Genomic DNA, 985,685 nt, shown 5'->3' with positions numbered 1-985,685 from the left:
AAATATGATCCGACTCAAGCAAAAGCCTATAAATAGTCCCACGCATGACTCTACTCTTGTTTGTGCAGCATTCATTCAGAGAAGACTTTGAGCTTTGTGCAAAGCACAGTTTTAGGCACATTAAGAATTCTAAAAAATGAATAAATAAACTAGAGATGTTTACCTTGTGCTTCACCCTTCTGCTTCCTGACTTTGGGACCCTTTGATGACCAGGATCTTTCCTATTAGGGGAATAATGGCAATAAAGACAACAACAATAATAATAATTCATCCTTCTCTACGTATGTCACCTTGTGAGTGCATATTAGAGGAAGCCACGTGATAGAAAGTGGGTTTTACCCCTTCCCAGCCACGCTTACCTCAACATCTCTTCCTTGGAGACTGCTAGGGCCAGTGCTTCTAAGATACAATGGAGCTGCTTTCACAGCGCATTTTGAATCAATTGCCTCCAGCCAAAAAAAAGTTATTGTGATTTTAGCAAAATATCCAGCTGAGCTGAAGCCAGAAGAGTTGTGTTGTAGATGAACTATTGTTCCATGTAAGTGTTTTCCAGAGAAAAAGGCAATGACCCAGGGATGGGGCCCTGGGAGTGGGTGTTGAAGCTGATGAGGATTCTGAACCACTTTCCTCTAGGTGGGATGCAGAAGGGGCTAAAAGGGGAGGGGTGACACTGTGATGGATTCAGGGCAGCAGAGTAGGGGAACCCGAGAGGAGCTGATCACAGGGGAGGCTCAGGGTAGGACAACAGGTAAGAGGAAGTATATTCCAAGCTTCGAGCAAGGCTCTTTCACCCTCTCCATGGACAAAAATCAGGAGATGTGGGATGAGTTCACAGCAGAGGTGGATATGAGGATAAAAACTTTGCCCTGAAGCTGAGAGATTAATGGGTCACATGGGCAGGAGAGCTAAGAGAGCTCAGCCTGGGGTTGTGGGTCCCCCAGTTTTCTCTCTAAGTGTATCTGCTATCTATTGCCATAATAATGCTGCATGACAAACAACCACAAAACCTCAGTGGCATACCGCAATAAGTAGTTATTGCCTCCACGCCTCAAGTGGTCAGCTTGGCAGAGCTGCCGATCTTGGCTGGGCTTGACGAGGCAATTCTTCTGGTCTCAGCTGGATTTGTTCACATGTAGAGGGGTTGGCTAATTTAGGATGGCCTTGGCTTGGATGGTGAGGTGACTGGAGTCTGCTCCATGTGGCTCTCATCCTCCTCCTGGGACCAGTGCGCTAGCCTGATAGGCCCTTCACAAGATGATGGAGGAGGGCAAGAGCACTAGGCATAAGGCCTTGTACAGCCTAGGTTTGGAACTGCCAAGAGATGAAGAAATGCGTTCAAGGAATGAAGAAATAGACTGCACCTCCATAGTGAGAGGAACTTCTAGGTCACATGGCAAAGGGCATGGATATAGAGAGGGTGAAAAATCAGGGCAATTCATGCAATCAACTCACCACCGTGAGTCAGATGCTGTTGAGAGAAGTGGCGCCACAGAGATGAGGTGGGCCCTGACAGTAGTTCTTCTGCAGGGACCCTTGAGGGTAGGGACAAGGTCTGTGAAGTTCTCAGGGACCAGCAGAGCCAGTCCAGGCCTGATGGGGCAGCATTTGCCCCTCCTCCAGCCTCATCTGCTGTGCCCCTGTTCCCCCTCATTCTTCCACCTGTTGCCTGACACTTGGCAGCCATGTTGTTATTCTGAGGAGGAGCGACTGGCCGGGGAATGGGATCTGTGCCATGGCTTTTCAGTAGTAGCTCTGTCGAGAGGCATGTTGGAGAAGCTGGCTGGGCTCTTGGCTCCAGAGAGAGGTTTGAGGAGTGGCCAGGGAGCTCAGAGCTTAACACAATCCCTGTCCTGCCCAGGAAGGATATCATGAAGCTTGGGTTCCTGAAAAGTTTTTGTCCCACAATCAGGATCTGAGAAAATTCCCCAGAATTCCCCATATGTTCTAAGAAAGGATGGCTGGGGGTGGGGTGAACAAAGGGCATGTTCTTGCTTTTACTATTAAAACTAACTTTCACAACCCTGTATGTTTCCTCTAAGCTCAACTGCAGGATTTCTTTCTTCAAGACCTTCCTGGTCTGTGGGGTGTTCTTTGTCCCCACACTGGCCCAGAAGTCTGTGAAACAGCAGCTTGATGACCCTGGCCTGTCAGGCCCCAGTCTGAATGGCTGCCCTGCTCTCCTACCCTCTTATTTGCTTCACATTTCTGGACCCAGTCCTGTCCTCGTCTCCAGGTCCACTCCAACACCAACAGGCCCTGCATGTCCATACACCAACTGCCCTGGTTTCGGAGTAATTGGTGCTTCCCTTCTGACTTCCCTTGTCATCTTCCCTCCACCGCCCACCTCTTCTCCCTCTTGCAAGGAGCTGCCTCCTCCCTGAGTGGGAGGAAAGATCTCGGAAATGTGCCTGGAGCTGGCAGGCTGAGTGCTTTCCCCTTGGAGGAAATGCTGCATTTTTCCCCTTTAACCCAGAAAAATACGGTTCTCAGAAAGCTTGTTTTGAGCACTGAGAGTTCCCAAAGGAAGAAGAATAGGGAGTGGGAGGGGCTCCCAGCCCCTCTCAGAGCTCTGACAGCCAAACCCCTGCCCCAGAAGACTACTTTTCCCTGGGAGGGAAGCTCCAAGGGGCAGCCTGCAGAGGCCCAGCTGCTGGGGAAAATACAGGCAGAGAATTCCAGCTCCAAGTGGAAAGACAATCCCTTAGGAGAGGGGCCTTGACACAGCATTAGCTGTGTCCCATTCCCTTCCTTGCGTCTTCCAGCTCCGGCCCCGTTCAGGAACATACAGTAGCTGCCCTTGAAGATGGAGGTGGGGGTAAGGGTGTACCCGGCAACAGCCAGACCCTCAGCTGAGAAAGGTACATGATGATGTTATCAAAGGCAGGACTGTCAATCTGAAGGAGCCCAGAGAGGAGAGAGGTGCCAGCTTGGAATCAAAATCAGAATCCAAAGTAAGGGCTGCTTCAGCCCACTCCCACATAGTCGTTTCCCAAGATGGAGAATGTGGGTCCTTCAACTGCATCCTAACTGGGTATTTCTACACTGCACACTAAACAAAGAAGGGAACTATGAGGGGCCTGCCTCAGCCATTGTGAGGTGGTGAAGTATGAGGTCTGAGGGCCTTCGAGCTGGTGGGTCTGGGTGGAAGTGACGGGCTGTCATCAGGAAGTTCCAGCTTACAGGTGGCTATATTCAGGCACTAAAATGACTAATCCAATTCAACACCATGGTCTGGCTTCCAGATTAGCCCCTGTGAGTAACTGCACTTCAAACTCACGTTCAAAGAATGTTCACATATTTGATCTTAATAAAAGCCCTCCTTTGTTGTCGGCCAGAGCAGATGGGCATGGCCTGTTTGACTGGGGATGACAGAAACTGGCCAGAAGGACCAGGTGACTTGTCCATGCCCCTACCACGAGGACGCAACCATTATGCTTCACTGTGGAACTGTTCTTCCCAAGGCCCCCAGGATGGTTCAGTGGCCTTCTGGGGCTCCCTTGGGCTAGCTGTCATTGACAGCATAGTCTTGTGGGGGAGGGGGATTTGGGCAGAGGCCAGTCCCCTGGTGTCTGCTCGCCAGTTTCTCATCACAGCTCCAAGGCTGCCCTCTTCCACAGTTCTCCCATTGCGAGGACTCTAGGTTGAGCAAATCTGAAAGCAGAGTTGGGAGGCACTCCACTGGAGTGGGATTCAGGGCCCCGTAACAGGCAATGAGGTCTGGTTTGAAGTCTTTTCCCTTCTCTCCTTTGCCTTCTCCTTCATAAATAACCTCCCGAACTCAGGAGAGTTGTTGCCAGCTATTTCTAAGCAGCAGTGTGCTCCCCTGGGCCCCTGCCTGGCCCTGGCCAAGCCCAAAGCTGACAAGCAGGGCAGGCAGTAGGGAAAACTCCCTGCTCTCCTTCTCTTCCTGCCTATCCTGCTAAGACATCTTTGTCCTAGAAAGTGTGTGGCATCCAGGAGCACTTGTCTTTTCCTGGAAACACCTGAGAGGAACACTATGTCTCGGTCTTTGGGATGAGGTCGTTGGTTTTCTACTCATTTATCTTTGTCGCTCTGATGTGCTCAAGATCCAAGTGATTCACAAAGGGACAGAAGTCTCTGAACATGTGGTATGGTCTTGCCTAATGTCCCAGCTGCCTACCTCCGAGGAAAGGCCCGTCCTGGGCCTCCGGCCTCTGTGGACAGCCCTGTACTGAAGGTCTGTAGCTCCAGCGTGGCTAAAAGAGGACTTGGATTGGAGTGTCTCTGAGAAGGCAGGCCAGGGAAGTTCAGGGAATTTGCTCATCTGCACTCATTTAGAAACAAAAGTAACAGGCACCAGGCCAGGGGATTCGCTGCAGAAAGCATTGTTAGGAAATTGGCCGAAGCAAAGCAGAGGCAGAGGGAGGGGACTGTCAGAGCAAGAGGGCTGTGGAGGAGAGGGGTGTGCAGTTACGCGGTCTGCGGCATGATGACCTCCCAGCCCTGGCTGCAGACACTCCACGTTCTCACTCAACTTAGGATTCAAAGAGCAACTGTAGGGAGCGGGGTATGAAATGGGGGGGCACAGTCAAATAGAGCAGAAAATGTGCGCATTAGTTGTCCAGGGCACATTTCTCCAACCTCAGAAATGAAAGAAGCTGGGCGATTTTCTGGTCCACCCCCTCAGACAGGGCTGGGGAGGTGAAATGGGTTGCCCAGGGTTGGGGCCTCATTCACTGTGACATGACTGTCTCTGGCCTGGAAGCCAGAAGCCCTCGGAGAGTGTTTGGAGGCACTGGGGTTGGATGGAGGGTGGGAATGCAAAATGATTTTCTGGGTCCTCACAAGTATTGCTGTAGCGCTCCACTGACAGGTACTCACAAACATTCACTGAGAACTTGCTTTTGCAAAGCAACCCCAGGATGAGATGCTAGTGTGAATATAAAGGACAGAGAAGACTCTTCCTCAAATTAGTGTTGCCCAGGGCTGTGGTGTCACAGGGGGCTCGAGCCCTCTTCCAGGCTCACTGGGCACCTGCTTGCTTCTTCAAAGCCAGCAGGAGACCCCTCTTTTGGAAAGGCCCAGACGCTCGTGTAAGAGCTCTAAGAGATGAGGTTAGGTCCACCCTGCATAGTCTCCATTTTTATTAACACAAAGTCAACTGATGAGTAACCATTGGGGTGACATCTCGTCGTATTCACAGGTCGGGCCCACACTCCAGGGGATGGGGTTCTATTGGGTGTGTGCACCAGGGGCCAAGAATCTTGGGGACCATCTTAGAAGTCTGCCTACGTCAACTCTCATCAACTCTAACTCCCAGGCTCTCCCGCCTCCAGACAATATTTCACCAGAAACCAGATGCATTTTGTTAAAATGCACTTTATGTCATGGGCTTTCCCATCTAAAGAATGCGCCACAGTCTGCTACTTCCCCAAACAATGAGTCAAACAAAGACTCCTAAGAGAAGGGGACTTCTAGTCTCACAGAGCATAAAAATATTTCAAAAATCTGTAATTACAGTTTCTGAAAATCCTGTTCCCTTGGGTCCAGGGACCCTTTACCAATGACTAGGGGCCCAGGATGGAGTTCAGTTGATGGTGTGGGTGCCCTGGGGACTGAGGAAATTGAGCCAGGCAGCTGCCTTTTCCAGTGGCCACCCAGCATGAGCCCTGAGCAGCCACCACTCTGAGCTCCTGCTGGCCACCCCACCATCTTAGAGGAAATGGCATGTAAGCAGCAGAACTCCACCTTAGGTCAAAATCTCCATTAGTCAGTTGGTAGTAAAAGACCACATTTGATGGATAGAAAAATTGGTTTGGGAGTGCTCAAGCATAACGTGCCGAGGGTGCCTAGTGTGAAATACAAGTATTGTTCCTTAGTCCCAACCAAATCAATGCCAAACATCTTTGCCTGACTTCAAAGTCATCCATCAGTTAATGAAAAGTATGAACAATATAAATGTCCAGATTACAGAATTTAAATAATTCATCTATACACTGGAATTTTATATATCTATGAAAGAAAAATGCCATATAAATATTCTATTGATATGAAAAGATTTTCTAAATATGTTAAAGAATTAAGTTCCAAAATAGAAAATACAATGTAACCTTTATATATATATATATGTACACATATCCATTTATAAATATATATGAAAATGTGTAAATATATGTACACACATATTCACATAGGAAAAATGTCTGAAAGGATAAAAAGTAAAATGTCAAAAATAGCTAATGCTGCATAAAAAGATTGTGTATTTTCTTTTTCCTCTTATCTATTTTCTAGGTTTTCTTCAGTGAGCCTGTAGTGAATATTTAGTGTTTTGTCCACTCAGAATATCACCTCCCTTCTTTTGGGGGACTGGTCCTCCTCCAACTTTACATCTGTGATTCTCATGAAAGTGCCCTTTGAATAGAATCTCTGTTCAGCCACACAACTGGACCAGGGAGGGGCATGTGACATGGGCCAAGCCAATCAGGGTCCTCACCAGGAGCTGGGAGGAAGTGTGCTCTCTCTCCTCTGTGATTATAAGGCTGTAAGCTTGGAAGAGCCTAGACCCATGGGCCCAGCTCTGCAGGGACATCTGGCCTGAGAGAAGAGAGTTTTGGATATAGAGAAGAGATATGTGTTACTTTTGGGTAAAGGAGAGACTAGAGCCCAGTGCAGCCTGCAGAACGCACCAGGGCTTACCCACCCACAGAGTAAATGCCCAAGAGGTCAGCGAGGATTGTCTCCTAGAGAAGCAGATACGCAACTGGGGGGAGAGAGGTGGAGACAGGCATGGATCACTTGGTCATGCAAATTGTCATCTGGAAGAATACAGAGAGCCTAACTCAGAATGAAATAAATTTCGAAGTAGAAGGGAGATGGGGGGGTGGCGGTGGATGGTGGGTAGGAGAGGGCTCTAACCTGTTGTCACTTCAGATAAAGCCATTTATCTTCTGTCTGCTGTTGTCAAAGACATAAGAGGATGAAGGCTAATTTCCTTCCAGGGAGAACAGACTACCTGCATTCAACAAATACTTGGGCACCTACCATGAAGAAAGCCGATGACCTGGCCCAGGGGAAAGAGCTGCCCCAGGCTCCCACGGGGAGCCTCCGTTCCTCTCCAAGGCATGCAAGTCTGACACGACTCCCCTCTTTTCATAGTTGGAGACTATTTACAGGTAGATCTCCTCTCTGTGAAATAACATATTTCTAATGTCCCGGGAAACACATTAAACCACTTTTTTTTTCAAAGCACAATTATTTAAAGAATATTCATCAAGCACTTGCGATGCGGCAGATACTATGCTAAGCTCTGTGGATGCAGCAGTGACTGAGACGCTGTTCAATTCCTGTTACGAAAGAAGCGTTAGGATTGTGCTCGGTGCTGGGGGTGCTGGGAAGGCAAATGACCAGGGTCCTAGGACACTGGAAAAGACTTCTTGGAGCCAGCAACGCTTACACTGAGGCCCAAGGATGGAAGAAGTTACCCAAGTGAAGAAAGGGAAAGACTACGGCTTTGGACCACATGTTATGAGATCCCGTGGTTCATCTAGCAGGACTTTTGCTGCGTAATTTCTCTCTGGGTAACCAAGAGAAATATCTCAGGTGCACCTAACCTGTTTCTGAGGCATTTACACCTTGAAGGTACTGCTCAGAAAGTCTGAGGTGTTCCTGAGGTTTTTCAAGGTATGGAGGCACGTGTAACAATCCAACAACTTACTCTGTTGGGAGCATTCTGCACACGACCTGGAACCCTCACAACAGTTTTGCAAAGGTAGGTTATCAAGACCCACAACGTAGAGCTGAGGAGAATGGGAGGTCGAGAAACTTCTCCAAGGTCGCCAGACAGTAAGTGGTAAACCCGGCCCAGAGCCAGGTCTGCACAGCTCTTGCAAAGCAGCATCTGCCCTGGGCGTGAAACCTCCATCAGCCACCACAGGAAAGGAGCGGAGCCACAAATGGTAACTGAGGAAATTAGACTCCAGCAACGTTTCTGAAGGGTGTGTGTTATCTGCACTGGTAACTGGGCAACTTGGGACTAGGAGGGTCCGTGGGTTCTCAACGCTCTGCTTCTTGAAGGCTTCCTTTCGCATCAACTCCAAGAACAATGTGAGTGATGGGTGTGTGCAAGCACCCCTAGAGATGGGAAGATAAGCAGATGGGTTCCTGCCTTGGAAGGCTCCGTCTAGAGCGGAAACACAGTGCTGCAGCCGTGATAACACTGGCTGGCGGCACGAGTGGAAAAGAGTCACATTTGAGCTGAGACTTACCATTCCTTCTCACTTTTTAAACATTTAGAGACAGATAATTATGAGCAGCTCAACACACTGCAGCTGCGCTCATTTTAACATGATCTCCACTTAGCAGACTTTATCAAAATCATCCCCCAAAGCTTTTTTTGTCTCTTTAACCAGTGACTAATCACTCTGGGATAAAATCTCCAATTTAATTCCAAATCAGTTCAAGACATCTCTTGTTACTTCAACTTTGCGGGTTCTCGCAGACTGAATTAATACTTTTAATTCAGTTTTACTGTCAGTCACTCCAGGGGAAGGGTAATGGATCAAATTTATAGGTCATTCAAAACTGAGTCTTATACAGCTCTTTGTAAAGAATTTGAGTTTGGAAGCTAACATTTTAGTGTGATGTTGAATACTATACATTAAAAAAATGATTATTCATATATCTTTCTTTCCCTATAATAATTACACCATTCTTCTCTTTTTAACCTTTTCAAAGTTCCTGGGGTTGACGGTGCTATACATTTTGGCTCAAGAATTCACCATCTGGGAAACAAGTTATGCGCTGAGATCTCCCTAAAGGACAGACCATACATACGTCTGAGCTCGCTTCCAGTACTTAAATACTAACATGTGTTCCCCAGTTAATTTAAAACGGGTCTGGAGTTTCTTCATTAAATCTAGGCCCATTCATACGTCAGTCGTTATTCTGGGGAAGCGAAGGGTACAATTGACTAAAGACTTAATTTCTCCCCTTATGAAATTCTGTTTACGATCACTTCAAAATTACTGAGGTTTTGCTGAATCAATGACTGTATTTCCAAATTCAATAATTTGAAAGAAAATTTTGATATATTCTTAGAATCTCCAGAAATGTTTAGATTATCTTCAGAGGAAATAAATTAAAAATCATACTTTAAGGACCAGTATTTATTTTATAATGTTGGATTCCCACTATTTGGTTATTTTTATGCTAACTTCTCTGGTAAATACAGATTTAATGGAACATACGGAAGGTTCTATCAATGGCATAGCAAAGTGTTAAAATATTTAAAATTTAGTTACAGCGCTATGTGACTGCTTTATAACCGCTCTAATTCTTATGGGATAGAACCAGAAGTACGAACAACGAAGCAGAAGCCACTTTTCCTAAGTGCTTAAAACAAGAAGAAAAAACAAACAATGCCCAAATGTGTCAGTGTAAGTTGTAAGAAAATATATTTATTTTTTTCCATGACAATACTATGATAAAATTGTTAAATACATGCATGTTTTAAAAACAAACGTAAGTAACATCTTTAAAGTTAACAGCCAAGCATACTAGTTTTACATTTTAGGTGTCTTAGTAACAGGTTACCTCTATTCTATGTTCTTGCTATAACCATGTTTTCCAAAAGATATGGAAACTAAATTCTGAAATTATACGACGATATAAAATGTCCAAATTTTCCACTCTAACAGCAACATAATCTCCAAATTTTCCTAAGGCAGAAAAAACTTCAGTTGTCATCTCTGTAAGTGGAGCTGTTTTATTCCATATTAAACTCAGAATTCTGTGAACGAGACTGAATCACACAAATATACTGCAATCTACAGTTCACTTCCTGTACATGTACATTTAAAGGTTTCCTTATATGACTAAGCATGATTTTAGGTAGAGAACATCACAACTGATCATTCAGGTTAAAAAAAAAAGTCTGTAGTGGTAACATTTCAAGAAATGAAAAAGGGAACAGTTTCGGATCTGCAGTTTCTCCCTATCTTTCGGCTATATTTGCACACACCTGACCAAACAAAAATTAGTAAACAGTTACTAGTATTTATAAAAAACTGAAAATATTTAACATATAACATTCCCTTTTAAAAAAACACTCATTCTACAAACAACCTTATAAAAGACAAAAACTTAAATCTGTTCACAGTATGTGTATTTTGTAAACAGTAATTCACTATAATGCAATTTTGAAAGTAAAAAATGGTAACTTCCTAACATTCTAAGGACCTCTAACTTATGGCCAGAAAATGAAAGAGAAGAAAAGGTAACACATTCCAACTAGGAAAGTTGAGTATTTTAAAATGATTTTAGCTTTAGTCATACCTTTAAGGTGGTACCATCCCAAATACAGGATGTCTTTCTATCCAGGCCAATCTTTTTCAAGCAATTCTGAATTGAAATGTATTTAAGAAAAAGCCATGCTCCTCTTTGAAAAAATAATAGGATAAAACAAACTCCAGGGTATCATATAATAGCTATCCTTCTACAACAATGAACTGAATAGGGTTTCTTTTTGTGTGTTGCCTTCAATTATAATGCATTCATATTTTTCCTAAACATTATGCTAGAAGGAAAAAATTAAACAGAAGGATATATCACAAATAATGGAGGAAAGTGTTTGCAATCAAACTGAGGATAAAATATTTGAAAAAGTTTTTAATGAAAACCATTATTGTTTTCTGTGATTTATTGTAAAAATACTAACATTAATGTTAAACCTAACAGTTAAAGTGTCCATGTTTTAAAGAAAATTGTATTACTACCTGGAAATCTTTTGATCTTTTATAATGCAACCCTGGAACGCTTGGGAAAAATACTAAGTTCAGAATCTGAAAGTTACCCATTTAAAATGGGGTAATTCTAAAAGGAAGTACATTTTAAGAGTAAAAGGAAATTCAATACATTTAAGTGAGCCATTCAATCAATTGTACAAAGTATTTGGGGCTTAAGTGCCATGAGGTCTATGTTAGTTTTTTTTTTAATTCTAATTGGCAATCTTAGAAAATAGATGCAAATGTAATAAAAATCAATTTCCATGTCAATTAAACATTCGTTTTTTTCCCCTATTCACAACTCTTAGTTTTTAGGGTATTAGTTATAGCAACCAAAAAGTAATGTAAGTTATTCCTGCTTTATATTTGGTTAATATTCAATCAGTTATAGTTTACTTATTTAAGAGCTTTTAAGTTTATTGTTTCTATGGTTCTTCAGCTAGGCACTTGCATATAGAAACATTCAGAGGGTCTCCCTCTTAAAACAATACTTTTAATTTTCATAAAAATGTTGCACAGTTAGAATTTATCTTGCATAGGTAAATCCTGCTTATAACCTGGACACTTAAAATCCAAAATATTAACATTCTTAACATAGGGAGAAACAAACACTACTCGTGGTTAAAAATAATAGAATCCTGTCACAACTAAACCTCATAAGGATTTGGATAGATTCTAGATCAAATCACATCCCCTGAAATTTTACCACGCACGATAAAGCCTGACATATCAATTAATTGAATGTTGTTCTTAATCCTTCATACTGGCATTAAAAACAGTTCATCTGTATTATAATTAGCATGAATATGATCATATAATAGTTAAGACAAAAACACTAATTGAAAAGGAATAAAAAGTCTCACCACTCTAGTGAAATAAGAGGTTTAAACATTATTAATAGCCCTGCTACATAATCCATGAAGATATAAATAGACCAAATTCAAACCAAATAATTTCCAACGATATTCTAAGGTCATGTCTAAAAGATGCATTTCCAGTTGTGTTTGGCCTCAAATCATTTTCTTCTGTGAAAAATTTTCTTCTGGATATAAGGGCATGGCACCATGAAACGTTGTTTCAGCAGGAAATACGAGTTTCAAATAAATGCTCTGAAGAAATAGTTTATCAAGAGAATGAGGGCTTAATCAGTTCAGCTCACACATCAATGTATTGTTGGTTTGCTAGAATGCCTGCTGGTTGGTACAAACACGTCCCAAGTTGTATACCCATCAACTATAAGGAAACTATGAACACATAAAATTAGGAAGAAAGATGGTATCTAGTAATGCTTTTGCATGTCTCTCCCCCAAGTTTTCACTCAAACTGTGGAGCCACTGCTAGAGCAGATTTGAATCTTCGAGGCAATAGTCTCAGATCTACACAAGCTAGATCTTGATATAGTCCACCTCCTAGGAGAACTCTATTGAATCTGCACACTCTAGGATGGAACTCAGTCAAGAAAAAATTACTCACTGAACTTCCCCTAGGCGCCTGCTCTCTGTAATCAGCCAATGATTCCACATTTTACTTTTGAGATGTCCAAGTTTATGCTTTCCAAATAAAAAAATTTTTATAAAAGACATACAAATTGTAATGAGGTTCAAAACAGAAAACAGCAAAAATTACATTAAAGTAAACAAACAAAAAGTTTTATCAGATTATGCACCTGAGTAGTAGAAAAATTTGAGATAACATTTTCTGAATATTGACATGTTAGGGAGTATTTCAATTTCAAAATACCATAAAATTGATTTCAAATTCCTTAGTCTTCTTCACTGAACTACATCTAATTATTTAAATACAGAGAGGACGGTAATGTTCTTTAAATATGGACGGTACGAAGACAATTAAGAAATGACAGGACTAATTTCCAACAAGAACACAAGCTGCACGAAGTTTTAAGAATGTGACTTTTACCACAGTTTCTGAGAATGCAATAGGACCAGATGTTCTAAATGCAATCCTTCAGATCCATGAGCTGTGAAAGTAATGCTGGTATGGAAAATGAGGCTGACACTTCCGCCCTTATACCTTTCATGAACGGCCGCTCCTGGGTCTAAGCTACAGGAAAGCAGCACTTCTATTCCCTAAGCACACAAACACACGACAACTACCAGATACTCAGGGCCACCATCTCAAATCCAGGCCTCTACAGGTTGAACACACTGAGGATTTCAATTGTATATGGGTCCTAATCCATGCAATACATAATATACAAGGTCTATCTAATGTCAAAAGCCTAGTGAGGTCTTCTAAGAATATTTTTATATTAAATATTATTTAAGAGGGACATTCACAAGAGAAATGTAGTCATAATGACCACCAGAATCTCCATTCCTCACAAAGGAACCTTGATTTAAAATTGGCTTATAAGTGAACTAGGTTATAAGAGAGGTGAAAATGTGTCCTCTACGCAGTACTATTCAACATAATGGAACCTAATTCTAGTTCAGACATTCAGAGTTTTCTAACCAATGATAGGGCTTTAGTGAGGAAGGAGGGATTTCCCAATTATTTTCCCAGTCAGGAAGGGCTGGAGGGGACACATCTAGCCTCTAGTTACCCCTCCCCCAGGGAGAGGAGCTACCATGACTGGACAGAGCATGACCACTATCAGAGGGCCTTTCACACTTACGCATGGTCCCGGCATTGACAAACAGCACACATTATAGTGTTTCCAGTGCCACAAACCACCAGATATATGAGAAAGGGTGTATTCTATCTCCACTCCTCTCTCCTCTCTCCCTGTGTTAAGGCTGTGCCCACCTGCCCAGGTAATAACTTCCAATCTATACAGTGGGTCTGGCTGTCTTCAATTCAATGGGGAAAGACAGGAACTCGCTTTGGCCTCAGACCTAAACCACATTCTTCTAGGCATATAGCAAGTTATAAGGACCCTGCCCAGACTAACAGAGCTTTACTCTGCTTCTCATTAACCTAATGATCACTGTGTATGGAACTCCAGAGCAGGGGAGAGGTGAGCGGCACTCTGAACCCTTTGACACAGGAAAAGCACTGAAGTCTTGGACAGGGCGAAATGACTCAAGAGCCCCAGCAATATTCACCAATAGCTAAACAAATGAGTCATTATAGGAGTTAGAAAGGGCACTGGATCCAGATGGTCACAGTTGCAATGCTGATACTGATGACAGAATTCAAACAATGTCTTCTGGCCTTTTCCCATTATCTTGGGCTAGTGTAGTTCAGACCAATCAACTTTCACTTCAGCCAACACCTAGCCTAAAGAGATGAAGTACGGGATTCACAGGTTTCAATAGGGAATGAGGCACGAGTTGGGGGCAAGAGGCGCATGGTAATGACAAGCTTCGGCAGGGAGAGTAGGCATCCCCAGATCTGAGTGTCTGTGGTGGAAGCTAAGGGAAGGAGCCGAAAAGGAGAAATAAGAAGACAGAGCAAGCTCCGTTAGGGATGGCTCTGGTCTGATTCACTTTCCATTGCTGAAAATCTCTATGAGCTATTAGATAGCTTTATATACCATGTGTGTACATAATTAATTCCATTTCATTCCACATGTCCATAGATCACGAAGCTCAGGAATTTAGCTGAATTCTAGCAATTAAAATCAGGATTCATAAACGGAGTACCTAAACAGATTTTGTCCCTTGTCACCCTGTGGCTTTTTCCCACAACAGGGTTTTTGTAAAGATACATCATGAGCTAGAAAAAAAACAACTGATCCATTATGTGCAAATACATTACAGAACCTCATATGATAAAAAACAGGCATATCTTGACTTATTCACATATGTCAAGTTTAAGTAGTTTTGCCTTAACTATCAAAAGACAAGATACATAGACAACCTGAGGGCAGGGAAAATATAAGATACACTTTCTAGTTTATCATTTTGCTTTTCTGAGAACATTCATTCTAGACATCACTTATGAAAACCAAGGGTGGGAAGAGGATGCCTGAGGACACATGACTCTAGACAGCTCACAAAGAGACTGCTGGACCTCCAACACAGGTATCCCCATGGAGTCGGCTCGACTTCATGACATTTGATATAAAATAGCCCTTGAGTAACTGTTCCTGTAAGAAGTATTATCTTTTTAGTTTTATATTTAAAGATTTGAGGACTGGATCAAACAGTCTGGACAAATGATCATTTAAGAGGGAGGAAGTGCTAAGAGCATCATCAAGAGGAACATCTGCTACAAAGCGTCAAAGATCAACACTGGCTGGGCGACCAGGCTCAATGGCACAGTTTTCTCAGGAGAAACTGGAGCCAAGCAGAACTATATGGATAGCTAATGCCACTAGATATTGCTTAGTAGTCATCTCAAATAGTAAATCACTGGAATTATATGTTTATGAATAATATTGAATTTGCTCATATATTTATAAAACTGACACTGTGTCACCAAAAAAATCCCTGGATTTCCAAAAAATCTTAGATCTGTAGTCTTAGAAATTTAAGTTTTAAATATTAGGGCAACCAACTGCGATAAGGGAAACTAGCATAAGAGCTAAAAAATAATGGAACGGTTTGAAACACCTACCAAAGCAAGAAAGCACGGTTCTGATGTGGGTGGTCAGTGTCACGCTTGTTTTCCGAGTTTGTACCCCTGAGAAAACTGTTTGATAACCGTTATACAGTAGGCACAGGAACAGCACACTTTACAAAACACTAAATAGAAGTCGCTACATTAAAAATTATATTAATTTTTGTAAATGCTGTAGATAGAGAATAATGTGAAGTTTTGAAATCTGTGCTTGGTTTTCATCTAGGATGGAGCGAATGTCAGGCAAATACACATCAGCTGTTACTTTGACATTTGTCTCCCTTGCCTGCAAATCTGCTTGCAATTCCAGAAAGTATACATATGAGAAAACCATAAACCACAGGCTAACAGAATACGGTTGCTGCGGGATTTGTTTTGCATGTATGGACTAGACAGTATTAGCCTTGAAACGCTTCTTGAAGGTAGAGCACATGAGAAATTTTTTGGCTCGAATCACAAATAGCTCTGAGTCTTGAGTTGTGTGGCTGGAATTTCTGAGTGACTACACTTTGGCTCTTAGACTACATTAAAAGCACATTAACACTTTCAGCGTAACTTGCACGTAGTGAAGTCCAACCCCCAACAATACTTCACAGGATCCCTCCAGACACCCAGTGCTGACGCGGCAACACTAGCAACTAGAGCTTATTGAGATGGCAGACTGAAGTGACAGGGTGACATGGCTAATCATTTGGTTTGTTCTGAAAAAAGTTTGTAAAGGACCACCCTCCTCCATTAGATTTGGGAGAGTCTTCATCTTTAGGAGGAATCAAAAACTGTCGGGAGTTAATGGAGCATGGACTTCCAAAGGAGACAATTTCACTGTTGCTGTCTGTGGATCTGGGAGAGTCTGGAGATACTAAGTTCCAGGTATTTACATTTGCCTGAGGTCTGTAACCTGCAGTTTTCTCCAGGTCGTCATCTGCAGCCAGATCTTCTACAGTAGAAGTAACAGGGAGGTGCATTTGTGGCTTATAGCCGGCCCCCCCTACAGCGTCATTTTCTTGTTCTTCCTCTGGTTTTGCTTGAGGCTGATACATGGACTGGATGTCAATGTAAATGACTTGTGAGGTGCCCCCACCTTCATCCAATCCTGGGTTTGCTATTTCCTCCTCAATGACTGGTGGGCAATAGGACACGACCACGTGGTTTTCAGGTTCTGCATCAGAGCTGTCTTCCAGATGCTCAGCTACTGGAGAAATTATCTCTGTATCTTCTATTTTAGGGACTATTGACCGAGTTTCCAGAACCTCGACACTATTTGGGGTACAAGGATTCATTTCCAACGTTTTAAGAGTACTGTTTCCCTAGAAATAAATTTTAAAATAATGATTAAGTATAGCACTAAAAGCTGCTGCAATGCCCTTCCTACAAAAAGGGGCATTACTTTATACATTACTTTATATATTTATATATACTTTATATATATATACTGGTAAAAATTTGTACCATTCTGTAGTGCACATTAGAGCAAAGTTATGTTTTCCCCCCTATATATTGGGTATTTTCCTTGCTATTAATAGTACTGGAAAAAAGAGCATGGTACAATTTAAAATTAATAATTTTAGAAATTCAGCAGATGTTAAAGCATTGCTATTTTCCCAATACATTTTACTTAGGATGACATTTGCATGCTAAACACTTTTCACAAAAAAAAAGGAAGGCAGTACTTCAAAGATAAATATAAAAAAATAAAGGATTACCTGACAAACACTCTTTTGAAACTGTAACGCTTTACAATTTTCTGGATTTGGAATATCGGGGTAGAAGGTTTCTTTAATCCTTTAAATAAAGAATGATTAAGTAAACTTAGTAATTATAAGATTATCAATTAGATAAATAAGTTAAATCATCAGGCTTATTTGGACATGTATGAATATTTTAATGAACATCTGAGAAAAATGGAAGATCATTTTTAGTGTGAACATTCACTAGAACTTTCTATACAATGCATCGAGAGGGTCCAATTTGAAAACTATAAACAGTACCTCTATTTCTAGAATTACAAGATCTCGTCTATCTTATGAAAATGGAAAGCAAAGAATTAAAATGGTGATTGTGCTCTCAAATCAGAAGTAAAATACAGGCATTGCTTGTATAACCAAAATATTCATACTGCAAAGGGGACTAAGCATGATCGATTACCTAGGGAACATGAGCACTACGCAGTTCTCTACTGCTCCCACAGGCTCTGGACTATTAGGAAAAAAGGCTATTTATCTTGATTTGCTCAGTGTCATATCATATTTACAGCTGTTAAAAAGAACTTCATTATTTGAAATTCTTGCAGGAAAAATAAATTTTTTAATGTAAGTCTGAAATGCTCTAATTTCTGAACTCTCTCATTTTACCTTTTTTTTGGTACTCAAATCATTTGTAAAACATGATTTTTGATAATGAGAATACGGTTACCAAAACAGGCTATTCTAAAGTTCGACTACTATTTATAGTTATAAGCCAAGCTTGCTAGAGCACATTCTGGTCTTTTTCATAAACGATGGCATTTTTAAGGCCAGTGAGGACTGTCTATGCATGAACACAGGCCTTTGCCCCACGGCCAGGACAGATCCTGCCCGTTGATCGCGAGGTGCTCTCTCCCGCTGAGCCCCTGGCTCACCTCACCTCACCTGCCACCCACTCTCTCACTTCACCCAGACACCCAGTTCTTCTCACTTTCTCCAGAAGATCGAGCTCTTTCCAATTTCTGGGCCCTCACAGAAGCTATTCTCTCTGCCTGAACATCCTCCCCCGTCTCCTTACCCTTTGGGACTCTGTTCAAATGGAACTGTCCCAGGGATGCCTTGGCTGACCACCTCCGGTGACATGGTTCCCTGCTCTTCTCCTCATGGTGCCCTCCTGGGACCCACCCTCACTTGGCAGGCATGCATTACTGGATGATTCTGGTTTTAACGTCCATCTTCCCCACTACGCTATAAGTCTATAAGGACCATGCTTATTTCGTTCGTTCCTGTGTCCCCCTTCACTTGGAAAGGGTCATTCATATTTGTTGAATAAATGAGTAAATGACGAGATTTTCTAAATATGTCACCAGGACAAGTGAAACCATAATCATGAAATTACATTTAATCTTGCATTTGGCTATTGCCATATTCATGCCTGCAAATATTTTTTTGAGTAAAACTGCTATTACTTTAAAGTATTAATAAATACAGTAGAGAAAAATTTACACTTTTACTCTATTAATTTTAAAATCTTTAAGTAATATGCCATGTTTTTGCCTAATATTAATCTAACAGTAATTCTGATGAAAGCAAATATTTTTTTACCAACTAGTTTCGACCAAAAAGAAGCACTGGTATTGTTAACACATAAACTAAATAATCATGCGCTTAAGAACAAAACAGTACGAGTAAATGCAGATACCATTACCATTCTCGTTTCCGGTAGCAAAGGATACTTGTTACCACCCCAACAATGATGGCCACTGCCACTGGGATGAGAATGGCAATAATTAATCCCACAGCTGAAAAGAGAATATTGCAAATAGGAAAATCACCATTTTTAGTATGAAATATAGAATAAATTCATATCAGAAGATATTTAGGTTGGTAGATTATTTGATGAAAAAAACTCTAACTGTTCCAGGGACACTGAAAAACTATTAAAATATAACCCTCGAATATTTAAACAATTGTTCTACCAATACTTAAACGCTTTAGGGCAAGGTTTCTCAATCTTGGCACTACTGACATTTTAGGCCAGATACTTCTTCATTGTCTGTCTCGGTGGGGAGAAGGCTGCGTGTGCACTGTAGGAAGTTTAGCAACACCCCTGGGCTTCTAACCACTAGATCCCAGTGGCACCCCCAGTTATACCAACCAAAAATGTCACCAGGTATTGCCAAGTGTCTCCTAGAGGCAAAAATCACCCCCAGCTGAGAACTATGCCCTCATGGTCTTACAGCCTGTGTGTAAACTCCAACTCAGGGGTAGAGAACAAGCCTGTGATCAAATCAAAGTTCTTGGCTGCTGACAGTCAAGGCCACCACTCTTCTCTACTTTCCATCTCAGATTTACAAGCGTTGTGCTTAACATAGTTCTTTTTTTTAAGATATTTCTTTCATTCTTTCCTGGATATGTTAAAAATCACATTTAGAATAATTATAGCAAAAAATTTTAAACTGATTGACCATTATATAAATTCAATATGAATTTAGAACTGTAGGCCTCAGATGTATCCTTAATTCATTAATTTCTTAGGTACTCATTACAAAATAGCTTCAAATAACTGACAAGAATTAATATGAAGTCATCCCACGGTCTTTTAACATTGTCCTCTAGCCACTATAAAAATGCAACAAAATGTGAAATTTTGGAAAAGGGGGGTTCCCTACATAAACAAAAATTGCTAGAAACACTATGAATTTAAGCATGGAAATATTGGCATATTTTCAAAGGCAATATTTAACTTACAATTCTCCTTTGTCACCACAAACATACTCTTCTCTGGGCCCATCCCACCGTCCGTATAGGCTCGCAAGACCAGATGGTAACTTGTTTTACCTTGAAGATCGGCAATTCTCAGTGTTTTCTGGGATATGTCAGTAATATTCTTAACCTTTACGTCGGAACGACCTGTTTTTAAAGTGCAGGATGTTATTACTGCTCTCTACACCATTTTAAACACATGGTTACTCACACTTGTCACAACCACATCCCTTTTAAGTGAGTCCAGCTGCTGGCCATCTCCAGGGCCAAGGCCCGGGGAGCCTGCCAGGGCCATGTTCAAGTTCTGCCTCTGCTAGTTAGTAGCTGTGTGATCTAGACCTATTATTCTGACCACTCTGAACCTGAGTGTGTCTAACTCTGAAACAGAATATCACAACCTGACCTCACAGGGCTCTACGAAGTTTTCACACACGTTCGCTAGAATAATGCCTGCCATACAGCAGGCAATCAATTAAACTCACTTCTCTTCCTGTTACTAAGAGCATGAAAAACCACCACAACCCACCCTCACCGGGGTGGGGGACACTGTCACGTGGGCTGCTCCTGCCTAGGAGTCGAGTGAGAGACTTGAGGCAGCAAGAGTACAAATCCACAGAGATTACGTCAAACCACTCAGGAAAAGGGGCAGTGTTATCTGAGCTCTCAAACGAGCCACTAGTGAGGAAGCCTTTGAACCATTTCAAAAGAAAGAGTGAAGAATTGTTTAAACTATTATTTTTAAAAATTTAACTAAAACAATGCATGAGGAGAGCTTAAAAAATTAACTAAATGGCTAATAACAAAAAGTAGCAGTTCCCTGCCAGCACCTTCTCCCACCACCCACAACCACTTTAAAATCATGTTATCAGTCCCTTCGGGTATTTACTTCCGTATTTTGAAATACACTTGGATTGATAACGCTTGATTTTTAAATTTTAGATCCTATCTACTCACTTCCTATGAGGTAGATGATTTAGCTCTCTCACCCTGCCCCCTTCTCCCCCACAATCCATAGCATTCATACAGAAACATCAAACATTTGGTAAATTCAGTGTTGACATTATTGTGATCATATAAACATGGATTACTGCTGAGACGGATTACTTGGTACGATGAATTATGTTTCCTTTCTTGTTTGTCTGTTGTTATAACTGCTTTTTTTCCTCATTTGCTTCATGGATCAACTCCTAATTCTTCCCACATCCTCCAAAGAATATCCAATACAATTTTCCACGTGGTCCAATACAACACAATCCCAGGCGCACTGCCTGCCCCCAAGCCCTGGCCCGCTTCCCTCCAGGGGCCCCCTTCCCTGGAGCACCTGCTCTAGACTGGAAGCCTTCCAGGCTGCTGCCACGCTGGAACTCCCTGCCCCATGTCCTCACGGTGAAGAAGGGCACGTGGCGGCCTTGCATATCTACAAACGCCTTCATTCCACTCTCATGTTGGTTGATGGATTGACCGAATAAAGAACTTTAGGCTGAAAATAATTTTCACTCAGTGTTTTGAAGACATAGCTGTGACATCTTCTAGTATCTGGCATGTTGTTGAGAAGTCTGATGCCATTCTTATTCCTGATCATTGACACATAAGCTGCTTTTCTCTAAATGTCCCTGGGACTTTTTATTTATACATTAAGTCCTCTGAAAATTGATGATGACATATCTTGGCAGAGGTCTTTTTTCTATTTATTTTACTATGTACTGAATGGGTCCTTTTACTCTATATGCTCAGGTCTTTCAGTTCTGGGAAATTATTTTATGCTATTTCTTTGATAATTTCCTTCTCTCCATCTTACTCTTCTCTCTTTACAGAACTCCTATAAAGCATGACAGCACAGGTCTTGAGGAGTTCTTACGTGTCTGTCATTGTTCCTTTTTACAGCATCACGTCTTTTTAATAAATATCTCAACTATCTGAGGACAGTTTTGTTTTATTTTAAGTTTCTGTTTCCCCACATTGAATCTGTTTCCTCTGATTTCTTCTGGTTTCTGTTTTTCATGTTAGAAGCTTTCTTAACCATCTGGTTACCTTTGGCTGCTAGTCATATTTAAAAGTGAGCCACTAACAGGCTCAGTGGCAGCTCGGTGTACATAGGTGGTGTTCATTGGTCGGTGGGTTTCATTTATCACTGGTGGGGAATGACCAGGTCAGTTCCTGTCTTTTCACTGGGACAATCCCTGAAACATCAGCATCTTTTATGTCTTTCCTCAGGAACCATTTACTTTTTTTCAAAGAAAGATCCTCTAATCTCTTGTCCAGTGAAATAGGCCTAGCTGAATATGTTCTATTAGCCGGGTGGGAGGCAGAAGAGGGAAGGTCACACCATTGACTATGGTGTTCCTCTGTCTGAAGGCTCCTTGGTTCAGTTTCTCCAAAAAATAAACCTCTTGTCTTCAGGCACAGGAGAAGGCACTCACATTAGCTGCATGAAGCTGGTATAGGACTTGGGGGTCCTAACTGCTCCTTACACAGACTTTCAATCAACCCCCACTGTTCAGCTCAGATCCACCTGAACCATTTGCCTCCAACATCTGGCCCTGCAGGATGAATCAAATTACTTCTCACTGATGCCCAACGGCCCATCTAGGTTTCACCACCCTCCCCTTCTCTAGGCCATTCGCCCCAGCAGCCCCAAATGTCCAAATCCTCTGTTTTGGTGTACTCTTGCCTCTCCAGTTCCTTTGGTTTCTGTGGCTTTATGGACTTTTTTTTTTTCTCTTTTACTCTAATTGTAGTGACCAATCCACCATGTCTAACTGGAAGTTTTAGATGCTAGAATTTTAACTGGTTCAAGTGTAAAATTTCTTAGAATTTGAGGAAAATTACACTAGACTGTAGGTATTTGTAGAGTTTCATATTTAGGGTTTCCCTCAACCAGAGGGAAACTTCAGGAAATGCAGAACTTAGAGATCTGGAGGAGGCACACTTTTCATGCAGCTGCTCTGGGGAAGTGACTTAGCCAACGTCCAGTCAGCATCTCCGCACGGCACTGTTGCTCTCTACTTGTCAGACAGGCATTAAATAATTAAAATGGTTTCTTTCCAAGGAGAGGTCATTAAGGGAAATGAAAGCTCTCAAGCTGAAAAGATGATATGCTTGTGTTATACAACTATGAACAAGAAACATCTGACTCCCAACAGAAATATAATTTAGGGAAAAGCCAGAAGTCTGCATAAATATTTTTGTATTTGTAAATCTGAGAATTCTCTAAGGTCTTTGGACACACACTTACTCATTGTCAAGGACTGACTGTACCTTTTAGGATCTAATGGATACACACGTCCCCAGTCAAATCAATTAAGCTTCCCAGCTCATTAAGGCCGTAGCTAACTGTGCGGATGGCTCTTCGTCAGATGGTAACAGAGGCTCCAAAGTCATTCTTTAAGTTCCTGAGTTTTTCTCCTCCATTATTATAAGTACAGGAAGCCTTTTTTAAAGTAACTTTCATAAGATGCTATTATGGATCATGCAAGACTAGTTAAGAGATGGTTTCTATCCTATGAGGCTTATAATCAAAGGCTTCAGAATAAATGATTTCTGAAAGACCAGACATGTCATTTATCACACACTAAAATCTTAAAATTCTCATACTCATGCATTTTCATCTCCCAGTTTTCCAGACAGTTTTGGAGACCAATATTAAACCACTCAGCCATTTTTTGTTTTTGTGGTTAATGAGGAACTTCTAAGAAACACTATTCTCACTCTAGTAATTTACTAACCTGATTCCAAACTCCTCATCTTAGATGTGTCTCTCTCTCCTTTTTCAAAGTAAAACAAATATCCTCTTAAAAAGCCTCTGAGCTCCTCCACGGGGATATCTTCCCATTTTACCAAGATTGAATCTGCAGATGTGTCCTCAACAGTAAAATTTGGCGCAACAATGGGAGCTGTAAAAGGGAGAAAGTCAACAGCTGAAGGAGAGTTCACTAACACAGAGGAAGATGTTAATGTTTAATGAGATTTCTAGCCTCAAAAATAGCTAAACTTGGAATTAGAACTTTCTTTATTAAATCAAACTTTCAGTGATTTATCACAAACATTTTTGCTGTGAAACCTGTATGCTAATAGCTAGAGACGCAAAGGTAGAACTTTCAACTTTTAGATAAAATATGTATCTAGGGAAGGAGCCTATGCCAAATCTTCAAGTGGCTACTCAAATAGGCTTCATTTCTGTTTCCCCTCTTTATTGATAGTCCTCAATAAGTTAATAGTTTTTCAAACTTGTACAAGCGCAAATTAAGTATTTTTGACATTCCAATTAAGACTTAATTTTCTCAATGACAACAGTAAAATTGTGAAACATAAACATTAAACAAATGGAGTAAGAATAAGTAATCATAAATAAATTTATCATGCAAATTATTTTTCCTTCCGTGAACTAAACATCTCAATTCAATCTATTTTTAAATTTAATCTTAACAATTGTTGTTGATTTATAAATTCCTTACCTCACACTCTAAGAAAGCTTACCCATTTAACTTACCCAATTCTTCTATATATCCAATTATAGAACGTAACAACTGATATCCTTGATTTCTGCACCCATACAGGAAAAAATGGTATCTTACACCCGGTCGAAACTGATCTACAGAAGAAACACAGTCAGTCAACTTTCCCACATACACAGTACTATGATACCTATTTTAGAAATACCAAATTTATCATAACTTACTTTGAAATTTCCAAAGATATTTAATAAATTTAATAATTTTAAACAGATGTTTTATTATAAAAAATACAAATTTTCAAAATTAGCAAATATTCAGAGTGAAAACTGAGTAAACAAAAATCAAACAAACAACTTCACTTCTACTGTATTGAAAAGTTTATTATTACAACACGACATTACCTTGAAGGGAAAAAGGGTGATCAAGGTTTTCATTTTGTTCCTCAAAATCAAGCAATGACAACTTCTTCCCAGATTTGATCCACAGTTTACTAGCCTATCCCAGGTCCACATGAAGCTTCTGAAAACCCTTCCCTACTTAGTGTTACTTCTGGGTTGGAAGGAAACCACTGCTCTCCCCTTGCTCCAAGAAGCAGCAGACACGAAGATTTCCACCCCACCTTGGTGCTTCAGTGCTAAAGGAAGGAGAACGCAGAGTCTGTTCCTCTTTACAGCATTGCCATTTAGTGCCCGTGAATTAACTCCACAAGACGTACAAGAGAAGCACCTTAACTCCAACTCAAAAGCCCCTTTTAAATGCCTCCTCAATACAAGGTGACAGGTGAAATGCTGGGAACACAGAGGTGGACAAAGCAAGGCTCAGGCCTGAAGAAGCTGGCAGAGTGGTGGGGAGACAGATGAACGGGGGAAAGCACAACACAGTGTGTTAGACTAGAGGGGCCTATCACAGGCTGTGGCACCTTCCATGAGGAACCAAATGAGTCTAAGAAGATCAGAAAAGCCACCAAGAAATGCCATTTGAACAGGGCCTTGAAGGGCAATTAGGAGCTCATCAGTCATGGTCTAGGAAGAAGATACTGCTTGGGGGGAAGAAACGGCAGCACACAGGATTGCATTTAATTTATGGAACGCAACTATTCTAGTGTGGTTAAAACACGGCCTCTCCAATTACGTGCTCACAGAACACCAGTGGGCTACACATCAAAAACGAGATGGCCAACCTCTAAAATCATTTTGTAACTTTTTCTTAGGGGACAGGTATGCCCGAGGTTGTGGTTTTATACTGCACAGACATTAGGAAATCTGTATCTAGTTTTATGTTATAATTATATATATCAAGATTCTATAGGGTTCTGCTGCTTTAAAAAGAAAAAGAGCCTGAGAGGGTTAGAGAATTCGGAAGGTGTTTTGAGGTCATAAAAGAGGGAAGATAGTTGAATAGTGACTAGTTGAATAGTGACTAGTGAATAGTTGAATAGTGATAGTTAGTTAGTGACTGGACAAGAAGGGCATATGAGCAGTACCTGCTATGGCCACACACTGTTCTAGCAGCAGCAAACAACAGACAACATCTCCAGCCTCCTAAAGCTCTGAATTGCTGTGAATTTGAATCCTGGTGCTATCACATACTAGTTTTGTGACCTTGGGCAAGTTACCTAACTTCTCGGAGCCTTTGTTTTCTCGACCATTGTAGGGCCGTTCTCATCTGCCTCAGCATGGGAAGTTCTCCTTCTCATCCTACAGGTCTCAGCTTAAACTTATGTGCCCGATACTCTGAGGAGACAGACACCTCTCCACGTCCCTGCCCCCCGCCACAGCCCATCCTGAGATCCTCAAAGCCCAGGCGGGAGAGCAGGGCAGAGGGGTGGGAATGTATCCGGAGTACACCAGAACTGTGCAAGGCTCAGGCAGCTACGTGTGGGCGAAATGTGAAGGGAGGTGCAGGAAAGAGTAGTGAGGATTGCTGTAAGAAAGGATAACGGGAACCACCGCTGCCTCGGTCAATCACACACGCGGAGGAGTTTGACTATACTTACAGTAGAACCAAAAAATAATCTAAAGCCACATGTAGTAATCTAGTGAATGGGACTCATCTTTACCATGTGATAGTGAAAAAAGTAAATGAGTAGAGGTTGTTCCCTGAGAGAGAACTAATCCACAGCAGCTTGTTGTCTGAACTTCACGAACCTGTGAGAGAGCGCCATGAGATGGGAATGACCTCAGGAAGCATCACTACCAGCAGGCTGAAGGCTCCAGACTCCCCAGGGTAGAACAGGCTCATCAGCTACTCGGAAGGAGCAATGACAGTGGAAAGAGGGCTGGAACGCCCAACGACAGGACCAGTTGAGCCTGTGGGTCACCAAGTACTCCCTGTGGCTGAACTTCAGGGTGTTTCGTATCAACAGCAGCTCACGTCACGAGCCTCAGGGCTTGTCAGCGGTCAGGCACCGGACTCTGGCCCCCGCCCACACCAGGCCCACTGCCACACTGACGCCCTCTCATCCTGCATCAGGGACAGTGGTCATGAGTGCAGGTCGTTTGTGCTTGGTCTCTCCCTAAGCTCCGTAACCTGGGCCCTGAGTAAACAAAGCCAGGAGGACGATGAGGAGGCCACACTGCTCACAGCACTGGAGGCTGCTTTCCCCATGCTGTCAAATCTCTGACACAATCGTTAACGCTACTTAACCTCCCACTGTATAGATCCACCACGGTCTACTCATTCTCCTATTTGCTATTTGGGTTGTTCTCAATTTTTATGATGATAAATAATGCTGTGGTGAACATTCTTCGATGTAAACCTGTATTACTCTCTGATTATTTTTTAGAATTTCCTAGACAAGTAATTACTAGATCAAAGGCTATGAATCCTTCACATACACACTACCACAAACCACCTTCCAGAAGGTTAAACTGATTCCCATTCCCTCCAGCGGTGAGGGAGAAGATCACTTCACTGCACCCGGTCGCACCACGTGTCGCCCTGTTTAAAAATACTTTTAAGAACTTTAATTGAGAGGCACTGATTCCTCTTACCAGATTCTATGACAGTTGCAGTGCTGTTTGAAGGGACTTTTTTCCAGTCCATAAGGCAGGGCTCCGACCGAGATGAGTTGCACCATTTAATGACATAGTCGCAAGTCATGTTGGGGTCGTAATTCCAAGTGAGGGGAATCCCATTTCCCATTCCAACAGCCTGCTCTATTTTGAGATCATCTTCAACAAGAAAGAAGGATATCTTACTCACATAAAAAAACAGTATCAGGTAACTCTCATGAAAATGGGCAGGAGTTATAAAAATGACTTCACTGTGCAGAAATTTTAAAACAGTGCTCAAACTAGATAAACCTTTAGCAAAGTTTAGAAGTGCTGCTCTGTTACTGTATAGCAATTACCTGTCTATAAAAACTCAGCAGCTGAAAAGAAGGAATAAAAAAGCACCCAGACTGGGGCTGGCCCCTGGCCGAGTGGTTAAGTTCACGCGCTCCGCTGCAGGCGGCCCAGTGTTTCGTTGGTTCGAATCCTGGGCGTGGACATGGTACTGCTCATCAAACCATGCTGAGGCAGCGTCCCACATGCCACAACTAGAAGGACCCACAACAAAGAATATACAACTCTGTACCGGGGGGCTTTGGGGAGAAAAAGGAAAAAATAAAATCTTAAAAAAAAAAAAAAAACAGCACCCAGACTCAGGCCGTGACGTAGTGGGGCCGAGCCCGAGGCTCAAGGGCCATGAAGGACAGGGCTGACGGGTGTGGCAGCACAGGGAGGAGGGCAGGTGGTGGCTGGAGCAGAGCACCAGCGGACAGTCGGAATCCCTCCTCTCATTACCCACTACGAGCACAGCCCCTGGTGCAGAGCAGGCACACAAGAACACAAGAACACGCACGGAGCGAGTGGATGAAACAGGCCCTCTCTTCATTTCAAGGAAGACTGCTACTCCATGGATGGGCTCAGGGTGAGGTCTTACTTCCCCATCCTGCCAGATCTGGCCGCCGAGGTGACAAGGGGGCCCAAGGTTGGGGGTGAGGACTGGGTGGCTTAGGAGAGTGTGGCCAAAAGGGAGAGGAAAATTTCCCCCAGTAACAGGAGAAGAGAAGTAATCTCTGTAACTGATTTATATTTTATGTAAATATTATGTATATTTATATTTATTATGTATAAATTTATATTTATATTTTCAGAAAAAAGCCACAGGAAGGTTCTTTGAACAAAATTTCCATTCATAAAGCAACCACTTACTGAACGTAAGACAACAATTTGGCTTAGAATACAGAAGACTTTCGACAAAACAGCTTTTTGGCTCAATGTGATTAAAAATCCACAATATAAACCTGCTCTGAGGTCGCAGGGCCTCAACCTCAGGAAATCCTCAAGGAACAATGACTTGTTCTGGGCCTTCAAAGTGTCTGAAAGCTGACGACTAGACCATTGTTAGTTCTGTAAATTACTGTCTTCTGAAGGACACACGGAAAAGGTAGGAATATAGTTCTTGAATTAAAAGACAACACAGCTATTCCTATCATGGTGAGAGCTATGAAATATATCATCTAAAAGAGTAGGTTATCTTCTTATGGGGGTTCACATCTCTCTCTCTTCTTTTCTGCCCCCACACCACTGCCTGAGGACTTCTCCTCCCCGGCGTGTGCTGCCATCTGGGCTGTGTGTCCTGTGCCTCTGAAGTGCTCTGTGCTTTCCCCATTCCCTCCTCCTAATCCTACTGTGGCGACTGACACAAAGCAAAGCACCAGCTGAGTAACAAACAGGAGGACGCTGCCTCAAGCAAGAGTTGAAAAGATACTTGGAGGATCCTCACGGGACTAACTTTTCCTCCTCCAGGAGTGGGTGCTCCTAGAAAGGTGCCCCAAACTGGGACAGGACAGCAAAGGGGGGAATCAGGGAATGACGTGGAAGAGGGACCAGGAAGTAGGAGAGGAGGCAGGAGTGGCTATTTAAAACTCATAACTCAAACAGCTGTCAAGGCAGCCACGGAGCAATCAACTCATTACTGGTAATCCACAGGATTTAAAGGAAGGCACTAAATAATTTTAAAATAACACTACACGTATTTTGTGTGTGTATGTGGAATATTGGCCCTGAGCTAACATCTGTGCCAATCTTCCTCTATCTCTTTTCTTTTTGTCCGTGGGACACAGCCTCTGCATGGCTTGATGAGCAGTGTGTAGGTCCATGCCCGGGATCCAAACCCAGGAACCCCAGGCCGCCCAAGTGGAGTACGCAAACCTAATCACTATGCCACGGGGCCAGCCCCAACACAGTTATTTTTTTTAAAAAACTTAGATTTAAGATCTAATTTAGACTTTAAGAAGAATTTATTATCAATAAAGGATTCCCATTAATAAACAATGTCATCAACAAAGCTGTAATTTAAAATGAGTACTTTTCCTGCTTGATTTATAAAATAGCCTAGCTGACATAAGTATCAACTCCCTTGGTCTTGGAGACAGATATGAAAACAGTATCTGAATAAACTGTTAAAATATTTCTTCCTAAGAGTAATATCCACCACCAAAACTCTCCAACATTATATGTTAAAATAAGTGGATATAGTAATTATTTTATCCCTCAACAGATGCTTCGAGCTAATACTAATGACTGCTGTCTCTCAACGAAATATTTGACATTAATCTGCTTGTTCCTCCTTATATAGCAGCAGCAGCGGGGGATGTGAGAAGAAAGCTGATGTGCATAGGAGCAAGCAACACCTTCAAAACATTTCACTTGAATTTCCTGTTCCTATAGACTACGTTGCCTTAAGTACTCACCATTTGGAATTTCCATACTAGCTATTTTTGAAGGTGGTGATGAGCCAACAGAGTTTTTTGCCACCACACTGATGATGTAGTCATTTTTATCAAGTTGTAGTTCTGCCTTGTGCTGAGGATCAGGAATCTCAGAGAGGGACTGTGTTTCCTCATCTGACGAACAAGATACATTATAGGAAAGTATTTTTCCATTAGCTTCATTAACAGGTAAAGGCTATGAGAAACAGAAAAATTAACTGTGTTATAAAAACCTGCAGGAAGGGACCATGCGACGAGGCAAGACCATCAAGTCTAAACTGTACACCACACTCATCACAAGGAAAGACGAAGTTGTTAGTGTAAAACACAGAATTAAAATCCACCGAGACCTGGATAAATCAGGAAAGTGATACCGAAGAAAAACTATACTTGCTCTAAGTAGTCAGGGCACACAGAAATTTAAAAGTTAAGTAAATACAAGACAATATTTATCCTGACATTTTTCAGAAGGAAACAAAAAAAGAGTGATGAAAATCATTGCTCTACTTAAAAACAAACAAAACATAAAAAATTAAGGCACCATAGTTTCTTTTAAACATTTACTGTTTTCTCACTTTAAAGCAAGCCCTTTACAGAAAACTCGGAAAATACACAAAAGTTGAAAGACAACAAGTAAAAAGCTCCCATATTTCCATCTCTGAAATACTCTTACATTTTGATATTTCCTTCAAGGTATTTTTCTAGGTGTAGATTTTTTTATTAACATTGTTTTAATCATACTATACAATTTTATATCTTCTTTTCACTTTCCTATAATACATACTTGCCCATGATAATACAGTTACGTACATTTTAATGGCTTTATATTTCATACAGTATTTTTACCAGTTTACTCGAATATGCCTTAAATAAATGAAATTTAAGTTTTCCCAACTTTTCACAACATTAACATAATATTTTGGTGCCACATTTTTTTTTCCTTTTTCATGGTTAGGATTAATTCTTTAATACGGATCCCCAAAGTGGACTTACTGGATAAAAGGAAATAAACATTCAAACTTCTTTATTTATGTAGCTAAACTGTTTTTCAAAACAACTGCTCCAATTTATATGGTAATGCATGGGACCCTCGGATCCAGACTGACATTAACATTAATACTCTGCTGAAAACACTGCTCCAGCAGGGGCCCCCGAATCTCTCTGATGGCCTGCTCCAGTGGACACGCTACTGCTACTGTCCTAAGACTTGTGGCCTTCATCTGATACTGCTGACCACTCCTTCACACAACTCCCTCTCTTGGCTCCTGCAATACATTTTCCTCGGGTCTTCCTGCCCCTCTAACCTTCCCAGTCTCCTCTGCTGGATCCTCCTCCTTTGCTGGTCCTTTCATATGCTGCTGTCACCTAGGGTTCAACCCTTGGCCTCATTCCACCCGGCAAGTCTCCCGGGTGGGCTCACTTGTATGCTGCTCGAAGCTGTGTCTTGAGCTCCGACCTCTCCCCTGAACTCCAGAGCCTTACACCAAGCCACCACCTACTGCACTCGACATGTTTAAGAAACTCAATATGTCCAAAACAACTTGATTTTCCACCCAAATACTCTCCTCCTTGGCAAATGGCAGAACCATCAAGCTAGTCACTAAAGTTAGGCTCTGAATCACTTCAGTATTTTTAATCCTCGTTAAACATTCATCTAGTTTGAACAATATTCCAAACTTTCCCTACATTGAGGTAACTGAGTAACTGTTACTATATAATCCTGAAGTCTGACAGACAGCTGAGAGCAGACAGGGATTTTCGAACCCAGAGGAAGAGGCGATGCACAGTCACGCACGGGCCAGTGCAAAGCAGTGGAGCTTCCACTGAACTTGCACACACCTCACTTTACTCAAAGCCGTATTTAGTCACATTTGTGCAAAAATAAAACGCTGTTTTACTTCCAACAACGAAACTCACTATTTAAAGGAATCCAATTATGACTGCTCTTACAAAATCTGATGTAGAAAACTGCACGTGTCTTTGATGTTCACAAATCCAATAAAGAATATAGCAACAAAAATGTTTGCTCTGGTAGAAAAAAACTAGTAAAAATATAATGCAATTCCTACGTTATTTAAAAATTTTACAAAACCATGGGAAACTTTATAATTTGGCATATTACAATGCACTTTATTTAAGGGAAACAAATTACTTATGAAATATTTAAAAAGTGAGTTTCCCATTCATCCAAGAAAAAAACGTAACATCGACACTCGGGGATTCTAACTTGCAGCTTCTGGCTGCGTTTCTGACCAAAGTGAGAGAGGTGGAATTCGTGCGGTCCTTGGGTCCTGCATGGGCCTCATAAAATCCAACTAAAGGATGCTCAGATCTGAGTCCGAAGATCCTCACTAACCTGACGGTGGTGCATCAGCAGTGATGAGGGATCCAGGGGTTTAGGAGCCAGGTTAGATTCTCGGCAGTGCTGCAAACTAAGCCAGTCTGGGAACCCCAGGCTCCTCCACAACTCAAGTGACATGTATAAGTTAAGGAGTTCAGCACAGCACAGTTATTTAAATATTCAAGGAAAAATTAGATATTTACCTTCCAATAGATTATTAAATTTTTTCCATCAGAACTCCACTCTCTCCAAGTATCTGGTCCCTTTGAAGGAACTAGGAAAGAGATTTAAAAGTTAGCATTTAAAGATGTGTACTATATGTCAATGAATAATATCAATAATTGAGATGGTGGGTGCTTGAAATTTCTTTCTAGGGTTTTGGAAATCTCAATAAAAAATGTGAATGGGGCCAGCCTGGTGGCATAGTGGTTAAGTCAGCATGGTCCACTTCGGTGGCCCTGGGTTCACTGGTTCACCTTCTGGGTGCGGACCTACACACCACTCATCAAGCTATGCCGTGGTGGCATCCCACATAGGAGAACTAGAAGGACTTACAACTAGGATATACAACTATGCACTGGGGTTTTGAGGAGAAAAAAGGAAAAAAAAGAGGAAGATTGGCAACAGATGTTAGCTCACAGCCAATCTTCTTCACCAAAAAGAAACATACACCCCCCCCACCCCCAAAAAGTGAAGTAGTTCAGTGGCCTCCACTTCGAAAATGAAGCAACAGAAAAGCTGAGCTCTCAATGTCTACGAAACACGAGGCCCCTAAAAATGGGTCAGAACCACCCTCAAGGCCCTCAGTGATGCGCCCCTGGGTGCCACACCCTCTCACATCCTCCTCTCTCCCCTTACTCAAGCTGGTGTTGGCCACACACTTGGCTCCTCAAACATGCTGAGCACACCTGCCTCAGGCTCTGTATGTTCTGTGCCCTCTCTCCCTCTGCCTAGAACTCTCCTCTCCTGACTTAAACATGTGGCTTGCTTCCTCACCTCCTTTAACCTCAGCTCCAAAGTTACCTTATTAGGGAGTTCTTTTCCAGTGACCCTATTTAAAATTGCAACTCCTGCCCCCACCACTTGGTCTTCATTCCCTAGCCCCCTTTCTAGGTTTTATTTTCCTCTGTGGCACTCACTACCAACCGATATACTATTATATATTTCTAAAAACTCATTTCTAATCCTCTATCCTATAAACTCCACGGGCAGAGCTTGCTGTTTTATTCACTACTATTTCCCTCATTCTAGAACAATTCCTGACACATGGTGGGTGCTCAATCAGTATTTGTTAAGTGAATTAATGCCTTCATCTGAATGGGGTGTAAATAAAATCTTTCCTCTTGGCAACAACAGCTCATCCAGTGAAGGCAAATGCTCCTGGGGCAGCCAGTGTCCAAATGACCAATGATATCGCTCATGCCACTTGATATTCATACCCTTGTGCAGTCCCTGCCCACACTGTATCAGGGTTGGCCTGTGTACCAATAGGGTAAGGCAGATGTGATGGAATGTCCCTTCTGAGGCTAGATAATCAAAGACATTGTGGAGCCTGCCTTGTTCTCTCTTCGATCACTAAGTCTGGGAGGCGCTGGCTGCCATGTCATCAACTCTCCAGCAGCTCTATGGAGAAGCCCGCGTGGTGAGGAACTGAGGCCTCCTGCCCACAGCTATGTGAGCAAACCATCTCGAAGCAGATCCTGCAGCCCCAGTCAAGCCTGCAGTCCCACCCACGTTGTAACTGTAGCCACATGAGAGACTCTAAGCCAGAGCCACTCAGCTAAGCTGCTCCTGAATTTCTGACCCAGAGATATTGTGAGATAATAAATGTTTGCTATTTTAAGCCACTGATAATTTTTCATGTAGCAATAGACAACTAACACATTCTCTGTTTGGACTCATGGACAAGATTCATTTTTGATGATCCAAAATAATTGTCACACATATTGTAAAGCTCCTCGCACCTCTCCATTCTTCATGTGGAGAGAGAAAATCTAGATTAACATCTGTTACTTTTTGTTTTACTGTTTGTCAATTTTTTGGAAGAAATTTTATATTCCCTATATTATATAGTGCAAATGAGGCTTTTGCTATCTTTTGTTGAACGACCCCTGAAAATTATACCTATTTCTAAGTTTTAAAGCTGGCATCTGATTAATCAAGGATAGAATCTCATTTTGTCTTTGGAAATTATTATACTCAGAAAATCAGCTGGCGAATTTTATACCTATTTTGACCTAGGTGTACTCTAGAAACTAAAGTTACAGATCTTTTAGCCCCATTCATTTCTCAGGCCTAGGTCACAAATGAAAATTCCAACAAATTCTCTTCAATAATTGTTTTCAATAAAAAGTCAATCTAAATAGATTAAAATCCCAAGAAAAGATGGAAAGAGTGTAAGTAAAATCGCCCCATGATCTCACCATGGTTTCAAGTTTGGTTTCCTATGCATCATTTTAATATGGTAGCAATCATACTGTAGACAGGGCAGCCTAGTCCTTTCACACAACACATGCCAAGCATTTTCCAATATCATCACAAAACTTTAAAAGCCATCATTTAAAATGTCTGTATGATATTTTATGAGCAGATATTATACAATTACACAATTTATCTAGGCATCCTCCTACTTTTAGTCACTTTGGTAACATTTCCTTTAAAGAAAAAAAAGCTGTACAATTTCAGGATGCACAGTAACAATTAGCCGTAAACCTTTTAGTTAACATACTAGCTTCTGTGGTTAAATATTGTTTTTCATTGCTCCATTTGCTCCATTTCCAGAAAGTTTCAGTAGAACAACGAATCCGAAAAGTATATATAGTATATGGATTTAACTTGTCCACAGCAACGAGATAACTTGAATTTTCTACTCCTTTGATTGTGACGTTCCGCTATTAGAAAACAAACAAATATGTGTCTATATATGTATATGGAACATCATGTGTGTATGAATACATATATACACATACAAACACACTTCTTTTGATAAGAAAGCCACCCAAATTTGTAACATAAATTGACTGAACATCATATGAGATCACCTCTATAAGACCAAAGACAGTTCACCCACTACAATATTTTAATTTTTTATAAATGCCAAATTTGGAAGCTTCTTGGAGGCAGGCATCGTCTTAGGCATCTTTTTTATATGGCACTCAGGACTGCTAGGATGGTGCAAAACATTAGACTAGTCAACAAACACTTAAACTAAATAAAATTAAAATGAAACAATTCTAAGCAAATTTGAGGATTTGCACGCCTCAGGGAAGCCTCTGAGCTCCCAATCACTAATTACGAAGGAGCTTTTCAAGTTATTTTTGTAGTTTGACTGATTTTCTAGGAATCATCAGTAAGTTTCCAAATGAATATTTAAGTACAATATCATTTATTTTGAACTTACCACAAATTACAAGATGGTGCAGTACAAAAGTTAACCTAAGTATTTAAAATGTATTAAAAAGTCATGTTTTGACTTCCAAAACCAATTATAACTTGCTCCTATTGCTGCACTTCGCAGTTTTAAAAATCCTATCTTCTCTCTGGTGCTGACTGGTCCATTAACTGATGGTAAAGTTACAGCAAAAACTCCTCATTCATTCACAAATTTATGGCGCACCAGCTACTACGTGCCAGGTACTATACTAGACCCAGAAACATTCTGAGTAGTAAAAGTCAAAGTCATGTTCTATAATATCCAGTGTTATAACTGTTTTCATCTAATGCCGTTATTGCATTGATATATAATGTCTTGGTTCTTAGTAAATCTTTAAAATAAATAATCTGAGAGCTTACGCATATCAACTTACTTAATTCTTTTTGAAAACGAAGTATTTTATCCAAAATAACCTCAAAGGAAGTTTATAGAAGAATCTTACTCACCAATTCTTGTATTGAATTCGTTTTATTAATTTCAATTTGACATAAAAATTTAATCTTTGCAAAGTTGCCTGGTAAACGCCAGGAAAGTGTAACAGCTGTTGAATTAACATCCTTCACTTTGACTGATGTAGGACTATGGGGATAAACTGTAAATACAATTTTTAAGGATTAATTACTTTAAAAGCTATTTTATAATATGACCAATGAGAACCAAAGAAAATAAAAAACCAGAGAGGAACCATTAGTGCTGATCAATAATATTCTACCCAGTATCTGTGGAATACACAAACCTCACTTTTACTGCTGACATCACGCCAATATTTTTTAAGAACCACCAACGCTCAAGGTTCCTCAACTGGTATCAGGAATACTTAAAAGGTAGTCAGAGCCTAGTCTCTAACTTTAAGGAACTCCTAATCTACTTGGGGAATGACAAACAGAAAGAAATAAAATTAATAAGAGTATATATGCTAGGTTCTAAACGTGAGGTCAGATATTAACTGCTATAGGAATTTAGATGCAAGCTTGGTGGGGAGAGTCATAGTGAAGATGGGACTTAAGGTGAGCTTTGAAGGAAGAATCAGACTAAAGTTGGCAAAATGGATGCAGAAAAACATTTCAGGTTAGGGTCTTGGCAAGAACAAAGGTACACTGAAGCAAAGAGCACATGATGCTGGTGATAGTGTAGACACCAATTGGAGTGGTGGGCAAGAATCATGTGGAAAATAAGGCTGAAACGGCAGAGGGCAGAAAATACATATAAACACTACACTCAAGGAGAAAATGTAGCTATTCTGACCCTAGGAAAAATAAAGATTATGGGAAGGAATAAATGATATTTGTGACTTACATTTACAAATAAGGCAACAGGATCCCCTACTAATCACTTGCCAGGCTGTATTATAGCCATTTGGTGTAAGCCCTTCTCCCCCACCATGAGTCTCTAAGACAAGGCCCCTGTGCCACGGCTGTGTGTGTGCACAGCCTGGCATAGAGTTGATACACATTGAATGACTGCCAAAAAGACGGACCATATTTTATTTCTATTTTGAGCTATACATTAATACGGTTGGTAAAAATTCAGACATCATCAGAAATAAAAAGGAACAAACTATTTATTGATACATACAACACCTTGGATCTCAAGGACATTATTCTTAGTAAAAAATGCCAATCTCCAAAGGTTATATACTGCATGATTCCATTTATATAGCATTCTCAAAATGACAAAAGAGATGAAGAACAGATTAGCTGTTTGCCCGGGGACAGGGGTCTGAGCGCGTATGTGGGGGTGGGGGTTGCTACAGGGGCAGCATGAGGAAGTTCCTTTGTGGAGATAGAATAGTTCTGTATCTTGATGGTTGGTGGTTCCATGTCTATACACGGATCCAACTGCACAGAACTACACACGCAACTGAACGCATGTAAAAATTGGTGACACTGAGCAAGGCTGGGTCTAGTTCAGTAGCCTGGTTCACGGTATTGCACCGGCGTCAAGTGCCTCATCTGGATATTGCACCACAGTTACACAGATGCTACCATGGGGCAAAGTTGGGTGAAGGGGTCACCGGGCTCTAATTTACTATTTTTGGAACCATCTGTGAGTCTACAATTATTTCAAAATAAAAGTCTTTAAAAGTTGGGCAAAGAGTTTTTCAGAAATCAAAAGCTATTAGATAAAGCCTCTTACACTTTCTATGTAAATGATTAATTCAAAATTTCATTTGAATTCAATAAGATGGTGACATTGGAAATTACATAATTTAAAGCTTTTAAAATGAAACTTACAAAATAAGTATTAAGTAACTATAAATAATAATCAGTAAAAAGTTATCCATAGAAATACTTTTCATTCATATCAAGACATTCCACCACTTCTGAAGTTATTTTTAAGACTGTGGTTTATGTAGCAGCTTACCTTTTTCAGTAATGTTAACCAAAATCATTGATTCGGATTGACCCAGAGGATTGTGAGCATTCAAAGTAAAATTATATATTTCTTGATTTGGAAGCATTTGAAAGAATAACTGATGGCTTTCATTTGTGGACGCTTCAGTTCTTTTAAATCTAACATTTTTTCCTGAAAAACTGAAGTAATAGAGCAGTAAGGAATGTTAAAATATTTTCAAAATGGCAACAGAGAAATAGTGCATGAAAAAGTGAATGGGTTTTCTAATAAGTAATACTTTTTAAAAGTTTACATGCCTAATGATGGAAGAAAATGTATATGATACAGAAAACACAAGAAAATAATCAGCCATAAGCCCACCTCCCAGAAACAGTCTCTGTTCATATTTGAGGGTTCTTCCTTCTAGGCTTTTTAAATAAGGAGACAAATTGAGTCTGCATGCATTTAAATTGCAGTATTTATAGTATATCCAGTTTTATACAGCATATGTGGGTTTATATCTTGCTTATAATATAAATAAGATAGAGCGTTTCCCTATGTCACTTAACATCCTTCTAGTGTGCTCCTGGCTGTTCAAGTTGGACATCTTTTCCCAGTGACCTTTACCTTTCAAATAAAGTATAACTAGTAACTCGTGGGCCCACCAATGCTGTCGGTCTTCCTGGATTCCAAGAACATACGATCTCTTTCAAATCATATGTCTCACAATTCAGTTTTTGAGGAATATCAGGTGGATCTAACAGGAAAAAGAAAAAAAATGTAGCTATCATTACCTATATTTTCCTGGAAAATCATTATGTTTCATAAATGTTAATTAATTATATTTTGTACAATTTCCTTAAAAAATTAAATTATTTAACATTTGCATTTTACTTTTTGGACAGTGCAGGAATTGCCATTCTTTCTACAGTATGTTTTTTCAGAGTTCATATGACATTAGAAACGATGGATTAAAATATACTAAAGAGTGACTATTACTGCATGTGGAAACTCCCCAATAGAAACCTGAAGACACCAACTATCATTTTTAACCCCTTAAATCCTATTTGAGTTTACTAAATCTCTCAAAGGAAGCTGCGTCCAACGAGTCAGAGAAACCTACAGGTTACAAGTATTACTCTCTATCATCTATATATTGTGATTTGAAAAGAAGTGCCAAATCATATAAATAGCCAACATAAGTCATGTTACAAGCTTCAGAGTTCTTAAATAAGTTACAAGGACTATTATTTACAAAGTAACTCTTGGTAAAATTCTGCATCTCCCTATATTCAAACTGACTGCTGTTCTTTTGTTGTTTTGTTCTTTACTGAAATTCTTTCTGGCTTTGTAGCAGCAGGACTAGAAAAAAGTATGTTTTTTGTGTAAGTCTGTAAGACCTTTAAAGTGATGAGGGAAAATCTGGCAATCTGACACTGACTACCGAAATTTCAATTTCACGTTTAACCAATCATACATAGAAACTGCTATTTCTCACTATCATATTTATCCAAACTATCTTTCACTAAAGGTAAGTTTTTTTAAAACAATTATCTACTTGTTAAAAATTTGTGTAAAATAATTTTATTTTTAAAAAGCCGAATTTTAAAAACAGTTCTTAGTTTATTAACAAAGACTTAGAAAATTTCATATATCTTCCCCAGAGATAAGAATAAGGTCCTTCAATGATATTTTTGGTAATATTAAGAGGCGTCATAAGCACTTATAGGAAAGTCTAACAATTAGATAATGAAACTACCATTGACGTATTTGTTTTGAAAATTATGTTACATCTAAGGTCAAATTTTCAACCATTTTATTACAATGGCATACCAAAATTTTTTAGTATATTTAAAATGCTGATTATTTTAGTATTTGGCAGATATATTAAGTTTAAATACTCAAAATCCAAATAACAGGAGAAAACTAGAAAGCAGTGGAAGTGAAGGCGGAAGGAGAACAGCTCTGAAGGGGCAGTATTTGAAAGGTAACGTACTGATTCTCCTTTCAAAGACAGTAAGTTACGAGAGAATCAACTTAAGCTACACAAAAGGTAGGTATAAATCAATCCTATTTCTATGTACCAGCAAATAGTAAATGCAACTTAAAAAACAAAACCATTTTTTTATGAAAATATTTTCAACTTAGAAAGTATAGAATTTGACATGTGATATAAATAATTACATGCTCTAATCCTATGACATAGTGTATTTAAAATATTTTAAGTACGACATAAGATTAACATTTAGGTCAATATTTAATGCTGAAGTGGCACTATCCATGAAAATAACTCATTTGAGTGATTATTGAACAAATAATATTTATAAAGATCTATTTGGCTTATGAGTAAATCAGCCATGCATGAACACTGACAAATATTCATAAATATCTATTCTTCTGTCAGCTAGACAATAAATTTATTGGTAACTACCATAATCAGCTGGAGAGGGGAAAAAAAGCCATTTTTATTAGTGCCATACACCAAATATACAAGAGTAAATTTACTAGAAGATATACAAGACCTCATATCACTAAGATAAATCAACCTAAGTAGAGGGAAATACCATGTTCATGGTTTGGATGATTCAGTATTGTACAGAATGAAAATTCTCCTAAATTGATAGATTTAATGTAATCAAAATCTGAGTGGGTTTTGACTGTGTATGTGTGTGTATAGGAGGAAACTACAGGCTGATTCTAAAAATCTTTTCAATAAACGGTGGGCTAACAGGCTATCTATAAGGGAAGGAAAATAAATGAATCTTGATCCCTAACTCACACCATAAACTGCCCTTGTAAGTTTCTAAAGAGCTCCCTCTGAAGCGAGCTTCCACTGCTGCTCCTGAGTTGACAAATACTGAACAATATTTCAACCTCCAAATGTCGCAAGTGAAGTTTAAATTATGAATTAAATAGGTTTGTTCTGGTACTATGAGAAAAGATTAGTACATTATTGGAAATAATAAAAATCGGGAATATTCTCATCTTTTAAGCTTTAGTTTTTTTCTTTCATACTTTTAAAGCAGGTATCTCACTTTTTGGTATCCCGTATCAGGCAGCCTCACTACATATATCACTGGTTCTCAACTTAGACTTCATGATCATTTGTGAGGAATGCTGCAAGTCATCTCCTACAATTCCATTAGGAAAGAAAATTTAATTTTCTAAAATTTAAATTTCAACATAACCTCACTCTCACTCGAAATCCAAAATGCATTACTGGGAAGGCAAAAAGTGAGTAAAGTTACAGCCATTGAGCTAAGAAGTGCCCCTAATCCTGGTTATTATCTTGAGACTATATCAGCAAATGAACGTAATTCATTGTAAGTTTCTATGCATGTAAAAAAGGGGCTGAGAGCTGCTGATCTACAGCACAGTTGAGAATCCTAAAAAAGCATAGGAAAAATCACTAAGCAATCAAAAGAAAACGACAAAACCCACTCACTACATCTCACACACTTTATTCATGAGACCCTCAGACCAAACACAGAGCCTTTTGATTCAGAACGTGGGGACGAAAGGAAGCACCACTGGAGGCAAAGCCACCAGCACCACATGACAGCTACTCGAGAGAGGGGACAGAAAAACAGGAAACCCAAGATTCTCTGTGGACACTCAACACAAGCCATATACGTACAGGGCAGTCCCCCACGACAACTTCTGGAAATGTCACGCAATTTCAGACTGTAGGAGAGACCATGTTAATAAAGATGCCCCTGCGTCACAAAGCGCTCACGACACAGAGAACACAGGCAGAAGGACGACTTCTCGCCCATGTCCTCCATCTCCCCTCTTCTCCTCAAATATATTCTTCGAAATGTCAGAGAAGCATATATTACACCGTTGAAAGATTTTGTGTAAAATCATTACAATTTCTTTAATTCAGGAACTCATTTTAAAAAGGTATGTTTTAATTAGGTGGGAAATTAATTTATCTGAAATAATTTCTAAACAATGTAGGATTAAGAAATATTATATAGTAACTACCTTTGACTCAATAAAGCTTTTAACTAAGAATTTAAACTAAAAACTAGCAATGGATGTTTCAAATGTTATTACAAAACCTACAAGCTATATAGATACAGGCAAACAGAAAACAAGCTTGGAATTCATCTTAAAACAAGCAAAAGTTCTTGTGTCTTCATATATCATTTAAAGAATAAAAAAATAAGAAATAAATAGAATCACCTCCTAGAAAAAGCATAAAGGCTTTCAAAGAGGATGAAAACAGATTAATAAGAACACTTTTCTTAATATTATATACTTACATCCTGCAAAAAGAACTGTTCCATATATGTTATCTTCTGTTGTGAAAACCACATTTGTTCCACTACTTGCAGAAACAGAAATATTATGGATCTTGATTGCAACATTTTTCCCATCAAGATGGATAAGGGGACACTTCGTTAGGCCAATCTGTGCTGATGATACATTATCTCGAGTCACACAACAGACTATTACATCTGAGCCTACAAGTATTACTTTGTCTTGAGGAAAAACCTTAGTCTGAGAATCAGGAGACCCTAGAAAGAGCAAAAGGAATGATACGTGATTTAGGAGTCTTTTACCACAAAATAGCCCAGTGTATACCAAACATACTGTTAGATGCTTTGTGATAATGGTGGCCCAAAGATAAGGTATACCCCCCAGGTTTCAAAGGAGCAGGACAAACACAAGAAATAAAATAAAAGTGGATGTGGTTTTATTTACTTATGATAGAGTGATGGTGGGGGAGTGGAGGGGATGGTAGGTCAACGTCTAAGGTCACAGGTTAATGCCTAAGAAGTCTGAAGATTCCAATTAAATGGGTTTATATCCACATGTGAAAAACCCACACCAAGAAAAAGTCACTTATTAAATAACTCCATTCCTTTGAAATGTATTTAGGGCAGTCTTCTTCCTTTCACTCAGCCTAAATATATGTTTAAGTACTCCACATCTTTAAAAGCACGTTTTCCTTAATTCCAACTCTCTGCAGATTAAAGCCGTACCTTTGTTATGCTGTTGTCCTAAATAGTCAATCTTGTTAATTACCTCTAGTCTCCTTTTACCTATTTACTCTACTGCAATCTGGCTTCTACCCCGACCGTTCTACTATAGCGGCTTGCTGGCCTAGCTGCTCAATCCAATGGCCCTTCTCAGTAATCTTTGCCTTTGACTTCCACAGCATCTCGTATGTTGCCTCAAGTCTTCTTTCTCAAAACTCCCTTCTCTTGGGTTCCATACCACTGTACACTCCTGGGCTACTCTTAACCTTCTGGCTGCTGTTTGCTTTGCTGGACTCTTTTTCTTCCATCTTATCCTTAGACATAGAAGCTTCTAAGGTATATGTCCCTGGACCCCATTCACCTTTCCCTGAGTTATGTTAACCTCCACATCATATCACATATATGCTGATGATTCTCAAATACGTATCTCCAGCTCCAACTAATCACCTGGATGCCAAACTGGTATTTCTGACTGCCTATGACACAGTGCTACTCAGACGCTTCACGAGTACCTCAAGGTCAACACATTAAGGATGAAATTTATCTTTCCCACCTAATCCATTCTTATATTTTCTGTCACAGTGAATGGCACTATCAGCTACCCAGCTGCCCAAACTAACAGTTATCCTTGGTTCTATTTCTCTCTTAGCAAATGCACAGTCACTAATCTGACTCTGTCTCTCCAGTGTTTTCACACCTTTCCCCCCTTTTCCTTTCTAAACCCATGTGTCCCAGTTTATGCCTTCACTGTCTTTTGTTGAGCTACAAGATTCTCCTTATCGACCTAACTTCTTCCAGTCCCTCCTTCCTCTGATCTGTTTCTCCATATTATCACTAGAGTGGATTATCTACAATGATTACCAGCCTTTTTAAGGACATCATTTTATTGTCAACAATTTTCCAGGCCCTCTCTCACACTGCTAATGTTCTACCTGCTATGAGTTTTAGTCAACGTACAGATGACTTTTGGTATACTTGCAGATTCCCGTGTTCTCTGCAATAACTGCAGCTCACAGGAGTCTGCTCTGTGGGCAGCCTTTTTTTTTTTTTTAAATATAGACTTGATCTCATTACCACCTACATATAGTTTTCGAATGTTCTTCAATGCTTACCACAGTGATTTTCAAACCCAGATGTCTATCCAATCACTCAGAAAGTTTTTTAAAAGTACAGATTCCTGAAGCCTATCTTAGACTTTTTGAATCAGAATGTCTGGGATCGGGGACTTGGAAGATCCCCAGGTGACCATCAAGCAGCCAAATGGGGTTCAGAGAACTGAAAGCTTAAACTAAACCTTACCCTTAAGCAAGATTAATTCATTTGCAAGAAAAATTCTTTAAAGATAAGCTTACAAGAAATGTTCTTCAGCTGGCTCCAGTCACTCCACTCCTTGTGACCAGAGAAATGAGTATCATCAACGTAGCATCTAATTCCCACATAATGAGTGGCACACTCCAAGGGCATGTCTGAGGTCCAACTCCAGTGATGGACTGTATCTTTACCATTCAGAGTGGTGTTATGGGTGACCTAAAAAATGAACACAAACACAAAATTATATTTCAAAGTAGTGATATGTTCTGCTTTTCTTATGATTAAAAAACACAACAGACTGTATACAATCACCAGCTAAGTAAGTTAAAGGTTTGTCCCTTTGTAAAACTGTCTCTGTTTTCTATAAGGCATAATAGGAGAGGTATACTAACAATAATGATGATTCATTTATGTTTACTTCTTGTACTTCAGGCCCTACTGCATTATCATACAAGATGTTGATATCCCAAAATATTCAATAGAGTTCACAAGAAAATATATCATTGTCTAAAATGACCTCCATTTTTCATGGATAAAAAATATTTAGTAGGTTTGTATCTTCAAGAGTTAGTCAAAGAGAGAAGCAGCATTTCAACAAAATAAATTATTATTTTAGACTGGATTTTTTTATATAAGCGTATATATTTTAAATTTTATTTTTAAATATGCAACTTACAAGAATACAAAATATTAATCTCAATTGCGAAAAACTGGTAAGATTTCAATCAAATATTGAGCATCTACTAAAAGAGACCCTGGGACTTCAGGTTAAAGACAATAGATTAAATGTATTTCCTTCTCTCTCACCTCCTGAAATCCCACTAAAACAAAAGGCCACAGATTTTTTTTTTAAAGGGCAGAGATGTACTAGGGCAAAAATAGGAGAAGCAACAACACAAGTACAATTTTGGACACTGGAAAGCAGATGGACAATAGTAACTGACTCAGAAGACCTGAGAAAGCTGAATCTTAAGCCTCCAATGGGAAAGTGAGAAAAAAATCTGATTTCTATCACTGGAGCCAGAGAGCTCCGGAAATGGCTGTGCCAGGTTCCCCTGGAAAAGCATAGTGAAGGTGAGGCACAAACAGGAAGACTGACTGAAAGCTGTCTGGGTGTAGGTTAGACACCCAGATCCTCTCCCACCGTCTATGCTGCCAGAGGACTCCCCTTCTCCACCTTGGCAGAAGAGTGGAGATTTATACTCTGGAAAAGTAAGACAGAATACCTCTGGATTGAAGAACCTAAGGAAGAGCTGAGAATGGGGACTATTGTACCAAAAACAAGGGGATTGCTAACCTACACAATCTGAAGGCTAGAGCACTCCTGCCTTCTTCCTCTACTCAGCTTCCCAGGATACAGACGACCCAGTTCATACTCACCAGGTAGGAGTCTAAACAAACTTTTCTGGTGCATATGCACAGGTCAACATAAAAACCTAAAATAATATTAAGATTTTGCCAACTAGAAAGTCCATCCTAATCACCTACAATGAAGGTCCAGTCAATAAGTCCCATCCAGGCAAACAGAAGTTCCAATTTGAGTTTTAAAAAAATTTTTTAAGAGTCACTCACTTAAATATGAATAGCAAACAGAATGACCAGAAAGTGGAAAGAAATTCTACTATGAAAGTTAAAGATGAAAATAAAGAAAAAAGCAGCCTGAAGAAACAGACTGCCGAGAAAGAAAAAAATGTTTTAAATCACCGATATTCTGAGAGATAAGATGAGATACTGTATCCATGAAATAAGAACAAGGATATATTTTTAAAAGAACAGAGAACAAAAAAAGGATCTCCTGTAAATTAAAAAACATACTAACAGAAATTCAATAGCAAGACTGCAGGACAAAATTTAGGAAAAACTGCTCAGAAAATAGAGCAAAATACAGATGGAAAGTAGGAATGATAAGACAATTAGAGGACCACTCTGGAGGGTCCAATTTCTAAAACACAGAAGCTCTAAGAAAAAAAGAGAAAACAGAGATGAGGAAATCAAAGACGTACAACAGGAAAATTTCCCAAGCTGACAAGCATGTATTTTCAGACTGAAAGGGGCCCAATGAGTGTCCAGCACAATGGATGAAGACAGATGCACAATAAGAACAAATGGGACAATGATCTCAAAATCTTGAGAAAATTTCCTAATCTAGGATCATATACCCAGAGAAACTAACAATCATGAGTGAGTGCAGAATAAACGCGTTTTCAGAAATGTCATGTCTCAATGTGTTCATCAAGTAGCATTACATTCCCACCAGGGTTTATGAAAGTTCCAATTGCTCTGCATCTTCTCAACATTTGGAATTGACAGTCTTTTGCATTTTGTTGGCAACTAATTTAAATTTTAAAAAATAAAATCTGCAAGCTACCATTGTAAATAACAGAGCATCTACAATAAATAGCAAATAACTACTAGAATTGATGCTTCCACCAAAATGAGGAAATAAGAGGAAGACAGGGAATTCAGAAAAAAGAGGATCCATGGCAAGAAAAAGGTAAAAGGAATCCCCTGGATGATGATGAAGACCCTTTGGACCATAGCTTCCTAAAGAATCTGCCAAAAGACACTGAGGTTTGTCTTAAGTGGGTTATGGGTATACCTAGGTATTAATCTCTTCAAACCTAGCACTGGCTGCTGGGAGTTGAGGCTGCTGGCACTCCTGAGACACTGCGGGTTACAAGAACCCTCAGCTATTTACCACACTCTGCTCTAGAAATATTGTCAGGATCTAGGGGAGCCCGTTTGTGAAAAGGGTCGGGAAGCAAGTCAGAAGGCTCTCAGAGAGATTTATTCACAAATTTAAAATTGATAAAATACTACTATGTTTGAACACTTGGACAGGAGATTCAAACAATCTGTAGAAAATTTAGGTTTGAATTAATGAAGAAGACAAATAAAACTAAAAATACAAGATATATATAACCATAATAGAAACAATGAACAGCGGTCTACTGAAAATTAGAACAATATGTAAAAGAGAGAGAGAGACAAGACAGAGAATGCACATATACAAGCACGCGAATGCCTGGGTGGGGTGGTGAGAAGGAACTAAATTCTCATCTTCCATTGTGGGAAGTTAATAAAACATTGCTCAAAACTGGAAATAAAAAATTTAAAAAGAGGAAAATAAGCATGCTATTTGGAAAAATGGAGATAAATAATACAAGAATCAGCTAAAAGAACTGAAATTGGTTGTTTACAGAAAAGAAAAACGGGAGGGGGGAGGGTGCTGCATAACCCCTAGGCGTGATTCACAGCCCGGTCTGTGCAGCACACAGCGTCCATGGCTGAATGCGAGGCTACAGGCGCAGAAAGTGTCAAGTTATAAATGAAACACTGTAAATGAAACTTACAAATGAAACGCTTATGTATAGTATTCCTTTTTTTTTTTTTTGAGTAAGATTAGCCCTGAGCGCACATCTGCTGCCAATCCTCCTTTTGCTGAGGAAGACTGGCCCTGAGCTAATATCCATGCCCATCTTCCTCTACTTTATGTGTGAGACGCCTACCACAGCACGGCTTGCCAAGCAGTACCATGTCTGCACCCGGGATCTGAACCGGTGAACCTGGGCTGCCGAAGCAGAACGTGTGAACTTAACCACTGCGCCACCAGGTTGGCCCCTAATGTATAGTATTCTTGATCTTTAAAATATTACAAAATAATAGCATTATAACCTGTGACAAAATGACTTGATTATAAACAAGTCTGCCTTAAATACTGATATTAATAACATATACTTACAAATAAAAATGTCGCATTTTACTATGGACGTGGATCATTTACCCTTTTACATTTCACTTTTTAAAATTCATTTGTTCTATCTCTATTTTTCTTGCCTCCTGCTATATTTCCCCATACAAAGATTTTTCATCAAAGATTATACTCCCCAAAGTAGGGAATTACTGCCTTGCCATTGCTGTCTTGCAACGCATCTTGCGGCAAGGAGTTATATGACCTTAGAAGAACATTTCCATTCATTTATGTTTGATTTCACTCACACTTCAAAGAATATCCCTCTTATTCTAGCATCCCTGAGTTAATTAAAAAAAAAAAAAACTAGCTCCCAAAGGAAGTAATGACAACAAATAGCTGGTTTAGCAGCTTTGTAAACACATGTCATTTACAAGAGCAAATATTAGCACCACTTTAAAAATGAGAAAAAGGAGGTTTTGAGAAGTCATTGTAAGCCAGTGAGTAGTAACCCAGAACACAAAATGCTAAGCCATAATAAAAAGCTATGTGATATAATTTTAAATAAGTGGTAATTTTAAGACAACAATGGTAGAGCTATAACAAAGCTAGCTGCAAATGAGATTGACATCAAGAATTGCCACTAAAATTTAAGAAAAGAGAGCATTCTAGGATGAAGTAATTAGGATGGGCTTTAAAATAATGGGTAGGATTTGACCTGGGTCTAGAAAAGTGTGTTCAATTTGAATAGATGAAAAGGAAAAAGAGGATACCTTAGATGAAAACGAATATACTTATTATGTAACATACACTGTAGTGGTTAAGAGCAAGCACAGACTCTGGAACCAAATTGCCTGGGTTCCAGTCCTGGCTCTACCATTTAATGCCTTCCTGTGACTCTGTATCTTCATCTGTAAAATGGGGACGATGCTAACAGTGCCTCCGTCATGGGCCTGTTGTGAGGATGTGAGGAATTAACACATAGAGCTTTCACAACAGTGTCAGGAACGCCGGAAGCACTAGGTACATGCTGACTACAACTGTGGCTGCTATTATTTCAGGAATGTAATACATAGGCTGTCAAAAAGGAAAAATAAGACACTAACTATGAAATACAGAATAATCCTATTTATCATTATCTTATCTACATACTTAGGCAAATAAACTGTAAAATCATGAGATGGTCTCCTAATTCTTAAATCTATAACTACGCATATTTTAAATCCAGTAAGGAGGAAAAGAGTAAAAGGATAAGAGAAAGAATGACCACATAGGCTTTCAAAACTTTTCACTATTTCTCACTATCCCTTACACTAAGGGCAAACTAAAGACAGATCATAAGGAAACCATTCACAAACACGATTAAAAAAAGAAGAGAGAAAAATTAATTTTAAATTTAAATTTAAATTCAAAATTTAAATTAATTAAAATTAATAATTTAAAAGTTAAATTTTAACTTGAAATTTAAATTAATGTAAAATTTAAAATTTTAATTAATTTAGTACTACTAAATATAAGAACATTATTTCAGATTCAGATAGATTCAAACTTACAGATCTATACAAAATTTCTCAACAATTACTATGGCTAAATATGTTTCAAAACATTTATTTTTATTTTATAATATTAGACAAAGAAAAAAATAACAGACTAAATTACATGTATACTTTTATTTCATTTATGTAAAAACATGCATATAAAAAAGGTTAGATTGGAATACCCAAAGATAACATTTACTGTGTTCAAGTGATAGAATCATGGATTATTTCTCCCTTAATTTCATAAATTTCCTATAATGGTTACACAATATTTTAATAATTAAGTGATTTTTGAGTCATAGCGTATGTTTTTAATGAACGATGAAAGGACATCTGATCTATTTCTTTAATAATCTAATGGTTCACTGATGCCACCTTAAAAATCTTTTAAAAATTATTCAGTTTCTTTAATGTCACAAGAAAAAAATCTATTTTTGTTCAAACTTACTGATTTTACTATTTCCATATTCTTTTTACGTAGAATTTTAATTTCCCAGATGACATTTGAATGACGTGGAAGAACAGAACCCCTGTCACTCCACTTCAGGTGTAACGTAGAAGTTGGGAAATCAGCAGACAAATTCAAGATCTCTGGAGTGTCTGGAATTAAGGCTTAAAAACAGGAAACAAAAGATAAAGATTAGTAAAATAAATAATAATGTTTCATATTGTAATTCTATTAACTAATCTTAAATTCTATTCCTTCTTGAGCAAAAAATAATCAAGAATTAAAGGCAAACTCTGGAACCTATTCTGAAAAGAGAACCAATATATGTATGTATTTATTTAAGCAGCTCCCAATGATTCATCAGCCACAGTTAAGAAAATTATTTATCAGCTGGCTGTTTCAAATCCATAATGGCTTCTAATACAAACAGCAACTAGGTTCCCACAACATTCTAGTGTCATCCGGTCTGGAAGCTACAAGTAGGCAACATCAGAGAGAAGGAAAAGAGCTTCCTTTGCATGGCTGTAGGTTGGGCCTAAGAAAACAAGAGAACATGGAAAGTTCGCCTTGGTAAAGCTTTCCATCTGTTTTCTTTGCATCCTTCCCACTCATCTCCCAGTGTCAGAGCCCCCCATGCCAGAGGAAGTCACCCACTTGACAATGCAATGAGCTATTACTGGCATAGGTATCGTAAATAGTAGCAAGACTGTAGTAATGACCAAGGCACTGAGGGAGGAAGCCATGAGGGTACTGTGAAAATCTAAGACGGCCTTAGCAGGATTAAGAAGTCCTTCAGAAAGCCTAGTTTAGCAGCGGTGTAGAACACGGTCTGCAGAAGATGGACAAAGAGAGAAGGTGATCAAGTAGCAGACAGTTGGAGAAAGCCTCGCTAGAGTGACAAGTATATGGATCATGATGCCATATATGGAAAAGAAAGGACAAAATCTGATGGGCATTTCAAAGAAGTGACCGGATCAAAGAAACGAAGGATTAGTATAACAAGGCACAGAAACATCTTCCTCAAGTTTCTAGACCAGAGAGCAGCAAGAATGGCAAAAGGAATCAGGGACCATTGTGAAGAGATGCAGGAGAATGGCTGTGGATGACTGAGTGTCAGGAGAGGAAGAGACAGTCAATGGGGGTGGTCTGCAGACGTTGAGTGAGAATGGTGACAAGTCAGAACCACGGATACAGACTCAAGAGGAACTCACTGACTGCAGCTGAAGAAATGAACATGGATGCACAGACACAAAACAGCAGAAGCTTGTCTGAGAGCTACTGACAGGCAGTCACACCTTCAAGGAAACAGACCTCAGCAAGAACCTGAGAGGGAAGAAGAAGGAAACCAGAGAAAAGCCAAGATCACTGAGATCAAAAGAAATGGGTTGTCCTCTAGGCCAAGTAAGACAGAACTCAGACGAAGACTGAGAAAACATCACTGACATTGGGGAGGTTATTGTCAATACCTGAGAAAGAAGTTTGAAAGGGCAGTGGGCTCTGAAGCAGTATTAGAAAAGCAAAGAGAAAAACCATGCTCAAGGACATGGCATCTCATAGGGAGAAACTGGTAAACTGAAAAAAAGTAGCACGGAGAATAAGTTAAGCTTCAAAATCTTCAAGTCTTCCTACCCACAAGGGATGAGTAAATTACTGAAACTTGTTGGATCAGTGGAAAACACAAGGTATGAGACTGTTCCATCTATGAAACACAGGCTCTCTAGCATGCGGGGGTCGGAGAAACTGGGGCCTCTTTCTCACATGCTCTCTCCTCGAATGACAGTGAGGTGAAGCTAAGTTGAAAGAAATCCAGAGACACATGCTCTCAGGCCTCATCTCTGTCCTGGTCCTTCCCCATGAAGCTCAAGGACCAAGTGAATAAAGCCATGGCAAGCACAAACTACAGGAGTTTACAGAGGTAGGGCAGCTGAATGTGCAAAATACCAAAAACAGCAGAGCAAACCAATACAAATGAGTCTTGGAACTTATAAGTTCTTAAAAAATTTAACTAAAATTTGCTGACCACAGTGCTCTACAGTGGACCTTTATCAAATGTTTAGGGCTGTACTGCAAATAGTACACGTGGATTTAAAGCCTAAACTATAGAGCAAAGTTACCAGTTACACAGCTATATAAGGACAGTGGAAGATACTTTATAGGAGAAGTTTTAAGTGGGAAGGTGCTTTTAAAAAGAAGAAGTGGGGCCGGCCCGGTGGCGCAGCAGTTAAGTTCGCACATTCCGCTTCGGCAGCCCGGGGTTCACAGGTTCGGATCCTAGGTGTGGACCTATGCACTGCTTGTCAAGCCATGCTGTGGCAGGGGTCCCATATAACAGAGGAAGATGGGCACAGCCGTTAGCTCAGGGCCAGTCTTCCTCAGCAAAAAGAGGAATATTGGCAGCAGATGTTAGCTCAGGGCTAATCTTCCTCAAAAAAAAGAGGCAGCGGAAACGAGGAGGAGGAAGTTGATTTAGCGCCAGGAGAGGGAAAGTTCAAGGTGCCAGTGTGACCACAGAGAGCAGAGGCTTCCAAGAAAGTGGTTCTTTCAAATGTTTCAGGATGTCACGATGTAGTAACTTTAAAATTATGAAACATGGGAGTCTTTTACTAAGGCAACGCTTATCTATTAAAACGCCTCCCTCCCTGAAAAGGCCGCATAATTTACATTTTATCTAAATAGCAGTGGGCTACTCTTAGAAACACAAGTCATACCCAATATCTCAAGCTAAAGACAGGAACAGCCATAATTACAAACAAAAGGATTAAACAGACACACTTTTTTCACTACTTCATAGTCCAGACGGGAAGTTCCCCTAAGCTCCCATGACTGTCACTTGCACTACTTTCCAGCTAAAATAGACATTGGAGGACAATGTGACCTTGCTTTCTAGAAACTAGGAACTTTTCAGCTGGACAGTTCAAAAGAAATTTAATCAGTCTTGTTTGTTTATTTTTTTAAAGCTAGTACATCTTTACCCATAACCTCCATGCTCCTTTTGGTTTAGAACATCAGAAGAGGAAGCTTTCCCAGCTCTTGATGGAATCCACTTTATTTATTCTGCCTCAGATGGATCCAAATTTTCAGGTTATTTTAAGAAACTTAGACATTAAAAGTCTTACAAAAACTTACTTTCGTGCTTCTCCTTGTCAATTAGCAGCTTATTAGATATATACATATATATGTATGGTAAATATCTTGTTTGTTTTTTATGTCTACTTTTCTTTTTTCTTTCTGTTTTTGTTATTGGCACCTGAGCTAACATCTGTTGCCAATCCTTTTTTTTTCCTCCTTTTCCTTCTTCTCCCCAAAGCCCCCCAGTACATAGTTGTATATTCTAGTTGTGAATGCCTCTGGTTGTGCTATGTGGGACGCCGCCCCAGCATGGCCTGACTAGCGGTGCCACGTCTGCGCCCAGGATCCGAACCAGCGAAACCCCAGGCCGCCAAAGCGGAGCACGTGAACTTAACTGCTCGGTCATGGGGCCGGCCGCTATATGTCTACTTTTGAAAGCATCTTAAGATCTGCAGAAAACTTAATTTCTCATACTTTTATTTAGTAGCAAATTGCCAAAGAACCCAGATCCTTTAATGCACAGCTGTACTATCATTTCATAGCTTCTCTTGCACATAGTAGGTGCTCAAAGCTTTGACCTCCCTCTCTTATATTCATCTAATCTGCTTTTCAATTTGCTTCTCAGCACCTTTCTTAGTAGTAGTAGTAGAAACATCTTAGTATTGGGATACTGTTAATCTAATATTCTAATCATGATCAGGCCCATTATTATTAAAAATGCTATCAAGAATTATATGCTTTGTAAAAACAAGGAACTATTAATCAAATAAGTCACCTGGAGTCTGTCTTGACCTGCCTTTCTCATTCTTTCTACCACTATCATCTTCAAGTAGCTTCCCAGACAGGACCTTCTCAATACCCACTGAAAAATCAGACAACTCAAGCCAGCTCTCTGAGAGTCTCTAGGAATTTTTTAAGAATCTGGAATAAAATTAAGTTAGAGTCCTCATACCTTACTATAAAATCATTCCAGATGGATGAAAGATTTAAATCAAGCATGATAATAAAATCAAAAACTCATAAAGAAAAATAGCAAGAGATTCTATCATATAAAAACGAAAACCTGTGGTGTGAAAAATACCATAAAGTTTACATTTTAAACTTGGAAAAATATATGTAGCAAATATGACAGAATTAATAACCATAACATAGAGATAAGGTGAACTGACGAGGAAAAAGACTAATTTCAACATCAGAGAAGATTTACAAAGGATACAAATAGTTCAGAAAAGAGTAAAAATGAATGATAATTAGTTTAAAAAAGTAATGACAGAAATGCAAAAACATGGGGCCGGCCAGGTGGGTAAGTTCGCACACTCCGTTTTGGTGGCCCAGGGTTTTGCCAGTTCGGATCCTGGGCGCAGACCTAGCTCCACTCATCAAGTCACGCTGAGGTGGGGTACCACTAGACAGAAACAGAAGGACTGACAACTAGAATATACAACTATGTGCTGGGGAGTTTTGGGGAAACAAGAAAAACAAAGATTGGCAAGAGATGTTAGCTCAGGTGCCAATCTTGGGGGAAAAAAAAAAGAAATACAAAAACAATGTTATAATTTGGGGGCCATGAGATTGAAATGGCAAAACTAAGAGAGATGGACAATACCCAGTCCTGGCAAGGATGTGGAAGAACGCGCATCCTCTAATACAAGGTTTGCGGGAAGGCAAAGAGATTCAAAATTTTTGGAGAACAACTGGCAATGGATATCAAAAGCCATAAAGAAGGGCAATGTCTTTAATGCAGCATTCTCACGCCTAGGAATTTAGCCTAAGGAAATCAGCACACAAATTCAGAAACATCTATGTGCAAAAGATGTTCATTAAAGCATTTGGCTATAATATTGAAAAACTGGAAATAAAAATCTCAATGTTAATCATCAATCACAAAGTAATTATGATACCTCCATTCAACTGCATACTACGCAGCCTGTAAAAATAATACAAATTTATTTAGATAACAACTTGAAAATCAATCTACGTCTTCTGCTAAGCAGGCTACAAAGTAATATGAACCTATTGTTTATATGTACATGCACAGAAAATATATTTAAGTGTTAACAGTATATCCCTGTGGGTAGTAGGATCCTGGCTCAACTGCACAAACTATACATCACACACAACTATAGAAAGAAAATAACAAACACGGCTCTTTCCTCTTCATCTGGAAAGACTGCCCTAAGTAGCACTTTACCCAGACAACACTTCAGTCCGAAAACAGGACAGATTCTAAGTTCCTGGACAGCATGCTTTGTTACTATCCTTTCAAAACCTATGCTACCTTAGACACAGACGTCTCCAAACATGCACCCTGTGCATAAACCTGGAGAGATCACCGAGTTAATTATAGTTTCTTTCCCTTGCTTCAAAGTCAGTCATCCCTATAAGATCACATCACTATAATATCACTACGGTGCCATCCCATAATAGTTGTCAGCAGCCAACGAACCTGCTTACCCCACCATTAAAACAGTCAAGACTAACTGGGGTTTTTAAGGTCTCACCACATAGCAGAATTCCCTCTGTCAGCCTGGGTCTATTTCAGGTTTCCATTCAGCTTGTAGCAAGCGTCCCAGGCATTCATGGACACGTGTGTAGAAGATGCCTGCTATGGGTCAGGCACTGGGCTAGGGGCCAGGTGTGGAAGACAAACACCCAGCCTTCACGGAAACTATTTTCTCACGGAGGAGACACAGTGAGCACCTAATTACATAAGAAATTACTAACGCAACGGTGAGAAATGCCCCTAGAGAGAAATACAGATTGCCTAACGGAATACTAAGACAGGAACAGGGTCTTCTCTAGGAAGGGGTGGTCAAAGACTATTTCCTAGAGAAGGGATACCTGAGAAGTTCTGAAAGGTGTGCAGAAATGAACAAAGCACAGGGGCCGGGAAAAAAGTATCTTGAACTCTGCGACATCGATTTTGACTGCCCAGAGGACAAGCATGCTTCCTTCCTGACCTTGGCCGTGCTCTACTATTCATGGTACAGCCACTGGGTAAATGAAAGCATTAGTGTACCAACGGAAATGCAACAGAATGGTAAATTTCCACCAGTTATAAAGCACCACAATACTAACAAAGGCATTGTTCCAAGTTACTTTCAAACCAACTTTCTTTTCAAATACTTACAAACATTTTTTTCACTGAGTATGAATTTACTTATAGAACTTCCAAAATCACGTAGAGGGCTTATCACTACTTCATGATCACCAGGTGAAAGAGCTGGGATTTTGATATTTGTTTTCTCTGATGGATAACAAGAATAGGATCTACGATATAAGAAATTAAATTTTAATTAGCAGATAAAATTAATAATGCAATTTTCATAAAAACTTCATTAATACAAAATGCACTGGAAAATACTTAATGCTTTTTTTTGTATACAAAAATATGATAGGTTATACTGCATTTTAAGACTGAAAAAAAAGAGGTTAATGGTAAGTGTACCAATGTGGTGGCAGGAAAAAATAACCAGATGGTACCAGAAAGTCAAGTGAGTAGCGTAAAGGCTTCTTTCAGGACACTTAGGATTTTAGCATGCCCTTCAAACTCCCACCCAACCTGCGCTTTACCTCCTTTCTCTTCCCTCCCATTGCACGTGCCCCGCCCCCTACATAGCCGGCACTTCTAGACCACACCATCACAGGGCCCCACACTAAGATGGTGCTTGACAGACAGCGAGGACAGAAGGGAACCTGGCTACTTGTCGCCCCTCAGACGCCCTCAATCCATCCGCTCCTTCACCTCGGCTCATGGTTCACTCTGAACAAAACTTCCTCATCAGCTCTGCTTTCAAAACACTCTTAGACAAAAGTGATTTTTAACTCTGTGGTTCCACGGCCCTTTGCATCCTCATGGAGCACGTTTACATTCCTTTTATTGTTATTCATGTACACTTCTAACTTCCTATGAAAACTGTAATTCAAGCAAAGGGACTTTCAGTGCGTCCCGCATCCCTGCCCCACCCCCGCCCCAGCACAGGCCTCCTCACATCACTCACTCAGGACTCTGCCTTAACCCCGGGCTCACCTCCTCTCAGCCTCACATGGTGAGGCTTCAGCAGGGGCCAGCAACACAAAACCACCTGAATTCTCTCAACAGTGCTACTTCATACATCCACGCCATCGTACCTTTCAGGCTGGACTGTCCTCCTATCCTCCTTCTGCTGAGAAAACTGAGTATTCCCACTGGCCAACCACACCTCTGACAGCCTCTCTGGACCCCACACCCCTTAGTCAAGGCGCCCTCAGCCCCTCACAGGCAATTTCTGTCAGCACTTAACCCACAGCACTCTCGTGACTTGTTTCTTGTGAACTCCTGGGGAGCCAGAACAACTTCCTCTCTGTGTGGCCTGCGTAGTTATTAGTGCTTTTTTACCAAAATTTTCAGCTTCTCCCCTTCTGGATTCACAGTAGGACTGCACTTCCCTGATCCTCTGAAGCAAGGTACAGTCATGTGACTTTATTTGCAGAGAAACGTAAGTGAAAGTCACGTCTATTACTTCAGAAGGAAGCTCTGAAACAGTGCAGGCTGTGCCCTCCTTGTTCCCCTGTCCTAATGCACAGAGGGTGAGGGACCCCGGGCCTGGGGCTCTAAGGGAGAGATGCGGGACAGAACATAGAACACCGCAGGAAAGAATCCTTTATTTTCACAGCAGAAAATAAAATAAGATTTGAGGGTTGTTTCTGCAACACAATCAAGCTCATCCTGGTTGATGAACTACCAAAATGCTCAGACTAATGCTCAATAAATGTAAACCGAATGGGAAACAGTCACATTTATGTCAATTTACACGAGGACCACTCATCCGCACACTGGGGCTTGGAGCTGCTGGGCTGGAACTCCTTTGGCATTGCTAAACAACTCAGAGCCCAGCTGGAATCAAGGAAAAGCAAGCAGAATGTTCTGGCTTGTATGCAGCTCAAAGGCCTCAATTCCAGGCCTCTAGCCCACTCTAAGATTACTTTAGAGGGTAAGGTGGTATGACAGAACCTGCCACTTGCCTCCTAATGTCCATTTCCTCCTTTTCCTTAATAACATTAACCCAAGGTTTATCTGGGCACATTGCCATCCAGCTAGCAGAACACACTGCCCAGCTTCTTATGCAAATACGTTTAGCCATTTGACTGAGATCCGCCATTGATGTGTAAGCAGAGGTGTTGTGTGGAACTTCTTAGAGGTCTCCTTAAAGAAAATCACCCTTCTTTTCCTTCCTGCTTGCTGGAAAGTAGACAGGATAGCCACTCCTCAAGCATCATCTTGAACCATGAGATCCCGCGCTAAGATGGCAGCGTGGCATGATAAAGAGGAACCTGGGTCTCTTGTGGCCATAAACAACCACGTCAGCCTGGAACTCCTGACAAGAGAGTTAATGCCTGTCTGTTAAGCCACTATTAATGACATATTCTGTTAGGCAGGGTCAAAACTTGAACTTTGATACAGTAGACATTGGTTTGGGACAGACCAGCAAAACTTCCCCATAGCAGATCAGAAGCCACGGCACATTAGAAGTCTGTCCCATACTTAATATCCATATCATAAAAGAATCAATGTTTTGGCCAGGAGAAGGTTTTGTTTCCATCTTGAGTGATGTAAGATTGAGCCTTTTCAGATAGAGAGCTAAGACTCAAAATTTCATTAAAAAATTTTCCAAATAAAATCTTTATATCCTAAAATTAAAGACAAATTAGGTTATAGCTATAAATGAAAGTATTTCCATTACCCATTTTCAATGCAAACTTCATAGAAAGTACCATGGCCTGCTCCAGAAGGTGCTTTCCAAGAACAGTCCCACACTTGTAAATTGTTAGTTATACACTTCAGATCGTGAGGAGCCCCTGGAGAAGGAGAAAGAAAACACACACACACACACACACACACACACACACACACACACACACACACACACACAGAGAACATGCTTCATTATTTAATCGCCTTGTAAAAGGTCAACAAGTCAACTGTTTTCAGTCATAAGTACAAGCACGTGTGTCTGGAGACAGCCATGTTCTTTGCGCAGAGATGAACCTACAGTCACAGGAGGTCACTAGTTTTATATTTCTTCTTGTAGTTTTGGTTTTAAAAATCTAGAGAGTAAACTGATGAGAGTAGGCCAACCACTAGACCACCACTGAGGGGTTAGGCCTCTATCAAAAACTCCCCTTCCAGGCAACTAGGATAAATAGAGGGAGTGACTATGTGGATTCAATGATGAGGCCGAGAGAGGGCCTGGGAATATTTTAATCTCCAATCGCCCCATTTGCCAAAAAGAAAAAGGTGACTCTAAGTAAAACCATGTGTCTCACACAGCCACAAACACTTCTAAGCTCTCCCAGCCACTGCTGCTTCCCTGCTTGTTCCCAGACTGCCACCTACACAGAAAGCCCACAGACAATCTTTGGATTTTTATGGAGCATGTTACACTTCAATAGTAATGAGTTCACATGAGTCTCTGAAATATATGTATTTTGTGTAGGCTTAAACAACTGAAAAGTAACAAATAGTTCAGAAGATTACAATCCTAATCGTACTTATTCACATCTATAAAATAACATTAGATTATGGAATACATAAGCACTATACGATGAAAAACTGTCATTCTAAGAGGAAAATAAAGAGAAAGGAGGCGGGTACGAGAGGGAGGGAAAGAGGGAGGAGAAAAGGACAAAGGAGGAAAGAAGAGAGGGAGGGAGAGGATAAAGCAGTTACAGCGTAAAAAAAGGTATTCCATCTCAGACTTTCTCTATAAATGTCTATGAAAAAGTTTTTCTAATTTTTACATATGGTTGGCATGATATTCACCATAGCAATAAGTTATAAAGCTATTTATATAAGATAGAAAACAAAATCATTAGAAGCACTCACATTAGAAATCATCAGTAATCATAATAAAGTATTTAATTGTGATCTTGAGGAAAAGAGAAGATCTGTTTAATTATGGAAATAATGTAAAACGAAACTCCTGGGCAGAAGGATGATAATGTTTGTTATCAAAATAAGCTAGGTAATATCTACACAAACATTCTTAATATAGTTAAATAAGATGAAAACAATATATTATTAAAGAAAGATTTAGATTTCATTTATGTGACCTTCTGAAAGGCAAAATTACAGAGAAAAGAGATCAGTGTTGGCTGCAGGTAGGGACAGGAGGGGCTGACTACAGAGGAGCACAGGGAATTTTCTGGGATGACGGGACTGTTCTGTCACTCGATTGCACTGGTGGTTACATGACTACATGCATGTGTCAAAACTCCCAGAACTTTCTCCTAAAAGGATGAACTTTATTGTTTGTAAATTGTAGCTTAATTTTTTTAAATGGGGAAAGAATATTTAGATCTATCTTTCTGGACCTTTTTAAAAGAACCAAAAGTACACAGACAAAGGATGACAAAGAAATAGATTTTAACCACAAAAAAACCTAAAGAGTTTAATAAAGACACAAGATCACTTCATAATCAAAATAGTAATGACATGGCAATCAATTCATTCTTTTCGACTCTGAAGGACTCACCCTTTTTCTGGCTATTTACTTGACTCATTAAATAGAGAAGAATAAATGTTAACAAGGGCCACTGGAAATTTGAAGTCATCCTCATTCTTTTGCTGTCCACCATCCGGGATCGTTGTGTCAAACACAAGGTAAAGTCCATCACCCGCGCAATGCAGTCAGCCTGGATGAGGAGAAGAAGTTCAAATGGTGTTCAAATCGCTCTGAAGACACGTCTTATCCTGTGCACACCAGCACTGAAAAGGGTACTGACCAATACGGAGACACACTGTACATCCGCAACTTTGGAGACACGAGACTCAAGCTGCCCCGGCTCTGGGAGACATAGACAATCACACACAGCTGTTCTTCAGGAATCTTCAAACTAAAGGCTTCAAGTTCAAGATTATAACTGAGCACGTTTATCGACTCTCCACTCCAGTACTGTTAGAGTACAGAAGCGCAGTGCGTAAAACTGAAGTTTGGACGATTTTAAGCGACAAATGGAATGAGACTTTCAATTCTAATTAGTATTAGTATATATTAACTTTCATAGTCATTTACGACAAGCAATATTGCTTTTCTTTTCCATCTACACTGTGCTATAAAGTTTCCATTTCATATAAATTTAAATAGTTTAACAAAATTAAGGTAAATAATAAGATAGAGAGTTTGCAGATGTGAAAAAAATACCAACGACAGAAATGACTAAAGTGTACAAACACTATAACAACCATAATGGGAGAGGGACCACTGGTGGACAGGAGACTGTGACATATTTCTGTTGAAAACTGAACGCATGCAGACGAGCAGTGACTGAGTCTGGTGGGCGGTGGTGGGGGCTGCCACAGAGGGAGGCGCTGTTCAGCCCGAGCACTCCTGAGACACTTGTCAGCACAAGCTTAGAGACGGCCTCCCAAGGGCCAGGTCCTCAGCCAGGCACTGGAGGCGCAACGCTGAGCCAGACGAGGGCCCAGCCCTCAGGAAGCTGAGACTCCATTCAGAAAGATACAGACATGAGAAAATAAGAAATTTAAGATCCTAATACGAGTTTTAAAAACTGGAATAAGCTGATGTGCACGGGAGTGTGTGAGTGAATGAAGTCTGTTCTTGAGCTGAGGCCTGAATGATGAGAAGACTGCTGTGATCAGCTCAGGGGAAGAGGAAATATAAAGACCCTAAGACAGGACAAGAGGACCAGGAATAGGAGGGGACAAGTCAGAGAGGTGGGCTGGGCAGGCCACAGAGGGCCTCAGGGCCCTTGAAAGGATATGGAGTTTAATGGATTGAGAAGAGAAGCCACTGGCATGTTTTAATTAGGGAGATCATGATCCGATTTGCACTTTGGGAAGATTTCTCTACTGCTACATGGAGGACAGACACCAGGGGAGGAGAGAAGGGCAGGGAAAGCACAGTCCAAATGAGATCACCAGAGGCCAGGACTAGGGTTCCAAAAGCAGAGGTGGAGAGAGGTGGTCACATTCAGGAGCGGTTCTAGAATGGAGGGCCTCACCAACACATCACAGGCAGGACAGTGTGTGGTTAAACACACAGACAGGGTCTGAATCCCAACTCTGCCACTTATTGTATGACCTTAACCTCTCTGTGCCTCAGTTTCTTCATCATAAAGTGGGGATGATAACCGTATTTTCTTCATAAGTTTATTGTGAAGATTAAACGAGTAAATACATGTAAAGTGCTTAGAATAATGGTAAGCACATAGTAGGAGCTGTACATGTATTCTGTGTATTGTGTGAGACACAGGGAGAAGAGAGGAAGCAAAGGTGGCTACTAGATTTGGTGGAAAAACAACAATGGATGGGTGGTGGCGCCATTTAAATCCTCTCTGGGTGCGTGAAGAGGAGACAGTGATTTACGGAGCTCAAACTAAAGGATTCGAAGGTCTGTTTATGGAAGTCAACTGTGATGTGCTAGACCCCCCACTCCAAACAGAGGCATTCTCCCCGCAGATCGTAAAGAATCGTCAGGGAGACCAGGGAAGCTAATCAAGAGATGGGTACCAAAGAGGAAAGCCCTCCACACCTGACCCTGGGGGACTCCTCATAGTAATGAGGTTCCAGGCATTCTTGCTGAATGAAGCCGGCCAGCCAACAAGTCTTCCCAACGTATTGAAAACTCTTTGTCAGACCTAATACTGCCTCTTTTTTTATATTGGAACAGATAACCAAGGATCACAAAACATGTAAGCCAAGCCTAAAACATTAAAGAGAATTTCAGGACAAACAGGATCACCAAAAAGAAAATAAAAATAACTCTCAGAGTAGGAATGATGTTGGAAAGAGGAAAACTAAAAAATAAACAGAAAACCATCTCTAAATAGTATTCGCAGAGCAAACATGGCACAGCCATAAAAACAAGAAGAGGGTGCAACAACAACAACAACAAAGACATAGAAATAGCTCTTATAAGTTACATATATTGGCTGATATTAAAATTTTTTTAAATGATAAAACGGTGCACAAGCTTTCAGAAAAATACAACAGACAAAAATAGAAAATGTGAGCAGAGACACGAGAAACAGGGACTTGATAAAGGAAAGGAGATCCAACATCTAAATAACTGGAACCCAAAAAGATAATTCAAAAACTATTCTTCTACGGGCCTCCCCATGGCCGAGTGGATAAGTTCGCGCGCTCCGCTTCGGTGGCCCAGGGTTTCACTGGTTCGGATCCTGGGCGAGGACAAGGCACCGCTCATCAGGCCATGCTGAGGTGGTGTCCCACGTGCCACAACTAGAAGGACCCACAACTAGAATATACAACTATGAACTGGGGAGGATGTGGGGAGAAAAAGCAGGGGGAAAAAAAAAGATTGGCACAGTTGTTAGCTCAGATGCCAATTTAAAAAAAAAAAAACTATTCTTCTTTGCGAAAGCAAACGGCAATATCTCTTGGCTATTGCTGAGTACTGCCAAAAAAAAATCAGAAAATGAATCCCAAATAGCTTAAATAGTTTTAGCCAAGACATACACGAGGCACGAGCACACATTTCAAAAGTGTTCAATTATTTTCTGGATGAATAACTTCCTAGTCAATGCCAGTGTCACCAAGCTACTTATTACAATGAAAATGTATTCATGGAATGTCTAAAATGCCAGTTGCTAAAAGTTACAGAATTACATAGTGTGTACAGGAATAACTGAATAAAGGAGGTGAAACTGACCAAACCACAACTAAAATAATCAGAAACCTTATTTACTAACTGGCTAAACATTACCTTGAAAGGAGACAGTCCCTCACTACAAGCTGACATTTGTTCTAGAAAAGAGAAGTGCGCCCCATGAAGTGGCAAGACAGGAACAAACAGAGGCAGCTGGGGATGAGCTCTGGACCAGATGCTGAGGACCCAGACTCTCATCCTGGCTCCGTTACTAATTAATGGTGTGAGCAAGCGCAATCACTTAATCTCTCTCAGCTTCAGCCTTAAGTACTGCAGCCGAAGCCAGCTTTCCTCGGGGTCTCCTGAGAAACTTCCCAAAGCTAAGCTGTAGTACTGCGTTCCTGTTGGCAGGCAACAAGCAAGCAGACACACCAGCACAAGGTCAGCGCCAGCAAGAGCCACCCATCAAGGACGCCCTTGAGAGGTCAGCGTGTGTCAGGGTGGCGGTGCTCAGGAACAGGAGCACCAACAGCAGTGTCACCAACACCTGCGTAACTGAAAACAGGCAGGATGATAAAGACAGCTTTCTTCCGTCGTAACATTTACCTATAAAATTTTGAGAAAGTCATGCAGGCCGTATAATATCATGCTTGTAATAGATCTGACTTCTCTATCAAGCAAAACTTTCAAATAGACTCACTGGAGGCCAGAGCAATACATGAACGGAGCCTTCCAACGTGCTTTCAAGGAAAAAAGCACGCATAAAACTTGTCTCTGCTCCCTTCTGATAGAAACATTGACCGAATTTACTTTTTTCCAACCAATGCCTTATTCCTTAGAGGTGAACATATTTTAGAGAATTTCAGGAGCTGATTTTCACAATTAGGATTGCTGTCTCTTGACACAGCAGCAGAATGCAAATACGAACGCCTAGCGGGGCAGAACAGTTAGCTGGAACTCTGCACGGGCAGGTGCCAAGCAGAGCTGACCACCTTGTCTAAAGGTGGCAGCCACAGGCCTCATTTTGTGAGATTTTCTGATTTTTCATGCCAAGGTAGAAATCTGTTTTTTTAATATGAAATACTCAAATTTGCAAATGTAAGCAACTAATTCATATTTTTCTAAAGGCCTTCAGACCATGTCCTGCCTGAGGGCCACCAGTTTGTATCCTTTGCCATATAATTATGTTAAAGGATTAAAAAATGTCAATAAATCCCTCGGTTTAAGAAAACTGGTCAAGCAGGATCAATTTATGGGATTGCTGAAAGAAAGAAAAAAAATCTGGTTTTTGCTTCTTTATGTGTACCCTGACCTCAGTCCTAGGACGTTAACAAAGCACAGGCCCGCGTGGAGAGCTCCTGCCTGTCAACCACGTGTCCCCTCTCGTGAAAATGGGGCATCCACACACGCGCCCTGGTTTGCTTTCTCCCCTGCTCAGAGAATTCCGGTTCCAGTCCACACACAGTTTTGGACCCTTCTGCTGAGGATAATTAGAAAAAAAGAGTTGGGAAGAGAAAAGGAAACGTAAAGGCAGAGGAGGACCAGACGCTGTGGTCCTGATATATTTTGTTCAGTCTGCTGATGGTTGTTTTTTCTTTTTTGGGGGTGAAAGGGGTGACAGGTGGGTAGAGAGGAGAGGGAAGGTGACAGAGAGCGAATTCTGCCAGCAGGACTCTACCCCGGTGGCTTTAGAGCCACCCAGCCGTGTGCCGAAGAAAGGGCTTGAGAAACCCCTGCTGAGTCAGGGAGAGGTGAATGAAGACGACCCAAAGCATCTTTTCTTTCAAGAATCTATCTTTGTGTCGTCACGATGAGCTAACTCCCTTGTCATTAATTCACAAAAGGAACTGAACACTGGAGGGAGAAAAGGTGCTTAACTACAAGGCAAAATAAATGACAAGTGGGTCACCGAATCTACGGGAGACGGGATGCTGGGACATCGACCCCACGCAAAGGAAATGGCATGGAAAGGAAACAGTACCCAGACCACTGATTCATATTCTCCTTAGCGTCCCTCTTTTTACTGTTTTTCTACTAGTGAACACACAAAAGATGGCTTAAAAACTCTGACCAACTACTATCTTCCTAATTCCCTTCTCCACATCCATCGCCCCTCACACACAAGATCTTAAGGTCCTCCAGCACTCCCTTTGAAGGACACTTTTCAGGAACATAAACGTCACAGTTAGGTTTATTAAAGTGTATTATTAAAGTGAAGTGTGAGGGATTTAAGTAAAAGGAGAGCCATGAGTATGAAAAACGCAAAGCTAGGTGGTTTGGGAAGGCAGGCTGAGACTCAACCATGTGGGAGACAGTAAAGGTTTCAAGGAAGAGGGAAGCTTGAAGGAAGCGGTGTTTCAGGAAGATGATGAAGAGACAACTGCAACAACAAAGATCCGCACAGAATTTTTGATATATATACTCAACTGCAAAAATCTAGCTCTCAGCAGCCAAGTACCGAACGCCATGAGTGCCATGAATGTAAAAAGAGTTATACCAAGGTGCATCGAGAACACCGTATAAAAGAAGATCTTAAAAACTTCTGGGGGCGTGTGGGGGTGGGTCACACAAGGGCTCAGGAATGAGAGCAGCACGGGAGAGTCACTGAGCCAGGACTCTGTGACCTGACTTGCATGTGAGCCTGACAAACCCTCCACTGTCACACAGGGATGGGGACCGCGCTACCTCCAGAGCGGGCTATGGGTATACAGGAGACACGGGGTGTGCGGTCAGTAAACATTCAGTGGGTGCAGGGAGAGGAGGACATCAGACTTCTTAGCACTGAGAGCTAAAGAGAACCCCTTCCAAAATCTGAGTGAAAAGTATTTTCACACTTGAATTCTATATCCAGCCAAACCACTAATTGAGTGAGAGGATAAAATACATTTCACAAAGATATGCCAGAACTCGGAAGACACACCTTCCATGCACACATTCTCTGGAGGCTCCTAGAGGATGTGATTCATCTGAAAAATGAGAAAAATGCTCCATGACACGGGAGTTTTAACCCAGGAAAGAAGACCTGGGCCCTCCCCTCCAACTGAGACTGTTTTGCAAGCTGCCAGGCCCCTTCTTGACTCCTTATATTTGCACATGTTTCTCCTTCTGCCCAGAACTCCCCCTGTACTCCTTTCTGTCACCCTCCTCAATTCACCGGGACACTCCTGGTAGGAGGCAGGAAGAGCTCATTGCCACCTCTGTGATCCTTCCGGGATGCCCCAGGTTAGTGGCTCCTTCTTCTGCTTCCACGACATTTTAATTACGTCTCTATTACAGGGGTTGCACAAACTACGACCTATGGGCCAAATTCAATCCACTTCTGCCTTCGTAAATAACGTTTGACTAGAACACAGCCATGCCCAATCTTTCTGTATTGCCCATGGCTGCCTTCACATTACAGGATCAGGACTGAGTAGCTTCCACAGAGACTGCATGGCCAGCAGGGCCTAAAATATTTACTACACGGCCCCTTGTAGAAACTTTGCTGACTCCTGCTCACTTGCACCGCTTCCCAATCTTGTAATTCCTCCAACAGACTGCTAGCTCCCTGAGAAGAAATGCTGTCTCTCAGTTCCCGGTAGGCCCCCAGAGTCCAAGCCCAGGCCAGAACTCTGAGCTGGTGGCTGGACGAATGAATACCAAGACACAAACAATATAGATCCACGCAGTATGCTGTGATGGTTAGGCTTCACGCTAACCAAGTGCTGCCAACACTGGGAACAGAAGTCACAGCTGCGGTTCCCAAATCATGGACTGAGGTGCCCCAAGGCACAAAAGCAAATAAACTGGGGTGTCACAATATGTTTTAAGTTTTCAAAGGAAACAAGCGACATCTGTCGAAGACTGTTAGAATCTTTAGCTCAAGGTAGTCCAGTTTCAACACTAGCTCACACCACATGCCTTTCAATGACGTCATGGCTTTGTGAAGTGGGGGGGAGGGGTTGCTGGATGCTGTGATCAAACGCAAGTACCACCCAAAAATCAATGCAGAAACGGACATGAGGGTGGCAATGTTCAACCAGTTTCCAAGGTTTAAGAAGCTATGCAGTACCCAACAGGCACACACAAGGCTTGGTAAAAATCAAAATATAATTTTTCCTTTAAGTTGATATGCATTAGTTTTTCAAACTGCTACTAAAGTGTCAGGTCATAAATACTTATTAAGTTGTCTAGACATAACTACTTCATAAAAAGAACTGTTAGGTACTTCTTTTGACCTGGGAGCACTGTAAAAACATTAATGAAACACTAAGGACACTATGAACGAAGAACATTTGGGAATTAAATTAGAGGACAGCTCAACTGCTTAGGAATTCCACGAGCATACTTTAATCTGCATTCTGCATGAAAGAGAATAAGACTGAAATTTAACTTTTGCTACGTTTTAAGACTATATCTTTGTGGATACTGCAGGATATTGTTTCCCCAAAAGAAATGCAATTATTTCTTGGTCTGTGATTCAGATAGAACATTCTGGTCAATTTTTAATTTTTCTGCAGTTCCTGGGAATTTTTTATACAGCATCACCCAGACTTTCCGTTTTTCAGGATTCTTACATTCCTCTCTATCGGTTCTGGTAATCTTCATTCCACTGAGGACTTCCCCGTTCATTCAAGAGTCTGTTTGTTATCAACTTCAGCACGTCAAAACAAATTTGAGTACATCAGTCTGGTGTTTAGATCCTTCGAAGGCTCCCACTGCTCCAACATCAAGCTCCTGTCCAGCCTGGTAGAAAAAGTCCTTCAAGTGGCCACCCACCGTGCCAGTCCACTCCACAACAGGACTGACAGGTACCTGCAGCTCCCCACCGCTCCACACACCCCCACTGGGTCCAGGCCGCCCCTCAAACCACTGCCTCTCTGGAAGCCCCTTGCGATGTTCTCCACACTCCAATGCTTCCTGTCCTTCAGAATCCACTGGAAGCTCTACCACAGTGAAGAGTGATATCCGTACACCAATCTCTCACCTCAGCTGGGCTGTAAGAGTGACCGGCATGCAACAGCCTTCAATAAATGTTAATAAACGTCCATCGAACAAATGAACTCATTCTTCCTTCTATTACAAGGGGAAACATTCTATTATTATAGTCAAGAAACAACCTGAAGAACATTCTTCGTGTTCAAAAATATCCAAATCTCTTTAATATGAAAGAAAGCAAGATAAAAGCTGACCTGCAAAAAGAATCGGGAACAGCTCCATTTCCCAGAACCTGCTTCCCCTCACTGTCACCAAGATCAAGGATTATCTGTTCTTTTCTTAATTTTAATCTCTTCCAAGTGTTAGGCCATAAACAGCATTTCCTTGACTATATAGCCAAAACACTTTTTCATATGTTTATTGGTAGTTTGCAGGGCCTCATTTATAAAGTCCTTATTCTACCTTTTGCCTGTTTTCCTAATCAGGCATTGAGCTTTTCCTCACTGCTTGATAAGAAAGGAATAATCATGAGACGCATCTTAGCTCTGTTACATAAAGTGCAAACGTATTTCCCAGTTTGCTTTCCTGCTTTCCAGTGAGGTTTTTGTTTAACGTTCGTTAAGTCAGATTTCTCAATTTGGTCCATATGACCATGGATTTCTAGATTATATAAACTGTCATCTTTACTGTCTTCAAGTATGCTTAAGGCTTTTAACATTTTAAGTTTTGATCCATACGAAATCAGTTTTGGTGTACAATATGAGTCAGGGACCCAGCTTCTCCCTCCCCTCTCAAAGGTTACCACTTATCCCAACACCATTAATTAAATAATCCATTCCTTCCCCCATTGATTTGAGATGCCATTAAGATTCCACTTCTTCTCAATTTCCTTGGTGGGACTCCCTCAGCCCACTGCAGTTTCGTCCCACATTCCCTCATTGAACAGCATTATCTATTCTCCAGGCTTTAACCACGGCTCATAACAATGACTTCCAAATCTGTATTTCCAGGATTGGCCTACTGCCAGTTACAGATTAACCATCTACCAGACAATTTCTTGCTTATCTACACAAATTCACTCAAACGAGGTCCTTCAAGAATGACAAAATATTTTGATGCTACGTATCCCCTTAGATATTTCACAGGTTCCTCAAAAACGCCACATGTATGTAACTAAACTCCCTTTCCCTTCCAAACCTGCTCCTTGTACCCCCGTCTCTCCTGGGTCACCCAAGCAGGAGTCACCCTTGACTCCTTCCTCACCTCTTCCACCTACTTTCCAGTTTTACCTCCAAAACATGCCTGGACTCCTTCCCCTATCCTCTACCCCATTTCCGTTTCCAGTGCTCTGCATCACTCTCTGTCAAGGTAATCTAAATCACGACTTAATTCATCTCATGGCCCCCGGCAAGGGCCTCACACAATCCATCTTCCACAGTGACTCCCTGGCTTTGAAGAGCATCCCCATCTCTGACCCTCCTCATTCCTTCAAGCTCCAGGCCAAACGTCAGGAGGCTGTCCCACCAACTGCGCGGGCTGTAGGTCCACACTCAGGTGGACTCAGGTCTTCCACTCCACGACCTGTGCCTCACCCTCTTCTCCCTGTCACTGGGGCATCTCTGCTTTATGGCTCTCGCAGACCATCGCGTCCAGATACTGCTGCTCTCTTAATGTTCCCACTGCACTCGGTTTAATTTCCACTTTGGGTATTTATCACATCATACCAGGTATTATGGAGATTACTCTTTCCCTTCCTCCCCTCTTTTTCCATTAATTATAGGCTCCCTAAGAGGAGAGATTTATCTTCGTAACACTCTTGTATCTAAGAGGGCTTTATGTGCACCATATATTCAAGATTTATTCAGTAAATTGAACACATCCTCCCAAAAGCCATCGTTGGCAGGACTTAGAATAATTTTATGGCACCGATTGTTTCTTTACATTCGGAAGAGGAAGTTGAACGGTATGCCTTTGAAAGCACCTGTTAGCTACAGAAAAATTTATGAATAAAAAGATAATATTGGCTAATATTGCTGGAGGCGTTTTTTTTTTTTTTAAATACACGGAGTAAAACAATCCTTAAAGCCCTTTCTAAATTCTAAGAGGGGAAAAAAATATTAATAATGTAATAGTTTTGTATAGTTGAAACTCGAGTTTTAGCTAAGTCTACTGTGATAATATGGAATTCATAAACATTATTTTTCAGATATCATGCAGTGTTTATGCACTGTTTATTACAGGCAGGCACTGTTTTTTAAGTTCTTTATAGGCAATATTGTAACAACCCTTTGAGGTCAGTATCATTACTCTCCCCTTTTTATAACAAGGAAAATGAGGCACAGAGAGGTTTTCAACACTTGCCTGAGGTCACACAGCCAGCTGGGGGCAGAACTTGGATTTGAATCCACTCTGACCACAAATCTCATCTCTAGACCATTACACTAAACTGAAGAACGTGGAGCGGAAACTCACTGAACCTGAGGCAGGAGTCCTGGGCTCCAGTCCCTATGCCACCACTGACCAGGTGGAGGTATGTGACCTCGGACAAATCCCCTAACATCTCTAAAATCACACAACAAAGACCTGGGTCTCCGTCCCCTACTGTAAAGTAAATGCCATACGAAATTTACAGTTCTTTTATTCTTAGGACACCCTTCTTGCCCCCTCCATGAACTAGGAGATCTAGCGTGTGAGCAGAAATGCTGCTCCCCCGACCCTGCCCCGTTCAATGCCGTTCCTGGGGACGTCACATCACGACAAAGGCCAGACAGTCTACGTTCAGGAAACTAAACAGCGAACAGCTACCACCTTACTGTTTTCCTTCCTTCCAGCTCTAAGTACACTTTTAATCGGTTAGCTCTTAACTCAGCAGGTGCAAGCTAAAAAGGACCCTGAGGGCCAGCCAGATGAAGTGAGCAAAGCTGGCCACAGGAAATGCAACAAGGAGCGGGGGCCGCGGTGGGCAGCCTCCAGCTGGCTCCTTACTCCTATATCACCACCACGCAGGAACATGGGTCCAGCGTAGTCACAGACCTTCCAGGTTTTCAAAAAGGGCCAGAAATGCAGGGGTTTGGTTTTTTTAAAATGCGGAATCTTCTTATTTTTAAATGCTGGCAACTAATTCCAATTTTTAAAAAAAACACTATGTGGGCCAAACAAAACACATCTGCAGGCCAAATACAATTCTTAGGGCGCCAGTTAACAACCTGTTTCAGAATGTATTGGCATTAAAAAATTCTCATCTTGCTGTTGAAACAATCTTAAAATGTAAACTGTTTGAAGACTTATATTTCACTGCACAGATATTGACCAAAATGTGCCTGAATGTTTTCTTCACGTTCTTCGGGGTCACAATCTGAAAGCTCTCCTCTCCAAAAGAATTCAAATGGTCTCTTTTTTTTTTCCTTTATGGTATCATTTAATCCCAGATCTCAAAATCCTAAGCATCATTTTAGAATACAAACGGTTCTCAAAAAACAAAGAACTAAAATACAATCTTCAGCTTCCAGCCACGGTCTACAATGTCTTCTAAGTATGCGGAAGCACAATACTTTACCTAACGTTTACTTGAGTCTTCTACGTACGAGCAGAAAGAAGAACGAAAAGTACGACAGAACCTAAAATAACTGGCATTGGGAAAACTATTTCAGAAAGGGACGCTCTGTCAATAACGCAGATTCTACAGACTATAGAGACGTGTAAGCATGAGATTGATCCTGAATAGGATGATGGAACATATTAGGAAGGGACCCTAGTCCAATGTACCTTACCCCCTAACTTGACAAAGTTAAGGAAAGGGGAAAACAAGTATCGGAAACAGACACAAGGTATCTGGGTTTGAACAAGACCTTTTCTAACGCCTGAAAGACGTTTATGAGCAAGATGAAAGACACAGCTTGTATAAAAAAGAACGAAGGGGGTTCTTTCGCCAAGTGATCAATCCTACTCAAAGGAGCTAATTAACGGATAATGCCAATCGCGATAGAGATTATGGACAGATGTGACAGAGGTCTGTCTTTCTTGACATTTTCAGTAATGAATTCACTGAAGACACAGGAATCACATTCATCAAATCTGTGGGTGAAAAAAATGGGCCAAATAGCAAATATATTGGATGTAATAATGAGGATTCTAATAAATTAATCCAATAAACTAATCCAATAAAATAAATTTAGCATTGATAATTTCAGAGTCGAAAATGAAACAACAATGATAACAATAATATGCAGAAAGTGATCAAATACAGGTTGGAGGAGATACGATTTAGCAACATGTGGGGAAGAAAACCAGAAGCCTGATTAGTGAAACGGGCCAATAATATAATGCAACTGCCAAAATAAAAAGCAGAGGGACAACACTCTGTCTCCTCATTTCAACACAAACAACATCTAAAATCCTGTCCTCCAGTGGCATTAAAATTGGAGGATTCATTTTTAGTCTGAAACATTACTAAGTAGATAATACAACATTAAGGTATTATTAATATGAAACATAAGCTGTTATTGTCTTTATTTCTGCCCAAATTATTATGAATTCTTCCTTCATTATAAATCTTACTCTAAGTATTCTCATCTCATCTGTCCATAGGTGCAACCAACTCTGTATTTTTTCCCCCAGCTTTACTGAGGTATAACTGACAAATAAAAGTGCATATATTCAAAGTGAACAGCAGCCAGCGCCAAGGCTGAGTGGTTAAAGTTCTGTGTGCTCCACTTCAGCGGCCCGGGGTTCGCGGGTTCAGATCCAGGGTGCAGACCTACTCCATTCATAAGCCATGCTGTGGAGGTGTCCCATATACAAAATAGAGGAAGACTATTACAGATGTTAGCTCAGTGCGAATCTTCATCACCAAAAAAAAAAAGTGAACATGATGACTTGATATACATATACACTGTGAAATGATTTTCACAATCAAGCTAACTAATATATCTACCACCTCACCTTCTTTTTCGTCTGTGGTGAAAACGCTTAAGATCTACTCTCGGAGCCACTTTCAAGTACACAGTACGGTGTTATGAACTAGTCACCATGTGTACACTAGTCCCCAGAACTTACTCATCTTGTAGCTGAATGTTTGCACCCTGCGACCACTGTCTTTAGCTCGAGTGGCTACTTTGTCGTGCAGGACTTCACCCACTCCCTATTTTATCATGCCACCCCAACTCAGGGACCCCTGAACTTTTATCAACTGAAGGGTAAAAGTGTAAGAGCTGTGTCTGAGAGCTTTAAACACACTGAATGCTTTTTTACTACTTATGTTTAACCAGAAGCTTTAAGAAAAGGGGATGGTGGCCTGAGCCTGAGAGGAGCTTGCAGTCATTACCACTGCATGTGTCACTGCCTCAACGTGAGCAGGAAAACGCAGACGAACTGCTGGGCCGGGTCTGGCTGGGGCCTCTCCCCCTCGCCAGAAGCCCGGCCGTGCTCCTCACTGCCCTGGATTCCCAAGCCCTCCCCGGCACAACCTGGAGTCACCCTCTGAAATGTCGGGCTCACATGCCTGAAATTTTCCATGGTTCTCCCTGGCCTTCTGGAAAAGATGCCAACATTAGCACGGCCCGAGGCACTCTACTGTTTCATGACACCTAACTGCCCAGTCCCACTTCTGCCCACTGCCCCACACTGCCCCTGGGCTGGGGTCCCACCAAATGTGCCAGGCTCTGTCATCCTCCGAGTCACTGCATACACTGTATCTTGACTCGGAAGGTCCTTCCCCCTCCACTCTTCCTTGTCCATTTAACAAACACCAACTTGTCCTTCAAAACTCAGCTCACATCGCTCCAGATCCAACCTTCCCCAACGTCTTTCCTTATTGGCCCCCAAAACTGAGACAAATTTCAGCTGCCACTTGCCATCAAGATTATCGTTACTGTCTATGTTGTAGTAGAATAAGAAGGAAGTGAAATACTTCTTTATTGTTTCTGTCGAAAGCATAAAGACAAAAGGCAGATCAGACGCACTGGGCAATGCACATGACCTCCACTTGTCCCTGTACACATCCGAGGTTTTGATTGCAGCAACAGAGCCCATGGAATACATGAGGATGGCAATCACAGTTCTGACTATTTGTAAGTGAGCCGAGAAGTTCCACAACAGAGTCATCTGTAATTTTACTGAAGCTGGCATTGGAGAAAGGGCGAGTTGGCTAAATTCGCCATCTAGCCAACAGCCTCAGGTCTGCATGTCAACACAGCCTGGGGCCTCTCTATTTGCCAACACATACTCAGTACTGCTCACTAAGAGAGAGTGTTTCTTTGTGAAGCGACCAGCCCCCAATCGAAAAAGAAAGCTAACTGCTGATTCCAGCAGAGGGGGAACTCAAGTAGGCCAGGAAAGCAGGGGTGTAGACAAAACAAAGGTGAGATGAATAAAGAATAAAATGTTGACTTTGCTGGTGGCTCCGACCTGCGACAAGACTTAACCTTCCATGTGTCCGATACAAGAACAAGAAGAAACGATTTGTGAAACCACCTTCTTTTATTAGGCTTTATGAGGGAAATAAAACGCAAGGTCAATATTATGAAAGTTTCAAAACACTGTTCATGACTGCTGAGGGTCTAATTTATATCCAAATATTTACAACTGTTGCTAACTTCAAAAAAAAAAACTGTCCCTACCTAAGGAACAAATTACAAACTTAATGTAATTTTATATACTGTGAAATAGAAACATTACTTTAAACTGCATGTGATATTGCCCTTGTCCTCAGTAAGACCACATGCTGAAGTTTCTCAACTGAGATCCCCAGGAATTCCACTCATCCTAAATTTATTTGTAGGAATCCATCTCAATAATTTTATAAAAGATCATCTCAAGAAGGCATATCCTTCACAGAAGATATATAGTCACAACTTTAAGGCTATTAGCCTAGGATATTCTCATACATGGACAATATGAGTCATCAGTAAATCATCAGGGAATGTCAAGGTGAAATAACCTAGTCTGCTCCCTGTGTAGTTTGTAGAATAAACAGGAGGCAATGTTTGTGTTCACTGAAAAGTAACATCACAACAAAGTTTCTTTTAGAATTGCAGGAGAGGAAATGAGGCCTACTTGACTGTCAACGTGGTAACACCGCATATTGAGTGTGTGCGCCACCACCGCCTGGCCTTGAACTGTACTGGTCACTTACCATGTCATCCAAGTGATGGGGGCATGTCTGGCCCTGGGTACTGCCTTGCCTCCCCACTGCCTGGCAAAAAAAGGCCTTTACTCGTTACTGAATGAATGAATCACATTTCATTCTAACTCTATAAAAAGAAAGAAGAATGGAGCCTGACCTTCAAGAACTTATCATACACGGCTGCTGGAGACAACAATAGAAGGAAAAAATGCCTTCAATAGAAAATAAAATTTCTTGGCAACAGAGAGCATTTTAGTTTTAAAGTAAATAAAAACTGAACAAAATATTTCCCAGGGACCAGGAGCAATGAAATACTTTGTCAGAATGTCCTGAAATGCTTTTCACAACAGTTTGATTAGTTTATTAAACAAAATTATTCTGCTTAGAAATCCTATATTAATAGGAATATAATATCAGCCTTAACCATCACATCAGATTGGTGAGGTCAAGGTAACACTCATCAAATACCACCTGCAGGCACTGAGAGCTGGACAGTGTTATTCCTGTTTCACACATAAGGGAACAGACACCGAACTTGCCCAAGTTGACACAACCAGTAAATGAGAAACGGGATCTCTCCCCATTCCCTTACATGTTGGAAATCAGGAAAATAAACAGAAGCATGGTCACCTGTAATTTCAACACACAAAGATAAAGCTCACCTAACATTTGCTGTATAATCTTCCTGCATTTTCCCACATAACAGGTAGAAAACTGAAGGTACACACATGCATTCTCACATTCACCCTCCAAAAACAAACATACAAAAAAACTTCTATCAACTTACACATATTCTTGTGCAATCTGCTTTTTCACTCTACAAATTCTGAGTATCCTTCCACATCAACAAATACTCTCCCCCCTCGCTGTTAATGAAGAAACAGTTTTCCATTACATGTATATACCACGATTTATGTAATCAATCTCCCTATTATTGAGCATTTAAGTTGTTTCTAGTTGATACCCATCATAAACAAAGCGACAAAAATTGTTTTTGCAAATTAGAGGTTGTTTTGTTTTACACGTGCTTTTTTGTGGAGGTCACCAGAATCTGGAGCTGAGTTTTTCCCCAAACTTCAGACAGCATCCCCCTCTCGATTTCAAGACACCCCATTAAGTGGACCTCCCAGATTTCAAGACACCCCATTAAGTGGACCTCCCACCAAGTTTCAGAGCAGTGTGGGGGCAGAAAGCTCCTGACAGGAATACGGTGTCCACAGGCACTGTGGAGGAGAGAACCATGGCTATAGGCTGGTCTCTGTACACACGCTTTCCTTCTTTCCCTTAGTTTAAATTCCTGGTGGTGGAAACGCCTGACTAAGGGACATGGCACATTTTTGAGGTTTTCGATGAGTAACACAAAATTGCCCTCCTGGAAAGTTATGACAATTGAAATACCCACCAGCAGCATTGGAAAGTGACAATTCCCAAAACCCCCTGGTTGGCTGGATTTGTTTTTAATCAAATCCCTATATGGCTCTAAGGTTTAAAAACAGTGAAACGATTGACAAAATGTATCTAGAAAAATAGCAAACAATTCAGACAACAAAAGCGAGATTTTAAAGTATACAAGTTTTCAAAGACAAAATATAAAACTTGAATGACATCAGATCCCAGCAGACTGAACTTAACAGCCTGACTACTAGAAAATCTAGGGAAGCTGGGCTCAGAAAGGTGTCAAGCTGGGAAGTAGAACACCGCATCATCACTTGCCCATCGGGCAAATATGAGGCTTAACAGTTTGGACTTTAATAGCAACATGCTCTATTTTTAACAAGAAACCGAGGAAACTGTATATTCTTTCAAATTTTATAAATAGTATCTTATAGCTAATGTGGCAATCCAAAGTTCTCAAAGTCCTTGTAGATGTTCATTTATTCAAGATATCTGAAGGCCTACTGTGGGCTGGGCACTGTTCTGTGTTGAGAACACAGTGGTGAGCCGCACAGAGTTCCTGCCTTCGAGGAGCTGCTGTTCCAGAGGGAGCTCAGAACCCTGCAGGGAAGAACCAGAAAATCCCGGCTACGATGCCAGTCTGGAACAATTGGATTCCTCGGCAAATTATAACACCTCTGGGGCTTGGTTTCTTTATCAGTAAACTTAAGAAGTTGACTAGATGATCTGAGGTCTCTTCTCCTCTCAAATTCTACACTTTCTTTGGCTTTATTTGAATGTTTAAGTTCCTATTACTCATAAGAGCTTTGCACGTTAAGCTCTATATAGTTCTTCCATGAAATCAGAACCAGACACTGCAAAAAAAATAATTTTACATCTACTGTAAAATTTTGGTGATCCCATTATCTTCAAGGAATGAACATAGGATCAGGCTCCAGGGAGATGAAGATTCATGTTCCCAACTTTGTTTCTTTGAAGAGGTTTCTGAAATGTTCTTGCCTCCTTTTCTTTCAGACTGCACTATAAATACTAAGGCATGAAACATGAAACAGCACCTCACTGGTATAGGAGGTGGGTCTCCAGGCCTGTGGATAGGAATGGCTGTCCCCTAGCTTTAAGGTGCCAGGCTGGCACCCTCAGGGGCTGCAGCCCTGAAGTCCTGCTGGTGTATTCTCACTTCTCTCCAGCTTACCCCCACCCCTAACTCAACAGACACACACAATTCTGTCTACAGAATGTCTACAACTCCCTGCCCCACTAGCATCTCTTATATTAGAAATGGGAAGCACTATTTTCCACCAGATGTTCCTGCTGTCACCATTTCAACTGTTCTCAGATCCAGGGTCTCCTTGGAGAAGCCTGCTCCTTATAGCAGTTAGAGGAAGGAACAGCAGGGGGCTTCAATATCTCAAGCCCCCCTCTGGGTAAGAGCCATGCCAACACTTTCAGGAAGTAATACCGCCTCTTTGTGGTCGTTTAAGATACTGCCACTTAATAATACAACATTTCCAACTCTAGGCACGTATGACGATTCCAAGTCTTTCTGCCCTACAAACCAGAAGAATGAGCAAGAGTCAAGATTTTCTCACCTCTCTGCAGAAGTACATGAAAAATGCACCCACCAGAAGTTTTTTCTCAACTTCCAACATAAAATCATAAAACAGCATCTATGAGCCTTTGCTCACAGTGGCAACATCAGCAGCCACAACTGGTAAAAAGGTCTGTGCTGTAATTTCAGGCAGTGTAAGACAAATACGGCTTCCCGCATCTCTACAGTTCACAAAGGAAATGTAAAGGAAGTAGTAAAAGTACTTTAACTGAAGCATCTAAGTCTCTAAATTTACCACAACCAGTTACATGTAAACAGACGCTTATGTGCTTCTGCTATTTGCCTGAAGAGCTTTCACTGCAATGACAGGGACAAAGGACAAAGGCGACTTTACTCAGGATTTAGGAGTCACAGAATCCATCCATTACATAGTGTTTGCACGGAGCTTATGAGAGAAAGTTAGAAGATAAAATTATCTTACATGGAAACAACTTACGGGGTTCTGGTATCAACCAGTTAGAATAGGACATTAAAAAATTAAAAACCCTCATTATGCAAGATCACGAAACTCCTGATGTTGAACAGGAGCCCAAAAGTCACAGTCAAGAGAAAGACAACAGCTTATTAGACATCTGTAACAATTGCTTGGCACAAAACTCATTTCGCAAGTTTTCAATTAATATAAAGGAACATATATTTAGAACGACAAACAGATTAGAAGCTGGGAAGAGGAAATACCAGTTCGTGATATTCCCTAAAATAGAACATGCACACATTCTTCCTGTGAGGCCAGAAGTACCTGCAGAAAGTACATATATTTTATTTGCTCATTTCCCTGTCATCTGCCAAAAGGAACTAAAACATTCAGTGTACAAAAAAGGGCATCTTCAAAAATTTTACTCTTAAGTAAATGGCTAATCCACTGAAATCAAAGATGAAACTTCTGACTAAATTACTCAGAAATCAACATAATGTCCCAGAAAATTAGGCATGTTTTTAAGCCTTCCTACATTAATTTCATGGGATAGCAATCAAATGCAACTGATTGAAGGCAATAATTTGAGAGGATGTGCATAACTGACTTGGGAATGTCAAGGGCCAGAGCCGAGATGGGAAGCTCAGACAAAAGACTCCCGAATCCAGGTATTTTGACCAAAACCAGGCAAGCTTATTTGTTAAACTCTCTGATTATTCATTAATTCAACAAACAGTCCCAGCCATTCTGACCCGAGGCTGTTCCCAGTGCTGGGGAAGCAATGAGGAACAGCTGATCCACGCCTGGCCGCCTGGAGCTTCCAGCAGGCAGGGAACTCCACCATCAAAGAACTCTTTTCACTTCTGTCAACATTCCTTGACATATGCAAACACACGGGGTACCAACTCGGCACCTGCTCTCTCCTGCAGCCCAGCTTCCCCTTTCCCCTTATCATACACTCCAGCCGCACAGGCAGCCGTCTGTTCCTCTGGCCTGGGAGGCTCAGTCCAACTTCAGGGCCTTTGCACTTGCTGTTCCTTCTGCTTGAGACATTCTTCCTCCAGATCTCCCAAAACACAGGCTTCTTCCCACCATTCAACTCTCTGCTCAGACTCTCCACCAAACTCTCCACCTCAGAAAGGCTTCTAGGGCCCCTCAAACAGCAGCCCCTATGCTGGCCCTCTTTACTGTAGCAACCCTACCTTAGACTTTCCCAGTACTTATCGCTATCTGATATTATCTCCTTTATTGCTTCACTGCTTTTTGTCCATCTTCCCCACTAAGATGTGAACTCATAATGGGGTCTGTCTGTCCCGGGCACTGCTATATTCTCAGTCTGTAGAAAGCCACCTGGAATATAAGATGCTTAACAAATACTTATTTAAGAAGAGCAAATATAAGCAATATTAGCAGTTTTGTATCACAATGACAAGTACCAAACAATAAGGAGAACACTTTAAATGCTGAAAGATTTGTTTGATCAGTTAAAAAGAAAAAAGATCATTATAGCTTACACTAGTCTTAAAAACACTCTCAAAAATAAGCATAACGGAAATCTAAAGCTCAACATTAGCTAAAACTCAAATTTTATAATGTATTAGGCTCAATTTCTAGCATCAGCATTACGTCTACAGTTTATTCTGTGCAAAAGCTAAGAGAACTCAATTTTTAATTTAAAAGGGCCAAATATTCTCTAAAAGCATATTCCCCCTTAAGAGTTATTAACAACCTTCTCCCAAACTGTACAATTTGTAACCATATTATAGCAACATTAAAATATGAGATGCTGGTGATAATCTACAGAACGCAAGGATTTTAGTGCTTAATGGCATACAAGTTTTATGAAACAAAACTTTCATCTTCAATTTAATCAAAGATAAGAGCTTTTTCTCCATGTTCAAAAATAGTTACACTCTTAAGAATTTTTCTTACAGATTACTCTGAAAAATTTATATCTGTTCCTTTATTTCTTTTGTTGAAACAAAGAGCAAAGGTGTTGATCAAGGAATATGACTTTTAGTTCCTGGCCATCATGGCTCATGCTTCACCACAAAGACATCAAATATCCTTATGGATCGCTTTGAAATTATATAAAAGCAAAGGATGTACATCAGAGAGAAGAGGCATTTATTTCCTGGAACATGATGCAAAGAAGTAAGTTACTACTGTCTTTGGGCCTTCGGGAATAATTGAAATCCACTTAAAAACCTCAAAAATTAATGTTTTCCAATAATTTGACAGAAAAATATTGGAAGCAACCTACACATATCTCAATAAAGAAGAGGTTAAATAAATTACGGTTCACCCTTAATGGAGTACTCAGCAGCTGTTGGAGAGTAAGACAGCTCTCTCAGGGACTGATACAGACACTGTCAAGATTTAGTCCTCTGTGGCCAAGGCAGGGAGCTGGTGCAGAGCAGAGTATACAATGTGTCCTCGTTTGTGGAAAGACAAACAAAAAGAACACATAGAAAATGTTTAGATTAGCACAGGCTATATCTGGAAAGAGATACACAGGGAGCTAGTCACCCTGGTTCCTGGGGAGAACAGGGTGCTGTGGGGCAGGGGGGAGAGAGGTCTCTCTCCACTCTATAGCTTTTTATATCTATGAAATCTTCTCCAGTGTGCACAGACTGCCTGTCCCACAAATTAATACAATAAACTTTACCATTAGAATCACTTATTATCACCAACGTATTATTCAAGGATGACCATCAAGAAGCAAAAGCCTGCAAAAATCACAAGTTGGTTCCCTTCGACAGCACCATTCCTGATCCTTATTTCCCAGAAGAGAATGGAAGTCTCCACTAATTAGAGAGGCGCGCTGTGATCTCACCTATTACAAAGCAAATAAGCCTCAATGCAATTCTTGGAAGGGAAATAGCTGCTGGGTTCACCTTGAAAACATACCTCATCGAGCTAATGAAGCCTCCAGATCAACACAGTTGACACCTGGCTATAAAACAGCAAGTCAACCTAAGAAACAAGTAGGAAGACAGTCTCGTGTTTTTAAAAACACACATTATACTTAGCTCTCCTTTCCTCTGCCAGACTTAGACAAGGAACCCTCTAATATTAGTGAAATATGATTTCAGATCTGGGGAAAATCATCGTTTAAGGTGAGGGACAAGCCTTACTCGCACTAAACAAATGAGTTTTCATTTGTGGGGGAGGGGAATTTGCTTTAAATTTAATTTAGGAATCGTTTTTGGAACCCAGACCAAACGATACTACCAAGACACATCAATTTTACTCCAAGCAAAAAGTTTTTTTAACTAAAAACAAACCTGAAACTGAAAACACACAAATCAGAAGGCAAACTTTAAACTGAAACCTTTCTGCTGAAAACTGGATCTCAAAGGAACACATAAAAAGAAATGTAAAAAATTCATTTCCATACAAACCCCATTCAATAACAGCACACACGTTATGTCAATATTTGACTGCATTAAACACACCCATACAAAAAGGAACGCAAAGATACCCAACGGCAAATAAAAGATTTCATATATTTTTGGTAGCTGAAGATGGGGACCAGAATCGCACTGTTCAAGCCTTGAAGGAAATTCACAACCCTGGATGTGCAGTGTTTTCTGTGGGTCACAACGCACCATTCCAGCTCTATCCTTTAAGACAATACATCAGAAGTGGCATCGTTCACGAAGCCTAACTTTGACAGCCAACACTGTAACTTTGGATTTAATCAGTTTAGCACCTTCGGATATAAACACATAAAAACACAGGTAAATAAAATACCCTTTAAATCGAGAAGGCACGAAGAATTACGTTAATGAAGAGTTGAGGCACCGGGCACGAAATCACTTGTTAATTACCATCTCCAAAGGAAAATAAAAATTAAAGCTTCTTCCCATCCCCCCCCCAGGTGGCCTCTGGCTCAGAACTTACCGCCCTTCGTGGGGCAGAAGTTCGCGGCCGGGGAGTCGGTGCCCTCCGGGACCCGAGGGTGACCCAAGGATGGCTCAAGGGCGCGCGGAGAACAGCGCGACCTGGAGCGCTTCCCCCTGCCCCCTCCCCCAGGTCACTCATCTCGGAGGCTGCCCGACCCTGGGACCACAGCCGGCCCGAGTTGCCCCCCACCCCGCCCGGGCGGCCAGCGCTCGCGGCGACGCGCCCACGGGACCCGGCTCCAGGCTCCGCGGCTCCCACTTCCCGCGCCCCGCGCCGCGCCCACCGCCCCCGTCACTCACGGGCCGCTCCCGCGCCGCTATCTCGCCATCCCCCGCCGTCCGCTCGGCCGCCGCCCGGGGGCTGCCCGGAGTCCGCAGTCGCCCCGGGGCTGGAGGCGAGGAGGAGGGGGACCGGGCACAAGCCGCCGCCTCCGCCGCGCCGTCTCGCCTCCTTGTCCCCGTGCGGGGCTGCTCTACGCGGCCACAGGCGAGGGGCGGCCCGCTGACCTCCGCGAGCCCGGGCAGCCGCCGCCGCCGCCAGAGCCGCCCGCAGGCAACGGTAAGGGCCACGGCCACGGCCGAGACGCTCTGGCCGGGACTGCGGCGCGCGGGGGCGGCCCCTGCACGCCGCTCGGCTGGGGGCGCTGCTGCCCCGGCCCGGCCCCGCCCCCCGCAGGCCCCGCCCCACCGCCCGCGCCCCGCGCGCCCCCGCCGCCACCCCAGGGCCGGGCCGCGCGCTCCCGCCGCTCGCCCGCGGGGCCGCTCCTGGGAGTCGGAGGTGCGCGGCCGCGCGCGGGGCCCAAGCCCGAGGGTGGTGCTTCCGCAGAGAGTCCCGGCCCGAGGCCAATCTCGGAAGGTCATGGAAGAGCCGGGGAGAGTGAAGCGGCCCAGCCGGTGCAGATCCTCACCGAAGGCCTGCCCAGCGCGGGGCGCCCTTGCGGGAAGCAGAGCGGCTCTCAAAATGCTGTCGGCGCGCATCGCAAACATTGCACGGAGGAAAGGAAAAAGTGGAGCGCTGTTTTATTCTCCTCTGTAATATACACGGAAATATACACGAAAACCAGCTTGTGCGAGTTGTGTGTGTTGGGGGGGTAAAGGGGGAGGCGCGACTGCTTAGATTTTATGAGTTACCTAAAATGCCCCCAAGGTTGGGGCCCTGCCGCTCAGACCACCTTTCTCCTCCCTGGTGCAGACCTCTCTCAGCCTGAGAGGGCCCGCGAGGGCATTCTGAGAATATCCTGGAGCCATCCAGTCTTGCCTCCAAGGCGTGGTGGGCTTATTTGTGCGGAGTAGAAACGGATCCCTTAATGGTGTGAGATTTTTCCTCCGTGCATTGTTCCCATTTCCGCAGTTTCACTTGGCCTCGATTTTCTCCCAGAGTAATGCACCAAATGAAATTAGCTGGAGAGCTTTTGATGGCGCAGAATCATGGTTTGAAGATGTTTACGCTCTATGCCGGACGCGTTTGATGATGTTCTCTTCAGCACAATTAATTTTGCAAAGTTCAGAAATGTGCCAGATAAAGTCCCTGGCACGCAGAGTCACAGGGCACTGCAGACACACCTTCAATAGGAAGCCAGCTTGTTTGTTTCATTTGTGATTTATTTGATGCACCAGCACCAAGGCCAACGTGTTTTTAGAGGCCTTTGGATGAAATTCCAAAGCAATTTCTAAATTGGCAAAATGAAGCTTATTTTCTGAAATAACATTTCCCCGTTGATAATCTAACTAAAATGGGCACCAAACACCAGCAAGTATATTGATTGCAAAGTGGGCTCCTTAGACTGAAAATATGTTTCACAGTAAGGCATGGTCCCTACTAGTGTCCTAATGAGCAACTCCAGCCTCGTATGTAATTTGAACAACAAAAGTAAATGCTTCCTATTATCTCTAAGACCTTGTTTGGAAAACATGTGCTTCGCACTGTTCGTTACCTCATTTAATCTTCACAACACACCTGTAAAATAGATACTGTTATGCCTGGGGGTTGATGCAGGTTTTGCAAGTCCTGATACTTAACGCAGTTTGGGTGGTCCTCTTAAAGAAAAACAAAACAAAACTACCCAACAGGAGGGAAAGTGACAGAGGGAAAATCCAAGTGGAAAGAGACCTCAATCTCAGGTGATTGTGGTTAAAAATATTTTATTTTTGCGAATTGTACAAAAACATGACCCTGTGAATGTATTGCTAGGGCTCCTGGCGGGGCCTTGGGTGGGGGCCTGGAGAAGATGCTTTCTCTGAAGCTTACATTTTAATTAGCTTCACAGAAAACCTGCCTCTGATGTATACCCATTTCACAGGTCAGGAAACAGAAACTTGCCACAGCTTCTAAGGAGCATCATTGTGCCCACACAATACCAAGGTCAAGTTTGAAGAGTGGTGGTATACACACTTTTCATGAGAAATAATGGATTGTTTATTTTTGTAACAAAATGAGGGCTTTAAACAAACATTAGCAATATTCTGATTATGACCAGGCCATTGCTCAGTTTGCAACACTTGATATGGTTCTGCTATCTGTGCTGATAGGAATAAATTTTTCTTATCTATTGCATAAAATGTGAATGAACCACTATGGATTCTTAAAGGAATTTCAGCTCAATTTCTACTGTCATGGATTGAGACCATTTTTACTTCCATTGTCATAGACCAGTCTATGTTGTAAATACTATTTTATGTAATATTTACTTTTTTGGCCATTTCATGAGACGTTGCAAAGTAAGTATCAGAACAAGAATTTGTTTTGTTTGATACATAAGTATCAAATTATATTGTATAACATGAAGAACTGGACACATGGCAGTTCTCACTGAATGTTTGTCAAACATAAATGAAATAGAAAAGATCACGTAATTAGAAGTAAAAGAGTAGGTTCTATAATTAGCTGAAATTGAATGGGAATGAAGCAGCAAAATTTTGAACTTTACTTGCTGGATAAGCAGAATTAGCTTCGTTAATTATTTTGTGCAAGATTTGTGCCCTTCTTTTCCAGCTATTGGCTCTTCTCCCTGCTTTTCTGTTTTGTTCATTTCTTTCTTGTCAGCAAGATTTCATTTGAAATGCTTAAATATAAAATAATCTTTAAGTGAAACAAAAATCATAATCACACCTGTAATGAAAATTCTGGAAATGCAAGGCTTTGTTCTTTGAAAGGATCAATCACTCCCAAAAGCAGCAAAGGTGAGATGATGCGATTTGGTTTTTAAATTACTCACCTTTTGGCCCTGAAGCAGGTTTCTCAGGATGTGTGATCTAACATGCACAGTGTTTATCAATCAGGAGGACAAGATATGGCTTTTTTCCTGGAAGAACTTTTGGAGCCAAATAAAAATCTGCAAATTAAGCATAGTGATTAACCAGTGAATAGTTGAAATGAGTGAAGTTGTTCTTCATTTTAAGCCTGACTGATAAATGTAGATTTAAATTGGTTTATTTTAGAGCGCAGTTTTGGGCAAGATTCAAAACTTTAATTAGATGCCTGTTACAAGAAGACGTATGAGTGTAATCAGCTAATTTTCTCTAGATGTTATGTTCTTTACCCAAAGTGGTTTGGAATGCTATTTGAGAGGCATGAAAAATGCAATAAACACCATGAAAGACAGCATCTGCCCAGGATTCTGTTTACAATATTCCCTTCCAGAGAAAAAGATTTCTGGGGGGTTATATAACTATTTTGGTGAATTATTATATCCTAGCATGGCCCCAACAGGATTGCCATTTGTTTGTATTTTATTGATTTATACTGTGCCTTCTTCCAAAGAGACTTAAGGTGTTTTACAATGAAAAACAGATATTAAAAAAAAGGAAAAAGACGAAAAAAACTGGCTGAGACAAACAATAGCATCTTAGCACAAAACTTAGCTCCAAGCTTCCTCAGGGCCAAGTGAAATAGGGGAAATGAAGATTTTCATAACTCTCATTGTCAAGTGGAAGGAATCATACAGTTTATTTAGGAGAAAGTCTTTCCTGGCCCAAGCTCTGAGAGGAATTTGTCAGAAGGGTCCTTTAGGAGGGATGTTCAACAATGGTTTTGGCCATTTTTTGGTGGCAGGCAGAGCTAAAATATTTTTCCTGGTGAATAGCTTTGAAATTCCTATTGTTGAAAGAAAGTAGCAAGACTCCTTCAGAGTTGTTATTTTTCTTATACTGGCCTTTGAAGGCAAGCCAAGGACATAATATCAAATCTTAGTTTTCCCAGCTTCCTATTCTATAAAAAGTACCTACCTCATAGGATGGTAGAGAGGACAAATGAGTTAATTTCTATAAAACCACTTACTGCTGTAAGTATTAAACATGCAACAGTTTTCCTCAGCCAAGGTGTGTACGTAGAGTTCTTCCTTGCCTCTTATAATTTGTCTTTTATTGTAAATCACCTCAAATCCCTTTCAGAAGAATGCATGGGATATGTGCCTGACACAAAGTAAGGAATAAATATTAGCTGCAAATATTATTATTATTGCAATTTCTACTACCACTCCTGAACCTATAAAAGCAGGGATATGAGCCTGCGGTGGGGCTAGGTGTGGTACTGAGATGGTTAGAAATCCTGTTCTCCTTAGTGGGTGAAGCTTAGAGGACTTCGAGGAATAAATGGGTTTTGCTAAGACACTCATGAAACTGCCTTTGTTCTCATTCATTCCTTTTCATTGTTTGCCCATCATTTCCTGTCCTACATGACTTAATTTGTTTGCTTTGAGGAGCATTGAGTAAGGGCCCTTTCCCCCAACAGACTGACATTTAGTTAACTCCCTGGGTCTTGAGACCTGTCACTTCAAGAGTCTTGTTAAATTTCTTATCCTTCTGAGAGGTTAAATGCCTCACACTGTTTAAAGCTAATTCCCAGACCTAGAACCCTAAGACTGGGGAGGGAGAGGACCAGGAACGTGCAGAGAGCCACTGAAAGGAGGAGCACACCACAAGCAAAACTTCTCTTTCTGGAATGAACCCTACCTGCCCCCTCTGCTCTACCTTCTCCTCCTACCTCCACTCTTGTCCCAAAGAACTGCTCTCTGATTAGAATCTTCCTTTCGAATCCTTGTTCTTCCTCTCACTCAGTAATCTTGTTTCTCTTCTTCCTCTCCGTCTTCTCTTTTCTGCATATCATAACTCATGCCTCACTTCTTGTCTTCTGGTCCTCTGTCCCTCCACCTTTTATCTCTTCCTTTTGACTTGCCAAGCCCTCTCCTCTGTCTCTGCTTTTCTCTTTCTTCCCTTCTTTTCTTTACCTGCTGTCGAGAGTCATTTAGGGGCAAAGCAAGACATTAAAATTGACGCTACCTTATTCCTTGTAGTCCATCATAGACCCAGAATCCTGGGCTAATATTCTCAGCTGAGCTAATGGATCCCACAAAAGAGCAATTTGCTCCATTCTCACTGGTGATATTAAGCCCGTTATTTAATTTATTCCTACAGCTACTGCACTCAGCGTGTTGCCAGAGGCATGTTGCGCAGATGGAGAAAGAAGCCAAAGATTAAGAAATTGAGCTGAGGTCAAGCCAGAGGTAGTAGAGTGGTTCGAAATTGTACCCAAATTCCTTAAATCCTTGAATATATTATTCTAACTAATGCACTTAATCCACAGCCTTCCATGTTCTGTACAAGACCAAAAAATCTAAAGCCAAAAGAGACTGAGTTTTCGTTTCCAGTTTCTAACAGTGAAGAATTTTTGATGGTTACACATTTGCCAACAGGCTTAATTCAAGCTCTCTAACACATTGGGTTGCTGAAAAATAACGAGTCAGTTGAATAATTAATTTAAATAACAGCACGATCCCTAGGGTTTCCTTCAGGTACCTAAACTGGTACACCGCCTGGGTCTCCTATCGGAAAACAGAAGTGGCCATCACTATGGCAGCTCTGGTCAACAGGGATGTTTCTGTTGATGATTTCCCCACTGGAATTTCAGGTAACTGAGCACACCACTCTCAAAGGGAAAGTCAGCTCTAAAGTCCTTTTCTGAGATATGGCCAAGAAATCTTGGGTTTCTGGCTACTTTTTGTTTTTTTGCAGAGAAAGAGTCGCCCTCAGCTAACATCTGTTGCCAGTCTTCCTCTTGCTTTTTTCTTCCTCCCCAAAGCCCCAGTACAGAGTTGTATATCCTACTTGTAAGTCATTCTAGTTCTTCTCTGTGAGCTGCCACCACAGCATGGCAACTGACAGACAGGTGGTGTGGTTCCATAAGAGGAAAGCAAACCTAGGCCACTGAAGCTGTGAGTGCCAAATTTTAACCACTAGGCCATCAGGACTGGCTCATGGCTATTTTTTTTAATCACAGAATCTTATGCTCAAAGAGCTGACAGAAATCTTGACACTACCTACATTAAGATACCATCCAATTCAAATTCAAGTGCTTATAGGATCTCATTCTACCCACTTAGGTAGGCCCAACCTAGACTATACCAATTAATCTAAGCTCTCTAGAGTTTTTCTTAACTGTGAGAAAGAGAAACATAGTTGTACCTGGTGACCCTCAGCTTGGGAGATTAATATTAATTGGTCATTAACACTAATAGTCTCAGTGCTGGGCACTTTGTGATAAAGATATTAGTCCTACTTTACAGATGAAGAGACCAAAGCTCAAAGAAGTAAAATAACAAAGTTTGACCATACTACTCTAATTTCAAAGTCAATATGATGATTTAGAAAATGTTGGCTAAAAGGAGGGTTCTGAATATTTAGTTGGTAGATAATAGCAATGAACATTTATTGAGCACTTACAGCATGCCAGGTACTGTGTACCAACTCCTTCCGTCCTCTCTGCCACCTTGTGAGTTGCAGGGACAGTTGTCCTCCCCATTTACAACAAAGGCCACATAGATATCACAGATATTGACAATGCTGCCATTCAAACCACCGCAGTCTGGCTCCAAAGCCCACCCTCGTAATTACTGGACTCTGCATTCACTGTCTGTGCTGGCCACTAAACCTTTCACCACTTCTAGTTTCAGGAGCTTCACTAGGTTCTTGCCTACAACTTGCTGCCGCCGTAGGTGAGGCTTTACCTAAGTTGGGTTTTGACCCAGCACTGTGCAAAGCCCTTCCCAACCCGAAGCCACGCTCTGAATGTTCCTCAATCTGAGTCCAGTTTCCTCCCCTCCTTTGTCTCTGTTGGTTTGACTCTAACTCTTTCCCTCATACATCCTTGTTTCACATTTTATTTTTCATTGAGATAGATGATGTGTAGTTTCTTCTGGATATCATCTGAGGTCTGCCATATCATTCAGTACTGTGTCTCTGTAGGGTCTGGCCCACCCCATTATCTCCAAACTTTTCTCCTCTGCACTGAGACCCCATGATCAGATTTTTACACTGCCATTTACCTCTCTGGGGTGACTGCTTCCTTCAACATGTAAGTGTCTTCATATTCACAACCCCCAACAGCCAAGAGCATCCCCAGATACTTCCGCTGGATTTAAAGAGAGCATTCTTTTTGCTTCTGCCTTACAAAAACATCTTTATTTTACACATAGCAGTTTAGTTAGGAGTTTCTTAGGCTTATATTCAGTTATTGAGCCCTGGATTTTCAATATATTTGTCCATCTTTAGAAAAAAAAAATTTCAGGTAAAGAACAAAGGATATCAGTTCCATGACTGTTCCATAATATATTCCATAAATATAGTTTTCAGTATAATAGATATCGATGAAGATTTCTTTCCCGCAAATGGTAGAAATGCAACCCTAAATAAGCTTGCAATGCAGGGTGAAAAGGGAGGGAGGAGAGATCATGAAAAAGCATAAAACTTTCAGATAGCTGTGTAGATTTGTCATCAGGGCTGTGGAGGGAAGGCCAGGTCCCACGTAAAGGGAGGTACACTGGGTGCGTTTATGAGGAAGCATGAGGTGGCATAAAAACGTACCTCTGTCATCATTTTCATATTTTTTAAGTCAATATTCTACAAATATTCATTGAGCACTTACTACATACAAATGCTAAGGATACAACAGTTAGCAAACCCGTATCCTTATGAAGTTTACATTGTATACCTCTCTCAATACATAGTCAAAATATACTTTATTGGCTTGATTTACAAAAAATAAAAAAGCTGATTTAAAATTACTATTAATTAACTACAAATAGTTTTCTATTGCTCTCTGTTTTTCATTTTTTGTTCTTATCACAGCACTAGGTTAAGTTTTAGATCTAAATGCTTAAAACCTTAACATATGATTTCTCAAGGGCCCAAGGCTAATTATAGCTCATAAAAGTATTAGAAATTAACATATACTATTCAACCTAAAACATATAAGAAATTTGTTGTTCCCTTGATTCGAAAACCGTTTTAGCGGCTAAAACTCAAAATAAAATATGCAGGCATATCAATTGGCTTAAAATCAACAATTTCTTCATTTTAGGTATTTTCTAATTGCTATTCAAGGGAGGGGAAAACATAAAAGAATCATTTTTTCCCAGCCACTAACCCAGCAATGGAGCCACATATTAATAATCTTTTTGTTCTTAGTTCCCTTATCTTGTATCTCTATGCTCTGGTTCACCAGTTTGCAAAGATGTTGGGAAGTTAATCAGAGTTTTATGAACAAAGGGGCTCCCTAATCAAAGAAGTTTGGATGACAATGGGTTAAATAAACCCAAAGAGCTTTTCAGATTACAAGCCGTTTTAGAGCTATTAGTTTGTTGTGGATCTTCAATTATAATGTAATATAATGTGATGTGATGGGGTAATATGATATAACATAACATACATAATAAAATATAATATAGCATAATATAACATAATGTATAATATATATACATAATATGACATAATATAGTTAATTAATATAGAGGACACTGCCCAATATTCATTCTCCTGTCCTTTAGTAACAATATCTTGATTATCCTCTGGGGAGCCACCCCTCCCTTGTTCTTAGTCCTGCAGTTCTGGTGGGTCCATCCCCCATTCTCTGGCTTTAGAAATGGTCATATGACCAATGAGATGTTGGTAGGTGTTAACAATCAATTCTCCAAAGAAAAATAGCGTTGATTTTTCATTTGCCAATTTCCATAGTGTAAATACTCCCCCCATGGCCAATTCCAAGCTACCAAGATGAAATCACTGAATGCGGAGTTGGGAAGAGACGCACACAGTGAGTCGCAGAAGCCTCCAGCACTCCATATCCGATAAGCCCCAGACTAAGTGAATCAGACTATTTATCCCTCTGCGCTCATGACACAAGCCAGGCCTACTCCTTAGGCCTGATTTCTTGAAATTTTGGGGGAACTGTTGTGGAAGTGGCACCATCTTTAGCTGAATTTGCTGATAGGAAGGAATTGGAACTAATTCTGGTGACCTGCTTGCCACGTGGTGCATTTCAAAGAAGTCTGGCTGAGAAGGCAGTCACCTCAGAGAAGACAAGAGCAGAGCTGAGCTGAAGAGAGACCAAGTTCTGGTATCACTCTTCGAGTCCCCGGATTTGGTCCAGCCTGAACCTCTGGACTTCGCAGTTACATGAGCCAATAAATCTCCTTCCCCTTCCTTTCATTCTCTCTCTCATTCTTTCTTTCTTTGCTTATTTATGTATTTGTCTTTCATTAAACCTTTTTGAGTTGGGTTCTGCTTCACGGAAAGAATACGAATGACAATGCTATTCTTTTTTTTAAAGAGCCTCTCATGAGACTATTTCCCAGAGCAATTTGGAAACTGCTGTTCTAACTCATTCTCCCTCATGCACTTCACAGGGTACTGGACACTCTGAAGAACTTCCTCCTCTCTGTCTTTACCTAGAAACCTGAATTGGTAACTGTCTTCTAAACTTCTGATATGACTGTTGTAAAGGCTATTCAGACTCAACATATTCAAAATGAAACGTATTTTCTGCTGACAGTACACTCCTCCTAGGTCCCCAATTTTCATTAACTTCTGCATGGATTATGTTCCTGACCAGGGACATGACAGTGAAGAACACAAAGGTCTTATCCTTATAGAGTTCTCATTCTAGAGAGAGAAACAGTGAACACATCAACAAATAGATAAATAATATAATGTCAATGTCAACTTGAAATAAGTGCTTTGGAAAAAAATAAAGTGGGTTTAAGGGATAGAAAATGACAGGGGTTTCTATTGTAAATGGGGTAATTGGGAAGGCCGCCTTGAGAAGGAGTTGTTGAGCAGAGAAATGTAAATGGAATGAGAGATGGAGCCTTGGGAATATCTGGGGAACCCACTAGTGCATGGCTTACATGTTCCAGAACTGCAAGCAGGCTGGGGTGGCTGGAACATGGGGAGCATGGAGAGGTTGGGAGGTATCGGGGGCCAGATTACATAAAGTATTTTAGGTATGCTAAGGACTTTTCTTCTGTACGTGATCCCTCTGGCCTATGTGTGAAGAGCAGATTGTAGGGGACAAAAAGAGAAACAGGGAGGTCATTGAGGGGACTTTTATAGTTGTCCAGGGGAGAGGCCAGGCTAGCTTAGACCATCATCCTTCTAACTACCTTGGTTGGGCATCTTCTTTGACTTGTCCTTCTCTTTCACTTGCTACATCCCTGCCTAAATGCCCAACTGTGGGTTTTGTTTCTACAACACACCATATAGCCATTGGGAGCAGATTAAGTTTCCCAGGATTCAGACTTTAAAACAGAGATTAGCATGGAGGAGATTTATTATAGAGCGAGTGCTCTTAGAATACAATCTGTTGAAGAGAAGGGAAGGAAGCAGGATTGGGCCGAGAAAGAAGTCCAACTGCAAGGCAGGGAGTTCTGAAGCTGGGATGATCCTTCAGAGCTGTCCTGAGCTGTGGTGATAGATAGGGACCTTTATACCCCCACAGTAGTCAATCATTGGATACCAACCTCCCCAGGAAGACGGCGTGACCTTGGGTAAAGGGGCTTGACAGCTGAGGGCTCTCTGCCGGCAGCACTCCCAGTGACTTGGAGCATAAGACCTTTATTCTTTCAGAGGGTCTGGGAACCATATCACAACATCCACCATGCCATCCTTTTTCACACTTGTCACTGAAACTGCCCTGATTTAATTTCTCATTCCTCCTGCTTAGATTACAGCCCACCATGCCCTCTCCAGAATTATATTCCAAGTAAAAGCCAAATTTCTCCTTATTGCCTGTAGCATTACATTGAGACTCCATAGCACAGCATTCAAACCTTCTAAGAGCCACACCTCATCCCTCCACCGCATGTCTCACAATCTGTGCAGACAGGCCTATTAGGCGCAGCCTGAAACCCATGCTGTTGCTTGAACCTGAAATGCTCTCTGTTTTATCTATTAAAATCCTATTCTTCAAATTCTACCTTCCCCTCTCCCCAGAACCTCGATTCCAGCCCTCATTTTCATTCCAACTGGAGCAAGTTGCTTATTGGTTAGCTGGGTAAGAGCAGCAGTGAAGTCCTCATTATTTCACTCCTCTCAGTCCCTAGCAGCATTTAGCATGGTGGGCTCCCAGTAAATGTTCATGACTTGGTCTATTTCAGCTTTCGTCAATAGCTAGACAATATCCTGAGACGGCAGCACAGCAGAGTGGTTAAGAGCAAGGCTTCTGGATCCATACTATCTCGCTCAGGTTTGGCTCAAACGCTGACTAGGTCCATAATCTTGGGCAAATTTAACATTTTATGCTTCAGTTTGCCGATCTGTAAAATGAGGATAATAATAACACCAACTTCATCAGATCGTTGTCAGGATTACATGAATTAGTATCAGTAGAGCGTTTAGAACAGTGGCTGCCACTTAATAAGCACATGTGTTGGCTCGTAATAGTACCTAGAGATTATTAAGGGACCTGCCTGTGTCACCAGTCCCTGTGTTGACCTGTGCTCACCTGTGCTCAACAAGACTTCCGCAGAGGAGAATGCTTTTCTTGCTAAGATTCATGTGCTCCATGAAGGGGCCTTCATACAGCTCTTCTGTAGAGAAATCTGTTAATAGAGCTCTTATTTTCCTCTTACGAGCATTCCTTTAATGAGAGGATATTCTTGCAAAACCTCCTGGAATTCTGCGCTTTCCTGGGGCCCTTTCAATCTGGACTCAGACCTGGTTTTATAATGAAGATTGTGTACTTTTCCAATGTTGCAAGAAAAAAAAAAATGAGCACAAAGCATCACATTTATAAATGAATAGATTCATAGATACTTTTGACCTGAAAGGGACTTCAGAGATCACCTAGTCCAGGGGACAAGAAAACAAGGAGATTATGTGACTCGTCCAATTTCCACAAACTTATCCAAATTATTAAAGGACAAAGTTACTCAACTTTATCCAGTTTTTGCCCAAAGATGGCGTTTTCTTCAGCAAACAAAAGTAGATCTAACTTGCAAAATCTCTCATAGGATGAAAAAAAAATCTTGTTTATTTCTTAGGCTTATTGTTTTATTTAAAATTTCTCCTAGATTTGGTGCAACACTTACTCGTCTCATAATTACCTTTCCTTCTGAGGACAAATAGCAACCATAATTATTCATTCATTTCTGTATTCATTCACTTATCCAAAAGATATTTGTGGAGTGTCTTTTATGTACCGAGCACTGAATTGAAAATTGGAAACTTTTAAAATGAATAAGCCCTAGTGTTCTGTGACTGGCCCACATCTGTGGAATCTGTGTGTCTGCTGGGTAATCCAAATGCAAGCAACTTCAGAACATGGGTTCAGGCTAGGAATTGATCTCCATCAGCCGAAGGTTCAATATTGTCAGTCACAAAGTCAGTCATCAGATTCAGAGAAAAGTTGCCATATATACAATCAATTATCTTTAAGTGAGAATGGTTCTCTAAAAACAAACACACTGTGTACTGGTCTCCTCTTCCCTCTCTCTCTTTCTCCCACTGATTGAGCTCCACAAAAGCCAGCACCAACAAAATATAGCATTACAAATTTTGTAGCACAGCATAATATTATTATGACACAGTATCAAGGTAGAATAGAATAGATACAGCAATGTAATGTAGAAACAGGATGATGTTTCTTCGAGATATTAATAAGTATTAGGTGAAAAAAAATTCCACAGTCAAATCAATTTAATTCTGGGTGCAACAAGATTAAAGAGGTTTCTTTTAACGTGCTTCCTTTTCTGAACCTTTAGCATGTTAACATGCATCATGGATCTCTACTAAGGGGATGAAGTATTCAACCTAAGTTAAACTAACTTACCTGTGGAACCCTTTGTTGGCAATGTACTGTCTATGAATATTTCCAAACCCAAGGTCAATTCAGTAAGTTTCTATAATCCACCATCCCTCAGTATTGCTTTTTTCTAATAAAAAAATCTTTTTATAGTTTAAGCCTACTTATCTTTTTATATTACATATTTTGTGTTACATTTTTGTTATTTTTATATTGAGAAAAACAACTCAAAATCATCTCTGTGAGAATCTTGTCTGTACTTGAAAATCATTGTTAAATCTCTCCTCAGCATGTGTGCCACCAGCTGCCTCTCCAGAGCTCATAGCAGACATCTCCAATCCATCACAGCACTCTTTCCGAGCGGGTGTGAAAGAGGTTCTGAATCTTTCTCAACACCTTGCTTTAGACAGCAGTTTCCAATCCATGAAATGTGACCTGCTAAATTGAAAGGAACTTGCCTTTGTTATGAGCAATAGCCGCCCCTTACAATGTACCTACTATGTGCCAAGCATTTTCGAAGGCCTTTTACTTAAGATCTCATTTCATCTCCATTTTAACTGCACTCACACCGGTCTAAGTGGCCTATAGTCTCCCCCAGACTATTGCGACCATCTCCTAACCACTGGTATCCCTTCCCTCTGCATCAAGAGAACAATCCAAAACATTTCCATTGTCTACAAGGCCTGCAGGGTTTGGACCCTGCTTACCTCCTCAAGAGGTATCACTCCCCTGAGATCCAGTCATTGATCCACTGCTGGATCTGCAGGTTTGGAAGCTCGGCCTTCTTAGTCCACTATTAGCGCATGAAGCCCTAGAGAATCAAGTCATGCCAACCAACACACAAAATTAATGTGGAATGCACAACACCAATTTATTAATTTAAAATGAGAAGTGGAGCAATCAAACCAACCAGATGTTTGTGTTGACTTGTTTGTGACCTCTTTCTGGAGGCCGTAAAGAGTAGTCAGGCAGGGGCCTGCCCCGTGGCCAGGTGGTTAAGTTCGTGCACTCCGCTTCGGCGGCCCAGGGTTTTGCTGGTTTGGATCCAGGGCATGGACCTAGCACTGCTCATCAGGCCATGCTGAGGTGGTGTCCACATGCCACAACTAGAGGGACCCACAACTGAAATATACAACTGTGTACTGGGGGGCTTTGGGGAGAAGAAGAAGAAGAAGAAAAAGAAGACTGGCAACAGATGTTAGCTCAGGTGCCAATTTAAAAAAAAAAAAAAGAGAGAGAGAGTAGGCAGGGAGGGCTAGTGGGCTGGAATCAGACTGCCTGAGTGTGAATCCTGACTCTGTGCTTACTAACCAGGTGATCTCGGACAAGTGGCTCAGGGTGCCTTTCAGTGTCTACTTCCCCATCAGTAAAACAAGCATAATAATAAAACGTACCTCCCTGGGTTGTTGTGATGAGGATTAAATGAGAGAATACACTTGTTATCTACTGCTTAGAATGGAAGTTGGTGCACAGTAACACAACAAATGTTGGCTACTGTTCCCAGAATGGAAATCTGCTTGAAGAACTAAGCTAATATCAGAGCAAAGGGAATTAAATAATTTTAAACAGGGTTTTTTTTCAAGTTGTGTTAACCTTGTAAATTACTATTTATGTATTCATTCATACAACAGTTATTGATACCCAAATAATTTTGGACATTACCAGATTCCTTGGTAGTCCTACAGCCCATAAATGTAAATGAATTCATGGATGAACACTGAAATGCAAATTCACAAATCAATCTATATTTTTGCACTTACTGGATTCTGTCACCACTTCTACTCCATTTTCCAGCCCTTTCCATGCCTTCAGTTTAAAATCCTTAAAAATCAATTAATGTGAATCTCATCACTTAGAGGCCCTGCCTGCCCCTCCATCTCGTCTCTCTGCCCTCTTCCCTTTCCATTCTTTTTGCACCTCACTGTCTCTTTTCCTCATACCTGCCAAGCTCCTTCCCTCTTTAGATTTCCCTCGTGCTATTTCATCTGCCTGTAATTTCTCACCCCCAACTCTTGGCCTGGCTCGTGTCTAGTTGGCCTCAGAGAAGGATCCCTGACCCCCAGACTAGGTTAGATCATTCCCCTTACAATAATTGTAATTAATTGATCCTTGTTCACTGAATTCCTTCCCGGTAAAATCAGTGAGGGCAAAGACTCTTCTTTTTTGTTCCCCACTGAATCCCCAGTACCCTGCACAGAGGTAGGTATTCAATCAATAGGTGTTGAATGAATGAATTTAATCTTCACAACCTATATTCCCTGCAATGGAAAGCCAAAGCTTTGAGCTGTCATGTGATGCACCCAAGACACACAGTCATATCTGGTAGAGCAAGGTTCAAACTCAGGTCTTCTTGGCTCCTACCCAAGCCCTTTACTACCCCACACAGCTGGTACCTGATTTCTGTTAAGTTACATGCCTATCTACACACGACATCATTCTCTTTAGCTTAGACTACATTCTACTTTGCATCCTTGCTGTTGTAGCCTTTTCTATTCTGAGCTCTGGACTTTTATTTTTTTCTTCTCCCCAAAGCTCCCTGGTACGTAGTTGTATATTATAGTCGTGAGTGCCTCTGATTGTACTATATGGAATGCTGCCTCAACATGACCTGATGAGCGGTGCCATGTCTGCGCCCAGGATCCGAACCAGCGAGACCCGGGCCACCAAAGCGGAGCGCATGAACTTAACCACTCGGCCACAGGGCCAGCCTCTGGCCTTCTTTTATTATTGAATCTATCCAAACTTTTTCTATCATATTTATATGAATTGTTTATTGGTCTACCTCTATTATGCTACATTTCATCTTATTAAGACTTCTTTTCTCTCTTACAAGCCTGCAATTCCACTCCTAGATGTATACCTTACAGAAATGTGTGCATGCGTTCACCAAAAGGCATACACTGAAAATTTCAAAGCAGCGCTATTCATAATAGCCTAAAACTGGAAACTATCCAAATGCTCATCCAAGTAGAATAGACCAACTGTTTTATATTCACACAATGGCATATTCTATAACAATAAGAATGAATGATCTACAACTTTACACAACAATATGGTTGAATCTCACAAACATCGTGTTGAGGGAAAGAAGTCCGTGGGATGTGATTCCATTTATAAAAAGTTCCCAAACTGGCAAAACTAATTTATGATATTAAAAGTCAGGATAGTGGCTACTCTCGGAAGGGTAGTGATTGGAAGAGGTGGCGGGGGGCTTTCAGGATGCTAAAAATGTTCCGTTTCTTGATCTGGGTGCTACTTACCTATTGGTGTTTTGCTTATGAATATTCATCAATATGTACGTTTATGATATGTACGTTGTTCTTTATGTATGTTATACTTCAGTAATAGGTTTTACAAAACAACTTCATATCTGTTTTTTTCTGACTACTTCCATTTACAGAGACCAGTTTGAAATCCAATGCCACGGTCCCATGTGCCAGCCACCCACTATTTGCCCAGATGGGAGCTTCCTGTGCATGTAAAGAGCCCATTTTGAATTGTTTAAAGTCTCAGTTAGGACAAACAGCCCCTAATTGTGACAACCAAAAATATCTCCAGACATTGTCAAATGTCCCCTAGGACCACATTGACCCCCACTGAGAACCGCTGGCCTAGAGGATTCTCTCACCTCCAGCCCCAGCCTCCTTCCTCTCACATCTTCTATTCCGCCCCCACTTGTATGAATCCAGCTGCTCTGGTCTCCTTGCTGTCCTTTGACTGCACCAGGCACGCTGGCACCCACGACGTCTGCACCTGCTGTTTCCTCTGCCTGTAAAGCTCTTCCCCTAGGTATCTGAAAGTTCACCTCCTTCAAGGATTTGCCCAAATGTCACCTTCTCAAAGAGGCTTTCCCTGGCCTCCTTACTTAAAATTCTGCTCCTGCACATTCCCTATCTCTCTACCTTGCTTTATTTTTCTCCAGAGCACTTATCACCCTCTCATCTAGTATAAAGTTTATTTATTTTGTGCTTGTCTGTCTCCTAGCAGAGAATGTAAGGTCCAAGCGGGCACGGATTTTGTTTTTTTCACTGCTCTGTCCCTTGTGCCTAGAACAGTGCCTGACACATAGAAGGTGCTCATTTAAAACTTGTTGAGGGGCTGGCCCGGTGACATAGCAGTTAAGTTTGTGTGTTCTGCTTTGGCGGCCTGGGTTTCGCCGGTTCAGATCCTGGGCACACACCTACGCACTGCTTATCAAGCCCTGCTGTGGCAGACGTCCCACATATAAAACGGAGGAAGATGGGCACAGGTGTTAGCCCAGGGCCACACTTCCTCAGCAAGAAAAAGAGGAGCATGGGTGCCGGATGTTAGCTCAGGGCTGATATTCCTCAAAACAAAAAAAAGAAGAACTTGTTGAATAAATGAATGAAGAAAATCTATACCCCAGCTCAGTGTCTGATGTGCATGTGGGAGGCAGTCCATGAATATTAGTTCCCTCTTCCCCACTCTTCTGTGACCAACCCACTGTTGTAATTCGATTGCTTGTGAATTTAATCACTGTCCTTCTTCCATCTTACCGCTCTCCTTGTAATCTCTTACTCCCAAGGTTAGGGTCTACCCCTTAATCCCAGATGGTGCCATGACTTTGGTTGACCAGCGCTCTTGATCCTGACTACCTCATCCATTCTTTCCCATTGCTTCTGGTCAAGCTTAGCCCATCTGCCAGGACGTTCGCTTGCTCATACCTTATCTCACCTTTCTACTGAGGATTACTTGTCTTGAATGCCACCTTCCTGTCCCTAGATTCTTCAGGTGCTGTGACCATCTGCTACCTCTCCTTCCCCACACTGGGCCCGCACACTGTCCTCATCCCTCCTCTCCTACCAGCAGGACCCCCACCATCACCTTCCCAGACGCGGAGGCAGGTCTGATCTCCAGTTCTAACATGACCGCCCCCCCATCCCCAACTCCACAACTTTTTTCTGTCAAAATCTTGGAAAAGGAGAGAGATTACATCATCCTCCTTTTCTCTGTCCATTTACCAAGAAACCTGAAAATGTGGCAGGTCTATCTTTCCATGAAGGCTTGCCTGAATTTTCTTGCTTCCACTTGACTGTAATGTGAGCCAGCACTCGGAGCCATAGAAACCTGACACCGTTCAATAAGCAAACAAGTGTAAATGCCAAGAGTCAACATGCCACTGGAGCCTTGAGTGAAGGAGGCCTTGGAGCAGGGATTGTTCATCATTTTTGCTGCGTTAATGTGACATTAGACAGTTTCTCTGGCAGGCATCACAGTAGTGTCAGCAGGAACTTATCTGGATACAGTAGTTAGTTGCCTGTGACAAGAAAGAACCAAGTAACCAAACACACAATATTTCTGCCTCAGGTTTATTTGTCTGCCTGTTGGGGGGAGGCATTTGGGGCAAAATACAGATACAACCAAAGCACAAACTTGTGAAAATTGGTACACCAACGCTCTGAATATTTAACTAGAAATAGATTTATGGACACAATTCCAAAATGTTCACATAAGCAAAACAACTGATTGAACCATACTGCATTTGTCTGTGATAAAATTGAAGATCATTTATCAAGCTGTCCGTGGAATCCATGATTTGAACTGACACTGATGACATAAACAGATATTCAAGGTTATAAGAATTTCATGAATAGCTCAAGGAATTCAAGGACACCAGTTGAAAAGGCTATTATGATTTGGTTTCTGGACATCTGGCCGTGGTATCCAGCCAACTCTCTCTCCTCCCTCCTCTCTCTTCCCATTCTAACAGTTTTCCTACAAGCTACCAAAGGAAGGGGCTGACACAAATAAGGCCTCCATGCCCTTGAACTTTTCAGTTCCTGAATGCTATGCGGATGGCAGCCATTTATCACCTTCACAGAGGCCAGTAGGGTGCGGGGGCAGGACAAGAGTCTGGCTTCCTGGCCGGTTCTGTGTTTTCTATGATATTCTGAAAATGATAAATACACTTGTTACTGTATCAGCCCTGCAGAGGAGAAATGTAAAATGAGAAAGGGCAGAATTTGTTCCACCTACATGATCACACAAGTTATATATGGATTATATGCATCAGAGATATTTCTCTGCAGTCAGATGTTGAAATCTAGAGTGCCAAAGCTATCAACAACTAGATAGTTTAACAGTCTTTCTAAATAAACTTCATTTTATTAATTGTGCTCCACTTTATATTTTGAGCATTAACAAACAAAAGTAGCTGTTATGTTTTGATTTAAAAAAAAAAAGGAAGCCGTATTTTTAAAAAATCTCACTTTTGGAATTTCCCAAGTCTCTGGTAAAATGCCCAAATATCTAGATCTTGGCAGAGCTCCAAGTTGTTTCAGAAATGATTCCACAGTGCTTCAGTGAATGGTGGCATAATGCAAAACATGTTGATCCTGTGCTGAGTCATTAATTAGTGACATTTATTGAACGCTCATTGTATACAATGCCTCATACTGACACAGCATACTAACAAAAATATGAGAAAGGAGCCTAATTACACTGAGGGAGAAGCAGAGGAAGCTTTCTTTAAGTCAAAGGAACAGGTCAATGGAGAAACAGCTGCACTTATAAACTTTCTTACTCTAAAATTGTTCCGTGGTAATAAATAAGTGAAAATATGAGCTATAAATAGAAAGGCACAGCAGATTCCAAAACCCTTTTCTGTAAAGAGACTTGATGTGGAACATCTTGGTTAAAAGTCAAGCGAGTTAATAGAAGTCGTAATAAAGACTGAACTGCTTTGCTCTGTGATATTTGGACAATTCTGTAGCAAACGACTCCGATTCCAGCCTTTAGTAATCGACCAAGGGACAAAAGGTTGCCAGCATTTCTCTCTTTAAACTTTATGCATCTGTAGAAAATTTGGCTCCTTGTAGACTAAATAATTGTGACTTTAAATCAAGGTTAACGGTATGCAGGTTCAATAGAGCTAATGGAAAATTTTTATTAACAGGCAATCTTGAAGTAAAAAACACGATTCCTATGACTGCAATTAGACCTAACTACCATCTATAACACTGAGTTTCTCTCTGATATTTTCCCAAAAAGGAATAGACATGGTTTGCTTACTCAAATATTTTGGAATAAAATTGTTTGCTTTATTCATTTTAGAAAAAAATCCCCTTCGGGGGAAAAAAATCCAGTGTGTGAGTTCCCTTCCTGTCAGCAATCTGACAGGATAAGTATTGTCAGATATACAGAAGACAGGTTGAATTTCCCCTGCCTAGTCCTTTTTGCTCCCTTGCTGCTGGGAACAGTGCCTCAGTTTCACTTTGGGGAACCATTGTGCTTCAGGTAGCTGAAACCTCATCCCTGTCTCCAGAGATGGACATATAGCCTAGTCCTGGCCAAACAGGGAATCTCTGGCCACAATGATTAGGTAAAAGATTGGCCTTGACCCAAGCCAGACCAATGAGACTCAGTTTGGGGGTTACTACATTGGTGGCTGCCATCTTGTTCCTCATGAGTCTGCCTAGTAGTGAAGCTAACATGGAGGAAAGCAGAGCTGAGAGATGGAAAAAACCCTCGATACTTGAATCCATATTTTGAGGATCTAGATCCAACTATAAGTGAAGCCCCGATTCAAGCTAACATTCTCTACTTTATCTACCTCCCTACTCCTTACCCCCTGGTCATTCCCCACTCAGCTGCCAGGACTTCCACCTGATCACATCTTGCCGAACTTCCCTGGTACAAATCACCTGCCTCGACTATCTCTTTGCTTGTCCCACACTCTCCAGGTAGTTGCCTTGCCTGCCAGCTCTTCCTTCCAGGAGAGTCTGCACACCATCCTCATTTTACCCTCTTACCCATGTTCCCCACTCCCAACACCTTCCCAAAGTCAGGTGGGTCTCTAGTTCTAACATGTCCTGCCTGCTCAACCAGCACCTTTGCTTAAGGTGATGTGAATTAGGTTTCTGTCACTGGCAACTAAAATAGCCCTTGATCTTCATAGGTAACAGAACTTAATCTTTTCAGAGCAGACTGATTTTTTTGAAAGAGCCAAGGGTCACCTAGAATCAGGCCTTTCGAATAAGGTAGGCATTCAAGCATGAGAGTACCATCTTGTGCAGAAAATATTTTGCACTAAAATATAGTGAAATATAATGAATATAAACTAAAATGTGATGAAACTAATTTCATACGTGCCTCTAGTAATTCAAAAGAGGAATTTCTATGATGCCTCCTTAAACTGAAATGGCATCAAGTTAAATGCATGTCATTATATAACTGCTAATCAAGTGAGTGGCTTTAGACCAACACACTCTGTGAAGTGTGGCTGACACATCACTACATTGGTAATATCTTGGGAGGCTGGTTTAAAACTCAGATTTCTCGGACCCACTCCAGGCCCATTGAATCAGAATCTCTAGGAATTCGCCTGGGAATGTCCATTTTGGACAAAATTCCAGGTAACTTTCTAGGCATACAAAAGTTTGAGCACCATTGCCTTGAGTTCTGTTTCATATGTGTTTTTCTAGTTCATCTTCAAGTGTTACTGTCTGAACCTAAAGGATGATTCAAAGAACATCTCATCATTTGTAAGATTGAGACTAAATGAGTGCACCTGTAAAAAGTAGAAAGGTTCAAGCAATTTAGAAATGCTTAGGGGTAGACATAGTCAGCTTAAGTTAAGTTAGCTGTGGTAACAATGAACCTAAAATATTAACGGCTTATGACTTCAAAGATTTCTTTCTTATGCTTTTCCATTTCCATCACAGGACACTCTATAACTCTGGGCTATTGGCACAATCTTTCTCTGGGACAAAACTGGTCTTGTAGCAGAGGGTTAAAAGAATAGGTAGACTATAGGCTGGTTCCTAAAGGGTCTGCTCAGAAGTGACACATGCCACTTGCAGTCATGTTACATTGGCCAAAGCAGGTCACATAACCACCCCTGTGCCCAGAGGAGTAGGGAAGGATAATGCTGTAGAAAAAGGATACTACAGAAAGGAGCAGCAAGTATTTTTGAAGCTACCACATAGGACATTTGATAAAGTAGGTCATGTGTTCTTGAAAAAAAAATGGGAGGGGGAGATGTGTCGTCAGATGAGTTTGGGGACTGTTGCATAATCTATCCATCTCTGAAGCTACAGAATGCAAACCAGCTCTCAGAAATCCTGCAATGGAAAAAAAAAATTAAGAACATTTAACCCATGTTTCTAAGCTTTGTTTCCACGGAACCCTTTTCAAACACCGTCTCAACACACTTCAACAATTTGAGGTGCGCTGGATAAGGACGCCACTAGTATTGTAGACAAAACAATATTTTCTTCTTCCTCTACTGCAAAGCATGCATGTGGGATATTCCTAGTAGAATATTGCGTAATAGATTCAGTGTAGCTTCAAGCTATTCATATATTAAAAAAAAATCCTGATATTCTACTAAGTCAGCAAAAAAACCTAGGGAATTCTATGCAAATATCTTTAATATTATACTAACAAGTAATAGGCTGTCAAGATCTAATAGCGGTACTAGAGAGGACATAAGAAGTGAATCTAGTAAGCAAGTTCTCCTAGGTATGCGAGTGTTCCAGAAAAGGTTTTACTTTTAAATCTTTCTCACTACCATGTTTGGAATTGGCAATTCCTGTAAATTGGAGCAATGTACTTTCTTTTTCCATTTATGGGAACTTGTCATTTTAAAAGTTCATAAGCAGTTCTGTAGCTATAAATAAGCATCAAAGTGCTCACCTCTAAGGGAGTCAGGACTGGGGAAACATTTTCTACTTTTTCTCGACCTCCATCCAATTCATCCTTGCACCTCCACTAAGATGCCAGTGATATTCAATGTTTCTACTGCTGTGTAAGCAGAGGTTCCTGTTTCTCAAAGTCATTATGGGGCTGGAGCTATGCCACAAACAGAGATGGCCATGGTCACCTCTCAGTTTTTCCAGTTTTAAGTCACTGGTGGTGAACACCTTTTTGAAATCCATCCTTTGTTCTCTGACTCTTTTCCCTCCTTTATCATTGCCTCTCAGTCTCTCCCTGGCTCCTCCTCAGAAAGCTACTCCTTAAATAATGGGGTTCTTCCAATCCTGCCCTTGGCCCTCTTCTTAACTCACTTTCTACATCTGCTGGGGTGAATTAGTCTACTCTCTGGCCTTCTGTGCCACCCAGATCTGTCTCCACCCCACGTTGCTTCTGAGCTTCAGTACTACATTCTAACTGTCAACAGGTTGTCTCCACCTGGTGCTGCATATTTGCCTCAAAATTGATGTATCCCAAACAAAACTCTGCATTTTCCTTCCCAAACTTGTTGTGATTTTCCCTGTTTACTTCACTGTTTCACAAATTGTTTAGTCTCCCGAGTAAAAAATGGGGCATTGTCTCTCCATCTCTCTCACCCTTAAGGTCCAAGTCACACCCACCTTCTGTGCAATCTCAGAGACATGAGTCTTGAGATCCTTCTCTATCTCGGTGCCCTGCCTTAGTTCAGCTGTTGATTACTCCATGCCTGGATTCTGAGAGTGTGCTGTGGTGGTGAAGAATATGGATTCTGGTGTCCAGATGGCTTGGGATGGAATTCCAACTCTACCTCTTCTTGTAGAGTCACCAAGCCAAGATATTTAACCTCTCTATGCCTCAGTTTCCTCATCTATTAAAAAATCATTATAATACCCACCAAATGGGGTTGTTGTGAGGATTACTTTGGTAAATAGATACAAAATGCCTGGTACACAGTAAATGCACAATAATAGAGTTACTAGCAGCATAACAACTTTTTAGCTGATTTCCCTGGTACTAATCTCTTTCCACTCCCATTATAATCATCTTCCTAAGAAACTAACCTTATCATGTCACTCCTCAGCTTCTACGGGCTTTCTACTGTTTAAAGAATAATGTTTAACTTTCTTAGCAGGACATTTAAGATCCTTCGAAAATCTGTTCCCAACTAACTTTCTGGGTTCATTTCTGGCCTCATAGTCTCTAAACGCTGAGTCTACACTCTGGGCCAGCTAAACTTCTTACCACTCTTCAGACACTCCACACCCATTCATAGTTCTGCACCTTTGCATGTGCTACTTCTGCATTAGTCAGCTTTCCTAAGTTATGCTGCTGTAACAACCATCCCCAGGCTTCAGTGGTTTTCAACAGCACAGGTTTTTTCTTGCTCACATCACATGTTGCCTGAAGGTTAGCTTCAGTTCTACTCCAAGAGTCTTCTTTGCTCTGAGACCACACTGAATGAGCCACCCCTTTCTGAAAATGATTTTCTCATGTGGCAGAGGGAAAAGAGACACTTTGAAACATCATGATGGATCTTAAAGGTTTTGTTCAGGAGTCACATAAAACACTTCTACTCACATTTTGTTAGCCAAAGCAAGTCACATGGCCAAGTGACCTTAATTGGGGCAGGGAAATATAAACCTCTCACAGGGAGATGGAGCAAATAATTGGAAACAATAATATGATCTCCCATAATTCCTATATTTGAAACGCCATCACATGTCCTTTTTTTCCCTATTCTTTGAAACCTTCAAAGCTTTATTATCACCTCCTTTGTGAAGTGTTTCTGTTGGCAGCAGGCAGTTAGCTCACTTCTCTGCATTCTCTCAGGATTCTGGCCCCACTTCTAATAAAGTGCCTGTCACACTGTACTAAGAGTAACTGTTTACACCCCCCTTTCTCTCATGAGCAAGGATCACAACTTCTTGATTTCTCTATCCTTGGTTCCAAGCATATTAGTACTCCAAACATGTCAACAGAATGAATGAATGAGTCATTGTATTGCTTGGCCATTCGTAGGCAAAGTCGGGAAAGCCTTTCTGCTAATAAACCATGGTAGGTGGCCAAGTGACCCTTTCATGCAGGCAGAAAGGAAACTTAAAGATGAGGGAGAAAGCCAGTTTGGTTTTTTCTCCATGCCTACCAAATATTATGTCATTTTCTAATTTTGCCCTTCGTCCATTGCTACGTACCAAGAACAAGTGCTTTGAAAAGATACTATTTATGCATATAGCTTTTGGCATTCACATACATGTAATATTCAAATGAAAACAGATTATGCTCATATTTGTCAAAACTTTACTTCAAATTAGGTGATCTGTTGAAAAGAATACCAGCAAAATCATCTTGATGAACCAACAATAAGTCTCATCTTTGGTAGCCTTTTATGAAGATACTACATCAAATTGCCCAGGTGTTCGGTTTTACCTCTTGAGTGTTGCAAGTTCATCCCCCATCCTCTCCCCACTGGCGCTGTCTTGGTTCAGGTTCTCATCACTCCTTACCTGCCTTTTTTACCACACATCCCTGCTTGGTTTCCTTCTGCCCAGAATGCCCTCCTCCACTCCCTCAGCAACCTTCCAACCAAGAAAAGCTTTCCATCAGGCATCACTTCCTTCTGAACTCTCTCCAATGCCCTCTCTTCACCATCATCCAACAGAGTTAAATCCTGTCCCTCTGTATCTTTTCATCATTGTATTTTATCACATCTCATTGTAATTACTTGTTTATGTGTCGATTTTCTCTTAATGAAACAAGACTCCTTTGAGAGCAGGTATGGTGGTGTCCAATTCCTCTGTTACTCAGAGCAGAGTGCCTGTGCACATGCATAACTTTTGCTCTGTTGAGCTGCTGTTGAACTGAAGGCAAAGATTATGACTTACACATTTTGTGGCAAGTAATAAGGCACAATTGAAAACACTTTTTTTGATCTGGTATTCTAATGAATGCTAATATTTTCATGACTCATGGAGAATGTAGTGTCTCTAGTATCGACCAATATGTTTTGAGTTAATTAATGTGAATTTTAAGCTCCACGCAAAACTTTTTTGGAAATGAAGCAATTCTCATGAGAACTTATTAGTATACCAAGAAAATTCTTTAAAAAGCATTCTTCTTAGGATATTGTATGTCTAAAGGAAATTTAGAAGATACCATCAGTCTCTTTATCATCTTTGCCACAGAAAAGAAAGATGAAAGTTTCACTGAAACATAAGAACTAAAGAAAGAGAATTTATGTGTACCTTAGAAAAAGAGTACAACATGCTAATTTGACCAGATCTTCTAAAAGAAAAGAAAGCAAGTACAAATTACATCCATCTAATTAGCTCAAGAATAAAATTTTCAGTTTTGGTAACTCTAATACATGTTATGTAAGAGATCATGAGTGTAAGAGAGAGAAAGAGGGCGAGAGAGGTTGTAATTAAAGTAAATCTTCCCAGAACCCTGGGTTGCACCAGGAACGTGGCCAGAATAAACAAGGCTACTGACTTTTGCCAGGGTCATGTTTGGAGGTTACTTTATCATAGCCCTTGCTTGAAAAACATAATTTGAGCATAGAAGGGCTCCCAACGTTCAATGATCTCCATGTGCTTCCCATTAGGGTCGGAAGAAGAAATGCTGTGGTGGCTTCTGCAAATGGAATGGAATGGGAGTTTTCAGGCCTCTTTTCGATTTGACAAAAAGACTGTCTGCTGGCCTGGACATCACAAAGGCCCAGCTATTTCTAGAGTACAGGGATATACGATCATACAGAGTCACCAATGAACCATGGGGAATGGTCACTTAGTCGCCCATATTCTGTATAGGAAAGCATCTAGCTGGGCTCAGAATGGCTATCTCCCTTATTCTAAATAACATCATGATTTCTGAAGTCAATAGCAAAATATTACTAGTGAGTTCCCTTGCTAGCTGAGCTATTATGAATTTGGAAGCCACCAAAAATGACCTGTCAATCTTTACTTATTCACCCATTCCCTGCCAAGAGAGCATGACTGATCACCTAGGTCAGTCAATCCCCTTCGCTACTTCCCATGGGCAACCAGGATAGTGTGAAGACTAAGTCAAGTGTAGCATCACTGTTAGTTGCTTATCCAATATCCTCTTCCCTCTTTTTCCTCACTAAACACTTGTCCATTTAAATATTCACTTTCCTAGCCAATGAGACTTAAGTAGATGATATTTACTTGGGAGTTCTAGTAAAGCCTTTGATTGCCTGTTAAAAGGAGACAGAGACACCACTCTCATCCTGCTTTCAAAGCAGATAGGATATCTGAACTACAAAAAACATCTGGGAACATCTTGGACCATGAGGCACTAAGGATAGCAGAGCAGAAAGAGAGAATGCCATGTAGCTCATGGCACTGTGAGCTATAAACAATAGGTGCCAACAACCAGCTAACTCTGGATTTCTGTAATGTGTGAAAAATAATCCCCTATTTGTTGAAGCTACTGTTTTGGGTTTTCACTTACTTGCAGCCAAACACATCCCTAACTGATACACCAAGTCTATTAACAGAAGCTCAATCAGGGATGCTCAGAGAAAAGCCAGTCTCAGGCTACCAGTAGTAGAGGGATAATAGTTTAGAAGAGGTACAAGCTGGTCAGGTTTCCTTCCTCTTCCCAAATGTCCCTTCATTCCTCCCAACCGTCTCATGAAATTTTGAACTAGTCTTAGAAGATGGAATTAAAAGTTCCCATTTAAAAACATCAGTCCCGACACATGACATACCAGCATTATGACTTCATTCCTTTGACTCATGAAGTTGTTTCCGACACTAAGACTCATTAGCATCTATCCAGTCCATGTTAGATGTTCAGCAAAGTTTGTAACTTAAGAGACCTGGTCAGTTGAAAATAAAAGAAATGTCACAGTTATTTATACTCTTTTAATAAAAGAAGATGCAACTCTAACACACCAAATTTTACGTAATCTGATCTCCATTATGGAAATCCCATCTTAAAATTCCAGCTGTAGGTACTGTATTCACCTTTTATTACTCAGGTATACGACTCAGGTCTAAGATTTTCATGTAGATCCCATAATTATCTTTTGCAAATTTTATGTTTATATGATATTTTTCAAGTGCTAACATGTAGGTTTCTATAGGCATGGATCATATTTCTGTTGAAAAAAAAAAACTCTCCAAACTGGTAACATCTGTTTGACGCACTGGGATGTTTTTGCACCTGGAGCATAGCCATACCCGAGGCCCACTCAAACATACAATTACACTAGAACCATTACATCAAAGCAGTTTTCTATGCTGGCTCCAATTTTAGGTTTGGCACAGTGTTTCATCTCGTTCTGCTCTAAAACTCTCCAATAGTATTCGGAAGAATGGGCACAAAATGGCAGATTGCTTATCTTCCTTTCTCTCTCCCATTGGAGAAATGCCCACCAAAGAACTTAGAAATGAAAGACAATCTTCACTTAAACATTCTTGTTAATAATAATAGCCACCACTGACTGAGACATTTACCATGTGCCAAAAGCTGTGCTAAGCACTATGTATACATCATCTCATTTACCCTCACAAGCTTATGAGTAGATATTAGTCTCTTGAGAGTAAGTCCTTCACACATCTGGTGAGTGAGTATTATGAGCAGCCACTGGGCTAGACTCTGGGAGTGCAGTAGTGAAAAAAGTGGCCCTGATACTCCCCCCAACCCCACCTTGGCCTCGCCCTCTACACACACACAGACATCTCATGGAGTCTAAAGGGGAAAAGAGACATCACAGCACAGTGAGTATAAAGAAAGAGGGAAACTAAGGAGCATACAACAGGGGCTGTAACTCAGCTGGGGATGGGAGGAAAAATCTTATGGAGAAAGTGATGTTTAAGCCTAGACATTCGGGTAACGGGGAAGGCCGTACTGATACGGGGCGTGAAAATCATTCCAGGCAGGAGACATGGATATTGTTGAATATCATGGGAGCAAGAAAGTGCCGGATAGCATTTCTGAGGGACTGGAAAAAAGGCCACTGTGGCTGGAGCTGAGGGAACCAGGGATAGAATGGCGAGGGGGACCAGATCTCGGGGGCCATGCTCAGGGCTTTATCCTAAAGGCAATGCAAAGCCATTCAGAGTGGTAGTTGTTGTCATTGTTTTGTGTGAGTACATGTCTGTGTGTATATGTGTGTTGGGTGGGGTGGACAGGGAGAAGAATGATCAGATTTAAACCCAGATTCAGAGACATTAGGCCCTTTTGTCCAGTCAATCCAAAGCTGGAATTTGAACCCAGTCTGCTTGACTCCCATCCTTTACTCTTAACCCATCGTTCTCTGACATCTTCTAGTTGTACCAGCTTCATTCTAACCAGGGTGCCTTATCTCTATCAAATCCACCAAAGCACACACACATCTAGGGCTTACTACATACTTGGGCCCACGTTAGGGGCAGGGATTCAAAGGCCCTGGCCTGGAGATGGACCCTGCCTTCTGTTCCTTCTCAGGGGCTACAGTAGAATTTGGAATCTGTATTCTGACTCCACTCATTTATACCTGCCCCAAGGCCCATTTTACTTTTTGATCTATAGCAACATTATATCAAAGTGAAAGTTAACTGGAACTGGGGGCTGTGAGGGAAAGCATTCTCTTGCTTACAAAATCTCCACTATCCAATTTAGTTCTGACAACAACCTTGTGAAGTGAGTATCCTGTTGCAGATGAGTAGACTGAGGTTCAGAAGCCCAAGGTCACACAGGTCGAAAGTTCCAGAACTCGGAGACCAGCATCTGTCTTCTGGGAACCAAACTCTCAGGGCTACACAGCCAAGCAGTTTCTCTCTGATCAGGAGGTGAGTCCTGATGAGGGGAAGGGCTCGAGGGAAATGATGTTAACGTGAAGAACACGTACGCAGCATAATATGAGACTCTCCAATGACTCTTCGTCGTTTTAAATATTTTTAACCAAACTCATTGTTGAAAAGCCCCACAAAAGTCAATACTACACAGAAAGGAAACGAATTTTCAATTCGAATTAAATTCTAAAGCACATTTTTTCTTTCCTACGTGTTTTTTTTAGGTTAAAAGTTGTATCTAGTTTGTGCTGTTAGTAGGACATCTGATTTTGCTCAAACAAATAAGTTAGGAATAGAATATTTACAAAATTCAGAGGCTATATTTGCTGAGGTCCTTGAGCGCCTTTTTAAAAAGGCCTTAGATGTCTATGGATTAATCACACACCTCTCAGAGCTTGTCCCTTCAGTGTTCAGGAAAGGGACAGCTTCTAATAAAACAAAAAGTATATTAAGAGCTGAACTTGGGAATTTGCCTGAAAATTTTTCTTTAGAACTAGGTTCTGTCTAATCAATCACCTATCTATAGGTTAGCAATGTTTTACATAGTCTGCCCATCAGATTAGAAAAGATCAGATGATGCATATGTTTCTTAGTATTTATTATGCTTTTACATTGAGATCTATGATCCTCGTTTCATGTTTTACAAGTATGTTCTTTGGGATACTGTCTTCTTTCAGGTTAGTGCTAACCCTTCCTCCCATTTTTTCCTACAAGTTAACTATGGATTTCGCTAGATCATGTTTAAACAAGAAATAGTAATGCATAGTGTTATACTTCAAAGAACTATGAATATTAAAGTGAGTGTTCCTTAATTGTAAAAAAAAAAAAAGAGTAAAATGGATCAAAGTGATTTTGCCTACTAAAAATAACTAAACTTCAACAGTTAGTTCTCAAATAGATGAAATTGAATCTCCAATTATATGCCTTTTTCCTGAAAATGCCACAAAATTCAAATCCGGTGTCATTAAATGCAGAAAGTTAAGGGAGGTGGTAAGGATAAGATTTGCTAACCTTATTTCATTAAGAACAGTATATGGAAAATACTGCAATGGAATTATAGCATTATTCAAATTTCATTTACAAATTAGAGTCAGAAGACAAAGAAGAAACAAAAACGTGCGCGCGCGTGCGTGTGTGTGTGTGTGTGTGTGTGTGTATTCTTCCCCCAATCCTTTGTTCTCAGACAGGAAGTAGCCCCACCACTTAAAAAGAAAGTCCCTACAGAAAGGAAAGAGCCCTTATTCACATCTCCCAGATCAATTTGAAAACTCCGAATGACTAGAGTTGGAAGGGGCAGGGGGGTGGCAAAATTTCTACTTTGCACAATTTAGAAACTCCCTCATCTTAATTGGGACTAGGTCCTTTACATATTTATCTCAGATAATTTTCATAAGCCCAGGAGGTAGAATAAATATTAATTATTCTCACCTAACTGGTAATTATTCTGAGATATAATCAAGTAAATTACCAGAGGTGACTCAGTTAGTAAATGCAGGATCTAGAATTAGCTTCAAGTCTTTTCTATTTTCCCTTCCTGTCCTGAATATAGGAAGATAGGTTTCTATCATTTACCTTCTGGAGATAAACTATTTCCACAAGACAGCAGGTTGCAAAAAAGCATTCTTTACCTGTGATGTGTAGAGACAGATCTTGTAGCGGGGGCTGATTTGCAAGCTTGGGACTTTCAGGAGGATTAGCCAAATACCAGGAGTCAAGAGAGGGATGAATCTAGGAAGGCAGGAAAACGTTTTGTAACTTGGATCCTAGAGACCCATGTACCATCGTGAATATGTTGGTGTCTCCTTTGACACGCTGTCTCTGCCCCTGTGCCTGGCATAGCATGTAAAGGTAAAGCACTGGTCTTGTTATGATATAGGCAATTGAGCATCTCTATATAACTGATACTTCAAAAGGCAAATACTCTTTCAATAACAATAGTAAATAAGAAGAACTGCATTTACGAAGTGCTTATTACACATCAACCATCATCATCATCATCAAAAATCATTAACATGTATTGAGTCCTCACTATGTATGAGACACTGTCCTAAGCTCTTTGCATGTATTGTCTCACTTCATTCTCATGATTATTCAATCAAGTAGATGCCATTATTACCTTCCTTTGCAGAAGAGGAAATTAAGACATAGGCTGGGAAGCCACTTGTCCAAGAACACAGGCTCCCAGCCCAGGGATTTGACTCCAGGGACTGCGAACGGCTTACGTGTTGCATTCAAAAGATTTTTGTTGATTTCTACTACATGCCAAACTCTGAGCACAAGTTGACAGAATCTCTGCCTCCCTGGAATTTGCAGTCCAGCAAAGAGAGACAGTAGTCAAGTGATGACATAAACAAATGTATAATTGCAATGGTGCCCAGGACTCTGAAGGGAAGGTTTGCAGGCCTATGCCCTCGTTTCATTTAGTCATCACAACCCAGTTCCTAGTCTACACCCGGGGCAGCAGAAGCAAGGTTTAGGGAGAGAAAGGAAAAATATTTAGGCACTTGGCTGAGGACAATCTACTCAGACTCTTCCAAGTTAGGAATCAATTCTTTTACTCTGGGGCATGTCACATTTTAGTTGCCGTTAGCAAATCATTTAGCTCAGAGGCTTGAGAGGTAATGACGTGCATGTTAAGAGTTCCAGAACATGGATTTTACTTTAGCACAACTCACCCTATTTTTATACGCAAAGATTTCCTCCTGAGTGTATGACAGAGACCAGGCACTGAACCGACCCCTCACATGGGCAAGCAGGCAAGAGATTCTGAGCCAGGAAGTCCATGCTTATACTCTAACTTCTCATCTGTGTTGTGGAATGTAGAATTTGGATTAAAAGCTTTGTTTATTTCTGTTCAAAGCACTGGAAATAAAAGGTTTGTGCAGATGTTTTAAGGATCCTATATAGACTATTCACAAACTTTTGTGGTCAGTTAGCCACTGTAGTCAGGACCAATGACTCACTCTGAACTGGGTTTTGCTGGTTCTTAAAATATTGAGTCTTGTCCTTAGCAAAGTTGATGAGTTCATCACAAACATGGCTAGCTGGGGAAGCGGGTGGCGGGGGTGGAACTGTGTGAAATATTCTGTGTGACAAAAGTTTGTTTCCTCTTCCTAGCCGTTCCCAGACTACTTTTGACCCAAGGAGCATTTCAGTCTAGGAGACATCTTGAATTGGAGCATCTGGTCAAAACCCTGCATTCTAGAAGGAGAAAGCTGAGTCCTTGAGAGGTTAAGTGATATGACCAATGTCATGGGCCTGCTGGTGGCACAGATGTGCTTAGAACTCCAGTCTCCAGAGCCACAGTCCATGGCTCCTTACTTATTGCACGCTGACTCCTGGACTGAAACTCTTACTTTCTTTTGATATTACTGTTTCTTCTCTTCTCTGTCTCTTGTACCTTAAATGTGGCACCACAGTCCTGTAAATGGCATGTACTAACCCACCAACAATGGCTTGTAGTTATTGCCAACTAAAGCGTTAGTTCTGTAATTCTATTCTGTTTTCTAGGAGTATAGACTTTGGAACAGAAGACATTTAACAGAGGGAGACATAAAAACATAGAGACAAGAAACATGGAAGAAATTTTACATAAATTAAATTTTACAAGATATCTTAACGTTACATGTAAAGGGAAGAATATATGCATATTTGATGGTGATAAATGTGACAGACTCGGGAGCTGTGTATTTCAACAATGGTGTCAGGCAGAATTGTTTCTTTTCTAATTAGTCAAGGAAGGTTCAAGGGGAAGGGGAGGATTTCAAGTATGAGCTATGGGGAAAGTTTATAAATGCTATCAGAAAGGGTCATCCGGCATAGGGAAAAACTTAACCTTGTGTTGTCCCATACAATAGCGACTAGGTATTGTGGGAAGCTGATTAAAATGCAGCTTCCCAGACCCCATCCCTAAAGATACAGAGTCACTTGGTCTAGGATGGGCCCTGGGAAGTCTGCCTTAGGAATAAACATCCCAGGGTGATTTGGACGCAGGAGTCCAAGGCCCAAGCTTAGGGAAGCGCTGACCTACACATCCAGGGACAGTAGAAATTTTCCACTAAATGTGGGGTATTTAAGTTGAAATTATTTAAATTAAACAGAGTTTTATTCAGTTCCTCCATCACCCCAGCCACATTTCAAGTGCTCAATAGCCACATGCAGCTGGTGGCTATAGTATTGGCCTGTACAGATGTAGAACATTTTCATCATTGGAGAGAGTTCTTTGTGAGAGCACTGACCTAGAAGTTGCATTGGAGAAGGGGCGGAAGGGATGAATGGGAGAAAGAAGAGCATATGGAAATGTTTACCAACAAAAGGATGTATAAGATACGGAGACACGAGGGGGTTGAGATACACTGAAGTGGCCGAGGGAAAGATCCTGAATTGGGTTTCATCTCAAACTCAAGGCATTGGCTAAATTTTAAAAATGGTGTGCCTCTGGGCAGAAGCATCCTTGTGGTTTTAGCTGGTGGATATTCCCTTGTACAAAGGAAAACGTGTACCTTCCGCAAAACTATGAAACAGTAAAAAGATCCGTGGTTTCCAGGACCTAGAGATGGGGAACACAGGGGATTTCTTAGAGCAGTGATACTATTCTGTATGATACAAAAATGGTGAATACATGTCGTGTATTTGTCAAAGCCTGTGGAATGTACAACACCAAAGTGAACCCTAATGTAAACTATGGACTTTAGTTCATAATAATGTATCAATATCGGTTCACCAGTTGTAACAAATGTTCCACACCACTGCACGAGTTAATGACTAGAAACTGGAGGTAGGGTGGGAAGGAGCGGGTAGGAGTAGATGGGAACTCTCTGTGCTTTCTGCTCAGTTTTTCTGTAAACCTAAAACTTCTCTAAGAGATAAAATCGATGAATTAATTATTTCCCAAAAAAAATTTCCACTCACTCTAAAAGTCTTCATTTTCACATAGACAATGAGAGGACAATAAAACACGTTAATCTAGTCTCAGTTGATAATCTAAGGTAACTATGTATTTATGTAAATATTTGTCATAAAAAAACCCCAGTGCATCTTCCTCCAGGTGTCCACCGCACTGTGTCAGGCCCTCATCTTGGTGAGCAGAGTGCAAGCTGGATTTTAGTTCACACTTGCTCCCTTCCTCATGTGTCTTTGTGCAGTGCACAAACTGCACAACTGTACACAGTCGTTCTACTAGGACCTCACCCATTACAGTGACTGGAGACAAAGGAGAACCATCTCTGTAGGGTGCCAAAGACTGACTGGAGGAACAGTCTGTTGAGAATAGATCACAGTAACCCACATGAAAAATACTGTTTTCCATTAGTGGAGAGTCAAGAAAGAGCCCTGAGAGACACTTAGAACAGCAGAAAAGTTGGGTGGTAAGAAGTCTAAAGGGACACAGGAGACAAAGCCAGGAAAGCAGGAGGCCAACTAGAGTCGACATCTGAGATGTGGCAGCTCCTTCTCTGAGCTGGGAGACTGAGCTGATAGCGATTTTGGTAGCACAGCTCTGCAGAGCAAAGGGCCTGGTAGAAGAGACAGCTGCTGGGAGAGAGGGTCAGGATTGAGGATGATCACCCCGGGAGGCTGTACACGCACGTACAGCATAGTGCCAGGGCTGGAGGGAAAGAAGAGAAGGAAAACACATCCCAACAATGACCGGAATGCATCAACTGTGCAAAATAAAACTCCTGGGAAAACCTAGCTGTGTCCTGCACTGTGGTTCAAGGAAAGTAAACGGATAAAAAGCTTTCCCTTCCAGGCCAGCAGGGTGAGCCCAACCCAGGTTAGGAGTTAGCAAAGTGCTTCAGATGTCAGCGTGAGAGGAACGGATGGAGCCAGTCTAACCTTCTAGTATTAGGGTAATCTTGAAAAGAACTACCTGCCGCAACAGGTAATCCTAGCAGCCAGCTTCACGGAATGACTGGGGAAGGAAGCTGACTTGTGGTACCTGCTCATTCTGAGCCACAAAGAGAGTCTCCGAATAGGTCTGGAGTATAGTTGGAAATTTCTACAGCCCCTGCCTATATAGGTCAGTGCTTCCCTAAGCTTGGGTCCTGGACCCCTGCCTCCAAATCACCCTGGGATGCTGGTTAACCAGGCAGACCTCCCAGGGCCCATCCTAGACCAAGTGAATCTGTATCTTTAAGAATGAGGTCTGGGAATCTGCATTTTAATCAGCTCTGTAAGTGATTCTTAGGTCACTGAAGTTTGGGGAGTTATTGCTGTAGATTGGTGGTTCTCAAACTGTAGTGTACATCAACATCTCCGGGAGAGCTTGTTAGCACACAGATTGCTGGCCCCACCTCTACAGTTACCACTTCAGTATCTGGGGCAGACCCAGAGAATTTACATTGCTAACAACTTCCCAGGTGATGCCGCTGGATTTACGGAACACACTTTGAGAACCACTGCTACAGAGAGAGAATCGAGAATCTCTCTTTACCCAGCAATGTTTTGTTTTGTTTGTTTTTTTGGTAGGGAAGATTGGCCCTGAGCTAACATCTGTGCCAATCTTCCTCTATTTTGTATGTGGGACACTGCCACAGGATGGCTTGATGAGCTGTGCATAGGTCCACGCCTGGGATCTGAACCCACAAACCCTGGGCCACCAAAGCAGAGCATGTGAACTTAACCACTACGCCAACAGGCTGGCCCCCAACAACTTTTTAAAAGCTAAGAAAGTGTAAATCCCACTTATTCATTCGAAAAATTGGACTAGCTTCAACCACCCTGTTATTCAGATGACTAACACCATGACCTCTTTCTCACCTTGTTGGATAACTTGGAGTTCTAAGCTGATAATACCAAAATGGATCTCACCTGGCCAGCCCTAATCTCGTATGTTGTTCTGGTTCCAAATGTTTGTATTATCATCAGCCCTGTCCTTTTCTCCTGTTTGGCAGTGACCTGCAGAAGACTATTCAGCCCTGTGTTACCCTGGGCTCCCAAAACTAAAATCAGCCCCTTTCTTCCCTTGCCATAAGGAGATATTCTGCAAAACATGCTTACAGAAAAAGAGAAACCTGAAAATATTTTGAAATGCAGAAAGTGTTATTTTGGGGAGTCTTCTGGGACAGGATGTCCCCATCATCAGCTGGAGGAAGCCCAGCTTCTGATAAACACTATTTTGCCTTGCAGAGATCAAAGGGAGCCATTTATTGAAGGAAGGGATGGAAGCATTTGATGGGGCCCTTCTGCAGACTCCCCGTAAACAGGATAAGCCCTATCAATGAAAGCTTAGACGCAGCCAGGCCACAGTCCCCAGGAACAATGGAGCAGCAAGAACAGTGGGTGGCAAGGAAAGAGCCTCGGTCCTGACAAGATTGTTCTGCCAAGAGAGTGGCCGTAAACAGGATTAGTTGTAATGAGATTATCAACTCAGGACCTGGAGGTCTGAACTGGAGAGTTCAGTGTAGCATAAAAAAAAGACACAGAAGTAGCTTGTAGGTCGAGAGGATTACAATGCAAGGAGCAAGGGCTTTCCCTTCCTGCTTCCCTCTGACATGCTATCTCTCCCGGGCTGAAAAGTTAGTCACTGTAATTGCAAATATTGCTTTGCAGACGCAGAAGAACCAGCAGCTAAAGCACTAACGTAGTGGTTTTCAATCAGGAGACACCAGCAAGTGGAGACAGTTTTGGTTGTCACGACTGGGGAGGAGGGTGCCACTGGCATCTAGGAGCAGAGGCCAGGGATGCTGTTCAACACCCTACTATGCACAGGACAACCCCACAACAAAAGATTATCCAGCGCCAAATACAGAGGTTGAGAAGTCCTCCTGTACTGGAGTGATTACGAGGGATTCCAGATAGCATTTGATAAATGACAGGCTGGGAACTGAGCATGGGAGGAGGGGGGTGGGAGGTGAGGGAGAATGGGCAAGCATTTATTGAGCCTGAGTCTAGAGAGATGCTATCATTCCCCAGGAGATGAGAATTGCTTCCTAGGGGGCAAAAAAATATTCATTTGTGTATAAAGCACAGATAGGTCTACAGTACATAAACAGATTGACAGCACTTCTCTGGTATTAAAACTTCATGGGGGGGCAGCAGAGTGATTAGAAAAAAATATGTCTAAAAAATCTCCTTAGGGAGGCGATAATGAAAAAAAAGTGGAGAAACACTGCTCTAGATTAGAATCTAGATCCACATGCTGTCTTCAGCTGCATCCAGAATTCCCATGGTGGGATCTTTCTCAGAGACAAATCTGTGACAGTGGCTCCAGGACTTAGCACTGATTTCTTATTGCCTTCAGGATGAAACAGAAATAGGCTTGTGTTTGAAAGCACGCTGTCAATCTGGCCCCTACCTCACCCGCCTCAGTGGTCTTAGTGTCATCCATGATGAATCCCTCGCATGCTGCTCCCGCCCTGGTGCTCTTTCCTCTTCTTCCCCAGCACACCTCAGGTGGCTATCTGTCACGCTCCTTTGCAGCTCCTCCAAAAGGACATGGGTTCTAACTCCCTCAACACTGGGCTGCTTGCCCCTTCTCTGAGCATCCCTAAAAGAGAACCATGGTTTACTCCTTTTGCAGCATCATTTCCACTTTACGGTAATAATTCACTTACTGGTCCATAAGGAACTTGCAGGCTGGCACCTACGCCCAGCACAATTCCTGGCACATAGTGGATATTTGTTAAAACATGAGAGAATCGCTGTCTCAGTTCATCCTCTCAACCCCCATGAGATAGTTAAGATCATCCCTGTCCCGTGGAGAAGTGCGTGGATTTCCCGGATGAGGAGTGGGTGTGACCTTCTTCCATGCCCGCCCCTTTCTGGGTCCTAAATCTCTCCCAGACGTGCGGCCAGAAGAGAGAAGGAGCGGGCTGCCCCCAGGAGCTGTACTTCCCGCGAAACAGCGTAATTTAGAAATGGAGCACAGAATAAACAGAGTAAGGACAGCAAGTGAGTCAGGGATACGGGTTTATAAATACCAGGTTTTTCCATTCTCCTTTCTGGAGGATACACCAGGGCCATGCCTAGGTCTCCAGGAAACACAGTGGAAACCATTGCCTTAAAGTCCTAGAGCGTAGATAAGCATTTTTGGTGAAGTGACCCCAAATTTGACTTTAAGTGTTCTGGCACCGATATTTAAAGGGTGGCCAGCCCAGTTACAGAATCCATGGGGTGTGATAGTCACAGTGGAGATGGAAGACCTCTGTAAAAGCAGCACCGCGGATCGGGAGCCTGGAGGGCAGGTTGAGACAGACGGCACAGCTCAGAGTCATCATTAGCATAGACGGCTTATGTCACAGGTGATCTTTGAAACTGCAAGAGTGGATGAAATTACAGAGGGGTGAAAGCGTAGGGTGAGAACAGGGCTGAAATGGAAAATGGCAAACCATTCCACAACATCTTGTATTTTCAGTTAACTTTTTATGTGTATCTTATCTTCTCAATTAGACTATTGGTATGAGGAGCAGCTTTAGACACTTAAATTGTTTTTGATCATCTTAGTGCCTTCAACAGAGTAGATGCTTAAGGATTAAATGTATTGATTAAATTAATTAATTAAACCTGTTTCCTCCATCACTATGCTTCTGGAAAGAGCTTTCTTTTTGCTTCCACTTCCTTTACTTTCAACTCTTTGGGTTCTGCCACAGTCACATGCCTGAAATATCTCTTTAGCAAGTTGTTTGCGACTTCTGCATAGCCACATCCTTTGGCCTGTTCTCAAGCCACTTTCTGCAAACTGCAGCTTTTGGCCCTGCAAACACCCCTCCTTACTTTACCAGTCTCCTGCTTGCCCTGGTTTCCATCTCACCAAGTTCTGTTGGTTCTTTTTGATCTTCTTGAATATTACTTTCTCGCCTCCCTTGCTGGCCCTGTTCCTCTCTCAGTCCCCAGATTATTACTCAAATTTCTTTTTGTCCCTCTCTTCTTTTTCAAAGTCTACCTTGACAATCTTATTGATGGTCTCAGCTAAGGCTTCTATGACAAGGACTTCCAAACATAAGACTCAACCCGGCTGCCTTTCCTGATCATTTTGGGCCTGGTTCCCTGGAACTGAGGGCAGGAGCTGAGAATAGACACCCTTTAACACAGCGGGAAGGTTGACATTTGAGGGGCCAGTCACCAGGACACAAACTTGAAGGATGGGAGTAAAGATGGGTAGAGGGAGAGATGCAAGGTACAGGCAGGTCTGGTGTTAGTCCAAGATTCCTCTCATGGACTCCGAGTTCTGACCATGGCATGGCTCTCCCATGGGTTAGTACACTCCTGATAGGATCAGGAACAACACACAGGTACTGATTTCCAGGCCATATTTCCATGAGGCTTTGCCACATCACTCCACTGGGACTTCCTTCTTCCTTCCTCCATGCACCCTGGGCATTTGTTCTCCAGGTTTCTGTCCTGGGCTGGCTTCTTTTCATTTCCTTTTTCACTTTGCTGGGTGATCTCATCCACTCCCATGGCTTGAGATACTATTTTTAGGTTGACAACTTCCAAATATATATCCCCAGCCTAACTCCAGACCTATAATTCTACCTATAGATTTCATAAAAACCTAAAAATCAACATGCCCCAAACTGAAGCTGTACTCTTCTCCTCTAAGCTGACTGTGTTCCCCTTCGTGTGTTCTTTCTGCTAATAATGATACAACCAACCACCCAATCATCCAAGCCAGAAACTGGGGAGTCATCTTTGACTCATCTCCCTTCCTCCATCCATAAGTCAATTTTGCCTCTTAATCATGTGTTTATTTGTTCACACTTTTCCTTCTCCATTGCCAATTTCTTACTTATCCCTCATCATCTCTCAACTGGACATTCCAGCAGTTTCCTAACCAGTCACTTGTATCCAGTTTTACAACCTCCCAATCTGTCCACCATGCCACTCTATAATTTTCTTTTCAAAGTGGGAAGTTGATGGTCTCACTCCATGGTTGCACAGCTTCTCATTGCCTACCACCAGATAAAGTTTAAGCATGATGCCTGGCACCCAATCTCCTTCCTGACTTGCCCTCTTTCTTCTAGGATTATTGACAGCCATTTTCCAATTAGTACCTCATGCTTCGTCTACAACCAGTGGCCGTCTCCTGAATAGCCATGCCATTTCTTAAAGCCAGGCTTTTTTTTAGCTGGAATGCCCTTTCCCTTTATCCTGGCAGACAACTCATCCTTGAAAACTCGGTTCTTGTATCAGCCTCTCTTTGAAGATTTCTCTGCCTTTTTTTTTTGTTTCTCTGTATCCTTCTGCTACCACATCCCTTGTCCATACCTGTAATCTCACACTTAGAGGTCTGAATTGGAATTCCTTACTTAGACTTTTGTCTTCCCCACTAAAACTCTGAGCTCCTGGTGGGGCAGGACCTTGTCTCACGATTTGTCTCTCCTCCACAGCTAGCACAGTGCTTCTAAAACTATGTTCTTCAGAGTTCTAGTCCCATGAGTCATTGAAAAGTATTCTTCACGTGAGAACCTGTCAAATGTGTTTGGGGAAAGCTGCATATTGACATCACGTATGAGCTCAGGGAAGTCTTCCAGCAGAAACCTGTTTGATCTGGTGTAACTCAGTCCCTCCAAACCGCAGGGCAGGGGGAGACCCTTAAGCAGATCCTTGCGACATACATGCAAGGGGCAGCAGTGGAGATGTGCCCAGGGTGACCTGGGAGATCAGAGAAGGAGCCAGCCCAGGCTTGAGGGGCCCTGGAAGCATTTCCAGAGGAAGTGATCTCTGTCACTCGAAATAGGATAAGGTCCACTGTAGCCCCCAGGAGGGAAACTGTCTAGTATCCTAAAACTTCCAGAGACTAAACTTCAGGATTGGGTGTGAATATCAACGAGTTTTATTATACAAAGAAAATCAAGTCTTCTGGGATGCTCTCTTCTCATACTCATTCCTGTGGTCAGACTCAACTTTGAACTGGCCTGCCCTAGGCTGAATCATTTCCCTAAAGTCAACTCACTTAGCACCTCCATCTATTATCTTATTGTTGTTAATATTTTCCTGTCTAAGACCTAGTGGTCTCCAGTTGCAATACCTTAGGCTTTCTGAGGGCAGGCACTGGTCATTTGTATGGTTTCCCCATAGACTCAGAAAGTCCCAAGTACATAGTAGACACCCAATGAATGTTTATAGAATCTAGTAAACACAAGCATAATTTAATATTTCCTATCTGCATTGAGGCAGCAGAGATGCAAATGTGAGAGCCTGAGTCCAGGTACGTGGAGGCCCTGGGGGGCACTTTCTGTGACTGCTGGGGCTGAGGGGAGCAGCCCTTTCTCTACTGCTTCTCCCCAGAAGGAAGTGAATCCCCTCGTTCCTATTTAACTCCCAGACCAGTGGGTGGGAGAAAGGGGCAGAGTAGCATCTCTGACTTGGTTATCCAGCACATTCCCCCAAAGAAGGCCAATTGTTTTAAAGACATGAGGTTGTATTTCCGGTTTTGCACAGAGGCAACACTGTATAGGGGTTTAGGGCAAGCACCATGCTCAGTGCACGTAGTGGAATCCTGGCATGACCGCTTGCTGCCTCTGTGACTCTGGGCAAATTACTTGGCCTCTCTATGCTTCAGTTTTCTCATCTGTAAAATGGGGATGATAATCATAGTACCTACCTCGTAGGATTCTTATGAGGACTAAATGAGTTACAAATTATGTGGAATTTAGAAGAGTGCCTGGCATGTAGCAAATACTATGCAAGTGTCTGTGAAATCAGTCAATCAATATTAGTTTCTATTTTGGGACAGATCCAGGATGAGATAATGGATAATGGCCAGACAGTGCAAATTATCTGTAGTGCCAGAACCTACTATTTAAAAATAGTAATAAAACCTAGTACTCCTGTTGTCTATTTCCATCCCCCAAATGACCTACAAAGTGGGTATTGTCTTCATGTTTTATAGAGAAAACAGACAACAGGCTCAGAGGTTAACACGCTCAATGTTGTACAGCTCCGCATCAGGTGATAGAGCCAAATTCATGCCTGTCCCATGCTCAAGCCCAACCCTTCTTCATCAAGTGATGCTTTCTCTCATGGATTAGAGGCAACCCAGTACTTCCCATGACGTACTGGTGGGGAAGTGGTTTACAAACCTCTTAAATCACTCAATTCATGTCATATCCCACCTATATGTTTAGATTAATTAGTGCTTTTATTAGAAAAGTTAAACTTGCACAAGACATTTTTTCTTTTCACAACTACGATAAAAAGCCAGGCTCAGGGCCAGCCCGGTGGCATAGTGGTTAAGTTTGCACGCTCCACTTCAGCAGCTTGGGGTTCACTGGCTGGGATCGTGGGCTTGGACATGGCACCGCTCATCAAGCCATGCTGTGGTAGCATCCCACATACAGAATAGAGGAAGAGTGGCACAGATGTTAGCTCAGTGACAATCTTCCTCAAGCAAAAAGAGGAAGATTGGCAACAGATGTTAGCTCAGTGACAATCTTCCTCACACACACACACAAAAAGCCAGCCTCTTGCCTCTTTCACCTTCTCCATCCCCACCAGTTCCATTCCCTAAAGTCTTAGGTAACATTTCAAAAACCATTTATGCATTTGTAAACATCTTCTTTATAATATATAGAAATGAGATCATACTTCATACACTGGTGTCTTCCTTTTGTTATTTAACATTTTAAATACAGACACTCTTATTCATAGAGCCTTCTTGCACTTATACGGATGATTTTGTTGAAAATCTTTGCTTAGCACTTACAGCTCAGGGTCCCAGCCAGAATAACCAGATCCCACAGTCTCACTGGGCCTCGCATCCATGTCTAAGAAGAGGCCTTCTAATGTTCCTGGTGCATCCAGCACCCCCGAAGATCGGAGTAGGGGCCTGTGCTGGAATTCTCTTCTGTCGTTTTCACCTATCAGGGCTTTCTCTTGGAAACAGGAGTGTCAGTATTCAACAGAGCTTTGCCAAGGCCCCTCAACCCTAGCCCCTGTCTCTCTTTCTCTGTCACACACACACACACACACACACGCACACACTAGATCAGGGCTTCTCCTTTCTCCCAGCCATACGGAAAATTCCTGTATGTTCTTCTAGGAGGACAGATACCCTTATACCAGCGTGAGTGGAGCAGGGGATCAGCACACTACAGCCGACTCATCTTAACCATAGAATAGGAGAGCTGGAGGCCCCAGAGATAACTTACCTCTCCCTCTCCATTTGACAGACAAGGAAAGCAATGCCCAGAGAGGGTAAGTAATTTTCCCTAATCCCACAGCAAGTGGGTAAACCCCCAGTAGTAGAACCAGCATTGTCTGAAGACAGGTAAAGTCAGGTGCAGGAGGTCACATGGGGTAGCATGGATGACAATCGTCACAAACATAGAATTAATTTAGAGGTGATCATGATGATACCAACAATATTTTTCAAGCTGCCATTCAGAATATAGAATTGTGAGTAAGTCTACCTCCATCTCTGGAGAGGATGTTTCTTTCAGAAAAGATCTATGAATTTATAAACATTTAAAACATATATACACATGAGATCATACTTTCACAGCAATATGAGCTTCACTGCTGACATCCCCAATGTACAGATGAGGAAAAGGAGGCACAGGGAGTGACTCAGCGCTCACCACAAGAATCTCCTGGATGTCTGCCTTCGCTTCTGTCAGATCCACTTGGTTGAATTTCTATTCAGTATTATTACTGAGGTCTTATTGTCAAGAACAAGTTCTCTGAGTTTCCTGCTTATTTCTAAGCTGGATAAAATGTGGGGGTTTTTTTTTTCTGTTTGCTTTTTCAACCTTCAGCTTCCATGACCTTAAAAAAAAAAAAAAAAAAAAAGTGAGCACAAGCTGAGCTGGTCTAAAAGCAGCCGTTTGCAATGTGATATGGGACCTGGACTGCCACCAGCGAAACGGTGGTGTAGGGTTCTCTAAACACATTTCAACAGTTTTTCCAAGTGGCAATTGGTTTATTTCCAGTGAAACACTTGAAGACGTTGAATTAACAGTACGTTTCCTAAACTATTGAATGAGTGATGGTAAAATGGCAGTTATATGTGTCAGAAGGGGAAACGGAGAGCTAGTGGAATTTTTTTTTACTTTGAAGTTTAAGCACCATTTTAACATTTCTTGTATTTAGCCAAATGCATTTTTAAGGTTAGAACTGGTTAGTACAACATTCCTATACTCCACAGTTTTTATTAAGATCGATATTTGATAGACCAGATAAATTCCAACATCACTTTCTGCTTTAAAATTTATGATTCTCTATAAAAGGAAAGTCATTTGCTCTCTAAACCTGGAAAACCTGGTGAACTATGTGAACCATCTTGGGCAAGTGTTTTTGAACTGTTTTTTTGTTTGTTTCAAAACATTTACTGTACATATGCAAAAAAATGTATTGTATTATCCTTTGTTTTACCAAAAGCATAACACCATTTGTCAGTGTAGACATAAGGAGAAATCTTTCTGTGTGAGAATATCATAGAAAAGCACAGAGGAAATGATGGTCCTTTCCAAGCCTAAATGGTAGAATTATGTGATTTAAATCAGTCAGGACTAATCTCACAGATTTTGGGTGTTGCTCCCTTTCATACTCTCTAACCTCCCTTGCCTCTTCTATCAAAGAAGGGAGAGTAAGTTAGGTAAATATGACTAAATTTATAAGAGTGTAAGGAAATGCAGTATAACTTTTAAGGTCCTGCTTTAATACCTGTGACTAAGGAAACATTAATTGTAGTGTTAAATAAATCTTGAGAAGATTTCAAAGCAAAGTAGGCTCTTGGTTTCATTCCATTAACTTAATATCTAGGAGTCCCACGCTATCAAGGATAGCTCCTTCTCACTGGCTGTCCTCAACAGTCCCATCCAAATGTGACATTTTAGTCCTTCAAAAGTGGCATTCAGGTCCCTTCCCAACCCTTCCACATGCCTCCCATGTTTCCTTCCGCCAGCCCAGTCAAAGTTCAACCAACATCTTCCCTCTTCTTCAAGAAGAAGAAGATCTCCTGGCTGCCTGGCATTGCTCCCTTGATCCAGAGCCTTAGTATGACGAGCTGAGGTCTCTCCACCACTCCCTGCTGGCCCGCAGTCATGGTCACTGTGACCCCCTATAGCATTTTTTCTTACTACCTTGGCCAAAATCCCCATGTCCACCAGTGTCTTCACCAACACAGCCATGCTTGCTTTCCTTTGCTGATGCTTACAAAAGTCATGCCCTCCCAGTTCCCGCCAAATTCCCCGTCAGAGCTTCTTCTGCTGTCTCTAGGATATGTTAACCACGGGTGATTTTGCCACTCCCTCCCCACCCAGCATCATTTGGCAATACCTGGAGACATTTTTTGGTTGTCACAACTCAGAGAGAGGAGAGACTTTGGCATCTAAAGGGTAGAGACCAGGGATGCTGGTAAAATCCTACAATGCACAACCCTCACAACAAAGTATCTGGCCCCAACGTCAATAGAGCTGAGGTTGAAAAACCCTGCTCCAGGAGATAGCGGAGGCCTTTATTCTCTTTTTGCACCTTTGGCAGAAAGATAAAAACAAAACAAAATCTGTCCTCCAGGCACGCACCTGGAACCCACTGTTATCTCCCTGACTTCACAGCTCAGGAGTGGAGAAAACAAGTGGGATCTTGCACAACCAGCCTTTCCATTCCTCATGTGGGTCCTTCTCCCACCTGGGCAGGGGCTGGGACAGAGGGCTCCATCTGGGCCGAAGGACTCATTAGGATGAGTGGTTTTCAATCCTGACTGCACATCAGGTTCATGCCACTTCAAATATTTCAAATATTTAGAATGCAGATAGTCAGAATTCAAATTGAATTGGTCTGGGATGGGGTCTGGGTGATACTTTTCAAAAACTCCACAGATAATTCCAAAGTGCAAACTGAGCTAGTAATGCCCTCGACTGGCAGCCTGCTCAATGTGGGGAGAACAGAGCTCCCCAAAAAGTTGTAGGACATTACTCATCTGGGACCCTTTGGCACCATAGGACATCCAACCCTCCAGTAGAAGGAAAGTCTTTTAACTGTGTGGTCAGCCCGGGTCATTTGGGCAAAGTCAGATTATTTGAGGGTCTTCGTTTAGAGTCTTTCCATATCTCAAACTGGGGCTTACACTAATTTTTAACATTTAGTAAAAACAGGAAAAGAGGGTAAATCAAAGTTTAGAGCTATCTTCATAATTAAGCACTCTCTGCTAGCTATTTATTTGTCTTGAGGAAAAATGCCTTTTTCCTCTCGTAGAAAGATAAAATAACCCTAAGTTAAAGCTCTGAGATGAATTTTGGTTTATGAAAAGTAATGAGAAAGGATCGTAAATCACAAACATTGTCTCTGTGAAATATGACCAGTCCAATTCTGTACATTTCCTCCCTGTTTCAATACAATGCAGTCTTTACAAGGCAAATTACTCTAGCATTAACCTGGGAATCAGTACTGTGCTTTCACTGATGAAACTAATAAAATAAAAATACTTCTCAATGCTCAAGAATCTCATTAAATAATCTGTAACTTAAGTAAATCCTATCTAATTTCTGTTTCTTTTTTTTCCTTACTCTTCTGCAGCCACATTCTCAGCATTCCATAGTAGAGTAACCATTGAAGCCCAAGTTGGGAAGCCTGAAGTCTAATTCACGTCATGGTGCCACTTTCATAAGTCACATAACTTCTCTAGACTGTTTCCTTGTCAGTAAAGTAAAGGTGTCACCAGGTAATATGTAAGATCCCTTCCAGGTTTAGGCATTAGCAAGAAGGCAGATGACGAGTTTCACAGCCCTAAATAAGAATGAATCGCTTGGTTTTCTGCCTTGGCATATAGTATGGAAACATGGTATAGATCAATCTCAAATGTTTACTGATGTGACTCTATCTGCAAAAAATGTAGGTCATTGCTATTGAGAATTCAAAGAAATAGCAATTATATCTCAAAGATTTTACTATCAATGAGATTATAATTTAGTTGAGGAGATAAACAGTTACACCACATAAAAACATTCAGAAGTGCCAATTGCTATTTCATTAAACCAGTGAATATTTCTGGAGCATCTATTGGATGAATTAGATCTTAACCTAACGAGTATTACAGATAACAGTGCTGCTGTGTTTAGGGAAAAGTCATGACTTTTCTTCCCTTATATAAGCTACTACAGTAACTCTTAGTGCTGTGGTATAATCTACCGTCTCAAGTATCTCGCAAGGATCTAACTTACTATTGTGGAATTAACATTTGTTTATCCTACTCCCAGATAATTCTAAAACTTCTCTCCCTATCATCTGCTCCTCCAACTGAGGTGATCATCTCTCTTGCATTCCACTGAATCTCTCTAAGTTGAGAGCCGGTGGTTGTCAGTAATTTGGCAGCTAATTTAATTAAATATGCATTAATTGAGTACATAGTAGGATGTTTGCATCTTGAGCACTGTGTTAAATGCTGACAATACAAAGAGTAAATATTATTTATAACTTGCCCAGAGAGTTCATAGTCAAGCAGGGAAAGATACACAGAAATAATTAGATTGTGGTACACTACAATAAACACAATAAGATCTGTTCAATGCTCAAAGGTAGCTCATTCATTCATTCATTCATTCATTTAACAAATATATATTTAGTGCCTATTTCCTCTGGTCACCATCCGAGGCATGTCAGACACAGTCCTTAACCTTCTTATGGAGCTTGCAGCTTGATGGAGGAATAGACAATTAACAAGTGAACAAACAACAAAGACAGTATGTAATTTCCAAAAATACTAAGTTCTACAAAGGAAACAAGCAGGGTGCAGTGATAATGGAAGGGTGGACCTACACTCTGGAAGTTTTCTCAAATGTCTCAGCTGAGACCTGAAAAAGAGAAGAGCCCATGATGCAAAGAGCAGAGTCAAGAACCCCTACCCTCAACCGCCCAGGTCAGAGGGCGCAGCATGGGCTAAGGCGCAGAGACAGGAATGAGCATGGTGTGTTGGAGGCCCTGCAATGGGCGTTGTCGTTAAAAAGGAGAGTGGTGGAGATGAGGCTGCAGGTAGATCGTGCAGGCCCAGGGACCTGATATAGACCAAGATAAAGAATTTTATTTAAAGCTTGATGAGAAGTCATTGAAGAATATGAAATTGAGGATGGTGATGATCCATCGAAGTTTTAGAAAATTACTCTGGGTGCTAAACAGAGACTGTATTGGAGTGGGATATTTGTGGTTAAGGGGAGACCATATAGGGGAGACCGTATAGGATGTCGAGGTGACCTGGACTGGGTTGGTGGCAGTGAGCATGCAAAGAAAAAAAAAAGGCTGGATCTGAGGTTTGTTTTGGAGAAAGAAGCAATAGGACTGTGATGGATGTGGGGAGAGCGAGGGAAAGAGAAGACCCACTTGAAGGTGTCAAGGAGGCCACTGCACACACGAGCCTGAAGCTTGGGGAAAAGCTCAGGGTTGGGGACAAAAATAAACAAGCCTGTGACATTTGCATGGTGTCAAAGGATAGGAACAGATTAAGTCACTCACAGAATGAGACAGAGAGGGAATCCTGTCCTGAGTAATTCCAACACGCACAGTAGAGAAACAATGTGCTGTGCTCAAGGTCCCTTAAATGCTTTTGTATCACCAGGGTATAAAAAGCAGCGTGATGTGAATGATGGATCAGGGTACAGCATGACCATTTTCTGTTTGCACAGCAGAAAGATTAGAAAGTAAAAATCTCCTTGATCATAGGGGAGGAAGCGGCGAGATTTCCTGGGCAGCTAAGGAGGCACAAGCCTCAGGTTCCTTCCCTAGCACGGGCACCTCACAAGGCCCTGGATATAATTCTGTATTTGCAATTTTATGCTTTTTTTTCTAAAGAGGGTTCCGAGATTACACAAGCTCGGGGCTCATAAACTCTAGCTCTGCCCCTGGTGGGGAAAACTAAGGAACAGACTAGAAAACAAAAATCACCAATGACCTGATGATTTGGCTGCTGACGGGGCCTCTTTAGGCTATCTTTGTGCTGGGTCAAGTAGAAGTTATATTCTTTTAAGAATAGCTTTATTGTACAAAGCTACTTCCTGATCTAGTCACAGGCACCTTCACCAGAAGCATCGTGATGACTGTGTGCAGGAGAAGGTAAGGCCAAGGTCAAGGCTGAGAAAATGGAGTTCAGCCATGGACATCACTCTGGCAGCCAGAACATGTTGTAGGCAACTGACGGAATGGACTGAGTGGGCAACCAAGGGAACATCTAGTTCTTCAAACCCAAAAAGTTTGAAAAGGGGGAGAAAGACTGAACATGGATAGGCAGAATGGCTGTATAATTGGCTGTATAATTTGTAGGGCCCAGTGCAAAATGGAAATGTGGATGGGCCCCTTTTTCAAAAAGTATTATGAATTTTAAGACAATGACAGCAGAGCATAAAACCACAAGGGGGGACCTTCTAAGCTTGGGGCCCTGCCCGGCTCCACAGGTCGCGTGCCCACGAAGTCAGTCCTGGGGACAGGAGAAAGCCTAGGGGGAGGAGATTCACATTTATCGGCCTTGTACTATATTCCAGACATAGTGCAAGACACATGCACAATCCGTTGTATCTTCCTAGCAACTCTGTGAAAGAATAGCATTATCAACATTTCACAGGTGAGAAAAAGTCTCAAAAAGGTTAGGTTATTTGCACAAAGACGCACAGGTAGGATGTTTGAGTGTGCTGAAGGGGAGAGATAGAAGAAACCAGAAGTCATTGCCCAAGTATTGGTCAGAAGCTGGAGCATTTGGGCTTCCACCATGAAGCTCATTTAACAAAGCCAAGATGTCAAAATGGCTTGATAACCGTGGTTGTGAGCCACAACTGAGGCAGTGACTAGAAATTGGAAAACACCATTTCCTTGAACAATTTAGCTTTGTGCTACTGCAAGACGGTTGTCATTCCAACAAAAGCAGACATATTTGGAAGCTTCTAGACTTTTGGTTTTTGTATTTAGCTACTCTGGTAGGCATAGGGTTAAGTGACTACTGCTTTATTTTCAATTTATTTATATTAAAAGTGAAATGTCAAGTTCACACAGGGCGAAATAAAGGACTCTTTATAAACATGCAAACAAACGCAACTGTTCACTGCCAGAAATGTCCAAACAAAGCAAACCAGAGACAAGAAATATCTCTTCAGCTCAAACAGTACGGTCCTTCCACACGGCCTCTTCGACAGATGAAAGGAAATCCTGAAATTCAAGACCAAGCTCAATCAAATACTAATTTACTGTTGTTCCTTAGAAGCCACCGAGTTAAGGGAGATTTGCCACTTATCTGGCTAATTTGAGCACTGGACGCTCACATTACAAACTCAGGAAAAAAAAATCCAGTAAGGAATTGGAATTTTCTGGTGTTTTGCCAACAGTCTGCAGAGTCACTTGAACACTGTCTTATTGTCATTCATGCTTGTCTATTTACACACACCTATAAGGCATACTGAAGAATCCTTCTATAGAAAAGAAAAGTACTTTATTTACTTGAATACAAACATACACACACGTGCTTATACATGAGCTTCAGACATAGAGGCGTTCTTAGCCTTTATGATGTCTAAGTAAGAAGATTAACTGTAGGTCTTGCACACTCCTGAATCCCAGAGATGACAGCTGTGTGACTTTTAAAGTGCATGCGGATCTGACATGATTATCTCCAAGGAGACATGGCCTCATATCAATACAAGGAACTGGAGTTGAGCCCGTAATGCGCCTGTGCCAACTCCATGGCCCTTGAAAGTAGTGAAACGGGTTTGGTACTTGCTTTGATCTATGCACATGAAACTCAGAGCTTTCACTGAGAGGAGAGTTCATTGGTTCTGGTACCTTTTCTGAGAAGGGAGGAGATGGAAATTGGCATCTTTTCTTTCACCTATCATGTTATATAAAAGTAGCAGGCAAGCCTACAAATTTGAACGCTCAGTGTAAGGAAACAGGCTGCTGTCAGTATGGAAATAGGTGTGATGTGTTTGGTGAACACAAAAGGCCTGGTCCTAAACAAGGAGTCTGGGTTGTTCTCACAGCCTGGTGATATGTTTCAGCCTACTCCATGAATAAGTCACAACTGAGATCTTGTTCCTAATTCCAGAGTGGGGGAAATCCCTGTATTTCTTAAGCAAATAACACAACACATAAACAAAGCCCAATACTTATTCCAGTAAGTTGTGAATCAATTTATTAGAGTATATAGAGTGTGAAGGTCACTTTGCTGACTTGCCTATAGGAAGGAAATCATTGGAAGAACTGTCTTTACTGATCCTGCAAAAGAGCAGGCCAGAGTATCCTTCTGACATCTACACTGTTGGTGGGAATGTAAATTGATACAGCCACGATGGAAAACAGTATGGGGTTCCTCAAAAAATTAAAAAGAGGGCCTGGCCTGGTGGTGCAGTGGTTGAGTTCAGCATGCTCCACTTCAGCAGTCCAGGTTCATGGGTTTGGATCCCAGCCGTGGATCTATACCACTCATCAAGGCATGCTGTGGCGGCGTCTCATACACAAAATAGAAGAAGATGGGCATAGATGTTAGCTCAGGGCCACTCTTCCTCAAGCAAAAAGAGGAAGATTGGCAGCAGGTGTTAGCTCAGGGCCAATCTTCCTCACCAAAAAATAAATAAATAAAATAAAAATAGAACTACCATATCATCCAGCACTTCCTCTTCTGGGTATATATCTCCAAAGGAAATGAAAACAGGATCTTGAGGAGATATCTGCACCTCCATGTTCATTGCAGCATTATTCACAATAGCCAGGACATAGAAACAACCTAAGTTTTCATCAATGGATGAATGGATAAAGAAGATGTGACATATATACACCCATAGACATACAATGGAATGTTATTAAACCACAAGAAAGAAGGAAATCTTGCCATTTGTGGTAATATAGATGGACCTTGAGGGCATTATGCTAAGTGAAATAAGTCAGACAGAGAAAGATAAATATTGTATGATATCACTTATACGTGGGATCTAAAAAAGTTGAAGTCATGGATGCAGAGAGTAGAATGGTGGTTACCAGGGGCTGGGAGATGGGCAAAATGGGGAGATGTTGGTTAAAAGTACAAAAATGAGTAGATTCTGGGAATCTACTGTACAGCATGGTGATTGCAGTTAAGAGAATGTATTGTATACTCGAAAGTTGGGAAGAGAGTAGATCTTAAATGTTTTCCCCACAAAAAAGAACTGGTAATTATGTGTTAGCTAACTCTATGGTAGCAATCATTTCGCAACATGTAAGCATATTAAATCAACTCAAGTGTGTCAAATCAACACCTTAAACTTGTACAATGTTGTGTGTCAATTATATCTCAATAAGTTGAGAAAAAAAATACGCATTAAAAAAGCAAGAAACTGCCAGACTGTTTCCCAAACTGGTTGTACCATTTTGCATTCCTGGGAGCAATGTGTGAGCGTTCCACTGTCTCCACATTCTGGTGAATACTTGATTGAGTCCATCTTTTTCATTTTAGACATTTGAATAGGTGTTATGTGGTATATCAGCATGGTTTTAATTTGCATTTCCCTAATGACTAATGAAATTGAGCATCTTTTCGTGTGCGTATGCACCAGGCATATATTTTCTTTGGTTAAGTGCCTTTTCAAATCTTGTGCTCACTTTTTTTTAAATTGGGTCAATTGTTCTTATTGAGTGTTAAGAGTTCTTTATGTATTCTGGATAGAAGTCAGATATATGCTTAGTAAATATTTTCTCACAATCTATGGCTTCTCTTTTCTTTTTCTTAACAGTATCTTTTGAAAAGAAGTTCTTAATTTTGATGAAGTCAAATTTATCAATTTTTTCCTTTATAGAGTGTGGTTTTGGTATTGTATCTAGGAAATCTTTGCCTAACCCAAGGCTGTAAAGACTTTCTCCTATATTTTCATCTAGAAGTGTCATCATTTTGGGTTTTCATTTAGGTTTCTAATCCATTTTGAGATAATTTTGGTGTGTGGTATGAAGTATGGATTATAATAGTTCAGTTTTTTGTGCATATGAATGTCCAATTGTTCCAGTACCATTCAATGAAAAAACTATCTTTTCTCTAACAAATTGCCTTTGTACCTTTGTCAAAAATCAGTTGTCCATATATATGAGGATCTATTTTGAACCATCCAGTGTGTTTTATTGATTTATTTGTCTACCTTTACACTAACACCGCACTATCTTGATTACTTTTGTAACTTTTGTAACTTTTTATCTTGTAACTTTTCAATAAGTCTTGAAAGTGGTTGGTAGGTCTCCAACTTTGTTCTTTTTTGAAGCTATTTTGGGTTGGGGTTTAGTTTTAATTTGCTCTTCTCTCTCCAGTTTCTCAAGGTGGAAGCAGAGGTCATTGATTTGATACCTTTCTTCTTTTCCAATACAGGTATATTTGTACTATTAAAATTCCCCTAAGTACTGCTTCTCACACATTCTGATATGCTATTTTTATATTTTTATTCACTTCAAAATACTTTCTAATGCTTTTGATTTCTTCTTTGTCCCATGTGTTATTTATATGTATGTTATATAGTTTTCAAATATTTGAGAGGATTTCCAAAGGAATTTTGTTACTGATATTTAATTTAAAGTTAAACTAATTTAATTTAATTCTCTTATGGTTATAGAATACACAATTTGCTGATATTTGTTTTACGGCCCAGAATATAGTCAACCTCAGTAAATGATCTACGTGCACTTGAAAAAAATGTGTCTTCTTTAGTCATATGGTGAAGTGTTCTATAAATGTCAATTAGGTCAATGTGATTGATAGTGTTGTTCTTGTCTTCTTGAAGTCTCCTGTCTACTTGTTCTGTCAATTATTGGGAGAGAGAAACTGAAATCTCTGGTTAATTGTTTATTTATCTATTTCTCCTTGCACTTCTATCAGTTTTTCATGTATTTTGATGCTCTCTCATTAGGTGCATAAAAGTTTAGGATTGTTATGCCTTCTTGGTGAATCGACCTCTTTATGTTTATGAAATGACCCTCCTTGTCCCAGGAGATATTCTTTGCTCTAAATACACTTTGTCAGATATTAATTAGTTGCTCCAGTTTCCTTTTGATTCCTTGATTACTGTTAGCATGGTGTATCTTTTTCCATTCTTTTACTTTTAACCAATTCATGTTTTTCTTTAAGAGGAATTTCTAGTAGGCAACATATAGTTGAATTTTTTATGCACAATCTCTGCCTTTTTATTGGGACATTTAGACCATTTATATTTTATATGATTCTCTGTGGATCTCTCTCTCTTTTTCCTTGTGTTCTGTCCTGAGCACTCCAGCTGCCTTGATCTTCTCCATCTCTCAGGTCTATCTCCTCACCTCAGGTCTTTCTCTGTGTTTCCCTTCCCTGAACTGTGGCCTGTAAATTATCTCAAAGCAGTGAGTTGGGACAATTACAGGACTCACTTTCCTGTCTCACATAGGTCATTACGTTTTGTTACCTGATATTCAGTGTCTTGAACATCATTGTTTCATACACTTTCTAGGTCTTTGGTTGTTTCAAGAGGGAGGGTAATTCTGGTCCTTGGTACTCCATCTTGGCTGGAAGCAGAAATCTGGTCTCCAGGCCAAACATTTTGAGTGGACATCAGACCTTGCTGAAGTGGCATGCCAATGTTTATTCTTTCCTTACTTTATGATGGATAAGGATAAAGGAGAAACCCTGGAGTGTATGAAGGCAGGTTAGGGGAGAAGAAAAGGAAGGATTCATTTTTTCTCCAAGTTTAGAAGCTGTTTTTCACAACCCCACCCACATGTTACTCTCTAAAACTCATCTCTCATGCTGTCATTGGATTTCTGTCATCGACTATCCACCCATGGTTTTGACGCCCAAAGATGTTCAAATGTTTTGCTTAGAACCTGGTGCTAAGTTGAGGCTACACTCTGGCTACACGTGTCTTAGAAGATAATCTTTCTTGGTTCACATCTATGAGGTTAGATTAAAAAGCCGGTTCATTGCTAATAGTTACCCCAAACCATTTAGTGCTGTTCACCAACGGCCATTAATATGCCAGTGGCATCTCTGTATAAATCCTATCTTCTGCCTGGGAAAAGAATACTGATTAGTTTGGCTACATCAGAATCCAATTAGCTTTCCCTCTCCTCATGTGTAAATGTAATTTTGTTAATGTGAATTTTAACAGTGATTTATGGTAACAGCATCCCTTCACCTTCTCATGTGACTAGGTAGCTTCTTTTTGAGGTCAAAGTGTAGCAAGAGCCGCCTTGTTCATAATTCTCATTCTTTTCCATTTCCTGTTGTAACATTTTTAATCTTCTACTTTTAATCATACTTAACTGCACCCCATTCTCAGGCTGACTCTTAATATCAGACTCTACAAAGCACACGTTTCCTGGAAAGGCTGTTCCTCATTAGCTGGGAAGGACAGGAAATGTTCATGTCAGTGATCTGAGAACCATCATCTTCTACGGCCAGAGGAAGAGAGTTCACACCACATTATATAATCCAGAGGGTTCATCAAACCTTCAGTCAGGGCAAGGGGACAGTATCAGCTAAAAAGCAGCATAGACATTTCTGAAGGAGGGAAAAGAGGCTTGATAAGCACGTCTGATTAAATATTTTCTCTGCCCTGGAATTCATTATGAACCCTGACATTTGTCTTAGTAATACATCGACTTCCACAATCCACACAGATAAGTACCAAATAATTACCAGAAAAATAACGCTGCAGTGTGGGAAATGGTACCCTCCCAGGCTGAAGGCGCCAATGTGCATTCCCAAACCTCTACTGGAGAACCACTAAAGCATGACGGAGAAACAGATGTGACAGCCTTGAGGCGAAAGGAAGTTTCTAGGAGCTCCAAGAATTTGAGGCAGTCAAGATTGTTGTGGTTAAGAGGACGAGTTCAAGGATGTGACTCTCTGGGTTCAAACCTCAATTCTACTACTTTCTAGTTGTGTAAACTTGGGCAAATTACTCAACCTCTCTGTGCCTCGATTTTTCCTCTGTAAGACGGAGACATCATAGTATCCGCTTCATAGGATTGTCCTTGATAATTCAATTAAAATAAGTTAATATATAGAAACACTTAGACCAGTGCCTGACATATACCAGTGTTAGCTCCTATTATTTTTTCTTAGTAATTAAAATATGCTTGACATATAGCATTGTGTAAATTTAAGGTGTACAATGTGTTGATTTGATTCATTTATATATTGTAATATGATTGTTATTGAGCAATCATATTACAATTAACTATTGTTAGCACCCCTATCATGTTGCATAATTACCATTTCGTTTTTTGTGGTAGGAATAATTAAGATCTAGTCTCTTAGTAAGTTTGCTGATTATAATACAACGTTATTATAACCATTATACTGTGCCTTAGATCTCCAAGACTTGTTACTAGTTAGATGTTTGTGCCCTTAAAAACATCTCTCTGATTCCCCCTCCCCCAGTCCCTGGTAACTACCATTTTACTCTGTTTTTGCAAGTTTGACTTTTTTAGATTCCACGTATAAGTGATATCATGCAGTATTTGTTGTTCTCTGTCTGGCTTATCTCTCTTAGCATAGTGTCCTCAAAGTTACTGAAAGATTTAACCAAGGAGTACTTCCGTGCTGTTCAATATGGTAGCCACTAGACACATGTAGCTTTTAAGCACTTCAAGGGGGCCTAATGTAACACAGTAATTGAATTTTAAATTTTGTTTAATTTTAATTCTAACTAATACTTGATTCAGCCATTGGAATAATTTTAAGTATGTTTGGAACGTCTTGGATATGTGAATTTATTCTTTCAAGTGTAAATTTTATGAAGTCTAAATATACATCAAGTATTTTTAATAAAAATTTGGTGTCCAGATTTTCAAGATAAAGTATAAGAAAAAAAGACTGCAGAATACCTGATATTTTTAAAATATTGATTGCGTGTTGAAATGATAATATTTTGGATATACTGGGTTCAATAAAATATATTAAAACTATTTTCCCTGTTCCTTTTCACTTTTTGAGTATGGCTATGAGAACGTTTTAAATTGTGTATGTGGCTCACATCACATTGAATGGCGCTGGGCTAGATTATGAGGGAGCTTATTTGCTCTCCTAAAATGTTTGGACTTTATCCTAAGAGCAATGGGAAAAAACAGGGTTGAACTTACATGTTACATATTTATATATCAGAAAATTTACCCTGGCAGTTGTGTGGGAAATAGACTTGAGGGAACTAAGACAAGAGCTATGAGATCAATTAGTTGAAGAAATGTAGGGGAGAGAAAACTCTGCTCTTCATTGTGAATGGTAGTGTGGATGAAGGAAGTGGACATATTGAAGAGGCAGACTCTCTCAGAAAGACCGGGTGAGGGAGTCCTGGAGGGAACTCCAGGGTAGGTGGCTTGTGGAACTGGATTCAACTAGGGCAGAGCCTAGAGGACAAGGAGTAGAATGTAATTTAAGTGTCAGACTTAAGTTACTTTCACAAAACCAACCCCTGATTCCTTCAGCTCAGTTAATCAGATTTGCACAGCCAAAATATTGCTTTTAAGAACTACCGGCTCTCCTATTCTTTCCCAAATCTGCTCCTAAGTTAAGAAGCAGAAAATTAAGTCCTGAAACTCTCTCCTAACTCTTCTTTTGAAAAATGACAACAACCAACAAACCAGATATCTTCCAGTATCATCACTACCATTTGGTGAACATGGTTAATAGTCCTCGCTTTGTACTCAAAGAACTTCCAGAATGCAAAGGGAAAATTTTGAAAATGAAAATGAAAGAGAAGGCTGTTTGGAGACGTTCCTCCCTCAGGGAAGTAACACAGCTCTGTGGAAAGAACGCAGGCTTGGAAACCAGACACAACTGGATCCTAGTTCTGCCATTTGCCGGTTCTTAGTCCTGGCACATGAAAGACTAACAATCAATATTTGTTGAACAGATGAAGTTTACTGAACTCCTTTGAGCCTCAGTTTCTTTTTTGTTTTTTGAGGAAGATTAGCCCTGAGCTAACTACTGCCAGTCCTCCTCTTTTTGCTGAGGAAGCCTGGCCCTGAGCTACCATCCGTGCCCATCTTCCTCTACTTTATATGTGGGATGCCTACCACAGCATGGCGTGCCAAGCGGTGCCATGTCCGCACCCGGGATCCGAACTGGTGAACCCCGGGCCGCCGAAGCAGAACGTGCAAACTTAACCGCTGCGCCACCGGGCCAGCCCCGAGCCTCAGTTTCTTGATCTGTATAAATGAGGCAATTATTTTCGCTGTGAAGAGTTGTTTTGCAGATGATCTCGTACATAAAGTGTCTGACATTTAATTAATACTCATTAAATGATAGCATCTTGGGATAAAATTAAACACAGGGCAAAACTATTTGTGGCGCATTTCAAATGCTACACATGGCCCTCTTTGCCTTCAGACTACCATTTTGTATATTTCCAGTGCAATATACATCTCCTAAATCTTGAGGTGATTCTAAACCCCAAACTTTTGTTGTGAGCATCAACCTGCAGCCTTCTCTCCAGTAAGTCTCTAAGTAGGGCTGTCTGACCACTAACAACACTGCCTTTGTAAATTGTCTTCTTTTCTTTGTCCTTCTTCCGTGTCCTTTGTGCCCTCTGGGGAAGAAATCTTAGAAACTCAAATTGTGAAAAAGGGGACAGGTGGGATCTGAGCCAGAGCAAAGGTCTTGGATTACCCGAGTGCTGATTATCTAAGGTTGGCTGTTCTTGAAATGGCAGCCGACACTAGTGAATATTAGCTGAAAAGATCACTGTCTGACCTGCCCTCCTTTCCATGCTGAGTGCGGAGCTGCAGTCTCTAAGTTTAGTTTCTCATCAGAGCTTAAACAAATATTTATGTATAAAGTACGAAAAGCAGGCCAATTACTCTTCTCTGTCTTCTAAGAACAATGCAACTCTTCTTCTCAAACATTTTGCAAGGAACGAACACACTCTCACCGACTGGGCTGAAAAGAGCCATAAGAAGTATGAGGCAGGCTATGTGGTGGTACTGATGAAATGGCCAAGAAAAGGAAACCTTGTCCAGATGAGGACACTGGCATGATAACGCTCCCAGAGAAACAAGGTCCTGAACCTTTCATCCATCAAACCAGTGTTTGCAAAGTGGCTCCACTGTATCCTCCTATGTCTGATCCCACTGGAAGATATGATCCTGGTCTCAAGGACCTCATTTATAAAGACCAACAAAACACATACTTAAAATAAATACAAATCGCCTAAGCACTTAATGGGTGATATTGACTACAAGTGAAAGAAGAATTTCCAGAAAGGGGAATCAGTGTGGGCTGATAGCATGGAAAAGGTCTACATGAAGATAGAGGTCAAGCTAGGCTGTAAAGGATGGGTAAGAGTTCAGTAAAAGAAGGAATGAAGGAAGGATATTGGAAAATGCTGGTGTGTGTGTCGGGGGGAGAGGTAGATTCATAGATAAGGAAGTGCCGATAAGTCAGTTACGTGCTATCCATTCAAAATCTTCAACCTCACGCAATATTTCACTCAATCCTCTGCTCAATTTCCCTTCTCTCTCAAGCCGCCTCTCACAACTCTCTCCTGTTAACTTTATATTCCCACTTTTCTTGTATCTTGTATCCACCATCCTTACGAATAGATGGACTTAAAATCATTTCTAATGTTTCACATATGGAAGTCTTAGCTTCCAAACAAAAGCAAGAGACCCTGGTGAGTTCCCAGCACAAGCCTGGATGCATGCTTAGGAAATCCTACCCAGTGGCTGAAATGGAACTGATTTCCCTCCATTGTAAGCCTCTGAGAGGACCACAGAGTTTCATGACTGCCATTCTGGCATATTTTTTTTTAATTGGCATCATATTGGCTTATAACATTGTACAAATTTCAGGTGTACATTATTATATTTCAGTTTCTGTGTAGACTGCATCATGTTTACCTCCAATAGTCTAGTTTTTATCTGTCATCATATATATGTGCCCCTTTACCCCTTGCCCTCCCCCCACCCACTTCTTCTCTGGGAACCACTAATCTGTTCTCTTTATCCATGTCTTTGTTTGTTTATCTTCCACATATGAATGAAATCATTCAGTATTTGTCTCTCTCTGTTTGACTTATTTTGCTAGCGTAATACCTTCAAGGTCCATCCATCCATGTTTAATATCTATCCTTCTCCAACTCTTCCGAAAAATCGAAGAGGACAGGATGCTTCCTAACTCATTCCGGAGTTTTGAAGAGAAGATGTAAGGGACCAAAATGCTGGTAACAATTGCAGAAGAATCCTTGGGGGAGACTAAAGGCTCTGAAATTGTAGAGTACATTCAATAATTAACATTGAATTAAAATTTTATTTTATCTTTCTCTTTCTTTCTCTCCCTTTTTTTTTTTTTTTGCAGGATTTTCCACAAATGAGTTCATTCACAAAGAGAAAAGCATGCTTTGGCTCCCACACCTTCAGAAAACAGAGGCCTTTGAAAACATTGGTCTGGATTGAGGCTCATGCCCCCTCCTCCTCACGCCATCCCTAAATTACTCCCTATAATTTGTTCAGCTTGATTCTACCCTGAGTGTCCAGACGGTTGGGACCCACAGCCCCTTTGGGCCATGAAGGGAAGGCCTCTTTCCTCTCCCTTCCTCTCGGAGGCTCTGAGGCGGCTGGCCCTCTGCCTGGTTATGCCAGAAAGTGGCATGACCACCAGGGCGACCGTGGTCAGCAAAGGAAAAAAATCTAGGGTATTCACAGCTATGGTTTGAGAAATGCTGGCGACTGAGGGTTGGCTGGGTAATGGAGCAAGAATAGCAGCAGAAATGCACTCTTTGACTCTGCTTCTCTCCTGAACAGGCCCTAAAAGAACCGTAGAAAGGATCCCAATGTTCATGGCTGGGCTTGGCACAATCTTAATGGTGCAGTGTGGGCTACTGCGGGCCCAGTCAGAGGATTCCTTTGGGATCTTTCTCAGGGTAACACAGGGATTCTCAAGGCTCCTCCCACTTCTAAGTAGCACTGTTTTTTTTTAGAGGAAGATTAACCCTGAGCTAACATCCACCATCAATCCTCCTCTTTTTGCTGAGGAAGATTGGCCCTGAGCTAACATCTGTGCCCATATTATATGTGTGACAGCTGCCACAGCATGGCTTGCTAAGTGGTGTGTAGGTCCACGCCTGGGATCTGAACCGACAAACCCCGGGCTGCTCAGGGGAGCGTGCAGAACTTAACTGCTACACCACTGGGCCTGACCAAGTAGCAATTTTTTGACCATAAGAAAGACCCCCTGGAGCCCAGGATCTTCCAGTCCAGTTCAAAATTCCAGACGTCTCTTCCATTGGAGACAATGTGGCAGCGCTGTTCCCATTATTTCAGTGCTCCTGTCACACCACTTGTGCTGGTGAGACCCTATGATCTGCATCACCAAGTTGAGCAAGGAATCTACTCACACTAGTTGGATTTTCTCTTTCAAGTGCTCCCCTCACAGTGGAACAGAAGTAGGGTGTGCTTCTGTCATGGTATGTGTGTCCGGCCTCTGGATAACTAAACTTCTACCATCCTAACTCATCGTCTGATGTAGGCCCCAAAGATGTAGGAAACAGAGATAGGAGGTTCCCCTTTCTGTTCCATCTTTTCTTTAGAACAAATGGGCCTAACATGGGCAAAACTATCTGTAGCAAAAGATTGCACACTGAAATTAGGGTCATGTGCTCTATGCTCCCTAGTTATTTTGATTCATTTAAGAGAATCCAAAAGAGCACAAGAGGCCCTCAGGACAGCAAATTAAATGCGGCAGCTGAAATTGGCATCTTTGGGAGCAGTTCAAGCAGGCTGGCACCCACTAGACAAAGCATTTAAAAAGGGTTGAGGCTGCTCTAACCAATCTGAAGAACACTTGGGGAGGGCAGCATAAAGGAAGCCAAGCCCTCACTTCTCAGGCCCAAGCTTGCATGCTATCTTCCAGCTAAAGAGAACAGGAGAGGGGCTTTCTCTTTAAAAGGGCATTCAATGTGGATGACCATTTTTTCTTCTTTAAAGACTGACATGTTTAAAGAAAATCCTTTGGCAGGCTGATTACAATCTTGCTTGTACCAGAGCAATAGAACTCTTGGCTATAAATATGCAAAGCATAATGAAAAGATTACGGCTCAGTGGCTTGGGTGCAAATTGGTCGGGTTGTTTACTGCATGAGGAATGCCTTCCCTCTGCCCTTCTCTCCCAGTGCAATCCCACACACAGAGGAGAATCTGTGAAGACAAGTGCCTTTCCGTGTCCCATTTCTCTGCTTCCCAGAGCTTGCTTTGCTGTGGACCTGGCCCTGTGGAACTGAGGGTCCACATCTGGGCAGGACGGGCAAGGTGGAAGGGGGAAACTGAAGGAAATGGGCTCCCTGATCCAGGACTGGCCAACCTGTTGGGAGCCTCTTCTTGTCCTGCATAATTTTTGGCTCACACAGAGAGGATGGGTATTGGACTAACCGTGAATTTGAGTCTGCTTCAACAATCTCTGAGAGACAAGAAGAGGTAGTGTTGAACGTTCCCAGTATCCACTCCGGCCTGAATGTGCATCCTTAGGGTCAGGCTAAATCTACTCTAGAAGAAGGTAATTGAATGGGTGGTTAAATCCCAGTGTTGGAATTCTGACTCTGTTGTTTACAAGCCCTGGGTCCTTGGGCGAGTCACTCAGGATATTTCCCCACCCTGGCTTTCTCTGTCCTGTGAGGTCGAAATGAGCCAATGAAGATAAAGAATCATATCCGGGCCATGGGAGGTGCTTAGTCAATGGAGGCTCTCACTAGAGCGTTAGACACAAGAGTGACCAAGGATGGTAGAATGGCCATTCCCTGTGCTATCTGTCTGTCTGTGGCTTCCCAGGAACCTGAATTTACTTAAAATCTCTTTCCTGGCTTTTCTCTGCTAAAGCCTCTGGATTTAATCTCGAGCCATCAGCCTGGGCGTGCTACTACCTGCCTCCGTTCTTATGCCAAATCTTAGTGTTCACCACTCTGTCTTCATGCGAAGCTTAGTATTTTTAATCCTTCTCTTCTCCAGTCTCCTGCCTTGTCACTTTCCTCAAGAAAACAACACTGTGTACTGAAGGAGTGAAATGAGGCGAGAGGGTTTCCTCTTCCAATTCAGAGTTATGTTTTAAATCTTTGAATGCCAGATCCTGGGGATTTCCTAGTCTAGATTAATGAGACAATTTGCACACGGATGCCAGCTCATTTTTGTAAGAGCCAGGTCTAGAATTTAGTCTCCTAACCATGAAAGAAATAGAAAGAAATGATTTTATCAGGGCCCTGGCAGTAAACAGTGGCACATTCGAATTGGATAATATGAGGGCTTGATGAAAGGACTACTGACAAAGATGTGGGCAGAGTGTAAGGAAACCATAAGGGATAATGCAGTGGCCCAGAGCAAGTAACAACTGAAGATAGTCAGCACCCCTGAGCCAAAAGGGACCAGGCGAGTGGGCTGTTACCAGAACATGGATTCATAGAGCTGTGCAGAAGGGGCTGTTTGACAGGAGTTGTGATCTTCAGCGGGGGGATGCATCCAGCCTGTGGCAACCTCACAAGAAGACAGCAAGAGGAATAATTATCCCAGCCTCATTCTCCTACCTCCTTCATGTTTCCTGCCTGTGCTGAGCTCCCCACTGGCTGAATCCAACCAGAAGCTGGAGAACATGAGACCCATGTGGTAATCCCTACTGGTCAGCCTTCCCTACTGGGGCAGAGAGCCAGGTGGAGAAGGGGGAAGAGTGCATCAGGCAAAAAGAAGATCAGAAGTTTGGGGGAAAAAAATCAGTAATACACAGAAGGGTCACATTGATCTCAGTAAGTGTAAACTCTGCATACCTGTGAGCAAAGCTTCAACCTCTCAACCTACAGCTTGCTAATTCCTATTAATGTGTCTCTCTTTCTAGCAAGATAGAGGATTCCCATGGAACTGTTTCTTCTTTTAAAGAGGCCGAAAGTTGTTTAGAAATATAATATGAAACTTACAAATAATAAATAAACTAGAGTAATCACAATGAACAAAACACGGTATGGCAACAATATCAATAAGAATTGCAGTAAACAAAAAGTCTTACTATAATATTTTTCCATATGGCTCATCTCCCTCAGGAAAGCTGGGATGTATTAAGTACACCTACTCCTAACACCTTATTCTTTTAAATGCCCCATCCATGAAGGAGATAGACATGATGCTCCCAGCCACTTAATGCTTACAAGGCATGCTCACAAGCAAGTCAATCAGACTCACTGACGCCAACATTTTTCTCCTTCTCCTTGCCTCCATCATTGTTTGTCCTGTGTCCCAAGCTTTAGAGACCATGTTATTCTAAGAAACTAGAATTACTAAATAATACACTAATTGATAAGATTTTAGGTCCAATAGTGCTTTCTATAATATCTTCTTTACTCACACATTTTTCCTTTCTTCCTACCTTGGAGCTTGAAATTTTTAGTTTTCCTGTCTATTGGGTTAACAATGAAAAACATGGACTTTTCTCTGGCCTATTTTTTTGCTGAGTTGATTGAAGATTAAAATTCCTGTATGGAAGCTTTCCTTGGGTTGGGGTCCCTGGAAACAGACTCTGAGACAGAGTTGCGTGCAGAAGGTTTACTGGGGGAGTATCTCAGGAGATTCTCCTGAAAGGACTGGAGAAGGGCAGGATTGAGGGAAGGCAGAAGCTGATCCACAATGCAGCTGCAACAGAAGTCTCAGCCAATCCAATGGGAGGCTCTGGAGCTGAGATGGCCCTTCAGAGATGTCCTAATAGGAGCAAATATGCCAACATTTTCATCATCACATCAGCCAGTCATTGGCCATTAACTGTCCCTGGGAGAGAGCACAACCTTAGATGAAGTGCTTCTCTATGGCAAAGGACAATTCCCAGTGAGCCATGTATCTACGACCTGTTAGCAGCTAATATCCCAGCAGCTGGGGCATGAATACATTGTTCCTGAAGGGGGGACTTTGACAAAACATCACAGCATCCACTACAAGCTCCTAAGATCCACTTGCATTTAATGGTAATTTTGCCCCATCTGGAAACTCCATGGTTCTGGTTAGTCTTGTTTCTTATGAAAACTTAGAAGAGCTAGTGAGATGAACTATAGCCCTACTGCTGCAGTTGACCTCACATTCATAATTGATGCTTGTTGTCCTTATCCTCCACCACTCATGGCTCAGCTAGCGTATCTACTAGTCTAGGTGGCTAGCCTGATAGGGCGATCTAGACCCTCTTTCCTGAGTTATCAAGTCCGTCTCAGGCTGTCGCTGCTGTTCCTGTCCATAAAACCACTAAATCCAGGAATGGGAGCACCAAAGGACCTCCAGTCAAGGCCCTGCAGGCAGGAAAGGCAAATCCATACCTGGAATGGGTGTCAATCCTAGTCAAGATAATCCTCTAGGATTGAAAAGATTCAAAGGAATTGATTTGCTACCAAATGACTGATTGGTCTCCTTGAGTGAAGGTGCCATATTGGAGACCCAGCATTACTTTTTGCTGCTGGCAAGTTGGATGGACACTCAGCAGTATCATTAGTTAAATCAGCTTTTTTGAGTATACTGTTGGGCCCATGCATAAACTTTCACCTCTACCATTGTGGCTGCTCTGTTCATGAATCCATTGTAGAAGCACTAGGTTGAAGAGGACAGAGGCTAGCTGACATCTACTAGCTGAATCATTTGGTTATTTAATGCCTCTTCTACTATCTGGTGGTACCCATACCCATAGGCCCTTCCATGTGCCTCTTCCCCAGACATCCTTTTACCCAATCTTTTGGTTGTTATCTTCCTAGGCCCTGGCAAACAGGCCAGGTCATCTGCCACATGCTTTGCTTCCAAGGACCATTCCAGGTACCAACTCTTTTAGGTTGAGTGCCCTGGAAACCAGACTCTGAGATATAGAGTTGTGTGTAGAAGGTTTATTTTGGGGTGCACTCAGAAGATTCATCTTTAAGAAACTAAGAGAAGCAGGATTGAGGAGAGGGGCAATTAAAGCAAGTGGGCTAGATCTTTTTATCCCTCTATCAGTTAGTCATTGGTCACAAGCTATCCTAGGTATGGGGCCATCATCTTGGATGAGACATATCTTCAGCTGACAGCAATTTCTAATGAGGGACATAACTATGTGTTTGCAAGAGACAATATGTTCTACTAGCTGGGAGATGGTCACGTCAGTCCTGAAGAAGTAATCTAGGCAGTGCACCATAGCATCCATTACAGTGTTAGACCATCAGTTTGTTCTAATTCAGGTTCGAGTTTTAGCTATTGCTGAGTAAGAAATTACCCAAAATTTAGTAGCTTAAAATAATAGTAAACATTTATTATCTTGAAGTTTCCATGGATCAGGATTTGGGGAGCCACTTATCTGATTGGCCCTGGCTCAGGATCTCTCAAAAGGTTGTAGTGGAGATGTTGGCTGAGCCTGCGGTCATCTGAAGGCTTGACTGAGGCTGGAGGACCCGCTTTCAAGATGGCTCACATTTATTGCTAGCAAGTGGGTGGTGGCTGTTGGCACGAAGCCTCAATTCCTGGCCACATGAACCTTTCCACGCAGCTGCTATGAGAGTCCTCACGACAGAGCAGCTGTTTGATCCCTGAGCAACGGATCCAGGAAAGAACAAGGCAGAAACTTCAACGTCTTTTATGATCCAACGTCAAAAGTGACACACCATCATTTCTACAATATCCTGTTAGTCATGCATGTTGGTCCTATTCATTGTAGGAGACTACACAAGGACATGAATACCAGAAGGCAAAGACCACTGGGGTCATCTCGGTGAGTAGCTACCACAAAAAGGTTTTAAGGACCTGGAAGTCTTAAACCTAAGGTCCTTCTATTAAATGCTCATGTCGTTTTAATATTTAACTCTGTGTCTAAGGGGTGTTAACGGGCTATAAATACCCAGAACTTAAGGGTGGTTGGAATCCATCCTGTTTCAGAGCCATCACTTCTTTCTCTCTACACAATTTAATAACATATATAACTATGTTTCCAGAAAGCAACTCATCACTGCAATAATCTTCTGTTGTAGCAGATTATGCCACAATTTAAAAATGTATTCTTTATTGACCTAGGAATATGTTGGAAAATCATGTCATTGTGCTCAAAGAACTTGTGCCATGAAATTGCATCCCTTCTGATTGAGATCTCATGTTTTCCAGGATTGTGTAGAGAAGCTTACTTGTCATCATATTGGAGATCTAAACACTAAATGGTAGTTTTATGAATATTTTACACTTTCATTCAAGACAAGGTATCTAAATTTATGATTCATAATTATTCTCATAAACAATTATTAAGATCTGTAAGCCAGTACTCTGAAGGTAGACAACTAAACTTAGCTTAAGGGACACTACAAAGAAAGAAAAATATATAGTTCCTGCTCTTAAAGATGTTGGTATCTTGTGGGGGAAACAGCACAAACCCATAATGAGCTCATAAGAACTACACAGATGTAGCAACCAAACCAGAAACTTCCTTGGGAATAAAATCTTAGCACAGCTCTCTCTGGTCTTTATCTCTCAGCAAATGCTCTGCTAACCTAGAAACAAATCTGATTTGAAAATAGAAGAACAAATAATTTCCGCCTAGCTTCATATGAGGGGTGAACTGGAAGAGAAGAGAGGAGGGGTCAGTCCTTACTGCTTGTCACCTTAGTGGCCCAGAGTCAACATCAGCTCTAAATAGAATCTTGCCTCCAAGACGCCCTCTCTACCCACCAGATCACACCACATCCCCTTGACTGAGGGATACCCTTTTGCCCAAGGCTGTAATTCATTTCCATGACTACCAGGAAGGCCAAGGCAAACACATTTCTCCCATCAGGAACTACATTTATTATGAAGATAGAAAATCAATATCCTTTATTTTGTGGAGATATGTATAATTGGTTGAGAAGCATTGTACTCAGGTCTGATAAGAAAAGTCTATGTGACCTGAACTTAGTTTATATGTTGGACTTGGACTGAAGAGGAATGAGGTCTTTCATTTATTCACTCATTCATTTAACAAATTTATTGCTCATGCAGGTCCTGTGTTAGGCAAGGAGAATACAGAGTTTAAAAGACTAAATAAATAAAATACAGTCCTTGTCTTAAGGAATTCAATCTCTAATGGAAAGAACAGACAAATATAATACCAACTAATAAACCCTATGACAAAAATGTGCACTAAGCTTTGGCAGAAAAATCTTGGAATTTGTTAGGTGAAGATGGAGGAAGAAAGTTGGCTCTAAACAAAGGAAACAACATTTCCTAAGACATGGAAACCAGAAAGAACATGACTTGTTCAGTTAATTGCTAACTATAGTTGGAGTTTAGAGAGTTTGTGGGGAAGGGGTAAGAGATGAAGGTGATATGAGTCTGATTAGGGGACGTTTGGTAAGCCCCGCCTAACCTCGGGATTTTTTCTGAACATAATTGAGAGCTTCTGAAAGACCTTAAAAAGAATTAAATAATTAGACTTGCCTAAAAAATCACTCTGGGAACAGTAAAGAAGAAGGACAAGAATGGATCTGAATGGATCCCCAGGGAACTCCCACATTTACTAGGGGAGCAGAGCCAAGAGGAAGACTGAGAAGGAGTAGTCAAACACTTCAGAGGAAATCCAAGGGAGAGTGCTTTTGTGGACTAGGAGAGTGTTTCCAGGAGGGAGAGGAAGTGCGCCCAACGCCATAGGGAGGTCAAGAGAGTCAAGGATAGAAACAAATGTGTCCATTAGATTAGCAACCAAGAAGGACTTAGAGCGCTCAGCGCAAGGAATTTCTGTGAAGTGGGAGAGACAGACTGCAGGTAAGGAGGAGGAGGAGATGGTGAGGGCCACCTCTTCTAAAATCTTGGCTCTGAAGGCATGAAGATCCTTTGTTAGAGGAAACATGCAATTGAGAGATTTTATTTTATGTTTTTAAAGATGGGGAAGATCTGAGCCCATTCCTCTGTGAGTGTGAGTGGAAGATACAGGAAAGAGTGTGGGTGATCAAGGGAGCAGATTTCTGAGGATGTGGGAAGGAACAGGACTGGAGCACAGTGGGTGGGCTTTGCCTGGCCCTGGAGGGAAGACCCCCCCCCCCCCCCTGCCTTCCATTGTCTAATGAGAGCGGGTTGGAAGACCATGATGCTGAAGTGGAAAAGTCTCCCTCTGATGCTTCTCCTATTGTCTTTGAAGTAGAGGGTCAAGTCTCCGCTGGAGGTGTAGGGGACGGTGTTTGGTCTTACAGACATGGAGACAGGCAGGAGAGTCTGAAAGAGACACTGTGGAGAACAGGAGAGAGAGGCTGTCCCTGTACACTTGGAGGAATTCCTGTGTTAAGATGAGGGCTCCTCTCCTCTGATCTGCCAAGGAAAGAGAAAGTCCAATGCTGCTAGATTCTGCGATGGTGGGCAATGCAGGTCACTTCCCAGGCTTTCTTCTTCCTCGTATGAATTCTCCCTAGGTTTCTGCAGTTTGAGCTCTCAATTCTGTTTCTTTTCTTAACTCCTTTAAAAAAAGAAGCAACTATACATCAACTAACTGGCAGTGTGTCATAACTGAGGGGAGATGGCACTTCCTCTCTCTGTGCCTGAAAAAACAAAGTGATTCAGCTTCTGGTGTATTAATTAAAGTCCAGTTTACCTCCATGAAAATAGAGTCTATTGTGCCATCTTTATATATTTAAACCTTTAGTGACACAATTCTTGGAACACATCCAGAGCAAAGCACTGGTGAGGCCTTCAACCAACTGCAATGCTTGTTTTCTGAACGTGTTAGACAGTTCCAGTGAATTCAATGAGTATTTATGCAGCACCATCTGTACACCTGCAGCTATCTTCTAAAATCAAGATAAAATGCTCCAGTTTTGTTTGGGGCACAGATAACAATTCTGTCATTTGGCAGCTCATTTGTGGAAAATTCTATGACCGCAGTCATGGTATAATTCTTCAAAGTTTATTTTTGACCATTCTTCCTTTCAAAATTCTTCCATGGTTTAAAACAAAACAAACAAACAAAAAACAACACAAGAAAACAAAACCCAAGCCCTCTTCAAGCTAACACTGCTCACGCTGACACCCCGAGGAATGAAATAGGGAGGAGGGGTTTGAAGATGAAATCAGTGCATGAGAATGGAGAAGACAATAACAAACTCAAATCCCCAAAGCAATGATTTCTCAAAAACAAAACTTGTGTCTTTTTGGCCTTGCTTTTATTTCAGGAAACACTGAATCCCTGAGCAGGAATGGCTTTCCCTTTGACTTGACGCATGAGCCACTTCCACTGAGAGCTCAGGGAACTCTCACAGCTATTACTCTTACATTTGGGAAGGTGGCCTCCCTAAGAAACTGTAAGGACCAAGAAGATGGGATTAGGTCTCTTTTCTTCCTTCTTCTTTCCCCAGTATCTAGAACAGTGCCTGGTACAAGTAGGTGCTCAATAAGTATCTGCCAAATTTATTAAATGAGAATTCAGTTCAGAGATCTCATGTTGATTCTCTTTCCACAATCATACACTCTCAGAGCTGGGAAGAATGTGAGGATGGGTGAGGGCCTTGGTTCCTGAGCATCAGAAAACTATGAGGTTTCCAGCTTATAAGACAGAATGAGATTTTTTCTCCCTTGAGACTCAAGGCTAAGAGTATGTGCTTTGTTGTAATTCCTGTCTGTTCCAAATGAGGCTGAAGAGACCTATGGATGGTCGTCCATGCCACTGTCCCGGGATGAATAATTGGCATTTTGGATAATGTCAGTAGTGTCACAAAATCATACATTGGCGGGTTAAAAGATCTTCTATCTAGGCCAATTTTCCCAATAATAGAGTCTTTTGAGATACTTTAAAAAATAATTTTGGGACCAGCCCCAGTGGCCTAGTGGTTAAGTTCAGCACACTCTGCTTCTCCGGCCAGGGTTCAATTCCAGGGTGTGGACCTACACCGCTCTATTAGCAGCCATGCTATGCTGGCGGCCCACATACTAAAAAGTACAGGAAGATTGGCACGGATGTTAGCTCAGGGCAAATCAAAGAGTTAACCTATGGAATCCATAGATATTTCCAAAACTAAACCATGCCTGCTCTTGCTAGGATAACTATATACCTTATTTTTCAAATGAGATACTTACAGATTGAAAGGGGAAGTTTTTAATAATTACACTGGACAAAAAGCATAACTTGGGACTAGAAAAACCAGGGTGGATGTATGATTACTCAATAAGTGGAATTGATTTACAGGATTTTTAGAAACATGGGGTCCATTGAGAGAAAAACAACTTAAAATGGTGAGAAGAAAGCTTTAAGGAGTCTTTCTTCTGCTGCTATCAGACACGGTTATTCATAAATTATCCCAAATTGGAAAGACTAATTCTCACTCACCTTTGGGAATCTCTCCCATCTCAACAAGTTCCTTAACGTTCACATTTTCCTTCATGTGAATAACATGTGCTTCCTGTGAAGACAGGAATGCCAGCTACCATCAATTCAGAACCACCTCTGTTTTTCCCTGAGCTAAATGATTCTGGGGTCTTTAGATGAGTTTTCTTCTTATTTTCCAACTTTTTAATCAGATTTCTTTTTTCTTTTTTCCATTTTCTTTACTCTTTTTTAGTTTTAATTTTTGTTTTTACAGTAGTAAAATTGGATTATAACATTATATAACTTTCAGATGTATATCATAATATATTTCAAATTCTGTGTAGATTACATCATGTTCACCACCCAAAGACTAATTATAATCCGTCACCACACACATGTGCCTTATCACCGTCTTTGCCCTCCTTCCTCCCCCCTTCCCCTCTGATAACTACCAATCTAGTCTCTGTTGCTATGTGTTCGTTTGTCGTTGTTTTTATTTTCTACTTATGAGTGAGATCATATGGTATCTGACTTTCTCCCTCTGACTATTCTTAATTTTCTGAGGAAACTCCATACTGTTTTCCATACTGGTTGCACCAGTTTGCACTCCCACTGGCAGTGTACGAGGGTTCCTTTCTCCCTCACATCATCTCCAACACTTATTGTTTCCTGGCTTGTTAATTATAGCCATTCTGATGGGAGTGAGGTGATATCTCATTGTAGTTTTGATTTGCATTTCCCTGATAGTTAATGATGTTGAACACGTTTTCATGTACCTGTTGGCCATCCGTATATCTTCTTTGGAGAAATCTCTGTTCAGATCTTTTGCACATTTTTTAATTGGGTCGTTGGTTTTTTTGTTGTTGAGACATATGAGTTCTTTGTATATTACGGATATTAATCCCTTATCCGATATATGGTTTGCAAATATCTTCTTCCAATTGTTAGGTTGTCTTTTTGTTTTGTTGATGATTTCCTTTGCTGTGCAGAAGATTTTTAGTTTGACATAGTCCCATTTGTTTATTTTTTCTTTTGTTTCCCTTGCCCAGTCAGACGGTACTTGAAAATATGCTGCTAAGATTGATGTCAAAGAGCGTACTGCCTATGTTTTCTTCTAGAAGTTTCATGGCTTCAGGTCTTACATTCAAGTCTTTAATCCATTTTGAGTTGATTTTTGTGCACAGTGTAAAATGATGGTCTACTTTCATTCTTTTGCCTGTGGCTGTCAAGTTTTCCCAACGCATTTATTGAAGAGACTCTCCTTTCTCCATTGTATGTTCTTGGCTCTCTTGTCAAAAATCAGCTGTCCATAGATGTGTGGGTTTATTTCTGGGCTCTCAATTCTGTTCCATTGATCTATGTGTCTACTTTTGTGCCAGTACCATGCTGTTTTGGTTACTATAGCTTTGTAGTATATTTTGAATTCAGGGAGTGTGATACCTCCAGCTTTGTTCTTTTTCCTCAGGATTCCTTTGGCTATTCAGGGTCTTTTGTTGTTCCATATAAATTTTAGGATCCTTTGTTCTATTTCTGTACAAAATGTTGTTGGAACTTTAATAGGGGTTGCACTGAATCTGTAGATTGCTTTAGGAAGTATGGACATTTTAACTGTGTTAATTCTTCCAGTCCAAGAGCACAGAATATCTTTCCATTTCTTTGTGTCTTCTTCAATTTCTTTCAACAATGTTTGATAGTTTTTAGTGTACAGATCTTTTACCTCTTTGGTTAAGTTTATTCCCAGGTATTTTATTCTTTTCATTGCAATTGTAAATGGGATGGTATTCTTAATTTCTCTTTCTGCTACTTCGTTGTCAGTGTATAGATACGCAACTGATTTTTGTATGTTGATTTTGTATCCTGTGACTTGACTGTATTCATTTATTATTTCTAAAAGTTTTTTAGTGGATTCTTTAGGGTTTTCTGTATTTAAATCATGTCGTCCACAAATGGTGACAGTTTCACTTCTTTTTTTCCAATTTGGATGCCTTTTATTTCTTTTTCTTGCCTGATTGCTCTGGCTAGGACTTCCAATACTGTGTTAAATAAGAGTGGTGAAAGTGGGCATCCTTGCCTGGTTCCTGTCCTTAGAGGGATAGCTTTCAGTTCTTCTCCATTGAAAGTGATATTAGCTGCAGGTTTGTGATATATGGCCTTTATTATGTTGAAGTATTTTCCTTCTATACCCATTTTATTTAGAGTTTTTATCATAAATGCATGCTGTATGTTGTCAAATGCTTTCTCTACGTCTATTGAGATGATCATGTGACTTTTATTCTTCATTTTGTTAATGTGGTGTATCACGGTGATTGATTTGCGGATGTTGAACCAGCCCTGCATCCCTGGAATAAAACCCACTTGATCATGATGTATGATCTTTTTAATGTATTGTTGTATTGTATTTGCTAGTATTTTGTTGAGGATTTTTGCATTGAAGTTCATCAGTCATATTGGCCTGTAATTTTCTTTTTTTATGTTGTCCTTGTCTGGTTTTGGTATCTCCCCTGTGCTTTTTCTGAGGTTCTCTGTGGGTCCCACTAACATTTGATACTCAGAATCAAGCCTGGTATTATAGGAAGGATCCCGTTGACATTATTTCCACTGTACCATTGCTGAGCAAACCATCTTGCCTCTGATATTCAGCATCTATTACAGGTCAATACCCAGCCACAAACATTCCTTTAAGAATTTAAAACACATCAGGGCCAACTGTAAAAGCCTCCTCTGTGTTGTAACCTCCCAGACAGTAACTGCTTGTTGTTAATCTTTTAGGAACGATCTGCCTCAAAGACCTCCAGCTTATAGTGTCTAAACATTTGGTATAAATGACTTTTCTAACTTAGTGCTGCTTTCACAGGTGTTTTGGTGTGGAGAAGTAGTTAGCAAGTGCTCGAATGCCACAAACAATGTGGAGAATGTGGGAATTGCCTTGTGCTGGGATAGTCAGTGCCCAGGAGGCACAATTGGCAAGAAGAACACACTGGTTGAATGTGTGCATTGTGTGGTCCTTCATTTTTGCCTGGCCGACCCAGACACACAGATTCCAAGTCTGATGGCGCTGAATGGCCCCTCGAGATTGGCAAATACAACTCCTTCACCTTGTGGATGACAGGACTAGACAGCAGCTTCTTCCTGTCAAGACAGGCCTTCAAGAAGATGGAACAATGTGTCTCTAAACATCGTTTTCGGTTTTAGTAGAGTCTGTTCCTCTTTCATCTGATATGATTCCTTCCAAAAAGCAAGAACTGTTTCTATCTTCCAGATCTCTTTCAACACAGTAATTTGAATAAGACACTAAAGAAAAATGTGTTTAAGATCTCTTTAAATTGAAGTTTTCTACTAGGCAGATGAAGCAAGCACTCCACATTTTTATTCAAGCTTCAACAAGTAGCTAAACATTGAATCTCACGTCCACCTCCTTTTACCAAGTAGACGGGTTCCAGAAAAGTTTGGGGAGAGTTGAACTATCTCGCAAGGTCAAGGGGAGTTTGTTATTTAAAGGATCCCTGCAGAAATCTTTTTGTAAAAGAAAGAATTCCTTCCTCCATCCCCTTTACTTTCTTTCTTTGATGTTTTGTAAATTGTATTTTCAGATGTTGGGATTGTGCAAAAAGAAGATATTTGTCTGGAGTTTATACTTAAAAATAACTGTTGTTAAGCCAAAGAATGTGGGGGTACTTCTTCTACACAGATCCTCCTTCTGAAGATGTTGGTCTTCTTCCTTGCCTGCCACCCCCTCCCACACTTGATTCAAATGGAAGGTTGACTTTCTTGGATGGCAAGGTAATTATTCCAAAGTCAATGCAGTAACGATCATTTTCACTGTGTGGCCTCCCTCTCATTCTTAGCTTCTGTGGGCAGCTGCCTGAAAGCCGGGCTGTGCTTGGTCAATCACATAAACTGAAAGTACATTTTAGTCTTGTCATCGACAATAACTTATTCCTGACAGCAGGAATGATCCCAGGTCTGATCAGAAATAGAAACATAGAAATTGAAATCATGTGACCACCCTCTGTAGAGCTTCTAAATGGGGCCAAGAAGGAACAGGATTCATCCTTGAGGCAGTGTCACCTTCAGGAACCCAATCGCTCACTCAGAAATATCTGGTACTCATCTGGCAATCGACCAGCAATTGCATGTAAGTCCAGCAAGTGGTGGTGGCTCTTCATTTTACATTCTTAGTACTATATTCCAATAGACCTGGTGCAGTAAGTCCCCCTAGCTTGAGCGAACCAGAGCCACTGGACTTCTGCGTTTGCCTATAAGCTAAAGTGCATTTCTTTCCTCCCTCCCTTTCCTCCTTTCTTTCTCTTTCTCTCCTTTCCTTCTTTCTTCCTTTCCCTCTTTGAACTTCTTTTTGCAGAGAAAATTGTGGTGATTGGCAGTGAATAGAAGAGAACTACAGTCCCTGGAAAACCTGATAGTGATGCGGCAATGCGAGAATTTGCCAATTCTGTGGCGGCCAGCCAATGCCAAAGTTCTTGACTGGTTCCTTTTATTTTATCTAGAATCAAAATACCTGCAAGGCAGAGAACAGATCCTTCCACATTAGATGCAATATTAGCAGACTGTGGAGGGTTGATAAAGTCTGTTGAAGTTTTATAGCTTTTGTTGGTGGCCTCCCAAGCCCCCATGTACTAATTTGACTTCCCAGTTTCAGTTTGGGGCTCCATACCATTCCAAGGAAGCTAGGCTAAGCTAATCTGTGTATCCATACTCCTTTCTAGAGGGATCATTAGGGATGAACATGCAACTTAAGCTAGTCCAGGCATAGTGATTCTTGGGACTTTTGTTGGGAATGCTTTTGTTGGGACAAAATGCTCTCTGTCCACTGAATGTGAACAAGGATGCACATATTGTCCCCAGAGCTCCTAGCAGCTGTCCTGCGACCAAAAGAATCATAGCCAGTTTCATGGAAGGTAAAGCAGAGAGACAGAGAGAAAGCGGTCTCTTTTGACATCTTTGAGCCATTGGATTGAACCTTCCTTGAAACCAGACCCGCAACTAGATTTTTGGTTATGCTGAGCCAATAAATTCCTTTTAGTATTTAAGGTGAGTTGACCTGAGGTTTCTGTATACTTAACCCAAATATTATTAATTTATCTACATCTTTGACTAAAGGAACCAATGGGAGGTGGGGTGGGATATACACACACACACACACAGAAAAAACGCTTGGTTTCTGTGCAAAGTATTATATAACTCTCTTTGGAATATACACAATGTGTAAGACATACCCTTCAGTTGGTAGTCTAGTTGCAAAATAAAATCAACGCATATATACTATTAGGAAATAATATGCAGATTGCAGTCAGTGGTACAAAATATAGTGCTTTCAGAGAGAGGGGGATCAATGAGAGAAGAGGAGAGGCTTCAAGGAGGAGGGGACATGTAGGCAAGAATATGCAGGAGGCACTTGGATGAAGGAGAGATAAGCAAGGGAGCAACGTGGGTTAAGAGGCCCTGGACACTAAGGCATCTTTAAAATATTGTGACCCTCAAAGCCACAACCCTTGTCAGTTTTGCTTTATATAGTATTCAGCATAGTTTCTGGTGATGTGATAATAATGAGCTGAAACTGACCCTCTTTACTAAAGAAACCAATACAAGTTCTCTCTGGGTGCACTCCATCACTTTCCCATATGCAAAAGTCTGGGTGAAATTCAGCTGTCTAGTATCTTCCCTTTCAGTTCTCTGCATCATTTCTGCCTCTGAGTTACAGGAAATTTCATTCTGAAAAGCCATTTGGAGACAGATTGTAATATAATGCTCTTGAACATTCCACTCTAACAATCGATAAAGGCAGCACTCACTGCAGAAATCATCAAACACAGGATGGAATCTAATATGCACACAGCTGATATTTTAACCAGACCCAAGAAGCTCACCGATTCTTTGCTCAAAGTTGTGGCCTGGTTCGTTTTCCTGCCTTTGTCTTATATTTTTATATACTTTTTAGGTCAAGCTTTTTGAAGCAGCTTATAGTTATTTTATTCTATTTTAGTTGTTCGAGGTTGCAACCAAGGTCAAATCTACATAAAAATAAGCGTGCTGGCAACCGGTAAAGAATGCATTATTCTAGGAAGAAATAAAATGGCAGCTGTGACCCTGGCTCCCCTGCCACACCCTCTTCACACTCTTTTTTGACTTTTTAAGGAGGAAGACCGGTTTGTGCCAAGCAAACTAGAACTGCTTTCTTGCGGAAGAGCCACTTTTCTAGTAAAAGGACATCCTGTCCCTACTGAATAGGGTGGGGATGGGAGACAGTGTGGGGACATCATTTTCATTCTACAGTCTGGATTAGGAGCAGGGTGCAAAACTGTGTTTCTCGTTCTTTCTCTTCTCACCAGGATTATGTTCACTCTCCCCTTCTGGAACTGTTCTCTGTGGATATGTCCCGTGATCGTCAGATCAACATTCTGAGCTTGTGCTTAGAAACCATCTTTGGAGGGTGTCAATGCATCTTACATAATCACGAGTTGTAAGCAACAACAACATTCTCTGCATAACATTTAGAGAAAATCACTCTCAATATAATCATTGTTTTAATCTTTAGAAAAGGTGAAGGAATTTTTATTATAGTAGCTAAAGAAATAGGATCCATCAACTATTCCATAGCTCAAGGCAGCATTCACAGGATTGTTGGGTAAAGGGACTATTGTGTTGCCTTTAAGTGAAAATTGGTGTCACTATGATTTATGATGTTGCTCTTCTCCTAATTCCATCCATGCCCACCCATGCCCATCACCACTGCCACCTACATATTCATGTCATTATAGAATTAGAAGAGGACAGTGACTTCAGATCCCCATAAATCTGAACTGGGGTCAGGGAAGTCCAAGAATGTAATGATAAGTGCAAGGATTTATTCTCTTGGGAGTAGGCTTATGGAGAAAGTGTCATTTGTCCCAGGCTATTAAAAGAACAGTGTCTCATCAGAAGCACTGAAGCCATTAAAGACCCAAAAGTGGTCCAGATAAGATTCCTAAGTCCTTACCATGGTTAATCAGGAATAGAATACAATAGATTACTACTCAGCACTAAAATGGAATGAACTATTGATACTCGCTTCAGCATTGATGGATCTCAAAATGATTATGCTCAATGAAAGAAGCCAGATGAGAGTACAAACTGTATGATTCCATTTATACAAATTTCCAGAAAATGCAAAGTAATCAATTGTGACAGAAAGCAGATCAGTGGTTGTCTGGGGTAGGGAGGGAATTCAAGTGGGGGCAGGAAGGAGGAATTACAATGGAGCACAAAGAAACTTTCGGGCTGAATCATGCGAACATGATGTTAATTGTGGTGATGGTTTCACAGGTATTCTCATACCTCGAAATGTATCAAATTGAACACTTTAAATATGTGCACTGTACTGTATGGTACCTCAGTAAAACTGTTTTTAAAACTCAGAAATAGAAAAAATAGACAACAGGGGATAAGGGAATTGACCTGGAGAGAAAAATAAGTAAGTGATGGACTGTTTCTCCTAGTGCAGCCCAGACACTTATTTGTATGCACTCCCTTCCAGTTTCAGCCTACGGCTTCAAAAATAAGTTCTTGTCCTGCTGCTTGACTCTGTATCTCTAGAAAAGAACTATACCTAAACTACAACAAGTTGTTTCTATTATAATCCTTCTTGCTAACCTATTCCAACATCTAAGGAAATTGTCTCGCAAGTTTTTGGATACATCACCATCACCTACACATCATCCACACATTAATAATATCTTCTTTCTGGAGACTTAATGCTCTTCATTGGTGGGAGAGATTTTCTAATTCTCAGTCCTCAAATAATACACATAATTATGGGAAAACAATGAACACCTGGACAATTGACTTGGTTTCTCCAAAGTATTTGTGACAGAAAAGAAAAAGCTAAAGACAGATGGCAGATATGTAATGCAATGAGAAGACTTTGATGAGACTCTTGGTCAATCAAATCAACTGTAAATGGACTTCTTTGGAACAACTGGGGACATTTAGATACAGGTATGTGGGAAATGATATTAAGGAACTTCATGGGTGGAAAAATGGCACGGCTACAAATGAAAATATCTACAATGCTGAGAGATGTGTACGAAAGTATGAGAGGAGATATGACTGAGGTCTGGGACTTGCTTTAAAACACTTTAGTCGAGAAAAGTGAGGAAGAAATGGAGTAGCTACGGCAAAATCCTTGAGAATTGTTGAATTTGGGTGATGGCATATAGGGTTCAGAATGTTATTCTTTCCACCTCTATATATTTGAATTTTTCATAATAAAAAATGTTTAAAGACTTTGTTGAAGTACTTGCCCCATTTTAAAAAGAGGAGAAGGGCAAAAATCATCATGATGACCAAAGAGGAAAGGAAAGAACTGAATTGCAAAGGGGTTGGGAGGTGGGAAAGTGGATGGTGGGCATGAAGCTGCCTCAGATCTATTTCTAGACTTGACTTAGCCTGGCCCAGTGACCTTGGAGAAAGTCCCTTACTCAAGTGAAACTGGGGAGAATGCCTGGCCTCCCAGGTATATATGAGGATTAACAGCCTTTTCTGTGGCTCCAGTGGGTGGGGAGAGCCATTCAAGGGTCTCCTATTCTTCTAAATGTCTTTGTGAGCTCTGACGGATCCACCCTGATCAAACTGTGCCTGGATCAGGTGACAGGCAGGCGGCCCCCACCTTCTGCTCTTGTCCTCAGGAAGGTTGACTTCTAGGAGCTACTTAATCACAGAAACACCGACATTTTCCCTGAGACTTTTGAAGTTGGAAATCCATCTTTGTATTGGGGCTCTTTCCTTGTGGTACCACTCCCTGCAGCACCACAGACAGGAATGAGGCGACAAGAAAAAGTGAGATGACCCCAAACAAGCTCTCCCTCTCCATTTACAGAGCAAACCATGACTTTTCTCGAGGCCCACAAATTATAGGGAGGCAAAGGGTGGAAAAATCCAGAAAAAAAAAACCCAACCATACCACCCATAAAAACATGTCAGATGGGAGGGGAAGATGCCTATAATTCTACTGGTTTTCAAATGTATTTATTTAGTTCAGTCATTTATGAAACAAAACCCAGAAATTCCAGGCATCTCTCCTAAACAAAAGAACCACTAATGTTTGCTTCTGGTGAAACTTGGTTAAAACCCAAATGTTAGACATGGGTTCCTAAGGAAGGTCTCGTACAGGCCAGAGCTCAGATATGGAGTGCCTGCCATGTGCTTTCTTACCGAGCTGTCAAACTGGGACTCCAACCCAGAGTTATCAAGGACTGGGAAAATATTCAGGAGATGCTCTTCCTACTGCTGTCAAGGGGAAACTTCCTCCAGAACAGTCCCCAAGAAAGAAGTAAGATAATTATTCAATATGACACTGTTAAGACTTTCTAATAGACCCGAGCTCCTCCCACCCCCCCACCACAAAATCTAGATTGAGACTATCTAGACTTCACAATGTTATCAGTCGTCAACAGATTTCAACCTTCCTTGAAAGTGCTTCCAATTGTTTCAGTGGCTGAAACGACCTAAATCAACACTGGATATAGCAAAGAAAACAAACCACTTATAAACTCTCCCATACCTGCCAAAACTGGAAAGCTATAAATAGGGGGTGGCAAACACTGTTCAAAAATATTTCTCGGGGAGAAAACAGGCAGAAAAGAATGAATAATTTTCAAAGAAGGAAAAAAATTTTTTTAAGTTAGTTCATTTTTCAACTTGGAATTTCTGAGGCCATCAGGAAGTGAGGAAAACATAACTCAGCCATGATAATATGTTTCCTACACCCATAAGAATGCTGAAATGTTGTCAGCTTGATTGAAGCAATTACATTGTATACAATAGTGATAGAGGGTTTCATTTTCTTTTTATATGCCTCCTATTGCTTCTGAGAGAAGGCAGTGCTTTTTCAGTATCATGAGCTCTTTTGTACTTTTAAGAAAAGAGGCTCTTTTCTCCTCAGAAAAAGCTCAGTTTGTCAAGGTCATTTAACAATGGAACCAGAGCTCAGGTTCGAATGTATAGTCATTTTGGTGTTGAATTGCCCAGCTCTCTCTTCAATCATGACCTTGTCGTTGTTGTTGTTATTGTTTTTTCGAGCATTTAACTCTCCTGTTAAGTGCTCACTATTATTGTTCTAAGAAACAGAAATCTTTGGAGTTTAACAATTTTGACTTTGAATCTTGCTTCTGCTGTTACTAGCTGTGAAACTTAGGACAAGCTCTTAAACTCTACCTGCCTTCTTAATTCCAGAAGTGTCCCCTGTGGTATGCATTTTAGAACCTCACCATTAGTTGATTTGGCTACTCATTCAATGATTGAAAATAAATCTATTTAGAAAAAGAAGTCTGAGAGGATAAAAGTATGTCTTTCGGGTGCCTATCACACCATGTAATTTCCTCTTCTGTAAATTGAATGAAATAGTACATGTGAATTGTTTAGCATGTGTGGGAATACAGGTATTCAATAAATACTGCAGTTATTTTTAATAATAAATGCTTTCTGGTTAGAATTACAGATCAATCATTTCCTGGATTAAAAGGACTTCATTTTATATGAAGATATATGAATATAAAATGACAATAAATGCCATGTACATGTAAACCATACCATTCTTCCAATGGATGATTTGGTCCCAGAATGTTGGCAAAGCTTTGAATTTCATCTTCCTCTCCTGAAGCAGAACCTTGGCAACCCCACTTCAGAATAGATGCTTTGTTCATCCTCTCACTAGTTTCCTCCCTTCTGTTTGGAATATGAAACATTCTTTTTTGGTTTCTGACACTACAAAGGAGGATAAGATCCACAAGACAAGAATATATAGATCCCGTGATTAAATGCTGGAGTAGGCCTGTCCTTTATGTACAAAACTTTGACCAGGCTGCAGTCACTGAAGGATGCATCACTGTATAAAATGCTTCTCAAAGTCCAGAAGAATTTCAGCAGGACCAAGGATGGCCTATGATCCCCAGCAGGTGTTTCATTCTTTCGAAGGGCGTTTTTGAAACATGCCATTGCCTAGTTTATGTAAGAAATATATAGTGTGTGTAGTCCATCTACATGTCTATGTACTATATATGTGTAATTTTTTGTGTTGTTTTTCACCCTTTCTTATCTCAAGGTCTATATATCCTTGAAAAGCACGGTCAGGGGGCTGGCCCCGTGGCTGAGTGGTTAAGTTCACATGCTCTGCTTCGGCGGCCCAGGGTTCGGACCCTGGGCCCAGACATGGCACCGCTCATTAGCTCATGTTGAGGCAGCATCCCACATGCCACAACTAGAAGGACCCACAACTAAAATATACAACTATGTACCAGGGGGACTTGGGGAGAAAAAAGCAAAAAAAACAAAGAAAGAAGAAGATTGGCAACAGTTGTTAGCTCAGGTACCAATCTTAAAGAAAAAAAATGCACAGTCAGAAGGCTTTGCTGTTACTGAACGGCTGCTCTTTCAGAGGAGATGGATAAGGAGATGCATTATTCTGGGTCCTCCGAAAAGCAGACGCTAAGATGGGATTGAAGATGCAAGGACTCAATAGGTGAAATGCCTGTGAGAGACCATGCATAGGGAGCTGGTGTGGCTGCGAGTGGCAATGCAAGCCCAGGAAAGAGGGAAAGCAGGTTGGGTGGAAGTATCATAGGTGGCCCTGCGGTCTACAGAGCTTCTTCCAGATGGTCAGGGAGGCCTTCATGAAAGTCAGCTGTCAGAGGAGCCCTATGTCACCCATGAACAGGCCTGCCATAGTATCCCCTGAAGACAGTGTGACCTTAGTGCAAACAGGAGAAGGATCTCAGATCTCATCAGCTTGCGTCAGTTTTGCTCCCTGTAAGTTGAAGTTCTGCAAGGTGCATTCTCATGGCCACCCCAGGAGAGATAGACTCTAACTGCTCCAGGGTCTTTTACAGAGACCTCAGGCAGCTGGAGAAGTGATAGGGACTGCCGGTGGCAAATAGGGGCTGACCTTTCCCCAGGTCTCCTATACACATGCACGCATGCACATGCACTATGGACACACACACACACTATGGGAGATCTACATGTTCTAAAAGGCACAGACAGATACCTTTCTACAAAACAGCATCAGAGAAAGTCCCCCCAGTTCTATGGGCTTAGTGTGCTGGTGTGAGGACCACTCTGTCCTGTTGACCTGGTTATTCCCAGCCAGCTCCTTAGCAGAGGGTTTGGTGTATATTTCCCCTGGACAGGAAAAATGTCTTAGCAGTGGGGTTGGTTGAGAAGTTAAAGAGGAGAAAGAATAAAAGGAAAAGGAAAGAAGAGCAGAGACAGAGACTGAGAAAAAGCCAAGAGTTTTTGACTCATGTTACAGGCCTCAGTTCTGTGTTCTACCTGAAGCAGAAGAAATGCTAAGAGATCCCTGGTTAGCTCAGTCAAATTCCCCAGAAAGGAGACGGCATTGGCAGCTTGGAGGTAGGAAACTTCCTAATGCTATTAAAGTAGTTAAGTCAATGAAATGGCTCTGGGGAGGTTGGCGGGGTCCTAGTGGAGCAGCTTCAGCCATTGGTCCCTTTGGCACTGGAGCCCACCCTGGTGGTGTCACCCCTCATGCGAAGCTCAGAGAAAAGAGGGAGGACAAGCTTTCCACAGGGGTAGAATCTGGATAAACCAAGGCACCAGGCTGAGCTGGAGGGGAACAGCCCAGAGTGGAAGTAACAACATAGGAGTGATGCCCTGCTCCAACAGATGTTTGAGAAGGACCTTGCAATTCATTCAACAAACAGTTATGGACAACCTGCTAATCCTGTGAATGCAATCCATTGTGAACCAAAATAGAGGTAGTCCTTGCCCACATGGGGATACTGTTTTGTTGGGGAGAGAAGTATCAATAAAATAACCCACAAATGAGTATCAGATTGAGACTATGGCAAGTGCTCTGAAGGGGGATGCACACTGGTGTTATGAAAAGATACAACAGGAAGAGTTGGTTTATTCCAGAGAGTCAGAGTCTCCTGAGGGACGACTGCTAGCTGAGATCTGAAGTGTCAGACAGGCTTGAACCTGCACAGAGGAGAGGGGAGAGTTTTGCAAGCAGAGAAAACACGTATGCACTGGCCTTCTGGTTGGAGGAGAAATGGTGTCTGGGAGACTAGAATACAGACGGAGGCAAAGGGGAGCACAGACAGACAAGAGGCTGGAGTTGGAGGAAGGACACGATTAGGATCTATTGGGCTATTTCAGGATCTTCATTTTTGTCCCAGGAGCAAGAAGAGGCTACTGAAGGGCTTTAAAGTGGAGAAGTGAAACGAGGAGATTTGCATTCTGGAAGAAATTATTCCAGCCGCAGTGTGGAGCTGAATTGAAGAGAGGGTGAGACAGGGCAGGTGGAGCAAGAGATGATGGTGGACTGACCAGGGTGATAGTGAAGGGGATTTGAGACATAATGAGGAGACAAAATCAAAATGCCTTGGCAAGAACTTAGATGTGGGCTGAAATGGCAGGAGTGACTCCTAGGTTTCTGGCTTCACATCTGGCTGGATGGGGATGTCTTTACTGAGAAGGGGAATACTGCAGAAGGGCCAGGCTTGGAACGGAGGTGGAAAATGTTCCTTTGAGACCTCTAGGAAGACATATCAAGTAGGCAACTGCACACATAGCTGTAGTTTCTGGCAATCAGTTGAGAAGGTAGCCTATGTTGCATTTTGCCGCACTATCTTAGCCTGGGTTTATTGGGGAGGCGGGTACACTGGAGAAGAGACTAGGCATGAGGGTGTTTGAAACTCCTTGTCCCTTTCTCCAGAGGGACTAGAGTAGCTTTCTATCTAGGGTACTTGACTTAGGCTGCTTGACAATTTCTGACACTGAGTAAACAGGGCTTGAAAGAACCCAGTTAGCAAAAGATCAGAGAGGACATAGGAGGGGGTTCTTGAGTCCTTGATGGAAGGAAGTTCTGGGGCCTCATATTTGTCCTTCGTATGCCAAATGTGAGCTATCCACAGTTTACAACACTGTTGACTTCGTTGTGATTTGGTTTCCTGGGAACATAGAAAAGAACAGTGTGTGCATGGACACAGTGTTATCTTTGGCTTGGCCTGAGGCTGCCCCAGAAGCAAAACAGTCCAGATGGTGCTCCTGCCACCTGGAGGACAGAAGGGGGACAGAGCCCGGTTCTCCTGCTTTTCTCCCCCATAGTGTGGGGGTATGGAGGCTCCATATAGGGAAAACGAAGAGCTGGTTTCCCTAAGAAGTTGTACATATCAGTGTTAACAGATCCAACAAGTGTTTCCAGAAGTCGGGTATGGGCTCCTTGAGATCCTGGGGGACAACTGGATCCCCTTCTCCCGAGGATCACTCCTGGTACTGCCATCAGAAGGGGAAAATGGGTGGGTGAACCATGGGTCTGTCTGATTTGTCTCTTTTTATACTTCTTTAAATGTTGTTGGAACTCTTCCCACCAGGGGACGAGGACAGACTTATCCTCTGAATTTTGAAGAAGGCAGCGAGCACGTTCCCTCGGCTCCTGCCTCTCCTCTTCTGGAGTCTGTCTGTTTGCATGAAGCATGTGTGTTCATCTGCTCAAGAGTTCAGCAGTAAAGGCCCCTGCCCCTGTGGGCAAGACCTGCAGGTTTCCTGCCTTGCCTGTGACTGGGTAAGTTGTATTCTGCTGCGGGCCATTTGGCTTCCTACTAAACTTTGCTTTCTAATACCAGCTTTATCAATACTAAGGACGACTTTTAAAAAATCTTCATCGGCCTAATTCCTATGTCTACGTTGAGCAAGGAACAAGAGTGTCACTTATCGGGCCCCTTAAATCTCCGATATATACAGAAAACTATTGAGAACATCTATCCTTGGGGATCTTTCTATGGCTTCAAAGCGGAACATCCTTCCAGTTGACAGAATTCAGCTCCTTGAGAGAACTGGGCTTAATCTTCCAATTGCCATATCTAATACGATTACCCCACCTTCCCTCTTAGGGAAAGGGGAGGGACTGAGGGAAAATGAAAAATACAACAGTATGTTGAACATTTCTTTAGGAAGAATAAAAAAATATTAATGTTTTTGCTCTTCTAAACTTTGCACTCTATGTGATATGGAGCAAAACTTATGACCCCTTATTTGATTAGAAGCTCTTTCACTCTTTGCTTTGTGCAAACGTAAGTGAATTGTTGGGATCACATACAGCATTCCTTAGTCTTAGTTCATGGGACACTCGATTTTCTTTCATAGTGTTCGTTGAGTATCCTAGAGTGAGGCAGGGGTGAGAGCTGAGGAATGATTGTCTTTATTGGACTTTTTCCTGTTGGTCCCCAAATTGGAGAAGCTTGGCCTTGCTGACTCTGGATAACAGAGAATAATGCACGTAATTACTGTTTATTGAGCACATGAGACAGATGCTGTCCTAGGCATTTTACATGTAAAATCTCCCAAAGGGTTATTATCATTCCCATTTTACAAACAAAGAAACTGAAGCTCAGAGAAGTGAAATGATTTTCCTAAGGAGACAGGGCTAGTGAGTGTTGGTCAGGATGGGACCCGGGTTGAAAACCTCTAAAACTCTGGAACATTTCTTTCAGTCTGCCATTTTGATCCCTTGTTTCTGGGCAAAGGAATGGTTTAAACTTTGTCACTAAGTAGCTGTGTGATTTTGGACAATTCTCCTTACCTCTTTGGGCTTCAGTTTCCTCCTTTGTCAAGTGAAGAGGGCTAAAAGAAGTTTAAGCTCTAAAATAGTTTGGTAATGATATTTATATAAAAAATATTCCTGATAGTGGGTTGTACCATCAGGATTCAGAAGTCACTTTAGTTATGTAAGTCAAAAGAAATTTAATACAGTGATTTAGGTGCTTACAAAGGTAATTGGAAGAGTTGGAGGAACAGGTACCGGGGTGATTTGCCAGGAATAATGCCCAGAACAACCCTGCTGATTAGACAGCTGGGATGTGGGGCCCCCGAGACAAGAGGCGGGTGTTAAAGCAAAGTGATTATGGGCTCCAAGTCAAACCGCCCTTGGTAACAACTCCAGTTTCTTCATTTATGAGTGGGGCAACGTATATAACCTCTCTGAGCCTTAATTTCTTCAGCTACAAAATCAGATAACAAATGTGAAAATACCTTGGATGGGGATCAGCACATAGCAGGTAGTCGATTAAGTTTGGCCCTTTCCCCATCCTCTGGGAGTTGAAATATGCTTATTTGAGAATAGAGGAAAAAAATATGGAAAATGGAAAAATGGAAATAATGATAGAGATAAGACAGGGCCAGAGAATAGAGGTTTCCCTTAAAAAATCAAAATAAAAAAGGGTAGGTAAACAAGCTTGAATTCTACAGGCAACAGAGTTGGTGGCAGTTTTTGGATAGGGAAGGGATATGAGAGATTTGGTGTTTTGGCAAAAACAGGTTGGCAAAAGCAAATTGTTCTCACAATGGTTGATAAGAGATGAATGCCTTTGCCAACCTCTTTAAAAGAATGTTCCTTCCATTTCATGGAAGATGCCCTTGGGAAGCCACAGAAGTAGACTGAAGTCCTTATTTAGTGGGAGATGCTTAATTTAAACAATGCCTCCCACTGTTAAGCTTACAAGTAGATTGCATCTCCCCAGTAGGTGCAGTACAGTGGGCCTGGGACTTATTCCCCCTGAGTCATAGGTGGAATGGCTGAGAAGTAGACTGATCATGGTAGGACAGAGCTGATCTAACACCAATAAGACTGTGTCCCCCAAAAGGTACAGCTATGTAGTAATTGCATAGGTGAGAAAACAGCAGAGGATACCTCCGTACCTCCGATCTGCCCTGGCATGAGCTTGGGGTTGAGAAATCATGTGACCTTTGATACCAAGGCACCTGTAAAATCATTCAGGATCTCAAATGATTACAACTCAAGTGACCTCAGACATAGAAAAAAGTTTGTAATTCCTTCCAATGTCAAGACATTTTAGAACTAAAATGCACCTTGAAGTGTATCTGGTAGTTGCTTAGAAGTAGATTGTAACCTCCCAACAGGTGTTTAAGGTAGATTTTCAATAAAATTTGAGTGCACAGATTGTGTACCTAAAAGCCCTCATGTTTTAAATGAGGTAACTAAGCTCAGAGGGTTCAGTAATTGGTTTAAGGCCACCAGCTAGGTAGTGGCAGAGTCAGGACTGGAACTCAAGTCTCCTGACTCTCAGTGGAATGTTTTATCCCTCACTCCCTATCGCCTTTGGCTCTTGTTTCTGAGGGAATTATGTGTACATGCACATGGTGCTGCATACAAGAAAGATTTGGCAAATCTCTGTGTCTGGGATCAAAAGCAGGCCATCGTAGCCATCTTCCTGAGCCTCTGTGAGGTTATTGTGACCAAGAGGTCTCCATGATGATATCCTGGAGGGGACACATCACTTCTACAATGCACTCAAAAGAGTCATACCAAGGCCAGGGCTCATACAGTCAACCAAAGGACAAATTCTAGGGTAGGCGCCGGCCTAGTATGCATGGATTTCTTCTGAACCATTTACTGTTACTGAAAGTATTGAACATTTCCTCTGACTTCTATTGGTGTCAAAGCATGACCTCACAGAGGTAAAGTAGGGCTTCAAATACTACTGACAAATCTAAGACATATACAAGGAAAAGGAAAGTGAAAAAGAAAGAAAGGAGGAGAGAGAGAGGACTAGAGAGAGGACAAAAAATTAAAGACTAAAGGAGACAGAAAGTAAATAGATGCATGTGCCAATGGAGCTATTTTTTTCCTGGGCCACACCCGCCATCAGAAATTTGAAAGCTAGGCTCTAATTCAGGAGCTCTCCAGCTGTTTTGAGTTTCTTTCCATAGTTGCTGGGTGCCTGATTCTTACCAAGGACTCCCATGGGGAAATTGTTATTATCCAAACTTAGTAAGGATTATTGACAAGGCTCAGTTCTCTCTATCTTCCCTGTAGGTAAAGAGTGACTCATGTGAGGCTGAGGGGGGAATTCTAACACGTCTGGGAATTAAGACCCCCCCAGCCTAACAATTTGCCATAGCAGCCACTCCTGCCAGTCGGAGCATCTTGCCACAGTTCTCTCGGTGGCAACAGATGCTTCACAGAAGGTGGCCCTAAGGCATAGTATCCCAGGAGCAATGACCCTTCTCAGAGGTCTCATATAGAAGCTCCTCTGGTGAACCATGGAAACAACTGGCAGCACTTATTTATGTCAGTGCCTTTTTTGGGTCTCAGGGTCTCTCAGCTCTTCTAGTAGTTTCTGTGCTATTCAGCAGGTGGAAGACCACACATGACTCTCTCAGCCTCACCTCTGGAGGCCAACTCCCAGCAAGTCCCTGGTACCCTTTGACCAACAATTCCACATTTTCAAATGTACCCTAGAGGAAAATCTCATACTTCTTCACAAGAAGACTTGATGACACTATTCACTGAAGCATTGTCTGCAAGGGCAAAAACTTGGAAACAACTTAAGCATCTATCCATAGGAGATGAGATAAATAAATGTTGCTGCATTGATAGAATGGAATAAATACAGTAGATAAAATGAATGATACAGGGACAAATGTAGCAATGCAGGTAAATTTCAAAAATATAACAATGAAGAAGGAAAGCAATATAGAGCAGGATACCAGTTATATAAAGTTTGAAAGCATGCAAAATAATGCTTTTTATTATAGATAAGGAAGTGAGCAGAGACTTGAAGAAAGTGAGAAAAGAAGTCATGAAGATATTTGGGGGAAAAGGGTTCAAGTCGAGGAAAAAGTAAGGGCCTAGGGCCTGAGTTGAAGACATGTTCAGTAGGTTTGAGTAAGAACACGTAGGTCCGTGTGGCTGGAGTACAGTAAGTGGGAGAAGAGAGAGTATAGGAAAGAAGGGCAGAGGGCAGTTGTCAGACCATGACTGCGAAGGGCCTTGTAGTTGTCGTTGGAAAGTTTTTACCCAGAAGCCTGTGGTGTAAGGTTTAAAATTAAGACCCAATATGATGTCCTGCATTGACATCTGGGGGAAAGTAGGAAGGCCTCAAACAGCCTACCCACAAATTTCCCTCCCCATTCTGCTTCTGTAGAAAAGATCCCCTGGCCGAACAAGCCTCTGATCAAATGGACAGGGTGCAATTCCTGCTTGTCCCTGAATTAGTCAACAAATTACACCCTCCTATGGGAACCAGGGGGCACCACATCCTCTTGACACTACAAAATTTGCCTCTTGCCAGCCCTGTTTGCTCACTCTGTTCCTGAATGCAGCCCCCACATGGCCATGCATGGCATGCAGTGTACCCCTCCCCTAGATTGTGAGTACATGTGACTAATAAACTGTTGTCAATCTCATCTGTCCAGTGTTGGGTGTCATGTGTTTGACCATTTGCCGTGTCCATAAACTAAGAGTGGGAATCCCTCTCTCACCAATGAGGTAAATAGGAGATGATTATGATAGAGTCAAGTGATGTGATTTATACTTTAAATGGATGCTGGCTACTATTGAGAATGAACTGCAAGGAGGTGGAAACACAAACAAGAAGACCAGGTACAGGGTTGTGCCATCATCCAGACCTCATCATCATCTTTTAGATGAGAGTAGAGGTGGTGGGGAGATGGGGCTGGATCTGAGATGTACTGTGAAGGCAGAACCAGTACTATCTGATTGAAAATCCAATGTGGGTGTGCAAGAAAGAGAGGAATCAATGCTTTTGTTCTGATAACTGGTTGCCATTTATTCACGTGGGGAAAACTGGGAGAAGAACTATTTTACAGTGAATCTTTCTGTCTTAACGCAAGGTGTCACACCAATAAGACAAAAGGGAAAGCGTATGACTCATTTTGTGAGGCTTGTATGGTCTTAATACCAAATCTAGTTCAAGAAGACCTGATTGTCTATGGACCAGTTTCACTTAAAAACATGAATGTGAAAATACTAACTAAAGTACCAGCTATTGGAATTCAATAATGAATTTAAAATATAAATATATAGAAAGGAGTATAATTCAAGAAAAATGGCTTAAAGAAAGAATATATAAAACTATTAAAATAATTTATCATTTTAACAGACTAAAGGAGCAAAATCACATCGTTATGGCCACAAATGCGGAAAAACCATTGGATAAAATTCAATGTCAGTGTTTTTTTTTTTTTTTTTTTTTTTTTTTTTTTTTTTTTAAGATTTTATTTTTTCCTTTTTCTCCCCAAAGCCCCCCAGTACATAGTTGTATATTCTTCGTTGTGGGTCCTTCTAGTTGTGGCATGTGGGACGCTGCCTCAGCGTGGTCTGACGAGCAGTGCCATGTCCATGCCCAGGATTCGAACCAACGAAACACTGGGCCGCCTGCAGCGGAGTGCGCGAACTTAACCACTCGGCCACGGGGCCAGCCCCATCAATGTCAGTGTTTTTTAAATAAACTCTTAAAAAACTAGGAATAGAGAGGAATTTCTTTAACCCGATAAAGGCTTTCGACCAATGAGCTACTGCAATCATCCAATTTAATTAAAAACTTTTAGAGGCAATTTCCTTTAAAGTTAGGAACCAGACACAAATACCTCAGTATTATTGTCACTCTTTAACAGGTACAGGAAGTCCTGGTCAATGCATTAAGACCAGGAAGGAAAGAGACTAAATTCTTATTATTTTCACTTAGAATATCATGATCAAATGCATGGGAAATCTAAGAAAATTAGTAAAGTATCACAATTAAAAGGAAGTTCAGCAAGTTTGTTAGATGTGAAAACAATGTACAGAACTCAATAGGGTTCCTATAAAGAAGCAATAACCCAATAGAACATAGAATAGAATATGAGACATCATTCAGAGTAGCAACAAAAACTATAAAGTATGTAGACATTAACCAAAGAAAACACAAGATCTTTATAGAGAATACATTTTAAACTATTAAACCACATATCATAAAACCTAAATAAATGGAAAATTAAATACCATACAGATTAACAGCTTTAAAATCATATAAAGTTAATTTTTCCTTGATTAATCTTTAAATTGAATGCAATTACAATCAAAATCCCAGAAAGCAGTTTTTTTGGGGGGGGGGGCGGAGATGAAGAAGATTGGCCCTGAGCTAACATCTGTTATCGATCCCCCTCTTTTTCCTTGAGGAAGATTGACACTGAGCTAACATCTGTGCCAGTCTTCCTCTATTTCGTATGTGGGATGCCGCTACAGGGTGGCTTGATGAATGGTGTGCATGTCTGCACCTGGGATCTGAACCTGCGAACCCTGGGCCGCCAAAGCCGAGCACGCAAACTTACAGCATGCCACCGGGCCAGTCCGCAGAAAGATTTTTTAAAGCATGAAAATGGTTCTAGAATTTATGTGGAAAAATAAGAATTCTCAAAGAGTCAATGCAAAACCAAAAAAAAGAAGATATATCAGATATTAAGATATATTACAAATTAAGGGAGCATTTATTGATACAGCTAATAGAAGTGGCAGAGCAGGAGAAAATAATGACAACTAAAATCCACAAATAAATAATTTTAAAATGTATAGAGAAACTCTTGTGATTCGGTTAAGTCAATACGGAAAATGAAGTTCAAAGCAGAGAATGTGGGGTGAACAGCCCATCCTATCAGATACTAAGACAAATTAGGACTATATTTATAACTATAATTATATTTATAGCTATAAAACTATATAGCTACAAAGCCCAGTAAAGTTAAGAAATACAATAAGGGAAAAAATGGTCAAAGGTATAAATAGGCAAATCACAGGAGGAAAACCCAAAGGGCTAATGATTACAAGAAGAATGCTCTTACTCACCAGTAATCAGACGAATGTAAATTAAAACAGAAATGATAGACTATTTATTACATGGAGATTGGTAAAAATTAGAAAGCCAGAGGGGCTGGCCCCGTGGCCGAGTGATTAAGTTTGCGCGCTCCCGCTGCCGGTGGCCCAGTGTTTCGTTGGTTCGAATCCTGGGCACGGACATGCCACTGCTCATCAAACCACGCTGAGGGAGCATCCCACATACCACAACTAGAAGGACCCACAACGAAGAATATACACCTATGTTCCGGGGGCTTTGGTGAGAAAAAGGAAAAAAATAAAATCTTAAAAAAAAAAAAAAAAAAAAATTAGAAAGCCAGAAAATAACAAGTGCTGGTCAGGATATGAGAAATCAAGCAACCTCATACACCACTGGAAAAAAATACAAAGCAATGCAGCCTTTCTAGAAAGCAACCTCGTAATACTTAGTGAAATTAAGAGTGCATACACACCACGACCCCCCAATTCTACTCCTGAGCATATGATTCAAAGAAACTCTCATCCAAGTGCATACAAAGACATATTAGAGGATGCTCATGTCAGATTGTTTGTGGTATCAAGGATTTGGAGGTAATCTAAATGTCCATTGATAAGGGAAATTGATAAAGAAAATGTGTGATACGATATGATGAAATCCTGTAGGACCATCAGACTTAATGGACAAGATTTACACCTAGCAACGTGGATGGATCTCAAAACAAAGCCTTGAGTAAAAAAGAATGAAAAAGAATGAGATTCAAAGCTTGATAGCATTTACGTAAGTCAAAATATAAAATAACATTTTTCAAGGATGTACATGTCTAAATAAACATAGGGAAGATGGATTGTAAAGACATAGATTAAGTACACTACAAGGAATGCGCATGGGAAGAGGGGCGTGATACGGAGGATGAAGGAGGGAAATATAAAAATAATGAAGGGCTTTATATGGACTGATGTTGATGATGGGTCATGAAGAGAAGAGTTTTAGGAACTCAATTCTGCCCATAGGAGGCCTAAGAAAGACAAAGCAAAGAAAGGAAAAGAAACAAAATATGTGTTGAAAACCCTTCTGGCCAATCTCTGTCTCTTGGTGTTCTGAAGTGTCTGGCTCACTTCTTCAGAAAAGAATTAACCCATTAGCTAGGACCCAGTCAAAGAAAAGGTATTTTCCTCAGGACAGTCACTTAACTCTTTAAGCTTCAGTTTCTTCACCTGTAAATAATAGTCCCCATCTGCCAGATTTGATGGGTCAATTAAAAGAGTTGACCCACGCAAGTCCCCACAGAGTGTCTGGTTCAGAGTAAGTGTTCAATCCCCAGCAGCCACTATTATTTGGAAATACAGATTATTAGAACTTGACAAAATCTGAGAGGTGAACCGGTCAACACTTGTTTCATGACTGTGGGACTAGATGAGCAGAAGGATTATGTGACATGCCCACAGTCCAGAGATGAGGGAGAGACCAGAAATGAGATGCCAGCTCAATTCATTCTTCACTCAGTTTTGTCCACTACCACTCATTGCCTCTTTGGTCTTCCTCAAGAAGATATATACAAACTCATTTTTCTGGGACTAAGAGGAAGTTTTGTTCATGACATGTTTAAATCTATGTGGCTGTCAATATTTCTGGCCAATGGAGCTCTGTGAAAGAAATAAAAAATGCAGAAAGTAGAAAAGGCTATTTATCCACATCAACTCTTTTCAAAAGATATATGCAACTTCCACATCATGCCAATGACTGTCCAAAATTAGGAGGAAAAGTGCCTATAGAGTTAGAAAGAGGAAATTATGAAGCTGATTATTATGTATCAAGGTGTCCTAAGCCAGGTGAGCAGGTCTGGAAAGTACCCTAAAGTATCCTTTTGAGACCCTGCAAAGTGAAAAAGGAAGAGAAATTTAAAACGAAAGCTCTCCACTCATCCTCCAGAAGAATTGCTTTTATGTACTTCTTTGTCTCCAAAATCGCATGCAGAGGCTAGCAAGCTGCTGCCAACAGTGGGAAGCCTGCCATTTTGAGAGACTGTTGCTGTCCCTCTGAGGGCATCAATGCCATGAACCATTGTGAACATGTGAGAAGAACCACCAGGGCCATACGAAATATGGGGGCTCAGCCAGGATTCCAACATCAGCTTCAGCCACGATGTTAAATACAGGAGAGTTTGTATAGGGGCTAGCATCAAGACACGGTGGTTTACAAGATCTCAACATTTGAAAGCCCAAAGCCAGAATCTTGATGATGCCCTGGTCTAAGTGGCATTATAATTTAACTAAACAGACTCCTGCCCCTCTTACTTACTTTTCTCCTCTCTCTCTCCTCTTCAGCTATTTTCTATTATTTTTTTTACACACATAAACGTAGAGCTTTTGGGTACTTGCTTTGTAATCCAGTGCATATGTTCCAATCTCTATGGGCAAAAGATTGCGCTGTATTTTGCTTTTCCCTTATTGTATGCCAAAAGAAAATCAAACGTGCTCTGTTCTCTGTTACACTGTCTTTTATCAGATTTCTTCCTATGAGCTGTGACTTCTGCTGGTAATGTATTTTTACTCTTTCATCTGAAATGAAAATTCAGAGAGCTATTCACTCTTCGCAGGGTAACAGAGAGCAAATCCTTAACTCTGTGTACACTCAAGAAAAGTTTTCCCCAAAATCACTCCTTGGAAAAAGAGGAAATCATTGGATATTCAGAGTCTCCTTCTATAGGGTGTACTCATCATTATTTTATTTCTAATAACACAGTTCTTTTCAGAGAAGACACATCATCCTGAAATGCCCGTAATCAATGCAAGATTCTGAGGTTTACAAGTGGAATCGGTGGACTTTAATACATATTTAATTATTCTTTCACTAGGGTGAATGGCCTCCCATTTGCAAGAGTGGGCGTTGATGTGAACAAGCCTTTTAAACATCACTTTTTAAAGTATTACAGTAAGTGGTTGCATAGTGGATGTTGAGAATATGCAACTGCAGGAAGCATGAAAGAAAACAACTGTCATAATGCTATGCTGTGGCTTGGGATAAAATTGAAACGTGATAGTAGAAGAAATATGACTATAGTAATATTTCTTTATATGGAATATAAAATAGTATATAAAGTGATATTAATAAACCAATTTTGTAAGTATTTAAAATTATTTAAACACATGTAACTAAATTAATAAATTAAGTATGAATAGATGACTGGTGATTTTTAGCTACGTCTCTAAAACTTTTGGCAAGGTGAAGGGGAGGACTTATTTGGAAAATGGAAAAGGGTCTCGTATTTTCTCTTGCTTTATACTAGGGCATTTACGGTAGATACATAGGCAACGGCTAAATCCTGAGGTTCATGGGGGAAAAACAACCAACACTTTCACAGCAAGTTCTTTTCTTTCCTCTGTGTTATTGAGAAAGTATGTTTACCTAATGGTCTTTATCTTGATTCTGGATCTTAGTAAATGACAGCTCTTCTCTACACATGACCATGATAGTTTGTGAAAACAGCACTCTACATCTTGTATAAGAAAATGAGCGTTTGAAGCACTACTTCAAAAGCAGTCACTTTGGGAGAGTCTACACATTTATTCGAAGAGTGCCAGTCATGGGCCAAATCTTCTTGGAAACGCCTCTTTTTTTTTTTTTAAGATTTTTAAATTTTTTTTTCCTTTTTCTCCCCAAAGCCCCCCCAGTACATAGTTGTATATTCTTCATTGTGGGTCCTTCTAGTTGTGGCATGTGGGATGCTGCCTCAGCATGGTTTGATGAGCAGTGCCATGTCCGCGCCCAGGATTGGAACCAATGAAACACTGGGCCGCCAGCAGCGGAGCGTGCAAACTTAACCACTCGGCCACCGGGCCAGCCCCAGAAACGCCTCTTTTAGAATAGCCTTCGCTAAGAGGTCACAGGTCAAATGACAGAGCCAGGTTGCACACTTTATAGACAGTCTTTTTTTTTTTTTAACCCCAGATGGTTCTACTCACGCCATTCACCAGATTGGCCTCTGGATGACTTTTGGCTCTTTCCAGAAATCATTAAATCCACTCCCTTCCACTGGCTCCCATCCCCCACCCCACCCCAAAGGATGAAGACTGGGCACAAAGCAGAACTCTCAGAAAAATGCTTTGCAGGCTCCGAAGACAATTCCACAAGAGGAGTTCCAAATGTTTAGAGGAAAAACAACACAATTATAATAAGTATATGACCTCCCAATGAGAATGTGCTGAACAGAGACAGCATTCCTTTGGGTTCTAAGTTCTGGGAGATTTAGTTTTAAAAATCAATTTATCTTCCTAGCTCATGTTTGAAATTTACAAACCTTGCATTTCATACCAGGTAGCCAGGATAGCAAATCATTTCATCTGTTTACTATTTAATCAAAATAGAAAGCATTAAGGTTTTTCTTTTCTTTTTTTTTTTTTTTGGAGACTAAGCCTATAAGTAGAAACAGAGTTTACAAACCTGCTATACACATTAGCAAGAAACAATAAAGTAAAATGAATATTCAAACTTGGATTCTTTAGTAAAACAGTGAAACCATCATCCCAAGTAAAAATGCTAAACATCGAACTACAGGAAAGCACGTGATGCAATCAATATGGAAGTAATGAATCATCATTTTCAGTTACTCCCTTGCAGAGGGTCTGAAAGCTAAAGTTAGATGGACTTGTCTCATTTGCAGGCCTGGTTAACACATCTTGCATCCTACATTCTTGCTCCAGCATGTTACATTCTATCTATCATATTCTGGTTTTAGTCTTTGCTGGGCTGTTATTTTGTTATGAACTCATTACTATTCATTTTTGACAGAGTCTCCCAGCACATCAGCTATTCCCTGTTTGGAAATTATGCTGATGTAGAAACTTAGTTTAACCCTTTCAAGCCAGCAGGGTATTGTTTAATAAGTTCGCTGAGGCAGTGATTTCTCATGTAGGGGTAGCTGACCCTTTAAACGTTGTCGAGCATCCAACTGGAGAATTGATAGAAAGATACAATAAGTGAAGACACAAAGCAAGCAAACCCGTTAAGAAATAAGTTACTTTGGGGATTTAAGAAGAAAAAATGAGTCCAAGGAAATTTGCTAATTCTTTTGGACAGAACTTTAAAACTAGGGAATGAAGAAAAACAAATTAGACTTTACATATTTGGATTTCACAAGAGCCTTTGATTCAGAAAAGTGATTTTACGGTTAGATTAATTCAAGCTGGGTTGACTGTTTGAAAACTAAAATACATAATTCTAATATGATACTCATTACATTCACATTTCCCACTACCTCTGGAGAGCACATAGTGCCAAAAGCAGACATTGAAGATAAGTCCTTTCACGGTGCAAAGGTTTTAGGAAAATTCTTCCAGGAATTTAACCCAGAAGAAAACCCAACAGAAACAAAAACAGTTTACACTTGTCCACACTAGAGTATTTCTCTGGGTTCTGCCAGACATTTTTTAGATATTCTCAAATCAACTCGTTCTTGCCTCTGGCATCTCACTACAATACCAGATATGGAGAGGGCGTTTGCAATTGTCAGATGCTTTCTTTGCATCTCATCCGGTCAGGTCCACAAAACCATTTCGTGGGTTTAGATCTGCTTCTCCACCTGAGTGGAAGCTCCAGAAGGGAGGAATTTTGTCTATCTGGTCTACTGCTGTATCCGCAGAACCCAGAAAAGCACCTGATACGAGGAAGGCATCAGCAACCATTTGTTGCCTTCTGCAGAAGAAGAAACTCAGGCACCTCCAGAGGAGTAAGAAGGACCTGTTTGTTAGGCTCCCTAAGTCTTCAGACAGCTGTCCTACTTATTCAGTTTTTGCAGACTCCCACATTTTAGAAGGACACTACCTTCCCTTTTTGTCATAGTTACACATTATATGCACACACATATTCATACACTTGTTACTGTTTCTTGTTTTTCACTTAAGCCTCTTCCTGAGCAAGTATGTCTATGAAATCGTAAGTATGGTGTGCTAGTTATACAATACTTTTTTTCTAATATGCATAAAAACAAATACTAGGCTTTAAATTCAAATAATCATAAAAACTTTGGCCATGTACCGTCAGAAATCATCTTACATAGTACAAGTTGCTATACCTACCACATTTGGGGCAACACTGTTATATTGGGTGCTTATAATAACCCTGTGGGAGAGGCCGCATGAGCCAAGCAAAGGAGGCATTGTTAGCTCCAATTTACCAGTGAATAAACTGAGGCAAATGGACACAGGGACACACAGCTAATAAGTGGTAGATTTAGAACTACGATTCCCGTGCCACTCCCTCCCCACCCCCCGCAGAGTCTTCTCATTGCTTGTTTAAGCTCTTCCACTATTTTACCCCTCCCTCAGCATTTCTGAGGAAATTTGCAGATAATCTCTTTCTTAGCTAACTGTTCCCATGAGAAGTCCTAGTGGTTCCAACTCGGAGGCTATTGTCCAAAGCACTACTATTCATCTGATTGCAGCCTATCCTCTCTGCAAAGTATCTCGAAGGAACTACGAACCTTGATCTTCCCATTTTTAGAAAATGGGATCCAACATCATAATCCTATATCAGAGAATTAGTCACTGAAATGTACCCCAGACTCCCTGACCACCCAACCTACAAGAGGATGTTCAAGGAAAATGGGTGCCAATCAATTTCAGTCTCTCTTGTTTGCTCTCCCAGAGGGATTCTAAGAACCAGGCTCCCCTACGTCTTTCCCTTCCTTTGGGATACCAGAGTTGTTCTGGAATTCTCTTTGGTGGAGTTTAAGTTCCCCCACTGTAGACACCTTTGCTTCTCCCCGTTCCACCTCCTGGTGGCTTCACTTAGTTGCTGCAGCTGCTGTCACTCCTCTGCGATGCAGGAGTTAGACTCTGTAGCCATTTCTGTGTCAATACTGCTCTTCCCAGTTCACTGGGGTCCTTTCCACCCTTTCTCTCATGGAGGCTCCTTCTTTGCCATTACTGTTGCTGTTTCACTGACATGAAGAAAGGAGGAGGGAAAGGAAAGGAGGGAAGACTGGGGAGGCATCAGGTTTTTACCCATCAGCGTTACAGCTCTTGCTGGGCTCCTCAAACTGTAGCTTTACTCTCCTGATTTCTCACTGTGTCTGTGATGGACCACTAGGCTGTCCATTCTTTTATAAACCACTATCCTCTTGGGGGACTCAGAAAAAGTTTCTTTGGACATTTGGTACTTTCTACATAACGTCAAATTCCTAGGCCTTCCTCCCCACAATCAGATTGTTGCCTTGGCAACTTTCCTCTCTTTTGCTACAGGATGAATTGTCACTCCTGTTTGGGAGCTGTCCAAGAGGCCAATACGTTCATTCCCTACATGCCCCATTATGTCCACTGTCAGTACAACCATCCAGCCCTTCCTACTTATCTTCAAGTCTCCATTACTCCATTACTGTTTCTCCCAGGATCAATAAGATTCTCAGGCAAGTGGGACACTCAGAAGCATACTGTGGGCCATGGCGGTTTCTAAAATGGGTGTATGGATTAATTCCTCACTTTACCCCAGGACTCTTAAACTATAATAGAAATAATATCATAACCCAAAGTAAAAACCACTGATTGGCATATTTTATATATCTGATGAAAGACATACAAGCATTCCCAGCCTCCTGCCATGACTATGGGCTTCCTTTACAAGGCAAACCTGGCCTCCTTCTGGCCACCAGCCATACCTGGGGACCTTATATAGCAGGAGGTAGGATTGAGGGCAACTGGCAAGTCTCTGTTATTGAACCAGTGGTGACAAACATTGTATCACTTGTGGGGACCTGGTCTATCATCTTGGGGCCATTCTTCTGTGTTGTAATGTGGGTCTATCCTCTTGACCCTCCTTTCTGAAATTGTATTCCTTTCAGCATTTTCTGAGCATCTAGCTGGCGACTCCAATCTGTTTGCATAGAAACTTCAAGAAACGCTCTGATTCTGAATTCATCTCTGCCTTCTGGAGTCAACAGCAGACCCCTCCTTACAGTGGCTATCTTCTCGATTGAGACCTTGTTAAAATGCAGACAGCCAAAATCTACCTTTCCTGAGTGGATCCATGTCACCTCCAGCCCTGTCTTCTCCTGCACTGCTTCCTTCTGCTGCCACCCAGAAGCCTGGGTACTGACAAGCTGGAAAAAAAGCAATGTCCAAAACAACCACATCCAAGTTAAACAACCACACACACACACGCACTCACCCCTCCTGCATGTTTCATTTTGTGACAGTGGCCAGCAGCAATCTAACTTTAAGAATTGGTGGAAGCTCTTTAATTAGGAACATTTGAAACCAGAAGAGATTCAACATCAAAAGGAAATAATGACATTTGTGAAATAATAACACTTCAAGCTTATTTTGAATCCTTTCATAGATCTGAAAGGACATCATGGGTATGTTCACATTTATTCTTTGATTTTTTTTAACCTTTCATTATGGTAATTTGCAAACATCCACAAAACAGAGAGAGTAGTATCCTGAATCCTTATGAACCCAACATACAGTTTCAACAATTACCAGTTCAGGATCAGTTCTGTTTCATCTAGAACACACACACGTTTCCGTCTTACTCTCACTGGATTATTTTGAAGCAAATCCAAGATATTATATCATTTCATTTATAAACATTTCAGTATGTAAATGTAAACAATAAGGACTCTTTAAAAAATTATATGTAAAAACATCTTAAATAATTCCTTAATGTCATAAAATATCCAAGTAGTGTTCAAATTTCTCTCAACTGTTTCATAAAATTGTTTTTATAATTGCTTTATTGAAATCAGGATCTGAAAATTTCCTCCCATTGCATTTGGTTGATGGGTCTCAGGTCTCATAATCTGTAGTCCCTTCTCGCTTTTCCTTTGTTTCTGTAATTTGTTTGTTGAAGACACTAGGTTACTGCAGAGTTTCCTGTTGTCTGGATTTTGCTTATTTTATTTCCATGTTGTTGTACAAGATGTTCCTCTGTCCCCTTATTTCCTGTAAACCGAAGGCTGGATCTAGAGGTGTCATCTGATTCAGGTTCCATTGTGTATGTGTGTGTGTGTGTGTGTGTGTGTGAATTCTTTACAAAGGGTGCCGTGTGCTTCCTTCAGGACGTACATCATTATTGTGTTTCTTTGGTGATGTTAGCAGCCATCATTTATTCTTAAAACTCTTTACATTCAATTTTTTCTGAGGTGATACTATACATATTTTGAAGTATTCATTAAAAGCACTTCCAAGTTTTATTGTGGCCTTAGCCCATTTTCATTTCCATTAGTTATACAACATTCTTTCTTTTAAGCATCAGCTTCTAAAATTTCCATCAGTCATGCTAGTATGTCATTTCTTCAGCAATGAGATGGTTACATTTGCCCCAACGCTTTCTTCCTCTACCTCCTGCCCACCCTCCCCTTCCCCTGGGAAGGAAATATGAGTATCTTGACAGTGCATTTGGATTTTATAGCAATTCTTTTAAAGTGTTGTCTCGTTTTTACAGAATTTTCCTCTATCTGTCTTATAGTGCCTTATTTCCTAGGCCCTTAAACTTGCTGTCTAAGATTCTGATCACCAATTCCAACGTGTGGGTTTTTCCCCCACACCACCAAGCAATTTTCTAACACGAGCTGCGTGTCCTACAAGTCAACTCAATTCTAAATCTGCCTGGAGATAACATCAGATTCCACAGGTTAAGGGCTCAGTCCCATAAGATTGCCCCCTGCCTCCTTCAGATGCCAGTTGCAAGTTCAGGTTGTTACCTGTGCTTCTGATGGGCTGGTAATAAATCAGAGTTTCGCAGACTCTCCTTGGGTTGATTAATTTGCTAGAGTGGTCCACAGGACCCAGGAAATTCATTTACTCACTAGATTACTGATGTATTACAAAGGATATTAAAGAATACCAATCCACAGCCGGATGAAGAAATACTTAGGGCAAAGTCTCAAACAAAAGAGCGTCTATCCTCCTGGAGTTTGGGGCTCAGCATGGTAGCACCTGGAAGCATTCTGGTTCACAATCTTGAAATATCCCCAAACCCCGTCCTTTTGGGTTTTTGTGGAGGCTTCACTACATGGGCAGGATTGATTAATCTTTGGCCATTGGTGATTGATTCAACCTCCAGCCCCTCTCCCCTCCCTGGAGGTCTGGGGGTGGTGCTGAAAGTTCCAACTCTCGATCACACGGCTCGTTTCCCTGGCAATCAGCCTCCATCCTTGGATGCTTTCCAAAAGTCACCTCATTACTTAAACTCAGGTGTGGTTGAAAGGGGTTTGTTATGAATATCAAGACACCTTTATCACTTTTATCATTGAGGAAATTCCAAAGGTTTTAAGAGCTCTGTGCCAGAAACAGAGAAGACCAAATATATATTTATTATAAATCACAATATGCCACCTTCCTTTTCTTTCTCATTTTTTAGTTTTGACTGCACACCGTATTCACAATACATGCGTATGTTTCAGTTCTTTGTCGCTGATGTCTAAAGTCCCACAAATTGGAGTCCTTGGCTGAGCCTTGTCTCTTGTCTGTCTCCAGCTTCTTGCCTAATCCAGGAGATTTTGGCCACTCCTCCTTATTGAAATGCCCTTCCTTTTCTAGGCACGGCTCTGTCCTGGTTTACTCAGTACCCCTCATATTACTCCTTGGTCGCGTTCAAAGTCACCTCCTCCTCTGCCCATTCCTGAAATGCGATTGTTGCCCAACTTTTTGTCTTTGGCCCTTTTCTCCCTTCACACGACACAGTGTGATCTGATCCACCGCCTTGGCTTCAACCACCAGTGTAGAAGGATGACTCCAAACTCCAGACCTTCAGCCAAGGCTTCTCTTCCTAGCTCTAGGATTCTGTGTCCAACTGTTCACTAGAAATCACTCCCAGACAATTCCACCTCAATAGGTATGAAACTGAACCCATTTCCTCTCATTTCTAGTCTGCCATATCCCTCATCCCAAACCTGTCTTAACTCATTCTCTGGCTCCATGAATTATGCCACTATGAGCTACAGTCATCAGATCAGAAAGCTGGGCTCTTCCTAGGCTCCTTCCTCTTCTGTCCGGTCTGACTGATCACCATTCATGCTCACTGCTCCTCGTCATGCTTTCTCATCCTTGCCCCCTTCACCACTCCCATTACCTTGCTATTGTCTAACTTGTTTGCCTGCTTCCTAAATCGTGCCCCTTCCCATCCATCCTTCACTCTGCCGTCAGAATAATCTTTCTGAACCACAAATCTGAGTAACATCACTTTTCCATTTAACGTCCAACCTCTTTGATGTGGCAGTCTGCATCAGCCTTTGGCCACCATGTCTCCAGCCCACACTCTGTACACCCCAAGGATCATAGGCAGGAGCACATGTTAATTTACTCATATTATGCCTGGCTCAATATTTTGCAATTATTTTCCATTTTTGGCCTAGATGTTTGCTCTCCTCTTATGTTATATGCCATTTTATGCCAGTGTGTCTTTGTATGTGCTCTCTCATTCTCCCCACCCCCTCTTGGCCCCATTTCCCCTTTTTTCTATCTGGGCAGTTGTTACTTATCTTCTAAGCCTCAGTGCAAGCCTGTTTACTTCAGGAAGACTTTTTTGAAACCGTATGTAACTGAACACCTCTTCTCAGTCCTCCTAACGTCCCTCCATTGCCTCTGCCATGGCCCCTACATAGTTTAGTGTTGGTTTACTTGCCTCATAGATTGTAGGCATGTGTGGTAGATTGTGGGGTTTAATGTTTGTATCCCCAAAGAACACACAGTGTCTGGCCCTTTGTGGGTGCTCATTAAACAAAAATGAATGAAGCCCAGTCATTTCTACCTCTATAAACTCACGGTGAGCTCAGGCCCTCATCATCTCTACCTGGACAGCCGTAATTACTTCCAAGCTGATTTTCCTGATTTCAGTCTCCATCCTGGTTAATTTGTCTCTCAGCTCTGATCCTGCCATTTTCCTCCATAAAGGTCCACGACTCCCCAATTCTGATATGACCCCTCGGGAGAGCAGGAGCCTATTGAAAGCTGGGATTATTGTATTGTGCCTATAAATAGTGTGGAGGCAGAAAATTGGTTGAGAGACACTAGCCTGTAAAATAAAATCCAGACTCTTCAGCATGGTTCCAAAATGCCATGTGACCTGGTTTCTCTTCTAACCTCTAAACAGCCTCACCAGCCATTCTAGACTTTCACACTTTCACCTCAACCAAAATGCTCTGGATTCTCCTGCATTTGTGTCTTTGCTAAGATGGCATCTTAAGAAGTCTTGAATAGCTTTCTTTCACTCAATCTTTATCCTTCAAGATCCATCCAAAAGGCCACTTCCTCTGAGAAACCTTTCTTGACTCTCCCCATGTCCCCAGCACATTATGAGTCCTGTCACTTCTCCATTTAAGTTCCAAACCCCTATTTTAGTGACTGCATTTTATATTTGTGCCACTCTGCATCATGTAATAGAGCGAGGTGTTGATATCACGCTCCTTCACTTGGGTATAAAATCCTTAATGAAGATGGGCGGCAGTTATCTTGTTCATTTGTTGCATTATGCCTGCCCACTCCCTCTCTAGCCCCAAGCACCTAGTACTGCTCTTGACTGTCAGTATTTGTGGATCTGATTTACATTTTTCTCAGTAAAAGTCACCCTTCTCCTACAGCCACAGTTACTGGCACTCCCCATCCTCCCCATCTGTGAACGCTAATTCTCAGTCTGTTCCTTCTTTTCTTCCCACAGTTGACCCTCAGCCTTATCTCACCTCAAATCCCCAAATTCTTCACATTTCCTTCCACCAGAACTTTCCTTTGCTGGGAAAGAAACATTCTGCCCTAATCTCTTTTGGAAACATTATCATCTGAGCATACTCAAGACTTCTCTCATCTCATTCCGCTCTGTGTTTCAGACCCCACATCTCTTTCCTTTAGAGGCCAGCCATACCCTGCAGACCCTGCCTTCACATTTTAAGTCATTAATGCCTCTTGATTTCTGCCTCCCACCCCCATGGAACACCTTCATCATCTCTTTTTTTTTTTTTTTTACCTCTTGCCTCTTTAAAAATTTTGATCCTCCATCCATTCTTGTGTTGTCTTCCCAAGGCAAGAACAGGAAACAGATTCCTCTTCTCTGACTAAAAGACCTTGCTCTGCTTTTTAAAGCCCTGGTTCCAGCATTCCAGTCTCCTTCACCAGAACTCAAGTGTGATTTCTGCCTTTAATCACATTTATTTTATTGCATCCATAAAACAATAAAATATTTCAATGCACACACTATGCAAACAGTTGGCAGCAGCCAGCTATCACTTGTAAAGATAAAAACTGGGTCCAGAGCTATTTGATGAGGTGGGTTTGGGTTGCAGAGGACATTTCTCCTGTGCTTTTTTCTCACACTCACCATCTTCCTGAGGGTCCCTCTGTTGCTTCAGCTTTTTCCAATTTGCTTTTACATTGTGCTTCTCTCCATTTGGATTTTAATTGGGCCTTCCTTTCTCTTTCAGTCTCTCTAAATTGCTTCTGCCTTGCACATCTCAGTCTGCACTGGCAAGAATTGTCTCAGGTCTCTTCTCTGCAGTCCATTCATGTGGTCCATTTACTGCCATTTGTCTGCAGAGGGAATACAGCATGGAGATCAAGGTCCTGGCTGGGGCATCAGCTTGCATTTGGATGCTCTGCTCTGCCACTTTCTAGTTGCACAATTACAGGCAAGTCATTTAACATCTTTGAGCCCCAATTTCCTCATCCGTAAAGCAGGGATAACAGGAGTACTTGGCTCATAATGAACATATTATGTTAGCTGTCATTATCATTGACTCTTTGGCTCCAACTAGGTTATGAAACATGGGTCTTTCTCCTAGCATTTGCATAACTATGGAGCTTCTTATTCATCCCCTGCCCCACCATTTTTTACACAGGTGAGTGTGTATTTGGCAAAGGGTATCTCTGGGAAAGAAAAAGACAATAGGTTGTACAACCATCCCCAACCTGAACCTTTTGACCCAAGGACTCAGGGGTCGGGGAGGTTTCTGGGCCTCTCCATAAGCTTTGAAGCCACCCAGGATGCCTTTGGAATTTGTGCCTGATTTGCTAATATCCCCTGAGAGTATAGTGGGGCATCTTAGTACCCACAAGCAGCAGGATTGGGGGTGGGTTGGAAAGATCCAGAACTCTTCCCATTGTGTGAGGTGTCACCAGTCCTCCAGGAATAAACAGAGCTCTAATTTCCAGGGGAACCCCATAATCTATTAAAGCCTTCAGAACTGTGTCCAGAATAAGCACAAATCTGGGACAACAAGCACCCCTCAGCCAATTTCCCAAGGACCAGGATGCTAGGAAAAAGAACACTTCAGAAGGTTGGGTGACCTGGGCATGTTAACTGTGTCACTCTAGGAAAGTCCCTCTCTGGACCTTGTTTCTTGATCCGTGGAGGAGAGAGCTGGCTCTAAGAGGTCACTGAATTAGCTGATATTAAGTTCGCGTCCATCATGAGTATTTTATGATTCTACAAAGCAATTCTTCCTCAGCCAGCCCAGTCATGTGCCCACAGGCATAGGCATCCACACTTACCCTGGATTTTCCAGTACAGCAATGACTTCAAGTATTTCCTTTAATTCTCAAAGCATGAACACAATTTTTACTTCAGAAAATACTGCCAATTCGAGAGTGGCTCCTACTCATTGACAATAACCTTGGGGGCTCTGCTTGCATGTATTCTGTCGCAGCCCTCTAGGCCAGTGCTTGGCAGAATGCTGTCACCCCACCCACACTCTCATCCCCAGCAGTTGGTCAAGCCTAGCTTGGGAGCAAAGCTTTTTATTCATTTAGCCAGTACTTGTATGGCACTTACAGTATACCTGGCACTGTTCTAAGACTGTGAAAATATCAATTCATTTAATGTTCATAACCATATGGGGTAAGAATTTTTGTTAGTATTCCTATTTTATAAATAGGAAACTGAGGCACAGAGAGGTTAAGGAAGTGGCCCAGGTCACACAGCCAGTGAGTACCCAAGCCAGGAATCCTGCTCTTAACCCTACATTAAGCTGCTGCGGTCAGCTCCAGGCACACGGCGGGAGCAGTGGGTATTACTGGACACCCAGCTCTGGCTCATGGTCTATGTTTCTTCCCATCTTTGCCTTCTCCAATTCCTAAGAGCCTGTCATTGAGACAGTGAATCTCTTAGCTGATCTTCAGGCTTCAACCTCTAAGTGGCTGTGGTGTAATGGAAGTTGCTCTGTTCTTACAGTCAAGAGAAGACCCAGTCTTACGTGGGCCACATCCTCACTCTCCTTTTTACTGGTCCTGTGACTTCCAATACCCATCATCTGCCTTCACTAGCCCATTTTAAAATTAGGCTATTAGTACCTGCTCAGCAACAGAGGGAAAATCAGCTGAGACCACAGATGGCAAAGTGCCTTGAAAATTACAAAGTGAAATGCAAATTAAGGGATAATCATCAGCATCCGGCACCTTGTGTGTTCTGGTCGTTTATTACACAGTTGCTGAATTGATCACAGACAAGAAGCAAAACGACAATGAGGACAGCGTGATGGTGCAGGAACATGTCCAGTGGGCAGCGGCAGCCCAGCCAGGTTCTCAATCGAGGAAACTCAACTTCTATTTTCCTAAGCCCATGCACCTTTCAAATGACCTGCTCTAAACAGGCATGTTTTCCTCAAAGAAGCTCAGAAGCCTGATGCTCTGGAACTCACGTGTGTATCCTGTAGAGCCAGGTGACGAATCGGGCCCAACCATAGGCCTGGGCTCTGGGGACAGGTGGCAGAGGGGCTGCTGCGTGGAGTTAGGAGGGAGGTCTGTGTCTACTGGAGGCAGCAATTCCCTCCAGTTGTCCTGTGAGCTTGGTGACAAGGATCAAAATTGGTGCCAGCCAGAGCCAAGTTCTAGCTAAATCTAAATAAGAGACTTAAAATACCTACCTGTTTTTATCCCTGAAAACAGAAACTTGCAATCAGTAACCCCTGATCCCATCTCATCCTGGTGGTCCTGACTGATTACGATAAGCAGCTCCCCAGCCACAGCCGGGGAGAGCTGATGCCACCAGCTTTGTTGTGGCTCTCAGTTCCAGTGCTGCTTAACTCCATTGACTTGAGGAATTAGGGAGCCTCCAAATATGAGCAATGTCCCCTTTTCAATGAAAGAAAATTTTTTTAAATAAACAGATCCTGCTGGCTTAGAGGAATCCCTGTGAGCTTCCAGGAACCACCATTCCCCAAATCGCATTCATTTTCAGCAGGGGAGCCTAGCCTGCATGCAATACTGGCGACTTGTTTAGCCACCATCTGGTCTGTTTAAAGTTAGCAGCAGCGGGCCCATGGGGGTAGCGAGGGCTACTGAGAAACGGTCTGTGGCCGAGAGGGAGAAAACATCACCATACGTATATTCAAAGAAGAGAAAGTGTGGGCTTGAGGTGAGAAATGCAGAGTCAGCATCATTGAATCCCCAAATATTTTCATAGGGGGTTGAAAGCAAAAAAATTCACCAAAAACTCCCCACAGGCCCAAACAAAGCCACAGTGTGTTCCAATGCCCCGCCACTCTGGTGAGCACACCCAGCACGTCTGTTACAGTCAGGCTGGAACGCAGCGTGGAAGGCACTTCCCATAAACAAAGGCACGCAGAGTGCATTGGCTTCCTCCTGCTCCCAGCCTCCTCCTCTTCCCCTCTCTGCAGAACTGGGAGGTCAAACAACTGCTTAACCTTTTGTGTTAATTAACATTTTGGCTCCCTTTTGCAAACTAGGAGCCAGAGATAAACGAGACATAAATCGGTCATTGGAACTCATGAAGCAAAGCTTTCAAGCAGGCCGTGGGCTGCTCTGTGCCCCACCCACCCCCCCACCCACCCCCAAAGCTGGATCTGTGCAAACTGAGGCTGGGGCTTATCCCGCCTCCAGGGCTGCATGGCTTGGCTGTAGGGAGAACACAGCACGGCTCTGCCTATCCGAGCCCAAAGCGAGGGGCTGTAGTTCTTGGCAGACGGTGTTCAGTGTGTAGGATGGTGGAAGCTCAGAATTCTAACCCACAGCCAAACCGTGGGAAGAGAATTGCATGCCCGTTCAGACCCTTGCTTCCTCTCCTAGACTTTGCTTACTAAGAGAGAGCCCTCTCATTCCATTCTAGCTTCCTGTTTATTTTCTGTAGCTTCCTCCAAACCCTCGAAGTTCAGTTCGGTTTCCTCTTGCCTTCCCTCACTTTCTCACCATCCCTGGGAGCCCCTCATGTTCTCTCACCTCTGGACTTGGAACTCTGAATGACATGGCTCTCGTCTGAGCCTTACAGATCGCCTCTTGGTGTCTCTGGTTGTCTCCTTTGCTACTTACATCTTACTGCAGGTGGAGGAAAACAATTTGCTTCATGATGCTTTGCCCTCCTTTCCCCACAACAGCTGCTACTGTGTAAGGTCCATGATGGCAGCGACTTAACAGAATGTCTTATTAACATACCTGCCACAGCCTATCAGATATCAAATTTTTTTTAAAAGTCAAATACCTCGTTCAATCAAGTGTTATCTATCCACATTCTCTCCCTCTCTTAAGGCCAAGCCTGGATTCGCATCCATGCGTTCCCAGCCGTGATCCAACCAGCAGCCATCTCTCACTTTCCTGTCTGCGTTATTCTTTGCCTCTTTGTTGCATCTTTGTCTCAAAGGCTCTTGTAGGTGTAGGGGTCCTAAGAGATCTTCTTTCCACCTCTCCAGCAACCCACAGACTCCAGGGGAGCTGGTCCTCCAGCTGCCGCTTTGTTATTTGTGACTCCATAAAGTAAGGAATTTTGTTGTGATAACTGTTTTCTGTGTGTGTAGAAATGTTGTTTTCTTCAGAAGACTGTGTGGCAGTGATTGTCAATCCATAGCATGCGCAAGTATCACCTGGATGCTCATTAAAACAGATTCCAGCTGCCACCCACAGAGATTTTAAGAGATCCTTGGTCTGGAGTGAAGCCTAGGAACTCAGGTTGGAGGAGCACATTTTGAGAAAGTCACCCTCAAGCCACTCTGTATAGACCAGGTCTTAAACTGCTTCTATGTCATCCCTGGTGCCAGAGCTGAGCTTGGGGAAGGTGGCTGCTCCTCAGAGCCACCAGCTGATTGATTAAAATGGAGTGGGAGTCCCATCCAAGCTGGTCTTCTGAACCAGCCTATCTTCCACTGCAGGGTTAAGAACTTTCACCTGGGCACCCCCCAAATTAAGGGACCTCCATAAAACACATCAGGAAAATCCCTCAGATTCCAAGCTAATTGACAGAGATTCCAGGGATAGTTAGTAAATACTCCTCCCTTCTCTACTGAGAATCAGCAAGAACAATAGTTGGCTCTCAGCCTACCCAGCAAATATCATTCCATCAGAGTTCTCTGTAACTTTTCAGTCTCTTGCTACAACATCTATGAGAATAGAATTTCTCTAAAATAGAATTCCAAGACTAAAAGAGAAAATCTTAATACCTGGAAGCACACCATTCAGATGTTTTGAGTTAATTTGGCATGGTTGAAAGAACTTTCACATTTGCAAAAATATCAGTTCCTTGTTAGCCTCTGAAGAGCTGAAATATAACTCTGTTTTCAAACTCTAATGAATTTGGCATGAACACCATTTCTCAAAATCATTGTGATTTTTGGAAGACTTAAAAAAAAAAAAAAAGGAGTGCGAACTAATGTAATAACAGATTTCAGAACCCAGGCTGCTGGAACTAAAATGATGTTAGACATCAACTAGTCCAGACCCAACTTTTAAAACTGAGGAAACTAAGGCTCTATCTTATACTCCTATGTAACAAAAGAACAATGAAAACCACAGTTCCCAAAGGCTGCTTTATCCCAGGTAGGGAGTTTAAGCAAAATACAAATGAAGTGCCATAGGACAATATAACTTAAAGTACTTTTAGTGGGGCAAGATGGTCTATGAACGCAAGGTGTTTATTGAGAGTGAGAGAGCAGAGACAATAATAGATGAGGAGACAGCACACGGGTTCAGTGTCCTATCTTGGTCACACAGAAACCTCAAGACCCAGGGCAAATCATGACTCAGCTTCAGGGTCTTCATCTGTAAAATCAAGGTAAATCTGCAAAAACAGCATGGGCTGTTTTAAGGATCAAGTGAAGCAACGTGTGTGAAAGCACATTAATTGCAAACTCTCAAATTCTATTATCTCAGCGATATAACAACACACAAGGAGCTGCGTCCAGATGGTCCACTTAGAGTGAAGTCTTTGGGTCCCTGTACTTTGCTTCCTTCTGCCCAATTGTCAAAGTCTAAATCCATTTTTCGATCCTTGTTTTTATCGCCTTTTTGTCTTCTCTGATCTCACCCTGCCCCTAAAAAAGCACCCCTTGGCCCAGTGATGTCCATTTCCAGTCTGGATCCAGAAGAGCAGAAGTACAAGCCCATTTCTTCCATGTTTGTCTCCCAACACCTACACAGTTCCCTGACCTACAACAATTCCTCAGCGTTTATCAAATTGTACTGAAGGGAATAGAACAGAATGGAAAGAAATGGAATTGAGTTCCATAAAAGTGAATTCAACCCATTCCCTCCCTAAACTCTGGTCTACCTTAAAGAAAAAATCTAACTAGGAGGGTCTTATCCGATGAGATACAGATTTAAAAAAGGTGAGTTCTACCTATTGTCAGAGAGTGGGAAAGACTTTTTCTTTTTTTATAAAACTGTGCTCTTCCCAGCCTTACTGTCTACTTTGCCCAGTAGAAAATGGTCCTGTTTCTGACAGGAGGAATCGTATAGGTCTTCAACGTGGGAGGATGGTGCTGATTTGCCACAAGATTTTATCTGCAAACTCTCATTATGGGCAAAATTATTATTATGTCTCTTTGGTGGTTCTGAGGTTTTTCTAAGAACCATGATGAGGAGACTCCTAGAAAAGGAAGACAGTAACTCAAAGTAATCATTTTTCTGGTTTGCTTTTATTGTCTAGTCTAGAAATGGTAGCTCTTGCCACATTCCCATCTGTGGGTCCAGTTAACTTTCCCCAAAAGGAGGTCCTCAATACAAAGCACAGCAAAATTTCCAACAGCAGGTACAAGACACTGAATACGTCTGAGTCAAAGATGTTACAAAATGTATGAATGCCACAAAGATTTGTCAGCTTTGCGGGTTAGACTGTGTTTACCACAGCAAAGGCCAGGTATGAGGGAGTTGTCTCTCCTTGGAGATCTCAAGTCTTGGCTTATGGGGTAAGCTCCCCCATCTTTAGGAATTCATGGAATGTTCCAGAATGTTGTGGGATGCCCTGCATGCAGGCACTCCTCTTGGCCTCCTTGGGGTGAAATCTTCCTTCTGTCCCAAAGGAGCATCCTCAACATTCACACAATCTCTCACCTTCTCCATCCAAGAGAGAATGAGGCCCCATTAGGAAAGAAAGACTAAGCTACTATCTGAAAACACATTAGCAAACATTTTTATTTTACCCAAGAGACAATCAGAAGCCACTAGAAGACAGAAGAGTGACACCTAAAGAAGGTAGTTTTGGCTAGTCTGTGATGACTGGAGCCATCTACGTCTTCTTAATAGCATTGGATATGCATCCAGAGCATTAGAGTTGACAAAATTATTTTCACAGGCATTATCTCATTTGATCCTGGCACCCTGTGAGATACGGGGATTGCTGCCCTCATTTTAGAGATGAGGGAACTGATGCTCAGAGATGGTCTTCAGATCAGTGCTCTTCACCACAACCTGACCCTCCCAATCCTCCAGCAATTACGGTAGAGCAAGTAGCCTATAAATACTGATAAATCAGGTCAGCTGATTGGCTGTCCCCCAGCAACACCAGGAAGGAAGGAAAGAAACCCTGAGCACCTTTGTGTCAGGTGGGAGCTTGGTATTTCCTCTACATTTTCTCACTAATTCCCTCTACTCAGACTTCCTGGGTTCAAATCCAGGCTCCAACACTTGTTAGCAGTGTGGCCTTTTAGGCAAGTCGTATGCTCAGTCTGTGCCTCAGTCTCCTCACAGGTAAAGTGAAGATAATGATATGCCTTCCTTATAGTGTTATTGTGAGGTTTAAATGAAGTAATCCACCAAAACAGAGCACTGCGCTAAGAAAGAACTCATTGCATATTACCTATTATTCTCATTGTTATTTCCCTCATTTTACACATCAAGGAAGAAGGCTCATAAAGATTAAGTGGGAATGTTGCAGAGATTGGAACCTAAGTTTGACTCCAAAGACCTTACTTTTTTGCTGCCTGTGGGAACAATTCTACTTCCCTGCTCTCTGCTCTTTTTCTGCCTCCTGGACCTTTCCTCCTTGGTAGGCAGCCCATTGCCCATTGGAATGTTTCTGATCTGCATCAGAATTATCTGAGACACTCCCCATAGGGCCAGAATCAAAATTTCTGGAGCTGAGGCCCAGGACTCTGCATTTTCACAAGCAGCCTATTTGATTCTTTTGCACCTGATGAGGTCAAGAGTCACTGACCCAGACTGACCACTGCAGTGGCTGTCACTGCCCAGCCCACCTCAGCTCCCTCTTCACCCAAGAAGTGCCCCAAATCTATCTTGCTATATACCCTCCCTCCCCTGCACATCCCCATCTGCTCTTTCATGATTAGCAATGCAAGGTGACTTGCCATTCCAATCCACTTTGAATAATGGCTTACGGAAGTAATGGGTCCTTTTGCCTGAGAGTCAGGCAGGCTCATCAGAGCAGGTGGGAGGTAGAAAGGCCAGGAGGAGAGGCAGAGAGTTGGACCACATTCCTTCCATGCACAAGACCCACCATGCACAAAGATATAACAACTATCCACTAGAAAACCTCAAACTGTACAGGGTCAAGCCTACAAAAATGAGATAACACAGCAGAGCAGGCCAGTGTAAAGAGGAGAAGCTAAATCAGTGTTTGTATTTGAGTTTTATCTTATCTCACGAGCACAGCAGATCCCTTCCAGAGAGGAGGCTGTGTCATTCACCGTTTGCTTTCACTTAATCCGGGTTTGGAAATAATGTCAATTGCTCCACCCTCAACCCATGAGTCCCCAAGCAGCTTTACCAGATGCCCCTCTGAGGTTGCTAAGACTGAACCAGAGACTGTAACCCCAAGGCAAACAACATTTCTGGTTTTCTTATCTTAACGATTTTTTTTTGCCCAAATTTCTTCTTAAAGTGGGCTTAATCTCTGGTTATGTAAACAGCTGAAGATATCCTAATTCCTCAGAGAGTATTCAAGATCTGTACTTGAGTGGGGGAGGGGGTGGAGAAGAATGGCAGGAAAACAAGTATTAATTATTAAACACTTAGAAGATTTTCAAAATCACATACCATTTGGCACTTTTCCTCTCCAAGTTCTCTATCCCCATTAAAAGCAGGGAAAGCCAGCCTTCTTACTATGACAAATTTGCTTAATCAATGTTTTCTCTCTCCTGAAGAGGGAAGGGTTTCCATGGACTGGTTTTAAAACACATGTCCTATGGGTGGCCACTCTTGCTCTGAAGGGGAATGCAGTTGCCCTACCCGCATTGATTTGCTGCAATTTCTTATTTTATGCACCAAACTCAGAACCACTTAACAAAAGGCAATATGCAAATACATGTAAATAAAATGTAAACCAACCATACAGTCCAGAATCCCGGGAACATTTTTATGACAGGACAAAAACACTGCTCTCAGCTTTATTTTGCTTGCTGGAGTTTGGGGTAGAGGAGCAGTCAGGTTCTGGGTGCCGAAGGAGATGCGAGGTAATAGAAACAAGGAAGTTCCTGCTGTGCTTTACCATTCACAAAGGGGTAGATCTGGATTTAATCACCATATTTTCCACATTATTGAATTTCTGGAACAGAGTCAATGTTACTATTACAACTTTTTGTCACCCAATGATTCAAATACTGGGTGTTCTGATTTAGGGCTTGGAAATCCAGTCATTGCGATTATATGTGGCTCAGATCCCAGGTGGGGACGGCCCAGGTGAGTCATGCCCGCTCTTTGACCGTTGGGGAGTCACCTAACGTCAGAGGCAGAATCACCCTCAGATACCATTCTAGTCCGACTCTCTCATTTTACAGATGGGCAAACTGAGGCCCAATGGTCCAGTGTCACTGCGATCCAATGAGTTGGTGGCTACACAGAAGTAAGAATGTGGGTCCCGTGAGTCTTGGTCCAGGAAGTGCTGTGTTGCTTTTTAAGAGTTTACAAAGAATAGACAAGACATGAACATGTTTTTTAAAGTTTTCATCACCTTAAAAGGGAGAGAGACAAAAGAGATAAAGGGAAAGAAGAAAGCTATGTCTAATAGCGGGGCGAGGGGCAAAGTGGTCTGAGCTCAAACTCTGAGATGAGACACAGCAGGGATCAGCCAGTTGGTTGCTGTGTGGCCTTGGCACTTCACCTAACCTTGCTGGGCCTTCACCTTCATCTTTAAAACAGAGATAATAGTGCCGACTTCGTGGGGTTGTGTAAGGATTAAAGGAGGTAATGCACAGGTCCTGGCACACACAAAACGCTTAACAAATGTTGGCTCTTATCATAACCCCAGTGCAGATATCCAAGGACTTGAATAGATGGCCAAGGCGTCAGTCCTGGGGGTCTGTCCTTAAGCCAAATTTCCTTCCTTCCAGTTCCCCTTTTCCGGCCCAGGACCCTGGCTGCCCAAACCCTTCCTTCCATCCCTCCAAAGAAAAGACAATCATGACAAGTTTAGTACTCAGCTCCACGTATCTTTCCAGAGGGGTGGCTAGGTACTGAGGAGAAATGAAATTGTGAAAGAACGTGGGATAAAGGGTACAGGTAAGAAAATGAGAACGGGAAAGGAAGGCAAGCTATTAACAGGATTCCTTGAATCTGTCATCACAACCCTGGATAATCTAACAGAGCCTTTGAAAGTATAGACAATGTGAGAGACAATCGCCAGCATGCCGGTCCTCCATGTAAGTTACACTGGTGACAAAATGAATGTCCATCACTTTTCTCTCACTTTGCATAAGTCATTAAACACCCTGGGTTAGTGCAAAAGTTTGTTTTTTTCCCCCTGAGACCATTAAAACCACGTCCCTTAAAAGCTGGTTTAAGTGGCATTCTAATCACTGGCTGCTCGGTTACTGTACAAGGATCATTAATATTTATAAAGATGACCCTGATTCAACAAAGAAAGATCAAATAATACTCAACACAGTTTTCACAAGAAATACATTCGATCACGTTCTGCGTCTCTGAAAATCAGGCATACATCTTTCATGCGTGTGAACCAGAACTCTCTATTTTTTGGCTATATCTGAAAACACAATTCACTCTCTGAACTCCAGAACTGCAGCTTTCCTTCCGAGTCCCCATTTATCTTCTTACGAAATATGTGCCCCAAAGCACAACAGGATAACGTTTTCTCAAGACAATATTTGTTTTGCAGCGTCTCCCTGATACTGGACACCACCCAGCTGTTGGAGACCCTGGAGGCCGAGTCTGAGGCTCCGACATTGCAATTCAAACCCCAAAGCACAGCGGATCGTCGTCCTGCTTTCAGAGAAGTCATTAGCTTCATTGTTTCTTTGCTGGACACTGTAGCCGACCCCACTGGAGATAAGAAGAAACAGAATGTCTTCTGTCTTCCCTAGGACAGCTGCATCAGCATATATTTTCCAATTAAAGCTTTTAAGTATTTGACTTATACATTTATGAACACCCCCAGTGGACTGTTCGGATTTGGTTTAATCTCCAAGAAAACTGGCATTAAAATAGACCTTTTCCCAGCAATAATAATCTCATTTACGATAAATTATTCTATTCTCAGTACCTTTGAGACACATGAGAGCTTTTATGTAATAAAGAAGCCATTTATTTCCGAATATTTTAATGCATGTTTCCATATTTTTCTCATTTTTAATGCAAGGGCCATACATGGTATTGTAAGAGAATGTCTTTAAAAGCAAATTTATGGCAAATGTTCCAGTGAAATGGACGGCAGCCTGCGCCGTTGCAGAACTATCCTGCCAAAAGGAGCAGGGCAGAGATGTTCTAATTCTCATTTATGTGCATAAAAGAGTAACCTTTACAGAGAAAGACGATGTTACTGGGTAAATTGATAAGCTATGGGAGACCTTGATTCAATTTGGGCTCCATCCTTTGCTTTGCTGTATGCACTTAGTTAGTGCTATGTCTCCTATGCCACGGCTGAGATAGAACAGAAAGGCACAGACGCTGGGGAAGGCCATGAGGACTGCGGAGGAAGAGAGAGTTAAGTCAGAGCCTTAATGTGTTAACTGGAAAGGGAGGCTGTTTTGAAAGGGCAGAGAATCAAGCAGCAGATAGAAGATCTTTGCTAGAAGTTTAACTATTTTGATTTTCTAAACTGTCACTTCAAAGCTGCTCATCTGGATGCCGTCTATCTGAAAAGCCGCCATGATGGTGGTTCTTGATTGGGAAGGTAACAGTCTGGCAACGGGGACAGTGTCAGAATCAAAATGTACATATCCCTGCTTCTGTGATTTTAATTTAGGCTAGACTCTTGAGGCAGAAAAACATTTTGAGCAATCTCCTCAGATAGGTAATTCTGATATGCTTCCTAATTAAAAGCCACTGCGCTGGTATGAGATCTAACCTCAATCATATGGACTGACAAGAAAATGCATCCTTGACATGAGCAATACAGCACTTTTGGGATAAGAAATCAACTCTCATGGATGGCTTACTGATGTTCTTTTGATAAAATTTTCTGGACATTAATACTGTCCATCAGTAAGAGTAAGCTATTGTCTGTGGGTCAAGCTGGTCCAAAGTCATGCTCTGGATGAACCACAATAGGGCTGGGTGAAGAGTCTATTGAGCAGGGGTTTAATTTTAATTCTGGACAGATGAGCTATGGCTTGGGGATGTCACTTACACTATTCTAAATATTGCATCGAGGTGTCTCAACTTCCTTCCAGGCACCTAGAAAAGGGAGAACAAATACAATAAGAGGGAAAGGATAAGTCAGTATAAAGATGATTTAGTAAAAGCGAAAACTAGAAGAATAGAGTAACGCACCCACTGTACTCCTACTATGTGCCAGGCACTGGGTTATAAGCTCCCACTGTTGGAAGGGAGAACTGTCATAGAAAATGTCTGAGAATACTGGGGTCATGGGGACTGATGGCTCACATCTGCTCTGTCTATTATGGTAGCCAGTAGCCATGTGTGGCTCCTGAGCACTTGAAATGTGGCCAGTGCAAATTAAGATGTGCTGTAAGTGTAAACGACATACCTGATTTTAAAGATTTAGTACAAATAAAAAGAACATAAATGATCTTATTAATAATTTTTATATTGCATATATGTTGATCTGATAATATTTTGAATATTGGGTTAAATCAGAATTAATTCACCTCTTTCTTTTTACCTTATTTAAGTGTGTGACCATTAGTAAACCTAAAATGACATAAGTGAGGTTGCCTTTGTGGCTCTCGTTATACTTCTGTTGGGAAGCACTGGCTCAGACTGTTAACAAAACTCATCTCTGTCCTCTCAAAGGGGAAGCAAAGACCTCTGATTTAAGATGATAATCCATGGTTTCCCAGGGCCTCACAAAGGTTCCCAGCTCTTCACACAGAATGAGCCCCTGAGTTGCTGAATTGAAGTACAAGCCCTTTGAATCCACTGGTGTTACACCAATGACACAGGCTTTGACCCGGGGCTGCAGAGAAGATCTCAGTCTTATCTCCAAATGGGCAGAAGAGCTGAGTCCCTGGGGAACAAAGAGAGTGGTGACATAAAAGTGTGAGCACTCAAAAACCATGTGCAATGGCTGGGGGTGAGGGGTGGCGCTGAAATGGAGATGAAAGAGAGAGGACTGGTGATGTCAGGAAGCAAAAGGGAATCTGTCTGCACTTTCCAACCTTGAGATTTCAAAAACTGAACAGGAATTTTGTGAACAGTAAAATCTGATATTCACCACAACTTACAGAGTGCCCATTACTGTATTAAGTGTTTACGTGCATCAGCTCCTCGAATCCTATGAAAAAACCTATTAGACATGACTAGTATCCCACGGTACAGATATGGAAACCAAACCTTGAAGAGCTTAATAACTTCCTAAGTTTTCACATGTAAGGGCTGGAGCTGGGGCTTAAAGCTGAAGGGTCTAGGTCTGCCTGTGTAGACTATGCTCTACACCATCACACAGCTCAAAACACAACGACTCTGGTCTCAGGAGGCTGTGGGCGCCAGGGGGTGACAATAAGGGATGGGGATGGGTCCCAACCAAATTCCCTAGAGTCATTTTCAGAACAGTCCTGGGAGAGGGGAGCACAAAGAGAGCGGATTAAGGCAGCTGGCTGGGCATTGAGAATCCACATTGGGCTGACTGGGCAAGAAATTTGGGTATAACATAGCTACTGAGGGTGTGGACTCTGGAGGCCAACTGCCTGGGTTTGAATCCCAGTTCGACCACTTCCTAACTCTGCATCTGAAGGCACACTTTCCCCAGCTATCAAACTGGTTGATTCTAGTAGCCGCCTCAAAGAGTTGTGAGAATTAAATGAGATGCAAGCAAAGTGCTTAGTAGGCATACATAGTGAGCCCGCAAATACATATTGGCTGTTATTACAGTAAAGAGTCATAAGATAAAGCTCTAAAGTCTGGCCCCCCATCACCCTCATCGCTGTCTGCCCCCCACAGGGATGGTGAATCAGCATGTTTAGACTCTGTGAAATGTAGAAGTCCTCCTGAGCAAGGCAGCTTTGCCCTGAGGCAGAAGGGAAGAGGTACAAGGGAAAAATGCTATAACCTTGGGTCTTCTTCCTCAGGACATGAGAGAATGTTGAGATACTTGAGGCCATCTCCTGGATGCTTATCAGTGCAAGTCAGGATCAGTTTGACCTCTCTTTACCCAGAGAAAAGAAAGAGTCCTTTGCCCTGAGTGGGGAAGCATCTTTCTAGGGAAAAGGGCTCCCCAGGTCCTCCAGGATGCCACACAGTGGGCACAGCACCAGTGGACTGGCGTTACAGAGTGGATCAGCAGTTTACCCAAGAACTGCCTACATTGGATGCCAGCCAGGTGTGCTGGTCCAGCACAAAGGGTAGAGGCAGAATTGAAGAGCTTCTGTTCATAGTGGTCAAGAAACGGCATGGCCACCGCCGGCCACAGAGGAGGAAGAACACTAGGAGCTTCTGGAGGCTTCTTGAGTAAAAACTCCTTTTATTTACAATTCATCCATCCCCCTTTCCCAGTCTCTGGAAGGGATATTTAGAAACTAGAGATACTAAAGTGTGGTTTTCTAGATTTGGGGCATCTCCTAGGCTGTGTTCCTCTGAAGCTCAGGCCAAGAAAACCACAGGAAGGGAAATTTTATTGTGGCCAATGGAAGCCAAGGGAGCATTGCAGAATGAGGGAGTTGCCTGTTTCATAGCATTACAGAGGAATCAGGTGGGGGTTCACTTTGGGTTGGAACTAAGGAGAAAGGGAGTTTAGGGCCAGATCTTGAAAGGCCAGCTCACCTTCCTTCCTGTTTCTCTATCAAAGATTACATGTTGCAGGCAGCCTAGACTCTGAGCAGAGAAAGCAGGCCCCTGAATATTACTGGCAAGAATTGTAACCTCCTATCAAGGAAGAGATTCTCTATCACAACAGGGATTCTCAAATCAGTCAAAGACTTGGAATGGTTTCCTGATAAATTAGATGTAATCAATTATGGTGACTTCTTTTGGGGATGTTACATGTCTTGTCTTTCTCTTTGCTTACTTTGGATTGCCACTGAGGTCAAGTGCAAAGTTGTTGATCTCATCCCAACAGCCCAGAATACACGAGCAGATCTGTAGCCCAGGACACAGCACACAAATGACCAGATGCAAACTGTGGTGCAAAGTGAACCAAACAGTTGAGGAGACACAATCTGGCCACAATCTTTAGGCATTAGAAAGCGATATATATTTTTTTAAGTGACATTTTAAAAAGAGATATGACAACACAAAATGTTGAAGCAACTTTAACTCTCATACATTGCTGGTGGGAATGTAAATAAATACGACCACTTTAGAAAACTGTTTGGCAATATCTCCTAAGGTTGAACGTATAAATACCTATGCTCCAACAATTCCACTCCTATGAATATACCAACAGAAATATATACACATGTGCCTCAAGACACATGTATAAGAGTGCTCACAGCCACACTCTCCATAAAAAGCAATGTATGGACACCTCTTCTGCACAACTTCAGAATCCGCATGGTCCCACCTTTGCCATCACAATTAATTTCATACAGTCTTTGGCTTCTTGCATGTGCAATCAGTAATGCCTTGCCTGGGGCCTGCACTAAGTACATCAGACTTCCCGTAATGCAGCTTCTCTGATTTGGGACTCCCCTGGAAAACTCATGCATGCATGACCTGGAAGAGCAGGAGAATTTATGCTGGTGGGCCCGTCCTTGGCCAATGGGAGGCGGGAGCCAATGGTCAATGGGTAAATGTTTCCACTTCTGTTCTTCCTGGTGAACAGCTCTAACATGCGTTTCACATGGCACCTTATAAGATGCTGGCAGGACTGAACACCAGTAAACTTTAGTAGTAGTTAACAACACAGCGTATATTGGCCTCCCTTATTCTCCCATTTCCCCTTCCCTGCACACCTGCTCCCGGGGAAAACATTCCCAAATGAAGTGTCAGCAGACAGACCTCTGCCTCAGGCTCTCCTTTTGGGAGAAACCAAGCCAAGATAGCTCAGTTTAGAAACCACCCAGTAGTAGAATGAATAAATAAATTGTGGAATATTCATAGAAAGAACTATTGAATTCATCCATTCCAAAAAATGGATGGATCTCACAAATATGATGTTGAATCAAAGAAGCTAGATATAAAAGAGCATATACTCTACATTCCATTTATAGAAAGTTCAAAAGCAAGCAAAACAAAATCATAGTGTTAGAGGTCGGGAGAGTGGTCACCTTTGGGAAGGAGGAAGGGGCAGTAACTGGGAGAAGCTATGAGGGGACTTGCGAATATACTGTCAATATTCTCTTTCTTGAGCTAGAGATTGCTAAGTGGTGCTTACTTTATCATAATTCCTTGATCTGGGCTTTTGGGTTTTGCACGTTTTTGTTATACGTTAATAAAAAATGTTTTAAAAGAGCTTAAAATCAAGAGACTGTGATGACCTATCCTCTTCCCTTACTTGATAATAATGTACAAGGTAGCTTGAGGAAGACCACCATTTACGTCCATTGCCTATTATAGAAGATATTATAGAAGATTCAGTTCCTTCCCCAGCCGAGCAGTAACATAAACAAGTGAAAACACAGCAGGACTGTGTTTTTCTGAATGGGGTGGGTTCTCTTTAGTTCCAGCCAGGGTTGTGGTGGTAAACTGGCACTCCAAAAAAAAAAAAACAAAGCAAATAAGCAAGTAAGAGAAGGAGGGAGGGAAAGATGAAGGGAAGGAGGCGGGGAGAGGAAAGGAAGGAAGGGAGGAAGGGAGGAGAAAGGGAAGGAGAAATAAAATCCCTAATTTGTAGTTGGGCCAACATCTGTGGCGTAAATAATCCCACTGCGGCTGATTTCAGGCTATCAACTGTTTAACAATTGGCCCACACACTTCTGAACACTTTATAATTGGCTCTTATGAGCCAGTCTGAGCTGGCTGCAGCACACCACTGGCTCTAGCCAATAGTTGCCATGTGTGAAAATGATTCCACTGTGTCCCCATCTTGGAATTTTTTTAAAAAAGCCAGAAATCTGGATTTGTAAGTGAAAACTCATGATTTTTAAATGATATCAACTAGCTCGAATTTTTCAAAAACACTTTACAAACCAAGAAAAAGAAAACACATCTGCAAATTAGATTTGGCTCATAAAATGCCAGTCTTTGATTTCTGGTCTACAGACCAAATCTTTTTTGTTCTTCTGTTTTTGATGAGGAAGATTAGCCCTGAGCTAATATCTATTGCCAATCTTCCTCTTTTTTTCCTTGAGGAAGATTAGCCCTTAGCTAACATCTGTGCCAAACTTCCTCCACTTTATTTGTGGGTTGCTGCCACAGCATGGCTGATGAGTGGTGTAGGTCCATGCCTGGGATCTGAACCCAGGAACCCAGGCTGCCAAAGCAGAATGCACTGAACTTAACCACTATGCCACGGGGCTGGCCCCCATGACCAAATCTTTCAAGGACAGCTTCTCAGCCTCCCAGTTGAAGCATAGTCTTTTGGATCCATAGAGTGGAGGACTCACTCTGAGTGGCTGTATGGTGCAGTGAATGGAGACTTATCTGGAGATTGGGAAAACTGGGTTCTAGTCCCAATTTTACTATTGAAGTTGCTTTACTTATCTGGGCCTTTGTTTCCTCATCTGTATTAGGATGACTTTTGAAGACATTCTTCTCACATAAGCACTCCTAGGTTTATATAATAAGCATGAAAGTACATGAAGCTATCGTTTGGGGATGGACAAAGTTCACAACATGGCAGGGATAATTCAGAAGTGCCACGTCATTGGACAGACATCTCAGGCTTGAAGGTCACTGCTTTCTCTCCTTCCACTCCTGTCACTTAATAAGGAGAAGGAGAGGCTTTCTCTAGGCCATCAGTCTAATGACGGCCATTGGCCTGCTGGGGCAGTCCAGTCCTGATCTCCGTAGTCCTCAGACCTCTTGATTTCTGGCAGAGAACAGATCCACTCCCTTTTGAAAGGAAACAGTGTAGCAGACAGATTTCAGGTTTGGAGTTTGTCAGACCTGGGCTTGTATTGTACCTCTGCCACTTGTTAACTAGGGACTTCAACCTCACTTTTTCCTCATATGAGTTCCTACCTCACAGGGATTGTGACGTGAACCATCAGCTATTTAAAGTTTCTAACACAGTCTCTGGAACATAGTGTCAAATAAATGTTAACTGCCATTATCATCATTATGATTTATCAAAGTGTCTATTTAGAGGTGTTGTACAGCCAGCAGCCCAGAGATTCATTAAAATTTAATCTTAGGTCTCCTTGTGTTTCATTTGGTCTCCTTTACTCTGTTATTTTAGAGATTCAGCCAAAGCTAATATTTCTGCAAGATCCAGACAGGTCTGGGCACAGATATTCTGATCTAATCCAAATTCACGGGCTCAAGAATGCTCACAGAGAGATGCTGCTATGTATTCTGCGGAGAAAATTCACATAGCAGGAGGAAAAAGATTCAGACTCTGGATATCTGAGGAAGCAATTAGGTAGCTTAATCTGTGCTATTAATTTATTTTAAAATAAGATGTATAAATTCCCTAAAGACAGGACCAGTAATTATATCAGATCTTGAGACAAAGGGAAAAATTGGTCATAGTGTTCCTGTTTTTACTTAAAATTTTGATATTCTGTTCATTAATGAGTTTTTCATTAATCTTAATTTTTAAAATATTGCATTAAGATGTCATCTTAATCACTGAATTTTTCATCACCCCTTCAAATTTTGTACTTCTTCACCTCGTCCCAGCCCTGCTCACAGAGGCCCCTAAGCCAACAGACACTTAGTAGAAGACTTTTTTATGTTTTTGAGAATCTCTAGTTGAATTCCATCAAGAAAATGACTCAAGCCTCCTCATATAATGAGGCAGTTTTTTTGTGGAGAAAGCACTGAACTAAAAGTCAGAAAGCCTGGTTTTAGTTTTAATTTTAATCTGGGTATACTAAATTGCTTGAGTATATTACTAGATTTCTCTAAGATCCTGTTTCTTTGACTTTAAAATAAAGGTAAGCACAAATATACTTTTTTGGCATGGTTGGAACACCTAAATGCTTCCTTAAATATTACATTAAAATATTCATTTTGACTACTGAGTTTTTTGGCATCCTTTATATATTCAAGGAGTGTTAGTAAGAGTTCTTGGTTGCAAACAACAGAATTCACTGTGGCTACCTCTACCGCATTCACTGGACTACAGTGTTCTTACACAGAACATCAGGGAGGGCTAGATAATTAGGCTCAGAGGCTCTTAGCTAGGACCAATGTTCTAATTATTGCTCCAGGGGAGACTGCTGTTACAGCTCTGCGGGGGAACTGCCCCTGGGACCACCGCAACCTCTGCCTCTGCAGACCAGGTGTCTCTCTGTCACCCTCATCAGAAATCTCCTACCCAGCTCTCCTGGCTCTGCCAGCTCTCCTCCTGATCAAAGGCTTACTTGGGTGTGTCGGAGGAGGCTGGGCCCAGGCCTCGAACCAGCTGCAAAGGAATTTGGGAAAATTAGTTTTTGGCCCCTTCCTGGGGAAATGGGATCATAAACCTGGAAATTTTCAAACCGAGGAAGGGTACTGGGAAAGTGCTGAGCAGCCAGATGGCATGACAGACGTCTACTGCAAAGACGTGGTTTTTGCAGGCCAAGGCAGCCTTCACGGCATACGTGCAAACACGAGGGAAGAGACTAAATATACACTGGGAAAATCACCTCTCTGTTCCCTGAAGTCACACTCATACTTGAAGCCACCCCTTTTCCTGCCTCGCCTGGAAGCAAAAGTGTTTATGAGAATGCAGACTGAGATGCTCACTCCTGGTTCATTCACTTCAACCCTGATTCCCCCACATCCTTACCGTAATCTGGTAAGAACGTGACTGCCCTGCCCTGCGGGATGTGCTCTGGACTCATTAAGTCTGAAAATGCTTGGGGAATGCATCTGCAAAGGCCTACAGTCAGCTGTCATCATGGTCAGCTTTCAGACACTCTCAGGCTGCAAAATATTTTCGAGTTCTAAAATCCTGGCCCTAGCCCATCCCTTTATGTTCATCTTACCTCGAGTGGCTAGATTCTCTATAGAAGACGCAAATACTCAAAATGAATGTCCTGTCTGCCTCCTTTTTAGAGATTACCTGGGCCCAGGCACCAGCACAAGGAGGTGTGCTATGAAATGAAACAGTGAATTCCCCAGGAGCGTTTCCTCCTTTGAACTGATCTGACTTAAGCTCTTTGAAGATTTTCTCTTCCTCCAGCTTCTGAAGATGGTCTGCTGGACTCAGAGGCAAGGACTTTTCATTGGCATAATTATTATCTTAACTAATATGGACTTCTTGGGCCCTGCTCTCATTTGAAATTTGTGGCTGCCTGATGTGTGTGTGTGTGTGTGTGTGTCCGCGTGCACAGTTGATTTGCTCCTTCTTTTATATTGCGAATTGTTTGACATTGAGGACCAGGACTCATCCCGGCCTCCCCCACAACAATGTACCAAAAAAAAAGAAAAAACAAAGGATAGTTAATGAATGTTGCTTTTGAAATAACTTCTATTTTAATGCAAAGATCTTCTTGTGCTCCTTTCTTGCATCATAAATTAGTTGGCTTTTCCACAGAAACAATGTCATAATTGGTGATTATATCCCAAGGGTAACATCATAAATGCCTGCTTAATCAATAATATTGTTGAAAATTGTTTATTGCAAAGGAAAGAAATAACAAAACTCCTTTTTCTATACTACTACGTAAACAAAACACAAAAACAATAAGGACCCTGTAGACATGAAGTTCTGGCAAACCAGAAGATGCCAACATTGGTTCTTTGTTTAATCTAATTTCATTCCAAACACCAAGTAATTAAATCTCTAGAACTATTCTTAGGTTTATTAGACTTAATACAACTTGTCTTTTGGCTCAAAAATGGAACCAGGAAAGAAGAAGGAAGAATACTTTTCAAAAAAGGTAAATGGGCAAGAGTTGGAAGAAAGAGGGAAGAAGATTAAAGTGCATGTCTTACCATGAGAAAGAAATTTGCCAGCATGGGATTAATAGAAGTAGAAGAGTTGAGTGTTATGTGCTCCCCATAAAGCTAGCAGGCGGCCACTCATGGAAGGCCTTATAGAACATGGTAAAATGGGAAGAACATAGGTGTGGAATGCTGCGATTTATATTCTTCAAAGGATCACTCTGGATGCTGTGTTTGTTGGGTGTCAAGAGTGGAAGGTGAGCAGTGGACTGGGGCGGTAGCAGAGGAGGTGGTGAGAAGTGGTTCATATTCTGGATATATTTTGAAGGCAGAACCATCAAGATTAGCTGATGGTTGGTGGAACCTTCAGACCAGTGGGTTGGTTAACTACAGAAGAGTAGAAGGTAAAGTAAGGAGGAAGCTCTTTGGCTGGGGTATATGAAAAATGTGGATGTTGGGAGTTCTTAATTCAGGGACCTATTGTCCTGTGTCGACTCCCAGTGGCCTAACTGCAGCAGGTGGATGGAGGGAGCACCTGGACTCTGGATTAGACTCATCCACTGGCACAAAGAGAGAGAATGTTCATTGCTGTAGATTTTCTTTCTTTTTTTCTTTCTTTTTTTTTTGAGGAAGATTACCTCTGAGCTAACATCTACTGCCAATCCTCCTCTTTTTGCTGAGGAAGGCTGGCCCTGAGCTAACATCCAGCTCATCTTCCTCTACTTTACATGTGGATGCCTACCACAGCATGGCTTGTCATGTGGTGCCAAGTCTGCACCCGGGATCCAAACCAGCTAACCCTGGGCCGCCGAAGCGGAACGTGCGCACTTAACCTCTGTGCCACCAGGTTGGCCCCAATATACTAGAGTATGCTTTTTGTACACCTCACTTGCCTTTCTCACTGAAAATTCTGTAAATTCTTTGAGCATGAGTCTTGTCACTCATCTTTACATTGGCCATAGCACTTGGCACAGACTTGATAATCAAGAAGTGACAAAAGAAAGAATGAATACGTTTCCCCAAGGGAGAGAGCACAAAGATAGAAGTGCAAAGGGCCAAGGACTTAGGTAGTTTGGTAGGGGTAGAAGAAAAGAGAATTCAGAGGAAAAGACGGAGAAGGAGCAGTTGTGGAAAGAGCAGATACAGAAGGAGACAGTGTGAAGGAAGGGAAGAGAGGCCACGAATCAACAAGCGGTCACTAAGGTGAGTCTCTGCCCTGATGGGGTCGCTGGATATCAATGATAGGACACTGGGTAGTGAAACTAAGGCCAATTAGTAGGAGCCTAACAATGTGATGCAGGGAATGTGATCTTGCCCAAGTTAGCTGTAACTTTGTCTATATTACTGTTTATCTGCAGTTGTTAACTGGCCATTCAAGGCATCTCCATTTCTCAGGGTTCAGTGCAGGACACAATTCACTCTTAACTATTTCAGGCTGGAAATGCTGCAGGAGCAGAAGTTAGGGGGCTGCTACTGGACTTGAGGTGTTTTTGTTTGTTGGTTGGTTTGGTTTGGTGAGGAAGATTCACTCTGAGCTAACATCCATGCCAATCTTCCTCTATTTTGTCTGTGGGATGCCTCCACAGCATGGCTGATGACTAGAGTAGGTCCGCACCTGGGATCTGAACCTGCGAACCTGGGCCACCAAAGTGGAGCATGTGGAACTTTAACCACTAGGCCATGGGGCCAGCCCCTAGACTTGAGGTTTTAAGATCAAACCGTCAGTAGCATCCAGAGAGCAAGCTGCTGCTGCTGCTTTGTGGTTGCCACTACTGCTGCCTCAACTACCTCACCGCATGAAGGTGGAACCTGGAGGCCAGCTGTTGCAACACTCCCATCTGTTGGATTGACTTGTTGGCCACGACAGCCAACGAGTCCGCCTTCCAAACCCAGTGCAAGGGCAGCTCCCTGGTGGAGTCTAATTCTCAAGCAGAGCTCTAGCTGCAAGGAGGCCTCAGAAAGGTCGTTTTCAGCTCCCCAACATCTCCAAATAAAATGAAGATAGAATAGAGGCTGAGAGTGCTCATCCAAATATGTGCCACAGCATCCTAAGTGATCAGCTGAGGAATGACAGCCACTGCCATGCCACCGTCCCTTTGAGTGGAAGCTGGGTGTGCTTGGGGGCTGCTAACACAAATGCTCTTCTCCAGCAAGCTTTGCCTATCTCCCTCCTCCAACTTCAGAATTGGTGTCTCCCGCCTTTGCAATTCCACAGCTCTTTAATTTTTTTTTTCTTAAAATATTAATAATATTCTCCTGTGTTTTACTGTTAATTGGGTATACATTGTTCTACACCAGATTACACATTTCCCAAACATATAAAGACTTGTGTCTCAGTCCATTCAGGCTACTATAACAAAACTACCATAAAGTGGGTGGCTTAAAAACAACAGAAATTTATTTCTCATAGTTCTGGGAAACTGAAGATCATGGGGCTGGCCGATTCCATGTCTGGTGGGAGTCGGGTTCCCCATTGACAGCTGTCTTCTCACTGTGTCCTCACACGGCGAAAGGGACAAGGGAGCTCTCTGGGGTCTCTTTTATAAGGGCACTAATCCCATTCATGAGGCTCTGTTCACATGACTTACTCATCCCCCAATAGCCCCACCTCCTGATACCATCACCTTGGGGGTTAGGTTTCAACATATGAATTTTGGGGGAACACAAACACTCAGATGATTTCAGTTTGGAATGGAGTTTAGTTATAGACAGTGTTGTATTATCACTATTACTATTATCTCAGTTTATCTCATTTCTAGATCCCAGCCCTTCTGTGGGTGCTCAGTCTTGGCTTGCTAAATGGATGAGTGGATTCGCAATGCTCTGTCTTTATAGATAGTAACTCCTCCTCCCAGCATCCCCTCCTCTTCTCCCCAGTCCACACACGCACACAGAGCCCTCACACACACTCAAAGACCTTTTTCACCCCATTTCTCTTACCCTCAGGTACATGTTTTTGGGAAAATAAAAAGGAGCGATACTTTCCAAAAAAACAAGGACATCTATGTTAATGAAATAAGATGCTTAATTTTGTCTGGGTGACCAAAAGCTATCAGACCACACTGACCTCTGGGAGTGACAGACTAAGTCGCTGGGGCGTTGACTAGTTGAGTGGGATTTGTAGCCACGCAGCCTGTTGCCTAACTCTGTATTCTGGGGAATATTGCTGAAGATGAATGAGGGGTTTATTAAGATCAACATCCACTCCCTTGTCCCACTCAAGACCTTGATTTGGCTGCCAGTATTTCTCAAATTAGTTTACGACTGAGTTACTATTAACATACCCTATAAAGCTGGGTACCGTATGCTGAAAACTCTACAAAAACTTGATAGCCTGAAGTTCAATTATATTGGACAGACATTCTTTCCTTTAGCTTCACCTAAGACAGTCTTCCACGTGGTGAGGGGGGGCAGGGGGACCCTTGCGGAGCAGCAACCAGCTCTTCTGTTGGGTAACTGGGTGTTGGTGCCAGGATCTTCGCACAGCTGCTCTTGAAAGAGAAGCAGTGTGGTGTTTTGTGCACTTACAGTGCCTCAAAGGTATTTTCTTAGTGTTACAGGATACAAAAATAACACCCTGACAGCTGCTTTTGGAGGCAAAGTCCAGACAATTTGACTATATTATCTCTCTGACCGAGGAACCTGACTTGCCTTGCGCATAAAGTTAGCTCCAGCTGGAGGTGGGCATCTGCTGCACTTGAGGGCTCTTGACATCTACTCCTCCAAATGAGAATCAACAAATGTAGATCAAAGGTGAGCTCACGGAGAAGGGCTGCTTATAAAGCAGATTTCGTCCTTAGGAAAGAGACTGTCTCCAGCGAGGGGGGAGGGGAGCCCCACGGCCATGGCACAGGCAGGCAGGAGTGAGGACCAGCAGGTTCATGGGATTCCCAAGCCAGCCACCCCACTTTCCCAAGCTCTCCCCTTCCCTTTGGCAGTGCCCCCTCCTTTGTCCTCTCAGTACAATGCTAATACCTAAGAAGGAGTTCTTCCTGACTCCTTGTCTCCGCCTGAGTTTTGAAGTCCCTCCAGGGCCTTTCTATGGCAGACATTTATCCCTTTGGCTGAAAAGGAGGGCGGCTCCATGAGAGCCATGTGGGATCAGTGCCAGAGACACTAAGGAGTATGATGCAGGGAGAACTCAGTCCCATGGCAACCCACCAGGATGTCCCTGCTCCAAGCTGGCCTGTCTTACAGAGCACACTTCCTTACCACTGCCTTGAAATATTCATGAGCTCTTGCAGAAGAACAGAAGACAGAGTCATTTCACTTCCTCCAAAGCTAACTGTCCTACTCTTTGACCTCAGGGAATCTTAAAATTCACCATGAGCTTCTGAACTCTCCCATGTGCTTTGGGAAGGGACGGGAAAGCGCCCCATCGACTTCCCCTTCCAGACCGGCTGGGTTCTACTGAGCGCAGGTCTCTGGCTACTTGGTCCCTCAGGCTGTGCTTTCTTCCTCTTCTCACTGATCATTAGAAGGAGAGGCAGGTCTCCCAGGCTCCTGTTGCATGACCTTGACATCTTGGTAGTCATCAGGGGTTGGGACAAATGCCCTGCTTTGACCCTATAGTCACACTCAGCCTCCTAGACCTCCCTTCAGAGAAGCTCCATTCTCCTGGTCTGGGACAGTCCCACTTCAAATAAGGGTATTAGTGGGAGAAACAAAAGGAACTTGGTCCCCATCACCCCTGAACTAAAGCCCTCTGCCAACCCCATCTCTTTTACTTGCAACCCAAGTCCTTGATTCCTGTATCACCAAAGACACACAATCCACCAGGCCAAATGTGCTCTGCTTCTGACTCTAAACTTACCCAAAATGGCACCCACCATGTTCATGCCATCACCTCCTCCTTTTCTGACTCCAAGGAAGCCTTCCTCCTTTTTTTTTTTTTTTTGAGGAAGATTAGCCCTGAGCTAACTACTGCCAATCTTCTTCTTTTTGCTGAGGAAGACTGGCCCTGAGCTGACATCCATGCCCATCTTCCTCTATTTTATACGTGGGACACCTACCACAGCACGGCTTTTTGCCAAGCTGTGCCATGTCTGCACCTGGAATCCAAACACGTGAACCCTGGGCCGCTGAGAGGCGGAACGTGCGCACTTAACCCCTGCACCACCCAGCAGGCCCCGGAAGCTTTCCTCTTAAAACACTACTGTCCCCAGCTATGACTTTTGCCTAAAAACCCTGCCTTGCATTAACACCCTGCTTGCTTATGTGCCATCTCCTCTTACTGAGAGGCGGTGCACCATGCTAATTAGGGAGCCAGAGGCCTAGGATAAGCTACGTATCAGTCATGCGACATGGGCAGTTTCGGGCTACCGTCAGCAATGGGGTAGTTAGGCAACTGTCAGGGTTTCTGGCAGACAAGAGCATCCTCTGGCAATCAGAGGTGGAGCAGTCCCTGACAACCTCACTAACAGGTGCACGTTACCACGGCAGCAAGTCTTAGATCAAATTCTGCTGAAAGTGCAAATGTTTATTGGCAAGCAGGCACAAAAGAAAAAAGCTCCCCCTTTTCTGACTAAAGGCACAAAATAAATTCTCCCTTTGTTGAAGACAAACTCTTAGCAGCCCAAGAAGTCACCAGAGGAATCTTCTTCAAACCAACCTTGTCAAACTAACCCCTATCTTCCTAGTTACTTCTTCACCATTTACTACCCTTAGCCCAAACCCCTTTGTCTTGTCAATTCTTCACAAATTTATTGTTTTTTTTCCCCTGTTAGGTATGGACACACCATAGAAAGTAACTTCTGGAGCCTCTGGGAAACTGACTTCTAAAAGGGCTGGCATTTTCCTAGACCCAGAGAACCCAGTGTACCTTCTGCCCAAGCAGCCTTTGCTGGCAGACCTCCTGAGCACATGGTGAGACTGGGGAGCTAAGGATGGGAGGATGAAATGGACAGAGCAGGCAGCACTAGCAGATAGTAGATGAGGTCGAGTAGAGGGGTGAGCCATCACCACCACAGGGGGACTGAGAGCCCCATGGACGCTGGGGGCCTGAGCATGGAGAAGCTTAGAACCTGTACTCAGTCTCATCAAATTAATAAGCAAAAACCTCACTAAATTGCAGTCAGGAGGCCAAAATTTGGGGTTCTCATGGCCTATGTTGATAGCAGAGCCCAACAGGAAGAAGAAAGACTTCCTCTTCCTGACCAGCAAGAAGGTCAGGCAATGAGAGATGGTCACAACTCAGCCAATGGAAAGCCACTACACTTCAAACTCTCAATTCCTCCAACGGACTCTGTTTACAATAGCCCTCCCAACTTCCTCTTCCCCTCTCTAAAAGAGTTTCTCCTCTCTTGCTGCCAGGGACTTGCACTTGGCTCCCCACGGTTGCAGACCTCCAACTGCAATTCTTTGCTGATTGCGAATAAACCAATTTTTGTTGGAGAAATAACTGGCTGTTTATCTGTTTAAGGTCAACAGTCTCCTAGGGCTCTAGGCTATGAAAGCTAATAGGATAACCTGTCTCTCCTACACATTCCATCATGAATTTTTTTTTATTTGGTGAGGAAGATTGGCCCTGAGTTAACATCTGTTGCCAATCTTCCTCTTTTTGCTTGAGGAAGATTGTCACTGAGCTAACATCTGTGCCCATCTTGCTCTAGTTTGTATGTGGGATGCTGCCACAGCATGGCTTGGAGAGTGGCGTGTAGGTCTGCACCTGGAATCTGAACCCATAAAACCCAGGCCACCAAGGCCGAGTGCGTGTATGCCACCAGACCGGCCCTGGTCATGAATATTTAATACCACATCTTTTTACTTAAATGGCAGCTTTACCAAGATGTTAACATTCCAGGGAGTCTGATTAGTTACCCCACTGCCATATCCCACTCCACAAGCTGTTTCTCTTGTAGGGCTGTGACCACTCCAGGATGAACAGCAGGGCCCACTACAGTCAGGATACACAGGTATAGTCCATCGTGACACCAGGTCATAGCTGAGCAAGCACTCTGGAGAATGAAGTGTTCCACCTCAGTATCCAGCTGCTTCATATTCTCTTAGAAAGCCAGACAAGATACACTGACAACAAGGCAGAGACAGACCAGAAAGGACTATGAGGCACAACCCCACTCCAGGCAACGTTGCAGAGTTGGCTGGCATCTTCTCCCCCCGCCCCTTCCCTTTCTGCAGTCACCACCCACCTCCTAGAGCAGAGATCTATGCAATACTTTATTCTGGACCTCTTAACATTTTTGGAAAAATTATGTATCCCTCTCACACATTCCTAAGTTAACATATAAAATTTTTATTACAAGTTTAAATAATTGAGGAATATATAACTTCTGGCACATTGACTTTCAGAATTGTTAAATCACTCAATTAAATGTATTGAATACTCACCTTCATTATTCAAAAAACACATGAACAAGCTCTTTTTTAATAGCCAGAAATTTTCCATCATTTATTATTCCTCCTTGTGCTCATATTTCCATCTACGTTACCCACAAAATTTTATTTTAGTATGATATACATTTAAGCTTGGGAATCTTTTATTGTTCACTATAACTCTCAGCAACAAAAAATGCACATAAGCTAAAATTTTATATATTAACTTTTTTTAGATTGAGTGTTTATTATGATTATTGTTAATTCACAAGTGAAAAAGTTAAAATTTCCTGTTGCCATAAAACTCTTCGTGTTAATATCTAGATTGACTTATCATTACATTTACATTATATCATTACAACTTATGTTCACATAATTGGGTGAAATAATATAATTATAAAATGCAAAAATAATCATTAAACATAAAAAAGGAAACTAGCCCATTTTTTAGAGATTAATTTATGTATCATGGTTGAATATTGCTTATTGCTAGAGCAAGACAAACTTTTGTAGAAATTATCAGCAAAAAGAAGAGAAGCTATTGGGTCACTAAATGTGCAGAAAAGTTGAAGCAAGCAGGAGAGTTGTACCCAAATTAGAAAATGAATATGGATTTATAAAACACAATAATCTTTAGGCGAAAGCTAAAGGAAATTGTTCTCCTATGAGCTTGAGCAAATGTTTAAGAGAATACCCCATAACTTACTTTCATTTGAAACTATAATCTTAATCTTTTGTCTCCTCCTACTTGAAATCAACACAAAATATGCAGTTGAGACACAGACATCAATATTTCAAGTTGACCGCTTATTTGGTGCCCTAGAAGATTTTCCTCTGGGAGGCAGTGAACCGTAGTGAGAGGCATCATGCATAAGAGGTAGGCCTCCCTTTCGATATGTGCTGTGGGGGCCTTTGCAAAAGGGGAGATAGGGAAGGAGAGCTAGCATGACGCTCACAATGTGTCTTCGGGGGATCAGTTTTAGGAAGGAGCATGTATGGAAACTAGGATCTGGAATTGATTCTCATAAAATTACCCCTGGCCGTGTACCCCTTGATGGGACTTTGGGTGCCCCTAACGTGGGCTGTTCTGGGGCACCCTCTGTCCATCATCAGCCCCTTGACTGACTGTGCCTATCCTGATATCCACTGCCTTCAAACCCAAGATCTAAAGCCCTCCATTTCAATGGGCCAGTGAGTGCTATCTTCCTCCACGTTCAGTGGCTCATTTCTTCTTCTCTTCTCCTTCAGTCTTCCAGGCACAGCTCTCATTCCCAAGGACCTCAGGGCTTGATTTCTGATTGTCACACAGTAAGATGTGCATGCTGATGAGCTGAGACCATCCAGATTTGCAATCTGAAGGTAGACAGTTGCTACCGGCCTTGCTCTGGGTGATGAAGTAGGTGAGGACACTTCAATCCTCTTAGTTCCTGCTTTCTTTCCCACCTCCTGGAACCCCTTTAGTATCTCAGGGTTTCTAGACACAAGGAGCTGTAAATGCCTAAGGTGCCAACCAGAAATGCCTCCCGAATGTAACCTCAGTTTGCTGGGCGGCATTAACCTTGGGCCCCCAGCTCAGAAGACTCTCCAAAGCCCAGTTTCTGGAGGGAGAGACAGAGGAAGGTGGATGGGCTTTCCCAAATGTGGTCATGATATAGTGTGGAACTGGAGGGTGCTAGGTGCCTCAGTGGGTGAGCAGCTCCGATATTTGGACCGTGGAACCCTGCTGGTGTTCAGCCCCACCACCCACGTCTCCTCTCCCGCTTGCTCCTGCCACTTTGGGATTGCCAGAGGGCAGCAGAATGGGATTTGGGAGGGGGAGGAAGGAGGTGGTAACTGCTCAATCTTAAACTGTACTTCTCACAAGAAGGCAAGAAGGAAAGGGACTGGACTTAAGCCACATCTCTAAGCAAAGCAAGATTCCCTTGGCATCCTCTCACTTCTTTCCCAAATTCCTCCCATCACACGTCTCTTGCTGCTCCTCCCCTTGCCCCACCCCAGCTCCCATGCAGGTATTTTTAGGCTGAGGGGCCTCCCTTGCTGGCAACCCCAGAAGAGGAACACCCAAGCATCTGGATCCCTTGACTCAGAAATCCCTGGGGTTCTTCCTTCTTCAAGCCTCAGCCTGACAACTCAAGAAGTGTCAAGAACTTTCTGGAAGTGGAGCCAGCTGACCCATTGGATCTGGATGAGTGATCTGTTGAATAATTTTGTAGCTATGAAAGTATTAATTCATTTATAACTTTATCAAGTTGTAGTTTATAGCCTGCTTAATAAGACCATTAGCCATATTACAGCGTGTTGTGCTTAACAAAATGTTTAATGACTTTGGTGGAGTAACAAGGCATTCCTATGTATTGAATATGATGTCAGTATTATTATCCTCATTTCACACGAGAGGTAAGTCATTTGCCCAAATTCATACAGTCAATATCTGATAGAGAAGTGTGAATTTGAGTGTTTCTTTTATGTGATTCCAAGACCACACTTGTCCGTGGCTCCACACTGCCTCTCAGCCTCCTGGTCTGGCATTAAGGTCCTCAACAATTTGACCCTCTCCCACCTTTCACACCTGCTTTTCCTTACACCCCTTCCTGTGTCTATACCCAGGGTAAGAGCCACAATACATAAGAGTCAACCCGGCAGGCCCCACCTAAAAATGGGCATTGTTGCAAAGGCCCAAATTTCAGCCCTGCATGTGCCCCGTGCAAATTCCACCTCCCACCCAGGATGCCGGCCATCAGACCTGGGTTCATACTGTCCTCTCGACCTTGACATTCATGCCTACCCAACTCCTTGGGCACTTTATCAGCCCCTCCTTTAAACTCTTATTGCTTCCCCCTATGGCAGGACCAGGTTCTCCTTCATGAAACTCTCTCTCTTAGAGCTCTGTTTCATATAAAAGTAGGATAGAAAAGCAGATAATTTAGCTGATACTTAGTAAAGGTTAAAAAAGGCAAAATCTTGGGGCCAGCCCCAGTGGCCTAGTGGTTAAGTTCTCATGCTCCATTTGGCGGCCTGGGTTTGGTTCCTAGGCATGCATCTACACCACTGTTGGCGGCCATGATGTGCTGGCAGCTCACATACTAAAAAAATAAAGGAAGATTGGCATGGATGTTAGCTCAGGGCAAATCTTCCTCAGAAAAAAAAAGGCAGAATCTTTATTAGCATAATAACACACTGGGGTAATGCTATTAGTCCACAGTAGCAAGAGGAAATTGGAGATTTTATTTTGTTTTATATTTGGCCAAATGATTGTTGAATGAATAAATGATTCACTCTGAAGCTAGACCAGGAAAGATAGTTTTGCATCCCTATGTCTTTGTACAAGCAGGAACTGAAGCAGAAGGGCCCAGAGGGAGGGCAGAGAGGTCGAAAGACAGAGAAGACACTGGAGGAGAAGAGCAGAGAGAGGCAGGGCTGCTCCTGAGCCCCATGTGAAGTGGCTTGTCATGGACTGACAGGGTCTCCAGTGCAAGGTCAAGGGCTGCTTTGAGCCAAAGTTGTTTGTGCTTGATCAACCCATAGCAAGATTTTCTCTCTGCTAATGGGGTTTCATCCACCTTCCAATAGCTAAACGGACAGTTAAAACATTGCATACGAACATTTATGTGTGTGTGTGTGTGTGTCACCGACAAGGTTAAAAGCTTCCTGAGAGCAGAATCCTGGTCTCATGCATCTCCAATCTCTCGAAGTATCTGCCCCACGTTATCTGACATTGTCCTTGTAGGTAACAGGCACTTGGTACAGATTACATATTGTGAACAAACGGGTGAGTATCCCCTTATTATGAAACAGATGATTACATCTTGATTATCAGACACCATCCTCCAAGTTGTCATGCACTTACTTGATCCCTGACGTATAGTTTCAAGCCAGATGTAACAATTTTCAGGAATATACTCTTTGATAACTGTGGGTTATCTATAAAGAGGATTTGTGGAAATCAGAACAAAACCACAAGACAAAAACATCATATTACTAAGTCCCAAATGTTCTAATCCCAGTGCCATGTCGTTTGTTTACATGAAGAACATGAAAGCTGATGGGTTAAGTAAACACTCGCTACCCTCTTGAGCAAATTACATTCACTGAATTTTTAAACCCTCGCTTCCCAAAAACGGGATGTTTGGGAGTAGGCAGGGATTCCTAAATTGAGATAAGAGTGCAGGGAAGGCTAGATAAGTAGGGAGTGCTGGCCGCTGAAAAATGTCAGGTCCTGGGCCTGCTTTCCACAAATTTGTAATCTCTTTGGGTCAACTACACATATAGAAATGATAACTTAACAAGACCCATCTCTGTGTTTAGTTTTAAATGAGTAATAAGTGCCTGGCTGCTAAGGCAAGGCTGCAGAAGTTGCTGAGATCTGAGCTGGGCCTTGAAAAATGTTGAGAATTTGAGGAGGAGATGGAAGGTCTATTAAGAAGGGCTAAGGGTTCCTTACCGGAAAAGACCCAGCATCAGAGAGAACCTGACTTCCCACAGGCAACATTTTCCCATCACCACACATCCATCTCTTTGTGCCGGCCCGAGTCTTGCTCATTTCTCATATGCACTCCATCTTCTGAACTGCCCTAGCTTTTCCTTCCATTGCTGGTACTTACTCAGCCCTAATGGAAGATGGAGATTGGCTGTGAGCGGCAAAGACTGCAGATTAACATGATATCTGTTCTCCCTTTTTTCCTCGTGAATAAAACTAAGTGCTGGGTAATGGGATATAAACAGAAGTGGTGTGAACCTTCTGGAAAGTGTCCTTAAAGGGAAGTGGCTTATCCCACCCATACCCCCCATCTCCTTCCTGCCAACTGGAATGCAGATCATGAAGTAGAAGTTGTTGCTGAAGATGATAAAGCAATAAAATTTACAGAGCCTGGGTCCCTGACAACTTGCAGTGTTTGGGCAGCCCTGGGCTGTCCCCAGACTTCTTTTATGTGAGAAAGAAAAAAGTGACTGTTAAATTTTTTCTTGTTTGGATTTTTTGTTTTTGTCATTTGGAGCTGAACTTAATATTAATTTTATACTCTACGAGTGGAGCAGACAACACAAGAAAAATTAGTTTGGGTAAATTAACAAAAGGAAAAATGATTGTTCTACTTAGAAGTTAAATGGAAATTAAAACCATGAGATGCCATTTCACCTGCTAAATTCTAAAAAAGAAAGAAAAACAACAGAACTCAATGATGATAATTCTTCAGGGAAACAGGTAGGCTGATGACAGTGTTATAAATTGGTACAATTTTTCTAGAAAACACCGGCCACATAGCTCATTTACCTCAAATATGTTTCTATACTATTACCCAATGATCCAATTCTTAAAAGATTATATCATAATCAATGAACTCAAAAGTGAAAATTTATAAAGATGGTGACAGCAGAGTTATTTTCACAGCAGAAAACCAAATCTGCCTAAATAAGGCACTACCGGGGAATGGTAAATGATGACATATTAAGTTGATGGAGAACCATCCAACCATTTAAAATAATATATGACAAATACCATAAAGTAACTTGCAAACATACTTGCAAAATAATACTAAGTAAAAAAAATACTTCAGGAATATACATCCAGACAACAAGTGCCAATTTCTGGCTATTTGCCCAATTCTGTGCCTTTAATAGGGTACAACTGGTTCACACAGCATCCAGCAAGAACTGAGTGTCCCAGATCTGTCCATTGCAAAATCCTGGTCTCTCCCTATGTCGTTATGGTTGCAGGAACAATCTCTTCCTGTTCTTTTGTTTGAAACTTAGTTGTTCTTGAATTTTGGGTTTCGGATTTTACAAGGTGGTTCCCAGTGGAACATCTCAGGGAGACAAAAGCGCTCCTAAGACTCTTAAGGGTATTGATCCACAGCAGCAAGACAAGCCCAAAGTAGAGAGAGCCCAGTCACTAAAAGAATGAGGGATGTGGTTTTGGAGCATGTAGTGGACTTAAGTGAAACTAATGGAATATCTGCAACGTTTTAAAGAGAGTTGTACTGGAAAAAACATAGCAACATTCTGGAAAAAGCAAAACTATGGAGACAGTGAAAAGATCAGTGGTTGCCAGGGATTGGGGTGGGAGGTGTGGGGTGCAGGAAGAGATGGATAGGCAGAGCACAGAGGATTTAGGGGCAGTGAAAACACTGTGTGATACCATAATGATAGACATGAATCATTATACATTTGTCCAAAATCATAGAATGTATAAAAACAAGAGTGAACCCTAATGTAAACTACAGACTTTGGGTGGTTAACAACAATGTAGGTTTATCCATTGTAACAAATGTACCACTCTGGTGGGGCATGTTGATAATGGGGGAGGCTGTGCATGTGTGGGGGCAGGCGATATTGGGTAAACCTCTGAACCTTTCCCTCAATTTTGCTGTGAACCTAAAACTGCTCTAAAAAATAAAGTGTTAATTAAAAACAAACAAAAAACATAGCCAGCGTGGAGTAAAAGGGTCTGAGATTTCCCAAATTGCAAAATGGACTTTGGGCCTCCAACTTTTTTTTTTAAGTAAGAAGCAGACTCAGAAAGCTACTCAGGGGCCAACACTGGCTATTTCTCACGAAAAAGGAAGGCAGTCTCAGAAGGCAGAGCCAAGAGCCAGGCACCTAGAGCAATGGAGAACAATGCATTGGTGAGCTACTCCCAAGGAGCAGAAGTGGGTCGTGCCCTTAGAACAGGGGGACTCGGCAACATGTGCCTGGCAGGATCCCAGAATTCGTATGAATCAGTGCCTGCTATGTGTCTCCCTTTAATTCCCTTTTTGAATGGAAGTATTTACTGCTATTGTCCTGTCCTTGTCTCTCATTGTTTGTTGAGTGTGTGCAAAGCATATAACTCATCTCTTTCATTTACAGATCTCTGGATCCAGAGGAGCCGCAACCAAGGAACTGCACCCAAGGAGCCCCATCCCCATCTGGAATTGAAAGAAGTCACAGGACCCTGGGTTCTGAGTCTGATGCTGTTGTTGAATGAGACTTGTGGGGGTCCTCTGAAGGAGAGAGTGTATTTTGCTCATGAAAAAGGCACGAAGAATTGGAATTATGGGGAAGGCTGTGGTCTACTTTTGAAGTAATGACCACCAATGATTCATGCCTTCAGGTAGCTGCTTCCCACATTGACTTTGGGCTTGGCCATCTGACTTACTTTGACCAGTGGGATATCAGCAAATGTAATGTAAGCAGAGGCTTGAAGGAACACTTGCGCATTGGGGCTGGCCCTCTCTTGCTGCTTCCATGGAGCTCTTCCACCACCATTTGAAGAAGCCCAGGCTGACCTATTGGAGGATGGGAGATCACATGGAGAGAGGCCCCAAGCTGTCCCAGTCATCCCAGTTGACATCTCAAAGATGTGAGTGAGTCCCACTCCAGCCCAGTGGGTACAGATGAGAAGAAACATCCAGTTATCCCACAGAATCATGTTTGCTGTGTTAAGCCATTAAGTTTTAAGTTGCTTTTTAACCAGCTGATATAGGAAGCCAAATGGGTAAATCCATCATATGGAGGATGGGAGAGATGACAGTGAGGTAGAGAAGTCTCTGGGAAGTGTGGACTCAGGTATGTGGGCAGTTTCCCAAGACAAACCAAAGCAGATTCACAGAAGGAGACCATACTATGATCAATGAGGAGCCAAGAGAAAGGAAATGCCAGAAGTCAAATTCAATGGGAAAGTTGAAGATGAAAACTGAAGTATGAGCAATAAGTTTGGAATTTGGTGGGATTAAAAAGAGGCAAAGTGGTGGGAGGAATGAATGTGTCAGGACAAGTGATTCAGAAATAAAACTTTGAACAAGAAAAAGCCATAGGTCATCCTTCCATGAAGTGGCTAACAGGTAATTAGCATGGTGTGCAGTAAAAATACCGAATCAGCAATGATGAGGGTGTGACCCTGGAATGTGCATGCTTAAAAAGCTCCCCAGGAATTTGTAATGTACAATTTCTTCTCAGTGACCAGAGCTACATGTCAAGAGGTATTGAACTGGGTAAACTTTGTCAAGTCACCGAAGTTCCAGTTACATGCCTTCCCCTGTGAAAAGGGGTGTTCAATCACCTCAAACATAACCAGAAGACATCAGTGATTCTCAGACCTATGTGCACATCAGAATCATTTGGGAATCTTAAAATAAAATATGAGTGCCTAGGTCATGGTGTACAGGAATTCAATCTGAATCTCTGAGAGTAGCATCTAAGCATCAGTATTTTAAAAGCTTCCCAGGTGATTGGATTATGAGCTGGAGGAAGACTCTGGAAAAGGTGATGTAATTCCTAAATCAAGAACCCATCAGGTTTCTGAGAAATGAGTAATAAATGCAGAATCTCTCTCAATCTCCTCATTTTCACGTATTTTGCCATTGATCTAAACTGCCATTAAACTCAAAGAGCAGTGTTAGGAATTTGGTGACTAATGGCTATTTCTGAGTCAAAAATGAAATAGCACTTATTTTCATGATGTAATAAAAGTCAAGTGAACATTAACTCAGACCCTGTGAATCAGCAAATGCAATTATTCGAACAGAGTCTGAAGTCAAGTTATCTATGAAAATAGATTTTGCTTAATTCATTACACAAGATTTCAAGATTTGGGTAGAAATGTTTAAATTACTAAAAGAAAAATCTGGTAATATAAATGGGTAAAGCCAGCCCGATGTCTGCAACATTAGGGGTAGCGGGGAGCTGTAACAAATCAACTTTGCGGGAGGTTGGGACGGGGGACTTTTGTGCCAGCCAAACATAAAACGGATTGAAGGCCAATTTAGCCCACAGGCTGCCAGTCTATGGACCACTGAGTCTTAATAGGAAGCACTATAGCATAGAAGTAAACAGAAATACTGAATAACAAGAGTTAAGGGGGTCAAGAAAGGTTTTAAAGAAAGGGTGAGCATGGAAACATTTTAAAGGATGATTTTTTTTCACATTTTTAAATTTAAAATGTTTTAAACTTCCATATTGAAATGATTTCACTTGAAAATATGTTACAAATATAGTACAAAGACTTCTTGTGTACTCTTCACTGAAATTCTCCAAACGTTAACATCTAACATAACCTCTGTACAATGATTAAAATCAGGAAATTCTTTCTGATACAATGTACTCTCTGATCTGTAGTCCTTATTCAGATGTCACCAGTTGTCCACCAATATCCTTTCTCTGGTTCAAGAACAAATACAAGACCCAACTTTGCATTTAGTTGTGATGTCTCCTTAGTTTCCTTTTATCTAGAATAGTTTGTCTTTCATCACCTTGACATTTTTGAAGAACGTTGGTCAGTTATTTGGTAGAATGGCCCTCAGTTTGGGTTTGCCTGATGTTTGCTCATGATTTAAAGTCCGGTAATACATTTTGGGAAAGAATACCACAGAGGGAAGCTTTATCCATTTTAGTGTATCATAACCAGAGACATATGATGATGTGGACCATTTCAGTGATGAAAACGTTGATCACTAAAGTAAGGTGGTGCCTGCCAAGTTTCTCTATTATAACGTTACTATTTTCCACTTTTTAATTAATAAAAACTTTGGGGGAGATACTTTGAGCTTATTTAAGTATCATGTTTCTCATACTTTTGTCCACTAATTTGAGCATTTATTGATGAATTTGCCCAGAACAATTACTGTGGTATTTGCCTAATGGTGATTTTCTAACTTCATTATTCCTTCTACATTTATTAGTTAGAATTTTACTGTATTTTTGCTTCTCTCTCATTTATCTGTTTGATGTATAGTTTATGGATTCTTATTTTATTCTATGATTATAATTTATTACTAGCATTATTTATTTTGTTGCTCAAACTGTCCCAGATTGACTATTGGGAGCTTCGTCTAGTGGTCTCCTGTGTCCTTTAGACATATCCCCATCGTTTCATTTCTTCGTACTTCTTTATTTCTGGCATCACAAGACATTTCATGCTCGTTTCACACTTTTTCTGCCTCAGACTTAGAATCAGTCATTTCTCCAAGGAACCCTAGTAACTTTTACTGGAGAATGGTGTTCAGAAATCAAGACCTGAGCAACTAGGGTGTTCATTGATACTGCATGTCATTGCTGCTAGGCTCTCTCTGCAGGTAGAGCTAGGAAATATATGTGTGAACACACAGGCATATAGACATATATCTATGTCTAGTTCTATATGTATCTACATATTAAAAACCATAAGTTTGGGGCTGGCTTGGTGGCATATTGGTTAAGATTGCATGCTCCACTTCAAGCCATGCTGAGATGGCATCCCACATACAAAATAGAGGAAAATTGGTACAGATGTTAGCTCAGGGCCAATATTCCTCAACGACAACAACAAAACAAAAAAAACCCCGTAAGTTCATGTTGATAACCTCCTATTCTAATCCAACATCACAGACTTCATTCTAGCCTTCCCCCTTTCCTTATTTATAACTCCTTTCTTTGACTATGAGAAACTTGGCTCCCATTTTCTATAATATATTAACTCATTTGCTCAATCCTAGGATGCACATTAAGTGGTTTTGGACAGTCCACTCCTTTGACCATGCAACACCTACAAACACCCATCTTCCTGTTCATGCATTTTTTAAAATGTCCATCCATACCTACGTAAAATACTCTGTCCCCCAAAACAGACAACCAAGGTATCACCCAATTGCTGCACCTAATTCCATGTTCATGACTTCTGGGTGATATGCAACCTTCTTTCAGTCTGCATGTAGCTCTTCATGGTTGGGTAAACTATGGCTACAACAAATTTACCAGTCACCAACACATACAATATGCGGTAGTAGAGAAAGAACAGGGTAACTGCAATGAGAGAAATCTCAATTATAAAAGAGGAGATTTGCGGAAACACACACATGAACACAGACACACACTAGATAACAATACATAAAAGACATAATCCCCCTCAGGTGGGTACGTGACTTGGGGATGAGAACATGACTTAAACAATCTAATCAGTGTGAATCCCAGGACTCTGTCTTGGAAATGCTGGTACTAAAGCCTTTTTTTTCTTCTCCTTAGCAGCATTGTCTGACGATGGTCTGACAGCAGAGGAGTGGCTTGGTCAGTCAATCTGGCAGCCTCTGGTTTTCTTCTCTCAGGGCCTTTTCTTTGTTCGTTGACATATCTGGAGAAGTTTCTCCTTCCAGAGGCTGCATAATTTTAGCATCCCCTTTTCTGTGTGTGTGACTTCAAAGAGTCTGAGCCTGCCATAGGAGCTGAGCAATCATCGACTGGTTGTCCAGGACTGGGATTTCTTTGGCAATATTGCTCCTTTATAAACTTAGTTGTCAGTTATCATCAAGGTATTTGACCAGTCACATCCACAGGCTAGGAACCATAGACAGAGAGCCTGTCTGTGGTCACTGGATTCGAGTCTAGGAATTTCCATTATCTAACAACAGGCCTCTGTTGTATTATCATCCCCTAAGGCCTTAGTGTAGTGGCTGCTACTTTTATATTGGCTTCTGCTTCTGCACAGTTTCTGACAATAACTTCCAGTGGAATGATTTGTTCCCTGCCCTCAGGTTCCATCACAGCTGTACTTGTTTGCTTTGTCAATTCGGGACTGTTTAGTAGGAAGTATTTGGGAATGGCCTAAGGGGTTAGGCTTATCTTTTGCCCCAGTCTTACTTCCTGTCTTTACTTGTGTGAACCTTAACTTGGAGTAAAGGTTTTCGCAATACTGTTAGATTTCAGTCGTTTTGATTGCAGTCCATACCTGGAAAGGGACACTTTAAGCAAGACCATATTTTCTTCCTTCTCTGACTTCAGATGGGTCACTTCATCTTAAGATCGTCTCTTTCTTGTAGGATCTTACTGTAATCCAAAATTCTGGATTTTTCCTGCCATTTCCCTGTTGTGCTTTGTAGGCACAGGCCTGAGTCCCAACAGCCAGTGCTCTTCACATCATCATCCCTGCTCAGACAGGTCTACATTTTAGAGTTTGTGTTTTACTGCACCCCACTCCTGGAACCAAATTCTGTATCGGTTATGAATTGTTTGGTGCAAGAAACAGAAGAGCTGATTCAAATCAGCTTAGCCAATAAAGGGACTTATTAGCTTTTAGAACTTGAAGTTCAGAGATAAGGCAAGCCTCAGAGTCAGCTTACTTCTAAGTGGAATCCACTCATCTGCACCCTTCTCTTCATGTCGGCTTCATTTGTAAGCTCTTTTCATCCTAGTAGCAAGATGGCTCCAACAGTTCCTGTCTTTACATCTTCATTCTCTGATTCTGAGAGGAAGGGCAGAAAAAATAACTTTGATACCAGGATTGCATGCCCAAGTCCCAAAGTTAACCCTGATTGGACTGTTTAGGTTACATGGCTACCTGAAACCAATCGGGAGTTGATTATAGAGGTGATGTGTGGCAACAGTAGACATACAGTTGAAAACACACCATTAGAAAGGGGAAAGTGGATTCTGGGTAGGCAACTGACGATTAATTCATTACTAGGCCTTTTATTTTTTTATGCGTGTTTGAGGAATTTTGTTGCTGAGCTAACATCTGTGCTAACCTTCCTCTATTTTATGTGGGTTGCCACCACAACATCGCCTGACAAGCAGTGTTAGGTCCATGCCAGGGATCCGAACCTGTACACCCTGGGCCGCTGAAGTAGAGTGCAGAAACTTAACCACTATGCCCTTGGGCCAGCCCCAACCCGGCCTTCTAAAAGAAACATGTTACCTGGGCTTTAAAAAATAACTTCACATTATCTTTTTTAAAAAATAGCATTAATCCCATCTGAGCTTATTTATATGTCTCTCTTTGAAACATCTAAGGCTCCATGAGAACAGGGACCTTATTTATTTTGTTCATTTCATTTGTAATACAACACCAGGCATTCAATAAATATTTGCTGAATGAATGAATGAATGCATTGTGTTTATCCTGCATCTCTGAGATCTTTCAACACAATGTCCCAAACCTCCAGGGCATGAATTACTTCATTAGAGATGCTTGGGCTTAAGGCTTCACAGCTGGTAAGTAGATGGCCAAAACCCGAACTCAGTCTTGCTGACTCCACTTATCGTGTATTTTCAACTCTTCTGAGCAGCTCTACCTCAGAGTTTTAGCACAGCTGTGTTCAGAATACATGCAGGAAATACATAAAATACGCTGACAGCTAGTGTCCAAATAATAATTTGGCCATGAATTCATATTTGCTTTTCTGATCTGGGGCTATCAACATACTCAAGTATGGCTAATAATACATGAAAGAATGGGTTCGATCTGTTGCTAGCCTCGTTTCTCACTTTTCTATGGCAATAATATAGGGCACATTATAATTTTGCTTATTGCATGTTGCCTCTGTTGAAGAGAAATCCTTTTTTTCTGATAGCTTTAGTAGAGAGGTCTGATCAACAGAAAACAGAACTAACATTAACTGATTATCTACCATGAGCTGGATACTTCATTCATTCCTTCACTTACATCTTTTCATTTGTATCCATTCATTGAATATTTACTGAGTACTCTCCATGTGGCAGGCATCATGCTAGGGGTTAGGGACACAGCATTTAGCACAGGCTGAGAGACATTGTAGTGCATTGATTAAGATGATGAACACTGGAGACAGAAATCTGAGTTCAAACTCTGGCTTTGCTGTACCTTGTGAGATCCAGGCATACTTGGTTAACTGATCTGCGTCTTATTTGCTTCATTGCATGAAATTGTTCTTTATCTCACATATAGTTGTTTTGTGAGGCTTAAGTGAGATAGTATAAATATTGCACTTACTGTGTCTAGTAAAGTACAGTGCTTGACACATAGTAGTTGCTCAATTAAATGTTATTTTTATTACCAGATGGTCCCTATCCTCAAGTTGCTTACAATGAGTAAACAGACATAAATGTTTACACTTAATTTTCCCCCAAATGCTCTGATATAAGTGGTATTTCTCCCATTTTACATCAAGGAAATTGAGAATTTCAATAGTTTGTTCAAGTCCTTAATTAGTGAGTAAATGAGGCAGAACTCAAAATTCAAAGATATCTGAGTCTGAAGCCCATGTTCTCTCCAACTATGTGGATAATAAACTGAGATAGTGGTTCTAGTCCAGATTTTAGACCAGTGGTTCTCAGCCCTCAGGAGCTTTTACAAAGCACCAAATGCCAGGACCTGTTCCAATTCAATTAAATCAGCACATCAGGATCAAGGCTGTCTAGGCATTGAGTATTTTCTAAATCTCCCCAGGAGATTCTCCCGGCAGCCAGAGTTGAGAACCACTCAACTCTCTGAAGACTCTTCCAGCCTTAACAGTCTGATCCTTCTGTACATGGCAGCGCTTGTCAGAATGAGATCAGCGCCGGACATTCCAGGACTTTCCTCCACTGGGGCTCCTGGTGAGCACTGTGTACGTTAGAGGAAAGACCAAGGCAGGTGGTGCTCCCTTTGCCCAAGCCCATGGCCATGGGTTGCAGGACACAGTAGAGCATCCATCTGGCATACCCTGCAGCTGCATGAGTGCTGGTGGAGGAGTGTGGTGAGAATCTAATCTCCCTCTTCAATGTTGGGTGGACCGATCGACAGCATCCTTCACACATGTAGGAAGGAGCAGCCTGTGAATTGTCCCAAACAAATGCAGCTGTTTTTGTTTCTGGAGAGGATGCCAATAACATTTTGCTCTTTGCTGTTCTCAAGAACAAAAATGTGTGCACAGCCTTAAGAACAAACACATAGGGATAGTCATAGTAACCAATATATTATATAGACACTTATTTAAGTTAACTAAGAAATAACGCGTATTTGGGTCTATATTCTACCACAGACTATATGCTGAGATATTCAACAAATGGAAGAAGACTAGTCATCAGCCACTGGATGCCTTCTGGAATATTTCAGTTACTCAGAGTCGAAGCTTCTGCAGCTCGTTAAACTGGCATCGTTTCAGGAACTCATCCCAGAGTCTAGTCCACGTAACCCTAGCCTGCACACTCTCTGTCTTGCTCCTCATAGCAATTCTGAGAGATACATGGTCAGGTATCACTATCCTTATTTTACAGAGCTGGAAACCGAGGCTTAGAAAGGTTAAGTAACTTGTTCAAGGGCTGGAAAAACGCACAGCCTACATTCAAGCACACACCTCTGGAGTCAAAATTCCCAAGTTATTCACTTGAGCTAGTTATTCAATTGTGCTACTCAGGCACACCATAGACTAGAAACCAACCAACCACATGAAAGCAGAGACACCCCAGTAAAGATGCGGGTATTGGATTCTGATTATTTGTTACTGTGTTATGGTTTTTACTGCAACACTCCCTCTCTAGGATCCAAGAAGAATACATATAAGGCCAGCAGGTAGGACCCAGACTCTGGTTGGGTCAGATCTTACCCCTTCCATGTTTCCCTCACCCCAGCCTCAAGTAGCAGGCAATACTGAGCCCTCATGTATCCAGACTCCAACTCAGGCCCACTACCCCAAAAACATGCAGTTAGAAGTTGAATAAGAAAACTACCACCCATGAAAGACAGCTGAGAAAGACCAATCATAGCTAGGGATGTGTGTGAGAACTCTCTAGACCAGCACTGTCGAATAGAAATGTAATATGAGCCACATAATTTTAAATGTTCTAGTAGCCACCTTAAAAAGAGGAAAAATAAACAGGTGAAACTAATTTTAATATATTTTATTTAACCTAATATATTCAAAATATTTCAACATGGAGTCTATATAAAAAATTAGTAATTCTTTGGTACTAAGTCTTCAAAATGTGGTGTGCACTTTACACTTACAGCGTATTCAGTTCAAACTAGCCACATTTCACTTGCCCAGTAGCCACACGTGGCTAGTGGCTACTGTACTGGACAGCAAAGGTCTACAGCATCTCAACATAATTATTAGACTGATGTACTTACTATATAAATGAGTTTGCTGATGCTTTCTCATTATTGGGGGTTTAATTTGCAGCAAACTAGATTCCGATTTAACATGAAGGATAGGGTTTCAGTTGGTAAGGCAGTAGAGTTTTCACGGAGTGCTATTATTGCCAGATACTGTGTTTGGCTCTGGGAGTACAGGAGTGAGCAAAAACGGAGCCTTGGGACCTTCTGAGTGAAGATATGTAAGAAAAGGATAACTATCTACCCATCTGAAACTCTGGGAGTACAGTTCTAATCAGAAGCTCATAGGGATGCAGGGAGAAAGAATGAATTATGGAGAAGATCTGGAGTTAAAAATGAACAAGTATTTGAGCTCCTATTGTGAGGCCCACAACTCCTGTGGGCTGTGGATGATATGAAAAATGTATAAGATAGAATTTTAAGCATCTAGAAGACTAACATATAAAAGAGCTGTCTTAGTTCTGATTCCCCCAATGCTTCCCACCAAGACAAGGATTTGAATTTAAGTCGTTTATTCTGGAGGCGATCTCAGGAAACACGATAAGGGATTGGGGAAGCGAGACAGGGAAGGAGGCAAGCCAATATAGGATGCATAAATGAATGGGTTACTGCTATGGACAACTGGGACTCCATCCCACTGGAGATCTGAGAGACTGTTTGAGACACACCTCAGAATCCACTCACCGAGGGGCGTGGGAGCTGGGGTATTTATCCTCCAACCCCAGCCCTCATTGATTAAGGGTCTCTTCTAGGGCATTAGCTCCTGGCATTTCCAGCCTGTTGTGCACTTGAGCTGGGCTCACTCCTGCTGCCAGAGAACACCCTCAGGAAAAGAAGGAACAGGAAGCTCTGGGTGCGTGTGGGAACCATCTCTGGCAATCTGGAGAAGGCCAAGAAGATAGGACTTGGGCTCCAACAGTGTCTGCAACAATGACTGACATTCTGAAGTGTGTACTGTGGTACCAGACACTCTTCTAATCACTTTCCACGTGTTAACACACTTAATCCTCACAACTCTCTAAGGTAGGTACCTATTACTCTCCCCATTTTAAAAGAGAGGGAAAATGTGCATAGAGAGGTTATGTAATTTTCTCAAGGTCATACAATTAGGAAGAGACAGAGCCAGGCTCTGAGTTTGGTGTCTTAATCACTATGCTCTTAGTTACCAAATACTAAGGATTCTGTTAAAAACCAAACCTACCTTTCAGAGAAAGTTTTCCCAGTCATGCTTTACAAGCACCGTATCTTACATTTCAACAGGAAACTTGCATTTTGAGGTCTCAATCTTACACTCCAGAGAATCTAGACTGCTCTTAACACCAAAATCTCAGCAGAGTAAGTGGAAGACAGAAGTTCTTCAAGTCCAGACCTAGACTAGATCAGGTAATCAAAGACAGAGTTACACCGTGTTATAGAAATGAAAGGAGTATTTTTATGTCAAGTACCAAGGCCACATGTCTCCAAAAGTGTTCAAAAAACCGTGGCGTGCGGACAGCTCTCTCTGGAATCCCTGCTCAGATAACTGAAAGACTGAGGGCCTGCACCCTCATGAAACAGACTTGTTCTTAGCCCGCCCACTGACCCCTTGCCTTCTCTGTTGGATCTCTCTTCCTCACACCTTGATAGTATCTCAGGGAGGCCTCTTATCTTTTCCAGTCAGTCAGGGATCTCGTTTTCAGGCATTAAAAAGTCCAGCTCAGCTAATCCAAAACTTCAATCTCTGGTGTATTTCAAAGCTCCCCTTCCGCCTCGCCCCATTGCAGGCCTGACCCAGGCTCAAACACTCGCATTAGGGAAGGGTGGAGGGTACTGACTGGTTCCTTATTTGCCCTGTAATACCCTCTCCCCGATTTACTCTGCTGCTTCTGCCTCCTCCAGAACTAAGGCAAGGAGAGAGAGGAGAGTGAAGGGGCACAAAGCCTTACTTCAGCAGCACCATAGCAATATAGCCATGGCCCTCTACACGGCAAATCTTGGCTTTTTCCTTCATCCGTCACTTTTGTTGGTTCTTTGGAGACCTCCTTGCTGGGGACAGCTCCCTGAAGAGAGTAATATCCCTTGGCTGACCACTCAAGATCCCCTTAGCTCTAACATGACAGTTGCCCTATCAGCCTCTGCTGGGTTGTCTAGTCCCTGTTGGCACACCCCTTGGGCAGGGGGCCCTCTTAAGGCAACCAGAGCCTGGCTTTCATCCGAGGTGTCCTCCCTGACCACGGATGACAGGATGTCGCTCACTCTTGCCCATCACAGATGGAGGTATGATTTGCTATCCCCTTAACCCTCTCTCTTTGTCCGACCACTGGGGGCAATTGCATTGATCATTCCCCTTTGGACCTTTGCAGGCTCTGGAGAACACGTGGCAAACTTTTCCAAGAATTCTCTCTCAATCCCTGGCAGCTTTGTGTCTCTGCAGTTATGCAAGCAATTGATTTAGGGATGAGTGAGAAAGACTTATTCTTCTCTCCTGGCCACCACCCCCGTATTCCCTTCCCTCTTCCTGCTCCTGTCACACACTTGACTTGAGGAGGGAAGGAAACATTCTGTGCACAGAGAATCCTCTCGCTAACCTTGAACATTGCCCTTTTTATGTATAGGTGAAGGTGGGTGATGCGCTGTGGGTTACAAAACTGGTTCCAACCTCTTAGTAAGTCCCGCTGACAGTCTAGCTTTGGGGTCTCATGACCCTCAGCTTTGGAGTCTGAGCCAATAGGACTATGCTATGTCGTATCCTGCTACAGAAGTAAGAGAGCCAGCCACATCTCTGGGCTGGCTTAAATGCAGTTCTGCTTAGTCACACTGAGAGCAATCCAATTATCTCAAAACGTCTTCCAACACTCAGTTTTAATATTCATAAACTTAAGCTTTGTTGTTTTATTCAAACCTTAGGACAACTTTAAAATTGCTTGAAAAGCGGGGAAAATACCTTTCTTTCTTTCAGGCATATGGAAAAATAAGCCAGGTATAACACAACAAAGAGATTCAAGGACCCTTAGTTCCACTAACATCCCTATCATTTAACAATAAAGAAGCCTTAACAAGAGTGTGGTGGGGATATAAGCTTTCGAAAGCAGTCTTCCCACCTTCCACTAGTGCGTAGCTACAGAAGAAACTTGAATCAAGTTGAATTCCCAGACTAAATAATTTCCATTTCCACTCTTGGGGAGGGAGAGGGAGAGAAGGCTCATGAGAATATATGAATATATTATTAAATGCCTAGTGAAATTTCAAATTCGAATTATATGTATAATCAGAGAGCAGGCGATAGATTTATATTTCTTTGAATTTGAAGTTAAAATATATATATATATATGCATATATATATATACACAGACACACACACGACTATAAAATCTCCTCTATTTGAGTAGGTTGATCTATAAGCTGTTCTTTCCTTGTCATTTTTTTTTTCCCTTCTAACAGAGAATCTGTGTGAATCATCATTGCCATAAAACTATGTGACTGAACACCACTAATTATATGACTTTTAACTGGAAGAGAACAATGGCTTTAGGTCTCCATGGCCTGATGGAGCTGTCTTACTCAGCCATAGACTGTCTGTCCATGTCCAGCCAAGAGTCGTGCTTTGCTGGTCAGAGGGTCTGACTGTCTGTCTTCGTGGAAGATTCAGGCTCTGTAACCAATAACACCCAGAGTGGCAGCCTGCTGCAGCTTTCTCAGAATCCCCGTCAATCCAGGTTCCTGCCTGGCCAAGGGGAGCCGCCCTTTCTCAGAGCTGGCAGTGCCCCGGCCTCCTGCACCTCCAAAGGCCCTTGGCCCTCCCAGATCCAGATTCCTTTGCCTGAGCCTGGATGGTGGCAGGATGCTCAGGCATGTAGGGACAAACTTTCTCCCCTTCCAGTCTCACATGACATCAGCCCGCACAAAAGTGCCAAAGTACAGGAGATTGGCTTAACAACTGTGATTTAGTCTTTTCCCTCAAAATAAATGTGTCTTCAAATTACGACATGTCCCCTTACTAACATGGAACAGAGTATTTATGGAACAGCAGTTCAGCACCTTCCTTCCAACTGCTCTCACACGAGTTAGCTCCTCGGGGCCTGACACGCTCTGGGGAAGACTGCACTACATGAGGACCCCTCTTCAAAGCCATGGAAACGGATCCTCCCACTGGATGCGACCTGGTTCGAGTCACACTGCTAGTTACTTTCAGGAACAGGACCAAAAGCCAAGTTTCTTCCTCCTAAACGTCTGACTCTCTTAACTGAGGAGAGAAATGCTACATGGTGTTCTTTTAAGGAACAGTTTATTTTTTTCTGATTACAGAAATAATTTGTTTTCATCAAAAAAGTTGGGAAAACACAAAGTGCTAGGAAGAAAGGAAAAATCACCCATATTCCCAGGCAGACATGATGACTGCTGTTAACATTTGGATGTGTAACCTCATATGTACATTTTTCTTTAAAAATGGTTTCATAGTATATTTAGTGTTTCTTGATGAAGTTTCTTTCATTTTCTCCCCAATTATAAAGGTATACATGCTTATCACAGGAAAATCAGAAAGCAAGGACAATCATAGAGAACACCAAAACCATCCCATAATCCCACCCACCAAGAGGCAACCATGACAGAGGAGTTTCACTGACTTTGACATTTAGAAAGCTCGAAAAGTTGCAACATGCCTCTAAGGCAAGGGTAAGATGTTTTAGGGAGAATTAAGGAACCGATACTCTGCAGCCTTATTTAGAATGTAGGCGGGTTTTTCTGGAATGAATGTCTCTTTATTTCAGCTTCCCTATTCATAAATATAGGCAAGAGTTTCCAATTAACTTCACAAGAATACTTTCAGGATCAATAATATAACATTGGTTGGGCATTTTGAATGTTCTGAAAGGAACCTATAATCTCTAGGCCATGAACCACATTCATTCAGTTTGAGATTCCACTGCCAAGCCAGACCACACGGAATTGGGGCCACATGAAAATAGTAGAAGGTGGTTTGGCTGGAGATACACACTCCCGCTTTATCTGGGCCGGAGAATGGAAGGAGCTGACAAAGCAGAGGAGAATGTGGAAGCTCATCGTTCCTCTGTACAGGCAAAACCACCCCAGCCACGTTCAGGCCCAGGTGCTAAAGGCTTTGGGAAACAGACAGCTCTCTTTTCTAGGGCACGTGTACTGCCTTTTCTTTGAAATTTTGTTTGTTTGTTTTTTGCTACGCCTCTAGTCAACATGGGGAACGGCCCACCATCTGACTTAATAACTACAGGCATACCTCGGAGATATTATGGGTTCAGTTCCAGACCATTCCAACAAAGTGAATATGGCAATAAAGTGAGTCACAGGAAGTTTTTGGTTTCCCAGTGCATATAAAAGTTATGTTTACACTATACGGTAGTCTATTAAGTGTGCGATAGCATTACGTCTAAAAAAAACAAACATACTTTAATTAAAAAGTGCTTTACTGCTAAAAAATGTTAACCATCATCTGAGCCTTCAGTGAGTCGTAATCCTTTTGCTGGTAGAGGGTCTTGCCTTGATGTTCATGGCTGCCGACTGATCAGGGTGGTGGCTGCTGAAGGTTGAGGTGGCTGCGGCAATTTTTCAAAATAAACCAACAACGAAGTTTGTGTATCGATTGACTCTTCCTTTCATGAATGGTTTCTCTGTAGCACGTGATGCTGTTTGACAGCATTTTACCCACAGTAGAATTTCTTTCAAAACTGGGGTCAAACCTCTCAAACCCTGCTGCTGCTTTATCAACTAAGTTTAAGTAATATTCTAAATGCTTTGTTGTCATTTCAACAGTCTTCACAGCATCTTCACCAGGAGGAGATTCCATCTCAAGAAACCACTTTCTTTGCCCATCCATAAGAAGCAACTCTTCATCCGTTAAAGTTTTACCGTGAGACTGCAGCAATTCAGTCATATCTTCAGGTTCCACTTCTAATTCTAGCTCTCTTGCTATTTCCATTGCATCTGCAGGTACTTCCTCCACTGAAGTCTTGAATCCCTCAAACTCATCCATGAGGGTTGGAATCAACTTTTTCCAAACTGCTGTTAAGGTTGATATTTTGACTTTTTCCCATGAATCACGAATGTTCTTAATGGCATCTAGAATGGTGAATCCTTTCCAGAAAGGTTTTCAATTTACTTTGCACAGATCCATCAGAGGAATCACTATCTATGGCAGCTATAGCCTTAGAAAATGTATTTCTTAAATAATAAGACTTGGAAGTTGAATTTATCCCTTGATCTGTGGACTGCAGAATGGATATGTTAGCAGGCGTGAGAACAACATTAACCTTGCCGTACATCTCCATCAGAGCTATTGGGTGATCAGGGGCATTGTCAATGAGCAGTAAAATTTTGAAAGGAATCTTTTTTTGAGCAGTAGGTCTCAACAGTGGGCTTAAAATATTCAGTAAACCATGTTGTAAACAGATGTGCTGTCATCCAGGCTTTATTGTTCCATTTATACAGCACAGGCAGAATAGATTTAGCATAATTCATAAGGGTCCTAGAATTTTCAAAATCGCAAATGAGCAATGGCTTCAACTTAAAATCACCAGCTGGATTAGCCCCTAACAAGAGAGTCGGCCTGTCCTTCGAAGCTTTGAAGTCAGGCATTAACTTCTCCCCTCTGGCTATGAAAGTCCCAGATGGCATCTTCTTCCACTATAGGACTGTTTCATCTACATTGAAAATCTATTGTTTAGTGTAGCCGTCATCATGAATGATCTTAGCTGGGTCTTCTGGAGAACTTGCTGTGGCCTCTACATCAGCCCTTGCTGCTTCATCTTGCACTTTTATGTTATGGAGACGGCTTCTTTCCTTAAACCTCATGAACGAAGCTCTGCTGGCTTCAAACTTTTCTTCTGCAGCCTCGTGACCTCTCTCAGCCTTCACAGAATGAAAAGAGTTAGCGCCTTGCTCTGGATTAGGCTTTGGCTTAAGTGACTGTTGAGGCTGGTTTGATCCCCTATCCAAACATTAAAACTTTCTCCATATCAGCAATGAGGCTGTTTCAATTTCTTATCATTCGTGTGCTCACTGGATTAGCACATTTCATTTCCTTCAAGAACTTTTCCTTTGCACTCACAGCTTGGCTAACCATTTGGTGCAAGAGCTTTTGGCCTGTCTCAGCTTTCAGCATGCCTGCCTCACTAAGCTTAGTCATTTCTAGCTTTTAATTTAAAGTGAGAAATGTGCAACTCTTCCTTTCACTTGAACACTTAGAGGCCATTGTAGGGTTATTAATTAGCTTAATTTCAATATTTTTGTGTCTCAGGGAATAGAGAGGCCCAAGGAGAATGAGGGAGATGGGGTAACAGTCAGTCAATGTTGTGGTCAGAACACAGACAACTTTATCTATTAAGTTCACTGTTTTATATGGGTGTGGTTCATGGCACCAAAACAATTGCAACAGTAATATCAAAGATCACTGATCATGGATCACCATAACAAATATAATAATAATGACAAAGTTTGAAATTTTGGAAGGATTACCAAAATATGACACAGAGACACGAAGTGAGCAAATGCTGTTGGAAAAATGGCGCCAATAGACTTGCTCAATGCAACGTTGCCACAAACCTTCAGTTTGTAAAAAATGCAGTCTGTGAAGCACAATAAAATGAGATATGCTTGTATCTTAATGATATGGCTATACCTACATAGATTGAGTAGACATGATGGCTTCACCAGCCAAACAGCAGCACCAAGTTTGGAGGATGAAAGTATTCTGATGGTACAGAACATGAAGTCCCAATGGTAACTCACAAAACAAGTAGGTTTTTGGTCATAGTTGCAAAGAAGACCCTAGAAGTAAGCACTCAGGTATGTGCTACCTAGCTAAAATAAAACAAACTAATCAAATAGATAAAAACGTTAAGCGTACTCCCACTGTGTACCAACCCACTGTTATCTCGTGTTATCCTCACGCCCTGTGCTTCGCAAGGCCTGCTCCTCCTCCTACATGTCTAAAGTGTATATGGGAAATGGCACCACAGTCCACCCAGTTGTCCCTAAGCCAGATTCCTCAGCATCATTCTTGACTCCTCCCTCTTTCTTATCCCCTATATCTAATGCATTACCAAGCCCTGCTGATTCTACCTTTGAAATATGTCTCAAAGCCTCTACTTTGTTTCATCCCTACTTTTGCCAGCACAGTCCTGGCCGTAGTCATCTCTCCCACGGTCCACTGCTACCCACTTCTCATTGGGTTTCCATTTCCATTCTTGCTGTCCCTCTACCAGAGTGATCCTTGGGAAACACAGATCTGACAGTGTTACTCCTCCACCAAAAACCCTCCAATGGTTTCCCATATTCCAAAAATTGATGCATATTTTGACAAACACACACAGTCATGTAACCACCGTAGCATTCAAAATACAGAACAGTTCTTTTTTTGTGATTAAGAATAAAGCTGTTATAAAAACTGACATAGAGTTTTTTGTGTGAAAGTAAGCTTTCATTTCACTTAGGTAAATACCCAGGAGTGGTATTTCTGGGTTGTATGGTAAGTTTATATTTAACTTTATAAGTAACTGTCAAGCTGTTTTCCAAAGTGGCTGTACCATTTTGCATCCCTATGCTGGTAGGCTAAAGTCCAGACTCCATATTAGGTCTTCAGGGCCCTCCACATTGGCCTCCTGCCTGTCTCTCCATCCACAGCTCTCTCCATGACCCCATCCTTTCCACACTTCATCACCCAACCACGCTCAACTTCTTTCACTGTTGTGAAAAGCTCTTACTAATCTCCAGGACTTCCCACACGCTGTGTCTTCTGCCCAAAATACTTATGCACTCCCCCTCTTTACCTGAACAACTTCTTTATCTGACCAACCCACTGGCTAAAACATCATCTCTGCCAGGAAGCTTTCCCCAAACTGAAATTATTTCCCCCCTGTATTTCTCTCATTCACTCATTCAACAAATATTTGATGAATAACCACCAAGTTTGTTCTGGACACTGGGAAGATGGCAGTGAGTGAAAGGAACCAAGGTCCAGACACTCATGGAGCTTACAGACAATGACCAATAACAACAACAACAACAAAACAAATATATACCAGAACTTCAGGCGGTAGCAACTACCATAAAAAATAATAAAGCAGAGCCATGGGCAAAACCAGAGAAGAACGTGGAGCTGCTATTTTAGATAGGACAGTGGAGGACACTCTCCGAGGTGTGAATGAAATAAGGGAGCAGCTCTGCAAATCCCCAAGGAAAGAGAAGTCCAGGCAGAGTGAACAAGGACAAAGATGTTAAGACACCAAAGAGGCTGGCATGAGGAGGCAGGTGAGTTCAGGAAGGAGCTTGAAGACCTGCAGTGGGAACACAGAAGGCTGGGGAAGAGTCGAGGAAGATGAGACCAGGTCACATGGTACTTTCATAGCACTCCCCACTCCGTCATGTTTATCACACTGCGTTGCTACTGCTTCCTAAGGTGTCTGTCTTTCCCTCCCAACTGTGTGCTCTTTGAGGCCCAGGATTGTTTTATTCTGCTCATTACTGATTGTAAGCACTTAGCGTAGTGTCTATGGCATGGTAGGTTCTTAATAAATCTTGGAATGAATGAATGAGTGGATGGAGTACCCCAACAACACAAAGTGTCTTGATTGAATAACAAATCCTTGAGAAGATGGCATGAGCTCATATTACCAGTAGAGAAAAGAAGGCTCAGATTGCTTCAGTGACTTTCCTAGAGGAAGAGGTGAGTAGCGTGGCTGAAATTCAGCTTCCTCCTCATCGCAGCTCCTCTCTCAATATCTGCACTGTCTTTCCTGAACCAAGAAGCAACAGACTCTAATATCCAAACATCTTTCTGCCCATCCTCATTCTCTTTTGAGAATTCAAATTGAATTTGAAAGAACCTCTCTGTACCATCCCTTAGGCAGCAGTTGAAAAAAAGAAAAAAGCAGCCCAGGAGTCCACAAATGCTTTTTATTTGACCCATAGAATGATTCCAAACACTGGAAAACATCATCATAAAAAATAAAAATTTCTGGCTCATTTTGAAAAATCAGAAGACGTGGTAATCCTGTCTGTAATCTCCATGGAAAAACCCACCGAACTGCATAATGACTGTCCCTTTATGTAAAGTGTGCCCTCTCCAATTTGCCACAGCCCTCAAGTCTCTTTGGTGCCTTGTACCTGGTCCCCTTCACTAGTTTAGGTTACTTGCCTGGAGGGCGATAAAATGTGGTTTACTGCCCCATAGCAAATGCTGTCAGGACCCATGGTTGAGGCGGTTGAAGACTGGGGTCAGTGCCCTTGGGTATTCCATTTCTCTTTCTAGCACATTTAGGTGGTTGAATTTGGAATGGAAGGACCATCCTGAGTAGCATAAATCAGGAAGTCAGGAAACAAGGGTGATGGCTCAAAGAGCTGCATGCGACAGAGGAGATTATAAGACGGATGCAAGGAAGGTGGCAGTGAAGGCTGCATCCCTCTGCCCAGCTCAGAGGGTCTGACCCATGTATAAGCCACATGGTTTGCAGTATCAGCTGGCAGATGCCCCCTTCTCCCTTGATTATTTAACTCAGCACTCCGGTCCGGCCACCGTACACAGCCTAGATTACTGTTCTATTGGAGACACCAATGCATATCAGGCAGTACTGATTCGAGGTATAGTCTGGCTTGAGAGAGCTCTTAAAGACAGCAGGAAGAAATTTTCCAAGCCAGGTTATGCAATAAAGAGCCTACCACAAATCCCGGCACACGGTTGCTGAGCAAATACTTGTTGAAGATAACGAAACTTGTGCAAGTTACTTCTCCTCTTACTTCACCTATAAAGGGATGAGTTTCCACTTTACTAATCTTTAAGACCTCATAGAACTCTGAAACTCTGTAGTTCTATGGATTTCTAAGTAGTTACATGCAAAGTAGAAGTCAGCAATACATATAAGGGATCTCATCCACATCCTGGACATAGTAAAGCAGATTTTTTAATGATGGCAGACAAAGAATCAGGAAGGCTCTGATTTTCCACTGCTGAGCTGAGATAATGCCATTAGTCATAGCTGTTTTTCTCGGCATTGGTATCAGAGCACATAGACCAAGAGTTACACTTTGCATATGAGGGGATCCTACTTGCCAAAAATGAATTCATCAAAAATTTCCTTCCAGGACTCAGAAAACGTGACAGTACTGAATGTCATATAGACGTGAGGCCAGGCTGCACAGCCGGCCAGATGACTGGGGCTGCCTGGCTGGTGTCATGTAAAGAGCACCCACAGGCCCCTTGCCTAGTAATTTTCTTCCGTTAGCCTGCTTCAGTGCCGAAAATCCCCACCATTAGTCACAACTTTGAGTTAAGGCCTTGGAAGATGGTCTCTAGATGCTCCATTAGGCAGAGAGGGATTTTACATCAAAACATTTGCCTTCATTACCATGTTGGGAGAATAATTTTCTCAAACAATAATGATGATACTCGCAATCTATTATTGAGCACTTTACACACTGCTGAGTGCTTCTTCATTTCATCCACACCATCCCCCATGTTTACAGGGATAAATGTAGTTTAATAAGAGTGAGAGGTCACACAACCCTAAGTAGATTCAAATCCAGATCTGCTGATTCTAGATTCTCCCTCTTTTTTTTTTTTTTTTTTTTAGGTACAATTTACACCCAGGGAAATGTAAGATCTTAAATGCACAGCTCAATGAATGTTTACATCTGCATACCCTCATACAATCACCACTCAGACCAAGATAGAGGCCATTTCCAGGACCCAGGAGGCTCCCTCGTGTCCTCCCCCTGCACCCCACCCCCCCCCACACACAAAGGGAACAGAAACTTAATGCTTAACTGGTGCCTATGTGAAGGGAAATGGTAGCCCAGGCAAGCCCGGGGAGAAACGGTCCAAGACAAAATTATTGGGAGGGGAAGGGAGAGGGAGTCAACCTGAGAGAACAGCCTCTGGGAAAAACAAGAGCTTGTCCTCAGGTGCCACCAGGCCCGGCAACACACCCAGCTACCTCCCAGGTGGCTGTGACAACCAGCAGCATCTCCAAAGCATGAAGATGTCAGTGTGCAGAGACCACTGCAGGAGCATAAGTCCTGCATATCAAGCAGTGCTGGTCTCTTCCACTGCCAGGAATCCCAGTTTCTAACAAGAAACAGAATGCTGACAAATGAAAAGGAGATGTGTTTGCTGGCACAGAGTCCACGGAGTGGGAAGACAGGCCAACCCAGGGCTCCCACAGGAAGTTTCAAACCCACTTTCTAATTCTTAGTTTAGCTCTCATCAACTCTTCCCAGATCCAATGTTGTGTTTTTACTTTGCTACATTTAAGTCGAACTTCTATTGTCTTTCTGTCTGCCCTCCAGTTCAGGATGCTAGTCTGGAATTGTGTAACCTCCTCTGGCTTCGGTACAGCATTAATTGCACTCTCTTTAAGAGAGCTCTTCTGCAAGCTGGGAAGTGTTGACTGGCAGCTTGTATTTGATAATTTTTATCAGTTCTTCCTTAACTATGCATCACTCTGTCTCCAGATTTGAAGTCCTAAATAGTTGGCAGGCTTAAGAGACACACCTCAGGAAAGCCCTGTGACTCAAACTAAAGGGCAACTACAGACAACAATTAAAAGCTATGTATGTAGGTTACTGCTGATGGGAAAGGAGGAGTAAGATTGCAAAAGGAGAGAAGGCTGAAGAGAGAGAGCGGAAAAAGGAGAATGAAGAGAGGGGAAAAGGAGAATGAAGAGTGGAAGGAGAGAGGAAGAAGGGAAAAGGAGAAGGAGAAAAGAAGAGCACAAGAGTGAGAAAGAGAGGAGATAGCGAAAAGATAAGGAAGGAGGAGAGGAGAGAGGAAGGGAAATAGAATAGCCGAGACAGGAGTGAGTAGAGGTCATTCAGACATTCAGGACGAGAGGAGTCTATAATACAAGCAAAATGGACTTTTGAAGGCTTAATTATCTATGTCAATTGTTGACAATAACCAAATAGCTAAATACCGCCAAACGTCTACTTCAGTGGGTGCCAATAGAAAACTAGACACTAAACATTGCAAATATTAAATATTCTGCTCTGTGATGTTTATAAATGCATTTATACTTAGCTGCTAATGGGGTGACTATATAGAGAGATCTGGAAATAGGCTCAACCCTTGTCAGTCATGTCCCATTTTACACATCTGAGAAATTATTACAGATGGGAGAAAGCGGAGCAAACAGAGCCAGTTTGGGGCTGCCCACTCTCTTTACAACTTCAATGGGAGAGACTTCCTTAGCTGTAATCAACTATGTTAGGACTGGTCACTGAATTTTCAGAACATTCTAGCTAAGAAATCAGGGAAGCGTGTAATGCTTCTTGAAAAAGTTCTACCTAAACTGTTTAAAATTTTTGTTAAATGTTTATAGGGGGTAAAACCTCGATTAAAACAGAGCTCCCAGAATGGTACATCCCTGCCCCCACCCCTCCAGGAGTTCTAGAGAAACCAAGTTTTTCTGAACACATTTGTCATCAAAGCTGGAGAAGCCTTCAGAGATGTGCTAAGCTGTGGGTCTGTTTGGTTCGGTTTTGGGGGCCATAGAACATTTCATTTCTTAGCACTTACTTACCATTCGATAACATCCCTTACTAGTCAAAGATTCCTGAAGTTCAAAAAATTATACCTCTGCAAATAAAGAAATTTATTTTAAAGCACATGAAAATAGTGGTTTAAATATATAATATAATAGATAGTGATATTCTATTCACATTTTTCCTAAATTTATAAACATAGATGTGCTGATAGTCATCATACGAAAGTTGGCATTCTGAATTTAGTAATCTAGGTTCAAATCTTAGAAAACCTGTTTAAAGAAACCATCTTAGTAAACTAGAAATACTAGAAATTAGATGACTTTAGTTTTAGTCTTTTTTCTTGCACTAAATGGGGATTATTCTTAGAGTAAGTCATGTATTTATTTACTTGTTAATTCCAGAAATATTTTGTTGAGCACTTAGCATCTACTAATCTCTGAGAATAGAGAGAGGAGAGGCTCATTGGCACCATCCTGTACTTTCTCATAGAATGTAACTAAATTGTACATAACTATTTCAAAACTTACTTATGTAATATCTATCGCCTCGCATTAGACTATAAATTCCACGAGATGTGACTGTGCTATTGTTCACCTTCCTTTCTCCGTCAGCTAGTCCAAGACATGACTCATGGTATTTACTCAGAAAATATTCATCAATGAATGAGTTTATCACGTTAACATTTATATATCAATTACGTCCACTATCTTATTTAATCCTCACAGCAACCCTATGAGGTCGGTCCTATTCTCCCCACTTTACAGCTGGGGAAACTGAGAAAAAGAGAAAGAAGAAACTTGCCAAAGGTCGCATCGCATAACTGGAATTCAAATGCAGGCAGTCTGACGCCTGAATCCATGTTCTTCTCCCCTTACTACACTGCTGAAGAACGTATCAATGAATAAGTGAATTAATGAATGAGTAAATTTAAGTAGTTCACAGGCTCTGAGCTTTAGGATCATTAATTGCAATATGAGGATGTTTTACAATGCTCCAAAACTTTTTCACCAAAGTGTAGAACAAGTTCTTTTAACTAGTCACTTTACCAGAGCATCATCAGGCATGCTCTGTTTGTTATTTATAATGTACTATCTCGTGGACAGGAATGGTTGAGGCTGGTGGCCCCTATACTCTCTAGCATGCCCTTTCGTTTCTGTTCTTGCCACTTGGGTTGTATCATTCCCAAATTTGTTTGTGCCTTTTGCACTTATTACCATCACAGAATTTAATTAAATATTATTTAAATGCATAGAATATTATTACAAAAAGAAGTAGAGCTGTTGTTTCTATGAAAACTATAGTGATTAGGTGGTAGATATGCAAGGATGGATTCTTGTTTTCTTGTTTGAAATCTTTTAAAATAAATAGGGAATGCTGAAAAGGTAAGTTAAAAGCTTTGGGAATATTTGATTAAGGCAAGTCACTTGCATTTGAGAATTGCTTCCAAATAATGTGCGGAAGAGACAACGGTGAAAGAACTGTAAACCCCTTGAATGACTTTTCACTCAGATGACTTTGCCAATGGCTTTAGATTCTGACATAGAGAAAACGCTTAGGAATATTAGACGATAAGAAACGCCAATCAATGGACCCATTCTCACAGAAGTCCACTTAGACAGACATCAAAACATAAGGGAATGAATACACACTTGTATTTTAAGATAAAATAAAACACTTCAGGCAAGTGTATATCATTTTCTGGGATTCCTCCATTTAGTCACCATTTTGGTGGGTACACAAGGGTTGCAAGAAATTTCTTCGAAGTTTTGTGTCTCATCTTAAAGTTTACATGAACTTTGCACCTCATTTTGTGGTGAATGTTAATACTAGTCACAAAATATTTCTAATTCTTCTGGGCACATAGTAGGATTGTACTTCTCTGCCCCTCTTTGATGATAGGTGGGCCTATATAACATGCTTTGGCCAGTGAAGTGTGTGTGGAAAACACATGTGCCACTTCCAGGTGGGTGCATTAAGATCTAGTCCCTGAATTACTCTCTCTGTCTTTGCCTCCCCTAAGACAACAGACAAACTTCTACGGAGATTCTACTTCATCAGTCTGGATCCTGGAATGGGGACAACACGGAACACAGGCCCCAGCGACCCTCATGGACATGCCACATGAATGAAAAATAAGCATTGCTGTTTTAAATCACTGAGATTGGAAATATCTTTTATCAAACCATAATCTAATCTATCCTAACACATATTCCGTGATACATCTGTACTTGTCTAAATATGTAAATGAGTCCTCTTCCCAACTGGAAGATACACTCGGCACTCTAGAGAGACACACCACATCTATCCAGTGACTTTGTGTACCGCCTACACTTTTCTCCCACGGGAGAAGCACAGAACCAGCTGTCTCTGGGGTCCCTCCAAATGCTAATACTGTGTCATGCTATGTATGAGGAAAGAACAGGAACCCATGAAGCTTGTGCCATGTCACTTAACTAAACCAAATAAAATTAAATTAATTTGATTGGAGAGCTGTTATATCTGATTGTGGAACAATTGATTAGATTTCCATAGAGTCAATTTGATTTAGTTGTTATTGTTTCAGTTGTCTTAATGAGAGAATTGGATTGCACCGTGATCCAATTGATTGTTTTGGCAATTGGCCTGCCAACTTTTGGCCATTGAGCCAGCACCACAGTTTGACCTTAGGACAGGATGTGAAATTAATTCACCTGAATGCTGAATTCATGCATTTTTCTCCTGCAAGCTGCTATGTGTCAAGTATTGTCATATAACGAAAAATATTTATCAGCTATAAATATTTAAAATGCACAGTCTCCCCTGTATACACGTCACACAAAAAGGTCTAAATATTTTATGGTGCTATAAACTTTGATTGGTTCAAGCTTCAATTTTGAACTCTGTGCAGACCTCTACTTCCTTGCAGAGCTTCATTCCAACATTCCTTAGGGTCAAAAATTCATCATTCCTGGGGCTGGTCCAGTGACATAGAAGTTAAGTTTGCATGCTCTGCTTTGGTGCGTTTTTGTGGTTTGCAGGTTCAGATCCTGGGTGCAGACCTACACACTGCACATCAAGCCATGCTGTGATGGCATCCTACATACAAAGGAAAGGAAGATTGGCACGGAAGTCAGCTCAGGGACAATCTTCCTCACTAAAAAGAAAAAGAAAAAAAAAAAGATCATTCCCTGCCCTTAAAAACAACTGATTCTGATTCCATCAATTCAAAATGAAACTACTTATGCAGTGATGGAAGAACAGACTCTAGGCTCCGGGAGACCAGTGACTTGTGTATTCTATTCATTATTGTGTGCACTGAAACAATGCCTGGGCTTGTTGTAGGTACTTAAAGATATTGGATAAATAAATGAATGAACAATTAAGTAATGATTGAGAAGCACTGATAGTCTTTTATTTCAGCTACTTTCCAGAAGTGAAGGAAGTGCTCTTTAACATATGAAGCAATATAGCTTCATGGTTAAGTGCTGTGGCTAGCAGTTAGTTGAGCCTGAATTTGATTTCTGATTTTGCCATTGTGGCAGATTGCATTTTCCAAAGATGGTCACAGTGATATCTCCCGTTCCACACACTCTTTCACGATATGAACTTCCCACTCCCCCTCAATGGGGCAGTCAATTTCTCTACTCTATTGGGTCTGAGTGAACCCTGTGATTGTTTTGAGCAATATAATTTAGCAGAACTGATGATGCACCGATTACAGACATAGCCCTTAACTGATCTGGCAGTTTCTGCTTACTGCCTCTTGGAAGCCAGCCACCAGGTGAAGAGTGCAATCCTCTGAGACATCAGAGTTCTGGTTGGCTTACTGCATGGGTGATGAAAACACACAGAAAGGATACATTTTGAGAGAAAATAAGATGGATTCATTATTGGACATGTTGAATTTTCTCTGCCACTAGGACACACAATTTTGGTAGGCAGTTGGCTACAGAGGTTTGAAACTCAAAAGAGAGGTTGAAGATATCTATATTGAAGATATAGACTTAGGAGTCAACAGCAAACAGATAATAACTGGAAACATGGACACAAGTAAGATTATCTTAAAGAAAAAAAAAAGCACAGGGGCTGGCCCAGTGGCGCAGTGGTTAAGTTCACACACTCCGCTTCAGCAGCCCAGGGTTCACCAGTTCAGATCCCAGGCACGGAACTACCCACTGCTTGTCAAGCCATGCTGAGGCAGGTGTCCCACATCTAAAATAGAGGAAGATGGGCACAGATGTTAGCTGAGGGCCAATCTTCCTCAGCAAAAAGAGGAGGATTGGTGGTGGATGTTAGCTCAGGACTAATCTTCCTAAAAAAAAAAAAAGCATATAGGGTGAGAAAAGAAAGTGGGCTTGGGACATAAATATGAGAAACACCATCATTTAAGGAAAGCACAGAGAAAACCCAACCACAAAAGAGATTGAGAACAGAGAGTCCAGAAAGGTAGATGGAAATCCAGGAGAGTTCAGGATCACAGACACTAAGGGAAAGGGCTTCGGGAAAGAAGGTGTGGTCAATTGGGGCAAATGCTGCTGAGATGTCAAAAGAGTTGAGGACAGGTCTATTTGGGAAGATTGAAAAGCTAAAGTCTCTATCTTCCAGACTCCCTTGCAGCTAGGGCTTTAGATCTGAGTGAGGTTTCAGCAGTTAGATGAACTTGCTTTAGATTTGGAAAGTGAAACTGAACAATCTTTCTGGAGCTCTTGGCTGTTTCCACGCCCTTTGGTGATACATTTATGAAAGCTATAACTGAGTTCTGCTTCTAGAGAACACACTAGCCAACAAGGACCTGGTTATTAAGCCCATCAAAAGCCAAACCAAATGGTCTAAAATGCTTTTTAGAAGATAGTGTGGATTTAAGGTAACAACAAATGCTACCAAATGCAGGTCCACAGAGTGACTTGTAAACAGGGTTTCAGATCTGGCCATGCCACATAAAGAGGTTCCAGAGTGTCATCATTAAATTCAAATAACAAGACCCAGTTAAGTCGTGAAACATGCCAGTTTGCATTAACCCCCTCTTGCTGTAACCAGAGCTGAATATGGAGAAGCAAGATGGGGAGAAGGAATGTTTGAAGAGTAGGCATGCAGACACCCAGCCCAAGTGATGCAAGAGTGCTTTGGGCTATGGAGATGCTAAAGCAACAGATAGACCTGTAAGAGAACAGTAAACAGATTCAGGCTGGCTTCTGCTGTTCATTGAAGAATTCCCACAGACAGCTGAGAAGGTATCAAGTTCAGCAGATAGTGGTTTCTGCCTGGAGCTAAAGGCTTATGCTCACTGGTATAGTGTATAAATTACTTCTGACTAATATCAGACTTGTCAGTTGGTATAAATGGTGACAGTTTTAGAAAGAAACCTAGAATTTATCAAGTCTTTCCCATTTAGCATCTCTCTTCCACAACTTTCTCCTGAGGGAGATAGGAAAAGGAATAATCTCATTTCTCCTTGGGCTAAATTGTGGCAAGGCAAGGCTGAAGAATTTCCTAAGGTCATTAGAAGAAGTAATCTTAAGACCTATGTAAGATGCTAAATAATTCTGAAGAGACATCCCAAATACACAGTTGTTACAGTTTTTAAAGGACTCTATCTCATTTCATTCTTGTCGCACCCCTATAAGGAAAACAAGGCAAGTGTTCCCATTTATTTACAGATGAGGAATCTGAGATCCTAGGGAGTTTCCCAGTTCATATCACTAAAAGCAGCAGAGCAAAAGCAGAACCTTGGTTTTCTGTCTCCTGGTCTTTTGGTGAATACCGTAGGTTAAGATTAGCTACAAGGCAGCTTGATCTTCAAAATTTCGGGCTTGCACAATTATGGAGCCTATAAAATCCATGGAAAGTAACAAAAAAAAAACACATCCTGGGATAGCCTGGGACTTCAAGGTCAAGAGAAAAATTCAGCAAGAACAAATTAAGCTTGTTCTAACCAAGCTGTGTAACAGCTAATTTGATATGCTGAGAAAATGATAATATGCAAAGATAGGACTGTAGTTAATGGTTCAGCATTGATTATTGCCAAATGTCAGTTAAAATGACCTCAGTGTCTTTGTAACCCAAGTTTTCCCGGTCTGGTGTGAGGATGGCCCAGAGGCTCAAGAGGGTCACAGTGTTCATAAGAAAGTGGCCAATGCTATTCCATCCTTCCACTCTGTGAGGCCAATCTCACCTTGTCCCTTGAAACTGAAATATGGTGCAGCCCAGCTATGAAGGACGTGCGATCATTTCCCACTACTTTTCCTTTGTTTCCATCAGAGACCAGAGTTTTGGCATCTTTATCGTTGTCATTAATTTTAGTTATGTTCTGAACATGGAGCAAGGAGGTCTTCAAGGCTACGGGTGACTGACAGTGTTTAGACAAGTCCAATTAAATTTCTTATGTTTGGAGAATCTTGGGAAGATAAATAAATCACTGAAACTTTCATTATGAAAACGGCCATTTGGCAATGGCCATGTTTCTCCTGGGAAAGGAAGAAGATTTACGTCAGGAGGAGGGGTACAGCCAGTTAAGCATACCCTGCCAGGGGGAGCATTCCTATCATGGAATGAACTGAACGAAGCATCCAGTTCATCTCTGTTGCTGTGTGTCACTGTCCTCAGACCCCTTTCTGGCTTTTTTCTTGGTAAAGCTGTGAACTGAGTGTACTTCCTTCACTCACGTTCTTTAGACAGGCTTGTGGGGAGTAGGCAGTGCCCAAATGATCAATAATACTTTGGCAAACATATCTGAATCCTGCAGTCTGATTCCCAGGCCTCCCACTAACCCCTGTTCTGCCCTGAAAGTGCCTGGCATCTCCCAGGACTGCTTCCATCCCAGGTCAAGCCCTGATACAAGTGAACCTGAAAGCGGTTTTTGAGTTCTTTTGGAATTCTCACCTGGAGCAGTAACCATCTTGCCCTGTCCCTTGCTCCTGTTCTCTCCCTACACCCCAACAGCATCTGCGAATGATGCTTATGAAGATCTCAGAGGTTGTTAGGAAGATCAAGGAAATTCACATACAGACTAATTATTAAATGGTATTGAGGAATTACCGTTAAGTTTATTAATTCCATGGTGGTTACATAAATTTTTTAAAAATGCGTATAAGTTGAAGATACATCCTGAAGCACTTACAGATGAAATGGCATAATGCCTGAATTTTCTTTTAAATATATTGGGGAAAAAAGGGGGAAGGGACATATCAGTTAGGATCCTGTCTGGAGACAGAAACCGCACCATTTATTGTAACAGAGAATTTAACGTAAAGAATTATTAACCAGGTCACTGAAAGGTGAAAAGAGAACCTAATGTTCTCTTTTTATGGAAGTTGCCACTGCAGGAAGTAGTTACCACCAGAGGGATGGGGAACAAAGGGAGGGGTCACCATTATCAAAACCTAGAGGCTTGGAGGAGGGGCCCAATCAGCTGGAACACAGACATTTGAGAAGAGTCTCCAAGCTTGAGGGGGCTCTAAAGGCCCAGGACCCCACCTCCAGAGAGTGCTCTGGCCACTGGGGCTGGTGTCTTTGAGAAAGGCTGTGAGGCTGGTTATGTGAGTGTTAGAAAAACTGCAACTAGCTGCTACTGTTACTCTGGAAAGGGATTGCCAGGGTAAAGCAGCAATGGGGGGCTTAGGGATGTTAACAGGAAGCCAACAGGAAGAGGCAAGTCTCTTCTCCCTCTTCCAGCCTCAGTCTCCCCATAGCACCCACCCTTGGCAGAGCCCAACAGGGAGCCAGTCGGTGAAACAGAAATGAGGTTGGAAGGCCCTAGCTCCCAGCATCCCAAAGAGAACAGAGGTGGGTGGGTTTGGAGCTGAGATCGTAGCTGAACAACTGGCGTGAGGGGGATACACAAAACAAGATGGCACCCAGAGGTCAACTGTTGAAACTGGGTGATGCATGCATGAGGGTTGATATACTATTCCCTCTACTTTTGTATATGCTCAAAAAGTTCTATAATATGAAGTTAAGATAAAAAGGGAGTTGACAGTCTCACTTAAAAAAAATCTTTTAAACTGTTGGTGTTGGTATTATTAATAGTCATGTATTGCTTGACGATGGGGATACATTCTGAGAAATAAGTTAACAACTTTGGATGGAAAGTTCGGATGGAACTACTAAGTTCCATCATTGTAAGAGCATCACAGAATGTACTTGCACAAACCTAGATGGTACAGCCTACTACGCACCTAGACTATATGGTACTAATCTAAAGGCACCACCCTTGTATATGAAATGTGTCGTTCATGGAAACACCATTATGCAGTACATAACTGTATATCAAAAATATCAAAATGATTTTAAGGAAAATCAAAACTTTGAAAAAAATTTTACAATTCTGCTATTCACAAAACACCAAATTTGGGGGGTTTTTTTCCTTCTTTTTTAACAGCATTTTTAAGATTTGCTTTATTAAGAATCTCAAACCCCAGGGGTAACTGGCCCGCTCAGTACACTGAGAGTTCAGTTTAACTTCTCCACTCTTTCTCTATAGTCACTTTTCTACTTTAAGACAGAGTGAGTTCTTGGCTTCCAACTCCACTTAAGGATATGACCTAGCTCATTGTCAGGGTGCCAAAACTATATATATATATATATATATATATATATATATATATATATATATATATATATATGTATGTGTGTGTGTATATATCCCTTTAAGTTTTCTCCATATATCTTTTCTTCCATTCCTCTCATCATTCCTACTATCTTATTGAATGCCCTCCAGTTAGTCCCTGGACACAGCATAATCCACAGGGTTTAGTGGAATCATGAAGAAAGGCTATTCCTAGAAATGACCTGTTAGCCCAAATAGTGCTCTCTGTGTCTCGCAGGCCAAGGTGGAGCATTTCATTCTTCTTCCCAGGCTACAGGCTGCCTCTAGACCCAACATGGAAATGGTCCTACAATGGGTTGGGTGGCAACTGGAAGAAGATGAATGATTCCAGACAAACTCCTACCCCACCAAATTTAAACAGTTTAATGTTTTAGAAAGAATGCCCTTGCCAAAATGTAGAGAATGGATTAAAGAGAAGCAAGACTGAGGCCAAGGAGAAAAGTCAGGATTTTGAAGCAATAATCCAGGCAAAAGTGGACGATAACCTGAAAAAAGAGAATGGCAACGACGGAAAGAACTGAAAGTGTCTGAGAAATATTAAGGAGATGGAATGGACAGTACTTGAACACGGCTTGGATGTGGAGCTGCGAGGTAGAAAGAAAAGTCAAAAATGACTTCTACATTCCTTGTTTGTACCATTGGGCAAGTGGGTGATGCTCTCATTCACCGAGAAAGAAAATGCAGGGAAAGAACTGGAGGGAGGAGATGTCAAGTTTGTTTTGGAGACACTTGAACAAGAAGATTCTGAGGGATAGCCAACTGAGGTATACAATAAACAGTTTGGTATCTAATCCTGGAGCTCAGGTTTTGAAGGATCTGGGATGAAGATATAGATGGAGAGTTATCTTTTGGTTTTCATAATTGTATCTGTTTTTAATTCCACAAAAATACATAAATATATTTGGGTTGTAACAAACTCAAACAGCACACATTAATTAAAGTATCTTTTGAATACCTTCCTCCCACCTAGACCCTCCCTAAAAGCAACTTTTATTGTCATTTCACCTATACTCTTCCAGAACTTTTTCTCTGTCTTTACAAACACATATGAATTTATAGAACTATGTGTTGTTGTTTATTTACCTGAAAGGTATTGGACTGCCTTAAGTCAGATTCTCCAGGAAACAGATTCTGAGATGAAGATTTGCATGCAGGACATTTAGTAGGGCAATGAATTGCTAGAACACTGGAAAGGGAGTGAGGGAGCACGGTTGGGCAGAAGAACAAGTTGAACTGTAATGCAAATACAGTTGATGTCTCAGCCAGTCTCGTGGGAACTCAAGAACTCCGATAGGCCTTCAGAGTTGACCAAGTTGAGGCAGGGGGACTGGGTCATTGTACCCTCACATTAACCAGTCAATGAATGAGAGCTGCCTCTGAGGAGAGAATGTATTTTAGAAAACATGGCTCCCTTTATCTGAGGGCAATTCCTAGAGAGACTCTGCAGTGATCCTTCAGTAGCCAGTGCTCCTGGCAGCTGGAGAAATGAGTACATTGATCCTGAAGGAGGACCTGGGAGGCACACCACACCATCCATTATACAGGCTATATATACAGTTCTGAAACTTGCTTTTAAAGCTAAGAGTATGTCCTGAAAATCTATCCTTTTTAGAAGTTAGATTGATCTTGTTCTTTTTAATGGCTACATAGTATTCTGGAGGATGATGTATGACAGTCTCTTTAATCAACCTCTTGTTGATTGACATTGAAGTCATTTACAACTCTTTACTGTTAGAAACAACACCACGGGTCAAATAGATTTCTAGCTTCTGGTAATGATGGAGTAAGTCCCTACCAGAGGATGTACTTTCCCCTTCAGAAACAATGATATAACCTGGATATAATACAAAAGCAACTACCTGAAGTCACTGGAGAGTGAACAGAAAGAGAAAGACTCTTGTGGGGAGTAAATGCTTGGAGGAGAGGAGTGCTATGATGTAAGTTCCCCATTTCTGTGGCTTTTATTCTGGGATTAATGCAGTCCATTTGGCATTTGGCAGCCTAGTGGTAAGGGCACTGATGGAAAAACCCAGACTCTTTCTGTTTAGCAGAATCAGGAAAGCAAAGCTGGGAAACTGTTACTAAAGTGAGTGGAGGAATCCTAGAAGGGAAGAGAAAGGAGACACAGAAAGAATCCTTAAATGTTGTCTATGCACATCTCAGGCTGACCTCTGAACCATGTATGCATGGAACAGAGTAAAGCAACTCAGCTAAAGCAAATGATCTGAATCAGGAACAGAGCTGCTGCTCAAAGAAAAAGACTTTTCAGTCCAAGTCTAGCCAAGAAAATTGTCTGTTATAGCAAAGGAACACACATTAGAGAAAAGTAACAGAAACCAGAATTTTCATAACTTTATGTTCATAATATACATGATACATTCAAAAATAACTTGACATATGAAGAATCAAGAAAATGGAGTACATTCTCAAGAGAACAGAAACTGAACTACATCTGACCCTGAGATGAACCAGATGTCAAAACTAACAGATAAGAATGTTAAAGCAGCTATTCTAACTATCCTTGACACAGTAAAGCAAAAATGCTCTTGATGAATGAAAACACAGGAAAACATGTCAGAGATATTTAAACAACAAAAAAAAATCCAAGTGGAAATTCTAAAACCTAAAAATACAATAGCTGAAAATTCTAAATTATTGGGTGAACTTAGTAACCAAATGAAAATGTAAAAAAAAAAAAAAAAGACAGACAGAAAGTGAACTTGAAAATAAATCAATGAAATGATCTAAGTAGAAGAACAGAGAGAAAAAAGATTGACAAAATGAACAAGGGATCTCTCAGATAATATCATATGGCTCAAAATACAGTCAATTTCAGAAGAAGAAAGAAAGAATAGGGTAGAAAGAAATATTTGAAGTAATAATGGCCAGAAGTTTCCCAAATTTGTTGAAAAACAAAAATCTACAGATTCAAGATGTTTTGTCAACACCGACTAGAATAGACATGAAGACTCTCACATTGAAATACATCATAGTCAGACTGTTGAGCCAAAGAGAAAGAAAAAACATTGAAAACGGTAAATTAAAAATGAGATATTTCATACAGGAAATAGGGAACAGAATCCAATTAAGAAATGAATTCTCATCAGAAAACATGGAGGCCAGAAGACAGTGGAACAACATCTTTAAAGTGATGAAAGAAAAAAAACCTATCAACCCAGAATATCGTATCCAGTAAAAATATCCTTCGAAGATCAAGGCAAAATGAAAACAATTTCAGACAAAAGAGAACTAAGAATTCATTTCCAGCAGATCTGCACTGTAAGAAATGCTAAGGGGGATGGTGGCAGGGGCCAACCTGGTGGCGCAGCAGTTAAGTTCACATGCTCTGCTTTGGCAGCCCAGGGTTTACTGGTTTGGATCCCGTGTGTGGACATGGCACTGCTTGTCAAGTCATGTTGTGGCAGGCATCCCACATATAAAGCAGAGGAAGTTGGCTCAGGGCCAGTCTTCCTCAGCAAAAAGAGGAGGATTGGCAGCAAATGTTAGCTAAAGGCTAACCTTCCTCAAAAAAAAAACCTAATTAATTAAATTAGATTTAAAAAAGAAATACTAAGGGAAGTTACTTAGGCTGAAGAGAAAAGATTCTAGATAGAAATTTGGATCTTCAGAAATGAATGAAGAACATCAGAAATGGTAAAAAACAAAAATGCTGAAGCAATGCAGAAGATTATTTTTTCTTTTTTTCCTCTTAATTTTTAAAATAAACATGTTTAAATCAAAAAGTATGGCATTGCCTTTGGGATTTGTAAAATAGGTATATGTAATACATACAACAACTATAGCACAAAGGACAGAGCAGGGCTGGATGTGGCTCTATATATTTCCAAGGTTTCCACATTTTACACAAAGTGTTACCACGTTATCATGTTAACTGTAAAAAATTAAGGATATATATTGCAGTCACTAGTCAACCACTAAGAAAAAAACCACAGAGAAACATAGCTAAAAAGTCAGTAAGAAAATTTAAATGGAATTAAAAACATTTGAATAATTTTTAAAGGCAATAAATGAAAAACATAGGCTAAAAATACAGAAGAAACAGGTAAAAAAAAAAAAAATTATAGACCTATCCAAACCTATCAATAATTGCATTAAATATTAATAGATTAAATAATTCAATCAATAGGCAGAGATTATCAGAATGAATTTATAAAACTACTGTCTACAAGAGACACACTTTAAATCTGAAGACACAAATAGCCTCAATGTACATGAATGAAAAATTATATACTATGCAAATAGAAAGCATAAGAAGGCTGCAGTGGCTGTATGAATATCAGACAAAATAGATTTCAAGATGTTGAGGGTTGAATTGTGTTTCCCAGAAAGGTGTGTTGATGTCCTCACCCCTGGTACTGGGGAATGTGATCTTATTCGGGAATAGGGTCTTTGCTCATGTAATCAAGTTGAGATGAGGGTGGACCCTAATCCAATGATCAATGTCCTTTATGAGAAGAGGGAAGTTTGGACACAGAGACACACGGAGAAGTAGACTAAGTGAGGCAGAGATCGGATTGCTATATCTACAAGCCAAGGAGCACCAAGTATTGCAGGCAACTAACAGAAGCTGGAAGAGGCAAGACAGGATTCTTGCAGAGCCTTCAGAGGGAGAATGGCCCTGCAGATACCTTGATTATGGACTTCTAGCCTCCAGCACTGAGAGAATAAATTTCTGTTGTTTTGAAACCACCAAGTTCATGGTACTTTTTTTATGGCAACCCTAGAAAACTAATGCCCAAGAGAAAAAGTGTTATCAGAGATAAAGAGGGATATTTCATTATAATAAAAAGGTCAATTCATGAGGAAGGCATAATAATCATAAACGTGTATGCGACTAATAAAAGAGTTTCAAAATACACAAGGTAAAAAGACATAATTGATGAGAGAAATGGACAATTCCACAAACTTAGAGATTTTATCAATCTTCTCTACGCAATTAATAGAATAACTAGACAAAAAAAAATCAGCAAAGACACAGAAGATCTGAAAAAGAACACTGCCAACCACATAAATATATAAAGGAAAAAAGAGCTGTTAGCCTTGGAACATTCTTTTCTGCTTTCTGTAATTTTCCTGATGTCCTCAATTATAGTCTTGGTCTTTCTTCTGATATGCAAGATAGTTACCCTGTTTCCCCCTCAAATTTGTGGTTGCAAATGTTTTTAATTCGCTTTAAAAACAGTATCTTTCATCTTACATCATTTATACAGTTTTGTTTTATTTTTTTTACTCTTTCTTCTTAGTCAATGATTTTCAAGTTCTCTTTTCTTATCAATGTGTATCTTCCACACATTACTCTTTTATGTTTGTTCTAACTTCATACTGCTTCTTGTAGATTTCTGGCTTCCTTAAAACAATAATAGCAAACACTTCCAATATAGTCCCTAAATGTATTCAGTCTTTTATATGCTCTAAATACATTCAGTCTTTTAATTATTTACCACAACTCTATGAAGTGAGTACTATTGTATTCCCATTTTATAGATGAGGACACGACGGCACAGAGAAGTTAAGTAACTTACCCCAGGTCTCACAGCCAGTAAATGATGGAGCCAGACTCTAACCAGGCAGCTGAGTCCCAGCATCTATACTCTTAACTACTTCTTAACTACTGGGCTATGGAGTCTGTCTCCCTAGACTGCCAAATTAAATATTTTGGTTCCTTTTTATAATAACTTCTCTTTTATTCCCTCTTTATCCACTTCCTCATTTTCAAAGGGTTTGCTCTTTCTATCAGTTATATTATTCTTCATCAAATTACTTCTTCTTGCTACCTCCTTTATCACCATGAAAAAAAAAATTGCCTTCTAAGCCTCCCGTGGTGGACTGAAAAACACCCCTCTAAAAAATATCCATGTCCTAATCCGTGGGACCTGTGAATGTTATTTTCTCTGGCAAAGTCTTTGCAGATATGATTAAGTTAAGGATCTTTCGATGGGAAGATTATCCTGGATTGTCTGGGTGGGCGCTCAGGGTAATCACATGTGTCCTTAAGAGAGAGGCAGAGGCAGAGTTGACACACACAGGGAAGAGAAAGCAATGGAAAGACAGAGCAGAGAGGAACTTGGAGAGGCTGGCCTTGAAGACTTGAGCGATGTGGCCACAAACCAAGGAATGTCAGCAGTCCCTGGAAGCTGGGAAAAGCAAGGAACAGATTCTCGCCTAGAGCTTCTGAAGGAAACACAGCCCTGCTAGCACCTTGATTGCTACCTAGTGACACTGATTTCGGACTTCTAGCCTCCAGAACTGTGAGAGAATAAATTTCTGTCAAGCCACCTAATTTGTGGTAATTTGCTACTAGCCGCCATAGGAAACTAATACACCTCTTCTCCCAGCTACACCACTAAACCCTTTTCCTTGTTGCCTCCTTCCGTGGAGAGACAGAATTTTATTAGTTCATTTAAAAAAAATATTGGATATAGGCCTACTGTGTGCTAGGCTCCAGGAATAAACATGTTAAATAGACAATGTATTCTGAAACAGCTTGGGTCAATGTTGGGCAGTGCTGGACAGGGTAATTTCAAACAAAATACAATGAAGTATATATTATGAGACTGAGAAAGGCTATGAGATCAACAGGAGGGGGATGAATGTGAGAGGAACAAGGCTAGTTTCTTCAAGGAGGTGGCTTCTAAGCTGAGGCTTCCACAGGAAGTAAGGGGGAAACAGGCAAAGAGTGGCGCTCCAGGAGAAGGAAGAGCATGTGCAAAGACAGCGATTGGTTCATGTCTTGGGTCCTTTCCATCTTAAGACACTTATTTTCCTTCAATTAACTGATAAGATCCACAAAATGTCTATTCTCCTGTACCATGTGCTTCGTAGTGCTCTGTGCATGTTTACTAATAGTTCAAAGGATAAAGCATAATTTTAACATAACTAGTCTCCTTACTTTCTCTTCTGACATTTTTCAGTAGGAGGGCCAACCTCGTGGTGTGGTGGTGAAGTTCAGCACGCTCCCTTTCAGCAGCCCGGGTTTGTGGGTTTGGATCCCAGGTGCAGACCTGGATCACTCATCAGGCATGCTGTGGCCATGACCTACATACAAAATACAGGAAGATGGGCACAGATGTTAGCTCAGGGCTAATCTTCCTCAAGCAAAGGAAGAGGAGGGTTGGCAACAGATGTTAGCTCAGAGCGAGTCTTCCTCAGCAGGAAAAAAAAAAAAAGGAAGAATCAGAAGCTGAGGATTGGAGATGGGAGTCCTCATTCCCATTTCCATTCCTCACATGCCCATTTTTATAAAGCACTTTCTCCACAGTTTGTGAGTTTCTTGACAGAACACACAGGACATAACCGACGTGAACATGTTTCCAGAAGTACAAGGTGTGGCCAAAAGGGATCCCATTCTTACTTTCACTCAACCCCTAAATGTGACCTTCGTAAATTGACTCTGAATTTTCAATATTCCCAGAGACTCAGGAAAGCCACTGGATGATTCTTCTGCCTCCATGTAAAAGGTCTTAGCTAGCTGTAACCCTGGCATGACCTCACCATCCTGCTAGATCATTAACTCACGTGAGCAGGAATTGACCTCCCCAACTCGCTTGTATCTGCCCTCACTCTCCAGCTAGAAACTGCACATAGACGATGAGGAAAAGATGTGTATAAACAGCTGTGTTTTCTTTTTTTCTTGCCTTTATTAAGGGAGAAACTCATGTTTAGGTCCATGTTCTGCACAGCTCTTAGCTCATGAGGGTCCTTTATCAAGGTCCACTAAAACATTAGAAGGTGTTTGTCCACTATTCTCATCAACATCATTATAACGTTGTGATATGTTTAAAGAGCAGGGAAAAACATTTGCATACTGTGCCTTGGGCGAGCTTTGAACTCGCCAAAGACCTTTGAAGGTCATAGGAAGTAGTTTGATAATAACAAGACCAAGAATTAGAACATATTTTTAAACTTTCTTTCAGAATGGAAGGCAGTAGGAGAGGGATACAAAAGTTCAAAAAGTTCAAAAGAGGGATGACTCTAGCGAAAATGGTGTCGTTTCAGAGTCCAGCTGAATATATGGAGCCGACCCCCTTTTCCTCCTCAATTTAACAAACATTTGGTTGGCTGAGTTCTCCAGCTTCCAGCCCTGCTTCAGAAGGTCTCTGTTTATCTTTGCAAGGACAATTAAGTGGCAGGAATGTGTAATAGAGTGAAGTGTGGCCAAAACAAACAGCTCTCTTAAAACGTTGTGTAGAAGTGGCTATTGTTGCTGGTGTTTCTGCAAGAGTCAGAAACCACTTGCTAAATAGCTTAATTCCATTTCTTTGCAGACAGACCGATCCTATTGCAGAAGAGGGACCATGTGGTCTGCTGGTTAGAGAGGAGTCCTGGAAGCCTGAACAGGCCCGCATTTTACAACATAGCTGAGCAGCTGACTCACTCAGTAACCTAGGGCTATGTCGCCTAACCTCATGGGGCTTGTTGTCTATCCAGCTGGAAAATTTGGTAAGATGTGAGGCTGGACTGAAAATCATTTGTGGTACGCCTGATTTGCTTGACCACAGGGTACAGTGTGAGACTGCTGGGCCCCACTGAGTAACAGCCCTGTGGGCTGTAATTGGTAAAGTTAAGCCTCACAGACACAAGACTCCAGGTTGGTGAGAGTACCCTGTACAGGAGAGGGAAGCCTCTGCAGAATCAATAGATGAGTATTTCTAGTCTCTGTCCCCACTCGGCCTCAGTCAATCACTATATTTCCCTGTAAAATGGATCTTAGCAGTATCTCGATCCCCAGCTCACCGGCACAGTGACAGTGCTGAGCAGGGCAGGTACTCTGCAGCGCCCTGTGTGTTCCTTCCACCAGGGATCTGCAGAATCTGCAGGCACTTAGGGTCAGATCAGCTATGCTGAGACCGAGATGAACTTGAGGGAGATGAAATGCAAGCCCATCCCAGGGCTCCGAAGGAAAGACAATTTACATAAAACACATGCATTTGAATGGAAAGATAATTGATTGAAAATTGGTGAGTTAAGTTAAAAGAGAAAACAATTCAAGGAAGGGAATGTTTTCTGTAGGAAATTGACATGTGGTATTGCCTTCGGGTTTCAGGTATCCCGGGATGGTGGCTTCAGATCCAGGGCCTGGAATTGACATTTTGGTAGTGCAGGGCTGGCCTTTGAGGGTGAGACTTCTGATAAAACCTACACAGGTCTAGAATGGTAATACGTAGTTTACTCTAAGCCACCAGGGAGTCTGCAGACTGCCCAGGAAATTGATAAATTGTGCTTGAATTGACTCTTTTATTCCCAAGGCTAATAATAGTTGGTTTGTGTTTAAAACACTTTTTAGCTAAGCTAGCCCTAACTAGGTCAATGGAGAATTGTTTTAGGTAAAGAAACCATGAGGAGGGGAGTAGACCCGGTTCTTAGGGTCAGGATAGAGTATTACTTATCATCTTTGTATACCTCTAAGTATACTGCCCTCCTATGTATAACTCAATAATTACTTTTATTATACTGTATTTCAAATACTCCTTTGCATGACTTTCTCCCTTATTTTAGTTAGAAAACTCAACTAATAATGGCTTAAACAAGAAAGGCACTTGATCACCTTATAGAAAATTAAGTCCGGATGTATACAGTTTCAAAGTTGGATGAGCAGTTCAATGATGTCAAGGCCCTGTGTGAGCATCTCTGAGTCAACTGGCCTTTCCCTTAATTTCAAGATGGCTGCCACTGCTCCACACATCATGGTCTCACATCCCAGGACGCCAAGAGGTAAGGAAGTAGGTGGCTGGCTCATGCCTTTTATCCAGAGGAATATCCTTCCCTAAATCCCCAGTAGACTTCCCCTTAAGTTTCATTCACATGCTCACTCTAAAGTACAAATCATTCCTATTGGCAAGACACATTCTTGTCTGAACAAAATCAGGGTTCTGTTAAGAAGAAAGAAAGGGGGCATCTACTGAGTGAGCAGCATTAGTACCTGTCATACTCCTCTACTAGATTGTAAGTTCCATGACGGCAGAAACCGACTCTTACTCTTTTTTTTTTTTGTACCTCCAGGGTATAGCATAGCACCTGACAATAGATGCTCAATAAATGTTTGTTGAATGAATGAAAATGACCAAGCATGGAATAATATTTTAAAATAACAAGCATGGGGAAGGAAGAAAGTTACAGAATTGTACATATTTTCATAATCTTGGACCCTGGCCTCTAATTCTCAATTCCCTTCACAGAGGGTAACTTGAGAAGAAGAATGAAGTCATAAAAGGCGTTTTATGTTTTCGGGTGGTTAATTTGGCGTGAGTAAGATGGAAAATGGTAAGTTTATGGGCAGAGAGGCTGGTGAATCTGTTGAGATGCTTTGTATTTTAAAATATGGACACTGAAATTGCGCATAACAAGAAATGTGCAGGAAGGTCAGGCTCCGTGGGCCACACGTGAGGAATGGTAGACACTGCACATCAGAGGACGCAAAGGTTGGCAAAGAAGTCAACCCTTCTGTTCTTTTAGGAGCAAGGAAATCTTTCCCAGAAGGTCTATGGTAGACATCCCCTCACACTTTTTTGCACGGAATCAGGCCACATGCCCGTTCCTAGCTGTTCCCAAGTCTCTGGGTAGGGGAATGGAATGAGTGTGACAGGTTTAGGTTAACCACTCAGAGTGGGGTGGACACTGTGAGAAAATCACATGGCGCCTGGTCCCGTTTAGGAGTTCTTGCCACACTGTAGGTTAAGACGTTTCCAAAGCCTGACCTTGTTTTATTTATTGTGGTAAAAATAGTTATGGAAGTGGGATGTGAGAGATATTTTGAAGAGAGAACAGTCATTAATTGAATATGGGGGAGGGGAAGAGCAACTGAGAGGGAGGAACTGAAGAGGTTTTGAGGTTGAACTTCTCCTCAAAATGGATCTATAGCAACAACAGAAAGACAGGGAGCCACTTACTGACTATTTCCAGAAACTTGGAAACTATTCCCAGACTTGAAGTTCAGTTGTGGTTAACAATAAACAAACAAAACCCCAAGTAACTAGCTGAATGCAGGACCCAGAGCATTTTATTATGTGGCAAGACAGGGGTAAGGTCAGTGAAGAAAAACAGATGCAATAAACTCTTCCTGTGGCTGACGACCGCTTCATCTCTCAGAAGGCTGAAAAAGCGATAAGGAGAATCATTACTCTGCCCCAGATTTTGATCAGTTGGGACAAACTAGTTAAGGAAAGAAAAGCAACTAGACAGAAAGTAGCAGCTTCAACTTTTGGGAAAGCAGGAAGGAACAGGATCAGTTCAGACAGGGGCTTTCAACTTTAGGGGGCGGACTCTCCGAGTGCAGGGAAAACAGAGGCTTTGCGATGCCTACGAAGACCTTCTGACAACAATTCCATCCGACACTGGCCATCGGGACTGGAAAGAGTGGTCCCAAGAAATCATGCGGCTGCCCAAGGTGCTCTCTGAACCCCAAATTTTAAAAAAAGTGTCCAATAAATGATGGAAGGAGTCATCATCACATGATGGATCAAACCTTGGCTATGGAGTCAGATAGAATGGGGGGTCAACCCTGGCACTGACTTTTAGTAGCTGTGTGACCCTAGACAAGTGGTATAACTGCTCTGTGCCTTCATTTCCTCATCTTTAAACTGTGTGTAAGAAGTCCCCCGCCACCAGGTTGTTGGAGAACAAAGAAGACAACATATGTAGAGCATATTAGCATGGTGCCTGGTGCAAAGTAAGTGCTCCATATACGTATAATATCTGTTGCTGTTGTAAAAACAACAACAAAGTGGTTATTTTTATCTTTTAAATATTTTTAATAAAACGAAAGGAATTAGGAAGAAAACCAGTAACATTTTCCATAATTCCATTTTCTAGATGAGTCTCCTTGGCACGTTCGGAGAATTCAATCAGTAGAGAAAAACACCCAAGGAAAACTGAAACCTCCTGTCCCCACCAAGCCTGCCCCAGCTCCTGTCCCTAAATGTGGCACTGCTAACAGTTTCTCATGATTACTTCCAGAAAATGTTCCCCCCAAAAGTTTTATTTTTAGATAAATGCTAAATAAGATGCACAAAAAAATAGCAGTCGGTCAAATAGGGCATGTGGTGTGATATAAATTGGGGCAGAACCAAAAAAGCACACTCTGAATTCTCCTCTTCCTCCCTCCCCCTTCTCTTCTTTCCTCCCTTCTCCCCATCTCTTCCTGTCTTCCCTTTCCTTTTTCTCACGTCAGGCGGGAAAACGGAAGCTTACTGGCCTGAGAGAATGGAAGACCCAGCCAAGAGAGGAGCTGGCCTATGTACCTGGCAGACCTGAATGAGCTCAGGCAGGTGGACCATGGTGAATTTATCTCAGAGAACTGGGAGGACCCAGGGATGAAATGATGGAAACGCTGCTCATTGTGTTTAAGAAACTTTGGTGTTGGGAGGGTAACTGGATCCTAAATTTCAAGTATGGATGCCTCAGATTATTGTAGGACTCCCTGAGCACTCACAGGAAGCCTATCTTTTGGGTGGGGTCCAAGATTTTGCAGTCCATTTTCTCAGAGGCCTAGCTTCCATTCACAGCTGAGTTATTGATTCTGTCATTTTCAGGAATCAGAGACAAGCAACCCTAGACACAATCTAATGACTGCACAGAAGCATTTATTGGTCATTCCAAGGACAAGACTTCAAAGTGACATGATCACTTTCTTTAAAGTTTTTTTTTTTTTTGCTAAGGAAGGTTCGCCCTGCACTAACATCTATTGCCAATTTTCCTCATTTTTTGCTTAAGGAAGATTTGCCCCAAGCTAACATCTGTGCCAATCTTCCTCTATTTTGTATGTGGGTCACCACCACAGCCTGGCTGGCACCGACTGGTATAGGTCCATGCCCATGATCCGAACCCACAAACCAAGCCCACCAAAGTGGAACATGCCAGACTCAAACACCATGCCATGGGGCTGGCCCCCAAATAATTTTTTAAGCGTTGTCCTATGGAAAAGAAATTTGCTGTCTATAGTTCCAAAAGGCAGAGCTGGACCAATAGAGGCTGAGGTCAGACAGATAACATAACTTAGATCTGTTAAAAAATGGAGTGAACAACTCTTAAGAAATAGTGCTTTCTTTGCCCCTAGACATGTCCAAAGAGAGACTGGCTGACAACATATCAGCAAAGTTGCAAGAAAGTTTCATGTTATGAGAGCAGATGGAGTCCCCTCTGGTTGGCCACTCACCAAAAGATGGTTCTTTCTGGGAATTACCATGTACCACTTCCCAAACGCTGTCTGCCCCAACGACCACCACCTGCCCAATTGTTGTAAACATGTGTGATGGTGTCTGCCTCACGCCAAAGAGACTCTCTTTTCATGCAGACAGCAGCTCTACCTCAATCATATTTGCTAGGCAACCCCATCCCCTGGCTGGACACTTGACACCCACCTAAATTTCGGAGATGGAAATGTGGGTATTGTGGGTTGGCTGCCTTCGGACACGCCCACACAGGAACACAAGAAGCTGCTCGACAGAGAAACAGAGTAATAAATGCTGACTGAGCACATACTACCTGCCAGGCACTGTTCTAGGCATGGGCGAGCCTGCGGGAAACAAACCAGATAAAACCCCCGCTTTCACAGAACTCATATTTAGTAGGGTCCAGGAAACAAAGATGAGAGTCAGAGAGAGAGCAAAGAGCATGGGCCAAATTTCCTGGCAGGCCTCTGAGAACTGCCTGGGGGTCCTGTGAGAAACCCCAGTGGTTCTCCAGTAAACATCCTGCTTGCTTACACCAACTGGAGCTGGTTTCTGTTATTTGCAACCCAAAGGGTCTTAACTAAGACTCCATATGAAATGCGTTTGTCTCCATATCTATTCTCTTCACGACCACTTTGGGGCAGGCAGAGGAAGGGGACGTTTTAAGATCAATAGTTCAGAAGCTGGTGGGAGAGAATGAGAAAAGTTTTCTTGCCATCCTTCCATATATCCGTTCTTAGATTTAGCGTCTCTGGGTTTCCAGCTGCCATAATAAGGGAGACAGAGAAGCTGCTTTCCTCGATTTTCAGGATGGCAGAGCAAAGGTTATAGGGTAGGCAGAATTTTATGTTCTCTACCGCATCCAAGTATTATTATTATTCTTTAATATTTCTACATAGCTGTAAGATAAGCAAGGAAGTACATTCTCCACCCAGGCTTACAATAATAAATAAAAATCATTCCAAAACAAGAAAAACAAAAGCTCTTTCCCCCAAGAGCTTAGCGGGGAGAGGCAAGTCAAACAATGCGGGACAGAGATGCGGCCCGAGATGAGCTCAGGAAGTTCTAAACAGATGGCGTCTCAGCGGGGCTGGGCTTCCAGGGGCTTTTTGAGAGAGTAAAGGGGGAGCTCTTTGGATGGCGACCAAGCTGGCGTGCTCAGCAGAAGGGTGCAGGTCCCAGGGCAGTGTGTACCCCTCCTCCAAGGAGCTTCTGTTCCTCAGGCTATTAGTTTCGGAATCTTCAACTTATTAAGTAAGAGAGTAGGAGAGAGAGAGAAAAAAATCACCTTGCCATTTCGCCAAATCTGCTTTCATTTTAATGCCTCTACAGTGAGATGCAGATCTTCTTTCAATTTTCTACTTGCTGATTAATTTCCTGTTGACTCTGAAGGTAACTGAAAACCTTTTGGATGAAGCAGGAATAGCCTTAACGCAAGTGATTCTTGCTAATAGGATTGAGTCACTGGCGGCCAGCCTTAGGGGCTTCCTCTGAGCTCCATGTGGGTGGGTGGCTTTTTGGCACTTGTTAATTTAAAATGCGTCCACTCATAAGCATGTTTAACATAATGTCATTCTTCTCTCTTTTCCACTGTCCTGGGAGGGTCCACCTCATGTTCCGCTCTGGAGATCCAGAGTTAGCCTAAGCTGTAAAATGGGCTCTGTCTGCCCTCATGCTCCTGCCTAGCCCCCTTTCTTTGACCTTTCCCATCAGTCTTGACACTTTCCTCTCTCTCTCCATGTTCAGGTTTCTAAGTTTGATGCATTTTACTCAGTTATCATAACCTGCTGTGGGGTGGGGGGACCCTTTTATATTAGTCATGTACAATTGAGTATAAATTTAAGTCAGATTACTTCTCCTAAGGGCACCCACATATTAACACTTGTGTTTGAAGGGTAGACAAGTTTAGGAGAAAAAGCAATAGGCCGGTTGTTCAAAGACTCCATTCTAGTCTTGGCTTTGTGCTAAATGGCCAGGTTTCCTGAGCCAGGCACTTCACTTCTTAGTCTTGATTTTTTTTTAATTCTGGTTTTTTTTTTTTTAATTCTTTTTGAAATTTTCTAAAGCCTCTTCTTGTTCTTAAAGCTGTGAATTCCCGATCTTACAGAGGGACATTTGAGAAGAGCTGGGACCTCCACAGGTCTCTGAGCCAATCCCACTGTGTTTGGCCTCCTTCATCTGGATGCCAAGGGATCTGAGGGCACCTTCCAGCAACTAAGATCCAATGTCAGCACATTTTCTGTCTGGAAAAGTTCTTGCCAAGATTTTATGCAAGGAAAGCCACATTTGTTATTCTGGGTATTTATTCACACCTAAATTCCTAATATTGTCTTCCGAATGCTCACCTCATACAGTGTCACCACCAACAAATAAGTTTAAAACTAAGAAATGTAGAAACACACGAGCTCTAAGCTTCAACCAAATCCCTTTCCGTGCCTCTGCCAGCATCCTCCCGTCCCCGGGTGTGCGCTTCCGGCATAGCTCTCTGGACAGGACAGTGGTTCCCAACTCTGGCTACACATTTAGTCTCCTGAGGAGCTTTTAAAAGTCGTGTGCTCATTCACCTCCTGGACCGCTTATGTTGGCCTTTCTCCCCGCAGTAGAGCAGACAGTAGTGTTCTGAAACTCTTGTAATCCCAGTTTTCCTCAGAATTGAGGACCCCTTTTAGGACATGTGCAGGACCCAAGAAAAAGCTGGGGTGGAGCTGCCTCTTCTAACCCCTGCCCAGGTGAAGGAGTTACTCCACCTCACCTTTCTTCTTTTTTTCAAAATCTAGGTAGATTAAGGAGTCTCTATTTTCTTACTCTCTGTTTCACTGGGGAAATTACGTTTTGCACCTCCTTCTATCTCAGCGTCTTCTTTTACCTTGAATAGCCTACATGTCAGCCTCCTGGGTGTCCAGTCCCTCAGACCCCAGGATCTTCCTGTCCTTTAATACGTTAAATTAAATTTCTTTAAGCGTAGTGTTCACCTGATATATCTGAGAATTCCTAGGGGACCTACGTTTCCGTTGACACCTCTGCTTGCTTCCCCTAAACTTTTTCTCTCTAGTATGTATTATTTCCTGCAGCCATCATCCATCTTCCTCATTGTTTTTCTCCATGATGGACACCATCCCTATTCCTTCATTCCTTCAAAGCTCACCAACAAAAGACTGTGTGTCTAACAGACTTTTATGGATAGTTTAGTGCTAATGAAGGGTATTACCCCATGGAACAGCAGGCATCAGCTTAAAATTGAACATCAGACTTAACCATCCTAAAATCCAGCAGCCATGGAAAATTCCAGCCATGCAGAATTATTTTTTACTTCTTGGGCCACATCCGCTCAAGAGACTTTTTCATCTTTTCTCCAACTGTTAGGTACTATTCCCCAAAGTTCCTGATAATTTTTTTTTATGCAAGGAAATTCATCTTTTAGCATCCTAGGCTAAACTAGTATCTGCTGACTTTAACACATCCCTATACTCGTTAGCTTGGCTAACGTGCAGAGGGATGCACGGTGGTTAGTGTAACATTATCCCTTTAGCTTGGTCACTTTTTTGAGCAAAGCCATCCTCCCAGCTTCCAGGTGCCCTCCCTCCTTGTCCTGCTGCACCCATTCTGGTCTGAGCGGGATTCTTTGATTTAACAATCATTCTGTGGCCAAGCAGCGCCAGACCATCCACTCCGGGATATCGCTGTTAGGTGCTGTGGGGGCAGCAGAACATCAGAGCTGGGAGGGACCCAATGATGGTCCAGCTCCTCCACTTAGGGATGCATAAAATCAGGAGCAGCCTAGTATCAGCCTGGGAGGATGGAGGGGTTCATGGTGGACGCTCAGGCCTCCTGGGTTCACACCCAGATGCACAGGGCTGCTGCCTTGGCAAGTTACTAAGTTCTCTGTGTTATTATCAGCTCGGAGGTAAATAATGGATCCTATCTCATCAGGCTGATAGGATAAATGAACTAACGCATGTGCAGTACTTGGAATAGTGTCTGGACATAGTACATGCTCTATCTTATCATAACCCAGGGTCCCACAGCCAATTAGGAAAACCCAGATCAAGAATCCAAGTCTTTGAACTTCCAGTTCCCTGCCAGACAAGGAAGGATAACACATAGGTGAGTCCACAAAACCTTGCTATCTAACTGGGTAAACAAAACCGATACACCTGAAGCAATTGGGGGCAAGCATTAAGGGATGGATAAAGGGATAAAGCAGCGATTCTCCAGCTTGGCTACGTATTGGCATCATCTGGAGGATTTTTCAAAGTTGTGATGCTCAGGCCATCCCCCAAGGCAATTAAATCTGAATCTCTAGCAGTGGAGCCCAAGCATCAATATGTTTTAAATCTCCCAGGCAATTTCAACATGCAGCCAAGGAAGAAAATCACTGGCTGCAGCAATCATGACACCTTAATGGGCCATTTCACTTCAAAGGGCTGAGGCAATTGGCTTTTGATCACTACAAGTACTTTGGAAAGCCTGAACTTGACCAATCTTATGTCTCCTCATCCAGTAGTCTTTTTTAAAGTTGTCATTGATTAGGCCTTTATTATGTGCCAGGCGGGACACTACTCATGCGTGACCTCATGGGCCCAATACAGTAATCCTATGAGGCCAGTCCTAGAATTAGCCCCACTTTACAGATGTGGAAATTAAGGCCTGGAGAGACAAAGGCCCTTGGTCAAGGTGACACGGATAATGTGTGGTGCATCTGGGACTCAAACACATGCCTTCCAACCCAGAGCCCACAGAGCTAGATTGCGTCCGCCTCACTGCTCTGCCCCTTGGAGCATCCTTTCTCAGAAATGCTTCTCTGACCTGCCACCCACAATCTGAGAGCAGAACTCTCTCCAACCTCTTACCACCACCTCCATCTTCTCCAGCACCCCAACCCAAATCCCGATCCTGGTCATTTTTGTAAAATATAGCTTTTTTTTGCCTTTTGCTTCAATCCCACCCCCCCACCCCCATAAAGAGATCAACTGTCTCTTCTCTGTCACAGAACTTTATACAGCCTTCTTCTTGTTAATTCCCGTGGTTGGTTCTAGCTACTTTCATACCTGAACTGCTGAATTTCCAGCTTCCTTTTTGGCCATCCAGCCTCCTCCTATTTAAAAATATTCAGCAAACTATATAGCAAACCATAGTCCTCACCCGCTGTGTATCCATCCCCAGTCTGCCAGAGCACAATTATCCTGCTCTGAAAAGTCTTCATCAAAGGAATGTGCATTTTCTTTTCCTTTCTAAGGCCAAATTCCTTATCACAGATATATTAATTATCTATTGCTGTGTAACAATATCATCACACATTTACAAGCTTAAAACAACACTCGTTCATTATCTCACAGTTTCTATGTGCCAGAAGTCCAGGAACAACTTAGTTGGGTCCTCTTCCTAGTGTCAAGGCTTTAATCAAAGTGGTGGTTGGGGTTGCAGTCTCATCTGGGGCTCGACTGTGGGAGGATCCACTTCTGATCTCATAAAGTTTGCTGGCAGCATTCAGTTCCTTGCAGTTGTTGGACTGAGCACTTCACTTTCTTGTTGGCTGTTGGTCAGAGGCTGCCCTCAGCTCCTTGCCACACCACATCCTCCATAGGCAGCTCACAACAATGGCAGCTTTCTTCTCCAAAGGCAGCAAAGGAGGGGACCTCCTTGCAAGGTGGGAATCACAATTGTGCTTAATGTGATCACCTACACATAATCAGAATCTAACTACCTTTGCTGTGTCCTATTGGGTAGAAGCAAGCCACAGGACCTGCCCACACTCCAGGGAAGGGATCAGAGCATGAACAAGAGGAGGCGAAGATCATGGAGCCACCTTAGAGCTTGTGTTCCACAATGAGTTGTGGGCACCCCCTGCTGCCCGTTCTGATTGCTCCATCTTCTTTCCTGACCTCTGCTTCCCACTTCTCCATCTTTGCCCAGGGTGCTCCAAATTTGGGGTGCAAGAAGAAGTAAAATGTCTTCTACCCCCAACCCTTACTCTAAGGACAGAGAAAGGGATTTGGGCAGAAGCTCCTCGTTGTCAGCTAAAGTAATACAATTTGACAATACAACCCAGGGCAAAGGGGGGCCAAATCCCTCCCTTAATACAAAAGGGCCTCAGTACTAATTGGCATGAAACAGAGTCAAATGTATGTGGATAGGATTAATACAAGTTTTTCATGCTAACCAAATGGTTACATTATGAAGGAAATTAATCCTTGTTATGACAAGGTGGGTTGAATTTTGGACTTTCAGAAAGGGAATGAGCCATAGGACGAGTGGAAGTCCTTTCACTCCTTCCCCGGGCCAAAGCTCACCCTATATATGCATGGCCCTCCTCTAAGCCAGTATTCTCGAGACCACAGCTCACCCTTTCTAGCTGCTCAACCTGCAGAAGTTAGGCCAAGGAGAAAGACCATTATAGAGAATGCAAAACACAAGAAAGGACAAAATGGTATAGGACTTGATTACCTTTCTAGGGAGTCATGGGTTTTATCTTGGCAAAAGGTGTAGAAGCAGGAAGATGAGAGTGTAAATCAGAATTAGTTTCACCTGTAAAAAAACAGAAAATTACCACATGAGAATGACTTAAACAAGAAAGATGATCTTTCTCTCATGTTCAAGAAGTCTGGAGGTAGCCAGAACAAGGTTGGTAAATAATCCATGGGGGCAGGGAACTGGGCTCCTTCTCTGTGCTGCTCTGCCATGCGCAATCCCCATTACTAAGATAACTTCATAGCCGAAGTAGTTGCTGGAACCCCAGTCATTGCATCTGTCTTCCCATGAGTAGAAAGGAAAAAGAAGAGAAGAAAAGCACGTACTTCTCCATTTAAGGACACACTGTGGAAGCTGCACACACACTTCTGCTAACATCCCATTGGCCAAAAGTGAATCATATAGCCACACCTGGCAGCAAGAGAGGCTGGCAAGTGGAGTCTGTATCCTGGGCAGCTACGTGGCCACATAAAAATCAGGCACTTAAAAAGGGGGAAATGTCTACTGGTGGACAACGGCAGCCTGTGGCATGGTGTGGCGACATGAAGATGCACCCCCTGCCTGCCCCTTCAAGGGGGTACTTGCTGCCCCAGATGTTCAGAATGCTGTCAGTGGGCAGCCTTCTGCTCCAGGCCCCACAGGTCTGCCTCAGCTGTAGGGACCCACCTGGCCCAAGGACTTGCCCATATTCAGTGACCAACTGAGGTGGGGACAGAGAGGCTGGCGTTTCAGCCCTGTGTGGGACAACTCTGACAGGCCATTTTAGCTCCAGAGCCCCACCTCGCCTCATGGGGTTGACTGAGGTTTGGGGAACTTTGAAATTCTACTCCTCCTTCATCCCACTCCTGGTTCCACTCCATCCTTTTCACAGGTGTTAACCTCAAGGGCACTATCTGATAAACATCCTGTGGCCTAAATTCTGTTTCCCAGGGAACCCAACCTGCAATAGGAGGAAAAGGACTTACAGCAAAAAGACTACAGGAAGTGAACAGAGAAGAGAAAGAGCTAGGAAAAAGGGAAGTACAAGAGGGACAGTGTGTTAGTCAGGACTCTCCAGAGGAAAAAACCCTATAGGATGTGTGTGTGTGCATGGACGTGTGTGTGTGTGTGTATAAATATAAGGAACTGGCTCACACAATTTTGGAGGCTGGTGAGCCCCAAGTCTGCAATGTGGGCTGACAGGCTCGAGACCTAGGAGAGTCAATGGTGCAGATGGAGTCTGAAGGCAGTCTGCTGGAGAATCCCTCCTGCTCGGAGAGGCTGGTCTTTTTTTTCTATTCAGGCCTTCAACTGATTGGATGGGGCCCACCCACATAGGGAGAGCAATCTGTTCACTCAGAGTTCACAGATTTAAATGCTAATCTCATCCAAAAATACCCTCCAAGTTGACACATAAAATTAACCATCATAGACACCCTCTCAAGGCCCAGGAAGCTCCCTTCTGGAACCTCCATGGGTCTCCCTTCATCCACCAATGCAGACACATGCACACATACATACGCATGCATATGCACCCACACACATGCATGTACACAGGCCTGCGTTGTGGAGACTTCCACCTAGGGTGGTACAGGAGAGCAAATGGCCTGATTTCAGCATCTCCTCCCAAGCCCCATAAACCGATGAGACTTTATAGACTCCTTGGGTAAAGAACCATTCTAGACATTGCATGCTAATTTCAGGACAGGTGAGAGAGGTTGGGATCCAAAAATACAAAAAGAAGAGGGTTTCCCTCCACCCAAGACAGAAATGGCAGCAGCTGTTCAGTGAGTTACTGGGCCATACGTGCAAATAATAACCAAGCCAGGAAAGGTCATTCTTGCCTACTTTCCATGCAAGTGGGAGCAGAAATGGACATCACTGAGATTTCAGCAGGAAAGGGGCTGAGCTGCCACCCAGCACATCCTCCCAGCTCAGGGCTGGCCCAACTCCATCCAGTCCTCAACTATCCTTACCCTTATTTGGCCTCTTACAACTCCTTTTTGTTCTGTGTAGATCTAAGTTAAGTGTATATTACAGTCATTTTTGTCTTTTCTGTTGAATTTCGGGCAACCCAACTGCAGTGATGATGTCCACTCTTCAATATGCACCTACAACGGCCAAGGATGCTTTGACTTCTCATGTGCCTTCCTGAAGGTCAGGGCCAAGATCCTCTCACTACAGATGCAGACTATACCAGAAAGGATGTTGATAACATGTCACCATAATGTCCCTGTCCCAAAACTCTACATATTCTATAAAAGATAGTGGGAGATATAGAAAAAGTCAAGTAGTGGTCCTCCATTTCCTTGTTAAGATATATCCACAATACAACAAAAGAAACTTAGAAGACTTGAAAGATAGTTTAGAGCTAGGCAGGCTTGTATTGATTAAAAACGCTAGTCATCCAGGAAACTGAGACTCAGAGAACTTATACGATTTGTCCATGGTCGAACAGCTAGTTAGTTGTGGAACTGGGTTTCGAACACACGTCTTGACTCCTATGACACGTTGTAAACACTACTCAGATTTTCTTGGCTTCTTTTTTCCATTCAGTAAAGCATCATTTTCACAAAAACAATATCACTTGCCAATGGGACTTTCCAGTGTTTGCTGATGGATTGGTAGATGGTACTTAGATTCTCACCAAAACCTGACTTTTCTTCTCATCCCATCCACGATGAGGCCCTCGGTGCCCTTGCCAGGCACAGAGCAGGGAAAGGAGTCTGCTAATGTCTCCCGATTCCTTGGGGTCAGCCCAAACTGCCCCGATCTTTAGGGATACCTGACATTTGATTGGATTATACAATGATCATCCCCTCCCCACCCCAATCCCCCACCAAAAGTACAGTCATATCAAAATGACTTTTTCAAAAAGAAGCTTAGCATTCCTCCTGGAGACAAACACAGCTATGCTTCTGGTGCTGCAAACCCACAAAGGCCCTCACAGCCCCTCCTTCGAGAAAAATTAATAATACATGAGGATTTTCAGGAATTGCTAGAAGTACGACACCCGCCCTTTCCAGACTTCCTGGAAGAATCCTGATTTCTTTCTGACAAATAAGTTCATTAAGCCTGTAATGAAATTTGATTTGATTTTTAGACCTTTGTAAATGTTTCATGTCCATCAAACCATTTATCAGAAAAAAACAACCCTGCGTTGGGCTTTGCATCCTGTTGGTTTGTTTGGAAATGTGGGGGCTGTAACCCAGTGTAAAGAATGGACTGCAAGATGGATGAGTAGGCAATCTGAGCATCTCCAGGAAGGCCTGGTCTCCGGATCCTCCCATCCGTCTACCCTAGCCGCCAGGTCACTGACGCAGGAGGGTAGAAGGCTCCACTCCACTCCCGCACACAACCAGGGGGAGCAGCCTGCTTTCTTCCCACAAAGTAAACTTCATTTTGCCCTTTGCAGAAGATGAATCTGACTCATTTTCCCTTCTGAGGGCTACAAGCTGGCCTGCTATCGGCCGCACGTTTCACTGAGTCATGAGTGCTGAAGTGCCAGTTGTGCTCGATCGTTCATATTTAACACTCAGAAGTTCTATGAAAGCCAAACCCACAAAAGCAACTTGACAGCAGGGTTCAGATCAGATCAGCCACAGAGGGGGTTTCACTGATGTTCCCTCAGCCATCTTCCCTGGACCCCGCCTAGCCCCTCTAGCAGGCATCTCCTTTCATTCTTCCCTCCTGCCCCACCTTCCCTCTCTCTTTCCTCCCTTGCATTTCTAGTCATTTCCAGTCTGGTCAAATCTGAGTGTAAATGTGGGAGCATGACTTAGTGTCCTCCTGGAGGCTGCTGTCAGTTTCTGGCCTCAGGAAAAAAGATCTCACCAATGATCCTCAGCCAGAGCATGCTATGTCTCCACTCTTTCATCCTGTCGCCTTCCAATTCATTTCCTGTAAGCCATGACCCTTTCCTGGGAACATTAATTAACCACGATGCTTTTTTTATCAGAATTCTAGGAACGTGACATCTGTATGACTCACACTTCTGCAGCTTAAAACAGTATTTACTATATTGGAATTAGGCAGCTGAGTTTTTTGTAGATGCTTACTGTATGGATTTATGACCATCTGTAACCATTCTCGGAAAGAGAAAAAAATCAGCACCACTAATTCTTAATGAGGCTTTGCCATATCACTAAAACTCTGAGTGAAAACATATGGGATGAAATATCTTTCAACGAGCTCATAAATGTCTTTATTTAGGAATACAACAGATTTCCTTTAGAATGCTAGTTTTAAGGATAAAGTTAACACCCTCCTTAGAAATTACATTCTCCCATTCTTTGCTTGATAAGAGAGTGATTTTACAATCTACATTTTTATCTATCGAAGGGATTTTGCAATCTATGCTATCATGATTTGTTAATAAACTATGTAAATTTGTGTGAACCAGGGTCTAAATTAATTCAGGCCTAAATAAATCAAACTCCAGCTAGACTATGATTTAATTAAAAATTGAAAATATGACTCATGGCACTTAAGTTTACTGATGTTTATTGCCAAAAGAAGCATCATTGCTATGTCAGAGATAAATGTAAGGAGGCTGATGGATTCTCCAAGGATAAAATAGAGAGATGCATCACGATGGACAGGGCATTGTAAGAATTCCTGTATTTGATCAAATAAATGTCTCTAGGGCAGTTTCAGCACAAATAAATTCACAATGTAGTCATGAAAATCCATAGACGTACAATTTTATTCTCAGCTTTTCTCACTCAAATTTGGGGTTTTTATGTTTCTCCTTACCTTCCTGTGGATATACATATATAATTTTTTCAAACTTTATTTTTGTTCCTCCTTTCTCTTTTCATAAATTCCTTTTATAAAGTGTTTTCTCCCTTCTATCTATTTTCGGAAATATGTTCTGTTGGGGCATCCGTATTTCTGTCTGGGGGCTTGTGCAAGTATGACTGTTTACGAGGCTGCCTTCCTGGAACATATATGGATGATCTTTCACTTAGTTGATGCCCCTCTTTAGCCCTGTGTCCCCAACAAGGACCCATGACGGCTGTCAGGTGCCCTAAGCATGAAGCAGATTTCAGGGGAGAGCAACTGGGGCAGGAAGGTGTTTAAACCAAAACCAAAACTCATGAGCAGATGGGTGTGTGTGCTTATGGAGACATCGGGACAGTAGTCGAAAGCCAGGTTCCTCTGGAAACCTCATGGCACATGGCCTTGGCAAGCACAGATCTGCACCTGACTCCCAGCTTCCAAACAGTGCAGGTGGACAGGAAGCTGTGTCCCCGAAAAGACACCAGTGAGTGAAGGTTGTCTCCATTCTGGTTCTCTCCTTTTGCCTCTGCACAGCCCACCCAACCACTCCACCCACGCCTGGCTCCTCCCTGGGGTTCTCTCTGAGCAGTGCCATTTTGCAAGGGACTGTTCCTCCAACTTTTCCAATTAAAAGACTTTTCTATTGCGTTTGTGTCCTAAGGAGTCTTTAAGGCCTTCAGGCAAAGAATTCAGTAATTTGGGAGTTTTGGGCCTCTGGCAGGGTAGGAAAGGAGATGCTCTTTCAAGTCAAAGGTTCTTTGGCGTCCTTCAGACAATTTAGGGCTTCTCAGAACTGTAACCCCCGCACCCCCGGGTCCCTACAACATGACCTTCTATTCCTCCACAACAAGCTGGCTCTGAGAGCTGCAGGGATGGAGAAAAGTCATCCCAGTCCCCGTGGAGGCTGGAAAACTGGGGCTCTCAGGGGAGGACAGGGGTCAGGATTTCCCCACACACTGACCTTGCTCAGGAGACGAGAGGGAGCTGGTGCAAACCTTTGAATGACTGTCCCTTCCTTTCATTCTTCAACATGAGCTTAGTCTGTCCTTCCCAAATTCTTGGACAACTTTGGGGAGACTCAGATAGAGAGAAACATAATATTTAGGATCAAATGTAAGATCCTCCACAATTTTCCTCAATAGCCAAAAGCTGGGCCTAGAAGCCCTCTCACTGCTGGCTGTGATCACCCAGAAAAGCAAAGGGGGAATAAAAGGAAACGGTCCCTAAAAGGACAGAGGCCAGAGCCTTGGCAAGTGGCTCTTACCTCCTGTCAGCCGATCTGAGGATCCTGACTAACTCCTGGGGAGAACCGCAGAAGCTGAAGTCTTCTTCCTTCTCTTCACTCTTACCCCCCACAGAAAGCGGCCGCCCGGCGCCAAGGAAGCCCATGCATTAGGCTAGGGCGCCACCTAGCCAAACCAGAGGGGACTCAAGAAACTCTGAGCTAGGAACCTTTTGTCTTTTTTTTTTTTTTCCACAACCAGAAAAGGGGGTTTCCATTTCATTCACAGAGTTCTGGGAAATGGAATTTTTGTAAAACCTTCCTTGCACATGATGGAAAACATTTATTAGCATCTAATGAGAAAATTTGGCCCAAAGGCAATTCTAATCAAAATTCATGAGGGTAAGAGTTTATTCTCTAAACTTGCCTTTTTCCCCTAGTAACAGCTGTGACTATGACTGACGTAGAGCTACCATTTCTCCTGTTTTCTTTTCTTTCCTTTTTTTGGTTCTTCTCTTCCAAGTCAGATTTACCTCTGGATGATGCCTAGGAATCCTGTAGGGAGCAGAAGCTCACCAAGGACAGACTCTACAGGCAAACAGGTACAGTTCAGTTGAGGGAGACTCTCACCACTTTAGGATGTCTCTGTGCCCCTTCGGGTTCAGGAAAGTGAGATGAGCCTTTCCCTGCCCCTGCACACCCAGCACTAGGAGGAAGCACTTGCCATGCATGCTGAAGCTGCAGCTTAGCAGGAAATGCAAGTACACCCTAACCATAAATAGGCATGGCCTTGTCCAGAAAGCTGCAGCAGCCCTCCCCTCTGAGATAGATAAAGCTCTGAGGAAAACAGAGACTCAAGGAGGCATCTAAGCTCCCAGGCAAAAGCTGTTTTGATGACCACCTTGGGAAGAGACAGGAGAGACAAGCTAAGGGTCAGAAGAGCGTGGAGGTTGTGAACATGGACTCTGGAGCCAAATGCCTGGCTTCCATGACTGCTTCTCTGCTGCTTAAGCCCTACCTCAGTTCTTTATACAATGAGGATAATTCTAGTACCTACGTCATAGGGTTTTCATGAAGATTCAATGAGATAAACCATATAAAGTGCTTAGAATAAGGCCTGGCACATGGCAGGCCCTTAAGAAATATTAACTAATGTTTAATTATCCTAGAATTTAAGGGGAAACACCTGAGTTTCCTTGTACTCTAACCAATCTTGGTTTTCCGTCCCACCTGAAACAGTCTTAGTTAATTAGCATAGCAAGTTGTGCCTGTGCAGCAATCCTCCGTGGCAATTTCCTTGGCTAGCCCCACATTGGCAGCAGAAATAGGAGCAGGCATGCAGCTTTTCTTTTAGGAGGAAGCACACAAAAAAGTTTGATGACCACTGATATATCTCAAATGGATGCTCAATTAATGCCATTAGCCGATTGACAATCAGGGCTGTTTCTTTCCACTTACCATTATAATCATTCTCCAAACCCCAGCGCCATCTTGGGTCGATTCAGTGAACTTTCCTGAATGCTCCTATGGTGATAAGGCTCTCTTTTAAGTTTCATTTATAAGATCTTGCTTGGCCTCTCCATGCAACCAGAAACTGTTATGTAATTTTGGATTAAACATCTAGACCATTTGAAAAGTGGTGCCTTTTCTGAATCATATTAATACGATTAAGAGTCAGATAATATTAGTCAACTGAATTGACCCTACAGTCAAACAAAAACAAACCTCAACTTTGGAGCATCTCTTAAGGGTCAGACTCTGTATATTTTCTTTGACTCTGTGCCATTATTGTCTTTAATCAATGCCTCACAAGACTCAAATTATGACATAACATTATAAACAGCCCATTTCTTAGGAAGTGGCAAACTGATGTCTTTTCCCGCAAGGTGAGTGCCTGAAGACTTTACCAGAAAGCCTTTGACATGATGAGTAATGTCAGTGAAACAGCACTTTATCTTTAGAAGACATGGGATACACATCAACATACAAGACTTTTAAAGTGAAGCCAAAGTACAATGCTTCCTTGAGCTTCACTGACCAAGATAAATGATGTCGTGCTCAGGCATTGGTACTGGGAAAAATGGCTTGACAAGTAACATATGTCTAGTATCTTTAGGCTTCACGTGGCTTTCCTATTCAGTCTCAATTAAACTTCAAAGAAGATTATGAATATTAATTTGATCTAAAAGCAGAGTATCACACTCTTCCTATTTTTTTATGCTCACTCTGCAGCCATATTGCATAATCACACATTCTGATTTGAATTGGACAATAGTCCTTGATGAAAAATTCTTACAAATTATTTATAGATGGGAAGACACGGATAGATGTAAAAGGCTTTTTTTGACTGCTATGTTATATAGCATTGGTTTCCAGGGCTAGCTGTAGTATTTTGTTTTAGGCATACCCACAAACGCAGTCTTCATTGGATTATATTGATGTGTTCAGGTAACAGCAATTGCCATCCCTGAGATCTTCTGACTTAGGGAACAGCTTTTTGTAAGTGAAAACTCTGTTCATGGCAATTTGAGTGCAGGATCTCCTTCCATATCGTTATTAGGCAGGATATTTTGGAGCTGGGAAAGAACCACTGGCTTCGTGTTACCTCCAAACGGAACCCACTCTGCCTGCGATATGCCCCACTGATCTGAGGAAGTGTAATGCTGTACAAATGACCTATTTGGCTGCAAGATGTGGTCAGGTTTATATGCACATTTACTTGAAGATACATGACTTTATGAATTCAACATAATTCCAAACAAATTCCCCTGGGTTTGGGGAAACTTGGCAAGCTGATTCTAAAGCGTATATGAAAAAGCAAAGGACCATGAATAGATAAAACACTCAAAAGGAAGAACCATATGGGACAACTTGTCTTCCAGATATTAAAATTATTCCAGGGCTAAAGCAATTAAGATAGTCTGGTATTGGTGGGAAAACATACAGATGGACCAGTGCAGCAGAATATAGAGCCCAGAAACAGATCTACAAGCGCATGGAAATCTGGCTGGTTTTTCTAGAGCTGACATTGCAGATACCCAGGGGAAAATGTGAGTTTTTTCAAAACATGGGTATGGAGAAAATGAATTACCCAGATGTTTAAAAAATAAAATTGAAATTGTCACACCACACATAAAACCTAATTTCTGGTATATTAAAAACCTAAATGTAAAAGTAGAATTATAAAGTTTATTAAAGATTGATATACGGGAATAATTTTATGGTTTTCTGGTTTGTAAAGATTTCTTTGAAAAATATATGCTATGAATGAAATGATTCTTAAAATGAGATCAACTATATTAAAATTAAGAGGTTTTGTTCCTTAAAAGACACCATAATGAAAGTTAAAATGTAGGTCAGAAACTGGGAGAAGGTATTTGCAACCCAAAAGATTAATCTCCAGAATATCTAAAGAATCCCCATAAATCAATAAGAAAAAGACAAACAATCCAACTGATAAATGGGCAAAAGTGTTAAACATGTATTTCATAGAAGAAGAGAAAGAAATGGACCAACATACATGGAAAATGCTCAATCTTATTAGAAATTTAAAAAACATACAAATTAAAACCACAATGATCAGATACCATTTTCTACATATCATACACACAAGAAGTAAGAATCCTGACAATACTCAATGTTACTGAGAAAGCACAGCAATAGTTACACCACTTTGGAAAATAATTTGACATCATCTAGTAAACGAGAAAAGTAGCTGAACGCTTTGACCCAGTAATTGTACTTCAAGGTATAGTCCCCAGAGAAACTCTTGCCCTGAGTACTAGGAGACAAGTAGAAGGATGTTTATAGCAGCGCAATCTGTTTGTAATTGGAAAAATAAAACTGAAACCAGACCAAATGTTAATAAACAACAGGATGCATAAACAAGTTGGTTTCACAACGAGTACATCAATGAACAAATCAAATAGCTATACACAACACAGACAGAATTCAGAAAGAAAAAGTTGAGTAAAAAGGCAAGTAATAAAATATCACATGCAGAATGATTTCATTTACATAACATCCTAGGACAAGGAAAACTAAACAACATATTCTTTGGGGGTATAAATGTATGAGATAAAACTAAAAAGAAAAGCAAAGGAATGATGAAAACCACAATCCAGGTAGTAGTTATCTCTGATGGGGGAGGAGTCGGGAGGGAGTGCTTTGAAGGCTTCCAAAATAATGGACATGTTCTCTTTCCTGAAGTGCGTAGTTGGTAATGGAGTAGCGGATCTCTGCTGTGTTCTTATTATTTAAACTCCCCCAGTTTTTTTAAGCTTTTTATCTTGAAACAATTTTATGCTCATGTAGAAATTTCATAAAAGCACAGTGAGTTCCTGCGCATCCTTCATCCAGCTTCTCCCAATGACATCATCTCACATAAGCATAGTTCAATGATCAAATCCAGGAAATTGAGCTTGGCGCAATAGTATAAACTAAACTGCAGAACTTATTTGAATTTCACTAGCTTTTCCATGTAGTCTTTGTGTGTGTGTGTGTGTAGCTCTATGAAGTTTTATCCCATGTATAGATTAGTGTAATCACCACCACAGTCAAGATACAGAACTCTTCCAACATCGCAAAGAAACTTGATAGTCACACCCTCCCGTCAACCCTAACCCCTGGCAACCACTGGTCTGTTTTTATCACTATGGTTTTGTTATCCTATGTACATTTTTAAATGTTCTTTTGTGTCTATTGAATATTTTTTAAGAACAGTTTCAGAAGGGAAACATGCCTACTACACGTAAAGGAGATCCCCACCATCTCTCCTTAGCCCACGTGGTGAAATCCTGGGCTTGCTGAATTGCAGGGCACTTCATGTTCACCCCAACTCACCTCTTCGCCCCCTCCTAAGGGATCAAGGGGAAAGACATGTCCACTTTTTTCTCCTCTTTGGAGGGTCATCTTAGAATCAGAAGACTACTCTGTCTTCCCCACCCTGCCTCTCCCCCTTGACTTCAGGCCACTGCAAAGGGGTAGCAACTTATGACAGTCTCTGTTTCAGAGGGGGAAGTTAGCCCAGCATGGGGAAGCTTACCAAACAAATGAGACCCAGATGGAGAAATTACAGATGCTCTGAGAGTCATCTGGTCTTGACTGACACCTAACTCCTCAGTCACGCTTCACAGTTCTCGTCCCTTTCCCCCAGGCTGGCTGGCTCCCACTGAGGCAGAGTGCTCGGCTGGATCTCAGACTCCTGTTGTCTGGCTGCTCCGGACACAGCCAGTTTAGACTGAAACCAAATGCTCTAATCCCCCTGAACCCCAGTTGCCTGCCTCTCCTGGAACCTACCCCACCTGTTCTTTAGTGCGCCTCCTTTTCCTCTGTCCAGCCTCCTGGGGATAAAGCCCTCCCCTACTCTGCACCATTTTATGTAAAAACAAAACTGTTTCCCATTTGGGTTCTTGTAATTCCCCTCATTGCTTATAGTATCTTTCAAACCTTGTTCCTAACAGCCTCCAAGCCCTCCCTTCCCCACCCCCCAGGTTCTCCTCTCTTGAGTTAGGTGTGTTGTGTTTCATTTGGGTTCCATTTTACAATGTTCAACCAGGCACGTATAGGCAGATCCTGTGTTTGCCACAATCAGCAAGTTCTTGGACTCTTCCACATAAAGGGAGTCATACCGCCTTCTAAGAACAAGGCCATAATTGGAGGTTGCACTCCTGAAGAAAGCCCAATCACAATTAAATAAGTTTATTAAAGTATATTCCTTAGGATATCATGTGATTTGAAAAGGGGGTTGTGGACAAACACATCTGGGAAACACTGGATTTAACTAAGTGAATCCCCAACCCCTGCAACCGCAAGAATGCTCAGATCTTTTTTATGTGACCCATAGACATTTTGGGGGGGGGCGGGGAACGGGAAGGTTTCCAAGGGCAGGCTACTTGAAAGTAGAACAACCACTGAATTAAAGCATGTATATGACAAGAACGTATCAATTTTTTAAAGAGTTAAGTTAAAAGAGCTGAAGACGCTGTTCTCCAACTCCCGTAAAACGAGCGTGAACACGCTCTCTGTGCTGATTACGCTCCTGTTTGCTCTCTGGAGCTACCCTCCACCTTGTCATCTTCCCGTGGGAGCCGACCTGTAAGAAAGGGCTCCCTTGTTCTTCCTTCTGGTCTCTCCCACAAGCGTTCATCCCAAGAGCACGTCCCAGTAAATGAGTTCCAGAGAACTCAAGCTTAACAGGAGTCAAATAACTCTAATGATCTTAGGAGAAGGAACAGCCTCCTGCCTTCCCTCTCATTTCCAGTTTCCCAGAGGCAATTTGTCTCAACTCCTTTGATATATTCTTCACATATCTCTGAAAAAAAATATGCTTGTTACTACTTTTTGATAATTCTGTTTTAGACAATATCCATCAACCTTCCCCTATGGAGACTGAGGAGATTGCTCTCTTTCACACACACATGTACATGTACACACACACAAACACACAGAGTACACTTCCCACCCACCCATGGTCCTAGTAAAGTTAGAATCAATACTCAGTAGTTATATTATTATGACAATACATAAATGGTAAATAAAACTCAGCAATGTCATTACGTGATCGGTTAATATAAAGTTAACATATGTCATTTTTCCATTTGCTTCGGTTTCCATGTATTTATTACTAATTTATTTCCAAACACTCCCCCTATAAATCTCCTCTTGATATATTCAAATAAATTAAGTCCTCCATCAATTTCATTTTCTTGAAGATATCTCTTCCAGAGCCTTCTGGTCCACAATTAGCTGGATGTATTGACTTCTAGGACTGTCTCCTGAATGCTGTCTTGGAATGCTGTCTTGGAATCTCCTTTTCCCTTCATTTTGGAAATTTGCTTTACGTCATTCTTGCATTGGATCTTTTGTCTTACTCTTCATTGGTTTACTTCCGTGTGTTGGTAGAGCACACCCTTCAGTAGTTTCCTTAGAAATAGTGCATGGGAGATAAATTTTTTGAGACCTTACTTGTCTGAAAAATAGCTTATTTTTCTTTTGTACTTAGTTGATTTGGGAAGGCCATAGATCTACCGCCTCCTATTTCTTTAAGCAGATATCTTCGGTAAAATCTCTTCTCCTTTGTATCATTTCTCTATCTGCTTGGGTATCCATGTAGAAAGAGTCTCAAATAGAGACTTCAATTCACAAGTTAAAAATGTTCTCAGGATTAGAAATTTATTCACATGCCATAGCTAGGTATCAATTTAGGTGATGTGATAAACTAATTATTCCTTAAAGTCAACTTAATGGTTTACGTTTAAATGTCTAGTTTCAAATATTTTCATTCCTCAAAAAAGCCTATACCTCATTATTATAGATATAAATGAAGAATCTTAAATTCCCTCGAGAAATACAGAGGTCTTGGTAATCCTATAAAAACCACGAAAGGCTAAAGAAAGGCCAAAGTAAAAGTTTTATATTAGAGAAAATACACAGAAAAATAGTTGTGTCAGATATTGCTGCATTTAATTAATTAATTAATTTTTATTTCACTATTTTATTGAAGTCATATTGGCTTATAACATTGTATAAATTTCAGGTGTACATTATTATATATCAGTTTCTGTATAGACGCTGGATTTCATTTGTGTTTGTACATATAAGCATGGTTTGCTGAATCCAATTTGAAGCCAGAGGATGAGGAAACCCCTTAACACATTAGTTAGGGTTCTCCAGAGAAATAGGACCCCAATAGGAGATCTCTCTCTCTTTCTCTCCCTATAAATATATATATGTACACACACACATATATGTAACACCTTATTTTAAATTTGCACTTGGTTTTATATACATATAGAGAGAGAGACAGAGACAGAGAGATTTTAAGGGACTGACTCACACGACTGTGGGGCTGGCAAGTTCAGAATCTGTTGGGCAAGCCAGCAGCTGGCGATGCAGGTGAAAGTTGCTGTTCAGTCTTGAGCCTGAGGCTGGGAACTCAGGCAGAATTTCTGTGTTGCAGTCTGGAGGAAAGTTCCTTCTTCTTGGGGGACCTCAGGCTTTGCTTTTAATGCCTTTAACTGATTGGATAAGGCCGAACTCGCTCACATTATGGAAAGTCTCCTTCTTTACTCAAAGTCTACTGATGTAAATGTTTCATCACATTGGAAAAATACCTGCACAGCCGCATCTAGACTGGTGTTCCACCTAGCCAAGAGGACACCTAAAATTAACCAGCACAAGTCATACCCAGGACTCATTGGCTTACAGATAGTTGGTAGAGAATGGTGAGGAAAGGATCCACAGGAGCAAATAGAGAATAACCAGCTCAGTTTATATATTACTTTTTCTCCTTTTATACACAAACAGTAACCTGTTACACACAGCATTTTATGCCTTGCTTTATTCTCTTCAGATCTTGGAGATATTTTCATAGTAGGCCATGGTTTCCTCTTTTTTTTTCCTGATGGATAGTATTCCATTTTTGTGGCTGTACAATAATTTATTTAACCAGTCCACTACTTATAAACGTGTTTTTTCCTGGTCTTTTGCAATTACAAATAATGCCACAGTGAATACTACTGAACATCCACATGATTGGCATCTGTGCAAGGATGATAAACTCCCTAAAGTATAATCAACGGGGAAATGAGCATGAACATATTGTCCAGTTGCCTTCTCTGGGGTCTCACCAATTTACGCTCTTAACCAAAATATATTAAACTGCCCGCATCCCAATATAAAATGTTATTAAACTTTTGGATCTTTGTCATCATCTAACTGAAACATGGTATTTTGTGGTATTGCTGCATTTCAAGTAGCATGAATAAGAATTGATTGAATCAAGAAACTTAATATCAAGGGATGTTGCAATATGCAGCCACAGAATGGGATGGCAGTGGGTCCAAATCTTACGAGATTTTCTGAGTGTTATTGCATGTAAAGTGCTTAACATAATGTCTGACACATGGTAAGCACTCAGTAATTGTTAGCTATTGGGATATTTGAGGCCCAAAAGAATGAAAAAATAGTGAATTTGCCCTCCAAAATGAAGAAATAAACATAGCTGTAATAGGAAAATCATGTAAAAAATATGGACGCTTACGAAGAGTATTAAAGAGAATATATTTCTAGATTTTTCACATAAAACATACAAATGACTTTGTTTTGCATATTGTTTTCGTATAAAGCAGTATACAATAAAAATGTCTCCAGTGTCCTATCCAAGTGTCAACCCTTGATTGGGCCCTAGTTCTCCCTTTTGGGGTTCAAAATGTCTCTGGGGCAGTAAAAAGATCTGTGGTTTCCAGGGTTGGGGGTTGGAGGAGATGAACAGGTGGAGCACGAAGGACTTTTAGGAGAGTGAAAATACTTTGTGTGATACCAAAGTGATGGATACATGTTATCCCACATTTGTCCAAACCAATAGAATGCACCCCACCAAGAGAGAACCCTAAGGTAAACTATGTCTTTGGGTGATGATGATGTGCCAACGTAGGTGCATCAGTTGTAACAAATGCAGCACTTTGGTGGGGGATGTTGATAATCGGGGAGGCTCCGCACGTGTGAGGGCAGGGGATATATGGGATATCTCTGTGCCCACCTCTCAGACTGCCAGAGAAATGCACAAAGAGGACAGGTGCCAAGCATGAGAGTCTAATGGGGTTCTCTGGCCAGCTCACTCTCTGAGAGCCACTTCTGAAGTGGCTGCTGCCTGGCTTTGTACAGCAGCTGAGACTGCCAGTATGGACTCTCATCACCTTCTAGGAAAACGTGGGAATCCATTCCTTTGGGAAAGCACTTCAATGATACCAAAATGCCAGTCAAACTACACCCACATAGGCTCAGACTGTAAGTGAGCATAAGTGAGGCCATCTTACTATGCTAAATGACCTCAGACCCTCCACTGTGTGACCACATGTACTCTAAAAAATCCATATGCTCTCCTGATTTATGGTCTCTGCTGCTGTGTGTACTCATCTATCGCTTGATAAATTAAAACTTTGTTCTACGAGTTTCTCCCCAGGAACACGTTGACCACAGGCAGGAAACACACCTACAAGGTATCTATGACAGCTGATAGAAGAAAAGAACAGTGAAAGACCCTGGAGTCCATCATGCCTGAAGGAAACCCCCTCCTCACTGCCCATTTTCCCTATATAAATGCCTCAAGATTCTGTAATTTTTGAAGATGGTTTTTTTGAGACATTAGTCTGCCATCTTTCCGATTATGCCAGCTAATTGAATTAAAACTTCTTTTCTCCACCTCTAACTCGTTGTGATTAATTGGCTCAGATGGTGGGGAGCAGAGCTAGCCCATTGCTCAGTAGCAATTTCTGGCAACCTAGATGGGACCCTGGCCTCTGCCCATGGGTAGTTGACTTGGAGGAAGCTATTTTGGGACTTTTCTCTGCAGCTGCTAGGTGGCTTTTTTTCTTTTCTTCTACCCAGGGAATTCCCCTTGTGGCTTCCTCGCTCTCCAACTGCCTCTAACGCTTCAGTGATGCGGAAATGAAGGACCGAATTGGATCGTAAGCTGATGAGCTTGCTTCTGCAGCTAGGTGAATCATCTGGAGTGCACTCCTGGGTGCTAGATTCCTTTTTCCATGTCTGGGAGGCTTGGTCAGGCGGGTTTAGGTGCCGTTCTTTAGGAATAAAGGAAAGTACAGACTGTCCAGTATATTATCTGGAAGACTAGTCTCTGGTTTTTCTGTTGTATGCATGCCTGTACGTTCTGTTCTCCTGAGTGTGGGTGTCACACCACTAGTCTGAGTGCCAGTTTTTCTCTGTGTCAGAATCCCACAGCATCCTTCCAGTGCTTGTTACATACTCTGTGGGGACGTGAAGTTTGCGACCTTTTCTGTCAAGCCAGGCTTGTACGCCTCAATGCGGGCATTGCTATTTGTGTTAACCCTTGGGAAGAAGCCATGAGAGCACGGCCTGACTGTCTTTTCCCCTCTTTGTCTGTCTTGTCCGGCATCTTCTTTGCTGTCATTGTGTGGAAGTTAGGTTTGGGCTTAATGTAAGCCCGACTTGGATTTCCTGCAAAATAGTAGCTCTAAAAAAACTTTCTGCCAGGCACCTGACCTCCTACACGGGCGTTGGGAAATTAGGTCTTTACCCCGCCTTAAGCCATTCCCTCTTGCCTCTATGGCTTGTTTAGCACTGGTGTGAGAACTGTGTGCTTGGGCGGAGTGGCATTTGGCTGAGTACTGGCTTTTCTCAATGAGGGCCTCTTTGTCCGTGTCCCCCGCCCCCAAAAAAGCCCGCTAGGGTGCATGCTGGCCAATTGGCTGATTTCAGTTATGAGCCCATGACAAAGAAAAGGGTCTTTTACTGTAAGGTAGCCTGGCCCCAGTATACACTGGGCTCAGGAGAAAAGTGGCCCCTAAACGGGTTGCTCAATCATGGTACCATCTTGCAGCTAAAATGGTTCTGCAAGAAGGAAGGAAAGGAGGATAAAATCTCCTATGTTCAAGCCTTTATGCTGCTATATCTAGATCAAGGAAGAGGGGACAACACACCAAGGAGTCCTCCACTACTCCTCCCCCTTTTTCAGGCCCACTGCTTGCCCAAGGGAAAATGCTGGAGAGATTGCAAGGTGTAAGAGAACTCTCTCCTTCTCAAATCCAGTAAGGAACACAATTTGGTCACGGGGCCCTTCCCGGAGTGGGGCCATTTCCACTGTGATGATATCCCATAGGCATAAATGGACAAGGGCAACTGGCCAACTTCATTTGCATGCTCTCTCCTTTCTCTACCATGGATCATTTAAATTGAAAAAAAATTATATGCCTGAATGCCCTGTTCTCCTCCTGGGAAGAAACCTTCTGTGTAAACTGAATGCTCAAGTGACTTTTGCTCCAGGCCAGCCAGAGGTGCAAGTACCACCAGAACAATCATCTTTATGGTTCCAGATGGCCCTTGCTAGGTGCTCAAACACCATTGCCAGACCCGGACCCACTGCCACCGGAGATACTCAAGGAGGTAAGACCGGATGTGTGGGCAGATGGGAAGCCCTGGAAAACAAAGAATGTCCAGGCAGTACATGTAACCTGAAACAATATCTGCTCAAACAGGAGGTTCAGAAGGGCATTCAGCCAGTTCTTCAGAAATTCCTGGCGGAAGGATTAATCAGACATTGCCAGTCGTCATATAATACTCTTATTCTCCTGCTCAAAAAAATAAAAATAAAACCAAAATAAAACCAATTCAGGGAAATGTCGGTTTGTCCAGGACCTTCGTGCCATAAATGAGGTGGTTCAGGACCTACACCCTGTGGTACTCAGCGTTTACACCTTGCTAACCAATATTTCAGGCGAATATGACTGGTTTTCTGTTTTGGACTTAAACGATGTATCCTTCTGCATACTGCTCATGGAAGAATCACAACAACTCTTTACCTTTGAATGGCGTGACCCAGAAACCCAGGCCACTCAACAATGTTGTCAGCCAGTGCTCCCCCAGGGCCTTAAAAACTCCCCTGCTCTATTTGGGGAGGCCCTAGCTAAAGACATTAGCCACTTACAATTACAAGAAGATTGTTGTCACAGTATGTGGATGACTTGCTGATAGCGAGCCCTACTTATGAGCAGTGCCTGGCCAAGACAATAAAGACCTTAAATCATTGGCTGAATGTGGGTGCAAGTTCTCACAAAAGAAATCATAGATCTGCAAACAAAAAGCTACAGACTTAGGGCTTACATTATCAAAAGGCCAGAGGGAACTGCTGTCAGACCCAAAAAGGGCTGGAGCATGTCTGAGTCGTCCCACCACCCAGCAAAAGCTAGAAGGATTCTTGGGCATGGCTGGTTTCTGTCAAAGATGGATCCCTAACTATGGGGTCTCAGTAAAATCCCCCTAAGAGGCTCTAAAAGGGCTAGACCAGGAGCCACTAGAATGGACAAAGGAATGCCAGGTGGCCTTTGATACCATTAAGACAAAGTTAATTTCAGGCCCAGCCTTGGGGCTTCCTAACTTGGACAAGGCCCTCAGCCTAAATGTACATGAAAGTCAGGGAATAAGCTTGGTGGATTTAACTCAAAACTGGGCATGACGCCCTGGCCAATGGCTTATTTTTCCAAGAAACTGGATCAGACTTTCAAGGGCTGGCCCCCCTGCCTCAGGGCAACAGCTGCTACCTACAACATCCTGCAGAAAGCTGAAAAATTCACCATGGGCCAACCCACCACAGTCTATGTGCCACATCAAGTACTCACATTATTAGAAGAAAAAGGAGGATAATGGTTCACTTCAGGAAGGATGGGCAAATACCAGGCTGTCCTTTTGGAAAATCCAAATGTATGGCTATGAGTATCATCCTCCCTAAACCCAGCCACCTTACTCCCTAATAAGACATCAGAGGCCTTAGAACATGACTAACAAGTTATGGTGACAATGTATTTTAGCCAACTTGACTTGTCGGACTGTCCCCTGGAAGAACTGAACTTGGAACTCTTCACAGATGGCAACAGCTTCATGGATCAAGCTAAGAGATGCATGGGGTTCGCGGTCATAACTTCACAAGAGACCGTTAGAGGCTAAAGCCCTACCTGCAGGGACATCAGCTCAAAAGGTGGAACGCATCGCCCTCACTTGGGCTCTACATCTAGCTCGAGAGAAAAGAGTAAATAGATACACAGATTCCATTATGCCTTTGCCATAGTTCAGGCTCATGAGGCCATCTGAAAGAAAGGGGACGCTTAATAGCAGGAAAAAAGGAAATCACGCATGGCCCTAAAATCTTAAAACTGGTGCTCTGAATCAGCCTGCTCAGGTAGCTATAATGCATTGCCCTGGCCACCAGAGGGAGACTCTAACGGGTCCAGAAGTACATCATAGGGCCCCACCTACAAAAGACCATACAACAGGTGACTAAAAATTACATAATCTGTGCAAAGAACAACCCCAAGACCGCTTCTGGTCCCCTGCATATGGGCACCCAGCAGCATAAAGAAAATTGGCCTACAGAAGACTGGCAAATAGACTTACCCAGACACCCCAGGGAGCTGGGAATTTTGGGGTTTTGTTAGTGTTTGTGGACACCTTCACCAAGAAATCATCCCTAGGTTTGGTCTGCCTAATACGTTGCAGGGTGATAACAGACTGGCTTTTGTCTCCCAAATAACCCAACAAGGGTCCAAAAGCTTAGATATCTGATGGACACTACACTCAGCTTGGAGACCTCAATCAACTGGAAAGATGGGGAAAATGAATCACACCTTGAAGAAGACCATTGCCAAAATCTGTCAGGAAACACAGCTAACTTGGGATAAGGCACTGTCCCGTGCTCCACTATGGGTTGGAGTAGCTCCCCGAAGAGGATTTAAATTGAGTCCTTTCAAAATTCTATGTGAGAGACCCTTTCAGGCATCTTCCCCCTGGACTGACTCTCTGGACGTTTCAAGGAATGCCATGATTGCTAATTATGTTAAACCATTAAGCTCTGTGTTAACTTCTGTCCATGAGGTTGCTTCTCATAGGTCTGCATATCCACCTGACGTCCTTCTACATGCCTTCCGACCTGATGATCACATTTTGCTGAAAACCTGGAAAGACCAGGGACCTGAAAACCAACTGTCACCCAAATGGACGGGCCAACTTTCAGATTCTTCTCACCACTCACTCATCCGTAAAACTTACAGGCGTGAAACCCTGGATACATCACTCCCGGATCAAGGCAGCCCCCAAATCATAGGAGATTACCCTACTTGCGCCAAGGGGGAAGTGGGTGGTGGAACCCCTTGGAGAGCTAAAATATGTCTTTAAAAGAAACCTTTGCTCTCTTCTATCTAAACCTCCTTCTAATTCAAAAGGAAAGTGACTCTTTTCCATGCTAGGGTCCCCCTATGATGTCCTGATTTAGCAGGAAGTAGCTAGAGAAAGTATGATGCCCTGTCTCCTCCCTGACCATAAATAAGATTATGAGTTACTACTGACAGAGCGGGGTATATAAACAATCTCCTATTTCCACCACCACCCCTTCCCTGGTGTGCACGTTCTACTGACTCTGCTGGGGCTCTGATACCCATGCTTTTCTCCTCTCCACCCCATCCCCTCATGCAAATGCCCTCCTCACACTGCTTAGGCTCTGACTCCTCACATAGGACAAAGCTGCCTCCCCCAACACACACACAGACACCTCACACACACACACACACACACACAGGAATACCTCCCTTACTCTGATCAGATGCCGACTCTCCATGCCAGACCAAGGTTATCCCTTAGAACAGACTCTCAACTCACTCTGCTTGGGTTCTGACTCTCCGTTCCAAGCCAACTACAGCAAGAACACTTTCCTCACCCTACTGGAGCTCTCACACCCCAGATCACACCATCTTCCCTGACAAGCCCTCCTTACCCCACTCTGGCTCTGGCTTTCCCGCTCTAGTCCCCACATGCGGACACCTTCCTCACCCTGCTTGGACTCTGACATCCCACCCTGGGCCCCCAGGTTTCCCCTGCAACCCCCAATTATGGATGGACTCTATCTTGCTATGACCCATCTAATGGTTTTAGAACTGAATTGTCCAGAAAGGAAAGAGGAAGAGAAAGAAAAAATGTACTTTTTTCTATTTTAATGGTTATGTGTTTACACAATGTGTATAAAAATATGATTAGTACACCAAACCAGTGGTTTCATAGATATTACTGCTTAGGACAAGGCTAAAGTATCTAAGCTTTTTGACTATTTAAAAAATACTCCGAGCCAAATTAAAGTGGTTAAAGTTTGGCACACTCTGCTTTGGCAGCCTGGGTTCGGTTCCTGGGTTTGCAACCACACCACTCATCTGTCAGTAGCCATGCTGTGGTGGTAGCTCACATAGAAGAACTGGAAGGACTTACAGCTAGAATATGCAACTGTGTACTGGGACTTTGGGGAGGGAAAAAAAAGGAAAAACGGGGCAAAAAAAACAGAGAGAGACGAAGATTGGCAACAGATGTTAGCTCAGCGCAAATCTTTCCCAGCAAGAACAAATAAATAAATAAAACAAAATAAAGTACATAAATAAATAATAAAAATAAAACATTCAGAAATAATAACACACATATGGGGAAAAATTGTGAATATGGCACAATGACAGCTGACCTTGGCACACTCTAGTATTTCTAGCACCCTTTAAATTCCTAGGACCTTTGTACATGCACATATATTTACATTTTTTCATTATAGCATAAATATTTGCTCATAGCACAAACATTTATCAGAGATCCTAGTTTGTACATTGACTATGGTCAAAAGAATGCCTTAGATTTATCCCTTGGGAAGCAGAAACCAAATCTGAAACACATCTGTCAGTAGAAACACAATGCATAGTATATATTTTGCTGAACAGAGAAAATAAGCAAACCAGGGCTGCCCTTTTAGAAGGTTTTAATCTAAAGCAATTTGAGGGACTGTGTGAAACCCTACTTCACTAACACTCAACACCTCCATTCCCATAAAAGGCAAGAGCTCAGCATCCTCCATCTGTTCTCAGTCTTAAAAACACGGCATTCTTATCATTCTTAGTATTCACATCAGGGCGTAGTGTCCCCAAGGGTGATCTATGGGGATGAAAGTGTTTCCAAGACAACCTCTTAAGCCATCATCACCCATTAACATTACAGCACAAGTGCATATCAAGTATTAAATTTTAAATTTTTTAAAGCAATTTGGAGGTGCACTATTGTAACTTATAAGAAATATATATATATATATATATATATATATATATATTTAGTCATTCAGATAACCAAAATATGTTTCTCATATATATTTGGTCTTCATCCACAATTCCCAGTTCACAGCTCCCAAATGCCTCGGAATTTCCTGAGCAATAAGAGTAACGGAAGCATCTTTTCTTATATTTGGTCTCTTCTCCTCAATTCCTAAAAATGCTTTAAAGCCATAAAGGTGAAATGAGTGTCTTAATATTCATAACAAGCCCCTTTCCACCACAACTTGGCTTATGTTAATGAAGGTGACTTTTGGAAAACACCTAAGGCTGGGGGGCGGTTGACAGAGGTACCAACCACGAATAGAGGGTTGGAAGTTTCTGGGGAGGCGGGAAGGGCTGGAGGTTGAATGAATCACTGGCCAACGATTTAATCAATCATTTCTATGTAATGAAGCCTCCATAAAAACCCAAAAGGATGGGGTTCCAAGAGCTTCCAGGTTGGGGAACAAGAAAGCTTCCACATGCCACCAAGCTCTGGGTCCCAAGCTCCATGAGGACAGAAACTCCTTTGTTCGGGACCTCACACTGTGCATCTCTTCATCTGGCTGTTGATTCCTATCCTTTAAGATCCTTTGTAATAAACCAGTAATCTAGAGAGAAATCAGGTTTCCTGAATTCTCTGAGCTGCTCTAGCAAATTCGTAGAACCCAAGGAGGGGGTCACGGGAACCTCCGATTTATAGCCAGTCAGTCAGAAGTACAGGTAACAACCTGGGTTTGTGAGTAGCATCTGAAGTGGAGCGCTGTCTCGTGGGACTGAGCCCTTTACCTGTGGAATCTGATGCTATCTCCAGGTAGATAGTGTGAGAACTGAGTTGAATTGCGTTAAATTCTAGGACACCCTGCCAGTGTCCAAGAATTGCTTGTTGGTATGAAGAAACCTCTACACACAAACATGTTGGAACTGGGTCCAGGAACCTATGTTAGTGGGCTTTGAGGGAATAGCAATGCTATAGACTGAATGTTTGCATCTCCCCCAAAATTCATATGTTGAAACCTAATACCAAGGTCATGATACTTGGAGGTGGGGCCTTTGGGAGGTGATTAATTAGGTGAAGAGAGCGGAGCCCTCATGAATGAGATTAGTGTCCTTATAAAAGAAGCCCCAGAGAGCTAACTTTGTCCGTTTTGTCATGTGAAGTTACAGTAAGGTGGCCATGTATGAATCAAGCAGCAGGCCCTTACCGAGACACTGAATCTGCCAGCACCTTGATTTTGGACTTCCAGACTCCAGAACTGCAAGACATAAGTTTCTATTGTTTATAAGCCACCTAACCTATGATATTCTGTTATAGCAGCTCAAATAGACCAAGACAAGGAATTAAATACAGCAAAAGGCATCGTGTTAGAGTGGACAGACAAAGCAAAGAGAGATTCAGAGAGCAGTGCTAAGAAGACGTATTTCTTCATTATAAAGGCATGTGTCAACTTCTTCCTAATTTCTGAGAGGCTATTGCAATAAAGGTCAAATAATATTTTTTAAAAAGACTAGAAAGAAATATCATATGGTAGAGGAAATTTGCAGTGATTATGATTTTTTTAAACTAGTGGGCAATCCACCAATGCTTAGAGCTCAAATGGAAGTGCTATTTATACCCTGATGCTCTCCAATGACAAGCTCACATACACACCACCAACACCTTATTTTCAGTTAGCCTCTCAGGAAATGCTGATGATAACAGTATTAAATGTCTTGGAATTTAAACATTTGAAACTTGTTGGAGAGGCAATGATGGCATGCTACAGCGACAAAGTTTGATGGCTGCTTTCACAGTGAAACCACCGTGAAAATGTCTCTTAATGTACAAGTAGAAAAGAAAGGTGATTTGCAGGAAAACGTAAAGCTCAAAAGACATTCTAAGTAAGATATTGGTGAAGATATAATTTTGGAAAGAAGGCTCATTCACCAGAAAATCATTCAAGAGCAGTCACAGAAAAAATTTAACAAACTGGCAGCTGAGCAGAATGTGGAAACCTCTTGTTGTGAATTTATTTGAAATAAATAGAATCAAACTGTTCCAATTAAAGTGAGAGCTGAAGTGATATGTTTGATGCCAAGTTTCATAGGTTAACGCCTTTGTGGTTTACATGTTTTGATACCCATAGGAGACGATGTCTTGTGCTTATTTGAAACAGTCGTAAACTGTGTCTTACCAAGACAACTAAATTTTCTTTTTAATAGCAATTTATACATTATGCTTAGTTAATCTATAATATTGATCCTGACAATGACATTGGATTCTTTTAAGGAATCCTCATCTTTTAGCAGTGCACACTGAAATATTTACAGTTGAAATAACTGGATGTTTCAGATTGGCTCCAAAATCGTCCAATGGAATGGAGGAAAGTGGATAGACACAGAAACGGTGTAAGATTAGAAGGGAGCAGATCATTGTTTAAGCTGGGTGATGACTACGTGGGGTTCCTTATACCATTTTCTTTGCTTTTGTATGTATTTGGAATTTTCCGTAACACAGTTTTTAAAAGAATAAGGTTAGATCTCTTAGATAAGAAGCTAAGGAGTTGTGGTGGTTTTGATGGTCATAGTCTCTAGAGGATTGAAATAAATTTATCCCTCTGATGGGTGGCACAATAAGTCCCTTGAAAAGATAAAGAAACCATACTTGGGCACACCAAGGGGTCTTCAACCTCCATACCTTTACTCTCAGCCCACAGTAAATCCTGGACGTGGCTCCTCCACCAGGCTGTTTTCACAGGCATGGGTTGCTCTCACCTCTGAGTCAGATGTTTTCCTGCCTCAGCTTAAGTGGTAAGACTGATTTGGGAGAAGCCAATTGCGTAAGAAAGAATACGTCTATTTTTTAAAATAGATTATCCAAAAAGAGCCTATTCCAAAAGTTTCATGTTTTTGTCTAAAGCAATTATATATGTTAGCGGAAGGCTTGGTTAAAGACTGGTGGGAGGCCTCTGACTTTCCTTATTTATGTCCTCTTTGGAAAAAAATTGCTTGAAATCAGATGCATTTCCAGATGAAAAATTCATCAAAATACTGATACTTTAACATTTAACTTGGGTGATTAACTTGAATACTTAGTAATATAATAAAAGTTATTTCAGGCTGTTTGTTGACTTTATATCTTCTTAAATGGCAAAAGAGACTGAATGTGTCTCCCCAACAATGTATCACTATTCACGCAAGACCTTTCTTTCCTTTTTTCTAATGGGGTTTGTTTTTGTTTGTTGCAGTTTGAGTACAGTAGAAGTTCTAGAGGGGAAACTGTGAGAGAGAAAACTGAAAAATTAGATAGAGGCTAGATCACCAAAGGCTTTAAATGTTGAATTTCCATTGATATTTAAAGGAATCTTTAGTCATACACACACACAGGTGCCCAGAATGTTCTTTCTCTGCAGAAGCAAGCCCAATCTCTTTAATCTTTCCTACTTTATTTCACGAACTGGCAGTTATTAAACAATAGGCAGGCCATGCTCATCTCTGCATGCAACCTTGGAAGCAGCATCAGCACAAAGAAGATGCTCCAGAAGCAGCATCTGGAGCCCAAAAGAAATATTCTAAGCTCAAGTTGGAATAGATTTGATTAATTTATAGAAAATATTAATCCTCCCCCACCTTCCCCCGGAAGACAAGTACACTTTCCTACCCCACTGAATTTGGGCCAGACCAGGTGTCTAATTTTGGCCAAAGAAAAGTGAGCGGATGTGGCAAGAGCAGCTCTAAATGTGCTTGTGTGATCGGCTTCTCTCTTAGGCTTCTGTGATCTGCCATGGGAAGAACATGCCCTGAGTAACTTGATCAAGGAGAAGGTGAAGACACATTGCAGACCTGAACCCAACTGAAGCCTGAAGCCAAGTCCAGGCTGAAGCGGGGCTACCTCAAATGACACAGAGACCTGTGAACAAAAAAAATACAAATGCTGCTTGGCCAGCCTGGTGGCACAGTGGTTAAGGTCGCACACTCAGCTTCAGCGACCTGGCATTTGTGGGTTCAGATCCCAGGCATGGACCTGCCTATCACTCATCAAGCCATGCTGTGGCAGTGTCCCACATACAAAATAGAAGAAGATTGGCACAGATGTTAGCTCAGGGCCAATCTTCCTCACCATAACAAAAACAAGACCAAAAACAAATGTTGTTGTTACAAGCCACTGAACTTTGTGGTGGATTGTTATGCAGCACTATTACAACAGTAGCTGACTGACATAGAAATCATCTACATACACGAGGAAACTGAAACATCAGAACAGCTGCATTTTCTAGGGAGGCTATGTAAAGCAGTGACTCAACCTGCTTTAGGGTTATGAAATTTCTTAAGAATCCAATTAATAACTTGATCAGATCCTTCTCCAAGTTTCCTTGCATCCCATCTGTCTCTCCACAGGCCTCCATGGGAGTCTCCATCTGATTGGCAGAATCTAAAACATGTCTGGAACCCTAACTGCAAGAGAGTTTAGGATACGTAGCTTCTTAGCTTTCCAGTCTTTGAAACCTAGGAAGAAGTTGCAATGGTACTTGGTACTTCTAACACATCAGTGCAAGGAGAAGCAGTTTAGGGAAGAGAAGAAGAAAATGAAACTGGAGAGAATCAGGAGAACCTGGTGTCATAAATCACTTAAGTTAAATGATACAGAGGAATACTATGTAAAAATGTAAAGAATCTACTGAATTGGGCAATAACAATGTTTCTGGAGACCAGAACAGGGACTGCTTCATTGGAAGGGTGATAAGGTAAGAAGATAGAGACGAGTCCTAAAATAGTCCTCTTTCCAGAACTTTAGTTGAGAAGGGGAGGGGAAGGATGTGGTTATCATCCACGTGTTCTTGTGTAAGAGTGAATCATACCTCACTCAGGGGTCGGTAAACTTAGTCTGCTGTGGATTGACTAAAAATAATGACTAAAAATGATCTCAATCTCTCTTTTCTTTGTCATTTTTTTAATTGTCCTTTCCTTGTTCCCTGAAGCAAGGGGTCTTCTCTTGGGTCTCCCAAGTCTTCCTGTGAGTCAAGAGAAGTGACTCTCAGATTCCTTTTGCATTTTCCTGTTGTCAGGTTATCATCGCCCACAGTTGTGGAAAGTTCCCTGAAGTGCTGCCGTTGCTATGTTTGTGCTCCACTTTTCTCCTTGCCCCACTGTTAAAGAGAAAACCACAAGCCCAAGATGGCGTCACTTGTGCTAAAGCCCACAACACCAAACCTAGATTTAATACATAACCTAATTGCAGTTTCAACTTCTCCTTGAAATGTAATCTTAATCAACCAGTCTGGAATTTTCTAGCCAGTACCAATGAGGTAATCTGCCACGGGGGCCCTCTCCATCCCTAGGGGAAGAAGCAGCAATGTATATGATAAAACCCTTGCCATTTCCTTCTCCCCAAAAAGAAGACGGCCTGGCCTAAAAATAATCCTTTCTTTTCTTTTGCTAATAGCCTCCTTGCCCCATCTCATCTTCCTATAAAAAGTTTTTATCCTGTATAACTCCTTGGAGTATCTCTTAGCTTGCTAGATGAGATGCTACCCGATTCATGAATCGCCTAACAAAGCCAATTAGATCTTCCAGTTTACTTGGTCAAATTGTTTTTTAACACCATGAAGACTATATCTCGTTACCTCCTGGCAAGGTCTGTCTCACCTTCTTTATCCTACGATTTATATTAGTTCTTGCATTCCTCACAGATCTCAGGCCTTACAGCTTTCTAAGTCAAACTAGTCTTGGCTTCATGGTGTTGGTAGGTACTGTCATTAATCTTCCAAAATCCCTCTTTGCTTCTTTTTAGTAAAAGAACCTCCAAGTTTTACCTGAGCCTAAATAGAGACTAATTTCTCAGCTTCTCAAGCAGCTAGACATGACCATGTGGCTACATCTGAACCAAGGGACTCTCACCACCCCTTCTGTCTAGGTGGAGAAAGATGATGGCTGGAGCTCTCTTAGAAGCCATGGATTTAGCATGTCAGAGCTGCCCTATCGATACCCGCCCATTAAACCCAGCATATATAGGGTCAAAACCAAAAGCACCCATCCCCTTGCCCTGCTTCTTTAGTTACATTCATATGTAGATGTAGGTTTCTTTAACCTTTGTATCCCTGAGCTTCATATATGCATGAAATCAGTGTTAGATTAGAGCACTGACCTCCAGTGGCATAACAAATAGAAGTTACAATTGTTAAAAGCCCAGGTGGCCTCACGCTGAAGTGTTGGTGAGTTGCGAGTTCTTGAAGTTTATTGCAGGAAAACTGATGTCCAGAGAATATCAAGAAACTGAAGTTTCCCAGACCCCAATTCCTTGGTTTCCAAGTGCCAGAATTCACCATTCATCATGGAAGCAGACAAGCAAGGACGCTCATCTGTAGATTCTCTTATCTGGCCACCTCTCTTCCTGCACATAGTCACATTCTTCACAAACTTTAAAGCCCCTTGTCTCCCGTCCTTCCTTTGGGGAGATAAATCTGAGTGCTTACTCTCACCTCCCAGCTGATGTCACCCCAAATACAACCCCTTTCCTTGCCACAAGCCTCGCGTGCCAGTTTTCTTCCGGCCCCTCTTACGCGGTGGATAAACGAACCCGTGTTGGTGTTCAGTAACACTCTCTACCCAAACCACGCAACTCCAGACTGTCACATGAGAAGGAGATAAATGTAGCTTTCAGGTAAACCATAGCGTTTTGTTTTAGACAGTACCTTAAATAATACAACGGCCACAAGACATACCACTCTCCTTGATCACAATGGCTGTATGGTCCAGCCGCCATACAACATCTACTGGCTGCAAAATGACCACTGCATCTCTCTGGTCTGACCTCCACAATTCGTTCTTTCCTCTTATCAGTCTCCTCTGGCTGGGATAACATCTAAAGATGTTTCTCACCTATTATGACACTTGGAGAATTTAGGGCAAGAATGAACAGCACCTGTTAGGATTCTCCTGGAAGCTTTGTCCCCTCAGAAACAACACACATATTCTTCATGATCTTCTGGCACTGCAGTCAGTTAGCTTGCAACAAATCCAGCCTCTACCACTTAAGAGAATGCTACTTAACCTCTCTGCGTCTCAGTTATAAATGTGCATAATAATTGTACCTGCCTGCAAAGGTTGCTATAGTTTTCAAAAATCAAAGACTATTATATATATTATATATAAAATATATATAATGTTATATTATACATAATATATATAATATATAATATTATATATATTACAATCAAAAGTGACAATAGTTTTCAATGACTACAGTTAAATTATCCTACTTTCGCAAATTTTAGGACAAAATAGGACCATGTGAACCAGTGCTTGGGTCCCTCCCCAGATCTTGGAAAAGTCTGTGTCATTAGCTTCACAGTAAATCCACCTCTGCCTACCTTACAGAGTCATTAGGGGATGACACAACATGGACCCAGAGATACTAGCACATAAGGCACTTTTGTGCTTGCTACACAAAGGTGACCCTTCCAGACTTACATGGGGTTCAGGACCTGGCCAGCCAAGCAAGGACTAGATTTCAGCTCTCACTCTTCCCCTTGGCCGGGTGCCTTCCACATTGCAAAAGCTCAAGACAGCTGATATATCTGTGCCACCAAGGTGCCCAGCCAACAGGGCAGGGTAACAGAGAACTAAACTCAAGTCCACTTCTCTGGCCAAGTTCTGTGTCTCAGCATGCAGGGACATACGCCTGAGAGGATGGCCTTTGTGGCTGCACTCAAAGGCTCTGTCTCTCTGCCAAGCCCGGCACCTACTTTTTGCTAATGTGCACAGAGGTGCCTTAGAGTTGTGGGTGGCCTGGCACAACACTCCAGCGCATGTGGCAGCCCTGATACCTGGCCACAATAAGCACTCTGCAAGTATAAACGTTCCTCTTTTGGGCCCCCTATTCTTTTCTACCTGTGTAACCTTACCCCTACTTGCTCAATCTTATATAATTCAGGTCATTTTAAAAGTTAATTTGCATGTTTCCAAGGAAGCAATTGGAAACCTAAGTTGCTCCAGGGAATTGCTTTACCGCTGTGTCCTCGTGAGCTATGGGAGGCCACACCAGACAACATCTTTGGGCATTTTGCCGGGTTCCTTGGCTGTCTGCATTGGCACACTGGTGGGAAGGGATTAGGGTTGCGCCACCTGGGGAACACCCAGACCTCATTTTAGGCAAAGCTGAGTCAGAGGGCTATTCCCGGCCAGTATCAGAGCCTGGGGTGGGGGTGGCTGGCCAGGTGTCCACGCCCTGGGATGTCAGAGTTGTCTGTTGGTGCCTTGGTGATAAGACTTGAAGCAGATTTGTTCAGGAGCCTGTTCTTTAAAAAGCGGCCACTGGAGGGCTCTTTCGGGTCCCTCTCTGCGGCTTGTCATGCTGTGAGCTGACAGGTTTGGTGAGCCACTTTGGACCTTCCCAGGCCGCTGAGGGATTGAGAAGGCACAGTTTAGGTTAGGAAAGTGGACAGAAGGACAGCGGAGCCCTTGCTCATCCACCCACGTTATCTCTGCTGAGTGAGGCGGAAGGGGCATCTTAGACACCCAATTTCTCTATCCAAGTAAACATACATTGAAAATGTTGGTAGTATAAAGTCTAATTTATACTCCAACCAGCAGCATTTGAGAATTAACTGTTGATCCACGCCCTCATTAACCTTGGGCAGGATCATGTAAATTTTTCTAACGCAATGCATTAAAAATACGTATTGAGCAAATTTTCTTGTTTTCAATGAGCATCTGTATTTTGTCTGTTCCTATCACGTCAATATTCTTTGCCTATATGGATATTTTAAAATGTATCTATTTTTTAACCCACAAAGTCTCCCTGTAAAAGGAAACAGGGTTTCCATTAGCTCTTTCCTATCAAAACATCCAACCACCTTAGCCCAGCCCTCACTCTCTTCCAAACACACCGTGGCTGTCTGTGAGCACTGTGTGATTACTCCCTTCACATGGTTTTGTGACCAAGCCTATTGACATGTTAGCCCTGTCTGCTTAGATTGAAATCTCTTAAAGTGGTAGGCCTGGTTTGATTATTTGCTCTGTTGAGCAAAACATACACTTGCAATTGACAAAGATATGTTTCAGACCTGCTTCCCCTTCCCAAAGGAATAAATCTAATACATGATTCGGACCACAATTAATGTGTACAACAGGGAATTTGGCTGGCATCTATATTATGAGGGAAAATAAGCACGAAAGCAGAGAGCTGCGTTCTGCTGACTTGATTTAAAAAAAAAAAAAAACTTTAATAGCCTAACTTCAAATTCACAGCCTCTAGCAATGTATAAAGGACTTTTAAATGTCAGCTCTGGTTTCAGATGATCTGAGGATGTCTTTTTCACTTAAAATAAACCCTGGTTTTAGATTATACACATTTCTTCTCAAAGAAATATGTGATCACTGAAGAAAATTAGCAATTTCTTCAAAAGGATAAAAATTGACTTATAATCCTACCATTTAGAGAGAACCACAAATAACAAATTATATATTTCCTTCTGATCTATATTTATAAGCACACATATGTGTACAATTATAACATGTGTTTAATATGTGTATATGTGAATAAATATCATGTTTTTCCAAAATTAGAATTGCAAGATTCTGAATCCTGCTTTTTCACTTCATAACCAGCATTTCCTGTCATTAAATATTCTTTTTTTTTCTTTGAGGAAGATTAGCCCTGAGCTAACTGCTGCCAATTCTCCTCTTTTTGCTGAGGAAGACTGGCCCTGAGCTAATATCCGTGCCCATCTTCCTCTACTTCATGTGTGGGACAGTTGCCACAGCATGGCTTGACAAGCAGTACGTAGGTCTGCACCCAGGATCCAAACTGGTGAACCCCGGGCCACCAAAGCACAATGTGGGAACTTAATCGCTGCACCACTGGGCCAACCCTATCATTAAACACTCTTTGAACTCTGATTTTCAATGGCTGAATGATATTCCATTGTAAAGATATATCATACTTTACTAACAAATTTCCTTCTGTTCCCAGACAATGTCTTCATGCCTTCATGCTACTGTTTCCTCTTCCTGGACACACGGGATGCTCCCATTTCCCAGACTCCCTTGCAGTTTGGTTGGGATCATGTGACTGAGTTCTAGCCAATGGAATATGGGTGAAAGTGACTGGCCCTGGCCTTAAAACCAATCCATGTTATCCTCCCGCCCTCTCTTCTGCTGCAAGCAACTCTGGAAGCCACATGTTCCCAATGGCATGGTTATAATATGGAAGCAGCCTCCATCCTCGAGTCACCCACTGGAAGAGGAAAGAGAATCCAAGCAGCATCAGACTATAACCTGTGTGAAAAAAGCCTGTGTGTGTTACTGCACATAGCCCAGTGATGCCTCATGTAAATAGTAAACGTAAGATCTGCAAGTTGTTCCCAACTTTCTTTTACTCTAAGGACATAGCAACATTTTGGCTATTGCCAATTATGTCATTATCATAAGTAAGAAAGAAGCGTTAGGATTTTTTTCTATTTTTAAATAAGCAGACAGTTATTATTTTCTTCTTTATATTTTTGCATAATTTTATAGTTTTCTACAGAGAGCTACTTTTAAAACATAAGAAAGTGTGGAAAGAGACAGGCAGAATTGTCTGGAGGATGAGCCCTGAAGCTGAGGTTGTCTGGTGATGGACTGTCTGGAGCAAGGGCTCCGTCTTCCCCATGGGAGGGTCTGCACCCCAACCCAGTCCTGTGTTCCCCCAGCTTTATGAAGCCAGCTTTAAAAACTGTACTTAGGGGGCCGGCCTGGTGGTGCAGTGGTTGAGTTCTCATGTTCTGCTTTTCGGGGGCCCAGGGTTTGCTGGTTCAGATCCCAGGTGCGGACATGGCACTGCTTGGCAAGCCATGCTGTGGTAGGCGTCCCACGTATAAAATAGAGGAAGACGGGCACAGATGTTAGCTCAGGGCCAGTCTTCCTCAGCAAAAAGAGGAGGATTGGCAGTAGTTAGCTCAGGGCTAATCTTCCTCAAAAAAACAAACAAACAGACAAAAAACTGTACTTAGGAGCCGGCCCCGTGGCCGAGTGGTTAGGGTCATGTGCTCCGCTTGGGCGGCCCAGGGTTTCATAGGTTCAGATCTTGGGCTTGGACATGGCACCACTCATCAAGCCATGCTGAGGCGGCATCCCACATGCCACAACTAGAAGGACCCACAACTAAAAAAAAATATATGCAACTATGCACTGGGAGGATTTGGGGAGAAAAAGCAGGAAAGAAAAAAAAAAAAGATTGGCAACAGTTGTTAGTTCAAGCGCAAATCTAGGAAAAAAAAAACAAAACTGTTCCTAGATGCCAGGAGCCACATTTCTCAGATAACTGCTGTGCAGCCCGCACGTAATCGCAGACTCCTTGGAACCAAAGGTCTGTTCACGCCGATGAAGCCCACTAGTTGACAAGCTTGACCCACACACACAACACTTCAGATCAGTGTCTCATTTTTTTGGTTAATCATCAGGGGTTTTTTACTTTAATTTTTTTTTTTTTTTTTACCAAATAATATATTTGTGTGGATGAAAACGAAAGATTAAAAAAGGGAAGAGTTAAAACTCTCCTTCTGTCCCTCGGTCACCCAGTTCTCTTCCTCAGAGGCAATTAGTTTTGTTCCTTTTATATCCTTAGAGAGATTACAACTGATTATAAATTGAGCAGAACAACCAAAATAAATAACAAATGAGGTTCCTTCTCAATTAACTAAGGCATTCTTTGGTTTTTGAGATTAATACTTTTTAAAAGTAAAAACACATGACGAAAAACTAATCTGCACAAACATGTCTAAAATGAAAAATACAAGTGCCCCTTACACACCACTTGCATTCTTAGACTTTCTCCCCGAGGACAAGCGGTTAGCAATTTCTTGTAATCGTACTCAAAACATGCTTATGTATATACCCCATAAAAATTAACAAATTAAATAGATGTATGGACATACCAAATACACATTTCTGACTCTTGCTTTTTTCACTCAATTGTATATCGTGCACATATTTCATAGCTGCATATACAGATAATTTTCCTTCTTTTGAAAGGATGAATCATAAAGAGTTTTCAGTCTTTTATTCGAAAATCTTCAGGTTGTTACTAGTTTGTTGCTATTACAATGTTCTTTTTCTTCCTACCATCTCTCCATTTCCCCCACAATGTTTTTCTAATGAGTGTCTGTGTGTGTGTGTGTGTGTGTGTGATGTGTATGTGTGTCTATTATAATTCTGCCACTATGAATGTTTGTAAGCCTAAATTTCCAATCAAGTGAATATTTTTTTCTTCTTGCTAAGAACAGGGGGATTTTCAAAAGAAATTGTCTATTGCCATCCTTTTTCAAAACATTTACACCTTCATCTTTAGGCATCATTTCCAAAAATTTCTAGGAAGACAAGTTCTTATGATTATTTTTGCTACAAGATCTAATAACACTGATGTAATAACATTTCTCTCCTTCTTGGATGTTTCATTTTATTCTAGTTTAGCTTGGTGATTTTGTGTTGAATTTGAATGAACATTTCTCCTCGGCATCTTCCCCCCAAAATGCCTTGATAGTGTGGAAACTACCTGAGCGTTATTTCAAAGTGACTAAGTATCATCTGATAATATTTGATAATGGATGAAATAATTGCTGTTGTGTAAGAACTGGATGAAAGAGGCTACATTTAAGAAGCTGACAAGATTGAATATAGAAGTGAATGCCTTCAGGAAGTTTTCATTTCAATCTAGATAAAATTAATTTAAGCACAAATAGAATCACAAGGATAAAAACTTAGCTTACTGTAGCTCCCACAAATAAATTTTGTACTTGACATCTGGATAAAGTTCAGAGGAAATTCAAGGACAAGTTTGACGACTACTCTTTTTTGCTTAAAAGTCTTTCATTTGTATTATAGTGGCATTAATCTTATAAATCTTCATTCTAAAGTGATATTTAAGATAATAGAAACTTTACATGATTTCAGCAGATTTTCATCAATTTCTAGATTGAAGTCTAAAGTAAATATATTTCAATCTTTTGAAAAACTGGATTGTTTCAGAAGAATATTTTATTGGAGAGAAATCTAATCGAGCAAAGGAAGGAGTTCATACTATTTTCCTCCAATAACTTAGTCACTTAGCATTTCAAAATATAACGGTAGGGAGTGCCAGTTCCAGTCACAGCTGAATAGCTCTTATTGAACTGCTCCTCCTGCATATAATAATATAAAACACCAGAAAAAATATTTTTTTAAAAAACACTTAAAAGTCTTTAAAAGCAGTGGAGAATGACAAATAGCAGGAAGATTCTGGAGGGTAGTCAACACCTGGAAGAAGGGAAAGATCACAGAGTGAGTTTCTCACATTTTATGGCCCTTAGCCTGAGACCGGCCGAGTCCGTACAGTGTGGGGTAGCGAAAACTCTGTTAGAAAGTACACAATATTTCTATCTTGAAGAGCTGGAGGTCAGAATTTGGGACGACCACATCCTTTGGAAAGTGAGGTGTGAAATCACAGAAAAGAGAGAGCTAGAGAGGAAGAAGCTCATATTCTGTGTTTAAACTGTGTGTCACAAATAATTTCTGAATCATGCTTATTACGCAAGGCAAACTCACAGCAGTCCAAGACCAAAAAACCTGAACTCAGATTTGAGCTGCTATTACTGCCAGCAATATCACGTTGCAGTTTGAGTCTAACCATGTTCATTGCCCATTTGAAAAGAAAATCAATGTCACTGGAGGAACACAACAGAATCCAGAGTTTTCATAACATAATATTTATCACGTCCAGGTGGCACGCCAAAATTACCTGACAACCCGGAAATAAATAAACCAACCAACCAGGAAAACGATCCATTCTCTTAAGAGAAACAATCAATGGAGATTGACTCTGAGATTATCTAAATGTTGGAATAACCAAGCAATGCTTTAAAAGTAGCAATCATAACCATGCTTAATGAGTTAAAGGAAAATAGACCCATCATGATCTAAAGGTTAGGAAATATCAGTAAAGAAACAGAAAATACAAAAAAATTCTAGAACTGAAATGTACACTATCTATAATACAAAATTTACTAGACAGATTTAATAGCAGCATGAAGATGGGAGAGGAATTAGTAAACTTAAAGATAGTTCACTAGAAGTTATCCAATCTAAAATGCACAAAGAAAAAAGATTTGAAAACAATTAATAGAGCCACATGGGTATTTAGGACTATATGAAGGGGCCTAACATATTTGTAACTAGAGTCTCAGAAAGAGATGAGAAAGAAGATAATGGGGGAGACAAAAAATTTGAGGAAATTCCAGCTGAAAATTTCTCAAATTTGGTAAAAGACATAAATTTGCAAATTCAAGAAACAACAAATGTGAGGCAGGATGAATGATTACAATAATTTTTAAGTCTCTAGGTATATCATTACCAAACTATTGACAATCAAACAGAAAGGGAAAATATCGAAAGCAATTAGAGAAAAATGACACATTATATATCCAAGGCAATTAAATAATTGATGATTTCTCAACAGAAATAATGGAGGCCAGAAAACCATGTGTGGAACAACATCTCCATATTGTTTAAAGAAAAAAACTTTCAACTCAGAATCCTACGTCCAGCAAAAATATCTCTCAAGAATAAAATGAAGTAAAGATATTTTAAAATGAAACTAAGAGATTGTATCGCCAATAGACCTGTACTAAAAAAAAAAAAATATTAAAGGAAAATCTTCAGGCTTAGGGAAAGGAGATCAGATGAAAACAGATCTTTGGAAATGAGTGAAGAACATTTTAATTTTTAAAAAATACACATCACATTGCTGGTTTCATTTTGTCATAAATGTAACACATCTTACAACTATAATGTGAAGGACAGGAGGTGTGTACCTCTTATGTGAAATGGTACAGTATTATCAGGCAAACAGTAAAAATTAAGGATATATATTGCAATCCATACAGCAACCACCAAAAAGATCACACAGAATAACAACAAACCAAAAGGCAAATTAAAATGAAATTCTAAAAAATATTTACATAATGTAAAAAAGGCAAAAGGAGAAATAGAAGAGGGAACAAAACAGATAAAGTATGGCAAAATGGAAAGTTAAACCGAACCAAATCAATAACTGCCTTCAATGTAAGTGTGCTAAGCACTACCTAGCAAATTAAAGTGTGGAGACTGTCAGAACAGACTTTCCAAAAAGTCCCAACTACATGCTGTCTGTAAGAGATGCTTTAATTAACTATAACTATGACTATAGGTTTATTTTAGATAAAGCTTAGCAAATAGTTTTCTAAAGTCCCTAAATTTCCCATCTAATTCTTCCCTAAAGTACTTCCCCCTTACTGTATTAATGTGCTATTCTTCAGCAGTAACTACTGCTCTCATATTTATGAATTCCCATAACCACACATCAAGAGAATAAAAGCGGCTATCTAAACAAACACATATTCAACATTCTTCCTAGAGCCCATAGGCGGAAAACAGTAGAAGATTGAAAATGTTCTCCCCGTTGTCTGGTTTCTAATGATTTCTGCAACAAGATGTGAACACAATTACAATATCCAGGAGAGGGTAGAATGTGCAAAATCAATCAACTGGTCTTCAAATAATATCTAGTTCAAGGAAGAAACTCCATTACAACTATTAAGGATGACGTGATCCTTCACTTAAATTCATCTAACAGATATTGAAAGGAAAGCAATTCATAATTAAGTAATTATATGGAATCCCTTGAAATGATAAAATGTGAATGTTCCACGCGGCCCTCGAACACTCAACATCTTGCTTTGTCATTGTTGGCTCTCCCTTTTTTTTTCATTTGGAAGAGATATATGTCTCTTAACTAACCAAGCTTTATGGCACATTTTAGATTAAAATTTTTTCGGAAGGCCTATTTAGTTTTTCACAGTACCAGAATACATTTACAAGATAACATTTTAATTTCCATCAAGTTTTCTTAAAATAATGTCAGTAGCACCAACGATTATAATCACAGCAGCATGCTTTAAGACCTAAAAGCGAATTTTTAAAATGTCAAATGTGATAATATGCAGAAAAAAAAAGAAAAAAAGAAAAATTCTTAACCATGAGGGTGATTGTAAATCATCATCCACTTACTTGACGAAGCCACTTTCTTCAGAAGACTCTCACTTCCTTCAGACGCCATCAGTTTGGTTACCACACACTGCCAAACAGGTAATTATAGATATTTATAGTAGTTGAACAAATAGAATCATAATTATATTTCATAATTTACATAGCTTATTTTATATAGCTATATCTATACCTATATCCATATCTATATCTATAAAATGTTCCTGACAGTTACAGAACTATTTTTCCTCTGAGAAACTGGAGGGTAGGGGTACATTCCACTCATGCTTCCCCTGTAATAGTTACACATACGAGACTTTCTGGTGGAAGATGGAAGGTGAGGGAGGATGGATCAAGAATCATTCCCAGGTTTTTTGATTTGGTATCTAAATTAAAGGTTGGGTCATTCCCAAGAATCAAACGGGGGAAAAGGGAAGAGTATGAACTCGGACATATTGATTTTTGATGTACAAATAGGCCGGTCTGGAGTTCAGATAAAATAATTGCAATGGGAAGGGCATTTGACCTACATAAGAGGTCACTGAAATCAGGAGCAGGGGTGTGATTATTTGGGAGAATGTGTGGACTCAGAGAAGAATGTCAAGGATAGAGCCCTGGGACACACCAACATCTAAGGGACAAGGGGAGAACAAGAAGTCGAAGAAGGTGACAGGGAAGAAAGTCAGGAAAATGGGGGGAAAGCGGAGAAAGTTGTGTTACTGAAACCAAAAGAAGAGAGACCATTAGGGAGGAGCGTCAAACGGAGCAGAATCAATATGTACTTTTCCAACATCATCTCATCAATGCTAAGCAAGGAAGGGTATTTCCACTCCTAGTTCAATAAATTGCTGGTATTTTTCATCTTTTTCATTTCAGGTCTTTTCAGGCTAATTTAAAAACTAACCTTTGGAATATGTATCACATACATACCTATGTATCAGTTTGCTGGGGCTGCTGTAAGAAATTCCCACAAACCTAGCGGCTTATAACAACAGAAATCTATTCTCTCACAGTTCTGGAGCCCAGAAATCTGAAGTCAAGGTGCTGGCAGGATGAGTTTCTTCTTAGGGGTTCGGAGAGAGAATCTGTTCTGTACCATTCTCTTAGCTTCCTCAGGTTGCCAGCAATCCTTGCTATCCCTCGGTTTGAGGGAGAGTAACTCCAATCTCTGCCTCAGTAGTCACGTGGCGTTCCTCTTGGGTGTCTGTGCCCAAGCCCAAATTTTCCTCTTCCGATAAGGATAATAGTCATTGGATTAATCCAGTATGACCTCATCTTAACATGATTAAATCTGCAAAAACAATATTTCCATATAGGGTTATATTCTGACATTCTGGATGGACATGAATTTTTGGAGTTTGCTATTCAACCTAGTACAACATCCTAAGAATATGATCACAAATGTACAGGTGCTATAGCAACTAGACTCTAGAAGGAGGGATAAATTTAAGAGATTAGAACGGTGCACAAAATAAATGAATTTTACATGGGCTTCTCTTGGAGGAGGTCATTGAGAGGACGTGACCTCTGGTTGACCCTCAAATTGGACCTGGGGAATCAGGGGCTCCTTACTCCCTCCCCTGTCCTTGGAAGGTATCTTCTGCCCACTGTTGCCATACTAGGAGCCACTTTAAGGATGCTGCCTCGAGAGAGCAATGTGTTGTTGAGACCATCTGGACTGTACAAGTGATTGAACAGTGTTCTATATAAACTTTAAAGATTCTGGAAGAAGGTATAGAGATCTAGTCTTGTGGCTGCCCAAGACAAGCCTCCTATGTAAATTTCCTTGCTTATTAAAACTGCCACCTACCAATTTGGAGCCGTCTGGGTCTTTCTCTGGTTTCTCCTTGACCTCTGTATAAGGTGGCCAGTTTCAAATTTCACCCCGGGAACTGCCAAGGTTGTGAACCAACAGCATCGAATTTTTTTGCACCTTAGTTTCCTTCTATTGTAATAAGAGCCCAAAGTAAGCTAAGACTCACTTTGCAGAAATCCTTCATACTCAATATTTTCATTTGGCATCACATCTGTCTATGAAACACCTCTCTGAATTGTTTCTATTAAGAAGAAATTAACATTTTTTCATACAGTGAAATACAGAATCAGAAAGCCTTCCCAACCCTTTGGGACCTGGTTTGACAAGGTTTCCACAGACAGGCAGATGGCTAAACTAATGGATGCTAAAATTCTGGAAGTAAGGAGAGGTGCAGCAAATGACCATGCATTTATTTAGGCAAAAGAACTTTTCTTCGTTATCATCAAATATTTACTGTGCACCATGGTCTGCGAGGCACCATTAGATATTAAGTGTATTTAAGCCTTAAGAACTTAAAAAAAAAGTTCTTTCCCTGGGGTGACATTGGGAGAAACAAAGAAATGTAGACAAACATAAAAGTAACATTTGGGCTCATCCTGACATTATTTTGAGCCGTCCAGTCAATTCAAGAAGTGATTCTAAGACATGATTCATGGGCGACCCTTCTTCATCACCCTTGCTTCCTCGACCCACAAGTCCCTGCCATTTGTGATACTTTTCCGGGTCCCCAAACCCGAACCAGACCTGGCTTAGCTGACCCCATGAACAAGCCCGCAGCGCCATCGGGCATCCTTGCGAGTCCTACACACGCTGCGGCCCCACTGCTCTCCTCTCTGGGTCCGACGCTGCCACAGAAGCGGCAGTACCAGGATGCTTTCCACATGGGCTCCAAAGTCGATATGGTTTTCCATAATCCACCATATCACTGTAAAGAGAGGACAAATATGTATTTCAAAGGCCGTATCTTTGAAATCTGCCTTTCAAACACTGGATGGCATTTTTAAGAGGAAAAGTAAGCCATGTTGTAGCATCCACAGCTCTTTGTGAAACGAAAGTTTCAGGACTGTTGCTACAGATGAAACTTTGTTTGACAGGTTGTTTCCGGATGGGAACCAGAACCAGGATCTTAGAATTCTGACGTTCTTATTACTCTGAACGCCAAACAGAAACAAGTGTCCGAAGTTTGGCTGGAGCGCTTATCTTTTGCTGGAAGATTTTCTGCCTCCAGGTTGGGATAACGAGTGGGCCCGCGCGATAACGCCGGCCTCAGCGGTACCCGGCTTCCCTCCGCGTCCCGCCGCGGGGTCGCGGGCCGGGGCAGGAGGAGCGCGGCGCGCGGAGTTTTCGGTTTCCACTTTTCCTCCGCAGGCCTCTCCCACTTCCTTTCCCACCGGTCCCCGCCCGCCCGCCAACTCCGGGGGCCGCACCTCCGCAGGGGCTCGGCCGTCCCCCGCAGGGTCCCATCTGCTTCCTCCGGGGACCAAAAGGAGGCGAATTCCTGCGAGTCCCAGGAGTGCCAAGAGTGCGCAGCTAGACGGGAAATTGCAAAAGTCCTCCCCTCTGCCCTCCCCCGCGGCTTTCCCGTAACTCCCGCCCCTCGGCGCTCGCCCCGCAGCTGATTCATAGCCGGGCGCGGGGCCGCCTCTGCACGTCCACACCCGCGTCCGCATCCGCGGGCGCCGCGTCGCCAAGGACTCGGCCCGGCTCGCGGAGCCCGCCGCCGCAGGGTGAGTACCCCTGCCGCCCGCCCGGCCCACGCCCCCGCGCCCCGCGTCCCCCGCAGCCTCCCCGCCCGCGCGCCCTCGCGCCGCCCGCCCTCGGTGGCTCTTCCGACGCGCGGAGCCGGCGCGGCGCGGGGAGAAGGGCACAGCGATGCAGCCCGCCGCCCGCCTCCCCTGCGCCGCGCCGCCTGTGCCCCGCGTTCGTGCTGGCTCGGGCTTCCATCGCTCGGAGATGGTGCTTTGAGGGGTCCCCGCCTCTGGCCCGCCTACCTGGTGCGTGACGCTCAAGGTGTCATTCTTTCCAGAGCGCACACTGCTCGGTCCACCGCGACGTTTCCTACTCTGCTTTTGCGTTCAGTATCCATCGTCTGGTTCGCAAGTAGTGGGGGAATGTTCGCTGAGTTGAAACTTCCATTTGGTCCTCTTTTGCCTCTCTCCCAACACACTGCCGTGGGCGTTCATTGCTGCCCTCAACCTCCCCCTGCGCACCCTGAACTGCCACCTGGCAGAGTGAGTCCTCTCGGAGCTGGTGATATCCCTCCATCCTGTCTGTTTTTGCACCTAGAAGTGGGAGGCGCTCACACGCAGGTGGAGCGAGGACATCGCGGTGATGCGGTAGTCTTGGGAGGACGCCCACCTTCTTCAGCCGCATGGACCGAAGTAGCACGGATTGGCAGGTTGGGCAGCTACAGCCAAGCATTTGTAACTGCTGCCGCCACCACCCTTTGTAGACAAACCTGGGCACAGAGGGGTCAGGAACTTGTCCAAGACCATGGGAGCTCGTAGTAGTGGCGCTGAGAGCATGGAGCCCAGGGCTTTGCTCCTGACACAGTGAGTCCTTTCTTGACAGTTCTTGGCCTGTCCTTCATCGGCCTACCCATCCATCCATCCTGTCCCCTGCCATGTGGTAGGAGCCACAATGCTAGGTGCCACTGAGAAAGGCCACTTGGTAACCTTCAAGCTTGAAGACGCTTTGTGAACAAGCTAATTCTCCAGCTCAAGAGGAGTGAATGTGGGGTCGATGTAGGCAGAGGTTTCGGTAGAATGGAATGCAGTATATTTAATTTGAGGTGGAGGGAAAGAAGCCTTGGGTCTTATTGCCACATCTAATACTGACTTTGGAACTCGGGTCAAGTTCCTTATCATGTCAGCCTCAGTTTCCAAACAATGGTTCATACTATGGACCAGGCACCATTCTAAGTATCTTACCTGTGCTAGTTCATTTAAGTTTCACCCATGAAGTAGGTAGTCATCTTGTCATTCTCATTTTATCAGTGATGAAACTGAGGCCCAGAGAAGTTAAGTGACTTGTCTGTGGTCACACAGCTAGCAGGTGACAGAGTCAGGATTTGGCCTTGGAATTTGGCTTATAGGCACTATGTATGTCAAACTCTAGGACCGTTTTTGCAGTGGCCCTGGGGGTGGTGCTTCATTATTGTTCTGCTTTCACTCTCTCCTGCACTGCTTTAAAATGCACTGAGATCCTTGAGGCTGAAGAGCCCCAGTCATAGTAGGCAGGGGTTCCCAAACTTAGCTGGGCTTCAGAATCATTCTTGCAGCTTTTCAAAGCACTGGACTCCAATTTAAGCTACCTATTCAGAATCTTCAGGGCATGCTTAGTTTTGCATCTCCCCTGGTAGCATTTCGGTACTGTTAGAATGCCTCCAGTGACAGGGCACTCACCACCTAACATTTCATTGCTGGACAGAGCTAATTCTCAGAGGTAGCTTGCTTCCTTTTGGCTTACATCTTGGTCCTAGTTCTGTCTCTTGTTGTCCCAGCAAAGGAATCTAAGCCTTTTGTGTCAAAGGCCACCTTGAGAGAAAAGGACTGGTCCTAGGTGTACAACGGGAACTCGAACCACTTTGGGGATAACACTTACTTACACACTCGGTCTCTTTCCTTCTATCCCTTTCTTTAACCTGAAAGACCAGGAACACCTTCACGGGTGCACGGAGGTGATCCAGAGTCCCTGATGTTTCTTATAACCCTTTTGTCCTGAAAAAGGAACTAAATCAGGAAAACTATTGTGGTTTTGAAAGAGGAATCAGTGGTAATGTGAGTTGACAAGAAGGAGTGTGTGTTTCCCTTGTGGGACTGGGCTGGGGCGTTGCTGGCGTGGATAGAAGGAAATCAAAGGTAATGTCATCTTGCTCACTTACAGGAACAGTGAGCCCCGGCTGTCCTCTCCCTGGAGGAGGAAGTCCTCCTTGCTTTAAAAAAATATATGTGAAATGGGCAAAAATAAAGCAAATAGAATATTGTGAGAAGCACCCCTCCTAGCTGCAGGAGGAGACAGTTACTTTTCCAGCAGCTGTGTTCTTGGTTTCACAGTCTTCTTTTTCTTCTCATTTTAGTTCTACTCGTTTTTCAGCATTTATTTACTCCAGGTAGTCTGTATTTTATTTTTATGTTTTAAAAATAATACAAATAATAAGTGAAGACATTCTCATTCAAACAACAGAGAAGTCTATGGAATGAGAAGTAGCATTGTCGCACCTACTCCCACTCAGAAAAGGGGAGTGGAGTTTGGTAAATAGCATTCCAGGATTTTTTTCTTTTCTATACATGTGCATAATATGTATCTATATGTATGTTTTAATATATGTATAAGATCTTACTATATATCATGTAGCTTACTTTTTCCCTCCCATATCTTAGAGGTCTTTCCATGTCTATTTTGTTAATGGCTACATGTTATTCTAAAGAAGCAATATGATTTATCCATTCTTTCTCTTGTCATGGACATTTGGTTTGTTTAAAATTATTCAGCATTAGCTCAGTGCTTCAGGGAAATTGTGCATTCATCTCTGTGCTTCCGCCTGAGTATTTCCATGGAATAGAATCTTGGAGGGTTGTTCTTGGGTCAAAGGATTCGTCCGTTTTTCAACTGGATAGATACAACCCTTCAAATTGGATCACTGTCCACACCCCAGGTACTCATTTAAACTCAGTGGATAAGAATCTGTTTCCCTCATCCTTCTAACATCAGCCGTTATCTCCTTTTGTTTTTTAACTTGAATTTTCAAATCTGGTAGATGAGTAAAACCCAATAAGGCATTTTAATTTGCATTTTGCTGATTACTGCTGCAATTTAAAATCTCTAATTATTTATGGGTCGTATGTGTCTTCTGTGAATTCACTGTTCCTTTCTTTTGCTCAGTTTTCTATTGCGTTGCCTTTTGTTTTTCTTGTTTATTGAAGAAGCTCTCTGCCTATTCAGGACCTTAATCCTTTGTCTGTTATAGAAGATGAAAATATTTCTTCTAGTGCAATGCTTTGTTTTGGTGGTGGTGGTAAAATGCATAATGGTGCTCTAGTGGTGAAGATTGGGCCCTCTCACCCCCACAGCTCAGGTTCATTTCTGGTCAGGAAACCACACCGCCCGTCTGGCGGTCGTCATACTCTAGTGGCTGCGTGTTGCTGTGATGCTGAAAGCTGCGGCACCAGTATTTCAATACCAGCAGAGTCACCCATGGTGACAGGTTTCAGGGGAGCTTCCAGACTAAACAGACTAGGAGGAAGGACCTGGCCACCCACTTCGGAAAAAACTGGCCATGAAAACCATATGAATAGCAGTGAAGCGTTGTCTGATACAGAGCTGGAAGGTGAGAGGATGGCACACAAAGACTGGGCAGGGTTCCCGCTCTGCTGTCCACAGGGTTGCTAGGAGTCTCCACAGCACTAACCACAACAAAAATACATAATATAAAATTTACCATTTTAGCCATTTTTAAGTATACAGCTCAGTGTTATTAAGTACATTCATATTATTGTGCAGCCATCACCACCATCTGTCTCCAAAACTCCTTTCATCTTGCAAAATTGAAACTCTGTACCCGTTAAATGGTAACCACCTCCTTTCCACCTCTCCCCCGCCCCCGGCCCCCACCCTTCTACTCTCTGGCTTTATGAATTAACTCTTCCAGGTACCTTACAAATGGAGGAATCATACACTGTTTGTCCTTTTGCAGATGGCTTATTTCACTTAGCAAAACGTCCTCCAGCCTCATCCATGTTGTAGCAGGTGTCAGAATTTTCTTCCTTTTTAAGACTGCATAATATTCCGCTGTAGGAATATACCACCTTTTGCTTATCCATTCATAATACTTTTGTTTCAAACTATCTTTTGCTGCACAGAAGTTTTAAGTGTTTATGTAATCAGATCCGCAGTCTCATGATTTCTGTGCTTCGTCTAGTTTAAGAAGGTCTTTTTTCACCTAAAAGTTATTTTGAAAATTATCTTATTTTCTTCTAATACTTTCATTATTTTGGTTTTTATATTTAACTCTTTAAAATACCAGATTTTTATATAAGGTGAAACGTAAGGATGTAACTTAATTTTTTTCTGTAGTTTTAGGCAATTAACCCAACACCATTTATTTAATCATCCATCTTTTTTTCCAACTCATTTGAAACTCTGTTTTTATAGTCAAATAAATTCCTATTTATATCATAGTCTGTTTCAGGATTCTATTGTTTCATTTATCTTTTTTGTCTTTTTTTATGCTAGTACCACCTTGTGTTAAATGCTACAGCTTTATACTATGTTTTTACATCTAGTAGTATATATTCATACTTTTTTTCAAAAAAAAATTTTAGAGATGATTCTTGTACATTTTCTCTTTTATATAAACTTTACAAATAGCTTGTCAAGTTTAATAAAACCCTGTAGAAGTTTTTCTTAAGATTTTTTGGAGTTTATCATTGTTAATAATTTTTTATGCCTTCCTGTGTGTTCTAGCATGAGCCCCCAGCGTGGAGGGGGCAGTGTAATGTGGTAAAATGCTGCCCTTTGGGGAGCGATTCACCTGGTTTCAAGTTCTAGATTAACTATGTCCACCTATGTCAAAGTTACTTTTAACCTTTCTTACCCTGAATTTCCTCATCTGTGTATGAGAACGATAATAGCGTCTCTTTCATAGGGCTGTTGTGAGGATTCAATTAATAAATGCACGTAAGTCACTTAGCAAGGCGCCTGCAGAGAGTTAGCATCCAGCACATGCAAGCTGGGATCGTTCTCATCCTCACCTTCATATCCTCCTATGGGCTTTGCAGAATGCCTCATCATAGAAGGAACCAGTAAATTTTTTCCATTATGTATCGATAGTATCCCAGGAGACAAAAATATATAGTCTTTCACGGGTATTTAAAATTATGCTGGTAGTGATAGTATTGCATAAGAGGATAAATGTGATTGACAGGACTTGTAAATTGCTTTCTTTTAATATTATCTGCTAAAGAACTAAATTACAGTCGCGTTGTTTCCTTCCTTCCTCCCTTCCTTCTTTTCCTCTTTTTCTTTTTAAAGGAAAGAAGGTTAGTGAGAGCATTAAATATAATACCAAATTACATTCTTAGATCTGAAATCATTGAGGCAGTTAACTATCTGGATTGCTTAAAACTGTGGAATGAAGATGAAGATGGCCACATAAAATATATCCAGTCTGAGTATGAAATGTAGAGTCAACTGAAAGAAAAGCCACACTTACAAATGTCTTAGCAAACAGAAAAATGTAAGACATATGCAACACTTGGAAAATGTAAAATAAAGAGAACTCTTGGAAAACATGGAATGAAGTGCCACAGTATGTGCCAAGTCTTGAGAAGATGAAATCAATAGAACTCTGCTCTTATGTGAGTCAATTTTCACTCATCATGTTGTGTCTTGGTCACCTCTCTCTATTCCCTGTCTTCCTAACGGGGGACTTTGAGCAAGTTAACTTCACATTCTTTAATGTACCTGGGTGTTAAAAGGGGATGGCACTATGTTTTTCTACCTGAAACTTTGGTTGCTGTCTATATTTGGAAATGCATCATTAAAGTGTCTACAGTGTCTCAGGACCTCAGAGATCACATTTTTTCTACAGAAACACGTGACACCCTCATAGACTGATCCAGTATCTAAAAACTGCCAACCCCTTTTCAGGTCTGTTTGACAGCTGTAGGCTTTCAACTAGTTTAACCCTGTTGGGGTATATGGTTCAAGTGTGGAGATGATGGAATTACCAGTATTTATGCAAGACCAAACCCAGTATCTGTAAAACACACACGCACGCGTAAAGAATGCTTTCTGTTGCAGAATTACGTAACTTGAGAGTTAAACATAATTTCTCTCATCCTGCCCACCTCCCTTACCCCATCCCTGCTGTAAATGTATAACTGTTAGTAGTTGGCTCTGTCTTTTTGGACCAGTTTGGATCCTTTAAATAGAAGATAGGCAGGCAGAAACACATGTGCAAGAGATTTTCGGGAGAAAGCACTTGTGAAGGATAAAGGCAAAAGGGAGCAAAAGTAGGCAGAGACAGCCTCCAAACCCACTGCATGTCTGACACCTGTGAAAGGGAACAAGGAAGTAGGAAGGTTGGGAAGGAAGAGCTCCCAGCCGCAGTGCAGTTCTGAGAATTTGTCAGCCAAGGATGGGGAGACTGATCAAAGGTTGCCCATTAGAGGAGTCCCATGCTGGCTGGAGAAGTCTTGCCCTGGTCATTGGCTGTGAGCAGCCTGGAGGGACTGTGGGCTTGGATGGGAATGTGCAGCCAATCTGAAGGTGCAGCAGTGGAAGCTGTCAGTGACCCATGCTCCCTCAGGAGGTTCTTTTGAAGGGAGCTCTGAGAGGCACAGCTGCAAGGTTGCCACACTTCTCTTCCAGACGTGGTTTTCTGCAATACTATTCTGAAACTTGCTTTTCCATTCAACGTTGTTTGGACATTCTTCCATGTTGGCACTTGACTCTATTTCATTCTTTTTAACAGTTTCATAGTATTTCTTTGTAGAAATGCACCATAATTAAATTTTCTACTTTCTTGTGTGTGTGTAAGGAAGATTGTTGCTGAGCAAACATCTGTAACAGTCTTCCTGTATTTTATGTGGGATGCCACCACAGTGTGGCTTGATGAGCGGTGCTAGGTCAATGCCCAGGATCCAAACCTGTGAACCCTGGGCCACCAAGGCAGAGTGCATGAACTTAACCACTCTGCCACTGGGCTCGCCCCTCTGCTTTCTTTCGATATATATTTAGATCGCTTTTGGGGTTTTTTTCTCAGTATAAACAATGCTGAATGAATATTCTTTAAAAAATATATTTTTGTACATGTACACAAACATTCTCTCACACACACATACTATTTCTAGAACAAAATTCTAGACCTAGTTTTTCTGAATCAAAGGTAATGTGTACTAAAATTTTAATAGAATTGTCAAATTGACCTCGATAAAGTTGTACTTTTTGACCATCAGTGAGTAATAATGCCTGTTTCTTCAAACTCTTACCAATGCTATGTTTCAAGACCTTTGCCAATCGAACACCACAGACCCACATGGAGACATACACAATTACTGTTTTAATTTGCACTTATTTAATTATTAGTGGTAGTGTCCAGCTTTTCTTTTTTCTCTTTTGGCTATTGATATTTCCTTCTTTTTTGTGCATTACATATTCATGTTTTTGCCAGTTTTTCTACAGGGTTACTTATCTTTTTGTTATTGATTTCTAAGAGCTCTTTATATATTAGGGGTAGTGACTCTTTGCCATAAGTATTGAAACTATTGTTCTCAGTTTGTTGGTCCAATTATAGCACCAAAATTTTTTAAATGTTCATTTAATTTTAATGGTCCTATTTCTTGCATATATATCTTTGATCTTCTGGAATTTATTTTGTTGAAGAGAATGAAGCAATAGCAATAATGAGAAAATTAACATTAATTGGATTTACTATGTGTATGTTCTCATAGTCTCATTTAATCCTCAGGCCAGTCCTACAAGGTAGGTTATTTATTCTTATTTTACAGAAGAGGAAAATGAAGCCTAGCTGGGTTAAGTAATTTGTCTGTGGTCATAACGTTATTAAGTGACAGAGTAGTGATTTGACCCTAAGCAACCTTATGTCAGAGCCCATGTACTTAATTCTTACAGCTTCCTTTTCCCACAGATATCTGGGCTGTTGTTCCAGCATCATTTTGGGGAATAATCTACCTTTTCTTAAATGATTTGAAATATCACCTTTAGCATATTAAATCCTACATATTCCTTGGGTCCAGAATATTCCTTGGATCCAGGTTTTCCATTCCTTTCTTTGGCTTCACTTGCCACTTAGAGACTCAGGTTTAATCCTAGCTGGTGTCACAAGTTCCAAGAACTTTTAACTGAACATTGCTGAAAAAAGAAAATCAGGTGTCCATGAGCCACTTCAGTCCCATGAATCAGGATTGACCTTACAAAACGTAACTGGTGGGCTTAAAGGGAGGGGAAGAAGTGCTCGAACCTTTCAAAGGGGCTCCCAAAGACAAATGGCACTGCTCTCAAAAAGGAAATAGAGATAGCCAAATGCGAGGGATGTGGGGAACCTCCAAGAAGTGGCATGCAACGCTTTGTGCTGTAACACAGAGCTCTCTCACAAGGTGCGGAGCCCAGCACACGTCCTGGATGAAGAGCTTCTTTCTTTAAAATAGGATTTGCATATGACATCATATGGCACCCAGCCAGTCGGGAAGAGTTTGGCAACACACCCACGTTCTTGGGAAGCAAATGATGATCATGCTGCTTCTCCTGGGGATTATTTGTGGTGGGGAAACTTCCCAGGAATAAATATTTCGGTAATGACAGAACACGAATTGCTGGTGAAGAAGGGCAGACTTATACCCGCCTCAAAAGCTGTGTTTTATTACACATGTAGTATTTTATCCTGAGGGACATTCAAAGGCATCCTCATTTCACTAACAGACAAGATTTGAATGAGAAGTTCTCTGAAATGAATGGGTAGTTTTTCTTTTCTTTCCTTCCTTTATTCCCCCCAGAGAAGGAATGCCAACGAAAGACTATGAATTAGGCAATAGTTGGCAGCAGAAAAAGTAGAAAGGCCTGAAAAGGAATCTATTTTAATTAAAATAAAATTGAAAGCAAAGAAGAGAGAATGTGAGAAAATTGGTAGAAGTTTTTATTCCTTTACGAGCTATCTACTGGGTCGCATCTATGTTCTTGGACTGAGACAGTGGGGAATAAGATCCAGACCCATCCTTAAGCAGCTCCTGGTCTAGGTGGGAATGCTGGAGATCTGAAAAATAGAAATATAAAGAACAGATCTGGGAAAGGACCAAGTACTCCTTGGATGAGGCAGGAAGGTACTTTTTCCTGTCTGAATTCCTGACTTCCTTTTCTTACTGGAAATTGGAAGTGGCAATGCGCCTCACTGATAGCTGATGAGAGAGAAAGGCTATTGAATGAATGAGAGGGCTGAGTGGCCTTTTCCACATCAGAAGCAGAGCTGCCAGGGAAGAACCAATCCCCGGCTTGGAGCGCCCTGAGCTCCGGTGGGGCGGAAGTACGGAGCAGCTGGTCGATGCTGAAGGAGCTCACCAGCCCGTCCAAACACACAGCCCTTCCCTTTGACATGATGCAGGAAAGCCTGGCCTAATCCTGAATTTTCATTTTGATCTGCATAAGGGGGCATAGTATAGAGTGTGGAGCACCCCAGAGCTCCAAGCTCGGATCTCTCTCCTGTCCCTACTTCCTCTTGGCGATCATGCAGTGATTTAAATACTGTGTGTATGCACCGAGGATGCCTGAAATTTATACCGGCAGCCAGGACCCCTCCCACGAACTCCAAACTGTGTGTCCAGCCAGCTACTTAATCTCCCCATTTGGATATCAAATAAGTATCTCATATTTAACGTGTCGCAGATCAAGCCCTTGACATAGCCCACCAAAGCTGTTCTGCTTCTCCATTAATGCTAATTCCATTCTTCCAGGGGCTCAGCCCCAAATTCTTGGAGCCATCCATGATGTCTCACTTTGTCACTATCTCCATGTCCTGCCAGCTCTATCTTTAAAATCTCTCTCCAATTCCACCCCTGTTCACCACTCCCACTGCCATCACCCTGGTCTAAGCCAGTGTCACTCCCCCCTGGACCATTGCTGTAACTCCTGACTGCTCTCCCTCCTGCCCTTCTTGCCTCCTTCAGGCTCTTCTCCTTCCAGGGCCCTTCCTGTTCAGTGTAAGTTAGACCATGAACTCCTCCGCTTAAAATTCTCCAGTGGCTTCCATCTTGCTCAGAGCAGAAGCCAAAGTTTGGGAAATATTTCCCCATCTGTTCTCCCTCTCTGCGCGCCCTCTGATTTCATGTCCTGTCACTCAGCTCCTTGCTCGCTCCAACACCTGGGTCCTCATTGTTCCTTGAATGTGCCAAGCACTCTCCCCTCTCAAGATGTTTGCACAGTTCGCTCCCTCACCTCCAGGTTTTTCACTGTTAGTCAGGGTCCCACCAGGAAACAGCCTGCTCTCAGAATAGGATTTGTGTCTGAGGTGTGGAGGGGGGACCACCTGCGTTGTGCAGTCAGTTCCTGGCTTGGAAGCAGCTGGCTCAGAGCTCTTGGTGTCTGTGTTTTGTCAGTGTCAGGCTCTGTGCTGTCAGGAGAACTGTTCCTGCGGCATATCCCGAAAGGGGCTCCACCGGGGTCTCTGGCATGTTCTTGTGGCTGCTGACTCTCGTTCTCCATGTTGATGAACTTTATTGACTTACCAGAAGGTTTTCAGACAACAGCTAGGACTCGTAGTCCTTCTGCAAGTGGTCCTGAGGTGGTCAGGCCTGAAACGTCAGGATCGCTGGCAGTTGTCCGGTCACAGCGCTGGAAATAATAACCGCTTTGCTCGTATGCAGGAGCCATGTCACGGTTGCTTACTTGCCCAGCGTGCATAAAACCATGCATGTCAAACCTGATGAAAATAAAAGCAGTGAATCTGACTGGCTGCCCCAGGTAACCTCCTCAGACTCATACCTGGATGTGTGTGAGATGGTGGGGGAAGGGCAGGGCTTCCAGACAAGACCATTCTGGTGATTCGCAAGGACTTACCCGTGATACCCAAACCATAGAAATGCATCCTTTGTAAATACTCATATTTTTAAATTTTATATAAAAACTTTTATTCTTTAATTTCTGGTTACCCTTAATTGGTAGGTGGCTTTGAACTTTTAGTTTTAAGTTCCTCTGTCCCCATGACTTGTTTAATTTTTGTGACATGTGAAATATTTGATTTACTTGAACTCTAAATTTTTGGAAATGTTTTAAATGGCCCTTTCATCAGGAGAATATGAAGCAGCATGCATATCATCCCCTGCATCATCTGCTTTTGAATTTATGGAGGGCCAGCTCCCGTGGCCCAGAGGTTAAGTTTGGCATGCTCTGCTTCAGGGGTCCAAATTTGCTTCCCGGGAGTGGACCTCTACCACTTATCAGTTGCCATGCTGTGGTGGAGACTCACGTACAAAAAAGAGGAAGATTGGCAACAGATGTTAGCTCAGGGCAAATCTTCCTCAGCAAAAAATTAATAAATTGATGGGATGAGATTTCCTTACAGTGGTGGCACCTTGCATTCCTTGAGTGATGTCAATCTAAGGAAGGTGGGATCGTGCACGCAGACTGGGATTGGAAGGATATTTAAGCTGCATAGTGAGTGTCAGACACTTCACTATGGCATTTTCTTTCCTTCCCTTTGGTTCTGAGCAGAAACTCTTTTCTCTTGAATCAGTTTCCCCCTGGCTTAGATATCTAGTTGTATTAGGAACCAATGTGAAGTTCTAAGTAGGGATTTTAGAGAAGTATGAATGACCGGTTTGCCAAAAATAGAAGTTGCAGAAAGCAGTGCTTAAAGGAATATGAACAAAAGCTGTCATTTGCAGACTTTTGCTTCTGCTTCCAATTGGTCTCCCCTGTGGGCAGGTTTGACCACCCTCGAGTAATTTAATGGGATGGTTTACTGTCTTCGTGGTAGTTTCCATTTACTCTTAAAGTACCATTTTAAAAAGATAAATAGAGGGTGTGGATAGTGAAAATGGGTGACCTGGTTCACTGAATTTCCAGCTTTTGATGCTGTCCCGGTAGCTAGACAGAGGCAAAAATTGACTTTGAAGTGTTTCATTGCTTCTCTTTGTGATGAGTCAGAATTTGAAGTAGAAAAGTGAAATTTAATGCTTCCCCTGACTAACATGTTTATTGTTAAATTAAGAACTTATTAGCCTTCTTGAGGTCATCCAGGCTCATTCTTTGTGCCCTCACATGGTCCCGTGGTCATAGGACCTGATGAATCAGTGAAGTTGGCCTGTAATTTATAGCTCTCGTCTATGTCAAGGAGAACCAGAAATGATTTTGAACAATGAAGCATTGCCCGTCTCCTTCGGTAGAGTGTGCTCATTTTTCCTAGGTGAAATTTTAATGAGGGAGACAGGGAAGAGTGGAGATGACTCCCCTAGAAGCAATTAATTGAAATTTAGCTCTTTTGAGACTGGCATTTGTTCTCCTTTTAATCAGAGTCTGTTTTTTCATATTTACCTTTTGTTTCTCTGCTTTACATTTCTTTACCAACCTTTGCTTGGTTTGAGGAAACGATGGATCAGTTATCTATTGCCACAAAGCTTCAGTGGCCCACAGCAGTAAGTGTTTATTGCTCCTACATCTGGGATCAGCTGTTCATGGCTGGGGCGTGGCCAGCCGCTGGCTGATCTAGGCTGGCCCCAGCTGGAGCAGCTGAGGTGACTCAGCTCTGCCTCCTGTGTTGCTCATTTTCCTCCTGTGTGACTGTGTGTGCAGTGGGCAACCCAGAAGTGCTCTTTTCATGCCAAAGGTGGAAACACAAAAGAACAAACAGAAATAAACGGGTTTTCTTGAGGTCTAGGCTCCGAACTGGCACACTATCACTTCTGTGTCATTTATGGGCCAAAGCAAGTCACTTGGAGTGATGAAATATACTCTTCTTATTTCTGGGGAGGGGACTGCAAAGTCACGTGACAAGAGGTGTGGCTATGGAAAGGAGATAAGAATAGGAGCCTTTAATGCTGTTATATACCACAGTTGGTTCAAAGCACCTGCTCAGAGCTAAAATTAAATAAAATTTCCTCTCTTTGTGATTTATCTTTTTCAGAAAACCAGAACCTATGGCTCTCTTTGCCTTCTTTCAGACAATATTACTCTTGGTGTCGCTGTCCTTGAGAACTTGCCAGAGTGAAGGTAAGAAGTGGGAAGAACATAAAGAAAAAAATCACAAAGAAAAAAATGAGGTAAATGGTGCTTTGGAGAAAAGTTGCACAATTCTTTTCTTCTTTGGAAATGAGTTGGAGCTGATGTGTAGCTCATTCCATCACCTGGAATTGGTGAGTAGCAATGGTTACCTTGGTTTTAACCTTCCTGATCTTGATGGCTCATTTTAATAAGCTGCAACCTAGCCCTGATTTCCTGGTCAATACCCTGGTCATAAGAGTACTTGCAAGGGGAACTAATCCCAAAGTACTTCATGATCTGTTTATTGAACTTGGCCATCCCAGAGGAGTTCCTTCTGCACCTTGCTGGGTAGAGATGGATTACACCAGACCACTGTTGGCCGCCATGTTAGAACAAGTTGGGATGTCCCTCAGTTATGCTCATTGAGAAGCTATTAACTGCAAGGAATATGCTAAGTGCCAAAATGCTGTTTATGGATAAAGAAATAGTATTTGACACTTAGCTACTGCCCCAGTGTGAGGATTTTGAGATAAATCAACTTTGTAAATAAAGTCAATAAGAATCCAACACCTCTAAAATGTTTATGGATACTTTATGACTTGGGAACCAGTTTGAAGGTTGGTTCTTAGACTTGAGAGAGTTTCTGTTGGTTTATAAAGTTTCTGTGGCTTTCACCTGTATGTTACAAAGCTTTACATTTTCCCTTCTCTGCTTATTCTTCTTAGAGAGTGTAGGCATGTGCTCTTAATAATTACTCACACACTTCCTGTCCATGGATTCATGAAAATGTCGTTTGCAAGAAATGTCCATAGAATTTTTGTTTTCCCTTAAAATTCCATGAAAAGATGTTTGGAATAAAAAGGAGATTTTGTTTCCATAACAGCTCAGTTCTCTGTTTGATGTTCTTTAGGTCTGGGTTCGTTCCTTTTTGGCCCAGGGTACATGTGAAAATGCCACTTTTATGGCTTCTTAAAAATCAGAGTTTTATTCTTGGTTTCTTCCATAATCTGGAACTGAAACGTCTCTCTCTTATTTGCTAAAATCTAGGCATGACACCCCTGGGCTGTCTGGGCAGTCTTTCCCATAAGCATGTTTAGGCCCAGCCAAAGCTCCTGATTGCCAGACAGACACAGGCCCCGACCCCAGGCTCTCCAGAAAATCCCAAACATTTGACTCCAAGCTTTTGGAACAGCTCATTTCCCTGGTAAAGGCTCGTTACTGATCCAGCAACTATTTGCTGTGTGTCTTCTACTTGTAAGACACTCTGCTGTCTGAGCAAGCTCTGCTGCTCCCCATTTCAGCTTCTTTTATTTAGATCAGACATGCATTTACCTGTTTGTCTCTCCACCAATCCTTGTTTCAGCTTCCAGCTTTCTCAGTCAAGCATGCCTGCTTTGCTGAGTAATCCTGTCCTTGTTGTCACCTGCACTGTTTGGATTTCTTGTCTCAGTTTCTTGTCTCAATTTCTGCTGCATTTGACCAAGTACCTACTAAACCTCCACTCGTAATAGTGGGCCTCCCGCTGGATCTCCCAACCCAGCTCAGATCTGAGACTCCATTTCAGATGATGTTGCTTCTACCAACCAATGAGACAGCCAGGGCTCACTTCCGGTTAGCCCTGGGCTCACGTCTCCATCAGCCCAAGATCATGACTATAGCATTTGGATGTATTTTCTTCCAGGCTCTTGTGTGTATGTATGTACAGACACAGATAGAGATGTAGATTTTTTTTTTTTTACAGAAGTGAAATTATACTGTATATACTAGAAGTATTTATACTATATATACTTATTAAAGTATGTAAATTATATATGCTTGAAGTATAAATTATATATCTTTATTAAAGTATATTTTATATAAGGTGTATATATTATATATAGTGTAAGTATATATACTGGGAAATTATACTATATATATATTTTAAAGTATACTATATTTTATATTATATATTAATGTATAGTATATTATACTATAAATGTGTATTAAAGCATACACATATAGGTAAATTAAAGTACATACAGGTAAGGTATGTATACTTTACTATATATTTATTAAAACAATACAGCATCTGATGAGAGGTTTTTGTATTATTATTGAGCTTATAACAGTTTACAACATTGTGAAATTTCAGTTGTACATTATTTGTTAGCCATTCACCCCTTCACCCTTTGTGCCCACTCCCCCCCCCCCATTCCCCCTGGAAACCACTAAATACTTGTCTTTGTCCGTGTGTTTATCTTCCACATATGAGTGGAATCATGCAGTGTTTGTCTTTCGCTATCTGGCTTATTTCGCTTGACATAATACCCTTGATAAGAGTTTTTACCTTTGCTGTTAACTGTTCTTCTAGAAATAACATTATATTTAATGGCTACCTGGTGTCCCATCTTATGAATGGACCCTGGTTTATTTCCATAAGTAGTGTTGGGCAGACAGAGAAACTGGGTGGGGAAAGCGGGAGGTGAGTGTGCATAAATCCAGGTCTGTCTGATTCCCAGGCCCTTGTGGCCACACTCCAGTGAAGCCTTGTAAATAGAGAGCTGGGCCGGGGTCCAAGAGCCCTGGATCCTGGTCCGGTTGTGTGTTCTTCGGAAAGCTGCTTCCCTTTTTTTAACCTCAGTTTCCTCATCTGAAAAATAATGGGATTTATCTCTCTGACTTTACCTTGGCATTTCCCACTATTTCCCAAGAAAGTCCTAGATGGCTTTTGACCAAATTATTTCTGACTGATGTCTCACTAATGCCTGAGACACTTGATACCTGGTGGGACCCTGACTAACAGTGAAAAACCTGGAGGTGAGGGAGCGAACTGATCCACGCTACAAATTGGGGGAACTTTGAAAACATTTTGCTAGGTGAAAGAAGCCAGATACAAAGGTCACATACTTGCTGATAGCGTATGTCATATAAAGAGTTCCCCTTTTGTCTAAAGGATCGTGCGGAAGCTTTCTAGAATTTCCAGAGATAAAGTTGACACTGGTAGTTGACTCATTCATTCAGCAGTCAGTCACTGAGTGATTAAGTGTCTATACTGTGACAGGTGAGTTATTGGTCTTGGTATTACTGAGCTGAGTAAGGCTTAGTCCCACCCTTGTTTACCTCACAGTCACAGAACAGACAATTTCAGCACACTGTGATCAGTGCTCGAAGGCTTGGAAAGCAGCCACGGGGAGAAGAGAATGCCAGGAAGGACAGCCGAGGGGCTAGTGAGGAGTTGCCTGTCAGGCCCTTGAGACCTCGTAGAGATCCTGGATCTCTGTAAGTTCAGAGAACGTCTGCTGTGGGTGAGATGTTTTGCCAAGTGCTGGGGACAAGAGTCCATTCAAAGATGCCTAAGCCTCTACCTCTGTCATCCAGGAGACCTGCATCTGGAGTGAGACTGACGGCAACAGTCTACCGTAGAGGCAGAAGGCACTGAGGGCTGGGCAGGACCGCCTGATTTGGCATGCACCCCGCTTTCTCTGGTACTCTTGGCTCCACAATTAATCAAAATATTTCTCCCCTATTCTGCAAGGGATCTACTTTTCCATCTTTCTACGCCATCTTCTAGTTCACTTACATCTTAGGCTTGGAAAACTCATCAAGCTGACATGGGTTTAGGGGGAGGGTGAATAGCATTTGTTGTCTTTAACTAAAGAATTGAGAAATTTTATTCGCAAAGGAGATAAAATCTCAACCAAATAACGATATAAACTGATCACCATGTTTTGGGCTTTGGTGGTTCAAGAGTTCCAGCTTACTTCATTTACCTTTGAGTGAATGGGGTCTCATAAATGATTCACTCTGCCCAAACTCGCTAAGAATCAGAATGCCAAGTTATTAATTTTCAGTGGGAAATATAACTGGGGCCAAGGCTTTTGGTGCAAATCCACTGAGAAGACTAAATTATGCATCCTGAAGTATAATTATAGTGGGGTAAACCAGATATCTTAAAGGATATTTATTTTAAATGATATTATGTGATTCTGAAAGTAATATGTGTTTCTGAAGAACATTTACGAAATATAGAAATGTATAAAAAAGAAAATTAAAATCACTCAACCCCATCATCTAGAAAAAATGACTAACATTTTAGTTTTATTTCCCTTTATAGCTTTTTAAATAACATCTGTACTTAAAAAAACATAAAATAGAGTGCAAAGTCTGATATTTGTCTAAGTGTTTAGAGAAAGTCAGGAAAAACTCTTATGATTTAAACTTGGCAATGGAGTAAGAGTGGCATTAGTAAGATGGTGGGGACTCAATTTCTTTATTGTTTGAACATTTTTGTCATGATCATATATATTTAAAACATTTTTTGTTGAGGTGAAATTCACATAATATAAAATTGACTACTTTATGGTTAAAGTAAACAAATCAGTGACATTTAGCACATTCACAATATTGTGCAACCACCACCCCTATCTAGTTCCAAAACATTTTTATTACCCTCAAAAGGAAACTGCAACCATTAAGCAGTTACTCCCTTTTCCTCCCTCCCTCAGCCCCTGGCAACCACCAGTCTGCCTTCTCTCTCTTTGGATCTACCTATTCTGGATATTCCGTATCAGTGCAATCATTCAGTGTGATTTGTATCTGGCTTCTTTCACTTAGCAAAATGTTTTCAAAGTTCCCCCAATTTGTAGCGTGGATTAGTGCTTCATTCCTTTTAATGGCCGAATGATGTTCTGTCATGTGTTTATACCACAGTTTGTTCATCTGTTCATCCCTTGATGGACTTTTGGGCTATTTCCACCTTTTGGCTATTGTGATTAGTGCTGCTACGAAGATTTGTGTATAAGTATTTGTTTGAGTCCCTACTTTCAATTCTTTGGAATATATTCCTAGGAATAGAATTGCTGGGTCATATGGTAGTTATTATTTTAACTTTTTGAGGATCTCTCAAAATGGTTTCCATAGCACTGAAACCATTTCATAGTCCCACCAGCAGTGTACAAGGGTTTCAGTTTCTCCACATCCTCACCAACACTTACTTCCTTTTTTTTTTTTTTTTTTAGAGATTGGCACCTGAGCAAACATCTGTTGCCAATCTTCTTTTTTTTTCCCTTCTTCTTCTCCCCAAAGCCCTCCAGTACATAGCTATATATTCTAGTTGTGGGTCCTTCTGGCTCTGCTATATGGAACACCGTCTCAGCATGGCCTGATGAGTGGTACTAGGTCCAAGCCCAGGATCCAAACTGGCGAAACCATGGGCCGCCGAAGCAGAGCACACAAACTCAACCACTTGGCCACAGGGCTGGCCCCTCCATCCATGTTTTTATTGTAGTTATTTTCATGGTTTTGTTTGTATTTCCTTCATGACTAATGATGTTAAGCGTATTTTCATGTGCTTCTTGGCCATTTTTATATCTTCTTTGGAGAAATGTCCACTCAAGTCACTTGCATATTTTTTAAATTACGTTGTTTGTCTTTTTGTTGTTGAGTTGTAAGAGTTCTTTATTTATAGTGATTTGCACATGTTTTCTCCCACTCCATGGGTTGTCTTTTCAGTTTCGTGATAATGTTCTTTGATGTACAAAAGGTTTTAACTTTAATGAAGTTCAGTTTGTCTATTTTTTTGTTCGTTGCTCATGCTTTTGGTGTCATAGCTAAGGACCCGTTACCGAATCTGAGGTCATGGAGTCCACACTGAGATTTTAGTTAGCACCCTGACCATCCCCAGCATCACGTTTACAAGCTGTCACAAGGATGGGAGACTTTCGGGGAAGATAGCTATTGATGGCTATTATCTTGTATTTTATGGATGTTCTTGTTAATCTCACTTCCACAGAATGAATTTTCTGGGATTTTCTTCTAAATTCTGAGGGTAATATCTTATTTGGAATCCTGAAGCCGTCTGCCATGTGGGCCAATCACATGAAGAACTTCAGGCTTGTATCCACCAGGGATGCTTTTCGGATTGTCTGGCTCCATCCAGAGCCCCATCCTTGTCATCTATACCCTGAGCTTGGCAGGACATTATGGGAGCCATGCAGCGTTCTTCCCAAACGTCCTGTTCCCTATGACCTTTGATTGGGCAAGATGCTGATGCTCCTGTCTTAACACTGGGGGACAGTGCAGAAAAGGGGAGGTCTTAGTATTAAAGAGATCTATATTTAAATCCCATATAGTTTTCTGTAAGTTGTTTAAGCTCACAGAGCTTGTTTCCTTATCTACAAAAAGTCACCATCTCACAGGTTTATAGTGGGTATTACATGAGATAAGATATATATATAAAGCAGCTGGCACAGAGCCTGGTAGCTAGTATATGCTCAATATTGGTGGTGTTGGGATTTTTACCTCCCTGTGAGAAAAATAGCATGCATAGAATGGAAATTTTGAAACATTTTTTCAGAATTGGAGATTGCTTCTGTTTTTATTGTCAAAAGCAGGTACTCTCTTGCCTTTTTAACTAAGCGCTGGAGGGTTTCAGCTCACTAGGGGAAATCTCCATAGAGCCAGAGAAATGAGTGCTTCGGAGACAATGTCTGCTATACCACGGCGGATCAGACACCAGCTGATTTTATCAACACAGTTTTAATCTTTTCAACACCTTGGCACCCTTCCCACTTTACTTTAGACCCCCTCAAACCAACAAGTGAAACCAGTTGAGTCAGCAGTACACATTCCTTTTGAGTCTGGACGTTTCCTCCGCTGAAGTGGAAAGTGATGCTTTGTTCTTCTCTAAGAGCTAACAATGACTTAACTCACTCCGGGCCCATCCTCCCTCTGGGTCATTTCCTAAGCTCACTGACCTTGGTGAACCTGTTTCGTGTTTGAATCACTATTCATTTACAGACTCTCACACGCCACTAAACGCACTAAACTCGTAATCGCTCATTACTTCATATGAGTTTGTTGTGTGTCTCCAACCAGTTTCCTTCCTTAAGCTAGGAACCTGTCACAACTATTTTATTTCACACTAAGTGCCTAGTATGTTGCTGGTTTCCTCCAAGGAGTTCAGTGAATTCTTGCCAGAGGTGTTTTAAGTTTTAATGCTTGGAAATATAAGCAATCATGTCTCGAGACTGGATATGCTCCCACTTTATAGCTATTTAATAAACTATGAAATAGTGACTCTCAAAAAGAAAACTTTCATTTTTGATTTGCAGAAATAGGAAATTTACAGCAAAAACTCCTCTTTCTTTTCTCAGCCTTGCTGTAAATTTCTAAACCAGTTAGATTGTCCAATAAAGTATCCTTTTGTTTCATTTAACTGCTTATCAATTTATTAACTTTCTGTGTATTGTTAAGCAAGTCATTTCATTCATCTAGGTCTTAATTTCTTTATCTGCCAAGTGATTTCTAAATTTCCTTCCAGCTTTCTAAGGTGTCTGATTCTAAGATGCACACATGAGCAATATTTTCCAAAGCTAAACAATGATGATATTGAACAGTTTAATTATCTGTGACTATTCAGTCATATGCCTCTTAAATGGTATTTCATATCTTGTTTTGGTCTTTCAGTCTTGTCTGAACCTTTACCGTTGACTCCTGAATCACTGGACGTTTCCATCAATTCTGCACAACGGTGTTTGCACTTACAGTGGCGTGTCCACAGTCTTGCTTATCATCAGGAATTGAAAATGGTTTTTCAGATAGAGATCAGTAGAATTAATACATCCAATGTCATCTGGGTGGTAAGTATTTCTTTTTTTGACTCAATATTTTAAAAATCCTTTTCCAATGCCATGATTTGTCTTTTATAATATCAAAAAAATCCCAATATGGGGGGCTGGCCCCGTGGCTGAGTGGTTAAGTTAACGTGCTCTGCTGCAGGCTGCCCAGTATTTCATCGGTTCGAATCCTGGGCTCAGACATGGCACCGCTCATCGAGCCACGCTGAGGCGGCATCCCATATGCCACAACTAGAAGGACCCACAACGAAGAATATACAACTATGTACTGGGGGGGCTTTGGGGAGAAAAAGGAAAAAAATTAAATCTTAAAAAAAAAATCCCAATATGGAAACATTTTGGCAACTTAAAACAGTTTGCCTAAATAATTGCATTTCCGTGTTTTTAGTTAAGAGGATCTGGGACAAAGTAACATGACAACTTTGGTAGGTTGGCTGTGATGTGTTAATAAAATAGATCATTTCCTCAGTTCTGCTCTGTCTCCTAAGGCATTGGATCTGTCCTTATGCGTACTGGATTCTAAAAATCCATGAAGATCAACCGTGTTATTCTTCGTCCTTCTTTCTTCCATGTCCACCAGAGATTTTCCTAAATAAGGTGTAATTGACAACATTTTTCTTGCCAGTGTGGCTTCCTGTCAGTTTCTTTGCTTATACCTACTCAAATGCAAGGAAGAATGAGTCCTAGCACTTATGTTCTAGTCAGCAAACAGGTTCTTCGTGGACTGACCATGTTGGATAGTAACTTATGGTATCCTTTGTTGCTTCACTTGTGGCTTTTTCTACAACAAATTAAATTATGAAAATCCTTTATTTCACATTCTTTTTGCTTTTGAATTATTTGGGATAGATTTTTCATTCGTCTTGGTTCAAATCACAGTTGCGTCTGTTTCACTGATGCTTCCCCATCTAGTGTATTGGGACCCTTCAGTGGTTTCTTTCCATTACCCTTTGTGGTCTGGAGAACCTTAATAATCTGTACACACATCGTGTTCCTTCATTGTCATGGGATGTTGAAGGACAGTGGAATGTTTTCTTATTGAAGGGAACAGAGAATTTGCCTGGAGGAAGGGAAACATAGGGACATGTCATTGCTGAGAAGCTCCATTTGCGCAGTGGAGGCCCACTCTGCTCTCAGGCCATGGTGGATGGGTACAGGGGTCCAGATGGTTACCTCTTTTAGTGACGCATAAAAGCCACTAATTTTAAGGCCTCCAGTTACTTTCCATATCCATTATTGCATTTGAGATCTGAGTGAGTGCCCTAAGTTAAATATAGTTCTCTCTCTGTCGATTTAGGATTGATACCACGTCTATAATTCCACCCCTCAAAGGGCAGTTTCCCACACTGAGAGTTGTTTAGTGTTCTAATTTTAAACAATAGCAGTGCTTATGTACAGCTGTGTACGTCCCACCATCGGCACGTTCTTCCCACTAATCCCACCTTTAGCACACTTTCCCACTATCCCGCCATCTGCACGTCTTCCCACCATCCCGCCATTGGCACATCTTCCCACTATCTTACCTCATACTGATAATTTATGTATTTTCATATTTTTTGTATTTTTGATGGATTCACTGGTTGTTGATTGGGTTGTTGATTAGTAAAACATTAAGCAAAGGTCATATTGAGGCTATGAGTTGTATAAGAAAAAGAAATTTGAGAAAAGTGCTGGAGGAATTCATATAAAACTAGATTTAACGCCATTAGCAAAAGTAATATTAACCAGAGACCAAGTGGATCCCATTCTTTTTTTTTTTTTTTTTAAGGATTGGCACCTGGGCTAACAACTGATGCCAATCTTTTTTTTTTTTTCTGCTTTATCTCCCCAACCCCCCCCCCCCCCCACCCCAGACACAATTGTATATCTTAGTTGCAGGTCCTTCTAGTTGTGGGATGTGGGATGCCGCCTCAACGTAGCCTGATGAGCGGTGCCATGTCCACGCCCAAGATCCGAACCCTGGGCTGCTGCAGTGGAGCGTGCGAACTTAACCACTCGGCCACGGAGCCGGGCCCCCCCCATTCTTTATTTTTCTAACAGGCAGTTGTTCATATCTGTTTTCACCTTTGATTCATAGAATAATTCTCTTTTCAAGGTAAAGCAGCTTGTGGAACCTACTCTGTAACCTACTAAGGCCCAGGAACTTGGAGGTAGAATTTTACCTTGTCCATTGTGTTGTCCCCATAACACCAGCCCAGCCTGACCGCAAAAGAAGAGAAAACCAAGGCACAGAGAGGTTTGATGTGCTCAAGGTGACAGAGCCAGGGTATTATCATTCTTCACTCCCGTCCCCAGACAGGGATGATGGCCACATGCAGCCTCCCCGGGTCTTCAGTGGCCATGTGTCCCAGAACAGACTATACCATGGGAAGCCGTTGTCTGAATCTCTCAGGCCTGAAGACTAGGAGACACGTAAGATCCCCTGCCTGTTAAGGGGGAGAAAGCCAGCCAAGAGAGGCCGCATTTGTCTCGCCCATAATCTCGCTTTCATAGGGCAGCTCCCTGTAATGCAGTCCTGACAGGGCACCCTCCCTCATGCCGAGAAGGGGCAACATCTAGACTCATGTCTCAGATTATTGTGTTCCCAAATCAGCCAAAGGAAAAACATCGTGATCCAGGTGCTTACAGCTGGACCAGGGACGCTGAGCCATCTCCCAGATGGCGCCAGCCACTCAGAGCCCTGCTGGCAGCTGCGTCACATGGTCTCACCTTGGGCTGGCTTCTGCCCTCAACCTTTCCAGCCACGTGCTGTATGATTCTGTCAATGGCAGGGGAAGGCAGAGTAGAGTAACAACAGCTCAATCTTGGATGGGGGCCTGGGGCGTGAGTCAGTGAGGGATAAGCTCACGCCTCAGGAACGAGTCAGTGACCTCAGTTGGACTTCTGTGTAAATGTATGTGCCAGTTTCTTGTGACTTACTTGTGTCTGCCAGGGCCAAATTAAACTTGCCACTTCAAGTCATGAACACAGTCCAAACACAATTCATCACATTTATAAAATCGCTGAATTGATGCATTCAAGGGAACTTTTATCTCCTCCATTACAAGGCTACAAACACCACAAAGCACAAGTTGTGGTTAGACAGAATCCACACAAATGGTATCTGAGAAAAATGGAGCCCACTGCATACCAATGACCGGATGAAATCATTCAGCACATAGTTGTAGACTGTGGGCCCAGGTCCGGGCATGATTCAAGGCATTGGGTCTCTCGGTGCTGAGCAAAAATGAGGAGGCAAACACACGAATAAGACTATCCTAGACGTGAGAAGTGCGATTCAGGTCACTGACGAGGGGCTGTGGGGTTGGGGTTAGGCCTGACCTTCTCCAGCAACTTGGGGGAAGGGCTTTTTGAGCCAAAATTTGAAAGATTAGAAGCTAATTTAGCATGAAGGGTGGAGAAGAATGTTCTGGGAAGATCCAGTAGGTGTGAGCAGAGGCCCTGAGGGAAAACGACTGTGACCTTTCAGGCCTGAAAGCACAGAGCAGGTGGGGTAGGCGAGATGGTGGAGCGGACCGCACAGGACGGACCACACAGGACACTGAGGGTCATGCTCAGGTTTTGTTTTTATCCTGAGAGCATTAAGAAGAAGGGGACTGACTGACAAGAGCTGATTGGAAGTTTTAAGGAAGCCCACTCTGGCTGCACATTGGAGAGAAGTTGGGAGCACTGGAGAAGGCAATATGTGGCTAGTATGAAGTAACCTGTGGGGTCCAGAGGAGAGGTGCCTGGACTGGGTGGTGACAGTGAGGACAAGAGAAGTGGCTGAATTCGAGAGAGATATGAGAGGTGAAATCCAGTCTGTGTCTTCTGACGTGATAGTGAGGTCACCATTATTGACGTAGTTCCTTTTTTTTTTTGGTATTGACTCTTAAATTAAACAATATTTAAGCAAAATGTAGTTAAGATTGCTCATGTTCAATAGTGAAAATTGCACAGATCAGGACCCCGAAACTTGTAGTTAAAAAAATACATTTGTAATCTAGAAATAAAGGAATGCAATAAATTGAAATAAAATATAAGCGTTTTAAAAACCGGAGCTCAGCCTAGAGTGAAATGGACCTGCGTGATTGGATGCTGCCCAGGGGGACTGAGGCGTTGCCACTCCAGGCTGTGTTTGCTTCTGCCATGGGCGCTGTTTAAGGTTAGAAACCTGGGAAGGGGAAGGCACAGAAGGAAGGCCTCCAAGTTTGCCGGCTCCTGGTTGTGTGTGACTTGTGTGTTGCCCCATCCTCTCCACTGTAGGACTTGGCAAGGACCCTTAGAAACATGGATGCAGACTCAGTTTTCCCCAGGAAGTGCCAGGTCTTTGTTGTCTCCATCTCCCAGCTGTGGGGGCAGAAAGCGGGCATCCTGGAGGGCCCACTGAGGAGCATGAGGGCCTGGAGCTGTGGGGCCCACGAAGAAGAGTAAAGCACAGGCCCTGCAGTCTTGGGGCAGGTTGGAGTCAGATTGTAGATGGCCTTCAATGACATGGTAAGGTGTAAAGGAGCCATTGAAACAGGGTGAATTAGAGAATGAAAATGCCAGTATCTTATAAAAATTAAGACTAAAGTCTGTGCTGGAAGACCAAATTGTAGTTCAACTTGGACAAACTCCCCGGGAGCTCAGTGTAAGACGATCCTATGTGGTTGACATCTTTGGAGACTAAAGATTCTGACAGATGGCGCTCAAGGGAGGAAGATGGTCCATGTGGCCCTACATCTGAAAAGACAACAACAAGAACAGAAACCAAGGGAGTCATAGAGAGCCATCTGTTGACTCCTGGGAGACAGTGGAACTCCTGGGTACCATGAAGAGCTGCCTCATCTACTGAGATTTGGCCAGCTTGATCTGACTCTGGCTGAAACTGAATATAAAAAAATACTCACCAATGCTGCTTATTTTTAAAAGCTGACACAATTAATTCTCTAGTTTACAAGAATTTTCCAGCAGTCTCTATGTGACCAGCACTGTGCGTACCTTCTGTCTCTGACTTGAGTAGCTTCTATTTTCTCTCTCACTTGCTCCACTACCCCTCTGGAATTGGACAGCCAGAGAGAATGAGAGACGAGTTTTCCAAAATCAGGAGGCTTTGTCTGGTTCCTTGCTGAGACATCAGAGCACAGGAAGCTGGCTGGTTAAGAACGGGCTGTCCTTGCACATGTTGTAGAGTTACAGTGGGCTCTTAGATGAGTGCTTTAGGATCAGTCCAGTCAAGCCATTGTCCAGGGCAGCATGACTGCGTTTACAAATTTTTCTCTTTATTTCTAGGACTACTATAGCACCACTGTGAAGTGGAACCAAGTTCTGCACTGGAGCTGGGAATCCGAGCTCCCTTTGGAATGTGCAACACACTTTGTAAGGATAAGGAGTAGGGTGGACGATGCTAGGGTTCCCGAGCCGAGGTTCTGGAGCAACTGGAGTTCATGGAAGGAAGTAAATGGTAAGCAGCGAGGTGATAAAAGAGGGTAAGGGCTTACTACGTAATATTATTTGGGGATCAATAGTCAAATAATGGAAGTCCTTTTTGAGGAACTCTGGGTAGACACCGACATTGTTTTCCTTTGGCTCCTGTAGGAACTAAAATGCATGGGAGCGAAACTTGCCAGTGGGAGGTAGATGTCTGAGGATTTGCTTCTGAATTTATTCATTGAGATAATTATGAAAATTCAGGCATTTTGTATTTACTCTTCAAACATGTGAAGCATGTTCATTATAGAATACTCAGTGAAGACAGCAGGACATAAATTGCACATATGTTTATATTAGAACAACACAAAATGTGTATGCGTCTAGAGCAGAAGTTGGGAAGCTCTTTCTGTAAAGGGTAAGATAGGAAATATTTCAGGCTTTGCAGACCCTATGATGTCTGTCGTAGCTATGTAACTCTACCACTGTAGCATTAAAGCAGTCATAGGCAACATGTCAACGAATGATGTGTTCCAATAAAACTTTATTTACAACAAGAGACAGTGGGGTGGAATTGGCCCATAGTTTGCCAATCCCTAATGTAGAGAGAAGGGAGGGAAATGTGGAAAGATGAAAGCAGCTTTTCATTTGAGTAATGGGATTATGGATAAATATGTTTTAAATCACTCATTTTTCATTATTTAACTTTGTTGTAAATAGAATTTAAAGTGGGTTTGCCAGCCATCTCTTATGTCTCAGTTAAGCTCTGGGCCAGTTCTAAAGCAACGGCATTTGGCTTTCTCAAATATGAACCCTGCCAGACTATCTGAAATTCTTGCCAATAGAACCATTCCTTTATGAAGCATTTGTGCAAATGTATTAACTCAAACTGATAACACGTTAACCCATGAGTAGCCTAGTGATTAGTTTAAGACTAATAATAGAATTAGGTCTACATTCTAGTCACTATTTTAAGCACTATCCATATTAATTTATTCTCACATCAGCCCTATGAAACATGCATTATTCTTATCCCCATTTCACAGATAGGGAAACTGAGGCACAGATCGCTTAAAGAATCTATATAAGGTCAGCAAGCAGTAGAGCTGGAATTCCAGTCCAGCCATCCTGGCTCCAGAGGCCATGCTCTTAGCATTACATCCTACTGCTGAAAGAGGGACACACATAAAAATAGAGGTTAAAAAGATAGTAAGAGAGAAATAAGGTCCATAATAAACAGCTTTGATAAAACGGACTAGATTTCTCAAAACTATAACCTCCAAACGTACTCAAGAATAAATGGAAAACCTGATTATTCCTAACCCCTAAAGCACTGGTTCTCAACCATGGTTGCACCTTAAGATCACCTGGGCACCTTACTCTGCCTGGGTGACATTAGTGATGGAAATTTCAGTGGCCTTGTGGCTCGGCAGCCAGACTGCTGCAGGCTGAGTGAGCAGGGGGGAGATGAAACCTGAGCACTAAGTGTAGGCAGCTCCTTCAGGGAGGCCCCCTGTGGAGGAGCGGGTGGCAGGAGGCAGGCATGGGGAGGACTGTGGATTTGCTTAAAATGGGAGAGACTTAAGGATCATATATGCTAAAGGGCCGTGTAAAAGGAGAGACTGAAACAAAAGGAGATATTCGAGTGACTGGCGTTTCTGAGAAGGTGGGAAGAAATGTGACCTATGATACAATTTAGAGATTATGAGGGCATGTGGCTTTGGAGCTGGGCAGACCTGACGAGTATGAATGTGGCTTTACCCCTTGCTGGCTGAATGAACATGGGCTCAGTCCTACCTGTTGCATTGTTGTAAAGTGGGAAGGATGACGTGAGATAATGGACATGCCACTTATCACAGGGCGTCACTCATGCCTCAGCTCAACAGAGAGCAGCTACGGCTGTCATGATAACCAAACACCAGCAATAATACAATAATCTGTAGTGGTGACAGTCACGGCGCTGTCTTTGGTAGTAAGAACAGCAGCGGTATTAGCGTTAAAATGGGAGCTACGGTACAAAGGATTGTTTTGCAGGCAGCAAAGTTTATAGGTTTGCTGTAGAAATTTAGCCTCCTGTTTTCTCCAGGAGGTGGAAAAAGCTAAAGTTACAGTCTGAGAGTGAGACAGGTAGGGGCTGGTTTGAATTTTGAGTGAGATTCTGAGCTGTCTGTTTTTATCTTGCAGAACAGAATTCTCTTGGACACAAAGCATCGTCTGTTTTCCCTGTTGATAAGCTGGTGGAAGAAGGCTCCAATGTCACCATTTGTTACATTTCTAGGAGCCATCAAAATAACGTATCGTGTTATTTGGACGGTGTACGGATGCATGTCGAACAACTTGATCCAAATGTGTCTGCATTCCACGTGAATAATGTTGCTTTCGTTAGGGAAACAGGAACAAATATCTTTTGTGAGATGGACCCTAAAGATGACGCAGGCACTGTTCTCTTTGTCTCAAGTAAGTATGTGCACGCTCTGTGCCCTCTCTTCCCATTTCCTATGGAATAGGTGGAATCTTCTTGACCAGAAGACAAGTAAATATTTCCCTCATGATCTCAATCTTCTTTTGTTTCCCAAGTCTTTTAGGAGAGTATCTGGAAAAGATACCCTGAAGCAATACTTCCAGGATTTCCTGTTGTTCTCTTGTCCCTACTGACAATTTTATTCCTAGAAACCGACAGCATTAAGAAGGAGAAAGTTCAGGTCATGACCTGGACCACTGAGAAAATATCCTGCATTCCTTTAGCCATACTGGAATTACCACAAGATGGCAGAGAGAGGAGAGGGGCTGCAGGTGGACGACCCCAGAGAGGTCCCCAAGGTCGTGCCCAGAAGACCAGGGTTGGAATCTTCTTCCTGTGGCTGGGCGTGCCATCTTGGCCAAGTTTCCTAGCCTCTCTGAGGCAGTTTCTGCCTCCGTGAAATGGAGACAAGGGTGGTGGTTGTGAGGATTACTGAACATGGCCCCAGTACACTAGCTGCACAGAGCAGGAATTCAGCAGGTGGAGGCCATCACTGTTCTTAACTGGGTGTGGAAAATGTCAGGTGCCTCCATTTTTATGTAGGTATGTGTGCTCATGCCCACTGGCCTCCTGTGCTTTGTCTTGAGACCTCCCTTCCCCTTCACAGTGGGGTGATAACTGTGACTCCTCCCTCCCTGCTTCTCCTGCCAAAGGCCTTCTCCAGTCTCCTGAACACTCAGTTCACATGTGGCTCTTGGGGTGTGGCCTCTAAGAATAGCAGTGACTTTGGGGACTTGGAGGTGTGGAACCATTCCTTGGAACTCTCAGCTCCCAGCTGCTGAGTTTAGCAGCTTCCCAAAATCTGACTGATTTCCTGGCGTCCCAGGCACAGCCCCCAGGCTCTCTGTAAGCCACAGCATCTGGGATGAAACACCCTGCACTTCTGCTTCCTGTTATCCGTTCTTTCTTTCATTCTCTTGGTCTGTCTCTCATTAGCCACACTTATTGGGTGCCTACCAGCGGGCCCTGGGGATACAGCTTTCATCAGATAGGCACAGTGCAGACCACTTGCAGAACACCGACCACCCGTCTCCCATGATACCCCAGAAAGGCAGAAGGGAAGGGAGGAGAAGGGGCCAAGATGGCGGGACGCCTGAAATGTGACTTTTGGAGCTGCCAATGTCAAGGCTTCCATTTATGTGATGAGAGTGACTCCACTGCCTCAGACCCCAAAGGGAACTTTCCATTCTGGTTGCCTTTCAATAAAGGGATTTAACGAGGTCTTTCGTCTGATTTTCCTTTGTATGGACAGAAGTACTTGAGGAGCCCAAGGACTTTTCTTGTGAAACCCAGGACTTCAAGACTTTGCATTGCACTTGGGATCCCGGGAGCGACACTAGCTTGGTTAGGAAACAGCCTTACCAAAGCTACACTTTATTTGAATCGTAAGTCAGCTCTGGTCACGTTACTGACAGATCCTTCCTTGTTTAAAGTGCTTGTGACAACATAACCAAAGCCCCGTTTAGATGTGGCAAAAAGTTGGAGCAACTATTTTAAAATCACCCTGCCAGGGTCAGAAAGAACTCTTTAAGTGGTCACAAGTGTATAATACTTTCTTCCTGAGTTTTGTTAAAGGAAAATGTAGCCCCCAAATAATAAGAAACATAGTTAACGGTGAATCTTGATGTGAAAATAGTTCCATATGGTGATCTGGGTCTACTTAATTTCTGACTTTTTAAGAATATCCAAAGTAAATTAAGAAGAATTCTCACCACTCATGAGGGAGAGTCAGCGACTCATCATTGCACATTTAACCACATAAATCAAATTCGTTGAAACAGTATTTTCATTATTGGTGTTTGTTGGTGATGGATCCATGCTGTTGTGTGAACATGGTTCTAAAGCCCCTGAGTGTGCCCCAAGGCATACAGGGATGCTTTGACAAAAGTGTAAACCCTGAAATTATTGTTTTGGTTTTTTTAAAGATTTTCTGGGGAAAAGAGACTTTGTGAACACAAAAACTGGTGTGATTGGCAAATAGCTCAAGACTCACAAGAAATGTATAACTTCACACTCGTGGCTGAAAACTACTTAAGGAAGAGAAGTGTCAATATTCTTTTTAACCTGACTCATCGAGGTGAGACTAGAGTGTCATCGTCCACTGTGGTTACTAATCTATCTTTGTAGTCCATTCATTGTCAGTGCTGCGGAGTATTTCATTGTGTAAATATACAATGTTTTATTCATGTTTCTCCTTTGATGAACTTTCAGATTGTGTCAAGGTTTTTGCTTTTGGGTACAGTGTTAACGTGAGCATTTTTATATATGTATCCAGTACACATCTACAGTTTTTTTGAGTATATACCTAAGAGTGGAATTGGTGAGGACATAGGAACTAATGAGAAAAATGTCAAATTATTTTCCAAAGTGGTTGTACCAATATATTGTCGACTTAGAAAAACGAGACTACTGCAAAACAAAAGGAGAGCATTTGTCTGGGGTCTTAGAGTTGGAATTTGGGGAACACAGGTTCTGGTAGCTGCCAGAAAAGTGTCCCCCTGAGGAGTAAAAGTCAGGAGTTTTTGTTAACAACAAGGAGAGCCCAGAACAATTACCTTAGTCATTTGTTAGGGAGGATAAATTTATGTTACAATTCAGTAGCACACTCAAGGACATCTTCTTGTCACCAGAAAAGGTATAGTTTTGTACAATCCTTCAGAAATTCCTTTTCCTCAGCACATAACTCCCTTTTGGCAAGTCAGCAAGGTCAGCACAGGTTCTTTTTTTTTTCGTGAGGAAGATTCGCCCTAAGTTAACATCTGTCACCAATCCTCTTCTTTTTGCTGAGGAAGACTGGCCCTGAGCTAACATCTGTGCCCATCTTCCTGTATTTTATACATGGGATGCCTGCCACAGCATGGGTTGATAAGTTGTGCATAGGTCTGTGCCCAGGATCTGAACCCGTGAACCCTGGGCTGTGGAAGCAGAATGTGCAAATTTAACTGCTGTGCCTCCAGGCAGGCCCCCCAGTTTCATGTTTTTAACAAGATGGAATCCAGAGTACAAAATGGAGTCACTGTTGTCAACTCATTCCACATTTCCCCTTTGGCTCATGATTTTTCCAGAAGAAAACATCAACAGAGCAACATTAGTCCCTGGAGGCCAGAGTGGTTTGGTTACCTGCTCTGGTTCCATCCAGTCCCTCGGTGGGGGAGTCTTGTGAAAGAGTCAACAGCAATTTCCTCTAAATCTTTGGATCCACAAAATCCATCTTGATGAAAAGCATCTAACATGGTCATCCGAGCAAACGTCAGCTGAGCCATTGAGTGAGTTACAGCAGAGGGTGCAATTTTTAGTAAGGACTTGATTAACATGATGCATGTTATTAAGAGTAACAACAATCATCTATTTTGTAATACTGTGTTAACCATGACCCTGTTCCTCCTGGTAACCAGCAAAAGAGATTGAAATAATCCCTAAGTCCTGGCGTGTGTCCTATTTCAACCAATAAGTTGATAATTATCCTTTATTTTTTTCAATTCTTGTGTCACCTTGTCACATTGGTTAACGTAAAACAATATTCTTCTCCTAATAGGGTACAGATTCCTCCTTGTTGGGCTGTTAAGATATCTAGTGCCCTTCTAATTTGTAGGACAAATTGTGGCAGGCTATCAATTTGGCTTTCTTGATTTTCAGATGCTTGAACAGAAGCTTTGAAAGTAGTGGCCGTGACAATAGAAAGGTTGTAGATCGCTTTCAGTATGTAGGAGAGTAGATAAAAAGAGTTCTCCCAATAGGATCATTAAGAGAAAAGTAGGAAGGGAATAAGAAACTGTTCAGTGAGAGAGGACATACAAAATATAGAGGCCTGGTCCAGAATCTAGGGAAAGCCGTCCGCTGCAATTCCCGGAAGTCTCCAGTGGCTGTGCAGGTCCAGTCAGGGTTTGGTGCTTTTTTTCAGGGGGGACGTGTGAATCCGAGAGTCTGCTCCTTGGAGTTTGGTGGTGCAAGGGTTGGTTAACAGTACTCCATAAGGTCCCTTCCAGTGAGGTTGGAGCGAGTCTTTCTAAAGGTGTCTTTCCTAGTAGCTGAGAGCTCTGGGCTGCAGATTATGAGTCTGCTGTTTTTGTCTTCCAGGAGCGCACTGTGGAAAGGTTATTCTACCACAATATGAGGATTCTCTGTGGATTTGATTAAGGCTTTGCAAAACTGGAGTAGGTCCCCTTTCCTCAGCCTTGGATCAAAGGAAGCAGGGGCTGGGGGCAGTGGGCATCTTGTCATAAGGAGAACAGATTCTTACTGAACTTATGCAAATACATATATTGTCATGAAAAATAAGAATATTTAATAAGAGTTTCAGAATTCTGGAGGGATCAGGAGGGGGAAAAAAGATAAATGCTTCAGCTTTTGTTGCAAAGATACACTTTTCTAAATTGTTGTAAATCATAGATAGCTTAAAGGAGAGGCAAGAAAGGGGTCTTTTACATCTGGAAAACAAAACATCAAAGCCGTCAGTTTCCCAATAGGATTTTAGAAATTCCCGCCCAGTTCAGTGTTATGATCCTAAAGTTATCAAAAACCTGAATTCAAGAGTACTTGTCAAAGTCTTTTCTATAAATCTCCTTGAAGATGAAGTACTTTTGCAGGCACAATTTTTGCCAAAGCATCAGAGTAAAACAATAAATATCTATAAGTAATTAAGAAGCTTAAAAATGCCCATTATTAAAGATCTGTTGAGAGTTCCTTATAATGCAATTGACAAGGGAATTTGGTTATTTTTATGACATACAACATTTGAAGATGATAATTGGAGTTATGATTGATAACATGATATTAGGACATATCAGAGTTCCGTGAATTTTACATAATTTCTGGAGCACTTATAACATATACCTTTAGAGACACAATGTAAAGAAGGCTTTGTATTACTTCTTATTTGACAATGGTTCCCATATAATTTAGCATATCAAATAAGGCTAATTAGAGGCCGGCCCACTGGCGTAGCAGTTAGTTCACATGCTCCACTTTGGTGGCCCAGGGTTTGCGGGTTCAGATCCCAGGAGTGGACCTACACAGTGTTCATCAAGCCAGGCTATGGAGGCGTCCCACATACAAAATACAGGAACGTTGGCACAGATGTTAGCTCAGGGACAATCTTCCTCACCAAAAAAAAAAAAAAAAAAAGCCTAATTAGTTTAATCTCTCTCAGATCAAATAAACTTTATTTAGAGTTTGATTTTTTTGGGAAATCTGTCAAAAAGTATCAAAAAGGTTTTAAAATATTTGATAAAATAGGACCACAGATTTTTTTATGAAACAATACTTAAGTATTCATTTAACCAAAATAATGAAGAGATTTTAAAGGCAAATACAGAAAATTACGTAGTTCTAAGCAAAACCCAGCTCTTTTAATATTGAGAAAACTCAGTTTTTCTATGTAATCGAACACCTGGTAAAGACAAAACACAATATCTTGGTTTCCTATGCAGATGACATTAAAGGTAAAGAAACTTTGTTTACAATTTCGTATTAAGAGCAGATCAATTATCTGAAAAGACTGTCATTTATTGTAGAGAAAAACCAAATTCTGATTTTGCACTGTGCACTTTTGATATTAAAATTTACTTTTAAATAAATTCATTTTAGTGTTAGCCAGCTTGACCACACATTAAAGTGTCTTCTTAAAGATTCTTTTTTCACAGACCTTGTACAAGTTTCTATGTCTATTTAGGTTTTATCCTATCTTTTTCTTTCTTATTTTGGAACAATCATTTTATTTTAGGACAAAATTACTCACTTGTTTTCCTTTAACAAAAATGCATCTTTATTCTTCATACCTTCTCTTACTGAAAACACATATCCTACTTTCCTTGTCTACTTTTTGTATATAGTTATTTTCTTAATTTCAAAGACTCACAAAGTTTATCTAGAAAAGAAATGACACAAGGCAGTTGTTACAGAATAATTACAGATTTTACTCTTAGCAAATTGCTTAATTGCCTATATGTTGCATTAAATGAATATAAACTCCTACATAACATAGGTAAAATAAGCCATACGCTTTTTGGAAATTACAGGACGAGATTCACTTGTTCGACAGGTTCCTCCTGACATACTCTGCTAAACTGGGAGTGATAGACAGGTGGAGGCAATAAGGTATCCACATTATTGCTGAAGAGGGTGACTCTAAGTGGAGTGGGCAGAATAAAGATTTGAAAGATGGAACAACAACTTCTAAACTGATGGCCGAGCTATAAATATCTGGGAAGCTATCACTGGAATTCTCAGCCTTGCAAGTAGTCATAAGAAATGGGGGAAGTTCTTTTAAACAAAGATCGCTGCCTGGCTATAGATCTGAAAAGACAAGGCAACAAAGGATGAGCCTGTCAGAGAGTGATCCCAGCGTGGCCTTGAGGAGTTATCATTGGGTGTGTACAGGCCAGAAAGGGTGGTGGTTCTTGTATTGGCCTCTCCATCTGGCCACATAGACCCTTCTGTGGCTTTATTTACTGTGGTACAAGAGCAGTGGCTTTCAAACATGTTAGATCATTGCACAGCAAGAACTATGGTTTATATTATGTTCCAGCATATACCTACGTATATAAAAACCACATAAGTAACTGAGAGAAAATTGAACAAACTGACATGTATTTCCTATGTTTAGTATATGCCATACATGCATTCTATTTTTCATTTTATGAAATTATTTTCTTTTATTTCTATATATAATAAACTTATAATAAATTTATCTATGAATTATGGATAAAATTGAAGATGTATCTTATCCATATGTCTGTAGTAAATTTAGATACCATGTACATTTTCTGCTTAAATAAATGTTAATCATAATTTGTCAATGGTCTGTGACCATAGTTTGAAAAATAAGAAGTTACAGTAAATCTTTCCATAGTAGGAGCGAGCTCTCCTGAGAATGCCATTGCTTCTCATCTTTCAAAGGGGCACCTACTACTTTGCCTGCACTCTCTCAGCATCAATGCACACAGTTTGCGTAGAGTTAATTTTTATTTATTACTCTAAGTGTTCTGACATTTCTCTTTGGTTCATTTTGGATTCTCAGCTCTTTTTCCAACTTTTTAAAAACTATTTGTAATCTTTGCTTTCCAGTGAAAACTAGGAAACAAGCAACTGTGAACTATCATGTATTAGCATCCTGTAGTAGATTGGCAAACCCGTGAACACATTTCATAATTTCTACAAGCATATTTCTCTGTACTGCAAACTTTGCAATGTGGCATAAAACATGTCTATTGATAGACCCAAATATTATCTGTGAGAGGTTTGGAATCCTCTTGTTTAAGGGTGCCCCGTAAGATGGACTTAACTGAAATAAAAGTTCCCCAGAATAGCCATTACAGTTCCAAATCATCCAAAATCCACCCATTCCACTTGCTTAGTTTTAGATCTCTTATTTTCTAACCATGCATACAAATAAACTACTTTAGATATTTCAGATGAGCCCCCCTGGGGCCAAGCAAGTTTTAAATCATCCTTGGTATACCAGTGCCATTTCCCTAAAAATCTACACACAAGTGGTTCATAATTTTTAAACATAAATCCAGCAGGAGCCCCAAATGGGGTTTGATTCCTCACAGGAGTCCTAGACTGCGTACTTCCCACTACAAGTATGTACTCACCAATAAACAGCTAATTCTCTTAAACTGCCTCCAAAAGACACCCAGAATGAAAGCCGGAGGTGAGAGGTTCAGGACTGAGAGACACTCACCACCTGGGCCCGAGATGACAGCATAAGAGGCTCAGACAGGTATCTTGCTTGAAACCAATGGCAACACTGGAAACAGGTGGAAAGTTGCCTCGGATCCCACATTTTTGACACCAAATATGTCAACTTAGAGAAAAGAGACACCTGCAAAACAAAAGGAGCAAGTTTATTTGAGGTCTTAGAATTCTAATTCAGGAACACACGTTCCGGCAGCAGCCAAAAAAGTATTCCCCTGAGGAGTAGAAGTCAGGAGTTTTGTTAGCAACAAAGAGAGCCCAGAACAACCACCTCATTTGTTTGTTAGGAAGGATAAATTTGTTTCAGTTCATTAGCTTACTCGAGGATATCTTGTTAGCAGAAAAAGTATATTTTTACGCAGTCATTCAGAAAGTCCTTTCTCAGCAAATAACTCCATTATGGCAAGTCAGCAAGTCAACACAGTTTTCATATTTTTAACAAGATGGAGTGCAGGGTACAAAATGGAGTCATTGTTGTCAACTCATTCCACAATATTCTCTCTAAGTTGATATTGTCACCCTTTTCACTTTTGTCAATTGAATGGGTACAAAATGGTATTTCATGATGGTTTTGATCTTGATCTACACATCCTTGAAGTTGAATATGTCTTCCTCTGTGTTGACCACATCTGTTTCCTCTTTTATGAAATGCAGAGTCTTTATGTATGTTGTTCACTTTTTCTGAAATACTCTTTCTTCTACTTTTACCTTCTTAATTCCTATACATCTTTTTTAGATTTCAGCTTAATCATCACTTCAGTCAGTCAACTAGTTAGAGTGCCACCAGGGTAGCAGGCTCAGGGGAGCCAGGAGCGAACAAAAGTGAGGAACTGCCCCAATGAGCTTACATGCTAGCGTGTGTTGAGGACAGAGTTGAGAGTGGAGACAGACAGTAAACATGTAAACAAGTCAATAAAATCACTCCAAGCGTTGATAAGTCCCGTGAAGAAGATAAAATTCGGGTAATGGTGTAGAGAGTGCGTGGGATGCTACTTCAGTTGGGATGAGGAAGTAGAAAACATCTAGAGGAAGAGCATTTGAAGCAAAAGCAACAGGATTTGCAAAGGTCATGGGAGGGGAACATGCTCTGGGTGTTTCGAAGGACAGAAAGAATGTCCTTGTGTCTTCACTGTGAGAGAAAGGTGCTGCCCACGAAATGAATACGCCAACACCGGTTGCTGTGTAGTCTCCTCTCGAGTTTCTCGAGCTCTTTATTCTTATAGCCTCTAAACAAAGCTGGCCTTTTGCCAAAGCAGTGAGTCAGCGACCTAAGCCTGCGCGAGCGTCCCACAATAATGAGCTTTCCCCTACACATCTGTTTATAACAGGTTCCTTCATAATGTTTCAAACTCCCAAGGCCCCAGGCTTGTTCCTTTTGAGGAACTGATAAAACACCCTTGTTTGCAAGCAATGTTTTCCCTGGGGCCTTGTGAGTTCACCAGGCAGAACATTCTGTTTGCAGAAAAGTCCAGCCAGCTTTGTGGATGCCTCGCGTGCAAGCACAACCACATTTCATGCCAGGTCTCCTTCAGAAAGGAGATTGGATTGAGAAGCAGTCAGGCAGCAACTGTGGAATGGGGTAAGACACTTGGGTTGGAAGGTGTTAATCAGGACAGATAAATGACGTGGCTTATGCTGTAGAAAAGGATCACTCAGGTGGGACTGGGGGTGGTGGTGAAGGTGGAGACAGGGAGATGGTTCGGAGGCTGTTGCAGTAGTCAGTCAGAGACCCTGGACCAAAGTTGGAGTGATGAGCTTGGTGGAAAGTGGCCACATTCTGAATGTGCTTTGGGATAGAGTTGGTAGGATTTACTTAGGGAAGGAATATGGATTATAAGGGGAAGAGGAATTTGGGATGACTCATAGGTTCTTGGCCTAAACAATTGGGCCAATGTTGAAACTATTTCCTAAAATGGGGAGGATAGGGGGTGAAAGCAGATTTGAGTAGGAGAATAAAATTCGGTGTTAGCCGTGTTAAGTTTAAGATGTCTTTTAGATATCCCAGTGGAGATGTTGACAAGAGAGTTGGATTTATGGTTTGGAGAGCATGATAGAAGTCTTGGATGAGAATTAGAATTGAGAGTCATCAACCTGTAGCTGGTGATCCAGAAAGGAGATAAAAGAGATGAAGGCTCAGAACAGGGCCTTGTAGAACTTCACCTTTTAGGTCAAATACCCCTTTTACACTTTCATAGTTGTCGCCCCAGTTTCAATGTTGCATTCATTTATGTGATTACTGATGCGTTTACTCCCTCATTGCACTTGGAAGGCAAGGGACATGATTGATTTGGGGTTTTTATCCCTTTTAACAATTTCCCTTTTCGTTGATGTATTTAGGACATTTATATCTAACATAATTATTGATAGGAGTGGACCCAAGTCTACCATTTTATTATTTATTTTCCGTTTGTTCCCTCTGCTGTTTTTTCCCTCTGTTCTTCCTATCCTGCCCCCTTTTGGATTATTTGAATATTTTTTAGCATTCAGTTTCAATTTATCAACTGGCTTTTGCCTACATCTCTTTGTATTCCTTCTTTTCTTCTAGAGATTACAATGTATATTACTAATCTTTCATGGTTTTCTTAGAGTTAATCTTTTACCACTTTAAACAGAATGTAGACGCTTTACAACCATCTGTCCCTTTACCCCCCGTCACTGAGGAGGTTTTTAAGTGTCATATGTATTACACCTACACGCATTAGAAACCCCACTAGGCAATGTTATAATTTTTGCTGTCAACTTTCATACATATCTTAAGAGCTGAAGTGGAGGAAATAGTCTTTTAGATTTACCCAAATATTTATCATTTCTGTTGCTCTTCCTTCATATCTGAAGATACAAATTTCCCTTTTATATCATTTCCCTTCAGCCTGAAGAACTCCCTTTAGCATTTCTTTTAGAGTAGTTCTGCGGATGAGAAATTCTTAGTTATGCTTCATCTGAGATTGTCCTTATTTTTGCCTTCATTCCTGAAGCTAACTGGGTTGAGACCTCTTTCCTCTGAGTACTTCAAGCTATTCTGCAGTCTTCTGGCCTCCATGGTTTCTGATGTAAAATGTGTAGTCATTTGAAATGTTTCTCTACATGTAATGTGTCGTGTTCGTGTAGCTGCTTAAATTTTTTTTCTTTATGTTTGGTTTTCAGCAGTTTGATTATGATGTGTGGATGTAGTTTTCTTTGAATTTATCATTCTCTGAGCTTTTTGAATATGTAAGTTTATGTAGATAACCAAATTTGGGGATTTTCCACCATTATTTATTCAAGTAGTTCTTTGCACCTATCTCTTGGGATTGTCAAAACTTTTTATTGTTCAAGGTCCCTAAGGTTCTCTTCCTTTTTTTTTTTTTTTTTACAGTCCTTTTTTCTGTCTGGTCTTCAGATTGGATAATTGCCATTGATCTATCTTCAAGACTTCTTTTTTTTTTTTTTTTCCTTTTCTTCTTCTTTTCCCCAAAGCCGCCCAGTACATAGTTGTATATTCTAGTTGTAGGTCCTTCTGGTTGTGCTATGTGGGACGCCGCCTCAGCATGGCCTGGGAACGGTGCTATATCCACGCCCAGGATCTGAACCGGCGAAACCCTGGACCACTGATGTGGAGCGTGTGAACTTAACCACTCGGCCACACAGCCGGCCCCAAGACTTCTTGATTATTTTGTGTCTGGGACACATTTATTTGGTTTTATCCTGTTTGAGGTTTTGTCTTAAGCTTCTTGGTTCTGTAGATTTACATTTTGGGAAGTTTTTAGCCATTATCTCTTTAGCAAAGCCCTCTTCCTCCTTTCTTTCTGAGACTTTCACAGACTTTAGAGTTTTGTTTTTGTCAGTCTCTCTGAGGCTTTGTTCATTTTTTTAAATCTCTTTTTCTTTTCCATTGTTCAGATTGAAAAGTTTCTATTGATCTACCTTCAAGTTCACTCTTTCCCTGTCATCTATTCTGCTATTGATCCTGTCAAGTAAGTTTTCTATTTCTTTTATTGTATTTTTCAGGTTTAAAATTTCCATTTTGGTCTTCTTTTTAATCTTCTATTTCTTTGCTGAGACTTTGTATGTTTCATTTGTTTTGAAAATGTTTGTGATTATTTGCTGGAACATTTTCATAATAGTTGTTTAAAAGTCTTGGACAGATAATTCCAACATCTGTGGCACCTTGTTGTTGGCCTTTGTTGGTTGTCTTTTCTCCCATGAGTTGAGATTTTCTTCTTTGTATGATGAGTAATTTTGATTTTATCCTTGCGATTTTGAATATTATGTTGTGAGATTTTGGGTGTTTAGATCCTATGAGGAATATTGATAGTTCTGTTTTAGTAGTCAGTTGACCTGGTTAGGTTCAAACTGCAAGTTTCAACTCACCTTTTGTGGCTTGTGGTTCCAATGTCAGTTCAGTTTGTAAAGACGTTGCAGTGCTTTTCAGCTCTATTTCACATGTGCGCCTCCCAGTGGCCAGTCTGGAACCTGGGTGATGATCTGTTAGTCTGGTTCTCGAAGGCTTTGGCATGCTGATTAAGATCAGATCCGTGCGTGCGCAGCTGGGAGGTGAGCAGAGTTCATAAACAACCTTATGGAGTCATTTTCCCAAGCCTCTACTTCTCCATGATCTCCCTGGTACTTTTTGGTTTTCTCTCCTTTCTGATTCTCCAGCCAGAAATCTGGGACTTTGGTTACCCTACTCTGGCACTCATTTTTGCTACTGTGCCAAGTGTTAGGAGGACTAATGAAAAAAAGGGTTAACTCACAGCCACTTCAGTAACACTTTTAATTCTGGTCTTCTCCAATCTGCCTGCTGGTATTTACCTTTGAGAGTCCTCAGCAGCTGCTCCATGCATTACATCCACTGCCTTCAGTGGGACAGACAGAATGACAGGTGCTTACTTCATCTTTTCAAGAACTAAACCCCATCCAGTCAGTGTTATATTTCAGATATTCTATTTTTTGGTTCTAAAATTTCCATTCGATTCCTTTTTTTTTAAAGATTAGCACCTGAGCTAACAACTGTTGCCAATCTTTTTTTTTTTTTTTTCTGCTTTTTCTCTTCAAATCCCCCCACTACTTAGTTGTATGTTTTAGTTGTGGGTCCCTCTAGTTGTGGCACATGGCACGCTGCCTCATCGTGGCCTGATGAGCGGTGCCATGTCCGTGCCCAGCATCCGAACCAGCGAAACCCTGGGCCGCCGAAGCGGAGTGTACAAACTTAACCACCCGGCCACGGGGACGGACCCCGATTCCTGTTCTTTTTTTCAATAGCTTCCATTTCTCTGCTGAGAAATGTTTTCCTTCTGTTTATCTCAAATGTGTTTCCTTTCACCTCGTGGATCTGTTTTGAAGTCTTTAATAATTGCAGCACTATGGGTCATGTTGAGGTTGGCACCTGTTGATTGTCTTTTTCCTTGGAAATTAGTGACGTTTTCTGGGCGGTTTTTTTTGTATGTCAGACAATTTTGGATTGTGTCTTTGACATTTTAATGTTATTTTGGTTAGACTCTGGATTCTGCTGTAATCTCCCCAGGGGCCACTTTTCCAAGTTGTGAGCCCTCCAAGGTCCGCCTGCTTTTGTTTAGTTTTAAGAGTCCTCAAGTAGTTTCCTTTGGTATTTTATTCAGAGTTTCTAATATAATCTAAGAAAGAAAGGGTGTTGTTGGCTTTCTCCTTCCTGGCTGTAAGTTTGGCTTTCTTCGTCATTTTCTCAAAAATAAACCGAAAAATACTTACTGAATAAATAAATGAAGAAATGAACTGCCTATTTACCAAAGTCTTTTTGGATCTGTGCTTGAATTTTGTTACTTTGTTTCCTTTTGGCAGTTCGTCCAATGACTCCTAAAGTATTCTTTAAAAATATAAGTGCCACAAATGCCACCATGACCTGGCGGGTACACTCCACTGGGAATCATCGCACACTTTTGTGTCAGATTGAACTCCATGGTGAAGGAAAAGTGATACAAGTAAGAACACTACTTAATATACTATTTTCAAAAATCCCTTATGTCCTCCTGAACAGAGGGACTGATCAATAAAACGCTTTTTTTCTTAAACATTTATTTCTGTGTGGGTTCAAATGGTGTGGGTCATCTGTTTAAAAAGGTTCATGAAATTAATCCTAGACTTTTAGAGTTGGGAAAAGGGCTTTGGAGATTTGTTTTTTCCCCAAAGAAGAGCTAATCTTACTTCAAATCAGGACGTGCCATGTCATGATTTGGCTTTGCAATGAAATATACTCATCAACACTTCCATCTTCTTCTTCTTTTTTATTTTTGATCAAGCAGCACAATGCCTCCATCAAGGTGAATGGTGAGTACCTCTTAAGTGAGCTGGAGCCTGACACACAGTATATGGCCCGAGTACACTGTGGTGATGCCAACCACTTCTGGAAATGGAGTGAATGGAGTGGTGAGAACTTCACCACGCTCGAAGCTGGTATGTTCACCTCCCTGACATTTAACCCAAGGATCAAAACTGACTCATGGGAGATGGGTTGGCTTCCCTGAGAGCTTTTGGTTGTACTAAAAACTAAGGGGGAAGTATTGCAACAGAAGCTGGGTACCATCTTTCTGAAAAAACTGAATTAAATGCCTAATCAGATGTGAGTGGGAAGACACCCACCTCAGCCATTTGCCATCTGTGTTATTTCTACTGTACATTTTCTCTCTGATCTTTAATTTTATCAAAATAGTTTCTAAGCTACTGACATTACTAGATTCCTGTTAGATCTGTGGCTATATAAATTAGTATAGACTTTTTCTTTTTACTCATCTTTATATATATATTTTGTTTGTTTGTTTGTTTGTTTTTGGAGGAAGATTAGCCCTCAGCTAACTACTGCCAGTCCTCCTCTTTTTGCTGAGGAAGCCTGGCTCTGAGCTAACATCCGTGCCCATCTTCCTCTAGTTTATACATGGGACGCCTACCACAGCATGGCTGCCAAGCAGTGCCATGTCCGCATCCGGGATCCGAACCAGCGAACCCCGGGCCGCCGAGAAGCGGAATGTGCGAACTTAACCGCTGCGCCACCGGGCCGGCCCCCTCATCTTTATATTTTTTTTAAAAAAAACATTTTTACTGAAGTAACATTGGTCTATAACATTATATAAATTTCAAATGTCCATCATTGTATTTAGACTTCTGTATAGACTACATGGTGTTCACCGCCAAAAGTCTAGTTTCCATCTGTCACCACACACATGTGCCTCTTTACCCGCTTTGCTCTCCCCCTACCCCTTACCCTCTGATAACCACCAATCTGTTCTCAGTATCTATGTGTTTATTGGTTGTTGAGTACAGACTTTTAATTCAGGACTCAGGCCAAACAGTAGTGGTCATGCCAAGGAAAACATTGATCTCATACCAAACAACTTCAGTCTATGTTTGGAAATCTAATGATATTTGGAACCTGAATTATGATAGATAAGTCCTTTGTTCAGCAGTAGCCAGTGGTGAGCCTCTCTATCACGCCTTCAGGGGCAGTTTCCTTAATATTGACTGAATGGAGAGTTTTTCTCCCAAATAACTATGTCTTAGAGCTTGACTAGGCATCAGGAGATTAGATGCCCTGCTTTCATCTCCTTGCAATTCAAGCTGATAAAGAATTACTGTTACTCAGTTTACAGATGCAGCAACTTGGGCCTCTAGATTGGAGAGACTGGCCTAATTTGCAAAGTTAATGAATGGTAGAGATATAGCGATAATAGTAATAGCAGTTAACACTTATTAAATGTTTAGTGTGTACCAGACATAGCTCAAAGCACTTGCTCCTTTTTTCTCTTTTAATCCTCACAGCATGCAGTGAGTATATTATTACCCTCCCTTTACACGTGAGGACATTGAGGCACAGAGAGGATAAGTAATGTAACTGGCCTGGCCATTAGGTAACTGGGCTGCAACTGGGGCTCACACCCAGGCAACTGGACTCCAGGGCTCCACCCCTAACCAGAGTGAGGTGCTGCGCGTTCTGTGTCTCTGTGTTCTTGTTACAACCTTGAGATCTTGTTGATTCAAGTCCTGGCTATTTTCCTGCCAAAGGCAGCATTATATATCTTTATTTTATCCCATCTGATTACTTGTGTCTGTAGGCTGGCAGAGCTCTTTCTGTTTCACCCGGGGAGGCCGGTTTTAAAGCAGTGCCTAACTGCGGGGTGGGGAGGGCAGCGCATCAGAATCTACATGTGGGCTGGTCACTGGTCATGCTCAGCAGCCTCCTCCCCTTCTCTGGGGTTCCTGCCACCCTCACACCCCAGGGACTCCAGTATTTGCTCCTAGGGGTGTCGACTCCTCAAGAGCACCAGCGGCAGAAAGTTCTGTTCCTGATAGGAATGTGGTCTATTCTTCTGTTGTGTTTTATTAAAAAACTTTTCTTTTAATAATATGGATTTGCTTTGGATGTTTTGCTTACTTTTTGCAAATTTATTCCAACATTATAACTAAAATGAAGTGCAATAGAAAAATGGCCAAGGTTAGGGGTTTTAGTCAATTTTATTTATTTTAGATTATAGTATAATAAACCTAAAGATACTTAACTTTGTCTTTGATGATGACAAGAAAATGAGATGAATCTACTGATGGAGAATCTATAATTTTGCGGGGGGTGGTTTTGGTGAGGAAGTTTGGCCCTGAGCTAACATCTGTGCCAGTCTTCCTCTATTTTGTATGTGGGATGCTGCCACAGTGTGGCTTGATAAGCAATGTGTTTGTCCACGCCCAAGATCCGGACCCGCAAACCCTGGGCTGCCAAAGCGTAGCACGTGAACTTAACCACTACACCACGAGGCTGGCCCCAGATATTTTTTTTAACTTTCTGATGATACTTTGCTAAATGCTGGAAAAGTCAGTGTTTATGTGTATTATAACCATACTTAAGTATAATCATAGTCTTCAGACAGAGTTAAATGATGCCATGGTAGAAATGATATCAAGATAAACATGTAGCACTATCGACTGTATTGTGGGGCTCTCCTCTTACAAGTAGTCATTTATAAACCAGCTGAAGATTTTGCCTTGAGCTTGGAGTCTCATATTGTGTCTGAGATTTCAGTAAGTTTTTGATTTAATATTGGCTTCCCCAATGGCTTATTTAGCAAATTGAAATGTGTTTCAGTGGACTGACAAAAGATATGGTCACCTTCAAGTTGAGGAGAAAGTGTCAGCAACTAAAAGAAAAAAGGACTTATTTAAATTTGAGTTATTGGTGACAGTAAACCATATTTTTATAAAATGGAGAGCTAAATCTTTATGTGTTATGCTCCAAAACAATTCTTCTTACATAGAGATGTTTTGAATCAAATCACAAATTACTTGTTCCAAGATTTGAAAGACAAGGCAGCGAATTCTTCTAGAACAATGTGGCGAGAGCTGAGATAAGGGGAACCAGGCAGGGGGTGCCCTGAGTGTCCACAGACAGGCAGCTGACCCAGGCTCAGGCCGGGACCTGGGCTGTGGGTGTGGGTCTTCCCAGAAGAGAAGGACAAGGTGTTCCCAGGCGATGATCTAGTGAAAGGCCAGCCGATGAGAAATCATGAACGTGGAAGAGTGCCGCCTGCCCCTAGGGCTCTCCGTTAGTGCGCCTCTGTTGCAACCTTCGCAAATGAGACAACGAAGTTGCCATGGTCTGCTGCTCCTAGAAATTCAAAAAACTGGGAAATTTGTCTAACTAACCTCCTAGAATTGGACTGATGAATGGTTCCAGAATTCTCTGGTGGCTTCTAGAAGCTCCAAGGCTTGATGTTCATGAGGGCCTAGGTTGATGTCCCATTCACATGCAACAGACCTTGTGTAAAGCACCTACTGTGTGCACCTAGTAGGCGTGAACACTGTGGCCATGGCCAAGTGGGTTGAATCTCAGAGAGTGAAAAAGTGAGAAGCAAGTGATGGAACAGGTCATTGCCACTTCATTGACCAAACTAGAAAAAGGTTGAACATGTTGTTCTGCATACATAGTGTGACCCAACAGCTTTTCTCCCGTTAATTTCAGCTCCCTCAGAGGCTCCTGATGTCTGGAGAGATGTGAAGTCAGAGCTGGGAAATCGAACGGTGACTTTATTCTGGAAGGTAAGATGCACAGATTCAAAACGACGGATTTGCTTGGCACTGTGTCTTCCCTGGGAAGCTGTGGCTGTTGGTGCAGTCTTCCGATTGGGAGGGATCTTGACGTGAATCCAGTAAAATGTCTTATCCAGCGGGTGAGCCCGGCTCCACACCCGGGGCCCTGACACTTGGACAACTCCTTCCCTGACAACCCGTTTCACGGATGGCCGGTTCTGACTGTTAGAACCTGCATGTCTGTAACTTCTACTCAGGCCCACGGCCCAGGACACCAGTGTAAGTGGAAAAGCGCATACCATATTTAAAAGTTACAAATATTTAAATACTCGAGTATTTATAAGTTATGAATCAAGCTCAGAAACTGTAATATAAAATGGATTTTGTCCTTCTACCTTGACTAATATGCCTTCATGACAACCTGGATGGCCAGGTTTGCATTCAAGACTCTCAGATCCCTCAGCGTTGCATACCAAAACGTGGCCGTGCTGGGAAAGTCTGCCCCGGCCACAGCCACCCCCCTTTTCTTCCCACCTTCACTCTGGCGCTCTCCACAAGGCCCCCTGTGCACTCATCCGTGGATGCACCAGTTGGTATGTCCAGGTTCTGTCCATGCCCCAAGCAAACAGCCACTCCCAGCGCATTCCCAGGTCTAGAGGTGACACACCAGGAACACAGTCTGTCCTCGAGAGGGTAGGCTAGAGGGAAGGCCCTGGAAGTGGGCTGGGGGCTGTGTAGACAGGGAATTCTCTGCAACCTGGAGGATGGTCTGTAAGGGGGAGTGTGGGCTCCAGGCACAGCTGTGTGGGGAGAACACAGCTGAAGGAGGAAGTGAGGCCGGGAGCCCAGCGCCTCCTTCTAGGGTCCACGCCCATCTGCTCCCCTCTGTGCCCACTGAGTCTTTTTTTAATCCTGGCCAGAGTCCCCTTCCTCTCGATTCCAGACTTGGTGACTCTTCTGGGACACATTATGCTCTTGAGAAACGCATCCCCAAACCATCCTATTCTTTCTTCAACCTTAGAGTAGAGTGCCTGATTTCAAGCTCGATTTAGAGAGTTATTTTCTCTATTAAACTGTTTTAATTTGCTCTGTGTGTGTGTAAGGCAATTGAGGGACAAAATCGATGAAAAAGTAATTATGCAAACTCCTTTCAGAAGAAAGCCCATTTTGAAATGATTATCAATATTTTTTTCAGCCGCTATCAAAATCGCATGCCAATGGGAAGATTCGATTCTATAATGTCATTGTCGAAAATCTAGACAAACCATCCGAATTAGAGCCCGTCCCCATTCCTGCTCCAGCCAATCACACAAAACTCGCCCTTGACCAGTGTTCCTACCGAATCCACGTCAGGGCCAATAACAGTGTGGGCACTTCTCCGGCTTCGGTAATTGTCATCTCTGGAGACCCTGGGAACCGTGAGTTTTGGTTTGTTTTTATTCTCTAGGAAAATGTTGATATGTTATTGGGTAGAGACGGATAAATTGGAAAGACAATAACTTGGGGAGATAAAAGGTCCAGCTGCCAAACACTGTTAGTCATTGTCTTTTAGTCCAAGCGTGTCAGTGGGTTTCCGGGGACAGTGCTCAGTGTGGGAAGAAGATTTCAGCCACAGCTCAGGATATCCTGCCCCAGGGATTCTTGGTCAAACTCTGACAATTATCTCAAAGGTTTTCAAGTAAATGAACATCAACAATCTCAACTGAGAGTTAGAGTTGGTATTAATGTGCTTTGTGGCTTATCAAATAAGGAGTTACATTTATTACATTGTAAAATATTTTGTCAGTTTTTGCCACCTATAAAAAGCCCACTAGGGCTGGCCCTGTGGCTGAGTGGTTAAAGTTCTGCATGCTCAGCTTTGGCAGCCCAGGTTCACAGGTTCAGATCCTGAGTGTGGACCTACTCCACTCATCAGCCATGCTGTGGAGGTGTCCCACATACAAAGTAGAGGAAGATTGGTACAGATGTTAGCTCAGGGCTAATCTCCCTCACACACACACACACAAAAGCCCATTAACATTTCCAGAGATCAGAAAGAGAACTGACATCATCTTCCAAGAAGGACTTTGCTGAAGCTGTGGAATAAAAGGTGATAACTGGCTAATCCCTTTGCCTGTGAAAATGCAAACAAGATGGAAATGACCTTCCATGTGAGATCAAGGGTGATATTAATTTCCTTCTTGGGAGAGCTGTGCCAAGAGGCTGGATACACTAACCTCCCACAGTAACACGCTGTGAGACAGTGCACACTTGGACATTGTGCAACTGACATCCCAAGGTCATTCATGAGCCTTGCAATAATGTCACCCTTTAGTTACTGCTAGAAACTTTTTCAAACCCTGCTTATGGGGTTATGTCAGTTTGTATTATGCCATTCATTCAGTTAGGCATAAATTTAGGTGAAATGGGCTGGATTAGAGGGTTTTTTTCCTAAAGAAATATCCAGTATGTCAAGTAAGAAAAAGAAATTAGGACTGTGGCACAGAAGAATAACTAAGGAGTTATTTAGAGTAACCTTTGCTTGTCAAGAACTTTGTCAGAGAAGGAAGTGAACAGTTGTATTCTGTCTTCATTAGGACCAGAACAGGAAAAGTGGGCATTTCATTCACCCAGGGGATCTGGGAGATAAAAGAAAGACGGCCTCAGAGGAGGCTCAGCCCAAACCACACGGCTGAGCACTACTATCTGTTTTGAAGTCTTCTCTATCTGTGGCTTCCTCCTATACCTTCCTTCTCCATACCCTGCCTTCCGACTCCCATACCTTTCCCTGGAAGTCTCCATGCAGCCTTCCACATTCTTAAGTGGTCCACATTCTTAAATCACTAGAGTGCATAAAGTCACTGATGTGCTGATGTGCTATAAGATAGACCAGATAAGGGTAAGCCAATTCACACTAGAGTGTGAATGACTGAACAAAGATTCCCTTTCTGTTTCCCTCTACCTCCACTCCTCAAACCACCTTTGCAATTTTAAAGAAGCAGCTTGATAAGAGTCATGCTTCTAAGTTTGGGGTGAAATTTTAGTCATTGTGAACAAATGAAGTGAAAAATGTCAACTTCCATGTGAAAAAGATTTGTTTCTTTGATGAAGAAAGAGAGAGAACCATGTAGGTGGGATAAACAAAGGGTTTCCTGGGGAACCCTTTTCCTTATACCTAGGGCTAGCCATTCCTTTGGGTGCTGCTACCTGGATAATAACTTGGTGTCCTAGAAAATTTAATAGCACCGTGCTTTCGCATCAACGTCCAGCTGTAATTTGGACTGCCAGATACAATACGAGTTGCCCAGTTCAATTTGAAGTGCAGCAAAACCGTGAGTGAATTTTAGTATAGGTCAGTCCCAAGTATTATGGGCTCCACACTGATTGCTTTTCTGAGCAGCTCCTTGATGGGGGTCTGCTTTCATGGAGCGACCAGCTGGGACCAGTGCGCAGTTCCCAGTGGCAGGCTGTGCGGTCAGCCTCAGGAAGCAGGAGACATTGTCATCCCTCAAGGTCTAGGGTGACGGCTTAAAATCAGTAGAACTGGTACTCCATTGAAATCGGATTGCTTTTTCTCAATTGTCAGAAAACTCCTCTGGCTTTTAAAGTACGTCAAGGTGGCAGCGTTGATCACAAGCAGTGTGTGCAGCCTTGCGTAACCCAACTTAGCACATAGCTGAGTTGTTTTTTCCTTTTGTCTGTCCCCACCTCAATTTCAACCCCTAACGTCTCAGAAGCAGTGGTTAGTCCAGGGGCATCCAGCATTATGTGGGGGAATTAAGCTGAACTATTCATTCAATCAACAGATACGTTTGGAAAGCAGGTCAAGTCCTAGACATGGTTCTAGGTCAAGGGTCAGCAACTTTTTACTCTTTTTCTTTTTTTTGAGGAAGATTATCCCTGAGCTAACATCTGCTGCCAATCCTCCTCTTTTTGCTGAGGAAGACTGGCCCTGAGCTAACATCCATGCCCATATTCCTCTACTTTATATGTGGGACGCCTGCCACAGCATGGCTTGCCAAGTGGTGCCATGTCCTCACCAGGGGTCCAAATCGGCGAACCCCGGGCCACTGAAGGGGAGCGTGCGAACTTAACCATTGCGCCACCGGAAATCTTTTAGGTTTCGCAGGCCACACGGTCTCTGTTTTATAGTCTATATTGTTTGTGAATTTGTTGTTTACAACTCTTTAAAAATCTTAAAAGCATCCTTAGCTCCAGGGTCAGAGCCTCAGAGGCTGGATCTGTCCTGCTGGCAGAAATCTGCTGACTCCTGTGTTAGAGGCTGAAGTCTTGTTGGGTCTCAGGAGGTCAGGACAAGGGGCATCTGAGGGGGAGCTGTGACTATTTGCTGGGAAGTGAGAGGCAGGAAATCCCGGATGGACACCGCCCCCCGCCCCCCCGTCCCCGCAGTGATTGAAGCGGAACCACTCTACCTGTTAGATACACTGCATGTCCAAGTTTTTCTTCTTCAGACACTTTAAAAAATTTAGTTAATTAAATCTAAAGCATTACTCTATTTGTAACATAGAAGTTGAAGAAGAAAGAGTTAACGTCACAGCGGATGGATTCTCTCTGTCGTGGAAACCCCAGTCTGGAGATGTCACAGGCTACGTTGTGGAGTGGTGTGACCGTCCCCAGGACGGGTCCTGTGATCTGCAGTGGGAAAACCTAGGCCCCAATACCACAAGCACAGTCATCAGCTCAGGTGGGAACCGTCCATGTCACTGTCTTGCTTGGTTCACCTTGTAGCAAGTTCAGCTAGGATTTCTGGACCGGCTCGCAGATACTTTGTGCTAAACTAACAATTTTTGAAACTATAAATTCGGCCTGGGTGGTAGGGGTTCAAATTTTGCCATCATGTGGCCTAAGATAAGACCTTTAAATCCACTTTTACAGAGACTATCTGGACCTAAGGCTGGGATGGGTATTCATGAATCTCTTCCTCTAAATTAGTGGTCTCAAATGAATGGCAGAGCTGATAACATAAAATGACATTATAGCAGTTGTCCAGGGAGCTTTTACAAAAGCAAAGTGTACGGATTTGGGAGAAGTTTCGGACATGGAGTTGATGGGAGTCGGTCATCAACTCCTTCAGTTTCAATGAAACACATGGAACTTGAACTCTTACTCCTACGTGGGGTTTGTAATTTCAAGATTTCTGCTTTTGCAAAGTAAAAGGAGCCGGAGTGTGTGGCTGGAGCAGGAGGATTGGTGGCGCCATCTGCTGGCCTCAAGATAAATATGTGGGAGTTGTCTGGGTCCAGAGGGTGACAGAGGTCCCTGGAGGGCAGTCCCGTGCCCTTGGGGAGGGAGGAAGCCGGGCTGCCCTGGGCTGGAGCACGGTCAGGGGCGTGGCGGGTGCTGATGGTGGGTTGCAGAAGCCAGGTGTGAGGGGAAGCGTGGAAGAGGCAGTGCAGCCTTCCAGATGCTGGGCTTTCGTGGACAGAGAGACGGCCCGGCGCTGGAGGGGGACTTGGAGTCAAAGAAGAGTTTAAAACGCTTTTCTGTGTCTGGTCAAATTCTGCACCCAGTTAAATACACATGGGTCAGGGGACGTTTGAGAGCTCTTGTTCAAGAGGATGATGGAGAGGCCATTGTCGCTGGAGACATGGAGGACGCCAAGGCTCAGGGAAGGAGGGAAGATGGTGGAGATCAAGTGCAGAAACCCCGAGAAGGAAGTTATTAAGGGGACACAAATTCGTTTCTCATTCATTTCCTTTTCAGAAATAAAGAGAATGTCATTCTGTGTTATTGAAAATCTATTGACTTTTCTTCTCTAGATGCTTTTAGACCGGGGGTCAGATACAACTTCAGAATTTACGGAATTTCTACAAAAAGGATCGCTTATTTATTAGAGCAAAAAACAGGATACTCCCAGGAGCTGGGTAAGTTTGAAGCCTTTTATGTGTCCACGGCAGACTTGTTCAGCACAATCCGGAGACCCCCAGCTTTTGATTTAGGGAGATTTCAACACCTTTCTTAATTTTCAGCATCCCATTTTTCTGGTAATTGAGTTTTTTTAAAAATCATTTTTTTAATCATACAAAAATAAGGCATTTTCATTAAAGACAATTTATAAAATATTTTGCAAATGAAGACAAAAACATTGTTCATTTTACCACCCAAAGGCAAATATCCAGAAGTAATATTTTATGTATATCCAGGTATTCCTTTCTCTGTACAGATAGACAAAATAAAAAAATTTTATTCCCAAATAAAAATGGGAACTTACTCTACACCATTTGTAAAGTGCTTTTTGACTCCTGTCACTACATATTATTTAACTGTATCATTTTTGTATTGCAAAGTGCCTCATTGTATGCATATGTCGAGTCCCCTGTCTTTGGACATTTAGGATGATTACAATGTTTGTCAACTGAAAACTATAAAATTCGCCTTCAGGCATCCTGCAGTCCCACTCGCTCGGTCTCTTTTCTGTCCTCTTTGCCGGCTCTCTTATCCCCTGTCTGAATCACCGTCATTTTAGCTAAAGTTCGCTCATATCCACAATAATGATTTTTAAATAAATCTTAGAAGTACAATACTTGAGTCAAAAGGTTGGACTTCTTGAAGAGTCTTTCATTTGTTTTATAATTTTTAAGACTTCTGATACATACTGTGAAATCGCCACCCAGACGTTTTCCCACGACCCCACCCGCAGTGGAGAGGAGTCTGTCCCATGTGGTTGCTCATTTCCCTTTGGCATCTGGGCTCTCACACCTGCTGAGAGCTGGGTGGCTGGGCCCTTGATTGCTCAGCACTGATCAGATCAGCCCTGGGGCTTCTGCCTGTGGTGGGAGCTGTGTGAAACAGGCAGGAGGTGTGTGCTGGTGTGTGTGTCAGTGTGCATAGACTGGGTGTGCACAAGGGTATGTGATGAAACAGGCTCAGGAAAGCTTTCAGAATAAATGCTCCTGGGTGTTTCCAGTGACACTTGGATAACTTTGCATAGCCACCATCTGAGAATTAGAGTCCTTCAAATCCGCCCTTACCTCTTTGATCACAACCCTCTCCCTTCTCCCCTTCATCCCCACTTCAGTTCATTCTCTGGTTGAGTCTTCCATCAAACACTGTTTAGAATTCAGGAGCAGAATGAAGTCTAAGGAAGTCTTTATTCTCTTTTTTGCTGTGTGACTTTGTGCAAGTTACTGAATCTCTCTGGGCATCCATTGCTACATCTGTGACAGGCAAGGCTTGAACAAGAAGATTGCTCAACTCCTTCCCAGCTCTCACTATGTCAAAGCATAAATGTCCCTAGAGAAAAAGATGAAATTCCTTATCTTGGCATAAGCTCCTACAGCCTTGGGAGTTGGCTGTGGCTCTGCTTTTAGTTTCCATGAGTCTTTGAGACTATTTCCAAATCATGACTCTCTTCGTATCCCAACTTCCTTCCCTAGCTCCTTTAGTCAACCCTCAAGTGGTCATGAGTAACTTGACATCGCACTCCTTCGCTCTGAGTTGGAAGGATTACCCCACCGAAACCCAGCGCAGTTTTATACGAGGGTACCATGTCTACCTGAAACCCAAGGAGGGGCAGTGCCACCCAGGATTCGAAAAGGCAGCTCTTTCAGGTGACATTTTTGTTTATTGATTTACTCTTTCCAGATCTCGTTATTTGAAAACATTGAAAAAGCTGCCATCTTTGACTGTGGCCGCACTGAGTTCTATTCTTGGATGCTTTTACTATCAGCGTTCTCAGGGTGGACAAGAGGGTGGGGGCCAGTATTTTAACTTACTAAAAAACAATGTGGCCGGTATTTTTAGAAGCACTTACAGTATCATCAACTCCTTAGAAAAACTTGCCACTTATGAAACTTTCTGACTAACCCCTTTTTCCTTTTTTCTTTGACTTTGTTAAGGTTATTGTGATGTATTTTTAAGTTTCTTGCAAGCTCTTGCTCTCTCTTGTAGATTTGCGTGCTCTCCCGGGATCACCAACATCTCTTGTTAATTAGTGGACTTTTTGCTTTTCTTGCCATCTCCTGAAGATTTGACCCATCTCCTCAGTGTGATGAAACCATGATTTAATTTTTGGTTGGTTTAAAAATTTTGGCAGTGCCGAGTCAACAAGAGTGTTATACCCAACTCTCTCTCAAGATCTCTATCACACTCTTAATAATTTTTTCTTCCTGAAAAAAACGATTTTTTTTACAACCACAGATAATTCAGTGTGTTGCAAATACAAAATCGACAAGCCGGAACAAAAGACATTTGTTGTGGAAAACCTACAGCCGGAATCCATCTATGAGTTTTTCGTCACTCCGTTCACAAGCGTTGGCGAGGGCCCCCTGGATGCTTTCACAAAGGTCACGACCCCAGATGAACACTGTGAGTTTTTCCGAATCAAAACTCTTTCTTTGGGAATTCCTAGGAAACTAACAAATTGCACACATTGCCGTGGGCTTTGTCTAGATCAGGAATTTTTAAACCTTTCTTCTTTCTGTCTCTGTCTAACTGTCTGTCTGTCTCTCTAGATGAAACTCTGTTATGCAAAAAATGTTCCATGGAATCCCACTACGTAATACATTAAGAGTGGGGCTAATCTGACTGACCTCTGACCTGGGACCTTTCTCTGGTCTGCTCGGTGGCCCCTGAGGCACTTCTCTGGAACTCAGTTCCAGTATAGTCTGAAAATCACAGATAGCATATTTTAGTGCCGACTTTGGAAGAGCCACAAGGCTTCTGTCTAGAGAAGGGTGGTGGTGTTTTTCTCAGCAAGATTGCTCTCTGCAGCCCGCCTTCTGGCTGGTTTCCCTCAGTGATGAACCGATGGCCTCCTGACTTTGCCTTTCCGGGGCAATTATAGACGGGTGGAGGGGGACAAGAAGTGTTTGTTCACAAACCCAGTGTTTGCAAATGTGGGGAGGAAAGGGTGAGCTAAAGAGATCCATATTTCCAAAGTGCATTTGGCTTCAAAGATGGAGAAAGAAGAGAAAGGGAGAAGAATGGCAGGAACCGGTTGATGGTAAATATGATTCTCATGGTAAACCCTGAACAAACAGGAAGGTGGTGGGAGAAAATAGATACTGCTGGAGAGGGAAGGAGAAAAGTAGGTGCCAGACAGGGTGTCAAGAAGGTCCACATCGGAAGATTGGAGATACTCCTCCATGAAAAGCAGATAAGCTGAAAAGTGTCTGAAGTTACCGACTGCCCTCAGGGTGGGGTCCCTTCGCTGAAGGCGGAGCTGTGGGGATGGGATGGCCACATCAGGTAGAACTGCTGACCCTAGAGTGCCCTGACCAGTGATGAGGGCACAGAGTACTGTAGCGGCAGGCTGGGGCACTCACTGCTGTTCGCTACCAGACCAAAACATGGCCCCAGGTCTCCAAGCCAAAGGCCAGAACTCTCCGAGCCACATGAAGATTTCAGTCAACGGTTTCCATTATTTGAGCACTCTTGTCATTTTGGAGTTAATTTAAAATTTATTTCCAGGCTATTTTTATCCCTCTTTGGTATTTACTTGGCTGGTAGATGTGTGTCAACACACACACATACACACACATATAATACCTATGATTATCTCAAGTATATTTTCTAGGTTTCACTTATTTCTCCTTAGCCTTGGCTGTGACTCTATTGATTATATTATTAAAAAGGAGAATAAATTGCTGTGTAATTGCAGCAATGAGGATGACATTCTACGGTTCCATAAATAGTATGGATCAGTCTCACTAAGGCAGTGCTGAGTGACGGAAGCCAGACCCGACTCCTGGCGTGCGATTCCATCTACAGAGTAGAGAAAGAGCCGCTGCCATTTATCTTGTTAAAAGACAAGATAGTGGTTACCTTGGGAAGGAGTAATGACTGGATGGGGACCTTTCCTGGGGCCTTTCTGGGGAGCTGGTAACGTTCTTTTTCTTGATCTGGGTACCGATGATGTGGGTATGTTCAATTTGTGAAAATTCTTCGAGCTGTACACTTAGGAGCACTTTTCTCTATGCATATATTACAGTCCAATAAAAAGGTTAGCAAAACCAGTTTGAAACCTACTATAGTTAGGTCCCCACACTTGTTCTCAAGTGCATTATAAATGCATAATTGAACGAATTTTAAAACCAATTGTAGTAGTCAAAAGGACTGATCTTGAGAGCAAGGTGTCATTCGGTGGTGTCAGGAGCAGAGTTTCTTTCCCACTGCCTGGCTTCCCAGTTAATTTTGGGCCACTTGTTGAGATCCTTGCTTGGGTACTCTCTTACCTTTCTGGCCTTTTCTCCAGAGCCCTGTACTGCCTCACAGCACTGGGTTGGGCATCTGCCCAGGCCTGCCCTCCCTTCAACAAAACTCCTCCATTACGCCCCACCCTTATCCCCAAATCAAACCCCATTCCTTCCAGCACAGCTGGTATTGGGTCTAGGGGGTGGGGAGAGCAGGGAGGCGAATGGATTGAACAGAAATATATATACATGTGAATGACTCCAAGCCCTTCCTGTGGAATTCACATTTGTAAAAGAGGGTCTGTACCAACCCAGCTGAATTATTAACTGGTGGACTTTCAAGCAGTGGGAACAAGAAGATGGGCATTTAAGAAAATGAAGCACTGGTTGACATATCTGAGAAATAAAAATGGAATAATTATCCCAGTTAAGACATATTCAGCTGATTTTATGAGACTAACTAGAGGGGTTCCTTAGTCAATTTTTGATGTGTAACCAAAAAAACTCAAAATCTCAGTACCATACAAAAGCAAATATTTCTTTTTATGCTCATGGGCTTGGCTCATCCAGGCTGGGCCGGGAGGGACTCTAGGCTTCGGTCAGGGTTAGGTTTGTTCCATGTGGCTTCACTCTGGAGCTCAGGCTGAAGGGCAGTGGCTACGTGGGATGGAGGCTTCTCATGTGGGTTACAGGAGCACACGAGGGCAAGCCAAACTATGCAGGTTCACTTAAAGCAGCTGCTGACACTGCAACTACTAATATCCCATTGGTCAAACCAAGTCGTGTGGCTGGGCCCCAAGTCACGGAGCAGAGATGTGCACTCCACCTGCCAGGGAGATGTGGCAAGGGTGCGGAGTATAATTCTCACACAGGGAGGGAGTGAACAATTGGGAGTAATGATCCGATCTGCCAGAAGAAGTCATGAGTTTGAGTCACAAGTGTTGGGGACGAATGGTTCCCTGTGTTGGCTGGTTGGTTGTGTTTTCCCTCCCAGTCAGGCAGAACTCACATTGAATGTTCATAAATAGACTTTTGAGGAATAACGAACGTGTCAAATTACTCTCAACCTTAAATTTATTTTTATTCCTTTGAGGAGAGAAAAATACTCCTTAAAAATATCCTTCTTTTTCCTTCTCCAGCCCATTTACTGATACGTATCATACTGCCCACGGTGTTCTGCGTTGTGCTCATCATGATCGTGTGCTACTTGAACAGTCAGTGGTAAGTGTGCAGGGAAGACTTTATCCAAGAAAGGAGTCAGAGAGGGATCTAGAAAGAAGTTTAATAAGATAGAAATCACACTGAATATGAGAAAAAGTGCTGAAAAGGAAAAGGACAAAGGAGGCTCGGATGAGAATACGAAAAATTTTTAACAACTTTGCTTTTCTGGTCAATACATAAGGAAGACAAGAACCATTTTAAAAGATTGCAATACTTGTTCAATAACAATAGCTGATATTTATATTTCACTTACTCTGTGCTTGGCAGTGTTCTAATTACTTTACATATACCCACTCGTTGATCCTCACACACCACCATAACTACCGTCATCTCCATGGAACCAACGAGGAAATTAAAGCATAGAAGGGCAAGTAGCTTGCCCAGGTCACAGTTAATAAGGGATAGAGCAAGGATTAGAACCCAGGGATCTGGCTCCAGTCTTCTCCCTCTTAGCTATTCCACTGTAGTGAAAAATTCATCAGATTTTCACTGTTTTTCTAGGATGAAGGAGAAATGTTATCCTGACATTCCAGATCCTTACAAGAGCAGCGTCCTGTCATTAATAAAATCCAAGGTAAAAGTTGGGAAATTGTGTGTATACCATATCCCCGTTAAAGACTGATCGAGGGTTGGGGCTGTAATAACCATGCTTTCCTAGATTCTCCACAGGAAGGTACCACACAGCAAAAGCCACCTCTGCTCCCACTGCCATGAAATGGGTGGATGGAGCTTTGATTTCTTCTGTCAGGGGAAATCCTTTGGTTTTCAGAACCACCTTCAGGTGACTTTGTGACCAGGATGACATGAAAAAAAGTGAAGCTCTAAGTTCATACTTTATATACTCTGATAGACACACACACACACACACACACACACACACGTGTTATATTTGCCTATTTTTTGTTTCTGTTCCAGGAGAATCCTCACCTAACAATAATGAGTGTCAAGGACTGCATTCCAGATGCTATTGAAGTTATAAACAAGCCGGAAGGGAGTAAGATACAGTTCTCAGGCACTAGGAACTCACTCACAGAAACTGAAATTACTAAGCCTGCCTACCTTTACCTCCTCCCAGCAGAGAAGAACTACTCCGGCCCTGGACCCTGCATCTGTTTTGAGAACTTCACCTATAATCAGGCAGCTTCTAACTCTGGTTCTTGTGGCCATGTCCCAGTACCCCCTACAGCCCCAAGTCAGCGGGGACTATTGACTTCACTTGAAAATTTACTGAAGGCACTAGAAAAAAACTACATGAACTCCCAGGGAGAAATCCCAGCTGGAGAAACTACTTTGAATTATGTGTCCCAGTTGGCTTCACCCATGTCTGGAGACAAGGACAGTCTCCCAACAGATCCACCAGTGCCAGCACTCTGTTCAGAGTATAAAACGCAAATGGCCATACCCCTGGGTCTTGCCTCACCTCCCCTGAGTGAGAACAGCAGCGTCTCCTCGGTTACCCTCTTAGATCAAGGTGACCACCACCACTAATCAGTATACTCCTTTCATACCTTTATGCTACACAAACACTAGGAGAAGCATGGCCGACACCATTCTATTACCAGATACCTCGGTGTTTAATCCCAGTGAGCTATCACCATTGGTAGGTCTGATGTATATAAGACCACTACAACCTTCCTAGGTTTCCAAGGTCAGAAGCTATGAAACTTAACTTAACATTCCTCCTTGGAGCAAGCTTGCTGTAGAAATGGCAGGACTGTGGGAACAGGCTTACCTTGCTGCTGTATGTTCCAGGCTCACCCTTGTGACGGCAGATCTGGCACATGACATAGGGATGGACCCCACCCACTCAGTCCTGGACAGGGCGACTATGGTCCTAGAAGTTCAGTTTTTAGTGAGAAAGTATTTCCATAAAGTTTCACCCGCACATTTAATATCTTAAGAGTAAAAAAACTAGATTTAAGCCTTTAATAAAGGCCACAGATTTGTTACTACAGCATAAATGGTCAATGTTAATTTATTCTGGGTGTGTTTAATGAAAAAGTCACAGAAGTTTGAGACTAAAACAGATTTTAGACTTGGCTTGAAGGGATAAGAATTTGTGGTTGATTGATGCAGTAAAATTAACTCTTCTGGGGGCAGAATCTTTATCTAATAGGTAAGACGTGTATGCATCAATAATAGCCCATAATTGTCCTTCTCTCTAGCTTACCACAGTTAAAGAGTGGGATTGGCAAGGAACCTGACTTAGTGTCCAGATAATAGCACTCCTACTTAGTGAACGCCAATCCTTAGGCCACAATTTTTGATGACTACCTCAGAATAGAAAAAGGAAAATATGTCATTGAGTAATTCATGTTTTATGGTTCCTCTTTTTTTCAAGAACTCTAATATATAAATGACCTGTTTTCATTTAGCATCCTTTGAACTCTGTAATAGGTTGTCTGCGTCAAGATGACACCCTGTCTCATTTATGTTCCTATGATGCTAACTTAATAAATAAAATGAAACCTCATTGCTGGACATCGTTTAGCCATAACTGTAAAAAGCTATATGGAGTGGGAAATCCTGTATTGGCTTAGCAGCAGCTTTGTCTCCTTGAGCCAATAGATGCAAAGCACCTGGTGGCATCACAAGTTTTCACTACACAGTAGTTCCTTTCTCTTCCGTCTGCCCGTCAACCGTTAATGTTTATCACATTTCTAAACAAGCATCAATGGGGGTTCCTTGCTGTTTGCTGTACTGGAAATGACGCTGCCTGTGCCTCTCTCATACCTAATGTGCCATTCAACACCATAGAGAGAGTGAAGGACCCACATCTCAAAGTAAGGTAGCTGTCAACTGGCTTAAATATACCTACACAAGCCATGACTTTGGTTCAGGCTTTTCAACTTTTTCCTTACATGTAATTAAGCTTTTTGTTGGAAAAATTGGTTATATACTCCTAAGGTAGTACAAACAAGTATCTTGATGAGTCTAATAGCTTCAAGAAGACTTCGCGGTCAGTATTGTCATCATTTAGCCTCGTGTTCCTTTGTCACTTGCAATTATAAAAGTACACAGTAACGTCAATGACAGTGATGACTGATTTGTAAATAGTATCTTTTATATAGATTTTAAAAAATAATCCACAAAACCTTGAAGTCATTCTTGTTGCAACAAGCCTTCATTAAAATATTTCACCATTGCATTATTTTGTGTTTTTCTCTACCTCGATGAAATGAAAATCTAACAATTAGAATAGCTAATAAATCACCTCATGAGCTTACTAAAGACATCAATTCCTGGGTTGCATTCCAAACCTCCTCATCAGAATCCCTGTGGCATGAGACGTGGAATCTATATTTCATCAGCCCCCAGGCATTCAGATGCACACTCAGCTTTGAGAATCATTGGCCTAAGTCACATGAAGATGTCTTTCTGAAACATAACACACCAGTAGGAAATGCTGGGCTATAGAACTTTGTGTGTACAACACTATGAACTATAGTTTTGGCTATAAACATTCCTTTCTCGTGTTCATAACAAGCAAATAAATTAGGACTTAAAACCCTAATTTCCAATGCTCTATGTCATCGCAACAGCATTGCTTTAATAAGTATTATTCAGAAACTTTGAAATTTGTATTCAGGTGTCATTTCAACTATTAGGATTAAAACATACATGGAGAATTTCAAATATACACAAAAGTAGAATAGTTTAACAATCCTCTATGTACTGTCATCAGCCCCAAGAGCCATTAACCCATGGCCATTTAAGCACATCCATACCCTTATCCTCTCTCCCTTTGATACTGAGGCAAATAATACTATTTCATTCGTAAATATTTGTTCTCTAAATGGGCACTACTTTTTCTAACATAGCCATAATACGTTTAAAAAATTGCACCTAAAACCAAATTAGTAATAATTCCTTAGAAATATCAGGATATTCTGATGGTGAGCAGGACTGGCATTAATGACCTACAAATACCACATCAGCCTGGAGACTGGTCCTCAGCTGCACGAAGGGGACTGCAGGGGCTCTGACTGGGAGCAGGGACCTCATCACACAACAGAGACTGCCCCTGCTGAGAGCACTTGCTGACATCCTCTATCTATATCTATATATTTCTTTTTTGGAGGAAGAGTAGCCCTGAGCTAACATCTGCTGCCAATCCTCCTCTTTCTGCTGAGTAAGGCTGGCCCTGAGCTAACATCCGTGCTCACCTTCCCCTTTATATCGTCCACACCCGGGATCCGAACCAGTGAACCCTGGGCCGCTGAAGCAGAACGTGTGCACTTAACCGCTGCACCACCGAGCCGGCCCCTGCTGACATCCTAACACCCGACTTGGACCAAGTCTAGTGAAACTGAGACTCCACTAGAAAGTGTATTTACGAAGAAAATCAAGTTCAATTAGACAACATCTAGTGTTTCTTCTAAGAGCTTTGAGGAAAGAAACTGGCTTTCATCTCAAAGGTTTTACAAAACATATAAGACATTTTGCATAAAGTAGAACGGTTAAAACCCTTGAAGAGAGACAAAAGAAAAAGCCTTCAGAATTAGCAGTTAAAACGATATTTACAACACAATATATTCAATTTAAAGGACTAAACAAATGTAGCTGTCTTAGTCCTCTAAGATAAGCATTAAAGAAAAAGTGCATTTTAGTACATTTTGGTTTCTTTTGTGGAGATAATACAAAAGTAGTTGCCATGGTCTGAATGATTGTCTCCCCCAAAATTCATGTTGAAATCCTACCCCGACGATGAGGGGATTAGCAAGGGGCCCTTGGGGAGGTGATTAGGTCATGAGGCAGGAGCGCTCATGAATGGAATTAGTGCTCTTATGAGAGACTCCACAGAGCTCCCTACTTGCCTCCGCCATGTGAGGACACAACCAGAAGTCTGGGACCCGCCAGAGTCCTCACTTGACCATGCTGGCACTCTGTTTTCAGACTTCCACCCCACAGAACTGTGAGAACTAAATTTCTGTTGTTTATAAGCTACCCAATCTGTGGTATTTTGTTATACCAGCCTGACTAAGGCAGTACTTTGAGTATTTTTATATACCAGAGAGTTTTTAAAAATGAAACAAACTTTTTGAAGTTCAGCTGTATTATCACATTTTTTCAAAGATCAGCTGTATAATGATTATTAAAGGTGCTTTTTTGGGGGCCAAATACGTTTTTGTTGAATGACATAAATATGTAGTGGAACGCAATGGGAAAATGATATAAAGAAATGTGCTTAAAGACCAAGCTATCCAACACAAATCTATTTCTGAAAGTGAGACATACATTTTACCACATTTAATCAACTACGTAACAGTGCCTAGCTTTGCCATTGAATTTTCTTCTCCAGGCTCGGTAATTTCCCTTGCGGTATTTTCTTTTGCCACTAGGTGGCTGCAGGTTAGCCTATCTGATCATGCTAGTTTCCGTGTGAGAAATCAAATACCTTGCACAGAAGTCACCATCATACCCTCATCACTTATAGTGTGTATTAATTTCTCAAAAAATTCAGACCTGTTCTGTCTAAAGACAGATCCAGTTTTCCAAACCCTTTATAATGATTTGAAACTAAAAATTAAAACTGTAAAGATATATGTTTGATTAGATTATGAAGAACGTTTACAAAAGCATAAATAGCTATTTTAAGACATTTGGAACAACCCACTAACGCGTTACTCAACTAGACTCTTACCTGTGGTACCTAAACGTCACTTTAACTGGGAGTGACATCTATCAGCCTCACTGGTACCTAACTCAAATCAACACTGATTGTTTTAAAATTTCAGACAGAACAACACAAGTTTAAGAATTTTAAGTACATTTTATTAACAATGTATCCCTTTGATAAGATTATACTTCAGGAGGCTTTTTAATGCCCTTGACATAAACTGTACACATTATACAAAAACAAGAAAACCACACACACACAAAAATCAGGGTGAGCAAAACCATTTGGGGACAAATCTTATTTAAATTATACACAACTCAATGAAATATTCTTACGGAAAATATATAAATACTTTTTCTTTCTATGTTACAGTTATACAATATAAATCAGATTTCAATGTCTGTTCAGTGACCTACAAACACCAGAACCTCCAAATCTGTAGCAGCGTATTACTAAATAAAAAAAGAAGAAAATAATGTGGTTAGGGAGCATTAAGTCTGAGATTTTTTTTCACAATCCCTTACCACTTTTCAAAACTAATTTACACCATTTTTTTACAATGCAGCTTTAGGGTTTCTGACAGACCAGTAATGGAACATTTTTCAACTATTCTCTATGAAAACTTTTTATCTCCCCCCCTCTGCCCTAAGACTTTGCATTTTGTGCTAAATCAACCTATTTAGTGGCAAAATTACAAGGTATACCTTTTTTGGCATAAATTATATTTTTCAAATTAAATATTTTATAAAGAAAGTCAAACAAAATGTGCAATTTATGCATGCTGTGGCATAGCTATCCACCTACATTATAAAAATACTCCAAAGGGGGAAAAATCCACATTCTGTGTCAGTCATATAAACTTACTATGAATGAAAAATACCCTGGGAACCTGGAACTAAAAGAAAAAAGAATGCTCCTAGAAAGATTCTCACAGATTTCAATATTGTTTGATAAGCATTGCTATTCATTTCACTGGTATGCTTTTATAATGAAACTCTCACTGTAGTGATGCTTGTGAAATTAAGCTGGTAATAATGTATTTCCTAAATGAGGAGACAAGGGAGACCTTTCCCAACAAATATTCTAGATTTATTCCAACACCTCTTCTCATAAAACTCTCTCAATTAATTTAATCTATTCTTTTTTCCCATGTTTTAATGGATTGTGAATTTGAGACAAAACTGGAAGCATAGGACTAAAGGGGAAAAACCTTACTTCCAAAGGACCTTTCCCAAGGTAGTTTACAAAGCTCATCTCACACAAAATTAGCACCTCACTCTTACCATGCAAAAATAATCGCAGTTATAATTTGGATGATAATTTGATTGGTTTTTATTGCTTAATGATCTGTGCTTTAACGTGGGGGTAAAAGGCATCCTCTGAATGAAATGAAAACAATTTTTATATAAATAGCAGTAGACAAATCTGAGTAAGCATTGACACCTCACTGTTGAACACTTTGCCATTGTAATATGCCCTGAAAAACTCAACTTTATCTCAAGCTCTGGATAAAAGAGCTGAAAACTATTAAAGCCACCATTTCAAAAGGACTTGTACACAAGGTGTTAGAGTAACTAGTATAATAATGTATACCTCGACAAGAGCCTTTTTTAATGTCACTGTCTTACAGAATGTCCTTATGCTACCAATGTTTATTAGAAAAATTTTTATTAGGGAGAACAGACTCCCTCCCCCAGCAATCTACCTAAGCATAAACAGGAAATAAAAATATAAGAAATTTTAGATCATATTTAATTACAAATACTAATTTCTAAGTTCCTTATTTATCAGTATTTACTTAGTATATGAAGCTGAAATCTGTTCTTGAAAAAAAATTTCAATTAGAAATGACAATTCACTTTACAATTAGAAATTCACAGTTTACAACCAGTACAACTGCCCAAATTCCTCCAAATTATTCAATAATTACCAACAGTACAAATTTATATGGACTGAGATTAATTCTAAAATCTTGAAAAAACTACAGTATTGACATTATTCTGGTATTTTATAGTCTGGTAATATCTGTTATTTATAGATAATTTTCTCAATTATTTCTATTACCACTGACACCATTCCTAACCTTTTCAGCTATAATTTAAGATTTTTAAACACCTAAGTTAATCACTTGGCACTGCATGTGAGCATTTTTCATCATAAAAGTCTACTTTTATACTAATGAGTACTTAAAGAAAACGTATTAGACCTGTCAGTAAAATATGGATAAACCAAACAGCACTATACATTTAAGTTACAGACTTTCTTTTCTTAGATTACTGATAACCACAAAGCTCTGAGTGTCTCCCCAAACTAAGTGCTATAGGCAAATATTATGATGTATACATACATGTCTTTCAAAGAAATAGTCAACAACCTGTTTAGGCTAATAGTAACGAAGACTTCATTTCAGGAGGGGTGAGTGACGTGGGGTCTAGGCATGGGGATGGTTGTGTGTATGTGACAAAAAAGAACTACTGTTAACTTTTGAGGGATTAAACCACAGATTTTATAGTCTTTATTAACTGAGGTAGTGTTTACAATGAATGTCTAAAATATGTTAATCCCACTATGAATAAGATTACTACATTACCTCCTTTGGAGTTTTTAACCACTATTTGGTCTAGTATCTCTGACATTTGGTTCTCTGGAAGGCAGTTTAATTATCCAAGACCAAAGACCAAGGTGACAGGCAACGTTCTTAGAAGTACTGTTGACATTTAAATAAACACTGGGGTTCAGAGATAAATTAAAGGTAAAAAAAAAGTATTTGTTTTATCTTCAATTGGATTTTACGAGAGAAAAGCTGAAGAACCACTTTTTAACATAAGGAGCAGCTTACAGCCCTTATCTGTTTTGTTATAATGTAAGTTGCTACACAGTGCACATAAGAACAATTCACTGAAGTGCAGTCAAAGAGGTGTTATGAAGTGAGATGAAATGCTTCATCCCAATTGGAACTTTCAGTGCCAGTAAATTAAAAGAAACAAAACAAAACTATCTCTGTGAGTTATGTTTTCTAGTTCACAGGGTTCTTTACAGAGATCTCAAAGAACAAGCCCATTATAAAAAGGATATGGGAAAATATTAATGTACTACGACTGTGTCAAAGCTGCTGTGTAACGGTAAGAATGGTATACACAAATGAATTAAAAAAGGGTCCTAATCAGTCCAGCTGGATTTTTTTTCTGTTTATATATAGACCTCAAAAAAGATAATCCTTTCATTTACAAGCATTCTAAATGATAATGGCTATGCTACTTTTATACACAAATTTGCATATGTTTAATTCCTGTAAAGATTTCCAAATATCTTTAGACATATACAAATTAAACACACAAATAAACAAAATCTTGCCCTCATCAACTTAACTTCACAAATGTGATAAAGGCAATTACTGTACTCATAAACTCACCTATCACTGCATTTAGTTTGTGCAAAACAAGAACACTGATATAAAAATTAAATTACTGCTGCTTTAAAATTTGGTACTTAAGGCTTTTCACTACAATTTTTAATTGTAATAAGGTTTATTAATGATTTCTTAAAAGGAAATATGGCTCTTCTTTTCCCATGGAATGTGTAAATTGTAGGCAAACTTATCATTTCCTCAAGAGATCCAAAGTGTTATTTAATGCTTTCTTTTGCTTTAGGTCTAAATTAATAGTGCTTGTTAAAGTTCCTGTTTAAATGGTGATATGGGAAGTTGATAAAAACGGAAGTCCACTGAAAATATATGCATTCTATAAATGAGAAATACTTTGAATTACAAAATGATCTTCTGATTTTAATCAGGAACTGTAGTGAAAAACCTTAATCAGTTCAAATAGCCTATAATAATACATTGCAACAAAACTTAATAGACAGAAAACAAATAAGAAACTTTATGCAAGTCTAGCAACATAAAAATAACTTATAAGTCCCGGGTTGTTGAGGCTCTTCTTTCGCTTTGAGGTTACAAACCTCTGAAGTAGTGTTAGAAACATTAAGAAAAATGTGGAAGGGCCGAAGTTCCCCCTCTGATACCAGCAGTTAAAGCACACCCTGTCGTGGTAACAGGATGTAGCCTCAGAGACACCGATTTCTGGTTTCCACGAATTAGTTAACAAACAAGGCATCTTTGTATTAACTCTAAAAAAAGAATTCAGAAATAACTGTGTGAAGAGTGCTTCAGCATATCCTATTATTGTTCCACTGTTATTATGCTCTTAAAATGAAAAAACAGAAAACTTATGTAGGTATTCAGTGCTTGGCTCTTGCATACAATGGTTAACTAAAACTCTTAAAACTGTGGTAATTAACAATGAACCCCCAAAAGGGCTCAACGGGGGATAGAGGAAGTTGTTTTGGTTAGGGTAAGTCTGCAGTTCCAACTGTTCATGTACCAGTAATTGCTGGAACAGTGTACAGAAGATGCTCCTGTCTTCGCTGCCCAGTCAGTCAGCATTTTCTGAGGCTTGTAGGAAATCCACAAATATGAATATATATAGTATACATCTATATACATCATAAATATGAGGTCAGGATTCAGCAGATGTATCAACTATAGGTTGCTTTGGTGGTATTGCCAACACAGCCTCTGCTTCTTCATGCATCTAGAAAAGAAGTGGTAAACTGTTAATGACCGTCTAGTGTATCAACAGATATAATCTCCCTTTTAACTTAATTCAAACAGAATTATTCTTAAAAGATAAATTTCCTAAGTAAAAATTCTACTTACTTGTAAAAACTGTACATCTTGAAATAATTCTTGTATGAACCTCCGACATGGAAGTCTAAATGTGCAGTGTGACAGCAAATGGGAAACCTCAGAGTAAAGGCATATGTCATCAAATGTTTGAGGATACTTCTCCTTAATTCTAAAACAAAAGACAAGACTATGGTGTGATAAAAAACTATAATAAGGCCTTACCTATTTTTCCTACAAAACATCATTTTTTAAATATTTTTTCTCCAGATACTGATTAGATGGCATTTTTGGGTGACGGCATAGAATATAAAATATTAAATATTCCCACTTCACACTTAAATTAGACATTTTAAGTCTGGGGTTATGTCTTAAAATGATCAAAATCCAAATGCTTCTTGGAAAGTTAGAAATATTTTTTCCACTGGCATGAGAAATTGCAAAATTTATTTATCAGCCTAGAATGACTCACATATTTTAAAAATTACGTTTTAAAATAGAAAGAAGTTTTTAAAGTTAGACTGAAGTTATCAATATCCTTGACTGGGCTATCTCTTTATATCTTTCAAACAGTGGTTTTTAGCTGGGATAGCATCTCAGAATTGGCTGTGGGGTGAGGTGGGGTGATACACAGGTTAAAGACCTACTACCCCTAGAGCTACTGGCCAGGAGGTTTGTACAGGGACCCTGGCATCTGTGTTATTATTTTTTTAGAGTCCCACAGGAGACCCTGAAGTGTATTTCCTTTGAGGACCACTGCTTTAAATAGTGCAAATCAAAGATGTTGACGACTGTCCGAATTTTCCTTTATCATGTTGCTGTGATTTAGAAAAACAATAAAAATTCTGCAACTTTTATTAAGAGAAAGAAAGAAAAATAAGGAAAAATTAAACCAAGAAAATATTATTTGTTTTACATAGGCCAGCTTTTCTCAAACTTTTTGGTCTCATAATTCCCTTAATTTCTTAAAAATTACTGAGGACTCCAGAAAGTTTATTTTTTGTGGGCTATAGCCATTGATAATTACCACAAGTTAAAATTGAGAAAATTTCAAGATATTTATTAATTCATTTAAAAAAATAAATCCATTACATGTTAACATAAATATATATTTTAATGAAAGATAACTATTATTTTCCAAAACTAAAAAAATGAGAAGAATGGTACTGTTTTACATTTCTACAGATCTCTTTAAAGTCTGGCTTAATAGAAGATAGCTAGATCCACATACCTGCTTCTGCATTTAATCTGTTTGCCTATGTTATTTTGCTTGATGTATATGAAGAAAATCTAGCCTCCCACAGATATCCCATACAGTTGAGAACTACCAATGGAAGGTAATTAGTCCAATTGTTGAAGTATTTCAAGTATCTTTTTCACCATAAAAAAGCAGAACAAAGAATACTCATAGTTTACTTACGTTAAAAGCCCAGTTTCATGACATTTTGTTGAAACTGAACTACTCAAATTAATGACTAATCTTAGAACTTCTTTGCGAAGGAGTATACGGCACATTGGTGTATCGTCTGGAATTGTTTTAACACCTGAAAAGAAGATAAAATATTTCATCTATATCACATTAGGAAATGGTTATAACTCATGGAATTTGTTTTTAAACTTTATCTAAAGATCTAAAACTGAGATAAACTGCGCTAATCTCTTGGTCATTTTGGGAGCAAAATTCTTTCTACTAAAAGCAGACAGCTAAGAGGGTACATATCAGTTTGCATACAGGTGCAAAAACTGGCTAAATATGCCTCAATAAAACTGACTAGTCATAGTTTTGAGATAACTTTCGTTAACATTATTTATGAACAACAACAACAAAACTAAATATAGTTTTATTAACAATGCTTAGATTTGAATCTGACAACTTACCTAGTAGCAATTCTGTGCTTTTGGTGCTGCTGGCTGAGCCTTCTTGAGACACTCCATCACTGCATCCAGAAATTCCCGAAAACTTAGAGGGAACCACTTCTAACGGATTATGGATAGTCTGCTCACACCAATCAGAATATGGAATGTCTTGAAGGTCTGAAGAAAAAAATTATTTCAATTAAAGTATCACAATGGCTTAGTTCCTATGCTTGCATTATATCCTACAGAGGAGATGATTCCTTGTAACTTCTATCCAGTTTTCAACAATTATTTTCCATGATGAAGATTTTCAAAGTAAATTCAGACTGCTCAGATAGTGAAATTTGTTAAATTCTAAAGACATTTTTACATAAGATTTTATTTTCCTAAATTACAAAAATATTAATATGTGATTATTTTAAAAATTCAAATAAAGATGCGTACAGAATAAAAAGTGAAGACACCTTATCTATCCCCTTTCCCATCCCCAAACTAACTACCCCTCTCCATAGGTAAATATGGTTAAAGGTTTGAGATATATATATATAATTTCAGATCTTTTGCTATTTTAATTTCTCTTTCTTGCTCTTTGGGTATATAAGTGGGATTGTACTATATATATTATTCTATGACTTGTTTTCCCCCCATTTAATAATTACCAATATAAGAATCATACTTCCCTGAATTATCATTTCATTCCTTAGAATAAATCTACTACCCATGAATCTTTGCTAAGGTACTCCAAGATGGGATTCTGAAGTCCACTAAACATCCTGATGTTGCTAAAATGACATGAATTTTTTTATTTAAAATTATCCTGAGCTCTTAAATCAAGTGATTGAGCAAATGGAAATCAGCAAGTCTTTGGTCATCTGTTCAGGGAGTTAACAGTGGGCAACCTATAAAATCATATAACTTTACTACTATAAGAAATACCTGAAATTAGTTAAAGCTTTCATTTCATGAAAGAAAAGAGATTCAGAGAGAGGAGACACACACTCAGCCAGAAGTAAGACATCATGATAGCTAGCCCAGTACTCTTTCCACTACAGCACATTGTCAGAGTAGAGAAAAAAAGCTATATTTTTAGAAATCCAGGAAACTAGATCAACATCAACACACACTACCTCTCCCTATGTTGTTTTCCACAGAATAGAAATATCATCACCTCAACTCATCTCTAAGTACTTCCTAAGATTACTATTTATATAATACTAAGCAGAAAATGCTTTGGTTCCCTGGAAAAGAAGATCTATAAATTTAGCATAGTTTTAAATTTTGGTTATCAAGGACATCATGTTTCTTGTGAGGCACTTAAAAGTAAAACATGCTACTTAAATTATACATTAATTTAAAAAATAAAACTATTGCCAAAAGATCTGAGAACTAAAGATGTACTTAAAAACCAGTTATATTGAATAAACAGATAAGAGATGGAAATATTATTTTAGACTCAGTTGATGAACTACCCAAGGAGTACAATGACAAAATACTCCAGCACAGGTAACAGTAAGAAAGCTATATTTTCTTCAATTGATATGTTTCTGAAAAGTTATAAAATAATTTATTTCTGCTTCACCTTCAACCAGTGATGACTCCTAACATTTCTAACCTGTTAGAATGCATCCTATTTCTAAAGATGTCATTCATTCTCATTAAAAAAAAAAAAAAATCATTCTTCTAGTTAAGTCAGGTTCCAAAATAACCAGTTTATCCCATTTGGAGATGTGAAACAGCATCTTAAGCATAATGATAACAGAAGCTGTTTACTACATAGGGCCTGTTTTTTTGTGAAACATGCTAAACCATATGAACAAATTCTTTAATGAAATAACTACATGTGTTAAATGGGAACTACAGAGAACATGTGGGCACAACATGGGCACTATTTATAAATTGGCAGAATAAAGAGAACCAAAACCCTTGGAAATGGGGCAAGGAACAGCTAGTTGGCCTACTTTTTCTTAGACATGGAAGATAACATCTACGATTCTGTCAAAAGCAAAACTGTGCATACTAAGTTGATGATATTTACCTTTAGGGACCTTTTTTCTACCTTCTCTTAAGAAGTATTTGATGCAATGCACCTGGACACAGTTTTATTCAAGACACTTCAAGATTATTTTTAATTTGGATGAAGCATTTTGTCCATAAACAAAATCATTTTATCTATATGATTGATGTTTAGCTTCTTAACTGTAGTTGTTTGCTTTTATTGTTTCCTTTCTTTTTAACTAATAATAGTCTATCTTAGCTTTATTTTATCTTTCAGTTGAAAATGGAGATATGAAGCATAGGATAGACCGAACCCTAAGAGACTAGACATCTTCTTTACTCCATGTATCTGAGCATAAGGCCGACTCCAGCTAAATTATGCCACTACATGTGAGAAAGAATAAAAAGCTCTGAGCAAAAAATAATAAATATAAATCCATACAGGTTCATTCGGAAAAACTGTAGTTAATTTTTTCCTACCAGAAAGCAGTAAGCCCCAAAATAGCTTATGGAAAATGCTGAAATAATTATTTACGAAAAAAATTAAGAATTTCTGTGAGGAGCTTTAGCTCTGATATATATATAATCACTTGATAACCAATACTCTCAGGCAGCAGGAGATGTAAAACGAAGTGAGCAAGGAGTTTTTCCTTAGGAGCACAGTAAGATCACCATAACTGAATTATCAGAATTTAGGAGAGACTATCAGTTCTAGCATAAATAACTTACTGTGAGTTACCATTTACAGAGAGCTTAGTAAATGCTAATCTTACATATTATTAAATATCAAACAACACCATTAGGTAGGTGTCATTATTCTCATTTAGAGATTTAAGCAAAAATAAAAACTAAAGCTCAGCAAAATTAGGTAGATTGTCCAAGATCAAATAACTAATTAGGTGAAAAACTGTGGCTTTGAGCCTAAGTCTTGGCACCAGAGCTCACTGCTCTGCTGTGTTTACACCAGTGGTCTTCCATGGTTCTTGGAGAAGCAGCATTTCCGGCCCCCCGCCCCCACTTTATCACTTGGGCAAGGCCAGGTAGATGGGATCCACCTCCTTATTCCCCTTATACCATCATCTGCATATCACTGGTCTTTTGCATAGATTTTGACTGAAACATGGATTCTGCAACTAAAATAACTTTGAAGACCACCACTGTCTCTTTAGGGCCCTCCTCTGCCCTGTGTAGTTTCTACCCACTCCTCACAAATTGTCAATTTAATAACCTAGACATTCAAACTGATCTTGCCATTATCTTTTATAGTGCATTGATTTTTTTCTAATGCTCTCTCTTTCACAGATGGACTAGTCTAAAACATTTATAAGGTTTCCCGTTTGAAGTTGGTAAGCTAGACTAGGGCAAATGTGGTGTACTATAAATTAGATTCAACAGAAATGTACAGTACTAAATTTTGAAAGGCCAACATTTTGCCTTGCACACTAGAACCATACAATGCATAAACACCTGTGAAGGTGGAAGACACAGAATAAAATGTTACTAAATATCCTTTTCTAATGGCCTTTCCTCTGAGCTTTAACATTTTTGAACCACCACCTTATCAGACAGGAAATTTTAGAGAATGAAATGTCTTGTGTTCAAGTCTTGACGTCCCTTTAAAATGATCATTAAATAGTAGAGGGACTAATTTTTAGTTATCTTCCATAGATGATGATGTCTTCTTTTTGATAGACAAAATCCTTAACATGGCCTATAGCAGTGCTTCTCAAACTGTATGGTATACATGAATAACCTAGGACTCTTGTTAAAATGCAGGTTCTGATTGTGTGTGGAGTGGAGTTTGAGATTCTACGTTTCCAACAAGCTCTCAGGTGATGCTCATGCTGCTGGTCGACTCACCACACTTTGGGTAACAAGGGCTCTGCAGGGCTCAGTTTCTATCTATCTTTCTAGGCAGATCTTGTATCTCCTTTCCCCTTGCTTTCTGAGCTCCATTCACAAAGGTCTTTTTAGTCCCTTCTACTTCCTATGCTCGCTCCCATCAGAACACCTTTGTTGATGCTGTTCCCTCTGTCTTAAAATTCTCCATACTCCAGTCTTCACTTAGTTGGCTTCTATTTTCTTCAGATTCATTTTTGATCTGCCTACTCGATTATATTTCTTTGCTAATACCATGTATCTATTCTTGATGGCACTTGTTACAAATGCAGTATTATATTTGTATAATCAATTGATTGACTGATCAATCAATCCATTTCTTTCCCCACAGGACTAAAGCTCACAGAAAGCAAAATTAGTGTCTTTTTTTTTCTCTCCCAATTGTTCTCCTAGCGTCTAGTTCAACACCTGACCCATGGTAGAGGTGTAATAAATATTTGAGTGTATGAATGAGTAAGGGTTCAGTGACTTTTTAACAATTAGTCTCTCTCCCTTCACAGCTCCAAGATGGGTATCAGCAGTAAACTGTAATCATTTTCCAATTAAGAATCATCCTTCCCCTGCTGCTCCTCAATCCAACACTTCATGTCACTAGAATAACAAGCCGAGGGGCTCTAATGGCTGTGCTGAGGTAAGAGCTTCTTCAACTGCAGGAAGTCTTTCCCAAGTCCCAAACTTCACGACACTCTGCTTGACCACTCTCCCAGCTACAGAGCACAAATGGATTAGAACTAGCTGTGATTATCTTGTGACTGGGTAATTACAGGGCTGGTTTCCGTATTTCTTATTTGATACATAAGTAAAGAACAGTATAGCAAAAACTCCATAGTAAGCGCTCCATAAGTATTTGTTGAATAAGTAAATGAAGAAGTGGAATTTTCAGGAACTAAAGCATCATAAACGATGTACAGCCAAATGACAGCATCTTTACTGTGTGCAATACTTCAGAACAACACTGCCCAAACCTTTTCACTCACAGCAAATGAAAATAATTACAGCATGCTGGGGCCCTGGACAGGGCTGTTCACAGTGGGACGTATCACAGTGCAGGGCTTGTCAAACCTGGGCCCTATTGGGGCATGGAATCATTGAGGGGATTAATATCTTGGCATACCCATATCCTATCTGTGGCACATCAGTGTGCTGCAACCCATCAGGTGGGAAGCTCTGAATCAGAACTCCAAGGAGAAATTTGGAAGAGTGACCCAGAGAACTCTCATCATCACTGGGTTTCCTGAGGGTAGCTAAGCGATGTTCACCAAGAAAAGGTTTCTATGGTAACACTTCAAACACATATATACTAATTTTACATTGCTAATATATGTCACTTGTTGAATCATATGGAAAAGCTGAATCTGGGTTCAATTTATTTATTCCCTCACCAAAAACACATTGAGTGCCTATTATGCAAAGCAGTACAAAACTAGGTATTAGAAATATAAAAATGAAAAGACATGACAGACCATACCCTAAAGGAACTTATTGAGTAGAAGGGAAAAAAATAACTAAGCAATAATCATCATAAGAGATCTATGTACAAAGGTCAACAAGAGTAAAGAGGATGGGATGTCAACGTCTCACTTAGTGTGTCAGAGAAAACTTTGCAGATACAAAATCCCTGACGCTTAGGATGAGGTGGACGAGGTGTGTGCCTGTGTGTGAGCTTATATGTGTGTAAGGAAAGGGAAAGGCAAGAGAGAACAGCAGGGAAAAATACATTTTTCATGCCTAGAGTCATAAAAAAAAAAGCACAGTTTGTTCAAAAACTTCAAGTCAGTCAGTAATAGTGTATGGATTATAAGACAGGAGAATGGTTGAAAAAAGACACCAGGCAGGTCACACACAGAGTCTTGTTTGCTGAGCATGAATAGTCAGTATGGAATCATCAAGAGATTAATCCCAGGCAACAATATGAAAGATGAATTGGAAGGGGCCAAAACCGGAGACTGAAACACTAAGACTCTAATATGGAGATGATGAGTGACTGAACGAAGGCTGAGGCAGTGAAAATGGAGTAAGAGGGATGATTAATAGGGCTGGGAGATGACTTGTAACTGGAGGAGATCCACATTCAGGTCGATTAACCTAGACGGACATAATCACTCACCTGAATGACTACATATTGCACTTAGTTGGTTACTGGGCTGGAAACCCAGAATTTCGATACAGACACAATAAAGGCAGTTATCATCTGTATGCTCCTGAAGTCCAGTGTCTTCTGTACTTTCTAAAAACAGAGAAGCATCTGAATGGATTGAATTCATTATTTCCGTAAGACTCATCTGCTGTCGTAGCAAGTGAAAAGAGTTTTTTACAAGACCTCCAGTTCCAGATGGAAGACCTGTGCATAAGTAAATATAAAACATAATCTGATAAAGATAGTAATAATATCAATGACACCTCTTTCAAGATGCCTTAAACTATGTGAAATTTTAAAGAAAGGAAATTAGGGAAGAAAATCAAAACTCGTTTTATGGCTCAAAATCTAACCTAAACTGGGGAGAAAAAAAGATCATTTGCTTTGAATTAGGAAAATAATTAAAGCCAGAATATATGTTGATACTACTTTAACGTGAGGTTTTAGATACAAAATGGAAAATTAAGATTATACAATTAAGGCATCATTTCAATTATCCTCAACATTTGCATAAAGAAAAGCAATAATTCTGAGTCTAAAGAGGTACATGTTAGAAACAATCTTCAAGATTATGAAGCTTTAAACCTGTGGCTGTTATGCATATACTAAAATATTATAGTTCATAAAAAAGAGAGATCACGTAATGTATAAGTACATGTTTATCTCTCTCCTTTCCCCCAAACAGCTGTTTCTTAGACCTAAAAGGATTAGCGTTAAAAATTTTTACGTATTTTTTTTTTTTTTAAACAGAAGCAACTGATCCAGTTTTTGTCTTCTTGAAAGGCTGGGTACTTAGTTGGAAAAACACTTTCTTATGTCCCTCACAAAAAAATATTATGGTTTAATTTTAAATTGACTCAAACAATTATTTTGGTATAATTTTTAAGTTGACCCAAAAGTAAGTATACATGAATTTTTGGTGTCATCCTACTTGAAAAGAACTTTCTTTTTAATTAGCTTTCTGTTAAAAAGAATTTTCTTTTTAATATAAAGAGGAGTCTCATGAGAATAAAACCACACATTACCTCCTGCATCATGAGCAAACACTCTTGTACCTCGATCATCATGTGGAGGTATGTTTTTTGTCTGAAAATAGGGAATATCCTTTACCTAAAATAGATATAAATCACAGTTAAGTCCTGCTATAAAAAGAAATCCACTTTATGAATATTAGCAAAATTAAATAAAATGTAATTTAAATAGAATTACTACAGCACAAGAGCTCACAATGGAAAGTTTACTGAAGAAGGTTAAATTACCAAAACTTGACAAAATAACAAATATCCTTTAAAGTCTTTATTTATTCTTGGTGACTTAAATAGATATTAAAATACTTATTTTAGAACTTATCTAAAATGTCTTTAGACTTCTGAGCAAATGTGTACTCTTTTGCACTACCTATCATCTAGAGATTTGTGATTAGGATTACATGCAATGAGGGTCACTTTATATGACTGGGCACAACATGCGGCTGCCCTGTATGGGATAAACAGGATCAAGGATAAAAAAGCAAGGAATATGTTGTACACCTCAAACTTACACCAAGTTATATGTCAATGATATCTCAATTAGAAAAAAAAAACAAGAAAGAATAAGTCAAATGTGACTAAAAAGCAAGGTTAGGAATTCGCTAAATTTCTAAAGAGAATATACTAATAAAGAAGTCAAACAAGATGCCAATTTAGTATGGGAAGAGAAGGAAGGATAATGGTCTGGGGACTCAGAGATACTAAATAAAAGAACATGGGACAGCTGAGAAAGGCAAAAAACTTTTCATCATAAAATTTCTTTCAACAAAACTGCCTTAAAACGTCACCTCCCCCAAAATTAGTATTCATTCTAAATCATAATTTCTAGTAAGCAATTACAGAATGTGAAAAAACAGAAAATCAACTCATAAGAAAACAGTGGAACTTTTAATACCTGGAATATATCATTGATGTCTACTGGAAGAGCAAGACCAATATAGTCATCTGAACTACCATATGTTGCACTGGACACCATGGACCTCACTGAAGAGGATCGCTGCAGGGTATTTTGATTAATAGGACTTAATAAATCTTCTTTATCTAACGAAGCATAACTTAAAGCTTTCATGAACCTACAATACCATAAAAGAAACCACTCGCATTAGTGTCTTGATTTGTAATATTAATCATACAAAGACATTATAATTTATTTTGATACCTTCATAAAAAATAAATAGTTGAGTACACAACAATGCCATATTGTTTAGTGAGAACATATAAATACTTGGAAATATTTAGCTGCTATAAATTGATATAGAAAAGGTAATCAGTAATGTAGACTGTTACTAAAAACAACTGTTACGGTCTCCCAGGCAAAAGTGAAAAGGTGGGCTATTAAGATAACTTTCAATATCTAGAAGTAAAAAAAACTGACCTCAGAGGTCAGAGGTATAATCCAAGGACTATCTGCACAATCATTTGAGATTGCTAGATTTGCTATCATCTAACTTGTCAGGGCAGATCAGTCAATTCCGACTCCTAGCAACCCTGTGCACAGCACAGTGGAACCCTGCCCAGTCTTTTTGTGCCACCCTCTCACCTTCTGGTGCTATATTAGACAATGCTCTGCCACTATTCATAGGGTTTTCATGGCCAATTTTTTCAGAAGTGGGTGGCTAGGTCTTTCTTTCTTCTTCCTAGTTTGTCTTGGTCTGGAAGGTCTGCTGAAATCTGTCTACCATGGGTGACCCGCTGATATTTCCTTTCAGCATTATAGTAACATGTAGCTGCCACAGTATGACAACTGACAGATGGGTGGTGTAGTTTCCCTGATCTGGAAAGGAACCCCAGCCATGGCAGTTAGAGTGCCGAATTTTAACAACTAGACCACCACAGCTGGCCATCATATAACTAAGGGTACTTATTATTAACCATTTTCATGAAAAATAATTACTTATTCTTTGTGTGACAATCAATGCTTTATCAACGTAAGATTTATGTTAACACAGAAGACAGATACAAAATAGCAAAAATAGTATCATTTGTAAATATTACAAGAGATAGCCTTATATGAAGCACTGACATTTCCATAAGATACACCTCTCTCATATAGATCCTTGTCCACGCAATACGCGTGCTAAAATATTTACTAGACATCTGCTTTGTACATCCAAGGCACCATGCGAGGTTCCACAGCATATATATATATATATATATTGCTATTTGGAAACCCAACTCATTTAAAGTGTAATAATGTAGCCTGATATTAAAACAAAGAATTATTTTGTAAAACAAACAAAATACATGCTTAATAAATAGTAGCTATTAATATTAGCATAGCAAAACCACCCCTAATTTCTAGTAATTTCCACCTAAAACCACTCATAATTGAAATTTACAAATTTCATAAAATAGGCTGGTGGTTTTTAAATTGTACTCATTATATCTCTCTAATTCCATAAAACCCTTCAAGGACTGCTGGAGTAGAGGAGAAGGAATTACTGGATTATTGGCCTTCCCAGCCCTATTTCAAACAGAACAGTTCCATTTTTATCTATTCTACATACTGGGTTTCCATAGAAATGTTTTTGTGAAGAAAGGGTTTCTCTATTTAAAAAGCACCATTTAAAAAGCTTAAAACCACTGATCTAGTCCAAACTCCACTAGATGAGGCAACTGAGGCCTAGATATTTCAAAATTCATGAACTTTACAACATAGATTTCTAATGGTAAGCAACTGAGAGGTTCGCCTGGCTTTGTTCTGGATTGATGAGGTTTGTAAAGCCGTCAAATTCCAGGCAGAAAAGACAGCATAATTTACGGAACATGGTCCAAGTTCATTCACTCAGGGCCAGTATTAAAACTCAAGATCAAGGATTCCTACTTCAGTGTTTTTTCTTCCATGCTCCAAGGAAATATCTCAGTAAGAGATGATTTTTCAGACTGCTGGATTCACATCAGCCATTATACCACAGGTAACAATATGCCTACTCTTAATTTTATAAGAAAGTAACAACAAAAAAAATCTTCTCAGCCTGGATTCCAAACTATTATTTTAAAGTAAATTTGTAGTTATCTTCCATCATTCTCATTTTCTCTGAATCAACCAAAGGATAGAAATAGGAATAATAAGATTAATGCCAACAATTTTTTCCTACAAGGAATCTAAATGCTAAATACAATTTGAAGAATAAATGAAAGATGTGAGGAACATGAAGTTTTGTTATTTCTTCATGCCTTTGTACAAACTGCTCCTATTTTCCTTGAGTGCTTTTTCGATTTTTTCCCCTCCTAAGATATTAAAAACACCTATTCATCCTTTATAATGACAATAATTTGGCAGTTTAGGAGCACAATTTCCAAATATTCTTCTCCTGTTCTAAAAGGGAATACCGGAATAAGATCCTAAGAACCCAGACTGGTGAGGAAATAAGTGATTTGGCATAGCTGTCTTTTTTGGTTTATTCTTATGAATATTTAAGCACTACCACTTTTTATCTATGCTTAATCAATTTGGATAGAAATACCTGCTTCAATGAGATATAATAAATTGAACTGGATGGTTCTGAGTTAACAAGACTTCAGCTACTGTACTGAGCTGTAAGATGGTGGTACTTCTACTGCTCATTTCAGTGTGCTCTGTTACTTACTACCCCTGGCTGAACGCTAACAGACTGTTTCGGTCTTTGAGTTTTCAAATACTTTGTTGTAGTATAAAAGTTTCCTCCTTTGCTACCAATTTTATGAGCTGTCATTTCCTGTTACAGTGTACCTACCAGTAGAAGCTTCTAATTGTTGCTTCTATAGGCCTGAAAGCCTGACACTCAAGCTTGTTAGAAAATATCAACAAACTTTGAGGGTCAGAGGTACCTTTTTTGAATAAAATTCATGAACTTTACTGCATAGATTTATAGTGGTGAGCTATTGAGAGGTTTGCCTGGCTTTCTTCTGAATTGATGTGGGTACCAAAGCCGGTGAGTTCCAGGTAGATGAGATTACTACATAATTTATGAAATTCTACAAAAGGAGATATAATTGATTATCTGCTACCAGGTACCCCTTCTACTAAACGTGTTAAAATTATTGAAACAAAACTGCTTAATAACTTAACATTATTAAGAATTTGGTTATATAAAAGCCAAGAGATTACACTAAAGAAATAACCACCAATAATGATAATGATGATGATGATAACAATAACTAACTTTTATTGAGCGCTTAAGATGTGCCAGGCATTATTCTCAGTATCTGACAAATACTAACCATTTAAATAAATGTAAATGAATAATCTCAAACTAAGAAAGTTTTTAGAAGTATTTGGCCCAACAACAACAAAAAATAGAGAAATTTTTGCAACAATCATATTTAAAATTGCATGTCTTTTAAAGGTAAAATCTAAATTGTTTACTTTGACCAGCTTGATATAATCTTTAGATATGGCATAGAAATCCTCCCCTAAATGTTCTTGAGCATAAGCAAACTGCTATTGCTGATCCTGAGGGCCAAGTAATTCATTTAATGTTCATTAGGTTGCTACTTAATAATCACACCTACTCAAAACAAACCGAAAAGAATTTCACTGAAATTTTGTTATCTTAAAAAAAAAAAAAAGAAAAAAGAGGTCAACTTTTGGAGCCTTAAATTGACCTACCTGAAAAGGTTGTTTGTTATTGTAGGTCTTAAGCTCCTGATTCCCCCAACATGCTTCTTTTTAAAATCGATCCTTGCAGAAGCGAGAAATAAATAAAAAAAAAAAGCTTGTGACTTGTGTGTCCTTGCAAAGCATATATGTTTACTTTCAGGGCCTAAAGGAGTTTCTTTTCCCCCCTCGCAGCTGCAAGAATCCATTTCAAATCATATCGGGTAACTAGGAGCTTATAGCCTACCATAGTAAACAATTATAATAGGTCACTTCTGAGGCTTATGCAGATGTAAAACCTGGCAACCACTGTTGTTAGTTTTAAACATGTCTTTGCTCACCTGCTTGGTGTTAATCTGGACTCAAAGCTGTTGGCCTTCATGGTGATGGTATCTGTAAACAGCACATCTTTCGCTGGAGATGCCAAAGCTTCAGAATGAGATAAGGATGGATGCATTCTTTGTTGCTGTAATCTTTTCAGTGTAGCGTAGCCAAAGGCATCTCTAGAACTGGTGTAACTAAAGTTACAATCTGCCAGACTTTTAATTGTAGCAATAGAGGGTGCTTTAAGGGACTGTGCTCTTCTAGGAAGGGTATGAGAAGAACCTGGAGGCACCAGGGACACTGAGTTTGATTTGGAGAGAGATAGATGGTTAGACTGTGGCGTCAAATAGTGGCTTGTCTTAACAGTTTTAGTACTTACCACAGTACTCATACTCCCACAGTCTGTGTCCACAGTTGTAGCATCTACACCTACTGTCTCTCGTGAAGGACTTGAGCTCATTGAACTTATGCCACTTGTTGTAGTGTCTGTATTAAAACTTTGGCTACGTATCTTCATATGTGAGCTTGTTGAACTTTCTACAACTAATCTCTCTCGGCTTGTGTTTTCTCTGTGATTTTCTGTACCAAGACTCTTGGTGAATTTTAAGTCATTCTCTCCAATACTTGGAGTACTACCAGTGTCTTCAATGTGCTTATTCCCAACAAATGAAGTTTCTAATTGTAATGTTTTCTGTACTGTGGATATGGGTGTGAAATCATCACTATGAATAAAGTCAACACTGGGCTCCGTAAGCGTTCTGATCCGCCTGTTGCTTGTCTTATTTTCAGATGACAGTTTCCCTCCTTTTGGATCGCTGCTACTACGATGTTTTTTATTAGGCAAAGTAAGCGAATTTAAAATACGATTTTTCACAAGTTTACTAGAAGCAAAGAATGGGAATGAATTTTTATCCTTTATAGGTCCAGGTCGATCAAAAAACGCTGGCTCTGCATCTTCATTGATGTCAAGGAAAAATGTACTAGTAGAGCTGCTGCCAAACCGGTCATCCTCCATTATGAACATACCTATGATCAAAGGATTGATTAGTAAAGGCATGTAAAAAATGACAAACAAAATCATGGTAACTATTAATGACATATTTCAGAAATTTCTGTTTAACAGTCATCTAGGGAAAAAATTTTCAAAAATAAAGGGTTCAGCTGCTGAGTCACATAAAAAGTGCTTTCTTGAGACCCACAGTTTGGACTTGAATAAAATGTAAAACTATGTCATTATGAGGATCTTCTGTTATTTCCAAAGAAAACTATAGGGCTCAATATGGCAGAGCTTACATAAAGTTTCTTTTTATTATTCCAGTGAGTTTCCCAAAACCTCCAAATATTCAGGATAAAATTAAAGGGGAAAAAGGAGACTTGACCATGGATGTTCACTCAGTTGGTACAGATTCCTCGTAGTTTATTCTCCAAATCACAACAAGCAGGAGAAATTAATCTCATAAGAAATGAATCCCCAATCTTGAAATATACTTACAAAGTATATTTCAAGTCACAATAAAGTATCAAGTCATAACATTTTAAATTCATGTTTAAACCAATTATATTTATTTCTCATTTTGCCTTGGGTAGTAAGAAACTTATCTAAATTCAGTGCCTAACTCTAACAAAAGACTCAATATTTTGAGATGCCTAATGACATCTACAGGATTTTATTCTAGTTTTATTTTTTACTTTTCTCTTGAATAATTATAAACTTCTTCAAATATACTTTGAAAGAAGGCAAAATAAAGTAATAAACTTGCATATTGCAGTGTATTTCCATATTTTGTCAATTCTAAGATGGACACTTTTCACACTTAGTATCTCTAAAATCAGGATGCATCTTGAAATCAGTGGTATGTCCTAGTTTAATAGGGAGCATTGCTGTCTTCATTTTTAGTGGCACATAAAATACTGGTGCATCTTATAATTCATGGTATCTTAGATCTGATGAAATATGGTTTGATAAATGTTGTACTATCTTCTTAAAAAGAATGACGTCTTAAATTTTGTACACCTAATAGCATTTAGCACAGGGCTTAAAACCACAAACTGTTTTTTATTTAATTGATTTTTGATACTCATATCTTTTAACAGTTTCACTATTCAGTTTTAAAATTTAGCTCTTCTCTCAAAAATGAACATGTGAATATAATATTTCTTAACAAATATATTCTGGTTCAACAATCTCTTTATCTGAAAAATGAGTTAAAAAACCTGTGTAAATGAAGAAGGTAGACAGATAAACATTTACTTATTAGATTTTATGACAAGCAAAAATGGGGAATGATTCTTTTGGTGCATGGTTTATTATTTAACTCTGTAAGTAAGATTTTCCAAAGGCTATTTTGAAAGCAAGGGTAGAAAACAATGTACGATGGTGGCTTTAATCTGTGGTGAAAAGATACGCATTCTCCAAAACGCTGCCAAATTATCTTAGAAAAAAGTAAATTAGGAATATAACAAATACATTTAAATTTTGATATTACAAATACAAACGTTAATTTTGGGTAACTGTGTATGACCTTGTCACAATACTCACTTGATGGTGCAGATTCACTTTCACTATTATGTCTAGAGCTTGTTGACTCGGAGTTTAAACTTAGGGTGCTTGGGATAGAAGAGAGTTCATTACACAGTTGTTCCACATCATCTGGAACCACTGGCCAGAGATGTTTGCGACTGTGCCTTACAGCATCCCAGTTGTGACATTTTAGAATATCGCAGCCTTGTTTTGTTTTGGCTATGAGCCCAAGTACATATACACAGGTCCTGTATGTAAAAGATACAGTAATGACAGTTTAGAATTCCAAACTAAGATTTCTTAAAGCTACCACAAAACATTAGTTTGCTATATGTACATTTAAAGTTTTTTTAAAAGCCACTAAAAATTGTTTAGCTCGTGGAAAAATGTATTAAAACGCATTAGGAGTAAATTAGAAGCAATAAAAAACATGAAAACCTTCCTAATAAAAATATTAATTACAATGAAATAATTTAAAAGAACATAATGCAATCTCAGAAAAAGAGACATATATTAGCTTTTCTGGGATAAATCTGGAATATTTGGGCTATCGGACTACTGGAATATTTGGACACATGTTACATTTTCACTGTTTACTTGCAAAGTAAACTTCAACATTCTAATGATAAAAATGGAAAGATAATATTAAACAAGGAGGTCCTTGAGATATTTAACTTAATGCATTTAAAAATCTTGTATCATTAGCACTTGCAGTGAATTAACAGTTCTAAAGGACTACATTGTATAATAAAATACTCTTTCCTCACACTCATTTGTGAATAATAATATATACATTAGAAAAATTTCTGAGTTAAATGACATACCCTCTGATGGAAAGAACCTCACACTGTTTCGCAAGTTTTAGTATATCTGGAATTACATTTTCTTCCTGTAGCAAATTAAGACCCCAATTTGATGAGCCAATATTTCCCTGAAAGAAAATAAATCACTTACATCAAATATATTTACCAAACTAACTATTTCAAAAGATTTGGAAAGTTACCCAAAAAACCAGAAAACACATCCCCATCTATGAGAGAGGAAAAACAAAAATGTGAAAAAAAAACTTCAAATAAGAAATTTTAGGAATTAATGTCCCATTTGTCTTACCAAGAAAACCGATAATTTAACCATCTATTTTCCAGTATAAAAATGATATTTAAGTGGGCAGGAACAATCTTGGTCTTAGAATATTAATCTAAGAACAAGTTCCAAATAAAATGATTTTTATTCATTTAATATTAATGGTAAAATTAGAAAAATCTAAAAATTATGAAGATCTTATAGAAATGTTTATTACAAACCAAGGCCCAAAGAGATGCTTTCAGTTTTTTAATTTCTTCCCATTTATCCAAATCTGGTGTACGAACGTTGTGACAGAGTTCTGTAACAATATTCTACGGAAAGGGAAAAAAAACCTTATGAGTGACAATATGTTTTTAACGTATTTTCTAATTGCATCTTAAGACCTATGTAAGATCTGCATTTAGTAATTTCTGCATATTTAAAATTCTAAAATAATTTTATGTAAAACTTCTTAAGGAGCAGCATTAGTACATGGGCTCTGAGTTTATATTCTAGAGTCAGCACTTAGTATCTATGTGGCCTTGAGCAAGTTACTTAATCTCTCCAGGCCTGGATTTCCTAATCTCTAAAATAGGGATGATAATAACAGCATCTGTCTCATAAGGTTTGATGATTTAATAAATTATTACATATAAAGTGCTTAACAAAGTACTTAGTACCTAGTATTACAAAAATGTTAGCCATAATTATGATTATTTCCTTTAAATAGAAAATAATTAACTCAAAAGATTTTACCATACTATATAGGTAACGACACTGAGCAAATCATTCAAATTTTTAGTGAATTAAAAAAAAATTAATATAAAGATGTGTGCCCCAATAGTCTTCATAGACATAATATAAAATTATATGAAACTGTAGAATATATTTATGCAAAACTTTTGCTCCTGAGATGAACACTGATACAAAAGGAACTAAATTGCTAGATTACTATTGTTCAGACACAGACACAAACTTCTATAACTATTCATCTCTAAAATAAGAAAAAGGTTATATTTACTGAAAACATCTAGTTGCAAGACATACTCACAGCCATAAATTCGGCGTGCATACTACATTCAAGAACAACTGCTGCCTAAGCCTGTTACAGTCCATGAAGCACATGAGAACAGTGAAGCACTAACAAAGAGCAACTTACACTTTCAGTTTGTTGCTCACCAAAGATAACAGAATCTGTATTGTGTTCAGTTTAATTTCCCAACAAGAGGAATGAAGAAACTCAGTTTTTCAGTATGTTTTTACTACGGAATAAACTTTTCCAGCAGTCTATGAAGCAAAGACCTCAGACCTTCTGTGGGTTACTTATACTACCTAACAAGTTAGTTATGTAAAGGCTAACACACAAATCAGGGAAATGCACACAAGCCAGTAATATGTCTAAGCATTATAAGTGCAGAATGCCTAAGTCAATTTACAAGATGGATACCTTTAAAAGCAATTATGACGTTGAGTTGAAAGTTTTTGAGAAGTTTTGCAAAAATAATACTTTAGCAATATTAACATTTTTTGCTACTATTGTAGCTATTTAAAATTAATTATGTTTTTACCTGTACTTCCAACAAATGACAGCCTGTTTTGTGATGTACCAGTTGTCCATAAAGGTGTACAGGCAGGTAGACATGAGGACGCTGTAATCTAGTATAACAAAGATGATCGATATACCTATTAGCTTATTTTAAATACGCTCATTAAAACAATAACTAGTAATAAAGTAGTAGATAAACAGAATTAGATATAATCTCTCAGCATACATAAAAATACACAGGTTGAAAGGCATGAGGATTTCTCTAGAAAAATAACAGTTTAGCTGGTCTCACAGCAATGGTAAGAGAGAAGAAACTAGAAAGACAGACTAGGGTAAGAGCATGGACGGTATCTGAATGCTGTATCAGTGAGTGTATTCACCATGCTATGAACCATTTTAAAAGTACATGATTTAAAACTAATGATTTATTTTTTTAAATAATGATTTATTACAAACTGGTTTTAATTTTATATTTGAAGATCAGCAATAAATTACTCCACTAACTGGACTCTACCTTTGGTTACTCCGACGAACATAGTTATCACCATCAATTGGCTTCCGATAAGTAGTAAGTGCTTCATTAAGTTGTTCCTCAATCAAGTCAACGTATTTTGAATTATATTCCTACAAGACAATATTGTTTTAATTGCATATAGTATCATAACAACATTAACTAAATTTGTAATATGTTAGCTACCTAGCAAATCTTGGAAGCATAAATATGAGAACAGTGAACATCTGTTTAGGAAATTTAAGAAATTTTTGAAAAGGATAGAACAAGGTATTATAAATGTAAACGTTCTATCATACCCAAAGGCTTTCTGCTAATACTTTGCCCTCCATTTTCAATTAATATTTCAGGGTCCATATAAGTAAGTTAATTTTGTTTTTCATCTTATTTGAATCCCTTTCTCCATTAAAAAAAAAAAAAACTAGCTTCTTAATATTAAACACACAACATATTCACTAGAAATTTTAAAAAGAAAATTAACTACAGCAAAATTGCAGGGTACAAAATCAACTTACAAAAATCAGTTGCATTTCTATACACAAATAGCTAACTAGCATAAAGAGAACTCAAGAATACAATCCCATTTACAATCACAACAAAAAGAGTAAAATAACTAGCAATAAATTAAACCAAGGAGATGAAAGACCTATACACTGAAAACTATAAGACATTATCAAAAGAAATCGAAGAAGACACAAAGAAATGGATATTCCAGAATATACATTCCAGAATAAACATAGTTAAAATGTCCATATTACCTAAAGCAATCTATAGATTCAATGCAATCACAATCAGAATCCTAATGACATTCTTCATGGAAACAGAACAAAGAATTCTAAAATTTATATGGAACAACAAAAGACCTCGAATAGCCAAAACAATCCTAAGGAAAAGGAACAAAGCTGGAGGCATCACAATCCTTGACTTCAAAACATACTACAAAGCTATAGTAATTAAGACAGCATGGTACTGGCACAAAAACAGACACACAGATCAATGGAACAGAATTGAAAGTCCAGAAATAAAAACACACATCTGTGGAGAGCTAATCGTCGACAAAGGAGCCAAAAACTACAACAGAGAAAGGAAAGTCTCTTCAATAAATGGTGATGGAAAAACTGGACAGCCACATGCAAAAGAATGAAAGTAGACCATTATCTTACACCATAAACAAAAATTAACTAGAAGTGGATTAGAGACTTGAATTAAGACCTGAAACTATTAAAACTCCTAAAAGAAAATATAGGCAGTACACTCTTTGATACTGGTTTTAGCAGCAGCTTTTCGAATACCATGTCTACTCAGGCAAGGGAAAAGAAAATAAACAAATAGGACTAAAAGCTTCTGCAAGGCAAAGGAAACCATGAACAAAATGAAAGGACAAGCCACCAGAAGGGAGAAAATATTTGTAAATCGTATATCCAACAAGGGGTTAATTTCCAAAATACATAAAGAACTTATACCACTCAACAACAAAGAAACAAACAACCTGATCAAAACATGGGCAGAGAATATAAACAGCTATTTTTCCAAAGAAGATATACAGACGGCCAATAGGCACATGAAAAGATGCTCACGATCATTAATTATTAGGTAAATGAAAATCAAAACTACAATGAGATATCACCTTACACCTGTCAGAATGGCTATAATTTCAAGACAAAAAGTAACAAATTTTGGAGAGGATGTGGAGAAAAAGAAACCCTCGTACAATGTTTGTGGGAATGCAAACTGATGCAGCCACTATGGAAAACAGTATGGAGATTTCTCAAAAAATTAAAAAGAGAAATACCGTATGATCCAGTTATCCCACTACTGGGTATTTATCCTAAGAACTTGAAATCAACAGTTTAAAGAGATCTATGTATCCCTATGTTCACTGCAGCATTATTCACATTAGCCAAGAAGTAGAAGCAACCCAAGTGCCCAACAATGGACGAATGGATAAAGAAGATGTGGTATATATATACATAATGGAATACTACTCAGCCATAAAAAAAGACAAACTTGTCCCATTCGCAACAACATGGATGGACTTTCAGGGTATGATGTTAAGTGAAATAAACCAGGCAAAGAAAGACAACCACTACATGATTTCACTCATATGTGGAAGATAAACAAACACATGGATGAAGAGAACAGATCAGTGGTTAACAGAAGGGAAGGAGGTGGAGGGGGTGAGCAAAAGACATAAAGATAAAAATTAGACGATTGGTAGCAAGCACAATGAAGCATACATAGAAACTGATAAATAATAATCTACATCTGAAATTACACGTTATAAACCATTATGACCTCAATAAAATATTTGAAAAAATAAAAAAATAAGGAAATTAACTGAGTTCTACCATATTGGCACCTTTTGATAAGCAATAGTATATTTTTCCCCACTAATTTAAATCAGGTCAAATGTAAAAAGTATTTCCAACTAAAACTTGGAAAACTTCTAGTCAAATTCTTTAAACTGGGGCTGGCCCGCTGGCACAGCGGTTAAGTTTGTATGTTCTGCTTTGGCGGCCTGGGGTTTGCCGGTTCGGATCCCGGGTGCGGACATGGCACTGCTTGGCAAGCCATGTTGTGGTAGGCATCCCACATATAAAGTCGAGGAAGATGGGCACGGATATTAGTTAGCTCAGGGCCAGTCTTCCTCAGCAAAAAGAGGAGGACTGGCAGCAGTTAGCTCAGGGCTAATCTTCCTCAAAAAGAAAAAGAAAAAAAAATTCTTTAAACTGAGAGTCAAGCACACGGCCATCTTTATTGTAAAAGATCTTCACTTCAAACTGGTTAGAAGGAATTGGTAGAACCTCTTTGGAAAGCAATTTGGCAGTATTTATCAAAAATTTAAATTCATTTTAGTTGTTGTTTTGGTGAGGAAGATTGGCCCTGAGCTAACATCTGTGGCAATCTTCCTTTATTTTGTATGTGGGATGCCGCAACAGCATGGCTTGATGAACAGTATGTAGGTCCGCGCTGGAACCTGAACCTGAGAACCCCAGGCCACCAAAGCAGAACATGCAAACGGAACCACTACACCAGCAGGCCGGCCCTCAACAATGAAACTTTAGAAACTTAACCAACAGATATACTTGCAAAAGTATGCAAAGATATATATGCAAGAATACAAATACTATTTACAAAATTAAAAAGTTGGAAACAATTTAAATGCCCATCAAGACAGAAGTGGTGATAAAAATTAAGGTACATTTCATTTAATAAACTACGCAGCCTTTCAAGAGAATGAGATACACCTAAATGCATAGCTCTGAAAAGATCTCTCAGATACATTGCTAAATGAAAAAGTTAAATACAGTTTTATCTACAGTTGTAAATAGAATTTGTCTGTATTTTTAAATAAAGAATATGTACTTATAGATGTACAGAACATCTTTGAATGCATACAAAAGAAATTGTCAACAGATATTACTGTCAGAAAAGACAGAAGGGGGCAGGGAGAATTACTTTTCATTTTAAACCATTTTAGACTACTTGAATTCAGTGGGTTACTTTAACTACTTAGAGCCTCTAAAAAACTTACTTTTCCTTTAGGTTCCATATTTATTTTGCAATAGTAATATGAGGTTTTAATTTTATCAGCATACCATAATTATTACTACTGCTACTACTACCACTGTACTACCATATTCCCCTCTATACATGAAAACTGAGTACAAAAATCTAATTAAGGCAGGTATTTTGACTATTATGCAGGAGTAGTTACATTCATGTGGTATTACCTGGTTAATCTTTTGACCAGTGGCATTCACTAAGAAAACACTAGCAAAGCTCAGAGTATGGTTTATAGCTATGAAATGCACTGAGTTTCTGATGTGGATCATCTTGAGGATTCCGCCCAAAAGGACCTACCTGAAGGGGCAAGAAGACTCCAACTGAGGGGAGGACTTCTAGCTACTGGGGGCAGTATAAGTAGGTAGGAGCCATTGCCCTAGTGCAGGGAACTGCAGATAGGAGATCCTCAGTGGTGAGGTCTTTGAAGAATTCATAAAGTAACCCTCAAGCAAAAGAATTAACATTTGAAATCTGACACTCAAAGCTAACAACCCCAGATGACAACTGTACCAACTGAGTAAGACTGTTCATGACCCCTTACCCCTTGTTCCTCCTCCTGCTCCAAATCTGGAGTAGCCCAAAACTTGCAGCTAGTAAATGGGGAAGAAAATGAGAAACAAAGAGTGACGGAATTAACCATATCCTCCCCCCACTGTAGGTTTCTAAGTCTCTATCAGGCCTGGTCTTGGGGAGAGAAGTTTTAAATTGAATGAGTAGATTTTTAATATCCTGGCCTGGATGTTTTATTATCTTGAAAAAGAGGCAGTCTCACTTCATCTTGGCATGCCACAAGCTACTGGGAGGAAATCCAATACAGTGGAAAGAGCATGGGCTTTGGCATCAAAAAGTGCCCCTGTTCTGCTATATTGAAGCTTTGTGACTCAGGATAAATTAGTTTACTTCTCTTAGCTTCCACGTTTTCATTCACAAAATAGAAATAACAGAATATATTTCATAGGGTTGCTGTGAGAATTAACTGAGGTAATACTTGAAAAGCACTAAGTTCAGTGATAGGCAATTAATAAGCTAGTTTCCTTCCCTTTCTCTAATTAATCTGAGAGAGCAGACTAGATTGCCTGTATTTTTAAACCTCCCATTTACTGCCTAACTAACTGTAACTGCAATTCAGCATCTGTTTGTAACTTTCTACTGAAATTGCTCCAGCAAAATTCTCCAATGACCTGTCAAATTTAACAGCCTGTTTTCCAGTATTCATCTTCTGTGACCTCTCTAAGAATTTGTACCCCTGGCCTCTCCTTCCTGAAGCATCCTTTAGTGACACCATTCTCGTTGATAATGTTTTTCTCAGTATCCTTGTCCTTTTATTCCCCTTACTAAACCAGAGTATTCCCTGAGGAGCAATTTTCAGCGTGATTTCTTTTTTGTTCTTTACATTTTCCCTTGTGATCTCACTCATTTCTGTTTTTAACTACTACTACTACTGCTGCTGCTACCATACACTGATGACTCCCAAACTGCCATCTTCAGCACAGATCTGAGCTCCAGCTCCATATTTCCAAATGTTTTCTGGATACCAGCACCTAGTTATCCCACAGGTAATACCACTTAAACATATTCAAAATTCATTATCCTCATCCCGCAAAACACATTTTGCAATCACAATCTCTTAATGGTGATCCATTATATACTCAGTCCCTTAAATTAGAAACCTTAAGAGTCAAGTTAAACCCCTCACTCATTATATCCAAGCAGTCCACAAATTCTGTCCATCTTACTTCAGAAATGCCCAGAAAACATGTCCCTGCCTATCCAACCTCATCACCACTGAAGCTCATGCTCTTATCATTTCTTGCTTCTAAATTGTTCTCAATATTCCTACCTTTTACCTTTGAGGAACAAACTTACGCTTCTACATTGTGATCCGTCATGTTTGTAAAGCACAGCTCTATGCTTACTCTTTAAACACTTGTAACAATTCCCCCACTTCCTATAAAATTGAAATTCCCTAGTATGACATAACGTGCCTTATAAGGCCTTCTACAATCTGGTTCTAATTTACCATTCCAGACTCATCTTGCTATTTCCCACTTATCCTAGCCCCAACTGCATGGAATATGGCTTTCTTCACGAGTCTGTGAAGTTTCAATAATCTATACAGATTTATTATTCTGCTCCCTCACCTTTGAATATCTTTCTTCCAATTTATTTGCCTACTTACTCCTTAAGACCATTTGAAATATCCTATCTTTTCCTGAGCCCATCTAACATTTCTTTTGCTAATCCCTAAGGCAGAATCATTAAATCTTCCTCTGTGTTTCCTTATACACGGCACATGCCTTTGTTATAGCAGTCCTATTTTGTACCTACTATCTGAAAATACTGTACCAGATTTGCTAAGCAATTTCCTAATATTATCATTTGTAATAATAAGCTGACTAATTTTATTATGGTAATTGGTTTAAATATCTTCTACTTAGGAACTAAACTATCACATCTTATCTTAGTTCTCTAATTCACCAATTATTGAAAGGCTTCATGCCTGAAGTTGTATGCTTTCCAGTTAAGTATTTTTTAAAAGTGAGGATCTCTTACGAAATATGGCTCAATATAGGCAATATAAATAATTACCTGAAATGATGGAAAATCTAAAAATCATTTACATTAGGATCGATTATTCCATGAGTTTCTAAGATGCTTTGACATTTTATAATGCTTCAAACAAAATGAAGCCAAAATGATGACCAGCTAAAGAAAAGCTAGGAAGTTATCTAACACCTTCAAATTACTCCCTTCTTCCTAGGTTTCCCTTATTATCTACAACAGCAAGAAGCTGGTCCTCAGATTGATGTAAAGTAGCATCCTAAAATAAAGTTTAATTATTATTATATTTGTTTGTTAGAACTGTCCTACAATCTTCCTTCATTCAGGAAATTGTTTTAGTTTTAGCTTAAAACAGCTATACACTCAAGATTAAAAGAAACGATGGTAAGTAGGGTTGATAAATTATATTAGTAGATGATATCAATTAAGCTGAAAGCAAAATTTCAACAGAATGTACACAAATTCAATAGCTCACTATAAAATAACTGCAGTTTAAAAATATAAATAATTATAAAGAATTTAAGACAACTTCAAAATAAATATTTAACTTCTTTAGTTTCAAAACACTGACATTAAAAAATCCTCTAAATTCACAAACCTATTTCCCAAGACAGAAACATACAAACTGAATCTTATTCAATAGAAAGTTACCTTGTGCCACTTTTCCAATTGTTTTGCTACATATCCCCTTTCATTCAAATAGGAAAACCCTTTTGGAATAGAGAGAAATCTGTAAATTAAAACAAGCAATAGTTTAGCTTTGAGCCTGACAAAAAAAGTTTAAGGAGCTAAAATATCTCAAACAAAAAATATGTTTAAGGAGCTAAAAAACTTTAGGAATAACTCCTTCATAAAACTAAAAGGTCAACTATTACTTATTGCTAACTTCAATTACAAATTTCACAATCCTTGTGCAAACACATGGATCCAATCACAGTAAAGAAAATCATGAAAAGCATGAGGAGACATAGAAATGCAAAAGAAGCATTAAGGAAAACGATGAAAAGACAAAGTTTCAGTAGTACAGAATGTCCAAGATTCTAAAATAGGCCTCTTTCAGAGTTAACAGCTAACCTCTTTAGAGTGCTTCCTTTTCAGACTTGAATCCAGCTTTAATATACACTGCCAGAAAGAACACAACAGAAAACATAACTACAAGAAAAAATTTACTGAAAATTTACCTCAGGAGGAGAAGCAAACCCTTGTCCCCAAGATGGGATAAAGCTGGCTTCATCTGAATAAGAGCATGAAGATTGGCCTAAAAGAAATAATTATTAGACAAATTAACAATTATATAAAGATAGTAAACTCTCTATTTCCAAAATTTCACATAATTTTCTCTCAAAATTGAATATTTTAATAAAAATTCATGTCTAAATATTTTATTATATTAAAAAAAATGAACCTTCACCTTGTCTTCACATGCTTCATCAAGGATATCAAGAGCTTCAGAAGAAATTGTTTTGTTTTTATCATGTAGCTGGGTCACTAGTAATTCAATTCCCCAATTATTGAAGAATTCAACATTAGCTCTCAATAATACTCTTAAATGTTTTGTTGCATACAGCCTGCAGGCCTGTAAAAGTAAATGAGAACATTAAAAAAAACAAGCCAAACTTCGCTATGGACAGCCAATTTGACTCTTCTGGGGGACAGTTCTGCTACTTGAAATGGGCACAAAGATTGGAATTGATGAGTTAGCCCTCCATATGAATACTTTTTCAGTCCTGGTAAAACAAAATACTTTTGTTTCTATCTAGCTGCTTCTTCCCCTTTATGTAAAATTGTGAATACTCTATGGAGTTCTTTGGACGAACTAAAATTTTAAAGTAAACAAATTTCATCTCATGTTCTTAGAATTTATAATTAATTTTACTTGGCGAAAACTTATAAAGTATTGAATTAACTGGTTATTAAAAAATACTTTTATTGCCTACGTTATACTCACATCAGTGGCTGCAGTTAGGATTTTAGAAAGGATGACTCTAGCCAATCCATCTCTGCTATAGTCCAAGCTAGAAACAGTCAGTTTCAGCAAGTGATCTTGATTTTTCAAGGAGCAAAGGTTAAGGAGACTAAAAAAAAGGATGAAACTAATTCATTATTTCAAGAATTACTAGAAATTCCTGTATCAATTTATTAACTTAACAAATACTTTTAAATTCCTAATACAAACAAGCATTTATAAAAGAAAGCATTTAATGACAAATATCACATAAAAAAAGAATATCAAAGCATCAAGACAACTCTAAATTTTTCTTTTTTGCATTTAAATAAAACTTAAACACACGTACATAGACTAAAAAGCATACCATTTCTGACTACATTAAAAATAAAGTTTAGGTATATACTGAAACAGAACCTAGGTATGCTCACCATTGAAATACACTGCATTTTTCCAGCATTTTGACTCCATGTGGGTGGCAAGAAAGTGTTCCAATAAATAAAAAGTAGTGTTGACTAAGAGTAGTCAATAAACCATTATTTTGAAGACTTCTTTCAGGTTTCATTCCAGATGAAGCATTGAGCCACTGAACAATATCCTTTACTAGATCTTCTAAGTATCCTTGCCCATCCTAAAAGCAAATACATTGTGATATTGTTGGAAAAGTCATTAGTGCCTATAATTAGAAAAATCAACTTTAATCAAGTCCAAAAAATTTAATGATAATGATGAAGTTACTAATAACAGATGTCAATCTTTTGTTTTTAATCCCATTCAACACAATGTGGCATGGATATGGTATTACTTCCCATTTTACAAAGAGAAAACCACATCTTCTAGAAGGCAAATAACTTGCCCAATGTCACATACGTAGCTAGTGACTAAGAACTCAAATCGAAGCGTGGGCTCATTTTTTGTGTTTTCAAATACAGCTAATGCATATTCAGAAATAAAAGGAAGGGGGAAAATTCAATGAAAAACATTTGCTTTGGAAAATATTCGAAGTGCTTATTACCTCTTCAGACTCAAGAAGAAATTCTGTAAACTGGCAACCCACAACTGTGAGCTGCTTAGACTTGGCAAAATCCAGATCCAGGTTGGCATATAATTTACTGCTGGGCTTGTAAAAATAAAGTAGTCTTCGTACAAACCTAAGATCAGAATAAAATTAGCAACAAAGTAAGAAAGCAAACCATTATTTTAGAATCTTAACCATAGCTTATGACATCATAAAGTTTTGAGTAAGTTTTAGGTCTAAACCAACGGCAAGAAATTTAATAAACACATTTGGTACATTTCTCTCTCTCTCACAAACAAAACAAAAAAAGAAAACAACAAAATCAACTAAAAAAAACCTCTTCATTGTAAACAATATCTTTGTGAAATAAGAATTTTATGGTGAGATGCCTGAAAGAAATACTGGAGAAGAAAGATGCTAGTAGGAAAAATGCAGATATAACATAAGAAGATAAGGTTGGATAAATATAAGGAAGCCACCTCGACATAAATTTTCTTCTACAGTATTTTATCAAGAACTTTGTCCCACGGCTTTATAAAATAATCTTATACTAAATAATTGTAAGCAAATGTTACCACACTATGATTTTGTCAGTTTTTTCACAATTAGGCAAAAAGCCAAGCATAAAAGCTGCAGGTAAAATTTAGATAACTGAATTTATGAAGCAATGGACATAATTTATGATATTTCAATGTCATAATTCTCAACAGTATGCTCTAAGCTTCCACCTAATTTAGTTCAATTTAACTTCATGTACTACAATCCAATCCAATAAAGGTTTTCAGGTCCAGGAGCTGGAGAAACAAAGCTGAATGAGGCATCATCTCTGTTCTCAAGGAGTATGAAAAGTTAGTGCTATAGTTCTTTATTCCAATGTAATTTGTACGTTCTATATATTTCTCAAAACTTAATATAGATATTAAGTTAAATATCATGAGTAGATGAATACAATCAAATAATAATGCTAATGACGAATTTCTAAAGATGCAATAAAGGCCCTCTTAAGTGACCTCTAATAAGATCGGTAATGGTGGTTGGTTAATCTAAACTGGGAAGGATTAAAAATGCATGGGGGTACTAGAGAACAGCATAGTAGCTTGATGTGCTTTACATGCTATGAACATTACTATATTTTATGGAAGGTATGGAGAGCATCAACTTGGTTAAGAGGAGTATAAAGAGGAGGAAGAATGAATCCTCCAAAGTCAGATGCAAATGGAAGTAGAAATGAAATATTAAAAATGGCCATTATTTTGGGGAGGGGAAACAATATGTCCTTATTATGTCATCCTCATATGTGAGAGCTAAGATTACCACATGGTTGATATTACCTCAAATTGAGAAAGCTTTATTTCAAGTACTTCATTTGTTCCAAAACTAAAACTAGAATGTAAATAACTAGAAAAAGAATCAGCTGATGCTTTTTGGTTATAAAATAAGACTATATATAAAAATGTACATTATGTACCTATTGAACACCAACTACTAAAATTTATGTATCATTAAAACACCAACTATTACTTTCAGTAGATATTAGTTATAATTCAAAACTAAGTTTTTAAAATTTAAATGCAAAACACTTCTTACATACCTGTGCAACTGTTCATCTTTATAGTTTCTTAGATTTACATTTGGCCACTAGAAAAACATAATATGTTATATTATATACATATTTATCAATTCCCAAACATACAATTATGCTGAATTACAATGAATAATAAAATGAAGACAATCAACCCATCACCAAGAAGCATCCTGTCATACCTTAAGAATGGTCCCTATAAGATTCCAATTCCATTCAAGATTCTCTTTATGTTGAAGGACTTGGCTATCTCTAAGGTTCGTTAAAAGAGCCTCCTCTGTATCCTAAAATCACCAGAAAATAATAAGAAAAATTAAGGCAAACTGTCCTCACATCAGAAAACTACGTTGAAATTTTAAAAAGAAAAGCAAAGATATTTCATTTAAGGATGAATTATCGAGGTTTTTTAACTTTAAAAAGTTGTAAAACATAGCTCAAAACTGCCTAGTCTTTACAAAACCTGGGAGCCATTTGAACATCCATCACATGAATAAAACTGCAAAAAGGTGATTTCATATCAGTACCTTAAGAACAAATATATCTTTCTGAACTCGGAGATACTGATCCCGTTTCTGGTGTGTGGCAATTGCTTTCTGAATAATGTGATCTAAATGAAGGCTGTAAGGCTTAGGTCCTCGTTTCTTCATTTCGTGGAAGCGTTTTAAACAGTTCAAGGCTGCACTGGCTCGCCTAATGAGAAAAAAATTCAATCAATACTATAGCAAGGCTAGCGTAACTTTAAAGAGATCACTTTGGTGACCTACTCTATTAAAATTTACATAAATTCAAGGTAGAGATTGTTACTAAAAAGTAAATTATCCGGCCCTGTAGTGTAGTGGTTAACTTCACGTCCTTTGCTTCGGTGGCCCAGGTTCATGGATTCAGAACCCAGGCGCAGACATACACCACTCGTCAAACATGCTGAGGCAGCAACTCCCATACAAAATAGAGGAGGACTGGCACAGATGCTAGCTGAGGGCTAATCTTCTTTAAGCGGAAAAAAAAAAAAAATGAGGAAGACTGGCAATAGATGTTAGTTCAGGGTGAATCTTCCCCATCAAAAAGTAAAATAACATAAAAGAGATGCTAAAAAATAAAATTTGGAATAAGGAAAAAAAAATCAAGAACACTGCTGATTTATATGAAGAAATACTAATTATTTAGACTCAACTAAACATGTACTTACTAATCTTTTCTTCTATGGTGATGGGCACTTTTTATATATTGGTTTTAAGAACTCCTTCTACAAGGTCAGAAATCTAATTTTCTATATATTTTTATAATTGTTTCAAAACTTTGCTTTTCATGTCTAAGTCCTTAATCCACCTGAAACTGATTTTTATTTAAGATATGAGGTTGACAGATAATTTCATTTTCCCATGTGAATAATCAATAATTCCACCATCAACTGAACAGTCTTTATTTTCCCACTGATCTGCAACTATAAATGGTATCCTTCTAAAAATTATTTTTACTTCTTTGTGGTGCATAAAAGTGCAGTTTGCAAGAATTTGGTAGCAATCAAGTCTCTACTTCAGAACTTCTGGTAAATACAAATCAGATTTAAAATTTAAAAACCTTGAGATGTGCTCAGATTGGCAAGTATTTACTCTATCCAGTAAAGGAGCTTACCGAGCTAAAAGAAAACAAAAAAACCCAAACAAACAAAAAGCATTCTAAGAAGGCTATTATTACTAGAATTTTGAAGGTAAGTTTAAATTCCTCATGAATCCCGAAATTCATGGCCATAATCTGACCCAGAGAGTTTAGGTCTACCAGGCTTTGGGAAAGTACATTTTTCCATCTTGAAACTACTGAAATAAAAACTGAAAGTTACCATTACTAATGTAAGCTAGAGTCAGAACTGAGATGGGCCCTCATGCCCTCAGTTTATAACACAACTTCAGTCTGTTAAACAATAGTATTTTCATTGACAGAATCAAAATTAATAAACAGAATATTATTTATTTATAGTGCAGCCCATATGTGTACTTAATTATTAAATCTAACTAAACTTTTGAGAAACGTACTATAACTGTTCACAAAAATTCATTTCTGAATAGCTAATGAACCACATTTCACTAACACTACAAAAAGAAATAATGAGGTCCAAATATATAAATTTTTCTGATCATAATAGGGGAAAAAAAAAACACCCCTGGCCTAGACATAATCTTTACCAAGTGAAAAAAGATTCCTACTAGTACTTCCCAATCAAGCTCCTCCATCTTTACCCTTTAAATTGTATTTTATTATTAGTACTGGAACTCCAGCAGAGCTATAACTGTATTACCACACTTTTGTTTATAAATTCTGTTTGCAATTATCTCCTTCAGCATTGAAGAATTTTAGTTATTATAGTATAGGGTACTCACTTCCATAATTTTTAACCACACATATAAAAGAATACACTGTTAGTCTTTGTGCTTCATGAATTTGAAACAATTTAGACATTAAAAAAGAGCCTAAATTGTTGCTCAAAACGTAAAATAGTCGAAAAAACCTCTCAAACAACATTTTTAGTGATCTAGTAGAAAATCTATGTCCTTAATCAGAAACATGCTAGAAAAAGTTGATTTTACTAAGTTCTAATACCTTACAGTCTAAAATACAAATTATTAAATAAAACTATTAATTTTCCTCTTATCTGTAAGGCTTCCCTAAAAGAACATCCTAGCATAACCTATATATACTACTTTTTTAAAAAGAAGAGAAGGTCGGGGCTGGCCCCGTGGCCGAGTGGTTAAGTTCACGCGCTCCGCTGCAGGCGGCCCAGTGTTTCGTTGGTTCGAATCCTGGGCGCGGACATGGCACTGCTCATCAAACCACGCTGAGGCAGCGTCCCACATGCCACAACTAGAAGGACCCACAACGAAGAATATACAACTATGTACCGGGGGGCTTTGGGGAGAAAAAGGAAAAAAATAAAAAAAAAATCTTTAAAAAAAAAAAAAGAAGAGAAGGTCATCTAACTGGGTATCAAATACAAACACCAGGGACAAGCTTTGCTAGGGCTCTGACACTTACAGTCTCTTTTCCTTGGGGATATCAAAGGATGCAGCCATGTTCATTAGGGTTGGCAGGCAGTGCAAATGATGGCTATGTGAATGAGGAAGAATTGTGTTCGCCTAAAAGGAAACATAACATTCTATGAGTTGAGAAGTAGAAATATTTTATGTTACAGATTATCCACAGATATAAAACTAAAGACTCTGAGGTCTTATGAAATTAATCATTTACTTTCCAATACATATTTATAATTTTTATCTTATGTACTTTCAACAAGGATGAAATGTGACCAATGTAAAGGTACAAACTCACATAACATTAATAAAACCACTGAATTTCATAGATCCTTTACTATGACATTAAATTATAAATTTTAAGTGATACTGGATTAAACTCGACTCTTAAATGACCTTAAAGCTTTATATATCAAAACTTAGATACCGTACTACAATGTTACATTAAAAATAACATTTAAGATGCTAGCTGTAATACCATAACTTATGAGTTGACTTCCTAAATTTTAAAAACCATCATCTCAAAATAAGTTTGCCTCATAGTCCAATAATCTTTCAAACAAGAAACTTATTATTAACTCCTGCTTTCCAAACAAAATTCCACTACTCATTCTGCTTTCTATCAAAGAAAATAAGTAAATTACCTAAATGTGGAAGCCAGAAGATGTATAACAAGCAATGAACTAACACCACTATACTCAAAATGACCAGCTTTTATATTTCAAGGGAATCAGAGAATTCTGGTCTATGGGGGAAGGGAACAGATGAAACTTAGAAAGAAATCCCATCAAGGAAAAGCAAAGAAATCTGGATATTGATAACCTTAGGAGGAATGATATCTTAAGAAGTAAAAATAATCAGACCTGAGAACCTGCAATATTACTGAATTCTTCCATAGTCAGCTGAAGAAGAAGAGAGCAAGTGGCTAAATAACTCACTGATAAACAAAACAGTTATCACTAAACTCTGTTCAATTCTCTGTACCTCACTTAAACAGAGGTGGGATAGAACTGGAGGTGGAGACTGAAATAACAATAAAAACAAAAAATACTTTGCCAACAATAGCAAGTCATAACATAACTTGAAAAGATTTGCCATAAGGGTTCTTCTTCCTTGATGAGTTTAAAGTGGTTCTTTTTATTTAGTATATTATTAATAGGTAACCTAGAAATAAGAATTTCTACCTTGCAAACGATCAGAGTTCCCCCATTGCTTAATTTACTGGGAGTAGAAAATGGTCAGATCACTTTCCTAGCTCCCTGTTTCCAGAAGTTACTGATGTCGTAAAATCAAGGCCAAAAAAATAAAGAAAAAGATTCCTACCCTCTGAACCTCAACTTACAAGTTTAGTGAGAAGACTGTGTTCAAACAAGACAGTTATATTTAGAATTTCGCACAAAATTTTCTTTAATTCAGGCACTGATTGCCATACATCAACTGCATTTCTAGCTGACTGAAGTAGTATCTATGAGTTTTGTAATTTCTTGCTGTTTAGGTAGGAAGTCTTTCTGAGAGACACTAAGATTTACAGGACTGAAAGTGTCAGCATCGAAAGTGAGTGTAAAAATTAATATTCAGAATTTTGTATTTTTTATATTTGTTCCATTTATAAAACTAGCCTCTCTATAAATCAAGATACGAGGAATCAAGGGCTCTTTGTAATGCAAAGATAAACATTCAAACAGACGCAAATTTATTTTTTTGAGATAATACAAAGTAACATTGCTAAAATAACCTGTTTATAAATTAAAACATTAATGACATGAAACATAATCAGAAGTTGCTAAACTTACCATATGTAAAAGCTCTCCTAAAAGGATGGTAGCTCTAACCGAGATATGGTCATCGCTGTTTGTTATCACTTCAACCAAACCCTTTGAAAGTAAAAGAAAATATCATAGTTGCAAAATAGTATATATGAATACATTTATGTATCATCTATGTCTGTTGTTCTGAAAGAATTCGTTGGAGAAAACAAAATAAATAAAACAGAATAAAATCAGGTTTATAAGTCTTACCTCTAAAAGTCCATTACGAATAAATGCAGAGAGTATCAGTGCCAAATAATTATCCATGAGGTCTGGCCTGGAAATGAACACAGCACAGAAACAATTTAAATAATGTTCCAAATATTACATAATTTAATGTAAAAACAGTAATAATAAATTTGAACCATTTCTTTATTTAAATTCTACCTGGATCTGGCACGATGAGGAAGAATAGTTTTTGCCTCAGCAGCTACAAAGCCATCTGAAAGCCTCCAACTGTCTTGGAACCTACCTGGATCTAAAACAGTTAAAATTAGGTGGTTAGAAGAAAATTAGATGTCAAAAAAACACTTCAGATAAGTGTAGAACCATTAGCCAGCCAAGCCATGAACAATTTTTCTAAATGTTGGTTAAAAAATAGACTGAAAAAGGCATACAGAAAAAAATGATGTATGTAAATGCACACAGATCTAACTTTCTTCATTTGGGGACTCAGGAGTCATTTGGCTAAAATAAGACAAGAATCAGACCATCTAATTTGATAATTACAGAGGTTTCTTATTGTCTCCTTTCTTCCTTTCTTGGTCCATCTTTCTATTACTCTCACTGCTCATCTGCAAGAGCTAGGGTGATAGAGAAGAAATTAAGATTTCTTATTTTTAGAATTTTATTTGAGGTTTTATTTTTACATTAATTTCATGCCCCAATAATGCCGTAAGAAAAGAAAATGATATTCAATATTTAGTACAGTATTTTTCCTTTAAGAGAGAGTCCATTAGATAAGCCATTTAAAAAGTTATATTATATGAGTAGCTACAAATGCACTTCAATACTTACCTACACTGAGCAGTGCTTCTATGAACTCTTCAGTCACAACAGGTAGAGGAAGACGAAATATATCATACAGCACTTCAAGCAGACCTCGCTGCAAGTGCAAACATATACAGTTCATTTTTCTTATGGACTAAATCATTGCTTAAAGATTTTTTAAATGTCCTATATTGAGAATAAAAAATTGATAAAAACAGAACTACTGTATTTTAGAAAACTACTGTCATCAGGCCTATATTAGAAAAGGGGTAATTACTGAATGCTTACTACATACATGGTTTTTAATCTTTTCAATAAATCTTTTATTGTCCCCATTGTACATATGAGGAAATAGATTTAAAGATTAAAAGTAATTTGCCCAAGGTCATGGAGCTATAAATACAGTCATATGCCATATAACGACTTTTCGGTCAATGACCACATAAACGGTGGTCCCATTAGATTATAATGGAGCTGAAAAATTTCTGATGCTTAGTGACATCATAGCAAGAAAAAGGAAACTGCAGGAGAAGAAAAAGAACTCCCAAGAAAATTCACAGTGAAGGGTTTAGCAGAAACTTTTGCAGACTTCAACAAGCTTCTTAAAAAGTTTGAAAACATGGACCTCAACATCAAAAGGCTTCCATTAATAGAGAGGAATGTTCACAATGCATTACCTGTTTATAAGCAAATCTATGATGAAAAAAACAAACAAATCACCATGGACATATTTCTGAAAAGAGTGATACCTCCTCAAGAAGAGCCTCAAGTAGGTCCTTCAGGAGGTATTCCAGAATAAGGCACTGTATCACAGGAGATAACAGCTCCATGGGTGTTATTGTCCCTGAAGATGTTCCAGTGGGACAAGATGTGGAGGTGGAAGACAGTGATATTAATGATCCTGACCCTGTGTAGGCCTAGGCTAATGTGTGTGTTTGTGTCTTAATTTTCAACAAAAGAGTAAAAAAAAAAAAATTTTAATAGAAAAATGTTGGGGCCAGCCCCATGGCCAAGTGGTTAAGTTTGCATGTTCTGCTTCAGCAGGCCAGGGTTTCACCAGTTCGGATCCTGGGCACAGACATGGCACTGCTCCTCCAGCCATGCTGAGGTGGCATCCCACATGCCACAGCTAGGACTCACAACTAAAACATACAGCTATGTACTGGGAGGGCTTTGGGGAGAAGAAGGAAAAATTAAAAAAATGAAAATCTTTAAAAAGAAATAGAAAAATGCTTATAGAGTAAGGATATAAAGAAATATAACATTGTACAGCTGTACAATGTGTTTGTGTTTTAAGGTGTGTTATTACAAAAGAGTCAACAAGTTAAAAAAATTAAAAAGTTTACAAAGTAAAAAAGTTACAGTAAGCTAAGGTTACTTTATCATTGAAGAAAGAAAAATATATATATTTTTTATAAATTTAGTGTAGCCAAAGTGTACAGTGCTTATAAAGTCTACAATAAGATACAGTAATGTCCAAGGCCTTCATATTCACTCACCACTCACTCACTGACCTACCCAGAGCAATTTTCAGTCCTGAAAGCTCTATTCATGGTAAGTGCTCCTCCATACAGGTATACCATTTATCTTCTATATCATATTTTTACTTCTATACCATACTTTTCTATGTTTAGATACATACAGATACAAAAATACTTACCATTGTGTTACAATTGCTTACATTATTCAGTACAGTAACATAATGTACAGGTTTGTAGCCTAGGAGCAACAAGCAATACACATAGCCTAGGTGTGTAGCAGGCTATACCATCCAGGTTTGTGTAAGTATACTCTATGACGATCACACGACAATGAAATCACCTAATGACACATTTCTTAGAACACATCCCTGTCGCTGAGTGACACACAACTGTAAGAAAACCAGGAGTCAAACCTCAGTCAGCCAGACTCCAAAGACTATGTTCTTTCACCATTGCCCTAACATTTAGTTCCCTGCTCATAGGCCGTAGATCTTTCCAACTATAATCACACCCTTTCATTTCCAAGGTCTAAATGCTTAGTTCACATTTTAAGTGAGGCACTCCTGGCTAATATTTTCTAATACTATTTTTCAACTCTAGGCTTGGTTCATATAAAGAAGAAATAAGAAAGCAGCAAATTTTATTCCTTTGAACAAAATTAAAACAAACAAAAACATTTAAAGGGAAAAGGAAGAATCACTTGAAGAGTTAATTTTTTCCCCCTACAATTTCAATTTATTTTAGCTGTTCAATACAAATTCCTAGGCACTAAGAAGTTAGGACTACATCTAATAAATAAGTGAATAAATATTAACAACCCAATTTTAATCAAAACCACTACTCAGAACATATTATAAAAGCTCAAGTTAGAATGCATAATACTACACGTACTCCTTCGTAAATATGTTGCTATATTGCTTCAGTCTTTTACAACGAGAATGCCCTTCTGTATTGTTTGCATGTTTTAATGCATAAAGTATAATTAATTTCATATTTTTAATAAAGTCATAGTTCCTAACAATAGCAGGATTTCAAAGGATTCATGTTATCCTTAGTATTCAATTAGGTAGTAAATGTTTATGTATTTTTAAAATGCTCTATGCAACAGATTAACAATTTATGAGGAAAAGGCATCATCTGAAATAACTTTTTTTACAATTCATTTTCTCTGTTAAAAGTCAAAGAATAAAACAATTACAATAACTTTTACTTACCCTTATTTCCATATTTGGTATGCAAAGTACTCCAATTAGAGACTGGATCCCAGAGTTTCCAGGTTTACATAAATTAATAATACCTAAAGAGGATAAAAAGAAAAAGAAATCTCTGACTTAGATTTCAAAAGAATTTCTATTTATTTATATATTTATTTTTGTGAGGAAGATTGGCCCTGAGCTAACATCTACTGCCAACTTTCCTTTTTGCTTGAGGAAGATTGTTGCTGAGCTAACGTCTGTGGCAATCTTCCCCTATTTTGTATGTGGGATGCCACCATAGCATGGCTTGATGGACAGTGGTGTGCAGGTCTGTGCCTGGGATCCAAAACTGTGAACCCCAGGCCGCTGAAGCAGAGCACGCAAACTTAACCACTACGCCACTGGGCAAGTCCCTCAAAAAAATTTCTGTATGTAATATATCCATAATACAAAATCTGCGATATTTTTCCAAGCAAAATTATAATATTATATTGTTTGGTTATCATAAGAGATAATATATTTCAAACATTCTCTGAATTTCTCTACTGATTAGAGACTATCAATAATTTTATCATTTAAATTCCTTCTATTTGTTTCATACCCAAAAAGGTTCATGAATCTGACTGCCTACTACTCCCATCTGCTGATGACTGATTCTCAGGGACTAACAATACTGGAGAGGGTAAGACAACAAGTCTGTCTCCCTTATTTAATGCCTCCTCAACTGAAAGCCAAAAACTGCTTGATATTCGTCTTTTAAAAGTTTAATTCTAAAATATGGGGAGTGCACAGAAGAGTATAACAGAGAATTCAAATAAATTGTGTGGATCAAAATTTTAAGTGAGATAATTGAGTCAAACAATTTTAAACATACTAATATCATGTCACAAAATAAAATATGTGAATAGCTAATAAACTCATACAAAGTGTTCAATATCATTAGTAATCAGGGAGATGCAAATTACATTCACAATGAGATACCACTACAGACCCACCAGAATGGCTAAAATTAAAGACTGACAACACCAAATGCTGACAAGGATGCAGAGCAACTGAAACTCACATACACTGATGATGGGAGAATAAAACAGTCTAAGTATTTGGAGAAAAAGTCTGGCTGTTTCTTATAAAACTAAACATACATCCATCCTGTTACCCAGGAATTCCATTTGGGTATTTACTCAAGAGAAATGAAAGCTCATATCTGCAAAAAAAAGACTTGTAGAAGACTGCTCATAGTAGCTTTACTTACAGTAGTCAAAACTGCAAACAGGTCAGAGGTTCACTAACAAGAGGAGGGCTAAAAACACTGTGGTATATTCACCCAAAGGAATACGACTCAGCAATAAGAAGGAACATATTATAGATATATACAACATGAACGAATCTCAAAATCATTATGTTGGGTGAAAAAAAGCCTTACATAGGCTAGGATCTCACTTAGATGAAAAAGCAAAACTGATCTATGATGACAATAAACAGAACACTGGTTGCTTCTTAGGGTAGTAGGGGTCAGGGGTTAAATAGGAAGGAGCATGAGAGAACTTTCTGGAATGATAGTACTGTTCTATATCATAAAAAGGGTTTGGATACACAGGTGTAAGCATTTGTCAAAACTCATTAAATGGTAGACTCAAGATTTGTGCATTTCATTGAAAGGGGTTAATTTTACCTAAAAAAAACCCCCAAAAAACAAAAATAACCAAATCAGAGCCATAAACAAATACTAAATTCTCAGTAATAGCGTGCATGCTGAAGTGTTCAGAAATCAAGAGTACTGAATTCTGCAACTTCCTTTGAAATGCAAGAGAATAACATAAGAGGACTGATGAATTCACAGAGGGATGGGCTGATGGAAAGACATTTAATAAAGCAAATAGAGCAAAGTCTAGTTGATGGAAGTACATGGGTGTTCACTGTATAATTTTTCTGTATGTTTGAAATTTTTGATAATAAAATGTTGAGAAAAACATTTTTAAAAAGTCATACAGGACTCTAAAGTTCCCTGTTACTTCTAGCTAACTAAGCACATATATTTATGAATAATCTATATTTTCTCTTTGAACTGAAGTTCAAAATTCAAATTAAAACACAAAAGGCAGACTTACTTGCTTAAATCATCAAAATGGTATTTCTCAAACTTTGATGTTTGATAGTAATATGAGAGATTAAATAGACTAAGATAGTCTTTACAGATCATATCTGCACTAAAAGGGAAAACAGGCTACTGTAACTCATGAGGAAACCATGTTTTAAAAGTTCATTTGTCAATCAGTTATTTGGGTTTTGAAATATATAGTATCATAGAAATAATATTACAAATATACAAAAGCTTATTTAACTCATAAATAGTACCAAAGAATATAAAAACTATTTAGGAAATTATTTTTGTGAAAAAAACGTGTTCAAAGTTCTAACTTGTAATGCCATATTTCTCTTCTTACTTAAATGGGAGAGTGAAAGATTTCCAACCTTCTAAGTTTCTAATGATGGATCAGTGTATAAGGACCCCAAGACAAACTGAAGCACAGTAGAAAGAAGTTTAAGAGAAGCAAGGAGAGAGACAGAGATGAGAGAGACACTGATAGGGAGAGTAGAGTCTGGAAGTAGGGAGAATGAGCAGATAGTAGCTAAGCTGTACTGGTGCTTAGAGCAGAATAAAATTCATTTTTTCGTAAGATAGGAACTGCTCTAATGGCAAGGAAGCTGAAGGATGAGAAAGGATGATGATTATAACTACAGAACACAAAGTTACAGTGAGTTTTGAGGTAAGTGCAGTGATGGTTAAGCTTTGCAGGAGAACTGTGTTAGTTTCTCTACTGACAGAATGTGGTGAAAGCTGGTTGAGCATGAAAAAGGATGTGTGATGGCTGGGCTCTCATAGAATCCTAGGCTGTCCACGAGGGTAAGGGGAAATAGGCAGTCATGAGACAGAGCAAGGCTGGAGTTTTTTCACCAAAGTGTTGAGAGTCTAGAGGAAGTTCCTGAAAATCTACTGGCTAGCGGCCAACTGTATGGCTGGGATAGTCATTTGTATGGAAACGCTGTTAGGTTACCTATGTACCCAGAAATGTTCAGGTGATTTTTCTTGTTCTGTTTACTGCTATACTCCTTCATAAGCTATCCTTTAAATTGCTTTACAAACTCAAGAAGGAAGAAGGTAATCATTAATATAAAATAACACATTTAGTGGTGGTATTATTTTGAGGAAAATCTTTGCTTTTCATTCCATGGAAAGATACGAACATGCAGAGTCTCTCTTCTCAAGAAATTTGGGACTACTAATGGCCTATCTTGCTTATTTGGTATTTATGACATTCTACATTGTACATTTAGGTAACAAACTTCAGTTACATATACAGCTAACACTCCTAAAATTTTTTTGGTATAGATCACGTTTAATTTTTTTTAATTGCCCGGGGAATCATTAGCACATTGATTTACAAATAGTCAATTTAAATAATTTTGTACAAATCCCTTTGGCTCGGAATAACATATAAAATAAGACTAGGTTAACGTCTAAATTAGATGTCGCAATAATAATTTAACATTTGAAAAAATGGTCAAGTTTTTCTTATTGGATCTTATAAAGCATCACACAGTAACTTACCTGCCCAGGACCGGAATGTTGCTATGATTCCCATTTTACTGGCTAGAAATCTCGCTTCTCTGTCTTCTCTGTTGGGGGAGGGAGGGGCCAAAGAGGGGGCATCAAAGAAATAAAATGTTAAAATAAAAAGTGGGTTTTTCGTGCTACTGTATTCTGATGACAGCTATCATTAGTTAATGTTTAAACATTTACAGGAAATAAGATGACATGTTAAAAAAAACAAAGATCAAATCTACCTCAAAGCAAATTACTCAATTATATACTGACTCCACCCTCAATTTAAAATTCACAATATGGCTTAAAATAAGTTATAAATTCTACTTTTCTGTTCAGTTCTACATTTCCTGCTCTTTCTGAAAACTATTCTTAGACAGCTCATTAACACCTTTAATTGAGCATTAGAGACCAACACCAGCCTGCTTAATTAGCATCTTTGTTGCAAGGCTGCCCCTTAGCAAAAAAAATTACCACATAAACCTCTTTCTTTTACCACATGTCTCCTCTTTACTTTGAAATTCTTGCCCCAAACTTATTTGAGCATTTCTAACAAGCAAGCTCAACAGCCCATATATTCAGAGAAGTTATTAAATAACTAGATATTATTAGAATATCAGCAGCTACTTTCTTCTTTCATAACTGTGTATCTAATAGTCTCACTTGTCCCTTTCTATGCAATAGTTTATGAAAATAAACTAATAAAACTATTTATATTTGTTAAACATTTTCCATGTATGGCTTATGGCCAATTTCAATACTTAACAGCAATCTTGTATTCTTTATTTATGCCACCTCAACCATCTCTACCCTGTTGACTATCCATTTTTTTCTTCCCTAATAAAGTTCTTAACAGTTGTGAGAATACAGAAATCCAGAGAACTGGGAAAGAAAAAACAGAAGGCATAAAGAACAATGACAGAAAATCAAATTAAAGAACAGTGAACAATAAGATGGTCTACAAAGAAGAAATGAAACACTTAAAAACATACACACACAAAACAAACCACATTAAGCTCTGTAGCACCAATCAGAATGAGAATACAACAGAAACTAAAATGGGGATGTGGAATGGTGGAAGAAATGAGAATCGGACATCTGTGTGGTTAAACTTTTGGTGCTCCTTCTCTTAAAAATGTTAGTGACATTTATATTGATTGTCTGGTTATCTACTCTCTAAAATATTTGGTAAATTTTTAATATTTTAAAAAATCACTCATTTCCTTATTCCCTGGCCATAATGTACCCATACTCTCGAAACTGCCCATACTCCAGAAACTTAATGAAAGTAAAGTACAGAACCAAGTAAGAAAGAAAGGATTTTGGTGGAATGTTCATTTTTCCCCTCAACTCTAAAAAATATCCATGCTCATTTCTTGCTTATCCTATTAGGTGGAATTCTAAAAATGCCCCCTATCCCCTCAAGATTCCATGCCATAATCCCTGGGTCCTGTGTGATATCACTGCCATGATTGTGATTATGTTTATGTTACATAGCAGCAGACATTAAGACAGGAAGCTCATCCGGTAGGCTTGACCTAACTGGAAGCTTTCTCTAACTGGTGGCAGAAGAGGAAGTGAGGGAGATTCAAAGCACAAGGATTTGAGGCATTCTTGCTGTTTGAAGATGAAGGGAGCCATGTGCCAAGGAAAGAGGGTAGCCTCTAGAAACTGAGAGTAGGCACCAGCTGACAGTCAGTAAGGAAACAGGGAGCTCAGTTGTACAACAGCAAAGACATGAATTCTGCCAAAAAGCTGAATGAGCTTGGAAATGGATTTTTCATCAGAACCTTCAGGTAAGAGCAGTGCCAGACTTCCGAGCTACTGAACTGTGAGCTAACAAATTGATGTCATTTTAAGCTGCTACATTTGTAGTAATTTGTCATGCAGCTACAGAAAACGTATACACGCTCCATCAATAAAGAGGATGTCCAAATATTCTAAGAAGAAGCCAAGAATGCGGTTAAGAATCCCAATTCATAACTTAGCAGAAATAAGGTTTGAGAAGTCTTAAACAGAGGATATCTATTTTGATTTCTTAGCTCACGTCATGATATCTTAGGGTGTGATAAGGCCAGTGATGGAGGTAATTAAAGATATGAAACCACCACTTTTAATTCAGGAGAAAAATGAAAACTAACAAAAATATCCCCATTTCACAATGTTCCAAAACTTAGTGAGGAATTTTATATACATACTATATATGAAAATAAGTATGTCTGAAATTCAACAATTCTACTAGAAAAACACCTCACAGCATATTTATTGGAATTGCATCACTTGCAAAGTTTTCAGATAGTACATTATTTGATCCCTGAATCAATTTAATTATAAAGTTATCCCAGAATACCTAGTGAACAAGTGCTTTTCTCTCCGAAAAGACTTTGAAAATTATTCAGCCTCATTTCTAGAAAATAATGTTTATCTCCTTTTATTTCCCTGTTAACTTTACTCTCAAAATTCTATATACTATGTCTTTTTGCTTAATTTGTTAAGGCAGCTCTTCCTTCTATTTTCTGTGTTACTTCATTCTTTTAGTCTCTCAATGTAACTATGCTAACAATACTTACAACAGAAAAACAATTAAAGATCTAGGTTTCTACTGCAGCCTACCTTACATTTTTTAAAATAAGAAATTAATTCCAAGTCTTTAAATTTTCCAAAGCTTACTTTTAATTTTTTAAACCACAGTTAATTATATTACAAGAGAACTACAACCTAACTACATGAAAAAAGAAATTTACTTAAACTCACATTTTTCTGGCTCTACATGCAATCAGACAAATCTCAAAGTTTTAATAGCAACACACACACCACCTTATAAATTACTAGGAACAAACAGTACTTACTTGAGCTGTCCTTCAGCTGTATCTGGACTATGTCTGTAGTGAAAATCAGTATAGGGTGCTAAAATTCGCTAATTAAAGAAAAAAGCAGAAAAAGAAGATTAAAAAAAAAGCTCCTTATTATGAAATACATTCTTCCTGTAACAAGCTAAAGTTAATTCCACTTCTCTTTCTCTTTATCTTTAATTCGGTATACTGTTTGAAACACTTATTTCTTCAAACTCATCATCATGGAATATATTTGAGTGATTTTTTTAATGTACAAAGTGAATTTTTGAACTTTTAAATTGAGGTATAACAAGACACAAATCATGAATGTATGGTTTGATCAATTTTCTCAAACTAAGCACACTCCTGAAATCAGTACCAGATGAAGAAAACACCACATCCTCAAAGCCTCCTTATTCCCCCTTTGTACTCAGGCACTAACAAGAGTACTATTCTAACTTCTAACACTATGACTTAGTTTTGTCTATTTTTGAACATTATTTAAACAGTTTATTTTATAAATTACATTCTCCTTTTGTTGCTAGTATAAAGAAATCCAAGTTATCTTTGTGTATTGTCTTTATATTCACAACCTTGCTCACTTTAAATCACTGTAAATTCACTACTACTTAGAGGCCTTTCAACTTTTGCCCGGGCCCCTCCTCTTAGGAGGCCTTTGCGTCCCGTGCAGTGGAGGCTGCAGTATATTCCACTGTGCTTTCCTCAGACTCTGACATTGTAGCTTCTGCATAGATTCTTATTTCAGCAAATGTCGGGAGGGGTAAACCACACTTGGTCTGGGGCCTTTTCACATCTCTAGGCTTGTCTCTCCATACCCGTATGACTGCCAAATACTCTTGTCTTCAACCTAGGCCTAGGTTATATTTGTAGCCTCCAGCCTGTACCCCAAATCTGCAAGTGCCACCAAGGACATCTGGAAATCTTCAGGGCAACTCTCAAAGAATCTTCCTTCTCTAGAATTTCACTCCCTCCGGTCCTTATTGCTTTCACAGCTCTATATTGCTTTAAGTATGTGATTTCCACAATTATTCAGCTTTTCTAGTTTTCCACAGCAGATGCTATGAATTACCCTATTCTCCTCTGAAGCATAAGTTTAAAAAATGTTGTTTTTAAAATTTACTATAAAAAATTACAATTAACTTACAATCCTTACAGACTGTCTATTCTAATGACATTATATTAATCCATACTTTTTTCTGTCTTAGGTCAAAACATATCACATACAGTAGAAATAGAAGCCAAGGTAAATTGAAAAAGGGATTTTTAACAGGAGAAAGATTTAGGCCTTACAACAGAGGCAGTAGCACTGAAAACAGTTTCTTCATATGTAGAAAAGAAAATCAAGAAGTATCAATTTAGAATGAAAATTGATAAAATATAATAAAAATGAGGACAGTATTTTCTTAGCAGACTCTATGATGAGGAGGATGATGATAAGTATAAGATGATGATAATGACTAACATCCAAGACAACTAGTATTTGTGGAATATTTATTATGTGCCAGGTACTAATTTTACATAGATTAGGAATAATATATGTAAAGCACCTGGAAATACTGCCCAACTCATTAGAAGCTTTCCCTGAATGTTAGCTGCTGGTACTACTACTATTACTTTAGTTTGTATTCTTCACAGTAATTTAAGGTAAAAATCATGACCTTCATTTTATTGTACTTAGGAAAACATGGATCCAAGAGAGGCTAATAATTTGCCCAAAGTCATAAAGCTAGTAGGTTATAGAGCAAAACAATCAAAACCAGACCTGTATAGCCCAAAGTCTATGCTCTCAATCACTATGCTATTCCAGGTGGATCATTTTAAGGAAAAAAAGAACTAACATTTGTGATTTAAAAAAAAAAAGATATAAGCAAAGATAGTAGTGTACGTAAATGTCTTTCATGTTCTTTGAGGTTTTTCATTCATATAAAGGCTTTGCTAATGTGCTGTACATTAACAAGAAAGATATATATAAAAAAAGAAAAATATATATTCTAATTCTTTCAAGTATATTTGGTCATTAGTTGCTAACAAATGTTTCCAAGTTCAGAGAATTTTAGCACGGTTGAATAAATAAATAGTATATGATTACCAGGAGCTATTCACACACAACTAATGTACTAAAGTCCTTAAAAAGAAATAGTCTTCTTAAATAAAATAAGTAAGTGTCCACGTAACCTTACTTGTGCTCTAATTTGCCTAGTAAAGTTTTCATAGATAACAAAAAAAAAAAATAACCTTCACTCTACACACTGATGAGAAATTCTTGAGAAAAAATATTTTCAAGTCAGTCCAAATTGAATGAGCTATAAAATATTGCTAGGAATAAGCCAGTCTTAGTTAATTTAGGTTTGATAATTAACGCTACTTCTATTAACTTTAAAATTCAAAGTAAGAGTACATTCTTAAAGTCATATTTTAAAATTAGAAAATAATATTAAATTTTCTACCTCTAATTCTACATCAGCTCGCACATATTGTCGGGTCTTTGGATGATTGAGGAGGTGCAAAATTGTAGTAATGAGGGCCTCATTTATTCGACTTAGTTGGCAATCGATCACATTTTTCAAGATGGTGTTTAGTCCACCTCGAAGGGCCACCACCTCTGGATTCTGAAGTGCTAAAATAAAAAAGAAAAGCTTAATATATTATATAGGGTATAATTAATAAAAAGTAATCAGAAATTTGGGATTTTATTTTAAAACTTAACTTCCTTTCTGACTTGAAAAACTTTCTAGTCAACGACATTTAAAAGAGCACATGAATAAAATATATCTAATAAGAGTCGCTGAATATACTTTCCAAACCCTGACTTTTTTTATGTCTCTGAATTGTTTATTCATATCCTTTGTCCATATTTTACTGAAATGGTTCTTCTTTCAATTGCAAAGAGTTCTTTATATAGTGGAATTATTAGCCCTTTATCTGTTTCAAATCTTTTATCTAATTTGTGACTTAACTTTAGATTTTATTTTAAGCTCAGAAACTCCTTACTTCAAAGACGAGGCATTTTCTTTGTATGTGCACACACATATATATGTATATTTTAAATGAGTTCATGATTAACATTTCAGTTTTTAATCTGTCAGGAAACTGAGTTTGGCTTAATATGATAAATTCAATTTTTTTCAAATGTGTAATCAATCATCCCAACATGTTTCCCAAAGTAATTTTTCTACTTTTGATATACTAAAAGTTTTTATCCATCAGGGTCTGTAACTCTTAATTCTTTTTCATTTTTCTACCTCTTAATAACCTAGATTAATAATTTTTTTTCAATATATGAGAAAAAAATCCTTCCTTTCCCTTCCATTTATTCTTTTTCAAAAGTGTTTTCATGGTTGGATCTCTCCTGTTTATTCTAGCTGAATTCTAGAATTAGGTTTCTTCTTCTATTTTTTCTAAATTGAGGTATAATTATATACAGTAAAACGCACATCTTAATAGTATAGCTCAATAAATTTTGAACACTGTCTATACTCTTATAACCAATACCCCAATCAAGGTATAGCACTTTCACTGCCGTAGAAAGTTCCCTCACATCATTTTTCAATCAGTGCCCCTCTACTACACAGGCAACCAATGTTCTCATTTCTACCCGTACAGATTACTTGTGCCTTCTTGAGAATCAACTGGATAAATTCAAAAGTCAAAACTATCACTGAAACACACACACAAGTCACACAGGTTTCTTATTAAGTTTATTTGCTGTATATAGTTTTCTTTTCTACTTTAGAAATAGTATCATTTTTTTCTATTATATCTACTGATTACTGCTGAAACACAAAATAAATCTAACAAATCTGTATTTTTATTTGTTTCCACTGTACTGAATTAAACTTAAGTTCTGTTTTTCAGATGATTCAGAGTTTTCTAGATATACCATCTAAAAGTAATGGTGTCTTCTTTCCTATATGTAAACTTCATTTATTATTCCGTCTTACTAACCTCGCTAAAAGTTTTAAAACAATGCTAATCAAGAGTTAAAAGGATGTAGTTTTTGTAGAGATCTACCATTAGGAATAATACAGAGTGTTGATTTGAGATAAATATTCTAGAGTAACAAAGTAGCCTTCTAATTATTTTATTATATATATGTGTATAGATATGTGTGTGTATATATATATAAAATGGTAGTTCCATAAAAAAAGATAGGTTTCCACATTTTTAACATTCTCAATCAAATTACATTACATAAGAATTCTCTCTTCTTTGAAACAATTTTTTTTTAAGACAAAAACTACCTGGATGAGTCTTTCTGGAGGCAATTATTTCATCACGTACTCCAACGGTTTTTGATCTATCATCATGTTTTCTACTTTTTGAGTCAAATGGGAATTAAAATTTTCTCTGAAAACTCATTTATTTCAGTAAGATTTTCAAATATATATAAAACATCTCAATTTTAAAAACTATTATGTTCTCTTCCTCATTTTTATATTAATCTTGGTTCTCTGACTTTTGTGTTTTCAAACATGAGTGTATGTTTGCAAAACTGTGTATCATGTTTTTCTTCTTCCAATTAACATAGGTTAGATTAAATAATCTATCTTGTTCTCTAAGACTCTTAATTTCATTGTTGCTTTCCTCCTGCCTACCTTAAAATTAATTTTTTTTCTTCTTTTTCTATTTCTTAGGTTCACTCACTTATTTTCATTACTTTTTGCATAATTATAAAAGAATTTTATGATAAGTAAACTCTGATTATAGCTTTCCAGGCATCCCATACATTGACATGTAGTCAAATTTGTATTATTTTCAAAATACCCTTAATCAAGTTTCTGACTTTGTCTCTAAATCAACAGGTATTGTGGACCGTATTTTTAAATCCGCAGTGGTAGGGTTTGCCTCTTTTGTTTCTTTAGCTTAAAATTTGGTATTAATTTACTTATTATATCAAGAGTAAATATAAGCTACACCATTTCTACCTTTGATGGGAAAAAATATCATCTTCTCTTGTCATTTGAAATTATACTTCTTTGGTTATAAGTGAAGTCGGTGAGGTTGAACTTTTTAAATATGTTGATTAACCGTGTGATTTCCTTGAGAATTATTTATTTTTTTCTATTGAACTTATAAATAAGTTATTTACCTATCATATTTGCTACATTTATTTTTCCTTTGTTTTTTCTGGTACTATATGTTTTCTCGTCTCTTTATAATAAAATCTATAGCTGCTAAAATCTCTGATTTCTTTTGATAATTCAAAACTCCTCTTCCTTACAATGATCAGATAAATTTTTTTCCCCATTTTTTCTCCATTTAACTCTTTAATCCTTTTGCATTTAGAATTCTTTTTTTACATATGGTGGGTTATTTGTTAACCCACTTCAAGATAGCATAGCATGGTTAACTAACATCTGAGAGAAGCAGACTTTAAGACATTTTATTCTAATTACTGGAATTTGGACAATTCCTATACACTAAATTTCATGATAAGTAAAACTTTAAAATTTATAGAATTTTAATGTCACTTTGAAATTATTTGTTAAGTACCAAGTCCTCTACTTCCCTATCAAAAATGTCCTACTTTTTCATATCTTTGTACCAATAAGTAAAGAATTCATTTATTAAAGGCATTAAGAAATGTTATATACTTTCTTTAAAATACATTTTTATTACATGAATAAAATTCTTACCTAGTTCACAGATAATGGCAATGCATGCTCGAACCATTCTGTCTCTTTCTTGAAGTCCATCATTTCCAACTGCTATTAATGAGTTGGCCACAGAGCTAGGAAACAAGGAAGCATTCACAGTAATCATCTGTAACAGAGAGGAATCAGAAAAAGAAGTTACTTACTTCATAATATATTTTTAAAATTTATTTTGTTCAGACAGATGTTTTAAGACCACAGAATACTTCTAAGATCAAAGTATCAATTTTAATCTCCTGCTTCATATAAACAGTTCAAAGGATTAATACTGCAATTGATGCAATAAATGTTAATTATCACTGCTATGGAAAAATGTGTTGGCTTTTTTCCCCTAATAGTCCAGACCATAAATTAGTTGACCAAAAAGATGAAATGTTTCTGAGACTAACCTCTTCCAGAACAGGAACTATATTTTAAACAACTTTTCAGTACCTAGACAAAGTAAATCAGTGATGACAACAGCTGTCAAGATACTCATACGACTATACTATTACATTCCTGACTCCTTCCCCATATACAGTCAGCACCAACTCCTACCAAATTACCTCAACATCCCTACTCTCTCTCCCATCAAACTCACTGATTTGGGCCCTCATTCTTTCTCACTTGGACTGCTGCAATAGATGCCTAATAATCTCCCTATCTCTAACTATCACTTGTTGCTATACCGAAAGGCAAAGTTAATAATCCATAATCTATTTTAAATTTCAACAATCGTGGTGGAAATAGTATGTATCTGGTGATAAAACTTTGGATAAATCTCACTTTAAATGAAAAGCTTAATTGGCAATAAGACATTCAGAATAATGAAAATAAACATCTTCAGTTTGAAAATCAAATAGAAATAAATTATGTAGTTAATTACTGTTTAATAAATAAAGACTATTTGGTAGACGAAGTATTTCAAAATAACAGGTCCCTGAGTGGGAACAGAAGAAAACATTTTCTTCTGTTTGGGTGGTGATAAAATACTGGAGATAATTAATCAGTACTGGATGTTACTGGATTTATAATCCTGTTGAAAAATAAGACTTGTGCTATGAAACAATTAGAGGATGTATTGTAGCTAAATTAAGATATCCAGTCAAGTCCTACAAAGTTCAAAGGAAAGCTCTGTACTTGCCAGAGTAGTTGTAAATGGTTTATGTTGTTTAAGTAGCATGCAATATTACAAAGTTCAACTGAAAGGACAGAATGCTGTTCCACAACCATAAAATAAAGAGATTTCCAATCACTACAGAATCTACAAAAGCTTTCCCATTTGTTTAGTAAACCAAAAATGCTGGAGAAGGAAGGAAGAGAGGAAAGGGGAAAGAAGTACAGGAAACTGATCTTCTTGGGTAAGAAAATTCTAACTTACGATTTTAATACTTACTGGTTTATTATTATGCTTATAAAGAGTTTATTAAAAAATTTCCCAAACAGTAAAATGTACGCAATATATGTCAAAAATATTTTTTTCTTTTCTAGGAAGCCAGGCCAATTGGCTTTCAGAGCTAAATCTGCCTTTAATAAACTACTAGTTTGGCCAAATCAATTCTGTCCATGCCTTAGTTTCCTCATTTGTAAAAGGAGAATGTGTATGACCAGACGATTTCTAGAATTTAAAGTATAAAATTCTACTCTATGAATTGCAAGTACAGTGCTACGGAAAGAACACCTTGTAATTTAAATTTTTACAAAGGAAATTAATCTTTTTATTTTCCAGGGAAATATATGCAAAGAAATTCTTAAATTCTGTGTAAATCAGAGAATGCTTCTTTCATAAATCAATGAGTACTCAATAAGAGAAAAGTCATAGAATTTAGTCTCAATGGATATAAAAGTTTAATCATCTTTTTTTGGGCATGAGAGGAAAAGCATATATAGAACAAATCAAAGATTACAAGTAGATAATAAATTTGCAGAACTGCTATAAAGAAATTAGAGGAACACTGAGTTCTCTAAAGAGACTATCTGCAATTTGAGCTGAGAATGCAAGGTCAATGCAATATAGAAAGGGGTGGAAATGAAAGGAGTGGGAAAGAAGTAGTGATCGTAGTAGTAGTGGAGGGCAGCTTGTCTACATGCATATGAGACAGGTCTTAACTGGCTGGACCAAAAGTGGGCTCTCAATGCCAAAGTAAGCAGGTCGTGCTTAATACCAAAAGGACTCGTGGGCCCATGTAGGTTTGGAAATTTGGAGAACTAGATTCTTGCTCTCGCTTTGCCAACGTCTTGTTGTGTATCAAGGGCAAGTAATTCCCCTAAGTGAATCCCTTTCAACTATAAAAACTCTGTGACATATTAGTCTCTTATTACATGCATAAAGAAATGACATACACAGAAAATGATAGCTTAAATTAGGCAGGTAGTAAAAAGAATTTAAATGGGATAAAGAGTAGCAACACTGAGCAGTGGGAAAATTACATAGAAAATGAGACAGACAAAAAACCAGGAAAGATTGCCTGGATTGGAGAGAGAGGAAAAAAAAAAAAAAAACAGAGAGACACTGAAAAAGAAACAAGCAAACAAACAAACAAAATCTTCCAAATGAATGAGTTACATGAAAGAGAAAAAAAAGTAACATGAGTATTCCTTAATTACAGAGTGGGTTATCCTAAAGCAACAAACATTTTTGTTTTTCTTTTAAAACATAAAAGATTAATACTATTATAGAAAATTTTAAAACATTTTTGAATGCATACAAAACTCCCACAGTGACACAGCAATTATAATATTTATACTAATTTCTACTAGGTCAATTGCCAAGACGTTGTTGGAAAAAAGAAACATGCACTTCGGTTGTTAAAAGTACTAATAAAATTTTAGTTCCTCTGGTCGATAGAGGCCACTGTTTATTCAGCAAGTGTGCTTTCCCTTTAACTCTAACTGCTTATAGCTAAATGAAGGAGGAACCCTGCACCACAACTCCTCCTCTGAGCCCATATCCTAGCACCAGGTACAAGCAATTTTCCTGCTCTTGGATTCACAAATGACTGCCTCAAATTATTCCCTATTTCAGAAGACGACAAAATAAAATAATATTTTTGTTACGGTGTTACTAAATTGTTTTAAGGGTCTGTTTACTAGGTTATTTTGTAAGTTAAATTGTTACTTGTATAAAACATTTTATAAAATTGAAATCAAATATTTAGTAAATAATTCAAAGAAGCTGAATTTAATAGTTTGAATCCATTTGGAGTTACGTTTTCTTCTGAATGCAATTTCTAGCACAGCAATTCTCAAAGTATGGTACAAGAAACTGAGGGTCTTTAGGATATTTTCAGGGATTCTACAAAGTTAAAATGATCTTCATAATAATACAAAGGCATTATTTGTCTTTTTTACCTTTGCTTTTTTGGTGAGGAAGATTGGCCCTGAGCGAACATCTGTTGCCAATCTTCCTCTTTTTTTCCCTCCCCTAAGTCCCAATATAATAGCTGTACATCCCAGTTGTAAGTCCTTCTAGTTCCTCCATGTGGGATACTACCACAGCATGGCTTTATGAATGGTATGTAGATCTGCGCTCAGGATCTGAACCAGCAAACCCCAGGCCGCCAAAGAGGAGTGCACAAACTTAACCACTACACCACTGGGCCAGCCCCTATTTGTCTTCTTTACTCTTGTTCTCTTGCAAGTATATACTGAAGTTTTCCAGAGGCTCCACTGCATACGAATCACAACAAACTGAATGCAGAAGCAAACATGACAATCCAACTATCTTCTATCAAGACAAACATTAAAGAGATTTGCAAAAATCTAAAATAATCCTCACGACTTACTAATTTCCTTTTTGGAAAATATAGTTATTACTATAAAATGCATATTTTTTCCATGTAATGGGTTTGTTATATTTAATATGTTAATATGTATTTTCTCACTTTAAATTCCTAGTATTATAAATATTGACATATATAATTCAAATAACCAAAAAGTTATTCTAGGTTCTTGAGAAACAAATTTTGTTTTCTTATCTTGAATTCTCAAAATCATGGCAGTAGGAAGAACTCTATGAATAAGTAAAAATTACAAATATATTTTTTAAATTTAAATTTGAAGAGTCAAATCACTGCCCCAACATAACAGTTTACCTGTAACAAAAATTTCATAATTTATCTCCCATATTGCTTTTACTAGAATAGCAAACTTCTTTTAAGACAACTCATTCATTTACTTCTTCCTTACTATGCTCACCTGTGGGTACTATTACTAACCACAAGCTAGGCAGTTTGAAGGAAAAGGAAAAAGAGGATACTAACTAATGTATAAACTCAACATTCCACCATTCCAGAGCATGCACTCAATTCAAAGGTGGGGAAAGAGGAGAAGGGCTAAAAAATTTAATTGTTAAATAATTTTAGATGTTTTTACACCATACCAAACATATACTGCATGAGTTTCACAAATACTCTAGAATCAAACATAAAATTCTTAAAGGGCTGTGGCCTAAGCTAGTTAACTCTCAGTTCACTCCTCTGGAATACCTCTACCATTAGGGCACCACATTACATTAAACAATAAAAAATTCCTTGAGGGCCTCTCATTAGAAGCATTATGGATTATCCTTAACACCCTCTCTTGCAGAGTTTAGTTCTTGACCTTTTATCCCAGACAGTGGCATAAAGTGTTTATTGCAACTGCCTATGGACTATATCCAAATTCATTTTCAAAACAACCAGCTTGTAACTATTTGTGACATCCATTTAATTGTACGAACTTCTCTTAATTATATTAACAATTCAGTGAGGAGCAAGTAATCCTTTCTCCAATAACATACCAGAGCAGTAATTTCATTTACATGTCTATTTAAAGGAAGAAATACATCTTTACAATGATCATTTTATAAAAATCACACAGAATAATTACACAAAACATTTAAGTTTATCTCAAAGTTTAATAGATCTACTTAATTCACTGTAATTTTAACAAAGTAAAAATGTTTAATGAGAATTTAGCCACTAAATTTTAATAGAAAGATTTCACAAAACAGTCTAAATCTAAAAATGTACAATACTTAACATGAAAACCATAAATCTGCCTTGACTCTCAGACGTAGCGCGTACCTTTCTGACTAATCGAAGTGCTTGTGTCCTCTCTACCTCGTTGCTCTGCTGTATGTCAATGCACCTAAATAATACACAAAATATTTAATTATTGATAAAAATCTCAGTAAACATTTTTTGCAAAATAATACCACTAGATCAGACCCATCTTTGTAATGTCAATATGGTATTTTAAAATTTTAATAGATGTGATTTTTTAGTACCAGCAGATATTTATTTAGTTAACTTACATATCTCTAGTAATAAATATTTGTTATACTAAAACATTTCAAAACAATTTCATTTAAAACTCAGGAAAGAAAAATATGGTAAATAATTTACAGAATTATATTTGTCTATACAGAAATAATAAACATACTTATAGAGCAAAGTATCAGAAATCTATTGAAAAAATATTCACCTATTTTGATAAAATTCACAGATATTTATAAAAATTGTGAAGGGAAAATATTTTGAGTCTATGTTTTAGTTTGCGATTTTAACCAGGGCCTAAATGTTATTTTGACTAAGTTAAAAGTCTTATGTACTAGCCACAATAATTCTACTTTACCAAAACATAATTTGAAATCAATGCACTTCAAAAGTTAATGTTCAAATATCACTTAACTGATATTTCTCAGCAAAATTTATTAAATTACTCAGTTTCTAAAGAGTCTTTGATTTATATGGCAAAATCATTCACTTTTACTTGTTTAGGCAGTTCACTATTCTAGTCAATATTTTAGACATAGTTCGCTATCCAAAAAGGATTTCTTCTATCTGGATACAATCAATCTAAAGCAATTTTATTAAAATGTAAACAGACACAGAATTCCATTTCTGGCCACAATAGAGGCAACCCTCCTACCAAAAACAACCACAAAGATTGAATAAAATACTTTATAAAGCAAATGTTAAAAGGACAATGAATAATAATCCCTGGAAAGAGAAGCACAAGCTCCACACCCAATCAGGGTTTGTCCCTGGGGGCACATGTCAATCCCTAATTTTAGGGGAAAAGAGTCCTAGCAGAAAACAAAAGTCTTGCTGGACTGGAGAGACAGATTGAACTTTAGGGCAGCCAATACGGCTGGGACTTGAGGGGGAAAATCCCAGAAAGAAGAAAACATAGGGAAGTGAACACAAATCTGCATGCAATCTCCTCTCCAAGGCACTTGCCAATTTCTATGTTGTGCAAAAGCAGAGTTAAAATCCAAGAAACCAGTGTAAAAGCTATGGCCAAGAAGCTAAAGAATTGAGCAGAAATTTCCGCAGGTAAGTAATACTCAAAGAAAGACATCAAGGCTCAAGGTGGGTCAAGGTGAAGAGGTTCTGCTAAACATCTACACTTTTACTTGAGATCCCAAATAGCCACTTCCTAGAGCAAAGGCAAAGCTAAAACCAGACTTTAAGAGAATCAGTTTGATAAGCTAATGTTTCAGAATAAAGCTTAACTCTCTTCAGAGGAAAATAACATGATCCAGAGCCAAAAATTTTTAATATACAATGTTCACAACCAATGAGATAATAATATGATATATATTTTAAAACAAACAAAGAGCCAAGTAACCAAAAACTAAGAAAAGAAAATGAGAATAGAAACAGAACACAGGTGATTCACATATTGGAGTTGTCATAAGAGGGTTATAAATAACTATGATTAATATGCTCAAGAAAATAGAAGGAAAGATGAAGAAATAAAGCAGAGATCTAGAATCTTTAAATAAGAGTAAAATAAATCATAGAAATACGATAACTGAAATTAAAATTTCAAGAGACTGATTTCCTAACAGGATGGAGGAATAAAAGAAAAAGGTCAGGAGAAAGTAACCACATTGAAGCACAAAGATTCACAACAATAAAGGTTGAAAATACAGTGAGCACATCACAGACATGGAGGACAGTGAACAGATCCAACATTGTATAGTTGCAGTAACAGACAAAAGGTGAGAATATAAATAAGAAATCTTTAAAGTAGCCAGAGGAGAAAAAGCCACATCACTTACAAAGAAGCAACAAGAAGAGAGACTACTTATTACTCAACAAGTAAAATTAAAAAAAAAAAAAATCCAGAAAACAATAACTTATTTAAAGCATTGAAAAATGGTAACTGGTCATAAAAATAGCCTTCAAATATGAAGGGAAAATTTAGGCATTTATAGACAAATAAAATGATGAGAGAATTCATCTCCAGTAGACCTGAACTAGAAAAAACAATAAGGGAAATTCATCAAACAGATAGAAAGTGATCCAAGATGAGGAAGGATACTGGAACAGGTAAATAAAGTAGGTAAGTACCAACAGTTACAGTTTAAAACAATAACTGTTCTCTGGACTATCCTCTGGACTATCCTCCGGAGTTACAAATATATGTAGAAATAAAAAATAAAACAATAACACAAAAGGTAGCGGGGAGAAGATATAGTTAAACTCTAAGAGGTTTTCTGCATTGTTCTGGTTCCAATAAAAGTGGTAGACCTTAACATATCAAGGACACATATTGTCACCTCTAGGGCAAGTGCTAAAAGAAGAAAAGACTTTATAACCAAGATGTTAATAGAAGTTGAAAAAAAATTCTTGATTATTTCAAAAAAAAACAAAAAACACAAGAACAAAGAACAGATGTTAAGAGAATCCAAATAGCAAGATAGCAAACAAACTCAAATTTGAGGAAACTAATAGCAAAATGACACTCATAAATACATATAAATAATTACATTAGATAAAGCCCACAGACCATGCATTTAAAAAAACCACTAGACATAGTCTAAATATTCCAATTAGAAGACAAGGATGCTTAAACAAGATTTAAAAAGAAAAACAACATATATGATGTTTACAGGAACGAAACTTACAGGTAAGAACAAAAAAGATAGCGTAAAGGATAGGAAAAGATATACCATGCAAACTCTAAGTAAAAGAAAGTTAGTATAGATATATTAATATCAGATAACACGAACACTCATAAAAGAAGTATTACTAGGAATAAAGAGGGACATTTCATAACTGTAAAAAGATTAACTCAATGTGAAGGTTTAACAATTCTAAATATGAATATAATAACAAAGCTTCAAAATATATAAAAGCAAGAAATGACACAAGAAGGAGGAGAGAATCTGGAGTACTATATGTTAAAGAAATTGAGTCCATTATTTTAAAACTTCCTAAAGAAGAAAACCCCAGGCCCAGACAGATTCACTGGTGAATTTTACTAATCATGCAGGGAAAAAACAATATGCATCTTACAAAAATTCTTCCAGAGCATATAAAAAGAGGGCAACACTTTCCTGGTTGTTTTATAAAGCAAACACACTCTTGATAGCAAAATCAAACAAAGACACCAGAAGAATGGAAAAATATAGGCCAATACCCCTTATGAACATAGCTGTAAAACTCCTACACAAAATATCAGCAAAACAAATTCAGTTATATACAAAAAGGACAAGACATCACAAACAAGTGGTGTTTATTTCAGGCATGCAAACAAGGAATAAAAAGACATCCACTAAAAGCCTACAGCAAATATCATAAATAATGATGAAATACTGAAGACTTTCAACCTGAGTTCAGGAACAAAACAGTGTTGTCCAGCATCACCATTTCTAGGCAGTGCAATATTCTACCCAGTGCAATGAGGCAAGGAAAAACAAGCTATAAGAATTGGAAAGGGAGAAATAAAACAGCCATCATTTGCAATCAATGCTTATGTAATAGAAACTCTAAAATAATCTTAAAAACAATTAGAATTGAAAAGAGAATATATTAGCAAGATCACTAGATAAGGTTAATTTACAAAAAGTTATTTTTCTATATATTAATAGCAAAAAATATGGAAAAGAAAATATTTTAATTACATTAACACTATCATTAAAAATACCTTAGAATAAACATAATATGCGCAAGACCTCTGCACAGAAAATTAAAAAATATTGTTGAGAAAAATTAAAATTCCAAATAAATAAAGGCTTGAAAGATTCAATATTAAGCTGGCAACAAATCCCAAATTAATTTAGACTTTCAACGTAACTACTACTAAATCCCAGAACGTTTTATGAAAATGGACAAACTGATTCTAAAATTCATATGGAAATCCAGAACCCAAAATAGCTAAGAGTCTTGAAGAAGAAAAGTTGGAGGACTTACATGAACAGGTATCAACACTTATTATCAAGCTGCAGTCATTAAAACAGTGAGAAACTGGGGCAAAAACAGACAAACAAACCAACTAAAGAAAACAGAGAATGCAACAATAGATCCCTACTTATCAGTTACCTGATTTACAACAAGTGACACTAATCTAGATGTGAAAGGCAAACCTTTTCAATAAATGCTGTTAATACTTATTGGATATCCATAAAAACAAAAAAGAATCATGACCTGACATGTACTTAAACATATAAAGGAAAAAAACCTTCGGAAGAAAACACAGGATAATATCTTTGAAAGAGAACAAAAGCATTAACTATAAAATAAAAGACTTATAAATTGGATTTTATTAATGAAGAAGAATGAAAAGGCAAGGCAGACTGACTTGGAGAAGATATCTTCAACATGTATACCTGAAAGGAATAATAACCAGAAAACACTGAGAACTCTTACACAACAAGACAGACAGACAATCCCATTTACAAATGAGCCACTAACAAGGAGAATATCCAAACAGTTAACAAGCAAATGAAAGGTGCTTAACATCACTACTCATCAGCGAAATGTCAGTTAAAAGCACAATGAGAACTCACAATGAAAACCACAGGAAAAAGGCAATAATTAAAGACTGAAAATAGCAAGTGCTGATGAGGATGTGGAGACACTGGAACTCTCAAACATTGCTGGTACGAGTATAAATCAGTACAATCACTTTGGAAAACTGTTTGGCAGTATCTATTAAAGCTAAATATACATAAACCTTTTAACTCAGCAATTCCACTACTACATATGTACTTAAGAGAAATGAGTACATATGTCCACCAACAGACCTGTACAAGAATATTCAGGAAAGCTTTATTCAAAATAGTACACTGAAAACAATCCAGAATATCATCACCCAGAATGGAATAAACAAATTGTGGTCTATTCATAACATGAAATACTACCCAGAAATTTTAAAAAACCAACATGGATAAATCTCACAGATAATATTGAGGAAATAAAGACTAACTATGTATACCCCCAATATATGAGGTTCAAGAACAGAAAAAACTAGTCTGCGATGAGAAAAGTCAATAATGTTTACTACTGGTTGAAGACAAAAGGGAACTTGACTGGGATGTTGAAAATGTTCTACACCTTAATTGACATGATAGGGTACTTGGTTGTATATATTTGTAAAAATTATCAGGCTTTTCACTAAAAGTTTTTACACTTTATGGTAGGTATGCTAAAACTTAATACCTAATTTGAAAAACATACACAGCTCTAGGAAAATTACCTAGCTATTAAATAGTCCACTTTCAATTTTAGCACCTTCTGCAGAATACTGGAGTCTTGAATGAGATATCGAAGAGCTCGTAGCCCCGCTGCCCGCACTTCTTTTGCTTCATTCAATAAAGCTAACCGCAAACTGTATGAAAACAAACAAAAAGGAAGTTTTGCTGCATGGGTTTCAAATACACATAAAATTATGGTACCAAATTCTTCCTCAGTTGAAATAAGCAAAACTACTGTCATTTTACACATATAAAAACCATTCACCGTAAGCCACAGAACTTCACTCATGTTGTTATTATTTTTTTGTCAAAGATTGGCACCTGAGTTAACATCTGTTGCCAATCTTGTTGGGTTTTCTTTTTCTTTTCTTCTTCTCCCCAAAGCCCCCCAGAACATACTTGTATATTCTAGCTGTGGGGTCTTCTGGCTGTGTTAAGTGGGACGCCACCTCAGCATGGCCTGATGAGTGGTGCCATGTCCACACTCAGGATCCTAACGGGCGACACCCTGGGTCACAGAAGTGGAGCGTGCGACCTTAACCACTTGGCCATGGGGCCAGCCCCACGTTGGTATTTTTTAACCTGCGCCTCCTTGGTACATTCTTACGAATCAAGAAAATAAGTTTTGTTCTACCTTCTGTAGTCTACTTTATATAAAAAAATGGAAGATTAAATGTCTTTTTCAAGCTGTATCACATATGCCCTACAATCTATTCCCGTCTTTCTGCACGCCTGCTTCCACTCCTCTCAAAGAATCATTGGTTTAAACCAATTAATAAAAATATTTATTAATGACAGTAGGCACAGACCATTTATATCAATTTTAATTCCTAAGCATACCAAAAAGATGGCTATGAAACTATAACATTATGCCTCTATTGGTGGGCTTGAGCACATCAAGTTTGCCATAAGCACATTTTGTCTTAAGTTAGATCTAGAGATAATTGTACAGGTTCTTCTTGTTCTTGAGAATAATATGAGAACTTCTGTGAATTTCAGATTTAATTTAGAAGTTTAAATTGTAGAAGTCCATGTATTTGTCAACATTAGCTTTGGTTCTTTATATTTGATAATTACAAAATATCATTAAGAACAACAGGAAAACAATTTAAAGTATTGGAGATGCTGAATTTTTCTAATGTTTACACTATTTCTATAAAAATCAAATGAGGTGTTATACTATCCTATTTTTATTTTAAAATTACTATAATTGATATTACTAAAATTCAGAAGGGATGAGGGAGGGAACTGAACTATACTTACCAAATTATGATATCCTCATAGTTAAAACCCAATTTTTCTTCACTGTGGCCAATATCACAAAGAAGCTGTCAGAAAAACAAAACAAGTATATGTGTATGTGTTACATATTTTTGCCTATTTACATGCATTACTTTTTTTTGTTGTTTTTGAGGAAGATTAGCCCTGAGTGAACATCTGTGCCCATCTTCCTCTATTTTTATTTGTGGGACACTTGCCACAGCATGGCTGGATAAGCAGTGTGTAGGTCCGCACCCAGGATCTAAACCGGTGAACCCTAGGCCGCCAAAGCACAGCACGTGAACTTAACTGATATGCCACTGGGCCGGACCCTGCATTACTTTTTTAGACTGGAAAAATAAGGTATGTTTTTTCAAATAAAATTTTGAAAAATATATGATTCTACTGTTCAAATATTCAGATTTATTTCTATCATCTTTTTTTATTTCACTTGCCAGTTTTAGATTTCCTTAACCCTCCTTTCTTGCATTTGTTTAAATTAACCAATTATTTTTGATTATTCCACTTTTCCCCTCAACAATTTTACTGTTTTAAAAACTCTTTTAGTAGTTACCATAGATATTTCAACATGCATTGTCGACTTATTGCAGTTTAACAGAAATTACCATGTCCTCAAATTGCTAGACTCTTACAATACTAACTTCCTTTATTCCTCTCATCTTTTAGTTTATTGGTTTTACTACCTCTCTTTTAAGCCTGGAAGACATTACTGTTATTTTTGGTGTTAGTTAATATTTAGTCAGCATCAATTTATATTAACTCCCAAATCCACCTTTTCCATTATTCTTCACTTCAGCAGTAACTTAATGGGATAGTCTTCCTTCTGTCTGAAGAATCCTCACTTTGTTGTTGTTGATTTGTTTTATTGGTGTTTTCATTTGTTTGACTTTTAGGTAAGGTTGCTCGTAACGGGACTTTTGGATTTTGTCTGGAAATGATTTTTCCTTCACTTTTGTTTTTGGAAGATACTTTGCTGGATTTATAGATCTTTAGGTTACCTGTTATATTCTTAAAACAATTTCCAGAAGGCTTCCATTGTTTCTGTTGAGAAGTCCAGTTTCAGACCTACTGTTTGCTGCTTTGAAGGTCATATCCTTTTTCTCAGACTCCTTTCAAAACGTTTTTCTTTGTCTTTGGTTTTTGCCAATCTTACTGTTCAGGTGTGGTTTTCTCTGTATCTCTCCTGGTTAGGGAAAACAGTAATTCCCAAATCTCTGGATTGATACGTTTTATCAGTTTTAGAAAATTCTGTACATTATCTCCATTATTTCTTTGAAATTACTTCTGCCCAATTCTCTCTCTTTCTGGTAATTCAAATGCTAGATCTTTCCATGTATACCACAAGTGTCTAAATGCTCTTCTCTGTTTTCTTCATTCTCTTTGATCTCAGTACTTCAGTTGGACATTTTCTATTTGTCCGTCTTCTGTTATGTCTAGTCTTCTATTATATGTTTCAAGTGAGTTTTTAATTTTAGAAAGTTTTTCCCTTCTTGAATTTCCATTTAATTTTGTACATATCCAATATCATAATGAAAAATCTTCAATTTCACCTATTTTCTTTATAGTTTCATCTATTTTCTTGCGATATTTAAATTTTAAATATTTTTAAATACATATTTTAAATACTTAAAGGGCTTGTTATCTAAATGGAAGTGAATGATGTGGCTCATCTCTGGGTCTGTTACTATTATCTGTTTTTCCTTTTGTTCTAGTCAGGTAGTCCTGTCTTTTGGTGGATCCTGTAATCTTTGTATATAAAAACTTACAGAGATTCCTGATGATGTTATCTTTCTCCAAAGAGGGTTCATCCTTCTCTTTGTTAGGCTACTAGACAATGCTGAGTCCAGATTAAGTTGCTACCTTAAGATTTACTTTACCTCTGGTTTTTCCTTTCCCTCCCTACCCACCACCTTTCAACTGAAAACTTGTTGTTCAGGGGACTAGTCCCAAAAGGATGACATATCTAATTTTTGTCTTGTAAAAACACTACAAGCTCCACTCTGATTTTCAAAGATTTTCTGCTTAGGTTTTTAAGTTTCCCATCCTAGGTAGTCCCAGGATTCAACAAATGTACTGAGGGGAGAATCCCCTTACAGTACTTGGTTTCCCCTAGGTCTCCACCAAAAGCTCTGTGCTTTTTTTTCTGTCTTTCAGCAACAGTACTCTTGGGCCTAAAGTTTGAATCCTTAGTTTCTTGTACACACCCCACATTAGCAAGTATCCCCCAGGGAAAACTTGTTGGAGAAGTAAGCTCACCTACACAAGATTCTCCCTTCTCTGAAGCTCTGGCTCCTACACTTATTGGCTGAGCAGTTTCCTGCTGCCTTCAAAGCACCTTTCCTAGTTGTTTTCATTAAGAACAATGATCTAATACTAGCTGCTTGCATCCTACCTGGATGACTATGTACCATTTTAATCTAGTCTGAGTTTTGAAAACTGACTTTTATCTAAAAGTTACATAAAAGTTTCTTAAGTTATGTATTGAATCTAACTACAATGGATTAAAGAGAAAGTTGATAACTTAATTAGTATTGAAGAATCAGAAGGATTTCCAAGTGCTATTATTCTTCTTCCTCAGCATGAAGTTATGAACATCTCAACCATACAGAATAAACCAACCAAAATGACCAGCACATCTGCCTCCGTGAAAGGAATGGACCCAAGAATGTGCCTTTTGAAATAAAGGCACAACACTATAGCAAAAATCTAACGATGTAGGTTCACTATCCTATTAGTAGGATCCTTGTAAAATTTCCCATCCAATTTCTTCTTTAGAGGCAAAAAAAAAAAAAAAGAGTTATTCCAAATAGAACAGAGTAGGGAATAGGAATAGAGCAGCTCTCAGCTACTGCAATATTTTCATAGCAGGGAAGGAGACTATACAAATGATCACTTTATGTGGTTGGAAAATGCTGTGTAAATAGGTAAATAGGCAAAACAAGCTACAGAGCTTTTGTTCATAGGTCTTTATCCAAAATGGTTGTACTGGTATCCTGATAAAATCCTTAAAATTCTGAAAAATGATAGATAAAGAAGCTTTAGATTTTCAAAGAGTAAGAAAATTTTTTGTTATTTTTACTGTTTTGTTGTACAATGCTGTAAGTACTTAAAAACTGAGAAAGATAAGAATTTTTTATACATAAATATAGATTTAAAATAATAATCTAAGATTTCCTAGGCTTTAAGACAACAGAAGAAAAATTCTACACCTCTAAAAAACTAATTGCATACCTAAAATTAAAAGTTAAATAACATATTAGTCAAAAATATTTGCAAAAATATGACAGGCAAAAGGTTAAGGCCCTATATCACTTTGATAAAGCTGCTGTAACAAATACCACAGATCGGATGGCTTAAAGACAGAAATTTATGTTTTCATGATTCTGGAGGCTACAAATCCAAGATCAAGGTATTTGACAGAGTTTCTTTTTCGTCAAGGCCTCTCTTCTTGGTGTATAGATGGCTATCTTCTATGTCTTCATATGGTCTTTCTTCTGTGTATGTCTGTGTCCTAATCTCCTTTTCTTTATCAGGACACCAGCATTGGATTAAGGACCACCCACATGACCTAATTTCACCTTAATTACCTCTTTAATTACTGGCTCTATCTCCATATACAAACATATTCTGAGGTACTGAGGGTTAAGACTTCAATAAATGAATTTTAGGGAGGCACAATTCAGCCCATAACACTCCACTCTCACCTAGTAAAGTAATACAGGCAGGCCCTTATAACATGAAAGGTCTAAGCAAATTGGGGAAAGACTTTACAGAAGAGGCAAAGAAAATGTATGAAGAATTTACTAAAGAAATAAAATTGATAAATAAACACAATATATTTCCTGTTTCCTTACATCTGAATCAAATACATCGAAAAATGCCACTTCAAATAAAGCTTACCAAATTGGCAAGAAATTGTTTTTTAACATAATTATACCAGATAAGAAAATACACTGCTGATGAGATTATATACTGAAAACATTTTGTAAAATAAATTAGAAAAATGCACCAGGATCAGGACTTACTTTTTGGTGATTTATATTAATAAAATAATCCAAAATGTAAAGTGGGTTCAAGCACAAGATGCTCATGACATTATTTACAATAGTAACGAACTGGAAACAAAATGCTTATAACGGAGGAAACTTATGCAGCTGTTAATGTTATATAATACTTAAACATGAGGAAAAACATGCATAACGTACTGGTAAGTGAAAGAAAAGATTCCAAAAAATACATATTTTTTAAAAAGATATACACTTTTTAAAGACACACTTTTTAAAAAGTCTATACATCAAAATTTCAACATTAAAAATGAAAGTGCAATCATAAGTCATTTATTTTCCTCTCTGTGCTTTTCTGTATTTTATAAATGTTGACAATGAATGTGTATTACTTACATAATCTGAGGGCATTTTTATATAGCTAGTATTTATGAATAGTAACAGAAGTAACATTATTTGACCACTAATCTTGTCAACCCTAATACTGGAATATTTTTGTAAATGCAGCCAACTGAGGCTTAGAGACAGTAATAAGACTTCCCGAGAGCACAAAGCTACTAAGTGGTATAGCCAGAAATCAGTCCAAACCAGTCTGAGTCCGGAGCCCACCATGAAATATCTTACTACAGTTTGCATTAAAATTATTTACTTGGGACAGGGGGCGTGAATTGGATATAAAAAAAAGCATAACTGAACATTACCATCTTACTTCATTTCTCCAGCTTCAAAAGTGATATGAATCAAGAGTCTGGAGAACTGCACTCTGGCTATATACACGTAAAAGGAGTAAGTGAACTTAACTATTATTTTTTCCAGAACAGCTAACTAAAAATACACATACAAAAATTGCCCATTTCAAAGAATTAAAACACAACAAAAACACTACACTTATCACTGCTAAAAATAATTTAGTATTTATTGGAGATTCCCCAGACATTTCAGATTACTAGCATTGTCATTGTATGGTACCATATACTAATAAAAAACAAAAATATGGACTGCTTATTTGCTTGTTACGATTACTTAGAGCTTGGACATATTTTAATTCATAAACTTAATAGAAAAATGAAGCTTGGAATTTGTTTATATCAACATATAAAATATTGTGCTTTTAAAATGAGAAAAATGTTACTTTCTTAAAACAATGATTTATATATACCAACTCAATTTCTAAAATGGCAGTATTTCCATCCTTCTGCTACAGCAGTAATGGAGGTTAACAAAATGAAATGGTGTGAAATCCTAGAAATAAAGTATACAAAGTCTTGTCCTGTCAAGGGCTGGTTTCTCCCCTCAGTGTATACTTGGTTCTCATTTCCTGCATTATCTTTGCCAGATATCCTTGTAGAAAACTACAGATTCAGAGAAACATCATTTCCAAATTACTCACCTTCTCAGACCACAAACTATTTAACTGTTCACCATTTGCTAGAGTTAGCAGTTTTGATGAAAAAGTAAAAAAAAATTCAAAGTTATTATTAATGATCTCCAAAAAACAGACAGAATTTGCAAAGTATTTAGAAAGGAGTATCATTTTCTGCTAATATCAATGCATTTCAACTGCAAGAAACGTTTCTGAGAAAAATGTCCACTCAGTTGGAAACTGGAAAATCACAAGTAACAACTAAAAAGAACAACTTACAATGAAACAGCATATTTCTCATAATCAGTGCCTATTTTCCAGAGAGTTATATATGTGAGGGCTGTGCTTTCTTTCAATGGTGGTTAAATAATGCTTCCAAGTTGTTTCCAGAATTATAGAAGAGGGCCTTATTTATCAGTCTTAAATGAAAATATCCCTTTTGAATTAGAATTATCCCAAGCAGAGATTAAACTTTCTATATGTAAACAATCCATATATATCAGGAATAAGAAATTAGATAAGACATTAATAAGATTCTGAATTTTTGGTTATCAGAGAAATATTATACTTTCATTTTTCATCACTAGGAGTTCACCTATTATAACTTTCAAAATATCAGGAGTAAGAATAGGTTATTTTAATGCAAAATTCTTGTAGTGACTGACTCACTACCTTACTAATTATCTCCTAATTTAAATAACCAAATCCTAAAGTACAAATCAAACCCTTTCACTCTTACTCTAGGAAAGAGGCAGGCAGAAATAACAAGCATGCTGAATTGGTAAGTTTAAACAATGAGGATCTCATCCTGCCTCAAGTACTGATTGAACTACTAATTAATCTTCACTCACTAGGTAGCAGTTTCTTCACTACTATCTTAGCCATTTCTGGTAACTTTCTGTCTCCCATCTAAGTTATTAAAATGTAATATGCCTGTCCCATCACACAGGTTTGTTATTAATATAACAATCCTTAATAGAATAAATCACTGATTATTTGAGAAATTGTTAAAGACCTTTCAAAATATAAGAATTAGCCTCCTAACAGTCACTTAAAATGCTAAATTACTTAGACATCGAACTTTCCACTGCTCCACATCCCATGTGTTTTTACGACTATCAGTCACAATGCCTAGCTGAATTCGGCCAAATAGGATCAGAGTTCCTGTAGAAGATGGTAGAGGGCTACCTTCTCCTTTTATGACTGAAAGCTGCAAAGAGGATGTATCTTAGTCATATGGAAAATGTGTGAGAATGAAACTACCCTAAAAAAAAAGAGTGCTGAGAAATGGAGAGACAGAATGTAATTAACATTTTTTCAATCCCTGGGTATTATGCCCAAAATTAGGACCCAACGTTGTTCTTCCTTATCATGAGAGCAAGTAACTTCTTTTTTACTTTTGCTCAGTTGAATTAAGTTTGCTGAATTTGTTACTTATAAACCAACTTAAGCATTCAATATCATCAGAAGCCCACAATTATTTTATGAGCATAACTGTTAAATTCAATTTTTTATATAAGCAAAACAAACACTACTACATAATATCTTATTTTAAAATGGAGTAAAGGTTTTGATAACATGTCACTGGTTTATTTTGCCATGTCCAATGTCAATCAATCTGTTATAATTAATCCATATGACTTTCTTATAAATACTAAAATATTCAAAAGGGGCTATCAACAATATTATATTCTGACCAAGTTAAAATAGAAGTCTAAACCGTCTCTAGGTAATAAAAATGTCTGAGATGCTTATTAAAATTATTAGGTTTTTAGAAATAAAATAATCAGTTAACACTGGGCAGTTAAATGCTATTCCAATTTTACTCATACTGCTCTGAAGGTTAAATGAATAGTTGTCCTAAATAAGTAACAAACAGAAAAACCTACACTTTAAAAAAAACCATCACAGATTAGAATTCCACAGCATGGTCTTTTGAGAGGGCAATTTAGAAGTACTTTATTTAGTTGTTGTTTTCAATATTCATATATTTATAATATTTTAAAAGTATTTTAAAACAAAAAGTACAAATGCTCTTGGCTAAGTAATCACACTTCTAAAATTCTATCCTGCACAAAAAAGTACACAAGAGTGTTACTAATGCATTATTTAAAATAGCAAAAAGAAGTAGAAAAAAGTTCTATTTTTTAATGGTAGCATGATTAAATAAATTATAGTATATGTATATATGCATATATATGTATATGTATGTACATTTGTATACATATACATATGTGTATGTATGGATATACACACACACATACATCTGTCCACATAAATGTATGCAGCTCTAAAAAAACAGGTGATCTACATTTGTAGAAAAGGAAAGGATTCTATGATACACTGGAAGTGGAAAAACACAAACTATAAACCAATATATCTCATTAAAAAAAACCTTTGTGTGTACATATATAACAATGGTAAATATTAAACACTTCCTTTTGTTTAGCTCATTTAATTCTCACAACTCAGTGAAATATACAAATGTATGCGCACACACACACACACACACACACACACACACACACATATTTATAATTATACCAGAGAAGGATGAATACTAGCGGTTACCTCTGGAGAATGGCATTTTTGTCACAGTGGGTAGGTGTACAGGAAGAGTATGTGAGTGAGGACTTTCACTTCTTATCAAATATTGTTCCATATCATTTTAATTTTTTATATTTAAGCTTATACTATTTTTGAAGTTTTTAAAACAACAAAATAAAGATTCCTTTGGAGCTTTTAACTTAAATATATGAAACTAAATACAGGAAAAGAGAATTTTTATAATGTAAAAGTTTAAATATTTTCATCTTTTAAAAACCGGTATTTAGATTATGAGCATGTTGTCAGTTTTAAAAATAGTAGACTAAGATTATATTCATCAGCAGTCTGTTATACACATTACTTTATCTAGTGAAATGATGTCAGAAAGCAAGTATGGGTGTGTGACATTCACATGGTTATAAGATCACATCACTAGCACCCTCTCTTCACATCTTAAAAGGAGGTTTAATTCTGGAGATGAAGTCCACCCTATACAATATTTCAGCCCCACTGATCTACTAAATTTACTTAATCCTAACAGCTGGACTTATATATAATAACAAAACAAATGCTAGTACAACCAAAACTCATATTTAAAATGCAAAATCTTCCAAACGTAATATAATACCTTTAATTAAACAACTTACATGCCAGGCTTTGAGGTAGAGAGGAATATAAAGGCAGGAAAATAAACACTACATATTTCTTGTGTTTAAGAAACTCAGTTTAATAAGATAATAACCCACAAAAAATAATAATAACAAAAGAATAGAAAAATTTAGTATACACGTAGAAAACCTGTTATGGGAACACAGAGAAGAGTGACTACCTCCCTCCTAACTAGTCTAACTAACTAACTACTCTCCTGACATCATAATTATTTTTCTTGATTTCTTATTCTATAGAGCTATTCTTAGAGATTTCTGAGAATTTCTAAGTTTTATTTTATAAGGAAATGAACTTCAGATTTTATAGGAATACTGGCTAGGTTTATTAACCTAGCTCTCCAACAAAATGGAATTCAAAGACACATTATATTATTATTAAATTCAGTAAGCAATTATTTTGTGCTAGGCATTTGGAGAAATTTTATAATAAAATCCACAGACATTTATTCACAGCAGCAGTTCTTAATCAGGGACGACTCTGTCCCCCAGTAAATATCTGGCAATGTCTAGAGACATTTTTGCTTGTCACAAGCAGTGCTACTGGCATCTAGTGGGTATAGGCCAGGGACACTGCTAAACGCCCCACAATGAACAAGACAGCCTCCCAAAACAAATAATTATCCGGCCCAATATGTCAATATTGCAGAGGCTGAAAAACCCTGTTACAGTAACAGCTTACCAATCTGCAACTCAAGCTACAGAGTCAGCCCGAACCTAGAAAACTAGCAAAAAATACAAAAGAAAACAAAAAACAAATCCCGGGTAGAAAGGCACTACCCCATCTATTTGATCTAAAGCTCATGCTTTTCCTATTACATTACCAGGCAGCCAAAATAGATTCTATTACGTCCAACATTCATGGATGTCACCAATGGGATAGCCCCTCAGACCCTGACTCAAGGTTTAGTCCCTCATATTGTAGACAAATTCTAGTAAGCTTGGTTATCTAGTTTTTAAATTCATAAATAATTTAAAGCAGCAAATAAAAGGGCTGCTATAAGTTGTCACCATGGCCAGAGGGAAGTGTGATAATTATAAAGAAAAGATATGGCAAAACAAAAATACAAACATGAGTACAAAAAGCCCAAAAGCCTAGGGCCTTCACTACAGAGATAATCATTCTATACTCTACAGCAGTACTATGGGGGAAAGGAGGGAATGGGTAAGGAGGAAGGAATGAGGGAAGGAGAGACCAGGAAGAGAGTAGGGAAGGGTGAAGGAGAGGAGATGAAGGGGAGAAGGTGGAAGAAGTAGAGAGGGGAGAAGAAGAAGAGAGTGGAGGGAAGGAGAAAGGGGAGAAGAGAGTGAGAGAGCACAAATCAAGGACAGACCAACTGGAGGAACAACTTAGTCAAATACTGTGGGAAAAAATCAAAACAAAGACAGAAAAACAAGAAAATGGAGGAGGGAAAAAGAGGGGGGGGGAACGGACCCTAACCCAAGAGAGCCTAGGATCTAGATAGAAATAAATGGGGAATAGAGAAGGGAGAAAGAAAGGCATCCAACAGAGTCCTAGAAATAGATGTTCAAAACATTCCTATTCGAAAAAGTTCTGTATGCACACTGTCCACTATGGTTGGTAGCTACTAGCCATAAGTGGCTATGAGCACTGGAAACGCGGCTAGTCTGAATTGAGATGTGCTATAAGTGTAATATACATACTTGATTTCAAGATTTAGTAAGAAAAAATGTTAAATATCCCATTAATATTTTATATTAATTACACCAAATGATAATAATTTGGATAAACTAGATTAAAGAAAATATATTACTAAAAATAACTTCACGTTTCCTTTTACTTTTCAGTGTAGCTACTGGAAAATTTCAAATTACATACGTGGCTCACATTATGTTTCTACTAGACAGTGCTGCTCTCGATTTTTAAGATTGCTTTAGGAGCCATACTGGTGCCAGAGCAAAATAACAGAAATCACTGCCATTCTTACATCCATCCCCAACTTTCAGAAGATGTAGAACTACATATTTAGCTATCAACCTGATTATGATGGGAACCAGGAGTTCAAACAGGACATAAACCTCTACTGAATTGTTTTTAACAGTTAAATCTAGGCCAGTGAGTGGTAAGACTTACTAGAGTCAAGAATGATGAGATAAAACTGAGAAGTTAAACAGAAGGCAGGAAACCAGGAGATGTAATTTGCAACCTTGGAAAAACTTTGGGTCTCAAAGACTTGACATTATCTGACTAGCACATTGAAAAAAAGCATCTGAAGATTTTTGTTATATTCATAAAAATGAAAACATACATAGGGATATTTTTGAAAACCCCTTCTCAAGGACCTATTCAATGTTTTTGAAAGTTGTTTTAAAAAACTCACTTTCTCATCCTCATATAAAATAATTTCCTCATCTGTCATATAAAAATAAATGCCAGAATATTTCAAAAGTTCACTAAGGAAAAATAAATGCATATGTGCTTGCTTTCCTAACCATGAAACAAACATCTAACCTATTTTATATTTATTGCACAACACATACAGAAAAGACAACTTTGTTACATGGTGACTACATTCTCTTCCCCTTTTATTTCTGTGAAATATAATTGAATCCAAGCCACAGTCCAATTACTAGACAGCACAGAATTCAACATTCTGGAAGGATTAAAACAGTACCATTCAAATTTTAATGTACACACAAATTCACCTGAGAATCTTTATTAAAATGTAGATTCTGATTCAGAGATCTGCGGTGGGGCCAAAAATAGGACATTTCAAACAATCTTAAGGTGATGCCCAAGCTACTCATCTGTGGATCACACTTTGAGAAGTAAGAGGTGAAAACATACAATTATTCCTACATTTAAAATGTAGCAGAACAATTTTTATTTAGTAAATTTAAAAGGGAAAAAAAATTTTTCCCAAAGGAGCCATTCTGTTTTCTATTTATGGCATCACCTCAAATAACAGCCATTTTAGTGTTTCCAAGAGTTGGCTGTCCAACATTACCAGGCTCAAAAACATACCAACCCATCTATCAAACTCGGGAATTCTTGGCTGCTAATAGAGATCAAGTCAATATTTATTTGGGACGAGGGCTCCTATGTTTATCTTGGGCTCTAATTGAGATCCAGATAATGGCAATAGAGCACCAGGGAAAGAGAGAGAAAAGCCTAATACTTCTCTGGGAATTATGGTTATGCCTATGAAATGCAACACACGTGTAACATGCATAAACATGTATTATACATTATCACATTAAAATGAGCATAAAAAGGCAAAAGAAATACATCATTATGTGAATAACAGTGAGGACTAGATTATGGACTTCTCAGTGATTTTTTTTCTTTATTCTTTTCTGAACCTACCAAATTTTCTACAACAAACATATTATACTTCCATTATTCAAATATACTTTTTAATTTAAAAATACATGACAAAATCCCTAAGAAGCAGCAGAGAAAAGCACTGGTACTGAATGAATACTCAAGAATTTCTTGTTAATGATGGTTAAGAAGCATCTAATAAGTATGATAAGGAGCAAAGAATTTTCAATGATAATATTCATAAACATTCAAGTTACTTACCTTAGTAAAGTTATTCAGATGGCCTAGCTTTCTCATATTTGATACTCCTTGCAATTTGGCCACATTTTGGAGAATCTCCCTTAAGTTATCAGAAGGTTCTAGAAGAAAAGATAAGACAATTTAACATAATTTTAAAAGAGCATTTTCCTAACCAACACATAAAGCATGCAGTATTAAAACTTTATAACTTTGGCTCTTGGTTTAAAGTCTTACTTTCTATTTAAAGTCTTACTCTCTATCTCAAATCCATCTACCCAGGTGACTTCAAAGGCCATGTGGATCATTCATTCAATGACCTACACATGTCTACTCCACTCATATCTATGGTCCAACTGTATCACCACCTGGAATTATTTGACCACTGCATCTTAAATTCCAATCCCAACTTTCACGTCTGGCTACAAGGTAGTAACAGGCACCAAAAATATTTTCCTATTTGGATCAACCAAAAAACTGGACAAAATATATGAAACTATAGTTTTCAAGACACTGGACATCAGGAAATAAAGAACAATGATCCTGAGAGATGAGAAATAAACAAGCATGTCCTACAACTGCCCCAGCTTACTGACTTAAAAGAGTTTCCAGGCCTTGGTGCTGAGACGAGAAAACCAGGCAAACTGTCTTGAGTTGAAGAGATGGAGGTCAGAGTCCAAGGAGACCAGAAGTGTTATTAGAGAAGAGAGCATTGCAGAGAGAGAACTCTCAAGATCCGCAAAGGGATCCCTCAGGTAATCAGTATAGCAATGATTGGTGCATGTGTGTGAGAACATTGTCACTCAAAAGAATTAAAGGCAAGAGTACCCTGTTTTCACACAGGACAGGGAGCAGTGCTTGTTCCTAAAACCCAGATTGAAAAACTTCGTAGTTCATGGGGCAGTGGTTAGAGTATTCAGAGAAGTCTTGGCTCAGTAGTGGGAAACAATCAGATATAGACTAAATATTTCTTTGATATCACCTAACAAATCTTCAAAACAAGTCTTGAAAGAATTAAACTAAGTAACTAAAGTGTGTCTCAGACCAAAGCTCAAGAAGATTTCTAAGAACAGAAAAAATATGAAGCACATAATGAGGCAAAATTCACAAAGTTTAGTATCCAGTCAAAATTTATCAGGCATGTAAAGAAGCAGGAAAACATGACCTATGATGAGCAGAAAAATTGATTAATTGAAAATGACCCAGAATTGACACAGATATTAGAACTAGCAGAAAAGCACATTAAAACAGTTTTATAACCATAGTCTGTAAGTTAAAAACCTTAGAGAGAGGCATGAAAGGTGTAAAAAGCACTCAAATTGAATTTCTGGAGATGTAAACTACAATGTCTCAGATTAAAATACATTTGATGGGAATAACAGCATAATACTTTTTATAGAAGGTATTTATTTATAGATTTATCTATATTTATTTACAGATAAGAATTGTCAACCTGAAGACAAAGCAATAGAAACTATCCAAAATATAATAAAAAGAGACAAAATATAAATAAATGAAAAGAGCATCAGTGAACTGTGGGACTTCAAGCAGCCTAACACAATTACAACATGTGTAATTGCAGTCGTCAAAGGAAAGAAATGAGGGATAGAAAAAATATGTGAAGAAATAACGGATGAAAACTTTCCAAATTTGATGAAAATAAACCAATAAATCCAAGAAGCTCAACAATCCCAACCACAAGAAACATGAAGAAAATTAGACCAAGTCACATCACAATCAAATTGCTCAAAACCACCCATAGAGAAAATCTTAAAAGCAACCAGATAAAAAGGACAAGTTACATACAGAGGAACAAGAAAAAAATGGATGACAGCAGATTTCTCGTGGGAAACTAGGCAAATGAGAAGAGTATGGTGTGACATCTTTAAAGTACAGAAAGATGGGGCTGGCCCGGTGCCATAGGGGTTAAGTTCACATGCTCCACTTCAGTGGCCCAGGGTTCGCGGGTTTGGATCCCAGGCATGAATATACACACTGCTCATCTCAAGCCATGCTGTGGCGGCATCTCACATACAAAATAAAGGAAGATTGGAACTGATGTTTGCTCAGAGACAATCTTCCTCAAGCAAAAAGAGGAGGACTGGGAACAGATTTAGCTCAGGACCAATCTTCCTCACCACCCCCCCCCCCCCCAAAAACACTGAAACAAAAAAATGCTTTAAAAATATAAAAATCATTCTTAACTCACTTACTTTAGAAAAATGGGCCACAGCCAGATACAGCCCTGTGGTTAGAAGTTTGCCAACCCATGGAATAGAGTGTCAATTTCCTTAAGTTGCTACCAGCTATTTTTCTATTAATATATTCAGCATCTTATTTGTTTTAAACAAACAAAAGCACAATCTAAAGAAAAAAAAACAATATCACATTGTTGATAGTTTAGTTTAAGAGTCATTATGACTGCCTTTGAGATTTTTATCTGTTAACACAAAACTAAGGAACTATTTGTTTTGAATCAGTGTTTTCCTCAGCAAATGAAACTTTGTAATTGTCCTATTTTACATTTAGCTTGCATTTGCCTACTTTGCTCCATTCTGTTATTCTGGGTATTGGCCATCACAAGCAAAAACTGGTTAGTGTCAAACCACTAAGCATACTATATATCCCAGCAATTTCCAATGACTCTGAAATTGCTACATACTGAGATCCTTCATTTGACTTTAGAGCATCTCCTATAAATTCTGGATTTTTTTTTTAACTTCAATGAGATTCAATCTAATTTTAAGAGGTTTAGGATATGTCTTCATAATTAGTGACTCTTTGAAGTTATCTTAGAAGTGAAATGAAAACAGCTCATCATTGCGTGGGATCAGATCTCATTAAAAAGAATTGCAAGAAACTACGAATAGGTCACCATTAGTATTTAGTAATACTTTTTGTTACAATAAATGGTATCTGTTTGGAAAGATTAAGGAAGAAAATTACAAATAAGCCAAGGGTATTAAAATGATTTAACTATATCTGAGAACTTTATAAAAATTTTATAACAACCCTTAAGGTAATATAGAACCTACAGTATTTGCAAAGTCAGTTAAGGATCATTAAAGCCAGTGTGAAATTCATCTAATGGAAATATATAATCTAACTATTCTACATCAAGTTATAATTAGGTTGTCAGGCATCAAACAAAAAGTTTCACTTAAGTGAAGACAGTTAATACTATGTAACAATCTGATAGGACTAACGATTAAGACAATTAGCATGAAAAGATACATTCTTCACAAAAGTTTGCAGATTTCTAATTATTGCCTATTTTCTAGGTACAAATTGACAGCAGACATTTTTGAAAAACTGCAATATTGTTACAAAAATAAAATCTCATGTCTGAGTTCATTCTTTCAACAAGTATTAATTAAACACTTATTATTGTCAAGTACTATTTTAGGTACTGGTAATACACCAATGAGCAAGACAGATCCTTCTTTAATGAAACTTACATACAAGTGGAAGAAAAGTGATAATCAGCAAAAACAACAAAAAACTCATGCGCACAATTAGAAAATTGCCAGATGGTGAGAAGCCAACATTATTTCAACATTATTTCAACATTATTGCCTAATGAGTAATGATATAAAGCGAACTTAACACACTATAATGATGTTCTCATTGTCAATCCAAATCAAAATGAACCAGTCTTTCTCCTTCCTTCCCCTCCTCACCTCTTTCCCTTTCACTAATTATCAGGAATCCTCAACTATAAGAGTTTCAAAGTTTCTTCATAATATATTTGCTGAAAGACAGAATATGCTTCCTCCCAGAAACTATGTTACTTCCCAGACCAATTCAAAATAGTATTAGGGCCATTTTAGACACGAAGTACTATGTAAGGCTTATTTGCTACAGTGTTCCTATGGAAAACTCTAACTTGAAATATGAGGTTAAAGTTCCCCCGGTAAAGGAAATGAGAAATCTCTGGTTTCTTCTTTACCTGATGGATCAGGAGCCTGAAAACTTTTTCTGTAAAGTTCCAGACAGTATTTTAGATTTTGCAGGCCATAAGGTCTCTGTTGCAACTACTTAACTCTGCTGTTGTCCCAGGAAAGCAATCATAGAAAATACATAAATGAATGAATGTGGCTATGTTTCAATAAACAGACCTGGCTCACAAGCTTGTAGTCTGCCAACTCCTATGCTAGATAGTTAGAACTTATACAAGGAAGAGTAGTGAGCAAGGTGAGAGCAATGCGGATTTTACTGGGGCAGTGGAGATGGAGGAGAAGTCAAAAGAAATTTAAGGAGAGATTTGTCTCTCTTTATTTCTTCCTACTCTTGCTAAATGTTTCCAACTTAGCTCTCCAAAACTGTCTAATGTTAGTACTGCTATGTAAGAAGAATAAAGCACAAATGAGATACTACTAGAACATTCTCTCAGAAGCCTTAAATTTTAGGAAACCTACAGCTGCATAAGGGAAAAAGAAAAAAAAACCGCGGCTAGCTGACTATGATGGCCAACCATTCAAATGCAAGGAAGCAAAACACAAAAGAACTACTAGTATTACAGTAGCTCTTTTCCTCTTATTGTGTAACTTTTTAGTCCTAAGCGTGTTCCTGATGAATCCCTCTGGAAGTAATGAAATAACTGCAGTCAACTCTAAATATCCAGCAATTTAATATTACATAAACACATACACATATACATAGACATACATACATACATACAGAAAACCACCAAGAGAAAGCTACAGTAAATAAACCTTTTCTCTGTCTATATCTATATGTATGTCTACAGACATACATTATATTTATATTCATTCCCTCTCTGGCTTAATTCTCTGTGTATGTGCACAGTACCTAGCCCATAACAGATATTCAATAAATAGTAGCAACAGTAATTAAAAGTTATTATTTGACTAGCAAAAATAATTTTTATGGATCAATAATAATGTGAAAGTTATGTAGTTAGACCAAGCAAATGTTTAACTCACACATTAGTGTGTCTAAATGAATGCATTTTTGTTATGTGTTTTAGTGCGTTACTTTTATGAGCCAAGTTTGCTCATTTTTAAAGTAGAAACTGTCTGGCCAGGTGGTATGTGGTTAAGTTTGCGTGCTCTACTTTGATGGTAGCCTGGAGTTCGGCGGTTCAGATCCTGGATGTGGACCTGTAATACTGCTTGTCAAGCCATGCTGTGGCGGCATCCCACATACAAAAAATAGAGGAAGACTGGCACAGATGTTTGCTCAGGAACAATCGTCCTCACCGAAAATAAATAAATAAATAGAAATAAAGTAGAAACTTTTATCACCTTATTTGTCTTCTAAAAATTTCAAAGAGGAATTAGGAGAGCAGAGCTGAACAATATTTTCTGTGATTTATTTGTGAATACACATGAACAAATGCTAACAACCAACAAACTAGAAAAACTGGGTGCATAAGAATTAATATAATAAAATTAAATATGACTACACAAATCTGATATGTACATAATTATATCTTTAATATTTTCTATGATTACTGTAAGCAGATGTAAATGATTAGAAATACATGGAAATTACTATAGTTGATATAACCTTTGCAGAAGCCAGCAGCAAATCTCTCTTCCACCAGCAAAGACACTGGGAATACATCTTCTCACCCTTACCCACAGGGTAAGAAGTTGAGGAAGCACTGCTTCAAACTCTCTAACATTTCCTCAAAATCTAAGAATTATTAATATCAGAGTTATATAATTTAGTAGGGAAGGATCTATCCCAATGATGGCATCCTGGGAAAACGGCCTTCCTTTTACCTCTAATGCAGAGGAATTCAGAACTTCCCAGGAGAGCCTATTCCATCTTTGGATAGAGTACTAGAATATTTTTTCTTATACGGATATCAAAATCCACCCCATTGTAATTTTCATCCATTTTTTCTGGGGTGACCATCTGGAATGCAGAACAAGTATTATCTTCCTTCACACAATGAAAATAATCCTGTTTCCTCTCAGGCGATGATAGCAGATAATAATCTTCTTTTAATTATTGGTATATTTTAAATATAAATACTGTAGTAGAGATGGGCAAGGAAAACCTATCAATCAAATACTACTGCAAGTAAATCAGTTTAATTATAATCTTCTTAAATGTTAGCTTTATCATACTAAAAACTGAACATTTTCAAAGAGATGCTTTAGAAGAAGGATGGACATGAAGCATTTCTTGAGAGAGAATGATCTGGATAGGGGCAGGGCTACATGGACAGCACAATGGCACCAGACTTCTTCAGCCTGGTATGCCCTTTGTCTCTCTACCCAACTTGGGGGAAATCTTCATTCTTTAGAAGTTTGGCTCAGCCATGTAAAGGTTTTCTCTAACCTATAATCTCCCTTCTTGAGGTTCCCATGACACATTCTTCAAATTATTATTGCAGCAGTTATGACAATAGATGTCTGATCTGCCTGGGTTCCAATTTACACCCATTGTGCCAGTGTAATTATTAATACCCCCCAAAGTATCTCAGGTTGTATTATAAATGATGTGATCACCATAAGCATAGATAGTTAAACTTCAACTAATGTATGTAAGATTTCCTTACAACTAGACCTGCTATCTCTTTTTCTCAGAGACTGGAAGAGAATAGCTTTGTTGGGTTCTTGTTCCAGTGTCCTACTCTTATAATAACGACAGCAGGAAGAGGTGAGGCAACTTCTGCTGATCAGTAACATTTTAAGATTGTCTTCCCAAAAACCCAGGGTTCAGATTTCTTTTCCTCCACTTTAATTTTGGATTGTCAAGTTACCTTATTTTACACTTTCTTCTTTCTATTTTTACAAAAATATATCTTCCTTTCTATAATTCCAAAGGATTGCTCATTTTGAATGATTTCAAGGGAAAAAGGCTTATATACTAATGGGAGGGAAAAAAGGTCTTTGTTGAGGTTTCTCATTTCATACCTTTGATTGGATAAATTCAGTGTGACATCTACCAGTTCACTAATGTAATTGATTTAAAATTCTATGAGCAAAAACCATGTCTTTAATTGGTTTATTATAAGCATGTTATTATATAACTATAAGATACAGACCAGGATTGACCTAGGTATAGAACATTAAACATAAAGAAAATTAGCTGAAAACAGTTAATCATTCATTTGAATAGAACTTCTACTTAAAATTATATGAATATATAATCTTAATAATAAAATTATATATTCTATAATCTTTATTTCAAATGATTATTTTAAATAAGTTATAAATTAAATTGGTATAAATGGCTTAAATATTTTAAAATTAAACTGTAAATGATAGGATATTCCTCCAAAGTTCCTTTTTTTTAATGACTGGCACCTCAGCTAACAACTGTGCCAATCATCTTTTTTTTTTCCCTTCTTCTTCCTCCCCCTAAAGCCCTTAGTATATAGTTGTATTATTCTAACTGTGAGTGCCTCCGGTTGTGCCATATGGGACGCCGTCTCAGCATGGCCTGATGAGTGGTGACATATCCGTGCCCAGGATCCGAATCAGCAAAACCCTGGGCTGCCGAAGCAAAGCATGAGAACTTCACCACTCAGCCATAGGGCTGGCACCTCCTCCAAAGTTCTTCAAGAAAAAAATTATACCACTGACATTATATAGCAGGAACATAGGTTTCCCCTCTAGATTGTATTTAGCCATTTTATTATTTATATAATTAAAAATATAAATATCTTCTATAAAGGATAGTTTTGATCTATCCTGGGGAGCAGCTTTATATTTAGATTTCTAAGTTTTATTTAGTTGTACACTTCAGTGCTCACTATACGCCACACATTGTGCCAAATACTAGGTGAGAAATACGAATAAATATATGATCTCAGCCCTGGAGATAAAATTAAATGAGAAAAGAGAGGCACATAAACACTTAATAATAATACAACAGAGAGGTAGGTAATAAATACCATGGGAACAAAATAAAAGGAGGGTGCTTGATAGAGACTTCAGTAGACTGTAAGACAAGTGAGGGCAGGAAGCCTGTCTGTCTTGTTCACACATGCATCCCCGGTCTCTTACACAATGCCAGGCACATGGTGCGTTCTCAATAAACAGTGGTTGAAAGAAAGACTGAGGAAGAGAGTGAGACAGTTGCTGTCTGGGGAAGGAATGACATGAGTAATGATTCTTGATCATAAGCAATTAGTCTTGGTAGGTACGTAAAATGGCAAAGAGCAGTATGTAAAAAATATGGAAGCATAAAAAAATATGGTAATTTTCAAGGAACTCAAGGAACATGAAGAAATTTCATATTCCCAGAAAACAAGATGATAAGGAATAAAGGAAGGTGGAGCTATATTCCAATGGCCTTATAAGATATACTAAGAAACTTAAATATCTTTGGGAAATGGGTAATTATTAAGGAAGACATTTACGCAAGTGGAAGGCATGATCAGCTCTGTGTTTTAGAAAGACAACTTTGGAAAACAGGCTGCACGGCAGGAGAAAGGGAAGTCTAAATAGAGGTTACAAAAATCTTCCATGCAAGCAACTTCATCAATAATGGATTAGAGATGGGAGGAAAAGTAAAGGGAGGAATCAAAGATGAATCTAGGTTTCTCGGTTGGGTAAACTGCTAGATGATACTATTTACTAATAGGGAATCCTAGAGCAAGTATAGATTTAGGAGATATTTCTTACCATTTGCAGTAAGCGTGTGCACCCAAAACACACAACAACAACAAAAAACATCTTACAATATTAAATGTTAAAATGATGAGACAAAATAATTGGCTATTTGGTCTGCATCAAAAACTGACTTATAGATCAGAGGTTTCCAAACTTGTGTTCTTAAGAAATATGTTATTATAAGAAATACTGATTCCAGAGTCAGGTAAGTGTAACAAGTGACCCACAGGAATTTGCATTTATAGGAGTGATTGTTATACACACTGAAATTTGAAACATACTATAAAGACTGCCAGAATGTCATCTAACTAGATTCTGATAACCCTTTAGATGATCTGAACTCTAGAAGAGATTAGAATCTACTCTATGAAATATGCTTCATATCATTTTCAAATAAGAATACGTTTCAATATGAAACAAACAACACCTACTGAGACAAAAATAGTAATTACTAATACATATAGAGAGTCTACAATATTGTGCATATCTAATATTTTTACATGAATAATGTCTTTTAATCTCAACACCAACCATATAACGTAAGTACTACTATTTTCACCTCCATGTTAAGAAATGAGTCTTAGATTAGTTCACTTGCCTAAAGTCATACAAATACCAGACATGGTAATAGGATTTGAACCTAAGCAATCTTGACAGCACAGTCTACCTTTATTCCCCAATATTCAATTACCCTACTGTCTACCTCATTATACTGCCTTTCATAGGAGAATGTACCTTCAGAGTACATACCAGTTTGTAACTATACATTTATTTGCATGATTATTTGATGTTTATCTCCCTACACTCTAAGTCAGCTTTAGTTCACCACTGTGATATCATCCTAATACTCAGAACATTGGTTGATACACAGTAACCACTCAAAAAACATTTACTGAATAAATGAATATACTATTTAGAAATAATACATAAAAATTTTAAAATATACCAAACTCTGTTTCTTGATCTAGGTGCTGTGTCAATCTGTGAAAATTCACTGAGCAATACACTTATGATATATTCACTTCTCTCTAGGTGTAATTCAATGAATAGTTAAAAAACAAGAAAAAATATTTTCTGTTATATTATCAGATATTACAGACTACATTTATTCTACTTTTATAGTAAATAGAAATTTGCTACTTTGACTTTTCACAAGCCGGCATTTATTACAAATGAAATCCCCAGGATAGAACTGTGAATATTAAAATATAAGAATTTACAATGGAAATATTATCTTATGATTAGTTATAATAATGACAGCCATAGTAAGACAGACAAAAAAGATCACGCTGCTTTAAAATGTATATATTTTTCAAACTCTGAAGACCAAAAAAATTATTCCCCCAAAACCTATCCAAAACATCCTTCTATTACTTTGAAGAGGAATCTCACTTTCTAAGGTTAGAATGAACTGGTTTAATACAATTAACAATGTAATTGCCTTGTCCCATTCAGAACTGTCAAATATAAGAATTTTTAAATGACAACGCCGATGGGGCTGGCCCTGTGGCGCAGTGGTTAAGTTCGCACATTCCGCTTTGGCGGCCCCAGATTCAAGGGTTTAGATCCTGGGTGTGGACATGGCACTGCTTGGCAAGCCATGCTGTGGCAGGTGTCCCACATATAAAGTAGAGGAAGATGGGCACCAACGTTAGCTCAGGGCCAGTCTTCCTCAGCAAAAAGAGGAGGATTGGCAGCAGACGCTAACTCAGGGTTAATCTTCCTCAAAAAAAAAAAAAAAAAGACACCACCACCTAGGAATACAAAAAGGAAGAAAAAGGGAGAAGGTTAAGCTTGCTCTCCACCTTCAGAAAATCACTTTCCTGTTCCTTCTCTGTCCCATCCTCCTTCCAAGCATTATAGTTACTTTCATGGCAATGTTAAAAATCATGTTCCCAGGTTGCACTAGTTGGATAAAGAACTACGGCCTAACTTTTTACCTTGACTAATAATCCTCTAACCATTCTATCATTACCAATTTTTATGTGGTAAGTAATTTGTGTATTTATAAAGATCTTCTGGTAAAGATGGCTCAGATGTTTGAAGTAGACAAGAAGAGCCGCTTGATAGAAAAAAAAGTATGAAGTGCTTTCTTAGAATTCATCTCTTTCTGTTTTTCACAATAAAATCAGAGATCAGTGGAATGCTTTGGCTTATAACACTCACTATGACATAACTGTAGTACAGAATTGTAACCAAATTCACAAAGCACTTTTACTTTGTATACAAGAACAAAGTATACACAAGTACATACAAAAAATATACAAAAGCCATTCAAAGAAATCTTTGTCATGACATTTATTTTAATGTTATTTTTTCTGCAGAAAAACAATATGAAAAATACACTCTGCAACCAGAACATCTTCTAAGATAAAAATAACTAAAAGCAATTACTATATAAAGATTACAATCACTGGATGTTCTGCTAAAATTTCTGTCTTAATCATTATATTTACAGAGATTTGTAAAATCATTAGGTTTCCACAGTCCCCTAATTAGGAATCTTTTATTATAAGAGAAAAATTCTGCTTGTCTCTGAAACAATTCACTATGTAAATGAACTCTATAAAAGAACAGAACAGCTGTGCCTAAAGGCTGAGACAATTAATTGTGATATACACCCAGCCTATCAGAATTATTTAGAAGTTGGTTGTACATCTTGTTTGTACAGCTACTTTCATGTTTCTGTTTTTCTCTATGAAATTGACTATAGTTCAGATCATTTGTCTGACAGGTGGCTTCCATGAATGTAATTAAGGGCTTCCCTCTTCAAAACTAATAAAGAAGCAAAGGGTACGAATAATACACTTTGGCTGGAGGACACTCAATTTGAATGTGGGTTAAAAATTTGAAAAAAAAGTTTATTACAATGTTATTTTCTAATCTTTCCTTTTGTATTATTGACTCCACATCTTATTACCTCATTCCAATACTTCTATCATTAATTATTCACTATTCCTCATTGATCTCAGTCTTTCACTAGCTTTTTCACCTGTCTTTTAAAAAATAGGCTTCTGCCCACTGTTTCCTATTTTTGAAGTGACAGTACTTCTTTTTTTGCCAAATCTCTCTGACATTCAACTTAATTCTTATATTGTCATCTCCTAAACTCCATCAGACATCTAGGCCAACATGCCATTAAAGCTATTCTCCTCAAGTTTACTATTTGCTCAATGCAAAGGCTTTTCTCAGCTTCTCAAACTCTCCGAATTTTCCACTATAGTAAGGGGCAATGCCAACCAAATCCATCTTCTCTCCCTTGTTTCTGTAATTACATTGGCTTAGTCCTCTTCATAACCATTTCTCACTGTTCCTTGTGTGTCTCCCTTAAAAGTTTGTATTTGAAGACTGGCCCTGAGCTAACATCTGTTGCCAATCTTCCTCTTTTTTTTTCCTTCTCCCCAAAGCCCCCCAGTACATAATTGTATGTTCTAGTTGTAAGGCTTTCTAGGTGAGCTATGTGGGACACGGCCTCAGCATGGCTTGGTGAGCAGTGCTAGGTCTGCATCTGGGATCCGAATCAGTGAAACCCTGGGCCGCCAAAGCGGAGCACACAAACTTAACCACTCAGCCACGAGGCCAGCCCCCATAATAAAATATTTTTAATAAAAGTCTGATAATCTCAAGTGCTGACAAAAGTATGGATCAAGAGCAACTTTTACCTCAGCGGCATAGTGGTTAAGTTCATGCGCTCCACTTCGGTAGTCCAGGGCTCACGGGTTCAGATCCCGGGCGTAGATCTACACACCACTCATCAAACCACGCTACGGTAGTGTCCCATGTACAACAGAGTCAGACTGGCACAGACGTTAGCTCAGGGACAATCTTGCTCAAGCAAAGAGGAAGATTGGCAATGGATGTTAGCTCAGGGCCAATCTTTCTCACAAAAAAAAGAGAGCAACTTTTACACATTGCAACTATGAGGAGATATATATATATATATATATATGTATAAATAATATATATATAGTCATAAGCAGTAACCCTACACCAAGTTGTACAATCTAGAGAAACTTATGTATGAGTACCAGGACTCATGTACAAGACAACGTATAAAATCATTGTTTATAATAGCAAGAAACTACAAACAACCAAAATGTCCATGATCAAAAGAATGAATAAATAACAATTATTTATTTAACAACACTTGCCCTCTGGACTTTCATCTAAGCACTTGCCAGACAGTACGCTAGGGTCTTTGAACAAATTTTCTCATTTAATACTTATAATAACCTTGCAACAGGCACAATATTATATCCCCTCCCACAAATGAGAAAACTTAAGCTCAGAAAATTAAATAGTATGTCAGATATTTCCCAGCAAATTATGGAGCAAGAATGTGAATCTAGATCTTCCCTACTACAAACTCAGTTTTCATTTCACAGTAATAATTAGGAATGTAAATTTTCAAAAAAAGGAATGATATGCTACTTTTCTAAGCAAAATAACAAATTGATATTACAAAAAAAATTTCACAGTATTACAAAAGTAAACTGTAGTTAATCCAGACCTGCAAAAATTACCAGTAAGGCCTGAAATAATGTTGTTTCACATAATTTGTAATTCCTATTTTATGTGTCCACATGTGTGTAAACGTACAATAAAACGGGGAGGAGGGGAGTTTCTGACTGGTTTATCTCAAACAACCTGCTTAATATTGTCATAAGTCTCCTCAAAGTACGAAAACAGCCAATCAGCCTTTAGTATATAGACAGTCCTCTTCTTTTTTTTTTTTACAAGTCTCTCTACACATTAAGTGATCTCTAAAGTTTCTGCCAACTCTAAACTCTAAGGGCTTATTCAGCTTCAACGTTAAGGCTCCACACCAGTAAACTTCAACTACACTATTTCATAATCCATGAAGCCTTTCTTTAGTGCAAAGCCTGGCTTACTAAAAATGCTCACTTCAGATCAAGGGATAAATATCAAATAAAGAAATAACAGTAAAAGTTAAGAATCACATGCATGCTGCTTCTGGTGATTAAACTTACACAACATATTAAAGTGTTCAATTGAGTGTTAGATTACATCCAAATACCTTCATCTACCAATTATTTTTTCAAAGGCAGATCATTAGTCAACATTTTTCATAATCTTTCTCTTACTTATTTTAGACTATTACAACGCCCTGATGCACCTAACCAATACTTTCTCTGGGAAATGCTAACATTAAAAAAGTATGATACAATTTAATAAACAGTTAAGTCCTCCTTCTATTTGCTAAAAGAGCAAAACATCCCTCAATCAACAAACCAAAACCCAGACATTATACAATTCTATTTGTTATGGCAAAACAGGTTTTAACTCTAGGATCAACCCTAGTGCTGCCACGGATACTACAGGAGGATTATGAAGCCCCAGTGTCACTCAGAGGAAAGTGTCACGATCCCGGAGCAACCTCTGCCACAGCAGACACATTCATCTGCCAATGTTAAAGCATGATTTTACTTTTCCAAAGGCACAAATGTGCTTATACTATAATTTCTTTAAAAAAATATTCAGGATCCAGAATATAACCTGGCACATAAAAAAAAAAAACCCAAAATAACATTTATTAAATAAATAAATGTTCATCCACAGAATTAAAAGGCAAAACTAGGTAAAAAGTAAAGGCTTTTAGCTTGAATAACCAGCCAAAAATCTAGATACTAAAAGAAAACAGATCGCAGGGATCTCATTCACTAAAAAAAATTAGAGAAACACAAATAACTATCTTAAAAATATGTACATAAAAGTTGTGATATAAGACAAGATTATTCCCAAAAATTTGCCTATGAGCCATTCTGCTTATTTATCAGAGCTCATATTCAGAATAAAAATCAAAGAACATCAAAGAGAATAAAGGTAACATTAACTTTACCCACTCTTCTATTTTCCCTTTTTCTCTATACTTCCAATGATAGATTCAACATCTAAACGAAAGCATCTAGCAGCAGTAGCAGGAAAGTAAAATGAACAGAACCATATATATGGAGGTCACCTCTCGGCCTCCTGATTTGTTGGTCAGGCATAACTATCCATCCAGTCTACAGCTTTTGAATGACATGCAACTAACTGGAGCGTCTTTAAGAGCAAGGTCTGACTTATCTTGTAATCTCAGCCTTGAAACTTCCGAGAACTTAGCAGAATACTCTGCCTATGGTAGACACTCAATAATTAACTGAATAAATAAATGAATGAACACAGCATTTCCACTCACAGTGACAAAGAATTGTCATTAATGACAACTCAGGCATTATTTGGTAATTCAAACATTAAAGTAATTAGGGTTAGACATACATAGCTTACAAGGAAGTGACTTATTTTAATACAACCATCATTTCTACAATGTTGGTTTTGCACTTTTCTCTTCTTGAAGACAATATTTAAGTCTCATGAGATTTAAACTGGTTATAAAGAGAAAGGATTAATTCATTCCCTTATTCATTCCATTAACACTGATTTAATGACATGTGCCATGCAGAGCCTCCTCCAGGGGCTACAGTCAATTTTCCACAGAGGAGCCAGAATACTCTTTCTAAATAATCACATAATGTTACTCCCATGCTTAAAACTTTCTAACAACTTCCCTTTGCAAAAGTACCACGATCTCCAAATTATTACTTGCCTATCTCTGTAGCCCCATATTCTCCACTCTTCTCTCACTCGTCAAGCACTAACTGTATTGGTTCTTTCCTAACTCTGGGCCTTTGTACTATATATTCCTTCTACTTGGAACACCTTCCCCCTCCATTTTCACCCGGTGCCTCATTAGTCCTGAATCAAGCAAATATCACTGCCTCAGAGAAGCTTCCTCTGACAATTCCCGCAAACATCAGTGAACTCTCTTTCACATAGCCAATTTTACATTACTCAGAGCATTTATTAGTATTTAAAATTCGTGTTCACATGTTTATTGTCTGCATTTTCCCCACTAGAATATAAACTCCTCAAGGGCAGAGACTCAATCTTTTCCACCACTGAATCACCAGCAAAAAGAACAGTACCTAGCACGTAGCAAAGATCAATAAATATTTGTCAACTGTGACTGAGGGAGGGGAGACATGAACAAATTATAGCAATATTATAAAAAAGGTAACATACACTATATAAGCCCAAAGAAGGAAGATGCTTAAACCCTGCTGGGGAGATTAAGCCTGGCTTGGTGGAAAACTTGCTGCTGGCTACAATAAAGAGAGTAGACTGGAAAAGGATAAAACTAGAACAGAGGAGAGTAGTTATGAAGCCAATGCAATCATCCAGGAAAGAAAATGAGGGCCTGAATAAAGGCATGGCAACAGAAATGGAAAGAACAGATTTTACAGGTATTTCAGAGATAAAATCATTATCATCTGGTGGCAGATTTGATCTGTAGAATAAGGACAAGTAATGAGGCTAGGAGTCTCCTGGGTGTCTGATTTGGCCCCATTAAAGCACTGCTATTAATCCAGATGGGAAATACAGAAAGATTTTTAGAATTAAGATAATTAGTAAGTTTGAAACATAGAAAGCTTGATATACATGACTGCATGGTTAAGATGTTGAGTAAGCAGTGAAAAAACTGGTCTGGAGCCCTCATGCTAAATCACAAATTTGACAGTCATTTATTCAGCCAATAAATATTTACCAAGCACATACAATCAAATCATACTTATCAAGTTTTAGGCACTGAGCATACAATCGTGAACAATACAAAGTGCCTGTCCTCAAAAAACTTACATTCTAGGGAGACTAACAATAAATAATACTGTAATGGCAGTAGTGACAAGGGCTATGGAAGAAAACACAATAAAAAGAATGGAAAGTGATAGAGATGGGGGCTACTTTAGATAGACAGATCAGAGAAGACCTCACTGATAAATTGATATTTGAACAGAGAGTTAAATGAAGTGAGGAAGCAAGTGTACAAATATTGAATGAAGAATAATCTATACAGAATATAACAGATGCACAAAGGCCCTGAAAAGAGAATATGAACAGGAAGGAACAGTAAGGAGGCTGTTTTGCCAAATACAGTGAAAAAGAGGAAAAGAGTTAGGAAATGAGAATGGTTGGAGAGGCAGCCAGGGACTAGATGATAATGGTAGCCATCACATATAATGGTAGTATATTTTTTAGAACAATTATCTTGTCACACACATTCCAGTATTTAATACAGTACTGAGAATATACAGCAGGTGCTCAAAAAAATTTTTTCAAATTAATGAGTGAAATCAATGAATTAAATTCCCAGTATATTTGAACCCAATCTGTATTTGACCATTTTCTCAGCTTCAATTCACCCCCAAAGAATGAACCAAACAGCAATTTAAAGGACTATATTGGGGCTGCCCAGTGGCCGAATGGTTAAGTTTGTGCGCTCTGCTTTGGCAGCCCAGGATTTCACCAGTTCAGATCCTGGGCGTGGACATGGCACCGCTCATCAGGCCACGTTCAGGTGGCGTCCCACATGCCACAACTAGAAGGACCCATAACTAAAATACACAACTATGTACTAGGGGGATCTGGGGAGAAAAAGCAAAAAAAATAAAATGTTTCTTTTAAAAAAACAAATAAATAAATACAGGACTATATTATAAGCTTCAGCATTCTTCAGAAGCAGAATTTTTAAAATCCTTTGAAAGGTGACATCACCACTGGAACAAGTACATGCCCTTCCAAGGGGACTGCTTGGAAGAAAACAACATCTACTTCAAAGTACATAATTTCTAGATTGTCTGCTAAACAACACATCATTTGAAAAACACTTCACATTTTGTAATGTTTTAATAATCAATATATCAATTTAGACCAAGTTCTGATCATGTTAGACAGTCAACAGTTTACCATACTACCTCAGCTCTATTCTAGAAAAATCATTTAAAACAGTTGGGGGCAAAAAAAAAGCTGTACCAGTAAGTACAAGAGCAATAAGTAATACAATCCTAAAAAACATGATTAAGTTATAGATACACTGCATTTTGTCGTTCCTAACTAATAGAATCCAAGCAATCACTCAAAATTCACCATTAAAAACAAGTATTCTTTTGGTAGCTAATAATTCATACTCAGTTTAAATCTAAGTGCTCAGTGAACTAAACAGTGTAGACTCAATCAGCAAGGATTTTCCAAGGTTATTAAATGTTCTCACTTTCAGGAAATTCCAAACTCATTGTTTTCTCTATTTCCAAACCGTAAATGCATAAAAATACAAAACATTTTGAATATTTATAACTAAGTAAATACTAATATCTTTTAAATTATCAACATTTAGAAAATGCACTTCATCAGAAACTTCTTCACCTTCAGTATAGTTAGATATTTTTGTTTCACTTTCAAATTTACTCTTGTTTTTGCATACTGAAATATGCAAAATGTTCTTTATTCTACTAATCTATGCTAAGCATAGGTTGCCAAGTTGCTTTCAAGTATTTACTCAATTTCCTATGCAGTACTCACTTCTAATTTCTTGGAGACAAGCACCAAGAAATGGGCAGTGCAATCTTTTTCTATCAAAGCACCACCAACTCTCGGGGGGGAAAAACCCTAAAATTCAATGAAGGATTAAGTTTAAAAAAAAAAGCTTTAACAATTAAAATTTATCTTAAACGAAGGAACATAAAATACTATCAAAATAGTACAAAACAGCGAAAGAAAAGTATAGTCCATTTCTACAGCATGCCCTATTATAGTAAAGAGTCACCAGAAGAAAGACCAGGAATAGAAAAAGAGAAACAGAAACCAATGAGAGAAAATGAGAACAGCAAGGGAAAGAGGGAGAAACAATCACATAAAGATGGTTTATAACTATCAATGAGATCTTAGACACTCTCATTTAATCTCATAAAGTTCTAATGTGTCTACTAGAAAATGAATCACATTACTTTATGACTTCCCCATGGGTGAAACCTGGAGCCGGATAACACAGGTATAATGGTCCCTTTTGAGCTCTTAAAAAAGAGTATCAGACAAGACACTTAAACACACATGCTCTTTCAAGCAGGATCTCTACGGGTCGGCCCGGAGGTGCAGCAGTTAAATGCGCACCTTCCACTTTCAGGGCCCGGGGTTTACCGGTTCAGATCCGGGTGCAGACATGCCACTGCATGGCAAGCCATGCTGTGGTAGGCATGCCACATATAAAAAAAAAAAAAAAAAGTAGAGGAAGATGGGCACGGATGCTAGCTCAGAGCCAGTCTTCCTCAGAAAAAACAGGAGGATTGGCAGATGTTACCTCAGGCCTAATCTTCCTCAGGGGGTAAAAAAAAAAAAAAAAGATCTCTATTTTGTACTTTTTTTTTTTAAGATAGGCACTTGACCTAACATCTGTTGCCAATCTTCTTTTTTTCTTTTTTTTGTCTTCTTCTCCCAAAAACCCCCTAGTACATAATGTACATTCTAGTCATAGGTCCTTCTGGTTCTGCTAGGTGGGACACTGCCTCAGCATGGCTTGATGGGTGGTGCTAGGTCTGCATCCAGGATGCAAAACAGTGAAGCCCTGGGCCACCAAAGTGGAGCATGAGAACTTAACCACTCAACCATGGGGCTGGCCCCTACTTTGTACTCTTAACAACTTTACAACTTTGATGTACATTTAAAACTACATGCTGTGAATCTAACATATTAACACACATTGATATTTCCACATTAGCATATTATGGAAGTGAGAACCAAGAAATGTTTATCCTCCTCCCTTTTTCTCTATAGAAATACTAAACCAATTTTGGTAATCATTCCACCAATTTAATTAGGTCAACACAAAACTTTCATTGGATTGGAATTCTAATTTTTCCAAATTTTAAACTTTTTTTGGAGATCTGATTATCTATACTTCTTTTTCTTTAAACAGTCATTAAGAAAAAAATTAAAGAAAAAAATTCACCTATTTAGATGTGTTAACTGACTAAAACCTATTAAATCAAAAGGTTGGGCTTGGGGCCAGCCCCGTAACCCAGTGCTTAAGTTCAGTGAACTATGCTTTGGCAGCCCAGGTTTGCAGGTTAGGATCCCAGGTGCAGACCTACACCACTCGTCAGCTGTGCTGTGGCAGTGACCTAGGTACAAAATAGAGGAAGACTGGCACAGATGTTATTAGCTCAGGGCTAATCTTCCTCAAGCAAAAAAAAAGAGGAACATTGGCAACAGATGTTAAAGCAAGGCTAATCTTCCTCAGCTGAAAAGACAAGAGTTCAGGCTTAGGAGGTAAAAGATAAATTCAGAAAATGTTTTAAAATTTTTAAAGAAAGTTGGAATTAGTGTAATGATTCCAAACTCTACTCACGCATATAAATCTACTGCCCAGGCAAAAAGAAAAAATCCATCCACGTCATGACACATCTGACACATATAAGCAGACTTGGATTAAAATAACTTTGACTATATACAACACGGTGATACAACATAATATTTGGCATATGAAGTCAGATACAAAAAGTATATATTATATGAGTACATTATATAAAGTTTAATGAGAGCTTCCAGGGTATTGTGATATTCTGAATCTTGATCTGGGTTCTGATTATCTATGTGTTCAATTTGTCAAAATTCACAGAACTGTACATTTATAACAAACATTTTTTGGATCTATGTTTTCTTTCAATAAAAAAAAATTTGAAGGGGCTGGTCCCACGGTGTAGTGGTTAAGTTTGCATGCTCCACTTCGGCAGCCCAGGGTTCACAGGTTTGGATCCTGGGTGCAGACCTACATACCGCTCATCAAGCCATGCTGTGGCGGCATCCCACATACAAAATAGAAGACTGGCACAGATGTTAGCTCAAGGCCAATTTTCCTCACCAAAAAAAAAATCTTTTTTAGTAACATTTAAAGCTCTCTCACTGTATTAGGCATTTTAACATGTTAAAAGAAAAGAGGGTCTAACATCTCCACATATTTTGCAAGGCTCTTAATAACTTACCCCTATCCTACAAATCCAATATGAATACTAAAATTCTATACCCTTATTACTCCTTTCTCAGTAAAATGTTTCATGCCTTTTAACTCATGGTCTATTCCTCTTCATTTAACCATATCCTATTCGTTCGAAGTTGAAACAATGCCCCACTTTCTTTTATTTTTCTCCAGCCCATGCTTATCTCTCCCTTCTCTCATCTCCTTTGCTTTAACTCACCACATAAAGAACACCTACTATCTATATATTTATATCTATGTGCCAAAACTGTAATAAATATTTTACAAGCATTTTATTCATTTCTCAAATAAGTGTTATCTTTTACATAGATGAGAAACCATGCTCAGAAAAGGCAACTTGTCCAAAGTCAAAAGCTTCTAAGAGGCAGGGTCAAGATTCAAATCCAGATCTGCTTAGCTCCAAAGCCCATGTTCTTAGCTACAGTGCTAGACTGTCTCTCTATCGTGCAATTAGCATGTTATTAAATGTTATTTTGTTCATATTAGTTATATTTTGTATCTATTATTTACCTTTAAATAATCCTACTATCCATATTGCATATATATGTATCAACTCTATCAAGTCATATTTCACATGCCTTGACCTAGGCTGAGGCAATAACCTATCTGGAAAACAACCAGGGTGCAAATGTAAGCACTCCAAAAGATGGCAATAAAAATTCAAAGTATGTATCATCACCAAGCTTATTCACTACACGTCATATATATTATTGTAGGGCCCCTTAATTCCTCATAGTAACAGCCTATTTAACCTTATTTTCCATATAATATTAACAAGTTCAGTTACATAGTTTCCATTTTACAGTACAGCAAAAGTAAAAAAATAAAGAATTAAAGGACTGCTAAACATAAGAACAATAATTGCAATGTAAAGTGACAGCTGAGAGCAATGAAACAGCACAGAAGAGTAAAAAGAGCAGTCCAATGCTGCATAGGGTAGTAATAAATTGTCTTCCTCCCAACTCCAACACAGTAATTCATATTCATAATGATGATTCTAGCCAAAGAGAAAAAGTTAAAATATAGTCGATAGATTTATCTTAAGAAAGAAGAGAAATACGTAATAGTTCTAGAAATAATTTTATCCAAAACAGTTAAAATGTATGCTGCAGAGCTCAACCAATAACTTGCTTCCTGAGAGCTCCAAATCAACACTCTTACAATATATACTCAGTTAGTTGTTAATTATTCCAGCAATATAATTTATCTTCTATTGTACTTGTTGTTTTTAGAAAGACTGTAAAGGGTAAAGTGCATGGATTTTAGATCAAACAACAACGAATGCGATCTGAATCCTACCTCTCTCTCTCTTACTGCTAATATGAACTTGGGCTAGTTAGGCAACCTCTGGGCCCCACTTTCTTCACAAGTTATATAAGAATATTGATACATATCTCCTAGATATGTAGGAAGACTAAACTGGGTAATTCAAGTAATGTTTTTAACATATAATAAGGCTCCCAACATACAATAAGGTTCAAAACACTGTAGCTCCTGCTGCTATTTTTTATAATCAAAGACCACGTCTTAAACATCCAGCACCCAGAACAATGCTGGACACATAAGCAGTACTCAATAAATACTTGGTGACTGGCCTATAGGAAGAGAAGAAAAGAGTAAGAGTCTCTCTCTAACAGCATATGGCCAAACCCAATTACAATTACTACTTTTTATTTGTAATACTTATAAAATAAAAGAGTGAAGAATTGTTTCAAAGGAAAGAACTAGGACTACTTAGTGAAAAATTATTTTTTTATTAAATTTTTGGCTAATTTCATATAAGAATTTCATTAAGAAACATAGTTGCTCAATAAAGGAACAAACCACTTTGAGTAAGCTATCTCTTAGTAAAAGGTCTGAGTGATGATGGATGACATCTGTCAGATATTGGAGAGAAGATTCCTATTTTGAATGAGAGAGCTAATAAAATAATTTCTAAAGTAGCTTCCAAATACGCTTAAAAGTAGACATATTTATATACACACATACCTCCCCCAAATGCACTCATATTCAAGTACCCTATGTGAACACTTAGTGGCAATATAATTATTTACCTTTAAAGTACACTTTTTCTCTGTAGTACTTTTACAATATAGAAACAATTACTGATGTAAAGGAAAATTTTTTCCTAGGACTCAAAAATAAAGTCTAAACTTTTTTAATAAAATAAAATAAGTATTAGAAGAAACAATAACATAGCAAAAGGCAACTGCCACAGTTTTTCCAAATCTCTTAATCTTCTTTTTATTTCCTTTTGAAAAACAACCAGGATCTTTTAAAATTTCTTCCATTTTACTAGGTAAAATAATAACATATATTTACATATTCAAAACAATGTTGAAACATGAAAACACAACACTGAATTCTCCCATGACAAAGGAGAAAAAGGCTATTTTAAGGCTCTTATTAAAATATTTTAAATGACAAACATTTTTAACACTACGCCAATCTAAAATTTAACTCACTAAAAAGTTGTAAAATCTATGTTAAGAATTATTCTTATACGACACATGAAATCTTATATGACATAAGAATTAATCTGAACTGCTCTGTACCGAGTTATGCCATTCAAAATAACAACCAGAAATTACAACCTACAGCAATAAAATGAAACCACAAGTGATTCTAAATAAATAAGGTAGGAAATAGCTATGTATATTCAAATATCCCATTATCATGATTTTATACTAACATCATATGTGACAGATATGACTAAAAACTTATCTACAACACGTGCTAAATAAAACATTCCACAACATTTGACTTGCCACCTGGTCACACACAGACACTGTCTTATAGCTAAATGTTAGAGTTCACAGCTCACCTACCTCCAACCACTGGAGTCTTCTCACTCTTTCTGCAACTCTATTCCCCTCAGTTTTTCTTTTTCTTTTTCCTTTTTTTTTTCTTGGGGGAGGGGGCTGGTGGTGATGGTGGTATGGTGAAGGTTAGGGAGTGTATTATATAGAATTATGAGTGGAAAAAAAACAGGGCAATTAAAAGTTTTAGTATATAAGGGATGAACATTAAGCATGGAAATAATTAGCAATACTATTTTAAGATGTGATTTCTCAAAGTATGAAACTACTGATAAAAATATATATGTGCACGCATACATCTAAAAACAGTTAAATACACTTTTATCTGGAAGGCTGTTCCTTCTTAGTAAAAGTAAATCACTTGGCAGTCTTCTTTGTTTACAGCTTCTGTGTCTCTTCATTCTTTATTCATTATAAGAAATACATGAAATTACACTGGACTCCGAACAAGATTACTAAAATCCATGCAATTGGCAATTCAGCTTTCATTTTGCTGCTTCAATAGAGCAATAATTTCCCCAAACACTGTTTATCCTTTACCCAAATAAATAACTAGAGGGCTGGGTAGGGTGTCTGGATTTGGCAATGAAACATTCCATGTTCTTCAGGATCTTAATTTCAAATATTCTCTCTCACTGTCAGGCCACATGTTTAAATTTTGAGATCAGAAAATATGGTCATTTTAGTGTGGAAGATAACAAAAACACTACCCATCCCATTTATAGTCTCTATTTCCAAATTGTATACATCTAGAAATGAGTTTGACAACAAATTTGCAGAGCCCTTTGAACATGCAGTATTAATGAAGGGAAGAGGAAACACATATACTACAAAACAATGGAAGAAAAAAAATCATTTATGCTTGGGTTTGGAATGCAACCAAGTATTTATATACTCATAGACACAAGCACACAATTACTTCACAATATGCCTAAAACCTCTCAGTCCAGTCCAGCACTACTGTCAAAGGTCAGAAGAGCCCTCATTTGAAACAATATAAAATATAATCAGTCTTCAATAGTCAAGAGATTTATGTACAGAACTCATCACCAACTTTTTCTCAACGTTATCTTCAAATACTGAATAATATGCCAGGAAAATATTAGTTCACAAAATTACATTTTGATTTTTAAAACACTGATCCAGAGCTCTGACTACTCAAATGGTACCCTTTTAGGCAAAGGTCTTACAGGTGTCAACATTTCTATGAGGTCTTCCCTCTAGGTCATTCCTTACCTATGTCCCATTTTTTTCTGAATTCCTCTGGCTTTTGATTCCTGTATAAAAATAACTGGCAGGTACTTCAAATACTACTATCTTATACCATACCCTGATACAGATATATCCCAACTATAACATAAACTCCGTGAAGCCAAGAATTATGCCTTCCTGATTCACAGTAACACTTACTAACCTGATTATACAATATACTCATCAAAAATACGCTAACTCACTTTAACAAACCACTACAAATCCAAATTCTTCTTGGGGTAAAAAATAGCAAAGTAACTAAAGGAGCCAGATTCTTCAAAATCTAGGTGATTGACATTAAAAAACTCTTTTCTATATTTCTTACTAAACTCAATGGACTCCTTAAACAAGATACATTTGAAGCCGTGGTATATCTTCAATTTTATATTTTATATAAATTTTATCATTACCAGGTACATTGCTCAGTTTACACAATCTGGCTAGACAACTTTATAAGAGGAATTTTAAGAATGTACTTATGTTTAGATTCTCTTTCAACTCCATGACTTTGGACATATGAATGTTATATTTAGTTAGTTTTACATAATTATTTTCAATTTAGTTTGGCATCTATATAATTTTATAAGTGTATTCATTATAGAGATAATACTTTAAAAGTAGCTATTCAGCTTTAACCTGGCCACACTAACAAAAAAGCACAGATAATACAAAACAATGGATGATCCAAAAAGCATTAACAGTCAACTCTCAATTATTCAAACGTGGATTACCTAATAAATATTTTAGCCTTTTTATGTCCACTATTCTAATAGTATTTGCTTAGGAAATAAAAACTGATGCTAATAATTCAAATAAAAGACAAGACATCAATCTACAGTAGGGAAGGAAAGAATATAAAATCTTCCCAAGTCACAGAAAATAATGCTATTTAGATTATACATTTAGGACTCTTCTGCCATTATTCACCTTTTTATTAAGTGCAGGTAACTGAGAGTGGACTGTATTTAGCTTGGTGATAGTCAGAGGTACAGATACACAGGCATGCAAACCATTCACTCACCCCACTGTGCTTTTCACAGCCCTATTTTCAGTAGCCTGAGACCTGGGAGGGGGAGGAGGCAGCAAGTCACTGCAGATGATCTCTTAAAAGGAAATTGAGAGTTGACTATAATTTACATTTAAAGTACTATGAAATACCATCACTCCTACACGTATTCATTACTGTTTATGGGAATACTTCTCACAGTGATTTAACAAGGTTATAAATGCTTTCTCTTTAACCTTTCAATATCCCAGAAACATAGTGATAACTGAGAATCACATAGATGAAGGTGAAAGTGCTACACATGTAACGCAGTATGCATTTTAGAGATCAGGAAACTGAAGCCTAGAGAGGTTAAATAGCATGCCAAGATTGTCCTCAGATTAAGGAATAGCAGAACTGAGTCCTCCAGACCCATCTTCACTGCCACAGTCTTGCAGTCCCTTCAGCCCAAAACTCTCCTCTTGGCTTCAGAGATCATCATCTTGCTAATTCTCTTCTGTTTGCCCCTTTCTTCTTATTGATTCCTACGCTATGACATAGGCTCTCTTGAGCTTATCTTCTAACACTCAGATCTTCAGCTCTTTTCTCCACTTACATTCTTCCCTCTCTCAATGTCCTATACAGAGAACAATCAGATGACAAGTTCTGAACTACTAAAACTTCCATTCCAGTACATACTGCTACCTCTTACACATCTCTGACAGAGTCAGTCACCTGAAATACAAAGTACAAAGCTGAACTCATTATCACCCTCCCAAAATGATTTCTCCATTTCATGGCACCATCAATTTCATTGCCCCTCAGGACTTCAAACTTAAACTGCTTTTATTTTTACTTTCCTTAATACTGCACTACTCCTTTTCCTGTCTCTCTCTCCATTCTTCCATTCAATAAATGCCTCAGTTATTATTATATGCTAGATGCTGGGGAAGAAGCTTAAGATTTAGCAAGGGAAAAAGAACTGGACAAAGAATTGAAATAAGGCAATGGTAAGCGATATTTAGAAAGGAATAAGCAAAGATGTGTAAAAGTAGACAAGGAAGCAATGAATTCACGCTGGGATGGTAAGGAAGGATTTCCAGAAGTGGCATGTGACCTAGACCTTAAAGAATTAGGATTTCAATAAAGAGAGCTGGAAATGGAATTCTAGGCAGAGGAAACAACCTATGCAAGGTCAAGTAAATAGAAACTGCATGCCATGTGCAAGGAATAACAAACAGCTGTCTTTGACTAAAGCAATGATTCTCAACCAGGGGCGTAACACAATCTCCAAGGGGAAAGAACAGGAATGGGAAGGTTGGTGCTTTAGACTAGCAAACTCTCCCCAATCCCTTTTGAGAAGCATTGTGTGTAAAGAAGTGGGGAGTGTGTTACACAACTGAACTATGCAGAGAGGCAGATAGGTTGAGAATAATATGGTTAAGATAGTACAGAAGAAAATAATTCTGAAATAAATCATAAAAGGGCTTCAATGCCAACCTAAGAAATTAGAACTTTATTCTGTGAACAAAAATGAGTGTCTGAATGTTGAGTGTGTGTGCTTTGTTTTTTCATTTAAGGGAACGACAAGATCGATCTAGGTTTCAGTGAAATAATCCTGGCAATCATGTAGCAGAGGGAGTGAAAAAAGGTGAGAGAAAAGAAGATTTTACTATCATCTACATTTGATAACGAGGACGTGAACTAGACCAATGACAATGGAAATAGAAAGAGACTGGATTCAGTAGATATTTCAGAGGCAAACTGAAGGAACATGGCAATTGAACAAAGAGAAGTAGCTCTCTAGATTGAATAATAGAGGATGGCAGCAGTACCTAGAAAGAGAAAAGTGGGTACGCTTTGGGGTACAAAGTTTTATACATCATGACTTTGAGAAATTACCAGACTCATATGCTAATACGTTTTGCAAGTTTAGAAGAAAAAGTCTGAATAAAAATGTGATTATTGTAAGCATCTCAATTCATGGATTTTTAAGGCCATGAGTGAAAAGGCTGCTCAGGGAGGTAGCACCAGTAGAAGAGGGAAAGAAGATCAAGGACAGAACCTTGGGGCTCACTTGTTAAGGACCTGGAAGACCAGCCAGTAAACAGAGAAGGAGCAGCATAAGAGGTAGGAAAAGAACCAGGAAAATATTTCACAAAAGTCAAATGAGGAAAGAGTTGCAAGAATAGCAATACTGTAGTGGCTACAAGTGCGTGATCTGCAGTTAGTCACCCACTAGCCCTGTGACCCTGGCTGAATTACTTACCTTTCTGAGTTTCAGTCCTTTAGAATCTCAAAGCATATATCCTCAACTGTAAAACACGGATAACAAGAGCACCTCAGAGTTGTTGAAGATTAAGTGAGAATATATTTCAGTGCCCGGAACAAAACTTTTAATACCACAGTACTACTACTAATAGAATGAGGAACTTAAAAATGCCAGTGAATTTTGCATGAGGTTACTAGCATCCTTTAAGAAACTATTTTCAGGGAAGAGCTGTGCTTACAAGACTATAGCAGTTAAGGAAGAAAGTTGTGGAGTGAAGATAAACCATCCTGTCTGTGCAGCCTACGAAAAAATAACTATTTTGTAATCTTTGTCTTTATCTTTCCACATCTCCCACCATCATCCCATGTCTAGTATAGTATCTGATCCATATGAAGGATACAACAAATGTTTGCTGAACATAAGAAACTGAGCGAGTAGGAAGGAAGAAATGAAGAAGCAAGAGATCTTAGTTCTATAAAGAACCTTAGAGGAAGTAGTACTAAGAGCATAAAATTCCTTTCCATATTAGCCTGGGAAAGGAACAGAGATAGTTCTCTGACTCAGGGAAACACAAGGTAAACATGGATGAACTATACGGGGGAGAGGACAAGAAAATTCAGGTAAGACAGCTTCTACCTTCTTAATAAAGAAATAAAAGTTCTCTGCACAGAGTAGGAGGATTCCAAAGTTAGTCAGGAATCTCAAGAAGACAAATTAGTTAATTCCTCTATTCCAATATATATTCAACTTCATTTCTGTCTCCAACACCCTTGTCTAGTCCCCCATCATCTCTTACATTCTATCACTGGCCTCCTGAGTTGATCCTCTTCCGATTGACTTTACCTTTCCCGAGGTGTGGGAAACATCTCTTGAGAGCTGATGTTTCCTTCCACTATGTCCGCCACTATTCTTATGAGAAGTCAACCCCTCTGTGAAGCTTTCTCTCATCCTCTATCCACCAGATAGTTAATCATTCTCTCCTCTAGGCTATTTCTGTCCCTTGTACAGTTTGATTACTTAATTCATTGTTCCATACTGCAATCACTTCTTTATGTCTGTTCCAATAAAATCCTAAAAGGGGAGTAACATCTTCCTCATCTTTATTCCTCCAGCACATAATTCAGCATTTATTATATAACAGGCATTCAGTCAATGTTTGTTTTGTCTAACTGAAGTGAGCGATTAAACATGAGTAATCTCCTAACTAGAAGAAATCAGAAAACATAAAGTTAGTGTTAAAATTTGCATGATTCAGCAACTGAAACAGTCAATTTTTTAATTCTTACTAATAGAAAAGTAAAAGGGTTGGATAATCAAAATATACATAAAACTCAATACTTTTAAATAAATTATATTCTAAAAAGTTTATTTGAATACAGGTGCATCCATGTCCTTGGAATTCACTTTGAACAAAATAATTAAATTATACTAGGAAGGGCTCACACAGGAAGAATATGGTATCTTTTCAGGTTATTCAGTACCAGGAAGAGATGTACTATTGGACTGATAAAAAATAGACTATCCTTGCAGTGGAACTGGCTAAGGGAAGCCTTTGGGCAAAACAGAGAGACCATTTAATGATATCAATAGCAAATATCAGGGACTTTCACAAATTAAGTAGAGTAGTTGTCTGAACAAAACTGAAAGCAACAATTACCAATGAGTTAAGTGTAAAATCTACTACAATGAAGTTCCTAAAGCAGATCAAAATTAGTCCATCAATAGTTTTTAATTAAAGCACACTATGTATGAACCACAGTACTAACACCAATACCAAAACCAAAGAATCTTAAAACTCTCCTGGGCCTCAAGAAGCTTGCAAGGCTAGCCAAGTCATTATTACTAAGAAATTTTCTAGAGTCTGGGAGAAAAATTCTAAGGTTCTACAAAGTAAAATGTCACATTTTATCTAAAGTACATATAATAGACTGCTCTTTGCTCAGATCTAATTTACTGGTAATCTCAGAGATTACTTTTTACAGTTGTCATATTTAAGAACTCTACTTCAGACAGACTACCATCTAATTAACAGCATGTCTCAAAAAATGAAATCTTCAATACCATAATTCCTTATTAACAGGCTTATAATATTCAAAACAATCATCTGAAATATTTTATTCAAATACTTATTTTATCACGTTTGAAATGTGATATAAATAATTTTGATTTCATAGCACAGGAAGGCAACTAACATCTAGTTAACATCACTCACAAAGTATCAAGTCCTGTGCTGAGTACTTTAATTAAGCACCAGGCCATTTACTTCTTATATTCTTAACAACCCTCTGAAGTTATCTCTTCTTTTTTGAGATGAAGAAACCAAGAGCAGAGCAAGGTCAAATAACTTGCCCCAAATTACCTAACTATTAAGTATCACAGCTGAGATTACAAACCAGAACTATTTGACTTTACAGTCTGCCCTCTTTTCACTATACACCGATGGCTCCTTTAGGAATTACAATGACTATGACCTCTATTTTATAATGAACTTTGTTCCATGGCTACACAACGATTTCTCAACGGTTACATAAAAACAATTAGAATGAGAGCAAACACTGGATTACCATTAAAAAATACATATTTTTGGTTACTCAAACTTTAGCTAAAACATACTGTAATCCAATCCACAAACAGCTGCCTTCAGCTGCAACGCAGACTGCCCCACAGTTCTCAAATTATTACTAAAGTTTAATTCCTCAGGAACTTTCTTCATGTTAGAGCCACAAGCCTTGTTTTAACAATGAAATGTTTGTCAGATAGCAATTTCTTAAACAATACCGTCACTATATAATGAATCTAACTCAAGGTCCTTTTTTCATTCTAAACTTCCTTAGGATTTAGGAATACAGGTCTCATATAACCTCTCATTATTAGTTGTGTATTGCTTTTGCAATCAGTTTCAACTGGCTATGTATATTTTATTCCAAACTGAAGTACATTTTGTCAGGTCCAGCAGAAACAGCATTTTCTGCACTTTTTGTTTTATCCTAGAAATACCTATGGACATGGGTGTTTACTAAATGCTCAGGAAATAAATCATTTTAAATAGTATGTTTACTATCTGTATACTTGAGTAAAATTGGAGTAAACCAAAAGTATCAAATCAAATTTGTACATATGCTTTTTTACGACCCAAAATTTTCATGCCAACCAGAGAAACCACCATATATAGGAGCTCAGCAAATTCGATTTAAAGCACAACTATAACTTACTTCTAGCACCACATCCGAAAAGGTTTTTAACGCATAAATCAGACTCAAGATCTAATAAATGCTCTTTTCACTTCTAAAACATACATGCTCACATATAAATTAAATCACTAACAAACTACATCATTACAGAACTCAAATGCTAATTTTGAGCCCTGTGGGAATTTTGCTTACTTTGTTAGAAAATTTACTAGAAAATCTTTTCCCACATATATTTTATATAGATTTTTCATATCTGTCTTATATATAGTCAAGTTTCCAAACTTACACAAGTCTTTCTTTCTACACTAATATTCTTATCTGCTGAAAAAAATGTTCCAATTGAGTGTATTACTGATCTAACCAGTTGCCAGTCCTATGACTTAAGCCCTATTATGTTTCAGAAACTCTTCTGCCTGTAAAAGGATCTAAATCACCCAAAACTAAGTCCCTGAACTTTCAGAAAATATTGCTACAAAAATGTACTCTTGTAGCTAAATGAAAACTAGCCTTTTAGTTTATAAAACAGTAATCTTGCATGATGACATACAAAATAAAACAGAGAATGCACTATGCTCTAAATACAGAGATGAGCCTCAACAATGCGTCTGCGTCTAACAAATGCTGCAGATAATGGCAAGTACAACATAAGTTAACATGTTTTTTCATTTTACATAGAATGTTTACGACGACTTTCTTTTAACTTCCTAAAGTGTTTTTCACATCTCAAAAAGGAAACTGATTCTGTACGGCTGAAGTGGGTTACACTCTTAAGCTACAGCCGGTGTGAAAAGCGACTTCTTCGGAATCAGTAGACCAAATCCTGTTTACCGTGGAAGAGAAAAACAAAACCTTGTACATAACTACTAAATCTTCAGCGAGATCTTGTCGCGCGAACTCCAGTGACTGATGGAAGATATACTGGCCGGTAGCCGGATTAGGTCCTTAAAAATATAACCGGGATTTACCCAGTTCCGAAGGTGTAAACAAACCCATCGCCACTGCAGAAGGTAAACAATGAACCTGCAGAGCGGGTGAGGGGGCGGTCTTTGCCAACTACAGTCCCAGCGGCCAGGGAAAGGGAAACAGGAGGGAAACACGGCGGACACCAGACACTCAGCAGTAAGGTTTCACTACCGAGTGATCAAGGCTGCGGGTCCCCCAGGGCGGTGGGCAAAGAGAGGAGAAGGCAGCAGGAGCCCAGCAGGTCCAGCTTCTGCTCGGGGGGACGGGGAGGGCAGGATGTGGTCGCTCTGCCCTCACACAGCCTCCGGCGACCCAAGTAGCAGCCTCGACTCCCTCCGGTCGCCCCCAGGCTTCGGCGGCACGGGCTCCGGGATAGGAGAAAAACGCACCCTCGGGGATCCGGGGGAGCCAGAGGGTCGCCGGGGCCGCCGAGTCCCGCTCGCTGCTTCCCGGCACCCGCAGCCCCCAGAGGCCCGGAGAAGGGCTCGCGGCGAGGGAAACGGGCACCGGGAAGGGGGATGGGTCCGAGGAGGCGGCCCCGGGCTTGGCTCCCGCGGGCCGGCAGGCGGGGCTCGGGCTCTGCCTCCCGCACCCCCGCCGGTCCCGAGCGGGCCCGCCCCTGCCCACGGCCCCCAGCCCCGGCTCCTCCCCGGCTGCGCCCTCGCCGGCGCCCGCGGCGCCCCGCGTTACCTCGGGTCAGGTCCAGCGGGACGTTCTCCTCGCCGCTGTCATTCCGCCCTGCGCGAAACAGACACACAGCCCCAATTAGGATTCGCTCGCAGGCCAGCGGCGGCAGCCCTAGCTCCAGCCAGCGCCCCGGCTCGCTCCCCCCGCCCAGGGCCAGGGGGAGGCAAGTGCCAGGGGTGGCTGGCGCCGGGCGGTGGGGGGTGAGGGCTGCAGCGGGCTTACCTCGTATTCGGAGGTTCTTCAGCGAGCGGCCGCGGCCGATCGCCGCCATATTGACGGGTTTCAGTCACAACACCGGAAACCTCGCCCAATCGCGCGAGAACCCCTTCCCCTCCCCGCGCGCCGCGCCCGCCCCCCGCGGCATCGCCCCCGCCCCTCCGCGGCGGCGGCGGCGGCGGCAGCGGGCGGCGGGCGGCGGGCGGTGCAGTCTCAGCTCGCGGCTGGAGGGACCGCTGTGCAGCCCCGGGGTCTCGGTGGAGCTCGCGGCGTGGGCGCTCGCTAGTCCGGGCCCCGCAGGGCGCGGCGATGCACCCGGCCCTCTGCGAGCACGTCCGCCGGGAGGGGGGCATTTCCCACGAGGGGAATCCCATTGATGCGAGTTTGCAGCGTGGAGGATGCTTCCCCTCCAGCCGCCGCGGAAACCGTAGTCAAAACCGAGACAAACAAGGAGGAGACCGGGATGCGGCCGGCGGGCCACCTGCTGAAACCATCCTGCATGATTCTTCTGCTTGCTTTCAGTCCCTGAGATAGACAGTCCCCCTTCCTTATTCATCAATTAAAACGATTTTTATTAAAAAAGAAACATAAAAACTCCCCGCACAGTTTTAATGTAACTCAAATCCCTTCTAAAGTCGCTTTGCTCCAACCAAGTTAACACGGAACAAAGTTTTCCACCCTCGCTCTGACCGCCGTGCTAAGCAGCTTTGCACTTGATCTTCAAAGCCACACTCAGCCAGGAGGGCTTCTCTGAGTGGCAGTGCTTGGGTAGAAGTTTTGTTTTTGACCGCCTGGCGCAGGAGGGGAGAAGGGATGGAGAATAGGCAGTGCAGGGTGGTCGTCCCGGGCAGTGGGTGGGATTGTTCCCGCGCACGCGCGGGCGCCGGGAGGCCCAGGGAGAGGGTTTCCTCTCTGCCTGGAACCGAGGAGAGGTTTGCTGAAGGCTGTGTCCGGGTTTTCTATCTGTGTAGCTCCTAGAACAGTAGCTAATGTAGAAGTTGTGGATTAGTATTTTTCCTACATAAGCCTAACAATTATTAACTGTAGAGATTTTAATTCTAAAAACTGCTTTAGCTATTTAATATATATGTACCTGGCTCCTGAGCCAGCAACTTTGTCTTACTAGATGAACTGTAAAGAGAGGGTGAGCGGTTTGTCGCTTTTTATTCCTCAACTCTGTCTTTCTATTCTATGAGACTGGAAGTTCATTGACAGTGGAGATCTTGCCTTAACCACCTCTGTTTTCCCAGCTCCCAGTTAACGCAGTGTCCAGCACAAACAAGTGTTCAATAAATAATCGGATGAGTAAATGTCTTGGATTCCTTCTTTGTTCCAATGTTCTTTTTGATGTAAAAAAAATTTTAAAACAATGTGGGAGATACTAATTGCAGTCGTTAATAATAGTGAACTACTGGAAACACTTAAATGACCAAAAGTAGGGATTATACAAATTATTGCAGCCATTAAAAATGACGTTGCAGGTCTAGTATATTTACAGGAAATAATGCTCATGACATTAAATCAACTCTTTTTTATAAACGTTCAAAATATGTATCAAATTAGAAGTATACTTTGTAAAATATTTTACATATCTGTGTACGTAGAAAAAAGTCTGAGAAAACATACATCAAAATGTTAACTAATTTTCTTCCGTTCAGTGGTGGAATTACGCATACGGTTTTTGTTCTTGTTTGTTTGTCTGTACTTTAAATGTCCTGGAATTAATATATATATATCGGTTGTAAAATAAGTAAAAGTTTAAAAAGAAAAATAAAAGCAGCATGGAGTAGCATCATTATGAAAATAAAAGAGGAACACTGCTTCCTTAGAGTTCTACCCTGTCTGTATATTCCGGATCCTTTTCTATTAGGTCTGCAATCAGCTGTCTGCTGGTGATACTGCACTTAGATTCCGGATGCAACATAATTAACACTTTTTAAAAAATGTCTCCTGACATTACTAGTAGTAATTTTAATAACAACAAACTTGCTCCCTTTTTTGTGGCTTTTAAGTCTTGGTGCAAATTATTTATTCTAGTTACAGCCTAAGACAAAAATCACAAAACGAAGTCTGGCTAGGATGGTAAAAATTTTGGATTCCATCCCTCTATGTATCACATTCCCCCACTTTAGAAAAGTAAAAATCTATCAGTGGAAATTCTACCAGATTCTTTGTTCAAATTTTCAACCAACCCTTTCTATGCTATTTTTTTATCCTTATCTGTTCTAAATGAACTCCTTCCTAGTAAAATTTAACTTCATTTTCTCTTTCAGTCTTTCATGGAAGTGAGTACAACTGATCCACTTTTAATTTACTTGGGGGTACATGAGAGCCTGAAGCTAACAGCCTTTCATCTTTATAACTGTAAGTTCCTATTTAGAGATCATTATTCACTTAACTCTGTCTCTTCCGGGAGAAAAAAGACATCTTTCTCCAATTCTACAATGAAACTAGTTTTTCCTCTGTTACTATGTCAGTCATTTGAGTGGCTGTGTTCTCCACATTTGTTCTTAAGGTGAAAAACATTCTTGGGAAAAAGAACAAGTTCTTAGTGTTTGCAAATGACACTTAACTAGGAAGCAGGAGTTTAGGTAAATTTTAGTAAGGAATACATTTCATAACACTGTGTTTGCTTTGTAAACACTACATGAGTGACCCTAGTCAGCTTATTTGTTAAACTTCTAAGTTATCTTCTATATATGCCAATAGCTAGCCATTCCTCTTTTCGAAACTTGTTTTTCTTCCTTATTTATTTTAGCACGCCTCTATGTCTTACTCATTTTGTTTACTTCTTACTACTTCTTCAATTTTCCCAGGTCATTTTGATTCTAATCTGGTCATTGAGAATGTGACTTCCTCTTTTTAGTTTTCATTTCCCAAATAGGTTTCATTTGCTGTGTGAATGAATGTTTTTTCTCATAGTTTTAGTCATTGATAAAAAATGTTATATGAGATTGGGTCCAGGACCACACGTCTAAGAGATGACTGCTCCATTCCAAAGATACAATGACTCCATGAATAGTCACTGAGTTCTATTTTCTATCCTGTTGCACACAGTTAGTAATTCTAGTTTATAAACAAAATATTATCAGTTTCAGATACAGTAGTAATGTTGAACAGAAACAAAGTCTTGCCAAAAATCTTAGTTCCCTTTATCTATCTGCCTGGTTACATAGGCTGTGTGAAGACAAAGCAAGTCGAAAACCGCAAGATTTGGTCAGTCTATTTTTTGGCAATTTCTCTTCATAGTTAAACCACACGTTTAACATCCAGATAAAGGCCATTAAGATGACAGGCAATGAATGAAATGAAACAAATACTGTACAGAGCTGATTATGAGGATTCAGCCTTGGTCACAGCAGGAAGGAGTCTCTTAGTATTGTTCCTTTAAATTTTAATCTCTATCCCAAATCTCATGTAAATTTTATTTTTAAAAATTCTACAAGGTATAAAGGCCCTCTATCAAAACAGTTTTAAAATGAAGTATAAGCCTATGTTTGTACAAAAAGAAGATCCATATACTCATAAAAGAAAATCTAGAAGGGGATGCACTGAAATTCCGGCAGTGATTTATCTCTGGTTGGTGGAATTTTGAGTGATTTTTATCTTTCTTTTTCTCATTCTAACTGTTCTAAAACAAATTTTTACTTGTGAAAATTTTTAAAAAAAAAAACATTTTAGAGAAATTTTGTTGGCTATCCTAAAGCACAATGATAAACATCGGATTATGATAATTTGTTATGCAGTAGAGCTATCAAAATTATTTTTGTGTATCTCATCATCAAAAAAAGAACATTCATGTGTATACTCCAATACAAGTGCATTTTCTTTTTTATTAAATAAAACATAAAGATGAAATAAAAATGGTTAAAAGTAATTGAAAGTAACTTTTAATGTGCTTTACTAATGCTACAAATAAAAGCAATGTGGCTGAATACACTTCATTATTTTTAAAATTTCTTATTAAATATTTTGTGATACAGCAATTCAAAAGTTCACTTCTAAGACAAATTTATTTGAATGTTGCGTTTTGGTAACTGAAACCTCCCAAAATACAAAGTTAAAAATAACTACTCTATTGAGTAAGAACTACTCTATTGGCTGCAGTTTCTAAATCAATCAACAACACTCGTTTTTAAATTCCATCCATCAGTTATACAAAGGTTTTTTTATGTAATTTGGCTAATAAATATCCATCTTCCCTAATGTCAATCCATTTTCATAGCAAACTGGAAGGCATAACATTTATAAATTTTTAACAGATGGTTTCAAACCTCTTCATCTGCAAGATTTTAAGCAGGTTAGAAAACTCTGTTTCATGATTTTTAAGCATGTAGATATAAAAATGTATGTAAGTGACACATTTATATTTTTAATTGTTTTCAGGAAAAAAACCACAAAACTGTGGAAATATTTCCAAGTATCTGTTTTCTAAATGCCCTCCTCCTAAGCACAAATTTCTTTTGAAAAGTAGTAACTTTCTTAGCTATCATTATTACATTCACCTTGAAGGGAAAGATTAGATTTAATATTTTTTTAAATATCTGATAGATAACATGCTACTAGAAGCCACTAGTCATTATGAAAAACAGTTTGCCACTAAATAAATATCAAACATCAGCATGGTACAAAAGATTTTCATAGTCACTCCCCTTCTCATTTCAAAATGTGTGAAAATTAAACTGTATTTTAAAGGTCTTTATTATATGAAATTATCACATGTAGTACTATCTCTATTCTTATGTGAATCTCTTTTAAAATTTTATTTACAGCAACTGCTTCATCGATTTTTCATAAAACATTGCTTTTATTAAGGAATTTGTATATCGATGAGGATTCATTTCTTTGGTACATCTTAATTTGGTGACACAGAAAAAGAATAATTATTTGTGTATTTTATTGTGAGCATAATTTAGCAAACACCACAAGCTGAGACAAGTGTAGATGCATTTATGCTTCTATCCAACTGCACAGCAAAGCTTTCCTAATGCCTATTTGTTCAAATACCTATGTCTTCAAATCTTCAGGGCTTTTTTCCTTTTTGTGTCTTGGTTGACCAATGGGACTGCATTTTAATTTTGTCTACAAATTGTTTGTGAATTTTTTTCAGCCATTTTTTTCTGTGGCAGGAAATGCCGGTACATTCTTCACTGATATGTACCTTTTTGTCTGTTGTTACAAAGAAGTCTCTCTTTTTGCAAGGTAATGGATCCAATACTGCGCAACTTCTAACATCACTAAAACATATAGAAAATTATCTTCATATTCTGAATGCTTATTTTTAAATATCTTGCTAATCAGATAGTTTTATACTGTCATTAGCTAATATCTCAAGGAACAATATACACTTAAAAGTTAAGGAATAGTAAAGGATAATGTACATAAATTAATATTTCACATAATCTTAATTTCAATTTTTAAAAATTTTGGCTGACATTGTGACATCTGATTACTTTATCATTGCTTTTTCCTTGTAATGATGTTGATGAAAGTGCTAATATCAGGAGTAGAAGTATCTGATCCTCTATATTTTAAAACCATGTGCTTGTGCTTTCATTATTTATGTTACATACATGCAATTTCTTTGCAAGATTCTTTTGAAGCCATGTGTCCATTTTGTGAAGGATAGTTTAAAATATATTCCTTAAAACCACTTACCTGCACGTAATATATGGCCATATGCCCAAGTGGAAAGGATTCCTGGGGGAATGTTGTGAACTCCTCTGAGATCCAGAACTCCCAGTCTTCCCTTATGATACCTTATACGATTGATGCCAATTTAACCTACTGACCAAATGAGAGCTCCATTTTCGATCTATATAATAAATATCAATACCTTAATTTTTCTTTCTTTTCTTTTATATGGCTAAAAAACTCCAAACTCCTTCACGAAAAAACATAAACACAAAACAGCATACTAAAATTAGAGGAACAAGGAGCAAGTGGAAAACTGGAAAAGCAGAGCTGTCTAGAGGGCAAGTGCCAATTGCACACCTGAGATTGGAAGACTGAGCCACCACCAGAAGGTAGAAAAGCAGAACACTAGACTTCTGCATTAAGCTCAGAATCCTAGAAGTGGACCAAAGTGGACCCAAGTTGGTAGCACCCCCTGGCTTCCAGCAGTAGTAATTACAAATCCTTTCTGGAGAAAAGTCTGTGGTACAGCATCTCCTAGGCTCTTCACGAAGTAAGATAAAACAAATAAAAGCTCATGTTCAAAGATCGTCAAACTCATAGGAAAAAGTCATCATAAGTAAGAACAAGTAGAAATAAAAATCAACCATATATCCTATGGACTTCAGATATTGGTGATCAGAAACAGAATATAAAGGAGCTATATTTGAAATGATTTTTTGAAATGATGAATTCTTCATTCCATCCATAATGAAGAATGGGTATTGGATTACTTTCCAACAATAAACAACTATTAATATAGACAAAATACATGAACAACTGTTTTTAGGCATTGGACAATAGATAGTGTGGCACTATGACCTTGAGATAAAAGAAACAAACAAGGTGAGCTCCACATTCTCTTTGGCTTTTTGCCTGGGGACACTTTAAAATACAACACAAAGCAGAGAACAGCCGTCTCACCAAATAGAGGAAAGAAAGACTGAAGTTCAAAGATACTGAGGCAATTGAGATTAGAAGGGCAGAATACCAGAGAGGAGGAAACTGAACAGAGTAGGAGCTCCAGAAATCTGTACATGAATCCTCTTGATTGCTTAGCTGAATTTTAAGCTGCACAAGTACAGAGTGAGACTCTGTGAGGCCTGGCAGAGAATAGCCCCTGAGAACTCTGAAATGAGTGGAGATTTGAGAGGTTGGAAATTGCTGAAAGACATTAAAGTTCCAACCAGCAAGTAAAGAGACTTTGGTGAACACTCTGAGAATTCAGTTAAGACCCACAAAAGGCTATAATTTAGGGAAAAGGTTGCATGGAGACCCAAAAAGGGAAAAACCTACACTAGCCCTAAAATAAAGGCTACTATAGACACATCCAAACAAAACCTAAAATCAAGTCTCAATATGATCATATGATCTGCCAATAAATTAACTAATGAATAGGAAAAAAAAAACCCACAAAACTCATTTTAAAAAACCCAATATCCCAACTTTCAAACACGTAGCATTTACAAGGTTCAGCACATAATACAAATTTTATTAGATGTGAGAAATCAGGAAAATGTCATTCACCATCATGAGAAAAAATAATCAATGAAAACAGACGTATTTTAGAATTAGTCAAAATTTATAAATATGGTTGAAGATTTAAAAGAAAAGTTGAACATAATGAGTGAACAGATGGAGGCTCTGACTAGAGAAATGTATACTGTAAAAAAGAACCAAGTGAAAATTCAAAAGTAAAAAATACAATATCAAAAATATAAAAATCTACTAGATGATGATCCACTGGACACTAAAAAAAGAAAAGAATCAGTGAATTTAAAGACAGATCAATAACAAGATTAGGTTTTAAAAAGACTAAAAAAAAAGGAAAAAAACAAAAGAGCCTCAGTGATTCATTAAAAAAATCAAAAAAAGTCTGAAATATATGTAATTGGAGTCCCAAGAAAAGTGGAGAGAGAGATTAGGGCAGAAAAAGTAGTTGAAGAAATAATGGCTGAGATGTTCCAAATTTGATGAAAACTATCAAAACAAAGATCCAAAAAGCTGAAAAAATCACAAGCAAGACAAACACAAAGAAAACCATTCCCGGGCATATAACAGGCAAATTGCTAAATATCAAAGATAAAGAGAAACATGTTAAAAGTGATCAGAGAAAAGAATAAAAGGCAAATTAGCTACAGGTAACAACAGTAATTACTGAGGACTTCTAGTCAGAAACAATGCAAGCCCGAATTCAATTAAGTGACATCTTTAAAGTGAAAAAAGGAAAGAAATATCTATAATCCAGAATTATATGTCTAGTGAAGTCAATTATCAAAAATAAAAATGAAATAAACACATTTTCAGATTAAAATTTCTTTTAAAGAATTTGTCATGAACAGGTGTGTTTTCACATAGATATTAAAGGAAGTTCTAGAGACTGAAGGGAAATAATACCAGATGGAAATTCAGGGCTACATGAAGGGACAAAAAAAATGCAGAAAATGGTTAATATCTGCATGTAAATATAAAAGGTAAATTAAAAAGATGCTTTTTAAAAAGTTAATTTCTCATTTAAAGCAAAGGCAATACAATGTATCGTGGCTTTAAATTGTAGAAGTATAATGTATAACAAAATTTGAATGTTATAATGTTCTGATGTTATATATGAAGGGGTACAATATTATTTCAAGGTACGCAATGATTAATTAAGAAGATATACTATGCAAATAGCTGCATAGAAGATTTCTGCCTCCTGTATCAATTATCACATTAAAAGGAAGTGAATTATACACTTCCTAGTTTCAAAACTCACTACAGCAAACAAGCAGCAAAAACTAATAGAATTGCAAGGAAAAAGAGACAAATACACAACCATAGTTGAAAACTTTATCTTTTCTCAGTAATCCATAGAACAAATTAAGAGAACATCAGTGAGGATGTAGAAGACCTGAACCGCTTTATCTCTTTTCGACATTTATAGAGCAATCCACTCAACAACACCAGAACATCCATTCTTTTCCAGTGCAAGTGAAATATTCACCAAGATAGACCATAGTCTAGGCCATAAAACAGATTTTAACAAATTTGAAAACTTAAAATCGTGTAAAGCATGTTCTTGGACAAAATTAAACTAGGAATCAATAACACAAAACGTCGAGAAAGTTCCAAAATATTTAGAAATTAAACAGCACACTGCTAAATATCCCATAGGAAAAAGTAGGTTAAAGGATAAATTAAAATACAACATACCAAATTTTTGGTGTGGAGTGAGAGCAGAGAAATTAATAGCGTTAAATGCTTATATTAAAAAAGGAAGGTCTCAAATCAATGGTTTAAGCTTCTATCTTTAGAAAACGGGGGAAAACCAGTACATTAAACCCAAAGCAAGTAAAGGGAAATCAATAAAACAGATATGTGCAGAAATTAATCAGAACAGGAAAACAGAGAAAAACAATGGAATCAAAAGCTGTTTCTTTGAAATAATCAACTGATAACACTTCAGCCTGACTGATCAAAAATAAAGAGAGGAACCACAAATCACAAATATCAAAAGTGCAAGATGGGACATTACTATAAAAGCTGCAGATATTAAAAGGATTCAAAGGCAATATTAACAACTTAATGCCAATGAATTTGACCTTAGATGAAAAGGATTAATTCCTTAAAAGATACAAAATACTAAAGCTTATTCAAAAATTATTTTGTAGGTATTAACAAAATGATTCTAAAGTTTATATGGAAAGGCAGAAAACCTAGAGTAGCCAACATAATACTTAAGAAGAACAAGGTTGGAGGACCCACACTATCTAATTTCAAGGTTTACTATGAAGCTACAGTGAAGACAGGGTACTTATAGAGAGAGGATAGACATATAAATTAATTGAAAAGAAATAACAAGCTCAGATATCTGTATGTACATCTATATCTGTATCTTCAATTAATTTTTCACAAAGGGACAAAGGTAATTCAATATAGAAAGGATAGTCTTTTCAACAAATGATGTTGGATCAATTAGATATCCACATACAAAATAACCTTAATCTATACCTCACATTCTATATAAATATTAACTCAAAATAGATCATAGACCTAAATATAAAACCACAAAACCTCTAGAAGAAAACAGGAGAAAATCTTTGTGATCTTGGGTGAGGCAAAGCTTTCTTAGATATGACACCAGAAGCGTGGTCAATATGAGAAAAACATCAATAGATTGGACTTCCTCAAAAGGAAGAACTTCTGGCCTTAGAAAGACAATTTCAAGATAATAAAAAAATCTACAGACTGTGAGAAAATGTTTTCTTTTTTAAATGGAGGTATAATTGACAAATAAAAGGATTTCTACATCAAGTTAATTAACACATCCTTCACCTCACATTTTCATCTTTTTTGTTGCTGTTGTTGAGAACACTTAAGTTCTACTCTCTTAGCAAATTCAATTATATAATACAGTATTATCAACTGTAGTCATCATGTTATACAGTACACCCTGAGACATTATTTCTTTTGTAACTGAAAGATTATAATCTTTACCAACCTCTCTCTATTTCCTCCAACCCCTGGCAACCACCAATCTCCTCCCTGTTTCTATGAGGTTTTTTTTAGATTCCCACATGTAAGTGAGATCATGCAGTATTTGTCTTTTCTGTCTGGCTTATTTCACTTAGCATAATGCTCTCCAGGTTCATCCAAATTGTTGCAATAGCAAGATTTCCTTCCTTTTTAAGGCTGAATAATATTCCACTGTATATATATGCCCCATCTTCTTTATCCATTTACCCATCAATGGATGCTTAGGTTGTTTCCATACCTTGGCTATTGTGAATAATGCTGCAATGAACATGAGAATGCAGATATTTCTTCAAGATAACAATTTTGTTTCCTTTGAATATATATCCAGAAGTAGAATTGCTGGATCATATGATAGTTTTATTAGTAATTTCTTGAGAACCTCCATATTGTTTTCCATAGTGGCTGTGCCAGTTTACATTCCTATCAATAGTGTACAAGCTTCCATTTTTCTCTTTATCCTTGCCAGCTAACATCCATTGACAGTTTTCCTCTTCTTTTTTTTTTTTTTTTTTTTGCTTGAGGAATATGAACCCTAAGCTGACATCTTCCCCTACTTTGTATGTGGGATGCATCCACAGCATGGCTGACAAGTGGAGTAGGTCTGCACCCAGGATCTGAACCCACAATCCCTGGTCACTGAAACAGAGGTGCTCAGAACTTTAACCATCCGGCCATGGGGCTGGCCCTGTCTCTTGTCTTGTTGATAATAGATATACTAACAGGTGTGAGATGATATCTCATTGTGGTTTTGATTTACATTTCCCTGATGATTAGTGATGCTGAGTTTCTTTTAATGTACTTGTTGGCCATTTGTACGTCTTCTTAGAAAAAGTGTCTCTTCGAGTCCTTTGCCCATTTTTAAATTGGATTATTTGTTAGTTTGCTATTGAGTAGTATGAGTTCCTTGTACATTTTGGATAGTAACTCCTTATTGGATACAGTTTGTAAATATTTTCTCCCATACCATAGGCTACCTTTTTATTTTGTTGATGGTTTCCTTTGCTGTACAGAAGCGTTTTAGTTTGATGTAGTCCTAATTCTTTATTTTTGCTTTTGTTGCCTTTCCTTTTGGTGTCAAATCCAAAAAATCATTGCTGGCACCAATGTCAAGGAACTTACTCTATATGTTTTCTTCTAGGATTTTTATGGTTTCGGGACTTAAACTTAAGTCTTGAATCCATTTTGAGTTAGCTTATGTCCAGTTTCATTCTTTTGCAAGTGGATATCCAGTTTTCCCAACACCGTTTATTGAAGAGGCTGTCCTTTTCTCATTGTATATTCTTGGCTCCTCTGTTGCAAATTGATTGACCATATATACATAGGTTTAGATATGAGCTCTCTATTCTGTTCTGTTGATCTGTGTGTTTGTTTTTATGCCAATATCATGCTGCTTTGCTGACTACAGCTTTGCAAGATAGTTTAAGTAAGGAAGTGTGATACCTCTAGCTTTCTTCTTTCTCAAGGTTGCTTTGGCTATTCAGGATCTTTTGTGGTTCCTTACAACTTTGAGCACTGTTCTTTCCATTTCTATGAAAAATGCTTGTGAAATTTGAGGGATTGCATTGAATTTGTAGATTGCCTTGGGTTGTATGGACATTTTAACAATATTAATTCTTCTAATCCAGGAGCACAGAATATCTTTCCATTTATTTGTGTGTTCTTCAATTTCTTTCATCATTGTTTTCACAGATCTTTCACTTTCTTAGTTAAATTTATTCCTAAATATTTTATTCTTTTTGACACTATTGTAAATGGGATTATTTTCTTAATTTTTCTTTCAAATGGTTTGTTGTTAGTGTATAGAAATGCAACTGACTTTTGTGTATTGCTTTTGTGTCCTCAACTTCACTGAATTAAGAATTTAATTTAAGAATTAAATTTAAGAAGCCAGACTTAAAAGACTTGCCGCTCTGTGGTTTCATTTATGTCACATTTTGAAAAAGGCAAAATTGTAGTGACAGAAAAGAGATCAGTAGTTGCCAGGATCTGGGGTTCAGGAGAGAATTTGACTACAACATGGCACATGGAAATATTTAGGAGTGATGGAATGGTTCTGTTTTTTGTTTATAGTGGTGATTATGTGACTGTATGTGTTTGTTAAATTTACAGAACTGTATACTAAAAGGTTGAATTTACCTGTATAAAATTTATATCTTAATTTAAAAAAATGGAAATAAAAAAATCATTATTCCAAGGGTTAGAAAATATATGGGGTGTAGTATAAGAAGTTCTAATGTACTTTAGTAGGATTCTCAGAGGGAAAGAATTAAGAGAATAAAACAGATGCAATATTTGAAGAGATGATGGCTTACATTTTCTAGGATTTATGAAAGACACAAATTAACAAATGTGGGAGGGATAATGTATACCAATCAGGATAAATAAAATGAAATCCACACCTAGACACTATAGTGAAAGTGCAGAACACCAAAGACAAAGAGATTTTACAAGCAGTTGCAGAAGAAAGACAATTAACCTATGGGAACTACAATTAGGTGATTGTAGTCTTCTTAGCAGAAATAATAGGTGCTGGAAAATGATCTTTAAAGTGGTAAACGAATATAACTGTGAACCAAAATTTCTATACCTAAAAAAATTATCTTTAAATAATATGGAAAAATAAAGATATTTCTAGATAATCAAAAAAGGGAAGCATTTACCACCAAAAGACTTGACTATAGGAGCTTTTGTTAAATGCATTTCAAGAAGAAGAAAACAGTCTTGGAAAGGTAGTCTGAGATATAAGAAACAATGATAAGTAAAGAAATTGGTAAATTATATAGATAAATTTAAACAAAAATAGTCAGCCTTTAATAATAATATTTTATTATTGGGGATTAAAAATGAAACAAAGAAAATACTGGATGACAATAGCTTGTTATTTAGGAGTGGGTGATCTTAATTAAACTGTTGTAAAGCTCCTATATGTTTGAGGGAGGGGTTAAGTAATTGATCAACTTTAGACTTTGTGGAGAATGCAGAAAAAATATGAGAATAACCATTCAAAGAGAGCAATAGAGTAGAGAACACACACATGAGTAGAGTGGGGGGTTGGAGGGGCAAACTAAGAAAACTAGCAGCAGAAGGAATAAATTAGTCTCCCAAAAAAAACAAGAAGGACGACAAGAAAGCATAGAAAGAAACCTGACAAATAGAAAGAACAATGCAAGATACGAAACAAATCTAAATATGTGTACATGGATGTAATGCTTTCCCTAATTGTGAGTTTACCAGTTAAAAGGTAGAAATTGTTAGAGTAGTTTAAAAAAATCCAACTATATGCTGTTTACTAGAGATACAGTAAAATAAAAAAAGTGGAAAATTAAAAGATGAAAATTGTATGTAAGATGAAAAAAAGCTGGAGTATCTGTACTAATATCAGAGAAAATAGGGTAAGAAAAAAAGCATAATTAGTGATTGAAAATGTCCCAACATAATGACAACAGGCTCAATTGCACGGCAGATTTAAAATTATAAATTCATATATATTTAATAAAAGAGTCTCAATATATAAAACAAATAGATGGAGAAATTCACTACCTGGTCATTGTAGTAGGAGATTCCAACACGCTTCTTTAATTATTGTTAGTTTAGACAGACTCCTCTCCTGAGGAATGCTGTTAAAACTTGATTTTCTTACAAAGAGACATATCAAAAAGAGCAAATACAGAAGAGAAAGTAAGGAGGCTTCCCTAGAAAAGGGCTTCAAAAGGATGGCTTGCTTAAGTTTTTATTCACTTTCAGTGCAGACATGCTATCTGTCAATCAGGAGAAGGAGTCCTGGGACCATGGCTCAGCCACCTTTAAAAACAAAGGTTACATGTTTTCCACAAACATGGAAAGAGGTTCCCTGTTTTCAAAAGAAGGAGAAAGCATTACGTGATTGGTGCCAGTGGTTTTCAGATGCTATTTTAGACTTTTCCTGAAGATCCCACTGTAATGTATACTCATAAGGATCTTTTGTGGAAGAAAGCAATTTGTAAGTGGAATAAATTTTCCAGTGACTGAAGTATCTGTTTCCATTCTTCTGCAGTACACTTTTTCCAGATACACTGGGGAAACTGAGTTAGTTACCAGAAGGTCACTTGGTCAACATGGAATCAGAGGTTTTTTTTAAAAGAAGATATTGCCACTTTATGTTTTCACAAATTGTGTCTAATATTCTGCATTAACTTTTCTGAACTTACTTTGTAATTTCTAATTTGTGTTCTTACTTTTCTCTTATTAAATCCTTACTATAGTGTTCTGATGAATGGTAATTAATTTTTTTAATTTACTGACATGAGAGTTTAAAAATTATTATGGATACTCTTTTGTAGTGTATTGAAGATATTGAATTCTTTAAATTTTCTGGAGAACATGCTCAGAGACTTGAAATTATCTGGCCAAATAGCAAGCAATGCTCAGCATGAATATAGCGGAAATAAACATTGTTGTGTGGTCCTAGGAGTGAGTTTTATAACAGATCCATGCATAGGCGGAACCTTGGCATATGATAGAGCGTCGGTCTTGCATATAATTGGAGAGCGTTGGATCAGTCAATAAATGGTCTGGAGGAACTGCTTATCTGGGGGAAAAAATGTCCACATTTCCAGGTTCGTTCAAAGAATTTAAAGTGGAAAGCAAAACTTTAAAACTTTTGGAAAAAAGTTAGAATATCTTCATGAACAGTTAAAGGTGAGAGTTTCTTAAAGAAGACACAATAAAATGTTTGGCAATATCTATTCAAGTGGAGGATGCACATATCCTACCATTTAGCAATTCCACTCCTGGGTATGTACCATAAAAAAACTCTGACAGGAATGTCCATAGTAGCATTGTTTGTGATAGCATAAACTGGGAACGATCTAACATGGTCTTCAGTAGAAAAATATAAATATCTGTGGTTTGTTCATCCAATAGACTGCTATCCCCTTCCAAAACATGCAGAGGAGTGACAAAAGCAGGTTGCAGAAAAGTCCATAGAATATGATATGAGTTACATCATTTTAAGAAATAAAAAGTAACACGTGAAAAATTTTGTAAGATACATACATATGTATGGAAAGTATAAAGAAATGCATATGAATGATAAACACTAAAATCAGGTACTGATTTTCTCTGAGAAAGAGGGAAGGTATGTGTAAAATGTAATTGGGATGAAGCACACAAGGATCTTGAAATGTATTTATAATATTTTATTTATTGATAAAATTAACTTTTTAAAAAAGATTTTATTTTTCCTTTTTCTCCCCAAGGCCCCCCAGTACATTGTTGTATATTTTTAGTTGTGGGTCCTTATAGTTGTGGCATGTGGGATGCCACCTCAGCATGGCCTGATGAGCAGCGCCACGTCCGCGCCCAGGATTCGAACCGGCGAAACCCTGGGCCACCAAAGCGGAGTGTGGAAACTTAACCACTCCGCCATGGGGCTGGCCCCCTAATGATAAAATTAATTTTTAAAAAGTGACTGAGGGAGAGATGGAAAACTTACACAATTGTTATAAACTTAAAAATTAAATATTTGATGAAATTTGTCTTTAGATACTAAAAAAGGTTAGAGGCAATTTATGATGAACAAGAAACTGTCATTAACTTATGGTCACAGTTTAATTTCACAGAGTATTCTCCTGCTTGTTCACCCACCTTATGCATCAGAAAAGGCTCTAAATGATTTTAGCCTGTTTGTAAAAATCAAATCCGCTTTCAAAGTATAAACATTTATTATCTTTTGATGACAAATATTTTAAAAATAAATTTTTCCTAAGTTCTAAAAGCAAACTTGAAGGTGGAATTCTTCTTCTTTTGGCGTAATAATAAACCTTAATTTCATACTAACCATTGAAATAAACCCTACAGTTGACTGACTACTTTAAAGGCAACAATACTACTCTGAATATGTAAATTCTGGTATATTTGTTACGGCGTCAATCACAATATGTTGTCATCATTTTTTTTGAAGTTATTATAGACTTTACAGCTTATATTATCCAAATTTACCTAAAATTAATTAAATTTATATTTTATTCATATAAATCTCTCTCTTGAAACTGGGCTCCATAACTTACTCAACACTAACATTTCTGTTTGTCATCTGTATCATAATGGAAAGGAACCAACAATTTTCCTAATTTCTGGCTTCTTTGTGTCTCACTGATAATTTTCACGTTTTATTTGTTTTTGTTTTTGTTTATTATCCAGGAAGAATGGGGAGAAGTGTGCATGGTATATACCTGGAAAGCAGGATATCACAAAAGTAAGACTTTGGGCTCAGTGTGTAAGCCTAAGACCATGACACTTGGGCAAAGCATATATCATCTTTAAGCCTCATTTCTTCATAGTAAAATGAGCCTGACAATAGGGTTGACATAAGGTTTAAATGGGTCAAGGCCTTAGCACTTAGTGCAGTGTCTAGCACGTGGTAAGCACTCAATAAATGCTAACGGATGGTGAAGATTATGATGACATTTGACTTAACTACTGAGATTGGATGATATTACCATTTGAATAAATGAGTAAAAGATATACAATAATAATAAATAGGCTTATAATGAACATTCACTTTTGAACTGCCTCTCTCAACTTAGTATAAACTTGGTGACTTAGCTGATGTTGCGGCTGAAAGGATTCAGAATGCCGACAGGACCTTAACAAGCTGGGATAACCCCTTAAGGATGTGAGACGAGCTAGTTTTACTGTTTGGTCCATAAAATATACAGTTTTATGTCTCTCCCTATTTGATGAAAGAACCACTATTTCTGCAGAAAATTTACTTCTGATCTGTCCCTGGTAGCTTTTACTGGCAGATATATCTGTCCCTCAGCTGCTATAAGAATTGGTGGCTAAAGCTCACAGCTGCACCTTACTGCAGAGAATTGCCCTCAGCCCAAAGGAGCAATATTACCCAGAGATGTGTAGGAGATTGAGGTTGGCAGAGGAGGAAGCTTCTGGTAGCCAGTGACTGCTGAAGGGGAGATACAATTTCAGCTCCCTTGCCTCAGTGTGGCATGACTCAGTGGACCATTCTTCCTACAGAGCTTCCTTCTGGAATCAGCCTGAGCCTGGGCTGCAGCTGGATCTACGTCTTGGCCCAAATTCTTCCCCTGAGCTATCCTGCTTCCTCAATCCTTTCAGGTTTCTCCTGGGAGAGCCCCCTCAACAAATCCCTCACAGAGAATTTCAGTCTCAAGCTCTGTTTCCAGGGGACCCAACCTCAGGAGCCTTCCTAGTGCATCTCCTTCTACAGCTACGCTAGGAGGAGGAGAGATTTTTGTGTTGTTGCTCTTCTAGATGAATGCACAAAAACCTTTATAAGTCCTTGAATACTTTGTGGTTTTAGTTTTCTAGTCCTATACATTTATTTAGATTTATTTTCTAGTCCTATACATTTATTTAGATCGTGGAGGGTAGTAACCATCACAGTTTAGCATACCTCTTTTAGATCTATACATTTTAAAGATGAGAAACCAAAAGAAAACTCTGGGTCCCCTGAGGCATGTGGGTGGCAGCAGAATTTCAGTGCTTTTCTTAACACAGCTTCTGCCATTTAGGGTGAAGCTCTGACAAGCATAACATATTAGCTAAAGTACAATAAGCTAAATTTCATCCTAAATATAAAAAGGCTTACTTTCAATACTGCTGCCAGTGATATGACGGAGAGTCAAGCTTCAGTATCTGATGACATGTGTTAGATCATAAATTTGAAAGGGAAGAGACAGTTTACATGAAACTCTTAGTTTGATAGTTTGAATAAAACTCTCCATCAACTTAATTAAAGTTTTTGGAAAATATTACAATATTTCAGAGATCTATTTCCAAGAATTGAGATGAGAGGGCTGACATTGGTGGTCATAGAAGGTATTTCTTTGTTCTCATTTGCTAATAAGAACCTGGCTACAAACAGCCTATATTAGCTATTGAATATCATTCTTAGTTGGGCAAGACCCAAATCACAGTTTAACTTTAGACTTCTACTCAGTTCCAGGCCATGGTGTTTGCAACCTGTCGGAGGCTAAGGAATTTGTGTGCAGCAGCATTAATTTTTTATGATTGTATTCCTATTAGATGTCTCAATGGCATTTGGTGCTACTAACAGGAAAGGATTCTGGCTGTCATAGACACTAAATAAATTTTGTCCACCACTCACCCACACAAAAATGCTCCTCATTATTGGCAAGTTGAATAGTGACAGAGTGGCCAGTGCTTCATCTGATTTATTTCCTATCATAAACAGCTGATGGTGCAGACTGACTACATGGATCAAATCTGGCCTAATGGAATAACTACTTTAGTCGGAATAGTGCATTTAAGAAAAGTTGAATGAACAGTAAAAAAAAAAAAAAAAAAAAAGACTAGGTATTATATATATGAACTTTGATATCCAGCTTCTCTTGAAAAATTAGAGAATTTACCAGTTTGTCAGCCTTGAGTCATATATCAGTAAGGTCCAGGTGGGAAACAAATGGCAAATTCAAATTTGGACATTTGAGGAAAGCTTAATAAATGCGTTGTCTACAAATGTGTGGACAGTGTGTAGGGAAACCACAAAGTAAATGACAGTGCCCTGGAACTGGTAACCTCAGGGAGTGGTTGCAAGGAGCAAGGGGAAAGGGAAACACTACAACGCAGAGAGTCAGCACAACGTGCAGAAGCCTGTCTGACCTTGGGTGAAGGACACAGCCAGCTCATGATGGTGCCTCACGGAGGAAGTTGGAGGAAAAAAAATGTCCAAACCTCACTCTCTGTACCTCTGATTTCTTGCTCATGCTCCTCATTGGCCAAATGAAACTGGAAGCTATAAGTCAAGGGAGTCTTGAGGCAGTCCATAAAGGTTAGTCTTGAGGGAAAGAGAGCAAGATGGAGAAGGTTGGAGAGGGGGATCCGGAGGGCCAAGCAGAAGATATATAGCAAATTAGCAATTCACTACTGTAGACAGAGCTTATATTGTTTGCCACAATCTCCACCAATATTTATTGATCTCCAAAACAAAGCTGAATATCAGTTGCCATTTATTATCATGTTGGCACAATGATGTTTCTTATAGGACAGATCCATTTCTTTACTAATGTTTCTGTAAAAAGTGAGCAAGGAAAGATAGAAGACCAAATTCTTCAAGAAAACTGAAAATATTTATTTTTCTTGTAGAAGAGAAATATTACTATGTTTAATATGTAAACAAAATATACCTTGGTCTCTCTCTCTCTTATATATAGAAATACGTATATATATGTACTTTGCCTGCTTCTTTTGTGAGGTCAGGTTCTCTCTCCTTGATAGCACTCTGATTTTTGTGTTGGGAAATTACCTTTCCATTATTGGGTATAGTCTTTTTTGAGAGGATAATTCTAGGTGACTTGTTTTCACTTGGAAGCTGAAGCATTAGGAGGCTCCCTCTACCCACCACATGGGCAGGCACATGACTTAAGCACAGTCAACGGAGTTCTCTCTCTAGGGACTTTGACCAATGAGTGTGTATTTCAAGGGCAATGGTTCATTTCTGTTGCTGGCAGCCAAGAACTCTGACTGAAGTGTTATCTACACTTGAGTAGGAAGACCATTAATAAGTTGGTGTTTAAATGTGCTTCTGACATTTGGGAAACTCTTCTAACTCGATAGGCTATGGAGACAGTTACAGAGGAATTGCTACATTAAGATGATCATCCAGAAATGAGAGGTACCTGTTGAGCATCCTTTACTTTGACAAATTTGCAGATAAAGCTGAAGACCGTGACTATGCTCCAGCCTACTCCAGGAGAGCATATACAAGCCTAATATTTTCCCCAATGAAACAGAGTGAAGACTGCCACTGAATTAGAAAAAAGCAGCCTGTATTATGAAAGCCAGGATGAAATATAAAGTAAAAAAGCAGGAAATACCAAATACCAATATTTCCAGCAGGAAATACGAAATAAAAAAAAGATGTACCATGCTAATACTCAGAGGTAGGAACTGGACCTGGCCCAGGCATCGTATTTATTTATTATTATTTGATTTGATTTATTGTTTTTAATCTTAAGTGTTTCTATGTTATTATCATATATCAGCTGGCAAATAACTGGGACTCAGAGCAAGCGTACCATCATTGAAATAATGCTCATCTCAATAGGATTCCACTGAGTTGATATGTTCAAAATGTATAATAGCAAACTAGCAAGCAGGATCATGATAATAATAGTTAATACATGTCAGACACTGTACTAAATGCTTAAGTACATAATTTCAATTAATTTTTATGACACTATAAAGTAGGTACTTTCATATTTTATAAATGAAGATCCTGAGGCTTAGCAAAGATTAGAATCTTGCTCAAGGTTACATGACTTAGCCAGTAATCTCAAGCAGGAGGCAGAAGAAATGATGCACATATCACTAAAATAAACCCTTAAGTATGTGGCATAATTATGACAATATAGGCAGAATCAACAAGTATTTCAAAATTAGTCGTAATAATAAGTGGTAATATTTGAGTCCTTACAATGTGTCCAGAACAATGCTTAGCATTTCACAGATGTAATAAGAAATAATTTGTTAGGAAAAAAATTGTAATTTGTAGACTATTTCTGTCCAAACCTCTATATTTTCAAGAAACTTAGATCTTTGATTGTCCCTTATCTATCTTATATTTTTATCTTTCCCTCTCAACTATATCCTTTCCACTGGCTTTTGATTAAGCTCAGGTCTTTCTGTCTTAGAAATCAAACAAATAATTCCCTAAAACAAAATAAAAAAGACCTTTCTTCACTTTATTTTCCCATCTGGCTATCACTCATATCAGGTTCGTCATTTTTACAGTAAAATTTCAGGAAAGAGGTGTCCATTATGTCTGTCTCACTTTTCTTACCTTCCATTCACTTCTCAATCCATTTGTGGATGTGGGTTGCCAGACCCCCCTCAAAGAAGGACTTGCTGCCCAGCTGAGGGGAGTATGGTCTGCAGACTGACTGCCTCTGGCTGTCTGCTCCTTCAGGGTCTGCCTCAGCTTCAGAATCTTCTTACACAAAGTCACGGGCCTTCCCAAGGTGGCCCACATATGGTGATGAGTGAGGTGGAGGTAAAAAGGCTGGCCATTTTGGCCTGAAGGATAGCATTTATTTCCAAGGCCCTCCTCTGTTTGGCTGAAGATGCTGGGCTTGCATCACAGCTCAACTTCTCTCTCTGCTCAATGATGCTTCCTCCCCTTCCTTCCACAGATGTTAATCCCTAGTAGACAGCTGTGTCCCAAACCCTATCCCAGCATCTGCTTCCAACAGGTAACACCATTGCGATCAGCTTGGTCGTGAATGCCTCAATCTTTCTAAGGTCATGTATGACCTACATGTTGATAAATCTAATAGGCATCTCTCAGCCATCAGTTTGCTCGATATCTTATGGCATTTGAAGCAGCAACTAAGGAAAAATTACAGTGGCCGCCCACTGGATTAACACATTCTTTGGAGACATATCATTTATTCTTTCATTATCAAATATACAATGAAGGGCTTCAAATACTATTTCAAATATAGGAGTATAAAACAAATAAGACAGCGTCTTTGCTTCTGGGAGCTCTGTTTAATGATTCATTGGACACAGGAGGTGAACGAGCAGAAGTAGAGCAACTCCTGAGTTTTGAGCTTGGGTAAATGGATGATAGAGATGTCACCGAGATAGAATCTACGGGAGTATCATCAACCAAAAGGGAGAAAGAGGATGGGTTCAGTTTTGAGTCTTATGAGTTAAGAGGTACTTGTGGGATATCTATGTAGGTATGACTTTAGAGTAATTGTAGCAGAGACCAAATTTCAGTAAGTTGAAGACAGAATATAACTTGAGAATGCAGCAAAGGGTAAATAGGGACCAGGGTTTCCCAATCCTGGCTAAGCATTAAACTCATATTTAATTAAAAATTGCTTGAAAAGTTCCTTCCCCAGAAATTCTGATTCAGTTGATTTGAGAAGATATGTGTTTCTATAAACAAACTCTCTAGCTGTACTGAGTTCAGTGCAGATCCTCTGGAAAGCAGACACCAAGATGGGGTGAAAATGCAATAATATTTTTTAGGGGAGGATACACGTCTGAGACGAAATGGGAGGGAACCAGGGAAGACTGGAGGAGCCATCGGACAGCAATGCAGGTCTGACCCCAGTGAAGAGAGGAGGGAGAGATGGTTGGGTAGAAGCATCTCAGAGTGCTATGCAGGGTAAGGAAGGTTTAGCAAGAGTGTTGGAGGGTTCTGTACCTTCCAGGAACAGGCCTGCCACGCTCAGTCATTGGCTACACAGGACCAGCCTGTGGGAAGCCTGGTGTGGGCACAGCTGTGGTGATGGATTTCAGAGTGTAGAAGTTGGGGCCTTTGGTCAATTAAGCTCCACAAAGTTGAAGGTCTGTGAGGCACATTCTCCTGGCTGTCACATGCACCCTACGTTTTAAGATAATGTGATGAGAAAAGGAAGATAGAAATGGGCTGTAGTTGGAGACGTTTTTGGATTAAAGGCAAGGTTTCTTATTGTTTTTTGAATAGGAAAGACTTTGGTAAGATTTTAGAGGAGTATGTTTGTCTCAAAGGAGGGAATCTGCACAATGGAAGTTAAAGATTAAAAGAAGGGAGGGAGTGAAAGAGTGATGGGGAAGAGGGGTGTGTGTGTGTGGGGGGGAATGAGAATGAGTTAACTGTGGAAGAAGAAGACTCCAGAGAAGGCAAGAAGACATGGGATAACAGGCTGTGGCTTTGAATCTGAGGAGTGACATCTTATTCTCTGGGACAGTGTCTGGACATGGGTTAAGGTTGAACGTTGTGGGGAGTTGAAAGGAATCGCACTTAGTTATCTCAATTTCTACTGGAAGACAGGAGGCAAAATATCAGGGACACTGGTGGAAGATTGGTCTTAAACAGAAGGTACCCCATTCTCTGAGGCTGAAGCAAAAAGAGGTAATGATAGCCTCAGAGAAAGACTTTTGTAGATGTGGGATCAAATTATGGAAGCGAGAGAAAGGCTGATGACCTTGATTTCTTGATGAAGTAAGAGGCAAAGTTATCTGCTGAAGTTATTTGTCGTTCTTCTTACATGATGAAATTCCATATATAAAACTATAACAGAAATAATATGAAGTATATTAAAATTAATACTTCAAATATATCTTTTATATTAAGATGATTATCTATTATGTAAATCTTTCATAGGCATATGTGTGTCTGTTTCTTGGTGTATAAACTAAAACTCTAAAATATTCCCTTGGTCTAATTTGGAATTTAAACAACTGACATTTATTGAATTTATATTGTTCTCAATCAGAAAACAAATTACTGGAAATATTCTGTCAATGTATGATGTATATGTTACCAAATTTAACAAACAGAAAGCACTTTTGGACCATGTAATTTTATTTAGTATTAAAATAAATTCATCACGTGAGCATATACAGGCTTCCCCTATCAAAAAGTAGATGTCTAAGTATTTCATAATTGGAAGAGGTCTTTGAGATGAGTGGCTTCTAATTCAGGGACCTCAGACTCCCAGAATCTATAAATCCAGCAATAGAAGTTGATGATCTATTTTCAAATTTCAATGCTTCTAATAGAAATTCCACTTTACTCATATAAAAGTTTTGAGTTCCTTTACAATTATCTGAAATTACTTCAGTTCAGTGGGGCCACTCTTCAGAAGTTCCAATGGGCCTTTACAATATTAAAACATGAATAATGCATTAATTATTATTTAATCAATGAGTTTTAAAAATAAACAGAAGCTTCTGAAACACAGGGCTGGGGTAGGGGGAAGATTATAAGAGTTTGAGGTAACTCATAGTAAAAAAGTTGGGAAAAACTGACTTAGCCTAATCCTGTAATTTGCAGATGAGGAAACTGGCAAGATCAATAATTTACCCGATATCACATCATGTTTCATTCGCAGCAGAGCCAGCATTAGGATTTGCTCATTCCATATTTTGGAAGTTGTGAAAAAATTACCTAATACGCTATCTTCTTGGGTGTTAGGGTTTTGCATTTCATATCATAGTGTTTAGTGTTCTTAGCATTTGGAACCCAGAAGCTTCACCTTTTGTTTTTGGTTTGCTCTGGGAATGAGTCTGCGTCAGTAGGGAACATCTTAGCTAAACACTCAGGATTACTAATCTATACTCCCTCTGCTGGCCAACTTTCCATTAAAGTGGTTTCAAAGAAAAAAGTTCCGTAGAGGTAATTGAAAAACAAAACCAAAAACCGTTAAAGGAGTCTTCATAGTAAAGAGATGGCATAAAGTTTAGTTAATTTCAAAGTCCATTCTCTCATTCTTTGTAATTTTAGGATAGTCCTCACTCATATCTACTCTAGTTACAACAGTAAACAAAATACCGAATTATACCCTTAGCACATGAATCTGCAAACAGAAAACTTAGTTTAGACTCATCTATAGTTTTAATCTTAGGTAATCAACACATATTCACAATTAACAAATAGGGACAAACTTTATATACAATTTCTGCTACTTCTATAATTTTCGAAAAGATGTAACTCACCAGCAAGAGAGGAGAAAAGTCTGCCTTTGTAAAGATAGATGATTTGAAAAGAGAATATAACATATGATCATAATTACAGGTGCAAACAAAAGTTTTCCTTCTTGTGAAATGTTTTAAAATTTTCTTCCTTATATTTCTTTATTCTTCTTCCTTATCTTTCTTTATTCTTCTTCCTTATCTTTCTTTAAACAATACAGTCATTTCTTCTCAAATGATTTTTTTTTGTTTTTTTAGGAAGGGGGAGTTGTCTATGGACGGTCTGAAAGAAGTGCCTTCATAATTGCAGCTGAGGCAGAAATGGGATATTTAATAATTCTTACATCTCATTGATGCAGTCTTCCAAGATGTTGATTAAGCAGATGGATCATTTTCTGAGTTCAAAATTTCAAAACTTTATAATCAGAATTTTATAACTAACAGTAATAAGTAGTTTTTGTGCATTGATTTTTCTATGAACACAATAACATATGCCAATTAAGATCCAGACTTCACATTGACATCAAATGAACATAGAAGAATGACCAAAGCTGAGAGCTAGTCATTGTCATAGATGCAACCTGAAAAAAAAAACAAATTTAAATATGGTTATACAAGTGTTCCAGGGTTGGAAGTGTGGGTGATTCACATTCTCCTGATTTAGGATAAAAGAAGTGGAATTGGTTCACTTTATGACAAACTAGTTAAATGGAAGCACATAAATTTATTTAACTTCTATTGCTCAGTATACAATTTTAACAATGTCTCTGAACAGATTTATTCTCTATCGAAATAAGAGTCAGGATTATTTTATTTCATCTGGCACTTAAATGTGCTTTTTGGTAGTCATTCTGAATGAGGTTGAAAATATTAAATATCAGTGCAAATCATAAGTTTAAGAGGAGACTAAAAGGCAACATAATTAACACTATGCAGCATTCCAGTTGAGACTAATTTTTTAGATCATGATTTAGAAATATATGAGGTTTAGAGAATACTAGTGAGTATTACAGGTTATGAAATAAGTGCCTACTTATTGCCCAAGTATATATATTTTTGAAGATACAAGCAATTATTATTAAGATTCATGTTATAAGGAAAAATTCACCAAATATTTTCATGCTTTCTGCTTTCAAAGAAAATAAGAGATTCTTTCTTGATTTCCAGTCATGTGCAAAAATAAATTTTTTTCATTATATCAAAGCATTTGCTTTTCCTAACGTTTTCAAGGGATTCAAATTCTGATCAGATTGGAAGGCTCTAATTAATCCAGCAAGCTATATTTAGTATTCATAAGGACAGTAAATTCAGTGTCACTCTTCTCTGTAGGGGGTGCCATATGAGACTTACCATCAGCAATATCATCATAGATCTCTCCATCACTGTAAATGCAGAAAATAATTTTCGTTTTAATGTTTTCTTAACATTAAAGCAATATTTATATTAAAAAGTTAATAATATGATTTTATATGACACAAGACATTTAAGGGTGAGAAGTTACACATTGGGCATTTATAAGTGGGAAAAAATTTCATATTCATCTGTATCTCCTTTCATTGACTTAGTCTAATCCTCTGTGTCGTTCTAAAAAAAAAGCCCAAAACTTATTCTATATCATAGACAGACAGAAAAATGGAAACATACCTCAAGAGCACAGACCATGCCTTACTCATCTTTGGACCCAACCGTGAGCCCAGCACACAGCTGTGCTTGGTAATAAGTGTTCAAAAAATCATGGCGTGATACTCTACAGGGGGTGCTAATTCAAAACTGTAATGGATTCTTTATATCCATTAATATCAGATTTATACTTTCACTTGAACTTCAAACGCTGAATGAAATACAATAATATTTGGCACAGGAAATGGGTACATCATTTTCACATGTTTCTAATTATAATTTGTAAATATTGACTACAAAATATATGATATTAGTTACAAAATAAGTAGCCAAGATATGGTTAGTATGGTGATTCTTTTTTTTTTTAAGATGGCATCTGAGCTAACATCTGTTGCCAATCTTCTTTTTTTTCCCTCTTTTTCTCCCCAAAGCCCCTGGTACATAGTTGTATATTCTAGTTGTAGGTCCTTCTGGCTCTGCTATGTGGGATGCTGCCTCAGCGTGGCCTTCTGAGTGGTGCCATATCCGTGCCCAGGATCTGAACCAGCAGAAACTCTGGGCCACCGAAGCAGAGTGCCAGAACTTAACTACTCGGCCCTGGGGCTGGCCCCAGTATGGTGATTCTTACATAGAGAATTCTAAAAATATTTATGCTTATAGGTAACATCCATAATAGTAGTTCTGGCTACTTTTACACATTTTGGGTTTTACCTAGCCCTGAATCTTTAGCGAAATACTCTGTTCTACCCACACACTGAGTCCCTCCTATGTACCAGGAGACACAAATATGAATGAGACACAAGCTTTGATTTCAAGCAGTTATAATCTAATGGAAGAGAGACTGATACAGAAGTAATTAAAATAAAAAATATTATAAATATTAACATAGCCTTGAAACGTAGGATACAGTTTCAAAGTTCAGAAATGTAAGGTGACTTTGTCACTTAGACCAGACCCACTTTTGGTTCCTGTACCAGCTCTGTGCTTTCATCCTGGAAGCAGCAGCAGGCCCTTCAGATTGCTGCCAACTGCAGCAGATGCTGTGAGTTCCCTATGTCTTCTGTTTGGATCTTTTCTCTATTGAGGGAGGGTTTGGCTAACGGAAATCTGATTCAAATGCAAGCAGGAGAGATTTTCCTATCATTCATTCAATAAACATTTATTAAGTATTCACTTCAATAGGTGGTGAACCAACAATTACTTAGGACGCTTTCTAAATTCTCTCTTAATCATCCTGTAGTATCACTGATGAAGATGTTGTCCTATTATTTGCCTCATATTCTTTCCTTGAAATTTGTATCTTTCATAGAATAAAACCTATTGAAAAGTTCCATGTCTATCAGCATGACTAATGCTCTGAGGAAAGTAAATTATGGTTATTTTTCTTTTGACTCTACTAGTTTGCTGACAGAGCGCTTAACATTGATTTGTCTCTTCCTGATTGGTGTCTGGTTGTTCATGGATCCAGTTTGTGAATCCTTCTTGATGTTTTTCTTATGCCAAATTCTGTGACTCTTTGTATTGGTATATGACCTAGCCTGAAATGGAGCTCATTCTTACACAGTTTCTTTGGAACAGAATCTTATAGTGTTTCGGGGAATTCTACAGCACAATAGTACCACACTGTGACAACATCTTATTCATAAGAAGAGAAGAATCATTGACTACTATCTGTTTTCTGGCATGCTTCCAAAAAAGGCAACTTAATTCTCTACTATGCCTGGTGTGAGTAAAGAAAATTCCTCAATTAGGGGTTGGACTGTAAACTGTTAACAGGTGATATTAGCACCGACTGTGTAGACACTAATTGGTCCCTGATTAATTCAATTCAACTGACTGCATTAATCAGCAAGTGACATGCAAAGTAGTAATGGAAGCGTTAGTGACTTTGACTTGTCTGTCTCTGTTTGCAATATCTGTCTCCAATGAATATATAAAGCCGTGAACTATAGAATCATGAATGAAAAGGACTTCTTGCCTTTTTAAAAGAGTAACACTTTACGAAAACCTTAACTTTATTACGGACACTACTATATTGATATTTGTATAACATACTGTTTTAAAATTGATTTAAGATAATTCAGTAGATTATATTATTTAACTGACATTAGGAATATTTCTTAAAAAACAGCATAAAGTTCCTTTTACAAATGTAGTAGAAGAAAATGGGCTTACTTGTCTATCAAGTGACTCCGAAGGACATAACCATCTGTGAAAGAAAAAGGAAAACATTTTTATTAATAGAGCAGACTTGAAAAATCTTTACTATTTAAAGAACATGAAATAAAATTGATATAATGTTATGATATGATATAATATTTAATAATTTTATCTCTCTCCAAACATGATCCATTTTCTCACTTGTGTCTACTCTTCCTCCTCTCTTTCTTCTCCTTTCTCTCTCTCCCTAACATCTTTTTTCCTTCATTCCTCTTTTCCTGCTTAAATAAAAAAAAATTTCTTCTTTAAGCTACTACAGGTTGTAGCACAAATTTCTTTCAAATTTTAATCTATTTCTTCAAGGTGTTCCTCATGCGACCCAGTTTTAGAAAGAATTGAATAAGCATACTTTCTCCAATAGCAAAAGTAGTTCATAAGTAGGTATTTTAATTAGCACCAGATCTAAGGCTTGACTTTTCAAATTTTATTGTATTGAGCAGAGTCAGAACTGCTTTCAGATGCCAATCATCTAGGGGCTCCTTGCGAGCACGCATCCTAAATGGTCTCAAAGTAACTCGCATGTTCAGTGTGCAGGTCTTCCTCTACTGCTTTTGCCATTTGACAGAGTATCAGCATTTGCCTTCATCTTTCAGGGAACAAAAGCATTATTAGAACACATACCAGGAATTATAGTGATTCTTGGTGAAGTAGAAAATAGACCATATTTTATGCAAGAAAACTAAAATTTTTTTGAGCCCCTACTGTTTCCCCTAATTGTGCAAAGTATTCCAAAGAAAAAATATGGACTATTTTTCTTGAGAAAATGTCTGCTGACATCAAATTAATATTACTAACCTTTGGAATTATTCGTTTTGTGTTAGCACCTAAATTCTGTTGTGTGCTTGAGATTAGCACCATTTACTGTCTTGTCAATACAGCCTCTCAATCATTTCTCTCATTAGTCAATCTATTGGTCTTGGTCCACTTTAGATCTAGTTTTGGTTCTAAATCAGAGTAACTGTGTAAAAAATTATAAACCAGGAAGCTCATAAGCAAAGATTAATACAAATGATAATAAACATATTTAAGTCATATTGCTGTTGATTTAACATGAAAAAAAATTTTTTTTACATTAGGATCATGTAACTGAAATTGTAGATTAAAACGTAAGAAAATGAACTTTCCCTTGCAATATTCGAGGGTAAAAAAACTCCACCAAAATAATTTATCAAGAAGTTCACAACTTTTTAATGAAAACTGTTCATAAGCATTGTATTTGGAAAGGAAAGAAAGCTATCCTTGAATTCGTGTGGTGGGGAAGTAATGAAGCACGTGTCGAAATGACAGGTGTGCAGCAAAGTAACATTTTACTCAGACTATGAGAAATTAGAACTTGTTATGTCTTCTTTTTTATTTCAATTAAAGCAAAAGTAGCAAAAATTATCACTGTGAAGAAATCTAGAATTAATATCTATGATCCTTGGGTAACCTCTGATATCACAATTCTTTCATTCATTTTATGGTAACAGACATTAAAAAATCAAGGCATATATCATAATTTAATACAATTTTTTGAAGGGGATAAGCTCATCTCTAGCAAATTTAATTCTATGTGACTCTCAAGAGACAAAATCCATGCAGATAACAAGGTTTTTGAATACATTGTGGATTTTGTATCCAGGTTCCAATAATTGCAATCTGTCCTTACCTGGACTTAGCTAAAACAAAATGTGAACAGTTCTTTACAGACAGTAATAATCACAAACTGTATTTTCCCTAGTTAAAATTGGTGGTTCTGTTTTCATTTTGAATTTTCTCTTAAAAAGAATTGAACAATAAAACAACACAATAGTGTTTCCATGATACATTCATCTTTATGTTAATAATTTAAAAATAACGACGTTTATGAACTGTAGCCTTTCACAGTGAAATCAATCTCACTGTGAGGTGTTTGGGCTTTGTGGAGTCTCCTAACAAAAATTAGAAGGTAGAAAATTAGAGAAGTGTATAATAAATTAGAAAATATTGCCAGAGACTGGAATTTTTCTATTTTTCTATCACCAAATATATATATATATATATATATATATATATATATATATATATATATTAAAATCTTTAGAAGATTAAAAGAAATAAAGTCCAAAACAAAGAGAACATATTCACCATTTTTGGAAATTAAAGGTTTTCATTTTCCTATGCTTTTAGGTAATCTACTTTTTAAAACTCAATTAGGCTAAAATTGTGCAGACCTGGGTAAAACACTATCTGTAGTCAAGCACTAAAACAGTCCTTTATATGACCAAGGTTAACAAGTCACGATATATAGCCTAATTACCTAACTTCACAATATTAATTATAAAAATTGTCTTCTTTTAGATTCTCAAACCCCTGTTACATTTCCGCCTATATCTTGCCTGCTCAAGAATCTTAAGGAACAGCTTGTTTGAAGGTCTTTTGTTGCTCTTTTGAATGCTCTCTTTTGTTGAATGCTCCATTGTTGCTGTTGTTGTTGTGTGTGTGAGATACATAAACACCAATGGTTGTGAATGTTATTTAAGAAAAATGCATCAAGGAGATGGAGTGTAGGCTGGTACTGTGCTGCTCTATTTTAGTTCCCTGAAATGATGTGATAATTTGGGGCTCATTAGCTATAAAATCACACTTAGATAGCATTTTTACATGGTTAATGACTTTTAATACAGCATAAGTTTTGCTGTCTAGTACCTTTAAAAATCTCTGCTAAAACTTCATTCTTTAAGAGCATGATTCACGACAATGTCAAAACAAGTGACTTACCATGAATTTTTATATAGTCTTTCCATTATAGTTCCTAGAAATAAACCTTTTTGCAGTAAGAAAAATGCTCTCTTTGCTCACGTGTTCCATGTACATTCATCATAGGGAATATTAAGGGAGAATACAAACAAACAAAATAAATGAAAAAACTCATCATGGTTCTGTACCATGTAGAATGGCTGCCATGTTTAATTCATCCTATAATATGGGTGCTGGCACACCAGAGATCCTCATGCATAAGATGAAATTATTATTTAGAAACCTCACATTCATAGAGCAGAACACAGTGGCTTGAAACAAATGTTTTGAAATATGTGGTAGGGTAAAGCTAGTTAAGAAAATAACACCCACCCCTCATATGTGCCAATTAAATTTCTTCTCAAAACGTTTGCTTGCTCCAGTGCAGGTGTGTCCCAGGACAAATGACTCATCTTTCAGAAGGGTGTTGTAAATATAAAATTAACAAGGAAATACGAAAGTATCTTTGGAAAAATGGAAAATATCTTTGTTCTAATATTTTCAAATTCTCAAATGACAACTTTTAGTATTTCCTTATTACTGCGTTTGTTGTGAGCCAGTCCAGAGATAAAGCTAAACTTACTCAATTTGTCCTCATGCAGTTTAAAAACAATTGAAATCATATGGCACAGATTTATTCAGGCAAGTGGAACAGCGTCCACCTTCAAGGGAAAATGCTCATAATATAACAGAAAGATAAAACAAAATGCAATGTCTAATACTGAATATAAATTATTATCCTAGTTTTAGAAAAATGTTCTCTCTCCCACTCTTCTCTCTCTCTCTCCTTATTTCTAGGGCTTCAAATCGAGTGATTTTTTTAAATATCTGAATTAAAAAATTTTCTTCAATGAGCATGTGTTGTTTTAAAATTGAAAACAAAATTGCTTTAGCAAAGAAATGAGCAATTGGAGAATAAGTCAGTTCATGTCTCATTCCACACTTTTTGTAGAAAATTTTCCTCCAGTGACAGGAGGTGGGAAAACTCACAGCTATGAGACATCGAGTTGTGGAATATTCGCAAATATTAGCAAGAAATTCTAAACATTTGGGAACATGCCAGAAATACATATTTAAGATCTCAACGCCGATGCAATATGTGCTTCCATGAGTCAGCGGGTGAGACTTGATCGAACGTGATAATGCCGGTAAAAGTGGCTGGTACTCTTCTCCACAATAGGAAGGCATAATTTTTAATGTTTTAGCCTCTAATTTCTATCATTACCAACCGTAGTTTAAGCAAGCTATTTCCTTTACTTTGATGGATTAAAGAAGAATGGAGAGTAAGGAAAATGTTAGGGTCACTGAGGTGTTGGATTGCAAATGCCTTTGCTGCTCATCAGAAGACGTAGAAATAAGGAACTGAAAGATTTAGAGGCTCCTAAATGATACCCAACAAGCGAAACACATTACTGAGGCCAAGGGGGGAACTTCTGTCTTCTAACCAGTTAAACTAATCAACAGACTTCTTCCTGTGAGTGTCGAAATGTCAGCCCTTCATCTGCTTATCCAACCGCAATCTCCAAATTGTTACATTCAATTCAGTAAGCCCCAAACAAGGTGGTGGGCACTGTAGAAGGTATTGGCAATACAACGTTGAGAACACTTCACTGAAGTTACTCTCAAGCTGGGCGTCTAATAAGGATAATAGTTAAGTAGATAAAACAATTATGGACAATTACAGCAACAGAAGTGGGAGGACGGTGGAGCAGGGGAGAGATTCATTGTGATGGGGTGCTGGGGAGTGGAGATGAGTGTGCTTCCAATTTTAGATGACAACTGGATTGTTTTTAATGGACAATTATGGGTGCTCCAAGTAGAATAAAATAGCATAGAAGGATGAAATAGTATAATTTATTCAAGGAATGACAAGTAGTTTGTATTTCTGGAGTGTCATTTGCAGATGGGAAATAGTTGATAAGGGTGAGGCTAGATCAAAGAGTTTTACGTATTAGCCTAAAGACTTTGTGTTTTTAAATTTTTATTTTTTCCTTTTTCTCCCCAAAGCCCCCCGGTACATAGTTGTGTATTCTTCGTTGTGGGTTCTTCTAGTTGTGGCATGTGGGACGCTGCCTCAGCGTGGTCTGATGAGCAGTGCCATGTCCGCGCCCAGGATTCGAACCAACGAAACACTGGGCCGCCTGCAGCGGAGCACGCGAACTTAACCGCTCGGCCACAGGGCCAGCCCCAAGACTTTGTGTTTTCAAAAGTAATATTTGAGTAACAGTGTGGTGACTGGATTGGCTGAGAGTAAGGGTAGGGTAGACATAGCATTTGAAAGGCTATTGTAACAATCTAGGTGGGGAGAGTTAAATCTATAAAATAATCATCTCAAATTCTATAGAGGTATGTGATGAATGGATCAGAAATTAAGAAAACTAAGAATGCCAAGGATAAAGTTCAAGGAAGGAATAAGCAGGAGGTTTATAAAAATTAAGAAGAGCAGGAGGTTTGGAAAAATAAAAGTGAAACTAAGCAGCTATGATAATTAAATCTTGGAATAATGCTTAACTTGAAAGGCAATAGCGGATGCTCTTGGTGGCCCCCGCAGACACATTTACTCTACTACTTCAGTGCCTTTTGGTTCAACTTCCAACTGAGAGCACTTGTATTTTTCACATTTTTTTGCTAATAGCTTTTTCTCTGGTTTCCAGAACTCTCTTTGTCAACTTACTCAGTATCCTGAATGACTCACCACCTGCCCAGGTGTAGGCTTCAATTCCTGATGGACAGCAGTTGATGTATAAATACCCTAAGTTGTTTACAACTTGGATGGGACAACACTGCCACTCCGAGTTTCCAACTGGATTAAACTCCATTATCCAAGTGGTAACTTTTTTGATAACAAGACTTTTTTGGCTGCCTTCCCTTCCCTGTCTACTTCAACACTTGCCTATGGATGTTTTCCAGAATCACCTCCCAAATGGGGAAGCCAAACTAAGACAAAGTCCATCCCAAAGAAAGTGTTTAAATAAAAAACATCGTGTACACAAGTGCTACCAATATCATCATCTGGTCTCCATCCCATTCAAGATGGACCCCCAAACCAACTAAGAATTGGATTAGTTACCCGTGAGCTTGGGAATCATAAAGTACCTTGGTAGTGCAGCAGGCAAAAAAATGATAAAAGTTACATGGAAGCCTTATTGTTATCTACCAGGATTTAATGTAGTGTTTTCCATCTCCCATTTTTAACAGATGATAAATTCTAAGAGGACAAGAGCCCTCCAGTATTCATAACGGTATTTAGAATTATTGATATCCAAAAAGGAAATGATAGCAGATTACAAAATTATCCCTGAATGACTGCTGCTTTTCCTCATTCTTAAGGTCCACTGGTTCTTAGGAAGATATGACTCTTGTCTGAATATCTGTTTCTGGTATTGTATCTATTCCTGCTCATCTATATCTATACATGTTTGTTGATGAGGTCATTTACATCCTGTTACTCAGAGTGTGTTCCACAGACCAGCAGCATCAATGACCTGGGAGCTTGGTAAAATGCAGAAAGTCACACCTCACCTCAGACCTACTGAATTAGAATCTGAGGTTTTAACGAGATCATGATGTGATGTGTATGTACTTTGAAGTTGAGGAACATCGCTCTAGATGGGATTTGTTGCTAAAGACAGGAGTCTCAGGACAGTGTGGCAAGATGTGTCTGAAACTTGTGCACTAGAGAAAGGTCCACATGACAAGTACTAGGACAATTCTCTGTTGCGAAAAATGTGAAGTAATTTGGAAAGTAGAGAAAGAAAAGATATCATTTAGACCTACCACCCTAATCAGCCACTAATAATATTTTAGTTTAGTTTCTTTTATTTACGTAACTTTTTAGCATGACTGTAAGTACCACCCTACATTAAGCAGGCTTCTTATTTTCTCTTACTACTGTGTCATGAGAATTTCCTCGCATTATTGTCATAATCATCACGTGAAATATTCAATTTGGTATATTCATCATAACTTATTTAATCATTTTTACATTTTTTGAACATTTTCTAGATTTATGATGACCTTTCAATGCATATAGTTTTTCTGCATTTAAGGCTATTCCTTGGGATACATCCTCACAAATGGTAGTCTGAATGGGGGTTTTCTTTGTGTCCTGAAGGACCATCTCCACATTATCTCCAGTGAGCATCGAGTCTTAATGCTACACTACTCCTGTCTTTTATCCTTTGTACCACATTCCATTTTCTCCCTTTAAAAACCAGCCACACCTCCTCCATTGTAACTTTAGATCCATTTTCCCCACCCTTGAGTCACTGTGTTTTATTCTTAAAACTCCATTTCAGTTCCTGTCCCTGAGTCACCTTCCTGTCATTAAAATTCAACTCAGAGTTCATGTTTTCCATACAGACCAACCGAGCTGAGATGGGAGCAGCCATGCTGGCTATCCAATTTTAAATATAGGACAACATAATTTTGAACTACTCTGCCCTGGACTATAAATGAAATAAGCTTCCTTTTAAAACTTGACAAAAACATTTCCATCTGTCAGCTTTAATAGCTGATAAAGTCAAAGAGGACAGGACTCTCTTGTATTTATTTGGAATAGTATGTTGTATTAGCGTTTCCAAAAAGGAAACGCAAACAAGTGAATTTGCAAGGTAGGGAAACTGGAAATTCTAGGTGTGACATATGCTATATGATTCCAAAACTAGGCCAGAGCAAGAGCCACTCACCACTTTAGCACAGTGGTTCTCACTTTAGGGTACACAAGAACAAGCTAGCGAAGAAGTTATGATCACAGATTCCATCTGACCCTCAGAGTTCATGACTCATGACTCAGCCAGTCAAGGATGAGTCCAGGCAACTGCAATTTCAATACACATACAAGGGTTCTCTGATGCTGGTGGTCTGTGGGACTGCATTTTGAGAACCACTAATCTGGCATTACCTTGGCACCATAGTGCCAAATATAGCAAACGGGAAATGAAAAAAGATTAAAATAAAATACATTGATCTCAGCACAGTAAGATCTTCAGTTTCTTAATGTTTTCCACAATTCACAAAACATAGGGCAAAAAGAGTTAAGAAAAACAGGGGTGATTACTAAAACTTGTCTGGTTGTTAAATTCTGGAGTGCCGTATCTATGAAGAGTAAGCAGCGACTTACATTTTCCTTCTTCGTTCCTGCAGAGAACTTTTGTATCGTCTGTGTTTTGTATAACCTCAAGAGCTTCACCAGGCTTGACCTGTAGCTCTCTGGTCCCCCACTTTTTAGAAGACAAGGAAGCTGCAACTTTGGTTGAATATAGGACTCGAATTTCACCATCATACTGGAAAAATAAAGAAATACTTTTATATTATCAGTTGATGGGTATCATAAAAGTATTCATTGATGACAGGTTTATTAAGAAAGTCTTTGACAAATAAATAGTTTCTTATTTTCAAAAGATAATGTAAGAGCATTGAAGAAAATTTTTGGTGGTAAAGTCACTTATAACCTCAAGAATCTAACATAGTAATTATTTTTAAAAAGTAAAAAGAATTTTTTAAAGTTTAAGGTGGGCACGTGTTGATTTGATACACTTATAAATTGCAAAATGATTACCACCTTAGCTTTAGCTGCCACCTCTGTCACCTCACATAATTACCATTTCTTTTTTGTGGTCACAAATGGCAGGATCTCCTTTTTTCTCATGGCTGAACAGCATTTCATTATATATATGCCATATCTTTTTTTGTCCATCCTAACTATTTTTGGATTACCATCTTACCAAGGTTCAAAGGACAGCTAAATTTTGATGACTATCTTGGTATATATATTGTGCATGTATGACGGTCTGGTTAATTTATTATAGAAATAAATTTAAATCTAAAGTAAATTTTGCAGAAAATAAAGGAATTACGATGGACAACTGTGATGTTGATAATTACACTTTTAAAATGTTCATTTTGGTACTTAAAAAATCATCTTGTTTCTCACTAGTGACTTGAACTTTGTATGATATTTAAATAAGATGTACTTTAAATTTTTTCCTGAAGTCTTTTTCTTCTTTTTCCTGCTTTTTTAGCTTCTTAGGGTCTTTTTCTTCTGTCTTGGCTTTGACTCCTTGGCTAGGATGACAGAACACATAAAATCACATTTCGTTTCAAAAAGATAAGAAGAATAGTATATAATAAAGACTTAAGTCATAACATTAAATTTTTGTTAAATTTTGTTTTCAATTAATTTTTTCCTTAGAAATCCACTACATTCACTGTAAGAAATGACATTTCATAATGCAGAAAGGATCCGTCAAGAGACTACAGATTATGAATTAAAATGGAGGTAAGAAATCATCTATTTTGTTGAATCACAGAAAATCACTTGGTTATACCTCAAGCATAGTTACATCTCAGTGGTTTCATACGATTCAACCTCTTCTGGAACCTCTATATGTTTCAGTCCTTCTTAGATAATTCAATGGCTTGGCCAATGCCAATGGTTTATCAAGTTTATGTATATGTTAGTTTTTTCATATCTACTTAAAATGGAGCCAAGGTAGGAGGCAGGAAATGTTGATTAATAAAAAATCTTACATAAGAGTTAAGATTTTAGATATTATAAAAAGGAGCTTCTTAATCATTTTGTCAGTTGTCCCTTTCGTGTGTGTGTGTGAGAGAAAGAGAGAGTGGGCAAACATATTCTAAATGCTTTGATCAGTTATGGATTTAACAGTTTTTAAAAAACTCTAGGGTCTAGAAATATGTATGTATATATGTGTATATATGTGTATATATATAGTTGGTATCTACAAACCAACTGGACTAAAGTCAATTATCATAAGAAAGGTGAATAAGCCTAAGATAGTGATTCTCCAGCTTGGCTGCATATAGGATCACCTGGAAAGCTTTAAAAAAATGCCACTGTCCTTGCCAAATTCCTAGAAATTCTAATTAAATTAAATTAATTTTAAATTCTAATTAGTTAGACTGAGTTGGATCCAGGTACTGACATACATATTTTAAAAGCTCCCCAGGGGGTACTAATTTGCAACCAAGGTTGAGAACCATTCAATAAGGTTAAGTATGGATGTTAGGGAAAGGATGTGAATCTCTGCAGAAGGGAATTTAAGACATCAGAGCATTTGTGAATAATGGAAATTTTAACCACTGATATTAATTTTTCTTTAGATTACCTAAGATCAAGTTTTGTCTATAACTGATTTATTTAAAATGTTTGACTCTTAATTTTTGAGTCTTAGAGTTGAATGCACTCACAGTGAAATACATTAGCACAATATCCTCTTTTAGGTTCTGCGTCCTCCCTCAGCATCTCCTGTCTCACGGCACTCTGGGCAGCAGTAGAATTGCTGTCCCAGATTAGCACTCTGGAGCTACAAGACTATACATGAATGTTAAAAATACCCCACAAGTTCTCTTTGAAAATAATTTATTAAAATTTGTTTAAAAATGGAATACTATGTTAGAGAACATAAAATTGTCTCAAACTCTGAAAATGAGCAACAAGAAAAAAACCACTACATATCACATAAAGTTTAATCAGCTGGGGTTTATTTTGCTTGAAGAAAAGGGCCAATGTGTGACTATGGGTTCCTAGAGAGCTAGTCTGTGGAACGTGGTGGCATGTCTACAGCAATATGAAACAGAAAATTGCATTAAAAACTGTCATGGATAGAAGCAACTTTCTGATGGTGAGGAATATTAAAACAACATATTACTGGAGAAGATTAGATTTTCCTTTCCTGGAGAACTAGAAAAGGAAAATGATTCTCCTTTCATTTTTCTTGTTTATTTTGCCTGTCGAACTTGATCTTCATATATAAATGACAGCTATTTTTCCTTCAGTTTCTTTGATCTGGTAAAATTAGTCTAACAATCTTGGTAAAAAAGTAAATACTTAGGGTTCACGCATGCCTTTTTACCAGTACAGCTCAGAAGACAGCATTTATTGTATTCCGTTTATGTTACTTTCATCCTTTAACTAATCAAGTCCAAGATCTTTTTATTCACCTTTCTTTTTTCTTGAAAAAGCCACAGAGGTGGCCTTGCTTTCATACACAGTATGTATCAGATCATCTCACATTTTTATTGCAGTATACAAAGGCATCCTAAGAGTTTCCCTAAGAATTTTCTAAAGGTATTGCTTTTTTATGAGCTGAGCTTAAGAGATTTTCATACAATTTTTGCCTAAAATTAAATTGAAACCTTACGTGAGTTGAAGAATGTCCATATTCACTGTTGACCTTTTTTTTGAAATGTGAATGGAATCTTTGAGAATCTCTGATGCTTTTGTGAAAAAAGAGACGTAACCAAAAGTCCTTTTAAAACGCAAATCTTTTTTTCACAAAAGGAAACAATCTTGTGGAGGACACAGGAGGCTTGAACGAGGTGGGTGAGGGTTGAGATATAAACTAAGAAGTGTATTCAAGACAAAAAAGGTTTTGGGAAAAGAGTAAAAATAAAGGGAGGAGATGACTCAGTGAGATCAGTTGTGATCAGGCTGTCAAATGCTTTCCCAGTGAGTGAAGAAATGAACGCAGACGTCAGGCCAGAGGATAGTCGGGACAAGAAGCAGAACCGCTGGGAGAGGAGGAAGGGAAGGAAGAGAGAGGAGGGTGGGGAGCAGGATCAGAGCTACCCCCTCACTAACCTAGCAGAGACATAAGAGCTGGGACCAGGGAGAGGATGACAGGAACACAATCGCCCTCAGTAGACACACACCCCATCGGAGTTTTATTCCAGTTAAATTTTCTTGAACAACCTCATTTTCATTACTTCATTGTAATGAAAACGTTTTAATTACCTCAACTCTGCTGGTGGAGCAGGGAAATCGGAGGCATCCACGTCATCATAGACTTCATCTCCCATGTCTAACAAAAGACAAAATATCAAATGCGGAAACACCGTCAGTTTAAATTTTGATGTGAGTGTTCAATGATGTTTTCAATAAAAGATTGCTAAAGGACAACAAAAGAAGTTTTCCTGGTGCCTGGGTACATTTCTCTTGGAAGCATTATCAGTCCTTAAAGGGGAGAGGTTCTTATCTCCCTGGATACATGTGTTAAATTTCCCTCCAAAAAACCAGTGACTATGACTGTAACTGTTATTATCAGGGTTTTTTCCATTGGTGTTGGCCATTGATAGTAGGCACTGGAGATTGAAATTAAGGTTCTTATGGGATTTGGAGTGCTCTGATAATATATATCATTTTATTTATATGTTTATGTCTATGATTATGTCTTCTCTATTACCTATCTATTTATCTATCTACCTAACTTTTACTTTATAGTAATATTAGGAATGGCACCACCTTAAAATAAAAAGAATATTTCTATTAATGAGACACTTCTGATAACAGCAGGTATTGAGAATCAGTCTGGGTAGAAAGTTGCCACGACCTTAACTGGTTCAATGGTTTTTCCAATCTGTAGATATTTTTTTTCCTCTAGACTTCTTGTTAATAAACTCAGAAAGAATGCTTCTTTTCTGTACCTATTAAGTCGATCCACAGTAAAGTAAGCTGAAAAGATGACTTGTAGCGAGTATAAATGTTTTAAGGAATGACTATCATAGAAAGTTTAAATGCTCTCTGGTAATGGCAAGGATTTGATTTCCTTTAAAAATTCCCCCCTCTCTCTCTATATATAGGTATACAGTATATACAAATACTGTGTATATGTATAAATATATACATATGTGTGTGTGTGTGTATTCTCCCCCCTTTCAGGTTAATTAATTGCACAGGATAAAAGTTGCTCAGCTATTTGAGGAATCCATAATAAATCCATAAAAATATAACATATAATTCGTTTCCAGAAGGGGAAAAATTACTATTTCACGTGCATGCCCTTAAAACACACTTGAGAACAAAGGAAAATTAAAACAAAAAACATTTTTTTACCTAATTGATCACATTTGTTCCATTTTATACCTACTCTCTGTGGAGCTCTGTTTTTTGAATACTTTTTAAAATTATGGATTAATATGTAAGCACATGAGTTATTGATCAGTTTGAGTTAGTGCCTTATGTATTTTCAAATTGATGACGAAAAACAAAGTCAGATAAACAGTCTGGAAGAATAGATTATCTTTGTGTTTGGTTGTCTCTTCTAATGTATCGATAACTAAAATAAACTTTTTGAAAGCCCCCGAATATTCTTGTGAGACAACATTTTATTTTGTTCAAAGTAAATATAAGAAAAATCTTTTACAGATCTGTCTCAGCAGGGGTAAAAAAATAAGCTGATCAAACTTCCCAAAAAAGAAACTATTTCATTTAGCAGTGGGAAATTTTCCCAATACAATATAAATTAAACATTTAAAACAAATCAAAGAAATTTAGATTTAGAAGAGCCTCGGTGGCACATAATATAGTATGTTTTTAGGAATCTTTGTGTGGAAGTTCAACATATCAAGCTCTGACTGAATGAGGGTAGGAGGACACGGAGGATGCTGGTGTCCACACTGCCTGCTTGTCTTTTTCTCCGTAGTGACCCCTAAGACTCCTAGAAGAACTGTTTAAAAACCATCGATCCTTTTTATTTTCCTCTTCCTGCTATTTTACTGTTGAGAAACCGTGGCCACCCAAGGTGCAGTTACTTGCCCAAGGTTACACGATTTATTATTTACAGTCAGGGCTTTCATCCAGCTATCATGACTATATCCAAGGCTTTCCCACTACCCCACCTGCAAGAAACTAGCTATAAAATATACGATTAGTTTTTATTACTTACCCAATTGTTTAGGAGGAGAAGGGAAACTGGAAAGCAAATGAGAACACAATTATAATCAGACTAATATAAACCCTGACATTGATTCCTTTATTTAGGAAAGGTATGAACAATTAACAGCCCAGAGGCTTATAAAGGTGAATTAATCTGCTGACCATCATTCCTTTCTCATCCTCCCCATTTCTCCACTAAGTCCCAGTTTCTGTCCATCAATTTGGAATTCAGCAAGACTTTTTTTGAACTCCAATGTTGGCCAAAAAAGTCAAGATCCAAGACATTCAGTGGTTTATTTTGCCCAAAGCCTTTGGACCAATGTTTTCAGATTTATTCTAGGAGGTTTGGGCATATTATCACACCAGAGTAAATTAAATGGACTCAATATTTTGGAGTCGTTGTAGCATAGCTCAGGATCAGAATTGTTTATTTCCACTCAAAGAGTAGAACTGCAGCGTCGAAATCAACAAAGGTCATCAGAATCTTTGGATGACCACGTTTCCCCTATGGGTAAATATATATCTCAAAACAGGAGAATGGTGAACAAGAGAGGAATATCCACTGAAACTAGAGACGGAAAGCTTATTAATAGAAGTGATCTGAAATCAGAATTGGTTGGCATTTAGTTACAACAGAAAAAGACCTTTCCTTTTATTACTTCCTGAACTTTAAACAGACACACACACACACACAATTGGAAGAATGGTGCACAGTTATACAAAAGTGTGAGAGGTCATTAGTTCAAACGATCCAAAACAGAATTAGGTGTGAAATTGGAGCAGAAAAATAATCTCTGCTTTTATTTCTAAGTAAGGACCATATTTGACTAATGCTGCATCAGCAGAAGATTTTTTATGTTTACTTTTAATTTTAAGTGTCCTGTTTATTTATTGTTGTTTTAGCATCTTATGAAAAGTTTTAAAATTAGGAATTCTATGTGGAATTAACATCTTATAAAGACTTCAGTTAAGTATGGTGAATTTCTTAGGTACACATAAAACAGTAAGAATATCCTGTACTGGCAAACATGATTAAGAGCCTTCAAATTCATAAGTATGGAATTTTTACTAAAGGGTTATTTTTGGATGGAAAGAGAAAAGTCATTCTTTAGTTTTTATTCAGACAAACTGAAGATGTTTAGAATAATTTTAGCATAGGATAAATATATAATTTAAATAGAATTAGTATATCACTATTGTGGAACAGAGTTAACAAAGACTTTAAATACTGTGTTTAGAGAAAAGAAATTCCAAATTGTGTCCTTTATTTCTAGCAAATTAAGTTTTAAAAGAGAATGTATATTTTGAAGAGTTGTCAGTATAAAATATTGTATCATAAAATGTGGTGTTGCAATTGTGAGCTTTAGATGTGATGCTACGGTTAAAAAAAGTCCTACTAAGTGGAGCATGTGGGTGTAGCTGAGTGTGTGAGGGTGTGTATGCGTGCTTGTCTATATGTGTGTGTGTGTATTTGTGCAGTTTGTAGGGAAAGAAAAATATATCTTTGAACTATGTGATAATTTTTGAGTATTTTGTGTTCCTCTTACATAAATGCATGAGTTAAGGATGACACGTAAATGAGGCTATGATGACTAATGGAAAATAGTATTACAATGGTTTAGGCCTACCAGAATTTGGTTATTGGTTATAAAATATTAGTAGCATTTGCTTAAATTAATATTAATGTAGTTATTGTGCGCTGGATTTGGTTGGTCGACTCTTACGATGAACCTTCATTATTGTCTGACTCAGAGACTTGAGGTTTCTCTCGTATACTTTTCTTTTTGTCATCTTTTCCCTTTAACATCTTCAAAATCCCCCAGGACCACGAGTTATTCTTCTCTTCAACCTGTAGCGTGGAGCTTAGGAGCATGCAGGCATTGATCAGAATGGAATAATCAGTGGAACGTGAAGACATTGGTGGACATTCATAGTTTTATAATTATGCTGTGTTGATCACTCAGGCTGTAAGTTACTCATTGTATTCAGCAAGATTATGCTATTAAGCTTATAGGTCTTGGTCTTTGAACACTGCTTCTACTAGGTAAATTATTTTTTTCTATTTAGTGAGATTTCTCTTTGTTCTTAAAATAGCAAGCTAAGTCAGGATTAAGTTTTAAACATCAATTTAGCTTTATTTTATGATCAAAAGGAAGTAATTAAAAGGTCTTAAATTTTAAAGTATGCCATTTAAAAAGTTTAAACAACTAAATAATTATTTAATGCTGATTCTGCCACAGATAGCATATGGTCTCACTTTATTTGGGTAGCCTATAACTATGATTATTATACAAAGGAGAGCCAAGCAACTGATAAAGTCTCCAGTGATGGTTGTAAAAGTAAATTACTGATTGACAAATAATTGATTGGGAAAAGTTTGAAAAAAATTATCTATAACACCTATAATTGTTTATCCCTTTTTTCTATTTTACCTCTTTTGACATAGTTCTTCTCAAGGTTCTTCTAAACCACATACCACTTCATTGGAAGTGTGGTGCAATTACACTTTCTGAGTTACTACTGCTGTTAATCAAACATTCAAATCATTTTTGGTAATGTAATAAGGAACACTATTTTCTTCTTTTTATTGTAAATAGAAATCAAAACCAAATTTCAGTATATACAATAATGTGCAAAAAAAGCAATTCACTGATTATTCTTACCCATCATCAGCATCTTCCTCTTCGATCCCATCATAAATATCATCATCTGGTGGAGGTGGGAACATCCCTTCATTTGGATTGGGGGGAAAAGTCTTCTGTTAATTTTATTTTGTCACATAAAAGTCACTCAAAATTAGATAATAAATCTGCCTTAATTAAATGCAGAAAGCACCTCTCTTTCCTATGAACTATTGAAATAAAAAATAACTTAATTTTTCCACTCTCGCATAGACAGTAGGTAAATTAATTGTTGATTATTCTATAAGGAATTCTTAGATGTGACATATAATAAAGATATGAGATATGATAAAAGGTACTGTGTGCTGGAGATGAACAGAATGGTGGAGAATAAATATGAGAAAAAGTGAAACTGAATAGAGAGTAGAGTTAAATATTTATTGTGGAAAAAGAGAAGAGAGGAGATGTCAAGAAAAAATTAATCAATAGTGAGCAGACATTCAGAAAAAGATACTGATCAATATATAAGTGAAGAAAAGCAAATGGAATGAAAGGTGAATTTGTAAACATTGATGGTAACTGAAAAAAAAAATGAAATGAAAGCCACCTTTCATTTCTTTTATTTAATTCCATCGAAGTGATATTTTAAAAGTTAAACCCTTTCTAGATTTATTTGTTATCTTACACTCCTCAGGAATCTTGCTATTTGATAAATATTTATTTAACAAATGTTTATTGAACATCTTCTCTATGCAAGAATATGTACAGGGAACTTGAAATTTGACTTCCGGGATGAGAATTTTCCTTTGTTTTGTTGATGAGGAAATGAGAGGTCCTTAGAAGTCACAGGTAAGGTGACCATATAAGTTATCATCCAAACAAGCATACTTCTGAAAGTGAAGCGGGATGCTGTTAACAACTGTGCTCAGACAATTGGCGTAAGTCAAGACTGCCCTAGGCACGCTGGAAACGGAGCCACCCTATGACCCAGAACAAACTTGGAAGAAAGAAGTGACTTGCTCAGGGTCACTTGTGGCCCTGGACTGGAATCCATCCAGGTCATTGGTTCCCAGTTCAAAGTTCTTTCTACCATATTAAGATCTTCCTCATTATTTGCAAATGAAAGCACTTTGTCACTAATATACACAAAAATAGGAAGACTTGGAGAAACTGCTGATAAAAATGTGTGGCTTACCTCCACTTCCACTGTGACTGTGGCTAGAAAAAAAAACCAGACAAATTAAATTAATGTATGAATTGTTTAGCTATCAGGAAGAGAAGTATATATATTAAGCAGTCATATCAAGGAGAAATAATATTCCAGTCAAAAGTTATCAGGACGCTATATGTGAAGAGGAAGAAAAATTGTTCTTTATCATAATAGATGAGTAGTAACAAGGCAAAAAATAGGACAAAAGAAAACAAAACAAACCTAATAAGAATAAAGGGAATTTCAGTACTATGAAAGGTATTCAAAACAATGATACTATTTGCTTCTAACATTTTCCCATGAGGCAGTTTTCAGATTATACATTATTATGTCATTTCATAGACAGACATTAAAAAACAAAAAAGAGTATTATTCTGAGTCATATAGAAATGTTGTTGCATTAAATTCAATTCTCTTTCAATATCTTATAATCACAGCATTTTACTCTTAGTCCAATAGCATTAAATTTTTTTTGAAGAGAGAAGTGACTTTTGGAAGTGACTTGGCCAATCCCACTTTTAGTTAGCTGAAGAGCTGAGATAAGAACCACAGAGTCCCGCCTTCTGTATAACGTTGTTTTGGCTACACTTCGCTGCATTCTCTGTATCACTATTTTTGCCTTTTGGATAATCTGCCAGGAGCAGATATCAGTCTGATATTACAACCACACAGTACAATTATACGCTCATATCTGATTCCTCAACCTTAAAGTCAGAATAAAAGGTTAGTCTGATGCAAATCTATGATTAATTTAGAAATAAAAACATACTCTTGCTAATGGAACTTTGTAGAAAAATATGCTAGAAATGTCTCCGTATATAAATACAGAATTGATTTTTGATGAAGTTTAAGTATATTCTCCGCTTGCTTACATACTATTTTCACATTTATTTTCTCTGACACTTCCCTTTGAGCATGAAGCAAGCAGTTAGAATTAGCTGAGAAATTGCCATTTTGGTTGGCTGCCACTCCTGGCAAATATATTTCATCTTGGAGATTCTCAAGCCTAATTCCCAAAGAACAGGGTTATAATAATCAGGACCCAAGCTGCCACACATTATTTCATTCCTAGAACAATTCTTCAACTTTCTAAAATGGTCTGTTTAGAACACAAAACATTTAACAAATGAAGTAGTTGCAAGACGAGCAGAGTGTGAGAAAAGGGGAGAAGGGAAGAGAAAGAGGAATGGATAAACGGAAGGAAAAAGGTTGGGAAACATGTGGAAGAAAGTTTGGTATGTGATGGAGGAGTGGTATTTGCATTTGCAATTTTCTTTCCTTCAACTTTCATGTTTATTACAGAAATTGCTTTACTTGAGCAGAAAAGGAGGACAGCTGTCAGGACCTGTGCTTTTAAGCCTCCTGTCTGCTCCCAGGGTTTGAAGGGCACAGTCAGCTCTCCTTACGCTGGAGAAATCTGCAAAGAGCAGGTAAAGAGAGCAACGAACCAGGAGGCATCTGGGGGAGGGAGAAGAAGAGGATGGTGCCTTCTCTTATTCTTGCCAGGGCAAGCTGCCGGCTATAGTCAGCATCTTTCCTTGTCTTCTACGGACAAAGCATGTTCTGTTAGGAGACCTCCGCCAGCAGCAGCTGTAGTTTCAAAAACAAAACGTGTGTAGAAATTGTGTCTCTTCTTTCATTTTCTTATTAAATATGCATAAGGGAGAAATAGATGCTGGTAAATATTGTGGCATGGTACTTGGTTAAGATATGGAGCATTAAAACCATACACCTCCTCCAACCCCATTTTATTAAATAGAAGATTCTTTTTCTGCCACGTGTTTACTAACCAGAGCATGTCTTTTAGAGTTGTGGTGTATATGGACTTGATAAAATGGAAAAGGTAATAGTATTAGTTTTGGGAAATAGACACTTACTATAGTTAAATAACGTTTCATTTTAAGAACATCATCCCTTTTTTGTGGATTTATTATTTTTTTCTTGAGTATGTGCATCAGTGTAAATATGTATTTTTTAATATAACTGCGTTCTTTAACACCAAAATAAGAGAAATACATTTTTTAAGAAATAAATAAAAGATAAACATAAAGTATATACGTTGATAATATATGTGGAATGACATTCTTATGTCCAGAAAATTCTGTAAATCTCAGAATATGGCCATTTAGAGCTTCAACTGACCTCAAAAATGACATTTAGTGACTCCACACTAAGTCAATGTGTTTCTGATTATTAAAGCCAATTTATGATCCGTAAACTCCAGCGCATACATTGCATGTTTTGACATATGTTGCATAATTTATGGCCATAACTTGGTAAGAAGGCATTGTAGGCTATAATTCATTTTAGAAAGACAAAACTGCCAAGAAAGCAACACAAGTTTTATTGACGACACGAGGTAAAAGACCGCAAGAGGAAACTTAACTCTTCATATGTCTTACAAAGTAAATTGCTATTTTGATAATTTTACATTTTTTAAATGGCTGATAATTAAAACATTTTTTTCTTTGTAATTTGAGTTATCAAGAATGCAGACACATTTTTACCCAAGTGAGGATCTAACACAAATCTTGTGTTTTGGGATTATAGTAGAGGTTTCCCAGTTCCACAAAGTGGGCATAGAAAAACAAGGATTCTTAACTGGGTTGGAGATTTTCCTCCTCCCTTTCCTTCAACTTGAAGGGATTATGACTTTATCAGGAAAGGGAGATATTGGAGAAAAGAAGAAATGAAAGGAGAAAGGGAATGGAAAAGCAAGAAGAAGAAGAAAGGACAAGGAAGATCAGAGCTAGGAAAGAGAGACAGAAAAGGAGGCATGGAGAAAGGAAGCTGAAGACAGAAGAGGGAAAGAAGGCAAGAAGAGGTACATGGAGAAGATGACCACTCTCTTCTCCTGGCTCCTCCAGAAAGGACGTCTTGTTCTGTTCCTCTGCCCCAGTAAGGTCTTCCCATAATTCTTTCGGGGAGGTTACTCTAATCTAGTGGAATGCACAAGCCATGGAGAGTTGGACCCTTGGTTGATTCTCAAGAGAATTGAGCTTTCACTTTTTTACTTTTAAAGAACCAAGTAGAATTGTAGTAAAAAGTATTCTTTTTCTCTGTTATAGTTTCATATATTTGGACTTAGATATATTTGGACTTAGAGATTTCAGAGCAAAATATTTATATATTTTTTAGAGCTAAATTTTATATTTCATGCTTCCTATTTTACAAGATCATATTTACTTTAGGCATATCCCTAAGATCAAATCAGAATGAATATCATAAAACAGCGTTTTGGGATGACAACACATTTGACGAGATTTGGCAAATGGCCCGTTATATGTCAAGTAGTATTTGACGTATATAACTAAAGAGCAAAATAAAAGACTATGGAGTTTCAAATGACCTTTCACTCATATTGGCAATTTAGTTTAGTGATAGACAGCACTAGGAAATCTGGAAGGTAAAATTCTAGGATCTTAAAATACAGAATCTCTGACAAGGAGACAGCGTGATCTGTTTTGCATTTTGTGTTTGGACGTACCTGCTGACGTCATCCTGCTCTGCAACGTCGTCATACACTTCTTGGTCCTCTTCAAGAGGTCTTGACAGAGCACCAAGAGAGGTTTTTTTCCGTTTCAAGGAATCATAGTCAATCTCTACAGCGGTTGTCTTAATATAGCCATCTACCAAAAGAGAAAATGATCTATGTTCAGGTAACTGTAGTTTAAATATTTTAAAGTTGTGAATAAAATGTCAATTGCACATTTGCTCTTTAAACTCTCCCTTCATTTCTTTGCTTGCAATTCTGATTTATAGACTTCCCATGCAGACACGTTTTATTGTACTTTGTCAAAGTCTTATGCTGTTGTGGTCTCGGGTAAGCCTAGAGTCTATTTTAAAGATTCCAAGGTCATTCACAGGAATCATTTTTTCCTTTTAACATCAATGAAGAACTTAACGCCTTTTGTTCTTCCCTGGAATAATAGAAATATTTACACTGCTCCCACTAAAAAGATAACACAGATGAGGTGAAGAGGGAGCTGTACCTGTTATTCTAAATCTTCTTCTCTTTGTCCATCTTGTAGAATACTCCTAACTTAATGCTTATGAATATTCTGGAAGAATTTGCACATTTAATATTGGTTCAAAAAGACCACACTTTGAAGTCATAGGAAATTTGCACTCACATGACCCCCTTGTTGTTCTGCCCAGCCATTTTCCTTCAGGGTTGTCTGTGATGCGGATTATTTCAATTTGCTCTCCTTGCTTGAAGCTCAGCTCATTCTTTCCTCCTTTGACATCGCAGCAAGCTTTGGCTAGATGGATGACTTGAATAGGGCCTGTTAGCTGCAAAGAGGAAAAAACGAATGACAACAGGCTTCCTTACTATTCAGAAACTCTTTAAGGAATGCAGTTTTGAAAGACAATATGTCCACAACTTGCCAACCTGCCTGTTTCCAACTTTTACAGGTTTGAACTAGAAATTGAGGGCGAGTGTCCTTCTGGTGAATGTTCTTATAGGAGGGGAAAAGTCACAGGGGTCAGTAAAGAACAGGTAAGCATGTGCTTGGGGTCCAGGAGAGTGGCAATGATCTGTTGACCTTAGGAACTCTGTGAAAGGCTTGCAAAGGAAGCTCTAAGAACAAAATACCACTTATGTATGACAATCCACGCGGGTGCTATGTGCTTTTAGGGGATATGCGGGTGGTCTGCTTGGTAAACAGAGGCTTTCTCCCTCTTTGCATTGTGTCATTATTCTGATGATTCTCTGCAGGCCTAAAACAGCAAAAGGAAAGTAGGTGGTGGTGGGCTGTACTTGTGGGAAAAGCATTTTTTTTCCTTTTCCTTTTTTTTTTTTTAATGTTGTGGTATTGTCTACCTATAAATTTGGAGTAGACATTACCTGCTATAAGTAAGGTAACATTTTAGAAATAGCTTTGTGAACAAAAACATAGGAAACAAATGTTATGTGAGGTTTTAAAAATTAATATCTTGAGTATACAGTGGTTTCTTGCCAGCAGGAGAATAATCTAGTTTAGACCATGAATTCCAAACTCCTCGTTTCCTAATCCTAAAGTGACATCTTTTCAACAGAAGTTTTGGATCTTTTGATATGCAAATTCTGCATTGTGATTTTTGAAGAAGCTCTGTCTCATTTTATTGAACTTATGATGTTATGAATTGTGAGACATTTCATTAATTATGTACCACTAAGAAAGAAAACAGCTTAATTTAAACTATGTTAATAATGTAAAGATGCATCCTAAGTTCAGAATTTTAAACTGAAATATTTTCTATCTTAGAATTAATGAAATGTAACAGTTATCACATTTACTTATCTAATTTTAACATCTATTAACATTTTGTGAAAGGAACATAGCTTGTGAAGTCCTAGTCTTCACAAACCTTTGAGTTCATATTTAGTGGTATGATTTCCATACCCTATCTTTTTCCTATTATTATTTGAACGAATGAGTGAAACAATGTCAAATTGATTTCTCCAAAAGAAACAAAAGGAAAAACCACATAATTTCTTCAATACTATAAACAATGTCTTCATAAAAAGTGTGTTAAGAAGACTTTCATTTATGAAATTAAATTTTCATATTTTCCACATGAAAAAAATGTTGGTAGCCATACATTCTGTATGAGTAAAATGTTTTACTATTCATACTGTAATATAGTAAGCTTTTTCACAATTTAATGAGAACCTATGAAAGATACGTGCCTTATGTGTATTATTTTATTTAATTCCACAACAAAATTTCAGGAGAGGTATCTTTATCCTCACTTTAAAGAATAAGAATCTGAACTTCAGAGAAGTTTAGTAACATGCCTATGATCACATAACCTGCATGTGTGGCTAGAATTTGAATCCACATCTGTCTATTTGACTCTAAGCTTTACATTTTCCCTGCGCTGTACTGTAGAATCTTTGTTTTAATATAATACATATTCTGGGAAGTTATATATAAATCTAATTTTTATAATTCAAACCACATATTAAATGTTCCAGAAGAATTAAATATTTAAAGGAAACCTGATATGAATCCTTTTTAAAGTGAAGACTAGCTCTGTAACTCACTTAATCTGAATTACACTCTAAATATAGCTGACATGCCCCATGGGCCATGTCATCAAAGATGGTGTAGCCAGGAGAGTTTAGCCTGCTGTGCAGTGATAGTGAGTGTAGTAATAGAAGTCGCACCATTAGAAATCAGAGATTAGAGAAGACAGAGGTCAGAAACCTAGGCAGATGAGGAGGGATGAGAAGCAGCAGGTATCAGAAGTCAGCATGTACATAGGCTTAAAATAAAGGCCAATATGGAAGTCGGGTCTCAATGCCAGTAGTCAGAGTAGCTCATAGAAACTTTATTCTGAGACAAGTCTGGTTCATATGGAGACACCTGTGTATTTTGCACCACTATAATACGTGCCACAGGGATGTCTGTGTGTGGTCCTAAGCTCACAGTATTGTTTAATATGAAATGCGTAGCGAGGAGAGCCAAGATGAGTGTGAGTAACCGAGTACTCATTCACTGAATCAACATAAAGTTTCCTGGGTGCCCACTAATTATAAACCACCATAGTTTATTTGGATTTTATCATATTACATTTTTGTGCAGGGATAAAGGAGCGTATTGAATAAAAAAAATTACTGTTATGAAGGTGGTTAGTCTTTAGAAAACAGCAATTAAGTAATTCTCCAGCCATGTAAGCTTTCAAGAATGGTGCCCCTTTTGGGTGAAAGTTATTAAAAGAGGCTACACTTTTTCACTCATCAGCAAGCAAGCTCTTACTTTGAATTTCTTCTTTACTTCTTGTTCTTTCTTTTCTCTCTCTTTCTGTTCCTTTTTCTCCAGCTCTAATCTCTTCTTTTCCTCCTTTTCCCTTTTCTTCTCTCTTTCTTTGGATGCTTCTCTGCAGATAAAAATTGTTAGGTTGTTTCAGCATCTGCAGGCATTGAGGGGTTAGGACTCACTATCCAGAGAGGTTTTTACCCACAGCAGAAGATAGTATCTGAAGGACGGATGAAGGTGAAAAGCAAAGGGTTGTCAAAATTCCTGGGTGTGTGAGATTGCTCTTAAATCCAGTAGGAGGCACACCAGTGAGGATGCCTTCCAAAGACTCTGCTTCCCCTTGCAACTTGTGCCAGCCAGTGGAAGGCACTGTTTATAAAGGCCCTGTTCTTGCTACACGTCCACATGAATAGAATTAATCTCTCTCTCTCTTTTACGTGCATGCACTTACAGGTACACGTGAGCACACACATGTGTATACATTCAAACCTTAGTCAGAATTGGTTGAATAAAAACTGGATAGACAAAATTAAGATATTTGAATCAATAAAAGATAAAATAAGATATTCATTTCTACTTTCACTCACTTTCCAAGAAATGTCTTAGTCCTAGGCTACCCAGCAACCCGTTTTGGAGCGATGTTTAATATCTTTCCACTTTAGCAGGCTGAAACTTTGGCATCTGATACTGTGCTAACGTATTTCTCACAGCACCCTTGGGAGGTGAAACAGTGCCCAGGTGAGGAAGTTGTGACCTATAAATGAATTCATTTGCCCAAGGACACACTGAGAACAATAAATTCAGATTCCTGGTTCCATGATTCCCTTCTGTGGTCTGTCTAGCAGGCTGTAAAGTCTCTAGCCTCTTATACAACAACATTTCAACAGAGTCCTCTGTCCTCTGTAAAATCTTTGGACAAGTAAAGAATCTTTAGTCCTTTGTATTGAAATAAAGGTTATCATTATATATATACCAGTCACTTGAACAATAAAGCTTTTCCCCCTAGTGTTGAATATCCATCCACTCTCCCTCATACAACCATTATATTCATCTTAGAAGGAAAATATCATGGTAAAAAATGTAACTCATACATGTCTTCATATGTTTCTCCTTCACTGTCTTGTTCCTGGCAAGAAAAACATTAGTAATGATTAATTTTAATTATTCAAAAAGGGAACCTACACGTATTACATTGATCAAATACTTAGTAAAATAAGCATAAATTTAAGTGTATGTAAATTTGATTTACTTAAAATATTTTTTTCCTCTTTAGAGATATGCTGGGAAAGTAAGCACAAAAAAGATTTCATTTTATATCCTGCTCTATAATCCAGATGGATAGCCAGACTAAAGTGTATGTTTAGTGCTGCACAATTACTATGAGTCAGTGTAATTATTAGTATCTAATGTCTCAAGTATTTTTGATGAAATAAGATTATAAATGGAAAAATATCATATTACTTATAAGAATTTTCATTTGTTGGTTTATACTAAGAAAAAAAATCACAATAATCGTTAAATATTCTAGTTACAGCAATATAAGGAAAAAAAACTGACCTCATCTAGATTTCCAGTACCTAAAAAGTTTAAAAAGAGAATAAAATTTAATATACTGTAATTAAGAAATCCTTTAATACAAGATTATTAGCTGTAACACAATATTGAAAACAGTTCACACTCTAACAGAACTTATACTTTATCAAAGATATAGAAGCACAAAATAGAATATGTGGTTTAGATCCCTACTATGGCTTTTTTGATCCTTGTAATTTAATTATAAAATCATTTCATTGGCTTTCACAAAATAATGCAAATGCCCCTAAATTATGAAATATCTTTTGTTTTCTTTATAAAAAGCACGTACATTTGGTTTTGTGGGTTTGTGTGCAACAAACGTATTATCAGAAAATCACAGCTAGTTTGCAGTTTTTGATTTATTTATTCCTAAGGATTTACTTTTGCGTATAGAAAAACCAAATTAATTAGATTTTTCAAAAACGTATTTTACTGCTCAAGTGTTTAGCAATATCAACAAATTACTAGATATTAAGACATAATCTAAAACAAAAATAATAAAAACATGTGGTGTTGGTATAGGAACAAATAGACCAGTGGAATAGAGCAGAGAGCTCAGAGACTGGTACATAAATTTACAGGCCCACACATATACACACACGTAATGCACACATGAACACACACATATATATGCACAGACATATGCACATCTATAGAGTTGATATAGTACAAAGATTGCATTATAAATTAACGAGAAAATGGTGGATTTCAGAGTATGGGAATGGGAACACTGGCTCCATACATGAGGCAACAAATCTGGATTTCTACTAAGTCCTCAAATGTGGCCTGCAAGGAGATCAAAGACCTAAATACAAGGGATAAATGTCATAGAAGATGATATTTTTATTTCCTAGGGATAGGACTTCTTAAATAAAACTTAAAAAGCATAAACTATAAAGTAAAAATTAATGAATTTGATTATATCAAAATTTATTTCTGTTCAGTGAAGAACAGCACGGGCTAAGTTAATCAACCATGGACAGAATGAGAGAAGATATTTGCAATGTCTACAACTGACATGGGATTAATATCTGTAATACAAGGGAACTCCTGCAAGTCAACCCAAAAAGGATACTAACTCCAAGAAAAAAATGGTCAAAGGATACAAACGGGCAACTTACAGAAGAGGAAACCACAAAGGCTAATAAACAAACGAAATACTCAAACTCGATAGTAAGCAGAGCTATGAAAATGAAATGAGATATTTTAGACATGTAAGATGGGAAACAATGGGAAAGCTGCATAACACCATGCACTGAGGAAAGGTGGGCGTCTTGGAATCTTCCTGCCCTGCAGGTGGGAGTCTACACAGACTCCCAGTGCTCTCTTTTGGAGAGCACTCTACTAGGTCAAAATGAATATTCCATAGTTTATGAGCAGCCACTCCACTGGTGGACATACATCTTAAAGAAAGTTTCTCAGAGGTCCACATGCGGATGTGGACAAGAAGGTGCATTGAATTATTATTTGTTGTATCAGTGAGTTGGAGGTAAAATGTGAATGCACAGGATGCATACCATGGAGTACTTAACAGCAATAAATTATACATATAGCAACATGGATGGGCCCCCAAAACAGTATGCTAAGTATAAAAAAAAAAAGACTAGAGTGAGCTATAATATATTATTTAGGTAAATTGAAATATATACACACAGACAATAGTATGCAAAGAATATATACAAACAGACACATACACATTAAATGCATGAGAATATTTGTCTCTAGTAAGGGGAAGAGAGTAAAGGCAGTGGGTCATAGAGATAAAAGGGAATAAACATAAGTAAAACAAGAGAGGGGTCTTGCATGGACCAATGATGATAATGACCCATTAACAACCCTATGAGAATCATTAACTCAAACTTCTGTATCTGAGGTAACAAATAAATACATAAAACATCTTTTTGCCCCTTACCATCAGAGTGCATGACACTATCTTGATTTTCTTCATTTATAGGACTTCTAAAAACAAGAAAGAAGAAAAATGTAAGTGAAATAAGTAGATGCTCACCTTACAATGAAAAAGAAAAAAGAATAAAAGGACCATTTTTTGAATTATTCTTTTCTCTTTAATATCTGCTCTGATTGAAAACTTCATAAGTCATTGGAATAGACTTCAGCCTTTTAGTTATGCTGCTACTGCTGCAAAAAATGGAGAAGCGGGAACTTGAGTACAGCATTGTCCATTGTAGTGGACGCATACAATTAATCCATTGCTTCAGGGCAGTAATACATTCTCTGTAAAACAGCAGTGTGTCAACAATTCAATTCTGGGATTCTGAGGGCATTTGATTGGTTTTATGGTATAGATACCAAAGAGAATTAGTTCCGAGTCTTAACTTCTTTCTCTTTTCCAGATGTTCTCCACCTGGCTTTACTTCCATCACTTGTTGCTTGGATTCCAAGATGTTTCATCCCAAACCACTTCACTCCAACTGCTGTTAACGGTTATCAATACGTGGGCCTCACAAATCCCTAATGATTTACAGAACCATCTATATTTTCTATTTCTACCCTCAGGTTGATTAGCATAGTTGGAGAAAATTGCCATTTGACTGCTTCTGGACATTACAAATAATTGGCATTCAATTTCAACTGTACCCTCGACACTTCTATATCTCATTACACTTTATTCTAGTCAACTCTTTCTTGTATCATCCTTCTCAAAGGCTATTCAAAACATTCACTACTTTCCTCACATCTCCTATTCCCCCCCTCCCCTGTAATTAAATGATCTTGTGTCTTGCTTCACTGATAAAATAGCAGTTATTGGGTGTGAACTCTCTTAAGAAAATACATTTCTTTAATCCACAAACTTATCTACTGTTATACCCATGCTTACCTTCTCCCTACCAAAGTTTTTCTTTCCACCTGTGTTCTGAATCCTATCTGAATTAGCAACGACTTTACCCCTTTGATCTTATTTCTTCTGTGTCATCATATTACTTATATTATTATTATTCCTCTTCTTTCACTCCCATCCCTAAATATCTCACTCTTTGTTTCCTCCCTCAGCCTGAGTTACTCTCATTCATAAAGAACAAATACTTCTCTTTACCTTTCTAACTTCTACCTTACCACAAGATAATCTTCCTTTTCCCAGCCAAAGTAGGAAAGCCGTCTACACTCATGACTTGACTTCCTCCCCTCCCACTTGTTTCTTCATTGACCACACTCTGGCTTCTATCGCCAATCCTTCAATGAAACTACTCTTAAGAGACTTAATTACCAAATCCACTGGACACTTCTCAGCCTGCATCTTTCGTGATTGCTTTGTGGCCCTTAACAGTACTGTATTGGCCATTTTGCCTTCTTTGAGTCTCCTTTGTTTCCGTGAGAAATCTCTCCTGGCTCACTTCTTGTCTCTTTGGCCGCTATCGCACAATTTCCTTTGTGGGTTTTTTCCTCTGAATTCCCCCTTAAGTGATGATGTTTCTTTGTGTTCTGATCTTTGCTTTCCTCATTTGTTTCACTCTACATCTATCCCTGAATAGTCTCATATACCCCAAACTTCACATATTATCTTAATGTTGGTGACTTCCATATTGAAATCTCTAGCCCAGACCTCTCATATATATATACACACATCTTTACTTGGATATCCCACTGCAGGTTCTATATTAACATCTCAGAAGTTGAGAATTCCCTCTTCCATTCCAATGCAAACCTGTTTTTCCTAGGTTTCTCATCTTGGGGTGGTACCACAATTCACATATCCACCCAAGCCTCAAGTCATCCTTTATTTCTCACTCCTTTTCAGTCCGACATCAAATTAATCAAGTTCTGTCAGCTCTACATTTTTAATTTCTCCTATAATTCACATCCCCCTTTCATTTCTCCCCTCTCTCCTGCTAGACACGAGAATAAGACTATATCATCTCTGGCGTGGACTCTTGCAGTAGCCATCTTGTCAGTTGTCCAGTGATCAAAATTGCTCTTCATCTTCCCCTCCCTTCACACACTGCTGCCAGAATGATCTTCCTAATGCAAAAATATGTTTATATCCCCCTCATGTTCAATACTCAAGCCACTTAAATAATTAGGAAAGAGTGTTACTTGAAGCCGGGAGATGCTGGTTGCAAAACTAACTCCATTTGAAGAATGCGGGTTGGAAGTGCCTTGTTATCACTAAGACCATAAAAAGGGCTCAGGGGGTACGCTTGTGGCTCAGTAAGAATTGCCATGGACGTACGTGTCTCAATCTCCACCTCAGCTGGTAAACATATGGGTCATCAACTGTTAATCTAATAAACTCACATTTAAAAAAAAATTAAAATTTAACTTATATATGCTTAGTGTTTAATTTGGATAAGTGTAAAGGCCTAGTTAATCACCTCATTAGCTCGGTCACGATAAAACACTTGTTTCCCTGAGTGAGTCTTTGTAGTCTTGACTTTAAAATCCGTGCCAATCTTCCTCTATGTTTTGATATGTGGGCTGCCAGCACAATACGGTCGCTGACAAAGCAGTATAGGTTTATACCCGGTAACCGAACCCGTGCCGCTGAAGCAGAGCATGCTGAACTTAACCACTAGGCCACTGGGCCTGGCCCAAGTCTTTTTGGTCTTGAAAGATTCGGAATTAAACACAGAAGTGATGGAATAAGTCAAACCCATGGTACGAAAGTTTATGGAATAAGTTTTATAATTATTGGGACAATATACATATGCTCAACATTTTAAGTACTTATAATATTTAAGGGATTTGTTACATTAGAGAATATTCAGTTAGGTATGTCAAATCAACTTAAAATTTCTGATTTAGAATTTTTATTGTCGTCGAAAAGTATGGACCTTAAGTGCTGAATGTCAACAGTTGCTCACATCAAAAAAGGAGAGTCAACCAGACATTACGGGCTCCCCATAAAAGAATACGTCATCACCTAGGATGGGATCTTGCCAAAAAAAAAAGAACTAAATTTGATCAAGCGACCTGTACATCCAACTACCAATTTATAGGAAATACAGAAAAGAGAGCAACACGTAAGCTACGCTATAGGAAGCAGCCAGCAAAATCTAGACTGAGAACAACTACAATGCCCACTAATGACTTGATTTCCACTACAAATACATTGCAATCAATAGAAAAAGAAGTGATAGAGGGTGAACTTTCTCGAAAGAGAATTACAAAATATATGAGCCAATAAAGATGGGTAGACTTTGCTTGGATTCTTATTCAAACTTGAAAAAACCCCACACACTCTGGGGCTGGCTGGTGATGTAGTGCTTAGGTTCAAGTACTCTGCTTCTGCAGCCCAGTGTTTGTGGGTTCGGATCCTGGGCGCAGACCTACACACCACTCATCAAGCCATACTGTGGCGTTATCCCACATACAAAATAGAGCAAAAAGAGGAAGATTGGCAACAGATGTTAGCTCAGGGCCAATCTTCCTCACCAAAAAACAAAATAAAACAAGACACCATACACTCAATTTAAGGGACAATTGGAAATTTGAACACTGACTTTGTATTTTATGTTACTACATATAGTCAATATACTACATATAGAAGAGGGATGTGAGGTTGGTATAGATGAAACAAGATTGATTATGAGTTTATAATTGGTGAAGTTGGTGAAAGGGACAAGAGAGCTTATTATACTACTCTCCCTGCTTTTTATATGCTTAACATTTTTCAAAATAAATATGCTTCTTAAAAAGTATAATGCAAAATGCAAAGTATAAAGCAAATGCAATTGGAATATTTAACAGAACTCTATGTGGTTTAATAGATTTACAGGAGTCATTTAAGCCTTGGGAGGGTTTTGCTTAGTGGAGTTACTAAATTTGTAGTCAGGTATTTGAAATGCTTAAAAATAAAATTCAGTATATAAATTTATACATGCAATGTGAAACACGTAAGGAAGTTTAATTAACTAAATTTATAAACACAACTATTGATTTGAAAAAACTTAGTCTGAGTTGTTCAATCATCAGTCAAAGATCCCCCTGAAAATAATTATTCTTACTCAAATAAAACTTACTGAGGTATAAATAAGATGGCAAGTTATGTTATGTAAAGGACTTAAAATAAGTTAGGCCTTTGCATTATCAACTTTAATGAACTGAATATTAATTAAAAGCACAAGACGTAAATCCCTTTGACATCAAAATACACTGACATTCTGCAGAACAAAATCCATAGCTCTTTTCATGGTATACCAGGTTCTCATGATCAGCTTTGTTCTTTTACAATTTTATTTTTCACATTTCCTTTTCTTGCATCATCTTCTTTTCACGTACTAATACTGAACTAACTTACACTCTGAACACTTGCTGGTTTCTAGTTCCCCCGTGCTAAGCCCGTGCTGTTTTCCTTTTCTGGAATAATCTTCTTCTCATCATTCCCTGCTTGTGACCCTCCTTAATCTGTCAGCCTCTCCTTAAACTCTCCCTCCTCTGCGAGGTTATCCCAGACTCCCCTAAGCCCACGCAGTTGCTGCGTCTCTGTGTCATACCTGCTCCATTATAGTGGTTATTTTGTTTGACTGTAATTATAGAGTAATTGCTTGCAGGTTTGTCTTCCTACTATGACACAATAAGCCCCTTGAGGAAAGAGGTTGTCACTTTGTTGGTTAATTTGTTACTATGACTGTCATTTTTAGAAAGCCATTAGAATAATTCCTGTCATGTATAGACTTTGATTTTTTTTTATTTGATGAATTAATGATGTCTCAGTAAAACTAAGAAACTAGAAGAATTTTTATTACTAAAGTGAATTGTTTATAAGGATTTTTGAAAAAGAATGTTAAGTCAAAAAGATCACTGGACTTGAAGTTTACTTCCTAAAACACTTGGATGAATAACAAATAGTTGCAAATTGAAGGGTGTCTGTACAGCATATTCATACGAATGTGCCTGCACGTTTGTGCAAACCATTTATTACTCATAGGCAATGTTTGCATGCACACATTTATTCATGGACCCAACATTACAGCGTACAAATCTTACTGCTCTTTTAGGTAGGTCTGAATTTATAATATGTATAACATTAAAATATTCAATAAATATGAAATAGTGATAAAAATAAGAATGATAAGAATAAAAGGGAAAAAGATGAGGAAGAGAATGGATGAATGTCATGCATAAACCCAGATCAAACTGTCACAAAGTGCTCAAAAAGTGTTCCAGGCATTGAGAAAAGGCCCACAGAAACAAACAATGAAACCAGTCACCATCCAAGTCACAGAAAACTCCGCAGAGGGAGGGGTAACAGAGAAGAAAAGGAAGCTTATCAGCTGTTATAGGACGGCTATTCAAGAAGGCCCTTCACCAGAGCTCTTTGTTTGTATGCTAACGCATGCAGAATGAAATAGGAAAAGTGAAGTTAATTTAATATTGTGGCTGTCATTTTTAGAAAGCTATTAGAGCTCTAGCTCCTGACTTTTAAAGCTATAAAGCTATTGATATTTATAATTTATTTGCTATTCATGACTTTAGCTTTTACTTGGCAGGTTTTTTTAAAAAGAAGATGGAGGAAATCTAAGTGACACATAAAACTTTGCTCTATACCTGCCCTTACTAGAATGAAATCGTATCAGCTTCTCTCTGGAACATGACTTCCCACATTGAATGCATGAGGAATTGTAAAACCATGACTTGTTGAAGCCAATGCTCTCCAATCTGAGTTAGGTGAGACTATCTGGTAAGGCACGAATGATATGGCAGGGCTCAAATTCCAGAAATTTTTAAGCATTTCTAATTAATAAAAAGGTAATAATGGTAAATTCTTACTTTTCCTCTAATTTTAGAGACAAAAAAAAATTTATACTGACTAAGAATGACCTCAGGGTAAGAACTGTTTAATCTTTTCCAATCTTAGTGACTTCCCACTACTTATTATTTTTTATTACTTCACTTTTCCTGTCTCATTACTACGAATAACCATGTAATTTGTTTTGTATACCAAAATATGTAACCATTGATTCTGTTTTCATGTGAAGAATTAATTATACTATTAAAATTATAATTAATTTCTTAAAATAGTACCAAAACATGTTACACTACAGATGTTGATTTGAACGCTAATAATGATAAACATGCTCATTTGATCCATTTCAACTCCTTATCAAATGTCTGAGTAAAATAGCAGAAAATGTAGCTAGCTGTTTTCTGACCACTAGGTGGGGAAACAATACAGTTTAAAATATAATATAACTTTGGCCTCAACTAGTCTATTTTTAAAGATGTTTATTATTTCTAATTCTCACCTGCCTCCAATCTTTTACGTTCTGAAGGCATCCTGACCTGAAGATGTAATTACAAGTGACTTCTAGGAGGTAGGTAGGTGATGAAGCCCACCAATACCTCCTGAAATTCCTTCTTTGATCTCAATTAGAGATTCCTTTTGTTGCCTTAAGCAATACCGCCTCTCCACCCTAGTGAGAGCTGTAAACCTTATCAGTCATTTATTCCTTTGGGAAGCCTGTCCCCCACCTGAGCACTGGTTTCCAGTTGCTCTAGTCCTTGGTTCCAGGAATTCTCCCTCTCTACACCATTATCATTTTCCCCTCTTAATGGATCTTTCCACCATTTCCACCAAGATACAGACTGTTATTCCTTCCATCAAAAAAAAAATCTGGGTGCTGGCCCAGTGGAGTAGTGGTTAAGTACACATGCTCTGCTTCAGGGGCCCAGGGTTTTCAGATTCAGATCCCGGGCATGGACCTACACACTGCTCATCGAGCCATGCTGTGGCAGCATCCCACGTAAAGTAGAGGAGGAATGGCACAGATATTAGCTCCATGATAATCTTCCCCAAGCAACAAGAGGAAGATTGACAACAGATGTTAGCTCAGGGCTAATCTTCCTCATGAAAGAAAAAAATCTCAATTCCATTTTTTCCACTAGTGACTGCCCCATTTCTTTGCTTCCTTTTTCTCCTTAAAGAATTGTCTATACTTGCCTTTTCCAGTTTCTTTCCTTCCATGCACTTTTAAAGCTATTTCAATCAGGCTTATATCCCCATTACTCCCCCAAATTTCACCCACACTGTCCTCCAGTCTTCACTTATTTGGTCTTCATCCTCAGCCGACAGTTGATTGCTGCCTACTCCTTGGGAATTTTATCTTTACCTGGCTTCTAGGACACCACATGCTTGTGTTTTTCCTACGTTAGTGGTTGTTCCTTTTTACTCTCCTCTGCTGATTTTTCTTCCCCCAGGCCTCGTACAGTTGGAGTGCCCAGGGTCACTTCTTCTCCTCTCTAGTTATACTCATTTCCTTAACAGTGATCTTAACAGTCTCAAGAATTTGTGTGGAATACATGCCTATGGCTCTCACATTTATGTTTTTAAACCAGAACACTTTCCCAAACTCTTTACTTCTTATACCCAATTGCCTCCTCAACATCCCCATTTGGATGTTTAAGAGACACCTTGGATGTTTAAGAGAAGCTTAACATAGCCATGCCCTCTGGATCTCCTCCTCACCGCCCCCCCCCAAACTCGATCACCTTCAGCCTCTCCCATTTCAGGTGATAGAAACGTCATCCCTATGGTGGCTCAGGTCAAACACGTTGGAGCATCTTTGATCCTCTTTTTCTTTCATACCCTGAATCCAAATTCTGTTGCTTCTACCTTCAAAATATATCCAGAATCTGGATACCTCTTCCCACCTTGACTGTCATCATCCTAGTTAGAGCCACCTCCATATCTTGCCTGCATTTCTGCAATATCTGCCTAGCTGGTTTCTCTGCTTCAACATTGGCCAAGGTCTCTTTTCAGACAGCTGTTAAGGTAATCTTTATAAAATAGAAGCCAGAAAACATCACTGCTCTGCTCACCCTCTTTCAGTGGCTCCCACTTCACTTAGGATAAGAGCCACAAGCTCTAGCCTGACCCACAAGGTCCTATAGGAACTCAGTCTTTTCCTCCAACTCCTTCTCTTGCTCACTCTACTCCAGCCTTAGTTACATCCTTCCTAGTCCTCGAACATTCTAGGCCTTTGTTCCGTCTGTTCTCTTTGCCTGGAATGGTCTTCCTCCAGAGATCCACATGCCTACCTCGCTCACTTCCATGAGCTTTGCTCAAGTATAACTTCTTATAAAGGGGCTGCCCTCACCTCTCTGCTTAAAGTTGCAACAAGAAGTCCCCAACCCCACCCTCACACTACACCACCTAACCCTGCTCTATTTTCTCCCACAACACTCGATATTCCCTAACATATTATATCCTTGACTCGTTTATTATTTTTATTCCTTTGGTCCCCTTCCCCCGTCTTATGAGGGCAGGCATCTTTATTTTGTTCACTGATATTCCCTGACTCATATTACAAAGGCACAAAATTGTGGCTCAAAAGATAATTGTTGAGTGAATGTAAAAAAATCTATTAGAATTTGACCTGAGTGGCCTTTGATTAGAGAGGGGAGGAATGGCATTTGCAGGCTGACAGAGGGAACACCTGGGAAACATACATGTGTGTGCTTTGAAAGGTGGTAAAATGAGGAAAAGCACAGAAACATCCATATCTCACAATTTTACTTAAAGATCATCCTGTAAATTTCTTCTCACATGAAATATAAATTTTTGCACCTCAACATTAAGCCCCATTTTGCTTTCATTTCCTCTCTGTACCTCATCTGGCTTCTCCTACTTGGGGGAAAGTTTCTAATGCAGACATTTCTTCTCTTCGGAATTTTCTTGAACTCTCTGACGGCAGCCTGAAAGTCTTTTATTATATGCCACATTTTTATTTTTGGAAAAAAAATTGTCTTATAGGTGTCCCTTCGCTTTCATTTCCTCTTTTCTCTCCATTTGACAATTAAGTTTCAGTTACTCTAATTATAGTTTATCTAGGTAATATAACACAGAATTTTTTTCCTCTCCATCTTTCTTCTGAGAGTAAGTATTTTGTGGAGCTGGTAATTCTTAGATGAAACAGATTTTCTAATTAGGAGTCCTTAATAAGATGGAAATAGGAAAAAAAAAAGATGGAAATAGGAATGAAGTAAAGTTTATTACAATTAGTGAGTTTTGCTAATTTCTGATGAAAACAATATTACCAGTGAGAATTTGAGTCTGGCTGGTTGACAGGCCCTTTTCAACTTTGCAAGAATTCCCTGCAAAGCTGGGAAATTGACCAGCATCCTTATGAAGAAGGTGTACTGACTAGAGAATTGTTTTTAAAATCCTGTCTTCCTTCTACAACTTTGTATTCCCCACCTTATCATAATAGATTCTAGGGAGTAAGTTGACAGGAAAAAGAGTTAACCTAGCAGGCCTGAGGCTGCTATTTTTAGAAGAATCTGCTATCAAAATTGGCCCTTGGTTTGTATCTGGGAACTCAGCTTCTAAAACATTCCTTACATTGATAAGAAAACTTGCCTGATCAATGAGAGTGCTTTGCTGTGCCTAGACTATGTAAACAATGTGATTTATCATGAACATCTGCTTTCCTTCTAGAAGTCTGGTATTTTGGTAGTTACTAGGCAGAAGGTGCCTATGTGACCAGCTCTCAATAAAAATCTGTCTCTAATGGGCTTCTCTGGGAAGCAATATTACATATTTGTTGCATTTTTATAGCTGGAGAAAGGAGCACTCCGTGTGTCTGCTCCCAGGCTTTGAAGGAGTGTTACTGTGATCAATCTTAGCCACGAGTCCTACTATAAGGTGAGTCCTGTGAATATTTTCAGTGAGTCATCAAACATATGGGTGGTCCTGGGGACACCCAAAACAGCAGGAATAATGCCAAATACTCCTCTCCACAATTTCTGTGATCAAACAATACCAGTCTTCATGTCTTAGAAGCGCTCAGGAATTCACTCTTGAGGTATTTATTAAAATTTCTTACTAGAATTACACAAGATCCAGAAGGCTGACTGAAGCCAGCAGCTGGGATAGGGTCACACAGTAAAATTCAAAAGTAGTAAGTTCAAAATCTAGTGGGTTAAATTTATCAGAGTAGGAAAAAAATTAGGAAAAAGAAACAGGATTTAATACATGCGAAAGGAAAATAATTTACACGGAAATTAGGGGTATATAGGAACACATTAATTCGTTATTTTAATTAAGCTAATGTTTATTTAGCACATATGTCAGTAGGCAGATGGCTTACGCTCTTATTTGGTAGCTGGATATCATGGGGTATTAGAATCTTTAAACTAGAATTCGTAAACTTAAATGCCTGGAAGAATATACAGTTAACGTAAATGCACAGTGCAGGCTATTTACAAGATAACAGCCACTAAGCTCCTCTAACACCTTCTAGTTACTGCCTTTAAGCTCCCAAAAAGTATAAGTGAAACAAAGTGGAGGCTACCCATGACAACTGTGTTTTCCACTCTGCCCTAAATTGTGGTCATCAGCATTTAAGGAAAGCTGTCAATCATTGTTATTGACAGATTCTATCACATAGATTATGGATTTTAAGTACTTTAAAAGTAAAGAACATCAAACTGGCATGGGATTGAAGTGAAGGAAAAACAATCTATAGCTAAATGTTTTGGGATATTACTATTTGTGGTAAAGGAGAATCACGTACAGCAATCTTCTGGGAGAAAAAAGAGAAGATCTAGCCTGGCTTGCCATAAGGATCTATGCTTGCCATTGTCGGAATACTTCTTTTTAAATCAACATTTCATTCTATTCCCATCTTCCACTTACTTTTCTTCAGCCAGTTATTCTGGTAAATCATGGATAAATAGCCCATGCATAGCAACCCACACAGTTTTGACATTTCTGAAAGGTACCATGTAAGAAAATTTAAGCCAGAGTGCTTGAATAAAAGTTTCTTAGATTTTTAACACACAGCCAAAAATCTGAAGCGTAAGAGAAAACCTGCAGTTTTTTACTTAAAGGAGGTCATTTAGCAGGGTCATCAAAAGCACACATTTACTTTGGCCTCAGACTGACATTGGCTCAAATTTCTCCTCTACATTCTTGTGTAATCTTGGAGAAGTTGCTTAGCCTCTGTAAAGTTATTATTATTTTCTTTGCCTTTTCTCCCCAGTACATAGTTGTATATTTTAGTTGTGGGTCCTACTAGTTGTGGCATGTGGGATGCCACCTCAACATGGCCTGATGAGCGGTGCCATGTCTGCGCCCAGGATCCGAACTGACGAAACCCCTGGCCTCCAAAGCAGAGCGCACGAACTTAACCACTCGGCCACGGGGCCGGCCCCTGTGAAGTTCTGTTTCCTCAGCTGTGAAATGATGATGACCCAACCCACTTGATAAGGTTATAGGGATTATATACGTAAAGTGCCTAGCACATCATAGGCAGCCAGTAAAATATGGTAGTAGTGGTGGTGGTGGTGATGATAATGGTGGTGGTAGTGATGATGATAATGGTGGTGGTGGTGGTGATGATGTAATGGTGGTGGTGGTGGTGATGATAATGGTGGTGGTGGTGGTGATGATGATGGTGGTGGTGGTGGTGATGATGTAACGGTGGTAGTGGTGGTGACGACATAATGGTGGTAGTGGTGGTGATGGTGTAATGGTGGTGGTGGTGATGGTGTAATGATGATAGTGGTGGTGATGATGATAATAGTGGTGGTGGTGATGTTGGAAGAGATGGTGGTGATGCAGACCCAAGGAATGCTTCAGAACTTTTAAAAAGGCAGTGGAAGTTTTCTTCAAATGTACTCATAAGAAGAAAACCACAGTAAAAACAGATAAACAAGGGTTGCTCAAGGGTATGGGGGCACGAGATCAGCCTGCGCAGTCATCCCTTCTCCCTCCCAGCTGCCCACCTTTGTGGTCCAGCAGTTTACCATGGAACCCTTAGCATTCAGCCAAACATAGCTTGAAAATCTATGCCAAGAGACTGACAAAGAAATGGCAAGATAATCTTTTGCTTACTTTAGATCTAAGGGAGGTTTAATGTTTCTGGGAGGTAGGCTTGGGACTGGCGGTTGTGATGGGTGAGATGCTGGCAATGGCGGTTGGCTGGCTGGATGGGATGGTGGAGGCGGTGGTAGGGAAGTTGTTGAGTAAGACGTTTGGCTTTTGCTGGTACCTGAGAAGTGAAGCAAACAATACCATGAATTAAGACAAATCCTTAAAATATAAGAACTGTCTATTCCAAGTATGCAGAAATGAGGATCTTAAATATAAAAATGTAAGAAATGCATCCCAAGTTTAATTAATGCTTTAAAGAATCTAATATTTGAAGTATTATGGTACAAGCCCATAATGTTTAAATGTTCCATTTTTATTTTTTCCCTAAGCTTTATTGAGGTATAATTGACAGATAAAATTGTAAGCTATTTTGAGAGATTTAAAGTGTATAATGTGATGATTTGATATACGAATATATTGTGAAAGAATTCCCCCCACCAAGTTAATTAACACATCCGTCACCTCACATATTTGCCTTTTTTGTTGTTTTTGGTGAAAACATTTAAGTCTTATTCTCTTAGCAAATTTCAATCATACAATATAGTGTAATCAACTACAGTCACCATATTTTACATTAGATCCTCAGATCTTATTCATCTTAGAGCTGAAAGTTTGCTCCCTTTTACCAACCTCTCCATATTTCCCCCACCCCCAACACCTGGCAACCAATTTTCTACTGTTTCTATGAGTTTGACTTGTTTTTTCAAGATTCCACATATAAGTGATACCATGCAGTACTATATTTGTCTTTCTCTATCTTGCTTACTTCACTAAGTATAACGCCCTCCAGATTCATCCATGTTATCACAAATGACAGAATTTCCTTCTTTTTTAAGGCTGAATAATATTCCGCTGTATATATACACTTGATCTTCTTCATCCATTTACCTGTTGACGGACACTTAGATTGTTTTCATACCTTGGGTATTGTGAATAATGCTGCTATGAACACGGGAGTCCAGGTATCTCTTTGAGATAATGATTTTGTTTCTTTTGGATCATGCGGTGGTTCAATTTTTAATTTCTTGAGAAACCTCCATACTCTTTTCCATAGTGGCTGCACCAGTTTACATTCCCACCAACAGTGCACAAGGATTCCCTTTTCTCTACTTCCTGGCATTTGTTATCTCTTATCTTTTTGATAATAGCTATCCTAATAGGCATGAGGTGATATCTCATTGTGGTTTTGATTTGCATTTCTGTGATGCTTAGTGATGTTAATAAATGTTCCTTTTCTTGAGATAGATAAGTTCTTTGAGTTTAATTTGCACTATTAAAAACAATTTCTCTTACCTTGTTAAGGAAAAACACTTGTTAAATCTAGGTGTAGAATATATGGGTGAAAAATTTCATAATAAAAAATAAAAAACAAACAAGCAAAAAAGAATTTCTCTTATCTTTTCAAAGCTTTTGTAAACCTTCGTTTCAGTATTCTGGATTTTGTAAATAAGCCTACAACAATTTTAATACCATATTCTCTGTGATTTCACAAATGTAGATTATTTTTCATTTGACCCATTATTTTAGACCACAGAGGTTTAGTTTTTGTATCTACTCTCATGGATCATGTATTCTTACTTGTATTCGATGATCTCCTTGAATCTTTAATGAGACGATAAGTTTTGTTTGAGGTGTTATTTCTAACATCTGTTGCCAATTTTTTTTTTCTTCTTCTCCCCAAAGACCCCTGGTACATAGTTGTATATTCTAGTTGTGAGTGCCTCTGGTTGTGCTATGTGGGACGCTGCCTCAGCATGGCCTGGTGAGCGGTGCCATGTCCGCGCCCAGGATCCGAACTCTGGGCCGCGGAAGCAGAGAGCGTGAACTTAACCTCTCGGCCATGGGGCTGGCCCCTGAGGTGTTATTTCTAAATATTGAAACATTAAACAATCTCACAAGTAAATCACATATATTGTAGAAACTGTAATATGGGGGCAAGAAAAACTAAACAAATATGAATTGTTCATAATCCCATCACCCAGCAATACCTACAGAGTTAGATGTATTTTAAAACATTTTAGGGGATGGCCCGGTGGCGCAGCGGTTAAGTTCGCACGTTCCGCTTCTCAGCGGCCTGGGGTTCACCGGTTTGGATCCCTGGTGTGGACACGGCACCGCTTGGCACGCCATGCTGTGGTAGGCGTGCCACATATAAAGTAGAGGAAGGTGGGCACGGATGTTACCTCAGCAGGCTTCCTCAGCAAAAAGAGGAGGACTGGCAGTAGTTAGCTCAGGGCTAATCTTCCTCAAAAAACAAAAAAGCATTTCAGTGCAAATATACACTTTCATGGGATGGGAGCAAAATGGGACCATTTTGCTATTTTGCTACCAGCTTTTTATTTTTCTCAATATTCATAAATACCTTTCCAGGTTAATATAATTACAATGTAATTTTTAGTAATTGGACAACTTTTCTTTATGTAGCTCTACCACAATTTAAAAAAATTAGGGATCTAATATTGAATATTTGTACTAATTCCTTTCTTTGTTTCTGTAAGAAAAAATGGCTTAGTCTTTGTACATATCTTTAAAGTTTTTTCTTACAATAAATTCCGTTAAGCAGAAATTCTGGATCCAATAACCTTTTTTTAAGGCTTTTGATACAAAAAAATCAAATTATCTTCCAGAGAAACATGAGCTGCCAGCTTCATCAGTTAGTATATGAGAGTGCCCATTTTTGTATTTCTTTGCCAACACTGCCATTATTATGTTTTGAACCTTTGACAATGTTATGGAAAAAAATCTACCTTCTTGTTTTAATGTCATTTTTATCAAACTAAAGTATACTCAGGAATTAACAAGTCAGTGACAAATAACATAACAACAATAAAAACAAAAATTGTTAGTTTTCTGTTCTCCCCCCTGGAGGCAATCACTGCCAACATTTTACATTTCTTTCGCATTTAGCTCTCTCTCTCTCTAATCTTTTTAAAAACCATCAATCAAGCCATATACATATATATATGTACATATATAAAGATTATTATTATTATATAAAGATTATTGACTTTCCATTTGGTAGATGTGAAATTTTGCTCTCTTCCTTTCCCTTTCCAATACAGCAAGAGCATGAGGTTTTTTGATTAAAACCATATTCATTGTTTTTGCAGTCATGACTAGGTAAATACTGTTCTTTGCTGAGTCAACTGGTGTACTATGATTACATTTTCTTTCTCATTCAACTTACTGTTTTCCTGGAGTTAATAATTGCCTCATTTTGTCATTTGCAATGAGTTTTCTTTGGAATTCTTTCTTCTTACAATTTCCAATATTTATAAAATGTCTTTAAACATATTCTACAAAATTCAACTTGTTGGATGATTGATAAGGTCCAATGTGTGGTCTCTATCCACTTGCTCTAATCTGACCTGGTTGCCTTCAAGGTCTGCCACATGGCTGTCATCCTGGGACTTCTCTTTGCCAGCATAAAGGTTCTGATGTATTAAGAGAATGCATTGTGATAAGAGTGCAAGCCCTGGAGCCAGGGCATCTGGGTTTAAATCCTGGCCCCACTACTTACCTGCTGGGTGACTTAGATAAGTCACTTCCTGGTTTAATCTGTAAAATGGAGATAATAATAATGCCACCTCACAGGGTCGTGGTGAGGACTTACGACTTAACATATGTAAGGCACTTAGGACAGTATCTGGCATATAGTAAGCTCAACATTTTTTGTTCAACAAATATTCATTGAATGCCTACCATATGTCAGGCTCCATTCTAGGCACTAGGAACACAATAGAGAAAAAATAGAAAAAAACATGTGCTCTTATGAATTTAGGGAGATATAGCTGAATATAAGTAAAATACATATGAAATTATGGTGAGAAATTCTATAAATGGTGGGAAGATATATAAGGGTGTACTATTGGCATCTCTTCCCAACTCTGCATTCAGTGACCTCACCATGGTAGACTGAACTTGGACACGATGGGAGTATTTACCTCATGGAAATCAACAAGAATCACAAATTTGGGTTTGATTTATTGTTTTGTTGATTATTAGATTTAAGAGAGTGATAGAGGAAATGCTGACAATGCAGATTAAATTTAAAATGTGCCATTTCTGTAGTCATTACATTGTGAAATAGCATAAAACATTGAGGAAATATTTTTCCAGTATTTGAAAACTATTATACAGCTCAGCAAAGTAGTCACTCACATGATTGGCAAATGAGTGAAGTTCTGATATATATCTTTGTTGGTTCACATTTGCCTTTTTAACATAAATGAAAAAATCAATACTCAGGTTGGAAATATACTCCTTCATTAATGGCAACCATAGGTTGGCTACAGATGTAAAAATCAACAATTGGCTATAATGAACTTTTAATAAAAAGTATTGTATATTTTATTATTATTTGTATATTGTGTGCTACACATCCTTTATATCAATAAAATTTATTACATGTATGTATATATACATAACACACATACACAAAGTTTTCCTAGAGAACTAATTCAACATTTACCAGCATACCATTGCTTATACCTAGAACATTCCTAGGTTCTGTTGGCTTTATGGTGAATAGAATTACTTGTCTCTGTATGTATCTCCCTCCTTTGCTTTGACCCTTGTTCTGTCTGTCATTCCTCCATTTACTTTCGGATTTCATGTTTCGATATTATGTTGTGGAATTATGCACGTTTCCTGACTTCCCTGAATATGAAATTTGTATTTCTTATCTTCTTTGTTTTGAGGCAAGTTTTTGAGAGAAAAAGAGGATGCCCACTTGAAAAATATTTTGTTTTAATTTTACGTCTTTGAGCACTAATGATGTCATTTTTTTTCATCTCTATAACCATGCTTTCATTTTAATTATATTATTATTCAAATCCTTTGCCTATTTTTAAAATGGTACTTGCTTTTTCTCGGTGGCTTACAAACCTCTTTGTTAAAGATCTTAATCTTTTTTCCTCTTACATGGACAAACTGAACATCATCATTTGGCTGCCTTGGCCCCTCCCTCTGTATGTTGATCCCAAAACAAAAAAAACCCAAACCAGAAAACAAGACAAGACAAAACAAAAATCAAACTATGCCCCAACCAAAGAAACCTTCAAAAATCTTCAAAACCTTTGAAGAAAATGGAATATTTTACTGTAAATTTCCTTAAAAAGTCAATGGCAGGATTTTAAACAGCATATTATACAAAAAGCTTCCTAATTTCTTTTAGGTATTTCTGCTTCTTTCCAAAGTTTTTCACTATGGTAATTATTAAAAATATTACCCTCTCTCTTCATGTCCTCATTTGGGAGTTTTACAAATTGCTCAGGTCCTGTGCTTGTGACTTGTGACAGTCCCTGCCAGGTGTGACTCTCACAGGAAGAGCTCAGCTGCTCTTTTGGCAGCAATTTTCTTCTTTTTCTTTTGGTTGAGGTAGGGAGAATTAGTTCCCTTACAAATGTGATAAATAAAAATTTCTAATTGATTGCTTTTTTGTTAGAAATATTTTTCCCAGTTTATTTCTTTCAGAAGTTAAATTTTTTTGGTACGTAGGACTTACTACTTTTTCTCTAATTCAATTAATAAATTCTTTTATGTATAACTTCTATCACCACTGTCATGTTTAGGAAGCCCTTCTCTACCTTGAGAACATATAATTATTAACCTTACAGTTTCTCCTACTTCATTGTCTTCATTTTTTTTACATTTAACTCCTTAAAACTATTAGTAATTGATTTTGGAGTTAAGTGTGAGATCAAGATCTATTAGTATAGGTTTTTGTCATTGTTATTGTTCTTAAATCATTTACCAAATGTCCCAGCACCATTTATCTAATAAGCTATTACTTACTGATTTGAAATGCCTCTTTTATCATAAAATAAACATTAAAAATTCTAGCGAATTTGACAGATGAAAATATCTTCTTATTTTAATTTACAAATAATATGGTTTGATAGATTCATAAGTGATTTGAAAGCTGTACACAAAGAGAATAAGCCACTGTGAGTGGATACTAATAAACCATTGTTCAAACAGAAGGAAAGATGTTTATTAGCCATATGTGACTCATCTTCTCACGGAAAAGATTTTGGCAAGCAGGAGGCGTTACCATATGAGAGTATTCTAAGGCCCGGAGGTGAGAAATTATAGGCGTGGTTTGGAGAATGACAAATTGGAAACACTAAAAACTGACTGACCCTGAAATCCATGAACTACTTTTTCATCTTCACAAGGTTTGTGAGATTTTTGGATGGAGCATCTCTGGTGAGCCCCTGCTGTTCTGCCTGCCTGGCATCTATTCTCCCTTTCCTAGTCGTAATAGCTTGAGCTACCCAGAAACGGACGTGCTTGCTTTTCCACTGGACTTGGAACCCCGAGAGGGTCCTCCTAGAACTGCTGGAAGTCATCTCGCCACCAATGTGGGAGGGCTTGCAGTGAAACATTTTGCGTCACAATATCTGTGGTCACTTTCAAATACTAAAAGGAATATATTTGCATGTATATAAAATAATTCTAAGGAAATCATCTTAGTTTTTCGGGGGGAAAAACCCAGATAGATTTACCTTAATGTAATATGATTGGCTCTAAAATCTCAATGTGGACTTCCTAAAGTACACTAAAATATAATTAGTAATATTGAAATCCTCAAAAGCAAAAATCTAGTCTGTGGTGATGGAAAGAAGGGGGTGGATATTGAATTATAGGAAAATAAGTAAAGAAGAAACAGAAACAAGAAATCTATAGGAAATTTCTGAGATTAATGATAATTACATTAATTAATCACTTACTTTCTGCCAGGCACCACTGTAGGCATTTTACGTAAGTAAATTATTTAATCTTTGTAACAATCCAATCCTTTGTAACAAACATGTGATTATCCTGTTTGCATTTGAAAGTTAAGAAAACGGCCCAAATTCAGAGAGTTAGGAAGCAACGCAGGTCAAGTGCAAACTCAGCCAGAATTTGAGCCCTAGTTGATTTCTTATGATGTCTATACCTTTTTGGCTAGGTTCTGCTCATGTCCTCAAGGTAATAAAATGGAAATTATTGATAATTTCAAATGGACACATCAACACACTTTCCTAAGTCCAGCTTTTCTGATTGATACCTTTCCTCTTAGTATGATTTTGTACAACTGTTTTCAATTTCATTAGGACAGCAACTGTTTTCATTTCATTAGGAGAGAAACTGCAACTGGGGACTGTAAAGAAATTCACCTATATGGGCATTTTGGACGTCAAATTTAGCAATTTAACCTATCCCAAACACTCATACATGTGAATCTATGCTTTGGAATTTGATTTTGGAAACCAGATAGCAGGAAAGTAGACGTTCAGGAGCTAGTAGAAAATGGTCCCCCAAAGATGGATGACTGATGTGGGCTGGCAGGAGTAAAAAAAAAAAGTCGCAAGAATTGGAATTAAAGAATTTGAAATAAAATCATAAAGGAACTTGGAAGATATGAAATAAATAAAGGGAAAGAACAAGTTTAGAGTTTAGTTGGCATCAATAATTAAGGATATAAAATTTGGGAGTTAACACTCAAAAATCTGATCTACTTATGGGTCTTACTCCCCAAGGTTCAGGAGGTATTGCCTGAGTGGTCTGAGGCTTTAGAATACTGGAACTGAAAAGACCATTTGGAATTCCTTCCTCAAAGAATGAAGGATTGTGCAGGGATATGGGCCCGCTAGTAGTGAGCAGAGCTGGTATCCTGAATAGCGCAGGATAACTCAATGGCAGTGAGCTAATCAGGTGAATTTGTAAACACTGCCCATTCTCATCCCAAGTCAGATCCAGGAGCTGTGTTCCTAGGCATTTTAATAGTAGCTCAGGGCTTCAAGGAGGAGATATCGGACATTTTGCTAAAAAGTCAAGTGGGAGCTTTATTTACAACTTGCTATAACATTTGAACTTTCACAAGACATATAAGAATGTTAATAATAAAATTCTTAACCATAATAACAAATGTGACTAATGGTAAAAATAAAAAAGAACTGATTGTACCTGTATTAGGGAATAGTTCATACTAGTTACAGAAAAAAATGGAAAGGGTTAGCAATGAAGGGGAGAGAAACTGCAAAACCATCTAGAACAGGAAAACAACTCTCAACAATCTAGGAAGTTAACAACCTCTTTTCATCCTCTTTAATTTTGGAAGCTCAGAAGAGGCCTTGCACAGTCATGTCCCCCTGCTCAGGCACACCCGGATGGGTGGAACACCAGGGCCATTTCACCAGGAGGAAATGACTAGGAGGGGCCCTCCGTGAGTCAGCGGTGCCCATGGGTTATCTGGCCCTGTCCTGAAGGGTGGCTCCAGGTTCTGTGAAACACAGGCTACCCAAAGTGGTAACATTTCATCAGGATCTAAGACTCTATAAACAGAAAAACAGACTTGAGAGGAAAGAAAAGAAGGGATGGAGAGAAGGGGAGGAGATGACTAATGAAGACACAATGATGTTGGTATAGTAATAGAATAAGAAATGGAAATTGTATTATTTCACAAACTTTGTACTGTAGATTTTTCTGCTAACCAAACACTCGTTCTATATATTGTCACAATACTCTTGTAACACAAAGACCTATGAGGACTCAGAGAATCTACCCCATAGATTCTGACATTTATGACTTTTGGCTAAGAAGGTACCTACAGCCTTCACACCCCAAGGGGTCTAAGGAGCATCTAGAATTGTGGTTCTTGATTTCCTTTTTAATCTATGGATTCCTTTACAATATCCAAGGGACTGTATCATATTGCCCCCCGTTGCCCTAGACCAGATATTTCTAATTTTTGTTGGAACGTCTTAGAATTGGGCCAGGCATTAGAAAACTTTGATTTTACCACCAGCTCCATCACCAAAGACCCCTTTGTCTTTGACAAATCAGTTAAACCTCATGTGATTTAGTTTTCCATCTATCAAATGGGAGTAATTCAATTCCAACTATTTCACGCAGGCTTAAGGATGAAATGAGCTAATATGTATGAAAGCATCTTGAAAAGTCTGAGGCATTGTACAAACAGAAGAGATGATCACACAAGGATGAGGAGCGCTGCAAATAAAATCAGTACTAAGTTGTCCTTTCTTAAGATATTTTGAAATCATTTGTATAAGTTCATCATTTATTTATCTGGGAATTATTACGTGCCTGCCCCAGAATTTAGCCATTGAACTGGCAACTTGGAACACAGACTTTTATTTTCTCTAGTCCTGGGTAGGCACATAACTATTGCCTATCCAAGCAGGAAGAAAAGCTCTAGCAACTCCATGACATTTCCAGAGTTTGGACTGGTGAACTCTGCGCTAAGCAGTTTGTAAAACAGTGTAGGAGCACACTTAATGGAGCCCCCAGCAGTTGCTTGCTCATATACATTCATTTACATCCAACTAAACATGGGCTTTCTCAGGACTGAGTCTCACTGAGGTCTTACCACATTTACTAAATGGTTGTTCCAAACCTCCCCACATTCCTGGCCCCTACCCAGGCCTTGCTCGTTCACCACTTTTATTGGAGAATAAAAGTTGGAGAGCACTCCACCTGACCATCCCCACTTACCCTTCATTCCAACTTAAAGCCTCCTTATATCTTGCTCTCTTTCCTTTTCTTTGCTCCTGATTCTCTGGACAAATGTCATTGTTCTTTACCAAAACTAACTGCCCTTCTTGGTTCTTATCAGTGGCCACTTCCTTATAGACTCTTCTCTGTTAATTACTAACTCCTTCACTAGCATCAAGCAAGAAACATTTATTAAACACTTACTACATGCTCTGGACTGGGTGTTTCATCTTTTAAGATGTACTTCCCATTATAAACACAGTCTGATCTCTACTCTAAAATAACACAACAATATTATTTCTTATGCTTGTCCCCCACTCTAGTTACCAGCTGCTTTTTCTCCTTCCCTCCACAGCCAAACATCTTGGAACAAAAGTCTGTATTTTCCACGTCTGCATCTTTATTTTGCTTCGGTGGCTTCACAGCAGAGTGAAGAATGAAGGGGTTCTGGAATAGAGGGGCTTGAGTTTGAATTCAGACTTTACCACTCTTATGTTAACCTTCAATAGTTTATCACTCACTATGGGGCTTTGAGGAAATTGCTTGACTTCTCCAAGTCTTCATTTTCTCATCTGTGAAATGGTCGCATACATCCACCTTGCAGAAGCACCTGACACGTTGTAGTTCTTCATAAATGTTCCTATTCTTTTTAGCTATTACTCGATCTGGCTGCATCATTGGGACCCTGCAGTCTACCCACCTCAACTGTAAAAAAACAAAAAATCCCCCCAAACCAAAACTTTTTCCCCAAACCAATCATGCCCTATCCTGATTCTGTTAGGATCTTTTAAAATGGACTAAGAAACAGAAAGTTTAACTTTAAATCCTTAAATCCATCCCATTAGGTATCAAAACAAACATTACTTTCACTTTCTTGATACCCAAACACACCAAAAGCAATTTTTAACAAGGGAAGTTGAATGGTTTAGTGGAAAGAATACTTGTGCTGGAGTCATTCAGACCTGAGTATGACTGCTAATCCCAACCAGTACTAGTTCTAAGACACTGGCTGATTTATTTCGCTTCTCTGGGTTTCATATTCCATGCCTGTTAAAAATGGGACTACTGATTCCTACCTTGCAGGGTGGTTATGAGAATTAGAAATAATACGAGTACCTGCCCAGCACACAGGAGGTGTTCAATGCTACTCGTGAATTGCTCTAGAACCTAGAACTGCTGTGTTCCATACAGGACACGCTCTTATTAAACCTCCCAGAGCAAATTTATTTCCATCACTGCAAAGAGACTGGGATAATCATACTCTAATAACTTAAGAATTTTTTCTAAACTGCCCTTTGAGCCTGCGACAACATGCTAATTGCTATGTCTGACCATTCCGTAGAAAGCAAGCTTCTGAAAAGCCACTCACCCTTTTCCGTGTAGTACGGCTGTACTGCCCTTCTGTAGTGTTAACACTCATGCAGCCTAATGCTGCTGGGGGTCAGGGAGGGGGCTCTGCTGCATTTGTACACAGAGCACTCAAACATGGTTTCTTACGCTAATTTTATTTTCTTTAAAATTTCCATAAATCACTTCATCATTTATTTATTCATTTTCTTCCTAGTTAAACAGTAAACTTCTGAGGGCAGGTCTATACTGTCAACAGCTGTGTGTGTCCCCCAACACTCTGCACCTATCTGACATAGTAGGACATCTAAAATTTTAACGATTTGGATTTCTTTTTTTCCTTTACTCTTTTCCCTTTAGAGAAAAACTAATCTTAAAAAGCACTGCAAAATAAATATATTTACAGTAAAACATTTAAGAAAACATGAGAGGAACACTGAAAAGAAAATTTCACATTCTAGATCCCATCTCCCACTCCCCTCCCCTCCCCAAAGACAACTGTTCTCAGTCTTGTATGCGTCTTTCAAGAAATCTTCCACGCATTTGTTTACGCAGATGGGAACATGGTATGCACATTATTCTGTACTTTGCTTTTTTTTTTGAGGAAGACTAGCGCTGAGCTAATATCTGCCGCCAATCCTCCTCTTTTTGCTGAGGAAGACTGGCCCTGAGCTAACATCCATGCCCATCTTCCTCTACCTTACATGTGGGATGTCTACCACAACATGGCTTGCCAAGTGGTGCCATGTCCGCACCCGGGATCCGAACTGGTGAACCCCGGGCTGCCAAAGAGGAACGTGTGCACTTAACTGCTGCTCCACTGGGCCGGCCCCTGTACTTTGCTTTTTAACTTAATTTTAGAAGAGACTGTTTTATATTGGAATAAATAAAGCAATTCGTTTATTTTCATACTTGTGGAGTTTCCGTTGCATGGATTTACCATAACTTATTTGACCAGTCTCATTATTGACAGAAATTTAGGTTATTTTTTAAAAAAACTTTATTGAAATATAATTTACATAAATGTACTGATTTAAAGTGTACAATTAAATGGTATTAGTATATTTACAGTTCTGCAAATCACCATAATCTCATTTTAGAATATATGCATCACTGCCAAAATAAATCCTGCACCTTTTAGCAGTCTCTCTCTCTCCCCCTTCCTTAGGCAACCATTAATCTACTTTTGGTCTCTATTCTGGACATTTTGTATTCATAGAATCATAAAATATGTGGTCTTTTGTGACTAGTTGCTTTTACTTAGTTGCTTTTGCAGTTCAGTCATGTTGTAGCACATATCAGTACTTTATCATTTTCTGTAGCTGAATTATATTCCATTGGGTGGATACCACCTTATTTATCCATTTATCAGTTAGTTGATGGTCGTTTGAGTTGTTTCCACTTCTTAGCTATTAGAAATAATGCTAGTATGAACATTCATGTAGAAGTCTTGTGTGGACCTATGTTTTCATTTCTCCTGGTCATATGCCCAGAGTAGAATTGCTAGGTAACTCCATATATAACCTTCTAAGGGACTCTAAGTTGTTTCTTATTTTTTGATATTTTGGACAACTACAATTATAAAATTATTCTTGTACTTATGTCTTTCACTATAAGTGCAAATACATCTGTAGGATAAATTCCTAGAAAGTGGAATTGGTGGGTCAAAAAAAGTCGAACATTAAAACATTTTAAATAAGGCCATTTAGTGAGATTTTACCAATTCATGTGTCTTTTAGTGCACGAGGAGAATACCTGTTTCACCATAACCTCACTAACATTGTGCATTATCATACATTTTTGGTTTTACCAATTCTGTTGGGTAAAAAATGATATCACATTTTAATTTTCATTTCTATGTTTATAAGGGAGGCTGAGGATCTTTCATATGTTATAAGACATTCTATTTGTGTGTGTGTGTGTGTCTCCTTTATACAGAATGCTAGAGGTACAGGATCCTATTTAGTTAAATAGCTGGAAAAATGCACATTACCTCTTTTTTGCTTGGTATTTGATCGAATGTAGACTATCATAGACAATATAAGCATATAAGTAGGTATTGCCATTTATGTCGAAGTATCTTAAAAACTTTCAGAAGCTCCTCAGCAGACTTCAACGGTGAGACTGAAACCTCTGAGTCACAGGCTTAGAAAATTTAGTTTCACGGAATTTTTCCTTGGCCTTAATTCAGAGGTGTTTGTTTTATCTTCAAAGAATTTGTAAACCCATAGTGGATGGGAAATTTTGAAAACTAATTTAGTTGAAAACAAACCACTGTAACTAAATTAGTAAGAAACCCATGGCTTTGAAAGCAAGCTGCCAAGAAAATATTGGCCAGCTTAGACTAGTCCATCAAATGGAAAGAAAAGTAATATTGAAACACCAGTGTTTGCATAGATAATCAAGGCAGAAATTAAGATGAAGGTGAAGAGAGGGAAATCAAAACAAATACAATCATCTATTGGAGAAAAATAAGTAAAGAAAGACTTTGACCACTACCTTGAACTTCTCTGTCTCAGTCCTAACTTTAACATTCAATGTTTCTGAATATTTATTGTTAATTCTTAAAAATTCACTCCCCCAATGATTTTATTGGCTGTTCATCTGCTGTCTATATAATTATTCATATAACTATTATTCATATAATCATCAAATGTGAATTGTTTTTATAAATGATTTTATTTATTTTAAACTCATAAAATAACATGAAACTGAAATCAAGCAGTAATTTGATGGAAAATTTCTGACTTTTCAATCTTTCCTTCTTTAGTTTTTTGAGGAAGACTAGCCCTGAGCTAACATCCACTACTAATTCTCCTGTTTTTGCTAAGGAAGACTGGCCATGAGCTAACATCTGTGTCCATCTTCCTCCATTTTATATGCAGGATGCTGCCACAGCATGGCTTGATAAGTGGTGCCTAGGTCCACTCCCAGGATCTGAACCTGTGAACCCCTGGCCTCGCAAGTGGAGAATGCACACTTAACCACTGTGCCACTGGACCAGCCCATGAATCTTTCCTTTTTTTTTTTTTTTTTTTTTTAAAGAATATTAAGTATTATTTTAAGAGGAAAAAAGTTAATGTATATGAAACATTTTTTTGTCAGATGCTCATAGCTTACAGAGTGCCTCCTTCTTGCTCGAAGATAGAGCATATTTGGGCAGAAGACAATAACCAAATTTGTTTTCTTCAAATGCTAAAAGTTATTTTAAAAGTGTACTAATAACATATAGGAGCAAAGAAAGTACTAGAACTCAAGTTTTAGAAACATCCTCAGATGAACTGAATTATATGTTGAAGGAATAGTGAATGTTTTGGGTAAATTAATACTTTTAAAATAAAATCAATATGACTCAAAAATACAAAATCTCTGAGCAGAGATGGAGTAAATATTGATGGTGCAGAGGTAATATCACAACTTCAGAACATGGGCAAACAGAGGAACAATTAAAGAGGCTGCTCCAAACTCCACTGTCAATGGAAGCCAGGTAGAAACATGCGTTTGTACCTTGGGCTGGGAACGTGACTGTGGTGAGAAGATTAATGCCCTTTCTCATTGTGGGGGCTAGTCCAGGGCTCCAGCCCCTTATAAACATGTGAAGAACAAGTCTAGATTTTTCTACAAAATCTTCCAATTTTTGAATGTGCATAAGTAAACAAAATAAAACAAATAAATAAAACAATTAAAAAACCCCCAAAAAACTCGGCACAACAAACAAAGCCCATTTGCGGGCTGGATTAATTTGTGACAGACACCTTTTTTAAGTTAAGAAAGGAGAAGCATCATAAAGAGAAGGTTTATTAAGGGAAATTGCCTGATCATAGATTCATCCAGGAAGCCAGTTTTTTCCTGCTAAAATTCTGAGGTTCTGGAAGAGGTAAGTTAGACCATCAGACCAGGGAGAGAGTCATAATGAGTTGAGGAGAAAGGATGAGAACTGCCAAGAAAGAAAGAAGAGCTTGGCTGCAGCACCTGCACAGTGCAGGTGCTCCTGATGAGAGTTAAGAGGAACTGGAGAGACAGAGGAACCACAACCCAGTGTGAATGGAAGAAGCACAAACATATAGACAGATGGATGTAAATAGAAGCGATTCTGTTCAATTGATGCTTGCCACTTCCATGACGATGACTGCTACCATCATTGCTATTTTTGGGAGATCACCTAGCTAGAACAAAAGAGGGACCCTGAGACGAGAGAGAGCACAAAAGCATCAGATGACAAATCAAGACCTGGAGAAGAGAAAGACAGAGACCCAGAGACCCACACACCTAGATGTGTGATCTTAGGCAGGTCTCTCCCTCTTCCTTCTTTGAAAAAAATTAGCAAAATAAATATTTTTATTTACACAAATAATATAGTAATCATTTCTGGAAAAAGTTGTACAATGTGATAGAGTAAAACTTCATATAACATTTCACTCCTCATTCCATTCCCCTCCCCAAAGGCAACCACTACTTATCTTTGCAGAACTTTTCTATGCACTTGCTCACCTATGTGTGGATGCATTGAAATATCTGATTAAAACCTAAATATTCCTGTACGCTGACAATCATATGACAAATATTGAGCTTCTCCCATTCTTTGTAACTGTGCAAAGTGGTTTGTGATTGAGCTCTTCCACGGTTTGTTTAGTCTTTTCCCGTTGACTACCAACAATGCAGCAATGAGCATCCACTTACTTGCTTCTCTGTGAAATGTGGCGATCGTTTCTAGAATAGATATCTAAAGTAGAGTTGCTGTGATGAAGGATTTGTACATTTTCACACAGTTTCTGTCAAATTGTCCTCCAGTGGGGCTTTATCAATGTAGAACCTGCTAAAATCTTTTCTCCTCATACCCTATCTACCACTGGACATTTTTAATCATTTTTCAATTTTGCCAACACAACTGAGCCTCTGTTTAATCTGTAAAATGATAAAAATCGTCTTTCACAATAATGTTATGATAATTATGCTAGTTAACAAAGGTGCATATCATAAGTACCTGATTCACAGTAGACATACTTCATAAATGTTTATTCCCTTCCCTTATTATGGATTCTTTAGCAAAGGAGAACTTAGTCAAATTAGGTGTATTAGTATAATTTTCTTAGGGTGCTAATAAACCTTTGCAATTAGTAGTGTGTATTAACCATTGAATAAATCCATTTTTTAGCCCATATTCATATTCTATTTTTAATTAAAGTCCTCTAACTAGGAATATTTCTTTAGCATTGCTATATTATTATGTCCCATGTTATAATTCAATTTTCCCACCATATTTCTTTTTTCAATTACTCTGAAACCTTTGTTTTTATAGTTCATTGTGACATTGTTTGGCCTTCACTTTCTTTTTTTATTAGGGGCAGATAAAGGTGTACTTTAACGACAATTAATGTAAAGGTAAGCTTCCTTTAATTTTCTTCAGATTTTCACTGGAATGAAAACACAATTTAAAAATTTGTATAGAAAATTTAAGGATCTCTGAGAACGTCTGAAGACCCCAGATTGAAAGACACTGCCCTGATTGTCCACAGCTCAGTCAGGTTTACCAACTGAACATAAAGGTTCTCCATCTTGTTTATCTCATCTGTATGCTTTGTTTAATGATTCTAACTAGTCAAACAATATCAAGTTTTACAGTTCCTAAATAAAATTCATAAATTCCATCACCATATCGTACAAATTAAATTAAAATCATGTTGTTACATTTGCACTGTGCATCTAATCTTGTATGAAGTCCAAATATCATAGTAAATTGGTGAAATTAACATCTAAAGAATAAATAGTCAACAAACACTTATATTCATTCCCCTTTTGTTTTTCCTAACTCGCTACACCCAATATGTAAGCAATTTCTGTCAATGCTACCTCTGAAACATACTACAAATTCATCTATTTCTCTCCTTTCCACTGTGCTACTCTGGTCTAAGCCACATCATTTCTCACCTGAAAGCCTTCTAACCAGTCTTTTGGCTTCATTCTTATTTGCCTACGTTTTATGCTCTACACAGCAAAGAGAATTCCTAAAATGTAGACCAGATGAGAATACTCTTCTTCATCATGGCTCCCATTTCAATGGCTTCCTACTACAAATCCCAAATTATGACCCTCCAGGACCTACGGAATAGTGCCTACTATTCCAGCCCCACCTTAAACCTTTCCCTCTTCACCAAGCTATTCCAACCCACTCAAGAGCTTTCTGTTTCTTTAACCACATCAAGCTGGTTCTTGCCTAAGGAATTTGCACTAGCTGCTCTCTGCTCAGACTTTCCTTTCCTACAGCTTTGTATGGTTGGACTCCCTCCCCATTCATGTCTCTGCTTAAATATCGTCTTCTCAGAGAGGTCTTCATATTCGATTTCATCTAAAATAGCTTCACCTTATCTTCCACCTCATTAGTCACTCTACTGTATCATTCTGTTTTTATTTTATTCACAGCACTCAGCATTCTCTGAATTTGTTTATTCATTTACTTCTGTACTATTTGCTCTTCCAACTAGGATGTAAGCTCTTTGAGAGCAAAAACCATATATATCATTCTCATTGCTATATGCCCAGGCATAAGCACATACTAGTCACTCACCAAATAGTCATTGAATGGATATACGAATAAACAAATGATCTTCAGCTACAAAAAATATGAAATGCCAAACCCTCTTGCATCTTGACACTCTTAAAACAACATCAAACATTGTTTATCATTAATATTCACACCAAGGATTGTCATCATTTTTAGTGCACAGTACTGGAATTGAATGTTACAGAGCACTGAACAGAAAGAATGACAGTCAAATATAAGCAGAAGACATATATTTATTAGAAAGAATAACATTTAATATCAGTCTTGGAATTGGAATAAGAAGTCATCCAATAGAGAAATTCACTGGGTCTAAATTTAATTATATTTTAAATCACTAACTTACCTGAAGGAAAGGAAAACTTTGGCAATAAGAGAGCAGGGCCAGTCGGGCATATAGGACCAAAACTAAGGATTCTGGATAGGTAAGAAGTGGACTAGTCAAAGTGCATCCGGAAAGGTCAGCCAGGAAGGAGACGAGAGTCCAAGCTAGCTAGCCAATGCAGAGTGTCTGTCAGTCAAGACCGTGTACTCTGGCATCAGTCAGACCTGGAGTCAAATGCCCTTAACCTGTAGCTAACTGCTGCCCTTGTCCCTTAACTGATCATCATTACTTGGTTGTAATGCGCCTACATATCTAATAGTTAATCATTACTATATAATTTGTGGACAATGATGCAAGACGGTGCTGGTGGCCTAGTAAGAAGCTGTATATGAAACAGCGATATTAGATCCTGATAATATGACTTACTAAATGCAGATTTTGCAACATGAAATGTAGTCATGCTGGAGTTTTAGTGTGATGAAACTGGGGTGGGGAGGATATGAGGCTTGGTAAGCCTCCGCTTTGGGTTTTCCGCATGTGCCAAGACTTTACCACAAACAAGCAACATATAATGGACACCAATCCAAAGTTACCTTAAGGAACTGAGGAGATATGAGAAGCTATGCCCACCTGAAATCCCCCAGCCTGATTTCTTCTGGTAAGCTTTGCATAAACTGTATTACTTATACTTATTTGGGAAACCTTGACATCTCCAAATTGTGTCATAGTGCTCATTTTGACCAACCTCCAATGCAATCTTTTGCAGGACTATACCAAAGGTGCACACTTAACTCAGATTGTGGGTAACACCTTGTGAAAAGACCTACTGTTGCTTTAAAAGACAAGAATTATATTTAAAGAATCTGTGGTAAGTTAGCTCTAACTAGGATGACATTAAACAGAAAAGTACAAGTTAATTACATAGTGACAAAACAATTAGTACATGATGGAGCAAAATCAACTATGTATAGTAATCATAGACAAGATTTAAGAGTACCTTGCTATCATAGATGAGATATTAATAAATTATATAGCATAGTTATTTAAAAGTTAAAGTGATGTTTGATGTTTTAGATACCTCCCCTGAAATGTAACTCCTAGTGTCTGGAAGGAATCACATTTTAGGCTTTTATTAAATTGTCAGGATTCCACCATTCAGACATTGATTACTAGGTGGATTATTGAACCTAGATCTGTGGCAGTCATTTTCACAATTCAGGGAGTGTAAGAATCACTTGGGTGCTTATATTGACAAACAGCTGTACAAACTCGTCCTTAGAGATTCTGATTCAGACGCTTTCGGATGGGGCTCAGAGGTCTGCATACTTGCTTAGAATCTCGATGAGTTCTGATGCATGTGGCCTGTGGACTGGACTTTGAGAAACACTGATTTTTTTTTCCTTCTCCTTTAAATGAAATGGTGAAACTCAAGTCGGCTAATACTGGCATTACTAATCTGGTGAAAGGTTTAGATGAGCGTACAAAGAGACGTGTTAAGTAGATTGTCCAAAAGAATTTAAAAAAGATAACCTGGAGATAGCATTGATCCATTTTCTTCTGCAGGCATACCTCATTTTATTGCACTTCACACACACAGCATTTTTTACAAGACCCTCCACAGCAAAAAGATTATGATTCAGTGGAGGCTCAGATGATGTTTAGCTTTTTTTAGCAAGAAAGTATGTTTTAACTAAAGTATGTACATTGTTTTCTTTTTTCTTAAAGATTGGCACCTGAGCTAACAACTGTTGCCAATCTTTTTTTTCCTGTTTTTTCTCCCCAAGTCCCCCCAGTACATAGTTGTATATTTTTTCAATTGTAGGTCCTTCCAGTTGTGGCATTTGGAATGCCGCCTCAACGTGGCCTGACAAGCGATGCCATGTTCACACCCAGGATCTGAACCAGCGAAACCCTGGGTCGCCGAAGCAGAGCGCATGAGCTTAACCACTCAGCCACGGGGCTGGCCCTGTACATTGTTTTTTTAAGACATAATGCTATTAGACACTTAATAGACTACAGTATAGTGTAAACAGAGCTTTTACATGCACTGAGAAACCAAAAAATTCATGTGACTTGCTTTATTGTGATATTTGCTTTATTGTGGTGGTCTGGAACTGAACCCGCAATATCTCTGGGGCAGCCTGTATTACAGTATAGGACAGTAGTTGTTGAAGTATGGGCCCGGCACCAATAGCATCAGCATCACTTGAGAATCACTAGAAATTCAAATTCTCAGGCCCCATCCCAGATCTACTGGATTAGAAGCTCCGGGGCTGGGGTCCAGGCATGAGTGTTTTAACAAGCCCTCCCGGTGATTCTGATGTGCACCAAAGCTTGAGGATCCCTGGGGTAGAGTCCACAGTGGTATACCTTGGATAATCAAAGGTCAACAGAAAAGTGGAGAAGGCTGTGAAGAGACTGGTAACATTAAGTAGTCATTGCATTCCCGAGGCAGCAACTTGTTGCCTGAAGTCTATTGTTATCACAACCTCTTTCTTCAGTCTTAAAGCACAACTGGTTTCTTTTTGACTCTAAATAACATCATATAAGCTACTGTCCATTCCTTTCAGTTGGTACTTCATCTCTGAGAGTTCCTCCTGGTTATTACTCCCCGTTTCTACAAGAAACAAACCTTATATGATCCAACCACGGTTGAAGTAAGAGAACCCGGTGATCATGACATGGAAAAAGCCTTATTAGGATGCCACAGTACTACCCCTTTTGTAGTGGATGGATGGGGAAGTGATATGTAGGGCTGGAGTGTGATGAAGGCAATGGGGAAAATCAGAAGATGCCTTCAGGAGATGGCAGATTGAAAAGAATGGGGAAAAGAAGACAATGTGATCAGGAGGCATCTTTAATGTACCATTTACGGAATACTGACAACCAATTTCTATCCAGAAAGGAACAGAGCCAGGTAAAGTGGATTCATCAAGGGAGTAGAATCCCTTTTGACCACCTACCCTGTACCACTTACAGGGCAAATGACCAAGGAATTAAAATCTCTGTTCCTAAAGACAGAACCATAAAACCCGAGGACTGAAAGTTCTTGTGAATTTCCTGTCCCAGTGCCTTTCATATAGTTTGGCATAAATAAACCTGTCGATTCTTTATCAAGCCATCTTCTTGCTTCTGCATAGGGCTGTGAAACAGAATTACTTACCCCCAGGGAAAACATAAATAGGATAACTCTTAAAAACACCCTTCAGTCTGATCAAAGATAAGACATCTGAGGTCCAGATAAGCTTAATGATTCACTCAAGGACACAAAGCTTAAAATCATGAGATCCAGGACTAAAATCCTGTTTTCCTTATTCAAGTCTTACACTCTTTCTACCATCCATGAAACCAAAAATATCTTTCTCTCTCTCCCTGTCGTTTGTTTCAAAGCCCCAAAAAGATACAAGTTAAACGTCTTCCTTTTGTAAGTTTTTCCATCATCTCAAAGGTGAAATAACCAAAAAGGTGCAGGTTATTCTCTAAGACGAAAGAAGCAACTGAGGAGAGACTAGGCAAGCCGAGAAATCAGCCACAAACAGGTTCGGGGCAGACATAAGCAGGCAGAACTCTTCCCCTACACAGAAATAGTTTCCTAGGCTTTGTGTGTGGAGAGGAGGACCTTAAGATTTCCCAAAAGTCATAGCTGTATGTTTTCTTGCTCATACATGTGTGTGTGCCTGCGTGCACGTTCATGCTGAGATGATTGTAGGGGTGAGCAAGATTGATAAGTAACTTCCCAGAGGGAGGGGAATTGTTGACAGTCAAATCTCTGAGCTGGGGGAAGGAAAAGTGGATGTGGGTGGGAAGAGAATGCAGAGTGAAGATTCACCCAGGCAGACACTACTTTGACGGTTCAGCCTTCTTTATGGAAAATACAAGAAAACATCAAAGAAGGGATCCAGTTGGTGGGGGCAAGGAGTATGTCAACAGCAACTGGATTAGACATTTATTAATGGGGTTTGCAGAAGACCCCAGCTGATTTGATAGATGACCCTGGTATGAGCAGTGAGCTGAGTTGATACTGCTCTGAGATGAGAATGGCTCACATGGACTAGAGTATGGGGGTGCCCAATGGTTGTAAGTAGCTGGGGGCTTCTTTTGACCTCATTGGGAGAAATCCACCTTCTTCTGGAGATTAAAAGAGAAGAATGACAAAAGTTGCCATGAAAATACGTGGAATCACTACTCTGTGATTTCAGAGTGAGCTCAACTATTAGTGTGCTTTTCCGTGCAGGCTTCCTGCTGTTTAAGCTGCTTCTAAGAGGTTTGAAACTGCAGGCTCACGACAGCCCAGTGCTCCTCTTGGCCACTGCTTACAGAATGGTGGGCAGAAAGGGATCTTAGGGTACATCTGCTGGTGGTTCCAAATGCGAGTGGGGCAGTACCAGCTTCTAAGGAAGCATTTGGAACTGAGGGTGGAGGTGAGGAAGGAGGTTTGTGATTGTTGCAATGGCTAGTGAGCACTACTGGCTTTTCAATGGCTAGAGGTCTAGGAGGCTAAAATTCTTGCTACGCAGGACAGTTCCACTCCGTGAGGAATGATGTGTTCCAGAATACCAGTGGCATTCCAGAAAACTAAATAGCTCATTTCATGGATGAGATCCAGAGTGTTAAGTGCTCCAGAGGCAGGTGCAGAGCACAGATCAGCTCCCTCTCAATGCAGTAATACAGCATTCCTCCCACCAGAGCTTATTCCGCTGCCCTACAGTGGCCTCCTCACAATCGTCACCTTATAGCCAAAGGATCCCAAGTCATTTTTTTTTTTGAGGAAGGTTAGCCCTGAGCTAACATCCACTGCCAATCCTTCTCTTTTTTTGCTGAGGAAGACTGGCCGAGAGCTAACACCTGTGCCCATCTTCCTCCATTTTATATGTGGGATGCCTGCCATAGCATCACTCGACAAGGAGTGCCTAGGTCCATACCGGGGACCTGAACTGGTGAAGCTTGGGCTGCTGAAGTGGAATGTGTGAACTTAACCCCCACGCCGCCGGGCTGGCCTCCAAGTCATTTTTATATCCACTTAAGAACAGCATGATTAGAAAAGCATGCTACTGCTACTATACTCAATATTATCAAAAACAAACCAATACTTTAAAACAACTAAATATATAATAACTCGCAACTTTGGATATTCATCTGACTAGTTTTCATTTGGCACCAATTAACAAAAGTGGCTTTACTTTAAAAGTGCCAATTTTTGAAAAGATAAATGCTGTTTATCTTTCAAGATAGTCATAAATGGTGGGAAGAGAAACAAAGATGGAAACATTAGCGTTTTTCAGAAGTGAGGCTTTTTGTTAAAGTTAAAAGTAAAATAAAAATAGTAACCCAACTTTCTGGTTTTCTGGTTCAAGTCATTTCATGTGCTCATCCCTTGGTTTGGCTTCTCAAGCTCATTTTAATTGAGATGGTGTAGGCAGTGAAAAGTGCACTGGTGAAACCACCATGAAGTTTCTCCTTGAGAGGCAGGAGTAAAAACAGAAAGGTAAGAGGCCAGCTAATTTCCAGAGCCTGGGTTGTTACAATTTCAATTAGGCACTGTGCACCCATGGGGAGAAGGCAGTGGTCCTCGTTCTCAGATAGACTGCATTTCTGACTTTGAAAAATGTGGACTTTGTCTCTGGAACTTTTGCCCTGGCAACACTGGAATATAACTTTTTGATGGCTGCCATTATTTCCAGGCATTCGAGGCCCACACTTACTATTTCAGTCCCGTCCTAAATTAGTAGCATTACACAGCGGCCCTGCAGGCTAGACGCTAGACCCCTATCTGGTTTCCTGAGGGCTGCGGCTAACCTCCAAAGTTTATTGTTTTTATTTCTGCTTTCTCATTACAATGTCCTTGCTGTCCAGAGAGGTCTCTGCTACCTTGGGGGAAATACACAGAAGAGGTCTGTAACCTACCTATTCCTTTAATATTACAGATCTCTAGAGCTGGAAGGCACCTCTGGGGTGATCTGATTCACCCCTCTCATTTTCCAAATGAAAAGGTGGTCAAAGAAATTACGTGTCCAAGATCACCCAAAATTGATAGAGTTGGGTCCAGAATGGAATCGTTTGACATTAAACCCAACTGCATTGTCCAATTTAATAACTGCGAGCGGGTTAGATTCACAGTGACTTATAGTGTTCAAACTGCTGGTTGTCACAGAATTAAGGAATCATCTAGAATGCAAAACTACTTTTTCCAGCAAGTTTTTCAAACTTTGCAATTGCTCTACTTCACACTTTTGAACTTAAAATTTTATATATAAAAGGGCACCACCAAAATCCCCAACGCTCTTCACTGTCTCTCTCATGTCCTTGAGGTTGTACGTGTGCTTTTCAAGATAAGGCGTCTTGCAGCTCTGACCCTGAACAACAAAGTCGCTGAGGCTGTTAGAAGCTGCAAGAATACCCACTTCCTACTTTACTGGTGACATATTTTTGCAAAGCTGTTCTCTCTCAGCTTCCCCATCTCAAGCAAATTAAGATTTAGAACAATAGCTTCCAGTTCCTTTTCTGCTCTGTACAGTAAAGTAACTTACCCAGCAAGCACAAAATATTTTTCACTAGTGAATTTGAATTGTAAGTATTATCTGCTACTCTGCATTTCTACTGTGCAGCATTTCCTCCAAAGTTACATTCCTTCCCAGGTATATTGGTCCTACTGAGCTATCTTGAGAGAAAAAAATAAGAAAGAGTTCAGTAGTCAAACATGGTTTGGAAATTGCTGCAAACTCTCTCTTCTTTTGATATTCATACTCCTCAGCAGTGTACTAAAGACCTTACAGTAAAAAACGAATTTAACTTTGCTTAACCCAGGCTTTCCCAAACATCCTTGAATTACTTTTTCCCGTAACATTTATTAACATCCCGCAGAAGGCTCAGTAGATGAGCACTGCTGAGGTGACAACTAACCCTTATTGAGCGCGGTCTGTATGCCTCACAGTGTTCCAAGCACTTTATGGGAATGAAAGTCTTTTAAGGCTCAAATATCAGAGTACCAATTCAGACTCTGTAGTCAAGAGGTTCAGGGTTCAATTTCGGCTACACCTCTTACTAGTTGCATAACTTTGGGTAAATTATCTAATCTCTGAGCCCCATTGGCTTCAATGCAAAACGGGGAGAATAAGAATAGATTGTGATTTAATGTGGGGTGAGAAGAAAAAAAAGTACTGGTAGAATATCCAAATAAAGTGGAAGAACATGAGCAATACTTAGGTTTTTTAGCTACACCAAGATTCAAAAAAATGCACCTGTCATTCTATTTCTGATAACAACTAAGGCTAATTTTTTTAAATCTTTAAAGAAATATCACCTGGGAATTTACCATTGGACATAACAGGGCATTTTTCCCCCCAAATCTTTTAACATATTATAATAGTTTTCTGATAGCTACCTGATGACTTTCTTTTATTTTCCGAATTTTTTTCCCCAAATCCCCCCAGTATATGGTTGTATACTTTAGTTGTGGGTCCTTTTAGTTGTGGCATGTGGGATGCTGCCTCAGCACCAACTCACGAATGGCGCCATGTCCCCACTCGGGATCCAAACCGGCGAAACCCTGGGCCACAGAAGAGAAGTGCGCGAACTTAACCACTTGGCCAGGGGGCCGGCCCCTGATGACTTTCTTGTAATCTTAGGAAATCCTTTATTTTAGGAAACGTATCATTTTGTGGAGCACACAGAAAATTTTCTAAGTTTTAAAATCTTCTTCCTAGTCCTGACTCCCAGTGGGTTGGGGCCAAGAAAAGTTTGTAAATTGTTGCCCATGGAAATGTTGGCTAAATGCTTACTTCCACGCTAGCTAACAAGAGTCTTTTTAGCCCATAATAATAATAATAATAGATAACCTTTGTAGAATGGTTCCTGTGTGCCAGGCACTGTTCTAGAAGCTCCGCTTATGGAAATATTCATGTAATTCCTCAAAAAATTTAGAAGGTAGGTAGCATTATTGTTTTTACTTGCAGATGAGCAAATATGCAAATTATTAACTTGCTCAAAGTCTGCCAGCTACTGAAGGGCAGAGCTGGGATTCAAACCCAGAGAGCCTGGCTCCACACAGCTTGTCCATCGGACCAATGCACCACTCCCCATGGTCTAGCTGAAGAGCAGTGTTGGTTTGGATTCTTGTGGGGGAGCAAGAAACATGGGGTAGAGTAGGAAAAAAGAAAACAGAAAGATGAGATCTTCTTTTACAGTTCTCGGGGACAGGGAACAGTATGTAGGGTCTATCTTCAGAAACTTTTCCTTCCCATGCCTCACCTCTTCTCCTGTTGATACTCTAAGCTGCAGAAAAGTTCCCTCTGCTGCTCCCCCGCCAAGCTCTCACTTCTCCCCAGACGTCTGTGCATGCTCATCTATTTTCCCCCATCTCCGCTCTTCGACCTCTCTCCTCTTCCCTTGCAGGCGTTGTGGACGCCTACTCTCTCTTTGGGGCTTAGCTTAGGTGTCTGTTCCAATAGGAAACTTCCTCCCCCACCAACCTCCAGGAAGATTTCCGTCTCAGAGCCCCCAGTATCCTGTACCCTCCTTACCTTAGTGATTCTCAGTGGGTAGTATAAGCGCCCAGTGACTTGTCCGTGGCTCCTATTACAAGACAAACTTCAGGGGAGCAGAGAGACGTGTGTCTTATATCTGTTGGATCCTAGCGTCCAGCACAGTACCTAGCACACGATTGATGCTTAACAAATTTTTGTTGCTACCCACAACTGCACCATTCCCAGTCATCTACCATGTCCAAAATAACTATTCCTCATCTACAATTTCCTTCTTCTTAGAGCATAAACAGGAGAATTATATCAGACTCTCTCATGCTTCTGGAGGAAAGGAGGAGTGTGTTTCCACTGCAGCTCTGCCTCTCTTGTCCTGTTCCATTTTCGTGTGCCTCATCATTCCTCCTAGGCACTCCCTCAACACTTAATTCCTATTCCAATCCTCCTGTCCTTAGGTGTGAGAGGGAGTCCCTTGCAGCAGCACTGTGATGGGCATATGAAGGCTGGGTGTTGACCAAGACTCTCAGGAAGTTCCTATCGTGACACTGATCAGTCCCAGGAAGACTGTGTGGGCAGAACTCTCACCACCACCATCGTTATCGGCCAGGTATCCCAGCCCTAAGGGGCAGCACACACGAGAGATGGAAGCAGAGATACTATAGCAACGGATGCTCTTGCTGCTGCTCTCTCTATGAAGTGGTAAATGGTGGTAGGTGTTACCCACTGCTGCTTTAGTTAAAACCGAGGGCAGTAGGGGCAGAAGACAACTTGAGGGGACACTACCTACTTTCTACCCTCCTGCCTCCACTCTGTTTATGTTATAATTATATGTGATAAGCCCTCTTACTGGAACTGTCTTATAAACCAGGCTATATTACCCTATGTTTTGAACTTTTAGTAGCTATTTTGTCAGTGTAAATCTAAGAGATTACATAAATGATGATTTTTCTATATATGTAGATATTCACTCACTCATTCACTCAACCAATGCTTGCCAAGCACAGAGTACAAAGACATTTTGCTGGGTGTGAGGGGGCTTGAGGATGAATAGGGCATGAGCCTTGCTTTCACGGAACTCACGATACCCAAGGGTTTAGGTACTGAAATAACTAACGCCATATAGAATGTATTTTGTATGATATTGTGGAAATGTTAATTCATTTTTAGAGATGTAGGAACTGAGGTACCAGCAGGTCATGAGGTCAACACTGTCTAATAGACATGGTAGGAATGGTAGGAATGGTAGAAATATTCAATATCTGTGCTGACTTATATTACAGTCACTAGCCGCATGTGGCTACTGAACATTTAAAATGTGGCTACTGCGACTGAGGAACTGATTTTTAAATTTTGTTTAATTAATTTAAATTTAAATAGATACCTCTGTATTAGTGTATTAGTGGCTACTGTATTAGACTGTACAGATCTGGACAACATTCTATCAGGCAGGTAGGAATGTCAAACTCAGAAAAACATTGGGTCCCAGGAGGCAAGCTGGAGTGTCAGCAATGTCGAACTGAAGCTCCAGACCCTTGTAGGTGCCTGCATATTTGACATCTCAAAGAGTCCCCTAATTTAACAGGTTCAAAGTAAAAGTCATGGTCTTCCCACACAGCTAATCCATCATTTTCTAACCTAAGTATCTCTCGATCTACCCCCATTTCCCATCCCTACTGCCATCCCTCTTGTCCAAGCTCTTGCCTGGATGTCTGCAATGGTCTCCTACTTCTTTATACTGCTTTTAGAACAATCCTTCCCAAACATCAAATCTGACAGATCAGTCTCATATTTAGGCAAAAGCCGCAAGTCCTTACCTTTGCCTATGAGGTTTGGCCCCTGCCTACTTCCCTAGTCCCGTCTTTTACTGATTTTATTCCTTTCTTTCCATTGAAATCTTACTCGCTTTCTTATTGTTCATCAATAGGAATGATGCGTGAATGGAGAGCAGGTGCCATGGAAGATGCCATCTGTGTGTGTGTGTGTGAGTGTGAGTGGTCAAATTTCATACACCACTGCCATTTGGTTTTACCGAAATCTAAGGGAGCTCCCAGAGGTGCTGTGTAGGTGCCTCAAAGCAATAAAAATAAACGCTTTTATGTAGGCCTGATATCTATCTTTGTTTAATATGTTTTAATTAAATAGGATGTTTTCAAAGAGACTCAGGTCATGTGCATCATCTTAACCGGGTTGGTGTGACCTATGTACGTACAATATGGGAGAACAGAGCTTCTTTCAGCACCATCATAAATAGCCCTTGCTAACTAGCTCATCACAGACCCAAATCAGGGTGAAAACGAGGAGCCATAACTTAAGGCCTTTGAAGGTCAGAGAATCTGGCATCGGGGTGATGTCAAATATTTGGTAAAATTAAGTGCACAGCTGGAGGCAGAGGTGTAAGAAAAGACCTTCTTCATGCCATTTCTTTCCCTGTAACAGTTGGCACCTCAGCCCCACACACCTTTGTGCTGCTGTTTCCTTTTCTGTTTGTTGTTGTTATTATTTTTCCTAGGTGTTTCTGGAAAACTTCATTATCTTCAAAAGTTGTTCAGGGCAGAATTGTCTTCTTATTAAAAAAGGAACAAGCTGCAGGTAGGCCTAGATCCAAGCAAAACTAAGTTGACAAAGTTAGTCTCCAAAGGTCCCTTTGTCTCCTACTGGCATTTGTTTCCTTTTGAGGCACTCTCGGTCTCCAGTCCAGGAAGGAAGTGATTGTATCCAAGATGTCTAGATCACAAACAAGCGTATTTGCACTAGACCTGTTAGGACCTATCCTAAGAGTATTCGCCTCTTACAGGGAGACTGGCAGGAATTCCTAGCATGATGGGAGAATGAACGTTGTCCAGGAGTTTTCTCTGCTTCTACACAAGGAAGCCCCAAAATGCCAGCTCCAGTAGCTCTTCAGGGCAGCCCAGCGTGTACAACAGGATGGTCTGCAGTGGTTCAGATCACCTGCCGGGTTTACAGAATGTCCCTTTCCTTGGTATCTCCACCCTTCCATTCCAGGGCTTTCCTAAGGAAAATGAGTTACTGAAACTGCTCAAAACAAGCTATTTTTTTTGACATTATAAAACATAGAAAAATATTTGCCATTTAAAGAAAGGTTGATTTGAGTTAAATTTTTTTCTATTTTCAGTATGCCTCAGAAGCTCCTGGGCAAGTTATTAAAAATGGCAATACCTAGGCCCCAAAGCTAGACTCTCTGATCCAGGAAGGGGGCTGTGGTAGGGGTGGAATTAGGATGGGCAGCAGCCTCAAGTTATTAAAAGCACCTAAGCCCATTGCGGTGTAGATGGTCTATAGGCCACACTGGGAGAAACACTGCCTTGAGAAATGATGGGTAGAGAGGAAATTTTATAATAGCAATCAGATGAGATATTTTGAGATGATGAAAGTTTACTTCATCTAATGGCAAACCCAGTCCTATTTAACCACTTAGAATAAAAGCCAATTTTCAATTTTTAGAAAGAATATAGTGACACATTAAAAACCAATTTTCTAGACTTATTTTGTGGCCATTTCAGAAACTGTGATTATATTAGTCACAAACCTATGCATTTATTTATTTTGTGAGGAAGATTGGCCGTGAGCTAACATCTGTTGCCCATCTTCCTCTTTTTGCTTGAGGGAGATTGTCACTGAGCTAACATCTATGCCAATCTTCCTCTATTTTATGTGGTATGCTGTTACAGTGTGGCTTGATGAGTGGTGCTTGGTCCACACCTGGGATCTGAACCCACAAACCCTGGACCACCAAAGAGGAGTGTGTGAACTTAACCACTACGCCACCAGGCCGCCCCGTCACAAAACTATTTAAAGTAGAGAGTTGTCACAGTTTTGAGGTGAATTATAATTCAGTGAGTTGATCAATGAAATCTGAAACATTTTGCAATGCTGTACTTGGAATAGAATAAAAAAAGGTAAATAACAAACAATTCTATTATTTTAAACAAAAAAAATTGGATGAGCTTTCTTCCACAAAGAGGTATATTTATCTCAATTAAATCAATAATGTTGACTGTTTAAATCATTTTAAGTTACTAAAATGTGAAAATTTGAAAATAAAAGTTAAATGGGTTATTTTGGTGAGTTTGAACATGAAAATCCTAAACTATTGGGTAGTACAGTTAATTCAAATATCCCTCTTTTCCGTTCACACACAGACTACAAAAAAGTAATTTTCTTGGCTTTTCAAGAACTTCCCAAAGAATGTGTTCACATTTGATGATTAGTTCATTTGAAGGAAAGACTAATTTCGTATTTGCAGGATATGCTATTGAATGTGCTTCTGCTACTGCAAACCGCTTTTACTTTAAGATTCTTTGTTGAATCCAGATGCTGAAGTAACTTCCATCAGTTCACTGGAGTGACTTAAAAAAAAAAATCTCTTCAGCAAATGTATATATTTCTTGTTGGTTCTCCCTTTGCCCCCAAATTTATTTTAATAGTGTTATAGAGAGATACTTGTTGGATATGTGTTTTGAATCAGTTCTCTCTCCAAAGTGAGAGATGATGCACAAACTGTTCTGATCTAGTCATAAAATTTTATGGAAATATGTGTTTTATTTATCAAAAATTAATTAATCAATATCCATCCCATGGACATGTTTCAACTTCAATTTATATTCACTTTTTCCCCCTAGATGGGAAGCAATATAAGGAAAAGCAATTTCGACCTAGCTTTGGTTAACTCTGATTCCAGCTGATATGCTGTTAGTGTTTATATGTTAAGTCTGGGATCTAAGTCAAAATCCTTTTCTGGAGACTATAAAAGTTTTAAAATTTCAAATAACAAATTATGTGTCCCTTTAAGGCAATGACACACATTTCTCAAAGCTCTTTCTTTAGATCTTATAAGTCCTTGTAGATGGGGAAGAGCACTCATTATATGTAAAAGCTATTTTTCTTGTAACAGTTTAAGAAGTGAAAAACCCATATAAACAACGAGCTTCTTTAGGACATTTGTCTTACGTATTATTACTAGGTCAAAGTACACAGTGGCATGTACACACTATCAATACATGTGGATGGCTGAACTTTTTACTCTTTTTTTGCGTTGTGTAAACCCACACCTGAGATGATTCTTTTGATATAACCCATTAAGTACTTTTCTGATATTGACGCTTTATAGCAGTTAAATGTCCTACTAATGTTCATCCCCCTGGATACATGATTGAAAGCTCCCAGTCAAGATGGTAGGCTGACCACGTGCTGTACCAAGCTCTGCTCACCCCAAATCTCTACAAATGATGGAAAAGATGATGAAAGAAAACCCCCCATAAACACACTAGTACACAAGAAAGTAAACTCAAAGTGGACTGGAAGCCATAAGAAATCCCTAAAAGACAGATTTGAAGAGAGATCAGCTGAAAGAGGAAACAGAACCCAAAGAGAATGTAAGAGAGAGGGCTACAAAGAGTGGGAGCCACGGAGAGTGCTCTGCACGCTCTCTGAGGTGAAGAATGCTGGGGGCAGGAAGGAGCCGTGCGGGATTACTTGGAGGGATAAAGCAGGTATGGGTAAAGCCAGGAGGCTGGACTTCTACCCAACACGAATCCTGAGAACAAGGACTGAGCCGTTGGGCAGGCAGAGCCAGCAGAGCTCCAGCCACTACAATGTCCAGGAGGGAGGGGGGTGTCCCGGCGAAGACTAGCCATCAAAGCGCCTCACCCAGACACACTCAGCCACTCTCTGGCTCCTCTGAACTCTGTCCCCTCTCCCAAGCCGGCTGCACAAACAGAAACGGCAACAGTTCAACCCAATCTCCACTATGTGCACAAACGTCGAATCTCCAAACATCTGGGAAAAGCCAAACGGGAGAAAGGACTCTGGAGTCAATAAATAGAACTCACCCGAGGAAACAGTAATACAGCTAGAGAGGTGCAAGGAGATACTGCATCTAAAAGAGGATCAAGTAGCTGCTGTCATAATGAAAATCTTTTATGTTATGTTTAAGCAAAATAAAATGTGATTTAACATCTGCAACCATCGGATGACATGCTTACTAGTATTGACGGATACCTGAGGCTACTGCTTATGCCTACCGTTCTATTACTCAGCTATTTTCAACGGGGTGTTTATTTGGGCATTTTCTTCTTTCCCCTTTAATAAATATAATTAAATTGCTGCAATGATTTGAGTCTTTGTGATATACCATGAACTTTTTAAAGTGCTTTTAATACATATCCATTTAATCCTCCCAGTAACCCTAGGACAGAGTTGACTTACTCTCTCCATGAATGGATGAGGCTTAGAGAGGCTAAGAGCCCTCCTTGGGGTCCCACAGTAAGCAGTGGAGCTTGTGCTGGACCCCAAGGCTCTCTAGCAACAGAGCATCTGCTCTGAACTCTCCTTGATGAAGAACAATTGTGTAAACACCTGCAATTCTCAAAACAAAAGAAGGACTCCCATCTTTATAATACATCTCACTTCTCATGGATCACTAAGTGTTCACAGGACTTTCTGCAAGCTCTCCCAGCCACTTCACAGCGAGATTTAAAAAAAGGTTCCAGCTTACAAAAATATAACAACAAGCTCGAAAAAAAATTGTTTTTGTCAATGCCACATCCACCTCTTTTTTTATCATTAGGTTCTCAAATGTGAGAGTCTGTGTGAGGCATCCAAACTTGAGAGTACGTTTCTTCAAACTCGCGTACCTTTGAAGATACGTGAAAGGTACCTTTTAGTTTAGGACAACTGCCTAGCTTTCTTTTGCATTGACTTAATTTCTTTTAGGTGCTATATGAACATAGGCCTATTTTCAAGATTAGATGCTTAATACACTAAATATTGTTGAAGAAAAAGATGAATGCTGCTACCAATGATGAGTTATATAGGTAGGGGGGTAACCAGGCAAGTACGGTTGCACTTGGGTGCTGACTGCATTCGGAGCATAGAAACAGCCAGTGCTTTTAACTCTGTTCATGCCTTAGCCCTCCTGGTCAGGTTCTGTGGAGGGGACTTGAGAGGGCCATTACCAAGCATGGACACCTCCCAAGGAAACAAGTGTGGCCACATTGGGCAGGACTGTGGGCTCCATTGTCATTCTGGCCTCTGTCCACACAGCAGCAATTCTTACAGTGATACACAATTATTCAAGTTTTCAAAGGCTGTTTGTCCATTTTTTTTTGCCTTGAGTACCATTGGTGGTGCTAAATATGGTTTTTTAATTTGATGAATAGTAATTGTATGTGCCATGTGAAAAACACTGTGCTGAGCTAACCTGAGGCCACCGCAAGGCAGAAAGGAGAAAAGAAACAAAAATGAGAGGGAATAGAGAACAGAAAAAAGGAAGAAAGGAAAGAAAGGGAGAGAGTGGCAGGACGTCTCAGCTGTTCCGTAGGGGGAGTGCTACACTCCTCCAGCTGATGGTTGGGGTCAGCTGTTGCGTACAAGGTAACCACTAACTGTCAAAACAGTGAACCAACTAAAGCCTTTGAAGGGTTCCAGATATCCCTAAGTGACCCCTGGACCTCTTTGTGACCCTGCAACTAAAAGGTTAATGACTGAGTTAGCAAAGGACTTTCAGGACTCTGGTGCCAGCCACCCAGACGTTAGATATTTGAATAGCACCTTTGTACTTTCTCTAACTAAGCAAATTTTTAAGATCAACCATAGGATAGGACCTATTTGCTTGAACAGATCACTCACACATTTTCATGTTTCAATGTAATCCCTAACTTCTAGTATCCTGTCTCAGCATTATAGCATTTCTTTTGTTTTCAGAAAATTACCTATGGTTTAGAAATCCTTCCTCTCGCCACCATCCTGTTACCCCCTCGCCCACTGTAACAATTCTCGTAGCGCAGTATTTCTTAATGTGCTCCAAGAACAAGCTGCATTAGAACCACCTGGTGATGTTGGTAACTAGTCCAATTCCTGGGTTCCATCCCAGGAAATTTCTTGAACTAGAAAGTTTGGGGGCATTCTTATGCAACTTAAACTTTGAGAACCTTTGAAAGACTAAGGCCTAATTTTGATGTTCTCTAGCTCCTTCGTAATGTATTGTTATGAATTCTGAATATATTATTGATGAATATATGTGTGCGCATATACACACACACACACACACATTGTTGATCAGAACGTCTATCCATTTTGGCGATCTTTCTTCTTAGAGACCTATTTAGTATCAGAATGATCAAGAAGACATGTAAGGGACGTTGGTTTGCATGGGTGTCCTTGTAATACTTTAATTCAGGAAAGCACCAGAAAACTTTCAAATCTCAGGTCTGGTAGAAGAAAGCCACTTTCCAGCACTCTTATTTTTTAAGGATCTCTGATTATTAGGCTGCAAAAATAGACAAGAGTATAAAATGATCTGACTATCACACCAGTGTGGAACAATTCAGTTTCTGTCCTTGGATTGGAATCGACCAAACTAGAATAGATATATTCTCTTTATCAGCAGTTTGTTTCTAGTAATATAATGGCTATCAATAGCAATATAAAATAAAACCACTTCTCCCCCTGGCCAATCCTTCCCACTAACTCCTCCCACTCTTAAAAGAGATGGTGAACAGGCCCTTGAATAGGAAACTTCTGTTTATATGCAAAGGAGGACAACAGCTAAGTTTAAGGTGTGGGTTAGAGACAGCTGAACTATTCCAAATAAGAAAACGGAAAGAGTGTTCTCATTTTTCTTTGCCATTGAGAAGGAGAGGTCAAAGAAATGAGGAAAAGAGACGAGATGGTGAGCAACAGGGGAGGCGACAGGGGACTGAGTTGCAAAATACCTAGCTGTTTTTGAAAAACGGTGGTTGCCAATATTCCGTTTTACATTTCTCTCCCCAGTGCAGGGGGAACTTTTCCGTTTCTGCACATCTTTTGTCACTCAAATGCCTTCAATGAGTGGTTTGCGGTGAAAAGCAAGGAAAAGCACCAAGTCTTGTTCGGGTGACTGCAGTACAGCACAGGGTCTCGGAGCCAATTCCTAAGCCATCCAAGTTAGAAAAAGCAGGGGCTGAAAGCCAGAAGAGACCTTGAGAATTTAAGCCACTTGGCCAGTCATTGGTCTCCTTCGGGATCATTAGATTTTTTCATAAAACATGGGCTTGGCGTTTGGACTTAAGTTCATCTAGATTTTAAGGAGCACACTAACAGCTTTTCTATTTCTTACCTTAGATTTTTATTTTAAAATCATGTTGATGGGTAATTCTCTATGGTTTTTTAGTAGTTCAGAATTCAGCTACCTCTTGGTCCTCGTGCCTCCATAAAGCTCAGTATTTTCTGCGGGTTTTCCTGACAGATTTCATTGACCCAAAAGAAAGGAGGTTTGTGGTGATGATATGAAGGAATGGAAAAGAATACCATGAAAATGAAGAAGAAAGCAGAAAAATAGGAGGGAGACGGATGGTGGGGAAGTAGAAGGGTATCGTTTGCTAGGTTGAGGTCACAGGCTATAGCTGATTGTTTGTGTCCCCACCAAATTCATATGTTGAAACCTAATCTCCAGAATGATGATTTTTAGGAGGTGATGAGGTCATGAAGGTAGAGACCTCATGAATGGGATTAGTGCCCCTATAAAAGAGACTCCAGAGAGCTCATGTCCCTTCCACCACGTGAGGACACAGAGAGAAGACAGCCATCTACGAATCAAGAAATGGACTCTTACCAGACACCGAATCTGTTGGTGCCTTGATCTTGGACTTCTCAACCTCCAGAACTGTGAGGAATAAATTTCTGTTGTTTCTAAGCCACTCAACCTATGGTATTTAGCAGCCTCAACTGACTGAGATAATACCTCATCTTGTAATAGTCCACCCAAACAGTAGGTCCATTAGATAATCAATCTGAGTTGGCTGAGCAAGCTGGAGTTCCCACGTGGTAGATAGAGATCTAGCAGAGGATCTAGAAACCACATCTCGTTGCACGCCACTCAGTCAGAGCATGATTAATTTCTCCCCACGAGGACTAAGAACTCAAGGCTTCGGAGAAATCAAAGAAAGCCTCTTCCTACAGAGAATGAGGTTTCCTGCTTGTCAAACAGCTCATATCGGGTTGAGAAAATTCTCTTTAATTTAGAGTGATGTGAATGACTGAAATATATTTTATAGCCTTGCCCTATTCTCCTTCCATATAAAACTCCTTTTGAAAAAATGGCTGAGGAGCAGGTCATGGTTATATTTGTGTGTGTGTGTGTGTGTGTGTGTGTGTGTGTGTGTAGCTTTTCCATGCAATCTATATGAGCCAGAAACTAAAGACTGGAGAGCAGAAAGAAGCAGGGGTCCTGGAGAAGCTGCAGTCCAGATTCTCAATAGCTGGGAGTATCTAGCGTACCTCAACTTCTTTAAGGTGACCATTTGGAAGAGAAATAAGAAATAGTGCAAGCTTTGAAAACAAACCACTAAGGGAAACTCTTTTGGGTATCAGTCTAGGTTTCTTTTTACATTTAATAATAAATGAATGACTTTTATTCCAGATGAGGGGAACAAATATTCAAACTCACTGCCTTACCATTTTTTGGGACAGACTTTTAGTTGCCTGGTTACACCAATCATATCCCCACACTGGCTCCTTCTGAAAATCAGATGAGCTGTCTTATTGCTCTCAAGTTTACAAGAACATCAAGAAACGAGAGTGGCGTTACGTGAGAAGAACCTTTCTCTGTGCCCCTCTTGATCTCAACAGGCCTACTGCCACCCCTGGAAAAAGACCCACTGGGTTGCCAGGAGCGCGCCGCTGGCTGAGACAGCCGTTGTGGCAGGCAGGAGTGCAGGTGCAGAGCGATGCAGGCTGTTGTCAGAAATACAAACAGCTGATTCTACAATGCAAAGTCTTACTTTGGGGAAAGAAAAACCTCATATGGTTTTTTGTTCAGATTTTTTTCTGTAACCAGATGTCTCATCTTCGGTTATCTTTTCCTGATAATATCTATTGCTATTGGGTGTTCTAGATGTTTTTTTTCTACCTTTGATATGCCAGACAGAATGAAGTATAATCTTTTTTCTTTAGTAGTAATTTAAACAGCAGAGAAATACGTTTCTTGTCTATCTGTTTAGTAGCGGTTAATATAGCAGTTAAATTCTCCAACTTTTGGACTTTTTTTTTTCTTCCTTGTTTCTCATATGTTGGGAAAACAAATAATCTTGTATTCTAGATGGTTGTCTGGGCTTTAGGGCCATGTCATAACTATTATGATTGTGGTTTCCCTAAAAGGACAGGGAATTTCCAGATATTTCTGTAAAAACAGGTAGCTGGACTTTGGCTCCGGAGGCGTAATTTTGTTCTTCCTATAACTGGAGTTATTTTTGTGGTATAAAAGTTAATTTCATTTGGTTTTGAAACTAGAAAACATAGGCATAAAGAGATGCTTTTAGCGTATGAACCCATCATATTCTGAAATAGTTTTCATCAAGGCAAAGAAGGAGCCTTTAGTAGCAAATGCATATTCTGGAAATACAACCCTTTTAAAAAAAGAGTTTTATTTAGCTTGGCTTAGAAATTATTTTAGCAGGTTATATGAAGCAGGCCATCTCTTGGCCCATAAACAGACTAAATTATAACACGTACATTTGCCCCAGTCTTCCTATCTAGTGTTAAAAAAACTTTTTGCATGTGTAAGCACAATTGAAAGTAAATCAGAGGAGCTTTTATGTGTTAGATTATTAGACTCATATGTATTTGTATTTCATCCTTAGACTTGACTTTCTTTTTAATCTCTTTCCTTTCTCAAATAAACTGCAATTCCATTTTAATGCTTTTACCTCAATGGGTTGCATAACTATTTTAAGAATTAAATAATTTGTTTTTTTTTTTTTTTTGAGGAAGATTAGCCCTGAGCTAACATCCGTGCCCATCTTCCTCCACTTTATATGTGGGATGCCTGCCACAGCATGGCTTGACAAGTAGTGTGCAGGCCTGCACCTGGCATCTGAACTGGTAAATCCCGGGCCGCCAAAGCCGAATGTGCAAACAACTGCTATGCCACCAGGCCGACCCCAAGAATTAAATAATTTTGATCAAATTTGGCATATATTAAATCATCTCATATGCATTTCACACTTTAAGGGCAAGTCAGCCATTGTAAAACAAAATGTTTATTTATTTTACAAGTGGCTATATCTTCTTTGATCTAGCATAAATGCTACTAATATTGATACAATGCCAGTTGATAGGCAATATTTCCATATTTTCCTTATAAGTAGGTTAAAAACATACCAACTTCTGCCTCTGGATCACAGGAAGAGTTACTACAACAGGGTAAATCATGGCATGTTGCTCTGAACGAGGTTTTGCAGAAATCTCTCTTTCCATAACTAAGAAAAGAAATAGTCCCTTTTCTAGGCATGGTGAATATCAGTATAAGGAAACTTTTCTCTGTAAATTAAAGAATAAGTATGCACTAGTGTTGTACTCAAACTAATATTAAAAGGCTAGCTTGTGCCTGAGCAGTTAAGAAAGCATTTTGAAGGTCGAATTAAGCACCAAGCAAGGAACCAGGAACCTAAATCTGCTGAGGGGACTTTTCAGTGGCAAAATCATGTAGACCCTGCAGTGAGGGAATTTGCCTTCCACACAGGTCAGCCCCAGGGGTCCTCTCCTCTTCCAGGCTCATTTTCATATCCAGTATTCTATTCTTCTCCTAGTCTAAGTATAAACTGATTGGCTGAGAAAGGCTTACGATGTTTCTGCTCTTGGGGAATTTGCTGGTTAGCAGGAGTCAGATTCTATCAACAGTCCAGAAGTGACACACCCATCGGGGAGCTGGATCTCCTCCTCGCCCAGCCTTGATCATGTCCACAAGACTCCTTAGAATAGAAGACTAGGGGAGGGGTCTAGGCACTCGTCACCTAAGTGTCCTTCACCAGGGAGCCTAGTCCAGAGGACATGAAACAAGGCTTGCAGTGGGCATTCAATTCATTTCAGTTTTCTTTCTGCCATCTTGCTGTGTGCCTTGTGAAGGGGTGACTTGGTGGCCCCTTTGGAAATATGGCTGACCCCTGGATTATAGTTGAAATATTTAGTCAGTATTAAATAATGAGGGATGGGACTTCTAGGATGTCTGTCCTCCAATTCTCAAATAAAGGAGTGAAAACAAAATAAGGAAAGATAAACGTTATCCCAAACTCACTAACAGCCATCACACAAGAAAAGAAAAATAACCTCATGGATAAACTTCAAAAAGTGGTGGCTAAGGGGAGAAACAGCAGGTTCTGGTGCCATGGGAGGCAAGTGAAGCTTTCCACCTGTTCCCCGGGCCCAGAAGCAATATTGGGGGAAGACAATGATTCTGGAAAAACCTGTGAATTCTCCCTAATACACTCCAGGTTGGAGAAGTGGACTCATGGGTGAGTGAGCAGCCTGGGCAAGGTCGAGGAGAACCCCATAGCATGAAAGCCCTAAATACCACAACAGGAGCAGACCAGAGGCAGAAGTGGGGTGAGCTGCCATGGGTCACCTTCCTCTGGGACAGGATCCTGAATGAGGTCTCAGAACATGGAGCAGAACCCAGGGCTCCAGCAAGGACTGCCCTCAAGACCATTCCAGCTATCCTTCACACCACAGAAAAGTGTATTAGAAACAGTACTCAGAACTCAAATCACACCTCTTAGAGGAAGACAAACTTATGCTCGATTAGGGCAAGCAGATGCATTTGTCATCCATCAGTCAGATCAAAAGAAATGGCGGGACCTCTATGCATATGGAACAGAAAATCCCTGAGAGGAACATCATCTTCCAGGAAATATTGACAATAGAATGGTTGACACAGACACATCTTGGCTAAAGGTTTTAAACCTTTAGGGCAGAGATTTCTTTGGGAATCCAGGCAAAAAAGCAAATTATTTTCAAAGGGGGAAATTCAAGTTTGCCTCAGACTTCTCCACAGTAAAATTAAATGCCAGAATATACAAAGACCACGCAGATTGCTTATAAAAATGATAAAAATATTGGATGAAAGAAGCCCAGAGGCTGCTGCTGGGATAGATACAGAAGGGAACAGGTTGACTAGGAGAACAGGGTGTAGACTGAGGAGCTGGTTTATTTTAGAAGAGCAGAGGAGAGAAGTTTAGAACTCAGAGAGGAAACACGAAGACTAGGAAGCTCGTAGATTTGATCAGGGATTTGTGTGGCCAAGAGAGAAGATGCTCTGTCAGAGGCATCTCTGTTTTGAAGTTAAACCTGGATAAGCCACTCAATTAACAGTGCATGGTTCCTCAGACGCTTCAACCTGGAATCAAGGGAAGACCTGGAGATCTCATGGAGAACTGCTTTCCTGGGGATTGAGAGGGCTGGTGAAATAGATTGGGCTCAGGCTGGAGCTAAAAATAAGACAAGATGCCAGCCACAAAGCGCACACCAGGCACCTGGAGAATTAGCAGAACAATGTATGCACGGCCTTGTTGCCACTGGAAGCCGCGCCACGCTGTCAGTTCCAGTGAGTATGCTAGAGGGCTTTGCTGCCAGCTTTTCAGTGTGCTGAAATAGTCCAGTCTGTGAGATGTTTCAGAAAAAGAGTCTTAGGATCCGCTTTTTAGGGACCTTGTTCTTAGCTTCCAAGTGCACAGTAGCATGTCAATGCTGCTAGAAACCCTGCTGTAAAGAATCCACTCATCCCCAAATTTCTTCAATGTGTTTGAGCATAGAATCTCTTTTTCTTGTAAAGTCTAGGAGCAACATGCACTGATATAAAATGCTTTTCAATACTTAAGTATCTCACAAGGTAATTTTAAAAGGAGAGAGAAGGGAAAGAGAAAGGTGATAGCTTCAGGGTCTGTGAAGGAGAATCTTGCCCCCCCCCCAGAAACAAGTTACTTGCTGGTGAAAGTAGCGCAAGCACCTTTTAGTTCCAAATTGCTGTAGGCTGGATTAAAGTGACACGGAAGTGGATAAGGAGGGGGGTCAGTCACACCATTAGCCCTTTGCTAACTCCCTCTGGGACTCTGGCCTTATCCCTTCAGCTGTCAAGATACCTAACTGATCATTCTTAAAGTAATGTATGGAAAGATGAATCTTAGTTTCTCTCTGGTATTAAGAACAAGACCAGAAAAAGGGTTGGATGGAATATTTTCCAGCAGGTTTTACTAACTCCTATATGCAAACCAGCAGTCAAGCCAGGGGTTCTTGGCAACCCAAACTTTGCTGGCGAGGTGTACACAATGATGCTGGCAAGGAAGTCCTTTCATGACTGGTCTGGGAACCAAAAGGAACCAGAGAAAAGGTTAGTTCAGAGAACATTTTGAATTTTTTTTTAATTTAGGCTTTTTTAACCTTAAATCGTTCTGGGAAAAAAAAGTTATTAGCTCCACATTCGGAAAAGCAACATGTTATATTCAAGCTTATGGTTTACAAATAAGTAAGCTGAATAGATGTATAGTATAGACCTTGTACATAACACTCATTTGCATGAAAGCTCCATTCAATGGAGTGCAAGTCTGTGGGCAAGGGTTACCTACTTTGTTGAAGTAGTCACTAAGCTATAGAGAGTATTTATCCTAAATTTTGATTAAATAGACTTTAATCAGAGGACAAATCTGAGCAACTAACAAGAGTTTATATTATTTCTGTTCTCTGAAGATATAATGGTAAGCAGACTGGCCTCTGTCTTCATGGAGTTTATAGTGGTATTCTTAATTTAAAAAAATGATGTTTCAACCAAAGAACAGAGAAAGGGAGAGGAATGAGGATTCTTTGGGTTTCACTTATGCTTGAGTTATTATCTCAAGATATCCTATGTATCACGAGAGGCAGCCCAGCAAGGGATGTCGGGGGACACGGGCTCTGGAATCGCCTGCCCCTGCTTAGTCACTTTACGGCCTTGGGCAAGCTATCTGACCTCTCTGAGCTTTATTTCCTCACAGAATTCTTATTTCATTGGGTTCTTGAGAGGAATAAACGGGATAACATCTATCTGATATCTAACAGGTCCTCAATAAATGACAAATATTTTTAATGGCTAATATATCGGACAAAGGTGATAAAAGATGGAGGGTAGACTTGGGGAAGAGCTTTAAGAAACTGGATGTGAACCTGGAAAGGAAGGAATGAGGTAGAAGGCTAAGAAAATAGTTTTAAAGTTTTGAAAGCCTACAGAGTTATTAGACGAAGTTTTAGTTAATTTAAACACTATATGCATTCTAATTCTAGTATATTTTTAACTTTCCTAAATGGAATGCTAAATTAATAAGTATTTCTATCGTGATTTAGGAAAAATAGCAGTGGCTGGATCCAGAGTCAGCAGATCTATTAAGAAATTCTCTGTGTTCAGAAAATAAATGCTTTTTTATGACACCTATACAAGATTATTTTCTATATCACTGTTTCTAACATAAAAAGGTTGGAAAAAATACAAATTGCTAAACCAATTAGGTGAGTCATCCATTTGCCAAAATATTACACAGCTCTAAAGAATAATCAGTTACCTCTTATTAAAATGTGGAAAGATATTTAAGATTTTTTAATTATTACCTTTTTTTTTTTGAGGAAGATTAGTGCTGAGCTAATGTCTGCCACCAATCCTCCTCTTTTTGCTGAGGAAGACTGGCCCTGAGCTAACATCTGTGCCCATCTTGCTCTACTTTGTATGTGGGATGCCTGCCACAGCACGGCTTGACAAGCGGTGTGTAGGGTCTGCACCCAGGATCCGAACCGGCGAACTCTGGGCCATTGAAGTGGAATGTGCGAACTTGACAGCTGTGCCACTGGGCTGGCCTCTAATTATTACTTTTTTAAAAAGCAAGGATCAGAGTATTGCATATAATATCTTACTTTTTGAATAAAAAGCAGGAGATTAGTATCTATATTTATGTTTGCTTGTGTAAACATAAAGAAACTTTGAATGGATGTAGAAATTAAGAAGAGTGGTTTTTGTGGGGCAGAGGCCCAGGACTGAAGATGACTTTTCACTATATATCACTTTGTATTTGCTATTCTTTGAGCCAGATATAATTTCTATTTAAAAAATAAGCTGAGAAATTTAAATGCTTTTTAAAAATGTGTATGCTTTAAAGGGGTGTTATTTAGAATTTAAAGTAATGAATCAGCTTGCTTTATCCTGACACCAACCTGAGGTCAGTTTCAATTAAGAAGGGTTGAGTCCTGATTTGTGGAAGAGGCAGATGAAGCGGGAACAGGGTCCGTTTTGGAGCATTTGGAGTAATATGCATGAAGGGATCAGAGGTTGGAGGTGGGGTACATTGATGAGAGGATTCAGAATCTAAACTGTGTCACGTGGCACCTGAGCAGTGGGGATGCATGTCAGGATGGGGGAAAGGGTTGCAAAGGCCAGGAGAAAGAGGGACAGGATTAACTCTCCTTAGTAAGCAATTTTGTTCGGGTCCCTTAGGGCTGTATTGCACTGAAAATCAGCTCAATGCTGACCTTGCCTGGACTGTAGAGCCAGAAAGAGGACTTCACCACCATTTCAATAGCATGACATCAGACAACTCCTTACTACCAACCAAATCTGGTAGTTGAGTGGAAACAAAGATGGAGGATGTGGAAGAAAACGTCCAAGGATTTCTGTTTAACATCAGAACAATTCCTTGACATGAGGTCAGACCCATAAAATGGAGGTTATGATAGTTAACTTTTTATCTGAGGTAAAGAAGCACTAAGAAAGAGAAATAAGAAGAGATCTTTTAGAAGGTGTCACAAAAATAACAGTTCTGAGTGATGGACCAGTATTAAAATAAGAAGGAGACAGGTGAGGAAGACACAAGTGGGCTGAAACTTTCTGGAAGAGAGATGATTGTGGGGTCATTCCAAACTTGCTTTCTACATGATAAATTAACAGAGGATTTGATCGCTCACTAATTGGTTGACCAGCACCAAGAATATTGATCTCAGGAAGATGACATATCCCAAGATGCTTCTACAGAGCCAAAAAAGAAAGACGGCCTTTATGCCTAGAACTGCTTTAATTAGACCATACTTTTTTAAGGAGAAAAATATGTCTAACGGTGGTGTAGTCGCTTGTAAGCAGCTTATTCTCCCTCCTCACAATAAACAGGTGCACATTATTTGCCTAAAATATTAATCATTTCAGGCATAAATGAGCTTCTCCCATCACAATGCAGAGTTATAAATCTTTACCAAATCATTCAGTATCAAATTATAGCACGGGCCATACTATTGTGGTAACATCTCTGGTAGAAAATTAAACTAATTAATCAGAAGGAGAATAATGTATCCCTTTGTGTAGCTTATTATCCTAGCTATCTACTATTTTATGAGTCAGAAAAGTTCAGAAAACTTTGTACCGAGAAATAGAAGACAGCTAAAATATAAACCGGAAAGCGTCATTTCAAAAGAGGGCTCTTCATCTCATTTGAATATTGGGCTTAGGAAATGTAGGATGAATTTGTGGACATTTCGAATCACTTGGAGGAGGATTTCTCAACCTCCGTACCGTAGACTTTTGGGGCTTGATAGGGGCTGGATCATTATTTGTTGTGAGGGGCTGTCCTGTGCATTGTAGGATGTTTAGCAGCATCCCGGGCCTCTACCCACTAGATGCCAGTAACACCCTCCAGTCGTGACAATCAAAAATGCCTCTAGACACTGCCAAATGTCCCCTGGGCATCAAAATTGCCCTAGGTTGAGAACCACTGACTTAGAGGTTTGCTCATCTTTCTGTCTAACTCCTTGATGGTGGAAGGAGTAACACACCTCAGTCCCATTCAACAGAAATGAAACCCGACTAAGGAAGGAGATGAAAGCTTACCATTAAACAAAACTATTTATCAATCAGGTGGATGCTTTTCTCCCCACCCCCCAAAACCAGCCCACCAAGGCATTTTCTCACGGAATGCCGACACAGAACTAAGGATTTCTACCTTCTCAGACCTCCCCCACCAAAGAAAAAAAATACCAATGTCATCATATACACAGGCGTACCAGGGATGGAATCATTCCTGGCTACAAACTTTTCCCCAGAAGCTAAAACACCCTCTGATGTGGAATAAAACATGTTAAATAGCAAACAAGAAAAGAACTTACTGTTTCCAGAAGCGGCTTTCCGGAATTTCGTCAGGTCAACATTGGGTGGTCTGTTGGGTTTTGGTGGGGGTGGGCCCAAGGTAAACAAAGGAGGCAATGGCTTCTGCTTAGGGGCAGCTGAATTCTTCTCTCCCTTTTCCTTTTCTTGACTTTGGCCCCATGGCCCTCCCACGGTCAGCTTAGAAGGTATCTTAGGGAACTTGGCAGGAGAAGCCCCGGAAGTCGACTCTTCCTGATTAATTTTGCTCAGGAAGACATTCCTAGCAGCATCTATCTTCCCGTCTTCTTTTTTTTCTTCAATATTTTTAGAGAGGCCTGGGCCACCTCTGCTTGCTGCAGGTCTCAGAACCACTCCAGGAAAAGGTGAGCTTGATGTCTCTCCTCCATGGTCTTTATTTTCTGGGTCTTCTCTTGCTGGTTTTAAAGGGCCAGTTTTGGACTTGGCTCCTAGGGGGGCCAAGGGTCCTTTCTGTGGAGCCACATTCTTAGTGGGGATCTCATCTTCATAGGAGTCATCGGTGCTCACGGATGGCTTCTGGCCAATGAGGGGTTTGGGGAAGAGGGGCTTGGGGTCATGATCTGGTGTGGCTGACACAAACTTGCCTTTGACTCCCGCCACCTTGGGGAACACTTGCTTCTGTTCATTTTCCTGGGCTGGGGGATTAGACCCGGACTTCGGGCCTGGTGGCTTTAAGTCATGGTCTTGGTTTACACTGTGAAGCAAAGGCTTAGTCCCAGGAGGCCGTGGAAACACAGGTTTAGAATCGTCTTTGGGCAGGTTGAAGGGCTTGGGGCCTCCAGGTTTCGGAAATCCTACTTTCACTTCAGGGTCTCTGGTTGCTGAGTTTGCTGGGGATCCAAATCTTTGGCCCACTCCAGTTGGCTTTAGAAACGGGGGCTTGGGTTCCTTGTCAGGCTTTTCCTCAGAAGAAGGTTTCACTCCCAAAGGTGGCTTTGGGGTCCCAAACCTAGGTACATTGCTGGGTCCTGCAGGAGGGCTGACATTTCCTTGGTTGTCAAATAAGTTCTTTTTCGCTTGTACTCCCGAAGGTGAGTTTTGCCCTGTGACTTTGAAGGGTCGGCTTTTGCCTGAGATCTCCTCTGTCGGGTTGGCCCCTGTGTTAAACTTCGCCATGAGGGACTTCACATCTGCTTTTCCATCCTACAAGCACAGGGAACAAAAACTAGCTGAGAACCAGAAGTCTCACTTGCACAGTTTAAAATACTACACTTTAAAGGGTTTCCTGGTTTGAGGCCTGCAACGTTGCTGATTGGTTAGCGAGATATTGTAACATTTATCTTCCTCTATGGCAAAATAAGCTGTGAGAGTTTCTAGAAGGGGGAGGGCTATTCTTGCACATACGCGCTTTTTTTGGTTGCCTTAGACTGACTTGCGTATTTTTGTTTAAGTCACAACTTATCTTTTCCCTTTCCTCTCACTGCTTCTCTAGCAGTCTTGTTGGGTTCACTTTTGACTTGGTATTATCTGTTTTGCTTTACTTGAAAAAATATGGAAGTGACTAACAAATGACTTCTTCCATATTTTACATTTGAGACTCTTAAATAGGAGCTGCACTTAGAAAAAGAAAGTAAGCTCTTCTGTAAATTAAGGTTGTATGCTTTATACAGCAGGGCGATGTTCAACCTCTCTGCGGTCTGCAAGAGATGGTTCCTTCCCATCCACATTTAAGGTCTGTCTGTTTGCTAACAGGGAGATGTGGCAGAAAAACCCACTCATTTTTATAAGAAAAGAATAAAATGTTTTCCTCCATATTTATAAATATTTAGTGCTAATGATTCAACTAGAACCAGACTAGCAGACAGACTGGGCTCACTTTCAGGGCTAGTCTCGTCCATGGGGCATAGTCTAGGGGCAAGTGGGGAATAGGACGGGGAAGCAGCAGAGACTGGCTGGAAGTCTCATATCCAGACTATTTTTCCAGTCTCATCTCTTCTATAAAGACCTTTATCCCTTCTTCTCAGAAGTCTTGTTACACCGTTTCTGTCGTCCTTGTCTAGAATTAGGGTATTATTTAATAAAGATAGCAGGCAGTCACCCTTCTCTGTGAATATAATCCCATTTAATCTGGAAGAATTCATGGTGTATGTTCTCTTCCTCTCAAAAGCCAGAGTGGGATTTTCTAGTTCTTTTAGAAATATTTGAAAATCTGAGGCTTTAAAAAAAATCGCTAACGATACACATGTGGCCATGACAATTTCCATTTTCGTGCTGTAAAATTCACCTACGAAAGGTTGACTTACTTCCACCCTGACCTATCATTGCCACATACCCAAACACATTTCATTTTTCAAGGCCCCACTCAAATACCACAAAACCAGATCCTGTCCGGTTGGGAAGAATTGCTCCCTCCTCTTAACTCATGTAGCACTTCAGGCACTGCTAAAATACCGCTGTGTCACTTCCTTTCCTAATAATAAGAACCACCATTTAGTGTGCAAATATGTGTCTTTGATTCTGAACCATGCATGTATCTATATGGTCCCATCTCATTCTTTTAGCGAATGGCATTATCTAACTCCAGTTCACAGAAAAGAAAAGGGAGGTTGAAACTGCAGGACATCATCACAGAAAGAGCATGGGAACTTGGTTTGAATCGTAGTTTATTAGGGGCCTCAGTTGCACAATCTATAAAATGGGGATAACATATATCTACCAGAATTGTCCTGTGCTTTAGAGATGAAATTTGTAAAGTGTCTGCCTGGCCCATAGCATGGGCTCAATATATGGAAACTATTATTATTAGAAATGTTAATTAGCGTATTTAAGGGCTCACAGCCAGGAACTTTGAGCACAGAGTTGCCAACTCTGGTCCATCTAGGGCTCCAAAGTCCAGAAACCGTCTCATTCCTCTTTGCATCCCCACAACACCTGGACCAGGCCCAGCATCCTCAGGGTTCTAATATATATTTGGGGAATGAAGGTCGGCACTGAGCTGAACACTGTGAGTTGTGATTTTAAAAGAAATGGGGCCCTCAGCACGAGTTTCTCCCTGTACCAAACTGTAGTGTGTGTATATTTGCAGGATGACGGTAAGGAATCCAGGCAGGAGGAGAAAACCAAATAAAAGCAGCATTTCCAGCTTGAATGTTGCTCCTTTAATGTATTACCCTATATCCGAGTCATTGAAAGCATCTTGTTTTCTACCTTGCCTGCTTTTTTATCCCCAAGAGTTCCTCAAATCCTCAAGAAATCCCTGAAGGCAACAGGCAGGAAGACACAGAACCAGGGAGTTTGGGTGTCGGCAGAGGGAAAAGGAGAAGGTGGGACCTGCCCTGGGCCTCCAGGGAGGTCACAGCTGCAGAGGACTCCAAACCTGAAGACGCATAAAGAAGGATCAACACAGAAATTTGCTCCCCATCTGGGAGACAGTCTGTCTCCAGGGAAGAAATCTTTTATTCCAGACTTACTCTCTATTTTGTAATTTATATTCTAGACCTACAATTTCTTCTAGATTTATAATAAGAGGCTGCACAGCAGAGTGATTAAGAACACAGACTCAGAAGCCAGATTGCCGGGGTTTGAACCTTACTAGCTATTTAACCGAGGACGAGGGATGTAAGTTCTTGTGGCCTTAGTTTGCTCACCTCCATCATGGGAATAATGTTGTGTCCTAGGCTGTCAGGAGAGGAAACAAATTAGTATTTGTAATGCACTTTAAGAGTACCTGGAACATAGGAGAGTTTCCTACTTTTATAAAGCAAGTAAAGCTTTAGAAATCCTCTAGTCTGCCTCTCTCACTGCACGGGTGAGGAAACAGAAACCAAAGGATTTAAGTGGCATCCTACTTAGTTACAGCAACTTCACGTCTTCGATTTTCTGGGGGAAAGCCCAGGAAACACACTAACCCATTGTCAAACTCCACATCCTGGTTTTAGTTTAGAAAATATGGAAGTGGCCGCTTTGGAATTGAAACTTAAGTCTCTTAGCTGCCAGACAGACCCATGAGGCAGGGTAGTGTCATGGTTAATGTACAGGCTCTGGGATTACTGACAGGTTCAAACCTTGACTTTGCCACTTACAGGCTCTCTGATCTACCAAGTTATCTAACCTCTCTGAGACTCAGTGCTCTTCATCTATGAAATGAGAATAATAACAGTACCTATTTCTCACAGGGTTTTGTTTTTAAATCAGGATTAAATGGGGTAATGCGTGTACAGTTCTTAGATCTAGACTTGCATGCAACATACATCCAATGATTATCCGCCATCATTGTTTTTTCTAATTCACTAGTCGTATAATATCATTTTTGCCAGATTACCAAATTCTGAAGTTACAACAGTTAATGTTATGTCCTAATCTTAAGTTAACGTGACTGGAACAAACATATGCTGGATAACATAATAGAGTTACTATGCTTGAGTTTGGTTTACCCACACTCTCAAACTTTTCACTGGCTGTTGAGATAGGGAAAGAAAGAATAGGACACTTTGAAGAAACAGTAACAGCCCCTGAGCTTACTAATATGTCTGGCAAATAACAGCCCAAACTCTACAACTCTTTAATCATTTATACTGACTGTTTAGCTTTAGAGTTTGTTTGGTTGTTATCATTGTGAATTAGTTTATCAAATAAAATTTTCAGCACCCAGCTTCGCCCTTAATCTTAACAATAATAGCTAGATTTCTTCCTTAATGATGATAGAAAGGCAAAAATGAATTAAAAAATTTTGACCTTCTCCCATCCTGATTTCATTGTAGATTGAATATCTATTCCATTTGCTAGGGCTTTTTTACTTTAAAAAAATTAAAAAAGAGGGTAGGAGCAATGTATTGTAGTATGACAGAGTGAAAAGTAAGGCAGCTCCAAGCCCTGAATCTCCACACCCTAGAGCCTCACGTCTAGGGGGATCCTACACCCTGACTTACCAGTACGGGACGAGCCTAGGCCTACTGTTCTGGAATAATTGTTAATAATGCTCCCTTTTACTCACAAAATTGACCTGCTTTAAATGATAAATTTCATGGTGAACTCACCCAGTTCCTCACTAGAGGCAACCACTGTTATTAGTTTCTCATGTATATTTCTAAGCTATACACATACGAATATATGTAAACACACACACACATACACACACACACATCCGTCCTTCCTGTCGCCATTTTTTGCACAAATGGAAACCCCTGCTTTGCACCTTGCTTTTTTCCAGAAGTGATATTCAGTTGCTACACGCCAGTACAGCTGGATGCTTGACCAGCGACCATTCTGATTGTTTGATACCTGTGCAATTCCAGTTGTTAAACATTTTCGGTGTTAACTCTGCCTTTTTCTCTTGCCAGTTGATCTATATCAGTACATGTTATTGGTACAACCTCTTTTTTTTTTTTAAATAGACTTTATTTCTTTATTGTTTAGAACAGTTTTAGATTTACAGAAAAATTAAGATAGTACAGAGAGTTCTCATGTACTTTATACTCCGTTTCCCCTGTTATTAACACTTTATGTTAGTTTGAAAGACGTTTTTAATTTTTAATGATTTAAAGATTGGGCTTCTACTTATTCTTAAGAAGAGGTATTTCACAATCTGGAAGACTTCAAAGTTTAGGATATTTCAAGTGAAACAAACATTTCATCTCAAATTACTTGAAATTTCTTTTTCAAAGTCATTTGAAGCAAGTCATTATTATTTCCATCTGTTATGTGCCTATATAATGTTTAGATCAAACTACTCCCATATATTGCTCTATAATCACACAGATGGAATTGTAGAAATGCTCTTGATAGAAACGAATTTCCTTTAGCCCCTAGATATTTCCCCCTTCCTCAGAATTATAAACCTTCACTGGTATAAGCTTATCATGTTTGCAACAGCCCCCAGGAAGATGTTTCTTAGCAAAAATGCTTTTGCTACATCCTCTGGATTTCCAGTTAGCAATTCCACATTCCAGAAAATCTTCTTTTGCTTTTAGCAATCTATATAAATGTCATGAGTCAAGGACATACTTAAACAAAGGCTGAGATGGCATTCAGGACAGACTTCGAGAAATGGTACACATCAAGAAAATGCTTCCTTTTGTAGCTAGTTCATCCACATATTTTTATGGAGAAAATTAAAAATACCCTATCACTGTTATTGGCAACAAGGTTTTGTTTGGCCTGGGATTTATTTTTATAGTATTTATACTTTTTAACATATCTTGGATATTAGGTTAATCCAGTGGTTCTCAACCAGAGGCAATTTTGTCAACATCTGGAGACATCTTTGATTCAAAGGACCGACTGAGGGTGTGCTCTTGACATCTAGTGGGGAGAGGCCGGGGATGCTGCTAAACATCCTACAATGCACAGGACAGCCCACAACAAAGAATTATCCGTCCAAATAGTGCTGAGCGCTGAGGCTGAGAAGCCCTGAGCTAATCCTGTTGCTCCTGGATTATTGAAAATGCTTTACCAGAAAGTCTGCTTTTAACTTTTTATAGTAGAGTGCACTCTAAAGCCCATAAATGACTGTGTAGAAACTAATGAATACAAAAAGGCTTCCACTAGAGATTATTTTTAAAGTTGCATGTCTTTGAAAGCCTCATCTTTGTAAAAATCATTTTGTAAAGCACAAAAGAAATAAAACACCCAGGAATCATGGGTAACTAATGAATTTTTGTTTCATAAAGGTTGGCCCTGAGCTAACGTCTGTTGCCAATCTTTTTTTTTTCTTCTTCTCCCCAAAGCCTCCCAGTACACAGTTGCATATTCCAGTTGTAGGTCCTTCTGGTTGTGCTCACCTCAGCATGGCCTGATGAGCAGTGCCATGTCCTGGCCCCAGATCAAACCGGTGAAACCCTGGGCCGCCCAAGAGGAGCTTGTGAACTTAACCACTCGGCCTTGGGGCGGGCCCCAATAACTAATGAATTTAAAGTAACTTTGAAAACTGAGTTTACCTCCTTAAGATGTGTTTGTGTCACTTTTGTAATTAAAGCTATAGGAGCACGAACCACTTCGTGGACGCTGCTGTTCTTCCCCAGATGAAGCCCACGGAAAAAGAGAAGAAAATGATTTCACTTGATTGCCTGTCAAGCTTTTAATCATGAGGGAGACAGAAATAACAATAGTTCACCAAATTGGTCAGTTTCTCTTCCTTCCTTCCTTTCTTTCACCTTCCTTCCTGTCTCTCTGTCTCTCTCTCTCTTTCATCATTGATCAATTTTACTGTGTTAGTTTTCTTTTCATTGTCATGTCGAGATAGCATGTCATTACCCAGGACTTACTTGGTCGGAATTGCTGGTTCTTCTCACAGAACAAAATTAGTTCCTACCACTGACCCCATTGCCCAGAACAGAACCCCAGGCATAGCAGCATCAGAGGATAACACGAGGATACGAGGAGGAGCATATTAAAGGGAAAATGTCCAGGAAGCCAGCCCTGGTCCTGCCCAAGACTTCAGAGATTGCCTCCAGGGCGCATGGACAAGGGAAGGAGGTGGGTGAGGGTGGCATGCTGCCTGGGAGAGCCCAGCTTCTGCTGGGGTGATGGCTGATATCACTCAAACTTAGGACCTGCTCAGTCAAGGACAGATAAGAAAGTCTAATGAAAAGACCAAAAAGATAGAAAGTTCTTCCCTAAGCCAAATAAACTTACCATCCTTGAAGTAGGAAGCACGCTGGTGAAAATTTGTAACAAACATAAGCAGTTCAAACTTTCATAGAGCATTGTATTCAACCTCACTGGTTTGTATTGCCTAGACTAAAGAAAATAATAGATATGTTCTCACGACCAAGCCCTCCACCCCTTCTGAGTATGCACACGCGTGCACACACACACTCACACACACTCACACAGTGCTACGTTGTCTCTTCTCTTTAAAGAGACTTGATCTGCCATCCCCAGTAAACTTGGAAAAGCGAATTGTTTTAATCGGAAGATAAACTTTCCTAAAACTCTTTATTGTTACAAATTACACAATAAAACTGCTCGAATGGCTTTTCATCGTAAAGATAGAGTTAACAGAAGTTGGCTGAAAATGCAGTGCTTGTGACAACCCTTCGCAAGATGGTAGGTGGCAAGTTCAATATAGATAGTGAAACTGCAGTAAGCTTTTTTCATCCCCATTAATACTGTCTAAATATTTAGGTACATAATGAATCATCATTTATGTACTGAATGTGTATACTCCATTTCACTAAGGAGATGTAAAAGCAAGGAACTGGTTTTATTTTCCTTCCTTAAAAACAGCACCCCTCTGCCACCACCTACCCAAACATGCACCCCTCGGGAGCCTGGCACATTTCTTTCCATAATATCTATTAACCATACTGGCTGATGGGCTGAATTTACTTGAATTTTTCCACGATTGATGACATGGATGATAATTGGGGAAATGATTTCCTTAGCTTCTGAGAGTGTTGGGCCCCGGTCCCGAATCTATTCTCAAGAACTCTCTAATAGAAGCTCTACTATCTCACCAAAGGACTGTGGGGATCCCAGTTGGCTGAACCTCTGAGCAGGAGAGAGCACCAGGCCCCTCTTCAACAGGATGTGGGAAAGTGCCTCTCACCACAAACTGAGTTCTTGGGGCAGAAGCAGACTGCTGCAGCCTGGGCAAGGACACAGGCAGGAGGAGCTGGTGGCAGAAGTAGTGGTGGTGGCCCTGCTGGTGACAACTCCTTACATTTTTTCAGTGACCTATGAAGATGGAGATGGAACTGCAGACCACCCCAGCAGCCAGGCTTGCGTTGTGAGGTGTCATGTAGTAAGGAGAAAACACCTGGCATGAGTGGGGTCTCTCTGGGGGCTGTGTGTGTGGCTCCCCTCCATACAGGTGAACGTGGCCCATTCCCCTCCGGAGGCTGGCCTGAGTACCTTGGCGGAAAACTTTTGCAGGTGTCACTGTGTTTCGCCATTTCCTCTTGTGCTATCTCAGCATCTGCCGTTCTGGACCCTTTCCTTGTTCCTACTGTGTTCTCTCTTCTAGGGTGAATTGAAGTAGAAGAAGCAAAATAGTTCAGCAATTGGTAGAGCTTAGATGGTGATGGCCCGACTCCCAAATGCTCTGTCACCTTGAACTCTCAAGATACATGGGTCAATTAGGCTTTTCTGTACCCTCTGTGCTTAAAAACCAGGCTTGGAAAAAACCATCATTCTACAAATTAAAACTTTCAAACCTTCTCTTCCTGCCAAATACCTCCTGCACAAATACAGTTTTGACTTTGTCATGGCCTCTGATGGCTTAAGCATAGATAAATGAGGAAGTTAAATATGACTTTCTATGCGTTTCTGAAGCTTGTTCTGCTGTAAGTTTTTGATGCTAATTCTTAATTCTTGATGCTGATGGGACGGTGACAGGATATAGAGACCATAGAGTCAGATTTAGATAGTATAGAACAACAAACAGTCCTGAAAACCTTTATTGTTGTTATTCCATTTTGTATTGTTTTTATAGCAAATTTAGCTTACATTTGCTTAGGATGTCATTCACTCAGCCTGCATTAACTAAATATGCTGATTTAGAGGATAGTCTCTGAGGAATTTACATTCTGACTAATGAACTCATAGATAACTGCAAAGTGTTTTCATAGGTATCTTACAAGTGGCTTATTTGGTTCTTAAAACTCACTTTGCTAAAAACACATGAAATTTGAAATAAAAATTCTTGATGGCTGAGAAAGATACGTTTGACATGGGAAAAATAAAACAGAAATGTTCTGCTCTCTCTTTTTTCTCAGCCTCCACAGCCCCCCCAACCCACATAAACACATGGACACACATAGACACACAAGCCTGCGCAGTGAGTTCCTTCCCTGTGCTTGATGAGAAGTTAGAAACTGAAAGTGTACAGTCTACATGGCGTTGGTGGGGGGGGGGGGGGGGGCGGGGAGGCCATCTGTGAGGTGTTCTAGAGACTTCCTTCCCAGCGTGTAAAAAGTTCTATGTGAAGAGAACTGCTTGGAAGAGGAAGGTTTCGACAAACTAATCAAGACAGTGGCAGCTGCTGGTCAGAGGGATGGATCCAGAATGTGATATGAGGGAAAAACTAGACATTAGAAATGGAGGGTTATGGAAGATTCTACAAACAGAGGTGAATAATGTGTTGAAACCTCATTCCACAGAATGTGACAATGATTTACCCCCAAATCCCCTCCCTCCTCCTCCTAGTCAACTTCTTCTCCTTTTGAACTTTGAAGAAAATGTGTTCAGTATTTAGTAATCAGGATTAAATAATATAATCACTTCACACCTCTTACCTCACTTTTTCTCTCTTATAGGTCACAGAAACAAGACTCTGCCATGAGCTGAGCAACTTCTCTCACCTTTGTCATCATGGGGCTCTTTACTGTGAATTGCACTTTTTCTCATTAAAATTGTGATGTTTTCAATTTCAAGCTCCCCATGGTGTAAATCCTGCTCTGAACACCCAGCACCCTCTTTTCCTATGCCCCTCATCTTTCCCAGGCACTTCATGCCCTCAGCTGCTCTGGGTTTCACTTACCCATTCATTCATGCATTCCTTCATTTTCTTCTCAGAGTACTGGTGATTCTTTACTTCTGTGCCAGTTTCAGTATCTGGCACTTTGCCACTATCTAGTTTAAAATCTGTGCTTTATTAAGATCACTTATTCTGGGGTACAAATAAATGACCACAATGTTTCCCCATCCCCAAATTATGTACACTCGTATATTTAGCAAAAAATTCTGGAGTTTGGTATTTTATACCTATTTACTAATTCTATAATTAGAACTAATCACATTTTAAAACAAAATTTCACATACGATATCTCATTTCATCCTCCCAGAGCCTGGTTCATTCTTATTATTATAGAAGGGTAAACTAAGGGCAAGCACATGGTACAAAAAACTAAAGCCAGGTTTTCTGACTCTACATCCTGTGGTCACCCCAATACACCACAGGAATCATGACTTCCTTTCTTCTATAGTTAGCATTTTGAGTTTAAATTCTCAGCTCACACACAAAGCTTTTTAACTATTTCTTATTCTGATCCAAAATGTTTCCCACCAAACCCTAGTAATTTATCTTCTGTCCAAGAATCGTGAATCATTGCAGGTGATGTGCTAACATTTGTTGTATGTGTGGCTGTGATCATAGCAGATCTGAGAAGAGCAAGGAGGTAGGGCAAGACATAGGGGATGTGGGCTCTAGGCCAAAACATCCTGATTGACTTTGCAGCATCACAGGCAATCTGGAAAGAGGAAAGCACTAAGAGAAGACAAACAATTCTGCTTGCTTTGTTTTGATGTTTGCTCTGTGTGTGTTGGTGTAGGGGTGGAGTGTTTAGGTAGATGACTATATTAGGTCTCTTTTCCCCCAAATAGCTGCCCCCTAGAGTCAGTGACATAAGTCATCCAACTGGTGGTTCCAGGGGCTTGGGTCTCCATTCTTGTCCATCCATTGTCCTCTTGGGATAGTGTTTATTATTTGCCTGACTGCAGCTTAAACCTTATTACCAGAGGGTGGTTGAAGGGTGTGAACCAAAATGACTAGGGAAAGAGGCTATGATTTGGGAAGCCCCATGGCAAAAATCAGATTGATGGCAATGCGTTCATATAAAACATCTCCTTCTGTCTGGATAAAAAGGCAAAAAAATGTGTTAACATCTGTGGTTAATTCAAAGGACAGAAATAAGAAATGAAACATACCCAAATCCTTTCCTGTTCTAGTGCTTAGTTCTTTCCTGTTCTTACTATTTCTGAATACTCAGTGGTTTTCTGAAAGAATACAAATACTACAAAAAGAATCACCTATTATTTTTAAAAAAGTTCTTCTTTTAGTTAAAAATTTTAATCACAATGAGATACCACTCATACCCATTAGGATGGCTATTATCAAAAAAATAGAAAATAACAAGTGTTGGTGAAGATGTAGAGAAATTGAACCCTTGTGCATTGCTGGTGGGAATGTAAAAGGGAGCAGCCACTGTGGCGGAGAATAGTATAGCGATTCCTCAGAAAATTAAGTGTAGAATTATCGTATGATCCAGGAATTTCACTTCTGGGTATATACCCCAAAGAAGCAGGGGCTTGAACAAATATTTGTGCACTCATGTTTATAGCAGCATTATTCAGAATAGCCAAGAGGTGGAAGCAACCTAAATGTCATCAGTGGAAAAATGGATAAACAAAATTGGTGTAGACGTACAATGGAATATTATTCAGTCTTAAAAATAAATTCTGACGGATGCTACAATGTGGATGAACTTGAAAGACAAGGTTGATGCAGTGAATAGTCAGTCACAGAAGGACAAATATTGTGTGATTCCACTTATCTGAGGTAGTCAGATTCATGGAGACAGAAGGCAGAATGGTGGCTGCCAAGGCTGAGGGGAGGGGGCAATGAGGAGTTAGTGTTGAATGGGTACAGAGCTTCAGTTGGGGAAAATGCAAATGTTCTGGAGATGGATGGCGGTGATGGTTGTACAACAATGTGAGTATACTTAAGGCCACAGAACAGAACAGTACACTTAAAAATGGTTAAATGGCAGATTTTATGTTATGCATATTTTACCACAATTAAAAAGTTTTAGTAGAAATAGTTAACCAGTGTTTGGAGAATTATTAAATAAAAACTCTTTGTAAATGATAAAATGGCTTTGATATTTTCTTTCAGTCACATATTTTCTTTTTTTTTAAGCTAAGTTACAGTGATTGGAAGAAGAAAAGAAATGACTCAAAAGGGAGGAGAATGTGGCATTTCAATAAGATCAAGCTTGTATGTATACATGTTACTGTCCAGATGAAAAATGAAATTTCAACTCATCATTTTGAAATTTCAAAATACTTTTCTAAACTTCTAAAACATTTTATATGACTTACATGTAAGTCTGACTAAAATGTAACAGGGGACGAATGTCAAATTTCTATTATGAATAAAAACAGTAAAAAACTATTGGAGAGAGAAGTACCCCTCGCTGACTAAAGTTATTTTTTGACTGATAGGGCAAATAAATGTCGTTTGGATGGTCTTCTTTGAGGTGAAGACAGAGAGAGCAGAGGGTCAGAAGCAGAGGGAAGGGTGGAATCACCCCGGGGGATTGTTTGCAAGCTGCTCACGCCCTAAGAGCCAACTCACCTTGCTGTGCCCATCTAGGGTTTCTTTATGGAGAATCACCAGCCCAGCCAGCCAGGGGTGCAAACGGGAGAGTGTGGCATCCCTTGGTATATTTGGGTATAAAAATGATTAAAAACCATTGGGATCCTGGGGGCCGGCTCCGTGGCCGAGTGGTTAAGTTTGTGCACTCTGCTGTGGCAGCCCAGGGTTCGGATCCTGGGCGCGGACATGGCATTGCTCGTCAGGCCACGTTGAGGCGGCGTCCCACATCCCACAACTAGAAGGACGTGCAACTAAGATATACAGCTGTGTACGGGGGGGCTTGGGAAGATAAAGCAGAAAAAAAAAAAAGGAAGATTGGCAATAGTTGTTAGCCCAGGTGCCAATCATTAAAAACAAAAAAACAAAAAAACACATTGGGATCCTAGATCCTTCTTGCTCTTATCCTCACATCTTTATTGATCAACTCCTGCTAAAAGAATTGCAGAAATTTAATGCCAAGGACTGGGGTGCCTTTTGGGCTACTATGATTCAGCATGGATCAACGGCATTGGGGTGCAGATGTTGGCCGCTTGTCTTTCTAAATTTCCCCTCTATCTTCTGTACTCACTAAGTATGGAATGGTAGCCCACCCCCTAAAGATATGTCTATGTCCCAGAATCTGTGAATGTGACTTTCTTCGGAAAAAGATTTTCTGCAGATGTAATTAAAGATTATGCAATGCGTTCATCGTGGATTACCCAGGTGCCCCTAAATCCAATGACTAGTGTCCCAATAAGATACAGAAGAGGAAAAGGTGAGAGAGGAGGAGAAGGCCATGTGAAGACAGAGGCAGAGGTTGGAGTGATGCAGCCACAAGCCAAAGAATGCCTGGAGCCACCAGAAGCTGGAAGAGGCAAGAAATGGATACTCTCCTAGAGCCTTTGGAGGGAGCACGGCCTTGTCGGCGCCTTGATTTCAGAATTCTGGCCTCCAGAACTGGGAGAGAATAAACTTCTGTTTTTGAAAGCTACCTAGTTTACAGTAATTTGTTACAGCAGCCACAAAAAATGACTAAAAGGTCCAAATGCCTTTGTGCTATATTTCTATGAATGTCCAAGCATGGATGAGGTTTAGGATGAAGGGCAGAAGGTCTTGTTTCATGATTACCTTTCCTGGGTGTTTGTTACCACCCCAGAGTACACGTCCCTGCTGGGATTGTCCCTGGCTTGAACCACAGAGTGGGAATTAGTCACATGCAGCGGGTGAGCCTGCCAGCATTTGACCAGCTCTTGGAAGCAAAGTCAGGTACTGCGTGGCACAGACTTGGCAATATTACTAATAAGGTATACATTGAATTTATACAACTCCAGCATTTGGTGGGTTTCCTGTCCACGGAAGGAGGCTGCTTAGCAGAGGTGGGAACACAGGACGGGAAGTGAACTGTCCAAATCTCTCTGAGAAACCCCAGACCAGCTTCTGATGAGGAATACTCTTCGGCTTCTAGGACTTCCCATTGGATTCTCTTCCCTACCTAAACAATACTTGGTTTATTCCTAGTGGCTCACACAGAGGCGATTCCGACCTCTGCTTCTCATCAGTCAGCAACTACTGGAATAAATGCCTGGGACATGCTCGACCCTGGGCTTTGGTAAAAACAAAGGAGGTAAAAATGGACATTAACAGTAGGCCAGTTTTAACTGGAAGACTTACCTTAGACTCACAGTGTCTGAGAAAGAAAAAAGACTTAAACATCAGCGAATTCAAGCTCTTCATTTTACAGGAAAAGAAAGGGGGTAAACGATCTGTTCAAAGTCACACAGCTACTTAGCGGCAGAACCCGACTGTGGGTCCCCTACTTGCTCATCCATTGGCCTTCCCACTGTCCCGTGCTGCCTGACCTGTGTGCTCACAGCTTCTACAGCAACTTGCTCTTAAAAACAGTCACAGCAATAGCAGATAACAGTGTGGCTTGCCTTCTGTGCTGGGAGCTCATAACAAACCATGAGGAGGTTCTTGTTCTCTCCATTTTACAGATCAAGAAACCACGGCATGGAGCAGTTCAGTAATTCACTCAAGGCCCACAGCTGGTGAATGGTAGAGCCCCCATTCCAACTCTGATCTTGAGTCTGGAGCCACAGTCTTCACCACAATCCCTGGGTTCATCGCTTAAACCTTACCAAGGAGCCACGTCCTCTCCCCACATTCTTGTTCTTAGAAACGTTCTCCCAGAGGCAGCCCTTGCTAACACCTTAGACAAATGAAAGATCCTGTCTACGTCCCCTGACCTCTCCCTCTTGTTAACATGGGATACCAATGGTGGAAAACATGATTTTTATAGCACAATAAAGCTAGAAAAAGCTTCAAAGAAATCGCCTGCCCTCAGCCTTTGGACCACTAGGTGGCAGTGTGACTACTCGATGAGGCCGCCATAACTTTCAAGGGTGTAGAATTTCCCCAGAAACCAGCTTTACTGAGCTCCGAGTCCAGGGAAGGGGCCTCTGGATCTGGGCAGGAGCTGGGGAGCATTTGGATCCCACTAATAGTTAAACAAATGGATGGAAATGACAGGCAGCATGAATTCGAGCCTTTAAAATAATTCCCCGAAAGAAATGGAATCCTTCCAGACTTTTCTTTTTGAAACAGATGGCTAACTTTTCCAGGGTGTCTCTCGAATACTCTGCAATTCCTTTGATATTCATGATCACCTTTAATGGAGCATTTTTAAAGCTGTGGTTTTATTGGAAAGAACAACCTCGTCCTCCTCCCCCTCACCTATCATTTCTCATTAATTTCTCGAGGCGTTAGAATATTTGAAGTTTGTGCCTCGCCTTGTATATATGCACACATTTTGATCTTCATAAAACCTCTCCTGACAGTCTCTCAGCATGGACAGAAAAGCACAGCCATAATTTTGTGTTATATGCATAAACCCATCTATTTTCCTACACAGAATAATCTCCATCTAATGCCAAAATATTTAAAGTGGCAACATTAAGGATCTATTATTACATATTAGTACACAATAAGTATATATAATTTTATACTCACAACAGCCCTATGAGGTAAGTTCTATTATTAACCTCATTTTTTCAGAGGAGGAGACTGAGGTACAGAGAGGTTAAGTGACTCTCACAAAGTCACACAGCTGGTAGGAGGCCAATTAAGAGGCTCATGCTCTACTTTTAATTACCTTACTGTAAGTTTAGTTAAAAGGGGGAAAAAAAAGGCCTCGTGAATCCTTCAAAAGAGGCAGCAATTCATACAAGAAGGTCAAAGGCTCCAAGCAAACTTTGGAGTTTCTGTTACTCTGAAAGATTTCCCCGAGGATTTGTAGCCCTGTCATCATTTGTTCTAGTTTGCCAGGATTCCTTCTGAGAAAGCAGGGTTGATGGCAGCATTGCCCCCTTTCCCTAGTCTGTGTAGAAATTTCACAGGAATCCCCACTCCCTGCCAGATCTTAAGGTTTGGGGGAAATTGCAATTTGCTCCTCCTCATCAAAAGGGTGGACGCACACTTGTCAGGACCCAGGGTGAAATAAATCATCTGTGCCCAATAGGACCATGTTTCTGGTTTCCTTGCAAGACTTCAGTTAATACCAGTGGCCCCAGAAGCTGGAACAGGAAGGCGTGAGAGGCCCTAGGCAGTTACGAAACAGCCAGTGACAGACACATTTTTATCTGCTTCTGGCTGCAGCGAGGCTCAGTTCTAGTGTCTGATGTCCATCACTTCTGCTATTCTTCAGCAGAACCTGCCTCTCCTTCAGTCATTCCAGGGAGCACAGTGTGTGCTGCTGGAATTTGGAGCTGACACCTTTTCCTGCTGTAAAAAATTGCACATTTATTTGAAAGAGGAAACCTGGGCATAGCTGTTCCCTGACTCCTGCAGAATGAGGTGGAAGCATGGCCTCATTGAGCGGATCTTCCTGGAGCCACAGGCTGGGCCGCCCTCGCTTGTGGCTGCTGTGTCTGCTCGGCATGCAGAACCCAAGAATTGTGGCACTTTCTGATGCCCGGCAGGGGGATGTCCCGGGGAATGGTTGAGTGGGTCACCCGTCCTTTCCCTGAGCAGGCTGACTTAGACAAGCAAAGTTCTATTATGGCCTCAGGATATTGAGTAAGAAGGAGGAGAAAGAGGGGAACTAAAAAGCGTCTACTCAGCCTGGACACTTCTGCGGACATTCCCATCAAGCACGTGATATTTAAAAAGGCAAAACCCAAAGAAAGAAGCTTCTTCTGCCGCCACCGCCACCGTGGTGTTCCAGGGAGGAACCTGAGGCCTTTGTTCTGTAATCTGCTTGCACACCCGGGACTGTCCGCCTGCAGTGGAGGTCAAGGGGGGGGGGCTGTTAATTAGGGAAGTCCATTCTAAGGTGGGATATTTGGGACCTAATTGCATCTGTGGCTGGAGTTGAAGTGGGGTGCTTGACTATATGAACTGAAGCAGGGTGCCCATGGTGGAAAGCCCAGTGGATTCACTCTTGTCTGCTCTTGGTAAGACTTTTCTTCAAATTCTGGAGAAAATGGAGTATTCAAATGATAATCCATGTTAAGAGACTACCATTGATACTAAGTGGGATTTTAACAAATTGTGGTTGTTAAATTAACCTTCCCTACCCTCCTTTCATTCATTCCTTCATTCACTCATTGGTCACAAACATCGATCACCTGCCATATGGGCAAGCACTGTGCGGAGACCAGAAATGTGATCACCTTTCCCCTCCCTGATGGTTGGAATGCTGTGTGTGCTTGCACCATTCTGGTTCATTGATCGCCAAGGCTATTAACACTCCAGGGATGGCGGAACCGGAGGTTGGAAGGAGCCTGGGCCCTGGCACCAGAGGCCAACTCTACCATCCCTGGATTTTGCTGGATGATCATTGGGGAAGGGAAGGGAGAAGAAGAAGAAATGCTAACTTTTAAAGTTAGTCTTATGTTTCTTCTCTCTCCACCAACCTTCCTCTGATGCCAAAAAACAAGACAAAATCTGCCAAGACCCAGAATGTGCTCTGTCTTCCTGGAATGCACCTCACCTCTTCCCTTCTCCTCTACTTGGTTAACTCCTGCTCATGCCCCAGAGCCAGGGGAGCTGTCGTTGGCTTCTAAACTCAGGCCCCGAAGGCTGGGGAAAGCATCCTTCCTCTGGCTCCTGTACTATCGTTTAGTTATTGAGACAAGTCTGTTTCCCACTAGACCCTGCGCTCTTTAAGGGTGGGGATATTTGTCTTTGATTCCTAGCTCCTAGTATGGTGCCCGGCACACATAGGACACTTTATAGACATAGGCCAACGAATTAATTGATTAGCTACCGAGGGCAGCTGCCTAGTTTGTGGGGCAGTTGCCTTTTTCACCCATTTATCCCAGGAAAACGTGAGTCCAGCAATTTATCTCTGAGGGGTGGAAATAAATCTTGCTTTCCAAGATGGGGGAGAAAAAATATACACATTTGGTAAAGGGTGAAAGATTTGTACGCTCTGAAGAGAAATATGAGTGTTGAAATATACACATTTAGAAAGATTATATTAAAAAAATGGAATGTTTTGTTTGATTTGGATAGTTGCTTTGCTTGCTTACAGTGTCTGAAAAGGTTTGAAGATTTAATAAAACAAGTAAAAAGCCATGAGGTAAGTTTAGTTACATGATAGTATGTTCCAGAAACCAATGGAAGTGGAGATACTTGACCTGAATCTATCCTATCTTGAGCTGATCTTGTTATTACATAATAAGAAACACTCATTTTTTTCTATTTTTAAAAAGTCTTTCCTCATAAAAAAATATATGCAGTAATCCATTATTATTTGATAACAATAACATAATAATAATGATAAAAATTCCATTTGGTTCTCCTCATACCCCTCTCTGTTATGTGACTTATAATTAATGAATGCAAAAATAAAAGCATTGTTTTTGGTGTAAACCTATTTTACCATATACTCTAGATATCTGCAACCAATTGTCTGAACTGACAAATTAGTGTAAGACTTAAGACACTGTATAGCAATCGTACTTTTTCTCTTCATTTAGAGGGAAGAATACAAAATATAAGGGGCATGTTTTTCTTCACATATAATCCTTCTTGAAATGGTGTTAACAGAGGCGGAGTTGGAAAGAATTGCTCACATTATGTTTTTAAAGGAAATCAATAATATAATAGTATTTGGTTATTATTTGAATATCTACTTTTCATTATTTTTTAGCTACTCACTAAAGCTTTTCCTAAATAAGAAGGAAAGCAGAGCAATTACACAAAATCATTCAAAGTTTTCTTAAATCAAATATTAGATCTTATGTTACATCTGCTACAGAATCATAGCTAACACCTTGACACTTCTGGATATTTTATGAAATGTTAAGGGCTCTCCCCTTCTCCCAGCAGGAGTAATTCTAAGCAAATGATGAAGGTTTCAATGAATAGCTCATTCTTTGTGGAATTGAATACGAGGCTTTTTCTTCCCCCATCCTGTGCAGCTCTATTGTGCAACACAAGGAAATAAAATAATATAGAAGGAAAATTAGTGAGTTGCGGCTAGGGTGTAGTGAGGATGGAGGAAGCCAGCTTACTCAACTCATTGCTACCGGTATCAATGCCTATTTAGGATATCAGAATTCCTGTCTTTATAATCCAGGCAAATTCTTCTACTATCCCTAGCTCATCCCATGCTCCCCTCTACCCCAGGTGGAGAAATCTCGCCCTACTTCTACCTGGTTGGTATAATCACCACCTTGAGGTGTTGGCCTGTTTGTATCTACGGCCTGTCAATATGCTTGCTTGGCTGGTCTCTGAATTAAAATATTGTTCTTATTATTGTTCTTGCACTTTAGCAATTATAGCATTTCCCCTCAATTAAAAAAATGATAAAAATGAATAGAGTTCATAAAGGAGTGAATGACACAAAGCCAATGGCCAATCTAGCCACCTTTCAAGGACAGGAGATCTGGTTCTGGTGGCTATGCCAGCTTTACTGTCCAGAGCCTCCAGTGACTTATTCAGTAAACAAATTGTGAATGTGTTTGGGAGTGAAAATGATTTGGCCTCGAGTTGGGCTTTAGCACATTCCCGATGGCTTTCTTTCTGACGAGGATCTGGGTGTAGTGTGAAGACAGATGGGGGCGGGCCTCCACCTTCTGCTTGCTCAGCACGGGAGAGCATTTGGCAGGAGAGCCCAAGCTTCGCCACATCTCCAGACTAATGAGCAGCAGATGAAGCGCAAATGAATCCACACCCTTCAGAAAGCTCGCCTCTGCCCTGCTGACATATGTCTGGTTGTCAAGAGCGTTGTCTTAAAGCCAATCATATCCCATCACAGGTCACCAAAGCTGTGTATTCCTAGAGTGAGCTCATTGTCCACTCTCAGGAACCACCCTATGCCCAGACACACTGGTAATTAGGATGAGAATGGATCACATAGGAGAAAAGCCAAGAAACAGGTTCTGCTTATTTTCTTTGAGTTAACAGCTACTTCCCCTTCCTCTCAGAAGTCCTGCAGAGAATCAGAGAAACATCACAACCTGCAAGGTGTGGGACTGGCTCCAGTTTAATGTGTGAAAAAAGGTGGTTTTTCTCTACTTCCCTCTACCTTATCTGCCTCTGACCCCAACCTCCTTCCTCTAACCCGCTCTTTCTTCTTGCTTCTCAGGAAAGCAGAAAAGTTTCAAAGCAGAAAAGTAGAAAAGTTTCAAAGTAGAAAACATCAAAGATTTTTTCCAACTCTCGGCTTCTGAGATTTTAAAAATGCATTTAAATATAGGAAAAGGTACAAGGGACTCGAATGACTTCCAGGAGTCTTGCTACATGGGGTGCTGTTAGTGGACAAAACCTTTTGCAGATGCCACCAACCTTTGTGAAGTGGGTGTGCAAGACCCAGACCACTTCCCCACTTCTCCTTCTTGAGTCTCTCCTTTCCTGAGTTTTTGGCATACAGAAGAGTGGTCACTCATGATTCTTCACTGTGTATAGCTAGCGATAAAATATCTTTGAGCATGTACTCCTGACATGTGGACATTTATCAGTGAACCCGATCTGTATACACATATATATTACTTTGTGAATATACTTTATCCACTACAAAATGTAAACAAAAATAGAAAAGATGTCATTTAAAAAATATAGCATTTCTAACAATTTCTCTTCACGCTTAACAAACTGTCTTGAACTCTCCTTGTGAGGTAGTCACTCCACTTCGGACACTACTGGTGAAAAGAGTGGAGAGAGAAAGTCATGCACTAGAAGTAGGTGAAAGCCATAGGAACGTCGACAAAACCACAGTGTTCCCTACCAGATGGTTCCACCCATTCAATTAGATTAACAAATTCCTTTCTTCAGCGTGCAAGTGCAGCCAAGCCCTCTGTCTGATCCAGCCTGTCTCATCACACTGCTCTGCCCAGCGGCATCTCCTCTCCTGGGTCCACGTGCTCAGTTCTGAGGCTTTCACTGTTGCTCTCCTGACCAGGAAAGCACCCAAGGGACATTTTCACCTAAATGTCCAACAGGCACCACAATCACCTATTCACATGAGCTGAGAATCAGCTTCAGACTCCCTTCTCTGACTCCCATGTTCACATCTCATCTGCAAGTCCTGTTGCATCCAACTCCCAAGTGTTTGAATCCAGGCTTGCCCTCCTTCCCCCCTGCACTGCCTTCATCACTTCCTGCCTCTTTAACTGCAGTGGCTTCTTATGGGATTGTTCTGCCTCTAATCCTTTCTTCTCAGGGCTGTTAAGCATGACCTTCCTATGATCAACTGGATCACGTTTGCTTGCAGCCTTTCAGTACTCTCCAACCCTTCAGAAAAAAACTTGGCGTATGAGGCTTTCCTTCATCAGTCCTTGACACGTCTCTAGTTGCATGTGGCATGGCTTCTACTTCTCTTATTTCCATACCTCCTCCCCCTTCTTCCCCTGGTTAACCCAACCTTCTTCTTCAGACTCCACTCAGAGTTCACCTCCTACACCAAAGCTTTCTCTGACCCTCCCTCTGAGCTTCTCAGAGTACTTATTGCTAACGTACTCTTGGATACGATCCGTGTCATGTTTCTACCGGAACATGCCAGGGCTAGGATCCAATTCTTAATTTGTCTGTGCGTCTTTAGAATAGTAGTCCTCAAACTTTAGTGATCAGAAGAATAACTGGAGATGCTTTTAAAAGTGCGATTCCAGGCTGAGGAGGTTTAGGGTGGAGCCCAGAAATCCGTGCTTGTAACCAGCTCCCTCTCCCAAGTGACTCTCGTCTAATTCATCCTTAGAAGTTAGCACAGTAACGGGGCTAAAGCCTTCAAGAAATAGCGATGAAAGAAGGGATTCTCTTCTTCTCTATCTCATCTTTCCATGTCTGATAAGCCAGTGCACTAATATGAGCTGAGGCAAAGACCATGTTGACTATGCTTTTGGAAGTGGGACTTTTAACGGACTACACCTAGGTGTAGAGATATACCTCACAGTATGAATTTGGCCCACCAATCTGCTTTTGTTGCCTGTGTGTGAGTGTGTGGGTGTGTACCTACACATACACAAATTCATATAGATCATATTCATTACCGACAATTAAAAATAGTTTTGAAAAACATAAAATGGTAGGGAATTCCTCTAGATTAAAAGATACAAAAGAGACATAATAAAATGCAATATGTAAATCTTGATGGGATCCTGGTTTGAAAAAAAATTATACAATAATTTTGGGACATTTGGAGGAATTTTAATATGAGCAATTAAACAAAAAAGAAATTGTTATTTTTATTAGTGTGATAATGGTATTATGGTGAAAATGGAGTATGCCCTTATCTTAGGAGATACACGCTTAAATTTTTAGGGATGAATTGTCATGATTTGCACAACTTACTTTCAAATGGTTCAGGAAATCATTTATACATGCACATATAATGTGGCAAAACATTAACACGAGGGTGAATCAAAATGAAGGAAATGCAGGTGCTTGCTGTACTATTGTTTAAGCTTTTCTGAAGACTTTAAACTTTAAATATATTAAAAAATGGGGAAATGTGAAAACTAGAGTGATCTCACATAACCTTTCAGATTTGTGGTTTTCCTTGAAAAGTCTGATTCCCCAATGCAACAACTAGCAGGAGCTTCGCAGAGCCTCCATAGTTGGCTATAACTCCTTCACTCATGGAAGTCAGGTGACTTCCATGCCAGGCCCTGGGAGGCATTTGATTTGCAACCCATGAGATGGAAGTTAAGAGCTCTTGAAATTCTCCTCCTGGCTTCTCTTCACGGGATTGTTTCTCTTGAATCCAATAAGACTGACCTAAAGTGACTTCTGTTGGGGAAGGCCTTTCACCTTGAGAAGGCCAAGCAGGAAACATGGAACAGAAGGCTTCTAGCCATGGAGGCTGTGTCTGTTCTTGACACACGCACAAAGCCTAGTGCGGCTCTCCCGGAGCAATGACCAACCAGATCGGGAGATGAGGTGAGAGATCCAGTCAGCAGCAATAGGTAACCCTTAATGGAGCAATCATTATCTCCATCTCCTGGGGTCCTGGCCGTACAAATCAGGGTGAGCCAGAACTGACCTTCGTTGGTAGGTAAAGAAGTAACCCCATCTATCTAGTTGGCAGATAAAGAAGAATTGCAGTGAAATCACGATAGTGACTATCTTTGGGAAGCAATGGTGGGAAACGGGCCTAAGGAGGAATGATGACTGATTTCAACTTTATATTTACTGTTTATTCTTTTCACGTTAGAAAAGACTTCAAACAATACAGCAAAATCCTCAGTGATAGATCTATCAGTATTTTTTATAAATTTCTTTGTGCTTTCTTCTATTTTTAAAATTTCTCAAAAATAAACCAACCACCCAACAAGCCAGACATTGCTTCTCCCTCACACAGGACAGAAAGTATTCCATCCTGCAAGTATTCCATCCCATGAATATGCACTCTGGAAATATCACCTACACTACTGTGCTGTCGGTCTCTTTCCAGAACTAAAGGAAGAGGAAGCAGAATCGTAAGGCTTTAGTTTTCCTGAACACAAAGAACCACAGATTTTAATTTTAAATCACCAGGGTCAACATTTTTTGATACCATATTTCCCCTTAATTCCCCAGCAGCTAAAGGAAAATGCTAGCAAAGGAAAAACAAGATAAAAATGTATGAGATCTTTTTTGTATATGATATAATTTCCCTTCTTTTTTTTTCTGACTCTGGAAGCTAATAAAGCGAGATCCCTCATGTATGATGTAATCTCCCCTCTTTTTTGATTCTGGAAGCTAATAAAATTTAAAGTTACAATTATAGTACTACACTTGATGATTCCTCTGGGATTTTTAGCTAAATATAGCCTTTCCTCACTATAAAATGGGACTGGTTCTTTTTCTCCATTCTTATCCTCAACAATGCATGAAAACAGAACAAGTGAGTAAAGGGGCTTTGTCTAATGGTGGCGTCACGTAAAGGGTCTCATCTCTCTGTGGGACAGGGTGTGGCTGCTACACAAGGACCGGGACCAGTCCTAATTGAATGTCCCACCTCATGGGCCAGGATGGGGCTGGGGCTAATGGAAAGAATCTGGGACTTGGGATCCCTGGAATGGGGAGCTGAATCTTTTCGAGGACAGAGGCCGATACTTTCTTTCTAAAGGAAAGACTTAAAACACGAGTAGGACTATGAGCCTTGTTGGGATGGGACTGAGTTTATACCATCCTGCAGGTTGAGAAATGGAGATAACTGGCTGTCTGCACATAATGCTAACCTAATTTGCCCACAGGCCCAGTCTCTGCAGTGTGAAGGGAGTGGCTGTAAAAGGGGAAAGCCCAAGGAGAAATCAGTCATTGCCCAGAACCAAACAAAGGACGGCAGAAACTAAGGACTCTCCTGAGTTATATCAGTTTACAGACAATCAAAGCAGAATTAGTCAGAACTACTAAACTCTTTTAAGTTTGACCCAGAGGGTGAGTTTGAGGTACATCCTTGGATATTGAGTTTCGATTTTTCTTTCTTTCTTTCTTTTTTTTTTTCTCCTGAGGAAGATTCACCTGAGCTAGGATCCATCACCAATCTTCCTCTTTTTGATTGTGAGCTGCCACCACAGCATGGCCACTGACAGATGAGTGATATGGGTCCATGCCCAGGAACCAAACCCAGGCTGCCAAAGCAGAGTGTGCCGAACTTAACCACTAGGCAACCAGGGCTGGCCCTTCAGTTTCCGTATTTATGGTTGCCAAAACTTAGAGATATAATTTGGCCTGCTCTATAAAATTAAAATTTTAGCTACTTTTTATTGGAGGATTAACATATTCCAGGCAAGGTGCATAAAACTTTCAATATATTATTTAATTTTCTCTTCACAATATCACCAAGATGATTATTGTGCCCATTTTATAGATAAGGACATTCAGGTTTATAATGGTAAAGTGGTGATGAGGTCCTTAAACTCAAGTCTGTAAGATGGCCCAAATCCACTCTCTTAAATACACCCAGTGGCTCTCAAACCTGGCTTCACAGTAGAATAATCTGGGGTCCTTTTAACAAATGCTGATGTCCAGGCCTGTGTGGTGTAATTAAATCACAGTATTTGGGTAAGGTGCCTAGGCATCTGTTTGCTTCAAAGCTACCAAATGATTCTAATGGTCAATCAGGGTCAAGAATCTCTGAATTACCTTGTACTGCTTCCAATAAAATCAAAATTGTCCTATAGTATGGCAGGCGAAATAATGGCCCCCCTAAAGATGTTTACCTTCTAATCCCTGGAACCATAAATATGTTACCTTACATGGCGAAGGGTAATTTGCAGGAAAGTGATTAGGTCAAGGATCTTGAGATGGGGAGATTATCCTGGATTATCCAGGTGGGCCCACTGTAGTATAGGGGTCTTATGCAAGGAAGAGGAAGGCAGTAATGTCAGTGTCAGAATGATGCAGCCTGAGAAAGACTCCATGAACCATTGCTAGCTTTGAAGATGGAAAGACGCCATGAGCCAAGAAGCTGGAAGAGGCCTCTAGAAGCTGGAAGAGGCAAGGAAATGCATTCTCCCCTAGAGTCTCAGAAGGAACATGGCCCTGTCTACACCTTGATTTTGGCTCAGTGAGACTCATTTTAGACTTTTGACCTATGAAACTGTAAGATAACAAATTTGCGTTGTTTTAAGCCACCAAATCTGGCCTTTTGCTTATACTGTAAGTGGTGTAATTCTATGTCAGATAATTTTACATATGCTTGATGGCTATCTATCCAACTGTCCATCCACCTGCCTGCCCATCCATTCACCCATTTATCTGTCTATTCAGTAGGTACCCACGGGTTTAGTAGGTGTGAAGCAGGGACTGCCATCTCCATTTCACTGATGAGTAAACACAGTCACAGAGAAATTAACAACTGAGGCAGGATGTGGCTCCCAGTCTTTGGGTCCCTAAGTGTACTGCTCTTTCTTTAGCCTGTTACGTCTGGAGTTTCTAATTATTAGAATCCCAGGCCCTGTGGGAAGGGCTTCAGATATTGCCATAGCTGACCAATAGAGGAAATATTTTGGTGCATGTAGAATTCTGTAGCATTATTCAAGTCACTAAGTTAGTGAAGTGAGTTTGCCCTCATAGCTGTATGGCTGGTCCTGGGGCAGTCCCGCCTATATCAGTGTTTGGAGTCTTCTCCAGCTCTACAGCATGGAATATCTAGCAATGGTTAGGCCATATTTAGACTTTGCTGAGAGTTGTGGCTATAGCAACATAGCACCCAAGGTCTGAGATTGGGCTATAACAGATTTCAAAATTTTTAAAAACTGTAGACTTTCTTCCAAATTAAATCTGTGTTAAAAATAGAAAAAAATTAAAGTCACTCTAGTAGAGGCAGGGATGGGTATGTCAGAACCTCCTATTTCCCATACCCCAACCTACTGATGCATCTCCTTGGAATTTTGAGGACTTCTCAGAACATTTGAAATTACTGGGCTATAGATTTAATAGGGAGTAAGACGATTGATGCCCCAGGCTAGCCATAATGAAAATGGAGCATAAACTTGTACAAATATCTTGCCATTTTAAAATGAATATATGCAAATTTTACATCATGATATTGACTGCTACTGATTAGGAAAAGCAGGAAGTTAAAGATGATGCAGAGTAATAGCTTTTAATGAAGAAATTATTTACTGGAGGAGGCAATGTGATGGAAAAGAAAAAAGTGCTTAGCTCAGAGCCAAACAGCTCTAGCTGCCAGCCCCAACTGATGTTGCTTTCTGATTGCTGTGTTATCTTGACAAGTCCCTTCATCACTTGAGCCTGAAGTTCAAGGATTAAATTAGATGAAATAGGCAAAACCCCTGGCACAGTGCTTGGCACATGGCAAGTATGGAATAAATATTGGGTCAATCTTTTCATTTGAATGGACTGAGTACCTTTCAGGCTACAAGGCATTATGTCAGGCACTATGATCAAAGATCAGTAAGGCAAAACCTCTGCTCTCAAGAAACTGAAGGCTATTTAGAAAAACGAACTACGTATTTCTGGAAAATTCATAACACAATGACTATTACACGGCAGTACATTTCAAGCGCCAAATAAGCAGTCCAGACATGAGAAATTATCATGCAGTGGAGTGATCCTGAAATGCTTCTTGAAGCATGGGTAGGATTTGGTGGGATGAGAGATCAGGAGAACCATGTAAACAATGGGAGAAAGAGTGCTAATAAGGACACGCTCAGAGGCAACATAATTCTCAAAATTCTTACATGACTGGAAGGTGAATGGCGGTACAGATAAGTATTTCTCTTTCACAGAGTGGGGAACTGAGACACAGAAGTCTAGATTCTCACAGAGTCAGCAATTCCGAGCTATGCCCTCTCCAGCTGGGTTTCAGTCATTAGACCACTTTGCCATCAGCCTTGTGTGTGATGCCTTTGGAGGAATGTCTAGGTAAGGTTGGGTCACCCAAGCAATAATATAGTTTTACATAGGTGATAGGACTTGAAAAGTGATTGTAGGCAAGATGCAAGACAAAAGAGAAGCTACAGGGGCACAGAGAAGTATATCATCAAACTGTTTGGCCTAGCTCTGAGCTGTTGGGAAACAGATCAGTATAGAGCAAGTAGGAGTGGTAAACTTTCTCCCAGCCAAAGAGAAGAGCAGTTGAAAGAGGGAGGTGAAAGATAGCTATTTGATAACTTACACACACACACATACACACATTTGTCCCAGTGCCTTTCAGCTGTCAGTTTTTATTAAAATGAACATTGCATTCTTGTATAAAAAAGATTTAATATAAACTTTCCTGATATCATTAGCCCACATTACCTAAAAATATGTTATATATGAAGCTAAAAAAACTAATTAAGCCACTGGGAAGATGAATCAGGGCTGATTTGGACACAAGTCTGCTCATTTTCTGCAATGACCCACAGATGACACACAACAGGTCTCAGAAATGGTGTCTGTGTGTTCTGAACACATAGCCAACCTCGGCCAGCAGACCCAACCATCTTCTCCAACTAAAACTGAATCCTTATTTAAAACCATTGTAAGTGCAACTTTGTAGAGTAAATACTTTATGAAACAAAACAATTTGTATGCAACTGAAAGAGCTAACAAATATCTGACTGGGCAAATGAATGGTTTAGTTTATGAGAAGAGAGTAAAGTCAGACTTAGATGCAGCCTCCAAGGAGCTGTGAGTGATTAGTTGACTGGATGAAGAACCGCAGTCAGCATTTTCACTGACGTCTTCTGGCCAAGCTTAGAAACAGGCGTCCGTTTGCTTTTTCCCTTCTTCAGTTAATCATTGTCTTATACATGTACTCATTATATTCTAGAGCAGTGGTTCTCAAACTCTTTGGTTTCAGGACCACTTTGTATGCTTAAAAATTATTAGAGGACCCCAAAGAGCTTTTGTGTAATGTGGGCAATAACTGAGAAAATTTTCATTTATTTATTAGTTCATTTAAAATAACAATGATAAATCATTACATTATTAACATGGAAAACACCTTTATGAAAAATATATTTTCCAAAACAAAACATTTAGTGAGAAGCATAGCACTGTTTTACATGTTTGCAATGTCTTTAATGTATGGTGTAATAGAAAACAGCTGTGTTCTCATGTTTGGTCTGCATTCAATCTGTTGTGACATATTTTTTTGGTTGAAGTATATGAAGATATGGTCTCATACAGATACATAGTTGGAAAAGGGAAGAATATCTTAATAGTCTTTTCAGATAGTTATGGAGTCTCTGGAAAATTCCACTGAACATACATAAGAGAATGAAAAAGGCAAATAACACCTTAATATTATTATGTAGATAGTTTTGACCTTGTGGATTCCTTGAAAGGGAGTTGGTGATCCACATGTGTCTTTAGACTACACTTTGAGAACCACTGCTCTAGTCTTTTTCTAGCTTATATGGGCCAGATGTATTTCCAGGGGACATGGGGTTTCCTGTTATCTGTGGATGATTCTTCAAGTAAACTAACTGAGGGCTCCAAATGTATGATATCTAGTCTCATTTCTATGTCTTCTGATAGAATCTTCCACCTAGTTCCATAATAATGGCCCCATCACCACAGCACACATACGTGAGATAGTCTGATTTTTCATGGAACTATGAGAAATTTGAGAAAGCTCACCCATCGAGATTGTTTTAATTGTATTTGTATCTTTCTTATTAATATTATTGATACTTAAAAGACTTAACTCCAGGTAAGGAGACACGTGTTAATCTTAGCTAATTTATAGATGTAAAAGTATTTATTGGTTATCTCCTACAGGGCCGTGTCCTAGGTAACGGGATTATAAGACTGAATCAAACAGTCTTACTGTGCCAAGAAGCTCAGAGTCCCTGAAATCTGAAGAGGTAATTACAAAACCACACAGTTCATAAACGCAAACTCAATAATCAACTTAAAAGGAAGAAAAGAGGCCACTTGGCTTGTCAAGCAATGGAATTGCCTTCCTGTTCATATTATAACTAGGAATGGAGACAAGAAATGATGACTGTCAGAAAGCCTGAAATGAAGAGGGAATTATGGCTAACACCCCAAGGAACAGCTTTTCCTTTCACAGTCAGTGCAGGATCTTAAAAATATTTTTCTTGAGAAATGAACAAAGGTGACATTTTTACCCTTTGGGCTTAGAAGTGGGTCAGTGTACATTTTGAAAATAAATAACTCCTGGCTGATCTGATGCAGATGTCACCCACAGCTGTCCAAGCAGGGGCAGAGGAGGTGTCAACAATTTGCCACAGATTTACATGTAGCATTTTGGCAGAATTCATGAAATGTAGACTACTTGTTTGTAGAATCATTTGTTTCTCTTTCTGCTGCTTAAATCTTTACTGTTTTTTTTTTTTTTTGTCATCTTATGATTCCAGATAACTGAGGATCTGTATAGGAGCTGCCATATTTATGCTACAAACACTTATTAAACATTTTTGTGCACTTACTGGGCACGAGGTGTTACGTTGAGTGAATAAATGATGAATGAAACCTTAACTTATGATAGCTACTTATTTATAAGAACATCTAGCTAATATATCTTCAGCTGCTGTGAATTATATCAAACACATATATTTCTCAACAAAACTGTTGATAAACTTCTAGAGAAGTGCTGTCCGATAGGACTTTTTGTAATGTACCAATATTCTATATCTGTGTTCTCCAATACGGTAGCCATTAACCGTATTCCACTATTGAGCACATGACATGTGCCTCAGGAACTGAATTTTAAATTTTATTTAATTAAAACTTAAATAGCCACATGAGGCTAGTGGCTACAGTACTGGTCAGCACAGTTCTAGACAACCGGAACCATACAATATACCTTTGTTTTCTAAACCTCTCAGCAACATGAATTCTAGGAATGTAACAGGATTTTCAAAGATACTTTTATATTAAATTATATAACTCATGTTGTTATTAAGACCCAAAGCTGGATTAATGAGAAGATTAACTCTCTACTTACTCTGCTCTGAAGTTAAGAATAAATTTGAAAATAATCACTAGAAGATTTATGGCACTAGATCTCTAATTTAAAGTGACCAATATGTCTTGGAAAATCTGCTGGACATTCTGGACTATCATAGACTAAAGAACACTGAAGCCTTTTGATATTATAATAATCTATGAATTGAAAAATTAAGCTATTAAATAACTGGGAAGAAGAGTAAAAGCAAATGCAGAAAATCAAAGCCATTAATGTAAATCCAGTTTCTTGGGGATAGTGTATTATAGCACATGTGGGCCAGAGGAACTATAATGCTTTGGCAAAATTCAGAAATTGAGATGTCATATCCACAGAGACATAGCAACATGTAAGAATTATAGGGGATACAGGTTTTGCAGTCAAAGGTTCTCAGCACAGTTGGACAGATGAAGACAAACATGCAGACAGCTAAAGAGTACAAGAATAAGAGAATAATAAAGAACAATCAAAGGATTGTCCTACATAGCAAATTATTAATTGCCAAATTAGAAGTTTGAAAAGAAATGTTGTGAGTTCAGAGAAAGCTGAGCTCACACTGGACAAGGGCAGTAGAAGGAGGGTGTTTTGAAGTCAGGCTGAGATTTGAAGTCTTAGCTCTCTGCCACTTAATCAATTTTTCTTTTTGGCGAAGTTCTTTAAGCTGAATTTTAATGTTCTTATCTATAAAATTGGGATAATACTAGCTAACATGCAAGGTTGCTATGAAGGTTGGCACAGGGCTTAATACATAGTAGGCACTCAGGACTACAAGGATACTCAAGTAGTTATGACTATTAACCACTACCACCAGGATCTTCTGGAAGGAGAGCAAACATATAAAATGTGATGATGTTGGTGACAGGCAGTGAATAAGTGAATTTAAGTTGAATAGAGGTTGTTGGAGGAAATAGTGGGAAACAAGTTTAACACATAAGACGGGCCCACATAATATCTTTTCCTTGACATCCTGACAAGAACTTGGGTTTGACTGTCTTAGGTAATGGGAAACAATTGTAGGTTCATGTCAAAAGCAGTGGATAAGTAGATTAGTCAGCAGCACTGCCAAAGATAAACTTGAGGAAAAGCAAGGAAAGTAGTTACAAGGGTATTAACAACAATCCAAGTAGGAGAGAACGACTTTGACTAAGATGCTAGCTGCAGAAATGGAAATAAAAAGACAAGTATGAGACATTTTGAAAAAAGAACGGACTAAAATTGAGCTTCCCAGTCTGTGTGCCCAGCTTGTCATAGGCGAGTTGAGATACTAAACCACAGATGCCTTGGGAGCTGTGGGGAACACCCTACCCCACATTAGGCAATTACTTCCAGACATAAATAACCTTTTCTTTTTTTTTACCCATTTAATCTAATATCATCATTTCCTATGTGAGACGTGACATGAAAAATTCTGATAATCACTGAACTAAAGTGCTTAGTGCCAGACTGGATATAAGGAAAGAAGGGAAGAAATAATTAAATGACTATGATACTTTCATTCTTCAAGACAAGATGGTGGTGCTGATGGAAATGGCATAGATGGGCAAGGGAACTGATTTGGAGAATTCCGTTTTGGATATTTCAGTCACTATGAATATGAAATATTTGTGTGAATAGGTAGTTGGAAAAACAGGATTGGAACAAAGATGAGAGCTTTCTTAGAGATGGGGATTATTTGCCTTGAGACTGGAAGACAGTCAACTGCAGCTGAGCAACACACCACTCAGAGGATATGGATTAATCGTTTGCTATCAACCTCTCTCTATCTCCCTTGTCTTTAGGTCTGTTCTATTATTTTCATCTTTATCTTTGACAAAGATACAGAAGCATTCTGATATTTACAAATCATGCAAATATGGGAGGAGTAACTAGTACATTGGCTGATATAATCAAGATTCCAGAATGGTGTGTTGATCCTAAACTAAAAAAAAAATAAAATTAATCACGTGCACCCAACAATACAAATGTACTTGATGCCACTGAACTGTGGGGATAAGTTCTAAGGAAGCCCGAGAAGGAAAAAGAGAATGCTTCATCCTTTGTTGGGTGAATTTTTAGTTTCTTCCTTTCGGCTTCTCTTAAATAATTCCTTCATAACTTGGCAAAGATCAAAATATTTAATTAAACCAAGATCAATTTGTTTGCAGTACTTCTGTGGGCCAACCCACCTGCCTACTGGAGAAGGAACAATAGAAAGCAGTTATTGTACAAAGAGGAAGCTGGATGGGGACAATGAAGTCTCTGTAGTCAAACAGGGAACCATTTCTGGGTTCAGGAAGAGCAAAAAGGAGCCCTCGAGTCCTGTAAGTATCTGTGTGTAATTTCTAGAACAGCCTCCATCATATCAGCAGAAAGTGTGTCTAGTGGCTTAGCCAGAATAACTAACCAAACAAAAATTAAGTAACATAGTTTAGAAAGGTTTATTAAGCCTGTAGGAAAGTGGAGAGGGTATCAGGATGAGGCTTTATGTTTTGTTTACCTCTTGCCTCCAACAGCTAAGCTTTCAAACCACTTCCCCTTCCAACACATGAAAACTTCTTTGTTGTGCATGAGAATGTGCTGCAGATTTCTGCGCATGCCAGTGTGCCCTGTTTGGTCAGCCCAAGTTACTTACAGAGCCCTGGGCATATGTGGATCACTCTAAAGGAAGTGCCGTCACCCCAGGGTCTCCTGGACTTTTGATTCTGGGCGATGGGCAAGGTAGCAGGGAACACAAGCTTCAGTTCCACTCCCCCGCTATGAAGCTGTGTCTTCTCAGGTCAGCTCCTTCCCTTCCCCTTCCCATTTATTCTCCTCTTCTCTCACTTGCCCCTTTCTCTTGTTCCTCAAAACCTGGAGTGGTGGAGAGGTGGTAAAAAGGGAGGGAAATGAAGTCAAGGTTGAGAGTGGGGATAGGACTCCACCTTATTTCCTTATTTCTCCTCATTTCTAAGGGTGGTTCTGGGCAGGCAAAGGAACAAGTATGTTGTGTTGATTGTGCCTTGCACAACTCTAGGAGGCTCCATTCACAATGTGACATGTGATACAGACCACTTCCCAGTGAGGGATCTACCTTATTTGAAAAGCAGGTGCACTGGAAAGGAGCCTGCTGGTTTTAGCTCATCTGAATTCTTCCTGCTACATTTTAAGCTTCTCTTTTTCCTGGAAGGCACCTATATATAACCACATTTGTTCATAGAATTTGTTATTTAAAGTGCTAGTCTCTTGTAAACTTACATTAAAGCCCAAAAGGAAGTTTTATCAGGCCAAGGATTTTGCATTCTGTTCCCTCCTGGCTGTATTCCCCCCAAATTTTTCAGTTATCCCGAGGGTATCCTTCGAGAACCTTCACAACTCTTTACTTGTTGTTTCATAGTCCAGAAACTGTAAAATCACTTCACTGTTTTTTTTTTTCTCTCTCTGTCTCGTTGAAATAATCCCAACTCCCTTAGGTTGCCTCAAAGTTTTTCTTTTCAATCTTTTTCAACAATTTTCTTAAAATCTAATACTAGAATGATAAAAGGCATGTGTCTGTTCTACCACAATTTAAAAAATGTGTGTGCATATGTGAGCAGGGGACTCTTCTAATCTGTACAGTGATATTTTCCCAACTCAAAATGAGGTATATGGGCTTAATATCTATAAATCTCTGCATTAAACAGGTAGTTAATAAATATCTGTCAGTGTTTGTGTGGACATGTGTGTGTCATTAGGAGGCTGGGGCAGAGGAGATGGAGAACATATCTAATCAGCTTTCTCTGAGAGAAAAAAAGAATAAGGTGATGGTTGGTTAGGTGGATTATACTTGTGATTTTTGAATGGATTCCAGCTGAGAATTCACTATTGTCTCATAAAGCCCCAACAATCCCTTAGAAGAGAGTTGGTAAAACTGGACAGCCACATGCAAAAGAATGAAAGTAGACCACTATCTTACACCATACACAGAAATTAACTCAAGATGGATTAAAGAGTTGAATGTAAGACCCGAAGCCATAAAACTCCTAGGAGAAAACGTAGGCAGCATGCTCTTTGACATCCATCTTAGCAGTATCTTTTTGAATATATTTCCTTACGCAAGAGAAACAAAAGAAAAAATAAATGGGACTACATCAAACTAAAAAGCTTCTGCAAGGCAAAAGAACCATCAACAAAACAAAAACACAACCTACCAACTGGGAGAAGATATTTGCATATCATATATCCTATAAGAGGTTAATATCCAAAATACATAAAGAACTCATACAACTCAAAAATCAAAAAACAGCCCAATTAAAAAATGGGCAAAGGATTTGAACAGACATTTTTCCAAAGAAGATACATGAATGGCCAACACGCACATGAAAAGATGTTCAACATCACTAATTTTAGGGAAATACAAATCAAAACTACAATGAGATATTGTCTCATGCCTGTCAGAATGGCTATAATTAGCAAGACAAGAAATAACAAGTGTTGGAGAGGATGTGGAGAAAAGGGAACCCTTGTACACTGCTGGTAGGAATGTAAATTTGTGCAGCCACTATGGAAAACAGTACGGAGATTCCCCAAAAAATTAAAAATAAAATTACCATATGATCCAGCAATTCCACTTCTAGGTATTTATGCAAAGAACACGAAAACACTAATTTAAAAAGATATATGGGGCCGGCCCGGTGGCATAGTGGTTAAAGTTCGCGTGCTCTGCTTCCGTGGCTTGGAGTTCGAAGGTACAGATCCCAGGTGCGGATCTGGCACCACTTGTCAAGCCGTGCTCTGGCGGCATCCCAGATAAAATGGAGGAAGATTGGCACAGATGTTAGCTCAGCAAGAATCTTCCTCAAGCAAAAAGAGGAAGATTGGCAACAGATGTCAGCTCAGGACCAATTGTTCTCACACACATACACAAAAGATATATGCACCCCTATGTTCATTGAGGCATTATTCACATTAGCCAAGATGTGGAAAAGACCTAAGTGCCCATCAAGGGATGAATGGATAAAGAAGATGTGGTATATATATACCATGTAATACTACTCAGCCATAAAACAAGACAAAATTGTCCCATTTGCAACAACATGGATGGACCTTGAGGGTATTATGCCAAGAGAAATAAGTCAGATGGAGAAAGCCAAATACTGTATGATTTCACTCATATGTGGAAGATAAAACAACAAGAATAGCAATGAACAAGCACATTGATACAGAGAATAGATTATCAACTGGAGGGAAAGGGGGGTGGGGGAGGGCAAAAGACATAAGGGGCACATTTATCTGGTGATGGATGGAAACCAGACTTTTGTGGGCATGTGGTGAACACAATGTAGTCTATACAGAAGTCAAAATACAATAATGTACACCTGAAATTTATATAATACTACAAACCAATGTTACCTCAGTTTACAAAAAGTGAGCGGGCAGAGAAGGGAGTTGCATTGGGGAAATCTGAGGGAAGAGGCTCTCTGGACTGGGATGTCCAGGCGGGATGCAGAGGAACAGGGTTTTGTGCAGCTTGGCGAGCAGAGTTATTAGCTGGCATAGGATCCTTCCTCAAAGAAGACCACATTTAAGACTTGGAGGGGGGTGTTTTATTTACTTCTACTTTGATAGCTTTAGAAATTTCACAGTGACACTATTGGGCCCAGGGGAGAAAGAGAAAGGTTTTCTTTCCCTTCTGTTTTGTCTTGTCTATGCCTAATCTAGAGAAAAAAAGCAAAGCACTGTACCTGTTTGTGGTGGACAGGTGGCCCAGGGGATAAAAATGAGAAAACCCTAAAGCAGGGGGTGAAGCTGAGAGGTAAGCAGAAAGGGACCCCTGAGGCAGAGAGGCCCTAACCTCAGAGTTGTTCTATGAGCTCATTAGTCTGTCTATAAAACCGTGGAATTATAGATTTTTAAAGCTGAAGTATAAGAACTATATTTTGTCTTGTATGATAACCAGCTAATGTCTGGGCATACATCATATAATAAACATCATTGTATAATTACATTTCCGCTTGGGGCTCTTGCCTGCCAATTCCATCTTTATCATAATGATAATTTGGCACGATTAGCTAACTTTCCATAATGATATCCTAAACCCTCTGAGCTCCTATCACACAACTCCTCCCTAGGGGAAATGAACATACCATTTCCTCCCACGAGAGCGCTAAGTCATACTGTCCACACATTCTTTTCACGTGCTTCCTCTCTTATGTCACACAAGGAATAGTTCTGAGAGTTGAAAGTGACTTCAGTAATGGAAAAGTAAAAATTCAAAGTCCCTAGATAGGGAAAAGTTTAGACAACATATATTGTATCTAGACAAGGGAATATTATTTAGCTATTAAAAAGATGCTTTATTAATTCTTCAAATGCATGAGTATGGAATATCTTTCCATTTCTTTGCGTCTTCTTTGATTTCGTTCAACCATGTTTATAGTTTTCAGTATACAGGTCTTTCACCTCTTTGGTTAAGTTTATTCCTAGGTGTTTCATTCTTTTTGTTGTGATTCTAAATGGGATTGGATTCTTGATTTCCCTTTCTGCTATTTCATTGTTAGTGTACAGAAACACAACTGATTTTGTGTGTTGATTTTGTACCCTGAAATTATATAAAGAAGATCTATATACAATGGATATATACACAATATATAAAAAAAGATGAAATCTTGCCATTTGCAAAAACATGGATAGACCTCTAGGGTATCATGCTAAGTGAAATAAGTCAGAGAGAGAAAGCCAAGTACTGTATGATTTCACTCATACGTGGAAGATAAAACAACAACAGCAAACAAAGAAATGCATACATAAGGAGAACAGATGGGTGGTTACCAGAGGAGAAGCGGGAGGGAGAGGGTGAAAGGCATAAAAGGGCACATGTGTATGGTGATGGATGGTAACGAGTCTTTCAGTGGTGAACATGATATAGTCTACGCAGAGGTCGAAATATAATGATGTACACCTGAAATTTATATAATGTTATAAACCAATGTTACTTAGATAAAAAATAAAAAGATGCTATAGATCCATATGAACTGAGAGGACAAGATGTTCATGTTACAGAGCTGTGTGACAACGGCATGGTGAGGAACAGAATGGAGACAGCACCATCCCATTCAGGGCAGAATCATGCAGAGGTTTGGAGCCTGGACCTTGGAGACAGACTGCCTGGGTTTGAATGTCAGCTGTGACATCTTGGGCAACTCACTTCTGTGCCTCAATTTTCTCTTCTGAAAACACGAAAAATGATGGTAATGGTTCCCATCGCATAGAATCATGTGGATGTAGGACAATGCCACAAACACAAAATAAGTCTTAAAGTTGAAATACTCTCCCAAAGGGTGAATTTCCAAAAACGTCACTTTCTTGCCTAATAGATTATAGTCTCCAGGTACAAGTTTTTGAAATATTTAGAAGATTTTCTATTTTGTGTATCGTTATTTGGCTTTGCACAACTGATAATGTTTTCCATCATCACATAGCATATGTAAAAAAATGTATCCCCACAGAATTTTGACACATGATAAAATCTTTAGTTTGTATTTACAAATGCAGTCCAATAGTCCATTTGCCTCAAGCTCTTAGTCTAAGATTGTTAGATAAAAAAAGGATAAAAATTCACAGTTTTGGCACAATTCAGTAAACTTGGTTCATGTTTCCAGGTTAGCATCCCAAATGGTAAGGACTATGATTTTAAAAAATCTCCCCAAATAAATGAAAATAAATATAACTTCAATAAAATATTTATATTGGACGTTTCTTACCCTAAAAGTATATTTATAGGCAGTTTTCTTTATATGTCAACTGTGATATTTCACCATTTGTTAATATATGATGGGGGGAAGTAAACATACCCATGGTTAGTTTCAGTGACCTTCATTTACCTAAAACTTATTGAGCATCTAGTGTATGCCAGCAACATGCTATGCTTTTAGAGAAGTGTGTACTTATACACATTTGAAAATTTGATCTATGGCAATATTTCCCTTTCTGCGTTCTGTGTATACCTTGTATTTTTTCAGAGAGCCTATTTTCCCTCTTCTGAGGTTTTGGGAATTTGGTCTAGCAGCTTAGAAGGAATTGGAGTCAAAGCAATCCTCTTTGGTTGCTCAGGTGTAACAAGAGGAAAATTATTCCTATTCCAGGAGGTCCCTGCTCTCTGACCACTCTCTGGGTGGGTCAGGAGTCAGGAGGAAGCATTCCGTAGCAGTAATCGTTTTCCCAGCCTCAAAGCCTCTGATGCACATTCACTGATGATATGTGGTCCTTTCCTTCTCCCATATCCTCAAAGAAATCCAGATGTTTCTAAGCATTGTCAGAAAGTATGTTATTGGTTTTTTTTTTAAGTAAGAATTTTGAGCCCCTTAAAGCCATTTTGAAGGAATTCGCATCCGTTTGAATTTAAGGTTTTGGAAGCATTTGCACTGAAGATAGCAGTACAGTACTGCACACTTTCCTGCAATATTGGCTCATTCGATAAGCATCGGCACCTACAAGTAGGGTCTATCGGTGCTCCCATTTTCCAGAGGGGGAAGCTGGGCCACTGAGAGTGAAGCGGCTTGCCCAGGTGAAGCAGGTGGCAAAAGGTAGAACCTGGATTTGCACACAGATTGGCTCTGGAAACTGCTCACAATCATTGTGCAAATCCATCAGACAGACGACCCAGGAGTGTGTATGAGCGACACTGACAGTTGGTAGGAAGGTAACAGAGAAGTGATCTGATACGAATCGAGCCTCATCATTCACCATGTTATCCTTCTTTCTCTACATTCCCTGATCTTACAGGGATAAGATATTACAGCCTCAAAAACCACTTGGGATGGATTAAAATCGCTTGATTTTACACCTTAGCAATTTAAAACATGTGAGTGTTGAGAAAGTGTAGAGTATTTTGAAGTAATTTATCTAAAAGAGTACTTAATTCTACACAGGCCAAAGAGAGCTCCGAAAACTGGCCAATATTTAATTTGGAACTTTGAAAAGGAAGCGTCCGGAAGCTTTGCTTTGATACTCTGCACCTGTGAACATGTGCAGTTTTAGATTCTTGGCGACTTTGAAATCCACCTGGGCTAGATTCTCCAACATTCTCAGAACTGACATGGACATTTTTTGCCTCCTCTGCTTAAGGACTGTTGATTGTTGTTTTTGCCATTTGCGCAATTCAGCAAACTGGGTTCATGTCTGTAGAAAAGTCAAACTGTAGACTTTTCTGTCATCCTTCGTTTAGATAATACTAAAAGTTGCTACAATCAAATACAAAACAAGTTAGCTGCAGTAGTGAAGGGCTCACATAAGCCGCAAGTGACTAGGGTGTTCTCAAAAAGGCAGAATTAACAAACCTCATAGAGGCCGGACAAGGAGGTTGGCAGAATGGTCATGGATTCCTCATTACTGCTTTTAGAGGAATGTGGCCTTTTTGACTCTAAGTCTCACAGAGGCTGTTATGAAAGTGAACTTTAAAATGTGTGAACAAAATCAGGTTGCTCAGGGGATTGTAATCAGTTATTTTTCTCAGAGAGAAGCCAAGATCTAAAGGGGGCAGGCAGGGGAGAGAGGTCACTAGGATATTTTAGCACTTGTGCGAATGGTCATTCTCTCTTTGTCAAAGAACAATAAATGCATAAAGATACATGCACCCCCGTGTTCATTACAGCATTATTCGCAATAGCCAAGACTTGGAAGCAACCCAGGTGCCCATCAAGGGACGAATGAATAAAGAAGATGTGGTAGATATACATAATGGAATGCTACTCAGCCATAAGAAATGATGAAATCTGGCCATTTGTAACAACATGGATGGAACTTGAGGGTATTATGCTGAGTGAAATAAGTCAGAGGGAGAAAGTCAAATATAGTATGATCTCACTCATAAGTAGAAGATCAAAACGACAAACACATAGCAATGGAGATTGGATTGGTGGTTACCATAGGGAAAGAGGGGAAGGGGGAGGGCAAAAGGGGTGATTAGGCTCACATGTGAGGGGATGGACTATAATTAGTTTTTGGGTGGTGAACATGATGTAATCTACACAGAATTCAAAATATATTACGATGTATATCTGAAAGCTATATAATAGTATAATCCAATGTTACTGCAATAAAAAAAAGAACTATAAATGAAAGAAAAGGACTTACATGTTGGAAAAAAGTTTGAATGTAGCATTAATCAATCTACTTGACCAATATTAATTAAGCTTCTGGCACAAAGCAAGCAGTAGGTTAGGGACTTTTTAAGCAGAGACAAATTGGACAAGGATTTGCATTTATAGATTGCTATTCTGGTAGGGGCAGACAGATCAGAGTAAAAAAATAACTCTCCTGGTAATATGATGGCACAGTGAAGGCACAAAAGGCGGATGCCCAGTTCTTTTGGGGGAGACATGGGCTGGGAGTTAGAAAATCCTCCTTATAAAAGGTGACCCTTAAGTTAATGGTTGAAATATGAGTGTTTCCAGATGGACAGGGTATTCTAAATATTTTAAATATTCCCCTTAGAATGAACAAAGATACTGTTGGTGACACAGTCTAGCACAGCGCTGTCCAATGTGGTAGCCACTAGTCACATGTGGCTATTTAAGTTTAAATTTATGCTAATTAAATAAAGTTAAAAATTCAGTTCTTCAGTTGCACTAGTCACATCGTAAGCTTTCAATATGCCATGTGGCTGGCGGCTCCCACCTTGGACAGTGCAGTCACACAACATCTCCATCCTCACAGAAATTTCTATTGGATAGCGCTGGGAAACTGCAGGCAGGCAAGCCCTGACATAGTATAAGGTTTAAGGTGGTGTGTGTGGTGGAAGAATGGAAGAATGGAAGAGGTAAGACTGGAATCAAAGAATGGAGGTCTTACACATCATACCGTGGAGTTCAGACTTTATCCACCAGGCCAAACATCAGCAAACGTCTTTTGCTATAAAGGGTTGAGTTGTAAACATTTTTGGCTCTTAGGGCCACATGGTTGTTGCTGAGACTATGCAACTCTGCTGTTGTAGCATGAGATCAACCACAGACAATACATAAATGAACAAGCGTGGCTATGTTCCAATAACATTTTCTTTGTAAAAACTGGCAATGGGTTGGATTGGATCTGCAGACCATAGTTTGCTAACCCTCATACCAGGCCATTAGGAGCCACCTAAAGGGTTTGAATCCATAAAGTTGTATAATTAGCCGTGTGCTTTACAAAGATCATTCTCGGAGCAGAATAATGACAGATTTAAGGAACATGAGATGAAAGAGTATAATAGTCTAGTCAAAGAAGATAAAGGACTGAATTCTGAAGATATCCATTAAATATAGCTGTAGAGAAGGAAATGTGTATGTGCTTTAAAGTTGGGTGGCAGGGCACTGGTGGCAAGGGAAAAATATAAAATGACATAGAAGTATAAGGCTTGGGTGACTGAGTAGATGGTGGCTACACTTACTGAGTTATAGCATACAGGAGGAAGAACAGATTTGGGGAGGGATGATGACTTCAGTTTGGGTCAGGTGACATTTGAGGTACCAGACATGTGAGTCCTTAGCATAGGGATAGTAGCTGAAGCCTGAGGGTGACAGAAAATAGGGAGAGCAGGCAGAGTGAGAGGGAGGCAAAAATGATACTTGCATATAACCAAAATGGAAGGCATAGGTTCAAACGGAACAAAGAAGAAATTGTTACAGGCATAAGGAGGAGAACCAGGGAAGAATGGTATTACAGAAATCAAGGAAGGACTTTCAAATGCCATTGGGAAGACTAAAAAGATTTTATTGAGTTTGGTGATTAGGAGGCATTTTTGGAATGTTACCTAGAATAGATTTCATATCCTCACCAGATTGGAACCTCCTTTTTTGGAATATGATTAAGTGGGGTGATAGCTATGACTTTTCATGTTCTTGATTTTCCTTTTGGTGTTAAGTGTTAGGATTACTTAAAAGCAAAGAGATGAATTGGATCCTTGTAAATGATACGGTCCAGCAACCACTCTGTTTTGGGGGTGGGAGGGCAGGTGAATCTTATCCTGTCATCTTTGAGGTGATCTCTGTGCAAGCTTCTTGGGTGAGCTTCATGCTGTGAGTGTTGGAAAGTGGCTAGATAACCTTTTAAAATGATATGGAGTTCTGATTTTAGGGTACGTCAACACAAAAATAGTGGACTTAAGACAAGGGATCCTAGAGTTCTATGTAATGAAAAATACAAATGTTTTATCCTGAAGCTGACCTAGTAAAGAAACAAAGTAGCAACAGCTTTAAGATTGAATCATGTGATTTAGGAGTGTTTCATTTCACAATTTAATGATGGAAAGATTAGTCATCCTTTCAATGGAGGAGTTTCAAATGATGATTTATAGCTATCTTTGAAGAGGTTTATATTAGGAAAATATTTTACATGCCTAGTAGATGAATATATCTTGCTCAAACATTGGGTGATTTGTTGTTTAAAATTTTTTCTTAACACATGGAAAAACTGACAAAAACATGCTTGTGGTTTTCAAGAGTATGTCTTGAGAGAATAAGAATTAATATTTGTTCCTAAAGGAATTGCTTAATTACTGTACAGCAAGAACATCTGAGGAACTCACATTTCTGAATGCTTTAGATTAGTTTTACCTCTATAAACCACATTAAAGGAAAAGTGGAATTGAGTGATAATAACACAACAATAATAACAATAAAAACAAGAGCAAAATAAGGAGCGCCTTCATCCCCAGTGACCGATTGGCTCACTAGGTTAGACCGAAATACAGTTTTAACTGGCACTACAGCTTTACTGGAAATGACTATTCTCTGTTTGGCCAGACTGTACCCTGACCTGAAAAGTCATCCTGGCCTACTTGAGTAGGTGGGAAATTCTCTACAGCGAAAAGTGTGAAAAGTCAATTGAACTCTCTACAGAGCAATACTAAAGAGGAAAGCTGGATACTAGTCCACTTTTTTTGATGCTGAAAGAATGATGATTAGAATCACAACTGGAGTTTTTAAAGAACTTAAAATTATAAACTTAGAAAAAATACATGAGTAAAAGCATCAATGATTAGTATTGTGAAAAAGAGGAGGCAAGATGAAAGGGATGAGGGAGATTAACTCCATTAGATGTTAGAATATAATATGAAAGAATAATTGAAAATGTATGATAACACAAAAATAAAAGAGATGGCTCAAAAGAGAGCGATAATATAGGATAATTTAAAAATAACAAAAATGGGGAAACAACATCTAAATAGATATTATTTTAACTCCACGTTAATTCTTTCCGTCAGTCAGAATAAATTCCAAATAGACTGTAGAGTTAAGAAGGAAAATCAGCAGAGTATGAACTACAGTATTTATCCAAAAGGTGTTGGGGGGCCTGCCTGGTGGTGCAGCAGTTAAGTGCACACATTCTGATTCTTGGGGGCCCGGGGTTCCCCGGTTCAGATCCTGGGTGTGGACATGGCACCGCTTGGCAAGCCATGCTGTGCAGGCGTCCTACACATAAAGTAGAGGAAGATGGACATGGATGTTAGTTCAGGGCCAGTCTTCCTCAGCAAAAAGAGGAGGATGGGCAGTAGGTAGCTCAGGGCTAATCCTCCTCCTCAAAAAAAAAGCTGTCAATTTTTAAGGAAATTACAACAGGGAAGAGTAACTCATATAAAGGAGAAAAAGCTGCTGTGCAACAACAAATACCAGCAATAAAATAAAATGGAAGACAAAATGTGTAAAATATTTGCACAAATGGGATAAAAACTTAATATATTCCAAATTAAGAATTTATGTGTGAGCAGGAAAAGAAACACAGGAAAACAAGATAATGAGCGACAGATTGACAGCATTAAGTCCACATGCATCAATAATCACTCTCAGTGTAAACGGATTGAACTCTCCAATAAAAAGACACAGAGTGGCAAAACGGATTAAAGAACAAGATCCAACAATTTGTTGCCTCCAGGAAACACACCTCAGCCCCAAGGACAAACACAGGCTTAGAGCGAAGGGGTGGAGGACAATACTTCAAGCTAATAGCAAGCAAAAAAGGGCAGGTGTTGCAATTCTTATATCAGACAAAGTGGATTTCAAAATAAGACAGGTAAAGAGAGACACGGAGGGACAGTATATAATGATCAAAGGGACACTTCATCAAGAAGAAATAACGCTTATAAATATCTATGCACCCAACATAGGAGCACCAAGATTCATAAAGCAACTGTTAACAGACCTAAAGGAAGATGTTAAAAACAACACAATATTAGTAGGGGACCTCAACACCCCACTCACATCAATGGACAGATCATCCAGACAGAAAATCAACAAGGAAATAGTGGAGCTAAATGAAAAACTAAAACAATTGGACTTAATAGACATATATAGATCACTTCACCCTAAAAGAGCTGAATACACATTCTTCTCAAGTGCACATGGAACATTCTCAAGGATAGACCATATATTGGGAAACAAGGCAAGCCTCTACAAATTTAAAAAAATTGAAATAATAACAAGCATCTTCTCCGATCATAACGCTATAAAGGCTAGAAATTAATTACAAGAAAAAAGCTGAGAAAGGCACAAAGATGTGGAGACTAAATAATACACTACTGAACAAGCAATGGATCATTGAAGAAATTAAAGAAGAAATCAAAAAATACCTGGAAACAAATGAAAATGATAACATGCCATACCAACTCATATGGGATACAGCAAAAGCTGTATTAAGAGGAAAATTCATCGCAATACAGGCACATCTTAACAAGCAAGAAAAATCCCAAATAAGCAATCTTAAACTACACCTAACTGAACTAGAGAAAAAAGAACAAATAAAGCCCAAAGTCAGCAGAAGGAGAGAAATAATAAAAATCAGAGCAGAAATAAATACTATTGAAATGAAAAAGGCAGTAGAAAGGATCAATGAAACAAAGAGCTGGTTCTTTGAGAAGATAAATAAAATTGACAAACCCCTAGCCAGACTTACAAAGAAAAAAAGGGAGAAAGCTCAAATAAACAAAATCAGAAATGAAGGAGGAGAAATAACAACAGACTCTGCAGAAATACAACAGATTATAAGAGAATACTACGAAAAACTATATGCCAACAGAATGGATAACCTAGAGGAAATGGATAAATTCTTGGACTCCTACAATCTCCCAAAGCTCACTCAAGAAGAGGCAGACAATTTGAATAGACCAATCACAAGGAAAGAGATTGAAACAGCAATCAAAAACATCCCAAAAAATAAAACCCCAGGACCAGATGGCTTTCCTGGGGAATTCTACCAAACTTTCAGAGAGGATTTAATACCTATCCTTTTCAAGCTATTCTAAAAAATTAGGAAGGATGGAACACTTCCTAACACATTCTATGAGGTCAACATCACGCTGATACCAAAGCCTGACAAGGACACCACAAAAAAAGAGAACTACAGGCCAATATCACTGATGAACATAGATGCAAAAATTCTAAACAAAATTTTGGCAACCAGAATTCAGCAATTCATCAAAAGGATCATACATCATGATCAGGTGGGATTCATACCAGGGACACAGGTATGGTTCAACATCTGCAATCAATCAACATGATACACCACATCAACAAACTGAGGAATAAAAACCACATGATCATCTCAATAGATGCAGAGAAGGCATTTGACAAGATCCAACAGCCATTTATGATAAAAACTCTGAACAAAATGGGCATAGAAGGGAACTACCTCAACATAATAAAGGCCATATATGACAAACCCACAGCCAACATCATACTCAATGGGCAAAAACTGGGTGCCCTTCCCCTGAAAACAGGAACGAGGCAAGGATGCCCTCTATCACCACTCTTATTTAACATAGTACTGGAGGTCCTCGCCAGAGTAATCAGGCAAGAAAAAGGAATAAAAGGAATCCAAATAGGGAGGGAAGAAGTGAAACTCTCGCTGTTTACAGACAACATGATCTTATATATAGAAAACCCCAAAGAATCCATTGGAAAACTCTTAGAAGTAATCAACAACTACAGCAATGTTGCAGGGTACAAAATCAATTTGCATAAATCAGTAGCATTTCTCTATTCTAATAACGAACGAACAGAAAAAGAACTCAAGAACAAAATACCATTCACAATCGCAACAAAAAGAATAAAATACCCTGGGTAAATTTAACTAAGGAAGTGAAGGACCTATATAACGAAAATTACAAGGCCTTTCTGAGAGAATTGGATGACGACATAAGGAGATGGAAAGACATTCCATGTACATGGATTGGAAGGATAAACATAGTTAAAATGTCCATTCTACCTAAAGCAATCTACAGATTCAATGCTATCCCAATCAGAATCCCAATGACATTCTTTACAGAATTAGAAGAAAGAATCCTAAAATTCATATGGGGCAACAAAAGACCCAGAATTGCTAAAGCAATCCTGAGAAAAAAGAACAAAATGGGAGGCATCACAATCCCTAACTTCAAAACATACTACAAAGCTACAGTAATCAAAACAGCATGGTACTGGTACAAAAACAGGTGCACAGATCAATGGAACAGAATTGAAAGCCCAGAAATAAAACCACACATCCATGCACAGCTGATCTTCAACAAAGGAGTTGAGGGCATACAATGGAGAAAAGAAAGTCTTTTCAACAAATGGTGCTGGGAAAACTGGAAAGCCACATGTAAAAGAATGAAAATTGACCATTCTTTTTCACCATTCACCAAAATAAACTCAAAATGGATTAAAGACCTAAAGGTGAGACCTGAAACCATAAGGCTTCTAGAAGAAAACGTAGGCAGTACACTCTTTGACATCAGTATTAAAAGGATCGTTTTGAACACTATGTCTTCTCAGAGAAGGGAAACAATAGAAAGAATAAACAAATGAGACTTTATCAGACTAAAGAGCTTCTTCAAGGCAAATGAAAACAGGATTGAAACAAAAAAACAACCCACTAACTGGGAAACAATATTTGCAAGTCATACATCTGACAAAGGCTTAATATCCATAATATATAAAGAACTCTCACAACTCAACAACAAAAAATCAAACAACCCGATCAAAATATGAGCTGGAGACATGAACAGACATTTCTCCAAAGAAGATATACGGATGGCCAATAGGCACATGAAAAGATGCTCATCATCGCTGATCATCAGGGAAATGCAAATCAAAACTACACTAAGATATCACCTTACACCCATTAGAATGACAAAAATATCTAAAACTAATAGTAACAAATGTTGGAGAGGTTGTGGAGAAAAAGGAACCCTCATACACTGCTGGTGGGAATGCAAACTGTTGCAGCCACTATGGAAAACAGTATGGAGATTCCTCAAAAAATGAAAAATAGAACTACCATACGATCGAGCCATTACACTACTGGGCATCTATGCAAAGAGCCTCAAGTCAGCAATCCCAAAAGTCCTATGTACCCCAATGTTCATTGCAGCATTATTTACAATAGCCAAGACATGGAAGCAACCTAAGTGCCCATCAACAGATGAATGAATAAGATGTGGTACATATATACAATGGAATACTACTCAGCTGCAAAACAGAACAAAATCATTCCATTTGCAATAACATGGATGGACCTTGAGGGAATTATGTTAAGTGAAATAAGCCAGCTAGAGAAGGATAATCTCTGTATGACTCCACTCATATGAGGAATTTAAAAATGTGGACTAAGAACAGTTTAGTGGATACCAGGGGATGGGTGATAAAGGGGGGGTGGGGGATGGGCACAAAGGGTGAAGTGGTGCACCTACAACACGAATGACAAACATTAATGTACAACTGAAATTTCACAAGATTGTAACCTATCATTAACTCAATTTAAAAAAAAGACAAAGAACAGAAGTTCTAAAAGTAAAAAAAAAAAAGAATTTATGTGTGAGAATATCATGTCTACAGATGTCAACTGATAAATCCCCCGTCCTGTGTGTGAGAAGAAATTCAAATATTAACCTAATGTAACTGGAAGTGTTCAATTCAATAGTAATTAAAGGAAATTTATTTTAAATGATTCTTTAATATTGTTTTCTTTATTAAGTAATCAACCTGAAAAAATTAAAAATCCCATTTTGTCAATGTATATATCCATAAAATAAGAAAAAAATTAATTTCTTTGATGATCTCTAGGACTTTAAGGAAGTTAGCCAAAGTAAGAAAATTACTATCAATTTATGTACGAAAATGTTTATTGCAACTTTTCTAACTGGAAAAATCCTGGAAGAGACCAAAACATCTAAGTAAATTATATCTTAGCTTCATGGGACGTGTTACAATCATTTAAAGGATTATAAATAGCATCAAGTAAAATGGAAGAATGTTCCTGAATTAATCCTGAGTGAAAAAATGCTATGATAATTATGAAAAAAATATATTCATGTAGATAAGATTGAGTGGTCATATGATATAAGGTAAATCGCTATGACTGTGGATTGTTTCTCTGTCCAAATTTCCTTTAATATACTTTATGTAACACACACACACACAATCTATTGTTCACAAAAGAACAGACAAAGGAGAAGAAATCAATCAGCATAAATTCATCTTGATGTTTAAAAAAAGTTCATGGGGCCGGCCCCACTGCTGAGTGGTTGAGTTTGCACCCTCCGCTTCGGCGGCCCAGGGTTTGGCCAGTTCAAATCCTGGGCGTGGACACGGCACCACTCATCAGGCCATGCTGAGGTGGCATCCCTCATCACATTAGGTTTACGAAAGAGCAGGTTCCCACCGTGCCCCTCCTCCAGACTAGTGTAGAGCCATTTTTTGTAGCCCAGAGAGTCAGCTGAGTAGACTGGTCTAGGCATAGGCTCTGGGGCCAGTTTGAGTTTGGATCTTAGTTCTACCACTTACTTGCTGGTTGCTAATTACTTAACCCCTCTCCTTTAGTTTCTAGATACATAAAATGTAATAAAAGTAGTATATCTCCCAGGGTTGGTGTAAGAATTTAATGAATTGATATTTTTAAAACAATGTCTGGCATATAGGAAGCATGTAGTTAAGTGTTAGCGATGGTTACTACGTTCCCTATTTCCTCAAACACAAAGTATGAAGAGTGATTTGAACCTTGATATGGCTCAGGACAGTGCTATACTAAAAGGCTTCAAGACGTGTCGCCAGACCGAGTTTCTCTACGCCTCTTGAAGCCGTATTTGAAACAATCCATTTGTCTATCCCTAAAGAAAAGTACACTTTTTCTTGCCCAAATGATCTAGCCTATTCTTTGAGATTCTCTGAAAGGAATTTATAATGGGAATAAGTAAGATATTTCTATAAAACCAGGAAATCATTGATAAAATTTGCAGGGCAAGAAAGTGAACTCATGGGAACTCCTTGAAGTAGATGTATTAAAGATATCTCTCAAGTATTAGTAAGAATACTTCTTTTCACTTTTTAAAGAATCAAAATATGGTTTTATTCCATGAAATAAAAATGTCCATAAACACTGCCAACACATGTCTAGGAGTCCAGAACCTTCCCTGCTCTTCAGAGACCATGCCAATCATTCATTATGAACTCTTGGGAAATGGAAAAGACCAAGTCCATGTGAAAACTCCATGAGCTGAGGTTGGCTCGTATTTTCTGAAATAAGACTTACAATTTTAATCTCTGTGTTTCCCATAATTTAACAGAAATGGATTGGCATAGAAATCCTCATTTCTATCTAGGATGAGAATTTGGTTTTAAACTGTGTAGTTACTTAATAAATTAGAAGGATGGTTTTGCTTTAATCAGATTAGGCTCTAGGAAAATTATGAGTACAATAGCAAATATGTATTGATGGCTTGGAGTATGCAAGATAGCATAGTGGAATGCAAAATAATTGGAGAGAAAAGACACTTGAATATTAAAGGTGCTTTTTGAGAGTTTCAAGGCATTGGCAAGAGAAATGCTGAAGGCAGGACAGGCCAAGTCAAGAGGAATTAAGAGTGGGATGGGAGTGAGAAGTAGAAGGTTCCTTAAAGGAAGAAAGTTGGAGCCACCTGTTAGAGGAAGTGTCACAGCTGGTCCGTCAGAGAGGAAAGTGCAGGAGAAGAAGCACAAATACGGCTTCAAGAGGTGTAGAGAAACTCGGTCTGGCGACACGTCTTGAAAATATTTACTAAACTCTTAACCATGATTTTCTTCAGATGGATTTTTACTTTCTCTACATTTTCCTGTAGTTTTTGAAAACATTTATTGTCTTCATGTATCTTATTTTTACAAGAGGGGGAAATGATAAAGATATTTACATTTGGAGAGAAAAAGGTTTTTTGCTGATATCGCATCTCCTGGATAAATGGAGGTGGCGTAAATGCACTAGTTAAGAATATAGAAAATGGAGTATTGTACTAAAATTCTCAGCTCCATTTGCCCAGTCTATTTGACACAAACTTTCCCCTCCACCTTTTATTATGAAAAATTGCAAGCATATCCAAAAGTTGAAGTTGAAAGTGAACCCCAATACGCTCCAAACTAGATTTCACAATTGTTAGCATTTTCCTATTCTTGCTTTTGTTTAAGGACGTCTATTAATTTATTCATTCACCTTTGTTTTTTTGATGCATTTCATGATAAATTGCAGACAGCAATACCCGGTTTCATACTAAATTTTAACCATCCCCAATTCCCTCTCAAACACACACTCAAGACTAGTCCAGGACCCTCTAGCAGGCTGCTGTGCATTTAAATCTGATCTCCTTTCTCATATCTAGACCAGTTTCCAAGCTAAACATGTCCAACATTAGCTGCCTACCCAGAAGGCAAAGTTTACAAAGTTTACCCTGACTCTTTCTATATATCCAGAATGGTGCAATTTATTCAGTTATAGAATATTAAAGCCAGAAAGGGAGAATATCTGATCTGGGGTCACCAACTCTAGTGTTTCCAAAAGTCAAGCAGGTAACATAAACAGAGGGTATTTCTCGGATGAGAATCAAGTGGGTCTGATAAAGGAGACTGAGTTGGCCTCAGTGTGAGGCAGCAAGGAGAAGCAGAGCTACCCAGAGAGCTTGAGAAAGCAGAATTTACAGTCAGAGCAAGGCTTCCAGCCTCAGCCTACTGGTTCCAAAAGGCCTTTATTGTAACCATCATCTCTCCTTTTGTCTCCCTTGTGAGTCTAGGACACTTACAGGTACAAATGTATTAGAATAAGTAAAAGAGTACCCTGTTAAATAGATCTTTCTTTAAAAGTAGTTATGGATGCAGAATTTATAGCCATTTAGTTAAACACAGACCTCAACAATGGAAATAGGAGCACAGATATTACAAATGCAAAGTGTGGTATGTTTCTAGTTTGTGCAAGTGACTTGCACAAGAAGGCAATATTCCACGACCTGTGGACTGCCTGCCTGCCTGTTGTGAACCCAAAGCAGAGAAAAACCAGTTTTCTTACTGATCAAAGGGTAGGTGTAACATCGTTTCTCAGGACTGTGCTAGCAGACCTTTTTTTTTCTTTTGGTGTATGTGGCTTAGAAAGTAAATGGAAGCACTTACCATGTGGAAGGGAAGAACAATGAGAAAAATGAGGATGTAGAAAAATCAAGATGTATAGAAACTGTATCTGGTTTTTCATGCGGAATTAGCCATCAGAATGTGGTTATTCTGGCTACTTTCTGGAACTTCCTGCCTCTCTCCTTGCCCTGCTTATCAAATTCAATCATGCTTGCTCAGGTTGGATAACTTTTACATCTATTGAGAACTGAAACCATCTTTGCTATGTATGCTCAGTAGCTACAGGTGAACTTTGCTTAGAAATCAGAAGTTAGAACTATTCCACCCTCACAGTCTTTTCTTTGTTGGCTTGATAATTAACAACAGATAGTTTGGAAAATCCCCGCCTCCACCCCCTAGGTAACTAATTTAAACAGTGTGTATCTCAGCCCTATTGTGTTGGGGTAGCTATGTTCTGCCATTAAAATCTCCACCCAGACCTGAAATGCTGTCTCTTGCCGTTGTGGGTATGTGTGATAAAATTACTTTCTTTCGGGCGAGTGTCCTCTTGTGATAAAGTAAATTCATCTACTTTCAAAGTTGTAATGAGGAAAATCGCTAGTAGTTCCTTTGAACTGTGGCCATACACTGACAAATCAAAACAAATTCATGTAAGTTAAACCTCCAAATGTCTATCTATCTATTAAAGCGTTTTTACTACATTTCACACAAATTCCTTCAACTAAATGTCTGTCATAGATCAAATCCAGCAGATGTTTATTTCACCTCTACTTCTTTTGATCTCTGCCAGGATTTACATAAGGGTTGAATTTATTGCTGGCGTATCAGTTTTTGTAACTCAAATCTGACTATAGAACAGTGATTCTGAGCTCTGGTTTTACAATTTCACTAGCTGGTTTTAAAAAGCACATAGTAAAATTCTGAAATTTTTAATGAAAATAGTTGATTTCTATTGAATCAATATTTTTAGACCAAACAGCTTTTTGGGAAAAAGTGGGTCTTATAAAGCAGAAGTTCTCAATATGAAAAAAAGGAAATATTCTTTAAATGCTCTTTAAATTCCCCTTCTCAAAACACTAATTTTGACTTAAATTTGTTTTCCAGGTCATTGCATGTTTTACTTGCAAAATAAATAGTTTAGAAAAATTTTGTATAGCTTTTGCTGTGTGACAGGCATTATTCTGAAGACATTCATATATGAACCCATGTAATCCTTATAACAACCCCAGTAGGTAGGCACAGTTATTCATTTCATCTCTTTTTACACATGGAAAAACTGAGGCACAGAGAGGGTAAAATGTTCAGTCACATAGCTGATAAAGGGCAGCACTGAGATTCAAACCCAGGAAGTCCAACTCCAGACCAAATTCATTTTACACTTTGTTCCCTAAAAGTTTACCATTTCCGCTTAGAATTCCTGAAACACTAGGTAAGAGTTGGCATAAGTGATTATCAAAATGGGCCAAGCAGTAAATGAATAACTAAAGCAAAACTGTGACTGGATGTTTGAATCATTTGGGAAGTTTAAAAGAAAAGAATGCCTGAGCCCCACGCAGGCCAGCTAAATCAGAATCTCTTTGGGGGGACTCATGCAGCTGCGTAATGTTCAGCAGGTGATTCCACTGTGCAGCCAGGTTAAGAACCACCAGCCCAAACCTCTTTAGCTAAGTCTTAGTACAGGGATCTCAAACTTTGGCATGCATCAGAATCACTTAGAAGGTTTGTTAATCCTCAAGTGGCTGGGTCCCATTCCCAGAACTTCATCTTCAGTCAGTCTTGGGGGGAGCCCAAGAATTTCTATTAAGTTCCCAGGTGATGTTGATGCTGCCGGTTTAGGGAGCACGCTCTGAGAACCACTGTTTAACAGGTTGGGATAGTGGTAAAGGGAGAGGGTGGTGGAGACCTGGAAGAAACGGGACTAATTCTCTCAGTATCTCATCGACACTGATGCTGAAACATTTCCTCTACTTTGTTGATTTACCCAATACCACTGATCAAGGATGAGGGGAGAAAAGAAAAGTGAAAGATATGAAGCTAGAAGGAAGTGAGGGAAAAGAGAGAGAGAAGAGAATCAATTGCTGGTCAGTAAACTAAAGTTTTGTGGCTCTCTCACTGACTGAACCATATGTCAATGATAGAATGTAAAATGAGAAACCGTACAGATAGAGGTACATTCAAAAAGAAAATAAAGCTTTCTATGTCAGAAATAGAATAGAAAGACAAGGCAGTCAGTGAAACTGGAGGGCTGCTGAGGCGGGCTGTTAGTTCAGGTTACAGAAGCATCTGTTAGTTCAGCTCCTATAGGGTAACCTGGAAACCTGAGCTAGGGTCACTCTTTGAAACCAAGAATAGGGACAGATATGCTTTTTCCTATCCTTAGCACATGACAGGAGACCAAATGATCTGTTGCTAAGAATTGCCTTGGGATAGGCCAGTGTTTCTCAACTGGAGATGATTTCAATAAGAGAGAGAGACCAGAAATGCTACTAAATATCCTACAATGCACAAAAGTGATGAGGTTGAGAAACTCTGGGCTAGACACAGCCCCAGAGCCAGGACCCGGGACAAGATGCTAGTTGACTAAGTAATGAATATGCTAAATGTGCAATATTACTGTGGGCCTGGATCACATAGCTGTTAATATAGACCTGGTTCTGGGCTGGAGTCCTCAGGAAGAAATAGTAGAGAGAAGCACATCACTAGCGAAGGCAGAGAGAAGGCAGGGAGAAAAAGAAATAAAAATGGGTCCACAACACAAAATTCCAAAATATGGGAAGAAAACTATTAATAAGAAATAAAAACTCGGGGGCTGGCCCCATGGCTGAGCAGTTGAGTTCGCGCACTCCGATTCCACGGCCCAGGGTTTTGCCAGTTCGAATCCTGGGCACAGACATGGCACCATTCATCAGGCCATGCTGAGGTGGCATCCCACGTACCACAACTGGAAGGACCCACAACTAAAAATACACAACTATGTACCAGGGGGCTTTGGGGAGAAAAAGGAAAAATAAAATCTTTTTTTTTAAAAAAAAGAAAAACCCAACAAAATCAACAACTGAAAGATGGGTTTACCTCAGATTAAATTGAAATAATAGAACAATCTGAAAATGACTTTAAGAATTTAGGATTCATCAATAAACAAATAAATGAATGATATCCATAGGAGAGTATAAGAATATTTGAAACAAAAATAGGTAGACATTAGGGAAGACTAGGTGGTTATGAAAAGTAACCAATTCAAAAAATTGGAAATTAAAACTTAATCACTGGAACAAAAACTCAATATATGGGATAAAATCAGGATTGGACACAGATAGGATGAACAACTATCTTGGTCTGTCTGAGACTAAGAGTTTTTTGGGACATAGGACTTTAATGCTAAAACTAGGAAAGTGTTGGGCAAATTGAGACATTGGTCACCCTAGACACAGTTGAAGAAAAACTTAGTGAATTGGAAGATGAAGTTGATAAACTGATTTAGAATTTATTACAGAGAGACACAGAGATTAAAAAATTTGGAGAGCAAATAAATCATGGAGGATAGATTGAGACCAACTGTCATCTAATAGGAACTCTAGACAAAAAAAACTAGGAAGGAGGAAATGGTAGAGTAATAGTTTTTGAAGAAATAACAGCTGAGAGTTTTGTAAAATTAAAAAAGTCATTAGGCTTTAGATTAAGCAACTACAGCCTGAGGGCTAAATCCACTTGCCACCTATTCTTATAAATAAAGTTCTATTGGAACACAGCCATGCCCATTTGTTTATGCATTGTCTATGGCTGCTTTCATGCTGCAATGGGAGAGCTGTAAAGCTGTAACAGAGACTACAGAGCCTGCAAAACCTAAAATATTTATTATCTGGCTGTTTGCAGAAATGCCATAGACCTCTGCTTTAAATTGATACTCTGGGTACCAAGCAGGATAAATAAAAATAAATTCATATCTCTAAGAAGTACAGTAAAGCTGCAGAACATAAAGATAAAGAAACATCTTAAAGGGAATGATAATTTCCAACTACATGGAATGAGAATTAGACTTGACAGCATACTTACATCAGCAACAATAGAAGTCAGAAGCTAATGGAATAAGTCTGAAAAGTGTTGAGGAAAAGTAACTATCAATTTAGAATGCTTTTACAGAGGTAAACTATCGTTTAAGAGAGAAGTTAAAATGAAGAAGTTTTCAGTCATACAAAGACCAATATACATTGTAGTATATATTACTCATCTTCCAAATGGGTATGCATCTGTGCCAGTACTCTGAATGCTTGAGGATTGTACATCCCAACGTCTCTGAGACATGACCATATGAGTTATTTTGGCCAATTAAATATGAGTTAAAGTGATGTTCATCTCTTCCAAGTAGAAGTTTTAAGAACTAGAAATAGGGTTGGAGGGTTGTGATCAATGGATAATTACACTGTATTAGGTCCTTCTTGTGTCTGGGAGGATAATAATAGCCATACTAAATAATTGTAGAAATTGTTAGACAATAGGAAAAAAGAATATGTACTTAGGTAAGAAGATATATAAATTCAGAGCAGAAGAGTAAGATGTAAGAAACAATGATAAATGTGGAATTTTATGAAATACATTGACTAGTATGACAGAGACAGAAGCCTAGAAGCAGATCACACACATATGGAACATGGACATACGCTGGAGGAGGCATTAGAAAGCAGTAGGGGAAAAGGACAGAGCAGGCTAAAATAAACAGTACTCAACAATCCTATGCATTCCTATGTTCATCACAGCATTATTCACAATAGCCAAGATGTGGAAGCAACCACAAGTGCCCAGCAATGGATGAATAGATTAAGAAGATGTGGTATATATACAATGGAATACTACTCAGCCATAAAAAAGACAAAATTGTCCCATTTGCGACAACATGGATGGATCCTGAGGGTATTATGCTAAGTGAAATAAGCCAGCCAGAGAAAGACAAACACCATATGATTTCACTCATGTGTGGAAGATAAACAGACACCTGGATAAAGAGAACAGATCAGTGGTTACCAGAGGCGAATGTGGTGGGGGAAGGGCAAAAGGGGTAAAGGGGAACATAAGTATGATGATGAACGAAAACTAAACTATTGGTGATGAGCATGATGCAGTCTATACAGAAAGTGATATATGATAATGTACACCTGAAATTTACACAACGCTATAAGCCCATATGAACTCAATACAATAATTTTTTTTTAAAAATGCAGAAATGAAAAAAGGCTTATTTTTAGGTTTGATGGCATTAAGATTGAAAACTTCTGTATAAAAAAGAGATACCAAAAATAAAGTAAAAAAACGCCATAGATTGGGAGCATAAATTCGCAATATATCTAACTGACACAGGATTGATGCCTAGAGTTATATAAAGAATTCCTATACATCAACATGAAAAGATAATCTGTAAGAAAACAGATGAAGCACATGAGGAGAATTTACAGAAGAGGTTACTCGAATGGTCAATAATCTCATGAAAATATGTTCCATCTTAGAAGTAATCAGGAGAATTGAAACAACAATGCAGTAGAGTTTCGCATATGACAAATTCTCAAAACTCTATCAATAAATCTGACAATACCAAGTTTTAGGGATGATGTACAGACATGGCAACTCTCACACAAGGCTGGTGGGAGGTTACAATAACTTGGGAGAACAATTTTTGCAAACATTCAGTAAACTTGAAGCTTCCCATACCCTCTACGTAAAAGAATATTCATTCTAGTCCTGTTCGAAATAGAAAATAATGACAACAAATTAAATGTTGGAGAAAAGATGAATAAATTGCAGTATAATTACACAGCAATTCAATAGACTGAGCCAGAGCTGCATGTGTCCAAATGCACATATCTTGAAAGTACACCAGAGCGGAAAAAGGAAAATGCAGAAATCACAAAAAAATCAAACTGGGCAAAACATTACTATATGCTATTTTATGCATACAGGCAGATGAAATAAAAATATAAAAACATGGCTGAGAAGGTGAGATGCCACTTTCAGAGCAGGAAAGTGCTGTTGGAGGGATGGGCATGGAACTAGGAGGGGCAAAAAAGGGCTTCCACTTTGTCTTTTTTATTTTCTAAAAGGATGGCAAAATGCCAACATTGTGGCAAATGGTAATATGTGTGAAATCTGAGTGTGAGTATACGAGCATTTGTTACATTGTTTATTTCATAACATACCATGATATTTTAAAGAGAAGGACGTGAGAGGAAAGGAAGGGCAGAGAATGCACCTCCAAGAATTAGGGAAGTGACGTAGAAGTTACCAAATGAAGAATTGGAGCTCCACACCCATTCACTTCAAGAACAAGGGTGTCACACATTTAGTGTATGCTAAAATGTGATCTAAGTGGCCCTCATTTCCTCCTGCATGCACTGATGTGTCATTGAAAGAGATCACCTACAATTTGAACCTTTGAACTTCTTACCCTTAGCTTGAAACTTGCTTGACATAGCACAGAAACTTTTTTTTTTTTGAGGAAGATTAGCCCTGAGCTAACATCTGACACCAATCCTCCTCTTTTTTGCCAAGGAAGACTGGCCCTGAGCTAACATCTGTGCCTATCTTCCTCTAGTTTATATGTGGGACACCTGCCACAGCATGGCTTGACAAACGGTGCATAGGTCTGCACCCGGGATCCGAACCGGTGAACCCTGGGCCACCAAAGCAGAGAATGCGAACTTGACCTCTGTGCCACTGGGCCGGCCCCCACGGAAATTTTTTTTAACACATTGGGCTAGATCTTGCAGCAAAAGGTAGGTGTCCCTTTTTTTGGATGGAGAGGATATGAATAGGCCAAGGAGTCAAGGGCGTAGATATTTATTTGGGGATATTAGCATTTCATTCAAGACCCTGATGACCTCCTCCAGCTTACATGATAAGGACAAGAATGACACTCTCCTTTAAAGAAGCGGGTTGGAACCCCAGCTCTCAGAGGGAGCCTTCTAGCTCAGAGTTCATACACTGATTTTCCGGGGATGCCAGCTCTCATCTGGGCCTCCATTGCAGCCCATCAACTTATTTGCAAGTCCCTAAACCTGTTTCCCTTAGAAACCCTTCACTTATTCTCTAACTTGACTGTGTTCAAATTTGGGGGCACAATTTTGAAGGACGAGGGAGAAACATATCACTTCAAAGTAGCCCTCGTCTCAAAATGTGAATCACATACTGGCACTCACTCTTTTGCTCAGGAGCCTCCAGTGACTGCCGGGGAGGACAAAATAGGATTGAATTCTTGTCAGGGCCTTTGAGACCCAGCAATTATGTGGCTGCTGCCTATTTCTTGAAACTACCTTTTTCCACTCTCCTCTGCTCTTGTTCATCCTCCGGCCATGCTGGTCTTCTTGCAGATCCAAGCACTTCCCTGCCCACATCTTTTGCACCTGCCATTTCCTCTGCTAGAAGTGGTCTTTACTGCCACTTTTCCCATGCCCAGCTCATTCTTACTCTTTGCTGAAGCAATTCTCAACCCTTGCTGGGTCCCACCTTCCACCTGAAGGTTTCGATTTAACTGGTCTCAGTTGAGGCCCTGAGAATGGGTGTGATTTATAAGCTGCTCAAGTGATTCTAATGTGCAGCCAGAGTTGAGAACCACTGCTTTAGTTGAAAGATCACCTCCTCAGAGACCAGACCCCTATCTAGAGAGGATGTCTCTCCTGTATGCTCTCTCAGCTCCTTCAGAAGTCACCAAAAGACGTTTTACTTGTTTCCACAGAACAGTGGTTCTCCAAGTGCCTAGACCAGCAGCGTCAGCATCATCTGGGAACGTATTAGAAATGCGAATTCCTAGGCCCCATCCCTGACTCTCCAGGTGACTCAGTGTTCAAGTTTGAGACTTTGCACTAAGTGTAAGCTCTGGGAAGCCAGGACCCGACCTGTGTCATTCGTCCTGCATTCTCATCTAGCAGAGCCACGAGGAGGAGGGGAGGCTCAATAAACCTTTGTTCAATGAATGAGTCACTGATAGCACATTTCTTTTGTCCGTAACCCATATGTGAACTGAAAGCTGAATGAAAGGAGCAAAACAAACTAGCAAAAACCCAAAATACAATGTTTGCTTTATTTCTTAAAATTTTTTCAGGTTTAGTCATAAAACAATTTGTGCATGATTGGATATCTGCTTCTCTCTTTTGTCCAGAAAATTCCACAAATTGGAATATACCTAAAAAGACTTGCCATGCGGACAGGTATCAGTCCATTATTTCCACTGTAGGACTGTGAAGTGAGCTGATTGCTTGAAGGTCACGGATTAAGTCAATTTCCACAGGGGCAGATGTTCGAGAAGTAGAATCATATTGCCCAAGACCTGCCAGCTCTAAAAGGCGGAATCGTGTTATAAAGAATATCGGGCAACACCTAGGCCAACTCTGTACCTTCACTGAGCAGCTTGAGAGAGAACTGGAGAGACTGGGCTGAGATCCCACCAGGAGCCACTCCTTGCCACTGTGTAGCTAAAACCCGTCAATCTTCAGAGCCGATGTGCTTGTCCTCACAAAATCCCATGTACTTTTATGCCTCATTCCCACAAGTTCACACAGTTCCTCTACCAATAAGTTATAGGGAGAGGGCAATAAAAGGTGAATTTCCCAATAACCACCTGGGCCATGACATGGTCCCAGTTTCTGATTGCTCCCTTCCAGCACTCAGCCTGGAGGAGGCAGGGTTAGTGACACCAGTAGCACAGCAGGTGAGCATGCAGGGAGGGGAGGTATTTGGTCATTTCATCCCCCTTTCTGAACCCTGGAGTGGAGAACCAAAAAGCTAGGACCCCATCTAGCCTCCCATCCCAGTGGCTTCTATAGGTTTCAATAAAACTAGCATTCTGAAAATAGGACAATTCATCATGGCAGTAGCAGAAGCAGCTATGACAGCTGATTCCCAAATCCAACAGGGATGGGCCCTGATCTTAGGAACGGCCCCTCATACTCCTAAAAACCAGGCCTGAGCTTTTCTTGGATCATGCCGTTATCTTCCTCTGCACCTTCTTGTACCTACTTTTCCTCAGATGCAGCATAATGTGGAAAACCTCAGGCTCTGAGAGTGCATGGAGTTTTGCTCAAATTCCAGTCCCAATATTTAACAGTTGTGTGACTGTGAGCAAGGGACTTACCCTTTCCAAGACTCGGTGTACTCAGTGAGAAAGTAGGAATGAGAGCAGTAACTTTTTGTAAGGGTTGCTATGGGGATTAAATGAGATAGTGTATGTCAAGGTTCGTGAATGTTAACTGTCATTATCAATCTCCTCCTGTGTTCACTGGAAGTCTCTATGCCTCCTTAGGAAACGATTTCTTGGGGTCCAGAAGGAAGGAAACCACTATTTATCCAGTATCTGGTTGGTGCCTGTGCTGTAATAGATACTTTATAACTACAATGTTATTTACACTCCACAGCAACACTGTGTGATAGTTACTGTCATCATCATCATGTCACCACTATTGGATAAAGAAACAAACTCAGGGGCCAGCCTTATGGCGTAGTGGTTAAGTTTGGTACACTCCACTTTGGCAACCCAGGTTCCGTGGGTTTGGATCCAGGGGGTGGACCCACACCACTTGTCAGTCATGCTGTGGTGGTGACCCGCATATAAAGTGGAGGAAGATTGGTACAGATATTAGCTCAGGGCTAATCTTCCTCAGCAAAAAAGAAAGAAAGAAACTCAGAGCTTAAGTGACTTGTGAAAAAAACATACAACTAGTAAGCAAACCATAAGGAGCCAGGAATATGGCCTCCTGACTGTGCTATGATGCTTTTCAAAGAGAAAATGCCTTTCTTAATATGCCACAGGCTTTTTGCAACCTGTCATAGAAATGTCAAAAACAATGTTAGGGAAAGAGAAATTAATGGAAATCTACTTCCTCTTTAAGTATAGGTTGGACATGCTACAAAGATAGGCACGTACATACCATAATTGCAGCTGGGATATTCATTTACCATGCCACTATATAGTAAGTAAACTTAAAAAATATTGTTTAACAAGAGGATATCTTTGTTAAAAGTCTTAAATATATGTATTTTTCACTTAGCTATTCTTCTAGTAGTTCTGTCAATGGTAATAATCAGGCAATGTATACAAAAGAATGCAGGTGACAGTCTTGTCATATAACCATAAAGAAAGAAAAACAAAATAAGAAAACTAAATGTCTCACTGTACAGAACTGACTAAAATAAATTATGTAAAACTACATAGTCACTAAAAGTGATTTATCATTAGAAATGATATCTAACTCATATATCTAACATATATTATTCAAAATGTTTTAAATAGAAAATTAGATTAGGATATGGTTTATAAAGTATGATAGCACTTATAGAAAATTACATTTGTAAAATATATTTTAAAATGATGTAATTCTAGAAGGGTCTATATTAATAATGATTGCCTCCTGGGTGACAAAACTATAGAAAATATGTATTATTTAATTTCTGCATATCTGTATTTCTAAGAATTTTTCTTTAATAATACATGTTACTTTCATAATAAGAGGATAATCTCTTAAAATATTGCTTATGTATTATCAAACACACACTATTCTGTTAAACTTTCTTTTTTTTCTGCTATTATCATCTCATTTTCCCCAAGAAAATCCAAATAACTCTATAAACCACAGTGCTCTCACTTATTTTTGAAGATGATAGCAATAATTAGGGTCAAGCTGTTTGCTAAGAATTCTGGACCTAAAGACCCAGTTTGGAGACACTAGAGGGACTTTTGAGCCCCAGCTTGACTGGTGGCTGCCTGCCTCTCACATGTGTGGCTACAGGAAGGGTCATGCTCTCTCATTTCCTCCACCACTGTGCATTCATCTCTGCTATGACTCTGCAACTCTGCCCGCATCTCTCCTTCTCCCTCTCTCCTCCATGGCAAGGTCATACTCTCTCCCTTCCACACTTTCCCCCTTCTGCCTCTAGCGCTTCCTGATCGCAAACACATCCCATGAACCCTTTGCCCTCTCTATTCCAATGCCTGCAGCACACTCCCTCCCCGGCTGAGTCCCTGTAGCAGTCATTGTCTCAGTCTTATCTTCTCACTGGGAGCTGGCAAAGGAAGTAATCCTCTCCATAAGGAGAGCAGGGATAAACCAGTCTCCAGACTTCTGGGGCTGGGGAGTCGGGGAGGGGGTGTGTGGGATAAAAGTTGGCTCTCTTTTAGACTCTGGGAGCACGAGACACAAACATGTAGAAGAACGCAGCCAACTTTTACAGAGAAATAATATGAAACTGTGTAACAGAATATTAACACTGTAGTTCAGCTACATTATGAGTTAAGCTAGTTTTTATGGTCCAACTGGGAACACAGTCACTATTTTAAGTGTGCTCCAGATAATGACTTTCAATTAACTTTGGCAATATAACCTGTCCCTAAGGTTTGGACTATTTGGGGCTTTATTTGCTTCTCTTAATTAAAATAATAAAATGCATTTTTTAAACAAAAAGCTCCTTTTGTAAAATCTACTCTGTTGTCAAAATGGCACTCATCATCAGCAATATTGCCCTGCGCGTATCATTGGAGTTATCTTCTGGGATCCAAAGTGCTCAGAATAGAAAACTTGACTGCTGGGTCTGGCACCCAGCTAGCTTAAGAGGCAAAGACAAAGAATGCGGCTTTTCTTTCTGGAAGGCATAGCTCTTCCTCTGTTCTGAAGTCTCGAATCAGAAAAGGGAACTCCTGAAGCCATAGTCTTTCAGCTATACTGGTATAATAAAGACTCAGCAGCTTTATTAGCAAATGGAACAACAGTTGGACAAGCAAAAATTCCAAAGGCTTGGAGGACCTGGTGGTGAAGCACCCCCACCCCTCTCTGCTCCAGGTAGAGAAAGTTAGCTGTTTCCCAGGAAACCAGGGAGAGTCATAAAATCTATCACTTACCATTCTTTTTGAAAAGAGTTGATGTGCCTGGCACCCAGCGACCTCGAAGATGCTGTAACGCGGACAGTGAATGTGCAAGTTAGCTTTGCAGAGTATACTTCCTTTTTTGAACTGTGTGGTCTGTCCAGCTTTCACACATTGATACGTGAGAGTTATTTGCATATTATCTCAGTCCTCAGAGTATTTGTATAACTGGCCAGGTTTATCTAGTTATCACACTTTAATAATATGCGAGCAGGTACAGGTGATACTTTGAAGTCTGAGAGATTAACACAGAGTTTTTAAAAAAGTGCCTGGATATTAAATTCTGTGTACATTATTATTTTTTTTTTTAAAGATTGGCACCTGAGCTAACAACTGTTGCCAATCTTCTTTTTTTCTTCTTTTTCTCCCCAAATCCACCCAGTACCTAGTTGTATATTTTAGTTGTGGGTCCCTCTAGTTGTGGCATGTGGGATGCTGGTTCAGCATGGCTTGATGAGCAGTGCCATGTCCATGCCCAGGATCCGAACCGGGGAAACTCTGGGCTGCGGAAGCGGAGCGCTCGAACTTTTAACCACTTGGCCACGGAGCCGGCCCCCTATCTTCATTATTAACCTGTTTTATATCAAATCAGTATTTGTGGATCGATCTATCTATCTATCTATCTAACTATCTATCTGTGAATGAAGGGCCCATTCTAAAATGTTAACAGTGGTTGACTTGGATAGAGAAATTATTACAAATAATTCTTGTTTTGTACTTTGCTGACTTTTTGACTTTTTTGAGTACATAGTACTTGTTAAAAACATCACTATGATCTTAAAAAGACCGAAGGATTGTGATAATTTTAATTAACAATTCCAGATGTATTTAAACCTATCTCACCAATATGTAAATAGTAACAATATTTGTAAGTTTATCATAGGATGTCATTCATTTCACTGAAAATACAAAGTGCCTGTCAATCTAGGTTCATGTGTTAATTTTTCGGTAATACTTATTTTCATCCGATGCCTCCATCTCTCACATTGATGAAGGAGATATTAAGATATTAAGCGCATGGTATTTGATCCCCAGTAGTCGGATTTTGCACCAATCGTCCATAGTACCTCTCTGAAAACATTCAGGTACACAGAATTTTCTCCTTTATTTTGAATATATAACCTGATACTTTAGTAATTTCAAGGGCAGAAATTCATCTTTCTTTCTCATTGCAGAGGAAAGGCAACCAATTGCTTAACTTGGGGTTGCAAATTTCTAGATCTTCTTGTAAGGACTCCCACCTTCACCCAGTAGAGGGGCACCAAATTTCTTCACTTGATGCCGAGCTGATACTAATCACGACTATAACAATGCAAAATTCTTTATTAAAAAAGATGTTTCCTACTATTTATTCCTTAAAATGAAAATGTTTTTCAAAATCAAGATGCGATTAGAAATATGGGTAGAATTATTGCCGGGACAAGACAGGGAGGCAGAACAGGGCCGAGTTCCTGGGGTTAGAAAGGAACCTGACGTTACCTTGAAACTTGCGGGGGTTTTAAAGAGAGGTGGGTTGAGGAATAATCAGGAGCCAGATGGGTCATCAGGAATCTGAAATTGCACAGTCTTTGGCACACAATAAATGCTCAGTGAATGAATGGAGGAGGATGATCAAGGCAAGGCAGGTATAGGAACCAGGCACCCTTCTAGATATAAAACATTGGCTGGAAAAAGTCCTTGGAATGGAGACATTCTTTAGCTCAGCCAGAAAGCCTCTTCTCCACTGTCTGCTGGCGCAGAAATTATCCCAGGGCAGGTGCGGCTCAGGGCCTAAAGCAGTTGCTCTCAATCTGGCCCTCATTAAAATCACCTGGGAAGCTTTTAAAACTCCCAGTTCGCAGGCTTCACCCCAGACTTTTAAATCAAAATCTCCAGGTTTGAGACACAGGCTTCAGTATTTTTTAAAGTTTCCCAGGTAATTCTAAGGTGCAGGCAAGCCTGGGCTCGAAAAGGAGAAGCAGGTGACTCATACGATGAGGTGGTGAACAGATCACCAGGCAAGCCTTGTCAAGAGAAATAATCCTGATGCTCTGACATTGTTAGGACTAAGTTTAACAAGGGATTTTCACCATGTGCTACATGATTACTTATTCTTGGTGATTCAATGATTTTCTCTCTGTACCAGTAAGTTGGACAAAAATTCCATTATAAATAGAAATCTAGCACTTTCTACTAACAATGTAGCCAACTGGACAAGCCTCTGGTTAGACAACTTCAAATTTCTACTCATTCATTTGAATTCCATTTCAACTTGTGTTTATTTCTAAATGCAGATTAAGGTAATTTTTAGCTATTATTGACATAAATTCAGCAGTCTCTCCAACACATATATTTAAGAGAAGTATTTTGGCTAAGAAAAAACAAGGGCTGAAGCATCCAACCATAACTCATAAGCCACCAATAAGTTTTTATTTTTGGAGCATAATCACTACTTTAAAAAAATATATATCAAATATCACATACGTGAGTACATTTCCCGTGAAGTCAATTAAGTACATCAGTCCCTGAGCAGGAAAATGAAACAGGAAATGCAATGAAGATGACAGAAAATATAGTGATACCATCTAAAGAAGATGAAGATATTTTCGCGGTATGGGCACTGCAATTATTTCTGCTAGTGGAGGGAGAAGTAGCTCAGAGAATGCAAAAGTGGCTAGAATTCTTCAAATACTTGGGCGTGTTTTCTTTTTGTAAATTTGCATTCTAGAACACTGCTTTTGTTTAGGCAATGAGTCTGCCCCTTTGGCGTTTATTGAAGGTGACAGCAAGGTGGTGACAGGGAGGCCCAGAGACACTGAGTGACTTACGAAAACCAGCTTCCTTTTTTTTTTTAAGTCAGTTTATAGGAAGATGGAGGGAGACAGCACTAGTGAAAATTTAAGTAACATTACTTACTCATCGTTATTTACAAGCATTGTCAGTGTTATGTATCAGGTATTGAAAGGAGCCTGGTTAAAATTGTCAGCATAGAGAGTTAGAAATGCTCGTAAACTCTTACACAATTTCAGCTTTATAACCTGAATGCTACCATTTTAGGGAAGAAGCAAATGATCATCTACTTCATGTGCCCAACACTAACATGCCTGGACAAGACCCCTGAGATAGGAGAACAGAGAGATGTTGAGTCTCACCTCTTCCAGGAAGCCTTCTCTGCTGCTTGCTCACTCATCTCTTCCTTTTTCTGGACTTCTGTAGACCAAACCACCGAAGAGAAGTTCTTCTATATGGTTGCCTTTTACGGTTTTCCCATTGTATCGTCTGCATTAGGTTTGGCTCCTTAACTAGATTTGAAACTCCTCCAGTGCAAATTAATTTTCATATTTTCTTCTGTCGCACTAAGATCCTAGAGCAGCTTTTATTTTTTGAAATGTTTTTTGGCTCATGTGTTCCTTTCAGAATCTGATGAAAGCAGCATACGCTTTGCGTACAAATTCTGCGTGTGTACAGCCTCCCTTGAAACCCCTCATTTATGGGAAGCTGTAGAAGAATTCTTGGCTAAAATATTGTCAAACAACTAGGAGATGGTCACTACATTGCTGCTTTTTGATGATGAAATGAAAGCACAGAAATGTTAAGTGACCCCTCAAGTTTCCAGACTAGGAAACTGGTCAGCTAAAACTTCATTATTTTGTAAACTTGTCACTTTTTATCAACATGCTTTTGAACTGTGCCAGCCAAAAACAACTCAAACTCACAAAATGGATTCATAGAAATTAAAGGAAATTCTAGTCTCTCTGCTTTGATAGATATGGAATAGCCAAATGGAAAGTAGTGGGAAGAAAGCAGGATAAGAACAGCAACGCTTAAAAAGGTCATGCAGGAGGAAATGGGGAGTTCCTGGATTTGGCTCATTTCTCTTTCACTTTTTGTTTTGAAAACAAAATGGATTTTTTTCACTCTTGTACTTTTTAGTTTTGATGGAAGAAGGCCTTAACTCTTTCAGAACATCAACGTTCAGGAAGAAGTAACTTATTAATCAACTTCAGTAAAAAATTAACTCATCTTCCAGGAAAAGGAGAGTTCCCACTATATTTCTGTAGGATGAGTAAATTGTATTTAAACTCAAGGACGGCAAGGAACAATTGTCTTTAAAATTTAAACCCAACCCCAGAAAATGTTTACTAAACTCTAGAAGAACTGTTGAAATAGGACAATGGAGAAATAATCTAAACTTTACTTACGGAGTCTTTTATCAAACCAATTAACTTGAAGAGCCGAGACAAAGAACAAAACATGGAATTCTATGTTATATATCTATTTACTTATTACTCTCTTTTGCTATTTGGCTATAATTTGTGTCTCACCCGGTCTTGGCTTTTGGGGGACTTAGAAGGCTCTGCAGGACTCTGTTGAGTCTTGATATTTTCTTCTTATGGCTTTTGTTATTCTCTTTTCATGGCTTCTCACTTCTTCAGTCCTTGTATACTCCTCTCAGAAGCAGCATCCAAGTTGGAATTCTTCTATCTCACTGGGTCTCAAGACAAGGAGATTTAACTGACATCATCAAACTGACACACCCTCATTGGATTGGTAATGGCTCTTGACAATTTGTTAACGATGATTTGCACTTGAATGAATGAAAGGAAAGGTATTACATGAAAAATCCATCTTTCCACTTTTCCTTTTGTCCTTCCTCATTCATTCGTCCATTTATCCATTCATTCATTCCCAGTTTCCTTCCCAACAGGAAGGTTAGGCCAGAAAGTTTGGAAAATAAACAGGAGCACCTTGAGATTTTATAGACTCAGAGAAGATGACCAGGGGAATGGATCTCTCCACCATTCTTTGAGTTCTTCTTCTTTCTCATTGTCAATTAATTGCAGGTGTGAATATATTCATTTTCCCAGTCTGTTGTATGTTTAATTTTAAAATAGGAATATTTCCATTTCTGTGAAGGGTAAATATTGATAAAGCTTTACACTTTTTTGAACTTTGAGAATAATCTATTTAAAAACATCTCCAGATTTTACTTTTTTTGAGTTTTTTTCCTTCTTTGCTTTTGCACCTTAGAATCACTCTATTCTCTCCCTTTGCAAATTTACTCAATCTAGTCTTTTTTATATGCTATTGCTCAAATTAAGATTTGTTTGCCTAAATACAGGAAGTCTACCTAAATACAAAATTATTTATGACTTAATACAAATTAGTCATACATGACTGTAATCTAGTGACTATTTTCTTTTTGGTCAGAAGAATAAGAATGTTTCTATTTTCAATTCTATAGTACCTTTTGGAACTTAATACCGCTACTTAGTAATGATACAAGGAGGACTTAGGAGTACCTATAATGTAGCTATGAAAACAAACTTATTAGAACACAACTTGTGAAATGATTCAATGTCATACTGACCCTCTTTTCTCTTGACCATTCCAAGAGGGTTAAAAAAAACCACTGATGAACAAATGATACTAGGAAAACTGGATATACAGATGCAAAAGAATAAATTTGGAGCCTCACCTTATACTTTTAACTCAAAATGAATCAGATCTAAACATAAGAGCTAATAAAACTATGAGACCCTCAGAAGAAAACATAGGAGAAAAGTTTCATGACATTGACATTGGATCCAATAATTTCTTAGATATGTCACCAAAAGCACAGGCAACAAAAGGAAAAGTAGATAAAGTGACTTCATCAACATTAAAAACTGTTTGTTCATCAAAGAACACTATCAATAGAGTGAAAAGGCAACTCCCAGAATGGGAGAAAGTATTTGCAAATCATATATCTGATAAAAGATTAATATTTAGAATATATAAAGAACTTCTACAACTCAAAAACAAAAAACCAACCTGATTAACAAATAGGCAAAGGAGTTGAATAGACATTTCTCCAAAAAAGATGTACAAAGGGCCAATAAGGACATGAAAAGATGCTCAACATCATTAATCATTAGGGAAGTGTGAATCAAAACCACAATGAGATATCACTTTACACCTGTTAGGATGGCTATTATACTCAAACCCAAAAAACAAAACCAGAAAATAACAGGTGTTGGCCAGGATGTGGAGAAACTGGAACCCTTGTGCATTAATGGTAGGAATATGAAACGATGCAACTGTTGTGGAAAACAATATGGTGGTTCCTCAAAAAATTAAATATAGAATAAAATATGATTCAGTAACTCCACTTGTGGGTATATACCAAATAGAATTGAAAGCAAGGACTCAAAGAGATATTTGTACTGCCGTGTTCACAGCAGCATTATTCCCAACAGTCAAAAGATGGAAGCAACCCAAGTGTTGACCATTAGAGGAATGGATAAACAAAATGTGATATATATACACAGTGGAAATTATTCAGCCTTAGAAAGCAATGAAATTCTTGAAGATATTACACTAAGTGAAATAAATCAGATGCAAAAGGACAAGTGTTCTATGATTCCACTTAAATGAGGTACTTAGTCAAATTCATAGAGACAGAAAGTAGAATAGTGATTTCCGGGGGTGGGGAAGTAGGGAATGAGAGTTATTGTTGTACTTAATGCCACTGAACTGTACGCTTAAAAATAGTCAAATGGTAAATTTTATGCAATGTTCATTTTGCCACAATAAAAATAATTACCCCTTAAAAAAAGTTACTGAGCCTACTAATTATTTAGAGGTGAATACTAAGCCACTCTGCTATATACCATTATCTTCCATTTTCAGATTTAATCTTCTTGCCCATCTAATATCACAACAGTTAGAGTCAGATTTGGAGGAATTTATATCAGTGGGCTTGCATATAACAATGGTAACAGCTGCCATTTATTGCTTGTCTTTTAGATGCCAAGGTCATTATATGCATTATCTCAATGAACCAACGTAACAGTTCTATGAAGGAGATATTATTACCCCTGGGCATGTCTTGGGGCTTAGTAACGTGTCTATTGTTAAATAACCATACCCTTCTCTTCTCTTGGACCATTTCACTGCTCTTCGCATGGTAGTGGATAATGATCATGAGAAGGGAGTGGAAGGGCCAGGGGGTGGTGGTGGGCAGAAAGATAGATGTTTGTCCTGTGAATTATTTATGTGTGTGTGTGTGTTACCAAACCAGGTTCATTTTTGCCCGCCGCCCAGAAAGCCAAACACCGAGACGGCAAGATTGCAACAGAGAGAGAGTTTAATCACAAAGCAGCCATGAGAGGAAGCGAGAGCATGAGTCTCAAATTCACTTCCCCGAAAATAGGGACTCAGGGATATTTATGGGATGGGGGGCAAGGTGGTCCGAAATGTGGAGGTAAGTGATTGGAGGTGAGGTAATTGATGATCTGTGCAAGTGTAGTCAGACTCTATGCCTCTTCATAGGACCCATGTTCAGAAAATGGCAGTACTGGCATGATCTGAGGGTGGAGTTTTTAGCCTCTTGATGTCAAAAAGTCGCCTATGGAACATCTCTGTGGGCCCAGTTGATGAGTTGGTGGTCTCGACAGGCCTGAAGTGGAGAAGGAGTTCTAATTCCTGAAAAACAGCTCACACACCCCTTACCGTGGTGACGCAGGCTCCAGGAAGGTGTTGTCTCTAGGAGGCTAGTGGGAGTCAGGTAGCATAGTGCCTAAGCAGCACAGTCAACAATGGGCGGGTTAAACAGCTAAATGCCGTAATCAGTAATTGAAAAGGAAAAAACCTTCAGTACCTAGATACTTAATCACCAATGGCTGTTTGCCCGTTTCATGTGAGAGAGAGAGAGAGAGAAAGAAGGAGAGAGAGAAAGAGAAAGAAGGAGAGAGAGAAAGAGAAAGAAAGAGAGAGGGAGAGAGAAAAATAGAATGAAAAAGAGAGAGAGAGAGGAAGAAAGAGAGAGAGAATCATCTCCTTTTTGTTTTAAATCAACTAAGCTGAGACTAGTCTTTTATCCACCATTCTGGGCTATTTTTCATAAATAATTACTATTGGGGAACTGACTCAGAGGCTGCTGTTATGGGCTGTTGTGTGCAGTGTCTTGCTGTGTACACAATCAAATGACCTTGGGGAGACAATGATGTGAGGCCAGGTGTACACTGGCAGTCAGCAGGCATGTGTTGACTGTCTACCATCTGATCAGCAGAATGAATAAGCAACCTGAGTTTTAAGTATATAAAAGGAAAAATGTAAAAACGTAGCAATACTGTGAAGCTTCTTTTCCCATTAGGCCCAAGGGAACCTGAATGCATGCATTCAGCTTCTCCAGGTCCTTTTGATAACGACTGAGGTTCAGTATAATAATCTGAATGTACGGTCTGAGTGTCAGAGAACTATTTTCCCCACATGTCCCTTTCCTTGAATTGTGATGTGCCCCCTCAGAGAGCACGTGGGGGTGACAGAACACACTCTGTCTGTCGGACTAAGCTACGACTTCCCTTCTCAGGAGCCTGTTTTTTCCAAATCGCAATTCAGGCTGAGCCGTGTAATGCCTAGCAACTGGGAGGTACTGATCTCCCCGAAGTTCTGGTGATTCTTCCTCGGTTTAGGTCCAGAGACTTTCCTCTCTGTGCTAACTCCAGTTGGGCAGATCTGGTGTCTCAATGGTGCACCCTGCTGGAAATGCTCTACCAGATACGCCACCTAAGAAGGAAGTTGGAGGATCTCGTCATCAACTTGCACTCTTGCCCCCAATTCTAGTAGAAAAGACTCTGATAAACATTAAGCCGATCCTGGGGGTTCAGCTCTTTTCTTGTTTGACATTTGTAATTCACAAGCGCGCAAGGAATTCTCAGTAGTTACTAGGATAACTCCTCCTGGATCCACATGCTCTTAGAACATCAAAAACTCTCTCAACAGTGGATTTTCTAAGAGTAGAGTTCAGTATTTGTATGCATTTAACAAATCCTAGTTCTTTCTGATTCACCCAGACTTCTGGGCGCAGGGAACAGGAATTCTCTTGAGCTCCCAGGGCTATTTTAATATCCTAAATGACCTGGCACTTTTATTTTTAGAGCACCATTTCCATATCATACTTTAAAATGCATCTGATATCCAATAATCTTGTTCTTTGCTGTTAAAAATAAACTTGAAAATTATTTTTAAAATTGTGCTTTTGAATTTAATTGCTAATAAGTAATTTATTTACTGTGATTTCTCAGCATTCATGTGCATTCTTGAAAATTTCTGCAAAGTGAGAAAAACACTTAAATGTATTCATAAATGCATCAAATGTTTATTAATAATAAGAATAACAATGAATGAAGCTGACTTGACACATGTTGACATTTAATTAAACATTTGTTAATTTTGATTTTGCATTTTTCCCTTTGTGTTTTGGCCCCTTTTTTTCCTTTTATTTTCTTTTTATAGGGTTCTCAGACCTTTTCAAAAGCTCTCAGGTCTTAAGTACTATACTATCTAATGGATAAAATTGTGCAGCCAGTTAATCATCTTCTTATGTGGGTAGCCTCCCTTATACAATTCATAAAGCTAGATATTAAGTTGGATCATATGAAATTGCTGGTTTTTTTGTTGTGGTGGTTAAATATGACTGAATAGAGGCAATTTCACATGATTTAACCTAATACATCTTGGTTACAAATACAAAATGGTTTTTCCCTTGGAGACGTAGAGCTAAAGTGGAGAGCTAAGACTAATGAGCAGAGTGCTGTGCCTGTGGTGGGTGCCCGGTAGTTACTTGCCCAATGAATGCATGCCCGTGTCAACAAAATGACCAAACAAGACACAACTATGTAAACAAGAGAGAAAGCAAATGGCACAGACTCGTGGTAATGGAATTGGCAGAAGATATTAACCATACAAAGCACTTTGGTAATTACTTTAAAGTGTTTTTAACCAACATCCTCTTTTAAACTTAATTTTGTTTTGTTAGCAAGAGATTGGCATTGCCTGTGGGAGAAAGCAGTCCTGGCATATTTCAGCGCTGACGCTCCTTATTAGGGAATTAAAAAATGGAAACATCATAGAAGTTCAAGGAGGAAAAGAAGCATTGTGGATCTAAGAGAGAGGAGACTTCAGACATTGGCAGGATTTTCACGAAGCTTATTGCTTTTCATTTGGCAGCAAGAATTATCTCCAAGGGCAGGGTCTTAACTTGGAAGGTCCTGATGTTTTTCTTTCCATACAATCCCAGGGAAGCAACAGCTCTGTTTTTCTGGTCTGGCCATCCTAGAGAAAACAAAAGATTATCAAGTTTTAGTGATTGATAGGACTTCAACTTTGAGTTCATCCACCTATCCATTTATTCATTGCCTTATCCTGTTGCACCGCCATGTGCCAGATACTGTCTAGGTGCTGGGAATAGAATGAGGTTTAAGATATAAGACACATTTCCAAACTAGAGGGGATATTTGTCTTGTGTAGGGAGAGTAAATGCGATCAGTACTAGAAGAGCAGAGGGAAAAGTGTTCAGGGAGCATAGAGAGAGAACTGATTCCTATAGAAATTGGAGGAGATTTCACTAAAGAGATGTTAATTAGCCTGAGTCCAGAATAGAAATTTTCAACTCTGGGTGTAGATTAGAATAACCAGAGGATTAAAAAGAGAGAAAGAAAAGAGAAAAAGAACCATGCCCAGGCAGGATCCACGACAAAGGTTCTGGTTTTATTGACTTGAGATAATCTGTTTTGTTTTATTTTTGATTTTGTCCTTTTAAAAAAAATCTAACCAGGTAAATATAATGAGCAACTAGGGTGAGAACCACTGGTCTAGAAGGAGTAGAAACAGAGAAGGTGAATGAAGGAGAGTGAGGTTGAATTGGTTGAGGGAAGAGAAAGTCAGAGTGCATTCCACTTTAAGTAAATAGTACGTAAAAAGAAAGATGATGTGCTAAGGTTTTCAACCTCATGATGGGGGTAGGCCCAGTTTAAGTGGGAAGCTGAAACTGAACATTCTGAAGAAAATTGGATGCCTCTAAGAACTTCCTTAAGGGAAAGATTCAACAAGAAAGATTTCACATGGTCTAGTGTCTCAGCGAGGAACTGGTGGCCCATCATTGGTCAGGTACGACAAGTCAACCAGAAGATACTAGTGGCCTCAAAAATGCTATATATATAGAAGGAGAGAATTTGATTTCCATTATCCATGAAACACAGAATGTGGAACCTGAATCAAGAAATTTACATAAAAAACTGGGTGCAAATGGATGAAAACAGCAAGGCCTCCCAAGAAGTAAACTAACCCTAGAAATACCTTCACTACCCAGAGTCAACAGAGTTCCCACGGGAAAGAATTTCTGCTAAAGACCAATGCTGTGGTCTACTTACAAAAATTACTAAGTACTCAAGGAAGAAAAAATGCCACGAGAATGAGTAAGCAGACTAAACAGACAAAGAATTATAGTGCCGAAACTGTATATTCTGGAGCAATCTGAGAGGGACTTCCATATGAACATGCTTAACATATTCAAAGAGATAAAAGTAGGGGAAAAAAATCCAGTAGGCTAGGAAATAAAAATAACAGACTTGAGAAAGAACCAAATAGAAATTTTAGAAAAATAATTTTTTAAAAATTCTCAATAGATTGGTTAAAGGGTAGACTATATGTACCTGAAAAAACAGAACTGGAAAATTCGAAGTTAGAGCTGATGAAATCACAGAGAATGTTGCTGAATATTCCACGTAGAGAGAGATGGGTAGAAAACAGGGGTGCTGAGTGCCAACAGCAGGGAGTTTTGGAGCATGCAAATGCTTTTTGGAATAGAAATCATTAGAGCGACACTTTAGATAGATGAGATGTGAGCTAGAGGAGCATATATTTCTAAGTCAATTATCCCAATATTGAAGACAAATTCTACCATGCATATTGTTACCATATTGCTGAGTTTCTAAGTGTGTTTGCTGAGAGGGCAAAAGACATTCTTGTAATATTAAAATTTTTGTTGTAAGAGTTGAAATTATGATTGAATGATAAAACCGAGGCTGAGTCCTTATTTGAGGAAACTACATGATTGTCTCAGAAATTTTGTTGTAGAAAACTGTTCAATCAAAAATGTAAGCTATGATTTCTATAGGAAATTAACCTTACTAGTTAATCTTGTGATAATTAACACTTGAGCTAATCTCATTTATCTATTAGGATTCTACTTAATTCTACCAGAATGAAAGACTAAGCAGATCCTCTTAGTCTCAGAAATAAGGCTAAAGTCACTCTTCCTCGTAAAAAGCAAAATATGATTTCAGATGATTAGCTTAAAACTGCAGAATCTCAGTTTTCTGAAACACTAGTAAAGATAAAATCGCAAAATTAAAATTCAGTAAATATCATTCACGTAAATTTTAAAAACATCTAAAACAACATCGATTTATTTTTTGTACTTATATATTTAGTACAAGTACAAAAATATGGACTGGTGGGATGCACACTAACAATGAAAGTGATGTGTCTGAGGTGTGTGGGAGAGAGGAGTGGCACCCGGGCTTTGGAGGAAGAGGATGTAATGCAAAGTATCAGTAATTGTCTTTCTTATAAAGGGGCTCTGAAGTATTTAAGCATATGTATATGTATGCACACACACACATACACAGTCTGTGTACTATATATGGATATATAAAGTATATTTGGTATACATGTGTTTAGCATTTGTTAATTCTGGATGATGAGTAGCTGGATGTTTGTTATATTCTGTAAACTTTTCTCTTTATATGAACATTTTGATAATTTAAAAGTAATACAATCATTACAATTTAATATTTGCTTATAATTTTGTTTAAATATAAACATAGAAGTGTTAAAACTGCATGCTAAATGACACGTAAAAACTGATTTGTCCATTTTCACTATTCATCCCATTTTTATTCTCTGTTTACATAGATAATCTAGCTGTTTAGGACAAATTAATTCAAGAACTAGTTTTTAAATTAAATAATCCCAGAATGCACATTTTTGTTCTTAATAATTTCAAATAAGTTGTTCTCACCTTAAGAGATCTTTTTCTTTCCGGTTTCACAGGCAATTCCCTCAAATGCGATTGGGCAAGAGCACAAACATTGTCCGTCCATCTGAATCACTGTACCTCCATTTTGGCAAGGATGGCATTTTCTTACACTGAATTCATTGATATAATCTTCAATGGCTCTTTCCAAATTTTGTTTCTTTTGGTGTGCGTCTTTCATTTTCACTGGAATCAGATTATATATAGGAGACAGCTGCAAGAAAGCAAAACATTTAATTTGAGGTCTTTTTCTACTGATGGAACTTGTGGAACATCTTCACTTTATTTATTTATTGGTTCATTAATTCAACAAAGGTGTATTGAATGTTGTTGCCAGATATGATGTTAGCTTTTAAGACTGTACTAGAGATCTCATGAAGATCACATTATGCAGGTAAGAAGACTGATACTAAATAATCTTACAGACAAACTTAAAATGGAAACTTTGATAGTGCTACAAAGGACGGGTATACATGTTTCAAAATTGAGCAATCGTGGATTTAAACTTTTGGCAGGATAATTTATTGACATACTTATTGTGAGTTGTTTCTGCTGCCTTCTTCCCTCCTCCCCTCTTCCAGAAGGTAGCCAGGTGCTTGCCATCTCTTGTCTAAAAGGAGGTTTGTGTGCAAGGCCAGGTCCAGAATGCCCCTGAAGGCAAACTTTTTATTAGCTTTTTTCTCTAAAAGCCTAAATTCATTGAAACATTTTCGCTGGGAGGAGTGTGGGTAGAACGCCACGGAGGGAGGTATTCCTCCAGACCAGGGAAGGGGACAGAATGAGTATGTACTGCAAGTAGCAAGAAACCATAACTAAATCTTTAGCAGCTATTTTGGGAAGTCACAAGCCCTGTGGGCTGCCTCTAGGGAAGCTGGATATCAAGGACCAGGGCTCCAGTTCTATCAATGATTCTCATGCACCATCTTGGCATGGAAGGCTTGGAACCACTTGACTCCTAGTGAACAAGTGAGCTTGAACAACGAGGTTATCAGGGTGACCGCAACGGACTAAATTCTTACATGTATCATATCCCCATTTCCCAGAAAGAAGCATCAGGATTCTCATACTAATTTAGACAATGAGGAAAGATCTCCCTGAATCCCATCCAACACATAAATGAAGGATAAATTTTCCAGCAACTTGAAGGGGTGGGATCTCAAAGTCAAATTTAATTAGACTTAAAGAAAATGAAGTAAAATGATTTATTTTGCACACAAATTCCTGGAGCAAGATACATAGTTGCTAGAACTGAGTCAGGAAAGCTTGGAAAGGCTTTTCTAAGAAAATGACTATTAAACTGAGATTTGAAGGTGTTAAGGCAGAAAGAAGAGTATTTCAGTCATACAATGCAGAATTCAAAAAGTTTTTTAGTGGAGGGACCATAATACATTTAGAAAACTTGCCTCATATATCCTTGTAATTTAGATAAATTCAACTGTGTGACTATAAAGAACTGTTTGAGTAAATAAGTTGTTAGAAATCGAGGGCCTTTGGTAGAATAGCACTTTGAAATAAGAGACCACAAAATTTAAAAGAAATTGGAATCTAAGGACTCAAGAAAGAGGAGATAAAAATATACCACAAATTCCTGCAAAAGACAGGAACTTAATAACAATTAAATAATGTCAACTAATCCTTCTTCTGAGCATAATGAGAAAAGTTGGACCAAAATTAAAAATGTGCATGACAGCCCTGGAGAGCTAACCAGGTAATAAAGAATGACCAGGCTATGATCCGGGAGGAGATGGAAATTCATTGAGGTGAGCCTGGTATTTTTGGGCCACCAGTCCCCTTGACGCATTTCCTAATTCAGGAAGAGGCAGTCAAGAGGCTAAGAAGCAGAAGAGCACATTACTGGACTGGGGAAAAAAGGTGGGAATTCAGGGACAACAAAGGTAAACAAGTTGTGCTTTGGGTTCGACCCAAAGGCCTACAGCCCTAGAAGGAAGAAGGAACCAGAAGTGGGGGAAGCCTGGAAAAGACTGCGGCCTGGTTTGGATTAAAGTGATCCTGAATCATTAGTACCAGAGAAGCTTTCCAGATGTAAATAAATACTTTCTTTGGAGGAAAATAAAATCATGCCAGGCCTCGAGCTACTCCTCTAACAATTTTTTAAGTATAATATCCAGACCACAATAAAAATAGCCAGGTACAAGAGGAAACAAGGCAATATGAATCAGAACCGGTAGAAATAACAGAACCTAGAAACAGAGCTATATTTGAGTTATCAGATATAGACTTTAAAATAACTACATTTACATAAAAGACAAGATTGACAATTTTAGCAGAGAATTGGAAATTATTTTTAAAAATAGAAAGTTTGTAAAAATGAACAAATAGAAATAGTAGAACTTGGTATTGTAATACACATTTAATGGACTGGTTAAATAACAGATGTGAGACAGCTGAAGCAAAGTTAATGAATTGGAGTATATAGATTAGAAGAAAATATCGACAATGAAGCATGAAAAGATAAAGGTGGGGAAATATAGAAAGAGAGTAGGAAACACAAAAAATAGAATAAGAAGGTAAAAGATCCATATAATTTGAGTTCCAGAAGGAGAGAATATATAAGAGCAATATTTGAAGAGCTAATGGCTAAGAATATTACAAACCTGGTAAAAGACATCAAGATACCCCATTAATGAAAAGCAAGTTAAAAATTTTTCCCTTCGCACCCAGGCACATCAGAGTAAAATTGCTAAAAAACAAAGGCAATGGAGAAAATCTTAAAAGTAGCTTAGTAATTTGAAAGTAGACTGACATTTGGTTTCAAGAGATATAATCAATAATACAATATAAATTGTTCTGGGGCAACGAGATATTCATAAAGAAATTTTCAAAAAAAGGGACCTTCTAACTATTACCCCCCACAAAAAACAACTCAGGGTTGATTGCAGATCAAATGTAAAAGGAACACAATAAAGCTTCTGGAGGAGAATATATAGGAGAGTATCTTCAAGACTTGAGGTAGGGAAAGATTTTAAACTAGGACACAAAAGCACTACCTATAATGAAAAGGAACATACATTTGACTACATCAAAATAAAAAAAAACTCAACATCATAATTCTTGATATGATGCACTGAGAGGGACACACATCACTTCTGCGGTACCCAAAAATGCATAACCTCCCTCTACTAAATTGAGAGACACTTGACACAGTCCCTGGCTCATACTCATCAAAAGTGTCAAGGTCATGAAAGACAAGGAAAGTCTGAAGAACTGTCACAGATTGGAGAAGACAAAGGAGATGACAACTAAATGCAACGGGGGGTCCTGATTGGATCCTAGAACAGAAAAAAGGACATTAGGGGGAACACTGGTGAGATTTTTAAAAGGCCTATGGTTTAGTCAATGTCAATTTTCCGATTTTGCTAATTGTATTATGGTTAGGTGAGTTGTTAACATAAGGGGCTGCTGGGTGTAGGGTATTTGAGAGCTCTGTAGCATTTGTGCTATTTTACTGTGTGAACCATTTGTGCAGTTTTATAGTAAGTCTAAAATTATTTCAAAATAAAAAATAAAAAAGAGGACTTCTGTTATCAAAAAATACCATTAAAGGGTGCAACTCCCCAAGCGAGAGAAGACATTTACAACACTTTTAAGTGAGAATAGGCTCATCTCCAGAATATATCGAGAACTTCTACAAAGCCAACACAACTGTCCACCAGCGTAGCCCCTTATGAATTAGTATGTAGGATTCAGATTTCAACTATGTCATATTCATTTGGAAGAAAGAAACCTCTTACCAACGTTGCCACATTGGCACAAACAACATAAGCCTGTGGTGGAGTTATTTTGATTTTTAAGAAAAGAAGTTCATCTTATTTTAACTTTCAAAGGAAAGGCAAGGCCAGATAATCTAAGATACAGGAATAGAGGATCATGGGGAAAATACAGTTTGGACGAAATGCATAAACAGTGTTCAAAGAGATGAAGAGGAAGGAAATTCAATGGCAGCAGTTTCAGTGGCGCCTCAAACCCTGGAGTCAAAAGTCCCACAAGAAGACAGAGAGCAATTAAAATGTACTTAAGTTTTTCCGAAAAGCCACATCTTTTTCTGGTGAACTCTGGCCTTCTATTAAGTAAGAAAACAGTTTTAATTTTTCTCCTCTCCTGGCTAACTCTTTCTACCATTTGTAGATGCATTTTCAGTGTATGTAATCTATCATGAAACTTGCTAAAATACAAATGCATTGGCAATATAGTTTAATATAAAGTACATTTAGGTTTCTTACAGGCTTCCAAACTAGTTAAACTATGTGTACCAAATATAGTTTGTTGATAGAATGAGTGTTATTTTTATCTGTATACAAGAGAGTTAGGAATGATTTTCACTGTGTTGTTATCACTCTAATGACGGTACCACAGAGCTCTAGTACTACAGCTCTTTATTGTATTTTATTTTATTTTTTGTTTTTTTGAGGAAGGTTAGCCCTGAGCTAACATCTGCTGCCAATCCTCTTCTTTTTGCTGAGGAAGACTGACCCTGAGCTAATATCCGTGCCCATCTTCCTCTACTTTATATGTGGGATGCCTACCACAGCATGGCTTTTGCCAAGTGATGCCGCGTCCACACCTGGGATCGGAACAGGCTAACATGGGGCCGTGGAGAAGCGGAAAGTGTGAACTTATCGCTGCTCCACAGGGCTGGCCCCTACAGCTCTTTAAAATACTGATACTCTTTAACATCTGGTGCATCACTGCTCAGAGTTGCACAATATAACAAAAATGGTAGTTTACTTAGTCCATTATTACCAAAGTTGCTGAAGAAAGAGCTTAATATATCTTGACATGTGGGTGGATAAGTTGAGGGAAAAGAGAAACAGGGAACTGAGAATGGAAAGGCAAGATGAAGGCAAAAGCAACACAAAGCACAAAATTCACACCAGGAAGACCCAGCCAGTTGGGTCACAAATTTGGTTATGTTGTCTAGTGCATTGAGTAAGACAACTGAATTTAGTGATCTCATGAGTATGAGAAAAACTGGATTCCAAAGAGAAACAAAATGATCCTTGAAACTGAGATTAAAGAGTAATCTCTCCCATGGGGCCTCATAAAGGAGATGTTGCACTAGGTAACATCCTTTTCATAAATAAAGCAGGGAGTTACACAACTTTGTTTTTTATAACGCCAAAACCAGACTTCGCAGGAAGCGAATATGGTCTATACTAGCTGTACCAATCTCTGCTGCTATTGTTCTGGAGGAAATCATAAACTTTATACCTCTCAGGCAATCATTAATAAATGTAATTTCTCTTAGCTGACGTTTTTATAGCTAGTTTATAGCAGTAAGCTTAAGAAAGAAACCAAAGTTCAGCTATTCTGTTGAGATAAAATGTGGAACCGTTTGTGTTAACATTCAGGCAAGCTGGAAAGAGAATCAATCTACTTCCAGGGAAGTTGAAGCCTATGACAAAAGTAAATACTCAGTGAAAGGCCCAGCCTACCTCCTCTGCATGGAGAGGGCTGAGGGAAACTTCCTCCAGCCAACACATTCCTCAAGAAGCAGTTTGGGGTCTGCTGAAGCTCACAGACAAGGACAGAATCAAAGCCACAGGGTTCTCCTGAATGGAGCATGGCCATAATTACTTTAGTATGGGAAAAAATATATTTATATATTATATCGTATCATTATCTTTCATTTATATTATACTATATCAAATATGATGTATGGAAAAAATATATCCAAGTGTTTTACTTAGAAAATCCCAGTAATATATTTATACAGCCTTTAATTTAGAGTAATATAATCCAGGGCACCCCAGTGGCATAGTGGTTGGGTTCATGCGCCCTGCTTTGGTGGCCTGGGGTTTGCAGGTTCGGATCCCGGATGCGGACCTAGCACTGCTCACCAAGCCACGGTGTGGCGGCATCCCACATAACGTAGAGGAAAATTGGCACAGATGTTAGCTCAGCAACGATCTTCCTCACACACACACACACACAGAGTAATAAAACTTCACTGTGTTTCCTCCAAGATAAACTGTTTGCAACATAAATACCTAGATAATTGAATTAATTTGCTACAGAGGATTAAATATAAAGCAGTTAATAGTTTAGTGTGGGTGGGGAGCAGTGTTACCAATTCTTTAAATAATTAGATAGTAGGGTCAATTATTTTAATATTAAGACCATCCCTACTGTTTGAGTATGTCATCCACAAACAATAGAATGATTCGACTCACCAAAGAATGAATTAGTGATCAGAGATTGTATAATTACCTCATGAAAACAGCTTCCCATTAACCAAAGGATCACTTCTACTGAATTTATGAGAGTAAAACAACTTGGAATTTATTTTGAGGTCAAACTATACTATATTTCCTATCTCTTTAGAGATTTAAAAGCTACACAAAGTCAATAAAAAATGTCATGTTTCATCATTTTTCTGAACTTTATCTACAAGAAGATAAATTTAAAAAATGGTTCATGGAGCCAGCCCAGAGGTACAGTAGTTAAGTTTGGAGGTTCCGCTTTGGCGAGCGAGGATTTGCCAATTCAGATTCCACGTGTGGACCTATGCACCAATTGTCAAGGCATGTGGTGGCAGGCATCCCGCATATAAAGTAGAGAAAGGTGGGCACAGATGTTAGCTCAGGGCCAGTCTTCCTCAGCAAAAAGAGGAGGATTGGTGGCAGATGTTAGCTCAGGGCTAATCTTCCTCAAAAAAAAAAAAAAAAAGGTTCATGGTGAACTATCTATAGTTGTCATTTTCTTATGTAGAACATTGATATGAAATGCCCAGGCTTCCAATGGATGAAGAAAGAAACTTATATAGCTATTTTAGATGGAATGACTACTAATCTAAGAATCTCGAGGTCAATATTTGCCCTTAAAAATAGGAAAACTATATTTTGCATCCAGCCAGTAGGAGTGTATGAGTGGACTGATGAAGGTCTTTGAAGACTTCTAGTAAATTTAGTAGTAAATATTTAGCAGATGATTTATTTACTCGAGTTTTTTAAAAATCAGCTCTAGAATATGCTAGACCATTACTGAGACCTTCTCAGAGAAGAATCTTGGATTCACTCAAGGACAGTGGAACTTCCTTTGTAGAGATGAGAAGACAAGCCACTTTGGGTGTCCATCTGGATGGAAATATCCACTTAAATCAATTCCTTCCTTATTTAAGACCTTTTGACATAGATTTATTTCAGAGTTCAAGACAATGAATTTAAATATGATTAAAATCTAATAAAATAAAAGAGGTCTCTTCTGATTTTAATTTTATATATGGAAATGCTAATTTAGCAAACTTTTTCTCCCTCTTTGTCCTACTTTTGGGGCAAATATTTGAAGTCTCATAGATTTATGTGCACATCCATGAATGGCTAAATTTCTGTAACCTAAAGGGAGAGTAGACTACAATATTCTGGCGTCTGAGTGCCCTTCCCATGAATGAGGTAGTTTTGGTGGCTTCACTCACTTTACAAAGACAATAAAATAGAATGAAGGAACAAAATTTTCCAATAATAAGTCCTATCAAAATGGCAACATGTCCGTAACTCAAGTTAATAAAACTGAAAAGAATTTCCAGACCATAAGAATTACTCACCCTTGGTCTTATTTTCTGAGACCTTATGAACTTGCCTTCCCCAAGGGCTCTTAATACAGTCATGTGTAGCCTAACAATGTTTTGGTCAACAATGAACTGCATATATGACAGTGGTCCTATGAGGTTAGTACCATATACCTAGGTGTGTAGTAGGTTATACCATCTAGGTTTGTGTAGGTACACTCCATGATGTTCGCACAATGATGAATCACCTAACGATGCATTTCTCAGAATGTGTCCCCCTCATCAAGCAACTCATGCCTGTAGATCCAACTCTTCTGGGTTGGAAGTGGTAGTGTAATGGAAGGCAAGGGATTATTAAATTCTCCAAATAAGCATGGAGCCCTGGAGAATTTAATGGTGCAGAAATCAGAAAATGTTACACATCTAGTGAGAGACGGAGACTCAAACTCAAGCAGGCTGACCTTTCTTCTGTGCAGTGCTTCCCTCCAGGGATGAGAGAGGAGTGCATTTGAAAGTGCACATCTCTTTCAGATGACGTTAACTGTTCATCTGAACCAACAGGGACATTTAATAAGAAAATGACAAACTCTTCTATTTGAAAATAAACATTTCTTACTCTTTGACTTATGAGCACTGGAGCGTCATTTAAGGAAGAGGCCCAATTTACAAAGTCAGTCACATTAACCGTCTTGGCTCCTTTGAGAAGCTTCTCTTTCAGTTCAAACGCATATTTTCTGGTTCCTCCTCTTATGAGTGAAATAACATCATCTATGAGGCTACCATCCATGATGTTTACTGAGGAGAGAAAGAAGATACATTGAGGTATGTATAGTTCTGTGATATTTGATAAACATTTATTGAATTCCTTTTGTAAAGTGTATTCTACTATATTTATTCAATTTTAATTATAGATGTTACTTATGTAAGTTTTTCACCCAAATCTCCAAGGGCAATTTTTATTAGTAGCCAATTGTAGACTTCAATCTTTTAAAAAAAATAGTACGATAATTGAGATACATTGATAATTCAAAGTTTATGACCATGTACATGTACACATAGGAACCAAACATGACTTTTGGATGTTCTATATATTTTTAGTTATATACTTAACTTCATAATCATATTTTGTATAGGTTTGCTTTAAACTATTTTAATATTGTAGAAAATCAAAAAGTACAAAAAAGAATAAAGTGAAAAGCAAAATTTCTTTCTACCCCAAATTCCTATCCGTCTCTCCCTCATTCTCTCCAGACTAAACTAGTTTTAAGAAACTTTTGTGAATCTTTTAGAGTTGTGAATTTTTTGAACTGGAAAGGAATTTCAAGATGATTTTTGTTTATCCTTCCTTATTTTCATGGATGTGAAAACTGAGGCTCAGAGAGGTGGAGTGACTAGCCCAAGATTCCACAGTTAGCTTAAGGGCCAAATATTGAAATTATGACATTTGGTGGCAAGTGCAGTTTTCTTTTCACTTCATTAGTGGTTTCCAATCATGGCCACATGTCAGTGGTTGGTATGTTTTTTAAAATATCAAGCTTTCCTTTCTTCTGCCTCCCCACTACTAGTTGACCCTTTAACAAAGTCTCAAGCATTTGTATTTCTAAAAATGCTCTTAGCTATTTCTGATTAGAGTAAAAATTGAGAACTCTGGCATCACCTCAGGCTTGTAAATCTGCTAAAGATTAACAACAGAAGCAATATTTATATTTTTAAAAAGTTATGCACTGCTTTTTTTTTTTGGAGGAAGATTAGCCCTGAGCTAACTACTGCCAGTCCTTCTCTTTTTGCTGAGGAAGCCTGGCTCTGAGCTAACATCGTGCCCATCTTCCTCTACTTTATATGTGGGACACCTGCCACAGCATGGTGTGCCAAGCGGTGCCATGTCCGCACCCGGGATCCGAACCGGCGAACCCCGGGCCGCCAAGAAGCGGAACGTGCAAATTTAACCACTGCGCCACAGGGCCGGCCCCTCCCTTCTGTTTTTAACCTCATAAGTGAGGCCATACTTACCAATTTCCTTCTCATTCCTCTTTAAACAATCATTTTTATCAATCTTTGCTGTGACTTCATATTTATCCTTCAGAGATAAGTCCAGATTAAACCCAAGGCATCTCTGTATGTCCCTCAGTTCAACACCTGTTTAATGTATTTAGTTGAAAATAATTAGATAATGTTTATTGACATCATAAGTAAATTCCAATTTTGCTATTTTTTAAGAGACATACTTACTTGGATTCCTAGACATTATTACCCAACTCAAATGCATTGCGGTCATATTGTCCCTGTTTTGTCTCCCTGTTAGAATTTACTGGCCTCTTTTGGACTTTGCTTGTTAACTTAATGGCAAAGGACATACAAATTTACCCCTTGTTTAAAAGGTCATGGGTCAGAGGAGGGTGGTTATCGTAAAATCCTTTACCTCTAATACCGTAGAAGGGAGACAATAATGTCTAACACGTATTGAATACTTACTTAGCATATGCCCAGCATCATTCTAATCATTTTGTATGTGTTAACTAATTTAACCCTCGCATTGACCTTTTGAGGTAAGTTCTATTATTATCCTCATTTTATGAATGAGGATACAGAATTACAGAGCAGTTAAGTAACCTGCTGATGGTACTCAGTTAGTAATGAGCCAGGTTGGTATTTGAACCCAGAGCCGTCTGGCTATTTGGCACTTCTCTGCACTGACTTTATAATTTGGTCATGGAATGCATCATCTCCTGATCCTCTTTGGAGGACTCAGTTTGTCATTAAGGTAGGTAGTTCATTGCTTTGTACAGGTGGCTTGTGTATAGGACAACTTTGTTTCAGTCCTATGAATGCTATTTAGTAGACATCTGTCTTGGAAGCTGATTCATTGTGGTGCGTGGATGCTCCTGTTATTAGAAAGAAAAATCCTAATGTCTACTCAAGTATATAGTTTATTGTCTATTTCCCTGATTTAAGAGAAGGAATGATTCCTTTATTTTAAGAGTATACTGCCCAGGCCTCAGCTCATTGACCACGTCAGTTTTTGCTCTTAGTTTTCATTTTGGATCACATGTGTGCGCACACACACACACACACAAATATGTGGTTGTTTGTCCTGGAAGCCAAAATGCTTTATGAAAAAGAAAAGGGAGAAGTTTTCCCACTTCTCCCACTCCCACTGTGGGAGAAGTTAATCCCTGTGGTCCACGGTGAGATTTAGAAGCAGAGATTTGTGGGCATTTAGGCATTCGTTCATTCAACAAATATTTTTTGTGCACCCACAATTAGTGAGAACTTGAGAAGTATCAGGTGACATTTCCCATGGTCAAGGAAGGAGAAGGATAAAAATGGAAGACAATGCTAGAAATCCAAAGTACTACATTTCCAACCTTAACCTAAGAAGGATTACTCCGATTCTGAGGATGAGGATGAAAATACCTAAGAGACTCCAAAGAGGTAAGATTCTCTGCCTCAGCTGTGGAACTTTCCAAGTCCAGACAGAGTCTGGACATCCCAAACTGAGATGGAGGACATGGCTTGGTCCTCAGGTATTGCCACTGGAGAAGTAAGAAAGATGACTTCCTCTTCAAGGACACCAGGATTGACCTAAGGATCCTTGTCTACTAAGGCTAGAAGGTAAATAGATTTAAGTGGGTAGCTCTGAGTTGTCCAAGCTCTAACATATAAGTCTCCTCCCTAAAAGGAAATTTAGAACATTTCCCTTCCAATACTGAAGAATACTTGGGAAGATAATTGTCATACATATAACTGAATCAGTCTACTGATGAAAAGATAGATTACATAAATTATGTCCTTTGTACTTTCTTTCACCTTTTAAATAGTATTTCACAGAAAGCAGCATCACCAAATAACATTAAAGTGCAATACAATACGACTTTGTGCATTTCTCAGTCGTGCTGCCGAGTTTATGCATGACTAAATCATCTTGCTTGAGGTGGAACTCAATTTGCTGTTCGATAGGGTTTTAGATGCCAGTGGTCACGGAGAGAGTTCTCTCAAAGAAGCAGCTTACACGACTCTATTCTAAAGTTTTTAACCACTGAAAGAGGTTAGCAATAGGAATAATTGTAGGTTAAAGCAGCATTAGAAGTAAGAACTTTATCTCTAGGTATACCTTTCTGGTCCATGGATGCTTTATCCAAAACATATATTAGTTCATAGAGGCCTCCTAGAGACCCAGAGCTACTGTAGTGGGTGCCATAGGTTTCCAAAAATGCAAAATATTCTCCCTTTTCATAGGCAGTTGGCAGAGCTTTTATATCATCCAAGAAAGTTGTTGTCAGAACGACATCCCGACTTCTCATCACAAATTTTCCCAGTTGAATTACTCCTTTCACATGCAGAAACATTTTTTCCTTTGTTGTAGAGCAGAAGAAAAATATAAGTTTTATCACCATTACTTCAAGTTAAAAAATCACAAAATTTAGAGTTTCCATGGGCAATAAATTTTTTAGTAATGACCGTAAGATACCACTGCAACCCCCCAGAATGGCCAACTTAAAATATTATCAAGGCCAACTGTTGATGAAGATGCGCAGCAACTGGAACTCTTGTACGCTGCTCGTAGGAGTGTAAATTGGTATAACCCCTTTGGAGAACGGTTAGGCGGTTTCTTATAAGAATAAACATCCATCCATCCTATAGCCAGCAATTCCACTTTACTTATTTACCTAAGATCAGTGAAAAGAGAGTCCACAAAAAAACCTGTACAAGATTTTTATAGCAGCTTTTGTCAGAAGAGCTTAAAATTGGAAACAATGCAAATGCCCATCAACAGGGGAATTGATAAACTGTAGTATATTTACGCAAAGGAATACTAGTTAGCTACAGAAAATCCTAAACTACTGATTGATACATGCAACAACATAAATAAATCTCAAAAATATGATGCTGAGTGAAAAAAAGAGACACAAAAGAGTATATACTGTATGACTGCATTTATATGAAGTTCTAGAACAGGTAGAACTAAGCTATGCTTAGAGAAATCTAGTCAGCTACCTTTCAGGCTGTAGAGAATTGACTGCAAAGGGCATCATGGAATTTTCTTGAGGTCATGGAAATGTTCTGTACCTTATTTGAGGAGGTCGTTGAACAGGTGAATACAGTAGTCAAAACTCATGGAACTATATGCTTAAAATTTTTGCATTTATTGCATGTAAATTATACCTCACTAAGTTGATTTAAAAATGCTGACAGTGGAAGGAAATGTAGACATTAAATATGAGGCCCAACCTTCTTATTTTGCAGATGAGAAAACTCAGATCCAAAGGTATCAAGTTATTTGCCTCAAATCACACAAATCGTCTGTGGCAGCAATTTGAACTAAAAACCGACATCTTGGGTTTCCCCCTTCTTCCACTATGTCCTCTCAATCTTTGGTCACAGAGAGAGGACAGACAATATTTTAAGACATGGATCTCAAGTCAGCCCAAACAGCTCAACAGTTAAATGTTCTCAGAGATGATGGCTTAAATTTCCAGGAAAATACTGGGGCAGAGACGAACTATGAGCTTCCATGCCAGAGTCTCTCCTAGCCAAAACTAAACGAAATTGACACCCGTGATTTTGTAGGTGGTTCTTTTGAGGTTCTCTTGCTGTAGTTGTGGTTAGCACATGTTGATTGCATGGGAGTTTAAAACACTTTATTATTTTTTTAAGGGTACATCCTAGCAGATATGAACATCACACCAAACTTTCTGTGTTTTAGAAGCACAACCGTTCACACTGCAGACTTAACTTCAGATGATAGTGGATGATTCAGTCTCTAACAAAAGTCTTAAAGGAACTTACTCCGTATATAATGTCATATGAGTTCCCTGTCTGATGAATTGCCTAATAATTTTCAATGGAGTCTCAAAGGTGTACAAAACATACTTGGATTCCTTTTCATTGTTGTTAAAATTAGGAGGAATATCTTATCAGAAAGATGATATGTTCTTTGGCTCAGCTCATTTTAGAAGTAGATCTTAGATCATTCCCATCTATATATACTGTTGTTTCTTCCATTTTAAAGGAATAAAAGAAATCTCTTGGCCTCACTTGTCTGACCATTTGCTACTCATTTCTTTGCCCTCATTAAAAGCAAAATTCCTTTAAAGAGTTTTCTATACTGGCTGTTTCCAATTCCTCTCCCCATTTTCTCTTAAATCTAATCCAGTTATACTGCTGCCTTCACTACTCCAACAAAGCTTCTCATGTCAAGGTCACCAGTGAACTTCATAATGTTAACGCCAGTGGTTGCTTCTTGGTCCTCATCTTCTTTGACATATTAGCACATTTCACACAGTTCATCACTGATTTCTCCTTGATAGAGTTCCTTTTCTTGTCTTCTAAGGCAGTTCTTCTCAAAGAATCAAGTGCAAACAAAATCACCTAGAGAATCTTGTTAAAACCAAATTCTGATTCAATAGGTCTAGGGTAGAGTCTGAGGTTCTAGCTTCCCAGAGATGTTGTTGCTGCTGGACCATGGACCACACTTTGAGTAGCGAGGTTCTAGGCCATTACATTGCCTTGCTTTACATTATATTATATTACATTACATTACGCTTGCTTTCCTTTGCTTGTTCCTCCTCTTTCCCCAAACCTCTTGCTACTCAAGTTCCTTGAGTTAAGTCTTTGATCTTTCTCTCTTTTCTATCTACATTAACTCTGTTAGTTGTCTCACAAAACCTTATGACTTTAAGCATCATCTATGTATCAACAACTCCCAAATTTATAGCTCAAACTCAGACCTCTTTCCCAAACTCTGGACTCATAACACCAATTTCCTACTTGATGTCTCCATTTTAATGACTGATAGACATCTCAGACTTCCTCTAAGACTTAACTACTGGTCTTTTTCTCCAAACCTGCTGTACTTGAACTTTTCTCCATCTCACTTGATAGCAACTCCATCTTTCCAATAGCTCAGGCCAAAAACCTTGGAGTCATGTTTGACTTTGTACTTGTCCTGTAGAAACTACTATCATCTCTCACTTGGCTTCCTACAACAGTTTTTAACAAATCTTTTTGCTTCTGTTCTCAACTCTCGTAATCTCTTCTCAGCAGAGTACCCAGAGTAATCATTTAAAATATATTAGGGTATGTTAATCTTCTATTCAAAACGTTCCAATGACCTCCCATGTCACTCAGAGAAAAAGCCAAACTCTTAGAATGGGCTGTGAGGCTCTTAATGATCTGGTTCAAGGTAACCTGTCTAACCTTTTCTCCTTCTGGTTCACTTATATGTCATCCCAAATATAACTATTTGGCTATGTCTTCTCCTTCAAATCTTTGCTCAAATCTCAGCTCCTTAATGAAGCCTACCTTGAATCAAGGAGTAATTTTGACTCTCAAGTCTTATTATTTAAGAATATATTTCATAAGGCAATAGCTGGCATAGATATTGATTTCTCTGATGGATCTGAGCAAAGTAAATTGAAAATCTTCTGGAAAGGATTCACCATTCTGGATGCCATTGAGAACATTTGTGATCCATGGGAAGAGGTCAAAATATCAACATTAACAGGAGTTTGGAAGAAGTTGATTCCAAACCTCATGGATGACTTTGAGGGGTTCAAGACTTCAGTGGAGGAAGTAACTGTAGATGTGGTGGAAACAGCAAGAGAATACGAATTAGAAGTGGAGCCTGAGGATGTGACTGAATTGCTGAAATCTCATGATAAAACTTTAACGGATGAGGATTTTCTTTTTATGGATGACTAAAGAAAGTGGTTTCCTTGGGCCGGCCTGGTGATGCAGCAGTTAAGTTCCCATGTTCTGCTTTGGTGGCCCAGGGACCAGGGTTCACTGGTTCAGATCCTGGGTGTGGACCTATGCAACTCTCATCAAATCATGCTGTGGCAGGCATCCCATATATAAAGTAGAGGAAGATGGGCACGGATATTAGCTCAGGGCTAGTCTTCCTCGGCAAAAAGAAGAGGACTGGTGGCAGATGTTAGCTCAGGGCTAATCTTCCTCAAAAAAAAAATGTATTAAAAAAATAAAAATAAATCTGAAAAAAAAAAAGTGATTTCCTGAGATGGAATCCAGTCCTGGTGAAGATGCTGTGAAGATTGTTGAAGCAACAAAAAAGGAGATCTATTTCTTCTAAATGCTTAAACTTAAAAAAGGGGGGTTGGTTAGTTTGAAAATATCCTGTTATAGTCTCTATATTAAGTGTTTGGCCTTACCTTCTTAGAAGAATATGACAAGAACAGTTGGTAAGTTTCATTTTTGGAGTATGCAAATCGAAATATTCTATTTTCTGAGGAGTCTGTTCCATTACAGGATTCTTCAGGTTCCTGTTTACACTTTTTTGCTTCAGTAGGTGTAAATTTTAGTGTGAAATCTGCATTAAAATGTGACCTCCTCTCTTCGATGACACTCCTGAATGCTTGAATCTGTTGTTCATAATGTTCAATTCTAAAATTTTTATCAGCTTTGGTCTAGAAGAGAATGACAAAGTGTTGAAAATGATATACAAGAAGCCACCCAAAATAGACACAGAAAGAAACAAAAATCAAGCAGCTATTTGAAAGGTGGTAGAGCAAAGGAATTAAGAGCAAAGGCACTGGAGTGAGATGGCTGGGCTCCAAATACAGATTCCATGACTTGGAGGACATTACACATTAACCTCCTAGTGTCTTGTCTGATTCCTAGCCTGTAAATGGGGATGCTCAGCATATTTATCCCGAAGGTTGCTATAAAGATTCAATGAAATAATGCATATGAAGGGCTTGCAATACAGCAAACTTTCAAAAGTTAATACATTAATAATTAAAAGCAAGTTTTGAAACAGATGCACAATGTACTACCATTTGTGTAAAAAAAAGAAAGGAAAAAAGAAATGATAAAGCTAACCCTTATTGAAGGCTTATGGTCCAGGCACTGTCTTGAATATTTTACATATGTTGATTAACTTAAGTAGAAAGGCAAGGACTTGAACCTGAATTGCCTCTTAACCTTTGTACTCTACTGCCTTTAAAAAAATAGACAGGGGCCAGCCCGGTGGTGGAGTGGTTAGGTTCACATGCTCCGATTTGGCAGCCTGGGTTTTGTGGGTTCAGATCCTAGGTGTGGACCTACATGTGGCTCATGAAGCCATGCTGTGGTAGTGCCCCACATACAAAATAGAGGAAGAGTAGTACAGATGTTAGCTCAGGGTCAATCTTTGTTTTGCGAATTTTTTTTAGACAAACCACAGAGAGTGTTTGTCTTTGAGAAGGAGAACTGTGAAATGGGAATCTCGAGTGGCGGGGAGGCTTGCTTTTGCTTGCATAGTCTTTTGTGCTGTTTAGACTTTTTGAATATTTTTTTTACTGCATTTATTTCTTCATTAAAAAAACCTGAACAGCCTACTTAAAAATTAAAACTTTCAATTAAAGCATTTTTTGCTAACTTGGCTATTGTTAGGTATCAGTGAAAGGGGTGTTAATTTCAATGGTTCAGCTCTTTTTCCAGAGGTCCTCTGAAATAGGTTATAACTCTCGTCTAGGGAGGAGACACCCAGCTCTTCAGTTAGTGGCATAGACTGGGTTCAGTAGCATACGCTGGGGAATTGTTCTGCACAGGGGATGCTGTGGTCTGAATGTTTATGTCCTCCCCCAAATGCATATGTTATAATCCTAATGCCCAATGAGATAGTATTAGGAGGTGGGCCATTTGGGAGGAGCCTTCATGAATGAGATTAGTGATCTTAGAAAAGTGACCCCACAGAGCTCCCTAGCCCCTTCCCCCATGTGAGGACACAACAAGAAGTCTGGGACCTGGAAGAGGTCCTCACCTGACCATGCTGGCACTCTGAGCTCAGACTTCCAGCCTCCTGAACTAGGAGAAATAAATTTCTGTTGTTTCTAAGCTATTAAGTCTCTGGTATTTTGTTATAGCAACCTGCACAGACTAAGACAGGGAACCTAAAGTTATCATCAAACGGGAAAGACTAAAACACGTATAATTTTCTTTAGAGCAAAGCATGCTTGGAAAAGTGCTCGATGTAAAGGAGAAGAGTAACCTAACCATGTCACTTCCCAGCTTAAAATCGCTCAAAGTCTTTCCTTCGCCTTTAAGGTAAAATCTAAACTAGACTTCTTCCGAGTTAATCTCTTCCTGACTGTACTCCAGCCCTCTGGCCACCTTTCTATTTCCACAGCCCATGCTTCTTTCCACCACGGGGACCTTTTGTGCTGCTTTTACTTTCTGGAATGTTCTTTAACAACCCCCCTCCCATTCTCCCACAACACAAACATTATACACGCTCACACACATACACATTGTCTCACACACATACTATATCCTCTGGCCTGGTCAATTCCTACTCCTATTTCAAGTCTTAGCTTAAACATCACTTCCTCAGGGAGGACTTTCCTGATCCCACAGATTAACAAATCCATTTTGTATAAGCTCTCCTGGCTCCTCTTTTAAAATAAAACAAAATGAAAAACACTTCCCTTATATAATTGCTTATTTAATAGACCTTCAGACGGTAAGCTCCAAAAAGTCAGGGACCATGTCTGTCTTACCAACCTGCCACTATAGCCTCACCACTTACTAAAGTACCTGGCACATAGTAGATGCTAATAAAAATTTATTAAATTTAATATGCAGATCCAATATAGCTAGCAATAATAATTAATATTCATTGAGTGCTTACTCTGTGCCAGGAGCTGTTAAAAGGGTTTTATGTAGAATAACACATTTAACTTCCTACCTTTAAGGTAATTTCTATAATTATCTCCATTTTGCAGGTAAGGAAATACAGTTTAAGAAATTTGTTCAAGGTCACACAGCTAGGAAGTAGCTCAGCCAGCGTGGAAGAATGATTCCAGGGCTGAGTCGTTAATTCTTACGCTACACTGCCAAAAAGGGCTTGACAAACTCTGACTGGTACAATCAAGAAGGGCTTGTGGAAAAGGCTGCTTTGAACTTGGCCTTGAAAAATGAATAGGATTTCTATTGTCCTTAAAAATAAGGTTAACGGAAGCAATTGAAGAAAATTCTACTCAGTCTTCGAGGAGGAAAAGTGCCAAAGTTGAGCAAAATGGCACCCAGAAAACACCTCTCTTTAACTCTCCTGGTAGGCTAGGGTCTTCTTAGATTACTGTCTTCTAATCGGCTGCAAGATGAGGGGGTGTAATTTGTTGGCACCTGCACTTATACTTGAAATGGCTAGAAAGGAACTGGCACAGGGCAGAGATCAACTTAGCAGTGGCGAGGATCACTTGCAGGCTTAAGAAGATGCTGGTCAGGGCATCAATTAGGATGCTGTTGAATGGTCCTGTCTCACTATGCCAGGTTGGTAGCAGTGAGTAGAGTTTCACTTGCCCTCACAATGAGGGGGGAGTCATCCCAGAAAGCATAGAGACAAGAGCTGGATTGAAAAAGGCAGGAATCTATGCATCCAAACAGAAGTCTGAGCTCAATGATAGGCATTCAGAGGTGGACCAACATTTGGAATCATTATGGAGAGAAGAGCAAAAGTCTTTGAAGAGAGACCAAAAAAGTAAGATTCTAGGAAGCAGGAAGGTCAAGGATGGAATCAAGTTTCTTTATGAGAACAAAATAGATGTGGAAGGGATTAATCTGATCTGAACTGACAAAAAGTTATGTATAGTCTTCATTTCTCCCACTTTGAGTGAATATCGGTTGGTTTTGCTACAGAAATATTAATGTATTTGATTATGGATGCTGCTTCTAACTGCATTGGGGTTGTAAGTAACATACAGGGTAAGGACCACATCACCTTTGTAAAATCCAAAACATTCTGAATGTGGAAACACATCTGTTTCCAGAGTTGTAGATAAGAGAAAACAGCAGCTTACTCTCCAAATGTGGCCTCAAGATCAGTCCCAGGCAACCTCTAGCCCTAACCATCTTGCGTCACACCAGTTACTACCACAAAAAGAAACTAAGGGACTGGTCACAGTGACGAAGACAAGCGAACTGTACAACACAGACTTGAGAACTAAAAACCAAATAAAACAACACAGCAACCACTCTTCTTCCATCAGCAATGGCAAGGGTTACCTTATCTTTGGTATATTCTTTCTAAGAAAGTAGAACATATAGAATACTTTTTAGAAAGATTATGATCTTCCCCTCAAAAAATATGCTTAAAGAAAAGGTCAATAATCCAAAATACCTGAGATTTGTGGGAAACTGATTCTATTCTGGACTTACAGGTACAAAAATACGACAATGTGGTTACATGTGAAAAATACGCCAAATAGTCCAGACATTAAAATCTTTAACACTCAGGGGAGAGCATGATCACTTCAGGCTGCAGTGGAGAGGCACTGATTTACAACATGGTTAGAAATAAAAGGACATACTTACATACTTATTTAGCCATATTTATTTAAAAGTAAGTATGTTTTTCAAACTGGTGAGAGTGACCACAATAATAAAGGACTTTGTAATAACTCAGTGAGGCAAACTTTACGGGTCACAAATGGGACCATTTAAAGAACAGATTATGCAGCTCCTGCTTCAGAATAAGCTAGTTATTATTCTTTATTATTTTGCTTAGACCAAAGAAGGTATTTCTAAATGTGATAAATATTAATCCTTTGAATGATGGGTCCAGTTTGTGGATGGTTCTAGAGAATTTAGGTGACTTTCAGGAAGGTGGTAAGTTTGGGGCAGCATGGTGTAGAGTAAAAATCACTTTAAGAAATAGTTTGAAAGAGCTGGAAGGGTTTTAGGTGAGTGGAAATAGCCGTCTCATTAGTCAAGCAGGCTTTACAAAGAGGAATATGGAAGGAAACTAAATGTAAAGATGTTTTCCCTGGTAGGCTAGCAAAAACTGAGCTTGAATTGCATGGAAGCAGTGTAATCAGTACTTAAATCAGCACTAATTTAGCTTTTGGTTTTATCAGAATCTTCCATTATTCTTTTTATGGAGTCTAGGTATGACTAGGTGCGTGTTACTGAGGATGAATTGTAGATGACTATGTTTTCTAAAGAGAGCCAAGCTACATCTCCCCTTTAAGTCAATCTTGTATTCACATGAAATTCTTATTCTGCTGAGTTTTTTGTGTTATTTAATATTTAAACTGACGGAAACAGCTTTCCAACTAAAAGCTGAACAATGCATTTTCTTCTGAGGAGACTTACTTCGTAGGCCAAAGAAGCCAGGTTCCAGGGTTTGCGGTAGTAGGTCAAGGTGTTTCCATCCCGAACTCGGTCACAGAGTCCATTGTAGTACTCGTTGTCAAAAGGTGTGCTTAGGGGATCCATCCCTAAGATGTTGATCCTGAGAAGGAACAGAGTGACATCAGGTATGGAGATGCCAGGAGCTAATGCAAGGCAGCCCTCTGTGGCTGGAGAAAGAGAGAGCCTCGGCTCATGTCCCCATCACCCAATACGTGTGTGACATAATCAGGAACGGAAGCAAGGGCCTGTTCACCTCTGCTCTGTGTCTCTGGCAGAAAGAATCCCTTAGGAAGGCCTTATAAACTCTCTTAGGCAAGTAGGGCACTGTCGAGAGCACAATGAAAGAAATGCTGTAAGCAGAGAGTAAGGGGCCATCTGGCTCCTAGAGTCTTAACTCCTCTCCTGTAACTCTTAGCTAACCTTCCTTGGTGAACTAACAGCCAATGCTGTAATACCATATATTTAAATTATTTGAGAACAGAGCGTCTCAGGGGGGCAGTATAACATATGCATGTAATTTTTAATCTATGAATCAACATTGGGGCTCTTTCTTCCCCCATTCTCTTTAACCTTAAACCTTTTCCTCCAGCTGTCTCATTGCTTGTCAAGAATCTCATGCCCTCCAGGCTTGTATTATTCCTATTATACTTTCCAAGAGGAACACAAAAATTTCAGCAGCCCGGCAAGGCATTCTCAAAAGTTCTGCTGTTTTCTCCCAGCAAAAATATTTTTATTTGGCAAGCTTTAATTCAGAAACAGAAATTTTGTTTAGCTTAAAGAAGTTAAGTTTAATTTGTAGACCTGAAAACAATGTATGAACAAGAAGAAGTTCATTCTTTGTGAAGCATACCTTTGCTAATTGGAGGAACAGGCCTTGCTTTTTAGACTGTATCTGAAATAAATGACCCCACGTCAGGGAGACCAAAATGGAGGTTTGATCTTCACATGTATAACTTAGCTTGGCACAAAAGTATAAATTCTTTCATTGTTCCAGACCACATCCCTAACTCCAGTGAGTTGGATTACAAATCTGGATGTTGGTTTCAAGAGCAATTTGTCAAAGGGTGTGGATGGCTTACTGTAAACCCATTGCTAACACAAGAAAAATAATTGAAAGAATATCCTATTGCCAGTGGGTTAGCTAAAAACAACATCTTTATATAAACAGCACATTCTTAATAAACTTTGAATCTGCAAAGAAAATGAACATTAGCAAAGAAAATGAACATAAGAGCTCAACTGCAGTGGAAGGCAAGTTAAGGAACTGATTCAGGAGTATCTTTCCTAAGACTGCCCATATAGATCAAATTAACCACTTCTCACTTTTTGCTCCACTAAAAATACCTTTCTTGAAAAGTGCTGTGGCCCTATACATCTAAGATAGGGCCAAAAATTAGACCTAGTAACTTGAAAAAGAGAGAGAAAAAAAGAGACTTTCTATATTTGGTTTGCTCTCTGAACATCTTCTTTCTCGTGGTAGAGTAAAATTTGGTTTTAATTCTTTACCTATGCCTGCATCTGTAGACATTTGAGCAATAAATACTTTTTTTTTTGTATTAGTAAGGTTTTGATGCAAATACATAGAACACTGGAAACAAATGATTTGTATTTATTTTTTAAACAAGACCTCAAGTACATTTTCCTTGTTCCATAGTGAATTTGTCCTCCATATATCTGCAGCAACAGAGACCATGTACCTCCTCACTTTCAGTGAACAATGATGCTAATCTTTGTTTATAATAATGATGAACTCTTAGGTGACTGTTATATCTATGTGTAGTGTTTGTAATAAATAGTAGGTAATATCAAGACAGTTAATACATAGTCTTTGATCTCACAAAAATTATAACCAATTTAGGAAGCTGGACACACAAATCACCAATTTCCAAAAGTAGTCCAAGGACGAATATGCGTGTGCTAAACGAGTAGTACAGGTAAGTGCTGTCCAGGTTCCCAAAAGGAAGAGATCCCCATGGTAGGGTCATAAAAAAGAGTTTTAGAAGAAGTAGGATTTGATGTGGATTTTGAAGCACGGGGCTCAAAGGACAGGAGGAATGGCGTGCAGGAAAGCCTGGAGGTGGAAATGAGCGTGGCACATTTTTATGTAGCACCCTTCAGATTTTCTGCTAGTTTACTCTACAAAAATTTTTGATAAACTATGCCTTCCTGCACAGTTTTAGTTTGACATCTAAAAGTTTTCATCTTCAGTTTAAGTAGTTGCAAAGGATATAATTTCCTAGCGTGCTGTAACTATTTACACTTTGAAATATAATTATATTGCCTCTTTTAAAAATAAATCCAATGGAATATAAACGCTATAGTGAAGGTGGGTATCAAATCACTACAGTGCTTATATTTCTTTAATAGCTGGACATTTTATAACACTCCTTTTGATTCTTTATTTGTAATAGTCTTTAATTTTTAGAACAGTTTTGGGTTCATGGAAAAATGAGTGGAAGGTAAAGAGATTTCCCATATGTCCCCATCTCTTTTTATTCTTTTTTTTTTTTTGAGGAAGATTAGCCCTGAGCTAACTGCTGCCAATTCTCGTCTTTTTTGCTGAGGAAGACTGGCCCTGAGCTAACATCCATGTCCATCTTCCTCTAATTTATATGTGGGACACATCACAGCACGGCATGCCAAACAGTGCCATGTCCGCACCCAGGATCTGGGCTGGCGAACCCCGGGCCACGAACGTGTGCACTTAACCACTGTTCCACCAGCCCGGCCCCCTCTTTTTATTCTTGAATCCACATTTCTATTCTATTTCCACCACAGAATTTTAATCTAAGGTAATGTTATTTTATGCTTAGAAGTTTTAATTGACCACTTTTTCATAATTTAATGTACAAAAAAGGTACTAATTGAAATTTTTAAATATTAAATATCCTTTGACCATAGAGTCTAAGTACTTAAAAACTTCGTCTGGATTGAGTGATCATTTATTAGTATTATATATGAGTCTACTAAAATTTTTAAAATAGTTAATAGATGTAAGTAAAATTTTATTGGAAAAGCATCTCTCAGTGAAATGAGTGGGGCTTCTTTTTAAATTAATTGATTAGTTCCAGCATCCATGGATGAATATTATTTACTGTTAGAAAAAGACAGGGTTCAGTATCAATTTTATTCCTCCTTTGCATTCTTATAGATGTAGATGCTGAGGAACTTTCCTCAAATAAGTAGGTAAGAATAGAAGGAATTTTGTCATAGCAATGTCACTCACTCTTTGATCTTCTGAGTTCTACGTAAAAGAAATCACATACTATTCTGTCATCAAAAATTATTTTTATAGTCCATTATTTGACAATTGATTAGGACATCTTTTACTGCTGTTGATGAAAAATTGGAGACTACTTGACTTACGAGGTGTTAGAGTTGAATTGAGTACCAATATTTGAAGTTGTTTCTTGGTTTCTCCACCCCATAGTAAAATGTGAGATGGGTGAAGAGTGTACTTTTCTTCTGGAAAGTGAGAGTTAGGTGATTGTAAAAGGGGAGAAAGGGGAATGGACTTAACAACTTGAATGCCACTGAGCTGTCAAGCTTATCAATTTTATGAAAAATATGTATATATGGAATTAAGAATTTACTATTAGTTAGACAGATTAGTTAAGTACCTAATAGTTGAGGAAACTAATATCTTCAAACTTACCTGTCTCCCCCTTGGAAAGTTTTTTGCACCCCATGGTATGCATTCCCTAGTTTGAAGGTTATTGTTTTACAGAACAGCAAATTGACCAGTTGGCTGGATCCATCTGGAAAGTTACTATGAGGCTGATCTGCAGTCTAAAGCACAACTAAGGAAGAAATGTTTCAAAACTTTTGACTTGGTTCCACTACTACAGAGACAGCCAGTCTAGTACAGAATGAGCCAATATTTTTCTGCCAAAAAACATGAAAACTTCTCATGGATGGAATGTCATCGCCTGGGAAATAAAAAACATGTGTTCTTTGGTAGCGCTTAGAGATGCCTGCTTTCATACCTGCATCTAGAACCACAGGCAGTTCCCCTCCGCCAGGTGAACTGAAGAGACAGCTCCCGCCACAGAAGTGGTGCTGTGCTCACATCACACAACAAAGGTAATTTCTTGCATTTTGTACAGCATTTACAGCTGGTTTGGATTTACGTTTTTTCAATGAAGGCAAGATGAATTGGGGATTTCCTTAAACACTTCTAGAGAATCTCAGATGCCTATAAGCCAAGAGGTTGAAATATTTGCGATACAAGTGAATTCCCTTGGCATGAGAATTTAAATGAGTCCTTCAAATGAAAGAAAAAGTATAAATTAATTACGATGAGTACTTGTGATGTTCATGTGCAAAAGAATCTGACTGTATATGACTGCTGATAAGACGTGTTGAGGCTTTCTAGAGGGGATTGTGCAGGAGCAGTTGATAAGCACGTTGCTATGATTAGGACGTTGACTCCAGTTACCTCGATGTCAACATAGTCCATAGCCCCATATAAGAGTAATGGAGATGCTCAGCAAATAAGTATGTATTGCTAAGGGTTTCAAAGAATATCACACGTGTAATAGACCATGCTATTTTGAAACCTCTCCTTAAATACTACTGATTTATACTACTCTTCTATACTCTTAATTCAAATATTCAGGTAATAGATAGCTACTTAAGGAATTTCATTTTATAAGATTAGTTTTACTCTGAAGTTACAGTATTGACTTATGGGCTTTGTCTTGATGTGGGGGAAGTGACGGAGGGGGTGATGGGCATGTGAGGAGAGGGAGAAAGAAAGCTGGCATGGAAGAAAAAACATAGTTTTACATAAACCAGAGAAATTTGGGTCTCAGTTCTACTAGAAAGTAACAAGCCGAGTGGCTTTTTTTACTTCTCTCGGTTCTTATCTGTAAAATGAATATAATACCTCCCCTAACAATCTCAGAGGATTATTATGAAAATTTAGAGAGAAGGACCGTTCAAAAAGATTTTGAAAACTTCAAAGTATTATGCAAATGAAGGCTGTCAGAGAATAATAGGCTTTATGAAGCCTAAATTCGTTATACGTTATTGCTCATGGTGATGGGAAATTTAATAAAAGCCGATGATGGACTGATTCTACCAGGACCTGCTTCATCGTCCTCCTCTGCAGCTGACCTTTGCCCACAGCTGGGGCCCCAGCCTCTGACTGGGTCCTGAAGGCTGAGCCCTGTGCTGCTCCCCACCACCAACCTAGACTGTGGTAAAGCATGACGTCTGTAAGGGGTCCTAGCCAGCTCTCTGGGATGCCTCATTATGAAACTCCCTGGCAAATGTTACACAACAAATTTTCTTTTCCGCGAACAAAGGAAACCAGTAGACTACGAACCATTGTTTTTCGGCCAAATGGGCCAAGATTTCTGTATCCTTTTCCTATAAGACAAGATGTAAATTTGCATTGAGTGAGAATATATAACATCTGCAATTCCCTGCTTCAAGCTCGTTTATTTAGATTAGGGAGAAAACTGTTTCTTGGATCCCAAATAAAGCAAAATAGAGTAGTAATGGGCTTTCACCATAGACACAGTCTCTCACAGTCTCTCTGCGAGGAAAGTAGCAAGGAGAGTCAGAACTCATTGGAGCGGGCAGTGATTGGGTTACAAGGTTGCGGACAATCCTGTACAACATACTGCCAACTGTCAAGAGGGCCTGCTGAGTTTGGGGACAAAGACCATCCATTTGATTCAAGATTCCTACCTTCAGGCTAAGGGCCAAAGGCACTGTGGGTAATATTTGAATGCTGCTAAGACAAGATTTTATCAAGTGAATAAAGGGTGTGTGGAATGATTTATCTGGTGCCTGACTCTTGGTAACCTGGAATATTCTCCTTACTGTAATTAAAGAAGTCTCGTCTGCCTTAGAGAGAGGAGACATCTCTATTTTTATTCAAATCAAATACAGAGGTCTTATCGTAGGAACTGCCCAGTTCCTTACTGTGGGGTTTCTCAACCTCTGCCTACTAACATTTTGGGTGTGACTGTCCCGTGGATTGTAGGATGTTTAGCATCATCCAGGGCTTCAATCCACTGGATGTCAGTAGTGCTCCCACAGTGCCACCCTCTCAAGCCCTCCACCCCTATCCCCCACCGTTATGACCACTAAAATGGTTTCCAGACATCACTAAACGTCCCCTGGAGGGAAAATCACTTCTGATTGAGAGCTACAATATTAGTCCCTCTATCAGCATTACTCTTACCATCGCCTCCATCTTCTTTCCTCCCATCGCCATTCCCAGGACTGGAGTCTTGAACCTGAATTTCTTTCCAGGGACCGAGGTTCAATCTTACCTGATGCCAACTGACAGTATTTTAGAAGCACTTATTTTCATTAGTTAACTAATTAATTCACCTGTTTATCCACACACCAGCATTTATTGAGTGGCAACTATGAACCAGGCACTGGGATTATGAGGATGAAGTGATCCATTGCATCATAGGCAATGAAATAAAGCCACGTACCATCTTTAACAATATACTACTGGATGGCGGAACACTTGGTTCTCTGTTGGGGACAATTTGCCAACAAATCCACCGAAAGTATTGCTGAAAACAGCTCAGAACAACTAGTGGAGACTGTGCTGTGGATATCCCTGGAAGGTTCTCAGACTATGTGGAACAGAAAGGGACAGCACCTCAGGCCTATGCCACTTTCCTAATTCTTACAGCACAGATCTCTGCATAATGGTCTCTATTCTGTATAACTCTGAGTTCTAAACTGTCCAAGACTTCTCATCTGAGCTTACCTGGTCAGAGCCCCTAAGTTTTGTGTGGAAAAGGAGGGAAGCTTCAGCTCTGCAATGAGAACCAAAATCTCAACACCATCCCCACCTGGCATCAGCACTGCTTCCTCTGTCCTGTTCCTCTTGGGTCAACCCCACAATACTGGAGCCCCCTGAGAACTTATAACCAGGTATAGGTCCAGAATTTCCAGTGGAAGATGGCCTTCCTGGCAATTCAAATATTTGAATCGAATTGCCAGACCTACTACTAGCAACTCAATTTCAAATGTTAACATGTCATTTCAACATTGCTGTGGTCTTCCAGAGGTTCACAAGTGAGGTGTTTCATCTCCTACTGGGCTCAAAAGTAATCACCTATCATCCTGATAGGCTCATCCATTCTATAGACCCCTACTGAGGCCAGGCAGTGTGTCCCAATTATCTTGAGATACTTATTCAGCACTTACCTTCTTTCAAGCTCAAATATAATTCAAGTTTTTGCACCAGCTCAGACTCCCACCAATCTAGCACAGCAGGAGAGATGGAGATTGTTTTCACTCATCTTCATCTAGAAACATTCAAGTGAAATACAAACCCGTAGCCTGCAGTCCGCGCCAGCTCAGATTCTTCCACCACTCTCTCCCGGCATGGGGGACGGGGGTCATTTTCACAATCATCCTCATCTGAAAAGTCTCCGCAGTCATTGTCACCGTTACACAGAAGTCGCTTCTTTATGCATCTGCCTGCAATCAAAATCAGGAAAGATGCCATGTGTCTAACGCAAATTTTCTCCCTCTTTCTGAAGTTATCAAATGGACTTTAACGATAGATGGCTGACATATATATTTGAATTCTTTGTATAGAATATATATGTGGCCCTCTTTTGGGCCCCTTTCACACTTGGAAATATGAGCATCTGGAGCACATTTCTTTCTTTTCCCTTATGAGTGCACACAGAAACCCACAACGAGCAACAGGAACGCCAGGATTACCTGTACCGCACTGAAAGTCATTTCCACAGTCATCCTCAACCTCTTCGCAGGCCTCAGTGGGCACACACTGTCGTCTGTCTCCCACAGCATCAACGCACCTTTGCCCATTAAATTGTCCAAAGACTTCAATGCTCCTTGAGCGAAACTGCACAAAACCAGCTCGAAATGTTAGAATTTCTAATGCCAAAAAGGGATTATAACCTAAAACTGCCTCCATACCACTGCAGCCCTCCAAACCCATGTGAGTCAATGGTTTTAAGATGGAAGGCCTCAAAGCAGTCACTAATGTTACTTAAAGTAACACCTCACTTTCCAGGTTGGCAGTCTCTTCTACAGAATGTGGCTCCTCATCACACTGATTTAATATACTGTGCAACATTCGCATTGCTCAGCAAAGTTAGCATCATCCATTTAGATACTTATCTTTCCCTCTCAGTTTGGAACTCAGCTGGGGGCCTTCCTGCCTCATAGTCAATCCCTGGAGATGCTGGCAATACAGTTTCCGTTTAGGGACATCAGAGGTGAATGTCAACGAACGCTTACCATTTGTCTGAGGCAAGGGTCACATTCCGACCATCCGCTCCAGGAGCTCATTCTGCAGTCTATGGGCAATGGAGTGCCACTCTGTTGTTCTGGCTCTGGGGCATAACTAAGATAATAGAACATGTCAACTTGCATTGACCATTGTGCCCGCCTTGTTCCAAGAAGTCTTCACAAATCAGTTTAATTTATTTACTAATTTTTCCCATTCCAAATTATACTACTTATCCTTTCACTGTATCTCTCATTTGACATTTGATCACACGCTGTTTTGTATTTTCAACTCGTCTTTTTGTTTAATTCTTGTACCGTATCGTAAATTAACTTTCAACTTAACAACAACAATAATAATGGTGATGAGAAAAACTAGCAAGTCATCCTGCTACGCGTTTTACATTGATCAGTCTTACATTGCCAACTTGCTCATGAACTCATTGAAGGTAGAAACCTTGTTTCCCTTTGCACTCCCCAGAGAGTCTGGGAAAGCGTCCAGTTGCCTGGTTCTCTTGCAGATTTTTTTTTTCTCCCAGAATCCCCCCAGTACATAGTTGTATATTTTAGTTGTGGGTCCTTCTAGTTGTGGCATCTCTTGCAGATTTAAGTCAGCTGACCCAGTCATTCCTGTAGCAGCACCTCATAAGTCAAGCTTTCCCACCCCTGCATTCTGTGTGTCTTGAACTGGAAGCCTTACCACTTCACACTCCACTTCAGGACGTAGTCCTCATTTTTCTGAGTTTTAACATATGTATTTTGGCACTTATAGCTTTCTCTCCCACCCCCAGACCCCATCCTGGGCAGTGCCTTTCTGATTTTGATCTTTTCTTTTTCTCTTGGTTCACCATTTGGATCTCTTCTGGTTGCAACTCTACATTGGATTTATTATCTCATTCCATGACAGAAAAAAACTCAAAAAGCAAAAGCCACCAAACAAGAATCTTATAAACTTCCTGCCCCACTTGCCTGAACAGGCACCTATCCTTTGTATGTGCAGCCTCTTGCTCCAGAGGGATGGCTAGGTAATGCCAGTGCCTCCACAAAATCTCCAGAGTCCAGCTCCTCTTTGAGATCTTGAGCAGTTGATTATATCCTCCATTTGAAACTTTCCCTCACTACCAACTCCTTTTCACCTGTAATAGAATGTGTTCAAGTCCTTCTCATCAAACATAAACAAGCAAATGAATGAATAAATAACACACTTTCTGAATTCTACATTTCCTTCCAGCCACCCACATCTCCCTCCTGCTTTTCACAATGTCACTTCTTAAAGGAATTGCTGTAAATATATTTGTGCTTCTCTCTCATCCAAAAAAAACAAAGTTTCATCTTTTCCATCAACTCTACATGCCTCTTTAGCTACCTCTCATCATCTCAGCCAACTTACTTGAAATAGTAGTTTGCACCATGGTTTCTTGTTCCTTACCTCTCAATCTCTGCTCAACCCTCCGGCCCCAAGGACACTGCTCTTGCCAAAGTCAATGATAACTGCCATGTGGCTCCCTTGGCTCCTTTCAGCCCTTATCTTATTGACTTCTTCACAGCAGTCAATGCAGTTGACCACTCTTGCTGTTTAAAACACTCTCCTCCCTTGGACTGAATGACACTGGATTCATTTCTTCTTTCTTCTCTGCCCACTTGTCCTACTCTCCTATGCAGGCTCTTCCTCCTTTGATAGTCTCTGAAGTGCTGTTTTTCCTCACGTTCCTGTCCTTGGATCTCTTTTTTTTTATTCTCTACACTTTTTCCAGGGCTTTGGTTTCCATGTGTATGCTAATGACTCTCAGAGATAAGTCTGCACTCCAGACATCTCTCCTGAATTTTGAACTCTTGGATATAACTCCCAGTTGGACGTCTGCACTTGGATGTCTTCATGGCTCATTGAATTCAATGTATCCCAAAATGAATTCATTATTTTTCCTCTTGTCTTAAAGCTGCTCCTCCCCCTGTATTTATAGTCACAGTAAACGTTAGTTTCGTTTATGCAGTCACCCTAGCCAGAGACTTGGGTGTTACTTGTCTTGTTCTGCATGCCCCATTTTCATCTCTCATATCTAATCAACCACTAAAACCTATTGTTTACAGTCTCGTACATGACTCTCAAATCTGTCCATCCTTCATCCCTTTTAGACATTTCTCTGGTCTACGCTAACACTATCTCTCTCTGGGAGAACAATAGTTTACTTCTAATCCAATTTCCATGAATCATCCAAAGGGACCTTTTAAAAATGCAAATTTGATTGTACCATTCCCCTGCTGAAAATCTTTCAGTAGCTTCCCATTACTCTTATGATAAAGTCCAAATTTTCTAACATGGTGTGGTAGACAGAATAACGACTCCCAAAGATGTCCATGTCCTAACTCCAGAATCTGTGAATATGTTACCTTACATGGCAAAAGTGACCTTGCAGATGTGGTTAAGAGATTATCCTGTATTATCTGGGTGGTCCCATTCCAAACATGCGAGCTCTTAAAACCAGGAGTTCTTCAGAGAAATGTGAAGACAGAAGAAGCAGGAGAAATTCAAAGCGTGAAAAGGGACTCTGCTGGCTGTTGCTGGCTCTGGAGATGGAAGGAGGTCATGAGCCAAGGAATGTAGGCAGCCTCTAGAATCTGGAAGAAGCAAGAAAATAGATTCTTCCCTAGGGCTTCCAGAAAGGAACACAGCCCTGCTGGCGCCTTGATTTTAGCCCAGTGAGACCCATCTCAGACTTCTGACCTATAGAACTGTAAGATAATAAATTTGTGTTGTTTTAGGCCACTAATTTGGTAATTTTTTACAGCTGCAATAGGAAACAAAGACACATGGTCTAGAGAGCTCTCCATGGCCTATCTCCTTTCTAATTCCTCAACTTCACTTCTCTACATCTAAGCTCCAGCCACGTTAAACTTGAAATTCCCACAATAAGCAACGTTTTCTAACGTCTTCAGGCTTTGAAACCTCCTGTTCCCTGTTTACCATGCTGATCTCATATTAGACATAATTTCTTTTCCCAAGAAACTTCCCTAACCTTGTGTAGTTTACTTTTCTGTGTACACATTCTTATAGCATCTTGTTCTTCTCCATATCATAAGCTCCTTTGCAATGATTTATGTCAATTAATTTACTTCTTCACTGATTTATCCTCTTATTCACCAAATATTTACTAATTGTCTACTCTTTGCTAGGCGTGGGGATATAATGGTATGCAAAACAACAAAACAAAATAAAACAAAAACTGTGATCCCCAAATAAACAAAGCTTATATTCCAGACAAAAATATCAGTGAGCTAAGGAACTTTCAGTCTTGTTCAGCTTCCCTATCAAGTACCTGGAATATACCAGATGCTCAGTAAGTGTTTTTTGCATGAATAAATAAGTAAATGCAATGAAGGGGAGGAAGTCCTTGATCATATTGTCTGGGACAGACCTAGGCCTATATTTCTCTAGATTATGGTCTCTTGGTGAGCCATTCACATCATATTTGTGCAAGATTTGCTTGTCATTAAGGATGGTTTCATGACTGGAGACACCACTTTTGTAAGCCTGACTCTTGCCTACACCATCCAGAAAATCAAGAGGCCTCATGAGCTTCAATCTTTGAAAAGTACAGGTTGAAAGTGTACTACACAAGCTGCCAAAACTCCCTTGAAGAACCTGCTTTTCTGGAAGTCTGAGTATTAGTGTATATCTGAAACCACACGGCTGAGAAATTCTCTGCTAGAACTTTTCCATAGAACTAAGGCCTCATCTGGAATAGACAGGCTTCATCAAGAGGCATTGGCAGATGCACCTTTATGATTTATAGCAGTGGGTCTCAATACTGATTGCACATAGTAATCCTCAGACCTTAAAAAGGGGAATTATAAAATTGTGATCCCCATTCCAAACCAACTCAGTTAAGGTTTCTGAGGATAGGCTCCAGGCATCGATGTTTTTAAAAAGTATTCCAGGTGATCTCATGTTCACACGATATTGAGAAACATCATTTGACAACATCTGGGTGATTATCCATGAACTCTCAAAGGGTGGAATTCAAGTAGATGTCCGGGTGCTCTTTATACCAATATAATCTAAGCTGGAGGCCACTATTGACCTGAAAATGTCACTGAGCTGGCCTTTCATTTGTTTCAGGAATTACTCTAGGCTCTACGTATTAGTATCTATATGGATCTTTTCAATATCTTCTAGTTTCTCCAGTATTAGTCCTGTTGCCTTCAAGTGGATTATCTGCTCCTATCTATCTTTTTTGTATTCATCACTTACTTAGATGATCATGTTAGCATTTTGTTGTAACATCTCCCTCTAAGAGATTACTTCCTTGGTTCTAGAAACCACACCCTATAGACAATAGTATGACATCTTTATCTTTCTCACCTGCCACTGAGACCACCTTCAATGAATAACTAGTTCCGAGGGTACAGTACAGACTGGAGGAGCATGTATGGAAGGTAAAACCCACTGCAAATACTCCAGAGTGCATTGCAATCCTTTGCTGGGCAGGCTAGAACCCAGCCAGTGATGCGGGCTGATGAGAAAGGCTGTTCATCTGTCTCACACGTAAGTGACCAGGACCCTGCTCCAGGGGAACTGGCATTGCCTGTAGACTGTTCTCTCACATCTTTTCATTAATAATAGCCCCACATTAACTAGGGGCAAACTAATTCCCTTCTTTCTTAGCTTCTAACTTTAAGGACTCCTTTTCTTTTTTGCAGATTTGACTCATACTTTGGACTTAGTACAGAGCACCAGATCTTTGCCTTTGATCTTTTATTGCCCTCCTAGACCATAATTTGGACTCATCGCCTGAATGATCCAACCTGGCCCCATAGGAAGGTCCTCACAGATCACACTCTTGCCCTGCGAGCAAGATTTATACCCTTCTAGATATTAAGCTCAGGGTATTTATTAGTGGGCTAGGGCTGCCATAACAAGGTACCACAGGCTGTGTGACTTAAATGTCTGAGTGACTTTTATTTTCTCACAATTCTGAAGGCCAAAAGTCTGAGATCAAGCTGTCTACAGGGCTGGTTTCTTCTGAGGACTCTCTCCTTGACTTGTAGATGGCTGTCTTCTCCCTGTGTCTTCGTATGGTCTTTCCTCTGCACTTGCTTATGTTCAAGTTTACTCTTCTTATAAGGACACCAATCATATTAGATTAGAGCCCACCCTAATGACCCCATTTTGACTTAATTACCTCTTTGAAGACCCTATCTCCAAATATAGTCACACTGTGAGGTGTAGGAGGTTAGGACCTCAACATGTGAATTTTGGGGGAGCACAATTCAGCCCATAACACTCAATAACTGTTTTTTGATTAAACAATTCCTTAAAATTTTCCACTAGTTTTATTAGACAATTGTCAAAGCTCATTTCCTCATTAAACCTTTATTCTGCCACTGAGGGATAAATTTTATAGGTGTTATCAATTCTCTTTTACAAATGGAGCACTAAAAACAGGGAATTACACTACTTATCAAAGTTGAACAGTTAATGGTAAAACTGGATTGGGAATCCACGTCTCTCCACCCCAGCGCTCTGCAATTTTGCCCTGTCCCCTCTGCTGACTTTTTTTTTCCAACTCAGATCTCCTTTGAATAATCTAAAAGGTCATAGCTCATTCAATAATTTTTGGATGTAATAGTGTCATGATTTGTAGACATTTTGAGATACAGGAAGTTAGCAAGGATGGATTTTTTTTTTTTAATATAGTAGCTTCAGGTAAAGCACATCAATTGGACAACCTGGCTCTCGCCTGGATCTATTTTAAGCTTACATCTAAGTGATGTCAAATTAGGCAAAAATAACCTGAAAACTGGCTGTTTTGCCTTCACTGCACCAGGTACCTGGATACTTGGAGGCAAAAAATGGCAAGAGTCTCAGGATCTATTAGGAGTAAATAACAGCTTATGCAAAAGGAATGCTTTATTGAAGTGAATGCACTAAATATATTAAGAAATGAGATGAGTGGTCTTGGATAGCTCCTTCTGAGCCCAACACCCTCCTCCCAGCTCCTTAGACTCACTGGGCCAATCATCTTTCATAGCTCAAGGACTGGATGTGTACAACACTCACCACCTGCCTTTCACCCTGTTGAGCTATTAGGCTGAGTGGAGAAGTATTTGTAAAGCACTTTCTGGATTCTTAGATGAAATGTGTGTATTGAGTAAAACGTATCTCTCAGTGTTTCACTCTCAGCTTGAACGTCTCTTCCTAGATCAAAGTGATGCACATCAGCACAGCAGAAAGTCTAACTCTGGGCCAGACAGGCACTAAATGAAGGGCCATTGATGGACACCTGGTTCCATCTCCCTTCCAGGAAAAAAGTTTCCAGCTTTAGAAAAAGAAAACCTTGGGAGCAGCTCACACTCCAGGACACTTTGCAGCAGGCCCAGGCAAGAAAACACCTGCTGTAGGAAGGAAACTTTTGGTCAATAAATAAGACAACATGGCTCCTTTGAGTGGAGAAATATAAGCTAGTCAGCACTGCATTCTTAACACATGGATCTGCCAGGTTGTTTAGTTCATGCAATTCCTCAAGTTGAAAATATAACACCAGTGTCCAACACTTTAGTATTTTTCAGGACCTTTCTTGATTTCCCAAGTCTTAGTTAGGGGCTTATCTCATGTGCTCCCAATGAGCCAACATTCAACTCCCTTTATGGAGGGCCTGCTCTGTGTCAGGAATTGTTCTCGCCGCTGGGGCTACAAGATAGTATCCCTTCCATCATGGAGCCTACAGTCTAGTGATGAGATACAATAAATGAGTATACTAGAAAATATAACATGCAATATCAGTTAAGACCTGTGAACTATGGAGGGAAATAGAGCAGGGTAAGAGGTCAGGGAGAGCCATAAGGGTAGGAGTGGGAGGCTTCACAAGGTAGGGAAAGAACTCTCTCAGAGGAAGTGTGCTGCTTTAAAAATGTGTTCACAAATTCTTTGACATTCTTCCCATTAAAGGTGGGGTCTCTGCACCCTCCTCTTGAAGCTGGTGGGATCTTTGTTGATGCCTTGATGAATAGAATGAGGTGGAGGTGAGGCTGTGTGACTTTTAAGGCTGGGTTAGCACAGGCCTTCCAAGTTCTGCTGGTTTATATAAAGATTCTTGCTCTGGGAGCCTTTCACCACTAGGTGTGAAGCCAAGTACCCTGGGGTCTACGATGTGAAGAGCACAGAGAGAAAGAGAGATTCCCAAGGAGACTCAATTGTTCCAGCCCCCTAGCTGTTTGGATCTTTCCAGCCCGGGAGACAGATACATAAGTAAAGAAGCCACCTTGATGATCCCAGGCCCAGCCACTATCTGACTACATCCATGTAGGAGACCTATGAAAATGGCTCCACCCAGCCCAGTCAAACCTCAGATTCATAAGCCAAAGAAATAATTGGTCTTGTTTCAAGCTATTGTCTTGGAATGCTTTGTTAGACAGCCAAAAATGACCAGAACAGGAAGTGATATTTGATTAGGCACTTGATTGAATTCAGAAAGAAGCTCTGTGGTTGTCTGGAAAAAGGGTGTTCTAAGCTAGGGAAAAGTAAGTGCAAAGGCCCTGAGGGGACATGCTGGAGGCACAGCAGGTAGGATGACACCGCAGAGTGAGCAAAAAGGAGAATGGCAGATGTGCCTGGAGAAACAGACGGGGTGTCGCTCATGCCTTGTAATCTGTGGGGAGGAGTTTGAATTTGATTCTGAGCTTGATGGGAACCCTTAGAGGAGTATGAGCGTAGGAGTAACACTTGGACTTATGTTTTCAAAAGATTAAAGAGATCTCTGGTTGTTAGATGGAGAACTGTTGGGGAGTGGACAAGAATGAATGCAGCCAGAAATGACAGCGATTTGGGCTAGAGCAGTCGCGGTGGAGATAGTGAGAAGCGGGCAGACTGGGGATATATTTTAAAGATAGTCCAACAAGACTGGCTGGTAGACTGCATGTGGGAATGACTCAGAGGAGTCAAGTATGACTCCCAGATGGTTATCTGAGTAACTTGCAAATAGTGGTGCAGGTTGGGTGACGAGGGATGGAGTAACCAATAAGGATGTTTTGGACATGATAAGTTTGGGATGCCTGTTAGATTTTCAAGAGGAGATGTTGACTAAGTAATTAGACATTGGGCTCAGGGGAGAGGTGTGAGTGGTGGATATAAATTTGAGAGTTGTCAGAATATAAGCAGTATTTCACACCATAAGGCTGGCTGTGAGCATGTGTGTCTAGAATAAGGCTGAGGACTCAGCCAACATTTAAAGGAAATGTTCCAACATGTCTGTATGCTGATTGGAGTGATTGGGTACAAAGGGAGATATTGACGCAGGAGATGGGGGGCAGAATTAAAGGAGCAAAGCCCTTGATGAGGCTAGAGCAGATGAGGCCAGTGCTCAAGTGGACTAATTAAGCTCATGGGAGCTTGTCTCCCTTATCATCACGGGCTTCGCTCAGAGAACTTGGCTGAGTTGCAATTGCTGTTTTCTAGTTTATATTCCTCACTAGACTGTAAGCCCAGTGAGGTCAGGTACCCTTGCAACATGCTCAGTCTTACACTGCAGCTCCTGATGTAATGTCTGGCCCATGTTGCAAACTCAGTAAATATTTGCTGTATTAAATGGATGAATAACCAAATGACCATACTTAACCAATAGTGGCTGATAAAGAAATATCTGTTCACTTGTGTTGAATATGGATGTCAAAAATACAGGTGGATATAACCAAAGAAGGAGAAAAGTCTGACATTTTGGGTATCTTCAACCTAATAGTCAAGCCCGACTTCTCTATTAATGGGTGTTTGGGTATTTTTCCAGATTGTTGAAATAAATTTAATTAAAATAACTTGAATAATAATTGCTAACATTTATGAGTGCTTAGTGTACATCAGGAACTCTTCTAAGCCTTTATACTCATTATCTCACGTAATTTTTACATCAGCCCTCTGAGATATCCATTATGAGTGCTATCACACTTTAAAGATAATGAACTGAGCTACAGAGATGGTAAGTAGTTTTCCTCAGATTACACAGCAGAGTGTACTTGGTGGCCGAGTTGGGATTCAAACCCAGGCAGTTTCTCTCCACATGCCTAATCACTCTCAAGACTTCCAGCTCCAGTCTAATACTCCTTCTTTACTATTTGGAAAGGGAAAAATAAAATAAATATGAAAATATAACTGCATTAAAAACACACCACATATACAGTCAAAATATGAATGACAAACTGGGAAAAATGTTTGTAATTCACACTAGAGACAAAGACTATAAGGTGGTCATAGAAATCCATAAGAGAAAAACAAGAGACTTTCTAGGAAAATAAGCAAAGGATAGGGATAGTTCACAAAAAGGAACATACACATGGCCTTTAAACATAAGAAAATATGTGCAACATGACTCAATGAGAGAGAGGCACATTAAAACTATTTGAAGATAGCATTTTTTTTTTTTTGAGGAAGATTGGCCCTGAGCTAACATCCACTGCCAACCCTTCTCTTTTTGCTGAGGAAGACTGACACCGAGCTAACATCCATGCCCATCTTCCTCTACTTTATATGTGGGACGCCTGCCTCAGCATGGCTTGATAAGCGGTGTGTAGGTCTGCACCTGGGATCCAAGTTGGCGAACCCTGGGCCACTGAAGTAGAACATGAGAACTTAAATGCTGTGCCACTGGGCCAACCCTGAAGATACCATTTTTTTGCCTATGAGATTGGCAAATATCAAAAAGTTGGCCCAGAGCTCCTGTTGGCAATGCTGTGGGGAACAGACATTCTTTACACTGCTGATGATGTGCAAAATAATACAAACCCATGGGGCAAGTGGGCAATTTTAGCAAAGTCACAAAAGTGATTACCTTTGACCTAGTTATATCACTTCTGGGAATTTATCCTCAGGTACAATTATCCACCTGCGAAATGATATATGAATAAGGGTATTCATTGCAACATTGTTTATAGTACAAAAGATTGGAAACCACCCAAATATTCATCAATAAAAGACAGGTTATCTGACCTGTGTAGCCACACAATGGAGAATTAATCAGTCGTGTGGAGAATGAGAAAGTTCCTTCCATACTGACACAAAAAGGTTCCCAGGATGTATTGTAAAGTAAAAAGAAAAAGCAAAGTACAAGATAGCATGTAAAAGAAAGAGGAGAATAAGTTTATATATGTCTCTATGCTTTAATTTACATTAAAAAATACTAGAAGAATGCACCAGAAACTAATAAACGTAGTTACCTATGGGGGTAAGGTAGAGTGGGAGGGGGTAATAATCTAAGCACTGTACATATAATAACACAAATCTCATGAAAAGTTATGAGTGGGGAAATCAAGATTCTCACTATATGCTTTTTTATATGCTTTGATCTTTGAACCATGCAAATATTTTGTTATTTACAAATTAAAAAGGAAAACTAATGATAGCTACCCTCCTAGATTAGTAATTTTTGTGTGTCACTGTGCTAAGCACATTGTATGTTTTATTCAGGGATTTCTCACTGTAGGTCATGTTTTTATTCCCATTTTGCAGGTGAGGGATAAGTTTAGTGAAGTTAAGGAATTTGCCTGGGGTCACAGAGCTAGTAAATTGTATGGACCCTGGAATCCAACTCAGGCCACCTGGCTCCAGGACTGAGTTATGAGCTGTTGCTCTCCTTGCACAGTGGTTTTTAACATTTCTGTTCTACCTTGAGAAACATAAGAGATGACGTCCCCCTCATGACCTGTTCCCATGGGTGCACTCATGTTTGCAAACAAATGATCACTGAAAATCCCCAACAGTTCGCCAGTAGCAATGGCCCGCTGTAGCTGTGGCTTAAGATGAAATGTCGACAGCCACATAATATCCCCTGAAGGCTGGTTGAAACTCCATCCCTTCCTGTCCTAAACCAGAAAGCATATCAAAGCGAAAGTAATAGCAAGGTCATTATTTTGAAGAACACTTCATGTTTATTGAGTTCTTACAACGTGCCAAGCACAGACGTTTTAAGTACCTTATATGTATAATGAATTAATGGTCACCAAAAACCTTATTAGGTAGAGGCTATTATTGTCACTGTGATGGGCTGAATTGTATCCCCCCATAAGATACATTGAAGTTCTAACCCATGTACCTCAGAATGTGACCTTATTTAGAAATAGGATCTTTACAGAGGAATTCAAGTTAAAAGGAGGTCATTAGGGTGGGCCCTAATCTAGTATGACTGGTATCCTTATAAAAAGAGGAAATTTGGAACCAGGCAGACCTGCAGAGAGGGAGGATGAGAGCAGATGTGATGACAGAGGCAGAGATCACAATGATGTAGCTGCAAGCCAAGCAATGCCAAGGGTGACCGGCCACCACCAGAAACTGGGAAAGATCCTTCCCAGAGTCTCAGAGGGAGCGTGGCCTTGTTGAAACCTGAGGCTTGAACTTCCAGGCTCCTGAACTGTGAGACAATAAATTTCTGTTGTGTGAAGCCACCTAGGAAGTGGTACCAGGAAACGAATTCAATGACCATCTTACAGATGAGGGACCTGAGGTTCAGAGAGTTTGAGTAACTTGCTCAGACTTACATGGTCTGATGGTGAGTAAAGGCACCTTGACCTGAGCTTGGGTGGCTGAGTTCTAGAGAGGTGCTCCATTCTGATCAAATTTGTATTTTAAAAATCATTTGCAAACTTCAGTTCTTTGGCTGACCTATGTGTCTCACTTCATGACTGATCTGAACACTCTGTTTTGACCTCAACCCTTAGTAAAGGGCAGAGCACGGAGTGTTTGGAGCAGGGTGACCCTACCAAACTCGCGAGGGCATGGCGGTGGGAGCCCCTGAATCTGAGTCCAACTCAGCAGGGCAGCTACGGGAGCTGGGGGCCAGCCAAGGGGGCTTTCTGGTCCTCCCTGAAACAACTGAGCGAGGCCAGGACCCAGGAGGTACACACTTCAAAGCAGTTGAAACCTTCTCCACAGCCTCTCATTTTTGATCAGCAGGAGTCACCATCCAGGAATGTGAGTTGTTTAAATTATTTTTTTTAACTTGAGAAAGGGTCGGGATAAGTAGAAGAGGACTAAGGAAACTTTCAGTAGCTGCCGTTCCGAATGTCCTTTGTACCTGATGCTCAGTAAACTAAAATATTTTCTGCATGGAATGATGTTTCTTAGATAATGAGGGATGAAGGAAAGCCTGGAGGAACACTTGACCCAGGGCCCCGTGCTGGTCTGCCCAGCACCTCTGGGTGCCCCCTCCTGGAAGATGCACCCCTGTGAGTAAACCATGCATCGAGTGGGGCCCAGGCAGAAGGGCAGCCTCCATTGCTGCAAAGATGTGCTTCAGATGGCCATTAAGATCCAAAACAGAACTCAGTTAAACCAAGAGTCAAAGGACCAAGGGGAATTGGATGCAGGTCAGTTATGTCTGAGCAGAGGGACAGTGTTTGGGCAGATATTTTCCCCCAGCTATACTGTCAAAGCCCAGAATATTTCAATACCTTCACTAGATCGGATCACGCTGTCTCGGGTCACACAGGTCTGTGTGTGCTCCAGCAATTCCGGGTACAGTGTACATGCTCGGAAGCACATAGTGTCTGGTTGGTTTATTTCCTGAATCAACTTGCCCTGGGCTTTGTGTTCCCAATTAGGATCAGAACAAAATGAGAGAATATAACTGTGTTTGCTGGATGCACGGCTCACAGGTCTGCATGAGGGCGATTATTCTTAAATGGAAGAAATACAACCGTAAACCTAAGGACAGGACATGCGCCTCTGGGCGCAACTTGAGATGTCAAGGAGGAGAAGCAAAATGATTCACCTTTCCTAATGCGGGTGCAAGAGAGTGATGTATCCAGTCATTAAGAATGTTAGACGTGGAGGCAGTGAGGGAAAGCTTAAATCTGCTTAATTTTCAACTTCTCAGATATTAGACCCTGATAAATGCAAGTTTATCATACTCTGGTAAAAACCAGCTTTGTTTCATAATTCCAAGTGTTTAGAGTATGTCAGCCTTAACATTTGAAAGCCTTGTTTAAAAGAAACCCTTGGAAACAGCAACAGGATTCCTCAGAAAATGCTCAGAGAAACACCCCATGCCTTTTCTCACCTTTTTCAAAGTTTAAATTCTGGGGCTACATATCGCAATGGGGGTTGAAATTTTTTACCCACTTTGCCGTCAGAGGTAGACCTTGAAATATTAAAGCCCACAGTGAAATTCCAGAGACAAACAGAAAAGCGACTTACTTGGGAGTGGGCCCGGCTGTCAGGACACTCACTTCTAGAATGCATATGGCAAAGGCGAATGTCCGGCCTGCAGACATCTGCTCTAGTGCGGCAGCCCCCGTGGAACGGCCAGACCGGTCCTGTAGGGCACTGATTTGCAAAGGGCCAGAGGACTGGGGGAACAATTATTGTTTGTTTTCACTTGGGATTTTTGTCGAATTGGGCTTCCTGGGTGCAAAGTCCAATCAAAGGAGAGTCATTTCGTAATTCTTGCACTGCTGTTCTCACATCAACAAGTGTATTCAGATAATGAACCTGCGAGTGCTAAATCGGCTGAAATGAGCAGTAGCGCTGTGTTGAAAACAAAAACAAAAACAGAACAAACAAAAAAACCCCAGTGGTTCTCATCTGGGGATCCTCAAGGAGGGAGGCTGAAGGAGTGTGTAATTTGGGGAAAAAAGGCGTATGGATGATTCTCATAGAGGCGTAAACTCAAAACTAGTAAAATAACTACACTGGCTGGAAAGGGAGGCGCAGATCTACACGTTCCCACTAAAAGTGAGCTGCGTGGGTTATCGCCACCTGGGCAAGGCCAAGTGTAGGATGCCTTTACAAACCTGGCTTTCTTTTTTTTTTTTTTTTTTTTAATTGTCAGGGGAGAGCGCGAACGCAGTCCCCCACTACCACAAATTATGCAGTCGAGTTTCCCACATTTGGGGAAATCGCAGGGGTCAGCACATCCGGAGTGCAATGGATAAGCCTCGCCCTGGGAAAACCACCTTCGTGATCATGGTATCTCCCCTGCCAGGTAAGTATAACAAACCTGGCTTTCTTTATAGGCACAGTGGATCATTTTGAAGAATCTAGGTAAACTCCCTAAGGCATTTGCAATATCCTGCAGGAGGATCTGGTCTTCTTATTCCAGAAACACACCTGTTAGCAGGATAGATTCTGAGAAGGAACAATTTACTCCACCCCATCATAAAGAATTCCCCTGACACGTACACACACATTTGCACATTCTCTAGGACTTGCGCAAAGGGTAAGTTGCTTTGCAAGTACCAGAGAATGTGGATGTCACAGCTGCTTTCAAAACACTGATTGCACCGTAGAGTGATCTGGGGATCTGTGAAAAAACATTGATCCCTGCCCGCCACCTACCTCCCGATTCTCATTTGACTCATCTGGGATGGGACCCCACATCACTGTTTTTTAAAGCTTGCCAAGTCATTCAAATGAGTGGCCAGAGTTGAGATTTAGAATGACCACCTCGAGAAGAAAGACAGGAGATGTGATATATCATTGAATTTTTTTTTTTGATTTGCTGACACAGGCCTTAAGAAGACTTCATGAGTATTTATTAACTACAAATAGGCAAATTTCAAACATTAGCACACACAAAGACATAAAATGGCAGGTGGGGTTAGGTAGGTAACAAATGCACAGGTGGTTTTTCCACTAGCGCCTTACCGTTCCACTAAGGGTCCTACTTATAGTAAGTCTATCTACTCTCACCACCATGTCTTTCCCCCTCTAACTTTTATGCAGAAAGCTTGAGGTCTCTAATGGGACTGATTTCATTAGTTCCTGAGCTTGCTGTCAATCTACAGACCATGCAGAATTGCCAAGCAATAAGATGATTTGACTGTGTACAGCACACTTGTAACTACATTAATGAATAAATTTATGCCCAAAGATACTTCTTGTGAGACTCGGCTAATGACAAATGGGCTTCATCCAGCTACAGTACGAATCTGTCAAATATGATGGAGCAATGCTGAGGATTCTTACACAGCCTCTCTGAACCCTGCAGGATACCTGCAGAAAGAAGAACTTGGAAGCAGGCAGGATAAGATGACGTTTTATACTAGTTAGACTTGATGCTAATTGATTAGATTTTGTGATGCCTGACTTGATAATTAAGTGCGAAGGGAGATTGAAAACCACCTCTCTCCTTGGAGACTGGCTCACTGGAGGGGGTCTGGGGGAGGCGGGGAATTTCTTAGCAGACTGGTTGGATGCTGAATTGCTCTGTAGAAGTTATATTTATTTTATCCCTCATGGTTCAGGCTAAATGTGATGTAGCAAAGTAATGGGAGCAGTGAAATATAATATTAATAATATATTAGTCACATATTAGTATATGTATTATATAAATAATAGAATATGCCTTATTTTTATAGTGCTTTTAACTCTTCTTTTCCCTTGGCATCTATTATATATCTGACATGTTTTTAAATGAGGTTTATATTTCAGTGTATATCTAGGGGAAATGAAGCATGATGCACTAGACTAGAGAAGTAAAATAATAATATTTTTATTTGTATAACACTTAAGGGCTTCCGAAGAACAGAATGGATAAACATTTGTTGAACTTTTATAATGTGCCAAGCTATATATATAAGGTGTCATAGTAAGGTATTCATATGTATAAAATCTCATTTACTCCTCAAAATAATCCATTTATAGTTGAGAAAACTGAGATGCACTGAGATTACATCGTTTGTGCGGCATCACCCACCTCCAGTGGTGAGTAACTGGAATATGGACCTGGTGAGTCTGTCTCCTCATCTTAGGCTCTTCCTCCTGCACTATCAGTTCTCGTGTTGTTATTATTTTAATTATGTCATGTTAAGCAACATGAAGCTATAAGATTCCTCACTAAATCCTCTCAACTCCATAAAATATAAACTTCTAGTCTAGTCTTACAGATGAGGCTCAGAGAAATATAGCCAAGGCTACATGTAAACAAGTGGCAGAGGTGGGATTTGAACAAACCATGTCTTCAAACTGTAATTCCAGGGTTTTGCACTCTGCTGCGGGCAATCAAAGTTTTCACCACTCAGGGGCTTTAGAAAAAAAATTTTTTCCCCCTTGGTTTCAATGTGCTGGGAGCTAAATTATATTTATTGCACAATGATAATACATTTTTCCGTTTTTAAAGCAGAGACATCCACATGTGTACATTAGAATGTGTGACCATTGGGCAGAAACACAGTTTTTACTGAGGTGACATAAATGTGTTGAGTGTAATTTCCATTTGGCTTTCTTAAAGTGATAGAAACAGTTTAAAAAAAATTTATTAGTAGTAATTTCATGGACTCCCTTAGCGTCCAAGGATCTCAAGTTGGAAACCACAATCTCATTCCATATCTGCTTCTAAATGAATCTCAAAAGGTCCTTGGGTCTTAGACACTACAATGAAATCGCAGGGCTTCCGCTTGCTACACATGCCCTTGCTGGAGATAATTGGAATCACTGAGTAAGGAGAACTGGGAGATGACTGTCAGTTGCACGCCCCTTGGTTTTAGGTGTCTTGCTTTCTGCTACGTCCTAACATCTAGGATTGTGCCTACCACATATTAGGCTTCCATAGATAATGTAAATTACATGTATTAATAGATAAATAAATGAATACAAATGGGGAAAATGATGTCCAGGAAGGAGAAGTGATGCTCCCAAGGTCACAGGGTCAGAGGCAGGGGGGGCATCAGATTTCAGCTCTCTTCACGGCTGGTTCTGTGCCATTTTCATTACAGTATTTTCAGATGAGCTCTTTTATAATGAAAGAGAAAAATTTCTCTGTCGAGTGGTTCTGGGGCAGTTTGTGGGGGTGACGTAAGTCTGGCTATCCCTTTAAAGTAATAAGGATTCCTGTGGCTCAGATCTGTTTACAATCACATGGAACTATTTAGGGCCCACTTGATCACATTACAGCACTTCATTGAAGGGAAGATTCAATACAATCCCTTTCTCTTTTGCAGTTCCCAAAATCTGTGTATACCACCTCCTACCATTCTTTTTAACCACACTCTTGACTGTCTACATTCACGGAAGACTTTTGAAACTGCCTTATTATCTCCCTCCCCACTCAAACTCCAGCCCTTACTTTAGTTATTTCAGTATTCCCATAGACACTACCCTGCCTCACTCATTCATGATTTCATCACTTCTATCAACATTTATCTGAATTCCATTCAACCCACTACCCTACCCAGCTTCATACCAACACCCATATGGCTTTACCTTTGAAAATGTCAATATCCTACTCTCTGACTACAACTTCCAATTCTTCCAGCTACCTCACTCTCATACTGTCAATATCTCCTTTCTTTGGCTTTATTGAGACATCCAGCTCCTTGATCTCTCCATTTTCCTCCAGATTAATACCCTCCTGCTGGCCTCTCTTCCTTTTATACTCTGTCTGGACTCCTGCCCATTAATGAACTCCTCTCCCAAGCTCAGCTCCCTCCCACCTCTTCCACCCTTTGTACCAACATGTACAAAGTCTCATGTTGGGATCAGTCCTACCAATTCAGTTTTCCACTGCTTTGCCTAAATCCAGCCGGACGCTCATCTCTGTTTATTTGTCTTTTCTTCAGTCTTTGGTCAAATTCTGCCCCCCCTTTCTCTTAATGGCTCCTTCATCTCTTACTCCACCAAGAAACTCAGCTTCTCTGCATCTCAGTCAATTCTCAGAGGAAGAGGGATCCTGCTTTTATTTAGGTAAATCTGGTACTCTCTACTCACACCTTGACTTTCCAGGATTCTGTTGTATTAGTTCCCTCTCTTACATCCTCAGTTTCTCCATTTTGATTTGTTCCTTCTCATCAGCTTGTGAATATGCTCAAGTATCTTTTACCTTTAAAAATTCTACCCTATTCCTTATTTTTTTTAAATTACTACTACCCTTGTTAGCCAAACTTTTGCAGTCTGTATCAACTTTCTTCCTTTCCTGCATGGTTATGTTCAACCTATTGCAGTCCGTATTTTGCCTTTATTACTCCACTGAAGACCTCCTTATTGCTAAGTTTGATGGAGCTTTTTGGCCGTGATCTTTGTCTCATAGACTCATTTGACCTTATTGGCCATCCCTATGCTTTAAAACTCTCTGTTCCCTTAACTTTTGTGATACAGCGTTTCCTGTCTTCTGCTTCTCTTTTGCTAGCCCCTCTCCGTTGCCCATCATACAAATGCTGGTATTCCTCATGGGGTCTGTCCTCTGCCATCTTCTCTTCTCAGTCTATACTTTCTTTTCTTACCACTCTTAAGATTAAGCCGAACATTCAGAACCGGAAGTCTCAAAGGGTAGTCTGTTGAAGTTCCTTTACCAGAATATTCTGGATTCTTGTTTTGAAAGTATAGATATTGAGAAGCGATTCTTTTCAAAAAGTGCAAAGATTGAGTGTTACTTTCCAGCCTAACAACTTGAAGTACTTCTAGAAGAAATCTCCAGGTGGACTTTGATTTGTCCGTGGTAAGTTGAACTTATGATATCTAAAATCAAACACATAATTCTTACCCTGTCTCTGTCAAGGAAGCTCTTCTTTTTTCCTTATTTTCATTAATGAGTCACCACCTGCCTGGTCCTTCTGATTTCTGTATCTGAGGGTCATCTTTGCTTTTGATTGTATTAATATGTTGACAGGACACAAAGTGTTAAGCAGGCTCATGATGGTTACTTCAGAGTTCTTTCATAGTTACTGGATGATCAGTTGATTCCATTCAGTTTAGGTATAGTTGGCTTCTGAAACTTGGGACTTTGACAAAAAGAAAGTAGTATTTGAGAATGAATCTATATATAGATTTATCAGTTAATGTGTAAACCCAACTAGATATAGTAGGAGATGATGCTTTGCAAATCTTAAATGTTCTCTTTTAAAATTATGTTTTCTAGATCTTCTGCAACTTTATGGCTGGACCCTGAGCCTTATTGCCTAGGAAAGGACGTGGTGGAATAAAGAAGCAATTACCACCTGTCAATCTCAAAGCAGTGGGGACAACATAGGTTATGATGTAGATAACATAAAAAGACTGCCTCTTTGGCTCAAAGAAATTGTGAGAGGGAGACTAGAGGTGGGAGAGGCAAGCCTGGAGATATGAATTCTGAGTAACTCTTTCAGGCCAAATTTCAGAATGGGGCCAGCATGTTAAGTAGGTTGAGGTCAAAGACAGATGTTTCTGTCCTTGTCATCTGAAAATCTGGGAGAACAACTTCCAGACTTTTCCAGTGTGGGGGAAGCCAAATCAGAATAAAAGTGGTTGTCCCATGTAGTTGGGCAGAGAAGGAGGGACTGAATTCACCTTGCTAGGTTATTTGGCTGTCATGTGCCATAGAGAATACCACGAAGTTCTTCTCTGCCCTGATAAGGGGTAGAGGGTTTGCTAGCAGGCTTGCTGGGGGGTTTGCTACATCAAGGACAACATGGCCCTAGAGCTGAGGGCAGGGATGGAAAGGCACTTATGGTCAGACCTCCCAGGAGTCCAGTGTTAGTGAGGCAAGGTGAGGGCCCAGGCAGCAGAGAGAACCACCAGTCTCTGTAGGATCCCCAACTGTGTGGAGACGAGCAGACACTACATTCTTTGGCCAAAAGCTTTAGCTACAGATACCAACAAAGTATTGACCAGGTAGATGAGGTATATGCCATAGAGGCTGGAAGAACCAGAGGACAGTATAAGACCCTGTCTGAGGATCTAAGCCCCTTCTCAACGCTCCCCTCTATACCCTCTCCCCTCACAAAACTAAACATTATTATGGAGGAGAGCAGGAAGAAGGGAAGACGTTTGAAACACTGGGCACATATCCAAAACAGATAGAGTTACCTATTGAGGGAGTGATAATGACTGGCTGGAGGTTACAGGACCTGACTAAATGTTGGCACCCACAGCCAGAGGAGTGGAGACTCATGAGGAAGATCAGATTGGTTAAAGAAAGAAAGAAAAAAACAGAATGTGGATATATTTTTTCTCTGCGCCCAACTGTCGTGTAAGCACATTTTTGACCCTGTTTAAGAAGTGCATTTGTCTCCTCCAGACATGTTCTACTAATCCTTCTTCTCTAGGGACAGGGCCGGTCGGTAATTATAGATGATTTAAGTCAGGAACTTAGTCCTGTAGCTGGTCCAGCATCATCTCCTTCATCTTTTTTTCTTTGTACTGATTTGTGCTTTTCCCTGTCTTGGGGTTTTGTGCTTATTGTTGATGGGCTGCCAGGCGTCTCTCTGCTCTGTGTTCACCTGGTCAGTTTCCAGTTTCCATAGTTCGAGGGTTTGTGTTTGTCAAATTAAAGGATGAGGAAAGTCATCACCATTGATAGGCTTTTTAAACCCGAAGAACTGAGGAGGAGAAAATTAAAAGGCACGGTGTGTTATCAATACATAGTTTTGAAGCAGTTCTTTAAGAGCATGATACCATTGGATGTTAGATTTTGATGAAACTATACAATGGTATTACTGTTATAAAATGCACACGTGTGAACACCCTTCCTCCTTGACTCTGGAACGTGCACCTAGCCTGCCTTTGAGCAGATGCAGGATGATTTGCTATTTATAATGTAGAAAAAATTGGGAAAACATTACTCACAGCCCATCCTTCATTGTGAGCGGTCTAGGCTTGCATTAAATATACTTACACATGCTGATGGGAAATAACTGAACTAGAATGGACTGAGTGTGAGGTTACATTGATGTGTTGCATTTGTAACAACTAGAAAATTCAAACTTCGAAGTAATGCTTAATTCATCCTGAAGATGAGCTCTGGAAAAGCCAAAGCGGGATCAACTTGTCAACAATCAAAACATTTTTTTCATCCCTTTTTGTGATAAGCATATTATTTATAGGAAGAATAAGAGGAGAGAAGCACCATGAATAGAATAAAATCTTGGTGAATGTAAACTACGCCAGCATAAAGGCAATGGAGCCAGTTTTTGGAGGTAATAGGGTGGTTAAGTGGTTAATTTAAGGTTAAGTGCAAGGACACTGGAGCCCAGGTTGGGACTTCACTTCAGCCACTTACCAGCTATGTGACTTTGGGCAGTTCCTTTAGTCTTTTGTGCCTCTGTGTCTTCTTCTAGAAAATGGCAGTGGTAGGAGCACCTCATGGATTTGATACGAAAATTAAATTGTTTATTGTAACACACTCAGAATAGTGTCTGTCGGGGGGAAAAGCTTGATAGGTGTTTGCTGTCTCTATTCAATGACTTCTGTGGAGCATCCCTGAATCCAGTGTTGTTTTTCAAAGCCGGTAGCGTTGAGCTTACAAAGAAGTAAAATGGAGAATTGCAAGGCACATTAGCTAGGAAGAGCTCAGGAGTTTTACAGTCCTCCCCCTAGTATCCTTCCAACTGAAATGGCACATCCGGTTGAGTTCTAATTAGGTTATGTCAACACTAAAGCCTCATAGGCAGTGCCTTTTAGTTCCCTGCCCCCTTCCAACTTTTATTGTTTCTGGTAATCTTCGTGGTGCTAACACAGAGAAACCTGTCCTCTGCATTCTTTAGCTTCCACCTTCTAGTCAACGTACCTCACCATCAGCTTTGCTGGCTATGCTTCCCATGTACGGGCTTCTCTTCTGCCCTGCGGGTGCCGTGGAGTCAAAGACTGCTGTGATCTGCATTTGGAGGAGGGCCAACTTTGGGTTAAATTATCACTCGGGCATGTGGGAAACACATTGGCTAATCCATCAGCCATTTCCAAGGACCTCGTGCCAGGGCTGGCTTCAAGGGCAGGCGACGCATGCAGTAGCCCAGGGCTTAGGCTTCAGAAAAGCCCCACGCATAGTTTAATGCTCTGTTGTTACCATCTTGAAATTCTTAATTTTATCTTTGGACTTTTGTTTTGAAAGCAAAGTCTGATGGGAAGATGGAGCACGCACGTGAGCAGAGGAAATACGCATTGTGCCCTCACTTCCATGCCACCCCATCTGCACATAATGTTTATATTGTCCTGTGAGCATGAAATTCAGGTGGCTCCATGACGTGTAGGAGTTCAGTGACTCAAAGCAAAAGTGAGTAAAAGGTAAGTGTATTATGTCTATGACTGAGTAAATGACAGCCCTGAGAGGTCACATCGCCCATTTGAACCAGAACTTGCTTTTGACACAAAAAGAAAGACAAATGACCAAGAAACACTATCATATCTTTATTACTAGTGTTACTTACCTGCATTAGCCACCTTATTATGCTGAAAATAATGACATGGAAGGAAAGAAAGAGACAGGCAAAGCATAGTCTCTTTTTTTCCCCATCTTTCTTTACTCATCAGTGAACTAAACGTGGAATGTATGTGTGTTGAGAAGTGAATTAAAATAGTTGAGTTAGTTTTGTGCAGTGTTTCCACTGTTCTGGCAAGAATGAAATACATATTCAAATATATATGCATGTATAAAATACAAATTGTGTTATTTCAGTGATTCCACTTATGAGGTAAAGATGAGTGGTAAAGGGGACCAGCCCTGTGGCCAAGCGGTTAAGTTCATGCACTCTGCTTCGGCAGCCCAGGGTTTCACTGGTTCGGATCCCGGGTGCAGACCTAGCACTGCTCATCAAGGCATGCTGAGGTGGCATCCCACATAGCAGAGCCAGAAGAACCTACAACTAGAATATTCAACTCTGTACTGGGGGTCTTTGGGAAGAAGAAGAAAAAAAAGATTGGCAACAGATGTTAGCTCAGGTGCCAATCTTTAAAAAAAAAAATTAGTGGGAAATTTCAGGCTAATACTATAAAATGTCAATTTTTCTTTACTTAAAATAACATTAAATAGCAAATAAAATGTCATGATAAGGGAAAGCGGTTGCAGAAGAAAAGAAATCAGTTTATACTTTAATGTTTCTAATGGCTATTTTTCCTCCTTTTTTGAACAACGGATCCTCCATTTTTATTTAGCTGTAGGCCCCAGAAATCACCTAACCAGCCATGCCTCTTCCTTAGTTACCTTCACTATAGAAGTTGGTAAAGCTAAAAGCTGGATTTCCCAGCCTCCTTTGCACCCAGAAGTAGCCATGAGCCCAAATTCTGTCCGATGAGACATAGCTGAAATCTACTAGGAAGCTTTGGGGAAAGCTGAAATGCTGGTACAAGGAGCAGATATTGATTGTGCTGCCTTTCCCTTTCTGCTCTCCTTGAACACTAACATATTTGGAGCTACGCAGCCATCTTGTGACCATTAGCCAATAAACGCGAGAATAGAAAGCCAAGAGGCTAAAAGGTTGGAGTGAAAAGCTGAGTCTGTGTCCTTGAGGGCCTTGTTGAGCTGCTGAGCCAACACCAGCAGCCACCAATCTACAATTTTTATGTGAGAAAAATAAGCCCCTACTGGTTTTAGCCTCTGTGAGCCTTTCCATTACTACAGTCAGTTCATTACTAATGGACATGTGGGCTATGAACTGCCTTCCTGTGCCCAGGGTCTTTCATCTAAGGAAGACAACGCCTCCTGCTTCTAGCCCTATCATCTCCACCATCAAGCCTCTAAACCAGTCTCTCAGACCCATGAGGGAGGCAGCGAAGCAAATGTCACATAACCCTTGTTTTCCTCCTCTTTCCTCTCCATTAGCTCCTGGGTTTCAACACTCCTCTTAGCAGCCCCCAAACAAAAGTTTCTATGATGATCAGTCAGCGTAAGTATGTACTAGGTGGAGGCAGCCTCAGACACACCTCAGAAACATCTGCAACTCAGCCTCAGCCCAGTCTGGTCACCATGTCACTTTTAGAATGGCAATAATTTCCCTTTCTTACAATGAAGGTAAAATGATAGTAAATGAAGTCAACCAAAGGAAAAGAGAATTGACAGAAAACACCATGACGAACATCAAGAGAACTCAGTCATGAAGACTTTCAGAGTCAGGTGTTTTTCCCTTTTTTTATGACCACCTTCTCTGTGGTCCCTGTAGAAGCCCAGTTTCTTGGCCACTGAGTAGCCCACACTGTCGTCTCCCTGGAGACTGGCGCTCACATGATTTCAGCACCCAGTGGAGGCTTAGTAATTAAGTAAGTAATTCCAGAGGAGCAAGGGCAAATGAGGGGCTCAGTCCCTCATTAGGTGAGATGACACATGGCTGGCCCTTGTCCATCAGTATTGCTGTAATTAGGACATGTTAACAGGACTGTTGCCGTCTCACAGCCCTGTGTGTGTCCACATTTGGCTTGTGGAACATGAGTCTTAGTTATTTTTAATAGAGGAGAGTTAAAACAATATTTCCCAGCAAGAATCAGGTGTTTTATTTTCTAGCAACCTTCTCCAGCAGTAATAGCTTAAATATTTACCAGGGATTTGGGGGTAGCTCCTATCTTTCACGAGAAGACTTTGTAATGAAGCTGTTCTGGGAATACAGGTCAGAGTCCTCACTCATCAGTTTATTGCAGGGTCAACCAAACTCCTGAGTTAGCGACATCCTCTGTTCTTTCCCCTCCCTGCTTTCAGCACAGGAAAGACACAGAATCATACTTGGTGTGGCTTTCTCTAGACACTATGGTTGGCCTTTTCATGAAGGAGTTTGAAATCACTGACTGAAAAGATCTCCCTACTCCTACGCACCAATTTTACAACAAAATACCATGGAAACCACTCATTTAAGAGTTGAAGCAGACTGCAGCCATTTTAAAGCACGGATGCCATTCTTGGTTGAGATGGAGCAGTAACAGATCCCACCTCACAGGATTACTGTATCAATAGAATGAGTTATGTTGTGTAAATGGTAAAGCACTTCACAAATGCAAGATCATCTTGAGAAAAGCAATACCTTCTCCCTTTGTATTGTCTTTATGTGAGAAGTTTGGGAGCATGCTGGCTGTTAAAGTTCAGCTTTTAGGTTAGATCTATCTGGTGTCTAAAAGAAACCCTCTTGCAGGAATAATAGGATTGCCATAAAAGCTGAACTTGTGGCATACAGGTGTGAATATCACTGCTACTAAAGAGACAATAATAAAGAAGCGGTCTGTTCCCACTTTGCTAGGACACTTCAGTAAGCACCTCCCTCTGCTTGGTCAACAGTAGATCCTACTGCACTGACGTGAAAGTCCTCCCCTTGTACACATGAGCAAGGGTTAACCTCCAGCAAGATCTTGCAGATTAAGCCACACAGAAATAGCACATGGTCTCAATGGTTTAGACACACTGTAGAGCATCTGGATAAGCCAGATAATTTGTGCAACATGTTCTTATCAGCAGCCTTCACCATCTCATCTATGGCTTACCGGAAGCTGCTTTGGTGTGGAGTCTGTTTCTCTACGTTCTACTTATTGTCAGAACGAGACCACGTGTTTCAGTTAAGGAGAAAGGTAAAGCAGTAAAACTGAACATCCCATAACAACAAACACCAGTCAATGACATCCACCCTCCCAAGTTTGTGTTACTCCTTAGAGAAGTCAAGTTTAACACCAAGACTTCTATACTCAAGTAAGGCCTGCCTTGGCGTTATCTTCCCTGTAGAACCAGGTCTTGAAAAGAATGAGAGTCTTGAACTTTTATACTAGGGAAGAGTGGTTAAGATTGTCCTAGTGCTAGATGTCTGATCATTGGCTGCCCATCTCACCCAGAAGCTCTCCTGAGTGGCTTACACCAGCCTGGAGCGGTCCACACTGTTGTGTCTTGGTGAGGTTAAACATGGCTAAACAAAGAATAACGGGAGGCAAAGGGTAAAAGACGTGAACCAAGAATTCACTAATAAATGCTTTTTATACTAGACATCACTTGAAGTTTTTCTTGTACACATCTTAACCATTGGACTCGCATTAAACTCTCAGGAAGGGAGTGTGTGTAGATCTGAGAAAGGAGAATAAGACATTGTAAGATATCAGATAATAATTTACTCATGATCCTATTTCATGGACTTCCACTTTCTCTTCATCTTTGTGACAATCCAGAATGTACTATAACTAACATTCGCTCACTTTAGACTGGTATATTTTATACCTTGACCCTAACACATCAACCCAAAGCAGGGGTCAAATATTAGAATAAACTGATGGTAAACACATGAGATTTTGCCATTTCAGTTTATTGAAATGAGTAAATTTATAGCCTTATCTGCATACAGAAAAGTGCACAAGAAAAAAAGTATGTACAAAACAGTTGTGTGGCTGATCATTACTTTCAAAATTTTTTCTACTTTCAAAAATTCAACTACCTAGAAATAATTACCTCCAGTTTAGCACATTTAGGTATTTGAACACATAAAATACTATTTCAAGTCTGTGTTTATGACGACTGAGTAGGAAGTCAGATGGAAAATTACACCATCCATGATCAGCTATTACCATTGAACACAAAACCACAGGACTTTAGCTAGGACTTCAGCTAGGACTTCTTGGGGCTAATCAATAGAGGTTCATGAGGCCGCCATCTTGTTCAGATCCTGAGCAGTCATCCTCTTCTTCCATGTAAAGGTAACATTGTATGTGGTTGATTAATATCCACACAAACCTGAGCATTAGGGGTCAAGAGACAACATTAAAAACCCCAACATAGAACAAACCTCATTTTGGCAAGAACAAACCCTTCAGAACTGTGCTAACAATAGGACTGAAAATGAACTGGGAAAGTTTCCAAGGTTATGAGGAGAAAAATATTGCAGACATTAGGTTTTTGATAACACCAAATACTTGTTCTACAGCTTTTTTTTCTCTTTTTTTCCATTTATCCTCCTACTAACTATGAGACTGTGGCTTCAAGAAAGTTTTCCAGTTACTTGATAAAGGTCTAGTATGACCCCAAATAAGCACCTAATATGTTTGGCACAATCACGTTTAACTTTGTGATGTGTTGCTCTTCAGAATACAGTCCTTCACTGCTGAGTTGAGTTCAGTTTTTCTTCAACATGTACTGCTCTGCTGGAACTTCAGCTCAAAAGGATGGCCCCCTATTCCACAGAAAGGATAAAGGTTGTGCCCATTTGCAATTCTTGTTACTGGGATTAGCCATTACTGAGAAGGCAGAGAGGTTTCAGATGTGTGAATCATTAGAATTTTTTGCTCCATAAAACTCTGTTGCTTATAAAAAAGAGGTCAACCTGGGAGCAAAACTGACTGAAAAGAGAATCAGAGGGAAAAGGAGAGGAGAGACAAATAATGCTTTTCCTCAATTTGATAGCTAGCAAGAGATTGGAAAAGGATAATCTTGTCCTTGAGAGAAAAATAATCTTCAGAAGGTGAGAAGTTTTATCTTTAAAAAGGTTCTTAGGTGTGTCAGATTCCAAAATGTCTAAGAAGAAGTTAGACTTGCTTCAATTTTACTTTAAAAATTTTCTATAAGTGATGGTCTGAAGCAGGAGTTAAGATTCTGCCCTGTTCTACTACAATCTTCAGGTTTTATGCTCTAAAACAGAACCCCCAAACGATTTTGAACAGTAAGGATTTTCAAATTTATTCAGAATGGTATGATCTAAAGGGTTGTTGTGGCTGCATCTCCCAACCAGAGGGTACATTGGGGAGTGTTCTAGAAGGTTCTAGGGACACAAAAGGCAAGGATTCAAGTAGGAATACTACTTCATTTACATTTAAGCTAGAGAGTTTAGGTTCTTAATTTATTTAAAACCATAGATTCAGTTTAGCTTTAAACAGAAAGTAAAAGGCATTTTACAAGTGGAAGAGGCAGCAAGAAATAAGGCAACAGATAATACGTCAAAGCTAGAACAGGGGCAGCGGGCAAGACTTGTCTGGCTATTAGTTTTGTCCTTGACTACTACGGCCAACCTTTTTGTTCCTCTGGAAAGTCAGCATGCCAAGTTCCTAGAGGAGGAGGAGAAGAAAAAACCTGCGGTTAGAATTTTTGGATTGAATGTCAAGGTATTAAATATGAAGTCATTATTTAAAGTGTCAGAAATAGGATCTCCTAGGGCTGATATGAGAGGATTGAATAAAATAATAAACGTAGAACCTGTACTAAAGTGATTGACACAAGCGCTCGATGATGTCAGCTATTTTCTCCCATGACAGCTCTCTTGCCCTGCCCCAATCTATATGTTTAGCAGGTTGACCAACATTATTCTCCCTTCATGACCTAAAGAAGAAAGGGCCTCCAAGGAGAATTCCAGTCACTTCAATTCAGTGCAAACAATCCTCCTAAACTCCTAGTGTAGTTTATTTCTTTCTATTCCTTCGCAGATGGCGCCCCTGGAGAGGAAGGTGAGAATGAGGCTCTGTTAAGACTTCTAGCCCTTCAATAGATTACACTGCTTTATTAACATTAGAAATCATCTGGCTGCTTGTTAAAATGAAGCTTTTCCTCAGCACTGGAGGGGGATTCCTTAGAGCTGGGATGGGGACCAGGAATTTGCCTTTTCAATAAAGTCACCCAGTTCTCTGAAGCAGATTTTATGGAAAAGCACTTGAAGAAACACTGTAATTGTAGAAGTGGGATGAGGGGAAGGGTCCAAATTGCAAATAAACTCAACCTTATCGTCGGATGTCAGATTTAAGATTGTTATCTATTTAAAATAGTGAAATTCCAGATGGGGCAAGACATGGTTTAGCAGCATTACTTGGGTGGGGTAAGACTGAGAAAAATGGGTTTGGGTTCTTTTCGTTCTTTCTGTTGTTCTCTCCTACCAGCTACATTCTCCCTCCTCTAAACTTCAGACAAGGTTCCTTTCCTCTACTCACTTCGGTCTTTCAAAATCAAAGTTGCTTCCACTCACTGTTGAGAAAGGGTCACACTGAGCCTTTCTAGGGTCTCAGTCTAAGGTGAGTATGCCTAATAACTCACCCAGGGTAAAATCCACTAGAGGGAAGAATCAACCTACAGACTCATCTGAACTTATACCTACTGCTTTAGCAGGAGACATTGGCGGCTGTCATCTTTTGGAATTAATACCATCAGACTATTTCAGACTAACTTTGAGCCTCCTCTCAAGGAAATAAATACTGTTTGGGGAGGCCAAAGAGTTGTGTTAGCTGACCTGTTTGGTGGCTTCAGAAGGTCTTCAGATTTTGAAGGTTTTGTACAAAACCAAGTAATTACTAAGATGTTTTGCAATCACTTCAATATAAAGGTAAAACATCTAGAGAACTATAATGTGTTAGAAGTCCACTTCCATACTGAACTGAAATATCACAAGCACAAGATATGATAGAAATCCATATCCCTATGGATATATGACTGTCTTTTGATATGGATAAGAATTCTTTTCTTAAATGCCCAGCCGAGCCATTATTGAATTAGTTAAGTACAGATTTCCATGTCTATTATTTCTGGATTACAGAGCTTTAATCTCTTCCCAATTCTAAAATTAAAATCTCACCCTCACCCCCTGTGCTACCCTTTTTCACCAAACCTAAGCTTAAGAGGATCTTCTACTCACAGATGTTAGGCAAAAGGATTTCCGAAAGGATCCTTATAAACGTCAGGTGATGTGGGTTGAGGAGAAGCCATCTATGGAGAGAAAACCATCCAGTCAATAAATATAATCATAGTTATAAGAAAAAACCTATAATTAAGACTTCTCAAATTCCTTTAAAAATCACTTAGAAAATCACAGATGAATCAGATATTGTTGGGTCTTCAATGACTTGTGTTTGCCTGCTTGTAATTGATGATGTATATTTATTATTTCCATGAAAACCAAGGTTCAGGTGAATTATGTTTGCCTCCCCAAAATGAGAAGTATCATTTTTATGAGCTAAAGAATCATGGGTGGGAAATCAGGAACTTAAATCTTTGAAAGATTTTTTTTCTTTTTTTTTTTTAAAGATTTTGTTTTTTCCTTTTTCTCCCCAACGCCCCCCGGTACATAGTTGTGTATTCTTCGTTGTGGGTTCTTCTAGTTGGGGCATGTGGGACGCTGCCTCAGTGTGGTCTGATGAGCAGTGCCATGTCCACGCCCAGGATTCGAACCAACGAAACACTGGGCCGCCTGCAGCGGAGTGCGCGAACTTAACCACTTGGCCACGGGGCCAGCCCCCTGAAAGATTTTTTTAAGATAGTATTTCGGCTCAATTTTCTCCCAAGACACTCTCACGAGCCAGGCTATGAGAGATACAAAGGACTTTTTCTATATGATATTCATTTCTCAAGGTCAGGATAGTAGTCCCTGCGAAAATAATCTTTCCCCAGTTTGAGTTGATGTTTACACTGTGATGGTTCTTAATGATAGACCTTATTCAGATGTTCTTTATTGTCAACAAGTTATTATGCAAACAAGGTTAATTCAGGAGGCGCCACGTACTTTGGAGCAATAGCTTCTAATAGTGGATACTTACAGAGGCTTGTGATGAACTGAAAGAATCTTTAGAGAAAGGGTTCTCAAACCCATTGTCAGCAGATTTGGTAACTGGCAGGGCACTTTGTCTGGGAGCTGGCTTTGGTGGTTCTAGAACGTGAAAAACCCCGCATAGTCAGTAGACAAGCTTTCCCCAAATATGGGCACACATCCCCAAGTCAGGCTTATCTTAGAAATTATTTTCCATGCTTTTGAAATTTACGTCAATGGAACAAAAATCACCGCCAAATACTGGGACTCCTTATGATTATTATAGGCAAATTCATCCCCTCTCAGAAGAGGAAGCCATGCATATTTACCTGAACTAGGAGAGAATCAGACTTCCCTCACTCATGGCCATGAGATTATGGCTGAGGCCTTACTACACAGCCCTCCAGGGCCATGACCCATGGAATTTCAACAGTTCTTAGCGGCCCTTTCAAGAATTGTCACAAGAGGGCAGCATTGAGCCAGCCCTTAGAAACAGCTAACTAAGGTAAATAACTCCAGAGGGTAAATGGTTAAGTTGTCTCCATAACCTCTGATTACCAAAAAACCAGAAGTAAGGCTATTGGTGGGGTGGAGGAGGGTACTTCTGAGGGACTCTGTGGGCCCATATGACAGTGGAAATACTTGTTGGTACAGTAGACAGAGAAGTGGGTAACTTACCATTGATCTTTTTCAACAGTTGATTAGCATCAAAGTCATCATGGTCTGCATTCTCCTGAGGAATGCCAACCTTGCTGTTGAAATAATTGGAGAAGGCACTTGAAGTCCCAGAGGAAGTCTGCTCTCCCTTCCTTGCGGGCACAGCAGGTGGCTGCCGTAATTGGAAGTCCTTAAACATTTCTTTCACTTCCTTGACTTCTTTATCCCCAAGTGGGTCCAAGGCAGTGAAGGCGTCACTGGAGATATCCTTTGGAGGGCCAGTTCTGGGAGGTGGTTGAGGAGGAGTGTCCAGGAGAGAGGAGAGCTGGCCAGAGGAAGCAGGAGCTGGAAAAATATTGCTCTGAAAAGGATTCCCCAAAGGGCTTGTTGATGACCAAGTATTGGGTGCTACAGATGCTGATGGGCCCCAAACAACAGGGGCTGGAGGGGGAGTTGAGGCTGCAAAGGATGAAGGCTGGTTCCAACTTGCAACAGCTGGGCTTGTGGTAAAAATGACTGGTTGACAGAATCCTGAAAGCTGACCACCCATCACGGCTCCTGGGACCATTGAAGTGGACTGACTGAAGACTAAAGATGTTGGGCTCCATGGTCCTGCCTGAGAGGGTGTAACTGATACGCCACCTGAAGGAAGCAGGAGAAAGGACTTATCAGGTGACAAGCTTGAAGAGGAAATCTTGAGTTTCAGAAAGCACAATGCTTTGGGGAGCATTTGTAGAGCATCTATGTGACACAAACCTCATTAAGTCTTGAAGCTGACATGGAAGTAAAGGCTCCGAGAGATCAAATCACTCTAAAGATTAATTAGCTAACACAGTATAGCTAGCATTCTGATACTGGTTGCATTTCGAAGCCCTTTCTTTCTACCACATCTTTTTCACTTTCCTCATTAGAAGGGTAATACAGTCGACAAGTAACTAGTAATGAAAAAATGAGCCCTTATCATACACACACTGATATATTTTAAACAGCTAGAACAGAGCCTGTCAATAGCACAAATTTATTTGTTGAGGGAATACATTTACATAGACAAACCATGCTGATTATGAAGTAGTTAATTAAGATAATCCATTGGGCACTCTTCATCATTGATTCGATCTTTTCATTTGGCAGCTGGCTCACGTCTGGAGTCTTACGGAAACCAGCTATGACGCTTGTGCACTAGCCCTCAACATGCTTGCATCCCAAAGAAACCATTTCAAAGTTTCTTTGCTTTTAAATGCTGCCAAGGTTGACACAGCTATATAAAAGGATGATAAAATTTGGTCGATGCTAAGATAGTAAAACTACTTACACTTTTATATATAAAACTTGAGGAAAGGCTGGTTATCCTGGGAGAGCTGTTTCAAATAAAAGGGCTTCCTGCTGTGTGTCACTCACTAAACCTTGCCAGAAGTTGGAACAGAGTATTTAAGAGGAAGGGAAGGAGAGAAAACAATGTCAAGCAAAAAAAAACCTTCCAAGGTACTAACTGCCTGTGTCTGAGCATCTGATCTTTGCGGGGGCAGTGGCTCCATCTCCTGCATCCTTGCCATGTTGATTAGGAATTAGTTAGATCACTAAAATCCATGTCTCTCCACTGTTTGCCCCTCTCATTCCTCACATCTTGTTCTGATATGCAGGGCATCTTCTCTCCTGCCTCTTCCCAAGTGTATTAATGACCTAGTCAAGCCATCACCACTAACAGAAAACCTAAATACAGCCTCAAACCTATTCACGAATGATGCTCTGCTCTCAAAACCTACTTGCTTTGAGCTTTGGAGCAGAGGATTCTTTAGTTATAAAAGTTTTCTAACCAAACTGCAAAAAGGCCTTCCAACTTAGGTTAGGAATGTTTTTGTTTCCAGAGTGAGAAATATTTTGAAAATGATCTTCAGGGGCTGATGTAGCAAGATAGTCTATCTTGCATTTTCTTAGTATTGGAGATAGATGTTGCTTAACTCAACTCTATCAACACGAATGCTAGCCATCTGGCCATGAACACATTTGTGTGCTCACGGAGAGTGGTGGGTTTCAGAAAAGGTCATCTTATCAAATTAACATGCTTATATTTGAGGGGAGGGAACTAGCTACAAGAATATTAATTATTAAAAGTGGGGAAGTCACAGTCTGTTGTTGTAGAGAGTAAAACTCAGGCACACTGGCTCCGAATCTAGCACCCTATCCTCCTGTTCTGTCTCCTTGGCATCAAGGGACAGGACTGTTTTTATTTTAATGTAATGTTAATACAAATACTTCTTTTACAGACACAGAAAATAGGCTGCATTTACACTAAAAATTATGCATATTCCTTTCACAACTAATCAAGGGAAAAGTTCTCTTAGATTCTGTAATACAGGCTTCTAAAAGTGGGTTAGTTTGAACAAAGTTATTGCTAGCCTTTTAAAACAAATTTACTTAAATGTTATTAACCAAAGCCAGAGTCACTGACTAATAATTTACACCAATTGGATGTGCAAATTGAGAAGAATTTTGTCATCTTTCACGTTGGATGACTTGCCTTCCCTCAGGAAAATGTGTGGCTTTAGCCATAGATGGTATTAGTGGGAATGGTGGTAAAAGAGAAAAATATTATATTTGTCAGGAATTAAAGGCTTTCCAGGCATATACTTATGCCAGCCTTCATTCCCATCCACCAGATTCCATGCATGTATTTCTAAGATATTTAAGGCCCTACTGAAGAAAGTAGAGGCAAGAGGTAAGGAAAAAGAGAGTGTGGGCATAAAAAGTTAATTTTATTACTTTCTGATGCTACATTAAAACACAGGGTAGCTAGTCAAAGCTGAAGGCTCAGCTTTCTACAATACCATCTCCCCACCCCCAGTTCTCCAGAGGAAACTGTCCTCCAGCTGGGTCTAGCGGAAGCCAGACCTACAACCTTCCATGGTTTGGCTGAGGATGCCTGCAACTGGACAGGGCCTATACTGTAGAGCTCAGTTTGAGTCCCATGTCCAAACTTGGAAGAATCATCAGTATTCCGCAGTTGTATACCCCAAGGCCTCAACGGGGGCACCTCGCCAAAAAGCTTCACTTCGTCTGAATAAATTAACAGTTATAGGGTCCAGCTGTATTTTCAGGCTGACTTGTTAAATATTGGCTGAAAAAATTCTTCGGGGCATTGATATTAGACTACAAAGCTCTGTAATGTGATCTAGTTGCAGGCACTGCATGCAAGCTCTCTGCCCTTCTGCAAGGAAAAGCCCCAACTTGCTCCACTTGGGAGTGCAGGAAAAATGGCCACGCAGAGAGGGGAAGCCCCCAGAGCCACGAAGTGCTTGGGAGAGTCTCTTGATGGTATAAGTGCAAGCAGAGACCTGGAACAATTTGGCTTCTCACACCTGCATGGATTTCAGCTAGTCAGCAGTTGGGTAACAACCCCACTCTTGCCACCGTACTCCAGATAACGATTAAACAGATTTAATAGGACAGAATCAAAATATTTTCCTTTGCAGGATAACAGCAAAGAAAAAAAAAAAAAGAGTCCTGATAACTGACTCAGCACGAGACAGGGAAAGCCAAGATGCCTGGTCAAATTTTACACAATTGGGAAGAGAGTCCCTCTTCATCAATAGCGCCCCCAACTTCCTCCCAAGATGGAGTCTATTTGGAGCTTGTAGAATTGCCAAGAAGCAGAAAAACAAAGCGAATCCCCAGCAGGACAGCAAAGACTATTGTCGAGGTTTCTGAAGACTGTGCCATGGAGGCAGAAAAGAACTGGAGGCAGTGGGTGAAGAGTGGCAGGGCCAGCCCTCAGCCAGTGGCCATCCCCACTGTCCTGCCACAGAGTGGCTCAGTGGTCCACAAGATCTAATGATAGATTTATGAACGACAGCACCAGCACATCCTGGGTATCTGATAAAATTTCTCTCTTTATCTCTCTGCTCTTTCCAACTTTAGGTTTCTAGTTCTTATCTTCTAAGCTATTAAGACACTCAGCTAGCCAAAATATTGGCAAGGAGTTGCTAAGGCTTAAGTACTCAGATACCGATCAGGATGCCTGTCCCCTACTCACTATGTGCCTAGGAACAGAGCTGGGCTCAGAACCCAGGACTTTTCATTCTATGACTTACACTTGCTTTAGACTTAACTTATATCCCTCTTGGGGTATATATCCCTTTCAAGAGGGATATCAGTTAACAGATGACAGAGCTTCAATCTAGTAATGGCAAATCACATGGAAGACCTGCATATTGCTACTTTTTCCAATAGAGATGATAGACAAGCCTCTCTCATCTCAACCTGTTTCTCTAATGAAGCTGGTCTGAGCTTCAGAATTCCTTACAACTGTTTTCAGTAAGCCATTACCAGTTGGCTCAGGTAAGTGCAATATTGAAAATGGATTTCTTCACACATGCCAACTCAAGGAGCCAAATCTAAGTTCCAAGTCAAGAGTATCAAATGAGGCTGGGCTTGTACAGAAGTAAGAAGTGGGTGAAAGACCTCCCAGGATGCTCAGATCTTATGTGGCTGGGACCTCTATGGATATGAAGTGCCCTCCTGCTATGCATTATCATCTTATGAGTGAAAGTAGCAGAGCCAAACCTAACTTGATCTCTAGGGACCTACCTAGACCCGCAAGGGATCCCACTGGGGTAGAAGCACTTCTTTTGAAGAGATCCAGAGGATTGGTCTGGGTTGCAGATTGTCCGGTAGGTGATGTCTGGCCTGGAGGTTCTGAGACGGGAGGAGCAAAGATGTCTGATGCAAGCAAATCTTTTGCTGGAGACTAACAGGGCAGAGAGGGAGACGGAAGAGTTACTCAGAAACAGTGCAACCCAGCATTAGTCTGTCTCCTACTCTGTACCTCAAATTCAGGAAGCACAGAAAGAAAAACTTTTTCCTGGTACTGATAAACGACTACAAAAACCCAAAAAAACACACGCACAAAGATACAGATCCCTCAATGGACACAATATTGGGTCTTGATGACTGATGCAACAGAGGACTCAAAGTAAAATCTGTTTTGCTTTTTTTACACATTTGTATTTGTCTGGTCTCCTTATCAGCTGAAAGCTTGAAGCTGGGAAAGAAAGGACAACTATAAATAAGTAGCCTAAATAATTTTGATCATTCTACTGGATTTAAATCAGTCTGTATAAAGATGATACAGTTGTCTAATCATTATGCTAGCCTGCATATTCCAATTATATTTTTAAAAAGATACTTATAGATACCACAGTTTAATTGTTTTTGAATGAAGTGGTAACAGTAAATATATGCTTCTTTTAAGACAATGGATTATTTAGTCAGCATTTAATACAGGCGACAAACTCAAGAATTTTACACCACCACCTTGGACATTAACACAATATGAAGGGCATGTGGAGGTGTGTGTTAGTGTGGGGAAGGTACAAAAGGAATCATAAGAACCCTTGCCCTCCCCTCCCAGAACATGATGATCAAACTTACCAGAGGTACAGAAGCATAGCAGCATTAAAAATGGAAAAACTTGTGTTTAGTTAACAATAAGTGACAAGACATGCAAAAGGAAAGCACAGTGTGACAAACACTGCTGAGCGCGAAGCTTAAAAAGGGTGGTGATTAGAGAACGGTATTCCTGGAGAACGATGTGCCTTATCCCACCTTCTATTTTACAGCCACACGGGAAACTACGAGAGCAGCAGGAAAGAGAGCTTACATCACACCACCCTTTGGTACCGAACATGCATTCTGCCAATGGATATGTGGAGAAGACAATTCACCTTAGCAGTCCTTCTGCCTCTTCCTGGTTTGGCACTTTGTGGAGGTGGGATAATGGCTATGGAGTCAGGTGGTGAGGACTGGACAGAGCTTTCCAAGTCCTGCTTTACGCCATTCGGTACAGACAGTCCTTTGGGAGGGCTTCCCACAAAAGGGTTCGGGGAGGATTTGAAATGGAAGCCGTTCTGTTCTCTTTCAGAAACCCCATTTTGAGTTCTCACTGCTGGTTGTGTTTGCGTACTTGAAAGGGGCCATGGGTCTGCCTGAGCTTCCTGTTTGCCAGTCCGGTTAGAGATTTGGTCAAATTGCTGACCAAAGTAATCAACATCCCCATTCAGGGACCCATTACTCAGTGGAGTAGACAAGCTACTCAAATTCTCTTTCTTCTGATCTGGAGATTTGAGAGAATCAAACGAAGAAGGTGTCGATTGATCTGGCTGTGCAAAAGGATCGTCACGGAAAGGATCAGGATTAGGGGTGGGAAAGAAGTTGAGATTGGCAGAAAAGGCATTTTCAGGCAAGAAAGATGCCTGAGGCTTTGGTCGAGGAAGAGAGCAGGAGGTGATGCCATTTGTTAAGAATGAATCATCTCTTAAAGATTTCTGATTGTTGTCGATTTCAGAGTTTAGATCCACTAACAGGATATCTTTGCTTTCCTATCACATTTGGAAAGAAAAAAAAAAAGAAAGTGTTAGTCCATGTTGTGACTTCAAATGAGAAAGCTAACACAAAATGATCAGGATTATCAAAATTGCCATTAGATTTTGGTCTTGACAAACTGGTTGACCATTACCTCCTCCCATCACCTCCCTGAGTGCATTTACCAGTTGTAGAAAAGGTTCTCCCCGTCCCTCCCCCACCCCGTTTCCTTTTATTTAAGTCTCAACTTTATTGGCACTTCATTAAATGAAATCGTACTGTTGTTTATTGTATTCAGATGTCCACTCACCCTTACAGACTGACTGAGTTCCTGATCATCAGTTTCGATTTATGCCTTTGAGAGTCTTAACGGGAATTGATTGCAAGTCATTCTAAGTGATTACCTAAGTATATTGAGCTCAAAAGTAAGAAATGACCTAACTCAGCTTCCTACCTGACTGATGTATAGTCCTTTCTATTATGCCCCCAGAGTTATATAGCATCACCTCTCTAAATAAGTGAATTCATTCACTACTACTTTCATATTTTATAGTTCTGGTTGTAATGAAGTTTCAGGTCAAATATATTTCCCTATAACTGGTCTTTTCTCTGAGGTAGGGGGGAGGCATTTTCCCCTTACATCACAGCCTGTCAGGTACGCCTCTTTAAATATTTAAGGATCTTGTTGATGATGCTAGTCAAGTTGGATCTCTCATCCTCATCATCCTACTCTCTCCTCTGGACATATCCTTTTGTCCATGTCCTTCTAAGAAAGTGATACTTGAAACACTGATATAATCTAACACGAAATATCCCATTAACCTCTCGTATTTGTACATCTTTTCATAACTTAACTTAGAGTTGTCTGTATTGTGACAACAATCATCTATTTAGTGGATAAAGTCAACTAATCTTTAATTTATGTATAAATATAATCTTTATGTGTAAGGTGGAGATGTGGATTTAAGAGTCAATTTGAAAGACAAATCAAATGCATAACTCTACAAATTCTATTCCTTCTCTATCATTTTTCTGGGATGTTAATTACTTGGATTCTCAGTTGTTAGATAAGACATCCTTCTTAGCATAAAAGCAGCAAATTTGATAAATCTGACATGTCTCTATTCAGGTCAATGACATAACTAACAAGGACTCCCCCTGGGATAGAGCTCTGGCAGACATTCCTTATGACCACCTTTGATTCATTAATTACTTAACTATGCTAGCCATACAAGAATATAAACAATAAGAAACGCCTAGCTGAAATGGGAGAAGTGTAGCATTATCTTGAGCAGATTACTAAATATTGTTGATCATTGGGATGAAGCAACCTCAAGGGAATATGAAATTTGCAAACTAGTAAGTAAAAAGGGGGCCTGAATGGGCCTCCTTGGCTGTAAGAAAAAAGAACAAATTCTTGGAAAGTTTAGGTACTAAATCAGACCTAAATAGTATTCTATCTCTTGGCTTCCTTTACAGTAAGGTATAAAAACACAATTTTTAAAAGCTAGGTTTTCACTTTATAACCAGAAGAATTTGTCAGAAGAAAGAGCTTATAATTTAAAAAAAAATTTTTTTAAATCAAAGAAATGGATTGGAAGATCTCAATGTAGGGATCTTTAACAATCAAAAAGGAGGACAAAATGTATTACAAAAGCTTGTGATTTCAATATTTATTTATTTATTATGAGCCACCTCTGGGTTAGAACAGTTGGGTATTCACAGCTGGTAGTGTTCTCCTTTTCAAATACTTCAGAAGGAGTTCTTAGGACACCAAACAGGAGCCACAATGTTAGACTTCTGAATAGTCACCCTATAAGTAAAATGTATAAGGCTCGCCTCAGGTTGGGTTTGTTGTTAATCCAAAATTAAGAGTCGAGTTCATAGACTACAATTGAAAGATTTACCCCCTAGGTCAGAGCTTCATTAATTCTTTGTTGGAACGTCAACACTGCATCCACTCAGCCATCATTTGAGCACCTGAGAGACACAGCACTGGCAACAGGAAAGTGAAACACAGTCTCTGCTCTTAGGAGCTCCAGGAAGAGGGGTGGGCAAGCAATGAAAAAGGTGTCTGTACAAAGACGAGGTTTAAATACTGAGTTCCATGGCCTAGCTCTTCTCCAGGGAGCTAATCTCACCTGGCCATTCCAGCCTGCCAGACCCTGGACTGTCCTACCCAAAGCCGCTGGTGGCTTCCTGCTACTCCCTATATTAAAATAAGCTTTGTTAGCCAGATTTTCAAAATGATCCACAACAGGACCCAGTTTATTTCTATCCTAACTACTCTCCATCTTCCTAAACACTTCAAAGACCCAACTAAAGTTCAGATTCTTTACATAGCCTTTTCCCATTGATCCTTCTGTTTCAGTCACCTGTGCCCACTCATGGCATCCTATGTATTCATGATACTGTGTCTTGTGCCCTGATCCCCTCCCTATTACCAGATTTAACCTCCTTGATGGGGCCCACAGCTTATGTTCTTCTCATACTGACTGTACTTTCAAGTGGCCACATTTTTAAAGTTAGACAGCATGTCTTTTTGTTTGTTTGTTTTTCCTTTCCTTTTCTTTTTCTTTTTTTTTGAGACACAGCATGGAAGAATATTGCTCAAGTGGTTTTCCAATAAAAATTACATTCTAAGGGGTGCCACTTCGTTTTCAAGGTGAGTTTTATTCGAAATGCATGAAACTACTCCCAGATAAGTCAGGGAACCACTAATAAAGTCTAGGTAATTGAAATTTCTTCCTCTTTTCCTGTCTTCCACAGCAATTGTTGTAAGATTTGAATATTGTTAAAGAAGTAGAGATAAACCTATTTTTTGACCTATGAACATGGAGTCAATATGTAAGAACACGTTGGCAAAGTCTAATCAGCACATAATTAGCGCTGCTGGCATTCTCTTACTTATCAGATGCTATCTACTTTGATGGTATTTGTTACTTTATTGTCAGTTTAAATAAAACTTGCATTTTATTTCTACAAATCAAAAATTCTTAGAATGCAGGGAGTCTAACATAAATGGGACTCAGGATTACTCAAGTTGTTTTTCATTTTCTTCTTGAGAACCTTCTAGAAGTTTACAGAGCAGATTAAACGGTCAGTGCTTCCTTGCTTATCCCACTGGAATTCTACTCCTAGCTTGAGTGCTTTGATCTCTTTCAATATCCTTGTTTGAATGGTACTTAAACTTGGAAAGTAGGTTGCTCAGCTATCAATTTACTTTGGGAAGGGAGCTACTATGGAGGAAGGGCTAAGTTGCCTCGGAATCCAAAGGACCTTAGAGTTAGGATGGACCTTTCAGGATGATCTAATCCAGTATTTCAATAAGTTTATCCTTAGAAGGGTAACAAAAATTGGGAAGAATGAAAGGTTCTATAGACAAGTGAGTTAGGACTCCCTGCTTAAAAGAAGATTAAACAGGCTTCTCCAGTGCAGCCTTTCTAGGGCCTCTGGAAGGCGGTTATGTGTTGTGAACGTTAGAGTGCTGGGGACAGAGAACAATGTATGCAGCCCCTGCTCCTCCCCATCTCAATGGGCCTGGGCATTTGATGTGAAATTTCACAGACCTGGAGTTCTCTGCAATACTCTGGCAAGTGAGACTCTTACCTAGTCCTCAATCTGCTTCTGCTTTAATTCCTAAGTCCTTCCTGGTCATATAGGCTTGCTCTATAATTCCCTGATATAAGGACTCCTACATAGACATTCTCTCCATTATTCTAGACTTATGCCCCTTTTGTCTAGTTATTGCTTTCTCATTTTTTATGTTCAAGTCCAGGAACTCACATACTCAGAGGCATTATCTGAACCTCCAAACGAGATAAATACTCCACAATTAACATCAACTAACAGACATTGTGATTAGTTTTAAAGTTGCTCTCACTGCTAGACGGTAAACTCCATGATGTCATTGACATTGTGCACCTGACTTTCTTCTGTGCCCTGCAGAGAGCAGGTACTCAAGAAATTGTTAAACAAATAGTAGAAATTTTAGGAAGTCATTCAAAATTACATGAGTAATTTCACTTGAGGCTTGTTTCGGAAAGTCTGAGACCTAGGCTTAAGTCTTGAATCTGGACCTCTTTCTGGGTAAATGAGTTTTGCTTCTGAAGCACCATTTCCTTCTCTGTAAAGGAAAATATTGCTCCATTCTCAGAGTTGTTATGATTAATCAATATTAAGAAGACTTGATACACCTCAATATCCCGTAAAGAATGAGCAACTTTTTCCACAACAGGCCTTGGTTAAACATAACTGTGCCTCTTGCTTGTTTTAAGTCTTACTTTACACCAATTATGCCAGTAAATTGCAATAGAAAGAATAGAAAAAAACATGGAGAGGCCAGGAGGCTTTGCAATTAATCATGTAACAAGCAGACTTTCTTCAAGTAGGCTTGCACCAAGGATTATATTCAGCTCCTCCTGATCCTAAGCAATACCAAGGACTACATTGCCTGACCCATTGCTCAGATTTAACCTTTAAGCAATATTAATATATCTCAATTTGTGCTTATAGAGGTTCCCATGATGACTTAAGATGCAAATTTTTTCTAGTAGCCATTTATACTTTATGCAGAAAAATCAGCAGTCACCTTCCAAGTTTCAATGTGATGCTCAAGATTTCTGATCAATTGCCAATTTGATTTATAGATGTCATTTCCATTACATTGCAAATTTAAAAACAGACACTTACTGTTGGACTATTTAGGTCAGGAGGTGTAGACATGTCCCCAAACAAATCCATCTGGTCAACACCCTTAAAAAAGTATTTGAATTAGATTCAGATGTATCTTCTAAAAAAGATTACTTTGTATATTGTCGTAATCATTTCCTAAACTACAGTTTAGGAAAATATTTGTCACAATTGGATTTTCATTCAATTAATATAGATTCGATATTAGGCTATTTAGGTCAGGAAGTGTAGACATATCCCCAAACAAATCCATCTGGTCCACACTCTTATAAAATATTTGGATTGGATTCAGATGTGTTTACTAAAAAGATCATTGTATATTGACATAAATGTTATACTAATGTTTACAGAAGTAGTTCCTGAAATTGGTTTTTCATAGATTTGGTATTAGTAACATCTATAGGAAGTAAAACCCATGTTTAGGTAAGTAAGAATTATAACAAATCACATACATACCAATTTCAGTTTGTTAGCTTGGTCATCAAGACTCATTAGGGACTCGCTCCCATTCTGGAAAGATGGCAAATATTTAAGAGTTTAGTTGGTGAGTTTTCTCTACAAAATTTAATTTCCTACTGTATTGGCTGGCTCTTCAGTTATGATTTTGGCACTAATCATTCAACTGTACATCTTCTATGACCAGAGGGGTCATGAACATCTAGTAATATGCTAGGGGGGGAACATGTTTGGGTCGGTAGCAAACAAGGACTTAAACATATCACACACACAATTCACAAGAAGCAAAGATATGGTTTTTAACAACCTAAATGTCCATTGACAGATGAATGGATAAAGAAGATGTGCGATGTATATACAATGAAATACTACTCAGCTATAAAAAATGATGAAATCTTGCCATTTGCAGCAACGTGCATGGACCTGGAGGGTATTACGCTAAGTGAAATAAGTCAGACAGAGAAAGACAAATATATGATTTCACTCATGTGGAAGATAAACAAACAAACAAACACATAGATACAGAGAACGGACTGGGGGTTACCAGAGGGGAAGGAGGAGGGCAAAGGAGGAGTGAAAGGGGTAAAGGGGCACATGTATACAGTGATGGGTGGAAATGAGACTCTTGGAGGGGAACACAACATATCTATACGGAAGGTGAAATATAATGGTGTACACCTGAAATTTATACAGTGTTACTCCAATAAAAAATGAATAATAATAAAGATGAAGTTTTACCTCTACTGCTTTGTTGGCTTCTTCCATCTAAAAAGAAAGACAGAAATTCAGTGATCTTAGCAATTATAGTTAAAAGGAGTTAAACATAAGAACAAATACACCTATGGGCCCACAGACATAAAGCAAGAGAGAATCTTGCATATTATTTCTGCTCTACATTTCCCTTCCCTTTACATATCAATACTGGATTTGAATAGAGTTACCAGACTTAAACTTGGCAGTCCTGCTTAGTCTTTGGAGTCAACATGAAGTTTGTAGGGAGAAAAGACAAGAGTCAGGGACTAGAAGTCAGAAGGGCCTAACTATAACATCCATCCATTGGCCTATTGGGAAGAACAGACAATACATTTCTATACTTTCTGTACTTTGAAGAGCCACATAGAAGCCAACTCTCCAGACAGGCCATATGTTTACATAATGTTCAACCAGAGTCCTGAATATAGTCTTAAGTTTAATAGAGCCTGTACTGGGCAGTACTTGCCTTTTTCTTTTCTTCTTCCTTTTTCTTTACGTTATAGATTACTTGAAAAAGGTCTTTAAGATCAACGACTAATGGCTCGGCCTAAAGCAAGAGAAAGCATCTTTATCAGTATTTTAATCTTACTGTTTTCTTCCCTCTGCCCCCCATTAGTTCTGATTAGTATAATTTTCTCCCTTTCTCTTAAAGCACCTTACTACCCTCCCTGGTTTATGGGGGATCACCACCACCCCCATCCCCACCCCAAGGTATATAAAGTACAGCAGGGTTAATAAGTATTTAGACAAAACAAGAAATATCATGATAATTTTCCAAATCCCTTCAAGATTTCTGGGAATAATTCACTATTGTTCTAAAATCAGCATTGACGTTAAGAGAAAGTCCATTCTAACAATCCTTGTACTGCACACTACATGGGTATCAGTGACATTTAAAAAAGCTTCCTTAGACCAATAAAGGTAGTCATCTTTTGAATCATTGTCTAGTCCTTCTACAACCAATTGTTTCCAGCAAGATCTCTAGTTGAGTGACAGACACTCTTAGGCTCAACTGAGGATAAGTCCCCCCTCCGGTATACCTCAAGGCTTAGAGCTTACCTGTTGCCCTGTTTTTATGGCAAAAAACTGATGCTGGCCTTCTCCTCCACACACATAACCGAATGCCCGGTTGTCTGTCACATCACGCGCAATGAAAGAAATCTTATTTACTGGATGTTCGTGCTCTATTACCTGCAAAAGGAACATACAAAATGATTTATTGAGCAAACTAGAATCTACCTGCTGGCTGGCAAGACTAAGCATCGGATACCTCGGCATATATAAAGAGGCTAAAATATTTGAAGAAAGAATTTTTTGCCTCTGGTTGAAGGCTAGAGCTACATTTATCTTTGCTAGGAAGGGCTCCAGACTAGAAAACAAAAGTGGGAAGAATGCTCCTTCTTCAGATATTGATACTTGATCCTCTCTATCCCAAAGATGTGATGCCATGAAGGACTGAGGATTAGGAGACCAAGAATTTCCAAAGCACAGATGGGGCATATAATCCCTAAGCCATTCTAAGTAGGTTTATTTTCCCAATCTAAAGACAAACTCAAGTGAACATCATAACTAAGCTAGAGGTGTGTTCATGGGGATCCTTGGACGGTGGCTCAGAGTGGCCAGAGAAACACTCCAAGTATTATTGGAACAAGAACACCCAGTACATTCTGGAAGTTAACACATGCTGTCATCAAGTCCTCCTCCACCTCACACAGATGTCCACGTCTTCATGCAGGAGTTCCATGTGGCGGGGGGTTACTGGTCTAGTTGTGCCTTCGCTCTATGCCTCTGCCCTCTCTCTTTTGATCTTTTCAAGCAGATAGCAGGGCTCAACTCTTCAGGGATATTTGTAGGGGTCAGAATGAATCTTAGCTTTTGTTTCCAAATGCCTAAGGCTACTGAAAAGTTTATATTGGGGAGCGTAGAAGGTTTGGGGAGCAAGAGCATGCTTGTGAGGGAAACGTTACCATTCTCTGATGGGCTTGGGAAAATAAGACTTGAGAGGTGAGGGAGAATGGAGATAGCAGTGCATGAGGGCCAGCAGGGTGAGTGAGCATGGACCAGGGTTCCAGGGCCCTCAGTTTGATCAATGGATGTTGCATATTAGATAATGGGTATGTCTAGGAAGGCATGAATAGCAACTGGAGGTCTTCCCATAGCACCTTGGTACAAAAGAGTGTTCCACAGCAATGAAAATGAGCTGCAGAGGACCTTTTAAGTGGATGAATATTATGATGTTATGTTAAGTACAGAAAAAAAAGTCTCAGAAGACTTGAAGTAAATAACGCTTTGATAAGGCTCAAAAAAAAAAAAAAAAACCCTAAAATAAGCAAGACTGCTCATATGGGATAGAGCAACAGCAACCACAAAAAAAAGCGGAGTTATATCTGTGGGGGGAGGAGGAAGGGAAAAGAGAGAAGACAAAAAATGGTAGATGTGTTCCGGGTGATATTCTAGCTTTGGGTGAGCCAGGGAGTTTGCACGTGATCAATATATTAAAATAAGACCCATGCACAGATCTATGGTAACATCACAAACCAGGGGTTGAGATTAATCTAGTTCTGTGTACCTGGGGTCCAAAAAAATACCCAAGAGGTATTTACAGCATATTTGGATTTCTAGAGTTGAGGTTCGCTTCTATTATAGGAAGTGAATTTCAAAATAAAGTATCTTGACTCACCTCCTACCCTGTCTGTTTTCTGCCTGTTACTTGTGGAGAAATAACAAATGCTGTTTTTTATTTTTCCTACAGCATTCCAAAAAGGAAGAAAGGGAGCTGAAATTTAAGTCACAAATTGTTTGTCAGACTCGGGTGGTCAGAAAGGTATTAGTGAAAGTGAATTCTTACCCCAGTTTTCTCATCAATTATTTTTATCCCAGAAAGGGAAATGTTGACCCAGATCCTTTGTTTGTGTTGACCCTGAGATCGACCAGCTGCCGCCATTCCCTGATGAGGTTGTGAAAAGAAGAAAAATCGAGTTAAAAGTACGCTACAATGCTCCTGATACTAAAAGTTTAAGAGACAGTCGGCTTTATTTTCAGCTTGGTTTACCATCTATGAAAGGATTAGGCACCTTTCATAAGAGACAGCAGGATAGAATAGATGACATTGAGCTAGGACATCGTTAGTTAGCTATGTGAACTTGGACAAGTCATTCTAATTCTCTTGGCCTCAGTCATTGGTAAAGACAAGAAGACCGGACTAGAAGATCTTCAAAGATGTTCCTTCAAAAATGATCCTTCAAAGATGCCTTATTTAACAAGTATAATTTATTTAATTAGTTTCACATAACATAGCGACAGTGCTAGAATTTAAAAATTCAAAAAACTAAAGGGCTAACACTAAATAACATCAGTTTCCAAGGAGAGTCCTGAATTTTACCTGAATATTTCCAGTGTCTAAAGTTTGATCTGCCCCCAGGGAAAAGCATCTAGAGTCTCGCTATATTTGATTAAATCAGGTCTCTAGAAGAGCACTCAAAATACGTAGACTCATGGCTTCTCATAAAATGAGGCATCGCCGGATCAAATTTGTGATTAGAAAAGTTTCTCTTTCAAATAATTGAGATATGGGCAAATACAAACTCCTAACACAATTGTCTGTGTTGGACATTTGCTTAAGATAGAGACAAACCATGCTGTCCCCTTTTACCTTGAGTTTCATCATAGAATCTTGGCTCATTTTATCCCCTCTTGCATCTGGCACATCATCAATGCCAATTAGCTTGGCCTTGTATTTTACACCATCACCTTTGAATCTGGCCAAGAGATACTCATCTGTCTTTTCAGAGCCTGAGAAAAGGAAGAAATATAGGATAAAATTTATAAATGTATTTAAGTATCAGCCCAAATGACCAAATTTGCTCCTGAATCTCAAAATCTGTGTAGTATAAATCTTGGTTATCCTACAATTGATCAAATATGCAATATTCTATCTTTATTCTTACTTCCTTTCAGTTAAATCATGCTCTATAATACTGTGTACGGCATTGGGGTGGAGAGAAACTCTTAAAGGTGCAAAGCGGACTGAAGTATTGAAAACATGGGAATATGTAAAGTGAGATTTGGGAATAGTCTTCATTATAGTTTTTAAAATTTTAAAAAATATTTGAAAAGATCTTGATTTTTGAAAAACAGCTACATCAGTAAAGCAAAGTAGTTAATAGGTTACTGAAAGATAAGCATATAATAATTGACAGTTGCATTTATCAACTGCACAAGATGCAATGAAAGCTTCCCAGCAGGCCCCAAGTTGGTGCAACCACAGGATTCAGGGACATGTCTTATGATACATGGAGTGAACTCATCTCCTCTGCCAAGTCTAACTTTCCTGTTTAGGAGAACTTAATATTAGGCTGAGGTTGAAACTAGGCAAGCGCCAGCTCTTACTTTACCCCGAACTTCATATTTCTTCAGAGGTAACCACCACTAGCTCCCCTCCTTGGCCTCAAGAGGATGTCTCCATACCTTTCTTCTTTTCCTTCTTTGACGGTGCTTTTGGTGCGGCCTGTTGGTCAGGCTGACCATTAGTTGTGCTCGTTTCTACTTCGTTAGACATGGCAGGAAGGCAGACAGCAAACTCCAGCACCAGCAGACACTTAGGACACCAGGCGATCCCCGATGGAGAAGTCTCAAATGAACATAACCCACTACAGACACCTGTAGGCAGAGTTAGAGGCGTAATGAGATCATAACACAGCGAACTCAGACTTTATGCCATAACAGGCCTACAATGAGTGATTCCAGAGTATAGTTCTTCAGACTCATTTTGTTCTTTCTCCTCTATTAGACTGAACTCTGAAAGCAGGGGAGTGGGTAGGACTGTTTCCTTTGTAGTTTCCAAAATGGACAGACAGCGTTTACCAGATTCTTCTTTAAGCAATTGATATCTGGTAACATTTAATGATTTTCTAGCTGAGTGGCTTGTATTGGAAATTTGGCATAAAAATCTACTTTTAAAGATGGGGATCAAAATGTGTCATGCACAGAAAAATAAAGTTTCATTGCAAAATAGAAGTAAATTGAATGTTAAGCCTGAGAAGATTGCAGCTGGCACCTAAAATTGGGCATTATAAATTTTGGTTCTTCAAAAAATCATTTGACTATAAAGGCGGTAATAAGAGTAGAGTTATGAATTTTATCTTATTCTTACTGAGAAATATTTTTTAAAATGTTAGGATTCTATGTATGATCTCCAGGGCCATCTTAGCACTATACTTTAAAAGATGTCCATTTTTGTCATTAACACATATATCAGGGAAAGAATGAATTTACAGAGTGTCTATTGTGCAGCTCATTGAGCGTAAATACTTTTATGACATTATTTAGCATTATTGTCCTTAAAACAGTTGTGGTATGTGCTCTCATAAAGCTCCCCATGTATCACAGTAGATAAAACTGAGAAACCCAGAGTCAGTGTAAGCACACAGAAGCGAACTAACATTTCCAAAGCTTCTTCCGCCTCCCAGGAAAAGTTTGTACGCAGCTCCTGAGAGAGCTAGAGAAAGGTTACCTTTCTACATGGACTGAAGACCAAAGGCAAAGAAAAGCTGTTCATAGTTTTGTAATCCTGTTAAGACCACCCATGGGCTGGTAGACTCCTCCCACTAAAAAGCCCTCTTAATTCTGTGTCTATAGAACCCAGTTAGCCAGCCCTAGTGGTCTAGTGGTTAAGATTTGGTGCTCTCACTGCTGTGGCCCTGGTTCGTTTCCCGGTCAGGGAGCCACACTGCCCGTTTGTCCATTGTCATATTGTGGTAGTTGCGTGTTACTGTGATGCTGAAAGCTATGCCACACGTATTTCAAACATCCGCAGGGTCACCCATGGTGGACAGGTTTCAGTGGAGCTTCCAGACTAAGACAGACTAGGAAGAAGGACCTGGCTGTCCACTTCTGAAAAAAATTGGCCATGAAAACCCTATGGATAGCAGTGGAACATTGTCTGATACAGCACCAGAAGGTGAGAGGATGGCTCAAAAAGACCAGGCAGGGTTCCGCCTGCTGTATACAGGGTCACTAGGAGTCGGAATGGACTCAATGGCACTAACAAAGTGCCCATTGATTTTAACTTATAATTCAAGGACCAAGTCCACCATTTGGGAATATACTCTATTTGTTAGATATTTAAAGGAAAAAAGGTAAGTCTCAAGTTTTTGCTCAATCAACTTAAATTGCACTTAGCTTGCTTCATAAGTGTCAACATGTTTTCCTGAAGGTCAGTACTTAACCTCTCCCCCTATGTGTCTTTAAATAGTCTTTATAGTCTTAATCATCAAAAAAAACCCATATACACACACATATATATATACACAAAGCTAGTTATGATTAATGCTAACTGAATTATTTCATTTGGAGATATAGTAGCTAATTTTGCTCAAAGACACCTGACTGTAGGCAGCCAGGGAGACAGTCTCTTTACAGGTGAACATCTTACACAGTAGAAGATTCAAAACCCTACTTACTCAAGACTTTGGAGACCAGGCACCAGCAGCCTTTTACCTGTATTAACTCCAAAAAATTCATAGTAATCCTATGAGTGTTAAGATACATAATTATTTCACTTTTGCAGAGGGAAAGCCAAGGCACAGAAGTTTTAAATTACACAGCTAAGTGGTAGAACTTGGGTCTAACCAGGCTGTCTGGCCCTAGCCGGAGTTCCTCAAATGATATACTGATGGATCTCATCTAAGAGGCCTCATATTAGCCATAGAGATGTTTGTTACATGCCTGTAGTGGCCCTCAGAAAGATATGTCCAAATTCTACCCCCTGAACCTTTGAATGTGGCCTTATTTGGGAAAAGGGTATTTGCAATTGTAACTAAGTTTCTTGAATTGTGATGTCCTGGATTTAGGGAGGGCCCTAAATTCCATAACAGACATCCTTATAAAAGAAAGGTAAAGGGAGATTTGAGACATAAGAGATTTGACACAAAGGAGAAGGTGACACAAAGACAGAGGAGGAGATTGGATTGACGTATCTAAAAACAGGAACATCAAGGATTGCCGATGTCCCTTGCTGACATCTTGATTTTGGGCTTCTGGCCTCCAGGACTGTGAGAGAATAAATTTCCATGGTTTTAAGCCACCTAGTTTTTGGGAATTTGTTATGGCAGCTGTAGGAAACTAATACAACACCTCTATTTTTCATGCCTTGATTGGTTTCAGTGGTTCCCAAGATTTGTTTCCTGGTGACATGATAAATCTCCTAGTCATATGCACGCTCTTCCAATTTCAGGATTCCAGTAATTATTTTCTTAATTTCAGAGAGTTTATTCCAATTCAAGAAGATATTTACTCACATTAACAACATCAGGAGGGAGACTAAGCTCTGATCTAAGGAGATACATTGACATTCATTCTCCTGCATCCTTACCTTCTCTGCAGTGGGCCCTTTCTTTTGTAAGTTGCTTGAATCTCACCTTAGAAATAAGGAAAACACTTCCCTGTGACCCTGTAGTCCTCTGATCATCATCTCATGATCTTTTCATGATTAAACATCTAATACTGATGGTCTCCTAGCCTCTGCCTTTTCACATTCTCTTCCCTTCAAAGGAGAAAGTCAACTTCAACTGCTGATGGGTCTCTTGACCAAATCTAATTACTTTGCTTTTTATCCTTTGGGTGTATCTGACTGCAGGCATCAGACGCCTACACCTTTTTATGAGCCTTTTTTCCCCATGTTTTTTGCTCCCATGGCAACCTTGAAGCTCCAGTTCATGGCATGTGTTTGCTGAATTGGGATGATTTTTTTTTTTTTTTTTTTTAATGATCAAGTTCCTCTAGATTTTAGGATAATGTTGGAAGCTTTCCTGCTTAGTCTTGTGGTGGCTCCCCTTGCATTTAGGACAAAGATTTAGACTTTTTTGTCTTGTTTGTGAGACTCTTAAATATTTTGCCCCTCCTTGTCTTCAATCTCTTTGCCTTTCACTCTTGTATATCAACCCTGTTACTTATTTCTTTTAGAGCACGTTTTGTTTTTTGACTCCTTGCCTTTTCAAGTTTCTGAGTATGAGAGTTTGTCGACCATCTTTGAAGTCTGATATTGTACTTTTTTGCAGAATATTATTTCTGACAAGAAAAGATTTAGCTCATTAAATTTGGCAAATTTTATTCTAAAGAGAGAATATTTTAAAGGAATTTAAAGGGCTTTGAGGGGTTTTGCAGAGGGAATGGTGGTATGTGGTTTAGTCGTAAAAGTGACACAAGACACAACCTCACAACTCAAGACTAGGTATCAAATCTACTGTTGGCAGACTGGGCCTAAATGGAAGGGATCTAAAGTGAGTGGTGCCACCTTGGTTTTATAGCTAAAACTTTTCTTTTCAGACACTTACGTACAACTTTTCATGGCACTGGAATGTTTTAAAGGTATTTGGCGTCCTTTGACTATTCCATTCACTGTTTGGAGGTGAGCAGTTACAAGAGGCAAGAGAGACAAAGTTCTTTAGTATAAGTATAAATTCCCTGAAGAAAAGGTCTGTGTATGTCGGGTTGCAATAGCCAAGGGTAGGTCTCCAGTGTAGGCCATACAATTTAAAATGTATCTATGCTCCTTAAAATGATCAGAAAGTAGATTCTGCCCATAGACCCCAAGACTCAAAGATAAACTCCTTTATAAGGAATGTCGCAGATTTCTTGAAAGAAAGTGTACATTCAGTTTGCATAAACCAGAGTGACAAATGTTCATCTTCCTCCCAAGTTTTCAAGAGCAAATCCCCCATCACAGACTTTCCAAATGCCCAAGTGACATTACCATTTGGCATGTGGTAGATGGAAGAAGTCTTGCTTCCAGATTTACATCCCTCTGTAGAGAATATTCAACTTAAACCCAACATTTAAAGTTCAATTCTGTAATCCTTCCAACATTACAGAATTGACAATTGTGTTCATAATACCCTCAGCAGTTTTTATAATAAATTGACTGTTGGAAAGGATTTGAACCTGGAAAAGGGATCGTGGGCCAAAAGATGCCCTAGTTATTTCCTTTGATTACTGCCCCAAACTAGGGCATTGTTATAAAAAAATTGTCTAGATTGCATTAAGGTCTGTTTTAAAGCTCTAGTAAGGTAAAAGATTTTTTATAACGAGGAACAAGTGGGTGGAGGAAAACCAAGAAGGATACAATCTTCTCTCCAAGGGACTCATCTGACCAAAGAGCATGAAATTAATCAGGAAACACACACGAGGGGTATTATCATAAGGCAGAGGTTACAAATTAAAGCTCAAGGACGCATACACAGGGTTACACGAACAGCTCCCCATCTAAACCTAGTTGGTTCTAGTTCTTAGTGATTGATTGACTATTTCCTTCATGAGAAGCTTGAGAAGAGAAATAAGATACATCTGGAACCAGATGAGGATCCAAAGTTATTGTATCTTCTTGACTCCTTCTTAAGGCCTAATATAGAACAAAAAGTTGTAAAGGAAACTTTGCTAAATCAATAAAATTAGCTTCCTTTGAATGAAGATAATCTAACTTGGATTTTGGATATAATACAAACCTCCCTAAAGAATGTGGGGACTTCCCCTTTCCATGGCACAAGAATCAGATGACTAGGAGAGATTCTGGAGCTTGCAACATCTTTTTTGGTTTCTGAGAAGGCTCTGAGAAATGTATACCAGAAGACTGCATTAGTCATCTTAGGAAAACTATGTCCTTTGCACTAGATAAAATCTGCTCGTTTGTTTAGCCCTTAAAGTGATTCATGTAAGACATCTAGCATGTAGAACCCTGGAACACCCAGCATAGGGACAAATTTGTGTACAGAGAAATTTGGCTTGTGCCTTCTTGCTCCTGCTTACCTTTCCATCAGCAGGAATGTGTTGGCATCAGCACTGATACTACTTAATGATTCCAGGGTTCTAAAGCAATATCGTGACACAAGCTTGCTGCCTCTCTCCCAGTCTACCTCCTTACCCAATTATATAGAGCAGAGAGGAATTTGCTTGGTCAGTCTCAAAATGCTGGTAAAAGGAATAACTTGAGCTAAGAACTTATTTCACGGTAGCCCCATTCCACAAATGGTAGAGAATCTGTTTTTAATATTGAGGAGAATGGGACAAACACCCAACCTGCCAAGCACTTAAAACATTTATCCTGCCAGCCTTATGAAATAGAATGTGTCTCTATTTTATGAATAATGAAATGGACTCAGTAACACAAGATCAATCGCTAATAAGACGCTGGGCTCAAAACTGAACATGATCTGTGATCCCTTTTGTACTACATATGCTGCTACTTATTTTTTTTTAAAATCCCACAGATTGTAACCTGTATTTTTATAAGCTGCTTTCAAAGTCATAATCCCACTGCTTTAACATACCAGTTAACTTTTCAGAAAGAGCTGCGTAAAATAGACACGGGAAAGGGAGTTAAGGAGAGTCTAGAATAAAGCAACATAAACATCTTGCCTAGAGGGTCCAGTACTTTGTACTGGCCAGAGAATGTGCTTCCTTGTTCTTTGGAACTTTCTGCCTGTCTCAGCTGAGGGACTGAATTAGGACATGTGAAATATTAACCTCTAAGGCAGATCTTGGGGTCCAAGAGGGCAGCAAAAAGCCTTCACCACTGTCTTTAAAGTAGCCTTTTCAGAATAAGGGACGTTGCCAGAAATGATGCAGTGAAGTTAGGCTATTTCTGAGACTCAATGTAAAGCATTTCTCCATTTCACTGCTTGGTTTCTTATGATTTTAGGAAGGCTTACTCTACTCTGAAAAAGCCAAGTTGAGCCGACAAAAAGATTTTTGCAGCCTACTTAACTGGGGAAATGGGACTATGTTATTGAACAATGAAAAAAGAAGTCCTTAGAAGATTTTCTTGTCAGTGCTGACACTGCTGTAGGGGCCTCCGTAACAAAACACGCCTGAGCTAAGGAGGTATACCCAAGTTAAGTATTTACAGAGAGTGTGTATCAGTGCTTTTAACCTTTGGAAATGATGCTGCAGGACTTTGAGGACATATAAAGCCCTGAACTAAGAAGCTTTTCCCTATCTTGCAACCAAGTCAGTTCAGAGTGAAGAGTTCCCCATATGGTTAATTTTGGGTAGAGGTGAGACAGCATAGCAGCTAAGAGTTCAGGCTTGGGAGTCTTACACACTTTCACCATTTTCTAGCTCTGAGGCTTGAGGCAACTTACGTAATATTCATTTCTTCAACTGCAAAATGGGAATATAGTTTGCAGAGTTGTTATGAGAAATCAATAAGAGCTTACGTAGAGACCTCAGCGCTTAACATATAGAAAGTGCTCAACAAACGGTAGCTATGATGAAATCAAAGCTAAGTTTCAGAGACACTCTGCGTTGTGTAGTTTTGTGTTGCATCCAACATTGCTTTTCTGCAGGAAGTGTTTAAACAATTTTAGAACAACTGGGACCAGCAAGTAAACAGCTAGTAAGTAGAAACATGGAGGGATGTAGTGCTTTCATTAGCAAGGCCCAAGTGAAAAAGTGCCAGGGTCTGCCAAGGTTAGAGCCACGTCCTGTTGAGCTCTAGCTACTGAGCCTACAGAAGGTAGATTCTGATGGGAACAGGACTCTGGAAACAAAATCTACTTTAAGTTACCCAGAGAGGTCAGTTCTAATGGATCCTGAGTTGAATCCAAGCCTCCATCATTACCACTGGGAGTTTAGAAGGTCTAGCTCATATCACCTGGGAAAATTTTACTTAGGAGCTCCTAAAACATCCATGTCCATGCCACAGCCAGATCAATTAAATCAGAATCTCTGAGGGAAGAGATGCAGGTGTCAATATATTTTAAAGATTCCCAGATAATTCTAATTTATTGACAAGTTTGAGATCCAATGGTCTACGTCCACATTGCTTTGTCCCCCTAAAGAAATACCAAGTAAGTCAGACTATTGAGCTGGAAGAAACCTAGGGAATAATTTGATCACACTCTTTCATTATAAAGATTAGGGAATGAGGGCAATAAAGAGTGTATGACTTGTTTAATTGTTAAACAGCTGGTTGGAGATAGAGCTGGTACTAGGAGAAATCCAGATCCTAACATGAGACTCTATTGTCTTATTCCTGGAGGGTATATGTGTCAGTTTTTCAAAATTAGTTTTTAAGAAGGCTGTACAAAACCCATGACATAGTGACTGAACCAAAAATACCTTCCATTTAGTAGATATACCAAGCAAAGAACAAGAAGATAGCCTAACAGAATAGTTTGAATGTGGAATTTCATACGTTTTCTGAACCAAAACAGAAAAAGGATTTTAAGTGGTCTGATTAAACATTGTTGCCAGATTTTTTTGCCTAGAGAGCTGGAGTCCTACTTGGTCAAACTGGCTCATTAATGCTGACTTGGCTGCTTGGAAGAAAGTATTTGGCTATGTTTGAGATGCAACTCATAGATCAAAGAATTCAAATTTATTTCAGTACATTCTCTACTATTCAGTGCTTGACCTTTTAGTTTTTTTTTAAAGCATGATAAGAAGTTTGAGTTCTTGAGTTGGCAACTTTTAATATTCTTGACTTATTACGCCCTCTCCTAATTTTGTACCTACTCCCACCATTTCGTTTTTAGAATAAGTTTTTATTATGAATATTTCCTACTAGAGCCTGAAGAATAGTCATCATAATAAAGAATGTTTAGGAGATCTTAAGCTTTAAAGGAGCTTAATACTATCCAAATGAGGGCCCATTTTCTAGACTGGGAAATACAATCAATTCACTAGAAATGTCTGAAAATTGTTCACAAGTTGAACTGAAGTATTAAGTTTATGATCAATTATACAATCATATTTCTCAGTTGTTTCAGTCCAATGACTATTAGTTTGAACACTTTACTCAAGTTAGAAAAAGTAGAAAGTGTCAATTCATAATCAACTGTGCTCTAGCCTCTTGGCAAAGCTTGGCACAAGTTAATATGCTTATATGAACAAAGACATGCATAGAAGATTGAGTCTAGAATCCCTCATTACACTTATTCAGACTCGAAGAAAGAAGGTAGTGTTGGGATATCCCTGTGGTCTTTTGACCATGTGGAATTTTTTGTGAAGATGGACACATGAGGCTTAGGGTTGGATTAATCGACATTAGAGCGTATACCCATCTCAACTTTAACATCCCAGCCAATCACTCCACCCCAGTTCTCGAGTCTGACCTCCTGTGGCTTACACTTAACAGAACAGGAAAACTGGAATCCAACCTTATCCTTTAGCTTACTTCTACAAAGGGAAGGAGGTAACATTGACATTCTGGAGGTTCAAAAATCATGTTTCCGTCATTGCTTTACATCGCTGGCACTGGATCATTTGGGCTATGCTCTGCCATGGTACCCCTGACACCAGGGACCATCTGGATGTGGCTCAACCAGACTGTGGTTCATGTGCTCTGTACATCTCAGGTGAGCTGGGCAGGGCAATGAAGCAGGCACAACTTAACATGGAAAAAAGAATGGGGGATTTCTAGTATACAGTGTGTTCAACCCAGACTTACCAGAGCTCTGCTTTTGGGGCTTATTGGGCCCAAATCCCCCTAATGATGTGTATTTGTTTTCTTATTTGCTGTTGTTCCTTTTGTACTTGTCTCTCAGGAGCCATGTGGGGAAGAGAGATTGGCAAGGTAATGACTACATCCTTGAGTCAAATTTATAACATTAAGTATCACGCTAAACAACTGTATTGCTGCTTCTCTTTCTATTAGAGAGATATTAAGTCATCTGTGGAAGGAAACATGAGTGATTCCCATTAATTCTGAGGAAAGGCTACTAGGAATCCATTGTTCTGGGAGAAACGATAATATGGCTTTTTGGGGGTTGTGAGGAGTTTCGCAAAGGCTACCATTTCCCATACACCTCGGGCTTTAGGATCAAAGGTAGCTGGCCACATGGGGGGTAAATTTGTACAGCAAGCCAAGATATTTTTTGGAAATGGCCAGTGGATTGAAGTGGTCCAACACGGCAGGCATGTCTGGAGAGGAGGGGGGACAATGGAAAACTTCTTATGGCTGAGGAATGGGTAGATGGTAAGAAGTCTAGAATAAAGACTTGGGCTCAAATGTCAGGGTTCGCATCTAACCTAGGCAAGAAGATACTTTTACCCCCACCCTGAGACACTACTGCAGGACCAGTGATGGCACTCCCTGCCTCAGTCACTGGAGCACTTGCTTCGGAGGATAAAACCCATTCTGTTTTAGTGGTAGCACAATAGCCTGCACTGGGATGCTGTCATAAGGCTGGGGGCACCATGCTGCAGTGACAGTGACAGAAGGGGGCTGTCACAGAGTTTGACATTTCCGGTATTGAAATGATAATAATCAGAGATTATAGCAAAAAAGCATGTGGAAGGAATTAGATTTTAAAAAGCTACGGTGTCCATGGGTAACTGAGATGAGTGAATGGAATAAACCAGTTTTAAAATTTGCATTTAGAAGAACTCTATTTTGTACTATTAGATGGTAAAGTAGGATACTGTACTTGATTCTGCTTCTCTCCCATCCTAAATCCAAGGGAAGAGAGTTTTCTAGAGAATGAACAATATACCTGAACAATTTCAGGGTTTTAAATTTAAGAAATATACTACTACTACCATGGAAGCCTCTAGAATGTTTCTATTGCAAGCCCTTGGGGCAGTGATTTGAGAAGCAGCATATGGAACAGTACAAAAACAGTGTAAATATATGATTTTTCCTTTGCATTTGGCGTCTACAATGGCTATTATGCTTGACCCTTGCAAGAAAAGGTTAAAAAGCTACTGAATCAAGGTGAGAGAAAAGGACTGTCCTTGTACTATTTGATTCCTCAGCCAATACACCAACACTATTCACATCTTTTCAACAACTTTCCCTCATATCTACATATACTTACTCAAACTTACAAGCAGATATTTCATTGTTTTCATGTCTATCTTTCCCAAGTTAGGTTAGATACTTCTACTCAAAGTAACTCCTCTTCCTAGCTCCAAGCTAGTTTTTAAATAAATCATATAAATGAATCTCAGCAGTTGGTTTCCTAGAGTACATAAGATCAAGTTGTGCTTTCTCGTTCCCACATGAACTAATCCCGAATTAAGTCAACATGGATGTGCCGCATATCCGGCATGTGAACTTCAGGGGAGAATGGTTTATTCATTTGAGGCTTTCTGTGAATTCGTCTACGATACTTGTGCACATAAACCTTAATTGTTAAACACGTTCCACTTTCTACTCAAGTGCCGTTACAAAGTCATCTTGAAAGTCTATGCGGATGTGAGAAAAGTTAAAGAAAGCATGATATTTAGAAGCGTTTGCATTTCAAACGTTAAGCTATAAACGAAGAGCCACATACACTAGCAGAATTATTTTATGATATACCACATCGGGGCACTTCAAAAGCAGGCAGGTAATCTTAAACTTTTCCTCTTCCAAAAACCAGGGCAAGAAACACAGCCTGATGTTTGGTTTCTTCTTTAATAGCCTGGCTGAATTATATTAAATCCCAGTGTGGTTTCCCTTTCCAGGCAGAGCCCCACATTTTTATAATCCTCAAAGCCATTGCTCGAGTGTTTCTGTCCCTTTCTGCACTCATGTTTCAGAGACATGCTGTGTTGCGGAGTGTTTAAAGGAAGAAGCATCCAGCTGCCTTGTAACATCAGCACAGAGTAGTAAAACTGAGGTGTACATAGTAATTGTATATAGACAGGTGGAACTTCTTTTTTGTTACATTTCTGTACACAGACCAAAACCATGCAAAAAAGTTTTTACAGTTAAGATCAGCATAAGTTATCTGATTCTACTATGTTGTCTCTGGGTTCTACATGGACTTTTCAGTAGAATATGTCCTGTGTTTTAGTGTTCACTCTGAGAAGACTTAGAATACCCCTTAAGAGTTAGCATTAATCTTCCACGAGAGATTTACCATTGGCTCACATTTCCACATCTGATATGATCTATTCTGGTTGGGCAAGAAATCCACAGCCAAGAGGGCATTAGAGCTTCATCTCCAAGAATAATGGTAACCCTGTTATCCCCCATGGTTAAGAATAATTTTTTTTTTTTTTTCTGAGGAAGATTAGGCCTGAACTAACATCTGTGCCAATCTTCCTCCACTTTATATGTGGGTCGCTGCCACAACACGGCTGATGAGTGGTGTAGGTCTGCATCCAGGATCTGAACCCATGAACCTGGGTCACTGAAGTGGAGCACACTGAACTTAACCACTATGCCACAGGGCTGGCCCCCTAATTTGTTTTTTAAACCACTTATTGGTTACTACTATCTGTGCTTGATATATCAATTATCACTTTAAAGGATCTTTTGTCATGTTTTAGCTGATTTCCCTTAGAGAACAGTTGGTTGTTTTTAAATAAGATGAAGGAAAAAGGAGTCACTTAAAAACAAAAAGGGACTTAGTATTTATTTGTCAAATTTCAGGCTTACAGAGAACCAGCAACCTGATAAGCAGCCCTCTCCCCTCCTAATACCAGTATTCTACCATGAGGAAGGCTAGGAAGTATCCAGAATGCTACCTAAAAGGCCAGGGGAACTCTTCCAGAAGAATAAGAATATAGGGTCACTTGCTTACTTGTTGGTTGCTGGTCAAATTATATAGGTTAACAAATAAGAAATCACTAGGTAATTTCAGGTTCGGGTATATAAGCAGAAAGGTAAATCTGCCAATTTGTTTTCTTGCTCTTTGAGGTGATATAATTAATGCTACTCAGGCATTGAAAATTTAGGAGACAGGATCCAAAAAAGGTCCTGAAATAGCTAGTCCACCTGCTTTGAACTTGTGTGTACACAAATACTCTAAGAAGCTGCTGCACAGCACATACGAGATGGACAAAGTGGCAGAAATGCACAAGTGTCCTTGAGCTAAAGGTCACACTGTCATTATTCTTTCATCTTTTGGGAAATGGTATTGGACCAAATAAGTATGTGGGAGCAAATAAATGCATTTTAAATGGAAGAATGGAAGAATACTAAAGGGCAACATGTTAACCCATGCTAAATGAAACAGATTTGGGATTGCCTTTTTTTTTGAGGAAGATTAGCCCTGAGCTAACATCTGCTGCCAATCCTCCCCTTTTTGCTGAAGAAGACTGGCCCTGAGCTAACATCCATGCCTATCTTCCTCTACCTTATATGTGGGACGCCTGCCATGGCATGGCTTGATAAGTGGTGTGTAGGTCCGTGCCTGGGATCCTAACTGGCAAATCCTGGGCCACCGAAGTGGAGCATGCAAACTTAACCACCATGCCACCAGGCTGGTCCCCAGATTTAGGATTTTAATTACTACAGGATTGAAGCAGCTACATTGAAGGATAAAGTGTTCTAATGTATGGAAATATCTGTACACTGTTCATTCACTGCAAACCTTCAATGAGTACAGGAAGTTCCAACTACAATAAAAAAGCCTATCACTTAATATCAGACTTTTGCTTACAAAACATAAGTAGATGTGACAGGTTTTGTTTCATGAATTCTATATATAAATCCAAGTTAATGTAACCAAAATTGTACTTGTTAGAATCATGTAAGTCATCACCACTAATTGGTCCCCCCTTCCACAATCACCATTAATTTATCCCCCCTCCCTTCGTACCTTAGGAATCATGAAGCACAATCAGCAAGATTGGAGGAGTAATTCAAAGAACCTTGTAACTGCTAGAGCCTTCCAGAAAAAGCCACCCCTATGTGACCTCAAACATTAAATATTGTTCTTAATCTAATGAAGCTTTCAGGAAGTCAATTTCTACACTACCTTTGGCAAGTCATTTAAGTGACAAATAAGTTTAAAATAGATGGTAGTGTTTCAGAGAACTAAGTTAAGAGTCCTTAGGAAATGAAGGCACTACTTACTGGTCATCTTTCTTGGATGTAATAATAATCAAAGAACACAAGGAAAGACCTCAAGTATCACCTCAGTCTGTACAGATTTCTGTACAGATGGCAGAGTGCATTGTTTCCTTTGTCTCTCCCCTCTAAGTTATAAAAAGCTTATTCTGGGATTTAAAGAGTGACTTTGAAGATTTTCTAATAGATATATTCCACTGGATTGTTTTCTTAAGTCATCTCTTCTAGCATAAAAATCATTCCAGGGCTGAGGGAAGGAAAAAAATCCAATTTTTACCGGTTGTGTAAAACCAAGATGTCTACGAAAATTGTCCTAGTTATGTCATTAGACAATATTTTCAAAGGCTCAAGTCTTGAATATTTCATTTCCTTTTTTTCCTTTTAAGATACACTCCTGAAGTAGCATTAATCAATGACTGTGAGGAGCCTAGAAAAATGCTATTTTTCTTCCCCCAACCCAACACAATTTTGGTCTTTTTACTTTTGATCTAGATATTATTCTACAAGTTTGAATAAGTAGTGTCTTAACTTTACATGAAGTAATATTCAATGCAATGTGCTGTTTCTTATAAACCTATACTGCTAGCCCAATAAACAACTCAGTTTGGATATTTTAAAAGGCAATAAGTGCATTAACTCAAGAAATCATCCATTCATACGGTGCCAAAAGAATTGCTGCTTCCCAAAGGGTTTAACTTATGTGAAATGATAAATTTATATACTAGGACAATCTAGTGTTTCTGGTTTTCTAGTCTATAAAGACCCGTTTATTGGATCTATGTCTGTGTCTTTTAAGTGTTGTTCAAAATCCTCTCCAGCTGCAGACAGCTTTAGTATGAATAATGCTGGGTAACCCTCTGCTCCTTTCAAGTTAAACGAGTTTGATTTAAGTTAAGAGTGAGATTACTGTATTGTCTAACAGTTGTGCTAAAAACCTATGAAGTATATTCTGTTTTCTATTTCTCAGAGCTTTTGCTAGAAATTGGGTTGAGTATTTGTCCTTTGCATTAAGTTATTATTTACAAACCTGCCTAGCACTCCGAGTCACATGTACCACTTAATGGACAAGGCTTGGCTTTAGGGCAAGAGGTTGGTCAAAAATCTGACTTACCAGAGGGAGACTTTCCCAGAATAAGCAGATGGGATGACTGGTCTTCCTTCTCCCAGGCCTGTGGAATAGACACCGTCCCTATTGGGTTTCATTACTTTTTCAGATGACAAATCATGAGGATATCTAGTGGGTCTATTGTTCTAGCATGAGATGAACTAGTAAGAATGGTTCCTTATCAAATGCCATTTTGCTGGGCTTCCATTGAGACCTCCTGGCCCACTATGAGATATTCATTTTTATACTGAACTACAAAAAGGCTTCTGGTTAGACTACACAGGAGTGTCCACATCAATGACTTATTACAAAGGAAATTTCCTTGGTTCACAAGAAATGTAATATTTAAGCAAGATGTGTCATTATCTTTTAGAGCAATCTCGTCTGTTCTCTGAACCATTAATGACCTGTTGCAAAATTCCGTGCCTGCAGAGTAATTGATACTTAAATACTTAAGAAAAACATGGGATGGATATAAGTGCTTAGATAGGGGCTCCATTTGTAGCCTCTCTTTATCATCCCTATTATGGTCATTAAATAAAAGTAATTGGAGTTGGTCCCTGAAGCTTTAGACAGATTCACTCCATGGTGGCATCTGATCTTTTCTAGTCTTATTATGTAGGCATTTTTAGCATCAGAGAATGCAATTAGATCATTCATTTCCTTAGCTGAACTCCATAGCCCTGTGCAAAGACAAGTCTTCTCTGAAAGCCACTATTAAGTTCCTAATCCAATCTTTATTAAAAAGACTCAAGATTGTAGACAAGGAGGTTAAGACAAATCCTCAAAAAAGGAATGATCAAGCCCTTCTATACCCCGGAGATGCCTTCTAGTGCAGCAAAATTTGAAATTACAAATATGTTTATAGTTGTAATGTTTTTAAAAAATAGAATATACTCCTTAACAAACTATAGAAGCACGTAGATAATGAGTTCCAGCAAAGAAACTAGAGAAAGAAACAACACTAAGAAATTTTCTTAGTCCCTATAAAATAAGCAAAGTTCTACTTTTAGGGCTAATTATCAGAAGAGGGATGTGAATAAAATTTCTTTCTCAAGGTCAGTCTCTCCAGTGCTGAGGTTCCCTGCCCTAAATTCCACTCTGCATTTGTACCTCCATCTAAGAAATTACCTTACGAGGGTAAAAACAAATGCCATCCCTTTTGACTCTTAGGAGCAGGCCATCCATTTCACAGTGTCCCAGCCAGAGTGGTTACACAAATGGTAAGTTACTGGCTACCCCAGATTTTGCACTGAATCCATGCTATTAGAAAATTAAAAGGGCCTTCAAATACTGACAGCTTTTTTTTTTGTTCAGAGCATATGGGGTTTGGTGATTGATCCCTGCTCAAAGCCCCTACAATTTAGAAACCGGAAACAAAGTTTGCCCCTGAATGCCAGTATCAGCACTGCCAAGTTAATTCATGTAATAAACCTATGTTCCTACTATGTGCCAAACACTCTTCTACAGCTTGGGATACATCAGTAAGCAAAATAAAGATCTCTTCCCTTATAGCGTTTGCACTCTAGCAGGGGAAACACACAAATGGATAATAGTCTTTCAGAAGAAGATAAATGCCCTGGGAAAAAGAATGCAGAGTGAAGGGGATTGGGAGTGCAGAGTTGGGGATGGCTTAAACAGGTTTAGAAACACAGAAGCAACACCATATTTTTTAAAGCTAAATTTATTGAATGTTTATTATAGACCAGGTGTGATGCTAAGACTCTCTCATTTAATCCTATGGGGAAGGTATCATCATCTCTATCTGAGAAGAGAGAAGCTGAATTACAGAAGTTAACCAACCCACTGAAAGTCACACAGATCTAATAGTATGCTCTTAACTTCTTTGTTTTAGAAAAATACAGGCGAAGAGAGAGAATTAAGCTAGTTCTTCAGAGACGTGGAATGTGTTTTAGCCAGAAAATACATTCAGGAAAGATGAATTGATAGCAATGCGTAAAAAATATTTATGTCAGCTTGGCTAGAATACAGGACCCGTGCTGAGTTATAAGAGAGAAAAGGTTGAAAGGTGGGTCAAACTGGATTAGGGTGGGTTTACAGAACTATATTTTGTCTAGACAGTACTGGGAAGACTTTGAGGGTTTGAGCAATGGTGTAGAGGTTGGGGTGGTGACAAATCTGAGTATAGAGTCACAGTATCAAAGAGTCAGATAGCTTTGTAGTATGATAGTTGTGTGAACTTGCCACTTTGAGTGATTCAACACTGCTGTTTCTTTCATTTAAATACTCAGCTAATCTTTTTGAAACAAAGCCTTTTATTTATTTTATTTTATTTATTTGAGTTCATAATAGTTTACATCATAGTCAAAGCCTTTTAATTGAAAGGTTAAGGTCTAACAATCTCAAATGCCAGATTCGAGGTTATCTCATCTTGCCAAGCTATGATGCTCGGTGACCCTCAAACTTCAAATAAACAAAGTGTCCTAGGGCGGCCTTAAAAAAAAAAAAATCAAAGGCTGTTATGTCTTACAACCTTCATTCTAAAATCCATTTCATCTTTAGAAAAAATTCCCATAATGTGAGTTTTTTTAAAACATAGAAGTAAAATTATATTTTGAAATGTGAGTATCTAAAAGAACATCTTTTGAAAAAGGCAGCTATTAACGAAAATAGTCATGTCATTATAGCTCTTCATTTAAAGCAGAACATATAGCATTTTTCCATTTATATGTGTTTCTCCATATAACTATTGAAAGACTAGAATGATCAGTAACACCAAGGAGATGCTGGTTAAGAAAGGTGGTACTTAATAGGGTGAGAGGCAGAGTTCTACATCTGGTATATTTAGAATAGTGATATTAGAATGACACATGCCTTTTTGTATTTTTAAAATTAAATTCCTCAGAGATGTGCTAATTTGTCAGATAGCAACATTTAAAATGTAGGTAAATCAACAACCTAACTTTGGGTAAGGACAGAATCGTGAAGATACTCTAGCTTCAGTCACATGACATGAAACTCAAAAGCTAAACCTACAGAGTGAACATGGGCACATCTGAAAGCATAGAGAACGCTGTCCACAGCAAGCTTCCGACGCCACTGACTTAGACGTCATTAACTGATACCTACCTGTCCAAAGTTGTTGAGAAAAGCTCCTGATATATTAAAAAATGAATGTAAGTTTTGAATCAAATGGTCACTAGGGTTTGAAAAACCTCTGTTACACTAAGATTTTGAAAGTTAGTCAGGGTATGGTCGATTGTTGGTTTCCAGACTAGTATTCTTGGACCCAATGGGGTCTGTGTAGATAGTACAAGTTGGCAACCTAAATTAAGCATTTTGAAGGGCCAAACAGATGTCACATCTTTACCCATAACACAGTTGCACACAAATTAAAAAACCAGGTTTTATTGATTTGAGCAGAAATTGTAAGCCAAAGGGATAACATTAATTATTCAGTGCTGAGCCAAAGGTTTCATCTATTCTCTCAATTTTTATTAGTTCTTCAGTAAAACATGTGGTAGTCACTTTTAAAAGGAGAAACAGAAGGAGAATAAGAAGTTGGCCTTGGTTGAAATATCAGATTGAAAACTGTTCACCACTACGATTATTATTAGCCAGGTGACGACATCCATCGGGTCAGATAGGCAGATGCGCCATGATGAATACTCCATTGGTAGAAGTTAAACCAAGGACTTGAAAAGACCACGCCATCTGGAGAATTTCAGTCGCAGCTTGTCTGCCTTTCTGAGGCCCTGAGCAGATATAAACTAGAGGAACATATGGAAATTGCTCCTTATAAATAACCTTAGAGTTTAAAAAAAGGGACTCAAAACTGTTTTACTTATGCCAGCAGATGATAAGGCAAGCTGAAGTTCCCCAGTTTGCTCACTCTATAATAAATTATAATTAACGTTGCAGACGGGAGTAGCTTGAGTCACTCATTCACCTGGCCATCTGGTTATTGTTTATTGAACACCTACTATGTGCTATGCACTGTATTATGCTGTGTATACAGTGACAAAAATAGACATGGTCTCTATTCTCGGGGGGCTTACAGTATAGGCATGGGAGAGAGAATAAGCAAATAACAGCTACAACTGATGCTAAGAGTTCTAGAGGAAATGTTTCTGATTAGGGTAGAAAGCTTTACTGCTATTAATAATGTTTAGTAAGAGAAAACAAAATTAGTACTACTTCAATTCTGTATAAATTGCTGACTTATTAAGATCAACCATGGAAAAATGCAACTTTTGTTTTAAAGTCTTAATTATCCTCTTCAGTAGACAGTTTCAAAATTATGACATTTACTTAAAACATTAATTAGATGGGGATATTTGCGTTTACTGTTTGGGAGTCTCCTATAACCATACCACAATCTGGAAGGGTGTCTGTGCGACAGAGCCAGTGGGAGGGAAGAATCTTGTGATATGCTAGGTTATTAAAGACTGTCAATGAAGTTTCTTGCAAAATTATCTTCAAATCCAAAGTTCTGAATCAACACTATTTTCATAAACACCAGAAAGAAACACTATGCTCATTTGGCATTCAGTTTTGTCACTTCAGAAGTGCAAGCAATTCAGAGATGACACAAACCTCTATACTCTAGAACCAAACATGTTCTGTGGCACTCTTAATTATCCGAATTTCTAGGCGTACAGTAGTGTCACTTTCAGATCAGGTCAAACTACTGAATCACAGATTTAAATGAAGCAATTATGAAAATGTAACCAGGGGCTCTGACAAGTGGCTTTGGTTATTTAAGGAGCACTACCTAGTTACAAGAGCATTAGCAAAAGAATATCACATAACACTTGGTTAATGTCAGCCTTCATCAAGAAAATGGACTTTTTACCACCCCAAATAGTAAGCCCTCAACAAGTGTTGTTGGCACGAAATCTAACAGTCCAGCTCTTAAGACAGAATGTGGTTGTATCCATAGTTTCTATTAAAAAGTTCTTGCATAGAAAGCCGAACATGTGTGTCTCTATACACTATCTGGAAACAGAGGTGCAGAATTTATTTTGATCATGGACATACCTAAAAAATACACAACAGTCTGTAGCTTAGCATGAAGCAAATATTTTATCTTAGACTGTTCACGTGTCTCCTGAATCTGGCAAACCTTTGACTCTCTCTTTTCCATAATTACCATTTATTTCCATACCTCTCCTCCCTCCCACCAAAAATTTTTTTTTACTTAGTTCCAGCATTCCTCCCCAATCTTGCCTCATCACCATCCCAAGTTGCCGCTTCCAAAAAAGCTATTCTGCCCTGTATCACGTACCTTGCTCCTCACAATTAGTCAACTCACATTACAGTGTTATCTTGATATTGTCTATACACATAGCATAGGTATTAGAACATTTTAAGTAAAGAAACTTTGTGGGATGAACTCTTCCTTCCATCTTCTCCAAAGGGACTAATGAGAATCTAAGTTGTAAGAGATTCTAGTCATAACCGACCAACTTTCATGGCTGAATTCTTGCAGTAGCGCCCTATCCGACCTCATGACCTTCCTGATTTGTATTAATCAGCTATCAGTGTTCAAGTCCTCCATTCACAGTCAACCTTCATAACTAGAATGCACAGTAGATATACACATAGCACCTGTTCCCTGGAGAGGTTGATCTCTTCCATTTACCTTGGACACACACACACACACACACACACACACACACACACAAACCCTGTGCCTTCTCATGTTGCCTATAATACTTACAGCCTTCACCTACTTGAATTCCTACCTGTCATTCAGAGTTCACTCAAGGTGTGTCGTCTCAGGGAAGTCTTCACTGACCTCTCACCAGCCCTATATTTTCCTATACCTGCCACGACCTTTTGTCGCCCTTCGAGTTGTGTAGAACTCTTCCTCTAATTCAAAGAAGTTTTGAGGTCAGGGAATCATTTGTCCTACTTTTCTAGGCCCCACACAGCCTGGTAAAAGAGCAGTAAATTGAAAATATTAGAGGTAACACATATTTTCCACTTGCTCCTTAATATTCAGTTAGGCAAATCTTTTCTCTACTTTGACTGGTGATTTTTCGTGAAATAGTTTTTTCTTCAACTGCTATTCAATCTCTACTCAAACCCATTCTGCCAGTAAAGCCAGGTTAATTCATCTGAGTCAGCATTTTGTTCTCCTGATTTCATAGAGTCCTACTGCTTAGCAAATAAAGATCTACGCTCTTGTCCTAAAAGCCAAAGCTCAGTGCAATCCATCTCTCCTTTCCAAATGATACCACCTCTTACCTCTCTGCCACATGTGCTTTCTCTTGGCCAAACTGCCAGTCAGTATTCTTTGGACATACATCTGCATGATTTGCTTATGAGCTTCTGCCTAGAATGCATTTTTCTTCCTACCTTTGCTGATCTGACTTCCACCACTCCTTTAAAGGCCACGTTCCTTATCACACCTTAGTCCTTTGTTTTCTTCAGACCCTACTCTGTACCGCTTCATTATAATAAAACCATATGTTTGTTGAACAGCTGTCATTTTGTCTAAATTTCTTGTAGGCAGCAATTGTTGACATCTATGTGTCCTTTAGCAGGTGTTAGGCAAATATTTTTATCCAACTTTCAATTACAACCAAATTTTAGTCACTGAGAACTTTAGACCAGCTGGACAAATCAGAAACCCCAAAGGACAAGTTATCAGGCAGCTAAGCAAGCATCTATGCATGAAGATTTCTTTCAGAAGACAGCTTAGACATTGAACGAAACTATCATTTCAATTCAAGTACATGTATGTTTCTGAAAAGCTTCAGCTATAGTTGAACCTTTGTCCAGACAGAAATCAATACTAAATCTCCTTCTTATCAACCAGCTATGGATGGAAGAGCCTGTTCTATCAGTTACATGTTTGTCTTCTATTTCAAAAATGAGATTGCATTTAAGATGTTAGACTTTAAGGCAAAGGTTAAAAAAAAGAAACCCCAAACAAAAACAAAGAAAATAATACCACCACCCAATGTTCATTTAATTAAAGCACAGCCGAGACCCTCCTTTAAAAGACAGATATTTGAGCACCTACTATGTGTACAGTTCCAATTTGTGATCCTGGGATCTAGAGGTCAATTATATGTTTCCCATCTGGATTAACATTGTGCCCCAAAGCCAAACTGGCTCAGCATTCTTCATATGACTATGCCAGCCCTCTGACAAATGTCCAAACACATTTGGCTTATTTCTGCTGCACTAAATGGTAACAAAAAGCATGCTAGCATCTGCATTATATATTATAGAAGATTAGAAGGTCTTGGCCTTTTAATAGGGCACTCAAAATATGAAAAATAAGTGAGGTCATTTGGGTAAAATGTTTACAACAAGGAGGCAGCTGTGTTCAATATGGACACATTTAGTGAAATTATTCTTCACTTGCCAGTTATTTGGGTATGAATTAACTCTAGACCTTGGGAGGACTCAACTGCCCTGCCCAGAGGAGATTTAAGTGGTACCTTAAGAGTCAACATTTGTGTACCTGTACTGGTTGATGAAGCATCTCCACACTCTCCTTGACCCTCACACTGAACAGTTTCAAGGTATGTAGGAAAGACAGTCACCTAATTTTCAGCCCAAATGTGTTCATCTCTAGATTTTAGCTCACTTAAAGCTCACAAGCAGTGAGAACAAGACCATTTTCAATAACAGCTTAGCTATTGCATTGAAAATTATAGTTCTAGAATAGGTACATTTCGGAAGCAACAGCTCTGAGGAAGTATTTCTTATGCCTCCTCCTTTAATTTTAATTTTGAGGCAACTCATTTTACTGATGGAGAAAATGAAGCTCAGATGACATATCTCTTGTCTGAAATGACAAAGCTGGGTTGTAGACAGAGTCAGTTTTAGTTCAGAGCACAAGCTCCTAACCACTAACCTATGTTGCCTCCTCAAAACCAGAGTCCCAATTGTCTACTTCTAGATTACACCCTTGTATTTTTCAGTCTAAGGTGTGATCTCTGCTAAAAATCAGTCTCTGATTAACATCAGTTATTCTTAGGACTGTTTTGCAAGGTGCGTGAGGCAAAGGGTTAGAGACGTTAGGTAGCATGCCTAAGAAATAGCAGAGCTGCGATTCCACCACAGGTAGAGTCTACGTCCTTTGCTTCACATCATGTAGACTTTCTTCTAGATTTCTACTCAGTGGGAGTTCTTCCACTGCCAACGTAGCAACACGCTTCACACAAGCGGTACTCACTAAATATTCAGATATACACCAAGATTCGAACTGCAAAGCTTCATGCTTGAATCCTGGCTCTACCACTTAATGATATGACCTTGGGCAAGCTGATAACTACTGATCACATTGGAGCTAAAAAATGGAGATATTTTTTCTTTCTTAAGTTACTTAAAGTGAAAATCAAATGGGAGAAAGGAACAGTACTTCATAAACCATAAAGCTCTATAAAAACTAAGTACAGTAGGTTCATTTACCAATTTGGAGAGGCCTTCATCTACACTCTGGGCATGGCATGAAAAACAAAATAAAAAGTTTTATAGGTTAGAGAAAACCATCTGGTTCAAGGGTAATGATTTCGTTTACTGGAATCATTTTTAAAAGAAGTAACTGGGACAGTTTCCTAATAAATGGAGATTAATTATGCTCTTTAAAACCTCAAAGGAGGGGAAAGGATTTGGAAGTGAGGTGATAATATAAAACTAAAGAGCATATCAAGAAAGCAACACTAGAGAGAATAGGAAAAATGTCAAGGTCCATGTTTTTCATCTTTCTACATCCTAAGATTCAGTTGAACTGAGCTGTGTTTAAATGTTTTGCTTTATTATTTCCATGACTGTAGGAATTCAGCTACTTTGCTATGTTTTCCACTGAGCAACTGAATTATGAAAGTTACTCTTACATCATGTGGAGGATCTGTTGAAATACAGCAGGATAGGCCCTACTGCTAGAATTTGGTTCAGTGAATCCGGGATGGTAACCAAGAATTTGCATTTCTAACAAGTTTCCAGAAGATGCTGATGTTGCTGGTCTGGGGAACAGACTCTGAGAACCACTGTCTTAGATGAGTTTTCCTTATCTGTGAAATTGACACCAAGCTAACTGAGCGTCCAATCTTGAAAGACTGAATGAATCTGATAGTTAATTGAGAACTTACAGCACTTCACCTGTCATATAAAAGGTCTAAGTCTGTTTCAGAGTAACACTTTGCATCACATTGCAAGGGAGAAATAGGCAGCTTTTTAACCAGAGAAAAGGTTAAATCACGTATTCCTCACCCAAATTGCTTCCAGGTTGAACAGTGTTTCCAACCCTGCTTCTCCAGGATTGTTACTTCTTATTTTTTACTCTGTGTTCCCTAAGCGACAGCCCTCACGCATTCTGCCTCCTGGTAACTTCCCTATAACTGAACACTGACTCAGCCTACCTCATTCCCTCAGAATTCATACCATTTAAGGCGGTCAAAGGTCACTTGCCCTTAGCCAGCTTGTATAAATTCTGGCAGCAGAGAAAAATTGCCAGGCTTCTTCTACATTGAGGCAATAGCTCTTACGTTCCTGAAATTTCATAAGCCTTAATGTTTTGCTTTCTTGATGACATAAAATTTAGCAAGAGTTAGACAATTAAGTATTAGGATTAAAATAAGTTTAGAAGAAGAAGAAAAGGATGAAGTAGGAAGAGAGGAGAGTCTACCTTACTTCTTAAAAAAGTAACTTCCATTTTTAGACCAGGAAGCAATTTGTTCAGATTTTGCTTACCCTAGAGTGGCAGGCTTCCTTCCAGGACAGGAGAAGGATGCGGGAAGGGGAGTAACCATGGCAACCTGCCCAGCTATGTGGGCAAGGATAGTATGGGGCCACACGCACACACACGGAAGATTCATTTCTAGCCTGGTCACCCAGGTTAGTACTGGTGGTCCTTCCCTTCCCACTTCCTCCTGCTATAATGCTGACCGCAGGGGGAAGGATTGCTCCCTCTTGGTAGGGAGGCTGCGGGAGGGTGGAGAAGACTTCCATGAGACCAGAGGAGGTCGGCATGACCAAACCAAACTGCAGGCTTCCAGGCGGAGAACAGAGAGTAACTCCCTGTCTGTTCTAGCATGAGCACGGCACATGTGCTGGCTTTGTTAATATTAAGTGCCTGAATGATTAACATTTTTCAGGTAGACAAGCAGTGTCCAATTTTGACAAAGAAATTCTCCATTCCAACTTCAGTTTTCACAAAGATATATAATTCAGTTGTTCAGGGGGTAAAAACAAAACAAAACATAATTTTCTGAGTCAGAGAGAATAAAGTATTCTAAGCATATTAGATTAACAATCTTTCCAACAAACCCACGGGTAAGTACTATTTCTCTCTTCAGATAAGAAAGCTTAAGTAGAGAGAGGTTAAGCAAGCTGCCCAAGGTCACGTAAGCAGCAGTAGTGTAGCTGGGGTTTGAACCGAGGCAATGGAGCTCCAGAACCCATGCTCTCAACCACTGATTGTGCCAGGTGGGAGGCAGCAACTGGCACAAACGCTAGCCCTTTGTGTCCACACTCAGTATCATTTGCTCCCCTCATCAGAAATTAGTGTGTTTTTTGTAGGAGACTTGATGGCCTGCTTTCTTTCTCATTCACACAATTAATCCAATCAGGATACATTACCATGAATTAGGTTTCCATGAAACACACATATCTGACGTCACAGCTATTTCATCCAACTGTGATTCTGGCCTACCTCTGTGCAATACAGTGGCACAACTTCAACTTTAGAATTACTCAGCAGCACCAGGAAGAATTTTAAAATACCACATCTTGTTCCTCAGGTGTTACACATTGCCAGGGTAGTTTTTATTCTGGTTCTGTTTGGAGGACCAGAATAAGACTGAACCTTATGTGTTCAGTCAGTTACCAAAACCTCTCCAGCCAGTCTGTTGTCAAGTCTTGCCCCCTGGGGAGGCAGGTTCTGCTGGACATTAGGGCAACTTGACACCCTGAGGAGCTCAGTCTTCAGCAGCCTTCTCAAATAGTTCAGCATCTTAGCTTCGTCTTTAACAAAAGCATTAATTACATCGTCAAGTCAGGAGAGACTGAGGAAGAGAAACACATGAAGCCTTCAAAACTATCCAGGTAGAAAATATGGGTGGCAGCCAGCTTAGGCTTACGGACATATGAGGGTAGAATTAGAAATGAAGCAGCACATACTCGCTGGACCACAAGAGCCCAGGTTTCCTCAAAGCCTCTTGCCAGCCAGGAGCCACTCAGCAAGGCATATGTCTTCCTGCTCTCTTAATCTTCAGATAACTGAGGCATGGCCGAGGAGGCCAATAAATACCACCCCCAACCAGCTGGTCAGCAGCCTCCAGAGGTCCCTATACGACCTTTGTGCCAACTAGTATCTTAAAGGCAATTCCCTTCAACCCAAACAGTGACAAAAATCAATTCAATCTTTTGAGCAAGGCAACAAATAAGCCTCATACATAGGAATTTGGACTTTTAGTTGAATCTAAAACTATAAAAGTCTTGAGTGAAAATGCAGACTCTGGATTCTGTCCTTAACAAATTAAGCAAGGCTTTTAAAGTGCTGTGGCTCCCTTCCCTCTCTTACACACTCAGGTGAAGGTTAACGGTGCCCAAGATCACCAGAACGGCAACTGCATGTGTGTCATCGCTCAAAGCTGAAGACTTTCCTTTAACATCTGCTTGTTCTGGTCACACGTTAAAATGGAGGAACGTATACGTTCAGAAGAACTGGTTTCTAGGGCAGTCATTTGGATAAGAAGAGACAAGTTGGGAGCGGGAAGGGAAGGGGGAATTAAGTTAATTCACCAACGACAGGCAAAAGAATCCAGTCTGTCTTAGAAGGAAACTGATTAGGAATTTAGAAGAAGTAATTTGTCCCAGAAACACACATTGGAAAAGACCACGAGGCCTCCTTTGTGCTCCTTCTAGGAGACTGTCCACATTGCACACTCCATGTTGTATAAGTGTGACATTGTTGACTGCCATATACTCAGCACTTCACCAAAAGGTCCTTCCCCAAAGATTAAGGAGAGTTCCATCCCAAATACTCCTGAATTCTCAAGGCAATAAACTCTCTTCCAGTGTCATTGAGGCCTATCTCCCTTCAACGAGGTAGAGACAGAACCTGGGGTGAGTGGGGCACCTGTCCCGAAGCAGAGCAGCCTGATCAAGATCTGGCTGCCGGTGTAAGAAGCAAGAATGGAGAGTGTCATAGAGCATGGAAACAAGCCATTTGGTATCTGCAATGCTCCCCCTTTCCCAGCTAGCTCCTCCCTCCCCAATAGACAGTAGATGCTCCTGTGTGGGGAGCCAACCTCAAGCCTGTAGGAAAATCTATTATATCCCCCATCAAAGCCATTCCCAGAGCCTTATCAGACGTCTTGAAGGCATTTTTGTAGCTGCCTTTCTTCCTCAGCCGTTACTTCTGTTTGAATTAGTTCTGTCTTACCTCCGTCTCCCGCACTCCTTTGCTTTGGCTGATTAGGGCCAGAAATTCTTTCATTAAGTCACTTTATAGTGCAATAACAACATTTACTATTCATGAAGTCGCCCCTCCATAATTTTTAAGTCTTTCCATGTGTCTGGAAGCTTATTTCTGCTCTTCTCATTTTACAGAGTGCCTCTCTTCCTTCCCAACACAAACTAAAAAGAAAGAGGAAAAAGTGGGGGGTGGATGGGGTGGAGATAACATCCAGATTCTTTAAGTGTTTTTAATCCAGTAAAATTTCCCTTTGGACTCAAACAGCTCCCTGGTGAAACTGACTGCGGACCTGAATTCCAGACTAAAAATTAAGAGCAAAGGACGGCAGAAACAAATAACAGAGTCAGCTCTATGCCATGAAAACCGCTATGTTGACTGGGGCTCCATGGTTTTAACCCATTCAGTTTTTCCCCCTTTTCTAGAATTCTTGCTTAATCTTTCCAGCCAGTTTCCAGCAAGCAGGCAAACACCATCTAAACGCTCAGGGCTTTGGGGTTTTAAAACAAGTTAGTTCAGTCTTTTGGGCAGATACTTTCTTAAGAATGCGGGTGTGAGACAAAGTTCACATTTTAATGCCATCCGTTGTCAGTCACCAGGAAAAAACTTCTCCAGGGCACAGACCAGGTCCCTAGCCTTTGTCACAAGGCGAAAGAAACACCCTTCGAGGAGTTAATGAGGCGGTTAGCTGCCACACCGGCGTCCTACCACGGCTGCCCGCAGAGCTTTTAAACAAGCACACAGACACACACACACACACAAAAGGGAGGCGCTTGTTAAATGTCACAAGCTGGACATCTGGAGGCCGACCCCAAAGGTAAGATGCATTCCGTGGACGCATTCCTCGGATGTCAGGCCACAAACCCGCTTGTTTCCCCAAGCACAGTGTTATTTCTAAGATTCCCCAACAGTCCCAGGTCTGCACCCTAAGCGGGGAGAGAGCAAAGGAAGGAAGAAGGTCGGAAAAAATGGAGCCAAAGGGAAGAAGGATTTGAAAGCTACTCACAGGCTGGCTAGCGCCTCCGCGAAGCGAGCATGACTCCTGGTGCCCGAGCCTCCAGGCTGCCGCGCAGCCGACCGGGCGGCCGCGCTTAAATAGCCGCCGGCCGGGAGGGAGCCTCGGAGCCGCGCGGCCACTCCCGGCAGATATGGTTCTAATCAGATGCTGGCAGCTGAGGACTCCCCAGGAATGCGCCGGGATGTTTTTGCTGCCTGGGCTTGGTAACTCCCCCTCAACGTGTCTGCTGAGTCTTCCAAACTTAACTGTTTATTAACTCGGGCTGCAGTCACGCAGAGGACCCGGATCCCCTCGGCTCGGCAGCCCCGCCAGCGGGGGGCGATCGCAGGGAACCGACGCGAAGGGGAGGAGAAAGGAGTAAGGGCTCAGTCCACAGCCCCAGGCTCGTGGGGCTGGGGACGCGGGACAGGGCGGGGTGCAAATAAGGACAGGAAAGGGAAACTCCGCGGGAAAGGGGTGGGATCCACACGACCTTCATTTCACAAATTCCTTCTCTGGATTGCCACTTGGAGTGATGTGGCACACGAAGTCGTCCTGACCCGTAGGGGCCCCTTTGAACAAAGGGCTGCGTTTACTCCTAACTTTGCTGGCAAGAGGCAGTGGATCCCAGCTCAGGTCTGCTGTTTCCACAGTTGAACGTGGATTGCCCCCTTTAAAGGAATTCGTGTCTCTTTCATTGCAGATGTGGGTGCACTTAAATCGGTGGGAAATCTGTGTGTGTATATGTGAAACATACTGTATTTATGTATGAAATATAAACCTGTATATACAGATATAAAAACAATTCTCTTTCTATGAAATCGATATAAACAAAAATGTTCACGTCTATATAACCTATGTAAATAAGCTATATATCTGATATAAACAAAGATTGTATACTGGCTTCCCTCACAGTGTGTCCATCCACGTGTAGACACAACAAGACTTTATTCCCCACTGATTTCCATAGTGTCTCCTGTACCTCCATGAAAAATATAAAATATGAGAAAGGAAATATTTGAAAATGTCGACATACAGTGTTGAGCAGATCTTAGTGAACCTTAACAAGCTGGGAATTCATTTTCTCCATCTTTTAAAGTCATGAACAATTGTAAAGCATCCCCACAAGCTCTGTTACTTTTTAAGAATTATGAAATTACTCTTATGAAAAGCATGCCTATGTTCCCTTTTATTTATTTATTTTTAAGTGGGAGATAGTGTGTTAAATGTGAAAGCGCCAAATTGTGACTTGGAGGGGAAGGGGTTATCGATTTTACTGAGTAAGCAACACACAGTGGATTTGCATTTTACCTCTGGAAACTGGGGGTTCAAATTGGGCACATGGGACACCAAGGATGTATTTTGTGGTCCCAGCCTAGCCCCGACTGCAAAGCCACTGTGTAATTTGGGGCGATTGAATGTGAGTGGCAGTCCCTGCTCTCAAGTAGGTCAGGCTTGGAACAACCAGGCACCCAGGGGCCCAGAGCAGCACGACTGGCGACAATGAGAATATTACCTCTCTTGGCCTCTACTATTTCTACCATCTGCCTCTCCTCACACATGGGGATGCAGGGATGGGGAAGGTGGTGCTGATAGTTTTCAATATTCCTCTGAGCTAATTTGCTATTATTAAAAAAAATGACTTCGTATGAATGACAAGAGATATATAAACTTTAGTCTTAGGATGGTATTTATAACATTTGTGCAGAGAACTTGAATTCTGGTACATCTTAGGATGTAGTGCTTTATTTCTGAGATCCTGAAGTCCAGAGGGATGGTTTCAATTCCAAAGGCCGAATAGCTGGAAAAATGACAACTGATTTCAGGCAAATAGAGGCTTTGACAATTCGAAAGAAATGAATCCCTCTCTTATCCTTAATATGTAACACTTTCTCAACTCAGAAGTGACAACCCAGACGTATTTTTTAAAGACTCTGACCAAGAAATGTTAATTTATGTTTACTCTTCCCCACCAAATGGAAGGGGTTTGTCTAAGAAAGCCAGAGGAAGAAAATATTTCATCTACCATGAGCTGTAGTTTCAAGAGAAGACTTTGAGGAAAAGAGTTCGGTTATGAGCAGTGGGCTCACACATACAGCTATAATGGACAGCTCTGTCATTATACACAGAAAGCTTAGGGGTGGACAGTGGAGAACTCTGATTTGAAGTGCATTTTTATTTCTCTGGGATGCTGATATTGCTTCTGGCAATAATTCAGTGTCCTGCTCACATTAAGGAAAAAAAAAGAAAGAAGAATGAAAGTAAATTTAACCCTTTTTATCCCTGGTGAAACGTAGCCTTCTGTCTCCCTGAAGTTGATCACTTTTCAGTAGGTCTAACATGAGCACCATTGCTGCTGGAGCGTCAGATCCAAGCCCACTCAGACGTGAACCCTGCCTAAACCATGGTGTTTTCTTCTCACCGCTGAAATTCACATTTAGAAAATTCAGGTGAGGAAAATTCAATGCAATATTTGAAAAACTAGGATCCTTGCATGACTCTTCTCCTTGTACAAAACCTGCCTGTGAGGAAGAAGGAAAAAAAGTAAAAAACTGACGGCTGTGCTCCCCGCCGAGGAGAGGGGTAGTTAATCCCGTGATGGCTTGCTGAAGAATGCATGGTTTATTATTAAAGTAATCTCTTAAGATTTTCCTGGAATGTGCTTCCACAGCAACTCTGCCTGTGTGAGCTATCCTATGTGTCTGTCTTTTCTTCTATAATTAAGCTGTTTCTTTTTCCCCCCTTAGCTCACAGACCTACTGCTTTCTCTGTCCCTTCACCAGCTCTTCTTCTACCCTCTTCTCTACTGCTCTTGTTTCCCTTAAACATCCCATTGAGTCCTGCCATTTCCCATGAACTGGAAGTGGCACTTGGGACTCTGCCAGAGGTTAACCGTCTCTGCACCTTGATGCCTTGCTGGACATTTCCAGATGTTCTGATCAAACAAGGGCTGGTTGAAGTCTGTGGATCTAGCCAGGTCACAGCTCTTTTTCTTCCTCTTCAGTGTCATAAAAAAATGAAGAGAATAGCTATTGTTCCCAGAATATGTTCTTTGACCTTGGCTGGTCAGGCATATTTATAGATGCATAAAAACTGGCCTTATCAGATTTGGCTGTTGGCAAGGTAGGACAAATATTAGAGGTTTTTTCTATCAGCCAACTATCTATCTATCTATCTATCATTTTTCTAAAATATTTAGAAGGTAGTCTCATTGAAGGCAAACTGTTTTTGTTTTTTGGTTGTTTTCTTTGTTTTCTTGATTATACCTGTTTAGCACTTCAGAGCTCAATACTTATCGACTTGTGATGTGAAATATTTGCAAAACTCAAATGGAATTTCAAAAGTTAGCATGTTGTAAGGTGAAGGACATTTAAAAATTCAGTATAATCGATTTATGTAACTAATTACATTTTGCTACCAATATAAATTTTTATAACAAGAAGATGTAAAGGGGAAAAGAGCACTCCTGTGAATTACTGGTTACAATATTACCTTATTTGGAAAACAAGTTGGAAAGAGTTACTAAAAATAAAAATATATATTATCCTCCAAAATACTGATATTAATTATTATTGTAACAAACAGTTATACAGTTCTCGATCCTATGAATAAGAATCTGTCCCCTGGAAAGAAAGCATACATATACAATACAAAGATATTAATTGCTGCATTGTCCATAGCAGCAGGAACCTGGGAACAAATTACATCTGTCAATAGGGGAATGATTGAATAAGTTATGATTCATCTGTGCTGTGAAATCGTATGCAATCATTGGAAAGATTAAGTTAGAGTTAAACCTTGTAACATGGAAGGATTTCTATTAGGTATTGTTGAGTGAGAAAAGCAAGATACACAAAAAATGTAAAATATTTTTCTATTTTAGTAATGCAAAAAACAACATCTACCCATATAGCTTTGAGGATATGTGTTTGTGTGAGCATGTGTGATTATACAGGAGATAAGAGACTGGATTGCAGTATAGATTACTGAGGAGCTGATGGAGATGAGAGTAGGCAGGGGAGAAAAATGTGGGGAGAGCTGTGCAAAAAGGGAAAAGAAATTCAAATAGCCTGTACACAGATATGGATATAGATCACATTTGCGCATCTAACAGAATGATATATGCACAGATTTGCATAATTTTAAAAAAATACACCAAATGATTTTAACATAAGGAAAGAGAAGAATTTTAAAAGCAATTCCATAAAATAGCTTTCATTGAGGTGTTTTCCTCAAGGTCTTTCAAAAGTGACTATGGTCACGTGTCGTTTCAGTGATACATTCTGAGAGCTGCATCATTAGGAGGGTTTGTTGTTGTGCAAACATCATAGACTGTACCTACACAAACCCAGATGGTATAGCTATGTGGTGTTAATCTTATGGGATCACTGTCATATATGTGGTCCATGGTTGACCAAAACATTGTAATGTGGCACATGACTGTATTCCTCAGTGTTCTCCTGACCTAATTCAGCCTCTACTTTCTAAACTTTCTAAACTTTAATGCTCACAAAAGACATCCTGGAAGCTTGCTACCAGGGCAAATTCCTGTGTCTAGCCCCAGAGACCTAAACTGGAAAGATGTGTGGGTGGGTTGCTGAGGAGTGTGAAGCGCCTGGGAATCTGCATGTTTAACCAGCACTTCTGGGTGATGTAGATGTTTTAGTCTTGGGGACCACACTCTGAGAAGCACTGTGTTTCCTGTGGTCAAGAGGATACTCATTTTGTCCTTCTCTGAGCAATGAGAACCATGTGGAGGGGGAGCACTGCCAAGATGAAGGAGGCAAGTGCCGTTGGTTTTTAGACACTGACCTTTCTCTCTCCCCTTGGCTCTCTGCAGCCTCAGACAGTCCTGGTTCAGCTGATGACTTCTCTCCCTGCCCTCTCCCCTGTTAAGACTTATTTTCAGAGAAAATTTTGATATCAGCCATTTGCATTGACCTATCAGCAGATATTCATGTTTCCGGTCCTCTCTCTTACTGTGGAGCGCAAGGCACTGCTCATTGTTAAAGGGATCTCAGGCATCAGGAAGAACAGGGACAGACTTTTTTTCCTATTTTGGAGCAGGTAGAGGCGAAGTCAACTCTACCCTACACCCAGGTTAAGGTTACCCAGAAAGAGAGAAGATTATAGGATTTCCAATTCCTGGGACAACCCGCTGCTACCCCTGAAGTCATACTACATCTTGGATTCAGGGAGGCCATTTGAAAATTGAAACTCTGTTTTATGTACATGATTTCCTTTATTATATAGCAAAGGAGAGTGGGTTTTAGGATCTGATCCGAGTTAAAGTCCTGGCTCCACCTCTTACTAACTGCAAGATTTAAGGCAGTCTCAAGGACTCAATTTCCTTATCTATAAAACAGGCATTTTCTGTCTTCCCCTCCCATTTTGGCTTTTGGAGGGAAGCAAAGGAAATCACATTAATGAGAGGACTTTGGAAAGTTTGAGACTATACAAAGACTATAAATTATGTAAAAATTATGCAAAAAGTACATTATTACTAGAAAGGTGTCCTTGTCCCAAATTATTTCCATCACCATTATCAGAATTTCCATTATTAGTAAATCATGTGTTTCGATAACTATGCTCCTCTGACTGTAGTGAACTTTCCTAAGGCTGACTCCACACGTGGGATAGTCCCAGACCCTGATTTTCTCACATATTAGTGAGGATTACTTTATTGGATCAATTTCATCTTGTCAAAGTGAGATGAGTGAATTTTTCCTGAAATGGGGCTATTACAAGGGGAGAGGGGCCAGCCCGGTGGTATAGTGGTTAGGTTTGTGTGCTCCACTTCGGCAGCCTGGGGTTCACAGGTTCACATCCCAGGCATGGACCTAGCACTGCTCATCAAGCCACTCTGTGGAGGCATCTCACATAAAATAGAGGAAGATTGGCACAGATGTTAGCTCAGGGCCAATATCCCTCACAAGAAGAAAAGGGGGAGAAAAGGCAAAAAATGAGAAAATGGACACTAAAGACCAACTTCTTTTACTTCAGAGATATTGCTACAGAGAAAGGGTGGCTCACCATCCATAGACATTCAATTCAATCCAAAAAAATTTCTACTCCACTCCAAGTATGGCCACACGATGTCCTGGAGTTCCTGAACCAGCTTAATAGCCTCAGTTCTAAACTGGAACAGCTACTTGTGAATCAAGAAAGAATACTGTTTGCTGTATTCATGTAATACTCAGGCTCCAAATCACTTCTTATTAGAGAATGGAGAGAAACCATATCTGAAATCCAGCGTAATTTAAGTCCTTAATAATTTTGAAGCTTATGTATATGTGTGTGACCATGCTTACGTGCATTTTCTGAGGAAGTGCACCATAGATTTCATTGGCTTATCAAAGGAGCCCCTGACATAAAGCAAGGTTAAATTCCATCGCATTATGAGTATATAGCCACATTCTTCCTATGCATTCTTATCTGAGGATTTTATCTGAGTCTTGTGTACCAATCTGATATTTGTCCTCACAGCATCATTGTCAAACAGGTTAGGGCAAGGATTCCTTTTTCTAAAGGTTAAGAAATGTAAGCACCGAAATCTTGATTTACTTCTGTTTACAGAGTTACAGCCAGAACTAGAACTATTACTCAACTCTCCTGAGTGACCTGGAACAAATGGCTCCTGCAGTCATGGCCCAACTATAATCAGAGTGCTCAGTGACAACTCATAGGGTTCACTGTATGTTGTATCGGTCTGTCCACTCCTGGAAAAGAATATCTGTTGTGGATACCCCTTCATGCGAAAGACATTGGCAAATGGAAGGTGTCCAAAGCAGGGCCACTTGGACAGTGAGGGAACTTTCTTGGGGACTGAGAACCACCAGGGGCTCTGCCAGTGTAGACTGACTGAATTGGGCAAGTGTAGCCAGGGCGAGAGATACCTTGGGCAGGTGAGGTGGGGTAGGGAGGGGAGATCTGTGGACAGGAGAGCTCTTGCCAACCATCCGAAGGCTTGTCATGTGGAAAGTCAATTAGAATCCTCTCTTTGGTCACAGATGGTGGGAGGGGATCCTGTCCTGGGTTGAATAGTGACCTCCAAGGTTCATGTCTACCTGGAGCCTCAGAATGGGTCTCATTTGGAAATAAGGAAATGCAGGTGTGTAATTAAGATGAGGTCATCCTGAATTATATGAAATCTCACCTCCTTCAGTGAATCTTTTTATCTGCCTAGTGGTACTTTTTGGTTAGAATAACTTGACTTTTTATTAATCCTATTTTGCATTTAGCACAACTCTGGAAGCGCTGTGTCTCGGTGTGAATCCCAGCTCTAGAGTTCACCAGCTGTGTGATCTGAGAAAAACTGCTGAACTTCTCTTCTATAAAGAGAAGGAAATAATAGAACCTCTTTTGCAGAGTTGTTATGAGGATTAAATAAATTAATCTGTCGAAAGGATTTGCAGTAATTTTCAGCCCATAGCTGAGGATAAGGTGAATTGGTCTGAATATTTTAAAAGAACAAGTATAAAAATATTAAGTAAATTTGAAAATAAGTTTACTCTAAGGCTCAGAAATTTCACTTCTAAGTCAACTTAGAAGAACTCCAACTCATTTGCCAAGAAATATGTCTAAGAATGCTTAGAACAGCAAAAAGTAGAAGCAACTTACATGTTCATCAACAGGAGAGCAGACAAATAAATTGTGGTGCATGCATCCATTGGGAATACTCCAGCAGTAATAGGAATGACAGGGATGTATGACCCAGAGCTGCTTGTAGCAACACAGATGAATCGATTAAGCAGAACAAGTCACAGATGAATACATAAAGCACGATACCATTTATACATGCTTTAAAATGTGAAAAATAAAATTACTCATACTTAGAGACATAACTATTCATATAAATGAATATAAAGATGCATGAGAAGGATAAATCACAAATTCAAGATGGTGGCTTCCTTTGGGGGAAGGCAGAGGGAAAAATAAGAGAGAACTCCGGCCATTCTCGTCACTTTTTTTCCTAAGGCTTGATGCGGGGTACTTGGGTGCATATTGTTATACTTTTATGTCTTTTTATATAGAAGCTTTTCTAAGCCCTTAGCAGATGTGAATCAAAACCTCTTATTATCTCCATTTTACAGATGGAAAAACTGAGGGAAGTGATTAAGGTCACAGAGCTAGTAACAGGCAAAGCCAGGCTTCGAACCTAGGTGGTCTAGTTCCAGGAGCTGTGACTTAACTGCTACGCAAAGTTGACTTTCATTTAGTATTTTATAAAGAAATGAAAAGGCAGTAAGTGACGTTGACTCTTCAACACAACTTTGGAACACACGCTAATCACGTTCACTGGCTTGTTGCTCTGACCGCTCCTCACCTTCAGTTCTCCAGTCCCCTGGTTCTTCTCTGTCCCACTTTGGCTTTGTACCTCAGCTGCTGTTGCTCCTCTCTCCTCCCTGGATCAATGGCCTCATTTGGATTCATTTTTCTGGCTTTCATCAAGACCTAGGCACCCTTTCCAGGCCATCTGTGATGTTTGGACTTTGACCAAAGAAAGAAACTTCTGTCCTGACCCTCAGCCCGGGTCTGGCCCTGACTGGACAATGGTCAGTGAGAGGGAGATGAGAAGATGGGAAGTTATACACTACAGCTGAGCACTGCAATGAAGAGCCACTGAAAATGAGTATTTCTTTGAGAAAAGTTTTAAAAGAGATTGGGTAAAAGTGGAGGTGGTAGCGTGTGTGTGTGTGTGTGTGTGTTGGTTCAAGATATAAGCTGCAGTTTTTTAGAAGAAATATTGGTGGGAGATACAAGTTTTGGGGATGATTCAAAATAACCAATATCCCTCAATCAAATTCTACCTGACTTTCAGCTGTAATCACTCCATCTAAATGGAGTTACACTGAATTTTTCCCCATGGCAAGGAACCATACTTATTTTGGTTAATATTCAGACCAACCCTCCTCCTCAGTCTCTCCTTGGTGAAAGAACCTTTCTCCAGGCTAGCCTAGGGAAGGAAACCTCATCACTTGCTTCTACTGGGAGTGGAGCCACAGCTCCTGAAACCCATGCCACTGTCCTCTGCCCACACAGCTGTTGCTTCAGTTGTCTGTGAAAGAACTGAGCTCACCAAAAGTGCATTTGCTAAAGAAGCACCACCCGTGAAGGCTAGGCTAGGTGCGGGTTTGGGTGGAGGGAAAACCAGCCTAGAGCTCTGTAGTTATTGCTGAAAATGCTTAAGTCCTGTAGACATTTTGCTGAAGCCCACCAGGAAATGTATAATCATAAACTTTATATGTGTTTATCTGTCAGGTGAACACTCTCTATTGTTTTGGCTTGTATTGAGACAGTTTTTACACTAATATTAGACATTCACTACATCTAGTAATTTAAAAATGCTCTTCTCTCTCTCTCTTTATCTCTCTCTAATACACACACACACACACCGTTTATATTTTATTGTGATTGAGTTTGAGTTATAGGCAATACTATGTTGGTAAACGATGTTTCTGAATAAAAAAGCTCTGATTTATTGTGTTTGCTGATTTCCACGGGGTCTCTCCCCCCACCATGGCTTATTTCAAGGTATCATGTGATGTCACTGAATGTAGAGATGGAAACAGATGTGCGCAATCAGCTCTTAGAGCGTCGGCACCGACCCCAGCACGTCCCTGGTTATAAGGGATGCATCAGCTTCTTTCTCTCCTAATGTGTTAACTACTGAAGGGGCTTTTTTCCAACATTCTTGGCCAATAATAATCAGTCAAATTGATTAATCAACTACCTATAGATGAAGAATATCAAATGAAGTCTTTCTGGAACATGATGTCTAAAGATCTGGACCACAGTGACTAGATATTTAAATAGAATAATGACTTTTATTTTCCTAATCCACACTGCGGTACAGTGAAAATCACATGGGACTGAAATTAAGCACATATAAATTAGAATCCTGGCTCTGTCATTAACTGTGACTGGACAAATTGCTTAACTTCTCTGAACCTTAAATTTCTTATGCGTAAATTGGAAAATAATGCCTATGGTGCAGGTTTATCTTGAGAATTAAATGATATAATAATGGATGTAAAATAACAAATTCCTGGCAAATAGCAGGCTCTGTGATAGCTATCATTGTTAATTGCAGAAAAAAGGAAATGCTCAGATTCTTCTTATTTTAAGATTTTCTCATAAAAAGAATTAAACTTTTGGTGCTTGCCTCCATTGTCTAAAAATGAATACTAACAGGTGACAAAATACTTGATAATACAGTAGATAAGTATCAATGGAAAAAATTTGGAACATTTTTATATCTCATTCTTGTCACCTGGTAGCTTCTAACTACCTCCACTGCTACCACTGTGGTCCAAACCATCACCATTTCTCACATGGATATTGAAATAATCTCTAACTACTTTGGCTCTTATCCCTCCCACAGTCTATTGTCAACATAGTAGCCAGAGATTCACATGAAAAACGTCCAATAATATTACACTGTTGTTTAGAATCCTTCAATAACTCCCATCTCCAAAAGAGTCAAAGCCAAAGTCCTTAGAAATAGCCTCCAAGGCTGTATTGATGTGCTCTCCACCCCCATTACCTTTGTAACTGCCACTCTTACCCATCTTTCTTTCATTTGCTCCACACATCAGGCCCATTCACATCTCAGACCTTCACACTTGCTATTCTTTGCCTGGATTATCTTTCTCCACACTTATGTCTGGTTAGCTCCCTAACTACTTTAGATAGCTGCTCACATGTTGCCTTCTCATGGAGAGTAGCTTTGACCATTGTACTGGTTGAACAGTGTCCTCCAAAAATTCATGTCCATCTGGAATTTGTGAAGGTGACCTTATTTAGAACTAGGGTTTTTGCAGACGTAATCAAGATGAGGTTATACTGGCTTAGGCTGGGCCCCAAATTCAACAACTGGTGTCCTTATATAAAAAGGGAAATTTGGACACAGACACATAGGGAAGGCAATGTGAAGATGCAGGTAAAGGTTGGAATTACGCAGCTGCAAGCCAAGGTACACGAAGGATCGAGGCTGTTAACAGAAGCTAGGAGAGAAATACGAACCAGATTCTTCCCTAGAGCCTTCGGAAGGAGCAGGGCCCCGATGCCTCCTTGATTTCAAACTTCTAACCCCTAAAACTGTGAGATAGTAAGTTTGTCTTGTTTTAAGCCACCTAGATTTTAGTAATTTGTTACAGCAGCCCTAGAAAGCTAACAAAAACCATTTGATTTCAAATTGCTGCCCTACTATCTTATGACCTTTTCTCTGATTTACGTTTTCTCCATAGCAACTATCACTAACTGACAGAGCCCGATGATTTCCAAAGGTTCCTTAAGCAATACATTTCACTGACTATAGCTATCAGCAAATCATTGCAGTCTCCAAACAAGATTTAGCTGTCCCTTCTCACCTACTCTTCCAAACTGGAAATGTCTATCCTTAACGTGCATGACATTCCTTCTCTAGTAAGGAGAATGCCTGCTAAACTTGTCTGACTTCTTCTACTGTTCCTCTTGTCCCAGGTTCAAGAAAATAGCTGCACGTAGTAAGTTACTGCACCAATACAGATCCATTAAAATAAATAAAACCACAAAGAGAGAGTATAAATTGTGTAATTTGAGGATCTGATTTCCACTAGGTCTAGACTATGGGTCTGCTATATTCTATACTTGGCATATGAACAGATCAAATTGATTCCTGCCATTTGGTGTTTGAAAGACCACTTCTATGAGATGCTGCAAGAAGTACACAGCAAACTATGAAGTTTATTTGCAGTAGCTTGAATCGAATCAAGCCCCTTCATATATCTACCAATTTAGGGGAAATACACAAAGGGAGAATCTAATTAAATGGCAGCACCAAGCATGACAGTCAAATCCAGAATGTGGCACATTCTGCAGGACAAATGACCTGCTTTCTTCCATGTGTCAATGATGGTAACACAAAGGAGTGGGGTGGGATGGGGAAGATTGCTCTAGATTTATGGAGACTTAAAAGAAAATAAAACTATGTAATTTCATGAGTCTTGTTCGGATTCTGATTCTAAGAAACAAAACATTAAAAGATATTTTTGAGACAGAAATTAGAATTTAGAAGATGTTAAGGAATTATTGTTAATTTTGTCAAGTGTGTGAAGGTATTGTCCTTATGTGTTAGAGATGTGAAGTGAAGTATTTAGGGTGAGATGATATATCTTGGATTTTCTTTAAAATAACCTATTCCATCCCCCAAAGTGAGAAGGAAGACAAAACAAGATTGTTGAAGCAGACTGACGGCTATATGGGGGTTCAGTATACAGTTCTCTCTATTTTTGTTTACATTTGAAAATTTCTGTAATAAAAAAATTAAAGATCACTGCTACCATTAGGTGTTCCATGAAGTTCGTTCATTCATTCATTCACCATTTTCCACGTGCTAGTTACTGCTGGGTTGCCAGTTGGGTGCTATAGATAAACAAACCATAGCTTCATTCTCTAAGACTTCCAAGATTTACCTCAGAGAGCTTCCCACATGGAGTTATTTTATAGGAAAACTAATATTCTTTCAGCATTTAGAAACTCAGAATTCAGACTCTCAATATCATAGTACCTCTTGACCGAGAAAGTGGCTTTGTTTCCCTAATTCTCCTCCACAGGGGACCCAGACATCTGTGTGTGCTGGAGGAGCACCTTCTGGGATCAAGGATCAGTTGAGTCACATTAACCACTCTCTGCTCAACATTAGGTCTTCTCAGAAGGCCCAGGCCTGCCCCGCTTTTTGAAGCCCCTGTGCTCCCAAGTGCTTTTTCTCTGGGTTACTGATTTCAGACTGGAGTCAGATGATTTGCAAAATGATTTCGTCTTTCCTGTCTGCTTCACACCACGGGGCAAGGAGAACAAATAGGTACAAAGTCTGTTTGGCTTCTAAGCCCTAGAAAGAGGCCTGTATTGCTGTCATGTGCTTGTCTGATGAGATGTCCCAGAGTTTGCTTTTTCTTTTTCCTGGCTTCCTAAAGTCAGGATATTAATCTACAAAGCTTCAAGTAGATTTCCTTTCAGGGGCATCTTTGGGAGTCAGGATATGGCTCCAAAAGGCAATTCTACGAAGGTATATTTGGGGGATAGGGGCCTTCACTTCTCTTCCTTATGCTTTGTTCTTGAGCATTAATGGCACCTCTACTAGGGAACAAAAAAGGAATAGAGCTAGGAAATTAGTTTGACCTTGATGAAGATGATGCTGATTATGTGTTTTTTGCAGGGAACTTTATAGTTTAATAAATTTTCAAATATATTCTCATTTGATCCTCATATCTGTCTTGCAAGTTAGACCAGTATAATTGTCTCCATTTTAAAGACAATCAAATTGGGTCTCAGAGAAGTCAGGGAACTTCTTCAAGTGCGTGTAGATTCCTGGTGAAGGTGCCAAGATTCAAACCAATTCTTCTGACTCTTATTACCCTTCCCGGTGGCCTTTCAACGCCTCTGAATGATCTCTTAAATGTTTGATGAAGGAGAAGGAAGAAAGACATAGATATCCGTAACATCTCCATTAGCACAGATGCTGTGAACTTAGCTATGTTTTATTTTTATTTATTTGCTAACTGCATACTGTTTTTCATCTCCAAGTATCTCTGAGCATTATAATGTAAAATCTTAGTGTCTTCTATTTCTATTTTGCCTAAAATATTTTAATTGGATCAGAAAATTATTTCATTACTATATGTAATATAGGGTACAATTCAGGGCTTTCTCCAAACAAGTTGTTCTCCACACAAGGTGATTTCTTGCTGCGTAGATAGGCTTCTTCTGGTTTATGCCCGCCATCAAGATCGGACAACTGTCCTTTGTTATTTGGCTTAGTGTGAGTCTCAGAGTAGTGATAAGTCAGCACACTTGTCCCCTGTGAAGAAAGATTGCCCAGAGGACATGCGAGGGGGAACAGGAATGGCTCTTCATGGCCATCTGGTTCTTCTTAGCTGAGGAATGCTCACCGGTTATGTCAGCCCTGAGCAAAACTCATAGAAAGAGACGTAGCCTTCCATCCAAGCGGGGAAAGCAATGTGAGAGACTAGCGGTAAGGTCGGGAATGAGGTGCTGTTCACACAAAAAAGTCAAACCTGACGTGAATCAGATGGGAAACTTACTCTTTGGATTGGGAAATATTTTGGGCTGAAATCATCTTTTTGAAGAATTTGTCTTATTCATTATTATTGAACAGTCTCCAAGCTGAACAGCCATGTAAGTCTGGACACAATAAATATTCAGGGATTTTTTAAAAAGCCATAAAAGGAATACTTTAACTGAAGAAGTAAGTAAGGATACTTATTGTTTATCTGAATGGATCTTCTTAAAATATAATAGAAGATACTTGTTCTAAAGAACACAAATGCTAATGATGACACAAAATCATAGGATAATTTATTCATAACAAGGAAGGCTGAAGTTTGAGATTCCTTAGTAGAAGAGATACTTTTTCCAGTCCCACAGAGGGTGCACTGGGCTGGGATATAGCTGACCTCGTGGCTAATACTGACACAGCCACTGCTTTGTGTCTTATGGCAAATGACTAATTTCTATGTGTGGCATTCTTCAATTTGAAAAATACTTGTCCTTAATATCATGATAAAAGAGAGAAAATCAATCATGACAGAAATGTTATATAAAATACTTGTATTATTGAAAGAGCTATCATTAGACATTTTTGTTGTGAAAGGAGAATTAAACATATCAAGTTTTTGCTTTCAATTGATTTACGTAAATCCTAAAAAATTTTAAAATGCAAATAATTTGACAATGCTCCGAGTTAGAGGTCATCTTACTTTTTACGGGACTGTGCAGCTAAGCATACAATGTGCTTAGTTAGCAAGGTTCATGTTTATTAACCCTTCTCCAAATTACAAATGAAAGACCAGGCAGCAAAAGATGTAATGCGCACTGAGTGTGCAATATGTCTACAGAGTCTGAATAAATACACGCCCCAAAGCAACTGGCCTTGCAAAATTGAAAGTGGATTATGACCCTCTTAATAATAATAATGATATTAGATGCTTCATATTTGTCTCCTAGCAACTAAGTAATATGGATGCGGAAAGAAATTTTCTGAATATGCCTTTAATCATTATTATTATTATAACATATGTAACTAGAGTATTTTAAAAATGTATCCACCTATATAACCTCCTTTCAGTTATAACATGAATATTATGCAGACCCAACTACTGGATTATATGGCAATGAAGACAGATATTCTAATTCAACCTTCTGGAAAGTAATTAAATGGAATAGTATTTTCTCTCATTAAGTCTACAGGCAGATATGAAATATTGAGTAAGCTTTTTAACTCTTCTAATAGCTGTAGAAGTCCTCACAAAAAATTTTCTCTGACATGAGTCCCAGTTTTACTCTTTCATACTCTCCTCTCTCTGTCAATAGAAGTTGAATTTTCTATTTAAAAAAACAGAGTTTCTCTTAAAATTATTAGATTTTATCATACCACATTATATAAAACTGATTTAGTAGAATTAGAAACATTCTTCTTCTTGGGGATACTTTTTAGGACTTACTAAATACTAATAATCAGTCTGCCAGGAATTTTTGGTCTAAATATCATGATTTACTTTCTCTTCAGCTTAATGTTTTTTGGGAGGTGGAGTGGAGTGGATTGGGGTGGAGAAAGAATATCCCTTTAAGAGTTACTATAGCAATACAACTTGCTGTTGAAACTGTAAACATTGATGAAGGCTCGGAAGGTGACACCCTACAAAAAATATTTCAGTCATTCTGAATAAGACCTGAAACAACATTTCTACAAAATTTAACTATGCGTAAAAGCAAGACTCTCTGGCATCCAAATAAAAATAATTCTACCTCTATTAGAAAGCAAGCCTAAATGAAATGGAAATCATATTTACTCTCACTTCCCTCTCGCCACACTCTGAGAAGAAGAAAGAGACTGAGACAGAGAGAGGAAGGAAGGAAGAAAAGCAAGCTGAATCAAACAAAAACTATCTGGACATATTTTAGGAATGTTGCATGCATATGTGTGTGTTTATGATTGTGTGGGGATGTGTATGCTGGATTTCAGCTAAAGAGTATTTTCTGCGTCTCCACAATTTCTACACCAGCTTGAAACCAAATAATATTTAATCAGTTCCATAAAAATGCCAAAATCAGAAAAACATGCATGAAAAAGGCAGCAATGAGAAGAAGGCATGCTATATATGTTATAGCTGACCACAAACGTCATTCACAAAACAAGCAAGTGGCCTACCCAGGAATTTTCCAAATGCTTTTTTTGGGAGAAGTTAACTCCCATACAGAGAGCTTCAAAATAGAAGAGGAAAATGACAGGTTAGTGCAGACCCTTTTTACTAATTTATCCCTAAAATAAAGACAGCATCTTGAATTAAAATGCAAGTCCCCAGAGGGTGCTTATGAGAAAGGATCATAAATACAAATAACAATTTAGCATGCCAACCCTTTTCACAGAAACAAAAGCCCCACCCCAGCCAGGAGGAGACCTCTGTGTAAGAGCTCATCCTGCTCTTCCAGCCGGGCCCTGCCTCCCCCGCCTTTGGAAGCTTTTCCACTTCTGACTCTGCTCACTTCTCCTTTTGGTGTTTTTAGAGAATGACAGAGTTTATCCAACAGGAAATACTGGAATAGTTTTTGCAAGACCTCCGTTTCTCTACCACTGGCTTGAACAAGAATAAGGACTACCATGTGGTGTTGCTGAACTTTGCTAAGAGCGCTTTGGGACATTACACATAACATTGGTTTAACTTTAGTTACATTGGGGAAAAATTGAAATGATCTGAGTCTGCATAGCTCCTAGAACCATAGACTTTGAGGATCTTAGAGAATCCCAGGGGTCATCTAGTCCAGTCTCCCACCCAGGACTTCAATTCCTTCTATCATTCTGCTTCTGCCTGCCCCAAGAGGTTATTCAACTTAACCTCACAACACTTTCAGCAAAGGGGATTTCCTGAGGCATTCTCCTGTGTCCTTACCTAGGCTAAATACCTTTTCTATCTGGTCCTCATCAAAAGCAGATACAGTGTACTATTCAGCTACTTTTAGCAAGCTACGGGCTTTGCTTGCATTTTTTTAAGGCTCAGAGACATTGCATAAAACTAACCCAGATGTCAGCTGATGGATTATGAACTCAGAGTGGGAACCTTGAGTTCCTTCCTGTCTCTGTGGATTCTTGAGAGGAGATGATTTACAGTTTTCCTGGTCACTGCTGGCTTGGAGCTCTTGTTTCTGCTACCTTTTTTTTCAGTTCATGGTTCACTCTGCTGATCGTTGCCTGCCGTCTCTGTTTCGTACCACATCAAACTCAACAGTGTTCCTGGACCAGTTCACCCTACCCTCCATATGAAACCTGCCTAAATCAAAACCTTTGTGCATACAGCAGTCTTTTCTGAAGGTGTGTGGAAATGAATGGGATTTATTTTGACACACATGCATACAAATTAAATATATGTCATATTATACATTTTAATGTATATTAAAATACATATATATTTATTTTGACATAGGCACATACACACATAATATTTGAATATTAGACGTCCCTATGATTAAAAGTCTTCTTCTTTGCTCTTTGCAGAGCCATACTCTTTTCCCTTCCTCAAATTCCTATTCTTTTCATATGAAAAGTGATTTAGAAATCCCTTTTGTTTGCTCCCTCCTGTCTTTGCAGGCTTCTGAACTCTTGTTGGTGACATGCTGACCTATCTTTCTTTCTTTCACCTGCAGCCTTTTCATGCCGTTAGGTTCCTAGCATCCACCCCAAAGGTTTATCAAGACATTTTAAATAAAACCTGTTCCCTCCTGAGGAGGATACAAATGTAGATATTTAAAAATTTTGGTGTTTGAGCATCTTTCCAGGTTTTGCCCCATTTAGAGTGCACTCCTTGAGAAGCTTACAAGGGAAAAGGCAGAATTCAAGTAATTGAGCAAAAGCAGAGTGAGTACCAGATTTAAGTAACGGAGCCAACTGCAAAGTACACATTTCTAAAACCTTCGTTGTTGGGTCTGTTATACTGTGCCAAACATGAAAAAGAAAAAATGATATGTCTTTCTGAAGTAAAAGAGAAAAAGTTGGCCCTTATCTAGATTACAAATTTGTCGAAGTCTGAAATTGTGTGTATAAATTCTTTGAAGTACTGGTGAAAGTTCTCTGGGGGAACAGAGTGAGAAAGTTGGGGTTGGTGGTGAGAGTGGCCTGGGTTCAAGTTTTTCTGACATATTACTATTCCATTTTGGCTTATGACTTAAGAAAATTTAATTAAGGCCATAAATTGTATAAAAATAGAAGAAAGCAGACAGTAGGTGTTAGCTCAGAGCTAAGACTGCACACTTAAAAGTTTTCAGGATCATTCTGACTTAGAATGTTCTGTCTTTATGTCTGTCATAATGTTCATATCATGCTTATTAATTTATGGTTCAGAAAATGTTTATTCCGTACAGAAGCCTAAGGAATTATTTGAGCTAAAACGTTCCAAATCTAAATTGCAAATACAGTATTCAGTTAAAGAAGGCAGATTGAATTCACATGTTTACCCTCCTTCTCTCCTCAGTCCCCACTACACTGTTATTAAATGAATAAAAGGCTATAAATTCAGAAAGATGAAGAGAACAGAAAAGGGCTTCAGCAGGAAAGCTATTTGAACAAATCATTGAATGCTGGAAAGTGGATGAAGGTGTAGACATTGATTTATTAGGGCAAAGGAATCCAGACCTCATGTACATGCAGGTAGCACAATAACTCTAGTAGAAACAGTCCACACTGCAGAATCCTTGAGAAGCTTAGCTCACAGCAGTAGCTGGTATGATAGATGGAGGGTTGAGGCATGAAACTGGACCAGGAAGCAGATGATAAGGTTATCTAAGTTCATCCTCTCCCCAAGGAATGGAACACTAACAACCAAGTCCTTCCAACTCCCCCATGCCCACCATGAACAGAACACTGATGCTTACAACACCCCCCCACTTTGCCCATCATTACCACAGGAGACCAGAGCTTTATTTATGAATGGGAGAAATTGAATGGGAGTGGCTGGTGAGGCATGGTGGAGGGTGAGTGAAGGTAAGAGTCACGGCTCAATGCGAGGGAACTAATAAAAGTCTGCTCTTATTAGAAACTTCGAGAATAGTTTGATCCCCCAGTTCCCTTTTCCTTCCTAAGCACGCTGCACTACAACCAGGAAGCTGCCTCCAAAACAAGAGATTAGAAGGTTATTTTTCTAGAAAAATGGAATCACTCAGAAGAAAGATCCTTACAGACTAGTGGTTGCAAAACCCTAACGGAACGGCCAGCTCCCTACAAGATTTCCCTGAAGGCAAGTCAGCTAACCTTGTCCGCGTGCACTGAGCTTCCACTTGGCTTCTAAGGCTCCACTCTTAAATGTGAATGAGAAACCTTGGATCACCAGAAAGTTAAGGAAAACCCTCATCATGGAGAGAAGGAGCAAAGTAAACGAGGTAAAAATAGGGCAAGAGAAGAAAATGGATACAATGCAGGGATCATACAGATCCTAAAACTGTTTACTTATATTCCTGGGGAGACTTGAAAAGCTATTAAATCCATATGCAATAACAAATTGCTGTAAAAAAAATCCAACAATAGAGTTCTTATAAATTAAAAATATAGTGTTGTTCCTCCCCCCAAAAATGAGTAGTAGGGTTGGAAGATAAATTCTAAGAATGTTCCCAGAAGTGGAACCATGATGAGGAGATAGAAAATTTGAATAACATAAGAATCATGGAAGATTAGTCTAGGGAGCCGAATATCAGATTAGTAGGAATTTCAGAAAGAGATATTGGAGGGAGAAAATTATAAAGTACTAAAAAAAATTTATCAAAATGGATAGATGGGCATCTTCAGAAGGAAAAGACAAAACTGAGTATCCAGTACAATCATAGAGTGACTTCAGAAACCAAGGGTAGAGAGAAGAGCCAAATTATTATTCCTGATTCATTTGATTTTTACAAAGTAAAGTAAGGAAAATTAAAATAAAGGGCTAAACTTATCTTGTCACTTTATGCTAAAGCCCTTCACTGGTTCCCCAATTTCCTCAGAATCAATTTTCATCTCCTTTCCACAGCAGACAAGGCCATTCATGAGTAGTCCTAGCTCACATCACTTCTTCCTGTTCTGCAGTCTTGTGGAACCCTATGTGTTCGCCAGAACACAATGCCAAAATTCCTCTTACTGCCTAATATTTTCTTTATCTGAATATCTATCCTTCCTTTCCTCCTCTGCCTTGGCCCTTTAAATGGCTAACTCTTCTTATTCATCTTTGAGATCTTGGCTCAGGCGCTGCCTTACTAGAGTATTCTCCATAATCTCTGCAAGACTGAGTTAGGTCACCTTTCACTCTGTCCAGTGCTTCTGTCTATCTAGTACAGCGATAATCACTCTACTGTAATTCTCCAGCCGCCTTTTGCATCCACTTCCCAAGCAAAAAGCACCTTAAACACAAAGACAGTCTCTTGTTTATTGCGTGTCCCCAGCACCTACCACAAGACCTGCACATAGTAGGCATCGAATATTTTTTTGTAATGAAGAAATCAAGTGGGGGAAGAGATAGGCAGGGCTATAGACAATCAGTAATCAAAATGGGAGAAAGGCAGTGGTTCTGTTAATGCCTTTAAGGATATTTAAAGCTACTCTCTTTTCTTCTTGCCTCAAATTACCACAGTTCACCAATTCTAAGATAAATATTTTTTACATTTTAATATTTCTGAGATTAGAATGTCACACATCTGATGGCATGCATAGATTTTTACACTGGCAGCATTTTTCACTCTTTTTAGTAATAAATAATGGTGCTTGTGATAAAGGGTTAATTATAAATATTAATTAAATTTAATAAAAATATTAATTAAAATAATGATGCATCTTATAATCAAAGGAGTTGTAGAGTTAATGAATTATGGTAAATATAAATTGTGTATATAGAACACATATACCAGGTTTGTGAAGGAATAGAATGGAATTGGAATCCTGAGTTAGACTATAGAGCGTGAGGCACAAGTTTCTTGGCATGGAGAGAAAAGAGGGAACAGAGCCGTGAGAGGAGAATGGAAAGCAGGATAGGAAAGTCATGGGGGTTTTTCCACGTAAACAAGAGAGGCTGCAGGTTGACAAAGCTCCTTACTCTAATACACTCACCCAGGTCTATGACAAAGTAAGTGGTAAAGGCAAAAGGCTAGTTTGACTTATTGTTTGGAAGTGTTGAAATAACATGTTTTCACTGGCCACCCTGCCAGAAAGGGGAAAAAATTGTTGAAAAGAAAAACAGGGATTCTTGTTTCAGGATGCGTCACCAGTCAGTTAAGAAAACTTGGAAAGTCGAAGCCCTCCACGTTCTTATAGGCCATGACGCCAAAACCAAAACCCAAATTAGTCATTGTTGGGTAAAACCCCTGATTTTGCAAAACCCAGTCCCAAACCAGCTCTGGCTGGGTACAATCAAGTGAGGAACAATATTTAGAAAGCATTTTTTAGAAGAATAGCAGAATGTTTGGTCCAAGAGGGAAAAAAACCTACCATTGAACCACAAGTGAAAATCAGTGAGGGCAGGTTGCAACAATATTAAAAACTTGATGGTGCTAAAACATAGTTGTTTTGGCAACTTGTGAGCAAATTAATGGTATATATTTCCAAATAAGCAGCACTTCCATCGCTGACCCTTTGCAGTGTAGTACATGGGACATATCTATGAACGTAACTCGAAATGGAATTTACTTGATATCCTGACTCGTACGCCCCCTCCTCTCACCACTACCTTATTAAGGATTCTAATCTTTTACATTTTCTCTGGGTTTTATTTAGTTCTAAGTGTACAGCTGTGAGTAATTCTACAAAAATCACTAAAGGGAAAACTGGTAACTAACAGACCATTTTTAAAATATAAATTCTAGAAAGAGCTAAATAATAACGCCTTTTTTTAATGCTGAGTAAGTTGATCTTTGGCAATAAACTGGTCACCCCTGGGAACCAAATCAACTGTTTCCTGGTAAGAAAATCCTGTTTAAGTATGCCCTAAGAAGCCTGTGACTGTGTATTGCTTATCCAAAGAAATATATCATTAACATGCTTGCAGATTGTATAACCAATAGTATCACGAGTCAGTCATAGATATATTGTAGAATTAAAGTGGAATTTTTATCTAAGTGATCTCTTTTTTTTTCTGCTGTGAAGTTATTATTTCCAGGCCTTAATTATCGTGAGAAATTTTCTTTAAATTATAGGATTGATGAAGAAATGTTATTCTTTACACTTAATGGAAGAAAGAGGGTGAATTTGGACCCTCACTTTTCTGAGCTACCTCACTGAACAATTGGGTGGTAAAATGACTTTTTTGTTGTTGTTGTTGTTTTGCTGAGGAAGATTTGCCCTGAACTAACATCCGTGCTAACAGATTTGTGTAGGTCCATGCCCAGGAACTGGACTTGGGCTGCCGAAGCTGAACACACTGAACTTAATCACTAGGCAACTGGGGCTGACACTGGCAAAATTGCTTTGATATTGAGCTCAATTTGTCTTATTAGAACTTCATCTTTGTAATACATTAGGTTCGATTTTCTGACAGTTGCTGAAAGTCCAAGAGACTTATGATTGCACTTTCCTGCAGCACTTCCGGGAGCTCTGGAGATATTTCATATTTCCAAAGAGGCATCATTGTTGTTTTCACCCAGGTATAAAGAGTTTTGTGTGAAATGGTGCTCCAAGCAAACAGCGTGTATCTACAAATTGACTAGTGTTTCTTAGACAAAGATGGCCATTGTAGCCTCAAACAAGCCTATTTATTTGGGTGAAGGGAGTATTTTGTGAAGGAATGACAGGCTGACATATATTTACTAATGTCTCTCATACTGTGTGACAAAATCTGGCAGGGTAACGTTGAATGGAACAATTTGTTACAATTTTATGGAACCCTTTCACACACAGAATTCATGCCTTTGTTCAAGCTGCCTAAAGTGTTTAAGTTTTCTAAAAGATTTTTGGGGCAAAAGTTCCGCAAAACTTCCCCTATTATTTTCAAGGATTTCAGCTCTTCCTTATACATATGAAATGACTTTCTTGTTTTAAACATTTTCCCCAGGAGAATATATCTCATTAGGAACATTCTGGAAATAAGACTTGAGTCTTCAAAGAAAAGTTGTAGAACTTATATTTTTATTAGGTATTTTTTAATAAAAATGTTAACAAATTACATCATGAGAGTTTTCTTCTGACAAATGTATTTGAAAAAATCAATGTCAATGAAAATGCGGCCACTTATTGTTTTTTAGATAGCTGATTGCTATTGTTTCTTAACGGTTGTGCTATCCAGTGCTTCCATTTTGGCTTCTCCAGGGCTCACTACTCTTCCCTTATCTGATTAATACTTCTGAAATTTTGATTTTAGATGTTTACCTCTAAGAAGTTGGGTTACAACTGCCACTAGGATAAAACATGGAATAGAACCCAAAGATGTCCCCAAATATTTTAATAGTTGTAATTTAAGTATATGTATATATTTTTTCAGCTTTTTTTTCCCAAATCCCCCCAGTACATAGTTGTATATTTTATAGTTGTGGGTCCTTCTAGTTGTGGCACGTGGGACGCCGCCTCAGCGTGGCCTGATGAGCGGTGCCATGTCCGCGCCCAGGATCCGAACTTGTGAAACACTGGGCCACAGAAGTGGAACGCGAGAACTTAACCACTTGGCCATGGAGCCAGTCCTTTAAGTATATTTTTAATATATTCAGAAATATATTTTATAAGATATAAATTTATGCATAAATTATATATATTTCATTTAAAATATAAGATATACAGTGTAAATACTTTTCCAAAGCTCAGACAGCCGACCAAAGAAAAAATGGTGAAAATTTTAGGGAGGTGGAATTTGACTCAGTAGCTGCTTTCTAACCATCAGGACTTTCTTGCCTCAGAAAAAGCTGCTTCTGGGAGCACCTCATTCTAGAGGTGTTCAAGCAGAGATTGGGCCTCTTGCTGAAAGTACTGTCAACCACTGCAGGCACGAAAGGTCTCTAAAGGCCCGTTCCCCTCTGAGACTCTATGAAATAAAAACAAAATTTGAGGGAAATTTAATTTTAACTTCATGCTCTTTTCAACAAAAAGGAAGTCTTCTGAGTGGGGGAAAGAAATATCGTTAAAATTAATTGAATGCCAAATGTTGGGTTTTGGACAATCTGTTTATACAGTGTGGGATTTCATGTCCAAATGTTTATCTTAGAAGGGATCAAGACCATAAATAGCACTTAATCATGCCTGCATCACTTAACTGGTAGTCTTTTCTTATTAATCAATTTTTAGGTTTTTCTCTAAGTCCAGATGGCCATATCCTTCTATTATGGGTTGAATTGTGTCTCCCCAAAAAGATTTGTTGAGGTCCTAACCCCCTAATACCTCAGAATGTGACCTTATTTGGAAATAGGGTTGTTGCAGACATAATTGGTTAAGATGAAATCGCACTGGAGTAGCATGGGCCCCTACGCCAATGCAACTATTGTCCTTATGAGAGAAAGGCCATGTGAAGACATGGAAACACAGGGAGAGTGTCATGTGAAGACAAAGGCAGAGATGGGAGTGGTGCATCTACAAGCCAAGGAACATCCAGGATTCCCAGCTTTCACCAGAAGCTAAGAGAAAGACGTGGAACAAATTCTCTTTCACAGCCCTCAGAAGAAGTCGGCTCTGTCAATGCCTTGATTTCTCACTTCTGGTCTACAGAACTGTGAGAGAATACATTTCTGCTGTATTAAACAACCCAGTTTGTGGCACTTTGTTACAGCAGCCCCTGGAAACTAATATATTTTCCTTATAGTCAATCACCTTTAAGAGCCAGCTATGTATTTATATTCTTCCAGAAATTTTCTATGCGTATGCACACATATATATCTTTTTTCTTTCCAGTATGTATTGGAAGTATATCATAAAACTGCTCTGCTCTTGGCTTTATTATTTATTTTTTAATTAACAAGATTGAAGCTTTTTCTATATCAACACATGAAGAGCTGCTTTGTTTTTTTGGTGAGGAAGATTGGCTCTGAGCTAAGATCTGGTGCCAATCTTCCTCTTTTGTTTTCCTTCTCCCCAAAGCCCCAGTACATAGTTGTCTATCCTAGTTGTAGATCATTCTACTTCTTCTATGTGGGATGCCACCACAGCATGGCTTGATAAACAGTGTGTAGGTCCATGCCCAGGATCCGAATCCACGAACCCCAGGCCAGCAAAGCAGAGCACATGAACTTAACCCCTGAGCCATGGGGCCGGCCCTTACTTTGTTTTTTTGAACGGCTGTATCCTAAGCCACTGCATGGATTTAATAATATATTTACCCTGTCCTCTACTGATAGTCATTCCAATTTTTTAAATACAAACAGTGCTGCAGTGGACATTCTTGGCTAAATGCCTTGGTGAACACATTCAAATATGTGTAAGTGATAAATTCCTCCAAGTGGAAATATCAAGTCCAAGGAGATATGCACTTTAAAACATGGTAGTTTTTGGCAAATTGTCTTCCAAAAGAGCATTTCTAGTTTCTGTTCTTATCTAGGTACTAGAATACCGGTACCTGAGCGCTCTCACCCACACTGTACAGGACCACACTTTGGACTTTTTTTCCGTCTTTAACTTAGTGAGGTTAGGTATGTTCTCACATTTTTTTTGGTTGGTTGTATTTCATTTCCTTCAAAATGAGCTAATTTTTCTAATAATTGTTCTTATTTATGTGTAAGAGCTCCTTTTTAAAAATTTGTTTCTTAACCTTGTTGATTTGAGGAGGATAATACAGGTAGTAATTTTTAAATATGAATATTTTTGTCTTAAAAGTGGCTTTTGTATGTAGAAAAGACTACTCAGATGTTTACCTTTGCTTAAAAATTTAGCATTCAGTTTACGAAAGTTAAAAATTAAAAGCTCTGGTCCTTACCAAAGCTTTTAAATTCAGTGTACAGATCTATTATTTGATTTGTAAATCTAGATAATTTTAGAAACTATTTTTAGGGGAGTTTTCAATGTGCATAATCACATTTAAGCACTTAGTGAACTGAATTCCTCCATATATTTTTTAACCAATTTTGTAAATTTAATCTGCCCTACTTCCTTTTTAAGTATGTCAATACTTTCCCAAGTACTTAATACTTTTTAAAATCTTAAAAGAATATAAGCACATAAACATAGTGAAGTTTAATCCTCTTTCATATACAGAAGCCTTTATAAACATTTTATGTGGGTTAAAATCACAAGTCTACATCAACTATTTCATTATTTTTTATCAACTACTTTTTAAATCGGAATTATCCACCTCATCTTTTAATATGCCACATTCCCTTTAACGTTACTAACACATTACAGTTACCAAACAAAAAATATCATTAACTAAAAACATTAGTAAGGTTGTTTTGATTCTCTTAAACATTTCTATACTTAATTCTAAATTTTTCTAGGGTTGAAGGATACTTAGCTACTAAAGGAATTATGTCATGGAATATTATTTTTGGAGTTGCCTTCTCAGCTTGCTTGAGGTTGCATAACAAGCAGAAATTTAGGTCAAGACATTCACTGAATTCTGATAGAACATTCTGAGTTGTATTTAAGAGTTTATGACAGAGACTTCACAATTTTAAGGCTAATATTTTAGTCTTCTTACCTCGTGTGGCAGAGGTCCAAGTTCTAAAGAAAGGAACACTTATCTCCTATTGAATTAATTACCTGAGAGGTTTGGCCATTTTTTGGAGTTTTAAGATAGAAATTGTTTTTCCTATCTAACTCTATGAGTAGCAAAAATTGATAGGAACCTGAGTTTTAAAAATATATTTCCAAACAAAATACTATCAACTGAACTTGTATATTTTCTCATGGCTTTCCTTTACAATTCAGTTGCAATGTCAAGGACGTTCTACTGACAAGAAGAATGGCTGGGCATTGGTTACAATCCACGTGAATCTCAACTACCTTTGGCTGATCACTTGTGATTTGCTTGAAAGGCCTCACATATCTTGATAATATGGTCATATACATACCATACACACATATTCAAATGTATCCATAATGTCCATGGCAGGGTTGTTTGTATTAAAAAGATTAGAATCAACCTAAAGGCCCATTAATAGAGGACAGGTTATGTCACCCATTAAAAGGCACTTAGGATTCTGCTTCACATTTCACAGGACTGAAGATGACATCTTTTTGGGCTCTAATGCTTTAGTTTCTGGCAAGCTCAGCACCAAACCCTCCTGACTCCTGACCCCATCATCCTTGGCTTGCAAGGAAACAAGCCGAACTGCTGATGCCATAGTACAGAGTAAGTAGGGAGTGCATCTGGATGGAAAGAGTCATAGTGATAATTCATTGCCCCGCTACCAGTATAGCCATCTGATCTACTTTTCCATGGTGTGATGTTTGTGCTGAAAGATTATACAGTATTTGGAAAGGAGTAGATTTTAACATCCTTTTCCAGCAATGAGTAATGTCTGGGACTATAGTCATAGTCTGCTTTCCTGTATATGTACTTTAAAAATATGACTACTTGGGCACTAGGCAAGGCTTTTGACTTCAGAAATTTATGATTAGAAGAAGGAATATTTATCTATTCTGATGATGCTTTATGTTGTGGGTAGTAAAATATCAGAGCCAGAAGAAACCTTAAAGTTAATTGTCAAACTTCCTCATTGCATAAATAAGGTACAACCCGGAGAGGCTAAGCAATGTGCTGCAGGGTCCACAAACAGTGGTAGAATTCTGTGAGGAGGGACCCAAGAATCTTGGAATCTAAGTAAGAGTAGTCCATCCATTCTTCTGTCATTCTCAGACTGAGGATGAGGATGAATTCCAAATTTTGGAAGAAAATTCCAAATTTTTCTGAACCGTAGGTCAGAATTCAACCAATACTGCCTTTCATTAATGCCAGAGATGTTTGAACGAAAATCTAGAACTTGTAGCAAAATGACTTTAAAAAAGCAATATTTTTTCATTTTTAAAAAAAATCAGTTTGTGAATTTGGAATGGACGAGGTAGGATTTCAGCAGGTAACTGGCAAGAACACCTTGGCTTGGTTCCATGGTTTAGGGCAGGCAGGCCAAGGTACTGTATTTCCCAAGTCTTTAAAAGCACACCCAATACAGCTAGGATACTTAGGTGAAGCCCTGACATTTTATGCAGCCTTCGCATTTAAATGAATTTCTTTCCTCTAGATAGAAGAGCTATGGTTTTGAAAAGATTCTCAAAGGTCCATGGAACTAGAAACAGTTAGGTACCTGTAATTATTTCCTCCTAGGCACTATGACTAAAATTCTCTGCTTAGTGGAAAGTATGCCAGCAAGAGGTACCTCCTTCCAGACATGGGTTCCTGAGTGCCCCAATATTTTGTTCATAATCCAGTCAATGCTTTATTTTTTTTTCTGTAGAGATTGTAGCTCTTTAATGAAAAATAGATTTCAATAAAGATAATTATAAATTACTGTTTTGCAAGCTATAAACATACAGATATAACATAATACCAGACATGAAAACAGCTGCATTGGAAATTAAATAATTTCTCCCAATGAATTTAACTATTGTTAATCAACATTTATGTAATCCAAATATCAGGGATGAGGAGCAGGGAGGGTTATCTTCTCTTTAAGATTTAAATAAGAAGTGGCTCTATCCCTCATTCCATGTTCTTATTGTTCCTCCAAATATATCCAGAAATTGGTGGTATGGTGGGGAGAGGCTTTTGTTCTCCCTCTTGTCTCATCAACTTTATAAAGCTCCTCTTTTCTACCTGCTCCAGGCCATTCCAAGCTCGAATTAAAGCCTGTTACTTTGGTATTTTCTAAAACTTTGGGCACCTACCTGTGTGTGTGGCAGACTATACTGAAGGTTTAAGCCAATGCAGGAGATTTCTACCACAGCGCTACAGAGAACTTGAAATTGAGCACCCGTGGACACTTCTGTTCACAGGGGACCCGCAGCCTGTGACCCCGGGGCTTTCTCCTGCAGCCCTGCTTCAACACCCTCTGCTGCCGGCCATGTTTCTTAGCTCCTCTTTTCTTCTCTGAGCTGCTTCTCTTTTTTTCTCTTCTTCCTCACCCAATCACTAATAACTGTTAGCTGTTTGTGAAGAACAGCTTATCTAATCTTTTAAAAAAATTGTCATTCTACACACCATGTTTTTGAGGGATCTCATTTTTTTCCACCCAAAGCAACCTTTCAAGGTATTTTCCTAGACGAAGATAATTTGTCACCTTAGGAGAAGTTCTGGTGCCAACTACTAAAATTATACAAGTATATACAAATTTAATAATAAATACAATACATAATACAGTTATTTTAATTTTTTTCCATCACGCTACACTTAACTTCCCTTTTTACTACTGGGAAGCTCTTATTTCTCCTCACCTGGTGTGTATCCAGCTGCCCTGGGTGGGGTATAAACATTTCCTTGTGTTTTTCTGATGCTTGTTTTGAGAATCCTTGATGACTTCCTCCTACTATTTCTCACTTCTCAAAATTTGTATCTCTTTCAGAAATAGAGTTGTCTGATGATCTTTGGGAAGGCTTATATTGACCTCTTCTCCACACTTAGAATGCCTTTATTTTTTTCCTTTTTCCTACCATCATCAGAAAAATAGAGGGAAAAAATCCCACTCCCTGTATTGCTAAAGGCATTCTCCAACCCAGAGATGCTTTCTTTTCAATTAGGAGAAAGCAGCCAATAAATACACTACTAACTCATTCAGTTTACTTCCCTTCTCCCTGCGTTTTATCAACACTCAATTTGCCATGCAGCCTCTTTTATAATTCTGAACCTTTAAAATAAACATTAGTCTTTATTTAGGAACTTTGTCTTTTATTCTTGGAATGTTTAAAAACACATTTTGAACAAAGCATAGCAAACATATTTTACCCTGAATCCTATGGTATCCTATTGACACAAGCAGCAAGCAATGTTTTGGAGATGTCCGAGAGGCTGGGATGTCAGGTAACACAGCTGGGATGCTCTTTTGGAGGACTGGAGACACAGAAGATGTAATTAGGAATGGATTAGAGAGCCATTCTCAGATTTTCAGGTAATAGGACAAGACACTACCTTGGGGATGGCAGTGAGAGCACACTTAAAGGAGATGGTGTTGGGAATGGGTAGCCCCGAAAGACAAAAATGGTCCAGATGAGAAAGGCTGAGCACCACAAGATTGGAAGTATAGCAGTAGGATTAAAGAAGAGCATACAAGCTACAGAAAGTGGATGTTATGTTTGGTCAACTGACTAAACACGGAATGCTAAAGACAGTAAGAAGTTGAAGATTTCTCAGTGTCTACACTCAGAATAGCTGTAAGAGGATACATTACTTGCTCTGGTAGGAATGTAGGAAATGAAAGATAAATTGTTAAAGCCTTGTAATATTCAGGGTCCATTGATATTGGTAGACTCATTTCAGACAGTGTATCAAATATGACTGATTTCCTGGGAAAATTTATGTCTCCGAAAGAAAAGGGTTTCTAGTTAACATCTACTTTGCTTAGACCATGGAAATGGCAAAGACCATTCAGGCAATCTGTCATGCATCCTAAATTATTTGAAAAGCTGTCTACATTAATCAAATTAATTGTGGAGAGCTAACCTTCGGGTTCTCAGACTATTTTTTTAACACACATACAAAATGCTTCTACTTGTTCCTGAAAAAGTCTATTTTTTTTAACATAGTTGTGTCTAACGACTTTTTTTCTCTTCAAAATCCTGTGTTTGGAACAATCACTGATGGCTTGTAATAAATCGCTTCCAATTTCACTCTCTTCTTAGGAAATGTTATCTAAATCTGTGGTTTTAAAAACCATTTAAATGGCAACAATTCCTAAATTTATATCTCCAGCTCTAACCTCTCCCCCAAACTCCAGACTCATATACCCACTGCCTCTTATGCATCTCTACTTGGAAGTCTAAGAGGCATTTCAACCTAACAGGACCAAAAAAGAACTCTTAATTCTCTCTGTTTCCCATCCCTAAATTTGCTTCTTCCTCATTCTGCCTCTCAATAGATGATGCCGGCATCCACTTGGTTGCTCAGATAAAAATTTACAAAGTCACCCTTGGTTCTTCCTTTTCTGTCATCCTCAACATTGACATGACTAGTGAGTTGGGTCAACTCTATCTATAAAATTCTTTGTGACTCTGCCCACTTTTCACTACTCCTTAGCTACTACTCTGGACTATCTTCCCTTCTTGAATCCATTATCTACAAAGTAGTCAGAGTAATCTTTGAAAAACTCAAATCAAAGCACATCTGTCCCTCTCTCTCGTACTTAGAATAAGAACCCGTATCCACCTACCTCTCTGGTCTTAACTGATCACTCTCCTTTCTCACATGATAGTACGGCCACACTGGCTTGCTTTATGCTCCCTGAAGACTCCAAGGTTATTTGTGCTTTATGGACTTTCATGTTTATCAGCCTGGATGTCCTCCTTCCAGAACGTCATATGTCTGGATCCTTTTAGTTTTCTAATTCTTATCTTACATCTCACTTCTTTAGTTTAGCCTTACCTGATACCCTGTCACAGTCAGAGTCCACCCAGGAAAATGAGACCACTCTTAAGTATTTAAAACAGGAAATCTATCACATAGTATTGGTTACACATGTATGGAAGAGCTGAGAAGCCAAATGGGATGGTCAAACAACCTGGAGATTAGCAACAGCAGAAAGCCACTTCCAACTCTAGGCTGGAGGGACAAACAGAGGAGGTAGGTTTACTGAAGTCCAGGACCATAGCAGAAGCTAGAATCACGTCAGGTATGACTGGTGAGAGCCAGGGAGAAGATGTAGCCTCTGCTGAAGACATCACTCAAGGCAGGGAGCGAAGGGAGAAACACGCCAGTTTCTCCCTTCTTCCAACTCTCCAATCTCACATCAGTGGTTCCATTGGTTAAACCCAGCCATAAAGTAGCTAACATAGGAGCCTATGGATTGCAGCCTGCTGAAGCAAGCCCCACTGTGGCACAGAGCAGAGAAGGACATGGGGGAGAAATTAATCTGAACAGAATCGGATCAAGGACAGGTACATTACCCAACTTAAAGGAGACTCCTTGCCCAGAGACGTCCTACTCCATCCTTCTATTTTCATCACAACACATAGCATTATCACACAGTTATTTGTTTATTTCATGTTATCTGTTTCTCTCTGGGTCATGTCCAACACAGCATCTGCATATTTTATGTGTTCAATAAATGATTGTCAAATGAATACGAGGAGAAATTTTTCTCTCTAAAGTCACAGTAGAAAAGATACATACAGAATTTCTTTAATCATTTTCCAACTTTGTGCACTAGTCAATTTCTAGTGTAACTAGAAATCAAACCTGAGTTATTCATTAAATCAGTAGCAGATATACATTCCTTATGGATTCTCTACCTTAGTGGGGAGAGCCATGTCCCTACTACTATCTTTTTCTGAAGAGATGATTATAATACTTTTTAAAACAAACATCTGTTGATTCAGTCTTAGAGTTTAGTTTTTGTTTCCTTAGCTAACATTTTTCTTCAAGGAAAACTAATGAAATAGTTATAAGAGGTTTAAAAAATATCATAGAATGTTTTTGGTTACAGGTAAATATTTCTAAAATTAAGAAATGCTGAGAAAGACTTAAATACCTAAAAATTTCAGAGTGCCTCCTTTTTCCTCAAGTCACCAATTTCTCCAATTAGTAATAAATACATTGAGTCCATGCTGTTCATAACGCCCTTAGCACGAGATCTCAGAGCGTTGTAGAAGCAGTTTAACATTACCGTTCTCTTATTTTTAGCTGAGAAGCATGAGATTTAGGAATACCAAGAGGTTTCTCTCAGAATTATAGCATCAGAGGAGCAAAGGAACCTTAACAAGATAATCAAATCTGCTCCTTTGGCCTCCAAGGTATGCATTGAATTATTGAGCTAAAACAGGATTACATCTAAATCCACCTTGGTTAAGGGCTCTTGCAGAAGGAGATTATAGCAAACTCATTTTAATAGCATTTACTGTTCATAAATGTTTCCTGATATTTATTCTATATCCCTCACATTGCAATTTAAACCTATTTGATCTCATTCCTTCCTGACCTCCCATAATACTCTGAATTTTGTATTTTTAAAAAGTTTTTCATACACAAAATTCTCATCTCTATAACAAGATCGTCAATAAGAATTACATTGCTTTACACTGCTTCAGTTTGCCCCGGAGTACTGGTTCAGGGAGGCGTCAGCTAACTGATAGACTAGTTGATGGGCCATTTGTAAATTTCGAAGATTCGTAAAGGCGGAGCAGCAAAAGCACTTAAAAATGTCAAATTTCATTCAGTTTGAAACTTCAGGTTTGTCGATTGCATCAGGTACTACAGGACTTCTATTATTTCTCAATTCTCAGCAAGACTTTGTTTCCAAATAGTCCCAAAGGTTAAGACTGAATGGTAAATGGTGTTGTAGCACTCTCTCATGCTTGGTATTGCCATTCATATTGACACAGAAGTAAAACTACATCAAAATACTCAAATACTTAGACAAATGATAATAAAACTTATAATGTTAGAATCTATTTTGAGTAGAGAAACTTGATTAGTGAGCGAGTGATGTATGCATGTAAACCACATGGTACTGGGGCATAAAGAGGCATATATAATATATATATTATACAAATAATAATGTCAGCAATAGAACAACCCTTATGGAGTACTTGTTATATGCCAAGCACTCTTCTAAATCCCTTTACATATATTAACTTAGTTAATCTTCACAATGACTCTATGGCTCGGCACTATTATTATTTCATTCTGAAAAAAAGGAAAGTGATGTGTAGAAATGTTAAAGGTCCAAGAGCATGTAGTTGGTAAGTTTCAATGCTGATGTTCAATTCTAAGAACCTATGCCCCTAACCACTAAAGTGCAGCTTTTGCTGGTTAAGAGAAGGGGACTTTAATAGGAAGGGTCCAGGAAATGGCATATGGTGGTTCTGGTTTCAGTTCTCACTGTAAGAAGAAGTGACTGTTGCTTGCCACAGCAGACAGAAGACTACTGTTCTCCCAGAGGAAACACAGCTGCCAGGCAGAAGACACAGACAGACACAAACGTAGTGCAGGAAAGCCATGGTCAGCCTTTGAGGAACCTAGTGGAGGGAAGCAGAGCTTTATGTAGAACTCAGTCTATAGAGATGAGACTTTGAGCTAGTCATGGCATGAGTAGTGACCTAGACTTAGAAATAAGGACCCTAAAGCAAGAAATGGACATTCCAGACCAAATCCTACATCATATTGTACAGGCCACTGCATACACACAGAAGAACATCAGACAAGATCAGATCTGTCCCATAGCCCCTAGCCACATAGATAAAAAGTCTTATGACTAGCTGCTTATTTGAACACATTGATGGTCTTCTATAGATCACTGTTTCTAGTTGGAAAATGAAAGTGCATAACATTTTTGTTTGAGAGTGCGGATGCAATCATTCTCAGTAAATCCTTTCATCACTTACAAAGGCTCTAAGTCAAAAGAGTCCTTCTATGTGTTGCTAAATATCAAGTTCCTGGATGGCTCAGTAGGGTAAACACACTCTGACTCCAGAATGCTTTCAGTGTTGACAAGGTTTAGGTGCTACATGCTACAGATACAATATACATATGTTAGCATTGTCGCCTGATGTTGTATTGAAAATGGGAGTTTCAGCAATTTAAATACTCATACACACACACACACATAACCACATATACATTCATACACTTATTCCTCCAAAGCATTACCCTCTCCCATTCCAGTCTCCTCAACTGATTGTCAAAATCTTCCCATGATCCTTCCCCACCATACCAAGTGGATATTCCTTTCCAATTTTTCATTATTTTCTGCAGACACAAAATCATGCCATGTTCATCCACCCCCACCCCCACCTCCAAGCTTATACTTGTTACTTCTGCCAAGAATGACCTTCCAACTTCTGGATTTATCCAAATCCAGTTATTCTCTGAGGCCCAAATCAAGTCCTATTTCCTCAGATGGTTTTCTCCACCAACCCTGATTACTCCCATCTCTATCCTCCTTTGGTACCTCCTGTGAATGCTTCTTGGGCAATCAGTCACATGATGGCTTGCACATCACTGTGTTTCATGTGTGTATGACTTGTTTGACAAATCAATCGTGTACTTCTTGGGCTGAGAAACTGACTCTTAAACTTCTTGCCCTTGCACGACTCCTAAGACAGTGGCAGACATATAGCTGACTCTCAATGCACAATTGTTTGCAATAAAAAAATGAATTGAAAGCACTTAATTGTTTCACTTCAGACTTACTGACGTCAATTAGTAAATTATTTTTGAAGGACTTTTTCCACCCTTGGGTTCCAGAAGGACCTGTGGGGCACGCTGTATATCAGAAAGAGTCAGAGTTCCCTTTAAATCCACTGCATGTTCAATGAGATTGATTATGTGCTCTTCTCTCCATGTGCTTTTTAATCTGGATAATTTATGCATCTCTAATGTGGGACAAAAAAGCATTTCTTTGGGAGAGAAATGGAGGGGGAAAGTCCTATTATTATAGAAGCATGCAATTATTTGAGCATAAACATATTTTATGATAGTCCTGCAGATAAATTTTCTCACATGAAGTTGATGCCTATGTCAGTTTAGGTCCTCTATATCCAGAAAGTGGTACTATTCAGTTTTATTGGCATTGGTATTTGGGCAGGCAGCTGTTGGAAGGGCTAATAAGAAGCAATAAACCTATAATACAAGATTTACCTAGTGGATTAAATTCGATAATCATATACCATAGTTATGCCTCAGCCTCAAACATTCTAATCCATCTTGATAACTACGATACTTGTGGATCCGTCAACTATGAAGTTCCCCAAAACCTTCGCAACTAGTTTGCCCTTTTAGTCTCAACCACTTCCTGAAATGATAACGTTAATAATACTAATAATACTAGCAGCTAACACTTAGAAAATACTTATTATAGGCCCATAATTATCTCAATGAATCCTCACAACAACTCCGTGAAAAAGGTCCTATTATTACTCTCTACTAGAGAAGAGGAAATTGAGGCTTAGTGAGAGCGAGTTGCTTCCCCGAAGGGACACAGTTCCTAGGTGGTGGAACCAGGACTCAGAGTTCTTCTGACTCTCTGAGGCCCGCTAGCCTACTCCATTGCTATGCTCAGCAGCAGGATCACCCGGGAGCTTGTTAGAGATGCACAAGTTCAGGCTCCACCCAGACCTACTGAACTATCATCTGCATTTTAACAATTTCCCAGCCAATTCAAACGCACGTTAGTTTTAGAAGGGCTGTTCTAACCCACCAGGTTATTGTGCTTCCCTTCCTTACTCCCTTCTGCCCGGTCTATACCTTCGTCTCTTATTTGTTGTAAATTTATCTCTCCAAACTTCAGGGGGTGTCACGATCTAATTTATAAATATATCTTCAGTTGTTCTTTGGACTTTTTTCTTTCCTCAGCTTTCAGTATTTTGAGTGAACTTTTAGGGAATTTCCTCTACAGTCTATTACAGGATATTATTTCAGTTGCATTTCTGTGGTCCTTTTCTAGTTCTCTATGGGTGTCCTAAAAAGAGACGATGCTAAAAGGAGAATGATGCTAAACACACGTTACATTTAGATAGAGACACAGTTTGTCTTTGTATAGGGAAGGTGTAATCACTCCTAGAACTATTTCTCACATGCCCAGCATTGTGTTGGCTTCCCCACCTGCCTAGATTTATTGAGATATAATTGACATACAACTTGGTATTAGTTTAAGCTGTGCAACATAATGATTTGATATATGTACATATTGCAAAATAACTACCACAGTAAGTTTAGTTAACATTCATCTCCATACATAGTTACAGATTTTTTTCTTGTGGCTTTTTAAAAAAAAAATTTGGAGACACACTGACCAACGTCCTTAGGGAGCAGTGACTACCACAGCCTTGGTAAAATAGATGTTCACTAATTATATATGAAATGAGAAAGAATAGGGCAAATGGATATTTTCTGTTTCTCTTTCCTGAGCCCGAATTGTTCCCTCGCAACCATTCATTCCATATGTCTCAGGAAATTCATGAGTCCCTGCGCCACCCGGATCTCATATTGTTTCCTAACTCAGCAAATGACACAACGTCCTTTGAGTTCTGCAAGCCAGAAATCCAGAAGCCTTCCTTGATACTCTCTTTTCTTTATCTCTCTGTCTTTCCACTTATGGTTTCACCTTCTGTCCACTCCCCGACAAAGGCAATAATCCCAGTCGCCATCACCTCTTAGCTACTCCATTGCAATAGCTTCCCTGGGAGTCCACCTGTATCTCCTTTTACTCCTCCCTCCCCTCCCCAATTCAATAGGGAGAATAATAATTTTAAACACAATTCTGATTGAGTTACCCTTCTCTCTGACTTAAAATACTCCGTGGTTTCATTTTGACCTTAAGATAAAAAACAAAACTTCTTGACTGGTCTTAGAGGACCTGTCTCCCCACCTGCGTAGATCCTTGCCCCATCTTACAGGGATGACTCTGTTCTCTGTGACCACCACACCAGTCTCCCTGCCTCTCCTAACATGTGCCATGCTTCCTTCTTTGACAGATGTTCCCTGGCATAGTCTTTCCTCCCTTCTTTACTCAGTGAGCATCCTTTAGCAGTCAGCTTCATTTAGGGATCCTCTTCCCTGACAACCCTGAATAGGGCATATCCTCCTACTGTACCCTTTTGCTCATGCATTCACTTATACATTCATTCAAATAACTCAACAAATATCTATTGAACCACTCCTCTGTGCCAGGCACTGGGATGCAACAGTGAACAAAGCATGAGTGGTTCCTGATCTCCTTGTCCAAAGTAGAAATCAGAGCACAGGTCCCTCTCCTTTCACAGGACTTATTGCAGGCACCTTGTGAAACATTTTTATGATTATTAGGTTGACATCTGTTTCCTATATAAACTGTAAGCTCCATGCAGCTAAGGATTTTTTCTTACCATTTTGTTTCTAGAACCCAGCATGCTACCTGGCATATAATAAGTGCTCAATAAATATATAATGGTTGAATGAATTTTAGATATTTAGACCTAAATGTTCACATCAAAATTTATCTGCCGTATATAGACTTACTAGATGTTAAAATATTTATTTTCTTCTTAGTCTTGTCGTTTTATAAATCATGGTTTAATGTGAATCACAAACGTGGATTGTCTGTTAACTTATTCCATATTTATTTACTGCTTACTGATCATGCTAGCTCGTCTCTCTCTGTAATCTCTCCTGTGTTTGGAGAGAGTCTCAAAGTCTCTGGGAACATTATGCCCTGCATGGTAGTGCCCGCTTATTAACCACATGGAGTTTTCTATTTTCAAGCCCTCTTCAAAATTTCTTATTTGCATCAAACATTGCACCCAATCCCGTAGTGACTAAAATTCTAAAACAGATTTTATAATGTTTTTCAAAATCTAAATATATTATTTATACTTGTTACTTTCTTTCCCTTTCTTGAGAAAATAGTATTTCTCAATTTGTGTTCAGAGTGTCCCATGCTCAAATACTCCTGGGAAATAACGGTTTAAACACAGCAAATTCCTTGCTGCAGCCTTTTTAGAGACCTTAATTTGTTATTTCATATTGTGAATCTCCAAGTGCGTGTGTGTGTGTGTAGGGGGGGCGTGTATTACATATTCAGGATGTCAGCTTTTTCAAACACACTTGATAGTGGGGCTCCCTTCTCCAAGAGCACTTCTCAGAACACTTGAAATACTGCTTTTAAATCAGCCTGACTCTAGACGTGGGATAAAGTGTCAATAGATCATAGTTTTGATTGTTATTAAAAAATGAACTGTTTTAGTCTTCTCTGGAATGAGCTGACTTCTGAAAGAACATGTGCCCAATTCAACTCAGCTAACGGTTATTAAATATCGGTTGTCTGACCATCTATCTAGTGCTGGCAGCTCTCTTGACCAGGAAGACTACATTGACGTCCGTGCTCCGAGGAGTGGAGAAGAGAAGATAGTGGAACTGAGTCCCTTTTATGTTCCAGGCCTACTGCAATATCAATGCACAGCGTCCCTAAATGTAGAAACAATCGTTCCTGATAGTAAGACAAGGGGATCCTCAGGGTCCCAGTTAGCAAGTGCGAGTTCTGGGAATAAAAGCAAGGCCTCTTCACCTCCATAGCCTGTCTCCCTTTCCCTGACTATATCATCCCTAATTCGCGTATAATCCTGTGTGAGAAATTCACAAAAATAGCATGAATATTGTATGAATAAATGAGTAAAGTCCTATGGAGACTATCAGGGCTGTTATGCTGTTTCCAAAGGATGATATTCCTTTCCTTCCCTCAACTGGGTCTTCACTCAGAACCCGTTTCGGAGAGTATGTCTTGGAGAATATGAAACCAGCAAGCCCTCGGCCTCCACCGCTCGGTCTCCGTTGAGTGAGTTGTGAAATTTCCATGAATGCAGAAGTAGAACTACTTCTCAGCAGAAATTCATAACTTGTGTTTGTGGTTTATGTTGGTGACAGATGTGATTTCCTTCATAAAATCTTAGAACTGGAAGGAAGTAAGATCGTCATAAGGTCCCACTCATGCACAGTCAGGGTAGTTGAAGCCTGGAAAGAGTTAATGATTTGTCCAGACTCACATCAAGAAATAATACTACAAGTAAATATTAATGAAGATGCCAAAACCATAACTCCTGTGTATTGACAATCTACCAGATAATATGGCTATTATAATGTACTTATTGTACATCATATATTATCCCTATTTTCAGATAGCGTGTCTGAAGCTCAGACAAGTTGAGTGACTTATCCAAGGCCACAGAGCTAATAGGTGGTACATTCTTAGTTCAAACAGTCTGACTCCGAGGCTTAGGCCCTTTCCACCATGCTGCTTCCTGTCTCTACACTGTGGGCACATCAAGATAAGCCATAAGGGGTGATTCAGTCTGATCTCCCTCAACAGCAAATTAGATGGGAAATTGGGGGGCCCAAAAGAGCCTTGAAATCATATCATTTACATGAGGTATGACTGAAGAACAATGGACTTGGATTTTTAAAAATTATGTCAGAGATCTTTGATCCCATAGTGAGGAGTATTCCCTTCATGTTCTTATCCTAAGGGGATGAATTTATTTCAGTGGTGATGCCACAGCCTGAAACCATTTTGGAATTCCTTTTTATGCAATTACTTTTGTAACCTGCAGCATGCTTTTTTGAATAAGCCCATTAGTGGTAGAACATTTTCCACTGACAGCAGATTTAAATTTCCCACAGTTTGGAATCCAGTTTGGTGAAAAAGTAGGGATCAGGCTGGGTGATAATGATCGATATCACGTAATGAGACCAGTTTTCTTGAGTGACTTGATACACAGACTCAGAAGGTCTTGTCTAGAGCTAAGCTTGATCTTTGCGATCAACAGTGGTGTCAATGGAATCCAAGACTCAGATCTGTGTGGAATCTGAGAGAGCTTCCAGATGTGGCCTATAAGTGCCGTATGGAGATAAAGTAATTCAAAATAGCTACATATGAATAAACAACTTCTTTATTATTCTTTAGTTCAAACGAGTGTGAAATTCTGATGATAGTTATCACTTAATTTATTTTTCATGTACAATTAATTCCCTACTTTGAAATCTTACCTAGTCCTGGAGGTCCAGCTGAATCCCACTTGGTTCAAAACAATGCCCTATCAAAAAGAGTCCCTGGACATTACAACATTTGCTCTTTCCTCCAATTTCTTAGAATCTAAACAAGCACTACACTGTACCTTTATTTCACCTTTCATGCTATCTGTTATCTTCCTACAAAGGCTATAATATTTTTAAGGAAATAAAAAAAAATTAATCTTTTTTTTGCTTAGCTCTATGATGGATGCACTGTAAAATGTATGCTTTTAAGATGCAATGCTTCCCTCAGCCACTTTCTCATTTTTGTATATCTGGTCTCTATGAGTATCAACTAAATTCCTGGAAGATTGTCGGTATGCAATGTCTTCTTCCCTTTGACCTTATTCACTCTGATCTTCATTTTCCCTGAGATGTTCCGTTTGCAACACTTCTTTTTTATGTGAAGAAACTACATTGACTATGGTTATGCTAAGTGGTTGACTGAAGGATAAAGTTGAGCTATTTTCAAGTGCTTTTGGTCAATGTAGGCGGCCTTCATCAGCAATTTGGGCCTAATCTTCTATAGAAAGTTTGGATATTCAGAACTAGAAAAGATGGACACTTTTTCTGGGATAAAGAAAATTTCTATTCTACTAGGTTAAGAAGCAAGTCTTTCTTGAATTTTTGGCCTAAGAACTGTCTGCCATAAAGGTCTGTTGTTACCATTTGATTAGACTGAGGTCAAGTCAAAGGCATGCATTGAAGTGTGTTTATAAAACACCTACTCTCTGCCCTGCCCTTGCCCTTGCAGGGTTTCTACTTTCAGCAGTGGCAGGTTGACTCATAGCTATAATTCCTTTCTGGGAGAGCCTCAGAACAAAATGAGGCAGCATGGGTCAGCACCCAAATCCTAGAGTTTACAATTTATCAGCTCCAGGAAGAAGAAGTCAGTGGTGAGTGGGAAGTGGACTTTTCTGCCAGTGGATAAGTCTCCTTACTGAAAAGGAAGTGTACTTGATCTCAGAAGGACTGGAGAAAAATGAAGAGGGGGAGGCCTGTCTGCTTTTTCCATCATAAAGGAAGAGTGAATTGAGAGGCCTGCAAAACCACAAAGAATAAAATATTGCTGGCCAATGGAAATAGACACATTTGGAAATAAGGAAGTCAATTTGCTGCTCCAGAAGTGGTGTCAGGAATGGCATCCTAGCCTTGGAGGTCCTTTGGGAGAGGGGAGAGTTTTTTAATGCTTGCTAATGGGAAACCTTGAGAGTTAGTCCACGGGGAGAGACTAGAAAGGTGGGATGATAAATTACGGTAGGGCTTGAGAATTCCATCTATAATGGAGCTCACTTTTTAACAATCTGATAGCTTTGTATTCTTCCTGGTTCTCAGTAATGCATGGCATGAGCATTCACAGAGCATACCAGCAAGAATTTCCAAAAATCCCAACACTCAGATTTATCCAAGCGGTTGCATTATCTTGCAAATTTGACAGAGTTAAGGCGTCTTGAAAATAAACTTGAATTGTTTCTCATCAAGCAAAGTCAAAGTAATATTCTCAATCAGAATGAAAACAGTCTGAACCAAGGGGTATGACTGAGTAGATTACCCGTTTTAGCAAACCAAAACACAAAGTACCAGAACTATTCCTAGGAGTCTGCACGGCCAAATGAAGTGATTTCCCATAAGGTACTCTTAAAATAGATTTCTACTCTTTATCCCCATGTCACCACCAACAACCCCCTACTTCCCCACTCCCCACCAAACATTCTGATTCAATCCCTCTGTATTTAGGAATCCGTTTTCAACAGCAGTTAAACAGCCACATTTGGGAAACTCTGGTCAAGGGAAACAACCAATCAGGATAATTTCTGCCAGTGGTTTTCCAATCTGACTGCATATTGAATCACTTAGGGAACTTTCAACAATGCCAGTGTTGAGGGTTCCTCTCCCAGACATTCTGATCTAACTTACCTGAAGTGTAAATTCCTTAAAAGGCCCTCCAGTCAGTCCTAATGTGTAGCCAGGATAGTGAACCCCTGACTTAAGCCAAATCATACCTCAAATTTTCCATTCTGACTTGCATTCATTTGACTTTTGAAATAGTGACATCCAATTTTAAAAAATTTCATATATCATTATTTCTATTCTTGATCAAAATTCTCAAACTATTATAAAGCTTGCATTTATCTTTTAACATTAAAATTAATTTTGTCTTCGTGACTGTTGACCTTCCGCAGGGTATTTCTTGGCTGCAGTAGAAGCAGAAATGGGAGTCTGACACACAAGCCCTATTCCCCCAAATCTTGGAATTTCTGTTGTAAATCCTGCTTTTTTTTTTTTTTTTTTTAAGAGAGTACACCTGCCAAAAGATAGAGACGGGAGGAGATCTCTGCAGAATGATGGAAGATCTCCAAACCCAGAAGGCTGGCCAGGAGTAAGAAGACTGAGCAGGGGTGCCTCTGTTGTCCCAGGCAGCATAAGATTTCTGGAAGCTACAGTACAATTCTTGCCTGGAGCCATCCTGCTGCTTCAGGGCAGGCTTTGATTCCTGACTCATTTGACTGAAATCCTCTATGCTGCCCTGTAGACTATCCAGACACCACATCCCAATTAAATCTGCATTTAAATTGAATCTGCAATTAAAGTATTTGTGTCTCTGTATTGCATATGAGTCCTCGAGATCCTGGGTACTACCCACTTTCCCATCATTCTATTTAACTCATCAGAATTCATGTTGATGACCTGAAGAGTGTAACCTCTGCCTACACCACAGGCTAGTGGACCAAGACACAACAAAGTACAATGAACATTCTGGATTGTCCCTATGCGGTTACGTCATTCTCTTTACTTAAGTCATCTGGGCCATGGTATTGACTAGATGGGAACTTGAAAAAGTTATCCATCACGCAGTAAGGCCTTTTTGTTAAGAGTTCTAGGATACAGCTATTTTAGAGTATATGAGGGAATTCTTGTTCTCAGAAGCTTGTAGAACGCATGTTGTGAATGAGACTTTTTTTGACCAACAAAACCTCCAAGAGTGTTTCAGGAAAGGGAGGGTATGAGAAGGGAAGACGATATTCAACCATCCCAAAATAGCTGGTTTATTACTACAGGAAAAAGATAAGATGGAGACAGATTAGTCACATTTCCTTATTTGTTATTGTACCAAAATTATCCAGTGAATTGCAATGTCATTTCACATTGCTATCGAGACTTCTTAAATGCAACAAATTACTGAGGCTGGAGTAGAAGGAAAAAAATCACCTAAATGAAAGTACTAGTCTTCATATAGGTGGTGACTAGGTCATTAATTTATATTTGTTTCTTTGGGGGGAAGAAGTCCAGTACTATCCCTTTAAGCTATCTTGCTTCACTCCAGGGGTGCACAAGTGACAGTAAAACCAAATCTTGGCCATCTTAGTTAGCTCTGCTTTAGAGCTTCTTGGCCTACAATTGGGACTCTCATTTATTAGTATATTCATTCAACATATATTTATTAATCATGTATCTTTTCCCATGCACCACTCTCTGATTTGTCATCTTGGCTTATGTCACTTCACAACATTTGAGTGACTCACATCCAGTAATGATATCTCCAGCTTCCATTTTGTTTCTCTGTTTGCCCATAATAATAAAAGTAACAACAGCCAATACCATATGGCATTTACCTTGTGCAAGGCACAGTTTCAAGTGCTTTTTATATGTTAACTTTTTTCTTTTTGCTGGGAAAGACTCGCCCTGAGCTAACATCTGTTGCCAGTCTTCTCTCTCTTTTCTTTCCTCCCCAAAGCCCCAATACATAGTTGTATATTTAGATGTAAGTCCGTCTAGTTCTATGTGAGCTGCCACCACTGCATGGCTACTGACAGACAAACGGTGTGGTTCTGTGCCCCAGAACTGAACCCAGGCCACCAAAGCAGAGCACATGGAACTTTGACCACTAAGCCATCAGGCCTGGCTCGATATGTTAACTTTTTTGATCTGCATGAGAACCCCATGAAGAAAGTTTCACTTTTATCTGCAGTTGTCAGAAAACTGAGGTTTAGTTTAGATGTTAAATAATTAAATAATTTCTCTGAGGATAGCACAACTAGTAGAAATTGGTTTTGAACCTGGGTGGTCTGGAACCAGAGGCTGTGTCCTTAATCATTATGGAATGGCTGGTTGTGTCTGTAAGCCCTCATTAGTGGGCAAGTCTCTGGCCTCTTCTTTGACCTAACTCTCCATGGAAATGCTTACACCTGACTCATTTCAGGCTCTCAAGCAGGATTCAGAAAGGACATTTGGAACTGAAGATCTGCCCACTGGATACTTTTAGCCTTAGTTATAAAGACAGTTCCTGCAGATAAAGAAAAGTTTTTTCTAAGCTGATCATTTTTTTGAATAGTGTTGATTAGAATATTTGCTTTTCCCTAAATGGAGTCTGTGTTTTCTTTATTATAAAGATATCATATGTTCTCATCTCAGTTAATTCAAGATTATTTGTTTCTCTAGCGTCAAGTGTCAAGTACTTTTTAAAGATGGGCTCTTTCTGTGTACTTGATTTTTCTTGGCTAATGTTTAGCATGATCGTTTACACATTAAAAGAGGTAAAAGTTTTCATTCGGAATCAAAGCCTTTGGGTATACATTACAGTTAGACAGTCCCCTTTGTGGCAGAAGTCATGTTGTTCACCTCATAATCCAAAGATGGCACATGAGCCAGTATCAAGTGGCACATGAGCCATTTGTCATCACCACTCATTTCTTTCCCGACACTTCCCTGATTTTCCATGGACCTTCTCTTGGCTTCACCAAGATTCCTCATCTTCCACTCATGAAATTATCCTGATTCACAGTCTCTGTTTTCTATCTTTTGACTTGAGAGATTTACTGGGATATGAATAAATAATCAATAAGTTCTAAATAGAAAAATATATTAAATAGAAAGTCCTTCTCAACATCTTATAGCAACAATAGTTTCACAATATCCAGAAAAATGGTCACACAAACGATCTATAAAGAGAAAGAAAACAAAGGCTTTAGACTTAATGAAGGTAACAATGATTGCTTTTGTGGTGTGTGTTTTAGTAGAGAATGTTTTTAAAGACCGTAAGAATTCCTGAGACTTTGTTGGGAAATAACAGGATGGGAGGAACTAGGATCCCCCATTTAACACCTTCCCCCATTACACACACCCAGTATTGACATACCATGAGTTTCCAGGGAAACGCTACACATACACACCCCCCCCCACACACACACACCCCACTCACATATGTCTGCCTTAAGTGTCTTCTTTCACTTCAGCAAGGTCTGCCACCTCCTTCCGTTTCCAAAATAGGCAGAGGAAGAGGCACTCAATTTCAACTGACAAACTTACTAAAGACACCTCTTGATGTGCTAATTTGACAAAATGCCTTCACTTGGAAATAAATTAGGGTCCAGACAGGAAGTCAGGAGGTAACATTGTGGTCCCAACTTCAGTTCATTGATCTCTGGAGAGAGATAAGTTGAAATTCCAACTGGAAAAAAAAGATGACTCTGAGAGCTGAGTCATCCAGTTTGTATCTCTTATTGATCCAGTTAACTGGACAAATGCCAAATCGCATTTTATTTTATGCCATGAACGCCTTTCTGTTGGTATGTGTGATGAAAGTACTTGGTGCTTCCTGGGGGACAGGCACCCTGTGGTACTATCAGCAGTTTTTCTTCTTCTAACTTGTTATGATAACAACTTTTATTTTTACAGTCAACACTTAGAAATTCAGGGTAATGGGAAACCCTCTAAGCTTATGACCCAATTTTTCTAGAACTATGCTAATTTGAAATATTTTATCTTACCACCCCCAGAAAACCGCTGTCTTAGAAAAGTGAAGCTGTTACAAATGCTGTTTTTGAATTTGGTTGGACTGAAATTTGAATCACAGCTCTGCCACCTCCTCGGCTATGTGAACTTTGGTAAGATGTTTTACGCTTTGAAGCCTCAATTTGCTTTATAGGTTCCTCCTTCTTAAAGTTTAAGTGAGGATAAAATAAGATTATGCATGCAAAACTGCAACATAATGGTTGATATCTAGAAAGTGGTTATAAATATTAGCCATTATTATTAGTTAATTCAAATATTTTTGTGTCATACTACTTATTCTTGACTGTCTTTCATATCCAGAAACTCCTCAAAATTATTTTTGAATTCCAATATAGTTTACTTGTAAAATATAATGGCTCTACCTAAAGAGAGCAGAGAGTATATTGAGCAGACAATCTCCATGTCTGTTTTAAGTTAATATCTTGAACTTTCTTCTCCTTAGTTACAAAGAAATGAGTAAGTAACAGAATGGACTTAAGTGAAATTTACTCTTATTCCTTTTTTGGCTATTGATGTTTTACGAAATTGCTAAGTGAAATAGTGTAGGGAAAGAGAAGGAGAGGCAAATGACATAAATAGCCAATTGCATAATTGTTTCCTGAGTCTTTAGATAAGACAGAACATTTCATCCAGAGTGTTAAACTAAATCCCTATTTGTTCTAATTGCAACCTTGTGACCTGGTGAAAGCGAAGAATGATTAGCCAATTTTATGGAGAAGGAAACTGAATATGGAAGTTTAGGGAGTAAGTTCCCAGAATACCTTGGCCCAATTGTTCATGGCTTACTAATGCTGCTTCCTCCAATCACTGAATCATACTGTCTGTGGGCTGATTCATTCACTTCTTTCTATTGAGCAAATATCTGTTGAGCATCTGCTGTGTGCTAGACACTGTTCTAGATGTTGGGGATAGAGAAGCAAGCAAAGTAGACCAAAATCCCTGCCCTGGTGGAGCTGACAAAATAAAAAATTAAACTACATATTATATTATATGGTGATATATACTACAGAGCAAATTAAAGCTGGAAAGAAAGATGGGGAGTACGGTTACAATTTTAATGAGAGTGTGATTAGCAAGGTGTTCGCTGATAAGGTGACATTCAAGTCAAGATTTGAAGGAGGCGAGGGAGAGAGCCATGTGGGGAGCTGGGGGATTTGCTTTCCAGGCAGAGGGAACAGCATGTGCAAAGATTCTAGGCAGGAGGATACATGCAAATTGAGGAGCAAGGTGTGGGGCTATCAGGAATTGTAGGGTCTTGTAGATCATTCTGATGACTTTGGCTTTGATTGGGACTCAGTTGCAAGAGTACCTGGAAGTTTCTCAACAGAGGAATGGCATGATCCAACTTAAGTTTAATTGGGATCACTCTGTGCTGTGTGGAGAGTAAATGATGGGGATGAAGGCTTGACGCAGGAAACCAGCTAGGACGCTATTGGGATCATCGGCGCAGCTTTAGCAGAGGAGGTGGTGAGAAGCCGTCACTGCTGAAGCAAGAGCCGACAGACTTGGCTGAACTCACTGGATGAGGTTTGCGAGAGAAAGAAAAGAGCTGAGAATGACTGGAGGGTTTTTGGCCTGAGAAACTGGAAGGGTTGAGTGGACACCATTATGTGGTTATCCGAGAAATGCAATGTCTTGGTTCCAGAAATAAAGCTGCAAATTCAATCAATGGTAAAATTATTTTATTTGCATTGTACTCATTTAAAATGTGTAAATTTAATTTACCAGGGGCCGAGGTGACATCTACCATTACTTTTTCTGGAAATAATCAATTATCTAAAGAAATAAACCATAGAAACAAGACTTCAGAAAAAGATCCTTGGACAAGAGTATGTATCAAAACTTACCAATTAGATTTTTAAGCAAGCATACTTTCCTGGCTCCATTGCAGACTTAAGCAAAGATAATGGCCAGGGTGGGTCCCAGGTTTGGGTATTTTTTTTTTTTTTGAGGAAGATTAGCCCTGAGCTAACATCTGCCACCAATCCTCCTCTTTTCGCTGGGGAAGATTGGCCCTGAGCTAACATCTCTGTCCATCTTCCTCTACTTAATATGTGGGAGGCCTGCCACAGTATGACTTGATAAGCAGTGCATAGGTCCACACCTGGGATCCAAACCCACGAACCCAGGCCACCAAAGTGGAGCTCAAAAACTTAACCTCTATGCCACCAGGCTGCCCCAGTTTGGGTATTTCTGAAACATCTCCCTAGATGATTCCAATGCACAGGTCCTTAACCCCCAGCCTCAGCCTTCTCACTGCTAGCCCTTCTCCTCAGTCTGGTGAGAACTGTTGTATTTTATGAAACTAGCTGATGTTTTAATTGCATGCAAAGCAATTGGAAATGGATTGTAAATTATAAACCACACTCTGGTTACATCTTTCATTCTTTAAAGTGGGTTCCTTCAGAATCTCTACCAGCGTACTGGAATTACAGTGCTCCAAGAAACTTTGAACTCGTCTAGTCCCATAAACAGACTTAATGGTGTGTGCTGAGGCTGACAAATTGACGAATGTTCATTGGAGCTCTGTGTTAAGAAATATACATTCTGAGGGTGCTTCTGGGGCTAATAGAAAGTTTACTGAGACACATGAGCAAAGCTGGCCATGAGAGCAGGATGGAGAGAGACTTTGCACATACCACGTATCTGCCAATCCTGTCCTAGTCTCAACCTTTCATTTCAGGGAACTTTGCCTGAGGCCTCATAGTTTGTCAATGGTCCCAGTGCTCCTTCCAGCACGCTCCACACATTAGGCCATCTCTGTCACTCTAGAAAATAAACACCTCGATACAAACATGCACACATATTTCTATGTATGATAAGAACTTGAATATTGAAACTCCATAGCTCACAATCCAGACTTTTCACTAATCTAGCCAGATCTGTATTACTGAGTTTTTACTATGTATGAGGGGCAATTTCCTTAAAGGAGCCTTTCTGTTGTTTTTATTTGTTTCTTCCTTTCATTTTATTTTATTTTTAAAAATTTTATGATTTGGCACAAAGTAGAAACAATGAAATAAAAACTATATTTTATAGACTACAGTGGAGTGAATTTACAGCTAACGCTATGATCCTCGAAAACTGGCATAAAGAATTTTTTCTTTCTGTCTCCAGGGGCATGGAATGGAAAGGAAATGGCTGAGCAGCAGCTGCAAACAATTACTAAGCATTTTCAACGGTCTTGTGAAATGCCATGAATTGAGAGCATCACTTCAGAAGCCTAGATTGCATCCTTTTGAAGAAATGCATCACCGTCCACCAGACCTATCTTCTGTCTGTCCTTGGCAAGGTTTACAGGTTAGACTTTTATTGAGGCTCTGTCTTGTGACACCTTGAAATAAAGGTGTCTGTCTTTTTCTTCTTGACCTCTCTCTCCTTGCTTTGCTTTCCTTCTATCTTCCAGAATATATTTCTTACCATTCCTTTCGTTTTAGCACACCACAATTCGTCAGTGCAGAAACTGGCTGCTAGAGAACCAGAGCTCCATTCTGCACATGCAGGAGGAAATTTTCCTTTAGTCCTGTCCAACACAAGTGAGCTAATCATGAAATGCTGTCTGTATGAACTTTCCTATTATTGCGCTGGGGATTCCTGAGTTTTAGTGGACTAGAAGAGAGATTTTTCTGAAGAAACTTAACTCTTTAGACTAACATGTGAAATCTACAACAGAAAACACAACTAAAACATGCATAATAAGCAACGGTTGCCATAGTCAACTGACCTGTGTTCAGAGAGCAAATGCTTCGTGGGGGATGGGTAGCAGCAACAGGAGTTGGAGGCCTGAAAGGAACTTCAGTGACTTAAGAGAAGACGGGTGGAAGACTGGATGGATTGATGGTACTCCAGGCCCATTTGTAGCTATCACACTAGGCTCTTGGTTACATAGTGGCCCCAAGTCACATCACAGATATCTGAGAAGGTCAGCAGTTATGGACTTACCCAGTCTTTTGTTAACAATTTACCTTTCTGTCATTGCCACAGTGAAAGAATAACTTTGCCCTGTAATTATTCAACCAAACGTGGACAGAATCTGGATGAGCATAAAACTGGCAGAGGCATTAGAAAAGACACTTTGATCTCTTGTCTTCTATATTTTAAAGGAGTAAATAATTGGATGAAATATAGACATTTTTCTGACTGCCATATACTCAGGTGTCCTACAAGCAGGAAATAAGTCTGATAAGGGCCAGCTTTGTTGATTTCTAGAAGAAAGGGACTGGCTTTAAGTGTCAGGTTATAGCAACAGTGCCCTACTCCAAAGTTACAGCATGAGGAGTGTGAGAAAGAAGAGAGCAGAACATCTCCCTCTACCGGCCTCCTCCCTGCCTCCCTCCTCTCTGCCCACATCTTGCCCACTTGGCATCAGACATTCTAACCCAACTTCAGAAACAGGCTGAAGGGGAGGGGAGTAGAGAGCAAAGCTTTGGAATCCTTGTCACTTCAACAGTGGGTGATTTCAGGTCTCAGGGTGAATTCCATGTTAAGGGAAATGATCCCTGTGCATTTCCTCCTCTTTGTACGACCAAAGCAAAATAAAATTTTCTGATGGTCCGTCCTCAAGTATGGAAAATATCCACGAGAATGTCATGTATTAAGTTTGAGCAAAGGAGTATTTGATTGTGAAAAGTCAAAAGTTGAACTTCAGGATACAACTGAGAAAGTGGAATGAAAGTGTTTAAATTGGATAATGAAAAACATGTAGTTATAAGTGTAGATTTAGGATTAGAAAAAAAGTATCCCTATAACTTTGGGATGAATTATTAGGAAACATAAACATCCTAAACTGCAAACATCTGAAGCAAGGTTTTAGTTGCTGTTTGTCCTCTCTTTCAGCTCTCCCCTGTATTTTTACTAAAGAAAAGATATTTTTGTGCACACAGGGTGTCGCTTTCCAGTGGGCCACACGACAAGATCATCACCTTCATATGCTGGGTGGCCAGCAGTCTGCACAAAAACATGAATCCATTCTCACTTGAGGATTTTGGGTAAGGAATGATCTCTGGACTCACTTTTTCCAGTAGTCCACATTTTTAAATTTAATGGGCGATCCTTGTAAGAAGAAAATAAACATCTGCCCTATGGTTGTAGATGTTGTAAAGATTGGCAGAAAATGAACAAAAAAATAATTGGAGAAGTACAAGAAGTCCTACAACTGCTGAGATTTCTAGGGAGCCTGCCAAAAACTAGAACTGTTTACACTCAAGTAGCTAAGGCTGAGGATACTGCATTCTGATTGAAAGAAACCAAAGTCCCACATATGTCTAAGTCCTGTCCATTTCCGTCTTCTGTGGAGCCAGATCAGATGAAATACACACGCAGAGGGATTAGGTAAACTCTGCAACCTAATAGATTGCTGATAAAAACAAGAAAAAAAGAAAGAATGAACGAGGGTTGTACGTAAGTAGTCAGATGAGTGAGTCACATGTAGAGATTGAGAAGTGAGTCCCTCACTTTTCAAAGGCACATTCCACTGCTTCTCTGGCATTATTCCTGGCTTTATAGACATTTTCAGAGAAGTTACCTATTATGTTAATATTTACAACTTGGTTAACCATGTTAACCAAGATGACTAGTTACTCTCAATATAGTTTTACATGTAGAGCCAGTTTAGATCTCTGAATTCCTTCCCAAGGAAAGTAACACTGGAAGTAAATATGACGACCAATTTTGGCTGAGTTTGCCTTATTCTGGGAAATAATTATGCTCCTAATCTTAGTAGTAAGTTTTCTAATTTTGGAATTTTCCTACGTCAGATTTTTTTTCCCCCAAAGATTGGCACCTGAGTTAACATCTGTTGCCAATCCTTTTTTTTTCCCCCTTCTTCTTCTCTCCAAAGCCCCCCAGTACATAGTTGTATATTCTAGTTGTAAGTGCCTCTGGTTGTGCCATGTGGGACACCACCTCAGCTTGGCCTGATTAGCAGTGCCATCTCTGTGCCCTGGATCCAAACCAGTGAAACCCTGGGCCACCGAAGAAGAGAGCACAAACTTAATCACTTGGCCATGAGCCTGGCCCTCACATCAGATCTTTGATTCCTAAACGTCTTTCATTCCCATTCAATCACCAAGGATTTGATTCCCCCTTATGGATTCTAATTTTCACACATCAACTTGCTAGTCTTTTTAATTTTAAATTTCTTTCTTTTAAATGTTGAATTTTAAAATTGTAAAATAGGATGTACGTTCAGAGAAGAACAGAAAATCTAAAACTAGAGTTTAACCAAGTGATTATAAAGAGAACATCCATGCTACTATCACCCAGATCGGAAATACAAAACATACCCCACCTCAAAACCCCTTTCTTCTGCTCTTTCCTCATCATACATCTTATCACTCTACCTATCATAACTTTTATGACATTCACTTATTTGATTTTCTTTATAGTTTTACTACCAGTATATGCATCCTCAAATAATATAGTTTTATTTGTCCTATTTTTGAACTTTATATCAAGGGAGCCATACTATAAATAGCCATTTTGTCTGGCTTCTTTTACTCAATACTGTGACTCACATTGTTGGTTAACTGTAGCCTCTCCATTTGTTTTGCTGTCTAGTATTCCAAGTATAAAGACAACCTGTGCTACGGTTGGTTAAGATTTGTGTTGTTTCCAGATTGGGGCTATTATGAGCTTGCTATGAGCATTCTTTTTCATGTGCCTGGAACACATGTCATGCATTTTTCTAAGGTATGTCCTTGCTAAGTGCTGGGTCAGACTGCTGTATCATAGCATACATAGCATACACGATGTTAGACTATTTTCCAAAGTCATACAAATTTATCTTCCCACCTACAGTGCGTGCATGTTTCTTCTGCTGCACATCCTGACCATCACTTGACATTGTGACACATTTTAGCTTTGCTCATCTATGTACTACCTCATCGTGGTTTTAATTTGCATTTTCCTGATTACCAAGGAGGTTGAGCTTCTTTTCATATGTTTACTGGCCATCTCATTCCCCTTTCTTTGTGATATGCCTCTTCAAGTCTTTTACCATTTTTCTATAAGGTTGTCTTTTTTCCTTATTGATTTGTAGGAGTTCTTTACATATTTTGAAATCTAGTGCTTTGTTGGAAATTATATGTGTATATATATGTATACATAATTACATATAAATTGGAGATTTTGTATATATAATTTGAGATCATATATTATATATAATTGGAAATCTATCTATCATCTATCTACCTATTTATCTATCTATATAAAATCTCCAATCTTTTCTTCAGTGAGGTTTAAGAACAGGAGGGTGAGTTGTATACCAATGTAATGATTGATATGGATTTAGAAGACAAAACAGTGTTAAGATCTGCACTGGCTTGATGTTAAAATTGTCTGCTTTCTTATTTACTATCTTACTTGCAAATTCAGAGCATATGAAATCATTAGCAGAATAGCATTGTGCCTCGGAAGAATAAAAGGAGATTCTAAATCTAGAAGGGACCCTAAAGGTAAATATATCCCATCAAAAAATTCATGTTGCTGATTTAAAAATGTGGCTCAGCAGTGGTTCATAAAGTGCCCAAGGACTCACAAAAATGAAACACACGTCTTGACTCCTTCTCCAGTGCTCTTAAGAGTTGTTAAGTGTTACGAAGAAATCTTCCTTCTACAATCACAGTTAGTATGAGTCTCCTCTTTGCGGATTACTCTGTAGAAATTGTTTTTAATGTTAAAAAAAATCAGAGCCTCGAGGAGATGGAAGCAAATATAGTTATTCTGTTGCTTCTTCTTTAAAACAGGAAATACTTGGGGAGAAAATGTCCCTTATTTATTTCCAACAGAATGCTGGTTTTTCAAGCTTTCCGGATCAGGCTTCCTGCCTAGAGGGCTGGGGATCTTAATTCCAGAAATCTGCATTGTCGCTCCGATCCCGAAGCCATCTGTGGTCCACGGCTGCTGGCGGCCCGGTGCCCCCGATCATCCAAGCGTCCTCCCTTCTTGACTCCCAGGGCTTCAGGCCACAGGTTTACTCAGGGCTTCGGCGTTTGTGTTTGCTGGGCAGTCAGTCAAATGGAATCTTTCATGGCCACACTGAATGCTCAGTGCCAGTGTCAGAGCTGGGCCCCAGAGGAGAGATGTAGGAAAGGACTAGGACTTGGTAGAGAGGAAGAAAGCTTAGAGAAACTGCAATTTTTCATTTTTCTTTTCATTTTGTTCTTTCAGGAGTTATTGGGTTTTCATGATGGCATCAATAGAAGGATTTGCTGTCTTAGGCTTGAGTCTTTACAAACAATGATTTATATGATGTTGAAAATGAAATAGAGTAATAAAATTAAATTTCAACTTGCTATATTTCCTAGAGATTTGGATCTGGCAAAATGTAAGGGAAGCCCAAACTGACCATGACAAAATAATAAAGCAGTGTCGTTTTATAAAGTAAGCTCACTATTGGAACATATAAATAGACAGAAATTGGCAGTTCTCTAAGTGTGGTCTAATGACCACTGTGGGCCACAAGGATCCTCCAGGTGGCATTTGGGCTGAGCTCTTGTAATTTAAGCATTTAAATACAAGCACATTTATACTTTGTAGTCCAGAATAGATCAGTTTATAGCCCTCATTAACATCTCTTTAAAAACAGCATATCTCAATAATTTGGGTCAAGATATGTAGTCTATGATGCACTGTGTGGTATGGAAATGATCTGAAGGCCAGAAATGTGTAAGAAGCCCTTGAATCACGTGGATGGACCCTTTAGGTATAGGTTAACATCTATTACATGCACAACGTGTGCTAGGAACTGTCCCAGCTAGTCATAGAAAATGATTTATTGCCCTCCCCCCCCGCAACTTACGATGGAAGGGAATGAGTTCTAGAAGGGTTAGGAATTTAGACTTTAATTCTTTTATTTTATGATCTTCTAAGTGTTTCACATTTTTTTTTCAGAAAACATGCATTTGTTTATTACATGTAAAATCTTTTAAAAATATAATGCTATCTAAAATTGAGTGTTTAGCCAGTATCCAACACCATTCTAAAGCCTTCCATAAACTAGCTCATTTATTCTAATTAACAAAAAATACTAAGTTTAGTGCTGTTTCCCCCCCATTTTACAGCTGAGAAAACTGAGGCACATGGACATTTCTGAGAGTCACACAATTAGTAAGTGATAGAGTCAGGATTTGATCTCAATTGGTCTGACTCCAGTGCCCTGCACTCAACTGAGACTTATACAGAGTTGGTTCCCTAAAGACTCTATATTTGGGGAAAAAAATCAGCAATACAGAAATTTAAACAACGACAGCAAATGTAAGTCTACCATAATCAATGATGGATTCAGGAATGTTTGTGCAGACTCTAGTTGGAAATAGAGAACAATGGTCTTACACTCTCACAGGTCCATTTGGACACAGGACTGTGTCCAAAGGCTTATATCTGCATGTCACCCTGACATGGTTACGTCAAAGTGCCTTCCTGAGGGGAGCACACTGCTGAGGCTCCAGTTCACTACCCAGAGCTGAGCAGCATTTCAGTGCCTCTCGGAGGCCTTGGATTCAAGTCATGAGCACAGGAAACAGTGAGTAACAGGTGCAGCAGAAGGATGAGCAGAACCCCTGAGCATATAGGCAGCCACACAGGGTGAAAGGCTGGCTGGTCAAGGCCGCCCCTGATGCGAAGCTCCATGAGGCAGCAAGGCCTCCCATGAAGCACTGCGGCTTCATCAGAGAAGGCTGTTGCAGGTGCAGAGTTTATCATGGGGATTGCTCATTCCTTGGGGTTCTCCTCTCTCCCCACCACTTCTCAGGTGGCTAGTAATCCACGTATGTAAGTCCTCTGGCTTGATATCTGAGAAACAATTTTTAAAAGTAACCTAGGAACCTAGGAGCATCTACCCACCCTCCTTAGAGGAAATCCCTAATGTACATTTTCTTGTTCATACATGAATAACGGAACAAAACAGCATGGGGTCTATTAAAAGCTTTCATAACATGGAAGAAGAGCATTGAAATCAAGGTGCTGTGGGAACTATAAGCACTTGCAGAAATGAGAATTCATTTTACAAGCACCTGCTTTGATTCTTAATGAAAATCAAGAGCATATGGACTCTATGAGCTAAGAGATTAAATATGAGATGATATGACAGCAGACTGGGATTTAAAAACAAAACAAAACAAAACTCTTCTGGCTGAGAGGCAGGCAGAAATAAATAGGGAACTGTAAATGCGAGAGGGAAGGATTGAGAAAAAACCACGCTGTGATCACAGGGTTACACTTACATTAGAAGAGAACTGGCACAGTGGAAACTGTAGGAAATAAATGGGGTGAGTTGGAGGACACAGCTGAGAATGTGTTCCAGAATCTGAAGGGCAAAGAGACAAAAATGATTTCAGAAGAGAATAGATATGAAAAACATAGAAGGAATCTCCAAATATGAATAATGGATGTCCCAGAGGAAGACAGCTGAATAGATGAGAGGGAGCAATGACAAATATAGTAGAAGAAAAAATGTGCCGAAGACAAATCTGATCCTGCAGGTTGATTGTCTTTTCCCATTTCTGGTAAACTCAGCTCAGACACCAATACTTCAAAGGGTTTCTCTTGTTCCTGCTGCTCAGGATCCATCTGCCTCCTTGAATTCTTCTGAAACTGGGAGGAGCTCTTAGTAGCATTAAGGGAGTGGAATTTAGATAAACAATAGAAAATAGAGGTGAGCTCTCAGACATAGGTTGTGCTCTAGAAAACTAAAGAGGGATACAATTAACATATAACATAGGGCCGGCCTGGTGGCACAGTGCTTAAGTTTGTACATTTTGCTTTGGCAGCCCAGGGTTTGCCAGTTCGGATCCCAGGTGAGGACCTATGCACCACTTGTCAAGCCATGCTGTGGCAGGGGTCCCCCCACAAAAAATAGAGGAAGACAGGCAAGGATGTTAGCTCACAGCCAATCTTCCTCAGCAAAAAGAAGAGGATTGGCAGTGGATGTTAGCTCAGGGCTAATCTTCCTCAAAAAAAAAAAAAAGAACCATATAAAATAGATGGGCCCCTAGATGTTTGTGGATATATTAATAATCTAAGCACAAAAATTAATTGGAATCTTCCTTTTAGCTAAGAGAAGGGCGCAGGCCACACACTCAGAGGATTGGAGCGTGTGGTCCTGAGCCCGCCCCTGACTAAATGCACAGCCACACACTACAATTCAACCTCTCTTTGTCTCACTTGCTTCCCATATGAAACTAGAAGACAACTAGTAGCTGTCTCACCTACTGCAAATGGGGTTATGAGCATGTGAACGAAACCACACACATAAAAATTTCCCACAAGTGTAGATGTTCTTAGGAGCACAGGGACCAAGATGTCAAACCCAGTGACTGGACTACATCCGCATGTTGAAGGAACCACACCAGCTGATTTTCTGAGTAGCCTAAGTTTAAAAGCGAGATCTCTGCTTTGTGCATAAAACAATCTTCACTTGCTAAGAAAGAAGCAGACACTAACCTAAGCAATTGCGTTTCCACAGTTCCCACCGCATCAGATAAAAGTCATTAAACAGACATCGATCACGTAGAATAATAGAAACAGTCACAATAGTGGAAAGTGACTACAGGATCTTTGACTCCTGCTTTGAAAATAAACTTGTCAGCTTTGCCTCATCATTTATTTTCCGTAATGTTTTCACTTCGCTTGATCAGCATTCACATACCAGCAGGAGACTATTACCTCAAAAGAAATAAGAATGTGTTCCTCAAGATCTTCTCTTCATTGTACTTTATAATTTTATACTTCTCTTAGGAGTACCTCACAGCAAAAATCAATACAAGAACAAAGAAATGGTGTTATAGAGAATATGTCTTTAAGTTACACTCAAGTGTTGCCTAGAACATTCCTAGAAGTCTCATAGACACACAGCTGCAAGAAGAGAGGTGGGCATGCTGTCATCTTTCTGGGTTCCAGGTCTACTACTCTGGGACAAGGGAGTCTATTATTGGAAGTCCATGTCTTCATGGACATAGTAACACTTTCAAAGAACTTTGGCTCTTGGGGCCATGGCCAAGGGCGGACAGCGGTTGTCCAATTCCTGAGAGTAACTCGGCTGACCAGGGCCAGGAGTAGGGCAAGGCCAGGGAGCCACTTGCCTCGGAAGTAAAATTTACAGAGTTCCAAAGAAACCTCAGTCATCCAGATAACTAATATTCGAATGCAACATTTTAGAGAATAAAAATTAAGGCAAACAATCCATAAGGAACAAAATCTGGAGGGAATCCGTCTCAACATTTCAAATAAAGAAAAGATCATAACATTATTTTATGGAGCTGAAATCAGATTGCCATGAACACAAGGTCTGTCTTGAAGGGCGGATAAAGTTAGGAAAGGACAGATGGAGGAGAGTGTGTAAGGAGGGCAGGAAAACACTACTTCTGACTGAGTGAGAGTGAATGGGGTTTTCAGATTGATTATTGGCATAAGCACCTCAGGAATTTTTTTTTTAATCTGTGGCTAAACAGAGCCACTGTCCAGTTACCAACCACTCTTTCCCAAAGCCTGGAATTTAGGAGGAGGTGGAGGGGGCACCGAGCTTCCTTGGCCTTCAAAGCATTTTAAACAGATTTGTTTGGAGCCAGCCATGTGCCTTCATGTCTGAGAGACTGGGGTTGATATTTAAGTGGATGCTGACCCAAGAGGATAAACGTTTATTCAAAAGGAAGAAACCAACCCTTAGCCACACTTTTCCAATCCCTGATAGATGCTGGCCAGTGAACGTGGGTGGAGCAATGTTCCTCTCAAGAGGGAACAGTGAGCTCTTCTGGGGGTAGCTCTGCCGCCCTCATGCATGGTTGCTGGCTGTGCCGCAGGCCATTTGGATAATATATGGGTGGCACACTGCCATGGCCCAGCAGGTCAGCTGCCAGGGCAGGGGGAAGAAGCCATTCTCCCACCTACTTCCAACCTAAAACAGTTATGATCGCCCTAGGCATTCACTCCCTCTCCTTCCCTCAGCAAAGATGAGGGAGGTTGAGAGGAATACGATTAGTAAAAAACTACATTTCAAGCTGAGAAGTGAATAGATGATTCAACAGTCTTCCACATTCTTTCTACTGCCCTGCTAAAAGTAACTGGCAGGGGTTTATTTTTCTTCTCCTGTTAAATTTAAGTGTGGGTTATATGGCTTTCTGGGTGGGCAGTTTATTCTTTGGTCCAGGTTCAGCTTCAGTTCATGTCTTAACACTGGAAAACATATGTGTGCTCCTAAATTAACATCTATTGTAAATATCCACTCAGACCAAAAGGTTTAGGATCAAACTTAGTGACAAGAGCCACAGTGATGTGCAAATCACTCTTTTAATAGGTGAAGAAGGAATGGTGGAATTGGAACTTGTACTTTGGCCTTGAGCAAGGGGAAGTCTGTGCTGGTCTTCCCACGTGCTGGAAGCCCCACTGCCTCCAAGCCTCAGATGAAACAACAAACTTGAATGTACATTCAATCACTGAAACTCATTCAATCACTCCCTCCTTCCCTTTCAACATGATAACACAGATCTGTCAGAATTGAACGACCCTCTACAGTAGATTGGAAAAAAGAATTTTTGTAATCTTAAGCTAGGAAGGGCTTGTGGCTACTGTTCCTCACTCTCCGTCTGGCACTCCTCTCTTCAAAGAAGCTTTGCCTGCCATAGTTGATGTATATTTCACGTGGCACTTTTATACTGCCTTGTATTCCAATTATTTGTGAATATGTTAACTATATGAATACATGTATATGAATTTCTGGAGGAGATCATTGCATTCTATTCATCCTGGAATTCCTTGCATAGTGCCTTGAATATAGTAAGTCCTTGTTAAAAGTGTGTTGAATGAATGAATAAAACTATAGTTTCATCAATTCAGGTTGGTCAACATATACTTAGGAAAATACAGTTTTTTAAAATTTGAGGCTTGTAGATTGTAATACTCCTCAAATTGACTTACATATTCAGTCCAATCCCTATCAAAATCCAATATAGCTTTTGCGGAAACTGACAAAGTGGTCATAAAACTTATATTGAGATGCAAGGGAGCCACATAGCTAAAACAATCTTGAAAGGAAACAAAGTTATGGGACTCACACTTCCCAATTTCAAAACTTACCACAAAACTACAGCAGCCAAGACTATGTGGTACTGCCAAAAATATCGACATATAGATCAATGGAATAGAATTGATAATCCAGAAAGAAACCTTCACATTTACAGTCAATTGATTTTTGACAAAGGTACCAGACAATTCAATAGAGGAAAGAACAGTCTTTTCAACAAATGGAGTCGGGACAATTGGGTATCCACTGGTAAAAGACTGAAATTGGACTCCTACCTCACACCATATATAAAATTACCAAGTGGAGCAATGATCTAAATGTGAGAGCTAAAACTATAAAATTCTTAGAAGAAAATGTAGGACTAAATCTTCCTGATGTTGGATTAAGCACTGTTTTTTTAGATATGATATCACAAACATAAAGCAACAAAAGAAAAAGATAAATTAGATGTCTTCAGAATTAAAAACTTTCGTGCTTGATGTGCTTTACCACCAAGAAAGTGAAAAGACAAACCACAGAATGGTTTTTCAAGTCATCTCACAAAGAAATGATTCTTGAAGCAAAACATCCTCTTCCAACTAGAATGAAAATATTTCAACAGTGATACAATCCAGATTTGATGACAGTGTGGGGATGTAAGCGCTCTCATTCTCTGCTGCCTTTTAACACAGTGCTCTGGCAGTGCTGATCAAAACTCTAGATGTTCCTTCTTTTTCCTTCAGAAAGTCTACCTCCATGAATCTACTCTACTAAAATGCTCACAAAAACATAAAAAGATTAATGTCCAAGGATGGCTCTTGAAGGATCATTTATGAGAGCAAATAAATGGAAACAACCCAAAACCTATCAGAGGGAGAGGCCTAATAAACCATGGTATAGTCATCATTTCTAGGATAACTGTTTTCTTATTTCCATAGAAATGAAGTAAATCTGTATCAACTGACATCCAAAATTGTTTGCAATAAATAAAGACAAGTGAAAAAAATTCATGATGCATGACAATATGTACAATGCCTTATTTTATAATAAACATAAAACAAAGCTGTGGTGTCCATTATTTCTCAAGAGATACTGAAATATTATTAATTAAATAAACACCTGCTGAAATTAATCTTGGCTCATGCTGTAGATCAGTGCTCATATGAGAAGCAGCTTAATCCCAAATAAAAATATGTGAAATTCAAATATTTGCCCTATTCTTGTTTGATTTGGGGCACATACTTGAAGCTGCTCTTTGCTTATTCTACCTAAGATGTCTTCAAACTTATACTCCGAATTTGGTGAATATTCATCCAGCCAATTGCATGGGATATGGTAATAGACTAATAGGCAGAAATATGGTTCAAATTTATAGATATGCACATATAATAACCTGGAAATATCTATACCAAACAATTTTCAGTGGCTACCTCTTAGAGTATGGATAGAAACAAATGAAGAAATGAATGGGGGATAAAATTTTACCTTTTACTCTATCCTCTTCTATATTTGAATTTAATATTATACTTTCATAATTAAAAAGTAAAAAAAGTGTGGTAAATTTTACCTATATTAAAATAACTAAGGGATAAAAATGCAACTACATTTGGAAGATACATTTTTTTCAAAAAGAGTGTTGTTTGCTTTTTGAAACAATTTTACTTTTTTTCTTTCTATTCTGGAAGCACTCAAAAATTGGCCAATTCCTTGAACTCAGTTTTTGTCTCTATAGATTTCTTTCTTCCTAGTTAAGCAGGCTTGAGACAAACTAGTTTAAATTCCTCATATTTAAAAGCCTCCCATCTTGAAGTCTCTTATGTGCCTCAGATTCTGTCTCTCTACCAGGATAGCATCTCATTTGTGTTCAACTTTTAGTACTCACTTTTCATTATTCTGTTGGTTAGCCAATAGAATTTCATTTAAGATTACATGAAAAGATGTGCCAAATGGCATGACCCATTCTTGGAAGTCTGGAGTGCTCCAACTTTTGAGACTTGCATCAAATGTTTTCAGTATCACTTACTGTTTTATGTGTATGCTTGTCAAAAGCAATTACTCCTGATTCAGCAAAATTCAATGCTTTCTAACAAATGATCAGGAGGGTAAACAACTCATTTACATGGGGAGGTTTATATTTTCAGAATGCCTCAAGGGAACCTTTCCAAGAGGCCAGAGAGGAATTCAGCAAAAAGGAAACAGCAGGAGGATCCTGTATTTCTCTGCAATTCAGCAAGACTGGTTGCCAATACCAACATCATAACATTTTAGAGCTCAATTTTCCATATTTTGAAACTTCATACAGAGATTCCGTCAAGCAAGTCAGTCCGCTCTCAAACTCGACTTTGTCTGTTAGTTGCTGAACTTTTTTCTTCATGGCACCTGAGCTCAGCTGCAAGTTTTATATGCTGAGAATAAATCGGAAACGATGGGGACTTGCCTTAACTCAGTGGTTCTTAGGCTTTGGCTCGCATCAGAATTGTCTGGAGGGTCTGTTAAAATGCAGTTTGCTGGGCCCAACCACAGAGCTTTTGATTCAGTGAGTCTGGGAGAGAGCCTGAGAATTTGCATTTCCAGCAAATTCTTAGGGGATGCTGCTGTGATTCTGGGCATCACATTTTGACAACCTTTGTATTAACTCTTTAGGCTACGAGGGCCCCAATGAAGAACTGAGTACTTTAGCTCACTGAAAGGTATCCTCCTGGCTCTCCAATGCTAAGGAACCTAAATACAAGTGACACAGTCTCTGAATCTGATTATTTTAAGAGGAGTAGAGAATGGTATATGTGGCTGCTGCTTTTCTAAAAGAACACATCTGAGTGCTGATGAAAATAATTCATTGGTGCCGAGGTGCTGATTCTCTTTTACAGAGATGCTGATGATTTTGGTGTAAGCAACTTCTCTGACCTTTATTTGACACTATTGAATTAACCGGGGGGAGTGGAGACTCTAGACTAAATGTGCTTCAGGATTTCACGATTCTAACATTCTAAACCTAGTGGCTTCTAACTCTGTGCCAGTCCTTACTGGAATTGTCCATGGTCCCCCGGGAGAGAGTATAAACCAGAGGCAGATGCTTCTAAATCACTTCATTAGGCTTCTGATCAGATAGAGAGTTTTTTGGTCTTCAAAGCAAAATCTATCTAGTTCTGATTTATAATTCAGCAAAACTACCATACTCCAGATTGGTTTCTTCTGGTCTGGCAACTCTGCTAGTTAATTAGTAATCCTATTATTAATTAAAAATGAAAACTATTATTATTACAGCATAAACTGGAGCTGGGCCAGGAAAACTGGGACCATATAAATATCCAACTTAGTCAGCAATCCAGTGTGCCAGATGCAGAGTTAATTGTTTTACATATGCTTAAATGTTCTCTTTTTACTATGTTTTCTTGAAATAGGCAGAACTTTTATTTTATCACCAATTTTAGTCAAATTGATTTTCAACTGAATCATCCTTGTTGGCATGGTTTTCTAGAAAGCTGAGGTTTGCCTTATGAGAAGCCAAAAGCAACTCCAATTTTTGCTTAAAACATCACTTAGAGTTGGAGGAGACTGTATGAGCCTTCTCTCCATACATGCTTGGGTTACAAGAGGAATACCAATTCATTTTAGCTGGGAATTTGGGAAATTATAAAATTGGAGCATATTATTAAATTAATAATGATATTTAGTATTTATAAATGTTTTCATAGCCTTTAATAGCTTTTTGATCATTTAAGCATTCCTGTAAAACCCCAATTGTCATTCCCATTTTTCAGTTAAGATAGATGAAACATCAAGAAGTAAAGGAGTTTCCTTAGGTCCCAAAACAGCTACCTTGTAATAGAGAGAGAGAGAGAAAGCAGAATGGGAGAGAAGGGGATGGAGGGAGAGACAGCTGGGACTGGAGTTGAGGTTCTCTCACTCTTCCTTGATTGGTAATAACATGGTGGAAAGAATGCACTTTCTAGTCAAATACAGCTGGTTTGGATTCTAGCTCTTATCCTTACTAGCCACGTGACACTAAGCAAATTACTTAATCTCTCTGAGCCTCAGTTTAGTTATCTGTAAAATGGGGTTTTTGTCTTCTCCTTACTTCACACAGTTACTGCAAAGATTAGAGGTAATTTATGTAAAGAACCAAGTACATAAGTACTCAAAGACTCTGATTGCTATTAGCGCATATCGAGTAATGGGGTTACAGGCTATAGGTTCTGTGGGGCCAAAAAGCACATCTCCCTTGCTGACTGTATCCCCAGAATCTAGCATGGTGCCTAGCACAGACAAGACGGTCATTGAATATGCGTTGAATGATTAATGCACCACAAATAGGACCTACTTGTCATATAATTAGTCTCATGACTTGACATGACCATCCTTATCTGGATTTTAAAATGCACAAGAGGCCATTCCTGTGGCCTGATCATATCTGCTTGGAAATGAAACCAGGGGATCCTGATAGAGATCATTTACCAGATGTCATGCTCTCTCCCAAAAAAAGAGAATAATAAATTGCAAAAAAAAAAATAAAAATAAAAATAAATAATAAAAAATAAAAAATAAATAAAAAATAAAAAATAATAAAAAAATAATAATAAATAAATTTTACTTGGAAACCTGGTGGAGATGGAAGTAGAAAAGCTTGTGGGCACAATCCTGAGCTATTCCAGAAAACCCAAATAGATCCCCAGTTCTGGGATGGGAATGCGTGGCCCAATGTTAACTGATGTGGAACAGACCCTGTGTCAAGATTTCTGAAGCCCAGTCCAGTAAGAGCAAGTCATGTCTTCAGCTTGTGTGCAAGTGTTTGCATTCACTCATAGATGCACATGAAGTATTCAGAGTAGTACATGGGGAGGAACCTCTCTCTAAGATAGATTTCGGAATGTGCCTGGTGCCCAACCCTCAACTGGTAGCCAAAAATTATCAAGTACGAAGTAAATATATGGGCTTTAGTGCCGGACAAGTCTGGATTTGAAATCCAGCTCTGGTACTTCTATCTCTTTTTCCTGTGCAAGTTACCTAACCTTCCTAAGCCTCAATGTACTCATCCATTAAAAGGGGAGAATAATAGAACATAGACACCTAATAGGGTTGTGGGTGTTAAATGTGATAACACATGTAAAACACCTGGCATAGATGAAACACTTGATAAGCACTGACTATTTTTATTATTATGTAGGAAATTGGAAATGGTCCTGAGCATGCTGCACTGATCAGGGAGGCCTGCTTAGAGATCAGGGTAGAGGACCTTCAGGTGGGTGGACAAAGGGGAATTGGTGGGTGTCAAAAGCAGAGAGAGATAAGGGCTACCCAAACTCATTTTCATCTATTTAACAATGTTACTTGAGGATAATTCTGAAGGTGATGAATATCAGTGAAAACTACCATAGTTATTCAACGTGACCAATTGGTATTATCTAGTTTTTTACTGCTCTGCAAAATCAGGATTGGCTTGAAATGTGTGTTTCTTTGCATACCTTTGCAATGACAACATAAGAAAAATGCCAGAATGGGCTCAAAAATAATCCTCCTTCTGGGTTCTTGCTGACGAAGTTTACCATCACCATCCATCTCGCTGATGATGTTGCAACTTGTGTTTTTTCACTTTCTCTCTCTTGACCACAGACAAACATAGAGTTTATCAGTTCTGATCCCTCTCGCTTCTAGACATCTAGTGATCCCCACATGACATTCTTTCCCCTCATCCAGGAAAAGTGGGCTGATAGCCTCGCCCACACAAAGGTGTTAGTGATGAGTATACTATTTCTCTCAAAGGATTTTCAATTTGAAAAAAAAAATGCCTGGGGAGACTAGTCCTTATCTCAAAGGGATGAATATTTAATGATGAAATTTCATGCTTTGTAGTACACAGGAACGAGCATGCACTGAGGTAAGAACAGGATATGAGCTGGGGAAAAAAACTAGGATGGTTTCTCCTCACTCCTCCTACATTCCCCCATCTCTATACGTCTCTGCCATCCCCTCTTCTAGATGTCACATTCAACTATTGGAAGGAAAATTCACAAACGCACAGAGTTTGGAATGGATGTGTGGATAAATATATTTAAGAAACATTGACATGCAATTGTTTGATTCAATATACTAAAATTAAAAGATTAGGGTAGAGCACAGGCAGGATCATTTTATATGGTTGTGATGTATTTCTGTGCAGATTCTAATAAGTAAATGACAACACACTTAACTCCAAAATAGACACTTTGAATTAAGATCCCAAACAGTCATTTTCTTAGCCATTAGACGTGGGCATCAATTCTCAGGCAGGACTTTCAAGGGAATTAATGTACTATACAGTATAGTCTATGAGGGTGGAGACCTCACATGTTTCCACCGGACATGGTACGTGACACATGGTACAACCTCAGTAAAGATTTGTTCAATAACAAATGCTTTGCACAAACTTTGGTTATGCTGATGCTTATATCGATAGAGAGTGGTGGACCTTAAAATGTCTTGCTCATGTCAACTGCTGGAGCGAGCATAACTGACTGAGGGTCCCAGGTGCTGTCCCTCTGGATCCATCACCGTGTTTGTGTTGAGGTTACACTTCCCAAGACCTGCTCCTAGCCAACGACTGAGCACAGGGTGTGCGTTGGGGGGTGGGGGGCGCAATACAGGCCAATTGCTGTGACGCACAGGACTTTCCACCAGGCCCAAGGAGTTCCCATTGACGGGGCCAAACTTTTCTTGGAACTGTACTGCCATCTGCAACTCTTCTACCCAATCTTCCTTTTTTTCCTCTCTCCTTCCACTGATAGCACACCTGCATCCCCATCTTAAGGATCTCCTTGCCTTTTTCTACTTCCTCCCCCAGTAAATCTCTTGCACCTCTAATTCTGTCTTGGCATCTACTTCTAAGCAATCCTGAAAACAATTGAAGATATACAGGGGCTAAGTTACAAAGAGACGTGGAAAGGTCTACTCTATGAACAGTTCAAATTTAGTCTGTGTAAATCCAGCCCTGCAGTTTGTTTTTTAAAAAATGACTAAGTAAATACATTTTTACTATATCAAAATTATCATTAGTCTCACTCAAGTTTACTTGGTGGCAATCTTTTTTCTTAGAAACATCTTCTCTTCCATTATCATAAGAAGGTCACCCAATAGATTTGAAATGAGAAAACTATTGATCTGAATACACGTTGGGAAGCAACAAATGCATTTATAGCACCCCTACAATATCAGATTTAAATAAAAACCCATCCACTGTGAGTTAAAAAAGTGTTAAGTTTTTTGCCTAATTTCCCGTCACAGAATCCAGTATCATCTGAAGTGCTGGGCATGTGAACTAAAGCTTAGTTTTACAGTTGGGCTTAACATCCCCTCTTTGGGTGGTTTCTGACATAGTGATATGACTAATATACTATAAAAATGGGAAAATCATTTGCAATTTGAATGTCTACCTAATTTTGACACTTAATTGTATAACCAATCTTACATGAACCAAGACTTGCTGGCCATGTGAAAGGTCTTATATTTCCTACAGAATGCTTATTTCCAGATAAACTTTGTTCAGTGCAGAGCACAAGGTAGGCATTAAATATCTACTTGTAGATGATTACATGAAAAAATCGATTACTAAGATATAGAAACAGATTCAAATGGACATTTTAGTATTTAGGTCAAGATGTCTTCAGTAGACACAGTTTGTTAATAAAAACCAACAACTGAAATGCAAAAGACGATATTTGCTCTTAAACTTAAAAATGATCCTTTCCAGCAGGCAGGGAGGGCCATTACCCCGAGGGCCAGTCCTGCCAAGTCCACGTCGTTCCCAGGGATCTCACGGCAGCCAGCTAGCACAGTCATGAACTGGAATAACATTTCCTGGAATGGGATGGAAAGGCCTCCTTTTGGATGACTGGAGGGTGATTCACAGGACCAATTTATAAAATTTTCACAGGATCTCAAACTCTTCCTTGTTTTGAAAAACATACATATTTTTACACACAGGGCAAAAAAAGACAAAGGGGGGACATGGATGATTCCAGTTGTCCCTAGTGATTTCAAGGCAGACCCTGTGGTTGCTGTTTTTTTTTAATGTAGTCCGAAGGCTAAAGGAAGCAAAATCCACCAGCTGTGAAAATGACTAAGTGCTCACTGTGTGCAAAGGTATTAACCATGTGACTCCTGCACTTTGCTGGTTAAAGAAAACAATGTGGGTTTTTTCTTCATGTCTATGTGTGTGCACGTGTGTGTCTTGCGCTTGGTCAGGTTTGCTCTTGGCCTAGGTCTGCCCCAGCTCCGGTTTCAGTTCTAGGCAGCCATGGACAATTTGCCTTTTTATTCTGCTTGGAAGCTCTGCCGATAAAGGTGTTTAAAGGGCTCAGGTGCTGACAAGCTGGGAGCTGTCAGTATCTGGGATTACAGGAAATCCATCAAATTACAGAGCTGCTTTCACTCCACCATGTGTAGCAAGGAAATGAACGTAAATCATTGTCCTCTTTCCTTGTCCTCCTGTCACTGGCAGTCCAAGCCCCTTCTTGAAACTCTGATTCAGTATTAATTCTATATGCTAACGTTTATCAAATACTTAGTGCTATTACTATACATGACAAATAATTTGTTTTTCCTTTAAATGTTACAAATTTAAGGTCTTACTTTTAAAATTATAGACTCCCTTCCCTCTGCGTCCTGACCCCAGCACAAACACATAACCCCACCCAGGCTACGAAAGCCTGAGATATAACCTGGATCTTTATTATACTCCCATCAGTAATGATTCTCCCATTTTGGTGTATATCAGAATCATGGGGTGAGGTGAGTGTTGTTAAAAATATAGACTCCTAGGTCCCTACTCCAAAAGTCCTAAATCAGGATGTTTAGGAGCGGATATCTGTATCTTCTACACCAAAGTCTGAGAATGATGGACATGTTAATTCTCTAACGTGGTCTCTATCCAAACACAATAGACTTCCGTCTCTCTTTTAAAGTCCTTCCTCCTATCACTCTGCCCTCTGTCACCAGCCATTTCGTGAGCAGTCATCTTAGCTAGCCTGTGGCTCTGTGGTGTTTCTCCTGCTTCCCTTAGGTCCCTTTGAGCGTGTCTGGTTGAGGCCTTTGTTGTAAACACATTCTATGACTGGTATCTATACTCATACCTGTGCCCAGAGCGCTCATTTACTCTCCTATTGTTGACTCCCATTGCTGTCAAAGCCCCTGCTGCGGGTTCCTCTCTCTGTAGAACTTGCTGACACACGAGTCCAGAAAAATCTTACCAAGTAAAGTGATAACTGCTGTCCCCATCTGCTGGCTCTTCAAATTGCCAGCTCTGTGATGATGATGAAATTGCTGATCTGTTTCCCTATCTATATAACACATACATTTCTAAAATTCTTTCCTACTCTAAAATTCTGTGCTTCTGGACAGCTAGTAATTGTCTGTACTTTACCCCATTGGATTATCAGACTATCCCACAGCAGCTGTTTGGGCTCATATGATTTCCCAATCTGTCTGTTGGCCGCCTGTTTGGGAGGTGTCCCTGTCCCCTGGGACAGAACTCAGCAGAAATAGCATCTGGGGGTGTGGATAGTTAGCTACAGGAGGTCAGAGAGAAGGATACACTACCCAGAGATGGGAGAGTGAAGCCCAAATGACAAATGGGGTAATGGAATGAACATTTGGGTAGTCTGGACTAGAGGAGGCATAGGCAGGTCTAAATCCAAAAAGCAAACACCCTTTAAGAATGAAAAGAACTTCAAATATTATGAACAAATATTGGGGGTGGTGTTTACAAGAGAGATGTTTGGGGAGTCCAGGTCACTGGAAGGTATACTCAGATCTAAATCCCAAAAACCAAGCTCATTTGAGAACCAAAGGGATGTCACAAACAAAATTTGAGGGGTGGTTGCAAGAGAGTATCAGTAAAAGTAATGCAAATTCAGAGTTGGCGGGCAACGGCCTCTGATTCAGGCTTCTCCCTAAGACACTAACTGTGCTTGCTACCTTTCCCTACAGGCAAAGCAGAGTTCAGCCTATGTTCTCAGCCCACTCAGGCCTTGGACTAGTCTGGCCAAAGCATTCAGTGTAACAGGAGGTTTGGGCCCACTGGTGGATAGTGCGTGAGATCAGGCTTGCTCTGGTTCCAGCTCCTGGGGTTTGTGGTTGGGAAGTGAGATGGCTTGGATGAGGTGCAGCCATCCTCTCCTTACTTCTGCTATATCTGCCTAGTTCCCCTGACTGCCCTTCTGCTTTGGTCCCTGATATTTACCTCAGTTCCTGGAGAACTCCCAGGAGTTCTCCTGGAGTTTGCCAGTTGACTTGATTGGAGATTTGTACTAGTTTCCGAGGCCTTCCCTAACAATGTCCCACAAAACTAGTGGCTTCAACAATGGAAATTGGTTGGCTTACTGTTTTGGAGGCTGGAAGTCTGAGGTCAAGGTTTTAGTAGGGTTGTTTACTTCTGTGGACTATGAGAGAGAAATCTGTTCCACGCCTCTCTCCTACCTTCTGGTGATGTGTTGGCAACCTTTAGTGTTCCTTGGTTTCTGCTACCTTACTCCCATCTCTGCCTTTGTTCTCACATAGCATTCTCCCCGTGTGTGTGTGTGTGTGTGTGTGTGTGTGTGTCCAAATTTCCCCTTTTCATAAAGATGCCAGTCATACTGGATTAGGGGCTCTACTCCAGTAGTGCTCATTTTAACTTCGCAATTACATCTGCAATGACCTTACTTCAAAATAAGGCCACAATCTCAGATACTGGGGGTAGGACTTCAATATGTGAATGAAGGGGGGCACAATTCAACCCGTAACAGGCTTTTTACCTAGTCTTTACTAACCTATTTTTCTTGTAGCTGCATCTTCCTACCTGCATCCCTGGCTGTTGACAGGACCTGAGTTTAAACCAGATAGACCACCTGGAATCATGATACTGATTGCTGGTCACCTGACTTCAGAAAACACCCCAGCCTAGAATCCTGACGCCATGCTCTGTTTACTAAATCAGACCCCCATAGATAGCAATGCTGACCCAGGAAAAGGTGGAGTGTACCTGGACACTTGGAATCCGTGCTGCTACCTGTTTCCTCTCCCCTGTTTTGAGGCCCGTCCTATGGACAGGTTAGCACTCGCCACCTTCCTATGTTTCTCAGTGCCTTCTTCTCCACCTAGCCATACACTCTTTTCCAGACAGCTCTGTGCAGGCAATATCTTGGGAAACTCCCAGCTGGCCTCTCTAAGCAGTAATGGTGCTTCCACAGGCTAAATGCATTAGTAGTTAAATTAATGTCATGTAGGTTAAAGCAACACTGTTGTGCTTTAGAATTCACAAAGTGCTACCAAGAATAAGGCCAAGAAGTCACATATGGGTCATAGGTACGTCAACCACGAGTAATCTACAGGAAATCTATAGGTAATGTGACTGCAGTGATGCGTTGAATTATCAGAAAGTTACCAGATAGCTACTTATCTATTTTACTTTTACATTTAACTCCCTGGAATCTTCCTGAATTCTCATGAATCATTCATCTGGCAAAAATTCTGTTTTGAACCTTAGCTCTGCACTGACTACTACACTAGATTTTGGGGGTACAGAGATGAAGGAGAGGTAGTTTCTGATGTGGAGTTCATCAGCACCCCCTCATCTCCCCTTTCACAGGATTATTCAAAGGACAAAGAATTTGACTGGATGATAGAAGTTACCAAACTAGTCAAGCCCATAAGAAGAGTGTGAAAAGATTGATTCCTTATATTTGGGAGTGAAATGAGGCGGAGAGTTTGGCCTGTGACTTTGGTTCAGACACCAAGACCATCACATTCTCTGGAGATGGTTTGTTATTAGGGGTTAATTAGTTCTCTTGGAGTGAACTTGGACAATCTCCTCCTTCTGACATAACTGTGAATCCTCTCCTGGGGGCTCGTAAGATTCTAGCATATCAGGACCAATTCCTGTGGTTGGTTGACATGTAAAAGAACGTCTCCAAGAACAACGAGTCTAGAAAAGGAGCAGGGGTGGGGATGGGTGGCAGGAGTGTGAGGGTGGGAAGCTGTAAGGGGGGGTTAAAATAAAGAAGATGGAGAAGCTGCTAGATTTTCCTAAAAACACAGTAGCAATAGATTCTGCCAACACAGCTGCCCTGAGCTCTGTCCTGTTTACGGTAAAATGGCAATGAAGGAAAATTGTAGATGGATACTACCCAAGGAACAAGTTTTCTTGGAAGCATAAGTTCATGCAAATAAATCGGTATTAAGGCAAGTTAAGAGACGAGGAAATGAGAAAAGTTCTTAGATGGAACACAAGGCAACTTTCTATCAGATCTGGCTATTCAGCTGGATCCACCTCATCTGCCTGGGTGGACTGCTCAACATTTGCTCCACTACCTGAAGGCTTGGGTGGTCCATAGCTACAAGCTTCCCATATGACACTACAGAGTGTGTTGTGTAGCAAATCATTAGGCCACCAACAGCATCTCAGCCCAGCCATGTTACTAGGCGAGAGGCAGAGACTGTGAACCAATGTGGCCAAACCAGCTCCATAGGCTAGACATAGATTTTGGAAGTCTCTCCTACTGAATTACCTTGTTCTGGGTAACTCTGAGTACTGTATTCTACTCTTAATCCAAACTCTAAAGCTGAGCTTCCTGTAGTATTTTAATTGAGCTGAGCTGATCTTCCCTCAGCTTCATAAAGAGTTCTAGTCTTCTGAATTGATTTGTTTTCCTCTTTCTCTGATTCTTTATCTTCCTCCTCTTTACTTTCCCTCATGTTCCACTTTAACTCCTCATCGTTTTTGCTCTCTTAATGATTCTTTCCTCTGTGCTCCTGTGGGTCTTCATAACTAGTACTATTATTGCATTTCTTGCCTTTAGGAGAGACATATCGATGCACTCTTCCTCTACCCATCTCTCATCCTCCCTGTCACTGCCTGGACTTTCCTGGTGCCAGAGGCTGTGTCTCGGTCACCCAATACTCTTGCACAATGCCTGGCAAGGAAGGCTATTTGTCCTAATCTGGAATAGGAAGAAGGGCAATTCTGATTTCCTCACAAACATTTCCTGGTGACACCACTGGCATTTCACATCAAATCAAATTTTATCTCTTAATCGAGTGTCTGTAGCATGAAAGACACCATATGCAAGAGAGTATACAAAGGACATTGTCATGACTCCTGACCTCACTGAACCTTCGAGCCAGTTCGAGTGGCCAGGCCCAGATAAATGAAAGGTCCTATTACAACTCAAAGACAGAGGAGGTGGATGATGTGGGTAAGTGCACGGAGCTTGAGGTCAAGAAACCCAAAGACTAATCTCAGCTTTGTCGGGAGTAAGTTATAAACCCATTTTCTCTGGGCTTCATTTTTTTTTCTTTTTTGTGAGGAAGATTGTCACTGAGCTAACATCTGTGCCAATCTTCCTGTATTTTTTGTGGGATGTCACCACAGCATGGCTTGACAAGGAGTGCTATGTCCACACCTGGGATCCAAACCTGTGAATCCCGGGCTACTGGAGTGAAGCATGTGAACTTAACCACTACACCAGTGGACCAGCCCCAGGGGTCTCAATTTTTGAACAAACTGAAGGGAATAAACCCCAACAGTGTTTCTCAAAGTATGAGACACAAATCTTTTAGGTAACATACAGACTCAGAATTAAATAAGATTAAATCACGTGATGAGAAAGTAATTTTCTTTCTAACTCTCTTTTTTGTCACAAAGAAATGGGGCAAGGAGAAGTCTTAAGCTCAGAGTCTTTGCCTACTGCAGCAGCTAGGATGGAATAATGTTTTGTTTTCATTTTATTTATCTTCAGGCAATTATTTTTACAAGTTTCCCTTCATTTAAGCTAATTAGATTTACTTTTAAAATAATGTATTTTGGTAAAATAAATGAGTTGATTTAGAGAAATACATTAAGAAAATAGACCATGGTATGTGAATATAATAAAAATTGTGAATGTGGTGCTGAAATATTTAAATTTTAGGAAATACCAAATAAGTCAGCTCTGAGATACTTTTCACCTTACGTTTCTTTTGATTTTGGAATATTTCCAAGGGAATGGTGTGGCTAATAGAAAACAATAAATGTATTGAGATGATTTACTGACAACACAACATGGCAAATGGTCCATTTAGAAACAATCTGTGATATAGGTAGACATAGAGATAGATAATAGAGATGTAGATATATATAAATAGAGATACAGATAATAGATATACACATGTATATATAGATGCAGATAAGTAGATATTGATAATATCTCTAAATATAAATAATTATCTGTGATATAGAAAAACAAGTGAGATATGTTAAAATTAGGTATATTCTTCTCAAGGTGAGACACAAGCCTTTGAATTCTTCAGTCTGGACTTCTCTTAATTTAGGGAAAACATTATTTTTTCAAGTTTTAACCTGTTGAGGTGTTTAATCTGTCTTGTCTAAAATGATGAGAGTTCCTGAGAACTTAAAGGGGAGGGGACTCACCTCAAGAAGGCAGTTGGATGGTGGGGACAGGAGAAAGAGAGAGTTACAACTCCCTTTCTCTCAAATTTGGCAGACTCTCAGGTTGGGTGATCTGTATTAAAAAACCTGGCATTAAGAGCCATCCCTGATGGCCTAGTGGTTAAAAAGTTTGGTGCTCACCACTTCGGCCGCCCAGGTTCGCTTCCTGGTCACAGAATCACACCACCTATCTGTCAGTAGCCCTGCTGTGGCAGCAGCTCACATAGAAGAACTAGGACAACCCACAACTAGGATATATAACTATGTACTGGAGCTTTGGAGAGCGAAAAAGAAAAAGAGGAAGATTGGCAGCAGATGTTAACTCAGGGAGACGCTTTCCCTGCAAAAAAACAAAAACAAAAATTTGGTGTTAGGGGCAAGGGTCCCCTTGATTCCCATGGACCTTGTCCCCCACCATCCAGTTGTGGCCTGGGCAAGCACATGGGCAAGTGACCATGGTGTGAGACCCACAAAAGAGGAACACTCCTGACTAGCTCCAGGGTCTTGGAAGGAAAAGTCATAGGATGATGGATGGCCATGGAAAGTCCTCTTTTCTGGACATCTATGCAATTGATCAAACTTTTCATCCACCTTTCCTAGAGAGGCGCTGAAATTAGACTGCTTTAAATAAAAAGTAATGTGACATTTGTGCCTTAATTTGAGGAAAACTTCATTCACTTTATAGAAGAAGGGGGAATGGAAGAATCTGGAAAAGCACAGGTTCTCTTCCCTTCCTTTCTACCCCCTTCCCTCCCTCCCTCTCTTTCTTTTCTTTCTTTCTACCTACCAATCACATAAACATACATATAAATTAAATGTGATTTTATATAATATGAACAATATAATATAATAAATCATATACCATTTTTTACATGTATAAAAGATTTTAAAAGAATTACCTCTGAGACATAATATTTTAGAAACAAAAGAGACAGTTTATTTCACATCCAACACTTGGAAGTGATGTGGCCACAGTACACTGATGGAATGCCATGAGCGTGTGCTGTGAGGGTTATCATCATCAACTTAGGAACACATATTTAATTAAACCCAGTCTGGGGCTGTACTCTCACAGTTTAGGTCATTTCTGTGTTAATCTCCAGAAGCATTGTACACATCCATTTGACTGTGTCACATGAGTATAATTTGTAATTGTACATAATTGCTTTTCAAAAGCCTCCCCATAGCACCTAGCAGAGTCCCACGTAGATAATAACTATTTGTGGAATAGATGGATGGATGGATACCGAATAAATATTTTAGTCTGATTTTCTCCACAGTCAAAAATTTCCACCCCATAAAAACTTGAGGAAGCCTTTCCCCTGACGTTTACCTTCCAGCTTTGTGAAGTGGAAAACCATGATGCATATGACAGTTCATTGCACCATATTATGCAGTTAGTCCTTCTCCAAAGACTGTGACTTTTAGAAACACGGTATCGTTTTCGGACATACAGCCGAGTATAGCGAGTGTGAGTTAAAGACTGTGGAAAGAGAAAGACCCTCGGAAACGTGTCTAGACAGGAGAAAAAGGAGAAATGGGCTCTTTTACCTCACTGTCTGGTCATTGAGCTTTGTGGCTGGACAGCACATTAGCCCTCCTTTATTTCTGAGGATAAAATGGGAATATTTAGAGTTGCCAAGAGGAAGAATCCACAATTATTTCCATGAGAATTCTAGCCAAGCGGACATTTTGATAAAATGGACTCAGAGATCCTAGTTCTTGCCTGGTTTCTATTAAATATTCTAGCCTTTCCTGTGAGGAATGGGGAGCGATTTCATGCTTTCATTATTCAAACTGATCTGGTTTCACTAGACACTCCATGGCTACAGTCAATTCCAAAAGATGAAATACGTTTCCTCAATTTTACATGCAATTAGGAGGGAAACCTGCTGGGTATTAGACCCACAAAGGGGGCCATGCTAAGGGGTACTTGGTGGCAGAAAGAGGTGACAACAGTAGCTCGAAGATTATTTAGAGACATTGAGAGTACTGAACTTTACCTTAATTTTGTCCATTTGGTGAAATAAATTTTATCCAGTTGAGAATACTTGCTTAAAAGGCCTCAGATTCAATTTCCCCCATGCCCCTACAGCATGTACAGTTATAGTACAAGGATTTATTTATACTAATAATGAACAATGTCATCACCATTCTAATTTTTCTGCCCCATTTCCACCGAGTGTTCCCCGGAAACTCATGTCCGATACTTCAAGCCAATCCCTGCCTCCTGTTATTCTCTCAAGGCCTCTTGCTGGGTCCTCTCAGGATTAATGAACAACGACTATGATTTTGTTCCGACTGAAAGCCAGAATTAAGAATAAAGTCAGGTTATAAATGCTTCTAGAATGAGAGAATTCTGGATTCTTCCTGTGGAAAACAACATTAACCCAGTATCCTTAGATAATGTGTGGAATGAGCCGCCTAAGCCACTGTTTCACCATCTTTAAAATGGAAATAATAATACTTTCCCCATGAGGCTGTTTGGAGAATGAAATGAGCTCTATGTAGAGCTCACAGTACACTGTATGTGACACAAAGTGTCTTTCATAAGTGAGAGTTATTATTATCTTTTGTTGACAACAATAGTTACTCCATGCATTCTCTTAAACCTACTCTCCTGTGTACTTCTTACCTAAGAATCATTTGAAGGGTCTTTGGTAAAAAAGAATCAAAAATTAAAACTCTTCTTTCAAAGATGCTGAGAGCCAGACTGATGAGTCATAGGTAAGTGTATCTGAGGAAAAGAGAGGCCAATGGCTAAGAGCAGGAGAAGGAGATTATAATGTAGAATTTATTCCTTCTCTTGGGTCTATTTTGATGGCCTCCTAATAAGTTCTACACGACCAGCTTACCCTCCTGCTCCAGTCCTTCCTATAAATTCCTACTGGATGAATACTGTTTTGCCAGATTATGACAATCCTTGGTCAGAAATTTGCAATGACTTCCTGTTTTTTACTGAATTATATCCCAAACCACATGATCAGTTTCAAAATTCCTTTAAAATCTCATCTTTCCTAGCTCTTTTTCATACACTCCAGCCAGATTGGACATGTTTTCATCTCACAGCATGCCTCATTCTTTCCTGCCCCAGGACTTTTATGAACGTGGTTTCTTTCTCTATAAATCTCACAAGGAGCCCAATTCAAAATATGATTTTCTCCCTAATGGTCTTCCCTGATCCTACCCGTAAGAAGAAATCTCTTAGATTTTTGAATTTCTAAATCCTTTTTATGTACATCTGTAACATTCATTAAAAAGTTCTATAATGTATTGTAGTTATTTTTCTGAGTTTTATCTCAGAGACTGGATTAACAGCTACTTAAGGTACTAATGACATGTTAATTATATTCTGTGCATGACCTAACACATAGTTGGTGTTCAATAAATGTTTGCTAATGAATTAATCAATGGCAGTGATTCTACTAAAATTTCTCAGTGTGGTTGAGAAGCAAGAGAAAGGCCTAAAAATAAATAGCAATGAAATCACAGGTGGTGCTAGTACCTAGGGATCTGAGTAACTGGTTCAAAATTTCAGAGAAGAAATAAGTAATGAAATTGACAGGGAGATTTAGTCCTGACCACTAAGATTTTAGTGGTCTCTCACAGGATATTAACAGTTGAGAATAATGCCAAGACCTTTTCATTAACCACAAAGTAAATTAAAACCAAATAAGGGGATAGTTTTGCTCCATATACCAAAAATTGCTGTATTTTCTGTGTATAAATATGATCGTGTAAAATAGAGAAAAAATTTTTTTTCCCTTGGGACAAAGAAACATTCTAGAACTCACATGTGGAATTTATATACTGTCTTTGCTCAAGATGAGCTCCCTCTTTTGGGCCTGATTTGGGTTATAAAATCTATAACTTCGCCTTCACGAGAAGAAATCTGTAGCAATGGTTTAAGGCTTAGTGGTTTCCACAATGAATAACATGATGATGTTTGAATGAGTTACAAACACATGGATTAAATTTTCTCTTATGAAAATCATTAACATTAAAATAATGAGAGGTTTTCACATATCTGGATTGTACTGAAACTTTAGAAAAACAGATTCAAGAACTGAATGAATGATCCCATAAAACAGGAGTGGGAATGTTCTTATTTGCAATTATAATGTTTTGATTTGAGATTATAAGGGAATGAGGAAGATTAAGGAAAGGGACAAGGATCTTTCCTATCATGGCCTAAGTCAAAAGTCAAGTTTCGGGGACGCAAACGTGGACGTTGATAACTCCTGGAGATTTGAGAGCTTAAGGCCCATCTTTCCTCCACGGCATGCCCGTTCCATATCAGTAGCACTATCTGAAGACACACTCAGCAAGCTCCTGGAACCACAGGGCAGGTTGAAAGCCAGCACAGTAAGTGCTCCAGGCCCATGAAAGGGGAACATACTCAGGATGTCTCTGCAGAGCAGCCCAATGCACTAGTCTCCTGGTGAGGGTGAGTCGCTCCAGTCTGCCTGAAACTTGCCTGGTTTCAGCACTGAAATCCCACATCCCAAGCAGTCTTCCATCCTGAGTGAACCAGGACCATTAGCCATCCTACCTCCAGTCCAGTGTGTCATTGAAAGCAGGACTTCTCAGACTTCAGTGCATATGCCCAACACCTGCAGATCTTGTTAAAATGTAGATTTGTACTTAGTAAGTCCAGGGTGGGACCTAAGATTCTGTTTCTAACAAGATCTCAAATGATGCTGTCGCTCGTCTGGGGACCACAGTTTGAATAGAGGGTTTAGGAATATTCCTTGTGGACTCAGAGGTGGATTGAGACCTTGCTTTGCCATTTACTAATTGTGTATCCTTGGTGGTAGATCTCAATTTCCTCACTAAGCCTCAATTTCCTCATCTCCAATAGAGATCAATAGTAGTATCTCCCTCGCAGGGCTGTTGTAAGGATTTATTGAGATAATTAAGGGCACAGAACAAGCACTAAATAAATATTAACTGCTTTGATTACTATCGGCATTTATGTTGTGTATCAGTGAGGTAATCTTCTAAGAGGTGGTCGAGACTGAAAACACAAATACGTTGAAGGAGTTTTCAGGTAAACGCATGGTTGAAGGATTCATAAGCTCAAGGTGAATTAGAATGTTTGAGGCAGAAGCATATCACCAGGTGGACGGGAAATAGGTTTGACCCACTAGGTAACTCTTAAAACTTATGCTCACTATAAAATACTAGTCTTTTACAATTTGCTATACAATCTACCTCCCTATTCTGAGTTCTCTGCAACAGTAAGCATGTTGCAAAAATCTGACTATCTGACTCACACAGAGGAAATTGGACCCACTGAGCAGTTGTGTCCAAGGCTCAACCTAATGGCCTGTGCTGCCACTTACTCTGTGGACTTGGAGAAGGTACACAATCTCTTTGAACTTCAACGTCCTTACTACCAACAAGAATAATAATGCCCACCTCATAGACCCATATAAGAATCAAATATAAGGTGCCCATATAGACCTAACCCATGTTAGGTGCTCAATAAATACTAGCTCGAGTTCTAATTATCCTATTGGTATAACAACAGGACTACTTCTGCTTAATATTCATTGAGAAAGGAGAGCCACTGGATCGACCACATCTTGGATGTACTGGTTCTCAAAATGTGGTTATGCCTTCAGACCTTTATCGCCAGATCTTGCTGGTACCTGACCACGAAGTGAGGAGCCGTCAAACCTTAATTCCCTGCTCTATCATGTGAGCCCTTGGAGCATAAGCCATCTTTATTCTTACTCACTGGAGCAGGGGTAGAGTTTGATTATTTTGTCTATAAAAATAACCATCAGTGGGCCAGTGGGCTGTCATTTTCTATGCATTAGCTGATTTGACCTGTTTTGTTATAGGAGCTGAAAATTTGGATTTTAGAAGTGAAAATTTATCAAACTAATGTTAGGGAACAGCAATCCCTGATGGGTCAGGAAAGATGTGGGAAATTTTTAGATTTGAGAGCTTTGAGGCAGCGATGGCCATCAGCAGTTGGGACACATACTTATTTATATTTCAATTCTCACTGTATGGACGAGACATTTTTTCCGGAACTCGGTTTCACTTCTGATATTGCAAGAAAGTGGAGGAAAAAAAATTAATCCCAGGTCTAAGAACCAATACTATTGTTCTATGTGAAACTTGGCAAGCCTTTTAGTTTGCCACTTGTCTCAAAAAAATAGAATGGCAATTCTTTGGAATTTGAAAAATAAAACAGCAATTCTTTGGAATTACTTGACCAAACCTATGAATGTTATGTTGCTTCTCATACTTGGGTGCCCTCACTGGATATAAAACCAGGTTATGCACTCAAGCCTCAATTTAGTGGGAGGAGCTTTGACTTAGAATTTGTTCAAATTCTGGCTGCTCCACTGAGTAACTACGCCATTTTGAAGAAATTATTTAACCTCTCTGTTCCTCATTTTGCTTCTTTAAGAAATAGCTGTAATCCCTTCTTCAAAGGACTTTGGGAAACTTAAATGATATCACGTTCAAAGTGACTCCCACAGAGCTCAGCTCATAGAAAGTATTTAATAAATATTCATTTTCTTCCTCTCTTTCCCTGTGCTTTGCACCTTAATGTGTGTTTGCTTGTTCCTGACATTGCTGTCTGCCATCTGCTCCACCTTTGAGACACAGACAAAGTCTAATGCCTACCTGTAGATCTTCATGATCGGATCCTGGGCATCCCTAGTTTCCATGACCTTCAGGTCACTACTGAGCATTAGGTACCATAGGCCCTTGATCCAGCCACCCTGGAGGATGACATCATGAGCATTCCTTATCTATTACTGATTTGCATTAGTGAGTTTCAAACCCAGACTCCTGTATATCACTCTCTGGTGGCTAGGACACGTTGACATGGCACTGGTGGCATTGGTAGGTCGGTGATCTTTGGTTCTACCACTCATCAGCTGAGACAGTGGGAAACTCTGTTGCATTTTGAAAGTATATTTCTCAGTTTGGAAAAAAACCAAAAAAATCGAGGTCTCAGTTTCGAAATCGTCATGCTCCTCTTTAAGTAGATATCATGCCCTCTGGCTATAACCTCATGGAAGAAGTTAGCACGTAATTGCCATAGTCTCTTGCAGTTTTAAAAATAGATAAATCTAGGAGTCTGGTCATAGCCTGAGGACCGAAACCTGAACTCCTGTTTATCCCAAATCCCTTTAAATTTTTGCAAAGTAGGGCATACAACTTTCCTGTTACTTAGTCTTTCATTTTTCATATTTTAGAACTACTAATGAGGATTATTTGGTTTTAGATGAATATTCCATATAATGCGTTCGTATAATAATGATTGAATGAAAGCTTTAATTTATTTTTCCTGTAATCTCTATAAGAATCCAATTTTGATCATACACAGCAAACGTATAAGTCCCTGTGTGTTTATATCTAGAAAGATTACAAGCCAGGGAATTAAGTAATTTGGATTCTAGTTAGAACCTTATCTTTTTGATTAAGTGATTGTGTGAAAGTGTATCTGACTTCTTTGGGTTTAATTTTCTTCATCTTTATAATGATGGTTTGGACATCAATCTTCCATCCTGAAATTTTACAATTCTGTGAGAAATTTTTATTTTTTACCTAGGATGGTCCAATTGCTAATTTTGCTGTCTATTGTTCTTCATTTATAGAAGCGTATATAAATTATCCTTAAGAATATGTATGTCATTGTTCATTGTATTAGAAAGCAACATTCTTTATAGTAGATTGCAACATCCTTGTAATTGAGTGGGCCATGACTTAAAAGACTGGGTTAATCAGCTAGAAAACTGAACAACCATCAATGACCTAGTATAATTACTTGTGAAAGGAGATGAATGTTGATCATGACATCCTAAATAAATATTTTATGATGTCTTCTTTCACTGACAAGTTGTTGGGCACATTCATTATTCTAGCTTTTTTTTTAAAAAAAAATCCATCTGTATTTTTCCTAGTAAAAAACCATTAGATACAAGATGTGATTTTCAAAATATGTAACAATATGAATGGCACAGTCTCACACCCACCACAAAGAAAGACCACCCTGGATACAAGCCTTGAAAAACTAAACCAAACCAAAGAAAATACAACTTGAATGTACTTTCCCTGTTCCATCCTCAAATGAGAATAATTTCTTTTTAATCATTTAAAATATAAATATGATGATCTCCAGTTTAAAAAGAAACAACCAAATGGGAAAGCATGCATCTGATCCCTGCCTACTTCCTCTTCCTTCTCATCCCACCTCACCCTCACCCTCTACTCTCCATCGACATGGGCCTTCTTTCCACCTCTGCCTGGAATGCTCTCCCCTCATCCTTGAACAACAGGTTCCTATTCATCATCCACTCTTCGGAGAGCATCACACCACCTCCTTGAATAGGCTGTCTTGGGCATCTCGGCTAATGTCCGCTCCTTCTAGTTACTCCCAGAACATTACTCTGTTTTCTTCCCAGTATTTAATGATGCCTGAAATTCTGTTTTCTTTGCGTTTAATTATTGTTTATTTTCTGTCTGCTCCACTAGGTTCTCTGTGGAACAGGGGACTTGGACCATTCTGTACCTGCCTGGCCAATAGTAGGCCATCAATTAATATCTCAATAATAATAATATTAATAATAATGTTACCTAAAAATTTATGGACATCTACTACACATCAGACCATACGTAGATTATCTTCCTAAATTTCAAATTAGCTCTATGAGGTGAGTCTTTCACAGATGAGGATAAAGAGGCTTCCAAGAGATAAGAGAAGATAGGCTCAAGATCTCAATGTTCTTAAGGGTACACCTGGGATTTCAATTTAGGCATCTGACTATTTTCCTTACTATATTGCCTCCTTGTGAATTTCATTTTGAACACTCAGATCACTGTATATAATACTTCCTTCAAACAGACATGCTACAGATTGAGTATCTGTGTCCCTCCAAAATTCATATGCTGAAATCTTTTTCCTCAATATGATGGTATTTGGAGGTGGGGCCTTTGAAAGGTGATTAGGTCATGAGAATGGAGCCCTCATGAATAGCATTAGTATCTTATAAAAGAGACCCCAGAGAGCTCCCTTGCCCCTTCTTCCATGTGAGGATACAGCTAGAAGGCACCAACTATGAACCAGAATGTGAGCCTTCACCAAACACTGAATCTGCTGGTACCTTGATTTTGGACTTCCCAGACTCTGGAACTGCAAGAAATAAATTTCTGTTGTTTACAAATCATCCAGTCTACGGTATTTTTGTCATACATAGACTAAGACAAAACAGCTATTGGAACAATGAGAGAGACCAGATGCAGAAATATTAATAAGATTTTAACAAAAAGATAGATTGTATGAGAGTAATTCAGAAACCAATAAGTTAAAAGAAAATAATTAGGAATAGTAGATTTAGTGGCTATACACAGATATAGTCTTCATATTTGGCTTTTGGAAATGTTTCCTAAAATTTCCTAAAGATTTCATCCTAGGTCCTGAGAAAGATTTGAGATAATTCTTAAAAATAGAAATTTCAAATGAGATGAGTAACACAGGATGTATAGAATGATAACATTAGGCGGCAGAAGACTTTATGAAATTCTTGACTTGGAGAAAGCAGCATTGAAACCTATTGTGTACTCACTATTGTATTTTTATCACTTTCTATTGCTTCTCATATGTATATTTAAGATCACAATTCAATAACTACTTTAGGTGAAAAATTTAAAAGTTGAAACATTCAAAATTCCCATTATCAAATCTTTTTGTTCATTTAGTGACTCTAAGGGCCTGTTCCTTTCTTTTGCTTATAACGTACACACACACACATACACACACACACACACACGAATTCACACAATTCCATAGCAGCAAAGAAATCTGCGCATTCCAAATATGTCTTAGCGAAGCACGATGGTTAAGAATTCTCAATATTTTAATGTTACTTAAGAGTGCCAGTAGGTAGGTTACCCTGGCCCCATTCCCAGAATTTAACAGTAGGGGCCTTGTGAAATGCTAAACGATGTGTATAACAGTATTCAGGCTCTCCAAGAGCCAATCCGTCAAAACATTTGCTGCTTTGAAAATGTGTTCTTCAAAAAAATGGGCATATGGAACTTATTACTCTGCTTGGTGGAGTTCAGGCAGCAGGGTCCAAAATAAACATAAAAACCTTTTGAGGACACAATCCTACCTTAAGGTAACAGGGTCTCTAAAACTGTCCTTCTCTGAACTAAGAGGTATAGAATTCTCACAGGAAATAACGGAGTTCCAAATATTTTCCTGGGATCCAAGCGGTAGAATGGCACAGAAGGAGGTAGAAGCTTTGAAAAGACCAAATAAGTAACATTTAAATAAGAGTCTGTAAATTATTTGACCTATTTGGGTAATGATCCCTCATTTGGTATCTCTTTATCATCCATTTGTAGCACAATCATTGGCCCGTGATTAATAAATACTTGTAAACAAATAAATCTGACATCTTACTGCTATATGTTCAAGTAGAGATTAAAATGCATAGCTACATACTTGTGCAAATTTGATAGATAAAAGAGAAAGCAAATTCTTTAAGCTCCATGGAAGTAAAAGAAACATTTTCGCAGAGAAGAAAACAATCAAAAGCAGGACCATGACTAGCTTACTCTGATTTTTTTCCCTCCCTGCTGTTATCAATGCCACCTGGATTTAAGAGGGTAGTTATTTTTAACTTACAAGTCCTTATTTAATTGAAATATTGAAATATCAAAGGAAGCTAATTCATAGAACTCATGAAGGATTAACTTACTTTTCTTTGAACCTGCATAACACGTGCTGTACTAGATATTAAAAGAAAACTCGTATTTCATTTTCATTAGTAGCAAGAACAGAAAATGCTGTTATCAGTCATTGCAGACAACAAGAACAGAATTTAGTTTTTGAAGCTAAAAAGCCTCAAACTCCTTGCTGTGCTTTATTATGCATAACTGAAATTCTTCACAGTTACAAGAGAGTAAACTCCTCTTGATTGCATCAATATGTACTTGGAGCAGGGATGTGTGGACCACTCATGGTGAAGGAACTCTGTAGCAACATTCAGATTTGCTTTGAAGGAAGAAAAGTCAATCTACAAAGTGTGCCTTTTTTGTAAAAGCCATGCAGGCATTTCGGTTCCAACTGCTTGAGACTCATAAGGTGGATTCATTTGCTTTGTTATGAAATCTCCCTCCCTTGAAATTTCCTGGTGGTTAGAGATATTCCCTTCCTGGCACATTGGATCACTCTGTGTAGACCACTCTTTGATAGTTTATATTCTCTCAATGCAATGCTCACCTCTGCTTGTTACCTTATTTTTCACTATTTCATGATTTGTCTTTCGTATTTTATGACTGCTTCCTTTGGGATTTTTCTTTCTGAAAAAATGACAAGAATGATCCACATGAGTCCATAAGAGAGGTTGTAAAATAAACATTATACCATGTGTGGGGTAAAAAAAAAAATAAAATAACTGCAAATGGCTCTTCTCACTTGCTGGCATTTACACACATGGCCATCTGTTTGAGGGCTGTTTTACTTGGCTCTTTTCCAACATTTATGTAACTGGCCAATTGAAAGGAAATGACATCATCAAGTTTCCTGAAGACTATCACTGGAGCCACAAAATAGTTAGGAAACAAATTGCTTCGTAAAGAGAAAGATGTTTTTCAAATGTTTCTTTCCTTTTCCACTTCTTTCTTTCTTTCTTTTCCTAGCATTTCTAACAATTTCTTCCCTACCTCTGCACATACCGTGTTAACACTTGTTAATATTTTCACTGTCTGCTTTGAGCTTTCTCCTCTGTGAATTATGCGGGAATTAGAGAGAAAAACATGCTCTTTTTTGGATCTGCACAATATGATCATAATGTGTTGAAAGGCAGGGTGTTTTGGGACATAGCTGACATCCAGGGACAGATTTGATTGACTTCTTCGCCCAAGTGACACCAGATTTTGAACCTGTAGATCTAGGCCTTGAAAATATCTGAAGTAATTCTCATAAGACATAAATTGTTCTGCTCCCAGAGGGATATCTTAACCATCCCTTACAGCTCAGCTCATACAGCATAACTGAATGAAGAGGAACATTTGGAAAGTATATCATACTTGCTAGCAACACAAGGACATCAAAGCTAGAATTGGTGGAGGTTTTTATAGGATTGTTTATAGATCCTCTTACCTCAGCATCTCAGTAATTTTCACCACTGGACCAAGGAGTCCTTTCATCCACTTCCAAAATTAGGCCATCTCTAGGGAAAAACTAGCAGTTTCTTTTAGAGCTTACAATTGTATGGAAAAAGTATTGGTGTTAGAAGAAATTAAGTACACCTGCTGTTCAACCTTTCTCAGGAGTTCAGAGCAAATAGACTGCCCCTCTAAAAAGGAATCTTTTTAAGCTCCTGTGTTAAAAAGTTTGTGGAACTTTAAATGCCTTCATATAATTCCAATCTGCTGGTGGTCTCCTATAATCCTGGACTGTTGCAGTTGCATTGCCCTGAATCAGCATTCTTCCAAGTTGGGATGGGAGCATCACTTAAAAAGTGTGTCCTTTTCACACTACCTGGATTTGTTTGAAATTCTCTCCTCCTCCCCCCATTTCCCTCTCCTCCTCTCTTCCATCATCACGATGGGTAGTAGATTCTGTTGGTGCCCCATCCAGATTTCCTTTGCCAGCTGGTGCATCCATCAGCCCCTTAGGTGTTTTGAGCTCTTCCTGAAGAGCTGCCATTAGCTAATGGGAACCACATGCTGGGGAGGTGACAGTGTCACTAGTCTCCCCCTACCCTCACTGAGTGGCCAGTGATTGACAGGATTAGGGTTACAAAAGCCTAGGCACATATCCTCAAGGTGAAACAAGCCTGTGGTGTAATTTATGCTCCTGTCTCCCATGTACCAACCAAGGCTCCACTTTACCTGAGTCTCTGTCTTTCCTTGGCTCCTTCCCTTTCACCCTCCAGCTTAATCTAATTTCTTTCAGGTTTTTCCTAAAGATGACTCCCTTAATAAATCATATATATCTGAAGCCCATTCTTAAGCTCTGTTTTTAGGGGCTCTCTCACCCAAGACACTATGAATATCAAGAATGATATCTGAATGATAAGGCTACAAAGAGCCAATATGCAGGAGTCTAAAGCATGAGGAGGGCCCTTATCAGAGTTAACACAGCCAAGCAAGGTGGCAGATGGGAGATTGTGAGCCAGCAGCAGTATCTTAGGAAAAATATTTTAAGGTGATGATGTAAGAAAGAAGGTGCTAGCTTACTTAAAAGAATTTAATGAGGTTGGTGGAGATTGTAGAGGTAGATGAAAAAATGTTGATTGGATTAAAAGGAAAATTAACACTTGAGTAAAGAAAATTTGGAAAACACAGAAAAGTAGAAAAATGATATCAAAATCGTCTGTAATCCTACTATCCAAATATATCTACCATTTTGGTTTATTTCATTCCAATTTCTTTTTTCTTTCTTTCTTTCATCTATCGATAATCATCTTTGTGTTTTATTCATTTACATTTATTTACATACATTTATACATTGGGTATTGCTACATACATAATTTAATATCCTGCGTTTTCTTTATGAACATCACGTATGTTTTTACGTCATGTAGCAGTCTTCGAAAATCTGATTTTCAATATCCAGATAATATTAATTCTAGAGTTATCAAAATTTAAATATACTCCAATTGTCAGAATTTAGGTTGCTGCCACACTTGCTGTTTAGAACGTTGCTATAAAGAATAATAGACTTCTACATAAATCTTGGTGTTTACCTTAGATTTACATTTTAGACTAGATTTATAGTGATAGAATGACTAGGTGAAGTGCAAAATTTTAAATAAATTGCCAACTTATGTTCAATTTTTTCCAAAACATTGGCAGTCATTTTACAAAAAAGATGTGTCAATGTATAACTGCTCCAATAAGAATATCATTTGATAGCACCATTGCCAACGTTCCATATTATCATTTAAGTAAATTAAAGTAAATTCAGTAAGTTAAAGCAAATTTTATAGTTAAAATTCTATTCCTTTTCTTTGTCTTTTTGTGTGTGCATGTTGCTGGGAGCTTGCTCACTCTTACTTAAAAATGAAAGCTGTTTTTGTTAACTTTCAAATAAGCATGCTCTTGATTGCCTTTTTCCTTTTTAATGTGCCTCATTCAGATCGAGAGAAAGATGCCCTAAAGAAACCTTTGGTTTCAAAAACATAAAACAAACTAAATTTTTGGAGGAGGAGAGAAGAATAAGCTGGTCAATCAACCTATTGTTTGGGGGGCAGGAGGCCAAACAATCAGTTGAATTTCTTCACTCCACTAGAGTAAATTGATTCTTTCTTCCAGTTGAATTGTCTCAATATGTTGATATATTTCATCACAAACACAACTACTGTGTACTTTGTCTTAGGGACATTTCATCCCAAATGAACAATACTACACACCTGAGTGAGCGAGGAATTATGAGCAATATCAATAGGACTTTGTAACAGTGAGAGCACAAAAGTCAATATGGTATAAGCCAATTGAAAATAATGTGAAAAGATCACATGGCAAGAAGGAGCATGAAACGACTGAATGATGGCTAGCGAGACTGAAAGGGGAGAGTGTGAAGGTGAGGGGTCTGAAGAAGTGCTCATGGGTAGCCATGTGGGGCCACGCAGGCCGTGGGGAAAGGAAATGAACCACCCTTAGATTTCTCCTCTCTCTCTCCAAATGCCTCTGATGGAATTGGGTCTGGTATGTTCCTTATTTTATAATGCACCAAACGACATGCCAGGTAAATATGTAATGTGCTATTTGTTAATTCATTCATCTAACAAGTATGCTATTATAGATAGCCAGAAAATTCTTTATTTATTTGATTCACAATAGTGAGCAAATTGTACATGTGTGTGTTTGCTATATGTCTACATTTGGATTTGTGGGCATAATAAAATATCATTTGCAATTTTCGAAGGCATTATAGGTTTTATCAACAGCATGGAGACTAGAAGAAAAAGAAGAACAAAAGGGAAACATGTAAGGGAAACAAATCGGGGAGAGGGATCCCCAGAATGATTAGGAAGGAGTGGAAAAGCGGAGGAAGGGTCAGAACACACGCCTGCTGCAACTCGGCAGCAGTGAACACTTAGATATGAGGCAGATTCAAAGCCACTGTAAGCAAACAGGTCACATTCCACTCGCTGCTTCTTGGACATGCAGCTCCTCGTGGTGGTCATCTCCCATGAGGCACTTCTACCAGCCCCCCGATTCTTGTTTCCTTCCTTTGTTTTCTTTTAAGTATAGTGCTTTTAAGTATTGGTGCTCATAAATGCCACAAAAGATACATTTTATCCCGCAAATTTAATAAAATACTTTCTAAAAACAAAATACAATTTGTGGAGTTGCAAGCTTTGCCTGCATATCAAAAGTCATTTTATGAAATTTTATTTTTAAGAGACTGCCAGGGGCTGGCCCCGTGGCCGAGTGGTTAAGTTCGACGGCTCCGCTTTGGCGGCCCAGGGTTATGACGGTTCGGATCCTGGGCGCGGACATGGCACCTCTCATCAGGCCATGATGAGGCGGCATCCCACAGGCCACAACTAGAAGGACCCACAATTAAAATATACAACTGTGTACTGGGGGGATTTGGGGATAAAAATAAAAAAAAAAAAGATTGGCAACAGTTGTTAGCTCAGGTGCCAATCTAAAAAAAAAAAGAAACTGTCAAATTCAGTCAAGTAATATTGGCTTTTGACTAAACTGTGTCATTTCAGGATGTGCTCTGGTACGGTGCAGAGCCTTATTTCTCCCTACCCTTTGTTCTTGCCCTTTCCTGTCTACCTGTGAGTTAAAATCTGAACCCCACAAAGTATTTAGCTCCGTGGATAGTCACTGCTGTGTCAGATTGAGCCATGTTGGCTTTCATATTCTCTCACTTGTAGTTTAGCAATTTGCTATGCCTTAAACCTGAATTTGGGGCTAATGGTTAACGACTTACACCATACTTTATCAATTCCCTAAGACTTATTTTCTACAGATGGAACTTCTGTGTCAAGGGTCACCTTTAGGTGATAATCCTTAAGGCTATTTCTGACTTGTACATGAACTCTTTAAAGCCATTGGGCCACTGAATTATTTAGTGCACGGAGTGATACAAAGATGGTGTCTGAGACAGGCATCGTGATTCCAAAAGTCCCTGACTTTCCACTTCTTCCTCTCGAGGTGTCGTAATGGGTATGACTGCTCTAAATGACGGAGAAACGAGAAGTAAGCCTATGGCTATTTTAAACATTCTTGTGGAAAGATTTTAATGAGTTGTCCAGGAAACAATTCAGCTGAGATAGTTTTATATTACGTGGCATGATGACTTAAAAATCCACATCCAATAAACACACAAAAGACACTATGTGTGATTATTTATATATATGTATGTGTATATACATGTATATATAATTTCAACACACCTTACCTTAACTATGTGATAATATCTGTGTGTTGTATGTATGATTTAGAGACCCTACTTTAGCTATATGCTAGTTTTTTCCCTCTGATCATATAATTCTATTTTAAATGTGAGGTAAGATGACTTAAAAATATTAATTATAGAAGCCAAGCTTCTCTGAGTCATGCCTGACCTTCCTCCATCCTACTGCCACCCCACCACCTCCCACTGTTATTTTTGTGCATTTGGCATAACCAGTTTACTTATAATGAAACAGATTTCCTTTCCAAGAAGTGAGTGCAAGTTCCAGGCTGAAAAGATGAAAATGCTAATGGGTGTCGTCTAGTTTAGCCAAGCTGATTTCTCCATGTGTGTGTTACATATGTGCTATGATTTTGCCGCTAGCCTAAGAGACAATTCTTTTTTTTATTTTTTTATTTTTTTTTAAAGATTTTATTTTTTCCTTTTTATCCCCAAAGCCCCCCGGTACATAGTTGTGTATTCTTCGTTGTGGGTTCTTCTAGTTGTGGCATGTGGGACGCTGCCTCAGCGTGGTCTGATGAGCAGTGCCATGCCCGCGCCCAGGATTCGAACTAACGAAACACTGGGCCACCTGCAGCGGAGCGTGCAAACTTAACCACTCGGCCACGGGGCCAGCCCCCCTAAGAGACAATTCTTTCAGCAGAATTGTCTCCTATCTCTACGGGAACAAGAATGATGATCATTAAGAAAAAAATACATATGAAATTATACAGCTGAAAACTTTTATGCTTCCCCCCCCCCCTTTTGGTAGTGGAAGGACCTTTGTCGTGCAAAGGCAAACCTAGCAAGAACTTTATATTTTTGGCTTAAACATGAAACAGAAATATATCCATTTAAAATTTTTGCCCTAAATGAGTATGTTTGGGTTTAGCCGCAGGAAATGTTGGAATGTGTTTCCTCTAAGTATGAAGTGAGTCAAAGGTGCTGTTTTGTCATTTCATGACAGAGGTTTGGTCTAGAGGAAGCAAGAGGCTTTATTTCTGAGTCTAAAGAATTAAATGAGGATGAAATTGGGATTACAGTATCTGATACTGGACTTCTGATTGTTCGTGTCACAATTTAAATCATTTGTTCACAGTTGGTCACAAGATCTCAGTCTTTACTGCATGTTAGGAGTGTATTCTTTCAAATAACAGGAAGCGACGCTTTAAGTAACAGCAATTTACAATGACTACCAGGCTGATCCCTGGTCTTTGTCACTGCTTTCCGGTTTCAGTCTGGAGGAAGCGACAGAGAGAGAAGAGAGAAGGTGGGGGAAGCGACTCCATTACAGTGACGGGTTATCCCGAGCCTGGCTTCGCCTTAGTGGAAGGGTGATGAAAACACTTTAAACAGTTGCCAACAGCTCAGTAGAAAGTATTTGACATCTCACCTACATCAACAAGCAAGAGTTAAAGGTTAAATCACACACACTCAAGTGCTGGGGAAAAGGATATGTTTATGTCATCAACTTTCTTTGTTCTAGGACCGCCCTATGTCAACATGGAGACACATTCCCCAGTTGGAGCCCCCAGGACAATAGAGACTGAACCACAATTTGTGCATGAGTGACGGGTCAAATCTCCTTCTAAGCATTTGTAGTTTGCTTCTAGTTTCATGGGCTTCTTCATAGTTCTTTACGTGCTTCCAAGTAGCTACCTATTTAGAACAATGTGATGATGGCCTTTCCGTTTCCTTCATCCAGACTCCTGAGCTCCCAAGCACGAAGTTGAGTCTAGAAGGAGGAAAACCCGAGAAGGGGGAGGCTTTTGCTTTTTAGACACTTCCTGTATTGACTCCAAACTCAGTGAGCACCCACCCTAAATCCTGCAGGTGGCAGTGGGGCCAGGGAGAGGCACTTTACATAACTGGTGCTCACACTCTAGAAGGACTTTTCTGGAAAGGCGTTTAGTGTCTTTTGCAAGGATATGAGGAAATTTTGGGCACGAGATTTCTTGACAAGGTCAAGAAAGATTCAAACTGAAATTTGTGAAATAAAAAAATATACCCAGGAAAGCAATGCAAAACTATTGCCATGGAGATGAACAGGTGTGCCCTGGAAGGAAAAAAAAAATAGCATAGGAAAACGTTTCTTATTTTTTGGTGAGTTAAGATCCCTTTTGAGAATCCAGTGAGAGCTGTGCATTATGTGCTTACACTCTTGTACCCACGTTCAGAAGGATCAGAGACTCCTTGATGACTGTCCCTAGAAGTCTTAAAGGTCCATGGACCCCAATCAAGTGCCTCTGATGTGGAAGGTCCCTGGAGTATAAGGATATCAGCCAAGGCAGCCCCCGTGCCTCCTCACCATGTTTGGAGAGTTAAACTAAAAATCAGCACCCAATAGGTAAGAATAGCTATGGTCAAAAGCACCTTTACATCTGAATGTTTTATAAAAACAAGATTCTGGATTCTTCCCCCAGATAGTGCTGGATGAGCAGACTAGCTCTTTCTACTTTCACATTTTCTGTTCCTATAGGTTTTGTATACCCATCAGTTGCTAGGTTCTTTTCATATGTTAATACTGTCATTCAAGTTACAACAAAGTTGCTTGCTGATTTATTTCTAGCCTAGAAAACATCTGCCCTGGTCTATGGTCTTGTTTTTTTTCAGGTCCCTGTGTTAGGAATATGTTTAATTTGGAGATGAATACCTTAAGTTGTCATCATCTGATGCCATGAAATATTGACATCATTTAAAGAGAATCTTTTGTCTTGCTTTAGGGTTTGCCAACAATTTGATCAATTTTCATGTAGCATTAGAGTTATTGCAGATATCGCAAAATACAATTTACTCATCATTACTTCAGAGCTATAATAGTTTTCAGGTGTTATTATTCAATGCTTTCCAAGAGAAGCACATATTTTTATTACATTATTTTTGATAACCCCATTCCAATATAATTGGCTTTCTGTGAAATGTCATTTTTTTTTTTAATGCATTTAAAAACATTGTTCTGAGAAGTAATGCACAGGTTTCATCTGACTGCCAAACGGGTCTATGGCCTCAAAAGTTTAAGAACTCCTGACAAAGAGATGATAGAAATAAGTATTCATTGGTGTTTGACTGGCATTCAAAGTTGGTAGATTTGCTGAAATTGTTATAAAAGTACCATCATCCTTGCATGAGTGGGAAGTGGCCCAGCAAGGGTGCAGATGTCCTGCCACTCAACAGAGGATTCGGGACCTGGGCAGACTAGAAGGCTGGTCACTTTGGCTGCTAGAATATGGCTACATCTGCTTTGAGTAAACCATTCTTGCAAGGTGCTTGCCGGAGTGCTTGAGGCAGAAGCTGAGACTTTACCAAAGTTATAAGGTCACGTGACAGTGTTTTTCTGCCTGGTTGTTACTAAATGTTGAAAGGAGTGTCAGAATTCAGACTGAGACCCGCTTTCATCACAGCGTACCATGGTGGCATGGTGTGGCTGTTGTGGGAGAGAACCTGTGGCTCTTATCTACCTCTGAGCATCAGAGGCTATAAAGAACTCGACAGTTTTGAGCAGCCAAATCGGCTTATGTCAGTTTGCCCTCATTTTTTTATTGATCTTAGCATTAAGCATTGCAGTATTTTCCATGGGCAACTGGTTTGTTTTTACTTTCTGACACTGTGAATTTTGTAACTGTTTTCTTTGCTCTTTGTGTTGGCTGTTCGACAGTTAACTTAAATCTGCTGACCGCCTGTAGCAAGTATATAAAACTTCATGGCATAACTTTTGTACTTCTGTTTGATTCTTAGGAGGCACCATAGTGAGCGATTAAGACCGTGAGCCCTGGAGACAGACAGCTTGGGTTCAGATCTACTAGTCACCAGCCAAGTGACCTTGGACATATTAACCTTTCAGTTTCCTTATCAGTCCTCATGGGGTGTCTGTGATTGAACGAGATAACACATGCAAAGGACTTAGAGCAGTGTCAGGATCCTAGTAAGAACGAATAATTGTTAGATATTATTCCTGGCTTCACCTTATTTTCCTAGATTATGTTTTATTTGCCATATGGTTTATTACTTCTTTTGTTCATTGCAGCCTTGCTACTATATAGGACACGTGTTTTGTAAACCTCCTTCATTCTTTTTGGCATCCTGATAGCAGTGTGGAGGATGGATTTGAAGAGAATGGGATTAGAAGTATCAAGTCATTTAGAAGAATACAGGAATAATCCATTTGATAGAAGATAGCTCAAATAGTAGCAGTAGGGATGCAGAGGAAGCAAGATATTTGAGATATTTATGAGCTTTAATTGACAGGAACTGGTGACCCATTTTATGTGAAAGGTAAATAATAGGAAATCTGAAATGGTACCCAGTTTTCTAGTTTAGCAAACTAGCAGTGGTGGTTTGCCGGGCAAATGATGAAGCCATCAATCAAGATCAGGAATATAGGAAGCTTCATGTATGGGGGTAAGGCTAATGATAAATAATAAGTTAAGCTTGGCCCATTGAGTGTCAGGGTTTTTGTGGGATAATTAAGTGAAGTTTAGTAAGCCATTAAAAATAAGCTTCTAGAGTTCAGGGGAGATTATAAAGCTGGACACATTGGTTTAAGATTTAGCAGAGCATACATTTTTAGTAAAGATTATAGGTAAAATTGCCCAGTGATAAGTGAAGACCAAGGGACTTTTAGGAAATGGGCTTGAAGACAAAGGCTGGGACTCATACACCTTTGTATTTCCAGCCAGGACTCCTACCCAGGCTCTGACACAGAGGAGAAGCTCAACAAACATTTATTTCACGACTTACCAAATGAATGAGTGAATGAGTAAATAGAAGAAAGCCTAAGAGGAGACTGAGAACGAGCAGTTAGAAAGATGACGGAAGACAGTGATTTCTTAAAAGATAAGGGAGTGAGAGTTTTAAGAATGAGGGTACAGTCGACACCAGGGTATTGCATGACATACAGCTGAGACAGAGAGTTAGGGCACTGGATGACTGCACCAGGACGCAAAGAGATCTCAAGCACGTGGACATTGGCGTCAAATCTCATTGTTATTTACCAGGAATAAGTGTAAAATCCTAACTTAGGTTCAGAAAATCCAATGCATAATAAGTACTGGAAGCAGATGACCTGGTTTAATCGCATCCCTGGGGTTTCACAGTGTGTTGAAAATTTAATATGCATTAATACTACAGCCTGACTGCCACGGTATGTAACTAGGCAATGTTAATAGAAATATCCAGTATGGAAAGATGGGGACAATAATACCGTAGTGTATGTCACAGGTACAGTGTAGGACAGTGCATTTCAAGAGGAAAAATTATAAAACTATAACATATACAAAGAACCTCAAGCAGAACGAGCAAGAGTCTGTAAGTCATGTCGTTCCCTTAAGATTGGTTAAGAGATGACAGGAGGGACACGGTATGTCCCAACTTCATGCTGAGGAGAGACTAACCTTATTGTGTGTAGTCAGACTTAGATCAAAGGGCAAATCCAGAGAAGCGATAGACTGAGAGAATCCAATTCACTTTGAGAAAGAATTTTCTACAGTTACACCTGTCTCTTAATGGAATCAGCTATCAGCAGGAAAAACCGTGAACTCTCTCCTTTGTTTGTTTATCGATCTACTATTTTGGGGGCATCTGCTAATGTTCCTAAAATACAGGACCCTGGGCAGTAGGAATACAACTGTAAACCAGTGACATACCGCTCCTGCCCTACTGGAGCTTACATTTTAGACTCACTTATTTATCAAGTATTTACTGGGTTCACGCTGCTCTTAGACTTGTCCTATGCTTCAGGGATATAGTAAGAAAGGTCTCTGTTCTCATGGTCTTTACCATCTGTGGAGGAAGAAGACATGAAACAAATGTATACATATTCATAAAATCACAGATCAGATGATCTTTTGTGCTATGTAGCAGGACGGATTCTAAAAAGGAGAAAATAATCAGGAGAACTGATGTAGTTTGGTGAGGTCTAGAAAGGTCTCTCTAAGGATGAGTGGATTCAGGGTAAATATGGAGGGCACAGTATGTGCAAGGGCATGTTAAAGGAATGGAGAGGAGGCCAGAGTCACAGGAGCAAGGTTTCAGGGGGATGCGTTTGGTGAGGTGGGCAATCATCAGCCTAGGCAGGTCTTGTGCGCCTTTGGAAGAAGTGGTTTTATTCTAAGTGCAACAGGAAGCCACTGATCAATTTTAATGAGAATAGTAATATAGTAAAATAAAATACATTAAAGAAAAAGGAGTTCTCTGGATTCTGCGTGGAGAATGCATTAGAGAAGGGAAAATTGGATGTGAAGGAAACAAGAACCTCATTGCCTCAGTGTGGGTGAGAGGGAATGCTGCTTTGGAAGAGGACGGAGGCAGTAGAGACGGAGAAGAGTGGATGAATTCAAAGCATATTTCAGAGCAGGTTTAACAGTCATTACGGACCCGACTTGAATTGTACTGATGTGATCTGAGAAGTTGGGATGAGGAGGATTTTGGGAAAATTCTCAAGACTCTAGCTCCTGTAACTGGATGCACTACAAGAGGAATTCTTGGAGGAGCTCCACATTTGGGGGAAGTCGGGAGATTGATCATGAATGTGAGTTCCTTTTGGACAGATGAAGTTTCTTGGGAGGACTGTAGACATCCAAGTGATATTACTTAGAATTGAATCAATGTCAGAGTGTCCATGACATGCCCCCTATGGATAGGTCAATTATATTCCTGGTGTTCAAGTGCCCCTTTGACTCTGCTCTGTCTCCCTCCCACTTCCCTCTTTCTATCAGGAATGGAGAAAGAATTTGAAGCTCAAATATTTTGCCTTCATTTTGTCCACCGATAACTGTGTGGCACTGACTTTTCAAGACTTATTTTTTAGAAGGAATTCAGATAGAAACCTTGTTACTTGTGTTGATTCAAATCAGAGTTTTAAAAATGCCGGTTTTCAGATGATTTGTGTCTTTTACTTATATTTAAATTCCTCATTCTTTGTTAGTATTGAAGATGACCTCAGAAGCCTCCTCCTATAGTTAAGATGTCTTCTAGAAGTTTGTTTGGTTGCTAGCAATCACAGAATTCATTGAAATATATGTTGCAGATATTTCTCTCGTTGAATTACATGAGTTTCATACGATAAATTGAGAAATTGCCTAGAAGTCACTAAACATCAATTTTTTTGATAAGATTGGTGATAGATATGAAAGAGAAGATCAGTAAGTCAGGGAAGATAAGATAAGCATTCCTCAGAATTAAAGTATGCTTCAACAACTATTCTCAAGTGCCAAGAAAGTCTTTCAAATAAACACTTAAATAAGGAGAGAAGGACTAGCCATCGAATAGGATGATGCCGAGTCTCATCCTCTCCTCCAGCCCAACAAGTGATTTTTCTTTATATATCTCTTAATCTACCACTTCTACACTCAATCTAACAATTTAGTCTGCTACTTTATTTCAACTCATCATCTGATATACAATGGCTATGGAAATGGGGTCCTGCTTTTTGGTCCTATCTTCTGCCCTCCTGAATACTACCATCAAAGTAAATTCTCTAAAATGCTTCTTTCATAATGCCTCTCTTGTATTCAAAATCCGTCACTCAGTCCACCTGTTAGGACAGTAAAAAATTCCATCTCCTTCTGCTGGTAGGTAAGAACCTTTGTAGGACCCAACCAATCCTATTAATTGTATTTTCCCCCACTCACTGTCCTGCAAACGCACTGACTTGTTTCCACCCCAGCTTTTGCTTCTGTTGTTCCCCCTCCTGGAATGCAGAACTCCTCCCTGAGTTTACCCTACTTTCAAGGTCAAGACCAAGCTCTGCCTCTGGGACACTCTAGGACATTCGATCCTTACAGATTTTGCATCACTTATCACTTGCTTCTTTGTATCACTATGAACTGTCTATGTTTATATACCCAGGATTTTGCATCTTGCATCTACTGCAAGAGAACTCCCCTTATGATGCTTTCCCATCCCAGTTCTCAGCAACTCCCTCCAGAGTGCCTGGTTGCATGACCTGAGGTCAATGGGATCTTAGAGGACATCTATATCTAGATTGAAGGCATTTTCCAGTAAGGAACGAACACAGGCTAATTTGAAAGCCTAGTTTTGGAAGTAGGAATGAAGAAAGACAGCTTTTGAAAAATGCTGTAGAAAATATACTGTGCAATAAAATGTCAAGCATTTCTCTCTCTCACTCTTTTTCTCTGTCTCAATTTTTTTTTTTGGTGGGGGAGGAAGATTGGCCCTGAGCTAACATCTTTTGCTAATCTTTCTCTTTTTGCTTGAGGAAGATTATCCCTGAGCTAACATCTGTGCCAATCTTCCTCTGTTTTGCACGTGGGATGCTGCCACAGCATGGCTTGATGAGTGGTGTGTGGGTCCATGCCCAGGATCCCAACTCTGAACCCCGGGCCAACAAAGTGGCTGGTGAACTCAACCACCACATCACCTGGCCAGCCCCTCATGTCACAATTTTTAAGACCAATTTCCCCATTTCTTGTACTAAATCATATTTTCTAGTTCTTTCCAGTATCTGCTTTCTCCTTCAGTCTTTTCATCCTAAGCATATGTCCTGAGTCATCTAAGACTCTTTTTCTTTCCCAAATGATCTGAACAATAGTCATTTCATTGTCTAACCTTTTCTCTCTTTTCAATTATAATGCTGGATTTCCTTTTTATTTATTTATTTCTTAGGCTTCATCTTTATTCATTCATATTTTCTTGCTGGATCAGGAGAGACGGCCTCCTTTCTTTTCCTTCCCCCCAAATCGTTCACCACTATTTGACATTTTTACATAGAACATGTCTTACATTCAGATTACCACAGGCAGAAAGCTTCTTTTTATTCCTCATGTTCTTGGCCAGCCAGTTATAATTTTGCGTACATTTTAGATATTATCTGAATGTTTATTTGGAATTGAAGATAAAGTTTTATAATAAGTTAGTTTAGAGTACTCTGGTCTGCAGTAAAATCTTCTATCTTACTACTGCATTACTTACTATTTACATACTAGGTTGATTTCTGCTTTTAATGACCTTGAGCTATCCGATAATCAATGAATGTTTTTGTTTGTTTCCGCCTTTATAGTCTTACCATTTAAATCCCTTGTATTAAAAGGAAAATGATGCAGTAGCTGTCCACATGACATGTAGTGAACAGCATTGTCAGATACATATAAAGGATGGGGACTGTTGTCATTTTTAACATAAATAAATACTTTTAGCTCTTTCTCAGATCAAGCGGTAGTTTCCTTCTTTTTAATTAAGACATGTTTTTGTCCTAACAGTCCTAATCTCATGGACTGTACTTACTCAGCACTATAATAGGGAGGGATATATTTAGAACAGTTGCCCAATGTGAACTCTATCTGTCCTGGGAAAAGAAGGTGGAAATGAGCGCATAAAATTTAGGTGAATATTTTTCTTATCAATACTTAATTGGTTCTTCTCCATGCTGGGAGTAATTTATCCATGACTGGGACCAGAAAAGTCAAAACCCTTCTACCCTGAAAAATTCCCAGGCTGCAATGAAAAATTCATTAATATGAAAAACACTTTTTTCATTATTTTTTTTTTCATGAGGAAGATTGTCACTGAGCTAACATCTATGCCAATTTTCCTGTATTTTATATGGGATGCTGCCACAGCATGGCTTGACGAGTGGGGCTATGTCTGAGCCCAGGATGTGGACCTGTGAACACAAGGCCACTGAAGTGGAGTGTGCAAACTTAACCACTACACCAACAGGCCGTCCCCAGAACACTTTTGTTTTTTAAGACATGGTTTGAAACTGTGCTTCTATTTTAATTAACTTATATTTTTGCCCATCCTGGCCAGTGTTCACTCTACTTAGATTTTGGATGTATACTGCTGCAGCTTGCGAGGATTTTGGCTTTCTTTAGCTGAGTAGCCTGCGCTGTCATTTGAAATGTGAAAGGCTTGAAGGTTTCCATAGATTTTTATGTTCCATATTGTACCTTGTCTCAGCTTGCTGTATTTTCAGGAATTGAGAACAATGAAAATAATAACAATACTAATAATAGCCTATATTTATCAAGCACTTAATCTATCTAAGGGACTGTTCCAACTATTCTATATAAATTATCTTAAATCATCTTGACAATAATTCTATGATGTAGGCACTATTGTTCTAATACCCATTCTAAGATCAGAAAACTGAGACACAAACTATTAAGCAATTTGCCCGAGGTGGCCCAGATCCACCTGAGGAAACCATGAGTAAAATTAGACCCTACTTCTCATTATTTTAGTCGCTACTTCATAACAAAATCATAGTGATAGAAAAGATAAGAATATTTATAACTAGTGGCGAGGATGGCTTGACTAGACAGAGGATAGAATTGATTCTCCAAATTTAGTTAGTTCAATTTCTGGAGTCCCCAACATGTTTGGTGAAGTCTGGAAGTGGAATATTTATTGGATGCTAAAATTCTATGCCCCAATTTTACCCAAGAACCTCAGGACTTTGTTGGAGATAAAATGCAGATACTCCAGAGCAGTGCAATTCTTTTACATTAGTGAGAATACAGCATCCAAAAGAGAATCCAGTGGTGAGGTAATAGGGAGTCAGTAGGAAAGTTTGTTGTGAGAAGGGGAGTTTTGGAGAGGGAACAATGAAGCGTTTTATATTAAGCCCATGGTGAAACGCTCATACGATTCCAGTGTAGTTGGTTACCAATATTCAGTTGAAACAACTCTTGAAACGTAGAAGTCATCTCATTGCTTGCTTGTGATATTTGCCATTATTTCATAGGTTTGAAAATGCAAACTTTGGAAATTCAAGCCCTATATAAATTACATATTTCTTGTTAGGATCATACGTATTTTTTTTTTAAGGAAGATTAGCCCCGAGCTAACATCCACCACCAAACCTCCTCTTTTTGCTGAGGAAGATTGGCCTTGCACTAACATCCACACCCAACTTCCTCTACTTTATATGTCGGATGGCTGCCACAGCATGGCTTGCCAAGCAGTGCGTAGTTCTGCACCCGAGATCCAAACCAGCGAACCCTGGGCCACGGAAGTGGAGTGCGAGAACTTAACCGCTGTGTCACCGGGCCGGCTGCAGGAGCATATGTATTTTAATGACAGCTGCAATGAAGTGCGTAGTGGTGTCTGTTAACGGAATCATATGACCAAGGACAAGGTCATTCGCCTGTGTGAATAATGGAGAGGAATGGGAAAAAATAATAACAGCATGCGGGCTTTTAATACAGAATAGCCTTGCTCAAAGAGAACCTAAATTTTGTGCTCTAAATTATGCACTAAACAAGAAACGTGACTTTCCTTCAGAACCTAAAGAATGAGAATACAGAAAGCAATATTTAAAACCAAGATTTAAAAACTCTTAAATGTCTTCTTTCAATTGTCATAATTACTGCTTAATAGAATTCTGCTATTTTCCTTAACCCATATCATCCTACTCTTTTCTTACAGATAGAAATCTCCAGGCTTTGCTCACGCCCTGAGAAAGCTTTATGTTCAATGGCTCTTTAGTGGTGTGTTGAACAAAGGCTCCTTCCTATATCCTTCACATTGATTATGTTATTGAATACTTGCAGTACCCCTACATTGTAAGTGGGGCTTAGAAAGTTAAATAATTGGCCCCAGGCCACACAACTGTGGAACCATTTGAATTCTGGCAGCTCTATTCCCGAGCCCTGCCTTTGAATGCTATCAGGCGGCTCCTTTAATTCTATTAGGTAGTTCTCAGAGCAGAATTCTAATGATCTTAGTATAAGAGTGTCAAGAACAAACTCTCATCCGTCCACAGAACTAAAAGCAAAGATAATACACCATCTTGTAATAAGATTTCACTAAAAAGGTCACTAGTACATTCCAGAAAATAAGTCAGGTGGCTTGTAAGTCAGGCAAGTTAGACCCTCCAGCCACCTCCTCCAGCTTTATCAATAACAAATCACAGCTGGATCACTTTTATGACCTGTTCTTAAGGGGAGGGGAGACATTTCAGACATATTTGAGCAGAGGAATTTTTAAGCAGGTATGATTGCCTCATTTGATAGAAAAGAATGAGGGAAATTAAATGTTTTGAGTGTCTCTTAAAAGTATCAGAATGCCAGCAGGGGCTAGCATATCCTTTATTTCATTTACTCTTGCCACAGAATGCGTGAAGTAGTCACTGTTATACTCATTTGGCAGATGAGAAAACTGAGATTCAAGAAAGCTTACTAACTTTCCTAAGACCATGAAAGGCAGAGCTAGCATATAAACCCACGTTTTTTGATATTCAGAATCTACATCTATCATTTTAGGTGCTCTATTGGACACAGAATAGGGTTTCTAATTTTAAGGATAAATTTGCATTAAGCCATCCACACTCTTATATTCAAAATGCAGACTTTAGTCTTGGGAAAGAAGCCTTCTCCCAAGGATCTCTGTAAGGAAGTGAATATGGCCAACGAGTGAAGATGTGGAGATTTCTAGGATGGTGTCTGGGTGGATGGTGGTGATTCACTGAGGATACGATTTGCTTGAAAAATCAACTGCAAAAGAATTTAATGAGTCCAATTTGAGACATGTTAAATTTGACGTGACATTGGAACATATCGATGGAGCTGGCTGGTAGGCAGCTGGGAACAGAGCTCAGGAGTGAAGTTCGGGCTAAATTTGGGAATACAGAGTGCTATAAATGGCTATTTGAGTCAGTGAGTGGATGAGACTTTCCAGGGTTGAATGTGTAGGAAGAGCCAGGGACCAGAGATAGAAATTCTATGAATTGCCAAAGGGCTGGGAGCTGAGGAGGAAGAGCCAGTGAAGGAAGCCATAGAACATTCATGGAAGAAGGAGATGTTTAGAGGGACAAGAGTCTTTGAAGACAAAGCAGAAGAGACTTTCAAGTAGAGGGGAGCTGTCAATCATGTGCAGGATTAAAGAGAATTCAAAAGGATGAAAGCTGAGAAGGAGCCACATGATAAAAACATATATAGCATATATAGTAAGTCATTGGGGGACATAGTAAAAAGAAATATAAATGTGTTTCATTAATGCAGTTTCTAGACAAGGTTCTCAAGTCACAGACAAGCTAAGTTTTCACTGTAGACCAACTATTGCAAGCATTAGAAACCATACTGAAAAGAGGAAACTTGCTAGGTAATTAAGCATATGTCACAGAATCATTTGAAATGAGTCAAGTCTCCTGGCAAGCTTGAGGAACAGTAAGGAAGCCTGCGTGCTTGAAGCAGGGTGAATGAAGAGGAGAGCTGTAGGAGATGGGGTCAGAGAGAGAACCATGAGGGTAGAGAGCAAAGGTCCTGAGAGATTACTATATGGACTAAGATTCCACTCTGAATGAGATGGGAAAACTTTTAGGGGATTTTGAGCAGAAGAATGATATGATCTGACTCATGTTTGAACACGAGCACATCCAGATGCTATGTTGGAAATAAAGTATGGGGAGATGGAGGAAAAAGCAGGAAGACCAGTTCAGAGGCTACTAGGATCCAAAGGGGCAATGACTGGCTTGGGCCAGTGGTAGTGGTACACGTGGAGATAAGAAGTCAGAGAGCAGACATACTTTGAAGACAAAGCCCATAGATAAAATACTAGAATAGGAATTGAAAACTGCATACACACAATCTTTTTTTCTAGGTTTCTTTTCTGTAAGAAGTAGATGGGTGGAGGTGGAAGTAGTGTTGAGATGACTTGTTTTCCAGACTGGGAGAAATCACAACATATTTGTGTGATAATGAAAAAGCTGTAGTGTAAGGAGAAAGTTAAAATGGGCGAATCGCCAGGATGATGTCCTTGAATAGACAAGAGGGGAAGGGAGCTATGCCAAGTGGAAAGAATGGTCCGCTTCTACTCATTACTCTGTACTCTGACCTGGTCCTTCCCAAACTTTTCATATATGGATCTCTTTTGTGTGTGTGTGTAAGGAAGATTGGCCCTGAGCTAACATCTGTTGCCAATCTTCCATTTTTGCTTGAGAAAGATTCATCCTGAGCTAACATCTGTGCCAATCGTTCTCTATTTTGTATATGGGACACTGCCACAGAATGGCTTGATGTACCATGTGTAGGTCCGTGCCTGGGATCCAAACCCACGAACCCCAGGTCACCAAAATGTAGCATGCAAACTTAACCACTATGCCACCAGGCAGGCCCCTAGATCTCTTTTTGATGCTAACAATTTTCAAGAACTCCCTATGTTAGCAATTATACTTTGAGTACTCACTGGTGAGGAAAACACAGAATTGTGACTGTATTATTAATTACAACAGCAATAAAGTTGCATTTAAGAAAAAGTACAGTTATTTGAGAGGCATTTTTCTTGTTGTTCAGTCTATACCTAATATTTGGTGCACCTGTAGACTACCACATCCCTTGAAACCCTAAAGATTCATGCCTACATCCAACAGTTTGGAAACATGCTTTACCAGAACTGCATCAGCACTTGTTTTCTGAACAGACCTCAGTGCCTTTGCACGTGCTGTTTCCTCCAGGACACCCTTTTGTCTTATACATCCTTCAGGGCATAGTACAACTCCTTCTCCACAAATTCTTTTCAATCACAGACTTCACTTCTTCGTTGATGTTCCAATAATTGCTTGTTTTTGTACTTTGAACTACCCATATTCTGTTTGTGTGATAATTGAATGCACAACTTACACCTCTGGACCCCGAAACACTTTAAATATGTGTTCTGTGGAGATACATATTTGTATACATATCTTCTCTCCTCTACTACCTCAGATTATCTCAGCCTAAAATGATGTCTTGTTCATTTTTGTTTCCCAACAATGGACATTTTAGTATCAAATGGAAGGGAAATCCTTAAAAAACTCGATTTTGTTGATGTTCCACAGGACAGAATGAGAATTAGTGGATGAAATTAAGAATGAGATAGATTTTGGCTTAATCAAAGGAAAGATATTATCACATTTTGAGATCTCAAAAACGGGAACGATTATTATTCAAAATAATGAGTTCCAGGTAACTGAAAATACGCAAGTCATTTTTTTCTCCCAACTATCATTCAGGCTGAGCACCATACCAAGTATGTAAAATATAGTACCACACTTAGTCTTTATAATTGTCCCACAAAGAAGGCACTTTGATTATCCGCATTTTACTTGTGGTTAAGCAACTTGCCTCAGTACACAGCTAGGAGTAGATACATCTCTGAGGTTATAAAGGAACATACAATGCTAGGAAAATGTGAGTTATCTAGTAACATCCTAGGGTTTCATTATAGTTTAGCAGGCCTGCTTTCCGGAAGAGCCAAGAGATGGAACCTGGAGAAAGACAGGAAGAAATCCATAGTGAGGTGCTCAAGACAATCCTTCCTTTGTTCATCCTCATTTATTCTTGTATCCAAGACATCCTTGATTCAGAATGAGAACAGGTCTAAGATCATTTATGATGGGCTAAACATCAAGTGGGGCTTAAGGAACATGGATGACCTCTCCAAACGCTGAGGACACTTTATCTCTTTGGACTCAAGTCACAGATTGTGTCATAATATTGCCACAATTCTCAACACGTGCCTGAAGTATAGTAGGCACTTAACCAATTTTATCTCCTTTCTCCTTCACTCTCTTAGTCCACACATGCTCTGAGATTTTCTTGAATTCTGTTATTACTGTATTCTATTATTTCTTGAGTAGAAATCATTTTTATTTGATAATGTGTCATCTATGAATATAAGAAAAAATACTGCATATTTATATGGTGAACCATTGATCCAATTCTTCATGAAAGGAGAATGACTATACTTTGAAAATCTTCTATTCTTGACGATTTGTTCAAGAAAATATGTATTTACTTTCATAGAGTGGGACTATGAGGTTGAATAAAGAAATATCTTATATGAACTTTCTCCTCATATGTCAAGATGTTTGCTCGTTCAGCAAATAGGCTGACTTGACATTTAGAAGATTGGAGAACAGATGGGGGCATTACAGCTCCATCCTTTTGTGTTTTCTGCTGGTTATTTTGACAGTCCACTCAGTATAACCAAAGAAAGCTTTATTCAAGTGAACATCGACTTCACTTTCCACTGAACAATGACCTTAAAAAACCAATCTTTTAACTTCCTTTGGGGAACCATGTGACTGACTGCCTTGTCAGCAAGCTACTTTTCCTGAATCTAAGTTATTTCCTTTCCTACAGAGAAAAATTGCTGTTATCACTTCCAACTCCTTCCCCAAAGGCCCTTTTCATGTATAGTATACGCTTTCTTTAAAAAAAAAAAAAGTGAATGTCTCTTCCTTTTTGCTTATTTGCTCAAAAATTGTTTATCCTAAAGAAAAATGTAAGGATATAAGCACATTTCATGTTCTGTGGAAAAATCAGCATTTGCAGAGATTTCCGACCCAAGAGACAGCTAAAGTTTCTTTAAAACATCTATTTTAAGGCTTTCATTTCAAATATCTAAACGTAAGAAAAACACGGTCTAGTTAAAGCCAGAGTCACACAAGTACTTCCTGATTTCTTGATCTTATGACCTTTTTTCTGTTTTTATGCTATGTAATTTTTCTCTGACTTTTAACACTGGAACTACTTCTGTCTTGTTTGGCATTCCTCCTGCCTTGCCTTTTGAGACATAGGTGCATCTTGATTTCTTTTCTTGATGACTATTTCTCACCCTTCTTCACTAGCTCCTCTCCCATCTCTTTCAGTCCTTTAAATATCCAATCCTTAGCATCCTGCTTTCTTTCTACATTGCCACATCCACTTGTCTAGCTTCAAGCCGCATCAACCCACTGATTATTCCCACACTTAGCCTACAGTTCTCTCCTGAACTCCACATCCAAATGCCTCCTGGGCAGCTCCTCCTAGATGTCCCCCAGTCACCTCAAACTTAACATGTCCCAAATTACACTCATTATCTTCTTCTCAGCCAGCTCTTCCTGTGCTCACTATCTCAGCAAAAGTATATTCCTACACCCAGACACCCAAGCTTGAAATCGCTGAGTCATTCTCAACTTAATTCTACTATTAAAGATTTCTCATATCTGTTCCTCCTCTTCCTTCCGCATCGTCGTTATACACTTATTTGATGTACTCACCAACTCTCCTCCAGATGATCACAACTGTTTCCTAACTCCCTAGTTTCTTGCCTTCTCTACATCGATGTCAGAGACTTATTAAAATGACATTTTGTATATCATTCCTTTGCTTTAAGACCTTTAACATGTTCCTATTTCATATACAGAAAAATCCCAAACTCCTTAATAGATGCTATAAAGCCATTTGCAATTTAGACTCAACTGACTCTGCGAGTCCCATCTTTCACCATATTCTCACCACCCCACCCCAGAGGCGTCTGCACTAAATTCACCATAATCTTTATATCATTTTGTCCTTGCACATGCCAGTATTATCTCTACTTGAAATGCTTTCTCCTATTTTCTTTTCCCTGCCTAATGATCGATGCCATTCATTTTTCAAGAGCTAATTCCAACACAATCTTCTTTGAAGTCTACCCTGATTTCCCTAGGCACATGTTCTCTCACTGTTCTCTCACTTCCTGCCCCTAGCCCCATACCTCCATACTTCATACCTTTATACATTCAGGGTCCCGAGTTGTAAATATTACACAACAGTAAAGAAATTTTAAAGAGCAGGGGATATACTTTGTATTACAAGAGTCTATCATCATGTCTGGCTTGTGGTAAACAGTTGGTTCTTATCTATTTGCTAAACAAATTGAATTAATAAGTGATAACAAAAAAATCTTAAGAATGGTCCAACTGATCCCAAATACTGGGTCTTAAATGTTTGTATGTTTACTCTACATTTTCTTTCTTCCAAAGAACTTCATTTACTCTCAATCTGACAAGCTATTAGTGGGATTCCTGGGATTGGCAACTAGGGCCCAAGGCAAGGACAGAGAAAGAAGAATTCAATACCTGCCTTGAGGCCACTGGGGTCAGAGCTGACACTTCTAAGAGATGACAGATATGGCTGTTATGACCAGCCTCCAGCCTCCACATTCTAAGACTGGGACGAGGCAGACAGGTAGCACATCCAAGGGTTATTACAGCGCAATGTGTGTAAGACGAGAGGCAAGTCCCTCCCCTTCCCATGGGAAATGGAAATAGAGGTGCTCAGTCTTTCTGCCTAAAAGCTCCCTAGGGTTCTAAGAGAATCATTCACAAGACTGTTGATCATTTCGTTCCCTAGTTGTGCATCTGCTGAGGAAAAGGGCTTGTGAATTTACCTGTACATTATAGGAGCAAGGGAGATCGGTCTTGGAGAGAGAGGGGCTACGGGGCGGGGGGGCGGGGCGGGGCACAGGGTGAACTTATCCAGTTTAATGGTCAGGATAGGAGGTTCCTGTGAGTCAAGTGGATGTTACTTAGAATGGAGTTGAGCTTGTTCAATCCCCAATCCAAGTCACTTTCCCTGTGCACTCCAGCTGCAAGAGTTTGTGGAGTACACGGAGAGTAACAAGAGCTGAGGGCTTGAAGAAGTTGAGCTGGATTTCCCAAATCATTGTAGTGTAAAAAACGCAGACTTCTAGTCCCCAGAGAGAGCCAGAGTTTGGTGGCCTGCCTCACAGAGGGCATCAACAGCCAGGCTGTGGCCAGAGAAGCAATGCTCACCGAGAGAGAGGTGATGACAATGGCCTGTTAGTATGACACTCTTCCTTTTCCCTGTCCCACTTCTCAGTTCAAAACCCTGGAAGAATAATCCTCGAAGGGAGTACAAGGTGGTGGTGTCCCTGAGACAGATCTCCAGTCAGGCAGGCTGCCAGTTCATGCTTGTGCTGGGAAAGCGGAGAAGGGTAGAAGGTGACAAGAAACTAATGTTTGATGACTGACTGGACTGAGGCATAATATCTGGAAACAGTTGGAAAATTATGGAGCTGCCTCCACGCTCTGAAGAAATCTGCTACTCAATAGAGAATTAACACTTCGTATAGTACACTTGGGAAGAATGATTTAGAAATATACAAGCTTTGTATTTCTTATTGAGTTAACACTGCTTAATAAATTAGGTGCATATGTAAACCCATTTAAATTCACAGAAACTCTGCAAGGAAAGAACAAATTTCAATCCCAAACCACTATCAAAGCAAACCTTCCATTACTGATTTATCCCTGAATCCAATAGGTAACACCATGGCTCTATCTCTAGTGAACCCTGTGGAGATCAGAGCGCTGTTGGAGATCCCCATGGAGCACGCTCAGGAAGGCACAGTCTTGTTCTGACCCAAAGTATACTTCTGACTTGCAGTATAAGGATGAAGCAAAGACATATGGCAGCTCCTACTCAGATCACAGTTTAGAATGAGTACCTAATCTGTTGCTGGATGATCTGGAACTTTCTGGAACCATTGAGAACCCTGCTGATCAATGTAGCAGGAGGTATATTACTGTAAGCTAGCCATGTTTGGAAATAGCTGATGTGTTTGCTCTTCTTCTTTGCAAAAATGCAACGTATTATGTGATATTATAGGATATTAACAGGAATTTCTCCCAAAATTAGTCTGAGAGAAGACTAGGCCATTCCTGAACTACTTTGCCTAATTCTCTTTGTTCTCTCAATTCTTCCACCTCCGCTGCATCCATATATATTCCATATTATATTGGTTGTTTGTCAATTGCTTGTTTGTTTCTGCCAGCCCTCTATTAATTTCAGTCTATTTTCTGGACAATTGCTTGCTTTCCAGATCATTTTCTCGTAATCTGATGGAAAATCTGAGAATTCCACTATAAGGGAATTCCTTGGACCACGTAAGTTTAGACATTATGTCATCATATTGTCCATACGTTTGATCAGAGAGATCGATTTTCAACTTCCTGCTTGAAAAATTCCTCTTCTCCTCTTGAATCCCCTATGTTCCGGCCAATTCCCCATTACCTCCCTCTTCTTCTGGACTCAGTTTCCCTGAACATCAGCATTGTGTTTTAGCTGACTTTCTCAGGAAGCCTGCACTTACTACTCCTGGGGGCATCCTTGACAATAATGTATAAGCAATAGTCACAGAAATGTATACGAGAGACACCAATAGTTGTCAAATTTTAGCTCCTGACAGAACTGCACACGAGGGTTCTGCTGATGCTAGAAGGAACCAAGTAACCAGACGTAGGCGAGCATGAGAATTACCTAAAATGTTAATAGTCAGTTAATCCTTAACTTAACATTGTGTGTTTTAACGTAGGACTTCAAAACAACTCAACACGAAAGGGAGCAGAGACTGTTTCTAATGATAAGTAGCGAATTTGGCCTCCCTAGCTTCTTCCCCCTCAATTTTTAAATAGGCCCAAGTAACTTGAAAACCAGAATTACCGAACAAATAAATAATCTGGGCAGCATCAATATACCCTCCATGGGAAGGGCTGGTAAATTTGGGTGAGGTTTTATATTGACTCTTTGTTATGCCCTGGAAGTCTCATTTTTAAACATCCACTTCCACTGGAGACTTTGGGATTGCAACATACAGCATGAGATACACTTCGTTACATGGTGACGGAAGTAGTCGTGGAATACTGTTATGCTTTGCAGGCTGCTGGCAACTTGCACAGATATCTAAAAAAAATTTTTTGCCTTTTGATTTAGAGTATAACATGAAGGCTTTGCATCAAAATCAGAGGCATAAAGCCGCTGGCATCTGTAAATATTTCTTCCTTTAGGTCCTCCCTGATGTTGAAAATGACATGTAAAGAATGGTGACTGAATTTCAGAAATCAGCCTAGTATGAGAGGAAACCACCCAGTTTCTTTATCATCACAGCTCCCCCTGCTGCTTCAAAGCGAAGACTCCACGATAGTTTGCCCTTTTCCTTTCAACTTTTGAGGGACTCTGGAAACATGGCTGGAAAACATTATCCTTAACTGAACCGTGGCCAGGAAAGTCTCCAGAGGGAATTCTTTCCTGACATAAAATTAAACCTGGCTTCAGCATATCTTAGGGAGAAAAAGGAGGAAAACTTACTGTTGATGTTTCTTGGCTTGGCTTTCTTTCTGTTCTTAAAGCAACATTATTTTAAAAATCTGTAACAAAATCTGTCATCTGCCAAGTCAGCCCCAGTCTCCCAGCTTCTCGCAGCTCAGGTTTCTCTGTCTTGCCCTGTTCTGTCGTCTTACTCCACTTAAACTTTGCAAAACAGATGCCTTTTAACTTACCTGCAGTAGGAGCAGTGGACGCCTCTCTCTGTCCCCTGGAGAAAGGGATCTGGTGCCCAAAGTCCCACAGAGTCCTAGGTACTGTGACACTGATGTGGTGGTAGAACTTCCAAGTCACAGAGGAACCAGGCCTTCGTCTTTCAGCCCCACTCGACAGCTGTTGCTATCAGAAGTGGCTCAGGAACAACTGACTCCAGGCAATGTATTTTCAGGTCCAACTGGATCCACTACTTATTTAGAGCAGGAAACCAGGTAGCTGTGGTTGGAGGAGGCCCTTGCCTCTCCGTGCCAGGGCTAGATTGTGCGATGACTATTACGTGACCTGGTATCACTGGTAAGAAGGTAGCAGGTCATTATTCACCCAAGTGGTGATGGTGTTAGAACCACTGAGTTTTAAAAAAAAGATAGAATTGTCTCCACCAGGACAATGGTGCTCTGATGGGTGAGAGATATCTTGCATCTCAAGATGAGGCCAGATGTACTTGCTGAATCAGTGCTGTTTTAGGGTCACCCCTTTCTCTGGCATGACCTTCCTTTCTGTTCCCATCAAAAACAATGACTTAGAAACAGTTTGTCTGTGGATGTGAGAGGACTAAAGCAACTGAACTAATACCCTGAGAAATTTTGTAAGGCAAAGAGTGATCATTATATGCCCTTGGATGTTCAGGCATTGGTCTCTGGCTCAAAATCTACTAGTACATTAAAATGCATTTAAAGGGGTTATAGGGTTTGGTTTTACATAGTCAATCACATAGTCAATCTGCACCTGTGCAGACCAGGAAACAGCATGTGACACACTCCACATACCCCACTAGGGAGCGGCCGAGCTGGGATGCTAAAATGCTGAGCTCTTGCCTGTGTGATCTGGTTTAAGATTTGCTCCTAATTGGTTTCCTTACCTAAAAATATCTCCCTCAATTGGCTTATATGAGACTCCTTTTTGGAGGTTAAAGCATTCTCTATCTAAGACATTCATTTAATATCTAAATATTTCAGGACAGGAGAGTAAAGCAACATTTTACAGTGAATGTACTTTTATTTATTTATTTTTTATTTATTTATTTTTTTGAGGAAGATTAGCCCTGAGCTAACATCTGCCGCCAATCCTGCTCTTTTTGCTGAGGAAGACCGGCCCTGAGCTAACATCTGTGCTCATCTTCCTCCACTTTATTTGTGGGTTGCCTGCCACAGCATGGCTTGCCAAGCGGTGCCATGTCTGCACCCGGGATCCGAACCGGCGAATCCTGGGCTGCTGAAGCGGAACATGTGCACTTAACCGTTATGCCACTGGGCCGGCCCCGGAATGCATTTTTCGAGGGAACAGCTCACCATTTCCCTAGCCAGGTCATGAGGATGGGGATCACATTAGTGATTGGAAGTATGGCTCTTTGAGGAAGATGGGTTGAAACAGAAGGGTTGAGCCAGAGGTGGGGGTATTGCCTGGGATGGTCTGGGAGGGCCTGTGCAAGGTCGTGGGTGGAAAGACCTGGGCAACCTGGGGACAAATGAGGCCTAACCTGAGAAATGCCCCTGCCTTCCCCAATATCCAGATACTTATGAAGTGATTTAATCGTTTCTCATTCTAACAAGTGATTTTCTTCTCTATTTGCTTTTGTAGGTCTCAGAGAAAAGACTAGAGAGTTGGGTCCTGGAGTAGAGGGCACAGCTAATTCCAGCTGTCACCACCTTAGCCTGCCTGTCATCATCTCCTGCCTGGATCTAGGCAGTATTATTCTCTCCACTCCCCCAATTCCAGATTCATCTCCACACCCAAAGACAAAATGGATGGGGTCACTGGCCCACTAAAAAATAATAAATGTTTTTATTTGGTCAACTGGATAACTTCTTACCTGTTGTAGATTACTGCTACCAACCATTTAGCCCTCCTTACTATGAGAGGATTATACATCTGCATCCACTGCAATGTAACTTTTAGTCCCTTCTGTGTTGGAGGGGTATTCTTCGCCTTATTGATGTCAGGCTTGGTCATATGATTTTTTTGGGCCAATGGAATATGAACAGACATGACATGCATCTTGTCTCTAGCAGAAGCTTCAAAAGCCATTGTATGTTTCTGCTAGTCCTTTTCCTTGGGAAACCATGTTTCCCCAACAGGGGCTGCTCCCTCAGCCTAAGTCCTAGGATAAGATGAGAAGGTACATGAAATAGAGACATAATAGCTGATCCACAGCCACCAACACATAACACAAATGAGAGAAAAATGTCTGTTTTTGTAAGCCACTGAGATTTAGGGTTTCTTGGTACAACAGCAAAACTGATTAATACAAATCCCCTTCCACAGTTTAGGCTTAATCTACTTTTTTAGACTTAGATGGCATTACAATTACACATGCACCCTACACTCTAGCCAATCTAGAAGCATCTCTACTCCCCAGCCTCTGTGTTTCTGCTTTTATTATTCTCCTATCTCAAATTGCCTGTCCCCAATCTTCAACAAACCTCACTTTAAAGGTTCTTCCAACCAGCTCAAAACCTATCTCATACATAAAATCTTTCTGAATGTTTTGGTTTGAGATGATTTTTCCTTCCTCTGAATTCCCACAAGCATTCCATGTTTATGCTACCTGTTGTTAATAATAAAAAGTACTGTTTATTGAGCACATACTATATACCAGATGCTGGTTTTTGCCAACTGGGTCAATTTGTATGCATTAAGATGGGATCAAATGAAAAAGGCTTATTATGAATGAAAAGCCTGTGAAGGATAAAGGTGATAAAAGGGGAGAAGTAGCAGAAAGTGGCAGGAGGTTTTATATCACATGATGGTCTGATGGTCCTGTAGAAAGAGAGAAGGAAGAAGGAAGATAGAGAAGGAAGAGTCTTAAGCTGCAGCGCAATTCCAAGAAATGTTTTGCCAAGCCAAAGGGAGTCTTCAAGCCAGTCATCTTTTGAGGGGTCCATATCTCAGAGGAATGGCCTGCATTGGTACCTGCATCGTGCTTGGTCATTGGCTGGGAGCAGACTTGTGGGAGTATATGGTAGTGGATACAAAAAGACAGTACCTGAGGCTGTTAATCAACTACGCCCCACAGCATGAAATAGGAGCAGTTCTTTATCATGGCCATCACACCAACATCAGCTCATGGAATCTTCGCAAAAATCCTGTGAAGTCAGGACTATTATCATTCCTGTTTCAAAGGAAGGAAACTGAGGCCTGGAGAGACTAAATGACTTTGTAGCCATCACTCAGCTGCTAATGGGATGGAGCCAATTTTGTCCTCTAAACTATCACTTGACTTTAACTCCTGGCATTTATTAAGTGTGTGAATGAGTAAATCCACCGTGGTGTTGCCTGTGAGGCTGTGAAAATCTGAGATGACAATAATCAATGCCATCCTGTTTGCATTATTCCCAGAAGTGTGCAATCCTCGCTCCAGTTTTCCTGACACACAAGCTCTTCCCCCATGGGTGGGTGAAGGAATAGACCTGGACGTTTTTTCCAGAAGACTACCATTTACTGTTCTGATAAAATATTCTGAAATATTTTATGAATAAAGCAGCTCATTAGAAGCGCTCCCTAAAACCCTGAGGAAACAGGCTCTTACATGCTTTCTCCTGTAATTCTCGAGCCATCGTTCCGGTTCTATCTCCAGGTGAGTCTAATAGACAAGGTGTTCTTACATTGTGCTTATTTGGTCTAATGAATGTATATCTATTTTCATCCTAAGAAATTAATTTTTTTCTTTTTTGTTCTGTGACTATGTTTCCCATTAAGCTGTGAACGGTCTTGCTGAGAGAAGCAAATTAGGACAGCCTCAGACAGAGAGTTGATATTTTGAAAGGAGACAAACTACGCCCCACCCCATCGCAAAAACAAAGAAAGAAAACAGAAGAACTTTTGGGGTTAGGCTAAGTAAACCATTGCTTCCTATTTCCCTCTAAACCAAGTGCCTTTCTCTTTGGGTCCACTTTAAAAAAACAGAAACAAAAAAGATACACATATATATGCATAGATATATATATATCTGTATATCTAGCTAGGGGCCAGCCCCGAGGCCGATTGGTTAAGTTCACGCACTCTGCTGCGGCGGCCCAAGGTTTTGCCGGTTCGAATCCTGGGTGCAGACACGGCACCGCTCATCAGGCCATGCTGAGGTGGCATCCCACATGCCACATCTAGAAGGACCCACAACTAAAAATACACAACTATGTACCAGGGGGCTTCAGGAGAAAAAGGAAAAATAAAATCTTAAAAAAAAAAAGAAGGTATCTATATAGATAGATAGATAGATAGATGGTATAATACAGATAGATAGATATTGTATGAATACACAAGATAGACTTCTTTCTACTGCAGTGGCTGGAGTTAGATAGAATGCTGACATGTGATGAGATCAAAACACTTTCTGGGCTGAATGCTACCTGAGAGAATCTTCTGCAAGGAAGGACTAAAAGATACCAAACCATCAACCGCACAGTCAGCCTCCCAAATCCTCCCTGGGTCCTCCCCCTTGTCGCTGTTCCCCTGACCGCAGTGTGTGGGGTTTTACCTTTAGCTCAGGGTCAAGGCCTGCCCTGGACATCACAGTGAGGGTGGGATCAGCCAGCCCATAAACACTCTTAACTGGTGCAATAAACAAGCCTGGTTAATGGACCTATAGTTAAAAGGCATTTTTTTCCTCCCACTGCCACTTTATGATTAATTCATTGGGGAAGATGTTTTTGTCTGCCTATGGAAGAGAACCATCAGGCACCATGACATTTCTGGTCACTCTTATTTTATAAAAAGAGACCTCGAATCACTTAAGTTACAAAGTGCTGTCTTATTTCAGAAATTAGGAGCTTTAGTCACAATACAATAATCACACTACAGATTGTGTTCCAAAGTAAAACCTGTCCTGCATTTGCCAGAGCTGGCGCTAGGCAGTCTGTCTTTGGTCAAAGGGGTGTGACGCGCTTCTCGCTTCCTTGCCAACCTTTCCTGCCATTCCCTAGCTGTTCTTTCTGACTCTAGGGCTGAAGAAGGGAGAGGGAAGGCAGATAAAGGGGGAAGAAAAAGCCTACTTCATTGTATGCCTGTAAGCTGGCTTCTTGCTCTCAAAGCCTCAGAGATATTCCTCCCGGACTCCCAAACTGCGTGGCCCCTCGAACTGTATCAGACAATTCTCCTCACCTTTGGCCTACTGTTCTGATCACCCCTGAGCCTCCAAATTTCTGGCACTTCATTTTACAGATCCTCTCCAACCGGAAGCCCTTGACCACTGGCAGAAGTGCTTTTAGGCACATCTTTAGGAGCCCGTACAAAGGGCCCTGGGCAGGCGTGCCTTCCATGGAGTCTCCACTTGGCCCTTGGCATCACACGTCTTGACTTGCAGTTGAAGGGGAATAGAGTTATTTCCTAGCTGCAGCTCCCTCTGCTCCCCTAGAACACCAGAGGGACTTCGGCATGTGTCAGAGGAACTTCCCAAACTCAGGTGACAAAAGCAGGTTCTGAGTGGTCTCCTATGAAATCCTTCTCCTTAGACTGAAAGCAAGGTTCCAGGTCTCGCCCTCACCCCTCCCCTTGGGGTGGAGGGTAGAACTCACAGTATAAATTTCTCTATCTAAATCTTTCTCTTCAATCTTCCTTTTAACTTCTCATTTGGGAAAGCTATATGTCCTTGAGATGGGTGAGAAGCCCAAAATCATGTACGTAGCTGGTTCCAAGCAGTTTCCTTTGAAATTTGCATCTTGATCGTAGGCGTCTCCTCTCACTTGATATCTGGCATTGTTTGTATGGCATTTCAGCTGAATCTTCCATTTAATATTATGTTTCACCTCCTTTCAATGTTTTTTGCCCCTTTCAGCATCTCCTATGGAAATTTCCATTTTCTTACACTGCACATTCTACTAGGTACCTAAAATGTGTCACCCCTATGGGACTTAGCCTTCCTTCATCCTCCTCATTCCTTCTTATATCTAACGTGTCCCAGCCCCCTCCCCCTTCCCCTCCCCGTCTCCTGCATCATATTCTAGATTTGGGGCTTCCCCTGGAGCCGGGCTCTGCGCTAAGGGAGCTGTAGCGACTCCTGCGAATGCGTTGCTGTTGTGTTCCTGTTCCGCGTTGGACTGGGGCGTTTTAATACGCCGTTGACTGAAAGTGACACCTGGACTCAGAAGTTTTCTAAATTTGTGGATGATTTATTGTTGCGCTTCCTCTTGTTTTTACTTTTAGCAAAACCCCTCTTACAAACGAAATATATTTCAATTTGTTAGTAACCGTTTCAAACAAATAGAAAATGAATAAACGGGGATAAAGCTGGAATGGGGTTCCGGAGGCCACTCATTTGGCTTCCTCCGCAGCCTCATAGGCTCTGATGGAGAATCCTGGGGCTGTGAGAAACACACTGTGAAAATCTCTATCTTAAAACAAAAAGCGACTTTTGAAATGGGAGCAAAACCAGGAGGGTTGATTTGAGGAAAGGCTGTCTGCTCCACAGCCCTTCAGAAGTCACACCGTATGGGCTGCTGCCTCCTCTATATGAGAACTAGTGATCCTAATGGCCCAGCCCGGATTCCCTGCTTTCCTCTGGCACAATCAACTTCTAAATGCCACCTCTTGGTGAGACCGCAGTGTGCTTTGGAATTTGGTTTAAAACCCATGCTTCTGATAGGGAATCCCTGTGAAGAAACTCATAAAGGCAAGAGCCTCCTTTCTTTAAAAACCAGAAAACAAAAACAACAGCAGACAGCTCTAAAAACTTTATTTTTTTGTGGCTTATGCTGTTTATGGCATTTTAATGCCACTCCTTCAGTCCCAAAACCGTGTGAACCGCTGAGACCTTAACAGACTAGTTATGCTTCTGGCCTTTTGAAACTTCACTGTCAGCCATTATGTTACTGCTTTGAGTTTTCAAAAGGAAAGCCAAAATTTCCCTTTACGCATTCCACATCAATTTTTTTTTCCTATAAACATATTACATTTTGTGATATTAACATCATCTGGCGAATCTGGAGGAATGGACCCTACACTTTAAGTGTCCTACCCACCCCCAACCCCCAGCCAAGTGGGTGTTTAAACATTCTCATACACATTCAGATTTCCTGGGCAGATGTGGAGTAAATCAAGTGGTAGCTACTTAGGGAGGAATTGGAAGGATGACTCTACTTCTTTCTGGGTGAGCAGAAGGATTCATGAAACTAGAGGGAAAAGGATTCAGAAATGATGCTAGAAAAATAAAATAGTCTCTTTTCTGCCCCACAATAATTTCCCTACTGGTGACCCTGTAAGGGCTTTTCTTTGCTGTGGAGGATTCTAAGCACTCTGCTGTAGTGAGTAAAACATGCCAGCACCATCTTGCAGGTCACACACTAGGCACGACTAGAGTCTGAATGTCCGGGACCCACACAAATTTGCGACTGATTATTTTGCATTGCCTGCTCTTTATTCCAGGGAGGAACAAAACCCATAGCTGAGTGAGGGGCAAGGAGGAGGCTTGCGGGGGAATCTGGTGTGCTTCCCTTACAGCCTGGGGATCCTTGATTGTTGAACAGTCTAAAGAGAGCTGAGATTCTAAGAGCCTCTGCTGTGGGAACGACCAATGATCAACGCTGCTGTGCAAGAAGCTCACAGGAAGAACCTGCTCTGATTAACCTCCTTTGGACATCTGAAGTGGCAAGAACTCTCCATACTAGTTGGAAAAAGTTGTTTCAAACAGTTACAACCTTTAGAAAGTAAGCATTTTTACTTCAAACTTCTTTACAAAGAGTATTGGCCTGAAGGATTGATGTCTAACGATTAACATCTAGTAATTAACATCTTGAAGCCAGAAAGGGAGGAGTCAAAGCTACATGAACAAGGATGTCAGCCTACTCCTCCACAAACATCCTCGGACCGCTCTGGCCCTATTCTCTCTTTAGATACTTGTAGTTCACTCATGCAATTTGTCACTCAAGTCTGAACGAGCTTACATAGTGAATGACGGTCTTATACCTTCCACCTTGACACTCCAACTACGCATTTCTTTCAGGTAGAGGATGAGAACATGTGTTACATTTTTAATGTCCCACACAAGGTTTCCTGGGCTCAGGACAGGTCCTCAGAAAATCTTGGTTTGTTGATTACTGATCGGCAAGTCACAGTGATTGTCAAATGCATTGAAGAGGCAGATGGCTAAGCCTTGGTCTGCTTATTGACTACAGAAGCAAACTAGCATGCAGTGTGCATGGACCTCGGGGAAGCTGTCAGTTTTATTACATTCCTAGCAAAGAAATATAACCTGTTCAAAATGCTTAAACCTAACTCGTATATTAAATATGACTAATTTTTCCTTCCTTGTCAATGAGAAAAAACACTTCTGTTCCTACAGTATTCTCACTGCAATGTAACATAAATGCTAACACAGACTTTGGAGCAGCTCTGCTGTTTGTTGATTGTGACATTGAGGAATTATTTAAACTCAAGTCTCTCTTTTTTTCCTCGTGTCTTTGGGTAGCATCCATAAAATTGTTATAGGATGACTTGTTAGCTTGGAAGTTAAATCTCACACTCTTCCCTCTTCCAGAGACTAACCATCATATACTTTAAAACACATCCAAAGATATACACACATACTTATCTAGATAAAGAATGGTAGTAGATGATAGCTAGATAATTCTAACTACTTTCTTAGGAGGTGAGATTATGCTACAGAGAAGACTCATCCACTTTCCAAACCTGGATGGGTTTAGGTGTGCAGTTTGGGGTATACACTTTGATTAGAACACTGATATTTATAAAAATGGGAGGGGCTGGCCCCATGGCCTATTGGTTAAGTTCATGCACCCTGCTTCGGTGGCCCAGGGTTTGACCAGTTCGGATCCTGGGCACGGACATGGCACTGCTCATCAGGTCATGTTGAGATAGTGTCCCATATAGCACAACCAGAGGCACTCACAACTAGAATATACCACTATGTACTGGGGGGCTTTGGGGAGAAGAAGAAGAGAAAAAAGATTGACAACAGATGTTAGCACAGGTGCCAATCTTTAAAAAAAAAATAATGGGAGAAGTATAGAAAATGTTCTGGGAAAGAGGGCACCTGGGAGAGAGTAGAGTACAGCACAGGTGGAGGAATGATGAGAGTAGGGTACAGCACAGGTGGAGGGATGATGAGAGTAGGGTACAGCACAGGTGGAGGGATGATGAGAGTAGGGTACAGCACAGGTGGAGGGATGATGAGAGTAGGGTACAGCACAGGTGGAGGGATGATGAGAGTAGGGTACAGCACAGGTGGAGGGATGATGAGAGTAGGGTACAGCACAGGTGGAGGAGGAAGAGCCGAGAACCCTCACAGGTGGAGGAGACTAGAAAGAACTTTGAAAAAAAATTACTAGGCAGTTATCACTTTGTTTGCCACGGGGTATGTCAGCATCTCTCTCCCTGTGTGTCACCTTCATGTCTTTAATAAAAGCCAGATTGCTCACTGAGGCTTTTTTGTGAAAGTTCTTGACTTTGGGAACATTATCAGAGAATAAATCTTTATTTATCTCTAAAATGGTGATAATAATGGGGTTAGAGTAAGCATCAAATGAGCTAATGCTTATGATGTGCTGGCATATAACAAGCAATTATTTTACAATTAGTTTCAACACATTGAGAATTGATTTCTTTATAATTTCGTAACTGCTTATGAGTTTGCAACTACTGTTGATTAGAATTGTTTTTGCATTGCAATATGGTGAAATGGTTGAGAGTACAGGCCTTGGAGTCAGACAGACCCAGGTTTAAATGCTGACTTTGCCCCTTTTTGTGTGAATTCAGGCAAATGACCACTCTTCTCTCATTTGTAAAATGGGGACTATACCTATGTCATTGTGACATGGTGAAGTGGGGAGGGCTAATGAGATGACATTCCAAAACTGTATTACTCAGGGTTCCCAAAGGAAAAAGATGGCACGCCCAAATGGGGAAATTTGAAGAGAGTTTAAGAAAGGGCCAATTGACAAAGTTGTGAGTAGGCTGTAGGGCATACAGTACTGTGACTAGTACTGTACCCTTAGGCTAGCAATGGAAGGCCACACCCCACTCCCCACCCCACCTCTCCAAGCCTGGAAGGGATGAGTGGAGAGGGTGAGGACTGGAATCTGGAAGGACAACTGTGTGGAAGAGAGGATAAGGGAGCCACTTGATGTGGTCCATACTGATCAGTATCTCCGGGGACACAGCAGGGGTGGGGGGCAGAATGGAGAGTGGATATGGAGAAGCATGGAAAGTATCTGGCATAGAAACAATTAGCAATGTGCCTGGTATAATAGTACTCAATAAATGATTGCACATATTAAACAGAATATGCTATATAGTGCTTACAATCTTGAAACTATAGCTTTTTTCTTCTGAATTCCAAGAAATCAAGAGTATCTGGTGTTACAGGCCTAGTAGGATCATTGTGATTAAAATACTGGTTCTTGTTAATTCACCAAGGTTCATCAGAGTCCTCTCAATTGTACCCTATTCTCAGAAGGCAGAAGGAGCATTTCCATATCCCCTGCTGAACTGTTTCTCTCATGACAGGAGTATAAATATGCTACATGATGCAGAACTTCCCTGGCTGTGATAACGTACCCTGGCTTGCTCACTTTCCAGTTAGGCTACCTGCTCCAAGGTCTATACATCTTTGAACTTCATGTAAGAAAATGGTCTAAACGTTGATGTACCCCAAGACTCAGTCTCTCCCCCTTTATTCTTCTCTGTCCAATATCAATTCTTGAGTGATCTTATCTAGTCTCATGGGTTTAAGTATTGTTTATAAGCAGATGACACCAAGCCCAGACTCTACTCTGAACACCACACCACTTATTATCTCCATTTATGTGTTAAAAGGCATCTTAAACTTAATTTGTCTCAAACTACACTCTTGACTCTCCCTTCTCCACCTGGCTATCTCTTTCATTAAAAAAAAAAAAAATTAAATAAATTTCCGTGTTCCCTACCCTGTCATTCCGTCTCACCTAGTGGACCTCCAGCTTTCTGGATCCTTGGGTTTAAACCTTACATTCTTCCTTGACTCCTCTCTTTCTCTCATACCTTGTATGTCATCCATCAGCCAATCTCTCCAGTTCTGGCTTCAAAACACTTTCACACTTCTCACCACCCCTACATCTACCGCCATGATCTGAGCTACCGTCATCTCTCAGAATAATTTGGGTGAACGGTCTCTAAGTGGTCTTCCTACTTCTACTGTCTTCTCCTCTCTCACACCATAGTTGTATTCTCCACATAGATGATATTTGTAAATATAAGTCACATCGCAAATCTTCTCTGCTCAAAACCCTAAATTGCTTCTCAATTCACTCCAAGTAAAAGTAAAAGTCTTACAATGTCCTGTGAAGTGCCTACATGATCTGTGTCCTCATTCCCACTCTCAACTGTCTGACTTCATCTCTTATTTCTCCACCCATTAATTATTCTGTTCCAGGCACTTTGGGCTTCCTTGCTGTTCCATGAATACGCTAAGTATTCTCCCATGGCAGGCAGGTTGTTTGCATATGCTGTCTCCTCCGCCTGGTACTCTCTTCTCTTCCCCTGTACCCCAGCTAATGCAACATTTCCATCAGTTTCTGCTCAATGTCCCTTGCTCAATGAGGCCTTACTTGACTGTGTGTATGAAATAACACATTTACCTCACTCTTGATTCTACTTCCCTGTATAATTTTTCTCCGTGGTATTATCACCACCTTACATATATTGATACTCTTTTCTTTGCTTGTGCTTAGTCTCCTTCTTCTAGAATGCCAGCACCAGGAGGACAAGGACTACGTCTGTCACACTCACTGCTATATTCCCACAGTTCAGACAATGAATGATTTAGCTCATCCCTTACAGATGCTAGGACAGTTACCAGTTGGTGGTCCAGTGAGATGAAAGTCTTGCAAGGGTCTTTCTAATATAAAATGTACTTGATCTGGGATTCTGGACTGGACTGTTAAATATTTACTTATTTTAGATTCTCTTGCCAATAAAAGTGCTAAAAAAATCATGTAATTTTAAGCTGTTCTTGGTATTAAAGGAAACACATGTTCATACCTAAACATCTTTTCACACGTAAGTTTTAGGATACAAAAATTAAGACCACGATGATTTCAATGAAATGAGATAATATTTGTGAAACTGTCATGAGGCCCAGAACACGGAAGAGTCATGGCAGCTGTGCGTTTCCTTCCTGCCATCCTCCTGGAGGCAGAGGAACTTCTGTTGCTTCTGGACTTGGGGGTGGAGTTTGCATTATAAAACCTGTTACTCCATTTACACAGCTCTTCCAGTTCCAGTCAACAGAAGCCACGTGGGCAAAAAGTAAAAGCAGGAATGCTGCCACAAGGACGCAGGGCTGATTTCTGCCGATTTCCGGAGTGGTCTCCATTTTATCCTACATAAATAATTCCTAAGTGTATGTCTCCCAGAGACAGAGTATGTTACAACGGCGTGATGCAGTGTTTCCCAGACTGTGCTCCAAAGGAATGTAGCTTCTACAAGAAAGATATTGATTGGAGGTCCTTGATGGAAATATTTCACAGTCAAATGAATTTGGAGAAGACAGTTAAATAAGACTAAGTAGGCTCCAAACTACAAGTCTTTTTTTGCCTTTTATGTAATAACCTGTGTTGTGAGTCTCCTGGAGAAAAGTCATACATGTAGGATTTTCCAAACTTACTTCACTATAGACCCCATCTTTAAAGACCCTCAAGTTTCGCTGAACACACTTTGGAATACCTAGTATAGTTCAAGGACATTTGATTTAATTTGTATATAATCCTCTCAGTTGGAGGAGAAATATTATCCCCATTTTACAGATAAGAAGAGTAAAGCTCTCGGCATGATAACTGGCCTTCTGCATGGGTTGTAAGAGGGTAGACGGAACTAAACTAAGGTCTTTTGCCTAGAATTAAATTTCATTCCATTGCATTATATTGCCATCTGCACTGGTTTCCCTAGGCTTCTATAACAAATTTCCACACAATGGGTTGCTTTAACAACAGAAAGTTTTTCTCTCTTACTTCCGGAGGCTATGAGGGAGAACCTGTTCTGTGCCTCTTTCCTGGCTTCTGGTGATTGCCAGCAATTCTTGGAGTTTCTCGGCTTATAGTGGCATCACTCCAGATTCTGCCTCTGTCTTCACATGAGTTTCTTTCCCTCTGTGTGTCTCTGTCTCTCTCTCTTCATAAGGACACTGGTCACTAGATTTTCTAATTTATTCTCCTACAGAAAGGCTTACTATGTGCAAGCTTGAAGCCCCATTTTTCTAGGCTGGAATCTAATCTTTATTTTATGACCCAATATGGAGTCCTTTTCACACCTTTGGTCAGAGTAACTGCTTTTTTTTTGAACATTTGCCTGTTTATTTCTTTTTCCTTATTTAATTTACCAGAATTCCATGCAGTATTCTAGGCACAATGCACCCGTTTGACACAGAGAGATTGTGAAAATAATTTTTTAATGATTCTTAGGATTTTCATGGCTTTTAGGTCATGCCAGCCTTTTGGGACATTCTTGTTGAAGCTACTGGAAAGACGTAGCTTCGCCCCTTTCGAGATGGCTCAGTTGGTAAAGTTGAAGTCTAGAGCTGCTGGCAGCTGTCTTTGTCCTTTCTGGGGAGAAGTCTCCTGAGCATTGAGCCAACGTAGAAGAAGGAAGGAAGAAAGAAAAGTGGAGGGGGTGGGGAACGAGAAGGAGAAATCTAATATATCTCATCCAACTGAGGCCTTGGATCCAGCCACTTCTGACTTCCCTATTACAAAAGCCAACAGTCCCTTTTCATCTGAGACAGATGGAGGTGGACTTCCATCCTCTGCCTGACATTGTTCAGACAACTGCAGTACGGAATTCCTTATGCCCCTTTCTAATCTGCTGAGGTGAGGAAGGGGGAGTGATGAGCAAGGGCCTGCTTTGGGGCAGGTGGTGTTAGATATCTTATATGCTATGTCATTTAAACCTTATAACCATTCTATCAGAGATTGCTAACTCATAAACACAGTATCAAAATGCTAGGATAATATATTCCTTTAACGTGCAAGAATAAAGTTTAAAAATGAAATGAGCAGCTAGCCTTGTGGCATAGTGGTTAAGCTTGCGTGCTTGGCTTCAGTGGCCCGGGGTTCGTGGGTTCGGATCCTGGGCGTGGATCTACACACTGCTCATTAAGCCATGCTCTAACAGTGTCCCACATACAAAATAGAGGAAGATTGGCACAGATGTTAGTTTAGAACCAATCTTCCTCACCAAAAAAAAAAAAAAAGAAATGAATTGTATATATATGTCTGTGTATATGTATGTATATGTACATATATATTTGTTAGTCTAAAACAAACAAAATTGATCTGTTAGTGGTGAAGAGACTTCAGTTCCCTGTTTAGAATCAGTGTGAGGGTTTCCAAGGTCATCAACTCACTTGCACCAGGAAAGTCAACTCTATTGAAACCTTGAATTGCACATGTAAATACTGAGAAATGTACTTTGATTGCATCACTGAGAAGCAGTTTGAAAAAAAGGACAACCGAGATGTTCTAAATTACTGGAAATCAGGTAGAGGAAAGAATGTAGTAGCCGGACAGTAAGAACAAAGCATCCATTTCTATGTTTACTACCTTGGAGGGAAACGTGAGGCTTTTAAATGGAACTTCTGCATTCCATTTAATGCCCCCTGGCTGTTGAGTTCCTCTGAGATGGCCTTAACCATTTAATGTCAAAATGAACTGGAGTGACCCTACTGTGCAAAATAATACAGGAGGTATGTATTTTCTGTTTCTTACACTTGCTACGCCAACCTATTTAGGTTCCCACCATCCTCACACACACATCGAATCTTTTGGTGACTTGACATCATCCACAGGATGAAACTTCCAGACCTGCAAACCCCGGAAGACACATTCTACCAAGGGCCCCAGCTGGTCAGATCTGACTCTTGTCCACCTGGCCAGCTTCATTTCCTCACTGTGGCTTACACTCCAGCTAACCTAATCTGCTTCCACTTCCACCAACCTGTCATGCTACGCAGTGCTGTCCAACCTTTGCACGTGTGTCCCTTCTACCTGGACTCCTTTTCCCAGTTCTATTTCTCTAACAAACATCTCACTCATTTCTTAATCTCCTGCAGGTATGTCCTAGATGAGGGGCCTAACCCCAGAATTAATCACCTCGTTCCCTGTGCTACTTACACCTTTGCTTCCGTAATATGTACATTTCTTTTTTCTGTCTGAGATAATAAGCACAACACATCCATCCAGCAGCCATTTACATAAATGGGGTATTTTGCTGTCAGAAACAGTCAATTATAATGCGTGCAGCCATAGGCTTCGGGATCAAACTGCTTGAGTTCAAATCCTAATTCTACCTCTTATTACCTATGAGACCTTAGATATTTACCTTCCCTGGGTCTCAGTTTCCTCGTCTATAGAATGGGGATAGTCATATTAACACTCCATGGGATTACTGTCAAGATTAATTGAGATAATACATGCCAAAAGATTATTGCAGTTATGTTCTCAACAAATAGTGTATTATTTTGTCTATTAACTTAGGGAAGAAGGATGCTTCTTGTCAGGAATTGGCAAAGATTATACGCAGAACATAATTAGGCCATTATCAGGACACTGCATGCATCTGCTCTATTTTCCTCTCTTGCTTGTGCATAGCAGCTGCTTCGCAAAAAGCTAATTAGGGAAAAGAGCCAGCTTCCTTGCCAGTGACCTAGGATGACCCCTGTGTCCAGACTCCTCCAGATGTTCCTATCAGATTGTCAGTGTACAGCCCTGCTGATCTGGACACATAGACAGCCCCATATTCCATGCAATACTTTGCTGCCTGAGCCTTAAAAGTTTTGCCTTTTTAAGTCTTTGTTGAGTAGGTCTAGCTGCTTCTGACCCTGTCCAAGAATCTTCTTTGAGATGAATGAATGAAACACAATTGTGGAAGTTTCCAGGGCTCTTTCCATAAGCTAAGGATCTCAAACATGGCCACCATTCCTCCTCCGTTTCCCAAGAAAAGGCACATCCCTGGGCCACCACACAGTGGGAGTTCTGGAGGCAACAGTGTCTCCTCCTTGCCTAGTCAACCAAAAATGCTTACTTAAACTGGCCATATTATTGTGACTTCCTAACTAGTGTCATTACCAGTGAATGTGATTCCACGTTCTGGATAAGTCCAGGCTGTAGACCACTGTGGAAAAGTCCATGGCCACCCTTTGTGGTGGTAAAGCCTGGTTGACCAGAAATATACCAGGTGGAAATCACTCCTGCCTATAGGTCAGTGTGTGTCTCACGAGTTACTTCTTTTAAAAATGAAATGTCATTTATTTGGTTCGATGACCCAAAACATACAGTTATTAACCTGAGTCATTATATCTTTTTCCTCCAAAATGAAAGATGCATTTAAGTTCTCTGGGTTTCTCTTCAAGGTCAGATGAAGGCAAATTTTAAAACTGATTAAGAAGAATTCCCCTTGTGTTCATTCTTCTACCTTCTTCCAAAAGTAGCATTGAAGATGAACCAACATCATGCCAGATTGAGCAAGATACGAGATTACACTTTTTAACAAAGTGAATGTGAACTTTGACCCTTAACCTTAAATAGTGGTCACAGAGAGCAGTTTCATCTGATGTATTAGCATCTATAAAAAGAGTTTCAGGCATTTACTTTCAGGGAAAATAACGTGCTCATTTCAGTGGGCCAAGATGGACAGCCAAGGTCAATGAAGCATCACAAGTAAGTTTTCCAGCCCTTGGAGGAGGTGGGATGGGGGCTGACTTTTTTTTAAATGGCGTTTAACAAATAGTGTCTGAGTGCAATTTTAAATCAAAACCCCAGACGATAAACTCCTGGCAGAAGAACTTATCTTTTTTTGGCACATTTTTTTTTTCCCTGACATCTGTTCTTTTCACTTTCTGAAATAAACATTTCACTTTGCTAATGCTGTGAGATACAGGGATGGGAAGTTACTCATTCTCTTTCTCACCCCCAGAAGCAATTTCTTAAGGCTTAAAGCGAGATTTTTTTACCCACCTCTTTCAAATGAGGTAGATTCTTCCCAAAGGAAAAGCAATCAAAAATCAGGTACGAAAGTCTCCGAACCAGCTACTGGAATCCTCGCTTGCTTTCCTCAGGAAGGAGAAATACATCACGTGCCCCATCTAGAGGTGTGACTTGGAATTGTCTGTAAAGATGATCTAATGTGAATTCTGGGAGCAGAAGATAGTTACCGACTTTCAAATATAAACCGAACAGTGTGATAAGGAGAGTAGGGATAAGAGAATTTTAAAAGTTTCTATTCTCAAAGAACTTATAATGTACAGGAAAGACGTAAAACTGCTTAACAATTATAACAAAAATCTAACAGTTTTCCAAGGATTCTGAGAAGATGGTAGGCTCAGCACAGATGCTTGACCCCTTTCTCCTCTCAAAGTCCCCTTTGGGCCCTTGAAAAGTTGGCTTGTATAAGTCTAGGGCAGGAGGAGGGAGGAAAATCTTAGCCAACTTCAGGATGAGGAGGAGGTCCCACCTGCAAAGCAAAGACCAAGTGCTCCTGGGGACAGCATGGGAGCAGCCAAGTGAATTTCCTTGTAAGGCCCTGGGACAGAGGAGCTGAAACGACCCTGACCTGAGAAGAGACTAGGATGTCTGGAGAAGCCAGAGGCAAAATCTAATGATTCTGCAGATGCTTGAGGAGGTCAGCCAGCTGCCCAGACCTGTCTCCTCAGTGCCTCTGATAGGGGCTGCCCTGATCCACAGTTGTCACCTCCTGACTTGCTGAGCCAAACTGTACCCTTCAGGTGCTAACTTTCTTTGCCTTGAGATCTGGAAGAAGCCACAGGATCTGGTGGCTTCTCTCCCTACCCGTGAATTCTAGGATCACAGCAGGTTAGCCTATTGTCACCAGACTCCTAGGGTGGTGAAGTATATATTTTTTTCTGTCTGCCAACTTATAATTGCCCAGGAGATGGATCTGTCTGTTCTAAGAGATCTCCCTCCTGATAATAATAATATACTGGCTTGCTTGTGGGTCTGCAAGAGCGGGTGATACAAGTGAAGAGGCTATGTATAACACTGGATTTTTTTTTTTTGAGGAACATACTTTTATATTGGCGTCAAATATATTAAAAGACTGAGAAAAAAGTTTTGAGGTTTATGAAACTACTGGAAGTTTATTAAGGTATGCTGTCCATGGGGGATGCATGTTTCTGGATGACACCTGATGAGTGGTCCAGATCTCCTGGCCCTTGTTCTGGCCAATCTTGTTTGCTGCTATCTCTGCTTCAGACTCTCAGTGCTCTCCTTTCTCTTCACGGGCCTTCTGCTGGTGGGATATTTGCATTGCAATTGTCTCCTGTACTTCTGGGCTAAACGCAGCGTCTTACGAAGTTCTCTTCTTCGCTGTCAAGTTCTTTAGGACCTTCATTTGTGTGATCCTGTTTCATAGCACATTCTTCCTGTTCTTTTGCTTTTCTTGCAACATTTCTTTAATTTTTCTTTACACGTGACCTCATTCACAAGCGCTGTTTCCGCGCCTTCTTTTCAAATTTCAGCTGCCTGTCTTTCTCAGCAAACTTCTTTTCCTTCTCCTCTTCTATTATTTTGTCCACTTCTTTCTCCTGAGCTTTCTCTTCCTTACATTGCTGTGTCACATGCTCATGAGATATCTTCTGTTTTCTTCCCATGTCTTCCTTTTTGCTTCTTTTTTATCAGCCTCTTCCTGTAAGTCTCGAAGGACCCTTTGCACGAGCTTCAAGTTCAAGTCTTGCTCTGTTTTGTATTCCTGCTGAATATGCTTTACCTTCTGTTGGAGGGCTTTTTGCAAAAGGGTTCTAATTTCTTGCTTTGTCTTCTGTTTCTTCAGCTTATCCTTTTCGTTCTCAAGTTTAGCCTTGTGTTGTCATCTGCCACAAGGTGAGCTGCCTCTTCCCTCGGCCACTGGACCACCGGCCTTTGTGCTTTGATGTTGGTGACGTAGGCATCCTATCCCAGGTGTGTGTTCTGCACTGGCTCTTTCTGACTCCTCGCCTCTTGGGCTTCTCACTTTTCCTTGGCTCATCGGTCTTCCTCTGGAAGTTCTAGAGTGTCTCTTCTTTCACCAGTTTCTGCCTCTTCAGTTCCTCTCTAAGTTCTGTCTGTGCTTTCTGTTCCTCACACACTTTCTGATGAATGCAAGCAGCTCAACGCGGAGCTCCTCACAGCACTCCCTGAATTGTTGTCTAGCTTTCCAGTCACAAAATTTTGTCTCTATTTTTCTTTCTTCTCTTTTAATAATCTGATTTTCTCTCTCATTCTTTTTGTTATCCTTAACTGCTTTGTTCTTTCAACTGCATTTCAGTAAAATACTCATTTTCTTCCGATGCTAAAAGTTCACATAGCTTATTTCATCTTTCACGAATGTTGATGGAATGCTGTATGTTTAATAAGTGTTGGTGCACTGAAAGAGAGCCATCCATCTAAACAACTAGGACGGATGGCTCTCATCAAGCTGAATTTTGGATTCTGGCAGAAATGGAGAAAACTAAAAAAAAAATAAAAATAAATTTAAGGCAAAAAACGTATCACTAAAAAAATAGCATAGACACTGCTAAATATTGAGGCAGCAATGACCCAGAATGCCAGCTTAAGGAATCATACCAGAATAGAAAAGAAAAAGAAAAGAAATGGAAATTAGAAGTAAAAAGAGACATGCAAGGTAAACTTGCGTGAAATCAATGATTCTAAATAATTAAGCTTTCAGAAGGAGAGAAAGAAAAAACAGAAATAACAAAAATCAAAGAACTAATAAAAGAAATCCCCATGAATTGAATGAACACTTCTTAGATGATAAAGACCATCTGAGTGCTGGAAGAATTTAATGGAAAAAAAATAATCCTGGCCACATCCTAGGGTAGTTAATGGGCCTGTAGGATTAAAAGTCATCCTTATTAAGTTTCCAGACAGAGAAACTGGGTTACAAAGAAAAGACTGATAACAGTATTAGTCTTATCTATAACACAGCAAGATAGAAGACAGTGAAACAACGTTGTGCACTTTTGAGTGAAAAGTGATGTGATCATAGAATCCTGTTCTCAAGAAATTATCTATGAATTGTGTGTGTGTGCGAGGCATTTTTAGACATACAGGGACTTAACAAGTAAACTATCCAGGTACCTCTTTTGGAAATGTTACTATAAAAATTTCAACAAAAATTGGATCAGAGCAGTTAGGGAGGGATAAAATATAACAGGGAAAGAGATGAATGATGAATCATGTATATGTGATTGATATGTAAAATTACCAGAAGTTTATAGGACATGTAAAAAAACATTCCCACCTCTAAATGAAATCTAGAACAGGTCTCATATTGGTCGTTCTCAGATAATAACAATATTCTCTAGTCTCTTTTATTTTTTACCAGAATAGTTTCATTCAATAACTAAAATGTCAATCCCATGTAAGAGTCAAACTTCTGAATTCTATTGTAAGTTAAAACTTTTTTCTCCTGCACGGAATTATCTGACAAAGACTTTAAAGTATCTATTATAAAAATGCTTAAATGAACACTTATGAACACTCCTAAAACAAATTTTTTTTTTTTTGAGGAAGATTAGCCCTGAGCTAACATCTGCTGCCAATCCTCCTCTTTTTGCTGAGGAAGACTGGCCCTGAGCTAACACTTGTGCCCATCTTCCTCTACTTTATATGTAGGACACCTACCACAGCATGGCTTGCCAAGCGGTGCTATGTTGGCACCCGGGATCCAAACCAGTGAACCCTGGGCCGCTGAAGCAGAACTTGCACACTTAACCGCTGCACCGCTGTGCTGGCCCCTGAAACAAATATTAAAATAGAAAGTATCAGGAGAGAAAGAGAAAGCACAAAGAAGAATCAAGTGAAAATTTTAGAACTGTAAAATATAGTATCCAAAATTATACAAAAAATCTCACTGAATACACTCATTAGTAGACTGGAGATGATAGAAGAAAGAGTCAATAAACATGAATATAAATAAATAGAAATTATCCAATCTGAACAATAAAGAAAAAAGTTTGAACAAAAAACAGCACCTTGGAGACCATTTGCACTACACAAAAGGTCTAATATTCATGTTATTGGGGTCTCAGGAGACAAAGAGACAGAGTATGGTGCTGAAAAAAAAATATGTAAAGAAATAGTGACTGAAAACTTCCCCAGTATGATCAAAGATATAAACTTACAAATTTAAGAAGCTGAGTAAAGCCCAAACAGAATAAACCCAAAGAAATCAAACTCCAAACACATAATAATCAAACTCCTGAACATTAAAGGCGAAGAAAACATTTGTAAGCAGCCAGAAAAACAATGGTACATTACCTGTAGGAGAACAATGATTCAAATTACTGTGGATTTCTCATCAGGAACTATGGAAGCCAAAATTTAGTAGCACAACATTTAAAGAGTGCTCAAAGAGAATAGCTGCCAATCCAGAATTCTACATTCAATGAAAATATCCTTGAGGGATGAAGGGAAAAGTCAATAAAATAGAAAATTAATAAGCAAGAGAGAAAATTAATCAACACAAAGATGATTCTTTGAACAGGATAAAAATTAGAAACTTAGCCAAATTGATCAATTAAAAAAAGAGGAAGAGAGAGATGTAAATTACCAATATCAGTAATAATAAAAGACACATCACTACAGATCCTATAGGCATTAAAAGGATAAGGGAATGTTTTGGGTTTTTTAAATTTTTTTTTAAAGTTTTTAAAAAATTTTTGCTTTTTCTCCCCAAAGCCCCCAGGTATGTAGTTGTATATTTTTAGTTGTGGGTCCTTCTAGTGGTGGCATGTGGGACGCCACCTCAGAATGGCTTGATGAGCCGTGCCATGTCTGCACTGAGGATATCAACTGGTGAAACCCTGGGCCACCAAAGCGGAGCGCAAGAACCCAACCACTCCACCATGGGGCTAGCCCCAAGGATAAGGGAATGTTTTAAAAAGCTTTATGCCAATAAATTCAGTAACTTAAGTGAAATGGACCAATTCCTAAAAAACACCAACTACCAAAGCACATTTAAGAAAAACACTTATTTAGAGAAACTGAATTTATCATTTAAGATCTTCCTACACAGGAAACTCCAGATGCAGATGGCTTCACTTGTGAATTCAATCAAACATTTATGGAAGAACATTATAAAATTATATATAAGCTCTTCCAGAAAATTTAAGAATAGGACAATTTCCCAACTCATTTTATGAGTTGACGTATTTCTAAAAAAGGAAACTCCAGAATAATATCCCTCATAAAAAGAGAGTCAAAAGCACTTAACAAAATTTTAATAAATTGAATTCAGTGGGAGGGAAAAAATTCGTTATGACCAGAGGAAGCTCATGACAACAACACAATGTGGTTTAACATTTGAAAATGAATCAGTGTAATTCCTATACTGAGTTACTAAAAATTTGAAAACTATAAGATCAATAGATGTAGAAAAAAGCATTAGGCAAAATTCAGCATACCTTATGTAAAGAGAGCTCAACAAACTAGGAATAGAACGGAATGTAATCAAATTGTTGAAAGTTTATGTACAAAAATCCTATAGCTAACATACACAGTAGTGAGTATGTTGGAGGTGGGAATAAGGGACATATGAAAAAGTACATAGGACATGTTAGGGTGATGGAAATTTTCTTTATCTTAATTGTGGTTGTGGTTATTCAATTGCTGTCAAAACTCATCAAATTGAACCATTAAAACTGATGAATTTTACAGTATGTAAATTATCCTTCAAAAAATCTACTTAAAAATAGCTAATAAAAATATGTCATTTAATAACATTTGTTGTAAGCTTATTATCTGTGGGACTCACTGCTCCCTCTTGAGATTATTGTTACACAATAATCATGTCTGTGACAACCTGCTTGATACTAGCTAACAACTGCTAAGTGCTTACTACATGGCAGGTGCTGTTTTGAGTGATTTACAGTTTTTGCTAACTTCATCTTCCTAACAACCCTGCGAAGGAAATATTGTTATGTCCATTTGACAGAGAAGGAAGCTGATCACAAAAACACTAAATAACAGCTAGTAAGTGGCAAATTCACATTTTGAAATAGGCAGCTGGACATTAGACACCAGATTTTTAACCACGACTGAGAGGCCAACACAGGACTGTGCTGTATCTCCCAAGGGAAGGGTATATGCAAATAGCAAGTCCTGCAAATTCAGGAAGGGTGAGATTTGGTTTGGGAAGCCTTCCTCGGAGAAGGTAATTCTACTTTTGAGTCTCAAAGGTTGAGGAAAATGTGAATTGTTGGGTGGCATCAGAAGATGTTATTTTCTGAGAGTCACCTTGCAAGACACTTTACTTTTCCAGAAAGCCAGTCATTTCCTTCTTGAGATCACAGGGATGGTCTCAGTGAGAAAGGGGGAATGCTTCCAGCTTCTTATAAGCAAAAGTCATGCCAATTTGTTAACTGTCATTTTGTGTGCTTTTAAATTAAAGATAATTCTTTCACACAACTCTAACATTTTCTATTAGATTAGACATTAAAAGTTGTATTTAGATAGAATTTTTGAAAATTGAAGCCAAACCTTTCACACTTTTGAAAGAAAAATTTGCTTCAACTGTTGTGCCCTAATCATTCCAGTAGATGGCAATACAGTCATTGTTAAAAAATTGTTTCACCCTCCTACTTAAAAAGACAAAAACAACTTATTCTTTCTGTTTTGTTTTTGGGTTTTTTGGGGGGTTTTTGGGGGGGGTTCCTTTTCTGTGATGAGTCCTTTTAGGCTGCTGAAACAACACATTCTACACAGGATTTTTTAGGGTTATAAAGCCTTGTAACACCCTAATTATGAAGGACCTTAATGCTAAACTAGACTCTGATCTTTATTCTGTAGGAAACGGACAAAGAGTAGATCTTTTGAGTCCGTAGTGACAGGATTGGAATTATATGCTAGGAAAATGACTGACAGGGAAATGATGAATGGAAGGATGGGGAAGGACAGGATAAATGTCTGCTAGAATGGTCTAGAACAGAGGTAATGGGAACTTGATCTTCAGCATGGCAGTAAAAGCTGTGGCTTAGATAAGGGTGTAATTGCACACATAGAAGTGAGAGAACTGAGCAATTGATTGGATGTTAGAAGTTCAAAAGAAGGAAAAGCCAATGACAACTCTTGTATTTTAATCCTGATTTTGGGGGGAAGATAACTAAGAGAAGGAACAGGTTTGGACAAAGGGGAGTTTTTTGAAGTGCCGTCATACATCTATATGGTGATTTAACTTAGCAAAATGACAAGTAGGTCTGCTTTTTAAATAAGTAAAATCTAACAGATGGATGTAAAAGTGGTCTGTATTTGCAGCCATGGGAGTAGATGAGACACTCTGAGAGAGAAAAAGGCTGAAGTCCTAGGAACCTTCTGGAGATGCTTCCATTTACAAGAAACCGACGAGATGATCAAGTTTAATAGGATTTCAGGTGAGTGTGATGTCTTAGGAGCCTACAAACAAGGACGATTGGAACAGGAGTAACAGATCTTTCAAAACGTTTGAGGAGATCATTTGGAAAGAGGCCGTTGGACTTCGATAAACGGTTAAATAAATTCATGGAGGCAGAAAAATTATTACGAGAAAGGAGTAGAGAAAATACGAAAAAGGGTAAACTCTTTTGAGAAGTTTGGTGGTAAAGGGAAGAGAAGAAATGGTTCCGTAGGTCGACTGGACAGCGGGAACAAGGGGCCATCTTTATACAACAGACAGACTTCAGCATGTTTGTGTCTGCTGTGAAGGAGACATTTGAAATTATACTAACATTGTTTTCCTTTTTTCTTAAAGACATCTAGATAATTTAATGAAACTGCATAACTTCATTTTACTAGAAATTTGTGGATGTAAGAAAAAATTGGAAATATGATTTAAAAGTGAATGTTGCAACATGTTTCTCATTATTTATTATTTATCCAGTGTCTGCTTGGCTCCTCTCTGTTGCTCATGTCTGAAGCTTGGGGGCTATGAGAGTTAGTCATGCTAATCAAGTCTTCTCCCAGTGTCCAAGATCTTCTGAAATTGTGGCAAGTGATAGCTCTGAGGAGGCTGCTTAGCTTCAACCAAGCATTTAGAATCATAGAAACTTCTAAAGCCCATAGCTCTGTTATGATATGTGAGCATGTTTTCTCGTCGAGGCTTTTTATCCTATCCTTTCTGCTTTTTTCCTTAAGGAAAAGAAAAATCAGTTGGCAATGCTTTATCTTGCTGGCAGAATTGCTGAGGTGTAGGATTTACTTCTTGCCGCTAGAACTTTGGTGTCATGGTGTCATTTTTGTGCGAAGGAATCTGCAGAGCCCGCCAGTTGAATCCGTTTGAGGGAAAAATAACATAACTTTGAGTTGCAAACAACCGAGTCTGCCATCAAATATGATAAACAGACTGGTTTCATTAAAAACTAATAGCAAGACAGCATTTTAAACATAGTGGCAATGGAAAGTGGAATAAAGACAGGAAGAAAAAGAGGGAGAGGAATCCTCCAAGAACTCTTACCTGTTTTCTTTTTATACCACCAACAGTTTGTTTATAAATTCCTAACCGTCTGTCTGTGCTTTTAATTCTTTGAAGTCCTGTACCATTTCTGTCAACAGGCCCATCAAGTGTAAAGTAAAATTACTGCCTACTGGTAGGTATCCCATCCAACATGTTGACGCGTTCGGAGGGCTGTAAATGCTGTGGTCTGGTAGATGAAGGGCCCCCCAGGGAGAGATGAATAACACAGATTTTCCTGTACGGTAGAACCTAGACAAAGAGAAAGTGAAGAAATCGACCTTTTCTTGGATCTGTAACAATCAGGAATGCAGTATTAACTCCGAGTTTCATAAGCTGGAATTGATTTTTAATGAGGAAGGCATGCCATTCATTTGCTCCTTTTTATGTTTTTGCAGAATCGATTGATTAGGTGGTAAACACGTTACACATTTTTTACCCTGACCATTGCTTTGGAAAGAGCGGGAATCCAAATTCACAGGGAAAACAGATGCTCAGAATAAATTCTCCTTCTTTCAAAAAAACGTTTGTTTCATAGTACCCATAGGTTGGATTTTTTTTTTTAAAGATTGGCACCTGAGCTAACATCTGCTGCCAATCTTGTCTTTTTCTTCTTCTTCTTCTTCTTCTTCTTCTCTCCAAAGGCCCCCAGTACATAGTTGTATATTCTAGTTGTGCTGCGTGGGACGCAGCCTCAGCATGGCCTGATGAGCGGTGCTGGGTCAGCCCCAGGATCCGAACCAGTGAAACCCTGGGCTGCAGAAGCGGAGCGCACAAACTTAACCACTCAGCCACGGGCCAGCCTCTTATAGGTTGGATTTTAAGATCCTTAAGGATAGGAACTTGTTCCTATTCTTTTTTTTGTAAAACCCCTAAAGTCTGTCATACAGTGTACTTAAAAGATACTCTCTCTTTGTAACACACCTTATTGTTGAACTTGTGCAGGGTAAGAACCGATAAAGGTTTGCTGAAATGAGTAATGCTGCCATCTTGGGGCAATTTCCACTATTCCTCGGGCAGTTTCTCTTGAACTCACATGTTTACTAAAGCTTGGACTCTTCCTAACTCCTTTGGGGAGCCTGTTGTTAGGATGCCCAGGCATAAAGATTTGGGAGGAAATTCTTTTTCACATTTGTCCTATCTTCTTTCTACCTTCCACCGATTTGTACTGAAAACTCAGTTGGCTCTTACCTCTAATGACGTGTCCCTGTTCAGAGAACCTCACTGTGATCTGAGAGGTTAGATGAAGTACAGCCTCACAGGAAAACTGCCCTTCTCTCTTTGACCTTCTATTATAGTTGGGCATGGGAAAGTGTGATTCCCATTTCCACTTCCATTTCCGTAGGAGTTTAGCTTCTCTACTTCATACTGGCTCTGACTTAGACCTAGTGACCATTCTTGGATCCTACCAGGCCCATTTCCTTGATCTTTAAGCTTCATCAATGCCTAGCACCCAAGCTCTGCCACCACTGCCTTACAGACTATTTCCAGGAGCAGTTATGATTATTGTCACTCTCTCTATCCTAACGTGAGTTCTTCAGAAATTGAAGCCTGAGGCAAAAACTTACAGATAATACTTTACTGGGATTGCAGTCCCAGGAAACCCAGAGTGAAGGACAGTGGGTGCTTTACCAGGCTGGTCCTAGCTTTGTAATACACACAACTGGTTGTTCATCTTGCAGAACAACTTTAGAAAATTTGCATAGACGTATTGTGCATCAGAACTGTCAATAGGCGAAGAAGAAGGGTGAGCAATTTACCTGCTGGCTTTTTTGTCATCTGTTTTGCATTGGTCCAAGTTCCCCCACCATGGGAATAACTTCCTTGCATTTCCAGATTGCATTACCCAGCCTCTCCAGAAGCTCCACAAATCCAATAAGGCCAGTTTAGGTTTAACTTTCTCTTCCTGACAATTGGTGTTACACATGGGGTCTATGGTGGTGGCTGTGCTGGCATTTAGTGCCTTAGGGACCACTCTTGCTGGCCAGGAATCAAAGCAAGTAGTCAAGTGTGAGCATGGGGTCTGGTGAACCAAGGTCATTGGCTTTGAGTGATGCAGAAACTGGTTCCAAATCCAACTGTGTTCCAAACAAGCTGAAAAGTAGACTGTTCTTTTTTCTTCAATTTTCCTCTTTTTTGTTTTGGGGAGGAAGATTCACTCTGAGCTAACATCTGTTGCTGATCTTCCTCTTTAATCTTTGCTTGACAAAGAGTAGCCCTGAACTAACATCTGTACCAGTCTTCCTCTATTTTGTAGGTGGGTCACTGCCACAGCATGGCTTGATGAGTGGTGTAGGTCTGAGCCTGGGATCCAATCCCATGAACCTGGGCCTCCGAAGCAGAACACACTGGATTTAACCACTATGCTGCGGCACCAGGCCCAGTCTTCCAGGGGTTGGTATCCCCATTCCTGCCTCACCAATGCTTACCTGTTCCTCCAGTGCCTTAGGTAGATGAGCCAGTGTTTATTTTCATGGATGAATAAAGTCAGTAATCCCTATCTACCCCAAGAATATGCAAATTATGAAATCTTATTTTTTATCTTCACTGTATAGAACATTCTTTAACTGCAAGAGAATGAATTCATTTTTAGAATCTTGATATCAGTTAATTTGTGTTACTACAATCATGACACTTTATCAGAACGAAATGTCAATATAAACCTTGTTTTGTCTTGTACAGTGTGTTTTGTTGTGTGGACTGAAATTTTGATTTTCTCTACTGCTTTCATAAAACACACATAAACTGATGAATTTAAATGATGCAAACCCAAGAGGGACAGGAAGCTCTAGATTAGTTCAAGTGGAAGGAGATAAGGTAGAAGGAGATGCAATTCACAGCATCAAAAATAGTTGTTTTAGTTTGGGGGCAGATTTTTGAATCATATTTTTTCTTATCTAAATTTCCCTATATTTGTAGACACTGCTCACAAAGGATTTGCCTTTCTTCAAGAACTCAACCTCCCCCAGTGGAATTTCTTCTCTGTGAAACTCTCTCAGCAATATATTTGGAAACTCATGTCTGTAAGGGCAGCTTTGGAGACACAAAGCTGATTTAACTCCAAATGTCAGCTGCAAACCTTGAGCTGCATTCCTGTTAGCGCTTGTCACTAACAAATACAATTGAACCAGTGGGCCTGGTGAAGAGCACTATATGTGCCACAGGAAGCCCAGGAAGCCCAGCCTCTGTGGTGAGGACACGGTCTCAGGCTTATTGGGCCACGTTCCCATTTCAAGTGCCTCTTGCAATGTGTTGACCAGGCCCCACATCTCACGACACATTTGTGATGGAACTGGAGCATTTCAGCTGTGGCCAGAACCACAGCCAGGAGTGATTTATGATTTTGGTGAAGTGCTCTGAGTTTGGGTCAACACTGTTAAAATAAAATAGCTTTTAAAGAAGAGTGGCTGCTAGGGAATAAGTCAACTGCAGATGATCGAATTGGTCTGGTAATTCCAGAATGAAAGAGTGTGGCGTCTGGATTTAGACACAGTTGAGTTTTATTCCTGTCTTTATCATTTATTAACTCTGTGTTCCAGAGTGTGTTTTTAAAATTTTCTGAACCTCAGTTTTCTTCTCTATGAGATGGGAATACTAATACCAATCTCAAAGGACTGTTGTGAAGATGAAAGCAGGAACCGTGTGGAGCTACTCCTAGAAGATACTCAGTGGGTGTTCTGCCTCTGCTTCTCTTTCCTCCTCTGCCCGATCCACCCTCCCTCTCTCATAGGCCCTGTTGGTTGGCTTACGCAGCCGTCATCTCTGATCTGCTATCTGGATGTCTTCTACTACCCATGCTAGAAAAGCTACATTTTGCTTTTCCCAGCCTCCCTTGCATCTAGTGATGGAAGACACACTTCTGGCCAATAGAACATAAAAACATGCCTCCTGAGAGTTTTCAGGGAAAGTTTTGGTTTACCGATAAACACACAGAAGCAGTTGGAAACATTCTTTCTTATTATCTTCTGTTTCTGCAGGTAAAGATTCACCCTGAGCTAACATCTGTTGCCAATCTTCCTCTTTGTGTTTTTCCTCCCCAAAGCCCCAGTCCAAAGTGGTATATCCTAGTTTTACGTCTTTCTAGTTCTTCTGCGTGAGCTGCCACCACAGCAAGGCAACTGACAGACAAGTGGTGTGGTTCTGCAACCAGGAAATGAACTTGGGCCACTGAAGTGGGAGTGCTGAATTTTAACCACTAGACCATCAGGGCTGGCTCTCTTCTTCCTATCCTGAATGCCTGGTTGTGCAACAGCCATTTTATGACCATGAGGCAACAGTCACACTAGAAAATCCAAAAGAATCATAGAGCCTCACAGAGATGCAGATCCTGACCTGAGTGAGCCCCTCAACAGGAACTGGCAGCTGCCTACCTCAGTCTTCCAGGTAAGTAAGAGAAAAACCCTGTATTTGATCAAGCCACTTGACCTATATATAGTTAAGTAAATGGGAGAGGGGTTGGAGGAAGAGGAGAAAGGAAGAGAGAGAAAGTGTGCGTATGTGTGAGAGAGAGAGAGAGAGAGAGAGAGAGAGAGAGAGAGAGAGAAACTAAGCCCATAATATGCAGCTGGAGAAGAAAATCGTCTCGTTTTTTCAATGTGGTAGGCTGCATAATCATTCCTAAAAAGATAGCCAGGTCTTAATCTCTGGAACTTGTGAAGATTACCTTATATAGCAAAAAATTTTTTTGCAAATGTGATTAAATTTAAGATTCTTGAAAATGAGATTATCAGAGTGGGCCTTAAATGCAATCAGGAGTATCCTGATAAAAGGGAGGCAAAGGGACATTGACACAAACACACAGAAGAGCAGGAGACAAAGTGACCACAGAGGCAGAGTTTGGACCAATGCAGCCGCAAGCCAAGCAATACTGGCATCCTCCAGAAGCTGGAAGGGGCAAGGAATGGACAGGATTCCCCACCAGAGCCTCTGAGGGACCGCAGCCCTACCAACACCTTGATTCCAGCCCAGTGATACAGATTTTGGACTTCTGGCCTTCGACACTGTGAGAGATTGTGTTTCTGTTGTTTTAAGCTGCCAAGTTTGTAGTAATTTGTTACAGCAACTAGAAACATTAACACAGTGAGCTATCAAAAGGTTTTATGATCTTTTTTTTTAGGGTATGAGTAATAGTGATAAGTAATATTTGTTGAATGCCCTTTATGGGCCAGGCAACCACACTAACCTCTCTGCGTGGATTACCTCTTTAGTTCTCACAGCAGTCCTCTGAGGCAGCTGCTCCTCTTATCTCCATGTCCCAGCAAGGAGAGCCGCTCTAAAGAAGGTTGTAACCTGCCCAGAGTCACACAGCGAGTGAGCACTGGAGACGGAGTCTGAACTCGAGCCCCCTGATTCTGTAACCATTCCAACCCTGCTGCTGAAGAAATGTTGGCACGTGCTCCTAGTTCCTTCTCTAAGATAAGTTATTAAGTAAAACAATTGTATAGTATTGACATCTGTAATCGGAGAAACCCAGGTCCTTCAACCTCCTCAAGAACACTCCCTTCACAGATCAAAAGATGATTGGCTCCTAAGTGTCAGATGCTGAGCTGAGCACCAAGGCCGCAAAGGTAACTAAGACATACAACCTTGCCCCCAGAGGCTGAGAGGCTCTCTACTCTCCCAGGTCTCAGTACTGCTTCATGAAGAGGTACCACGTGGCACCCATAGCCATTATACCAGGAGTTCCCTATCAAAATGTAACTTCTAAAAGATTTCATTAAACTAAATTAAGTTGATTGTAACTTTGAGTGATCTCTGTTGTTATTCTTCTCCATATGTCTAAATAATGGAGAACAACTAGGAAAATTGAGATCGCTATTTTCAGTAACCTCCACAGCAGAGTTACTAATTACGTCATACCTCTGCTGAAAACTTGGGTGGTTTTTCTTTCTATTTGTTGTATCAATATTCTTCGTGGAATGGTTTCATAGCTTCTGATGATAAAGCTCATGTTTTGTTAGCACAAAACCCATTTATTTTAAGGCTAATATTTCCTTGCATTTATTAAGCTTTTTATTTATTTATTTGTTTTGGGGAAGATTAGGCCTGAGCTAACATCTGCTGCCAGTCCTCCTCTTTGCTGAGGAAGACTGACCCTGAGCTACACCCGTGCCCATCTCCCTCTATTTTATATGTGGGACCCCTGCCACAGCATGGCTGGATAAGAGGTGCCATGTCCGCACCTGGGATCCAAACCCACGAGCCCCGGGCTGCTGAAGCAGAACGTGAGAACTTAACTCCTGCACCACTGGGCTGGCCCTGTTAAGCTTTTCATTTTCAATGACCCTTTAGTCTCTTCTCTTATCTAAAAAGAGAACAGCTGAGGAGAAGTGCTCTGTTACCTTCCAATATTCCACAGAATGGCTCTGTGACAGGCTAAATCATTGACAGCTTAATCTGTGCATTTTATTTTCTTCAGTTTTTTCCCCCTCCCATCTGGTCCAATGAGGTAGGTCTTTGTAATTCCCATCCTGAGGATTTTTCCAAGAAAAAGTGGAAATATCTTCATGTCAATAGTTCTTCCTACCTTTTGTAAAAGGCTAACTTATTTGTCCATGAAGCCAGGTAAGACTCCCAACATTATCACTTCCTACTAAGAGTGAAAAAGGGACCAATATTGAAAAATGTTCAATCAAATAATATGTCAGTACAGCATCAATTAACATAGATGATATGTATCGTTATCAGAGATATTAATTCATTTACAGTGAAAAGGTATTTATACTATGTATTCAAACAGACAATTATCACATCTGTTTTATTTTACAGCTGGTTTAAAGTTTTCTTTTTAAATGGTAAAGTGACAATACCTCATGAAAATAGAGATCATTGAAATTGAAGTTTTTAACAAATGTTTATTTAGAGCCCTGGAGCTTAATTCTCTTAAGCTTTTTTACTTTTATGAATTTAAGTCAACTTTTCCTTTTTTAGTTTTGGAATTGATTTTTACAATAACAAGATAAAAGGGATTACCTTCTCTAAACTACTTATTTGTTTAAGTGGACAAATAATTAGTCACTGGCCTATTTAAAAAATATCTTCCAAATGTTGCTTTAGGAAACAAGTCTGGATTTAATTTGTGAGAAATGCACACACAAATTGAAAAGTATGAAATTCTGTTTTCTGCACTCCTTTTGCACTGAAAAAACTGCTGACTCTTTAAAACCAACCACTGAAAAGTGTTTTTGATCTACACTCACAATCTATAAGTCTATGTTAAGTAACCTTGATATTCTCTCTGTGAAATTTCCGTATCCTTTGATTGTGACAGAACCATCTAATTCTGTTCCGTGAAGTCTTGAAAAGCAAAGATGCTTGTAAAATGGATTAAATTAAAAACAGCTTGAGTTCTTGATCATTATACTTGGAAGATTCCAGATCTCTGTACCATATTGGCCTTCCTTTATTGAATTCCCCAAAATATTACGAAACAACCATTTAATAAAGCAAAGCTGAATAGATTAGAAGTCACTGCTGTGAGATAGAATGCCACCTTGACAGATCTCAGCAGTTTCTCACGAGAGGGAAGTCTGAATGGATGTTTCTAGGGTGTTGAGGTCTGGGCAAATGTTTCAAGACGGAGAGATGATGGAGACTGGGCAAACTTCTGACATAATAGTTTAGGATTGGTGAACAGAGTAAGGTGAGTGTCTTAAGGGAAGATTTGATGGATAAACTATTATTTGACAAGACAACCCTTTGCCCAAGTAATCAAACTATTGTCTTGGATGAATATCTTGAAGAAAATAATATTTGTTGGCCTACAGTCTTTTCTTTCCTGAGCGAAGTTTTATTGAACAACTCAATCATGTTGCTATAGTTAGTCTCACTTTTCATTTTGATACATATATTTCTATTTTATTCCTTTCATAAAGACAGAGTTGTGAGCCCAAAGGGATGCCTTTTAGAGGTGAGCCTATGAGCTTTGGAGAAATTAACATACTATTATGTTTACTCTGCTACTTTCACCAAAAAGGGCTGTAGAAGGATTGTAGTTAGTGGAAGATGGGAAAGAGGGGAAGAAAAAAGTATACTTGTAAATATGTGGCCATGAACAATCTTCCCTGTATTTGAGGAGGAACGATTTTTACTGCTGAGAAGCATCTTTAGCGTATGACACCCCAGGGCCATTGACTTCAACTCCACTTTTTACAGAATTTAGTGCTGAAGTTGGGCCAGGAAATTTACTCAGAGAAGGAGGCAACATTCTCCAGTAAGACTTTTAATGCTCTTAGATGAAGTGTTGATCACAATGTTTCTGTATAGGGAAGGGACAAGGCAGTTGTGGATAACATATCTGTCTGGCAAAGATAATATTTGCATTCATTTGCTCTCAGAAAATGAATCCTTTTGTCTGCTTAACAACAAAGCATGTTAGTTTCCAGTTTTTCTGTATCTATGTTAGCCAGTGATTCTACTATCACATTTGGTATATTTTGGATGGTAAAATTGATTCTGTCTGGACTGTAAAAGGTAAGCGTTTGTCCAAATTCATGATTATATTTGTAATCACTTGGGTACAATTTATATTTGTAATTGGTCTGTGACTCTATTGGTTTGACTTCTATTGCTCATTATTCAGCTTTTCTTCCATAGAACAAGTGGTTGCAAGTCTGGCCATTATTTGATATCCAGAAATAAGGCTGAAAGGAAGTCATCTCTATTTTTGCTGCTAGGGTGAGAGATGTGGCTGCTCAGGAGAATTGAATGAGAGGTAATAGCGTGACTAACACAACACCATCAATAGATGCTTATTGACAGTGGGACCTTAGACAAGTCAGTTGAGCTCACTGAAACTCAGGTTCGTCATCTATTGATGGAGATAAACACAATGCTTATCTCTTAAGATTGTTATGAAGATTAAATGGAAAAAAATTCACATAAAGCAGAGTGCTTGGCACATAGTTAATAATAAGTGATTGCTGTTGAATTTATTAAAGATGTACTAAAATACATATTTATGATATACAATAATACATATGATGGAGCAAAATAATTGGTATTTTTTCTCTGTACTCTCCAAATCAATGATTAGATGGATTAGCAGCATCTTCATTAGAAAATCATGAGGGAAAAAAATTGCCAATAACAGAGAAATGATTGGAATGTGGTATCTCTTTATAGCTCCTGGCAGTTGAATACCTACAACATATGCATTAGTAATTTTCATGCTGCTGTTGTTTCTGCTTTTGTTATTTTCATCTGATGCCTTTATTTTTTTTCGCTGAATACTGGTGGTATTCTAAGTATGTGGCAAATGTGTTCCCCCAATGAAGCTTTAGTTTTCAATCAGAGTAAATAAAACCCTAAGCATTCACTAAGTATGTCAGGGCTTCCTTGAAGAACATTTAGTCACATTGATTAATGCTTGAGTATTGTTTGCTCAACTCCTACTCGGTACATCTATTCCTATACCACCCAGTTATTCAGATGATAGGATGTGGAAAATCAAAGAGAATACATCTCCATAGCTTCAGCATTAGAAATAAAGTAGTCCAGTGAGCCCATGAACCTATGTCTTTTTCTATTGATTTACCCCATAAAAATGATTTTCTCCTCATGCTTTTGTTAAATTATTTTTCAATAGAAATTGGAAATGAGACTGATGTAAAATTGGTGTTCTTTTGAATGAAAACATTACAAAAGTCAAAGTCAATAATTTTTTTATAATAATCAAACTCTAAAGTTAGAACAAATGTTATTTTTAAATACCACAAGCCAGACTTTGTTTGCTTTGATCATGTTAGATTTCTTAAAAAAAAAAGTGCTAAATTAATTTATTGTCAAAATTTTCAGTGCCACTTCATTTTCATTGTGTGTCTTACTTCCCACCATTTCAATGAACTTATTTACTTTCGTGTTTTGGGTCAGGTTTTTATTATTTGGTGGAAGACTATCAAAGCAAGGAGAAAGTTGTTTTTCCTTTCTTGTTAAATATACAGCCAGAAAGAACAACAATATTTTCAATTGAAAAAGTCATTGCAACCTAATTGAAAACTTCAGGCCAAATTCTGGGAATGCTGTGGTTGACCATTCTAAAACAAAAATTGAAAACAGATTCTAGTTGGCTTTAAAAAGTAATCTGGCTAATAATCAAGATAGATAATGAGCAGCCACATAAAAGACTATTAAAGAAGGAAATATTCTGAAATGAATAGAAAGAAGAAACAGGTTAAATAAAGTCTAACAAATCCATTCATTTGGCCAACTCATCGAAAATTTTATTTGTGTGTTAATATAACGTAACTTGATTTTCCAGAGAGAACACTGAAGGAATGTTTGGAGAGAATGCTGATGCCTCTGGACTGCGCCCAGTTCTAAACAAGGATTAACACCAACCATGCATGCATCTGCTATGAACCCAAACGATCTCTTAAAGCTGTTGCATCTTTCCTCCCATTCTTTGAGGACCAAAAAACGAATAAAAAATGTGTACTTTACAACCAAGAGATTGTGTAAAACTCATGCAATTGGCATATCCTCTGTAAAATTTAAGCTACTGATCTACCATTAGTGGAACATATGTTTTGAGTTATTTTCTGAGTTAGGGAATGAATTTAGGTCACACCTCTACTGGGTTCTTTTTTGTTCATTGAATAATATATACATGTTTATAAATGTGCTTTTTATGTATATGTTATGAGTATGTTTTCTAGATATGTGTTAAAATTTATTTATTACATAAGCCAGCCATGGTGATCTAGTGGTTAATATTCAGCATTCTCACCACCAGGGCCTGGGTTCTTTTCCCAGTCAGGGAACCTTACCACCCTTCTGTCGGTTGTCATACTGTACTGACTGTGTGCTGCTGTGATGCTGAAAGCTATGTCACCGGTATGTCAAATACCAGCAACGTCACCCATATTGGACAGGTTTCAATGGAGCTTCCAGACTGAGACAAACTAGGAAGAATGACCTGGCCACCCACTTCTGAAAAAATTGGGCATGAAAACCCTATGAATAGTCACAGAGTATTGTCTGCTACAACATCGGAAGGTGAGAGGATGGTGCAAAAAGACTGGGCAGGGTTCTGCCCTGATGTATGTAGGTCATGAGGAGTCAGAATCGACTCCATAGCACTAATAACATGTTACATATATATATGCGGTATATACATGCAAATATATGTGTGATTTATATATATAGATCTTCAATGAACAAAAAAAAATGCAGCAGAGGTGTGACATAATTCATTTGCAAACTGGGAAAATAACTCAATACATATATTCTACTGTTGGTTGATCAGTAGCTTAAATTTTATATATATATTAGCTTAAATATATATGTATATATATTTGTCCATTGAAAAACTATATATATAAACATACATATGTTATATGTAACATATATGTAACTTCAAATTATATATATGTGAATATATTTGATATCATATGTATGTATTATTTGAAGTTAGAAATCCTGAGATTTAATATTGAATTCTGACTCTATCGCTTCCTAGCTGTGTGCGTTTGGATAAATTACTTAACTTTTCTAATCCTTCAATAATATTTGTAAAATGAGGATAACGATATAATCCACTTCTTAAGATTACTGTGAGGATTAAATGAGGATGTATGTAGAGCTCTTAGCATACTGGCTGGCGCATAGTAAGTATTTTGTATGTACCAGCCACTTTGCTAAAAGCTTTACATACATTCTCATTTATTACAGCATAATATTTAATATCCATATAAAGAGAGGGGAGGGAGGAAAGATGGAAGGAAGAGAAAGAGTAAGAGAGAGAGAAAAGAGAGATGCTTGTTTGCAGCCAGGTAATCTACGGATCCCATTCAGGCAAATACTATCATATCCTTGACATTACTTCCATGAACACCGTGGAAGAACACTGTGCTCTAAGCAACCAAGCTAATGAACAATGAACCTGGGACCAGCTGTCTTTGAAACATGGTAGGCAGGCACCCTTTCACGTATAGGAAGAGGCCAGTTTGTTGACCCTGGTATACAGAGTAGTGTTGGGGAGCAGCTTCCCGCCACAGAATCATAGACAGCTGGCAACAGTGGCTCTGGAAAGTGATGGAGAAATAGGTCTTTTCTTAAGTGACAAGTAGATCACAGGTAGATAACAATCACCCACAGGCTACTCTTGGCCCATGTGCCATAGGCTGTCTGTATTCTCCAGCAAAAATTATAGAAACCAGGAGAGACAATTGCCCATCCATGGAGAACAGGGACTGTCTCATACTTGGTGTGCCTTGGAGTGTGTTGTATAGGGTTGGATCTTAGAAAGATCTCAATAAATCCTTAGCGAATTGAACTAATTAGAATTCACAACTGATTCTTAGTTTTGAAGAGACTATTATTAGGATTAGTAATCATAACAAGTTAAGTAGTACATCAGTGTGACTGTGGATAAAACTTTTATTCCAGATTTCAGACCTTAGCAGCACTCTTACAAACATCATGAATAGTATATGCCGCTGGAGTCATATTACTCAACTTAATTATGAATCAAAGTTAGTGAGTGGACCTTGGTACCAGAAAACATAACCTTTCACTGAGCTTGTAGTATATACTAGGTGCTGTGCTAAGTACTTTCATGCATTGGTACTTTACCCTATGGAGTAAGCACTACTGGTAGACCCATTTATCAGATGAGGGAATTGAGGCTCAGAGGATCCTACAGCTAGTAAGTGGCAAAGCAAAGAGTCAAGGACCCAAAGGACTTCAAAACTCTTTAAATCGCAAAACTGTCTTGCTTCTCTAAGGTTCGGGCAAAAAGTTCTTAGAAATGGCATAAATACAAATAAATCATTTAATTAATTCGAATAAACTTGCAGTTACCTATTTTGACACTTAGAGGACACTTTTGTATTTATAAGGCAAACTAGAAACAGAAACTGATATTTAATTTGGAAGAGGTGAAGTACCTCAAAAAAATATGCACATGCACACGTATATGTTCATGGCAGTGTGAATGTAGGGTAAGGTTCTCTCATACGGTACTTTCTCTGAACTTCCATATACATTTCAAAGCATAACTGCTCAAGTTTTAAAGTGTTTCCTATTGAATGTCTGTATCAGAACAGCTAGGTTCTTGTTAAAAATGCAGATTTCTGTTTGTACTTTACCTCAGATTGAAAGGTGAGAGTCCAAGATTTAGGTTTTTTTACCAAACACCAGGAGATTTTTGTGCATAGTTAAGTCTGAGACCATTGCTCAGCTGTGTAATTCTCAAATGTGCCTGCACATTAGAGTCTCTTGGGGAAATTTAACGAAATACAAATGCCTTGTTCCTGCTCAAAAAAATCTCAGAATTTCTAAGAGTTGGGCCCAGGTATTTTATGTCAAAAAATGCCCTAGGTGATTACAAAGTAGACCCGAGGTTGCACAGTTGAGAAGCAGACATGGTGGCATTTAATAGTGACCAACCCCCTTCGGTTTGCTATGACTGGAGCCACTGATGACTCCATTTCCAAGCCTGTTCTGGCTTCTGGACTGCCTATGTTCTTTGGCTTGGTGCCTCTTTCTCACATTACTCAAACCTCTTTCTCTATTGTCGGTTCTTTTCTGCGGTCAAATCCCTCTGTGCCTTCTCATTTCTTGTAAGGACACCTGTGATTCCATTTAGGGTGTACCCAGATATTCCAGGATAATCTTTCCATCTCAAGATCCTTAACTTAATCATATTTGCAAAATTCCTTTTGCAATATAAGGTATTACCCAGAGGTTCCAAAGATTAGGACCCAGATATCTTTGGGGCTGTTGCTCAGCCTACCACACATGCAAACATTTATTTCATCTTTTTTTTTTTTTTTTAACAGCATGAAGTATCATTTCATGTGGTCACATTATTCATATATATCCATCTCTCTCTCTCTCCTCACACAATAAATGTACCTTTTGTGTTTTTGTATATATGTATATATATAATGTTATTCCATTATAGAAGTGATTTATGTTTATTGCGCAAAGGGAGAAAAGTATAGGAGAAAGTTGAAAGATGGAAACAAAGGCCATTTCCCACAATCTAGAAAATGACTGCTGACAATTTGATGTTCTTCCTTCTTGCCTGTATTTCTACTTAGAAGATTTTGTTAAAAAATTGAGATCATATATATTTAAACAACTTTACATGCTTCTATTTCCTATCACGTGGTTTATGAACATTTCCTCTGTTTGCTAAAAATTCTTTGAAAACAACTTGCACTGGTGACATATTCTTCCATTGATTGGATTCACCATAATATACTTATCCATTCTTTTTCCAATTCATACTCTTGAAATAGAATCTCATTTCTTATGATGATCTTTATTATACAAGTAATAATTAAGGAACATTTTTTATTTTATCTTTGGTTTAGAATGCTTCAGGTAATTAGAGATGCACTATTTTCTTAAGGAACAGCTTTGTGCCTTGGAAGAGGGATAAAGGAAAGACTGTGGGCGGGTCATTTTAGATGCATCTCTACCACTGAGTTGACATTCAGTGTGCATACTCTGCTGGTGAAAGGTCCAGAACATCATCTGTATTACTAATTAGTATCATCTTATAAATCTTATATCTTATTTTCATAATCTCTAATTGCATTTCTTCTTCCATTTGTTGTTGTTAGTGCTGGCAAGTCGATTCAGACTCCTAGTGACCCTGTGACAGCAAAGCGGAGCCCTGCACAGTCTTTTTGTGCCATCCTCTCACTCTGGCCCCATATCAGAAAATACTCCACTGCTGTTCATAGGGTTTTCATGGCCATTTTTTTCAGCTGTGGGTGGCTAGCTCCTTCTTCCTAGTCTGTCTAGTATGGAAACTCTGCTGAAAACTGTCCACCATGGGTGACACTGCTGGAATTTGAAATAGTGGTGGCATAGCTTTCAGGATCACAGCAACATGCAGCCACCACAGTGTGACAGCTGACGGACGAGTGATGTGGTTCCCTGACCAGGAGACAAACCTGGGCCATGGCAGTAAGAGCACAGAATCTTAACCACTAGACCACCATTCTTCTTCCGTACCCTTTGCATATAATTCTCTCCAAATAATAACAAAAATAGCAGTATACTTGAGAAAGAAAAAGAGTTTAACTACAGGTACAGAGTATTAACTTGAATCCTAAACACAATGGTTTTATGTATTCAGCATTATTAGGAGACTATTAAACACCTCTAGTGACAACACTCCTGTATCATATTATGGATCCATATCTTTTGACACACATGTTACAAAACAAATATTTCCCAGTTCATTGTTTTTCTTCTAACTTTGCTCATTTTTTCATTTGCTTCCTCAAAGCTTTTCATTTTAACTCATACAAATCCAATAATCCTTTCATTTCCAGCTTTTATGCTTAGTGTCATGGAAAAAAGATTGTTTCCTATTTCATGATAACCTATCTTTTCATCTATGATTCTTCCCTAATATTTTATTATGAAATATTTCAAACTTAGAAAACCTGAAAAAAATTTTGCAGTGAAAACTTTACATTCCTACCATCCAGATTCTACCATTAACATATTCTCTACTTACTTTTTTATATACCTATCCATCTTTTCAACACTCTATCCATCACATGAATCTATTTTTATGAATTTCAAAGTAATCTGCAGACATAAATTACTCCTCCCAAATACTTCAGTATGCATACCATATGTATTTGATAGATATCTTGTCCTTTTACTTTTACATATGGTTTTTGTTTCCTGTGGCTGTTGAAACAAATTACCACAAACTGGGTGGCTTAAAACAACAGGTTTATTCTCTTACAGGTCTGGAGGCCAAAAGTGTGAAATCCATTTCACTGGGCCAAAGGTAGCGGCGAGGCTGGTACCTCCCAGAGATGGCAGGGCAGACTCCATTTCCAAGCCTGTTCTGGCTTCTGGACTGCCTATGTTCTTTGGCTTGGTGCCTCTTTCTCACATTACTCAAACCTCTTTCTCTATTGTCGGTTCTTTACTGCGGTCAAATCCCTCTGTGCCTTCTCATTTCTTGTAAGGACACCTGTGATTCCGTTTAGGGTGTACCCAGATATTCCAGGATAATCTTTCCATCTCAAGATCCTTAACTTAATCATATTTGCAAAATTCCTTTTGCAATATAAGGTATTACCCAGAGGTTCCAAAGATTAGGACCCAGATATCTTTGGGGCTGTTGCTCAGCCTACCACACATGCAAACATTTATTTCATCTTTTTTTTTTTTTTAACAGCATGAAGTAAGAATCTGACATTTTTTCCAAATAATTATTTTGAAATACAAATATAAGTTATTTAAAAATTAATAATTTTTATATTTAATTGACATGATATGCTAGTTCCTCATTTCTTTAAAGGTGGGAAAAAGAGGTGAAAAAAATTGGAGAATATAACTTGATTGCTGCAGGAAAACGGCTAGCAAATTCCTATTACTAATTTATTCTCTTCCAGAATGTTTATATATTATAATTACTTTCTATGAGAGTAGGCTGTTTGAATTCATATGTAAAATATAAGAAAGAAAGAACAAAATAACATTCACTCAACTCTGTCAGATACTAAATGATAAGAAGCTAAAACAAATAACACTCATGATCAGAAGACAAGCCAGAAGAGCTAAAAGATATTTACATCAGAATCTTCATGCTAATTCTAAAATATGTAGGGCATTAAAACTTGAGAGTTACCTCTGAAAGTTAATCTTCCTTCCGGTAAAGGCAACACTTGTACTTAGTAAACATCATTTTTCCCAGTTGTCTGTCTTCTGAGCACGTTATGGAATTACTAGCATTAAACTATTTTAATTGAAACAAAGCTTTTGGCATTGTAATACAGTCTTTAATCTTTGGTAAATAAACATCTGACTTTTGCCAAGGGAACATATTACTGGATAAATGATCCATGTTGAATTAATCAAGACCATTTTTAGAGAGTGTGTTGCCAATTAATTGGTTATATGAAGCATGTTTTTTACAAAATAATGGATGATGTGTTTATTCCCATGGCCACACCCTAAATAAATTGCCGTTTTAAGATTTCTTTGTAATTACTAAACTATGGAATTATTGCTTAATGTGCTTATAAATTAATTGTGAATAAATTCCATGTGTATATCTTTTTCTTTTAATAGGTTTTATTTTTCAGTTTCACACCAAAATTGAGAACACTAAGAGTTCCTGTATACCCCCTGCCCCCACACAGGTACAGCCTACTCCACTATCAACATCCCACACAAAAGTGGTACATTTCTTACAATTTATGAACCTGTATCGTCACATCATCATCACCCAAAGTTCATAGTTCACATTAGAGCTCACTCGTGCTGTCGTACATTCTGTGGGTTTTGACAAATGTATGATGACACATACCTACAATTATAATATCACACGGAGTAGTTTCACTGCCCTAAACATCCTCTGTGCTTTCCCCATTCATCCCTTGCTCCTCTACCACTCCCTAACCCCCAGTAACCCCTGATCTTTCATTGTCTTCGTAGTTTTGCCTTTTCCAGAGTGTCATATAGTTGGAATCATACAATACGTAGTTTTCTCAGGTTGGCTTTTTTCACGTAGTAATTTGCATTTAAAGTTCTTCCATGTCATTTCATGGCTTGATGACTCATTTCTTTTTAGTGCTGAATAACATCCCATTGTCTAGATGTGCCACAGGTTTTTAATCCATTCACCTATTGAAGGACATCTTGGTTGCTTCCAACTCTTGGCAATTATGAATAAAGCTGCTATAAATGTTGTGTGCAGATTTTTGTGTAGACATAAGGTTTCCACTCATATGGGTAAATACTAAGGAGTGCAATTGCTGGCCTGTATGGTAGAAGTATGTTTAGTTTTATAAGAAAGTGACAAAATGTCTTCCAAAGTCGCTGTGCCATTTTGCACTCCCACCAGCAGTGAATGAGAGCTCCTCCTGTTCCACCTCCTCGCCAACATTTGATGTTGTCAGTGCTTGAGAGTTTCACCATTTTAATAGGTATGTACTGGTGTTTCCTTGTTGTCTTAATTTACAATTCTCTAACGACATATGGTGTTGAGCATGTTTTTATATGCTTATTTGTCATCTGTAAATCTTCTTTGGTGAGATGTCCGGATCTTTGTCCATTTTTTAATCAAGTTATTTGGGTCTTTTTTGTTGAGTTTTAAGAGTTCTTTGCATATTTTGGATAATGTGTCTTTCTCAGATATGTCTTTTGCAAACACCTCCTCCAAGAACATGACTTGTCTTCTCGTTCTCTTGAGTGTATATATATATATTTTTGTTTTCCTTGTTATGTTATATTTCTGACATTATTTAAATATCTTTCTCTTCCCATTATAATGATTGTTTACTTAATGTTGACTATAATAATTGTTTAATGAATGTTGACTTTTAGAGGAATTTGAAAGAACTTTCTGAGAAGTTCGGATACTCAATATAATGGCAATATAAAATTTTCACTATAAATTGTCTAGGTGACAAGAACTCAAACGTAACAGAATCACACTATGATGGATGTTGGGTGGTCAGACAAGGCTTATTTATCAGCCACTGACTCACTTGGATACGCCAGCCTCAAAGCAAAATTCAAATGGTTGCCTCTGCAAGATGCAAAGTACTACATGCCAAGAACTTTCTGGGTTGCTCATAAATAGCTGAAATATAGAACGTTAAATACACAAATGGTGAGGGAACACTACATTTCAAATAAAGAAATATAAACATATTTTAAGCACATTTGTCAATGTTTGATTTTCTTTCCGAAGTTATATAACCCGGTTTCAGGGACCCTTATGGGATGCATAGATGCCTTAACAGTGTTTCTCAAACTATCTATTGTGAAGGACTCTTTCATTTTTCAATTTTTGGTAGATTGATACATCTGCCTCATGTATACCTCTGCTTTATTTGAATAGTTACACAAACTATATATATTTATATATACACACACACGTGTGTGTATGTGTTTGTGCATGCTTGTGATATGTTAGAGGAACATTTGCAGCTTTGAAAAGCATCTTTTTGACCATTTTCTGTTGTTTGTAGGCACCAGTAGAGAGAATGTTATTGAAATCAGTTCCTATACTTCAGTGGAAATGAAGGAATCTCAAATTGGCAAAGACAAATGGCAGTTCTAAACTCCAGGACAGCAGATGGGTTATGCTCATCAAAGCGGACAGGAAATGCGTAATAACAATCAGAAAGATCTGAAGACAGGGCCAAAATATATGTGTAATCCAGTAGTGTTACACCTGATTTTTGTAACTGAAATGACTCTAGGTCTGGCCACCAGAGGCCTGATTTGAATCATCATCGTGTAAAGTCAAAATCTCTCACCCCAAAGCCAGATCTAGCATCCCTTGAACTAAAAAGAATCTGGGTAGCCCTGAGGCAGGAGAGATCAATTACTTCATAAGTACTTTCTGCAAATTTTATTTTTATTCTTCTCTAGTATATCTGCATCTATTTATCAGAGTAAATATGCACTAGGAAGAGGAAAATAACCAGAATCAGTCTTTGAAATTCGGTTTCACAGACAAAGAATCAACTCTAACTCCTGAGACCCCAATCAGCACAGCCAATCAGGAAGAGTGGAGCCTTGTGAAGTGGGCTGATAAATGTAGTTTGAATCTGATTCCATCTCACGTTCAGCCCAGTAGAATACTGATTCCATCTCCATTTCCAAGTATGTGCTTGAAGTACATATTCTCAACCAGAAGTGTCCCTGCCTGAGTTTCTGTCACTGTGGAGTGCCATGCCAACCTGGCAGGATATATCCAGGTCTTTGAATGTGAGATAATAATAAGGTGCTAACTTGTTTAAGCCATTGCTATTTTGGGTTTTTCTCTTACAGCCAAAACTAATCTCAACTGATACACAACTTAATGTCCTTTTAATTCTTTTTCTAAGTTAAATTGTTTCTGTTTCTTAAAATCAAGAAACTTAAACAGGATATAGCCACATAATCTCACTTAATCCTCAAAAATACCAAGAGTTGGGCATTATTATTTCTGTGTTTATATATTAAGAAACTGGGGCTCACATTAAAGATATTTCAAAATATCACAGGGAAGTAAATAGTACACCTGGGGTTGGAAACCTCAGCTGTTTAATGCTAAAGGCCATTATCTTGATACTCATACAATATTATCTCAGCTTAAGTTGAGAGTTCCCTACCTTTTGGCGGGGGGCGGGGGGGGGGGTCTGTTTTCTCTGTGAAATAGGGAATGAGTTCATTTCTAGAGAGCGATGGGGATGGCGTTAGCCTAGTCGAGAGCAATGATGAGTATTTGAAATAGGAGATGATTTTAGAGCCTTGTAATTCAAAGTGTGGCCTTCAGTCAACTAGCTTTAGCATCCCCTAGTAGCTTGATAGAAATGCAGATCTCAGATCCCCCAGCTATGGAATCAAATCTGCATTTTTAAGTATCTCCAGGTGATTCATGTCTACATTAAAGTTTGAGAAGCACTGAGACAAGCAGGCATATTGTCAAGCAGCATTGAAGGGCCAGCTGATATGGAAATGTTTTGCAAACCCTGATTATTGCCCATCCAGAAGCCACTCTATGCTTAGTGACAAACCCAAACTCCTACTAAAATGCCAGATCCTTGCTTTCTCAGCCTCCCTTGAATTTGTATCAATGGCTTATGATCCAAACTTGGCCAGTGAAAGCTTCGGGAAAATACACTGAGAAGACTTGGGGAGAAGCGTTCACCTCATTTTACCAGATGAATAGAAGTAAACTTCTATCTTCTTGGTCTGAATATTGTTCTGTCTATGTGCGATGCATGGAACTGTAGCTGCCATCTTGCAATCTTGAAGGCATAAGCTCAAGGACCAAGCCCAGGTAACAATCTGATGAATCAACGTTAAAAACACCACTCCTTTGGATTTCTTGTTATATGAGATAATAAACATCCTTATTGTTTAAAGCATTTTCATTTAGTTTTTCCATTACTTGCAGCTAAGAGTATCCTAAGTAAGTGAAATCGGTTTTGTGGTTTTTGTCTTAAAAGCCTCAGAACATTAGATTAAGATAAAACGAGGCAAATTACAGAGCTACTTGTTGAATTTTTATGGGGTAAGTGGTCTCAATAAAAGCAATTGAAGGATTAGCAAGTATTTCCCTACAGAGCTACACCAGGAGGTTCAGGCTGGATAGGGCCATGACAACAGTCAGGATGCCGTTGAGGGAATGACCAAAAACAGAAGGTCAATATTTCGTGAGACCAAAAGATTTTCACATTGGAAGAAAGAATTAGAGGAGGAAGTTTTAGACAGAAAAAGGGTATTAAATTTAAGATTTCAGAGATGAAGCAATTCCTGATGATGCCTCCAATGTGAGTGCATGAAGTGGGATAGATGTGAAGACCACTGGAGTTGAGGAAGTTAAAGAAGTGTGAAACTAGGCTGTCAGATGAATCAACCACGTGGACATTGAAGACACTTGCAATCATGATAGATCTGGAGGTCGAGGTAGAATCTGACAAATCTGGGGGCATGATTAGGACATTGGGGAACAACTAACTTGAGAAAGGTTCACAGAGGAGGGTACATTTGTCCTGGATCTCAGAGGAATGGAAATTCTCTATATAGAGAGATGTGACAATAGATATGCTTGGCAGAGGGAACAGTATGTGCAAAGTTCATAGACAAGAAAAAATATTCAGGGAATGTGAGGAGTTCTATGCTACTAGAGCTGGGAGAGAAAATATAGGTTTGAGCCAGCTTATGAAGGATCTTACATTTTGTACAAGAAGTTTGGATATATTCTGATTAATAGCTGTTGCTGATAATAGTTTTCTAAGCCTATCTAGGGATTCAAAAGCTTTTATTTATTTTTTTGAGAAAGGAAATCTTTCTCCACAAAACCCATGAGACAGATTTCCTGCCTACCCTCCTTTCTTTTTGGACCTTACACATTACTTAGTGGCAGATAGGAGGCACATAAATCTGACCTAGTTATAGTTGTATTTTCTTTGTTTTACTGAATCCATTTGGGAATGAGTGGATATAGTTCATCTCTCATGTCTGCATGAAGAAGGGAGGAGAATGAGATTGTGGGGACCTGGAAATGGCCACCCCAAGATATGTCTCTTTGGCATGATGATTATTTGAGGCTGGTTCCTTTGCAGACAGGAAAGCAACTGAAAAGTAGAACTTGCTTACCCTTTGTAAGAGACATTTACATTATAAAGGAACTCTCCATCTGTAAAGATATCTCCCTCTCTGTACCAGGAAGGGGAGATGACCTTCTCTCTAGAAACTCTTAATCAATACCAAAGGCAAGGACTTAAATCTGTATTTTGTTTACTGTACTTGTGTGGTAATCTCCCATGATCTACTCCCCCTCCCAGCGTTGGCATTTCTTTAAGGATTAAGCATCTTTCCTTAGGCTAGGAACTGATTGCTGCGCTCACCTGTGACCACCCAGCTCAAGACAATAGACTTGCCTTCTGCTGTGTCCATCAAGCGCTGTGCCGACAGGGCAATCTTGTGACTATTGTGGGAGGGACATTTCAATCCTATGGGAAACACCCTGTTTGGGGGTATATAACCACTCTGTGCACCCCACTTCTTCGGTGCCCTTTCCTCCTTCAGGAAGAAAGGCCCCGGGCCACGGTCCTCATAAAGCTTTGTTTAATTTTCTCTTGCTATTCTGTCTCATGTGAATTTAATTCATTCTCCAGCCAGACGAACCCACTTTGGATAGAGAAAATGTCTTCCTCCCCTACAAGATGAATAAGCATCTTCCAGGTCCATGATTCCATGGTATATCAGTCAGCTTTGCTACAGCAGTAAACGGCTGTGATATCAGTGGCTTATGGGAAACAATGTTTATTTTTTGTTGTGCTTATCTGCAGCTCTCCTGGGTCTCCACTGGGCTCTGTTGGGTTTCTTTAGATCCTTTTAAGCTCTGTTGGACTCTACTTAGCTATACTAGTAGGCTTCTCTGAGCTCTATTAGGTTCTGCTGGGCTAGATTCAGCTCCATGTATCTTTTGGTAGCTACTTTTGGGGATATATTGTTATTATGATGGTAGGCCAGAGCAAGAGCGCAACAACCAAGTTGTACAGTGGTCTTTAAATCTTCTTCTGGTCAGTGTGGTGACAAAGACTCTCCTTGACCAAACTCTAGTCAGCCTCATCTGAGCGCTTTTCTTTTTTTTTTTTTTAAACTGGAAGATTCAATATTCTTTTTTTTTTTTTTAAAGATTTTGTTTTATTTTTTCCTTTTTCTCCCCAAAGCCCCCCGGTACATAGTTGTATATTCTTCGTTGTGGGCCTTTCTAGTTGTCGCATGTGGGACACCGCCTCAGCGTGGTTTGATGAGTAGTGCCATGTCCATGCCCAGGATTCAAACCAATGAAACACTGGGCTTCCTGCAGCGGAGTGTGCGAACTTAACCGTTCGGCCACTGGGCCAGCCCCATGAGCACTTTTCTTGACTAAGCATCAACTTTGGCCTATAAACCATCAGCCTCTCTGTATAAATGATTTTCTCCACCTCCCCAATCTACACACACTAAGAGACTTGAACAAATACTTAGCTAGTTCTTAACTTCTCAAGGCCTCACTCTCAGGATGACCTCAGCCCCTCTTAAAATGCCTACCTGAGAAAGCCCAGCACTGCCAGGAACATTGAACTGTTTGTTCCAGCCAAAACCTGGTGGTAGACAGTTAGGCTCCTGAACCCCCAATTAGAGCATTTAGGTGAGAAATCTTGCAATTCTAAATCCTTTCTCTGGCCTTTTGAGATGTAAATCTCCCACCAACCAGAACTATCTCCTCTAGGACCCCAAGAGTCATCTCTTTGAAATGCAAATGTTCAGGGAGATAACTAGCTCCTGGTCCTTGTGAGAGGATAAGAGCCAAACCTTGCGTCACTACCTGCTCTCAGAAAGACACAGAAAGTTTGTCTCTTCCAGATGAGCACCAATTAACTGACCCAGATGGCCGAGTCACTTTAACTGACCCCGCATCCAACTTTGCATATTTCCACTTCCCTGACTGCTCAAGTATCTGCTATCCCCGCTCCCTGCGCCCTCTCTCTCCCTTTAAAACCCCAGTCACGTCTGCGCAAAGCGAAGTTGAGGTGAGTTGAGTTCACGCTGGACCCTTTTCCCAATTGCAGGAGTTTATTACTGAATAAAATCTGCCTTCACTGCTTTAACCAGTGTCTGGCTTTGTTTATCTTCAACAGTGGCAAATATAACATCTGCTCACATCCCAAAACACATCAAATGATGAAGCTCAAAGTCAATGGAGGCCAGGAAACATGACAAGGGCAGAGAACAAACAAACAGATAAACCAATGATAACACACAGATCTTTTTAATAAAAATGAGCACTAGAGATTCCGGGAAGCGGTCTTCCTGTCAGATTTTCATAAAAGAAATGCTAAAAACAGAGTTTTTGACACAGCAAATATAAATAGAAAAAGTTACCGCAATGTTGCTCTCTTAATTGACCAACACAAAATTTCCTCAAGGGAGCTAAACCCATAAATTTAAAAAGTGTATAAACATTAATATCAGAAATATGTTATTCGTTTTCATTCTTAACTGATGAGTAATGTTCTAATGTTCTTTAAACGGAAGCTGATTAGTGGTACTGCCTTGTTATTATTAAAAATGTGTATTTGATAGTGAAAAATAGAAAAAGTCATAAAAATTGCAGGCAATTCAGAAGTCTGAAAAGCATCTAAGATCCCTACTTCCTGTAAATTTTGTTAAAATCTCTCCACCAGATTTTGTTTTCAGTTGACTTCACAAAATCAAGAAACACTGTGTGATTGCCATTTGATGTGCCTTGTCAGATCTTTTCCAGTGATTTTTTGAGGTTATGCTGGGAAAGATAGCACCAATCATTTAAGACAGTAGTGTGTTTAGTGAAATTGTTCAGCCTTTTAAATTTTAGGCTTGCTGTGCTCCAGCAGACAGTACAAAATGTACTATTTGGATGATATTCACAGCCCAGTGTCAGCAAACAGTCTCAGAAAATTAAATTCCAGGCTAGTGTGTGTTCCCTTATGTTCTGTGATATTTGACTTGAAGGGAAAATAACTCTAGAATGCAGTCACAAATTTGAAGTGACAGAGGTGATATATCAATACATCTTCACTTCAAATTGAAATTCACACGCTCACCATTTAGGGGGAGGGGGAGTGCAATTGAGCCTAATAATAACTGAACAATTATATTGATGATGACATTGATGATATTGACACAAGACTTTCACATTTTGAGGTATATGGGCTAACTTCTGATTCAGAACTGATTCGGCTTCAACTAAAGAAGCCTGACTTATGGCCTATTAAACCTACATTGTACATCTGCTTTAACTATTAAAAAATGCACTCTCTTAAGATAAGAATGCATACTTCCCCACCTACGCCCTATTGGTAATGTCTGTATTAGCCTCTTTCCCAACATCAGGGTCACATTGACCTGCTAATTTGCAACTGAATACCTCTTTGAAACTTTGATGAATATGCATCCTGGCTGTGTTTGATGCATGTTCCTTGCTTTACAAAGATATAAGACTGGGGCTGCCCCATGGCTGAATGGTTAAGTTTGTTAACTCTGCTTGGGCAGCCAGGAGTTCACCAGTTTGGATCCTGGGTGAAGACATGGCAGTGCTTGGCAGGCCATGCTGTGGCAGCATCCCACAGAGCCCAACCAGAAGGACCTACAACTAGAATATACAACTACATACTGGGGGAGGGGCTTTGGGGAGTAAAAAAAAAAAAAGAGGAAGATTAGCAACTGATATTAGCTCAGGGCCTATCCTCCCAAATAAAAGAAAAAAAGGAAAAGAAAATTAAAAAAATATAGGACTGTACTGAAAACCACGCTTCTCTGGAAACTGCCTTCCTGGGTTATAACCTTCACTCTGGCTCAAGTAAAACTCACTTTATCTCTCCTATCTGTAGAATGGTTACTGGTTATTTTGTGTTGACAGTAGTTAGTGGTGAAAGATCCTAAATAGCTTTGTTCAGTGCATTAAATGATCATCTATTAGGTGGAAAGTTTACTTGCATTTTGTGGATGGGGGAATGGAAAGGAAAGGAAATACAATTTAAAAAGTATGTTCCTTGCCCTCCACGAGTTTGCTGGGTCCTGAAAAATTCCAGGAATTGATGTTAAACATTTGTGTGTGTGATGTTGATCATCACTGTGTTCACAACAATATCACACTGAGTGGCGAATAAGGAAAGGAAGAGGAGAAAGCTTGCCCTTCAGAGAGGATTAAATTTCAGAATTATTTGAACAAATTGGGGCATGAGTGAACACAGCCGAAATAACATTTGAAGAGAAGCAAGTTTGTCTAAAAATAAATGGTATTTGGAGTAAATTAGGAGAGATTGTTTTATGTAAATATGACTGAAATTTACATGATTATGGCAAATCGGATAGAAAGCCAAATGATCTTAAGAATTAGGTCAGATTTAAAATAAAACTAATGACAGAAATAACAATATTAACAAAAGCTACACATTCACTGAATATTTGTTCTAGGGCCAGTCACTGTTCTAGCCATTTATACATTATCCTTTTAATGCTTAAAACTGCCCTGTGAGTTAGGTGCTGTTATTATCACCAGGTCACCAGTAGTGAAAACTAAAGCTTGGAGACCTGGGAACCACCCCAGGTTTACAAGAAATTAAGTCACTGGAACAAAAGTTGGAGTCTGCCTCCAGAGTGTGTGTTAAATACCTGAATATTCAGCCAGGGCACCTTTTTCAGTACTAAGAAGCCTCTAGTTATGTGATCATAATATCATAAGACTCCATAGACCAGCAAATAGGACACCATGGGTTTTTATCTTTATTTTAGGCCCCATGTTTATTTCAACATTTCTCTACAGCAGAAATCATAGTTGGTCCCAGGACAGTCATTCTTTATGATGGTCCATGTCATCCTAGGGAGAAGTAAGTGACTTTAATGGGGGTAAAGGAGACGAAATTTTCTTGAGATAATTAACCAAAAGGGACATGGCTTTAAAAAAATAAAAAAGGTGGAACAATCTTGTTCTGGAATCTTTCTTGCTAGGAAGAAGCTATTTACAAGTGTTGCTTTGCCCCACTGGGATTCTGTTTCTTAGGAGTGAAGGTGGACTTCTCCCTGCTGTTGTAGGGGGTCTACAGAGGGTAAATAGTGCTGAGCCCTGGCATTCGGGAAATAAATGTGAGAGTGTCCAAACCCTCTGCTGTGACATCCCTGCCACTCCAAGCTCCCTGAGCTGAGCATGACTTCTTGGTACCTGCTGAGGCAACGTTTCCTCTCATCACTTGTTCAAGAGAACCGCAGTGTAAAGTCAAGTCAGTCATGGGAAACTATTGCTAAAAGAGATAAATCTGGTTTATGTAGAGAAATTTTAGAGTGAGAGCTCCTGCTTCCTAGTGAAACACTTCTACCCTGGGAATGATTTCACTGTTGCTTTGCTGCTGGTGCCTCTTCCCTGCTGGATCTCCAAACCTGGAGAATGCTCTTTGTGTTGCAAAGACTTTCCCAGGCTAAGCCAGTTCCTGGTACAGCTCCCTGGACATCATATTCTACAACCTCCAACAAACTGGCCCTGTCAGGACACAGAGGAGCCTGGACAGACTCATGAAGTTCTTGAAAGGCTCTCTGGGGCAACTGTTATTACAATTTCAGCCACACCATGGTTTTAAAATGGTTGGATTAGATGACTTTTTTAAGTCTTCCCAGCTCTAACAGTCTATGACTGTTTGTGAGCAGGCCTGGGAACACACCCATCACATTTCTCTGGGAAAACATATTACGAATTCAAACAGTCTCAATGAATGGACTTCTAGAACACAATTCATTGAAGTTGGCAACAGACTAAGTGGGAATGAAACATACAGGCTTTGAAAGAGAACATATTGTGTCCATACTTGGCAGAGCCCAGAATCACTGTGCTACTCCAAATGCCGAAATAAACATGGGACCCATTTGTTGGGTGTGAGAGAGCTCCCACATGCTTTGACTGAATTTGTTGATGATTTTTTTTTCTCTAAGTTAGCTGTTTCATTGTTGCAATAGTAATATTCGCTCACAAGGAGAGTTATGAAAATAATAGAAACTTTGGAAGACTGGCTTCAAGAGGAAAGATGTAAATAATTTTTCTATTAAGTATGTGATGCTATGAAGGAACTTCAAAATATTCTTATTGAATTCAAAAGGATGTTGTACAGGTAGATCTATAGATAAAACAATGTTACTTTTTGTACAAAAAATGAGGACACACAATCAGCTAAATATGAATATTCTTAAAGGGCAAAACAGAAAATAATTTTTACTATCCTTGAAATCTGAGAACTATACGAGTGTCAAATTTATGGGCTACCTTTGCACTAAGGTCCTAAGCTTGGAAAATGAGAATGTGAGATCAATGAAGTAAAGCTCAGAGTGACACAAAATCCTGGTTATGAAAAACAGGAGCTTTAAATGATGAATAGCTGTAGAGTTTTCTTTTAAGCTTTTGGGGAAAAAAGTCCTTCTCTTCCTCCTTCTCAAATGCTATAAATCATCAAGGGGTGAGGAGATGAGACTGCATCCTAAAAGTGAAGCCTTCTAGTATGCTGTATGAAACAGTGATGTTCTGGAACTTAGAATCGTGTGTGCTGTTAGTACAGCTTTTGAGCTGAGATGGCGAGAGCACCCAGCGTGGCCAGAAGACTAGCCAACCCCAGAGATGGACTGTGGGAGCAGCAAGGTGATGAACTTGTGGTAAGAGTGCAATTAAGAAGCCCAGCCCTGATACATATGTGGTCAATACCCATTAAATGCTTGTCCAGTGAATGAAAGTTCCTTTATATCAAAGATTCTTAACTGGGTTTGCAGGAGGATGGGGCCATGATCCCTGGGGGTAGAGTTCATCAGAATCATGAATCATGTAGGGGAGCATTATTACACTACGTACTGCACTTCAGAAGTTCTAATACACACCTAGGGTTGTGTTTTGAATTTCCTGTCTTCCATCTCCCCTGCCCCCCCATCAAAGCAATAATAAGCCTGTGTGTTTGGGGAGGATAAAAGAAATCCTGTCAACCAGTGTCCTTTATGAAGAGAGAATGTACTTGAGGAGAAAAGCACTGGAAGCAAACCAGTAGGAAAAATTTCCTTTTTGGATATAAAACTTTGGTCATTCTAGTGTCTCTGTTAAATGCCTACTTTCTAAACATATACCTGTATCCTTATTTCTTTTGTTTGAGTATGTGACTCAGGTAACAGTTGGATTCTCCTGGCCCCAGGAGCATAATATGACCCTTGACAAGATTTTTACTAATTCTGAGTTTATTCTCTCGTAATGCTATTTGGATCTGTCCACTAGTACAATGTGGAATAATTTTTTAGGAAAACTCTCCTTCTACACAACAAAATGTTGGTAATACTAATCACGAAACTAAGCAAACAATATTAGCGGCCAGGAAAGAAATGATAATAAAAATTTTTGGTTATTGTACATTATATATATGTTAAATATATAATTATGCTAGGAAAAAACACAAAAAGTAAAATAAACATCACAGTACAAAAAGGGGAAATAATGGGCTAATATTTTTAATTACATCGATGCCTTTTTTGAGCAAAAGAAATAAAAACTTATAGCCACGTATTAGTGTGTCACAATAAGGAGTAATGACATTACAGTGTCTGTTTTCAATCCCTAACTTCTGAAAAAAAACTGAAATAATTTTATAGAAATTATTTTTCTTTGTATATTCGTGTTCAATAGACAGCATAGTCAAATTTGTTCATTGGGTTGGCCCGGTGGTGCAGTGGTTAAGCGCGCACGTTCTGCTTTGGTGGCCCGCGGTTCGCTGGTTTGGATCCCGGGTGCAGATATGGCACTGCGTGGCAAGCCATGCTGTGGAAGGCATCCCACATATAAAGGAGAGGAAGATGGGCACAGATGTCAGCTCAGGGCCAGTCTTCTTCAGCAAAAAGAGGTGGATTGGCAAATATTAGCTTAGGGTGAATCTTCCTCAGGGAGAAACAAAATTGTTCATTGATCTTTGCTCATAATTTTTTTGCTCAAATAATTAATAAATTAATAAAAATTATTATTTTTAATTTCAAAAAATTTCTTTCACATGCAGAAACAGTTATATAAATTGTTAGGAATTTTTTAAAGAGTTTTTAAATTTTATTTTTTAGAACAATTTTAGCTTTACAGAAAAATTATTACTATAGTATAGAAAGTTTCCATATACCCACACCTAATTTTCCCTATTAATACTTTACATTAGAATGGCACATTCACTACAATTAATAAACTGATATTCATACATTATTATTAACTAAAGCGCATACTTTATTCAAGTTTCCTTAGCTTTTTATCTGATGTGCTTTTTCTATTAGTTAAGAAAAATTATAAACATAAGAATGTTAGGAAGGTATCCGATAAAATTCCTATTTCACAATACATTCTGGAAATTGCAAAACTGTCATGTTTGTTTGAATCAATTCTAGTGGTTTTCACATGATATAGTCACCAAAAAAAATCATAATTTCTATATATAGTTTGGAAAAGTTTGAGATCACTTCTGATATTACTTGTTCCTTCTTTTGAAAAGTAAATTTGAAATACCACAGTGATTTTAAAATTGAAGAAATAGAAACTGAGTTCTTAGTCTTGAAACGAATGCATGACACCAAATCTACGTGTGTTGGGGTTGATGGTTTAACTGGGATTTCTCCAAATTCATTTCCATGTAGAACACAATGCTTATTAAAAGATAAGTAATAAAAACGTGCCAATTTGTAGCTTATACGTTATTAAATTTCAACAGTAATAACGGCAGTTGTTTAGATTTAGAACTTAGACCAACAACAAAAAAAGTTTTTTCCAGGAGTATCGTATCTCTCATGTTGTCTAGAATCCCTAGCCAAAGCAGACACTCAGTTGGTTTTACTAACTTCTTTAAATCTTCTACAGACAACCCCTCCTCCCCTTATTGACTGCACCCCCGGCAGCCACTCCCTCCACCGGCCACGCAGCCCTCAGTGAGTCACTGGGTACATCAGCCCCCACGGCACCTTGGATGCAAATCTCAGCTTTCATCAACCGTTTTCATAAGAAATCTGTTTACTCCAATCCAAGCAAGCATTTTGTAAAGTTGTTTCTTTTCCCCCCAGCTTTATTGAAGTATAATTGACAAAATTGTAAGATTTAAATTGTACAATGTGATGATTTAATATACATATACATTATGAAAGCATTCTCCCCATCAAGTTAATTAACACATCCATCACCTCCCGTATTTACCTGTTTGGGGGAGGGTGAACATCTAAGTTCTTCTCTTTTTGCAGATTTCAATTACACACAGTAACGATGTTATCAACCTTAGTCGCAAGTTTTACATTAGACGCTCCGACCTTATGCAGCTGAAAGGTTGCACGTTTTTACCAGCCTCTCCCTATTTCCCTAACCCCCAGCCCTTGGTGATCACTTTTCTACTTCCTGTTTCTATGAGCTTGACTTTCTTCTTAGATTCCACACATAGGTGATACCATAGGGTATTTGCCTTCCCTGTCTGGCTTATTTTACTTAGCATAAGGCCCTTTAGGTTTATCCATATCATCACAAATGACAGGATTTCCTTCTTTTTATTTTTCATTTGTTTATTTTTTCTCCCCAAAGCCCCAGTACATAGTTGTATATCCTAGTTGTAAGTCCTTCTAGTTCTTCTATGTGAGATGCCACCACAACATGGCCCAATGAGTGGTGTGTAGGTCTGAGCCCAGGATCTGAACCTATGGACCTCTAGGCTGCCAAGGCAGAGTGAGTGAACTCAACCACTGTGGCACCAAACTGGCCCCTATTGTTCATTTGTTTTATATATTTTTGTGTGTGTGAGGAAGATTGGCCCTGAGCTAACAACCATGCCAATCCTCCTCTATTTTGCAAGTGGGAATGCCACCACAGCATGGCCTGAGGAGCAGTGAGCAGGTCCACACCTAGGATCTGAACCAGCAAACCCCATGCCGATAAAGCAGAGTACGTGAACTTAACCACTATATGACCAGGCTGGCCCCAGATTTCCTTCTCTTTGAAGGCTGAATAATATTCCATTATCAAGTTTTAAAAAATGTACTGATGATGTGGTGTGTCAAGGGCAGGCTCACATAGTTTGGTCTCTTGTTGGTGTCATGACTGACACTCCCCACCCCACCCATCTTCTCCTTCCTCCCAGAAGCAGCAAACAAATCCCTCCTGCCCCTTGTCACCTCGTACACCCCCATGTCCCTTACCATCCCCCTCTCTCCTCCACAGCCATGACTACCAACGACTTTTAACAAATGCGTGTCCCTCTACAAAATGAATTCTCACAGGGACTGCCAAGAGAATGGCCCTTTATCTATTTTGTTACTTAAACAATCAGGCCATTAGTAATTTTCTCCTAGAGTAATAAATTTTTTCCCATAGGATTCTAGTTTCTGGAATAAAGTGTATTGGTAGGCACTATCAGTCAAGTTCATGATTCATAGCTAGAAAACATCGAAACTGGTTGTAAACCTGATTCTGTAGCTTGTCTCGGGTGCTTAAAAACCATTGCACTTAAACCTTTGTCACTAATTAAGCCCCTTTATTAACACTTTGGGGGTAAGTAAAAGAAAGGCAGGAATTTCTTTAGATATTCTTTGTATATTTGTAAGCAATTATTAATAAGTCCTTGGCTATCTTTTCCTTTTAACCAAATTGCATAAATTTTATGTCAAACTTTCCTTCTTAGCTACCATTTTTCAAAACTTTAATCATTCTTCTTGCTCTTTCCTTAATCTTTTTCTGTTTAACATTATTTATATTTCTTTAATTGTGATTAAATAGTAAAAAATACACAAATATTTTGACTATTTTTACTGCTTGTAAGGTTCAATGAATATATTATGATACACATCACAATAATTTAGTGGGTTCTAATTTGACAGAGGTACTTTAAGTGTCTTCCATGTCACATTTTGGTGATTTCCTTTACACAACCCATTTCCTGCTTTTGCTGGAAGCAAAGCGGGCTGTTTTCTATTTTTGTTTTTAATTTTACTTTTCCCCAAGGCTTTCTTAATTGTGTTTTTCTTGGGTAGGCAACATCTTGTCTCTGAATATTTAAGCCATGACTAAAGTGTACCCACACAGCATTTGACTTGTTCAATGAGTTTTTTTAAGATGAAATATTTGCTTAATAGGTAATGAAGATAATTTACCATACATCAGTCCACAGCCCAGTATGTAGAATTTTCTCAATGAAATGTAATTCTAAAAATGATCACCTTTCATATTTGTTAATTAATTTATCACATTGTGGATCTCAAGTGTTGGTGGTAATAGCCAATGAAACGCAATGCTCAAGGAAGAAGGTAAATAATGTTATTCAAATGCATTTGCTGGTTTTGTGCTTTACATAAAATATTTTATTCTATTCTCCCAACTGTCACAATGGAATTAATTTCAATCTAGAGATGAGGCACTTAGGGTTTATAGACGTTCAGAAACTCGGCAAGGTCACATTAGTAAGTGCTAGTGCTCCTTTCAGCTTCTGCTCAAGTTGATTTCTTCTGATTTTTGCAAATCCCATGAATTCAGAGACTGTAATTTGTTTTATTTTCTTGGTATATTTAGGCCTGCACTTTTTTTAGAAGAATAATGTGCCAAATATTATTGTCAAAAGGATTTTCACATGAAACCAGCCCTTCAGAAAGTCTCTCCCTTATTCACTCTTGTGATAGTGGTGACTGCAACAATACATTCTAGTCCATACGCTCTTCTTGCAACTCAGCTTTGACGCTGCTCCCGTCGAGGAATGGGATCTTTGCTCCCTCCGCTTGAAGCTGCTTGTCAGTGGTAGTGACACTTTGTGTCCTCGAATGCTAAATCAGAAAATGCGATTTTTTGGCATCTTCGTCTTGGGACTCTTGCTCCAGACATCAGCATGCAAGGCTGAACTCCCAGTCTACACAGCACTGAATTGGCAGTCATGTGAGTGAGTCATCTTGGAAGTGATGCTGTAGTCCCCGGTTGAGCTGATGCCACGTGGAGCAGAGGTGGACCTTCCGCACAGATGCCTGTCAAAATTGAAGATATGAAAGCTCAATAAACTGTTTCTGTTGTTTTAAGTCACTAAGCTTTGAGGGGATTCATAATAATGAATAACAACAATAAATAACTAAAACAAGTGTCAAATATTGCTTTGCATTCACAGAAAACTTATTTTGAAAAATCATTTCCATTGCACTGTATTTCTGAACGTTTCCTATTCGTTAGATGAATTCAGATCTAATCTGATAAAAATGACGTAAGCAAAGTTGTCCAACTCGAGGAAGGCCTGCGCGAATCGGAACTCATTTCTGTTTTGTAGTTTGTACTGGTCTCTATAAAGCCCTGTTTGTCTATTTTGACCAGAAAGAGCCAGGAAGAAGGAAATTAGTTTATTTGCTCTGGACTTGCAGCAGTGGGATGCATAGGGGAAGTCACCTTGGTACTAGTTAACATTTTAAAAGGAATCTATTTGAACCTCAAACCATTTCATTGCTATAAGTTATCTAACTTCTATTAATTCTATAATCAAATAAATGTTTTATTTAACTTACTGATTCTTTCCTTCTAACAAACCTGCTTTTTCACTCAGAGCACATCTCCTTTTAGTCCGTTTTTTGTCTTATTCACAAATTTCTTAAATTTGACTTTTTTTTAAAGATTTTATTTTTCCTTTTTCTCCCCAAAGTTCCCCCAGTACATAGCTGTGTATTTTTAGTTGTGGGTCCTTCTAGTTGTGGCATGTGGGATGCCGCCTCAGCATGGCCTGATGAGCGGTGCCATGTCCGCGCCCAGGATTGGAACTGGCAAAACCCAGGACCACTGAAGCAGAGCATGTGAACTTAAACACTGGGCCATGGGGCTGGCCCCTGACTTTTCATAAAAATACAATTTTTCTTTCTTTCCCTTTTTCTTAGTATCTTATCATGATAATTGGTCTTAAACGTTAGGGTCACAGTTTATAGTTATGCGAGCATTAGACGTACATTTGACAAGCTTGTAAGATCATCAATTATGTTGCCATCTACACATTTTAACACGGCATAAATAGAACACGTTCTGTAATGTTGTTGAATATATATCAATAAATATATGATTCATATTAACTATTTGAAAGGGTAGGTGGACAGGAACTCAGGAAAGTCACACAAGTGGCCTCACTTTATTATTACTTCCTGAGGGTCCGTATTCTAGGGACACTAAGTCCTAGCGTCTGGTGTCACAGCTGCCTTAGCCTTGGTTTCCCCTTCCTTGGAAAACAAAGCTTGAAACAGGAGCTTGTGTGTAGGCAACTTATTTAGGAAGTGACTAGGTAACAGAAATGGGGACTGAGGGATTGTAACATGAGGGAAAGGAAAGATAGGTGTAATTTACCGAATTGGTTATCATGTGCCTGCTGACCATCTGTATATCTTCTTTGGAAAAATGTCTGTTCAGATCCTCTGCCTATTTTATAATTGAGTTATGTGTTTTTTTGTTGTTGAGTTGTATGAGTTCTTTATAAATTTTGGATATTAATCCCTCATCAGATATATGATTTGCAGATATATTCTCCCAATTGTTAGGTTTGTCTTTTTGCTTTGTTGATGGTTTCCTTTGCTGTGCAGAAGCCTTTTAGTTTGATGTAGTCCCACTTGTTTATTTTTTCTTTTGTTTCCCTTGCCTGAGGGGACATGATGTTTAAAAAGATACTGCTGAGACTGATGTCAACGAGTGTAGCCTCTGTTTTCTTCTAGATTTCTCAAAAAATTAAAAATAGAATTACCATATGATGCAGCTATTCCACTTCTGGGTGTTTATCCAAAGGACATGAACCACTAATTTGAAAAGATCTTTGCACCCCTATGTTCATTGCAGCATTATTCACAACAGCCTAGACTTGGAAACAACCTACGTGCCCATCAAGAGGATGAACAGATAAAGAGGATGCCGTAAATATACGAGTGGGATACTATTCAGCCATAAAAAACATGAAATCTTGTCATTGTGACAACATGGATGGACCTTGAGAGCATTATGCTAAGCGAAATGTCAGACAGATAAAACCAAATACCATACGATTTCACTCATATGTGGAAGACAAAACAACAGACAAACACATAACCACAGAGAATAGATTGGTGAATACCAGAGGAGAAGGTCGGGGGAGGACGAAAGGGGTAAAAGGGCACCTGGGCATAATGATGGATGGCAATTAGACTTTGGTTAGTGAACATGATGTAGTCTACACAGAAGCTGAAATATAATGATGTACATCTGAAATTTATATAATTTTATAAACCAATGTTACCTCAAAAGTTAATTAAATAAAAATTATTTTAAAAAAAGAAGTCAAATTGGTTAGCATTGTAGCTACAGGAGCTCAATTCCTCTGGGAGCTTCTGCTGAGCTGTTTAGAAGGTGCATGCTCCATTGTCCCATCAGACTTCACTTAAGAAATACAGATTCAAGGATAGAACAATTAAGAATTTCAAGATGGCTACTACAGGGCACAAAACTCAGGTCCTTCTGAGTGCGGGACCCTGTAGGACTGTACTGGTTGCACATCCATGAAGTTTGCTGTACCTATGACCTTTGAGATGTGGCATTAATGGCTAGAGATGGTTGGTTGTCTCAAGGCAAAGCAGAGACCGAAGTGTGGATGTAGGAGCTGGGAGGCTGAGGGGTTATGAGAATATGAGCTCATGAGTTTTAGGAATGCAGAAAAATCCAGGGAAGCATTTAGATGTAAGCAGCTTAAAAATCAGCAGTTCAATGCAAGCTCATCTAAATCTAACGAAGAGATAGGGCCCAGCTGACATTTGGGTTACACCTGTGTAAGGCCGCCTTTGGCCACACTACCTTTTGGAATAGCTTGAAAAAATTTGCAATTCATATAGAGTTTTTGAGGAGAAGCTCTTGAGTCTTTGTCACCCTTTGCTGTTTATCTTGTTTCTTCATCCTGTATTGGTATTGTGTTAGTCAGATCACGCTGCCATAACAAAACATCATAGTCTAGGTGGCTTAAACAACAGAAATTTACTTCTCACAGTTCTAGAGGCTGGCAATTCCAAGACCAAGGTGCTGGCTGATTTGGTTCCTGGTGAGATCTCTCTTCCTGCTTTACAGATGGCCACCTTCTTGCTGTATTATCACATGGCCTTTCCTAAGTGTGTGCACATGGGAGGAGAGAGACAGCTAGAGAGACAGAAATAGAGAGAGGGGGCACTCTTTTCCTCTTTTTATAAGGCCATCAATCTTATCCTATTAGGATTCTGTCCTTAAGACTTCATTTAACCTTAGTTATCTTCTAAAAGCCCTGTCTCCAAATATAACCATAGTGGGGGGGGGGGAGCGGTGAGGCGATAGGGCTTCAACATACAAATTTGAGGGGGCACAATTCAGTCCATAGCAAGTATATATTTTAAAATCCGAGGTGCTGGGTTTCTTATTTATTTGCATTCAATTTGATGTTGTTTTATTTGGCCCATGTTTGTAACTTGCTGCAACACTTTGGGCTCTTATTCTATGGAGTAGATACTTACATACTTGTTTTGCCATCACATACCTCTAAACTTTTTGGGAGCTCTCTATCTTCCCGCGGAAAAATTGGTGGGCTCCAAAATTTGTTCTGCCCCAAATCTATCAAGATTCTAATCAGAATAAAGGGTTCTTCCATTTGTCAAGATTTACCTCATTGAATGGCAATTTGGGCTATAATAGTAGTATTCTTCTGTTGCAGAAGTATCCATGACTGCAGAAGAGCTGGCCCTGCTTTCATCTATTCTGAGGAGTTGGCATGGGGACTTTGGCCTCAGTTCTTGATGCTAGACTTGCAGGGACACTGATTCACTGATGTCTGTCCAGTAGAGATGGTGAAAGGTTTTTGAAGCATAATCTATGAGGAACAGTTGAAATTTTTAGGATAAAGAGGGTGTGGGGGTTATCTGTCTGATTTTAAATGTTTAAAAGCCTGTCACGTGAGAGAGGAATTAGACTCATCCTGAGTGCCCTCAAAAAGACAAACCTAGTATTAATGGATGGATGTGAGAGGAAGGCAAGTTGCTTCATGAGGAAGAAACTTTGAACAGCCACAGTTGTGCCAGAGAGGGAGTTCTCTGAATCATGATGTAAGAAGCCTTTCTTCATGGACAGTATTCAAGCAGGGGAAGGATATTTGTATGTCGGTCACTATCCCAGACTGAATTTGTCCTAATGCAGTGGAACTGAGTGCGAATAGCTGGGAATGGTTTTTAAATTGTGAAGCACCATTTGGTGCTCTGAGAAGGCTAAGTTCTTGTTATAAAGTGTTGTGCTAAGGGATGCATAGTGTCTGTATTAATTTCCTAGGTATGCCGTAACAAAGCACCACAAACTGACCAGTATCAAACAACGGAAATTTGTGCCTCACAGTTCTAGAGGCTAGATGTCTAAAATCAAGCTGTTGGCTGGGCCATGCTCCCTCTGAAACTTACTGGGGAGAATCTTTCCTTGTCTCTTCCTAGGTTCTGGAGATTGCCATCAACTCCTGGCATTCTTTGGCTTGCAGCTGCCTCACTCCAATCTTTGCCTCTGTTGCCACATGGCATTCCTCTTTGCATAATGACCTCAGTCATATTTGATCCGGGCTCACTCTAATAGTCTCAACTTAAGTTGATCACATCTACAAAGACCCTATTTCTAAGTAAGGTCACAATCACAGGTACCAGGGGTTAGGATTTTAACACATCCTTTTGGAGGATAAAATTCCACCCATAACAGTCTCACAGAGGCTGACGAACTGCGCTTTGATACTGGCTCTATCTCTGCCACGCTCGACTATCTAAGCAAGTCAATGTATCTCTTGGAACTTCAGTTTCTGCTTCTGTAAAATGAGAGCAATACCTTTCTCTGGCCAGCTGACAGGGTCTGATGTCACTACATAAAGAGTTGACACATGGACATATGATCTCAAAAATCCTCATATATGGGTAACTTTACTGTAACTCTCTGAATATAGGTGCATCACCCAATTATAATTTTTTTTCCTTTGAGCATAATTAAAGCATGAAGTTCTTAATCTCTAATGGGTATGAAAAATCTCGTGAACACTAGCCACAAAAGTCCACAAGACAGGGTCTGCAATAAGAACATGAGAAATAGCACAGCTTTCTTTCATTTTGAAGGAATCTGAGAAAATGAACTAATTTAGTCAACACAATCTACCCCGTCCATGCGAGGAAAAGAAAAACGCAAGGGAACTGTTTTAGGAAATAAGATTTATGATCTAATTTTCCACTGTGACTTTGTTCCCATAACATCTTATTCAAAGACTTTCTGGTGACTTAAATCTGTCATTTTTTCTTAATAGCCCCTGTTTTCCATCCTGTCCTCGGTTTCCAGCTGCTGTGTGTGCTCGCTGCTGATTACCGTCAGTGATAATTTGAGTAGGCATGCAACATGTTTCCAAACAATGGGGATGAATGATCTGGTATTTGAGGAAGCGCTAAAAAAAGACATTCCAGTCTGGAACCATGCAAGCTGGGAGGATGTGTTCTCCATGGATATGGACTGAGAACGGCAAAAACAATCTTGAAAAACAAGAACAAAGTTGAAGGACTCATACTTCTGGTTTTAAAACTTATTACAAAGCTACAGTAATCAAGACAGTGTGGTACTGGTATAAGGACAGACATACAGATCAATGTAATAGAATTCAAAGTCCAGAAACAAACTCTTACATTAACGGCAAATTTATTTTCAACAAAGTTGCTAAGACAATTCAATGGGAGAAAGGATAGTCTTTTTAAACAAATGGCACTAGGATAACGGAATATCCACATGCAAAAGAATGAAATTGGACCTCCACCTCATACTATACACAAAAATGAACTCAAAATGAATCACAGACTTAAGAGCTACATCTAGAATATTCTTAGAAGATAACATAGGAGTAAACCTTAGTGATCTTGAGTTAGACAATAGTTTCTTTGATATCACACCGAAAGCACAAGAGATAAAAGAAAAAAATAGATAAATTGGACTTCATCAAAATTAAAAATTTTTGTACCTCAAGTGACATCATCAAGAAAATGAAAGAAGAATGCAAGAAGATATTTGCAAATCGTATGTCTAATAAGAGATTTGTATCTAGAATGTATAAAGAACTCTGACAATTCAGTAACATAAGGACAAAAAGCCCAACTAAAAAGTAGGCAAAGAATTTGAATAGACCTTTATCCTAAGAAGACATGCAAATGGCTGCTGGATGCATGAAAAGATGCTCAACGTCATTAGTCAGTAGGGAAATACCAATCAAAACTACAATGAGGGGCCGGCCCAGTGGTGCAGCGGTTAAATTTTCATGTTCCTCTTTGGTGGCCCAGGGTTCACCAGTTCAGACCCCTGGTGAGGACCTATGCACCACTTGTCAAGCCATGCTGTGGCAGGGGTCCCACATATAAAGTAGAGGAAGATGGGGTGGATGTTAGCTCAGGGATAATCTTCCTCAAAAGAACCTGAAAACAAACAAACAAACTACAATGAGATACCACTTCACACTCACTAGGATAACTATAATAAAAAAATGAATAAGCAAGCTTAGTGAGAGGAGCGGGGTGGTGGAAGGTCTCCGAGTCCTGATGGTCAAGTATGATTTCATTGGACATAGGATTTCAGATCGGAGAGAGACGAACGGAAACAGAGTCAAAATTTCCAGCCAGCCTGCTGATGCCAATACAAATACCCAGAGTATGATTCACTGATCAGATACCGTCTGCATGCCCTAAGTCTGGATGAGGCACCAGGGCCTCAGAAACCAGAGCATTCATATCCAGCTGATGGAGATGATGCTGCACTTGCAGCAGATCATAGAGGAGTGCATCCTCTATGGATGCATGACCTGGTGCTGGAAGAGGAGAGTCAGAACCAGGCCACTCAAGAGCAGGAAGCCCTCTTGGACCACCTAATGTGCCAGATGGTCAATCTGCTACAGTCTGGGACCACAGGTGGCCTGGGGATCCAACTATCTTGTCCTTCCCTAGACTCTAAGGGTGATGTCAGTGGTGGGCAGTGGGCTCAGTCATGCAGGCAGCCTAGGCAGCTTGTTCACCAACTGAGTGATTTTGAAGCTGCATTTGTCAGCTGTGACCTGTCCAATCATGGGATTGATATCTCTCCCTTACACCACTCCAGCTTTCAGGACTACATTACCTACCAAGGAGGCAAATACCACGAGGACAAGAACACCTTGGCTTCATTAACCTTGGTTCCAGTGAGAATACGCTCTGCATTGATCTGGTGACTTCCGGTTGAGTCAGAGTGACATGAACCGCATTGAGGAGATCCCACTGTAAGATCCCGATTAGAGAGGGCAACTGTTCCTGCAGGAAGAAGCGTCTCAGTTCCTGACCTCTTGCTGCAAGGCTCCTGCTTATCTCGATCCAGAAAACTCGGTTGTTCTAAATGGCCGCTGCTCTGTCTTCTCTGTGCTGGCCATGGTTCTGTGTGATCCAGGTGAGGCCTTCCTGATTCCCATCCCCTTTCATGGTGGCTTTGTCGTTAGATCCCTCCTGCATGCGAAAGTTGAGCTGATTCTTGTCTACCTGGACAGTGAGATCACTGATCCGAACATCTGTGCTTTCCAGCTTGCTGTGGGCAAGTTGAAGCAAGCCCTGCCGAAGGCTGGGCTTAAGGGGAAAAAGGTAGGGGACCTCAGGCTAATTCACTCTCAGAATCCTCCGGGTGACATCTACTTCCAAGACTCATTGAAGGAATACCTGGAATTTGCCAAGAGGTATAACCTACATGTGATTATAGATGAGAGGTATGTGTTATCTATGTTGGATGAATCTGTCGTATTCCACAGAGTTCTGAGCTGAAAGTTTACTGACCCCAACAGGACCCACGTGATCTGGTGTACCAGTAAGGATTTTGCATCTCTAGCTTCTGCTTTGGCACTCTGTATACCCACAATAAGGCGATGGTCTCTGCCGTGAGCTCCTTTGGCCACCTCCGCAGAATGTCTGGCATCACCCAGCTTGAACTGTGTTGCTGTTCCTGGACAGAGAATGGATTGACGAAGTGCATCTGACCACTAATCGCTCCCAGCTGCAGGCAGCTCACAGGTACATCATTAACAAGTCGAAGCTTTGGAGATCCCCTTTCTCAATCGTGTCTCTGGCCTCAGTGTCTGGATTAACTTGAAAAAGTACCTGGACTCATGCACATTTGAGAAGGAGCTGCTTTCCCATTGCTGATTCCTGGACAACAAGCTGGTGCTGTCTCATGGTAAGACCTATAAATGTAAGGAGCCTGGCTGGTTCCACCACCCATCTTTGTAGATAAGCCCCTCCGGCTAAAACACACCATGCCCAGGTCTATCAGGTGCTAGTGGAGGAGAAGCAGGATTTGATGGTGAAGAAACTGGAGGATATGCAGAGGGAGTATACTGTCTGCCTCTCAACAGTGACTCCAGCCCATCACCTACTCAGGGAGGGCCTGATATCGGCCTCTGGCCCAGAAGGCTGAGGTAGTGAACTGGTGCTATGACTGAACAAACAGTGGACTCCTCTAGGAATGGGCTCATCTGACCCAGTCATCCACCTCCGTAAGCTGAGCATCTGTCATTTTTGGAAGCTGTGCATCTTTTTAGTCTTTGCTAGCCATTGTGTACGTGTGAATGTTTTTATGGGGCTTGGTGTGGGGAAGCCTAAAGGAATAAGGGAGCTCTCTGGGTCACTATTTAGTTGAGTTTATTTTTGTATTTGATATCCAGTAAATTCCATATTCTCTTAAATTCCAGGCCTGTTCTATTTCTAGTTCACATTTTTCGTAATCACTTTTGGCAGCTAGGTGATTTTTTGTCCCTTTTTAAAATTCGAGGGCAGGTTGCATGTGAAGAGCATTGTCTGGGGCAGGCCAGAAAGGCATGAAACAGGTGATTCTTAACTGATTGGCACTTTCTAGGCATTGGATGCAATGTCTCATAGGATCCTGACAAGATCACACACACCTTCCCCAGCAGGGGCTGAGTGGCAGGGTGGGTATAATTTATGATAGTGCTGCTTCCAAATATGAGTTCTTTCCATGCGCACCTTTTCAAAGGCTTTTAAAATGAATCTCTAATGACAAACCTGAAGTCTTCCATTTTCGTCTCAGGTGTTTTTAGTTGTTCAAATCACACCACCTCTGAGTTTTTCTGGAAAGCTCTTGCATTTCTGAGCTTTAGTCTGAGCGCTGATGCTGTGAAATGGGCAGAGCAGAGACTACCACTATTTTGTAGATGATGAACGGGCTTTCAGCACCAGCTAGTGGGTTTGGTCAGTCAGTTGAGTTTGTGACCATCCTGCCTCTCTTAGGTCTAGGTGTGGGGGTTCTTGTTCTTCAATGATAATTTTCCCTTTAAAAAAGATTAAAAAAAAGTAGCATACCGACAAATTCTGATTCTTCGAGGTTTTTGATACCCGACAAGGTTTTTTAGAAGTCAACTATGGCTAATAGAAACAGAAAGGGAATTCACTGAAAGGATGAGGGAGCTCCTGGGACCAGAGATGCTCTTGGCATCTCTGTAATGGGAGCTAGTAGACAGTCTGATCAGGGCACCGTCCCTGGGATGGAAGGGATGGTGCCTTCCATGGAAGTGATAGGCTGCTTCTGTCTTCTGTTATACTCAAGGTTCGAATGGTAGAGTGGAGAGAATTAATATTTTCCTAGCTTTAAGGATGGAATCTCCCTCCATTGATTTAGGTCTTTATTTTCTCTTCTATAGTTTTTATGCTTTTTCATAAAAAAAAAGTTTTTATAGTTTCCATAGTTGTTATAGTTTTCAGTGTAAAGGTCTTACACATTTTTTTTTTTTTTTTTGAGGAAGATTAGCCCTGAGCTAACATCTGCTGCCAATCCTTCTCTTTTTGCTGAGGAAGATTGGCCCAGAGCTAATATCTGTGCCCATTTTCCTCTACTTTATATGTGGGATGCCTGCCACAGCATGGCGTGATAAGGGTGCCTGGGATCCAAACTGGTGAAGCAGAGCGCGTGAACTTAACTGCTGCACCACCAGGCTGTTCCCAGGTCTTACACACATTTTGTTAAATTTATCACTGTATTATGTTATTTTAAACATATGTTTTATGTTAAATATATGTTATGTATCATGTTATTTTAAATGTATTATTTATTTTGTAACTGTTGCCATATACCGAAACAACTGATGCTTGCATATTGTATCTTGTGTCAATCAAGAACATTGAAGGCTCTTAGATTTTATCCTACTTGCAAACTAACATGTTTCAAGGATGCTGGCAGAAGGCATGAGAATCCTGGGTCAGAGACAAAGGACAGCTTATTACTCACTGCAATAGCAGTAATCAGTGTATCACTTTTGCTTTGGTTCCCCAAGCCCAGATTCCTACGGGGCAAAGTGAAGACCAAGTGATGTCTGCACATGCAGAGGAGTGTGTTGTAGGAGAGGAAACTCAAATTTAAGGAACCCAATTTTTTATAATGTGCAATAAGCTGCCTGAACTTTGACCTGAGGGAGGCATTTTCTTTATTCTACTGAGTAGTAAACAAACCTACCCTATGCTCTGGCAGGAGAAACTATCATTATCATCCAAGGCTGTTCTCTCTCTCTCTCTATGTATATATATATGTATCTCCTTGAAATAATAGCCTAGAAAAAAGACAGTCAGTGCCCCTGTTTGCAAGACAGGCAGAACATGAGAGATCCAGGAAGAATCATCTCCTAATAGTATCTTGTCACCTTGCTAAATTCACTTATTAGCTCTAGTAGTTTGGGGCAGGGGGACTTTCTTTGAATTTTCAATGTACATAATCATGTTGCCTGTGAAGAAACATGCTTTTTCTTACTCCTTTTCAATATTTATGTCTCTTATTCATTTTTCTTTTCCGATTGCACTGCCTAGAACCTCCAGTACAAAGTTGAATAACAGTGGTGATAGAGGGCATTCTTGCCTTGTTCTCAATCTCAGCAGGATTGAGTTCAGTCTCTCACTCATTAATATAATATTATTGTAAGTACTTTTCATACTGTCCTTGACTAGATAGAAGAGTTTCCTTCTATTCCTAGTTTGCTGAGAGTTTTACCATGAATGGGGGTTCAATTTTGTCAGGTGTTTTTATCTGCATCTCTAGAGATGATATCATTTTTCTGTTTTAATTATTAACATGGTCAATTACATTGGTTTTCATAAAAGTGTTAAACCAATGTCATATTCCTGCAATAAACCCCATTTATTCATGATGCATCATCTTTTCATATATTGCTAGATTTGATATGATATTTTATTAAGAATTTTCCATCTATTTTCATGAGAGATATTGCTCTATAATTTTCTCTTTTTTAAATTAATTATTTATTTTATTTTATTTTTTTGAAGAAGATTAGCCCTGAGCTAACTGCTGCCAATCCTCCTCTTTGTGCTGAGGAAGCCTGACCCTGAGCTAACATCCATGCCCATCTTCCTCTACTTTATATGTGGGACGCCTACCACATATATATGGTACAGCTTGCCAAGCGTGCCATGTTCGTACCCGGGATCCAAACCGGTGAACCCCGGGCCACCGCAGCAGAACATGCGAACTTAACCGCTGCAACACCAGGCTGGCCCCAGTTTTCTTTTTTTGTAAACCATTGTTGGGTTTGGTTTCAGCGTAATACTGGCTTCATAAATGTTTTGGGAAGTGTTCCTCAATTTTCTGAAAGTTTGTGTCAAATTGATTTTTTTCTAAATTTAAGCTTTTGGTAAAATTCTGCTGTAAAGCATAAAAAAGAAAAGATGGACGGTAACAAGTGCTGACAAGGAAGTGGAGAAATTGAAACCTCATCCATGGCTGGTGGCAGTGTGACATGTTGCAGACACTTTGGAAGTAGTTTGGCAGTTTCTCAAAATGTTAAACATAGAATGACTGAGTGACTCAGTAATTCCCCTCCTGGGGATATTCCCAAGAGAACTGAAAGTATGTCCACGTATAAACTTGCGAATGAATGTTCACAGCAGCATTATTCCTAATAACCTCAACCTGGAAACAACCCAAAAGTCTACAACTGATGAATGGATAAACAAAAGGTGGTCTAGCTATGCAATTGAATGTTATTTAGCAGTAAATAGAAACAAAGCATTGACACATGCTACAACATGGACGAACCTTTAAAACAATATGGTAAATAAAAGAAGCGAGTCACAATAGACCACATATTGTGTGATTCTACTTGTATGAAGTCTCTAGAATAGGCAAATATATAGAGACAGAAAGTCGATTAGTATTTGACTAGGGCTGAGGGATGGGGGATGACTGCTGATGGGTACAGGATTTCTTTTGGGGCTGATGAAACGTTCTACAAGTAGATTATGGTAAAGTTTGCACAACTCTGTGAATATGCTAAAATCTGTGTAATTGTATGCTTTAAATAGGTGAATTGTGCAATGTGTGAATTATATCTCAATAAAGCTTTTAAAATATGCTATGAGAAAAAATAATAGCATGTCCTCCTTTTGGGATAGTCAGGAAAGGAGAATGGGAAGAAGTAATATGTAATCTGAGTTCTGAAAGGTGTTTAGGAATTACCCAGGTGAAGTGGGAAAGGAAAAGGCTAAGAGATTGAGGCAACAATGTAGGCAAAGCCTGATGTAGGAAAGATATTTTTGTATTAAAGGCTGTGGTAGGCAGCAGGCGATGATGGCCCCACAGCCCCCTCGCTGATGTTTGTGCCCTGTATCATCTCCTCCCATTGAGTGGAGACCAATGGCTTACTTCCAGTCAAGAGAAGTGGCAGAGGTGAAGAGACTTTTCCAGATGTGATGAAAGTACCAAGGCAGTTAATCTGAGTTAAGCAAAGTGAGATTATTCTGAGTGGGCCTGACGTGATTAGATGAAACCTCATAACAGAGGGACTGGGCCCTCTCTGAGGAGAGAGTTTCTCTCTCCATTGCTGTTCTTGAAGAAGCAACTGGCACATTGTGAGACGGCCTCTGGAGAGGGCCACGTGGCCAGGAAGTGGAGGTGGCCTCTAGGAACCGAGAGCGATTGTAGGCAAAGCCAGCAAGAAAACAGGGACCTTGCTTTGATGCAAGGAAATAAATACTGCCAACAACATGAGTGAAATTGGAACTTGATTCTTTCCCAATTGATCCTGTAGATGAAAATGCAGCCCAGCTGCCCTCTTGACTGCAGCCTGGTGAGACCTTAGAGCAGGGGGTGCAGCTAAGGCATGCTTGGAGTCCCGGCCCACGGACAGTTTGAGGTAATGTATGTGCATGTGGTTTGAAGCCTCTAAATTTGCGGTAATTTTTTATGCAGCAAATAGAACAGTGTTGCTAGAGCTTTAAGAATGGGAGGATAGCAAGTAGGAGACACAAGAGTGGGGTAGAACGGAACAAGATCTGTTAGAGAGAGAGCTGAGGTCAGACAGGTAGCTGGCTGCAGTCTCTTGTATCTTACTGATGAGTGGGAAACCACAGCTGGTTTCTGAGCAGTTGATATGATGTGAGTCAATGAAAGATTTAAAAAGATCTCTGGCTGTTTTCTAGAAAATGCACTAGAGATGGGCAAGAACAGAAGTCACGGGCAGTTAAAATACTGCAATCATTCTGGTGAAGGCTTTAATTCTGAGATGGCTTCTAAGGCATGGACAATAAGCCAAAAGGAGGCAAGCTTTGAGGAAACAGAAGGAGTGCAGGATGAGGTGGATTTTCAAAGCTGGGAAAATTTGGGATTCATTTCTCTGATTGAAGCAACTTCTTAGAAGACAACTATGTTTTCTAATATCAAGAATTTGGGGTCTATATCTCTCAAATGGTTTCTTCCTTCTCACCTCAGACATGCAAATTCCTTCCTTAAAGAAAATGGAAATAATAAGAAAAGGAAAGCCAAAGCACAACACACAGCAGCTGGGAATTCTCTTTACTGGCTTTCCCTCCTTGCTTGTTGGGTTCGTTCACTTTCCAGAGTAAGCCTGGGTGGCACTGCCTTCACTTCTTCCATGATCTGGCATTTGCTTTTCCACTGACCCTAATGAAATCTCTCTTTCCAAAGGCATCCAGGATCTTAAAGGGAATCTTCTCTGGCACCTTCTCAGGCTTCATCCTCCCTAATGTGGCTCTATTCACCATCTTTCTCTCTTCTTGAAATGGCTCCTTTTTCTTATAAATGGTCCACACTATGGTTTCTCTACCTCCCCCTCTATGAACCTTCTCCATTATTTCCCTGGCTTTTTTTCCGGCTCCTCTTCCTCTTTCTGCCCCCTAGCTGTGGACAACATCAACATTTTCCAAACCACTCTGGTGGAATTCTGAGGCATCTTTAACTTTTTCTTCTCCCTCAGTTCTGACATCAATATTTCCTGATGATGCTTAGACTCTTGTATTTTGTAGTCACACTTTGGAAAGGTATGAGAGATCATAATTCTTGTCCAACAATCCTTGTTTTACAGATAAGGATTATGAGCCCACGGAGGCAACTCAAGCATTTAATCCATTTCTTTTTTTCTCTTTATCTCCATGGTGATCATTCTAGGTCAATCTATTACCTCTTGTCTAGATTATTGTCATAGATTCCAATATTGTATGCCAATCTCCCTAGAATTCTTCTTTGATTATTTTTTAATTAAAGATGTTATTAATTTATTTGATAAATACTTATTGAGTATTTCTTTTGTTCTACTCATGTCCTAGACTCTGGAGTAGACATGATAGAGTTGTGCTGCCCATGCTGCATGAAGTTTATTTTTCACCTTCTTGTAGTGGAAACAGGTGATAAATAAATGACAAAAAAATGTATGTGCCCCTGTGTGAGAAAGATATATGTTAAGTAAAGCTATGAAGAAAACCAAAGCCAAGTATAAAATGATGGTGTGGGAAGTGCTATTTTCGATCTATCTCTATTTGAGGAAAAGGCTGAGCAGTCACAGCAATGAAGTGAGGGACTCAACTAAGCAAAGGTCTGGGGGAAAAGCATGTCAGTAATAATGTACTAAGCAGCAAGTGTAAAGGCCTTGAGGCAGGAATAATCTTGATGTATTTGACAAACAGCAAGAAAGTCAGCATGGCTGGAGCAGAGCAAGCCTGGTGATGACTGGCAGGAGATAAGGTCAGAGAGGATACAAAATGGCTAGGTCATTAGAGTACCCAAACCTGTTCAAACTTGTTTCTTCATATTTCAGTGAATAAAATTCAAACTGCTTGATTAGGCAACCAAGACTCCCCACTGGCTATTTTCTTTGACCTTTTTGAACTTTCTCTCTCAGAGCCCCCTTCCATGAATTCTTCACATCAGCCCAACTATCTGTTCCTCAGACTCCAAGTTACTTTCCATGGCCCTGATATTAGAATGTTTTCCCTCTTCTTGGCAATCTCTGACTATTAATGTTGGCAGAATCTTCAGGGTCTCATTCAAATCTTGTCCAAGAATCCTGATCGCCTGAGCCAGAAAGTCATGCCTGTCAGTGCCATGTATAAGTGATATCTTCTTCACCTTAGATTGTGTGTGTGTGAGCGTGTGCATGTGTGTTGTCTTTTCTATAGGGCATTCTAACCTCCTAGAGACTTGCTCAACTCATCTCTGTATCCCTTTTGTATATGGCATAGAGCCTTATACAAACTGAAATATAGTTTAAAGGTGATTTGGTTAAAGAGTCACATGTTATAGCTTTGGAAGAAAAATAATTGCAAAGTTGCATCCTTTCATTTCTGCAGGATAAAGTGGGAGAATGATAAAAACATACATTTTAATTTACTTCTAGATTGTTAGCTGATAATAAATATTTGTTCTATGAATGAAAGAGTGTCGTAGAACTATTAGGAAGGATGGTCTAGGTTTTTTGCAAGTGGTAAATTCTCACATTCTTAAACAAGAAAGGTTTTTTTGCATCACTTTTCTTTGGAAGACTAGACTGTGTAAGCTAACCCATCACTCAGGAAACTCCCATTGTAAATAATGAAACTATAAAACTGCAGATGTCTTAATACACATTTCTTTTAAGAGTTCCAATACTCCCAAAAGGTTTTATCGGTATTATTGATGACAAGGAAATTGTACAGCTTGGTACAAACACGCTTAATAAATTGAAACTGATTTTACCTCCAGGCTTTTACACACTCCCCTTTCAAGACCTGCTTGAATTTCGATGCTCCAAAGTAATTCAAGCAACTTTTTGCCGACTTTATCTCTTTTTCTTTTTTCTTTTTCTTATTTCTTTCTTCTTCCTTCCAAATTATGAATTTTCTTGTTTGTTGTCTCCTTAAAAGTATGCATACTAATTTTAAAGAGCAAACACTATGGAATATAGATATATAACCAAAAATCTCATTCATTATTAAAAACATTATTAGCATTGCGGTATAATACTCTTCAATCTGCATCTCTGTATTTCAGTTAATCTTATCTCATGGATATAAATGAACATAGATCTATATGATACTTTTAACTACCACATACTATTTCTTTGCATGTTTGTGCATACTTAAGCAGTTCTCACTTATCTCTAAGGATCCTATTTCTGGTTTCAGAAGGAACTCATGATCTTCCACTGAACTAATGGAAGAATTATTATTATGAAACAATGCTTCCATGAAGTAATTTTACAAGCACTGCAGAGCATTTAAGGATGCTTTAATACTTTGTAGAGATATCAATTTTCCAATAGAAATTATTTGGCCAAGTGTGGCATAGACAACATACATAGAGGTCAGGGGAGTTTCAAGAGATGAATTAAATGCTATGTAATAAAATTATTTTTACCCTAACTCATTGTTCATAATCCTGGCTGCATATTACACTCATTCTCTGAACTTTTAAAAAATAATGATAATAAGACCGCACCCCAAACCCAGTAGAATCAATCTTTGGATGAAACCAGGGCTTCCGCTGGTTTTAGAAGCTCCAGAAGAATCTGAAGCGTGGGAGTGGAGAACCATTGAGCCTAACTCCAAAGTAATTTGTGCAGAATTCTTACCACAAAGTTTGATAAATAATCACGTCTGTTTTATTTTGAGAATGGAAGTTCATCTTAAAATCGGGGAAATATGTATACATATAGTGCATACAAAGAGTTTGTTCATTCTAGTTTGTAAAATCTCATTTTGTGTATGCCACTTACCCCTAGGCATTCTCTGAGAATCAAGTTTAATGCTATTGGATGGTTTGAAAAGAAAATCTGTGGCTACTTCTCCTTTTACCTGAATACATGCCCCAGGGGTTACCTCGAAGGCTCAGATCTCCTGGTAAACATAGGTTTGTGGAATATTTATTCTAAGTAGAACATTTGGATAATGCAGCATTTTGGATTAGCTGAATTAACGTTGTAAAATGGGCTTCCTTTGAGAGATGCCAAAATGTAGGAAGAGGAGGAACACAGGAAAGACGAGGGGGACTTTGCTGCCACTTTGAGTGACTGAAATGGAGTTTGATATGAATGATGCCTCAAAGCTGTGGGGATAGGTAGGGACAATATCTTATTTTTCTTTTCATGAAGGGCTTAGAAAGAAATATGGGAATATAGGAATATGTCTGCTTACACAAACTTCAAAGCACAAAAATCTAAAAGCATCCAAAAATGTAGCTTTCATTGAAGTAACATCTATAGAAAGCAATGTTTCCACAGGACCTCAATGAATTATAGGCAAAAATGTCTCACAGGAACACTATGATCATTCTTTTCTTGTACTGTTTTTTTATCATACATAAAATGATTATAGATTAATGGCTAAAGGACAACTTTGAAGTAAATGGAAAACTTGTGTGTTTGGATTAATATTTCCTCAATTCTCTAATACCAGAAGCATTTGCATTTTAAAACATGCTGTAATGAAAATAAAGTAATAAAAACATGTTTACTCTTGTTATGAGTATGTGGAACAGGCTAAGAGGCAGGAAATAAATCAGTATAATTGGATTTTTCAGCTGATTATTACTGTGTGGGTGGGGTTTTTTGAATCTGGTTTAGAAGTATTAGAAACTGCATCTCATACAAAATAGTTCAATGTTTTTGGTTTTGTTCTTTTTAAATTTCATAAGCAGCTATAACAAATTGGAAAAAACATTGTTTGATGTCATTGAATGGTGATGATAAGTGTACTTTGTACGTTTCTCTTTAACTTCCCTGGGTTTAAGTCCATAAACCCACATTGCTGCTATAGCATAATTGATCGTTGCGGCAAATGTTCCCTTATTAAGACTTTGGCTATTTAACATCAGGCAGACCTATAACTTCATACAAAAGTTATATAAAAAAATAAACGCAATAACTCACAAACTGTGGAGGTTTTCAACATCTAGATATTTCACAATATATAGATAAAATGTTCAGACAATTATTTCAATATTTTGAAATATTGAGATAATCTTCAGGTATAAAGTTATATTTCCTCTTCCCCACAAACTGCATGAGTTAAAGGGTTTCTTTTAGATAACAGCACTTCACAGGCATCAGGGGTTTGCAGAAGCTCTTGAGATTCAGACAATTAAGTTCTCCTCAAGCGCTGGGCTCACAAAATGGTTTAGAAGACTATCAAAAATAGAAGAGAGAAACGAAAAATTTCAAATGAGCAGAATTTCCAAATTCATCACTAGAATCAATTAGAGTTTAAGTCCTTTTTCCTGGGACTGGTTTAGGATGAAGAGGTATGAGGTGGTGGTATTGAACTAAAAAATATTCTTCTCTTTTAATCTGAAGAGCACATACTGACATCAGTCAAAGAACTTAGTGATGATCATGTGATGTTTTCACATCGCTCTTTTTTGTTCCAGTTCTATTCTAGCCTGAGCTCAGAATTGCTGTACTGTTTTGAAGCAGTTTTAATGTCAGAATCTGTGAAAGTTTTGTTTTAGAGTTAAAAATTGTTTTTATTTTGCATTACATATGATAGGAGGTGGAGGGAAGCTATAAAAAAAGATATCAGGCAAGCCTAGTTGATTTTGGTGATGAAAACATGTGAATGACAGCCAGGAGCTCTAAGTTCTAGTTTGAAGTTTGGTTTATTCTCCTTGTGTGGCCGTGGCAAATCATTTAACCTCCCTGTGTTTCTGTGACCTCATCTATCAGGGGGAGAATAATATCTATCCACTTATATACAGATTATAAATTCCCTGAGGGCAGAGACCTTATCATCTTCAAGATTTTTCCCTAGCACCTTTTAGAGTTCTAGGCACTGGTAGTTACTTGAAAACAATAAGTCTAATGTTTAATACATGAATTAAATGAATTGAGGTACTAGTTGTGTAAATTATTAAAAATTATAAATATTAATTATACCATGGTGTTATCAAAGAAGACATGTGGATGGATTATGGAGACAGTTGTCAATTAGGTTTGATTACTTTGACCCAATTTGAGGAGTAACAGCATGATGTAGCGGAATTATCCCTGCACTAAGAATCAGGAGACTTAGGGGCCAAGAATGGCCTAGAATCCCACCAAAGTCATTGAGTCATGGAGTTGCACAGATGGAGAGGTTCTGCATCTCCATCGTCTCTTTGTCGTTTTATGGATGAGAAAAGCAGCCCTCACTTATCCACAGTCCCAGAGCTACTAATGCCCAGGTCTCCTTGCTTCCTCCGCAGAGCTCTTCCTTCCACAGCTTGGCCAAGCCCCTGACTGCACTAGATGGATGTCTTCTTCTCTAAGAGGTCCAATTAGGTGATCACTAGAGTTTCTTAGTATTATGATTTTCAGATTATTTAAAGGGGAAACATGTCTTTCTTTGATGGTTTTTATTTCCTATTTTTATCTCCAGTAAGTTAAAACAGGGCTTACTTCAACATATGGAGGGATAAAAAATACTTCAATAATGCTGTCACCTTGAGGACACTATTTCTGGATGAAAAAAATGAACAACAAAATAATAACAACAACAACAATTCTATAATACGTTTAAAATGAGAAAGAGAACAGTTTGATTCTGAGACTTTTTTGCCAAGGATTTTGTGTGGTCTTTTCCCAGTCCAACTTGTACAAATTTTAATCCTGTTTCAAGGCAAAACACTTCCAAAGTTGAGTGTGAAGGTGGAGCATACAGTTTTGGAATCTCTGCTGGTAACTTGAACAAACTATTCTGCAGATTTTCATGCTATGGGGGAAAGGAGATCACAGTGACAGGAATGCCCTTCTTGCCAAATGGGTAAAGTTAGAAAGAAAACATGATGTTGACAAGGAGAAAAAGCAATCTCAAAAAATTGCCTGAATTCCTTCAAAGAATGCCAAGGCTCCATGCTTGTTTTACTCTCTGGTAATGATTAAGAGTGCTGTAAATTTGCTGTGCCTTAGAAAGTTACGTGTTGAAACAGATTGAATATCCATTAATATTTTAAAATATTATGTTGTTCCTATCTTTCTTTTTTTTTTTAATTCCCTTCTAAGAGATTTATTGGTTTCCAAGGTTCAGACCCAACCTAAGCTTTCAATGACAGCCCCATCTCACTGAGGACTCCATGTTACTTACTAGCATATACTTAGTGAGGCAGTATCAAGGAAGCTCACTTGTTATTTCCTGGTTTCTCATTCATTTGTGCAGTTGGCAAGGCAACAAATGCAAAGGCGGGTCTGAATACCTGGGACTTACCTCACTGTTAAATCTTACTTGGTGACATGAAGCAAGAACCTCTCTAGGCTGGTTTTCTCACCTATTCTGATTCTCAACCTGGGGTCCCAAACCCTCTTTGAGTCTTTTAAGGATTTCAGGGGAATCTGAAAACTTTATTGCATTTTAAATAAAGCTTAATCGAAACTAATTATGTCCTCCCTAATTAAGGCGTATGGTCTGAATAAAACTGTTTCTTTACTTTTTAGAGCTAATAGCAGCTTAATGTGGCCTCACAAGTCTTACGCTGAGCAGCTATTGTGGTCAAAAGTCATTATGTGCAGTAAATTATTTAATTAATAAATATAATTTGGTAGATACCTTCTTTTAATGCAAAAGGCATTGGGGGGATAAAAGGAAGTACTGTATTTTTTGAAGGGTCACAGTTGGGAGCTCACACATTGGGTCATCTCTAAAGTGTTTCCAGTTGCAGAATTCTAGGTCAGTGAACTTTTTCTGTAAAGGGTCACGTAAAAAAGTATTTTACGCTTTGTGGGCCAGTTAATCTGGATCACAGCTACTCAGTTTTGCCATTATAGCATGAAAGCAGCCATAGCCAATAAGCAAATGAATGGATGTGTCTGTGTCCTAATAAAACTTTATTTATAAAAACAAACAGTAGGCCAAATTTGGCCAGCAGACCGTAGTCTGTGGACCCCTATATTTAGTGATCCCTGAAACCCTGAGACTGCTTACTCATCAAGGAAAGGAATACGATGGGAGGAAAGACAAAAAGGAGGGAATCTGTTTTATGTCTATTAAAGGCTTGTGCCTCAGTTTCCTCTTTCAGGTGCAGTGATGATAAAATGACATCAGATAAATTGAGTTTTTAAATAATTGATGTTGCCCTAGTTGCTCTCATAAAGTAAAGCCTAAATTCATAATAGTCAGTGTTGAGGACAATAGCTGGCTGCAGAAGGAGCTGGAGCAGCTTTGTCCCAAAGAGTATGCTGCAGGGCTCCCAGCTCAGCTCTCCTTTTGAAATTCCTAAATGGGGCAAATAGAAGACTCAGTACTGAGGACAGAAAGTCCCAGAAGATGGTTTTTGCTCTCTATGGCAGAAGCTCCTAGTTCAGACCAAATATTTATGTTCTCTTCCTTCCCTTTCACTGGAACTTCTCATTTGTAGCTGCAATCATGGCTGCCTGGATGAAATAGTTACTTTCTGGCCTTTTGCATCTGGTTTTGGCTTTGTGACTAAGATTTGTCTAACGGAATGTAAACAGAAGTGTTGTATATGATTTTAGGGAAATGTTCTGGAAGAGGGGTGATGTGCTCTTCTTAGGCCCTTCTTCCTATCAGCTAAAATGCAGACATGATGGCTGGAGTTTCAGAAGCTATATTGGTCTGCGAGTAGAAAATCACACGCTGAGGATGACAGAGTTGCAAGATGGAAGGAACCTGGGTCCCCGATGATTTTGTGAAGTTCAAGACTCCTTTTAAGTGAGAGAGAAATCAACGCTTAGCTTTTAAAGAATGTCATTATTTTAGTTCTTCTGGTTTTACAATTGAATTCTAACTGAAATATCCACTTTCTTTCTGAAAAGAGTCAGTTTTGGCTTCACTTTAGAAATCTACACTCATCTAGACTTGGGAAAGTCCCTATGTCTGTTCTGATTTGGACAGCTCTGGGATTTCTGGTGCATTTTTAAGCTACTCATAGATCAGGGGGCTTTTCAGAAGTCAGCCCTTTGACTGGGGGTAGAGGCGAGGGAGAGGAGATTGTGGTCCACGCCAGCATGCATCTCAGCTGCATTAACTTATTTCCTGATAGCCACAGAGTTTGATTGGATCTGGATTAAAATGTACGGGAAGGCCTTTGCATCCTCCTTATGCTGGCATTCACTCAGCTGTAGAGTTTCAAGGGAAAAGGTCATGATCATTTCTTCCATTGGTTCTGTGAGATTTCCTGCCCACTAATTTTTCCTGGCTCTAATAAGCCTCACTTTTGATATGCAAATGTTGGCATTGTTTTCCTGAGGAAGCTCTCAGTTCCTTGCTGCTTTATCAGTCCAATAGGAACATGTAGTGGGAGACCATTAGCATCATGGGGATCAGGATCCTGCTTTCTATTCCTACTGATATCACAAACTGACTGCTCTTCATTCATTTATTCAATAAATATTTATCGAGCATTCACCATGTGTCAGTGCCTGGGACGCAGCAATAAAATGGTAAACAATACAAAATAAATGTCCTTGATTACTTTCCCTTAAAATTTTCTTCTTATTGTGATGAAGATGCTCTTTTTTCTGATTTCTTGATTTGAATTCTTGACTCATGTTTTCAGTCCTTCTTGTTTTCTAATAGAACTACAGCTATTTGTCATGTAAAAATACTGCTTAGCTGCAATTTAGAAACTTTGAAATTATCTTTTCATTGTCATTCATCTGTACGTATTTTCTGATTTGCTTTATTTCTTTCTCCTTTACACAAGGATTACTAACTGTGTTTATCTACTTATTTACTCATATACTTTTTCTTTATTTTAGTTTCCATATGGTAGGGTTTGTTTTACTTGCTTCATTTTGCTGTCTAACCCACTGTAGTTTTCCTTCAACCATATAAATATAAATAATAAATTTATATAAATATAAATCCCCTGAAACATCTCTCCTTAATCATCATCGATGATTTCTTAGACTCTTTCATAGATGTTTCTTCCACCATCCCTTCAATTTATTTTCCTCCATGATTCCATTGTCAATTTATCCTGATAGGATAGACCAGTTAAGCATGAGACGTGTCACCATAGAATTCGCAACAGAGAAGATTTAGCTTTCAATGCAAGAAGGGTCACCCAATGTAGACTCTGGAACAAAGCACAAGTTATCATGCAATTTCCAGAACATGAAGGCAATGTCAGATCAACTGGAGAGAGAGTGTCTTTAGAGTGAGATAGACCTGGATTTAAGTCTATTGTCCATAAATTTTATCAATTCATCCCAACATTTGCTTTTTCACTAAGTATTGTTTGAGCATTTCTTATAGTCCAAGAACTCTTAGAGATGCTAGGGGACCAATGGTGGACAAGATATGCAAATTTATTACTCTCACTGAGCTTATGTTCTAATGGGGGTAGACAGAAAAGGAAGCCATATACTCATCAATGACAAGATGATTTTAGATAATGTATGCAAAGAATAAAACAGGGAGTTATTTGGGAGGGTGAAAATCTAGATTGGGTGCTCTAGATAACTTAGACAGCCTTTATGAGTAGGTGACATTTGAACAGAGAATTGAATGGCAATAAGTATCCCACCATCTTGAACTTCCAGTGCACTGGCTCTAAGGAAGGAAGGATCTTGGCGGCTTGGAGGAATAGAAGAGATCAGCCTGGCTGTGGAGCAGTGAGGGAGGGGACAATGTTAGGAAGGAAATTAGAAAGCTAGAGGACAGCCAGAATATATAGAACCTTGAAGCTCATGGAAAGGAATTTGAATTCCATTCTAAAAACAGTGAAAGCTATTAGAGCATTTTTAGTAGACGACCAATACTTTACATTATAAAAGATAATTCTGATGGTTATGTGAAAAATGGAATATAAATGACTTGAATGCTTAACATAAAATTAGACATTTTTGAAGAACTATTATAAAATAAATCTGTTCATATTAGCCATGCTAAAGGAAGGTTGTCTTGTTCACAAAATGCTGTTTTCTTGTGTTGATTCAGTTTAAAAATAAAATAATATAAATAAAATAATAAAACTCATATCTCTGAGTAGACAAGGGGCTTCATCAACCTAGAAGTTACAATGTATCAGCAAGTGCAGGCCAGTTTAGGCCAGTCACTTCTAGCTGGGGAAGGTTTACAAGGCTATTTCTGAATTTGAATGCTGTTCAAATGCTTTGGAAGACTTGTTGATTAATGCAAGAGGAATGACAAAGGACGTGTGTCAGTTTCCAAGGAAATGAAAATATTTTCCTCTAATAAATAGGATGCAATAAATGGTAAAAGTAATGAAAAGATATTAAGAAAAAGGTTTTGGTGTGTGTTTGATTTTCAAAAGAAGCAGTTCATGATAAATTCGTGGTTAACTGATAAATTTCCCTGGCTGAGAAAGAGGTGTCTACCTTGCCCCAGTTAATAAATATGACCAGGTAGCATAAAGGACAGACTCCCTAAACACTGCCCGCATTCTCAGAGCAGAATGGAGAGATCGAAGACGGACACAATTTATCAAATGTCAGATTATTTCAGGCATATGAGTGTCATACATTTTTACCAGTTGCTTAGTTGCACTGAATCTCAATTGTATAAATTTGAAATAATATTACCCTCTCAAACATACCTCACAGGACTCTTTTATGAATCAGATGAGGTAAAGGTGTTCTAAAAAATCATGTAATTTTACAAAATGTAGTAATAGTAACCATCTCCTTGGAATTAAAGATCCACAACGATGTGAAATTTGTTTTATGACATGTTATAACTGTACATTTTTAAACATAATACTTAAAAAAATACTGCCCAGAGAATACTAGATAGAAATGATAATAGATTACATAGATCGAGCATTTTCTCACTGCCAGGCACTTTGCTAAATAGTTTTCTTGATTATATCATCATATTCTCACAAGACTAGCTATTGTTGTCCTTTGCTATGAGGAAATGGAAGCTTCGAGAAGTTATGCAACTTGCCCAGGGCAAGATTAAGTGTTGGTAATAAGTGGTGGCTCTTGAATTTAGGCCAAGGTCAGTCTGACTCCAGAGTCCGAGCTGTTAACCAAACTGCTCTACTTCCTCTCCAGTTTTAAATCTGAAATTTGTTTAAACTAATTGTATGAAAATCATGAGATCAGTCAGCAGTGACAGTTAGAAAAATAATTGTTAGTTCAATATCACAAAAAATCCAGAAACGTTCTTACCTGTGACAGCAGTGCCTCCAATCTGGTCCAGAACTGCAGGAGCCTGGTTATTCTGGGTGTGGGGAGGCAAGGAGACAGGGTGGGATGGGCCGCAGGGCTGCATGGAGGTTATTGTCAAGGGCTTTGCTTTTTTGTTTGAGGTGGTAGGTCCATCAGGCTTATTACATTATTAAAAACTTATTAATTCAAGAACTAACTCACTAAAAGCAGACCTCATGTTAAATGCAACAGTGATGACTATGGCAGGAACCAGAATTATGACTAACCCCAAATCCAATTCTCTGTACTTGATGTCAGTAAAATAAATGAAAATACAGAAAAGAGAGAGAATTAAATTTGTGTGTTCTCAGTTTGAGAACTTTCCTTTAAAGACCCTTGCAGAAGCATTTCAGAAGACAATATTCTCCTTTTCCAGCGTGTGGCACTCTTCTTCCAGCTAAGCCGTCCCATCCACTGCCCTTCTCAGGAAATGATCGACTCGGGACTTAAATGTTCCTGTCTCGCTTCTCAGGCTCTTCTGATGAGTCATCTTGGCTGCAGTCTAGTTAGAATTTGGAGTGGACTTTTCTCATTAAATAGAAAACTTTAAGCAAATTATTTTGCTAAAGAATGTTGAAGAGAATTTAGGAAACTGGACATGTGCGGAAATTTTGAATGATCAGGTTTTAAAAATAGGGAAGGAACTAGGTAAAAAGGAGACCTGCCTGATGGCCTTATGGCTGTGGACCAGGATTTTGGAGAGAGGACCAAAGCTCCTAGTATGACTGACCATCAGGGCCTGGTTGCTGGTGTGTGGTCTTTTCTACCGGAGAATAAGAACCCCTGAGTACTTGTTTCCTCCTGGTTTCTACCTAGCTCTGTGAGCTAGGAAATGATAGTTAAACAAACTGGGATTAGATTTGTTTTTTCTTTAAAATTAAGAGGGTTGAGCAGATGACACTTAAACGTCTTCTTTCAGAAGAAGAGAGAGAGAGTAAGATTTGAAGCACTTTGGCATACTGAATTATGAGCCAAGTTTGTATAGAACTATTCTTACTTTGCAAAATATTTGTTGAATACTGAATACTCTTAAGTAAGACTGCATGTCATAAGAAGACAACGTTTCTGCTTGAAAGTTTGTACTGCAACAGTCCTGTCTAAGTAGCTTGCTACATACATGAATTAA

At 39.5% G+C, this 985,685-nt stretch overlaps 6 protein-coding genes, 9 long non-coding RNA genes, 1 other non-coding gene and 2 pseudogenes across 64 annotated transcripts; 8 read left to right on the top strand and 10 right to left on the bottom strand.

The window, feature by feature from the left end:
* Nucleotides 1–9,396: 9,396 nt before the first annotated feature.
* On the bottom strand, nucleotides 9,397–84,337 carry LIFR (LIF receptor subunit alpha). 2 transcript variants are annotated; one of them, XM_070245900.1, is made up of 20 exons: nucleotides 84,191–84,337; nucleotides 60,597–60,756; nucleotides 58,806–58,920; nucleotides 56,213–56,352; nucleotides 50,014–50,177; nucleotides 44,378–44,552; nucleotides 42,306–42,560; nucleotides 38,665–38,794; nucleotides 38,068–38,237; nucleotides 36,150–36,295; nucleotides 34,999–35,161; nucleotides 32,474–32,544; nucleotides 29,912–30,125; nucleotides 27,162–27,341; nucleotides 24,204–24,305; nucleotides 23,440–23,607; nucleotides 19,700–19,861; nucleotides 18,657–18,750; nucleotides 16,970–17,048; nucleotides 9,397–16,573 (listed from the first exon to the last, which is right to left on the bottom strand). In XM_070245900.1, exons 2-20 carry the CDS (start codon nucleotides 60,733–60,735, stop codon nucleotides 15,950–15,952), a joined length of 3,291 nt encoding a protein of 1,096 aa, XP_070102001.1. In that variant the 5' UTR covers nucleotides 60,736–60,756; nucleotides 84,191–84,337; the 3' UTR covers nucleotides 9,397–15,949. The 2 variants fall into 2 exon arrangements, with proteins under 2 accessions (XP_070102001.1, XP_023481490.2); XM_023625722.2 differs by lacking the exon at nucleotides 84,191–84,337 and adding an exon at nucleotides 83,360–83,492.
* A 17,110-nt stretch (nucleotides 84,338–101,447) lies between these two features.
* On the bottom strand, nucleotides 101,448–317,747 carry LOC111769784 (uncharacterized). Of its 6 annotated transcripts, XR_011430142.1 has the most exons (9): nucleotides 317,611–317,747; nucleotides 316,928–317,108; nucleotides 315,298–315,658; nucleotides 314,392–314,458; nucleotides 275,707–275,787; nucleotides 127,147–127,333; nucleotides 112,465–114,352; nucleotides 110,554–110,664; nucleotides 101,448–105,214 (listed from the first exon to the last, which is right to left on the bottom strand). It is a non-coding gene; the product is annotated as an uncharacterized lncRNA (long non-coding RNA). The 6 variants fall into 6 exon arrangements; XR_011430141.1 differs by lacking the exons at nucleotides 101,448–105,214; nucleotides 110,554–110,664; nucleotides 112,465–114,352; nucleotides 127,147–127,333 and adding exons at nucleotides 247,580–250,624; nucleotides 262,986–263,131; XR_011430144.1 differs by lacking the exons at nucleotides 101,448–105,214; nucleotides 110,554–110,664; nucleotides 112,465–114,352; nucleotides 127,147–127,333 and adding an exon at nucleotides 189,501–189,902.
* LOC138919716 (uncharacterized) lies at nucleotides 152,079–165,789 on the top strand. Its single transcript, XR_011430147.1, has 4 exons — nucleotides 152,079–152,214; nucleotides 158,332–158,521; nucleotides 161,089–162,733; nucleotides 165,226–165,789. It is a non-coding gene; the product is annotated as an uncharacterized lncRNA (long non-coding RNA).
* On the top strand, nucleotides 317,638–378,646 carry OSMR (oncostatin M receptor). Of its 15 annotated transcripts, none has more exons than XR_011430140.1 (19): nucleotides 317,774–317,910; nucleotides 330,819–330,904; nucleotides 338,342–338,514; nucleotides 343,765–343,936; nucleotides 346,087–346,359; nucleotides 347,676–347,808; nucleotides 348,349–348,500; nucleotides 358,001–358,074; nucleotides 359,918–360,057; nucleotides 360,379–360,529; nucleotides 364,077–364,153; nucleotides 365,340–365,562; nucleotides 368,652–368,828; nucleotides 369,904–370,008; nucleotides 371,521–371,694; nucleotides 372,284–372,451; nucleotides 375,417–375,498; nucleotides 376,000–376,072; nucleotides 376,414–378,646. XR_011430140.1 is itself a non-coding variant. In XM_070245894.1 (19 exons), exons 5-19 carry the CDS (start codon nucleotides 343,934–343,936, stop codon nucleotides 376,984–376,986), a joined length of 2,502 nt encoding a protein of 833 aa, XP_070101995.1. In that variant the 5' UTR covers nucleotides 317,782–317,910; nucleotides 318,470–318,581; nucleotides 330,819–330,904; nucleotides 338,342–338,514; nucleotides 343,765–343,933; the 3' UTR covers nucleotides 376,987–378,646. The 15 variants fall into 15 exon arrangements, 13 of the variants coding, with proteins under 13 accessions (XP_070101991.1, XP_023481487.2, XP_070101998.1 ...); XM_070245894.1 differs by lacking the exon at nucleotides 358,001–358,074 and adding an exon at nucleotides 318,470–318,581 and having other exon boundaries at nucleotides 317,782–317,910; nucleotides 346,092–346,359; nucleotides 360,376–360,529; XM_023625718.2 differs by lacking the exon at nucleotides 358,001–358,074 and adding an exon at nucleotides 318,470–318,735 and having other exon boundaries at nucleotides 317,782–317,910.
* A 2,605-nt stretch (nucleotides 378,647–381,251) lies between these two features.
* Nucleotides 381,252–493,365, bottom strand: RICTOR (RPTOR independent companion of MTOR complex 2). 12 transcript variants are annotated; one of them, XM_070245880.1, is made up of 41 exons: nucleotides 493,257–493,322; nucleotides 493,038–493,085; nucleotides 485,958–485,999; nucleotides 483,695–483,787; nucleotides 460,407–460,504; nucleotides 448,263–448,327; nucleotides 447,002–447,133; nucleotides 441,595–441,658; nucleotides 436,532–436,658; nucleotides 433,343–433,512; nucleotides 430,890–430,957; nucleotides 428,047–428,114; nucleotides 424,455–424,537; nucleotides 421,787–421,874; nucleotides 421,157–421,247; nucleotides 420,980–421,046; nucleotides 420,755–420,835; nucleotides 418,966–419,066; nucleotides 416,463–416,628; nucleotides 416,121–416,222; nucleotides 415,948–415,994; nucleotides 414,354–414,489; nucleotides 413,770–413,969; nucleotides 413,342–413,468; nucleotides 412,805–412,969; nucleotides 412,575–412,651; nucleotides 412,045–412,123; nucleotides 405,268–405,377; nucleotides 404,776–404,863; nucleotides 403,447–403,539; nucleotides 402,967–403,073; nucleotides 402,161–402,390; nucleotides 399,639–400,647; nucleotides 399,310–399,381; nucleotides 395,614–395,791; nucleotides 394,716–394,800; nucleotides 393,661–393,894; nucleotides 387,681–387,836; nucleotides 387,223–387,346; nucleotides 385,836–385,974; nucleotides 381,252–385,710 (listed from the first exon to the last, which is right to left on the bottom strand). In XM_070245880.1, exons 5-41 carry the CDS (start codon nucleotides 460,440–460,442, stop codon nucleotides 385,636–385,638), a joined length of 5,040 nt encoding a protein of 1,679 aa, XP_070101981.1. In that variant the 5' UTR covers nucleotides 460,443–460,504; nucleotides 483,695–483,787; nucleotides 485,958–485,999; nucleotides 493,038–493,085; nucleotides 493,257–493,322; the 3' UTR covers nucleotides 381,252–385,635. The 12 variants fall into 12 exon arrangements, with proteins under 12 accessions (XP_070101981.1, XP_070101986.1, XP_070101983.1 ...); XM_070245885.1 differs by lacking the exon at nucleotides 399,310–399,381 and having other exon boundaries at nucleotides 493,257–493,337; XM_070245882.1 differs by lacking the exon at nucleotides 483,695–483,787.
* LOC102147447 (uncharacterized) lies at nucleotides 492,259–532,898 on the top strand. The gene is made up of 3 exons (XR_002802605.2): nucleotides 492,259–492,391; nucleotides 495,524–495,614; nucleotides 530,674–532,898. It is a non-coding gene; the product is annotated as an uncharacterized lncRNA (long non-coding RNA).
* On the bottom strand, nucleotides 514,846–673,932 carry FYB1 (FYN binding protein 1). 10 transcript variants are annotated; one of them, XR_289206.4, is made up of 20 exons: nucleotides 670,358–670,464; nucleotides 606,290–607,451; nucleotides 561,106–561,262; nucleotides 549,223–549,269; nucleotides 547,293–547,312; nucleotides 546,827–546,861; nucleotides 545,736–545,856; nucleotides 543,123–543,282; nucleotides 542,477–542,618; nucleotides 538,975–538,997; nucleotides 537,822–537,888; nucleotides 536,883–537,020; nucleotides 535,169–535,194; nucleotides 533,239–533,305; nucleotides 530,456–530,546; nucleotides 529,603–529,765; nucleotides 521,679–521,712; nucleotides 519,234–519,265; nucleotides 517,908–518,464; nucleotides 514,846–516,480 (listed from the first exon to the last, which is right to left on the bottom strand). XR_289206.4 is itself a non-coding variant. In XM_070245888.1 (19 exons), the coding sequence occupies exons 2-19, from the start codon at nucleotides 607,422–607,424 to the stop codon at nucleotides 518,442–518,444; spliced, it is 2,481 nt and encodes an 826-aa protein (XP_070101989.1). In that variant the 5' UTR covers nucleotides 607,425–607,451; nucleotides 673,513–673,932; the 3' UTR covers nucleotides 516,757–518,441. The 10 variants fall into 10 exon arrangements, 3 of the variants coding, with proteins under 3 accessions (XP_070101989.1, XP_005604354.2, XP_005604355.2); XR_011430135.1 differs by having other exon boundaries at nucleotides 536,890–537,020; XR_002802603.2 differs by lacking the exon at nucleotides 514,846–516,480 and adding an exon at nucleotides 516,757–517,068.
* On the top strand, nucleotides 540,292–551,577 carry LOC138919714 (uncharacterized). Its single transcript, XR_011430137.1, has 3 exons — nucleotides 540,292–540,419; nucleotides 543,406–543,490; nucleotides 549,665–551,577. It is a non-coding gene; the product is annotated as an uncharacterized lncRNA (long non-coding RNA).
* On the top strand, nucleotides 614,863–616,615 carry LOC138919715 (uncharacterized). The gene is made up of 2 exons (XR_011430138.1): nucleotides 614,863–614,991; nucleotides 616,505–616,615. It is a non-coding gene; the product is annotated as an uncharacterized lncRNA (long non-coding RNA).
* Nucleotides 673,933–679,478: 5,546 nt separating the features above from the next.
* C9 (complement C9) lies at nucleotides 679,479–725,490 on the bottom strand. Of its 3 annotated transcripts, none has more exons than XM_070245823.1 (12): nucleotides 725,291–725,490; nucleotides 714,510–714,732; nucleotides 712,129–712,234; nucleotides 711,586–711,730; nucleotides 711,189–711,336; nucleotides 703,837–703,975; nucleotides 698,916–699,170; nucleotides 694,859–695,099; nucleotides 692,758–692,883; nucleotides 691,364–691,542; nucleotides 683,208–683,436; nucleotides 679,479–680,458 (listed from the first exon to the last, which is right to left on the bottom strand). In XM_070245823.1, the coding sequence occupies exons 3-11, from the start codon at nucleotides 712,177–712,179 to the stop codon at nucleotides 683,209–683,211; spliced, it is 1,512 nt and encodes a 503-aa protein (XP_070101924.1). In that variant the 5' UTR covers nucleotides 712,180–712,234; nucleotides 714,510–714,732; nucleotides 725,291–725,490; the 3' UTR covers nucleotides 679,479–680,458; nucleotide 683,208. The 3 variants fall into 3 exon arrangements, with proteins under 3 accessions (XP_070101924.1, XP_070101925.1, NP_001075419.2); XM_070245824.1 differs by having other exon boundaries at nucleotides 714,505–714,732; nucleotides 725,291–725,456; NM_001081950.2 differs by lacking the exon at nucleotides 714,510–714,732 and having other exon boundaries at nucleotides 679,500–680,458; nucleotides 725,291–725,400.
* Nucleotides 725,491–725,921: 431 nt separating this feature from the next.
* Nucleotides 725,922–726,085, bottom strand: LOC138919978 (U1 spliceosomal RNA). Its single transcript, XR_011430559.1, has one exon. It is a non-coding gene; the product is annotated as a U1 spliceosomal RNA (small nuclear RNA).
* Nucleotides 726,086–729,547: 3,462 nt separating this feature from the next.
* LOC138919712 (uncharacterized) lies at nucleotides 729,548–750,815 on the top strand. The gene is made up of 3 exons (XR_011430130.1): nucleotides 729,548–730,526; nucleotides 733,893–734,065; nucleotides 748,503–750,815. It is a non-coding gene; the product is annotated as an uncharacterized lncRNA (long non-coding RNA).
* LOC138919713 (uncharacterized) lies at nucleotides 733,153–733,656 on the bottom strand. Its single transcript, XR_011430131.1, has 2 exons — nucleotides 733,572–733,656; nucleotides 733,153–733,303 (listed from the first exon to the last, which is right to left on the bottom strand). It is a non-coding gene; the product is annotated as an uncharacterized lncRNA (long non-coding RNA).
* On the bottom strand, nucleotides 738,027–899,985 carry DAB2 (DAB adaptor protein 2). Of its 7 annotated transcripts, none has more exons than XM_023625707.2 (15): nucleotides 899,699–899,985; nucleotides 759,613–759,804; nucleotides 758,798–758,937; nucleotides 757,994–758,092; nucleotides 756,205–756,336; nucleotides 755,612–755,692; nucleotides 755,131–755,157; nucleotides 754,393–754,446; nucleotides 753,937–753,999; nucleotides 748,608–749,261; nucleotides 747,472–747,631; nucleotides 742,909–743,529; nucleotides 742,241–742,350; nucleotides 741,343–741,413; nucleotides 738,027–739,771 (listed from the first exon to the last, which is right to left on the bottom strand). In XM_023625707.2, the coding sequence occupies exons 2-14, from the start codon at nucleotides 759,701–759,703 to the stop codon at nucleotides 741,348–741,350; spliced, it is 2,298 nt and encodes a 765-aa protein (XP_023481475.2). In that variant the 5' UTR covers nucleotides 759,704–759,804; nucleotides 899,699–899,985; the 3' UTR covers nucleotides 738,027–739,771; nucleotides 741,343–741,347. The 7 variants fall into 7 exon arrangements, with proteins under 7 accessions (XP_023481475.2, XP_023481476.2, XP_023481474.2 ...); XM_023625708.2 differs by lacking the exon at nucleotides 899,699–899,985 and adding an exon at nucleotides 837,545–837,754; XM_023625706.2 differs by lacking the exon at nucleotides 899,699–899,985 and adding an exon at nucleotides 787,436–787,892.
* A 17,804-nt stretch (nucleotides 899,986–917,789) lies between these two features.
* Nucleotides 917,790–919,092, bottom strand: LOC100066614 (cilia- and flagella-associated protein 53 pseudogene; annotated as a pseudogene).
* Nucleotides 919,093–923,388: 4,296 nt separating this feature from the next.
* Nucleotides 923,389–935,584, top strand: LOC138919711 (uncharacterized). Its single transcript, XR_011430129.1, has 4 exons — nucleotides 923,389–924,081; nucleotides 929,221–929,519; nucleotides 930,344–930,703; nucleotides 935,395–935,584. It is a non-coding gene; the product is annotated as an uncharacterized lncRNA (long non-coding RNA).
* Nucleotides 935,585–956,185: 20,601 nt separating this feature from the next.
* LOC138919710 (uncharacterized) lies at nucleotides 956,186–985,007 on the bottom strand. Its single transcript, XR_011430128.1, has 2 exons — nucleotides 984,521–985,007; nucleotides 956,186–959,126 (listed from the first exon to the last, which is right to left on the bottom strand). It is a non-coding gene; the product is annotated as an uncharacterized lncRNA (long non-coding RNA).
* LOC100066591 (probable inactive 1-aminocyclopropane-1-carboxylate synthase-like protein 2 pseudogene) lies at nucleotides 965,948–967,584 on the top strand (annotated as a pseudogene).
* Nucleotides 985,008–985,685: the final 678 nt, after the last annotated feature.

This window comes from Equus caballus, chromosome 21 (assembly GCF_041296265.1).
Source record: "Equus caballus isolate H_3958 breed thoroughbred chromosome 21, TB-T2T, whole genome shotgun sequence".
Lineage (NCBI taxonomy): Eukaryota > Metazoa > Chordata > Mammalia > Perissodactyla > Equidae > Equus > Equus caballus.
This window is presented reverse-complemented; position numbering and strand designations above follow the sequence as displayed.

Bases quoted from the DNA above. Each gene is read 5' to 3' on its own strand.
- OSMR (XM_070245889.1), top strand. From the start codon at position 318,677: ATGGGAGCTCGTAGTAGTGGCGCTGAGAGCATGGAGCCCAGGGCTTTG. The intron at 338,515-343,764 runs GTAAGTATTTCT...CTTTATTTCTAG, and splicing joins CATCCAATGTCATCTGGGTG to GACTACTATAGCACCACTGT. The intron at 368,829-369,903 runs GTGGGAACCGTC...TTTCTTCTCTAG, and splicing joins AAGCACAGTCATCAGCTCAG to ATGCTTTTAGACCGGGGGTC.
- C9 (NM_001081950.2), bottom strand. From the start codon at position 725,367: ATGTCTGCAGGCCGGACATTCGCCTTTGCCATATGCATTCTAGAAGTG. The intron at 711,337-711,585 runs GTAATCCTGGCG...TTTTGATTGCAG, and splicing joins TGACTTTCAGTGCGGTACAG to GCAGATGCATAAAGAAGCGA. The intron at 692,884-694,858 runs GTATACCTAGAG...TACATTAAACAG, and splicing joins AGCATCCATGGACCAGAAAG to GTGTTGAACTGAGGGACATA.
- FYB1 (XM_005604297.4), bottom strand. The intron at 546,862-547,292 runs GTCAGTTTTTTT...TTTTCTTGCCAG, and splicing joins GTACTGGAAATCTAGATGAG to GAACAAGACAGTGAAGGAGA. The intron at 529,766-530,455 runs GTACATCTTATT...TTATTTTTCCAG, and splicing joins ACTTCAGGAAAAAATTTAAA to TATGATGGTGAAATTCGAGT.
- LIFR (XM_070245900.1), bottom strand. From the start codon at position 60,735: ATGGACTTTACCTTGTGTTTGACACAACGATCCCGGATGGTGGACAGC. The intron at 50,178-56,212 runs GTAAGTATTTGA...CCTGTTTTTAAG, and splicing joins ACTCAGTGAAAAAAATGTTT to CCTTAATTCCAGACACTCCA. The intron at 44,553-50,013 runs GTAAGTTTGAAC...TTCATTTTTTAG, and splicing joins ATATGGAAATAGTAAAATCA to GTCACCCATAACACCACTCT.
- DAB2 (XM_023625707.2), bottom strand. From the start codon at position 759,703: ATGTCTAACGAAGTAGAAACGAGCACAACTAATGGTCAGCCTGACCAA. The intron at 749,262-753,936 runs GTAAGTGTCTGT...CAAATGTGATAG, and splicing joins CTGACCTAAATAGTCCAACA to GAAAGCAAAGATATCCTGTT. The intron at 743,530-747,471 runs GTAGGTCCCTAG...TGCTTCCTTCAG, and splicing joins GGGATCCCTTGCGGGTCTAG to GTGGCGTATCAGTTACACCC.
- RICTOR (XM_023625711.2), bottom strand. From the start codon at position 493,305: ATGGCGGCGATCGGCCGCGGCCGCTCGCTGAAGAACCTCCGAATACGA. The intron at 421,875-424,454 runs GTAAGTAAAAGT...TTGCACTTGCAG, and splicing joins TACCAAATATGGAAATAAGG to CGAGGTCTGCTTGAAGTGCT. The intron at 413,970-414,353 runs GTAATAAGCACT...ATTTGCTTTTAG, and splicing joins TTCTTCTTGAGTCTGAAGAG to GATGGGCAAGGATACTTAGA.